Source organism: Moschus berezovskii, chromosome 3 (assembly GCF_049115385.1).
Source record: "Moschus berezovskii isolate FMDL1 chromosome 3, NW_MosBer_1.0, whole genome shotgun sequence".
NCBI lineage: Eukaryota > Metazoa > Chordata > Mammalia > Artiodactyla > Moschidae > Moschus > Moschus berezovskii.
The window spans coordinates 89,798,594-90,952,026 of record NC_142462.1 but is presented as its reverse complement, the minus strand read 5'-3'; the positions used below and the strand labels follow the sequence as shown (position 1 = coordinate 90,952,026).

The 1,153,433-nt window shown below is 39.2% G+C and overlaps 5 protein-coding genes and 3 pseudogenes across 8 annotated transcripts; 4 read left to right on the top strand and 4 right to left on the bottom strand.

Annotated features, from left to right (window-relative positions):
• The first annotated feature begins 19,034 nt into the window (after positions 1-19,034).
• Positions 19,035-79,531, top strand: RALA (RAS like proto-oncogene A). 2 transcript variants are annotated; one of them, XM_055421157.2, is made up of 6 exons: positions 19,035-19,297; positions 41,327-41,525; positions 67,710-67,862; positions 69,995-70,203; positions 74,121-74,295; positions 77,563-79,531. In XM_055421157.2, the coding sequence occupies exons 3-6, from the start codon at positions 67,749-67,751 to the stop codon at positions 77,683-77,685; spliced, it is 621 nt and encodes a 206-aa protein (XP_055277132.1). In that variant the 5' UTR covers positions 19,035-19,297; positions 41,327-41,525; positions 67,710-67,748; the 3' UTR covers positions 77,686-79,531. The 2 variants fall into 2 exon arrangements, with proteins under 2 accessions (XP_055277132.1, XP_055277131.1); XM_055421156.2 differs by lacking the exon at positions 41,327-41,525 and having other exon boundaries at positions 19,038-19,297.
• A 10,991-nt stretch (positions 79,532-90,522) lies between these two features.
• LOC129552581 (proteasome subunit alpha type-7 pseudogene) lies at positions 90,523-91,256 on the top strand (annotated as a pseudogene).
• Positions 91,257-181,478: 90,222 nt separating this feature from the next.
• Positions 181,479-183,512, bottom strand: LOC148778371 (small ribosomal subunit protein eS26-like; annotated as a pseudogene).
• Positions 183,513-189,014: 5,502 nt separating this feature from the next.
• LOC129551958 (uncharacterized) lies at positions 189,015-192,306 on the bottom strand. The gene is made up of 3 exons (XM_055420172.2): positions 192,251-192,306; positions 191,546-192,211; positions 189,015-189,389 (listed from the first exon to the last, which is right to left on the bottom strand). The coding sequence occupies exons 1-3, from the start codon at positions 192,304-192,306 to the stop codon at positions 189,356-189,358; spliced, it is 756 nt and encodes a 251-aa protein (XP_055276147.1). The 3' UTR covers positions 189,015-189,355.
• Positions 191,913-328,170, top strand: CDK13 (cyclin dependent kinase 13). 2 transcript variants are annotated; one of them, XM_055421149.2, is made up of 14 exons: positions 191,913-193,807; positions 230,877-231,536; positions 237,077-237,247; positions 238,628-238,767; positions 240,615-240,785; positions 282,527-282,716; positions 284,002-284,058; positions 297,434-297,535; positions 297,628-297,705; positions 306,571-306,687; positions 307,257-307,388; positions 315,847-316,052; positions 319,135-319,587; positions 320,179-328,170. In XM_055421149.2, the coding sequence occupies exons 1-14, from the start codon at positions 192,594-192,596 to the stop codon at positions 321,024-321,026; spliced, it is 4,539 nt and encodes a 1,512-aa protein (XP_055277124.1). In that variant the 5' UTR covers positions 191,913-192,593; the 3' UTR covers positions 321,027-328,170. The 2 variants fall into 2 exon arrangements, with proteins under 2 accessions (XP_055277124.1, XP_055277125.1); XM_055421150.2 differs by having other exon boundaries at positions 191,915-193,807; positions 319,315-319,587.
• A 16,432-nt stretch (positions 328,171-344,602) lies between these two features.
• Positions 344,603-346,651, bottom strand: MPLKIP (M-phase specific PLK1 interacting protein). The gene is made up of 2 exons (XM_055421158.2): positions 346,058-346,651; positions 344,603-345,113 (listed from the first exon to the last, which is right to left on the bottom strand). The coding sequence occupies exons 1-2, from the start codon at positions 346,394-346,396 to the stop codon at positions 344,913-344,915; spliced, it is 540 nt and encodes a 179-aa protein (XP_055277133.2). The 5' UTR covers positions 346,397-346,651; the 3' UTR covers positions 344,603-344,912.
• Positions 346,652-346,831: 180 nt separating this feature from the next.
• On the top strand, positions 346,832-1,138,080 carry SUGCT (succinyl-CoA:glutarate-CoA transferase). 2 transcript variants are annotated; one of them, XM_055421151.2, is made up of 14 exons: positions 346,832-346,975; positions 359,204-359,255; positions 359,906-359,979; positions 365,211-365,296; positions 365,847-365,897; positions 387,498-387,618; positions 440,056-440,147; positions 474,790-474,933; positions 521,922-522,017; positions 649,873-649,944; positions 660,442-660,539; positions 709,577-709,679; positions 1,029,027-1,029,090; positions 1,137,403-1,138,080. In XM_055421151.2, the coding sequence occupies exons 1-14, from the start codon at positions 346,876-346,878 to the stop codon at positions 1,137,564-1,137,566; spliced, it is 1,317 nt and encodes a 438-aa protein (XP_055277126.2). In that variant the 5' UTR covers positions 346,832-346,875; the 3' UTR covers positions 1,137,567-1,138,080. The 2 variants fall into 2 exon arrangements, with proteins under 2 accessions (XP_055277126.2, XP_055277128.2); XM_055421153.2 differs by lacking the exons at positions 359,204-359,255; positions 359,906-359,979.
• On the bottom strand, positions 545,254-561,151 carry LOC148778370 (uncharacterized; annotated as a pseudogene).
• Positions 1,138,081-1,153,433: the final 15,353 nt, after the last annotated feature.

The window sequence follows — 1,153,433 nt, the reverse complement described above, 5'->3', positions numbered from 1 at the left end:
AGAATTGATGCTTTTGAACTGTGGTGCTGGAGAAGACTCTTGAGAATCCCTTGGACTGCAAGGAGATCCAACCAGTCCATTCTAAAGGAGATCAATCCTGGGTGTTCATTGGAAGGACTGATGCTACAGATGAAACTCCAATACTTTGGCCACCTCATGCAACGAGTTGACTCACTGGAAAAGAGTCTGATGCTGGGAGGGATTGGGGGTGGGAGGAGACGGGGACGACAGAGAATGAGATGGCTGGATGGCATCACCGACTCGATGGACATGAGTTTGAGTGAACTCCGGGAGTTGGTGATAGACAGGGAGGCCTGGCGTGCTGTGATTCATGGGGTCCCAAAGAGTCGGACACGACTGAGCAACTGAACTGAACTGATGGAATGGTTGATGTGATACAAGCTACTCACCATTAATGGAAGTAGAACCTCATTTTTTCTTTACTCAAGAAAAATCTGCTCCATATCTAGACATCTGTATTGTATTTATTTCTACCAACTCTGTTACTCCCCAAAGCATTTAAATTTTTTTACCTTTTAGAGATAAACCTTTTTAAAAAGCAGACTGCCTCCCTTCTCCTCTTCTGGTGCTCCTGTCTCAATTCTCTGTTGAAAAGAAGCTGCCACACTACTTTTTCTCCAGACCTCCCTACCAGTAGGACTTTTATACTTGTCTTGACTTACCCTTCCAATTCTGTTTCTTTGGATTAGTGAGTAGAAACATTATAGACTGGGGATATTTTCCTGAGGTTGAGGAAGTACCTTGGAACATTTCCAAGCATTCCATTCAACTGTTCTCTTTTTATTGACAAGGATATTTATATAGAATTATTTCTGGAGGGTTGCACAGGAAATTTCTGAATAAAGGAGATTTAAGTTCACATCCAGTGGTATAACCAGGAAAGGAGGAACATGTCACCCTGGGACATGCTCCAGAGGATATGAAGGACACTGCCAAGGGGCAGAGTCAGGCCACATGCTGAACTCAATGCAAGAAACATTTATGTGCCCACCTCTGCTGCTCTCTGGGGGGAAAAGACATTGGAATACACTATAAATGTCTTTTCTTTAACAGCTTTATTAAGATACAATTTATATACCAAACTATAAAATTTTAAGAATGAATAATATCTGAATAAATAACTAGTTCCCAAATAACTGGTACAATATTACAGTAGCTACTACTATATTTTCTTGAAGAGATCTCTAGTCTTTCCCATTCTATTGTTTTCCTCTGTTTCTTTGCACTGATCCCTGAGGAAGGCTTTCTTATCTCTCCTTGCTATTCTTTGAAACCCTGCATTCAAATGGGTATATCTTTCCTTTCCTCCTTTGCTTCTCTTCTTTTCACAGCTATTTGTAAGGCCTCCTCAGAGGGCCATTTTGCTTTTTTGCATTTCTTTTTCTTGGGGATGGTCTTGATCCCTTGATGGTCTTGATACCCTGTCTCCTGTACAATGTCACGAACCTCCGCCCATAGGTCATCAGGCACTCTGTCTATCAGATCTAGTCCCTTATTTCTCACTTCCACTGTATAATCACAGGGGATTTGATTTAGGTCATACCTGAATGGTCTAGTGGTTTTCCCTACTTTCTTCAATTTAAGTCTGAATTTGATGATCTGAGCCACAGACCATCTGAGTTGGTGATGGACAGGGAGGCCTGGCACGCTGCATTCCATGGGATCGCAAAGAGTCGGACAATACTGAGCGACTTAACTGAACTGAACTACTGTATTACAGATGATACACATCCTTGTGTATCACAGAAAATATAATGTTATTAAAACTCAGAGTTTTGCTTCTTTTGTCTAAGGTGAGGTTGTAGAATCCATATCATTGGGAAAATTACTCACTGTATTGCTTCCTTCCTTCCTTTTTCAAATTCTAGTAGATAGAATAGGAAGAATAGAGAGACTAAAACTTTTTAAAATACCAATTTTTCTATAAGCCCCCCAAATAAGACCCAATGTAAATAGATGTCTCTTAATTTAGCAGTGCCTGTGCTGTTTTGGCATATTGAGTGCAGCACTTTCACAGCATCATCTTTCAAGATTTGAAATAGCTCAACTGGAATTCCATCACCTCCACTAGCTTTGTTCGTAGTGATGCTTTCTAAGGCCCACTTGACTTCACATGCCAAGATGTCTGGCTCTAGGTCAGTGATCACGTTATCGTGACTATCGTGAAAATCTTTTTTGTACAGTTCTTCTGTGTTTTCTTGCCACTTCTTCTTAATATCTTCTGTTTCTGTTAGGTCCATACCATTTCTGTCCTTTATCGAGCCCATCTTTGCATGAAATGTTCCCTTGGAATCTCTAATTTTCTTGAAGAGATCTCTTGTTTTTCCTATTCTGTTGTTTTCCTCTATATCTTTGCATTGATGACTGAGGAAGGCTTTCTTATCTCTCCTTGCTATTCTTTGGAACTCTGCATTCAGATGCTTATATCTTTCCTTTTCTCCTTTGCTTTTCGCTTCTCTTCTTTTCACAGCTATTTTTAAGGCCTCCTCAGACAGCCATTTTGCTTTTTTGCATTTCTTTTCCATGGGGATGGTCTTGGTCCCTGTCTCCTGTACAATGTCATGAACCTCTGTCCAGAGTTCATCAAGCACTCCATCTATCAGATCTAGTCCCTTAAATCTATTTCTCACTTCCACTGTATAATCATAAGGGATTTGATTTAGGTCATATCCAAATGGTCTAGTGGTTTTCCCTACTTTCTTCAATTTAAGTCTGAATTTGGCAATAAGGAGTTCATGATCTGAGCCATAGTCAGCTCCTGGTCTTGTTTTTGCTAACTGTATACAGCTTCTCCATCTTTGGCTGCAAAGAATATAATCTGATTTCGGTGTCGACCATCTGGTGATGTCCATATGTAGAGTCTTCTCTTGTGTTGTTGGAAGAGGGTGTTTGCTATGACCAGTGCGTTCTCTTGACAAAACTCTATTAGCCTTTGCCCTGCTTCATTCCGTGCTCCAAGGCCAAATTTGCCTGTTACTCCAGGTGTTTCTTGAATTCCTACTTTTGCATTCCAGTCCCCTATAATGAAAAGAACATCTTTTTGGGGTGTTCTAAAAGGTCTTGTAGGTCTTCATAGAACCGTTCAACTTCGGCTTCTTCAGCGTTACTGGTTGGGGCACAGGCCTGGATTACTGTAATATTGAATGGTTTGCCTTGGAAACGAACAGAAATCATTCTGTCGTTTTTAAGATTGCATCCAAGTACTGCATTTCGGACTCTTTTGTTGACCATGATGGCTACTCCATTTCTTCTAAGGGATTCCTGCCCACAGTAGTAGATATAATGGTCATCTGAGTTAAATTCACCCATTCCAGTCCATTTTAATTCACTGATTCCTAGAATATCTATGTTCACTCTTGCCATCTCCTGTTTGACCACTTCCAATTTGCCTTCATTCATGGACCTATGCAATATTGCTCTTTACAACACCGGACCTTGCTTCTATCACCGGTCACATCCACAACTGGGTATTGGTTTTGCTTTTGCTCCATCCCTTTATTCCTTCTAGAGTTACTTCTCCACTGATCTCCAGTAGCATATTGTGCACCTACCGACCTGGGGAATTCCTCATTTTGTATCCTATCATTTTGTCCTTTGATACTGTTCATGGAGTTCTCAAGGCGGAGAAGGCAATGGCAAGCCACTCCAGTACTCTTGCCTAGAAAATCGCATGGACAGAGGAGCCTGGTAGGCTGCAGTCCATGAGGTTGCTACTAGTCGGACACAACTGAGTGACTTCACTTTCACTTTTCACTTTCACTTTTCACTTTCACACATTGGAGAAGGAAATGGCAACCCACTCCAGTGTTCTTGCCTGGAGAATCCCAGGACGGCGAAGCCTGGTCGGCTGCCGTCTATGGGGTCGCACAGAGTCGGACACGACTGAAGCGACTTAGCAGCAGCAGCAGCAGCAAGGCAAGTATACTGAAGTGGTTTGCCATTCCCTTCTCCAGTGGACCACATTCGGCTGTGGTCCATGTGATCAGATCAACTAGTTTCCTGTGATTATGATTTCAGTGTGTCTGCCCTCTGATGCCCCCTCGCAATACCTACCGTCTTAATTGGGTTTCTCTTACCTTGGTCGTGGAAAATCTCTTCACGGCCGCTCCAGTAAAGTGCAGCCGCTGTTTCTTACCTTGGATGAGGGGTATCTCCTCAAGGCCGCCCCTCCTGACCTTGAACGTGGAGTGGCTCCTCTCGGCCCTCCTGCGCCCGCGCAGCCACCGCCTATTGGACGTGGGGTAGCTCCTCTCGGCCGCCGGCCCTGGCCTCAGGCGTGGGGTAGCTCCTCTCGGCCGCGCCTCTTTGCCTGGTTGGTTGCGCTGGGGCCGGCGTCTCTCACATCTGCGCCGCTGGGGCCGGCGTCTCTCAGCAGTGGCCACAGGACAGGAAAAGGTCAGTCTTCATTCCAATCCCAAAGAAAGGCAATGCCAAAGAATGCTCAAACTACCGCACAATTGCACTCATCTCACACGCTAGTAAAGTCATGCTCAAAATTCTCCAAGCCAGGCTTCAGCAGTATGTGAACCGTGAACTCCCAGATGTTCAAGCAGGTTTTAGAAAAGGCAGAGGCACCAGAGATCAAATTGCCAACATCCGCTGGATCATGGAGAAAGCAAGAGAGTTCCAGAAAAACATCTATTTCTGCTTCATTGATTATGCCAAAGCCTTTGACTTTGTGGATCACAATAAACTGTGGAAAATTCTGAAAGAGATGGGAATACCAGACCACCTGACCTGCCTCTTGAGAAACCTGTATGCAGGTCAGGAAGCAACAGTCAGAACTGGACATGGAACAACAGACTGGTTCCAAATAGGAAAAGGAGTACGTCAAGGCTGTATATTGTCACCTTGCTTATTTAACTTATATGCAGAGTACATCATGAGGAACGCTGGGCTGGAAGAAGTACAAGCTGGAATCAAGATTGCTGGGAGAAATATCAATAATCTCAGATATGCAGATGACACCACCCTTATGGCATAAAGTGAAGAGGAACTCAAATGCCTCTTGATGAAAGTGAAAGAGGAGAGTGAAAAGGTTGGCTTGAAGCTCAACATTCAGAAAACAAAGATCATGGCATCTGGTCCCATCACTTCATGGGAAATAGATGGAAAAACAGTGGAAACAGTGTCAGACTTTATTTTTTGGGGCTCCAAAATCACTGAGGATGCTGAATGCAGCCATGAAATTAAAAGACGCTTACTCCTTGGAAGGAAAGTTATGACCAACCTTGATAATATATTAAGAAACAGAGACATTACTTTGCCAACCAAGGTCCGTCTAGTCAAGGCAATGGTTTTTCCCGTGGTCATGTATGGATGTGAGAGTTGGACTGTGAAGAAAGCTGATCGCCGAAGAATCGATGCTTTTGAACTGTGGTGTTGGAGAAGACTCTTGAGAGTCCCTTGTACTGCAAGGAGATCCACAGTCCATTCTAAGGGAGATCGATCCTGGGTGTTCATTGGAAGGACTGATGCTAAAGCTGAAACTGCAATACTTTGGCCACCTCATGCAACGAGTTGACTCACTGGAAAAGACTCTGATGCTGGGAAAGGTTGGGGGAGGGAGGAGACGGGGACGACAGAGAATGAGATGACTGGATGGCATCGCCGACTCTGTGGACATGAGTTTGTGTCCACAGAGAACTCCGGGAGTTGGTGATGGACAGGGAGGCCTGGCGTGCTGTGATTCATGGGGTCGCGGAGAGTCAGACACGACTGAATGACCGAACTGAACTGTGCTGTTTTGATATGCAAAAGTAAACTGGAGTCCCTAAGTAGGTGGAAAACTAAACTGATTGGAAAACAAGCTCATCAAAAAGAATTTTGATGAAGTGCTTCCTCCTGAAGAGATTAGCCTGAAGAATGAAACCAGAGACCAGTGACTATGGAAGGCAACCAGTGAAAAATTCTGATAGAATTGCTGAGAATGTTTAAAACAAGAATGTCTAATAATCCACGTTAAGATGTTTTACTGGAGTAATGTAAACTCTATTTCCTTATCCTAAACCTTCAGTAAAGTTTGGAACACACATACACACAACTTTATGTGTCTTATGCAAGTGGATTTTTTTTTTACTATTGAAGAAAAGAAGTCATGTTTCATGGCTGCATAAGAAAACACTTTACCAAAGGAGATAAAAAGAGATGAGACAGCAAGCATTCAATAGAATCAAAACACTGGACTTGGAGAATGTCAGCCTGAGGAAATTCAAAGAGATACTGGGAGGACATTGGATTTCCCACCAACTGTGAGTCAATGGTTAACTCAGTTTTTGAAGTGTTCAGGGACAGAATTTGTAAATTAAGATGACTTCAGCCACAAGTAACAAAAAACCCTGGTTCAGTTTGACTTAAACAATAAGAGAATTCATTGTTTCATATGATTGAAAGTACAGAGGAAGGGTGGGCTTCCCTTATGGCTCAACTGGTAAGGAATCCGCCAGTAATGTGGGAGACCTCCCTGGAGAAGCAAAAGGCTACCCATTCCAGTATTCTGGCCTAGAGAATTCCGTGGACTCTATAGTCCATGGGGTCACAAAGAGTTGGACACAACTGAGCAACTTTCACTTTTACTTTCTTTTCACAGAGTAAGGGCAGAAAATTTTAGAAGAGGGCTTTCGTGGTCTCAAGGACTCCAGCTCCTTCAATATCTTCACTCTGACATTTTCAGCTGATAGTAAAATGGCTATAGCAGTTCCTGGCAATACATCCAGTTATAATATCCAGAGGCAAGAAAGAGGCCATTTCTTGGGATCTCCTGTTTATGAATGAGAAAATTTTTCTAAGAAGTAACTACAGCCAACTTTTCGTGTCTAATGCCTGCCATTAAACCAATCTCCTTGGAAGGGGGATTGCTCCCATTTGGAAACACCCTAATTGGCTTAGACCAATCAGGATTTATTCCTATGCTAGGAATGAGTCACCTTCACCTGAGTCACAAGAGATGGGTAGATACCTAAGGAAGATTAGGTATTCAGTGTGACCTCCACTGACTCTGAGTCTCAAGAAAAGTGATACATTGCAGGAAATGTGATGTATATATATTTCAGTCAAGAGAGTCACATATATATGTGTGTGTGTGTATGTGAGGCTCATTTATGTAAACTACTTGGACAACTTATATTAAGGCTAGTTTCATTATTAGTATTATAATCAAAAATAATGGTTTCAGTGATCCTCTCAACAAAAAATTCCTTTTATGGGAATAATGTAAGTGGGGACTCAAAGTTGTTTTATTTTTCAGTATAAAGGAGTTGGAACACATTTAGAATAATGTGTTCAGATTAAGGCATCACATTTTATGAAAACAGAAAATGGCAGTGTGTCAGAGAAATCACATACTACAAGTTAGACGAATAAGCTGGGAATATTTAACTTGGAAAAAAAATCACTTGGGAGAATATAACAGGGGTCTTAATTTATTTGAAAGCCTAGTATAGCCTATACTATGGAACAGAGTACAGATTTATTCTGAGTAGTTCCACAGAAGTATGACAAATTGAAATTACAGTGAGACACTCTTCAGGTCAATGTAACATGATCATCCAGCAGCAATGTTGAGATTCTTGCTTTGGTGGGAAACCAGGTGAAAGTAACTCTATAAGCATGATTTGCAGCCTACTGCAAGCTGTCACAGAGAAGGCAATGGCAAGCCACTCCAGTACTCTTGCCTAGAAAATCGCATGGACAGAGGAGCCTGGTGGGCTGTAGTCCATGGGGTCGCTACTAGTCGTACACAACTGAGCGACTTCACTTTCACTTTTCACTTTCACACATTGGAGGAGGAAATGGCAACCCACTCCAGTGTTCTTGCCTGGAGAATCCCAGGGACGGGGGAGCCTGGTGGGCTGCCGTCTATGGGGTCGCACAGAGTCGGACACAACTGAAGTGACTTAGCAGCAGGAAGCTGTCATCCTGCTTCCTGGCCTAAGATGGTTAATTTTATGTGGTATCTTGACTGGACCATGAAGTGCCATAATACTTGGTCAAACATTATTCTGAGTGTATCTGTGAGAGTGCTTTTGGATGAGATGAACCTTTCAATCAATAGATCGAGTAAAGCAGATTGCCCTCCCTAATGTGGATGGCTCTCATCCAATCAGGTGAAGATCTAAATAGAATAAAAAGGCTGTTGCTACTGCTGCTGCTAAGTTGCTTCAGTCGTGTCCGGCTCTGTGCGGCCCCATACACGGCAGCCCACCAGGCTCCCCCGTCCCTGGGATTCTCCAGGCAAGAACACTGGAGTGGGTTGCCATTTCCTTCTCCAATGCATGAAAGTGAAAAGTGAAAGTGAAGTTGCTCAGTCGTGTCCGACTCTTAGTGACCCCATGGACTGCAGCCTATCAGGCTCCTCTGTCCATGGGATTTTCCAGGCAAAAGTACTGATAAAAAGGCTGATGCTCCTGCAAATTAGACAGAACTCCTCCTGCCTGACTGCCTTTGAGCTGAGACATCAGCCCTTTTCCTGCCTTCAGAGTCAAACTGAGACACTGGCTCTTCTTGAGTCTCTGCTCTGCTGATTTTCAGACTGAACTTGCATCATTAGCTCTTTTGGTACTTTGGACTTTGAGTGGAACTGCACCAACGGCTCCCATGGGTCCCCAGAAAGCGACACCTGTCTTCAGTTCTCATAGGTGAGTGATTCGTTCTGTAGATTATCCTTTTTACTAGCTGGTTTGAGGATGACTAGAATTCTGGTTCTACTTCAGTTTCCATGGATGCATTTACCAGCACTGATCTCTTTTCATTAGAAAATGGAAGATGGTGGGCTTCAGGACCTTTGCCCTTCCTCCACAAATCATAGGCTTCCCTGATGGCTCAGTGGTAAAGAATCAGCCTGCAGTGAAGGAGACACAGGAGACACAGGTTCAATCCCCGGTTCAGGATGGTTCCCTGGAGGAGGAAATGGCAACCCACTCCCAGTATTTTTGCCTGGAGAGTGCCATGGGCAGCAAGCCTGGTGGGCTATAGTCCATAGGCAAAGAGTCAGAGGCAACTGAAGTGACTTATGACACAGCACACACACCATGGGTTAGAGTAAAACCATTTTTAAAGAAATTCTTTGGCTTAGACCACTTCCAAAGTCTCCTACAACTTTAAAATTCCATTATGATATCATTGGAGGGACTGATGCTAAAGCTGAAACTCCAATACTTTGGCCACCTCATGCGACGAGTTGATTCACTGGAAAAGACTCTGATGCTGGGAAAGGTTGGGGGTGGGAGGAGACGGGGACGACAGAGAATGAGATGGCTGGATGGCATCACTGACTCGATGAACATGAGTTTGGGTGAACTCCGGGAGTTCGTGATGGACAGGGAGGCCTGGCGTGCTGTGATTCATGGGGTCGCAAAGAGTCGGACATGACTGAGCAACTGAACTGAAGTGAACTGATGATATTATTTCTTCCATATTTATTTCTTTGGGACATCTAGATTTTTTTGTGCTCGGAAAAAAGAAAATATAAGCACAGTGAGTCAGAAACAGAAGAGAGGAGAGCTATAGATTGTAGTTTTTAAATGGCAGTTTCAAAAATACACAGAAACTAAAGATTTATACTTTTTCATTTAATAGGTTTTTAGCAACAAAAGAAGGCTAGTGTATTACATTCCACCTGTAGTTAGGTTTTTCACATTAGAAAATTCTAAAGGAACAGATACTTTTAATCTCACTCTGTCTGATAATGATAATTTTGTGGCCCAACGAGAATGATAGGAAAAAGTGAAACTGTTATTCTATGCTACATAAATCTACTCCACCCTCGTGGCTTTTTCTGAGCGTGGAGGTAGAATGCGGTAAATGGTAGGAAAAAGAACACCCCAGTTACTGTGTTTGTGAATACACAAAGACATGCCCAGGATTTTCTCTCTAGGTTTAGAAGCAAACTAGAAGAGCCCAGACATAATATTAAAATAGAACTAAAATATTAAGCTCCAAGAATACATTATCTAGGAGTTATAAGAAGACATATAAAATTATTTAGCAATTTACAATACAAAATTCATCAAATTGTGTAATTGTGGAATAAAATCCTTTTTGTAATTTTTATTAAACTTCAGAGAAACAGGCTTTCTCATTTGCGTGACTTGCATAAAGTTGCCTACGTCTTTATTTTTGAGTCTTTCAAGAGATAAGTGGTACACTTTGAATTCTTTCCTGAAATTTTAATAGTTTATGCCAGTACAAATTGACTTTCGTCTTGTTTTCTGTAACAATTACATGACATATCCAAGTTCTTTCCTCCAGTCTATGAAAATGTTATTTCCAGTGTCATGAACTATCCTGTCTTTAGCACTTCTTTGTTGCCATCTATTCCTCCAAAGTATGATGTTTACTTAAGGCCATAATTTGTCCCTTTTTTTAGGACTGCCTGGATCCTCTCCTTTGTTGTAGATGGAATAACACCCCTCTCTCTAAGTCAACTGGGAAAGTGTTAGTTGCTCAGTCATGTCTGACTCTTTGGGACCCCATGGAATGTAGCCTCCCAGGTTCTGTCCATGGATTTCTCCAGGAGAGAATACTGGAGTGGGTCACCATTTCCTTCTCCAGGGCATCTTCCCTTCCCAAGGATCAAACCTGGGTTTCCTTCATTACAGGCAGATTCTTTACCGCCTGAGTCACCAAAATAATACATAAAAAACAATAATACCCATCTCCCCAAAGATGTCTGTATTCTAACCCTTGGAAGCTCTGAATAGGTTAGGTTACATAGCAAAGGGACATTAAGGTCTCAGATGGAATTAATCAGCTGATTTTAAGGTAGGGAAGCTATCCATGATTATCCAGATGGGCTCAATGTAATCACCAGAGTCCTTAGAAGTGGAAGAAAGAATTGTGAGAAGCAGAGAGATGGCAGGCCCATGATGCTCCTGGCTATGAGGGTGAAGGAAGCCGTGAGCCAAGGAAAACAAGCAGACTCTAGAATGTACCTGGCCAGCTGGATTGTAGTCCAGTGAACGCTGGGTAGGATTTCTGATCTGCAGAACTGTAAGATTATAAGTGTGTGTTGTTTTAAGCCACTAAGTTTATGATAACTTGTCACAGCAGCATTAGAAAACTATTTCATCTGTTTTGTTTTGGGCCTTTCCTCTGCATGGATTCCATTTTCATTGAAATCCTTAATAACCTTCAGGCCAAACCCAAAGATCATAGTATCTATTCATCCTCCCTTGATTTCTTTCTGTCTGCAGAGAATTAATGAAACTATGGAATAATCCTGAAGTCAACAAAAATGCCTATTGTTTTAAGAGTATAAAGATATGCAGTTTTTCGCTTGACTAAGATGCCAGGATATAAGTGAAATGCCATTTGCTTATAGTTCTAAAATATTTCCATAGTCAATAATCTCTTAAATGCCTATAAAATATCCAACACAGTAGTCTAGGTAAGTTAAAAATTGGGATGATACAGGTAGCAAAGTACTTGAGCAAATGACTTGAGAGAAGAGGTAAAGATGGAGAGACAGGAAGTGAAGAATAGATGGAATGGGAAGTAGAGGAAGTTTAATGGGTGATTTTTTTAATGGAGAAAAAGAGAAAAAAAAAAAAGAGAATGTAGCAAAAATAAGAACACTCAGGAGATTTGTGTCTTGACCGTAATATGTACCCCACAAACCTTTACAGGAGGACTGACTTGTATAGTGTTATTCCTTCTCAGTGGAAAATCAGGAAAGAGATTTATGCCTCTTTCTCTGATTCCCAAAGACTCAAACCATCCAGATTCATGGGACCTAGTCAGACATCCCTTCTTTTGTAAGGTGCCTGGTACAATGTTTGAAATATAGTAAATATTCAATAAATGGTAATTTAATTCCCTTTCCTTGGCTGACTCTGGATTCAAATAGTCAGTTGCTTCCCAATGGATGGCATCTAATTCTTTCTTTTGGTTTCTTAGATCTGTAATTTCTGGTGTAATCCTTTCTACATACCAGTTTCCTCCTGATTTTATAAACACCTTTTTGTTCTAGTCTATCCCCACCTTTACCCTTTTCCGGGACAAATCAATTTGTTTATGATGCAATAATTCATTTTAATGAAATATATTAAAGACTAGATTTGTATTCTACAGGAAGATATGAAGGTATTCTGCGTATTTGTATACCCACACACCCACCCACACACCCATACACACAAGAATATATTAATAGAAGCCAGTGAAGCCCAAGAATTGTGGCTCAAATGATAAAGAATCTGCCTAAAATGCAGGAGACCCGGGTTCTATCCCTGGCTCAGGAAAACCCCCTAGACAAGGGAATGGCAACCCATTCCAGTATTCTTGCCTGGAGAATTCCAGGGACAGAGGAGCCTGGTGGGCTACAGTCCATGGGGTCATAGAGTTGGACACGACTGAGCGACTCACACTTTCACTTTCACTAGATATTGATGCTAGGTATGCAGTGATTCTTCTGAAAAATAATACAACTTATAAAACTGAACAAAACTAAAATGGGTATTAATTTTCACAATGACAGATTCTGACCAGAGGTATATTTTCACAGACTTTGTCAAAATGTAATCCAGAGCTCCTTAAAATATCAAAATAGATTCTTCATTTACTGATGAGAAAAATGCACAATTTTATTTATAGTTAAAAAGTATAAAAACTTATTCAAGGTTGAAAGATTATGAAAGAAACCTGACGAGAAGGACGGACATTAAATAGAACCAAGCATATCTATTCCCTAATTCAAGGGAAATATTTCATTTACAAGATCAATCCAAGCAGACAATGGCTTCTAAAAAATGAATACTTGATTTCACAATAGTAAAAATCAATTTTAGAGCTAATTCAGTGATAGAAGAACAGTATAAAATACATCATGCTGTGCTGTGCTTAGTCACTTAGTTATGTCAAGTCTTTAACCCCATGGACCGTATCGCGCCAGGCTCCTCTGGCCTTGGGGATTCTCCAGGCAAGACTAAAGTGGGTTGCCATGCCCTGCTCCAGGGGATCTTTCCAACCCAGGTCTCCCACATTGCAGGTAGAATCTTTACCATCTGAGCCACCAGGGAAGCCCAAAATACATCCTACAATGCACTTTAACTGTAATTACATCTTAAATAAAAGAATATAAAAATACTGCTGCTGCTGCTGCTAAGTCGCCCCAGTCGTGTCCGACTCTGTGCGACCCCACAGACGGCAGCCCACCAGGCTCCGCCGTCCCTGGGATTCTCCAGGCAAGAACACTGGAGTGGGTTGCCACAGCTGCAAATCCAAAACTTCATTTAATAAGTATAATTCCTAACATTTCTATTAATGTGTCAAAAAAGATGAAAAGAAGCAGCACAGAGATATTTTCAGCTATGCAAATTCAGGGCTTCCAAAACACACATACACAAAAGCTGAGGATGCCACTGTTATTTATACACATTTTTTTTCTACATAGAAAATGTTTATATCTAATTCAATTTTACCTTATTAACCCTGAGTAAAATGTTCAAATTAGACAACAGCATTCATTTAACATTTAACCTACTCATTTAACATTTCACCTACATGTACTAGACATGTGCCAGATACTGTTCTAAGTACTCTACAGATATTAACTCATTTAATCCAAAAACCATGCAACAGAATATGGTAGAAAAAATTTTTAAACTGAAATTGCTATTTTTTCCTTCACTTTTCCATCCCACCCCATCACATGTAGTCAGTGAAAGGACAGCAAAAGTCCAGTGAAAAGTGCTTAACTCAGATTCATAAAATTTGAGTCCATTTCTGGCTCTATTTAGGGTTCTGGGTGACATTGGGTAAGTTAGTAAACCAGAACTTCCCAAACCTAACTGATTAGAATTTGAAGGAGGGTGTTATAGCTATAAACAGAACTATTTATATTTGTTATATATTTAAATTTATATAAATATACATATAATGTTTTACCCAAGACTTACTTTATTTAGAATGGGACTCAAGAATCTGAATTTCCTTTAAAGCTATACATATCTTCCTCAACTTATGATGGGGTTAAATCTCAATAAATCCATCATAAATTGAAAATAACATAAGTCAAAAATCTAACCGATTGAACATCATAACTGAGCTTAGTCTACTTTAAATGTGCTCAGAACACTTACATTAGCCTACAGTTGGGAAAAATCAGCTAACATGAATACCTATTTTATAATAACTCTATTTTATAAATTTCATGTAATTTATTGACTACTGTAGTCAAGATGAAAAACTGAATGGTTGTCTGGGCACAGGATGGTTGGAGATAAAGCAGTTATTTACCCTTGTGTTCACACAGCTGACTGGAAGCAGCCTCATGAGAGAGAGTATTGTACCCATATGGCTAGCCCAGGGAAAGTTCAAACTTCGAAACTCCAAGTATGGTTTCAACTGAACATGTATTGCTTTCACACCAATCAGGGACTGTCTGTACAGGTGGTTCTGAAGGTTAGCAGTCACACTTAGGAACCATTGATCTAGTGGTCTTAGCCTTTAATCCCAACAGAACAAGTATGGAAATATGTGGTCCACAAAAGTGGAAATGAAGGGCAGGATTATAAAGTCTAAATGTCAGACCTCCGTTCTTTATGCATTCTCACTACAGTGGCCACAACATTAGGGCAGAAACATTAGAAATAGTATTATACAGGTGACTGTCATAGCACCTATGTAAACTGACCCCTTTAGGCCTAATGTCAGTAAAAGTGAAGCAGGAAACAGTCTCATAAACTTATGAGTCTCATAAACTTAAACTAAAAAACAAAACAAATTTTACCTAAATGTGCTGAAAATGGACACACACAGCTAAAAGTTTCTAAGGTGATCATATATTTTTCCTTATTCAACTAATCATCACAATATACTTTTTATTTTTATCCCTAAAATATTTTCATTACTTACGCCTGACACCATGAAGATGAATAAAACAAAATGTCTGTCTTCAAGGTGGTAAAGGCATCTCTATAAATGTAAGAATAGCAGTTTAAGTTTTTAAAATTTAAGTTTGGCTGGATTTCTGAGATTCTAACAGGCAATCAATCATAAGCCAGAAATGCACATAACTGCCATATCAAGCTGGTAGCATCTATGAAGTCCTAGAAAGAAGGCTAATTTGAGAGTCTCAGGATAAGAGATTGAGTTTGACTTGGCTACTTGACAATTCATAGCAAGTCTTTCAGGCCTTAGACAAATCTTCAAACCCTCTGAGCCTGTTTTTTTTAACAATGCATGTCTTACAAAGTTGCTATGAAAACAAAATCAAATACAAATGTTAATATACCATGGGTACTACAGACAATATTTACAACTACTAAACATGTATTTTGAGTTCTTTTTCCACCAATAGGGATAAACTGCTAGTAACCAACTACTTTCTCACCTTACTCCCGAGGCTTGTTATTACTATATCTATTGTACATTAATATATTTTTTATAAATGGATATATAAGCAGGTATACAAAAATAAATATGTAATTATATAGCCATGAATATATTTAAATGTGTTTCTATACACATATACCCTTCAAAAGAGAAATACTGAGAATCTCAAGTATTTCTCAAAAGAGAAATTGAGCAATCTAAGAGGCAAAATTTCATCTACTTTGGGGATAGATGCTGGACAAGACCTCAGAGGACTATGTATTATATATTTCTGATTAAACAATGATGAAAATGACAGATTTACAGTAATGCACTTACCTTCATACTTCAAACATGTAACTACATGTAAATTACTATTCTATGGGGATGTGAGTAATGCTTTAATAGAAAATTCCAGTTAAATGACTGAAGTAAACTGATCATTAATTCTAAACATGATTCTGACAAAAGTATACATACCTATCTTATACTTCTCCCAAAAGCATAATTAGCTACAAGCAAATGTAAGAATTATAGTTACTAAAACTTCTTACCTTTTTTCCTCATAAATAAGGTAGGTTTATAAACAATAAAAATTAAATTAACAAGTCAAGAAGAAATCCAAGTATATTTTAAAACAGAATTCTTCTTGTGCTTTGAGTTGTTCAGGCAGCAAATTTTGAAATGCTCATGCATTCTCCTGGATATTAGTGGTGATTATTAATAACATATACTTACCATTATGCCCTTTCATCCAAGTACCTCAAAGAGCTTTTAAAGCAATATATATGTTATTACTTGTAATATCTCTGAGAGGCAGACTGGTAGAAAGTTATTATTAACTCTATTTTATAGTCAAAGAAACTAGGGCACTGAGAGGTTAAATGACTTTGCTGGGGTCATATGGTGAAAAGAACTTTGGACCTCAAGATCCTTGTTCTCATTTTGAGTTCAGTATATTATCCATTACATGGTTGTTTACTATACCTAAATGTAATTCTATTCCAGGAAAATTGAGAATAATGTATTTGAATAATCTAAGAACTCAAGGTGAGAGTTTATTTTTTTGTGTATTTAAAAAATGCTGTTTTACAGGAATATAGAATAACTAATAAGTCTTTGGTTTGTTGCTGTAGCTATTATTTATAGGGCTTTTGCTCTTTGTGGCTTTCTGAAGCCTCTGCTCAAAAATGATCCATTCTATTTCTGACTGTTTTAAGCTAGGTTAGGATAGCTGTAAACAACCAAGAAGCAGCTGAGACAGGCTGACTAATTCACTTGAAGTTCTTTCATTGTGTTTCCACTGCTCACTCTTTGGAAAGTCATCCTCCTAATTCTCCATTCAACAGGTATCTGTGCAGTCTACCATCGTCAATCCTCCATCTATGGCCAGTTTAACTAATACCTTGTCAATTATTAAATTTTTAAAATTTAATTAAAGTAAGAAAGATAGGGATTTCCCTGGCAGTTTAGTGGTTAAGACTCTGCACTTCTAAAGCAGAGGACACAGGTTTGATCCCTGGTCAGGGAACTATGATTCCCCCATGGTATACCACCAAATAAATTTATCTGGGCCAAATAAATACTCATCTGCTTTTAATAAAAATCAAAAAAAGACTCTTAAAAATACTATGCTATACAGTTATAATTGTCATATTCAGCTTTTGCAAGCCTAACTTTAATAGGCTTCCCAGATGGCTCAGTGGTAAAGAATCTGCCTGCAATGCAGGAGACACAGAAGATGTGGGTTCGATCCTGGGTCAGAAAGATCCCCTGGAGAAGGAAATGTCAACCCACTCCAGTGTTCTTGCCTGGAGACTCCCATGGACAGAGGAGCCTGGTGGGCTACAGTCTGTGGGATCAGAGAGTCAGACATGACTGAAGCGACTTAGCACCTGGCACAAGCCTAACTTTTATTGTCCTTAGAAGACCATGAAGCATATATCACCACATGGGGATTTTTTTACACTTGATCTTAGCCAAAAGGCCGAGAAGCGATCATGGGGATTTTTTTAATGTAATATTTCACCATTTTTCCCAAGAAAAAGTAGGGAGAAAGAAGTGGTTTTAAATCTGTGCTCAATGAAGTGAGACTGCACAGTTGGCTTGAATGTGGTAATACAAGCCTGTGGTGTTTGTTACTTCATACCACATCCTACCCAGAGCTCTAGACATACAGCAACTGCCATTAGACAGCACCATCCACGCTTAAAATCCACCAGGTCCAAAATGGCACTTATTTTCTGCAACCTACCCCATCCCAATCCTTCCCTATTTGTAAAATACACCTTTATCCTCCCCCCAAAAGCAGGACAAGCCATAGTTGTCATTTCAATTCTTTTACCCAGAAAGCACCTGCCCTCCATGAATCAGTTATCATAACCAGTTCATTTGGCATTCTGTACTTTAGGAATTCATCTTTGGATGTTCACTGCCACTAACATTATGGTTCTTTTCTCTTGATTTCTGTAATGGCCCCTGGTCTACAAGCTCTGCTTGCCCTGCTCCTCCCCTCAGCTAATCCATCCACCAACTTAAACTGTATTATCAATCTGTCCAAGGTCATTCCTCTGTTCATTGCCTCAGCACAGCATAAGACGGTTCATGTTTGGCTCCTGTCTACTACTTCAGATTCATCTTTTTCAGCAGCCCAGGCTTGAACTTTTAAGTCCTGTAATTACTACTCAAGACTTTTCAATACTATTTGTTCCTTTGCTGCACGTCCTTTGTCAGAATCTGGATTTGCTACCCCACCCCTTTTTGGTGCCGTAAAATCCCCTCTTTAAAAGCTTAAAGCAGTTTCAGTCAATTCATCCATTCTTTTCTCTATATACCTTGATATACTACACTTCCAACCATAATTGTTTTCATTAGACTGGGCATCCTTTGAATGGACTGTGTCAAGCACAGAGCTGATCCTCAGTTGGAGGGTGGGGAGGCTGGAGAAGGGAATTAAGTATCAAGAGACAAGGCTGTAGCTGCTAACGGATGTTAGTCTAACGATCTTATTGCGAACCTGTGGATGGATTAAATAAAGCAAACGATTTAGTGGAACTACTTCCAATTTAGATTCCCAAATTACACGATGGGGCTGCGGGTTGATCTAAACGCCACAGCAGACATCAGAGCCGCAGTGTCGTAGGAGGCTCGGAGGTCCTCAGGAAAGGATCCCAGACTATCCGCCGATGCGAGTTCTCTAGGGATCAGCAGGAGAATAGGAGGCCAAGGGCGGCCACCAGATCCTCCAGCCAGGGCAGGCGACTGACTCATCTCCCGGGATTCGGCCCGCGACGAGCCACGTCGCCGGCTCCACTCGGGAAACCCCGGTCACAGAAGAGTTGCCTCCACCCTAGGACGCCCCGGGAGAAGGGGCTGCCCTCCAGAAGCAAGATGGCGGCCTCCGCTCTCCCCCTCCTTCCAAGAACCCCCTCCTGGTCCCGAGACGAGAGACAAGGACGTCGTGGCGCCGAGATCCGGGAAACTCAGCGAGGCCCGCGGCCACTCCCGGGCCCCCGGGAGGTGACTTCACCTCGCCGGCGCAGAAGGCCGGGGGTGGAGCCGCCCGAAAGGCCGTGAAGCCCGCCCTCAGCACTCAGAGAGTGGACACAGCAGAGCCCGCGCCCTCCGGCCATTGTTCTCCAGCCGCGACCCTCCACCCTCCTCTCCGCTCGCAGACAGGAAGTTGCTTCCCAGCCGGCTCCGCCCCACTCCCCAGCGCCCCGGAAGTGATCGGCGGCCGCTGCTGCAGAGCGGCCAGGAGGAGGGTGGATCTCCCGAGAGCCGAGCGCCCGGAGTCCTCCTCCACCTCTTCCTGCCGCCCAGGCTCCACCGCCGCCTGTCGGACTCCACCTTTTGCCGCTCCCGGCGCGGAGCCTCCTAGACTACAAGAGCGGAGCACTGTCCGGCTGGAGCCCGCTCAGCCGCGGCTTCCGGAGCCCACGGGGCGGCTGGCCGGCTTGCGGTGCAGGTGAGCGCTGCCCACCCCGGCCGGCCCGGGAGGGGTTGGGGCCGCCCGGGCGGCGGTGGGGGTGTGTCTGGGCGGCGGCGATCCGAGGCCCAGGCGCAGGGCCCGGACGCCGAGATTGCACCTCCCGCGTTCTGCCCGGGAACCAGCTGCGGGACGAGCCCGAGCTGGAATCCGGGGCGCCGTGTTCGCTGCTGTGCGGGCTAGTGCACCTCCCGAGAGCGGGCCGTTGCGGCGGGGTCCCCCGCGCCCGGCACCCCGTTGAGCTGGCCTCGTCGGAAGGTCACCCTGCATCTCTGGCCCGCCGCGCTGAGGTCCCCGCCTGGGCGGTGCCCGCGACCTGGGGGACCCGTCGCCGCAGTCCCCGCGCCTCACTCCGCCCCTCTCCCCTCCTTCCCTTTCTTCCACTCCTTGTCTGTTTGCGGGCAGTTTGCTTTTTAAACATCTCTGGTGGGGTTTTGTGCCAGTTAAAGGAACGGGTTTTACAGGTTGAAGTCATTAGATGGTCCGCACTGAACTAAATAGCCGGTCCTGGACTCTTCTACAGGTTTAGCCAATAGTCAGGAATCAAGCCTCTGAAACGAGGACGCGATAAGGGTGTTTTGAGCAAGGGGGTGTTTCCTCCGTGGTTCGTTCTAAACGTTTTCCAAAAGTGAAAGATGTGTGTGCTTCAGGCTGGGTATCTGTGTGTAAGTGGGCGGAGGTGACGGCGCAGAGAGGTGGCAGTGTTGTTTCAAGGTTTAGGGAGAATCAGGGAGTTGACTGGCCTTTTCTCGGGAACCTGAATGTCCAGACTTGTGAGAGCTCATCCAAGTGTCATTGACGTTGTTTGAGAACTCCAGGACCACGCCCTTCGTGTCAAGCTAAAAAGCACCTAATTTACGAATTGTGTCGGGAGCGGGGAGGCAGGGAGAGGATAGTTATAAAATATGTGTCATGAGTTAATTCTTGTCCTGGAAATAAATTCCGACTTTAATAATGCTCCACATATTGAATAACATTTCATTAGTAAACTCATTTCCACTGAAGGAAAGGTATTTCTCTTAGCTTATGTTTATTAGTGTATTTCAGTGTGTCTTATTTGCTTACGTTTTTGTCTCTATTAATGCAATATTATAAAATGACTTGTGATTCTTAAAACATACATTATTTTTAGTTTTTTAATTTCTTCAGGGTCAGAGTCATGTCTTTCTCATCCCTGTGCTTACATGGCATGTGCCCAGAATATAGAAGTTATTCACACAATTCTTCACCGAGTGAATGAATGTATAGGTGATCTCACAGTTGCCTTCCAGTAGTCATTTATTTTGTTGGGCTAAGGTGTTTTGTTTGTTTATTTGCGTTTTTGTTTCAGTTTGGGATAGTGTGGTACATCGCAAAATTGCTTATAATGTCTCATTTTTTTCCCATGGGTACATGAAGTCTGACATAACAAGTCCTCTTGTTATGACCTTGACTTACCAATAGCCACTTTCACACGATTTTTCAGCGATCCAGATGCTGTTCTCCAGTGTGTCTGCTGAGTGTGCAGTCATCTGTATCAATTATTTTTAAGTAATTCTTCATACAACACTTTCTTTGCGGGGCTTTCAGGGAAAAGGGGCTAATTATAGGAAAGGATTTTGTCTACCATTTGTGCAGGGAGATAATTTTTGCCTGTGGATGGTTGGGTTATTTTCACTGTAGTGAGGTTCAGATAAAAAAGCGCTGATACCTTCTTTTCTCTCCAAATGTCTGGTCCTGCACTGGTTTTCCAAGCTTAGCTTCTGCAGAACAGAAATAAATGTATCAGTATCACTTCTTGTATCTGTGTGTACCTGTGTAAAATGCACGTGTATATGGATTGCAAAGACAGTTAACTTTTAAAATATTGGATTAAGAGACTGTGAGTATTCGTGGGGAAAAGATTGTGATTTTGAAGAAGTAGGGAGACGGTTCATGGTTTTCATTGTTTTATGAAATTTTTCATTTTAGACACTAAGGAGACTGAAGCCTGCAGTTTCTTATCTCTGTGACGTAACCACTATACAGAGGTCAGATTTCCCTTATTTTAACAACTCTCTTGATAATATCAGTCCTCCTGCATTGATTGCCTGCCATGCACTGTGATAAGAACTTTACTTGTATTATTTTTAATCTCCACACTACAGGAGGCAACTTTTCCATAGTTTACTAAGGCTAAGTGAAGTTAATTGCTGGAAGCTGGGCCACTAGTGAGTAACGTCATCTGGATTTTGAAGTAATGATTGCTGAGAGCATTGGTTATTGCAATTAATCCTAAAAGACTGAGAAAAAAATTCAATTTTTGATGTAGCTGAGCTTTAAGAAAGCAAAGATACTGATCTCCTCAGTATTCTTGGCCATCAAATGGGGCCTGGGGTAGTCACTGACCCTGGCCAGGTGGCTTCAAACAGCAGCCCGTCTTCTGTTTATGACCTTTCATATGTTAGCTCCTTCTGCGTGTGCCATGATGAAAAAATGGTTGGGCATTGTTCATGTAAGTGTCCTGGAAGAGTAAACTATTAGGAACTCGACTTTGGTGTTTGATGATTACTTTTTACCTTTCAAGTAGCTGAATAGTCCCTATTTGAGAAGACTATTGGAGGCTTATTTGTAGTGACCTGTCCTGAAATCTTGTTTTTTAGCTCTTTCTTGGACCGAAGGAGATATGGGAACTTATCCTCCAGTCCCCATTAGTAACAGTTATTCTTTTTTTTTTCTTTAGCTCTAAAACATCTTTCTTACTACTTTATTGCACTCATAAGGATTTGGTTACAATATAGAAAAAACAAAATTAAAGCTCTGAGTTCTTAAAGATGTTTGAATAAATTATAGAAAATAATTTGCATCTTTGACTTATTACATCTGCAGGTGAAAACTTTATTTCTCAACATCAGAGGGTATTCTCTCTGACCCAAAAAGTAGGCTTCCATAAAATACATTAGTATTCTTAAATACACCACAGCTAGAGTCCTGTATCAGTTTCAGTAGACGGACATAATGCTTGACACACATAATCTCTTTGAAGTCTGGGATCCAGTTTCATTGCAGAGTTCACTTATTGAAACTAAATATCAGGGTTTGTCAATGTCATCTTGGAGAATAAAACACAGCAAGATTATGAAATGACTTCTATCCCCAAATACATTGTGAAGGTGGGGCAAAGATCCCCAGTTTCTAAATAGATCGTGATTGTAGTCTTCTAAACCACAGGATCTCTGCTTTCTTGTGCAGTTGAGAAGCTAACATAGTAATCCATTGACAATGAGGCTGCCCCACTACTGAGTGATTGCAGACGCTTTAGTTCTGCTGCCCTATCTAGACCTATTCTGGATTCTTGTAGCAGCCTTTCAGCCTCTGATTGGGGTCTCCCTGTCCAGTCTTTTCTCCACAGTTTGGGGGTTAGAGCATTCTTGATGCTCCCATGCTTAAAACCCTTTCATACCTCCTTCTTGCTAGTTAATAAAATCCAAATTCCTTTTATCCTTAATTTCATATATAAGTTTAACTTACACCTTTCCAAAAATTGTATCTTGATTTGATTTTTTTTTTCTCTCAACTCCATCCCTCAAAACAACAACACACAAAACGACAACATTCAAGACTGGGCTAGTTGCTCCCCTTGTGATCTGCCATAAAATCTACCTTATACTACTATGGACAGTGCCTTCATTAGCCTATTATGACCACAGTCTATAGTAACCTCATAACTACAGGTACCCATGCATTCTTAAAAGCCTACACAGGACTTTGTCAGAAGTTCCCAAACTTCCTCAGTTCTTAATGACATCCTTATTCCTGGTGGCTCAGATGGTAAAGAATCTACCTGCAATGCAGGAGACCAGAGCTTGATCCCGGGACTGGGAAGATCCCCCGGAGAAGGGAATGGCAACCCACTCCAGTATTCTTGCCTGGAGAATTCTGAGGACAGAGGAGCCTGGTTGGCTACAGTCCATTGGGTTGCAAAGATTTGGACAGGACTGAGAGATTAACACACTACACTACCAGTAATATCCAGTATCTTTCAATTACAGATGATATTATAATGCTAATCTTTGTTTCTTTGTATTGTTGAAAGTATATCTTCAGGGTAAATGCATATGTAAGATTTGTTAGATTTGCCAAATTTTTCTTCTGTAGAATTGTAGTATTTTGAATTCCCACCTGTGGTATATGAGTACTGCAGTTTCTGCTAATCTGAAAGATGAAAAATGGTGTTTCAATGTAGTTTTAATTTGTATTTCTCGTATTACAGATGAATTGAACATTTTTTCATATGTTTAAGGGCCATCTTTTGGTATGTTTAAAATTGTTCATGTTATTTGCTCACTTTCTAAATAAATTTTGGTCTTTTCTCCTCAGAGTTTAAAACTTATTTACATTTAAGAAGATTAGTCATTTAGCTTTCCCATATATTGCAGATACTTTGACCAGTTATCTTTTGGCATTGCTAGTGGTATGTGTGTGTGTTTTTCTTTTGACTTGCAAAAATTTGTTTCTGTGTAATAAAATATATTAAATTTATTGCATCTAGATTTTTAGTCATAGAGAGCCTTTTCACTACCCACAGGTTAGAGAGGAATTTAGCCATGTTTTCTTCAGTACTAATACAGTTTTATTTATAATGTAGAGAGCATTCAGTTCTGTGATCCATTTGGAGTATATTTCTGTTTTGATGTAAGGAATGGATCTGATTTTATCTTTTCCACATGACTTTCCAGTTGCTCTAATGCTACTTTTAAGAAAAAGCTTTGCCCCCTTTATCATGTACTAGATTTCCATATGTAATTGGGTGTGTTTCATTCTTTTCTATGTCTGACTATTCCTGTACCAGTAAGTACTACACTGTTTTAATCATAAAGGCTTTGTATATGATTCAATATCTGGTAGGGCTAGTTCCCCATTATTGCTCCTCCTTCAATGTTCTTTACTAGTCTTGCATGTCTTATTTTTTTAGTTGAACTCTAGCATCAGTTTATCTAAGTCCATTGAAAAACTCACTGTTTTTATTGAGATCGCATTAAACTTACTATTTAACTTAGAACTGATCTCTTGATGATGTTGGAACACCTTAATCTTAAATAAGCGAAATCTTTTCATTTTCTTAAATCCACTTTTTTGTCTCTGCAGAATGATTTATATTTACTTTATATAAGTTTTGAACATTTCATGTTTATTCCTACGTATTTTGTATTTTGTCTTTTGTTGTTACTATTATAAACAGAATTTTCTTATCCATTGTGTTTTATCATTGCTTCTCTTTGGCCCAGATATACAGTTACTTGTTGTTATTCAATAACTCAGTTGTGTCCGACTCTTTGCGATAATATAGTTTTATCACCTGTAAATAAAGGTTTTATCCTTTTCTTTTCCAGTGTTTATATGGCTATTTGTCATATCTAATTGCATTGATTACTATCTCCAGAACAATGTTAAATAGTGGTGTTAAGAGTGTCTTTGATAGTTATGCTGATTGTTTTATTGTATTATCTTCTCTGTGCATGTACAAAGATAAACATTACACTAGATATTAATTTAAATATGGAAATTCCTTGCCACGACTACAGTCCTTCACTATTTCTGTATACTTAATGTCGATAGATATAAGAGGCCAGAAGCTTGACTTACCTAGTGGGCAGCAGCAAAGTGTAGTGATAGTCAAGGTGAGGTACTGATCCTTAGTTTCCCAGTTCATGCAACCATTCCTAAGTTCTGTTCCTGCCTCTCCATATAATTCTTCCGAACCTCATTGTAATCTTCACTCAGCAAGTCATGGGTGCCACAGGTTAAAAGCAGCCATAGGTCTATGAAAATCTAAGAGTTTCCTTCTAGGCTTTCATGGTCTTTAAGTGTTTTCTGTGGGTAGCAGATGAATTAGGCTCACCTTGTATTGATGTGATTATGGCTTAAGTCCTTAGTCAATAAGGCAAGTCAGACTTGTAATTAGATGAGTTTATCCATGGGATGGCCCATGGTACACAAATATGGGGTAATTGTAGGCAAGTTTGTAGGGCTTGGGTCCATTTGGCCTCCAGAATTTATTTATAAATGATCTAGGCCTCTGGCTGGAGGTATATGTTGGTTTGGAATCAGATGCTGGCATCCTGGGTACGTTCCATTCACATGGCAGTTATGGACACACACCAATGCTCAGTCTCCCACGTTCTGGTGAATGTTTTAATTTAACTGCTATCTACTTCACCTAGAAAGTTCAAGTAGCATATTTTCTGCAGATTCTTATAATTTCAAGATTGTCTAGGTCCATTTTGTGAACTTGCAGTCCACATCTCATTTTCTGTTTCAGTCATTCTATTTCCTTTCCCGGGAGTTCAGGGTGGTGGGATATTTATTAATTTATTGTCCCTTGTGCCGAGGAACTCCTCCCTAGAAGTCCCTTCAGATCCCAGTCTGTGACCTGTAAGTCCGTCTTCGTTGTCCCAGAAATGCTGGTAGGTCTCTAGGTTGAGGAGCTCTCACCTGCCAGGTGAGTACTCTTGGTCTGTGGCCAGTTGGCTGTCTCCACTTTTTCCTGGGATCTGTGTTGCCTTTTCCTCTGTGGGTCTTGTTGCCTCCTTAGTCCACAGTTCAGCCTTGGGCAGGTGGTGGTTGGGGGCTCTGCTGCCTTGAAGATCCCCAGGTCTCATCCTCTGCTACATGCTGCTACCCTGATATCTGGGCTTGCAGTTGGCTGATCTTTTCTGTTCATTGTTTTTTGCCTTATTTCCCCTGCCCCCATTTTTTAAGTCTGAGGACATTTTATCTTCCTTCATCTTTCTGCCTAAAACACTTTCCTGTGACAGAAAATCCCTGTCCTTTGGGATCCTGAGTTTCTGGGACACCGGCCCTAGTCTCTTAGTGCTTGGACTATCGGTAACTTTACTACTACCCTGTCAGTCTCTAAGATCTCCCTATTTCATGTGTCTGCACTCCAACTGAAATAATTCTCTGTGTCTATTACTTCATTTATTCTTATTTGCTGAGCTTTCTTGATCCCTCAGAATAAAATAAAACTTGACCATTTGCTCAATCTTTTCTTGTCCTTTGCTTTGGCCCGGATCATTAAACCCACCCTTGTTTTTATGTTTTGTTCAAGTTTATATATATATATTTGGTTACAACTGTTTGAACTTTTTGCACATTCATTAGTCATTGATTTTTTTTTATCCTGTCAACTGTCTTTTTATGTCCTTTGCTTATTGGGGTGGGGATAGGGAGGCTGTTTGTTTTTTTTTTTTTAATGATGAATTTGTCAGTTTTATGTGGTATAATTCACATACCAATAAATTACTTTTAAAGTGTTTAATTCAGTGCTTTTTGTTTGAACTTCCCAGGTGAACAGTCCTTTTGATTCATAACAGGATTCCTGTCTTACATTACTGTGTCTGAATTTAAGCCATTAAAACTCTATAAATTGTTAAAAAGTACACTGTTAACAGATTGTGGTATAGTAAATAAAAAGACAAAATACCCAAATTAGAGTGGTGAAAGGGAATTATTCATATTGAACACTGACAGTGCTTTGAAGAATTGTTTGTACAGTGTTGACTACAAAGTTGAGGAGCTCCAGTTATAGACAGGAGTGATCAAATATGATGCTAGATATAATTCTGTGTTTCTGTTTAGGAAGGTACAAAGTGTAAGTGACTAAATCTTTTTAAATTGACACTTAGCACTTTTATGTATATGATTTAATTTGATCTTTGTATCAGCCAAAGAGATGACAGTATACCTCATCTCTGCCTCTTTCTGAAATGCAGAGAACTGTATCGGTGAGTCCTATTACATTTGCATTTTAAAATGAGAGTGCTCCATGAAAAAATGTTCAGTGTCACCAGTTACTGCTGCTGCTAAGTCACTTCAGTCGTGTCCGACTGTGTGACCCCATAGACGGCAGCCCACCAGGCTCCCCTGTCCCTGGGATTCTCCAGGCAAGAACACTGGAGTGGGTTGCCACCTCCTTCTCCAATGTGTGAAAGTGAAAAGTGACAGTGAAGTCGCTCAGTCATGTCTGGCTCGTAGCGACCCCATGGACTGCAGCCCACCAGGCTCCTCCGTCCATGGGATTTTCTGGGCAAGAGTACTGGAGTGACTTGCCATTGCCTTCTCCGGTCACCAGTTACTAGGGACATGCAAATCAAAACCACAGTGAGATATCACCTCACACCTGTTAGAATAACTTTTATCAAAAAGGCAAGAAACCACAAGTGTTGGCAAGGATGCGGAAAAAAGGGGATCCTTACACATTGTTGGTTGTTGTTTAGCCACTAAGTCGAGTCTGACTGTTTGTGACCCATGGACTGCAGCACTCCAGGCTTCCCTGTCCTTCACCATCTCCCAGAGTTTGCTAAACTTCATGTCCATCAAATCAGTGATGCCATCCAACCATCTCATCCTCTGTCATCCACTTCTCCTCCTGCTTTCAGTCTTTACCAGCATCAGGGTCTTTTCCCATGAGTTGACCCTTTGCATGAGGTGGCCAAAGTATTGGGGCTTCAGCATCAGTCCTTCCAATGAATATTCAACGTTGATTTCCTTTAGGATTGACTAGTTTGATCTCCTTGCTGTCCAAGGGACCCTCAAGAGTCTTTTCCAGCACAACAGCTCGAAAGCATCAGTTCTTTGGCTCTCATTCTTCTTTATGATCCAACTCTTACATCCATACTTGACTACTGGAAAAACTATAGCTTTGACTATATGGACCTTTGTTAGCAAAGGTTTGTTGGCAACAAATTTCTCTCTTTTTTAATACGCTGTCTAGGTTTGTCATAGCTTTTCTTCCAAGAAACAAGCGTCTTTTGGTGCAGCCACTATCGAAAATAGTATGGACACTCCTCAAAAAGTCTAGAATAGAGCTACCATATAATCTAGGTGTTCCACTTCTGGGTATTTATCCAAAGAATGTGAAAACACAAATTCAAAAACATGTATGCACTGCTAGGTTCATCACAGCCTTATTTATGATTGTCAAGATTTGGAAACAGCTTCAGTGCCCATCAGCAGATGAAGGGGTAAAGAAGATGTGGTGTACACAGACACACACACACGCACGCGCAGTCACACAAACATACAGCATGGGATACTACTCAGCCATGAAAAAGATGAAATCTTGCCATTGTGACAACATGTACTTTGAGGGTATTATGCTAAGTGAAATAAGTCAGAGAAAGATAAATACCTTTTGATTTTACTCAGGTGGAATATAAAAAGAAAAAAAAAGTGAAGAAACCAAACTAAAGCAAATACAGGGAACAGAGTGCTAGTTATCAGAAGGGAAGGGGCAGGGGTGAGGGCAAAATAGATAAAGGGGATACGCTGTATGGTGTTCTTGGTGAGCACATCGTAGGATATAGGAGAGGTAGGAACATATGTTGTGCAGATGAAATTTATATAATGTTGTAAACCAATATTACTCAATAAAAGCAATGTTTAAAGAGAGAATATAAAATGAGTAATCTTTTCCCCCAACTTTGTGCTTTGAAAGATTTCTTTTTTTAATTGAAGTGTAGTTGATTTACAATGTTATGTTAATTTCTGCTGTACAGCAAAATAATTCATATATATATATATATATACTCACACACACATTCTTTTTTTATATTCTTTTCCATTATGGTTTATCCCAGGACAATGACTGTAGCTCCCTGGGGTATACAGTAGGTCTTTGCTGCCTTGAAAAGTTTACAAAAAAGTTAATAAGAGTACAGTGTTGAAATCCAGTAGTTACTAATCACTTTATATTCCCCAGTTATTGTTTTGCTACATTTGCTTTACCTTTTTAAGTTTAGATGCTTTTATTTTTCTGGGTTGTTTGAAAGAAGGTTGGAGACATGAAATTTCACCTCTATGTACTAGAGTTTACATCTTCTGAGAATGAAGACATTTTCCTGCATTACCATACTACTGTTGTAATATTTAAGAAAATTGGCAATAATTTCATTACATCATTTAATATCTAGTCCAAGTTCAGATTTCATTAATTGTCTCCTATCGTTTTTAATAGCTGTTTTTTCCTCCTGATCCAGGACCCAGTCAGGGTTCATAATTTCTGCTTGCTTATTTTGACTTCTCTAGCCTCTTTTCCGGAGAAGGCAATGGCAAGCCACTCCAGTACTCTTGCCCAGAAAATCCCATGGACGGAGGAGCCTGGTAGGCTGCAGTCCGTGAGGTCGCTAAGAGTCGGACACAACTGAGCGACTTCACTTTCACTTTTCACTTTCACACATTGGAGAAGGAAATGGCAACCCACTCCAGTGTTCTTGCCTGGAGAATCCCAGGGACAGGGGAGCCTGGTGAGCTGCCGTCTATGGGGTCACACAGAGTCGGACACGACTGAAGTGACTTAGCAGCAGCAGCCTCTTTTCACTTTTTCTAAGTAACTTTTTGAGACATAATTTACATACGGTAAATTCACCCATTTTAGATTTACAGTGATTTTTAGTAACTTTACTGAGTTGTGTAAATCATTACCATAATTCAGTTTTAAAACATTTTCATCTCTTCAGTATAAAATCTCTTATACCCCTTTGTAGTTAATTCCCATTCTATGAATATACTACATTTTGCTTATTCTTTTACTGGTTGATGTACATTTGGATTGTTTCCCCTTTTTGGTTATTGTGAATAATCCTGCTATGAACATTCATGTAGAAGTCTTTAATGGACATATGTTTTCATTTCTCATTGGTAATATAGAGTGAAATCTTTAGGTTGTGTGGTAGGTTGATGTTTAATACATTATTTTGCATTCCCACCAGCAGTATTTGAGAATTCTTATTTCTCTGCATTTTCACAAACAATTGTTAATCATGTTTAAAAAATTGGTGTAAATAATATCTTGTTGAGAATTTAATTTGCGTTTCTCTAGTGAATGATAGTATATCTTTGCATGTGCTTATTATTAGCCTTCCACGTGTTTTTTTTTAGTGAAGTGTCTACTGAAATCTTTTGCCCAGTTTTTTAAAATTGGATTATTTTTCTTATTGTGTCTTAAGAGTTCTTTGTGAGTTCTGGATACAGGTCCTTAAATCTGTGATTTTCAAAGATTTTCTCTTAGAGTGTAGTTAACCACAAGCCTTGCTTAATTTTTCTAATTTGCCATAAGGCTTTTTGGAGAGTTGGAATAAAAGCTAAATCTTCTGTTTATAATTCTTCCATATAAGATAAAGCATAGACCCCTTTATCTTCATTCTGCCATTAAGCAGTGTGAAATTCTTCCTTTCTAAGCTGTAAGAAGCAAATAGAGACCCTGTAAACCGTTAGCATTCTTTCAGTTGTGAGTCAGAAATCCAGTTTAGGCTACCTTAAGCACAACAGAAGTGTGCTGGCTTTCTCTCCTTCCCCAGCTCTGCTTCTTTCTTTTTTTGTACTGGCAGACTGTGTGGTAGCCACATTCATCTCCAGATTCATCAAAGAGCCTGTCTCTCTCACTCATTTAAGGAGTAGAGTACTCTGGCCAGCCTGTGTTTCTTGTCCTGCTTTGTAGGCCTGCCCCAATATATAGTCCCATTGTAATTGCAGTAGGAGAGAATGGTTCCCACAAGGAGAGGGCATGCTGGCAGACAAACCATGTTTATGCCACTTTAAGGGCAATGGGTCATTTTTTGCTTACAAAAGTAATGAATCAGTTCAGTTTAGTCACTCAGTCGCGTCCGACTCTTTGCGATACCATGAATCACAGCACACCAAGCCTCCCTGTCCATCACCAACTCTCGGAGTTCACTCAAACTCACCTCCATCAAGTCGGTGATGCCATCCAGCCATCTCATTCTCTGTTGTCCCCTTCTCCTCCCACCCCCAATCCTTCCTAGCATCAGACTCTTTTCCAGTGAGTCAACTCGACGTATGAGGTAGCCAAAGTACTGGAGTTTCAGCTTTAACATCAGTCCTTCCAATGAACACCCAGGATTGATCTCCTTTAGAATGGACTGGTTGGATCTCCTTGCAGTCCAAGGGACTCTCAAGAGTCTTCTCCAGTACCACAGTTCAAAAGCATCAATTCTTCGGCGATCAGCTTTCTTCACCGTCCAACTCTCACATCCATACATGACCATGGGAAAAGCCATAGCCTTGACTAGATGGACCTTTGTTGGCAAAGTAATGTCTCTGCTTTTTAATATACTATCTAGGTTGGTCATAACTTTCCTTCCAAGGAGTAAGCATCTTTTAATTTCCTGGCTGCAGTCAGCATCTGCAGTGATTTTGAAGCCCAAAAAAATAAAGTCTGACACTGTTTTCACTGTTTCCCCATCTATTTCCCATGTAGTGATGGGACCAGATGCCATGATCTTCATTTTCTGAATATTGAGCTTCAAGCCAACCTTTTCACTCTCCTCTTTCACTTTCATCAAGAGGCTTTTGAGTTCCTCTTCACTTTCTGCCATAAGGGTGATGTCATCTGCATATCTGAGGTTATTGATATTTCTCCCAGCAATCTTGATTCCAGCTTGTGCTTCTTCCAGCCCAGCGTTCCTCATGATGTACTCTGCATATAAGTTAAATAAGCAGGGTGACAATATACAACCTTGACGTACTCCTTCTCCTATTTGGAACCAGTCTGTTGTTCGATGTCCAGTTCTGACTGTTGCTTCCTGACCTGCATACAGGTTTCTCAAGAGGCAGGTCAGGTGGTCTGGGATTCCCATCTCTTTCAGAATATTCCACAGTTTATTGTGATCCACACAGTCAAAGGCTTTGGCATAGTCAGTGAAGCAGAAATAGATGTTTTTCTGGAACTCTCTTGCTTTCTCCATGATCCAGCGGATGTTGGCAATTTGATCTCTGGTGCCTCTGCCTTTTCTAAACCTGCTTGAACATCTGGAAGTTCACGGTTCACATACTGCTGAATCCTGGCTTGGAGAATTTTGAGCATGACTTTACTAGCGTGTGAGATAGGATATTAATATCTGAAGTTTAAGGGGGAAATCACATTTGTTAGCTGATTAAAGTAGCCTTTACTCGTAGCCCTCTTTCTTACCTAACCAAACACAGGTGATATTTGGTTTAAGCTGAAACATTCCAGGTATCTCTCCCATGGAAGTGAGGGGAGGACCTACATTAACAATGATAACAACTTGGTAATTGTGGCTGAGTTTTCTGTACTTCTCTTGCATGTTTTTTTATGTAGTTTTCTTTAGCTCCCTGAGTGGGGGTTATAGCCAACTCTCTTGGAGTTCCTGCATTCCTACAGATTGCTGAAACGCATTTTTATAATTAGTTTCCTTCCTCTCTTCTTTCATTTACTTGGATTCTCAAGCTCTGTCTGTATCCATATGTTACATGATTCATCTTCAAAGCGGGTTTTTGTTTTTTTTTTATCTAAAGTAAGGCTTGTTCCCGGTTCCTTTTCATGACATTGAGTGTATGGTGATGGTGACGATGCTATTGATGCAGTTGTGATTTTCCTGCTCAAAAAAGAAAATACTTGTCGTCACTCGGAGCATTTCTAAACTCTTGAGTAGTCATACAACTGATATGTAAGTACTATCATGAAGTCAAACTAATAATTTTGGATACTGTGGCTCTTGTGTTGCATCTATACTTTTCCAGTATTCTTTAGGATTTATTTTTAGTGTGAAAATAAATGCAGAAACAAAAGCTTCTGATTTTGGACTGTGTATAAAATGTATCATCTCTTACAGAGGTAGAACAGGTCTTCAAAGGGCAGCTAATACATTCTTCCACTGTTTACAAAAATCTCCTCAAAAACTCCTCGGCCACTAGCCATTGCTTAAACACTTGTAGTGGTATTGTGGAAATATGTGTTATTTCTGGATGTCTTAATTTAAAAATCCATCCTTGTTTTGAACTGTAGTCTATTATCTTGTGGCTTTTCTCTTATTCCTGTTTTCTCTGGAGAAGCACTTAGCGCACAAATATGTTTTTGAGCCCTTGTTAAACAGTGCATCTGTTGACAGAATCAAGAATAGTCATTTTCACATGTACTTTTCTTCAAATAATTGAAGATGGCAGTCATGCAACTCCCTTGCCAGCTTCCCAAGTGTCTGCCTGTTTAGACACATCCTTCATGTATTTAGTTAGTTCCCTAACCGTCTTGGTCACACGCTTCTAAAAATAATACAGCAACATTCACTTATTTGGGGTCAAACTTTACAACTTGAAATATGAAATGTACTTAGGGAGAAGAAAATGACTAGAATTTGTAGCTTTCCTTCCATGGCCAGGCCCTGACCCAAGCATTTCAGATTCATTATTTCCATTTAATCATCCAGACACAACCCTATGAGGTAGAAGATGTTCCCCGTTGCGAATTAGAAAGTACAGTTTCAAAACAAACGGGGGGGGGGGTGGGTAAAAGATACCTTGAACATCCAAAGTAGAAAGGTAAGGCCCCAACAGTAAAGGCTGTTGTGTGTCCAGTGCTCAAGAGAATAGTAATGGATCTTTCAGAACCTTCTTACTCTTATTTTATATCTAATGCAATAAGCCTGGTAATTTGCTTCCAGACAGTTTTTTTCGGGATGGGGGGGTGCTCTGAAGGCACGTAGGCAGTTAGTGATCCGTGAGGGTCAACTGTGAAAGGAAGGGATGCTGCAGAAAGACTATAGCATGACAGTAGAAGTTAGAGTTCCATCTTCTGCTGCTGCTGCTGCTGAGTCACTTCAGTCGTGTCCGACTCTGTGTGACCCCTTAGACGGAAGCCCACCAGGCTCCCCTGTCCCTGGGATTCTCCAGGCAAGAACACTGGAGTGGGTTGCCATTTCCTTCTCCAATGTGTGAAAGTGAAAAGTGAAAGTGAAGTCGCTCAGTCGTGTCCGATCTTCTAGAGCTGTTGAATCTAGGAAAAACTGCCCTAAATTCATAGTCGCCTCGGAGAACAGGGTGATAGTTGATTATTATGATTCTGGGTTATCAAGAAAAAAATTTTTAACTGTTCAGTTAAGTTGAAGAATTTGTGAGACATGAAATTCTGAACTCAATTTTTGTCAAATACAACTCAGAAATTAAAATATCATCCTATCCAAATACCGCTTCTGATGGCTAAGTTGCTTATTTTGATTATTGTTGAGAAATTCTCATGATTATTATTATTATTTTTTGATGTGCGTATGCATATGTGTGCACATGCTTAGTCGTGTCCAACTCTTTGCAACCCTGTGGATTGTAGCCCACCAGGCTCCTCTCTCCGTGGGATTTTCCAGGCAAGAATACTGGAGTGTGTTGCCATTTTCCTGCTCCAGGGGATCTTGCCATCCCAGGGACAGAACCCATGTCTCTTGCATCTCCTGCATTGGCAGACAGGTTCTTTACCACTGCAGCAGATGTGTGTATATTGAGTGTTAAGTATACTTGGTAAACAGGAGATATCACTCTTTGGTGATTTGGGGAGTGAAACTTTACCTTTTATAGCTTTGATTGGATTCCCAGGGTTTTCCCATCTTGGATGTATTAAGGTTTATCACAACTTGACTGGTCCACGTCCCCTGCTGTAAGTTACTGAGTATTTAGAGAATGCTGTTATTAGACTAAGTGAAACATAATTTAGATTTTTAAATAAAAATATATGTGAATACTTTTAAGATTATCTAGTTAACAGTTGCTTGCTTTTTTCTTAAATTAGGAAGTAAAGTAAGAAGATTATATTACTCCAGAAATACTTTAGTTTCAGCCTTCATCTCATTTTCCTCCAAATCCCAGCTGTCTATTTGGTTGTTCTTGCAATGTAAGTAGTGAAATAGCTACTGTGTTTTATTCTTATGAGTTTAAACTGTATATAATTTTTTTACATCTTTAAAGCTTTGATACAAATATTAACAATTTGTTCTTCAATCAAAAAGGACTAGTTAAAATGTACAGTCCAGCATATTTATAGGGTCTTTTTTTGGTTGTTTAAAACTCAGGAGTAATCCTTATCAGAGCATTACTGCCATAGAGAACTGTAAGATAGTAAGCTTATCTGTGTTCTTAGTGAAATTTTAGTAACTTCTTAAGAACAATGTTGTCATGCAGTGTAGAATGTATGTCATCATCTGACAGATTTGTGCAAAAGGTAGGAAACTGTTTCTGCTTATGTTTTGCCTTTTGCTGTTTCTTTACTGATAAATCAAGAAGTATATGACCAGGTTTCCTTAACTCTTAAATCTTAAAAACATGAAGTGCTCTTTTGATTATAATTGTAGCATCATTTGGGTCAGAATTCGTTTTCAACTTAATGTCAGTATAAAGTATTATCAGTTACAATAAAGCTCTTGGGCCAAGGATAAACAGCACCAAATTTCCTTTTTGTAGGTTATTTTTGTTATATTAGTCAATAAACCTCTGTTTGAAATCTGTGTCACAGTGTCACAGTCAGGCAGATGGGTTCAAAAAGAAACATTCCCTTTTAAGGCAGTCATATGAAAGTACTTTTGAGATGAAAGTTGTTACTAATGTGTGTTTTCTTTAGTCCAAAACTGGGACATGATGGCACAAATGGTCTCATAAATGAAGTGAAAAAGAGAAGAAAGACAGTAATTGAGCGGTTTTTTTTTCTTTAGAAATTATAGTTTTTAAAAAAAAATATTTGAAGCTCATAAACATCCATTTATTCTCAGTACAGTGTAAAGTTTTGAATAGAAATATAGAACATTTGGGGGGAGACAGTAGGTATGGTGAATATTGAACATAAGTTTTGTTTAATAAAATATTTATTGAGTGAATAAGCACTGTTGTGTGCCAGGCACATAAGAGGGAAGGCACTTAACCCCCACTTAAGCAACAGGGAGCACTCCCCAGAAGTGACCACAGGAGAATGAATAGGAGTTTGATAAAGGAGATGAATCACGTTGAGTTGGACATCAAGTGTTCAGAACTAGTGAGTAAAATTCATGCCGTGCCTTTTAGAGGGAGCGTGGTGAATTCCTGAGGGGTAAGGTAGGGAAGCAGAAAGGGCCCAGGGGAGAGGATTGGGAGAGTTGTGGGCAGATCTTAAAGCTCCTCATTTCAGGCCTCTGGGGGGCCACTGGAAAAATTTAAGAAGCATCATGATCAAGTTTTCCTTTTGAGTGTTCTCTGCAGCAGTGTTTCTGAAATGATCTCTGATAAAGGTCTATTTTTTAAGTTTTCTGTATATAGCAGACTGATACTTTGGTAAAATATAGTAAAAAATACTAGAAAAATGAAAATTTAAGAAGACAGAAAACAAGCCCATTTTAAAAATTAAGTTGAACAAATATAAAATTATGTCAGGTTCCTCTTTGAGTTTCTAAATGTATACTCTAAAATTGGTTCTTTCCTGTACTTGAACTAGTTATGCTTTGAGTACCTCTCCTGCAGAGGAGTAATCTCTTTTTGATCATGTACCCCCATCAATACAGAATTCTGGAAACTCTCATGTGTATATTTACTTTCAAATCATGTACATGTGCTACTGTGCAATTATACGATGTGTGCCATAAACTGTAAATACAAATTGAAAAACAACAAGAGATTGTATTAGCTATTTTAAATGAAAATGTTTCATTCTTAGTAGTTAAAAAAAACTTTGCACTAAAATATTGTTTAGTGAGAGCAGTGTAATTAAATGCTTCATTACAGCTTTTGAAAGACTTGGTTCATTCATGAAAATAATCAGTGTATTAAATCATCATATTGTGTACTTTGTATATAATTCTACTGTCAATTATATTTCAATAAAGCTGAAAAAAATAAGTAAGAAATAAATTGTCTCGGCTCTCTTCCAGATGATGCCAGACCATAATATATATAAGAACACCTGCACACATGGGGTCTTCTTTCTAGTGGAGGTTATTAACACTTCATGATTCAAAGGCCTGGTTTTAGGGTTGAGTTTGTTTTGTATTTGTTGTAATGGCTGTCATAGTTGAAATAAGTGCTTTATAAAGTATGTAGATCAAAATGGGGGAACTGTGTTGTTGGGTGTGTTTCCTTAGTAATGGATCTCAGTTTTCAGTTTCATCCAGCAGTTAATGACAGATTTTATATGAAGTTTGTCTTGCTCATTTTCTTTTCCCCTGATGTAAGTCAGTTCTTACAGACTCATCAGAATGTCTTCACTTTGTGTGTGTGTGTGTGTGTGTGTGTGTGTGTTTAATCAGTGTATTCAAAATCCAGTGAAACTGTAGATTTACACAGGTTAGGAATTTTCAAATTGGTATTCAGGTGAGATGTGGAGTGGGCATATTACATTTATAAGGGTACAAACTTGTCAACTCTTCCTGTATACATTCACTAATACAACACTGTCTTTATAAGTTTCTAATAAGTCTTCTTAGTCAATATAATAAGAGTCAGCAAATATTTTCTTAAGGGGCCAAGTATTAAATGTTGTAGGTTTTGCAGGCCAAATGGTCTGTTACAGTACACACCTTAGCCACTGTAAATAGAAGGCAGCCATAGATAATACATCAATAATTTGGAATTACTATGTCCCAGTAAAAGTTTATATACAAAGAAGCATTTTGCTGTGAACCTGAACTGCTCTAAAAAAATGAAACCTATTAAAAAGAAGTGAAGGCAGAAAAAAAACAGCATCACTTTTTTGTTCTTCCTGCCAGAGATGCATAACCTGAATCTGATCATCATAACAATTCACTTAAGGGACATTCTATGAAATAATTGGTCAGTAATCTTTAAAATTCCCAACTTCATGAAAGTCAAAGAAAATATTAAGAATTCTTCTAAACTGAAGGTGACCAAAGAGATATGACTACTAAATGCAGTGCACGATTCTAATCCAGTGCAGAATCTTAGATAAGGTCTGAGGATTCTCTGGTAGAAGTGTCTTCATGCTGACTTCCCAGTGATGGTGGCTGCGTTATGATTTGTAGATGCTCATCCTCATTTGTTGGAAATAAATGCAGAGGTGTTCAAGTGATATAGAGTGAGCAACTTACTATCAAATAGCACAGGGAAAAAATCTTTTTGGGTTATACTTGCAACTTTTCTATAAATTTGAGATTATTTTAGCATCTTAAATGTATATATCATTAAAAGTAAAATAGATTTATTGGCAGGACAGTCTAGTTTGACAACCTCCTACATACTTTGACGCTGTTTTGGATATTCTTGATGTTACTGTTTCCATACAGATTTTAAAATCAGTTTATCAGTTTCCACCAAAAAGAAAAATCCTGCCAGGATTTTTATTGAGATCGAGTTGAGTCTGTAGATGAATTTGGGGGGGGATTGATACTTTTGCAATAATGTGAGTTCCAGTCCATAAACATGACTTAGAGCAGTATTTAGATGGTCTTTACATTTTCTTAGCAGTGTTTTATAGTTTTCTGTGTAAAGTTTTTTGTGGTTGCTATCCTCTAAAATGCCCACCAGAGATTTTTGCCTCTTGGTATTCATACATACCCTTACACATTGAGTAAGGGAGTAAGATTGACCAAATGACATTGTATGACTTCCAAGACTAGATCATAAAAGACATTTCAGCTTCAGCCTTGCTGTCTTGGATCACTTACATGAAGGAAGCCAGCTATTATGTTATGAGGACTTCAAGCAGCCCAGTGAAGAGGCCCAGATGGTGAAGCACTCTTGAGGTCTCCTGCAACAGCCATGTGAGAACCATCTTGGAAGCAGCGTGTCCAGCTCTGTTTAAGCCTGCAGTCTTAAGACCGCAGTCTGCCAGCATCCTGACTGCAACCTCGTGAGAGTCCCTGAACTACTAGCCCCACCTAGCAAAGCTGCTCAAACTCTAAGATAATAAGTGTTTGTTATTCTAAGCCACTAAGTTTTAGATTAATTTATTATGGAGCAATAGATAACTAGTAATGAAGACTCTTGAGAGTCCCTTGGACTGCAAGGAGATCCAACCAGTCCATTCTGGAGGAGATCAATCCTGGGTGTTCATTGGAAGGACTTATGCTAAAGCTGAAACTTCAATACTTTGGCCACCTCATGCGACGAGTTGACTCACTGGAAAAGAGTCTGATGCTGGGAGGGATTGGGGGTAGGAGGAGACGGGGACGACAGAGAATGAGATGGCTGGATGGCATCACCGACTCGATGGACATGAGTTTGAGTGAACTCCGGGAGTTGGTGATGGACAGGGAGACTTGGCGTGCTGTGGTTCATGGGGTTGCAAAGAGTCGGACACGACTGAGCGACTGAACTGAACTGAACTGAATGTACTTTTTAAAAATTTTTAAATTCTGTGTAATTATTTTTTTGTTTCCACCTTTTTTGTAGTAAATTACAGTGGTAACATAACATTTACCATCTTAACTATTTTTAAGTGTACAGTTTCATGGTATTAATACAGTCACATTGTTCTACAGCTGTCACCACCATTCATCCCGATAACTCTTTTCATTGTAAAACTGAAACTCTGTATTCATTAAACAATAACTCTCCAGTCTTCCCTTTCTGTAGCCCATGGTAGCCACCATTCTACCTTTTGTCTATGATTTTGACTATGCTAAGTACCATAGCTAAATGGTATCATACACTATTTGTCTTTTTGTGATTAGCTCATTTCACTTAGCCCAGTGTCCCGAGATTCATCCATGTTGTAGCAGACTGCAGAATTTCCTTGCTTTTCATGTTGAGTATTATTCTATTGTATGTTTATACCACATTTTGCTTATCTCTTCATCCACTGAACTTGAGTTCCTCCATACTTTAGCTATTATGACGAATGCTCTATGAATGTGTGCAGATATCTCTTTGAGACCCTACTTTCTTTTTCTTCTCTTTTTTTATGGAGGTTTCAATTCTTTAGGGTATATATACTCAGGAAGTAGAATTGCTGTATCATATGGTAATTCTGTTTTTCACTTTTTGAGGAACCACCATACGGTTTTCCACAGTAGCGGTACCATTTTGTGTTCCCAATAAGAGTGCAAAAGGGTTCCAGTCTTTCCACATCCTCACCAGCACTTGTTATTTTCTGTTTTGTGTTCGTTTTGTTTTGTTTGTAGTAGCCGCCATCCTAATAGCCATGAAGTTAGTTATTCTTGAGCCCAAGTGGGTGATGATGTCATTCATTGAAATGAGGAACATAGGAGAGAGAACAGGCTATTTTAATCATTTTCAGTTTGAGTTCTCTGTGAATATCCATGTCGTTATAAGCAGTAGCAGTTGGAAGCATCAGATGGACTCTGTTCAGTTCTCCATTAATTAATATTGAAGATGCATAATCCCTTGTACAGTCTTGTCTTGTTTTTTATTCATCTGTTTGATGCCTACCTTATAGAATCATTTTGACAAATATCATAAAATGTTAGAATATTGTAAGCATTCATCCACAGATTTTAGCATCTTTTCCTTTAAAAATAAGCAGGAACTTATTTAAGGTTCTGTTATTTAAACTATTAGTTTATATTCAGAAATATAACTGAGTATATTCCTATTAGCTTATAAGCAGGTTGTTTTTGGTACTAAATCTGCATAGCCTCTGCTCTTATGGGACTTACCCATGAATTTTGGAAATACGTTCATAATGACCTATCAGTTCAGTTCAGTCGCTCAGTCGTGTCCGACTCTTTGCGACCCCATGAATCACAGCATGCCAGGCCTCCCTGTCCATCACCAACTCCCTATAACTTGGTTATAAAAATGATTTTTGTAAATATACTAGAGGTAGAATCCAACTAATTGTGTGTCTCATCAGAATTCCATCAGTGTGTGCAACTATCTCAGATATATTGTGTCCTTGAACTTAATCTTATGGTATATAGTACATTGGAAATAGTGTAGATTTGGAGTTTCATAGGCCTATATTTGAATTCTTGCACAGCCATTTATTAGCTGTGTGACCTCGCACATCTTACATAACTTGAGGGACTCATTTACATGGTCTTCTACTGAAATTTGAAAAAAGGATGAAAATTTCTACCAACTTGCCATTGTTATTGTTGGAGACCGGAAGACAGTTTTTTCCATATCTAACCTAACACCTTGGACATTTTAAGCCCTTAAGTAAGTGTTAAGTATATTCTCATTGTTGTACAACCATACATCCCCACTGCTCTCTTCACCTTGTAAAAATGAAACTTGTTTCACTTCTGTGTCACCAGGTTATATCAGCTGGTATGATACTTCTACATAGCATGTCATTTTTTCCAGGAAGTCAGAATTGTACTTCCCTATCAACACACCTTTATAGAAGCTGTGGTCTGCTCCCTGTGGGTTTGGAAGCATCTGTCATCACACAAGCCTGAAGTTATATGTCAACTTTTGGAAGTTTGTAAATTTTAAAGGGGTCCAAGGCTCCTGGGTTAGTCATCATTTTACCGATATGAAAACCATGGTCATCAGAAATTAGGTAAGTGTCAGAAAAACTAGTCTTTAGAGGCTGCTGCTAAGTCACTTCAGTCGTGTCCGACTCTGTGCGACCCCATAGACGGCAGCCCACCAGGCTCCCCCATCCCTGGGATTCTCCAGGCAAGAACACTGGAGTGGGTTGCCATTTCCTTCTCCAATGCATGCAAGTGAAAAGTGAAAGTGAAGTCGCTTAGTCATGTCCGACTCTTTGCGACCCCATGGACTGCAGCCCACCAGGCTCCTCCGCCCATGGGAGTTTCCAGGCAAGAGTACTGGAGTCGGGTGCCATCGCCTTCTCCGAGTCTTTAGAGGCTAGTGTGTGGTAAAATCTCAGTGTGTTGACTCATATGCCATCTTTTTTGCTATAAGTTATCAGGGGCTCTGGTTATGTTTTACAAAAACTATGAGACTGTAAATTGAGGACAAAGTTAATATACACAGTTTATTTTGCTAATAAGTTTTCCATCAACTTTGTAAGTGTTCTGGGTTTTGGTTTGGGGGGTTTTTTTGTGGGGGGTCTCTTTTCACAGTTACCTCATTCAACAAATATCTCTTAAGGACTTAGTATGTGTCAGGTACTACTGAGGTAATGGAGATGCAACAATAAACAAAAACTCCCTGCACTCATGGATCTTACATTCTACAGACCAGAATCCTGAAGGATATGAGGAAGTGGGCCATATGTTTATCTTCTAGTAGAAGGAATGGCAAGAAAAGTTAGAACCATAGTAAGGATTTTATTCTGAGTATCATGGGAGGTCTTCTGAGGAGTGGATATATTCTCTGGATGGAGCCTCTAAATTTGCCAGCAGATCAGGTGTGGCCTATGAAAGAGGAGTCAAAAATGATTCCAGTAGTTTCGGTCTGAAAAACTCAAAGAATGAATTGCCATTTACTGATAAAGAGAAAACTAAGAGAGGCAGTTTGGGGTAGGTAAATTAGATAGGAGTAGAGTCTGGACAGTTTGGAGTTTGGGCAGTTGAGTTTAAACTACCTGTTAAGACAACCAGTTGAAGATGTTGAACTGGTAGTTGAATATGAGCCAGGTGTTCAGGGGGGAAATGAAATCTGAAGATATAAATTTGTGTGTCTTTCCATGTAAAAAAGTATTCTGAGTGAGAGCGTGAAAGGAAAGACTATAGCTAGCCAAAAGGGGTCCAAGATGAACCCTAAGATAACACCAGAATTTAAAATGATGGTGATGGAAGAGTAATAGCCGAAGAGATTTGAGGGGGGAAAAAATAACAATGTGATTAAGGTATCTTGGAAGTCAAAGAAAAAATGTATTTTAAGAAAGAGAATGATTATCTCGGTTGCTGCTGCTAAGCAACGTGTGTTGAAGACTGAGAATTTCTGGTTGGGTTTGGGCTTCCCTAGTGGCTCAGACAGTGAAGAATCTGCCTGCAATGTGGGATACCTGCGTTCAATCCCTGGGTTGGGAAGAACCCCTGGAGAATGGAATGGTATCCACTCCAGTATTCTTGCTTGGAGAATTCGTGGACAGGAGAAGCCTGGCGGGCTACAGTCCATGTGGTCACAGAGTCAAGACACTTTCACCTTTTCACTTACTGATTTGAAGATCGTTGATGATCTTAACAAAAGCTTGGATAAGAGCAGGCTTAGGGAGAGGAAAGAAGCAGAATTCGATACCGTGAGTTTAAGAAATGGAAGTAGGGTTGAGAATTTTTTTTTTAAGATAGGAGAATAACATGTTTGCATCCAGAACAGAGGGGCAAATTGGGAGGGTGGGGGATTTCTGGAACAGTATCTGTTGAATCAACAGAAGAAATAGGATATGCTGCATGAGCAGAAGCATTAGTCTTATAGGATCTTGATCAGTTTCATTTATAGCAAGGGTTGGCAAGCCACAATTCTGCAGCCAAATTCCATCTACTGCCTGCTTTTGAAATAAAGTTTTATTGGAACAAGACCACGCCCAGTTATTTAGATATTGTCCCTGGTTACTTTTCAACTACAGCAGCAGACTTGAGTGGTTGCTCCAGAGAAGCCTAAAATATTTACTATCTGGCTCTTTACAGGAGTCTGGTGACCCTAGATTTATAGTAACTAAAAGAGAAGATGGGATGAAATAGGAGTGGGGAAAAAAGGAAGTAGAAGTCAAATCTAAGGAACCGAACCTTTTGCAAAGGTATTCAAATATCTTTTCCGATTTGCGTCAGACTAAGAGAAAAATCAGAACCATGAATTTGAACAAAATGAGCTATAGCCTAGATGCTTTTTCCTGAGATGAGTTCTTAGGACTCTATAGTCTCCAAAGCTGTAAGCTAACTGTATATAGTCAGCTCTTCCTGCATTACTAATGACTGTGATCTTAGCAGTTTAAACAGCAAACTCAACTATCTCACAGTTTCTCTGGGGGAAGAATCGGAAATAGCTTTAGCTGTATAGTTCTGGCTCATTCTCTCAGGAGGCTGTAATCAAAGTGGCAGCCAGGACTGCGAGCACCTAGGCTTGTCTAAGTCCAGAGAGTCGGCTTCCTGTCCTGCTCACATGGTTGTTGGCAGGAGACCTCCATTCCTTGCCACTTGGGCTTCTCACATATGATTGCTCACAGCATGGTTTCCCATGTAGAGAATTACAAGAGAATCCAGGATGGAGGCTTCTAGTCTTTTATTACTAGTTCCCTTAGGAAGTGACGTGCCTTCATTTCTGCTGTATGACATTGATCACACAGATCAAGGCTGGTGTAGTATAGGAAGAGACTACATGAGGGTGTGAGTACCGGGAAGCGGGAGTTGTTGGGACTCCTCCTGGAGGCTGACTACCACAGCCCCACTTGACTGTCTGCAGAGTTCAGTGCATTGTGTACTTCCAGCTTTGCTGTGTGTGTCCACTCTCTTCACAGTTGCCCAAAGCAGCTTGTGACAGTTTGATTCTCTTAAAGCCCAATCACAGACACCGTTTTAATTTTTTTTTGGTTTTTTTAATAAGCTTTTTTTTTTTTCCTGATTGTAAAAGCAGTATTCATGGTAATTAAAAAAAAAAAAAACTGGCATAGAAATAAATGAAAAGCTCTGGAAATTAAACATTTTTCATGTTCCCCTGTTTAGATTATTCTTGAGTGCTTGTTCAGTCACTCAGTTGTGTCTGACTCTGTGAGATCCCTTGGACTGTAATCCTCCAGGCTTCTCTGTCCATGGAATTTTCCAGGCAAGAAAACTGGAGCGAATTGCCATTTCCTCCTCCAGGGGATGTTCCCAACTCAGGGATCGAACCCTCATCTTGATTGCATTGCAGGAGGATTCTTAGCTGCTGATCCACTGGGGAAGCCCTTAGATTACTCGTACCAGATTTTCGTTTTGCTATCTAATGTTTTTCCTGTCTGTACTAGTACATATATGTTTTAAAAGTTTATACATAGATCCTATTTGTAAGCTACTTTCACATATTTTGTGAACATTTTTAGTGTCACTTTTTAATAATTGTTTTGTAATTCTATTTTACAGCTATTCTTCATTTTTTGTTATGCATAATGTTACAGTAAATATCCTCGTTATCAAGTCTCTATGCCAGCCATATTTTTTTAAAGCAGTTGTTGCTGATAATCCACTAAAAATTCATCAAAAGCAGTAACTAGATATAAGCTTTATAGCATTTAGATTAATTTTTAACTGGAACCATGGTGGGTCTTCTGTGTTGAGGTTCCATGAACTTTATTGGGTTCTCAAAGGGGAATGGAATATTTACATGTCAAGTTAATTTGTGAAAATAATTCAGTTACTGTAAACACAGCTTACATAAGTAAAACTATTGGATTGGATATAGGAACAGAACACGGGTCTAATCCATATATAACCTTGTAATACATGTATAAGGTAAGAAGCACAAAAGTCTTGCAGAGATTTGCAGTTTGCTATAGTGATTTTAGTAAGTGACTGTCATCAAAAGGCTGAATTTCTTTGTAATCAAATGTTATATAACATCGACGTGGTTGTATTTATTAAGAAAATTGCGTGACAGATCAGCTCAGCTCAGCAGAATTATCTCTGACAGTTCCATTTTCTTTTTTTCAGGGTTTCTTTTTCAGCATTAGTCTCATAAAAGCTAACTTAGCCTCTGAGACCAGTGTTCAGTTTGTCCATACTGCATAATGCATTGTAATTCCAGGTAATACAACAAGGCGTTATCAGATACGGGAGCAGTCTGCCTTTCTCTGTGGCTGGTTTCTCCATCACCTCAGTCAGTTCTTAGCTAGTGCCAGCCTTCCAAGGGGAATGAATGTCTCAGAATTTTACCAGTACTGATTACCTGTTCTCCAAGGTCATTTTCAAGAGTTTAATTTCTTTTTCAACTGTATATGTATATACTAGTTATTTGCTAGATACTGTGCTAAATTTGAGATTACAAAATTGGAGGTGGGGAGCTCTTTGCTGTCGAGAAACTCCCAATAATTAATGTGGTGGGAAGCACTGGAAGAAGTTCTGTCCAGAATGCTCTGGACTACTGAGGAGTGAGGAGTTACCCACCTTGGCCTGGAGAGAAGGCCAGGACTGCTTCACTAAGAGGTTCTGTTTAGCTAGAACCTCTGAGGGATTCCCTGGTGGCTCAGATGGTAAAGAATCTTTACTTACACATTTATTTACATCACCCTATTAGGCAAAAAATGTTTTAACTGAAAACGTTTTTATCAGGTTTTATGGATCAAGAACTTCTTTCACCACTGATTTAATATGATATCAAATATGTATTAAGTTGGTCATCTTATAAATAGCTAAAATGTGTATTTATAGAGTAAGAAGGAATTTAATCAGCTCAGTCTCTATTTCCGTTTCTTTCTCTGGTTGAATTCTTTGATGGTAGCTTACATGCAGTTCATTTCATTTTTGAGTTCCTGCCAGTGAGCCAAAATCTGCCTTTCTCTTTACCCAGTAATTTTAGTTTTAAATTCTAAAAATTTTCTCCTGGTCTGTGACTTACCTTCCCTTTTTTGTTGTTGTTGGACAGGGAATTTTTTTTTAATTAGCTTCATCCATTTGATATATTTCAGAAGGTGCAGTACTGTCCTTCATTTATCAATGAAAGAAGTTAGAAATTTAGAAAAGATCATCCAGTGGTAAACAAATTTCCTTGAAAGTCACATATATAGCGCATCCTAGAAAAGATTTTACCAACTTTTTTTCAAGTTTTACTAACTTTTGTGAAATTCATCAAATACTGAACATACTCAGGAGTGGGGGAATGAGGCAGCTTTCACAAAGGACAGAGTTACATACAGTGTTTCCTGCACTCCTTCCTAGGAGCACCAGGTGCGGAGTGCATTTTCTAAACTAGATCCAGGAATTGGAATACAGTATCAATCTGCCTTCCTGTTAAAGATTGTTCAGTGTTTTGTTTTTTAATAAAAGGACTGATAACAAAAATTCTTCCTCCTCAAAAAAAGAAAAAGGAGAGAAAACACCACCATTCTCAAGAGCAGGATCAGCTTCAGGAATCCAGATTAGTCTGTTAGCGTCACTACAAGCATGCCTTGCTTCTAAACACAAGAAAAAGAATTTAAATAACAGAACAAAAGCTAGTAGTGATACAGATGACCCAGTCAGAGAAAAAACCCAAACCTCATACTTGGTGTAGTTCAGTTTAATACTAGTTCTTCTGTGGGTTTTACTTTTGGTATTATATGTAAGAAATTTGCCTAACTCAAGACCACATGCCTATTTAATCCTATGCTTTCTTCTTGAAATGTTATAGTTAGTTTTAGGTTTTATATATGGGAATGGGTACATTTTGACTGAATTTTTGTGTGTGGTGGAAGATAGGGATCTAAGTCCTTGTTTTGGTATATGGATATCTAATTTGTTCTGTGGTTATCATTGTTGATGCTTTTTTTTTTTTTAACCACACTTGCCTTTTTCACCTTTGTCAGCATGTGTCAAAAACTAAATTCACATGTAAATCAACAGCTGAGTGGATTAATAAATTGTGGTGTACCCGTACTAGTGGCATACTGTGCAAAAATGCATTATTGATACAGCGACAACAGGGATGCGTCTCAAAACTACGCTGAGCGAAAGAAGCCAGATAGAGTTCAGTTCAGTTCAGTCGCTCAGTTGTGTCCAACTCTCCACGACCCCATGAATCAGACAGAGTACATATTACATAATTCTAGAAGTTCTAGAAGATGCTAACTTATTTATAGTTACAGAAAGCAGATTGATGTATTGGTGGGGGAGTGGAAAGGAGGAAATTATAATAAGGCAAATTTTTGAATATGTGCAGTTTATTATTTTATACCTCAAAGCTGTTAAAAATAAACTTCTTAAAATGATACAGGCTAACACAGTAGTTGGATAAACTTTTGACAGCCACAATTTTTCTACCCATTCCTCAATCATTTCCAGTAATAAACTGGAGTTCCAGTTTTATTACTGCTGTTTAAAAAAAAGATGTGTGAGTCTGAATATAACATCCCGAAAATGTTGTGATGATTATAAACTCACTTCAACTATGCTTTTTATTTCTTTATTCAAGACAGTAGTAGTATGTCATGCCAGTCCCTGTAGGGTCTGTTAACATTCCTTGGTACCATGTTGTTCAACTACCTACAAATCCACTTTACTTGTTATCACTTAATTCAAACTTCCCCAAATTGTCCATACATATTTCATTAGTAGAAACTGAAAAATGCATCAGGATTGAGGTATATGAGGTTTAGTGGAGAAGAGTAGAAAAGGGACAGATATTATAGGTAAAAAAGTATTAAGAAATTTAAATTTTAACCCAGAAGCAGCATGGAGTTTGAGAATTTTAAGTAAGCCATGTCAAACTAATTTTACTTTTTATTGTGGTTGGAGAAGGAAATGGCAACCCACTCCAGTATTCTTGCCTGGAGAATCCCATGGATGGAGGACCCTGGTGGGCTACAGTCCATGAGTAGGTGGTGCTTATATAAAAGGCAGACAGTATTAATAATAAGAGTATTTGTGTCAGTCCCTTTGGTATCTTAGTATGTATATAACTTTTGGGGGTGACAGGATCCCCCTATTCTTATATCTTAAATTGTTCCCGTGCTTTGTACGTTATAGTTGTAGCCTGTCAACTGAAATAAAACTAGCAATTCAAAGTTCAGAACTATTTGAATTTTCTCGCTTCTGTCTACTTTAGTTTTATGAGAATGACAGCTATATTTAGGTCTAAGAATTTAGTCTGCTAGAACTGGAACAAATGCAGGTCTCATCTGTTCATACTGGCTGGTTCCCAATATGAAATCTTATAAAATAACATGTAAGAGCTTTAAGATTTTTTTCCTTTCAAACCTTCAGAGTTAAGGTTCAGTAATTTGATTAGTTATGGTTCTCTGTGAGGCCACTACTGACTCTTGACTACAGCAAGAACCCAAAAAGGAAAAAAGGTAATTTATGAGCAGCAGCTAATTTGGCAACCAGAATGCTTTGTGTTACAGAGTCTATTGTAAGTCTCTTTGTCGTCATTCAACACCTGTCACTGTATAACCAAGACCATGTTTTTGAACACCTGGCGTAACGTAAAACCACTATATCACTTTGAAGCCAGTCCCTCAAGTGAGTTAATTGCTCCATTAGTTTTAACTCAACCCTCCAGTATGGTGGTGGATTGGTGAACATGGAGACCTGTAAGTGGGTACCAGTTACTAAGTGGAACAAACGTGCTCAACCCACACCTTGAACCAAATTTGGGGATAGAGTAAAAAAATGAGAGTGGATAAGGGATATTTGCTTCAAATGTCATTTGAGAGAACACAGTGATTTCACATCTGATCTAGCTACACTGGCACAGATACACAGAATCTGCTGGATCATGCCATCCTGGGTGAGTGCCATTTTTAACTCTGTCACAAGTTTCTGCTGAGTTTCTTGCAAGTGACTTAACTCTTCTCAAGCCCTTGTTTCCTCATATGAAAAAAATGAGGGGATTTTTTTAAGAATTCATCTGTGGTTCAGTTATATTTTATTTACCTAACTTTACTCTTGCCTAGAAAATCCCTTGGACAGAGGAGCCTGGTGGGGTCGCTACTAGTCGGACAAGACTGAGCAACTTTACTTTCACTTTTCACTTTCACACGTTGGAGAAGGAAATGGCAACCCACTCCAGTGTTCTTGCCTGGAGAATCCCAGGGATGGCGGAGCCTAGTGGGCTGCCGTCCATGGGGTCGCACAGAGTCGGACACGACTGAAGTGACTTAGCAGCAGCAGCAACTTTAAAAAATATCTTGCAGTAAAACTTTTAGGTAAAAGTGAAAGTAACTTGTTAAATCATATCACATGTAAAATTGGAAAAAGTAGATTACCATACCAAAGGATATTGTATTGAATGAGATCTCCAGGAAAAATCTCACTTTCTCTGGAGCATGGTCATTCCAAATGTTATCTCTTGGATCATTGTCCTCTGTATTAGTTGAAGCCTTTTCTTGCCTAGAGAATCCCATGGACAGAGGAGCCTCACAGACTATAGTCCATAGTGTCGCAAAGAGTTGGACACGACTGAAGAGACTGAGCATGTATGCATAGCTTAAATGATGATGAGATAGTACAAGTTTACTTCTGACCACTGGTGTGAATTCAAGTGTGCATGTTTAATGCTTTAATTTTAAATGTATGATTGGGTATTAGTGATACAGTTTGAGAAGAATGGAGGTTTACTTGCACATGGGGCTGCTGACCAGCCTGATGAACCATGACTATACCCAGTAAACCCCTTATAAGGAGAGAATGCACTCTCACTCTCTCTGCCCGCTAACCCCCCCATGTCTCCTCCCCTTGACGCTTCCCTTAGAGTAATAGGACTTGCATTCTAGTCCATATTCCTGCTGTTGCAGACTTGGAACAATGAGAAAGGTGGTCCCTTCATTGACCACATAGACCATCGCTAAATGTAGGACTTGTTTTAAATTCATAGTCTCTGCTCTCTCCTCCTGCCACTGATACTGATCAGGGTTGTTCAGTTCAGTTCAGTTGCTCAGTCGTGTCTGACTCTTTGCAACCTCATGGACTGCAGCACGCCAGGCCTCCCTGTCCATCGCCAACTCCCAGAGATTACTCAAACTCATGTCCATTGAGTCGGTGATGCCATCCAGCTGTCTCATCCTCTGTCATCCCCTTCTCCTCCTGCCTTCAATCTTTCCCAGCATCAGGGTCTTTTCCAGTGAATCAGCTCTTCGCATCAGGTGGCCAAAGTAGTGGAGTTTCAGCTTCAGCATCAGTCCTTCCAATATTCAGAACTGATTTCCTTTAGGATGGACTAGTTGGTAGTAAACTTTAGATGGTAAACACTTAGGATCTGGATTTAAAAAAAAAATCCTGGCTCCATATCAGCAATGAGATTTGGGGTTTGTTAGTTTGAAACTCTGTGTGTGGTTAGTTTGAAACTCTGTGAATTTTCTCACAGAAATAATGATTATAAAGCCTTTTCAGAGTTCCATGAGGTAATCGGGTAATTGAAAAAGTGTCTCACTAAGTGAAATATTCATTCTCCTCCAGTGTTTATCGTACCATTTCCAGGTATTATGAGTCTTTTAATCTCCTTTTGTAATTTTTTTCTTCTTTTCTGTTCTTAGAATTTTCCTCCTAGTTTCTTATACCATATGACGTGTTGAATGCTTTATGTAAGATAGACCTGGAAGAAGATAAACATTGAGAAATATTAACCCTGGATGACAGGAGCACACAAGTGACCGTTCCCCTCTTCTCTTTTCTCTCCACATTATATATGATGACCACATGTTATTTTTATGATTGTGAAAACTTGAGGAGGGAGCTTAAGTCTATGCATCCATGCATGTGTACTCCGTGCAAGCATGGCAAGGTGATCAACACTGAGGGTAAGATGAGGAGTATTCAACAGCATTCAGGATAGATAGCTCTTGGAAGTGAACCTGTGGTAAACAAGTTTAATATTCAAGTTGTCATTAAATGAGCTCAGATAATATATTTTTTGTCAAAGGAGGTTTTTATTTGAAAAAGTGGTATTTCCTGTATATTTGTTAGGCCATGCTTAACAGTGAGCATCTTATAGTACATACCGAGATGTTAACCTGTCTGGAGAGGTGGGTGGTACCATGCATAGCAGGTCAGAATTTCAGAGGTTAGTAGTTTATATTTTTCTTTCTTTCTTTCTGTTTTTTTCAGCAGCTCCTTGTTATTCCTTTGAAAGAATTGGCTGATTGCCCACAATTCCACAAAAATAGAAACTCAGCGGGTGGTCTCTGAAAGAGCTATTGTTTTTCAGTAGCTAAGTCATGTCCAACTCTTTGCAACCCCTGAACTGCAGCACACCAGACTTCCCTGTCCTTTGCTACCACCTGGAGTTTATTCAAACTCCTGTCCATTGATGCCATCCAACCAGCTCATCATCTGTCACACCCTTTTTCTCCTGCCCTCAATCTTTCCAAGCATCAAGGTCTTTTCCAGTGAGTCGGTTCTTCGCATTTGGTGGCCAAAGCATTGGAGCTTCAGCATCGGTTCTTCTAGTGAACATTTTAGTGACTGGTTTGATCTCCTTGCTGTCCAGGGGACTCTCAGGAATCTTTTCCAGCACCACAGCTCGAAAGCATCTGTTCTTTGGCACTCAACCTTTTTACGGTCCAACTCTCAAATACATACATGACTAGTGGAAAAACCATAGTTTTGACTATATGGACCTTTGTTGGCAAAGTGATGTCTTTGCTTTTTTATATGCTGCCTAGGTTTATCATAGCTTTTCTTCTGAGGAGTAAGCATCTTTTAACTTCCTGGCTGCAGTTACCAGCCACAGTGATTTCGAAGCTTAAGGAAATACAGTTTGTCACTTTCCACTTTTTCCCCTTCAGTTTGCCGTGAAGTGATGGGACCAGATGCCATGATCCTAGGTTTTCTTTCTGCCATTAGAGTGGTATCATCTGCATATCTGAGGTTGTTGTTTCTCCTAGAAGTCTTGATTCCAGCTTGTGAGTCATTTAGCCTGGCGTTTCGCATGATGTACTCTGCATTTGTTAAATAAGCAGGGTGACAATGTAGTGGAGCTTTGATGTACTCCTTTCCCAATTTTGAACCAGTCTGTTGTTCCATGTCTGGTTTAACTATTATTTCTTGTCCTGCATACAGGTTTCTCAGGAGACAGGTGAGGTGGTATGGTATTCCCATCTCTTTAAGAATTTTCCACAGTTTGTTGTGATCTACACAGTCAAGAATCTGCCTGCAGTGCAGGAGAAGTGAAATGAAGTCACTCAGTCGTGTCCGACTCTTTGCAACCCCATGGACTGTAGCCTACCAGGCTCTTCCATCCATGGGATTTTCCAGGTAAGAATACTGGAGTGGGTTGCCATTTCCTTCTCCAGGAGATCTTCCTGACCCAGGGATTGAACCCAGGTCTCCCGCATTGTACGCAGACGCTTTACCATCTGAGCCACCAGGGAAGTTTGGGAGACCTGAAGTGCAGTGCAGGAGACCTGGGTTCAATTCCTGGGTCAGGAAGATTTCCCTGCAGAAGGAATCTTCCCACTCCAGTAGTCTTGCCTGTAGAATCCCTTGCACAGAGGAGCCTAGCAGGCTACAGCCCATGGGGTCGACTCAGACACAACTTGGTGACTAAACCACCACCACCAATCAGCAGCCTGTATCTCTGGTGTTTTCCTAGTGGCTCAGTCAGTAAAGAATCCACCTACCATGCGGGAGACCTGGGTTCAATCCCTGGTTTGGGAAGATCCCCTGGAGGAGGGAATGGCAACCCACTCCATTATTCTTGCCAGGAGAATCCCCATGGACAGAGTAACCTGGTGGGCTGTAGTCCATGGTGTCGCAAAGAGTTGGACATGACTGAGTGACTAAGTACTATACACAGTCAAAGGCTGTAGCATAGTCAATGAAGCAGTAGATATTTTTCTGGAATTCCCTTTTTCTATGATCCAACAGATGTTGACGATTTTATCTCTGATTCTTCTGCCTTTCCTAAACCCACCTAGTATATCTAGAAGTTCTTGGTTCACGTACTTCTGAAGCCTAGCTTGAAGTATCTTGTGCATCACCTTGCAAGTATGTGAAATGAGCGTAATTGTAGGGTAGTATGAACATTCTTATAATTCTTATAATTGCTGCTGCTGCTAAGTTGCGTCAGTCGTATCCGATTCTGTGTGACCCCATAGACAGCAGCCCACCAGGCTCCCCCGTCCCTGGGATTCTCCAGGCAAGAACACTGGAGTGGGTAATTCTTATAATTAGATGTCTTTAATACAACTTTTCATAGTTTTAAAATTTGGAATATTTGAGGATTCCAAATCAAGTAGACTCTGAGTTTTAACTCATTTACGGGGAAGGCCAACAGACTATTAAACTAATGTGTCCTACTCCTCTGTAGCCCCAACTCCCTGTGAAATGACAGAGGGGAAAAGTTTACAGGCAGAAATTTGTAAATCCATAACTGAGAGTGGGAACAGATGGAGTGACCATCAGCAAAGCAGACACTTTCCAGGTTCCAGAAGACAGAAGACAGATGGTGCTGGTGGATGAACCAGAGTGGAGAAAGCCCCAGTGAAGCATAGCCATGAGGGAAGCTGCCAGTGCAGTCTCTCCTGAAGAGACTTCCAGCTTGAGTCTGTAGCAGTGTAGAGCGGAAGAGATGCTAGGACGTGGTAGTAAGTAAAAGAGGATATATTAAGAGCTAATTGGATATGCTGCCCACTCACCCAACCCATGCAAAGATTGCACAACATTGGTTACCACGCTGATTTTGGAAATCTACTTTCAATAAACCTTGTTTTTAAACTCTCAGCCTGAGGAGGACTAGGAGTTCTGATGCACGAGCTAGTGCCCCAGATAATACCCTCCTTATTTTGATATTTGGAAAAAGATCCTACGTGTCAACCTGTTCCTTGCCCATGAACCCTGAAGTAAGGCGTTTCCACTAGAATGCCAGTGAACAGAGTCTGTTACCTCTGCTGATCGGTCATGGTAGCAGATCTACCCAGCAACAGAAGAAACCTGCTACAGTGAACTGGGAAACAAGAGGAAAGAAAGCCTAGCCAGGGGAGACATGAAAGAATAAGAAGTGTAATATGAGTTACTATTGCCTGATGAGTAAAGGATATGATTCACAAAATTCATAAGAACATGGAAAAAATGATCACCCTCATCATATAATCAAAGGTGTAATTAGAAACAGTGAGATCATTCGCCCATTATATAATTAGCAGATTTTTTAAAAGAATGTTCATTCCTAATAGGAATGTTGTGAATGAGTGTATAGCACTTTTGAAAAGCACTGGACAGTTTATCTAATAAACCTTGGAAACAATCCATTAACTCATTGCAGTTCCTTAAAATATGCCTCATGGAAAGTATTTTAAATGTAGAAAGACTTTCTGCATCTGTAAGATGATGGGATTAAATTAAATTCAAAAATAAAAATGGCAGCTATAAAGTTAACCAAAAGAACATAGAAAAAACAAGTGACTTAAGTGGAAAGGGATGCAGAGGGCAAACTTGTGTGTTTCTACTTAGTAACATCGTCCCCCCACATTTGTCACTGTAAGATCTTGAAGTCAGGGATTCTGACTTGCCCATCTGTATACCCACCCACCAGCCCCTCCCAGTGCCTCGCACAGTATCTGGTCCTTAATAAATATATGTTGAAAAAATAAATATATGTTGACTCAGAAAATGGGCATAAGAAGAAGGAACAAAGGAAATCCAAAAGCAAACCAAAAGATCGGGGAAGCCACTATACAAAGAGAGAGCTAATAATGAAATGAGCATCCCAAAGTGGGCACTGACAGATGTCTTCATGTAAACCAGAGGCCATACTTAGATTCTTCTAAAGTATTTCATTTGCTAACAACTGTTTACTGTTAAAAGTTTTTGTCAGTATTTCTTCTAGTATGTAGTTTGATATGGATCTCAGACGGTAAAGAATCTGCCTGCAATGTAGGAGACTTCGGTTTGATCCCTGGGTTGGGAAGATCCCCTGGAGAAGGGAATGGCTACCCTTTCCAGCATTCTTGTCTGAAGAATTCAGTGGACAGAACAGCATGGCAGACTACATCCATGGGGTTGCAAAGAGTCGGACATGACTGAGCAACTTATACTTTAATGTCATTCAGTTAATCAGATGCCCTGTATATTTTTAAGTTGGATCCTTAAGACATGGGTAATTCAGTTATTTTTGTCTGGTTCCACTTTTTTAATCAGCAGAGTTTTCATAGCCAATATCAGGTTTATAAATATATCAGAGAAATTCAAAAAAGAAGTAGTTACACACCTAATTTATAGCTCAGATGCAGTAGAATCTAAAGCAGGTATAAATTACATAAATTGTACTTTTTTATTCTATTAAATTTAGGCTATGACTATTACTTCATCTAATTTTGTAGTGGTTAAGTTCAGTAAATAATATGTATTGAATTTTAAAATAGGTAAAATACTCACCTGGTTCAGAACTCAAGATTATCGTTATGTATCTTGTCATAGTTAGCATAGGAATGCAGAAGCAAAACATATATTCTTTATAATTAATAATTATTAAATGTTTCTATATAATCTTATTTTTAAAACACATTTAGGAGTTCAAAGACAAATGTTAAAATAGCTGTAAATAATAGTGTGTGAGTCTTTCTCTTCCACCTTTCAGGTTTCACCCTGTTATTTATTTCTCAGCATTGCTGAAATCAAGTCATAGCGTGGTAGCGAAACCTCTGGGACTGGAGTAAGGAAACTGCTTATACTTAGACTATACTTAGATTCTTCTTTTAAAATATTTTGATCTATTAAAAGTATCGATTTCCATCATTTCTTAGCACCAGCTCTTCTTACACACCCCCACTCCCCTAAAAAGGCTGCTTGTTTCTCTTCTTTTCCTTACCCTGATCAACTCTAGCCTTAAAAGGGAAATTGGGAAGAACTTTGGATTGAATTCTCCCTTCACCCCTCACATTTAATCTGTCCCCAAATTTGATTGATGTTTTTTATCTCAACGTCTCACATCCATCACCATCTTCTCCCTACTCCACACTCAAGTCACCGTTGCCCTGTAGCCTTGCAGCTGTTCTTCCTGCCTTCTGAGTCATACTCTCGGACTTAAAAACTGGTGGTTCTCTCTGAGTGCATACGTGCTCAGGCGCTTCAGTCGTGTCTGACTCTTTGTGACCATGTGGACTGTAGCACACCAGGCTCCTCTGTCTGTGGGATTCTCCAGGCAAGAGTACTGGAGTGGGTTGCCATTTCCTTCTTCAGGGGATCTTCCCGATCCAGGGATCAAACCCTGGATTGCAGGCAGATTCTTTATCACTGAGGAAAAGACCTAAATTATTGGCATGTAAACTTCAGTTTTGAGTCAGTTTTACAGCTTCATCTCTCACCACCATCCCCAAAGTACACCTCATCTGCTGATGGTTTGTCTTTGAAGTGTCAGCTTAGTCATGACTTTATCCTGAGCTCTAGACATTTTTTGTTAGTCTTAACTGTGGTGAGGGCTTTGCCTTTGTGCTGCTGGTAATAACTTAATACTGACTGGGGCCTGAATATACCTGGCATATAAAGGTAGGGCCTTCTAAAAAGATGCCTGAATGTTCACATTACCCATACTTAAATGATGTGTATTTAGACGTCGTGCAGGTGCTATTCATCTTAACCTTAGTTTTACAAACAAACTGAGATCGAAGGAAATAAAGTAATTTTGAGCCTTACCATGAATTTGAGTCTATGCTTTGATGTCTGACAACATGTCTGGCAAGTCAGATAAATAAATTTTATTACGCAGACAAGGCAAATTGTTAAGTCATCTTAACCCTTAGAATGTAATTTTTTTTTTAGTTCAGTTTTTTTATAATTTTGTGTTCTCCTTATTCATTGCAGTTTGGATTGTTGGAAAATATTAAGTTATTACATTTCAGAAGTAAAACATTGCCTCAGGGACTTTCTGACTTTGTTGCTTCTTTTGAGCTGATCAAATACCTTAAAATAAAGAAGGATCTTCTAAGAGTTCAGGGTATCAGTTACTACTTATATTATGTTTCACTTGGATGTGCTTCCATTTTCTCTTTTTAATAATAACTAAGTAATAAGATTTTGTTTATAAATATTCAAAATATAGTAGTTTTTTTGCCATTTAAAAACTATCAAAGATTAGGACCCCCAAAACATGAAACACAGAAAATTGATAAATTGGACTTCATCAAAATTAAAAGCTTCCTCTCCAGAAAACATATTAAGAAAATGTAAAGATAAGCCACAGGCTGGGAGAAATACTTTCAAGATAAATGTTTCTGGTAAAAGATTTGATTCCAGAATATCCAAAGTACTCTTATGAATCACTTAAAAAAAAAAGACCAATTTTTTATAATGGGCAAAAGATTTTAACTCCAAGGACATAAAATAGCAAGTAACCACATTAAAAATGCCGAACATGATTAGTCATTCAGTTCAGTTCAGTCCAGTCGCTCAGTTGTATCCGACTCTTTGCGACCCCATGAATCACAGCACGCCAGGCCTCCCTGTCCATCACCAACTCCTGGAGTTCACTCAAACTCATGTCCATTGAGTCGGTGATGCCATCCAGCCATCTCATTCTCTGTTGTCCCCTCTCCTCCTGCCCTCAATCCCTCCCAGCATTAGGAAAATGCAAATTAAAAACCACAATGTAATTACTACTACACATCCAATAGGCCACTTAACATGAAAAGCCTGTGGCTGTGACAGTACCAGGATGGGGAGCAACTGGAAATCTCATACATTTACGTACCATACAGTTTAGCAATCCTACTCCAAGGTATTCCAAGAGAAATGAAAGCATATAGGTATACAAAGACCGGTACACCTCTGTTTATAGCTTCTTTATTCATAAAATTTTAAAAATGGAAACACCCTGAATAAATGTGAATAGATTAGTTATGCTACTTCCAGACAGTGGAATACTGTCCAACAGTTTAAAAAAAACAAAAAACAGGGCACATCCTACTGATACATGTGACAATATGAATATATCTCAAAAGCCTTAGCTGGGTGAAAGAAACAAGCACAAAAGGCTATGTACAATATGATCTGTTTATATATAACATTCTGGAAAATAGGAACTAAGATCAGTAGCTGCCACAGTGGCTGCCATGGGATGGAGTGATCATAGGAAACTGACTCAAAGAGGTAAGAGAAAACCTTCTGGGGTGATAGGACTGTTGTGTGTCTTAGATTGTGGTGGTGTCACATGACTGCATACATTTATCAAAGCTCATAAAAAGGGCAGTAATATTGTATGTAATCAGCTTGCCTTAAAAGAAAATGTTAAAGTCGGCTTTTAACATCAGAAATTATCTTCACAAATTTAAGGGTGAAGAAAGCGAGGAGACAGTTCAGATGAGTCCTAAGTCAGGTCCTTTGTCTCTTGACTCAGTGGTCAAAATTTTTTTCATTGTGAAGTAATTTTTATATATTAGAAATTAATCGTCTTTTTTATTAGAGTTTTGTCACTTTACCAATATACAATCTTCTTGTCCCAAGAACAGGATCTACTTTCATTTATTCACCCTTTCTGTTACCTAAGTATTGTTATTAAATTGTCTTCATGAATATCTTAGAGTTTGTTCATTTTATTCTTAGTTATGTGTTCTTTTGTGAGTCTTGTTATAAATTGAGCCTTCCATTATATATTCTAACTGCTTATTTGAAATTTATTTTTCACATAATGTATTGATTATATAACCATTTACCTTTGAAATCTCTCATTTGTAGTAATTTTTCAGTTGATTCTTTTGGCCTCACTCTGAAAGCATCATTGGTATAAGCAGTGGTCTTTGAGATTTATCAGATATCATTCCAGATCGTATAATCTATGACTTTTCTATTAATGTAAAGAATTAGATTGATTTTCTAAAATGTAAAGACATCCTGTGTATCTGGTTGAATCCCACCTGGTTACTTTTATTCTTTTAATGTGCTGAATTCTAACATTTTTTATTTAGAATTTTTGCATCATATTTACATTATAGATCACCAGTCTGCTTTCCCTTTAGTCTCTCTTTGTTAGGATCTTTATATCAATGTTTAACTAGCTCTCAAAAAAGAATTTGGAGGCTTTCTCTATGCTCAGAAATATTAGATTGTATTAATAAGACATGTTCTTTAAATGGTTGGAAAATTACGCCAGTGATGCTGTCTGTATCTGACCCTGGTAATAAACCTGAATAGACTCAAATCCCTTTCTAATTAGATTTGTGTATCTTGCTTTCTTGGTCAAGTATATTCTAACTCAATTGTTTATTTTCTACTAAATTTCTTTATTGAGCAGGTATTCTTAATGCAGATAGGGATTGTCATTTGTGAGTTGTCTGTATGAACCAATTTTCACTTGGATGAGTCACTAATTTGGCCTCTACCTACTCGTGCTTAGTAATGGTTTGTAATGATTTGCTCGGAACCGAACTTCCATGATCATAGCCTTTCATGGGCTATTCAAATTGGAGGGGAGAGAGATGTTTCATTTAATCAATTTTTAACAAGGAATCTCTCAGTAAGAACTTCTACCAGCTAATGGTTTTATTAAACTAAAGTCTAATGAAAAATGTCTCTAAAAAAGGTAGTCATGAACTCTGGAAATAAAAAAGATCGTTGGGTTTATTGTTTTTAGTGGACAAGGAGTATTGTTTGAGACCTTACTTGGTAGAGTAGTCCTTATTGGAGAACTATGTTGATCACTTCTTAGAAATTCTCATAAAATTTAAAATAGAGACCTTAGAGCTTTGTTTGGAGATCTGTGGTCTAAAGCGCTGTGACTGACTTCCTACTGGTGTGGCAAGGTGAATCATGATCCAACTACAAGATATCCATAGTCCCCATAACCTTTGACTATTAACTCCTGTGGCAAAGGGTACAGGTGTGATGTAGTTAAGGATTTGGGGATGATTTTCTGGATTATCCTTGTGGCCCTTAAATGTAATCACAAGTCTCCTCATCACGAGTCTGCCTGCAAGAGGGAGGCAGAGGAAGGTTTGACTGCAGTGAAGGAGAAGGCTGCATGACCACAGAAGCAGAGGTGGTGGTGATACAGCCAGGAGCCAAGGAAAGCCAGTCCCTAGAAGTGGAAGCAGTAGGGAACAGATTCCCCTCTGGAGGCTCCAGAAGGAACCTGCCCTACTGACACCTTGAATTTAGCCTCTGAAAATTCATTTTGGACTTCTGACAACAGGAGCTCTGAAGACGATATATTTTGTGTTGTTTTCAGTTTAGTTGCTCAGTTGTGTCCGACCCTTTGCAATCCCTTGGACTGCAGCATGCGAGGCTTCCCTGTCCATCACCAACTTCTGGGGCTTACTCACACTCATGTCAATTGAGTTGGTGATGCCATCCAGCTATCTCATCCTCTGTTGTCCCCTTCACCTCCTACCTTCAATCTTTCTGAGCATCAGGGTCTTCCAGTGAGTCAGTTCTTCACATCAGGTTGCCACAAAGGTATTGGAGTTTCAGCTTCAGCATCAGTCCTTCCAATGAATATTCAGGACCAGTTTCCTTTAGGATGGACTAGTTGGGTCTCCTTGCAGTCCAAGGAAACCTCAAGAGTCTTCTCCAACACCACAGTTCAAAAGCATCAATTCTTCAGCACTCAGCTTTCTTTATAGTCCAACTCTCACATCCATATGACTGCTGGAAAAACCATAGCCCTGACTAGACAGACCTTTGTTGACAAAGTAATGTCTCTGCTTTTTAATATGCTGTCTCAGTTGGTCATAACTTTTCTTCCAAAGAGCAAGTGTCTTAATTTCATGGCTGCAGTCATCATCTGCAGCGATTTTGGAGCCCAAAAAAAACCCCGTATAAATTTGTGGTATTTGTTACAGTGACAGGAAACTTAAATCGGTAAATGTGTGTGCGCTCAATTGCTCAGTCCTGTCTAACTCTTTCCAACCCCATGGACTGCAGCCCACCAGGCTCCTCTTTCCAGAGCTGGTAGCCATCTCCTGCTCCAGGGGATCTTCCCGACCCAGGGATCAAACCCACAGCTCTGGTGCCTCCTTCAGTGGCAGGCGGATTCTTCACCACCACGCTCTCTGGGACGTCCCTTAAGACAACACGGGCACCTGCTAACTAAACACAGGAGGGCAGGGACGTAGGCCTGTGGGATCCAGCTCCACATCCTCACAGCCTCAAACTGCACCTTATGTATTTTAATAAGGCAAGCACTGAGTGTGTTTGTTAATGGAGGGTGGGAAGGAGAGAGGGAGGGGAAAATCATGTAATTTATCATTTAAATCAACATTGTGAGCATGATGTAGGTATCTAGCTTCTGGGTGAAGCAGAGAAATGCAGTAAGGTTGAAAACTTGAAGGCCACCCATAACCATAGATTCTACAGTATTGTTCTGGGACATCACTTTTTAAAAATAGAACTGCCATCACTTCAGTTGTTCAGTAGTGTCTGACTCTTTGTGACCCCATGGACTGCAGCACGCCAGGCTTCCCTGTCCATCACCAACTCCCAGAGCTTGCTCAAACTCATGTCAGTCAAGCTGGTGATGCCATCTGACCAACTCGAACTGCCATATGATTGAGCAATTCCACTTCTGGGTATTTCTCCCAACGAAATGAAAACACTTACCCAGAAGATATATGCACCCCCTCGTTCATTGCAGCATTACTGACAGTAGCCAAGACATGGAAGCAACCTTAGTGTCCATCCCCATATTAATGGTTGAAGAAAGTGTGGCATATATGTACAATGTAATACATTACATTGTATAATTGTATAATAATATATTACATTGTATAATACTCAGCCGTTAAAAAAAAATGAAATCTTGCCATTTGTGACATGGATGGACCTTGAGGGCGTTATGCTAATGAAATAAGTCAGAGAAAGATAAATACTGTAGGATTTCACTTATATGTGGAGTCTAAAAAAAACAAAACCAAGCTTATAGGTACAGAGAACAGATTGGTGGTTGCCAGGAAGGGGGTGAGGGAGCAAACAGTGAAGGGGATTAAAAGGTACACACTTGTAAAAAAATAAGTCACAGGGATAAAATGTTGCCCCAGAAGTGACAGGGGGGAGGCAGTTGTGTAATTAAAAAAAATTTTTTTAAACAGTAAGAGGTAGAAAATAATTGAGGAACCAAATCAAACAATTTGAAGTTCAGGGATCCCTAACTGTTTACTTGCAGAGGAAAGTACAAATGCATACACATGCATGGAGAAGTTGTATTTCTCCGTGAGAAGTCTAACTTCTCAAAGAAGTTAAAATTCAGGTTCAGTTCTCTAATTCCTAGTTTAATGTGCCAGGAAAGTAGTTAATAATATTTTTACCAAGTGGATGCAGGAAATAAGCGGATTTATGTTATTAGTTTATTGTATGACTAATTTTAATTTTAAAAACAAGCTGTATGTTCACATTATACAAAAATCAAAATGGTGGTTAGCCAAATGCCATTATCCCAAGTCTGTTCACCAGTGATTTAGTTTCCATTTTCACAGGCAATCCTGTGTTACCATTTTTTATATTCTTTCAGTTAGATAAACAAGTGAACTTCTAAATCCCCTTTTGCTCATCTTTTTATGCAGTTCATAGCTTACAAGCTGTATTGTTCTGTGTCTTATTTTTTTCACTTTACCAGTATGTTTTGGCTCCCTCCATATCAGTGGGTAAAGAGCATCTGTTTCTCTGTGTGGGCTTCCCTGATGACTCAGTGGTAAACAGCTTGCCTGCCAGTGCAGGAGACACAGGTTCAATCCCTGGGTCAGAAAGTTCTGCTGGAGGAAGAAATGGCAACCCATTCCAGTATTCTTGCCTGGGAAATCCAATGGGCAGAGGAGCTAGCAAGCTGCAGTCCATGGGGTCACAGAAGAGTTGGACACGACTTAGCAACTAAACAACAACAACACAAACTTTTTCTGTGGTTATTAATTAGTTTGTGTTTCCAGTTTATACTTCCACTGCAGAGAAGGAATGTGCCTCTTTGTCTGCCAGGAAGGAACAAGGTTTTTCTGTAGAGGGGAAAGAAAAGATTATTTAGACTTTCTGTCCGCATACGTTCTCTGTTGCATATTCTTCTTAGTTTTCTTTTGTTTCAGTCCAGTTCAGTTGCTCAGTCGTGTCCATCTTTTTGCGACCCCATGAATCACAGCATGCCCTTTAAAAACGTAAAGCCATTCTTAGCCACAGACCATATAAAAAGTAGACCAAGGAGGTGATCGTTTACTGGTCCTTGCAAACATATTGATAGCAATCTGATGGGTAAAACAATTGAGTCCCCATCGATTAGATTATTATTATTAAGATTATTATTTGTATTTCTTTTATAAGCAAGGTTGAACCTACTAGAGCCATTTGTATCTTATTGTTGATTTTATTTGTAGTAACTTTTTAAATCGAGAAATTACCTCTTATCTTTGAAATGGATCACAAAATATTTGCCTCAGTTTATCCTTTTATTCTGCTTATAGAAGTTTTTGCCACATAGAAATTGTTCTAAGTAGTAAAACTTATCAAAGTTATTTTATGACTTGGGTTTTAGATAGTACTTTATGCCTTTCCCATTCTGAGATTATAAAACAGAAATTTTGTGGGTTTTTTTTTTTCCTGGTGCTTTTGTGATTTCATTGTGTCATTTAAACCTCTGATACACTTAACAGTTTTGGTTCTTTTCCCCCAGAGAGCTCGCCAGTTGCCCCATTACCATGTGAATTATCCTCTGTGCTTCCCTCCCCCACTCTCCACATGAAATGCCACCTTTATTACACACTAAACTATAGTCTGTACTTGGATCTATTTCTGTATATCCTGATCAGTGTTCCATTGATCTTATCTAGACAGGCTTACTTTTGGATTCCAGCTCCCTCACTGAATTGCTCTGTGAGTCATATTTCATTGAGGAAATGCAGATGCAGTTAAATAAATAGCCAGATCTACCTGCAGCCTGTACGTCTTGCTTTACCACCACACCTGTTACAAAGGAAGCAGTGTCCCCGCTCTTGTGTGCCCTGGGTCCCTACTCCTCTGGTCTGTAACTAATAGAGTCACTTTGCTCCTAGAGGCACTGTCTCTTCTTCATCATTAATTTCTGCCTCTTTTACATGACTGTCGTATAAACATCCCTTAAGAATATTTAAGAAGCAACCCACACTAAAATCTATGTTCATCTATGGCCCAGTTTCTCCATTTGTCTTCCCAAGGTCACTGGCAGCCTCAATCTGCCAAACTTAGTCATGGCCTGTGGGAGAGATTCCTGTGCGTTCAGCCCTTGCACCTCTTCCATTCATTCTCCACACACCATCCATGGTAATCTTTTTAAAAAACGAATCTCCAGTTCAGGGTCGGCACATGTTACAGGATGCTCGGGGCTGGTGTGCGGGGATGACCCAAAGGGAGGATAAAGGGAGGAGGGAGGTGGGAGGGGGGTTCAGGAGGGGGAACTCATGTACATCCGGGGCGGATTCATGTCAATGTATGGCAGAACCAACCAATATAATATTGTAAAATAATTAGCCTCCAATAAATAAATAAATAAATAAAAATGGATGAAATTATGTCACAGCCTTGCTTACACCCTCTCCAGAGGCTTCCCATTACAGTTATAATCAAACTCAAACACTTTTCCATGGCCTTCAAGGCTTTTTATGATTTAGTCTCTGCTCCCTCTCTGTCTTACCTCCTGTTTACGTTCCCTGATACTCAGAGACTCCATCTACTCTGGCCTTCATCCGGCCCCTAGAATGTGGCAAACCCTCTCCTGTCTTGGACCTCTGCACTTGTCTTTCCCTGTGTCTAGACTGCTCTGTGTGTGTTGTCTTAGACCAGGGATTGGGACATGAGTTGTGGAATGCCAGGTTTTCTAATTGGGGCTAAGGAGTGTCTCCTTGGTGGGATCTTTTCCTGGATAGCCTCTTAAAAGTAAGGGATCCGCACCTCATAGTTACTGAGGAATGTTTGCATTTTGGGAAAATGTCTTTGGGAATCTCTGCATTTTTTAAGTCAAGAGTCTGAATTGTAAATTTTTCTGAAAGGGAAAGTGTTTTAACTCAGTTGGTCTAACTGCTAACTAATTTTTTGCTTTAAAAGCATACATACTCAACTCTTAGAATATTAATTGATAAGGTAACACCCTCAGCTCTTGTGGTATAACTGTTTTAAAAATAAAATGGTAGTTACGTAGCCATGAAGTGATTACAGCCGCCAGCAAGTAAAGATCATAAGAGTGAGAAGTAAGTCATCTCCTGCCTTCATTAGGAATGGCAGCAACAGCATACTCCATAAGTTTTCTTAGATGAGGTGTCTTTTAAACTTCTACTTATCTGAAGTACACTATTAATTTTCACTGTTTCTGAGCAGTGGTAATCATTTAGAATCCAATGATTTTATCCTTGGTGTCCAGGAAAAAGAGGGACTCAATCCTTGCTTATTGAGTTAAATTGAACTATTAGCCTCCAAATGTGGATTCCTTATCATACGCTTCACAGTTCAGGTTGCCTCTACTAAAAAATGTTTATGACATAAGAATAATAGGATCAAAAATTGCATATATAGTGTGATCTCAGTTATGCTCACAAGTTGCAGCTTGTGAAAGGTATGCTGTGACTCTCAAATATGTCTCAACTTATTCCTGTTGTTATATGGATAGCAAGCTTTGGGGTTTTTTTTTTCCTTAAGATTTTCTGTATTGGGCAGATAGGAATATGGGCATGATTTCTGGGGCGGCATGAGCAGCACCCAGCTCTTGGGTGCCCTGCACAACCAGTGTGGCACACAAACCCAAAGCTGACTGTCCTCACCTGAACTTGTGATGGAATCTCTAGTAGCAGTAATTGCTTTATACCAGTACCATCCAAAACATTCCCCAGGTTAAGTCAGACTCTGACATTTATTTTCATTTGACACACATGTACTGATGTTGCCAAGTTAAGTAAACCAGCAGACATAGCGCCCATACTCAAGTTGCTTCCAGTATTTTAGGAAGAAGACCTATATTAGAAAGAACACACTTGAGCAGTTCCAGCTCGTGATAATGGTTATGAAGGAAAGATATCATGTACCATGTGAGCACAAAGCAGGGGAGAGCCTAGTTTAGGTTGAGAGTTTCAGGTAAGCTGAAACCTCAACACTGAGAGGAGTTAGCCAAGAATATGCCAAATGGAGGAAATGGCATGATAAAGGCCAGGAAGCAGAGAAGAGCACGTGAAGAATCCAGGGCGATCAGTGTGGGTCTGGTGCAGCCAAACTGGGAGTGATGAATGAGCATGAGATGGAGAAGTGGGCAGCGTGCCGGGTGTTCCTGTGAGCTGCAGCTTGTGAAGGGTGTGCTGTGACGAAACAAGTCAGAGATGCCGAGAACGTACCTCCAACCTCTAAAAACAAAAAGTCTCCTTGCATGGGCCTCCACAGACTCAGTGTTTGCTCTGACCTTACCACCTCTTTTTCTAAGGACTGGTACCATGACCAGAGGTAACTGGGTACCATTAGTGTGCATCACCACTCCAGCTTCTGGGGGAACGTGGTCTTTCTGCACTGAGCACATAAATGTAGTAAGCAAATACGTGTTCTAAGGAAAGTGAGGGCATGCTAGATTCATGTATTTAAGTTAGGTTACCCATCCCATCGAACTCCGGGAGTTGGTGATGGACAGGGAGGCCTGGCGTGCTGTGATTCATGGGATCGCGAAGAGTCAGACACGACTGAGCGACTGAACTGAACTGAACTGACCTGACCCATCCCATCGCAGTATATACAGATGTTCCAGTAACGTGATCCTCGGGAACTGGGGTGCACAGTGTTAGATTCTACTTCAACTTCCAGGTTGTCAGGATGAGGTTTCTTTTCTTTTTTTGTCAGTTGTTTCTTACTGAAATTAGAAGAAATGTCTCTTTAATTATTGCCAACAGAGATTAATGTGGAAACAAAGTGATCATTCAGCCTGCTTTGTAATTTGTGTGACCATATTCTCATACAGCTAATACTCCATTACTGTCAGCACGTGGTTGCCCTGGGAAGTTTTCACTTTCGGTCAGCAAACTCATTACTGAAAACTATTATCAGAGAAATGCCCTTGAGTCATATACTTGTCTTATTGCCATGGTGTTTTCTGATAAGTGGTTCTGCCCACAAATGAGCATACTTCATTTGCCATCTGTTTAAAATCATAGCAGAATGGGAACTAGTAACTTGACGCCTAAGGACTTCGTATCTCTTTCATACACTGGAATTCTGACAAAGAATGTATTGAGCGTTACTTGTTCTTTCATTCTTTTTAGATTCTTCTTAATCCTTCGGTGAAAACTCTGTGACACAAGATGGCTGCAAATAAGCCCAAGGGTCAGAATTCTTTGGCCTTACACAAAGTCATCATGGTTGGCAGTGGTGGTGTGGGCAAGTCTGCTCTGACTCTGCAGTTCATGTATGATGAGGTAAGTGCTGATTGTATCATGGATGTCAAAGTTTGGGCTTTCAGAGAGTATTTCTCTAGCTTAGTTTTGGTTGTGTTTTGGATGGATTCCTTGAGTCTTTGAAAGCTACCAATCATTTTTTTCCTGTCTTTAAATTCAGAGCCAACATTTGTATGCAGCTTGATTTACCAAGTTGATAATTCAAGGTCCTTAAAGACTTTATGCTTTTAAAAAGCAGAACAAAAGTGAAAACAGTACCTATCTCTGAGCAGTATGTGAATTTTTTTATATTTTTAGTGTCTTAATAGTGAGACCCACCTTGAATTAATAGAACTGGTAGATATAATACCTAATGGAGACTTGAGGTCAACATGTATAAGGTATCCTTTAATAACTCAATGAAAAAAACCAGTTATTTATTGTATATTTGACCTGGTACTATACTCAGCACTAAGCAGGTGAAGACTGTGTCCATGAAATAAAATTACTTAACAGGTTACAGATTTGTGTGCATGTATTTGTGTTAGACTTTATAGCCCCAAAGTTAAGGTCTCAGCCTATATGCAGCAATGTATTTTTCCCATAGAGCATTGCTGTTAAGGCTAAATGATTTGAGTTGCTAATCAAATTTAAGCATTTATCCTCAATTCTTCTTCCTCCCATAGAAGCAAGGATTTATGGTTACTCTTTCTTACCTTGTCCTCACAACAGTCTTGTATGGCAGGTAGTGGTAGATGAGAAAACAGAAGTTACCCAACCTGCCCACGTAGAGTGACCTCCGATGAGGTTAAACCTAGTCTGCTGAGAAAAATAGCCTGCAGATGTTTATTACCCAATGTCTGCTCTTCAGCATTTCTTTCATACACACAAAAATTAAGAAAAAAATCTATTAAGTGTAGTTGATTTACAATATTGTATTAATTTCTTCTCACACAGAACTCAAATCCTGCAGTTGTCCTGCTTAAATAAACAATTTGGAGGGGGAAAATTGAAATGGTATTTTAAGTGGAATTGCTAATTTATCTGTTCAGTTCTGTTCTTCATACTAGTCACCTGAATAGCTGCTTTTCTTTAAATTAATCCTTAAATCAGTCCCCTTCTTGACAGTAGGGCGGTCAAAAGTAAGAATGTTCATATGTCTGATGTTTGATGAATGGTTAAGCTTTCATTTAATATTCATAATATTATCAGATACAATAACTGAATATATCCATTAAATATTCATAAATGTTTATAAATATTTGATATTTATGAAATAATAGCATGTAATTATGGTAGAATGTTCTATATCTTTTACAGTTACAAATACATTGTGTTTGATTTTTCAGTAAATACTTGTTGAGTGTTTCCATGCTCCCGACACTCTTCTAGGCTTTGAGGAGACATTGATGAATAGACTGGTCAAGGTCCCTGCCCCCAGGGGTTAAATTCTAGTATGCGGATTTAAACATTGAACAAATAAATAAGAAAATATCAGATAAATATTTATAGGAACTAATTAAAAGCCGACAAAAGTATGTGTGTATGTCTATATACACACTCACCAACAATGATACACTGATCAAAAATATCACGGTGAGATTTAGAGAGTAAAAGTTAGAATTGTAAAGTTGTTTAATTGTGCTATTTTTAAAATGGGAAGACTGGGGAGAAATCTCAAAGTTCAAGATTTGACATTCTACAGAATGTTATAAGTGACTTTTTTGACTCAGTTCATTTTGGAGAAAGAAAAGATTTAACCATACTTTCAATCCTTACCTAAATATTGACTTACTTTGAAGTCATTTTCTGCAATTCTGACATGAAAATTTATATTTGGAGTCACAAAAAAAGGATTCTTAAACATTTGATAAAATACCTATGTGATAGTTTTTGCAGGAATAGCGTTTTAAGGAAGAAAAGAGTCACGGTTTTCAAGCTGTCAATGACCTAGAGCTGTTCAACCTCCACTTTTTATAAAAGAAAAGACCTCTGAATTGTCTATGATGGAAATTTAAACGAATGTAGCTTTTACCACTAGGGAAAACTTAATGAAGGTTACATGTGGCCTCTCAGTACTATTTTGGCACCTTTGTGCAAATCTGTATTTCAAAATAAGAAACTTTGAAAAATAAAGATGATTTAGAAATGGAAGTGCTTTTCCTCATTCCCAGTTTGTGGAGGACTACGAGCCGACCAAAGCCGACAGCTATCGGAAGAAGGTGGTGCTGGACGGGGAGGAAGTGCAGATTGACATCCTGGATACAGCTGGGCAAGAGGACTATGCTGCCATTAGAGATAACTACTTCCGCAGCGGCGAGGGCTTCCTCTGTGTCTTCTCCATTACAGAAATGGAATCTTTTGCAGCCACAGCCGACTTCAGGTATGTCAGGGAGTCGTGTCATGACACTGCAGGACAACTGCCTCCTCAGCCACGAGTGGACAACTAGAGGCTCTTAACCTGGTTGTCTTTCCCTCTGTGTTTAGTCCCTCTCTGACATCAGCATGACTCTGTCCTCTGTGCACTTGTACTCACATATTCATTGCACCCTGCCTAACCGCACAGCCAGCTCTGCCAGCGCCAGCTGCAGTGCAGCCTGAGTGTGTGGCAGCCTGCATACACACAGTCTCCTGATGTGTTACTGGAGTATTTCCCTTTGGAGTACAGTACTACTGCTGCCGTAAGAGCAGGTGCCTGGATCACATAACGGGTCTCTGACCCAGATTTTGACTCTTTCTGTGTTAGCCACGGGCGTCTCAGCACCTGTGTCGTGCCCAGCAGGCACGTCGCCGTCCTCCTCACAATGTAGACACGTTGATAACACACACTAAATTTCTAGTGGAAATAATACCACCATAGATTGACACACTGTCTTGTTATACAGTCTTTTTAATATCTTATTTACTGTTTGTTTAATTAAAATCCATCCTCCACTTGATTTGGGGCCGGGGATTGGGGAAGTGGTAAAGGGGAGAGGTGTTCTCTCTATACATAAGACAAATATAGCATAAATAAGTTCTTGAGTAGTGTCATAAATGAAGCATGCATAAAAACAAATATTCTTTATGTGTTTTTATTATTATTACCACGTACACGTGGTCTGCTTTGGTGTGGGGGGGCGGGCACAAAAGAAGCATATAATATGTCCTCTGTTTTCAACATTCACACAGCCAAGTTGAATAAGGCATGAAACCCAGTGTCAGTTAGTGATAAAGAAGATATGGACAGTGATTTTTACAGGGGATCCAAGAGAGGAGAGGAGTTGGAGGCCTTCAAGAAATAGATAACCTTGAAGAATAACAAGGATTTCCAAAGATGAGGAAAGACGTCATCCCTAGTGTTTGGGCAGGAAACTGAACCAGGGCCTACACAAAGCATTCCTCTTCATCTATACATGAAAGTCCCAAGAACTCAAAAGATTCTGAGAGAACCTTCTTTGCAAAAGAGCATGTCACTGAGAAACTTAGGAAATGTAAATTTATTTGTAAAAGTAAGTTTGTTGGTTTCTGTAAGGAAGAAGTTTTTGTGTGTGATAAAGTGCAAAGAGTGGCAGATGCTGGTAACTTGTAACCCTGGGAGACTTACTGAAAGTTACGTGTCAGTGCTTATTCGTTCTTTCAAAAAATATTTGAGTGCTTATTCTGTAGCAAATTCTGTTCTAAGTAGTGGGATACATTTTGTCACCATAGTCACCAAAGCCAAAGTGGTATCTCAAGGGAATGAGGTATTTTTATGCCAAGAGAAAAAGTCTTGGGCTGTTGCTATTACAGAAAATAAGTGAATCATTCATTACCCTTCTGTCCTACCTCCAATATGTTGCCCTTCCCATAAATAAAAAATGTTCCTGGTAACTGACCAGCCTTAGGAAAGCCATTTTTGAGGTGGTCTGAATGGTAATAGAATAGTAGGCACTCCACATGATCTGACCTGCAAAGTATAGCACAATGTCAGCTCCTCTTTTTTTTTATTGTAGTTGATTTAAAAAAATTTTTTATTGACGTATAGTTGATTTACAATGACATGTTAATTTCAGCTATACAGCAAAGTGATTCAGTTTTACATACCTAATTATTTTTTTTATTCTTTTCCATTATGGTTTATCATAGGATATTGTGTGTAGTTCTCTGTGCTATACAGTGGGACCTTGTTGTGTATTCATTTTATATGTAATAGTTTACATCTGCTAATCCCAAACTCCCCCAACCCATTCCTACTTGACAACCCTAAGCCTCTCTTCTATGTCTGTGAGTCTTTTTTCATAGATAGGTTCATTTATGTCATATTTTAGATTCCATACATAAGTGATGTCATATGGTATGTCTCTTTCTGACTTGCTTTGCGTGGTATGATCATTCCTAGTTGCATCCACGTTGCTGCAAATGGCATTATTTCATTCTTTCTTATGGCTGAGTAGTATTCCATTTTATAGGCACCATATCTTCTTTATGCATTCACTCATCTGTTGATGGATATTTAGGCCATTTCTGTGTCTTTGCTATTACGACTAGTGCTGCTAAGAACACTGGGGCACGTGTATTGTTTTGAATTAGAGTTGTGTCTGGATATATGTCTAGGAGTGGGGTTGCTGGCTGCTGCTGCTGCTGCTAAGTCACTTCAGTCGTGTCCGACTCTGTGTGATCCCGTAGACGGAAGCCCACCAGGCTGCCCCGTCCCTGGGATTCTCCAGGCAAGAACACTGGAGTGGGTTGCCATTTCCTTCTCCAATGTGTGAAAGCGAAAAGTGAAAGTGAAGTCGCTCAGTCATGTCCGACCCTTAGCGACCCCACGGACTGCAGCCTACCAGGCTCCTCCATCCATGGGATTTTCTAGGCAAGAGTACTGGAGTGGCGTGCCATTGCCTTCTCCGGGGGTTGCTGGATCATGTGATAATTCTTAGTTTTCTGAGGACCTTCCATACTGTTTTCCACAATGATTGCACAAATTTACATTCCCACCAACAGTGTAGGAGGACTCCTGTTTCTCCATGCCCTCTCCAGCATTTGCTGTTTGTAGATTTTTTAATAATGGCCATTCTGACTGGTGTGAGGCGGTACGTCAGTATAGCTTTGATTTGCATCTCTCTAATAATTGTCAGCTCCTAAATGTAGCCTTCCTGGGCCTCCTGTCACGAAGGCAGAACCCACTGTTTCCTCATCGGTATCTGTGGTGTGCTTTGCACAGCCCCAGCGGCACACTCGCCACACTCTGACACTGAGATTGATTTCTGTATGCTGTTTTTCCTGACTTGAGAGCAGAACCCATTTCTTACCCATTTCAGTATACCTGATACCCACATTTGGCACAGTTGCTAGCATGTAACTTACAGTGCTTATAAGTGTTCGATAGAAATGTTAGAAAACCCTGTTGTCTTTTGTGGTTCTCACTTTCCTCAAGATAAAAATGAAGCTGGACCAGTTTGTAAATGTGCTTTTCTAATCTAAAATTCTATAATTGTCTCTCAAACTCCAAAGGGAGCATCACTTTAAGCAAAAATGCCGGTAATGATCACAGTCATTACAAAGGTCAGTGATCACCCTAACAAATTTAATGATAATGGAAAAGTTTAAAATCTCGTGAGAATTACCAAATGTGACACAGAGACACAAAGTGAGCAAATGCTGTTGGGAAAGTGGCACCGATAGACTAGCTTGACAAAGGGCGACTACAGACCCTCAGTCTGTTAAAAAAAAAAAAGAGAGAGAAAGCAGTATCTGCAAAAAGCACAGTAAAGCTAATTGCAGTATAACAAAGTATATTTTTATCGGTAGTACTTCATAAATTGTGTTGACAACAGGGGAAACTGGTGTGGGGACATACAGGAACTCTGTCCTATCTTCACACCTTCTCTGTAAATCTGAAATCATTCTAATGTAAAGAGTTTGTTTTGAAAAAGCCTTTTAAGGGACTTCCCTCACAGTCCAGGGGTTAAGACTCTGCACTTCCACTGCAGGGGGTGCAGGTTCAATCCCTGGTTGGGGAACTAAGATCCCACATGACACGCAGCCTGGCCAAAACATAAAAAAGGTTTTAAAAACAAGGCCTTTAGAATGAAGTTGCATTTGATACTTTCACTTCATGCCTCTACTGCCGTATTTGTACTCTTCTTCAGTGTATTTTTCCTCCATCAGTGAAGTGAATGTGAAGCTCAAATGATTGAGGGTAGATAAAGGAAGACGTGCTGCTTGTTTGCTCCCGTGTAATAAATGAGCTTATTGTTAAGAAGCATAAATAAATGCCTGCCTGCGTTATTTGTTATTTTAACACATAGAGATATTTCTTGCTCATTTCCTCTTATCCAGGGAGCAGATTTTAAGAGTAAAAGAAGATGAGAATGTTCCATTTCTGCTCGTTGGAAACAAATCAGATTTGGAAGATAAAAGACAGGTTTCCGTAGAAGAGGCAAAAACCAGAGCCGATCAGTGGAATGTTAACTATGTGGAAACATCTGCCAAGACACGGGCCAATGTTGACAAGGTAAAAGGGGACCCTCCTCACCACAACATCATGTTAAATAGGTTGATTTGCTAAACTTGGCTCCATCTGTGTCTAGAGATTCTGTTGGGACTTTCAGAGAGAGATTTAATACACGTTGATGTTTATCAGCCCTGAATGCTCAAGTACACTGTGTTAGGACTTTCTTGACTTCACCTTGTCCTTAGGTTCCCAAGGGGTGTAAAAACATGAGACAACCACAGCAAGATGTACCTTTTTTTTTAAGCACTGGCCAGATTCCTGACTTGAATCCACCCCCCCTTTTTTTTTTCTTTTCTTTTCCTGATTAGCTGGAGAATCTTTTCTTTTCTTTTTTCTTTCCTTTTCTTTTCCTGATTGGCTGGAGAATCTCTGAACTGACATCTGCCCATCCCCACTTAAGTTCTCCCAAGGGAAGGTGGCTCCCAAGATGAAGGAGCCCCAAGGGAGAGGGTTTTGAAATCTCTGTCACCACAGCTGCACTCCCCACCCTCCACTTCTGTTCTCTACCCCCTCACCCCCCTCTCCACCCAGGGGAAAGAGAACTCCTCTGCCCTCTTCCCTCATCTTTGCACTTTGTGCAGATTGGCCCTTCCTGGAGACCAGGTGAAGAACACCTTGGAGCCTTCCCAGGTGCTGTTCATCTACCCGCCCCCTGCCCCTCCAACACCACTGTCAGCGTTCAGGAAGCCTGCTGGTGGGGCTGGAGCAGCTCTGGGTGGGAGCCCTTCCAGGGAGGCTTTTTCAGTCCCCGAGTATCTTGGCCCTACAAGTACCTCACAAAAACTAACATGCAGAAGGACTGCCTATGAAGCCTGATAAACACAGATTCCTGGGTCTTCTCCAGAGACTTGGATTCGTTTGCTCTGGGATGAGTCCTAAGAACTTGCAGATCTAGTTAGCTCCTGGGTGTGCAGGTGGGGTGGTGGACCGCACTTGAAGTAACGCTGCCCTAGGTGTCTGCAGGTTTTCGTGAACTGGTCTGCTGTGTCTGTAGATCCATAATCCTGGTCCAGAAATCATGATGTTAAAAGTTTAGAGGTTCTTTCTGCCTGTTTACTGTATGTTTGAAGACATTATCATTTTAAGCTCACTTTTTTTTTTCCAGTCACACAGTCAGATTCCTCTAAGTCCAGGATGTCTTTACAACATGCTACAAGAGTTCTACTCAGTAAACCAGTTTCCGCTAGTTCCAGCAAATGTTTTTTAAAATACTAATGAAATATAGTTTAAGATTCAGTGTGTATGAGGTTTTGAAAGGCACCACAGAACAGTATCATAGCATATATATACTTTGTTTCCTCCTGTTTAATATCTTGAGCAGATGGTAGGACACACGCTAAAACCTATTTGAACTAAGAGGAGTGGGGAGGAGAGGTGAACGGTAACTGTCCAGCTCTGAGGCTTGCAGCAGTCCTGTGGTGTCACCTGCTGGCATCGGAGGCCCGGGGAAAGTACAGTCATGTACGTTGTCAGAGTTATCACAGGACAGTGAGAAAAAGACCAGCAACCTAATGGGAAAACAGTCAAAAAATATAGACACCCTTGTCATAGAAGAGAAGTACAAATTGCTTTTAAAGTTTAAAAGCGGCTTAGTCTAACATAATAGGAAGCACGATTTAAAAATAGGACTTTTTTTTTTTACCTGTTACATTGGGGAATAAAGCAGCAAGACTGATGATGATAATGTTGACAGGAGAACAGGGAGGAGGGGAAAGGAACTCTCATATGTTCGTAGAAGGGCAGTTTGGTAATTATCTATCAAAATTATGACCCCACCAATTCAAGTTCTAAAATTTATATAAAGTCATACATCCATGCATAAGTATGTTCAGCAGTAGTCACTGAAGCATTATCTGTAGAAACAAAAGATTGGAAATATCAAAGTGTCCAATAACAGGCTGTTTTAAAGGCTGGTGCATCCATATAATGGAATATTGTACAACCATTAAAAAGAAATGAAGAGAACTTCCTTGGTGGTACAGTTGATAGGAATCTGCCTCCCAGTGCAGGGGACACAGGTCGACACTGGTCCATGAAGATCTCACAATGCCGCGGAGCAAGTAAGCCCGTATGCTACAGCTACTGAGCCTGTGTGCCACAGCTGCTGAAGCCCACACACCTGGAGCCTGTGCTCTGCAACAGGAGAAGCCACTGCAATGGGAAAGGCCTGTGCACCTCAACTAAGAGTAGTCCCCACTCACCACAACTAGAGAAAACTTCCAGCAGCACTGAAGACCCAGCAGGCCAAAAATAAGTATTTTTTTAAAATGAAGGTAGAGCTAAATGTGCTCATCTTCAGCATTAGGAAATGAAATACAGAACAGTAGCAGTAACTGTCGTTTGCTGCCATCTGTGTTTGAAACACATCATGCACACAAGCACACATGTATATGTGTATCAGGGGGATATGCAAGAATCTAGTACCTGTGGCTGCCACCAGGTCGATGCATTTTTCACAGGCACCTCAGTGGCTGCAGAAAAGTAACGTGCAGCAACTCTTCAGCCACAGCGTGAGCCCACCTCCTTCAGGCCGTACTCAGTGTGCACTCAGACACTTGCCTGGAGAATCCCATGGACAGAGGAGCCTGGTGGGCTACAGTCCATAGGGTTGTACAGAGTCGGACATAACTGAAGCAACTTAGCACACATGCATGCACAGACACTTGTTAGTGATATTGAACTTTTGAATTATTACACTAATAGCTTTTAAATTATTATGCTAATATCTTCCATTATTTGCCAGTTTCTAGACAGACAAAAATTGATAAGTCCTAAAATACTGTGCAAGAAGCAGTTATTTTCTAGTGCCTGGTATCAAAATAATAAAGGAAGCAGTCATTTTCCACAGCTGTTTTTAAAAATGGGGCTGAAGAAAGGTTAATAAATGAAAATTTTATTAAATTACTTTAAAATAGTAATTGATAAAATACATTATTAATTACCCAAATGTAATCCATTGGGTTATATCTTCGGAGCTATCACTTGCAGTGCTTTTTTATTTTTATCTTGAAAATTCAGATGGAAGATTAGGTTATATTATGTAAGCAGATTTTACCCGAAACTATAATTCAGAAAATCTTCCTGTTTTCCCATTTTTTTTAATATACTTGGAAGAAGCAGACTTTAGTTATATACTTTCCTGTGCCTGTCCTCCTCAAATAAGAGCTCTTTAATGTTCGTATAGTACTCCAAATGTTTACTGCTGTGATTCACAGATGTACCAGGCACATATTATCTACTTGCTTTATTCTGTTTTCTTCTTTGTAGGTATTTTTTGATTTAATGAGGGAAATTCGGGCCAGAAAGATGGAAGACAGCAAAGAAAAGAATGGAAAAAAGAAGAGGAAAAGTTTAGCCAAGAGAATCAGAGAAAGATGCTGCATTTTATAATCAGAGCCCAAACTCCTTTCTTATCTTGACCATACTAATAAATATAATTTATAAGCTTTGCCACTGAAGGCTCAATTGACTGAAATTCCTTTAACATTTTGGAAATTGTTATGTATCTCTAAAAGCATGAATTGGAACTGCACTGAAAGTCAAATTCACTTAAAAAGAAATTAATGTGGCTTCACCAAGAAGCAAAGTTCAACTTATTTCATAATTGCCTACATTTATCACAGTCCTGAATGTAGCGTGGGCGCTTGTGTTTTGCCGGCAGTCTTTCCTGAACTGTTCGAGAGGTGAGAATGGGGGTGGGCAATGGGAGGAAAGGCTACTTCCTCTGGTTTATTATAAAGCTTAAATTTTATAATCATTTTAAAATGTCTTGGTCTTCTACTGCCTTGAAAAAAAAATGACAATTGTGAACATGATAGGTAAACTGTACCACTTTTTTTTAAACCATTGTTATGCAAAATGTAGAAGAAAAAGTGACTGGCATGATTGTTGCATATAATTCAATTGAGAGTAATTCATCTGTGAACCTGCATTAATTACCTGGTGATTAACTTAGAAAAGTGGTGTAAACTTGTACATGGAAATTTTTTAATATGCCTTAATTTAGAAACGGAAAGATACCTGGTTACATCATTCTGGGTTGTATCCTCATGGTGCCGTGGGCCCACTGCCCACGTGTCTTGGTGAGAGAATATATGTCAGGATGGAGGACAACTTTTGTATAGAAGATGCTCAAGAAATAACTGCTAGAGTCTGTCCAAATGTAAAATGTGTGCCATACTCTGGTTCTTGAAAATGAAGTTCCAGAGCTCCTTGATTGCTTTTAATCAACTGTAAGTTAGTTTAAAAATGAAGGACCAGCATATACTTGTGTAAGATAATTTTAGACTATGAGGATTCAGTATGTCTCAGTGAACCCTTATTCTTTAAAATGCTGATCCCTAGAAATCCTTTTATGCAAGTGGTGAGTATGTGTTAAGATTTTGATCTCTTTGGAGCAGGGCATAGGAAAAGTGTCCACGGTGCTAATCGTTTTGCACTAGACCACTTCAGGAAAGTAGTTGTTCTTGCCATCTGTTAACTTCTTAATTTGTATTCCTGAGGTTGCAGTTTGGCTGTGCGGGAGTTACTAGGAGTGTTTGTAGTCTGTGTTCATAATGAAGAACACTGTAGTTACATTTTCCTAAAGTTAACATCGAACAGCCAAACCTGAGGATAGTGCAGAAAACATGTTTGCCACAAACAGTAGGCTGTGTCTCTGTTGTATGGCATGCCCACTGAAGGGACATAAATTCAATGGGAAATATACCACTATCAGATTTTTCTTTTCTTTGGAATGGGACTAGAGCAGTTGTTTCAATACAGTTTTGCTTTCTTTATGCTCAGTCTTAATTTCAGCAAGTCAAAGATGTGTTCAGGCATTCCAGGTAACAGATATGTATGTAAAGTTAACACAAATAGGCTATTTAGGAACTGAACTCTTTAGATACTACATCCAGCTTGTCATGTTAAATATGTGTCCTTAAAGGGTTTGAGATGTACATCTTTCATTTCATATTTTTCATAGGCTATGCCATGTGCAGAATTAAAGTTCCCCATATAAGCGCAGCCCCGCGGGCCCAGCAATCTCCATGTATACTTGTTGCAGTCTCATTTAACCAGGGGTCCTAACCACTAACGTTGTGACTTTGCTTTGAGACCTTTCCTCTTCTGGGTACTGAGGTGCTATGAAGCCAAATGACAAAGATGCATCACATGTCTTAGGCTGATGCCACTACCCGACTGGTTTATTTGCAATTTGAGCCATTTAAAGACCAATAAACTTTCTTTTTTTAAATGTTTGTGGTGTTACTTGATGTTTACAATAGAACATATAAAATTCAACCTGGGCATCCTTACCAGAGACTTGAAAACACCTCAGTCTTTTGAGCTATCAGTTTAGGACTTCTGTGTGAGAATAATCCTGTGCCAGATGTCCTTGGTCACAGGACCATCATTACTCAGGTTTAAACAAGGCTCAGAAATGGCAGAGCCCCCACATGCGCAGTTGCATGGAAAGCACTTTTCTGCTGTCACGAGTCCTCCATTGTACGTTACTTTTCAATATACTACTTGACTCCTGAGTGGGTATGTGGCAGCTTTATATTCATTTTGTAAATCAGACTGATCCCCAGAGACAATTCCATTTCCAAACTGTGGCAGGAGGAATCCCCCCGTCCCCCTGCCATCTCATCATACTTCAGGCATTCACTCACACTTGATGTCTGTCTGGAAAACTGGCCTACTAGCCGTCACACAGCCCCTGGGCTAGAAATGATCTGGCCCAACATTGAACACAACCCTTCAAAATCCAATTCACTTTAATTTCTTAATTCATAAGCAGTGAGCACACTTATAATTGGCATAATTTTAATCTCACTGTATGGACCCATTCTTAACACCTATCAGGGGCATGATGTTGAACATTATATACTAAACAGGTTAGATTAAGTTGTCTCAAAGTGAATCAGAATGTCATTTTCAAAATTTTTGTAACGGAATGTAAAATTTAAAACTATCAAAGCATTTACCAGAACTTAACAGTTTTCAAACTAATCCTTTTTAAAAAAAAAAAAAAATCCATCATTAAAAGTCCCCTTTAGCAAATTGTTTTGAAAGTGAAGAGTGGACAGACCAGTGGAGACCTTCATTCATGCCCTTAGTTTGTGATAGGTTTTTATGGACCACCTACTGTGGGCACTGCTGCAAATATAATAGGTGAAAGGACAGGCATGATGAGTTCAGGACAAGTGTAGAGAGTCACACAGAGGAAAGTATCTATGTGTTACAAGGAAAGCAAGTTTTAAAAAGATTAGAGATTAGGTCTCCTTATCCTGAGCCAAACACCCTATTTCTTACAATTGTAAACTCATATAATAATAGCAAACAGTGCATTCTATATGCAAGATACTGAATATTTTTTAATATTAACTCATTGAGGTACTTGCTAGCATTAACCCTTATCTTCCAGATGGAAAAACTAAGTTGAATAACTTGCCCAGAGCCAAAAAAATGGCAAAATTATTAGATTGTAAACAAAGTACTCTGGTCCCGAGTCCATTCTCTGAATCCCTTTACAGAGAAGGAGTAGAGGATACAGTTAATGATTCAGGGGCCTGTACTATGGGGGGAAACATCCAGGATTTTCCCCAGGCTGATTTCCTTCAGAGAGCTTGCAGAGGTTGCTGTGAACCAAGAGGCCTCTTGGGCATACAGCCTGGTTGCTAAGAGAAAAATCAAGTGTGGAGGGAAAACCTTGTGCAGAGCTCAGCTGTGGAGTCGGCCTTACAGTGCTTTTTCCATAGCATCAGTCAAGAGGCAGCATTCTTTGGCAGGCAAGAAGCCTGTATCCTACATTTCTTTAACTGCAAAAAATTTCCTAGTCATTTGCTCCAGCAGCCCTGCCTGCAGCTGTTGTGGACAGCTGCCTGGAGACGCATGAAGGCAGGTGGGGAGGGACGTTCAGCCATCTGTACTCTCAATCCTAACAGAAGCACCATTTCTGGGGAGAGTGAGGGGCCCAGAGAGCATTTAACATCTGTTTAAGAAAGGCCATGACGGTCCAGTGGTTAGGACTTGGAGCTTTCACTGCCAGGGCCAAGTTCAATCCTCAGTCAGGGAACTAAGATCCTCCAAGCCACGCAGTGCAGCCAAGAAAAAAAAGGCCGTGAGAACTGTGATAACTTACGCAGCTAATCTGATAGAAGAACAAGATCACTTTTATCAAAAACCCTAAGGAAAGAAAACAGCCGAAGTGTTCAGGTGCTTGCAAGCTCCTAGCAGCTAGAAAGTGCTCCTATGGGCAAAGTGAAACAAAAAGTAAGAGTCAAACCTTGTTGAATTAGAAGGGAAAGGAGCAGGTATGAGAGCTAACTTCTGGGCCTTTGCACAAGGAATTGTATGCTGTCGCCCTGAGCATTGCACCATTACATGAGAACTCTGTTTTTTATGACCAACCTAGACAGCATATTAAAAAGCAGAGGCATTACTTTGCCAACAAAGGTCCGTCTAGTCAAAGCTATAGTTTTTCCAGTAGTCGTGTATGGATGTGAGAGTTGGACTATAAAGAAAGCTGAGTGCCAAAGAATTAATGCTTTTGAACTGTGGTGTTGGGAAAGACTCCTGAGAGCCTTGGACAGCGAGGGGATCCAACCAGTCCATCCTAAAGGAAATTAGTCCTGAATATTCATTGGAAGGACTGATGCTAAAGCTGAAACTCCAATACTTTGGCCACCTGATGCAAAGAACTGACTCACTGGAAAAATTGAAGGCAGTAGAAAAAGGGGATGACAGAAGATGAGATGGTTGGATGGTGTCACCAACTCGGACATGAGTTTGAGTAAGCCCTGGGAGTTGGTGATGGACAGGAAGGCCGGCGTGCTGAAGTCCAAGGGGTCACAGAGTTGGACAAAACTGAGCGACTGAACTGAACTGATACCAACTCTGGTGTTTACAGACTGATCTTTGTAAAGGGTGCCAATTTGGTCAAAAGGTATTTGGATGATTTTCCTGGACATCTGGAAGTTGGCTTAGAAGGAGCTTGGAATTCTCTTTGAACTTAGTCTTCAGGTCTCCTTAGTCTCCAGTTCAGTTCAGTTTAGTCACTCAGTTGTGTCCGACTCTTTGCGACCCCATGAATCGCAGCATGCCAGGCCTCCCTGTCCATCACCAACTCCCGGAGTTTACCCAAACTCACATCCATCGAGTTGGTGATGCCATCCAGTCATCCCATCCTCTGCCGTCCCCTTCTCCTCCTGCCCCCAATCCCTCCCAGCATCAGGGTCTTTTCCAGTGAGTCAACTCGTCGCATGAGGTGGCCAAAGTATTGGAGTTTCAGCTTTAGCATCAGTCCTTCCAATGAACACCCAGGACTGATCTCCTTTACTATGGACTGGTTGGATCTCCTTGCAGTCCAAGGACTCTCAAGAGTCTTCTCCAACACCACAGTTTAAAAGCATCAATTCTTCGGCGATCAGCTTTCTTCACAGTCCAACTCTCACATCCATACATGACCACTGGAAAAACCATTGCCTTGACTAGACGGACCTTTGTTTGCAAAGTAATGTCTGTGCTTTTTAATATGCTATCTAGGTTGGTCATAACTTTCCTTCCAAAAAGTAAGTGTCTTTTAATTTCATAGCTGCAATGACCATCTGCAGGGATTTTGGAGCCCAAAAAAATAGTCTGACCCTGTTTCCACTGTTTCCCCATCTATTTCCCATGAAATGATGGGACCGGATGCCATGATCTTAGTTTTCTGAATGTTAAGCTTTAACCCAACATTTTCACTCTCCTCTTTCACTTTCATCAAGAGGCTATTTAGCTCCTCTTCACTTTCTGCCATAAGGGTGGTGTCATGTGCATATCTGAGGTTATTGATATTTCTCCCGGCAATCTTGATTCCAGCTTGTGCTTCTTCCAGCCCAGCGTTTTTCATGATGTACTCTGCATATAAGTTAAATAAGCAGGGTGACAATATACAGCCTTGACATACTCCTTTTTCTATTTGGAACCAGTCTGTTGTTCCATGTCCAGTTCTAACTGTTGCTTCCTGACCTGCATATAGGTTTCTCAAGAGGCAGATCAGGTGGTATGGTATTCCCATCACTTTCAGGATTTTCCACAGTTTATTGTGATCCACAAAGTCAAAGGATTTGGCATAGTCAATAGAAGAGAAATAGATGTTTTTCTGGAACTCTCTTGCTTTTTCGATGATCCAGCGGATGTTGGCAATTTGATCTCTGATTCCTCTGCCTTTTCTAAAACCAGCTTGAACATCTGGAATTTCACGGTTCACGTATTGCTGAAGCCTGGCTTGGAGAATTTTGAGCATTACTTTACTAGCGTGTAAACTGAATGCAATTGTGCTGAATGCAATGAGCATTCTTTGGCATTGCCTTTCTTTGATATTGGAATGAAAACTGACCTTTTCCAGTTGTGGCCACTGAGTTTTCTAAATTTGCTGGCATATTGAGTGTAGCACTTTCACAGCATCATCTTTTAGGATTTGAAATAGCTCCACTGGAATTCCATCACCTCCACTAACTTTGTTTGTCGTGATGCTTTCTGAGGCCCACTTGACTTCACGTTCCAGGATGTCTGGCTCTAGGTGAGTGATCACACCATCATGATTATCCTGGTCGTGAAGATCTTTTTTGTACAGTTCTTCTGTGTATTCTTGCCACCTCTTCTTAATACTTCTGCTTCTGTTAGGTCCATACCATTTCTGTCCTTTATCGAGCTCATCTTTGCATGAAATATTCCATTGATATCTCTAATTTTCTTGAAGAGATCTCTTGTCTTTCCTATTCTGTTGTTTTCCTCTATTTCTTTGCATTGATCACTGAGGAAGCCTTTCTTACCTATCCTTGCTATTCTTTGGAACTCTCCATTCAGATGCTTATATCTTTTCTTTTCTCCTTTGCTTTTCGCTTCTCTTTTCACAGCTATTTGTAAGTCCTCCTCAGACAGCCATTTTGCTTTTTTGCATTTCTTTTCCATGGGGATGGTCTTGATCCCTGTCTCCTGTACAATGTCACGAACCTCCGTCCATAGTTCATCAAACACTTTGTCTATCAGATCTAGTCCCTTAAATCTATTTCTCACTTCCACTGTATAATCATAAGGGATTTGATTTAGGTCATACCTGAATGGTCTAGTGGTTTCCCTGCTTTCTTCAATTTAAGTCTGAATTTGGCAATAAGGAGTTCATGATCTGAGCCACAGTCCGCTCCCAGTCTTGTTTTTGCTGACTGTATACAGCTTCTCCATCTTTGGCTGCAAAGAATCGGATTTCGGTGTTGACCATCTGGTGATGTCCATGTGTAGAGTCTTCTCTTGTGTTGTTGGAAGAGGGTGTTTGCTATAACCAGTGCATTCTCTTGGCAAAACTCTATTAGCCTTTGCCCTGCTTCATTCCATGCTCCAAGGCTAAATTTGCCAGTTACTCCAGGTGTTTCTTGACTTCCTACTTTTGCATTCCAGTCCCCTCTAATGAAAAGGACATCTTTTTTGGGTGTTAGTTCTAAAAGATCTTGTAGGTCTTCATAGAAGCATTCAGCTTCAGCTTCTTCAGTGTTACTGGTTGGGGCATAGGCTTGGATTACCGTGATATTGAATGGTTTGCCTTGGAAATGAACAGAGATCATTCTGTCATTTTTGAGATTGCATCCAAGTACTGCATTTCGGACTCTTGTTGACCGTGATGGCTACTCCATTTCTTCTAAGGGATTCTTGCCCACAGTAGTAGATATAATGGTCATCTGAGTTAAATTCACCCATTCCAGTCCATTTTAGTTTGCTGATTCCTAAAATGTCGACGTTCATTCGTTCCATCTCTTTGACCACTGCCAATTTGCCTTGATTCATGGACTTAACATTCCAGGTTCCTATGCAATATTGCTCTTTACAGCATTGGACCTTGCTTCCATCACCAGTCACATCCACAACTGGGTATTTTTCTTGCTTTTGCTCCATCCCTTCATTCTCTCTGGAGTTATTTCTCCACTGATCTCCAGTAGCATATTGGGTACTGACCAACCTGGGGAGTTCTTCTTTCAGTATCCTATCATTTTGCCTTTTCATACTGTTCATGGGGTTCTCAAGGCAAGAATACTGAAGTGGTTTGCCATTCCCTTCTCCAGTGGACCACATTCTGTCAGACCTCTCCACCATGACCCGTCCATCTTGAGTGGCCCCACACGGAATGGCTTAGTTTCATTGAGTTAGACAAGGCTGTGGTCCGCATGATCAGATTGGCTAGTGTCCTGTGATTATGGTTTCAGTGTGTCTTCCCTCTGATGCCCTCTCACAACACCTACCGTCTTACTTGGGTTTCTCTTACCTTGGACGTGGGTATCTCTTCATGGCTGCTCCAGCAACGCACCAGCCGCTGCTCCTTACCTTGGACGAGTGGCCCCTCCTGACCTTGAATGTGGAGTCGCTCCTCTAGACCGTCCTGGGCCCGCGTAGCCACCGCTCCTTGGACGTGGGGTTACTCCTCTCGGCCGCCGCCCCTGACCTAGGACGTGGGCTAGCTCCTCTCAGCCGCTCCTGCGCCGTCGCAGCCTGGCGCTCTCGGTCGCCGCCCATGACCTTGGGTGTGGGGTAGCTCCTCTTGGCGCCGAGCTTCTTCGTGGGCTGACGCAGCTGCCGCGCTTCTGCGCGGTCCATTAATGACAATTCCTAACAGAACTAAGATCCCACATGCCCTGTGGCCAAAAGATTTAAAAAAAGAGGAACTGAGAGCATGTGACTTAGAAAGCACCCATTAAGTGTGACTCTCACCAGGAACACGTCTAAATCCCACACAGGACTTCCCTAGTGGTCCAGTGGTTCAAGACTTCACATTTCCAATGCAAGTGGTGTGGTCTGGGGAACTAAGATCCCAAAAGTCCTATGGCATGGCCCAAAAAAAAGTCCCACTCCAGTTCAAGGCCCACCTCTTTGCAGTTGGTAGATAGTTTGGATATAAAATAGTGGGTGGCCCTTGTAGTCGAAAGATAAGTGATTGTTGTCCAAGATGTGGGGAAACGCATATCCAGGTGGGGGAGGGGGCAGTATGGCAGAGTCTTCAAATATGAAAACCACATACCTCAACATTCATAAAATTCCCTTTTTCTATATCTCTCTAAAGAAATAACTGCACATGTGCTCAGAGTCATGCCCAAGGTGGTTCACTGTAGCACTGCTTACTAGAAGAAAACTGCTGCTGCTGCTGCTAAGTCGCTTCAGTTGTGTCCAACTCTGTGCAACCCCATAGACGCCAGCCCACCAGGCTCCCCCGTGCCTGGGATTCTCCAGGCAAGAACACTGGAGTGGGGTGCCACTGTCTTCTCCAATGCATGAAAGTGAAAAGTGAAGTCGCTCAGTCGTGTCCGACTCTTACTGACCCCATGGACTGTAGCCCACCAGGCTCCTCCGTCCATGGGATTTTCCAGGCAAGAGCACTGGAGTGGGGTGCACTACCTGAATGTCTAGAAACTGAGGGATGGCTGAAGAAACATAGACAATCCATACTATACAACAGTTTGAAGGAACAGACAAGATATTTATCAGTATAGAGAAGTCTTTACAATATTCTTGGGTCAAAAATGCATCTTTGGGACTTCCCTGGCAGTCCAGTGGTTAAGACTCTGTGCTTCCAATGCAGGGGGCATGAGTTCAATCCCTAGTTGGGAAACTAAGATCCTACATGTCACACAAGGCTGCCAAAAGCTTTTTTAATTTTTAAATTTAAAAATACATCTTTGACCATGGTACAAACATTATAACTTTTTTGTAAAACCCATATACAAACAACACCATATACATTCTATGAGTTTGTTTATCTTGAGAAAGCTAATTTTTTTTAATCCAGAGGAATATACGTGAAATACATAATAATGGTTACTCATGAGAAAATGCTGAAAGGGGAAAGGATTTGAGGGTTTAAACTTTATCCTTTAAAAAAAATAATAATTTTAAGTCAACCTGGGGAATTTTCAGGTTGACTGCTTTTTTTAAAAAAATTATTTACTTTTGCTCTGCCAGGTCTTTGTTGCTACATGGACTTCTCTCTAATTGCAGTGAGCAGGGGCTACCCTCTAGTTGTGGTGCACAGGCTTCTCTTGTGGAGCACAGGCTCTAGAGCGTGTGGGCTTCAGTAACTGTGGTTCCCGGGCTCTAGGACACAGGTTCAGTAGCTGCGGTGCAGGGGCTTAGTTGCTCCTCAGCATGTGAGATCTCAGATCAGGGATCACACCTTTGTTTCCTGCATTGGCAGGTAGATTCTTTACCACTGAGCCACCAGGGAAGTCCTATCCTGTCATTTTTAAATGAAGGATGCATTTATGTATTACCCACATAATTGAAATTAATTTCCTTAAATATATGATTACATGTAGCCAAAGTCCTCATACCTAGAATATATAGAGCACGCTCAAAACTCAACATTAAAGAAAAAGCAATTAGAAAATGGACAAAGGAAACATTTCACTAAGTGGCAAGTAAACATGAAAAGATGTTCGTCATCATTAGCCATTAGGGAAATGCAAATTTAAGACACTGTCAAAAGAGTTAGATGACAAGTCACAGACTGAGAGAAAATATTTGCAAAAGACACATCTGTTAAAGGACTGTGGTACAAAATATGCAATGAATTCTTCAATCTTAACATTAAGAAAATAACCCAATTTTTTAAAATGGGCCAAAGACCCTAAGAGACACCTCACCAAAGAAGATATTCAGATAACAAACAAGGACATGAAAAGACATTCCACATCATGGGTCATCATGGAGATGCAAACTAAAGCAAGAAGGTGATAGTACTACACACCTATTAGAATGACAACACCAAGTGCTGGTGAGGATGTGGAGCAGTAAGTATTCTCATTTATTGCTGGTGGGAATGGAAAATGGTATAGACCCTTTGGAAGACAGTTTGGTGGTTTCTTCCAAAACTATAAATAAAGTTTTGGGACTTCCCTTGTGGTCCAGTGGTTAAGAATCCTCCTTGCAATGCAGGGGACATGGGTTCCATCCCTAGTGGAAGAACTAAGATCTCACGTGGTTCGAAGCAAGTAAGCCCACAGACTGCAACTAAGACCTCCTGCAGGTCTTAGTAACTGATAAAACAAACAAACAAACTGTGGTATTGGCCTAAGAGTAGACAAATAGATCAATGGAATAGAATTTACAGTTCCAAAACAAATCTTCACATTTAGAGTCTATCTGTTTTGGACCAAGGTGCCAAGACAATTCAATGGAAAAGAGTAGTTTTTCAACAAAATCGTGCTGGAACTGGATATCCACAAACAAAAGAAAGAAATTGTATTCTTTCTTCATACCATATACAAAATTAACTCAAAATGGATCCCTGACCTAAAATATGAGAACAAAACTACAAAACTCTTAGAATAAAAGAGAAGTAAATCTTTATAACCTTAGATTTGACAATGCTCACTAAGCTATAACACAGAACAAAAAAATTAATTGAACTTCATCAAAATTTAAAACTTTGGTGCTTCACAGAATACCATCACGGAAGTATAAAGACAACCCCCAAAATAAAATATTTGCAAATCTTATATCTAATAAGGAATCTGCATCTAGACTATGAAGAAGCCTACAACTCAACAATTAAAATACAACCCAATTTAAAAATGCACAAAAGTTCCAAGTAAACATTTTTTCCCCCAAGAAAATATGCAAATAGCCAATAAGCACATGAAAAGATGCTCAGAGGCAAAATCAAGATGGTGCAATAGGATGTAGAAGTCACTTCCTCCCACAAATACATCAAAATACATTTAATACCTACTCAACACCGGCCTAACTCAGACACCCAAAACTGCAAGAAAGATCTCCACATAACCAGGTAGGATGAAAGGAGCAGGGAGAAAGGAATCAGGACATAACCTATACCCCTGGGAGGGGGCTGTGAAAGACAAAAGGTCTCTGCAGCCTGGGAAGGCCCTTCACCAGTGGGGTGATTAGTAAGGACAGAAAAGGAGTTTCAGAGGCTCAGTGAAACAGGCAGTTTGCAGCACACAGAACAGAGCAAGACCTGCATAGGTGGTCTGTGCCACCTCCCCACACTCTTCAGACAGACTCACATCGGCTAGTGCATGTGGGCACTGGATGCTGGATGCTGAAACTCTGGCTTCAGGGGACAGACACGGGGAGAAGACTGGGATGGGCTGCATGGAGACAGCCTGAAGGGTCTGGAACCTTGCTCTTGGCTCACAGTGGGCTTGACACTGCCACTGAAATCTCATTGTTGGGACTTGCCTGGTGGTCCAGAGGTTAAGACTTCACCTTTCAATGCAGGGGGTACAGGTTTATTTGATCCCTGGTCAGAGAACTAAGATCCCATGTGCTCTGCAGTCAAAAAACTAAAACATAAAACAGAAGTAATATTGTACAAATTCAATAAAGACTTTTTAAATAGTCCACACCAAAAAAAAGAACTTAAATAAAAAGAAGGGCTTCCTTGTGGTAAAGAAGCCGCCTGCCAATGCAGGCTGATCCAGGAAGATCCCACATGCTGCAGAACAACTGAGCCCATGTGCCACAAGTATTGACCCTGTGCTCTAGTGCCTGCTGCGCTCTCTAGAGCCCATGCTCCACAACAAGAGAAACCACACAATGAGAAGCCCTTGCACCACAACTAGAGAGTAGCCCAGCTCTCTGCAACTAGAGAAAGCCCAGGTGCAGCAACAAAGACCCAGCAGAGCCAAAAAATAAATGTTTAAAAATCAAGAGAATTCCCTTGAAATAACAAAATGTACCCCAATGTTCACTGCAGTACTACTTACAATAGTCAAGACATGGAAACAACATAAATGTCCCTTGATAGATGAATAGATAAAGAATATGTAATGTGTGTGTGTGTATGTAGGTATGAATATATAAATGGAATACTACTCAGCCATAAAAAAGAATGAAATACTCTCATTTGCAGCAACATGTTAGGATCTAGAGATTATCATACTAAGTGAAGTCAGGAGAAAGACAAATACCATATGATATATATATATATAAAACTGGATCACTTTGCTGTACACCAAAAAATAATACATTGTAAACCAACTATACTGGATATATAATACATACACATATATACTATGCAGGCCTGGCAAAGTTATATGGAAACTAGAAGTCCGATACACTACTGATGGAAATAAAGTCTTGATAAAAGCCAAACAAAGGGGGGCAGGTGGGCGCGGGGTGCTGGCGCAGCAATGTTGTGACTCGCTGGCTGCGTGGCAGTCTGTGCTTTTCCCAGCCCAACCGTGACCTTCCACAGGCATGAGCTATAACCGCGCCATCACCGTCTTCTCTCCCAAAGGCCACATTTTCCAAGTGGAGTACTTGCAGGAGGCCATGAAGAGGGGCTGGACTACGGTCAGTGTTTGAGGAAAAGACATTGCTGTTCTTGTGGAGAAGTCAGTGGCCAAACTGTAGGATGAAAGGACCTACGGAAGGTCTGTGCTCTGGATGATAATGTCTGCATGGCCTTCGCTGGCCTCACTGCTAACGCAAGGACAGTCATCAACAGGGCCCAGGTGGAATGCCAGAGCCACCGGCTGACTGTGGAGGACCTGGTCACCATGGAGTACATCACCCACTATATAGTCAGTCTGAAGCAGCGCTACACACAGAGCAAGGGGCGCCAGGGGTTTTTGGCATCTCTGCCCACATTGTGGGTTTGACTTTGATGGCACCCCCCGACTCTATCAGACTGACCTCTCTGGCACATACCATGCCTGGAAGGCCAATGCTATAGGCCGGGTTGCCAAGTCAGTGTGTGAATTCCTAGAGAAGAATTACACTGAGGAAGCTGTTGAAACGATCTATTAAGCTGGCTATCAGGGTCCTTCTGGAAGTGGTTCAGTCACGTGGCAAAAGCATATAGCTTGCTGTTGTGAGGCGAAATCAACCCCTCCAGATTTTAAATCCTGAAGAAATTAAGAAATATGTTGCTGAGACTGGAAAAGAAAAAAGAAGAAAATGAAAAGAAGGAACAAAAGGAAGCATCATGATGAGATGAGATTTTGCTTGTAACAATTTTTAAATTCAAATCATGGCTGATTTCCAAAATGATACATAGGCATTTCCATTCCATTTATCTGTACTGTCCAAGTGTTTCACAATAAATTTGCCTATCTTTTTTAAAGTGAAACAAAAAGATGTTCAATGTTTTTACTCATTAGGGAAATTCAAATCAAAACCACAGTGAGATCCTACTTCACCTTCACTAGAAAAGAATGGCTGTAATCAAAAAGACAGTAAGTATTGGTGATGTGGAGATATCAGAATCCTCATACACTGCTGGTGAGAATGTAAAATAGTATAACTGCTTTGGAAAACAGTTTGGCTATTTTTGAGAAGGTTAAACATAGAGTGATCATATGATTCAATAATTTTACTCAGGTATATCTAAGAGTACCGGAAATATATGTCCATGCAAAAACTTGTACATAAATGTTCATAGCAGCATTATTCATCACAGCCAAAAAGTGGACACAACTCAAGGTCCATCAACTGATGGCTAGATAAACAAAGTGGTTTATCCATACAGGGAATATTACCAGCAATAAAAAGGAATGAAGTACATGCTACAGTGTTACTGAGCAAAAGGCTTGCTGCCCCATATGCATAGAAGCCAATACTATGGCACTGGCTTTTGAGGAAAGAACAAGTGTTATTGCAACATGAATCTGCAAGGAGACAGGAGGCCTAGCTCAAATCTGTTTCCCAAATCTGGGATTCAGTCAAACTTTTATGAGTTGGAGGAGAATGGATTAGTATGCAGAAATGCTGGTGGGACAGGTTTCAAATGGAGGGTTTGGGAACTTGGTATTTATGGGGAAATACGGAAGGAAGCTTTGGCAGTGGATCTTCTGGGCAATGGAACTTTCGTTTCTGAAAGGGTTCTGGCATTCAAGATCCAGTAATGTCTCCACAGTTTAGTTCTGGGATTTGGGGAGCATCACACTCTCTTTATAATTCCCCATGCCTAGGGCCTCACCCAACACAAGGGGGTTGGGGGCAATTTTAGTTCCGACTGTTATTTAAGGTCAAAATTTTCTCTTCAGTGCATGATTTATGGTTTTGCTCTGTTGTCTTTGAAAAACAGCTCAGTATCTTATTATTGACAGAGTAGAACTTGTTTCAGCTCTTCCTACAGTTGCAACAACATGGATGAACCTTGAAAACATTGTGCTAAGTAAAAGAAGTCAGTCACAAAAAACCACATATTATATGATTCTATTTATATGAAATGTCCAAAATAAGTGAATCTATAGAGGTAGAAAGTAGATTAGCGCATGCCTAGGACTGGGAGTTTGGGAAAAATAGGGAGTAACTGATAAGGTTTCTTTGGGGGGTGATGAAAAAGTTCTGTGTGGATCACAATAAACTGTGGAAAATTCTGAAAGAGATGGAAATACCAGACCACCTGACCTGCCACTTGAGAAACCTGTATGCAGGTCAGGAAGCAACAGTTAGAACTGGACATGGAACAACAGACTGGTTCCAAATAGGAAAAGGAGTACGTCAAGGTTGTATATTGTCACCCTGCTTATTTAACTTATATGCAGAGTACATCATGAGGAACGCTGGGCTGGAAGAAGCACAAGCTGGAATCAAGATTACTGGGAGAAATATCAATAACCTCAGATATGCAGATGATACCACCCTTATGGCAGAAAGTGAAGAGGAACTCAAAAGCCTCTTGATGAAAGTAAAAGAGGAGAGTGAAAAGGTTGGCTTGAAGCTCAACATTCAGAAAACAAAGATCATGGCATCTGGTCCCATCATTTCATGGGAAATAGATGGGAAAACAGTGGAAACAGTGTCAGACTTTATTTTTTGGGGCTCCAAAATCACTGCAGATGCTGATTGCAGCCATGAAATTAAAAGACACTTACTCCTTGGAAGGAAAGTTATGACCAACCTTGATAGTACATTTTTTTTGGGGGGGGGTTTCTTTTTTTTTTTTAGGTAATTAATTTATTTTTTATTGGAGGCAAATTATTTTACAATATTATATTGGTTGGTTTTGCCATACATTGATATGAATTTGCCCCGGGTTTACATACGTTCCCCCTCCTGAACCCCCCCTCCCACCTCCCTCCTCCCTTTATCCTCCCTCTGGGTCATCCCCGCATGCCAGCCCCGAGCATCCTATAACATGCATTGACCCTGAACTAGTGATTCGTTTCACATATGACAACATACGTGTTTCAATGCCATTCTCCCAAATCATCCCACCCTCACCCTCTCCCATAGAGTCCCAAAGACTGTTCTATACATCTGTGTCTCTTTTGCTGTCTCGTATACAGGGTTATCATTTGCATCTTTCTAAATTCCATATATATGTGTTAGTATACTGTATTGGTGTTTTTCTTTCTGGCTTACTTCACTCTGTATAATAGGCTCCAGTTTCATCCACCTCATTAGAACTGATTCAAATGTATTCTTTTTAATGGCTGAATAATACTCCATTGTGTATATGTACCAAAGCTTTCTTATCCATTCGTCTGCAGATGGACATCTAGGTTGCTTCCATGTGCTGGCTATTATAAACAGTGCTGCAATGAACATTGGAGTACATGTGTCTCTTTCAATTCTGGTTTCCTCGGTGTGTATGCCCAGGAGTGCGATTGCTGGATCATATGGCAGTTCTATTTCCAATTTTTTGAGGAATCTCCATACTGTTCTCCATAGTGGCTGTACTAGTTTGCATTCCCACCAACAGTGTAAGAGGGTTCCTTTCTCTCCACATCCTCTCCAGCATTTATTGCATGTAGACTTTTGGATAGCAGCCATTCTGACAGGTGTGAAATGGTATCTCATTGTGGTTTTGATTTGCATCTCTCTGATTATGAGGGATGTTGAGCATTTTTTCATGTGTTTGTTAGCCATCTTTATGTCTTCTTTGGAGAAATGTCTGTTTAGTTCTTTGGCCCATTTTTTGATTGGGTCATTTATTTTTCTGGAATTGAGCTGCAGGAGCTGCTTGTATAATTTGGAGATTAATCCTTTATCAGTTGCTTCATTTGCTATTATTTTCTCCCATTCTGAAGGCTGTCTTTTCACCTTACTTATAGTTTCCTTTGCTGTGCAGAAGCTTTTGATTTTAATTAGGTCCCATTTGTTTATTTTTGCTTTTATTTCCAATATTCTGGGAGGTGGGTCATGGAGGATCCTGCTGTGATTTATGTCGGAGAGTGTTTTGCCTACGTTCTCCTCTAGGAGTTTTATAGTTTCTGGTCTTACATTTAGCTCTCTAATCCATTTTGAGTTTATTTTGGTGTATGGTGTTAGGAAGTGTTCTAGTTTCATTCTTTTACAAGTGGCTGACCAGTTTTCCCAGCACCACTTGTTAAAGAGACTGTCTTTTCTCCATTTTATATTCTTGCCTCCTTTGTCAAAGATGAGGTGTCCATAGATGCGTGGATTTATCTCTGGGCTTTCTATTTTGTTCCATTGATCTATATTTCTGTCTTTATGCCAGTACCATACTGTCTTGATGACTGTGGCTTTGTAGTAGAGCCTGAAGTCCGGCAGGTTAATTCCCCCAGTTCCATTTTTCTTCCTCAAGATTGCTTTGGCTATTCGAGGTTTTTTGTATTTCCATACAAATTGTGAGATTATTTGTTCTAGTTCTGTGAAAAATATCTTTGGTAGCTTGATAGGAATTGCATTGAATGTATAAATTACTTTGGGTAGTATACTCATTTTTACAATATTTATTCTTCCAATCCATGAACATGGTATATTTCTCCATCTATTAGTGTCCTCTTTGATTGCTTTCAGTAGTGTTTTATAGTTTTCTATGTACAAGTCTTTTGTTTCTTTAGGTAGATATATTCCTAAGTATTTAATTCTTTTCATTGCAACAGTGAATGGAATAGTTTCCTTAATTTCTCTTTCTATTTTCTCATTATTAGTGTATAGGAATGCAAGGGATTTCTGTGTGTTGATTTTATATCCTGCAATGTTACTGTAATCATTGATTAGCTCTAGTAGTTTTCTGGTAGAGTCTCTAGGGTTTGCTGTGTAGAGGATCATGTCATCAGCGAACAGTGAAAGTTTTACTTCTTCTTTTCCAATTTGGATTCCTTTTATGTCTTTTTCTGCTCTGATTGCTGTAGCCAAAACTTCCAGAACTATGTTGAATAGTAGTGGTGAGAGTGGGCATTCTCTGGTGTTCTCAGGATTCGGGCTTAAGCCTCTTGCCTCTGGTTTTTGGTCTTATTCTTGGAGTAGTCTCTAGACGTCTCTATCTGTCATTTCCAAGGTGGTTCCCTCTGTTTTAGCTTCTGTCTGCTGGTCTCTTCAGTGTCTAATTTCCGCCCTGGTACTAGGGGGTGGGTGGACACTTTTTAAGGCTCAGTTGTTCAGTCCTGTTCTCCTTTCGAAGACAATGGGCTGCTTTTCTGGGTGCCTGACGTCCTCTGCCAGCATTCAGAAGTTGTTTTGTGGACTTTACTCGTGTTCAAATGTTCTTTTGATGAATTTGTGGAGGAGAGAGTGGTCTCGCCATCCTATTCCTCCGCCATCTTGTTCCTCCCCCTTAACCTTGATAGTATATTAAAAAGCAGAGACATTACTTTGCCAACAAAGGTTCGTCTAGTCAAGGCTATGGTTTTTCCAGTGGTCATGTATGGATGTGAGAGCTGGACTGTGAAGAAAGCTGATCGCAGAAGAATTGATGCTTTTGAACTGTGGTGCTGGAGAAGACTCTTAAGAGTCTCTTGGACTGCAAGGAGATCCAACCAGTCCATTGTAAAGGAGATCAATCCTGGGTGTTCATTGGAAGGACTGATGCTAAAGCTGAAACTCCAATACTTTGGCCACCTCATGCAAAGAGTTGACTCACTGGAAAAGACTCTGATGCTGGGAAGGATTGGGGGCGGGAGGAGAAGGGGACGACAGAGAATGAGATGGCTGGATGGCATCACCAACTCGATGGACATGAGTTTGAGTGAACTCCGGGAGTTGGTGATGGACAGGGAGGCCTGGCGTGCTGTGATTCATGGGGTCGCAAAGAGTCGGACATGACTGAGCAACTGAACTGAACTGAACTGAATTGACTGTGGTGATGGTTGTACAACTGTTAATATATGAAAAAAACTATTGAACCGAACACTTTAAATGGATGAAATGCATGGTATGGGAATTATATGTCAATAAGGCTGTTATCTTTCAAATAAAGATTGCATACTGTATGATTCCATTTATATAACATTCTCCATTAGAGATGGAGAACAGATTAGTGGTTTCCAGGAAGGGGAGGGGGAGGGGTGGGTGTAAATACAAAAAGGCAGCAGGAGCGAGTTCTTTTTCAGCAATGGAGCAGTTGTGTATCTTGATTGTGATGGTATTGACAGAAATTTCCAGAGGCGATCAAGCTGCATGGATATACATACACACAAATGAATACAGTGTTTCTTTTTTTTTTTCAAGTGGTTAAAACTGAATAAGGCCTGTAGTCTAGAACAGAAATGTACCAATTTCCTGGCTTTGCTACTGTACTACACCCATATAAGATGTCACTACCTGAGGGAAATAGGTGAGAAGTATAGGAAGCTTGTTGGATTAGTTTTACAGTTTTCTACAAGCCTATAACTATTTCAGGATAAAAACTTAAGACAGAATTACAGTTGTCCAAAATTGGAATATTTTCTCCCATGGAATGATTTCTCTGTTGCCAGAGTTTTTAAAAAGGCTTGGTATCATTAAAATTCTACAAATAATAAAAGCTAGAATAGCATAGGGAACTCTACACAATACTCTGTAATGGCCTAAATGGGAAAAGAATCTTAAAAAAAGTGGATATATGTATGTGTGGGCTTCCCAGATGGCACTAGTGGTAAAGAACCTGCCTGCCAATGCAGGCAACATAAGACACATGAGTTTGATCCCTGGGTCAGGAAGATCCCTTGAAGGAGGGCCCAGCTAACACATTCCAATGCTCTTGCCTGAAAATCCCATGGACAGAGGAGCATGGTGAGCTACAGTCCATGGGGTTGTGACTTAGCATGCATATACACATGTATATGTACATATGTATATGTACACTTGAAACTAACAGCATGGTAAATCAAGTATACTCCAATAAAAAATTAATAATAATATGGAGAGACTGTGAATATCAGGGAAACTTCCTACAGTGTTGATGAGAATGTAAACTGGTGCAGCCACTGTGGAAAACAGTATGGAGGTTCCTTAAGAAACTAAAAATAGAGTTGCCATATGATCCATCAATCCCACTCCTAGGCATGTATCCAGATAAAACTCTAAATTCAAAAAGATACATGCACCCCAGTGTTCATAGCAGCACTATTCACAGTAGCCAAGACATGGAGACTATCATACTATGTGAAGTCAGAGAAAAACAAATACCATATGATACCACTTTTATGTGGAATCTAAAATGTTATACAAATGAACTTATTTATCGGGCTTTCCAGGTGGCTCAGTGGGTTAAGAATCTGCCTGCAATGCAGGAGACCTGGGTTAGGAAGATCCCCTGGAGGAGGGCATGGCAACTCATTCCACTGTTCTTGCCTGGAGAATCCCATGGACAAAGGAGCCTGGCAGCCTGCAGTCCATGGCATCACAAGGAATCGGACATGACTGAAGCAACTGAGCATACATACACGCACAAACTTATTTATAAAACAAAAACAGACTCACAGACACAGAAAACAAACTTAAAGTTACAAAAGTGTTTCCCCTCTTTGGAGCGTACGGGAGGGATAAAATAGGATTACAGATACAGACTATCCTACATATAAAATAACCAACAAGGTCTCACTGTCGAGCACAGGAAACTGTATTCAATATCCTACGATAAACTATAATGAAAACAAATATATTCTTTGCTGAACATTAGCAACTAACACAGCATTATAAATCAACTATGCTTCAGTAAAAAATAAGATAGAAATAAATAAATATTTTAAAGGTTGGGTGAATCTGTATCTGGGATACTAAAAATTGTAGAGGGCTGGCAATTGAAAAGACTTATTTCTACGGCAAATTCCAGATTCAGCTGTCACACAAGCCAGCCCTGTCCCTACTTACAGTTTTAGGCCTGAGAATGAGGTCGGGAACTTGGAGGCTCTCAGAAATGCCTGGATGGGCCAGGCTACCCTCTGGTTCCAGGTGACCCAAATGTCTTTATCTCCCAAGGCTGACTTGACAAACTCAGTTCTTTCTGGGCAAACCCAGGTCCAGTGTAAACAATAAAGCTGAGGTTCTGTCTGGAAAATCTTTTCCTAAGATAAAAAGCGACTTCCTGCTCCAGGAGCCATTTGAAGATAGAGACTGAATCTCACTCCCTCTAGAATTTCCCATACCCAGGGCCTCATCCAACACAAGGGAATGGCTAGCAGAGGAGCATGTCTTACATATTACTCCCAGTCCCCGTGGGTCTCAACTCTGGCAGCACATCAGAGCTTTTAGGAATATGGCAGATCCAGTTTTATACTAAAAGTAGTTAAATCAGTTTGGAGTGTTCTTTTTCACTTTTGCTTTTCTATTTTATAGCATCCTCAATGTCATTCTTACATCAGGCTGGATGATGAGTTTCTGAGGGATATTTCTTAGGTTGGTTCTCAGGCGAGAGTGACAGCTGTCATTCCTAAGGAGGATTCAGTTAAATATGATGTCAACCAGACACCCAGCTTGGAGACTCATCTAAGCTTCCACAAACTTATTGTATCTATTTTAATGTAAGTGTTAGTTGCTCAATTATGTTCGACTCTTTGTGACCCCATGAAGCCTATCAGGTTTCTCTGCCCATGGAATTCTCCAGGCAAGAATACTTGAGTGGTTGCCATTTCCTTCTCCAGGGGATCTTCCCCACCCAGGGATTGAACCTGGGTTTCTTGCAGGTGGCTTCTTAACCATCTGAGCCACATAGTAAACATAAGCCAAAAGCACTGAAAGCTGTTCAGTGTAAAGAAAGCCTAATTCCCACCCAGCTCCCCAAAGGCCACCATTTGGTTTTTGTTTGTTTGTTGTTGTTTTTTGGCCATGCTGCATCGCAAATGGGATCTTCATTCCAACCGGGGATCGAACCCATGCCCCTGGCAGTGGAAGCATGGAGTCTTAACCACTGGACTGCCAGGAAAATCCTCAGGCCATCATTTGTATCTTATTTTGTAGCTTATTTTTCCCCCCAAACACTCTCTGCAATAACACACACACATATACTCATGTAGAGATGCATTTTAGAAGACACAGACCCTTGTGGGCTTTAATGTGCTTGTAAAAGCTTCTGGGGAGAAAGAAACATTTGGACATGCTGCACCCTATCTACTGCACACATGAATGCATCTTCTGCATAGTGCATATTAAAATTTCTGAGTGTTCACAGCAATATTTTTTTTGCTCTGTCTCCTAGAGTAATGAGAATGAAAACCAAAATAAACAAATTGGACTTAATCAAACAAAAGCTTTTGCAGAGCAAAGGAAACCATAAACAAAATGAAATGAAAAGATCTCTTACAGAATGGGAAAAAGTATTTGCAGATGATATGACCAAGAAGGGATTAATGGCCCAAAGGCACATGAAAAGATGCTCAGTATCACTAATTAGAGAAATACAAATCAAAACTATAATGAAGTACCACCTCACACCAGTCAGAATGGCCATCAATAAGTGGTACTGGACAGCTACATATAAAATATTAAAATTTCAACACTGCCTAATACCATACACAAAAATAAACTCAAAATGGATTAAAGAGCTAAATGTAAGATTGGACATTATAAAACTCTTAGAGGAAAACACAGGCAGAACACTCTTCAACATAAATCACAGCAAGCTCTTTTTTGATCCACCTCCTAGAGTAATGAAAATAAAAACAAAAACTAACAAATGAGACCTAATTAAACTTAAAAGCTTTTGCACAGTGAAGGAAACCATAAACAAAATGAAAAGACAACCCTCAGAATGGGAGAAAATATTTGCAAATGAAACAACCCACAAGAGATTAATCTCCAAAATATACAAACAGCTCATGAAGCTCAATATAAAAAAAAAAATCCAACCACCCAATAAAAAAAAATGGGCAGAAGATAGAGACATTTTTCCAAAGAAGACATACAGGTGGCCAAAAAGCACATGAAAAGATGCTCAACATTACTAATCATTAATGTAATAAAAACTGCAATGAGGTATCACCTCACACTGGTCAGAATGGCCATCATCAAAAAAATCTATAAACAGATGCTGGAAAGGCTGAGGAGAAAAGGAAACCCTTCTACACTGTTGGTGGGAATGTAAATTGGTGCAGCCACTATGAAAAACAGTATGAGGTTGCCTAAAAAACTAAAAATAGAGTGGACATATGATCCAGCAAACCTACTCCTAGGCATATATCCAGAAAAGATGAAAACTCTAATTTGAAAAGATACCTGCACCCCAATGTTCATAGCAGCACTATTTATTCAGTATAATCACCAAGACATGAAAGCAACCTAAATGTCCAACAGTGAATGGATAAAGATGTGGTATATACACACACAATGAAATACTGCTCAGCTACAAAAAAGAAATGGTACCATTTGCAGCAACAAGGGTGGACCTAGAGATTATTATACTAAGTAAGTCAAACAGAGAAAGGCAAATACTATGTGATATCACTAATATGTGGAATCTAAAAAAACGATGCAAATGAGCTTATTTACAGGACAGAAACAGACTCACAGACACAGAAAACAAACTTTTGGTTACCAAAGAGGAAAGAGGAGGGGGCTAATAAATTAAGAGATTAACACATACTATATATAAAATAAACAACAAGGACCTATTGTACAGTACAGGGAACTATACTCATTATCTTGTAATGACCTATAATGAGAAAATCTTAAACAGAATACTGGAGTGGGTTGCCATTTTCTACTCCACTTAAAAAGAATATATATGTATATTTAGGTGGATCATTTTACTATACAGTTGAAACTAATACATTGAAAATTAACTGTACTCAAAAAAAAAACAGTTCTGTTTCTCACAGTTTTTGAACTTAGAACTTTTCTTTTGGGGGAAATTATTTAAGATTTCTAGTGCTGGCATTTTCAGGCACACCATCTAGGTGAATACTCACATAGATGGGTCGGTCATAGCTGATAAATTAGTGAACATGTCTTCATTCCTGGACATCCCTGGTCCCTCGTGATCCTTTCCCTCTTCGGGTCCCAGCTACAACGTTCTGGGCTCATAGTCCCAGAGAATGGGGGTGGGGCCAAGTTGTACAGTGACAGAAAAGTACAAAAGACACAAAAGTGACACAAAAAATCTGATCTAGATTTCTGACTTTTAAGCTACATCAAAGCAGCAGCTGAGGCATAAAGTCTAGAATTGCAGTTCTAATGCCTCTGGTAATCCAAACTCCTTGAGGACTAGAACCTTGACTTATTCATTACTGTATCCCCAGTCCTTGGAACAAATCCTGGCTCAAAGATGACCCTTAATACACACTGAACAAAGGAAAGGAGGAGGACTTACTTCCTTTCAAGAACCCTCCTGAGATTAGGCTGAACCAGGTTCTACAGTCATTTGAGGAACAGTACCTTGGCCTTTTTAGGTCTAAAAGATACCACTCCCCCATCTCTACCCCACAGACACACACACGCAAATAGTAAGTTGATGCATGCCATGTAGGAATGTCCAGCCTGGCCTCTGTGGCTACATACCCACATTTTTCACTGTGTGCTGGCCATGTCTAGCAGGACAAAGTGGACACAGCTGGCATTCCTCTCCCTCCAACTTGGCTCTAACTAGCCCTCCCTTCCCCTCAGGTACACCTTAGTCTGTTGTTTCCCAGGATGGTACTTCCCTCCTCTGACATCCCCATTCATGAAAAGGGCCCCTCTCCCATCGCTACCTGAACCCCACTCAGCTTTTCCAGGCAGATCAAATGACAGCGATGGATTCCACCCTCCGGTATCCTATGGCCACCACTCCTAGTGTAAACGGGCAGCGTTGAGAACTGAATTCAGGAGGAACATCTGAGCGGAGGGGAGAAGTTAATTTGGGGACCACATGAGAGGAGGTGCCTGTGGAACATCTAGGAGGAGAGGAAGCTGCGTATCTCAGACTTACTCCCTGCCAGGTACCATTTTTCCAAACTCCTGTCTAGTGGCTCTGGCGTCTGCCTCTGCTCGCCTGCCTAGATACCATCGACGTCTCAGGATTCCCGCTATCTCATTGGTCGATATTTCCTCTGCCCGTGCGTGGGAAGAAGGGAGAGCCGTGGTCCCTTGAGATCTCGAAGGCTGTTTCCCTGGTGACTCTAAGCTGGCTGCACACGAGGCGCCCACGTGGGCCTCCCCCAACCCGCTCTAGGAGATGGGATCTCCTTGAGCAGAGACTGCTACATCTGTCGTGCCTGAAAACCGGAAACCGGATCCACCCTGCTCCCTAGTGCATCCGCAGCACCAGCGCAGAAAGGAGGCACTCAGCCTCCATGGGCACTAGAGTCTGCGGCCACTAGCTTGTTTTTCGCATCATGGCCTTGGATTAGTCTCTCCTCAAATCAGAGAGAAGGTATTATCGGAGATGATCCAGAAGCAGTTTCGGGTTCAGAATCAGAGGAATGAGCGGTTCATCCAGGAGCCTGGATTCCTGACCTGGCCTTGTATCCTACCTCAGTTTCCTCATCTGTAAAATATGAGTGTTGAGACTTGGAACATGGGAGAAGGGGTGGAGGGTCATTAGAGCCCCTTCCAGTCTGTCTTCTAAGCCTGGGATCTCTTTCAATGGCCAGTTGTCTTTGAGGGTTTCAGATGAAGGGACCTGCCTCAGGTCACTTGCTTAGGAAGTAACTGAATCAGAACCTAGGTCATTTCCAGTACTTCTAATGAGCAAGACCCTGAGTGATCTTTCAGTTTACAAATGAGGAAACTGAGGCTCTGAAAGGTCACTCAGACTCAGACTGAGGACTGTGAACCCCTCTTCCATGGCGTGTCCCTATAATTAGGAAAAATCGTGTAGAGTAAGTGCCAAGTACATGCACTTAATAAAAAAAAATCACTATAGTATTTAATTTTTAATAAAGAAAATATATTCTTATTAAGTATATTCAGTGTTGTGTCCCTAAGCTTATTCTGTTAATTCTTTTTTCCCTTTGTCTAGTCTGGCTTCTCCAGTTCTTCTCCCCCATCCCTCCCCCAGTTCTGTAATTCCCAGGGACTCAGCTTATTTCTCTCTCATCTGGGTCACTTCACAGCCCCTTCCTTGAGATCTCCAGCCTGCTGTAGAGCTGAATAAAACCCTATATCTTATTTTAATTTTTTTTAATCATTTGGCCACACCGCAAGGCATACGGGATCTTAGTTCCCTTCCAGAGATGGAAACTGCACCTCCTGCATTAGCAACATGGACTCTTAACCACTGGACAGCTAGGGAAGTCCCTAAACCCGATCTCTCTTCTTGTCTTCACTATGCTCAAGGCAAGGCCACACAACTTTACTATATTAAGGATTTTGTAGTATTTACTATAAGGGCTTCCCACTGGCTCAGTGCTAAAGAATCTGCCTGCAGTGCAGGAGACCTGGGTTCCATCCCTGGATTGGGAAGATCCCCTGGGAAAGGAAATGGCAGCTCCAGTATTCTTACTTGGGAAATCCCATGGACAGAGGAACATGGTGGGCTACAGTCATAAACGAGACGTGATTTAGTGACTAAACAACAAATATTTACTATAGGAATATAGTTGGGGACAAGAAAAAAAGGAATCTAGGGCAATTACAAAGCTCAGGAAAATGATACCAAGATGAAACATGACTCCTCTACCAGGCATCCAACTGGGTACTGGCCTAGGCTCATTTATCAGCTCAAATGCCATCTCTGCCGATCATTCCTGAATCTCTGTAGCCAGCTCAGATCTCTCCTGACCTGTGGCCTCAACTGTGTACTGTGTAATGTCTTCATTCTTTCACTCAAGAACATGTGTCTCTCTCCACTTCTCTGGGTAGGTCTTGGGAGGAATAAGCCAGTGAAAGTCCAGTCCCCACTTCTGATCTAGCAGCCTGGAGAGGGATGAACTAGGCAGGAACCAATCTACCTCTGCCAACAGGAATAAGGATGCTATGTAAAAGAACCAAGTCCCCTGAAATACACATTTTGTTGATTCTGATGATGCTTTGAGAACCACTGGACTCTGTTTCCCGCCTCAGTTGTTTATATTCAGTTGCTAAGTCATATCCAACTCTTAGCCACCCCATGGACTAAAGCACTACAGGCTCCCCTGTCCTTCACTCTCTCCCAGAGTTTGCTCAGACTCATGTCCATTGAGTCGGTGGTGCTAGCTAACCATCTCATCCTCTGCTGCCTCCTTCCCATTTTGCGTTCAATCTTTCCCAGCATCAGAGTCTTTTCCAATGTGTCAGCTCTTCATATCAGGTGGCTAAAGTATTGGAGCATCAGCATCAACTGAAAGTAGACCCCAGAGCAATGAAGCCTTGGTCCAAGAGGCGTCCATATGGAACAGAGAGATCTTTCCTTGTGCTGTGTTCACCTTCCTCACTCTTCTAGTTAATTTATGACTTCTGGAACCCAAAGCTCACAAAACCTCTCATGAAAGGGCCACAGTTTACATCATCACATCTCTCATGGATCTCTTTCTCCTCAGAATGTACCTTGAAGTTTTTGCATAAGCTCTTGCCTCTGCCTAGACCCTACCCTGCTCCTTGTTCCAGCTCTGCCACCTACATTTTCACCAGGCTATTTTCTGTTACCCATCCTTCTGATCTCAGCTTAGACATCACTTCCTCTGGGAAGGCTTCCTGAACCAACTGCTTATCTGTCTTCCCAAATATCAAGCATAATACCTGGCATAGAATAGATGTTCTATAAATTTAAAAAATGGTGTGTGTTGGGGGGGACTTCCCACCAAGTAGCTAAGACTCCTCGAGTAGCTAAGACTCCTTGCTCCCAGTACAGGGCGTCTGGGTTCAGTTCTGGTCAGGAAACTAGATCCCGCATTATTCAACTAAGAGTTAACATGCCACAACGAAGATCAAAGATCCTGAGAGCTGCAACTAACACCTGGTGCCACCAAATAAATATTTTTTTTTTTGTAAATGAGGAATTCCCTAGTAGTTCAGTGGTTAGGACTCAGTGCTTTCACTGCTATGAACCTGGATTTGATCCCTGGTTGGTGAACTAAAATCCTGCAAGCCATGCAGTGCAGGAAAGAAAATTAAAACAATTAAATGGTCAATCTGTGACTGTTTTTTCTGATAATGACTATCCGGTAGACAGTGTTGTCTTTTATTTTGTCCCTCCTAGTTTGAAGGAATAATGCATACCATATGTTTATTACACATGTTTATTACAAAATGTTTATCTTTATGTTCTCTGTAACAAGAAAATGGAAATCCAGCCCATTTCAAAGTTTTGTACTTTTTATAAACAAATTAGAAAAAAAAGGGAGGCTAGATCACAGCCCTGTGTTGGGTTTACCAACAGTTCAGTTTGAAGACTGTTTCCATAGAGATCTGGCCTCCCCTATTCCAGTGACAACCAACAGTCATTCTCAACTGTAGCTCACCTGGGAGTCTTAAAAAATGCTCATCCGCAGAAATTCTATACAGCTGGTCTAAGGCGTGGCCTGGGCAACAGATTCTTGAAAGTTCCTCAGGCAATTCCAATGTGCAGCTAAAGTTGAGAATCCCTGTCAGATTGAAGCAGATCATCATCAGTGTTCCCTCCTGGCAGATTTGTGAGAATAGCCCTGGTGGGAAAATGGAGTGGGTTTCTCTTTGGGTGACACATTACTGGTACTGGCAATCTGACTGGCAGTGAGCAGTGCCAGCAATCTCAGCAATAGCAGTTCTAGACAACTGAAGGTAACCTAGGATCACCAACCTCGATTGGTGGCAGAAAACCAGCTCTGATCTCATCACCAAGAGGTCTAGAAAGGGAGACTGATCTTTAGTCAGACTACAAAAGCCGCTGCAAGAGCTGAATAAGGACGAAGAGGAGTAAGTAGTCTTGTGCTGCCCAGATTTGTGCAAATGTCAATCTCAGTTTCTTCATCTTTAAAAATGTTGATAAAAATACTACCCATGACTTTCAATCTCTGGTCTGGGAAGATTCTGCAAGCCAAGGAACAACTAAGCCCACGTGCCACAGCCACTGAGCCTGAGCTCCAGAGCCTGCAAGTCACAACTACTGAGCCTGTGCATCACAACTACTAAAGCCTGCACACTCTAGGGCCTGCAAACTACTGAAGCCTGTGCTCCTAGAGCCTGTATTCCACAACAAAAGAAGCCACCGCAATGAGAAGCTCATACACCACAAAGAAAGACTAGCCCCTACTTACTATAACTTGAGAAAGCCCTTGTGTATCAATGAAGACCCAGTGAAACAAACAAAAATACTACCTCTCTTATAACCCTTTCAGGCTTCAGACAACACTCAAAGTTACAGTAGTCAAAACAGCATGGTATTGAAATAAGAACAGACATATGGCCCAATGGAACAGGATAGAGAGCCAAGAAATAAAATCCACACATCTATGTCAATTAGTCTTTGACAAAGGAAGCAAGAATATATTAATACAATGGAGAAAAGACAGTCTCTTCAGCAAGTGGTGCTGGGAAAGTTGGACAGTCACAAGCAAATCAGTGAAGTTAGAACACAGCCTCACACCATACACAAAAACAATCTCAAAATGGCTTAAAAACTTAAATGTAAGACCTGACACCATAAAACTCCTAGAAGAGAATATAGGCAAAACATTCTCTGACATAAATTGTACCAATGTCTACTTTAGTTAGCCTACCAAGGCAACAGAAATAAAAGCAAAAACAAACAAATGGGACCTAACTAAACTTATAAACTTTTGCATAGCAAAGGAAACCATAAACGAAGTGAAAAGACAGCCTATGGACAGGGAGAAAATATTTACAAATGACACAACCAACAAGAGCTTAATTTCTAAAATATGCAAACAGCTCACACAACTCAATAACAGAAAAACAAGCAACCCAATCAAAAAATGGGCAGAAGATATGAAAAGATATTTCTTCAAAGAAGAAGAATAGGCATGTGAAAAGATGTTCAACATTACTAATTATTCAGTCGTTCAGTCATGTCCAACTCTTCACGACCCCATGAATCACAGCACCGCAGGCCTCCCTGTCCACCACCAACTCCCAGAGTTCACTCAAACTCATGTCCATCGAGTCGGTGATGCCATCCAGCCATCTCATTCTCTGTCGTCCCCTTCTCCTCCTGCCCCCAATCCCTCCCAGCATCAGAGTCTTTTCCAGTGAGTCAACTCTTCGCATGAGGTGGCCAAAGTATTGGAGTTTCAGCTTTAGCATCAGTCCTTCCAATGAACACCCGGGACTGATCTCCTTTAGAAATGTAAATCAAAACTACAATGACCTCACAATGATCAGAATGCCATCATCAAAAAGTCTACAAATAATAAATATTGGAGAAAGTGTGGAGAAAAGATACCCCTCCTCCACTGTTGGTGGGAATGTAAATCGGTGCAGCCACCATGGAAAACAGTATGGCAGTTCCTCAAAAAACTAAAAATTGAATTGCCATATGTTCCAACAAGCCCATTTCTAGGCATACATACAACTCTAACCCTAACTGTAATTCAAAAAGATGCATGTACCCCAGTTTTCAGACCAGCACTATTTACAATAACCAAGACACGGAAATAGCCTATGTCCACCAACAGATGAAAGGATGAAGAAATGGTATAAATATATACAGTGGAATATTACTCAGCCATAAAATAGAATGAAATAATGCCCTTTGCAGCAATGCGGATGGACCCAAAGATTATGATATCAATACTAAGCAAAGTAAGTCAGAGACAAATATATGATATCACTTGTACATGGAATCTAAAATATGACACAAATGAACTTAGTCACAAAACAGAACTAGAATCACAGATATAGATAACAGATTTGTGGTTGCCAAAGGAGGAATTGGAGAGGGATGGATTGGGAGTTTAGGATTAGCAGAGGCAAATTATTATATATAGACAAAGTATAAACAAGTCCTACTGTATAGCACAGGGAATTATATTCAATATCCTGTACTAAATCATAATGGAAAATAAATACTACCTGCCTTGTTAGTTGGAGAAGGCAAAGGCACCCTACTCCAGTACTCTTGCCTGGAAAATCCCATGGATGGAGGAGCCTGGTAGGCTGCAGTCCGTGGGGTCACTAAGAGTCGGACACGACTGAGCGACTTCACTTTCACTTTTCACTTTTCACTTTCATGCATTGGAGAAGGAAATGGCAACCCACTCCAGTGTTCTTGCCTGGAGAATCCCAGGGATGGGGGAGTCTGGTGGGCTGATGTCTATGGGGTCGCACAGAGTCGGACATGACTGAACTGACTTAGCAGCAGCAGCAGTCTTGTTAGTAATTACATAGAATAAACAGTTTAATGTATATGAAATGTTACTAAGTGGTATGTAAGTCTTCACTGCTACTGTGGTTTAGAACATTGAGGAAATAGGACAGTGTTTCAGTGGATAAAATAAGATTTTTTATACATATTTCTCCCCTGACCAATCTCCTCACATGAAGAGGTTCACAGTTTACATTGTTTTTAGCTCCTATCATAATAAAAAAAAAATTGTAATGTTGTACTGTCTTAGTGTAAATGAACTTCAGCTTCATACATCATGTAATTTTCATGTCCTAACATGCTTCATGTTCTGGCAAGCTTATGATCACTGCATTTTCCTCTTTGGAACATCAGCAAGGCCTTGGGGTTTATACAGAGTCTTGCTGTGTTGGGGAGTGCAACTCAACATGCTAGATCCATGGAGTGGGTTTGGAAGGAACCCAGGTTTCTCTCTACCAACCAAATGTTGTGCTTATAGCTGCAGCCTGGCCTTCTTGTTTAGCTTATTGGAAAAAGACATTAAGGAGGCTGAAACTTTGGGGCCAGGTCAGTGGGGAATGGCAGGTCCTGTCTGTGTGAGGTCTCTAGGTTACTGTCCTATAGAAGATATAATGGTGAAGGCACCTACCTGCTGTTCTCCAGGGATGCTGACCTACACAAATCAGGTCTGTGGTATACCAGAGCTCCCCCTCCACCCCTTGTGGTGTTGACTCTTCGGGTATGAAATGTGGAACACAAGCATGGCCACTCCACTTGCTGATAGAATTAAACTAGAGGACTCTGCCCTCAAAGGGCAATCCCATTTCTCTCAGGAAGAAAAACAGCCTGAGAACTGTCAACAATTCTGATTAAAATCTACTGACACAAGGGGAAAACAAACTTGACCAGAGCAAGAGAGACTGTACACTATTTTCTAATCCTCTGGAAAAGTAGGCATCTTTTGAAATGATTTCTTGTACCTGAAATCCTAATTCTGAAATTAAGTTCCTGGAACCTAGCAAAAGCAGGGCAGTGACATTTACTGGTGTCTTTTTGTGTGTGTTGCTCAAGGATAAACACTTTACATATGTGAATCATTTAAAATCCTCTTAATTCTTAATCCTTAAAAAGGATCTCATTTTTTTATCTGTCTGTAAAAGGAAGCTCTTATACTGAGGTAACACCTCCAAAGTAGCATGGCTAACACAAGGTTGGGGCCAGAACATCATTCCAGATCTGTCCATAGACTCTTGAGTTCTCAAGGGAGGCAAGTCATCTGTTTACCCAGGACAATGAGGCTGTCTAAGGTTGAATAAAATGCATGTGTGCTACATTGCTTCAGTGATGTCTGACTCTTTGCAAGCCTATGGACTGTAGCCTGCTAGGCTCCTCGGTCCATGGGATTCTCCAGGCAAGAATACAAGAGTGGGTTACCATGCCCTCCTCGAATAAAATGACTAAATGTCTTTTTAAAGATAAGGATTTTATAGAAAAGTCAGAAAATACATAGGAGCAACTGGAAAAATAATCATTTGTCATGACCATCCAAGTTACCACAGAAAACATTTTGGGGTTGTATTAATATTTGAAAATATTAATGTTTCACAGTTTTTGTCATGTGAGCCTTTATAGAGAGGTCATTTCTCTAAGTCAATAAATACAGATTTATATCATCTACAGTTGGCTGGGTGGTATCTCAGTGTACATATGTCTCCTAAATTATTCATCTGATTTCCCTATCATTAGACATCTATACGATTTCTAATTTTTATTTATTACAAATGGTGTTCAATGACTATCTTTGTACGTATTTGGGTGCTTTTATTAGGCACCAGAGATCAAATTGCCAAAATCCGCTGGATCATGCAGAAAGCAAGAGAGTTCCAGAAAAACATCTATTTCTGCTTCACTGACTATGCCAAAGCCTTTGACTATGTGGATCACAATAAACTGTGAAAAATTCTGAAAGAGATGGGAATACCAGACCACCTGACCTGCCTCTTCAGGAACCTGTATGCAGGTCAGGAAGCAACAGTCAGAACTATACATGGAACGACAGACTGGTTCCAAATAGGAAAAGGAGTACGTCAAGGTTATATATTGTCACCCTGCTTATTTAACTTATATGCAGAGTACATCATGAGGAACGCTGGGCTGGAAGAAGCACAAGCTGGAATCAAGATTGCTGGGAGAAATATCAATAACCTCAGATATGCAAGGACACCACCCTTATGGCAGAAAGTGAAGAGGAACTCAAAAGCCTCTTGATGAAAGTGAAAGAGGAGAGTGAAAAGGTTGGCTTGAAGCTCAACATTCAGAAAATGAAGATCATGACATCCAGTCCCATCACTTCATGGGAAATAGATGGGAAAACAGTGGAAATAGTGTCAGACCTTATTTTTTTGGCTCCAAAATCAGTGCGGATGCTGATTGCAGCCATGAAATTAAAAGACGCTTACTCCTTGGAAGGAAAAGTTATGACCAACCTAGATAGTATATTATAAAGCAGAGACATTACTTTGCCAACAAAGGTCCGTCTAGTTAAGGCTATGGTTTTTCCCGTGGTCATGTATGGATGTGAGAGTTGGACCGTGAAGAAAGCTGATCGCAGAAGAATTGATGCTTTTGAACTGTGGTGCTGGAGAAGACTCTTGAGAGTCTCTTGGACTGCAAGGAGATCCAACCAGTCCATTCTAAAGGAGATCAATCCTGGTTGTTCATTGGAAGGACTGATGCTAAAACTGAAACTCCAATACTTTGGCCACCTCATGCGACGAGTTGACTCACTGGAAAAGACTCTGATGGTGGGAAGGATTGGGGGCGGGAGGAGAAGGGGACGACAGAGAATGAGATGGCTGGATGGCATCACCGACTCTGTGGACATGAGTTTGAGTGAACTCCGGGAGTTGGTGATGGACAGGGAGGCCTGGCGTGCTGTGATTCATGGGGTCGCAAAGAGTCGGACACGACTGAGCGACTGAACTGAACTGAACTGGGTGCTTTTATTATAGCTTTCTTAGGGGAAAAAAATTCTGGAAATTGCAAAGTCAAAGGGAATGCACATAACTTTCTTGGAAAACAAACTTTTGATTTTATTTTTGAAAGATTTAAAAAATTTTTATTTTATGTTGTTTGGCCATGAGGATGTTCTGGATGATCATTTGAGGATCTTCACTTAGTCCAGTATCCATAATGAACCCAATATTCTTCATGTACTGATGGATCAGACTGTGCTGGTTTGAGCAGAGGCAGCAAGAGCAAGAACCCTGGCTGAATTTTCTCAGATGGCTCCCGTAGATCTGCTGGTGACCCATTTTGCTTTCTCGAATGCAAGGAGGCAAATGGAAAGGCTCCAAAAACAAACTTTAAATTTTTCAATTTTTTGGCTGTACTGTGTGACATGGGGGATCTTAGTTCCCCAACTAGGAATCAAATCCTTGTACCCTGAATTGGAAGCGCAGAGTCTCAACCACTGGACTTTCAGGAAATTCCCCAAAAACAAACTTTTAGCTTCAAGTATGGTGCTAGTGTAAAGAACACATCTGAAAATGCAGGAGACATAAAAGACATGGGTTCAATCCCTGGGTGGGGAAGACCCCTTGGAGAAGGGCATGGTAACCCTCAGGTATTCTTACCTGGAGAATCCCAAGGACAGAGGAGCCTAGTGGGCTACAGTCCATAGTGTCGCAAAGAGCGGACATGACTAAAGCGAGTTAACTTGCACATGCACATGTCATGTATACAGAAAGCTCACAAATTATAGGTGGACAGCTTGACCGAGTATCACAAAGGGAGCACACCTGTGTAAATATCACCCAGAACAAGAAACAGAAAACTATGAACCCCCAACCCCTTTCATGCTTCCTCTCAACCTTTCTTCCTCTCACCTTTCCAGACATAACCACTGTTCTAAAGTTTAACATCACAGATTGATTTTGACTCTTAACATTATGTAAATATTTTCATTCAGTGTACATACGTATGTGTCTGATTTCTCTCACTCAGTATGATCTTTGTGAGCTTATGTTTCAAGTACAGCAGTAACTTATTTTCACTGATGGATTTTTTTCATTATAATAGCGAATTTTTGCAAATGAATTCTCATGTGCAGCCATCATACCAGAAGCAAACTTTGTGCTTTCTATCAGTCATTGCTTTCCAGAAAGGTGACCTCTCTCTCATTTTCCCAATTCTTGGTATATCCTCACATGTTATTTTCCTGGAGATGTACTTTAGTATCAAGTGCTAAAAATCTTAGGAAAATGAATGTTGGCATTTTGATTTGGAAAGTGCAGGACACACAGGTTTATTTAATATCTTAATTTTCAGAATTCTCCTGTATTTATTAAAATAAACACAACTTAGCAACTAACATGTTCACTTTCGTATCAAAGGAATAATGTCAGTGAGTCCAGGCTCCTGCATCTTCCCTCACATAGAAAAGTATGAAATTCCTTAATTTGGAATATCTGGTTTTAATTTATAATCATCTTTTGATGTTCAGACTACCTGTCCTTTGTTGCAAAACTGCTATACATCCTAGCTCCCCACTCACCTCCTTGGAGCAGTTCTCTCAGGGTTACTTGAGATGCTGCCTTCCAGGTTCAAAGTCCTAAAAATTCCTGCTGAATGAAGCAGAACTCTCAACTTTTAGGTTGTGAAAATATTTTTGAGTTGACAAACCCAACTAGGGTCTGTAATCTCAGTGGTTAGCAAGATGTGGAAGCCTGAGGTCTGGAGAGCAGGGATCCAGGGATATTGGACTGGTTCCCAAAAGGGAAAAGGAATGGATAGCAGGGGAGGGTCTAAACTGTTCGGCTTAACATAAGACAGATGCAGAAGGAATGATAATGATCTGGCTCACCTCCCTGCCCCCGGCATCCTTGTTTGAGTGCCAGCTCTGTTACCCTGAGTACTAGCACTCTAGATACATAAAGCACAGTATACCAATCGAAGGAAATCAGACATTCATCTCATCTAAGGAACATTTACTGACACCCTCCTTTGGGCCAGGAGTAGACAGATACTGGGAATCCAAAAAGGATTTCAGGAGAGAGGATGACATAATACAGTGAAGTCAATGCCCTGAATTAAGCCCAAGGGGTCCCAGGAGCCCAGAGGAAGAGCAAGCTGGCTCACTTTTCCTGGAAAGGGGTTGGGGTGGGTAGCTGGAAAGTGTCAGAAAGGAGTTGCTGGATTTGGGCTCTGCAGGCAAGACAAGGTATCACAGATCTCCTTGTAAGGGGCAGGGGATTCTCAGCTTTGAAGAGACAAACAACCAGGATCAGAGTGTGTGAGCAGACGTAGAGAACAAATGTATGGATACCAAGGAGGGAGAGGGTGGATGGATTTGGAGATTGGAAATGACATATATATGCTGCTGCTGCTGCTGCTAAGTCACTTCAGTCGTGTCCGACTCTGTGTGACCCCATAGACAGAAGCCCACCAGGCTCCCTCGTCCCTGGGATTCTCCAGGCTAGAACACTGGAGTGGGTTGCCATTTCCTTCTCCAATGTGTGAAATGAAAGTGAAATCGCTCAGTCATGTCTGACTCTTAGCAACCCCATAGACTGCAGCCCACCAGGCTCCTCTGCCCATGGGATTTTCCAGGCAAGAATACTGGAGTGGCTTGCCATTGTCTTCTCCGAAGTACAGATTCAGTTCAGTTCAGTTCAGTCGCTCAGTCGTGTCCGATATATATGCTACTATATATAAAATAGATAACTAATGAGAACCTACTGTATAGCACAGGGAACTCTGCTCCATACTCTGTGGTGACCTATATGGGAAGGAAACCTAAAAAAGAGGGAATATGTATAGGTATCAGTTCAGTTCAGTTCAGTTCAGTCACTCAGTCCGACTCTTTGTGACCCCATGAATCACAACACCCCAGGCCTCCCTGTCCATCACCAACTCACGGAGTTCACTCAAACTCACCTCCATCGAGTCGGTGATGCCATCCAGCCATCTCATTCTCTGTCATCCCCTTCTCCTCCTGCCCCCAATCCCTCCAAGCATCAAAGTCTTTTCCAGTGAGTCAGCTCTTCGCATGAGGTAGCCAAAGTATTGGAGTTTCAGCTTTAGAATCAGTCCTTCCAATGAGCACCCAGGACTGATCTCCTTTAAAATGGACTGGTTGGATCTCCTTGCAGTCCAAGGGACTCTCAAGAGTCTTTTCCAACACCACAGTTTAAAAGCATCAATTCCTTGGCAATCAGCTTTCTTTACAGTGCAACTCTCACATCCATACATGTATAGGTATATGTATACGTAAAGAAGGCTGAGCCCACGATTATTGATGCTTTCGAACTGTGGTGCTGGAGAAGACTCTTGGGAGTCCCTTGGATTGCAAGGAGATCAAACTAGTCAATCCTAAAGGAAATCAATCCTCAATATTCATTGGAAGGACTGATGCTGAAGCTGAAGCTCCAATCTTTGGCCATCTGACGTGAAGAACTGGCTCATTGGAAAAGATCCTGATGCAGGGAAAGACTGAAGGCAGGAGGAGAAGGGGACAAGAAGGGAGAAGGGGAGAAGAGGATAAGATGGTTGGATGGCATCACTGACTCAATGGACGTGAGTTTGAGCAAGCTCTGGGAGGTGGTGAAAGACAGAGAAGCCTGGTGTGCTGCATTCCATGGGGTCACAAAGAGTAGGACACGACTAAGCCACTGAATAACAATAATATATATGTATAGATGATTCACTTCGCTGTACAGCAGAAACCAATACAACATTGTAAAAAAAAACTATACTCCAATTGAAAAACAAGTCTGTGTGAGCAGTAGGACCCAGGCAGGCAGATGAGGACACAGATGGTGTAGTCCATGGAGGGTGGGGCTGGTCCTCTTTCCAGACCTTCTTCTTAGGGACAGCTTGTACTAGGCCCCAAGCTGGGGCTAGGTCTGAAGGTCTGGGCATCCAGATGGCCTGAGGGAGAAAAGGGTGGGGCTGCAAATCAGGCAGGCTCTGAAAAACTTGATCTGCTAGCAGATACACTTCCTGGGAAGAAGTATGGAAAAATATGGACTGGAGTGTGGTCTTTCCAAGAAGCAGAAAAGATAGGCAGGCTCCAAGGCACTGGTTCATGCCTGACTAGAGAGCAAGGTTGAGCAACAAGTAGGCTGGCCCCAGTCTACCCTTCCTACCCCCTCCACCCTCCACAATGTCTCCCACTGCTGGTTGTGTTCAGCAGTGAAGTGAGATCTACACACTGAGGATGCTGGTAAGTTTTAGGGTCTGGATGAGGTAACCAAATGGGGCTCTCAAGCTTCAGCATCACCTGAGGAGCCCTGTTAAAACACAGATTACTGTGCGCCCCACCCCCGGGGTCTATGGGTCTGTGGTAGAGCCCCCAAAACTCTACTGTGTATAAGTTCCCAGGTGATCCAGTTCTCAAAGTTTTTTTTTTTGGTTTGTTTTTAATTGAGATCTAGCTGCAGAATATTATAAAAATTTCAGGTGTACAACACAGTGATTCACAATTCCTTTTTTGCTCTCACCATGTGGCTCAAAGAGTCGGACACAACTGAGCCCAGCACATGCGGTGTGTGGGATGGAACCTGTGCCCCCTGCAGTGGAAACCAAAAGTCTTAACCAATGAACCATCAGTTCAGTGCAGTTCAGTCATTCAGTTGTGTCCAACTTTTTGAGACCCCATGGACTGCAGCACGCCAGGCACCCCTGTCCATCACCAACTCCCAGAGTTCAATAAAACTCAAGTCCATTGAGTCAGTGATGCCATCCAGCCATCTCATTCTCTGTTGTCCCCGTCTCCTCCTGCCCCCAATCCCTCCCAGCATCAGAGTCTTTTCCAGTGAGTCAACTCTTCGCATGAGGTGGCCAAAGTATTGGAGTTTCAGCTTCAACACCAGTCCTTCCAATGAACACCCAGGACTGATCTCCTTTACGATGGACTGGTTGGATCTCCTTGCAGTCCAAGGGACTCTCAAGAGTCTTCTCCAACACCACTGCTCTAAAGCATCAATTCTTCGGCACTCAGCTTTCTTTATGGTCCAACTCTCACATCCATACATGACCACTGGAAAAACCATAGCCTTGACTAGATGAACCTTTGTTGGCAAAGTAATGTGTCTGCTTTTCAATATGCTGTCTAGGTTGGTCGTAACTTTCCTTCCAAGGAGTAAGCGTCTTTTAATTTCATGGCTGCAGTCACCATCTGCAGTGATTTTGGAGTCCCCAAAAATAAAGTCTGCCACTGTTTCCACTGTTTCCCCATCTATTTGCTGTGAAGTGATGGAACTGGATGCCATGATCTTAGTTTTCTGAATGTTGAGCTTTAAGCCAACTTTTTCACTCTCCTCTTTCACTTTCATCAAGAGGCTCTTTAGTTCTTCTTCACTTTCTGCCATAAGGGTGATGTCATCTGAATATCCAAGGTTATTGATATTTGTCCTGGCAATCTTTATTCCAGCTTGTGATTCATCCAGCCCAGCATTTCTCATGATATACTCTGCATATAAGTTAAATAAGCAGGGTGACAATATACAGCCTTGACATACTCCTTTTCCTATTTGGAACCAGTCTGTTCCATCAGGGATTTCCAATGATTCACAATTTTTTTAAATGTATTTATTTTTAGGCTGGATCATCGTTGCTGCATGCAAGCTTTCTCTAATTGCAGCAAGCAGGGGCTATTCTTCGTTGTGGTGCCCAGATTTCCCATTGCAATGGCTTCTCTTACTGCAGGGCACAGGCTCTAGAAGCTTGGACTTGACTAGCTGGGGCACAGGAGATCAGTTTCTCCATGGTATGTGGAATTTTCCCAGACCAGGGATTGAACCTGTGTCCTCTGCATTGGCAGGCAGATTCTTGTCTAGCACACTACCAGGGAAGTCCTGATTCACAATTTTTAAAGGTTATATTCCATTTATAATTATCAGAAAATATTGGCTGTATTTCCTGTATTGTACAGTATATCCTTGGAGCTTATTGCTTATCTTGGTTCTCATGTTTTGAGAACTGAGGTGACCCAGATCTGACCTCTATTTGACAGGGGCCCTGTGGCTGAGGAAGGATGGGGAATTCAGAAGCTGGAACTGTGCTTGTGGGCTGACTTAAGTGACTCCTCATTTTCTACCACAATAAAAATATCATCTGGGGAAATTCCCTGGGAGTCTAGAGGTTAGGACTTTACTCTCACTGCCAAAGGTCCATCTGGGTTCAATCCCTGGTCAGGGAACAAAAATCCCACAAGCCACATGGTGTGAGGCCAAAAAAAAAAAAGAGAGAGAGAGACAAGGATCATTCTGAGTCCCAAATAATACCTGTGATGTGTAAAGTGAGAGGTGAGACTCAATGTCAGTTATCACACCCAAACTTAACATTGTAAAATGTGTTTATTTCTCCTAAAATTATCATGGCTGTGACCTAAGGACCTCACCTACATCAGGACTCCCTGGGATGCTTCTTTTAATGCAGACTTCAGTAGTTCTGAATCTTGGGTTATTGTTCAGTTGCTCAGTCATGTCCAACTCTTTGTGATCCCATGGATTGCAACACACTAGTCTTCCCTGTCCCTCACTATCTCTTGGGGTTTGCTCAAACTCATGTCCACTGAGTCAGCGATGCCATCCAAGCATCTCATCCTCTGTCACTCTCTTCTCCTCCTTGCCCTCAATCTTTCCCAGCATCAGTGTCTTTAATACATCATTTTTATACATTTTAATACATCTTGGGTGATTCTTGGGTACCCCAAGGAGTTTGAGAACCACCAACTTATGCTGAGGAGTGAGTGGAAGATTGAAAAAAAATGTCATTCTTCATTGATTTGGTTTGCTGTTGGACCACTAAGCTCTCGGTTTAGTCTCCTTACTGCCAGCAGTGCTGGAGGAACCTCAGTTCTCTGGAAGGTCATGACTTACCAGCCTCACTTTTCCAGAAGGCAGCTTCTGGGTTGGCAGACTGCTAGCCACATGCACGCCTGGCGCCACCTCCTGGCCACATAGTTTTGTCACTTTTTTTCTCCAGTGGTGTTAATCTGATCCTCCCACATCTGTGTTCAGAATCTTTTTAATGTCAGAAGGAAATGAGATTCTCTCGCATTTAAGAAGTTTGAGTGTCTCTTTAAATGTCTCAGCTACTTGTGATTTTGCCTTTCTGGTGTTTTGGAATGAACTCTCCAGAAAAATAGGTTCAGGCATTTCTTTGGTAAAAGTGAAATGCAGGTTGGGTGGATCTCTTCTTCCTTGAGTGGAGTCCTTTGTTTAGAAGCACTGCATCTGCCAGGGTGTGACTCAAAGAGCAGCAGAAAACTGCAGTCCTGAAGGATGTTTGTGGTGGGTACCCGTGTGCAGTTTCCTTCCATGGCTTCAGTTCAGCAGTGTGTGGTTTTCTGTGTGCATTTAGCATTTCCTACAGAAAAAATCACACATAAACAAATGCAAAATTCCCATTATGCTCAGATTGTCCCCTAATATATCAATTGTGCTGCACAAATTTGTGCTCTTACAGCAGATCTGACTGCAATGTATAATTAAGAATGTGCTGATGTGAAAATACCTTTGAAATAAATTGTAGAGTGAAACAACCAAGGCGCAAAAAAAAAAAAAAAATGTGCTGCATCTCAGTAAGCTAGTGGAGAAAGGGTCTGTAGATTCAGAAAACCTAATTAATAACTTGAGATTTCCTCTGGGTCTTGTTGATTTTCTGATCACTTTTATCACAGCATCACTAGTGATTTCTTCCCATGTGCACACTGAGCACACCAAGATTGTTAAAAGATAAGCTAATGCACATGACACCTTTGAAAAGTTTATTTCAGCAAACATAAGTTTGAATTGGGCAGTACCAAACCAAAAGCGGGCTTCCCAGGTGGCACAGTGGTAAAGAATCTGCCTGCCAATGGAGGAGGTGCAATAGATTCTGGTTTGATCCCTATGTCAGGAAAAGGAAATGGCAACCCACTCCAGTATTCTTGCCTGGGAAATCCCATGGACTGGTGGGCTACAGTCCATGGGGTCACAAAGAGTTGGACACGACTGAAGGACTAAACAACAACAGCAACAAAACCCAAAGCAATAGGAATTGGGGAAAGGCTTTTATAGGAGGATGCAGAAATAAAGCAATGATTTCATTGGCCGTAGCCTGAGCAGTTGCCTTTTGGGGGGAAATCTACTTGGGGGTTTGTCCTTAAATTTTGTTTTCTGGGAATTGAATGCATCAACTCTGGCCTAGGTTTCAGTTTGTTTATACAGGATATCAAGGCATTAGTGCCACCTCAGTCCATAGCTTTCCTTAGGGTCCACTCTCACTGCTGTACATTCTATGGGTTTGGACATGTGTGTAATGACATGTATCCAACATTATAGTATCATCTGGAGTGCTTTCACTGTCCTCCAAACCCTCTGTGCTCCACACAGTCATCTCTCCCTGCTTGCTAACCCCTGGCAACCACTGATCTTTAACCATCTCCATAAGAATGTCCTGTGCTTGGAATCATACAGTATCTAGACTTGTCAGGTTGGTTTCTTTCACTTAGTAATATGCATTTAAGTTTCCTCCATTTCTTTGCACAGCTTCATAGATCATTGCTTAACAGTGCTGAATTATATTTCATTCTGATGTGCCGTAGTTTATTTATCCATTCACCAGAACTTTTTCATCTCCCCAAAAGAAAATTTTGTACTCATTAAACACTTACTCTGCAAGTCCTGGTCTTCCCAGCCCGTGGCAACTGCTCATCTACTTTTTGTCTCTATGGATTTGCCTATTCTGGGTATTTCATACAAATGGAATCTCATTAATTCTTTGTACTTTCCTTATTATTCAGTCTTGATTTCATTTGTTCTTCATTTCCAGCCTCTCCTCTTCCCTAGGTCCCCCAGGCTTCCTTGCTACAAGCATGACACTGTGTTATCTTTCCTTGGAAAATTTATGCTGTAAACCCAAATGAATGTGGCAGCTTAAAGCAAAAAGAAACATTTCAAATCATATTTCTGGGACTGGCTGTGACCCACCCCCCAGCCTGAGTCAGCCTCAGAGTTACCCGGAAAGTGTCAAGAAAATGCAGATTCTAACTGCTCACCCAGAAAGTCTTGTCCAGGGTGTCTTTGGACACCCTTGGACGTATGTCTTTTTGTTCATGCACACTTGTGAGCACTCTGGGGCAGGGCTGGAAGTAGAGTAAGAGCAAGCCCTGGGGCATAGCACTTAGGGAAGCACTTGCCCTGTCCCCCTTGTCTCACCCAAGTCCAGGCCCTGCACCGTGCTATGCGCTTAGTTGCTCAGTTGTGTCCTACTCTTTGCAGCCCCATGGACTGTAGCCTGCCAGGCTCTTTTATCCATGGGGATGCTCCAGGCAAGAATACTGGAGTTGGTTGCCATACCCTCCTCCAGGGGATCTTCCCAACCCAGGGATAGAATCCAGGTCTTCTGCATTGCAGGAGGATTCTTTACTGTCTGAGCCACCAGAGAAGCCCAGGCCCTGCACTAGAGACTTGTGTGGAGGAAAAATGGGTCTTTCCAAGGAGTTGGAGCCAGTGGCCAGTGTCAGAAAAACACAGGTTATATCTATAAGGTCTCTTGACTTAAACAACATGGCAATTCAATGAGTTTTCACTGTTATCTTTAAAATCTCATATCTTAGGCCTTCCCTGGTAGCTCAGTGGTTAAGACTCCATGCTTTCACTGTTGGGGGTGTGGGTTTGATCCCTGTTTGGGGAACTATGATTCCACATGCTGCATTGTGCAGCCAATAAAAGAAAAAAAAACTCATATCTGTAAAGGTCACATGCACAAGGCCATGTTTCCACCTAAATTTCAGACCTATAGATGTCTAAGAACTATTCAGAATTAGTGACCCTCACTTTTCTCAAATGGATGCTTTCTAAGATGCTGTATTAATTTCCTAGTGCTGCTGTAATCAAGTACCGTAAGTGAGGTGGCTTAGAGTAACTATTCCCTCCCAGTTCTGGAGCCCAGAAGTCTGAAATCAAGGTGTTGGTAGGGCCAGGCTTCCTCTGAAACCTGTAGGGGAGAACTTCTCTTTGCTTCTTCTAGCTTCTGGGCTACTGGCGATCCTTCAAATTCCTCAGCTTGAAGCTTTGTGACCTGTCTCTGCCCCCACAGCCTCATAACCTTCCTCTCTCTGTATGTCTCTGTCTCCAAATGTCCCTCTCCTCATCAGAAGCCCTACCCCAATCTGGCAGGATCTCATCTTAACTTGATTACATTTGCGAAGTCCCTATTTCCAAACAAGGTTATGTTCACAGGTTACAGATGGACAGCCAGGAAGTCGTCCATACACGTTTTTAAAAAGCCAGTATCACTTAAAAGTTCCTCATAAAGCAGCATAAATTCATTAATGTTACCAAGTCTTGATCCTTGCCTACACATCTTCTTAATATCCTATGTATGAAATAAACATGTATAAAGCACTTTTGTGGCATACTGAAGTATATTGATTGTCCACGAAAAGCAGTTGAGCTATTGTTTGAATTGCAAACTGAGTTGCGTTTCCATGGAACACTGTTTTTACTTGACAAGAACACCTGCCAAACTAAAATTATTCACATTTGAGTATTTAGCAGGTATTTCCACAAAAATGAATAAAGTGAAGACAACTTACAGCTTATGTTGCCAATGATAAAATCTGATCCTTCAAATAACTATCAGAATTCTGGGAAACTTGTGCCTACCACCATGTGCTTGACAGTTTCCCAATAAATAAAGACTTTTCTGATAAGATCTATAGCCACATTAACAAAGGTGATTTTTTTTATATTACATAATGAAATGTGTCAATTTTTGTGAGATTTGAAGAACTCAGTAAATCAGTGTTTTCCACATCTTCAATCCATAATGTTAAGAAACCACACAAGGGTAAAAAGATCTATTTGAAGTACAAAATGGGTTTTAATGTAGCAGAGTATGAAAAGTTCATTGATACAGTTTTGGATTACACATGACAGTTTGGGAAACTACCACTTGTCTAGTATTGGGGTAGTATGAAACAACAGCTACAATTATATAAAAATCATCCAAAAACAAAATATCATTCCCTTTCAAACTACATAACAGTGAGGATGAATTTTCTTCAAATGTTTTAACCAGAGCAACAAATAGCAACAGACTAATAAAGAACTGTGATGTTGGAGAAGACTCTTGAGGGTCCCTTGGACTGCAAGGAGATCAAACCAGTCCATCCTAAAGGAAATCAGTCCTGAATATTCATTGAAAGGACTGATGCTGAAACTGAAACTTCAATACTTTGGCCACCTGATGTGAAGAACTGACTCATTTGAAAAGACCCCGATGCTGGGAAAGATTGAAGGCAGGAGGAGAAGGGGATGACAGAGGATAAGATGGTTGGATGGCATCACCAATTTGATGGACATGAGCTTGAGTAAGCCCTGGGAGTTGGTGATGGACAGGGAAGCCTGGCATGCTGCAGTCCTTGAGGTTGCAAAGAGTTGGAAACAATGGAATGACTGAACTGAACTGAACTGAATAAAGAATCAGATGAGAATCAAATATCTTCTATTAAGATCAACTATCTTCTATTAAGCTAGGCCTTAAATCATTTTTAATTAAAAAATCCATTCTTCTCACTAAATGCTTTCCTATTTTGAAGATGTTTATTTTCTATTTTTTAAAAAATATGTTACTGTTTTCAGTTCAGTTCAGTTCATTTCAGTCGCTCAGTTGTGCCCGACTCTCCGCGACCCCATGAATCACAGCACGCCAGGCCTCCCTGTCCATCACCAACTCCCGGAGTTCACTCAAACTCATGTCCACAGAGTCGGTGATGCCATCCAGCCATCTCATTCTCCGTCGTCCCCTTCTCCTCCCACCCCCAACCTTTCCCAGCATCAGAGTCTTTTCCAGTGAGTCAACTCGTCGCATGAGGTGGCCAAAGTATGGCAGTTTCAGCTTTAGCATCAGTCCCTCCAATGAACATCCAGGACTGATCTCCTTTAGAATGGACTGGTTGGATCTCCTTGCAGTATAAGGGACTCTCAAGAGTCTTCTCCAACACCACAGTTCAAAAGCATCGATTCTTCGGCAATCAGCTTTCTTCACAGTCCAACTCTCACATCCATACATGACCACGGGAAAAACCATTGCCTTGACTAGATGGACCTTGGTTGGCATACCTAACATGAAATGAGTTTATTATTGGTATTGTTCTGGCCCCTCCCATAGAAGTACCTGGACCCCACACTTAAAATTTGGCTCACAAAATTTAGATAAGAGCTAACTAACACCTATCCTACGCAAATTCTTCCAGGAAATTGCAGAGGAAGGTAAAATCCCAAACTCATTCTATGAGGCCACCATCACCCTAATACCAAAACCAGACAAAGATGCCACAAAAAAAGAAAACTACAGGCCAATATTACTGATGAACATAGATGCAAAAATCCTCAACAAAATTCTAGCAAACAGAATCCAACAACATATTAAAAAGATCATACATCATGACCAAGTGGGATTTATCCCAGGGATGCTAGGATTCTTCAATATTCACAAATCAATCAATGTGATATACCACATTAACAAACTGAAAGATAAAAACCATATGATTATCTCAATAGATGCAGAGGAAGCTTTTGACAAAATTCAACATCCATTTATGATAAAAACCCTCCAGAAAGCAGGCATAGAAAGAACACACCTCAACATAATAAAAGTCATATATGATAAACGCACAGCAAACATTATCCTCAATGGTGAAAAACTGATAGCATTTCCCCTAAAGTCAGGGACAAGACAAGGGTGCCCACTCTCACCACTACTAATTAGCATAGTTTTGGAAGTTGTAGCCATAGCAATCAGAGAAGAAAAAGAAATAAAAGGAATCCAGATTGGAAAAGAAGAAGTAAAACTCTCATTGTTTGCAGATGACATGATCCTCTACATAGAAAATGCTAAAGACTCCACTAGAAAATTGCAAGAGCTAATCAATGAATACAGTAAAGTTGAAGGATATAAAATCAACACACAGAAATCCCTTGCATCCCTATACACTAACAATGAGAAAACAAAGAGAAATTAAGGAAACAATTGCATTCACCATTGAGATGAAAAGAATAAAATACTTAGGAATAAATCTACCTAAAGAAACAAAAGACCTATAGATAAAGAAAACTAAAAATACTGATGAAAGAAATCAAAGATGACATGGATAGATGCAGAAATATACCATGTTCATGGATCAGAAGAATCAATATAGTGAAATGAGTATACTACCCAAAGCAATCTATAGATTCAATGCAATCCGTATCAAGCTACCAACAGTATTTTTCCAGAGAACCAGAAAAAATAATTTCACAATTTGCATGGAAATACAAAAAAAAACCCTCAAATAGCCAAAGTAACCTTGAGAAAGAAGAATGAAACTGGAGGAATCAACCTGCCTGACTTCAGACTATACTACAAAGCTATAATCATCAAGACTGTATGGTAATGGCACAAAGACAGAAATATAGATCAATGGAACAAAATAGAAAGCCCAGAGATAAATCCACACACCTATGGACACCTTATCTTTGACAAAGGAGGCAAGAATATACAATGGAGAAAAGACAATCTCTTTAACAAGTGGTGCTGGGAAAACTGGTCAACTACCTGTAAAAGAATGAAACTAGAACACTTTCTAGCACCATACACAAAAATAAACTCAAAATGGATTAAAGAGCTAAATGTAAGACCAGAAACTATAAACCTCCTAGAGGAAAACATAGGCAAAACACTCTCTGACATAAATCACAGCAGGATCCTCTATGACCCATCTCCCAGAGTAATGGAAATAAAAGCAAAAATAAACAAATGGGACCTAATAAAACTTAAAAGCTTTGGCACAATGAAGGAAACTATAAGCAAGGTGAAAAGACAGCCTTCAGAATCGGAGAAAATAATAGCAAATGAAGCAACTGACAAAGAATTAATCTCAAAAGTATACAAGCAGCTCAAGCAGCTCAATACCAGAAAAATAAAAAACCCAATCAAAAAATGGACCAAAGAACTGAACAGACATTTATCCAAAGAAGACATACAGATGGCTAACAAACACATGAAGAGATGTTCAACATCACTCATTATCAGAGAAATGAAAATCAAAAAAACAATGAGGCACCATCTCACGCCAGTCAGAGTGGCTGCTATCAAAAAGTCTACAAACAATAAATGCTAGAGAGGGTGCAGAGAAAAGGGAACCCTTTTACACTGTTGGTGGGAATGCAAACTAGTGCAGTCGCTATGGAGAACAGTGTGGAGATTCCTTAAAAAACTGGAAATAGAACTTCCATACATCCCAGTAATCCCACTGCTGGGCATACACATCAAGGAACCAGAAATGAAAGAGACACGTATGCCCCAATGTTCATCGCAGCACTGTTTACAATAGCCAGGACATGGAAGCAACCTAGATGTCCATCAACAGATGAATGGACAAGAAAGCTGTGGTATGTATACACAAAGGAATATTACTCACCTATTAAAAAGAACACATTTGAGGTAGTTCTAATGAGGTGGATGATACTGGAGCCTTTTATACAGAGTGAAGTAAGTCAGAAAGAAAAACACCAATACAGTATATTAACAGACATATATGGAATTTAGAAAGATGGTAACAATGACCCTATATGCAAGACAGCAAAAGAGACACAGATGTAAAGAACAGACTTTTGGACTCTGTGGTAGAAGGTGAGGGTGGGATGATTTGAGAGAATAGCACTGAAACATGTATATTACCGTATGTGAAATAGATGACCAGTGCAAGTTTGATGCATGAAGCAGGGCACTAAAAGCTGGTGCACTGGGACAACCCTGAGGGATGGGATTGGCAGGGAGGTGGGAGGGGGCTTCAAGATGGGGGACACACGGACACCCATGGCTGATTCAAGTCAATGTATGGCAAAAACCACTACACTCTTGTAAAGTAATTAGCCTACAATTAAAAAATTAATGTAAAAAAATTTGGCTCACAATTTGACACACCACACACACCAAGAGGGTATAAAGAATTCTATTACTCCACATAATGAGCCTTTCTGGGAAGGGTAGGGCAGGCTCTCAAAGAAGGTCCAAACATCGCTTACGAAAGCAGAGAGAGGTGACTGATTTGGAGTTTTTTGGTTGTTGAGGGGTGGAACTGGACCAGATGGTCTGTGGTCTGAATTTTTTGTTGGTGCAAAGTGAGGCAGCTCATTGATCTTTGTTATTGCCTTCAGCTGTAGGGCAAGAGGGCCAGGTGAGGGACAGAGATTGAAAGATGTTGACAGTCAAATAGCAACAACAGAGTTAGACTCCTTACTAAAATTCACTCCTAGGTGGGAGGGGGGTTCAAGATGGGTAACACATGTACACCCGGGGCAGATTCATGTCAATGTATGGCAAAACCAATACAATAATGTAAAGTAATTAGCCTCCAATTAAAATAAAAAATTTTTTTAAAATGAAGATAAATCAGTCAAAATTATGAAAAAATAAAAATAAAATTCACTCCTGATATTGGACCAATGACTGAAATGTGCCATGCTTCATTTAATTGACTTTGAACCTGTAACAAATAGTCCATCGTGGTGTTCTACAAAGCCTGCAGCCTGAGACTGGTTTGGGAGGTGAAAGTTCTGTAGAATACCTGTTTGAGTTCAGTGTTGTGTATTTTGCAAAATGAAATGTGTTCATTGATCACTATCAATAATATTTCAAACTGCAATAATGGAGGTAAGAAGTATCTTGGTGAACACTCACACTGTGGCTTTTGTAGGTGCAGAGGTTATGTGTGACCTTGGTTTATATATTTAGGTGTCAGTGAGGCTACAGATTCCTAGAGTTTTTACCTATAAGGACGCAACCTTGGATCAGGAGTTGTTGCTGCCATCGGCTGGAACAGATGACTGACCATTGGAAATGAATGACTCACATGTCTGTAAACATGTGCAACTGGGGCCAGGGCCAAGATGACTGCCTGAAGTATAGCTAATTATGCTGATCTTTGTGTCCATCCTTAGTTAGGGATGACTTGTGATGGGAAAAAAAGCAGCAACTCTCCAGCAAGCTCCATCTTGTGTACCGATTGCATTGCTGTCTAAACCATTCAAACTTCCGTTGCTATTCACTGTATGGATCCCAAGTAGCTACCGGGTTCTGGAGAGAGGGGACCTCATCCAGCATGGTAGCATCTAGCAAAAGCTATGAGACATCTGACCCCTGGCTAACCTGAAAGGGGATCTCAAAGCCATTCTCCAGGCCCTAAACATCAATTATCAAAACTTTCAACAAAGGTTGATTACAAGTGTGAAGGAGGCTTGGGAGGACTCAGCAAATGCAGCACAAAGCAGCACAGCTTGGGGTGTAAGTGCCCCAGCAGACAGAAACACAGCTCAAAGAAGCACACAGGCCAGCCAGCCTGTGGTGCTCAGAACGAATGCTCACTAGCAGGCAACAGAGCCTGGCCTGTTTGTAAGAATGAAGCAAGAGTCTCACAAAACAATAGTTTCCGTCTATCATGTGATAGCTCAGATTTTCTCCTCCATTCTTTTCTCTCTCCTCCTGTAACAAGTGCCAGTCATGCCCACAAATAGTTCATTCACCAGGTAACAAGCCAAAGCAAGATAAGAGAGACCCTAGGTAGTAGTCACCAGCTTGATACCTGATGGTTGGGTTCACCTTGCCTCCTTGGGGTGATCACATTTATTCATACAAAAAAGAAATAAACTAAGTATTATTTATTTATTTATGCTGCACTGTGCAGCATAAATGTGGGATCTTAGTTTCCTTACAAGGGATCAAACCCACACTCCTTTCACTGGAAGCTCAAAGTCTTAACCATTGGACTACCAGGGAACCTGCATTTTCCCTCTTGAAATACAAGAAGAGGTAGACAGGCCACCATTGAATTTCCTCTGGTTATTATTATTAGTCTAATTGTTGACTAAGAATGGAGAGAGGCATTTAAATGTGACTCTTTTTTTTTTTTTAAGGTATTTCTGGTCTCTGTTAAGCAGAAAGTTAGAAGTTAATTATAGAAAATAAAAAGGAGTTCATTCCTACATCAAGGAATGGTAGGATAGTTTTTGAAGTTCAGTGACTAGGAGAATAAGATGTGTGTACTTCAAAGTACACTAAGCATTTAGGTTCAGAAAACACTTTGCCACTTTGCCAAATACTCTTTGGATCTAAAACAAGAATTTACCTTGTCCTGTGTGACATATCTGGGAGAGTTAATGTTTCTGACCTTAAAGAAACTGCCCAGGATACGGGGCTGAGAGCAGGACAAGACTGTCTGAAGACCTGTTGTGACAGCAACTGACCATTTAGAAGCTTCACAATCAGAAGAAAAATGAGCTTGAGAAGAAATATGGAACAGCAACAAATTACCATGTTACACAGTGAGCCCTGCAGTTTCAATGAAAGATGAAAATTCTCTGTCATTTGAAAAGGCAGAAAAAAATAAACATTTTAATGATGAAAATTCTTAAGATTTTCTGTTTGTGAGAAACAGGGATGAAAATAGCATCTAAGTTATTTTAAAAAGGTCACAATCTTAGAAGAGCTGTGGTTTGCAACAGCAGCAAAAAAAAACAACCCCGGTTTAAGTTTAATTACTTGCGTAAGACTTAGTAAAGTGATTTTAAGCGCATACTTTTATTTTCTTAGGACATACTTTACAAAAGTAGAAAGAATATGTGTTGGGCTGCACCCTGTGGGCCTGCAGGGACTGCACTTGCCAGCTTTAAGACAGAAGAAAGAGGGAAATTGCCTGGTGGTCCAGTGGTTGGGACCCTGAGCTTCCAATGATGAGGTTTAAGTTCAATTGCTGGTCAGGGAACTAAAGATCCCACATGCCACACAGCATGGCCAAAATAATATTTAAAGAAAGAGAAAGAGCCTCAACTCAGTGACAAAGATGTTAGTGGTTTAATGGATGAGAGAGCTTGCATATATGAAGCAGGGTCCTGGACCTGCAGCAAGTCTTCACTGTGTACAGCTGACAGCGGGCAGGACACAGCAATAGGCCTTGCTCCTGGGGGAAGAGGAGATTGTCCATGGGCTCACTGGTTACCTGGGAAACCACCAATCCTTTGAAAAGAAAAATTACTAGCTAGAGCCTGGGGCAAGTATGCAGGAAGGTCAGTCAGGTGAATACGGTGTAGGTGAAGCAAGCAGCACTGGTCAGGCAGGGCATGTACCTTTCCTGGTGCTACCTAGAGCTGTTGTGAGAATCAATTAAATTGACAAAGAAAAGAAAAGAAAACAGAGGCGGTAGCTAGGTCAAAATATCTCTGTGCTTTGAATCGCAAAGAGTTGGACACAACTTTGTGACTGAACAGCATGAATAAAAAAAGAGAGATGAAAATATTTACTGCATAAGGGATTTCCCTGATGGTCCAGTAGTTAAGAATCTGCACTCCCAATGCAGAAGGCATGGGTTGGATCCCTGGTCGGAGACCTAAGATCCTGTATGCTCCATGGTGTGGCCTAAATAAATAAATAAAATAAAAATTTTAATATGTGAAAATGAAACATTAGGTCGGAGTCTACCTAGCTCTGGGGTTTCCTAGCAGCTCAGCTGTAAAGAATCTGCCTGCCAATGCCAGAGACACAGGAGATGTGGGTTCGATCCCTGGGTCGGGAAGATCCCCTCGAGAAGGAAATGGCAACCCACTCCAGTATTCTTGCTGGGAAATCCCATGGACAGAGGAGCCTGGCGGGCTACAGTCCATGGGCTTGCAAAGAGCCAGACATAACTTAGGGACTAAACAACAACTACCTATGCTTGAGTTTTGATATATTTGTTCTTCTTTTGCCAGGTTCAGTAAACATTTGTTGTTTTGGTACAGATGTTGGACATCCTTTAAGGGGAGAATGTATTGGATATTTGTTGTAGTTGCTGTTGTTTTTACACAGTTCTACTCTGTGGTGACGGTACCCTGAATTTTCTTTGGGGAACCACCCCTTCAACACACTTTGAGCCCACATGATTCAGGTGAATCCACCAGAGCTCCTGGAAAGAAGTATGTGACCCAGGCTAAGTGGATCAGCACACCTATGTCCCCTGACAACAGTAATTGATTCAGAGAAGAACACAGGAATCAAATGAGACCAATCAGGGCATAAAAGATTCAAAAGCAAGAAATTGAGCCCATTGGTGGGTTACCGGACCTATTTTTTCTCTTTGGGTGTGAGTAAGAATAGAGCTACTGCTATAATACATTCCTGGAAGAGAATGCAAAATGTTACAAGCTTACGGAGAATTCAGCAATATCTAAAGAGACTGACAATAGAAGCAATTCATAGCCCATGATTATTTTCCCCTATAAAAGGTGTTATTGGGACCTTTAGTGAAATCTGTAGCTTTTTTAGTGAAATATATAGCTAAATCAAGAAAACTTGAGTTTTTGTATCCAGTTTAATATCTTGTTTTTAATTGGTTTTTTATAACTATATTGTGGTTGGTATTCTTGTTTTTAGATAATTCACATTGATGTGTTTAGAGATAAAAGTTATTACATCTACGACTCATTGCCCGTGGTTGAAAAAAAACGACATTGTACCCATACAGACGCAGATGGTAAATGTATAAAATAGGGGACAGGAAAAAGAATGAAAAATCAAATGGGATAAGAAGTTAACTGGGGAACTTGATTAAGGGGTGTGGTACAGCAAGAAATATATTTAGTCCTTGTCATAGTTTCTGACTCTGAGTTCCTTTAGGATGGTTTTGTGTATGTGTGTGTGTGTGCATGCATGCTTAATTGTGTGCGACTCCTTATAATCTCACGGACTGTAGCCTACCAGTCTCCTCTCTCCATGGGCTTTCCCAGGCAAGAACACTGGAATGGGTTGCCATTTCCTCCTCCAGTGGTTCCTGACCCAGGGATGGAACCCATGATTCTTGCATGTCCTGCATTAACAGGTGGCTCCTTTACCACTGCACCACTTTTAACCCTTGGCATTTCCTGAGTGATAGAAATGTCTTGTCATTCATAAGGAGCCCCTTTTGTGCGCACCTGAGTACATTCTAATGAGTTGACACAGGTCAGGCCCCAAGATAACCCCTGGATGAAGCTGGTTACCAGAAAGACAAAGGGGTGAGAAGGCTGGAAATTTCAGCCACAGTTACCGACCTCTGGGAAGGTGAGGAGGCTGGCAATTAAGCTCTATAAAAACTCTTCAACAAGACTTGATCAGCTTCCTAGTTGGCGAAAGCTTCCACACACGAGGAGGTGGTACACCCCAGTTCCATGGGAACAGAAACTCTTCTCCTCAGGACCCTTCCAGACCTTGCCCTATGTACCTCTTCATCTGGCTGTTCATCTGGAAATAAATATTTCTGAGCTCTGTGAGCCATTCTTAGCAAGGTAACTGAACTTGAAAAAGGGGTTATGAGAATCTCCAGTTTATAGCCAGTTGGTCAGGAGCACCTGGAATTTCTATTGGCAACTGAAAAGGCAGATGCAATCTCATAGGACTGAGCCCTTCAGCTGTGGGATCTGACACTATCTTTGAGTAGTTAGTGTTAGAATGGAGTTAAATTGTAGGACACCCAGCTTGTGTAGCAGAATTGCTTAATGTCCGGGAAAAAACCATCCACGCTTGGTGTCAGAAGTGAAGTGGTGTGCGTGAGTAGGGGAGTGAAGGACACACAAATGAAGTGAGTTTTTCTTTACAGAGTGGACACAGAAATAAGTCTTGCTAGTCTCGTAACTTCTGTAAATCTGTAATTATGTCAAAATAAAGTTTACTTGAGCAAGTTAAGAAGAGGGAGGAGGAAATGGCAACAGAGGAGGAAAAAGAAGAAAATTACTGTTGGCAGCCACCTTAAAACCACACTGGGAAAGGCTGTCTCAGAATGGAATAGACCCAGAAGCAGCAGGGTGAGGTGGATCCAGGTGACTTTACTGAGCCCTATATTAAGATTTAAACTAGCTGATCTGCTCTGCCTCTGTACATTTCAGCTTGCATGAGTCAAATGATTCCTCTTCACAAGACTTCTTGTGAAATGTATAATTCACCAGGTTCCAGAAGTTACTGCTTCTTTTGCTTTTTTTTCATTCTTTTCCCCCTAGTTGTTCATTTTCATTCCTAAATGAACACTGAGATGACACACCAGAGTTCTAAGAAGCTGCATGCTTTGCTGAAAAAAAGAAGAAAGTAGAGGACATGGACAAAAGTTGCTTAGAGAAATACAACCATAAAGAATTACATGGATGGGAACTTCCCTGGCAGTCCATTGGTTAAAACTCCACTCTTCCAATGCAGGGGATGCAGGTTTGATCCCTGGTCAGGGAACTAGGGGCCTACATGCTGCGTGGTGCAGCCAAAAAAAAAAAAAAAAAAAATTACAGGGACAATTCAACAACAGCAACAAAACCAAACTGATTTAAAAATAAAGGACTTGAAAAGATATTTATCCAAAGAAGACATACAAGTGGCCAACAGGTATATGAAAATATGCTGGACATTGCTAATGCACATAAAACCTCAATATCACCTACATCTATTAGAATGGCTATTATTAAAAAAAAAACACAGAAGATAATAAGTGCTAGTGAGCATGTGGAGAAATTGGAATTCTTCTACACGGTTGGTGAAAACATAAAATGATGCAGCCACTGTGGAAAATAGTATGGCAATTTCTTGAAAAATTAAGCTTAAGCATAAAATTACCATACAGTCCAATATATACCCAAAATAATTAAAACCAGGATCTCAAAGAGATATTTATACTAATAGAAACATTATTTGCAATCGTAAAAAGGTGAAAGTGACCCAGATATCCACTGATGGATGAATGGATAAAGAAAATGTGGCATATACATGCAATGAAATAATATTCAGTCTTAAAAGGGAAGGAAATTCCGACACATGCTACAACATGGATGAATGTTGAGAACATTATGCTAAGTGAAATAAGCCAATCACAAAAGGACAAATACTTTGTGGTTCCATTTACATAAGATTTCTAGTGTAGTGAAATTCACAGAAAGTAGAATACAGAAAGTAAAGTGGTGGTTTCCAGGGACCAGTGGGGAGAGAAGAACGGGGAGTTATTGTTTAATAGATACAGGTTTCAGTTTTGCATGATAAAAGAGTTCTAAGCATGGATGGCTTAGACATCCATGTGACAGAAAATAAATAAGTAAATAATGGTGGTTTAAAAGAGAAAAAAAAAGAAAGGAAAGAAAATAAAGTGGAGGGAGTTCCCTGGTGGTCCAGCGGTGAAGACACTGAGCTTCTACTGCCATGGGTCCTGGGTTTAATCCCTGGTCTGGGAACTAAGATCCCACATACCACATGGTGTGGCCAAAGAATAAAATGAAAAGAAAATACAGCATAAAATCAATACACTATTATATATAAAATAAATAACCTTACTGTACAGCACAGGGAATGACACCCAATAATTTATAGTAACCTAAAAGGGAAAAGAATCTGAAAAAAATAGATATGTGTATATGTATAACTGAATCACTTTTCTGTACACCTGAAACCAACACATCATTGTAAGTCAACTATACTTCAATAAAAGCAAAAAACAAAAAAAACAAAAAGTATTACTAAATAGGCATTTAGTAATTTCTATTCTAGAAATTCTAAGAAAGATTACCTGCCCCTGACATATTCTTCAAAGCTTCTCACGATGCCTTAAATTTCAGTCTTTAAGGACTGTAAGTTTAAAGCTTTTCCCTCTGTCCTAACCACAAGGTAAGTTCCAGAACTATAGTATAGAAGCTTAGTCAATGTTTTCTACCAGTTCTTCAAAACAACACATCCAAATACATTATCTTATTTCCCTCAGACTTCACTCCTTTAGATCTTACCATTTCTGCCAATCCCTGACTATTCCCTCTGAAGTGTGTGTTGGCCGCTCAGTCATGTCTGACTCTGTTGTGACCCCATGGACTATATATAGCCCGCTAGACTCCTCTGTCCATGGAATTCTCCAGGCAAGAAAGAATACTGGAGTGCATTGCCATTTCCTTCTCCAGGGGATCTTCCCTATCCAGTAATCAAACCTGGGTCTCCTGCATTGCAGACAGATTCTTCACCATTTGAGCCACCAGGAAAGCCCATATCCCACAGTAGTTTTCCCTCCTCCATCTCTCTTGCCCTTATATCCACTTGGTGATCTGGTCCCGGCATTTTCCTTCCCAGTCACGTTCCTCTCTTCTGCCCATCCCCATTGTTGCTACCCTTCAGCTGTTTATTCCTTGATTGCTGTGACAGAAGCCCAGCCAGCTCTCCCCCTCAACCTCTCCCCTGTCCCATTGTAGAAAGACTGGACACAGGCTTCAGCACCAGGAAAGCAGGTGAGAAAGAAGGGAGAGAGGGAAGGAAGCAATATTGAAAAAATGTCAATAACTTGAAAATAAAATCAAAGGCTGCATCATGAGAAAAATATAAAAGAAACCTTCCTTAACAAATTCTATTACTCGAACACAATCCTTGTACATATATTTTGCACATTTCCCCCCAAATTTCCAAAAGATAGTCATGGATACTTTCTAGTAGTCTAGCCAGACCCTAGTCTATGAATTAGTGTAATTGAAGAAAGCCTCTAAGAATCAATCCTAATGTAATAACATAGTGTATTGAGGCTGAGATTTTTCTCAGTCAAAAAATTTTCTCCAAGAATTACCAGCCTTTAGGAGACAGGGTGTCTTATGAAGTTATGATATAAAGATTATTGTTTAATAATAATTTTACAGGTTCTGATCTAAATGTGTTTTCTGTATCACTGGACTTAGGTAAAACTTGAGGGAAATGGAATTTCAGCTCAATATAAGAAAAACATCAGTAGCAAGATTGTTGGGCATTCCATGGTGGCCTAGAGGTTAGGATTCTGGGCTTTCACTGCTGTGACCCAGGTTCAGTCCCTGGTTGGCGAACTGAGGTCCCACAAGCCAGTGTGGACAAATAAAATAAAATATAAAAAAGCCAAAGCAGCTACAACAACGATAGTGTTGACAACAGGATGGGAACTTTCAGAGGAAAGTAAGCTGGAGAGGATGAGTATTTGTCAGGAAATTGCCAGACTGACTTAAACATCCAGGTCTTAGTTATGACATGCAGGATCTTTCGGCTGTGGCATTTGGGATCTAGTTCCATGACCAGGGCTTGAACCCTTGCCCCCTGCACTGGGAGTACAGAGCCTTAGTCACTGGATCTCAAGGGAAGTCCCTATATAGCTATAGTCTTAATAGTGAATATATTTACCGTATTTGTAATCCCAGTATATAGTTGGAGAAACCAGTTTGAGAAATATTGTGTTCAGTCAGTTCAGTCACTCAGTTGTATACGACTCTGCAATCCCATGAATCGCAGCATGCCAGGCCTCCCTGTCCATCACCAACTCCCGGAGTTCACTCAAACTCATGTGCATCAAGTCGGTGATGCCATCCAGCCCTCTCATCCTCTGTTGTCCCCTTCTCCTCCTGCCCTCAATCCCTCCCAGCATCAGGGTCTTTTCCAGTGAGTCAACTCGTCACATGAGGTGGCCAGAGTACTGGAGTTTCAACCTCAGTATCAGTCCTTCCAATGAACACCCAGGACTGATCTCCTTTAGGATGGACCAGCTGGATCTCCTTGCAGTCCAAGGGACTCGTAAGAGTCTTCTCCAGCACCACAGTTCAAAAGCATCAATTCTTCGGCACTCAGCTTTCTTCACAGTCCAACTCTCACATCCATACATGACCACTGGAAAAACCATAGCCTTGACTAGACGGACCTTTGTTGGCAAAGTAATGTCTCTGCTTTTTAATATGCTATCTAGGTTGGTCATAACTTTCCTTCCAAGGAGTAAGCATCTTTTAATTTCATGGCTGCAATCACCATCCGCAGTGATTTTGGAGCCCCCAAAAATAAAGTATGACACTGTTTCCACTGTTTCCCCATCTATTTCTCATGAAGTGATGGGACCAGATGCCATGATCTTACTTTTCTGAATGTTGAGCTTTAAGTCAACTTTTTCACTCTCCTCTAATTCATGCCGTGTGGGGCCACCCACGATGGACGGGTCATGGTGGAGAGGTCTGACAGAATGTGGTCCACTGGAGAAGGGAATGGTAAACCACTTCAGTATTCTTGCCTTGAGATCCCCATGAACAGTATGAAAAGGCAAAATGATAGGGTACTGAAAGAGGAACTCCCCAGGTCAGTAGGTGCCCAATATGCTACAGGAGATCAGTGGAGAAATAACTCCTGAAAGAATGAAGGGATGGAGCCAAAGCAAAAACAATACCCAGTTGTGGATGTGACTGGTGATAGAAGCAAGGTCCGATGCTATAAAGAGCAATATTGCATAGGAACCTGGAATGTTAGGTCCATGAATCATGGCAAACTGGAAGTGGTCAAACAGGAGAAGGCAAGAGTGAACGTCGACATTCTAGGAATCAGTGAACTAAAATGGGCTGGAATGGGTGAATTTAACTCAGATGACCATTATATCTACTACTGTGAGCAGGAATCCCTTAGAAGAAATGGAGTAGCCATCTTGGTCAACAAAAGAGTCCAAAATGCAGTACTTGGATGCAATCTCAAAAATGACAGAATGATATCTGTTCGTTTCCAAGGCAACATTGTGTTAGAAGTTGTCTAAAACCCTGATATTTAACAACTAGCTGGAGTTTCTGATTTAGGCTCCATTAACTCCTAAAGCGGAGAAGGCAATGGCAAGCCACTCCAGTACTATTGCCTAGAAAATCCCATGGATGGAGGAGCCTGGTGGGCTGCGGTCCGTGGGGGTCGCTGGGGGTCGGGCACGACTGAGCGACTTCACTTTCACTTTTCACTTTCCACTTTCACACATTGGAGAAGGAAATGGCAACCCACTCCGGTGTTCTTGCCTGGAGAATCCCAGGGACGGGGGAGCCTGGTGGGCTTCCGTCTATGGGGGTCACACAGAGTCGGACACGACCGAAGTGACTTAGCAGCAGCAGCAGCAACTCCTAAAGGGGCTTCCCTGGTGGCTCAGAGGTTAAAGCGTCTGCCTCCCATGCGGGAGACCCGGGTTCGATCCCTGGGTCGGGAAGATCCCCTGGAGAAGGAAACGGTAACCCACTCCAGTATTCTTGCCTGGAGAATCCCATGGATGGAGAAGCCTGGTAGGCTACAGTCCACGGGGTTGCAAAGAGTTGGACACGACTGAGCGACAAAACGGAACTGACGCAACTCCTAAAGAAATTTCTTAGGAAAAAAAATTGAAGACCAGGTTTGGCATGAGTCAGGGAAGGTGATCTATCCATGCAAGGACAGAACCTGTGGCTTTTAAAAGCCCTTTCACCAGGACCTGTAGTAGGGCCTAGCATAGTAGGCAGTCAATAGATATTCATTAAGAAGGATTGAAGGAAGAAAGGAAGGGAGGGAGGGAGAAAGGGGAAGACAGACATTTTGTTTACCATAATTAGATCCTTTGCCTGCAGTTGTGGATTAGCAAGACACATTAAAAACCTATAAAAAGCCATTTTTTAAATAATCAAGAAAATTTGCATGTAATTTAGGTATTGCATGTTATTAATTTACTGACATTCTTATTAGTGTATTTCTATGTGTGTGTGGTGCTCACTCTCTCTTTGAGACCCCATGGACTGTAGGCCACCAGACTCCTCTGTCCATGGAATTTTCCAAGCAAGAATACAGGAGTGGGTTGCCATTTCCTATTCCAGGGGATATTCTTGACCCAGAGATCGAACCTGAGTCTCTTGCATCTCCTGCATTGGCAGGTGGATACTTGATCACTGCACCAACTGGAAAGACCCATGTTATGGTATACATTGTGCTATTCTTTCCATTTACTATGACTTTTGCTGGGTGCAATCATGGCATAGTGATTTATGAGTGATTTTAAAGGCCTTTCCAGTGAGAGATGCATACTGAAGAATTTATAGGTGAAATTTTAGGATGTCTCAACGAACAGATGAAACAAAATTGACAGTTGCTAATTGTTAAATATGAGTGGTTTGTACAGGGGTTTGTTACAGTATCTGTGTGCTCAATCGTGGACTGCAACCTGCCAGGCTCCTTCTGTCTGTGGGATTCTCCAGGTAAGAACACTGCAGTGGGTTGCCATGCCCTCCTCAAGCGGATCTTCCTGACGTAGCAATCGAACCCAAAGTCTCCTGAGTCTCTTGCATTGGCAGGCGGATTCTTTACCACCGAGCCACCTGGGAAACCCGTGTTATAGCATACATTGTACTATTCTTTCCATTTGCCTGTATGTAACAAAAGGTACCGGAGAAGGCAATGGCAAGCCACTCCAGTACTCTTGCCTAGGAAATCCCATGGATGGAGGAGCCTGGTGGGCTGCAGTCCGTGGGGTCGCTAAGGGTCGGACACGACTGAGCGACTTCACTTTCACTTTACACTTTCACACATTGGAGAAGGAAATGGCAACCCACTCCAGTGTTCTTGCCTGGAGAATCCCAGGGACGGGGGAGCCTGGTGGGCTGCCGTCTATGGGGTCACACAGAGTCGGACACAACTGAAGTGACTTAGCAGCAGCAGCAGCAACAAAAGGTAAACCGCCCTTTTCCTGAGAGAAGCAAGTCTTCCTACCGGAAGGTTGTGCATGTAATGAATTAAGTCTGCTCCTTTGTATCCAGCGTGAGACTCTCCCACCTGGGAGAGCTGGGTGCTACAAAATACTCAAGACTGTCTCTTTGTGGTTTCTGTGGCTCCTCCTCCTCCGCTGAGAGTTCTGAAAGCCCTAAGCCAGAGCGGGACACCCCATTAAGGAACAGGAAGGCACAGTCAGGATTTACCTAATCTTTCTCTGCCTCAGTTCACACAGATGTGAAAATGGAGATAATGAAAGTACCCCATAAGGAGCTGGGATGAACTGCCTGCCCTTCTTGCTGCCCTGGACAGTTGATTTTGTACTGTCTGAGCGTGGTGGTTTCTGCCCAAGGCCACAACAGGCGATGAGGGAAGAGGAAGCACTGGAAGCGGTGATTATGGGCACACTCCTCTGGAGTCTGCCCACACATCCCTGTTCCTCTCCTCCTTAGCCCCCCAGGATGAAGCCTCACCTCATCTTCCCTTCTCTTCCGTCCCCAAAACAGTGTCATTCTAGATTTCCCAGCAGTGACTCAGGAGCCAAAGGGCAGGATTTTTAGTGGGAAGTGCTGGGCCTGGCAGCTCACAGGCACCTGATTTTCTATCCTGATCCCATGATTCTTTGGCCATGTGATTTTGGGTAATGAAACTCCAATACTTTGGCCACCTCATGTGACTCGCTGGAAAAGACTCTGACGCTGGGAGGGATTGGGGGCGGGAGGAGACAGGGGCGACAGAGAATGAGATGGCTGGATGGCATCACCAACTCGATGGACATGAGTTTGAGTGAACTCCAGGAGCTGGTGATGAACAGGGAGGCCTGGCGTGCTGTGATTCATGGGGTTGCAAAGAGTCGGACATGACTGAGCGACTGAACTGAACTGACCTGACCTAACCTCTCTTGGCATCAAGCTACTGTGAAACAAAGATAGTATCGCCCTACAGGCAGATGGGATGACTGAAGAATTGTACGTAAGGGGCCTGGGAGACCACATGGTATACAGCAGATCTTCAATAAGTTAGTGATGAAGGCAGCAAGAGCCTCTCATTGCTGCCTCTCCCACATTCCCCACCATGCCCACTCAAACCTTACGGGGCCATTTGTGCCTTGGATTTTTGATGCTGATATTTGGTTTCCGGCGGGGCTTCACATGTGGCACTAGTGGTAAAGAACCTGTCTGCCAAAAGACGATACATAAGAGTTGCTGGTTGGATCCCTGGGTCAGGAAGATCCCAGGGCAGGTCAGGAGGGCAAGACAACCCACGCCAGTATTCTTGCCTGGAGAATCCCATGGACAGAGGAGTCACAGAGTCGGACATGATGGAAGTGACAGCACGCACACAAGGTGAGATCAGGGCAGAGAAGACCGGGAGGGTCTTGGTAGGCTTCTCAAAAGACTTCCTCCATAAGGGCTGCTGGTGGGGTTTTCAATGAGGCGGATGAGATGGAGAACGTGTGCAAGGGAGACAAGGGGGAATTTCTGGAGCAAATGTAGGGGAAAGGAAGAGAGAGGAACATGTGAAAAATCGCTTTGAGGAACATATTGGAAAACCAGCCTTACGTGTGAATATGAGTATCTCTTATAAATAGAGAATAAAGTAAGATAGTGCTTCAGTTCAGTTCAGTTCAGTTCAGTCGCTCAGTTGTGACCAACTCTTTGTGACCCCATGAATCACAGCACGCCAGGCCTCCCTGTCCATCACCAACTCCCGGAGTTCACTCAAACTCACCTCCATCAAGTCGGTGATGCCATCCAGCCATCTCATTCTCTGTCGTCCCCTTCTCCTCCCGCCCCCAATCCTTCCCAGCATCAGAGTCTTTTCCAGTGAGTCAACTCGTCACATGAGGTGGCCAAAGTATTGCAGTTTCAGCTTTAGCATCAGTCCTTCCAATGAACACGCAGGATTGATCTCCTTTAGAATGGACTGGTTGGATCTCCTTGCAGTCCAAGAGACTCTCAAGAGTCTTCTCCAGCACCACAGTTCAAAACCATCAATTCTTCGGCGATCAGCTTTCTTCACAGTCCAACTCTCACATCCACACATGACCACTGGAAAAATCATAGCCTTGACTAGATGGATCTTTGTTGGCAAAGTAATGTCTCTGCTTTTTAATATACTATCTAGGTTGGTCATAACTTTCCTTCCAAGGAGTAAGCGTCTTTTAATTTCATGGCTGCAATCAGCATCCACAGTGATTTTGGAGCCCCCCCCAAAAAAATCTGACACTGTTTCCACTGTTTCCCTATCTATTTCCCATGAAGTGATGGGACCAGATGCCATGATCTTTGTTTTCTGAATGTTGAGCTTCAAGCCAACCTTTTCACTCTCCTCTTTCACTTTCATCAAGAGGCTTTTGAGTTCCTCTTCACTTTCTGCCATAAGGGTGGTGTCATCTGCATCTCTGAGGTTATTGATATTTCTCCCGGCAATCTTGTGCCAAAGATTATTCTAGGTGCTGTACATATGATAACTCATGTAAACCTCCCAGCACCCTGTGAGTTATGCATAATATTATCTCCATTTTACATGTGAGTGAACTGAGGCGAAGAGTATTTAAGTAACTTGCTTAAGGTACCCCAGCTGGTGAGTGATGGGGCAAATATTGTTACTGTTCCCTATCTGCCCTCCAGATTCCATCCCAGATGTCTCTAGTGGACCATGCCAAACTGGAACTGTGCAGGGAAAGGAATTTGGAGAAGTATATTTCCCAGGTGCCTCAGTGGTAAAGAATCTGTCTGCCAATGCAAGAAATGCAGGTTCAATCCCTGGGTTGGGAAGATCCCCTAGAGGAGGAAATGGCAACCTGCTTCAGTATTCTTGATGGGAAATCCAATGGACAGAGGAGCCTGGAGTCCCAAAGAATCAAACATGACTGAACATGCATACAGCAGCAGCAGTTCCAGTTGAACTAAATTGCTGCAATGGGGAACAGCCTACTTTTGCTGGGGAAACCCCACCATTCTTTCTCTAGCTGTCAAGCGGAAGGGGAGAAAACAAAAATCTCCTGCCCAGGCAATCTCCTGTCTTTAATACTTACATTGTGTAAAATGAAAATATGAAAAATTTCCCTGCTGTCAGCCTCTGGTCTGGGCCCCTGGTTGGGTCTTTTGCTTCTCTTTGGAACCACCTATAGCCTCTGCCCAGAAGCTGGTTATTATCCTAATCAAAAGTAAGTTAAATCCCTGACAGTCACCAGTGGTTTGATGAGACTGGGAAATTAAGTTAGTTTTTTTAGGGTCTTAATTACACAATTATTAAGTTCCAAACATGTATGTCAATATATATTTTTTAAGTCTTAGTGGCTTTTGAATATGCCATAATTATATGAAATAGCATAAATGACAGTGTAATCTGATCTACCATACTGATCTCCAGGGTAGGAGTAAGCACAGAGCTGCTTTTATTGAAATACTCTGACAATTAGAGGCAGCATTGCCTAAGTGAGTGGTTGTCATAAATTGGGCTGTGGCAGAATTCCCTGCTGTATGTGCTTAGTTGCTCAGTTGTGTCTGACTCTTTATGGCCCCATGGGCCGTAGCCTGCCAGGCTCCTATGTCCATGGGATTCTTCAGACAAGAATACTGGAGTGGGTTGACATTTCCTTCTCTAGGGGATCTTCCTGACCCAGGGATTGAACCAGAGTCTCCTGCATTGCAGGCAGATTCTTTTACTTCAGGGCTGATTAAAACCCTGCTGGCTCCCATCCTTGGAATTTCTGATTCAAAAGTTCTGGGGTAGGGAGGGCCTGGAAACATGCAGTTCTATTGGGTTTCCAGGTAATGATGGTGCTGCTGGTCTAGGGGGCCACACTTTGAGAACCACTGGCCTTGTGGTTAGGATCACATCCTTACAGGTGAGACATCATGAGCTGGACTCCCAATTCATCATCAATTTGCCATTTGACCTTGAGCAAATTCTCAATATCCTGAAGCCTCAGTTTCTTTATATGTAAATAAGGATAATAATGACACAATCTTCGGGAGTTATACTGAGGATTATCTAAATTAATCCCCATAATGTATAGATACTTTATACATCTATAAAGTACTTTATCCATATAAAATATGGATACGGCACACAGTAAATACTCAGATGTTTGCTACTAATTCAGAATGTTTTGTGAAGCAATGATTACATAGCAAATGCATATTATAAAATATTCCAGATCTGCAGATCTTTTAGACTGTGTCTAGAAGAAGTGGAAGTTTTTAAAGTAATTCCTAAGTAATCGGTTGTGAACTTGTCATGTCTCTTCCTATTTGTCCCTTCATTTTTCTCTAATGATCAGGGAGTTTGGAAAAACCAAGGAACTGCATTTAGGAAAAAAGATAGAAATACAGCAAGGGCCAGGTCTTGCACAAAATTCAATTTCAATAGCATTACAGCAAAGTTTGAGTTTAATTTCCTAGTTGAACAGAAGGTGGCAGCACCACACAGGATTTGGCAGAAGAATTTCTCAGCGCCACCTCTCCCAAAGCCCCTGCCTGAGGCTGTCTTCTTGCACTTTGAACTCCATTTCCTGCATCTCAGGCCCTTTCTTATCTTTGTTTAGGTTTTAGACTATGAGTGGATCGAGCCTCATTCCCAGTGGGGACTCCAGGGTCAATTCACAGGTTAGAGAAACAGAGTTTCACCTTGGCCGCAAGACTAAACTGATTTGTAACTCGAAACAGGCCCCTGTGTGCCTCTGAGCCTCAGTTTCCCCTGTGTAAAACAAATTCAGTTCAGTAGCTCAGTTGTGTCCAACTCTTTGCAATCCCATCGATGGCAGCACGCCAGGCCTCCCTGTCCATCACCAACTCTGGGAGTTTACTCAGTCTCAATGGCAAGTCACTCCAGTACTCTTGCCTAGAAAATCCCATGGACGGAGGAGCCTGGTGGGCTGCAGTCCATGGGGTCGCTAAGAGTCTGACATGACTGAGCGACTTCACTTTCACTTTTCACTTTCACACATTGGAGAAGGAAATGGCAACCCACTCCAGTGTTCTTGCCTGGAGAATCCCAAGGACGGGGGAGCCTGGTGGGCTGCCGTCTATGGGGTCACACAGAGTCAGACACGACTGAAGTGACTTAGCAGCAGCAGCATGTCCATCAAGTTGGTGATGCCAATCAACCATCTCATCCTCTGTCTTCTCCTACCTTCAATCCTTCCCAGCGTCAGGGTCTTTTCCAATGAGTTGGGTTTTTGCATCAGGTGGCCAAAGTATTGGAGTTTCAGCTTCAGCATCAGTCCTTCCAATGAATATTTAGGACTGATTTCCTTTAGAATGGACCGGTTGGATCTCCTTGCTGTCCAAGGGACTCTCAAGATTCTTCTCCAGCACCACAGTTCAAAAGCATCAATTCTTTGGAGCTCAGATTTCTTTATAGTCCAATTCTCACATCCATACATGACTACTGGAAAAACAATAGCCTTGACTAGATGGACCTTTGTTGGCAAAGTAATGTCTCTGCTTTTTAATGCTGTCTAGGTTGGTTAAAACTTTCCTTCCAAGGACTAAGCATCTTTTAATTTCATGGCTGCAGTCACCATCTACAGTGATTTTGGAGCCCAAAAAAATAAAGTCTGTCACTGTTTCCACTGTTTCCTCATCTATTTGCCACAAAGTGATGGGACCAGATGCTATGATCTTAGTTTTCTAAATGTTGAGCTTTAAGCCAGCTTTTTCACTCTCCTCTTTCACTTTCATCAAGAGGTTCTTTAGTTCTTCTTTACTTTTTGCCATAAGGGTGGTGTCATCTGCATATCTGAGGTTATTGATATTTGTCCTGGCAATCTTGATTCCAGCTTGTGCTTCTTCCAGCCCAGCATTCCTCATGATGTACTCTGCATATAAGTTAAATAAGCAGGGTGACAATATACAGCCTTGATGAAGAGAGTGGAATAAGGGTTCTCCAAGGTCTCAGCCCTGAGAGCCAGGGTTCCAGGTTTAGAATCAGGGCTTGTAGGAAATGTCCACAGCAGGCGAATGGGTTCATGGTCCCCGGTGAATTCTGGCTGCAGGAATCCAGGACCTGCCACTGTGTGCCAGAGACCAGTACAGCAACCCCAACCCCTACCCTCACAGCACCCTATTTAGGACATAAATTCAGTTCAGTTCAGTTCAGTCTCAGTCGCGTCTGACTCTTTGCGACCCCATGGACTGCAGCACACCAGGTCTCCCTGTCCATCACCACTCCTGGAGTTTACTAAAACTCATGTCCATTGAATCAGTGATGGCATCCAACCATCTCATCCTCTGTCCTCCCCTTCTCTTCCTGCCTTGAATCTTTCCCAGCATCAGGGTCTTTTCCAATGAGTCGGCTCTTTGTATCAGGTGGCCAAAGTATTGGAGTTTCAGCTTCAGCATCAGTCTTTCCAATGAATATTCAGGACTGATTTCCTTTAGGATGGAATGGTTGAATCTCCTTGCTGTCCAAGGGACTCTCGAGTCTTCTCCAAAACCACAGTTCAAAAGCATCAATTCTTCGGTGCTCAGCTTTCTTTATAGTCCAACTCTCACATCCATACATGACTACTGGAAAAACCATAGTCTTGACTAGACGGACCTTTGTTGGCAAAGCAATGTCTCTGCTTTTTAATACTGAAATGTAAAACTTTGTGTATTAAGCAAACCAAGATGTATCAGGAGAGTCTGGAAAGTCGTATCAATTTTTAACACCAAATGGATAATGGCAATGAAATTGCATTGCCTCAGAAGACTTCTCCACCTGTCCACTCTCTTCTGCCTTTAGGGTTACTTCGGTGGAGCCTGTCGTTTTGGGGAAACGTTTTTGTTTAACTGACGCCATAAGGGTTTTGTTGAACTGAAACTTCTTTTGGTGAAGGATGCTCTGGCGCCCTCTGGTGACTAATCCCAAGTAATGCACCGTTCGCCTCACAACGCCTTGCTTTCTATCCCTGTCACCAAATAATCCAGTTTTTGCCTTTTGAGTCCTATGTTAGCCTGCTTCTGGATTTTTTTTTTTTTACTACTAACTCTATGAAACCCCCCAAGAAGCGGTTATGAGATTCAGTATTGGAAATATGGACTCCAGGCAAGCTTAGAGCGGAAGCACGAATAAACTAACTTGGTAGGACTGCCAACTCTTTGATGTTGGTTCATTTTACAGGAAAAGCAGATGCCTTCGGAGAGATGGTTGTCAGTCCCAGTGGGGAGAGGCAGTGTGGGTGAGTTTCATATTTTCTATGCTTGCGATCTGGATAGCTGGCTCCCTGGAATCTCTGTGCCCTTTCCTCTACCTCCCATTTCCAAGGCTCACTATGTATGACTTGGTGACCACTCTTAGGACTCTGACATCTATCCTAGTGCTCCTAGTGAGTGAGGGGCCAGATCCTGATCCTTCTGACTGGAAATGTTGCTAGAAATACCAATATTTCTCCAGGAACGAACTGCATCAGAATCTTCTAGGATGCTGCTTACATCCAGACTCCGGTGAACCCTGGACTTGCTGTAATAGGATCTCTGAAGGTAGAGGTGAGAATTATGCATTTTAGCCAGATCCCTAAGTGATAGTGAGGCATGCCAAGGTTTAGAAATCGCTTCATATACTTGTGACTTCATAGACATGATGATGATGATACCTGCTGTCTACATAAGAAAGGTCTGTGTTTCTGCTGCCACTTCCCCACTCCACCACTGTGACTGTGAGTGAGTGAGCACCAGCCAGCGTGCATAAGCATGAACCATCTGGCTTCCATCCCTGGAAACACATCATAGAATAAGTTTTTCAGCCCTTTCCTGGGCCCTCTTTTTTCATCCATCAGGCTAGTGTTTCTGAGCAAGACTCTTTGCTGAGAAGCGTTAAATTATACCCCTAACACTAAAGTTAAAATGTCAAGGATTAAAAAATCAAATTTCTATGTGGTACTTATATACACTGGAATACTACTCAACCCCAACCAGTCCATTCTAAAGGAGATCAATCCTGGGTATTCATTGGAAGGACTGATGCTAAAGCTGAAACTCCAGTACTTTGGCCACCTCATGCGACGAGTTGACTCACTGGAAAAGACTCTGATGCTGGGAGTGATTAGGAGCGGGAGGAGACGGGGACGACAGAAAATGAGATGGCTGGATGGCATCACCGACTTGACAGACATGAGTTTGAGTGAACTCCGGGAGTTGGTGATGGACAGGGAGGCCTGTCGTGCTGCAGTTCATGGAGTCGCAAAGAGTCAGACAAGACTGAGCGACTGCACTGAACTGAACTGAATGCCATTTGCAGCAACATGGGTGCAACTAGAGATAAGCATACTAAGTGAAGTCAGAAAGAGAAAGACAAATACCACATGGTATCACTTATATGTGGAATCTAAAATATGGCACAAATGAACTTATCTATGAAACAGAAAAAGACTCACAGACCTAGAGAACAGACTTGTGGTTACCAAGGGAGAAGTGGGGGTGTGGGGAGAGAGATAGATTGAGAGTTTGGGATTAGCAGATGAAAATTATTACATATAGAACAGATAAACTACAAGGCCCCTACTGTATAGCACAGGGAACTATATTCAATATCCTGTAATAAATCATAATAGAAAAGAGGATGAAAAAGAATATATATATATAAATAAACTGAACCACTGTACAGCACAGTAATTAGCATGACCTTGTAAATAACATTAGCATGACATTGTAAATCAACTTCAATAAAATAAATTTTTAAATAAATAAAGGCTACCTTCCAAAACAATTGTGTGGTGGGTTGCTTTGCTCAGCTGAAGCACCTTTTATTTCTGTCGGTCTGTCTGTCTGTGGAGGGCATGGCACGCAATTGTCCCTTTGACGTTAACAGGAATAAGTTGAAAGTGAGCATCTGCTGTTTCTGTTAGACAGAAATTATGAGGACAGGGGCGTTAAATCCACCCTAGGATTCAAGGACTCAGTGTTAGTAAGGACAGTGAAGTCCACCTTGTTGCCCAGGGCAGGAATCCCATACCCTCATACTCACTGAGGGGACATTGTCTTAGATGCTGACTTCTGAAGCTGTCTTCCCTTGGATCTGTCTTCAGGTATATTTTTCATCTGAGTTCCCAAGTGCTTCCCCACCCAGCAAGGCCCAGAAAAGAGATGAAGCACATTAAAGCCTGGGAGGTGGCTAACACTGGTCACTAGTGTTACTAGTGTGGACACTAAGCTCAGACTCTGTGCAGTGCTGTCCAGTGTAGTAATACAAGCCACATTTGGCCACTGAGCACTTGAAATGTGGCCGATGAAGAATGTGCTATAAGTGTGAAACACACACCAGCCTCTGGACACGTAGCAAGAATATAAAATATCCCATAGACAGATAGGTAGCATGTTGAAATGATAATATTCTGGATATACTGGGTTAAATAAAAGGTATTATTAAAATCAATTTTACTTGTTTATTTGTCATTTTCAAATTTGGCTACAAGGCAATTTAAAATTATATAACATGGTTTAGATACTACTGGTCTGGACCTATGGTATTTACCTTACGGTTTCCACTATTTCTAACCAGGCTTCCCTGGTGGCTCAGTCAGTAAAGAATCCCCCTTACATGCAGGAGACCACCTGCAATGCAGGAGATGTGGGTTTGATCCTGGGTTGGGAAGATCCCCTGGAGAAGGAAATGGCAACCCACTCCAGTACTCTTGCCTAATAAATCCCATGGATAGAAGAGCTGGCGGACTACAGTCCATGCGATCACAAGAGTTGAACACGACTTAGTGATTACATCACTACCACTGTTTTTAACCTTTTGGGGCTTAACCACTTCCCTAACATGATCTTTCTGGTTCCTCCTAGTTCTTTCCCTCCTGGTCAGTCCTATCCTGTTGCCCATGGAGCTGTGTGACACCTTACAGCTCATGCTAGATAGTCTTCCTGGGGTGGCTCAGTTTGCCCACTCCATTGCTACATGATTCTAGTGGTTAGAAGATTCTATTTCATACACAAACCAAAATAGCTTCCCTGGGACAGCTTTCTATGAGAAGAAATGAGTCATGGTTAATTATCGTAGAGTAATACATGTAAACCATTTATTTAATCAATTCCCTATTGCTAGGTATTTAGTCTATTTTCAGGTTTCTAAATTTTGTATTATGATAATCATCCTTATGTTTAAATCTTTGTACCCATGTTAAATCATTTCCTTTGGATCAGTTCTTACTAATATAATTTTTTAAGCTTTTGACACCATTCTGTATTACATGAACAACATTAGGTATTATAATTTTTTAAAATTTGATAATTCTTATAGAATGGTAATTTTGTTTAAAAATTTGCATTAAAATTTTACATTGCTTAAGAGAAGTTTAAAATGGTAATTACTAAATGGCAAGAACTAGAGCGGTGGATTGGGGACAGAGGGAGTTTCAAGAGGGAGGGGATATATGTTCACATACAGCTGATGCACTTCGTTGTACAGCAGAAAATAATACAACATTGCAAAAGCAATTATATTCCAGGGAATAAATAAATGGAAAAAAAGAACTTAATTGCTTCTCAAGTTCCCTTTCTGTTGATGTGCTGTGCTGGGTGCTAAGTTGCTTCAGTGGTGTCTGACTCTTTGCGACCCTATGGACTGTTGTAGGCCTCCACTCTCCTTTGTCCAGGGGATTCTCCAGGCAAGAATACTGGAGTGGGTTGCCATGCCCTCCTCCAGGGGCCTTCCTGACCCAGGGAATGAACCTGTGTCTCATTATGTCTCTTGTGTTAGCAGGAGGGTTCTTTATCACCAGCGCCACCTAGGAAGCTTCTTTCTGTTGATAGGTAAATGTAGTCACTCAGTCATGTCCGACTCTTTGCAACCCCATGGGCTGTAGCCCACCAAGCTCCTCTGTCTATGGGATTCTCCAGGCAAGAATACTGGAGTGGGTTGCCATTTCCTTCTCCAGGGGATCTACAGACCCAGGGATCAAACCTGGGTCTTCCGCATCACAGGCAGATGCTTTACCCTCTGAGCCACCCAGGGAAGCCCTCTTTCTGTTGATAGCAGAAGTTAAATAAAATTCAAATGCCAGTTCTGATGTGTATGTTTTCTTCTAGAGGTGATTTATGCATTTTCTATACAAAAGTACCATAAAATGAACCCTTTTATATGCCTTTCATTTTCACATTTATACTTCTTTTTTTTTAAGAAAAAAAGAAAATTCTAGGCTGGCTTAAAAAAAAGTCCTCCTTAACAAATGTCACTTATTACCTTAGTCTTGTAATAAACACAGGAATCCACTTTAAGCAGCAATGTATTTTCCTCCTTCTTTTCTTTTTACTTTTCTTTCCTTTCTTTCCACTTGACTTTTCTTCAGATGGAAGAGTAAGCAGCCAGTTCCTGAGTATTCTCGGACCCACGAGGGACAAGTTTGCCTACCCTTGTGTCTTGTGAGCTGGAAAAGGTGGGTACTAAGCCCCTGGGCCAGGTTGTAGAATCTCTCCTCTAAGACTTGCTGTTGGAGACAAGAAGTGAGAAATGACTGATTTATTATTATTATAAGAGGTCTCAACCTCTCCTCCTCAGGTTTATTTCTTTATTTTATCTCTCTATTCCAACAAAGGTCCATCTAGTCAAGGCTATGGTTTTTCCAGTGGTCATGTATGGTTGTGAGAATTGGGCTATAAAGAAAGCTGAGCACTGAAGAATTGATGCTTTTGAACTGTGGTGGTGGAGAAGACTCTTGAGAGTCCCTTGGACTGAAAGGAGATCCAACCAGTCCATCCTAAAGGAGATCAGTCCTGGGTATTCATTGGAAGGACTGATGTTGAAGCTAAAACTCCAATACTTTGGCCACCTGACGCAAAGAACTGACTCATTTGAAAAGACCCTGATGCTGGGAAAGATTGAAGGCGGGAGGAGAAGGGGAGGACAGAGGATGAGATGGTTGGATGGCATCACCGTCTCAATGGACATGAGTTTGGGTGGACTCCAGGAGCTGGTGATGGACAGGGAGGCCTGGCATGCTGCAGTCCATGGGGTGTCAAAGAGTCGGACACGACTGAGCGACTCAACTGAACTGAACTGATTTCAATTTAACAATGTTTTGTATATAATTGACCTTATATAAATATGTATTAATGAACTAATAAATGTATATATCAGTGAGTGACTGTTAACCCTGGAAATATCTGGTTAGGCTTGTTACAGCAATACCAAAGATTTTCATCTGTGTGACTCACCATGGTGAGTCACATAATGATCCATATGTCACTCACCATAAATGATCAGTGACAGGGTAGCCCATATACTATTGGGATATCGCAGAATTATATATTGTTAGACCTGGAAAGGGTCCTTGAACTTTCCCTGTCCCAAGGTTCCCAACTGGTGAATACCACCAGAATTTAGCTTACAGATGTATTTACTCACTGCTGACTTTTACTTATTTTTTATTTTTTACTTTATTTATTAATTTTTAAATTTTATTTATTTTAGGCTGAGCCACATGGCTTATGGGATCTTAGTTCCCTGACCAGGGATGGAACCCAGACCTTGGAAGTGAAAGCACAGAGCCCAAACCACTGGGTCACCAGGCAACTCCCTATCTTTAAAGTGGTTACCAACATATACATATCGGGAGATTCATATACAGTGTTTGGAGCTTTTTTAAACTGGAAATTCTGGCACCATTAGGTCCACAGCTACACACAACAGCCTGGGCTGAGTAGCTGCTGTCCTCTTTTATTCAACCAATAGCAGATTTTCATTCACTTGTCAAATGATTGCTATATATTTAAGGCAATTTGCTCATTTTTCTGTTTAATCTGACTTAGTGAAGTTTTCTTGGTATGAATCCAGACTTGCTTATTGATTCTTGGAAGCACATTCAAGTATAGTTTGGGTCTATCCCCTATCTTAAAATTCCTTTTTTTTTTTTTGGCCACCCCTTGTAGCATGTGGGATCTCAGTTCCCTTACCAGGAATGGAACCCACAATTGCTGCATTGGAAGCCCAGAGTCTCAACCACTGAACCACCAGAAAGTTTCTGCCCTCTTTTAGATGGGATGAGTTCTATCCATTGGTGACAGCGCACCTGACAGAATCAAAGGACTTTTCTGGCCCTTGGAGATTGTATTTGCGATGCCAAATCGAATCTGATGCCAATGTAGTAAAAGAAACTGAAGCCCACTGAATTTACCTCCCTAAATATTTTGCTTGATCTTCCCCACGCCATCTTCCATCTATTGCTAGAGTAAGCTCTGGAAAATATAAATTTGCCTAGGTCACACCCCTGCTTAAAATCCTCCAGTGGTTCTACCAGACCTAAAGATTCTGATCTTCTTTACGTGGTTTATGAGAACTTTCAGTGCCAAGCCTGCTTTACCAACCTTAACTCAGAACAACTCTGCCTCACCAGCCACACCAGGTAACTTCATGCTTCTCTACTCTGCCCTTTCCTCTTTGCCTCAGGGTCTCCATTCCTGCTGTTCCCTTTTCCTAGAAGGCTCTTCCCCATCTATTTGTCTGACACTTTCTTATGTGCTTAGGTCAGACACCTGTGATTCTCCCCTGTGAATCCTTCCACCCTCACTTCATTACCTCTGCCATGGGACACAGTTCACAGTCCACTTTACAGTCCCTGGAACAGTTTAGTATGACTTCTCCACTAGGCTGTATTTTCCTCGCAGATGGGAACCACAAATCATTCTCTTTTTTTTTTTAGGCCACAGCGTGTGGGATCTTAATTCTCCAATTAAGGATCAAACCCATGCCCCCTGCATTGGAAGCGTGGAGTCTTAACCACTGGACTGCCAGGGAAGTCCCACAAATCATTCATTTTTATCCTCATTATTTATTCCAGTGCTCAATAAATGTTGAATGAATGAATGACAGCCTTGTTCCATGTGACTTATTTAGTAAGATAGTCATGAGAAACTATGGTCTGCCTCTGATTCCCTGTAGGGTTATGACCAAGGATCCTTTGCAAACTGGAAAGAGCATAGGGACAAGCTTCACTCTTTCCATATTACCAGACTGTCTCAGGAACCTTAGTCTTCAGTATTTATTGATTTTATTCTTGCTTTTTCTTCTACATAAATTGTATAACTTATTGTGACTTCAGCTTCTCACTTTAAAAATTGACTCCCAAGTCCCTGGCAGTTCAGTGGTTAGGACTCCATGCTCTCACTGCCAGGGCCTGTGTTCGATTTCTGGTCTGGGAGCTAAGATACCACAGGCTGCTCGGCATGGTCAGGGGGAAAAAATGATTCCCAAATCTCTATTTGCCTCCAGATAATTAATATAAATCAATCCCTGAAATTCTATACTCCGTGCTAGCGGGTTCATAAACGGGTTTGTGACCAAATCCTGACTAGTGAGATGTGAGGACAGTGATGCTGGATGAGAACAGATGTGTCCTGCGTCTATCATCTGGACACTGTCATTTCAGGATGTGATGTTTAGACATACTGCAGATATCTTGCCACCAACCTGAAAATGAAGCCACTATTAAGGATGACAGAAAGATGCAAAAAAACCTAAAGTGAAGGTATCATTGAAGAGCTAAATCAGTCAACCCTGATTCTTGTTACAGTATGAAGGTTAATTGTTATTTGCTGCATTAGGTGATAAATTTCTTTTCTGTTAAACCAGTTTAAGTCTTGTTTCTAGACTTTAATTTGGAACCAAAACATGTTACCTGATATAGTTCTCCAGTTCCCACTACCATTCCTAAAATAACTACATACAATCCTCAACTTTTTAATTTCTTTGTTAGTCTATGAATAGCTTCATTAGATAGGCTTTGGATGATCTAAAATTGAGCATCATAAAGGTGGAAGTGCAGGACCAGGAGTTCTTTAAGTATTTGTTTTCTTTGGATCAGTTCTACACATTGTTGGTGTTCAGTTGCTAAGTCCTGTCTGACTTTTTGCAACCCCAAGGACTGCAGCATGCCGGGCTTCCCTGTCTTTCACTATCTCCCAGAGTTTGTTCAAACTCATGTCCATTGGGTCGGTGATGTTCTACACATGGCTATTAATTACTGATAATGCACAGCGTAGAGGGGCCATAAGTGAGCCTCATTCAATCATTCCCTTCTGTGGGCCACACTTCTACCCAGGCTCCAGCCAGTTTTTCCTTCCTAACGCCACCCAGATTTTGTTTATAATACCCATCCTCCTGATAGTCACAATACCCCCATTTCTAAGAGCAGGCCTGATTCCTCCTCAGCGAATTACGTTGCCCCTTGTTAATGGTCAGTTATGTCAAGAGAGCCCAAGACTGATTTCCAGCCAGGGAGACATGACGAGAAGGCCATTAGGAGGCTTACGGAAAAACTTCTCTCGTTCGTAAGAGAGATGTCATCCTTAGTCCTCTTCTTTCCCTTTCAGGATGTGGATACTAGAATTACTGCTGCTGTTTTATTATGAGCTTGAGGACAAAACCAACACCAAGGATTTCAAAGGAGAAAGCTGAAAAGACTGCTGGTCCATGATGGCACATTGAGCTGTTAAACTGACCAATGCTGAAGCACTCCCTGTCTTAGCTGAAACTTTTAATGATGCAAGTTAATGCATTTTCTTATGCTTATGCCAATTTTATTTAGACTTTCTGCCACGTGTGATAAGTCGTTTCCGTTGTGTCTGACTCTTTGCAATCCCATATACTGTAGTGTAGCCTGCCAAGCTCCTCTGTCCATGGGATTCTCCAGGTACGAATACTGGAGTGGGTTGCCATGCCCTCCTGCAAGGGATCTTCCTGACCCAGGGATCGAGTCTGTGTCTTCTGAAGCTCCTGCATTGCAGAGGGATTCTTTACCCCTGAGCCACTGGGGAAGCCCAGACTTTCTGACGTTTTCTCCTAAATCATCCATACGATACATCTACAAAATAGGGAAGGTGTCTTGCAGTTAGCCATTTATTACTTTCCTGATAGCCCTAAGTTATTTTTATATATCTTGCTTTCTGGTTGAAAATCAACTTTTCATTAAGCATCTGACATGTGGGTGACATGATTTGAAAAGGACATTCCAGGAATCAGGTACTGTTCAGTTCTCCTTTCCAAAAAAATCAAACGGTACATACTTGTCAGGATAGGACTGGATGTGACTCAGCAACAAACTGTCTAATGACTTAGCATGCATTACAGCCAAAGGTCTCCTCCATCTGACCACCTCCACTTTTACAATTTGGGGATCCCTGAGTCACCAGGTCCAGTTAGTCTTCTGATGAGACCAAGTAGAATCTGTGGAGGGGCCACACAGGGAGGGCGAGGCTCTGGGACTATTCAAGGGGGAGAGAGGAATCTCACCTTCTCAGAACTTCAACTGAGCACAGGCTTCCTACTGCCCCCCTCCCGCCCACTCAGGGGCTGGACATAAGAGTCAGGACATCTTGGACATTCCAGCCCTCACTGGCAGGTGACGGCAGCTTTATGGGAGACTACTCATGAGGACGACTTTCCAGGTGGCTCAGTGATAAATTATCCACCTGCCAATGCAAAAGACACAGGAGACGGTAGGTTCATTCCCTGGGTTGGGAAGATCCTCTGAAAGAGGAAATGGCAACCCACTCCAGTATTCTTGCCTAGAAAATCCCATGGACAGAGGAGTCTGGTGAGTTACAGTCCATGGGGTCACAAAGAGTTGGACACGATTGAGTGACTGAGCACACACATACAGACAAACTTTTGAGGCCAGCAGAAGAACCATTCAGCTGAGATTTATTCAACTCACAGAACGAAGGAAAATATTAGAATGGTAGCTGTTCTAATTAGGCTTATGACATGTAACTAAAATGGCCACCAGGCAGCAACTCCCCAGACAGGGAACCTGGGAATGATAGACATTTCAACCTCACCCTTCTCTCCCTCTTATTTCACCTGTTCTCCCAAAACTGAATCTAATCATAAGCAGAAGGTAAAGGACTGTCTAGTCAAGGCTATGGTTTTTCCCATGGTCATGTATGGATGTGAGAGTTGGACTGTGAAGAAAGCTGATCACCGAAGAATTGATGCTTTTGAACTGTGGTGCTGGAGAAGACTCTTGAGAGTCCGTTGGACTGCAAGGAGATCCAACCAGTCCATTCTAAAGGAGATCATTCCTGAGTGTTCATTGGAAGGACTGATGCTGAAGCTGAAACTGCAGTACTTTGGCCACCTCATGCGACGAGTTGACTCACTGGAAAAGACTCTGATGCTGGGAAAGGTTGGGGGCGGGAGGAGAAGGGGACGACTGAGAATGAGATGGCTGGATGTCATCACCGACTCTGTGGACATGAATTTGAGTGAACTCTGGGAGTTGGTGATAGACAGGGAGACCTGGCGTGCTGTGATTCATGGGGTCGCGGAGAGTCGGACACGACTGAGAGACTGAACTGAACTGAACTGAAAGGAAACTTTGATGTTGTCCATAAAGGTGTGCCTCTCAGGGCACAGATCAGGGAAGACACGAACAGAGATTGGATCTGGAGAGATGAACAGAAGCTATTAAGTTGGGTTCACCCCTGTCGTGTTTACAATTAACTTGATATTTGTGCAGGTAAAATTCTGTCTCACATCACAGGAGACACTCAAAGTTCTTCTATATTACCATAGGGAAATGTCTATTCAGTCATAGTCCCACTTGAAACCTAAAATATTAGCTACCACTAGCATATGTTGGGCTTCCTTTGTGGCTCAACTAGTAAGGAATCCACTTGTAATGTGGGAGACATGGGTTTGATCCCTGGGTTGGGAAGATCCCCTGGAGAAGGGAAAGGCTACCCGCTCCAGTATTCTGGCCTGGAGAATACCATGGACTGTATAGTTCATGGGGTTGCAAAGAATCAGACAGGACTGAACAACTTTCACTAGTGTGTTTCACATCAGCTGGCTGGGACAGGGCAAGGATATAGAAAAATAATTAATGAATATATAAAAACATCTCTCTGACCATCTCTGCTTCTGTGAGTGGTCAGGAGGTCTAAGAAGGCAGTAACCATAGCTGTGTTCTTCAGACTGGCTTCCCATTTTTCTTAAAATCTGATAGCACATCAGCCAGATGAGATTCTTCACCCAGTAGGATGACTAAAACCTTCCCTCTTATGGCATTTGAGTTCTTAGTGGTCTTGCTTTATTGTCCCACAACAGTTTCCCACTGACTAAGATACTTGGCCAATTGAGTACTCTGAGGCTCCCAGTGAATGCTCTGGATGCCAAACACAGTTCTCTGCCTTCCTTTTGTGGCAGCAACTCAATTTCCACCTGGTAATCAGGATCAATGACCCAGCCAGCACCATAGCCTCATTCTTTAAATTCCTCCCTTGGACACTAAGATCACTAAGAGAAGCTAAGATCACAGAGAGAGAAAGCAAAAATTCTTCAAGCCCATAGTATTATAGGGAGAGGGATCGCTCTCATTTCCAACCCTTGGATCCCATGCAATCTCGCTGGGAAAAAGAAGGCATCATTTATATAAATTTATATAAATTTTAAATATTTAAATTAATATATAAATTTTAAACATTTAAAATTTTAAAATTTTTAATTTAATATATACATTTAAAATTTATATAAATTTTAAATATTTATATAAATGGGTCACTGGTTAAATATAAATGTATAAATCGCTAGACCAACTTCACAGGGTGGTGTCTCCCAGATGGTGTTGGGACTAAACCTTCAGCAAGCCATTCCACTCTTCTAGCTAACCAACTACTCCTGTGCAATGGAGCACATGGTAATATCCGTGAAGTTCACAGATGCTGAGAGAAGTGCTCCAGTTCCTTTACTCTAAAATGCATCCTCTAGTCTTAGGCAACCGGAGAAGGCAATGGCAAGCCACTCCAGTACTCTTGCCTAGAAAATCCCATGGACGGAGGAGCCTGGTAGGCTGCAGTCTGTGGGATCGCTAAGGGTCGGACACGACTGAGCGACTTCACTTTCACTTTTCACTTTCACACATTGGAGAAGGAAATGGCAACCCACTCCAGTGTTCTTGCCTGGAGAATCCCAGGGACGGGGGAGCCTGGTGGGCTTCCGTCTAAGGGGTCACACAGAGTCGGACACGACTGAAGTGACTCAGCAGCAGCAGCAGCAGTCTTAGGCAACGCTGTGTGGGATACAATGGTGGTGAACAAGGTATTCTGGAATTTCTGCGGGGTTGGCAGAAGCACTGAGATCTGCCACTGATTTTTCAAAAATAATCTTTCCAAACTCCTGACCACCTGAATCACTGTCCATATGTCACTATAGTTTTATACCTCAGGCTACCTTTTTTTTTTTATTGAAGTATAGTTGATTTGCAATATCATTTTAGTTTTAGGTGTACATCACAGTGACTTAGTTACATATATGTATGTATACACATATACATACATAACTTCACGTGTTATATACTTTGGCCACCTCATGCGACGAGTTGACTCACTGGAAAAGACTCTGATGCTGGGAAAGGTTGGGGGTGGGAGGAGAAGGGGACGACGGAGAATGAGATGGCTGGATGGCATCACCGACTCTGTGGACATGAGTTTGAGTGTACTCCGGGAGTTGGTGATGGACAGGGAGGCCTGGCGTGCTGTGATTCATGGGGTCGCGGAGAGTCAAACACGACTGAGTGACTGAACTGAACTGAACTGAACTGAACTTCACGTGTTATATATATATGTTATATAACTTCACATGTTATATATGTGTGTATAATATATATACATATGCAGATGACACTACCCTTATGGCAGAAAGTGAAGAGGAACTCAAAAACCTCTTGATGAAAGTGAAAGAGGAGAGTGAAAAGGTTGGCTTGAAGCTCAACATTCAGAAAACAAAGATCATGGCATCTGGTCCCATCACTTCATGGGAAATAGATGGAAAAAAAGTGGAAACAGTGTCAGACTTTATTTTTTTGGGCTCCAAAATCACTGCAGATGCTGATTGCAGCCATGAAATTAAAAGACGCTTGCTCCTTGGAAGGAAAGTTATGACCAACCTTGATAGTATATTAAAAAGCAGAGACATTACTTTGCCAACCAAGGTCCGTCTAGTCAAGGCAATGGTTTTTCCCGTGGTCATGTATGGATGTGAGAGTTGGACTGTGAAGAAGGCTGATCGCCGAAGAATCGATGCTTTTGAACTGTGGTGTTGGAGAAGACTCTTGAGAGTCCCTTATACTGCAAGGAGATCCAACCAGTCCATTCTAAAGGAGATCAACCCTGGATGTTCATTGGAGGGACTGATGCTAAAGCTGAAACTGCAATACTTTGGCCACCTCATGCGACGAGTTGACTCACTGGAAAAGACTGTGATGCTGGGAAAGGTTGGGGGCGGGAGGAGAAGGGGACGACGGAGAATGAGATGGCTGGATGGCATCACTGACTCTGTGGACATGAATTTGAGTGTACTCCGGGGGTTGGTGATGGACAGGGAGGCCTGGCGTGCTGTGATTCATTGGGTCACGGAGAGTCAGACACGACTGAGCGACTGAACTGAACTGAACTGACTGAACTTCACATATATGTATGTTATATATATCTACACACACATATATATGTGTATGTTATATATATGTATAACTTCACATATTATATATGTGTGTATGTTATAACTTCACATGTTATATATGTGTGTATGTTATATATATAACTTCACATGTTATATATGTGTGTATGTTTTATATATATATATATTCCATTTCAGATTATTTTCTCTTATAGTTTGTTTAAAAATATTGAGTACAGTTTCCTGTGCTATACAATAGATCCTTGTTGATTATCTACTTTATATATAGTAGTCAATCTAGCTCTTCTTCCACATGAAGTGGACAACCAGGTATAGCATCCAGAATTCTGCCCATGGGGATTTGGCCTCTGTCTTTCTGGGCCATGCTTTGGTGGAGCACTAGTGTAGCAGCCCCCTACTTCCAGCTGGCGATGTCATTAATAAGCAGACCTGTCAATAAATCTAGCCTTTGTTTTTTTTCTTTTCTATTAACTGGTCATATGGAACTCTTCACAAGGCACTGGTGTGGATTGAGAAAGAAGTGACAAAGCAGTAGCTTGGGGGAGGGTGCCACACATTTATGTAGTTTTCTTGTGTCTTCCCAAGCTCCTTATAAGACTGTGTATACCATTTCTGTTTGATAAGAAATCTCTGCTGTAAAATGGCCACATTTACAATTTTTTTATGGAACACATACCACTGAGTTCATGATGGGCAGCTTGGGTCAGACATCTGTCAGGGTCTGGTTATCCAGGTTTGTTTGTTTTTTTTCCAACAGAGAATAGTTTAAGGCCTTTTAGGACCTGAGTCCTTCCAACAAGGGATGTAGCTAGACTTCTTAGAGAGGGAATTGGGGATGTAAATATCCAAATCTCCCTCTTCTTCTCTCTGCTGCTGCTGCTGCTAAGTCACTTCAGTCGTGTCCAACTCTGTGTGACCCCATAGATGGCAGCCCACCAGGCTCCCCCGTCCCTGGGATTCTCCAGGCAAGAACACTGGAGTGGGTTGCCATTTCCTTCTCCAATGTGTGAAAGTGAAAAGTGAAAGTGAAGTCGCTCAGTCGTGTCTGACTCGTAGCGACCCCATGGACTGCAGCCTACCAGGCTCCTCCGTCCATGGGATTCTCTAGGCAAGAGTACTGGAGTGGCTTGCCGTTGCCTTCTCCGCTTCTTCTCTCTAATCTCCTTGGTTTGTCATGGACTGGCGTCAAATGGATTCCAGAGAACAGGGGGTTCATTGGTGATTGTAGACCATATATATCATCTTCCTAGGGCACAAAGCAGGATGGAGGGTGGATCCAGAGAGGCAAAGAGAAGACATCCTGCACATGGGGTGAATATAGTAAAGGAAGACGCAAAGAAATTAAGAATGATGTGAATCAGACTTAGAGAATGAATTTATGGTTACCGGAGGGAAGGAAAGGAGGATGGGATATTCAGGGAGTTTGGGATTGACATGTGCACACTGCAATATTTAAAATGGATAACCAACAACTCCTACTGTACAGCACAGAGAACTCTGCTCAGTGTTATGTGGCAGTCTGGATGGGAGAGGACTTTGGGGGAGAATGGATACACATATATGAACAGCTGAGTCTCTTTGCTGTGCACCTGAAATGATCACAACATTGTTAATCGGCTGAACTCCAATGTAAAATATAAGTTTTAAAAAAATGAGGTGGGACTTCCCTGGCAGTCCTGTGGTTAGAATTCCATGCTTCTACTGCAGGGCACACAGGTTTGATCCCTGGTCAGGGAACTAAGATCCCACATGCAGCAACTAAGACCTGGGACAGCCAAATAAACTCTAAAATTAAAAAAAAAAAAGAATAAAGTGAAAGATCATAGCACTTAAGCTGGGGGGGGGGAGTGATGAGGACTCAAGAAGGGGATGACAGCAAGGAGAAAGATGTAGGACCTTATAACTACAGGTCAAATGGGGGTTACATAGTATTCAAGTGGGGATACAAGGGCAAGTTGAAAAGATAGACAGTGTCTTTCATAAAAGGGGACTGCTTAAAATAAAAACTCTGTGTGAAATATTGGTTATCATACGGTTTAGAAAAACAAGACCAGGAGCTGACTGTGGCTTATATCATGAACTCCTCCTTACAAAATTCAGACTTAAATTGAAGTAGGGAAAACCACTAGACCATTAAGTATGACCTAAATCAAATCCCTTACAATTATACAGTGGAAGTGACAAATAGATTCAAGAGATTAGATCTGATAGATAGAGTGCCTGAAGAACTATGGATGGAGGTTCCTGACATTGTGCAGGAGGCAGTGATCAAAACCATCCCCGAGAAGAAGAAATGCAAAATCACAAAATGGTTGTCTGAGGAGGCCTTACAAATAGCTGAGAAAAGAAGAGAAGCTAAAGGCAAAGGAGAAAAGGAAAGATATACCCATCTGAATGAAGAGTTCCAAAGACAAGCAAGGAGAGATAAGAAAGCCTTCCTCAGTGATCAGTGCAAAGAAATAGAGGAAAACAATAGAATGGGAAAGACCAGCTATCTCTTCAAGAAAATTAGAGACACCAAGGGAACATTTCATGCAAAGATGGGCTCAATAAAGGACAGAAATGATATGGACCTAACAGAGGCAGAAGATATTAAGAAGAGGTGGCAAGAATACACGGAAGAACTGTACAAAAAAGATCTTCATGACCCAGATAACCACGATGGTGTGATTACTCACCTAGAGTCAGATATCCTGGAGTGCGAAGTCAAGTGGGCCTTAGGAAAGCATCACTACGAACAAAGCTAGTGGAGGTGATGGAATTCCAGTTGAGCTACTTCAAAATCCTATGATGCTGTGAAAGTGCTGCACTCAATATGCCAGCAAATTTGGAAAATTCAGAAATGGCAACAGGACTGGAAAAGGTCGGTTTTCATTCCAATCCCAAAGAAAGGCAAAGACAAAGAATGTTCACACAATTGCACTCATCCCACATGCTAGCAAAGTAATGCTCAAAATTCTCCAACAGTCTATGAATCAAAAAATTCCAGAAGTAAAAGCTGGATTTAGAAAAGGCAGAGGAACCAGAGATCAAATGGCCAACATCCATTGGATCATCAAAAAAGCAAGAGAGTTCCAGAAAAACAGCTACTTCTGCTTTATTGACTACGCCAAAGCCTTTGACTGTGTGGATCACAACAAACTATGGAAAATTCTTAAAGAGACGGGAATACCAGACCACCTGACCTGCCTTCTGAGAAATCTGTATGCAGGTCAAGAAGCAACAGGTAAAACTGGACACGGAACAATGGACTAGTTCAAAATTGGGGAAGGAGTACATCAAGGCTATTTATTGTCACCCTGCTTATTTAACTTATATTAACTTACATGCAAAACGCCGGGCTAGAATCAAGATTGCCAGGAGAAATATCAATAAACTCAGATATGCAGATGACACACCCTTATGGCAGGAAGTGAAGATGAACTAAAGAGCCTCTTGATGAAAGTGCAAGGGGAGAGTGAAAAGGCTAGCTTAAAACTCAACATTCAGAAAACTAAGATCATGGCATCCAGTCCCATTAAATTGAACTGAATTGAAGCACTCTTCAGCGGAACTTCCTGTGATGATGGACATGTTCTAGATCTGTGCTGTCCAGTTCTATAGCGGCTCATCACATATGGCTACTGAGCTCTTAAAATATGGCTTCTGTGACTGAGACAATGAACTTTAAATCGTATTTCATCGTAATCAATTAATTTTAATTTTGATAGCCAAACGGGTCTAATGGCTACTGTGCAGTTGGATAGGACAGGTCTGGAGTATGACCATATCAGTTGCTTTATTGGGAGGGCAGCAAAGCATGATGGAAAAAGGAAAGAAGCAGAAACAAACACAGTGTGGTGAGTTTCTGAGCTGGTCACAGCTTCATGGGAAAACACACCAGTTACACAGGACATCCCTGGATGTGCCACATGGCTGTTTATGGGAACAGCCCATCAAGGGGAGGAAGGAAGATGCCCTGGTCTGCTGGCTTCTTCCCAACATCTCTAAGTGTGCACACAGTGTGATAATTACTCCACCCTTCTGGGCTGTGCTGGGAAAGCAGGGCTTCATCTCTTCTGGAAACTGGGGGAGGAGCCAGTCAGTGGGTCACTTTGGACCTGAGTGCTGAAGCTGCTGCTGCATGAGTGGACATGAGGGAGGTCAGGCCAATGCCAGGCCCTCAGTGGGGGAAGACTGAGTCACATGGGGCATTAGGAGATGAGATTAGCTCCACTGAGCAAGAGACCAAAGTCAGGAGGTATGGTCAGGAGAAGCCAAGTAAGTCTGAGGTAGTGTATGAGCTCAGTATGATATATTATATATAAGTGACTTCTGGCAGGTCAGCTAAGCACTTCCAGTCTTAGCTCCTTTTTCTGTACAGTGGGTAACAGGACCGACCTTGTATGCTGGCTCATATTATTCATACACATTACTCAGTATTATTACAAGAACTTAGTAACAATAGGTGAGGCATCCAGCATTCTTGCCATTTCACAGATGGGGAAACTGAGGCTAAGAGCGAGTAGATGAAAATATAAATGGTAGAGCCTGAGTTCCTGATTTAACATCTTACTATTTCCATCCTATACCACATCCCTTGAGATTTCATCTGAGGACTGAATTTTAAAATGCTAACAGAGAGGACTCCAGCATAAAAGTGAGTTAAAATTATACACGGGGGCAGATATTATAAAGGGTAAAGTGTTTGTTTAACAACATTGACTTTTAAAGTAAAAGGGACTGGGAAAGCAGTTGACAAGCAGAGTTTTAGAAGCACTCCAAAAAAGTGTTTGTTTTGAAGGAAGTTATTCCTGTTGAATTGTGATCTGTTGAAGCAGAAAATATAAGACCCATTCTTCCAAATAATTTTCAGGGGATGCCTTTCATGGGCTAGTCCAGCACAGCAGGAGAGCTGCTATCACTGAGACCACACATGCTCTGACTTGTCAAAACCTACCTTTGTGCTTCCCTCTGCCAAAGAACAGGCTCAGGTATCATGATCTCTAATCCCTTGGATGCAACTGCCTATCAGACTTTTAGAGCCCAAGCCAGGCAGCTCCTACTGACAGCAAACCTCTTTCAGATCTGAGTTCTGAGGGAAAGAACGCAAGATGGGGAGATTAACTCAGCAAAGACCCTCCAGGCAGTATGAGTAGAATTTAATCATGAAAATGAGATGTGAACTGTTAATTTTTTGTACTTCATGTAAATACAGAGTGAAATCAAAACTCTCTTAAAAATAAGGTTATTATTTTGCAAATCTTCAAACTCTCTGAGTAAGGCGATACGGGAGTCACAGTAAGGGACACAGGCAGAGCTCTTAGAGAAGTCTAACAGGGGGTTCTCTGGTGGTCCAGTGGTTAAGACTCTGGGCTTCTGGTGCAGGGGTGCTGGTTTGGTTCTTGGTCAGGGAACTAAGATCCCACGTGGGCTGGCACAGCCAAAAATAAATTAATTAATTAAATTTTAAAAAGAAGCAGCAGCCTGGTATTTCTCAGGAGCATATACCAGAGATGAACCATTTCATAACTGAAGACTTTTCCTGTGAATGATATGGACACCATAAGGGCTATGGAAACAGAAACTGGCACTTATTCACTGATGTTATTACCCCAAGAAATGAGTGCTGGAAGGGATGAGAAAGTCATCCAAATGTTAGACTGAGGCCAGTGTCTTGGACACCCAGGGCCTCCTCATCAAGAGAGAGGCAAACAGGCGTTCTGCATCTCCACACTTTTTCCCTTGTATTAAAGCAGAAGATGGTGGCAGTGCCAAAAGATCCAGTGAAAATCAACACGGGCTTTCTTCCTGGGGAGCTGACTGGTGGGCCACTACTGATATAAGCAGTTCCATGAGCTTTCAGCAAGGTCACCTTTAGTGATAAGGAAAAAGAGTCTCAAGTATATTATGCTCTGGAATGGTGGAATTTCAAATAAAGCTTCTGTCAAAAGAGAAAGAACTATGCTGTTGGACTTTGCTGGTGGCTCAGTGGCAAAGAATCTGCCTGCCATCCCAGGGGACATGGGTTTGATCTCTGGTCTGGGAAAATTCCACATACTGCAGAGCAACTAAGCTTGTTTGCCACAACTACTGAGCTCCCGTGCTACTGAAGCCTGTGTGCCTAGTCTGTTCTGCAACAAAAGAAGCCACAGCAATCAGAAGTCCAAGCACCACAAGGAACAGTAGCCCCCACTCACTGCAACTGGAGAAAGTCCGCACAGCAACGAAGATCTAGCACAGCCACAAAAAACTTAAATAATAAATTGTGCCCTCAGAGAAGAAACATGTCTGCTTTATGTCTTTGCATCTTTGCAGGGATGGTGCCTTCCCTGGGTATGGTAGGACTCAACAGTCTCTGTCATCAATGCTGATAGTAAAAAGCTTAAAAAAAAAAAAAAAGCTCCTGGGCTTTCTGGAGTAATTATTTACCTTTCAGTTTCAGTGACCACGGGATGAAAAGTCGTAAGCTTTGACTTCACATTATCCTGTGAGACATTAACCAGCTGTCCTTTCATGAACAGCTGTGAAAAAAAAAATGTTTCAAAACTATCATGAGTTCTTTAGATAAATTTTCATTTTACTCCTTCTCCGAAAGGAGGTATACCACTTAAGGCTCTGCTCCAAGAAGCTAGTTACATGATGTTGAGAAAATTATCTAATTTCTTTGATCTTCTATTTCTGCATTTGCTTAATGTGGATGATAGTAATGCCTGCCTCACTGGGGTGTTCTGAAAATAGTTAAATGAGTTATTATCTGTAAATACTGTCAGCAGGATACTCAGTGGACTGTAGGTATGAATGGGATTTTTGGATTAAAAAAACACGCAGAAATGACAGCTTAAGTTTTACTTAGCTGATATTTAAAATTTTCTCTTTTGAATCCGATGTGAATATCAGAAGAAAAAGAGAAAGCGGCAAATAGTCCTTATTTTGGAAAATATTTCAGATGAAAGTCAATGTCATATGACCTAAACATTTCTTTCAGATGCAGGCCAATTCTACCTTTCCTGAAATATGGGTAGTTTGAATTTTCTGTAGATTTTGAAAAATTTTGTTTAATCGAAGACCTTTAAACATCTAGAGTTTTCAGAGAAAATAGGAAATAGTATCAAGAAAAAAAAATTCTGCAGCATTTCTGGTTTCATCTGGATCGGAATTTATAGATTCTTATCAACTGCTTTATGATTTTTCATAAAATGGGACAAACTACTTAAGTTTCCTGAATCCTGTCATTCTAAATTAAAATTTTGTGCAACATAATCTCATGCAATAACTTTCTGCTAATAACTCCACAGATGAACAGAAATCAAGCTTTTAAAAAAATTATCAGCAAAGAGTACTTAGTGATACTTAGAATTGCCTACTATTTAATGCAATATGCTAAGCAAAGGGAATATAATTAAAACGTTCAGAAAACTAACATTCAAGTCATTCAAAACAAAGTTTGAACAGTTGGTTATAAGTGCATTAGTCTATGGGAAGACAATCCTCTTTCTTTGGTAGAAGTTTCGTTTATTTTTTTCTACTTGATGTTGTTTGATTTGGTGTTTCCCTGAGACACCCCTTGTCGGAGGTGGGGACAGGGCAATTGAATGTAAAGGGATTTGAGAGTAAGTTTAAGCAATCTTAAAAATGACAGAATGATTTCTGTTCGTTTCCAAGGCAAACCATTCAATAGCACAGTAATCCAGGCCTATGCCCCAGCCAGTAACACTGAACAAGCCGAAGTAGAACGGTTCTATGAAGACCTACAAGAACTTTTAGAACTAACACCCAGAAAAGATGTCCTTTTCATTATAGGGGACTGGAATGCAAAAGTAGGAAGTCAAGAAACACCTGGAGTAACAGGCAAATTTGGCCTTGGAGCACGAAATGAAGCAGGGCAAAGGCTAATAGAGTTTTGCCAAGAGAATGCACTGGTCATAGCAAACACCCTCTTCCAACAACACAAGAGAAGACTACACATGGACATCACCAGATGGTCAACACCGAAATCAGATTGATTATATTCTTTGCAGCCAAAGATGGAGAAGCTGTATACAGTTAGCAAAAACAAGACCAGGAGCTGACTGTGGCTCAGATCATGAACTCCTTATTGCCAAATTCAGACTTAAATTGAAGAAAGTAGGGAAAACCACTAGACCACTCAGATATGACCTAAATCTAATCCCTTATGATTATACAATGGAAGTGAGAAATAGATTTAAGGGACTAGATCTGATAGATAGAGTGCCTGATGAACTCTGGATGGAGGTTCGTGACATCGTACAGGAGACAGGGACCAAGACCATCCCCATGGAAAAGAAATGCAAAAAAGCAAAATGGCTGTCTGAGGAGGCCTTACAAATAGCTGTGAAAAGAAGAGAAGTGAAAAGCAAAGGAGAAAAGGAAAGGTATAAGCATCTGAATGCAGAGTTCCAAAGAATAGCAAGGAGAGATAAGAAAGACTTCCTCAGTGATCAATGCAGAGAAACAGAGGAAAACAACAGAATAGGAAAAACAAGAGATCTCTTCAAGAAAATTAGAGATTCCAAGGGAACATTTCATGCAAAGATGGGCTCGATAAAGGACAGAAATGGTATGGACCTAACAGAAGCAGAACATATTAAGAAGAGGTGGCAAGAAAACACAGAAGAACTGTACAAAAAAAGATCTTCATGAACCAGATAATCACGATGGTGTGATCACTGACCTAGAGCCAAACATCTTGGAATGTGAAGTCAAGTGGGCCTTAGAAAGCATCACTACGAACAAAGCTAGTGGAGGTGATGGAATTCCAGTTGAGCTATTTCAAATCTTGAAAGATGATGCTGTGAAAGTGCTGCACTCAATATGCCAGCAGATTTGGAAAACTCAGCAGTGGCCACAGGACTGGAAAAGGTCAGTCTTCATTCCAATCCCAAAGAAAGGGAATGCTAAAGAGTGCTCAAACTACCGCACAATTGCACTCATCTCACACGCCAGTAAAGTCATGCTCAAAATTCTCCAAGCCAGGCTTCAGCAATATGTGAACCGTGAACTCCCAGATGTTCAAGCAGGTTTTAGAAAAGGCAGAGGCACCGGAGATCAAATTGCCAACATCCACTGGATCATGGAGAAAGCAAGAGAGTTCCAGAAAAACATCTATTTCTGCTTGATTGACTATGCCAAAGCCTTTGACTGTGTGGATCACAATAAACTGTGGAAAATTCTGAAAGAGATGGGAATACCAGACCACCTGACCTGCCTCTTGAGAAACCTGTATGCAGGTCAGGAAGCAACAGTCAGAACTGGACATGGAACAAGAGACTGGTTCCAAATAGGAAAAGGAGTACATCAAGGCTGTATATTGTCACCTTGCTTATTTAACTTATATGCAGAGTACATCATGAGGAACACTGGGCTGGAAGAAGCACAAGCTGGAATCAAGATTGCTGGGAGAAATATCAATAACCTCAGATATGCGGATGACACCACCCTTATGGCAGAAAATGAAGAGGAACTCAAAAGCCTCTTGATGAAAGTGAAAGAGGATAGTGAAAAGGTTGGCTTGAAGCTCAGCATTCAGAAAACAAAGATCATGGCGTCTGGTCCCATCACTTCATGGGAAATAGATGGGAAAACAGTGGAAATAGTGTCAGACTTTATTTTTTTGGGCTCCAAAGTCACTGCAGATGCTGATTGCAGCCATGAACTTAAAAGACGCTTACTCCTTGGAAGGAAAGTTATGACCAACCTAGACAGCATATTAAAAAGCAGAGACATTACTTTGCCAACAAAGGTCCGTCTAGTCAAGGCTATGGTTTTTCCCATGGTCATGTATGGATGTGAGAGTTGGACTGTGAAGAATGCTGATCGCCAAAGAACAGATTCTTTTGAACTGTGGTGTTGGAGAAGACTCTTGAGAGTCCCTTGGACTGCAAGGAGATCCAACCAGTCCATTCTAAAGGAGATCAATCCTGGGTGTTCATTGGAAGGACTGATGCTGAAGCTGAAACTGCAATACTTTGGCCACCTCATGCGAAGAGTTGACTCACTGGAAAAGACTCTGATGCTGGGAAGGATTGGGGGCGGGAGGAGACGGGGATGACAGAGAATGAGATGGCTGGATGGCATCACCGACTCAATGGACATGAGTTTGAGTGAACTCCGGGAGTTGGTGATGGACAGGGAGGCCTGGTGTGCTGTGATTCATGGGGTCGAGGAGAGTCGGACACGACTGAGCGACTGAACTGAACTGAACTGAAGATCCCTCAGGCCTAGTGTGGAGAAGAGATTAAGGGAGATAGTCTAGCTATTGGCCAATATCAGTGTCCCAGAGGGAAGAAAGTGACAGACAATAAACCTGTCTTTCAAGTTTAATCCAATTTTAATGTCCTTATGTTGCTCTTAGAAGCAACCTAAACATCTAGAGAACTACCTAAATAAATGAATTCAATTTGTGCCCTTCATATAAGTATTGATACATGCTGCTAATGTGTCAGCAGGGTTTTATAAAAACAAGAATTTCAAGATAACCTGGGTGTAGTTTTAGAGATGATTTTCCCCTTGTGCAAGCTCTATGATTTGGTTTTTTGGTTTATCATTTAAAGTCATTAGTCATGTCAGATGTTATGCCTAATTGTATAATTAAGTATATACATTCTCACTTAGAAAGGCACAGGTACCTCCATGAAATATGAAACACCTTCAGGGGTTTTTATAGGTGATTTTAAAATGAAGTCACCAGAATACATTCTTAAGTTTTTAGTTTCTTGATACTGTAAAATGTGACACCATGAAACTCAATGGTTTCATTTCTGTGGTTTAAGGCAGATTCAGGATTAAGGATGATCATGATCTTCATAAATTCTAGGAAACATGAAAAGTGTGGAAACCCATACTTTCTGCCTCTTCTTTGAAAGGTACTAAGACCTATTTTTCTCCAGGGACAGGCAGTACCTTTTGCTACTCCTTCAAACTTTTCTCAGCTCTTGGCCTCTTCTAATTATTTTTGGCAGAAAAATGTAGTTCCTCACCTTTGAGAGCAACTTCCTGGCAAAACTAAGAGTAATGCCCACCTACCTACATTTCAGAACCAAAGAATATAAAAGAAGTTATAACACAAGGCAACACTCACCTGCCCCAGCCCTGTTCCATTTTCCAGAGACAACTACTTTGAACCGTTTTCTCATTAAGCCATTTCAGAGGTTTTCTTTTTACTTCCTGCTCTGACAGGAGAGTATTTAGCACATTTACACTTCACCTCAGTTCACTTACTGCACTTCTCCTTTTTCTTAATCGTAGTCTTACACTGTATTAATTTCTCTGTTGCAGAGCTTGCAAAATGGATGGCTGGAGGCTAGATCTGGCCATAGATGTATTTGGTTTGAATAGCAATGAGTTCAAACACAAACAAAAATAACCAATATGAAAAAAATTGTGAGATGTGACATTTAAAAATTCCAAATGTTTAGCCTACTGAAAAAGTCAGAGGGGGCACATTTTCATTTCCTAGGGCTGCCTTAGAAATCACCATGAACCAGCAAGCACAAAACTTAAATGGACACTCACTGTCCTAGAGGCTCGAAGTCTGGAAGCAGGGTGTTAGCAGGGCCATGCTCCCTCTGAAAGCTCTAAGGAAGAATCCATTCTTGCCTCTTCTGCGCATCCGGTGGTTCCCAGCAATTCCTGACATTCCTTGGTTGGTAGCGGTATCACTCATATTTCTTTCTGTATCTTCATGTGGCTTTCTTCCCTCCATGTGTCATGTCTCTTAGGCCAAATCTCCCCTTCTTGTAAGAACATCAGCCATTTGATTTAGGGCTTACCATAATCCAGTACAACTTTACGAATTACATTTGCAAAGATACTTTCCAAATAAGATCTCTCTCTGAGATTCTAGGTGGACATGAAGTTTAGGGAGACACTAACCCAGTGCATGGCAAATATGGCCCCTTTCCCATGAATTGACCAAATCTAATTGATTGGCTTTATTCTTCAGATGGGGCTAGCACTGACTAGCCAGCCAAAGTACTCTGCACATCTTCCAGGTAAACACAAGCACCAAAACCCTAACCCTCTTTCTCATTTAAGTTGCTTGCTTTGCTTCTTGCTTAGTTTGCTAATCATGCTATTGGTTATCTTTATAACTTTTAAATAATATACCAAAACTCCTATTTCATGCTTTTATAAACTTTTGTCAGGATATTAGTTTTTTCCATGTTTTCTTCTGTCTCTTCTGTTCCCTTTCTACCTCACATATTTTTGGCAGCAGCATCTTAATTATTGCTCTGGGTTGAATCGTGTCCCCCCACTCCACTAAAATTCTTATGCTGAAGTCCTAATCCCTAGTACCTCAGAATGTGGCCTTATTTGGAAATAGGATGATTGCAGATATAATTAATTAAGATGAGATCATACCAAAGTAGGGTGGGTCCCTAATCCAACATGAATGATGTTCTTAAAAGGGGGGAAATTTGGAGACAGATGTACAGACAAGGAGAATGCCTCATCAAGAGAAAGGCAGAGATCGGGGTGATGGACCAAAACCAGGGAATGCCACAGATTGCTGGTGAACCTCAGAGACATGGAAAAGATTCTCCCTCACAGTCCTTGGAATGAACCAACCCTGCTGGCACCTAGATCTTGGATTTCTAGCCTTCAGAACTGTGTGACAAAAACATTCCTGCTGAGGACTTCCTGGGAGTTCAGGGGTTAAGACTCTGTGCTCGGAATTCAGGGGGCGTGGGTTTAATCCCTGGTCGGGGAACTAAGATCCCACATGCTGCACAGTATGGCCAAAAAATAAATAAAGAAAATAAAGTAAAATTTCTGTTGTTTTAAGTCATCAGTTTGTGGTACTTCGTTACAGCAACCCTAACAAAGTAACTTCACTGTGGCTTAGGATGGTAAAGAATCTGCCTGCCATGCAGGAGACCTGGGTTCCAAAAGATCCCCTGGAGAAGGAAATGGTGACCCACTCCAGTTTTCTTGCCTGAAAAATCCCATGGCCAGAGGAGCCTGGTGGTCTACAGTCCATGGGTTTGCAAAAGAGTTGGACACAGCTGGACAACTAACAGTTTCACTTTATACGTGTATATTCAATGTTATAGCATTCATATTACATTCTAAAATTTGAAGTATATATTACGTTCTATTGCCCTCAGATGTCTGCCGATTCATTCACATTTATTTATTTTATTTTTTTTGGCCACATGGCATGTAGGATCTTAGTTGCCCAATCAGGGATTGAACCTGCGTCCCCTGCACTGAAAGTGTGGAGTCTTAACCACTGGACCATTAGGGACATCTCTATTCATATTTAAAATGAAGCAATAGACTTCTGCTTCCACTCATGATGGGGTTACTGGTATGGGGCTTGCCATCTGCTATAAATAACTAGAAAACTGGACAAAACATTTGACATAAATATCCAAAGCCATTTATTTTCAGCTTTTCTTTCAGAAAGGAAACCAATAAGGTATACCTTTTGATTGTGGCAGCATTCTCTGTGGGTGCAACTTCTTGACAATAATATCAGGAGGAGAAATCCATACATCACCGAGAGATCTCACTGTGTTAATGAGCCAGGAATCCAGAAATAAGGACTTGGAAGACTGAGGTGGCTGCAATCTGTGGGATGAAACACCAAAGAGAAGGGAGATATATAAAGAAGGAGATCGGAAATTCTGCCTAGGGATTTCCTTGATTATTTGGCAGAATAATCATCTAAACGTATGTAAAATGAAACTATACGAGGCTGGGTAAAGAACAAAAACTAGGAGCCATGAGCTAAACAAATCTTAGAGCTCACACAGAGCCAAGAGACAATTGATCTCCTACTAACTAGAGTGAAGAAAACATAAAAAAAAAAAAAAAACCTGGGGCATTCAATAGAGAACCAAAAGTGTTATGCCTTATTAGTTGGGTTTAAATAAGCATTACAATAAAAGTTACTTTAAATCTACCCTAACAAACCTTACAAGTAGGTCTTGATATGATCAAGTTGATCTCCAAGTAACTAAATTGCCTGACAAGCAAATATAATACTCATTAAATGAGACAAAAATGTCCAAATATTCAAGGGATTTCCCTGGTGGTCTTGCATCTAAGACTCTGCACTCCCAATGCAATGAGCCCTGGCTTGATACCTGGTCAGGGAACTAGATCCCCCATGCTGCAACTAAGATCCAGTACAGCCACATAAATAAATAAAATTTTTTTTAAATCAAAATATTCAAAACCATAACATTCAAAATACTCAACTTCTAGTCAAAATTACTAGACAAGGGAAGGTGAAAATACAACCTCACTAGCCAGGAGAAAAACTCAGTATGACAAAAAAGAGTGGGGGTTAAACTCATCAGGAAGATATAATTTCTCAATGTATATGCAATTAAAAACAGCATTTCAAAATACATGAAGCAAAAGTTGGTAGAATTAAAAAAGAAATGAAAAATCCACAATTGCAGTAGATTTTACTCAGCTCAGTAACTGATAGATTAAGTAGCAGATATGCAAGAATGTAGAACTATAAGAAAATTTAACTGAACTGTTGTCACTTATAGAACAATTTTTTGTTTTTTTTAAGAACACTTTTTTCTTATTAAAGAACACTACCCTCAACAACAGAAGAATACACATTTTTTAAGCTGACTAATCAGTAAAATAGGCCATATATTGAACCACAAGATAAGATTGGATAAATTTATGTATATGGAAATCACAGTGAGCATGTTACTTGACCACAATGGAATTAAATTAGAATCAAAAGATACATATTGTTTAGTCGCTAAATCATGTCTGACTTTTTGCGACTCCATGGACTGTAGACCTGCCAGGCTCCTCTGTCCATGGGATTTCCCAGGCAAGAATACTAGAGTGGGTTGCTGTTTCCTTCTCCAGGGGATCTTCCCAACCCATGGATCGAACCCAGGTCTCCTTCTTCTCAAGTGGATTCTTCACCCCTGTACCGCCTGGGAAGCCCACAAGATATATGATCAGAGCCTAATTACCTGCATAAGCTGTACATTTTTTTATAAAAAAAAATAACTGAAAAAATGAATAACTGAAACACTTTGTTGTATACCTGAAACTAACACAACATTGTATATCAACTATTCTTCAATTTTTTTTCCACTTAATTTCTTTTTATTATTATTATTATTTTTTACTTTACAATATTGTATTGGTTTTGCCATAAATTGACATGAATCTGCCCCGGTGTACATGTGTTCCCTATCTTGAACCCCTCTCTCTCTTCCCTCCCCATATCATCCCTCTGGGTCATCCCAGTGCACCAGCCCCGAGCATCCTGTATCATGCATTGAACCTGGACTGGCGATTATTCTTCAATTTTAAAAATTCTGCGAAGAAAAAAATAAGATCTAAAATCAATAATCTTGCTTTGTCTTTAAGAAGCTAGTAAACAAAGAGTAAGTTAAACCCAAAGTAAGCTGGAGGAAAGAACTAGTAAAGATAAAGGTAGAAGTCAGTGAAATAGAAAGTGGAGAAACGAAAATGAAAAGCTAAAAGTTAACTCTGTAAAAGATGAAGAAAAATGACAAGCTACTAGCTAAACAGATAAAAAATGAAAAGAGACAGCATAAATTTAATATAACAGGGTTGAAAGAGGAGAGATTACAGCACACATTGAAAGATGTAAAGTAAAATTTTGAAGAACTTTATGCCAATAAATTCCACAAGTCAGATGAAATGAACAAATTATTTGAAGGACACAAAATTATCATTAAGGCATAATAACTATTTCTAAATACTAGTAATGAACTGAAAGAAAATGGAATATTAAAAAAAAAACACTTCTGCACACCTTTCATGAAAATTAACTAAAAATGGGTCATGGACCTAGCTTTAAAATGCAAAGCTACAAAATTTCTAGTGACAACAAACGAGAAAATATAGATGACCTTAGGTTTGGTGATAAGTGTTTATATATAACAAAAGCATGATCCCTAAAAGAAAAACTTCATAAGTTGTCCTTTATAAAAATTGAATACATCTTTTCTGTGAAAGAGAATCAAAAGACCAGACTCAGACAAAAATAAATTTATAAAATATTGCTTTTGTAAATATTTAAGTGAAATATTAAATATTTAAAGGACTAAACAAGACTAAAAGACCAGACTCAGACAGGCAAAAAATATTTACAAAATTCATAATTGATAAAGAATTTGTATCACCAATACACCAAGAATCTTACAGCTCAACAATAAGAAAACAATCCAATTTTAAAAAATGGGCAACAGATATACAAAGAACACATCAAAGAAGATACACACATATCAAATAAGCATACAAAAAATGCTCCATAGCATTTGTTATTAGGGAACTTCAAATTAAAACTACAATGAGGGCTTCCTTAGTGGCTCAGTAATAATGAATCTGTAAATGCAGGAGACATGGGTTTGATCCCTGATCCGGGAAGATCCCACATGCCACAGAACAGCTAGGCCCACGCCACAACTATTGGGGCTGTACTCTAGAGCCCGGGAGCCATAACTCCTGAGCCCCTGTGCGGCTTAGCACCTCGAACTCGTGCTGTACAACAAGGTATCCCACTACAATGTGAAGCCTGAGCTCTGCAACTAGAGAGTAAGCCCCTGCTTGTCACTGCAAGAGAAAAGCCCGCACAACAATGAAGACCCAGCATAGCCAAAGATAAATAGATATATAAATAAAACAATGAGATACCACTACATATCTATTGTCGGATGTGTTCCTGGAGAGGATGTAGAGAATAGGAACTCTCATTTATTACTAACGGGAATGGAAAATGGTACACTGTGGCAGTTTCTTACAAAGTTAAAAATAGTCTAAACATACCTGGGTGTTCATTGGAAGGACTGATGCTAAAGCTGAAGCTGCAATACTTTGGCCACCTCATGCGACGAGTTGACTCACTGGAAAAGACTCTGATGCTGGGAAAGGTTGGGGGCGGGAGGAGAAGGGGACGACCGAGAGTGAGATGGCTGGATGGCATCACCGACTCTGTGGACATGAGTTTGAGTGAACTCCGGGAGTTGGTGATGGACAGGGAGGCCTGGTGTGCTGTGATTCATGGGGTCGCGGAGAGTCGGACACGACTGAGCGACTGAACTGAACTGAACTGAACTGAATCTTACCATATGATTCAGCAGTTGCAATCCCAAGTATTTACCCAACTGAACTGAAATTTTATGTCTACATAGAAACCTGCACACAAATGACTGTTTCATCAGCTTTGTTCATAATCACCCCAAACTGGGAACAATCAAGATATCCTTCAATAGGTGAAAGGACAACCAAACTGTGGTACATCTGTGCAGTGGAATATTTTGCAGTGATAAAAAGAAAAGAGCTATTGAACCACGAAAAGATGTAGATCAATTATTTTAAATACACATTGCTAAGTGAAAGATGCCTGTCTGAAAAGACTAAATACTGTATAATTTCAATTATAATCTGGGAAAGTAAAACTGTAGCAATTGCTAGAGGTTTAAGGGGAGCAAGAAATGGTTGAATAGGGTGAAGCACAGGGGATCTTTTTAGGACAGCAACACTATTTTGTATGATACGTTAGTGGTGGCTACATGAACCTTGTGTGTGTGTGTGTTAGTTGCTCAGTCATGTCCGACTCTTTGAGACCCCATGGACTGTAGCCTACCAGGCTCCTCTGTCCATGGAATTCTCCAGGCAACAGTACTGTAGTGGGTTGCCATTTCCTTCTCCAGGGGATCTTCCTGACCCAGGGATTGAACCCAGATCTCCCATACTGCAGGCAGACTCTTTACAGTTTGAGCCACCAGGGAAGACTTGTTTATGAACCTTATAGGAGTCTTATTCATAGTAGTCCCAAACTGCAAACAACTGGAATGTCCAACCACAGGTGACATGCGGTATATCCATACAATGGAGTACTGCTCAGCAAGAAAAGGAAATGAATTACTGATACAAGCTACAATTGATGAATCTCAAAAACATTATGCTAAGCAAGAGAAAACCACATACCCTATGTATGATTCAATTCATCAGAAATTCTACAACATGAAAATTAATTTGTAGCTAGTTGCCTGGGACTGGTGAAGGTAGAGACTGATTTCAAAGAGGTAGGAGGAAATGTGTTTTTGTGAAAAACTTGTTTTTGTTTTATTTTTATGGTGCTTAATATGCATTATACATTTGTCACTGTATATATGTAATATACATATATACACAATATACTATTTTTTACAATATACTATTACATAATATACTTATGTATTATATTATACATATATTACACACCACCACCCACCCAGGTGTAACCACCTAGCTGCCAACATTTATGTGTTTTGTGTTTCAGGAAGTGGGCAGGAGTGGTTTGTTCTCTATAGACCTTGAAATCATTACAGAATGATTCCTCCCTTCTGTAAACTCCCTATACCTAAGTCAAAACCTCTCCAAAGTCCTGTAAATTCAAAGTTGTTCATTTATCCTCAAGACTTTTACTTCTTGATGTGCATCCATTGATTGAATCCTCATTGAAAGTCAGTGTATCCATTGTCTATTACTACATGAAAAATACCACAAAATTTAGGGGCTTAAAATAACAATAAAAGGAGATGAAGATTATTGGGGATCATTTGGAGGCTGGCTAATGTATATAGTCAAGGCTATGGTTTTTCCATTCGTCATGTATGGATGTGAGAGTTGGACTGTGAAGAAGGCTGATTGCCAAAGAATTGACGCTTTTGAACTGTGGTGCTGGAGAAGACTCTTGAGAGTCCCTTGGACTGCAAGGAGATCCAACCAGTCCATTCTAAAGGAGATCAATCCTGGGTGATCATTGGAAGGACTGATGCTAAAGCTGAAACTCTAATACTTTGGCCACCTCATGCGACGAGTTGACTCACTGGAAAAGACTATGATGTTAGGAAGGATTGGGGGCAGGAGGAGAAGGGGACGACAGAGAATGAGATGGCTGGATGGCATCGCCGACTTGATGGACATGAGTTTGAGTGAACTCCGGGAGTTGGTGATGGACAGGGAGGCCTGGCGTGCTGTGATTCATGGGGTCGCAAGGAGTCGGACACGACTGAGCGACTGAACTGAACTGAACTGAATGTATAGTCAGTGAATAGTTTCTTGTGTATTTATGTCCATCTACTTAATTTTATTCCTTAGTGAGCATTTCACCTACAACTTGTGAAGAAAATACCAGTCTTTATTAATTTGGTAGATACTATGAAAAATGCAGCTAAGAAGTTTATAGTATTTCAAAATTATAATTGTACATGCATCAGTCTTGAAAAAATTAATATACTTTTAACAAACAAATAAAAAGCAGTTGTAGGAAACTTGAGCTGAAAGTTCTCATATATACCCCATGCCCAGTTCCTTCTATTAACATCTTATATTAGTGCAGTACATTTGTTACAATTAATGAGCCAATATTGATACATTTTTATTAGCTAAAATCCAACTAAAATTTATATTAGGGTTTACTCTTCATGTTGTACATTCTATGGATTATGTATAATGACCGGTATCCACCTTTACAATATCATATAAAACAAATTTCACTTCCTTAAAAATATCTTTTTGCTCCACCTATGAATCCCTCCCTTGCTCCGAACCCCTAATCTTTTTACTATTTCTGGTTTTGCCTTTTCCAGAATGTCATATGGTTGAAATAAGTATTGTGAGCCTTTTCAAATGGACTTATTTCACTTAGCAATACATACCTAAGTTTCCTCCATGTTTTTTTTGGTGTGTGTGTGTGACTTGGTTTTCAATTCTTTTTTATTGCAAGTAATATTCCATTGTCTGTACGTATCACAGTTAATCCACTTACTTATTGAAGAGCATCTTGGTTGCTTCCAAATTTTGAGAATTATGAATAAAGCTGTGTAAACATTGATGTGCAGGGTGTTGTGTGGATGCATATTTCTTTTTCACTCCTGCTTTTTTCAGGTTTTACATTGGACATTTTTTTTCTTAGATGGTTTATTTCTTCCATATCTGAGAAAAACCCTTCATCTTGTCTATATGACCCTGAATTCCTGTTGCATTATTGACTAACATTAATTACCAGAAGGTTTCCCCAAGACTCCTGCAGACATTTAGAAATTTATTGAGTGATTTTCAATTTGGATTTCTAGGTCAATTGCTATTTTCACGGAAAGGTAGAATTCTGTGCTGTAATTGAGGTGGGAGCCCCATATGACTTTTGCCTGGTGTAACTAAAAGTACTTTAAGTGTTTTTCAGTTGATGTTTTAAATGTTTATTTTGTAATTTCTTTTTCTATCCTTAACTGAGCACTTCATTAAGTAAAACTTCTTGCATAACCATATCTGAATTACTGAATATTCCACTTGACTACAGGATAAAGATTATGTTTATCTAAAAACATCACACTCAATTCATGTGTTTTTATTACTTTCTAAGCCACTCTAGAGGCCCTAAATACACACATGGCACCAAAACAAACTATTATGTGTGGAAACACATATTTTGCTTTAGTTCTAGACAGCTGTAGCAGACAGCTGTACTTTCTTAGCTTCACTGTACCCAGCCCTTCTTCCTGTGTGCGGGAATTCCCCACTGCCTAGTGAGAGGCATGCCCTCATTCCCTCTCTGGACGTGTGACAGGCCCTGACCTGATATTCCTCATCTTCAGCAGCCCGGGCATGGCACATGATCATTAGCCAATGATCGCTTTTCCAGCAATGTAAATCTTGATCAAATGACACAAAGATGAAGGGGCAATTCCCAGCAGTGCGGAAATTATCTCCAAGAGAATTTGAGGTGGAATCCTAAAGAGGCAGCAACAGGGTCGTAATAAAAAAGGTGACTGTGTCCGTCTCAGCCTACTGAGTCTACTCAGTCTATTCGTTGCTAACATTTTTCAGCTTCTTGGCTGCTGGAGTTACCCAGCTCTTTACCTGTTTTTCAAGACTGGTATTACAACTTCTTGTCAATTCATGAGCCCTTTTTACCCTTCCACTAAATTCCTTTAAGATTGTTATAAGAGCTGTTACTTTCAACAGAAGTATTTTAATTGATGAATCAGCAAAATCAATCCATTCTTTAGGGATTTCCCTGGCGGTCCAGGGGTTAAGACTTCATCTTCCAGTGACAGGAGGTGTGGGTGTGATCCCTGATCAGGGAGCTAAGATCCTACATGCCTCAAGGGCAACAAAACAAAACAAAACAAAACATAAAAGAGAAGCAATGTTGTAACAAATTCAATAAAGAGTTTAAAATAGTCCACATCAAAAGATCTTTTTAAAAAAATCTATTCATTAATTTCCCCACTATGCATTAAGAAACTTGCAGCTACCAAATATTGTGGGAGGCTTGATATGACGATGAATAGACATTGTTTCTATTGTGCTACAATGTACAGTCTGTTGAAGGATACAGGCCAGGAAAGAGACTGTAGTACATGCTTGATGAAGAAGGACACTATTCATTGGGAATATAAAAAAGGAAAATTTAATCCAACCTTAGTGATGGTAGTGGTGGGGCTTGTCAGAGAAAAGTTCAAATGGTATTTGAATATGTTAATTTATGTTTGAAAATGTAAAAATTAGACCTAGTTGAGAGGTAGGAAGTGGGGTAGGTGTTTCACATAGTGGGACCAGCCCGTGTGAAGGCCCAGCATTGAGAGATGAACAGGACTTTCAAAGAACTGAAAAGAAGCTCCTGATGACCAAAGTACAGAGTTTGAGCAGACATAGAAAGCTAAGTCTGGAACTATAAGTGGGACTCGAATCATTCAGAGTAATGTGAACCTTTGATGGTGTTAGCACTTTTTCCTAGACGCAGCTGGGATGCAGTTGTGAGCAACTGAAGAGTTTTAAGCAGAAGTCTCAGTATATTGCAGTCTGGTGCTGTTTTCTAAAACTTGTCTATTGATTATAGCTACCCTGTTTTGTTTTTTTCATAGTATATTTTCCATTTTATTGTCTTTTCATAGAACAGTATTTCTTCAGTCTTTAAGGACTTGCCTCTTTACAAGGGCTTTGGTGAAGGACATGGGGCGGCACCTGTAGGTCTAAATTGAGGTGGAGGTGTGCAGTCCTTTCTGCCTTCCCCAGAAGGATTCCTAACTACCTTGCTGTGAATGGCACAACTCACACAGTAATGTAGTTTCACATACAGCTCGGAAAGCACATAGGCATTGAAAACACTCGCTTCAGAAGTGTCCCTGACAGTTACGGCCTCTAAGATGTTCTGAATGACTAACCTCTTACTGGCCTATCCTCAGGCACGCATCGGGCACAGTTAGTGCAGTGAACAGGCTGCACGTAGCCTCGGCCCTTTCTGGCACAATAATTGTTCCTTCTTTTCTTGGAAGCAGGGAGGAAAGAGCGTCCATCCTGGTGTTTTAAAGTGGTATCTCATTGTGTTTTTTTATGTGAATTTCCTTAGGGTTTTTTTTTGTTGTTGTTGTTGTTTGTTTAGTTGCTGAGTTGTGTCTGACTCTTTGCGACCCCACGAACTGTAGACCACCAGTCTTCTCTGTCCATGGGATTTCCCAGGCAAGAATACTGGATTGAGTTGCCATTTCCTTTTCCAGGGGATCTTCCTGACCCAGGGATAGAACCCTCATCGCCTGCCTGGCAGGCAGATTCTTTACCACTGAGCCACCTGGAAAGCCCAAATTTCCTTAATGGCTAAATGTTATTGAGCATTATTTCAGCTTTCTTTTGTGGCCATTGGTATGTCTTCTTTTGAGAAATATCTATTCAGATCCTTTAACCATTTTAAAATTGGGCTATTTATCTTTCCATTATTGAGTTGCAGGAGTTCTTTGTATATCCTGCATACAAATCCCTTACTGTATAAATAGTTCGTAAAGATATATGTGCTATCTTTTTTATTTTCTTGATGGTGCCATTTGAAGAAACACAAGCTTTTTAATTTTGATAAGTCCAATTCATCTATTTTTCCTTTTGTCATTTGTGCTTTTGATGTCTCATCTGAGGTTTTGTGTAACCCAAGGTTGCAAATATTTATTCCTATGTTTACTTCTCAGAGTTTTTTATTTTTAGCTCTTATATTGGGCCTCTGATCCATTCTGAGCTAATTTTTGTATATTGCATGAGGTTGGGGTCAGCTTCATTCTTTTGCATGTGGCTATCAAGTTGTTCAAGCACCACTTTTTTTTTTCTTTGCTATTATTTATATTCTGATAATGGGGAAAAGGGAAATGGGGAGGGGGCTGAACAGTTGTTGTTTTCATCAATCAACAATAATCTCTTTCATTATAACCATTTGTTGAATGGACTATTCTTCCCCATCAAATTGCCTGGCATCCTTGTTGAAAATCATCTGATCATAAATATAAGGATGAATCAATTGATTCTAATAATTTTATTAGATTCTAATATTTTATTGCAGTACTATAAACACAAAATAAGATTCATGTTAAAAAGTTTTAGTAGAAGTTATTTCCTTTGATCTATATCCCAATAGTGTATTTTAACTTTGAACACTACATAAATGGCTTCCTTGTTTATGCTTTCTCTGTCAAGTCTTAGTTGATGTAATTAGAAATTTAAAGTATTGTTCTGTAGTCACACTTCCAAGTATTTCTGAATATCTATCTCCTAAGAGTACATAAGTATTCTTGTGAAATTTAACATTAACAACCCTCTGTGTTGTCAGTTCCTTTCAGAGTGAATGAGAACTTAATCCCCAAAGCCCTGGTAGAGACCCCAAAGTGTCCCCCTAACTCTTTCCTTTCCTTTGACTTCCATTCCTGGGAAGGCAACTCAATTTGAAGTTATGGAAAGCCCAGAGTGGTAATAGACATGAAGAAAAGGCTTTACCCTCACAGAAAGAGACTGAAGGGTAATAGTCAAGTGAGGGTCTCCAGTCTGGGGTGCCAAAAATCTGGCCCTGGGACCACAGAAAAGGATGCTGGTCTCTCTAAGTAAGGAGACACAGTAGCCTCAAAATCCTCTCATTGGGAATAAGCACTGCATGATCATTTGCCTTTCTGGTGAACCATGCTTAGTTGCAGAAGCACACTTGGCCCATGTGCTTCTCAAGCCTGAGCTGCTGGGTGATGTGGGTTTTAGACACTTATGTTGAGATGGATTCTGAGGCTATGCTTAGGATGAGCAGGAAAGAATGCTGTCATTAATGATACCCACCATTGAAGTGGAATGGGAGCATGGGGTTCACATTGTAATATTTATGTGTGTGTGCAAGCTCAGTTGTGTGCAACTCTGTGCAATCCCATGGACTGTAGCCCACCAGACACCTTTGTCCATGGAATTCTCCAGGCAAGAATACTGGAGTGGCTTGCCATTCCCTTCTCAAGGGGATCGTTGTGACCCAGGGATCAAACTGGGGTCTCCTGCACGGTAGCCAAATTCCTTACAACTGAGCTACCAGGGAAGCCCTTGTAATATTTAGGAATTTAGTTTATCTGTAATGAAAGTGGAAAAAAATAGTCGCATAATCATATTACCAGTTTTATGTCTTTATTGGTCCAGGGTTGATTTGGCAGATCCAAAAGTAGGAAGTCAAGAGATACCTGGAGAACAGGCAACTTTGGCCTTGCAGTACAAAATGAAACAGGTGAAAGGCTAATAGAGTTTTGCCAGAGAATGCACTGGTCATAGCAAACACTCTCTTTCAACAACACAGGAGAAGACTCTAAACATGGACATCACCAGATGGTCAATACCAAAATCAGATTGATTATATTCTTTGCAGCCAAAGATGGAGAAACTATACACAATCAGCAAAAACAAGACCAGGAGCTGATGGTGACTCTGATCATGAACTCCTTATTGCAAAATTCAGACTTAAATTGAAGAAAGTAGGGAAAACCACTAGACCATTCAGTGTGACCTAAATCAAATCCCTTATGATTATACAGTGGAAGTGACAAACAGATTCAAGGGATTAGATCTGATAGACAAAGTGCCTGAAGAACTATGGATGGAGGTTCGTGACACTGTACAGGAGGCAGGGATCAAGACCATCCCCAAGAAAAAGAAATGCAAAAAAGGCAAAATGGTTGTTTGAGGAGGCCTTACAAATAGCTGAGAAAAGAGGAGAAGCTAAAGGCAAAGGAAAAAAAGAAAGATATACCTATTTGAATGCAGAGTTCCAAAGAATAGCAAGGAGAGATAAGAAAGCCATCCTCAGTGACCAATGCCAAGAAATAAGGAAAACAATAGAATGGGAAAGACCAGAGATCTCTTCAAGAAAATTAGAGATACCAAGGAACATTTCATGCAAAGATGGGCTCAATAAAGGACAGAAATGGTATGGACCTAACAGAAGCAGAAGATACTAAGAAGAGGCAGCAAGAATACACAGAATGATACAAAAAAGATCTTCATGATCCCGATAACCACAATGGTGTGATCACTCACCTAGAGCCAGATATCCTGGAATGTGAACTCAAGTGGTCCTTAGGAAGCATCACTATGAACAAAGTTAGTGGAGGTGATGGAATTCCAGTGGAACTATTTCAAATCCTAAAAGATGAGGCTGTGAAAGTGCTGCACTCCATATGCCAGCAAATTTGGAAAACTCAGCAGTGGCCACAGGACTGGAAAAGGTCAGTTTTCATTCCAATCCCAAAGAAGGGCAAAGACAAAGAATGCTCAAACCACTGCATAATTACACTCATCTCACACGCTAGCAAAATAATGCTCAAAATTCTCTAAGCCAGGCTTCAACAGTATGTGAACCGTGAAATTCCTGATGTTCAAGCTGGATTTAGAAAAGGCAGAGGCATCAGAGATCAAATTGCCAACATCTGTTGGATCATTGAAAAAGCAAGAGAGTTCCAGAAAAACATCTACTTCTGCTTCATTGACTACAACAAAGCCTTTGACTGTGTGGATCACAACAGACTGAGGAAAATTTTTCAAAAGATGGGAATACCAGACCACTTGACCTGCTTCATGGGAAATCTGTATGCAGGTCAAGAAACAACAGGTAAAACTGGACATGGAACAACAGACTGGTTCCAAATCAGGAAAGGAGTACGTCAAGGCTATATACTGTCACCCTGCTTATTTAACTTATATGCAGAGTACATCATGTGAAATGCCGGGCTGGATGAAGCACAAGCTGGAATTAAGATTGCCAGGACAGATATCAATAACCTTAGATATGCAGGTGACACCACCCTTATGGCAGAAAGCAAAGAGGAATGAGAGCCTCTTGATGAAAGTGAAAGAGGAGAGTGAAAAAGCTGGTTTAAAGCTCAACATTCAGAAAACTAAGATCATGGCATTGGTCCCATCACTTCATGGCAAATAGATGGGAAAACAATGGAAACAGTGACGGACTTTGTTTTCTTGGGCTCCAAAATCACTGCAGATGGTGACTCCAGCCATGAAATTAAAAGACACTTGCTCCTTGGAAGAAAAGTTATGACAAACCTAGACAGCATATTAAAAAGCAGAGATATTACTTTGCCAACAAAGGTCCGTCTAGTCAAAGCTATGGTTTTTCCCATGGTCATGTATGGATGTGAGAGTTGGACTGTGAAGAAAGCTGATCGCTGAAGAAGTGAAGCTTTTGAATTGTGGTGTTGGAGAAGACTCTTGAGAGTCCCTTGGACTGCAATGAGATCAAACCAGTCAATCATAAGGAAATCAATTCTGAATATTCATTGGGAGCACTGATGCTGAAGTGGAAGCTGCAATATTGTGGCCACCCGATGCAAAGAACTAACTCATTGGAAAAGACCCTGATGCTGGGAAAAATTGAGGGTGGGAGGAGAAAGCGGACAACAGAGGATGAGATGGTTGGATGGCATCACCGATTCAATGGACATGACTTTGAGTAAGCTCTGGGAGTTGGTGATGTATAGGGAAGCCTGGCGTGCTGTAGTCCATAGGGTTGCAAAGAGTTGGACACAATTAAGCAACTGAACTGAACTGAACTGACAATGTCCTCAGAGAGTCAGGTCTTTCTCTCTTTTCTTAACCCAGCCATCCTTAACATGTGCTTGTTCCTTTGTAGTTGCAAGATGGTTGCTCAAGCTCCAGTACTGCATTTGAGATCCAGTTGTAAAGAAAAATAAAAGGCAAGGTCAGCTAAATCGGCCTTCAATTTTAAGGAAGTATTCTCAGCAATCTCATTCAACAACTTCCACTTAGATTTCATCGGCTAAGACTGCATAGTATGGTCACGTCCTTCATCTGCAAGAAATGTTGAGAGATGTAGTTTTAAGCCAGGCACACTTATACTGTCATCAAAATTAGTGTTCTTTCCTTATGATCAGGGAGAATCCCTATCAGGAAGGCCTCTTAGTTTCGCCCAACATCCTTGTTTTATAAATAGGCATCCTTCAGCTTTATTGAACCAGCAAGAACTGCTTCCCTACCATCCCCAACACACACGCGCACACACGGACACAAAAGCAGCATTGCTTTTCTGTGAAGTGTTGATAGCAAGTGTGGGCCTCTGAACTGCATAAAAGATGAGGGTGGGAAGAACACATCTATCACATTCATGTTTTACTACTGAAACTGAACTTAAAATTTTATCATAAGATTTTTTGTGTTATTTTCTTTTATTCTGTAACATATTATTATAGTCGGGATCAACATAAATCTCAGGAGCACTGATATCATTGTGAAACAGCTTGTTATTCTTTAGGATCCCAGATCCACATTAACTAGCAGTATACTTTCAGCAAGACAATCTCTCCATGCCTTGGTTTCCTAATTTGTAAACTGTTGATAGTACTTTTTATGGGAAAGGTGATCAGATAATTTATGTCTAAACTTGAAAAATTTATATTCTGGAGTGAGTGAAGTTGCTCAGTCGTGTCCGACTCTTTGAGATATCATGGACTGTAGCCTACCAGGCTCCTCCATCCATGGAATTTTCCAGACAAGAGTACGGGAGTGGATTGCCATTTCCTTCTCCAGGGGATCTTCCCGACCCAGGGATCAAACCCTGTTCTCCCACATTGCAGGCAGACGCTTTACCATCTAAGCCACCAGGGAAGCCCCATATTGGAAGGGGGATATTATTAGTAATGATGCTTGTACAAGTGGCACAAACAAGGACCACTCCAGGCAGGCTGAGGACTATGGTCATCTACTTTTAAATGCAGGTGCCAGCGTACATGCTCAGTTGCTTAGTTGTATCGGATTCTTTGAGACCCCATGGACTGTAGCCTGCCATGATTCTCTGTCCATGGAATTTTCCAGGCAAGAATACTGGAACAGATTGCCATTTCCTACTGCATGGGATCATCCCTGTCAAGGGATTGGACCCAAGTCTCTTGCATTGGCAGGTGGATTCTTTAACACTGTGCCACTTGGGAAGCCCCTTAGATGTAGTTGAAAGAAATGAGAAAATAAATATAAAGCACTTAGCACAAAGCCTGACACACAGTAAGTGTTCAGTAGATACTAGCCAATATTTGATTTTACTATTGAAAAGTTTTATTGTTTTGGCTTTGCTTTTCTCGAACAATACTAAGCTTGATATTCTTCTTTATGATAAAGGATACTGGGCTGAAATAGAGAGAGCTTGAATTGATGCTTTTGAACTGTGGTGTTGGAGAAGACTCTTGAGAGTCCCTTGGACTGCAAGGAGATCCAACCAGTCCATTCTAAAGGAGATCAATCCTGCGTGTTCATTGGAAGGACTGATGCTAAAGCTGAAACTCCAATACTTTGGCCACCTCATGCGACGAGTTGACTCACTGGAAAAGACTCTGATGCTGGGAAAGGTTGGGGGCGGGAGGAGAAGGGGACGACAGAGAATGAGATGGCTGGATGGCATCACCAACTCTGTGGGCATGAGTTTGAGTGAACTCTGGGAGTTGGAGATGGACAGGGAGGCCTGGGGTGCTGTGATTCATGGGGTCGCAGAGAGTCAGACACGACTGAGCGACTGAACTGAACTGAAGGTTTTCAAGACTGAGAAAAATCCAATTGAAAATTAAACATCAAACCTCTTTAAAGGAGGAGCAATGCTGAAAGACACTGCAGAAATTCTTAGTTATAAGGAAGATTCTGGAATTACAGTGCATGACCTGTAAACTGTTTGTACCATTAGAAGCATGAATGGAAGAACTGGAATTTTAATGGTTTTGTGTAACATTTCTCAAAGGTTTTGGTCTGAAGATCCCTTTACCCTTAAAAAAATTTTTGAGCACCACAAAAACGGTTTAGTTTATATGAGTTATATCTATTGATATTAGAAATGAAAAAGGAGGCAATTTAAAAATATTCATTTAGGGAATTCCCTGGCAGTACAGTGCTTAGGACTCCACACTTTCACTGTCAAGGGCCTGGACTGGATCCGTGGTCAAGGAACTAGGACCCCTCAAGCCACTCCATGTGGCCAAAAAAATTATTTTTTTCATTTACGATAACTTTATATATTAACATAACGAACATATTTAAATGAAAGAAACTATCTTTATAAAAGAAAAACTGTTAGAGGGTTCATGTTTTACCTTTCTACAGATTTCTTTTTTGACTGGTTTAATAGGGTTGAATTTGTTGCAATATGTTATGGTAAAAAAGTATGAATAAGATACACTGTTGGAAAAGTGAGGGAGTATTTTAATAGCTTTTCTAGATAATTATGGAAAACTCCACAGTAGTTTCTTAAAGGTTTATTATAAATTGAGATCTGAAATCATATCAATTAACTTTTTGCACTTTTTACATTAAAGCACATCAGTCTGTTCTGCACTCTGAATGAATCTTTAACTTGTGATTTTGTAACATTATCCATTATTCAGTTGGAAAATATTGTTTCACTGAGTTAGGCAGATATTTCAAATGTTCACACATTTCAGAAACCTAATACTTTAGAACATTCTAGAAAACATATGACACACATTCCATTAGCCATCAGAATGAAGGTATCATCACATGTCACGTTGCCTCTGGAAAACTCCATGGTGGATTTCTGAAAAAATGAGAATAATAAAGACAAATCATGTCTTATTATGAAAATAGTTTTGATTGCATGATTCATTGAAAAAGTTTTAGTTTCAGGCCACACTTTAAGAACAGTTGATATGGTATGATATGAGCTATTAGATAAACAAAGAAAATAAACAAAAAAAACTTAACCACCTTCTTTTCTCTTTTAAAATCCAGTAGACAATATGACAAAACACACAAACAGTAAAAGGCTAAAATATAGTCTCCGGTGGCAATTGAAAGTCTCTTTACAATGAAGGTAAGTAGACAAGCTTATAGAAACATATGACTTGTAATTTAAAGGTCTTTCTCATTTTTTGGGAGTTTGAACCCTGTTAATCATTAGCATTTCAAAGCATGAAAGTAGCTCTCTTTTGGGAGCTCAAAGTGCTTCACTTCTTGGTCTTCTCCCCATTTCCCTCCACCCCCACCCCCACCCCCGCCCAAGATGGAATCTTTGCAGAAACATACAGGGTGGCAGAATACTAAAAATATTTTAGTGCATGTTTTCTGTTTGCAACCTAGATTAGAAGCTACTCATTTTCTATGGAACAAGTTTTCTTTGCAAGTACAAAATAGATGATATTCTTACATGAAATTTGTTGCATGTGAGGAACTGCTAGATAAACCTATTTTGCTCTCCTTATTCTATTATTCCAGGCCCTTCAAAGTAGGAAGATAACGCAGGCTGATCCTAGTTTTTGGAAAAAGCTGCTTGCTAACTAGTTTAGGCTGCAGGAAATTCATTCAGCGATACTGCCAAGGAGAAACGTTTTTTAGGCGCCTTGCTCCTTACTATTCAGTTTCCCAATGCACTTACCACACCCTTCTGGCTGCATGGTAGGTCCTACTGTGTGGTCTGCTGGGAAATGAACCGATTTCAAGACTACCTACTGTTCAGCAAACACCTTTTGTACTTTCTTTTAGGTAAGTCTGATTTTATCTTAGATCAGTCCAGACTCAGATACAGTGTTCAGTTCAGTTCAGTTCAGTCGCTCAGTCGTGTCCGGATGTCAAATCAATTAAAATTACTTACACTAAAGCATGAATGAAAGACGGATATCAAGTGTTCAAGAACCAAGAACAAAATGATGAACTGAACAAATAAACTTGAAAAGGGGTGACTACATGTGGCCACAATGCAGTACTCAGCTTTTCTTTGCAACCATAATAAAATCCAGTAAGATATAGCACAGGGAACTCTACTCAATACCTGTGTGGAAACAGAATTTTTAAAAAGAATGGATATGTGTATACAGGATTCACTTTGCTATACACCAGAAACTATCACAACAGTGTGAATCAACTGTATACTCCAGTTAAAAAAAACCCAAAAAACAGTAAGTCATTTAAGTTTTAATCTCATTGTCTTAAGTGCCGAGGCCATAACTGAAAGACAAGGCTGGTAATGCAATGAGACCTGAGATCACTAAATAGTTATGTTTTGCAGACCCACAGATTTAGATAGTTAAGGTGAAAGAGGGTGAAGTGACAAGATGACAACTCTCATTTGAGCAGGGTGTTTTGACTTCAAGGCCATTGGTAATAATTCTGAGACCCTTCTGACATTTCATTATTCCTCGTATTTGTTTAACTTCAGCACTATGAAAATTCCACACTCTGATTTACAACTGTTTTTATGTTAAGACAGGGCCTGGAAGTTGGGTGTACATGACATAGCTTAAGCTAATGCCACCTCCACCCTCTTGTGCAGGGCGCCCTCTCTCCTTCTCAGCCGTTCCAACTCCCGGGCTTGGCTGAGAGTAGACGACGAGGTGACTACCCTGCCCAAAAAGCAATTAAGGGTGTATTCCTGAGTCTTCAGATTTTCGCTCTTGCCGTGACCTTTCAACAGGCAGGCGGTACGGCGCCTGCGGTGATCCGGAGCCAGCAGTGAGCGCTGGATGCAAGCAACAGGCACGACCGACATGCCATTACTGCGATTCTCCAGCGACAGCAGTGGGCGGCACATGAATCTTCTTTCTTCAACCCTTCTTCACACAGAGTCCCACCCTCACCGGAAGTGAAGCTGTCTCCACGTTACGTCACTTCCGGCCCGGAGCCAGCCGCTTGGCGGAAGCGAGCACGTCCGTGCGCGGTAACTTTGTTCCCGCCTCCTTTGCCCCTGACACCACTCACCTTCTGCTTTCTCGGAGCGCGACGTGCGTGCGCGCCCCCGGCCTTGCGTCAGGGCCGAGGGGAAAGGCCGAAAGAGCGAGGCTAGAAGGAGGGGTTGCGGAGGTTAGGGCCCAACCAGCAAGTCCCGTCGTCCTCCCTCCTCCTGACGAAGAGCGGAGAGGGAAGGGGAGGAGCGAGCCGGGCCGGCCGCGCACTCCAGGAGCCTCCTCGTGGAGGGGGGGAGCGGAGGAAAAGGGCAGCACCGCCACCTCTGCTCGCGGCGGCGGAGGAAGAAGAAAGTCAGGGCCCATACCCACCGCCAAAGACTCAGAAACGCCCCCCCGCCCCCATCTCCCCGGAAACAGCCCCCCGCCCAGCCCCGCACACTCGCTGCCCCAACCGTGAGCCGCAGCCGGGTCGCCCCCGCCTCGCCCCGCCCCGCCGCCCGTCCCTGCGGGCCGCAGAGTGCGCGAGGCCTTAGGCCGGGAGTTGTTGTCAGGCCCAGGCCACTTCCGAGGCGCCCGCCGTGTGTCGCCGCCACTACAGGAGGACGACGTCGACGCTGAGGAGGAGGAGGAGGCGGCGGAGGCGTGTTGTTGTCTCGCCCACTCCCCTCCCCTGAACTCGCACCCAACGTCAGGGCGCGATGAAGTGAAGCGGCGACGAAGGTGGTACTTCCGCGTTGCGCTGCCGGAGCCGAGAGCGCAGCCGAGGCCGCTCCCTCACCCCTGGGGGGCACTTGGAGGACTCCGGACTCCCCCGCAGGTCAGCACCCGGCGCATCTGGTGTTTTTGCGGCTGAAGCTGGGACGACAAGAGCGATCGGGAGCTCCTCCGCCCGGATTCCTGCTGCCCTCGGGCCCGGAGGCCGCTACGTACCCCACTGTGACCTGGAACCCAGGGACCCAAGTCCCGATCCGGATTATCGTGGCGCTTCTCCCGGACGGCCCTGGTGCTCGGTGTCCCTCCGCCGCCGCTGCCGCCGTTCCCGTTTCCGGCGGGGGAGATGGCCAGGATCTGACCCGGGAGGAGGCCGCACCCGCGCCGCGCTCTGCGGCGGGCTCTAGGCGATGCCGAGCAGCTCGGACACGGCGCTGGGGGGAGGCGGGGGCTTGAGCTGGGCGGAGAAGAAGTTGGAGGAACGCCGCAAACGGAGGCGATTCCTGTCCCCTCAGCAGCCGCCGCTGCTGTTGCCGCTCCTGCAGCCGCAGCTCCTGCAACCGCCGCCGCCCCCGCCGCCTCTGCTCTTCCTGGCTGCTCCCGGCACGGCCGCCGCCGCAGCCGCCGCCGCCGCGGCCTCCTCCTCTTGCTTCAGCCCGGGCCCCCCTCTGGAGGTCAAGCGGCTGGCGAGAGGCAAGAGGCGCGCAGGAGGGCGGCAGAAGCGGCGCCGCGGGCCCCGCGCCGGGCAGGAGGCGGAGAAGCGTCGGGTCTTCTCGCTGCCCCAGCCGCAGCAGGACGGCGGTGGCGGTGCTAGTAGCGGCGGGGGTGTGACCCCGCTGGTGGAGTACGAGGATGTAAGCTCCCAGTCCGAGCAGGGGCTGCTGCTGGGGGGGGCCAGCGCGGCAACGGCGGCGACGGCTGCCGGGGGAACGGGGGGCAGCGGCGGGAGTCCGGCCTCCTCCTCCGGCACCCAGCGTCGCGGGGAGGGGTCGGAGCGCAGGCCCCGCCGGGACCGCCGCAGCAGCAGCGGCCGCAGCAAGGATCGCCACCGCGAGCACCGGCGGCGGGACGGGCAGCGAGGCGGCGGCGAGGCCTCCAAGTCCCGCAGCCGCCACGGCCACGGCGGCGAGGAGCGGGCCGAGGCCGGCAAGAGTGGCAGCAGCAGCAGCAGCGGCGGCCGGCGGAAAAGCGCCTCGGCCACGTCCAGCAGCAGCAGCAGCCGCAAGGACCGAGACCCGAAGGCCCACCGGAGCCGGACTAAATCGTCCAAAGAACCGCCTTCAGCCTATAAGGAGCCGCCCAAGGCCTACCGGGAGGACAAGACCGAGCCTAAGGCCTACAGGCGGCGGCAGCGGTCTCTGAGCCCGCTGGGAGGCCGGGACGACAGCCCGGTGTCTCACCGGGCCTCGCAGAGCCTGCGGAGCCGCAAGTCTCCCAGTCCGGCGGGAGGTGGCAGCAGCCCCTACTCGCGGCGGCTGGCCCGCTCCCCGAGCCCCTACAGCCGCCGCCGCTCCCCCAGCTACAGCCGCCACAGCTCCTACGAGCGCGGCGGCGACGTGTCCCCCAGTCCCTACAGCAGCAGCAGCTGGCGCCGCTCCCGGAGCCCCTACAGCCCGGTGATCAGGTGAGTTCGGCGTCCCGAGCGTCCGTCATGGGCTGGGCCGGCCAGGGCCCGGAGGCTGGGCTGGAGGTGATGAGACTCCGCAAAATTCGGGTCTGCGGGCGGGGCGAAAAACCCCACCTCTTTCGGGGCTTCCGGTGGGGGGGGCGCTTTCGCGCGCCCGGGACCCCTGGTGGGGGGTTTGGAGGGGACAAAGCGATAGATCCAGCAGACTCTCCTCGCTCTGGAGAGGCAGGGTTCTGGGGAAGAGTTCAAAGTTTTAAACCTGTTGCATTAATGTATTAACAGGTTTCTCTAAACTGCTGTTAGCTTTTTCCAGCCCAATTGCTTTGGGTAAAGCAAGAGGTGGTTGGATTTGTCACAGTTTGAAAGCTCTCGGAAGAGGTTTCATTGCTGGAGACGTGGGACTGGGTTGCGGCTTAGGGAGTAAATAGTAAAGGAGAGTCGGCGCCAGGTGCTGGTGTCAGTTCGGTGTGGGTTGCATATGAGGAGTCCGGCGATGGGAGAAGCAGCTTTTCTGTCAAGTTCGTTGTTTCGGAATGTGGAACACTTTAAGTGAAAGCTCTTGGTTATAAATTCTGAAGATACTAATTTTGTATTCTTGTGTGGAATAGTTTTTTCACCTGACCTTCCAGTCCTGTTTTTAGAAAGAAAAAAATGGCGAGTTTGTTGTTTCATTGTTTGTGTGACACTAAGTTGCTGATAACGTCATTTAAATACAATCTAGTTGCTGTGATCCAGTATAGTGACCGAGTGAATGACTTAGTACTGAACGTTTCTTACACTACTACACTATTTAAATTATTTACATTAAAGTTAACTGAACCTTTAAGTATCAGGATTTTTGTTCAAATATCTTTGAAAAGTATAATTTGATCTAGTGAAATTGCAGTAATTCTTTTATGCAGCTGTTATGCCTTACCTGTTATATAATACTATTATCCAGAAAAAGTGTGTGCCTTGATATGAATTTATATCTGTTAAGCAAAATAAATTGAAAGTAACTTTTGAGGATATTTCATGTTCTTAAATTCCCTTAGATGTGTAGGAATTCTAGACTTTTATAGTTTAGGATATTGGAAAATGTTTGTCGGTTTTTTTTTTTTCTATTGGTCTTTTCAGTAATGCCAAGCAGCTGCCGAGCGTGGTTATGTTGAATATGAGATGTGTACCTGTAAAATTAGATCTTCTTGAAGCGTCAGCCTAGTGTTTGTAAAGATGTGATTCCAGTAGAGATTTGTGTTTGCCTTTAAACCAAAACAGCTGTATAAATATCTTCATTCTTGCAGGGTTGCAGCACACTTACAGTGTTAGTTGATGTGTTAAGCAGAGAATATCAAGATTGAACACTCAATTTCACCATATCTAGCTTCTATATCTTGTAAGAGTTTATCTTTTACTTTAAATGGAATATGTTAGGTTTGCCAAATGTTTGTATTTTTTGCTGGTAAATTTGTTTTTGACTGATTAGGTCTAAGTTTCAGTGCTTTAGATAGATATTAAGTGTATGATGCAGGTTTAAGAATGAATTTTGTGTTTATCAGACTTTTAGTTGCTAGGTACTTCAGTGAGGTCCTTTATTATCTAATAGTGCTGTGTATTTTGTATTTATTACAGAGCAGCATTATGTGTGGTTAGGGGTGTTATTTTATATTTAGCAAGTATTTATTGAGCATGTATTATATGCCAGTTTGAGGGACTGAAATACAGCAGTGAAGAAAGACAAGGTCCTTCCCCTTATGAGCCTGGCATTCTAGAGGGTCCTTCATACAGAATCTTTTCATGGTGTCTGTACTGATCACCCATGTTTATAAATGGTTGGATTTGGAAGAAGCTTTGGAATATATTGGCCAACATTCCTGACAGCTAGCCTTTTGACTGTGCATGTATACATCTAGAGGTGGGAAGATGTTGTATTACTTTGCGACAGCCTATTCTGTTAGATTGGGAACTTCTACTCCTGATTTGCCCAGTTTCTTAGCAAGTCCCTGGGAGATTTCCATTTCCTAAACTTTAACAGGGAAATACTTGTATTTTTGGATTATTTCAAGGATTAAATGAAAAATTTGTGTTTTGTGTGTGTTTAAAATTGGTAAATTTTGCTGTATTTAAATTACATCTCAATAAAACTGATATTTTTAAAGGGAAAAATTTGTGTTTGTAAAGTATAGAAATATTATAGACTATTACAGAAATATAACATTGTAGAATATTTATTGAATAGCTTGAATTGCTGGAATTTTTCATATTGAAATCAGAAATCTGCCTCCACATAACTTCTGCTCACTGCTTTGAGTTTAGCTTTTTGTAATGGTTCAGAGCAAACATGTATGCTGCTTCTTCAAAATGTAGACAGTTGTGTCTTCCGAGTTTTTTCTCTGGGTCAAAAACCTAATTTTTCATACAGTTTTTAGATTTCACATTGTATTATGCCTAGTTTGTCAAATGTCCTACTTGAAAATAGAACTCAGAATATATAGTTAAAATAGTTGATTGAAAAGCTTGATTTTTAAATATAGCAAATGTGTTATTACTGTTTTGGAACAAGTAATTGATCTCTCTTGTCCACGTTAATGCAGAAAGTTTTAAGTAATTATGGTAGATGGCCCATATGGTTTAATGAATAGACTGTTGGATTGTGAGCTCCATGAAGGAAATTAGCCTGTCTTGCCTACCATTGTATTCCTAGTGCTCAGGGTAATATCTGGCACCAGTAGACTTATTAATTGTTGAATGGAGACAGGAAGGGATGATGGAGTTTACTGAGCATATGAAATGCTGTGGGCCTAGATACTTAAAAGAGTATCTTTTTAAGTTATCTTTTTAACACATAGCAACTATGTGTTTTGCTATAGGAAATAGCAGAGTGATATTTTGTAGCACTCATGGAGCTTATATATTAATGAATTGTCAGTGAAGATATTGTAAGGAAATGCATGCACCTTTAAAATGGTATTGAAACCATGGAATGAAAGTTTTTCTCTGCATTCCTAGAATAAATCCTCTATTCCATTGACTTCTACTTCCATTGACAACTTGCTCTTGCCTCCATCTGACTCTTTAGCCCCTGATGCGCATGCTTTTCATAAAGTCCTTTCTTTTTCTCCTTTATAATCAGGTTACCGTATTTTCTCTGCTAGTTGACAGTTGGGGTGTGAGAAGTCACATCATTCTGCTGACTGGCCTTGCAGTAGCTGTGCAGGTGGCCTGCAGAGAGGGGCTGTGTAGGTGAGAGAGCGGTGCTGACGTTTAGGTTGTACTGAGTGTCAGGCTTTGACCGATACTTACCATGCATTCACCTCCAAAACCTGTGTTGTGGTTGGAACATTCTTGTTGATAGACTGGGAAATGGAACCTCTAAAAAGTTAAGTGATTTGTTCCAAGGTCAGCTTGGATTCAAATGCTGAGCTGATTCTGAAGTATAAACTCTTGATATAGATATTGTGCTGTAGGGGTTCAGGGGAGCTGACCACCTCACTTGGTGATCTGTTTTGCTAAAATTTACCGTTTGGTTACTTGTGTGTTAATTTCTGTTTTCTGACCATCTCTGCAGCGTTTTGAGGATTAAAAAAAAAAATTCAAAAAAACCCAGATTCTTCTAAAGGTTCTTTCAGGTCATTGTCTTTTAATTTGTAGGTTTTATGAATAGGAGGCTAAAAACATTTCTTGGAGGCTCTAGTAATACTTAGTTATTGATGGTTGTTTTGCAATGGCATGTCTTGGTCTGAAGTCACTCAAGTCAGACCAGTTGCAATCAGTATAATAAATTGCTATATGTAATTGATACCTTTTCTGAACCTGTGGAAGTTTTCTTCCACCAAGAAGCAGCAGAAGCCTCGATTATGGAATAATGAGACCCTGAGGATCTAAAGACAGGCATAAATTTCAATGAATTTACTAGCATTCACTTGCATATGTTGTAGGGTACCTCTGTTGTGGATTATTTAGTGTTCTGTCCTAAAAACTGTAGCTCAAAAGTAAATAAAATGAAGACATTCCAGAATTTTTAAAACACTATTACTCATAAAATACTGATTTGATATGTACTTACTAGAAATGTCATGAATATCCATAGATGAATTGAGTTCTTAAAATGCTTTTCAAAAGCGTTAAAAAGATAGGCTAAACACTCAGAAGGGATGGAAATTTAGGTGAACTGTCTTATGTCTTAAATCTCTAAACCTGTAATCACTCCTTTCATTCCCAGGATGGCCTTGTGTTTTGCTACTTCTCTGACCAGGCCTTACCTGACATTTGTATCTACTCATTCTGTATCACATTTTTGTTTTAAGACTGATATTAGTGCCTTAGTCCAGGGCCTCATTTGTGAGCAGACTTCCTGTTATTCTTTTCGTCCCTGTTCATCCATTCTTTTCTTCCCAGTTCATTCTTTATCCAGGAGAGTTTTCTGAAAATTTTGTGAAAATTGTGTCACTTCCATTAATTAAGTCCACATTTTCTAGTGCATTGTCAGTTAAGGCCTTTTATTATCTGGCCCTGATCTATCAGAGTTCTACTTTTAGAGGCACTTCTATTTCTCTACATTTTTACTTTTGCCGTTCCTTTAGCTTGAAATCCCTTTCTTTCTCTTCTCTGCCTCCACCTTTGCAGCTCAAAATCCAGCTCAAATTCCACCATCCTGAGACCTTTCTCCATTCATCCAGAAAAAGTTAATTCCTTTTTGTATATCCTTATAGCACTTTGCTGTAGCTTTAATGTAGAGCTTTAAAAAATTTAATTGTTTGTCTGACATTTCCCTACTAGATTGCAAGCTCTTAGAAGGCAAATTCTAAAGTGTATCTATTAGTGGTTGAATTAATTTAAATATTTTTTTCCACAGATTAATGCAAACCAACTTTTGCACAGATGCCAGTTGTATCTCTAAACTTACCTACTGTTTTGGTTCACATATATTCCAGGAACGTGAAAGTGAAGTCTCTTAGTTGTGTCCGACTCTTTGCGACCCCATGGACTGTAGCCTACCAGGCTCCTCCGTCCATGGGATTTTCCAGGCAAGAGTACTGGAGTGGGTTGCTATTTTCTTCTCCAATACTCCAGGATGGGGGAAGTAATTGTTTTGATTTTTAAGTGAAGAATTTAAGAACCTCCCTCTTTTAGCTTATACTTTGTTGGAATGAGTCAAGGATACTGGGAGTCACTTTTAATGTGAATAGAATGAATTCAGGGACTTCCCTGGCAGTTCAGTGTATAGGACTCTGCTTGGGGCCAGTGTTCAGATCCGTGGTTGGGGAACTAAGATTTCACATGCCAGGATGTGTGGGGACCCTCCCCTACCCCCCCCCACAAAAGAATAAGTTCAGACTTAGTGTTTGTATTTGTACTCTGTTGTGTGATCAAGATAATGATCTGTTTTTCTTGGTGAACATTTTCTGAATAGACTTTATGTCAAACTTTCATTTCCTAACTCTGAAAAATTAATAGCTATTTCTGAAAAACCAGTTGAAAATTAATGTTGCTTAATATTTAAGGTCATTTAAATTTTTTATTCTGTATGCTTTCTATGAATATCACTTAAGTTTTTGCTGTTGTTTTTGTTTTTGGTTGACTTTGTTTCATATGTAGATATTTGTAAACTTTAAACTGGATGTTGGAAGCAAAAGTATTTGCTAGAAAAATCAGTTCTTGTTTAGTTGCTTAGCCATGTCCATCTTTTGCTACCTCCCATGCACTGCAGCACACCACGCTTACCTGTCCTTCACCATGTACTGGAGCTTGCTCAAACTCATGTCCACTGAGTCTGTGATGCCATCCAACCATCTCATCCTCTGTTGTCCGCTTCTCCACCTGCCTTCAATCTTTCCTAACAACAGGGTCTTTTCCAATGCGTCGGCTCTTTACATCAGGTGGTCAAAGTATTGGAGCTTCAGCATCAGTCCTTCCAATGAATATTCAGGACTGATTTCCTTTAGGATTGATGGATTTGATCTCCTTGCAATAAAAAGACTCTCAAGAGTCTTCTCCAGCATCACAGTTCAAAGGCATCAATTCTTCGGCATTCAGCCTTTTTTATTGTCCATCTCTCACATCTGTACATGACTACTGGAAAAACCATAGCTTTGACTAGACGGACCTTTGTTGGCAAAGTAATGTCTCTGCTTTTTAATATGCTGTCTAGGTTTGTCACTGTTTTTCTTTCAAGGAGCAAGTGTCTTTTAATGTCATGGCTGCAGTCATCGTCCACAGTGATTTTGGAGCCCAAGAAAATGAAGTCTGTCACTGTTTCCATTGTTTCCCCATCTATTTGCCACGAAGTGATGGGACCAGATGCCATGATCTTCATTTTTTGAATATTGAGCTTTAAGCCAGCTTTATCTCTCCTCTTTCACCTTCATCAAGAAGCTCTTTAATTCCTCTTCTGGAAAAGATCAGTTTTCATTCCAATCCGAAAGAAGGCAGTGCCAAAGAATGTTCAAACTACTGCACAGTTGCACTCATGTCACATGCTAGCAAAGTATTGCTCAAAATCCTTCAAGGTAGGCTTCAACAGTATATGAACGGGGAACTTCCAAATGTAGAAGCTGGATTTAGAAAAGGCAGAGGAACCAGAAATCAAATTGCCAATATCTGTTGGATCATAGAAAAAGCTGGAAAAATCAGAGGTATTATTCACAGTGATTTTTGTTCCTTGAATTTATACATGTGCAAATTATGGTAGAATCTAGTATTCTTAATGGAGAAGGCACTGGCAACCCACTCCAGTACTCTTGCTTAGAAAATCCCATGGACAGAGGAGCCTGATGGGCTGCAGTCCATGGGGTCGCTAAGAGTCAGATACGACTGAGCGACTTCACTTTCACTTTCTACTTTCATACCTTGGAGAAGGAAATGGCAGCCCACTCCATTGTTCTTGCCTGGAGAATCCCAGGGACAGGGCAGCCTGGTGGGCTGCCGTCTATGGGGTCACACAGAGTCGGACACGACTGAAGTGACTTAGCAGCAGCAGTGTTCTTAATGTATTTGGAAAATAAATGTAGGTTAGAGGATCAAAGTCAAGGCTAAAAATTGGAATTTACATAAATGGAAATGAAAAAGGTAGTGAGAGGAACTGAAAAGTGAAAGTAGTTAGTGGGCTGAATGCCTCCCCTTTTCTGTTTCTGCATTTTCAGTTGCATAGGGATACTTTCACTGAGGTATTTTATTGACACTTCAAACTTTGTCCACCATTTAATTAATCATTTCACTTCTTTTGAAGTCATTTCTTTTTCTGATATTGCTCTTCATTATTTCTTATTATTCTCAAAGAATAATAGAGGCTTATGTAGACATTTTGGTAGTACAGAGAAGTATAAGAGATTAAAAGTCCCTTTGAATCTACCTACCTGAGATGAACCCCCTATGACATTTTGATGAACATTCTGCTAGACTTCTGTGGGTATATTTGCAAGGACATAAGATTTTACATAACATACTATAATTCTATTTTGTACCCTGTACTCCATAGTGTATTTTTTATATTGACTCCTAGTATTCTGTTACATGAATATAGCGTAACTTGTTTGGCCAAGTCCATTTTGCTAGATTCTTAGTTTTTTGGTTTTTTCCCTATGATCATGTATGCATCACAAAATTTTTGTGTGCATTTGTTCATAATCTCTCCTAGATTGGATTTCGTAGGGATAAAATTGCTGGGGTCAATTTATAGGCAATGGTAACCCACTCCAGTATTCTTGGCTGGAGAATCCCATGGATGGAGAAGCCTGGTAGGCTACAGTCCACGGGTTCGCAAAGAGTCGGAAACGACTGAGCTACTGAACAGAACAGAAGCTTGATACACTATCATATTGCCCTTTAGAAGACTTTTATCAATTTATATTTCTCGATGATGTAAGAGTGCCTGTTTCTTTGGTCTCACCGTCGCTTGGAATTATGATGCCTTTATTTTCATTCATACAGTGATTGTTCTAATTTCTTGATTTATTATTTTGTTTGTTGTTTTTCTAATTTATAAGAGCTCTTTGTTTTAGATACTGTTTTTTGTGGTACTAATACTTTTGTGAGTCTTTTAACCTTCTTTATATAGCTTTTAGTTTTAATAAGTTTTTGATTTGTGTGTGCATACATGTTTTAAGTGGCATTAGTTTCTCTCAAACATCCAGTGGGAAAACCTTAGTAAGACTTAACTCCTTGCCTTCCGGAGTTCTGATGAATTGCTTGTTCTAATTGGTTCTTAATGGTCTTTGTGTGGTGTGCTCAGTCATCTCAGCTGTACCTCTTTGACCCTATGGGCTGTCGCCTGCCAGTCTCCTCTGTCCATGGAATTCTCTAGGCAACTATACTGGAGTTGGTTGCTATGTCCTTCTCCAGGGGATCTTACCGACGTGGGGATTGAACCTGCATCTGCCTGTATCTCCTGTATTGCAGATGGGTTCTTACCCACTGAGCTACCTGGGAAGCCCCTGAGAAGTAATGATCTTTAGTGGGCTCTTAGTTAGTTTGGAACTCTTTAGCTCATGTCCCTATTGTTGGTCCTGCTTGCTTTGGGGCTTTACATTTTTGAGTCCCTCCTGTTTTCTGCATTCAAATTAATCTTAAAATACCACTTTGAATCTGTCATTTATAAAACATGTTTACAGAGTCAAATTCTTGAATTGGGTATTTAAGATTCTCCATTGTAGACAGATCCAAAATAACCTTATTTCTCACTGTATATGCTGATGACAGTACAAACTGGACTCCTTACTATTTTAAAAATATGGAGTTGTAAGCTCCTATACCTTGGTTTATGTCATACCTTTCATTGGCCAGTCCTGTTTGTCCATTCTTTCAACCATAGTGTGGGTGTCATCTATGAAGCCTTCATTAATCTCATCCCAAAGTGCTTTGTCTTAATGCTTTTTTCTCTGAGATCACTGTTATGTATACTTACTATATCCAGGCTTACATTAAATAGTATTCTCCTGCCTAACCCCAGGTATATTGGACATGTTTTATATATTCATTTTTAAAAATTCAGTTTTATTGAAGTATAACTTTACATATAGTATAGTTCACCAGTTTTAAGTGTATAGTTAAATGGGTTTTGGCAAATATATATATACACACACACCTGTGTGACAGTCATCACAGTCATAATAACTGGAACATTTCTGTTGCCTCTGAAAGTTCCCTATGCCTCTTTGCGGTCCATTCTCTGCTTCTACCTGTGGTCCTTGGCAACCAATAATTTACTTTCTGTCACATTAGTTTTACCTTTCTTGATGTCATACAAATGGAATTATATGGTATGTAATTTTTGATGTCTTCCTTTTACTTAGCATGCTTTTGAGATTCACTGATGTTATTGTATGTTCTAGTGGTTTGTTCCTTTTTATTGCTGAGTAGTATTCCACTTACGAATATACCACAGTTTGCTTATCCTGCTGCCCAGCTGATAAACAATTGAATTGTTTCCAGTTTGGGGCTGTTGTGAACAAAGCTGCTGTGAACATTTGAATATACTTTTTTTTTTGGTGAGCAAATTAGGGGTGGGCTTGTTGTGTTGTATGGTTAAGTGAATGTTTGACTTTATAAGAAAATGCCAGCCTGTTTTCCAAAATGGCTGTACCATTTTGCATTGTAGTTGGCCATGTTTGAGCATTCCAGTTACTTTGCATTCTTTTGTCTTTGATTTTTGCTGTTCTAGTTGATACATAGTGGTATATCATTGCGGTTTTATTTACAGTTTCCTAATGACTCGATGGACATGAGTTTGAGTGAACTCCGGGAGTTGGTGATAGACAGGGAGGCCTGGTGTGCTGTGATTCATGGGGTCGCAAAGAGTTGGATACGACTGACTGAACTGAACTGAACTGACTGACTGACTAGTAATGTTGAGCTTCTTTCTAGTTGTTCTTCGTGTCTTCTGTGAAGTATTTTAAAATGTTTTTGTCCATATTCTTTGTGAATTGAATTGCTTGTCTTATTGAGTTGTATGAGTTCTGTACATATCCTGGGTACAAACTCTTTATCAGATAACATGTCTTGTAAAGGTGAGTCAGTCTGTGGCTTTCCTTTTCTTAACAGTAATTTCAAAGAGCAGAAGTTTTTAATTTTCATGGAGTCCCACTTGGCAGTTTTTTTCTTTTATGATTTCTGTTCTTTGTCTTCCCATCCTGCCCTCAAACTGCCTAACTCATGTTCACAGGTTTTCTCCTCAAGTTTTGTTTTTTTTTTTTTAATTGAAATATAGTTGATTTACAGTGTTGTGTTAGTTTCTGGTGTATAGCAAAGTGATTCGGTTATATATAGATATATGTATATCTTTTTTCATCATAGATTATTATGAGATATTGAATATATGTATCCTTGTATATTTTTAACTTGTTACAGTTTACCTTCATGTATAATATAACATTACAGGAGCATATCTCCATTTTCTTCTTGTCTTTTGCACTGTTCTTGTCATGTTTCATTTCTACGTGTGTATAACTTAACGTGTGCTATACGTAGACATGAAATGTGAAATGAGAAAAGTTATTTACCTACTTTATATATACCTTTTCTTTTTTAAAAATTTTGCGTTTATTTTATTTTTGGCTGTGCTACGTCTTCATTGCTGTGTAGGTTTTTCTCTAGTTGAGATGAGCAGGGGCTTCTCTCTAGTTGTGGTGTGTGGGCTTCTCATTGCAGTGGCCTCTCTTATTGTGGCTCCCAGGCTCTAGAGTATAGGCTTAGTAGTTGTAGCACACGGAGAAGGCAATGGCAAGCTACTCCAGTACTCTTGCCTAGAAAATCCCATGGATGGAGGAGCCTGGTGGGCTGCAGTCCGTGGGGTTGCTAAGGGTCGGACACGACTCAGCGACTTCACTTTCACTTTTCACTTTTACACATTGGAGAAGGAAATGGCAACCCACTCCAGTGTTCCTGCCTGGAGAATCCCAGGGAAGGAGGAGCCTGGTGGGCTTCCGTCTATGGGGTCACACAGAGTCGGACACGACTGAAGTGACTTAGCAGAAGCAGTTGTAGTACATGCGCTTATTAGTTGCTCTGTGGCATGTGGGATCCTCCCAGATTAGAGATTGGACCTGTGTTCAGTGCATTCTCATGCCTTGGCAGGCAGATTCTTTACCACTGAGCCACCAGAGAAGCTCTTATGTATACCTTTTCAAACATTTCTCTTTACTTTGTATAGACCCAAATTTTAATATGATATTTTTCTGTAGCCAGAGGGATGGTTTTGAAAATTTCTTTTAATGTAGGTCTGTTGTTTTCTCTGTTTGAAAAAGTCTCCATTGCAAAAGATATTTTTACTAGGTATAGAATTCTGTATATACTTTGTTTCCCCAGGTACTTATTTCATTTCTAACTCAAGTAGTTTGATGAGAATTTTTGTAATTGTTTTTACTTCAGCCACTGGATTTTAAGTTCCATGAAGTTCTTTTATAATCTTAGTGTCTCTTAAGCATTTATCACCTGTGTGTATTTATAGGTGACAGATACTTGACAAATAATTTTAGATTGATTTGAATTACAAAATATCCAGCATTTCAGAACTGAATAAAATTTCATAGGGATTGCATGGAATCCAGAGATTAATTTGGGAGTACTCCTGTCTTTATCCATTGCTTGTATTGTTGGGGTTCAGTTGCTCAGTTATGTCTGACTTTGTGACCCCGTGGGCTGCAGCGTGCCAGACTTTCCTATCCTTCATCTTCTCACAGAGTTTGCTGAAACTCATCACTAAACTTTAGTTGATGATGCCATCGAACCATGTCATTCTCATTGAGACCTGATGCTGGGAAAGACTGAGGGCAGGAGGAGAAGGGGTTGACAAGAGGATGAAATTGCTTATATATAAAACTGTTAATACATTTTGCTATTAACAGGGTCTAATAGTGGCCTTGAAATAAATTCATGATGACTAGAGCTAATATGCTGATTGCAGCCATGAAATTAAAAGACGCTTACTCCTTGGAAGGAAAGTTATGACCAACCTAGATAGCATATTAAAAAGCAGAGACATTACTTTGCCAACCAAGGTCCGTCTAGTCAAGGCTATGGTTTTTCCCGTGGTCATGTATGGATGTGAGAGTTGGACTGTGAAGAAAGCTGATCGCCGAAGAATTGATGCTTTTGAACTGTGGTGGTTGAGAAGACTCTTGAGAGTCCCTTGGACTGCAAGGAGATCCAACCAGTCCATTCTAAAGGAGATCAATCCTGGGTGTTCATTGGAAGGACTGATGCTAATGCTGAAACTGCAATACTTTGGCCACCTCATGCGATGAGTTGACTCACTGGAAAAGAGTCTGATGGTGGGAGGGATTTGGGGTGGGAGGAGAAGGGGATGACAGAGAATGAGATGGCTGGATGGCATCACCGACTCGATGGACATGAGTTTGAGTGAACTCCGGGAGTTGGTGATGGACAGGGAGGCCTGGTGTGCTGTGATTCATGGGGTCGCAGAGAGTCGGACACGACTGAGCGACTGAACTGAACTGAGAGCTAATCAAAATTATGTGCCTTTGTGCAAGTCAAGTATCGAGCCCTTTCTATGCTGTTCTCCTTTTTTTTTTCTTTCCTCAAAAATACATTTGAAGACATGATTCAGTGAAACATGAAGACAGGGTTATGCTCAGTGGATTAGAACTTGTTTGCCTGAGCAGATCAGCAAAAGTCAGCCATGTGTTTTCTATTTTTTTTTTTTTTTAACTTTTAGTGTTGTGTTAGGAACATAAGGAAAGAAAATATACTTTTAAACATGAAGCATTTCAGTGTTACTTTTTTTTTCTAGTTTTTGTAGTTTTAAAGTAATTGTACAGTTTACTTTGGTTTTAAATGGTGCAGTCAGTGGTCTTTAGTATATTCACAAAATGGATAATTCCTGCATAATAAAAGAAAACTGGAACAACCTAAGTACTCTGATCAGGGGAGCAGTTAAATAATTTATGGCACAGATATGTGATTTGCAAATATTTTCTCCCTTTGTATCACTTTACTGATGTCTATTTGTATCACTTTGCTGATGTCTGTTAAACACAAAAAGTTTTAAATTTTGATGAAGTCTAGTTAATTTTTCCTTTTGTTGCTTGTGCTTTGGTGTCATATCTAAGAAGGCATTTCCTAACTGAAAGTCACAAAAATTTTCTCCTATATTTTCTTCAAAGGGTTTTTATACTTTCAGTTCTTATATGTTGGTCTTTGATCTAGTTTGAGTTACTTTTCTGGAATCTCAGTTACATTCCATTGATTTACATGTCCATCCTTGTGCCAGTAAAACACACTCTGGATTATCCTAACTTTGCAGTAATTTTTGAAATCAGAAAGTATGATTGTGTGTTTTTTTTTTTTTTGGGAGTGGAGGAGAGTGGTGGAGAGATCTTTTGCATTTCCACATGGATTTTAGGATCAGCTTATCAATTTGTACAGAAAAGAAAGCTAAGGATTTTCATAGGCATTGCATTGAATTTGAAGATTAGTTTGGGAATATTACCAGTATTCCTAATAATGTTAAGTCAACTAATACCTGAACATGGAATGTCTTTCATTTATTTAGATTTTCCTTAATATTTTCAATGGTGTTTTAAGTTTTTAGGTACAATCTTTGCACCTTTTTCTGCCAAATTTATTCCTAGATTTTTCTATTAAGGCTATTGTAATGGTAATTGATTTTGTAAGTTAACTTCCTTTTGTAAATTTAAAAACCTTTTATTGAAGTATAGTTGATTTGCAGTGCAATGTTAATTTTTGCTGTATATCAGACTGACTTGGATTTATATGTATATATGCTTTTTCATATTTTCATTATGATTTATCATAGAGTACTGAGTGTAGTTCCCTTTGCTATTAGGGACCTTATTTTTAAAGTAGATTTTGATTGTCCATTGCTGCCTAGTAAAACTAATGTAGACTTTTTGGCGGGGGGCTACTCTCCATGGATTGAGGGATCTTGGTTCCTCAACCAGGGATTGAATTTTGGGCCTTGGCAGTGAAAGTGCTGAATCCTAACCACCGGACTGCCAGGGGATTCCTTACAGTAGATTTTTCTGTATTGATCATGTATCGCACATCTTGCTGACTTGTTTGTTTGTTCTGATGATCTTTTAGTGGTTTCCTTAGGGTATTTTGTATACAAGATGTGTTATCCTATCTGCAAATAGAGAATGCTTTACTTCTTTTTTACCTCTACTCTAGTTCTTTTTCTTGCCTAATTGTAGTGGTTAGAATTTCAAGTGCAGTGTTTATTAGAAGTGGTGAAATTGGACTCCCTTACTTTGTTCTTGGTCATTTAGGGAAAGTATGCAGTCTTTCTCCACAAAATGATTTTAGCACTGAATTTTTCATAAATGACTTGTTTTATTTTTTGATTAAAGTTGTTTCTCTCAGAGTCTCACTTTTGGTGTCAAAAAAATTCCAAAGGCTTTGGTTGTCCCATATACCCAAGCCTGTATAATTATCAATATTGTCCTATGGGCTAGGAGAAGAGGAAAATCTCCTACTTTGTGTGTAGTGATTGGTCACATCAGTTTCTTCATATACAGTGTCCAAAAAACATTTGAAAAATATTTGCTATGGACAATATATGCATTGATAATAGTATTTCCTTTAGTGTTACTTGAAACTGTAAGTGGAAGTTGCTCAGTCATGTCCAACTCTTTGCGACCCTGTGGACTGTATAGTCTACGGAATTCTCCAGGCAAGATTCTCCAGGGGATCTTCCCAACCAGGGGTTGGACCCAGGTCTCCACCATTGCAGGCGGGTTCTTTGCCAGCTGAGACTTCAGTTCAGTTCAGTTCACTTGCTCAGTCGTGTCCGACTCTTTGTGACCCCATGAATCACAGCACGCCAGGCCTCCCTGTCCATCACCAACTCCTGGAGTTCACTCAAACTCATGTCCATCGAGTCGGTGATGCCATCCAGCCATCTCATTCTCTGTCGTCCCCTTCTCCTCCTGCCCCCAGCCTCAGGGTCTTTTCCAGTGAGTCAACTCTTTGCATGAGGTGGCCAAAGTATTGGAGTTTCAGCTTTAGCATCAGTCCTTCCAGTGAACACCCAGAACTGATCTCCTTCAGGATGGATTGGTTGGATCTCCTTGCAGTCCAAGGCACTCTCAAGACTCTTCTTCAACACCACAGTTCAAAAGCATCAATTCTTCAGTGCTCAGCTTTCTTCACAGTCCAACTCTCACATCCATACATGACCACAGGAAAAACCATAGCCTTGACTAGACGGACCTTTGTTGGCAAAGTCATGTCTCTGCTTTTTAATATGCTGCCTAGGTTGGTCATAACTTTCCTTCCAAGGAGTAAGCATCTTTTAATTTCATGGCTGCAGTCACCATCTGCAGTGATTTTGGAGCCCCCAAAAATAAAGTCAGCCACTGTTTCCAGTGTTTCCCCATCTATTTCCCATGAAGTGATGGGACCAGATGCCATGATCTTAGTTTTCTGAATGTTGAGCTTTAAGCCAACTTTTTCACTCTCCTCTTTCACTTTCATCAAGAGGCTCTTTAGTTCCTCTTCGCTTTTTGCCATAAGGGTGGTGTCATCTGCATCTCTGAGGTTATTGATATTTCTTCCAGCAATCTTGATTCCAGCTTGTGCTTCTTCCAGCCCAGCGTTCCTCATGATGTACTCTGCATATAAGTTAAATAAGCAGGGTGACAATATAGAGCCTTGACGTACTCCTTTTCCTATGTGGAACCAGTCTATTTTTCCATGTTCAGTTCTAACTGTTGCTTTAGTACACATAATTTTCTGAATTTCAGTCTGTAAAGTTAAGCAGTTGGTGTACTGGAGTAAATGGTACAGCTTCTTTTGTTTTTATTGAGGAAAGTGACAATGTAAAAAGCAATGTAAAATACCATACATTTTGGTTTGTAGTAATTTCTGGTAGTGTTCATTTTAAACTTCTCTGTTGGTGTTTATCTTTAAATTTTTCTGTAATTTTCAGTTTTCTACTTTGAAGTGGTGTGACTTTTTTTAACCTGCACTTTATTTTTGGATTTGCATATGTAATACTTGAAAATAGTAAGGAAGCATAGCAAGATGTGAAAGCTACCCTTTATGTCCTTTTCATTTCCATTTCCTTAAAAATATATAGCAATGTAAGTAGATTGGTGTACATCCTTTTTTTGCATATATGCTTGCATATAACGCTTATATAACGCATATAATGCATATAAATATATGTATTCATAAACATTAAAGGTGTTTTTATGCCATAAATGTTCTTTACTGTTTTTTAAACAGTATTATGTGAAGATGTTTCCAAAACTACATAGAATTCCATAATGAAATTTATCAGCTTTATTTAACCATCAACTGTTGGGCTCTACGCTATTTTTTTCATTATTTTTGATTTGCAAATAGTCCTTTAAAGTATATGCTACTTTTGACACATTTGGAAATGTTTTTGTAGCATATGTTCTTAAAAGTGGAGTTACAATTCCAAAGCATTTGATAGATACTACCAAATTGCCTTTTTAAAAAAGTCTTAGCAATTTCATATTTTCTCTGATAATTTATGTGAGTGACTGTTTCTTTGTAGTCTTGTGACTACTTGATATTTTCAAAATTTCTCTTTTTGCTATCCTGATGGATGTAAATTTATTACCAACCTTTTATTTTCCTTTTTTCTGGTTACCAGAGAGGAGAGAGCATTTAACTTTTTAAAGTGACCATTTGCATTTCTTCTGTGACTGAATTTATTTTCTAATTAAGAAAACCCTCTAGTTATTAAAAACAAGGCGCAAAAACAGTTTTTACATTAGAAAAAGTAGTTTTGTTCACTAAATCCCCATGGGGTAATTAATGCAAAATGTTTGGTTATTAATAAAGAATAAATTCATCTCAGTGTTTACCTGAATAAGCTAATTAACTAAATGTGATTCTGTCTCCTAAATCTTCTTAAAGTAGAATTTCATCAGTGGACCTATTCCCATAAGTTGACTAGCTGGATATCTGTTACCCAAAGCGTTATTTAGTGTTAATATTTGCAGATAGAGAAGTAGATGACTTGTTCTTAACTTTTATTCATCAATTCAGTAAATGTCTTTTGATCTCTTACTATATGCCAGACATAGATTTAGGCATTGGGGCTATAGTGGTAAACGAGACATTGGTTGAGGAGAGGGCTGTATATGTACTAATTTATCTTTCTGATTAGGGAAAGCCTCACTATGAAGTTGACAGTTAAATGGAGTTCCAGGCAATGGCAACCCACTCCAGTACTCTTGCCTGGAACATCCCGTGGACGGAGGAGCCTGGTAGGCTGCAGTCCATGGTGTCGTGAAGAGTCAGACATGGCTGAGTGACTTCATTTTCACTTTCATGCATTGGAAAAGGAAATGGCAACTCACTCCAGTGTTCTTGCCTGGAGAATCCCAGGGACGGGGGAGCCTGGTGGGCTGCCGTGTATGGGGTCGCACACAGTTGGACATGACTGAAATGACTTAGCAGCAGCAGCAGATGAGAAGAGTCAGTTATGTGATGATCTAAGTATCCCAGGAAGATAAAAAATAATATTTTAAGGTATCAAGTCAAGAAGAAGCATGGCCTTTCTTTCTTCATATTAAAAAAAAATTAAGTACAGTTTATTTACCATGTGTTAATTTCAGGTGTGCAGTAAAATGACTCATACATCTATATCACGTGTAACTATTCTTTTTCAGATTCTTTTCCATTATAGCTTATTATAAGGTATTGAAGATAGTTCCCTGTGATATGCACTAGGTCCTTACTGTGTCCGTTTTAAACATAGCAGTGTGTATCTGTTAATCCTGAACTCCCAGTTTATCCCCTCCCCTCCTTTTTTCCTTTGGTAATCATAAGTTTGTTTTTAGTGTCTGTGAGTCTGTTTTGTAAATAAGTAATTTGTATCATTTCTTTTTAGATTCCACATATAAGTGATATCATATGGTATTTGTCTTTCTCTTTCTGACTTGCTAGTATGATCATCTCTAGGTTCATCCATGTTGCTGCAGATGGCATTATTTCATTCTTTTTTATGGCTGAATAATCTGTTATAGATATTTTATCTTCTTTTACAGTTCATCTGTTGATGGACATTAAGTTGCAAAGCGTGACCTTTTGAAGACTTGGGAAAGAGGCTTGTGTGGCTGGACCCATAAAGACATATAAGAAATAAATGGAGGAGAAAGATGTCGTATGGTGTGGTAGCAATAAATAATGCCTGCCTTTGAACTGGAAGACTTGCTCTTGAGTATTGACTCTACCTTTTTATAGATTCTGGCCTCTAAATTTCTTAACCCTCTTCATCCTAGTTCCTCCATCTGCTTTCTCTATGCCTTGGTTGATATAAAGAGCAAGTCAAACAAAAAATGCCTGTAAAGGTATTTTGTAAACTATTTGGTTCAATGTGGTGTGCTTGTTTATTTAATAAAAGGCCACTATTTGTGTGTTTTGCTAAGGGCTATGGAGTGACGCTGAACTGAATTACATTTGGTGTTTGCTCCTTAAAAGAGGATATAGTCTAGTAGTAATATAGTAATATCTGAAATACAATGTTGAGAATGATGGAGATATTAAGGATGCAGATAAGGTGGTATAGGGACTCAAAGAAGGGAGAACTTTCTTTTTTTCTTGGAGTTGGCTTTATGAAGAACAAAGGGCTCTTGAACTAGCCCTTGAAAGATGGGTATGGTTTCAATAGAAGATGGAGGGGAAGAGAATAATCTCAGTCAACCTGTGGGAGTAAAGGCATGGATCATTAGGCAGATTCAGAAGGAAAGGTTAGGACCAGACAGATTATGCAACATTTTAATACTAGGTTAAGGAAGGTGAATTCCATTCAATAGGAATACTACCAGCAAATATTTATTGAGCATCTGCCTTTGCCAGGTCTGTGCTGGTTGCTGCTGCTGCTGCTGCTTAGTCGCTTCAGTTGTGTCTGACTCTGTGTGACCCCATAGACGGCAGCCCACCAGGCTCCCCCGTCCCTGGGATTCTCCAGGCAAGAACACTGGAGTGGGTTGCCATTTCCTTCTCCAGTGTGTGAAAGTGAAAAGTGAAAGTGAAGTCGCTCAGTCGTGTCCGACCCTTAGCGACCCCATGGACTGCAGCCTACCAGGCTTCTCCATCCATGGGGTTTTCTAGGCAAGAGTACTGGAGTGGCTTGCCATTGCCTTCTCCGTCTGTGCTGGTTAGGGCTATGAAAATTCAGTGATCTCAGTTTAGTTGGAGAAGACAGACTAATTATTATAATTTGAATGAAATGTGAATAAAGTTGCAGGATCATAGTTCAAGGAACATCTCCAGCTGCCTGGCATAATAAGGGAAGTCTTCATAGAGGTAGATATTAGTGGTTGGACATAAAGTATCCCTTTTCGTAGCAGATAAGATTGATAAAGAGAGGCATATGAAGAAGCATTCTAGACCTGGCACTTTATGTGTTTTGGGATGGCTGGATGAGGTTTTGTGTGCAGTACAAGGCTGTGAAGAGTTTTGTCAGAGAGAAACTGAAAGATTCAGGTGGCAGCGTGAACAGTAAATTAGGAAAGGTAGAGATTTGAGGTGAGGAACCTGTAAAGACTGTTACACTGGACCAAGTAAAAGATGATCTAGGACCTCTTCATGTGAAATAGTAGCTAAGGGAATAGAGAGCCTGGAAAACCGGAGACCTGCTTAAGATGTAGAATTGGCAGGACTTGAGAATCAGTTGGTTATGGGAGAAGGGAGGAAAGGATCAGGTGGAATATGTAATGACTTCCAGATTTCTGCTACTTCAGTGGATACCATTGCATGAGGATAGAGTATATTTAAGGGGAAATGGGGTGGATTTGAAGAGGTAGGCTAATAGTTTCAGCTGTATTGTGTCAGAGGTGAATACAGGATAATTGGGAGGGGCAGAGGATGACTTGGGGGGTGATCAACGTTTAGATGATGATTTAAGCCTTACATAGTGAATAGGGAAAATCGCTCAGTCTTGTCCAACTCCTTGCAACCCCATGGACTATATAGTCCCTGGAATTCTCTAGACCAGAATACTGGAGTGGGTAGCTGTTCCCTTCTCCTGGGGATCTTCCCAATCCAGGGCTCGAACCCAGGTCTCCCACATTGGATTCGTTACCACCTGAGCCATAAGGGAAGCCATATATAAGTATAAATTAAATAATCATGGGAGAATAGGTAAGTGAAGAGGAACGTTAAGGAGCATTGAGAAACAGCCATAGAAGTAAAAAAACAATCAGGAAAGAAAAAGGTGTTAAAACTGGTTAAAAGTTTTTTTTAAAGGGTTTAGTCAGTGTTGTCATCATAGATGTTGATATTTCTCTTTCTTTTTCCCTTTATTTTTCCTCCAGAAGTAGGTCATTGGTCACCTCAGTAGTTTCCATGAGGGTATATAAGTCAGAGTATAGTGACTTGAGTGTATGGGGGCAGATTAGAATTTGGCTATAATTGAAAGGAGAGGTAAAGATACAATATCAAGGTACTATTGTTTGCTTATTTTTTCTTGTCTGTTTTTAAAGATCAAAGAGTCATGAGTTTTTTATTTCCTGAGAGGAAATAGTGAATAGACAGCAAAGGGTTGAAGTCACAAGTAATGGAGTAGCCATTGAGGAGCCTAGCATAGTACATCTCAAACTGTAATGGGAATTCTGTTGAAATGCAGATTCTGAATCGGAAGGTCTGGGTTGGAGTCTGAGATACAGCATTTCTGATAAGCTCCCCGGATCAGGCTGCTGCTGCTTTTGTTTATGGGCCATACTCTTTGAAGTAATATTTAGAGAATATGGGATTGGTAGTATTATAGTGAGTTAGCCTTAATAGGGACGGGGGAGCCTGGTGGGCTGCTGTCTATGGGGTCACACAGAGTCGGACACGACTGCAGTGACTTAGCAGCAGCAGCAGCCTTAATAGAACGGAGAAGGCAATGGCATCCTACTCCAGGACTCTTGCCTGGAAAATCCCATGGACGGAGGAGCCTGGTGGGCTGCAGTCCATGGGATTGCTAATAGTCGGACACAACTGAGCGACTTCACTTTCACTTTTCACTTTCATGCATTGGAGAAGGAAATGGCAACCCACTCCAGTGTTCTTGCCTGGAGAATCCCAGGGACAGAGGAGCCTGGTGGGCTATCGTCAGTGGGGTCGCACAGAGTCAGACACGACTGAAGCGACTTTGCAGCAGCAGCCTTAATAGAAAGAGGAACACCTGCTCTGAGATCAGGTGGAATATAAGGTGGATGGGATACAAATTAGGTTTGCAGGTAGGAAACATGCTTCGTAACCTTAATTTGTTTTTTCTGTGCAATAGAAGTAAAGTGGCTTTAAAAAAAATACTTCGAGAATGGTGTTGTGAGCTTAAAAAAGGTGTGAAGGTTTGGAATAGTTACTAAAAAGAGAAGAGAAGTGAGTGAGTATGAGACATATAATAATCACAGAAAAGTGAGAATTATTAGTAGTTTGGTTATGGTATCTGTAGAAATAGTTGGGACAAGGAGAGACTAAATTTGAGGAAGTTAGTCCTTTTTAAGATGATAGGGTAACCTAGAGGAGAGGTAATGAGGTCTGAAATAGAACAGTGGCCTTGAGAGTAGAACAGGAAGATGTGAATAATGGCCCCCTCAAAGATGTCCTGGTGGCTCAGACGGTAAACAATCTGCCTGCAATGCAGGAGACCCAGGTTCCATCGCTGGGTTGGGAAGATCCCCTGGAGAAGGGGATGATGGCAACGCACTCCAGTATTGCTTGGGAATTCCATGGACAGAGGAGACTGGTGAGCTACAGTCCACAGGGACACACAAAGTCGGACATGAGTGAGCAGCTAACACAAACACACACAAAGATGTCCATGTGAATTTGTTGTATGTTACTTTATGTGACAAAAGGGATTTTGTAGATTAAAATAGGAATTTTGAGAGAGATTATTCTGGTAATAGGTTCTGGGTAAACACAAGGATTTAGGTCATATCTGAATGGTCTAGTGGTTTTCCCTACTTTCTTCAATTTAAGTCTGAATTTGGCATGAAGTGAGAAATAGATTTAAGGGACTAGATCTGATAGAGTGCCTGATGAACTCTGGACGGAGGTTCGTGACATTGTACAGGAGACAGGGACCAAGACCATCCCCATGGAAAAGAAATGCAAAAAAGCAAAATGGCTGTCTGAGGAGGCCTTACGAATAGCTGTGAAAAGAAGAGAAGAGAAAAGCAAAGGAGAAAAGGAAAGATGTAAGCATCTGAACGCAGAGTTCCAAAGAATAGCAAGGAGAGATAAGAAAGCCTTCCTCAGAGATCAATGCAAAGAAATAGAGGAAAACAACAGAATAGGAAAACAAGAGATCTCTTCAAGAAGATTAGAGATTCCAAGGGAACATTTCATGCAAAGATGGGCTCGATAAAGGACAGGAATGGTATGGACCTAACAGAAGCAGGAGATATTAAGAAGAAGTGGCAAGAATACACAGAAAAACTGTACAGAAAAGATCTTCACGACCCAGATAATCATGATGGTGTGATCACTGACCTAGAGCCAGACATCTTGGAATGTGAAGTCAAGTGGGCCTTAGAAAGCATCACTACGAACAAAGCTAGTGGAGGTGATGGAATTCCAGTTGAGCTATTTCAAATCTTGAAAGATGATGCTGTGAAAGTGCTGCACTCAATATGCCAGCAGATTTGGAAAACTCAGCAGTGGCCACAGGACTGGAAAAGATCAGTCTTCATTCCAATCCCAAAGAAGGGGAATGCCAGAGTTCTCAAACTACCACACATTTGCACTCATCTAACACACTAGTAAAGTCATGCTCAAAATTCTCCAAGCCAGGCTTCAGCAATATGTGAACCGTGAACTCCCAGATGTTCAGGCAGGTTTTAGAAAAGGCAGAGGCACCAGATCAAATTGCCAACATCCGCTGGATCATCGAAAAAGTAAGAGAGTTCCAGAAAAACATCTATTTCTGCTTCATTGACTATGCCACAGCCTTTGACTGTGTGGATCACGATAAACTGTGGAAAATTCTGAAAGAGATGGGAATACCAGACCACCTGACCTGCCTCTTGAGAAACCTGTATGCAGATCAGGAAGCAACAGTCAGAACTGGACATGGAACAAGAGACTGGTTCCAAATAGGAAAAGGAGTACGTCAAGGTTGTATATTGTCACCCTGCTTATTTAACTTATATGCAGAGTACATCATGAGGAACACTGGGCTGGAAGAAGCACAAGCTGGAATCAAGATTGCTGGGAGAAATATCAATAACCTCAGATATGCAGATGACACTACCCTTATGGCAGAAAGTGAAGAGGAACTCAAAAGCCTCTTGAGGAAAGTGAAAGAGGAGAGTGAAAAGGTTGGCTTGAAGCTCAACATTCAGAAGACAAGCATGGCATCTGGTCCCATCACTTCATGGGAAGTAGATGGGGAAACAGTGTCAGACTTTATTTTTTTGGGCTCCAAAATCACTGCAGATACTGATTGCAGCCATGAAATTAAAAGACGCTTACTCCTTGGAAGGAAAGTTGTGACCAACCTAGATAGTATATTAAAAGGCAGAGACATTACTTTGCCAACAAAGGTCCGTCTAGTCAAGGCTATGGTTTTTCCCGTGGTCATGTATGGATGTGAGAGTTGGACTGTGAAGAAAGCTGAGCGCCGAAGAATTGATGCTTTTGAACTGTGGTGGTTGAGAAGACTCTTGAGAGTCCCTTGGACTGCAGGGAGATCCAACCAGTCCATTCTAGAGGAGATCAATCCTGGGTGTTCATTGGAATGACTGATGCTAAAGCTGAAACTCCAATACTTTGGCCACCTCATGCGATGAGTTGACTCACTGGAAAAGAGTCTGATGATGGGAGGGATTGGGGGTGGGAGGAGACGGGGACGACAGAGATTGAGATGGCTGGATGGCATCACCGACTCGATGGACATGAGTTTGAGTGAACTCCGGGAGTTGGTGATGGACAGGGAGGCCTGGCGTGCTGTGATTCATGGGGTCGCAAAGAGTCAGACACGACTGAGCGACTGAACTGAACTGGAACACAAGGATCTTTGTAAAAGGAAGCAGGAAAGTCAGAGTCAGAAAAGATCGTGTGATGATAGAGAGAGGAAATGTGATGATGAAAGCAGAGGTCAGATGATGTGGGACCATGAACCAAGGAATGGACAGCTTTTAGAAGCTGGAAAAGGCAAGGGAACAGATATTCCCAAGAGACTGTAGAAGGAACAAAGCCCTGGTGACGTGTTGATTTTAGTCCAGTGAGACAGTTTGGACTTCCAGAGATTGTAAGATAAATCATTTGTGTTGTTTAAGCCACTAAATTTGTAGATTAATTTGCTACAGCAGCAATAGGCAACATGGAGGGAATTGTGGATGTGTGGGAATGTTGAGTTAGAATCATAAAATCGGGCAACTAATGGCATGTAACATGGGCAACAGAAAGCTGGAAGGTTTTTAAGCTGCGTAAATGGGTGGAGGAGTGTGGTGAAATTAAAAATAGAGAATGACAGAGCAGATTTTATAGAAAGGTGTTCATTTTGCATGTAAGTATGGGTTAGGTATGGATTAGTTTTGAAACACGGAGATAAATTTAAGCAGCTGCTATTTTATAGTACTATTTAATGGTACTATTAAAGTTAATAGAGCTGTTATAATAAAATGCATGGCAAATTTTATAGGAATATTTAGAGTTTTGACTGAGTGACCAAAGGGGTGAGTGAGAGAGACTGGTTTTTTAAAAAATAATGCCACATTATGTTTATATAGTGCTTGTCTTCATTTTGGGAAGTGTTCCCCTTGCGCCCCCCCCCCGTTTATTGAGGTATAATTGACAAATAAACATAAAATTATAATATATTCAAGATATCAACAGTGATGGTTTTGATATATGTACACATTGTGAGAGGCTTTCCGCACATTCATGACTTTGCATGTTTACTTTTTTTTTCTTTTTGATTTTTTGTTGTTTAGTCGCTGAGTCATGTCCGACTCTGTGATAAGTGATATCATGCAGTATTTGTCTTTCTCTGGCTTACTTCACGTAGCATAACACCCTCCAGATTCATCAGTGTTGTCACAAATGGCAGAATTTCTGTCTTTGTTTTTAAGGCTACATAATATTAAACACATGCCCCCATTTTCTTTATCTGTTCATTTGTTCATGAACACTTAGGTTGTTTCACGTAGTATCTTGGCTACTATGACTACTACTACAGTGGACATGGGAGTATAGGAGTATTTTGTTTTATTGTTCTTTGTAGGCTCTTTGTGTTTTTTTTGTATACAAACTGAACTGAAAGTCTGTGACACGCCCCTGTATTGAGTAAGTCTATTGGTGCTGTTTTCCCGGCAGCATTCTTTTTTAAAATATTTTTTACTTTTTAATTGGAGGATAATTGCTTTACAATGTTGTGTTGGTGTCTGCTGTATAACAGCATGAATCAGCCATAAGCATCCATATATCTCTTCCCTCTTGAACCTTCATCTCTGCCCCCATCCTACCCCTCTGGGTCATCACAGAGCACTGGGCTGAGCTCCCTGTGTTACACAGCAGCTTCCCACTAGCTATCTGTTTTACACGTGGTAGTGTATATATGTCAGTGCTTTAGTGCTTTTCTCTGAGTTCATCTCACCTTCTCCTTCTGCTATGTCCACAAGTCTGTTCTCTATGTCTGTGTCTCTATTCCTACCGTGCGAATAGGTTCATCAGTACCATTTTTATAGATTCTATATATATGTGTTAATATACAATATTTGTTTTTCTGTCTTAACTTCACTCTGTATAACAGGCTTTAGGTTCATCCACCTCAGTTCAACTGACTCACAATTTTTCCTTTTCATGGCACAGTAATATTCCATTTGTGTATGTACCACAACTTCTTTGTCCATTCATCCGTCAGTGGACATCTATTTTGCTTCCATGTCCTGGCTCTTATAAGTAGTGCTGCAGTAAACATTGGGGGTACATGTGTCTTTTGAATTGTCTTTTTTTCAGGGAACATGCCCAGTAGTGGGATTGCTAGGTCACATAGTAGTTTCATTCTTAGTTTTTTAAGGAATCTCCATGCTCTTCTCCATAGTGGCTGTATCATTTTACTTTTCCACCAGCAGTGCAGGAGGGTTCCCTTTTCTCCACATCCTCTCCAGCATATATTGTTTGTAGACTTTTTGATGATGGCCGTTCTGACCAATGTGAGGTGACTCCTCGTTGTAGTTTTGATTTACATTTCTCTAATAATTAGCACTGTTGAAGATTTTTTCATGTGTTTATTGGCCACCTGTATGTTGTCTTTGGAGAAATGTCTGTTGAGGTCTTCTCCCCATTTTTTCATTGGGTTGTTTATGTGATATTGAGTTGCACGAGTCATGTGCATAATTGGGAGATTAACCCTTTGTTAATTGTTTCATTTGCAGTTTTTTCTCCCATTCTGAGAGTTGTCTTTTCATCTTGTTCAGTTTCCTTTGCTGTGCAAAAAGCTCCTAAGTTTAGTTAGGCCTTATTTGTTTTTGTTTCTGTTTCCATTACTATAGAAGGTGGGTCAGAGGATCTTGCTGTGATTTATGTCAATGAGTGTTCTGCCTATGTTTTCCTGTATGAGTTTTATAGTTTCTGGCCTTACATTTAGGTCTTTAAAACATTTTGAATTTATTTTGTGTATGGTGTTAGGAAGTGTTCTAATTTCCTGTTTTTACACATAGCTATCCAGTTTTCCAAGCACCATTTACAGAAGAGTGTTTTTTTCTCCGTTGTATATTCTTGCCTCCTTTGTCAAGGATGAGGTGCCCATAGATGTGTTGGTTTATCTCTGGGCTTTCTTTCTTGTTACATTGATCTGTATTTCTGTTTTTGTGCCAGTACTATACTATCTTGATGACTGTAGCTTTGTAGTATAGTGTGAAGTCAGGACGATTGGTTCTTCCAGTTCTGTTTTTCTTTGTCAAAATTGCTTTGGCTGTTCAGGTATTTTGTGTTTCCATACAAATTGTAAAAATTTTTTGTTCTAGTTCTGTGGAAATGCCATTGGTTATTTTATAGGGATTGCATTGAATTTGTAGATTGCTTTGGGTAGTTTAGTCATTTTTACAATGTTGATTCTTCCAATTCAAGAACATGGTATATCCCTCCATTTGTTTTTGTCATCTTTGATTTCTTTTATCATCAGTGTCTTACAGTTTTTTGCATTCAGGTCTTTTGTCTCCTTACATAGGTTTATTCCTAGGTATTTTATCCTTTTTGTTTGCAGTAGTGAATGGGATTGTTTCCTTAATTTCTCTTTTTGCTTTTTTGTTGTTAGCATATAGGAATGCAAGGGATTTCTGTGTATTAGTTTTGTGTCCTATACCTTTACTAAATTCATTGATTAGCTCTTAATAATTTTCTGGTGGTATCTTTAGGGCTTTCTATGTATAGTAAGTTATCTGCAGACAGTGAGAGTTTTACTTCTTCTTTTCCAATCTGGATGCCTTTTATTTCTTTTTCTTCTCTAATTGCTTGGGTAGGACTTCCAAAACCGTTGAATAATAGTGGAGAGAGTGGCCACCCTTGTGTTGTTCCTCATCTTAGAGGGAATGCTTTCAGTTTTTCACCATTGAGAAGAATGTTTGCTTGGGTTTTGTTGTGTATGGCCTTTATAATGTTGAGGTACCAACAACAGTAATTTTTAAAATTGAGGTATGTATTTCTTTTAGAAATAATGCTATTGCACACTTAATAGACAACAGTATAATATAATAGCTTTTATATGCGCTGGGAAACCGAAACATTTGTGTGACTTGCTTTATTGCAAATTTGCTTCTTGTGTTGCTTTGGGTATGTCTGTACAGATACCTCTTTTGAGGTAGTGATTTCCTTTATATACAGAAGTGGATTGCTGGTAGTTGTATTTTTGACTTCTAGATGTGTTCCATATGATTTCTGTGGTGGTTGTATCAGTTTGCATTCCTACCATCAGGGTACTGAGGTTCCCTTTTCTCTACATTCTCACCAGCGTTCGGTGTTTTTCACCTTTCTGATTATAGACATTCAAGCAGATGTGTGATGCCTTCTCATTGTGGTTTTGAATTGTGTTTTCCTGATGATTAGTGATACTAAGTGCCTTTTCAGGTACCTGTTAGCCATTTGTATGTGTTGCAAAATCGCTTCAAGTCCTTTGCCCACATTTTTTTAAACAAATGCTTTTTAGAATTATTGGCTGCGCGGAGTGGCATGTGGGGTCTTAGTTCCCAGACCAGGGATCAAGTCTGCACTCCCTACTATGGAAGCATGGAGACTTAACCACTGGACTGCCAGGAAGTCCGTTTTGCCCACTTTTTAATTGGGTTAGTTGATTTTTTTTTGCTCTCTGAGTTGTATGAGTTCCTTATGTATTTTGTATATAAACCCCTTATCAAGAACATTTTTTCCCATGCTGTATAGGTTGACTTTTTGTTTTGTTGGTGGTTTCCTTTGCTATGTATAACTTTTGTTTTGCATAACAAACATAAGTTTGTTATACATAAGTTATGCTATGCATAATTTTGATGTAGTCCCACATGTTTGTTTTTGCTTTTGATAAACCATCGCCTCAAGACCAATATCAAGGAGTTTACCCCCTATTTTTCTTGTAGGAATTTTACGGTTTCAGATCTTACCTTCAAGTCTCTATCCATTTTGAGTTGATTTTTGTATGTGGTATAAAATAAAGGTCCAGTTTTATTTTTTTGCATATTGTCATCTAGTTTTCCCACACCATTTATGAAGAGATCATTCTTTCTTCATTGTGTATTCTTGACTCCTTTGTAGAAAATTAATTGGCCATATATATGCAAGGGTTTATTTCTGGACTTTCCATTCTGTGCTGTTAGTCTGAATCTCTGTTTTTATGTCAATATAATTACCAATACAGTAGTCAAATTATTTTGATTACTGTAACTTCGTAATATAGTTTGAAATCAGAAAGTTGATGCCTCCAGCTCTGTTCTTCTTTTTCAAGAATGTTCGTGCTATTCAGGGTCTTTTGTGGTTCCATTTGCATTTTAGTATTTTTTTCCCAAGTTTTGTGAAAAATGCCATTGGAATTTTAATGGGGGTTGCATTGAATTTGTCAGAGAAGGCAATGGCAACCCACTCCAGTACTCTTGCCTGGAAAATCCCGTGGACGGAAGAGCGTGGGGTTGCTAAGAGTCAGACACGACTGAGCGACTTCCCTTTCACTTTTCACTTTCATGCGTTGGAGAAGGAAATGGCGACCCACTCCAGTGTTCTTGCCTGGAGAATCCCAGGGACGGGGAATCCTGGTGGGCTGCCATCTATGGGATAGCACAGAATTGGACACAACTGAAGTGACTTAGCAGCAGCAGCATTGGATTTGTAGACTACTTTGAGGAGTGTGGATGATTTAATAATTCTTCCCAGTTCATGAGCACAGATGTTTCCATTTATTTCTTTTTCAATTTCTTTCATCTCCTTGGTTAAATTTATTCCTGATTGGTTCATTATTTTTGATGCTATTAGAAAAGGGATAGTTTTCTTACTTTGTCTTTCTAATAGTTCATTGTTAGTGTATAGAAGGACAACTGATTTTTTTTTTATACTGACTTTGTATCCTGCAACTTTGTTGTTGTTGTTCAATCACTAAGTCGTGTCCAACTCTTTGCGACCCCAGGGACTGCAGCACATTGGGGCTCCTGTCCGTCACTATTTCCTGGAGTTTGCCCAAGTTCATCTCCATTGAATTGGTGATGGTATGTTGATATTTATTCTTGCCATTTCCTGCTTGACTATGTCCAATTTATCTTGACTCATGGACCTAACCTTCAAGGTTCCTATGCAGTATCTTTACAGCATAGGATTTTACTTTCACCAGCAGACACAGTCACAACTGAGGATCATTTCTGCTTTCACCCAGCCGCTTCATTCTTTCTGGAGCAATTAGTAATTGTCCTCCACTCTTCCCCAGTAGCATATTGGACACCTTCCAACCTGGGAGGGTGGCATGGTTCATCTTTTGGTGTCATATCTTTTTGCCTTTTTATACTGTTCATGGAGTGCTCACAGCAAGAATACTGGTTTGCCATTCCCTTCTACAGTGGATCATGTTTTGTCAGATCTCTCACTGTGACCCGTCTACCCTGCATGGCATGGCTCATAGCTTCATTGAGTTACGCAAGCCTCTTCGCCACAACAAGGCAGTGATCCATGATGGGATCCTGCAACTTTCCTGAATTTAATATTCTGACAGGTTTTCGGTGGGGTCTTTAAAGGTTTTTCTGTCTAGAAGATCACGTTGTCTGCAAATAAGACAGTTTTACTTTTTCCTTTCTTATTTTGATGCCTTTTATTTCTTTTTCTTGCCCAGTTGCTTGGACTGGGACTTCCGATACTATATTGGTTGAAAGTGGTAAGAATGGGTATCTTTATTTTGTTCCTGATCTTAGAGGAAAAGTTTTCCAACTTTTCACTATTAAGTATAATGTTATCTGTGAGATTGTCATATATGGCCTTTCTTGTGTTGAGGTATGTTCCTCAGTGTCCTGTCTGTTTAGTTTTTATTTTATTTTTAATAGTTTTTATTGGAGTATAGTTGATTTACACTGCTGTGTTACTCACTGCTGTACAACAAAATCAGTTAGTTATACATATATGTATATCTACTCTTTTTAGATTCTTTTCCCATGTAGGTCATTGTAGAGTATTAAGTAGAGTTTTCTGTGCTATATAGTCCTTATTTGTTATTTATTTTATATATAATAGCATGTATGTGTGAATCCCAGCCTCCCGATTTATCTGTCCCTCCTCCCTTTCACCCAGTAACCATAATGTTTAGTTTTTATAATAAAGGGATGTTGAATTTTATTAAACACATTATTTTTATCCTTTATTTTATTAATGTGATGTATCACATTTATTAATTCACATATATGTTGAACCATTCTTGCATGAGAAGCATTTCGTACCTTTTTAGGGGGCTTAGCAACAAGTTTTTGAATCGACATAGCTACTAGCATGTAAAATAAGCTACTACCATGTAAAATTAGGTCAAAATAATATTGTGAATGGGTTCTTCCCTGGTAGCTCAGCTGGTAAAGAATCCACCTGCAATTCAGGAGATGCTGGTTCAATTCCTGGGTCAGGAAGATCCGCTGGAGAAGGGGTGGGTTACCCACTCCAGTATTCTTGGGCTTCCCTGCTGGCTCTGCCAACTGGTAAAGAATCCCCCTACAGTGTGGGAGACCTGGGTTCGATCCCTGGGTTGGGAAGATCCCCTGGAGAAGGGAACAGCTACCCACTCCAGTATTCTGGCTTGGAGAATTCCATGAATTATTCCATGGGGTCGCAAAGAATCGGACACAACGGAGCGACTTTCACTTTCAATATTGTGAGTAGTTATTACTCTCAGTTCAGTTCAGTCGCTCAGTCGTCTGACTCTTTGCAACCCCATGAATCACAGCACGCCAGGCCTCCCTGTCCATCACCAACTCCTGGAGTTCACTCAAACTCACGTCCATCGAGTCGGTGATGCTGTAGAGCCATCTCATTCTCTGTCGTCCCCTTCTCCTCCTGCCCCCAATACCTCCCAGCATTGGAGTCTTTTCCAGTGAGTCAATTCTTCGCATGAGGTGGCCAAAGTATTGGAGTTTCAGCCTCAGCATCAGTCCTTCCAGTGAACATTCAGGACTGATTTCCTTCAGGATGGACTGGTTGGACTCCTTGCAGTCCAAGGGACTCTCAAGAGCCTTCTCCAACACCACAGTTCAAAAGCATCAATTCTTTGGCGATCAGCTTTCTTCACCGTCCAACTCTCACATCCATACATGACCACTGGAAAAACCATAGCCTTGACTAGACGGACCTTTGTTGGCAAAGTAATGTCTCTGCTTTTTAATATACTATCTAGGTTGGTCATAACTTTCCTTCCAAGGAGTAAGCGTCTTTTAATTTCATGGCTGCAATCAGCATCCACAGTGATTTTGGAGCCCCCCAAAATAAAGTCTGACACTGTTTCCACTGTTTCCCCGTCTATTTCCCATGAAGTGATGGGACCAGATGTCATGATCTTTGTTTTCTGAATGTTGAGCTTCAAGCCAACCTTTTCACTCTCCTCTTTCACTTTCATCAAGAGGCTTTTTAGTTCCTTTTCACTTTCTGCCATAAAGGTGGTGTCATCTGCACATCTGAGGTTATTGATATTTCTCTCGACAATCTTGATTCCGCTTGTGCTTCTTCCAGCCCAGCGTTCCTCATGATGTACTCTGCATATAAGTTAAATAAGCAGGGTGACAGTATACAACCTTGACGCACTCCTTTTCCTATTTGGAACCAGTTTGTTGTTCCATGTCCAGTTCTAACTGTTGCTTCCTGACCTGCATACAGGTTTCTCAAGAGGCCTCTAATAAGCATCAAATGTATAGACCATTTCCACCATCCCAAACAGTTCTTTTGGATACTGCTGTTCTGTATTATTTTATGTAATGAGGGATTGAATATCATTACAGTAAAAGTTTTAAGAATCACTCTTTGCTAATTACATACAATTTCAGAAGACCTAGAGTTTTGGAAATACTGGGTGACATAGTGAAGTGAACAGTACACCATGCTGTTTAAGAAACACTAATCTAATTAACAGTGAGCACTAACCAGTTTTTTTTTTTTTTAAAACCTAGTTCTGCTTTGTGTTGTATGAATTTGGGAAACCTAAAGAGATTCTGTAAGCTCTTACAAAACATTAAGAGCAAACAAGAAACAGTTAATGTGTGTTCACTGTAAATTTTACAGTGCAAGAAATTAGAAAAACCATTTTTAAAAAGAAAAATCGTATTTGTAAAACATGGACTTGCTGTCTATCATCCATTTAAGTTCTTTTTGTAACATGATATAAATCATTATATTGTCTTACTTCTCTGATTCGATCCACTTTATATTGAGCCACGTCTCTCTTAGCCTGATAACTTTGTTTGACTGAAGTATTAGATCATCAGTAAAAAAAAGACTTTAACTTGAGTTTTATGTTTTTATTTAATTTTAGATTCTCCAAATGTGTTGTTTTAAACAGTAAGGATTTCCCTTGGTGGTTCAGCGATAAAGAATCTGCCTGCAGTGCAGGAGATGCAGGTTCCATCCCTGTGTCGGGAAAATCCCCTGGAGGAGGGCATGGCAACCCACTCCAGTATTCTTGTCTGGAGAATCCCATGGACGGAGGTGCCTGGTGGGCTACAGTCCATGGGATCGCAAAAGGTTAGACACAACTGAAGAGACTTAGCATGCATGCACATAAACAGTTATTACATACTTGAAATTTATTACCAAATATGCAACATCTTAGAGGGTACAAGTTTACTAGGATAGAAAATTTGAAAAGTTAAGAAAACTCTGAAGCGAAATAGAATTGAGTAAGAAGGGAGAGTGTGTCTAGAAGAATTTCATTTGGTACAGAGATCCAATACCATAAAAACGTCTTTTCTGAAAGACGATTTTTATAAATCCAACATTTTTTGTCTTTCCAATAATTTTGTTATACGAATTCCTGGCAGAAGAGAATAATCAGTCCGCTAGAGGAGTTACTTGTGTTGGGATTTTATCTTTGTTTTCTTGAGTAAGATTTACTGATTACAAATGTCTTACATATAATTTCTATCTGTATGGAACTGACAACAAGTATAGGAAGGTTAATTTAAGAAAAGTTCTGTGTTATTACCTCTGATGAGATGAGTTTCTTTGCTGTCTTCTGTTGTGTGCCTTTCTTCTGCTACTTAGTATCTGATCAGGGCATAGAAACATGGCATATGAGCAGCTCTCATTCCTGTAACTCTTGTTATCCAGTCATTCGTGTGCCTCCTTCATGAGGATTCAGTATGGCTGTGGTGCTGTTATCCCTCTGATAGGAACTCTAACTCGGTGTAAAGCCCCAAAGGTCTGATACTTATTTTATATTGTACTATGTTTTATTTACAGTGTTGTGTTTGTTTCAGGTGTATAGCAAAGTGATACAGTCATATATATATATATATATATATACACATATACATATATGAATTAACAAAAGCAGTTCCCGTCTTTTGATGGAGTGCTCGTGGTTTATAACATAAATGGCATTATTTTGAGAGAGGATAACTTAGGTATGGTATTGGGTTTTTTTTCTTTTTGCAGCTTGAGGCAGTTGTAAAATAACTTAATGTAGCTTTTTACAACTGTGTATTTGATAGTATTTTTTCATTTGGTGAAATTTTAACTGTTAATGTTTTTGGCATTGTGCTTTGTACCATTTATTAAATAATAAAAAAAAAAAGAAACATGGCATAGCAGACTTTGAGGTCCAAGATGTTAAAGGCAGAGGAAATTAAAAGTGTGGCTGCATGTTTCATAATCTGACACTTTTGGCTCCTATATCAAAGTTATACGAGATAGTTTATAACCAGCTTATTTGTATTTAACCAAACATTTCCCTCATTTCCATAAATAGTTATAAGCTCATTGATGATTTTAAGGATCGATGTATATGAGTATTCCAAGTGTTAAAGTGTTTTCTAAACCAATATTCCCTTTTACCTGAAATAATGTTACATAAATACTTTATGTAAAGTGTAGAGTTTGAAACACTAGCTCAACACTGAACACTAATTGGCCCTGTGTGCATTTTGAAATGTTTCTGAAAGAATGAGGGAGAAGTTGAATTTGTATTTGAGTTTATCCTAAATCTAACCATTATTTGTCTTCATACTAGAATTGTAAAATGTATTGCATAATATATTATGTAATACATGAATGCCAGTTATAAACAAAAATTTCCAGTTCTTCCTTTTCTCTTCCCATTTTAATTATGGGTTCTTAGGAGTTTCTTTGCTTTTTTTTTTTTTACTGAATCCCAGTATTTTGATTTCAGTAAGAACTGTCTCCATCAGTTCAGTCGCTCAGTCATGTCCGACTCTTTGTGACCCCATGAACCACAGCACGCCAGACCTCCCTGTCCATCATCAATTCCCAGAGTCCACCCAAACCTGTGTCCACTGAGTCGGTGATGCCATCCAACCATCTTATCCTCTGTCGTCCCCTTTTCCTCCTGCCCTGAATCTTTCCCAGCATCAGAGTTTTTTCAGATGAGTCAGTTCTTTGCATCAGGTGGCCATAGTATTGGAATTTCAGCTTCATCAGTCCTTCCAATGAACACCCAGGACTGATCTCCTTTAGAATGGACTGGTTGGATCTCCTTGCAGTCCAAGGGACTCTCAAGAGTCTTCTCCACCACCACAGTTCAAAAGCATCAATTCTTCGGCGATCAGCTTTATAGTTTAACTCTCACATCCATTCATGACCACTGGAAAATCCATAGCCTTGACTAGACGGATCTTTGTTGACAAAGTAGTCTCTGCTTTTTAATATGCTATCTAGGTTGGTCATAACTTTCCTTCCAAGGAGCAAGTGTCTTTTAATTTCATGGCTGCAATCACCATCTGCTGTGATTTTGGAGCCCCAAAATATAAAGTCAGCCATTGTTTCCACTGTTTCCCCATCTATTTGCCATGAAGTGAGGGGACCGGATGCCATGATCTTAGTTTTCTGAATGTTGAGCTTTAATAGTAGTGTGTTAATGTGTTGAATGTGACTTTACATACTTCAGAATCAAAAGGTCTGGTTTTAAGACCTGGCATGCAGTTATAGAAGATGACAGAATCCAACTCAGATGGTTCAGGAGGACTACAGGGATAGGGGTGGAGTAAGGAAACTGACAAAGGATGTGTCTTCACTGGTTACAGAGGGAAGCTTGAAAGGGGAAGGAAAGCGTAGTGTCATTAGAGCCTACTGAGAGCTGTGGAGAAGTGGGTACCTGACAGGAGCCATGGATGATAAAGGGACCCAGCATCTGTCACAGAATATGACCAGTTGGAAGGAGGGAATTGGAAAAAAATAATCCAGCTTTTCTCTGCCAGTGATGGACAGTACTGGAACTGAGGAGATGCTGTTCAGATCTGCTTCCTTTGGGCACAGAGTAGGGCAGAAGAATTTTGGAGGGATGGGGTAATGGCGGTATGATAATAACCAGGACAACTACTAATAAGAGTGGGACTGACTTAAGGTAATATTTTGGGTTCAATTTCTTATCTCTAAATTGCAGATACTTTACTAGGGTTGATGTGCTCATTAAGTGAGCCATATCAAAGTACTCCAATAGTGCCTTGGTCTTGTATTTTCTAGAAGTTTTGATAAGGTGTGCATTTGAAAAGCTTAGCTTTATTTCTCTTGGTGCTGTGCTGCATTTGTTTCATAAAAACTTTGATTGCCACCATACTTTTGAGTGTATGTTAGTATTTGTGTTTCCCAGTGATTTTGGGGGCTTCCCTGTTAGCTCAGTTGTAAAAAATCTACCTGCAATGCAGGAGACCCCCCGGTTCGATTCCTGGGTTGGAGAAGTGATAGGCTACTCACTCCAGTATTCTTGGGTTTCCCTGTGATTCAGTTAGTAAAGAATCTGAAAGACCTGGGTTCGATTGCTGGGTTGGGAAGAACCCCTGGAGAAGGGAAAGGCTACCCACCCCAGTATTCTGGCCTGGAGAATTCCATGGACTACAGTCCATGGTGTTGCAAAGATCTGGACATGACTGAGTGACATTCTCTTTAGTTCGGTGATTTTTGAGAAGTGAACAATCATTGTTCAGTAGTGCCCAGGATTTAAGACTTTTTTTACTTACTGCCAAGTGAAAGGTTTCACTCTTTTCATTCTTGGTGTAGACAGAGCACTGCTTGCTTCTGAACTTATGGATTAAGTGCTTTTGAGATGCAGAAATTATCTCCCTGGTAAAACATTGGTCAGACTTCACTGTCCCTCGTTTACCATTGATGTATCCTTAGTGACTTCTTCTATTTTCTTGAGACAGCAGTGATTGTATTTTCATATTTTTTCCTCCTAATTCTTACTGTATTTCTTCTCACCGAGATGTGCTTTCATCCAGTTTTACCTTTGAGCGTTAGTAGGTCAGACCAGAATCAAGCATTCACTCTGTTTTCAGGAAATGGATAGCCACTAGATGATATTTTACTTAAAAGCACTTTTTGTTTTTTTAAAAATTCTCTCACAAAAACTATATTGTGATTTTGAAATTAAATACTTTCTATTTAATTTACAGGCTCAAGTTAGCAGTTTTGTACATTGCAGATTGAACTTTTCTGAATTACTGACTAAATTTTAATTATTTTCCACCAGACGATCTGCCAAATCACGAAGCAGAAGCCCATATTCATCTAGGCATTCAAGATCTCGTAGCAGGCATAGATTGTCTAGATCCAGAAGTCGTCATTCTAGCATTTCTCCTAGCACACTAACTCTGAAGAGTAGCCTGGCAGCTGAATTGAACAAGAATAAAAAAGCACGAGCTGCAGAGGCAGCACGAGCTGCAGAGGCAGCTAAGGCCGCAGAAGCAGCTAAGGCTGCTGAGGCTGCTGCCAAAGCTGCCAAAGCTACCAACACTTCTACGCCTACCAAGGGGAACACAGAAACTGGTGCCAGTGCATCACAAACCAACCACGTGAAGGATGTGAAGAAACTTAAAATTGAGCATGCATCTTCTCCCTCAAGCGGTGGAACTTTGAAAAATGACAAGGCAAAAACAAAGCCACCTCTTCAGGTAACGAAAGTGGATAATAATCTGATTGTAGATAAAGCCACCAAGAAAGCAGTTGTAGTTGGAAAGGAGAGTAAATCTGCTGCTACAAAGGAGGAACCAGTATCTCTTAAAGAGAAAACGAAACCACTTACACCAAGCATAGGAGCCAAGGAGAAGGAGCAACATGTGGCTTTAGTGACCTCTACCTTACCACCCTTACCTTTGCCTCCCATGCTGCCTGAAGATAAAGATGCCGATAGGTAAGTGCAAAAAATTTTGTTGTGACTGGTTAAAGGAAATCTCAGTTTGAAATGACAGATTATTTGACCCCGCCCCCAAAAAACTTTATGAAAGACTGTTTAGTAAGTTAATTAATTTTCTTTATGGTATACAACTTAAAATGAAGCATATTGCTTGTAAGATGAGAAAATTATAGCTTATGCTAAGAATTTCAGGTAAAAATTGCCATTGTCATGGGATATAATGTATATTTCAGTTTAAGATTGGAAATTAGAAATGTCAGTATTTTCTTTGGCTGAGTATTCTTTGATGTTATCAGAGACAGGACATTTTATAATCGAATCTGTCCTGGGTGATAATTTCATATTATCTTGCTTATTTATAAGTGTTTTCACTGACCTTATAAATTTATCACTTTAGGTCCCTTTATGAATACATCATTTTTTAGTTTTTTATTGACTTAATTTTTTGCAACTAGAGATTAATTACATGTTACAGAAACTTCATAATGTGTTAATGCTTTCCTTTAAATTATTTATAAATTTCTGCTGTTGGGGGTATAGCTAGTACTTTATTTTGAAACATTTTAAAGAGGATGAAGGTAAGAATGACTAAATGTATATGCAGTTCTAAGAATGTTTCTCAAATTGTGCTCGGATGGAAACTTTATGCTGTGTGTGATTTGCCTGTTGACTTGACCTTTTTCATTTTTATTTTTATGAAGAAATTATAACTCCGTCTCCCCTTTTTGTTAAAAAACAACTATGGGCAGTTTTTCTAGCTGGCATCTTTAGGGAATTTGAAAACAAGTTGATGAAAGTGCCATGTGGGCAGGTCTTTCAAGCACTCACTTTGGCTAGCTTTATGAAAATTTTGTAGTTTAAACAAAAATAAATTATAATTTTATGCCCTCTGAAGCATCTTTTCTCTTTTGTATTTTCAGTACAATCAGAAATGTTGCTAAAGAAACCCCATCCAATTTAATCAGGTGTTATCTAGTTATACTATTCTAAATGTGATATTTACAGGTTTGACTGTTTTTGTTAGGAACACTGAAGGGACATAACAGTAGTGATTTATAGTTTCGATGAGTCCTGGAATAGTTTGTCCAGCACAGAGAGGACAAAACTGTGTCACTCAGAGTCCAGAACTGAGTCACTTCATTAGTAAGAGAATAAGCCTATTGCCGACAATCTAGTTCTGGACCAGTGAGACTAGTTATTCTCTACTTTACTCTTCATATGTGCTGTAGGGGTAAATTTTACTGGTTAGAATTCAGGATATGTGCTTAGGTGGTGGCTGCTTATTAAGAAGGGTATTCTTTGTGCATCTGTTTTTAATAAGATGGTGGCACATTCCATACTTGGTTATTAAAAATTTTTTTGACTCACCTTCTTTGCTGTCTTCTTTTTTATTGTGTCTCTGTTCTTTTTTGCTTTGAATGTTTTTGTATGTTTCAGGGATATAGAACTTTTTTAAGACTCTTAAGTACTACTACTGACATATTTGGCCACAGATTGATTTAACACCAGTTACAGCCACTCTTCTTTTTGATGTTCCAAATTTGATTGTCTGAAATTTGGCCAGTGGGAGCTCCTTTAAGCCTTTGTCATTTTGATATGACCCCTTTTATTTTGGAGTGCATTCTTGCTTCCCATCCAAACAGTCTTTTATATTCACTTTGAACTTTGCTTCTCTCCCATCTCTGGAATCTATTTCTCTCTAAAAATCATAAGATAGACTGTTAACTATACGTTTACATCTAATCATCTTTTTAAAAAAATGAGGATCATACCATTTATAATATTCTTCCTCTCTTCTTTTGAAATTTAGTGTATTGGAGATCTTTCCGTGTTGGTAGAGATAGATTCAGTATTCCTACACATGGAAGTGGATGCATCACTTTCTTATTAATTATTCTGCTGTTGATTAATGGATATTTAAATTTATAATTGTTTGCTATTAAGCACTCCTTATGCATTAATATTTTATGTACACATGAGCAATTTATGTAGGATAGTTATGTGGTCAAATATCCACATTTAAAAATTTGATAGAAACTGCCAAATTGTGTCTTAGTAGGATTGTGTGTCAGTTTATGTAGGCAAATGTATAAAATTGCTTCAGTATCACTAAATATTGCCAATTTTGAAATATTGAAAATCTTTAAAATATGTGATTAATTTTGCATTTTTCTGATTATTGAGATATAGCATCTTTCTGAACATTTGTTGGCTATTTATTTTTTCCAGTGAATTGCTTGTTCAGGTCTTATGCTGACTTTTCCTTAAGATTATTATTATTTTTTTATTTGATTTATAGGTACCCCTTATGTTAGGATCTTGATCTGTGCCTGTCAGAGTGTGTTGCTTGTCTTTGAGATTTGTTTTGGCTGTGTGAATGTTTTCCATTTTGAATGTATTTGGATCACTCATTTTTCCATTAAAACTTACAGGTTTAAAAAGTTTTTAAAGGTTGATTCACATCTCACAGAAATTTGGTTTTGTTTATGTAGGTTTTATTTATGTATGTATGTAGGAGAAAGACATGGTCTGATTATCCACTCTCGTCCACCACCTTTTGGACTAATAGATCAGTTGTTGCTAACATCATTTATTGAATACTCTATCTCACTGACTTCTAGTGTCATATATAAAAATTAGATGCAGGCAGATAATGTAAAAGTGAAGGGATGGAGTAAATGACTGTTTAGTGAACAACCCAACCCTTCAGACTCAACTTCAATGCTGCTGTGAGTGAATTTGGGTCCAGTGTTGGCATTTTTTTCGTTATTCTTAGATAAATTTTAAATCATTTGATTTCTCTTGCTTGATTTTTTGTTTGGCACTTGATTAAATGCAGTTATTAATTTGGAGACTGACAGCTGTACAGAATTGGAACTTCCCATATGAAAACATCGTTTCTTTTCTTTCATTCTTGTCTAGTTTTGTGTTTATCAATCATGTTTTAATTTTCTTCTCTTGATCTTATACATTTCTTATTAAGGCATTTTATTGTTTTTTGTTACTGTAGTATATGGGAACAAAAGTCATTACATATCCTATTTTGTTATTGCAAGTATTCAGTGTGAATATATTTTAAATTATATAGTATTATTCTTGGGAAGTAATATTTCATTTCTCTTAAGTCTCGGAGCCTTACTGAATTTAATGATATATATATATAGGCAGTCTTTTACATGCTAACTTGTAAGTAAAATAAGACTTCTGCTCCGTCCATCCCCTTGTTTAATTGTTTTTGTACAAGCAAATTTTTGACTAAAGTCTAATTATGAGTTAGAGACTGCTGCTGCTGCTGCTAAGTCGCTTCAGTCGTGTCCGACTCTTAGCAACCCCATAGACGGCAGCCCACCAGGCTCCCCTATCCCTGGGATTCTCCAGGCAGGAACACTGAAGTGGGTTGCCATTTTCTTCTCCAATGCATGAAAATGAAAAGTGAAAGTGAAGTCGCTCAGTCGGGTCCAACTCTTAGCGACCCCATGGACTGCAGCCTACCAGGCTCCTCTGTCCATGGATTTTTCAGGCAAGAGTACTGGAGTGGGGTGCCATTGACTTCTCCGGAGTTAGAGACTACAGTTCTCTAAATAAATTATTTTAAATAATCAGGTGGTACCTTTTCTAGAAAAAAGCTTTTATTGTCTTTCAGTCTTGAGTTGGCTACCCTTTAGTTCCATATTACTCTGGAAATTAGTGTGTTTAGTACTTATCCTGCTGCTTACTGATGTCTTCCAAAAGACTGAAAGCTTCTTTCTGAGAAGAACTGAATCTTAATGTTTTTGTGAATTTTTTCTGTTGTTAAATTATAGTGTTTTATGTAACACCTAACACATGGACATGTACAGTGAATATTTGTTAAATGGTGAGACATTAAAATTGAAAAGTAGGTTGCATGACACCATTACTATAGAAATAAAACTGCAATCCAATTTCCTTTTGAGCTTGTTTTCCATGTTAGAGGTTACCTTCTAGTAAGTAACCTAGGGTTGTGAAGAAAAGTCATAATTTTATTGATAGTTTTTATCAGATGGTATTAAAAGATCCATATATTTATTGTACAATAATATTAATGTTCAGCGTAAATAGGAGAAGTGATAATTAAGTAAAATAACTTATATTGTTAACATCAGTAGTAATTTCTGACTACAGCAGTGTAGTTTCACTAAATTTTTTAAATTCTGGGACTCATAACTGTTATGAAAGTATATGAAGTGAGGCTTCTCTACTGTCTCAGTGGTAAAGAATCCACCTGCCAGTACAGGAGAGAGTGTTCAGTTGCTGATAGGGAAAATCCCGCATGCTACAGAGCAACTAAGCCTGTGTGCCACAACTATGGAGCCTGTGCTCTAGAGCCTGGGAGCTGCAACTTCTGAGCCTGAGCACCTCAGAGTCTGTGTTCTGCAATAAGAGACACCACTGCAATAAGAAGCCTGTGGACCGCAGCAACAAAGACCCAGCGCAACCAAAAATAAATAAATAAAATTATATATAAAAAATGAAACTATGTGAAGTCCAAATTTTATTATCATTTTAAGAGTCTCTTTCAATGTGTTATATTTGTAATGTCTGGAAGGTTTAAAATAATTACCAGGTTAAGATATACTTAAAAAAGTCAGACCCTAAAATGTATTCATAAAAAGTATAAAACTGAGCTTAATTTTCTACTGTAATTCTGATAAACTAGAATCTTAAAAAAACTTAAAAAAAAAAAAAGAATCATTGTCCAATTCGAGAAAAATTTATTCGGAAAAGGAATGAAGCTAAATCAGTTCTTTGTGTGCATGCTCAGGCCTGTCTGACTCTTTGCCACCCAGGGACTGTAGCCCTCCAGGTTCCTTTGTGTATGGAATTTTCCGGGCAGGAATACTGGAGTGGGTTGCCATTTACTATTCCAGGGGATTTTCCTGACTCATGGATCGAACGTAGGTCTCTTGCATCTTCTGCATTGGCAGGTGGATTCATTTCTGCTGACCTACCTGGGAAGCCCTAAATTAGTTCCCTGTGGTTATTTGAATAGGGAAGATAAATAATAGCATGTGGTTTATTTCTTAAAACAAAATGTTTTTTTGTCTTGCTACCAGAATCTAACCAAATGCTTTGAAACTAATGAATTTTCCTGTAAAGCATGACTACTTGACTTTAAGTTTTAATTTATAGTTTTTTTATAGTAATCCTGTATCATTAAAAAAGAAACATTTTTTAAGAACAGTTTTAGTATTTACAGAAATTTACAGTGATATTACAGAGGGTTACCATATACCTTGCACTCGGTTTCATTATTCACATCTAACAGTATTAGTATGGTACATTTGTTACAATTAATGGACCAATATTCATACATTATTAGTAACTGAATTCCATATTTTTCTTAGTTTTCCATTGTTTTTTTTATCTAGTTCTGTATCATTTTTACTCCCAAATTTTGTATTTTGCAGTTGAATATAGCTGGAAAGTAAGCTAGTCTTTTGCCATTGCATATTTCATAAATGTATTTTTATTTCTCAGTGACATAAATTTTGTGTTTATTCGTGATTCCTTTTTAGCTTGCGAGGAAATATTTCAGTAAAAGCGGTTAAAAAAGAAGTAGAAAAGAAACTGCGATGTCTACTCGCTGATTTACCACTGCCCCCTGAGCTACCAGGAGGAGATGATCTCTCAAAGAGTCCAGAGGAAAAGAAAACAGCAACACAGTTACATAATAAAAGGAGGCCTAAGTATGTGCTTGCTTTCTGCCTGCTCTTAAATTGGCCAGAGATGATTCTGTATCATCAGAAAAAAAATCATAAAATACAAAATTAAGATTTTTAAAAAGTGTATTTATTTTTTCAGCTTAAGTATATGAATAAATTTTATTGGAGCTTTGGAAATTTTTTTCATAATTGCCTGAGTACTTACTCAAAGTGACTAATAAAACCACAATTTTTTCTCAGTTTGTAATGTATTGATTTCTTGGGATATTATATGTGTTGAAGAAAACTTCTATAATTAACATATTTAAATGACAGAAATACTGAAATTGGGCAAGGTGGAAGTCAGCATTCAGTGAGCCCAAACAAAATTAGAAATGGGCGAGCTGCTGTGTGTTCCTTTCCTTTTAGCTCCATTTGCTCCCATAACTAATGCATTCTTCATTTTGCAAGAGGTGGAGTGGAAGAAGGTTTGAAATCTGTATCCTAAATTAGCTTCAAGTAAGTGCCTAGAGATAACTCTTTCCCTTGAAACCTGCTCATCAGTTAAGGAGAAGAGAATGATGATTGCTTTTTTTTTTTAACTTAATCAAAGAAAAGTGTGAGTAAGCCTTTGAGTTAGATCTGATTTTAGAATTGCTGTTTCAGGTAGTGTCTAATATAAGAATATGAAGTGATTTTCTAGTGTAGAATAGAAACCTAGAAAACTTTTAAGATAATCTCTCCTTGAGTATTGTAGCTTAATTACTTAAATTCTGTTACCTGCCAGAATGTTAAAATACTACAGAGTTATATATCTTCTTGACGAGTGTCAAATATTTGTTGTCTATATAATGCACACTTTTTAAAAAGTGTGGATTCCTAAGGGATGATTATATTAATATTTCTATATTCTCTTGACTGAAAGTCTTTCTGGTGCTTCTATTTTTAAGATGGTTTTATTGAGCCATAAGTCTAAATTTGTTAATATGCTTTATAGTTCTATCTTTGGTAATTTTCATATTTTTAAACTTTTGACTTTTGAAAGCAAATATGTATAGATTTGTTGTCAGTGAATGAAAAAGAAAACACTGGTGGCTGGTTAGAGAGCTTTGACTTTTTGGACTGGTGTTGCTTTGGTCCACTCACTGAAAAATTACATTGTGTTTCTGAAAGTCCTTCATAAACACTTTACTTCTCTTTCCTATTTTGTTAGTCTACAGAAGGAAAGTCAGTATGCAGAAATAACTTGACTTTCATGATGATTTATAGTACCAACTCACAGTTACTTGTCTTAGATGATCACAGATATACAAGGGTGAGGGGAAATAAAAGATATAAGATTGGGGGGAGGGTGGATACTGAGTATTAAATAGTTTATTCAGTTTGCTTGATTGTATATAAAAACTTCAGAACTATATTTGATAGAATATGTGGGCCTCGCTATGGTGAAATCAAAGAGAAAGATATTGACTGGGGAAAACGCTGCGTGGATAAATTTGATATCATCGGAATTATTGGAGAAGGTACCTATGGACAAGTTTACAAGGCCAGGGATAAAGACACTGGTAAGAATGCCAAGTATTTTGGATCTTTGGGTCTATGTTCATGTTTCTCTTCTAATGTATAACTTGAGGAAGTTTCAGGAAAAAGTTAAACTTGAATTTATCATGCTCTTGTTTCATCTTGTTTTTGGTTTCATTTTATATATAGACTAACGTTAAGATATGAGTTCAGGTAACAAGGTATATACATATATATGTTTAAATTTTTTTTTTTTTTTTAGTATTTATGTTGTGTAATATGGGGGAATTTAGATTTTTTTTCAGTCAGTAAAATTTTATGTTGTTAGTAATCAGGTGGAAAGTAACTTGACCTTAATTAGTAAATTTTGTTCTATTAAGACTTATGTGACACCTATATTTTGGCCCCCCCATGTTTTTTTTCTGTAGAAATTATCCTTTATTTGGAGGCCAGATTTTGCAGTGTAGTCTTCCAGATTATAATGAGTCACCTGAGAGAAAGTTTTAAAAAGCCTTGGAGCAGAGGAAAAAGTAATTATGTTAGAGGTCATATATTTTACTAATAAATAGTGCTTAGAGCCAGTATTTAAGTTTTATTTATAGTTCCTTGTTGACAGAAACCAATACATAAAATAGCATAGGTGTTTGAGGCCACTTAGTATAAGGGAGACTGTCGTATGCATAGAAACTTTGAAGTGAATTATAGCATGCAGCAGTAAAATAATATTTATAAAGATGATTCTGCATTATCAAAAGAGATTGAATTATAAAGCAAGGAATCATACTGTATTTTAGAGTTCTGTTAAAAAGAATCAACTAGGTTTTAATGATTAAAAGTAAAAATGTCCTTCCTTTGGAAAATTTACAAGTACTGAATTCTTTTTTCCTACAAAGAAGTGGAATGAACAAACTTACTATAGTGAATTTTCTCTTAAAATAAGATTTCTGTGTGTGTGTTTTAGTACACACACCAGGCTTCTTTGGTAGCTCAGATGGTAAAGAATCCACTTGCAAGCGGGAGACTTGGGATTCAGTCCCTATTGGGAAGATCCCCTGGTGAAAGAAATGGCTGTCCACTCTGGTATTCTTGCTGGAGAATCCCATGGACACAGGAGCCTGGCGGGCTACAATCTATGCGGTTGCAAAGAGTTGGACATGACTGAATGACTAACACTTCAATACTTAGATTATCTGTTACAGAACTCAGTTGTATGTAAATTGTGAAATCATTTAGTGTTGAGGGAAGAGCACATAGTTTGGAGACAGCTAAACCAGATTTTGAATCCCAGTTTCACTACTAGATGACTGTGCATCTTTGGACAAGTTAATATATATGAGCATATCTTCTTATCTGTTTAATGTCCAGAGTTTTTGCATCTGTTTTAGAGAGATTTTATATATGCATAAGCAAATTAGGTGTATATTTAGTGTTCCCTCTTCATTTTTTAAAAAAAGCAGTGTAATGTATCAACCCTTGTTATCTTGCTTTTTTCATTTAATGCATCTTATCATAAAATAACAATACATTTGGACCTACTGTGTCCTTTTTAACAGTTATATAGTATTCCGTAGTTTGATAAATACCCTATAATTTATTTAACCAGAGACTTTTTGAACCATAATTTTATAATTTGGTATATTGGAAACCAAAATATATTTTGTGGTTTGTAATTTCAAGAGGTAGGAACTGAAATTATGAATTAAAAATTTGGGGGATTTCCTGGTGGTCCAGTGGTTAAGATTGCAAGCTTCCTCTTCAGGGGCATAGATTCCATCCTTGGTTGGGGAACTAAGATTCCCATGAACTGCCGGGTGCAGCCAAAAAGAAAAAAGTTTAAAATGTTATTTGGTTTTGTTAGTTGGTAACCTGATTTTATTTACTTTTCTAATAGGAGAAATGGTAGCCTTAAAAAAAGTGCGCCTGGATAATGAAAAGGAAGGGTTTCCTATTACAGCAATTCGAGAAATTAAAATTCTCCGGCAGCTTACCCACCAGAGTATTATCAATATGAAGGAAATAGTGACCGATAAAGAAGATGCTTTGGACTTTAAGAAGGATAAAGGTATGTGTGCATATTTATATAATCAGCTCTGTATATCATGATGTTGCTAATTTATATATTTTGGTATTGATCATTTAAGTATTTATTAGGTACAGTAAAGCCATTGCCTTAATCTCAAATTTACTAAATTTTTTCCTAAAAATTTATTGAATTATAGTTGATTTACAGTGTTGTAATAATTTGTGCTGTGTATCTAAGTGATCCAGTTTTACATTTATATACATTCTTTTCCATATTCTGATATGAATTTCATGTGATGATAAACAGAATATTGACTATAGTTCCTTGTGATATACAGTAGGACCTTGTTGTTTATCCACTGTATTTTTAATAGTTTGCATCTGATAATCCCAAATTCCCAATTTTTCTGTCCCCCATCTCCCCTCCTCCTTGGCAACCACAAGTCTGTTTTCTATGTCTGTGAGTCTGTTTTGTTTTGTAGGTAAGTTCACTGTGTCACATTTTAGATTCCACATGTAAATTATACCACATGATATTTGTCTTTGTATAACTTCACTTAGTATGATCATCTCTAGGTTCATCCATGTTGCTATAAATGACATTATTTCATTCTTTTCTGTCTGAGTGGTATGTCTGTATACCACATCTTCTTTTCCATTCATCTGTCAGTGGACATTTGTGTTGTTTCCATGTCTTGGCTGTTGTAAATAGTGCTGCTGTAAACATTGGGGTGCACGTATCTTTCTGAATTATAGTTTTGTCTGGATATATACCCAGGAATCAGATTCCTGGATCATAGGGTAACTCTATTTTACTTTTCTGAGGAACCTCCATACTATTTTCCATAGTGGCTGCACTAACTTGTGTTCCCACCAACAGTGCAGGAGGGTTCCCTTTTCTCTACACCCTCTCTAGCAAGTTATTTGTAGACTTTTTAATGCTGGTCATTTTGAACTGGTATGAGGTAGGTACCTCACGGTAGTTTTGATTTACTCTTCTCTAGTAATTAATGCGGAGAAGGCAATGGCAAGCCACTCCAGTACTCTTGCCTAGAAAATCCCATGGATGGAGGAGCCTGGTAGGCTGCAGTCCGTGGGGTCGCTAAGGGTCGGACGCGACTGAGCGACTTCACTTTCACTTTTCACTTTCCACTTTCACACACTGGAGAAGGAAATGGCAACCCACCCCAGTGTTCTTGCCTGGAGAATCCCAGGGAAGGGGGAGCCTGGTGGGCTTCTGTCTATGGGGTCACACAGAGTCGGACACGACTGAAGTGACTTAGCAGCAGCAGCAGCAGCAGCAGTAATTAATGATATTGAGCATCTTTTCGTGTGACTGTTGGCCACCTATATGTCTTCTTTGGAGAAATGTCTATGTAGGTCTTCTGCCATTTTTCAATTTGGTTGTCAAACTCTATTTTAAAAATAGCTGTGTTGAATTATTTTACATGTATTACCTTACTGGTTTTCAAGTCATTTAAGTAAACGTCAAAGCATACTTACCAGTATTACACGTAAAGCATTTACTAGTAATATTTGTTTTGGGGGGCTCAATATATACTTTTTAGTTAGTTCAGTCTCTCAGTCACGTCTGACTCTTTGCAACCCCATGAATCGCAGCACGCCAGGCTTCCCTGTCCATCACCAACTCCTGTAGTTCATCCAGACTCATGTGCATTGAGTCAGCGATGCCATCCAGCTATCTCATCCTCTGTTGTCCCATTCTCCTCCTGCCCCCTATCCTTCCCAGCATCAGGGTCTTCTCCAATGAGTCTACTCTTTGCATGAGGTGGCCAAAGTATTAGCGTTTCAGCCTCAGCATCAGTCCTTCCAATGAACACCCAGGAGTGGTCTCCTATAGGACCAACTGGTTGGATCTCCTTGCAGTCCAACGGACTCTCAAGAGTCTTCTCCAACACCACAGTTCAAAAGCATCAATTCTTTGGCCCTCAGCTTTCTTCATAGTCCAACACTCACATCCATGCATGACCACTATAAAAACTGTAGCCTTGACTAGATGGACCTTTGTTGGCAAAGTAATATCTCGGCTTTTTAATATGCTATCTAGCATATCTATATCTATGCTATATAATTTTTAGTCTTTTTTAGTGATTGAGAAGCAGTTTATAGTAGTAGTGTTAGAATATATTTACCTTACATTTTTGATGTTAAAATGCCTCAACTTACAAGTAAAGTTTATGGCAGGCATATATATTATTTCTAAAAGTGTGGAGGCAAAAATTTTAACCTGAAATTGCTTTTTGATAAACTATAGTAGTATATGGTTGACTTTTAGCAAAAAGAGCTGAAAATACATTAGCGTGCTTTTTGAGGTAGTTAAAAAGTAGTTATTACGGGATATATGATGGGTAAAAGAAATGCTCTACCTCTAATAGGTTTTATATCTTCAGAGTAAGATTTTGGAACCAAGATTGACGCCCTGATAATTGGTTTTCAAAGAGCAGAATTTGTTTTCAAACTAAATCTGATACAAAGTAGGTTAAAGTAGGTATGTTCTGATTGAGTATGATTTTTAGCCTCCTCCCATCCACAGCTTTACACATCCGCTATCTTATTCTTCTAGGGACCAAAGTATAAAAATGATTGATGTTATATATAGTAACCATTTCTTATGAAGGAACCTATGTTTGAAACTATTCTGTATTTCTTATGGAGATCATCAGAATCATCTTTTTAATTGACATCACTTTCATTAGTTTTCTTCGCCATAATAAAGCTAATTTCTTAGCTTGACTTTCAACCCAGTTTGCCTTTTTCATGTTAGTTTTCATTTCTTACAGTGTAGTAGAAAGGAGACCTGTTTGACTTCAGTTGGGATGTCTGAGATTAGAGACTTAGCTTTTTAATAAGGTCTTTGGCCCTTCTGAGCCTGTTATTTCTTCACCCTTTAAAGGGAAATATTTCTCTTACTGTGTAGTGAGAATTAAGATTTTATGAATGAGGGTGTTGACAAATTTTGGTTTTTATTAATCTTGTACTATAGCCAAGTTAATATAGTACTTTTCCTGTAATGTATCCTGGACCTTCTGTTTTTTCTGGTCTTTGGATCACATCCTTGTTTATTTTCCCAAACCCAGCCCAAATCAGCTTTTCTGATTGCTCACTGAACTCAAGTCACATTGCTTGTTTGGTCAGATAGGCCAGTGCACTTCTTTGCCCTGCAGCCTTTCTTTACACTGGCATATACCTCTCCAACACCAACACACACACGCATGCGTGCATACACACACATGGTTTGAAGGCTGTTTCTCATTCTATAGGTCTCTACCTGAGTGTTGTTTAGTGAGGCCTTACTTGGCCTTGTGATAGAAAGCAAAGAGAAGCTAAAGAGCTTCTTGATGAAAATGAAAGGGAAGTGTGAAAAAGCTGGCTTAAAACTCAACATTCAAAAAAAACGAAGATCCTGACATCCAGTCCCATCACTTCATGGCACATACTTGGGGAAACAATGGAAACAGCGACAGACTATTTTCTTGGGCTCCAAAATCACTGCAGATGGTGACTGCAGCCATGAAATTAAAAGATGCTGGTTCCTTGGAAGAAAAGCTATGACCAACCTAGACGGCATATTTAAAAGCAGAGACATTGCTTTGCAGACAAAGGTCCATCTAGTCAAAGCTATGGTTTTTCCAGTAGTCATGTATGGATGTTGAGAGTTGGACCATAAAGAAAGCTGAGTGCTGAAGAATTGATGATTTTAAACTGTGATGTTGAAGATTCTTGAGAGTCCCTTGGACTGCACGGAGATAAAACCAGTCCATCCTAAAGGAAATAAGTCCTGCTATTCTTTGGAAGGACTGATGTTGAAACTGAAGCTCCAGTGCTTTGGCCACTGATGCAAAGAGCTGACTCATTAGAAAAGACCCTGATGCTGGGAAAGATTGAAGGTGGGAGGAGAAGGGGCTGACAGAGGATGAGATGGTTGGATGGCATCCTGACTCAATGGACATGAGTTTGAGAAGGCTCTAGGAGTTGGTGATGGACAGGGAAGCCTGGCGTGCTACAATCCATTGGGTTGCAAAATGTCGGACACAGCTGAGCGACTGAACTAAGTGGCCGGTCTTCCCACTTTCCACCACAGTGTCCTTAAGAAAACAACATTAAGTGATTTCACTGTGGGTATATTTTTGTGCAGGATCACATAGAGGCTGAAGGAGCTTTTTCTGAATTAACTGAGGGAATGCAGGAGAGACTAATTCTGAATTTTTTCCCTAATTCTTTTTTCATCTTTAAGCAATTCCATTTCTTTTTAATTATCTTTGAGGGAATCTTTGAACTTTTTGTCTTTTATAGTCTTTTTATTTTTAATGTCAGGTATAAGAAAACATTTTCTGTACCTCTAGATCTTTAGTTTCTGTGGTGGGATGCAATTATTTGTTTTAATTTTAGTACTCTTGTGTGCATACTTCCCTGTTCATAAAGTCAACTAAGCTGTGAATTATTTTGCAGCAGAAGCTTTGCTTTGTTATTTTCTTCTTTCATTTGAGGATTATGAATTTACAGAATACTTTCTGAATGAATTTCAGTTCAGTTCAGTTCAGTTGCTCAGTCGTGTCCGACTCTCTGCGACCCCATGAATCACAGCACGCCAGGCCTCCCTGTCCATCACCAACTCCCGGAGTACACTCAAACTCATGTCCACAGAGTCGGTGATGCCATCCAGCCATCTCATTCTCTGTCGTCCCCTTCTCCTCCCGCCCCCAACCTTTCCCAGCATCAGAGTCTTTTCCAGTGAGTCAACTCGTCGCATGAGGTGGCCAAAGTATTGGAGTTTCAGCTCCCTCCAATGAACATCCAGGATTGATCTCCTTTAGAATGGACTGGTTGGATCTCCTTGCAGTATAAGGGACTCTCAAGAGTCTTCTCCAACACCACAGTTCAAAAGCATCAATTCTTCGACGATCAGCCTTCTTCACAGTCCAACTCTCACATCCATACATGACCACGGGAAAAACCATTGCCTTGACTAGACGGACCTTGGTTGGCAAAATAATGTCTCTGCTTTTTAATATACTATCAAGGTTGGTCATAACTTTCCTTCCAAGGAGCAACCGTCTTTTAATTTCATGGCTGCAGTCAGCATCCACAGTGATTTTGGAGCCCCAAAAAATAAAGTCTGACACTATTTCCACTGTTTTTCCATCTATTTCCCATGACGTGATGGGACCAGATGCCATGATCTTTGTTTTCTGAATGTTGAGCTTCAAGCCAACCTTTTCACTCTCCTCTTTCACTTTCATCAAGAGGCTTTTGAGTTCCTCTTCACTTTCTGCCATAAGGGTAGTGTCATCTGCATATCTGAGGTTATTGATATTTCTCCCAGCAATCTTGATTCCAGCTTTGTGCTTCTTCCTGCCCAGCGTTCCTCATGATGTACTCTGCATATAAGTTAAATAAGCAAGGTGACAATATACAACCTTGACGTACACCTTTTCCTATTTGGAACCAGTCTGTTGTTCCGTGTCCAGTTCTAACTGTTGCTTCCTGACCTGCATACAGGTTTCTCAAGAGGCAGGTCAGGTGGTCTGGGATTCCCATCTCTTTCAGAATGTTCCACAGTTTATTGTGATCCACACAGTCAAAGGCTTTGGCATAGTCAATGAAGCAGAAATAGATGTTTTTCTGAAACTCTCTTGCTTTCTCCATGATCCAGCAGATGTTGGAAATTTGATCTCCGGTGCCTCTGCCTTTTCTAAAACCTGCTTGAACATCTGGGAGTTCACGGTTTATATACTGCTGAAGCCTGGCTTGGAGAATTTTGAGCATGACTTTACTAGCGTGTGAGATGAGTGCAATTGTGCGGTAGTTTGAGCATTCTTTGGCATTGCCTTTCTTTGGGATTGGAATGAAGACTGACCTTTTCCAGTCCTGTGGCCACTGCTGAGTTTTCCAAATCTGCTGGCATATTGAGTGCAGCACTTTCACAGCATCATCTTTCAAGACTTGAAATGGCTCAACTGGAATTCCATCACCTCCACTAGCTTTGTTCGTAGTGATGCTTTCTAAGGCCCACTTGACTTCACATTCCAAGATATCTGGCTCTAGGTCAGTGATCACGTTATCGTGACTATCTTGGTCGTGAAGATCTTTTTTGTACAGTTCTTCTGTGTATTCCTGCCACCTCTTCTTAATATCTTCTGCTTCTGTTAGGTCCATACCATTTCTGTCCTTTATCGAGCCCATCTTTGCATGAAATGTTCCCTTGGAATCTCTAATTTTCTTGAAGAGGTCTCTTGTTTTTCCTATTCTGTTGTTTTCCTCTCTTTCTTTGCATTGATCACTGAGGAAGTCTTTCTTATCTCTCCTTGCTTTTCTTTGGAACTCTGCATTCAGATGCTTATATCTTTCCTTTTCTCCTTTGCTTTTCGCCTCTCTTCTTTTCACAGCTATTTGTAAGGCCTCCTCAGACAGCCATTTTGCTCTTTAGCATTTCTTTTCCATGGGGATGGTCTTGGTCCCTGTCTCCTGTACAATGTCACGAACCTCCGTCCAGAGTTCATCAGGCACTCTATCAATCAGATCTAGTCCCTTAAATCTATTTCTCACTTCCACTGTATAATCATAAGGGATTTGATTGAGGTCATATCTGAATGGTCTAGTGGTTTTCCCTACTTTCTTCAATTTCAGTCTGAATTTGGCAATAAGGAGTTCTTGATCTGAGCCACAGTCAGCTCCTGGTCTTGTTTTCGCTAACTGTATACAGCTTCTCCATCTTTGCTTGCAAAGAATATAATCAATCTGATTTCGGTGTTGACCATCTGGTGATGAATGAATTTAATAATGTTCAATTAAAATTTTTAATGCAGTTTATAATTCTCTGAGTAGAGGAGACTTTTTGTTTTACAGTTATATGAAGTATAAAGTAAAAACTTCAGTTATTGATCTCCATGTGCTGTGCTTGGTTGTTCCTTTGTGTCTGACTCTCTGTGATCCCGAGGACTGTAGCCCGCCAGACTGCTCTGTCCATGGAGATTCTCCAGCAAGAATACTGGATTGGGTTGCCATGCCTTCCTCCCAGGGATCTTCCCAACCCAGGGATCGACCCAGGTCTTTCACATTGTAGGCAGATTCTGTACCGTCTGAGCCACCAAAGGGAAGCCCAAGATTCGCTCTCCATATCAAAATGTAAATATTTAGTATTCAGGTTAAAAACAAAGACTGAAATAATGGTATCAATATATCAAAATAGTATTTTTGTATTTAAGATTAACATAATATCCTGGATAACCAAACCATTAGTAAAATTACTTTGTGTAAGTTGTTAGCTATATTACTTTTAATACTAGTATTTGTTTAATGAGAGAATTGAGTAATTTTTAAATTTGGAATTTTCCTAAAGATCAAGAAAACAGTTTAGTAATGCTTATGGCAAAATGTCACGTGGAGTATGAAGTCAAGGGGTCCTTAGGAAGCATTACTATGAACAAAGCTAGTGGAGGTGATGAAATTCTAGCTGAGCTATTTCACATCCTAAAAGATGATACTGTCAAAGTGCTGTACTCAATTTGCCAGCAAATTTGGAAAATTCAGCAATGGCCACAAGACTAGAAAGATCAGTTGTCATTCCAGTACCAAAGAAGGATAACGTCAAAGAACATTCAAACTACTAACTGTGCAATTGTACTCATTTCACGTGTCAGTAAGGTAATGCTCAAAATCCTTCAAGCTAGGCTTTAATAGTACGTGAATGGAGAACTTACATATTTACAAGCTGGATTTAGAAAAGGCAGAGGAACCAGAGATCAAATTGCCAATATCCTTTGGATCATAGGAAAAGCAAGAGAATTCCAGAAAATCATCTGTTTCTACTTCATTGACTACACTAAAACCTTTGACTGTGTGGATCATAATCTCTATGGACAGAGGAGCCTGGTGGGTTACAGTCCGTAGGGTCACAAAGAGTTGGACATGACTGAAATGACTGAGCACGCACATATGCTGATATTTCATTAGTTTTGTGATGAGAGAATTATTGATTGATTTGGTCATTTTTTCATTCCACACACTGTGCCAGTTCAAGACTTGGGCTGACCAATACAGGATCCATTAGGCAATATGGTTATTTGAATTTAAACTAATTAAAGTTAAATAAAATTAAAAGTTGAGTTCCTTGGTTGCATTAGCAACATTTCAAGTGCTCTATAGTTGTTCGTGACTGCTGCTGCTGCTGCTAAGTCACTTCAGTCGTGTCCGACTCTGTGCGACCCCATAGACGGAAGCCCACCAGGCTCTCCCGTCCCTGGGATTCTCCAGGCAAGAACACTGGAGTGGGTTGCCATTTCCTTCGTGACTACTGGCTGCAATTTGGATAGTGAAGCTATAGATTGAAAAAAAGTGAAAGTCACTCAGTCGTGTCTGACTCTTTGTGACCCCATGGACTCACAGTCCATGGAATTCTCCAGGCCAGAATATTGGAGTGGGTAGCCTTTCCCTTCTCCAGGGGATCTTCCCAACCCAGGGATAGAACCGAGGCCTCCCACATTGCAGGCGGATTATTTACCAGCTGAGCCACAAGGGAAGCCCCAGAATACTGGAGTGGATAGCCTATCCCTTCTCCAGCGGATCTTCCTGACTGTAGAATATTTCCATCAAATCAGCAAGTTCCAATGAACAGTGCTTGAGATATACAAAGGAGGAAAAGCATCTGGTCTGTGAATCAGCTGAGCTTCTGGTAACCAGACAGATGAGTGCTTGCTAGAACTAGATCAAGCTAATACATGAATGACAAGCTTATTTCTGCCCAGAAATTTTCCTCTGTTAATTTGTAATTGCTAAAATTTCAGTTGTAGGTGGTGAGTTTTCAAGAGAAGTGAAAGAATTTAAATACAGGCTATGGAATCTTATCTAATAAGCAGGAGAAACTTTGTTAAGGAGTCTGCACCTACCAATTCTATACTGTGTCTTCTTTTTTCCCAACTTAATAAAGTAATGAACTTGGTTGTTGTATTAAAAATTTTCCTGTAATGGTGCGGTCTCCAGCAGGTTATTGATGCAGGATTGAAAGTCATTTGTAAGTTTGAATTTTTTTATATACTGCTGTGTATGTATGTGCTCAGTAGTGTCTGACCCTTTGTGACCCTATAGACTTTAGTGCACCAGGCCATTCTGCCCATGGCATTTTCCAGGCAAGCATATTGGAGTGGGTTGCTATTTCCTACTCTAGGCAATCTTTGCAACCCAGAGATTGAACCTGCATCTCTTGGGTCTCCTACACTGGAGGACTGCCTGTAGTGTGGTATTAATTTTGTTATATAAAAGATAAAACTTGTCTCAGATGTTTAATTTATTTGTATCTGATATTTTATGTGAAATTTCCAATTAAGGTGTCTAGACCAGGGATGCATAGTTTTAAGATCTTATACTCTCTTTTTGTGTAGCACTACTACTCTTTAGAATTAGTAACTTTTTTTGAGTGAAGCAGAGTATATCATGAGAAATGCTGAGCTGGATAACTCAACTTGGAATCAAGATTGTTAGGAGAAATAACAATCTCAGATATACAGATGATGCTACTCTAATGACAGAAAGTGAAGAGGAACTAAAGAGCCTCTTGATGAAGGTGAAAGAGGAGAATGAACAAGCTGGCTTAGAACTCAGCATTCAAAAAACTAAGATCATGGCATCTAGCCCCATCACTTCATGGCGAATAGATGGGGAAAAAATGGAAACTGTGACAGATTTTATTTTTTGGGGCTCCAAAATCACTACGGATAGTGGCTGCAGCCATGAAATTAAAAGATTCTTGCTACTTAGAAGAAAAGCTATGACAAACGTAAATAGCATATTAAAAAGCAGAGTTAACAGTTTGCTGGCAAAAGTCTGTCTAGTCAAAGCTGTGGTTTTTCCAGTAGTTGTATAGGGATGTGAGTTGAACCATAAAGAAGGCTGGGTGCTAAAGAATTGATGCTTTTGAACTGTGGTGCTGCAGAAGACTTTTGTCCAAGTCCCTTGGACTGCAAGAAGATCAAACCAGTCAGTCCTAAAGAAAATCAACCTTGAATACTCATTGGAAGGCCTGATGCTGCAACTCCAATACTTTGGCCACCTCACTCAAAGGGTTGACTCATTAGAGAAGACCCTGATGCTGGGAAAGATTGAAGGCACGAGGAAAAGGGGATGACAGAGGATGAGATGGTTGGATGGCATCACCGACTTAATAATGGACATGAGTTTGAGCATGTGAAGGACAGGGAAGCATAGTGTGCTGCATGCAATCCATGGTGTTGCAAAGTTGGACACAACTTAGGGACTGAACAACAATAGCAACTTTTTAAAGTGAGGCAGAGGAGGAGAAAGAAAAATATTAGACTTTCTTTACTTGATTAAAAAAGCGATGTTTACTGGTTAAATTTGGGAGATAACACATAAGAATAAAATGATCTGGATATTATCACTATTGAAATTTTCTGTAGTTTTCCTAATATCTCTTTTCTTTATACATATGATTCTGTTCAGTTCAGTTCAGTCTCTTAGTTGTGTCTGACTCTCTGCGACCGCATGAATCACAGCACGCCAGGCCTCCCTGTCCATCACCACCTCCTGGAGTTCACTCAAACTCTTGTCCATCGAGTCGGTGATGCCATCCAGCCATCTCATTCTCTGTCGTCCCCTTCTCCTCCTGCCCCCAGTCCCTCCCATCATCAGAGTCTTTTCCAGTGAGTCAACTCTTCGCATGAGGTTATTCCCAAACTGAAGGTCTGCTTTTGTCATTAATAACTTGCTTTTTTATTGGCATAGTGTCACTTGGATAAACCATATTTCATTCCTCCATTATTGCACATTTTATTTCTTTCAGGCATTTCAACTACTGTTTCCTATATTGGAAGTGTTATATTGGAAAATTCTAGTAGTTATTGTAGCTTTTCATATACCTTTAACCAGACATAGAAATTTATCTGCTAGAAAAAGTCCTAACAAGTTCTGAATTATAGGTTTGATGAGAAATGAAGTAGTGAGTGATAAAAGATTCTGTATAATAAGCACGTATAATTCTAGCAGTCAGTGAGTCCATATGTCTTTTTGTATAAAACTTATTTGCATCTGATTATTCCCTTAACTCTATTATAGAAATGGGATTACTAGGTCAAAGGATTTGGACTTTTGAAATTTCTTGACACATTACCATGTTGTTTTCCAGACAATTTGTGTCCATTTACACTCTGAAAAGTAGGGCAGCAATAGAACAGAATAGGGAAAAAAGGGAACTGCCTCCACTTGTTAAAGGGCATCTGTGAAACATTAAGGATGTCTGCTCTTGCCACTTCTGTTCAGCATTACCAGAAGACTCTTGAGAGTCCCTTGGACTGCGAGGAGATCCAACCAGTCCATTCTAAAGGAGATCAATCCTGGGTGTTCATTGGAAGGACTGATACTAAAGCTGAAACTTCAATACTTTGGCCACCTCATGTGACGAGTTGACTCACTGGAAAAGAGTCTGATGCTGGGAGGGATTGGGGGCGGGAGGAGAAGGGGACGACAGAGAATGAGATGGCTGGATGGCATCACCGACTCGATGGACATGAGTTTGAGTGAACTCCGGGAGTTGGTGATGGACAGGAGGCCTGGCGTGCTGTGATTCATGGGGTCACAAAGAGTTGGACACGACTGAGCGACTGAACTGAACTGAACTTTAGGGCAATTAGGTAAAAAAATGAAATAAAAAGTAACCAGTTGGAAAGGAGGAAGTAAAACCAACTCTAATCAGTTTGTGTGTGTGTGTGTTTTCATGTATACACAGTACAGAATATTCTGTGTAATCCACTAAAAATCTGTTAGAACTAATAAATGAGGTCAGCAGTGTGGCAGAAGATCAATATACAGAAATCTGTTTTTCTTTACAGTAGTAGTGAACCATCTAAAGTGAAATTAAGAAAACTTTAATTTACATTAGCATGGAAAAGAATAAAATATCTAGGGGTAAATTGACCAAAAAAATTGTAAGCCTTTGTACCCTGAAAACTGCAAAATATCATTGAAAAAATATTAAGACCTAAATAAATGGCAAGACGTTGAATCAGATTCATAATACTCCCCAATTGATGTACGTATTCTATTCAGTCTCTCTCAGAATCCCAGCTCATTTCCTTACAGAAACTGACATGTTGATAAGATTTATATGAAAATTCAAAAGGTGAACTAGTAAAACAAAAATTAGAAAAACAAAATTGAGGGGCTCATACAAAGAGATCTCAAATATTACTACAAAACTAGAATGATCAGGACTGTGTGGTACTGGCTCTGAGATAAATACAGAGATCAGTGAAATACAATTGAGAGTCTAGAAACAGATCCTCATAGTTATGGGCAGTTGATTTATTTATTTTTATGAAGATACCAGGACAAGTCTATGGAAAAGAAAAAGTTTTTTTTAGCAATTAGTGCCGGGTCAAGTGGGTATCTAACCACAAGTAAAAGAATGAAATTGGAACCCTTTCTCACATTATACACAGTAATTAACTGAAAATGGATTAGGAACCTAAATATAAGAGCTGCTTGCTGCTGCTGCTAAATTGCTTCAGTCGTGTCCAGCTCTGTGCGACCCCATAGATGGCAGCCTACCAGGCTCCCCCATCCCTGGGATTCTCCAGGCAAGAACACTGGAGTGGGTTGCCATTTCCTTCTCCAATGCATGAAAGTGAACAGTGAAAGTGAAGTCGCTCAGTCGTGTCCGACTCTTAGCGACCCCATGGACTGCAGCCTACCAGGCTCCTCCGCCCGTGGGATTTTCTAGGCAAGAGTACTGCAGTGGGTTGCCATTGCCGTCTCTGAATATAAGAGCTAAAACCGTATAAAATAGTTAGAAGAAAATCTAGGAGTAAAGTTCATGGCCTTGGATTGGCATGAGCCGCCTTAGTTAGGACACTGCAAGGAGAAACCAAAGGAAAAAAATAATTTATTGGACTTGATGAAAATTTTAAACTTTTTTCCTTTGATGGATACCATTGGAAAAGTGAAAAGAGAACTTACAATGGAAGAAATTTATAAATCATGTATCTGATAAGAGACTTGTATCTAGACTATATAAAGAACTCTTAGAATTAAATGCAAAGGTTTTCGGTGGACATTTCTCTGAAGAAGATATGCAGATGGCCTATAAGCTTATGAAGAGATGTTCAGCATCATACTCATTAGGGAAATACTGATCAAAACTACAGTGAGATACCACCTTATTCACACTATCAGTTGACTATAATTAAAAGGATCAGTAATAACAAGTGTAGGGGGAGATGTGGAGAAATTGGAAGACTTGTACATTATTGGTGGAATGTAAAATGGTACAATGGACTACTCTGAGAAGCAACCTGGCATTTCCTCAAATTATTATATGTGACCCAGAACAGCTTCTACTCCTAAGGATATATCCAGTAGAAATAAAAACATAGGTCTAAATAAAAACTTGTATACCGATGTTCATAGCAGGATAATTCACAGTAGCTCCAAAGTGTAAAGAACCCAAATGTGAATCAGTTGATGAACAGATAAGCAAAGTCTGTTATATTTATACAGTTGAGTATTACTCTGCCTTTAAAAGGATTGAAGTACTTACACCAACAAATCGGGTAACTTAGATGAAATGCACTCATTTATAAAAGCACAGAACCTACCAAGAATCATGAGGAAATAGGAAATCTAAATAGACATGTAACTATTTGAGATGAATCTGTACTGAAAAAAAAAAAATCTCCAGACTTCCGGTTCAGTCACAACTAGGTGTTGAACAGCCATCAACAGGAGGCCACTGGAACCCACCAAAAAAAGATATCCCATGTCCAAAGGCAAAGAATAAGCTACAGTAAGACAGTAGGAGGGACACAATAACGATAAAATCAAACCCCATACCTGCTGGATGAGCAAGCCACAAACTGGAGAACAGTAATAACAAAGAACTTCTCTCATTGTTGTGAAGGTTCAGAGCCCCATGTCAAGCTTCCCAGCCTGAGGAGCCAGCAAAGGGACAGGGAACCCCCAGGGAATCTGAGCTTGAAGACCAGTGGGATTTGATTACAGATAGGTCTTCCACAGGACGGGGGAGACAGAAATTCCACTCTTGGAAGGCACAGACAAAATCTTGTGTACACCAAGACCCAGGGGAAAGGAGCAGTAACCCTTCAGGAGACTGAAGCAGACCTACCTGCTGGTGTTGGAGGATCTCCTATAGAGGTGTGGTTCAGCAGTGGCTTGCTGTGGGGATGGGGGCACTGGAAGCAGCAGTACTGGAAGGTCTGTGAAGTAATTCCTCTTGGAGTTTGCCATTAACCCTACCGTAGAGCCCAGGGCTGGGTCACCTCAGGCCAAACAACTACAGAGAGGGAGGGAAACCCCACCCATATGCAGATTGTTGGATTAAAGCTTTATTGATCAAGGCTCTGCCCACCAGAGCAAGACCCAGTTTTTCCCATCCAGTCCCTCCTATCAGGAAGCTTACACAAGCCTGTTAGCCTCATCTCTTGTTAAACAGAAGCAAGAACCACGTTCCCATAACTGCTAGTACGAAAACCACAGTACAGAAAGTTAACCAGGATGAAAAAGCAGAGAGTTATGTCCCAGATGAAGGGACAAGGTAAAACTCCAGAAAAACAACTAAATGAAGTGGAGATAGGCAGCATTCTAGAAAAAGAATTGAGAATAACAATAGTGGAGATGATCCAGAATGGAGAACATGCAAGAAATGTTTACCAAAGACCTGGAAGATCTAAAGAACAAGCAGAGATGAACGTTACACTGGAAGGAATCAATAGCCAAATAACTGAGGCAGAAGAACAGATAAGTAACCTGGAAGAAAAATGATGGAAATCACTGCGACAGTCAGAATTTAGAAAAAATGAAAAAAAATGAAGATAGCTTAAGAGACCTCTGGGACAACTTTCACATTTTTGGGGTGCCAGAAGGAGAAGAGAGAGAGGGGGAGGACCCAAGAAAATATTTTAAGAGATAATAGCTGAAAACTACCCAATCATGGGAAAGGAAAGAAACAGTGAAGTCTAGGAAGTCCTGAGAGTCCCAGGCAGGATAAATCCAAGGAGGAGCACACCGAGACACATAGTAATCAAACTGGCAAAAATTAAAGACAAAGGTAAAAATATTAAAAGCAGCAAGGGAAAAACAAAAAGCAGCATATAAGGGACCTTCCATACTGTTGTCAACTGATTTCTCACCGGAAACTCTACAAACCAGAGGGGAATGGCATGATGTATTTAAAGTGATGAAAGCAAAGAACATACAACAAGAATACTCTAACTAGCAAGGCTCTAGTTCAGATTTGATGGAGAAATCAAAAGCTTTCCAGACAAGCACGAGTTAGGAGAATGCAACACTACCAAACCAACTATATACAACAAATGCTAAAGGAACTCCTCTAGCCAGGAAACACAAGAGAAGGAGAAGACCTACAGAAAATGACCCCAAAACAATTAAGAAAATGGTAATAGGATGATAAATATTGATCATTATCTTAAATGTAAATGGATTCAATGTACCAATCAAAAGACATAGATTGGCTGTGTGGACGAAAACGTGCATGTTTGCATTTCCACTTAACCACATTACTTAACCACTTAAATTGTATGTAATTATTTTCTCTTGTTAGGTTAGTCATGTTTCCATTATGGCTTGCAATTATAATTATCTTTTGGTTTTTGCCTGGCTATTGATTGTGACAACTGATAAAATCTTTTCTTACTTTGATTATGTAACTATTCACTTAGTACCACTGTATTATGATTGGTCAGCAGAAAGTCACTGAATTCTTTATCACTAAAACTTAACATTTAATAGAAAAACCTGTAATCACTTTTTAAAATCCAGATGCATATCAGGATTATCTTGGAAAATTTTGAAAAATACAAATGCTCAAGTGTTACTTTTTTCTCCAAGGTTCCAGACGTGTTTCGCGCATCCATGTTTAAGAAGAATTGGACTGTATGACTTTACTTTTATATAGTTTGTTTCACTTTTTCTATTTCATATTCAGTGTTCCCATTTCATTTAGTTTTTGTTTTCCAGGTTCTCCAGCTCTCTTTTTTTTTTCATGTTCTTTCTCAACCCTTTATCAAGAAAGTAGAAAAGATTTTGCATAAATATATATGTATATAGAGTATGTATAATATATTTGTTTCAGAAAACTGAGGAATTTTTGCCTAACCAAAATATTTATGACATTTTGATACCACTTGTTTGAGTTAATATGAATAGTTTGCTAGATTTCTAATTTAAATTCACTCAAAATTTTGATATAATTCCATGTATTTAGGCATTTAGTATTACTGCTAAAAATCTGGGAAGTTTATTATGTTAGTTATCTTTAAATAAAAAATTTGAATGAGGCTTGAAACTTCTAACCCAATTCTGAGAATATAAAGAGATACTATGTTGCTGGGAAAAAAAAAAACCCAGGAAATTAATATGTGATACAGTATTATTAATTAAGTACAGATTTTGTTCATATTTCAGAAAACATAAAAAAATTTTCAACAAAAAATGCCCAGGTCCAGATGGTCTTGCTGATGATTTCTGTCAAAAATTTAATGAATAATTAACACCAGTCCTCTCCAGACTCTTCCAAAAAATTTAACAGGAGAAATCCTTCAAACTCATTCTCTAAGCCTAGCATTACTCTGTTACCAAATCTCAGCAAAGACTACAAGAAAGCTATAGACTAATACTTCTGATGAATATTCAACAAACTAAATTCAGCAATGTTTTGGAAGGAGTATACATTATGATCAAGTGAGATTTATTCTTGGATTGCAAAGATGATTCAGTGTATTAAAATCAATGTAATACATTATTACAATGAAGGGTAAAAAAGCATCACATGATAATCTCATTCGAGACTAAACATTTGTCTTAGTCTCTCAGTCTCTATTTCTCAAAAAAAGAAAAAGCATTTGGCCGTTTAATGCACTTTTATAATAAAAACAGTCAACAAGCTAGGAATAGAAGGAAATTGTGTCAGCATATTAAAGAGCATATATGAAAATTCCACAGCTAACATCATGCTTAATGATGAAAGACTGAAAGCTTTTCTAAAATCACGTAGAAGACAAGACTATAGTTTCCCCATGCTATCTGAAAACTGAGTGGTCTCCTGAAGCCTTCTGTAATCCAAATGGTGTAAAGGGAAGAAACAATTACTTTAGGACACATCTTGCTAATAAAATAAAAAAATAAATTGAGATAAAGCACAGTTATGGCAGCCTGATGTTAAGACTGTACGTATAGTTGCAAGGGAAGGAGCTTGGTAGTGCCACTCTCATTGCTCAGACTGCATTCTGCCTCTGTAATGGATCAGTGGAAAATCAATACTGAATGCTATTTCTGCTTTTTACCTTTTTTGGTAACAGCAAAAATCCTCTTTCAGTTAGCAAAAACAGATACTAATGTAGGTCTTCTATAAAAAGCAAAGTGGTGTAAAATGAACTTTCTAAAAATGGGATATACCTGTACCTGCTTTTGATGCTTCTGTTTAACATGGTGATAGAAGTCCCAGTCAGAGCAAGAAAAAGAATAGATGCCCAAATAGGAAAAGAAGAAATAAAATTATGTCTGTTCATAGATAGCAGGGTTTTATGTGTAGAAAACTCTAAATGTTTCACACACATAGTTAGAATGAATGAATGCAGCAAAGTAGCAGGGAACAAAATCAACATCCAACAATCAATTGCATTTCTATACTCTTAACAGTGAAAAATATAAATTAAAAAATGTAGAAAACAATTCTATTTACAGTAGCATCATAAGGAATAACAGGAATAAATTAGTCAAGGAAATGAAAATGTTTTACACTCAAAACTACAAGTCAGGAAGTTAAGGACACCAATAAATTACAGATATTTGTGTTTATGGATTAGAAGACTTAATAGTTTTAATACTTTGGCCACCTCATGCGACAGGTTGACTCACTGGAAAAGAGTCTGATGCTGGGAGGGATTGGGGGCGGGAGGAGACGGGGATGACCGAGAATGAGATGGCTGGATGGCATTACCAACTCTGGACATGAGTTTGAGTGAACTCCGAGAGTTGGTGATAGACAGGGAGGCCTGGCGTGCTTTGATTCATGGGGTCGCGGAGAGTCGGACACGACTGAGCGACTGAACTGAACTGAACTGAACTGAATCCTACCCAAGGTAGTCCAGAAATTCAGGGCAACTCTTATGAAAATTCCAACATTGATTTTTGCAGAAAAAGGTTTATTTGTTTTATTTAAAAATGTAATTAAAATATCAAACCTATGCATAAATTTAAAAATAGTATAATGAAATAACATTCCATGTACCCATGGCCTACCTTTACCATTTATCAACTCATGGCCAATCTTGTTTGTATATGATCTGTATCACAGTGATCTAAACTGCAATCTCAGGAATCTAGAAAAAGAACAAATTAAACTCCAAGTAAATAAAAACAAGAAAATCAGGAGTGGAAATCAGTGAAATAGAAAACAAATATGGTAATAGATTAAAAAGCAATAAAACCAACATGTGATCTTCGAAAGTGGGAATATCACTTCCAGCCCTACAGATGTTAAAATGATAGAGGAATTATGACAACTTTATATTCATAATTTCTACAACGTAGTGGAAATGAACACACTCCTCAAAGGGGAGAAAAAAGCAGAGCAATGATAAATCTGAGTAACCTTTGTGAAAGGGTTGTTGGAGTGTGTGTGTGTGTGTGTGAGAAAGCAGAGCAATGATAAATCTGAGTAACCTTTGTGAAAGGGTTGTTGGAGTGTGTGTGTGTGTGTCCTCTCCAGCATTTGTTATTCGTAAACTTTTTAATGATGGCCATCTTGACTGTTCATCTTTTTAGTGATTTATATGAAAAGTATCCTGCGATCTGGTTTTCTTGCTCACGGTGTATTTCTTAATGTTATTGCTCAGTGTTAAGTTGAATTCAGGAGAAAAATATTTATGAAACAAATACTGTGTTGTTTTCTGTTCCAGAATAACTAAATGAACCTTTCATGATTGAATTTTGCATGATCAGTAAAAGTTAAAGGAAGATGCTTTTAGTTATTACATCAATAAAACAGAAATAGTGCTTTTAAAGGAAAAAAGATCGAAATCTTAACTAGTAATGACTTTCTTCTTTGAGTACAGGAAATAGCCTCATGTGTTGAAATTTAGAGGTAACGTACATAGATCAGAATGTGTAGGTGCCCATTAGGAGGTGATGTATGGCGAGAGGATTGTCGGTAGTTTAAAAAGAAATCTGTAGGAAAGTAGGTAAGGGGTAGGTGGACGTGGAAGGGGTGTGGGGATTCTGTTGCCCTGCTGTTATTTCCTGAAGAGCTGAACAAGAAATAGGTTATTCTGAGGCAGATGTTATAAGGTAATAGTAATGGGAACTATGTGTAATGGTTGAGAGCATAGTTGGAATCTGTGCTTCTTGCACTATTACGTCCTCTCTGTTTTCCTCACCTGGAAAATGATATAATAATACCTAACTCATAGGTTTGTTGTATCAGGTGAGACAAACTGTGTGAAGTGCTAAACCTAGACATTTGCACATAGTAAGCACACAGTAAAGTTTGCTGTTATCATAGCTTGGTGGTTGATTGTGAGGGCAGAAATAGATCAATAATACAATAATTGTTTATAACCAAGCCCAGAGGGTAGATGTTTGGGAGAAATGAATACTTTAGTTTTAGTCTTTAGTGAAACTTGACTATGTGGAGATCAGATATCAGGAATGGTGCTGACCCAGAAGTTGAAGTATCCTGAAAGCTTAAAAATAGTCTTTAATTTTTAACAGCAAATGTTGTTAAGAAGAGTAAAAAACTTGTCACATCTGATCAGCTGTATTTGACTGGTTAACTCACCAGAAGTTAAAAAGTGAATTTTTTGTGCGAAGTCACTTCAGTCGTGTCTGACTTTTTGTGACCCCATGGATGTAGCTCACCAGGTTCCTCTGCCCATGAGATTCTCCAGGCAAGATTACTGGAGTGGGTTACCATTTCCTTTTCCAGGGAATCTTCCTGACCCAGGGATCGAACCCTTGTCTCTTAAGTCTCCTGCTTTGGCAGATGGGTTCTTTACCACGAGCACCACCTGGGAAGCAAGCCCCAGAGTTCTTTGGTTGGATAAAACCCAAGCAGCTAAAAGGAAGTCAGAAGGGTAAAACTCAATAGCAGGCAGTAGGACAGATGCCAGTTGCAGAAGCCATAGAATGCTATGGCTGTCAGTAAGCTGAAAGAATTCTGCAGTTAAATTCTGTGGTGGGGAAAGGGAGTGAACTAAAAGACAGCTGTTAGATTGCTGTGTGGTTTTTTTGGGCTCCAAAATCACTGCAGATGCTGATTGCAGCCATGAAATTAAAAGACGCTTGCTCCTTGGAAGGAAAGTTATGACCAACCTTGATAGTATATTAAAAAGCAGAGACATTACTTGGCCAACCAAGGTCCGTCTAGTCAAGGCAATGGTTTTTCCCGTGGTCATGTATGGATGTGAGAGTTGGACTGTGAAGAAGGCTGATCGCCGAAGAATTGATGCTTTTGAACTGTGGTGTTGGAGAAGACTCTTGAGAGTCCCTTATACTGCAAGGAGATCCAACCAGTCCATTCTAAAGGAGATCAATCCTGGATGTTCATTGGAGGGACTGATGCTAAAGCTGAAACTGCAATACTTTGGCCACCTCATGCGACGAGTTGACTCACTGGAAAAGACTCTAATGCTGGGAAAGGTTGGGGGCGGGAGGAGAAGGGGACGACGGAGAATGAGATGGCTGGATGGCTACCGACTCTGTGGACATGGGTTTGAGTGTACTCCGGGAGTTGGTGATGGACAGGGAGGCCCGGCGTGCTGTGATTCATGGGGTCGCGGAGAGTCGGACATGACTGAGCGACTGAACTGAACTGAGCTGAGAAAGCAAATAACCCATTTTGCTTCATGATGAAAAGGGGATGGGACACTCAGGCTGAGGGATTGTTTTACTCTTGCCATTTAGTAGGTGTGTGATAATGGGCAAATTATTTAGTGTCTCTTGACCCCCTATGTTAAAAGGAGATAATACTTTCTGAATAATTGTGAAGCTTAAATGAGATAATATGTGAAGTATTTTCACCTGTGTAGTAGTTTACCATTTTTTATGCTTACTGTGGTGTCAGCCTACATACTAGTATGTTACTCTTAAAGTGAATGTTTGAGACTTAATACAATAGTTGATAATCATGCAATTACTACATAAGACTTTCAGATTTCTATTTATTTTCATCTGTGTGCAGAATTTTGTTGAAGGTCATTTGTTAGAATGTGGAAGGTACTATGCCATGTGTCATATCTTTAGAGGTGTATCTCATGTTTAAAAGAAATATCTGTGGCATCAGTGTTCTTTTTAACATATAGGCAGTTTTCCTTTATAGCTCAGAAAAGGTTTACTAGAAGAAGACATAAACCAGGAACAAAACCCCAATAATTTCTAGCAAATACTAGCAAAGATATTTAGCTGCCAATGCAGGAGATGTGGGTTTGATCCCTGGGTTGGGAAGATCCCCTGGAATAGGAAATGGCAACTCTCTCCAATATTCTTGCCTGTAAAATCCCATGGACAGAGAGTCTTGGCAGACCACACTCCATGGAGTCGATGAGTCAGATATGACTGAACCACTGAGCACACACATACATAAAGGAAACGTAATTTAAGTACAACATATTTTTTACCTGTCAAAAACTGGTGAACTTCTCTCACCTGATTCTTCATAGAATTATATACAAAAATAACATATCTGGTGAATTAAAGCCCTGGAAATGTAGAAAAAGAACATTAATGAGTAGAATAGAGACATAGACACAGATGCTCTGACATTTGGCCAACAATAAAGGCTTTCCTGGTGGCTCAGATGTTGTATAGAATCCACCTGCAATGTGTGGGAAACCTGGGTTTGATCCCTTGGTTGGGAAGATACCCTGGAGGAGGGCATGGCAACCCACTACAGTGTTCTTGCCTGGAGAATCCCATGGACAGAGGAGCCTGGTGGGCTACAGTCTGTGGAGTTACAGAGTTGGACATGATTGGGTGGCTAGCACAGCACAGCACAGCAAAGAGACGCCAAGTGGCTCCCTCATTTTAGTTTCTTTGCAGGCATTTTTGTGTGTGTGAAACAGTATATACCGTATTTAATCAAGTTGACATAATCAATATTCTGTGAAATAGACATTTTTTCTGTATCATACAGCCATTTTTTGTTCTGTAGTTTTGTAATTTGGATGTATTTTATTAGACTTTCCTCTGTAAATAGGCATTGAGGCTATTGGTTTTTAGTTTCTTTTAGTAATGCTTTATCAAACACCATTAAATGTAAATCTATGTATATTTCTTGAGTCTTTCTATAGATACATTCTTAAAAGTGGAATTGTTAGGTTAGATACAGCTTTTTAATGTTACTAATTACAGCCAAATTAACATATAAGAAAGCTTACACCAGTTTACATATTCTTTATAATTTTGTGTGAATGCCTTGTTTAATGAGTCACAGTTCATTATTGAGTTTACATTTTTTTGTCCAGCTCACAAGAGAAACTAATACTTTTTTGTTACTCATGAGGTTAAATATTTTTTTCATGTTTTTTGCCATTTCTTCTGTGAAATGCTTGTTCCTTTGACATTCTCTTACCATCTGGGGAGATTTGTTAAAATATAGATGTTAGTGCTTCACGTGCTTCACATATCATAGTTAATTTTCCCCATTCTGTTGCTTGCTTTTAACTTTTTCTATATTCTTTGTTAATTTATATTTTATACATGGTCATTCTGTCAGTTTGGGGCTTTTTGAGGGAAAGTGATTTGCCTTATGCCTAGCCTTCTAGAAAATTATGAGAATGTTTTTCTGAAGTTTTTTTCAGCTTCTGTTTTAGTTTCAAATTTTTAGATATTTAAATCATTTTTATTTTATTCTGTTCTGCTATCTTTAATCAAGTTCCCTTATGTTCTGTGCTCTCCTTATTTATTGACCCTTTTGCATGTTCTGCTACCATACCACATTGTTTCAATTATTGCAACCTTTTAATTTCTGTAAATAAAGGTTTCTTCTCCTTTCCCCCTTACAAGAAAGTCTTATGTATTTTTATGCATTTAGGTGGAGATAAGGTGGGAAAACTTACCAGTATGGAGATTTGACTGGAATTACATTGAGCTTCATTTGGGGAAGGGCAGGTATTTTTAAAAGCTTATTGATAGGATCATAGATCGGGATGTTTATGTAATGCTTGAGAGTGAAAATTGGTATAACTTTCAGAGCGTAGTTAAGGGTAGAGTGTGTGATACATACTAAATGATGTGTAAATATTTGATGTTGATATTATAATAATTATTTCTTAAAAGATAATGTGTCCTGTAAATCAGCTGTTCTATTTTTAGAACCATATAAGGGGACTTGCCTGGTGGTACAGTGGATAGGAATCTGCCTACCAGTGCAGGGACCCCAGGTTCAGTCCCTGGTCTGCGAGGATTCCACATGCCTTGGAACAACTAGGCACCTGTGCCACAACTACTAAGCCAGCCCTCCAGCGCCTATGATTTTGGAGCCCAAGAAAATCTAGTCTGTGACTGATTTTTCTCTTTTCTCCATCTATTTGCCATGAAGTGATGGGACCGGATACCATGATCTTTATGTTTTGAATGTTGAGTTTTAAGCCAGTTTTTTCATTCTCCTCTTTGCTCCTCATCAGGAGGCTCTTTAGTTCCTCTTTGCTTTCTGCCATTATATTCTAACTCTTGCTTCTTGTCTTGCATACAGCTTTCTCAGGAGACAGGTAAGATGGTCTGGTATTCCCCTCTCTTTAAACATTTTCCATAGTTTGTTGTGATCCACACAGTCAAAGGCTTTTCCGTAGTTAGTGAGGCATAAGTAGATGTTTTTCTGTAGTTCCCTTGCTTTCTCTCGTGATCCAACTGATTTTGGCAATTTGATCTTTGGTTCCTCTGGCTTTTCTGAATCCAACTTGTACATTTAGAAGTTCTTGATTCAGGTACTTCTGAAGCCTAACTTGAAGGATTCTGAGCATCACCTTGCTGGCATGTGAAATGAGTACAGCTGTATAGTAGTTTGAGCATTCTTTGGCATTGGGGAGTGAAATGAAAACTGACCGTTTCCAATCCTGTGGCTATGCTGAGTTTTCCAAATTTGTTGACACATTGAGTGCAGCACTTTAACGCCTCGTCCTTTAGGCTTTGAAATACTTCAGCTGGAATTCGATCACCTCCACTAACTTTGTTTTGGTTCCTAAGGCCCTCTTGACTTCACACTTCAAGATGTCTGGCTCTAGGTGAGTAACCGCACCTTTATGGTTATCCAGGTCATTAAGACCTTTTTCTGTATAGTTCTTCTATGTATTCTTGCAACCTCTTTTTATCATCTTCTACTTCTGTTAGGTCCTTGCTGTTTCTGTGCTTCATTGTGGTCATCTTGGCATGAAACTTTCCCTTGGTATCTCTGATTTTCTTAAAGAGGTTTCTTTCCCATTCTATTGTTTTCCTCTATTTCTTTGCATTGTTCACTTAAGAAGGGCTTCTTGTCTCTCATTGCTTCTGTTGTTTTCTTATTATTGAGTTTTTAAGTTTCTTTGTATATGTTGTATGTGCTGTGCTTAGTCACTTGGTTGTGTCAGACTCTTTGCGACCCCATGGATTGTATAGCCCACCAGGCTCCTCTGTCCATGAGGATTCTCTCGGAAAGGGTTGCCATATCCTCCTCCAAGGGATTTTTCCCCAGTCCAGGGGTCGAACCCAGGTGTCCCACATTGTAGGCAGGTTCTTTACCATGTGAGCCACTAGGAAAGCACATGTGTTGTATACCAGCTCTTATCAGGCACATTTTTAAAAGATTTTGCCCAGTCTGGCTTGTCTTTTTATTCTCTTAATTATGTCTTTTACAGAGCTGAAGTTTTTAATTTTAATCAGGTCCAGCTTCCTTCACAAGAACCCCATTTCTTTTTCCCTGGTTGCAATTTTGGTGTCATTGTCAGGGGTTTTCTGTTTTGTTATCTTATAGGAGTTTTTTGGGAGAAGGAAATGGCAACCCACTCCAGTGTTGTTGCCTAGAGAATCCTGTGGACAGAGGTGCATGGTGGGCTGCTGTGCATAGGGTCACACAGAGTTGGACACGACTGAAGCGACTTAGCATGCATGCATGCATTGGAGAAGTAAAGGAAATGGCAACCCACTCCAGTATTCTTGCCTGGAGAATCCTAGGGATAGAGGAGCCTGGTGGGCTGCTATCTATGGGGTCGCAGTGACTTAGCAGCAGCAGGAGTTTTTTAGTTTTGCGTTTTGCCCTTAGGTCTATGATCCGTCTTGAGTTAATTTTTGTGAAGTGTTTAAGGTCTGTATCTAGATTCTTTTTTTCTTTTTTGTTCTTGGCATGTCTGTGTCCACTTGTTAAGTAAGTAGCCTTTGTTGAAGACTCCATTTTTCCACCAAAATGCCTTTGCTCTGTTGTTGAAGATCAGTTGTCTAGTTTTGGTATTAGAGTAATGCTGGCCTTTTGGAATGAGTTAGGAAGTAGTATTTCTTAGTTCTTGTATTTTCTGGAGGAGATTGTAGAGAACTGATATAATGTCTTCCTTAAATGTTTGGTGAAATTTGCCAGTCAAGCTGTTTGGGTCTATGCTTTCTGTTTTGAAAGGCTGTTAATTATTGATTCATTTTCTGTAATAGATTTGAGCCTATTAAGATAATCTGTTTCTCACTGTGTGAGTTTTGGTAGGTTGTGTCTTTCTAGTTGTTGGTTCATTTCATCTAGAATATAAAATTTGTGGTCATAGAGTTGTTCATATATTCCTTTGCTATGCATTTAATGTTTGAGGGAGCAATAGTGATGTGTCCCTTCTTTCATTTCTGATATTAGTAATTTGTACTTTTTCTCTTTTTTTTCCATAGTTAACCTGGTTAGAGCCTTACCAATTATATTGTTCTTTTTAGAGGATCGGTTTTCAGTTTCACTGATTTTTCTTTTTGTATTGATTTCCCATTTTCAATATCATTGATTTCTGTTCCAATTTTTATTATTTCTCTTCTGGTTACTTAGCTCTTTTTCTAGTTCCTTGGGTGGATGCAGAGGTAATTGATTTTAGAAAAGAACATCTAGAATCAGTCAAAAATATACATATATTCAGTGCTATAATTTTCCCCTAAGTGATAGCTTTGCTGTATCCCAAGTGTTTTGATAAAGTGTGTTTTATTTACTTCAAAATATTTAAAAATTAATTTTTAAATTTCTCCTTTAACCCACGTTATTTAGAAAAAAATATTTTAATGTATTTTGCAGTTTTCCAGATGTCTTTCTGTTACTGATTTCTAGTTTAATTCCATTGTGGTCTGATAGCATACTTTGTATGGTTTCTGTTCTTTATGTGTGCAACTGGGTCTGTCTTGGTGAAAGTTTCATGGGGAATTGAGTAGATGTATTTAATCTGCTGTTGTTGAAGTATTATACAGACATAAATTAGATCCAGGTGACTGATAGTAGTGTTCAAATATGTTCTCACTAATTTCTTTGTATTGAATTTGCCAGTTAATCTTAGAGGGGTCTTGAAGTGTCCAACTGCAGTGGAGAGTTTTGACACTGTTGCTAGGATTGTACACATTAGGTTGTTAGGTTTTGGAGAATTGATTCCTTTATGTAATGAGCATTCCTTATGTAATTCTCCACTTTATTCCTGTTGACTTCTTTTGCTCTTAACTCAGCTCTATCTGAAGTTTAATATAGTTTCTCCTGCATTCTTTTGCTTAGCATTACTCTGTCGGTCTTTATATTTAAAGTAGATTTTTTTGTAGACAACATACAATTGGGTTGGGCCTTTTAAAAAATTCAGTACAACATTCTGCTCTGAATAATTGGTATATTTTAGACCATTGGCATTTAAAGTACTTGTTGATATATCTGAATTATTATCGACTGTAATTTGTTTTGTTTTCTATTAGTTACCCTTGCTTGTTTTTCTTCTGTTCTTTTTCTGCTTTCTCTTGTCTTGGTCTTTTTATATGACTGTTTCTTCTCTTTTCTGAGCATATAAATCCTTAAAAATATTTTTTTTAAGTTGAGCTTGTGTTAAATGAGCTACATTTACAATTGGTCCAAATTCTCTTTAAAATAACATTGTACTACTTTAGGTTGTATGCATGAGTTCATGCTTCAGTTGTGTCCAACAGTGTTTGTGACCCTGTGGACCATAGTCCTCCTCTGTCCATGAGATGTTCCAGGCATGAATATTGGAATGGGTTGCCATGTCCTCCTCCAGAGAATCTTTAGTTACCTCATAACAGAGGATTCCCATTTCCTCCCTCCTGTCCCTTATAACATTATTGTTACTCATTTTACTTATCCACAAGCTGTAATCACTCAACTTATTTTTGCTATTATTGCTTTAAACAGACTCTTAACTGTTTGGTCAGTGAATAATAAGGAAAATATTTTATTCTACCTTCATTTAAGTTGGTCAGCTTTTTTCATTCAACACTTTATAAATAGTTCATTTCACTCTCTTCTTGCTTGTATAGCTTCTGAGGAGAAATCCAATATGCATTTTATCTTTTCTACTGTATAGGTAAGTTTTTTTTTTTTTTCTGGCTTCTATCAAGATTTTCTTTTTGTCTTTGATTCTCTGCAAGTTGCATGTGATAGACCTAGGTGTAGATGTTTTGTTTTTATGCTCCTTTATATTTAAGCTTCCTGGATTTGTGGTTGGATATTTATCATTTGGGGAAATTTCAGTCATTATTAGTTTTAGGTTTTTTCTGTCCTTCCCCCATCCCCTTATTCCTTCCTTCCTTCCTTATTCCCTTATTTGTTTCTGGTATTCCTATTTACATCTATGTTGTTATTGTTCCACGTTTTTTAGACTTTCTTTTTCACTTTCTTTTTTTCTTGGCATTTCAGCCAAGAAGTTCCTTTTGACATATCTTCAAGCTCACTGATTCTTTGCTTGTTTAAATCTGGTGTACTGATGAACCCAACAAAGGCATTCTTTGTTTCTCTTACAGTATTTTTTATTTTCATCATTTCCTTTTGGTTGTTTCTTAGAAATTTCCATTTTTCTGCTTACAGTACCCATCTGTTCTTGCATGTTGTTTATTTTTTCCATAAGAGCCCTTAGAATATTAATCACTGTTACTTAAAAATTCTTGCTGTGATAATTCCATTATGCTTGGTTTTCCATATTCAGACTGTTTTAGCATGCCTTGTAATTTTCTGTTGAAAGGCATATATAATGTATTCAGTAAAAGAAAATGAGATAAATCGACTTTCAGTGTAAGGCTTTATATTTATCTGGCTGGCATTTAGGTTGTGTTTGATGTTTGCTGTTTGCTGAAGCTGTATCAGAGGCTAAAATTCCCTTCCCTGTTGTCTTTTGGTTTCCCTGGAGACTTCTTATTAAATAAGGTCCGAGATGCATACTTATTTTGTAGTACCCTGTTATTATATATGATGGTAGGTTATAGGGGAAAGGAAAGTGTTCTGTAGTCCTATGATTTGGCCTCAGTTTTTTTAGAGTCTCTATCCTCAAGACATGTTTACCTGTTTTCTTGTTTCTGTTCCCTCTTAAGTGAGACAGGAATGCTAAAAGGCACTGGAGTTTAGTGTTTCTTTACCCTAAGTCAAAGACTAGAGTGTTCTGGAATTGGATATTACCTTTTTGCTAGGCTGATGAGGCTCTTCCTGAACCCCAGTTGGTTAGGCTCTGGTAAAATAGTTTTTCTTGAGTACAGACCTTGTTAAAGAACAGAACGCTTTAGGCATATTTCATCATGACTGTTTTCCCCCTCAGTTTCCTGGAAGAACAACTTGATTTTCAGTGTGATAGATAACCTGGTAGGGTTCCTGGTGATGAAATTCACAAAAGTGGTGGGGGGCTTCCCTAAGGCTTGTTTTATTCATGCTGAGTCGTCAGCAATTCGTCGATCATAATTTAGGCTTTCCTACGCTGGTAATGGTTGTTGTGGCATTTTCTGCTTCTGAGCTTTGCTGAATTGATGATTCTCTGTATCTCTCGCCTGTCTCTCTCACCAGTTTTAGGGGCAGTGGTTTGCTCTGTGACCCCAGTTCTCTGATAATCTAAGAACTGTTGATTTTTAGTTTGTTTTGTTATTTTAGTTTGTTTTGCTGTTTGCTTTGAGGATGGGTGTGGGAACTTCCAAACTTCTTACTGTTGGATCAGAAACCATAAGCCCCCTGTGATAATTACTTTTATTTATTCTATATTTTACTTTTGTTACTAAAGAATATAACATATCTCAAGGTGATAAAGCTTTCCAGCTGTGTGATGTGGCATGGTACGCATAAACTGGGCTGATTTATCCATTCTTCTTGATGGGCACTCAGCTCTCCCCATCTTTTCCCATTACTCACAGTATTGCTGGAAATATATTTATACATGTATCCTTGCATGCTGGTTATGTCATTTCCTTAGGTTACTTCCAAAAGTATGATATCCAGGTAAAATGATATTTTCTTTTGTTAGCCTACCTTGTTAAAAATTGTAGCAGTGTATGAATTGCCTTTCATTTGGACATCACTGGATATTGTCAGCCTGATAGGTAAAAATGGTTTCTCATTGTTTTTTTGATTAGTACTTTCCCAATTAGACTGAGGTCTGAAGTATCTTTGTCTACCATTTCAGCTTCCTGAGTGCATCTTTATTTGTGATGTTGCCATTTCTTTCATTTGGGTTATTTGCTTATTCCTTATAAATTTGTATTCTAGGCCCAGTTGTTAATATATTTAAAACTTATTATTTGTGTTCCTTATAGAAAAGTCAGAAAATGGCAGCATAAGAAGAAAGTAAAAATCACCCATCTGCTCACAGAGATAAACTGCTCTTAGAATTTTGATATTGGACATTTTTCTAAGCATATGTATGTATATAAATTTCTACCAAAGTGAAATTTTACTTGGCATGCTATATAAAAATATTATTACATGCGATTTTATGTTTAAATACAGAATAAGGAAAAATATCAAGCAAGAGAAAAAAGCTTTTTGAAATGTAGGTCATGACCTATTAAATTGATTTCATGACACACAGTTTGATAACATTGCCTAAAACTATGTAAATATGCAACCTTGATAAAAGAAAAATAAAAATATGAGAACAATAAACATATCCCTTAATTCAAGATAACTTGAATGTCTTCTATGTTTTTCATTAATTTAGTTTTCTTTCAGACATTCAAAAAATTCAGTATTACTGAAATGCTCAAACATAATTAAAAGTAGCCAAAGTAGTATGATGAATCCCACTGTCCCCATCCCTTACATTTAGCAGTTATCACATTTTGCTAATCTTGTTTTACTGAACAATCCATATTTAAATTTGCCTAGTTGTCTCAAAAAATATTTTTCATAATTGGCTTTCTTTGAATCTGGATGCAAGCAAGAGATCTGCACACTGTGTGGTTAATATTATCTTAAGTCTCTTGTGATCTATAGTATCTACTCCTGCCTTTTAAAATTTTTTCTCTACTTACTGCTTCCCTGGTGACTAAGATGGTAAAAGAATCTTCCCACAATGCAGGAGATTGGAGTTGGATCCCTGGGTTGGGAAGGTCATCTGGAGGAGGAAATGACAACCCACACCAGTATTTTTGCCTGGAGAATTCCACGAACAGAGGAACATGTGGGCTATAGTCCATGGGGTCACGAAGAGTTGGCCATGACGGAGCACCGAACAGTGATTGAAGAATAGACCATGTTTTGGGTTTGACAGATGCTTTCTTTGGTGGTGGTAAAGGACAGAAATGGTATGGACCTAACAGAAGCAGAAAATATTAAGAAGAGGTGGCAAGAATACACAAAAGAACTATATGAAAAAAAATCTACATGACCCAGATATCAACAATGGTGTGCTCACTCACCTAGAGCCAGTCATCCTGGAATTCGAAGTCAAGTGGGCCTTAGGAAGCATCACTACGAACAAAGCTAGTGGAGGTGATGGAATTCCTGCTGAGTCATTGAAGATCCTTAAAGATGATGCTGTGAAAGTGGTGCACTCAATATGCCAGAAAATTTGGAAAACTCAGCAGTGGCCACAGGACTGGAAGAGGTCCGTTTTCATTCCAATCCCAAAGAAGGGCAGTGCCAAAGAATGTTCAAACTACCACACAATTGCACTCATCTCAAAAGCCAGCAAAGGAATGCTGAAAATTCTCCAAGCCAGGCTTCAACAATAAGTGAACCGAGAACTTTCAGATGTTCAAGTTGGATTTAGAAAAGGCAGAGAGAGAAACCAGAGATCAAATTGCCAACATCCATTGTATCATAGAAAAAGCAAGAGAGTTGCAGAATAAAAATCTAGTTTACTGACTACACCAAAGCCTTTGTGGATCACAACAAACTGTGGAAAATTCTTAAAGAGATGGGAATCCCAGGCCACCTTACCTACCTCCTGAGAAATCTGTATGCAGGTCAAGAAGCACCAGTTAGAACCAGACATGCAACAAAAGACTGGTTGAAAATTGGGAAAGGAGTAGGTCAATGCTGTATATTGTTACATGTTTATTTAACTTATACGTAGAGTCCATCATGCAAAATGCCTGGCTGGATGAAGCAAAAAAGTAGAATCAAGATTGCCAGGAGAAATATCAATAACCTCAGATATGCAGATGACACCACCATTATGGCAGGAAGCGAAGAGGAACTAAAGAGCCTCTTGATGAAAGTAAAAGAGGCGAGTGAAAAAGCTGGCTTAAAACTCCACATTCAAAAAGCTAAGATCATGGCATCCGGTCCCATTACTCCTTGGCAAATAGATGGAGAAACAATGGAGACTTTAAAGAGAGACTTTATTTTCTTGGGCTGCAAAATCACTGCAGATGGGGACTGTAGCCATGAAATTAAAAGACGCTTGCTCCTTGGAAGGAAAGTTATGACCAACCTAGACAACATATTAAAAAGCAGAGACATTACTTTGCCAACAAAGGTCTGTCTAGTAAAGGCTGTGCTTTTTCCAGTAGTCATGTATGGATGTGAGTTGGACTATAAAGAAAGCTGAGCACAGAAAAATTGATGCTTTTGAACTGTGGTGTTGCATAAGACTCTTGAGAGTCCCTTGGACTGCAAGGAGATCTAACCAGTTAATCATAAGGAAATCAATTCTGAATATTCATTGGAAGGATTGATGCTGAAGCTCCAATACTTTGGTCACCTGATATGAAGACCTGACACATTGCAGAAGACCCTGATGCTGGGAAAGATGGAAGGCAGAAGGAGAAGGGGATGACAGAGGATGAGATGGTTGGATGGCATCACCAACTCGATGGACATGAGTTTGAGCAAGCTCTAGGAGTTGGTGATAGACAGGGAAGCCTGGCGTGCTGCAGTCCATAGCATTGCAAAGGGTCAGACACCAATGAGCGACTGAATTGACTGAGCTTGTTCTTCTAATCGTTGTATTTTCTATAAATGGAAGTTAGCTATAAATTATTATTTAGATATAAGTTCACATCTTTGGCAACTGTACTTCAAAAGTGATGCTGGAAACTTTTTTTTTTTTGCGATTTCTGTGGGCAGGAATTTGGGAACCTTAGCTAGGCAGTTTTAACTTGAATTCTTTCATAAAATTGCAGTGAAATGTTGACTAGGGCATCATCACTAGAAGGTGTAACCAAGGTTGGAGAATCTATTCCAGGTTGGCTCTCTCACGTGGTTGGCAAATTGTAATTCACTGTTGAGGGAAGGTCTCAGTTGTTAGGGTGGACCTTTCAAAAGTGTTAGTTGATTATTTGACAGCCTGGAGGCTGGCTTCTCACTCAGGGCAAGTGATCCAAGCAAGTGTTTAATAATTTCTTTTATATTGAATGTGTATGTCTTTTCAGAGAACAAAAGTTCATGTCATCTACATGTGGGGATAGTTTTAGTGCTCATGTGTCACTCTAATTCAGTACGGGCTTCCCTGGTGGCTGAGATGGTAAAGAATTTGCCTGCAATGCAGGGGACCTGGGTTCAATCCCTGGGTTGGGAAGATCCCCTGGAGGAGGACTTGGCAACCTACTCTAGTGTTCTTGCCTTCAGAATCCCCATGGACAGAGGAGCCTTGTGGGCCACAGTCCAGGGGGTCACAAAGAGTGGGACAAGTAGAAATAGAATGCAAGACATTATGTTTTAACTTAACACAGTCTGTTAGTCTAATTTTTTAATAATATTTTTATTGAACCCAGTATATCAATAAATTATTTCATTTGGAAACAATTTAACAAATTATCAAGATATTCATTTTTTTACTTGTTGTAGTGAGTTTTTTAAATCAATGTGTGTTTTACACTTCAGGAACATTTAGACCATCCACATTTCAAGTAAGCGGTAGCCACATGCTAGTAGTCACTTTATTGGGCTGTTCAACTGTGGATACTCTTTGTATAAATTAACTGTGTTACTTAATACCATCAAAGATAGTGAGATAGAGGTATCAACTGTGTAATCTTTGATAATCTACTTTAACTCAGTATCCACAGTGTATTTCCATATCAGCAACATACTTCTGCAGTATTTTTCAGAGTGCATGGTATGGTATAGATGTACCATAATCAATGTCTTTTTTTTTTTTTTTTGCTTAATGTTTTTAGGTATTATTATATTGCTTTTAGTGAACATGCTTATAGAAAAATCTTTTATGTCTTTATTTCCTTGTGCTAAATATCTATAAAAGCCCTTGCTATGTTAAAGGGCACAGGATTTTTAAAGCTTTGGGTGCCTTTGCCAAATTATATTTTGTAAACTGGCAACATATAACAGTGTATGTTTACATCATACCTTTGTTAACACTGTGTAGTTTTCCTTTGGAAATGTTTTCCTCTTAGTTAAAAGTAGTATATGATTTCTATATTTTTATTAATAGTGAGATTAAATATATAGGCATATGCATATTGACAGTTCATTAATTATTCATTTTCTGTTGTTGTCCTGGTCTTTTCTTGGGTCAGTTCAGTTCAGTTGCTCAGTTGTGTCTGACTCTTTGTGACCCCGTGGACTGTAGCACACAAGCCTCTCTGTCCATCACCACCTCCCGGAGTTTACTCAAACTCATGTCCATTGAGTTGGTGATGCTATCCAACCATCTCATCCTCTGTCATCCCTTTCTCCTCCCGCCTTCAATCTTTCCCAGCATCAGGGTCTTTTCCAATGAGTCAGCTCTTCTCATCGGGTGTCCAAAGTATTGGAATTTCAGCTTCAGCATCGGTCCTTCCAGTGAATATTCAGGACTGATTTCCTTTAAGATGGACTGGTTTGATCTCCTTGAGGTCCAAGGGACTCTCAAGAGTCTTATCCAACCAACACCACAGTTCAGAAGCATCAATTCTTCTGTGTTCAGCTTTCTTTATAGTCCAAATCTCACATCCATACATGACTACTGGAAAAGCCATAGGTTTGACTAGACGGACCTTTGTTGGCAAAGTAATGTCTCTGCTTTCTAATATGCTGTCTTGGTTGGTCATAACTTTTCTTCCAAGGAACAAGTGTCTTTTTAATTTCATGGCTTCAGTCCCCATCTGCAGTGATTTTGGAGCCCCCCAAAATAAAGCCTGTCACTGTTTACAATGTTTCCCCATCTATTTGTCATGAAGTGGTGGGACCAGTTTTCTGAATGTTGAGTTTTAAGTCAACTTTTTCATTCTCTTGTTTTACTTTCATCAAGAAACTCTTTAGTTTTTCTTCACTTTCTGCCTTAAGGGTGGTGTCATCTGCATATCTGAGGTTATTGATATTTCTCTTGGCAATCTTGATTCCAGCTTGTGCTTCTTCCACCCCAGCGTTTCTCACGATGTACTCTGCATATAAGTTAAATAAGCAGGGTGACAGTATACAGCCTTGACATACCCCTTTCCATTTGGAAAGGAACCAGTCCATTCGTTGTTCCATGTCCAGCTCTAACTGTTGCTTCCTGACCTGCATACAGATTTCTCAAGAGGCAGGTCAGGTGGACTGGTATTCCCATCTCTTGAAGAATTTTCCAGTTTGTTGTGATCCACATAGTGAAAGGCTTTGGCATAGTCAATAAAACAGAAGTAGATGTTTTTCTGGAACTTTCTTGCCTTTTCAGTGATCCAGTGGATGTTGGCAATTTGATCTCTGGTTTCTCTGCCTTTTCTAAATGGAGCTTGAATATCTGGAAGTTCATGGTTCATGTACTGTTAAAGCCTGGCTTGGAGAATTTGGAGCATTACTTTGCTGGCGTGTGAGCTGGATGCAGTTTGAACTTTCTTTGGAATTGCCTTTTTTGGGGATTGGAATGAAAACTGACCTTTCCAATCGTGTGGCTACTGCTGAGTTTTCCAAATTTGCTGGCATATTGAGTGCAACACTTTCACAGAATCATCTTTTAGGATTTGAAATAGCTCAACTGAAATTCCATCACGTCCATTAGCTTTGTTTGTAGTGATGCTTCCTAAGGCCCACTTGACTTTGCATTCCAGGGGTTCTGGCTCTAGATGAGTTATTTTACCGTCATGATTATCTGGGTCGTGAAGATCTTATTTGTATAGTTCTGTGTATTATTACCACCGCTTCTTAATATCTTCTGCTTCCGTTAGGTGCATACCATTTCTGTCCTTTATTGAGCACATCTTTGTATGAAATGTTCCCTTGGTATCTCTAATTTTCTTGTAGAGATCTTTTGTACAGAATCTTTCCCATTCTGTTGTTTTATTCTGTTTCTTTGCATTGATCACTGAGGAAGGCTTTCTTATTTCTCCTTACTATTTTTTGGAACTCTGCATTCAAATGGTACCTTTTAGTTACTAATTTGTAAGACTTTTATGTTATGAAAATTAATGTGTTATGATGTAAATACTTTTCTTCAGCTTGGCATTTATTTGCCTTTTACCTCTGTTCCATATTAATTTATTATGTATGTGTTTTGAAATTTTTATTTAGTGAAATTTGTGAGTTTCTAAAGAGGTTTGATTTTGGTGTCATTCTCAGTCTCCTTTTGGGGTTACACCTTTTGGCCCAGTTCTATTTTGCCTCTTTTTTTTTTTTCTTCCTTTACCAATTTAAAATGACTGTTTTCATAATTATTAGATATGTTTGGGTTTTTTTTTTCTTTTCTGGTGTGTATGTTATGCATTTTTCTGTTGTCTCAATAGTACAATAGGATATATTAATTTCTGATAGGGCAGGTGTTTATTTTCAGAAGTGTTCTGGCCGATTCTCTGGTTTTGTTTTCTTCAAGGTGAATTTAGAATTAGTTGATAGTTAAGTGTTCTTACAGCAAAATAAATTAGAAATAATTGGTCCTTTTATTGAAATTCTATTAAAGCACAGAATTTTACAGTTTTGTGAATCGTTAATAAATTTTTTAAATTGTCTTTAAGGGTTCAGTTCAGTCTCTCAGTAGTGTCCAACTCTTTGCGACCCCATGAACTGCAGCATGCCAGACCTCCCTGTCCATCACAAACTCCCGGAGTCTACCCAAACCCATGTCCATTGAGTTGGTGATGCCATCCTACCATCTCATCCTCTGTCGTCCCTTTCTCTTCCTGTCCTCTATCTTCCAGCATCAGGGTCTTTTCAAATGAGTTAGCTCTTCACATCAGGTGGCCAAAGTATTGGAGCTTCATCTTCAACATCAGTCCTTTCAATGAACACCCAAGACTGATCTCCTTTAGGATGGACTGGTTGGATCTCCTTGCAGTCCAAGGGACTCTCAAGAGTCTTCTCCAACACCACAGTTCAAAAGCATCAATTCTTCAGTGCCCAGCTTTCTTTATAGTCTGACTCTCATCCATACATGACCACCGGAAAAATCATAGCCTTGACTAGATGGACCTTTTTTGACAAAGTAATGTCTTTGCTTTTTAATACGCTATCTAGGTTGGTCATAACTTTCCTTCCAAGGAGTGAGCATCTTTTAATTTTATGGCTGCAATCACCATCTGCAGTGATTTTGGAGCCCAGAAAGATAAAGTCAGCCACTGTTTCCACTGTTTTCCCATCTGTTTGCCATTAAGTGATGGGAGTGGATGCCATGATCTTAGTTTTCTGAATGTTGAGCTTTAAGCCAGCTTGCTCCTCTTTCACTTTCATCAAGAGGCTCTTTACTTCTTCTTCACTTTTTGCCATAAGGGTGGTGTCATCTGCATATCTGAAGTTACTGATATTTCTCCCAGCAATCTTGATTCCAGCTTGTGCTTCTTCCAGCCCAGTGTTCCTCATGATGTACTCCGCATATAAGTGAAATAAGCAGGGTGACAGTATACAGCCTTGACGTACTTCTTTTCCTATTTGGAACCAGTCTGTTGTTGTATGTCCAGTTCTAATTGTTGCTTCCTGACCTGCATACAGATTTCTCAGGAGGCAGGTCACGTGATCTCGTATTCCCATCTCCATCAGAATTTTCCAGTTGATTGTGATCCACACAGTCAAAGACTTTGGCATAGTTAATAAAGCAGAAATAGACGTTTTTCTGGAACTCTCTTACTTTTTCGATGATCCAGCGGATGTTGGCAATTTGATCTCTGGTTCCTCTGCCTTTTCTAAAACCTGCTTGAACATCTGTAAGTTCATGGTTCTCGTACTGTTAAAGCCTGGCTTGGAGAATTTTGAGCATTACTTTACTAGCATGTGAGATAAGTGCAATTGTGTGGTAGTTTGAACATTCTTTGGCATTGCCCTTCTTTGGGATTGGAATGAAAACTGACCTTTTCCAGTTGTGGCCACTGCTGACTTTTCCAAATTTGCTAACATAGTGAGCGCAGCACTTTCACAGCATCATCTTTTAGGATTTGAAATAGTTCCACTGGACCATCACCTTCACTAGCTTTGTTCGTAGTGATGCTTCCAAAGGCCCACTTGATTTCACATTCCAGGATGTCTGGCTCTAGGTGAGTGATCACACAATCATGATTATTTGGGTTGTGAAGATTTTTTTTGTACAGTTTTTCTGTGTATTCTTGCCACCTCTTCTTAATATCTTCTGTTCCGTTGCGTTCAGTCGCTCAGTCATGTCCGACTCTTTGCGACCCTGTGGACTGTAGCCTACCAGGTTTCTCCGTCCATGGGATTCTCCAGGCAAGAATACTGGAGTGGGTTACCATCTCCTTCTCCAGGGGATCTTCCCGACCCAGGGATCGAACCCAGGTCTCCCGCATTGGAGGCAACCGCTTTAACCTCTGAGCCACCTGGGAAGCCCTCTCCTTCTGTTCAGTTCAGTTCAGTCGCTCAGTCGTGTCCGACTCTCCGCGACCCCATGAATAGCAGCACGCCAGGCCTCCCTGTCCATCACCAACTCCCGGAGTTCACTCATACTCATGTCCACAGAGTCGGTGATGCCATCCAGCCATCTCATTCTCTGTCATCCCCTTCTCCTCCTGCCCCCAACCTTTCCCAGCATCAGAGTCTTTTCCAGTGAGTCAACTCGTTGCATAAGGTGGCCAAAGTATTGCAGTTTCAGCTTCAGCATCAGTCATTCCAATGAACACCCAGGATTGATCTCCTTTAGAATATACTGGTTGGATCTCCTTGCAGTCCAAGGGACTCTCAAGAGCCTTCTCCAGCACCACAGTTCAAAAGCATCAATTCTTCGGCGATCAGCTTTCTTCACCGTCCAACTCTCACATCCATACATGACCACGGGAAAAACCATAGCCTTGACTAGACAGACCTTTGTTGGCAAAGTAATGTCTTTGCTTTTTAATACACTATCAAGGTTGGTCATAACTTTCCTTCCAAGGAGTAAGCGTCTTTTAATTTCATGGCTGCAATCAGCATCTGCAGTGATTTTGGAGCCCCCGAAAATAAAGTCTGACACTGTTTCCACTGTTTTTCCATCTATTTCCCATGAAGTGATGGGACCAGATGCCATGATCTTTGTTTTCTGAATGTTGAGCTTCAAGCCAACCTTTTCACTCTCCTCTTTCACTTTCATCAAGAGGCTTTTGAGTTCCTCTTCACTTTCTGCCATAAGGGTAGTGTCATCTGCATATCTGAGGTTATTGATATTTCTCCCAGCAATCTTGATTCCAGCTTGTGCTTCTTCCAGCCCAGTGTTCCTCATGATGTACTCTGCATATAAGTTAAATAAGCAAGGTGACAATATACAGCCTTGACATACTCCTTTTCCTATTTGGAACCAGTCTCTTGTTCCATGTCCAGTTCTGACTGTTGCTTCCTGACCTGCATACAGGTTTCTCAAGAGGCAGGTCAGGTGGTCTGGGATTCCCATCTCTTTCAGAATTTTCTACAGTTTATTGTGATCCACACAGTCAAAGGCTTTGGCATAGTCAATGAAGCAGAAATAGATGTTTTTCTGGAACTCTCTTGCTTTCTCCATGATCCAGCGGATGTTGGCAATTTGATCTCTGGTGCCTCTGCCTTTTCTAAAACCTGCTTGAACATCTGGGAGTTCACAGTTCACATATTGCTGAAGCCTGGCTTGGAGAATTTTGAGCATGACTTTACTGGCGTGTGAGATGAGTGCAATTGTGCGGTATTTGAGCATTCTTTGGCATTGCCTTTCTTTGGGATTGAAACGAAAACTGACCTTTTCCAGTCCTGTGGCCACTGCTGAGTTCTCCAAATTTGCTGGCATATTGAGTGCAGCACTTTCACAGCACCGTCTTTCAAGATTTGAAATAGCTCCACTGGAATTCCATCACCTCCACTAGCTCCTTCTGTTAGGTACATACAATTTCTGTCCTTTTTTGTGCCCATCTTTGCAGGAAATGTTCCCTTGGTATCTCTAATTTTCTTGAAGATATCTCAAGTCTTTCCCATTCTATTGTTTTCCTCTATTTCTTTGCATTGATCACTAAGGAAGGCTTTCTTATCTCTCTTTGCTATTCTTTGGAACTCTGCATTCAGATGCTTATATCTTTTCCTTTTCTCCTTTGCTTTTTGCTTCTGTTCTTTTCACAGCTATTTGAAAGGCCTCAGATAGCCTTTTTTTTTTGCATTTCTTTTCCATGGGGATGGTCTTGGTCCCTGCCTCCTGTACAATGTCATGAACCTCTGTCCGTATTTCATCAGGCACTCTGTCTGTCAGATCTAGTCCCTTAAATCTATTTCTCACTTCCACTGTATAGTCATAAGGGATTTGATTCATCATACCTGAATGGTCTAGTGGTTTTCCCCACTTTCTTCAGTTTTAGTCTGAATTTGGCAATAAGTTGTTCATGATCTGAGCCACAGCCAGCTCCTGGTCTTGTTTTTGCTGACTCTATAGAGCTTCTCCATCATTGGCTGCAAGGAATATAATCAGTCTGATTTCAATGTTGACCATGTGGTGATGTCCATGTGTCATTTTTAGTATTTGTTCTTCTATTGTGGAGTCATTTTAATTTTGCTTTCCAATTGTTTTTAATTTTACATTCTAATTGTTGCTGGCATGTAAGAAGTCTTTTTTTGTGTGAAAGTGAAAGTCGTTCAGTCCTGTCCAACTCTTTGCAATCCCATAGATTATACAGTCCATGGAATTCTCCAGGCCAGAATACTGGAAATGGTAGCCTTTCCCTTCTCCATTGGATCTTCCTTACCCGGGGATCGAACCCAGCCAGGTCTCCTGTATTGCAGGCAGATTCTTTAGCCAGCAGAGCCACAAGGGAAGCCCCTGGGCTAACATTATTTGTATACAGTTTTTCTAATGCATCTTTTTCTTTTTAAAAAATTCTTTTGGATCTGCGGAGATTGTCATCTCTTCTACGAGTAATCTTGTTTTTGTCACTTTCAATATTTTTAGTTTTATGTACTAAGTTCTAGAACAATTAGTAATAGTGAACATTCTTGTCTTGTGTGCAGCACCTTGCATTTTGCTGTTAACTGTGACAGTAATTCTTTGTTTCAGGGAAATACCATTATAAACTTTTAAGAAAATGTCCTAACGCAAGGTTACTATGAAATCTTTGCTCTAGTTGTTTTTTTATTTTTACTTTTTTGCCTTGCCGTTTGACTTGCAGGATCTCCAGAGCCCAGATTAAACCTGGGTCCTGCTGTGAAATTTCCTCGTTCTAACCACTGAACGGCCAGGGAATTCCCTTTGCTCTGTTTTTCATCAGGAACTGATTGTGAACTTTATTCCAATGTCTTTTTGGTATATTGATAGCTGTTTTACTTTGAAAGATAGATGTATGGAATTTTATTAGCTTTTTCAGTCTTGAATTGGTAAATTAAACTGCTTGAGTGAGATATGTATGGATAATAGCATTGGATTCAGTTTGTGCAAGTTTCGTTTAAGAATTTTGAATTTATCATTTGTATCGTGTGTATGTGCTATGTGCTGTTGTATGTTTTAGTAGTAGGATTAATTTGGTTTTATAAAATTAAGCTGTAATTTTTATGCTTTCACATATTCTGGAGGTGTATAAAAGAATTAAATTTAACATATATTGAAGACTTACTAGACGTCATATAAAGCCCAACTGGACCCGGCTTATTTTTTAATTAAAAGTAACCCTTGTAACATCTTTTAAATTTTCTTTAATGAACTATACTGATTTTTTTCAGCTTTGGCAAGAAACAGTTTGTTCAGTAAGTAAAACAGCTAAGAATTTATTTTATATTAATCATACCCGGAAACTATGCAGTGTGGAAATTAGCCCTGTTGATTTTTTATCATAGCAATTTTCTTTAGGGGAAGAAAGTTGGTTAGATATCTCCTTTGGATATTATTGATACTAGATTCAGAGAGAAGATAGTTAAACATTATTAAATGACAACAGTATCAGTTCTTTTAAGGGATTAGTTTTCTCCCCAGCACTTTATTTTTTAAAAATTTTGAACCTGTAGTAAAATTAGAAGAATAAAATCTTTAATGTGTTAATTATTATTGTTCTTAGGTGCATTTTATCTGGTGTTTGAATATATGGACCATGATCTGATGGGACTGTTGGAATCAGGCTTGGTTCATTTTAATGAAAATCACATAAAGTCATTTATGAGACAGCTCATGGAAGGTCTGGATTATTGTCATAAGAAGAACTTTTTGCATCGAGATATTAAATGTTCAAATATTCTTCTAAACAATAGGTATGATAAAAGTTTGACATACATGTTTAAAATGAATCTTATATATTGTCTACCTTGAGATTTAAAAATTAGTTTTTTATTGCTTAAAATATTTTTAACATAATCAGTATTACAGTTTGGACTACATCTGAAGTTGTGTTAAATATTCTTCAATTAATTAACTTCCAGTAATAGTTTGTAATGTATGTAAGATAACTTTGTTGACTTGTTGAAATTCCATCTCCTCAATCTAAGCAATTTAATAGAATTAAGTGGATCCAACCTCTAGATCTTTAGAGAGTCTTTAACTTTAGAGTCTCTTTAACCTTATAGGGATTTAGGAGTCATAAAGGCCTGAGTTTGAATCCACAGAGTAGTTTGAATCTATATGCTAGTATCCATAAACTATATACTAGTTTAAGTGAACTTGGGAAGACTGTTCAGCCCCTCCTGTTGTTGTTATTGCTGAATAACAACTGTCATACCTCAATGGAGGAGAGAAAGGGAAGGGAAGACTGCTGAGCATTATAATTATAAGCACCTCCCAGCTCCCAATACTTAGTTGACCTTCTTGTATGATAGTCTTCTAAATAATATGAATGATTCTTCTAACAATATGATTTAGTTTTAGGTTAAAAATGGATTTTAGAATCTTTCTTAATTTGAATTAAAAAAGTCATCAAAGTGAACTATTTTTGAAGTGTTTATATACATGTACCTACGTACCTACATATATATTCAAAGTTTATGTTAAATATTTTATTGGTAGCATAACCTGAACTCTGATAACTCTATTGTAATTGCTGCTGTTTGTTAAAGTGAGGCATGCCTGATCCTGATTTTAGTCAATAGGAAGTATTCTGTAGAGCAGCTAGTCACTCTTAATAACTGGAAAATTAAACATAAATTTAAAATGATATGATTTGGTTTTGTGCATTTTTGGCTGGAATTGAACAGGTAATCTGTATTATTACTGAAGTAATACAAGTTACTTCACTTTGTTAATTTTCATTGAAGTGTACTTTTCTAAATAGGAACTGGATAATACTGAGAAGCTTGTTATATTAGTACTTTTATGTATAATAATATATATAATAATAGTACTGTGTTATAGTAGCTGAAATTATCCAAAGAAAAGTACTGATTTTTTTGCCTTATATTGTTGTGAGCTTATCTATTTGCCTTTTCCTTTGGAGTCTTGGGTGCTGCAATGTAATCAGAGTTATAGTTAGTTCTAGAAATAGAAGAGAATGTGTACCATCAATTCAGAGTAAACATACTTTTTGTTCATTTTATCTTCCATCAGAGGACAGATAAAGCTTGCAGATTTTGGACTTGCTCGATTGTATAGCTCAGAAGAAAGGTAAGAATATTTTCAAATGTATATTGTAGACATTAGTGACCAGTTTTAGAAGCTATGTTAAGAATACCTTATTGATAGTTTATTTTTTTAACAAAAGGGAAATTTTCTTTTCATGGTTAAATATACGAAATAATGATTTTATATCATGTTGGATTGACTATTTTACTAATAAGAATTGTACATTAAATCAGTGTAAAAATAAAAGATATTTTTAATATCTCGAGGTAAATACAATTTTCTTTTAAAAGTTTCTTAAATGTGCTTAGGAATTTTTTAAAAAGAATTCATACTTAAATTTCTAATGCATATCTAGACATTAAGATGTTTGTAATTTTGTGTTTAATGAAAAACCTTAGTAAATGCTCTTTATATTACATGTTTAAGCTTATTTTTTGTTTTAGTTATTATTTTGAACTTCCTTAAACTTTTTTTAACAATAGTTATATCTGTAGTTGTGTCTGTTTCTTTTAAATTCCTTAGAACCTTTTACTTAAACAACCTACTTCTTTGTGTGGAGTCTCTGGGCTAAGGTTGGGATTTGTATCCTATTTAGCTCCAAGGGATGATGGTACTGAAATATGACTTGTCTTACTAGGATTATTTTCAAAAGAATAATATGGAATTTCAAAATAAAATTTTTTTCTGAAATATGGCAGCTTATGTAGATAAACTAAGAATTTAACTGGGTTTAATATCTCCAGTTTAGCTTGTTCCTTTCTTGTCAGACAGTGTTGTTTCTTTATATTGATATATGTTATATATATGTAAATTCTTTATGACAATTGTGTAATTTACTTAGTGTAATCATAATTGGATATAGTCAAGTGTCAGTTAATTTGGAATTCTTAACAATAGGTATTTATGTTCACTGAATATTTGCCAGTTTCTGGTTACTTGAAAAAAAATCTTTTTAAAAATACTTTTTTTAGAATTAAAAATTGGTTTATATTTTAATCTTGTAGGGCCTGTGACATAATTCTGAAAATTATTTTTAGAATTTAGAGGTTTTTAAATGGTATGTTTGGGATACAGTAGAGTTCTTTTTAACCTCAGACCATGGTATGGACAGTTTGTAATGGACAGTGTTCCAGTCCCCTATGTGTAGTTTAGCCCTAGCTTTTCTGCCTTAATTTGTTTTACCTAATTAATATTTAAAGGAAAGGTTGTATGCTTTTGCTTGTTTGCTTAAGTTGTTCTAGAGCCTAACGGCTTCATTTCCATTTTAGAAAACAGACCCAGAAGGGATTGAGTGTCTTAAAATATTCAAAAGTATTCGTTAATATCATCTAGAGTATGTAGCTTGAAGTTTCCAACTTCCAATTATTTATTCTTTCCATCATATACAATAATGCCTATTGATAGAATTTGAAGGAAAAAAATATATAGGTTCATAAGTGTACTTAATCTAAAACTTCACTTGTATAGCTCGTTCACTGAGATTTCATTGTAGTTTGGTTTTCCTTTCTTAATACAAGTATATGTCTCTCATACTTTGACTATAAATCTTATTCCTCTTGTTTTCATGTTAGGTTTCAGTGGAGATGGTGAACAGCTAAATTACCATTTTCCATCTGATGATTCTTTTTATGCAGCTATTTGTCCACATTGGAATAAGTATGTTCCAGATAACCTGTAGAGCCAAATTTTATGTCTGAATTCACTCTCCCATTGAATTTTTTTTTTTAATGGAATGTTGGGTTTCAGTGGAGTGTCAGGGATTTGGTGTGTTAACTGAGGCTTGGTCCTCATTGTCTTGCTGTATTGAAATTTTTTAAATCCCATAACTTCAGGTAATGTATGCTGAAATTTTCTGCTTATTCAAATTTGCAAGTTAAAAACTTGGTGTATCATTTTGTTTTACAAGCAGATATCCTATCCTTCAAGGTTATGTAGTTTTAAAAAATTTACTTTTTTCAGATTCAAATAATTCCGATTTCTTTAAAATCAGTAAAGAAGTGGGCTTATCTTAATGGGATGACTTTAAACATATTATTCTAGTAAATTTTAATAGTACTGAAATTCACTGCCTTTAGCAGATTCACTATATTATCCCCAATTTTCTAGATATTTCTTGAAATATACAGCAAATGATTTTCATCCATATTTCTTTGTTATTAGAACCAGAAAGAAACCATAATACCCTGATCTAAATATTAAGATAATTTTGAAAAACTTTGAGTATAATTAGCTATTACAGATAGAATGAAGTATTCAAGAAATTATTCCTAGGGTTTTTTGTTTTAAAATAGAGCAACTTTCAGCTTATCACTGTAATTTGATTTGGTATGTCTTTTTTTGAGTGAGAGAAACTGGACAGAACTACAGCTAGTGTGTAGGAATTGAACATGAAGTAGAGGGTGACCAATATGAATCTCTTCTGTCCTGTATGCTACAATAGAAAAAAGGTGAACCACTGGGTTAAAACTAGGCAGAAGATAATTCCTTTAAAGTTGAAGAATCATTTTCTCATTTTGAACATCAATATTAATGCTTTGCCTTATTTGGCCTTGGGTGAAAAAAAGAACTTGAGAATGGGAGTTTTTGCCCCATTTTTTCATATCCGTTCAGTTGTTTAATAGCTTGTTTAGGTCCAACTTTTCGCAAGACTTTCAGCCACAATGATCAACCCTCTTTCTGAGTGTTTATTTTACTAGGTCCTGGCCCCAGTGCTTTTCCAAGTAATGGGGTATCTTTTTCTCTTTATGTGATTGACTCATATGAAGAAAAAAATACAGTTTGTATATAAGTTGAAATTAATTTCACTTTTAGAGAAGAAACTATAGGTTAGAACATTTACTTCTTTAATGCTAAGAACTCAAAATCCTTAGGCATAAATCAGGAAACTGGCTCTAGGCCTGGCATTGCCATTTTACCAGTTGTGGAATATTGAACAAGTCAGTTAATCTCTCTGTATTTCATCTCAAATTTTAAGATAAAAGATTTCAAATATCTAAGATATTTACAGTTTATTGAAAAACATGTATTATTTCTTGGTTCTGAAAGTTAACATGAATAAAAGATTTTTAAACATTTGAAGACAATATCGCCATCTAGAGGCTTTTCATAAGATTGCCATTAAAGCCAAAACTAAATTTTCCCAAACCTATGTAGGGTATGAATGGGAGAGTCACCTGTTGCTGCTTATCCAGGTTCTAGTTGAAATTATATTCAGAATTAATTGCCTCCTTAGGGCTGGTCTTTTTGTGTTCTTGTCTTTTCACTAGAGCTAGAATTGTAGTTATTTAAAGACAGCTATCATTATTTTAAGCTTTTGTGTTTTATATGCCTTAAAACATAAAACACTTTCATGGTAATTACTTGATTAATTCTGATCCTTGAATATGTTGTGTTAATTATATTAAGATTAGTTGTTGGCCCTTCAAATATTATATTTTATTTTTGCCAAATAAAATATACTCATTTAGTCTTCCAGCAAGTTGTGTGATACTTCAATTTCTGAATATCCCTTAAAGCACCTTATCTATCTAATAATATTTTGATAGCATCAGATATTTAAAATTACCTGCGATTTCACATGAAAATTATTTATTTGTCTGATGACTTTACAATTTATTCTCTTATTAACCACATTAAAGTAGAAGCTTTGAAAAATAAGTGGTGGTGGTGTCACTTATCTAGTGGACTAAAGAAATAGTGTCTGCATTTTTTTCCCCCAAAAACTGTTAATGAGACTTATTTGTAGAAGATATTCAGTAGAAGTTGAAAATCAGAATATTCAATGTTGAGACCATTATTTCTGGATTTTTACAAAGTTAGTTTCTAGCCATCTTGAGAGTAACAGTTTGTTAGAGTTACTGTTTTTTGTTTTCTAATTTAATGTCTGAGGGATTTTATGTGTGTCTGTCTGCTAGATTATGGAATTTATTGCTTGGAATTTAATTGTGGGAATAAATTGGAATAAAAATTATTTTTTCATTTTTAAGAGTGTTTTAAAGTATTAATTTATTCTGTAATACTAAGAGCCTCACTGTATGTTTTTCAGTCATGTTTTTTTTCAGTAGGGGTGAATTTGTTTTTTTCTGTGTGTGTGTGAAAAGACTGGATAGATATGTCAATACCACAATTTTTTTACTCCATGAAGCAAAAAAAAAAAAAAAAAATCAGATGTATGGTGTCACTTCAGTTTGTGTTTTCTGTTTGTGATCTAAACAAAACCATCTTTAGGATGTTGACTGTGAGTAGCCAAACCACTAGACCAAATTCTAAATGTTTAGTTTTGAGGACTCTGGATTTTCATTGATTTGTCTAACTTTGGATGATCTATTTTCATTATTACATCAGTACTTTATCTTTCTTGGAATTTAAATGTCCTAGTTTCAAAACAGTTCCAGTGTCTTATACTTTTTTTTTTTATTATATTTGTTAACACAGTATACTAATCATACCATGAAATATTCTCTTGATAACACTATAAATGATTATTAAATTGGATAATTCAAGATTGGTCTTATTTTCTGCTAATTCCACCTACCTTTGAGTTTTCTTTTATATTAGAGTCCTGTCTGCATACTTTCTCTATGTTTGCTTTTTCCTCATTAGGCTCTAAGGTAAAACTGGGGCATGACACAATTTTGTGAAAGTTTTGTGTAAATTATCATGAGTTTTTCTTTGACTTTAATAAAATGATCGTTTTCGTTGTCTTTGGTCAGTATTAACTTTAAAAATATATTAAAAAGCTTACTTACAATGTTTATTAAAACATTTAAAATGTAATTAAAACACCCCTGTCTTTTTTAAAGTTCTTTTGCCATTTCTCTTCTCTCCCTGGCTTTATCTCCTAGCTCTAGAAATGAGCATTTGTTCAGCCTTCTCAGGGAAATGATAGTCGAGTGTAGTCAGTGCAAGAACCAAGTAATTTTATAGGTCTCGTGTGGATATTCTCCTGGAGACAGCAGTGTGTATTGAAGGTATAAACATTGGCATTTTATTTTATATTATCACTTTGGCTGCACTTTGGAAAGTAGATTGACCTTGTAAGCCTGCAAGCAAGGGCAATGAGTTATAAAGCTATTGAATAAACCTTTGTAGGATAATCATAGCTAAACTAGGCATTGGGCATAGCTGTTGTAAAGATGGAGATGAATTTCATCATAAGATATAGAATTGTTAGAATTGATGGTTGACATGTTGGTAGACATATTCCTTCCGTTACCCCTGTGGTAAGATTTCTGCTTAAGGAACTGAATAAATGACTTATTAATTAGGATAAACTAAATTTATGACAAAGAGAACCTCAAAATTCAGTGGCTTAAAGAATAAGAAGTTTGTAATTCTCACTCAGTAATCTAGAATAGTTGTTACTTTACCTTGATGCAAAATTGAGAGTATTTTACCATATTATTAGATTAAGTGTTGACTCTGCTTCACATAGTATAGTCATTACGGATCCATATTGGAAGATTTGCTGTCTTTCTTGACATGTCTTCCGAGTCGGTCACCATGTCTTTCAGCTTGAAGCTAGAAAGGAGAAAGGAATGGTGCTGTGAGCCAAGCTAGAAATGGTACCTTTCACTTTCCTTTGGCAAGAACTTGGGTACATGGCCATACTTAATTGCAGTGAGGATGGGAGATGTAGTGTAGGTGGGCAGCTTCCATCAAAGAAAGGAAGAACAGATTTTAGGAAACAGCTTTGTAGTTACTGCCATAAACTGTGATGCTGTTTGCTGAGACAGGAAATGGGAAGCTGTTTTGCAAGATAATAAATTTCCTTTTATGTTAAGACATAGGTATTTATAGGACTTCTAAATTTGCATGTGTAATAATGTACAAGTGATCCTAAGATGACAACAATTGGAAAAAAAATTACTTATATTTTTCTGTAGCAATCTTATGATACAGAAATTTATTTTTCTAAGAAAATATCAAAAGGAGGAAAGTGGGATAAAATTAGAAGGGAATGGGAAAAGGACATGAAGAAAAGATTGTGGTTATTGTTATATATTGATAGTTATGGCATAAATCAGTTGATTAAGAATATTAATAAGTACTATATGCCAAACACTGACCCAGGTAATACCTGTTGGCTGCGTATTAAGAGATATAAAAGATTGACCAAGTCCCTGGTCTCATTTACACGGTCATGAAAGAAGGTAGACCACGAACCTGTTGTGTAGAAGAAAGAATTTAAAGTACTAAATACTAAAAAGCAAATAAAATAGTTTCTGAAGGGTCATTGTGAACATAGTGGGGCGCTGCTAGGGTAATTTTAGCTGAAACAGTAGGATAGAACTCTGTGGAGTAAAAATGAGCTAAGACCTGAGTGATGAGAAGAGAATAACTTAATGAAGATCTGGGCAGATAACATTCCAAATAGAAGGAACTCAGCAACTGCAAGGCCTGGAAACAGACTTGCAGAGTTAAGGGGCCCAGATGTTTCCCAGTGTAATAGGTACTCCAGGTTACAGTCTTATCACCGGAGGTAAAGTTTAAATTTTATTTAATTACTGTGGGAAATCACTGGACAGTTTAAGCAGCTGACTGATATGACCTGGTTTTATGCTTAAAAACCATAAAAATGGGGGAAGAAGGCTAGAAATGGAGGCAGGGAAACTACTTAAGAGACTGTTGTAGGGATACCAGAGAAAAGATAATAGTGGCTCATACTCAGAGTGAGCAGTGACTCAGATTTCCTTGAAATTGTGGGAAATGGTTGGATTTAGGATCTGTTCGGTTGTCGAGTTGACAGAGTTTTTGATAGATTAGATATGGGATTTGAAGGAAAAGAGAATCAAAGATGACTCTTGGGTTTTTGACTTTAGAAGCTGGGTTGGCATTAGAAATAGGTCCCAGATTTCTTTTGTAATTTTGGTAGGTGTTTATGTAGTAGATTCTGAAGGATACATGACATTGGGTCATACAGTGAATTTACTTAGCTGAACTCTTTCCATCTTTTCCTCGTATAAGTTATGCTCTAAAAAAATTAAGTGTAGACTTTATGTATTGTTGGAAAAGTGAAGTATTTTAGAGCTTATTTCGTTATTTCCCTTTATGTGATTCTTTTTTCATTTCTTAAGAGGATCTTTAACAAAGTTATCAACTATGGTTTGTGAATTTTACTTTGGATAATCCAGAATCTCTAAATATATCAAGGGCCTAAAATCTTGCCCTGATCATCTGCCTTGCCTTTTACCTGTTTAGACCAGACAGGAGACCGAGCTGCCTGCCAGCCTGGGGATGCACTGTTAAGGCAGTGCTTGCTTCGTTAGAAGTACAGTGCTGCTTGTGGGGCAGTAGGGTAGGGAAGAACATAACCACATCACAAGGTCCCTAAGGTCCCCAGTCTCAAGGGCAGCGTTGGAATCTACTACTGATGATCTTTGATCTCTCTTCTGTTGATACTTAACTGAATGTAAAGAGAAATGCTGGGATGGTACTTTGTTTTATAAAATGTATACATCAGTTTGAATATTTACTTCATGAAGAAAGAACTTTCACAATATAGATTATACTAGTGTTTTAAAATTGAACGTTCTATGTCAGATTTTACAGTTAAATGTTTCCAGTATTTACATAGTTTAAATTTTTCTTCTGACAGAAACTAAGCATTTGGATATATTTGGAAAAGCTGCTAATTGGTATACATTAAATTCTTTTGCTGTATACCTGGAAGTATATTCCACTGGTCTCTGTTAATCATTTTTGAAAATGTACTAAATATTTTCACTTCTGAATTTGATGAGTTAATAAAACAGTGAACTACTCTAATTTTAACTGCTATAAAGATGACTGTTTCTGAATGTTGCCTAGAACTTGTTATATAGTATTGTTAAAAAGCAAAATTCAACTGAGTAAATTTGAAGATCTAGTTGGCTTATTAAGCAGTTCATGAATCAGGCAGCATCCCATCTAGCAAGTAGAAAGGAGCTCCAAAGATCTGTACAAAATGGAAGATTTTTAAAGGCAGAGGGGGCAGGGACAAAGAAGTTCTACTAGCAGAAAGCAGATTGGTTGTAGCAAGGTTGTTTTCCTTTAAGGGATGATGGGGGTGTCTATGTGACAGATTACCTCACTAGTGCTGACCAAGATGAAGTTTCTGGGATGGCTTGAATCTGCAGTTAGGTTGGATATTAAGTCTTGGTTTGCTGGTGTAGAGCTTACACAAGTAACAGATCCATTTTGGATCTGTTGTTTCTTTTTAAACTATGTAAAATAATCTTTCATTAACCTTAATTTGTATAATCTTTCTGCATATTTCACCCTTTTTTTAAAAAATATATTTAAAAACATTTCTAAACATAAAAAGATTAAAAGTTAACCATTTACTTGACCATTTTAATTAATTTAAACCTTTTTCTTGAGACTAGTTGTACCTTAGTAACAAGACTGCAGGTTTCATATGCTCACAGACCCTTGAAAAGTTTTAGAAAACTACTTATCATATTTTTCTAATACTTTGCCTCCCCTCTGCCACCAGCTAATTCTTGTATGTCACCTAAAGTTGGGGCCATATACATTAAAAGGTCTTCCCTATGTCCCGCACTGTTCTGGGCTTAGTTTGTGGGGTTCACAATAAAGAATGGTCTCTGAGGCTTTTGACTTTCTTGGAACATAGAGAAAACAAAGTAGTTCAATACAATGGTAAGTATGGTGTAAATTTAAGAATATGAAAATAAATCTCTTTAAAAAGAAATCTGTTGTAAAAAAGAGATTAGACCTGATGGAGTCAAATCTTTCACTCTGTTTTAAAGGAGGTATAGGTTTGAGTGAGAGTAAAATGTGAAGGAACTTCAAATTTAAAAGGAGGTAGGACATCAAGAGGTGAACATATTTTTAAGTTGTTAAATCCAGCTTAATTAGAATAGCTAGAGTTTGAGAGACTTCCTCATTATGCCAAGTGATGATAGTAAAAAGCAAAAATTACTAAGGAAAGTAATTTAGTAATGTTAGAAAAATCTAATGCTCATTGGCTGTTGAAAACAGACTATCTTCTTTGTTTTCACAAGGTCAAGTATTCTTTTTTCCTGGCTTTGGCACACTGTTACTATAGTCCTAACCGTGGTAATGCTGTGATGTCTAGATCAATGCCTTATAGTATAAATGTTTAAATTATTTAGAGAAATTTGGCTGTGTGGAAGCAGGCTGCTTGGAACTTCAGACCTACAGTTGGCAAGAGGGAATCGCTTTGTAAATTATATGCTCTTTTTTTTCCTTTCCCAAACTGGTCCAAGTTTAAGCCAACCTCAGGTGGGTTGGCTTGGAATACAGCCATTCTGGGGAATTTGCTGATACAGCTTTTGTGTCCTTGTGATCTGGAGGATGTCTGGAAAGAAGGAGAAGTTTCGAATTGCTCTAAAGACGTATGCGATATGTGTGTGAAGACACATGTATATGTCTTCATCGTTAGAAGATGATAAAGTGTCTCACTTACTGCCAGTGGGTCTTTACAGAATAAACCTGAATTGGAGAGAGAACACAGCCCCGCCTATCAACAGAAAATTGGATCAAATGTTTCCTGAGTATGGTCCCAGGCATCAGAACAAGACCCAGTTTCCCCTGCAGTTAGTCTCTGCCATCAGGAAGGTTCTATAACCCTCTTATCCTTATCCATCAGAGGGCACACAATGAAAATCAAAATCACAGAAAACTAACCAAACTGATCTTATGGACCACAGCCTTATCTAACTCAGTGAAACTATGTGCCATGCTTTGTAGGTCCACCCAAGATGGATGGGTCATAGCGAAGACGTCTGACAAAATGTGGTTCACTAGAGAAGGAAATTGTGAACCACTTCAGTATTCTTGCCTTGAGAACCCCATGAACAGTATGAAAAGGCAAAAAGATATGACACTGAAAGATGAAGAGCCCCAGGTCAGTAGGTGCCCAGTAAGCTCCTGGAGAAGAGTGGAGAAATGACTCCAGAAAGAATTGAGACGTAGAACCAAAGCAAAAACAACGCCCAGTTGTTGATATGACTGGTTATGGAAGTAAAGTCCAATGCTGTAAAGAACAGTATTGCATAGGAACCTGGCATGTTAGGTCCATGAATCAAGGTAAATTGGGAAGTGGTCAAATAAGAGATGGCAAGAGTAAACATCTACATTTTAGGAATCAGTGAACTAAAATGGACTGGAGTGGGCAAATTTAATTCAGATAACCATTATATATACTACTGTGGGCAAGAATCCCTTGGAATAAATGGAGTAGCCCTCATAGTCAACAAGAGTCCGAAATGCAGTACTTGGGTGCAGTCTCAAAAATGACAGAATGATCTCTGTTCATTTCCAAGGCAAGCCATTCAGTGTCACAGTAATCCAAGTGTATGCCGCAACCACTAATGCTGAAGAAGCTGAAATTGAACAGTTTATGAAGACCTACAAGACCTTCTAGAACTAACACCCTTTTCATCATAAGGACTGGAATGCAAAAGTAGGAAGTCAAGAGATACCTGGAGTAACAGGCAGGTTTAGCCTTGGAGTACAAAATGAAATAGGGCAAAGGCTAATAGAGTTTTGCCAAGAGAACCCACTGGTCATAGAAAAACACCCCTTACCAACAATACAAGAGGTGACTCTACACATGGACATCAGCAGATTGTTAGTACTAAAATCAGATTGATTATATTCTTTGCAGCTGAAGATGGAGAAGCTCTGTACAGTCAGCAAAAACAAGAATGAGCTGACTGTGGCTGAGATCATGAACTCCTTATTGCCAAATTCATACATAAATTGAAGAAAGTAGGGAAAACCACTAGACCATTCAGGTATAACCTAAATCAAATCCCTTACTGTTATACAGTGGAAGTGACAGATAGAATCAAGGGATTAGATTTGATAGAGTGCCTGAAGAACTAAGGATGAAGGTTTGTGACATTGTACAGGAGGCAGTGATCAAGAAAAAGAAATGCAAAAAGGCAAAATGGTTGTCTGAAGAGGCCTTACAAATGGCTGTGAAAAGAAGAGAAGCTAAAGGCAACGGAGAAAAGGAACGATATACCCATCTGAATGCAGACTTGCAAAGAATAGCAAGGAGAGATAAGAAAGCCTTCCTCAGTGATCAGTGCAAAGAAATAGAGGAAAACAATAGAATGGAAAAGACTAGACACCTCTTCAAGAAACTTAGAGACCACAGGGGAACATTTCTTGCAAAGATGAGCACAATAGAGGACAGAAATGGTAGGGACCTAACAGAAGCAGAAGAGATTGAGAAGAGGTGGCAGGAATACACAGAAATGACCCAGATAACCATGATGGTGTGGTCACTCACCTAGAACTGGATATCCTGGAGTGTGAAGTCAAGTGGGCCTTAGGAAGCATCACTACGAGCAAAGCTAGTGGAGGTGATGGAATTCCAGTTGATCTATTTCAAATCCTAAAAGATGATGCTATGAAAGTGCTGCACTCAATATGCCAGCAAATTTGGAAAACTCAGCAGTGGCCACAGGACTGGAAAAGGTCAGTTTTCATTCCAGTCCCAAAGAAGGGCAGTGCCAAAGAATATTCAAACTACTGCATAGTGACACTCATTGCACACACTAGCAAAGTAATGCTCAAAATTCTCCAAGCCAGGCTTCAACAGTACATGAACTGTGAACTTCCAGATATTCAAACTGGATTTGGAAAAGGCAGAGGAACCAGAGATCTAATTGCCAGTATCCATTGGATCATCGAAAAAGCAAGAGAGTTCCAGAAAAACATCTACTTCTGCTTTATTTGACTATGCCAAAGCCTTTGACTGTGTGGATCACAACAAACTATGGACAATTCTTAAAGAGTTGGGAATACCAGAACACCTTACCAACCTCCTGAGAAATCTGTATGCAGGTCAAGAAGCACCAGTTAGAACCGGACATGGAACAACACACTGGTTGCTAATTGGGAAAGAATTACATCAAGACTGTATATTGTCCCCTGTTTATTTAAATTATATGCAAAGTACATCATGTGAAATGCTGGGCTGAATGAAGCAACAAGGTGGAATCAGGATTGCTGGGAGAAATATCAATAACCTCAGATACGTAGATGTCACCACCCTTAAGGCAGAAAGCGAAAAAGAACTAAAGAGTCTCTTGATGGAAGTGAAAGAGGAGAGTGAAAAAGTTGGCTTAAAACTCCACATTCAAAAAACTAAGATCACGGCATCTGGTGCCATCACTTCATGGCAATTAGATGGGGAAACGATGCAGTGAGAGACTTTGTTTTCTTGGGCTCCAAAATCACTGCAGATGGTGACTGCAGCCATGAAATTTTAAAAGACGCTTGTTCCTTGGTAGAAAATCTATGAGAAACCTAGACAGCATATTATAAAACAGAGACATTGCTTTGCCAACAATGGTCCATCCAGTCAAAGCTATGGTTTTTCTAGTAGTCCTGTATGTATGTATGAGTTGGATCATAAACAAATCTGAGTGCCGAAGAATTGATGCTTTTGAATTGTGGTGTTGGAGAAGACTCTTGAGAGTCACTTGGACTGCCAGGAGATCCAACCAGTCCATCCTAAAGGAAATCGGTCCTGAATATTCCTTGGAAGGACTGATGCTGAAGCTGAAACTCCAGTACTTTGGTCACTTGATGTGAAGTACTGACTTATAGGAAAAGATCCTGATGCTGGTAAAGATTAAAGGCAGGAGGAGAAGGGGACGACAGAGGATGAGATGGTTGGATGGCATCACCGACTCAATGGACATGAGTTTGAGGAAACTGTAGGAGTTGGTGATGGACAGGGAAGCTTGGTATGCTGTAGTCTGTGTGGTCACAAAGATTCGGACATGACTGACCGACTGAACTGAACTCAACTACAGTTTACCTTTTGTACTTCTATTCACATACCAAAATGGGTTAAAATAAATAAAATATTGTCAATGGAAGGTATGCCCAGTTGAAACTTTTGTTTGAACTGTATCTTGCCACACATTTGTAATTTGCCATATTTGATGAAGATCAATCTGCCAACAGTTTTGTTTATCTTTCTTTGACCATATTACAGTTAAAACAAGATGACTTTTTAATATATTGAATTTTTCAGTTAATTACATTGCTTTCGGATCTGTTTTATCATCCTTTGTTAGATATCATAGCATGTATACAGGCAGATTAAAGTGGTTTTAGTTAGGATTGTAGGATGGTTTTGATTGGCCAAATAATATTTCTTAAGAGAATTTCGGGGGCTTCCCTGGTGGCTCAGTGGTAAAGAATCCACCAGGAGTTGCAGGCTTGATCCCTGGGAAGAGATTGAGAAGATTCCCTGGAGAAGGAAATGGCAACTCCAGTATTCTTGCCTGGAGGAGCCTGGCTGACTAGAGTCCATGGGGTTATAAGAGCTGGACACAACTTAATGAGGAAACAGCAGCACCAGCAAAGAGAATTTCTCTTGTTCTAACACATATTAACTCTAAAGAGTGCTTTCTCTGTTTTTTAGTCGGCCATATACAAACAAAGTCATCACTTTGTGGTACCGTCCTCCTGAACTTCTGCTGGGAGAAGAAAGGTATACACCAGCTATCGATGTGTGGAGCTGTGGGTAAGATAGGTTTCCTGAATAGTTTATTTAAAACTTTTGATAATTAAGTGAAATCATACCCTTTGGTAATCATGGTTGTTTTTTCCTGTTAGATGTATCCTTGGTGAACTCTTCACTAAAAAACCTATATTTCAAGCAAATCAGGAGCTTGCACAACTAGAATTAATAAGGTAAGTTTGTGATTGTAGTATCTGTAGGAAATTAAAAAATTTTTCAGGCTTGTGTTTCTAGGCGAACATCACATTTCTATTTAGAGATAAACGAGTGCTGAAAGGAGGAGAAACTATGTTACAGGCACTCTGATGATTGTTCTAGTAAAATTAAGGATCTTAAAGTCCATCAATATTTTGCGATTAAATTAACATGTTCGAGGCCCTAAAAATAAGACTGGGAAGGAGGAGTAAATATGAAGGAGGAGAGAATGAATGGTAGATTCTGTTTTTCAGAGTGTTGAGTATGGAAGGAATGTTTGGGGATATTAGAAAGAAATACTCTTTTATATACGTATATGCATACATGTTTATATGTATCTGTATATGTATGCACACACTGAAATACATCCATGTACTCACTAGCATATGTCTTCATTATTTGAAGCCTATTGTAGGACCTTGGTCATAGGGTAATCATCTTTCTCTTCATCTAATATTTTAAATAAATTTTTTTTAAAAAAAAACAGCTTTGGTTTTTTTATTTATAGTAATATTAATTCGCAACTTGTAAGATTTGCATGAGTGTTTGAAAATACGGCTGAGGATTTTTAGGAAAGATTGGTATAAGACACAAAAATACCCATATACTGTCAGCTTTCCCTCTAGCAGACTTATTGGACTAATTGGTGCTCTCCATTCCATCTGTAAATACTACTAGCTTGATAACATAGCACACTGAATATTTACAGTTAGTAGATTATCACTTTCTACTTAAGACTATGTATTTGTTCCAGCAGTTGAAGAGTACGATGACCAAGAGGGAGTTGTCTCCAATTTTGTATACAAATATTCTATTATTGTACATATGTTGTTCGATTATGGACAGATGTGCTTTGCAAAGACTTAATAACATTGCTATTATTTAGGTGTGTGCAGTGTACTATAAGAAAGAAAAGTCATACTGATTTAGAATAATTTAATAATCAGATTGCTTGGAATCCTTGATGATATGTTATGGCTATGGTTTATGCAAGAAAGCTAATGTAGAACCCCATTCAGTGAATCCTCTCTTGAAAGAGAAGGCCATGGCTCTGTGTCAGAACATTGGGAAATATACATTTATATGTCTTTAGTTAAAATAAAATGTTTAAATCATGTATCTGTGTACCTTTCTTTTTCTTTTGGTAATGATTTCTTCTAACCCATTTTTTTCTATTAAGCAAATATTGTTCCTAATTGGATTGGATACTAGGCTTCTATCAATGATGTTGCTGTTTAGTTTATACATGATGCAAATATTGTTTTAAGAATTCACCTGAATTACTTCAGTTGTGTCTTGTCTTTATAGTTAAGAAAACTGAATTTTATAGAGGTGAAGAATTTGTTCAAAGTCGTACAACTACACTAGCAAGTGGCAAAATTGAGATTTGAATATAAGTAATTTCATCTTAGAAACTATTCATTCTCTATACTATGTGGGAAATAAAACTTCCTGGAGCTTTTAGTTACTATGACACAAACACCAAAAATTAATGAAGAAAGCCTGAGTAATTTCTACAGGACATTAATATAAAAATTCTAAAAGAACTGATTAGCCTGTGCTATCTAATGTTTTATTAAAAATTAAAGAGTCAAGTAGGGTCATCCTAAAAATACAAGAATGTTTTAGCTTTAGGTATTCCTTTATTATAATTCATCATTTTAACAGACAAAAAACAGTATGTTTATCTTGATAGCTGTTGAATAGGCATTTGCTGAAATTATAAACTCCTAATTAAGTAAGTATAGAGGCATATTTCTTTATTGTGATAAAAATATGTATCACAAATTGAATTTAGAGGTAAAATACTAGAAGCAAAGAGAAGAATGAGAAAAAGTTAACTTGTGGTGTCATTATTTTAAGAGTGTTTTAGAGGCACTGATAAGTTCACTAGTAGTAGTAGAAAAGTGAACCCAATAGAGGTATATATACTAATACATATATTCTGAAAGAAATAGCTTAAAAGAAATAGCTTTTAAAGATTACTTATGAATATTAACCAGTTTCACCTACAATGTTAAGATTTTAGTAAGTAAGTGTTGGAGAGGCATATCTTATTTTTGGCTAGGAAGCCTTCCTTTTTTTTTTTTAAGATGGCAGTTCATCCTCTAGTAGTCATTATGGTCCTAATGAGAATTTCAGAGGATGTTTTTTTGAACACTGATTGATTTTATCTGGAGGGATGAACCTGAAAGTAACCAGGAAAATTTTTTTAAAAAGAGGGACAATTTGGCATATCATATGTTAAAACCAGATTTTAGTAACTAAAACTATTTTGTGCTGGCACAGGATACCATAGATGAATCAGTGGAATTATATGAGAAATTCAGAAGTAAAGAAAGTTCATATGGATACCTTAAAATATAATACAGAGGACATTTCAAATCAAGGAGTTAATTGAACAGTATTTATTGAGTGCTGATTATGTACCAGTCACTAGGTACTGAGGATACAGCAGAGGTTGGGGATTGTTATCTCCAGTGCCTAGTAACTGGCACACATCCTTTTCTGCTTTCTTGTTCGGGGAGACAGAAAAAAAAGAATAAAATGTGTCAGGTGGTGATAAGTGTAAGGGGGTAGAAAGCGATAGAAGGTAGTGTATATGGTACCAGAGAAAATTTCATGAGCTATCATTTGAGTAGAGATTTGAGTGAACAGGAAAGTCATGATCCTCAGGCATGAGTGTGTTTGCACTATCTTGTGAACATGTTAAGTCAGTTAATGGAAAATAGAAAGTTCATTCTGTTAGTGGCATACTTTACAGTTATTAAAAAGGAGGTAGTAGATCTGGAGATCCTGACATGGAAAAGCAACACTGTCACATGAGAAGGTCAGTTGTACAGAAACCGTGATTGGTTTGATCCCATATACAGGAGACAAATTAAACATATCAGAAGAGTCTGGACCTGTTAATGAACATGGACTTGTGAGGGGGGTAGAGAGGGGACTATTTTCTACTTGATATATTCCAAAATGTCTTTAGGTTTTGGTAAGATATCAAATATTTATATTATGAAAAAGAATGCTTCAAATTTGATTTTATAGCATTAATTATTTTTAAAACATGAAGAGAAGGGGGCATTTCTGGTAAAAGAGACATGTCTCCTTGATTTGAAGGAGGCAGCAGAATATATTGAAAGGGGTGGGCTTTGGGATCATGCAATCCTTGGCCCTAATGCCATCTCAGCTACTTCCTGCTCTTGTGACTTAGGGTAAGTTCCATAATACTGTAAGTTTCTTTCTTCACAAGTAAAACAGGACAAATATCATGCTTAGGATTGTAAAAATTAAATAAATGTAAGTTTGCTGATACACACTCGTCCCCTTATCTTATTTGCAGTAATGTTGGAATGTTTCCCCAGTCTGAAGCCTCAGGAATGATGAGTTCTAGGGTCTGCATTGAACAAATACATATAAATGTATTAAGGATAGTAATACTAATCAGAATCTGTCTTAAAAAGCTTTACACTGTAGTGGTCAAGTTATTTGTACTTCACCTGATTCCAGAAAATGCTGTAGGCAGATTCAAAAATTTTACGATAAGTGGCTTGAATTGAAAAGTAATGGCAAAGAGTGGAAAACATAGGTGGGGATACAAAAGGGATAAATGAGGGCAAAAATGTTTCCACATGAGAGTCACACTTTTAAGTGTTCTGGCAGCCAGTGAAAGACCTTTATATCACACAATGTATATTGCTTAGGGAATAAAAAACTAATCATGGAAGAAAGTAGATTTGGAATGAGAAGAATCTACCTTCTCTCCTGCCCTACACATACACAAAGCCTCAGGTCACACAGGTAAAATTTTTAAAACTTTAAAGGCATAGACTTTGGTTGTTCCAGAATATTGGAAATGAAGGAACATTCGCATATTTTAAAAAGTGAAGCATTTATACTTTTATAAGTCAGCAGCATAAAAATTTCTGTAGACTTGTACTTCTTAATCTTTTTGGTCTCAGAACTTCTTTACACTGTTAGACGTTGTGAAAAATCCCAGGAGCTTGTTTATGTTGTTGGTATGTATTGAAATTTAAAACTGAGAATTAAAAATATTTATTAATTCATTTTAAAACAGTATGTTAGAATAACATTTTAATTGTAAAAAGTTTATATTTTTCCAAACTAAAATAAATGGTGAAATGATTAAGATTGTTTTTACATTTTTATAAATTTTGCATGTCTGGCTTAATAAACATATGGATAAACATCTGTGATATGATGTTTTCAGTAGTCTTTTCAGATAATTGTGCATATTCTTCCTTGAAACTGCAGTGAGTGGCAGTTTTTTTTTTTTAAAAGGTTATTTGCAATATTCAGTCTGTAACAACAGATTTTATATTCTAATATATTGAAATCCCTTGGTGTATCTTACACTCTGAATAGGTCTTTTACCCGTCATGATTTTGTAACATCATGTGTGGGTCACTTAATCTATACTGGATCACTGAATTGAGCAGATCTTCTAAATGTAACATTTCATTTTATAGTTCTTGTTATGACACTAATCTCATCAGAAAAGCCTTTAGATATTTATTTTGAAGCTTTTAAGTTTACAGTGCAGACGTGTCTTTTAGTATTCTTGACTTTCTCCTGAAAGCTTGAATTTTATAATTGACAACACTGCAGTTGTCTTCCTTGAAGTAACAAGCTGACTTCATTCCTATATAAGAAAATGTCTGGCAGATACCCAAGTCAGTGACCATAGTTTGATAGTTCTTTTTGTAGGTAAAAATGGTGGCTCATGAAAAAAGCAGCAGCTTGCAACTCAATTATTGTACAAGTGCTTCTCAAGATAACTGTCACTTTTTTGTGCAGCAGAAGTGCTTTACGAGTATCTTCTCTTTCATTACTAAGAATATTAAAAGATACATATTCAAGTGTAAGGATTTAATAACAGTAATTTTTACTGCTTCAACAAGTGCATTCTTGAGTGAAAACCCTCCCCACCCCATCAAGTGGTACTGAAGAGTATGTATAATAGTCTGGCATCTCTGCCTCAAGTCATGCTAAAGTGCCAGTGTTTTATACCATTGGCTTAATACTGTCAGTGCAAAGTCAACACATTGAAAAGTGTAAATGATGTTTTAAAAGTATCTTTGATTTACCAGACCCCTGAAGGGTCTAGGGAACCCCATTTTTGCAAACTGCTGGTGTAGACCAATTAAAAAGTAGAATACAGCATTACGCTAAAACTTGTACTTTGATTAGACCCAAGAAATATTCCTCTTTTGAATGTATGTATGATTAAGTATTAGAAAATCTCTTAATATAATTCATGATATTAGTAACCCAAGTAAAAAAATGCAGATGATGGCTACAATAAAGTTTCTAAAAATCAAACTGATAGAATTAAAGAAGCATTCTTTTGAAATTTGAAAGTCACAACAATTAAACCTAAAGTAAAAAGGAATAAATTAATGCTTTCTTAGCAGGAGCTTTGTTTGAATTTGTATCTGTCTGTTACTATCTTTACCATGTGTTGTGTTTCTCAAACCAGAAGTTATCATTCTTCCCACTGGTAAACAATGAAAGTACTCCCATTAAAATCAGAAACCAAAAAATTACCAAGTATTGTGTAGCATTGTTAGCATTTTAACATTTTTTGGAAATTACCACATAATGTAGCATACCATAATGATAAAGAAGAATACATGTTTGAAAAAATAACATGTATTCTGATTATAGGTGATGATAATAGACCTGGAAGCCTCAAACAAACAACTATTTTAAAAAACTATTAGGAACCATAGGATCTCAGATAGCATTCTGAAAAAATTTTTGCCACATTTTGACCATTTCCTTTAACAAAACTCTTCTAATTATTGCTTAGGAAATATAATAGGGATTGGAACACATTCAAAAAATGACACTAAGCCCCATAAAAAGAAACACAAAATCTAATTGAAAAACTTTATATAAGTAAACTTTGGAGCTGTTGCGGGTTTGGTTATAGACTATCACAATAAAGTGAGTATTAAAGTGACTCACAAAATTATTTGGTTTCCCAATGCATATGAAGTTATATTTGCAGTATACTGTAGTCTGTTAGATATACAATAGTATTATGTGTATATGCCCTAATTTTAAAATACTATATTGCTAAAAGTGCCTACCATCGTTTGAGCCTTGAGCAAGTTGTAAACTTCTTGTGAAGGAGGATTTGAGATGCTGTGAGAATTACCAGAATGTGACGCAGAGACATGAAGTGAGTAAATGCTGTTGGAAGGATGGTGTCAGTAGACTTGGTGACTCAAGCTTACCACAAACTTGAAATCTGTTTAAATAAAAAAAATGTGAAGTGTAATAAAATGAGATATGCTTGTATAAAACCAAAGGAAATATAAAAATGGAAACATTAAGCTTTGTAAAGATCACAGTTCTTTAATCCAGAGCAGCTGTGTTGAATCCCAACAGGATTCTCTTTTGGAATGTGACAGTATTGATTCTACAATTCATCTGTAAGGAAATCCTGAAAAGGATAATTAGAGGAATGAATACATAGTGGGGTTTATCTTGTCTTAAGAAAAAATGTAAAGCTTTCATATGATATTGGCATCAGAATAGATAAATCAGATCAAAATAGATTCCCATAACAGATCTCAGATATTTAGGGATTTAGCAAATGATGCATTTCAGAATGTCTTCAGAAATGATTTAGGGATAGCTAATTGATTATCAGACACTGATTTTTGCTAAAATGCAGTTATCAATTGCTGTCATGTCTGCTTCCCTAATTCCTAAAAAATTTTCCCTATCTTAGAATGTGTATTCCATCCTGTATGCTGCTCCCAGTTAGATAACTTTCCCAGTCAACTGTCTTCCCAGAATACATAAAATAAGTCTTTAGCTATGAGATAATGAAGCTGATTTCTATTATAAGGCTATTAATGATCCAGATGCTGGATCATTTACTTTCACAGCTCTGAAATAAAATGAATCTCCATTTTACGAAAGAGCAACAGATTCTAAGCAGCACAGTTTCACCAGTATCACACAGATAGCGTTTAGGTCTAAAGTTTGTTTTCAAAGTCTGTCTTCATTGTAGTTAGGCAAGCTGCCTCATAAGACTGTTGTGTGACCCCTGTCTATGTTTCCAAATAAACCTCTGTAGCCCCAAATTCCACCTATACCACTTTCCTTGATCTGCCTCTGGAATGTTTATACTTTGCTATTTTCATGACTTTGCCTGTGCACTAATCTTTGCCAGTAATGTATTTCTCTTATTCCCTTTCCCACCTGTTTACTTTCTTATCCTTTGAGTTCTAGGCAAAATTCTGTATCTCTTCTCTAACTCAAGTATATTTTCTTATGTTTCTGTAGTTTAAAGTATCCTTCAATTTCTTTATTCCAGTGTATTTTATACTTCTATTATGGTGCACATCAATCTGCGAGGGATTGATTATTTATGTAGTATACGAAAGTGCAAGAGTGATTCTCTTACCATAATTTAGTAAGATAAAGTTATGTAAACAACTAAAATGTAAAGCAGGATGAAATAGTGTCAAATCAGGAGCATGTAGAAAGTGACTCTTCTGGACAGTGAGGATACAGAAAACATTGTAAATAGGTTACTTTTGATGTTCATCTTCAGGAATGGAAAGGATTCAGCTAGGTAGAATCTAGGACGAAGGAGCATGAACAAAGGCATGGAGGAGTGGTTGGCCTGTGGAGAGATGAACTGAAAGATGAGAATGAGGAAGACAATTTGGAACCCGATCATAGAGAACCATGCTCCTGAGTTTGGCCTTCTCTCCTTTTGAGGAGGTTAGAGAATGAGATTGAAAGGAAGAAGAGATAGGCATATTGAAGAGTAAGATCTTAAAAGCTTGGATTTACAAAAATCCTAAACTGTATTGAAACAAAATACAGTTTCAGTGACACAGCTTTAAAAATGTTCTCATCATCTGGTATAAATGTTTCTAATGTAGTAGTGATCTTAAGGTCTGCTGAAGAATGGCAACTTTAGTTGTCAGTTGCTTCTGTACCTTAGTACAAGTATTCATGTATGTGTAGAATATTTTTACTTTTAAGTCAGTGATGCATGTACCTTTTCTTTTTATATATGAAGGTGAGCTGGTAATTTTATATAAGATACACATTTATTCTTGAGATTCAGTATACTTGAGTTAAGCATATTTAACCAGTTTTTCATCTACATATTACCAAAGCATTTTAAAATGTTTACCAGCTAGAGTTATCTGTTACAGCATTTCTTTAGTTTATGAAGGATTTATTATAAGAATAGTGAGGAATTTCAAGATACAGAGAGTAAAGCAGTTAAAATTTCTAAATACCTTGAAATCAGAGGCACTACTGAAATTGAAGAACTATGTTTCAGGAATGTGACTTTTAGAGTTCTCTAGTTGATCAAATTCAGCAGCAGTCTATACAGTTTAGTTAGTGTCTTCAGTGTAGGAAATCTTTTCTGCTGTTATTGCAAACTTCATTATATTCATGAGAACTGGTAATGGTAGGTACCTGCAAAACCAGAGAATACATATACTAAACTCTAGTTCCTCAATTGGTATAAAAATTTAAAATTTTGGTTCAAAATATGCTCAACATTTTAAATATTACCTGTGTCTTTAAGATTTGATTTTGCAAATATGAAGGTTTTCTTTCTAGAAATTGGGATGTTTATAGAGTGTTAAAAAGCATTCACTGAAAAGAAATTCTTAAAACATTTTATTTGGGATGACTGAAATATTTAATGAAACTTTTATACATTGTATCAGAACTCCAGCTTTTGTATATTTAAAAAGGAGTTGTTTTGCATAGCAGTTGTATGTATTATTTTTTCAATGTAGTTTATATTGATGTACTTCTTTTTATGTGTTGTTTAGCCGTATATGTGGGAGTCCATGTCCTGCAGTGTGGCCTGATGTAATCAAACTACCGTATTTCAACACCATGAAACCAAAGAAGCAGTATCGTCGAAAGTTAAGAGAAGAATTTGTTTTGTAAGAAGGGGATGCTTAAACATCCATATTGCGTTGATTTTTTACAAAATTACTTCTTTAGAATTCTAAATGTCACTCTAGCCTCTGTTGACCTAAGGTAGACCTATCACAGTTCTACTATATCATTTAATTTTGAATGTCCCTTTGCTATATGCAAGTAAGCATTTCACCATCATTATGAAATCAGTTATTTGGGGTTGTGTGTTTGATTTAGTGTTTACCTGAGAGAAGTTTAACAATATCATTTAAAATTTTAATGAAACAGTTTTCAAGATACTTGAATTCAGTTTTTTATTTTGTTGTAGGAAACTCTTCTGTTCAGTTTTTAGTTAATGTTAAAACAGCAAATTGCCCATAGAGTAATAAATATACTATTGTTTGCCAGTTTTCAAATTATTTAGAATAATACAAAATTATGTAAAAAATAAGCATTTCTTCAAAGGAAGATTTGTAACTTATTGGAATAAACTGTTGCAAACATGTTACAAAATGCTAATGTTTAAGCTCCTACAGAAACATTAAACTTGAGTCAAAGAACTCGCATGACTTTTGTAATCCTCTCATGCCAGTATTCCTGCAGCCGCACTAGACTTATTTGATTACATGCTCGCCTTGGATCCTAGTAAGCGCTGCACTGCAGAGCAGGCTCTTCAGTGTGAGTTCCTACGGGATGTGGAACCCTCAAAAATGCCTCCACCAGAGTAAGTAACTTTTTACCGTATGCAAATTGTGGACAATTTTAATAATATCTGTATGTAACTATCAGGCTATTCTGTGGTTAGTTAAGTCAAAAGAAAAAGAATAAATAGAAGAGCAGTCAGTCAGTCAGTCAGTTCAGTCAGTTCAGTTCAGTTCAGTTGCTCAGTCGTGTCCGACTCTCCGCGACCCCATCAATCACAGCACGCCAGGCCTCGCTGTCCATCACCAACTCCCGGAGTTCACTCAAACTCATGTCGACAGAGTCGGTGATGCCATCCAGCTATCTCATTCTCTGTGGTCCCCTTCTCCTCCCACCCCCAATCCTTCCCAGCATCAGAGTCTTTTCCAGTGAGTCAACTCTTCGCATGAGGTGGCCAAAGTATTGGAGTTTCAGCTTTAGCATCAGTCCTTTGAATGAACACCCAGGATTGATCTCCTTTAGAATGGACTGGTTGGATCTCTTTGCAATCAGTCCAAGGGACTCTCAAGAGTCTTCTCCAGCACCACAGTTCAAAAGCATCAATTCTTCAGCGATCAGCTTTCTTCACAGTCCAACTCTCACATCCATTCATGACCATGGGAAAAACCATTGCCTTGACTAGACGGACCTTTGTTGGCAAAGTAATGTCTCTGCTTTTTAATATGCTATCTAGGTTGGTCATAACTTTCCTTCCAAAGAGTAAGCGTCTTTTAATTTCATGACTGCAATCAGCATCTGCAGTGATTTTGGAGCCCCCAAAAATAAAGTCTGACACTGTTTCCACTGTTTTTCCATCTATTTCCCATGAAGTGATGGGATCAGATGCCATGATCTTTGTTTTCTGAATGTTGAGCTTCAAGCCAACCTTTTCACTCTCCTCTTTCACTTTCATCAAGAGGCTTTTGAGTTCCTCTTCACTTTCTGCTGTAAGGGTAGTGTCATCTGCATATCTGAGGTTATTGATATTTCTCCCAGCAATCTTGATTCCAGCTTGTGCTTCTTCCAGCCCAGCATTCCTCATGATGTACTCTGCATATAAGTTAAATAAGCAAGGTGACAATATACAACCTTGACGTACTCCTTTTCCTATTTGGAACCAGTCTGTTGTTCCATGTCCAGTTCTGACTGTTGCTTCCTGACCTGCATACAGGTTTCTCAAGAGGCAGGTCAGGTGGTCTGGTATTCCCATCTCTTTCAGAATGTTCCACAGTTTATTGTGATCCACACAGTCAAAGGCTTTGGCATAGTCAATGAAGCAGAAATAGATGTTTTTCTGGAACTCTCTTGCTTTTTCCATGATCCAGCAGATGTTGGAAATTTGATCTCTGGTGCCTCTGCCTTTTCTAAAACCTGCTTGAGCATCTGAAAGTTCACGGTTCACATATTGCTGAAGCCTGGCTTGGAGAATTTTGAGCATGACTTTACTCGCGCATGAGATGAGTGCAATTGTGCGGTAGTTTGAGCATTCTTTGGCATTGCCTTTCTTTGGGATTGGAATGAAGACTGACCTTTTCCAGTCCTGTGGCCACTGCTGAGTTTTCCAAATTTGCTGGCATATTGAGTGCAGCACTTTCACAGCACCATCTTTCAAGATTTGAAATAGCTCCACTGGAATTCCATCACCTCCACTAGCTTTGTTCGTAGTGATGCTTTCTAAGGCCCACTTGACTTCACATTCCAAGATGTCTGGCTCTAGGTCAGTGATCACGTTATCGTGACTATCTTGGTCGTGAAGATCTTTTTTGTACAGTTCTTCTGTGTTTTCTTGCCACCTCTTCTTAATATGTTCTGCTTCTGTTAGGTCCATACCATTTCTGTCCTTTATCGAGCCCATCTTTGCATGAAATGTTCCCTTGGAATCTCTAATTTTCTTGAAGAGATCTCTTGTTTCTCCTATTCTGTTGTTTTCCTCTATTTCTTTGCATTGATCACTGAGGAAGGCTTTCTTATCTCTCCTTGCTATTCTTTGGAACTTTGCATTAAGATGCTTACATCTTTCCTTTTCTCCTTTGCTTTTCGCTTCTCTTCTTTTCACAGCTATTTGTAAGGCCTCCTCAGATAGCCATTTCACTTTTTTCCATTTCTTTTCCATGGGGATGGTCTTGGTCCCTGTCTCCTGTACAGTGTCACGAACCTCCATCCAGAGTTCATCAGGCACTCTATCTATCAGATCTAGTCCCTTAAATCTATTTCTCACTTCCACTGTATAATCATAAGGGATTTGATTTAGGTCATATCTGAATGGTCTAGTGGTTTTCCCTACTTTCTTCAATTTAAGTCTGAATTTGGCAATAAGGATTTCTGATCTGAGCCACAGTCAGCTCCTGGTCTTCTTTTTGCTAACTGTATACAGCTTCTCCATCTTTGGTTGCAAAGAATATAATCAGCCTGATTTCAGTGTTGACCATCTGGTGATGTCCATGTGTAGTAGTAGTACATATAATTTGCACATCAAATGTTCAGCTAAACATCAGACCAGCAAAAGCAGCTTTCCTGTAGCTAATTTTATTTATGTAGTTCAACTTTTTAAAAAAAGTCACCACTGCTGCTATTGTAGTACTGCTTCTATCAGTATTACTTGCTGTAGCTAAAATCTTGAGTGCTATGCTAAGCATTTCTCATTTAGTACATTAATCTTTATAATCTTAGGAAGTGAGTATTATTATCACCATTTTACAGAGATGCAAACAGGTTCAGAGAGGTTAAGAAACTTGCCCAAGAATACAAATCTAGTAAAGGGTGAAGCAAGCTATCAAATTTGAGTTAGTTCTATAACAAAAAGAGGTTCTGAAATACTCCTTAGCAGACTATACAATAGAAAATTCTTATCACTGAGTGAAAGAATATTAGTGTCAAAAGCCTGTATAGAATTAGTTTACTGTCTGTTGCTGGGGGTTGGGAGGCAGGAAATGCATAGAGTTTGGGAGTCGGAATGGCTGAGTTCTTGACTCTTTCACTCCTTTGTGGTTCCTGTAATTTCTCTAGGATTGATTTGGGGAAGGGGATAAAGCAGTCCATTTCATTCTCCTCGATAGAACTTGGAAAGTTTGTAGAGATTTTGTTAGTAATTTTGAAAATGATGATGAGTGTCATAAAAGCAAACCTGTTCCTATAATAACAAAGTGTGTATGTAATAACAGCATATTGTGAATGAACAAACATGACTTTGGAGTTCAAATCCTGACTCTTCCACTTAATTAATGAAACTGGTCTTACTACAGTTCTGTGAGATCCATCATACTCGGCTTTAGTTTTTTTATTGAACTGTATGTGAATAGCCTTTGTGAGATGTTTTGAAAGGCAGAAAGGATCTATCATCTGACATGCTGAGGAACCTGAATCACTCACTGTTGAATTGTTTCATGGATTTTGTTTTTTTCTGGCTTATAGTATATGTGAGCTGTCTTGAAATTTTGGCTTTAGTACCCCTTTTAACTTTTGATTTCGAAAATTTTCAACTCTGTACAGAAAAACAGAATAATACAATGAGCATTCATATATCCTTCATCTAGATTCAACACTTAACTGATATTTGGACATATTTATCACTCTGTATCTTTTTTCCTGAACTATTTGATTATTGTGAAAATAACATTTCACATTCACCATGTTATGTATAAGAACTAGGACTTTATTCTGTATAACTACAATATCATTATGAAACACAGGAAATTTAACATTTAAAGATTTAATTTATAGATATTTAAATTCAAATATCTCAAATTTCTCTAGTTGGCCCAATAATCGCCTTTATACTCCGGTTTTTGTTTGTTTTGTTTTAGTTTGCTTCTTTGGGTGAAGAATTTATTCCAAGCTCACACATTGCATTTAGTTGTCGTGTCTCTTCAGTCTCCAGGGAAGACTTTTATGACATTGACATTTTTGATGAGCTAGCTATTTTATAAAGCATTCTACAGTCTGGCTTTAATTACTTCCTCATGATCAGAACTAGTGTTACCAGTAATTGGAGCGTATTTCTGTTTTTTGGTTTTTTTGGAAAGGATACTACTTAGGGTGATGATATGTATTTCCTACTGTATCACATCAAGAGGAGTATAATGTAATTTTTCTCCCATTATTGGTAGTACTAAATTGATATCTTGGTTTAAGTGGTCTACATAAAAAAATTCTGGTAAAACTGGATTGAGCACATTTAAAACTGCCATCTAAACTTTTAAAATCAAGGGTTTAAATAGTTAGAGAAGATACAACTTTCAGTGTGTAATTGTAGACACTTTTAAATACAGCAGTTATCTTGTAAATGTATCTAGTGGAATCAGAATACCTTAGCATTTGATATTAATCAATATTCAGTTAGAAATGTATGAAGAGACTTTTCAACAATTGGACATCATTGGGTTTTTGTGTGTGTGTATGAACTTACATTGGGCTTCCCTGGTGGCTCAGAGGTTAAAGCGTCTGCCTCCAATGCGGGAGACCCGGGTTCGGTCCCTGGGTCGGGAAGATCCCCTGGAGAAGGAAATGGTAACCCACTCCAGTATTCTTGCCTGGAGAATCCCATGGACGGAGAAGCCTGGTAGGCTACAGTCCACGGGGTCGCAAAGAGTCGGACACGACTGAGCGACGGAACGGAATGGATGAACTTACATTGCTTCTGCAGGTTTTTAATGTATATATTTATGCTTGAAAATATTTTATTGATTACCCTGTTGTACTTCTTTAAAACAAGTATATGTATATGAGTGGGAATTGAATTTAAAAATTTCCTCTGACTATAAGGCATTTTCTTCTTAATCAGTAGTGCATATTTTAGTTAAAGGAAAGAAGCTCATAGTAGATTTTATTGGAGATGCAACCTTAATGAAATAGAGTTGAGATTTTTTTTCAAGTGATTTGCATACCTATTAATTAATGTTACATATTCTAGAATGAGATGTAGTTCCACATTAATGGTAATTGTAAAAATTTTTTAAGTCCCCTTTTAAAATAAGCATTTGAGACTGGATGGAGTTTTGTCATAGTTAAATCACTGAGTTTTTTGAACTTCTTACATATTATGTCCCAAGATCACAGTGCTTTGTCATCGAAAATTATTTTAATGACCTTTCAGATGTCATCTTAAGATTCTTTCTTAAGATAATTTTCTTGACAGTAAAGAATTAGAAACCACATGACTTGCAAAAGATTGCTTAACCAGTCATTAATCATTTATTTTCAAGTTTTGAGAGAATAAACCAAAGAACTTTACCAATATTTATTACATGACTTCTTATACTTTTTCTTTTATTTGCACTTAGGAAGTCAACATGTAATTTCAGTGCTACTTAACCAATTAATGCATTTGTTAAATTGTATTTCTTACTATATATTAAAAATATATGCTTTTGTCAGAATCTTGAAACTATAGGTGCATCCCATTTGATTTATGGGAAATATTTGCCACATAACCTAATAGAAAACTCTGTTCATACTGTCAAACACATAACCTAAATTGATTTAATGTTTATCAGAACACACTGGAATATATTTTTCCATTAAAAATAAACATTTTAGTACACATTTTGGTGAACATTCTGTTCAACCAGTAATAAATTATGGGATTTATCTTTGTTAGTGAAGTGAAGTTGCTCAGTCGTGTCCGACTCTTTGCGACCCCATGGACTGTAGCCCACCAGGCTCCTCCCTCCATGGGATTCTCCAAACAAGAGTACTGGAGTGGGTTGCCATTTCCTTCTCCAGGGGATCTTCCAGACCCAGGGATCAAACCCGGGTCTCCTGCATTCCAGGCAGACGCTTTAACCTCTGAGCCACCAGGGAAGCCCATTAGGTACATCACTAAAGCAGTTGGGTTGAAATTATGATGATATTGATCTAATATTTAAGTAAAAGGCTATATAAGTTGTATAACATATCTCTTTATTATTTTCTTATGTAATGGTAGTTAAAATTGTAAAATGTGAAGGTGAGAACTATAAAGAAAGACATTGGTATTCCTTTGGGAAATAGCATATGTATTAAACTCTTGTTAACAGTTTTTTAGGAATAATCAAATGAGTATGGTATTAAAAATAAATTTCATTAATTTTACTAGATATCCTGTCAAACTTTTTTAATGTATTTAATGAAATAGTGGACTTTGCTAAAAAGAGGATTAGGCTAGCAGCTAGTCTATAATTTTATATTTCCTTAAAAGCAAGTAAAAGGCTTTAAACAGTTCATAAGATAAATATGATCAACTGTAAGTGGAATAAATATTTTGTGATATAATTAAATACAAAATACTTTGAAACTACCTTTCTGAATGATGAAACATGAATATAATGCTTGCTGTGTGAAAGGCACTATCCAGGTGCATACATATGTTAACATACATTTACTTCTACTCCACAAGGTAGGTTGTTTTGTTAACTCTGTTTTTAAAGATAAGGAAAGTGAGGCACAGAGGTCAAGTTACTTGCCTAGGAGACACAGTAAGTAAGTGCCTGAGCCTGTGTTTGAACGTTTAGAAAAAAGCACATTAAAAATTTGGTTGTCCTGGAAACATTCCCAGTACACCTAATAGCATCACTAACCTATTACTATTTGTTGGGTAATGTTTATCTTTCCTAGTGTTGAGATCATCCACAACAAATCTCTTACCTTTAAATTGTGGAAGGGAACAAAATCCCTTTTTAGTGGGTTTCTTTGCTTTCTTCTCATGGGACTCTCCCACAAGAGCAATGCATTCTCTAAACATCAGCATGGAAAAAATAAAATCACTCTAGCCTCCTTACTACAGTACTGCAGTGTGTCTGAATTCAGAATAACCCCAACAGTGGCTAAGGTTACGTACCTTATAACACACGTATGTACAGACACACACACACACAGACACAAATACAGAAAGGAAAGTCTTTGGCAGGTTTATGATGCCTTAAAGCTTCCCAGTATCAATATTTCAAATTGTCCCTTTGTTTGTTACTCCAGGAGGTTTTTACACGCTGAGGCAATGCATCATAGTAAGATGACTGAGAGGTATGCCTTTGTTTTGTTTTTGGACCTCAGGTGCATAGACTTGGTTTAATCATAATTCTTGTGTCACTCATCGTTGGTCCATGCATGGCTCTCTTTTATTCTTTTAGTCACTTAATTAGTTATTTTAAATGATGTTAATAAGCAGCCATGAACTTACTGAATAAAAGCTTGAACCTTGACAATAACTTACTTTACTCATATCGTATCCTCTCTGCCCATGACCTATCCCCCACCTTGCCTTCCTCCATTGGAGGTAACCATCATCCCTGTTTTCTTTTGTATATACATTTTGTTGCCATCTAAATGTAATCATAAAAAGTTATATTTTACAATTTTAGTTGCTTTTAATTTTATGAAAATGTCATGCTGTTCGTAATCTTTTGGGAATGACTTTTCTTTAACTTAATATTATATTGCTAAGATTCGACAATATAGTTGCATATGCCTTTATTTTATAACATGAGATAAAACTGTGAAAGAGGACGTGTGAAAGAACTTTCTGAACATGCAGGCCCTTCTCAAAGATCAGTTTTAGGAAAGCGGACACATGAATATGGAACTTTTAGAACAATTTCAGGTATATTCCATCAGAAAATATTCTTGTATCCCTAGAGGTAAACATATCCAGGTTGAAGACTAGGTTGGGGCTGCTTAAGGGAATTTATAGATATTCTGGGCAAGTTTATTAACCTTTCCAAGCCTCAATTTTCTTATCTTTAAAATAGATATCATAGTAACTTCCTATTGGATTTTTTATTAGGGTAAGAAGAAAATATTTATAAATCAAATATTTATGTCTTTTTAAAGCAAAAGTTATTCTTCAGTGTTGTGAATTCTGTGAAATTACACAAAAAATGTTTCAGAATTGTGGATAACTTTGATAGTTGCTAGTTATTCAAAACTCTCAATGATTAGTATAAGTGATAAGCCTGGATTACAATCTGTTTTTGAAACTCCTCTTTAGCATCAGTTTAATTCTAGAGCATTTGATTATAGAAACAAATAAGAGGATATCAAAAAGTAAAAAGCTTGTACTAGAAAGTTTTTCACAAACGTTATGTCCTAGCCTCTGTTACTTTTTAATTCTGTGTTTATTTTCTGCAAGTGGCATATTTTTCACCTTTTTTTTCATGTCCTATTCAGTGTATAATGTACAGTGTGAGAATTGGCTTTAAAAGATTGCACCAAAGATAATAGTAACCTACTTTTTTATGAATATTTACTCTTCATTCATAGTTTTAATAAGTTATTCATTGATTATACAGAAGCCACAGAAAAACAGTTTGTCTGTATAGGTTAGACTTGGATGATTTGTGTTGGAGGAGTTTATAAGACCTGTGTGTGAAATCTTCAAGAAAACTTGCAGGGGAGTGGGGGTGGCAGCTTTGGTGCTGTTTATTAGCATTTCGCTATATATTTGCTGTATATTAGCAAACGCTAAGTATTAGCATTTTGTTGTTGTTTAGAGATGCCATTGACAAACAATTTAATACTTTTTCCCCCAGCCTTCCATTATGGCAAGATTGTCATGAGTTATGGAGTAAAAAGCGAAGACGACAGAAGCAGATGGGCATGACTGATGATGTTTCCACAATTAAAGCCCCCAGAAAGGACTTGTCTCTGGGCATGGATGACAGCAGAGCTAGCACACCTCAGAGTGTGCTGCCGTCTTCACAGCTGAAATCTCAGGGCAACTCGAATGTAGCACCTGGTCAGTAATACTTCATGGGTTGGTTTGCTTCACATTGTTTTGTGGTTGCCATTAACTATATTGCTGTAGTGTTAAAGCTCTTGTGGCTAAAAGTTGAGCACTGAATTTGACATTTCCTTATTATTTGATTGTGCTAGTACAGATGTTTCACTGCTATAGCAACATAATATTAAGCGCTCTCAAGGTAAGATTAATTTATAAACTGTATCAGATTACATATGACTAGTGATTGGTCAGACTTTTGCCCCTGGTGCAAGTGCCAGGAGATCTTTTACTGACGCTGCCTTTTGAGGCCCCACATTCAGTGTCTGTGGATGCTTCTAAGGATGAGGAAGAAAGATACAAGAAAACAGCCAGAAATCATACTAAGAGCTCTTTCACACTGTTTATAATGTCCTCAGGTCAGTTTTAAAGTATTTCTCACTCTATTACAGAATCTAAAAGACTGGAATCTGACATTGTGTCCAAAATGATTTGAAGTATGATAAAGAAGGGTATTTTGAGGAAACTTAAATTTTTTCCTCTGATTCATTGTTACAAGAGTAAGCTTTTTTATGAGAAATCAATCTCTTCAGTGTTGTTAGAAGTGTTTTTTCTCTCTTTTAGTTAACAATTAAAAAAAAAAAGAATCCACTCCCTCATTTTACCTCAAGAATCCAGGAAACTTTCACTTTAATTTTTTTTATGAGGACAGATATGATAAGAAATAAATACATTGTGTGTGGTGTTTTATTAAACATGAAAAATAGTCTTAAACTTACTAAGAGATGAGTAAATATTGACCGATGAGTTAGTTGATTAAAACAGATCTGTGGATCAGACTGAACTTTTGGTGGTTAAGTATAAATATAGAGTAGACTAGCTGAGAAAGCTTGAGGAAGATTAATACTTTCTCATGTAATCTACAAGCTTAGACTTGACCTTGATCAGACTACATAAAGTGTTAATGTTACTTTAAAAATGAAAATTAATTACTTGTTTTTCAGAAGTATTCTTCAGAGTTTCTTGAAATAGTGAATTCCCCTTGTACATGAAAATACTTGATATTCATAGCTTAGGAGAAAACACCTTTGTTGTACAAAGTGAGGGCTATCTATATCAAGTTCAATATCATTTCCCTTCATGTTTAAAATAGTAAAACTTGGAGAAAGGCAAAAGAGAAACAACAGAAGTTTTCTTGTTTCGTGTTTGTGTCACTTGTTTTATATACCATCTACTACTAAAAAAAGCTTTGAGATGATTAAAAGTAACTTGGATGGTGGTCACTTGTCCCAGGTAACAGTTGTCATATTCCTTAAGAAAAATACCAGGTCTTTATTTCTACTTTTCTTCATGGAACTGATGTCCTTATTCCACTGGCAAGCCTAGTGGAATAGAAGATAGTTATTGCACTCTGTTTTAGCTGATTAAAAATGAAATCTGGGCTCATTTTGTATTATTTCTTAGCTTTACATGTTTACAACTCTGTTAATGGTAGAGTTTCATTTTTTTCCCTTATATTTCTTTCTTCTCTGTTCAAACTGTCGCTATTATTCTAGTTTTTTGTGAAATAGGAATGAATCTTCTTAGCTCCATTTTTTTTTTTTTTACATCATCAGTAAGTGTCATGAACTAAAAATGTCCTTTCTGTAGATGAGACACCATAGTTAAAGTGTACTCTGAGCTTACATGGAGACTGCATCTGCTAATAGAGAAACGAAAGGGAAAATGAGGAAAGTTGGCTCTTATGGGGTAGCAAACAAGCACAATTCCTTAATAATACATGCAGATCATAAGACCTCGCAAGAATTTGTTTTCAATTAATCTAAAAAAATAGTAAGAAATAATAAATATCTAAAATATGTAAAGAGAATATATTAAAAATAGAATTAATCATCACTTTTTCATCTTAGAATTCTATTAGTCTGTTATCTGTGGTTATAGAAATTGCTTATCAGTATCTGTATTATCACTTAATGTACATAGTATTACATACAGGGCCTTCTTGTTATGTATGACTCAGGTAAGTTTGCATAAGAACCTACATAAACCTTCACAAGTCTAAATAGAAAATTAGAAAAAGAAAGACAACCTGTTTTATAGGTGATGAGTTAATGCTATGTTATATGTAAATGGGCTTCCCTGATGTCTCAGTGGATAAAGAACCTTCCTGCAATGCAGGAGACGCAGGAGATATGGGTTTGATCCCTAGGTAGGGAAGATCCCCTGGAGTCAGAAATGGCAACTCACTCCAGTATTCTTGCCTGAAAAATCCTACGGACAGAGGAACCCAGTGGGCAGCAGTCCAAAAGGTTGCAAAAAGTTGGACACGACCGAGTGACTAAGCACACACATATATATTTACATGATATGCATGCTTCTGTAAAAGTTCCTAATTTACCCAGAGGGCTTAACTTTAAATAAAAGCAATGTGAATAAAAGACATTATATCAGACAGTCTATAAAATCCAGTTTGGATTTACTGCAAAGATAAGGTTAGGTTCTTAAAAAAGAAGCATTATTTTAGGTGAGCAGTATAGAAAATGGTTAAAAGTTGAAACTCTGGAATCAGAATATCTGGGTTCAAATCTCATTTCTGCCACTTAGAGAGTTTGTGACCTTAAGCAAGTTATTTAGTCTCTCTGGATGCCAGTTTCTTCTTCAGTTTTTTTTTTGTTTGTTTTTTTAAAAGTGGGGCCAGTAATTAAGCATGCCTTATACGGTTGTTGGGAGGAATAAAGGATATGCTCAGAGAGTAACCTGAAATTGTAGCTGTCATCATCACCAGTGCCCATTCACAGGTGCGATTTCCTGGTCATGTCTACAGTATGGGCTTCTAATGCTGGTCTTGATTTTCCGTTTGAAGTATTTACCCTTAAAGATAATTTATTCAAAATGGGCTGCAGTTCTTTTTCTTTTAACTTATGTGCACTTAACATCTTAAATGTACATGAAATTGAACTAGAATAAGATTCCCTTTTCACAGTATTTCTTAAACACTGTCTCACACATGTACATTTTAATATGGTAATACAGAGGCATTTTGTGGGGAGGGGGAGCTGTGAATGATGGCAATTCTAACCAATACAAATTTTGTCTTTAGTAAAAACAGGCCCTGGACAGCAGTTAAACCACAGTGAATTGGCAATTCTGCTAAACCTACTACAGTCTAAAACAAGTGTTAATATGGCTGATTTTGTCCAAGTGTTGAACATTAAGGTAAACTCTGAGACTCAGCAGCAGCTAAATAAAATAAACCTTCCTGCTGGAATTTTGGCAACAGGTGAAAAACAGACAGATCCATCAACACCACAACAGGAGTCTTCGAAACCATTGGGAGGAATTCAGCCTTCTTCTCAGAACATGCAGCCTAAAGTGGAGCCTGATGCGGCCCAGGCGGCTGTGCAGAGCGCATTTGCGGTTCTGTTGACTCAGTTAATAAAGGCTCAGCAGTCAAAGCAGAAAGACGTGCTGCTGGAAGAGAGGGAAAATGGGTCGGGACATGAAGCACCATTACAGCTCCGGCCGCCTCCAGAACCTAGCACGCCGGCGTCGGGTGAGTGTGCAGACAGCAGACCACGGACCTGGCTTCTCTCACTCTTTTCTTGCTGTTGATGATTATCTCTAATGTGTATTGTTTAGCTTTGCTAGCTGATGTCCTGAAAATACTCAGGTTACTGGTTGGCTTCTTAGTCTGTATACTCCTAGGAATTGATTCTTTAATTGTCTGTGGGTAGTAGAATGCATATGAATGCTGTAGATGTTTCTCATGTAATCTGTGCTAAAAAAATAATCTTTTACTCCAGTTATAACTGGATGATTAACCGAAGCAGAAACTTTACATATATAGTAAGTAGCTTTTGTTCAAGCCATAGATAGGTACATTTGAGATGACTTTTACAAATCAAATACAATAAAATTTTTCTGTCACCATAAACTCAAATGGTAGCAGGCAATGTTAGTACTTACATATACCTTTTAATTTTTCATTTGACTTTTGAGTGGTTTTTGTTTCAGTTTTTGGTTGGTTTGTTGTTTTTTTTGCCAGAGATGGAACTTCTTATGTGGTTTAGGAAACATTGAGTAGTTTGAAAATTTTGTTTTCCATGGTAACTTTCAACTCTGTTTTTTGCTTTGTTTTACTTAGGGCAAGATGACCTGATCCAGCACCAAGATATGAGGCTATTGGAGCTCACACCAGAACCGGACCGGCCTCGTATTCTGCCTCCTGATCAGCGACCTCCTGAACCTCCAGAACCACCGCCAGTCACTGAAGAAGATCTAGATTACCGGACAGAAAACCAGCATGTACCCACCACTAGTTCGTTAACTGACCCTCATGCCGGAGTAAAAGCAGCCCTGTTACAGCTCCTTGCTCAGCATCAGCCCCAGGATGACCCCAAAAGAGAAAGTGGTATTGATTACCAAGCAGGAGATACTTATGTACCTTCTTCAGACTACAAGGACAATTTTGGATCCTCTTCTTTCTCTTCTGCTCCTTATGTTAGCAATGACGGTCTTGGAAGCGCCTCTGCTCCACCATTGGAACGACGTAGCTTCATGGGAAACTCAGATATTCAGTCCTTGGATAACTACAGTACTACTTCATCTCATTCTGGTGGTCCGCCTCAGCCTTCTGCCTTTTCCGAGTCATTTCCCAGTTCGGTAGCTGGATATGGAGACATTTACCTCAATACAGGTCCCATGTTGTTTAGTGGAGACAAGGACCATAGATTTGAATATAGCCATGGCCCCATTGCAGTGCTGGCAAACAGCAGTGACCCTTCCACAGGGCCAGAGAGTACTCATCCTTTGCCAGCAAAGATGCACAACTATAACTATGGTGGTAACTTGCAGGAAAACCCAGGTGGCCATGGCCTCATGCATGGACAGACGTGGACTTCTCCTGCCCAAGGACCTGGGTATTCACAAGGATACAGGGGACACATTAGCACATCAGCTGGCAGAGGTCGAGGCAGAGGGTTACCATACTGAGTATCTGTTTTTCCTCAGGCACATCATTTTTATCTGGAAAGACTTTTCTAGCTGCAATTTAAAGCAGCAATCCAAGAGACTTGAATAATATTAATTCAACAACAGCTTTATTTTTATGTGGAAAAGGGTCTTGCATACAATAGTTAAAAAAAAAAGACAAAAAAAACCACCTTTGCTTAAATTCATCCTGTTCTAAAACCTAGATCTATTGATTGTACATCTTCACAAATTCTAGTTAATGATTTTATTTTGTATTCTTGCAGTTTTAAGTGGATGCTAATCTTAGGGACATAAAAGTCTTTTATGGCCCTCTTGCAGATCTTCTGAACTATGCACATTTGTGCTTTTTTGTAAGTTTGGACCAACTTTTATGTAACAACCACCCAGCCCCTCCCCGCTCCAGTTTTACAACAATCAGAAAGGGCACTGATTTATTTGGTATTTTTCTTTTTACAAAGCTACCTTTAGTCAAAGGTCACTGTCAGTCTTTGCACCTGCTTTCAGTGTTATTGTGAAAGGTGTACTTTGTGCTCATTTCAGAAAATAAAACACAACCTTTCTCTTGATGCAACAGTTTTATATAAAAAAAAATGGTCAATGTTATTTTTGTTTTATTTTGCAGATTATCATAGCCTAGCAAAATGCATTCAAACAAAATAGTGGGTTTTATATGAAAAATATGGGTGGGGTGGGGAGGGTAAGTAAGTGCCTTAACAGGTAAGCTTAAGGTCTGAAAAAGTAGTTAACCTTTACACCCATTTGTCTTCTAAAGGGAATCAATGTATTGTATTGAAGAGGCAAAGAGCTCTCAAGTGTCCAGGGGCTGCCTGTTCAGTTCCTGTTAGGTCCATTCCCTCTACCTGTCACAGTTTCTCCTTTTCTTTGAACTGTGTTACCTTCCAACACCACCTTCTCTTGACAGGGGAGTGAGAGCAGAGAATAACAGTCCAGCTCCCATCAGCACGTTGTGTTACTTCTGAGAAAAAGTTCTAAAAAGTTTTGTCATTTAAATGGTGGAAAGTAATAGCTAAATGAGCATTTTAGAGTATCATTTTCTTTCAGGCTGCTACATTGTCCCTATTTCCTTTTGTTATGGGTAATTGGAGGGCAATAGCAAAGAAACAAGGATTAATAACAATTTGCATAATTCAGTTAAAGTTCATGGGGGGAGGGGTGGCAAACACCACTTTTTAAATTATATAATTGCCATTTAACATAAAGTTAACTCTGTTCGCTTTACTGGTTAACTAGAAACATTGCCTAGATTGAATTTATTGAAGTAAAAAGAAAAATTAGTGCAAAAAACCCTCTTATTCTCTCTCTCACTTTCTGTAAGGTTTACTACAACATCTGCCACACCTAGAGTAACTTAATATTTTAGTTCATTTTAGAATGATGGCCTAACCCTTATTTAAACTGTAATGGTGTCAAGTCTTTTTGTGCACACTCAAACACATGTACCATTATAGTAATCCTAGAAAGGAACCAAAGGTAAATAACCAGTGTTTCCATTAGCACTAAATGACGATTAACCATTTTGTTTTCATTGTTCTCCTGGTAACTTATTTTGTAATTGGAATCTTAAATTGGAACAACTGTTATTGAAGGAATATTGCTCCAGTTCTAAAGTCAGTCTTTTAATCTTGTGCCCTCTATCTGACTTGTGAACGTTCATTTCAAAGCAGTATATGGAAAGCATTATAGTTTGGTGACAATAGGATTATTTTAAAGTGGATAATTTACCATTTTACTGCTATAAAATGAGTTGATGTCAGTTGACCATTTTATCTTTTGATGGAATTTTTTTGTTGTTGAGAAAGAAATGAATGAAAGAAAATTATTATGCTTTTATTTGAATTTTGAATACTAACAACTTATACTAAAACTACATTGCAGGAAGTGAAGAAATATTTTGAAATTTAGCAAAATAGCTACAGTATTCAAGTATCTGGAATTTTAATATGGTGAGTCTTAGAGCTTTAGACTTTCCTATAAGTGACAGTATCTAAGTTATTCTTAATAGTCACACTTGATAATTCTGCTGACCATAGCAGCTAACCTAAAATTGAAGATATTTATGTGACATGAATAGCCTGTGTTTTAAAAATTAAATATTTTATATAAAATTGAATTGTGTTTGGATAGTTTTTCCTAACATTTCAGTTATATATTTATATTGGGAAAGTGGCTGGGAGGACAAGGAAATTGTTGCTTGAGGTAAAAAATTTGAACTACAGCTCCTGATACTACCCTAAGACAGCATTGATTGTGAGATCCACTAGTTAGGAAAAATGTTGCCAATTAAACACAACTCAAGGCTAAGATACTTCCCAAGTTCAGAGATGTTGTTATATGGAAGAAGGCTTCTTAAAATTGATGAAATATGGTAGTAAAAAATCTTAATGCCTTCTTCGGTATCATCTAATACTTTAATAAATTTGGGTTAATGAAAAGAGCAGGGCTATGAAATCAATAATTCTGTATGTTTTAACTGCAGTAATCAGTATTCTTGAGTGAAATTGAAGGAGCATAAAATATTTTTGGGAAGAAACAGGTAAGTCAGATTGCAAATGAGATGATAATATAAAAATTGACCTACTAAAAGAAGAAAATATTTATTATTTCCCATGTGAAATTCCCTTATGTATTTCTTGACACAGCAGCTTTTTCTGCATGTAACTCAGTATGTTTCCCAAGTCTTCAAACCATTGTTCTTTGGAGAGTCCCAGTCATCCATGAAATTTTAAAAGACTCATGATAAGGGTTTATTGATTAATAGTTTGTGGAATGTGAATTAGGATAGGGCTTTAGCTATGACTCAGAGCTTAACTCTATGTAAATATTCAGTGCCTACCAAGTGCCAGGTACTATTCTAGTACTTGGGGTACATCAATCAACATGAAAGGCTTTAAATAATACTTCCAGTGGACTGATAGTGAGCATGAATATTTTAAAAAGCGAAGTAGTATTTGCAGTTCTTCAGCTGAATCTAAATTACACATAAGTAAGAGAAATGTGTCTATGTAAAATTTTGAAGTCAAATTTGAATAGAGACAAAGTTCTGGAAAAATAGAACAATTGAAAATTCAGTAATGAAAGCAGAATTTAAATTGGATCTGACTAGTTTGCAGCTCAATTGGTAAGAAGTATCAAGATTTCTTAAGAAAAATAGAAGATAAATGGCCTAAATGGTATGAACTTAATCCAGTTTTAGATGATTTTTCTCCCTAGGCTCCCTTACCTGGCCCCTGCCTTTCTTTTTAGGTAAAGCTGAAATAAAGATTTGAATAAAGATTCAGTGATTCCCTGGGTTAATGATTTTGATATTTTAAAAGTCTGAATATGATGTCCCCAAAGTCTAAAATCTGGTCCATCTCTTTACAGCTAAGAAAAATGAGATTTAGATGGATTACCAGGGTTGTTCTTAGCTATATCTAAATTCTGTAGTAAATATTTCTTAATGAGAAAATTAACTGTTAAAATACTTTTGTTAAAATAATTAAAACACTGAACAACTAGTTTAACAGATGACTTTAAAAAGTCAGCTTAAAAAAAGGCCTCAGAAAAATAGGCAAATAAAATTTTAGAAAACTTAGGAGCTTATAGAGACAGTTTTTTTCATATATGGATAGTCTTTAGAAGGGAGGTTCCTCATTTGCTTTTTAAAGACAATAGTTACCTAACAATTAGATAGGAAGACTGAATCTTTAAACTTATTTTCTGTTTGTAGGAGGAAAATCGGTATCAGCAGGCCTACAAACATTGCTTTTAAATTCTTTCAAGTTTGTAATTCTTAAACTGTTTCTAGTGTAATTAAAAATAAGAGCTATCAAGAGAAAAGCTGTCAGGGGATCCAGTTGAAGGTGGGGAAAACAAAATTTTGATCATATTGGAAAGAACTTGCTCTTTGAATTATGTAGAAGAACATTTTGTGGGTTTTATTCCTTTCACCGTATCAAATGTCCCATTGAAAAAGAATTTTCTAATTGAAAATGCCACATTGAAAATGAGGCTCTGTAGTGAATCACTTTATATTTTTTTCACAATTAAGTTAATTTGTTGTCAAGGTGTGTTTTTTTTTTGCAAGAATTTTTAGTAAAGTCTCGTAACTCCTAAATCCAATGTGTTTAATATAAGCCATTTGTTTAACAAAAGAAAAAAAGACTGTATTTGATAGTCTGTAAATAAACTGCCCTAAAAATCCAGGCTATTTTTATCCTTGTTTTCTTCTTGCCTCATATACAGAATAGACTCAGAAATAAGCTTGTCTGATGTGAAGAATATACCATGTTATAACCATTGTGTCATGTTTTACAGACAATACTTTAAACCTGGAACCCTTATTTTTTTTCCTTCTTATATTTACATATTCAGAAATGTAGGAACACATACAGAGATAACCACTATTAATATTTTGCCTTTGATGGATATCTTTTAAAACAATGAGATCATACTTCCCATAGCTTTGTAATTAGTTTTCATTTAATATTTTGTGAAAATCCGTCTTTGTCAGTAATTCAAGTCTACTCTTTTTTTAGTGATTATAAATTACTCCTTTATAGAATAACCATAACAATTCCTCATTGCTAGACACAAAATATTTCTAACTTTTCTGTTACAAATAACAGTGTGAGGGAAAATCTACCTAAGTAGAAGCATACAAATATACATAATTTCCTTGGAGTTGCTGGTGTGAACTGTACACATCTAAACTTTTGCTATGTCCACGTTGCCCTCAGGAAAGGTTTGCAAGTTTTACATTCCTGTTACTTTCCTTTTTCACCTAGCTATGCTGGGTATTTAAAAATTTTGAATCATTGCCAGTTTGACAGGTGAGAAGTCATTTTCATTTGTATTTCTTTGATTACTAGTGAAATTCAAATTCATGCTAGCCAGGTGTCTTTTATTAACTATTCATATGTTTAGTTATTAGGCATTTCTCCCTGTAGCTTGGAAGAGCTTTTTATATAAAGGGTAGCAAAACTGTAACCTTCAAAATAGTGTGGTGTATTTTTTGATAAAGAAAAATTTACTAATTATATGTAGTCAAGTCTGTTCATCTTTTCCTTCTGGTTTCTTAGAAAAGTTTATCCTAGTCCAAGGTTATTTTACTTTTTACACAATTTTATTTTACTCTCTGGCTTTCTGCTTTTACACTTAATTCTAAACTGTTCTTGTTAAATTGTTAAATCTTATGAGGTAAAGGGTCCAACTTTATACTTTATTTGAATGGCTGTACTAATTATGCCAACAGCATTTGTTAAACGGTTTCATCCTATTCCTAGTTTTAAAATAGCATCTGTCTTATTTGGGTCTGTTTCTGAGCTTTCAGTTATGTTCCACCCCTGGTCTTTTCTGGTAGAAGTACCTTTCTATTATTTCTTCATAAACTGTGTGTAGCACCTATAGCAGGAAATAGTATTTGAGACAGAAGATTATTTAATTGTCCCTTTTCCCAAAGCTTGTGTGTTTCTGCCGCTTTTTTTCTTGTTACTTTCAGAATCACTTGACTTCCTTTCATCAGGCATCCTTTTAGGATTTTTACTAGAAACTTATCAGTTGTTTAAACTAGGGCTTTTGTTTGTTTGCTCTTCGTATGTTCCTCAAATTTCTGAAAGTTTACTATGGTTCTGACATGTTGGTTTTTTGAGTTTCCAAAATTTGTTATTGCTTCTAGAAATGGGCTCTTCATATTGTTATGAATAATGTATTTTAAGCTAGTCTGCTTCTATGTGCTGTGCTCAGTCATGTCTGACTCTTTGCAGCCCCATGTACTGTTAGCCTGGAAGGCTCCTCCATCCATGAAATTTTCCAGGCAGGGATACTGAAGGAAGTTGCCATTTCCTGCTCCAGGAGATGTTCCCAACCCAGGAATCAAACCTGCATCTCTTGAATTGGCAGGCAGATCTTTACCACTAGCACTACCTGGGAAGCCACCTGTTTATATAGGAAAGCTGTCATTAAAAAAACCCAAAAACGGGCCACATTACTTTATTCTAATTGATTGAATATGTTAACTGGCATTCTTATTTCTGATTTTATGAATGTATAATTTTTAGTGTTTTACTCATGTATAATTTAAACTACAGATTAGAAATAAAATATTATGTTAATATTTATGAAACCCATTTATCAGGATCAAATGTTCATTTTTTTTTAATGTTTCTTCATTGTAAAGTATTTTCTCCTTTGATCTGTTGATGACAGGTACCACTTAGTAGAATCTAATACTGAGCCATTCATTAGAAATACTGCTGTTTTCTGTTGACTAACCCTGTACATATTATGAGAGGCAGGTCTTGTTTTAACTAACACGTTTTGATAGTGTCATGTTTTATTTGATTTAGAATGGTTTATGTATCCTGCAAATGATTTTTTTTTAAGTTGATTCTATTTATATCCAGAAACACCTGACTTTTTTCTTGAAGGTAATTCTTTCACTATATCTCTATTTCCTCATGTATCCTTCATCTTTTCAGGGTTCTATTTCTTGGGTAAATGTTGCTAATTTTCTTTTTTCTGGAATTCATCATATAGTCCATCTTATATTTAAAATTAGCATATAGTTGCACTTAATCATCTCAGTGTTTTAAAAACATTGTCTATTATTCTATTTTCTTTGTTTTTTCTCTTCCCTTGTTAGACTAGTTAGGGTTTGCCCCATTCCACTTCTGTCCTCTCAGCACCAGGGAATAAAAATCTACTCATTTATTTTAGCATTGTGACTTTGATTCCTAATTCCCTTATTTATTACTACCTCTTCAGTTGAATAATTGACCATTTGTTTGTCTTCCTTCCAATTCTAAAAAAAAAAATTTAATTGTACAAATTCCCTGATTATTTCTTTACTTCCATCCCTTAGGTTAAGAATGTTTTCATTGTTTTCTTAATATTTGATGGCTGCAAATGTGATTGCTTTTTTGATCCAAAGATTATTCTGAATAGTGCATTTCAATTTCCAGGTCATTGGATATATTTTTTTTGTTAATAACATTTTCTAATATTACATATAGTCAGTATATGTAGTCTGCATTGGGGAGTTTATTAAGGATATCTTTTTAGCCTGTTAAGCAAGCAAATATTGTAAATATTTCTTTAGAAAGTATGTCATTTGGTACAATTTGTCACATAATATCATTAAACACTGGTGAGATTCTCAACATCTTATTTTTCAAAGAGTGAGAAATGTAAAATAAATTCTTACACTGCTATAATATATTTTCCTTATATGTCTAGTGCTTTTTGCTTTATATGTTCAGTGCTATATTCAGCACTGTATATTCAACACATACACGTTCATAACTACTTAAACTTTATTCCATTTATTCAAGCTTCTAAAACATTTTGAATGCTACTGCTGCTGCTGCTAAGTCACTTCAGTCGTGTCCAACTCTGTGTGACCCCATAGACGGAAGCCCACCTGGCTCCCCCGTCCCTGGGATTCTCCAGGCAAGAACACTGGAGTGGGTTGCCATTTCCTTCTCCATTGAATGCTACTAGGTCCCGTTAATTGGTCTGCTTGTCCTTTTTTTTTTTTTTAATGCTACCTTGCTGTCATTGTTTTTAATCTTTTTCCTTTGTTATAAATTTGTATTTTGAACCTTCTGTTGATTTGTAGTGTATACAGACTTTTCTTCTCAGCTTTAAGTATTTAAAAGACATAAACCTATTCCTTGAATGAAGAACTTCAGGAGTTACCTGAGTTGTTATAGACTGTCTCTTATCAAAAGGTTGCTCAAAAGATGAATTACCATGACTGCCTTAGACCAGGATTGAAGCAGTGGTGGAGAGTTACCTGTATTTAATTGTTTTTTAAAAAGGCTGACAAAAGTAAGAATTATTGTTCTTGGATGTTAAAAACTTGATCGTAAACAAAATGTATGGGCTGTAAAATAGTGTATTCACAGCTGAAGATCAAATTAGTGAGTTGGAATATCAACTGAGTGAGTTGAAAATGACCTTCTTTATAATTCACTACTAAAGTTTAAAAGGAAAATTGAGAAATGGAGACTAAATCTAGATACCCCACTGTTCATCTGGTAGCAGTTCCAAAAGTAGAGAATAGGGAAAATGGAGAAAATAGAAAAAATAGAAAATATTTTTTTAGAGAAATAGAAAATAGAAAAAAATGTTCCAGAGTTGAAAAAGACATGAAACTTCTATTAAAAGTCCACGGAATGCAAAGCACAGTATATGATGAGTCATACTTGAAATATATCAAAGTAATATCTCAGAATTTTAAATTTTATTAGCACTTCACATTTATTTATATGGAGAAAATAACATTGTAAAAGAAGCAGAGTCAGACTGGGCCCTCACCACCAACACTGGATGCTAAAGGGCAAACACCGCTGAGCTTGGAATCCCGTCCTCAGTGTAGTGATGTTCTCAGCCTTCTTGCTTGATTGAAATCCAGCTCTTCCCTGGGGGGACTGATTGCCCTGTAGCCTTCTCAAGTGATGGCTGTTTTTTCTCCCTTGGACTACTGGGCTTCGAGTTTAAGTGTCCTTTTTGATGCTCATTTTCACTTTCCGAATGTTCTTGTTGCTCTTTAAAACTATGGAGCTTTGATGCTCGCGTCATCAGACTGCTCCACTCTTGCCTCCCAGCTGCAGTTACTTACTGACCTCTGAGTTGTTCTTCCCCTTCCACCCTCCCCCCATACCCTACCCTTGATACCTCACCCATTCTTTGAAGATTTTAATTTGTTTCATTGTCACTCCTATTTCTTGATTTCGATATCCATGTGGATGATCCTTCAAATCTTAGCTTTCTCTGCCATTCCTCTGTTGATCTTATCTTCCCCTCAACTCAGCTACTCCTGTCCTAGTCATTCTTTCAACTTTATGGCTGCCAGTAACATTACCCCTACAGTAAGTCTCAATTCAGGCACTCTATTTATACTACTCTTTGAACCCCTCCCACAAGTTTGCAGCCCACTTTACTACTCTGACTCCAACTGCCTTTCTTATTAAAATCACTCACTCTCTAATACATATCTTCAGTTGCCTTGGCACCCTCTTGCTTTCCTGTATTCGCATAAAAAAGCCAAATCTGTTCAAATTCAATCGCCACAAACAATGTTTAAATCCATTATATGTCTGCACCTATGCAGCTGGACAATGCTAGAAAAAAAACGCAACCATGACCACTAGTTTCACTTTACTTCACGATACTAACCTCATGTGAGCCCTTAAGGCTACCCAACAATTACACTGCAATTAAATGTTTCATCAGTTCTAAAAACATTTTCATAATATCTGTGAAATGAGGATGTCTTATATATGCCACTAGGGTATGTCATACTTTAATTGGTAGGTTTTCCCTTTTTTAGTGTTACTGAAAATAATGGGGTATCTTAAAATCAAGGGTATCTGATAAAGTACAGCATAATTCTCTAGTTCTTTTCATTCTCTTGTTTCTCTACATGATCATGTAATACTTTTTCTCTGCTCTACTCAAATTTTCAGTATTTAATTCCTTTATTTGCTAGAGCTGCCAAGACAGCATTCTTGCTTTGTTCTCACGTAGTCTTTCCTCTGTGTGCCAAAGTTTGAGAAATCTGTCACTGCTTTAAATTCAAGATTTGTAATACAACCATATCCTTCTACAGGAATCTCATCCCTTATTCTATAGGCTCATGCCATGGTGTTAATTAATTTTAAAAAAATCAATCACTCATTCCCAATAAGCTGTTGAATTTCAAAATGGCCCTAATATGTAGAATGTTAACAAACAATGACAATTCCTTTATATCTACATATTATGGGAATATTTATGACAGTTACGCAACTGATTATAATCCCAATTTAAAAAATAACTCTTCCCTCCCCGCCTTCCCCCACAGATCCCTGTTCTAACAAGTATATAAAAAGCATTTACTGAAAATGTGTACATTTTCCTGTTAATCACTCAGAACAAAGTTTCGAATGAACTGATGATCCAGGGTTGGAATTCAGATTATAGGTGATTTTGTTTGACTCAGTGCTTAAACATTTAAAAAATCAGTTTAAAACTGAGAGGGTTTGTGTAAAAAAGTCCAGATTTTTGTCAGTTGCAAGTTGTTTAAAAAAATGGGACAATCCGGCAACACTGCATTTTTATACTGGATATTTAGTACACTCTTAAAAAGTGACTGATTTCTTAGTTGCTTTCACATGTCACAAGAGCTAGGAAAAAGATGGCAAGAGCAGTGTTTCCTCCTCTTGCCCCTTGTCTCTGGTATCTGAATCTTGAGGGATTAGGGATTATGACTTTCAAAGGATTAATAACAATTTTAAAGACTAAAGGGAAAGGTAATATGCAATATTTATTTTAGTGTTGCTTTTGCATTATTAAATTATAGATATGCGTTAAGAGTCACCTGGTAAAACCAAAAGCATGTTGATACTTTATGATGAAAGTTAACCCTAATTATAAAGTAAAAAGAAATGAAATTTTAGGGCTGGAGTATTTATCCCAGACAATGTGCTCACCTAAAAAAAAGAATAGAACTCTTGACAGTTCCTTGAAGTCTTCTATTATTCTAGCCTCATAAACTAGAGGCTTTGATGTTATTTAGTTACTTTCTTATTTATATTACTTTATTTCTTAAGTGTCGCAAAATTAGTGACCTAGCAGCATTTGGTTAGTATATGTGGCCCAGACATTCACTGATGTTGTACACTGGTGTAATGAAGTGTGTGAAAATTGCTGAGTCGTGCCCGACTCTTTGTGACCTCAAGGTCTACACAGTCCATGGAATTCTCCAGGCCAGAATACTGGAGTGGGTAGCCTATCCCTTCTTCAGGGGATCTTCGTGACCCAGGATTTGAACTGGGGTCCCCTGCATTGCAGGTGGATTCTTTACCGACTGAGCTATCAAAGTGAAAGTCGCTCAGTCGTGTCGAACTCTTTGTGACCCCATGGACCGTATAGTTCATGAAATTCTCCAGGCCAGAATACTGGAGTGGATAGCCTTTCCCTTCTCAAGGGGATCTTCCCAACTCAGGGATTGAACCCAGGTCTCCTTCATAGCAAGTAGATCCTTTACCAGCTGAGCCACAGAGGAAGCCCTAACAACCTAACAACCTCACCCTCATAGGACATCCCTCTGTTCTTTTCTTCCCATTTCTCATTCCAAAAACAGAGGGATTTCCAGATATCAGCTAAATTTTACTTTTAAAATCTCTATGGATTATATATTTAACCAATCAGGATTGCTGCTAAGTCACTTCAGTCGTGTCTGACTCTGTGTGACCCTATAGACAGCAGCCCACCAGGCTCCCCCGTCCCTGGGATTCTCCAGGCAAGAACACGAGTGGGTTGCCATTTCCTTCTCCAGGATTAAAGGCATAAAACAAAATTCACTTAAGTATTAAGTGGGAAGGGTCTAATACAAACATTTAAGTTTTTATAAAACCATCAGAGGACTTCCCTACTGGTTCAGAAGACTGTGCTTCCATTGCAGGGGGTGCAGGCTTAATCCCTGGGAAGTTCTGCATGCCCTGCGATGTGGCCAAAAAAACACCAAAACCCAGAAAAAAACAAAACATTGGACAACCTGAAGGAACAGGATCTAAGTTGGGCCTCTTAGAATGCTCTCTGAAAATAGTCTACTAGGAAGGATACTGCATTTAAGGCCAGGCTAGAACTCGTAAGACACCACCTCCAGCAACAGCATCTAGACAACAGGAAGACAAGGGAAGCTGCAACTAGGAACCAGGGAGATTAGAACAAGGAGCTTCAGACCCTTAGGAACCTGGCAAATGAAAACTGGAATCTCAGGAAAACTGCAGCCTTCCTAACCACTGGTAACAACCAGAAGCCAACTGAAGATGGCCTCTGATTCACTTTTGTTTCCTAAATCTTAAGCAAGTGCCTCTAACTTGCAACCCTTAATTTATATTCAGAACTCTGTGGGTGCAAGGGAGTCAGTGCATTGAAAAAACTTTTTTCTAACCTTTCCAAATAGAAGGTGATATGAAAAGTTGAGGACCAATTTATTTACTATTTTAAAATGACTTGTATTGAAGAATTTTTATAAATGTATACTTAAAAGTAAACAGGATTATAGTGACAGTTCAATTTGTGGCATTGGCATACATTGATACAAATATTTAACACATTATACATAAGGAACTGCTGCTGCTGCTGCGTCACTTCAGTCGTGTCCGACTCTGTGTGACCCCATAGACAGAAGCCCACCAGGGTCCCCCGTCCCTGGGATTCTCCAGGTAAGAACACTGGAGTGGGTTGCCATTTCCTTCTCCAATGTGTGAAAGTGAAAAATGAAAGTGAAGTCGCTCAGTCGTGTCCGACCCTTAGCGACCCCATGGACTGCAGCCCACCAGGCTCCTCCATCCATGGGGTTTTCTAGGCAATAGTACTGGAGTGGCTTGCCATTGCTTTCTCCGACATAAGGAACTAGAGAAAAACAAAGAATTACATTTCCCTTTACACAGAGACAAAAGAAATCTGCCTGTGATGCAGGAGACCAGGGTCTGATTCCTGGGTTGGGAAGTTCCTCTGGAGAAGGGAATGGCAATCCACTCCAGTATTCTTGCCTGGAGAATTCCATGGACAGAGAAGCCTGGCAGGCTACAGTCCGTGGGGTCACAAAGAGTCGAACATGACTGAGCGACTAACACACATTACACAGTGACAAACTGTGAGATTAATAATCTCAGTTTCGGAACTGTGCATTTCCATCCAGCTCTGCTATCAGGGCCATCTCTAACCCCAACTATTTCAGGAGTTTACTGAATGGTTGTTGGGAATCATTTCAGTCTGTCAATCTTCTAGTCTGTTTTCACACAGAAGCCGGAGTAAAACAGATCTTTAAAAATCAACAGATTTTATTTTTTTGAGTTTGTTTACAGAAAAAGGAACAGGAAATACAGAGAGCTCCCCCACACCCTCTCATCCCCCTCCCACTTCCAGTTTCCTGTTATTGACATCTTGCATTAGTGGTACATTTATTACAATTGATGAACCATTATTGACACATCATTAACTAAAATCAGAGTAGATTCTTTGTGTTGTCCATTCTATGGGTCTGGGCAAATGTATAACAACATATATCCACCATTACAGTAACAGGATAGTTTCAAGGGCCTAAAAATCCCACGCTGTACATGTTCATTCCTCCTTCCACTTAATCCACCTCTCCCAACTCCTGGCAATCTGATCTTTTTACTGTCTCCCTAGTTTGCCTTTTCCAGACTGTCACATGTTGGCATTCTATAGTATGTAGCCTTTTCAGATTGGCTTTCACTTAACTGTTACACTTTCAAGGGCCTTCCATGACTTTTTGTGACTTGATATGTTTATTTTATTGCAAATAACAATCCATTGTGTGGATGTACCAGTTTGTCCATTTACCTATTGAAGGACTTTTCTGAATAAAACTGTTGTAAATATTGGTGTGCTAGTTTTTGTGTGGACATAAGTTTTTTGACTCATTGAATTGCTGGACTGTTTGCTAAGGGTATATTTAGTTTTCTAAGAAATTGCCAACTATCTTCTAAATTGGCTCTACCATCTTGCATTCCCACTAGCAATGAAAGTTCATATTGCTCCACATCCAGCCAGCATTTGGTGTCTGTCAGTGTTTTGGATTTTTGCCGTTGGATTTAATAATTTTAACAATGGTATTTTGTTGTTTTGCAAATATTTTCTCCCCACTTGTGGCTTTTCATTCAACATCTTTTGGATAGCAGAAATTTTCAGTTTTAATGAAGTCCAACTTGTTTTTTCTTTTACGGATCATGCGTTTAGCTATGTATCTAAAAAAGTACTGAAGATCACCTAAATTTTCTATGTATCTTCTTTATAGGTTTGCGTTTTACATTTAGTTTATTATTCATTTTGAGTTTAGTTTATGAAAGGTCTAAGTAAGGTCTATATCCAGATTCACTTTTTTTAAATGTGGATTCCCAGTTGTTCTGTTCGAACACCATTTGTTGAAGACTATCCTTTCTTCATTGAATTGCCTTGATCCTTTGTCAAAGAACAATTGACTATATTTGTGGGGTCTGTTTCTGGTCCATTAACTAGCTGCTTATTCTTTCACCATTACCACATCGTCTTGGTTACTGAAGCTTTATACTAAGTCGAGGGCTGGCTATGTCAGTCATGCCACTATGTTCTTCTCAATGCTATATCAGCTATTTTAGGTCTACTGCCTTTACAATTAAACTTTAGAATAAATTTGTCAATATCCATAAAATAACTTTCTGTAGTTTTAATTGAAATTGTGTTAAATCTACAAAGCAAGTAGGGAAGAACTGATATGTTGACAATATTGAGTCTTCCTGTCCATGTACATGGAATATTTCCATTTATTTTTTTAAAAAATTGCTTTCACCAGTTTATTAGTTGTCCCTGTATAGATGTTGTGGATGTTTTAAGATTTATACCTAAGGTTTTTTTTTTTTTTTTGGTATTGGGTTTTAAGTTTCAAATTTAAATTGTTCATCACTGGCATATAAGAAAGCAATTGACTTTGTATATTAACTTTGTATACTGAAACTGCTATAATTGTAACTACTGAATCCTGCTTCCAGGTTTTTTGTTTTGTTTTTGGTGATTTTCTAGGTAGATACTCATGTCATCTGAAAATATTTCTTCCTTATCAATCTATAATCTTTATCCGTCCCCCGCTTTATGTGAAAGATGTCTTAAGATGTGAAAAGCAGTGCTAAGAGGGGACATCCTTGCCTTGTCCCTGATCTTGGTGGAAAAGCATTTAGTTTCTCACCATTTAGTATGATATTAGCTGTAGGTTTTTGTAGATGTTCTTTATCAAGTTAAAGAAGATCGGTTCCTAGTTTGCAGAGAGTTTTAATCATGAATGGGTGCTGGATTTTGTCAAATTCTTTTCCTACACGTATTGATAATATATATTTTTTTCTTTTTTAGTCTGTTGATATGATGGACTACCTTGATTGATTTTTGAATGTTGATCTAGCCTTGCACACCTGGAGTCCCACTTGTTCATGGTATATAATTCTTTTAATACACTGTTGGATTTAAGTATAAAAACGAGGTCATGGCCAGCAGATTATTGTACAAAGTTCATGAGCAAATCCAATCTACTATCACAATGCTAAGTAAATAAACATAAATTTTATGCACAAATTAAGTTTTCTTTTCTATACTCTAATGTTGATAGTTAACAATACCTGGAGAACAATATTAAATACAAATCTAAGAATGTTTTAGGAATAGTCTTTGCCCTTCTGAGTAAACACTTAAAGTATATTTAACCTAGATTTTTTGGTAACTGCTATGTATTCTCTGACTGTAAAAAAACAACTCTATAAACATATTTGCATTTCTCAAGTACTTCTGACAGTCTTACAAAGAGCTTTCTCATTACATTCTGACTTAGACAAGTTTCAGTTGCATTAATTGGGGGTTGTAATTTTCATAATCACAAAAAATTGACCTATTATCTTACGTTTCCCCCACTGATTTGTAGTGCTATCTCAACCAAGTATCAAGTTTTTATGTGTGTGTGAATTTGTTTCTGAGTTCTCTATTTTTGTTTCTTTAGTCTCTTTACGCTCAGAGTACACCAATCAGTCATTAGTTTTACAAGTTTCTTTATCTGGTAGAGCAAGCCTGCTTACATTTTTCTTCTTCAACATTTTTATGACTAACCTTGACACTTTCCTCTTCCATTTAAACACGAATCATTTTGCAGGGTCCACCAAAATTATTTTGAGATTCGACTGGAGGTGAATTTATAGATTAATTTAGGGAGAATGACATATGTACAACACTGTATCTTTCCATGCATGAGTATCTTCTTCTCCATTTAGTCATGCTTTTAAAGGAATTCTTCCAAAATATTTTGTAATCTTCTGTGGTCTCCTCAAACCCTCTTCCTATCTAGATTTACGGCAGCTTGCTCTATGGAGTGTGGGGCATATTATTGCATTTTCTGACTGATTTGTAGGAATGCTGTAATTATATATTGTTCTTGGGTCCAGAAAAATAGTTCCAAAAAATTTGCCTCCCTTGGAGTATGGCAACCCACTCCAGTATTCTTGCCTGAAGAATACCATGGACGGGGTCCCAAGAGTTGGACAAGACTTACTGACTAAACCATGGAATTGTACACAGACAGTAACATTATCTGCAAATAAATTCAGTTTCATCTCTTTTGTTCTTTCATACTTGATAAAAAATTTGGGGGAGGGCTGTGCTGGATCTTCATTGCTTTGCTCAGGCTTTCTCTAGTGGTGGTGAGTGGGCTTCTCATTTCGATGACTTCTCTTGCTGCAGGGCAGGGCTTTAGTAGTTGCAGCTCATGGACTCTATAAAGTGTGGTCTCAGTAGTTGTGGGTGTACTGGCTTAGCTGCCCCAAGGCATGTGGAAACTTCCCAGACCAAGGATTGAACCTGTGTTGCCTGCACTGGCAGGCAAATTCTTAACCACTGGACTACCAGGGAAGGCCTAAACAATGCATTTTCTTCATCCACTGAGTTACTAGTATAAATTTTTTTCCTTTAAGCAATTAATAAGGTGTATTAGAGAAATAAATTTTTAGATGTTGAGCCATCGCTGCAATCCTGAGATACACCCTATTAGTTGTTTTTTGTTTTGTGAGCAACTGTTGAATTGTCTTGTTAGGATTTTTAGCAACAATGTCTATAAGTGAAATGATCTATTTCCATTTATATTGTCCTTGGTCTGGTTTGAGATGTTAATACCATACGTGTGGTGGATACTTTTTTTAACTAAAGTATAGTTAAGTATAGGAGTTAAGTATTACATGAAGGCTCAGTAAGTCTGACATCATTTGTGGGGAGAATACTCATGATTATCAGCTCGGTATCTCTAATGGTTACTGGTTTATTCTGAGTTTCTATTCCTTTCTGAGTCAATATTAATGATGTATTTTTATAAAATATACATTTCACCTATGCTTTCAAATACTTTGATGTAAAGTTACTCATCTCGGTTTGGGTGACTTTTAAAGCCTTTATTGGTTCTAGTATGATTTCTTCAGTTAATCATCAGTATACCAGAAAAAACTAGTCATCATTTGTTATCTGGGTCCAATGATCCTTTTCATTTTTAAAAACATTTTAAAGTTATTTGGCAAAAATGTAGAGAATGAGTTAGTAACAACATTATTAGACATCTTAATAAGAATGTAAACATAGGAAACCCAAAATTTTATTCAGTATTTTTGTGGTTTTGAAAGTATTTAATATACAAGATGGGTAGCATCACATGAACATAAATGCGTGTTCATTAACTGTCATCAACCTAGTATATTCATTTTATGAACCTTGACTCCAGAGTTTAACTACATCTCTAATGTATTTCACACTATATTAACACACTTCTTGTTCTTTTCACATTTGCATCTTCATAATGCAATACATTTAAGAACTTTGATGTCATATTTTCGTAAAGAAAAGGATCGTCTTTTTTTTGCCTCATAATTGCAAAACTTTCACTTTCAGATTTATGAACAGCAATTAGAATGGTAACTCCAACTGATTTTTCACTTTTACATCATTTATTGCCTTTCAATAAATTCTGAATATACATCTGCCTTATTTGTCTACATACAATTCTGGGTGATAAACAAAAGATGTTTTTGTCACAAAGTACAGTGATGACAACGTCTTTCCTCCTGGATAACTGAGTAAATGAGAGTATCTTATTTCTTTTGTCCTTAGAAATATTGTTCATTCATTGATTCTTGAGCTTGAGAAAAATTTTCTAGGATATTGTCATATGAAAATTTATAGTCTTAAGTTTGCTTGTAAGAGCCCAGAGTGCTGATTCATTTAATAATCATGAAAAACCTATTTTCTTTTCCTTGCCATTATGGATGAAAAATGAAAACTGCTAAATTCCTGCTGCTGTGGCTAAGTCACTTCAGTCGTGTCTGACTCTTTGTGACCCCATGGACTGTCCATGGGATTTTCCAGGCAAGATTACTGGAGTGGGTTGCCATTTCCTTCTCCAGAGTATCTTCCCAACCCAGGGATCAAACCTGCATCTCTTGTGTCTCCTGCACTGGCAGGCAGGTTTGTTCCTACTAGCACTACCTGGGGAGCCCTTAATTTTCTTTTCCTTACCATTATGGATGAAAAATGAAAAATGCCAAGTTCCTAATTGTGCCCAAGTAAAAGCTTAATAAACATTTACAGAGATTGTGTCTCTAGACCTCTTTTACCCTCTTGAAAGGTGATGCAGGATTTAGTAAGGCAATGCGAAGAAATCAGAAGGATGGTGCAACTGGTAATTCATTTCACTATTCTTCTAGGGTGATTCCATCACTATTGTTTTCCTACTGTAGTCCTTTTTCAAATATAATTCCTGATGTTACAGCAAAGCTTAAATTTATATTTTTCCTTTTTTCCATCAATACTATTTTTTTTTTTTTTTTGGTGCACAATGCAGCTTGAAGGTTCTCAGTTCCCCAACCAGGAATTGAGCCCAGGCCATGGCAGTGAAAGCCTAGAATTCTAACCAACAGGCCACCAGGGAAATTCCTTTTCATCAATTTCTATTGACTTCAGTTAATCCAATGAAGAGGTTTTTTTTTGTTGTTGTTGACATTCTCCATAATTGTGTCTTCTGTCTTACTAATTTTTTGAGGGAGGATATTTTTGCTTTTAAATTTACTGAACACTTTTGGTCAGGAAATATGATCTATCAAATCCTTGAAATGTGCAAAGACTCTGATTTAGAACGTGTATAAAAAATTTGTTAAATACTTGAAAAAATATGTATATATCACATATAATTTCTATTTTATACACCAGTTCTTTTTCTCCCTGCAAATTCTATATCTGCTTGTTATATCCATGTCTTGTGCGTGCTCAGTCGCTTCAGTTGTGTCCAACTCTCTGAGACCCCAGGGACCATGTAGAGGTGTGCTAAAATTCCCCCTATGATTTGAAACTTTTCATAGCTTTTTATGTATCTTTTCTTAACCAACAAATAGATTCCATTATCTCTAATCTTATCTGAAAATATGCCTTTTAAAAGATTTTACTTTTTTAAGATTAGGTGTTACTATTGGAATATCTGGATTTACTCTTGTCATTTACTTCTTTTCCTCCTTTCCTGACATCTCTTGGATTTATGCTTTACCATATTCCTCCTTCTCCCTCCTCTGATGGTTTGAGAGCTTTAAATTTTTTAGTCATGTATTTTCTAAAGTAATTTTGAGAAGTGATGTACCCTTTTATACTTTAACATAAAAACATTTTTAAGTTTCAAACTGTAAAGAAAGTCATTTCAGTAATACTGACATTTTAAGCTAATTGTCTTAGTAATTTGCTATCTAAAAACACTTAACATAGTAGGAAATTTTATACTACCTTATTCCCAATTCATGTTTCTATTTCCCCATGTAACTTTTATCTCATTGTAATGAAAGTGTAATGTTTAGAAGTCCTTTACTGATATCCTGTCATACATCTGTTTCTCAAAAATGTGTGAAAAATAAATTGAAATTTAAAAAATATATTTCAAATGGCTATAAAACTTCAAGTTTGAAGACTGTTATCTGGATTATCATTACTATTCAAACAATAAATATTACTAATTGCTAGATGAGACAATTATATTACTATTAAACTATAGATAAAAATGCTGAAAGTGAAAAGGGACAGAATAAGTGAAAAGTGAAAAGGGAGAGAATTTTGTCATAGTGATGTCACTTTTTAAGTTATATGCCAGAAATAATAAATTGATCATCAAATTATTTTTAATGATCTTTAATTGATAATCTGATTAAGCTTTTTCCAATTTTGTTGAAAACAAAGAACTGAAGAACCACCCTTACTGAAGTCTTTTGCTGGTCAGGCCATTTTCTTTCTCAATTCCTTGGAAACTTAACTAAAAGTTAAGACATCAAGATGTCTTTACCAAGACATCACTTATTCACTGAGCATCATCTTGCTTATGGAGCTTAAAATTAAGACAATCCTGAGTCTAAATATCCCCATAAAACTGGAAATTGCACATATTTATTGAGGATAACTCTACATAGGTTAGAAGCATGATTTTACATTTGAAAAATATGCCTTTTACAGAATTAGAACAGAATATAAATATCTGAGAAGAATTTATCCTAATTTAAGTAAAGTTGAATTTCTAATGTTACATGAACTTTCCTAGACTGTTCTGTAAAACATTTACACCTATACCTATACATGAATAGACGTTCTGCTTTTTAAAAGTATTGTTTAAGGTGTTTTATCAAACTAAGATGCACATTTTAACATCTCTGAAATTTAGATGCAACCTATAATCAACAGCATATTATAGTTTAGTTGGCAGCATTTTTACTAAGTGGTACATAAGGGATTATATATAATCATGTAATAAGTTTCTTAGATGAATATTAGAATAAAAATTAAGGGCAAATCAGCAAAGATGTTGGGTCACTACTAAGTTCAGGGTTTATACAACACATACTTATGACTATAATGTTTTATTTATAGTAAAATCCACAATATGTTTCAGTTAATTTAAATGTAAACACAAAGTAGAAATGAAAAAAAAAAAGTCTCAAAGACAGTAAGTAGGTGATTTGGGCCAGGTAAGAAATATGGATTTACAGAATCTAATAATGAACTGGCAAAGGATAATAATGTTTTCCATAAGAATCTGAAAAATGCTCTAGAAAATATAAAAACCACAAACTTACCTCTGAAACAAGATGTTTTAACTTGAAGATCTAAGGTTAATATATCAGAAATAAACATGGAAATTTTAACTTCTCCTTGAAATCATGCAAATTATATTATTAAGACAGGTTTGAGACACATTCTTCAAGCTCTTTATCATTATTGAAAGTGGAGAAAAGACAGTTTGCTTGACAGCAGATTCACCAAAACCCATCATGCTTTTATACCAGTATTGAATAGATGAGATAGATAAGGCAAGCAATTTTATCATGTGTTTCCTAAAAATAAGGAGTCTTTCTCTTCATGTTATGTTCATGCTCTCTTTGTTTTACTTTCACATGATTCACACACAGGAAAAATCATTTTTTGAATAGTCAGTAGACAAAAAAGGAAAGGCAAGGTCATTAAACAAAAACTGTCATCGCTCTATCTTTGTATCCCCACATCGGCCAATATAACTGATTTCTAAGACCACACTTCACCCATAATGAAAATAAATGAACTTTTCATTATACTTCCTTAGGCAGTCAGAACACTCTGCTCAAGTTGAAAGGCCAGGGACATAACTTTACATCTTGATGAGGTACAGGAAAGGTTCTGGGAGTCTGAGGGACCTGAAATATTGTTGGTATCATTTTTGAAAAACAAAACCTGCCATAGGTTATCTTCTGTCAAGTGGGAGAAGGGTAATTATGAAAAGGCAGAAGGGAAACTATAGAGAACGAGCATCATCCACTGATGACAGAAATGTTCTTTAACCACATCATTTTAACAAAGAGTACATTTGGGATTTGAGGATCTGGATCTGAATCCCTTAAAGCTATCTTTGTCTTTAAGACCCAGCTATAGATTATAGTTCTGTTCTTCAATTATATGAATATTTAAGAAGCATGCTTAACTGTAAATTTCCCTAAAAAGGTTATTTAACATTTCTATGGAGGTAAAAATGTACATTCTGGAACAATTAAAAGTCATTTTTCATTTAAAATCATCAATTTCTTCACTCAGCTAAACAAAATAGGCTAGTAACAAACAAATTAATATCAATGTTTAAAGAAGACCTTTGATAACTATGTACACTAATAACCAGAGCAAAAAAGCAATGTACATTTACTGAGGACAAAAATGTTTCTTTTAAAATCAGAAAGGTCAGATATCTGGAAGCAGATGTTGGTAACTTGGCAAAAAAGAAATTCTACATTTATTTGTTTAAGATTACACTTATAAACTAGTAAAAATGTACATAAGCCATTAGAAAATTATAATTTGAATGTCTTACAAATATGCTAATGTATATTAGCATAAAACATCTGACTTTTAAAATTTTTGTCAATAATCCAGTGATCTCTAAGCAAAGCCTTAATAATTATTTCTAAATGCCATTTCTTAGAGATTTTCTTACCCACAAAGTTCAGTAAAAATATTCTACTTGCTCTAATTTTCATCACACATCATGACCTCAAATCATCTAGAAAGACGTTAAGTAGGACATTCCCTTTAGAATATTGGGGGGGGGGGCGGAAATTACTATCTTCTTTGTATACAGCAGATAAAGGCATAGCAATACAGTAGTTATAATCAGAATGTCAACATCCATTCACCAAATATTTATTAAGCACCTACTATTTTCCAGGCATCATTCTCAGAGCTGAGGATATAGGGGTGAGTGAGAAAGTAACAGCTGCCATTTAGAGTGCTTACTATGTGCCAGGCTCTGGCCTAACAGTTTTCACACACGTAAACCCATTTAATCCTCAAACACAACACCTCTATGACATGGGTACTGTTAACCTTTTCATTTTACACATAAGAAAATTGAGGCACAGAGAAGTTAAATGACTCACCTAACTAGTCTGCCTCTGAATTTCTCTATCCCACATCTTTCAGTATAGTAATAGTACTGGAATATAGTAACAGTAGTAGTCCTGAGTCTCATGAAGCTTTTATTAATCTAAATCCTTCCCTTATTTTCTGTTTTGCCTTTGTGAAAGAACTAACATACAAATAGAACTGGTTACGGCTCAAATAACTGGTATGACCATTTCACTTTTAGAAGTTTCTTTCTGGGAATGTTTAAACAAAATTTTAATGAGCTACACTTTCATCTTATATTGACCCCAAAATACCTAAAAAGCCTGAATGTTCTAAGATTTAGTTTTGATAAATAGCTGTGGAAAATGAAAATCCCTTTATATTTTTCTCATTACCATAGGCATAGGTACACAGCATTCTGTTCTTTGGAAAACTTTTCTTTAGTCCAGGTAGGCCTAGTGGGTCTAAGATCATGGGACTCTGCCTCATTCTAGGGATGGGTCCATGTTCAAATTTATTATGCTACGCCACCTTGATCATAGTTATTGGATCAAGACTACAAAAAAAGACCAAGCATGACCAATCTATCTTCACTGGGATTGACAAGAGTTGGGAAATATTCTCTTCACAATGGAAATGATTTGAGACTGCTGATAGCCATCTTCCTAGACTCAAGAGAAAATGATTCCACAACACTGTGAGATACAGAGTAGAGAAATTCAGACACAAAATTCTTTAATCTAGCTATGCAAGAAATAGGTCCATCCTTGCCATTTTCAGTTAAATGAGTATAAAGGCTAGAAATAGTTTTAAATTTAAGCTTAAGTGGGTTTCTCTTAACTTTCTACCAAGTTTCAATGCATTTTCACAAAAGCATTACATAAAATATGGACACAGAACAATGGTTATAATATGAACAGAAATCTTTTTTATTCTCTTCCTTTACTCCCTTTCCCTATGAACAAATATATAGACCTGTCTACAGCACAAAGTATGGTCTATCTATTTTCAAAAGCAGTATCCAAAATATATACTTATGAATTCTAACTATGTGATTACAAAGCATCATTTTAATAATTCTTTTTTAGCATATGACAAGAGCACAATATAGCTAGAAAGACAAACTGCTTTATTTTAAAACACTGGAAAAAAACATTAAAAGGCAAATGTCCATTATATAACCAAGAATGTTAAATATTTGGAAAATGTCAATCTTCTAAATTGTGGTAGGCACTTCCAGAGAGCTAAATATTGCAAATTATCCTACCATATGTCTTCTGTAATACTAAAAATACTTGATATGATGAAACACACAACTAATTACCCAATCAAAGTTACCATGTTAGGTTTCAATTTAATTACAAGTAAAGTTTTGTCCAGATGTTCCTGACACATGAAGCTTCCAGTTGAATTTCAGAAATGTTAACAAAAGTATCTTCCTTTTTTGCCTGTGAAAGTTTGAGTATTGCTGTATTGTTGGCTTATATCCACTACAGATACTGGTTCTAGGCCAGCCCAAGGGTCTTCAAGCATTGAAGGCTTGAAATAACTCTCCAACTCATTAGACATTCTCTTTTCTCTACCACGCCCTGATCCAAATGGTGTAGATGTCCTTGGAGAACCCTTTAGGAAAAAAATCATTAGTTAAAGACATTTAGCAGAGGTAAGAATGGAACTTTTTCTTTAGCAGCTAGTGGGGGTCACACCCCTAGTTAAAAGTTATGTCTTGAACCCAGTTATGTTCAAAGTCCATGCTTCTTTTAATCTAGTGTTTTAAAAAAGTATTTAAACCAATTTGATATATTTATTAATAATTTTATGCCCACTGTCAGTTCAAATCCTTTTGGATTTCTAATGTGATAACTTTGCCAAATGAAAAACTGATGATGAAATCAGAATTGTAGTTTTCTCTCAGTTATTTCCCTATTCTTTCTGGAGGCAAATTAAAACTCTTTTTACCCTACAGCTTCAAAATTTCTAAACCTTCCCATCTCATTAGCTCCACACTCAAAGAGGTGTTTTGGTTTAGCATAAAGTTGGAAAACTACTACGCACATTTAAGTTGTAAACCACAGAATCCTAGAATCGCTACAAAGACTTGGAGCAGAAGCCAGTGTATTCGGAAAACCAAGGTAAAAAAAAAAAAAAGTGGAAGAAGAAAAGAAAAAGGTGTCAACAGTAGGGAGATGGCACTAGCCTATAACTCTAGAGAGATGCGCTCTACGCTAGGGATTCGTTCGCTATTCTTCCCCCTCGGAGAGCGGGGACTCGGCATAGTCTACTGCAACCAACGGGCCCTGCCCCTGACAAAGGAGACGGGATTAAGGAAATCTGTGCACAAGCGGCACTGTACTGGAGAAAAAGCAGGAGGGCTCCAGAAACAAGTCGGGCTCTGCCACTTCGTAGAGCATTCCAAAGAAAGCTACACTTCTCTGAGCCTCAGTTTATTCATCGGCAACGCAGGGCTAACGACAGTATCCCACCTCATAGAGGAGTCAAAATAATCCGAAAAGGGAGTACCATGCCTGCCATACAGTAAGAGCTCGGCAAACGCTGGCTATTATTACCTGGGGGTGGGTCTGCTGCTGCCCTGGCGAGTAGCCGAATTGCTGCTGGGACCCCGCGGGGGACTTGGAGTAGTTGCCAGGGTAGCCGCCAGGGGACGGAGACCCGAACCGGCCCCCAGGGAAGCTGCCGCCGTGTCGCGGAGAGAGGCTGCTCCCGTAAGGCCTAGATCGGGGCCCGTACGGCGGCGTGTGGTGTGGACTCCCGTACCCGTCCCGCGGGGATGTCGGCCGCGGTCCGCCTCCGCTCTGGGTACCCCGGAAGCTGCCCCCGCTACCCCAACCTCCTACACCCGGGCCGGGGTAAGGAGGAGTCGGGGGTCGAAAATCCTGTCGCTGCATCTCGGTGGACGACGACGACAACTATCTCCCTGGCGCGTTCTCCTGCCGGAACTGTCGCGAGCAACCCTTCGCTTATACTTGGCGGTCCTTTACCAAAACACTCCTCCGTCCTCCAGCATTATGTAGCACATTGGTTCCGGCCTCACAGAGGTTCCGCTAGGGCGGTGGGATAAGTAGGTTATCGAATTGGGTACAGATTGAGTTAAATGAAGGAAGGAGGAGGAAAAAATGGATAAAGGAAAGGCCAAACACAGGGGAAGCCCCAGCAGTGGCCTTTGAAATCTCGCGGGCTTTGGGTGGGACTGACCGACTAGACACCTGTCCAGAGCTGGGTGGGTGGCTCGGAGCGCTGGGCCAGGCCGGGCCCGGCCCCTCCCACCTGGTGCCGGGAGAGGGCTGAGCTGTCCGCGGGCGCCCCTAGTGGCCGCGCGAGCGCGGAGTTCTCCACTCGGGGAGCCAGGATTTGTGAGCGGCGCGCAATGCTGGCATCGCTGGCGAGGGTCGCGGCTCTGCGGAGAACCGGCCTGTTCTCCCGCCGGGGCGGCGGGACGGGGCTGTGGACCGGCCGCCCGCAGTCAGGTACCCTCCGAAACTCGGCCCAGGCGGCGAAAGAGACCCCAGTCCCAGCCTTTCCGCTCAGGCGTCAGTCCGAGCCGGGCGCCGCGCTCTCCTGCAGTATCCGCTGACCCCGCCGCCCGCCCTCTGACCTTTCGCTTCTCCCCAGCGCCCTGGCTCCGCGGTCGCCGGGTGGTCACCCTGCCCGACGTCCGCGTCCCGGTCCGGCCCCCGCGCGGTCCTTCCGGGCGGACTCGCCTTTCTCCCTTCCTCATCCCTCCTCGTGTCCCATGTTTAAATAACTTGAAAAATGTACCCCCCCACCCCCACCCCCGCAACCAGCTGCATTTCAGAAAGGATTTCAGACTGCGTCTTTGAATAACTCGGGGGTGAGGCTGTGTTCGCAGATGCCGGACTTTATTCGCTTCCTTGTTCTTGTTAAATGCAGTCGGGTAAGGGAGGTGGTTAAGAAGCAGAGATCCTGATTTTCAAAAAGAACATTTGTCCAGAGCTCTTAAAATAATGGCCATTTCACAGACCTTTGGTTATAAAGAAAAATGTGCTCATTCAAGAAATGACCCCTAAGGTATAAACACACCTTTGAACCGAAGACCTGGCTCAGAATTTTATTTAGAAGATGAAATTTGGATTTATTGCAGTTTTCTGAAACTGACTTGATTCCCTTCGAATTTGGGGATGAAAGTCTACGGTCAGCTTGTAGGAAAAAGAATCTTAGAGAATTTTAGGATTCATTTGATTATAGCCTAATGGGTAGCGTGGACCTGTGCCTTTCAGCCTATGAACATTCTTGCAGCTTCCACTCCTCACCGCCCGTTTGACATATTCTGTGGCATGTGGCAAGCTGAAGAACGTGTTGTTTTCTCAGCTTCTATCCTTGAAGAATGGAGAAACACGCAGTTTTCCGCCATTGTTTGAGAGAATTTGGTTCTTCCGATTTCTCGTTTAGACACAAATTGTAGAATCAATCTAGGCAGGGTAATCGCATTGAGGCTTTGTGATGCAATTAAGGCCTGAGGATCCCAGATTACCCTCTTTAAACATACTTCTGTCCTGTCCAGAAATTCACCTTCCTGGACATTTTGGCTCTTAGTTTAATGCCTGATAATTGGGCTCTCAGATATTTATTGAATGAATGAGTGGGTCACATCATAACCCATGTGAGTGGGTTAGTGAGTCTCACTTGTAATTCCACCTTTAATGTCATCAACCAGTCTACCTCTTGGTGGGAGGGAGCAGAGAAATGAGGGTGGCAGGGACCAAAATTACCTTTGTTAATATTTAAATAATTAGCAAATGATTTGTTGAATTGAGTGAAGTACTGTAAGTTGTCTTTTTACTTGGCTTGTGCTTCTGGAATGTTCTTCCCTGTAGTGATATCTTGCTATCTTCCACACATATGAACTTGTATTAGAAACAAGAAATAAAGTATGAAATTTTTGACCAGTAGATTATGTATGACATTGTGCTCTTCATTATGTTTTCAGGTATTAATATATAGGAAGAGTGAGGGAGAGCACATTCTTAATAATTGTATGAAAATTGCAGATTCCACTTGGATCACTTCTGAGTATAGGCAATTTGCCTTTTTACAGATGAGAAATTGTCCAAGAGAAATTTAGTGACTGGAACGGGAATCTAACTTCTTGTTCACGGAGTTGAAGGATGGAATCCACAAACATGCAGATACTCATGGTAGGAAGTGAATAGGATTTATCAGAAAGGAGGAAAGTACAAAGCTCCCAGCATAGACACTGGGGGTGGGGGGTAGGAAAGAGTCCCCAAAAAGGTGGGGATTACAGCAGTCTTATATCTTTACCAGTATTCAGTTCAGTTCAGTCGCTCAGTTGTGTCCGACTCTTTGCGACCCCATGAATCACAGCACGCCAGGCCTCCCTGTCCATCACCAGCTCCTGGAGTTCACTCAAACTCATGTCCATCGAGTCGGTGATGCCATCCAGCCATCTCATTCTTTGTCGTCCCCTTCTCCTCCTGCCCCCAATTCCCTCTCAGCATCAGACTCTTTTCCAGTGAGTCAACTCTTCGCTGTATTGGAGTTTCAGCTTTAGCATCAGTCCTTCCAATGAACATCCAGGATTTATCTCCTTTAGAATGGACTGGTTGGATCTCCTTGCAGTCCAAGGGACTCTCAAGAGTCTTCTCCAGCACCACAGTTCAAAAGCATCAATTCTTCAGTGCTCAGCTTTCTTCATAGTCCAACTCACACATCCATACATGACCACTGGAAAAACCATAGCCTTGACTAGACGGACCTTTGTTGGCAAAGAAATGTCTCTGCTTTTTAATATGCTATCTAGGTTGGTCATAACTTTCCTTCCAAGGAGTAAGCGTCTTTTAATTTCATGGCTGTGATCAGCATCTGCAGTGATTTTGGAGCCCCCAAAATAAATTCTGACACTGTTTCCACTGTTTCCCCATCTATTTCCCATGAAATGATGGGACCAGATGCCATGATCTTACCAGTATTAGTCTGTACATTTTTGGTTGGCTCCTGTCCTTAAAGTACATCATTTTTGACCAATCAGTTTAAAGGTCAAAGTGTTTTACTTAACATCTTCATGGCTTCATAATTTGTACTCCATAGCATATTTGTTTTTAGATATTTAGAGATTAGTAGATATAACTTTAATTGTGAACATTTGTAAATGTAGCTAGAGTCTTCACAGGTGTTAACCTGGGGATTGCAGTCTGACTGCCTGAGCTGATGGGTCTGAGGTCCTAAGACGCATATTTCAATTTATTTATATGGTGGTGAGTTCGGAGTCAGAGAAGTGTATGAAGTTTTATGTTGCATTACTTGAAAATAGAAAAGTAGGATGATGTATGTGAGAGTATGGTGGCTGCCCCATGAATGAAGTGGGAATCCTGTGAGGAGAAAAGGGCACTTTAACATTTGTGTGAGTAACACGAGTATTGTTCTGACAAAAAGAGAATTGTAGAACTGTTAGGGAGGACCACCTTTAGAAAACAGGATCCCAAATAGGATAGTGCATTTATTGAAGACACTATTAATGGCTAGGTGATGTCTTCAAGTGACATTGTACTCAGAGGACATCAACAAGCAAAGCGTTAAGGAACTTTCTCAGTACCTATGAAGTATATGGGGAGCCCCAAAATAATTGGTTAACTTTCTGATGATGCATGTTTTACAAGTTTTACATTAATGCAAGTAAGAGTACCACAAATTTAAGTGTAAATTTAAGTGTAAGTGAAAATGGGAACTTGTCCATTTCAGTAAGACAGAGAATCTTTATTGGGGTTTCCAAAGTTTTTTTTAGTGTTTCTTTTTTTCAGTAGATTAAAAACAATTTTTTTTTTTGGTAGAGCCTGTTTGAGAGCGTATGGCTTCGTGTTTGAAGGAGGAATTGGGATTCCCAGAGCTGCTCACTCTGTCCCCTATTTTATCTGCCTCCTTGAAAAGACACTTTTGGGGCACCTCAGGAATTTCTAGGGCTCTCCAGAAAGGATTTGAAAGCCAATATGTTTGGTAGGCATCAGGTATTAATGAGTGCTGAAAACATAAATACTTTGGTCAGTTTTTACTACTTATTACCAAGGAGTGAATATTTTCATGTTTCTGCATGGTCAGGGCTTTCTCCGCCAAGAAAACTAGAACTTCGGTTAAAGGGCAAGCCTTGGAAGTTAAAAGATGACTGAAATGATTGTTAGAGAACTTCCAGGAAATTCATGTTTATAATTTCAAAGGGGTATAAAACTCAGAGCCTTGGGTACTTTCCCAAGATTGAGATTGTTAACCCAGTGAACTTTATCTTTCCCCTTGGAGACATTTATTTACATTCCAAAGAGTCAGAACCCAGGGACCATCCTCTTTTCTTCCTGAGGAGAATTTGCTTCCTTTAGGGTGATTAGCTGTCTCTGCTCTTTTGGGGGAAGGTGCAGTGCCGAGCAGCTGTTCCATACAAACTGATTGGTTTATAATTTGGGGGACCTTTCCTAGGGTTCAGTCCTTGTATGTGCAGGTGAAGTTCACCAGCTCTCATTATGACTTCTGTAACTTATTAGTTGGGGAGAAACTGGTGCATTTCTTGATGTAAGAAATAATAACTCTGATCTCTGCTTCAGAAACCATATTTTTGAATAAGTATGGGTATTAAAGACCATGTATTTTTAATGAAAACACTTCTTAGGACTGCTGCTGCTGCTGCTAAATCAGTTCAGTCGTGTCCGACTCTGTGCAACCCCATAGACAGCCCACCAGGCTCCTCTGTCCCTGGGATTCCCCAGGCAAGAATACTGGAGTGGGTTGCCATTTCCTTCTCCAATGCATGAAAGTGAAAAGCGAAAGTGAAGTCTCTCAGTCGTGTCCGACTCTTAGCGACCCCATGGGCTGTAGCCTACCAGGCTCCTCTATCCATGGGATTCTCCAGGCAAGAGTACCGGAGTGGGTTGCCATTGCCTTCTCCTTCTTAGGACAGGAGAGTGTATTTAATACTTTCTATGTTAGAAATGTTTGTTCCAATTTTAGTATATGTGCTCCTGAAGTTAGTCCTGGAAATTTTTGTTCAGGTATCTCTTGGGATCTGCAGAGGATTGATTCCAGGATTTCCACCCCCTTGGATACCAAAATCCAAGGATGCTCAAGTTCCTTACTATATAAAATGGTTTGGTATTTGCATATAACCATGTGTTCTGTGTGTACCTTATAATACCGAATACAATGTAAATAATATGTAAATAGTTGTAAATACAGTGTAACTGCTATGTAAATAGTTGTGGGAGATGTGGTATATTCAAGCTTTGCTCTTTGGAATTTTTTTCTCCCCAATATTTTCAATCCACCATTGGTTGAATCTGCAGTTGAGGAACCCATGGATGGGGGCGGGTCGGGGTGGAGCTACTGTGATATACTTAGAGCATAAGCTACCATAGTATTCCCTGACGCCTTTCAGATTATCTCTGTTTTCCTCTTGTCTTGTTAGCTGTTTAGTTGTTCCTTGTTGCTGCTGCTGCTGCTAAGTCACTTCAGTCGTGTCCGACTCTGTGTTCCTTGTTAAAGACTGTCAATAGTGGAAAAGTAAATGCATCTCTAGGATATGATTAGCTCATTCATTGATAGGGTGAGGTCTGCATTGAACACAGTAGATCACTTAACTATCACTTATGTAATGTTCTCATTGATTAAGGAGGTGTTGGAAGCGACTTGTTCCTGTCTCTGAGAGCCAAACTACTGTTAATGATCTTCTTTTCAATTCTAAGCATGTTTCCATTGTCCATAGTAGTCAAGCACAGGTGAAATGTTTTATACATATGTATTTCTTTTTGATTAATATTCTTCACCCATATGTAATACATGTTAATGTATTAAGTCACTTATAAAAATTTTTATTGAATATAATAAAATTGTTGACAGAATATTTTGACATGAAGAAAAATGTTAAAGAATGTAATTATTCTTTTCCAGATACAATTTTTTGTTTTAAAATGAATGAATAAAATTTTAATGTCACTAAAATTTGTATCTTTGTGTTTTATACTCATTAAAGGTTACTATTTTCACTGCACGAAGAATCCATACAGGTCAATAAGAAAAAGATAAATGTGCCTGTAGACATAAGGGCCAAGAAGAAGAATCCATTATTTACAAGAGAAGATATAAAAAAAGAGAAAGTATGAAAAACAATGTAATTTCTTGTCATTAAGTAAATGAAAATTAAAATGGTAGTAACATGCAAATTTTTAACTGTTGAATTTACAACAAACAAGTAAACAACATGCTCCCAAAACTAAGCTATCGTGGGTTATGGGAGATAGTGGAGAACATTGTTTTCCACGGGTGATGCTGGTATATATTAGTACTGCTTTTCTGGTGGACAGTTTGATAGCATGTATGAAAAGTTTGAATGAATTTACAATATGAACATGGCTAGGCCACCTTACGACCTGCCTCTGTCCTTGGAAACATGCTCCTCATTGTGCCTTCTTAACCCCCCCAAACTCTAGAAGGCTTAGAGAATAATTTTTATCTTTTCTACTTAAAAAGACATCCCTGGGAGGGTTCCATAGCACTTCACAGAAAGTATCCTAAGTTCTTCTAGACATCTCCTTCTCTTTAGAATGACCTATTGGAAGCTGTTGAAAACAAATCAAATCATAAAACATTTTTTTCTGACATATGTATCTTACCTACTCACTTCTCCCTGGCTGTCCCTTCCCTTTCCATCTATTCCTCCTGATTTATTTGCAGTTGGTCTGTAGAATAGGGTTCCGTTCCCTTTTTGTGTTCAAAATAGGCTCATCACATTCACCATCTAACACTACCCCCCATTCCCACCCTCCCACACCTCGCACACTCACAGTTTCTTCTTTTCTGTGATAATTGTAATGCCCCTCAAGTTACTATGATGGTGTTTTGCTGGTTGTCCCCTGGAATGGATGACTTTCTCTGATTTGCACAAAGGTCTTCTCTTTGGTCAGTCTTCTTCCGGAAGAAAGCCATGTCACCTACACGGTGAAGTTTCAGGGGTCTCATGGGTTTGTGGGCATTCATATTCTGTAGTTTGTAACTATCATTTGCTCCACGATTTCCTGGTTCAGCCACTTGTTATTCCTGAGTTATTCTCTTCAGGCCCATTAAAGAGGCCTCGACCCTGAAGCTTCTTTCTCTGGCTTCCTGACTTTTGGTTGTGAATCCTATAACTATAAACTGATTATGAAGTCTCAAAGTTGGTGCTGTTTTCTACCCTTCTATGTTCCAGTCTATACTAGTGGTCTTTCTCCTAAATGACTTTTGAAAAGCAACACATTGCATATATTAAGTTCGTATTAAAATTTTTTTTATCACAAATGAATTTTATAGTAAGAACTAAAGTGAGGGTAAGATCTGTAATGTGTGAGGAATATGCTTTCCTTTTACCCAGTCTGAGAAGCCTTGTCATGAAAGAAGGCTCATTTGTAGGTCATATTTGATCAGTTTTGGGGAAAAATATGTATGGAAGCTTAAGATCTAGAAATTTATTTCTTTAAAATGATTCATTGATTTCTTATGAAAGTCTTAATGTATCTCAGTTTGATGACTGCTGCTAGCAGTGAAGCAACCTACCCCTGAAATGGACTTCCAACTTGTTGGCTTGGATGCTCTACATTCGCTTAGAGGATACTACCATTTTTCTTCCGCCCATGGGTTTCTTCATTGGTCAGGAAAGGCTAGATGGGGCTGTGGTACAAATTAGCCCACAGCCAACTGCAGTAGGACTATAGAAGCCTGGAGGACCTAATGGGATGTTTTTAAGGATTAGGGCTGGAATTAGCTTATATTGCTTCTGTTTATGTGTTATTGGCCAGACCCCAGGCATTTGGCCCCAATCTAATTGCAAGAGAGGCTGGAAAGTGAGAAGAGCAGAGGGATAGGGATTAGCACCCATTGGTACTTTGGTTGTGTAATGCTTTACCTATCATTTGGTAGCCCTTTATTTCTAGTCTTTATGCATTTTTCTTCAAGTTTTCATTAAAATAGTAGCATCCAGCAGTTTTAAAACCTCTTTGATTGCAAATCGCACAGTAATAGCCAAGTCCTTGCAAGGGAAGGGCAGTTCTGAAGAAACGGAGTGTCAATGAAGCATGAATTAGAAACTATTATACGTTATTATCCATCTTGCTATTGTTTTCTGTGTGCTCAGTCACTTAGTTGTGTCTGACTCTTTGTGACCCCATGGACTGTAGCCTGCCAGGCTCCTCTGTCCATAGGGTTTTCCAAGCAAAAATACTGGAGTGGGTTGCCGTTTCCTCCTCCAGGGGGTTTTCCCAACCCAGGAATCGAACCCATGTCTCCTGCGGCTCCTGCATTGCAGGTGGAGTCTTTACCACTGAACCGAGTTGTCTCTAAATACCTTGTAACTTGAGTGTCACTTCCACACTATCTTTTTACAACTCAAAAATTTTAGTTTCCCTGGAATGTTTTCCAGTGGATTCTGATTTTCCAAGTATTCTAAACCCCTAAAATTTCCTGCCAAATTATACTATTAGGAACAGAGAATTCCTTGAAGACTCAACTTGTGCTAGAAAGAAAATATCCTGCTAACTTTTCTAAATAAAGCTTGGAAGAGATATCCATCTACTGGCTCACTCTTAAGTTCTGGTAATTAAGTTCTCTGTAAAAATATAAAATCAAGAAAGCCTTCTGATGTATGTCACATGTTGTATTTGATAGGAATATTTGATCAGTTTGTTTTAGGACTTGACTTTTTTGTTTAATGTCTCAGTAGTTGGCTAGTACAATGGGAGAGGGATGTCATGGTTGCTGCCACACAAATGAGCCACTTGTGTGGGCATCTGTCAATTATATCCACACTGGTGTTCAAATTTATTTGTGTCATGGAAACCTAGGGCCAAATACCAGAGGAGTCCTAGAAGCAATGCTGGCAAGCATAAATTTGATGGCAGCTTCATTATAATTATATTTCTTTGCATGGTTACTCAGCTGTATCAACATAATAGCTTTCCATCCTAGAGGCCAAATAAGATAGAGCGATATACAAGCTGCTCACCATATCTCAACAAATTACGTTATAATAGATGCTCTTTTCAACTGTTTCTCACCCTGTAATCAGTCTATTCTGGTCTTTCATAAGAAGGCAAAATATGGCTGTAGATATCTTTTTAAAGTATAGAGTATTGAGAATAATGTTATTTTCTGTTCCTTAAAATAATCATGAGTCATGTGACTGCTTTCAAATCTGGGTTATCTACTTTATTAGGTATTGGGACTGTATATTACATTGGTGATGATGATGATAATAACAATTGTTGTTATTTAGTTTGGGGCTTCCCTGGTGGCTCAGAGGTTAAAGCGTCTGCCTCCAATGCGGGAGACCCGGGTTCGATCCCTGGGTAGGGAAGATCCCCTGGAGAAGGAAATGGTAACCCACTCCAGTATTCTTGCCTGGAGAATCCCATGGACGGAGAAGCCTCGTAGGCTACAGTCCACGGGGTCGCATAGAGTCGGACACGACTGAGCGACGGAACGGAATGGAGTGAGCATTTACTATATGCCAGGAAGTGTACTTCGTGTGTGCCTGTATGCTAAGTCAGTTCAGTCATATCTGACTCTTTGCAGCCCCATGGACTATAGCCTGCCACACCCTTCTGTCCATGAGATTCTCCAGGCAAGAATACCAGAAGGTTGCCATGCCCTTCTCCAGGAGATCTTCCCGACCCAGATATCAAACCCAAGTCTCTTATGTCTCCTGCATTGGCAGGTGGGTTCTTCACCACTAACACCACTGGGAAGCCCACATATAACATTTCACTTAATCTTTGCAAACTCTATGATGTAGGTGTTTCAAATGAGGAAATTGAAACAGAGAAATGTTTACCTTGGTCAAGGTCACTAGGATAGTAAATAGTGAAGCAGAGAATTAAATTCATTCTCTAAGGTTTATGCTCTTAATGGTTTAAAACTCATTAATTGATTGTGACTTAAATATGCTTTAGGGGATTCCCTGGTGGCTTAGATGGTAAAGCATCTGCCTGCAATGCTGGAGACCCGGGTTCGATCCCTGGCTCAGGAAGATACCCTGGCGAAGGAAATGGCAACCCACTCCAGTACTCTTGCCTAGAAAATTCCACGGATGGAGGAGCCTGGTGGGCTACAGTCCATGGGGTTGCAGAGTCTGATACGACTGAGCGACTTCACTTTCACTTTAAATATGCTTTAGAAGTCCTTTTTGGTTATCTTTGCAGATCGTAAAAGTAAAATGCTATTGGCTGATGTTAAATGAATTCATATAAAAGTTTTTGCATCATTACATAAAATTTTACTAATTTATTACGGTTGTGAGTTGACATTGGTAGTGAAATATAGACTTCTCTTTATAGACTTATGATGAGATGAGATTTATGAATTGAAGAGATCTCTAAATCATTTGGAAAAAACAGGGGCCCCAAAGAGATGAGTACAGAAGACTCATATTTTTGGAGTCTTATGGACAATAATTGCTTGTCAGTTTATTCCTAATGATATAAAAATATCTTCTCATATTTAAGATCTTTTTCTGTGTTTTACTTTCTCTAAAATATCTTTTCTCTCCCAATTTGTTCTTTATGTTTTCACTTTTTCTTTTTTCCCCTGATTTAATAATTAAGCAAAATTATAGAAATAAGTAACTTAGCTAGTGAAAGTGTTCCATAAATTCTTACCCCAAGATTTAGCCAGGAGAACTTTATGAATGCTCCAGGTACCAACATTATTATTAATATTATTATGTATGTTTACAAACATAGACTCATATTATACATTCTATTCTACAACTTGAATTTTAAAAATTATTTATTTATTTGTCTGTGGCTCTAGTTGTGGCATAGTTGCTTCACAGCATGTGGGATCTTAGTTACCTGATCAGGAATTGAACCTGGTTCCCCTGCATTGCAAGGTGAATTCTTAATCACTGGACCACCAGGGAAGTCCATGATTTATTTTTTAACTTAGGAATATATCTTGGTCGACCTTATATGTCAGGGTATGTAGATCTGTTTCATTTTTTCTTAACATGGTATTTTGTTATATGGATGTGCCAGCGCTTATTTAATATTTCCCATGTTGGTAGATTTTTGCATTGTTTTGAATATTTTGCTTCAGTATTAAAAAAACAGTGAGACAATTCACAATAGGAGATATATGAATGGCCTATTGTTACATAAAAAGATGGAGAAGGAAATGGCAACCCACTCCAGTACTCTTGCCTGGAAAATCCCATGGATGGAGGAGCCTGGTAGGCTACAGTCCATGGGGTCTCAGAGTCGGACAGGACTGAGTGACTTCACTTCACTTTATTGTTACATGAAAAGATTTTGAATAGCATTAGTCATCAAAGTAATGCAAACCAAAGCCTTAGAGAAACGTCATATACCCATTAGAATAGCTAACATTAAAAAGATTAACAAGGGACTTCTCTGGTAGTCCAGTGGTTAAGACTCAGGTCCCAGTGCAAGGGACCCAGGTTTGATTCCTGGTCAGGGAACTAGATCCTGCATGCTGCAAGGAACATTGAAGAGCCCATGTGCTGCAACTGAGACCCAGTGCAGCCAAATAAATAAGTTTAAAAAAGATTAACAATACTTAGTGTTTTGAGGATGTGGAGCTTCTAGAACTCACACGTACTATTGTACAGTCACTTTGGAAATCTGTTTGGCAGTTTCTTAGAAAGTTAATCATAACTTTACCATATTACCCAGCCATTCCATTAGGTATTTACTCGAGAAATGAAAACATGTCCAACAAACACTTGTACATGAGTGTTCATAGCAGCTTGATCCCCTGGAACCTAAAATTGGAGCCTACTCAGTAGGTTAGAAAGAATAAAGAAAAATGTATATCCATAGAACAGGATATTACTTATAAAAATTCAACAACATGGATGAGTCTCAATATCATTATGCTGAATGGAAGAAGCCAGACAAAAAAGGGTATATGCTGTATTATTTTAGTTAGATAATATTTTAGAAAATTCAGATTAAACTGTAGTGACAGAAAGCAGATCAGTGGTTGCCTGAGGTTGGGAATGGAGGGAAAGGTAGTTTGCAAAGGGCAGGTGGAAACTTTCAGGTGATGGAAAGTTCTATTTGTGAGTTTGGAAAATGTGTAATGACACGTATCCATCATTATGGTATCATACAGAGTATTTTCAGTGTCCTAAAAATCCTCTGCGGTCAGCCTCTGCAACCCTCTCTCCTCCACCTTTTTATTTTTCATTAGACAAACTATTTTACATGTAGCTTTGGACTTTATTAAATGGGGAATAATCTGGTGTTAGAGGCTTTAAAATTTTTACAGATTGATAAATTGGATTGGTCAAGGGTTCTGTGTTATACACACTTCCCTTTAGTAATCTGAAGGAAAATTTATTTATTTATTTGGTAGTAATAGAGAGTACTTTCAGAATATGAAGAATTCTGTATTCAGTTCAGTTCAGTCGCTTAGTCGTGTCTGACTCTTTGTGACCCCATGAATCACAGCACGCCAGGCCTCCCTGTCCAACACCAACTCCTGGAGCCCACCCAAACTCATGTCCATTGAATCGGTGATGCCATCCAACCATCTCATCCTCTGTCGTCCCCTTCTCCTCCTGCCCTCAATCTTTCCCAGCATCAGGGTCTTTTCAAATGAGTCAGCTCTTTGCATCAGGTGGCCATATTATGCATTATTCCTTCCTAAAATTAGTAATCAATTATCTCCAAGTATTTTCTCTGTTTTGCCAGATACTGACAATGTGAAGCCATTGGAGGGTATAAAGATTCTGGATCTAACGAGGTGTGTATGGGTCTATCTATGTTTTGGTGATTGAGTTTTCCCCTTCTCTAAAAAAGCATTTGTTTCTTGGATTATAAGAGGGTGCTTGTAAGCGTATCATTGAAATTTTGGAAAGACAAATCAAGGAAATTTCCCATAATTTCATTATTCTAAGGACAATTCATATAATATTTATACATTTCTTTCTAATCTGTGTATCTATGTATACTTAAAAAAATGAAACTGTATTGAAATTATAACTTTTATTCACATTTTAAGCATTATGTTATATTTTGGCTATTTTTCCCATGTCATTCAAAATTCAACAAAAATATGTGATAATAATATTTTATTATATAGTTGTCACATAATCACTTAATCATTTCCCCAGTGTTTTTCTAGTATAAACTAGACTCCCTTGTACATAAATCTTGGCCTTAGAAAATCTTTCAATTTCTTCTTTAGGGTAGAATTATGGAAGTAGAATTACTGCATCAAAGGGAATACACTTCTTAGAGCTCTTGATACATATGGCCAACTCACTTTTATAACAGTTTTAATTCTTGCTAACACTATATGAGCTAGTCTGTGTTGATGGACCATTAAGAAACAAATAAATATAAAAATCTTAAAGATGGTAATGAATTTATTTATCATTGTTAACATTGTAGAGTACTGGCGGGACCTTTTGCTACTATGAATTTAGGAGATCTTGGAGCAGAAGTTATAAAAGTGGAAAGACCAGGTAAAACTACTGTTCTCTTTAAAACGTAGAAACAAGCTAATAAATATTTTTAATAGTTCTTTAAATAGCCGTGTACCTGTATGTGGTACGAGGAAAAAATTGAAATGATTATTTTTCTTCTCCATTCTTTATTTTCCTCTGAACCTATACTAAAGTTAGGTCTCTTTCTACTTTTTACATGCTGAGGGTTGAGGCCTAAGCCAGTTTCTGGAAGCCTCTGGTAGAAACACCAGGGCTTCCATGCTGGCTCAGATGGTTAAGAATCTGCTTGCAATGTGGGAGATCTGGGTTCGATCCCTGGGTCAGAAAGACCCCCATGAGGAGGGCATGGCAACCCGTTCCAGTATTCTTGCCTGGAGAATCCCCATGGACAGAGGAGCCTGGTGGGCTACAGTCCACGGGGTCACGAAGAGCTGGACACGACTGAGCGACTAAGCACACTGGTAGAAACTGACGTGCACTGTGATTACAGCGATGCTAATGACATTTCGTGCCGGGCACAGTTCTAAGCACTTTGCCTATATTAGTTTATTCAGTCTTTACAACAACCTGTCACCTGTTATTGTTCCTAGATTATAAGAACACAGAGACCCAGAGAGATCAAGGGATTTGTCCATGGTCACACAGCTAGTAAGGAATATTGGGACATTCATCTCTGAACCTGGTCCCCCTGAGCCCCACACAAGAATTGCTGCTGAGACTGAGGTTAGAGTGGGCCCGGCCACTTTCGCTCACTGTGGGATGAAGGGGAGCCAGGGACCAGGGGAAGGGAAGAAAGGGAGAAATAGGTTGTAGAAGAAGGAGGAAGGAAAGGAATCAAAGTCCTTCCAAAACAAACCCACATACCCCAAGCTAAGTCATTCTTTTCTATTTCTAATGAAAGAAACACTTTCCTATTTCATACTTTTAAATATTTTGAGGGAAAAACACTGAAGCTAAGATGAATTGTTTGCTTTTATGTTTTTCATCTGACAACTTTCCTTTCTTCTCTTCCCTTTGTCCACCAAATAAACCTATACTTGGTGCATAATTCTCACTCTTAATTGGTGCCTTCTCAACTCTTTGATGTTTAATTCATGTTGCTGTTGATGAAGCTACTTAGAAAAGTGTCATATTACGTTCCCTTTCTCTCTAATAAGCACTTAAACCAGGAGTCCACATTCTCTGCATCGTCTCATAAACAGCTTGTTTTGGAAGGTTTGAAAAATCAGCGTTATTGTTTATCCTTCCAGATCTGATGCCGGGACTTCCCTAGTGGTCTGATAGTCAGGATTCTGTGCTTCTACTGCAGGGGGCACTGGTTTCATCCCTGGTCCAGGAACTAAGATTCCACATCCCATATACCGTGTACCATGGCAAAAAAAAAAAAAATTCTGTTGCTTATGGATCTGGAACAGAATTCTCAAATCAATGAAAATGGTCCAGCCTTCTTGAATAGTGTGCATGTTTCTATCAGACCCATAAGAGACTCGATTGCAATTACATCAACATATGAATTCACTGTAAATGATTAAATGCTATAAAGTTGAATACCTGATCTGGAAGATTCAACTTTCTGCTAAATCTTCTTAGGAGGCCCAAGCAGTTAGTGGAAGATTCTCTGATCAGTATGAGGAATATTATATATTTTATGTTACATTTTTCTGACGCTGTCTTTGTCAGGCTCCAGGTGATAGAAGAGGCTGGTGAATCCTGCTTTCCAGAGATAGTGCTTCATTTATCCAGTTTGCTTTTGGTCATTGCTGAATACATGCTGAATAATTTTCACTTTCTAGCTGAACGTGTTTTTTTCTTTCTTTGTTTAACAGTTACCACAAAACTTCTAATTACCACATTGCTATCCAGTTTCAATGCCACATACTTTCTAATTTCAACCATGGGGTCTTCCATTTACAGGCAAAATAGTCAATCTAATTTCTCTTGGTCTCTAGGTTAAATATTTGTACAGTTGGCCCTTTGTGTCTGGTTGGTTGAGTCTGTGGATTTGTGAACTTTAATGATCTGTGGTTGGTAGAATTGGCGGTGCTGTACCTGTGGGTATAGAGGGCCTGTTGTAGGACTTGAGCATCCGCCAATTTTGGAGTCCTCGTTGGTGTTGGAACCCTCAAGGATAATGAAGGAATGACTGTATTTTTGTTAATTTTAGAAATCACTCTCCCCTATTTGCTTAGACCTGTTTCTCCTTTGTTATTTTTTCCCTTTCCACCCTGGGGGACCCTTTCCTTATTTAGAACTTTATTACGTCCCATAGCTATATACTTGGCATCAGACTTTTTTCCTACCAGGTGTTCATTGCTGTTTTCCTAACTAATTTCTCTTTCCTTTAACCCTTCTGTTTAGTACATTTTAATGTTCATATATTTTATTTTTCTGAGATAATTATTCAGCATATATGAGGAAAAGTTATTTGGCAGTATTTTCAAATTTTAGTGGAGAGTTAGTCTTTTTTAGTGTCCACTTATCCAGTTCTTAAATTTGGTTGGTGGCTTAGACAATAAAGTATCTGCCTGCAGTGCAGGAGATCCGGGTTCAATCCCTGGGTTGGGAAGATCCCCTGGATGAGGGAATGGCTACCCACTCCAGTGTTCTTGCATGGAGAATTCCATGGACAGAGGAACCAGGCAGGCTGTAGTCCATGGGGTCACAGAGTCGGACACGACTGAGCAACTAGCACTTTCACACTTCCACTTTCTCCAGTTCTTGAATTAAATATGGTTGCAGTTTTCTGACTCGGGACTTAGATTATTCTTACTTGAGTAATCAAAGAACATATCAAGCTTAAGTATATTTTTTTCTTCTTTTTTTCGAGTTTGTTGGTGAGTGTAAACTGTATGCCGACAGGGCCAGGCAGGTAACCTAAATGAATGAAGTGGGCTGTGCATCAAATGATGCTGCTGTTACTTAAGAGTTGTCCCCAGGAGGCAGGGATATGAGGACAGGGGTGCTGGTCTTTATTTACTGCTGTGTCTGCTCTGCAGAGAGTGGTGCTTGTGACCTAGTAGGCACCCAATAAATCTTTGCTGAATGAATGATTTGAAATATCATTTAAAAAAAGAAGTCTGAATTTTTATCTACTGCTTCTGGATTTTGATATCATGGCAGATAGTTAAAAACTTTAAATAATGTGTGGGTCAAATAAAACGTGTTTCTCAAATTGCTAGTTTTACAAGCTTGTGACCTTTAACCTTTCATGTTCCATCAGCACTCCCTTTCTGCTTCTCTTAAACCCTGGTTTATATATGAGGGATTATATACTAGCGATGGGCTTTTCTGGTGTCTCAGTGGTAAAGAGTCTACCTGTAATGCAGGAGATGTGGGTTTGATCCCTGGGTTGGGAAGATCCCTTGGAGAAGGAAATGGTAACCCACTTCAGTATTCTTGCCTGGGAAATCCCATGGACAGAGGAGAGGAGCCTGATGGGCTACAGTCCATGGGATTGCAAAAGAGTTGGATAAGACTTAGCAACTAAACAACAACAGCAACATACACTGGGGACAGGTCTGGTAGGGAAGCCATGTGTACGTGCGTGCTTGATTGCTTCAGTTGTGTTTGAGTGTGCAACCCCATGGACTATAGACCGCCAGACTCCTCTGTCCATGGGATTGTCCAGACAAAAATACTAGATTGGGTTGCTGTGCCCTCCTACAGGGTATCTTCCTGACCTAGGGATCAAACCTGCATCTCCTCCATTGCAGGCAGATTTTTTTCACTGATGAGCCACTGGGCAAGCCCCAGGAAAGCCACGTGGGCCTCCAATTTAGATTTCTGACATTATCTCTACCTGAGAGGTGAATGTGATCATTTAAAATAAGCTAATTTTAACCTTTTAATTTTCATGTTGCGTCCTTAAAAAAAATTTTTTTTTAATGTATTGAGACCTTCAGAAAAATAGAAGTGGCTAGACTGTCTCCTGACTCTGGGAGGTCCTGGCCGGTCTTGGAGATTCATATTCACACATATATTTTCCGTGAACACTCTAACTGGTCTATTACTGGGAGGTTGTTTTTGTGGCCTCTTGCACTTTGTTTTTTCCCCTCATGTTTTGAACATGTGTTCAGTTTGATACTTAGCATTTATTGCTTTTTGTTGTTTCCAGTTCATCCCCAGTTAGAACTAATGCTTCTTTTCTCCTCTTGTTCTCTCTCCTCTTGTGAGGTTTTTTTCCCCTTTTTGTTTTTCTTTTTAAATCAAGGAGTCTATTATTTAGCTTCTGTTTTGTTTTCTAAAAGGCTGTGTCTGTTTTTCTTTATCAGTTTCAGTGGGTAAAGTTTAATGGCCTAATAAATTAACTATATCATTTAAATGAGATTAGAATTTAAACTTTAGCCCATACTCACAAATTATCTCTTATTGGAGGGGCTAGTAATACTTAGGTAGTGATTAGTTTCTAATATCTATATTTAATTGAACTTATAAATTTTTTAATTTAAGTGATACCAATTTGTGCCTATTAATTGTTAATTCACCTTCTGTGTTCCATCTACATTGTTTGCTTTTTGTGCAAAGAAAACTTTTTTCTGTAACTCTATAGTGTTGTCTTTGAATCAAACCCAAGTACTTTTCAGGTCATTTGAAGTAGATGTCTCAAAGAAAATACCCTATTTTTGATGGTTTTAAACATTTTACTTTGAAGCAAGACCTTGATGACTAAAATTTTATTCTAAGCTAGTATTTTAAATTATTTACATTTGCTACTCAGTTGCTTATTTTGCTTTTTCTGATTTATTACTGCAGGATTTAAAAAGTAGATTTATTTATTTATCATTATTTTATACCTAGCCTCACATACCACTTTATAAAGACTTACTTATCATTTTTCTGATTCAAATTATATATAACAAAAATCCTTTACAGACTTAACACTTTGTTTGCACATTTAATGCCAAAAAAACTGAAAGAGCTGACTTGTTTGTTGAATTAGGAAAGTAATTGTTTTCCCTTCAAACTTGCTGTTTATGTATCTTAAGACTGGCATTTGGATATTCTGTTCTGGATTTGTACTTTCAGGGTTGGGTTTTAGTGAAAGAAGATAGGGGAGGATTTAGTGATTTCCATGAACAGGCAAAGAATTTGGGCAGTTCTAACAAGCTCCTGTGGCTCCTTTAGGTTGCTAATTCCACTGAACTAAGCTGATCTTCGTAGTCATCTGTGAACTTATGAATGAGTAAATTTGTTGGTTTGAAATGTCTAGTGATGTTCCAAGGTTAAATAGTGCATACTGTTATTTTCAGGAGCTGGTGATGATACACGAACTTGGGGTCCACCTTTTGTGGGGACAGAAAGTACTTATTTTCTCAGTGTTAACCGAAATAAAAAGGTAAGAATATTACCCCCTTTTTGCTTTCTTTCTATAATCCTCTTGTAGTAACAAAACTTTTGATAGCATTGTGGCTTGTTTATTTCTACCCTTTTTTTTGTAGATATAAGTAATATTTTCAAGAAGTGCCATTTTATTCTATTCATTTGCTGGTTATCAAATAGAAACAATAGGCCTTTTTATTTTCCTTTTCTACTAACTTAAAACATATTGTGAGAATTTATAATGGTTTTGAATGGAAATAATTTTATTAAGGAGAGAAATCACTTGATTCTTTTTTGTTTCTTATTCTTTTAGAGATTGCTTTTGTCTAATTTGGGATCATTATTTGAAATTATTTTACTGTAATCCTTGCTATCATTTTAACATATCCAAATTGCAAATAAAATCAGTAAAAATGATTTAAATGTTTCTTTCGGAGGAAAACGCATTTACTTTAAGAAGAGAATTGATAATATGTATGGCTATCAGTGAACTGTCAGTAATTTCTCTTTATCATAAAGAAAAATCTTTATGATATTATTTTCATATGCTTATTTTTAATTTTTAGAGTATAGCTGTTAATATCAAGGATCCAAAAGGGGTGAAAATCGTCAAAGAGGTACAGTATGCTCTGTAGAAGGCATCTTACCCCCTGGGTTGTAATTAAGGATTTGAGTATCAGAGTAAAAGTGTTTAAAACATGATTTTGTTGGCAGTCTGAAATTTTGCTATAGATGTCTTTGAAGAGTTTGTTGCTGTTCAGTCGCTCAATTGTGTTGGAATCTTTGCGAACCCATGGACAGCAGCATGCCATGCTTCCCTGTCCTTCATCTCCTGGAGCTTCAGTTCAGTTCAGTTCAGTTCAGTCGCTCAGTTGTGTCTGACTCTCTGCGACCCCATGAATCACAGCACGCCAGGCCTCCCTGTCCATCACCAACTCCTGGAGCCCACTCAAACCCATGTCCACAGAGTTGGCGATGCCATCCAGCCATCTCATTCTCGGTCATCCCCTTCTCCTCCCGCCCCCAACCTTTCCCAGCATCAGAGTCTTTTCCAGTGAGTCAACTCGTCGCATGAGGTGGCCAAAGTATTGCAGCTTCAGCTTTAGCATCAGTCCTTCCAATGGCACAAACTCATATGCATTGAGTCGGTGATGCCATCCAACCATCTCATCTTCTGTCGTCCCCTTCTCCTCTTGTCTTCTTAGACAACTTTCTAACTAGTTGGCTCTTCACATCAGGTAGCCAAAGTATTGAAGTTTTAGCTTCAGCATCAGTCCTTCCAATGAATATTCAGGACTGATTTCCTTTAGGATTGATTGGTTTGATCTCCTTGCAGTCCAAGAGTTTAACTGCTTTTCTAGTAAGTAGAACTTGCTTTATAATTTCTGGTATATTGTATATGACATTTCTCCAGGGTGTCAGAGTGTTTAGTTATGGTACTATTATCTATTGACTGAGTGCCTGCTTTGCATCAGATCTTAGGCCTGGGCACTTTGCTAATATTATCTTCTTAAATCTTCAGAATTTGCTTTGTAAATGACATATTATAGCCTCATTTTCACAAGAGGCAAAATGGGTCTCAAGGGGCTTGAATGATTGTCTCAAGATCACAGAGCTGATAAAGGGAAGAGCTGAAATTTGAACCCTGGGTCTACATCACTGTAGAGCCCAATCTTTTTCTAACATTTATTCAGATGGTTAATGCATCCAGACCTGATCTTGGCATCTTTCCTTGAGGGGACAGGGCAGCACAGTGGTTAGGGGCATACCTTAGTGTTCTCTTCTGGGATTTAAATCCTGCCTTCTTTAATTGCTAGCCATGTGACTTCAACAGGTTACTTAATTTCTTTATGTATCAGTTCCCTTATTTGTAAAATGAGGGCAATAATAATAACTACTTTTTTAAAGTTTTTATTTTATATTTATATGGCTGAGTAGCCTGTGGGATCTTAGTTCCCTAACCAGGGATCAAACCTGTGACCCATGCAGTGGAAGCACAGAGTCTTAATCACTGGTCTGCCAGAGTAGTATAATAATACCAACTTCTTAGGGTTCTTAGAATTGACTGAATATGTGCAAAATGTATAGAAGGGTGCCTGCCATAGTTAGCATTCATTAAACATTAACTTTTCATTCCAATCCCAAAGAAAGGCAATGCCAAAGAATGCTCAAACTACCGCACAATTGCACTCACTTCACATGCCAGCAAAGTAATGCTCAACAAGCCAGGCTTCAACAGTACTTGAACTGAGAACTTCCAGATATTCAAGCTGGATTTAGAAAAGGCAGAGGAACCAGAGATCAAATTACCAGCATCCACTGGATCATCGAAAAAGCAAGAGAGTTCCAGAAGAACAACTACTTCTGTTTTATTGACTATGCCAAAGCGTTTGATTGTGTGGATCACAAAAAACTGTGGAAAATTCTTAAAGAGATGGGAATATCAGATCACCTTACCTGCCTCCTGAAAATCTGTATGCAGGTCAGGAAGCAACAGTTAGAACTGGACATACAACAACAGACTGGTTTCAAATCAGGAAAGGAATATGTTGAGGCCGTATATTGTCACCCTGCTTATTTAACTTATATGCAGAGTACATCATGAGGAACGCTGGGCTGGAAGAAGCATAAGCTGGAATTAAGATTGCTGGGAGAAATATCAATAACCTCAGAGATACAGATGACACCACCCTTATGGCAGAAAGCAAAGAAGAACTAAAGAGCCTCCTGATGAAAGTGAAAGAGGAGGGTGAAAAAGATGACTTAAAACTCAACATTCAGAAAACTAAGATTATGGCATTTGGTCCTATCACTTCATGACAAATAGATGGGGAAACAATGGAAACAGTAACAGGCTTTATTTTTTTGGGGTCCAGAATCACTGCAGATGGTGATTGTAGCCATGAAATTAAAAGACGCTTGCTTCTTGGAAGAAAAGTTGTAACCAACCTAGACAGCATATTGAAAAGCAGACATTACTTTGCCAACAAAAGTCCATCTAGTCAAAGCTATGGTTTTTCCAGTGGTCATGTGAGAGTTGGACTATAAAGAAAGCTGAGCGCTAAAGAATTGATGCTTTTGAACTGTGGTGTTGGAGAAGACTCTTGAGAGTCCCTTGGACTGCAAGGAGATCCAACCAGTCCATCCTAAAGGAAATCAGTCCTGAATATTCATTGGAAGGACTGATGCTGAAGCTGAAACTCCAATACTTTGGCCTCCTGATGCAAAGAGCTGGCTCATTGGGAAAGACCCTGTTTCTGGGAAAGACTGAAGGTGGGAGGAGGAGGGGACCAAAGAGGATGAGATGGTTAGATGGCATCATGGACTCAGTGGACATGAGTTTGAGTAAACTTTGGGAGTTGGTGATGGATAGGGAGGTCTGGCAGAGAAGGCAATGGCAACCCATTCCAGTCCTCTTGCCTGGAAAATCCCATGGACGGAGGAGCCTGGTGGGCTGCTGTCTATGGGGTCGTACAGAGTCGGACACGACTGAGCGACTTCACTTCCACTTTTCACTTTCATGCATTGAAGAAAGAAATGGCAACCCACTCCAGTGTTCTTGCCTGGAGAATCCCAGGGACGGTGGAGCCTGGTGGGCTGCTGTCTATGGGGTCGTACAGAGTCGGACACGACTGAAGCGACTTAGCAGTAGCAGCAGCAGCAGGGAGGCCTGGCGTGCTGCAGTCCATGGGGTCTCAAAGAGTTGGACACGACTGAGCAACTAAACTGAACTGAAGCATTAGCTATTATTATTATTCCCGATGCATGTGAAGTTGGATTCATCATATGAAATAAAACTTGTTTGCCATCCTTGTTAAAGCTTGAAGTCTACTGTAATGGCTGTTAATCTACCTGATCAGAGAAACAAATCTCCGTTTATTTTCTACCAAAGTATCAACTTTAACTTAATTGTTCTGATGTTATTTTCCTCATTTACCTAATTGAAGGATAATGTATTCTAATTATTAAGATCAGAATCATTGACCCTCCATTTTGGTTCTGTTGGATCAATCCAATAAATTTAGAATTTTCTTGGATATATGTTGAACCCAAAGCTTGATAATTGTCCTGATCTTACTTCCTTGTTTCCTACATCTTTTATGAAGTATAGCTTAGGTTTGTTTACTTGTTTTATTTTCTTTTTCACTTGAAATCATATTTGATTTTTCTAAATTGTTCTATATTATTGTTACCCTGCCTTGTTATTCTATGACAGCTACCTTCACCTTGGGTCCAACTCCCATGTCTTCATTTTCAGGCCCTTCTTTTTCTCTTTTTGGTAGTTGTTATTACGATGATGATGTTGTGATGATGGTGATGAGTCACCCAGGATATGGTTCTTAATTCTTCTCTTTCTGGTTTATGTTTCTCAGTTCCACCTTCAGTGTTCACACTTCCTGCTTCTTCGTTTCCATTTCAGAATATTTTGATATTTTATTTCTGACAAAATGTGGTCCATTGGAGAAGGGAATGGCAAACCACTTCAGTATTCTTGCCTTGAGAACCCCATGAATAGTATGAAAGATAAAAAGTTCTGACACTGAAAGATGAACTCCCAGGTTGGTAGGTGCCCAATATGCTACTGGAGATGAGTGGAGAAATAATTCCAGAAGAATGAAGAGATGGAGTCAAAGCGAAAACAATACCCAGTAGTGGATGTGACCGGTGATGGAAGTAAAGTCCGATGCTATAAAGGACCATATTGCGTAGGAACCTGGAATGTTATGTTCATGATTCAAGGTAAATTGAGAAGTGGTCAAACAGGAGATGGCAAGAGTGAACATCGACATTTAGGAATCAGTGAACTAAAATGGACTGGAATGGGCGAATTTAACTCAGATGACCATTATATCTACTACTGTGGGCAAGAATCCCTTAGAAGAAATGGAGTAGCCATCATAATTAACAAAAGAGTCTGAAATACAGTACTTGGATGCAATCTCAAAAATGACAGAATGATCTCTGTTTGTTTCCAAGGCAAACCATTCAACATCACAGGAATCCAAGTCTGTGCCCTAATATTTAATGTTGAAGAAGCTGAAGTTGAATGGTTTATGAAGACCTACAAGATCTTCTAAAAATAACACCCAAAAAAGAAGTCCTTTTCATTACAGGGGACTGGAATGCAAAAGTAGGAAGTCAAGAGATACTTGGAGTACAAAATGAAGCAGGGCAACTGATAACAGAGTTTTGCCTTCAAGAGAACACACTGGTCATAGCAAAAACCCTCTTTCAACAACAAAAAGAAGACTCTACACATGGACATCACCAGATGGTCAATACCGAAATCAGATTGATGATATTCTTTGCAGCCAAAGATGGAGAAGCTCTATACAGTCAGCAAAAACAAGACCAGGAACTGACTTTGGCTCAGATTCAGTTCAGTTCAGTTCAGTCGCTCAGTCGTGTCTGACTCTCCGCGACCCCATGAATCACAGCACGCCAGGCCTCCCTGTCCATCACCAACTCCCGGAGTTCACTCAAACTCATGTCCACAGAGTTGGTGATGCCATTCAGCCATCTCATTCTCCGTCGTCCCCTTCTCCTCCCGCCCCCAACCCTTCCCAGCATCAGAGTCTTTTCCAGTGAGTCAACACTTCGCATGAGGTGGCCAAAGTATTGCAGTTTCAGTTTCAGCATCAGTCCTTCCAATGAACACCCAGGATTGATCTCCTTTAGAATGGACTGGTTGGATCCCCCTGCAGTCCAAGGGACTCTCAAGAGTCTTCTCCAACACCACAGTTCAAAAGCATCAATTCTTCAGCGATCAGCTTACTTCACAGTCCAACTCTCACATCCATACATGACCACGGGAAAAACCATAGCCTTGACTAGATGGACCTTTGTTGGCAAAGTATACTATCAAGGTTGGTCATAACTTTCCTTCCAAGGAGTAAACGTCTTTTAATTTCCTGGCTGCAATCAGCATCTGCAGTGATTTTGAAGCCCCCAAAAATAAAGTCTGACACTGTTTCCACTGTTTTTCCATCTATTTCCCATGAAGTGATGGGACCAGATGTCATGATCTTTGTTTTCTGAATGTTGAGCTTCAAGCCAAACTTTTCACTCTCCTCTTTCACTTTCATCAAGAGGCTTTTGAGTTCCTCTTCACTTTCTGCCATAAGGGTAGTGTCATCTGCATATCTGAGGTTATTGATATTTCTCCCAGCAATCTTGATTCCAGCTTGTGCTTCTTCCAGCCCAGCGTTACTCATGATGCACTCTGCATATAAGTTAAATAAACAAGGTGACAATATACAGCCTTGACGTACTCCTTTTCCTATTTGGAACCAGTCTGTTGTTCCATGTCCAGTTCTGACTGTTGCTTCCTGACCTGCATACAGGTTTATCAAGAGGCAGGTCAGGTGGTCTGGGATTCCCATCTCTTTCAGAATGTTCCACAGTTTATCGTGATCCACACAGTCAAAGGCTTTGGCATAGTCAATGAAGCAGAAATAGATTGTTTTCTGGAACTCTCTTGTTTTCTCCATGATCCAGCGGATGTTGGCAATTTGATCTCTGGTGCCTCTGCCTTTTCTAAAACCTGCTTGAACATCTGGGAGTTCACGGTTCACATATTGCTGAAGCCTGGCTTGGAGAATTTTGAGCATGACTTTACTCGCGTGTGAGATGAGTGCAATTGTGTGGTAGTTTGAGCATTCTTTGGCATTGCCTTTCTTTGGGATTGGAATGAAGACTGACCTTTTCCAGTCCTGTGGCCACTGCTGAGTTTTCCAAATTTGCTGGCATATTGAGTGCAGCACTTTCACAGCATCATCTTTCAAGATTTGAAATAGCTCAACTGGAATTATGAACTCCTTATTGCCAAATTCAGACTTAAATTGAAGAAAGTAGGGAAAACACTAGACCATTCAGGTCCGAGCTAATCAAATCCCTTACGATTATATAGTAGAAGTGGCAAATAGATTCAAGGGATTAGATCTGATAGACAAAGTTCTTGATGAACTATGGAAAGGGTTGTGACATTGTACAGAAGGCAGTGATCAGGACCTATCCCAAGAAAAAGAAATGCAAAAAGGCAAAACGGTTGTCTGAGGAGGCCTTACAAATAGCTGTGAAAAGAAGAGAAGCTAAAGGCAAAGGAGAAAAGAAAAGACATACCCATCTGAATAACAGAGTTCCAAAGAATACCCAGGAGAGATAAGAAAGCCTTCCTCAGCGATCAGTGCAAAGAAATAGAGGAAAACAATAGAATAGGAAAGACTAGAGTTCTCTTCAAGAAAATTAGAGATACCAAGGGAAGATTTCATGCAAATATGGGCACAATAAAGGACAGAAATGGTAGAGACCCAACAGAAACAGAAAATATTAAGACGAGGTGGCAGGAATACCCAGAAGAGCTATACAAAAAAGATCTTCATGACCCAGATAACCATGATGGTGTGATCACTCACCTAGAGCCATACATCCTGGAATGTGAATTCAAGTGGGCCTTAGGAAGCATCTCTATGAACAAAGGTAGTGGAGGCAATGGAATTCCAGTTGAGATATTTCAAATCTGAAAAGATGATGCTGTGAAAGTGCTGCACTCAATATGCCAGAAAATTTGGAAAACTCAACAATGGCCATAGGACTAGAACAGGTCAGTTTTCATTCCAAAGAAATGAAAAGTTTTCAATCTCAAAGAAAGGCAATGCCAAAGAATGTTCAAACTACTGCACAATTGCACTCATCTCACACGCTAGTAAAGTAATACTCAAAATTCTCCAAGCCAGGCTTCAACAGTACTTGAACTGTGAACTTCCAGATGTTCAAGCTGGATTTAGAAAAGTGAGAGAAACCAGAGCTCAAATTGCCAACATCCATTGGGTCATCGAAAAAGCAAGAGAGTTCCAGAAAAACATCTACTTCTGCTTTATTGATAATGCCAAAGCCTTTGACTGTGTGGATCACAAAAAACTGTGGAAAATTCTTGAAGAGATGGAAATATCAGATCACCTTACCTGCCTCCTGAGATTTGTATGCAGGTCAAGAAGCAACAGTTAGAACTGGACGTGGAACAACAGACTGGTTGCAAATTGGGAAGGGAGTCCGTTAAGGCTGTATATTGTCACTGTGCTTATTTAACTTATATGCAGAGTATATCATGCGAAATTGCAGGCTGGATGATGCACAAGCTGGAATCAAGTTTACCGGGAGAAATATCAATAACCTCAGATACACAGATGGCACCACCCTATGGCAGAGAGTGAAGAAGAACTAAAGAGACTCTTGATGAAAGTGAAAGAGGAGAGTGAAAATGTTGGCTTAAAGCCCAATATTCAGAAAACTAAGATCATGGCATCTGGTCCCATTACATCTTGGCAAATAGGTGGGGAAACAATGGAAATAGTGACAGACTTTATTTTTTTGGGCTCCAGAATCACTGCAGATGCTGATTGCAGCCATGAAATTAAAAGATACTTGCTCCTTGGAAGAAAAGCTATGACCAACCTAGACAGCATATTAAAAAGCAGAGACATTACTTTGCCAACAAAGGTCCATCTAGTCAAAGCTATGGTGTTTCGAGTAGTCATGTATGGATGTGAGAGTTGGAATATAAAGAAAGCGCGGAAGAATTGATGCTTTTGAACTGTGGTGTTGGAGAAGTTTCTTGAGAGAACCTTGGACTGCAGGGAGATCAAACCTGTCAATCCTAAAGGAAATCAGTCCTGAATATTCATTGGAAGGAGTGATGCTGAAGCTGAAACTCCAAAACTTTGGGCACCTGATGCAAAGAGCAGACTCATTGGGAAAGATCTTGATGCTGAGAAAGATTGAAGGCAGGAGGGGAAGAGGACAACAGAGGATGAGATGGTTGGATGGCATCACCAACTCAATGGGCATGATTTTGAGGAAGCTCCAGGAGTTTCTGATGGACATGGAAGCCTGGTGTGCTGCATTCTATTGGGTTGCAGAGTTGGACACGACAGAGCCACTGAAGTGACTTACTTACAGAATATTCTGATATTTTATCCTAAATAATGAAGATTTCAGATTTCATTTAACAAATACTTTACAAGTTCATTAAAGTTATTCATCTAAAGTGTTCAGTTCAGTTCATTTCAGTCACTCAGTCGTGTCTGACTCTTTGTGACCCCATGGACTGTAGCATGCCAGGCCTCCCTTTCCATCACCAACTCCCGGAGTTTATCCAAACTCATGTCCATTGTGTTGGTGATGCCATCCAGCCATCTCATCCTCCGGCGTCCCCATCTCCTCCCACCCCCAATCCCTCCCAGCATCAGGGTCTTTTACAATGAGTCAACTCTTCTCATGAGGTGGCCAAAGTGTTTGAGTTTCAGCTTTAGTATCACTCCTTCCAATGAACACCCAGGACTGATCTCCTTTAGATGGACTGGTTGGATCTCCTTGCAGTCCAAGGGACTCTCAAGAGTCTTCTCCAGCACCACAGTTCAAAATCATCAATTCTTCGGCGATCAGCTTTCTTCACAGTCCAACTCTCACATCCATACATGACCACTGGAAAAACTATAGCCTTGACTAGATGGACCTTTGTTGGCAAAATAATGTCTCTGCCTTTTAATATACTATCTAGGTTGGTCATAACTTTCCTTACAAGGAGTAAGAGTATTTTAATTTTATGGCTGCAATCACCATCTGCAGTGATTTTGGAGCCCCCCCAAAATAAAGTCAGCCACAATTTCCACTGTTTCCCCATCTATTTGCCCTGAAATGATGGGACCAGATTCCATGTTCTTAGTTTGCTGAATGTTGAGCTTCAAGCCAACCTTTTCACTCTCCTCTTTGACTTTCATCAAGAGGCTTTTGAGTTCCTCTTCACTTTCTGCTATAAGGATGGTGTCATCTTTCTGAGTTTATTGATATTTCTCCCAGCAATCTTGATTCCAGCTTGTGCTTCTTCCAGCCCAGCGTTCCTCGTGATGTACTCTGCATATAAGTTAAATAAGCAGGGTGACAAAATACAACCTTGATGTACTGCTTTTCCTATTTGGAACCAGTCTGTTGTTGCATGTCCAGTTCTGACTGTTGCTTCCTGACCTGCATACAGGTGTCTCAAGAGGCAGGTCAGGTGGTCTGGTATTCCCATCTCTTTAAGAATTTTCCACAGTTTATTGTGATCCACACAGTCAAATGCTTTGGCATAGTCAATAAAGCAGAAATAGATGTTTTTCTGGAACTCTCTTGCTTTTTCAATGATCCAGTGGATGTTGGCAGTTTGATCTCTGGTTCCTCTGCCTTTTCTAAAACCTGCTTGAACATCTGTAAGTTCACAGTTCACATATTGCTAAAGTGTTATATGTGCTTTTTCCATCTAAAGTGTTAGACGGAATTCATAGCTCTTGTTCTCAAGATGTCAGTGTACATTAGAGTATTTTAGGACTACATGTACGATTCTAACCAAAATAAATGAATTTGCTGAGGTGTCTTTCTCACCCTCTTTGGATACTGCTTATGTCTTCCAGCATACTGTGATAGGTTTAAGTTGTAACTTTATGGGCAGGGTTTCTCTTCAGATCTGATTGATAACAATGAAATACATTTCAAGTAATTAAACTTAAATAGATTTTCTTGGGTCTTAAATCTATTGCTTTCAGCTAGTTATACTGTTCATAAGTTATATGTCTGTGTTGTGAGTATGAATCATGGCCAGTAGAGCAGTGTCATGGGTCTTATTTTCTCCCAAAATCTTATCAGGAAAAATTCAAACATACAGAAAAATTGCAGCAGTAGTATAATGAATTCTTAAAAAATTTTTTTCAGTCATTGAATGACAGCTTTTATTTTTTTTCTCTCCTCTTTAATCCAAATTCCTGTAAAAAATTATTTATTTTTAATTGGAGGATAATTGAGGATGAGATGGTTGGATAGCATCACCAGCTCAATGGACATGAACTTGTACAAACTCTGGGAGATATTGAGGGACAGGGAGGCCTGGTGTGGTATAGTCCATGGGGTTGCAAAGAGTCAGATATGTCTTATGGACTGAACAAACACAACAAACGATTGCTTTATAATGTTGTGTTGGTTTCTGTCATACAGCAACATGAATCAGCTGTTAAGTATACATATGTCCCCTCCATCCCACCTCTCTAAGTTGTCATAGAGCACCTGTCATTGAGTTCCCTGTGTTATACAGCAGCTTCCCACACTAGCTCTCATATGTGAAACATATTGTAATATATATGTTTCAGCGCTATTCTTTCAAGTCATCCCATCCTCTCCTTCTCCTTGTGGACTCTGTGTCCACAAGTCTATTCTCCATCTCTGTCACTATTCCTGCCCTGCAAATAGGTTCATCAGTACCATTTTTCTAGATTCCATATATATGTTTTATGGAATTTTTATTCAGTATTTGTTTTTCTCTTTCTGACTTATTTCACTCTGTATAACAGAAGCAGAAGATATTAAGAAGAGGTGGCAAGAATAGACAGAAGAACTGTACAAAAAATATCTTCACGACCAAGATAATCACGATAACATGATCACTGACCTAGAGCCAGACATCGTGGAATGTGAAGTAAAGTGGGCCTTAGAAAGCTTCACTACGAACAAAGCTAGTGGAGGTGATGGAATTCCAGTTGAGTTATTTCAAATCTTGAAAGATGATGCTGTGAAAGTGCTGCACTGAATATGCCAGCAAATTTGGAAAGCTCAGCAGTGGCCACAGGACTGGAAAAGGTCAGTCTTCATTCCAATCCCAAAGAAAGGCAATGCCAAAGAATGCCCAAACTACTGTACAATTGCACTCATCTCACACGCGAGTAAAGTCATGCTCAAAATTCTCCAAGCCAGGCTTCAGCAATATGTGAACCGTGAACACCCAGATGTTCAAGCAGGTTTTAGAAAAGGCAGAGGCACCAGAGATCAAATTGCCAACATCCGCTGGATCATGGAGAAAGCAAGAGAGTTCCAGAAAAACATCTATTTCTGCTTCATTGACTATGCCAAAGCCTTTGACTGTGTGGATCACGATAAACTGTGGAACATTCTGAAAGAGATGGGAATTCCAGACCACCTGACCTGCCTCTTGAGGCAGGTCAGGAAGCAACAGTCAGAACTGGACATGGAACAAGAGACTGGTTCCAAATAGGAAAAGGAGTATGTCAAGGTTGTATATTGTCACCCTGCTTATTTAATTTATATGAAGAGTACATCATGAGGAACGCTGGTCTGGAAGAAGCACAAGCTGGAATCAGGATTGCTGGGAGAAATATCAATAACCTCAGATATGCCGATGACACCACCCTTATGGCATAAAGTGAAGAGGAACTCAAAAGCCTCTTGATGAAAGTGAAAGAGGAGAGTGAAAAGGTTGGCTTGAAGCTCAACATTCAGAAAACAAAGATCATGGCATCTGATCCCATCATTTGGGAAATATCACATGGGGAATAGATGGGGTAACAGTGGAAACAGTGTCAGACTTTATTTTTTTGGGCTCCAAAATCACTGCGGATGCTGATTGCAGCCATGAAATTAAAAGACGCTTACTCCTTGGAAGGAAAGTTATGACCAACCTAGATAGTATATTAAAAGGCAAAGACATTACTTTGCCAACAAAGGTCCGTCTAGTCAAGGCTATGGTTTTTCCCATGGTCATGTATGGATGTGAGAGTTGGACTGTGAAGAAACCTGATTGCCGAAGAATTGATACTTTTGAACTGTAGTGCTGGAGAAGACTCTTGAGAGTCCCTTGGACTGCAGGGGGATCCAACCAGTCTATTCTAAAGGAGATCAATCCTGGGTGTTCATTGGAAGGACTGATGCTAAGGCTGAAACTGCAATACTTTGGCCACCTCATGCGACGAGTTGACTCAATGGAAACGACTCTGGTGGTGGGAAGGATTGGGGGAGGGAGGAGAAGGGGCGACAGAGAATGAGATGGCTGGATGTCGTCACCCACTCTGTGGACATGAGTTTGAGTGAACTCCGGGAGTTGGTGATGGACAGGGAGGCCTGGCGTGCTGTTATTCATGGGGTCGCAGAGAGTCGGACACGAATGAGCGACTGAACTGAACTGAACTGAACAGGTTTTAGGTTCGTCTACCTCACCAGAATTGACTCAAATTCTTTCCTTTTTAATGGCTGAGTAATATACCATTCCCATCTCTTTCAGAATGTTCCACAGTTTATTGTGATCCACACAGTCAAAGGGTTTGGCATAGTCAATGAAGCAGAAATAGATGTTTTTCTGGAACTCTCTTGCTTTCTTCATGATCCAGCGGATGCTGGCAATTTGATCTCTGGTGCCTCTGCCTTTTCTAAAACCTGCTTGAACATCTGGAAGTTCACGGTTCACATATTGCTGAAGCCTGGCTTGGAGAATTTTGAGCATGACTTTACTAGCATGTGAGATGAGTGCAATTGTGCGGTAGTTTGAGCATTCTTTGGCATTGCCTTTCTTTGAGATTGGAATGAAGACTGACCTTTTCCAGTTCTGTGGCCACTGCTGAGTGTTCCAAATCTTCTGGCATATTGAGTGCAGCACTTTCACAGCATCATCTTTCAGGATTTGAAATAGCTCAATTGGAATTCCATCACCTCCACTAGCTTTGTTTGTAGTGATGCTCTCTAAGGCCCACTTGACTTCACATTCCAAGATGTCTGGTTCCAGGTGAGTGATCACGCCATCGTGATTGTCTTCATCATGAAGATCTTTTTGGTACACTTCTTCTGTGTATTCTTGCCACCTCTTCTTAATATCTTCTGCTTCTGTTAGGTCCATACCATTTCTGTCCTTTATCGAGCCCATCTTTGCATGAAATGTTCCCTTGATATCTCTAATTTTTTGAAAACATCTCTTGTTTTTCCTATTCTGTTGTTTTCCTCTATTTCTTTGCATTGATCGCTGAGGAAGGCTTTCTTTTCTCTCCTTGCTATTCTTTGGAACTCTGCATTCAGATGCTTATATCTTTCCTTTTCTCCTTTGCTTTTCGCTTCTCTTCTTTTCACAGCTATTTGTAAGGCCTCCTCAGACAGCCATTTTGCTTTTTTGCATTTCTTTTCCATGGGGATGGTCTTGGTCCCTGTCTCCTGTACAATGTCACGAACCTCCGTCCAGAGTTCGTCAGGCACTCTATCAATCAGATCTAGTCCCTTAAATCTATTTCTCACTTCCACTGTATAATCATAAGGGATTTGATTTAGGTCATATCTGAATCGTCTAGTAGTTTTCCCTACTTGCTTCAATTTCAGTCTGAATTTGGCAATAAAGAGTTCATGATCTGAGCCACAGTCAGCTCCTGGTCTTCTTTTTGCTAACTGTATAGAGCTTCTCCATCTTTGGCTTCAAAGAATATAATCAATTTGACTTTGGTGTTGACCATCTGGTGATGTCCATGCGTAGAATCTTCTCTTGTGTTGTTGGAAGAGGGTGTTTGCTATGACCAGTGTGTTCTCTTGGCAAAACTCAATTAGCCTTTTTCCTGCTTCATTCCGTGCTCCAAGGCCAAATTTGCCTGTTACTCCAGGTGTTTCTTGACTTCATAGTTTTGCATTCCAGTCCCCTATAATGAAAGGACATCTTTTTTGGGTGTTAGTTCTAAAAGGTCTTGTAGGTCTTCATAGAACCGTTCAACTTCAGCTTCTTCAGCATTACTGGTTGGGGCATAGACTTGGATTACTGCAGTATTGAATGGTTTGCCTTGGAAATGAACAGAAATCATTCTGTTGTTTTTAAGATTGCATCCAAGTACTGCATTTCGGACTCTTTTGTTGACCATGATGGCTACTCCATTTCTTCTAAGGGATTCCTGCCCACAGTAGTAGATATAATGGTCATCTGAGTTAAATTCACCCATTCCAGTCCATTTTAGTTCACTGATTCCTAGAATGTTGACGTTCACTCTTGTCATCTCCTGTTTGACCACTTCCAATTTGCCTTGATTCATAGACCTAACATTCCAGGTTCCTATGCAATATTGCTCTTTACAGCATCGGACCTTGCTTCTATCACCAGTCACATCTACAACTGGGTATTTGTTTCGCTTTGGCTCCATCCCTTCATTCTTTCTGGAGTTATTTCTCCACTGATCTCCAGTAGCATATGGGGCACCTACCAACCTGGGGAATTCCTCATTCAGTATCCTATCATTTTTCCTTTTGATACTGTTCATGGGGTTCTCAAGGCAAGTATACTAAAGTTGTTTGCCATTCCCTTCTCCAGTGGATCACATTCTGTCAGACCTCTCCACCATGACCTGCCCGTCTTGGGTGGCCCCACACGGCATGGCTTAGTTTCATTGAGTTAGACAGGGCTGTGGTCCATACAATCAGATCAACTAGTTTTTTGTGATTATAATTTCAGAGTGTCTGCTCTCTAATGCCCCCTTCCAATACCTACTATCTTATTTGGGTTTCTCTTACCTTGGTTGTGGAATATCTGTGGAACATTCTGAAAGAGATGGGAATACCAGACCACCTGACCTGCCTCTTGAGAAACCTGTATGCAGGTCAGGAAGCAACAGTTATGACTGGACGTGGAACAACAGACTGGTTCCAAATAGGAAAAGGAGTACGTCAAGGTTGTATATTGTCACCTTGCTTATTTAATTTATATGCAGAGTACATCATGAGGAACGCTGGGCTGGAAGAAGCACAAGCTGGAATCAAGATTGCTGGGAGAAATATCAATAACCTCAGATACGCCGATGACACCACCCTTATGGTAGAAAGTGAAGAGGAACTCAATGGCCTCTTGATGAAAGTGAAAGAGGAGAGTGAAAAGTTTGGCTTGAAGCTCAACATTTAGGAAACGAAGATCATGGCATCTGGTCTCATCACTTCATGGGAAATAGATGGGGAAACAGTGGAAACAGTGTCAGACTTTATTTTTTTGGGCTCCAAAATCATTGCAGATGCTGATTGCAGCCATGAAATTAAAAGACGCTTACTCCTTGGAAGGAAAGTTATGACCAATCTAGATAGCATATTAAAAAGCAGAGACATTACTTTGCCAACCAAGGTCCATCTAGTTAAGGCTATGGTTTTTCCTGTGGTCATGTATGGATGTGAGAGTTGGACTATGAAGAAAGCTGATCACCGAATAATTGATGCTTTTGAACTGTGGTGCTGGAGAAGACTCTTGGGAGTCCCTTGGACTGCAAGGAGATCCAGCCAGTCCATTCTAAAGGAGATCAATCCTGGGTGTTCATTGGAAGGACTGATGCTAAAGCTGAAACTCCAATACTTTGGCCACCTCATGTGACGAATTGACTCACTGGAAAAGACTCTGATGCTGGGACGGATTGGGGGTGGGAGGAGTTGTGGACGACAGAGAATGAGATGGCTGAGTGGCATCACTGACTCGATGGACATGAGTTTGAGTGAACTCCGGGAGTTGGTGATGGACAGGGAGGCCTGGCGTGCTGTGATTCATGGGGTCACAAAGAGTCGGATACGACTGAGCGACTGAACTGAACTGAATATACCATTGTATATATGTACCAAAGTTGTTTATTCATTCATCTGTTTTTGGACATCTAGGTTGCTTCCAAGTCTTGTTCATGTGAATAATGCTGCAGTGAACACTGGGGTACATGTGTCTTTTCAATTATGATTATCTCAGGGTATATGCCCAGTAGTGGGATAGCTGGGTCATATGGTAGTTTTATTCCTAGTTTTTTTAAAGGAATCTCCATACTATATCAGGTTACATTTTCACTAACAGTGCAAGAGGGTTCCCTTTTCTCCACGTCCTTTCCAGCATTTATTGTTTGTAGCTTTTTTTGGTGATGGCTTTTCTGACTGTTGTGAGGTGATACCTCATTGTAGTTTTGATTTGCATTTCAAAGTAAATAGAAGACATCATGAAACTTTGCCTTTAAATCCTTCAGAAGATATCTCCTGGGGGTAGAGCTCAGTGATAGAGCATTTTAATTTGTTTTTTTTACTGTGAGTGGAAAGAAGATTTTTTTTTCCCCAGAAGAAAAGAAAATGATGATGGCTTCTTCAACATGCAAAGTTGTGCTTTTTTTTTAAATTGTGGGCAAAATTCTAGAATAGATTATTAGTTGATTTGTGAACATTTCAGTGAGGAAGAGGTGATCACCAGTAAAACTAAGTTGTTTTTCCCTCTCACTTTATTTCATAGTAAATTCTTATATCAGGGAAATGTGATAAATGTTTGGTCTCCACCGAAGCAGTTGACTTGTATAAACCTTGTAGATAGTTTGGAGATCCATAAAACACAGGGTGATTTCTGATGGGTCTGATTTCAGCATAGCACTGTTTAGAATTTTAACCAATGCCTTAACTCCAAAGCTAGTGGTGGTGATGGAATTCCAGTTGAGCTATTTCAAGTCTTGAAAGATGATGCTGTGAAAGTGCTGCACTCAATATGCCAGCAGATTTGGAAAACTCAGCAGTGGCCACAGGACTGGAAGAGGTCAGTCTTCATTCCAATCCCAAAGAAAGGCAATGCCAAAGAATGCTCAAACTACCGCACAATTGCACTCATCTCACACGCTAGTAAAGTCATGCTCAAAATTCTCCAAGCCAGGCTTCAGCAGTATGTAAACCGTGAACTCCCAGATGTTCAAGCAGGTTTTAGAAAAGGCAGAGGCACCAGAGATCAAATTGCCAACATCCGCTGGATCATAGAGAAAGCAAGAGAGTTTCAGAAAAACATCTATTTCTGCTTCATTGACTATGCCAAAGCCTTTGACTGTGTGGATCACAATAAACTGTGGAACATTCTGAAAGAGATGGGAATCCCAGACCACCTGACCTGCCTCTTGAGAAACCTGTATGCAGGTCAGGAAGCAACAGTTAGAACCGGTCATGGAACAACAGACTGGTTCCAAATAGGAAAAGGAGTGCGTCAAGGTTGTATATTGTCACCTTGCTTATTTAACTTATATGCAGAGTGCATCATGAGGAACGCTGGGCTGGAAGAAGCACAAGCTGGAATCAAGATTGCTGGGAGAAATATCAATAACCTCAGATATGCAGATGACACTACCCTTATGGCAGAAAGTGAAGAGGAACTCAAAAGCCTCTTGATGAAAGTGAAAGAGGAGAGTGAAAAGGTTGGCTTGAAGCTCAACATTCAGAAAACAAAGATCATGGCATCTGGTCCCATCACTTCATGGGAAATAGATGGAAAAACAGTGGAAACAGTGTCAGACTTTGTTTTTTTGGGCTCCAAAATCACTGCAGATGCTGATTGCAGCCATGAAATTAAAAGACGCTTGCTCCTTGGAAGGAAAGTTATGACCAACCTTGATAGTATATTAAAAAGCAGAGACATTACTTTGCCGACCAAGGTCCGTCTAGTCAAGGCAATGGTTTTTCCCGTGGTCATGTATGGATGTGAGAGTTGGACTGTGAAGAAGGCTGATCGCCGAAGAATCGATGCTTTTGAACTGTGGTGTTGGAGAAGACTCTTGAGAGTCCCTTATACTGCAAGGAGATCCAACCAGTCCATTCTAAAGGAGATCAATCCTGGATGTTCATTGGAGGGACTGATGCTAAAGCTGAAACTGCAATACTTTGGCCACCTCATGCGACGAGTTGACTCACTGGAAAAGACTCTGATGCTGGGAAAGGTTGGGGGCGGGAGGAGAAGGGGACGACGGAGAATGAGATGGCTGGATGGCATCACCGACTCTGTGGACATGAGTTTGAGTGTACTCCGGGAGTTGGTGATGGACAGGGAGGCCTGGCGTGCTGTGATTCATGGGGTCGCGGAGAGTCGGACATGACTGAGCGACTGAACTGAACTGAACTGAACTAACTAATACTTTAGGGAACACACCTGTTCTTGAAATGAGTTCTCTCAAAACAGAGAGAGAAGGAGAATATGTAATATGACAGACTCACCAAGAATCAGTATCTAGAAAATAGCTAGTATACATTTATTTAAAAGAAATGCTTATAAAATGGAGAAAAGAATAACTTATGTGCTGTGTAATTTTCCAGGGATATTTTATCATTAAATATCATAATGCATACATGTTGAATTCTTGGGGTAATAATAAAAGCTACTGGGAGACTTCCCTGGTGGTCCAGTGGCTGAGATTCTGCACTCCCAGTGCAGGGGGCCTTACTTAGGGAACAAGTTCCCACATGCTGCAACTAAGAATTTGGATGACACAACTACAAAAGCCCACAGGTTGCAACAAAGATAGAAGTTCCCATGTGCCGCAACTAAGATCTGGCACAACCAAATAAATAAATAAAATATTTTTTAAAAAGGTACTGGGTATCTTTATCAGTGGAACTCTTTAGCTCCTAAACTCAACTTTTCTGTATTTTTTTTATAACTTTATAGAATCAGACTACGTGGTACTCTGAGCACAGCTCTTTTTAGCTTAATTTTTTTTTTTTTCTATTATTACACAACTAATGTCTGCTCATGGGCAAAAAGAGTACTATTTTAGTATATAATATAAAATCTCTTTATGTCCTTGTATGCTCATTTCTCCCGATAAACATAATAATATGTATATTGGTTTTTTAAAGGTGTTTTTTGTTTACTTTATATATTCTGAATACTTTTCTAATAGCATAGCTTATTTATTACATTTATTTTCTTGTCTTACTGAAAGTTGATCAAATCAAATTGAAAGTTGATGAATCATCTAAATTCACCAAATTCAGATGAATTTGTGATTCATCTGACTATTTTATGTGATTTGAAATATAATTTATGATCCTATAGAAATCTAAAGATACAAATACTCCACATAAATTTAAATCTAAAAATTCAAATACCCTACAAAAATAATTTTTATTGTGGTATAACATATATAACATAAACATGTTTAACCATTTGTGCCACACAATTCAGTAGCACTAGTTACATTCATAATATAGTGTAACCATCACTGCTTTGTATTTCCCATATGTTTCATTACCCCAAACAAACTATCCATTAAACAATAATTCTTCACTTCCCTCTCCCTCAGCTTCTGATAACCTCTAATTTACTTTCTGTCTTTATGAACTTGCCTGTTTTAGATATTTCATGTAAGTGAAATCATGCAATATGTGTACGTTTGTGTCTGGTTAATTTTACTTAGCATTATGTTTTCAGGAACTTTGTTCCTCTGTATGACTGAAAAATATTCTACTTTATGGATGGGAACACTTGTCTATTGATGAATACTTAGGTTGTTTCCACCTTTTGGCTATTGTGAATAATGCTGCTATGAACATTTGGATATACGTACCTGTTCAAGTCCCTGCTTTCAGTTATTTGTGGTATTTACCTAGGAATGGCATCTTTGGATCATATGGTAATTCAATGTTTAACTTTTTGAGGAACACACAGAGTTTTTAAAATTGAAAATAATTTATCAAATGCATTTGCATAAGGTACTGTACTATACTATTAATATGTACCATTCAAGTTATGCAGCCAGGAGATGACTGGTATAGAAGCCTAGGTGTATTTGATGTCATTTGTTTTCTTTAGTGCCCACAGGAGTGCTTTGTAAGTAGTAGATACACTCAGAAAAGTATGAGGAACAAATTGAAGTGTAACTGTAGTCTTGTGTTTTATTTATAGTAATACCCACTCTCCCTCCACATTTCCCAAGCAATACATAGTAGAATTGTTAGAATCATTAACAGTAAATAAACACATCTCAACTTGGGCTCTCCCTGGAGCATACTGCCCATGTGAGAAGCATCTCAAAAGTTAATTGGCATCTGAAATTTGGAAAGGATGTCTGTATGGCTTGAGATTTGGAGTGCATACCTGAAATCTATTCTTCTCTGTCCTGTATCTTAATGTACTGGAGATCTTGAGGATCTCTAGTACCTCTGTTTCAGGAGCTCTGGAGGATGACAGCTTATTTCCCTGAGATGCTTCCTAAGATCCCCTCTCCCTAAGTTTTGTTAAGTCAAATAGTTCCATGTATCCACTCCAAATTTGTTGACAACATAACAAACAGGCACTCAGTTTATTTACGTTTCCATCTAAAGTTTATGTAAATTCAATTATTTTCCATCTAGAGCAGAGGTTGTCAAACTGTGGACCAATTCCGATTTGTTTTTGCATAGCCCATGAACTAAGCATGAATTTTACATTGTTAAAGATCATTAGAGAAAAATAAATATGTGACAGGGAATGTATGTGGCCTGGAAAGGCTAAAGTATTTGTTGTTTGATATTTTATGGAAAAAAGTTTGTCTACCCCTGGCCCAGACTTATTCTATTTCATTAGTTTGTGTGTGTGAGATGTTAACATGTAATTTATGTTAACATGTTATATTATGTTAACATGGCAATTAAAAAATTGTTGAATAGTTATTAGGCACTTGGATATGGTAAAGAATTATGTCATGAATTTTTCTTTATGACCTCGTACAATTTTTGTGATATTTTCAGAAGATACGTAGTCACAAATGAGATTTTGAAAAGAAGTTTAAGATTAGGGTTTCAATGGTTTGTTCTCTATTTCATATAGTAGTAATCTGGAAATCAAAATTGAGGTCTTGTTTCTGACAGTTACTGATTTACTGAGTTATAGTTTAGCATTTTTTTTTTTTAGTCATTCATTAAATACATTTAAAACTCTTTGGAAAGGAAGCATCTGGAAAGTGTGAAAGCAATTGATAAGCGTTTACAAGTATTAGGTGCCAATATGTACATGTTGTAATGAGGAGTATTACATGATAAGGATAGGGTTGTAAAGATGTGTTTAGTTTTAAAGGAGTTAAGAAATATTTTTCATGTATTTTATGTCCTTATAGTCTTAATTTTTTTAATTTCTGAGAATATACTTGGACAGACCACATAGCCTAGATATTTCTTACATTTAATGTAAGCAGAATCCAGTTAACACTATGGTATTAACTGAACATTTTAATAGCCATTGTTTAATTGACAGTCATACCTCAAGTAGTTGATTAGAGCCTTCATGTCTAATTACACCTTGAAGAGCTGACTCACTGGAAAAGACTCTGATGCTGGGAGGGATTGGGGGCAGGAGGAGAAGGGGACGACAGAGAATGAGATGGCTGGCTGGATGGCATCACTGACTCGATGGACATGAGTTTGAGTGAACTCCGGGAGTTGGTGATGGACAGGGAGGCCTGGCGTGCTGTGATTCACAGGGTCGCAGAGTCGGTCATGACTGAACTGAACTGAATTCTACTTTTCCTGTGATTTTTATGAGCTTTTAGAAAGTGAGGATAATTGTGTTTACTGAAATCAGAATTCATGTGGGGGTTTGTTGAAAGTTAGGGAGTCCCTTAAGTCTGACTTGTCTTCGTCTCTTCCTTCAGCTTGCGGCTGTTTGTGATGTATTTGTGGAGAACTATGTCCCTGGCAAACTGTCTGCAATGGGGCTGGGCTATGAAGATATAGATGAGATTGCACCTCACATTGTCTACTGTTCCATCACAGGTATTTCAACCCCACGCCCTTGTCAGTGAGTAGGTTTTCCAGGTTCTGTGTCTCTTTCTGTGCATAAGAAACCTCTCACTAGCGCTGGTTTTCTCAGTGGTTCTGCTCTCCTTCCCTGCCAGGCCATTTTAGGTTGTTGAAAATTAATCATTAAAGAACATTAATGTAAATGAACATTTTTCATATATTATTGGCTGTTTGTATTTCTTCTGTGAATTTGTCTGCCTGTGAAAGTGCAAATGTTAGTTGCTCAGTTGTGTCCGACTCTTTGCAACCCCATGGACAACCCACCAGGCTCCTCTGTCCATGGGGTTTTCTAAGCAAGAATACTGGAGTGGGTTGCCATTCCCTTCTCCAGGGAATCTTCCAGACCCAGGGATTGAACCCTGGTCTCCTGCATTGCAGGCAGATTCTTTACTGGAAATTTTTCTATAGAAATTTGGCAAATACCAACAGAGTACTATTATTAGCTCATATGTAGAATTACAGGTGAAATATTCATTGGCTCTAAGATAACATAGGAATTCAACATATCACTTTAATATATTCAAAGGTACTAAGCCAAGTAAAGGAAAAGAGTGCTATAAAGTATTCTAGGTTGTTCAGCCCTTGGTGGTGAACTGTGTATCTTTAGACTAAAGGGAAAAAAATTGTATTAGTTATCTTTACATAGTTTATAAGCACTTAACTATTAATTTTGAACTGTGGTGTTGGAGAAGACTCTTGAGAGTCCCTTGGACTGCAAGGAGATCCAACCAGTCCATTCTAAAGGAGATCAATCCTGGGTGTTCACTGGAAGGACTGATGCTAAAGCTGAAATTCCAATACTTTGGCCACCTCATGTGACGAGTTGACTCACTGGAAAAGACTCTGATGCTGGGGGCGGGAGGAGAAGGGGACGACAGAGAATGAGATAGCTGGATGGCATCACTGACTCGGTGGAGGTGGGTTTGAGTGAACTCCGGGAGTTGGTGATGGACAGGGAGGCCTGGCGTGCTGTGATTCATGGGGTCGCAGACAGTCGGACATGACTGAGTGACTGAACTGAAGTGAACTATTAATTAGGGATACAGTATTAAAATTATTCTTAAAATAGGAAGTTACAGTAATAGCATTTATAAGAATAATTGATAGTATTTTTAGGGAGATATTAAATAAGTAAACAGATTCTCTTTTGTGTTTTGTTTTTTTTGTAGTTGAGTCTAGAGACAAATAGGACAAGGGAGATGAGGGGAGGAGAGTCTGTTTTGTACTGGGAGGTGAGACAAGGCTTCATTGATAATGGGAACATTTAAGCAGAGACTTGAATGAAATAAAGGAGTGACTCATATAGATGTTGGCAGTGAGGGTTTCAGGCAGAGGGATCAGCAAATGCAGAGGACCTGAGGTGAGACTGCACTGGGCATATTTGAGGGCCTGCATGGAGGGCTAAAACAGAGTAAATGAAGGGAAATGTAATAGGAAGAAAATCAGAGAGATGGTGGCTAGTAAAGACTTGTGGACTGCTCTTAAAGAATTAGGCTTTTACTTCAAATAAGTTTGTAAGATAATGGAGAGTTTTAAGCAGAGGAATGGTACAATCTGATGTATTTTTAAAGGGATCACTAGCTACTATGTAGAGAATAGACTGTTGAGTGTAGGGTGGAAGTGGAAGAACAGTTATGAAGCTACTGAAATAGTCCAGACTAAAGATGATGGGGACTTGACTTAGGAATTAGGGTGATAGCAAGCTAGTTGAAAAGTGGTAGAATTCTGAAGGTTTTTGAGAAAAGTATATAAGGTTCTCAGATGGATGGGGTGTATCAGAGAAAGATTGGAGTTAAGGATGACTCTAAGGTTTTGGCCTGAGCAATCAGAAAAATTGCTGTTTACAGAGTTGAGTGAGACTGTGGAAAGATGTTTTGGTGGGGAGAATGTCAAGAGTTTGGATTTGGAATGTCTAGAGTCTAGCTTGAGATTGCTATAGATATCTAAGAGGAGATGTCGAGTAATTGCTTGGATCTAATTGTCAGGAGATGTAAAATTTTTTATTAGAACAAATACATGGTATTTGAAACCTGTGTTTGATCATTTATACAGTGAGTATAGACAGAAAAAGGAGAGTGTGAGTGTTTAAGCCTGATGCATTCCAAGTAGTAGATGTATAGGAGATAATGATGAAACAGTGAAGGAGGTTGCGAAGGAATTTTCAATGAGGTAGGAGGAGAACCTCTGGAGGTGAAGGGAGGAAAGCATTTATTTTCATAGATGGTTTGGGCAGAAAAGCAGAAAGCATAAAGAATGTGTGAACCTGAACTACTTGCATCTTCTAAATTCACCATGCTCACCCTCACGGCAAAGCCTTTACACACGATGTACCCATGCTTGAGACCCTGATCCTCTGCCACACCTAATGACTCTCTATTTGCCCTTTAGATCTCACCTTGGATGTCACTGCTTCTGTGCAGACATTTTTTTTTTTGATCCCTGAAGGTTGGGTTGACTGTTGTCAATCATATTTTGTATTTGCCACTTTACTTGTCTGTCTCATTCACTATCCTGCAGGCTTTTGTTCTTTTCTTTTATTAAAAATTATTTATTTATTTGACTATTCAGTTCAGTTTACTTCAGTTCAGTCGCTCAGTCATGTCCGACTCTTAGTGACCCCATGAATCACAGCACGCCAGGCCTCCCTGTCCATCACCAACTCCCGGAGTTCACTCAAACTCATGTCCACAGAGTCGGTGATGCCATCCAGCCATCTCATTCTCTGTCGTCCCCCTCTCCTCCCGCCCCCAACCTTTCCCAGCATCAGAGTCTTTTCCAGTGAGTCAACTCGTCGCATGAGGTGGCCAAAGTATTGCAGTTTCAGCTTTAGCATCAGTCCTTCCAATGAACACCCAGGATGATCTCCTTTAGAATGGACTGGTTGGATCTCCTTGCAGTCCAAGAGACTCTCAAGAGTCTTCTCCAACACCACAGTTCAAAACCATCAATTCTTCAGCGATCAGCTTTCTTCACAGTCCAACTCTCACATCCATACATGACCACGGGAAAAACCATAGCCTTGACGTTCAGAAAACAAAGATCATGGCATCTGGTCCCATCACTTCATGGGAAATAGATGGAAAAACAGTGGAAACAGTGTCAGACTTTGTTTTTTTGGGCTCCAAAATCACTGCAGATGCTGATTGCATCCATGAAATTAAAAGACGCTTGCTCCTTGGAAGGAAAGTTATGACCAACCTTGATAGTATATTAAAAAGCAGAGACATTACTTTGCCAACCAAGGTCCGTCTAGTCAAGGCAATGGTTTTTCCCGTGGTCATGTATGGATGTGAGAGTTGGACTGTGAAGAAAGCTGATCACCGAAGAATCGATGCTTTTGAACTGTGGTGTTGGAGAAGACTCTTGAGAGTCCCTTATACTGCAAGGAGATCCAACCAGTCCATTCTAAAGGAGATCAATCCTGGGTGTTCATTGGAGGGACTGATGCTAAAGCTGAAACTCCAATACTTTGGTCACCTCATGCGACGAGTTGACTCACTGGAAAAGACTCTGATGCTGGGAAAGGTTGGGGGCGGGAGGAGAAGGGGACGACGGAGAATGAGATGGCTGGATGGCATCACCGACTCTGTGGACATGAGTTTGAGTGTACTCCGGGAGTTGGTGATGGACAGGGAGGCCTGGCGTGCTGTGATTCATGGGGTCGCGGAGAGTCGGACACGACTGAGCGACTGAACTGAACTGAACTGAACTGACTAGACGGACCTTTGTTGGTAAAGTAATGTCTCTGCTTTTTAATATACTATCAAGGTTGGTCATGACTTTCCTTCCAAGGAGTAAGTGTCTTTTAATTTCATGGCTGCAGTCAGCATCTGCAGTGATTTTGGAGCCCAAAAAAATAAAGTCTGACACTGTTTCCACTGTTACCCCATCTATTTCCCATGAAGTGATGGGACCAGATGCCATGATCTTTGTTTTCTGAATGTTGAGCTTCAAGCCAACCTTTTCACTCTCCTCTTTCACTTTCTTCAAGAGGCTTTTGAGTTCCTCTTCACTTTCTGCCATAAGGGTGGTGTCATCGGCATATCTGAGGTTATTGATATTTCTCCCAGCAATCTTGATTCCAGCTTGTGCTTCTTCCAGCCCAGCATTCCTCATGATGTACTCTGCATATAAGTTAAATAAGCAAGGTGACAATATACAGCCTTGACGTACTCCTTTTCCTATTTGGAACCAGTCTGTTGTTCCATGTCCAGTTCTGACTGTTGCTTCCTGACCTGCATACAGGTTTCTCAAGAGGCAGGTCAGGTGGTCTGTTATTCCCATCTCTTTCAGAATGTTCTACAGTTTATTGTGATCCACACAGTCAAAGGCTTTGGCATAGTCAATGAAGCAGAAATAGATGTTTTTCTGGAACTCTCTTGCTTTCTCCATGATCCAGTGGATGTTGGCAATTTGATCTGTGGTGCCTCTGCCTTTTCTAAAACCTGCTTGAACATCTGGGAGTTCACGGTTCACATATTGCTGAAGCCTGGCTTGGAGAATTTTGAGCATGACTTTACTAGCGTGTGAGATGAGTGCAATTGTGTGGTAGTTTGAGCATTCTTTGGCATTCCCTTTCTTTGGGATTGGAATGAAGACTGATCTTTTCCAGTCCTGTGGCCACTGCTGAGTTTTCCAAATTTGCTGGCATATTGATTGCAGCACTTTCACAGCATCATCTTTCAAGATTTGAAATAGCTCAACTGGAATTCCATCACTCCACTAGCTTTGTTCATAGTGATGCTTTCTAAGGCCCACTTGACTTCACATTCCTAGATATCTGGCTCTAGGTCAGTGATCACGTTATCGTGACTGTCTTGGTCGTGAAGATCTTTTTTGTACAGTTCTTCTGTGTATTCCTGCCACCTCTTCTTAATATCTTCTGCTTCTGTTAGGTCCATACTATTTTTGTCCTTTATCGAGCCCAGCTTTGCATGAAATGTTCCCTTGGAATCTCTAATTTTCTTGAAGAGATCTCTTGTTTTTCCTATTCTGTTGTTTTCCTCTATTTCTTTGCATTGATTGCTGAGGAAGGCTTTCTTATCTCTCTTTGCTATTCTTTGGAACTCTGCATTCAGATGCTTATATATACCAGGTCTTAATTGTGGCTTGCAGGATCTTCGATCTCTGTTGCGGCATGCAGGATCATAGCTGTGATGTGGGATCTAGTTCATGACCAGAGATCCAGCCTGGGCCCCCTACACTGGGAGCACAGAGTCTTAGCCATTGGATCATCAGGGAAGTCCCTGGAGGCTCTTGTTCTGTTCTCAGTTTCACACACAGTGCAGAGCACATGGTAGGGAGTTTCTTAAATCGATGAATGAATAATCAGAACTTGACTGAAGAGTTTTTAATAGTTGCAGTTTTTTTAGAGTACTACTTTTTCAGAGATAAGGGTAAGTGGTAAATATTATGTTTACATTTTCCAAAGATGTTTTCAGAGGATAGCCTGGGCTTAGGGCATTGTTGGCCTAGTCTGTTATTTCTTATATAATTTGTCCATAGCACTATATAATGATCATTAATTTAAAGTACCTAAAGAGTCTAACCCAGGAGGACGAAATGGCAACCCGCTCCAGTATTCTTGCCTGGAAAATCCCATGGACAGAGGAACCTGGTGGGCTACAGACCGTAGTGTTGCAAGGAGTCAGACAAGACTGAGCGACTGAGCACACACATACATACTCTGTGAAGGAAATATTCAGTTGTTAGGTCACTGTGCCTTAGATTTTTTTCCTAGGACAGAAAAGTGAAAGTGAAAGTAGCTCAGTCGTGGCCGACTCTTTGTGACACTGCGGACTATACAGTCCATGGAATTTTCCAGGCCAGGATACTGGAGTGGATACCCTTTCTCTTCTCCAGGGGATGTTCCCAACCCAGGGATTGAACCCAGGTCTCCTGCATTGTAGGCAGATGCTTTACCAGCTGAGCCACAAGAGAAACCCAAAAATACTGAAGTGGGTAGCCTATCCCTTCTCCAGCAGATCTTCCCAACCCAGGAATTGAACTGGGGTCTCCTGCATTGCAGGTGGATTTTTTACCAACTGAGCTATCAAAGGAAACTAGTATATTAAAATAAGTTTTTAAAGTTCCTTTAAAAAGGAACCAAGCAAACACTTTACTTCTTATATTTCAGTAAATTTATCTTAAAATTAATACCTATCTGAAAATCTTGTTTCACTGTAAAAGCTGCAAAAATGTTATTTTAAAAATATTTATTACTCATTATAAAATTATAATAACTGAAATACCCCTATTTCTCTTCAATCAGGTTAATTGAGATAGTATAATACTTTGACTAGGACATATTACTTCAGTATGAAGTGTGCTTTTCATGGTAAATTATCTTATGTGGTGGTATTTTTATATAAAACAAACATAATTGCAACATTTGGCTGACTGTTATTTTAGATAGGATGAAGAGCCCAGTGCCATTAACTTCTCTTCTGACTCAGCACTAGGGATAGGTTCTGTTCATAGCAGATCTTTGCCACTACATCTGACTCTTTTTCAGATGTACTATTATATAGATGTGTAATCACACTTTTGTTTTTTGTATATCAATACTTATATGAGTGACAGAGAGGGTGACATTTTTCCTTAGACTCTCACAATACAATGGACAGGTTGAGGTCTAAAATATTAAATAGGTGAACTATTATCCAAATTACCCTACTGCTGTAAAAATTCTGCATAACTACCAAATGCAAAATCTCACATGACAGTAAGTGTTTATTTCTCCTTCTTGTGGATATGGGTTGGCTGGACTTCAGTTCATCTAGACTTGGTAGGTTGGGTTCCAAGTTGCAGGTCTGCTCCGCACATGTCTTAGACTCCTTACACCAGTGACTACCAAGTGCAAGTTCTCCTCACGGGGAAAGTAAGAGCACAAGAGAACGAAGTCTCACAAGCACGTTTAAGGCCTCTCTCTGTTCATGTCACTCCTGCTAATATTCCTTGATCAAGGCAAGTCATCTGGCCAAACCTAACATCAACAGGGGGTTCAGTGTACTATTCCAGTGACAGGAACTACAAAGTCATGTTGAAAAGGGCCTGGAGTCTGGGAAGGGTGAAGGTTGAGAATAATAAAATATTTCATCACATCACCCAGCTAAATGCTAATCCCTTTGGGAAGCCTCACACCTCCCCAATGTTTCACAGCTGTATCTAACTATGGTTAGAATCAGAAGTTCTTCTGGGCTTGGTTTTGTGACTGGGGAATTTCTCAATTTTCTTCCAGTTCTCAGATCCTGTATTAACATTTTAGTGTGGCAAAGGGCCTTGGAGATAGATGATATAATCCAGTGCGTGCTCAGTCACTTCAGTCATGTCTGACTCTTTGCGATCCCATGGGCTGTAGCCCACCAAGTTCCTCTGTCCGTGGGATTTTCCAGGCAAGAATACTGGAGTGGGTTGCCATTTCCTCCTTCAGGGGTCTTCCCAACCCAGGGATTGAACCATGTCTCCTGTGGCTCCTGCATTGCAGATGGTTTCTTTATTGCTGAGCCACTGGGGCAGCCTGATACAGTCTAGTAGTTCTCGGCTAAGGGGAGAATGGGAGTATCATGCTTTTTGCTAACAGGGATGGGGTGTGAAGGGGTGGTGTGGAGAGGCAGGTGTGGTCTGAAAAAGCAGCTCTCCTGATTCTATAATCCTCTCCCACCTCCTGACAGTCATTAGAAAAGCATTCACATAGCTCATTCTCTTTTATATCCTGATAAGGAAACAGATCCAGAACACCTATGGGACCTAAGGTCACACAGTTATTTAATGGAAAAGGGGTTTAAAACTCAGGCTCCTTGACTTCTCATTAAGTGCTTCTATGCTTTTTCTGTTCAGACATACATCATTGTTAAGTGATGACATGGATGTTAAGTGATGACTTTGCGACTACAAAACACTGAGCAGTTCTACTTGAGATTATATATTTTTGTTATTCTCTTTCATGTGTTGTTGATCATATTTGCAGTGGTGGAAGTCATGAACAAATCTGCTCATCAGGGAGTCGAAATGTCAACAGATTCTTTTGGAAGCAACCTTCCTTTGTGAGTCATGAGTTTGTGTATATATAAAGCAAGGGCCATTTCTCTCTTTTTTTTAGAAGTTTGATATTCTTGGTAATAAGTGTTTGTTTTTTATTTTTTAATAAGACTGATTAGATCAGTCTAAAGTTGCACATGTTATTATTGTGATCCTAGACTTGCCTGATGTTTCCCAGCAGTATTGATGTCTTGTCAGTGCTTTCCAAGCAGAAATAATCTGTTCTCACTCACATGTTGGCCTTCTTACTGATGAGAGTAATCTTAGAATGGTCGGGAGATTTACTGTAATGCATTCTGACAGTTGTGTGGTTGAGAATCCCTCAGTCTGTGAAATCTGGTCTGCAGGACAAAAATGCTGGACTGATCACAGGGGAGGAAGGACCTGATTATTATTATTAGCACAGTCCTCTTAACATTTCAGAAGAAGCTGCATGTGAACATTAGGGGGCAGTGTTTAAAAAGCTATGAAATGAAAGTCACTCAGTCGTGTCCCACTCTTTGCGACTCCATGGATAGTCCATGGAATTCTCCAGGCCAGAATACTGGAGTGGGTAGCCTTTCCTTTCTCCAGGGGATCTTCCCAACCCAGGGATCGAACCCAGGTCTCCCGCATTGCGGGCAGATTCTTTACCAGCTGAGCTACAAGGGAAGCCCCTATAATTCACTAGAAATCCCTTTTTGAGAAAACTGTAGTGTTGCCTGTGTCCAACTGGGTAGAGAATCACTGAAAGGACATATCTGTATATTTTCAGAGGTATCTTTTTCCAAAGTGACTGTTCTCCACCTCTCTATACATTTATAAGTATAATGATATTTTCCTTAGCAATTTAATCTTGAGTTTACCTTCTTTCCTTTGTGTCTTCTGAGCATGTTATTAGTTACACAAGTTTAGCAATAAGAATGCTCTCTGCCACATTTTAAAGTATTTATTTTTTCTTCAGGTTAACTTCACTGCTCTTTTCTTTCTAAAAGGATAAACATTACATTATGTTATTGACTAGACTAATTTTGTAGTAGGAATATTGTGTATACCCTTTAAATAAAATTTTCAATTTTCTTTTAAGAAAAGTAGTTTGCAAGGTACCTTTTTGATTTTTGAAAACAAGTTGCAACAAATGATATACAGAATAATGTTATTCATATAGAGTTAAAGTCATATAAAATATATCTTTCTTGGTATTTTACTCATATGTGATTAGAAGTATAAAGATACACATGGTAATGAAAAATTGTTTAAGAGAATGATTACCCCGGGGGAAGGAGAGATGGGACACAGGGAAGGGATGCACATAGGACTTCAACTATATTTGTCAAATAAACCAACTGGCAGTGCATAAGTACTTGTTATGTTATTTTATACCCTTTTATGTTTGAAACAGCAACAGCCAATGATTCAGAAATGCCCAAATAATTCCTTCTCTCCCTTCCTTTCTCATTCCTTTGTCTCCCCACCGCCACCAATTCATACATATTTCTTGAATTTCCATAAATTTCTGTAAAGTGTCCAGGGCAAACAATGCAGGCACGGTTCATGCCTTTAAGGAGCTTACAGCCTAGTGTCAGAGACACTTCATAAGCAAGTGAAAAAGGTAGTATACGTACCAACCAATTATGCTGTTATGAAAGACTCAGCTGTGGTGGAAATTAAAAGAGCAGGGGGTGCATGAGTAAATGAGATGGTCATGGAAAGCTTTTTTGGGGAGGTAACATTTAATAGACTTAGAGTATCCAGCCATGCAAAAAGCCAGGGTGTGAACGATTCAGGCAGAGAGAACACCATGTGCAGAGATAGAAAAGATCTAGCTATCTTTAAAGGCCTGAGAGAAAGCCAGTGTGCCTAGAATACAAATAATGGGGAACAGCATGGTTGAGAAGGTACTGCATAGAGGTGTGCAAGTGCCATGCATACTGGAAGGGGTTTGCACAGTAGAGGGATATGATTCAAATTCCATCAAAAATTCCTCTTCAAAAGAGGTAGGAATCAAATACTGATGGACTCATGGAAGAACTTTATTATAAACATTGGTCTTGAAATAATGTTCATGTTTGAGAGAGTAGCGATTAAGATAAAATTTTCTTTAGATTACTAAAGGCTCCCATGGTGTTTCAGAATCAATAACAAGAGAACGATGAGCCGAAATGGATATGGCAAATCATCTAGCAGCTGCATCCAACATTCATATCATGGCAACGATAATACAAAACACTGCTGTTCTTGCATTCTTATGGAGTGAATTAGTCTGTGTGTCTATATATATTCCCGTCTTTTTCTACATATTCACCACATAGCCCTGTCTTTTAAAAAAGAATAATTAGAAGTCTGCCTGCACTTTAAACCCATAAAAGTTTTGAAGGGGTGAAAAACAAGAAGGAAAGGGAAGGAAGCAGGGAGGGAGGACAAAAATAGGGAAGGAGAAAAGATGGGAAGGAAGGAGGAAAGGAAGGAGGTAAGGAGAAAGGAATGAAGGAAGGAAAGAAGAGAGAATCAGAACTAAGTTTGATGGAGTAACAATGGGCAAGCTTTTTTAACCTCTAAAAATAATAGTCCAGTTTAGTTCATTAAGCATCTTTCTAGATTGAATAAACAATACAGAGATGACAGTAAAAGGAGTCCCCACAGTCAAAGTAATTGGAAACTATTGGTCTAAATTATGAGTGTCTCTGCTGTTCCCCTTCTAACAGGACATATTTTTCCCCCCAGAATTTTAGAGTGTTGTGATCATCTGTCCAACTTTATAGTCAGTGATCCCTGGCAAAAGTGTGGTTTAACATGTTTACCATTTCATACCAAACTCATTGTTTAAACAAACAATGACACCATCTCTGCAGGCAAAGAGAAACTTAGCACATAAATACAAGATTTCAAAACACAGCCTATAAAGTTAGGGACTGAGATTATATTTTGTCTGTAGACATGGACAGACTCCAGAAAGTGACTTTATGCCTTCACTGTATCCTCTAAGGGCGTAACCTTTTTATCTTTAAATACTTCTTTCTAGCCTTACACATATAACAGATGTGTCATACAAGTTGGACTCAGTGGCATGTAAGCAGAAACTTTATTCTTTCCCACCCTACCTCTGTAAACCTGCACTTCTAACTCATTTTCCTTGCTCATGGCTGAAATCCAGGAAAGTCCTACAGATTTTTTTCTGGTTATTTTACTTCAAGTATTAAAAGGTCCAGTCCAATCTAAAATCAAAACTTCAGACTTATGGCTTTTCCTTTCCCCCACGTTGGGCCTAACTTCCTGGAAACCTGAAGTGTGTGTGTGTGTGTGTGTGTGCGCGCGTGTGTGTGTGCGTGTGCGTGTGCTAATTGGAAGAGCATAGTCAGTTTCTTCATTCATCCATAGTTCTTCTTTTCCCTGTTTTTAGCTGCTGTTTGTGATTCTTTCATTGTCAAACCTCCTTAGGGAAGAGTGGTTTAATGGGCACGAAAGAGCTGGTGCTTGGTGGGGGTAGTTGGACCCTGCATCGAGGCCTACTGTGTGCCTGAAGCTCAGTTGGTGGCTGTTTGTTCTGTGGGGAGCTTTGTAGGCTTCTCTTCAGTCCTTGACTTCTTGTGGTCTTCTGTATATAGAGTCTACCTGTTCAGGTCACTTTGTCCTATAAGCAGCCCTCATGGGTAGAATTCCTTTTTTAATTTTTAAACTGAAGTATAATTGATTTATGATATTGTTAGTTTTAGGTGTACAGCAGAGTGATTTGATTAAATATACATGATTGGTATACATATTCAGATTCTTCTCCATTATAGGTTAGTACAAGATTTTGAGTATAGTTCCCTGTGTTGTATGGTAGGACCTTGTTGTTTATCCATTCTATATATGAGTTTGTGTCTGCTAATCCCAAACTCCCAGTTCTTTTCTCCCTTACTCTCTCTCTCCCTTAGCAACCACAAGTCTGTTCTCACGTGAGTCTCTCTGTTTTTTAGATAGGTGCGTTTCTGTCATATTTTAGATTCCACATGTAAGTGATATCATACGGTGTTCGTCTCTCTTTCTGGCTTACTTCTTTGAGTATGATAATCTCTAGGTCCACCTACTACTGCTGCTAAGTCACTTCAGTCGTGTCCGACTCTGTGCGACCGCATAGACAGCAGCTCACCAGGCTCCCCCGTCCCTGGGATTCTCCAGGCAAGAACACTGGAGAATTTCCTTCTCCATTGCCTTCTCCAATGCATGAAAGTGAAAAGTGAAAGTGAAGTCGCTCAGTTGTGTCCTACCCTTAGAGACCCCATGGGCTGCAGCCCACCAGGCTCCTCACATGGCAGTTCTATTTTCAGTTTTTTGAGGAATCTCCATACTGTTCTCCTGATTGACTGTACCAATTTACATTTCCATCAACAGCATAGAAGGGTTCCCTTTTCTCCATGCCCTTTCTAGCATTTGTTATTTGCAGAGTTTTTAATGATGGCCATTCTGACTGGTGAGGTGATACCTCATTGTAGTTTTGATTTGCATTTGTAAAATAATTAGTGATGTTGAGCATCTTTTCATGTACCTGTTGGTCATCTGTATGACTGACAACTCTTTCTAAGGAAATTCTTGCTAAAGGTCTTATTTACCTTTTCACCTTTTCCTCACATACTCTGAAGTGGATGATAAGCTAAGAATGGCAAAACTGGTTTCATAGTCTTTTAGCTTGACCTATGTTGGTGTTCTGGAACTTATGGCATTCTTTTTGGATTTGAAGCCTTAACTAAACTGAAGCAAGAGAGTTCTGTTTGAACATTCTTTAACTCAAAGTTTATTGAAGAAATATGTTTTTCAAGTAGTAAGAATAACAGTAAATAGAAAAACCCCCGAGATATCTGTCTTCAAAATTTTTAAGTATGAAAAGATAATATTCAGTAAGCTAAGAGTGTTTGGACTAATTTTATATAAATTTTAAATTATTTAGACCAAAATTAAAAAATCAATTATTTCCATATTCATAATGTCTAAATAAATATCTTTTCCCAATAGAAAATCCAAACTTAAAGCTGATACTGAATTGTTACTGGGTATAGGGAACATTATGATAATTTTCCTTGAAATTTTTTGTGAAACCTTGGGATTAATAAAATCTACTGAACTGGAACATAGATAAAATGATTTCCCATTTTGCTAAAGAGACACAATCATTATTCTTAAAAGATTTCTGCTGGGTGTAATTAGGGATGTGCAGTGAGCACCATCTCATGACAGTTTTATATATAAATATGTGTTTGAGCTTCTCCAGTTCTCAGACACTTCCATTTTCCTTGAACGGTTGATTGAGAAAAGAGAAACCCATGATTTGAAGAGGAACTTGAACTGTTTTCTCAATGGTTTAAAATTCCAAAAGCAAAGAGATAGCCTGGACCTAGAAATATGGTATAAATCTAGGATCAGTTAGTTTTACCTGTGCTCTATAATTTCTAATGCATGGATCTACTGGTTCCCAGTTTAAAGAACCACTTGGACCAGAGACCAACAGAAGGGAAGACGATGACACTGTTAGTATCAAAGCAGCAGTTATTTAAAAAAAAAAAAAACTTCATAGATCGAATGCTTCATAGATCATGCCAGATAAACATGCCAAGACTTAGCCACAATCTAGAAATCCTGTCATCAGAACTAAATTGTTTCCCCTTATGGTAATAGGTCTGGGATAGAAACCCACAAATTAAACGAGCAATGCTAGATAGGAAGAAATGTTATACTTAAAAGGATGAAAAAAATGAATGTTAGATAAAATTTAGATAACATTTATTTCATGAATGCTAATGATTTTTTTCATTCTTTGGATAGCCTTCCAAGCCAGCATTAGTGCAGTACTACAACTTTCAGCCCTTATTTGAACCAGATTAACTTCACAAAGGTCAAAGTATGTTGAGTAAGTAACAGTCATGCACCCTGAAAGATAAGGGATGTTGATATTAATAGAATATCAGATTGTGGAATCAGTGAATCTGTTTTACAAAGAACATAAAATTCACAAAAGTTTATGAAGTGAAAAATACCAAAGTTTAAAAAAATTGGTAAATATTTGGTTATAAGAAAGACCGTCTGACGGTCTGATTAAAAAATGGGTCAAGGGTGTGAACAGACATTTCTACAGAGAGAATGTACACATTGCCAATGAGCACACGAAAAGATACTCAGCATGGCTAATTATTAGGGATATACAAATCAAAACCACAAATGAGATACCACCTCACACCCAGGGGGGAGACTACTATCACTTCTAACACTGTTGGTAAGGATGTGGAGAAACTGGAACCCTTGAGTGCGGTTAGTGGTACTGTGAAAAGTGTAAGCCACATTGGATGCTCCTCAAAAGATTAAACATAGAATTACTGTGTAATCTAGTGATTCCATTTTTGGTTATGTATCCAAAAGAATATAAAGCAGGCACTTGAACAGATATTTGCATCATGTTCTTAGCGGCGTTATTCAAAAATAGTCAAAAGTGCAAATAACCTGTATCCCTCAGTGGATGAATGGGTAAATAAGATGTGGTATATGTTCACTGGGATATTACTTAGCCTTAAAAAGGAAGGAAATTTTGACAAATGCTGCAACATAGAAGAGCCTTGAAGACGTGATGCTAAGTGAAATAAGCCAGTCACAAGAGGAAAAATACTGTATGACTTCACTTACATGAGGTTTCTAGAGTAGTCAAATTCATAGAGAAAGAAAGTAGATGATGATTGTTAGGGGCTTGGGGGAAGGGAAAGTGGGGAGTTACTGTTTAATGGATGCAGAGCATCAGTTTAGGAAGATGAAAAAGTTTTAGAGATGAATAGTAGCAATAGTTACACAACAATGTGAATGCCACTGTACCATACACTTAAAAATGGTTAAATTGGTAAATTTTATGTTATGTGTACTTTATCATGATTAAACAACTTGAATTAAATAATGCATAAAAATAATGCAAAGAAATAGAGGGAAAAAATAGAATGGAAAAGACTAGAGATCTTTCAAGAAAATTGGAGACACCAAGGGAATATTTCATGCAAAGATGGGCACAATAAAGGACAGAAATGGTATGGACCTAATATAAGCAGAAGAGATTAAGAAGAGAAGGCTAGAATACATCTGTTGGATCATAGAGAAAGCAAGGGAATTCCAGAAACATGATTCTGCTTCATTGACTGTGTTAAAGCTTTTGACTGGGGGATCACAACTAACTGGAAGATTCTTCAAGAGATGGGAGTTCCAGACCATCTTACCTGCCTCCTGAAAAATGTGTATGCAGGTCAAGAAGCAACAGTTAGAACGGGACATGGAACAACAGACTGGTTCAAAACTGGGAAAAAGAGTACATCATGACTGTTTATTGTCACCCTGCTTACTTAAATATGCAGAGTACATGGTAAATGCTGGGCTGGATGAATCCCAAGCTGGAATCAAGATTGCCAGGAGAAATATCAACAGCCTCACATAAGCAGATGATGTTTCCCTAATGGCAGAAAGTGAAGAGGAACAAAAGAGCCTCTTGATGAGAATGAAAAAGGAGAGTTGAAAAAACTGACTTAAACTCAGCATTCAAAAAACGAAGATCGTAGCATCTGGTCCCATCACTTCATGGCAAATAGATGGGAAACCAGTGGAAGCAGTGGTACATTTTATTTTCTTGGGCTCAAAAATCACTGTGGATAGTGACTAGCCATGAAATTAAAAGACACTTACCCCTTGGAAGAAAAGCTATGACAAACCTAGTTCAGTTCAGTTCAGTTGCTCAGTCGTGACAGACTCTTTGTGATCCCATGAACCGCAGCATGCCAGGCTTCCCTGTCCATCACCAACTCCCAGAGTCCACCCAAACCCATGTCCATTGAGTTGGTGATGCCATCCAACCATCTTATCCTCTGTTGCCCCCTTCTCCTCCTGCCCTCAGTCTTTCCCAGCATCAGGGTCTTTTCCAGTGAGTCAGCTCTTTGCATCAGGTGGCCAAAGTATTGGAGTTTCAGCTTCAACATCAGTCCTTCCAATGAACACCCAGGGCTGATCTCCTTTAGGATGGACTGGTTGGATCGCCTTGCATTCCAAGGGACTCTCGAGAGTCTTCTCCAAAACCACAGTTCAGGAGCATCAATTCTTCAGCACTCAGCCTTCTTTATGGTCCAACTCTCACATCCATACATGACTACTGGAAAAAACATAGCTTTGACTATATGGACCTTTGTTGGCAAAGTAATGTCTCTACTTTTTAATATGCTATCTAGGTTGGTCATAACTTTCCTTCCAAGATGTCAGTGTCTTAAATTTCATGGCTGCAGTCACCATTTACAGTGATTTTGGAGCCCAGAAAAATAAAGTCAGCTACAGTTTCCACTGTTTCCCCATCTATTTGCCATGAAGTGATGGGACCGGATGCCATGATCTTAGTTTTCTGAATGTAGAGCTTTAAGCCAACTTTTTTACTCTCCTCTTTCACTTTCATCAAGAGGCTCTTTAGTTCCTCTTCACTTTCTGCCATAAGGGTGGTGTCATCTGCATATGTGAGGATATTGATATTTCTCGCAGCAATCTTGATTCCAGATTGTGCTTCCTCCAGCCCAGCGTTTCTCATGATGTACTCTGAATATAAGTTAAATAAGCAGGGTGACAATATACAGCCTTGACGTACTCCTTTTGCTATTTGGAGCCAGTCTTTTGTTCCATGTCCAGTTCCAGCTGTTGCTTCCTGACCTGCATACAGGTTTCTCAAGAGGCAGGCCAGGTGATCTGGTATTCCCATCACATATGGCCTCATCAGATAGTTGACACTAAAATCAGATGGATTATATTCTTTGCAGCCAAAGATGGAGAAGCTCTATACAGTCAGCAAAAACAAGACCAGGAGCTGACTGTGGCTCAGATCATGAACTCCTTATTGCCAAATTCAGATTGAAATTGAAGAAAGTGGAGAAAACCACTAGACCATTCAGGTATGATCTAAATCAAATCCCTTATGACTATACAGTGGAAGTGAGAAATAGATTTAAGGGACTAGATCTGATAGACAGAGTGCCTGATGAACTATGGATGGAGGTTCATGACATTGTACAGGAGACAGGTATCAAGACCATCCCCAAGAAAAAGAAATGCAAAAAAGCAAAATGGCTGTTTGAGGAGGCCTTGAAAATAGCTGTGAAAAGAAGGGACGTGAAAAGCAAAGGAGAAAAGGAAAGATATACCCATTTGAATGCAGATCTCCAAGGAATAGCAAGGAGAGATAAGAAAGCCTTCCTCTCTAATCAATGCAAAGAAATAGAGGAAAACAATAGAATGGGAAAGACTAGAGATCTCTTCAAGAAAATTAGAGATACCAAGGGAACATTTCACGCAAAGATGAAATAAAGGACAATAAAGGACAGAAATGGTAGGGCCCTAACAGAAGCAGAAGATATAAAGAAGAGGTGGCAAGAATACACAGAACTTTACAGATAAGATCTTCATGACCCAGATAATCACCATGGTGTGATCACTCACTGGAGCCAGACATCCTGGAATGTGAAGTCAACTGGGCCTTAGGAAACATCACTACAAACAAAGCTAGTGGAGGTGATGGAATTCCAGTTGAGCTATTTCAAATCTGAAAAGATGATGCTGTGAAAGTGCTGCACTCAATATACCAGCAAATTTGGAAAACTCAGCAGTGGCCACAGGACCGGAAAAGGTCAGTTTTCATTCCAATCCCAAAGAAAGGCAATGCCAAAGAATGCTCAAACTACTGCACAATTGCTCTCATCTCACACGCTAGTAAAGTGATGCTTAAAATTCTCCAAGCCAGGCCTCAGCAGTATGTGAACCTTGAGCTTCCAGATGTTCAAGCAGGTTTTAGAAAAGGCAGAGGCACCAGAGATCAAATTGCCAACATCTGCTGGATCATCAAAAAAGCAAGAGAGTTCCAGATAAACATCTATTTCTGCTTTATTGACTATGCCAAAGCCTTTGTATGGATCACAATAAACTGTGGAAAATTCTGACAAACCTAGACATCATATTAAAAAGCAGAGATGTCACTTTGCCAACAAAGGTCCGTATAGGCAAAGCTATGGTTTTTCTGGTAGTTATGTACAGATGTGAGAGTTGGAACATAAAGAAGGCTGAGCCCTGTAAAATTGATGATTTCCAATTGTGGTCCTGGAGAAGACTCATTAGAGTCTTTTGGACAGTGTGTAGATTAAACCAGTCAATCCTAAAGGAAATCAACCCTGAATATTCATTGGAAGGGCTGATGCTGAAACCGAAGCTCCAGGACTTTGGCCACATGATATGAAGAACCGACTCATTGGATAAGACTCTGATTCTGGGAAAGACTGAGGGTGGGAGGAGACAGGGGCCACTGAGAATGGTTAGATGGCATCACCAACTCAATAGAACATGAGTTTGAACAAACTCTGGGAGATCATGAAGGACAGGAAAGCCTGGCGTGCTTCAGTCCATGAGGTTACAATGAGTGGGACATGACTTAGCGACTGAAAAATGGAATATATGGGAAAAAACCAAACCCTGTTTTTCTTATGCATTTGAAGTTGGCCTGTATGATTCTGGTTTTGAAGAGGAACACATATGACTTGTTATTCAGGAGTGTGCTTCTAAACCCTATGCATCACTGATGCTTTTAGTGGAAATTCTCCCTAAACAAGGTATATGATATCTTTCCTTTAAAGGTCCCCCCTTCCTGTTTTTTCCTCTAGTTTTGATATTTATTTTATCTCTTCATAGGTGTTTTGATGGAATATTGAGAGAAAGCATACTGGCATGGCTGTCTGCTGTCATGTTAACACAGAAGTTAGAAGAACCACTTTTGATATATTCCCTGCTATTTCATCTGGCTCTAATGATATCTCCAGAGTGTTCCAGATATTTATTTACATCTGGTGTGAAGTTAGTGTTAATTAAAAACATATAACTGGCTTTGGAACTTTACTATATCAGGAGGAAACTTAGTGTTTGTTCATAACTTTGTGATAAGTCTGTTACCAAGTACTTTCAGGCTATCAGATCATCAGGCCAAGTGATAGTCCCTGAGTGATGATGGAGGAGCATACTTCTTAATCTAAGTTGCATGTGGAGATGACAAAATCTGAGTCTTTAATCACTTCTGAGTCAAATCACTTTAAGCCCATTTTAATTTAGGGCCGCAACAGTTACTATTTCTGCAATAGCATCTCATGTTATTTTGTTCAGTCGCTCAGTCATGTCCTACTCTTTGCAACCCCATGGACTGCAGCATGCCAGGCTTCCCTGTCCTTCACTGTCTCCTGGAACTTGCATAAACTCATGTCCATTGAGTCGGTGATGCCATCCAACCATCTCATCCTCTGTCATCCCCTTCTCCTCCTGCCTTCAATCTTTCCCCAAATCAGGGTCTTTTCTAATGAGTCAAATCTTTGCATCAGGTGGTCAAAGTATTGGAGCTTCAGCTTCAGCATCAGTCCTTCCAATGAATATTCAGGACTGATTTCCTTTAGTATTGACTGGTTGGATTTCCTTGCAGTCCCAGGGACTCTCAAGAGTCTTCTCCAACACCACAGTTCAAAAGCATCAATTCTTCAGCGCTCAGCCTTCTTTATGGTCCAGCCCTCACATCCATACACGACTACTGGAAAAACCATAGCTTTGACTAGACAGACCTTTGTTGACAAAGTAGTCTCTGCTTTTTAATATGCTGTCTGGGTTTGTCATAGCTTTTCTTCCAAGGAGTAAGCGTATTTTAATTTCATGGCTACAGTCACCATCTGCAGTGATTTTAGAGCCGAAGAAAATAAAGTCTGTTACTGTTTCCTTTGTTTCCCCATCTATTTACTGTGAAATGATGGGACCAGATGCCATGTTCTTTGTTTTTTGAATGTTGAGCTTTAAGTCAGCTTTTTCAATCTCATCAAGAGGCTCTTTAGTTCCTCTTCACTTTCTGCCATAAGGGTGGTGTCATCTGCATATCTGAGATTACTGATATTTCTCCCAGCAATCTTGATTCCAGCTTGTGCTTTATCCAGCCCGGCATTTCACGTTATGTACTCTGCATATAAGTTAAATAAACACGGGACAATATACAGCCTTGATGTACTCCTTTCCCAACTTTGAATCAGTCCGTTGTTCCATGTCTGGTTCTAATTGTTGCTTCTTGACCTGCATACAGATTTCTCAGGAGACAGGTAAGGTGGTCTGGTATTCCCATCTCTTTAAGAATTTTCCACAGTTTGCTGTGATCCACACAGTCAAAGGCTTTGGTGTAGTCAATAAAACAGAAGTAGATGTTTTTCTGGAATTCTTTTGCTTTTTCTATGATCTAACGGATGTTGGCCATTTGATCTCTGGATGCTAGCAATTTGACAACATCAAGAATCAGCTGTAAATATATATATATATATATATCCCCTTCCTCTTGAACCTCCTCCTCAAACCCCACTCCCCATTTCATCTCCCACCCTAGGCTGTCACAGAGTTCTGCATTGAGCCCCTTGTGCTAGATAGCAACTTCCAATTATCTACCCATTTACATATGGTAATATGTATGTTTCAATGCTACTCTCTGAATTCTTCCCACCCGCACCTTCCCCTGCTGTGTCCAAAGTCTATTTTGTATATATGCATCTCTTTTCCTGACCTCAAATAGGTTCATCAGTACCATTTTTCTAGATTTCATATATATGTGTAATTTATGATATTTATTTTTTTCTTTTTGACTTACTTTGAATTTGTTATAATATTGCTTCTGTTTTTATATTTTGTGTTTTGGTTGCAAGGCATGTGAAATCTTAGCTCCCTGACCAGGGATCAAACCCGCACCCCCCCTGCATCAGAAGGCAAAGTCTTAACCACTGGACCACTGGGGAAGTTCTTCCATAGTCATTTTTAAATTAATAATTTTTATCAGACATTTATCGTTTCAAAAGAAATAGTTCTATAAAATTTATAGTCTCAAGTCAGAGGATTTGTTCCCAAGAGCTTGGTAGATAAGTGGATTGATATGTGATTCATGCCTGAGATATTTAGAGAGCCAGTGGATGGCTGGAGCACCATGGTTTGGAAAGTCACTGCTGTCCTGTGGATCAGAGTGAGAAAGAGGAAAACAGTGTGTGGTTGTTTAAGATCTTGTCCAAGAGGCAGAAGGAAGCTGGTGGTGCTGACGACACCTGGGGCAGAGGAAGGACTCAGCAAGTGATCACCTGGAAAAAATATAGATTCAAATGTAAAGCGATCCCCACTGACGGGATAGGGGAAGTCTTTGAAGAACCCAGTAAAGTCCCCCATGTGACAAGAAGACTTTCAACCTCTGCCAAGCCCAGAGAGGGAACAAAATAGCTCACCATGATGGGACCAATTAAGTGAGACCTTTCTTGCTGACCAGACCTCTTCTTCTCCTCACGCCCCTCTAGTTCTGGCCAACCATGGAGGCATTAGAAACTGCTGAGCAAATGGAGGAGCTACAGAGATTTGGATTCTGTTCCTATTGGACATCGATGATTTTTTCCCAAGTGCTACTGATTTTCTTGAAAGTACTGTTGCCACATAGTAGATATTTATCAAATCAATATTAGTGGAATACTGTATTATACTTATTTCATTTTAATTACAAAAATTATTAAAAATGAAATGACTCTCCAGGTTCCTACTTTGGATTTGAGCACAGTGGTGAGTGTTCTTTTTATTCCTCAAGTTGAGTGTTAAGGCACTAGTCGGTGAGCAAATTTAGTTAGCTTTCCTAATCTCTTTATAACCTTAGTCTTGTGTCTTAAGAGATGCTGTCAGTGTGGCCGGGAACACGGGGAAGGATAATAGTGTAATCTAGTGTTCAAAGATTATCAGGCCTTTTCTTCAAGTATCTTACCTAGTGGCCCAACAAAGTTAAAGGTGGAACTGCTGAGATTCAGACAGGGCAAAGAAAGGAGGAAGGAGCATTGTCCCCTATAGACTAGTTGAAATACTGGCTCTTCCATTTGCAACTTAGATGACTTTGGATACGTTACTGAACCTCCCAGGTACAGCTGCCTCATCTGCAAATTATAGTGTTTATTGTAAGGATTAAATGAGATAATGTATTGATTGGCATTTACGAAATATTGAGGAAGTGTTGGCTATTCCTTCTTTGCTGCTGCTGCTTCGTCCTCCTCCTCTTCCTCTTCTTTTCTCAAATATGGGGGCAAGTTGAATGGTTTTCAGGTTCTGGTTAGAACTTATTACTATAGTCTGTTATTCTATGGTTGTGGATATACAGATAGTTTTGCTTCATCCTTCTTTCTGCCTCTGTGTGTCTCTCTGTGTTTCTATGTATCCATCTACCTACCTTCCTATCATCTTTCTATAATCTGTATCATCTGTCTAATCTACTTAACATTTTTTATGAACCATATAAAAATAAGACAGGCATGTGATGTCTCTTTACCCCCTCATTTTTTAAGTTTGTATTTTATAAAAACATGTAATTCTATTATGTAACCAGAGTATAATTAACCAAAATCAGGAAATTAACATTGAAGCAATATTATTATATAATTCACAGACCTTATTGATAATTTGTCAGTTGTTTCAATAATGCCCTTTATAGCAAAAGAAAACCCAAACTACTCTGCATTGTATCTGATCGTCATGTCACAAAAACCCAAACTACTCTGCGTTGTATCTGATTGTCATGTCACAAAAAAAGAATATGTTGTTGGTGGGTGGTGAGGGGGCTATACTTTGAGACTGTGTAAATATTCTCATTTGCCCAGCCTCTCATCCACTATTTTTATCACACATTGATGATTTTTGCCTGAGCTTACTATTGTTAGGATGTTGTTAAATAGTGATTTTCTAATTCCATAATTTCTTTATATTTATGAATTTCTTTACATTTATGACTTTTTACTATGAGGTTAGCTTTCCATTTCCTTTATTGATTTGTATCAATGTGGACTCTTAAATTCATATTTTATTCAATCAGTTACAGTCCTTTATTATCATGATTTATTTTTGATGTTCAAATTATCCATATTTGGCTAGTGGGAACAGTTTCAGAATATTCCCTGACTATTTTTTGATATGTTCTCATCACCCTTTGAGCACTTTGTTAATTTTTAGCACAAGATAATCAACATTTATTTACGTTCTCCCCCTGCCATCAAACCCTCCCCACCCTCTCTTGTCCCCCACCACTGCACCTGGACTACCCCTGCCCACAGGCCTGATTTTAAGTATTTTTCCAAGGAGCCCTGGTTCCATTGAGTGGAGAATGATATTTAAGAACCAAGATCTGAGCACTGGGTTGTGGTCATAATTGCAAACTTTTAAAACCCATTAGTTTATTCTGCAAGTGATTATTTTAACCAGAGTCGTTACTTGTTATACTATTTTTTCCTGACTTCATGTTATTCATTTCTCTGCTTTTGGCCTTGGTGTTAACTATGTGTATTTGCTCACTCAGGAAGCATTGCTTACTCATAAGTCTGCATTTTTGGGAAGACTTTAATTGTTCCCAACTTTGGGGAGTTCAAAGATAACTGGGTTTTGTTTGATATCTTTTTTAGTTGGATTCCTTTTATTTTATTTTTGTTTCATTGATGTCTATTAAATAAAGATGGAGACTGTACTTAACTGAGTACTTTTCTCTTGGCAGTGGAACAAGGCTAAAGGTGATTCTTGTTAATTTGTTACTCACTTGAGTTATCTGTTTATCTGGGTTTGATTTGAGTTGATGTTTAGTCTCTGTAAAGAGGTCAGTACTGGACATTTTTGTGTTCTTTGCCTAAAATGTCCCTTCTGAGGCTGACGTAGTGCTGCTATTTGGAGTGTGGGAATCTAGCTATAGGGAATTGGTTTTATGTGAGAGCCTGGCTGGGCTTTTATTTTCTTTTCTCCTCATGTTTTATATACTCATGTTGTATGTTTCAGCCATTTAAAATTTGATTTTTCTTCTGAAAATGAAAAATATATAAAAATGGTAATTCTCTTTATTCTTTAGTAATTTTATGGGGCATCTGTCAGAACATGAGCTGCCTTCATCTTGTACAAAATATTGAGTCTTGGGATAAAGATGTAACTCCTGGTAGTTTCTTTCGAATAGATTCCATGAAAATATGTTTGAATTCTTAATCTGAGTGCAGATTCTGCAATTTATTTTCATTATATTGGTGATTCTTAATAGTTTTTGCCCCTCCCTATTTGAATAAGTCTTCTGAGATTTAGGATAATCTGTGTGTTTGTGTGTGTGTGTGTATAACTTACCTGATTGTGGGTGTAGTTAAAGTCACTTTTAACAGGATGTATTTGCATGATTATCAAAGCTTTTGCAATTGTAGACTTTATTTGGATGATGAAAGTTTGAAGACTTTTTACTTCTTTTCCATTAAAAACATACTCTATATTGTAGGCAAGATAATATCTTGACACCCAGTTACCCTAACTCTTGTCTGTCCTATAAAAAACATTTGTTTTGATAGTTTGTGTGAAGAATATCATAGGCATGCATGAAATAGTATAAATACAAAAATATGTATCAGTTGAGTGAGTGTTTATTAAGTTCCTACTGTCTGTTTAGTGTTATATTAACTAGTTGGGGAAAATGAAATCTATGTATAAGAAGCAATCGTCAAAATATATTTATATATATTACTATCATCAAATTGACTATCATAAAAGTGGTAATTCTGTAGTAAAGACAGCTATCACTATCATCAAAAAAACTTTTTTGCTTAGTGTGCCTCTTTTCCTACATTATAGTAATGCTGCTTAATTTACAAATTTATTTGCCTTTTCTGACTAGGAACATATTAGTATTTCAGATGTTTTAGTTGCTGTACAATTAATCAACCAATTTTGCTGCCTCTCAGTGGTAGACATTAAGGGATCTAAATTTCATAGGTTATTTGAAATTGAGGTAACAAACCATATTAATCGAATTTTTGGTCTTTGAAAATGAAGCTGTTAATACTCATGGAAATATTTTGTAAACATGGTTACATAGTAATGAGTGTCAAGACTTCAGTACCTATAGAATCATACTAAGTACCTCTGTGACCTTGGGTAAGGTACTGCTGCTGCTGCTGCTGCTAAGTCACTTTAGTCGTGTCCCACTCTGTGTGACCCCATAGACGGAAGCCCACCAGGCTCCCCCATCCTTGGGATTCTCCAGGCAAGAACACTGGAGTGGGTTGCCATTTCCTTCTCCAATGTGTGAAAGTGAAAAGTGAAAGCGAAGTCGCTTAGTTGTGTCCGACCCTTAGCGACCCCACAGACTGCAGCCTACCAGGCTGCTCCATCCATGGGATTTTCTAGGCAAGAGTACTGAAGTGGCTTGCCATTGCCTTCTCTGGGGTAAGGAACTTAATCTCTCAAAACCTAATTTTTCTAGGTAGTAATTCAAATAGGATTTACCTCATGAGGTAATACAATTTACCTCATGTAATTCTTCAAAGACTTAAATCAGATGACACATACAAAGCACCAGCACAATTCCTGGAACATAGCAAGTATTCTGTACATGTTAACTATTATTATTTTCACCACCCTAGATTACCACTGTTGCTTTATGGAGTCCTTGGTTAAGTATTAGTTTTGATTGGTTGCCATATCTGCAGGGAAGTCTCTTGCTCTATTGAGATTTACAGGAATCTCAGTGGAATCCTGCTGAGGTTAGTTTTGTAATTTTGCATGTAGAAAGGTACATATCTTACAGTCAAAAATGCTGTATCATGACCTGAGAGAAAAAGAAAAAAAAAAAAAATCCACCAAAATGGTGTAACTGTGAGAATCTAAATTGTTATGCATGTGACAGAAGGACAGACCCTATTAAGTGAAAGGTATGATTATGGGAAATCTTTCAAATTAATAGGAAGGTTTTTTTAAAAATGCCAATAGAAAAGTTGAGTGAAATCCATAAGAATATAAAACTTTGGCCCATTTACTAAATGTCTCATTTAATTCTCATAGTGAAGGAAAAATGTATGACAAGGAAGATGTCCAAAAAGCAAAGCACACAAATTAGTAAACAAAAGCAAAAACAAAAACATTGAGCTGGCTCTGGAGTGTTTTCTGAATTAATCCTATGGAGTTGAATTTAGAAAGTGGCTAACTAGAGTCTTCAGACATCCAGTTAAGATGAAAGAAAACCAGATGGGGCAGGTGTGGAGGTGGTGCAGCTGCTTGGGTCATAGCTAGAACATGGAAACAAACTAGATGTCCATCGACAGATGAATGGATAAAGAAGTTGTGGTACATATACACAATGGAATATTCAGTTCAGTTCAGTTCAGTTCAGTCGCTCAGTTGTGTCCGACTCTCCGCGACCCCATGAATCACAGCTCAGCCATAAAAAGGAATGCAGTTGAATCAGATCTAATGAGAGGTGGATGAACCTAAGGCTATTATACAGAGTGAAGTAGGTCAGAAAGAAAAGATAAATATCATATCAGTTCAGTTCAGTCACTCAGTTGTGTCCGACTCTCTGTGACCCCATGGACTGCAGTATGCCAGGCCTAACTGTCCATCACCAACTCCCGGAGTTTACTTGAACTCACGTCCATTGAGTCGGTGATGCTATCCAACCATCTCATCCTCTGTCATCACCTTTTCCTCCTGCCTTCAGTCTTTCCCCAAATCAGGGTCTTGTCTAATGAGTCGAATCTTTGCATCAGGTAGCCAAAGTATTGGAGTTTCAGCTTCAACATCAGTCCTTCCAATGAACACTCAGGACTGATCTCTTTTAGGATGGACTGGTTGGATATCCATGCAGTCCAAGGGACTCTCAAGAGTCTTCTCCAACAAACAGTTCAAAAGCATCAATTCTTCAGTGCTTAACTTTCTTTGTAGTCCGACTCTTATATCCATACATGACTACTGGAAAAACCATAGGTTTGACTAGACAGACCTTTGTTGGCAAAGTAATGTCTCTGCTTTTTAATATGCTGTCTAGGTTGGTCATAACTTTTCTTCCAAGGAGCCAGCGTCTTTTAATTTCTTGGCTGCAGTCACCATCTGCAGTGATCTTGGAGCCCCCCGAAATAAAACCTGTCACTGTTTCCCCATCTATTTGCCGTGAAGTGATGGGACTGGATTCAATGATCTTAGTTTTCTGAATGCTGAATTTTAAGTCAACTTTTTACTCTCACTTTCATCAGGAAACTCTTCAGTTCTTTGCTTTTTGCCATAAGGGTGGTGTCATCTGCATATCTGAGGTTATTGATATTTCTCCTGGCAATTTTGATTCCAGCTTGTGCTTCTTCCAGCCCAGCGTTCCTCATGAAGTACTACTCTGCATATAAGTTAAACAAGCTGGGTGACAATATACAGCCTTGATGTACTCCTTTCCCGATTAGGAACCAGTCTGTTGTTCCATGTCCAGTTCTAACTGTTGCTTCCTGACCTGCATACAGATTTCTCAAGAGGCAGGTTAGGTGGTCTGATATTCCCATCTCTTTAAGAATTTTCCAGAGTTTGTTGTGGTCCACACAGTGAAAGTCTTTGGCATAGTCAATAAAGCAGAAGTAGATGTTTTTCTGGAACTCTTTTGCTTTTTTGATGATCCAGTGGATGTTGGCAATTTGATCTCTAGTTCCTCTGCCTGTCCTAAATCCAGCTTGGACATCTGGAAGTTCATGGTTCAGGTACTGTTGAAGCCTGACTTGGAGAATTTTGAGCATTATATTAGAGTGTGAGATGAGCGCAATTGTGCGGTAGTTTGAGCATTCTTTGGCATTCCCTTTCTTTTCAATTGGAACGAAAACTGACCTTTTCCAGTCCTGTGGCCACTGCTGAGTTTTCCAAATTTGCTGGCATATTGAGTTCAGCACTTTCACAGCATCATCTTTTAGGATTTGATAGCTCAACTGAAATTCCATCACCTCCACTTGCTTTGCTCATAGTGATGCTTCCTAAGGTCCATTTAACTTCACATTCCAGGAAGTCTGGCTCTAGGTGAGTGATCACACCATTGTGATTATCTGGGTTGTGAAGATCTTTTTTGTATAGTTCTTCTGTGTGTTCTTGCCACCTCTTCTTAATATCTTCTGCTTCTGTTAGGTCCATACCATTTCTGTCCTTTATTGTGCTCATCTTTGCATGAAATATTCCCTTGGTATCTCTGATTTTCCTGAAGAAGTCTCTATTTTTTCCAATTCTATTAATTTCCTCTGTTACTTTGCATCGATTGCTGAGGAAGGCTTTCTTATCTCTCCTTGCTGTTTTTGGAACTCTGCTTTCAAATGGGTATATCTTTCCTTTTCTCCTTTGTCTTTCGCTTCTCTTCTTTTCTCAGCTATTTGTAAGGCCTCCTCAGACAACCATTTTGCCTTTTTGCATTTCTTTTTCTTGGGGTGGTCTTGATCCCTGCCTCCTGTACAATGTCAGGAACCTCTATGCATAGTTCTTAAGATACTATGTCTATCAGATCTTATCCCTTGAATCTTTTTCTCACTTCCACTGTATAATGATAAGGGATTTGATTTAGGTCATACCTGAATGATCTAGTGGTTTTCCCTACTTTCTTCAAGTTAATGAAGTGAATTTGGCAATAAGGAGTTCATGATCTGAGCCACAGTCAGCTCCTGGTCTAGTTTTTGTTGACTGTATAGAACTTCTCCATCTTTGGCTGCAAAGAATATAATCAATTTGATTTCAGTATTGACCTTGTGGTGATGTCATGTGTAGAGTCTTCTTTTGTGTTGTTGGAAGAGGGTGTTTGCTATGACCAGTGCGTTCTCTTGGTAAAACTCTGTTAGCCTTTGCCCTGCTTCATTCTGTGCTCCAAGGCCAAAGTTGCCCTTTACTCCAGGTATTACTTGACTTCCTACTCTTGCATTCCTGTCCCCTATAATGAAAAGGACATCTTTTTTTGGGTGTTAGTTCTAGAAGGTCTTGTAGGTCTTCATAGAATCATTCAACTTCAGTTTCTTCATCATTACTGGTTGGGGCATAGACTTGGATTGCTGTGACACTGAATGGTTTGCCTTGGAAACGAATGGAGATCATTCTGTCATTTTTGAGATTGTATCCAAGTATTGCATTTTGGACTCTTGTTGACTATGATGGGTTCTCCATTTCTTCTAAGTGATTCTTGCCCACAGTAGTAGATATAATAGTCATCTGAGTTAAATTCACCCATTCCAGTTCATTTTAATTCGCTGATTCCTAAAATGTTGATGTTCACTCTTGCCATCTCCTGTTTGACCACTTCCTCTTTGCCTTGGTTCATGGAACTAACATTCCAGGTTCCTATGCAGTATTCTTCTTTACAGCATCAAATTTGACTTCCATCACCCATCACATCCATAACTGGGTGTTGTTTTGCTTTGGCTTCGTCTCTTCATTCTTTCTGGAGTTACTTCTCAACTAATCTCCAATAGCATATTAGGCACCTGCCAACCTGAGGAGTTCATCTTTCCGTGTCCTATCTTTTCACCTTTTCATACAGTTCTTGGGGTTCTCAAGGCAGGAATACGGAAGTGGTTTGCCATTCTCTTTCCAGATAGTAAATATCGCATACTAACACATACATACCGAACCTGGAAAAATGGTACTGAGGAATTTATTTTCAGAGCAGCAGTGGAGAAGCAGACATAGAGAATAAACTTATGGATATGGGGAGAGGGTGAGATGTATGGAAAGAGTATAATGGAAACTTACATTACCATATATAAAATGGATACACAACGGGAATTTGCTGTATGTCTCAGGAAACTCAAACAGTGGCTCTATCAACCTAGAGGGTTGGGATGGCGAAGGAGATGGGAGGGAGGTTCAAAAGGGAGAGGATATTTGTATACCTATGGCTGATTCATGTTGAGGTTTGACAGAAAGCAACAAAATTCTGTAAAGCATTTATCCTTCAATTAAAAAGTTAAAAATTAAAAAAAACCTGATGGGGAAACTGAAAACTTGAGTGTTAATTCTTGTGTGCTGTTGGTTGGCTTTATGACTTTAGATAAGTTAACTCTCAGAGTCTCAGTTTTCTTATCTATAAAGCAAGAGTTTTTGATGTTTCATTCAACTCTAATATCCTTGGTGTACTTTTATGAAATGAAATTTGCATGTAAATCTTAAACTTATTTCTTTTTGGCATTTTATTGTGGAAAATCTTAAAGTTATGTAAAAGTAGAGAGACTATTATAATGGCTCTTGAAGTACACATTACCCAAGTTAATAGTGATCAAGTCACAGCCAGTCTTATTCTGTCTACAATCCTACCTATTCTCCTTCCCCCGATCACTTAAAAGCAAATCTCAGACATTGAATTATTTTATTTCTAAATATTTCAAATATGCCTAAAATAAAAGGACTGCCTTTAAAGCATAAACACCCAATGTCATCATATGTAAATTAAACCAACCCTATAATTACTTAAGTCTGAATCTGGCAATAAGGAGTTCATGATCTGAGCCACAGTCAGCTCCTGGTCTTTTTTTTTGCTAACTGTATAGAGCTTCTCCATCTTTGGCTGCAAAGAATATAATCAATCTGATTTTGGTATTGACCATCAGCTGATGTCCATGTGTAGAGTCTTCTCTTGTGTTGTTGAAAGAGGGTGTTTGCCATGACCAGTGCGTTCTCTTGGCAAAACTCTATTAGCCTTTGCCCTGCTTCATTCCGTGCTCCAAGGCCAAATTTGCCTGTTACTCCAGGTGTTTCTTGACTTCCTACTTTTGCATTCCAGTCCCCTATAATGAAAAGGACATCATTTTTGGGTGTTATTTCTAAAAGATCTTGTAGGTCTTCATAGAACCGTTCAACTTCGGCTTCTTCAGCATTACTGGTTGGGGCATAGACTTGGATTACTGTAATTTTGAATGGTTTGCCTTGGAAACGAACAGAAATCATTCTGTCATTTTTAAGATTGTATCCAAGTACTGCATTTCGGACTCTTTTGTTGACCATGATGGCTACTCCATTTCTTCTAAGGGATTCCTGCCCACAGTAGTAGATATAATGGTCATCTGAGTTAAATTCACCCATTCCAGTCCATTTTAGTTCACTGATTCCTAGAATGTCTATGTTGACTCTTGTCATCACCTGTTTGACCACTTCCAATTTGCCTTGATCATGGACCCAACATTCCAGGTTCCTATGCAATATTGCTCTTTACAGCATTGGACCTTGCTTCCATCACCAGTCACATCCACAAATGGGTATTTGTTTCATTTTGGCTCCATCCCTTCATTCTTTCTGGAGTCATTTCTCCACTGATCTCCAGTAGCATACTGGGCACCTACCGACCTGGGGAATTCCTCATTCAGTATCCTATCATTTTGCCTTTTGATACTGTTCATGGGGTTCTCAAGGCAAGTATACTGAAGTGGTTTGCCATTCCCTTCTCTAGTGGACCACATTCTCCACCGTGACCTGCCTGTCATGGGTGGCCCCACATGGCATGGCTTAGTTTCATTGAGTTAGTCAGGGCTATGGTCCATATGATCAGATCAACTAGTTTTCTGTGATTATGATTTCAGTGTGTCTGCCCTCTAATGCCCCCTTCCAATACCTACCATCTTATTTGGGTTTCTCTTACCTTGGTCGTGGGATATCTCTTCACAGTTGCTCCAGCAAAGCGCAGCCGCTGCACCTTACCTTGGACAAGGGATATCTCCTCAAGGCCGCCCCTCCTGACCTTGAACGTGGAGTAGCTCCTCTCCGCCCTCCTGCGCCCACTCAGCCAGCACCTCTTGGAAGTGGGGTAGCTCCTCTCAGCCACCGCCCCTGACCTCGGGCGTAGGGTAGCTCTTCTCGGAAGAAAGTAGGGAAAACCACTAGACCATTCAGATATGACCTAAATCAAATCCCTTATGATTATACAGTGGAAGTGAGAAATAGATTTAAAGGACTAGATCTGATGGATAGAGTGACGGATGAACTAAGGACGGAGGTTCATGACATTGTACAGGAGACAGGGACCAAGACCATCCCCATGGAAAAGAAATGCAAAAAAGCAAAATGGCTGTCTGAGGAGGCCTTACAAATAGCTGTGAAAAGAAGAGAAGCGAAAAGCAAAGGAGAAAAGGAAAGATATAAGCATCTGAATGCAGAGTTCCAAAGAATAGCAAGGAGAGAGAAGAAAGCCTTCCTCAGTGATCAATGCAAAGAAATAGAGGAAAACAATAGAATAGGAAAAACAAGAGATCTCTTCAAGAAAATTAGAGATTCCAAGGGAACATTTCATGCAAAGATGGGCTCGATAAAGGACAGAAATGGTATGGACCTAACAGAAGCAGAAGATATTAAGAAGAGGTGGCAAGAATACACAGAAGAACTGTACAAAAAAGATCTTCACGACCAAGATAGTCACGATAACGTGATCACTGACCTAGAGCCAGATATCTTGGAATGTGAAGTCAAGTGGGCCTTAGAAAGCATCACTACGAACAAAGCTAGTGGAGGTGATGGAATTCCAGTGGAGCTATTTCAAATCCTGAAAGATGATGCTGTGAAAGTGCTGCACTCAAAAGGCCAGCAAATTTGGAAAACTCAGCAGTGGCCACAGGACTGGAAAAGGTCAGTCTTCATTCTAATCCCAAAGAAAGGCAATGCCAAAGAATGCTCAAACTACCGCACAATTGCACTCATCTCACACGTGAGTAAAGTCATGCTCAAAATTCTCCAAGCCAGGCTTCAGCAATATGTGAACTGTGAACCCCCAGATGTTCAAGCAGGTTTTAGAAAAGGCAGAGGCACCAGAGATCAAATTGCCAACATCCACTGGATCATGGAGAAAGCAAGAGAGTTCCAGAAAAACATCTATTTCTGCTTCATTGACTAGGCCAAAGCCTTTGACTGTGTGGATCACAATAAACTGTGGAAAACTCTGAAAGAGATGGGAATACCAGACCACCTGACCTGCCTCTTGAGAAACCTTATGCAGGTCAGGAAGCAACAGTTAGAACTGGACATGGAACAACAGATTGGTTCCAAATAGGAAAAGGAGTACGTCAAGGTTGTATATTGTCACCTTGCTTATTTAACTTATATGCAGAGTACATCATGAGGAACACTGGGCTGAAAGAAGCACAAGCTGGAATCAAGATTGCCGGGAGAAATATCAATAACCTCACATATCCAGATGACACCACCCTTATGGCAGAAAGTGAATGGGAACTCAAAAGCCTCTTAAGGAAAGTGAAAGAGGAGAGTGAAAAGGTTGGCTTGAAGCTCAACATTCAGAAGAAAGATCATGGCATCTGGTCCCATCACTTCATGGGAAATAGATGGGGAAACAGTGGAAACAGTGTCAGACTTTATTTTTTTGGGCTCCAAAATCACTGCAGATGCTGATTGCAGCCATGAAATCAAAAGACCTTTACTCCTTGGAAGGAAAATTACGACCAACCTAGATAGTATATTAAAAAGCAGAGACATTACTTTACCAACCAAGGTCTGTCTAGTCAAGGCTATGGTTTTTCCCATGGTCATGTATGGATGTGAGTTGGACTGTGAAGAAAGCTGATCGCTGAAGAATTGATGCTTTTGAACTGTGGTGCTGGAGAAGACTCTTGAGAGTCCCTTTGACTGCAAGGAGATCCAACCAGTCCATTCTAAAGGAGATCAATCCTGGGTGTTCATTGGAAGGACTGATGCTAAAGCTGAAACTCCAATACTTTGGCCACCTCATGCAAAGAGTTGACTCACTGGAAAAGACTCTGATGCTGGGAAGGATTGGGGGCGGGAGTAGAAGGGGACGACAGAGAATGAGATGGCTGGATGGCATCACCGACTCAGTGGACATGAGTTTGAGTGAACTCTGGGAGTTGGTGATGGACAGGTAGGCCTGGTGTGCTGTGATTCATGGGGTCGCAACGAGGCGGACACGACTGAGCGATTGAACTGAACTGATAATTATATAATGGGCTTCCCTGGTGGCTCAGACAGTAAAGAATCTGCCTACAAAGTGGGAGACCTGGGTTCAGTCCCTGGGTTCGGAAGATCACCTAGAGGAAGGAATGGCAACCCACTCCAGTATACTTGCCTGGATAATCCCATAGGCAGAGGGGCCTGGTGACTACAGCCCATGGGGTCACAAACAGTCAGACATGACTGAGTGACTAACGCTAACTAACTAACTATAATTACTTAATAACATCAAGATATTCAATTGGTGTTCAGGTTTTCCCAGTTCTGTCTGTTTTACTGTTTGTTAATTTGAATTGGGATACAAGTAAAGTCTAACCATTGCAGTTCATTGATTTGGGCTTCCCTGGTGGCTCAGAGGGTAATGCGTCTGCCTGCAGTGCGGGAGACCTGGGTTTGATCCCTTGGTCAGGAAGATCCCCTGGAGAAGGAAATGGCAACCCACTCCAGTACTCTTGCCAGGAAAATCCCTGGTAGACTACAGTCCATGGGATCGCAAAGAGTCGGACATGACTGAGCGACTTCATTTCACTTCACTCTTTTAATTTATTGTTCTTTCTCAGTCTTTTGTTTCTTACAGTTTATTTGTTTAAAAAACCCAGTTTATTTGTTCTGTTGGTAGGTTGAATTTTGCGGATTGCACTCCTATGTTGTTTAATTTTTCTTGTTATTATTTCTAAATTGACGTGTCTATAGGTTTGCTCAAATTTTGGTTTGATTTTTTTTTTTTTTTGGATTGCAATATGTCATAGAAGGTGGTGTGTGGTTCCACTTGGAGGCACGTATGGGTTGGCCCTGGCCCTTTTTTGTGGTATCAGCAGCCACTGATGATGATTGCCTAGGTCTGTTAATCCATTGCGTGCCTGTGTGTGTGTCCAACTCTTTGTGACTCCATGGACTGTAGCCCACCAGGCTTGTCTGTCCATGAAGTTTCCCAGGCAAGAATACTGGAGTAGGTTGCCATTTCCTACACCAGGAGATCTTCCCAACTCAAGGATGGAACCCGTGTCTCTTCAGTCTCCTGTAGACAGATTCTTTACCATTTTGCCACATGGAAAGCCCCTTGGGAATTACAAAATGATGATATCCTAATCCTGCTGTTCCTTCTTTGTATATTGATTGGAGTACTTCTGTAAAAATAATGTTCCCCTCATCAACTATTTGATTATACTGAGATAGAGATCACTAAGTAAAGAGAGGATGGTAGTAAATTCTATTTACCAATTATCATAATAATGAATTTATTCCTTAGTATCTTCCAAGGGTGACTGATGATTAAAAAAATATCATTATGAACTCACAGAATTTCACATATTTGATGTGTTTCAGTCCACTGCAGCTCTTATCTTTATTGATTCTCAAAATGATCTCATCTTTGGTCAGTGGGGGCCTTTTTAAGTTGACTTGTGCATACTTTTGACGTGACTAATAGTCTGATAGCTTCTTTGATTTCTGGTATAATAAGATATGAGCTTCCCTGGTGGCACAATGGTAAAGACTCTGACTGCCAGTGCAGAAGACACAGGTTCAATCCCTGGATTGGGAAGATCCCTTGAGGAGGGAATGGCAGGCTACTTCAATATTCTTGCCTGGGAAATCCCATGGATAGAGGAACCAGGCGGGCTACAGTCCACATGGTCTCAAAAGAGTCAGACACGACTTAGTGACTAAACAACAACACAATAAGATATTCTAGGTGAACTTTGTACTTTTCTTGCCCTGTCTTGGAATCAACTATTTCCCCGAGAATCTTAATTTCTTTTAGTGGAAAATGGCATTTAGAGACCACAGTCTAGATCCTAGGGATTCTCTTTGCTTCTGGGTTAGTCTTTGCTTCTAGGCCTTTTCAGTGTTTCAGTGCACAGATAAGAAAATATATATATTTTTTAAAATAAAATGCATCGCGTGTATAATCTTGTAATTCAGAAATAATTTACACACCAGAAAATGAGCAGATAAAGGAAGTCTAGACATTTGTACACATTTTGAAGGATTCCCTTATTTATTGTAGAATATTTTATTGCTTCTGTTATTTCAAGTAAGCAACCTGTTTTTGGAGTTTCTAAGGCTTCTGGAATTATACTGACTTTAAACATACTCCTATTTTGGTTAAGGAGAAGAGGGAAACAAAAAGTTAAGGCACGATTAAGAAGAAAAATGAGTATTCAGGGCAAATATTAAAAGATAGGAAGGAAATCTTTTCCCTCTAGTTCTCTTCCCTTGCAATTTTACTTATATCTGAAAGTTCATTTTGCTTTATAGTCAGTATTCATAGAAGCCACAAGATGGCGACATTGCTCCATAAAATGAACGTAAGTGAGTCAGGGCTCTGGGGAGTATAGAGCAGAGGAAAAGATGTTCCTCTTTGATTTTTCATAACTGCCTTAATTTTCCTTACCTCCTTTACTTGAATTTAAAATATAAGTAACATGCTTAAATTGTTCCTCTTTATTTTGGATTTGATCATGATCGTTTTTGGAATTGTAAAGCTAAAAATAAAATTTTTAAAAGAACTATCTGGATCCCATGCTTACCATTTTTTCAGCTTTGTTAAATTATTAATTAATAATTCAGTCTTCACATTGCCCACAGAGTAATCTTTGCAAAATATCATTTTGATAATATCAGTTTCCTGTGGTAAAAATTTTTATTTATTGTCCTAAGTATTTGTTGATGTTACTAGTTGTTAGTATTTAAGGAGGTAAGGCAAATATAAGGTAAAAGGTAGAAAAGTTTTGACTCATTACAACAAAAATATATTTTGTTATTGTCAAGTTTCTTTTCTAAAATGGCCACGTGCTAGTTTCCAAGTACATAAACTTTCAAGTTTAATCGGTTCTTAACGTAATTGCAATGCCTAGAATATTTATTCTCATCATTTCAACATACCTCAAGGCGGTTCTTGTTATTCTGAACATCTTGTGGAAAGGGAAAACTACTCAATTATTAGTGTACTAATCAATGCATCTTTATTAACTAAGTACATTTAGCTATCAATGTAAAATGTACTTTGCTTCTGATGTTTTATCTAATTGAACCCTCATAATTATATCTGTGGGGGCTTCCCAGGGGGCGCTAGTGGTAAAGAACCTGCCTGCCAATGCCGGAGATGTAAGAAATGTGGGTTCAATCCCTGGGTCGGGAAGATTCCCTGGAGGAGAGCATGGCAACCCACTCTAGTATTCCTCTCTGGAAAATCCCATGGACAGAGGCGCCTGGTGGGCTACAGTCCATGGGGTCACAGAGAGTCAGATATGACTGAAGCGACTTAGCATGTACACTTGTACAATATATCTATGAGATAAATGTGAATACTGTGGAAACTGAAACTCAGGGAGATTACATGAATTGTTGAGGATTCAGTACTTCGCAGAGCCTTGGTTTGAATCCAGACTTTTTTCAGTCCTGGAACTCATCCTCTTATTCACTATGCCATGCTGCTTCTGTGAAAGTAACTATTTATATTTTTCTTTAATAGAAATGTCTGAAAGTTGTAATTTAAAGTAATTAGGATATTTGTGCCTTCCCCTTGTTGTAAGCTGAACAAGAGAATTTGTATCACAAGGCAAGTATTATGGTGCCTTTTACTTAACAAACTGTTTCTCTGAGCATGTTTTCCTGCAGGCCTTATTTAGAAGACTTCATTTAGAGTTGTGCTGATGATGAGAGCCTTCTTTTTGTCCCATTTGAGGCACTGGGGTTCCTGGCTCCTGATACTCCCTACCCAGAGTGGACTGAAACCAATTCCTTCTCTTGACTTCCTGTTGGGATAACAGGCGGTTCACCAGCATGTAGTGTTCCTGCCTTACGTGGAGCTTCTCTCTGCTCCTGGAGGCCTGCTTTATGCTGGGGATACTGGTGGTTGAAAAACCACTGTGTCCAGGTCTGGTCCAGGATGCCCTTTACAGCTGTCAACCAGCTGCCCTGGAATATCAATTCTTTAAACATTTGGTAGAATTTACCATTGAAACCTCTGATCTTGGACATTTGTTTGTTGGGAAGTTTTGGATTACTGATTTCATCTCCTTACCAGTAATTGGTCTATTCAGATTTTCTGTTTCTTCATGAATCAGTCCTGAAGTTTTTAGAAATCTACCCTTTTCTCCTGGGTTGTCCAGTTTGGTATACACCTTTGGTATACTCTTTGTATTTCTGTGGTGTCAGCTGTAATATCTCCTCTCTCCTTTCTGATTTTATTTATTTGAATTCTTGCTCTTTTTTTGGTGAGTCTAAAAGTTTGTCAATTTTGTTTATCTTTTCAAGGAACCAGCTCTTAGTTTCACTGATCTTTTCTATTGTCTTTTTAGTCCCTCTTAGATTTATTTCTTCACTGTTTGTTGATATTTTCTTCCCTCTTCGAACTTTGAGCTTCATTTGGTCCTGTTTTTTTGGTTACTTGATGTCTGAAATTAGGTTGTTTATTTGAGATCATTCTTGTTTCTTTATGTAGGAATTTACCAGGTGAACTTTACCCTTAGAACTGTATTTGCTGCATCCCATAATTTTGGTAGGTTGTATTTCCATTTTTGTATGTCTCAAAGAATTTTTTGATTTATGTTTTAATTTATTCTTTGACACATTGTTTATGTAGTAATAGGTTTAATCTATATCTATTTGTGAATTTTCTATTTTTCTTCTTGTAATTGATTTCTATATTCCTGTCACTGTGGTCAGAAAATATGTTTTATATGACTTCAGTCTTTTTTTTTTTTTTTAAAAGAATTTTATTAAAAAAGCACAAATGCAAAGAAATGAACAGAGGAAAATTTATGCGTCGAACCTGGACTGGTCACTTATGATAATATACATGCTACAATTCCATTCTCTCCAATCATTCCACCTTCACCCTCTCCCACAGAGTCCCAAAGACTGTTCTAAATGCCTATGTCTCTTTTGCAGTCTCTTATACAGGGTTCAGGTTACCATATTTCTAAATTCCATATATATGCGTTAATATACGGTATTGATGTTCTTCTTTCTGGCTTACTTCACTCTGTATAATTGGCTCCAATTTCATCCACCTCATTAAAACTGATTCAAATGCATTCTTTTTGATGGCTGAGAAATACTCCATTGTGTATATGTACCAAAGCTTTCTTATCCATTCATCTGCAGATGGACATCTAGGTTGCTTCCATGTCCTGGCTATTAGAAACAGTGCTGCAATGAACATTGGAGTACATGCGTCTCTTTCAATTCTGGTTTCCTCGGTGTGTATGCCCAGGAGTGCGATCGCTGGATCATGTGGCAGTTCTATTTCCAGTTTTCTGAGGAATCTCCACACTGTTCTCCATAGTGGCTGTACTAGTTTGCATTCCCACCAACAGTGTAAGAGGGTTCCCTTCTCTCCACACCCTCTCCAGCACTTATTGCATGTAGACTTTTGGATAGCAGCCATTCTGACTGGTGTGAAATGGTATCTCATTGTGGTTTTGATTTGCATTTCTCTGATGATGAGGGATGTTGAGCATTTTTTCATGTGTTTATTAGCCATCTTTATGTCTTCTTTGGAGAAATGTCTGTTTAGTTCTTTGGCCCATTTTTTGATTGGGTCACTTAGTTTTCTGGAATTAAGCTGCAGGAGCTGCTTGTATAATTTGGAGATTAATCCTTTATCAGTTGCTTCATTTGCTATTATTGTCTCCCATTCTGAAGGTTGTCTTCTCACCTTGCTTAGAGTTTCCTTTGCTGTGCAGAAGCTTTTGATTTTAATTAGGTCCCATTTGTTTATTTTTGCTTTTATTTCCAATATTCTGGGAGGTGGATCTTGGAGGATCCTGCTGTGATTTATGTCGGAGAGTGTTTTGCCTACGTTCTCCTCTAGGAGTTTTATAGTTTCTGGTCTTACATTTAGATCTTTAATCCATTTTGAGTTTATTTTGGTGTATGGTGTTAGGAAGTGTTCTAGTTTCATTCTTTTACAAGTGGCTGACCAGTTTTCCCAGCACCACTTGTTAAAGAGACTGTCTTTTCTCCATTTTATATTCTTGCCTCCTTTGTCGAAGATAAGGTGTCCATAGGAGCGTGGGTTTATCTCTGGGCTTTCTATTTTGTTCCATTGATCTATATTTCTGTCTTTATGCCAGTACCATACTGTCTTGATGACTGTGGCTTTGTAATAGAGCCTGAAGTCCGGCAGGTTAATTCCCCCAGTTCCATTCTTCTTCCTCAAGATTGCTTTGGCTATTCGAGGTTTTTTGTATTTCCATACAAATTGTGAGATTATTTGTTCTAGTTCTGTGAAAAATATTGTTGGTAGCTTGATAGGGATTGCATTGAATGTATAAATTACTTTGGGTAGTATACTCATTTTTACAATATTTATTCTTCCAATCCACGAACACGGTATATTTCTCCATCTATTCATGTCCTCTTTGATTACTTTCACTAGTGTTTTATAGTTTTCTATGTACAAGTCTTTTGTTTCCTTAGGTAGATATATTCCTAAGTATTTAATTGTTTTCATTGCAACAGTGAATGGAATAGTTTCCTTAATTTCTCTTTCTATTTTCTCATTATTAGTGTATAGGAATGCAAGGGATTTCTGTGTGTTGATTTTATATCCTGCAACTTTGCTGTAATCATTGATTAGCTCTAGTAGTTTTCTGGTAGAGTCTTTAGGGTTTTCTGTGTAGAGGATCATGTCATCAGCGAACAGTGAAAGCTTTACTTCTTCTTTTCCAATTTGTATTCCTTTTATGTCTTTTTCTGCTCTGATTGCTGTGGCCAAAACTTCCAGAACTATGTTGAATAGTAGTGGTGAGAGTGGGCACCCTTGTCTTGTTCCTGACTTTAGGGGAAATGCTTTCAGTTTTTCACCATTGAGGATAATGTTTGCTGTGGGTTTGTCATATATAGCTTTTATTATGTTGAGGTATGTCCCTTCAATTCCCACTTTCTGGAGAGTTTTTATCAAAAATGGATGTTGAATTTTGTCGAAGGCTTTCTCTGCATCTATTGAGATAATCATATGATTTTTATTTTTCAGTTTGTTAATGTGGTGTATTACGTTGATTGATTTGCGTATATTGAAGAATCCTTGCATTCCTGGGATAAAGCCCACTTGGTCATGATGTATGATCTTCTTAATGTGTTGTTGGATTCTGATTGCTAGAATTTTGTTAAGGATTTTTGCATCTATGTTCATCAGTGATATTGGCCTATAGTTTTCTTTTTTTGTGGGGTCTTTACCAGGTTTTGGGATTAGTGTGATGGTGGCCTCATAGAATGAGTTTGGAAGTTTCCCTTCCTCAGCTATTTTCTGGAAGAGTTTGAGTAGAATAGGTGTTAGCTCTTCTCTAAATTTTTGGTAGAATTCAGCTGTGAAGCCGTCTGGACCTGGGCTTTTGTTTGCTGGGAGATTTTTGATTACAGTTTCAATTTCCGTGCTTGTGATGGGTTTGTTCAGATTTTCTATTTCTTCCTGGTTCAGTTTTGGAAAGTTGTACTTTTCTAGGAATTTGTCCATTTCTTCCAGGTTATTCATTTTATTGCCATATAATTGCTGATAGTATTCTCTAATAATCCTTTGTATTTCTGTGTTGTCAGTTGTGATCTCTCCATTTTCATTTCTAATTTTATTGATTTGGTTCTTCTCCCTTTGTTTCTTGATGAGTCTGGCTAGTGGTTTGTCAATTTTATTCACCTTCTCAAAGAACCAGCTTTTGGCTTTGTTGATTTTTGCTATGGTCTCTTTTGTTTCTTTTGCATTTATCTCTGCCCTAATTTTTATGATTTCTTTCCTTCTACTGACCCTGGGGTTCTTCATTTCTTCCTTTTCTAGTTGCTTTAGATGTAGAGTTAGGTTATTTAGTTGACTTTTTTCTTGTTTCTTAAGGTATGCCTGTATTGTTATGAACTTCCCCCTTAGCACTGCTTTTACAGTGTCCCAGAGGTTTTGGGTTGTTGTGTTTTCATTTTCATTCATTTCTATGCATATTTTGATGTCTCTTTTGATTTCTTCTATGATTAGTTTATTATTCAGCAGCGTGTTGTTCAGTCTCCATATGTTGGCACTTTTAACAGTTATTCTCCTGTAATTGAGATCTAATCTTACTGCATTGTGGTCAGAAAAGATGCTTGGAATGATTTCAATTTTTTTGAATTTACCAAGGCTAGATTTATGTCCCAGGATGTGATCTATCCTGGAAAAGGTTCCGTGTGCGCTTGAGAAAAAGGTGAAATTCATTGTTTTGGGTTGAAATGTCCTATAGATATCTATTAGGTCTAACTCTTCTATTATATCATTTAAAGATTGTGTTTCCTTGTTAATTTTCTGTTTAGTTGATCTATCCATAGATGTAAGTGGGGTGTTAAAATCTCCCACTATTATTGTGTTATTGTTAATTTCCCCTTTCATACTTGTTAGTAATTGTCTTACATATTGCGGTGCTCCTATGTTATGTGCATAAATATTTATAATTGTTATATCTTCTTCTTGGATTGATCCTTTGATCATTATGTAGTTTCCTTCTTTGTCTCGTTTCACAGCCTTTGTTTTAAAGTCTATTTTATCTGATATGAGTATTGCTACTCCTGCTTTCTTTTGGTCTCTATTTGCATGGAATATCTTTTTCCAGCCCTTCACTTTCAGTCTGTATGCGTCCCTCGTTTTGAGGTGGGTCTCTTGTAGACAACATATATGGGGGTTTTGTTTTTGTATCCATTCAGCCAGCCTTTGTCTTTTGGTTGGGGCATTCAACCCATTTACATTTAAGGTAATTATTGAAAAGTAGGATCCCGTAGCCATTTTCTTTATTGCTTTGGGTTCAAGTTTATACACTCTTTCTGTGATTCCTGTCTATAGAAGATCCTTTAGCATTTGTTGGAGAGCTGGTTTGGTGATGCTGAATTCCCTCAGCTTTTGCTTGTCTGTAAAGCTTTTGATTTCTCCTTCATATTTGAATGAGATCCTTGCTGGGTATAGTAATCTGGGCTGTAGGTTATTTTCTTTCATCACTTTAAGTATATCTTGCCACTCCCTTCTGGCCTGAAGAGTCTCTGTTGAAAGATCAGCTGTTATCCTTATGGGAATCCCCTTGAGTGTTATTTGCTGCTTTTCCCTTGCTGCTTTTAATATTTGTTCTTTGTGTTTGATCTTTGTTAATTTGATTAATATGTGTCTTGGAGTATTTCGCCTTGGGTTTATCCTGTTGGGGACTCTCTGGATTTCTTGGACTTGGGTGATTATTTCTTTCCCTATTTTAGGAAAGTTTTCAACTATTATCTCCTCAAGTATTCTCTCATGGTCTTTCTTTTTGTCTTCTTCTTCTGGGACTCCTATGATTCGAATGTTGGAGCGTTTAACATTGTCCCAGAGGTCTCTAATATTGTCCTCATTTCTTTTAATTCGTTTTTCTTTTTTCCTCTCTGTTTCATTTATTTCTACAATTCTATCTTCTAATTCACTTATCCTGTCTTCTGCCTCTGTTATTCTACTGTTTGTTCCCTCCAGAGTGTTTCTGATCTCATCTATTGCATTATTCATTGTATATTGACTCTTTTTTATTTCCTCTAAGTCCTTATTAAATCTTTCTTCCATCTTCTCAATCCTTTTCTCCAGGTTATTTATCTGTAACTCCATTTTACTTTCAAGATTTTGAATCATTTTCACCATCAAAATTCGAAATTCTTTATCAGGTAGATTCCCTATATCTTCTTCTTTTGTTTGTGTTGGTGGGCAATTATCTTGTTCCTTTACTTGCTGGGTATTTCTCTGCCTCTTCATCTTGCTTATATTGCTTTGCTTGGGGTGTCCTTTCCCTCTTCTTGCAGTTTGTGGAGTTCTCTTTATTATGTAGTTTCTTCGCTGTGTGTGGGGTTGGACAGGTGACTTGTCCGGGTTCCCTGGTTAGGGAAGCATGTGTCAGTGTTCTGGTGGGTGGAGCTGGATTTCTTCTCTTTCCTTTAGAAGACAATGGGCTGCTTTTCTGGGAGCCTGATGTCCTCTGCCAGTATTCAGAAGTTGTTTTGTGGACTTTACTCCACGTTCAAATGTTCTTCTGATGAATTTGTGGGGAAGAAAGTGGTCTCGCCGTCTTGTTCCTTCCTCCCCAGAACACTGGATTCTTATATTCCACTTGGTCGTGGAGTATCTCTTCCCAGCTGCTCCAGCAAGGCGCAGCCGCTGCAGCTTACCTTGGACGAGGGGTATCTCCTCAAGGCTGCCCCTCCTGCTTTGAATGTGGATCAGCTCCTCCCGGCCCTCCGGTGCCCAAGCAGCCACCGCCTCCTGGACGTGGTACAGCTCCTCTCGGCCACCGCCGTAACTCTAGGCGCGGGGCAGCTCCTCTCAGCCACGATTCTGCACGTGGTCGGTTGCAACGGGAGCCGGGCGTCTCTCGCGTCTGCGCCGCCGGGAGCCGGGCGTCTCTCGCGTCTGCGCCGCCGGGAGCCGGGCGTCTCTCCTGACTTCAGTCTTTTTAAAGTTTAAGCCTTGTTTTGTGGCCCACATATGATTTATTCTGAAAAAATTCCCTGTGTGCTTGAGAAGAATGTGTATTTTACTGCTGATGGATGAATATTATGTAAATGTCTGTTAAATCCATTAGGTTTAATATGTAGCTTAAGTTCAATATTTTCTGTTTAGATGATCAAGCTGTTGTTGAAAATGGGTTATTAAAGTATCCTTCTGTTACTGTGGGGCTTCCCAGGTGGCGCTAGTGGTAAAGAACCTGCCTGCCAATGCAGGAGACCTAAGAGACACCAGTTCGCTCCCTGGGTCAGGAAGATCCCCTGGAAGAGGGCACAGCAACCCATTCCAGTATTCTTGGCTGGAGAATCCCATGGACAGAGAAGCCTGGTGGGCTACAGTCCATGGGGTTGCAAAGAGTCGGACACGACTGAAGTGACTTAGCATGCATGCACGCACTGTCAATGTTGTTGTTGAGTCACGCAGTCGTTGTCGACTCTTTGCGATCCCATGGATTGCAGCACATCAGGCTTCCCTGTCGTTCACCATCTCTCAGAGTTTGCTCAAACTCATGTGCATTGAGTCTGTGATGCTATCCACCATCTCGTCCTCTGTCGTCCCCTTCTCTTCCTGCCTTCAGTCTTTCCCAGCATCAGGGTCTTTTCCAACGAGTCGCTCTTCACATCAGGTGGCCAAAGTATTGGGACTTCAGTTTCAGCATGAGTCCTTCCAGTGAATGTTTGGGACTGATTTCCTTTCGGATTGACTGGTTTGATCTCCTTGCAGTCCAAAGGACTCTCAAGAGTCTTCTCCAGCACCACAGTTTGAAGGCATCAGTTCTTTGGTACTCAGCCTTTTTTGTTGTCCAGCTCTCCCCTCCATACATGACTACTGGAAAAACTACAGCTTTGACTAGATGGACTTTTGTAGGCAGTGTAATGTCTCTGCTTTTTAATATTCTGTCTATGTTTGTCATTGCTTTTTTCCCAAGCAGCAAGTGTCTTTTAGTTTCATGGCTGGAGTCACTGACCAGTGATTTTGGAACCCAAGAAAATGAAGTCTGTCATTGTTTCCATTTTTTTCCTCATCTATTTGCCATGAAGTGATGGGACCAGATATCATGATATTCATATTTTGAATATTGAATTTTAAGCCAGGTTTTTACTCTCCTTTTTCACCCTCATCGAGAGGCTCTTTAGTTCCTCCTTGCTTCCTATCATAAGGGTGATGTCATCTGCATATCTGATGTCATAGATATTTCTCCACACAATCTTGATTCCAGCTTGTACTTCATCAGCCCGGCATTTTGCATGATGTACTCTGCATATAAGTTAAATAAGAAGGGTGACAGTGTACAGCCTTGATGTACACCTTTCCCAATTTGGAACTGGTCCATTGTTCCGTGTCTGGTTCTAATTGTTGCTTCTTGACCTGCATACAGATTTCTCAAGAGGCAGGTAAATTGGTCTGGTATTCCCATCTCTTGAAGAATTTTCCGCAGTTTGTTGTGATCCACACAGTCAAAAGCTTTAGCGTAGTCAATGGAGCAGTAGATGTTTTTTGAATTCTCTAGCTTTTTCTATCGGAGAAGGCAATGGCAAGCCACTCCAGTACTATTGCCTAGAAAATCCCATGGATGGAGGAGCCTGGTAGGCTGCAGTCCGTGGGGTCGCTAAGGGTCGGACACGACTGAGCGACTTCACTTTCACTTTTCACTTTCCACTTTCACACATTGGAGAAGGAAATGGCAACCCACTCCAGTGTTCTTGCCTGGAGAATCCCCGGGACAGGGGAACCTGGTGGGCTTCCGTCTATGGGGTCACACAGAGTCGGACACGACTGAAGTGACTTAGCAGCAGCAGCTTTTTCTATGATCCGACAGATGTTGACAATTTGATTTCTGGTTCCTCTGCCTTTTCTAAATCTAGCTTGTACATCTGGAATTTCTCAGTTCATATACTGTTGAAGGCTAGCTTGAAGGATTTTGAGCATCACCTTGCTAGCATGTGAAATGAATGCAATTGTGCAATAGTTTGAACATTCTTTGGCATTGCCTTTCTTTGGGATTGGAATGAAAACTAACCTTTCCAGTCCTGTGGGCACTGCTGAGTTTTCCAAATTTGCTGGCTTATTGAATGTGGTATTTCACAGCATCATCTTGTAGGATTTTCAATAGCTCAGCTGGAATTCCATCACCTCCACTAGCTCTGTTTGTAGTGATGCTTCCTAAGGCCCACTTGACTTCACACTCCAGGATGTCTGGTTCTAGGTGAGTTATCACGCCATCATGTTTATCTGGATCTTTAAGATCTTTTTTGTATAGTTCTGTGTATTCTTGCCACTCTTCTTAATATCTTCTGCTTCTGTTAGGTCCCTACCATTTCCATACCTTAGGTCCTTTATTGTGCCTATCTTTGCATGAAAATTTCCCTTGATATCTCTAATTTTCTTGAAGAGATCTCTGATCTTTCCCATTCTACTGTTTTCCTCTATTTCTTTGCATTGTTCACTTAAAAAAAGCTTTCTTTTCTCTCCTTGCTAGTCTCTGGAACTCTGCATTCAGATGGGTATATCTTTCCTTTTCTCCTTTGCTTTTTGCTTCTCTTCTTTCCTCAGCTATTTGTAAGGCCTCCTCAGACAACCATTTTATCTTTTCGTATTTCTTTGCTGTCTATTTCTCCCTTCAGGTCTATTAATCTTTGCTTTATGGCAACCCACTCCAGTACTCTTGCCTGGAAAATCCCATGGACAGAGGAGCCTGGTAAGCTATAGTCCATGGGGTTGCAAAGAGTCAGACATGACTGAGCGAATTCACTTTCACTTTATATGTCTAGGTGCTTGTATGTTGGGTGCATAAATATTTACATATATTAGGTCTTCTTGTTGGACTGACCCTCTGTCACTGTAAAATAACCTTGTTTTTCTCTTATCTTTGTCCTCAAGCCTACCTTAGTTGATAAGTATAGATACGTTTACTTTCTTCTGATTTTTATTTGTACAGAGTGCCTTTTCCCAAGCCTTCACTTTCAGTCTGTGTTCTTAAAGCTGTATTGTAAGCAGCATATAGTTGAGTCTTGTTTACTTTATCCATTCAACCACTCTTGTGTTTTTTGACTGGAAAATTTATCCCATGTTCATTTAAAGTAATTTTTGATAGTTACAGCTTCCATTGGGAAGCCCTGGTGGCTTAGAGGTAAAGAGCCTTCAATGCAGGAAATGCAGGTTTGATTTCTGGGTTGTAAAGATTCCCTGGAGAAGGAAATGGCAATCCACTCCAGTATTCTTGCCTGGGGAATGGGAGCCAGGCAGGCTATAGTCCATGGGGTTGCAAAAGAGTCAGACACAATTTAGTGACTGAACAACAACAATGGCCTTACTATTGCCATTTTGTTAATTGTTTTCTGGTTGTTTTATAATTTCTTTGTTCCTTTCTTTCACTCTTGTTTCCTTCCTTTGTGATTTGATGATTTTCTATAGTGATATGCTTAGATTACTCTTTTGTGTATCTGCTTCTCTTTTGTGTATCTACAATGGAATTTTGCATTGTGTTACCATGAGGCTTACATAAAACATCTGAAAGCTATAATAATTTATTTTAAGCTGATAGCAACTTGACTTCAAATGTATAAAAAGGTTTTACATTTTCACTCTTCTCCAGCATTTAATGTTTTGATGTCACAATTTACATCTTTTTAATATTATGTATCATTAACAAATTCTTGTAGTTATAGGTGGGCTTAATACTTTTAATTTTAATCTTTATACCAGTTATAAGTGATTTACTTACCATTATTATAATATTAGAGCATTCTGAATTTAACCATATATTTACTTTTATCAGTGAGTTTTATACTTTCATGTTTTAATGTTGCTAATTAGCATCCTTTTGTTTCAGCTTGAAATCCCTTTAACATACCTTGTAAGAACAGGCTGCTGCTGCTGCTAAGTCGCTTCAGTCATGTCCAACTCTGTGCCTCCCCATAGACGGCAGCCCACCAGGCTCCCCTGTCCCTGGCTAGTGGTGATAAATTCCTTCAGCTGTTATTTCTCTGAAAAGTCTTTATCTCTCTTTCATTTCTGAAAGACTTTTATTGAGTAGAGTATTCTTGTTTGGCAGTCTTTTTTTTCCCCTTTCAGTACTTTGAATATCTCATCCCACTGCCTTCTGACCTGCAAGGTAGAATCCACTGATAATCTTATGAGGGTTCTACATTTTTCTTTGAATAAAGCCCTCCTCTTCTTCTAGTGGACGACAGAGGATGAGATGGTTGGATAGCATCACCAACTTGATGGACAGGAGTTTGAGCAAGCTCTGGGAGTTGGTGATGGACAGGGAGGCCTGGTGTGTTACAGTCTGTGGGGTCAAAAAGAGTCAGACATGACTGCGCGACTGAACTGACTGAACTGATTCCCCTTCTAGGATTCTTATAATGTGTATATTGACCCATTTTCAGTGCCTTATAAGTCTCTTAAGCTATCTTCACTTCTTTGTCTTTTTTTTTTTTTTCTTTTTGCTTCATTGCTTGGTTGTATTCCACTGCTCTGTCTCCTAATTCACTGATATTATCATTTGATCTGGTCTGCTGTTGGACCTTTCTGTTGAATTTTTCAGTTTAGTTATTTTATTCTTTATACTCTCTGGTACTTTTTAATATTGTCAGTCTCTGCTGAAAAATCTTTGTTTGCTCATGCATTGCTTTCCTGACCTCTGTGAGCATCCTTCTGAGCATTATTTTGAACTCTTTGTGAGATAAATGGCTTTTGTCTGTTTCATTAAGATTGGTTTCTGGAGACTTGTTTTCTTGTTTGGAACATATTCACATGTTTCTTCATTTTCCTTGAATGCTTGTTGGTTTTCATACATTAGCTAAAACATCACCTCTTTCAGTCTTGGCAGATTAGTCTTGCATAGGAGATGAATCCTGTGTATTAACCCAGCCTGAATTCATGGTTGCCTCGCGAACCTTTGTGATTATGCAAGCCACTGTCTTTTTATTTCGTGCCTTTTAGTAATTTAGGGTATGAGAAGACCCGTCAATGTTTCAAAGGGAATGTCTGTTGTGAGGCCTGGATATAGACTGATTAGAAGCCAGACCCTCAGGCAACAGCTGGGAACGTATGCTGTCAAGCAGTTTCTGAGGAGAAACTGGGAGATTGGCATATTTGTCTTCTTGCTTTGCACTGAATCTGGGTAGATAGCTGTGTGTGTGAGGGGAGGGTATTCCTGAGCCCATTAAAAAGATGCTTATTTCTTTGCTATAGTCCAGTTTGACTTATTAACTGCAGGCACTGTTGGTAGTCGGAACCAGGTGATCTGGGGGCCCATCTCCCAGGAAACTCCTTCTAGAGAGATGATGGTGATTTTATTGTGGGAGTGAGCTGCACGGAGAAGGTGGGTAAATGCCCACTGATTCCTTTAGGTTCCAGTTAGATGTCAATTAGGTAGGGTCAGCGAGATTTCAACTAGTGTCAGGATCCTTAGGCAGCAGCTTGTAAAGTATGCAGTTAAAGCCTTTCTAGGGGCGGACTGGGAGATGGCCATTTTTGCTGCTCCTCCAGTCTTGAGACCTGGGGGGGATAACTGTGGTTAATGTTCATGAGCCTGTAATTAGCTTCTTTGTCTGCCATAGTCCTGTAGGACTCATGAATTCCGGCTGTCAGAGATAGGAGTTTTAGGGGACCATTCCTCAGGGAGGAGCCTTAAAAGCCGGGACACTTGATGTGCTGCCTGTACTATTTGTTCCTTAGGGAGACGCTAGGAGTTTGGAGTTTCCGCCTAATTGTATGGTGCTGTGCCTGGAGCGAGGTTAGTGGTGAGAGTGTCTCAGCCTTTTCTGGATATTTTCTGTGTTACCTGATGTGTAGGATTCCGTCTAGTAGATTTCTCTAGCTTCTCAATTCTCAACTTCCTCTCAGAGAGCAGCGCGCTGTGTGCAGCTGCGTACTCACTGTGTGCACGGGAGGAGGAAAACGGCCTCCTACGTCATCGTTTTGGTCCAAAACAAAACCGCGGAAAAAGCCTCTTCAGTTTCTGTAGTAATTAATTTGTTTCTTTCTTAAAAGATAACTTTTTTTATAACCAGTATTCATTCATGTATTCATTTGGTAACCATTACTGAATTCTATTCTAGATGTTGGCAGTACTGCAGTGAATTAGAAAAAAACATCTCATGAGCGTACCTTTGAGTAGGGAGGACACAGAAAATAACTGAACTTTATTATGTATCTTGTGGTGATAAGAGGTATAAAGTCAAATACAATCATGAAAGGGGGTTAAGAGTGAGCAGTGAGAGTGATCTCTCATAAAAGTTCTCCAGAGAAGAGCTCTCTGGTAAGGACACATTTCAGTTTAGAGTTGGAGGATGTGTGGTATGCAGATACACAGAATGAAATGGGGGGAGGGTGTTCCAGGTTGCTTGGAGGAGCAAGCAAAATATATGGAATTTGGAGACAGATTCATGTAGCTCCTCATATTATCCAATAGTAAGCCCAGGACCGAGGAGAGCAGGATAAAATATGTTTTCTGTTCTTCTAATTTTTGCTGATGGCAAAGGAAAGGTGATAGCTTTCCCTTCTGTTTGTAATTCTAAAAAGCACTGTCAGGCGATATATTAATTCTCTTTTTGTTCAAATTTTAGGGCATGGCAACCCACCTCCAGGGGATCTTCCTAATCCAGGGATCGAACCCAGGTCTCCCACATTACAAGCAGTGGCTCAGACAGTAAAGAATTTGCCTGCAGTGTGAGAGACCTGAGTTTGATCCCTGTGTCGGGAAGATCCCCTGGAGAAGGGAATGGCTACTACTCCGGTAGTCTTGCCTGGAGAAATCCATGGACAGAGGAGCCTGATGGGCTACAGTCTGTAGGACTGCAAAGAGTTGGACACTACTAAGTGACTAATGGGGCTTCCCTGGTGGCTCAGAGGTTAAAGCGTCTGCCTCCAATGCGGGAGACCTGGGTTCGATCCCTGGGTCAGGAAGATCCCCTGGAGAAGGAAACGGTAACCCACTCCAGTATTCTTGCCTGGAGAATCCCGTGGATGGAGAAGCCTGGTAGGCCACAGTCCACGGGGTCGCATAGAGTCGGACACGACTGAGCGACGGAACGGAACGGAACGGAAGTGACTAATACTTACTTAAAATTTTCATTTATATTTTCTTTGCATACTTGAGAAGACTTGTAAATAAAACCTAAGGAGATACCATTTTGTTTTATTTTGCATATTGTTTGCTATAGAACAAGAGTAGCAAATACCTATTGGTGAATGACTGAATCAGACTAAACCATAAAGGATTAAGGAGGGGTGGAAATTGGGGCAGATTGCAGAATTTATGCCCTGTGCAAAGGGAAGAATGTGGCTTATTGGTTATTTCCATGTGAGGATGTGAGCCTAGGTTTGAGCGTATTTTTCTGTTTTTTTTTCAGGTAAAGCCAGAAATTTGTATTTTATGTGCTATTTCCTGATCTTTAAACTTGGGAAACTAAGTAAAAACTTTTCAAAACACTCTTCAGGCCAGACAAAACATTCATACAAGGAGAATCTGGCCCACAAGTTATAAATTTGCAACCGTCTGTGGTGTAACACCGTAATTAAATTTTTACTGCCTCCCTCAAAGGAACTTCCCTGGTGGCTCAGACAGTAAAGCATCTGCCTAATGTGGGAGACCTGGGTTCAATCCCTGGGTCAGTAAGATCTCCTGGAGAAGGAAATGGCAATCCACTCCAGTATTCTTGCCTGGAAAATCCCATAGATGGAGGAGCCTGGTAGGCTACAGTCCATGGGGTCGCAAAGAACTGGACATGACTGAATGACTTCACTTTCACTTTCAAAGGATAGTGTAGGTTTAATACAACAACATGCTCAGGATTTCTGGACACAAATGCTTTTAACATGCTATTATACTATTGGACTTCCAGGTGGCGCTAGTGGTAAACAACTTGCCTGCCAATGCAGGAGACCTGAGATGCGTGTTTGATCCCTGAATTGGCAAGGTCCCCTGGAGGAGGGCATTGCTACCCACTCCAGTATTTTTGCCTAGAGAATCCCATGGACAGAGGACCCTGGCGGGCTACAGTCCATAGGATCGCACAGAGTCGGACACGACTGAAGTGACTTAGCACAGCACACATTATAGTATTGCTCTCCCTGGGTGGTGCTGAATATATCTATTCTTGTTGTCTTAGGGTATGGTCAGACAGGTCCACTGTCTCAGCGAGCTGGTTACGATGCTATTGCCTCTGCTGTTTCTGGTCTAATGCATATCACAGGACCTGAGGTAAGTATCTTTCTTTAGAATAGTCATAATTTTTCCCCTATTTATTCCAAAGGATTTATCATCTTTACTGACCCCATAGGCTTAAACATGAGTCAATTTTAGAAAGAAACCATGGAAAGTGAATGCCTTTAAAAATGGAAGTGTTGAATGTACTTGATGCTAAATGTCAATATGGCTCCATGGAAAATAACAGTCTTATTAGCAAGAAGCAATAGATCAAGGGGTGAACACATTTTCCATATGTATTGTATTACTCAAGGTTAGTAAAGGCACTTTTGTGTGACCTTGGAATATTCCTGTGTGAACTAGACTAGTCTGTGGATGTCCCAGGGGACAAAGGAGCCTGGTGTGCTACACTCCCTGGGGTCACAAAGAGTTGGACATGACTGAGCGACTGAAAAACAACTTTCATTTGACCTATATACATAGTGGAGGGTTTCTTTTTCCCTCTGGAATACTGTAAAGGGTTGTTTATTTTCAAATTTGTTACTTAACGCCTTGGGTGTAGTTGTGTCTGATTGTTATATGCATTGATTCTGATGTGAAAGAATTATTTGACTTTATAACACTCTTCTCCATGATGATGGGTTGGGAAGTTCCCCTAAAGTATATAGATGCCTAAAATGTGGATCAGTTCAGTTCAGTTCAGTTCAGTCGCTCAGTCGTGTCCGACTCTCTGCGACCCCATGAATCACAGCACGCCAGGCCTCCCTGTCCATCACCAACTCCCGGAGTTCACTCAAACTCATGTCCATCGAGTCGGTGATGCCATCCAGCCATCTCATTCTCTGTCATCCCCGTCTCCTCCCACCCCCAATCCCTCCCAGCATCAGAGTCGTTTCCAGTGAGTCAACTCGTTGCATGAGGTGGCCAAAGTATTGCAGTTTCAGCTTTAGCATCAGTCCTTCCAATGAACACCCAGGATTGATCTCCTTTAGAATGGACTGGTTGGATCTCCTTGCAGTCCAAGGGACTCTCAAGAGTCTTCTCCAGCACCACAGTTCAAAAGCATCAATTCTTCGGTGATCAGCTTTCTTCACAGTCCAACTCTCACATCCATACATGACCATGGGAAAAACCATAGCCTTGACTAGACGGACCTTGGTTGGCATAGTTTGATCAAAGAAAATGGACTCCTGGGGGAAACTAAACATGCCATTAAATAAAGTAAAAAAAAAAGTGTGAACACACTGAATAAAAATACTAAAGACATAGGTAGTACATGTTCCCTGGTTGCTTAGACGGTAAAGAATCTGCCTGCAGGAGACCTGGGTTCGATCCCTGGGTTGGAAAGATGCCCTGGAGAAGGGAACGGCTACCCACTCCAGTATTCTGGTCTGGAGAGTTCCATGGACAGAGGACCCCTGGAAGTCCATGGGGTCACAAAGAGTCGAACATGACTGAGAAATTTCACACAATACATTTTCTAAGTACTAATTCACCTATACATTATGATGGGGCTTCCCTGGTGGCTCAGAGGTTAAAGCGTCTGCCTGCAATGTGGGAGACCCGGGTTCAATCCCTGGATTGGGAAGATACCCTGGAGAAGGAAATGGCAACCCACTCCAGTACTCTTGCCTGGAGAATCCCATGGAGGGAGGAGCCTGGTAGGCTACAGTCCACGGGGTCGTAAGGAGTTGGATACGACTGAGCTACTACACTTCATACATTGTGATACATTTAAGCATCAAGAATTACATCAATTAATGACAAAGATGTATTGACCATCTGTATGTAGTGTTGTTTTAGATACCAGAAATAATTTAATGTTACTCTGGAAGTAATAGTTTGGTTGACTAGATTAGATATATACTCATGGAAGAGTTTAAAAATGATAGAAAATTACATAAAATTAAGCTGGGAGGATCCCCTGGAGAAGGGATGTCTACCCACTCCAGTATTGTTGCCTAGAGAATTCCGTGGACAGAGGAGCCTGGCAGGCTACAGTCCATGGGGTCGCAAACAGTTGGGCATGACTGTGTCACTAACACTTTCACTTTGAAGTGGAACATCATGTAGCATTGTGACTTGTCTTTGTCACTCTATCTGAGTCTACAATGTAAATCTCCTTCCCTCTGTCCTCAATTTGCCTGCTTCTCCTCAGAGAGAATCAATGCTATCACTTTTCTTTTGCATGCTTTCAGAGGTGTTCTATTCAAAAACAAACACAATAGTCTTCTCCCATCTTTTAAAAAACACGGTAGTATACTTTCTCAAATTTTCTCCCAGGTTTTGGAGATATAATTAACATACTGCAGTGTTTAACTTTAAGGTGTACAGCATAATGATTTTACTTAAATACATGATGAAATGGTGAACACAATAGACTTAGTGAACTATTGTCTCATACAGATATAGCATTAAAGCAATAGAAAAATTTTTTTTTTCCCCCTGTGGTATGAGTACTCTTAGGACTTACTGTCTTAACAACATTCATATATATGGTACAGGAGTGTTAATTATCTCTATCATGTTGTATGTTACATCCCCAGTACATAGGTATTTTATAACTGAAAGTTTCTACCTTTAAACTGCCTTCATCCAGCTCCCACTCGTCACACCTGCTGCCTCTGGTGTCTGCGATCTGATCTCTTTTTCTATGACTTTGTTTTTGAAGTATGATTGATTGATTACAATGCTATGTTAGTTTCTGGGGTGCACCATAATGATTTAGTATTTGTATACACTTCAAAATGATCCCTTGTTAAATCTAGTGGTTATCTGTTACAAAACAGCAGTATTATATAATTATTAACTGTATTCCCCCCACGATTGCTCAATCGTTTAAAGTTTTGTCATTTTAAAAATTGAAGTATAGTTAATTTACAATGTTGTGTTAATTTCATTTGTATAGTAAAGTGACAAAGGAAAGAAAGTGTTAGTCACTCAGTTGTGTCTGACTCTTTTTGACCCCATGGACTATAGCCCACCAGGGTTCTCTGCCATGAAATTCTCCAGGCAAGACTACTGGAATGGGTTGCTATTTCCTTCTCCAGGAGATCTTCCCAAACCAGGGATTGGACCTGGGTCTCCTGCCTTGCAGGCAAATTCTTTACTGTCTGAGCTATATATGTGTGTATATATATATCAGTTCAGTTCAGTTGCTCAGTCGTGTCCGACTCTTTGCGACCCCATGAATCACAGTATGCCAGGCCTCCCTGTCCATCACCAACTCCCGGAGTTCACTCCAACTCATGTCCATCGAGTCGGTGATGCCATCCAGCCATCTCATTCTCTGTTGTCCCCTTCTCCTCCCGCCCCCAATCCTTCCCAGCATCAGAGTCTTTTCCAGTGAGTCAACTCGTCGCATGAGGTGGCCAAAGTATTGCAGTTTCAGCTTTAGCATCAGTCCTTCCAATGAACACCCAGGATCGATCTCCTTTAGAATGGACTGGTTGGATCGCCTTGCAGTCCAAGGGACTCTCAAGAGTCTTCTCCAGCACCACAGTTCAAAAGCATCAATTCTTCGGCCATCAGCTTTCTTCACAGTCCAACTCTCACATCCATACATGACCAGGGGAAATATATATATTATTTTTTGGGTTCTTTTCCATTATAGGTTATACAAGATATTGAATATAGTTCCCTGTACTATAATGATAGTAACTTGTTTAACTATTATATGTATTAGTGTATGTTTATTCCAATCTTCTAATTTATCTTCCCCCAGTTATCTTCTTTCATAACCATAAGTTTGTTTTCTATGTCTTTGAGTCTATATCTGTTTTGTAAATAAGTTCATTTGTACCATTTTTTTTTTTTAGATTCCATATATAGGTGATATATGATATTTGTCTTCTTCTGTCTTACTTAATACAATAATCTCTGGGTCCATCCATATGGCTGCAAATGGCTTTTCATTCTTTTTATGGCCAAGTAGTAGCCCATCTTTAATGGTTTTTAAATCTCATAAAAGGTGAAGTATACCTTATATTATAACAAAATGAAAAATCTTAAAGGTATGGTTCAGTGATGTTTTACAAATATATGCACCAGGATAAATACTACCCAGTTCAAGATACAGCATATTTCCATCACTCCAGAGAGTCCCCTCATACCTCTTCCCAAACAACACCACCTCCTCCTAGAGGTGACCACTATTTTGACTTCTGCTGCTGTAAACTAGTTTACCTATTTTGCACTTGTGCAGATAGAATCCTGTAGTATATGCTTTTTAGTGTCTGGCTTATTTTGTCCAACAATTTTTTGAGGTTCATTAGATTGTTGTGTGTATCAGTGATGGTATAGTATTCTGTTGTGTGACTATACCACAGTGTATCCATTGTTCTGAAAATGAATATTTGAGCTGTTTCCAGTTTTTGTCAATTTTGAATACACACTCATTTCCCTTGGGTATATATACCTCGTAGTAGAACAGATGGGTTACAGGTTGCTGCTGCTGCGGCTTAGTCATGTCAGTCGTGTCCAACTCTGTGTGACCCCATAACTTTAGTAATACTGCCAATTTTCCAAAAATGTACCAGTTTTCCAAAATGGAAAAGAAACTCAATTCCAGTGACTGATATTAATACTTCTGATATTTATTATTGAAGCTTATTTGAATGTTCAGCTATTATTCCATAGAACTTATATCACAGTGTAATTCTACTTTGCTTTTCTCACATTTCGCCCCTAAATGGAAGGAAACTCAGAGAAAGAAACTTCTCTGTGAAATTTATATAAGAATGCAAAAATCCTCAAATTTCTCTAAAACTTTTTTTTCTAAAGCAGTGTTCTAGTAAGAGATTTCACACACATGTCTTCCTGCCCCCATACTAACAATACCAATTTTTCAAGAAATAGCCTATATTTCTTGTGAGAGGAGAAGCCTCCCCTATTTAGTTTAAGTTTTTTTTTTTTTCTTTCAGAGAAAGCATTCATTAGAAGTATTATATCTTATTCTGAATTATCTAATGTTTGCTAAAAATTTCTTTATTCTGTAAGGGGTCATGTAATCTCATATCATTTAAGATGTCAGTTTTATTCTCTATTTCTGTCTCTTTTTTTGTAATTCAAATGACCTAGAAAAATTTATCTTCTCTTTTTTCTAGAAAGTTCTTCAGAAATTTAACACATTTATTTTTAGTGATTGATGAGCTTTCATATGATAAAAATCAACTGTTACTTTAAAGTCTGAAAGAGAGTAGCAATAGAGACGTCCTTCAGTTTGAATTCATCTACAAATTGAAAAGAACAATAGAGGGAGGGTTAGGTAAGAAGCATGACTCCATGAAACAGTTAAAAAACACGAGGCTGAATTATTTGTTTACAATCTGTAGGTTTGTGCATTTTTTCTTTCTTGCAATCTCATTTTCCTCTGATGTTTTCTTTTGATCATGACAGTCTGGGAAGATTTTCTCATCTAGAAAATTTCTTGTTGGGATTACAGGGACTAAGGAATGAGGAGGCAGGTGTCTTCCCTTTTTCAGGGTAAGGAAGCTCAGCACTTATGTCTGATTGGGAATGAGGATTCTTAATGGTCAATAGTCCTTGTTATAGAGGCTGTTATTATTCCTGTCTTTTCAAACTGTCCAGTAAATGCAATCAAAATAGAAGTAAATTATTTTTGTTTAACATTTTATTTAATCAACTTGTTTCTTTCTGTTGATTCTCTTGATATTGTCAGTATCATGTTGAACTGGGTCCCTTCTTGTTTCACATGGCAGAGCAAGAAGATTATTATAGCTCATCTATATATAGCACTGGTATGCTTGGAACTATAATACTGAGTCGGTTTATAAACACCAAAGATACCATAGAAATGTCAACAAATTGGAAACATTCCAGAGAAATGTGAAAAAAAATCTTTATTTTTAAAAAACTAGAAAGAGAAAAGTAAATATAAACAGTTTATTTAAATGTTGTAGGAAAAAAGGACATTTATGTATACTTGAATGCCAGCATAGAAAGGGAGTATAGATTGGGATCATTGTTTTGAAATATTGTCCATAGATAATGTTTGCTTCTTTCAAATTTTCTCAGCTGGAGGATGCTTACTCTTAGCATCTTTCTTGATGGTCTGATGTAATTTTCATTCTGTTGCTAATTGTGTATCTGTCTGTCTGAGTTTAGAATGTAAGTGCCTTAATTCAGGGAGAGTATCTTTGGGATGCTTACTTTTGTATCCCTGGAGTATAACACAGATAATACAGGGTTGGTGCTTATTGATTTATTCTTTTGGTTTGGTTTGGTTGGTGCTTATTGATATTTTTTTGTATCCCTAGGGTATAACACAGATCACCACAGAGTTGGTGCTTATTGATTATTTGTTATATATGAATTTGGAATCTTTAAGGATTCAACTTCAGTTTGATAGTAAGAGGCTGATACGTGTAGCAACAACCATGGCATTCTGGATCCCTTTTGGAGTCCTTTAAGGGATATTGTCACCCTGCTTATTTAACTTACATGCAGAGTATATCATGAGGAATGCTGGGCTGGATGAAGCACAAGCTGGAATCAAGATTGCTGGGAGAAATATCAATAACCTCAGATATGCAGATGACACCACCCTTATGGCAGAAAGCGAAGAACTAAAGAGCCTCTTGATGAAAGTGAAAGAGGAGAGTGAAAAAGTTGGCTTAAAGCTCAACATTCAGAAAACTAAGATCATGGCATCTGGTCCCATCACTTCATGGGAAATAGATGGGGAAACAGTGGAAACTGTGGCTGACTTTATTTGTTTGGGCTCCAAAATCACTGCAGATGGTGATTGCAGCCATGAAATTAAAAGACGCTTACTCCTTGGAAGGAAAGTTATGACCAACCTAGGCAGCATATTAAAAAGCAGAGACATTACTTTGTCAACAAAGGTCCATCTAGTCAAGGCTATGGTTTTTCCAGTGGTCATGTATGAATGTGAAAGTTGGACTATAAAGAAAGCTGATCGCCGAAGAATTGATACTTTTGAACTGTGGTGTTGGAGAAGACTCTTGAGAGTCTCTTGGATTGCAAGGAGATCCAACCAGTCCATCCTAAAGGAGATCAGTCCTGGGTGTTCATTGGAAGGACTGATGTTGAAGCTGAAACTCCAGTACTTTGGCCACCTGATGCGAAGTGCTGACTCATTTGAAAAGACCCTGATATTGGGAAAGATTGAAGCTAGGAGGAGAAGGGGAAGACAGAGGATGAGATGGTTGGATGGCATCACCGACTCAATGGACATGAGTTTGGGTAAACTCCGGGAGTTGGGGATGGACAGGGAGGCCTGGCGTGCTGTGGTTCGTGGGGTTACAAAGAGTCGGATACGACTGAGCGACTGAACTGAAGGGACATACTTAAATGAAAAAGGAGTCTTTTCTGTCGAGTAGAACACTTCATACAAGCCTCATACTCAGAAAATATGAATAGAGAACTTTTGGGTTGTGACAGGAAAAATGTGGTGAAAATACTTGGAAAACCCCTCAGCTTGACATGATTAAAAAGCATTTAAGTTTCTTCCTAATGTTTTTGCTTTCTGAATCTTATGAAAGAAAAAACCCCCCCTTTTTTTTTTAAATCTCAGTAAGTGGTTACTTTTGAGAGCATTGTGTTCATTTTGAGTCATCATGCTTTGCAAAAGTGTTACAATCAGAGAAAATCCTAAAAAGAATGGCCAAAATTATCCCAGGAGTATAAAACAATTCTTGAGGGAGAATGTCTGTAGAACTGGATTTGTTTGCCATAGATAAGACAAAGAAATGATTTGAGTACTGTTTTCATCTATTGATATTTTGGAGGATGTGGAATAATTATTATTATTATTTACAGAACAAGGAATGAGAGAAAATGAGCTCATATCAGAGAAGACATTTTAGTTAGCTGAATGAAGAGCTTTATGACCATTAGGGTATTGAACACTGTCATGTGTAAGGAAACTGGTTACGCAATTTCTGTTAGCATGGTGGAATGGAAAGATCTTGTCCTGGCTTGAAATCCTAGTTCTGTTTAACATTTCTGAGCCTTGTTTTTTTCATTTGTAAAAATGAGAGTACTAACACACATCCTGGAAAGTGTACTCAGATTAAATGAGATAATGTGTAGGCAAACACCCAGGAAATAATACTAGCTCCTTTTCCCTGTCTGGTGCATGCCTGGCATGTATTAGATACTCAATAACTGCTCTGTTTCCTCCGGAGATCTTTAAGGAGAGAGGGATAAGCATCTTCCTGTATGATTTAGTAATTTTCCTGCCTAAAGGCAGGAAGTTGGACCAAATGATCCTTTGAGAATTTTTCAGCTTTTGGGGTCTTTATGTACTGTATATTTTGGAAACAAATACAGTAGAATTTTTTTCTTTCTTTTTCTAAAGTTCTTTTGTAGGAAACATTGGATAGTCAAGGATATAGTGTTTGATTCAAACATAGTAAAAAGAAAGATGCAAAGTGTCTTGAATGACTATTTGTATTATATAGAGAATTTTGACGGCAAGTTATTGGGAGCTGAAATTCTGAATCAGTATCTTTCCTGGGAGATTGGACTGCATGACAAATCACAGTGTATACCCTGCACTAAAGCATTTTTATCTAGTAAAATTAGGGTAAAGTGACTATGAGCTGACTGTGGCTCAGATCATGAACTCCTTATTGCCAAATTCAGACTTAAAGTAGGGAAAACCACTAGACCATTCAGGTATGACGTAAATCAAATCTCTTATGATTATACAGTGAAAGTGAGAAATAGATTCAAAGGATTAGATCTGATAGACCGAGTGCCTGAAGAACTATGGACAGAGGTTCGTGACATTGTACAGCAGGCAGGGATCAAGACCATCCCCAAGAAAAAGAAATGCAAAAAGGCAAAATGGTTGTCTGAGGAGGGCTTACAAATAGCTGAGAAAAGAAGAGACGTGAAAAGCAAAGGAGAAAAGGAAAGATATATCCATCTGAATACAGAGTTCCAAAGAATAGCAAGAAGAGATAAGAAAGTCTTCCTCAGCGATCAATGCAAAGAAATGGAGGAAAACAATAGAATGGGAAAGACTAGAGATCTCTTCAAGAAAATTAGAGATACCAAGGGGACATTTCATGCAAAGATGGGCTCAATAAAGGACAGAAATGGTATGGACCTAACAGAATCAGTAGATATTAAGAAGAGGTGGCAAGAATACACAGAAGAACTATACAAAAAAGATCTTCATGACAGAGATAATCATGATGATCTCATCACTCACTTAGAACCAGGCATCATGGAATGTGAAGTCAAGTGGGCCTTAAGAAGCATCATTACGAACAAAGCTAGTGGAGGTGAATGGAATTCCAGTGGAGCTATTTCGAATCCTAAAAGATGATGCTGTGAAAGTGCTGCACTCAATATGCCAGCAAATTTGGAAAACTCAGCAGTGGCCACAGGACTTCGAAAGGTCAGTCTTCATTCCAATCCCAAAGAAAGACAATGCCAAAGAATGTTCCAACTACTGCACAATTGCACTCATCTCACACGCTAGTAAAGTAATGCTCAAAATTCTCCAAGCCAGGCTTCAATAGTACGTGAACCATGAACTTCCAGATGTACAAGCTGGATTTAAAAAAGGCAGAGGCACCAGAGATCAAATTGCCAACATCTGTTGGATCATCAGAAAAGCAAGAGAGTTCCAGAAAAACATCTGCTTTATTGACTATGCCAAAGTTTTTTGTGACTTTGTGACTTTGGCCTCTGTGACTATGCCACAAGAGACTGTGAAAAATTCTTCAAGAGATGGGGATACCAGACCACCTGACATGCCTCTTGAGAAACCTGTATGCAGGTCAGGAAGCAAGAGTTAGAACTGGACATGGAACAACAGACTGGTTCCAAATCGGAAAAGGAGTGTGTCAAGGCTGTATAGTGTCACCCTGCTTATTTAACTTATATGCAGAGTACATCATGAGAAATGCTGGGCTTGATGAAGCACAGGCTGGAATCAAGGTTGCTGGGACAAATATCAATAAGCTCAGATATGCAGATGACACCACCCTTATGGCAGAAAGCGAAGAACTAAAGAGTCTCTTGATGAAAGTGAAAGAGGAGAGTGAAAAAGCTGGCTTAAAACTCAACATTCAAAAAACTAAGAGTGTGGTATCTGGTCCCATCAGTTCATGGCAGATAGATGGGGAAGAGATAGAAACAGTGAGAGACTTTATTTTTTGGGGCTCCAGAATCACTGCAGATGGTGACTGCAGCCAAGAAATTAAGACGTTTGCTCCTTGGAAGAAAAATTATGACCAACCTAGACAGCATATTAAAAAGCAGAGAGATTACTTTGGCAACAAATGTCCATCTAGTCAAAGCTGTGGTGTTTCCAGTAGTCATGTATGGATGTGAGAGTTGGACTATAAAGACAGCTGAGCACCGAAGAATTGATGCTTTTGAACTGTGGTGTTGGAGAAAACTCTTGAGAGTCCCTTGGACCCCTAGGAGATCCAACCAGTCCATCCTAAAGGAATCAGTCCTGAATATTCGTTGAAAGGACTGATGCTGAAGCTGAAACTCCAATACTTTGGCCACCTGATGTGAAGAACTGACCCATTTGAGAAGACTCTGATGCCGGGAGAGACTGAGAGAGGGAGGAGAATGGGACGACAGAGGATGAGATGGTTGGATGGCATCACCGACTCAATGGACATGAGTTTGAGTAATCTCTTGGAGTTGGTGATGGACAGGGAGGCCTGGCGTGCTAAGTCCATGGGGTCACAAAGATTTGGAAATGACTGAGCAACTGAACTGAACTGAATTGCCTATAAAGGAGGAACATAAAGAGATCCCTAAATGGCAACGTGCAGCTTTGAGGAAATAAAGGGAAATAAGTTTAGCTCAGTCCGTCTTTATTCTAAAGCACCTTCTTCTCATTCATGTTACCCGCTGGACTGGCAGTCTAGAACCATAACCCTGTTTAGCTGTAACTGAAGAATAATTTCCACATTGACTTTTGAGAAAAAAAAGTTTAATTTCTGTCTTTAACTGCATAGTCAAAGAGAAGACATCTGAACATTAAGCATGAAGAGTTCTGAAATTTTACAAGAATTAATACTTAAGTCTGTATAAAAACAATACCTTTAAGTAGAGTCAAATGTACTTTTAGTCATCTTTAGACATTCCTTTTACATATTGAAGATTTGAAAGTGAAAAGTGTTAGTCGCTCAGTCGTGTCCAACTCTTTGCAACCCCATGGACTGTAGCCCTCCAGACTACTCTGTCCATGGAATTTTCCAGACCATAATACTAAAGTGGGTAGCCTTTCCCTTCTCCAGAGTATCTTCCCGATTCAGGGATTGAATCCACGTCTCCTGCTTTGCAGGCAGATTCTTTACCATCTGAACCACCAGGGAAACCCATATATTGAGGATAAGCAAGTGCAAAAATAATAAATACTACAGCCTATGTCCTACAGTCATAGTCACTGGAAAAGAACTTTGAACTTGTAATAAAGCTTATATTTATGCTAGTAAATCGTAATTCCTGTTCTGACGGATAAGAAATGTTGAGAAACTTTTCATTACAGTTCTATAGGATGCAATTCTATGAGACTTAACAGAGCCTGATTGAATTACGGATTTTCAGATTTGGGTCTACTGATACTTATTTTTCTGTTTACTTGAAGTCTTTAGAATTGTTTAGAGAACTCTAATACAGGCAATGGCAAGCCACTCCAGTACTCTTGCCTAGAAAATCGCATGGACAGAGGAGCCTGGTGGGCTGCAGTCCATGGGGTCGCTACTAGTCCGACATGACTGAGCGACTTCACTTTCACTTTTCACTTTCACACATTGGAGAAGGAAATGGCAACCCACTCCTGTGTTCTTGCCTGGAGAATCCCAGGGACGGTGGAGCCTGGTCGCCTGCCGTCTATGAGGTCTCTCAGAGTCGGAAACGACTGAAGCGACTTAGCAGCAGCAGCAGCAATACATATATTCATTCCCATGTCTTAGACCTAATGAAACAGAAACCTGGGGTGGTGTTACTTGTATATTTGTATTCTTAAAAAGCTTTCTCAGTGGTTCTGATGATCCACTTGGTTTTGGAATCACTCATTTAAGTAATGAGAGATATTATTTCTGTTTCTTTCCTCCATCTGTTCAATTCTGGCCTCCATAGGCAGCTCACCAATGAAATTGCACTTGGGAAGTTACCAGTGACCTCTTTTGTTAAAAAAATTAATTGATTTATTTTAATTGGAGGCTAATTACTTTATAATATTGTTGTGGCTTTTGCCATACAGTGACATGAATCAGCCACAGGTGTTCATGTGTCCCCCATCCTGAACCCCCCTCCTACCTCCCTCCCCATCCCATCCCTCTGGGTTGTCCCAGTGCACCAGCTTTGAGTGTCCTGCTTCATGTATCGAACTTGCATTGGTCATCTATTTCACATATGGTAATATACATGTTTCAATGCTATTCTCCGAAATCATCCCACCCTTGCCTTCTCCCACCGAGTCCAAAAATCTGTTCTTTATATCTGTGTCTCTTTTGCTGTCTCACATATAGGGTCATCGTCCCCATATTTCTAAATTCCATATATGTGTGTTAATATACTGTATTGGTGTTTTTCTTTCTGACTTACTTCACTCTGTATAATAGGCTCAGTTTCATCCACCTCATTAGAACTGATTCAAATGCATTCTTTTTAATAGGTGACTAATATTCCATTGTGTATATGTACCACAACTTTCTAATCCATTCTTCTGCCGATAGACATCTAGGTTGCTTCCATGTCCTAGCTATTGTAAACAGTGCAGCATTGTTTGGGGAACATGGGTACACATGTCTCTTTCATGTCTGGTTTCCTCAGTGTGTATGCCCAGCAGTGGGATTGCTAGGTCATATGGCAGTTCTATTTCCAGTTTTTTAAGGACTCTCCACACTGTTCTCCATAGTGGCTGTCCTAGTATGCATTCCCACCAATAGTGAAAGAGGGTTCCCCTTCTCCAGTGACTTCTTAATTCAAAACTACACTGGATACTTTTCTTTTTTTTGTGTATGTGTATATCTATCTATCTATCTACATGTAGAGTCTTCCCATATGGCACTAGTGGGAAAGAACCTGCCTGCCAGTGCAGGAGACATAGAATGTTCGTTCAGTCCCTGGGTTGGGAAGATCCCCTGGAGGAAGGCATGGCAACCCCATCCAGTATTTTTGCCTGGTGAATCCCATGGACAGAGGAGCCTGGAAGGCTATAGTTCAAAGGGTCATAAAGAGTTGGACACAACTGAAGTGACACAGCATGCATCAGGAGACCTTCCTGACCCAGGGATTGAACCCAAGTCTTCCACATGGTAGGCAGGCGCTTTACCGTCTGAGCTACCAGGGAAGTGGATATATATATGAATTTACAGATAGTTTTTCTTGGTTATCTATTTTTTAAAAGAATATTTTAAATATTTATTTATTTATTTGGTTGCACTGGGTCTTAGTTGCAGCATGTGAACTCTTAGTTGCAGCATGTGGGATCTAGTTCCTTACCCAGGGATCAAACCTGGGCCCCCTGCATTGGGAGTGTGGAGTCTTAGCCACTTGACCACCAGGGAAGTCCCTGTCTATTATATTTAATTTATTATTTTAAAGTTTTTTTTTTTGATGTGGACCCTTTTAAAAGTCTCTATTGAATTTGCTGAAACATTGCCTGTGTTTTATGTTTTGTTTTTTTTTTGGCTATGAGGCTTGTGGGATCCCACTTCCCGACCAGGGATTGAACCTGCACCCCCTGAGTTCAGTTCAGTTCAGTCACTCAGTTGTGTCCAACTCTTTGTGACCCCATGGACTGCAGCACGCCAGGCCTCCCTGTCCATCACCAACTCTTGGAGTTCACTCAAACTCATGTCCATTGAGTCGGTGATGCCATCCAACCATCTTATCCTATCTCGTCCCCTTTTCCCGCCTTCAGTCATCAGGGTCTTTTCAAATGAGTCAGCTCTTCCCATCAGGTGGCCAAAGTATTGGAGTTTCAGCTTCAACATCAGTCCTTCCAATGAACACTCAGGACTGATCTCCTTTAGGATGGACTGGTTGGATCTCCTTGCAGTCCAAGGGACTTTCAAGAGTCTTCTCCAACACCACAGTTCAAAAGCATCAATTCTTCAGTGCTCAGCTTTCTTTATAGTCCAACTCTCACATCTATACATGACTAATGGAAAAACCGTAGCCTTGACTAGACAGACCTTTGTTGACAAAGTAATGTCTCTGCTTTTTAATATGCTGCCTAGGTTGGTCATAACTTTTCTTCCAAGGAGTAAGTGTCTTTTAATTTCATTACTGCAGTGACCATCTGCAGTGACTTTGGAGCCCAAAAGAATAAAGTCTGCCACTGTGTCCACTGTTTCCCCATCTATTTGCCATGAAGTGATGGGACCAGATGCCATGATCTTAGTTTTCTGAATGTTGAGCTTTAAGCCAACTTTTTCACTCTCCTCTTTCACTTTCATCAAGAGGCTCTTTAGTTCCTCTTCGCTTTCTGCCATAAGGACGGTGTCATCTGCATCTCTGAGGTTATTGATATTTCTCCCGGCAATCTTGATTCCAGCTTGTGGTTTATCCAGCCCAGTGTTTCTCATGATGTACTCTGCATGTAAGTTAAATAAGCAGGGTGACAATGCACCCCCTGAATTGAAAGGCAAAGTCGCAACCACTGGACCACAAGGAAAGTCCCAGTTATCTATTTTAAATATAGTAGTGTGTACATGTCAACCCCAAGCTCCCAATCTATTCTCCCTCCCTTCCCTGCCAGTAATCATAAATTCATTCTCTAAATCTGTGAGTCTTCTTTTAGATTCCACACATAAGCAATGTCATGTATTTGTCTTTCTGTGTCTGACTTACTTCACTTTTCTTATTTCACTTTAGTGGCAGTAGACAGTTGTTGACTACCTACCCCTCCTTAATGCTCTTTTTCCTCCTTGACTTCCATGATATCAATCTTTCTTGGTTTTCCTCCCACATGTCTGTTCTCTCCTCAGTTTTCTTCATGGCCTCCTCTTCCTCAGGCTGCTTTTGAAATGATTGCACCCAGAATTCTGTACTTTGGCCTCCTCTATTCTTTTCACTCTTTTATACTCTCTAATACTGTAGTCATCAGCCACATGGGACTGTTAAGCATTTGAAATGTGGTGAGTTTGAATTGAGATGTGCTATTAAGTGTAAAAAGTACATTTCAAAGACATTTCTTTAGTTTGGCTAATAAAATTTTGAAAATTACATATGTAATTTTTATTTGCTCACATTATGTTTCTATTATTGTTCGATATGTTCTTCCTAGATAATGTCTCAAACCTACCATGGTTTCAACTACCATATATAATGTTTGGGTCTCAAATTTGTATCTTCCACACAGTTCTTTTTCCCTTGGGCTTTAGGTTTGCATATTCATCTCTTGACTGAATATATTACTTAAACTGAATAAGCAAACAATTCTCAAGCTTCTCTTTCCCTTTATCTTATCTTAATTGAAGTACTAACCCAAACCCAGAAGCTTAAACTTCTGTCCAAACATGTACTAAGTCTGATTGGTTCTGTGTTTTAATTCTTGTGACTATTTGTTCTGTCATTTTATTCCTACTGCTGTTGACTTAGTTTGGTCCCTGATCTTTTTCATGAAGAATTGCAGTAATTTCCAGCTTGGTTCCCTGCTTCAGATCTCAAACTTTATGATTATTACTCCTGCCTAATCTACACAGTGATGCCAGTGATTATTTTAATTTGTATTCAGTACAACTGACCTTGGCATTTTTTTCTGGAAAGCTTTAAATTATTCCCTCTCCTAGTTAGGGAAACAAATAAATATACCTAACTTTGTTACATGTGTGATATCAGGCCTCCATAATTTGTCTTTTGTTGTTGTCCAGCTTCATTTCTTATCATGCCCTCACATTCATTCTTTGCTTTAGTCATCCAAACTACTTGCAAACTCTTCTCCAAAATTATAAATAAATTTTTAATATGTTTTAAGAGAGTCATAGACTTCTCTGAGAATTTGATGAAGGCTATTGAACCTTTTCTAGAAAATTAACATACAGAATTTTTGCATATAGTTTCAGAGGGATCTTGGAACACCTAAAACTGGAACAAGAACTATTAACCCAAATATGGAAACTCAAACTTCCGTTTATGTCCTTTTGTTTCCCAGGCATTCTTTCTACATTGTATGCCAGTTTTCTTCTTGATTGTTTGGAAGCCTTCATCTCTGTTCTGATAACAATTATTATTATTTTTTTTTAATTTTTTTTTTCCAATTTTATTTATTTATTTTTTTCAAGTTGAACAGACTAAATTTCTTTAAACAAACTTACTTATACTCCAGAGTCCTTTAAAAACTTAATAGCATTTATACATTGAAGGTATTTGATTTTCTTGTAACTAGCACTTCAAATGCAACAAGCATTTGACCCAACAAGTAAAACTTTCTACAGTTCATAACTTTTATAAATAAAATAAATTAAATGTACAGTGAATAAGTTCTCTGAAATATTTCAATATTTCTGCAGGTTTAGTAACATCGTAAAATACATTTCAACTAAAATTCACAAATCTAAAAACCTGTTAGGCATTTTTAGGCGTTTTAAGATGGAAATGAAGACCAATGTTACATCGTAATATGCCAATTACAAATAGTACTTCAAATAGCAAATACTACAGTTTGTCCCATACTTTAAAAACTATTCATGAACTCAACACTGAACTATTGATGGCTATGAGAATTGTTTCCTAGCCTTTTTGAAAATTTCAACCCATTTACGTTTAAGGTAATTATTGATAAGTACGATCCCGTAGCCATTTTCTTTATTGCTTTGGGTTCAAGTTTATACACTCTTTCTGTGTTTCCTGTCTAGAGAAGATCCTTTAGCATTTGTTGGAGAGCTGGTTTGGTAGTGCTGAATTCCCTCAGCTTTTGCTTGTCTGTAAAGCTTTTGATTTCTCCTTCATATTTGAATGAGATCCTTGCTGGGTATAGTAATCTGGGCTGTAGGGTATTTTCTTTCATCACTTTAAGTATGTCTTGCCACTCCCTTCTGGCCTGAAGAGTTTCTGTTGAAAGATCAGCTGTTATCCTTATGGGAATCCCCTTATGTGTTATTTGCTGCTTTTCCCTTGCTGCTTTTAATATTTGTTCTTTGTGTTTGATCTTTGTTAATTTGATTAATATGTGTCTTGGAGTATTTCGCCTTGGGTTTATCCTGTTGGGGACTCTCTGGGTTTCTTGGACTTGGGTGATTATTTCTTTCCCCATTTTAGGGAAGTTTTCAACTATTATCTCCTCAAGTATTCTCTCATGGTCTTTCTTTTTGTCTTCTTCTTCTGGGACTCCTATGATTCGAATGTTGGAGCGTTTAACATTGCCCCAGAGGTCTCTAATATTGACCTCATTTCTTTTAATTCGTTTTTCTTTTTTCCTCTCTGTTTCATTTATTTCTACAATTCTATCTTCTAGTTCGCTTTTCCTGTCTTCTGCCTCTGTTATTCTACTGTTTGTTCCCTCCAGAGTGTTTCTGATCTCATCTATTGCATTATTCATTGTATATTGACTCTTTTTTATTTCTTCTAAGTCCTTATTAAATCTTTCTTCCATCTTCTCAATCCTTTTCTCCAGGTTATTTATCTGTAACTCCATTTTGCTTTCAAGATTTTGAATCATTTTCACCATCAAAATTTGAAATTCTTTATCAGGTAAATTCCCTATATCTTCTTCTTTTGTTTGTGTTGGTGGGCAATTATCTTGTTCCTTTACTTGCTGGGTATTTCTCTGGCTCTTCATCTTGCTTATATTGCTTTGCTTGGGGTGTCCTTTCCCTCTTCTTGCAGTTTGTGGAGTTCTCTTTATTACGTAGTTTCTTCGCTGTGTGTGGGGTTGGACGGGTGACTTGTCAAGGTTCCCTGGTTAGGGAAGCATATGTCGGTGTTCTGGTGGGTGGAGCTGGATTTCTTCTCTCTCCTTTAGAAGACAATGGGCTGCTTTTCTGGGAGCCTGATGTCCTCTGCCAGTATTCAGAAGTTGTTTTGTGGACTTTACTCCGCGTTCAAATGTTCTTTTGATGAATTTGTGGGGGAGAAAGTGGTCTTGCCATCTTATCCCTCCACCATCTTGTTCCTTCCTCCCCAGAACACTGGATTCTTATATTCCACTTGGTCGTGGAGTATCTCTTCCCAGCTGCTCCAGCAAGGCGCAGCCGCTGTACTTTACCTTGGACGAGGGGTATCTCCTCAAGGCCGCGCCTCCTGCTTTGAATGTAGATCAGCTCCTCTCGGCCCTCCGGTGCCCAAGCAGCCACCGCCTCCTGAACGTGGTACAGCTCCTCTCGGCCACCTCCCTAACCCTGGGCACGGGGTAGCTCATCTCAGCCACGATTCTGCACGTGGTCGGTTGCGCAGGAGCCAGGCGTCTCCCGTGTCTGCGCCTGCGCCGCCGGAGCCAGGCGTCTCCCTGATAACAATTATTGTGTAACAAATCACCTTGAAACTTAAAGACTTAAAACAAGAGCAATCATTTTATTAACTTTCATAGCTTCCATGGGTCAGGAGTTTGGGAAGAGCTGCAGCAGCAGCTGGGTGGTTCTTGGGGTTTTGCAAGCAATGGCTCTGGGGCAGCTTGGGGCTGCCAGTCATCTCTCCATGTAATCTCAGGGCTTTTCCATGTGGTCTCTGTGCATGGGTTACTTTGGGTTTCCTAACAATAGGTGACCTCAGAGCAGTCAGACTGTTTATATGGGGCTCAAAGCTCTACTAACACAAGTGTTCTGGCAAAAAAGGCAAAGTCACTGATATACATGTTCTATGACACAGTTGTGAAAGTCATACTGTAACCCTTATGCAAAATTTTATTGGTTACAAGCGTGTCACAAGACCACCCAGATTCAAGGAGAAAGAATTAGACTCCTTCTGTTGCTGGAGTGGGCAGTTTCAAGATACTAAAAGGACATGTGGAATGGGAGATATTACAGCCATTTCTGGAAAATCACAGTCTCTCTGCATGCTACAAAGAGCAGGTAGGATTTAGGAACAATCCTTCCACTTAGTGGAGAAGTCAGTGGATGTTTGTAGCTTTAATTATTCTTTTCTTGACTTTGCCTATGGCAAAAATTGGTTATGGATTAAACTTTATGATCTCAGTGAAAACATATTGTTAGTGTCTGAAACTAATTATCAAAGATAGAACCAGAGTGAATGAAACAGAGCAGCTATCTCTTGATACATTACATAGCAATTGGGAGCAAATAAAGGATTCTTTCACTATTTACTCCCACCTTTTTTTTAAAGATTTTTTTTTATGTGAATAATTTTGAAAATCTTTATATAATTCGTTACAATAATGATTCTGTCTTATGTTTTGTTTTTTTGTCCACAAGGCATGTGGGATCTTAACTTTCAGATCAGGGATCAAACTTGCACTCCCTGCACTGGAAGGTGAAGTTTTAAACACCAGGGAAGCACCCTATTCCTACCTTTTAAAATGTGTATTTTAATGACTTGATAATCCACGTAGATTAAATGAATACACTGCCATAGGCAGCAGAATGTTAAATGTTCTCCTGCATGCTGATAGTTTGTTATCATGTTCAAAGACTGGTCTTAATAGGCCACTGGTTCTGTCTAATTTTTGTCATAACTCAATAAGGCTAAAATAATTTTTAAAACCAGCTTATCTGTTGGATTTATTTGGCTTATTCTGGCAACTTCATGCATGTGGTCACCACAACTACATAAAATGTTTGTAACCAGTTTATCTTGGAGGGTTCAGGAAGAATTGTATTGGATAACCTATAGCCCTCGTGTGGACAGATTTTTCATTCATAAGTAATTACATTCAAATTCCATAATGTAGTTCTTTGAGACATCACTTATTGATGAGAAATGAAAATTAAATGAAATAGGTAAACTTATAGGATAGAGAAAGTCCCCACGAGTTCCTCTGTTTTGTTGCTTCTAGGTATGACTTACCTAAATCATTCCAGATATAGATAACTCTTGACCGAGTTCTGGAGTTAAGGAATCTATAAGATTGAGTTCAGAGGGGGCCTGTTAAATATAGGATTGTTTATATGCTGATCTTAGTGAATGTGAAAGATGTCTCATCTCAGAAATTTGGGTCATTGATGTTTCGTTTAGATTTGTTTCTCTGATCCATTAGCACAGAAGCTATAGTGCAGAAACTATAACTAGGAAACTTTTTCTTGAAGAACAACATGAAGCAAAATAACTTTTCAAATTGTTTTGTAGGCCTTTCCTTAAAATATCCCAATTCCCCAACCATCCATTCCATTTTCTCCCAGTTTAACCCTGTTTAAACTCAAGAGGACAGCCAAGCCAGATGATATTTTGGGCATCTCACTGTGGGAGCCAACTCAGAATGATTTAGATGGTATTTAATCAGTAGACAAGAAAATAGTATGTTTGGTGTGTTAAGGTATCTTTGAAAATTTGTAGTTTTGTCTACTGTTTAATTTAGCGGCTCTCAGTGAATGGATTCTTTCAGTTATTTTCTGAAGAAGTTTTGGTTTACACTTTTCAGAGTGGTTAAAGTATGTTTCTCTGTAGAGGCATTCGCTTACTTGCCGTTCATTTACATTTTGTAGAACAAACTCTCCTACATCAGAACTGATTATTTCTTAATAACAATGTAGTAGAAATGACAAATCAACTCACACATTTAAAATTTTTGCTTTTGGACTTTCCTGGTGGTCTAATGGTTGAGACTCTGCATTTCCAATGCGAGGGGTGCAGATTTGATCCCTGGTTAGGGAACTAAGATCCCCCATGCTATGCAGAATGGACAAGAAATATAAACAAATAAAAAAATTTTGCTTTATAGGAATTGTTTGAAGAGGAGTGATGATGAACATTGGAATTAGGATAATATACGGAGGCAAGATGGTGTGAAAAGAACAGAAGCTTTGGGGTCAGAATTCCTGAGTTCTAGTTCTATGCTGTCTATGACTTTTGCTCTCTATGACTTTGACAAGTTAATTTATCCACTAAAATGGGGATACTGTTGGTACTTGTGAAACTAAAAGTCACTCAGTCACATCCAACTCTTTGTGACCCCATGGACTATACGGTCCATGGAATTCTCCAGGTCAGAATACTGGAGTGGGTAGCCCTTCCCTTCTCCAGGGGATCTTCCCAACCAAGGGATTGAACCCAGGTCTCCTGCATTGCAGGCAGATTCTTTACTAGCTGAGCCACAAAGGAAGCCCAAGAATACTGGAGTGGGTAGCCTATCCATTCTCCAGCAGATCTTCCAGATCCAAGAATCGAACTGGCGTCTCCTGCATCGCAGGCGGATTCTTTACCAACTGAGCTATCAGGGAAGTGCCGATAGCACTGATCAGTACTTACAGAATTATTACTGAGAGTTAAATGTAACGACGTGTTCAGGCACTTTGAAGAGCATGAAGTTGTACGTACATGACATTATGAACATCCAGGAGACCTGAAGGTAGTTTCTTACTGGTTTACTAAATACAAAATAGTTAAGAATCCAAAACTGGTCATGAAGGCTTAAGAAAGGCAGTTGAATCCAGTAATGTGCTAGAGGCAGTGGATTCAGGGTCAGTTGATTTGGAGTCTCCTCCCAACCTAGCTTCTAAATGCTTATTACATCTTATACTATTTATTTAACCTAGCTGTTCCTTAGTTTCTCTTCTATAAGAAGGATTGCTTCCTCCTAAGGGTTGTGCAAAAAGTTAGTTAGATGCTGATTTTAAAGTGTAGTATAGGATGTTGCATTCTGTAAGTCTGATATCTCTAAGTTGTTACCTTTAAAATTTAGAAGAGCAGAAAGCTTTATTATTAGAAAGAAATTCTTAGTGTTAGGTAAGTAAGCATCCACATGGAATCCAGAGAATGGCACAAGTCAGTTTGTTACATTTTCCCATAAGTTGCCTGATGTGCAAGTGAATCAGGAGAATGGACTCTTTCCTCCCTCATCTTCTTTACTTTCCTCCTCCTGGCATCCCACTTTATTATTTTTTGGCTTCTGACTTGTGCTTTGTCGGTGTTGAGAAGGAAGTGTGTGAGTGAGAGATAGATTAGAACTTTGAGCCTTTTAGGATGTGATTAATAAAAATGTTCCAGGCTCTAGGTGAAACATCTAAGAACTTTCTCTTGTTGCTGTAGTGCATTACAATGCTAACTCTCTTTTCTCTGTCTCGCCAGGGATCTCTTTGCCAATAAGTAGCAGAGGCTGATCTTTTAACATCTGTATGCTTTGCTGCTTTTCTGCCTCCACTGATAAGAGGAATTAACTATATAATCTTTTCAAATTCTAAAGACAGGTGATTTTGGTTGGAGGACTCAGTGGAGTCACTAAGTCACACAGGTGATAGTTTTTTTTGTGCCCATTTATAGGTGAAAAAGTGAAGGTGCCTACAGGTAAATCTACAGCTTTGAGTTTCATGTTTCAGCCATTAAACAGAATTTTCTTCATGTCGAGGAAGTGTTACTCCGTGAAAATTTGTGATTGTCATTATAAGCTTTTTTTTTTTTTATCATCGATGAATGGTTCAAGTAGATTACGTATTTGGAACAGGAGGTTCAGACACTGTGTAGTTCCAGACTCTGTACTCATGAAGTGTGAAGGCAGGGACTGTGGTGACCGTGTTCTTCCTATTCATTAAAACCCTCGTGTGATCTGAATATACCATTTTATGTTCTCTGTACTTCTCTATTTCTACTTAAAGATTATTTTCCTAACTAGGGCTGCAAGTCATACTTACAGTTGCTTTCATAATCAAAATATTATCATCATATTAAGAAACTTAATTTCCTGTTGATTTTTCCCCAAATTGATTTAATTTTAATCCCTCCTTTACCAATCAGTAATCAAAGTCTATGAATTCAAATCTCTAAGGATCTTTTGAATACATACATTCTATCTTTCCTCTGTCTTGATTGAGGTTCCCATATTGTCTATCTCCCCTGAGCCATTTCACATCTTTCTGGAGGGTCTTCTATCACCACCCCAAGTTTCTTTAAAAAGTCACATTTATACAGTCTTTTATATTCATAAGTGCTTTTTTATGCAACCTTTCTTCTTTAACCTTCATGCCAACTGATGAAGTATATTTTATTACCAACATTTTACAATTGAGAAAAACTAACAAAGGTTAAGAACTTTCCAAAACTTATGCAGTTAGTAAATGGTCGAATTCATTTTTCAGAAAATAGATCTTTGAAAAAACTCATGTGCCCCAGAGTAACAACAAAATTTTCTGTAGATTACATTTGTATAATGAATGACTCATTGTAAATTAAAAAATATGACATAGAGACATGGATGTATTTAAGAATAACTTTTTATTTTGGAAATGAAACTAACTTCTTTTAAGAAGTTTTAATGTTTTTGTTGTTTTATGAAGTAATTAGGTTGAGTAATATGACTAAGGAGAAAAATGCTTGGTGACCTTTCAAATTTATACCTGTTTATTGAGTATCTGCCAGCACTGATTTAGAGTTTCTTATGTACTTTTTTCCCCCGTTTATTTATTTATTTATTTTAATCTATTAATTTTAATTGGAGGCTAATTACTTTACATTATTGTATTGGTTTAACCAAAGTTTTAACAAGTAACTTAGAAAAACATCATTTTTCCTTTCCCCCTCTCTCCTTTCCTTCCTTTAAAAAATCTATTTCATTTGGCAAACTCTGAAAGTAGTGAGAATAGATAAGGGGGAATGAACAAAATGTTCAACTCTCTTCAATTGTGTCTGGGAAATAATCTTTTTTATATTCTTAATTTTTTAATTAAAGAGATTGTGATGTAAAGGAAACAAATGAACACCTTTACAGGTGAATACTTTTTTTTACTGACTTTTTCTCTAGATTGAATAATTTTCTAAAAATATCAGTAAAAACCACAAACATTTCTGCCATTTTGAAACTGTCAAATTTTATTTTTTAAAGAAATAATTCAGATTTTATGTTTCAAGTTTGAAATTTAAAGACAATTTTATACTTAGAGAAAAGTTGCAAGCATAGTACAGAAAGTTCCTGTACCCTTCATCTAGTTTCCTCTAATGTTAATGCTTTACAAAATCATAGTATTGGGTTGACCAAAAAAGTTTGTTCAGGTTTTCTGTACCATTTTATGGAAAAATCTGAACAAACATTTCGGCCAACCCGATACAATGATCAAAACTAAAAATTAACGATGGTGTGATACAATTAGGGTTTCCCTGGTGGCTCAGCGTAAAGAATCCACCTGCTAATATAGTAGTTGTTCAGTCGCTAAGTTATATCCAACTCTTTGCAACCCCATGAACTGCGGCACACTAGGCTTCCCATTCCTTCACTGTCTCCCTGAGTTTGCTTAAATTAATGTTCATTGAGTCACTGATGCCATCCAACCAACTCATTCTCTGTTGCTCCCCTTCTCCTCTGGCCCTGAATCTTTCCCAGCATCAAAGTCTTTTCCAGTGAGTTGGCTGTTTGCATCAGGTGACCAAAGTACTGAAGCTTCAGCTTCAGCATCAGTCCTTCTAATGAATATTCAGGGTTGATTTCATTAAGGATCCACTGGTTTGATCTCCTTGCTGTCCAAGGGACTCTCAAGAGTCTTCTCCAGCACCACAGTTCGAAACATCAATTCTTTGGTGCTCAGCTTTCTTTATGGTCCAGCTGTCACATCCATTCATGACTACTAGAGCTTTGACTGATGGAAAAACTAGAGCTTTGACTAAAAGAACCTTTATTGGCAAAGTGATATCTCTGGATTTTAATACACTGTGTAGGTTTGTCATTGCTTTTCTTCCAAGGAGCAAGCCTCTTAATTTTCTGTCTGCAGTCACCATCTGCAGTAATTTTGGATCCCAAGAAAATGAAATCTATCACTGTTTCTATAGTTTTCCCATCTATTTGCCATGAAGTGATAGGACTCGATGCCATGATCTTTGTTTTTTGAATGTTGATTTTTAAGCCAGCATTTTTACTCTCCTCTTTCACCCTCATCAAGAGACTCTTTAGTTCCTCTTCATTTTCTGCCATTAAAGTCATATCATCTGCATATCTGAGGTTGTTGATATTTCTCTCAGCAATCTTGATTCTAGCTTGTGAGTCTTCAAGCCTGGCATTTCACATGATATATTCTGCATATAGGGGATTCCCAGGTGGCACTAGTGGTAAAGAACCTGCCTGCCAATACTGGAGACATAGAGATGCAAGTTCAATCCCTGGGTAAGAAAAATCCCCTGGAAGAGGGCATGGCAACCCACTCCAGTATTCTTGCTGGGAAATCCCATGGACAGAGGAGCCTGGCAGAGTATAATCTGTGGGGTGGCAAAAGAGTTGGCCACAACTTAGCGACCAAATAACAACAATAACAATGATACTATTAACTAAACTGCACATTTCATTCAGATTTACCTAGTTTTTCCATTAATATTCAGGTTTTACTTGTAATGAGTTTTTAATACATGTGGTATGAGATGGTATAAGAAAATAACATTGAAACAGTGAGAATGGAGAAATACACAAATGAATATGTAAAATGAGTAACTGGGAGGACTCTTAATATTTTTATATTGTACTTTGTCCTCTAACTATAACTGTATGTCTTAACTCTTAAGTAGAATCTTCTTCTTATACCTTTGTTGATGATAGGCATACTCGTCGTTTTAGTTATTTAGGAAAATCATCACAAATTGTTCTTACAAAAAGGCTACATTAATATACTTAAAGCAGTTTCTAAGTGACCGTGAAAAAAATCATTCTACTGAAAAAATCTATTCTATTTGATTATTAGAATTAATATTTAGTAAAATAAAAATATTGCTTGATTTCCAAAAGTCTACATATCAGTTTAAACCCACTTCTTCCAACAAATTATGAGATTCTAGGACATATTGCTTAACAAGGTCAGTAATGACCCATTTTTTTATGTTGTATTTCTGCTTTTTGTGTTAAAAAACACACAAGTTGAATAGACTTGTTTCTATTTATAGATACAAGACAAAATATTTTGATGCCTATACAACCCTTGTAGTAACTAACAGTGGCTGTGCCTGAATTACCCATTTATCCTCAAATACATTTATTAAGGATTGTGAGCAATGAATTCCTATACCCATTGACATAAAAAGTTGTTCAGTCGCTAAATCATGTCTGACTCTTTGTGACCCCATGGACTGCAGCACTACAGGCTTCCTGTCCTTCATATCTCCCAGAGTTTGCCCAGATTCATAGTTCATTGCGTCAGTGATGCCATACAAACATCTCATTATCTGTTGCCCACTTCTCCTCCTGTCCTCAATCTTTCCCAGCATCAAAGTTTTTTCCAGTGAGTCAGCTCTTTTCATCAGGCGGCCAGAGTACCACCCCATTTTTCTTAGATTTGAGGAGAAGGGATGCATTGGCTTGCACTGTCACAGCACTTGGGTTTCATCGGGGCTCCAGATGAAGAGCTCCATTTCAAACGTATGCACAGCCCCTTCTCTGATTCTGCCTGATTGCACCTGGGAATACTTAGTCATTTGACAGCCACAGTGTGGTTCTCTGTGGGGTTTCCTGCCTGCTAAATGGTGATTTATTTTTACTTCCTTATTCCACTGGCATGCTGACAATTCTTAGATGACAGGAATGTGATTATGAAGGATTTCCAGTGTATGAGCATAGTCATCTCTGAATTATACTAGAATACGAACGGGTATGTCTTCTTTAATTATTGTTACCAAACAGCCTTGGATGAAATATAACTTCTAGAGTTCCATTAAATACATCTTTTGTTGTTGTTGTTCAGTCGCCCAGTCGTGTCTGACTCCTCGTGACCCCATGGACTGTAGCACACCAGGGCTCCCTGTCCCTCACCATCTCCCGAAGTTTGCCCAAGTTCATGTCCATTGCATTGGTGATGCCATCCAGCCATCTCATCTTCTGATGCCCTCTTTTTCTTCAATGCAAGAGACATGTTCTTCAGCAGGCCTTTAAAAAGATTTTAAAAATTAATTTTATTTTTATGTTTATTTTTATGGTTTAATTATCAGCAGCATGATGGTATTAATATTTAAACAATGAAACAGCTTTATGGAGACATAATTCATGTACCATACAATTCATCCATTTAAAGTATACAATCCAATATTTTCTAGTATATTCACAGAGTTGTACAATCAATTTTAGGACATTTTTATCATCCCCAGAAGAAACTCTAGGCCCATTAACAGTACTCCCTATTCCTTCTTGCTCACAACCCTGGGTTCTACTTTTTCTCTCTATGGATTTTCCTATTATGGATGTTTCATAAAAATGGTATATAATGTGTGATATTTTGTGACTGGTTTCTTTCTCTTAGCTTAATGTTTTCAAAATTCTTCCATGTTGTTGTATGTATTAGTTCTTCATTTCTTTTTATTGCCTAAAATATCCTATCATATAGCTATGCCACACTTTATTTATCCATTTTTCAGTTGATGGACATTTGGGTTACTTCCACTCTTAGGTTACTGTGAATAATGCTGCTATGAAAATTTGTGCACATGTTTCTTGGGAGAATATATGTGTGTGTGTTAGTAGCTCAGTTATGTCTGACTCTTTGCGACCCCATGGACTGTAGCCTGCCAAGCTTCTCTGTCCATGGGATTTTCCAGGCAAGAATACTGGAGTGGGTTGCCATTTCCTTCTCCAGGGGATCTTCCCAACCAAGGAATCGAACCCAGGTCTCCTGCATTGCTGGCAGATTTTTTACTCTCTGAGCCACTGGGGAAGCCCCATAGGATTTCATTCTCTGGGTTAAATACCTAGAAGTGAAATTGCTGGGTCATGTGTTAACTTGCCAGTCTTTATTTTCACAGTGACTATACTATTTTGGGTTTCCCAGGTGGTGCTAGTGGTAAAGAACTCACCTGCCAATGCAGGAGATATAAGAGATGCGGGTTTGATCCCTGGGCTAGGAAAATCCACTTGAGGAGGGCATGGCAAGCCACTCCAGTATTCTTGTGTGAAGAATCCCTGTGGACAGAGGAGTCTCGTGGGCTACAGTCTGTAGGATGGCAAAGAGTTGGACATGACTGAAGCAACTGAGCACACGTGCAGCATGCACACCATTTTACAATCCCACCTGCTAACATTTTTATTATTTCTCTTTTTCATGATACCCATTCTAGTGGGTGTGATACGATATCTCATTGTATTTGTTAGTTTGTTTAATGTTTATTTGGCTGCTTTGGGTTTTAGTTGCAGCATGCAGGATCTTTTTAGTTGTGGCATGCAAACTTTTAGTTGTAGCATGTGGGATTTAGTTCCCTGACTAGGGGTCAAACTTGCCTCCCTGCATTGGGAGGGCAGAGTCAGCCAGTGGACCACCAGGGAAGTCCCTCTCATTGTGTTCTGATTTGCATTTCCCTGGTGGCTAATGATATTGAGCATCTTTCAATGTGCTTATTAGTCATTGGTATATCTTCTTTGGAGAAATGTGCATTTAAGCCCTCTGCTAATTTTTTAATTGGGTTGTCTTTTTATTGTTGCATTGTGGTTTTCATTTGCATTTCCCTGATGGCATTGGAAGGACTGATGCTAAAGCTGAAACTCTAATCCTGTGGCCACCTCATGCGAAGAGTTGACTCATTGGAAAAGACTCTGATGCTGGGAGGGATTGGGGGCAGGAGGAGAAGGGGATGACAGAGGATGAGATGGCTGGATGGCATCACCGTCTCAATGCATATGAGTTTGGGTGAACTCCAGGAGTTGGTGATGGACGGGGAGGCCTGGTGTGCTGTGATTCATAGGGTCGCAAAGAGTCGGACACGACTGAGCGACTGAACTGAACTGAACTGAACTGATGGCAAATGATGCTGGACATCTTTTCATATGCTTAATGACCATTTGTAGATCTTCTTTGGAGAAATGTCTATTCAATTCTTTTCCCATTTGAAAAATGATTGTCTTTGTATTGGGACTTCCCTGGTGGCTCAGATGGTAAAGAATCTGCCTGCAATGCAGGAGACCTGGGTTTGATCCTTGGATCAAGAAGATTCCCTGGAGAAGGGAATGGCATCCCACTCCAGTATTCTTGCCTGGAGAATTCCACAGACAGAGGAGCCTGGCAGGCTACAATCCATGGGGTCACGAAGAGTTGGACACAACTGAGCTACTAACACTTCCACTTTGTCTTCTTACTGAGTTGTAAATATTCTTTATAAATTCTGTTTGTAAGTTTCTTACCAGATATGTGAGTTGCAAAAACTTTCCCTCATTTTCTAATCTGTTCATTTCTTTGATTGTTTACTTTGAAACACATGTGACTCTTATTGTCATCATGTACCGTTTATCTTTTTTCCTTTTGTTGCCATTGAGTGAGTGAAAGTCGCTCAGTTGTGTCTGACTCTTTGTGAACCCATGGGCTATATAGTCCATGGAATTCTCTAGGCTAGAATACTGGAGTGGGTAGCCTTTCCCTTCTCCAGGGGATCTTCCCAACCCAGGGATCAAACCCAGGTCTCTCGCATTGCAGGCAGATTCTTTACTAGCTGAACCAAATAGGTGTCATATCTAAGAAATCAGTGCCAAATTGAAGATCATGAGGATTTACTCCTATATTCTTTTTTTAAAAATAGTTTTAGCTTATATGTTTAAGTCTATTGTCCATTTAGAATTAATTTTATATATAGTGGGGCTTTCCTAATAGCTCAGTTGGTAAAGAATCCGCCTGCACTGCAGGAGACCTGGGTTCGATCCCTGGGTTGGGAAGATCCCCTAGAGAAGGGAAAGGGTACCCACTCTAGTATTCTGGCCTGGAGAATTCCATGGACTGTCTAGTTTACGGGGTCGCAAAGAGTTGGACACGGCTGAGAAACTTTCACTTTCACTTTATATGTAGTGTGAGGAGGGAGTCCAACTTCATTCTTTTAACCATTTTTTGAGGACTGTGTTTGAATTATACTTGGTATGCTTGTCAAAATTGAAGGTGAGAATTTCCATTGTCTGTGTTTCTGCCTGTGCCATCCATGCTGTCTTGTTTACAGTAGCTTTGTAGTAAGTTTTAAAATGGGAAGTGTGTGTCCTCCAAATTTGTTCTTCTTTTTCTAGATTGTTTTGGCTATTCTTTGTCCCTGAAATTTCCATATTAATTACTTTCTGCAGAAGAAGACACCTAGGATTTTGATAGGTGAAACTGCACTAAATCTGTAGATCAATTTGGGAGTATTGCAATATTAACAATTTAGAATCTTTTGAATCATGACAGTGAGGTGTCTTTCCATTTATTTAGATCTTCTTTAATTTCTTTCAACCATATTTTACAGCTTTCAGAATATGTTTGTATTTTTTTTGTAAAATGTATTCATATTTTATTTTTATTGATGCTGTTGTAAATGAAATTGCTTCTTAATTTCATTTTTGGTTTATTTATTCTTTACTGTGTAGAAAAAAGATTAATTTTCTCTATGGTGCCTTGTATCTTGCAAACTTGCTAAACTCACTTATTTTTTCTAAGAATTTTCTTAGTGGCTTACTTTGGATTTTCTGTGTAAATAAGTATGTCACCTGCAAATAAAGTTAGTTTTATTTCTTTCTTTCCAGTCTTTTTTTTTTTCTTTTTCTTCCCTAACTGCACTGGTTAAAACCTACAGTATAATGTTTAATTGAAGTGATGAAAGCAGATGTCCTTGTCTTGTTCCTAATGAGGACAAACATTCAGTCTTTCACCTTTAACTATGATTTTAACTTTTCTTCACATTTACCCTTTAGGGCTTGAAGAGTCTTCTTCTATTCCTAGTGTGTTGGTGTTGAATATTTTATCATGAAAGGTTTTGAGTTGCATCTTATGGTTATGTTGACTGTTGTAGTTCCGTTGCTAAGTTGTGTCCACCTCTTTGTGACCCCGTTGACTGCAAACATGCCAGGCTTCCCTGTCCTTCATCATATCCCTGAGTTTGCTCAGATTCATGTCCATTGAGTCAGTGATACATCTAACCATCTCATCCACTGCTGCCTCCTTCTCCTTTTGCCTTCAGTTTTTCCCAGCATCAGGATCTTTTCCTATGAGTCGGCTCTTCACATCAGGTGGCCAAAGTGTTGGGGCTGCAGCTTCAGCATCAGTCCTTCCAGTGAATATTCAGGATTGATTTCCTTTTTTTCTATTTATTCTTTAGTCAGTTTCAGTAGTTTATATCTTTTTAGGAGTTTGTCCGTTTCATCTAGGTTATCAAAATTGTCAGTGTATAATTTTTCATTTTATTTCCATATAATACTGTTTATTTCTGCAAGTTGTTAGTGACGTCCTTCTTTCATTCCTGATGTTAGTAATTTGAATAGTCTCCTTTCTTCTTGGATGATTCAGCTAAAAGTTCATCAGTTTTACTGATCTTTTCAAAAAGCCAACTGTTTGTTTTGTTGATTTTCTCTATTGGGATTCTATTCTGCATTTCATTAGTTTTGTTCTAATGTGTATTATTTCCTTCCTTTTGCTTGCTTTAGTTCAGTTTGCTCTTCTTTTTCTGATATCTTAAAGTAGAAAACTAGGTAACTGATTTGAGCTCTTTCTTCTTTTCTTATATTTGCATTTACAATTCTAAATTTCCTTCGAATACTGCTTTAGCTGCATCCATAAATACTGGTATGTTGTGCCTTTATTTTCATTCATTTTGAAGTATTTTCTAATTTCTTATATGATTTCCTCTGTTACTGGTGTTTTGGGAGTACATTGTTTACTGTCCACATAGTTTTGAGTTTCTCATATATGCCTGTTATTTACTCTAAATTCATTTCATTGTGATCTGAGAACATATTTTGTATGAACTCACTCAAAGAAAATTTATATTAGCTTGTCTTACGGTCTAGGATATGGTCTGTCCTAGAGAATGTTCCATGTGCACTTGAGAATGTGCATTTTATATCTATTAGATATACTTGGTTTATAGTGTTGTTTAAATTTTTTATTTCTCTTTCCAATCCTCTGTCTAGTTGCATTGTTCACTATTCATATTTCAGTTTTGACATCCCTACTAGTGTTCCTGAAAGGTTTATTTCTCTCTTCCGATCTGTCACTTTCGCTTTTTGTATTTTGGTGGTTCAATTTTTGGATGCATGTGTGCTTTTGTTATACTTCCTCATGCATTGATCCTTTTTTTGTTATAAAATCTCTCTGCTTTTCTCTGGTAGCTTTCTTTTTGTTTCTTTTAAGTCCATTTAGTCTGATATTCATATAGTCACTCCAACATTCTTATGTGTGCTGTTTGCGTGATATATTCATTCCCATGCTTTTATTTTTGGCCTGCTCATATCTTTGAATCTAAAAAGTGTCAGAAAGTTTCTTTACTTAAAAACAAAACTCTTTTTAAAAAAATTTGATTATAATTGCTTTACAATGTTGTTTTAGTTTCTGCTGTACAACAGTGTGAATCAGCTGTATGTATACATATATCCCCTCCTTCTCGAACCTCTCTCCCCTCCATCCCACCACCCTAGGTCTTCACAAAGAGCAAGCTTCTTTAAATTAGTATTTCATTAAATTTATTTGGCACAAATTGTCATTTTTTCAACAGTGGCAATTTTGTTTCTAATATATGGATGACAATGTTTATTTAATGGTTAAACATCTCACTATTATGCTGGATAATGTAATGATGTTTTTAGAATATTAGGTATAGTCTCTGCTTTTCAGGAAATTTAAAATATAATATAAAGGATTTATTTTATTTGTTCCTATTTGTCTGAGAAGTATGGCAGAGAAAATGTGATTATATTGATATTATAGAGAGAAAGCAGGTGATGTCTATAAACTTAAGTTTGAACTCACCTCTCACTTTTAATATATTAAAGTCTTAAATCCAAATGATGGTATTAATTTTAAATTTATGGATTCATGCCATTACAAGTTTTGCCAGTAATAATAGAAGATTCCAGAAATTTCTAATTTTTGTAGCACTATCTTCCTTGAAATTGTGTTGAAAAGCAGGGGATAAAAAATTGTTGTTTATTCACTAAGTTGTGTCTGACTCTTTTGCAACCCCATAGACTGTAGCCCATCAGGCTCCTCTGTCCATGGGATTTCCCAGGCAAGAATACTGGAGTGGGTTGCCATTTAGTCTCACTTACTTGCTTTTGACCTATTCAGCTCTCTTGTAAGATGATTAGCATAGATTGTGTATAGACTTCAGGAAAGGAAAATTTAGCTACTGAAAATGACTGAACAACAGCTGGAATTAATGAATAAGGAGGTGAATGCATGAATGTGTCAACCAGGTGAACTGTGAAATGTAGGTTTTATAGGCATTATGTGCAATGAAAGACTTTGCATAATTCAAAGTAGTGAAAAATAGAAACTGATTCAACAATGATTAATAATAATGTTGATGAAAAATTTGATAGCTAATTTTTATGGGTACTTCTTGTTTGCTTTGTTGTTGTTCAGTCACTCAATCATGTCCAACTCTTTGTGAACCCATGGACTGCAGCACGCTAGGCTTCCCTGTCCTTCACCATCTCCCAGCGTTTGCTCAAACTCCTGTCCATTGAGTCAGTGATGCCATCCAACCATCTCATCCTCTGTCGTCCCCTTCTCCTCCTGCCTTCAATCTTTCCCAGCATCAGGGTCCTTTCTAATGAGTCAGGTCTTTGCATCAGGTGGTCAAAGTACTGGAGCTTCAGCATCAGTCCTTCCAATGAATATTCAGGATTGATTTCCTTTAGGATTGACTGGTTTGATCTCCTTGCAGTCCAAGGGACTCTCAAGAGTCTTCTCCAACATCACAGCTCAAGAACATCAATTTTTTGGCATTCAGCCTTCTTTATGGACCAGCATTTACATCCATGGACTGAATAGTCCATGGGGTCTCAAAGGGTCGGATACAACTGAACCACTTTCACTTTTCTCACACTCATACATGACTACTGGAAAAACCATAGCTTTGACTAGATGGACCTTTGTTGGCAAAGTAGTGTCTGCTTTTTAATATGCTGTCTAGGGCTTCCCTGTTAGCTCAGCTGGTAAAGAAACCACCTGCAATTCAGGAGACCTGGGTTTGATTGTGTTGGGAAGATCCCCTGGAGAGGGGAATAGCTACCCACTCCAGTATTCTGGCCTGGAGAATTCCCTGGACTGTATAGTCCATGGGGTAGCAAAGAGTCGGACATGACTGAGCAACTTTCACTTTCATGATTATTATAGCTTTTCTTCCAAGGAGCAAGTGTCTTTTGCCTGGTACTATTCTGATATCTTTACATATGGGTCAAAGATTGGATTGTCAACTAAGACTGACATAAATTGAAGATGTTAATTAGTATTAAAACTTTACTTAAATATTTTGTCATTGTGAGTGCTTCTCTCAATGTCTAGAAGCTCCTTCTGCTTCTCCTGTGCCTTTTGATTGCTTGAATCCTTGAAATTATAAGTAATACATTTACAGTATATTTATCATATTTCTCAACCCACCCTCTACCAACCAAACTAAACAGAACCAAATGTAATAAAATATTTTTAAAAACATGTCTGAATCTTAACATATTTTACGGTGGGAAGTTTTTATTTTGTTTGGTTTTGTTTAGTTTGGTTGGTAGGGGGTTGGTTGAGAAATATGATAAATATACAGTAAATATAAATACATTCTTGCCACGAACAGATATCCACAATAGCAGTTTGTTGTATTTCTTTTGTGTGTATGTGCACATGATATACAGTTCTTTCTTTTATTTGACCTTAGAATATCTGTAAACTTATATGATGGTTTTAATTTTCAATTTGTGTTTTCCTTAACCCAACCCTCAAATCAGGATGGAGATCCAGTTCGTCCAGGAGTGGCCATGACTGATCTTGCCACTGGCCTTTATGCCTATGGAGCCATTATGACTGGATTGATACAAAGATATAAAACCGGAAAAGGACTGTTCATTGATTGTAACCTACTGTCATCCCAGGTACCAATCCAAATAACATTTCAGATAATGGAGTAAAAACATGTATCTGTGTTACACGTTTTCATATCAAATCCTGTGGTCTTGTGCAAAAACAAAAAACAAAACAAGAGGAACTGCTTCTCCCCCCGCCAAAAAAACCAACAACAGCAAAAGCTGTTCTGTTTTTGTGTCCTTATGTTGTAATATTAAAATAAGTGGACCACAAAAATTTTGTTATAATGTAGATATTGCTGTTGAACCAGAATTCTAAAGACTGTATTTATTAGGTCTGTTATTATTTTTGAGACAGAAATGCAGTTGTCATCTTTTTTATGCCATAGACCATTTGGGTAGTCTGGTGAAATCTATAGACCTTTCCTCAGAATTATGTTTTTGACTGCATAGAATGAGATATTTAGAATTACAAAGGAAGCCAGTTATATAGAAATACAGTTATTTCAATGTAAAAGCCAAATTGTGTTATAATAGTACATATGATTTTTCATTAATACATTAAAATAGAATATCTATTAGAGGATTCAATAACCATTGCAATTTTAAAGTAGTGACTGAAGTAACTATAATATGATAAGAAAATGTGCTTAATATTTACTGGTAATCAAGTCATACTTAGGCACTGCTCATACTCCTGTGGTTTGTTGCTCGTGTTCATAATGGAATAAAATGCTAAATTTACCAACAAAGGTTTATATAGTCAAAGCTGTGGTTTTTCCAATTCTCATGTATGGATGTGAAAGCTGGACTCCAAAGAAGGCTGAGCACTGAAGAACTGATGCTTTTGATTGTGGTGTTGGAGAAGACCCTTGAGAGTCCCTTGCACTGCAAGGAGGCCAAGCCAGTCAATCCTAAAGGAAATCAATCCTGAATATTCATTGGAAGAACTGATGCTGAAGCTGAAGCTCCAACATTTTGGCCACCTGATGCAAAGACCTGACCCATTAGAAAAGACCCTGATGCTGGGAAAGAGTGAAGGCAGGAGGAGAAGGGGATGACAGAGGATAAGTTAGTTGGGTGGCATCACTGACTCAATGGACATGAGTTTGAGCAAGCTCCAGGAGATGGTGAAGGACAGGAAAGCCTGGTGTGCTGCAGTCCACGGGGTCACAAAGAGTTGGACATGACTGAGTGATTGAACAACAACAACATACTCCTGTGGTTTGTTGTTTACATTCATAATGGAATAAAAAGCTAAATTTAGTTTAGAGGTTAATGAAAATAAAGGTATAATTTTTTTCCATTCAAGTTAATTACTTCCCCAAATTCTTTCTATAAGCTCCAGATTAAGAGCACTTGGTTTGTATTGATGTCAGTTACGTTATGCCAAGTGCTAAGCACTAAGCAGGTAGAATAAAAGGGTTATTTAATGCACTCTCAAATTGACATTTTGCCTACTTTTCACTGGATGAGACCTAGATGTTGTACCATATGTGGAGGTTGCTTCTGAATAATTTTTCAGGGAGAGGAAAAAAAATCAAATATCTAATCTGTGCAAGGAGACATTTTAGTGAGGGAAAAAATACTTCATAGAAACCTCAGTTGGGAATTTCAGATTTAAATGGCATACATGGGAAAATAGTAAACTTGGAACTCTCCTTTGGAGACTTTTTGTTTTCTTTTAGACAAAATTACGGTGGTATATATAGGCAAGAAACATTAATATGGTTGAAGATAAATACTATTAATGGGTTTTCATTACTAACTTTGAGTTACAGTCAGAGTTTTAATGGTTATATAAAAGGGTGAAAGAACTCTCTCCAAATAAATGATCTATCTCCTTAACAGAGAGGCAGAGGTTAGGTATGGAATGAAGTTGAAAGTCTTTTCTTCCCTCCCTTAATTTTATAACTGCAAGGAACCTGAAATAGGTTAAGTCACTGCATAAAAGTTGCACACCCAGTAAATATGGAATCCATGAAGGTTTCATGGGTTTGTGACCTATGAAGTCACAGAAGGCACTGGGCTTAATTTAAATGCTCTGCTTTCACTGCCTTGAAATTCTTAATAATATTTAAAATTGGAATATAATTGCTTCATAATGTTTTGTTAGTTTCTGCTATACAACAAAGTGAATCAGCTATATGTGTGTGTGTATATCCTCTCCCTCTTCAGGCTCCCCCCGCCAACCCCCAACTTAGGTCATCACAAAACACTGAGCTGAGCTCCCTGTGCTAGACAGCATCTTCCCACTAGCTATCTGTAATAGCTTTTGAATGAGAGGCCCTACAGTTTTCATTTTGCCTCAGTACTCACAAATTATGCAGCCAGTTCTGTATTTGAGGTTCTACTTAGGTCTCCTGATCTCTACCTGGACTGCTTTTCTTATAGTATGTCAATTCTTAACTTGGGGAAAAAAATTTCTTGTGGAGTATTATAGAGTTTAATCTCTTCTGACACCTAACACAGTGATTCACAATCTGGAGGTGTGCGCTTCCCTGGGGGTGGGAATGGAGGTGGGAGAAGTCACTGGTGGGGCTGTTTCAAAGTGAGAGTACAGTAAGTACAGACTCACATGTACTTAGAGTGTGTGTCTAAATTTGTTCTTTGCGTTGCTCCTTGAGGCTGTAAGTTCCATGTGTGCAGGAATAATGTTCATTTTTATTTATGTTTGTGGCCTCCTCAAAGCCCAAGTATTTGTCAAATAGCAGGTCTACCAATCTTTGGAGATAAGTCAGAGAACCACTGTTACAAATGGATATGCCTCATATCCCTTAGATTTGCTAGGGAAAATTAGAAAAAAGTAGTGAATGATTGACTTAGGATAAGTACTTGATAAACAACTAATGATGAAATGATTTGCCTTTGGCAAACACAGTAGCTATTGTGCTACAGGTAACCCAGTCAAATGTTGCTAAAATCACTAGTGTATTTAAGACTAAGTGACGCAGCAGCAGCAGCAGCAGCTATCTTTTTATAATTGACATAGAACATTATATTAGTTTCAGTGTAAACATAATGATCTGGTATTTGTATATATTGTGAAGAGGTCATCATAATAAGTCTAGTTAGCTTCCATCACTATATAAAGTTACAAATATATTTTTCTTGTGATAACTTTTAAGATATACTCTTTTAGCAACTTTCAAATGTGCAATATAGAGTTACAATGCTGTGACTTTATATCTCCTTAACTTTTAAATTTTATTATTGCGAGTTTATGCCTTTTGACCCCCTTAACCCATTTTGCACACCCCTTGTCCCTCACTTCAACCATCGATCTATATATATGAGCTTGGTATTTTTTTAAAATAAAAATTAACAAAAATTTAGATTCCACATATAAATGAGATTCATTGATGGACACTTATTTTGTTTTCATATCTTGGCCAATGTCATTAACTACCCTTTAACAATAAAAATCTATTATGCCTTATTTTAGGGCTTTGCACTTGCACACCTACTATTTTATTGAACCCTTATAATCATCATTTGAGGGAGATAGGTAGATGAGGAATTTCTACTTTCATTTCACTTATAAGAAAAGTGAGGCTAAGAGAGGTCGACCTGTTTGAGCAGCTGAGTCACAGCAAGACCTCTGGTTTCTGACATCCTGACTGGTTCTCTTTTCCCTGCTTAATGAAGGAAGAGCTTTGGTGTTGAGAGACAGGCAAGCTTCAGCTTTCCTTTGGTGAAGCTAAAGAAGAGAAGGCAAATTGAGTAAGAGGCAGGGGAAGCAGAAGAACACTCGGTAATAAGGAAACAAATAGTGAGACTGCCCCTACTTCCCCAAAGCCTGCCAAGAGCGGCAGTAAGACAGTGCAATCAAGTAGGCCCTTCTGGATCAATATCTAATCATGTTTAGATCCTGTGAGTGAAAACTGTCATGGAATTTAATGTTATGGATAAGTGCTTTTGTTGAAATATGAGAATTTTCAGAAAAATAGCATTTAGAGTCATGGGATGATGGGATTTTTTTCTTTCAGCTCTAGTTAACTGAACAGTCACTGTGTCCCAGCCTCTGTGCTCCAGAGGTTGGAGTGGAAGGCAATGCTGCTGTTCAGGGTTTACTAGAGAGGCAACCGAGTTGGATGGAAAAGTTGGAGGTATAGATAGTTCTCTGTGGTGCCCTGACAGGGTTACAGAATATGGTTGAACCTTATATGTCATGCTTCAGAATTTGGATTTTAACTTTTTAAGACTTCTGTTTCTCTATCTATAAATTCTGTCAGGTCTTTTCAACCAATGACCATGTTTCCTTGAATCCTTGCTGCTGTTGCCACTTCAGAATAAACTCTGAGCTGTGAGCAGCATCAGAGTTTCTGAAGGCGGTGACGTACAGGTAATAATTTATGCTGAAGCCTTCCTGAAGTGTAGTGCAGTGGGTGATAAGAGCCTGTTCATTCTCTGAACCCACTACAGGCTAAACTCTTTTTTTTTTTTTTTGATGCTGTGCCTCTACCCTAATTCTTTGGCTCTGGACTCTCTCTTTTCTTCTGATAAGGGCTTCTTCTTCTGACTTTCAGTTCAGTTCAGTTCAGTTCAGTCGCTCAGTCGTGTCCGACTCTCCGCGACCCCATGAATCACAGCACGCCAGGCCTCCCTGTCCATCACCAACTCCCGGAGTACACTCAAACTCATGTCCACAGAGTCGGTGATGCCATCCAGCCATCTCATTCTCCGTCGTCCCCTTCTCCTCCCGCCCCCAACCTTTCCCAGCATCAGAGTCTTTTCCAGTGAGTCAACTCGTCTCATGAGGTGGCCAAAGTATTGGAGTTTCAGCTTTAGCATCAGTCCCTCCAATGAACATCCAGGATTGATCTCCTTTAGAATGGACTGGTTGAATCTCCTTGCAGTATAAGGGACTCTCAAGAGTCTTCTCCAACACCACAGTTCAAAAGCATCGATTCTTCGGCGATCAGCTTTCTTCACAGTCCAACTCTCACATCCATACATGACCAGGGGAAAAACCATTGCCTTGACTAGACGGACCTTGGTCGGCAAAGTAATGTCTCTGCTTTTTAATATACTATCAAGGTTGGTCATAACTTTCCTTCCAAGGAGCAAGCGTCTTTTAATTTCATGGCTGCAATCGGCATCTCTTTTCTCTTTTTTTTCTTGTCTTTCTTCACTTTCCTGCTTTCATTCTGTGCTCTCAGCCTTTCTCCTTTTCCCTCCCTTTTTCTCCTTTCCCCTCCCTTTTTCTCCATCCTTCATTGTGTGGCACTAAAGTTGCTAGCAGTTGTCAGGACTTCCCTGGTGGTTCAGTGGTTAAGACCTTGCCTTAGAAGGTAGGGGGTGCAGGTTGGACCCTGGTTGGGGAGCTAAGATTCCACGTATCTCATGGCCAAAAAAGCAAAACATAAAACAGAAGCACCATTGTAATAAGTTCAATAAAGTCTTTAAAAATGGTCCGTATCTTTTAAAAATAAGTTGTTAGCAGTTCTGTTTCCAGATCTTACATCCTTCCACTGTACTACTCAGGAAAATTTCAGAATCTTTCATTAGTTCCCATGGAACAAAAAAGAAGTGCCCTTGCCTAGAAGTCCTAGAACACGAGACGGTGACTGTTAAGTGACTGAGTTAAGTGAATATTCCTGAACCAATTAATGAGACCTGAAAGATAAAGAATCCTAATTGACTTAAGCCATTTCTGGTACAATGGATGGGGTTAACTCTACCCAAACCATACTGCTGTGACTGGGGAGAGGTGATTTCCTTAAAGAACAGTGGGGTTATTTTTTGACCAGAGGAAGAGGAAAAGGATGATGGGCAGTTAAGTTCAGTCACTCAGTCGTGTCCGACCCCATGAATCGCAGCATTCCAGGCCTCTCTGTCCATCACCAACTCGTGGAGTTCACACAAATTCATGTGCATCAGGTCGGTGATGCCATCCAGCCATCTCATCCTCTGTTGTCCCCTTCTCCTCCTGCCCCCAATCCCTCCCGGCATCAGGGTCTTTTCCAATGAGTCAACTCCTTGCATGAGGTGGCCAGAGTATTGGAGTTTCAGCCTCAGCATCAGTCCTTCCAATGAACACCCAGGACTGATCTCCTTTAGAATGGACTGGTTGGATCTCCTTGCAGTCCAAGGGACTCTTCAACACCACAGTTCAAAAGCATCAATTCTTCGGCGATCAGACTTTTTCACAGTCCAACTCTCACATCCATACATGACCACGGGAAAGACCATATCCTTGACTAGACGGACCCTGGTTGGCAAAGTAATGTCTCTGCTTTTTAATATGCTGTCTAGGTTGGTCATAACTTTCCTTCCAAGGAGTAAGCGTCTTTTAATTTCATGTATGCAATCACCATCTGCAGTGATTTTGGAGCCCCGAAAGTAAAGTCTGACACTGTTTCCACTGCTTCCCCATCTATTTCCCATGAAGTGATGGGACCAGATGCCATGATCTTAGTTTTCTAACCCCATGAACAGTATGAAAAGGCAAAATGATAGGGTACTGAAAGAGGAACTCCCCAGCTCGGTAGGTGCCCAATATGCTACAGGAGATCAGTGGAGAAATAACTCCAGAAAGAATGAAGGGATGGAGCCAAAGCAAAAACAATACCCAGTTGTGGATGTGACTGGTGATAGAAGCAAGGTCCGATGCAGTAAAGAGCAATATTGCATAGGAACCTGGAATGTTAGGTCCATGAATCAAGGCAAATTGGAAGTGGTCAAACAGGAGATGGCAAGAGTAAACGTCGACATTCTAGGAATCAGTGAACTAAAATGGACTGGAATGGGTGAATTTAACTCAGATGACCATTATGTCTACTACTGTGGGCAGGAATCCCTTAGAAGAAATGGAGTAGCCATCATGGTCAACAAAAGAGTCCGAAATGCAGTACTTGGATGCAATCTCAAAAACGACAGAATGATCTTTGTTTGTTTCCAAGGCAAACCAGTATCACGGTAATCCAAGCCTATGCCCCAACCAGTAACTCTGAAGAAGCTGAAGTTGAACAGTTCTATGAAGACCTACAAGACATTTTAGAACGAACACCCAAAAAAGATGTCCTTTTCATTATAGGGGACTGGAATGCAAAAGTAGGATGATGGGCAGCTCATCAAAAACTATTCACCATGCTAACATACTGGGTTGTTTTGAGGTTCTAGTGCAACAAAGGATATGAAAAATTCTTTGTATATTAAAAAGTATTTTTCTGATGAGTAATATTAATTTTATTAGGCTATTGAAAAAGTATTTCCAGTGTTAAAAATATGCTGAGATTAAAAACATGGCTATTGACATTATTTTATCATAATTATTATATCTTTTCATAATAGAGAAATCTTGACTAACTTCATTTAGTCTTTCAATTTAAGATAACAATGATTTATTTTTGATCCCAAAACCAAACCACAAAATGATTAAAATCTGCTTTATAAATGGGAAGTGCTAGTTCTAGAAACTTTTCAAAGTAACATAATAGGAAAGCACATTTAAAAAAAATTATTCATTTTCTTTTTATATAAATGTTCACTGTCATTAAGCAGATAACATTTGAACTTAATTTCAGCTGCCTGAAAAATGACTGCCATTTCATGCAGTGGTAAAAAACATAGTTTTCTACTCATTTTGATTACATTGCATAGGATGACAAAATAACATTCAATATCAGTTGCTAAAAATGATATTTTCTACCGCTCTCTAAAAGTGATCTAATGTACAATGGACAAATTACACTTGATTTGAATGGTAGCTAATAATTAACTCACAGATGATTGCCTTAACCACAACAAAACCATTTCACTGTAGAGACATGACAGTTGCCGGGATGTGGTTTGTAGTGGGCACCAATTTTTTTGTAGTTTCAAGGCTGTAAACTTTTAACCCGTGTCATAAAATTCTTTGATTTTTTTTTTTTTTTTAGTTTTAATGTGATTTAAAGTTGTCAACTGAAGATTGTCTAATGCCAGCATCTAGACAGTATTCTTTAGATGATATTGGTAAATAACAAGGAAGTGGGTTTGGATGTGGTTCCAATTATTCTGTTGCTCTTATTCTTCTGTTGTGGCTTAGAGAAATATCTTTTGGAAGTTTTAATATCCTTCCTGTACTTAATTGCAACCAGGCTCCCCTAATTACTACTACAATGAGTTTGTTTTTTTTATCACCAAACTTCTGTAATTATTTTCACATATAGAATGTTTTGGCATTTTTGCTTCACTTTTTCATCCTTGTTTGTATATTGTTCATATTCTGTTATTCATTCACTAAGTCACGTCTGACTTTTTGCGACCCCATGGACCACAGCACTCCAGGCTTCCTTGTCCTTCACTATCTCCCAGAGTTTGCTCAAACTCATGTCCATTGAATCAGTGATGCCATCTAACCATCTCATTCTCTGTTGTCCCCTTCTCCTCTTGCCTTCAGTCTTTCCCAGCATCCGGATCTTTTCCAATGAGTTAGCTCCTCTATCAGGTGGCCACAGTATTGGAGCTTCAGTTCCAGCATCAGCCCTTCCAATGAATATTCAGGGTTGATTTCCTTTAGGATTGACTAGTTTAATCTCCTTGCTGTCAAAGGGACTCTTAAGACTCTTCTCCAGCACCATAATTTGAAAGTATCAGTTCTGCAGCACTCAGCTTTCTTCTTGGTCCAACTCTCACATCCGTATATGGTGACTGGAAAAACCGTAGCTTTTACTATATGGACCTTTGTTGGAAAAGCGATGTCTCTGCTTTTGAATACGCTGTCTAGGCTTATCATAGCTTTTCTTCCAAGGAGCAAGAATCTTTTAATCTCGTGGCTGCCGTCACCGTCCGCAGTGACTTTGGAGCCCAAGAAAATAAAATCTACTACTATTCCCACTTTTTCCTGATCTATTTGCCATGAAGAGATGGGACAAGATGCCATAATCTTAGTTTTTTGAATGTTGAGTTTTAAGCCAGCTGTTTCACTCTCCTCTTTTACCCTCATCAAGAGGCTCTTTAGTTCCTCTTCATTTCTGCTATTAGAGAGTTATCATCTGCCTATATGAGGTTGTTGATATTTTTCCTGGCAGTCTTGATTCCAGCTTGTGATTTATCCAGCCCAGCATTTCACTTGATGTACTCTGCATATGAGTTAAATAAGCAGGGTGACAATATACAGCCTTGATGTACTCCTTTCCCAATGTGGAACCAGTCCATTGTTCGATGTCTGATTCTAACTGTTGCTTGTCCTGCATACAAGTTTCTCAGGAGGCAGATAAGGTGGTATGGTATTCCCATCTCTGTAAGATTTCCATGGTTTGTTGTGAACCACACAGTCAAAGGCTTTAGCTTAGTCAATGAAGCAAAAGTAGATGATTTTTTGAAATTCCCTTGCTTTTTCTGTGATCCAACAGATGTTGGCAGTTTGATCACTAGTTCTTCTGCCTTTTCTTTTTTCTTTTTTTAATTTTTATTGGAGGCTAATTATTTTACAGTATTATATTGGTTGGTTTTGCCATAAATTGACATAAATCTGCCCCGGATGTACATGAGTTCCCCCTCCCAAACCCCCCTCCCACCTCCCTCCTCCCCTTATCCTCCCTCTGGGTCATCCCTGCATACCAGCCCCAATCTTCTGCCTTTTTAAAATCTAGCTTGTACATCTGGAAATTCTTGGTTCATGTTCTGCTGAAGCCTGACTTGGAGAATTTTGAGCATTACTTTGCTATCATGTGAAATGAACGCAATTATGTGGTAGTTTGAACATTCTTTGGCATTGCCTTTCTTTGGTATTGGAATAAAAGCTGGCCTTTTCCAGTCCTGTGGTCACTGCTGAGTTTTCCAAATGTGCTGGCATATTGAGTGCAGTACTCTAACAGCATCATTTTTTAAGATGTTCATATTTAAGATAGATAAAATTTTAACTCTCCTTATTGTAGCACATTTTTATGGGTAAACTTTTGAATTCAAACAAGCATAATAATCTGAAATTCATCTTTTTGTACCTCTAGATACACTTGTATTTCTACTTTTCCTATTTAATCTATATCTTTAAATTTTTTTATTGAGGTATATTTTACATATCATAAAATTCATCCTATATTAAGGGTGACCATTTAATAATTTTAGTAGATTTAGTGAGTTATGCAACTATCACCACAAATCACATTTGGAATAAATAAACTATAGTCACCTCTGGTCTGGGTGTTACCCATCCAGCTAGAATGGACATGTTCTGATGGAGGAGGATGTAGGGTTGTGCTGACTCAGAGGAATTCAAGGACTATTATGACTTCTGTGGGCCCGAGAAAATTTTGCCTTTATGTATCCTTTCTTCCATAAATATATTTGAATAATATATTTATAATTGGATTGGTGTAAAGATGAATGTAATTAGTTATTATGTCCATTTTTTCTTCTGATTTTAAAAGAATTAAAATTAAAGCATTTATGTGTACCCCTAAAGCATTGTTGGTCTTAGGTACTATCAGTTTAGTTCAGTTCAGTTGCTCAGTCGTGTCCAACTCTTTGTGACCCCATGGACTGCAGCACGCCAGGCCTCCCTGTCCATCTCAAACTCCTGGAATTTATTCAAACTCATGTCCGTTGAGTCAGTGATACCATCCAACCATCTCATCATCTGTCATCCCCTTTTCCTCCTGCCTTCAATCTTTCCCACCATCAGGGTCTTTTCCAGTGAGTCAGCTCTTTGCATCAGGTGGCCAAAGTATTGGAGTTTCAGCTTCAGCATCAGTCCTTCCAATGAATATTCAGGACTGATTTCCTTTAGGATGGACTGGTTGGCTCTCCTTGCAGTCCAAGGGACTCACAAGAGTCTTCTCCAACACCACAGTTCAAAAGCATCAATTCTTTGGTGCTCAACTTTCTTTATAGTCCAACTCTCACATTCATACATGACCACTGGAAAAACCATAGCTTTGACTAGATGGACCTTTGTTGGCAAAGTAATGTCTTTGCTTTTTAATATGCTGTCTAGGTTGGTCATAGCTTCTCTTCCAAGGAGCAAGCATCTTTTAATTTCTTGGCTGAAGTCACCATCTGCAGTGATTTTGGAGCCCCCCAAAATAAAGTCTCTTTCTGTTTCCATTATTTCCCCATCTATTTGCCATGAAGTGATGCGACCAGATGCCATGATCTTAGTTTTCTGAATGTTGACTTCTAAGCCAGCTTTTTCACTCTCCTCTTTCACTTTCATCAAGAGGCTCTTTAATTCTTCTTTGCTTTCTGCCATAAGGGTAGTGTCATCTATGTATCTGAGGTTATTGATATTTCTCCCGGCGATCTTGATTCCATCTTGTACTTCTTCCAGTCCAGCGTTTCTTATAATGTACTCTGCATATAAGTTAAACAAGCAGGGTGATAATATACAGCCTTGAAATACTCCTTTCCCAATTTGGAACCAGTCTGTTGTTCCATGTCCAGTTCTAACTGTTGCTTCTTGACCTGCATATAGATTTCTCAGGAGGCAGGTAAAGTGATCTGATATTCCTCTCTCTTTAAGAATTTTCCAGTTTGTTGTGATCTACACATTCAAAGGCTTTGGCATAGTCAGTAAAGCAGAAGTAGATGTTTTTCTGGAACTCTTGCTTTCTCCATGATCCAACAGATGTTGGCAATTTGTACCTAATTAATAAGTCAGCTCTGGAAGAATTTCCTTGAGAACAGCCTAAAATGTGCCAAATCTGTGAAGAAAGACTATCCTACATCCAGGAAGGAAGTGGAAGCTGAAAGTTTGGATTATGCTGAAGGGTGAATAGAGAGCAGAAAGATGGAGAAACAGTAGTCTGTGACCAAAGAAGTTGAGAGACTGGAGTCGGGAGAGAGAGAGAGAAAAAAAAAAAGTATATTATCACACAGTTCAAGTATTTGGGAACTACAAGTTTGCGTTTGAATCTCCCCAAGAAGCCTGATGCATTCCAGCCTTGAAGGCTTTTGACAGCCTGCCAATCCTTGTTTGTTCATGTGTGCGCAGTCACTTCAGTCACGTCTGACTCTTTGTGACCCTATGGACCATAGCCTGCAAGGCTCCTCTGTCCATGGGATTCTCCAGGCAAGAATACTGGAGTGGGTTGCCATGCCCTCCTCCATGGGATCTTCCCAACCCAGGGATGAAACTGCATCTCTTGTGTCTCCTTGATTCTTTTGGCCAATTTTTAATCCCCATCTAATTTTTGTTCTATAACTTGCTAAGGGCTCCCATTTCTCTCTCAGTTTAAATTTAGGGGATAAATGAATATGAACATTTAACTAATATTAGATTGCGTAAGTAAGAAGGTAAAGACACACCGAAAAATGAGAAAGCAGATGATTTCCAAAGGAAACTATGAAGAATTTTATATAATTACTTTATGTTATTATTTTATGCTATTGGTTCGATTAAATGCAAGTTGACTGCATTAAAGAACATCGTTCACTATTTTTTTTAAAAGAAGGTTCTGCAAGATGCAAGTGTATAATGGAGGATTCTCTGGTTTTGTACAGATGAAATCTTTACTTGTATTCATGGACATGTCATATTTTTATATGACGTGAGCCATAGTGAGGGAAACCAGGGCTTTTAATTTGTTCAGTTCAGTTCAGTTCAGTCGCTCAGTTGTGTCTGACTCTTGAGACCCCATGAATCACAGCACGCCAGGCCTCCCTGTCCATCACCAACTCCCGGAGTTCATTCAAACTCATGTCCACAGAGTCGGTGATGCCATCCAGCCATCTCATTCTCTGTCGTCCCCTTCTCCTCCTGCCCCCAACCTTTCCCAGCATCAGAGTCTTTTCCAGTGAGTCAACTCGTCGCATGAGGTGGCCAATGTGCTGATTGGTAATTGGGAGAATGTCTCAAAGGAGAAAAGAATAAAACAGGAAGATGGATTTCATTATGATGTAATTTAATTCTCTCATTAGATACTTTAAAACAATTTGGTGTTTTCAAAATGTTCTGAAAATTAGCAAAATAGTTAAGATAAAAATATAAAAGAAATAGGATAAAGAGTCATTGGTCTTGACAAATATTCCCTGAATTTAAATTTTGTCTTTGCAGGATCTTGTAGAATAGTGAGCCTAATTGATTGTTCCTAAAGGTAGGCTTCCCAATCTTAAAATCACTTCTATTCTGTTACTAGAGTTGGAATTATTTGTTTTTGTTGTGAAGTTAATCAATTCCACCTTCATCTTTGTGTTTTCTAGGGTCAGAAAATTTTATGTACGGGTAGAATAAAATATAGTATTACATCCTTCTGTATTGTCTCATTGATGGTGGCTCTTACCTGCTCTAAGTTACGGTCCAGCTGATTCCTGATGGAACATAGCTATTTGGTCCCAAGTCTTATGTCATCATTGCAGCTAATAGATAAAACATTTAATTTCTAGAAAAATCACTTTGGTTCTTCACAGAATGTATATATGAGGTATAAGGACGAATACTTTTTTCAATTTTTTTTGTAGCCTAGAGTTGTTATATACCAGCAATTACCAGCAGTTGATTAGCTAAAGTGCTTAGAAATTTTGATTTTCTGGTTATTTTTATTTTCTAGATAATTGAGAGCAAAAAGGAAACTGTTTTGATTTCAACCATTTTTATAGAAAAATCTTCTAAAATGCTTAGTTTAGTTTTCTATTATGGTAAATGCTGTATACTAAATACATTTTCACTTTAAAGGTTATAATTTTGATCTTTATTTTTAAACCTGTTGATACTCATTTTAGGTACTAAGAAATTAAGTTGAATCTGAACTAACAAATTTCATCCATCCATTATTCATCTTTCCATTTTTCCACACTTTTTTCTTATGCCAAATTATACAAGTGATAAATAAACCAGCCAGTTTCCTGCCCCCATGGAATTTACAATGTAGTTGGATATATAGACAATAAACAAATGATATGTCATAAATTTGCATAAGGAAATAAACAGTTTGATAAATATAACAGGGACAGTTCTGTTAGCCAGGGCAAGGTTATTCCAGATGGAGGGAACAATTCATACAAAAGCCTGAAACAGGACAAAACTTGGCATGTCCTGCTGCTGCTGCTGTGTCGCTTCAGTCGTGTCTGACTCTGTGCGACCCCATAGACGGCAGCCGACCAGGCTCCGCCGCCCCTGGGATTCTCCAGGCAAGAACACTGGAGTGGGTTGCCATTTCCTTCTCCTGGCATGTCCTATGAACTGACAAATGGCCCAATGAAAGATATCCCTTAGAAGTTGACATTAACACTAAGTCTGGCCAAATAGTCATCTAAATAAATGGAAGTTGACATTTAATCTAAATAATAATCCAATGTTCTGTGGTTAGTAGGCCCATTAGAAGTTAGAAGTCAGTAACAGACTGTTCTTTTTTGTGGGGAAGGAATTTATTGGCAGGGTACTAGATAAAGCCTGTAGAGCAAATGTTGCGTTCTGGTGCTGTTTTTGTAGAATGACAGTGAAATCAACACAGCATTGCAAACAGTGTTAAATTTTTTCTCCTATTTGGGCTTACTGGAGACTGGTATTGAGAAGGTCAAGACAGGTTCTGGAAAAGGAGTGCTGTGATTCTTAACATAATAATACAAGGTGCAACATAGCGAGAAGTGCTGTACACTTGCTGACCTTGGAGTAGACGGTGTATTGTATAGACTGTTTACATTTTCCAAAGTTGAACTAATAACATAATAAAACTTATATTTACTTTATGCTAAACGTTGTTCTAAGCACATTGTATATATTAACTAATTTATTTCCCCAATAGTTCTGTTATCCCTATTTTACTGAGGAGGTAGCAGAATCATAGAATAGCATTGTAACTTGCCCTGTGTCACATAGACAAATAAATAGGAGAGTTGGGACCTGAACTCAATCTGCACAGAGACTGTGCTATACTTCTACTCTCCTTAAGAGTATAAGGCCCACCCAGTATTCATTCATTCATTTATTTATTTACTTAAATGTTTATGGAGTTCTTAGTGCCAAACATGCTGTTATTCCTGGCAATGTTATGATGAATAAGTTGACTGGGGAGTATATTTTAGCTTTTAAGAGAGGTATACAAATATAAGAAGTCTTGACCTATCTTTGGGAGAGTAATTTTGGTAAGTAATATGGTTAGCACTGAGCAGTAGAACTTAATGATTGTACATTGATCTTGTATCTTGCAATGTTGCTGTGTGTTAGTCACTAAGTCATATCTGACTCTTTGTAACCCCATGAACTGTAGCTCGCCAGGCTCCTTAGTCCATGAAATTCTCTAGGCAAAAATACTGGAGTGGGTTGCCATTTCCTCCTCAAGGGAATCTTTCCAACTCAGGGATCAAACCCGTATCTCCTGCATTGTAGGTGGATTCTTTACCATCTCAGCCACGAGGGAAGCTTTGCTGGGCTTGTGTTTTTAATTCTAACAGTTATTTTAGTGGATAATAAGATTTTCTGTATACAAAGTCATGTCATCTATTAATACACGTAGTTTTACTTCTTCTGATATCAGTTCAGTTCAGTTGCTCAGTCGTGTCCGACTCTTTGCGACCCCATGAATCACAGCATGCCAGGCCTCCCTGTCCATCACCAACTCCTGGAGCTCACTCAAACACATGTCCATCGAGTTGGTGATGCCATCCAGCCATCTCATTCTCTGTTGTTCCCGTCTCCTCCCACCCCCAATCCCTCCCAGCATCAGACTCTTCTCCAGTGAGTCAACTCGTTGCATGAGGTGGCCAAAGTATTGGAGTTTCAGCTTTAGCATCAGTCCTTCCAATGAACACCCAGGACTGATCTCCTTTAGAATGGACTGGTTGGATCTCCTTGCAGTCCAAGGGACTCTCAAGAGTCTTCTCCAACACCACAGTTCAAAAGCATCAATTCTTCGGTGATCAGCTTTCTTCACAGTCCAACTCTCACATCCATACATGACCACGGGGAAAACCATTGCCTTGACTAGACGGACCTTGGTTGGCAAAGTAATGTCTCTGTTTTTTAATATGCTATCTAGGTTGGTCATAACTTTCCTTCCAAGGAGTAAGCGTCTTTTAATTTCCTGGCTGCAATCAGCATCTGCAGTGATTTTGGAGCCCCCAAAAATAAAGTCTGACACTGTTTCCACTGTTTCCCATCTATTTCCCATGAAGTGATGGGACCAGATGCCATGATCTTCGTTTTCTGAATGTTGAGCTTCAAGCCAAACTTTTCACTCTCCTCTTTCACTTTCATCAAGAGGCCTTTGAGTTCTCTTTCAGTATGTTCCACAGTTTATTGTGATCCACACAGTCAAAGGCTTTGGCATATTTTTTCCTTGCTTATTGCCCTAAGTAGAAGGAACACCAGTACAATGTTGAAAAGAAGTGCCAAGAATAGACATTCTTTTTTATTCATGATTTCAGGGCCCAAAATCCAGTTTTTCACCAGTATGTATGCTATTAGTTGTGGCTTTTTTCACTGATGCTCTTTATCAGATTGAGGAGATTTCTTTTATTTTTTGTTTGCTGAATATTTTTATCATGAAAGAGTGTTGGATTTTGGCAAATGCTATTTCTGTGACTGATGAGATCATTAACTGGTTTGTATCACTTATCTTGTTAATATGTTATTTGATTATTGATTGATTAACAACTGACATTGATTTTTGTGTATTAAATCAGTTTTGCAGTCCTGGGGGAAAATCTCAGTTGATCTTGTTGTGTAAATCTTGGTATAATTGCTATGTTTAGTTTGCTAGTATGTTGCTAAGGATTTTAAGGTCTATATTCAAAAAGGAGAATTGCCCTGTAGTTTTCTTCTTACTGTGATTTTTTTTTTTTTTACCAGTTTTAGTATCAGGGTGATATTTCATAGAATGAGTTGTTTTTTCCTCTTCTAGTTTTCGGAAGAATTTGTAAAGAATTGTTACTTTTTATTTAATTGTTTGTTAGAACCTATCAGTGAAGCTAAAAAAGCCTGAGCTGCTGCTTTTTCTGGATAAATTTTATGACTGTACAATGAGTTGACTCACTGGAAAAGACTCTGATGCTGGGAGGGATTGGGGGCGGAAGGAGAATGGGACGACAGAGAATGAGATGGCTGGATGGCATCACCGACTCGATGGACATGAGTTTGAGTGAACTCCGGGAGTTGGTGATGGACAGGGAGGCCTGGTGTGCTGTGATTCATGGGGTTGCAAAGAGTTGGAAACGACTGAGCAACTGAACTGAACTGAACTCAATCTGGGTGTTCTATGTCTATTCAGTTTTTCTATTTATTATTTAGTCAGTTTCAGTAATTTGATTCATTGTAAATTTTTTTCTATTTCATTTAGCTTATTTAATTTATTGGCAAATAATTATTAATAGTAGTCTTATATAATGCTTTTATCCTGTAAATTCAGGACAACTATTCCATCTTTTATTCATGATTTTAATAACTTGAGTCTTCTTTCTTTTATCTTGGTCAGTCTAGTTTAAGGTTTGTTAATTTTGTTGATCTTTTCAGTAAACCAACTTTGGATTTCTTTGATTTTCTCTACTGGTTTCCTATATTCTATATTTCATTAATTTTACTTTTATCTTTAGTAGTTTCTTCCTTTTACTGCTTTTGGGTTTAGTTTGCTTTTTGTGGTGTCTTAAGGCAGAATGTTAGGTTATTGATTTGAAGTCAATAGGTTTTTTCAGTTATAAATTTCCCTCTAAGAACTGTTTTAGCTTCATATCGTAAGTTATGGTGTGTTGTGTTTTGTTTTTAGTCATGTCAAGTTACTTGCTAATTTCCTTTGAGATTTCCTGTTTGATTTGTTAGTTTTTAAGAATGTTTGTAAATTTCCCAAATACCCTTCTGTTTCTGATTTCTTGCTTTATTCCATTATAGTTGGAGAACATTCATTATGGAGTTTTAAGCCTTTTAAATTTTCTGAGGCTGGTTTTTTGGTTTACCTTGGAAGATGTTCAATGGCTCAGTGGTAAAGAATCATCCTGCCAATGCAGGAGACACAAGAGACATGGATTCAGTTCCTGGGTCAGGAAGATCTCCTGGAGGAGGATATGGCAACCCATTCCGGTATTCTTGCCTGGGAAATCCTAGGGACAGAGGAAACTGGCAGGCTATAGTCCATAGGGTTGGAAAGTCGGACACAACTGAGCCTACATGCACGCACAGAACATGTTTCAGGTGTGCTTGAGAAGAATGTGTATTCTGCTATTGTTATGGAGTGTTGTATAGATGTTTGTTAGGTCTAATTGGTATATCTGGGAAGGTTTCGTGTAACACTTGAGGGGCTATTAAATTTTTTTTTCTGAAACAGCTGTATTATTTTTGTATTCTCACCAGCAATTTATGAAGTTTATAGTTTTTCCACGTTCCTGTCAACACTTGCCATTCTCCATAATTTTTACTTTAGCTTTTGAAATGGGTGTGAAGTGGTTTTGATTTGCATTTTTGCATTTCAAGTCTTCTATTTCTGTGTTGATTTTCTGCCTAGTTGTTGTATTAATATCTATTATTGAAAGTGGTATTTTTAAGTCTCTATTACTGTCCGATTGTCTTTTGCTTCCTTCAATTTTATCAGTTTTTGCTTCACGTTGTTATGTCTTATTGCTAAATTGACCATTTTATCGTTATAAAATGCAGTTTGTTTTGCCTCTAGTAACAATTTTTGTCTCAAAGTCTTTTTGTCCAATGTTCTTATGTACTCAGTCTGTTTTTGGTTACCCTTTTCATGATATATTATTTGCTAGGGCTGCCGTAACAAAGTTCCATAGACTGGTGTCTTAAGCAACCAAATATTTGTTTTCTCACAGTTCTGGAGGATTGAACTGTATGGTCAAGGTGTTGTCAGGGTTAATTTCTTCTGAGGGTCATGAGGAAAGTATCTATTGCAGGCCTCTCTCCTTAGCTTGTTGATGGCTATCATTCCCTGTGTTTTCACATCATTTTCCTTCTGCACATGTATGTCTGTGTCCAAATTTTCTTTTCTTATAAAGACATCAGTCATATTGGATTAGGATACATCCAAGTGACCTCATTTTAACTTAGTTACATCTTAAAAGACGTTGTATCCAAATACGGCCTCTTTCTGAGGTGCTAGGGTTAGGACTTCAGCCCAGAGAAGTTGACACATCAAGTTAACAGTCTCAAGTGCTACCTCCCTACATATGTAGTTTAAGTTTTTCTAATGGCCACATTATGTGTGTGTGTGTGTGTGTGTGTGTGTGTGCTCAGTCTCTGTCATGTCTAACTCTTTGTGATTCTTTGTAGTCTGTCAGGCTCCTCTGTCCATGGGATTTCCCAGGCAAGAATACTGGAGTGGGTTGCCATTTCTTACTCCAAGGATCTTCCTGACCCAGAAATCGAACCCAAATCTTCTGCATCTCCTGCAGTGGCAAGTGGATTCTTTACCACTGTGGCACCACTTTATACCACTGGCACCACTTAGAGAAAGCAAAAACAAATGTAATTAATTTTAATTGCATATTTCTTTTAATAGGCCAAAAATTTTTTATTTCAAAATGGAAAATTGATATAAAACTAACGAGAAGATAGTTTACATTTTTTCTGTACTGTCTTTCACGTTTGAAATGTGCTTTATACTTATGGCTCGTCTTAATTTGAAATATCCTCATCAAAGGCTTAATAGCCACATATAGTTAGTTAATGGCTATTGCAATGGCCAGAACAGTCTCAGAACGCAGAAGAATGGGAATATGCATAGGGAGTTCAGTATTTCCTTTATTCCTTTCCCACTTGCTTGAAAGTTAAAAGTGGTATTTAACCATAACCTTTGTCCACTTTCTACTCTTTCCCTATTATTACCTGTGGTAGACCAAACAATGGCCAAGAAAGATGTCCATGTCCTTATCCCCGGAACCTGTGATTATGTTACCTTACATGATTAAAGGAACATCATAGATATGATTAAGTTGACTTTTGAGGCACTTCCCTGGTGTTCGAGTGGTTAAGACTTTGCCTTCCAATGCAGGGGTGTGGGTTTGATCCCTGGTTTGGGAACTAAACTCCCACATGCCTTGAGGCCAAAAAACCAAAACATAAAGCAGAAGCAATATTGTAACAAATTCAATCAAGACTTTAAGAATGGTCCACATCAAAAAAAAAAATCTTTAAAAAAAAGACTTTTGAGATGGGGAGATTATCTTGGATTATCTCCCTGGGCCCAATGTAATTACAAGGTGTTTTTAATAAGAGGGAGGCAGGAAGATCAGAGTTAGCAGTTTAAGATCTGACAATGGCAGTAAGTGGCGGAATGTTGTGTGGGGTCATTTGTAACAGTAGCAGTAGGAAACCAGTTTACCGCTTTAGCAGGTAGATGTGGCTACAGAAAGTTTTGGTTTTATATATAAATTTTAGTTAATATTAAAAAATCTTGAGTTCTATATGAGTGAAGGGCCATATTAATTCTGATTCAAGTTTTACGTCAATAATTAATTCAGCAATTTTAGGTTTTTGGTGGATTTTCATAGGGGCAGAGGATTAAAACATTGCTGAGAGACAACTGCCAGAAATTTTGGGGTTGCTCTAGAATCCATATATTTATCTCTAAAATTACAAGAATACTCTTCTTCTTGGTGGTATAGTTTGTTTTCAGTTCAGTCAATTTTTCCTGAAGTTGAACCACACTTACAGGGTGGGTGATAAAACAGATACATTCTGAGGTTTTATGTAAAGGAAGCTGCAGAAACAAAGCATGGTTTGAAATCATGTAAACCATTGAATCTTTTCTGAAATGATGACTTCCTTTCCACTAAATTGCTCTATAATTCTTTTATATTTTTGATTCTATTGACCTCAAGCCAGGCTGCAATAGTAAAATGAATACGTTCTCCTTTGGCCTTTTGTTCACTCTGTAAGTGCAGTTTGAGTCTGAAATTTGTAATTCTTTGAGTAAATGCTGCTGCTAAGCTGCTGCTGCTGCTAAGTCACTTCAGTCGTGTCTGACTCTGTGCGACCCCATAGACGGAAGCCCACCAGGCTCCCCCGTCCCTGGGATTCTCCAGGCAAGAACACTGGAGTGGGTTGCCATTTCCTTCTCCAATGTGTGAAAGTGAAAAGTGAAAGTGAAGTCACTCAGTCGTGTCCGACTGTTAGCGACCCCACGGACTGCAGCCTACCAGGCTCCTCCATCCATGGGATTTTCTAGGCAAGAGTACTGGAGTGGCTTGCCATTGCCTTCTCCGCTTTGAGTAAATACATGCTTTTAAAATTCTGTAACTGTAGTTTCAAGTCCACTGTACTAAGATATGTTACTGTCTTGTAAGCCACTGAGGGAAAACAAAGTGCATCTTTCAGTCTTTTAACTACAAAAGGCCTTGACTTGAGAAAGTAGCTTGCTGAATCATTTTATTTCTCTGACATTGATACCTTGTTGAAAATCTCCTTCATGTCTTCTAAATATCCTTAAATTCTTGCAGATTGATTTGTAATAGTATGAAATAGTTGCACAATATTGGTCACTGCCTCCATCATATTATGTAATAAAACTGATTTGTAATATTTAGAGCATAAGTTTTCTGTCAGTGAAGCCTGGACTTAATAAGTATCCTTGTTTGACTTAAATTAATTATTGAAAAACTTCCTCCTCTTTTTTATCTATTGTCATATTGGTAATGAGGGTTTTTCTGTGTTTAGCTCGTACTTAACATCATTTTTTATGTCTGTGTATGAAGTCTTTTTTTGTTGCCACAATAACTAACTGGGTATTAAACATTTTTGCTGTTGTTCTTATTCTTGTTAAAAATTTCAACTTGAGTAGTGTTTGACACTCATAAAGACTGAATTTGAAAAGCCTGGCAGGCTACAGTCCATGGGGTCACAAGAGTCAGACACAACTCAGCGACTAAACCACCACCACCAGCAAGCTGCATGTTGAGGCTTTAGTTTTTAACACTGATGCTTCAACTTGGCTGTACGTTGGAATCATCTGGAAAGTTTCAAAAACTACTGCCTTTGTCCACCCTAAGAGATTCTGGTTTAATTAGTATGAGGCATGGCCTGGGCACTAGGATTTTAAAAGCTCTCCAGATGATGCTAGTGTGCAGAAGAGTCTGAGAATCGCTGTTCCATAAAATGGTTTCCAAACTTATGGTGTAGGAAAGTCACCAGGCAGCTTTTTTTTTTTTTGTAATTAATTTATTTTTTATTGGAGGCAAATTATTTTACAATATTATATTGGTTGGTTTTGCCATACATTGACATGAATTCGCCCCGGGTTTACATAAGTTCCCCCTCCTGAACCCCCCTCCCACCTCCCTCCTCCCTTTATCCTCCCTCTGGGTCATCCCCGCATGCCAGCCCCGACCATCCTATAACATGCATTGACCCTGAACTAGTGATTCATTTCACATATGACAACATACGTGTTTCAATGACATTCTCCCAAATCATCCCACCCTCACCCTCTCCCACAGAGTCCCAAAGACTGATCTATACATCTGTGTCTCTTTTTAAAACGTATTTTTTAGAGCAGTTTTAGGTTTACAGCAGCGTTAAGAGGAACGTACAGAGATTTGTCATATATCCCCTGCCGCACGCATGAAGAGCCTACACTCACCAGAGTGTATCAACATCATTCACCAGAATGTTACTTTTTTTAAACCAAGGGTTAACCTACACTGACACGTCATAATCCCCCATAGTTTACCTTAGGGTAAAGCCCTTAGTTTACCTTAGGGTTCACTCTTTGTGTTGTGCTGTCTATGGGTTTGCATAAAAATGTAATGACATATACCCATCATTATAGTCTAATGCAGAATATTTTCAATGCCCTAAAAATTCTCTGTGCTTATCAGTTAATTTCCTGTCTCCCCCACCCTGGCAATCAGTGATCTTTTTATTGTCTCCAAAAATTTGCCTTTTCCAGATTGTCACATAATTAGAATCATACACTATGTAGCCTTTGAAAATTGGCTTCTTTCACTTATTGATTTGCATTTAAATTTCCTTCATGTTTTTTCATGACTTCATAACGCATTGCTTTTTAGTGCTGTATAATATTCCATTGTCTGTATGTACCAAGTTTTTGCAACTATGAAGAAAAAGCTACTATAAATATCCATGTGTAGGTTTATGAATGGCCTAGTTTTCAACTCCTTTTGGGTAAATACCAATAGTGCAATTTCCAGATCATATGGTAAGATTATATTTAGTATTGTAAGAAACCACTGAACTGTCTTCCAAATGGCTGTACCATTTTGTATTCCAGCCAACAATGAATGAGAGTTCCCATTGTTCCACATGATCACAGCACTTGGAATTGTCTGTGTTCTGTTTTTTTGCAATTTTAATAGGTGTGTAAGTGTCCAGGGAGCTTTGGGAAAAAAAACAACAACAGATTTCTGGGTCTCACATTCAGTTGTTCAGATCCAGCAGGTCTGGGGCAGGATTTAAGAGCCTGACAGTTTGAAGCAGCATTTCAGGTGACTCTGATATAGTAGAACCCTTGGGTCACAATTTGAAAAGAAGGTGTGTTTTAGAGTAAACCTGTATCTCTGTCACATATCATCCTGATACTCTTAAAGTTAAATGGCATTAAAGTTCCCCCCCCCCAATTTTTTTTCAAGACTCAAGTCATATTTGAAGCAACTTTCTTGGCTCGTTCCTGTGGATTTAGTTATGGATGTCACTGTACTTGAAGTTTAAGCTCTGCAAACTCCCAAGGGGCCTTTAGCTTGTCAGGAAACTAACAGAGCAAAGAATGGTTTAGAAAGAACCTCACAGCCTTAAATGACTATATGGCCCATTGAACACAGTTTTAACAATGATGATATGGACTAACTGCAAATCAGCAGCTGATTTGTCAGTGGACTTGCAGTCCCTGCTGCTGCTGCTAAGTCACTTCATTCACCATCCTGAACCTTTGAAGGGAAACAGCTGCAAAACAGGGATGTTTCCAGACATGAACCTCAAGACTCCATTTCTCACATACTGGTGATCAGAATTAACATATTTGTTTTTTTAATCATGCTTACTCCCATAGATATGTTGTTAATCATGGCATTTTAAAAATGAAAGAATTTAAAAGTTGGCTTAGCTGCTAATTGGAAAATATACTTTACAAAACAATTAGATTTGTAAGTAGTTCTGTGAAGGTATTTATTAATTTAAGCAAAAGCTGTGTTTTCTTAGTGTGTGTAAAAATATCAATCACACAACGATTGAAATATATATAGAAAGTAGAGACAAACGTCTTATTGTTCATTGTTTTTTCCTGATGATTATAGTCAAATGGAGCACAGGACTTTTCTATACTTTTAACAAAAGAAATGAGTGTCTGGGGGAGAAAATGCCAAAGATACACAAATGTATAACTTTGAACTAAAACTTTTTTGTCATTCCACTCCTTAGTAATAACTATGATTCAGTTTTGGTGAATATTTCAGAAAAAAATAGAAAAACTCACTTGATGTTTCAGTGTAGGTTCATCAGTTGTAACAAATGTACCACTCTGGTAGGAGAAGTTTTTAGTTGGGGGGGCTGTGTATAATGTGGGGTAGGAGATACATGGGAAATCTCTGTACCCTCTGCTCAATATTCCTGTGAACCTAAGACTGCTCCCCAAAATAAAATCTAGTAAAAACAAAAAACAACCTCCCCCATACGAACAGTAGCAATGACAACAAACAGCTCACTGATGAGACTTTCTTATATATAATTATTTTGTCTTAGTGGTATAATCAACATAGTATGGCTTTGGATGAAAACTAAACTTGAGAAATAAGTTTTCATAATGTAAACATTGTGCTTGCTTGGCTTCCCTCATCTCACCCCCACTTTCCTTCTCCACCATGTGCCTCATTGCTGCATCTGTTTCTTTCTGGAGGTTCCATAGTGCAGGTACTGCTGGTGAGAGATCTGCCTGCAATTTCCTTTGCTATTTGGAGCAGGTGTTTTCAGACCTCCTCTCTGGCTACCCACTGAACAGAGAGTCCAGAAATAAATCCTTGTATTTATAATCAACAAAAGTAGCGAGGCAATTCATTCAGGGAAGAATTAGTCAACAAATGGTGTTGGGAAAGTGATGTCCACATGCAAAAGGGTGAACTGAGGTGCTTACCTCCCATGATACACAAAAATTCAGTAAAAATGTATCAAACCAACTTTAAGAAGAAAACACTGAACTCCTTTGAGACTGTGGATTAGGCCAAGATTTTGTAAATAATACCAGAAAAATGGTACATAAAATTTTTAAGTTGATAAACTGGACCTCATTAGAATTCAAAACTTTTGTGCTTCAAAGGACAGAATTAAATGAAAAGAGATAGACTAGACGATTGCATCACATATCTAATAAGGGACTTGTATCCAGATTTTAAAAGAACTCTTACCATTTAGTAAGACAACCCAGTTAGAAAATGGGCAGAAGATGTGGATAGACATTTCACCAAAGAAGCTAATAAGCACAAATAGCTAATAAGCACGTGAAAAGATCAACATCATTAGTCATTAGGGATAAAAACAATTGAGATATCACTTCACACTCATCAGAAAAAGTATAATTAAGACTTCCTAAGACAGTATATTAAAAAGCAGAGACATTACTTTGCCAACAAATGTCCGTCTAGTCAAGGCTATGGTTTTTCCAGTGGTCATGTATGGATGTGAGAGTTGGACTGTGAAGAAAGCTGATCGCTGAAGAATTGATGCTTTTGAACTGTGGTGCTGGAGAAGACTCTTGAGAGTCCCTTGGACTGCAAGGACATCCAACCAGTCCATTCTAAAGGAGATCAATCCTGGGTGTTCATTGGAAGGACTGATGCTAAAGCTGAAACTGCAATACTTTGGCCACCTCATGCGACGAGTTGACTCACTGAAGAAGAGTCTGATGCTGGGAGGGATTGGGGGTGGGAGGAGACGGGGACGACAGAGAATGAGATGGCTGGATGGCATCACTGACTCTGTGGACTTGAGTTTGAGTGAACTCTGGGAGTTGGTGATGGACAGGGAGGCCTGGCGTGCTGTGATTCATGGGGTCACAAAGAGTCGGAAATGACTGAGCGACTGAACTGAACTGAATTTATTCACAAATAACAAATATTGGTGAGAATATGGAGAAATTGGAGCCCTCATACATTGATATCAATTAATGTGCAAAGGTGCAGACACTTGGGAAGACTTGACAACTGTGTAAATTGACCATGCCCCAGCAATTCCATCCGTTCATCTCTTCCCAAGAGAAAATGCATGTTCACACCAAAACATGCATGCAAATGTTCATTAATTATAGCCCCAAACTGGAAACATTTTAAATGTCCGTTAACTGCTCATTGGATAGACACAAGTGTTATGGAGTGGTAAACCACCGCTGATAAAAAAGAAGTGAACTGAAACGTACAACATGGATGAACTTCAAAACATGCTAACGGAAGAAGCCAGACGTGAGACACTACACGTGTTTCATTTCTAGGAGATGCCTAAAAAAGGCAAATTTATGAAGACAGAAGTAGTTTAATGGTTGCCTGGCCAGTGGGAATGCGAATTAACTGTGAATGATCACAAAGGTACCTGTTAGAATGAAGAAAATATTCTAAAGCTGTTTTATGGTCATAATGGCTCCTTTTGGTAAATTTACCAAAAATCTTTACCATTGAAATGGGAAAATTCCATATGTAAAATATACCTCAATGAAGCTGTTTACAGAAATAAAACTTGTGCAGTGCAACCAAACCAGGCTTTACAGGAAAATTTATAACTAAATTCTTGTAATAGAGGAACAGCTAAAAATTAATTGAGCTGTGTTTACTATTCCATAAAAGAAGATTAAGAGCAAATATCAAAAGACTCAAAATATCAACAGAATGAAAGTCAGTACTTCAAAAGATAAATAAAATGAAGGAAAGCATTCAGGGAGCACACAAAAAAAACACATGAATTTGCAAAAAGAAGTGATTAAAATATTTAGATGGTAGTATGAATGATACTTGCCAATAACTTGGTTGGATGGCGTCACTGACTCATGGACATGAATTTGAGGAAACTTGGAGATAGTGATGGACAGAGAAGCCTGGCATGTGGAAAGGCTTCATGGGGTCGCAAAGAGTTGGACACAACTGAGTGACTGAACAACACTGGCTACTTCTGAACTCCATACTCCACTAACTGAAAGGTTATATTAGGAAACACTGAAGTCCCCTATATGGCGCCAATGTTACATCCTCACTGGGTGAATTAAATGGTATTCACAAAATATTTTGAATGATTGCTTGGGGAAAATGAAATGCTCTACTAAATTTTCAGCAAGCAAGGAATACCCTCAAGTTAATAGTTTAGGATTATCTTTTCTAAGTCATATACTTCATTAAGAAATAATGGAGAGGAAATTTAAATGTAAGGGTAATTTGGGAAAAGTTATAGTAAAAATAAAAGATTATTACTAATCTAAGTTTCCTTTTTTAATGTGAAAATTCTGTATTTGTTATAGAAAAGATTATGAAAACTTGCAGAAGAGGATATACACGTGGTTCACCTCTCCTATCACTGGATGGCACTATGGGCTCATGAGATGCACTAAAAGCAGGACGTCTTGGGTGGTTAAAATATTGTGCTCATGTCTTTCTGAAGAAGGCTTTTTATATTCATCCTAATGTTTGTAATTGTACTTGTTATCTGTTGCCAAGTCCACATTAAAATTTATATTGTGTTTATTAGGTAGGACATTCTAATCTGCATGCAACATATATTTTTTTCTCTGTAAGATAGAACCTCAATTTTTTTTTTTTAACTTAATTTTAACCTTATTGTTGAATTAATTTCTTTCCATTTGGTAACCTTCCTTTTCAGGCCTCTGGAATGGTGGTTAGGAACATAGGCTTGAGCCAGACTCCTGGGCTTAAAGTCCTCAATATGCCACTAAGTAGCTGAGGTCTTTGAGCAAGTCTTGAAACAGGGTCTCACCTTAGTTCCCTTCTTCATTAAATTGGAACAACAGCAATGTTTGTCTCCTGAATTGCTACGGAGATTAAAATGTGTATATATATATATATATATATATATAGTGTTGACAGAAGGCCTTACTACATAGTCAGCACTAATAAGTGTTAGCTTTTATTACTATTACTACCATTGTCTCCGTGAATGCTAAGTCACTTTAGTCATGTCCGACTCTTTATGACCCTATGGACTGTAGCCCTCCAGGTTTCTGTGTCCATGGGTTTCTTCAGGCAAGAATACTGGAGTGGATTGCCATGCCTTCCTCCAGGGGATCTTCCCAACCCAGGGATCAAACCCGAATCTCTTACATCTCCTACATTGGCAGGTGGGTTTTTTACCACAAGGGCCACCTGGGAAGTCCAGTCTCCTCAGCACACTCTTACTTTATTATCAATACTGCATCCCTTAACTCTTTATATACTGACAGAGAAGTGTATTGGTTGCCTCAAGACTGATATTTTTTTGCCCAAAGTCTTTACTTTTGATGACCTCTTGCAGTTATTTGGAATGTAAACATTAAAAAATAAAAGTCTTAGCTACTGCTTTTCTTGATGTTTTTAATTTAATTTTTATTTTATATTAGAATATAGTTGAATTAGAATGTTGTGTTAGTTTCAGGTGTACAGCAAAGTGATTCAGCTATACCTATACACATATTCATTCTTTTTCAGATTCTAAGTTGAAGGAGTGTGCATGTTAAAGTGCCTCAACCAAAATTAAGATAAAAGTACTGATGACATTGTGAGTGCATGTTCAGTCACTTCAGTTGTGTTTAACTCTTTGTGATTCTATGGACTGTGTAGCCTATCGGGCTCCTCTGTCCATGGGATTCTTCTAGCAAGAATACTGGAGTGGGTTGCCATGCCCTCCTCTAGGGAATCTTCCTGACCCAGGGATCGAAACTGCGTCTCCTGTGTCTCCTGCATTGTTGGTGGATTCTTTACCCACTGTGCCACCTAGGAAGCCCCACTGATGACATATTGTGTGTTCAGTCACTCAGTTGTGTCCAACTCTTTGCGACCTTGTGGATTGTGGACTGCCAGTCTCCTCTGTTCATGAGATTTTCCAGGCAAGAATACTGGAGTGGGTTGCTATTTCTTCCTTCAGGGAATCTTCCCAACCCAAGGATCAAACCTGCATCTCCCAGATCTCCTGCATTGCAGGTGGATTCCTTTACCATTGAGCCTAAATATGGGGGTAAAGCTCTAAGATGCTGGCTGGTGCTTTAGACTAGGAGAAGAACTGATATAGCTTGTTGTAAGTCCAGAAAATTTACTTCTTTGCTAGTCAACTGTATTACAAACCTGAAAATTTCAGTTCTCCTCAAAGAACTCAATTTTTTATGAGATAAATGAGGTAGAGGCTTTTAGCTTTAAATCAGTAAAAATTAATACACTGAAACAAAGCTCGACATAAATCAATGCAACTGGTGCTTTACTAAATGAAGGTAAAACTCTTGTTCTTTTTGCTGTTGTTTTCCTTTGTTTTTTGGTACTACCACAAACTTTTCTTGACTTTATTTGGATATTTCCTGAACTTTCCTGTGTTCACTCTTGAATGTCTCATGTGTATCAGAGTGTATGGAGGCAAAATTTTGTCAAGAGGATCAATAGTAACAGTATTTGGATTCTACCCCCAAAATTTATATGAAGAGCAATCTAAAAGGACATGGGACAGTTGCTTTCCTCGTTCTCTTTTAAAAACTTCATTCCTTTCTCTGATGTTACCTCAAAACATGCTTTATGTACTTTTAGTTTTTTGTTTCTTTCTTTTCTCCCTCCCTCCCTTCTTTCTATTTTTTCTATTTAATTTCCTTGTTTTCTTGCTGCTATAAAAATGATATTATAATTTCGAGGCTAGCATAGAAGACCAAACAGTTGTTCACTTTGAACATCTTGAAAAAAAGGCAAGATCATTAAGCAAGCTAAAGTAGGTCTGGGTCTGAGACTGAAAACAAATTTAGTGGTAGGTAGGAGAGGAAAGAGAATTTTAGAGGCAGTGTGTTGAGACAGAGACTCCTGACAAATGCTCACATTGCCCCTTTCTCCTGGTGGTGATTACTGTTAGGAGACCATCCAGAAATACAAAAGCTGCTGATGGGAACTGTTTCAGGAACTTCCATTGGTCTGCGTTCTTTCCCTAATTTTGTCCTTTTTTCTTGGGACCTTGGAAAGTGGTTTTGAGAAAATACTTTTCTTCGAGTGGGTAGGACTGTCATACTTATGCCCCAAGGGAAGGGAGTGATAAATGAAAGCATTATTGTCTTTGGAAGCACAGACCTACATATTAGGGCAGGCTAAGCAACAGTCATCTGTGTATGAACCCACGTAATGTGACATGAAAGGGAATTTTCGTGACCGCTATTATATCTGTTTTCATGTTCAGACATTCTTATTGATAGAGTCATTTAATCAGTGGTTTGTCTTGTGTAAGAATTTTTCTGCCCAGGTTTTCAAGATTTCCATCAAATATCCATATAAGGTCTTCAGACAAATCAAAAAGCCTTCATGATTTTTACCTCCAGAAATAAAAATTCTCAGCTTTTCATATTTTGTTTCTTAAGAATATGCAATTAAATAATATTCTTATCTTTTAAAAATATTCATTTTGCTAACTGCTCAATTTATGACTTGAAATCTGTTACAGTGTTCTTTTTTACTTAAATAACACAATGATTAGAAAAGGGAATAAAAGGAACCTAAAGATGGTATTTCAGTTTGTTCAACAGTGTTCAATTTATGCCTGCTCTTTGTTTTTAATTATCAAGTGAGCACAGTGGCTTGGCTTTTTTTCTTCGCTATCCTAAGAGGTTTTTTTTTTTTTTGAGAAGAGTATGACTATAAATCAAGAGTTGCAAAATCAAATGCTGAAATATGCCAGCCATATAATTAAAATAAGTGAACTAAGCCAAACAAAAGACAATAAGGAATAGTGGTAGATATGGACTGAAGAGCTCACATCCTATCTGAGGGCATAATCACTAGTCAGTACAGCCAGCTGCTGTCATGTGAGACTGTGGTCCCAAGTATAGAGTGTACTTGTAATGTTTAACTGGATTTCTCAGCTCTGTGATGACCTAGAGGGATGGGATTTTGGTGGGGGGGCATGTGGGTGGTGGGCAGCAGAGCCTTAAGAGGGAAGATATATGTATACTTATACCTGATTCACATTGTTGTACAGCAGAAACACAACACTGTAAAGCAATTATACTCCAACTAGAAAAATTAAAAAAAAGCTGTGATCTATAGAATTTACCAATTCTCATAGTGTAAATATTCCTACATAGCTCATTTGAAGCCTAATGTGATCATTACTGAACATGTTTGAAAGATGGCTCTCATGAGCCATGATAAGCCTTCTCTATCACACGGCCAGCCCAGAGTAGCCAAATTTGCATTTTTTTGAAGTAAGAAATCTGAATTGTTATATACGACTTTCAATTTTTGAAATATTGGGTTGGCCGAAAAGTTCCCAAATGAAGCAAAGTCAAGCAAAACTCATTAATGCAATGAATCATGCTCATTGAACTGCCAACCTACAACCTCTGGAGGTAAACTATTAATACTTGTCTTAGAAATCTTATTAGAAATTTTGCTACTCTAGAGTCAAACCACAGATTGCTTTTTTGGTATTCTAAGCCAATAGAGTTTTCATGTGGGTTTAAAATTTGTAGAAAGGTGAAAAATTTGCAGTTTAGAAATTCTTCTTTGATTAATAAAAACAATAAATATACTTGGAATTTCTAAAGCTGTCTGACCTGGTTTGCCATCTGTGGGAGTTGCTTTTCCTAGATAGATTATTTATATCAGTAAAAGATGAAAAACATTAATTAATTGAAATTACTAAATTGTGTCATAAAACCCCAAGTTTGCTGTTTAGCCTATATTTTCATGGATAATATGTTTCTTTAAATAATAATTTTCATTATTCCTACCTTTGAGTATTTTCAAAGCACTTTCACAATATTGTTCTGAAGTCACAAACAGGGCTATGAGGTTAGTGATGTCTCGCAAACTTGACTGAGAGCTTTTGCAGTAAAGGGCTAAGCTGAGACTGAGACTTAGGCCTGTTGACTCAAGATCCAAATTTCTTTCTACCAGACTGCTGAGGATGTCAAAAAGATCCAAAGAGTATGCCCTCTTTACAACTGTCTAGCCCTCCAATTGTGGTTAAGGAGTAGGTGGAGGATGTGGCTAGTAGAATGATCACTGTCTGATGAATATGAGAATTGACACAACAAAGCAGAGTGACTCCTTAAGGGCTCTATCATATTACAGTCTTCTAGCATATAAAAACATATTTGTGGATATGTTAGAATGCAGATCATATGCAAATGTGCTGAATTAGGGACATATGAGAATATGGATACATGATACAGTGTGTCATCAAAGGCTGCTTATGTCGGTATACCTTTGAGGTCTTTTAGAGGTAATGTTGAAAAGCCCAAACTCGTCTACAATTTGCAGCTTAGATCTTAAAAGTCATCCAGCCTGTGCCATGTGGCGCATTGTTGATAAGTTCTGACTGTGATATAAACTAGTGAGGTTCTGAAATCAGTTGACTTGATTTTACTCTCTGGTGAGATATATTCGAACAGTGGAGAAATTGGCCAAGTGTTTGTGTAAATATAGTGAAATATTCTCATTGTTTCTGTTCCTGTGAAGTGACTCCCAAATTAGTAACGATGACTGTTATATTTGCCAAAACATTTGTGTGTGTTGGTGGGAGGAGGGGGCGAGAAAGTGTGAAAAGAATGTGCTTGTCATGCTAACTCCACTTTGAGCTAAGTCCCCTAGGCCTGCTTCCAACCACATTGCCGCCCCTAAACTCTTCGCATCACTGGGAAGTGTGTTCACCTTGTGTCTTCTCACTAGACCCTGTTCCATGAAGGCAGAGAATCCATCTCTTTTCACCACTGTATTCCCAGCACCTTGCACACTGCCTAAACAAAGTAATCACTCAATAAATATTTGCTGGATGAAAAAATAAAATGTAAATACACAGAATTAGTATATAAAGCCTAGAATGTGTTTTCTTTATTTGGCTATTCTTAGAGTTGTTTTTTTCATCACTGAGTTGTTTTTTGTTAATGAACATGGCAGTCTTTGGCACTGCGTACCTGTATTCATTGCCTGAATTTTTTGCTTGAAGTGCAGTGACATAATACATATTTTACCTGCTGAATCATCTGATCACTGACATGATTTCTTGTCCTAATCCACACCTGGCTTTGCGCCTTTCCCCAGAACTCCCATGAGGTCACTTTTAGACGAGTCACCAGTAAAGAACTTAATTATGTACTGCATTCTAGAGAGTCCCCCCCTCCCCTGTTATTCTGGGAACCATTCCACAGGAGCTCAGGAAAGCAGTGTAATATGACATGGCCAGACAGAAATCATCATCACATTCACCTTTACTGGCTTGGGTTTTAGTCACTTAGAATGATCAGATGTAGGCAGAGTGTGTAAGTTTGTTAATTTTGTTCTCATGCTGGGGCTTGGTTTATAAGCTGTTGTTATATTCAGAGTTGTTTTATGTAGTTCTGTGACTTACAGTTTCTAGGAAAATGCCTCCCTTGATTATAAAATCTTTTTCCCATGAACGTTGGAAAATGCCTGAAATTCCACCAAGAGAGGTTCATTCTTTAGCGCCAAGGCTTTTGGTCCTTCATTAATTTTCTATAAAAGTCAATATACCCCAGAAAAGGTAGCATCATAAACAGTCTTCATTTGTCACCATTTTTGGTGATTTGGCTATGCATTCCAGCTATTTTTCATCTCTTTCCTTTTTTTCACTGCCAAACAATGTATTATTTGTATTTGAGGTTTCTGCTTCCTACCTAATTTTCTTAACCCTTTGCATTTCATTGTCCTGTCCACTTCCTCTACTGATACTGCCTTTAATGGCTCATTTCCTTTTTTCTTTTGACTTTTAAAATTAAGTTCTAGGGAATATTTAAAAATATGAGAAAATTCTTGTTAAGTGTAAAAAATCAGAATATAAAAGTAAGTATAGTCCCAAGGGTATGTAGTCCTTTCCATTTGCTGGATATGAGAAAAACTGTATTTAGAAGAAAATGCAAAATGTTTGTCTTTTAATATTGAGATGAGGAAGGTTTAAAAAAAATTGAGGTGTAGTTTATTTACAATATTAGTTTCAGGTGTATAGCATAGTGATTCAAAATTTTTATAGATTATATTCCATTTATAGTTATCATAAAATACTGCTGTACAATATATCCTGTAGCTTATTTTATACTTAGTAGTTTGTTCTTCTTTATCTCCACACTTATCTTGCCTGTCACCCTTTCCCGGTCCTCATTCAGTTCAGTTCGGTCGCTAAGTTGTGTCTGACTCTTTGCAACCCCATGAACCACAGCATCCAGGCCTCCCTGTCCATCACCAACTCCCGGAGTCCACCCAAACCCATGTCCATTGAGTCGGCGGTGCCATTCAACCATCTCATCCTCTGTCATCCCCTTCTCCTCCCACCTTCAGTCTTTCCCAGCATCACGGTCTTTTCAGATGAGTCAACTCTTTGCATCAGGTGGACAAAGTATTGGAGTTTCAGCTTCAACATCAGTCCTTCCAATGAACACCCAGGACTGATCTCCTTTAGGATGGACTGGTTGGATTTCCTTGCAGTCCAAGGGACTCTTAAGAATCTTCTCCAACACCACAGTTCAAAAGCATCAATGCTTTGGTGCTCAGCTTTCTTTATAGTCCAACTCTCACATCCATACATGACCACTGGAAAAACCATAGCCTTGACTAGATAGACCTTTGTTGGCAAAATAATGTCTCTGCTTTTTAATATGCTATCTAGGTTGGTCATAACTTTTCTTCCAAGGAGTAAGTGTCTTTTAATTTCATGGCTGCAGTCACCATCTGCAGTGATTTTGGAGCCCTCCAAAAATAAAGTCAGCCACTGTTTCCACTGGTAACCACTAATTTGTTCTCTATATATCTGTATGTTTCTTTTTTGTTATATGCACTAGTTTGTTTTTTCTTAGATTCCACATATAAGTAATAACATATAGTATTTTCCTTTCTCTGTCTGACTTATTTCACTAAATCTAATACTCTCCATGTTCCAAGGACAAAAGATCATCAGGACATAAAAGCAGAGGTTATCAGAACTAGATGAAAAAAGTGACAAAATAGAAAATTGGAGAAGGGGAGTGTGTGTGCTCAGTCATGTCTGACTCTTTGAGACCCCATGGATTGTAGCTTGCCAGGCTCCTCTGTCCATGGACGTTTTCTGGCAAGAATACTGGAGTTCTTCCTTCAGGGGATCTTTCCAACCCAGGAATTGAATCTGTTTCTCTTGCATGTCCTGCATTGGCAGGCAGATTCTTTACCACTGTGCCACCTGGGAGGCCCAAGTGGAGAAGGTACCCTGAACTAAGAAAACTAAATAAAGTATGTGGAGCTCTTCCCAAAATAAGCCACCACATTCTGTAGAGGAAACTTCTTGGGCTCCAGGGAGCAATGAAGGATATCTACAGGGTCAGTAGGAGTCAACCTTTCTTCAACATTTTAACTTCTGAACTGAACTGCCTAGTGTCCCTCTTAGAACTTATTGGCTCCACCAACCCTCCCCCCACCCCCCATTACAAATTCACCCTGTACCCATTCCTAGGTCGAGTCTGACTTAAGGGAGAAGTTATTTTGTGTCTCTACCCATTCATGGATCTTTTGCATAATCACATACTCATTTTTAGCTCAATAAGGTGTTGACCCCTGAAGCTTCCATTGCTGTTACTAAGCCACCTTTGTTGCTTTCCTCACCCTGAACATGAAGCCTCAGGCCTTGATATTGCTATCTAACTCAGCCTCTGTGTTTATCCACTTGATGAATGGTAAATAGGGTTGTAAAGTGTCAGACACGACTGAAACTACTGAGCAGGCATGCATGCAGGCATGCTTGCACACCAGAGGATGTGTGCTCTGTGTGACTTTAGTATGCAGAGGCAGGATTTAGAGGAAGCAGCAAACATCAGCCTGTCCTCCTCATCCTGCGAAGATGCCTTCTATTGTCTTGCTTCTCTGGGGAGGTTGCATCCAACTTTCCTCTTTTTTACTTAAAGATTTCTTCTTATTCATTAAGATTCTCCTTCCAAATTAGAGGAAAACTTCCTTTATTTACCAATTTAGCTATTAATGACTGTCTATAGTATGTCTCAGATGATGTTCCTGCTCCTAGGGAGAGAGCACTGAACAAATCGGACAAGTTCTTTCCTTCCACAACCTTCCATTCTGCTAATGGACAGAGAGACAGAGGGGAAATGACCTGACTTCTGAGTGAGTTAGGGAAGACTTCGCTGAGAGATGGGATTTTAAATCATAACCCCTTAACTTGTATTTTCTTTCTTGTCCTCTTACATCTTGCTTAAGACTTCACACTTCCAATTATTTTACACCCGGGGTGGATTCATGTCAATGTATGGCAAAACCAAGCTATTGTAAAATAATTAGCCTCCAATAAAAAAAAATAAGCAGAAAAACAAATAATAAAGTCCTGAAAAATAAACTGATTAAAAAAAAAGACTTCACACTTCCAATTATTTTTTTCTTTCATATTTGAATGAATTTCAGGGTTTTTCCCCCATCTTCAAAAATAAAACCTCTATCTTCCTGCTCACCTGCTTGAGCTACTATCGAGTCTCCTTTACCCTTTATGCAAGCTTCAAAAATATTCTTTCACCTTCCACATTCTTTTCATTCATTCCTTAGCCCTTTTTAATCTGACTTTTCCCCCAGTACTTTATTGATACTGCATCTTAATGAACATTTATGATTTCCTGGTAATCAAATTTAATACCTTGTTTCATTTTTTATTTCCATTAATTAATTAATTAAAAAATCCCAGTACTTTTCTATCTATCGGCTGTGACTTTGCACACAGTATTTCTTTCATATGGAAGGTCCTTTTCCTTGTGTTTACATAGCTAAATTGTTGAAGCGTCAGCTCAAACATCACCTTTTATCCCTACTTGATTTTTTAAAAATAAAGTCTCTTGTAGAACAAATTATTTCTCTTGTGAATTATAGATTTTAACCTTCTTGAGAGATGAAACTGTTTAATTGACTTTGGGGTCTTCCACTGCACCTGAAAGTGCTTTGCATGTAATAAGTGCTTGTTAGATATTTGCTACAAGCCTGAAGGAAGCAAAAATAATTTCATTCTTCGAACTTCTTTCAGAAACTAGTGTTGCAGAATAGTGTATTATTTTATTCTAAAGACAGACATATTTTAAAGAACTAAGTCATTTAAAATGTGGACTCATGTTTGAAGAAGATGTTTGAAACTGAAGACGTGCCATCAGAGGGATAAATACGTAAATCATGTCACTAAATGTTACTTTTCTACATTTTCACTTACTCTTCACATTTTTTTAGAGGTTCATAACCACTTTTTGAGTCAAATGATTGACTGGGTCAGTGGTTCATGGTAAGAAATATGTTTGATGTATTATCCTAAACATGCTTTTGAAATTCTGCCTCTCTTTGCTGTCTGGTCTTACCTTCTGGCACTCAATATCCAGTTTCCTCATATGTCTGATTTTCATTCAGATGGATTGGCAAAATTATTCTGAGTATAATGCAAATATGTTTTTCTTTTGAGTTCAGAATATAAAGTAAACATCAATATGATTTGACTATCGTTAGTGATAATTCAGAGGAATGTGAAATGTGTGTGTTCCTTTCATTAAGTTAAATAGTTGCCATGAAGAGAAGGATATGATAATATGTTTTTCTTTGCTAAGTAAATAAAAGTAGAGATTTAAAATTTATATAACAGCTCCACTGGTTTTTGGTGTTTATAGGTAAAATGTTTATAGGTTGAAGTTTATTTCTAATTACATTGGAATCGAAGCCAAGACATAGTTTCAGCAGGGCAGAAAACTCTGAATGAGTACTACTTCAAGTATTCTATAATAATTTAGACTTAGCTGTAGATGTTTACTTAATTGAAAAGTATGTTTGATCATTGTTTTGTTTTTTTGTTTTTTTTAGACAGGTAAGACAGTAAGATAAAGCTTTTTAGGATCAAGGCCTCAGAAATCTTAAGGAGCCTGATTCTGTATGTAATTTAGTATAGAATGCCAGAATCCAGAGCAGTTGAGTTCAGGTCCTGGCTTATATGTTTATTAAGTACACAACCTAGGGAAGATTATTAACCTACACCATGCTTCAGTTTTCTTATTTGTAAAATGGGTTCATCAGAACATCTCACACATAAGAGTTCCCTGGTGGCCTAATGTTTAGGATTCCAGGCTTTCACTGCCATGACCTGGGTTCAGTCCTTGGTTGGGGAACTGAGATCCTGCAAGCCACTTAGTGTGGCCAAAAATAAATAAAAAACAAAACAAAACATCTCACTTATATCGTTGCTGTGAGGATTAAATGAGGTATTTGATATAAAATGCTTAGAACAGTACATCACCGACTCTGTGGACATGAGTTTGAGTGAGCTCCGGGAGTTGGTGATGGACAGGGAGGCCTGGCGTGCTGTGATTCATGGGGTCGCGGAGAGTCGGACACGACTGAGCGACTGAACTGAACTGAACTGAAGTATTAGCTTTTATCATGAATAAATACTAGAAATGTAAAATGATAAATGTAGCATGAATAAGTAGAATTCTTTTTCTTCTTTCAACGTGAGATAGTCAAAATACTTTCTCTACTTCCAAACGTTTTTTCCCCCTTGGTCCTTAGTGGTCCTGAAGAAATTAGTCTTCTTTAAAGTATGAGGGACAAAGCAAAGCAGGTTAAATTGCGTAGGAAGTTTGTCATGCAAGAGAATGGCATTAGGATGAAAAAGAGGGATGTCAGGATCTCTTTCTGATGAGGGCTTTGTTTGAAGGAGTTTTCTTCCTGAATGATGTGTTCTCCGTGAATGTTAGCTTCTTAATTTCTCTTTTAACATATTTCTCCCAGATAATCTTTTACAGTTAGTTAATGAGTAAAGCTGAGCAGAACATGAAGAGAATTAATCGACTCAGTTAAGGATGTGGAACCTTAGCAAATGCGGAGGACAGCAGATTGATTGTGGGGCTTCTAGTCTACTCCAGCGATTTGGGGGGCTTGCAGGGAATATTGGAGAAGGCGATGGCACCCCACTCCAGTACTCTTGCCTGGAAAATCCCATGGATGGAGGAGCCTGGTAGGCTGCAGTCCATGAGGTCGTGAAGAGTCGGACACGACTGAGCGACTTCACTTTCACTTTTCACTTTCACACATTGGAGAAGGAAATGGCAACCCACTCCAGTATTCTTGCCTGGAGAATCCCAGGGATGGGGAACCTGGTGGGCTGCTCTCTATGGGGTCACATAGAGTCAGCCATGACTGAAGTGACTTAGCAGCAGCAGCAGCAGCAGGGAATATTAAATGTGAAACCAAGGATATATATGCAGGACAGAGACGTAACACTAAGCCTGCTAGAGTGGGAGGGGCTGGGAACAGAGAGGTTAAACAGAGAGGAGGTGGTGGTATAGGGATGGCTTAGAGACTAGGGAATTTGAGTGTGAGTTATAGTTTTGCTCTTCACCAACTGTGAGATCTAGACAACATACTTAAGCTCCCTAGGCTTAGTTTTCTGATCTGTAAAAATGGACATTGTAATACCTACCTCATGTGAGATCATTTGGTTTCACTGATGGCCTCTGTATACTCCATATAAGAACAAGATTATCTAATTCTATAAATCAATGGCTTTCCATAACCCTTAGAATACTACTGCAGATCCTTACCAGGCCTGTAAGGACCCTTATGATCTGACCCTGGCATACCTCCCTGACCTGACCTTCCACTATTACCTCTTTTACTTACCATGTTCCAGCTCCATTGATGTTAATAATAGGGGAGCCGGGAGTGTTGTATATCGAAACTCTTCTGCTATCTTGGTATTTTTTCTATAAATCTAAATGATGCTAAAACTGAAACTCCAATACTTTGGCCACCTCATGCGATGAGTTGACTCACTGGAAAAGACTGATGCTGGGAGGGATTGGGGGTGGGAGGAGACGGGGACGACAGAGAATGAGATGGATGGATGGCATCACCAACTCGATGGACATGAGTCTGAGTGAACTCCGGGAGCTGGTGATGGACAGGGAAGCCTGGCGTGCTGTGATTCATGGGGTCACAGAGAGTCGGACATGACTGAGCGACTGAACTGAACTGAAAACTGTTCTAAAATAGTTTAAAAACCTTGTGAACATTTCCTTACATGGTGCTGTATTCTTCTGTTTCATCATTTTAAGTGCCTACTTTGTGTTCTATCATATATGGATAGCATAGTTTATTAAACTTATCTTTGATTGGGTGGTGTTTCTAGTTGTAGCTAGTAGTTTGTACCTGCATCTTTGACCGTACCTGTGGTTAGAGGAAGGGTTCTTTTGATATGGAGGCTTGTCTTCTTTTGTCTTATTTTATTTATGATTTCTTCTCTAATTTTTTCTCTATACTTTATACTCTTGGGGGATGACTTTAATTTACTTGTGTTAATTTTTATTGAAGTGTTTGTTGTTTTAGTCAATCATGTCCAACTCTGTATGACCACATGGATTGTAGTCTGTCAGGTTCCTCTATCCATGGGATTCCACAGGCAAGAATACTGTCGTGAGTTGCCATTGCAATGTTGAGTTAGTTTCTACTGTACAGCGAAGTGAATCAGTTAAATGTTTACATATATGGGGGGTATGACTTTAAATACTATGTATGTGCTGGTGATTCCAGCCCAAGTGATTGTCTCATAGGAATCTCCAATTAAACATATTTAAAGGCAGACTCATTGTCTTTGCCTTCAACTTGTTCATCTCTCCAACTTCCTTATTTCTGTGAATGCCTTCAGAGCCTACCCAGATATTCAGTCAGAAATCTGGGAGTTACAGCTGGCTCCTACCTTACCATTCTATCTGCTATCCCCTTCCCATATACTTTTTCACGTGTTCTGTCCCTTCAGATCCTAAAACATGTCTTAAATTCACTGCTTTTCATTTCCATTGTCACCAACCTAGTCTGAGCTATCAACAACTCATGCTAGACCCCTGCATTAACTGGTCCCCTTTCTTTCCTTTTTTCACATCATTCTTTGGATTTAATTACAAATGCAGTGGGAAGCCTGATGAGTTTTAAGAAGGATGGCATGATATGATTTGTGATTTTAAAATGATTGTCTGAAAGATCTGGAAATAACAACTCCTTACCCTGATCTGCAAGGACTGGCATTGTCTGGCTTCTCTAAACCTCTTCAATTTCATTTCTTTTCTCTTTCTTTTCATGCTTTGGTTATAGTGGTCACCTTCAGTTTTTGTTTTCTTCCTGTATGCCAGTCTCTTTCCTACTTTAGGGCTTTCACATGTTATTTTATTTCTTTTTAAAGTTCTCCTCCATCTTCTCTCCCCACGGCAGTTCCTATGACTGTTTGTTTAGTTGTCTTCTTCATTATTGTTAAGTCCAAAGAGGGCAGGACAATGTCGTTTTCATTTCCTTATATACAACCAGTACCTAGCATAATGACTCACACAAAACAACACTCAGTGTGTGTTGAATAAATAAGCAGTAATTATTGTTTTCATTTATGCTTTAAAAATATTAGTGTGCAAGTTCTATTTTAGGTGCTGTGAGTACATACAAAAGGTTTATAATACATAATTCTTACCCTGAAATAGTTTCCAATTTAAAAGAAGTGATTGAATAATGTAACATGGAGAAGTACGCTATCATTGGAGAAAAGTTCTACCACTCACCTGTGTGACCTCAGATAAATTATTTACCTTCTCTGTTCCTTTATCTATAATATGCAGAGGTTTGGTTAGAGTTTCTTAAGGCTTTGGATCTCAGATATGTTGGTTGAATCTTTTCTTTCAGGCTCCATTTTGGTTCTTTAAGTCTGGCTGGAGTTGTGAAATTCCCCATGTGATTGTGGTGTACTATAGGTTTAGATACTCCTAGTAGGTTTGCTGCTGCTGCTGCTGCTAAGTCACTTCAGTCGTGTCCGACTCTGTGTGACCCCATAGACAGAAGCCCACCAGGCTCCCCCCTCCCTGGGATTCTCCAGGCAAGAACACTGGAGTGGGTTGCCATTTCCTTCTCCAGTGTGTGAAAGTGGAAAGTGAAAAGTGAAAGTGAAGTCGCTCAGTCGTGTCCGACCCCCAGCGACCCCACAGACTACAGCCTACCAGGCTCCTCCATCCATGAGATTTTCTAGGCAAGAGTACTGGAGTGGCTTGCCATTGCCTTCTCCGACTAGTAGGTTTAGATACTACTGATTTAGGTCTATCTAGCTTACGACTGAGCGACTTCACTTTCACTTTTCACTTTCCACTTTCACACATTGGAGAAGGAAATGGCAACCCACTCCAGTGTTCTTGCCTGGAGAATCCCAGGGACAGGGGAGCCTGGTGGGCTTCCGTCTATGGGGTCACACAGAGTCGGACACGACTGAAGTGACTTAGCAGCAGCAGCAGCAGCTTTATCATCTCATAGTTTTAATTGTAATATGTAGCAGACTATGAAAACACAGCAGGAGTCAGGCAAATTAAGGTGTTGTATTTGTTCAGAGGCTTTCTTTTTTGGCTTGGGTGCTGTGGGAACTTAGGGCTTTCCTGGTGGCACTAGTGGTAAAGAACTTGCCTGCCAGTGTAGGAGATGTAAGAGATCTCCTGCATTCCTGAGTCAGGAAGATCCCGTGGAAGAGAGCATGGCAACCCACTCCAGTATTCTTGCCCAGAGAATCCCACACACTGAGGAGCCTGGTGGGCTATAGTCCATAGGGTCAAAAAGAATCAGACGTGACTGAAGCGTCTTAGCATGCATTCAGCTTGTGGAAACTTAATGAAATGGTGTTGTTGAAATGGACTTTGAAGCGTGAATGCAGATTTCAGGAGATGCAGAAGTGATGCATGATTGGTGTATAGTCTAGCTTAGTCAGAGGCCAGAATATATGCAAGGAAGCAGTGTAACAGGGAAGAGTCAATTTTGCCTCCATGTTGGATCTGTCTCTTTGACTTTAACCATTGCTTTTCATTGCTTTTGTTATTATCATCCCACATAATTGCCTCAGGGGACCCTGCACCTCTGCCTGAATGTTAAACTAAAATGGCTTTGTTCAGCTCACAGGGAGGCAGTCTGACTCTTTGTTGTTGTTTAGTTGCTAAGTCATGTCCCACTCTTTTGCGACCCCATGGACAGTAGATTGCCAGGCTCTTTCTGTTCATGGAATTTTCCAGGCAAGAATACTGAAGTGTGTTGCCATTTCCTTCTCCCTGCCTACCTATGAATGGCTGCAGAAAAGAAGAAATGAACACATTCCCTCCAATTTTGCAAGATAAATAACCTTTTAACTTTATTTCCTTACCCTCTTCTATAAAAGAAGTGGGCATCCAGACCCCAATAAGGTGCTTATTTTGAGAAATTATTCTCCCATCTTCTCAATTTGCCAGCTTTCCAAATAGAGTTCGAATTCCTTGTGTCAACACGTCATCTGTAGACTTATTGGCCTGCCATGCAATTAACAGAGTGAGTTTGGTACCAGCAGAAGGGAAAAAATTATCCATTTTGATGCAGTGGGAGTATGCTTCTAATCTTGTTTTTCCTCTTTTACTTGTGATGCTTGGTTGTCCTTTTGGAGATGAAAGATTATATTGTTGCATTTTATCTTCATTTTGGTAGAAGTAAAATGAAGTTATGGACATCATGGGGCTGCTTTGGGAAATGGACCTATTCTTCCTCAAACCTTCTGGGGCTGTGCCCTTTGAGATCCACATTGACCACCCCATTAGTTTTCTGGTTAAATGCAAAGAATATCAGGACCCATTATTTTATCTAAAATAATAATTTTGCTGTCAGAATGATTATTATTAAGCCAAAGTTGGCTGTTTTGTTTAGATGAAACCATATAAAAGCAACATTCTGAGTAAATTATATGGCATCCACATGATGAAATAATGAGCCTAAGTTTAGGGGATGAAAATAATGATCTAATGCAATATTTAGAATGGGTATACAGTATGTAGTTATTAACCTAAAAGTCACATCCTGTATTCTTTTGATCTGTGGAAAATTTGTCATTAATTGCCAGGAAGCCTCTGATTTTTTCATACATAGTCACGTCATAGCTGTTGACTCTTTCTCCTTTCTCCTGCTTTAAAATACGTCTTTGTAAATAGTAGATTACTTTCAGATCTGGAATGCCCCTTTTAAACATTGGATTGCTAAGTTTAGCCCTGTTGCTCTCTTTTTTAAAATAGAATTCCACCCCGCCACCCAGACTTTACCTCTGAGTTGTCACTGACAAATCATACTTTGTTTTTTGATGGCAGCTTGTGTAAAATCTTATTTAACCTTCCTCCCTGGTGGGAACCTGCTAGTTTTGAAATGCTTCTTGTTTTCATGAGCTACTGTTGTATGGAGAAAATGGATATGATCTTCCACTTGGAAACAGTCTGTGAGATGAAGTCCGACCCTTCATTCAAACTCACTCTACTTGATGCTATTCTTATTAAACAGTTGTCAAAGACAGCTTATGTCTTCTGTCAAAGACAGAAACACAGAAGTCAAAATTGAAAAAAAAGAATGAGGTAGTAAGGCAAGAAATGAGGAAGCTAGGCTGACCTCTAAGCCTGGCATCCAGCCCATGGTTATCCCTGGTAACTGTCTCAGAACAATCTAAGAGCTTCACATTAACCTGTGACCAGTGGTACTGATGAACCTATTTTCTGATCAGGAATAGAGAGGCAGACGTAGAGAATGGGCTTGTGGGAAGGAGAGGGTGGGATGACTTGGGAAAGTAGCACTGACATTTGTACACTATCATGTGTGAAATAGCTAGCTAGTGGGAGCTGCTGTATAGCATGGGGAGTTCAGCTTGGTGCCCTGTAATGGCCTAAGTGAGTGGGATGGAGGTGGATGGGAGGGAGGCTCAAGAGGGAGGGGATATGTGTATACTTATAGCTGATTCACACTGTTGTATAGCAGAAACTAACACAACATTTTAAAGCAATTATCCTCCAATTAAAAACAACAACAACAACAGCAATAACAAACAAACAAAAACCTGTGACATCCAGTCAGCCCACAAGTTGATGCAGTTTGTTGTTGGCCTATTGATTATCACTTGACTTTGAAATTAGAAAAGTGAAACTAGCAAGCCCCATGTGACTTTTTGCTTGCAGGGAATCACCTTTATTAATGTGAATTCTTGACCTCCAGTAGCACCAGAACTCCTTAGAGAGTGACTTTCACTAGACCTTTTGAAAGGAACAGCACCTCCACTCCCCAACATAGCTATTATCAAAGAGGCACCTTTCTTACAGTAAAACTTCAAACTTGAGAAAATGTCCCCAATTTCAGGAAGAGTCTTCATGGGAAAATGACTTCTGTTGCATTCCTGGTACCTTTTCTTCTGCTACATTGTTAAGAAATAGAATACAGTCAGGGGTATAGACCTTGGGAACAAATTTAGAACATTTACTAATTTGCAAATTGTGTTCTGTGTTCACATTTCCTAGGGTAGCATTGTAAGGTCTCCTGTACTTCAGCCAGTCTATGGGGGGTGGGTATTAGCTGCTTATGTATTATTTATACATTATTTTGTTTGATACAGGAATTATGCCATTTTTTTAAATAAAAAAAGTTTTGAAACTAATTAGTTTAGGTCAAATGTCCGAGATTTTTAGAGAAAGTGTCTAAAGGTCAATGAGGTTAAATTATATATGTACAGTTGACAGAAATTAGGAACCATGAATCTGGACTTCCCATCCAGTACATTTTTTACTACAAAATGTTGATTTGATTTTCCATTTTGAAAGACACAGAAGTGATCTGTGAAATGGTGATTAGCACCAGGCAGCCCCGGGCAGCCCTGGAATGCTCCATGGTTCAAATGCCCAAGACCAGATGGAGGTCCAGAAGTGGATGACTCAAAGTTTATTAGTTTTGCCACCTGGGCAGTACAGCCAAACCAGCTGCCACAAGGCAGTTCCAATTTCAGCAGAGCAGTAAATGAACATAAAAGTGAGTGTAAATCCCAAGAAAAAAGTAAAGTAAAGGAGAATGACTGCTGCTGTTGCAAGGAGATTCATCCAGGCTGAGCCCCATTTATAACTCTTATAGGAGACACAGCTCCCAAGCCAGGTAGAGAGCAAGGACAGGTTGCAGAACCAAGCCTGAAAAAAACCATCCCTTGAGTTGCTCTACAGGCCAGTCTCAATTTGGGATTTTTTTTTTCTGGCTTGGTAGATTCCTGATCACATCTGATGATAATAGAATAAGAAAAGCCAGCCCATGCAATATCATGATGGTGCTATGAGGCCAGAAGTTTTTTTTTCCTGCAAACTATGGAAAATTGTTATTTGGTCACCTCCTTTCCAAAGTTCTGGGCCCTTGGAGGCATGGATAATCATTGGAACATAAGCCCTTTGTGGCAGATCACCAGGAATCAAGTCATTATCCTCATATGGAATTCAATAATTACAGGTTTTCAATTTCTGTATATGAAATACTGCAAGAGTCAGAGGTTGACCCTACAGTTTTAGATGACCCTTTAATCCATCTGTAGTTCTTGAAAGCTGAAACAAGTATAATAATGAGGATATGGACCTAGGCCCATGTTGAAAGAAGTCCAGTAATTTTTATTTGAGAATAATTAATTAATTAATTGAAAAAGTTAAATAATCTTGATCCTCTGTGCCAGGAAGAATGCTTTGGGCAAAAGGAACAGAAAACTTGACTGAACTGACTTAACAAAATAGAGGTTTATTATTTTTTCATGTTATGAGACGTTTAGAGGAATGTGGCACCTGATCAGTTCATTTGCTCAATGACGATGCAGGCTCTTTGTGTGTCATCTTGATGGAAAGTAAAAGGGGAAAGTAATATACTAGTTGCTGATGTATTTTGCAATGACTTTGATGCTAAAGGCTGAACCAGGGTTCCATCCACTGGGTCAACTTCTGCCTTCAGATGATCTTTTCAGGAGCGGGTGTTTCTGTGTTTATAGTTCTCAATTGACCATTACTCAGGACTTAGTCTCACGCAGTAATGTAATACTGCTCTGTTTTTCTTTGTGTGATGAAAGTGTGGTTGCCTGCATATTTTCTAACCAAGCAGAACAGTTTTCTCTTTTTTTTTCCTTTTACAATGACATGAAGTGAAATCAAATGAGAATGTTCCTATTATGACCTTTTATTTATGAGTAGAGATAAACAAGCTTCTTTTTTCTTTCTTTCTGTTAGGTGGCATGTTTGACCCAGGTAGCTGCTAATTTTCTTATTGGCCAAAAGGAAGCGAAAAGGTGGGGCACGGCTCATGGCAGTATTGTTCCTTACCAGGTAAGAAGACAACAAGGATCAGGCTACTAGAATCTGCAGTTTTGTATGACACGAGTTTGAGAAATGAATCCCTCTTAAAAAAACCAAACAACTTTCAGTGTATTCTGTCATATATCTTTGATGCTAACAAGGTTCTGTTGTTCACTTCAAATTCTGTGTTTTGCACATTTCTTCATCAGAAGATTAGTAACAGGACACTTAAATGGATCAAAAGAACTTACTAAAGTGAGTGACTTTTGGATTCATATGATGGTTTGCTTTTGTTTTTCACCAAAAAGAGGCACTGATTATAGCCATTTTATAAAGCCTGGTCTGTTTGTCATGTCAATTAAAAACCAAATGTTACCTACCCCAGCTGACAGTAATATTCTCACAGGCATGGAGAAAAACGAAAATTTGCGGGTGACAGATCTTCAGTTTTTGAACAAAGCAGATGGTTCAGGAACTGCTGTTCTTTATTAAGTGTCTAAACTTGTCCTCAAAAATTCTTGACTTTGGCTAGTGTGAATGAATATGTGAAGAAACCATGATCTTTCAAAAATAAAAACAAAAACGCATCTTCATCCTCTTCAACAGAGGACAATGTTGGAAACCAGGGTAATTCATTTCAAATGATGGACATTCAGGCTGCAGTTTTTGATACGTATGGAAAATATATCTCTGAGTTGCAGGGTTTTCCAGTAAAATTCCAAATCACAGCATACAAGGAGGTGTTCACCATATTCAAGTTTAAGATGTATAGTCTATTTTTTGCTTATTTTAAAAGTTCAGTCAGTCAGTTCAGTCGCTCAGTTGTGTCCGACTCTCCGCGACCCCATGAATCACAGCACGCCAGGCCTCCCTGTCCATCACTAATTCCCGGAGTTCACTCAAACTCATGTCCACAGAGTCGGTGATGTCATCCAGCCATCTCATTCTCTGTCGTCCCCTTCTCTTCCGGCCTCCAACCTTTCCCAGCATCAGAGTCTTTTCCAGTGAGTCAACTCATCGCATGAATGTCTTTAAAAAATGCTATATGTACCTCAGCATCCCTCCTGGGTGTTTATACTGAGAGCTCTGGTTCTTTGGTGTGCTTCTCAATTATTTCACTTTGAGGTGAAAAAAAAATAGAATCCTTGGCTTTTATTATTATAGGTAAGAGATATGGAAGACTGTGTGTGTGTGTGTGTATTTCTATTCTTGGAAGACAGAACATGTACTTTTCCTTCTTGAATTGTCCCAGTCACATAAAATGGGATACTGTGCTTATTTGATCAGTTGATTGCAGCTTTATAATCTATAAGAAATAAGAGAAGATTGACTAGTCTTTCCTCAGAAGCCCAGAATTAATTTGTTTCTTTTTGGTGGAGAACGAGTTCAGCACTGTGATTAAGGAATAAATGCAAATTTAGCTTGAATGAAACTAACCTACCAAGATGGATCCTTGATATGCTTGTAGAAACTGGTCTGTTTTCAATTTTTAAAACAGATTTGGGAAATATTTTTATGGGTGAATTACAGGATAATTGTAATTCAGTTTTCTATAATAATTACAGCTTTGCATCTTGTCTGAGTTTTGAGGTGAAAGTCTATAGTGGAAGATTCTGATGGTCTCAGGAATAGTTTAGGCATCCACTTAATTCCCCTCACTTTTGATTGAACCCTATCTGAGGGATCAGGGACCTCAAATGCACGAAATAGAAATTTTTGAAAAGTAATGCGCTTTGATTTGTGTATTATTTTGCATACATGTAGTTCTTAACGCCTTAGGTTGATCATCCACTTGAGCTCTCTCCTCCCTGTTTTTTGTCTGCCACATTGTTGAAAATAGGGTTTCCAGGTGGCTCAGTTGGTAAAGAATCTCCCTGCAATGTGGGAGACTTGGGTTTGATCCCTGGGTTGGGAAGATCCCCTGGAGAAGGCAAAGGCTACCCACACCAGTATTCTGGCCTGGAGAATTCCATGGACTGTGTAGTCCACGGGGTCACGAAGAGTAGGACACAACTGAGCGACTTGCACTTTTTGTTGAATATGAGTAGATTAAACAAGGCTTCCCAGGTGACTCAGTGGTAAAGAATCCACCTGAGAATGCAGGAGATGCAGGTTCAGTCCCGGGGTGGGGAAGATCTTCTGGAGAAGGAGATGGCAACCTTCTCCAATATTGTTACCTGGAAAATTCCATGGACAGAGGAGCCTGGCGGGCTACAGTCCATGCAGTCACAAAGAGTCACACAACTTAGCGACTAAACAACAACAACACAGTTATCAATGGGGCCACTCCTCTTTTGATATATGACTACCATGATTATTGTTGTTGTTGTTCAGTTGCTAAGTTGTGTCGGACTCCTTGTGACCCGATGGACTGCAGCACGCCAGACTTCCTTGTCCTATACCATCTCCCGGAGCTTGCTCAGACTCATGTCCATTGAATCACTATGCCATCTAACCATCTTATCCTCTGTCATCCCCTTCCTCTCCTGCCTTCAGTCTTTCCCAGCATCAGGGTCATTTCTAATGAATCGGCTCTACACATCAGGTGGCTAAAGTTTTGGAGCTTCAGCTTCAGCATCAGTCCTTCCAATGAACATTCAGGATTGATTTCCTTTAGGACTGACTGGTTTGATCTCCTTTCAGTCCAAGGGACTACCATGATAATCCCTTAATTTAATAGCACATATATATCCCAAACTGTCTTCCAGAGCTCTTCAATATCCTGGGAGCCTCAGTTTGCATGTTCTCCTCTGTTTTCTGGGCTCATGATCCATACTGATCTCCAATAACTATAATTATCCTCTCCAGTATTATAGAAGATCCATTCGCAAGTATGCTAAAAGCATAGGAGATTATACTGAATATTTTGAAAAAAATGGAGTTCTTTTATAGATGAAAGTTATACAATCTCCATTAGGACTCTCACCTCTAATAGAAGTATACTGATCCATCTCTGTATTTCCGAGAAGACTCCCTCTCCCCCAGTCCATATTATCTGCTTGAGGGAGCTCACCTAATTACATGTGTTCTTTCAGCTACACTGTTGCCTCCATGATCAGTATAAACTGCCCAAGAAGCCAACCTGGAGAATGAGACCACAACCACAATATCCTTCCCTTACAAGACTGCCAGAATGAATTCTGTTGTTCCTTACACATTTGCCTCCATCATTACCAGGACTCTGAGCCTTCCAGGCCATCTGTTATCACCTGGACAATGACTCACAAATGGCCCTGTTCACCGCTTCCTTTGACCCAGTCATTTCTTCTGCCATCAGTCTTGGTGGTCTAGGATCCACGTAGCAAACCAAAGCAACAGCCTGGCCTCTCATAGTGTCCTGTTGCTCTTAATGATCTTTGCCTGTTGATTCGTGTGGATCCCAGCCACTTATTTCTCTTAAAGGTGAACGTGAATCATTTGGAAGTCCTGTTAAGATGGTGATTCTGTTTCCAGGCAATGTTGATGTTGCCCATCACAATGATAAGATTGTAGATCTAGACTTGCCTATTATTGATGACTACACCATCTCATTTATATTCCACTGGCAAATCCCAATGCTAATTGGATGTAGTCCATCTATTTGGAGAAGGAAATGGCAACCCACTCCAGTGTTCTTGCCTGGAGAATCCCAGGGACGGGGGAGCCTGGTGGGCTGCCGTCTATGGGGTCACACAGAGTCGGACACGACTGAAGTGACTTAGCAGCAGCAGCAGCAGCAGCAGTCCATCTATTCTGTGCTGTGCTGAAGTGGTGAATATGACTGGACAAAACATAACTACCATGTTGTGTTCTCACTCTCAATTCATGGCTATCTCTCTGTCTTACGTAGCAGTCTAGCTACATTCACCTACCTATTTATCGTCTCCCTCGGCAGTGACTATTCCACATCTCTCTCTTGAAATTTTCCTCTTCTCTCCTCATCCTTAGCCAAAGATTTTGTCTTATATGACACTAAAAACTGATGCGACTGGAAGAGAGCTGCTTCCTTTTTGTTCTCAAAACGTCGTTTCCTCCTATCACAGCGGATGAACCCCCTTTTCACATTCTAGTTCCCTAAAGGCGTTGCTTGTGCACTTGAAAGCTTCCATCACCTGTGTTATCCATCAGTAGATAAACATATGATTATATCCTTTACCTTAAAAAAAAAAACCTGGCCTCAGACATCACCTTCCCCTAATCTCTAATCCCCGAGCTCCAGGGCATGTCTTACTCCATTTACTGTCATATTTCTTCATTCTCTTAATTATATTATACAGCTCTTCAAAAGTTTTGGGTGGTGTCCACTGGAAGGAAGCACTACACCTTGTGTTCTATAGTGCGATTTGTGCCTCACAGGTAAAGAGATCTTACAGCACCCTGAAACCTCAGGAGTCTGGGTGCTGTGGACTCGCTAGGGGAAGCCGACTTTCGGGATTGTTCATTCATAAGAATAGTCTTACACTTTATCCTGAACTTTTCAAATGTAGGGCCTTCAAAGAGAATTTTTCCTTTAAATGGCCTGTTAATTCACATGGTGATTTCTTTTAAATATAACCCCCCAAAAAAACTTCCAATTCATGAGAGTGAAGAAAACAGTTATTCAGATACTTAAATAAAATCATGTCTCCCATTCTTCAGTATGAGCTCATTCAACCAAGGAGTAGAGCAAGAAACAGTGCTGTGTTATTTCTGGTAGGGACATTATACTGTATATTTAATTTGGCATAAGCAGAAACTTAGACAGGCAGTAAATCCCAAGTTTGAAGAGATGCAGCACTTTACTATCATTCCTTAGAAAAATGTCAAAATGATGTTAAATCATAGCAGATTAGGTAACCTTGGGAATCTTTTTTTTTTTTAACCCATGTTTAAGAGTTTTTAAAAAGCCAAAATGTGAATGACACACATCTGTTTCTTCTTGTATGATTTTTTTTTTGTACCGTAGTTGCACTAAAACATTCATTCACTGAAGTTTGAAAGTACAATTGAAGCAAGCATGTGATTGTAATGTGTATCTTATTTAATTGATAGATTGATAATGACAGTAATAATAATCATGCTGGCTTTCACTGAACACATACCATGTAACTGTGATATATATATATGTGTGTATTTTTTTCTTTCTCATTTTACATGGATGAAACAGACATTTAGAGAGATAAAGCTATAGCTGGGAAAGTCAAAGGGCCTGGGTTGGAACTATGATTTTAAGTTTTCAAAACTTGTTTCCTTTCTCGCTGTATCCAAACTGTAGTTCTTTTGATGCTCCTCACAGTGTGGCTACCTGTCTTAGGTTCTTCTGCAGATAGCATTCTTCTGAGCTATTTCCATTGTCTCTTTGACAAGGTGCATGTGAGCATGGCTCAGTTGTGTCTGACTCTTTGCGACCCCATGGACTATAGCCCACCAGGTTCCTCTGTCCATGGAATTCTCCAGGCAAGAATACTGGAGTGGGTTGCCATTTCCTTCTCTAGGGGATCTTCCCGACTGACCCAGGGGTTGAACCCACATCTCAGGTTCAGCCTCAGTCACAGGGGGATTCTTTACCATTTCAGCCATCTATGAAGCCCCTCTTTGACAAACACCCTGTTTATTATGAGTTTAGAGGGTCTCAAACCTAATTAGTGACCTGGCTATAGAAGGATATTTGAATCCTGAGCCATGTGCCAGTTGTAGGCTCCCATCTACTGTGTTTTCATTCATACTTTCAAATGACTCCTGATAAAGAAACCAGTTTCTTGAGCCCCCTATGGAATAGGTGCTGTTTTATTAATAGTTCAAGAAGCCTTCCAAATAAGGAAGAAACAGGCCCTTGATTTCAAAGAACTCAGAGGCAATATAGCAAGTGCAGCTGAGAGGATTTGAGCTTTGGAGTCAGATAGACATGGGCTCCTAACTTGGCTTTGCCACTTAATGGCTGTGAAATCTTGGACAAGTCTTTTATATCCCTGGTGTTAGCTGCTCCTATGCAAAAAAGGTGATAGTGATAGTTGTTTCCATTTTCATTGATGTATTTAAATGAGATATACTGCATGCTCAGAGTTTTGTGTAGTACTTGACTCTAATAAGTATTTGATGCAAGGTGGCCAGTTACTATTTCTGTTGGTGAAATGATAATTATACCTTTGTAAAACAGTTTCTAGGAAACTATGAAATAGTTCCCTATGAATATGACCCATGACAGCTTAGGGGCAGAGTAAATAAACATACATAGCTTATTTTCTTTCTTAATAGAATTTCCACTTTAATTTCTTTTTCTTTTGAAAATAAAAAGGAGGACGATGTTCTGTGGTACTTTTCTGTTAAAAAAAAACTATCCTCAGATCTTTTTTAGGAATTGTGGTATCGAGCCATTGCCCAAATGTTTCACACATTGGAGAAGGAAATGGCAACCCACTCCAGTGTTCTTGCCTGGAGAATCCCAGGGATGGGGAAGCCTGGTGGGCTGCGTCTATGGGGTCACACAGAGTCGGACATGACTGAAGTGACTGAGCAGCAGCAGCAGCATTATTGAAAGAAAGGCAGTTTGAAGAGAATCGTATATAGCAGCACCACTCAAATGTCGAAGGGAATAGGGCTCCTAGTTTACTGAAGTGTTTAGTTAAGATTTAGTATAAATTCATACTTAATGATGGAGAAGGCAATGGCAAGCCACTCTAGTACTCTTGCCTAGAAAATCCCATGGACAGAGGAGCCTGGTAGGCTGCAAGTCCATGGGGTTGCTAAGAGTAGGACACGACTGAGTGGCTTCACTTTCACTCTTCATGCCTTGGAGAAGGAAATGGCAACCCACTCCAGTGTCCTTGCCTGGAGAATCCCAGGGACGGGGGAGCCTGGTGGGCTGCTGTCTGTGGGGTCGCACAGAGTCGGACACAACTGAAGCGACTTAGCAACAGCAGTCGCTGTTGTAAGTATGTAAGCAGTAGCATACTTAATGAAATGAAACATGACAAAAATGACTTTCAAAAGTAATATCTGAGGAAGCCACAGGGAGCCTATTTCTATAAAAGATACATACCTACCTCTTTGAGAACCAAAAATTGTGGAGATTTCTCCTTCTGTTTTAAAAAGTGAGAGAATGACAAAATATTCTGAACATTTGTTCTTGTAACCTTAAGATTACAGTGAACTTTGAGAATCTCTACCCAGTAAAAAAATGCCAGAAGATTTTTTATTGGGAACAAAGGTGCAAGTGATAGCAAATAGGTTATGTTTCAGAGGTTTCTGCAAACTTTTGGAACTTAGCACTGACAAGTTAGAATATTCAAAAGTGTTTTTGTTTTTTTTTATTTAAGGCACGAATTGTCTGAATTTCCCCTATCCCTTTTTTTTTTTTTATGTGTTTGAGGAATTCTTTTTTTTTTTTTGGTAATTAATTTATTTTTTATTGGAGGCAAATTATTTTACAATATTATATTGGTTGGTTTTGCCATACATTGACATGAATTCGCCCCGGGTTTACATACGTTCCCCCTCCTGAACCCCCCTCCCACCTCCCTCCTCCCTTTATCCTCTCTCTGGGTCATCCCCGCATGCCAGCCCCGAGCATCCTATAACCTGCATTGACCCTGAACTAGTGATTCGTTTCACATATGACAACATACGTGTTTCAATGCCATTCTCCCAAATCATCCCACCCTTACCCTCTCCCATAGAGTCCCAAAGACTGTTCTATACATCTGTGTCTCTTTTGCTGTCTCGTATACAGGGTTACCATTTGCATCTTTCTAAATTCCATATATATGCGTTAGTATATTGTATTGGTGTTTTTCTTTCTGGCTTACTTCACTCTGTATAATAGGCTCCAGTTTCATCCACCTCATTCAGTTCAGTTCTAATGAGGTGGATGAAACTGGAGCCCCTATCCCTTTTGTTCTAAAGGTTTTCTCCAGGTAGCTTTTGATTATTTGCTTTAAAGTTTATTTTTGTCCTAATCCTTATGAATCTGGGATTCTTCTTAAAACAAAATCATTTATTTGAAGATCTTGGTTAGTTTGAAACCACTTGGCTAGGATTCTGCCACAGTCTTAAGAACATAAGTAACTGGGCAGTCCAACAGGCAGATAAAATTAGGGCAGACATTTCAGCTACCGGCAAGATGGCTTCCACCCTTTCAACTTCTCCTTAGAAAATCTTCAGCTTTCTCTGATTTAAAATAAAATCCCTAAATTTAAAACATTAATAAATTAGGCAATATGATGTTTAAGGAGAGCATGTTGCACAAATAATAAACATATATATGACTGTTCAAAAACTATTGTCATTTTAAAAAATCAGTATTGCCTTTAACTGATAAATATGGTCTCTTTAATACATTTCACTAAGAGGTAAAATAGAAAGTTGGACCATAAAGAAGGCTGAGCACTGAAGAGTTAATGCTTTTGAATTGTGGTGCTGGAGAAGACTCTTGAGAGTCCCTTGGATTGCAAGAAGATCAAACCAGTCAATCCTAAAGGAAATCAACCCTGAATATTCATTGGAAGGACTGATGCTGAAGCTGAAGCTCTGATACTTTGGCCACCTGATGTGAAGAGCTAACTCATTGGAAAAGACCCTGATGTTGGGAAAGATTGAAGACAAAAGAAGCGGGCAGCAGAGGATGAGATGGTTAGATAGCATTGCTGACTCAATGGACATGAATTTGAGCAAACCACAGGAGACAGTGGAGGACAGAGGAACCTGGCATGCTGCAGTCCGTGGGGTCACAAAGGGTCAGACACAACTTAATGACTGACCACCAACAATGAACGTTAAAAAGAGGCACAAGGACAGGCATTGTTTCACAGGGAATAAATCTGAAATTCACTTAGGATCTTACTAGTTTTTCTTGCACTCTCAATATTCTCAAGATATGTGCAGAATTGATGGGACTGTATGTTGTCTTATGCTTATCAAATTTGGCTAAAATCATTCTAAATAATCAAATGCCATTTTGAATATTCAGCTAAGTAATAATATTATTGACTAAATAATATTGTATTATAATAATCAGTGTCATCACCATCAGTAACATTTATTAAATGGTTGCTGTGTCTGTTATTAAGTATCAATACTTTATGTAGATTAATTCTATCCTCACAGCAGCACTGTGGATTAGATATAGCTACCATCCTCACTGTCAGATGAGGAAACTGAGGCATGAGAGGTTAGGTAACTTGCCCAAGGTCACACGTAAGTGTGTAGCTGGGATTCAAACCAAGGTAGGTGGTTTAGTCGATAAGTCGTGTCCAACGTTTGTGACCCTGTGGACTGTATGTAGCCTGCCAGGCCCCTCTGTCCATGGGATTCTCCAGGCAAGCACAATAGAATGGGTTGCCATTTCCTTCTCTAGCTGATATATAGGCAGATGATGTGATGCTACTTACTTCAGCTGACATGTGTAGTTTCACTTTCTATCGTCATCCCACTTTTGAGGAAGAATTATGTGACATTTTCTTCTACATAATTTCCTGTTTAGGACTGCCAAGAGCAATTGAAGAGGTATCAATAATTTTGTTGTTTACTCCTTACCGGGATCCTTAATTATGCCTTAATAGCAAATTTCATTTGGGAAATCAGGTTGTACATCTTTTGAAGAAATCCTCTGATTGCCTATGCTAAAATTGTAGTAGACTTAAAATCAAGTTATAGTGGAATAGCCATCTCCTGCTCCATCTATGTCATGGGAACAGCACTGTCCTTGAGCAGTAGAGGAGCTTGAGATGGCCCTAGCTATTGTGAGGCTTATAGTTTCTGGTTTTCAAGTGGTATTTCTGTGAGTTTTGGAGGCTTTGGCAGGAATTGGGGTGGGAAGAAGTGAACACTGGGAAGTGAGAAGGGGCATGGGGTAGGGCAGAAGCCAGGTAGGCAGATCTCCAAGTGCTCCAACTCCATTTCAATCAGAGCAGCTCCACTTTTTATTTGAAAAACAGGGTCCGTCACTTAACAATGATTATTTGTCTTAGAACAATCGACCTGTACTGAAGGTCCCACAGGACCTAAAAGTGGGTCTTTTACACATCTGTGTGTGTTTCCTCCTTGTTGGTGGTTCCTAGAATCAGTAAAGGGTCTAATCCAGCTGAGATGGAGGTCTTGGCAGGAGTTTGTGTGAGACCTCGCAGAGCCCCTCTGTGGAGGAGCACACACGTTACCTCCCAGCTGAGTCTAGCCCGGTGTCTCTGTTCGGAGGTCAAGGCTCTTTGCTTTCAAGTTGTGGTGCTGGAGAAGACTCTTGAGATTCCCTTGGACAGTAAGGAGAGCAAACCAGTCAGTCCTAAAGGAAATCGACCCTGAATATTCATTGGAAGGACTGATGCTGAAGCTCCAATAATTTTATGGCCACCTGATGTGAACAGCTGACTCATTGGAAAAGAGCCTGGTGCTGGGAAAGATTGAGGGCAAGAGAAGGGGGCAGCAGAGGATGAGATGGTTAGATAGTCACTGACTCAATGGACATGAGTTTGAGCAAACTCCAAGAGATAATGAAGGACAGGGAAGCCTGGTGGGCTGCAGTCCATGGGGTCACAAGGAGTCGGATATGACCTAGTGACTAAAGAGCAAGGCTCTTTGGCTCAGGTAAATCATGTGAGACTGGATTCCAGAAACAGCTGGACCTGGGGATGTCCAGGGCAAATGCTGTTGAAATCCTGAGTAGGTGTGCTTAGCACTGATACAATATCCTGATGGCTCCCTGCTCAGGTGCAGTTTACCTAGGGGGAAAGAGTTGAGTTCTGATGTGGTACAAATTACTCTTATAATATAATTCAGTATTGGGCCCAAAAGCATACAATGAAAGAAAAGCTATATGATGTTAAGTTCTGAAGTGAGCGTATGTTGGAGACTCAAGCATGTCATGTCCACATATATAAATGTGGCTGTGAAATATGCTTTTTCCCCTCCTAGTTCTGTTTCTGGCATTTAGGGGAAGGGGTTCTGCTGCAGGAACTCTGCTCAGACAGAGGAGTTGCTTTGTGTGCAAGGTGAGTGGGTCTCAGTTCAGTTCAGTCGCTCAGTCGTATCCGACTCTTTGTGACCCCATGAATTGCAGCATGCCAGGCCTCCCTGTCCATCACCAACTCCCGGGGTTTACCCAATCTCATGTCCGTCGAGTTGGTGATGCCATCCAGCCATCTCATCCTCTGTCGTCCCCTTTTCCTCCTGCCTTCAATCTTTCCCAGCATCAGGGTCTTTTCCAATGAGTCAGCTCTTCGCATCAGGTGGCCAAAGTATTGGAGTTTTAGCTTCAGAATCAGTCCTTCCAATGAACACCCAGGACTGATCTCCTTTAGGAGGACTGGTTGGATTTCCTTGCAGTCCAAGGGACTCTCAAGAGTCTTCTCCAACATCACAGTCCAAAAGCATCAATTCTTAGGTGCTCAGCTTTCTTCACAGTCCAACTCATACATGACCACTGGAAAAACCATATCCTTGACTAGATGGACCTTTGTTGGCAAAGTAATGTCTCTGCTTTTTAATATGCTGTCTAGATTGGTCATAACTTTCCTTCCAAGGAGTAAGCGTCTTTTAATTTCATGGCTGCAATCACCATCTGCAGTGATTTTGGAGCTCCCAGAATAAAGTCTGACACTGTTTCCACTGTTTCCCTATCTATTTCCCATGAAGTGATGGGACCAGATGCCATGATCTTAGGTTTTTCAAAAATCATGTTAATAATTCATTTGACCTAATTTTATTTTATTATTATTTAAAATTTTTTATATTGGGGTATAGTTGATTTATATTGTGTTAGTTTTAGGTATACAGTAAAGTGAATCAGTTATACATACACATGTATGCACTCTTTTTTAGATTCTTTTCCCATATAGGTCATTACAGAGTGCTGAGTAAAGTCCCCTGTGCTATACAGCAGGTCCTTATTAGTTATCTATTTTATACATGCTCGTGCTCAGTCACTTCAATTGTGTCTGACTCTTGGTGACCCTGTGCACTGCAGCATGCCAGGTTCCTCTGTCCATGGGATTCTCCAGGCAAGAGTACTGGAGTGGGTTGCCATGCCCTCCTCCAGGAGTTCTTCCCAACCCAGGGATTGAACCTGCATTTCCTTTGTCTCCTGCACCATAAGTGGATTCTTTATCCATTGATTCACCTGGGAAATCCACTTTATACATATTAGTGTGTATATGTCAATCCTAGTCTTCATTCTCCTACTTTTAACTTGGAAATTATTCTCAGGTGTGTCTTGCCTCTTCTCTTTCCTGAGTGTGAAAGCAGATGTGAAATGCCAGGTCTTTGTCACTTCATGGAGCAGTGACATTGGAATTACCTGGAAGCTTGTTAGAAATGTTAGATTCTTGGTTATTCTACTGAACTACAATCTGAGCTTTAACAAGATCTCCAGGTGATGTATTTTCATATTAGATTTTAAGAAGTCAGCTCTCAAGTGTATGAGAAATCCTTTTGGTCATTGCTCTGTGAGTCCACTAGATGTCATTCTTGTAACCTGGTAATGGGAAGGGCACCCCCCCACCCCCCTCCCCAGCCCCCGCCAAAGTGGGAACTTGGAAGAATCCGTGAATATGAACATGTTATTAGGTGATTTCCTCCCCATCCATAGAGCTACTGATACACGTGTTGATTATGTAAGGTAAAACTACTCTTCTTGCTGGTTCACAGTCCTGGAGAGAGATTCCTAGGAATGATTTTCATTTTGTGGAATTAGCACTTGCGCCTTCCATTTTTCCCTCCTTTAAGCCTCCTGTTGCTTGGGTGAGTGCTGTCATTATATAACCTCAGCATAGCCAATGCTGCCAGTTGCTCTGGCTGACTGGTTCACTTAGAGAACCGCATCTTGGCCTGCTCAACACGGCGACACAGACTAAATGGACAGGTTTGATCTTTGTAGAAATGATTGAGAGCAGAAAGAAAGCAAGGCTGTATTCTGAAATTATCATCCACATCTGTGTGATTGTTGGAGGAAGGGCAGACCTTTCTGAATTCTTGGGGGTATCTTAGAGGTGGTTTTACAAAGAAATCTGCTTAGAAAGAAGTGTCCCAAGTGTAATCTTGGAGGGTGTTAGTTAGTTTCAGTCATGAAGATGAATATAAAGGACATTTACAGGTATAGTAAGATCCAGAGGGAGATGCTCTACTTTCAGAGACATATGAGGCCCCTGGGACAAGTTCTGTTAACAGCTGGTTAGGTCTGAATATTAGGAATGAGGGGTGAAAAGGCTACGGACTACGCTTTAGAGGACCCAAGTTCTTGCTGGATGCCCAGTTTGAGAAAAGTTAGTTCTTGAAATAAATCAACCTTTTCAAAATTCTTCTCCTTTTGAATCTGATGTGTGTGTGTGTGTGTGTTTTATCTGTTTCAGTTAACAAGGGTAGCAGACAAGTAGTAGAGTAGCAGGTGTGTGTGTGTTTGTGTGGACTTGGGTGTGTTTTGTGTTTTTGTGTGTACTTCCTCTTCTTGGTGTGTGGGAGGGGCATTTATAATCTATAATATCACTAAATGTGTAAAAAAAAATGTTTGATTTCAGCCTAGCAAACATTGATGTGAAAACAGCATGGTTTTAGCTTAAATATAACTTCCTTTTGTTCAAAATAATTAAGGTGGCCAAGTATTTACTTTGACTCTTTAGAGTCCTTTTGCAGTGTTTTATTATTATGTGATTCCTGATGACCCGGTGCAAAGTTAACTTTTAAGAATGTTACCGAGAATCAGTTTCATTTTTAAAAATGGTGTCTAAATTTAGGCTTATTTTCCATCCCTAGTCAGGGTCTAAATTTCTACTTCTGTAGTTGATAGGATTTTACACCACCATCCCCATCACTGTTAAATTTCCTTTTTAACTGTTGCTGCTAAAGTTGCAGATGCTACCAGAGATAGCAGCGTGTTTTTGATGTATTATTTAAAAGCGTGGGCCTTGGATTCAGACAGACTTTGGGCAAATTGCTTCATTTCACCAAGCCTCAGTTTCTTCATTTGTAATCTTAGCAGCCTCATGGGTGGTGGTGATGATTTAAGAAGACAGAACAGATAAAGTATGTAGCCTAGAATCAGACACGTGCTGTGTGTTCAGCAGAACATACACCATAGGTGTATATTATCCCAGTTATTATTCCTACTCCTCTAGCTCTTGTCCTCATCTTTCAGTTATTAAAACACAGTCCACCAACTGTGGCAGGAGCCCTTGCTCCTGTACTTTTTCTCCACCAGATGACAGCTACAGCTCCAAGTCAAGGAGCTGTTATTTCCCTCTACTTGGCAAGTGTGTGTGTGTGTGTGTAGATGGGTGGCCAGGAGGCAGATCAGTTCAATGCCCAGTGGTAGGGAGGCTATTGATTCTAGCATTGCAACAAGGAGAGAAGTTCTCTTTACAACCCACACTGAAATCCTCAGGGAAAATTCCCCTCAGTGTCATACAATGGTGGTCAAGTTCAGCAGAATGGAGACTAGTTAGCATGGTTAATATGTTTGGTACAGCCATATCACAGGCTGGCCCAGGGTCCTATTCCCCTATTTCTCAAGAGAAACAAACTTGGAGATGCAAAACTGAAATCTCAAATGAATTTTTGCATTGTAAGTTCTGGATCGTCTGCTGTTTACAATCTTTACTGTTTTGGAATGACCTTTTTGATTCGGAGAGGACCTCTAGGCTTTGAATAGCTGTAACTTCTATCTCAGGGGTCCCTGGAACATCACCTAGTTAGCAGCAGCATCAGAAAGCTACTGTGAAGAAGTTCGAAGAGGTCTTTTATCCTGAAAGCACCCTTGTAGGAATCTTTGCAGTTCCAATATAAGTTACCTTATGGTTTGACGTGACAATATTCTATTGATGAAGAACAATGGAGATTTTGGTGTAATAGCAACTGTATTAGTGTGCTGCCTCAAATAGAAGAGGATATAATGTATTAAACAATTAATTAAGCTATTTTTTTGCTAGACTTTTAGAGTCTGCATTGGAATTATTTTTTTTACACAGTTTATATATATCTACATATCTATATGTATATATCTGATAATTGTTTGAAAGGCCCTCCAAAAAAACCTTAAAAAGGGTATGGATTGTTCTTTTTTCCTTACCATGTAATTCTTGTTTCCATTGCAAGGAGTCAAATCAGTAAGGTCAGTCCCAGTTCAAAGAAGCTGGTGGAGGGGAGGGTGGTTAGGGAACAAAACTTATAATGGTGTTACTGTGTAGATTGCCAAATAATCTGAGGTTTGTTCAGCAAATATAATGGTGCATTGAGGTGTTGTGTTAATGTGGGGGGCCAGAAAATGAGCTCTGTGTGTAGTGAATCTGTTAAGCGGCAGTTTACGGTTTAACCGAAAAATTGGGAGAAAGTTGATAAGTGCCGAGGAAGCATGAGACCCGATCTGACACAGACTGGGAGTGTGACAGTGGTGGTGAGTGGAAGGAGGAGGAAAGTGAGAAGGGGATTCTGTGGAGTACTGGGTGAAGGTGCAGATGGCAAAATTCTCCATCTGTATACACAGAAAATTAACAGTCTTTATAAAAAAGCCAAGCTCCAAGTATTTAAATGCATGTAAACTCTAGGGCTTCGCAGGTGGCGCTAGTGGTAAAGAACCCACCTGCCCCTGGATTGGGAAGATGCCCTGGAGGAGGGCACGGCAACCCCCTTCAGTAGTTTGCCTGTAGAATCCCATGAACAGAGGAGCCTGGAAGGTTACAGTCCATAGGGTCGCGAAGAGTTGGACATGATTGAAGCAACTTAGCATGCATGCAAGGATCCCAATTCCATTTTCTTTCTTTCTTTTTTTTTCGTAGGCTTAATAGAAAGATAAAATGTAGACGCTAGTGAAAACTGGTACCACAACATTAGGAAGCTTCCCTGGTAGCTCAGACAGTAAAAAATCTGCCTGCAACGTGGGAGACCTGGATTCGATCCCTGGGTTGGGAAGATCCCCTGGGGGAGGGCATGGCAACTCACTCCGGTATTCTGGCCTGGAGAATTCCATGGAGAAAGGAGCCTGGCGGGCTACAGTCCATAGCGTTGCAAAGAGTCGGACATGACTGAGTGACTGCACACACACATAGAAATCTTAAGAATGGATGAGCTGTTGAGATTATAACATTTTACATATAAAAATGATGAAAACAGAATGAGTATAATAAAAACAGTAAATGAAAATGTATAAACGGATTCTGGACAAATAAATTCTCTGTGGATGAGAAATTCATGCTCACTAATAAGGTTAAATTTAGGGACACTACTGACTATTGGTTCTGAAGTATTTTTTTCTTTCTTTCTTTTGGCTCATAATTACTTTGAGAGGCTGATGAAAGCTTGGAATCCTTTCTTAGAAAAATCCATGTACCCATATACATGCATGATTTTGCCTATAATTTTGGGAGCTTCTCAGACCTCTTGAGATTCATCCCTGTATTCCCATTGAAGACCAGCTGAATAGGGTTAGGCTATTGAAATTCTATTGATAACACCAGAAAACTAGACCAAATACTAATTAGGAGGGAAATCACACCCTGAGGCTGGAAGATCTGACACAAATGTCTGCTTCATAGGGTTTGAAGTTTTTAGAATTAAGGATAGAATGGAATTATACTGAATTTGGGTCTAGGATTAGACAGGGATTGGTGCAGGAAGTTATCTGTGACTATTGTAATAATGCTCACAACTCAATTACACTCAATCTTCTAAAGGGGAGTGAAAGAAAGAAAATTCCATCACATTGTTACTCAGTTTTAGAAAATGGAACTCTGATCAGATCAACGTGTGCATTAAGTTAAAATTGAAAGTAATATTTTAAAAAGTTTGTAACTTGTAGGAAGCCTGGGAATGTTTTAAACACGTTGAAGGGCAGGAAAATATGTCACATAACAGAGATTAGGAACTCCTATAAAAACTTTTGCATCCATCTCATAAAGTAAAAGAAGCAAATATAAGGGGAAAAAGTAGGATTATTCAAGTGAGAACAGGGAAAGCCTCAAAGCGTGACAGGTCAGGTGTAAATAAGAAGTCAGTCAGACTATAAAGGAATTCAAGAAACAGCACAAAAGGACTGCAATCCAGAAATAAAAGCTTTTTTATACATGAAAGGCAGAATGTCACTTGGAAACTCAACGGGACTGCTTGATGATCAGGGTGCAAAAGACGTGCTCACAAGGAAGAAAGGAGATCTAGAGGCTCAATGAACTCTTTGCTTTGCTCTTTGTTGAAACATAGAAATTTCCTCTGTCATCATGTCTTTTGAAGCAAAGAGGTGAGAGATGCAGTATTAGATCAAATAGTGGTTGGGGAACATGATGTTCTACTTGATTGACATGCTGGGTATAAGCAAATTGCTGAAACATTCTGTCATCCATTAGCAGAGTCTAAAGAAACTCAAGGGAATAAATTGACCAAAATGCAAAACAACTCACTGCACTTACTCTTTAGTTTGAGTGAATTCCATTCTGGCTTCCATTCTAATGAGGGTACCATACAATCTATCAGTGAGTCTCAATTCATATGGGTGGACTTCAAAAGTTGTAGGTTGGTTGATTACTTAGAATAGTGAATGGAGGAAAATAGCCTGTTTTCTTCTAGGACAAGGTGGATTGTCTGAAGAGGTAAATAAGCACCAGGAAAAAAGACAAAACAAAGAAAATGTAATTTGTTTAGACTTTTAAGGAATCAGTGACAAAGTTTCACAAGAAAGCTATTCTGAACTGTGTTACCATGGTATTCAGTTCAGTTCAGTTGCTCAGTCGTGTCCAACTCTTTGCGACCCCATGAATCACAGCACGCCAGGCCTCCCTGTCCATCACCAACTCCCGGAGTTCACTCAAACTCATGTCCATCGAGTCAGTGATGCCATCCAGCCATCTCATCCTCTGTCGTCCCCTTCTCCTCCCACCCCCAATCCCTCCTAGCATCAGACTCTTTTCCAGTGAGTCAACTTGTCGCATGAGGTGGCCAAAGTATTGGAGTTTCAGCTTTAGCATCAGTCCTTCCAATGAACACCCAGGATTGATCTCCTCTAGAATGGACTGGTTGGATCTCCTTGCATTCCAAGGGACTCTCAAGAGTCTTCTCCAGCACCAACCATGGTATTAGGAGGAACATTTTATCAGACATAGGTATTAATAAAGGAAACAAAAAGTAGTGTGTATAAGCCTGCTGCTGATGGAGGTGTATAAACAGTGAGGCCCTTTCAGAAATTTCTGCTGGACCTTTTTATTCAACACAAATAACCTAAAAGAGTAAGAACACTATGAAATTTCCTAAGGTGCAGGACTAAGCTTTTCTGACTAGTGAAATTATGAATCAACAGGATTAAGCTTTTGAAAGATAGTTTAAGTGGACAGGAAAGTAGCAGGAAGGCTCAGTACTGCAAGAAGTGCTACCCATTTAGGGAAAAGAAATCAGACTAAATGTGTAAAATTGTGGGCTCTGAATTATTTAGAAACCTGCTTTCATTTAGGGACCAGGAAAGGACTTTAGAGGCATTATAGTTGCATCCTTCTGAATAGACCATCGAATTTCAAAAGGTTCAGAAACCAAAGGCCCATGTGAAGCAAAACCATTGTGCCTGTGCATTCTTTCAGGTTTTTTTTTTTTTTTTTTGTATCTCGAAGAGAGGTATGAGAAAGACCTGGTTTTAAATCCTGACTTAGCCTTCAAAGGATTGTTATGAGGACCAAATTAAATATATGTGAAATTGCCTAGTACAGTGGTCCTTGGAAATCTTTGCAAGTAGTATCAGAGGGGACATGATGAAATTAGCTTCTCCTGACTGAAACAAATTATTTAGGCTCTTACCAGGTGTAGGAAGATGCTGATCTAATTTCTTTCTAACTCAGCAACAAGTAGCTTACTTCTTACAAGGGAGACAATTTCATTTTTGCACAGCTCTAATTGTCACTAAGACTTTATTCTTAGCTGAAAGCTACCTTTCTTGTGACTTATAGGCAACAGAGTAACAGAGAAGAAAGGGGACTTGAGAGATCATGCAGACAAAACCTTTTATTTTATGGAGGAATATAAGGTGAAATCATTTCTCAGGAAAGCAAATGGGGTGAATTGCTGATTTGTGAACTCTGAACTTTCTGTTAACAGGGTACTCAGTCATAAAGTTCTGTACACACGAAAGTACACACCTCTGTTTAGTTCATAGTTACTAAATGTTTAACTTAAGGGTAGGCTCTTTGCAGAGTGTGGGGAGTACTTGGCATTCCATTTTTGAGAGTCTTGAAAAAAATTCCCGAGAGACTTGTGACTCATATCGACACTTTCCAATCCCAGCATACTGGAAGTCAATAGAATGTCCCAAGAAGGTCATTAGAAGGTCCCTAGTCAGTCTTCCTAAACCTTGAAAGAATCTAGTCTTAAATATCTTGTTTTTGTTTTACTTTTCTCACATTTATATTTTATTGACATGTAGGGACTTCCTGGGTGGCTCAGATGATAAAGAATCTACCCACAATGCAGGAGACCCGGGTTCTATCCCTGGGTTGGAAAGATCCCCTGGAGAAGGGAATGACAACCCATTCCAGTATTCTTGCCGGGAGAATCCCCATGGACAGAGGAGCCTGGCAGGCTACAGTCCATGGGGTCACAAAGAGTCAGACATGACTGAGTGACTACCACTTTCACTTTTAATTGACATATAACACTGTATTTGTTTTCAGTGTAAAACGTAATTTTGATATATGTGTATATTTTGAAATGATCACCACATTAAGTTCAGTTAGTATTGATCGCCTCATATAGTTCCACATTTTTTTCTTGTGATGACAACTTTTAAGATCTACTCTCTTAGCAAATTTCAAATATTGAAATATGTGTGACATATAGGAAACTTTCTTTGTGAAGTAAGTACTGTTGATAAACATCTTTGCTTTCTTGATTATTTATAAATAAATAATATTTATTTTCTTATGTATGTATTTGGTAAATCTCAAGGCTAAGTTAAGAAGTAAGATCCATGGTTATACTCCAATGTATTTATCTACATCCATCTGTCACTCTCAGATTTATGTCAAAATTTGATCCTAATTCATCTGTTCGTTCCCTAAGATGATTATTGTTATAGCTGTTAGAAACGAATATTGTCTCATTAACTTACAACTACCGTGATTACTTGCATGATGTACATTACTATTAATTCATGTTATTTTATTCATCTATACTAATTACCAGTGTGCCGTATCACAGAATGTGCCAGCCACACTCAGAGTAAATTAGACAGACTTGGGACTTGAATCCAGAACTTTACAAAGCCAGGGAGTCAGAAACCAACCCTTTTGAAGCTATGCCAGGTTTTCAGACATGGACTCTGTCTGAAAGAAAGGAAAAGGGAACATAGACACCTATGTAGTTGACATTTCACAAACTCTATCAAAAGAGTGGAATCTGTTGGGCTGATCCTCCAACTTGAAATATTTTTTTCCTTCCCACCACCTCTGGCCCCTTCCTTCCCTAAACATTTCTATTAGTAGAAAGTCTTATCTCCTTTTCCTTCCCACCTTCCATGCAAATCCCAGGGCCAGGTGACCAAGTGGTGGATGCCCAGCGTGTTTGTATTAGCCCCCTGGCAGCTATGGTAGCTCCTCGGGTGAGGTACACTCTGGTTCAATGATGGCATTTTATTTTCTTTCTTCCTAAAACTTGGGAAATTATAAATTTAAATTGCCAGCCTGGGATGTGTTTCCATGCCCATGAATTCATAAAACTTTGCCTCATTGATATTTCTGTTTGCGTTACTTATTAGTATGTTTATTTTACGTGGATATTTAGAAGGCCCTTACTATGCAGACCTATCTTGAGCTCCCCTTGTTTAGCATTCTTTCACTTTCACCAGTTTTTAATATGTATCCCACCCTCAGGCTGATTTATCCCATTTTCTGTATTGCAGCTGTTAGGGCAAATCACATACCATGGGCCAAATCCCTTTGGTGCCTGATTTTTTTGTGGCATGTGAGGTGAGAATAGTTTGAAAAGGGGTAAGAGAAGTCAAATGAAGAACAGTATTTTGTAATGCATGAAGATTATATGAAGCTTACATTTTAGTGTTCATAAGTGAAATTTTATTGAATCTTAGTCATGCTTAATTTGGTTATGTATTATTTGCATCTGCTGTTGACAACAGAAGAGCCTGGGCAGAGACTATGGCCTACAAAGCTGAAAATATTTACAATGAGCCCTTTACAGAAAAAGTTGGCTGACCCTTGTTGTAAAGTGTCTGCAAAGACCTAGTCAGCATCACTTCACGTTCCCCATGGATCTTTTCCTTTCTTAGAGTTCCAGCTTGGATTCCACTTCCTTCATGAACCAATTAAGCATTTGATTGATTGCATAGTTCTCTTATATCAATAGTTTTATGTATATTGTTTTGTCTTTTTTCTCCTGTCTCTTTTGAAGACAGGAACTGTATACTGTGTTTAGCAACATAGTACTAAGCCAAGGATTAGGCATGAGGTACTTGGCTCCAGTGAGGTATTTGCTGACTTTAATTGAAATTCTTTAAGTTGGGTCTTCGAAATTTCGTTTAAGGAGCCACAGTGGGGAAGACAAGATTTTGGTATGCAAATAATTATGTGATCACTGTTTTAATTGTGGTTTGTATAGAGAACTGTGGAAGCCTAGAAGAGCAAGTAACCAGAGGAGTCAGAAAATGTTCCCCATAGGAAGTGAAATTGATGTAAATCTCGTGTACAAGGCATGGATGAAAGAGTGCAGTCAAGTGACCTTTCATTCTGTTTCATTTGCCAGGAGAGGGATGAAAACCATCCTAACGCTGGTGTTATCAATTTCATGAGTACTTTTATCCTTACATTACATTATATCCTTGTATATATCTTTTGTGATTGTGTGCTAAGTTGCTTAGTCATGTCTGTCTCTGTGTGACCCTTTTGACTGTAGCCTGTCAGGCTCCTCTGTCCATGAGATTCTCTAGACAAGAATACTGGAGTGGTTGCCATGCCCTCCTCCAGGCGATCTTTCCAACCCAGGGATTGAACCCCCATCTCTTAAGTCTTCTGCACTGTCAGGCGTGTTCTTTACCACTAGTGCCACCTGGAAAACCCCATATGTCTTTTAAAAATATTTATTTATTTGGCTGCACCAGATCTTAGTCGCAGCTCTTGGGGTCTGTCTTTGTTGCGGCATGCAGGATTTTTTTTTCACTTGTGGCCCGCGGGATTTTTAGTCACATCATGTAGGATCTAGTTCCCTGACCAGGGATGGATCCCCACACCCTGTATTGGGAGCACGGAGTCTCAGCCACTGGACCACCAGGAAAGTCCCCTGCACATGATCCATTCTGTTAGCGGTTGGGAACAGGGTAGAGCTGGTATAAAACTTTAGTCTCAGAGGGCTCATCTTAATTTTGTCTAGTCAGTTGTTGCCCAAATATACCAAAAAGCTGACAACCTGAATAATAGTTTTTTTAAAAGGCTAACTCCTTCTGGAATCACCTTTCTAGTTTGGTGGGTATTTTTTGCAGAGCAATGAAGTTTCCTAAAATGGAGTCTTTCTCTGGGATGTTTGGCTCAGTAGGGCAGGCCCATACCTTTTCTCTTCTTCTGTAGAAAGGGCAATATGAATTAAACTGAAATGAGAAAGTGAGAAAGGGATTAGAAATCAGAAGTGAGAAAAAGATTAGACTTCTGCTTCAGAACTATAGAGTTATCTGGAATGTTTTGCAAATGGTTGCTACATCATCAACAGCAAAAAAGATAATTATGAAGTGTATACATCACAACGTGCTTTTGTAGACACTTTGCATTGTGTTCTGCTCAGTTCAGTTCAGTTCAGTTCAGTTGCTCAGTCGTGTCCAACTCTTTTGCGACCCCATGGACTGCAGCATGCCAGGCTTCCCTGTCCATCACCAACTGCTGGAGCTTGCTCAACTCATGTTCATCAAGTTGGTGATGCCATCAAAACATCTTATCCTCTGTTGTCCCCTACTCCTCCTGCCTTCAATCTTTCCTAGCATCAGGGTCTTTTCCAATGAGTCAGTTCTTTGCATCAGGTGGCCAAAGTATTGGAGCTTCAGCGTCAACATCAGTCCTTCTGATGAATATTCAGGACTGATTTCCTTTAGGATTGACTGGTTTAATCTCTGAAAGGCAAACCACTTCAGCATTCTTGCCTTGAGAACCCCATGAACAGTATGAAAAGACATCGTGCTCACATTCCTTGAAACGTTGTTCCCAAAGGTGCTCAGCCTCTAGCCCAGCTGGACTTCTGGGGAGAGGCAGAGGCAGTTTGGTAAAGATACAGGAGTGGGGTTGGGAGAGGTGAAAGCAGCATTCCAGTTACAGATCAGTCCTCACTTTAAGATCAGCTTCGGGCAGACTGGTGTCAGGTGGAGTCAGAGTCAGAGGGAGGAGCAGCAGCAGGGCGGGACTAGGGTGCTCTGCATCTCATTCAGGTCAAGCAGAGTCTGGTCCAGCATCCTTCGGTGCATCTCACTGTCTTCCAAAGCATCAGTTGTCTTTCGCAGCTTGACTGTCAATCTCTCAGCAAACTCAGTGTGGATATCTGCCTCCTTAGATTATCACTAAGAATCTTTATCTCTTTCTCATATTTGTCTTCTTTTTGAAAGTACTTTTCAGCAGCACTCAGACATTTCAGGTTCTGGTCCATCAGCCTGATTTGCCCATCCATCTCTCGACAACGGGACTCTGCCAGTTCAGCTCACTCCTCTGCATTCTGAGTTTCCTTGTCATCACCAACCTATGAGCCACCTGTCTCTTTAAACTTGTGATCAACCTCTTCTGCAATGTGCTTATCTTCTTCGAGTTGGATTTTCCAGAGTTCCATTTTTTCTTCATCTTTTAAGATTTGGTTTTCAGTATCCCTCACACCTCTCTTGTTCTCATCAGCAACTTTCTGGGCTTCATCTAGCTTTTGCAGGGCAGTGGCCAGGCACTCTAGAGCACGGTCCAGCTCCTCTTCATTCAGCTGGACTCTGTGGTTCAGGAGGGCACCTCAGCCCATTACATTTGTAATTTTGTTTTCCCATGTTTTGAATTTAAAACTCATCTATAATTTATTTTCATATGTAGTATGAAGTAAATTTTAACAATTTTTCCCTTCTGCATGCATGCATGGTATGTCACTTCAGTGTGTCCCACTCTTTGCGACCCTGTGGACTATCCATCAGGCTCCTCTGTCCATTGGATTCTCCAGGCAAGAATACTGGAGTGGGTTGTCATGCCCTCCTCCAGGGGATCCCGACCCAGGGTTCGAACCTGAGTCTCCTATGTCTCCTGCATCGGCAGGTGGGTTCTTTACCATGAACGCCACCTGGTTTTCCCTCTTAGTGCTGCTGCTGCTGCTAAGTCGCCTCAGTCGTGTCCGACTCTGCATGACCCCATAGATGGCAGCCCACCAGGCTCCCCCGTCCCTGGGATTCTCCAGGCAAGAACACTGGAGTGGGTTGCCATTTCCTTCTCCAATGCATGAAAGTGAAAAGTGAAAGCGAAGTTGCTTAGTCGGGTCTGACTCTTCAAGATCCCATGGACTGCCGCCCACCAGGCTCCTCCATCCATGGGATTTTCCAGGCAAGAGTACCGGAGAGGGTTGCCATTTCCTTCTCCTTCCCTCTTAGTAATAACAGATTATCCTAGAATATTGAATTAAAGTTTATTTTTGGTCAATTGTTTAAAGTGTTAATATTATCGTGTATTAAATTTATAGGTGTTGGACATTTTCTGACCCCTCTCTTCTCTTTACTTATGTGTGCTCAGTGGCTTATGTATGTATGTATGTTAGTCACTCAGTTGAGTCCGACTCTTTGTGACCCCATGGACTGTAGCCTGCCAGGCTGCTCTGTCCATGGAATTATCCAGACAAGAATACTGGAGTGGGTTGCCATTTCCTCCTCCAAGTGATCTCCTGACCCAGGGATTGAACCTGTGTCTCCTGTGAATCCTGAATTGGCAGGTAGATTCCTTACCACTGAGCTACTCAGGAAGCCCTCTCTTTACGCGTTTCTCCTTTAAAGTTGTGTCACTCTCTGTAATGTGCTCTGATATTCTGCGGTGAACATTTACTCCTTGTTTCTCCTTTTTATTATTGACTTAGATATTTTTGTTGGTAATTTCTTTCAAAACAGGTAGAATTTTTTTTTCAAGTGAAAAAATCCCTTTGAGGTTTTATTAGGAGTTGCATCAAATATATAAATTGTTTGGCAAGAATTTTCCCGTTCGCCTACTGATTAATGCATTAGTATAATAGAGTTCTTAATACTGAGTTAATCAAATATTTCTGGAAACTGCTGTCTTCAATCACAGTTTTGTGGGTTTTTTTTTTTAATGCTGCTTATCTAATTTGGTAGTGTTGTACTTAAAATTTTTACATCTATTTTTCTAAGAGTCATTAGTTTATCTTTATTGTTTTCTCAGTTGTAGTAGGAGGGCGGTGCTAGATTTGGGGATCAGATTTGGCACTTTTCCATTCTTATTAGTCTTTGAATTTCTTTTTTATCTTTTAAAAATTATTGGGATTTAATTTACATATAATATTGTGTAAGTTCAAGGTGTACAACGTGCTGATTTGATGAGTTTATATATTGCAATGTGACCGCCATCTTAGTGTTAGCTAACACTTACTCTATCACAGCACATAATTATCATTCTTTTTTTGTAGTGAGTATATTAAGACTAGTCTCTTAGCAGTGTTGAAGTTGCACTTCTTTATGTAATAGAAGAAATATATTTTCTTTGAATGTTTGATAAAAAAACTTTTCTAAAAACTATCTGGTTCTAGTGCCCCTTCTTAGGGGTAAGTTTTAGTTTGTAATATTTATTAATTTAGCTCTTTGGTTTAATTAATGATCATTACTTTCAGTTCAGTTCAGTTCAGTCGCTCAGTCATGTCTGACTCTTTGCGGCCCCATGAATCACAGCACGCCAGGCCTCCCTGTCCATCACCAACTCCCGGAGTTCACTAAAACTCATGTCCATCGAGTTGGTGATGCCGTCCAGCCATCTCACTCTCTGTCGTCCCCTTCTCCTCCCGCCCCCAATCTTTTTCAGCATCAGAGTCTTTTCCAGTGAGTTTTAAATACATAATATTTTCTATTGTTTAATTAATCACCTCTGTCATCAGGCCTCTCTAATTTTGTGTTTGATTATTGATCTTCTTTATTACTTCAGTTTAAGTCAGGATGAATTAAATTGAGCTATTTAAAATCCTAAAGGATGATGCTGTTGAAATGCTGCACTCAGTGTGTCAGCAAATTTTGAAAACTGAACAGTAGCCACAGGACTGGAAAAGAACAGTTTTCATTCCAGTTCCAAAGAAAGGCAATGCCAAAGAATATTCAGACTACCATAAAATTGAGCTCATTTCACATCCTAGCAAGGTCATGCTCGAAATCCTTCAAGCTAGACTTCAGCAGTACGTGAACCAAGAACTTCCAGATGTACAAGCTGGATTTAGAAAAGGCAAAGGAACCAGAGACCAAACTGTCAACATCTGTTATATTGTAGAAGAAGCAAGGAAATTCCAAATAGATATCTACTTCTGCTTCATTGACTGGGCTAAAGCCTTTGACTTTGTGGATCACAACAACCTGGATAGTTCTTAAAGAGATGGGAATACCTGACCACATTACTGACTCTTGAGAAACCTGTATGCAGATCAAGGAAGCAACAATTAAAACTGGACATGGAACAATGGACTGTTGTTTATTTCCTCCTTTCAAAATGGGGAGAGGAGTACGTCAAGGTTGTATTTAGTCACTCTGCTTATTTAACTTAATTGCACAGTACATCATGAGAAGTGCTGGGCTGGGTGAATCCCAAGCTAGAATCAAGATTGTTGGCAGAAATATCAACAATGTCAGATATGCAGATATACCACTCATGGCAGAAAGCAAAGAGGAACTAAAGAACCTCTTGATGAGAGTGAAAGAGGAGAGTGAAAAAGATGTCTTAAAACTCAACATTCAAACAACGAAGATCATGGCATCTGGTCCCATCACTTCATGGCAAATAGATGGGGAAAAAGTGGAAACAGTGACAGATTTTCTTTCCTTGGACTCCAAAATCACTTTGGATTGTGACTGCTGCCATGAAATTAAAAGACACTTGCTCCTTGGATGAAAAGCTATTGACAAGCCTAGAAAGCATATTAAAAAGCAGAGATATTACTTTGCCAACAAAAGTCCGTCTAGTCAAAGCTATGATTTTTCCAGTAATCATGTATGGATGTGAGAGTTGAACCATAAAGAAGGTTGAGCACCGAAGAATTGATGCTTTTGAATTGTGGTACTGGAGGACTCTTGAGGGTCCCTTGGACAGCAAGGGTCTCAAACCAGTCAGTTTAAGCTCCAATACTTTGGGCATCTGATGGGAGAGCAGGCACATTGGAAAAGACCCAGATGCTGGAAAAGATTGAAGGCAGAAGGAGGAAACCTAGGATGAGATGATTGGATGGCATCCCTGACTCGATGAACATGAGTTTGAGAAAACCCTGGGAGATACTGAAGGACAGGGAAACCTGGTGTACTATAGTCCATGGGGTTACAAAGAGTCAGGGTTATAGCTTAGTGACTGAACAACAACATTAACTCAGATTCTTCTTCTTTTTTTTTTTGACTCTTGTCTTTATCAAAACGGTGACTTCTTCTTTAAAAATTTTTATTTTTATTTTTCTGTAAAATTTTTTATTCTGATTAAAGTCATATAATATAAAACATACTATTTGACCATATTTAACCATACAGTTCAGTGGCACTGAAAATGGTATCTTTTTCTTGAAATTTGCAGCAGGATATTTTTAGGCTGATCTTCATTTAGTAATCTTTTCGGTTTTTTTAAATTTACAAATATCTTTTCTTAATCAGGAAGGTGAACTTCCATTGTCTTTTTATCCTTTTAAGAAATATCAGACTGTGTTTATTTTGTGTCTGTATCTGTCCTCCATATTTATCATGTCTCCTTTACTCTTGCTCTTTTTCTGCTTTCTGTTTGATCATGTCTGCGCACAAATTCTGGGTCTTCTTCCTCAAGCCCTGCTTTCAAATACTGCTTATTTTCAGTTGCAGAATGAAAGCTGTGTCCCTTGCTCTCCACCTATTGTGTCATTATCTCATTCCTCTAAAGAAAAATCTATTATATTTTGTCAATGTTGCTAAGTTATGAATTATCAGTGGACCTCTGGTGATTTTATATATTTTGGTTCACTTAGAATATACTTGGCGGAAAATCTTTAACATTTCTCTTCCAGAATCTTTGATTTCAGGCTTCCAAGTTGGTGCTAGTGGTAAGCAACCTACCTGCTGATGCAAGTAGACATAAGAGATGCTGTTTCAATCCCCGGGTTGGTAAGATCCTCTGGAGGAGGTCACGGCAGCCCACTCCAGTATTCTTGCCTGGAGAATTCCATGGACAGAGAAGCCTGGCAAGCTACAGTCCCTAGGGCTGTACAGAGCTGGAGACAACTGAAGCGACTTAGCACGCACACATGCATGTATTGTTTCCAGTACTGTCCTCATTCTTCTTTTGAAGATAATTTCTAATACCTAAAAATTAATGGCTAAATGCATGAGTGAAAGTGAAAGTCTCTCAGTCATGTCCAACTCTTTGTGACCCCATGGAATATACAGTCCATGGAATTCTTCAGGCCAGAATACTGGAGTGGGTAGCCTTTCCCTTCTCCAGGGCATCTTCCCAACCCAGGGATTGAACCCAGGTCTTCCGCATAAATAAATCCATAAACATGGGGATCTAGAAAGAGTAACAGATAATACTTATCATGTTAACTTCTTACAAGTTACTCATTGTTTAGAAAAATCCTCACCTGTCTGATAGGTGAATCATACTCATTACTGTTTTATTTTTATTGGTGATTTTGAATGTTTTTTCCCTTATTTACTGAATGTGTAATGAATTATATATTATTATATACTTGTGTTCTTTGTTTTTTGTGGTATATCTTCTTATGAGCTTTTTGCAGATTGATGCTATTATGCCTGTCTTACAGCTGTTGTATCTACTCTTTTCTAGGCTTTTAAAGTTTTATGTTTTTAATGTACAAAACATTATATTTAGGTATTAAATTTTATAATTTCTTTTGTGATGTCTTCTATTATTTTTATGCTTAAAATATTTTATATCTTGAAATATAATAACAATTTATCTCATTTGGTCAAAGTTTTATGATTTCACAAGAAAATATCTATTTATGTTTATTTACCTCCTTTTAAGAAGTAAGCACAAGAAGTAAACAAATTGTGTTCCTAGTTCCTTGAATGGATTATTAGATTTATTTTGGGATTCAGCTTAATTGTACTAATAATAGTGTGATTGTACTCTTTTTCACTATTCTTTCAGGATTCTCCAAACCTTTATGATCATTATCTTATTAATTCACATAACACCCTTGTGAATTATGTAATAACTGTGATCAGAGTTCCACATGGTGTTTTTAGAACATCTCTAGAATAAATACAGTTTAATTTTGTTAACAAAACATTTGTAAGCAGTCTTTATGATTAGTTGACAGCACATGTAGAGTTTGGGATAAAAACATAGTTCTATTTAAAGGCAGCTTTGCCAACTCATCTTTTATTTTCTGTCTTCATTTTTAACCTATGGAGCATTTGCTGCACTTTCACCTCTTCAAACATGGGTTACGATTGAAGAGATGGAGATTTGAATTTTTAGATTAGTGATTCTCAATCTTAGCTTCACACTGGAATCACCCAAGAAGCCTTTTAAGAAACAATACTCAAACTTCATGGCCAGAAAGTACTTTTTCATTGTTCTGTGATGGGACTGAGCATTAAGAGTGTTTAAAAAGTTTCTCAGGTGATTCTAGTGTGCAGCCAGAGAAGAAAATTACTATTTCATTTCAGTTCAGTTCAGTTCAGTTGTTCAGTCGTGTCTGACTCTTTGAGACCCCATGAATCACAGCACGCCAGGCCTCCCTGTCTATCACCAACTCCCGGAGTTCACTCAAACTCATGTCCATCAAGTCTGTGATGCCACAGTGGTCCCCGATGTTTTTGGCACCAGCGACTGGTTTCTTGGAAGACAGTTTTTCCATGGAGCAGGGTTGTGGTGGTGGTTGGTTTCAGGATGATTCAAGCACATTACATTAAAAAAAATATTTAACTTTTAATATTTTTAAATTTTATATTGCTAATGTAGCTAATTAACAATGTTGTGATAGTTTCAGGTGGACAGCAAAGTGACTCCACTGTAATATATACATGTATCCATTCTCTCCCAAACTCCCCTCCCATCCAGGTTGCCATATAACATTCAGGAGAGTTACCTGTACTGTACAAGTAGGACCTTGTTGGTTATCCATTTTAGATATAGCAGTGTGTACATGTTGATCCCAAACTCCCTAACTGTCCCTTTCCCCATTCTTCCCCCCACCCTGCACATTTATAAAGTTGGTTCTCCAAGTGTGTGAGTTTGTTTCTGTTTTGTAAATAAGTTTATTTGTATCATTTTTTAATTGATAGATTCCACATATAAGGGATGTCATAAGATATTTCTCCTTCTGTGACTTATTTCACTCAGTATGACAGTCTCTAGGTCCATCCATGTTGCTGCAAAAAGCATTATTTCGTTCTTTGTAATGACTGAGTAATATTCCATTGTATATATGTATCACATCTTCTTTATCCATTCATTTAGGTGGCTTCCATATCCTGACCATTGTAAATAGTGCTGCAATAAACATTGGGGTGCATGAGTCTTTTGAATTATGGTTTTCTCAGGGTGTATGCCCAGAAAACTGGTACAGATGAACCAATTTGCAGGGCAGGAATAGTGATGGAGATGTAAAGAATAAATGTGTGAACATGGTGGGAGGGAGGGAAAGGGGGTAGGTTGAACTGGAAGATTGGGATTGACATGTATATACTTATATATTTCTACATGTGTGTAAAATAGATAGCTAGTGGGAAGCTGCTGTATGGCAGAGGGCACTCAGCTTGGTGCTCTGTAGATGGGTGGGATGGAGGGGGTGGGAGGGAGGGGAGGGGATATATGTATACATGACTGATTCACTTCGTTATACTACAGAAACCAACACAATATTGTAAGGCAGTACTCCTGCCCACCAAAGTCGGCTGGCGAGGGAACTGGGACAGTCCACTGGGTCAGTGTTCAGAGCACTAAGCAGGGCAGAGCAGGCTGGAAAAGGATGGAGGTTGAAGGATAAAGTAAAATAACCAGGAGATTAAAAAAGAAGTGGTAATCCCAGGGAGAAGGACCATTATGTACTATTACACAGAAATGTGACAGAAGCTTGGCAATTCTGGGGCATAACAGGGAGCACAGAAGGTAGGAATGTGAAAGGAGAATGTGAAAGATGAGGCTGGATAAATATTAATAATAGTTAAGACTTTTGGTGATGGGTGCTTGGTTAAATACATAATTTATTCCATTCAATCATCATGTAGTTATGAAGTTGACCATATCAGGTAGCAGATATGACTCTTGTCCACAAATATGTATGTAATTATTTTTATGTTAACCCAGATTTGACTGTGAACCTTTACTGCACCTTGGTAAATTGTATTTCAGTCAGTATTTTGGTGCCTGCCCTCTCCATGGAGTTGTATATAAATCCAGGAGATTAGCATGGTGCCACGTAAATGGGGAGGACCCTAATTTCCAGGCCTCTATATTCTGCTTACCTTCTCTTTGTTTCTTGGAATCCCTGGATTTTCAGCCATGAGTGGGATCCTGGAGTCTTTGTGGAGGCTGTCAGCCCTGTTGAACTCTCTTAATGGGGTCTTTCTTTATCCTTCCTAGAGTCATAATCTGTGTCAGAATGGAAGCTTTTGGTGAGAATCATAGGAGGTATATTGTTTCTTGTTCCCCTTTTAGACGAGGTTATACTTACAGTTTTAAATTTTTATTGGAGTATAGTCGCTTTTCAATGTTATGTTAGTTTCTGTTGTACAGCAAAGTGTATCAGGTATATATATATATATACACACACACACACATCCCCTCTCTTTTTGGATTTACTTCCCATTTAGGTCACCATAGAGCACTGAGTATGGACTTAACTGAAGCAGAAGATATTAAGAAGAGGTGGCAAGAATACACAGAAGAACTGTACAAAAAAGATCTTCAAGACCAAGATAATCACGATGGCGTGATCATTCACCTGGAGCCAGACATCTTGGAATGTGAAGTCAAGTGGGCCTTAGAAAGCATCACTACGAACAAAGCTAGTGGAGGTGATGGAATTCCAACTGAGCTATTTCAAATCCTAAAAGATGATGCTGTGAAAGTGCTGCACTAATATGCCAAGGACTGGAAAAGGTCAGTCTTCATTCCAATCCCAAAGAAAGGCAATGCCAAAGAATGCTCAAACTACCGCACGATTGCACTCATCTCACACGCGAGTAAAGTCATGCTCAAAATTCTCCAAGCCAGGCTTCAGCAATATGTGAACCGTGAACTTCCAGATGTTCAAGCAGGTTTTAGAAAAGGCAGAGGCACCAGAGATCAAATTGCCAACATCCACTGGATCATGGAGAAAGCAAGAGAGTTCCAGAAAAACATCTATTTCTGCTTCATTGACTATGCCAAAGCCTTTGACTGTGTGGATCACAATAAACTGTGGAACATTCTGAAAGAGATGGGAATCCCAGACCACCTGACCTGCCTCTTGAGAAACCTGTATGCAGGTCAGGAAGCAACAGTTAGAACTGTACATGGAACAACAGACTGGTTCCAAATAGGAAAAGGAGTATGTCAAGGTTGTATATTGTCACCCTGCTTATTTAACTTATATGCAGAGTACATCATGAGAAATGCTGGGCTGGAGGAAGCACAAGCTGGAATCAAGATTGCCGGGAGAAATATCAATAACCTCAGATATGCAGATGACACCACCCTTATGGCAGAAAGTGAAGAGGAACTGAAAAGCCTCTTGATGAAAGTGAAAGAGGAGAGTGAAAAGGTTGGCTTGAAGCTCAACATTCAGAAAACGAAGATCATGGCATCTGGTCCCATCACTTCATGGGAAATAGATGGGGAAACAGTGTCAGACTTTATTATTTTGGGCTCCAAAATCACGGCAGATGCTGATTGCAGCCATGAAATTAAAAGATGCTTACTCCTTGGAAGGAAAGTTATGACCAACCTTGATAGTATATTAAAAAGCAGAGACATTACTTTGCCAACCAGGGTCCGTCTAGTCAAGGCTATGGTTTTTCCCGTGGTCATGTATGGATGTGAGATTTGGACTGTGAAGAAAGCTGATCATGAAGAATTGATGCTTTTGAACTGTGGTGTTGGAGAAGACTCTTGAGAGTCCCTTGGACTGCAAGGAGATCCAACCAGTCCATTCTAAAGGAGATCGATCCTGGGTATTCATTGGAAGGACTGATGCTAAAGCTGAAACTCCAATACTTTGGCCACCTCATGTGAAGAGCTGACTCACTGGAAAAGGGTCTGATGCTAGGAAGGATTGGGGGTGGGAGGAGACGGGGACGACAGAGAATGAGATGGCTGGATGGCATCACCAACTCGATGGACATGAGTTTGAGTGAACTCCGGGAGTTGGTGATGGACGGGGAGGCCTGGCGTGCTGTGATTCATGTGGTCGCAAAGAGTCGGACATGACTGAGCGACTGAACTGAACTGAACTGAGAGCACTGAGTAGAATTCCCTGTGCTATACAATCTGTTCTCATTAGTTGTCTGTTTTACACATTCAGTTCAGTTCAGTTTAGTCGCTGAGTTGTGTCCGACTCTTTGCAACCCCATTAATCCACACATAGCAGTGTATATATGTCAATCCCAATCTTCCAATTCATTCCACTCCCCTTTTCTCCTTTGGTGTCCGTATGTTTGTTCTCTGTGTCTTTTTCTATTTTTGGTTTGAAAATAGGTTAATCTGTATCATTTTTATAGATTTTCCATATATACATATTGATATGTGATATTTGTTTTTCTCTTTCTGACTTAGTTCACTCTATATGACAGTCTCTGGGTCCATCTACATCTCTGCAAATGGCACAATGTCTTTCATTTTTATGGCTAAGTAATATTCCATTGTATATATATGCCACATCTTCCTTATTCATTCCTCTGTTGATGGACATTTAGATTACTTGCATGTCCTGGCTATTATAATCTGTGACAATTTTTTAATTCACATTTTTGTAACCTATTTTACTTTTGGAAAACATAAACCATTCCTAGTTCTTGGAGATTGTGAGATGCCCCATTTTACCACCAACTCTTTTGAGCAAGGGTTGTTTCCCTTTTTTTGATAAGGGGAAAATTTAGGCTTTGGAGGTCAGAAGGCGAAGTTGAAGATATTACATAAGTACTTATATGATAAGAGAAAAAGCACATTTCCACAAAATTTTGATTGATTAAATTAAAATAATAATAATTGCGAACAATTTTTTGGTAATATAGATTTGCTAATGAGAATAATGGAAGTATTTTGGGGGAGGATAAAATTTCACTTAATTGGGGTACAAAGTTATTGTTTCCCGTCATCAGAATTGACTGCAAATATTTATCTCTTAATGCTGATCTGTAATAAGAATTTATATATTTCATCTTTGAAAATGTCTTTTTATCCAATAGTTCAGTTCAGTTGCTCAGTCATGTCCAACTCTTTGCAACCCCATGGACTGCAGCACACCAGGCTTCCCTGTCCATCGCCAACTCCCAGGGCTTGCTCAGATTCATGTTCATTGAGTCAGTGATGCCATCCAACCATCTCATCCTCTGTTGTCCCCTTCTCCTGCCTTCAATCTTTCCTGGTATGATACTGCCAAATAGTAGTATCAGTCCACAAGTACCTGATTTTAATTGAGCATATTCATAGCATGCTGCTGCTGCTGCTAAGTCGCTTCAGTCGTGCCCGACTCTGTGCGATCCCATAGTCAGCAGCCCACCAGGCTCCCCTGTCCCTGGGATTCTCCAGGCAAGAACACTGGAGTGGGTTGCCATTTCCTTCTCCAATATTCATAGCATAGAAGGCATTTATAGAATTTATTAGATTTTTCTCCTTATTATATTTCAGATTAATCACTTATAATAGAAAGTTAGGCGGAAGCTCCTTAATTGCACCCAGTTAAAAGGATTTTGAAATTTTGAAATTTCCTTTTCACTTGCATTGAAGTCTGAAAAACATTGCTGCAGTTTGAGCTCACAAAATATATATTCTGTCAATCTGTGTGGGAATGAAATCCTACTTTTTATTTTAATCTTTGTGAGCATGGGAAGTATGTAAACCAGCCTGACATCATTTGTGATTCAGACATTAGTTGTCATTGAAATGACTTTATCGTTATAAAATTTTGGCATGTATGTGCTGTTTTGGCTTGGAATTTTAGGTAGAATTCGTTGAAAAACATTCTCAAATTCATAATAAAAGCTGATTTCCAAAGCTATTCAGTGTTCAGTATTAGTGATTGGGGGTGGTTTTTTTTCTTTTCTTTCTTTTTTTAAGAAAAGACTTGTTTCTGACCCTGAGTTTAAAAAAAAAAAATCACAGTAAAACTTTACACTGTTAATCCATAAAACTTGTGTGGTGGAATGAGTCAGGTATTCAGCTTATAGTTTCTGAGAAAACTTCATGGGACTAACAATGGTTAAGCCACTAGAGCAAACGAAGATCACTATTAACACTACTAGTTTAACATCCACATGATAAAATTCAAATATTTTCCTCAGTGTTCCTCTTGATAAATAATAAAATAAATAATCATACATTTTTATAAGCTCTTTATTTTTGTTCAGCCAAGTCTCTTTTTGCTCCACATATAATTTTTAACCACCCTAAGTTGTTACAAATGTTAGCAGATTCCACTTAAGTTGTATTGGATTATTCCTTTTTTCTACTCATGTGAATATTCTTGTTTGTAGTGGTTTCACGCAGCCTCTACAGGCTAATTCTTCAGTCACTTCAAAATCGACATTTGACTCTTGGTATGCAGAACAACTGAGTAGTATCCATGACATCTGTCAACTCATTAAAACCAAGGAAAACCACTCAAAATAATTGCCTCATTTTTGAATTGACTATATTGATACTGCTCCCACTGTCTTTACTGTTCTTACCAAGACTAATACATAGTCCTACACAAGTTTATTTTCTCTGGACACATTGCTTCAGCTGCTGCAGTCAAACACAACTAAATTAAGTGAGCATTGGTAAATGACTTTCCTTGCTTGGCTAACAAATGAACCACTTACAAACTCACTTTGGTTGCAGGCTCATTTTCATTTTCTTTTTTACATCTGTGAAGAAATTCTTCTGTGATGAGATAGTCTGTTTTCATTTTGTAGTATTTTCTGACCATTGAATATTCTGTGAGTTGGGAATATTGTGATGAGTGCTTAATCTGGGATTAAATATAGTCTTTTAGCCCAGATACAGTGTCCTTGACTGATATACAAAGTGCTTTGTCATCTAATTCAGTAACAACATGGTCCATCTTCCAGTGCGGACTGAAAATTCGGCACACTTCTCTTCTTATTTTAGGATGATGGGTATCCACTGGTAATAAAAACGATTATGGTAAGGTAATTCACATGACATTTGAAATGCCGTTAAGTTATGACTGAGCCACTGTGATTCATAGTACCCCAAGCAGGTGTGCAAAGCAGTGAGAGTGTGGCCTCTATCACACCAATAAACTATTTTTACTTTTTATTTTTAATATTTTTATTGAAGTATAGTTGATTTACAATGTTGTGTTAGTTTCTGGGGTACAGCAAAGTGATTCAGATATATGTATATATCTGAATATCAGCAATATCAATATAGTCTTTATATATGTATATATATATAAATTCTTTTCCATTGTGACTTATTACAAGTTATTGAATATATTTCCCTCTGCTATACAGTAGGACCGTATTGTTTATTTTTAGACATAGTAGTTTGCATCTGCTAATCCCAAACTCCTAATTTATCTTTCTTCACACCCTTTCCTCTTTGGTAACCATAAGTTTTTTTCCTATGATTGTGAGTCTATTTCTGTTTTGTAAATAAGTAGATTTGTATCATATTTTAGATTCCACATATAAGTGATATCACATGGTATTTGTCTTTGACTGACTTCACTTAGTATGACAATTTCTAGGTCCATCCATTTGCTGCAAATAGCATTGTTTCATTCTTTTTCATGGGTGAATAGTATTCCATTATATATTTTATTTATATGTATACATGCCACATCTTCTTTATCCATTCATCTGTTGATGGACACTTAGACAACAACTAAACTTTTGTAGTGCAAATGCAGACATAGATGTAATCAGATGAGCTTGGCTGTGTTCTAATAAAACTTCATTTATATACACTGAAATTTGAATTTCATATAATTTTCATCTATTATGAAATATTATTTTTCTTTTGATGTTAAAAACCATTTAAATATGTAAATATATTGCTTCTTTGTGGTCATATGAAAATGGGCAGCAGTTGGATTTGGCTTTCAGAATATTGTGTATGATCTATGGTAATTAGTATGATTCTCAGTTGCTCAGTCTTGTCCGACTCTTTGCAACCCCATGGACTGTAGCCTGCCAGGCTCCTCTGTCCATGGAATTCTCCAGGCAAGAATACAAGAGTGAGTTGCCATTCCCGTCTGCAGGAAATCTTTCTGACCAAGGGATCTAACCTGCATCTCCTGTGTCTCCTGTATTGGGTGGCAGATTCTTTACCACTGGACCTCCTGGGAAGCCCCTGGTAATTAGTATTGCATTAACCAAAAAGTTCCACAACAGCTTATGGAAAAACCCAAATGAACTTTTTGGCCAACCCAGTAGTATCTCAGAGACACTGGAAAATACAGACATTTATGTCCTGCCTTAAGAATGGGCAAATAAAGTTCAGAAACCCTGGTTGTATTGTTTACCATCAAATCCCCAGCACATAGATGCTCAGTAAGTTTTTTTTTTTTTTTTGAGTAAGTACATGATAGACAATTTCTGGCCTATAATAAGCCTATAAATGTCTATTAGATGAGTGAAATTAATCAATGATTACTGTACATCTTATCTAAAGATAGTGAGATTAAAATGAATTGTTTAATCTTAGAGACGTCAACATAGAGAGAGGCCAGCCCCGAGGAGCATGAAGTGTTTAGCTGGAGATCATTTTGGTTAGGTTACTAATTTATGTAATAATAACTGAAGAGCATATTATTTTGGTTAATTCAGGCGTGAGGGAGGAATTACATTCTCTAAAAAAGTTATGCAGAAAAACATGAAAAAGTTTTTGACAAGGCAAGATTTTTAAGCCAAGAAGCTAGTAGCTATTGCATTTTTCAGGAGGGTGAACTCAGTGCATTTTAGTTATTTTAATATGCTAGACTATTTAACTGAAGTTCCCCCTCCCCAATTAATATATACTTCCAAGTATATATTAATCTGGTTTGTATCTGCGTGCGTGCGTGCTAAGTTGCTTCATTTGTGTCTGACTCTTTGTGACCCTATGGACTGTAGCCTGTCAGGCTCCTCTGTCGATGGGATTTTCCAGGCAAAAATTCTGGAGAGGGTTGCCATTTCTTCCTCCAGGGAATCTTCCTGACCCAGGGATTGAACACCCATTTCCTGTGTCTTTTACATTGCAGGCTGATTCTTTACCAGTGAGCCACCTGACAAGCCCCCTGGTTTGTCTGTAGGGACAGTGGGACATATTGTTAAGCAGAGGTACATTTTATACTACATTTTCAAACTCATTTAGGTTGCACTCAGATAAAGAACTTGGTAAGATTTTAAGCATCCTCTTTGGCATGGGCTATGTTCCATGAATAGGTACCATTTTATCGACTTGAAGGCATTTCTCAGTCCAGCAGCCTTCACCTTGTATTCTGTCACTTATTAGGGCAAGATTGGATGTGACATGGCAATATTAAGTATAAGTTTTGTGTTCAGTTTATTTTTCTGCTGTAAAGGTGGGATACTGGGTTTTTCACATCCTCAATGTACTATTGTTGTCTGTGTGCTTACCCTTTCCTAGCCTTGGTTTCTTCCTCTGAGAAGTTGTAATGTGATCTGTTTGAGAGTTTGATTGTGGAGATTAAATGAGACAATATGTGTGAACTGCTGAGCACAGTGCTTGGAGGATGGTAATAGTGGCTATTATTTGTATTAAATGACAAATTTCATACTTTAATATTTTAATTTAAGATGACTAGGTGACTGTTGATGCTGCATAATCCAAGTTCATTGTGGACAGAGTGAACAGTAACTACTTACAAATGTTGGCTGAAATGAACCCCAGCCCTTTCATATCCACAGGATAGCCCATGGGTCTGCTGTACATGTGTGTGCAAGATTTCTTTTTAACAACTATTTTTCTTGTATCCTAACTTTGCTTAAAGAGGGTTAAAGCAAGTTTCGTTAATGAGATTTGCAAGGACTACAAGGGCTATTATTCATTTATCATTCATTGTTTATTTCAACAAATACTGAACCCTTATATGTGGCAAGCATGGTCAATCATGAAGAATTGTCTCTGCTCCTGAGGCACTCGGTTGTAGCAGGGAATAGTCAAGTTAGCGATTGATGCAGTAAGTAGAGTAAGTGCGTGGTGATATGGCCATGAATGGAAGGGACACCTGGTTTGGGAGACTAGAGAATGTTTTTCCAAAGAAAGAAATTTCTGCTAAAGTGAGATGAAGGAATGATGAGGGGATTGGACCAGCCGCAGCGGGAGCAGTGAAAGCATCTGGAGAGGCTTGTAAGGGCCTTGTAAACCAAATGCAAACACTATCCTCAGGGCAGGAAGGAGCCTCTGAAAGATTTTAAGTACACACAAAACATTTGTGTTTAGAAATATAGTTTTGGTAGCGCAGACCAAGTAAGGATTTGTGGGCAAGTAGACCAGTTAAGAGGCTGCCATGGTACTCCAGGCAAGAGAACATGGTGGCCATGGGGATGAAGAGAAAGTAAACAGATTCATGATCTCTTTAAGGGTTAAAATTGATGTTACTTGGCCAATCATGAGGATGAGGATGTGAAAGATGGAAAATTAAATAATAATTCCCCATTTTTTTAATTTAGCCACTGGGTGGGTGTTCGGGCCATTTAGTGAGAGGAAGAGCAGATTTTGTCGGTACATGGGGAAATGATGAATTCTTTAGCAGGCATATGGATTTTTTTTTTTTTTTAGTGCTTGTGAGACCTTTAAATTGAGTCCCCCCAGCCCCATCCCCAACACCCAGTGTGTGTAGTTTAGAAAAGATGTGCTTACACATGTTCCGTTTCCCAGGAGGCAGTCTTATCAGTTTTTTGGGATATGAACAAAGCACAGGTTCTTCACTCCTCAAAAAAGAGAAAGAAAATTAGAAAAATCTAGGAAGAAATGATTTAAACTTTAACATATTTTAAAATTTTGTGTCAATTAAATAAAAGTTTATCTTTGGTTTAGTGGTTGTTTCATCTCTTAGCTCCCGAAGGTGGTGGGAACTAGAGATACAGATTTGTGAGTTATTGGAATAAGGATGATAATTAAAATGACTGAGTGAATGAGATTATTGAGGGGGTGGTGGGATGAAGAGCATAATTTTATTTCCCAACTGCACATTGGAATTTGGAGATATTAAAAATAATCCTAATGCTTAAGAACTTCCACCAGAAATTCTGACTGAATTGCTGTAGGCTGACACTGGCTTAGAGTGAGAAGAGATCCCAGTAAAGAATATGGAAGATATGGAAGACCACAACATTTAAGGATCAGGCCAGAGAGGAAAGTTAAGACAGCTGGGCTGCCATGAAAACTGCTCTCCAGGCGTGTCGCATCTACCTGCATCATGTATGCTTGTTTCAGATAACAGAAGTTCAGGAACCAGCCAACCAACCAGTCATCGTAGATCTCCAAATTCTCCATCACTACCAACTAAAGTGCTCCTCCTGGGATGTATAAGGATGAAAATGACTGCTATGGTTAAAGATTCTGGTACTAAATTTGCATGCCAGAGAAGGTAGCTTGGGAAAGGTATTCATATATGTATCTGCTCTCTCTCTCTCTCCATCCATAAATATATTTATCTTTATTATAGTATAGTAGCTGTAGTAGAGTGTATAGTATATATAGCTATTAGTATTAACAACGATCATATTAAACATAGGAGGAATGCTGAAAGTAGAAACTTAAGCCTGGAAGCAACAATGTAGTTTAAAAAAATTTATATAAAATTCATATGCCATAAAATCCATCCTTTTAAAATGTATCATTCAGTGGTTTTTAGTGTATTCACAAGGTTATATAATTATCAGTACTAGCTAATTCCAGAAAAAATTGTAATTTTGACTTGTGTGGTAGGATGAGAATTTGCTTTTAGTCATTCTACTTGTAAAATATAATTTAGTCTAATAGTATATGAAAACAGTTCCAGTTTTTAAAAATACGAAGCAAAATGTAAAAAAACCCTAGTCTATTAAAAAAACCTCTGGCACTGAGATATTTACTAATAGTTAATAAACCCACTAACTAACATAAACAAACTCACCACTCTTATTTAAAAAATGTTATTTTGTTCTCTAGTGCTAAGACCTTATTCAAAGTGCAGGGGGCTTGATCCCTGTTCCGGAAACTGAGATCTCAAACGTGGCAACTAAGACCTGGTTGCAGCCAAATAAATAAATTAATTAAATATTTAAAGAATTACATTTAAAAATGTTATTTTACTTCCATACAGTGAGAACCAGCATCATTTGCCATTAATAGTAGGTAAAAATCAAAATATAATGGAAATTAATAATGTAAATTTAAGTAAGGCAAAGATATTTCTCCTTAATACCTCTCAAATCTCCCCTCCTATGTTCACTTACCTCCAACACTGCTGCTGCCCTCTGGGCCATTACCTCTCAGAATACTACACGTTCTCATCTCCCTTCTTTTCCTGCATCCCAAGCATCAAAGACCTGACCTTAAACTTGGCTTTCCTGTCTTACATGACCTATCTTTGCTTCCTTGCCCATCTTCATCTCCCATTATTCTCTTCCTCCTTATTGCACTTCAGATAAATTTCTTTTGGCCTCTAAGCCTTTGTTCCTGCCTTTTTCTCACCTCCCTGGAACACACTCTGCTGCCTCTCTTCATCTAGTAAACTCCTACTTGTCTTTCAGACTTTATTTTTAACGTCCCCTCCTCAGGAAGTCTTCCCTGACCTCAATTCCATGCTTCCTGCTCTTCCCTACTGAGTCAAATCTTCCATTATACAACTTCAGTCAATATTTATGTGTTTATTTTTGAGATTATTAATGTTCACGATCTGTGTCAATACATTATAAATTAACAAGAACAAGAGCTGGACCTGTTTTGTTTATTCTTGTATCCCCCATGTATAGTACAGAGTCTGGTATACAGTGGGTTCTTAGTACATATTTTCTTGAAAAAAATAAATGAATAAGTAAGCAAATAGACCTACTGTTCTTGATTGGTTGTATTCTGAGTTCCATATTATTTCTTGTCCTATCTGATTGGAATGTTTATCTTATACTAGGACTAATATGATGATTATCTGCAGTTGCCTCAAGTTCAGACCTTCTCTTCACTGGCCACGTATCAATAGCTGAAGCTAGTATCAATTACCACTACTCAAAACTAGGCAACCACAAAATTGAAGTTTATTTTTCCAATTTGGCTGATTTTCAAAATCATCTGGAGACCTTTTCAAAATGAAAATTCCTGGGTTTTAGGCTTACTGAATTAGAACTTTTGGTTGGGGCCTGAGTGTCTGTATTCTTCATGAGTTCTCCAGGTAGTTCATATTCAGTAATATTAACACTGCACTGCAGAGTGGTATTTGGGAACCAATTCTTTGGAAAACTTGGCAACTGTTTACCCTCTTTGTTTTGGAGATGGGACAGAGGATGAGGAAAGAGTGGGTAACAGAGCATGGCTGAGTGCAGACCTTGGGTGGGGTGCTGTTGCTGTACCCCATTAAACCCCCCTCTGCACCCCTGTTACCAGGCAGTGGTTACTATAGGACCATTACTGGCCCTCCTCGGCCATTCCTTGGCACTTCAGTGAGCCCCTCCCCCAAGCAATCAACTGTCAATGAACAGACGTTAATGGTCCTGCTTAGCCATTGGTCAGAGCTGCAGTGGGCCCCGCCCACAAGCAGCCAACTATCAGTGAGCAACCGTTAGTCCGAGATTCAACCGATGGTTGGTGGAGTGGTGGTTGTCAGGCAGAGAATAAGGTAAAAGTTGGATCCCGGCCTTCTACCTGGGGTCCTCCAGCTCATCTGGCCTTGGACCAGTGGGTAAACTGAGGGAAGGGCCCAGGGAACAGGCTGGGGGCTGTGTCCTGAAGAGCTCCAGAGCCCTCACCAAGGCTGTCCACTGACTGGGCCCAGGCCTTGAGGCAATGGTGAACCTCTACCCTATCCCTACCTCTGTGACCTAATGGAAGGGACAACCTGGCTGAGTCACAGTCTGAAGGACTTGGCCCCAGCTGTTTGGGCAGCCTAAGGAGCCTGAGGTCTAGATGGGTCCTGGGCAACTGGCTCCCTCAGTGATGACAGCGGAGCCGCCAACTGAGATCTGCCTCCTCTTAGCCAGAACCTGGATCTCAGAGGGTGAAAGTGAGCTTGGGGACCTTGCCCTTTCCTGTCAGAACAGAGAGTAGCATTTGTTTGGTGGAGATTTATATAAACATCATTACCTGACCGTGACCTGACATCAAGTACGAAGTGTGCAACAACTCGCCATGCCCCTCCCTCACCTTTTCTAGAAAAGGGCTTTGCCTAAAGCTTTCAAGGAGTTCGAGGTTTTTAAGGCATGAGTCACCTGTCTCCTTGCATGACCCTCAATAAATCTTTCTCTGCTCCAAACTCTGACACTTTGGTACTGTTTGGCCTCACTCTGTGTCGGGCACACAAACTTGCATTTCGGTAACAGACAGACTATTATATTTCTTTGGCTTTTGTGGAAAGAAAACAGCTTCTCAGTTGAGTTCTTCCTGAAGAAACTAACTCCCATTTATGCCTGTAACAGTCTATCACTTCTTCCCTATTTTACACTGTCAGTCTATTCTAGCCCTGACTTCACATGTCCGTACTGCAACAGTTTGGCCTGAATTGTCTTACCATTTTATATACATTTGCATCTGTCCACTCATGGAATGCTACCCTCAGCACAGAGAGAAGGAAGTTGAGATGAGGTAGGGCTGTTCCAAGAAATGATTCTGCAGCAGTTCTGGTCTCTAAGAAGGGGGATGGACAGACATCAGCCTCCATCATATTATTTAAGAGAGATAGAAAAGTTAAATCCAATCTGAGTTTAATATCTGTCCAATTATAGTGGGCAGGAAGTAGCAGTAGATGGAGGAGGAGTATTGGATGGAGGTCAGCAGGGATTCAATAGACCCTTGTTATTATTGTTCAATTACTCAGTTGTGTCTGACTCTGTGACCTCATGGGCTGCCGCATGCCAGGCTTCTCTGTCCATCACTATCTCCTGAAGTTTGCTCAAACTCATGTCCATTGAGTTGATGCCATCTAACCATCTCATCCTCTGTCGCCTCCTTCTTCTCCAGCCTTCAGTCTATCCCAGCATCAGGGCCTTTTCTAATGAGTCAGCTCTTTGAAATAGACCCCTAGGCTCCTATGAATTGTGTGAGTATTTATGTTGGAAACTGGTGAAGTTTGTTGAAAGGATGAAAGAAACTGGAGATATCTAATAGTATTTCAGCTTGATGGCTGGTTTAAGGTGGTTCATGGCCAAGCTATATGTCCCAGTGGGACACTGGACCATGATATTTTGGACAGGTGACAGAAATTCAGTTCAGGGACACATGGTTCCTGCAACACGTGACATTGTTTGTGCAAACACAGGATACTGCAGCTAAACTGGGAGCACGGAAGGTAACACACTCTGGGCACATTGGATCCTGAATTTAGGGCAGTCTGCAAATATCCAACTCTGCCCATTAGTGGAATGGAGCTTCTGATCTTTTGATCAGCTTCTGGGGTTGATTCTCACAGGCATGCCGAAGCTGAATAGTAGAAAGCTGTCCCATCACACTTGCCTCCTTTCTCCTCTTAATTAGAAAAGGGTATCTAGAAGAGGTAGGTAGAAAGGGAAGAAGAAAGTAAGAATAGTTTTTGCAAAACTCAGGGAAGGATCACTTTTAAAGACCCAGTTTCCTTTTGGTACTTTCTCTGAATTTTTTAACTTTGTTTACTGAGTTGCCCCAACCAGAAACATTGTGGTCGGTCTTGAATTCTCTTCCTCCACTTCCCCTCTCCTTACTAGGTAATGATTGTACCACTGAAATTCTGTGAAATCTCTTTCTTCTCTCCTGCCCTTAGCTGTTCTCTGCCTCCTCTGGTTCCTCAAAGTTTTCCTTCTATACCAAAAATATGAGTGTCACCATGCAGCTCAGAAGGTTTCAGCATTGCCTTCTGGCAAATAAGATAAATATTTATGGAATATTTCTTAGTGTTTCTATATGCAGCCAACTCTCATTATTCATGGACTCTGTACTGTGAATTTGCCTACTTGCTAAAATGTGTTTGTAATTCCTCAGTCAACACTCTCTTGCTTTCATGGTCACTTGTGCACAGAGCATAAGAAGACTTTCCACCTGTCAGGCATGTTCCCAGATGAGGTCAAACCCAGCTCTGCCTTCTTGTGTTAGCTCTCATACTGTAACCTAGTATTTGTCCAGTGGTCTATTTATTATTGTGGTTTTCACGTTTGTGTTCTCTCTTGTGACTTTGCTGTTTAAAAACAAGGACCCCAAGTATAGTGCTGAAGTGCTGTGTGGTGTTACCGTGTTCGAAAGTACAAGAAGCTTGTGACTTACAGAGAAACTACATGTGTTAGATAAGCTTCATTCATGCATGACTGATAACGCTGTTGACTGCGAGTTCAGTACCAATGAATTGGTAATGCATTTTGAATAAGGTGTCTTTAAACCGAAACACACATAAAACAAGGCTATATATCAATGTAGTGATAAAAATATTGTGACCAGAAGCTCTTAGGAACCTAGCCCTGTATTTCACCCAGGAGAACAGTTATCTTGTAATTTAGTGCTTGCTGCAACTTTATAGAATATAACTACTGCAAATAAGAATTGACTGTATAGTGATGAAATTCTTTTACACATGCTATCATCCCTGTTTTACAAATATGGTAAACCAAAATTTAAGGAGGTTAAGTGATTTTCCCAAGGTCCAGTTAGTGATATACCTGGAACTAGAACTCAGCTCAATTTGGTGCCAGAGTTCATGCCCCTGACCAACAGGTTATGAGGTCTAAAAGCCTCAGCATGGCAGATGAATTCTTCTACTACCTGTCTCTGCCTCCTTTCTAGGCTTTCCTTTTCCCTGACCCCTTCTCTGTAGCAGAGGAGCCATATAGGAAAAATTTAATGTCTTGAAAATACTATCTTCCCTCTGGCCTCTCTGCTTTTGGCAATGCTATTTTCTTTGCATATCTTACTTTCTTCTTATTTTATGTAAATTCATACTTACTTAATTCTTTTTGCATTTCAGTGCTAACTTTAAAAAGCATGTCCACATTGAAACACATAAAGCAAGTTGCAAAATTGTGTACAGAGTGATGCCCCTGGAATCGTAGTGCTGATAATTGTGAGAAATCCCTGAGAGCAGAATGAGTCTTAAGGGGGGATTTGTGGGAGGTGCTTCTGAGAGGTGCTTCTCTCTGTACACATATTCCCCAAACTTTACTCAACCTGGAGGATCAGAAGTGTTTCCCCCCCATGAGAGATAATTGCTGGGTCTCTGTATATGAAAGTGATTGCTTTATGTGTAGCAGAGGCTGCAAGAAAAGCTACACCAAGGGATCATCACCTGCAGAGGTTCTTTTCACTGTGCTTAGGGTGGGAGTGAAGGGAACACTGAGAAAGAAAGAAAAAGAAATGAAGGAAGAAAGAAAAAGAAGAAGGAGGAGGAGGAGAGAGAAGAAAGGGGAGAAGGAGAAGAAGGAGGTGGGAGAGGGGTCGAAAAAAATGGAAACAGTGTGATAGAGGTGGAGAGAGAGAGCCAGAGAAGTACACAGTGTAGATGCACCTAGATGTTAACTGTGGTTATCTCAGTTTTAAGATTGAGGATAATTTTCATTTCTCTTCTTTTAGCGAAAGTGAAGTCTCTCAGTCAAGTCCGACTCTTTGCGACCCCATGGACTGTAGTCTACCAGGCTCCTCTGTCCATGGGATTCTCCAGGCAAGAGTACTGGTGTGGGTTGCCATTTCCTTCTCCAGGGAATCTTCCCAACACAGGAATCAAACCTGGGTCTCCCACATTGCAGGCAGATGCTTCAACCCCTGAGCCATTTTCTAAATATTTCAACAATTTAAGTATATTAGTTTTTAATATGAAAAATATTTTTATACAGTACCTCAGCTATAATTTGCATTCATGTAAAAAATGTGAGCTCTACATGCTTTAAACTAACAATAACAAGCTTAGTGTTAATTTACTGCACATAGTGTTTTAGACACTTCATCTTAATGAACTTTCAGTCACATTGTGCAAGATGTATTATTGTTACTTTACAGGGTGAGAAACTGATGTTCAGAGAAGTTCCATGTCTTGCTCAGGGACTAATGGAACAAATGGCCCGAAACTAGACAATCCCAACTCAAAGAACCATGAACTTTTATTTTATGCTAATTATTTTCATTATTATGAACATTTAGAAAAAAATTACCAGAAGAGAAGATTCCATTTGACCAGTTCTCAGCTGTGACTTTTTCAATTTGCATTCTCTCTGTGTGTTCGTGACTCTGTCTCTTTTTATTACTTGGACAAAGTTTATTGCTGCAAATCATAACTGCTCAGGAAATGCTGATTGGTTACTTTCATTGACTACAGAAGTTAAATACATAGGGAGACAGGAACTCTCTCTCTTTTATTAATGCTTTGCACTCACTGCTTTGTTTGATTTGTTATTTTGATTTCTCCAACAACTGGCGAACACATAGATAGTGGTGATGCCAGTTGAGGGAAGAGTTGGAAAGGTTACTGAACAAAAGAAAATCAGTAATGGATTTTAAGGAATGCAGCTGTGAAGTCAGATGAAGGCGGAGCATGATTTCGTGTACACTTTAACTTCCGAAGAGTTATTTAAAATATAGAGAAGACAAATTTGTTACATTTTGTTTTCTCTACTCCAGCTAAATAAATGGCTTTGGGAACTTGCCAAAACATTACACATTGTTTAAAAATATTATAGAGAAATCTCAGCTATGCACCAGAGATTCATTAAATTTAATATTTTTAGAAGATGTTTTCAGTCATTAAAGGCTGTTGGTATTGTTTCCTTAGCATTTTACTTGTCATTGCTTAGAGAGAGCATTCAATATTGTGCTGATATTTGAAAAGATTATTTTAAAAAGTCCATTTTATTTCCTGAGGTATAAGAAGAAGAAAATCTTCTGATCTTCTCCTCCCTAATTTAAAAATCATGTTCACAGGAAATTCTTCATAACTCTTTAAAGTAAACAGGAAAACAATTATTTGCTTGAGGATGTGTATATATGTATGTTAAAATTAGCATAGTTAAGAAGTACAATGTGCTTTTTTTAAAATAATCAAGATTATGCAACATAGCCTTCAAATAAGACCCGAGGCTGTGTGTATGTTTTTGACGTGGTCTTACTGACTTGGTTTTTATTTACAGTTTTATTTTGGAGTTTTATTTTTCTGATGCTCTTCCTGTTTTCTTACAAGTCCCATAATGAAATAAGTTAAAGTGCTGACAAATTCACATGGAGACAGTCTTTGTAACATCATCTGTCAGGTGTCTCTCCCTTATTAGTCATCTGAAATTTTGAAGACAATCGAGGCCATTACAAAACATCCTGCACATTTTAGACACTACATCTTTAATTAATTAATGTTCAGAAAGCCCTTTGCAACTGATGAGTAAAACTGGCTGTTGAAACATATTGAATGATGAACTCTTTTGTATTTTTATTTTATTTCCACACTAAGTGCATTAATCTGATTTTAAATATTCTGCCATGGCTTGTCTTAGCACTTTTTTCTTGTGAGCTCTTTTTTAAAAACATTTTGGGAGTGTAGTTGCTTTACAACGTTGTGTTAGTTTCTGCTGTACAGTAATATGAATAAGCTATACATGTACATGTATTTTTGTACATTATTTACCATTTGTATAGGGATATCTTTCATAGTTTTGCTTCTTCTGTTTTCCTGGTACATATATATTTCTCAGCTGGAAAACACCCTTTTAGTATTATTTTAATTCTTAATAGAATTTTTTAATTTGGTGGGAAATCTGTAAAATTATTTGGATAAATAAACCATACATCTATATAAACCTTTAAAGAAATACCTAAAGATCACAGAGAATGCCGTCTAAGCGAAGGGACTATTCTATGAAAAACTCTTATTTACAAGAAAAGTTAATATTTGGCTAAAACACAGGAACATATGTGACTATGAGAAACAGATATGTACTTGATCAAATAACCTTAACAGTTTCAATGCAAGTAATCTAGATACACTGTGCTCTAAGAATTCATAATGTCAAATCCACACTGATTTTTCATAAAAGAAGTCATAGCATAAATATGTACACACAGGATTATTAGTTTGCAAGAGCAAAATCTAGGAATCAAGGTTTATACTGCATGTAAACAATGTATCATGTGGCTCAGTCATATTTGACTCTGCAACTCCATGAATCACAGCACGCCAGGCCTCCCTGTCCATCACCAACTCCCGGAGTTCACCCAAACTCATGTCCATCGAGTCAGTGATGCCATCCAGCCATCTCATTCTCTGTCGTCCCCCTCTCCTCCTGCCCCCAATCCCTCCCATCATCAGAGTCTTTTCCAGTGAGTCAACTCATCGCATGAGGTGGCCAAAGTATTGGAGTTTCAGCTTTAGCATCAGTCCTTCCAATGAACACTCCTTTAGAATGGACTGGGTGGATCTCCTTGCAGTCCAAGGGACTCTCAAGAGTCTTCTCCAGCACAGTTCAAAAGCATAAGTTCTTTGGCGATCAGCTTTCTTCACAGTCCAACTCTCACATCCATACATGACCACTGGAAAAACCATAGCCTTGACTAGACGGACCTTGGTTGACAAAGTAATGTCTCTGCTTTTTAATATACTAAATCACTACCAGTCAAATCCAAAGGAGTAAAACTGTGATACTATAAATTCCTAGATGATGTGATTTAAAGTTAGAAAGATTTTTTCTTCTTTTACTTTCTGTGGAGATTACTTTTAAGTTAATAATACCCTCATAATTTGAGGATATTCATTTTGATATATGAGAATTTTCAGTGGGAGAGTATATTCCTAAAGAAGGGATATAATACAAGAAAGTCCTTCAATTCAAAATTGGAAGATACTGAGGACTTCCTTTTGTCTATATGTATGTATTTCTGATTGTCCTTGGTTTTGGAAGTTGAGTACCAGTTTATTTTTGTAAATAAGAGCAGAGATAAGCAGGTGATTTGTCTTTGACTCATTCTGTTTGTGGCACATTACTTTTGGAAAGTATTTTCAGGGGTTTTGACAAGATAACTCGGTTTTTAATAGAAATGACTCAATGACAGGAGTAATAGAAATCTGTGAGGATGTTTCACACATTCTGTAGATAAAAAGTATTTGCAAGTTCAATTAATTATCATAAGGCATTCATACAAGTAGGTGCAAGATACATAAATCGTTTTATGTCTGTAGTTTATTGGCATACATAACTAGGACCTCTTCTTTATCTTGTCAAATACAAAGATTTTCTGGCTAATATATATATATATATTGCTGTGAAGTAAGGCTTGGAATTCTTAGTGAAGCAACCAAGTTACATGGTACCATACTTAGGGATATATAAACTCATAAGGCAAAATGTTAATAAAGTGTGTTAGGCATTTTGCTGGGCAAGTGCTCACATAGAGGACTGAGATAAGAGGAATATTAATTTAGCTCATGAGCAAGAGCCATTTTCTGGAATGAGGATTTGGAAAATCAGCACTTACAGTCCGAATTAATATTTGTATGATTCTTTTTACTTGTATTTTCTGAGTCAACATTCAAAATGACCTTGTGAAGTAGTTGTTATCTTCATTTTATAGATGACGCTAAGGTTCAGATATATTCATTTCCTTAAACTGTAGATAAACAAATGGATTTATCCCAAAGCTTCTGGTTCCATATTCTTATCTTTCCATCAAGTGGAGACAGAGGCAAAGAATTAATCCACATTGAGAAGATCATCACAATTTTAATGGGAGAAATAGTACTTGAAAACCTTAAAGGAAAGGCAAAGTCTCGATGTGCAGAACCAGGGATGTCTCAAACCGAATGAGTGGTCCATGGACTGAATTCAGCCTGCGGAGGAGTATGGCATGATAAGTACGGTATTTTTTAAAAAGTTTAAATTTGAACAGTTTGGTTGAATAAGCATTTTCTAAACATATGATTTTGTTAAGTAGGTATTTTCTAGTGTGCCGTTTTAATTCCTTAAAAAAGTTATATTCTTTTGAGTTATTTTCTAGGTGGTTATCCTGGGGACTGCAATTAATGTTTTAACTTATAAAAATCTAGTTCATATTACTCTGTTTAATGCACAGTAGTGACCTGAATGGGAAGGAAATTCAAAAGGGAGGGGATATATGTATCAATATACATATGACATTCATTTTGCTATAGAGTAGAAGCTAACACAATATTGTAAAGCAACTACAATAAATTAATTAAAAAATCTACTTCATGTTAATACTAACTTAATTTCAATATTGGGGCTTCCCAGGTGACACAGGAGAAGGCAATGGCAAGCCACTCCAGTACTCTTGCCAAGAAAGTCCCATGGGTGGAGGAGCCTGGTAGGCTGCAGTCCATGGGGTCACTACGAGTCAGACATGACAGAGCGACTTCACTTTCACTTTTCACTTTCACACATTGGAGAAGGAAATGGCAACCCACTCCAGTGTTCTTGCCTGGAGAATCCCAGGGACGGGGGAGTCTGGTGGGCTGCCGTCTATGGGGGCACACAGAGTCTGACGTGACTGAAGTGACTTAGCAGCAGCAGCCAGGTGACACAGAGGTAAAGAATCCACCTGGCAATGCAGGAGACATGGGAGACGTGGGTTCAGTCCCTGGGGGGGGAAGATTCCTTGGAGAAGGAAATGGCAACCCACTGCAGTATTCTTGCCTGGAAAATTTCATGGACAGAGGAGCCTGGTGGGCTACAGTCCATGGGGTTGCAAAGAGTCAAACATGACTGAGTGACTGAGCACACAATTTCAATATTATACAAAACTTTGTTTCTACAACTTCATTTTCTCCTTCTTTCTTTATTGACTCCTTTTTGTGTTTATTTTATTATGTTTGGAGGGGTAGAGGTTTTATGCCCTTAATTCTTTCTTTTTAGTGTCTTCTCCTAAATGACATAGAATTATTTACTTTAAAATAAATAGTAAATGTCCATGAAATGAGAATTTTGGCTTTGGAGAAATCAGTATGTAGCATTTCTTTTCTGGCTTGCGATTAGTAAGGCCAGTTGCTTACTGTGATCACACTTAGTTTGTGCTACTGAAACAATGCTATCTGCACAAAAGATGTATTAATATCTGTTCGCAATAGGTAGAGTATGGTAGAATGCATTGAGAAGAATGAGAGATAGAATCCATTTTCTTTTACCTCTTTCAGTTCATTGAATCCCTTGATTCTAAAAGAGTCGATTTGATTTTTATAATAGTTTTATGCTATAGGTCTCTGTGCACCTGAATGTGGCTGGCTAGAATAGTAGTAGTAATAGTAGTGGTAATAGTAGTAATAAGAAACTTTTCATAAAGCACAAGTTGGAATCAAGATTGCCAGGAGAAATATCGATAACCTCAGATATGCAGATGACACCAACCTTATGGCTGAAAGTGAAGAAGAACTCAAAAGCCTCTTGATGAAAGTGAAAGAGGAGAGTGAAAAAGTTGGCTTAAAGCTCAACATTCAGAAAACAAAGATCATGGCATCTGGTCCTATCACTTCATGGGAAATAGATGGGGAAACAGTGGAAATAGTGTCAGACTTTATTTTTTTGGGCTCCAAAATCACTGCGGATGCTGATTGCAGCCATGAAATTAAAAGATGCTTACTCCTTGGAAGGAAAGTTATGACCAACCTAGACAGCATATTAAAAAGAAGAGACATTACTTTGTCAACAAAGGTCCGTCTAGTCAAGGATATGGTTTTTCCAGTGGTCATGTATGGATGTGAGATTTGGACTGTGAAGAAGGCTGATCGCCGAAGAATTGATGCTTTTGAACTGTGGTGCTGGAGAAGACTCTTGAGAGTCCCTTGGAATGCAAGGAGATCCAACCAGTCCATTCTAAAGGAGAGAAGTCCTGAGTGTTCATTGGAAGGACTGATGCTAAAGCTAAAACTCCAGTACATTGGCCACCTCATGCGACCAGTTGACTCACTGGAAAAGAGTCTGATGCTGGGAGGGATTGGGGGCAGGAGGAGAAGGGGACGACAGAGAATGAGATGGCTGAATGGCATCACCGACTCGATGGACATGAGTTTGAGTGAACTCTGGCAGTTGGTGATGGACAGGGAAGCCTGGCGTGCTATGATTCATGGGGTTGCAAAGAGTCAGACACGACTGAGCGACTGAACTGAACTGAATTGCATTTTTAGCTCACTTATGCAGGGATAAGAGAATTGTATTATTTAGACTTTTTCCCCCAGGTCTTATAATACTTTGATCTTTTGTTCACATTGGTAAAATATTAAAATATAAAACCTTTAAAGCTTTGTTTTTCAAAGCTCCAATTATTTAAAAAATGGTCTGTAAAACTTTGCCATTTTTGCATTTGTTAAAAAAGAAAGAAAACCTACATTTGTTGACTGGTTGTTCAGAAAAAATACAAAATTCAGTAATTTCCAAATCACTGTGGATATGATTGTTTCTATGTCTCAGGAGACATTCTAGACCCATCCTAGCTAGTATGGATATAGTAAAATTTAATACTTTGATAAGAAATATTGAAATATTGAATATTGAAATATTTCAATAAGAAATATTGAAAAATTCAAGTCATATCATCCACCACCATATCTCCCACTGTACTAAAAATTCTAATCATTAAAAATCAGAAGCCAGTGGACACACAACAATCCCATCAAACCAAATAACTACATCTAGAAAAATGTCAGGTTTAGTTAAGTAACCAAATAATTAGTAGTCTTTTTTCATGTCAATCATTTGTGCTCTATAGGTATTTTATATTTGTTTCATTGCGCAGTTATTTTAGAAGGAGTTTATGAACTTATAACACATTATGCCAAGTGTTGCTGATTACACAGAACTGGTGTAATTACACTTCCTACCATCAAGGTGGGTGGGATGTCTATATGTAACTCTAAAAATTTCTTGAGTGTGATAATTCTTATTTAATAGTGTATTCTTTTGTGATACAGCTGTTTTTATTTTTCAAAAAACGCCTAAGATATTTGAAAAAGTAAGCACTGGTCTTTAGTGTTTTTTTTGTTTTTCTCTTGTGTCTCTATGTATCCTGTTTTAGGATGAGGTGGCTTTTTGGATAGAAGGAATATGTTTTTTTCAGAATCCTGCATGATCTGTGGCTTTCAGAATTATGTTGTCAGAAGTCGAATTTTATTGCATGTAGGTTTACCCTTCACATGTTTATACATGTGATTAAAAAAGTGAAAAGCTATTTTAAGGTGGAAGTGAGCTTAGCTTATACTGTGTCATCCCGTGAGAGAACATCACTTTCAAGGATTTGGCACTCTAGTTTATTGGATAGGAAGAGGTCATGGGTCACTACTTTCAGTCAGTTTCTCCTTTTTATGGAAAGCAATACTCCCCAAGTGTACAGAAAGGAGCACATGAAAGAAGATAGAAAGCTTTGGCTTTGCATCTGAGATCATACCTTTAACTCATAATTATAGTGCCAACTATAATGGTTTATGTGGACTTAGACAGTTATAAAATGTTTTAGCTTATTAAATCAAACATATTTGTATAAATTTAAGAGTATTCATAGGATAAAGAAAAAGAAACCAGTAAGTTTGAAAGATTTATGTCAAGTGAAGCATTTCAGATTTTATTTCCTACTGCTTGGATTAGTTCTATCATTAAGATAAGTTTTAGACTTTTTTTATTATTCACATTGAATATTTGTAATAATAAAAGATGATGTCACTGATATTTAATTCTTAAACCTTTTAAATTTGTTGATTAAAAATTAAATATTAAATTATGTCTATTTACAAAGAAACATTCTTGTTTCTCCTGCTCATACTAAGGTGTTTACTTTCTACATCATAGAAAGAACCTCTAAATAGATATTTTTACCTAACTAATGGTCCAAGAAAACACATATGATGAGTTGTTTAATAGATAAATTTCTTTAGAATGGAGAAAAAAAGTACAGATAAAAATAAGAAAGAGCTGAAATAAAAGAGATTTCATATTTAGAAATAAGTCTGTCAGAGGGATTTCCCTAATGGTTCAGTGGTTAAGACTGAACTCCCAATGCAGGGGATGTGGGTTCAATCCCTGGTCAGGAAACTAAGAATTTAACATGCTGCTTGGCATGGCCAAAAAAAGGTCTATCAGAGACCATATTCTGTAAACATATAAACTGATTGAAATGACACCTAGGTTCTTTGAGAACTGTTTTACCTCTTTGAAGTTGTGATCACACAGCTTTGTCCATCATCTTTAGAAAATATTTAAGTGCTGAAACATATGTGCTTACATAACTACAAAGAGAACTACTGAAAAAAATTGTTTGCTTTGTAAAACCATATATTCTAAGATTACACTTATTCATTCATTTTATTGAATATACATGGGATAAGTTGGGATAGACTTTAATTAAATAATCAAAGAAACAAAAATAAGTATGGTAAATCCTGCAAAGTGGAGGTTTATGGTGCTGTAAGAGCATTATGTGGAGGGATTTGATGTAGCCTGGTCAGGAAAATTTCTCTGTGAAAGTGATGATGAGTTGAGCTCTGAAGAAAGACTGAAAGTTACTAGACATAGGTAAGGGGAATTGTGTTTCCTCTTTCTGGAATTACCACATATTTTATACTATGTCATGTTTTTACATTTTTGTAATGACCTGAGAGATCAGCTGTAGTTCATCTTTTTTTCAGATGAGGAAACTTGAACCCATGGAGTAACTTGCCTGAATTTCATAGCTAGCTTATGAGAAAAACTGAATTAGGATTTATGATGTATGGATGAGTAATGCAGTTTTCATTAAGCCAGATTCAAGAATAAGAATAATCAAAAAATTCTTTTCACTTTTTTATTCATTCATTTATTCACGTAACTTATAAAGCAGACACTATGTAGAAGGCCCTGTGCTATCTGATGTAGAAGATAAAGAAGTAAATGATGTGTGGGTTTTGCCTTTAGAGAGCTTACCGTCTAGTTGGGAATATAAAACAATAACTGAATTTACAGAGTCAAGTTGTGTCTGTCAAAAAACTATAGATCAAATGAGGGAATTGAGATGAGGAAAGGGTTATATCCATTTCCAGTGAATTTGTGAAGCCTTCCTGGTAGACAAGATAATTGATCTGAACTCAAGTGTGAAAATGAAGGGTATCTGGTGCAAAATGTTCTGTGTGAGCAAAGGCAAGAAAGTTGTCAGGGCATCAGCAGGTTGTTCTCTTTAGATGACACCAAAATGGGTGGAGAGAGGGATAGTGGGAAATTTGGAATATGAGTTGCAGCTTGATTTTGGATAAATACTATGGATACAGGAAAGCCATTATAAAAAGGAGCATAAACTCATAGTGGCCATAGGTCAATGCTAAGTGCGTTGGTTAGAAGATAGAGAAAGGTTGAATATGTAGGTGCTTTATGGTGCACTAGTGACAAAAAGATAAATATGTGCAACCTAGAGATGGGAGTAAGTGTGATGTTCAAAACATGGAGAAAGTCAAGTGTGAGAGTTTCATGTCTTGGTTGGGGGGATAACCATTGAGGAAGAATTTGCAAAGGCTTTGTAGGGCAGTGGGACTTTACCTACTATTGCTCTCTGCTCTTGCTTGATTTCCTTTGACCATAGGTTCTCTACAAGTAATCATGATCCAGCAATTGACAATGAAGTATTACTTAGACAGGTGCCACCTGTTTGCCGTTCTTCCCTTAGCTCATAAGGCTGCCATGGCCCCTTCAATCATTCCTTCAACCAAATTTTATTGAGAGCCTACTATGTGCCAGGCCAGAGAAGGCAAAGGCACCCCACTCCAGTGGGTTCCTGGAAAGTCCCATGGGTGGAGGAGCCTGGTAGGCTGCAGTCCATGGGGTCGCTAGGAGTTGGACTCGACTGAGTGACTTCACTTTCACTTTTCACTTTCCTGCATTGGAGAAGGAAATGGCAACCCACTCAAGTGTTCTTGCCTGGAGAATCCCAGGGACGGGGGAGTCTGGTGGGCTGCCATCTATGGGGTCGCACAGAGTCGGACACAACTGAAGTGACTTAGCAGTAGCAGTGTGTGCTAGGCATTGTGTTTAGGTGTTGAGACTAGTGGCGAATGAAAATAGACCTTTTTTCTGTCCTCAGGAGTCCTATAGTCTGGCAGGAAAGACTATGTTAAAAAAGTAATACCTTAAAAAAGGTAAGATTAATGTTAATATTAATGATGGGGAAGAGTATGAGTAGCATGGAAGATAAAGCCAGGATTCTTTTCCATGATCATAGCATTTCAGATGAATTGGAAATAGTCCTATCAGTTCATACTTTGTCACTGCCAGAGTCCTTGATGGCTACCAGGAATGATCCATATTAATTCTGAAATGCATACCATCTCTTCACTGTGTGTAAGGGGATAGGGAGAAACAGAGGACTCATGGCTGGAAGCATGGGCTTTGAGTCCAACAGCAGTCCTTGGTGGAATTCAGTCAGTACTTATTTGCTGGGTACTTTTGTCTAAGCTTCTTGATGCCACTGCTCTTAGTTTCTTCAATTGTACAGTGAAAAAATTACATCTACCTCTTTGGGTTGTAGCAAGATTTAAGTAAGAAGAGTATTTAAAGCATAGAGCCTTGCACATACTTTCAATGAGTGATAGCTCATTGAAAATGAGCGTAGTGCTTGTAAGAGACTAGGATTTAACAGGTGTCGTATTCTTCATGTAGAACTTTAACCCCATCTCCACCAATTACTGCCTGAGGCAAGTGATCTGAATTTGTGCTGCTTCTCCCAGAAGGGATCATGTTGCCGCTTCTTTCTTTTTAACAAACAGGTGTCAAGATTAATTACATCCTGTAAAGGTTTTCTTCACTTTCAGAGTAGGTGCTACATAAGTGATGTTTTATTACTTTCCCCCAACTAATTTTTCTACAAAAATTGAAAATGCTTCACATCTCTTTCTATTTTTTAAAAGATGCATGTGGCTGTTTACTTCACTTTTAAGGTGATGTGTGGACATTTCTCCTGAAGTAATATTTTGTGTTACTTTATATAGCATTGCCAAAGTCCTTTCTTGCAAATCTTCTCCTGACATGTAACAATTGTGAGGTGGGATGGATGTGTATACAGATGCTTAACCATATTTTCTTGATTATAAATAAAATAGTTTAAAAATAAAAATTTAAAAATATAATTACTGCTGCCATTTTCATAAAAAAGTCAGAATAAAGAAATATGGGTGTTCTCTTAGGGACAGAAGGATGGCTTGGATTTTTCTTCATTGCACTAGGACACAGATGCACCTTCTGGAGAGTCACCTTCAGAGCCATTGCAGTACAAGATGCAATGCATCTTCAGGAGTACACATTCCTAAAGAAGACAGGATGAGCTAGATCCTATTATGCTTTCAGAAAGCCCCTGACACTGTATTCTTAAAAATGAAACATACATAGGGCATATCCATCTACTGAATAAGCCCCGATGTGTAAAAAGGCCATGTTACTTCTTTTTGTTTGTTTGTTTCAATCAACCTAGGTCCAACTCTGAGCTTCCATCCCACCTCTTGAAGGAAGTTCAGCCTCAGTCTTAAGGGGAGTCCCTCTCTTAGTCACAAAGTTGTAGGGGTGAGATCATGGGGGTGTTACACAGAACAGTATTTGAGGGCAAACCTTTGGTTTATGCTGGTTTATGTTTTAAGTTAATTAATTTATTTTTTGTCTGCACTTGTGGAATGTGGGATCTTAGTTCCCTGACCAGGAATTGAACCTGCACACATTGAGTATAGAGTCTTAATCACTGAACTGCCAGGGAAGTCCCTTTAAAAAAAAATAGCCACTCCTTGGTATTGTGTTCTGTTGTTTAGTTGTTGGTCTTTTAGTCCAATTAATTTCCTCTTTGTTGCCCATCATTTACTGTTTTTTGTTGACAGAGTGTAGGGCATCTGAGTAGAACAGTTTTTGTGGTTAAGGACTGTCCTCTACATGGCAGTGTTTTTAGCATCCGTGATTCTCACTCATTATGACACCGAAGGAAGCTTCTCCTGCCTTTCCAAAGCCCCTTTAGTTACACCATAATGGATCTACTTTTATATTCCCATCCAGCCCCTTGAAATCTGACAGTGTTGAGCTGATCATGTTAGCTAGTATGTTGGGGCCTAGATTGGCTCAGGTGCTCTGAACAGTGCCTTGCTTGTAGGAACACTTGGCTGTTGTTTTCTGTGGAGACAAAACCTCCTGCAGTCTGCAAGGGGGAAGCTGTGGGTCTCTTTTCTGGAGGTTCCACAGACCTCAATGCTCCCTTAAGCTGAGCGCAATTTTTTTCTTCCTCTGGCAGCTCTGCACACCTGTCCGCACCTTCAACCTCCAATCTCACACCAAACTCAGTGACTTCTCTTATGCTTCCTCCATAGCATAAGACTTTTGGAAAACTCTGGCCAGGAAGAGAGGTTCACTTCTGCCCACTTCTGGTTTAGCCTTGCAGCCTTCCCTGTGGCAAGGGAGTGAAGGAGCTCTGGCCATCTTCTTAGAAGGTAGGGGTGGAATGCAAGGAGAAACAGAAAATACAAACCACTCAGTGTTGTTTCCCTCTTGGGTTAGCAGCAAAATCAAAAAGCTAATTAACATCTCAAGCTTCCCTGCCTCCTGAGAAACCTGCATGCAGTTCAAGAAGCAACAGTTAGAACCAGACATGAAACAATGGACTGGTTCCAAATTGAGAAAGGAGTACGTCAAGGCTGTATATTGTCACTCTCCTTATTTAACTGATATGCAGAGTAAATCATGCAAAATGCCAGGCTAGATGAAACACAGCTGGGATCAAGATTGCCAGGAGAAATATTAATAACCTCAGATAGGCAGATGACACCACCCTTACGGCAGAAGGCATAGAGGAACTAAAGAGCTTCTTGATGGAAGTGAAAGAGCAGAGTGAAAAAGTTGGCTTAAAACTCAACATTCGAAAACTAAGATCATGACATCTGGTCTCATTCAGTTCAGTTCAGTTCAGTTCAGTCGCTCAGTCGTGTCCGACTCTTTGGTCTCATTACTTCATGGCTAATAGATGGGGAAACAATGAAAACAGTGACAGACTTAATTTTCTTGGGCTCCAAAATTCCTGCAGATGGTGACTGCAGCCATGAAATTAAAAGACGCTTGCTCCTTGAAAGAAAACCTATGGCCAACCTAGACAGCATGTTAAAAAGCAGAGACATTACTTTGCCAACAAATGACCGTCTAGTCAAAGCTATCGTTTTTCCGGTAGTCACATATGGATGTGAAAGCTGGACCATAAAGAAGGCTGAGTGCCAAAGAATTGATGCTTTTGAACTGTGATTTGAAAGCCCCTTGGACAACAAAGAGATCCAACCAGTCAATCCTAAAGGAAATCAACCCCAAATATTCATTGGAAGGGTTGATGCCAAAGCTGAACCTCAAATACTTTGGCCACCTGATGCGAAGAGCTGACTCATTAGAAAAGACCCTGATGCTGGGAAAGATTGAAGGCAGAAGGAGAAGGGAAGCACAGAGGACAGATGGTTGGATGGCATTACCGTCTCAATGGGCACGAGTTTGAGCAGACTCCGGGAGATCGTGAAGGCCAGGGAATCCTGGCATGCTGCAGTCCATGGGGTTGCAAAGAGTCGGATACAACTGAGTGACTGAACAACAACACATTGACAAAATATCTTACTGTGACCCTAAACAGATTTTTCATCACATTTCCTTCAAAATAAATGTTCCCACCTTGCTTCTGAGGTTCCGATTTCTTTTCCCACAGGAAATCAGAGCTCTTTAATTTGGGCAAATAGGATACATGGCTAATGGTAACATTGAGACAAAGGCAGGAAATAATTTGACAGGGTCGAGGGTTGTACTGCTTTTTTTTCTATCAAAGTTCCTCAACTAAGCAACAGAACACAAAAACCTATTTGAGCTACTACTTTTCTCAATTCTCCTGTGGGTAGTACTTTCCAGTTTGATAGAAACGTGAAAATCATTCAGTCATGTCCGACTCTTTGTGACCCCATGGAACTCTCCACGCCAGAATACTGGAGTGGGTAGCCTTTCCCTTCTCCAGGGGATCTTCCCAACCCAGGGATCAGAACCCAGGTCTCCCGTATTGCAGGCAGATTCTTTACTGTCTGAGCCACAGGGGAAGCTCAGTTTGATAGACGGGAAGTTAATTCATTCCATGCAGTGGATGTCGTAGGGCATTAGGTTTTATTTTCCTTACTGAACCCCCTGGAGTGGTTTGTGTTAATCCCTCTTTATTTGATCCTGTTGTCTTGTGAAATCATCAGACCTATGATTTACAGATGGCTTCTTCTCTTCTCCAGGAGCATGATAATAGGACTATATCACATGGGGCTGTTAAAGGATTAGATGAATTAATGTATGCACAGTGCCTAGAACGCTGCTTGCAAAAGTGCTTTGTAAGGGGATCATGATAATGTGTCCAGGCACTATCAATACATCTTAGTGCATTCTCACTTATGCTCTCCTAAACCTTTCTGTGATAGATATTATCATCCCCATTTCACAGAAGAGAAATATGAGACTTAAAGAGTGTTGTTGTTGTTTTTTAATTGCCTAAGAAAACACAGCATGTCAGTGGATGAATTGGAATTGGTAGCAGGTACAGAAAGAAGAGGGCTTCCCAGGTGGTGCTAGTGGTAAAGAACCTGCCTGTCAATGCAGATGAAAGAGATGCAGGTTCAATTCCTGAGTCAAGACAATCCTCTCGAGGAGGGCATGGCAGTCCACTCCAGTCTTCTTGCCTGGAGAATCCCATGGACAGAAGAACTGGGTGGGCTACAGTCCAGGCGGTCACAAAGAATCAGACAGACTGAAGCGACTTCACACACGCACATACAGAAAGAGATTCCTCTTCCCAAATGTAGGGCAGAGAGGGGTTTGGGCTCATTGTAAAGTCTCAGTCAGTATTGTGCTGAGTTTTGTGTCCTCCATGCCTACACATTGCTTTTGATTGAAAGTAGAAAAATGAAGTAGAAATCTAATCAAAATTACAAAAAGACTGAAATAAAAATGAATCTGGTTGCTTGTTGAATACAGAGTCCACACCTGGAATACATTTGTTGGGTTTGCCTTACACAAACTCCTGTAAAATATATGGTAATTACAGGCATTATTTAATGAAGCAGGCAGGTGGGCACTTTGGTAATAGATTGCATTTTATTTTCCTTAGGGTAATGAACAGGCTTATGATATAATGAAAAAAATTTGGTTTTGCAATTGAACTCTGTTTTAATACAAATCACTGGAAAAACCAAATTCAGAACATTTTAACATTTTTAAAATTAACAGATGTTTTTCTAGAACTTCACGTTTTATATTTTCACATTATCATGCTCCGAAGTAAATTAAAAGCAGGATCTCCTATTTCGTGTGTGGATAACTCATAATAATTTAGTAAGAGGAATCATTTTTTTTTCCCAGAAAAAAGGCATCCATAGTTCCTAATATTTGTGTTTTTACCAAGTAAGAACTTTACAATGTTTAGAATTCATTTATTGTGAGAAATACTACTCCCCTATCTTTTCACTGGCAAGTCATTGCCATACTTTTCTTCTTGTTATTTTAATATATGTCAAGATTATTTCCTTTTATAAGGAAGAGATATTTGTAAGGAATAAGAAGACTAACAAAATATCAAAATATTTTGCAAAGATTCTTTTGCAAAAGTAAGATTTTGGTAGAATTACTGAACACATACATCATAGTTTCATATTCTGACTTTAAAATCAACAAAGAATATTGATAATAACAAATAAAATTCTAGTTTATTGGGTTCTTACTTTGTGCCAATTTATATCCTAAGCATTTTATCTCACTAATTCTTAATGACAAAGCAGTAAGGTGAATATTTTACATATGAGAAAATGAGGTATTAAAGAAGTTATATGATTTTCTCAGGTACGAATGTTGATAAATGATGGAGAAGTGGTTTGAATCCAGATCACCGTCACTACCCAGTTCTCGTAGCTACTGCATTAAGATATAATAATATAGAAATGTACAGGCTGTTGTGGCCACTTAGTCAAACCTGGAAGACTTGAGTATTTAAGTGTATGAATCAGCTAGAAGTGTAGGAGTGTAGGAGAGGAGAAGAAATGAATTTCAGGTAGTTCAGTTCAGTGGCTCAGTCATGTTGAATCTTCGTGACCTCATGAACCACAGCACGCCAGGCTTCCCTGTCCATCACCAACTCCCAGAGTTCACCCAAACTCATGTCCATTGAGTCGGTGATGCCATCCAACAGTCTCATCCTCTGTCGTCCCCTTCTCCTCCTGCCCTCAATCTTTCCCAACATCAGGGTCTTTTCAAATGAGTCAGCTCTTCGTATCAGGTGACCAAAGTATTGGAGTTTCAGCTTCAACATCAGTCCTTCCAATGAACACCCAGAACTGATCTCCTTTAAGATGGACTGGTTGGATCTCCTTGCAGTCCAAGGGACTCTCAAGAGTCTTCTCCAACAACACAATTCAAAAGCATCAATTCTTTGGCACTAAGCTTTCTTTATAGTCCAACTCTCATATCCTTACATGCCTACTAGAAAAAATATAGTCTTGATTAGATGGACCTTTGTTGACAAAGTAATGTCTCTAGGTTGGTCATAACTTTCCTTCCAAGGAGTAAGTATCTTTTAATTTCATAGCTGCAGTCAGCATCCGCAGTGATTTTGGAGCCCAAGAAAATAAAGTCAGCCACTGTTTCCACTGTTTCCTCATCTAGTTGCCATGAAATGATGGGACCGGATGCCATGATCTTAGTTTTCTGAATGTTGAGCTTTAAGCCACCTTTTTCACTTTCATCAAGAGGCTCTTTAGTTCTTCACTTTCTGCCATAAAGGTGGTGTCATCTGCGTATCTGAGGTTATTGATATTTCTCCTGGCAATCTTGATTCCAGCTTGTGCTTCTTCCAGCCCAGCATTTCTCATGATGTACTCTGCATAGAAGTTAAATAAGCAGAGTGACAATATACAGCCTTGAGTACTCCTTTTCCTATTTGGAACCAGTTTGTTGTTCCATGTCTAGTTCTAGCTGTTGTTTCCTAATCTGCATACATGTGTCTCAAGAGGCAGATCAGGTGGTCGGTATTCCTACCTCTTGAAGAATTTTCCAACGTTTATTGTGATCCACACAGTCAAAGACTTGGCATAGTCAATAAAGCAGAAATAGATGTTTTTTCTGGAACTCTCTTGCTTTTTCAGTGATCCAGCGGATGTTCGTAATTTGATCTCTGGTTCTTCTGCCTTTTCTAAAACCAGCTTGAACATCTAGAACGTCACGATTCACATGTTGCTGAAACCTGGCTTGGAGAATTTTGAGCATTACTTTACTAGCATGTGAGATGAGCCCAATTGTGTGGTAGTTCGAGCATTCTTTGGCATTGCCTTTCTTTGGGACTGGAGTGAAAAGTGCCCTTTTCCAGTCTTGTGGCCACTGCTGAGTTTTCCAAATTTGCTGGCATATTGAGTGCAGCTGGCTTCATCTTTTAGGATTTGAAATAGCTCAACTGGAATGCCATCACCTCCACTAGCTTTTTAGTAGTAATGCTTCCTAAGGCCCACTTGACTTCACATTCCAGGATGTCTGGCTCTAGGTGAGTGATCACACCATCATGATTATCTGGGTCATGAAGATCTTTTTTGTATAGTTCTTCTGTATTTTCTTGCCACCTCTTCTTAATCTCTTCTGCTTCTGTTAAGTCCATACCATTTCTGTCCTTTATTGAGCCCATCTTTGCATGAAATATTCCCTTGGTATCTCTAATTTTCTTGAAGAGATCTCTAGTCTTGTTTTCCTCTATTTCTTTGCATTGATCGCTGACGAAGGTTTCAATCTCTCCTTGCTATTCTTTGGAACTCTGCATTCAGATGCTTATATCTTTCCATTCTTTGCTTTTTGCTTCTCTTCTTTTCACAGCTATTTGTAAGGCCTCCTTAGACAGCCATTTTGTCTTTTTGCATTTCTTTTTCTTGTGGATGGTTTTGATCCCTGTCTGTTGTACAATGTCATGAACCGCCGTCCATAGTTCATCAGGCACTCTATCAGATCTAGTCCCTTAAATCTATTTCTCACTTCCACTGTATAATCATAAGGGATTTGATTTAGGTCATATATGAATGGTCTAGTGGTTTTCCCCGTCTGAATTTGGCAGTAAGGAAAGGAGTTCATGATCTGAGCCACAGTCAGCTCCTGGTCTTGTTTTTGCTGACTGTATAGAGCTTCTCCATCTTTGGCTGCAAAGAATATCATCAGTCTGATATCAGTGTTGGCCATCTGGTGATGTCCATGTGTAGAGTCTTCTCTTGTGTTGTTGGAAGAGGGTGTTTGGTATGACCAGTGCGTTCTCTTGGCAAAGCTCTATTGGCCTTTGCCCTGCTTCATTCTGTAATCCAAGGCCAAATTTGTCTGTTACTCTAGGTGTTTCTTGATTTCCTACTTTTGCATTACAGTTCCCTGTAATGAAAACAACATCTTTTTTGGGTGTTAGTTCTAAAAGGTCTTGTAGGTCTTCATAGAACCGTTCAACTTCAGCTTCTTCAGCGTTACTGGTTGGGGCAGAGACTTGGATTACTGTGATATTGAATGGTTTGCCTTGGAAATGAACAGAGATCATTCTGTCGTTTTTGAGATTGCATCCAAGTACTGCATTTCGGACTCTTTTGTTGACCATGATGGCTACTCCATTTCTTCTAAGGGATTCCTGCCCACAGTAGTAGACATAATGGTCATCTGAGTTAAATTCACCCATTCCAGCCCATTTTAGTTTGCTGATTCCTAGAATGTCGACGTTTACTCTTGCCATCTCCTGTTTGACCACTTCCAATTTGCCTTGATTCATGGACCTAACATTCCAGGTTCCTATGCAATATTGTTCTTTACAGCATTGGACCTTGCTTCTATTACCAGTCACATCCACAACTGGGTATTGTTTTTGGTTTGGCTCCATCCCTTCATTCTTTCTGGAGTTATTTCTCCACTGATCTCCAGTAGCATATTGGACACCTACCGACCTGGCGAGTTCATCTTCCAGTGTCCTATCTTTTTGCCTTTCATATTGTTCATGGGGTTCTCGGAGAAGTCAATGGCAACCCACTCCAGTACTCTTGCCTGGAAAATCCCATGGACGGAGGAGCCTGGTGGGCTGCTATGTAGGGGGTCGCACAGAGTTGGACACGACTGGCAGAACTTAGCAGCAGCAGCAGCACGGGTTCTTAAGGCAGGAATACTGAAGTGGTTTGCCATTCCCTTCTCCAGTGGGCCACATGTTAGACCTCTCCACCATGACCCATCTGTTTTGGGTGGCCCCACATGGCATGGCTAGTTTCATTGAGTTAGACAAGGCTGTGGTACATTTGATAGGATTGGCTAGTTGTCTGTGGTTGTGGTTTCAGTCTGTCTGCCCTCTGATGCCCTCTCTAAGCACCTACCATCTTACTTGGGTTTCTCTTACCTTGAACGTGGGGTATCTCTTCACGGCTGCTCCAGTGAAGTGCAATTGCTGCTCCTTACCCTGGATGTGGGATATCTCTTCCCAGCCTCTGCTCCTGACGTTGGATGTGGGGTAGCTCCTCTTGGCTACTCCTGCACCGTGCAGCCGCTGCTCCTGCACGGCACAGAGGGTTCTGCAAATAGGGGATTCTATTGCTGTTATTTGCAGTGTACTAAGAGTACTAAGTGTGATGGCCATGATGCCATAGTGGTAAGATCCAAATTTTACAGACTATGTTGAAGAGCTTAAGCATGGTTTTATGTGATAGAGACACTATAGGTCTCAGCCATATAACTGACATGGTTATATTTGTGCTGAACATAAATCCCTTTTGAATGAATAAGTAGATTGTTTTGGAGACAAAACTGGTGGTAGGGGAGCCAGTTTCAGTCTTCCATGTGAAAGACGAAGACTTTAGGTTCATGATAGTAGGGGACCCATCTAAGTGTAGTTAAGAAATAAATTTGCAGGATCTAATGATGCTTAGCTCTGGGTGATTAGGAGATGGAGGGGTAAGCAGGAAGTATCAGATTTTTAGCCTATATAACTCGGTAGATTGTAGAGTCAGAAACTAAGAGAAATACAGAAAGAGGGGCAGGCAGAGAATAAAATGAGTTTAGTTTGGGGACACGTTGGGTTGGTACAGTCAGTGGTGATTCTGTGCTGTGCTTAGTCGCTCAGTTATATCCAACTCTTTGTGACCCCATGGACTGTAGTCTGCCAGGTTCCTCTGTCCATGGGGATTCTCCAGCAAGAATACTGGAGTGGGTTGCCATGCCCTCCTCTAGGGGATCTTCCCAACCCAGGATTTGAACCCAGGTCTCTCACATTGCAGGCAGATTCTTTACCAGCTGAGCCACAAGGGAAGCCCAAGAATGCTGGAGTGGGTACTATAACCTTTCTTCAGGGGATCTTCCTGACCCAGGAATTGAACTGGAGTCTTCTGCATTGCAGGTGAATTCTTTACCAGCCGAGCTACCAGGGAAGCCCCAAGTGGTGATTATCAGTAGAAACTGATGATATGAATCTGTCATTCTTTCTGCAGGGATTTGAGGTGGTGTCAGGCTTAGGAATCATAAGCCTTTTGTGGTAGGTGCAACTTTCAGAGTGACTGAAATCATGGTGCAAATGAGGATAGTGGGCTATATATGGACCATTGGGCTCCCTGGGTTGGGTGAAGAAAGGGGAGCCTACCAAGGAGATAGAACAAAAGTAATCAGAGATAGAGTGAACCTACAGTATGTAGTATCAGAGACACAGAGCATTTCGGGAAAATGATAAACGAGTTGTGGTGCTGTTGTTGTTCAGTCGCTCAGATGTGTCCATCTTTTTGTGACTCCATGAGATAAGGGTCAAAAAATGTCCTCTAAATTAAGCCATGTGGTTAACTTGATTTTTGCAAGAAGAGATCTAAGAGAATGCTGTTGACAGAAACCATGATCCATTGGGTTTGAAAGTAAATGTTAGGCTGGGAATTGAGATGGCAGGTAAGGAATTCTCTTTCAAGTATTTTGGTTGATAAAGGGAAAAGATTGAGTAGTAGCTAAAGGTGAGTATTTGTGTGTTTATTTGTGTGTTGAGGGGGTGGCCTGTCAATGGACATGGGTTTGGGTAGACTCTGGCAGTTGGTGGTGGACAGGGAGGCCTGGCATGCCTGTCTGTGGTTCACGGGGTCACAAAGAATCGGACATGACTGAGTGGCTGAACTGACTGAATTGAGGGGGTGGCAGTAGAATTATAATTTCCTAGGATGTGGGAAAAGAGGCCACTGAGAGGGGAGGTTGAAGATATAGGAGAAGTTATGGCCACTGTGCAGGTCCCAGAGAGGCCTTAGGCCCTAAAGAGACATGGACGCACATGAACTTATAGAGTCATTCCTTTACAGAAAGAAAGGAATCATGATGAGTATACTTGTAATAGATCACTTGTATTAGACAGTGTAGGTCACATGTATTAAACAGTCAAGTGATAACACTGCTGCTGGTTTCAGCCATGCAGAGGAGGAAGGAAGCAAATAAATGTGATGAGCGATGAAGAGAGTAGTCAAGGTTCTTACTAGCTTTGAAGTGCTGAAGTTAAGAGTAATTAAAAATCCCTGAAGAGTCCATCAACAGAGGAATAAAGAAGATGTGGTCCATATACACAATGGAAATTACTCAGCCATAAAAAGGAATGAAGTTGTGCCATTTGCAGAGATATGGATGGACTATCATACAGAATGCAGTCAGTCAGAAAAAGAAGAACAAATATCATATATTAATGCATACATGTGGAATATAAAAATATGATATAGATGATCTTATTTGCAAAACAGAAATAGGGACACAGACAGAGACAAGAAACCAATGGACTCCAGGGAGTCTAGGGAATGGGTGGGATGAATTGGTAGATTGGGATTGGCATATATACACTATTGACACTATGTATAAAATAGATAACTAATGAGAACCTACTGTATAATTCAGGGAGCTCTTCTCAATGCACTATGGTTACCTAAATGGGAAGGAAATCCAAAAAAGAGAGGATATGTATCCATGTATGGGTGACTCACTTTGCTGTACAATAGAAACTAACAACATTGTAAGGCAACTATGCTCGAATAAAAATTAATTTAAAAAATACCCAAAGAATTGTGGCTAGGGACTGTAACTTAGTTCATAGGGATTGGGCAGGAAGAAGCTGGGACTAGTTGAGGATTTAGAGTTTAAACTTCGACTTTGGTGACTTTGTCTATAGGTGCTAAGAGTAAGGCAGGTAGACAGGGGATATTTCCTTTAGACTGATGGTTTTCAAACATGACTGCTTATAGAAGACAGTTGGAGAGCTTTTACAAAATGATGCCAAGGTTACCCTGTGAGCTTTTAAATTGCTGATTTCATGTGGTAGAAGGTCATAAATATTTTTTAAAGCTCTTGGGTGATTTGACTGTATAGCCAGAGTTAAGAACCACTGTTCTAGACCAATGGTCAGATGTTTTCATAAAGGGTGACATAGGAAATATTTTAGGCTTTGTGGGCTATATTGTCTCTATTAGAACGACTCATCTCTGTCATAAGTCAAAAGCAGGAGCCTAGATAATACATAATTAGAGCATGGGTATGTACCAATAAAACTTTATTTGTGGACACTGAAGTGTGAACTCCACATCTTTTTCACATGTCATGAAAGATTATTTTTCTTTTCATTTTTTCCCCAACAATTGAAAAAATGTGAAGACCATTAGCTCTTGGGTCATATAGGTGGAGGTTGCAGTTTGCAGATCTCCACATTAGACCTTTGCTGCTCAGAGTGTAGGTCCTGAACCAACCAATTCCTCAAAGGGAGTTAGAGATGCAGAATTCTGAGCCTGGAGTGAGTTGTGCTGAGGCAGAGTCTGCGTTTTAATAAGATTCTAAAGTAAATGACTTGCAGCTTCAAGTCTGAAAATCGTTAATCTGCTCTAGCCTGCGCTGCCTCATTCCCATTCAGCTCAGGAAACAGGGCAGCCTCCTCATCCCTCTAGTTGTTTCAGTGACCTTTTAATGGAGGTTAGAGAGCATTTAAGGAGAACTCTGTGGCAAGAAGCTGTCATCCAGGTGTTCTGAACTGTTTAACAGTTCAGATAGAATGGTTTTAGGCCTTATAGACACAAGTGGAAAGTTGACATTCTGTTATTAAAAGGAAGGGTTTAATTTATATTCTAGCGCATATACAGAGAATCTGTCTTCAAACAGAACAGCAAAATTGTGGTTCTTAGAGGCAAGACCAAACTTTTCTAAAAAAAACCTTGAATTTATTAAAAGCTTCTAATGAGGACTTTTTTGAGACATTAGAGAATTACAACCAAGACTGTGTAGGAGGTCATCTTAGCTTAGCTTTGTGGGAGAAAAGTCATGGGAACCATGAAAGAATATTAAACATCTAAAAACTAGCTCATATATTCACAATGAACCCATTACTAAAAGAAGTGACCCCTACCATTTTTGCATTGCACAGATTAGAAAAGTGAGTTACTTAGCAAATACTTGCTTCTAAAACTCAGGTAAGTTGGAAAGAATATTAAAGTGGAACTCAACGCACCATATTGCAACTTGGATGTGAGGAAGTCAATTTTTTTAAACCTTGCTTTTTTAATCAAAATGAGGATCACATTTTTGAGACCAGTTTTCCTCCCAGAATTATCCTGAAGATTAAATATATGGTAGTGTGCTAGCAGCAGCAGCAGCAGTGTGCTGTGAAAAGTACTAATTGTTATTGTGATGTAGATTAACCCAGGCTATTGTGTGTTCATAAAGAGCTAGACTTAGACGTGTGTTTATGGGTTGACAAAACAACTGTTAGGACTGTTTACAAGAATTCTCAAGCTGAACCAAAGTATTTATTCTGTAAGAAAGAATTTCCCTTTAGCTTCAGTTATTACACTTAAACAGATTTACTTCCCATTTGACTCTGGTAAGAATAAGATTAATAATGGAACTGTAGCAACTCTGAAACATTAATTCCCTCAGGATGTGGAGAAAAACCACATGCATATAAATGTGTTTAACATTGATTTCCCACGTTATTTACTTTGGCTAATTTCCTTTTAAACTCATGTATATGTGTAGATTTAGGCACCTGTTGAGGAGAACATTAAACACTGACTTATTTTATTCATCTTTTTTTTATTACCTCATTTCACCGCTTTTGTAAAATACAAGCTATATCACTTTGTCCTTTAAGCAGTGTTTGGACAAAGACGAAAAAGATCATAGTCTTTTAAACTTTAATGCTATCCTTATATGACCATAAGGGAACGATCCCCTCTGACTTCCTACATTCCCTTTCAACAAGTTTGACCTTGAAGAAATTTTAAAATATGAACTGTAACCTGGTATTAAAAGATACTATGCAGCTGATAGAACTTACCACCAAAGGTATTAATGTCATGCCACTTTTAGGAGTTGAAAGCTCTGATGATAGATTCCTGAAAGGGTTAAAAATACATGCAGAGTAGACTTTTCCAGCCATATCTCTCGGTACACTTCTGTGATGTATACATTATGTTTTAGCCAAAACCAGACTGTTTCTCAAAGGAGCATGCATTTTTCTGTGGTTGGAACTTTGCTTATAATGTTCTCTATATTTAGAAAGTCCCATAGCCACCTTTTGCTGACAAAATCCCATCCATCCTTCAAAGCTCAGCTCACAAGCCCCCTCATTCACATATCCTTCCTGATCCTGCCAACTGAATATGATATTTATCTCCGCTGAGCCCTCAAAGCACTTTGTATGTACCTCTCTTATGGCACTTAGCTCATTCTGCCTTATGTTTTAGTTATTTGTGACCTTGACTTCTTTCCTTTGCAAGGCAGCTGGCGAGCAGGGACTATGTCTTCTTTATTCTTGAAACTCTTGAAAGTTAAAGCTCCTATTTCCTCTAGAAGATTTCTTGCAAAGACTAAAGGTAGACAGGTTAAAAAAGGGACAGCTTAGACCAAGTAGTTTCTTTTATTTTTGGAGAATATTGATTAAAGGGGAATATATCCTATTTAATAAGGAAAGTGTATGTGCGTTAGCAGTAGAAATATAATATGTTAAGTAGGTGAATGAAGAGGTGTGTAGAGACTGTAGAGAAGTCGACAAGATAAAAGGAGGAGGAGACAGAAGAATGTTGGATTTTTGTGGTCACAAGGATGAAGTCTCTTGAAAGCCCACTTGGATTGTTAACTGATGCTGTTGGCATCCCATTCTTCCATCTACTCCTGAGTTCTGTGTCATCACTGACAGCTTCCCACATCAAGCATCTGTGTGTCTGAATTTTTGCCTTAGGCGTTACTTCCATGAAATAGACATTTGCTCAACTTACACAAGGCAACTTAAGATGTTTGCTTAACTTACAAGAAATAGCAGGGAGTTTAGGAGCCTGTGGGCAGCCCTCAACAGTGAGGGATGACAGTCGGTGGTTAAATATTCCACCTTCTTGGTTCCTCCGTAAGGTAATTCTGAGGTATACTGTACGTGATTTGTCAGAAAGTCCCTGGTAGGATTGAGTCTCAGTTGGCCACAGCAGTAACCTGTTCAGTGACACATTATTTATTTGCTTTTCTCCCTCCCCTCCCCGGTCTTACTTTTATTTCTCCCTAATTTGTGCTTTCTCAGGTCATGTAACAAATAGGGTCTTCCTTTGGACTAGTCCATCCTAAGACAGTCTGATCAAGTAGAGTTAAGGTTTTAGCAAAGAATGCTGCTGCTGCTGCTGCTAAGTCGCTTTAGTTGTGTCCGACTCTGTGCCACCCCATAAACGGCAGCTGACCAGGCTCTGCCGTCCCTGGGATTCTCTAGGCAAGAACACTGGAGTGGGTTGCCATTTCCTTCTCCAATGTGTGAAAGTGAAAAGTGAAAGTGAAGTCGCTCAGTCGTGTCCGACTAGTAGCGACCCCGTGGACTGCAGCCCACCAGGCTCCTCTGTCCATGCGATTTTCTAGGCAAGAGTACTGGAGTGGCTTGCCATTGCCTTCTCTGTTAGCAAAGAATAAATTACCACAATTATGAAGTTCAGTCTTCACATTTGTAGTTTTAAAATGAGAGCCATTGTTCAGTCACTAAGTCTTGCAACCCCATAAACTATGGCACACTCCTCTGTCCTCCCCTGTCTCTTGGAGTTTGCTCACATTCATGTCCATTGAGTTGGTGATATTATCTAACCATTTCATCCTCTGCTGCCCCCTTCTCTTTTTGCCTTCAATCATAGATAAAACAAGCATAGTGTAATCATAGTGGGAAAAATGTAGTTTAGTTACTATCATTTTTTTAGAAGGATTTTTGGAGGGGTCCAGGAAGAATTTCTGCAATGAACAAGGAATGGACTTATAAAGAGATAATCTTGAGTTGTAGATAAAAGTAATTATATTGAGCTTGCATGCTTGAAATGTAATATGTACTGTTCTGAATGCTTCTCATATTTCTTGATGAATTTGACGATAATCAGTATAAATAAAACATATGTCTTATATGTCTACATTGCATAAGTTGCCATGTTCAATTTCATTCCACTGCTATTGCAATATGGAAAGTGAATCTAGAAGCAGTATAACTGATGAATCTACATTGTCACTCTTTTACATTGGTGAAGAAGTGTATAGAGGACTGATTTTGATTTAAATTTTTTTTGTTACCAATTACATTTTTTTATCACACAAGTGTCAGGATATTTATATATACTATTTTCTTAGATTTACAGTCAACTTTCAGGAAAGAAAAAACATAGCAGCAAGAGAATTCAAAAGTCCACCCCCTGAAGGGATTTAAGGTATGAAAGAAGATATGAGAAAAATTAGGGCTCTTAGGTGATAACTCACATTGGCTTAAGCCAAAAAGAGAATTTATTATTTCACATAACAGAATAGCCCAGTGATAGAACTGCTCTCAGACCAGCTTGATTCATTGCTTCAACATCCTTAGGATCCTTTTTAGGCCCTGCACTTAATGGGGTAGTTCTATTCTTATACTGTATCATGGGCTCCAGAAGTTTGAGGGTCTCTTCACCTCAGTAAAAGCATAGCTGAAAGAGAGGTACACGCAAAATCAGTTGGACTTCATTGACCTGGTGTGGGTCACATGTCCATTTCCAAACATAAGTAAGCACATTAACTTATTTTACTTTCTGCATTCCAGTCTGTATGTGATTAGTTTCTTTTTCTTGACTTGCTGCACTGACAAGGTCCTCTAGGACAATGCTGAATAGAAATGGTAAGAGCAGATATGCCAGCATTTTCCTGATGACTGAGAAAAACAGTTTAATGTCTCACCATAAAGTATGGTGTTGGCTGTAAGTTTTTCATAGATTTCATCTATCAGATTGAGGAAGTCCCCTTCTATTCCTGAGAAATTTTTCAAAAATCATGATTTGGTGTTGAATTTTCGTAAATGATGTTTTGTGCTTCAGTGACGATATTATGTGGATTTTGTTCTTTATTCTATTTGTATGGTGAATTATATTAGTGAACTTCTCTTTCATTCCTGGCATAAACACCATAAGGTCATGATGTATTGGATATGTTTTATGTTTCTGAATTTAATGTGTGTGATTAATTTTGATGTCCATGTTCTTGAGTGATATCGGTTGTTTACATATTTCATGTAATATCTTTATCTGGTTTTGGTATCAGGGTAAAGTTGGCCTCATAAAATTAGTTGGGAAATAGTCCCTCTTCTTCTATTTTTTGGAAGAGAGTTTGTGTAGGAAGATGAACTTATTTTAATTCATGATCTTGCTTTAATTATCAAGGAATAGAATCAGTTTTACCCAAGTGCATGAATTGACAGAGGGAGAAGATTGGTTCCCCTGAAAAAATTGAGGTACTGTTGCTGCAAGAAAGAAGAATGGAAGCTAGAACAAGATTTCTCATCACTAAGAGTAGATAAGATTCCCTGAGTTGGTGGGAGAAATGGAGATGGGTGGAATGAGGAGATAGAGCTCTAAATGAGGGGTCAAAAACAGGAGCAGAGTTTATATCTAGAGGCTGTCCAGCACCCATTCTCATGGAAATCTGTTGGGAGCCAATTTGAGTCTCTATCTGAACAGAATTTATTAATGTGTTGGCTGTGATAAGGACTTTGCATAAATTGCTCTTCTAATTGGCATTTGGTGAGGACTTAACCTCCTGCCAGCATGATGACTTTCAGCTGGTATCATGTGATGCATTTCTTATTGTTGTTTTTTTAATAGAATTTTGGCCACACTGCATGGCATGAGGGATTGTAGTTCTCTAACTAGAGATGGAATCCATGCTCCTTGTATTGGAAGTTCAGAGTCTTAACCAATGGACCACCAGGGAAGTCCCCATATGATACATTTCTGTGCCTCCATATTTTGCTTACTTCCTACTCTACTTGCCTAAGTGCAACTCACTTTTCAGTGTCCTTTGCTCTCATACCACATATCAACCCAATCCTCAGAGATGAAAGGTATGAACCTGTACCCCAGGGCAGTGGTGGGGTGAAGAGGTAGTTGGATGGGTTTGAAAAGAGCCAAATGGAACTCTCCAATTCATATATTCATCAAAAAAGCAGCCTAGGGAGTTCCCTGGCAGTCCTAGTGACTCAGGTAAAGAATCCACCTGCAACGCAGGAGATGTGGGTCCGATCCCTGGGTCAGGAAGATCCCCTGGAGAAGGGAATAGCAACCCACTCCAGTATTTTTGCCTGGAGAATTCCATGGACAGTGGAGTCTGACAGGCTACAATCCATGGGATTGCAAAGATCAGACACAACGAGTAACTAACACACATACACACCAGTAGTTAGGACTTGGCACTTTCTCCTCCAGAGCCTGGGTTCGATCCCTCATTGGGGAACTAGATCCCACAGGCTGTGTGGCGTGGCAAAAAAAAAAAAAAAGAGAACAGCCTAATTCATCCCTTTGAAGTTGATAAAGTATTTTTGTTCTACATCCTTCATCTTAATGTTAATCTTTAACCATGATTTACTCTTGTCAATCTTGAATTATTTTTCTTAAATTCTAAGATTAAGGGAAGATAACTGGCTGATTTTTTTCCCCTTCTGGTCTAGCCAGTATCCTTAGAAAGATTTTTTAAAAATTACAATGTCTGATCATAAAAAAGGAGATTTTTTTGTTTCCTCATTACCAGCTGGTCAAAAAACCTACTTGGACTTTTATCACTCTTAATCTAAGAAATCATTGTACATCAGTATAGGATGCAGTAGTATCTTGCTCAATTTACTTCAACATTTTTAGAGTCTGCTATGCACTACGTAGCAAGAGGGCTAGACCATGAGATGATCTAGATGAGGGCTCTCCCTTCTGGGTGCTCTGCTGCTGCTGCTGCTGCTAAGTCGCTTCAGTCATGTCTGACTCTGTGCAACCCCATAGACGGCAGCCCACCAGGCTCCCCCGTCCCTGGAATTCTCCAGGCAAGAACACTGGAGTGGGTTGCCATTTCCTTCTCCAACACAGGAAAGTGAAGCCGTTCAGTCGTGTCTGACTCTTAGCGACCCCGTGGACTACAGCCCACCAAGCTCCTCCATCCAGGGGATTTTTCAGGCAAGAGTACTGGATTGCTTTACAACTCTATAAAATGGAAGTGGTGGGCAGTGAGGACCAGACAAGGAAACATGGAAGTGTAATGGAATGTGAGAAGCTGTTAACTTAAGCAGAACATGGTTAGGGCCCGAGCAAAGAATGAATGGTCAATTAAACTTGTGAGAGTTCTGGAAAGGTAGGTTAAGGATTCTTTATTCTCTAGGGTTTGTTCTCCCAATCTTGCAGCCTGGGAGTTGGCCATTCAGTTAATCTAAGGAGTGATTAAGCCCTTGGGAAAGTGGACTGATGGTGACTCAATTCTGATTTTAGCTAGAAACTAGTTTAATATCCTAAAATAGCAAATCCTTCTTCCTAGAAGGGAAGTTTCCTTAAGACAAGAAATAACAAGAGCTATAAATCAAGACCATAAAGTAACTTGGTGAATATATAGTTTTTGAATAGAGTAGTATCCCTAGGGACAAGCCTACCCCAACTGTTAGAGTACTCTAATTTAGTGAGGGTGCCTCGCTCCTTAACCATGAACCTGTTCTTTCTACAGCTTTTTCAAAAATGTTCCAAGTTGCTCCCTTTAACATTTTTGGTTGTAACTGCCTTTTTTTTTTAAATCAAATATTCCAAATTGCTTCATAAAAATACATTTAGTAAGCACTCATAACAATAATAGCTAATATTAATCGAGCATTTACTATGTGCTAAGTACTATTTTAAATGTTTCATGTGGATTATCCTCTTTGCTCCTTACACTCATGGTATGAAATAAATATTATTACCCCACCCTTTTTTTTCTTCAGATAAAGAAACTGAAGCATGTGGAAGTTGATGTCTTACCCAAGGTCGCATGGTTAGGAAGGCTGGGTCTAGAGCCTGTGCTATGAAGCTTTTTGTGATTCTGCCTCAGTCTTTCTTTTGAGCTGGTTGAACCATTAGAGATGATTTGGTATAATTTGTTTTTTGTTTTTAAGATAAATGAAGAGAGAGCTCAGTTCAGGACTGACCTTGTAAATCAAGCAACTAACTCTAATTGTGCTTTCTGACTCACTATGGCGTGGAAACCAACTGCTTCAATTAAGACCAGCAACTTTTGTTATGAGAAGCAGAATTTTCTTTCTTCTTTTTTTTCTTTATTGGAATATAATTGCTTTACCATGTTGTGTTAGTCTCTGCAGAACAATGAAGTGAATCAGCCGTATGTATACATATAACCCCTCCCTCTTAGACTCCTCCTCCCATCCTACCCATCTAGGTCATCACAGAGCACGGAGCTGATCTCCCTGTGATCTTCAGCAGGTTTCCACTATTTTACACATGGCAGTGTATATATGTCAATCCCAATCTCCCAATTTATCCCACTCCCCTCTCCCTCCACCTGTGTCTGCACATCTGTTCTCTATGTCTGCATCTCTGTTCCTGCCCTGAAAATAGGTCCATCTGTACCGTTTTTCTAGATTCCACATATACAAGTTAACATATATTTGTTTTTCTCTTTCTGACTGACTTTTTTCTTTTTATAAACTTCCCTGAAGTAAAACTGATGATAAGGTAGAAAAATAAAGGCCAGTGAGGATATACTAATAGAAAGACAGTGAAATTTTTCTTTGTTTTCTAGATATTAACATCACTTTCTGTTTTCTCCTAAAAATCCTCTTTTGCAAGTATATGTGGCTTTTCTTTATTTGGCATAAATTCATTGCATTGGGAATCCATATACACATTTCGTGAAGAGCTACTTTAAATGGTTCTGGATGTAAAATGTCTATTTGTCTCTGTCTTCTAAGCTTTTTGGTTTTTTTGCTTATTAGTTTTTATTGAAGTATAGTTGATTTACAATAGTTGTGTTAGTTTCTGCTGTACAGGAAAGTGAGTCAATTATACATATACATATATCTGCTGTTTTTAAAATTCTGTTCCCGTATAGGTCATTACAGAATATTGAGTAGAGTCCCCTATGCTGTACACTAGGTTCTTATTAGTTATCCATTTTATATATAGCAGTGTGTATATGTCAATCCTAATCTCCGAATTTATCCTTTCCCCCCTGTTTCCCCCCTGGTACATCTCTGTTGTCTAAGCTTTTAAAAAGTTTTCTTTTATTGCTTCATCCTGATTGGTTGGGATCCACCCTCCTTAGGGTGAGAGGGAGTTCAGTCTCCAAACAGCCTAAGCTTCATCCTCTCCAGACTGAATACTGCCAACTTGCCAATTTATGTGTAGTTTTAGTGAAGCGTTCCATGGATTTAGGTGGGAACACCGAGGCTTTTCACTGGAAAATTCACTTTGATTTCACTTCAACTCCTAGATGTTAGAGGTATGACTGTATGTATAGAGATGTTATCTGGTCTCTATATCTGTTTGCTTTTTACATTTTAAACTGTAACCTAATTCCTCATATCCTATGTTCATTCTTACATGTATTTTTCCCCTTTCCTTTTTTTTTTCCTTTGGGAAGTAGATGACTGTAAACTATGTGTTAAACATAACAGTTGTCTTTTTACTGTTATTTTCCGTGTTTTATTAGGTTTTACACAAAAAATGCAAGAGCATTTGCTGCTGACCTGGCATCAAAACAAGGAAGTAAATAAACCAAATAACATAAAAATCATTCTGTGAATACATAGAGTCCCACACAAGTCTCATTCACTAATGAATAAGACAAGACTTGTCATACTGAATGAAACTGAATAGTGTTTTGTCCACCACGTATTTGAATATGGTACAATTTATTTATCTCATTGTATTAAAAACAGTAATAACACTTTCAAGAACATTGACTTTTGCCAGAGGTACTGCAAACCTAAAGGGACAGAGTAACAACATTTGCAAAGAAGGAACATTAACTATATTTCAAACTGTTAGTATGTTGGGCAAAAAGGGAAAAGTTACACAGTCATAAAAATGGAGGAGCCATTCTAAAATTCAGAATCAATGTGTAAACAAACCAAATAGATCATTATGTCCTGAACGCAGCTCAGAGTGGCTAAAATGTTTAATCTCTATTTGAGTCTTGCTCTTGCCTCTGGTTTTGATGTGCTTAGATGATTCATAAGTTATTTCTACTCAGTTTCTTCATAGGGTAATGGAACTCATTTGATGCAGTTTGACGGGAAGCATGTTTTCATGTTTTCTTTGTCTATATGGCAAACAGGTTGAGTTTGCAGTGTGAGCATGCCCTTTTAATCTGTTTAAAGATTAATTTTGGAAGCAGTATCTGCTCCTGGAGATTATTTTTGACTAGCTTTCGGAATCATGCATACTGGTCTTGGCTACTTATTTCTCTTTCGTGAGTTGTCCTTTTCAGGTTTTAGCAACACATGAAAAGGAGATAAGGCAGGGGTCAGTAGAGGAACTGCACTGGCTTCATTCATGCACAATGCCAACTGTATGAGTCCAGGTCACTTTGGAGCTGAGACTGACAAAGGATCACTGCTCTGTGCAGTGGGTGAGCCCCTGCCTGAGTCCCGGGAAGCTCTACCTCTGACTCAATGACCTTTGTCAAGTTGCTGAACTTCACCAGAATTGAGTTTTCTCATCCAAGAAAAGAAGAATTAGAGTCAATGAAGTTATTTACAGAGCTATTATTTTGTGATTCTAAGTAAAAAAGGGAAAGTCACATTGGTCTGCCTCTTTAGGAGCCAGGCAAGTCTCTTGGCACCTTGTACAGGAGTGGATACCTAGGTAGTGACCTTTGTTATTGTTTGTCCTCCTTGGTCTGAAGAAGACATTCCTTTGGCAGAGGCCTCTAGTTGCATTTGCAGCTTTGTCTTTGCATGTAAAGGAGATTCTAATGTGCTGGTGTCTTGATAATATAGCTTCTTGGGGAGGAAATACTTTCTGCATAAACAGAGGCTCTTCAGCTTATCCCATGCTCTGCCAGATCTGTCCTGCTGACAAATGAATGTTCCTGAGCAGTGTGGAGACTAAGTGGAACCTGTTCCTAATTCTGGTATCTTTATAGATTGGGCTTGAGTCGAAAACACCACAGCAAAACTCTCTGATATGCTGAGCTGGGCTATGTAGTTTAATTTCTAAGCCTCTTTATCTCCTAAAACCTAAACTAAACCTCATCCCCTTCCTATAAGCTGTGTAGGAAGTCAAAGAGATTAGAGATCTCCCCAGGAGATCAGCACCCCTTACTCCCCATCCCCAGCAACAGAAGAGCTGAAATAGAAGGGTCTCCTCCTGGGCTGTTTAGACAAAACTATAGTCCCATCACTTCATGGGAAATAGATGGGGAAACAGTGGAAACAGTGTCAGACTTTATTTTGGGGGGCTCCAAAATCACTGCAGATGCTGATTGCAGCCATGAAATTAAAAGACGCTTACTCCTTGGAAGGAAAGTTATGACCAACCTAGATAGCATATTAAAAAGCAGAGACATTACTTTGCCAACCAAGGTCCGTCTAGTCAAGGCTATGGTTTTTTCCAGTGGTCATGTATGGATGTGAGAGTTGGACTGTGAAGAAAGCTGATCACCAAAGAATTGATGCTTTTGAACTGTGGTGTTGGAAAAGACTCTTGAGAGTCCCTTGGACTGCAAGGAGATCCAGCCAGTCCATTCTAAAGGAGATCAGTCCTGGGTGTTCATTGGAAGGACTGATGCTAAAGCTGAAACTGCAATACTTTGGCCACCTCATGCGACCAGTTGACTCACTGGAAAAGACTCTGATGCTGGGAAGGATTGGGGGCGGGAGGAGATGAGGACGACCGAGAATGAGATGGCTGGATGGCATCACCGACTCTGTGGACATGAGTTTGAGTGTACTCCGGGAGTTGGTGATGGACAGGGAGGCCTGGCGTGCTGTGATTCATGGGGTCGCGGAGAGTCGGACACGACTGGGTGACTGAACTGAACTGATGGCATCAGTCTGTGATACCTAGTCACAGAGTGGTAAGGAGTAAGAGAGCCCCAATTGTGAAGATGCAGTGACCGCATCCCTAGGTACACACAGCACTTTCAGTGTCTTACACTGGTTTTAAAATGATATAAGGATGATAGGAGATGTGTTATATGAATTTGGACCTCAGTTTCTCCATTTCTATAAAGAAGATAATGTCTTTTCCTTTTTCATTGCCATTGAGATAATATGTTTCCTGCTTTAAAATTAGGATTTGGATACGTAATATTTTAAGTATTACAGAGCACTTTTTACTTCTCCTCTTATAATACTGATGTGTCTTGTTCTAGAAAATATTTTATAAAATTAGCATTTTAACAATCAGAAACTATCTTTTATAATTTATGAAATCCTGTTATGCTCTCCTAGCAAATTTTAATTTTGATGGCATTAGTAAAGTAAAGCACAAGCTGGAATCAAGATTGCTGGGAGAAATATCAATAACCTCAGATATGCAGATGACACTACCCTTATGGCAGAAAGTGAAGAGGAACTCAAAAGCCTCTTGATGAAAGTGAAAGAGGAGAGTGAAAAGGTTGGCTTGAAGCTCAACATTCAGAAAACAAAGATCATGGCATCTGGTCCCATCACTTCATGGGAAATAGATGGAAAAACAGTGGAAACAGTGTCAGACTTTGTTTTTTTGGGCTCCAAAATCACTGCAGATGCTGATTGCAGCCATGAAATTAAAAGACGCTTGCTCCTTGGAAGGAAAGTTATGACCAACCTTGATAGTATATTAAAAAGCAGAGACATTACTTTGCCGACCAAGGTCCGTCTAGTCAAGGCAATGGTTTTTCCCGTGGTCATGTATGGATGTGAGAGTTGGACTGTGAAGAAAGCTGATCGCCGAAGAATCGATGCTTTTGAACTGTGGTGTTGGAGAAGACTCTTGAGAGTCCCTTATACTGCAAGGAGATCCAACCAGTCCATTCTAAAGGAGATCAATCCTGGATGTTCATTGGAGGGACTGATGCTAAAGCTGAAACTGCAATACTTTGGCCACCTCATGCGACGAGTTGACTCACTGGAAAAGACTCTGATGCTGGGAAAGGTTGGGGGCGGGAGGAGAAGGGGACGACGGAGAATGAGATGGCTGGATGGCATCACCGACTCTGTGGACATGAGTTTGAGTGTACTCCGGGAGTTGGTGATGGACAGGGAGGCCTGGCGTGCTGTGATTCATGGGGTCGCGGAGAGTCGGACACGACTGAGCGACTGAACTGAACTGAACTGAACAGTAAAGTAAAGTGATTTATTTAGGTTCACTAAAGCACTAATCTGATTAGGGTATGTTCAATTCTGAGTTAATTTATACAAATATCTTTTATTCAGAATATTGTAACTTGGTCATAAAAATGTAACTCAGGGATAAATATGCCAAAAATATGTCCTAGTCTTTTGAGAACTTTTTTAAACTGTAAATAATATAGCAAAATATACTGATTTTTAGGTACTCATTCATATTCAATGACAGAGAATTCTGAATTTTTACAATGATCATTTGGCTGGAGAGTAGAAACAAAGGATCCCTCTCTTTCATTTGCTATTTTTGCTGAGCTTTAAATTATACATATGGACAGAAAACTTGGAAATGCAGTGATAGTCTAGGTTCTTGGTTTAAAACAAATGTTGAAATAAAGTCTACCTCACAAAAATAAAAACTTACATTTTTTTGAAAAAGAAAAGAACAAAAGGAGTTTTAAAACCTTCTTTTAAAAGATGAAAACAAAGAAGACAGAAAATATGAATGAAAATGAGGATTCAAATTCAAAAGCTTATAGAAAAGTACTTATAATTTACCTTATTGTCATAAAATAACATTTTGTTGTCAACCTCTCTTTGTTGATTCAAGTCAGATTTTTTCCTGACTTACTTGGCTCTGAATAAAAATACAATAAATGTAGCTATTTCAAGAGCTGGATGAAGTGGCTTTTAAAGTTTAAAAAGTATTTCAGTTATTTTGTTTTATTAAAACAATAAAAGTAAAAAACTATTTGTCAGTGTAATATCTGCAATTAAAGTAAACAATTCTTTTAATCATATGTCTTTTAAGTTGATGAAGATATAAAATTTTATGTGTCCTGAAACCATGGCAAAAATTAAAAAATAAAATAAATGTCATTATTTATTTTCTGATATGTATTTTAAAAGTGGTTCAATTTAAGTCATAAAAGGATAGAAAAAACTTCAGAACTTAAGAAGATCATGCCAAAAACAAAGAATTTAAAAGTTATATTGATCTCAGTCTCTAAGTATTGAAGAATGAAAAACATTGAAAATATTTTGATCTAACCTCATTCAATTTTGGCTGTCCTTAGAAAAAGAATTTGGTAGGTCTGAACTTTTAGAAGCCTTTTAAAGGAATATAGATAAATAGGAATACTCTTTTTTTTTTTCACTCCTCCTCCTCCCCCATCCCCAGTTTATTTCTCAGTGCACACAGAAGAATTGGCAACAGAGACTAGAACATTTTCATTTATATTTCTTCCAAACTAGACTGCATTGCCTTGAAAGAGGGCACTTTCTCTGAAATAGGAGCCATCTGATTGATTCCCTAGTGAGACTGGGATAGTGTTCTATTACCATTAACTTACTAACCTACCCCTGAGTTCAGATGTTTTCTTTAGTCCTGTTTTACCTATTTTCCTTGGAAGGATACTCATGGTTTGTTGATTTCGATGCCAGGAAGGTTTTTAGTCATTCGCGCCAAATGTGCTTTTCTGTCATATTTTGGTGGTCATTATGTAAAAAAAATTTAGGAGGTAAATCAAAGGTTATGTCTTTCTTTTTTAAAACAATATTTTTAATAGTCCTGTGATTTGAAAGTAACTTTCCCGTTACGATTTCAAGTTCAGTTCAGTCACTCAGTCATGTACGACTATTTGTAATCCTGTGGACTACAGCATGCCAGGCTTCCATGTCCATCACCAACTCCCGGAGCCTGATCAAACTCATGTCCATTGAGTCAGTGATGTCATCCAACCGTCTCATCCTCTGTTGTCCCCTTCTCCTCCTGCCTTCAATCTTTCCCAGCATCAGGATTTTTTCTAATGAGTCAGTTCTTCTCATCAGGTGGCCAAAGCACTGAAACTTCAGCATCAGTCCTTCTAATGAATATTCAGGACTGAATTCCTTTAGGATTGTGTGGTTTCATCTCTTTGCAGTCCAAAGGACTCTCAGGAGTCTTCTCCAATACCACAGTTCAAAAGCATCAATTCTTTGGTGCTTAGCCTTCCTTATGGTCCAATTCTCACATTCATACATGACTACGGGAAAAACCATAGCCTTGACCATACAGACTTTGTTGGCAAAGTAATGTCTCTGCTTTTAAATATGTTGTCTAGGTTGGTCATAGCTTTTCTTCCAAGGAACAAGCATCTTTTAATTTCATGGCTGCACCATCTGCAGTGATTTTGGAGCCCAAGAAAATAAAGTCTGTCACTGTTTCCATTGTTTCTCCATCTATTTGCCATGAAGTGATGGGACCAGATGCCATGATCTTACTTTTCTAAGTGTTGAGCTTTAAGCCAACTTTTTCACTCTCCTCTTTCACTTTCATCAAGAGGCTCTTTAGTTCCTCTTTGCTTTCTGCCATAAGGGTGGTATCATCTGCATATCTGAGGTTATTGATATTTCTCCCGGCAACCTTGATTCCAGCTTAAGCTTCATCCAGCCTGGCATTTTACACGATGTACTCTGCATATAAGCATGGTGATAATATACAGCCTAGACATACTCCTTTCCCAATTTGGAACCAGTCCATTTTTCCATGTCTGATTCTAACTGTTGCTTCTTGACCTTCATACAGGTTTCTCAGGAGGAAGGTAAGGTGGTCTCGTATTCCTTTCTTTTTAAGAATTTTCCACTGTCTGTTGTGATCCATACAGTCAAAGACTTTGGAGTAGTCAATGAGGCATAAGTAGCTGTTTTTCTGGAATTCTATTGCTTTTTCTATGGTCCAACAGATGTTGACAACTTGATCTCTGGTTCCTCTGTCTTTTCTAAGTCCAGCTTGAACATCTGGAAGTTCATGGTTCACATAGTGTTGAAGCCTAATTTGAAGAATTTTGAGCATTAGTTTGCTAGTGTGTGAGATGAGTGCAATTGTGTGGTAGTTTGAACATTCTTTGGCATTGCCTTTCTTTGGGACTGGAATGAAAATTGACCTTTTCCAGTCCTATGGCCACTGCTGAGTTTTCCCAATTTGCTGGCATATTGAGTGCAGGCGTGCTGTGATTCATGGGGTCGCGGAGAGTCGGACACGACTGAACTGAACTGAACTGAACTGAGTGCAGCACTTTCACAGCATCATAGGATTTTGAAATAGCTCAACTGGAATTCCATCACCTCCACTAGCTTTGTTCATAGTGATGCTTCCTAAGGCCCACTTGACTTCGCACTCCAGGATGTCTGGCTCTAGGTGAGTGATCACACCGTTGTGGTCATCTGGGTCATGAAGACCTTTTTTGTATAGTTCTTCTGTGTATTCTTGCTGCTAAGCTGCTAAGTCACTTCAGTCGTGTCCGACTCTGTGTGACCCCATAGACGGAAGCCCACCAGGCTCCCCCATCCCTGGGATTCTCCAGGCAAGAACACTGGAGTGGGTTGCCATTTCCTTCTCCAATGTGTGAAAGTGAAAAGTGAAAGTGAAGTCGCTCAGTCGTGTCCGACCCTTAGCGACCCCACAGACTACAGCCAACCAGGCTCCTCCATCCATGGGATTTTCTAGGCAATAGTACTGGAGTGGCTTGCCATTGCCTTCTCCGATCTTCTCTGTGTATTCTTACCTCTTCTTATTATCTTCTGCTTCTGTTAGGTAGGTCCATACCATTTGTGTCCTTTATTGTGTCCATCTTTGGATGAAATGTTCCCTTGGTATCTCTAATTTTCTTGAAAAGATCTCTAGTCTCTCCTACTCCTTTTTGCCCCTCTATTTCTTTGCATTGATCACTGAGGAAGGCTTTCTTATCTTTCCTTGCTCTTCTTTCTTTTTGTCCTTTGCCTTTAGTGTCTCTTCTTTTCTCAGCTATTTGTAAGGCTTCCTCAGACAACCATTTTGCCTTTTTCAATTTCTTTTAAATACAGTTATTTTAAAATAATTTTAATACTCACTTCTTTTAAGTGACATATGCTCCTGTTTATCAATGTATAATGCATGTACTTCCAAATTCTGTATATCATAGGTGTTGGAGCTATTATTGACAGTATTTTCTCCAGTGATTTTTATAGAGATGATCATCTAAATTAGTAGTCATTTAGAAAATTAGTCACTTTTATTTGAATATTTTTGCTCTAGAAACCGTACTAGAAACAGGCTTATATAAACAGAGAAGGTTGAATTTCTTTGATTAGTACTGTCCCTCTTAGGATGCCTTCCTTTGCTACCTGTGAAAGGTAACTTTGAATAACATCTTTCTGACTGATTTTCCCACTGCATACTTTTACAAGTTCTCTTCTTGCAAGGCAGAACCCAAGTCTCTAATATGATTTTTTTCACCCCTTTTTCTTTTACCCCTATAGTTTACCAGGCTTATAGTTTGTTACAAAAGCAATTTTTTTCAGTTTCCTTTTGCTGTGGAAGGAATTTCTAGTTTATAGAATTGAAATGACATCTTTTTTTTCTAATTACAACTTTAATTGAACCCATATCATTAAAATAACATTTTTGAGCTTTTTCTAATTATAACAATAAACCGTTCTCAGTGTTGGGCATTTGGAGATCAGGAAAATACCACAAGCCTAAGGAAAGAAAAAAAAAACTGAAAGAAAATAAAATAAAAATTATTTGCAATTTTACTACATACGTACCTAGTCAAGGCTATGGTTTTTCCCATGGTCATGTATGAATGTGAGAGTTGGACTGTGAAGAAAGCTGATCGCCGAAGAATTGATGCTTTTGAACTGTGGTGCTGGAGAAGACTCTTGAGAGTCCCTTGGACTGCAAGGAGATCCAGCCAGTCCATTCTAAAGGAGATCAGTCCTGGGTGTTCATTGGAAGGACTGATGCTAAAGCTGAAACTCCAATACTTTGGCCACCTCATGCGACGAGTTGACTCACTGGAAAAGACTCTGATGCTGGGAAAGGTTGGGGGCGGGAGGAGAAGGGGACGACCGAGAATGAGATGGCTGGATGGCATCACCGACTCTGTGGACATGAGTTTGAGTGTACTCCGGGAGTTGGTGATGGACAGGGAGGCCTGGCGTGCTGTGATTCATGGGGTCGCGGAGAGTCGGACACGACTGAGCGACTGAACTGAACTGAACTGAACCCTATTTTGGGGTAGGTCCTTTAAATAATTATACCGTTAAATTATAACTACTTATTAATAACCCCTCAATGATATGAACTTGTTTTATAAACATATACACACAGGTCCAGATGGCTCTGGATTTTATATTCTGTTCTGTTGTCTCTTGTCCCCTCAGCTACATTCTGTTACCATTATTTTAGCTATAAAACAAGTTTGCTGCTCAGTTGCTTCAGTTGTGTCCAACTCTTGTGACACTGTAAACTGTAGCCTGCTAGGCTCCTCAGTCCATAGGATTCTCCAGACAAGAATACTGGTGTGGGTTGCCATGGCCTCCTTTGGGGCACCTACCTGACACAGGGTTCGAACCCCTGTCTCCTCTGCTAAACCACCTGGGAAGCCTATATAACAAGTTTTGACTTCGATTTTTATAAGCTCTTTAACATTCTTCTCTTTCAATATTTTCTTGTCTATTATCTGTGTATATGTAAGAGAAATTTTTGATTCAAAAATATCAGGTTAAATATGTATAGATTAGTTTACCTGTTCACCTGAAACTATCACAATGTTGTTAATCGGCTATATCCCAATACAAAATAAAAAGTTAAAAAAAATTGTCTCCAAAAAAAAATCTCAAGTTAGAAATATCCCTTCAGATTTTGATTGAAATTGCTTTAAATATAAAAATTAATTGGTTAGCATTTACCTATTAACCATAATTGAGTCTTCTTATCCTGATAAATGACACCAGTCAACTCTTATATCCCTGAGCTGAATTTTGTAGATTTCTTCATAGATATCATACACGTTATTTATCATCTATTCCTAGATGTTTTACATGTTTTGGAAGCTGTGGTATATAGGATCATTTCCCATTATGTTTCCCAATGGTAACTCCTTATGTTATATATGGCTCATAATTGGCCATGTCACTGAAATGCTTCATTATTTCTAGTTAGTTCTAATTCATTTCTTGGGCTATATTATGATATTCTCCAATTTTTTCTTTTTCTTTTTAAAAATTATTCTTTTTAATTCAATTTAATAATTTTGTCCTGAATTCTTTAATATTTTTGTTTCCCTGACATTATTTTATTTGTCTGGTACATCTTTGTCCAAAAATGAAGACAACAGATAAACATGATAGATCTTCAGGTGCTAAGAGAATGTATCACCCCTGTCTGAGAGGCAGCCTAATCAAACTTACATGTTCAGACACCATATCTGGGCTGGGCTTGATCATGATGGTGGCACTTAATACCTGTATAACCTTAGGCAAGTTGATTAACTGATTTACACCTCAGTTTTGTAATCTATAAAATGGGGATATTTTGAGGATTTAGATGAATAACAATATAAAATGCCTTTGATAGTGCCTAGAGCATACTAAGGGCTTCCCTGATAACTCAGTTGGTAAAGAATCCACCTGCAATGCAGGACACTTGGGTTCTATTCCTGGGTCAGGAAGATCTGCTGGAGAAGGGATAGGCTACCCACTTCAGTATTCTTGGGCTTCCCTTGTGGCTCAGCTGGTAAAGAATCTGCCTGCAATGCCAGAGACCTGGGTTCGATCCCTGGGTTGGGATGATCCCCTGGAGAAGGGAAAGGCTATCCACTCCAATATTCCAGCCTAGAGAATTCCATGGACTGTATAGTCCATGGGGTCGCAGAGCTGGGCATGACTGAGCTACTTTCACTTTCACTTCAGAGCGTAATAAGCACTAAACAAGTATTTGCTGTTATTGCTATTATTCTTATTTCAAAATTTTGGGAATAATTTTCAGTTAGTTCAGTTCAGTCGCTCAGTAGTGTCTGACTCTTTGCAACCCCATGAACCGCGACACGCCAGGTCTCCCTGTCTATCACCAACTCCCGGAGTTTACCCAAACCCATGTCCATTGAGTCGGTGATGCCATCCAACCATCTCATCCTCTGTCGTTCCCTTCTCCTCCTGCCTTCAATCTTTCCCAGCATCAGGGTCTTTTCAAATGAGCCAGTTTTTCGCATTATTATCTAAATTTTAATTTAGATATGTCTTTTAAAATGTATTTTTTCCCTTTGAACACTTATTTGCATATTTTTGATACATTTTGTACTAACATGTGATTTGAATTTATGAAAATCTTTTCTTTTGTTCCTTTTCTTTTTTGTATTTTGAAACCTTGTCTTTTTCTAATATGATATGAATGATTTCTTGTGCAAAAGTGGAAGACAGAGGGCATCAGAAGGGTTTCCTGTCTGATCATTCCTTTATAGTGTTCTCAGCCCACAAAATCTTGTCCATTAGACCAGAGACTTTGCTAGGTGTCCAGAGTCCTCATGACTATCACATCAGAAACCACCCCCTCTCTCACTGACATTTTTTCCTCCTAAGTTTGATGGGTAATAGAGTGCTTAATTCTTATTTGTTATCTGTTTTATCTTGTTAAGAAGACAAAGTTTAAGTAGGAGCTAAGTGCTGTGATTCATGGGGTCGCAAAGAGTTGGACACAACTGAGAGACTAAACTGAACTGAAAATCATTTAGCAGCCTAATGTGCTGATCAAGGCAAAATTCTTGTTACTGATCAGAGTATTAGTTTGTAAAATTAGCTGATGCTTGTTCTCCTTTCATCATTCTTCCAAGATAAGATTAAAAAATAAAATAACTCTTCTTTTAAGGGAAGCTTTTCATACAGTATTAGATAATTTCATATCATTTGTTTAGATTTCTTCTTTAATAAAATATATTATCTGTATATTATATCTTCCATTTTGTATCATTTTGACCATTTTAATACTTTTATCCCTTTCTTCTTTGGTCTTGGCTAGGTTTATAAGTTTGTCTTTTGCATGACTTTCTAGATTTTCTGCAGTTTAGGGTCTGACTGTTATAAATTTTAGTGCAATTTTAAATTCTATTGTCATTCTTTATTTCCTCCCTACATTATTTTAGTGAGTCCATCAATTATCTTTTTTTTTAGTGTAATTTTTTAATCTTAGTTCATCTTTACCCATTTTGTTCAGAAAGTGCAAAGTGTTTTATTTAATTTCCTTGAGAACATAGATTAATATTTTCTAATATTTACTTATGTTTCTTGCCATAGTAACATTAAAATATTCTCTTTACCTCTTACATGCTGTATTTATTTCCCTAGGTAGGATATAATATCTTTATGGGTATCATTTCATCATTATTATTATATATTCTTTTTTATACTTATACATTCTTAAATGAAAAAGAGTTATTCTGATCTTGTATTTGGCAGTAAATAGCTTTTTGGGTTTTTTGATATTCTTTTAAGATGTTAGGATCCTTTTCTAAAAGCTGTGGTTGAATGGTGGGTAGGGTAAATTTATATCAGTGACCCAGCAATTTGGAAGAAGTTGGAGGAATGGGACACCTAAAGCCAGGAAATTTCCTCCGTTTGATTTATTCTCTGTTCATGGGGAAACTGCTATGCTGTGGACCAACTTACTGTGACTAGTTTCTTTACCTCCTGGCTTCCCCTCAAAAGTACTGTTTGGCTCTGTCAGACCTCCTTCCTGTAGCTCCTGCCTGCTGTTTCAGGCAAAACCCCTACTTGAATGGGAGAGTCAGATTCCTAACTCATTACATCTACCAAAATAAACTCCAGATGGGTTAAAGATTTACATGTAAAAAATTATAGAACTTTATTATTACTTGAAAAAATATGGTAAAATATTTATGTACACTTTGGGTAGCAGTGTACATTTTAAGTCCAATACAAGGGCAAATTAAATTACTGATACTATTTAAAAATGTATAACATCTGTATGTGAGGAAGCTCGCTCCATATACACTATTTATGGCAAATAAAAATATTTATAACATGATTTGATTGTCAAAACATGAATCCTTATGTATGAAGAATTTTTGCAAATTAATAAGAAAAATGTGAAAATTCTAATAGAAAACTGCACAACATTAAAGGACAGTTTTGGGCTTCCCTTGTGGCTCAGCTGGTAAAGAATGTGCCTGCAATGCTGGAAACCTGGGTTCAATCCCTGAGTTGGGAAAATCCCCTGGAGAAGGGAAAGGATACCTATTCCAGTATTCTTGTCTAGAGAATTCCATGGACTGTTTAGCCCATGGGATCACAAAGAGTCGGACACGACTGAGTGACTTTGACTTTCACTTCAAAGTTCAGTTCAGTTCAGTCGCTCAGTCTTGTCTGACTCTTTGAAACCCCATGGACTGGTGCACCACAGGCCACCCTGTCCATCACCAACTCCCAGAGTTTACTCAAACTCATGTCAAACTATCTTCAAAAGACAGTTCATAAGGAAGAAAGTACAAATAGCTAAGAACATGAAAGAGACATTCAATGTCATTAATAATCAAATAGATGTAAATGACAGCAACAAATTATAATTTTCTTTATTATATTGATAAATGTAAATAAAATATATTTATACTGATTTGGTACATTATGGAAATTTCTCTTTCAAATACATTCTTTTTAATCATTGCATAATAATTCATGGTTTAGATGTAACCTGATTTATCCCGCTGTTCATGGATAGTATATTGTTTCATATTTTTGCCACTATAATAAATGCTGCCGTAAACATTCTTTTATATGTGAATAAACTGTAGCTATTATATCTACAGGATGTGAAAATGAAACGTGAAAGTGAGAGTCACTGAGTCGTGTAGGACTCTTTGCGACCCCTTGGACTATACAGTCCATGAAATTCTCCAGGCCAGAAAACTGGAGTGGGTAGCCTTTCCCTTCTCTGGGGAATCTTCCCTAACCCAGAGACTGAACCCAGGTCTCTGGCATTGCAGGCACATTCTTTACCAGCTGAACCACAAGGGAAGCTCAAGAATATTGGAATGGGTAGCTTATCCCTTCTCCAGCGGATCTTCCTGACCCAGAAATTAAACTGGGGTCTCCTGCATTGCAGGTGGATTCTTTACCAACTGAGCTATGAGGGAAGCTTCAGAATTGCCATAACTGACAGTGTTGTGACTATTCCAGGTGAACAGCCATGGGATTGAGTGTATGTATACATGTATCCATTCTCCCCCAAACTCGCCTCCAACTTGCTGCCACATCACATTGAGCAGTTTCTTGTGCTATACAGTAGGTCCTTGTTGGTTATCCATTAAAATTTTTTTTTTAACCTCAAATAATTGCTTTACAACTGTGTGGTTTCTGCCATATATCAACATAAATCAGCTATAGGTATACATATGTCCCCTCCCTCTTGAACGTCCCAGCCACCCCATCCCCATCCCATGGCTGATTCCCATCCCACCCCTCTAGGTTGTCATAGAGCACTGCATTTGAGCTTCCTATGTCATACAGCAAATTCCCACTGTATCCATTTTAAATTTATCAGTGTGTATATGTCCATTCCAAATTCCCTAACTATCCCTTTCCCCCATTCTTCCCCCTAGCAACCATAAGTTTGTTCTCTAAGTCTTTGAGTCTCTTTCTGTTTTGTAAATAAGTTCATTTGTATCAATTTTTTTTTAGATTTCACATTTAAGGGATGTCATACAATATTTCCAAAGAATGCTCAAACTACCGCACAATTGCACTCATCTCACACGCTAGTAAAGTCATGCTCAAAATTCTCCAAGCCAGGCTTCAGCAGTATGTAAACCGTGAACTCCCAGATGTTCAAGCAGGTTTTAGAAAAGGCAGAGGCACCAGAGATCAAATTGCCAACATCCGCTGGATCATGGAGAAAGCAAGAGAGTTTCAGAAAAACATCTATTTCTGCTTCATTGACTATGCCAAAGCCTTTGACCGTGTGGATCACAATAAACTGTGGAACATTCTGAAAGAGATGGGAATCCCAGACCACCTGACCTGCCTCTTGAGAAACCTGTATGCAGGTCAGGAAGCAACAGTTAGAACCGGTCATGGAACAACAGACTGGTTCCAAATAGGAAAAGGTGTACGTCAAGGTTGTATATTGTCACCTTGCTTATTTAACTTATATGCAGAGTACATCATGAGGAACGCTGGGCTGGAAGAAGCACAAGCTGGAATCAAGATTGCTGGGAGAAATATCAATAACCTCAGATATGCAGATGACACTACCCTTATGGCAGAAAGTGAAGAGGAACTCAAAAGCCTCTTGATGAAAGTGAAAGAGGAGAGTGAAAAGGTTGGCTTGAAGCTCAACATTCAGAAAACAAAGATCATGGCATCTGGTCCCATCACTTCATGGGAAATAGATGGAAAAACAGTGGAAACAGTGTCAGACTTTGTTTTTTTGGGCTCCAAAATCACTGCAGATGCTGATTGCAGCCATGAAATTAAAAGACGCTTGCTCCTTGGAAGGAAAGTTATGACCAACCTTGATAGTATATTAAAAAGCAGAGACATTACTTTGCCGACCAAGGTCCGTCTAGTCAAGGCAATGGTTTTTCCCGTGGTCATGTATGGATGTGAGAGTTGGACTGTGAAGAAAGCTGATCGCCGAAGAATCGATGCTTTTGAACTGTGGTGTTGGAGAAGACTCTTGAGAGTCCCTTATACTGCAAGGAGATCCAACCAGTCCATTAAAGGAGATCAATCCTGGATGTTCATTGGAGGGACTGATGCTAAAGCTGAAACTGCAATACTTTGGCCACCTCATGAGACGAGCTGACTCACTGGAAAAGACTCTGATGCTGGGAAAGGTTGGGGGCGGGAGGAGAAGGGGACGACGGAGAATGAGAAGGCTGGATGGCATCATCGACTCTGTGGACATGAGTTTGAGTGTACTCTGGGAGTTGGTGATGGACAGGGAGGCCTGGCGTGCTGTGATTCATGGGGTCGCGGAGAGTCGGACACGACTGAGCGACTGAACTGAACTGAACTGACTGATACAATATTTCTCCTTCTCTGTCTGACTTACTCCACTCAGTATGACAATCTCTGGGTCCATCAATATTGCTGCAAATGGCATTATTTCATTCTTTTTAAAGGCTGAGTAATATTATAAGAAATGCTGTTTTAATAGCCCTCTCACACTTACTGAGTTTGACTCTCTTTTTATATGTTTCTTGGATATTTTCTTTTACTATGCCTATACTTTTTTATTAACCCCTATATTTTCTTTGTCAATATATAAAAACCTCTTAAGTGAATAATATTTTTCCAATCCATTTTTCATCTTTATGTTTTTATATTTGTACAGTCAAGTGTGTCTGATTTTTCTTCTAGACTTTTTGAGTTTTCTACCTTTGATTAAAAAGGCCCTGATTAAAAGGTCTCCCTAACATTTATCTTCCTAAATTTTATTCAATTTTTATTTCTACAATTCTACCTTTAGTCCATATGAAATATGTTTTTCTATATGATGGGAACTAATGTCCAACTTAATTTGCTTACAAATAGTTTTGACAGCATTTTGAATAGTTTTTTTTTTAACTAAATAAAATTCTGTGTTATCAGCTTCTTATATAAATTGGAAACTACTACTGACTCTCTTTCATTACACTAAATTATTTGTGTATGTTTTGTTTAATTAAGATGATGTTTTAGTAAGTTTGTATACATGGTTAGGTAAGTCCTGAGCATATAACTGTTTTCATATTTTTTCTCTTCTTATACATATATTTCCATATGAATATCAAAACATTCAACCTAATTTAAAATTATTATAATTCAAACAGATTGTTTTCAAAGTGTATACTCTTATAGTATTTGGATTTTATAGATTTTATTATAGTATAGTAAATCTTTCTAAGGATATCATTTGCCTTATTTGTTAAAATCTTTTGTATTTAAGAGTAAAATTTATAACTGTATACTTTTTTCCTTTTGTGAATAGCAGTTTTTTTTGTTTTAATATCTGAATGGTGCTTGTTAGATATAAAATGTTGGTTCTGTATATAGCATATCTAGTCACCTTATCAAATTAACCTGAGTTGTAGTAGCTTTATTTTTAGGGTCTTTTGAATTTTCTGGGTATAAAATATATGACTAAATATCATTTTGTATTATCTATTATTTATGATATTTATTTTTTAATCTTCATTTTGTCATTTCAATAATTTTATTTTTTAAATTTTTATTGTTGTTTGGAATATTATTGCTTAACAAAGCTGTGTTAGAAGAATTTTATGTAAATAGAGACATATAGTATGTAGCTTCCAGAAATGCCTTTTTCATTATACATAATATCTTCGTGATTGATTCAAGTTACTGTATCTATCTATACTTTATTCCTTTTTATTTCTTAGTAGTATTCCATGGTGTGAGTATACCACAATTCTTTTTAAACCATTCACCCATTGAAGGACATTTGTGTTGCTTCTAGTTTTTGGCTATTATCAGTAAAGCTGATTAGAAACATTTGTACATATTTCTTTGTGAACTTGAGTGTTGTTTCTTAGGGATAAATATTCAGAAGTTCAGTTGTTAGGTTGTTTTGTAATGGTATGCCTGGTTTTGTAAGAAATGGCCAAGCAGTTTTCCAGAGTGACTGTATCATTTTACATTCCTACAAACAATGGCATGAGTGACCTAGAATCCCTGCCTTCCTCCCAGCATTTGCTGTTAGCACCAATTTTAAAATGTTATCTTTTCTGATAGATATTTAGAGATATCTCATTGTGATTTTAATTATCACTTCTGTAGTCGCTAATGATGTTGGTCATCTTTTCACATTTGTTTGCCATATGTAGAACTCCTGTAATGTCCTTTGCTCATTTTCTTGTTGGACTGTGTGAATTAACTTTTTCTTTCCTTTTTTACTGTTGACTTTTGAGAGTTCTTTATATATGCTGGATACTAAATGGCAAGCCACTCCAGTACTCTTGCTAAGGGTTGGACACGACTGAGCGACTTCACTTTCACTTTTCACTTTCACACATTGGAGAAGGAAATGGCAACCCACTCCAGTGTTCTTGCCTGGAGAATCCCAGGGACAGGGGAGCCTGGTGGGCTTCCGTCTATGGGGTCACACAGAGTCGGACACGCCTGAAGTGACTTAGCAGCAGCAGAGCCTTTGCCAGATATGTAGTTTGCAAATGTTTTCTTATGCTTTGTAGTTTGCCTTTTTATTCTTTAAGCAGGTTCTTTCTTAAAGCAAAAGCTTTTAATTTTGAGGTACAATTTATCAATATTTTATAGATTCTAATTTTGGTGTCAAGCCTAAGAACTCTTTGCCAAGTCCTAGATCTGAAAGGTTTATGTTCTGCTATTTTTTATAAGTTTTACTTTTATATTTTAGTCCATGATCCATTTTGAGTTAATTTTTATATAAAGTGTGAGTTTCTTTCTTTTTTTTTTTGACTTATGGATATCTAATTGTACTTTTGTTAAAATGAGCTACTATTATTCCACTGTTGAATTGCTCTTGTATATTTTCCCCAAAGTCATTTGAATGTTACCAGCTACTCAATATTGTTTTAGACCCATTCTTATTTTGGAGTGCATGTATTATTGCCTTGCCATATCCCTGACTCACTTCCATAGCATGTTTTTACTACTAGCCTCTTAAGTAGTTCATTGTCTTCTTTTCCCAATACCATGTGTTTGGGAGACTAATGAGATTGGAACAGTTGAAAGTTTTGGCCAGGTTTGGCCGTTGGATGGCCTCTGGATGATCTGTCCTGGTCAGACAGTGTCACTGTCTAACTCCCACCAACTATGGTTAAGAGGGGGACCCTGTCCTAGAGGACTAGGACACTTAAGGGACAGGGGTTATAAGCAAGCAGATTGTAGTAAGTGAGCTGTGATCTGGTTAGGCAGTGACAGCATTACTTAAATATTATCTGTCAATAACCAAGAGGTTCTTTAAGTGAAAAGCATCATCTTTTTTCATTTTCTCATTTGTGAAACAGAGGAAGTGACATTTTTACATTTGCTCTCTGAGTGTTGGATAACTTAACCCTGAGATGGTGAAAAGAAACTACAATGCCTTATTATGCATTGGAACCCATAAAGTGTAATACTTTTCTAACCAGAATTTTAATATTCACCAGGGTCTTGAAATAATGCTTTATTCTTTGTCTTGCTCCCTGCCTACAGCAGAGTGCTAGAAACATATTTGGAAGTTATTATGACAAGAGATGTAATTTTAAAGAAGAATATCAGTGTAAAGTATATTAACTGAGTTTTTTGGTGTAATAAGATGCAGCAGAATCATAAAGGAATGTGCTCATTTATGGAGCAGTGAGTTCCTGTTACATGGAACAGAAGGCAAAGTTCATGTTTACTATTGCAAATGGATATCGTAAATGGATAGTTCTTCATGGATTTTGTTGACTGAATTTCTTTGGCTGATAACAAAGGTACTAAAAACTAATGCAAAGAGAGATCTGATAGCAGGAATTTAATTTTTTTTTTTTTTGTTTACTTAATTATCCACTTTTGTATATTGCTAGCCAACTCTACGGAGAAGGCAATGGCAAGCCACTCCAGTACTCTTGCCTAGAAAATCCCATGGATGGAGCAGCCTGGTAGGCTGCAGTCCGTGGGGTCGCTAAGGGTCGGACACGACTAAGCGACTTCACTTTCACTTTTCACTTTCACACGCTGGAGAAGGAAATGGCAACCCACTCCAGTGTTCTTGCTTGGAGAATCCCAGGGACAGGGGAGCCTGGTGGGCTTCCGTCTATGGGGTCACACAAAGTCGGACACGACTGAAGTGACTTGGCAGCAGCATCAGCAGCCAACTCTAAGACTATAGACAGAATCCCCAATATACTCATGAATCCCTTGATTTATTACAGAAAGGGAAAATATAATTTTGGCTTGAATTCGAAGGGAAGTGAGGAGATTTATAATTTTTAGTCAGTAAAGATCTACTTTCCCCTCATTTTTTTCTGGCCTCAAAGATATGCTAAGTTCAGTTTGTATTTTGGGTAGCTCTCACTTCACATTTTTCCTTTTCTGATATCTGTAGGAGGAAAGGAGGAATTAATTCAAGATCTTGGATGTCTCCTTGTCAATTTACAGTCTGGAGTAACTGTTGAGATCTGCTGCCAAGAGGCATATTGGGAAGGAGAGGGGTTGAGGGACTGAGATCTTAGATCTGTCTACTCATTGACTTTGGTGGTCATCTTGGACAAGTACCCTGGTCTGTTTCATTGTTTAATCTGCAGTGTGCAAAAAGAGTTAATGAAAGAGCTGTATTATTTAATACTTCTTCCATGCCAGTGGCTTCATTCATCAGTTTCCAGTTATTGTTCTTGCAGCATGGGCTTCCCTGGTGGCTCAGAAGGTAAAGAATCAGCCTGCAATGCAGGAGACTGCAGTTTGATTCCTGGGTACGGACTTTCCCCTGGAGAAGGGATAGGCTACTTGTTCCAGTATTCTTGGGCTTTCCTGGTGGCTCAGAAGGTAAAGAATCTTCCTGTAATGAGGGAGACCCCAATTTGATTCTTGGGTTGGGAAGGTCCCCTAAAGGAGGGCATGGCAACCCACTCCAGCATTTTTGCCTGGAGAATCCCCATGGACAGAGGAGCCTGGAGGGCTACAGTCCATAGGGTCGCAACGAATTGGACATAATTCAGTGACTCAGCACAGCACAGGTACCATGATAAAGTTGTAGAAGGCTGCAATGGGCATATATGGTCTGCAGGGAGATCAAAGAACTTTAGGGAAATCAGATGCTGAGATGAATTTTGAAACACGAGAGAGTTAATAAATGAAGAGGGTAGGGTAAAGGTATTCTGTTGACAAGTAATAGTGTTCTGTGAAGTTATGTGGGTCGGTAACTAGATGGGGTGAATTGCTGCTCCTAACTGTGATGAAGGTTTCTTGAGACTGATGATGGAAAATGAAGGAATAAAAGTCAACAGATTATGTCAACTGCTTTTTCCAAATTACCTCTTACATACATTGCTATGTATAAAATAGATAAATAGTGAAAACCTAATGTAGGGCACAGGGAAAGAAAAGAAGGTGCACTCTGTAGGACATCCATTACGTTAACCTTAAAAATACAATCCAATATATACTTTAGGTGCAGAAAAATACTGTTTGATCCCACTTATGCAAGATAACTAGAGTAGACAAATTCATAGATTTAGAAAGTGCATTGGTGGATGCCAGGGGTAAGGCGGTGGTGGGGGAGGGAGGAATGGGAGTTAGTGTTTAATGGGGACAGTTTTAGTTTAGGAAGGTGAAAAATTCAGGAGATAGATGATGGTGAGTGTTGTACAGCAATGTGAATGTACTTAATGCACAGTTAAATATGGTTAAAATAGTATGTTTTGTATTATGTGACTTTTACCACAAAAAAAACATTTAAAAAAAAAGGCAATTAAGACAGACAGATACCCACAGTAACTGATTTTGAAACTAAGGTCAGTGTTTCACTTTCCCAGTTGAGAACAGATAGGTCAATTGAAATGCATTCTAGGAGAGGGATGAATTAGGAGCTTGGGATTAGTACACACACACACACACAAACACATAACCATATATAAAATAAATAACCAAGAAGGACCTACTGTATAGCACTGGGAGCTCTGCTCAATATTCTGTAATAACATATATGGGAAAATAATCTGAAAAATAATGAATTCGTGTACCTATATAACTGAATCACTATGCTGTATACCTGAAACACACAACATTGGAAATCAACTATACTCCAGTTAAATTGAAAGAAAAAAAAAAAGGATCATGTCTGTATGTTTCATCTGAAGTCTCTAAGTACAGTGGGGGAAATTCTTTTACTGGCTGTTTGTGCTGCTGTGATTTGCATTACCACTTCCATGGACACAACCCTACTTTGTTATCTTATTTTCACTTTCCTGGACCATTATACAAGCCACACCCTTTCCTCTTCCCGGTCCCCCCACTCCAGTATATACTCTCTTGAACCTCGAAGAAGAGGTTTGATCAGGTCTCTCTCCTGCTCATGAATTTACACAAACTCTGTAAAATTTATTGATTAAAATCCAGCTTCCTTAACCTGGAAGGTGTTAAAGGATCAAAGCCATTTTTTTTTTTTTCTGACTGTAGCTTCAGTATTTCCTTTATTTAACCTGTGTTCTTATCAATCCATTTATTCTTATCTGATCCATTTATTCGGTTCCCACTCTTCTCTCTCATGGATCCTTTTTTTTAACCTTTCTACATCTTTGCATCTGCAAAGTCTGTCTTATCCAGCCAGCCATATGCTTAGCAACTCATGTGAGACCTCTGGCAAACTTCAAAGATCTTGAGGAGCTATCCTTTGCAGGTCTGGGGATTTTTTCCAGTGTTTACCTTCTTATTTCCACTTTCATCTAATTATCTGAGTCTCCATTTTATTGTCAGATTCCTGGAGATCTGTTGTCTGCCTTTTCCTTTTTTTCTCTCCAATACCTCACTTCTAATGTCACCAGTATTTGTATTGCATGCCCTAAGGCAAGTGACAGTTTATCTCTGGTCTTGACCAGATCAGGTACCTGGACACTTTAAGAGAATTCAGGCTCACCATTCCTCTGCTTCCAGTCTGGAGGATGATTGACCCTAATGCCTTGTGCCTGCTGATCTGCTTTGTCATCTGTCCTTCAACAAATATTTACTGATTACCTACTGTCTGCTGGGCACTGGAGACTTAGTGATGGGCCAAACAGTAGATATGCCTCTGCTTTCTAAGGAGGTCAGGAAATGCTTCCTTGTGAATTCTCCAAGGCATGCCACCATCCCTAAGACTGTGTACTAGCTCTGAATTGCGACTAATTCACACAATATGGCAGGTCTTCCTGAATAGTTGTTAGAGAAGGGCTTTTTCTTCTAGCCTTGGGCCTTTAGTCTTGCTCCAGGCCTTTTCCTTACATATTAAAATATTGACCATTCTAATATCTACCACTTGTGTTATTTGTTCCTTTATCAAGACCAAGTCTAGCTGACCTGAGGAACTAGGAACTCTTTGTATGTTTTCTTTTGATTCCTAGATGTCAATGAATACAATTAAAATGTATCCAAAAGCATCTAACTTAGTCTTAAATTTACAATATACACACAATATGGTAGGGGCAAGTAGGAGTGGTAGAAATACGTTGCGTGGTTTATGTGGTCGTGTTTTGCTAGTATTAAGAATGGTAATTAAAATTGTAAGAAATAAATTATTTATTTGCTGGTATTTTTTTAGTAGTTAGTATGTGGCAGGTACCATGCTAAATGTTACCTTATGTATTACCTCATGTAATAATTTAAACCTTTGGAAAAACTGTCAACACACCTTTCATTGGTCACGTATAATACTTCCTTGGGCTTTTCACAATCTGGTCTATGGTTTCTTATTCAGACTTACTTTCCACTTTCTTTGAAGTGGAAAGTATTCCTGTGACAAACATATTCCTGGCCATTTTGTATATTGTATTAGCATATTTTTTTCCTTTCTCTAGAATTCATTCTTTTCAAAATCCTACACTTGTGGTTGTTATCTCTTCAAGATACTCCAGTCAGTCTATACTGAATATGATTTTTGGCCCTGTTCTTAAATAAAGTAGATGTTCAGCAAATATTAGTTAAACATCAAATGCTTTGGGTAGGTTTGCTAACATCTCATTTATGCTAGGAAGACATTCTGTAACAGCCAAATAATCAATGAGATTTAAGATGGTTCATTGCTCTTCATCCTGCCATCTTAAAGAACTAACTAGAGTGAAACAAACATCCTCTCTAAATCATAATCATTAAGAATCACTAGTACTTATTTTGAGAACTTTCCATGATTTAAGAAGATTTTAAATTGTGTTTGAATAAAGCAGGTTCCAAGAAGTCTAGTATATAGCTGTTTGCACCACTAGGTACTCAATTTTTTGAATGAATGGTCCTATGAGATAGACACTATTATTATCATTTTAAAAATGGGATGCCTGATACACCAAGAAGTTAAGATACCTTACTTGGATGGCACAAAAGAACAAGCAACAGAGCCAACACCTTAACTGATATGTCTTTGAGGCCTGGCAATGTTTCCAACTCTGTCAATAGTTAATCCAGATAAAATTGTAAATGGAGTATCATTTCATATTTAATTTCACTATTACTCTTTTGCATGTTACCCATCTAGGAATACCTAGACTCCCAAATACTGTGATTAGTGACTGTAGAAAAATATTAATGTCACTGCTGATGCATGTCATATCTAGTAAAAACGTACATGATGCTTTTGAACTGTGGTGCTGGAGAAGACTCTTGAGAGTCCCTTGGACTGCAAGGAGATCCAACCAGTCCGTTCTAAAGGAGATCATTCCTGGGTGTTCATTGGAAGCACTGATGCTAAAGCTGAAACTGCAATACTTTGGCCACCTCATGCGACGAGTTGACTCACTGGAAAAGACTCTGATGCTGGGAGGGATTGGGGGCAGGCAGAGACGGGGACGACAGAGAATGAGATGGCTGGATGGCATCACTAACTCGATGGACATGAGTTTGAGTGAACTCTGGGAGTTGGTGATGGACAGGGCGGCCTGGCGTGCTGTGATTCATGGGGTCGCAAAGAGTAGGACCTGACTGAGCGACTGAACTGAACTGAACTGAAAGTGCCTAAAATCACTGGTTATTTTGTAAAAAAAATGGGACTACATTTATTTAGAAACAAACTTTCAAAATATGTTTATAAATCTAATTGCTAAAAGCGTTGCTTGAACTTTACCTTCTCCTTAGAATAATTGAAAAAAAAAAATAAAAAACTTCTGAATGGTCAGCAGTTGCTGTTTTTTTTCGCTTTTTAAAGTGTTACTAAGAACACATATGCCAGATTGCATTTAACTGCATTTTAATGGTTCAGTCATTAACCTACTGAAAAAAAGTAGCTTAAATGGAAACACTGACATAAACCTTACTACACTGGCTCCAATGTGTTGCTATCATAAAGTATCCATCTTCTATATGGGTATGTTTTCATAGGATACTATTGAAAAGGTAATGGAAAATTAATGTTGCAATGGAGAATTTGATTCTTTGTATATATATATTTAAACACTCTAGCACAGTGCATGTTTACAACATCAAGCAGTTTATTTGGAATTAAGGTTTATCATAAATTTTATGATATTTAAAACATATTTTACAACTGGCCATATATTATTTCTGCTCCCTATTTTGAAGTTTATCTCATTTCTTTGACAAAATATTTGTTATGTGTCTCTCCTTGGACTGGTGCCATACTATTTATAATAAGTCTTCAATAAGAAAAATAAGTCTTAGGTGATCAATAACATTATTCCTTACAGATAATTTTTCTGATTAAATTTGAAAATGTACTCTGCCATGGTGGGATAGTGTGTCAAATGGTAGAAATAACTGAGCATGAAATAATTTAAAAGATAACCATCATCGAAAGGTAGCCTTCTTACTGCTGATGGAAATGTAAATTGATGCTGAAGCTGAAGCTCCAATACTTTGGCCACCTGATGCGAAGAGCTGACTCACTGGAAAAGACCCTGATGCTGGGAAAGATTGAGGGCAGGAGGAGAAGGGGACAACAGAGGACACGATGGTTGGATGGCATCACCAACTCAATGGACGTGACTTTGAGCAAACTCTGGGAGATGGTGAAGGATGAGAAAACCTGGCGTGCTGCAGTCCATGGGGTCACAAAGAGTGGGACAAGACTGAGCGACTGAACAAATAACAGCAGACACTATGGAGAATAGTATGGAGGTTTCTTAAAAAGCTAGAGTTACCATGTGATCCAGCAACCCCACTCCTCAGTATATGGCTCTAATTTGAAAAGATATATGCACCCCAATGTTCATAGCACCACTGTTTATAATAGCCAAGACATGAAAGTAACCTAAATGTCCATCAATAGATGAATGAATAAAGATGTTGTGTGTGTATACAATGGAATATTACTCAGCCATAAAAAGAATGAAAGGTCCGTCTAGTCAAGGCTATGGTTTTTCCCGTGGTCATGTATGGATGTGAGAGTTGGACTGTGAAGAAAGCTGAGCGCCGAAGAATTGATGCTTTTGAACTGTGGTGCTGGAGAAGACTCTTGAGAGTCCCTTGGACTGCAAGGAGATCCAACCATTCCATTCTGGAGGAGATCAATCCTGGGTGTTCATTGGAGGGACTGATGCTAAAGCTGAAACTCCAATACTTTGGCCACCTCATGCGACGAGTTGACTCACTGGAAAAGACTCTGATGCTGGGAGGGATTGGGGGTGGGAGGAGACGGGGACGACAGAGAATGAGGTGGTTGAATGGCATCACTGACTCGATGGACATGAGTTTGAGTGAACTCCGGGAGTTGGTGATGGACAGGGAGGCCTTTCGTGTTGTGGTTCATGGGGTCGCTAAGAGTCGGACACGACTGAGTGACTGAACTGAACTGAATGTTATTTGAAGCAAGACAGATGGACCTAGAGGTTATTATTACTTACTAAGTGAAGTAAGTCAGAAAGAGAAAAATATCATGATATCACTTATATGTATATATCACTTATATATATATATATATATATATATGTTCTTTTTTATGTTATTTTCCTTTAAGGTTATTATAAGATATTGAATAAGGTTCCCTGTGTTATACAGTAAGTCCTTGTTGTTCATGTATTTTATATATAGTAGTGTGAAATGTTAATCCCAAATCCAAATTTAACCCTCTCACCCTTTCCCCTTTGGTAACCATAAATTTGTTCTTTATGTCTATTTCTGTTTTGCAAAAAAGTTCATTTGTATCATTATTTTAGTGAAAAAGCCAGTTTAAAACTGAACATTCAAAAAATGAAGATCATGGCATCTGGTCCCATCATTTCATGGCAAAAAGATTGAGAAACAATGGAAACAGTGACAGACTTTATTTTCTTGGGCTCCAAAATCACTGTGGATTGTCTTACAGCCATGAAATTAAAAGATGCTTGCTCCTTGGAAGAAAAGCTATGACAAACCTAGAACAGCATATTAAAAAACAGAGACAGTACTTTGCCAACAAAAGTCTGTATAGTCAAATCTATGGTTTTTCCAGTAGTCATGTACAGATGTGAGAGTTGGACCATAAAGAATGCTGAGTGCTGAAGAACTGATGCTTTTGAACTGTGGTGTTGGAGAAGACTCTTGAGAGTCCCTTGAACTGCAAGGAGATCCAACCAGTCAAACCTAAAGGAAATCAACCCTGAATATTCATTGGAAGGACTGATGCTGAAGCTGAAGCTCTAGTATTTTGGCCACCTGATACAAAGAACCGAGTCATTGGAAAAGACCCTGATCCTGGGAAATATTGAAGGCAGGAGGAGAAGGGGACAACAGAGGACAAGATGGTTGGATGGCTTCACCGACTCAGTGGACATGTGTTTGAGCAAACTCTGGAACATGGAGAAGGACAAGGAAGCCTGTGATGCTGCAGTCCATAGGGTCACAAAGAGTCGGACACGACTGAGTGATTTGAACAACAAAAGAACATATATGTGTGTGTGTATCCCTTGTGCCTTAGCTGGTAAAGAATCTACCTGCAACGTGGGAGACCTGAGTTTGATTCCTGGGTTGAGAAGATCCCCTGGAGAAGGGAAAGGCTACCCACTCCAGTATTCTGGCCTAGAGAATTCCATGGACTATACAGTCCATGGGGTCGCAAAGAGTCAGACATGACTGAGTGACTTTCACTTTCATATATATATGAATCACTTTATTGTATACATGGAACATTGTGTATCAACTATACTTCAATAAAAAGTCAAACACACATTAAAAATAGATATCATCCTCCTCCTCCTCCTTGTCCTTATGACATGGTCAGAGAACTTGCCTATGTAGTTTTCATAGAGAAGGGAATCAAGGTGTAGGGAATTGAATCAGTACAGATGGAGACAGGAGAGTGGGAACATCTGCAAGCCTGTAAGGTAATTTCTTTCTATACCTACTTGGTAGAGGTGTAGATGTGTGGAACAGTAGTAAATATGGAAGAATTTTGTGATTTGAGACTATAATAACTGCCTTATCAATCTAATCATCTTACCTATCAAGTTGTGAATCTTGAGAAGAAACGAGTACTTTCCCTCTAGACCTAGAGCTTCTACCACATTGTAGGCAGTTTTCAAGAAGGGTTGAGAACGTTGATGTTTTGAAGCTGTGTACCTGTTGACAGAGTACCTGTCTATGCTTCCTCTTTCATACGGGTAAAATGGAGATAATATAATAGTAGTGTCTAGCTAAAAAGGTTGCTGGGAGGCTTACAAGAGTCATTACATAATAAGAATTCAATAAATTTTACTATTATTATTATTTAAATAGCAAAAGATTTAAGTTACTTTGAGAAGAGTGGCAAAGAAGAACCAAATAGTCTTGGGTTCTTGTCTTGGTTTCTTATTTGTGTTCAGCAAAGCTATTGTACTCTCTGAGACCTGATTTTTCTTATAAGTAAAGTGGGAATAGTCATACATATTTTGCAGGCTTGTTGAAAGAATATTATGAATGTAAATTACCAAGCAAAGAGTCAGACCCAATACTGAGTGCTTGATGAATGAGGCCATTGTAATTATTTACCAAAAAAAAAAAAAAAAACACACAACAACCAACACAGTTATAATCAGATTGAGTGCCTAAGGACACTGTGTCTTAACAAAGTAGCATTACTTTACTCAGGAACATAAAGAACAAAGGTTAGTGTTCTCCAGAATTCATGTACTTGACATTACCTCTCAGCCAAAAGAAATATATTGCAGAGAAAGTGGTTGTAAATGCTATGTTCTATTTATACATGATGAGGGTGTTGTGAACTCTGTAGCCACATTTTAAATATCTTGTGTGTGAGGGCTTTCTTGTTTCTTACCTTATAAAATGTTCTTGTTTTAAATGTCTCACAGTGCATGTAAACATATATAAGCTTGCCCCAAACACTCATAATAAAATAAGCAAAATCTTTTAGACTAGACCATTTTCTTTCTTTTTCACTGTTTTATTGTAATCATCCTATCAGGATTTCATGTTTGATCTTAAAATCACAGAATTTAATTAGCTGGAAGGGATCAGTCTATCACCCTAAATTTGTTTGTCAGGGATCTATGACCTGACAAGTTGAAGTGATTACCTAAGGCCATATAGTAAGTTAGTAGCAGAATCCTGGTCTCTTGTCTCAAAGACAACATTCGGGGATGAGAAATGACACTGGATCAGGACAGAATTGAACCTTTTATTATTTAGGAGTGGTGGTATTGGGGCCCTACAAAGTGTAGTCTGCATATGTGTGTGACATTCAGCATATGGCTGAAAGAAAAGATTGGATAAGGCTGGTGCTGGGGACACTTATCTGGTGACAGAGGCTGACCCATACATTCAAAGGCATCTTATGATCTCAGTTATGGTCAGGTAATATTATCTAAGGGCTTCCCATGTGGTACTAGTGGTAAAGAAACCACCTGCCAATGCAGGAAACATAAGATACATGGGTTTGATCCCGGGGTTGGGAAGATCCCCTGGAGGAGGGCATGGCAACCCACTCCAGCATTCTTGACTGGAAAATTCCATGGTCAGAGAAGCCTGGCAGTCGCAAAGACTTGGACACTACTCAAGTGACTTAGCACACATGTAGCATGCAATATTATCTAAGGATGTCAGGTTGAACCAGAAAGGCAAACATCAGGTAAATATCTCAGCAGTGGGCTGTGAAAAGAAGAGAAATGAAAAGCAAAGGAGAAAAGGAAACATATACCCATTTGAATGCAGAGTTCCAAAGAATAGCAAGGAGAGTTAAGAAAGCCTTCCTCAGCGATCAGTGCAAAGAAATAGAGGAAAACAATAGAATAGGAAAGACTAGGGATTTCTTCAAGAAAATTAAAGATACCAAGGGAACATTTCATGCCAAGATGGGCTCAATAAAGGAAAGAAATGGTATGAACCTAACAGAAGCAGAAGATATTAAGAAGAGGTGGCAAGAATACACAGAAGAACTGTACAAAAAAGATCTTCGTGACGAAGATAATCATGATGGTGTGATCACTCACACTCACCTAGAGCCAGACATCTTGGAATGTGAAGTCAAGTGGGCCTTAGGAAGCATCACTACGAACAAAGTTAGTGAAGGTGATGGAATTCCAGTTGAGCTATTTCAAATCCTAAAAGATGATGCTGTGAAAGTGCTGCACTCAATATGTCAGTAAATTTGGAAAATTCAGCAGTGGGCTACAGGATTGGAAAAGGTCAGTTTTCATTCCAATCCCAAAGAAAGACAATACCAAAGAATGCTCAAACTACCACACAGTTGCACTCATCTCACACACTAGTAAAGTAACGCTCAAAATTCTCCAAGCCAGGCTTCAGCAATACGTGAACTATGAACTTCCAGATGTTCAAGCAGGTTTTAGAAAAGGCAGAGGCACCAGAGATCAAATTGCCAACATCCGCTGGATCATGGAGAAAGCAAGAGAGTTCCAGAAAAACATCTATTTCTGCTTCATTGACAATGCCAAAGCCTTTGACTTTGTTGGTCACAATAGACTGTGGAACATTCTGAAAGAGATGGGAATACCAGACCACCTGACCTGCCTCTTGAGAAACCTCTATGCAGGTCAGGAAGCAACAGTTAGAACTGGACATGGAACAACAGACTGGTTCCAAATAGGAAAAGGTGTACGTCAAGGATGTATATTGTCACCCTGCTTATTTAACTTATATGCAGAGTACATCATGAGGAACGCTGGGCTGGAAGAAGCACAAGCTGGAATCAAGATTGCCGGGAGAAATATCAATAACCTCAGATATGCAGATGACACCACCCTTATGGAAGAAAGTGAAGAAGAACTCAAAAGCCTCTTGATGAAAGTGAAAGAGGAGAGTGAAAAGGTTGGCTTGAAGCTCAACATTCAGAAAACGAAGATCATGACATCTGGTCCCATCACTTCATGGGAAATAGATGGGGTAACAGTGTCAGACTTTATTTTTTTGGGCTCCAAAATCACTGCAGATGCTGATTGCAGCCATGAAATTAAAAGACGCTTACTCCTTGGAAGGAAAGTTATGACCAACCTAGATAGCAAATTAAAAAACAGAGACATTACTTTGCCACCCAAGGTCCGTCTAGTCAAGGCTATGATTTTACCCGTGGTCATGTATGGATGTGAGAGTTGGACTGTGAAGAAAGCTGATCGCTGAAGAATTGATACTTTTGAACTATGGTGCTGGAGAAGACTCTTGAGAGTCCCTTGGACTGCAAGGAGTTCCAACCAGTCCATTCTGGAGGAGATCAATCCTGGGTGTTCACTGGAAGGACTGATGCTAAAGCTGAAACTGCAATACTTTGACCACCTTACGCGACGAGTTGGCTCACTGGAAAAGTGTCTGATGCTAGGAGGGATTGGGGGTGGGTGGCGACGGGGATGACAGAGAATGAGATGGTTCAATGGCATCACCGACCTGATGGACATGAGATTGAGTGAACTCCGGGAGTTGGTGATGGACAGGGAGGCCTGGCATGCTGTTATTCATGGAGTTGCAAATAGTCGGACACGACTGAGCAACCGAACTGAACTGAACTGTCTTTTATATTTTTTTATCTAGAAACATCATTAGTTGAATATCTTGTGATTCTGATTCTGGTCTTTATTTTTTCTTTCAACTCCTGCTCATGGTAACATTTTCTTTTATATTGTGTATGTCGGATTGTAGACTCAAAGATAATTGGGCTATCTCAGTAAATCCCTTTCAATTTAGCTTGAGGGAGTCCTTCTAAGTTGGGTTTGTATTTACTTCTTGCATAGCATCCTAAGGGACCTAATGGAAAGCAGTGGCCATTTTTTGGCTTTTGCTATGACCAACCTAGATAGCATATTAAAAAGCAGAGACATTACTTTGCCAACAAAGGTCCGTGTAGTCAAGGCTATGGTTTTTCCCGTGGTCATGTATGGATGTGAGAGTTGGACTGTGAGTAAGGCTGATCGCCAAAGAATTGATGCTTTTGAACTGTGATGCTGGAGAAGACTCTTGAGAGTCCCTTGGACTGCAAGGAGATCCAACCAGTCTATTCTAAAGGAGATCAATCCTGGGTGTTCTTTGGAAGGACTGATGCTAAAGCTTAAACTCCAATACTTTGGCCACCTTATGTGACTATTTGACTCACTGGAAAAGACTCTGATGCTGGGAGGGACTGGGGGCAGGAGGAGAAGGGGATGACAGAGAATGAGATAGCTGGATGGCATCACCGATGCTATGGACATGAGTTTGAGTGAACTCCAGGAGTTGAAGATGGACAGGGAGGCCTGGTGTGCTGTGATTCATGGGGTTGCAAAGAGTCGGACGCGACTGAGTGACTGAACTGAACTGAACTGAACCTCTTTAGGGGAAAATTGGGAGAAGGAGATGGCAACCCACTCCAGTACTCTTGCCTGGAGAATCCCATGGATGGAGGGGCCCAGTAGGCTATGGTCCATATGGTCACTAAGAGTCAGACACGACTGAGCGACTTCACTTTTTCACTTTTCACTTCCATGCATTGGAGAAGGAAATGGCAACCCACTCCAGTGTTCTTGCCAGGAGAATCGCAGGGACAGAGGAGCCTGGTGGGTTGCCGTCTGTGGGTTCGCACAGAGTCGGACACGACTGAGGCGACTTAGCAGCAGCAGTAGCAGGGAAAAACCATGATTCACATTATTCAGAAAAGTCTTTTTTATCCTATCTTTTCTCATGAAATAGATCTTTCTTATTTATACTTTTACTGATAGAGTAGCCTTTTATGTTTTCCAACTTCATGATGGTGTTACCAACTTTGAAAAATTTAGGATGAGTTTGGAAATGGGTCAGTGTTCCAGAGAGCATTCCTGTAGAAGTCATGGTTGAATATCTGGGAGTGAGTGAGGTCATAGAGTTGAAGGTGAGGGTGACTGCGGAGAAAGGCACAGGAATCCCACAGAGTAAGAAGAACTGGGATTGGAAGGAAATAAGACTGTATAGTTTCTCACCAGGGTAAAACAGGAGAGTGTGGTTGGGGCCGAGGCAAGGAGATAAAAAAAAAGTGAGGACTTTGAGGGGACTTCCCTAGGGTCCAGTGGTTAAGACTCTGTGCTTCCACTGCAGGGGACACTGGTTCCATTCCTGGTTGGGGAACATTTTGTGGAACTAGGATCCTGCATGCTGAACAGTAGGGCAAAAATGTAAAAATTTTTTTAAAAGTGAAGACTTTGAGAAAAAATGTTGTGATTAAGATGTCATTTGAGAGTAGTTTTGATGAAGTGCTGAATGGGAGTCATCCAGGCATAAAAGGGAGAAGTGAACGAATGGTAGGGAATGGAAGCAGAGAGCAAACTGGTTTCTCATATACAGTTAGGTAACTAAAAACTGATTATTAATTTGTGTGGAGAGAAGTTCCTGAAGAACTGAAATTGTTTGGTCTTTGCAAATGTCATTCTTTGCTCAGAATACCTGATAAATAAGATTTCATGATCATTTTTAAAAAACCACCCTATCTAAAGATTCAGTTCAGTTCAGTCACTCAGTTGTGTCTGAGTCTTTGCGACCCCATGGACTGCAGCACACCAGGCTTCCCTGTCCATCACCAACTCCTGGAGTACACTCAAATTTATGTCCTTTGAGTTGGTGATGCCATCCAACCATCTCATCCTCTGTCATCCCCTTCTCCTCCTGCCTTCAATCTTTCCCAGCATCAAGGTCTTTTCCAATGAGTCAGTTCTTCGCATCAGGTGGCCAAAGTATTGGAGTTTCAGCTTCAGCATCAGTCCTTCCATGAATATTCAGGACTGATTTCCTTTAGGATTGACTGGTTTGATTAGCTATCATATTGAAAAAAATGGAACTTTGTTAGATGGAAAATATAGATTAAGGTAAAATAAATCAGCATTCTCTTGATGTTTAGCCAAAGCCTTCATTTAGAGCCTTGTATAAAATTGCAAACATAGTTTATTTTTGAGGGGATAATATTAAATCAGGTTTTAAATAAAGCAGTTAATAAAGCAGTGCTAGTGATACTAACACTGAAGAAAATGAAAGATCACACTCTATAGATTCTTCTGGGTGTCAGCAGGGTCCTTGCTCCTATACAGGTCAATCATTTTGCCCTGCCTTCTTCAAACTTTTCTGTGGAACAGTCTTCTGGGAGGAATTAATTAGTGTTCTTACCAAAAAATATTTCATCATCAAACTAATTTGGGAAACTCTTTTTTTTTTTTAAATCCCAGGTCCCTTTTGGAGTTTCATAAATTTTCTAGTACTTTAAGGATTTTGAAAAGTAGGATAAAAAAGCTGTTGAACTTGCATTTCCCAAACTTATTTGAGTGAAGAGAAGTTTTGTGTGTGTGGGGCAGAGAGAGAAAAAGAGGGAAGATTGTTATTAACATACTATGGAATAGGGTTTTGTGAAAATAATTTGGGAAATGCTGGCTTAAAATCTTCAGTTTTAAGAAATTTTTTTTTTCAAATAAGTATAAGGTCCTCCTCGGAGAAGGCAATGGCAAGCCACTCCAGTACTCTTGCCTAGAAAATCCCATGGATGGAGGAACCTGGTAGGCTGCAGTCCGTGGGGTCGCTAAAGGTCGGACACGACTGAGCGACTTCACTTTCACTTTTCACTTTCACACATTGGAGAAGGAAATGGCAACCCACTCCAGTGTTCTTGCCTGAAAAATCCCAGGGACGGGGGAGCCTGGTGGGCTTCCGTCTAAGGGGTCACACAGAGTCGGACACGACTGGAGTGACTTAGCAGCAGCATAAGGTCCTCCTAATATGTCAGGCCCTGTGCAAATCAAATAAATCATAAATCTGTAAGATATAGATCCAGCTGCCTTTTTTTTTAAGTCTTTATTGAATTTTTTACAATATTGCTTCTGTTTTATGTTTTGGTTTTTTGGCCTCAGGGCATGTGGAATCTTAGGTCCCTGACCAGGGATCGAACCCGAACCCCCTGCATTGGAAGGTGAACTCCCAACCACTGGACCTCCAGGGAAATCCCTTGACCAGGCCTTCTTGCTCATTGCTTCCCTCAAACTCCACTATGTAAGAAAACTGTAGTCATATACTGACCCTGAACCTGCATCATATAGCACAGGTTGAGAGATCTAGGATTAAATCTTTTTGGTTCTATAGAGCAGAAGTGCAGTCAAACTAACTGATAAAACAGGGATGGGTGTTTTGATGATGGTTATTCTAACTGGTGTGAGGTGATATATCTCATTGTAGTTTTGATTTGCATTTCTCTAATAATGAGCGATGTTGAGCATCTTTTCATGTGTTTATTAGCCACCTGTGTGTCTTTTTTGGAAAAATGCCTGTTTAGGTCTTCTGCCCATTTATTGATTGGATTGTTTGTTTTTCTGGTATTGAGTTGTATGAGCTGTTTTTATATTTTGGAAATTAATCTTTTGTCAGTTGTTTCATTTGCTATTATCTTATCCCATTTTGAGGGTTGTTTTTTCACCTTGCTTATAGTTTCCTTGGCTATGCAAAAGATTTTAAGTTTAATTAGCTTGCACTTGTTTATTTCTGTTTTTATTTCCAATACTCTAGGAGGTGGGTCATAAAGGATCTTGCTGTGATTTATGTTATACAGTGTTCTGCCTATGTTTTCCTCTAAGAGTTTTATTTATTTTCTGGTCTTACATATGACCCAACAATTCCACTACTGGGCGTATACCCTGAGAGAACTGTAATTGAAAAACACACACATACTCCATTGTTCATTGCAGCACTATTTACAATAGCTAGGACATGAAAGCAACCTGGATGTTCATGGAGAGATGAATGGATAAAGAAGCTGTGGTACATATATAAAAGGAATATCACTCAGCCATAAAAAAGGAATGCATTTGAATCAGTTCTAATGATGTGGATGTCCCTAGAGCCTATTATACAGATTGAAGTAAGTCATAAAGAGAAAAATAAATATTATTTATTAATGTATATATATATATATGAGATCTAGAAAGATGATACTGAAAAACCTATTTGCAGGGCAGCAATGCAGATGCAGACACAGAGAACAGACTTGTGGACATGGGGCTGGGGTGAAGGAGAGGGTGGGATGAATGGAGAGAGTAGCATGGAAACATATACACTATCATACATAAAATTGATAGCCAGTGGGAATTTGCTGTATGACTCAGGGAGCTCAAACCAGGGCTCTGTGACAACCTGGAGGGGTGGGATGTGGTGGGAGATTCAAGAGGGAGGGGACATATGTATACCCATGGCTGATTCATGTTGATGTATGGCAGCAACCAACACAATATTGTAAAACAATTATCCTTCAATTAAAAATAAAGGAAAAAAAAAGAAAATAAAGGATGGGGTTGGATAAGGGGAGGCTATTTTAAAGCTACAGAAATTTTGCAGAAACACAAGTGTAGTCTCATTTCATGAGAATCAAGATGCCATTAGGCATATGGCAGTTGCTTTGTCCCTGTCTGTTTCTTTTGTATCATTTCAGTTGCTCAGTTAGGTCCGACTCTTTGCCACCCCATGAACTGCAGCACGCCAGGCTTCCCTGTACATCACCAACTCCTGGAGTTTACTCAAACTCATGTCCATCGAGTCGATGATGCCATCCAACCATCTCATCCTCTGTTGTCCCCTTCTCCTTCTGCCTTCAATCTTTTTCAGCATCAGGGTCTTTTCCAGTGAGTCAGTTCTTCACGTCAGGTGGCCAAAGTATTGGAGTTTCAGCTTCAGCATCAGTCCTTCCAGTGAATATTCAGGACTGATTCCTTTAGGATGTACTGGTTGGATCTCCTTGTAGTCCAAGGGACTCTCAAGAGTCTTCTCCAACACCACAGTTCAAAAGCATCATTTCCTTAGCTCTCAGCCTTCTCACATCCATACATGACTACTGGAAAAACCATAGCTTTGACTTGACAGAGCTTTGTTGGAAAAGTAATGAATAGTCTAGTCTTTTGTCCAAGTTTAGTCTTTCTGAGGCTTTCTTACTTAACTTAAGCCTAATATGGTCATTCCAGCTGCACTTCCACATGGCTTTTGAATTTTCAAACTGATATAATTGATTCCGGCTTGGTCAATCTATTGGCTGGCTTGTGAGTGATATCTGCATAATTCTAGTCAACTAGGGATGAGGAACGGTCAGTCACACCATGTACTGAGCCGCTTCTTCAGGACGGTTTGGGTGGAGTGGAAATAAAACATATTTAATGTCACGGGGATGAAGAATTTTAGTGTTTGAGAACATAGGCAGTAATAAATTATTTCCAGCATATTCAATTATGCCTAAAAATTCTTAACTAGCTCCCACCTTTATTTGCAGAGCATGAATCACAGAGGAACTAAAATATTCAAACAGAGAAATAAACTCTAAAATAAAACAGAATCTCCTGTTACCCTTGACCTTTTAGCTAATATGACCTGTTGGCAGAGGTAGAAATATCAAGTATCTTTCCTCAAGTGGTTATGGAGTTGAGAAAAGAATTATTGCTTGCTTCACCTGTTGACCTACTGGAAGGGCTACTGAGATTTTTTTCAGGTTGTTTTGGAAGAATGCTCCTAATGGCTTTTGTGTTAGATTACTTTGGAAGGGACAACTTCCTCATTGGTTTAAATTTTGATGCAAAAGAGCCTTGCATAATGCTCCCATGATCTCAGTTGAGGTGTATGTGTCCATGTGAGTGAATCCAACTCTTTTGGGTCACCAATGATTGAAACAAAAATGTGCAGAATAATATTCAGAGTGCATATTTTTTTTCTTCTGAGTATGTCATGCAATAGAAATAGTTGAAGTATTGAGACTTCAATTCTCTTGCAATTCAACATGACTCTCTGCTGAATAAGGCTAAGGCTCATTTTCCCTGCTTCTTATATCCACATGCAGACAGTGTCTACTGACCTTTCCATCTATCGTTGGAAAGATGGAGAGATTCAGGCTTCACTTCATTTCCAGATTCATGAGGACTTGAGACAAGAAGTAATTAATCCATGCTCAGTTCTGAATTTTGCCTTCTGATTTTTAGTTTCCCGGGGAGAGAATTCATTGATCATTTATTCTTCAAGGATTCCAGCCTCTGATATAGTTATTTCTTACTGTATGGTAGCAATTCATCATTCTGGTCTCTACCTTAATCTCACAGGCATGATAGATGGTCTGAGTTAGGCTCCCAGGTCCTGATCACCCAAGAGAAGGAAGGAGTCCTTTAAGGAATGGGTTCAGACCCTGGAAGGTAACCATCTCACCAGGGTCCTACCAGCTCCTTGCAGCCTCCCATCTTTTCCATCACTTGCCTTAGAGATGTCTGTAAATACATAAGATGGAGCCTTCCCTAAAGCTTTTTTCTGACCCTGCAGTTGACTTGTTTTAGATACTTGCTTATCCCATGAGGACTGCATGTCACTTGCTACTGTGAGTCAGTCAGACCTTACCATAAGTGCTTACTCTTCATTGAATAAATTGAGTAGCCATTAGTTCTTCTCATAATCTTTGAGCCAAGCCCAAAGATGTTTTGAGAATCTGTATTCTTTAGATTATAGAACCCATTTTATATTTGGATGGAAAATTAATTTTACTTCCAGTTAATATTCAACTATTAGGTAGTAGCTATCTGGGGTATTTGCTGAAAAGAACACTAAGGCTGATCCTATATGCTTAAAGACAGAGTTGTCAGAGTTACATAGCAACGTCTGCCATAGGTACCAGATTAGGGTGATTATGATAACTTGATGGTTGGAGAAAGCAGAAGTGTGAATGAATCCTGAATGGTCCTGCCCTATGGAGAGATGCTGGGAGATTTCTCTGCATCATCCTGCAGGACAACTTCCTTCCCTCCAAGTACCACAGTGGGTTAAGAAATCCTTGGCTTTGTGCATTAGGGAGATAAAGGAAGACATCTTTCAGACAAATAAATGGACCTGACAGTGGAAGGACTGTCTTGTGAATAGGCTAAATTTTGACCATAGTAAAATGAGTAAGTAATTAATTAGTAGGACTAAAGCTTTCATTGTTCCAACTACAGGATATATATGGAATTCTTATTGAAATTATAGTCTCCATCTTCCCTTAAACTTATCTTCACCCATAAATTTAGGCAGTGAAGAAGGAAGAAGGAAGAAAGGAAGTGAAGGAAGTTTGTTTTGGGGATCAATTCTTTGCCATTTTCAGTGAGTTCTCATCTTTGTTTTCTTTTCCACTTTATTTATTTATTTATTTGGAGGCTAATTACTTTACAATATTGTATTGGTTTTGTCATACATTGACATGAATCCACCACGGGTGTACATGTGTTCCCCAACCTGAACCCCCCTTCCACCTCCCTCCCCATCCCATCCCTCTGAGTCTGGACTGGCGATCCATTTCACATATGATAATATACATGTTTCAATGCCATTCCCCCCAAATCATCCCACCCCTGCCCTCTCCCACAGAGTCATAAAGACTGTTCTATACATCTGTGTTTCTTTTGCTGTCTCACATACAGGGTTGTCGTTACTATCTTTCTAAATTCCATATATATGTGTTAGTATACTATATTGGTGTTTTTCTTTCTGGCTTACCTCACTCTGTATAATAGGCTCCAGTTTCATCCACCTCGTTAAAACTGATTCAAATGTATTCTTTTTAATTGCTGAGTAATACTCCATTATGTATGTGTACCACAGCTTTCTCATCCATTCGTTTGCAGATGGACATCTAGGCTGCTTCCATGTCCTGGCTATTATAAACAGTGCTGCGATGAACATTGGGGTAAATGTGTCTCTTTCAATTCTGGTTTCCTCAGTGTGTATGCCCATCAGTGGGATTGCTAGGTCATATGGCAGTTCTATTTCCAGTTTTTTAAGGAATCTCCACACTGTTCTCCATAGTGGCTGTACTAGTTTACATTTCCACCAACAGTGTAAGAGGGTTCCCTTTTCTCCACACCCTCTCCAGCATTTATTGCTTGTAAACTTTTGGATAGCAGCCATTCTGACTGGCGTGAAATGGTTCCTCATTGTGGTTTTGATTTGTACTTCTCTAATAATGAGTGCCGAAGAATTGATGCTTTTGAACTGTGGTGTTGGAGAAGACTCTTGAGAGTCCCTTATACTGCAAGGAGATCCAACCAGTCCATCCTAAAGGAGATCAATCCTGGGTGTTCACTGGAAGGACTGATGCAAAAGCTGAAACTGTAATACTTTGGCCACCTTATGCGACGAGTTGACTCACTGGAAAAGACTCTGATGCTGGGAAAGGTTGAGGGTGGGAGGAGAAGGGGATGACAGAGAATGAGATGGCTGGATGGCATCACTGACTCTGTGGACATGAGTTTGAGTGAACTCCGGGAGTTGGTGATGGACAGGGCGGCCTGGCGTGCTGTGATTCATGGGGTCGCAGAGAGTCAGACACGACTGAGTGACTGAACTGAACTGAACTGAATAATGAGTGATGTTCAGCATCTTTTCATGTGTTTGTTAGCCATCTGTATGTCTTCTTTGGAGAAATGTCTGTTTAGTTCTTTGGCCCATTTTTTGATGGGGTCATTTATTTTTCTGGAATTGAGCTGCAAGAGTTGCTTGTATATTTTTGAGATTAATCCTTTGTCAGTTGCTTCATTTGCTATTATTTTCTCCCATTCTGAAGGCTGTTTTTTCACCTTGCTTGTAGTTTCCTTTGTTGTGAGAAAGATTTTAATTTTAATTAGGTCCCATTTGTTTATTTTTGCTTTTATTTCCAATGTTCTGGGAGGTGGGTTATAGAGGATCCTGCTGTGATTTATATCGGAGAGTGTTTTGCCTATGTTCTCCTCTAGGAGTTTTATAGTTTCTGGTCTTACGTTTAATCCATTTTGAGTTTACTTTTGTGTATGGTGTTAGAAAGTGTTCTAGTTTCATTTTTTCACAAGTCATTGACTGGCTTTCCCAGCACCACTTGTTAAAAAGATTGTCTTTTCTCCATTGTATATTCTTGCCTCCTTTGTCGAAGATAAGGTGTCCATAGGTGCGTGGATTTATCTCTGGGCTTTCTATTTTGCTCCATTGATCTATATTTCTGTCTTTATGCCAGTACCATACTGTCTTGATGACCGTGACTTTGTAGTAGAGCCTGAAGTCCGGCAGGTTGATTCCCCCAGTTCCATTCTTCTTTCTCAAGATTGCTTTGGCTATTCAAGGGTTTTTGTATTTCCATACAAATTGTGAAATTATTTGTTCTCGTTCTGTGAAAAATACCGTTGCTAGCTTGATAGGGATTGCATTGACTCTATAGATAGATTTGGGTAGGAAACTCTCACTGTTTGCAGATGACATGATCCTATACATAGAAAACCATAAAGACTCCATCAGAAAATTACTAGAGCTAATTAATGAATATAGTAAAGTTGCAGGATATAAAATCAACACACCAAAATCCCTTGCATTCCTATACACTAACAATGAGAAAACAGAAAGAGAAATTAAGGAAACAATTCCACTCACCATTGCAACGAAAAGAATAAAATATTTAGGAATATATCTACCCAAAGAAACAAAAGACCTATATATAGAAAACTATAAAACACTGATGAAAGAAATCAAAGAGGACACAAATAGATGGAGAAATATACTGTGTTCATGGATCGGAAGAATCAATGTAGTGAAAAAGAGTTTTTATCTGGGGTCACTGACACTTTCTCATCTTTCCTACCTCATGCTTCCCAGTTTCGCCAGCAAGCCTTCTGTATAGCTTCTAGTATTTTTTGAATTGCTTACTTTGCTCTGATCCAACATAATACATTGGCCTTTTTTAGAAACTTTGTTTTTTTTTTAATCAGAGTGTAGTTAATTAACAATGTTGTTATAGTTTCAGGTGGGCAGCAAAGTGATTCAATTATGCATATACACGTATCTATTCTTTTTCAAATTCTTTTCCCATTTAAGTTGTTACATAACATTGAGCTGAGTTCCCTGTGCAATACAGTAGGTCTTTGTTGGTTATCCATTTTAAATATTGCACTGGGTACATGTCAATCACAAACTCTCTTAACTCCCCACTCCCCCTAACTCCTCGCTTCCAGTAACATGTTTGTGCTAAGTCCCTGAGTCTGTTTCTGTTTTGTTACTAAGTTCATTTGTATAATTTCTTTTTAGATTCCACATATAAGCGATATCATACAGTATTTTTTATGTCACTCATTATGACAATCAGTGCATCAGCCTTGATTTGACAAAACGTGTTAAGCTTCTGTTATGCCAGATGTTGTCCTAGGTGCGTGGGGTAACTGCTGCAGGTTCTAAGTTCTTATCTGCCAGCCAGACTCCTGTGCTCACTTAGAGATCACTGTCATTACTTCATGTGTCTTTGTTCAAAGGCTTGGGCTTCTGCTTTTGCCTATATTCTCTGAGGATTTTATCTAGTTAACTACCAGGGTGCTATCCCTCCACCCTGTGACTTGCTTTCACAACTTGTCATGTGGGAATTTGGAGGCAATTCTCTGAGCCTCATTCCCATAAATGCAGCTTCTGCCTATAAATCTCAGGAACTGACTACCTACTGAAGGACTTTCAAGAATTCAGTTCAGTTCAGTTGCTAGTAGTGTCCGACTCTTTGCAACCCCGTGGACTGCAACACACTAGCTTCCTGTCCGTCATCAACTCCTGGAGCTTCCTCAAACTCATGTCCATCGAGTTGCGATGCCATCCAACCATTTCATCCTCTGTTTCAAACATTTGTCCAAATTTCTTACTTCACTTACTACCTATACCCCCATACTTCATCTGGTTGAATGTTTCCCTCAGCCATGCTTATACAAACTTTCTATATTCTAGGCTGAAATTCCACTGTTAACTAGATCTGTACCCTAGTGTCTCTTCAGGTCTAGTGGGCAGGTCTAATATCAGTCTTTCCAGTAATGCCAACCTTCTGTGTGCCCTGTTTTGTCATTGATAAATCTTGAGATATGATGGAGTTAAAGTATGTTTGGAAAACCTTATTGATAATCTACTCTGTTATCTACTTTACAATAATATTCTTATTGAGGTTTAGTTAATATTCTACTCTAGCTTTATTTTTTTGCTTGAAGGTGAAATGTCATAATGACAGCCTGAATAAAGTTCTATTCTATGATAAATGTCTATGATAAGACTTTTAACTTGTCTTAGATAAGTGTAGGCTCATTGTTAGATATGGTATTTTCATGGATGGTACATAACTAGTACAAAACTTTATTTGTTGTAACATGTCTGGGGTAAAACAAAGAGTACTTGAAAAAGACTCAACATAGTCAAGGAATTTTTTTACCTTGAAGTATTCCTGAAAAATCATTATGGATTCTTGTCCAGAATTTTTTGCCACTTTCTATTAAATAGGAGGTGCTTTTGGCAGCTTAGTTCAATCTAGCTTGAGATTCTTTATAACACAGGCAATTCAGAATCATCAGTTTCTCATGCATAGCTTCCAGGAAAAATAACACCATGTGCCATTGTACATTATGTCCAGGATACATGATGGGTTCCTTCTTGAAGAACAGCAAGCTTTCCCTATAAAGGACTTCTAAGAAAAATGATATCTACTGATAATTTGTGAAGATAAAAAACACGACAATTTCCATTTCTTTTCTTGCCCCTGACTCCATATCTAGTATCAGAAACTGAGTGATTGAAAAATCCTAAATTTATTTTATTTAAAATAGGATTTAATTGATTTGAAGGGACTCGATGGACATGAGTTTGAGTGAACTCTGGGAGTTGGTGATGGACAGGGAGGCCTGGCGTTCTGTGCTTCATGGGGTCGCATAGAGTCGGACACGACTAAGCGACTGAACTGAACTGAAGGAACATTCAGGCTTCCTATGGAATTGGAAAATCCTGACCTGGATCTGGGGTTGCAGGAAATCAGTGTGTAGTATTGCTTTCAAAGTGGTTCTAGAATTCAAGACAATGTAGAAATGAGTGTGTTCAAATGGCTTATACCCCATGAAAAAAAATGTGTAGACAAATAGTTAATAGGTGAAATTAGGGGCTTCTGGCCTGTTTTATCACTTGTTGCAGAGTTCCATCCCATTGGACATTGTTCTTGGGCTGTAAGCATTTGAGGCCTCCTTGCCATCTGGCTCAGCCAGCTCCAGTGCCGTAAGGTGAGCTGAACTGCTAGTGGTAGGAAATAGTGCTCTATATTTGTCACAGTGTACTAGCACAGACCCAAAGTCAGTAACTGCTTGACATTCCAGAAAACATTCTCATGGCAATGAGTTCAACTCCATGGAATGTCTTTTTCCAGTGGACGATGAAGTCATTTTGCAATGGTTACCTTTTCGGGAAGAAAATCTTGTCAAAAATTAAGTAGCTCCAGGAGGGTTTGAAGTTTGTGTTCTTGTTTTTGAAGTAGACACACCATTAACTATATGTACCTTTTTTAGATCGGAGAAAATACTGACACATCAATACAGTAGTTTGAGGCTTCAATTTTTACAAGAGAAACATCCCAGCCATGAATGTTTGCAGCGCAGTCTGCTGCTCTTATTTAGTTCACCCTGTGATGGAAAATCTGCTAGAGGTGTGTGTACATAGTATGTGGTCATTTATCTTGCCTGGTATAGAGAGTGAGGCAACCAAGGGGATGAAGAGAGTTTGCAGAGTAGATAAAGAGTCCAGAAATAAAGATCAAAAGGCTTAGAACGTACAGGGGGTTCTTTTTATGTGCCAACCAGTATTATTAGTAGCTATTTGATAATAATGATATTTATTGAGTCCTTACCTTTTTATCAGAAATTATTCTATGCACCTCACACTGTGACTCTAATCTCACACTGAAACTGCTTTGCTTCAGTAATCACTGACTGAAGCATTTTATATTTTGACCATCCACAGTCTCCTGTCTTCCACCTTGCATTCAGTTGCTCACCACATTATGGCCAGTCTTTGACTTAATCAGGATTTCTTATCCACTGACACCTCTTCTATGCCCTATTCATAACTTCCTCACATCTTCATCACTTTTAGGTATTTGTTACAGCAGTATCCCACTTCTCAGTACCATTTTCTTAGTCCATTTGGGATACTATAACAGAATACCATAGCCTGGGTGGCTGAAACAGCAGGCATTTCTTTATTACAATTCTCAAGGCTAGGAAATCCAAGATCAAGATGCTGGCATATTAGATGTCTTGTGAGGGCCTACTTCCTGTTTCAGAAATGGCTGTGTTCTTATTCCTAATACCATCACATTGGGGAGTTAGGATTTCAACAACTGAATTTGAGGAGGATACTGGAGTGGGTTGCCATTTCCTTCTTCAGAAAACATTCATTTTACAGCAAAATATATTCCTCTAAAAGTTCTTATTTAAAATATACTTATTAATACTGTAGCAATAACATGGGACAGATAATTATTTAAAGAACTAATAATCTTCTTGCTCTTGTTATTCAGTCACTAAGTCATGTCCTACTTCTTTGCAACCCCACGAACTGCAGCATGCCAGGCTTCCCTGTCCTTTACTATCCCCCAGAGTTTGCTCAAACTCATGTCCATTGAGTTGGTGATGCCATCCAACCATCTCATCCTCTGTTGCCCTCTTCTTCTCCTACCTTCAATCTTCCCAGCATCAGGATCTTTCCCAATGAGTCAACTCTTTGTATCAGGTGACCAAAGTGTTGGAGTCTTAGCTTCAGCATCAGTCCTTCCAATGAGTATTCAGGACTGATTTCCTTTAGGACTGACTGGTTTGATCTCCTTGCTGTCCAAAGGACTCTCAAGAGTCTTCACCAGTACCACAATTTGAAAGCAACAATTCGTCAGTGCTCAGCCTTCTTTATGGTACAACTCTCACATCTGTATAGTCAAAGTTATGCTTTTGACTATATGGACCTTTGTAGGCAAAGTGATGTCTCTGCTTTTTATTAAGCTGTCTACTTTTGTCATAATTTTTCTTCCAAGGAGCAAGCATTTTTTAAATTTCATGACTGCAGTCACCATATGCAGTGGTTTTGGAGCCCAAGAAAATAAAATTTTTCATTGTTTCCACTTTACCCCGTCTATTTGCCATGAAGTGATGGACTGGATGCCATGATTTTAGGATTTTGAATGTTGAGTTATAAGCCAGCTTTTTAACTCTCTTCTTTCATCCTCATCAAAAGGCTCTTTGATTCCTCTTCTCTTTTCGTCTTTAGAGTGGTATCATCTATATATCTGAGATTGTTGATGTTTCTCCTGGCAGTCTTGATTCCAGCTTGTGATTCATCCAGCCTGGGATTTCACATGATGTTCGAAGTTAAATAAGCAGGTTGGCAATATACAGCCTTGATGTACTCATTTCCTAATCTTCATGCTAATAAATCTACTTGGTGAGCCTTAGTCTAATTATATCCTGGTGGCTGAGCTGCTCGGGCTTCCCAGGTGGCATTAGTGCTAAAGAACCCACCTGTCAATGAGGGAGACACGAGATGTGGGTTTGTTTCCTGGGTTGGGAAGCTCCCCTGGAGGAGGGCACAGCAACCTACTCCAGTATTCTTGTCTGGAGAATCCCATGGACAGAGGAGCCTGGCAGGCTACAGTCCATGGTGTTGCAAAGAGTTGGACAAGACTGAAGAAACTTAGCAGGCAAGCACGCATGCACAGCTGGGCTGTTACTTGTTATTTACTTTCCAGTGATTATTAACTAGTTATCACTGCTTAAAATTTAAAATATATGTATTGGTAAAAATATATTTCATGTTATGGTTCAGAATTAAAGAAGAAACAGCCACTTCTTTATTAATTGAAAGAAAATGAACCCTCTCCAATATGTACACTTGAACATGTCACTGATCCAAAATTTTGAAAACCATACTTCCTATTATACTTGTTAACACACATTGTTACTTCATATTACTTATCTACCTCCCAACTCACGTTTCCCTCATAAAAACAGCAAGCAAAAAACCTGTATAACTTCATAATTATGAATGGTTTGTTGAGACATCTCTGCTCAAAATCCTTGTCCTCCACTCATAGCTCTGTTGCAGACTTCCTTTCTGTAGTTTAAGAAACACTAATGCATTAGGTATGGCACTAATTTTGCTTTTGCCTGGTGGATAAGGGAATATAAACATTTAAAATAGTTCATGTAACATCTTGGTGGCATTGATTTACAAATCAAGCAAAAATGTAAACAGAAAAAAAACTCGATTATAGTGTTCCGAGATCCCTTTTAGTCACAACCCTATTATATGGAAGCAATCATTTGAGTGATTTATTAACATTTTATAACCATTTATTAATTGCCTCATATTCTTCAGATACCATGAAGTAGGAAGAATAAAAGAAAAAAAAATACAGTCTACCAACTCCAATCTACTTATACTGTGCAACAGAACTTTCTGTGATGATAGAAATGTTCTCTTTCTGGACTGTCTCCCATGGTAGCCACTAGCCACATGTGGCTATTGAATGTTTGATGTGTAGCTAGAATGTTGATAGAAGTAAACTATTAATTTTTCTTAAAAACAGCTTTATTGACATATAATACACATACACTAAAATTCACCCACTGAAACTGTACAATTCAGTGGTTTTTAGTACATTCATAGAGTTTTACTGCCTTTAACATAATCAATTTTAGAATATTTTCATTGTCCCAATAAGAAAACTGGTACTTGTGTAGTCACTTTCCACATTTCCCAAACTTCTTCAGCCCCAGACAGCCACTAATCTTTCTAGTCTCCATGGATTTGCTGATTTTGGTCATTTCCTATAAGTGGAATCACAATTTGTATTCTTTTGTGAATGGCTGATTTAATTTTAGTTTATTTAAATTTAATACTTACATGTGGCTAGTGGCCACCGTAAGAAACAAGTAATACAGATACTTAAGTAATGCTGAGGTTTGGAAGGTAATCCTGTAAAGGGGGCATTTGAAAAACATCAGAGAGATTAGCGATGAATGCAGACAGAGCCTAGAGATGAGACAGTTTCCTGAAGGAGGGGATGGTACCACCTAATACAGTAGTATAAGAAAGAATTGTTTCAATGATAGGATAGGAATCCTGATGACAAAGGGCATTGGGATGTGGTGGTTGGTGAAGAAGTGGCATTTTTATATTATTTAGAGATGGAGGAAGGGAACAATTTCAAGAAACCTTGAGAGGTATGTCAGAACTGGTACAAATTTTAGTTTGTTTCTAATATTTTTAGTATTAGCACGAGCTTCTGTGTAGGCAGAAGAAAAATATCCAATGGAAATGAAGACATAAAAGATGATTGAACAGGGTTCTGAAGCATGTGAGTAAGTACAGGTAGTACTAAGGTCATTAGCCTAGGAATAAGCCCTGACAGGAAAGACAGATGTTACCTTTTTCAGAGGTGGGCCTAAGTGAAGAAAAAGTAGGAGAAGATGCAGAGCAATTTTTACGTAGAATGAGAGGAAACTAAAGAAACTCATTTACTCAAAGAAAATGGGAATAAGGCTTTCTGAGGGTACAGTTTGGTTTCCCTGACCATCACTGTGATCCAGTGTGTAGAAGTGAGTTCTGCTAAGTACTTAAGAGGGGCTTGAACTATGAGAAGGATCAATTATTTATATGTATCTGGCTTCCCAAATAAACATGTCTTTTAAAAGGAAGACACTTTCTCAGGTACATACAGCCACATGGGGTCCAGTGATCTAGATGTGTCATTTTTCACTTCCGAGGAAGTTTGTATCTGAGATTTTCAAAGACAAACTGTAGCTCCATTACTCATCTTTCTTCCACCCCACTCTTCTTTCTTTTCTCCTCCTTTCCTTCCTTTTCCCCATCTATTCTTCTTAGACTTTGTAGAAAACAATGTGTGCTATATCATTCTCTTTGCCCTACACGAAAAACTGGCAATAAAGCACAAAACTGGGAATATCCAACATTAATCCAAACAATAATGAATATAGAATTTAGTATTATGAATTATAATAAACCTCCGGTATTTTCTTTACTAGTCTAAGTTACTCATTTTTCCTCCCTCCTCCAATGTTATAACAACTGGTGGATGAGACAGGAATTGCTTTGAGAACCTCAAATAACAGCTATACAAATATAATAGAAAAATATACTAATTAGTTGATATTGATTTAATTAATATTATTACTTTAGAATAAGGTTTATATATAAATTTTGAGTAATTAAAGCTATTTTTGTGGTATTCTCAATATATAAAATTATATATTTATGTATGTATTTATTTATTTCAGGCTTTTAAAACCAAGGATGGATATCTTGTAGTTGGAGCAGGAAATAACCAACAGTTTGCAGCTGTGTGCAAGGTAATCTGTAATATTTGGACTATTTGGAATGGGTAGATAATATATACAACAATTCATTTTGCACAAAGCCAGGAAAATTAAATTTTGCCTAGAGGAGTGTTGCTAAATGTGTACTAAACTCAAGACTCCCTGTGTTAGCACCTTAAAGTATGCCCTTTTTATGTTTACAAAGTTATGAACAGAGTCCAACTTAACACTCTGGGTTTTTTTTTTTTTTTTGTAAAATTGAGGTATATGACTATTTTTAAGTGAAGAATCATAGTAGCTTCAGTTCAGTTCAGTTCAGTTCAGTCGCTCAGTCATGTCTGACTCTGTGCGACCCCATGAATCACAGCACGCCAGGCCTCCCTGTCCATCACCAACTCCCGGAGTTCACTCAAACTCATGTCCAGAGTCGGTGATGCCATCCAGCCATCTCATTCTCGGTCGTCCCCTTCTCCTCCCGCCCCCAAACCTGACCTGTCTACCAGTCCAAACAAAAAGGGAAAAAAAGTCATTTAAAAGGGTTTTTAACACCAGGATTTCATTTTTTCTGAGAAGAAGAAAGGAACAGAAGAACTAGGAAACAACCAGAAAACAATTAACAAAATGGCAATAAGTACACACCTATCAATAATTACTTTAAATGTAAAAAGTTTACCATTGAAAGACATGGACTAAATAAGTTCATTAAATACACAGGCCTGCAAGAGTCTCACTTCAGGTATGACACACACAGACTGAAAGTGGAGGGATGTAAAACAAATATTTAATGTGAATAGAAGCCAGAACAAAGCTGTGGTAGCAGTACTTACATCCAACAAAAGAGACTTTAAAACAAAAACTGTGAAAAGAGACAGAGAAGGGCATTGCATACTGATAAAGGGATCAATCCAACAAGAGTATGTAATATTTGTATACTTATGCACCCAACATGAAAAAAGTGAAAGTGAAAATTGCTCAGTTGTGTTCAACTCTTTTGCGACCCCATGGACAATACAGTCCATGGAATTCTCCAGGCCACATGGGAACACCTAAATATATAAAGCAAATATTTACAGACCTAAAGGAAGAACCAGACAGAATACAGTAGTAGTAGTAGGGGACTTTACTACTCTGCTTACCTCAGTGGACAGATCATCCAGACAGATAATCAAGGAAACACTGGTCTTAAATTAGACCAGATTGACTAAACAGATTTATAGAGAACAGTCTATCCAAAAGCAATAGAATACACATTCTTTGTGCCCATGGAACATACTCCAGAATAAATCTTATGTTAGGTTACAAAACAAGTCTTAATGCATTTAAAAATATTGAAATCATATTAGGTATCTTTTCTGACTACAATACTATGAAACTAGAAACCAGTTACAAGCAGACAACTGGAAAATCACAGATATGTGGAGATTAAACAACATGCTACTATAACAATAGCTGGTATCAATGAAGAAATAAAAAGAGGAAAAAAAATACCTTGAGGGCTTCCTTGGAGGCTCAGTGGTAAAGAATCTGCCTTCCAATGTAGGAGACACAGTTTAATCCCTGATCCAGGAAGATTCCACATGCTGTGGAGCAACTATGCCTATGTGTCATAACTATTGAGCCTGTGCTTTAGAGCCCAGGGGCCACAACTACTGAGCTCAGGGCCACAACTACTGAGCTCATGGGCAGCAGCTACTGAAGCCTGCATGCCCCAGAGCCCATGCTCTGCAACGAGAAGCCACTGCAATGAGAAGCCTGCAATCTGCAACTGGAGAGTAGACCCCACTCACCACAACTAGAGAAAAGCTCATGCAGCAACAAAGACCCAGCACAGCCAAAAATAAATACATGCTAAGACACTTCAGTCGTGTCCAACTCTTTGTGACCCTATGGACTGTAGCCTGCCAGGCTCCTCTGTTCATGGGATTCTCGAAGAATACTGGAGCAGGTTGCCATTTCCTCCTGCAGGGGTTCTTCCTGACCCAGGGATTGAATGTGTGTCTTTTGTGTCTCCTGCATTGGCAGTCAGGTTCTTTACCACTAGCGCCACCTGGGAAGCCCAAAATAAATACCCCAAATTATAAAAAATACCTTGAGACAAATGAAAATGGAAATACAACATACCAAAACTTACAGAGTGCAACGAAAGCAGTTCTAAGAGGGAAGTTCATAGTGATAAATGGCTGCCTCAAGAAATAAGAAAAAACCTGAAGAAACAACCTATATTTACAACTCAAGGAACTAGAAAAAGAATAAGCAAAGCCCCAAATTTGTAGAAGGAAGGGAAGAACAAAAGCAGAGTAGAAATAGAGTAAGAAGACAATAGAAAAGATCAGTGAAACCAAGCAAAGGCAACAAAAGCAAAAATAAACAAGTGGAACTATATCAACATAAAGAGATTCAGTACAGCAAGGGAAATCATTAATGAAATGAAAATGCAACCTACTGAATGGGAGAAAATATTTGTAAATCATATATCTGATAAGAGGTTAATATTCCAAAATAGGTGAGAATTTATATAACTCAATAGGAAAAAAATATCACACAATCCAATTAAAAAATGGGCAGAAGTTCTTAATAGACCGTTTTCTAAAGAAGACATATAGATGGCTAATAGGTACATGTGAAGATGCTCAGTGGGAGAGAGACAATAAATAAAATTCCAAAATGATCCATGGTTAAGTGCCGTGCGGAGAATTAAAATAGACTACTGTGTTAAAATAGTGACTGGATTGTCAGGGGAAAGTCTCTTTTGAAGAAATAACCTTAAGATGAGATCTGAGTGATACTCATAATGCAATAGTGATAAGATTTTTCAATATAAATATTAACATAAAATGTTTGCAATACTAATATAAACATAGTACTCAAAATTCACAAAAAAGCCTGGAAGTATTCCATAGTGCTAATACAGACTATATGGTTTAGTGGGAAAGGATCCACCTGCCAGTGCAGGAGACAGGGTTTGATCCCTGGGTTGGAAAGATCCTCTGGAGTAGGAAATGGCAACCACACTAGTATTCTTGCCTGGAAAATTCTGTGTACAGAGCAGCCTGGCAGGCTACAGTCCATGGGGCCACAGACAGTTGGACACAACCAAGCACACTTGCATGTATGCCAGGATAAAAGTGGGTTTTTCTTTTTTCTTTCTACTTCCATGAAGTGGTAAAATACAAAAATACGTTTAGCCATTGTCCCCAATTCCTTACATAGAATTCCTAAAAAATTCCTGAGTTTTGAAAGTGTCCCTTGTTTTTCATAATAAGCCCCTTTCAATCACATCTGAGTTTATTCTGCTGAGGTAACTTAAGATGGGTCCCCTAGAAAGCCTCAGGATGGGTTGGTCACCAGAAAGACCAACTGATCAGAGGGTTGGAACTTTCAGCCCCACCTACCAACCTCCAATAAGAGGGGAGAGGACTGGAGACTGAGCTGTATGTAAACCCTTGAACTGTAAGATTCAGAGAGCTTCTGGTGAAAACATCAAGGTGGTGGGACGGTGGTGGAGCATGGAAGCTCTGCACTCTCCTACCTCTGTGCATCTTTTCCATTTCGCCTTTGTAATAAACCAGTAGCAGTAAGTTAAAAAAAAAAAAAGATGCTCAGTGTCTTGACTCATCAGGGAAATGCCAGTTAAAACCACCAGATCTTACCTCACACTTGTCCAGAATGGCTATTATCAAAAAACAAAAACAAATGTTGGTAAGGATATGGAGAAAAGGGAACCCTTGTGCACTGTGGATGGGATTGTAAATTGGTGTCGCCCCTATGAAAAATATTTAAAAATAGAACTACAATATGATCCAGCAATTTTACTTATAGGTATATATCTGAAGAAAATGACAACACTAACTTGAAAAGATACATGCCCTCCTGTGTTCATTGCAGCATTATTTATGATAGCTAGGATATGGAAGGAAAAAGGACTTTTTAATACCAGGATTTTTTTCTCTTCTTTCTTTTTAATCTCCACAAGATCTAATTAGCCCCAAATATAATTGATCTACTATCAATGTATTTACCACTAGAAAATTTGTTCTTCAAAGTAGCCTTTGTTTAATAAGTACCTTTCTACAAAAATTCATGTTTTAACTTTTTAGCAATCGTCATGTTAAAAATGTTGCTCCTACATAAGATCTAAATAAAGGTCTTATTTATCAGTAAAGTTGAAAATATTCTCAACTTTTAGCATTGCTTAGATAATGTTTTTATTTGATGTTTTTACTATTTATCTAACCTCTGGTTTTTTGTTTTTATTTAAGGCTTTAGTTTTCAGTTCATTTTTTGGAGTTCTAATCCCAGGCAATAATCTAGTTAAAAAAAAAAACATATATAAATGTATGTAAATTTTGATTTTTCTTACATGTAGGGAAAGGCCTTACCTGTTGAGGATTCTTTTTCTGGTTGGGAAAGTTTTTTTTTTTAATAACAATACTACCGTGAGCTTTTAGTTTTATTAAGGATGGCTGTGAATTCCTTCGAGGAGTCTTATTTATTGCAGTTAACTTACTATGTACAAAAATTATTTATTACTGTGCCTCTTTCATATGAGAGGTTAACGAGCACAGTTAAAAACCACAGCAAAGGGGTGGGAAGTATCACAGAGAAGGTGATAAATGGAGATAGTTCCTATTGCAGGAAGGGTTGGAGGTGGGAAAGAGGAGAGCTTTTATAATGGTGACTCTGAGTAAGTGTAGAGAAAATTGATTCAAACATTTGATCTGGGATCAAAGAACCTTTGTTATGAACGGTCAATGTTAAAAATATAAAACATACGGAAGCTGTTGCCTGTGAAGTCATTTGCGTACTCTGGCTGCAGAGATGTAAAAGCCAGTTCATCACTATAAACGAGGACAGATTTTTTTCCTGGGCCATATGTTTTGGAGTTTTCTCTCTCCAGAATCAGGATGGGGAGGGGGTAGAAATTACTGGTTGACATATTCTTCACTGTTGAAAATAACTGCACTGAATTCTTTTTATTTTTGATTCATTACTGCTGATCAGTTTGAAACTTTTGAACTTCCTCATAAATATCCATAAGAACTTCTTTTTTTGGAAGAAGATTTTTATTTCAAAGCAGAATATTTACCATAAGTTTTAGTACTAAAATATGACTTATTGTTATGGTGTGTTATGACACATTTTTTAAAAAAGAGAATAGCAGAGAGGGCCTTAGAGAATGGCATACTTGACCTTGTTTTTACCATATGTGAGTAGGAATGATAATCCCTGTTATGAGCCATTAAGGCAGCGTCTATAAAACTCTTTGAGATCCTCAGAAGAAAAGTTTTATGTGTACGGCATTTTTATGTTATCTACATCATTTACTAGGGATCTTGAGCAAACATTGCAATCTGATTGACTTTTTCACCTTCATAATTATATCCTTACATGTAAACTTGTCCTAAAAACATTTTCTGTTAAGGGAAAAAAAAATCACCTTTCTTTATTTGATTCAAGATTCTCCCCCATCCCGTTTATACCGAGTGAGTTTTTCTATGTTTTCTTTTTTTTTAAATTCAACTCTTTTTATTACTGAGGGTGTTATAATTCAGACTGGCCTTATAGAATATGAGGATCCAATGTGATGACAATTTTGATCCCTATCAAAATTATTCTTTTGCCAAGTAAGGTTCATCACGAAAGATAGGGCATCTCTACCTCCTGGGGAGAAATGTGGCAGTATTGTTTGCAATGAACGAGTAGAATTTACTTATGCAGGATCTCTTCTGAAAAGAGAATTTGATATACTGGTTGGTTAATACTTCTTGGGGAGGGTCCTATTAGAATGCTGTTATTGTCAGGGATTAGAGGGGAGTAAGAGCCTTGGGTTCAGGGGATTGGGGTTCAGAAAATTTCCTGTATATAAAAAGAACCTTGACTTATAACAAATCCTATTTTATGTCCCTTAACGTGATACAGAAGAGCAGGGAATGTGAGCATGTGTAAGCTATTTTAAGCTGATTGATGCCAACACTAATGGGTATTCCTATTTGAAATACACTGACATCCTTTTAAAAGTCACATAGACTGAAGGTTTCTTTTATTGGAGGCAATAATCATTGGTTCTCAACTTTTGCATGCATAGGAAATCTCCTTGAGCCCCTTCCCCAAAGATTTTGACAAAGTATGTGAGGTGGGGCGCAGGAAACTTGAATTTTAATAAGCATTATAGTTGATTTTTTAGCAGGTGGTCTGAGGATATTATAATTCTAGGGCATTCTGTGAGTCTTGAAACCAGTCAGCTGATCTCTGGCAAGGTCATTTTTGCTAGGCATCTGTGTCCTCATGATTAAATGAAGATTATGACATGTAACTGTACTAATATATAACTTTTGGGGTTCTAGAAAGGTAAGCAAGACAGTACAGTCCCTTGCTCAAAGTATGAACTTAATAAATGACCTTTCTGCTGCTGCTGCTGTTAAGTCGCTTCAGTCGTGTCTGACTCTTTGCAACCCCATAGACGGCAGCCCAGCAGGTTTCCCCGTCCCTGGGATTCTCCAGGCAAGAACACTGGAATGGGTTGCCATTTCCTTCTCCAATGCGTGAAAGTGAAAAGTGAAAGTGAAGTCACTCAGTCGTGTTGGACTCTTCACGATCCCATGGACTGTAACCTACCAGGCACCTCTGTCCATGGGATTTTCCAGGCAAGAGTACTGGTGCGACAGGTATGAAAGTGAACTCTAATGTCAGGGACACATTTTTTCCCTCTTCCTCATTTCCTCACACCCCAGCCTCCAAGCAGTCCTGTAGTGGCAGCAGCAGGTGAGCAGGAGCCAGAACTCTGAGGAAGGGGATCTTTCCTATTTATTGCTGGGCTGTGATTCCAAAAGAGAGGGGTGAATCCTTGATGCATTTTTCCTCTGTCCTCCCACTGATTGGCCTCTGCCCTGGAACTATGCTGAGGAGTGGGGTAACTAGAGGGAAGCCCTGGGGAACTGGAAAGAGGTTGCCAAGGTGGAAAAGCTTTAGAAAGTGATCTATGAAGTTGTTTGTGAACTCCTGTGCTCACTGCTGCATTGCATATGCATTTACCTGATCTTAATCAGGACACCAGAGATGTTGAGAACTGTGTTGACAAATAGGTAGCGTCTCAGGTGGCAGCATGAGCATTTAGTGGGTCAAAGGTGGGACTGATTCCAAAGCACTGCAAAGGCTTTGAAAACTGAACTAACACTAGAACCAAAGCAAATAGAAGGTAAGTTGGGACTTGTGGTCTAGATCTAACCAGGAGAACTTGCTAAAAACAACAAACCAAATGTTTTCTTTTGGATTTAAACAAGACCCAGAGGCTTGTAACATAATATTCAAAATATCCAGGATACAACTCCAGATTATTCAGATTATGAAGAACCAGATCCTGCATGAGAAAAGACAATGGTGGTTCCAAGATGACACAGATGTGGGAATGCATTCATGAAAATTTAAAAACAGCATTTATAAAAATACTCCAATAAGCATTGCAGACACTATTGAAATAAATATTTAGAAAAGTAGAAATGCCTGGCACAGAAATAGAAGATAATAAGAAGAACCAAGTGGACATTTTAGAACTGAAAAATAAAACCACCAAATAAAAGAACAAACACCTCACTAAATGAGCGCAGTAGCACAATGGAGGTAACAGAGAAGACAGTCAAGGGACTTAAAGAAGGATTAATATTGGATTGACCAAAAAGTTCATTCAGGTTTTTCCATACCATTTAATGGAAAGCTGAACAAACTTTCTGGTCAACCCAATAGAAATTATTCAGTCTGAGAAATAGGAAAAAAGGTCCTTCCCAAAAATGAAAGAAAGTACACATATCTAGGACCTGTGGGACAATAACAAAAAAGTCTAACATTTATGTCATTGTAGTCCCAGGAGGAGAGAAGAAAAAAAAATACTGAAAAAATAGTTGAAAAAATAATGGATGGAAACATCCCAAATTTAGTGAATACCAGAAACATATAGATTTAATAATTTCAGCAAGTCCCAAATAAGATAAATCCACATAAATCCATGCCCAAGCACATAAAAATATTACTGCTGAAAACTAAAGAAGAAACATTTGTAAGCACCTAGAGAAACTGACCTATTACCTTTGGGGAAACTGACCTATTACCTTTCGATTGATTGCAGATTTCTTGTCAGAAACTCTTGTCAGATTTCTTGTCTTGACAAGATTTCTTGTCAGAACCTAGAGAGAAGTTGCACAGCATGTTTAAAGAGCTGAAAGGAAAGAGCTGTCAATGCAGAATTCTTATCTAGTGGGAATATTTTGAGAAATGAAAGTTAAGTAGATAACTTCTCCTACCTTCCCCCTTTTTTCCCATCCTTCTTTTCAAAAAAAATTTTTTAATTGGATTTAAAAAATATATATATTTATTTATTTTTGCTCATACATGTGGCATGTGGAATGTTAGTTCCCCAAACAGAGATTGAACCCACAGCCCCTGCCTTGGAAGCACAGAACTTTAACCACTAGACCACCAGGAAAGCCTCTTCCTTCTTTTTTGAACAAACACATATTTTATTATTTCTTTGGGGAGAAACAGTACCTACTTGGAGTAGTTCACATTTATTTAATGCTTACTGAGTCAAGTACTTTCACTTTCATTGTTTCATTTTGTCCCAGGCAGCATTCTATTTCAAGCTCCTAAAGCACAGTTATGACTACAGCACTTGCAGCAGTCTCTCTAGAAAGTTCTGAATGCTAGCAAAGTGGGACAGAAGGATCATTACTTTACTCACTATGTAACATCAACTATCAAAGAGAAAGGAAGTCTAATAAGTCAAATTTTAAGAAGGATACATGAATGCATCCCAGTTACCACTGAGGGAAAACACTGAATAGTTTTTTATGACACTGATGGACAGGGAGGCCTGGCATGCTGTGATTCATGGGGTCGCGGAGAGTCGGACACGACTGAGCGACTGAACTGAACTGAACAGTATATTCTGCGGAGAAGGCAATGGCATCCCACTCTAGTACTGTTGCCTGGAGAATCCCATGGATGGAGGAGTCTGGTAGGCTGCAGTCCATGGGGTCGCTAAGAGTTTGACACGACTGAGCAACTTCACTTTCACGCATTGGAGAAGGAAATGGCAACCCACTCCAGTATTCTTGCCTGGAGAATCCCAGGGACGGGGGAGCCTGGTGGGCTGCCGTCTATGGGGTCACATAGAGTCGGCCACGACTGAAGCGACTTAGCAGCAGCAGCACAGTATATTCTGAGTGAGACCACATTTATAAATTTAACATGAGGGCTAGTGAAGACACTTGCTTTTTCTTGAAATGACTTACTCACTCTTAGCAGAAGAGGGTGGGTCTCAATTCCTGGATAAGTCTTGAGGCCAATTCTGAGTTCAGGTGTGGTGACAGGGATATTTTTAGAAAGGATACTGTATGTAGCGTCACTTTTTAAAATCCAGAAGAGTAATGCTGTCTTTATTATTCCCCAAGGAAATGAATAAGTGGAACATGTGAAAGAGAAATTGTACTGTTGAGATGTTCTCTTTCCTTCAGGGAATCTTCTTCACTTCTCTCTCTTTTGTAAGATGATTAATGGCTTGATTTTATTTAAACTGTGGGAAACAAATGAAACCATTAAGTGTTTATATTTAAACCAAATACATTAATAGAGGTAGTGAAACTTTCTGTAGGCCACATGGCCTGCCCCAGCCCATAAATGCTCCTTCTGACTTTCCAACACAACTGCCAAACACTGCCTCCACACATTCTTTTTAAAACTTCTTTTCCATTCCAAATCCACTTGGTACTTTCATTATGGTCTTGTTAAAATTGCAAGATGTCCACTGGGACTTACAAGATAGATTTTCTCTTTATTGAGGAGGAGCAAAAGAGGAAGTATATGAAAGCATTTCTATTTGTTATTCCTTCAGGGAGTCATATTAAAGAAAAATAGTGACAATTCTATAGGAAGAATATCTTTTAATTTGACATTGTTTTAATGGTGAGCATTTGAGGTCAGTGTGTTTGCCTCCCCTTGATTTTAGCACCTTGTACAACTTCCTGGATAGGACTACTGGGACAGATAATATTATTTTATTTACATGTGGAACAAATAAGGGAATGTACCTACAAGATATATGTTGATTATGGGCTTGATGTAAGTGCAGACATGCACTTATGATAGTAGTTCTTGGAATTAGGTCTGTTGTACCCAGTTTTGTACCCATAGCCCAGTTTCCTCTAGACAAGACTTACTGTGAGAATCTAATAACTCCTTTCTTATCGTCTCATAAACAGGTACAAGATATTATGGAGATCTGAGAACTTTTCCTGTGTTCCTATATGTAGATACCTGGTTAAATGTAGTTAAAAACTTCTTAAAGATGATAAACCCAGTCACCAGTATGACCTATCTTAGTTGCATGATCCTTCCCTATATATATATCCGTGTTAAGAGGTATAAAGCCTAGCAAGGAATGGTCTTGGGGATGGAGTGGTAGGCCCTGAACTCTAGTACCCAGAGGCAGCTACACAAAAATTTTATGGGTTACACTTTAAAATTATTTTTCCCTTTTAGATCTTGAATTTGCCTGAACTGATCAATGATTCCAAGTATAGAACTAACCACCTTCGGGTACAGAATAGAAAAGAACTTATTAAAATATTATCAACACGGTAAGCTTGGTTCTACTCTGTACATTTTTAATATGTTATTAGCATTTATCTGGTATTTTTTGGTGTTCTCTTCAGCTTACTTAGATTAATTTAAATTAGTTACTTAGATTTAATTTACTTAGATTAACTTTAGCTTACTTAGATTAATTCAGCTTAATTAGATTAATTTAGATTACTTAGATTAATATGTTTTAAAGCTATGTTTTACTTTATCTGAAAGCACTTTACATGTCTTATAAAGTAGTGTATCATAACAATGATATAAATAAAAAAGTCACAATAACGTGAGTTAAGTTGCTTCTCTATGGTATGTATTTGGCTTTAGTTGATCATAAATAGGAACAATAATAATTCAACATCATTTTTTACATTTGCTATATGAAATGCTCTACGTATATAAGCTCATTTAAACCTTATCATAATCCTGTGAGAGAAGTTCTATCATTCTTACTTTACAGATAAGGAAACTGAGACAAGGGAGGTTTAGTCAAGAGTTTGTTGGCTTTTCTGAGCCTCACCTGTCTACTTTGTCATGATGATGTTTTAAAAATGGCAGATTGAGTTATGGATCATAAAGGATTAATGCTAATCAGTTAAAGTATTTGATTTCTAAATTATTTCATTCATGTCAGGTTATGCTTTTGTTAAAACCTATACCAGTGTTTCAAGTTTGCTCCAGAAAAAGTTAATAATTCATACTTTTTCTTATCAGTTTCACTTTTGTTTACATCTAACTTCTCAATCTAAAGGAATAAAATGTGGATTTTGTGGATCTAAATACCCATATGTACTGTTCTTCAGTATGGAATGTTTGCTGTCATCACACCAGTAAACTAAGAACTTTTGTTCAAATACCATGTCTTGTCTTTTGAAAAAGGCCCTTGTGTTTCCATGTAGCATAGATATATCAAACCTCTTAGGCTCACAGATATATAGAACAAACTAATGGTTACCAGTGAGGATGTGGGAGGGGCTGTATAGGAGTCGAGTCGGGGACTGGGAGGTATAGCCTATTGAGTTCAAGATAAGCTACATGGATGTATTGAACAATATGGGGAATATAGCCAGTACTTCGTAATAATCAACCAGGACCTACTTTAAAAAAAGAAAGACAAACAAGGGGACTTGCCTGGCATTCCAGTGATTAAGACTTCACCTTCCAATGCAGGGAGTGCAGGTTTGATTCCTGCTCAGGGAGCTAAGATCCCAAATGCTTTGTGGTCAAAAAACTAAAACATAAAATAGAAGCAATACTGTAACAAATTCAATAAATACTTTAAAAATAGTCCACATCAAAAAATATTAAAACAAACACACACACAAACAAAGCTTCTTAGAAAAAAACTTCTAATGTTACATTTATTTCTGTTCCCTTTTTGGGGATTTCTACACGAGTCAGCACTACCTACTTGGTCTTTCCTGAATTTTAAGCACTTCTCTACACTGCCTGTATCTCCTTCTTCAATCAATGGGGCCTCTGTGTGTGGGAATGATATGCACAGAAGAGGGGAATGAGAATTGGGCTCCCCTTCTTTGGTCATTAGTTAAATAAAACTCAGATTCTACTGCAAAGCCAGAGAGCCCTCAGTCATTAACCTTTCACCCAATGAGAACTGGCCATTTAGCTCTGCTTTTTGCCTCTTTGCCTCTCATGTAGTTTTTAATTCATTAATATGACTTTTCCCTTTCACACAACGGTTACCAAGTTTCAATAATAGACACTTGTGAGAATCTTATCAAAAGCTCTTTGATAGTCTAAATAAATCATATCCATGCTGTGAGAAGAGTGGACCCAAGAAAAATACAAAACCTAGGCAGATGCAAGTGTCCTCTTGTTTCTGAATTGTCAGCAATTTTATAACTTCAAGAACCACAAAATTATTGGTTTCCTATGTCCTAAAACTTGTATTCTTTGCTAAATTCTGTTATAGAATTCTGCTCTGTACAGACTTTTAACATCATCTGTAACAGTTTAATTTCTAATTTCTCTCTTTGGGGTGAATTAAATACCCTGACACCTCCTTCTTTCTGCACTTATATACCCAGAAGTGGGAGTTTCAGTATTTTAGATCCCATAGGTTCTTGTGTCTTTATTCAGACTTTAGGAATTGAACTTGTAAAGAAGAGGCTAAAGGGTAGTCTTAAGGAAACTTGATCGAGGAGGTCCCATCAACATACAGCCTGCAGTTAAAACACAGACAAGGCCCTTGGCTGCCTGGGGGCCAGAGTCCCTGCTCTCTTTAATTGCTGTATAGATGTATTTTGGTGGTGCTTTGTGGGATGCAGTTCTTCAGTCTTTTCTCAAGTCTCGTATTCTCCATGGTGGATCTAATAGTAATGACCAGGGAAGATAAGCATATTGTTTTAGTCCTTTTGATAACTTTTTCATTTGTTTTTCTGGACAAATATCCATGGGTTCATTAGTACCATTAATTACTGGGCTTTCATAAGTATATGTTAGTTGCTCAGTCATGTCTAACTCTTTGCAACCCCATGGACTGTAGCCTGCCAGGCTCCTCTGTCCATGAAATTCTCCGGGTGAGAATATTGGGGTGGATTGCCATTTTTCCCTCCACGGGATCTTCCTGACTCAGGGCTTGAATCTACTGCGTTGCAGTCAGAGTCTTTACCTGCTAAGCCACCAGGGAAGCCCTGGCTTTCAGAAGTCTCTGTGAACATTAAAAATATCTCATTGTTGTGATTTTATGTTTTTCTAATATTCAAAATATTAGTGGCTCTATATTAATTAGAGGATTAAATCCGGCTGTTTTAATCTGACATTATGGCCCTCTGTAAAAGTTCCAATAGATTTTATGATAAAAGATTTCCTTAAACTTGAGAAACAAAGGGAAGTATTTGACCATAAAATGAGTTACCTTATCAACAACTTCTATTTTCTGTCTAAACTGATGATAGATCTTTTTTTCCTGTCCAATTTTATTGAGATATAATTAATATGTAATTTTGTATTAGTTTAAGGCATACTAATAATGGTTTGATATGTGTATATATTCTGAAATGATAACCATAATAAGTTTTAGTCAACATCTATCATATCAGAGTTACAAATCCTTTTTTTCCCTTGTGATGAGAACTTTTAAGATCTGCTCTCTTAGCAACCATCAAATACAATACAGTATTATTACCTATAGTCACCATTGTTGTTTAGTAGCTAAGTCACGTCTGACTCTTTGTGGCCCCATGGACTGTAGCCCATCAGGCTTCTCTGTCCATGGGATATCCCTGGCAAGAATACTGGAGTGGGTTGCCACTTCCTCCCCTAGGGAATCTTCCTGATACATCTTCTGCATTGCAGGCAGATTCTTTACTGCTGAGCCACCAGGGAAGCCAAAGTCACCATGCTGTATATTATATCCTCAGGAGTTATTTATCTTGTAACTGGAAGTTTGTACCTTTTGACTATCTTCACCTATTTTCCCGACCCTGAAGAGATGTTTTGAAGGGAATACTCTAGCTGGTAGAGTTCAAAGTTTTCGAGCAACTTAGAGTCAGCAAAACATTCTTCATCACATGAAGAGACTTGAGGGACTCAAGAGTTTCAGCGGAACATGCTTCTCCATTGTCCATTCTCTTACTCATCTATTTAGCCCATTTATTGACTACCTACTATGTGCCAGTGACTGTTTTGAGCCCTAGGAAAATGGCATTAAAAAAACAACATAGTACTCCAATGTTCATTGCAGCACTGTTTATAATAGCCAGGACATGGAAGCAACCTAGATGTCCATCTGCAGACGAATGAATAAGAAAGCTTTGGTACATATACACAATGGAGTATTATTCAGCCATTAAAAAGAATACATTTGAATCAGTTCTAATGAGGTGGATGAAACTGGAGCCTATTATACAGAGTGAAATAAGCCAGAAAGAAAAACACCAATACAGTATACTAACACATATATATGGAATTTAGAAAGATGCAAATGATAACCCTGTATACGAGACAGCAAAAGAGACACAGATGTATAGAACAGTCTTTGGGACTCTATGGGAGAGGGTGAGGGTGGGATGATTTGGGAGAATGGCATTGAAACACGTATGTTGTCATATGTGAAACGAATCACTAGTTCAGGGTCAATGCATGTTATAGGATGCTCCGGGCTGGCATGCGGGAATGACCCAGAGGGAGGATAAAGGGAGGAGGGAGGTGGGAGGGGAGTTCAGGAGGGGGAACTTATGTAAACCCGGGGCAAATTCATATCAATGTATGGCAAAACCAACCAATATAATATTGTAAAATAATTTGCCTCCAATAAAAAATAAATTAATTACAAAAAAAAAAAAAGAAAAAACAACATAAAAATTCCTGTATTCCTGGATTTTCATTAGAATAAACCTTGCAGACTTTCTATAAGACTTGTAGGGCCTCTTCCATAAAAACGTTTGTTTTGATATGCCTCAGAAGTTAGTTGTTCATATTTTTCATATAAGCTTTTTGTAAATTTTGCTTCATAAAAGTATTGCAGCTACAGGCTGTTAATTATTAATTATTAATTGTCCTTTTTTTTGAGCGTGTTATAGTGCACGTGCCTCAAGTTTTGTGTGTGTGGTTTTCCTATCATTTCTATAGAAGAGCATGCCTTTTTGGTAATATTAGCTACATTGCCATGTGAATATGCCATGCTTTTTCTTGTCTGCTATTAAATATTATGTCATAAAACTTTCCCTTGATGCAAAAATCTTCAAAATATATAAAAATGTAGAGGGATTTGTTAGAGTGAATTTGCACTTTAGGCAACTTAAAAAAAACTCTACTGTGATGGACTCACAGTGTTTATTAAAAAGAGAAAAAAACAAAAAACTTCTTACCCCTTTCATCTAACTTGATATCCAAAAGTGGAAAGAGAAGCATTTATGGATTTTTGCAAAACCTGCTCTCCTAAATACACATGAAGTTTCCCTCTTGGGTTTCAAAATCTTCCGGGCAAAGCATTTTTACCAAGTTTCGATTAATTTCCTGAGTAATTTCCCAAAGTAACTTTCCTGCCTATGGCAACCGTTCATTTAAATGTTTTAGAATCTGGTAATTCTCTTTGAGTTCTCTGAAATTCATAAATTCTTTAGAAAGTGCCTACCAGAAATGTCAGTCACTTACCTCACTTTTCTGTTATTCTTGCTAAATTCAGTTTGATGCTACTCTCTGAGCGTGGTCCGGCCCATTCAGGAAGGCAGCTGCATGTTTTTGTCATCAGCTGGGTTTTCCACAGCCAGCACACACACAATCCCCCTCAAGTGCTCTCAGGTGTTACTATTCCTCAACTGTCGCCACGAGCACTTTTTTTTTCTTTAATTTAAAGGTGGAAGGCTTTCCCCTTGAGCTTGCCATTTTATCCAGGGTGTTGCAGAAAGTCTGTTTACCCAGCTGCTAACACCAAAAACGAGATGAGGCTAAAGCATGTTAAAAGTCAGTCCCCAGCTAAAACACAGAAGAAGAGATATAACGGAGACTCATCCAGGGCCTGTTACAACAAACTCCTTCTTTGCAAAGCTAAGGAGCAACAAACTCCTCATCCTGTGCCACCCACATGCAGGACCAGCATTTTTGCAATAGCTCAGACCTTGCAGGAGAGACTGAAAATCACTATGTGTATTGATGCTAAGAAGAGAAGGATTAAGATGATGTATTAGTAGCTGGGGAGAAACAGTAGGAAGACATGAAATGAAGATGAAGGAAAGGAGAAATGACGGGGAAAATAGAAATACAATTCCTTTTATTCCTCCCCCTTCCTCTCTTCATTTCTAGTGGCCACTGACTATATACCTTTGTCCTGTAGATGCAGAGATGATAGAAGTGGTGGGCTCTTGGTCTAAGTAGGAAAACAAACAAATAAAGCAATGGACTAAGTAGGGCATGTGAAGTGCCACTGTGCACATACACCCAGAGTGCTAGGAGCTCAGAGAAGGGGCAGTTCCCTCAATTTGGGCAAGTCAGGGAAAGCTTCCTGTAGGCAGTGTCACCTGAAATAAGTCTTAAAAGACAAATAGAAATAGGCAAGTAAAGAAAAAAGATAGTTCAATAGAGGAAATATCAAACTGAATGTAATTTTATACAGAGAAAAAAAAATAATCATAGAAGAAGAAAAGAAAGTAGCTTGGAGAAAAACTGATAACAACTTTTAAATTGCTTTTCGAAAAATGCCACACATATTAAGGAAGTGTATATCAGTACAGTCCTGGTGAAAGCACTCCTAAATGTTGGTTGTCCTAGGTTTTCATAAATAAAATGACAGTGTCAGATAAATTACCTTTTATTTTTAAAGTACTGTGGTAATTCCTTCAGTAAAATCATTATTTGTGGTTTAGAATGATCTGAGTTTTAATTCAAGTAACTGAATATCTTGCTTTCTACATGATCCAGCGGATGTTGGCAATTTGATCTCTGGTGCCTCTGCCTTTTCTAAAACCTGCTTGAACATCTGGGAGTTCACGGTTCACATATTGCTGAAGCCTGGCTTGGAGAATTTTGAGCATGACTTTACTCTCATGTGAGATGAGTGCAACTGTGCGGTAGTTTGAGCATTCTTTGGCATTCCCTTTCTTTGGGATTGGAATGAAGACTGACCTTTTCCAGTCCTGTGGCCACTGCTGAGTTTTCCAAATTTGTTGGCATATTGAGTGCAGCACTTTCACAGCATCATCTTTCAAGATTTGAAATAGCTCAACTGGAATTCCATCACCACCACTAGCTTTGTTAGTAGTGATGCTTCCTAAGGCCCACTTGACTTCACATTCCAAGATGTCTGGCTCTAGGTCAGTGATCACGTTATCGTGACTATCTTGGTCGTGAAGATCTTTTTTGTACAGTTCTTCTGTGTATTCTTGCCACCTCTTCTTAATATCTTCTGCTTCTGTTAGGTCCATACCATTTCTGTCCTTTATCGAGCCCATCTTTGCATGAAATGTTCCCTTGGAATCTCTAATTTTCTTGAAGAGATCTCTTGTTTTTCCTTTTCTGTTGTTTTCCTCTATTTCTTTGCATTGATCACTGAGGAAGTCTTTCTTATCTCTCCTTGCTATTCTTTGGAACTCTGCATTCAGATGCTTATATCTTTCCTTTTCTCCTTTGCTTTTCGCTTTTCTTCTTTTCACAGCTATTTGTAAGGCCTCCTCAGACAGCCATTTTGCTTTTTTGCATTTCTTTTCCATGGGGATGGTCTTGGTCCCTGTCTCCTGTACAATGTCACGAACCTCCGTCCAGAGTTCATCAGGCACTCTATCTATCAGATCTAGTCCCTTAAATCTATTCTTCACTTCCACTGTATAATCATAAGGGATTTTATTTAGGTCATATCTGAATGGTCTAGTGGTTTTCACTACTTTCTTCATTTAAGTCTGACTTTGGCAATAAGGAGTTCATTATCTGAACCACAGTCAGCTCCTGGTCTTGTTTTTGCTAACTGTATAGAGCTTCTCCATCTTTGGCTGCAAAGAATATAATCAATCTGATTTCGGTGTTGACCATCTGGTGATGTCCATGTGTAGAGTCTTCTCTTGTGTTGTTGGAAGAGGGTGTTTGCTAAGGACTGATGCTAAAGCTGAAACTCCAATACTTTGGCCACCTCATGCAACGAGTTGACTCACTGGAAAAGACTCTGATGCTGGGAAAGGTTGGGGGCGGGAGGAGAAAGGGACGACCGAGAATGAGATGGCTGGATGGCATCACCGACTGTGGACATGAGTTTGAGTGAACTCCGGGAGTTGGTGATGGACAGGGAGGCCTGGAGTGCTGTGATTCATGGGGTCGTGGAGAGTCGGTCACGACTGAGCGACTGAACTGAACTGAATATCTACTTATTTTAGACTTTTCTATATTAATATATTGTGAAATTAAATGCCTTCATTCAGAGCCTTCTAAACAGAGGTACTAAACAAATATTTGTTGAACTGAATCCGGATCTTATCAAAGAGCTTCATCTCTTTAAATTTGATGTCAGGTCATTTTTAATAGACTTGTTCAGAATATTGGAGAGTTGGACCTGGAACATTTTGGGGGCTGTTGATGGAAGGCTTGTGACTTCAAAGATGCCTAAATATAATGTTAATTTTTAAAACCTGACATCTTGGCTCCATTAGGCAAATTTGGTCATTTCACTGCCCTGATGAGATCTTTCATGGAGTCCCTACAGCTTTGAGGCTAGTTTAAACTATTTATCTTAACGTATGTAATTGCATCTCCCACTTTTGCCTTAGAACCATCCTATAATTTAGCCCTGTCTTTTAATCTGCTGTGTCTTCGCATATGCTCATTGCTTTTCACTAAAATGATGAAGTTTCTTTGTCCTTTAAAATGAGCACAAATTTTGGGAGCTTTCCTGTCATTTGTCTGTTTTAAGTGGCTCCTCCTATTTTGCTATGTGAAGGCATCTATTACACTCAACTGTCATTCATCTTCCTCCTTGACAAGACAGTAAATTTCTTTAAGGCAGAGACTAGCTTTTGATTTTCAAAGATTTTTTTTTCAGAGCAGCTTTAGGGTATAGCAAAACTAAGAGGGAGGCACAAAGAGTTCCCATATACCCTCTGCTCTCCTGTTTCCTGCCTCCTTCAGCCTCTCCACTATCAACATTCCTCACCAGAATGGTACATTTGTTATAACTGATTCATCTACATTGACACATCATAAGAGACTATGTCGTTTTAAAAATTTTTATTTCTAGTGCACATTTAGGTTCTTGACACTAGGTGTTCTTTGAGTTAGTGAACACATGAATTAATAAGGAACAGGCAAAGCCATCCAAATTTGGCAAACTGGCTGAAGGAAAAGGACCCAATGTCAGATAAAGTAAAAAGAGGAGAGCAGTGGTAGCTAGAAATGACAGCTTTTTCTAAATGCATCTAGGAGGCCTGTGTTATGATCACAGAATGTCAAAAGACCTGAAAACCAGAGTCTTCCACTAACTCTGTGGACTTTTGAGCGAATCCTCTGATTGCTCTGAGCCTCAGGTTCTCTTGTATACAGTGTGTCTAACAATACCTACATCATGGTGAGAATTAAAAAACAGAACAGGCATGAAAGCTGCCAGCATGGCCCTTGGCATATGACAGTGTTCAGTATATTGTTGGAGAATCTCAATCCTCAAGAATCATAAAATCCTAATTTTTTGCCATCAGAGTTCTCCTATATCTTTGTTTTTTTATTCATAGATGCCATGTTTTGAGAGATTTTTCTCTTCCAAGCTGTAATTATTATATGAATTACCATTTGCAATTTTTATTTAATAAAGTTTCTTTTAACTGCCAATCAGATTCTGATTAGGATGATATGACTAGTGTTATTTTACTGATTTGATTTAATTTTAGCAGAAATAAAGCATGACATTCTACTTGGCCTGTATGACCCTGTTGCAGCTAAATAAATTATTTCTGTTCAACTTAAAAAAATTAAAAATAGCTCACAAGATTCAGGAATACATTTAATTTTGTACAATGATCTTAATAACGGTTTGTTTTTTCTTTTTTTCAAACTGAAAGTGGGCCTTAATAGCTATTCCCTTTCAAGAAATACTGTTTTTCAGTGTAGGCAATAAATTTGGAACTTGTGAATATTCCACTTAAATTACTCCATGCATTTGAGGTTGTACCTTCATAAATAATTAAACACTTTAGTGTGTTTCTGAGTTGCTATGCTGTGTTAACAGCCTCTTATGAAGAGCTTTATGGTTAAGTTTTTCAAAGTTTTAATGGGATCTCTGGCCTTCCTGAAAGCCGTTGGCTTTACCTTCTGTTAAATAACATCTATTGTGCTTGTGCTTAGTTGCTCAGTCATGTCTGACTCTTTGCTGCCCCATGGATTGTAGTCCTCCAGGCTCCTCTATCCATGGGAATCCTCCAGGCAAGAATACTGGAGTGAGTTGCCATGCCCTTCTCCAGGGGATCTTCCCAACCCAGGGATCGAACCCAGGTCTCCCACATTGCAGGCAGATTCTTTACTGTTTGAGCTACCAGGGAAGCTTGAGTATCCTTAATTTTAATTTCTAGTAAAAAAATAAAACCACCACATATTTTTATCTCTTTCCTCTTCCCCGACCCCTGTCTTAAATCCCCATTTCAGTCCTCCCTCCTACCTGTCTTCCATGGACCCATCTTCCTGTCCTTATCCTCTCTTTCACAATTTGGACTCTTTTACTATTAAATAATAGGTAGATATCATGTATCACCTTCCTAGGTGGGTTTTACCTTTTTGCCAGAAGGCTTCATTGAACAGTGGTTTGCTTAAAGAATAGGAAGGGTTTTATCAGTGGCTGCCTACATGATATAATTTAGAAGAGCTGGAAGGAACCTCTAGTCCATGGAATATAACTGTTCTTTACACATAGTTTGCTGCTTTCAGAAATTCTACAATTATAGATTTGAGGGACTTAAAATTTGGTTCACTCTGAAGCTTCAAACAGCACAGGAGGAGTTAAAGCATGAAGTTTTATTCCTTAGAGTTAATAAAATTCCCCAGGCCTTTTCTTCAGACTAGATTTTAATATAGGAAAAGTGGAGAATTCACCAAAGCCCTGGCTGCCTAAGGTGGGTGAAAAGCAGAATGAAAGCTGGGAGCAGTCCGGGACCCTCAGAGATTAAGTTTCCTCACTGACACTTTTGCCAGGGCTGGGAGGGTCTGGAAGTCTCTTTTAACCCTGATTAATCCCTCCCCTTTCTAAACCTGGCACTCATTGACTCTCCCATGTCTACATGTTTTTAATATAACATAGGGAAACTTATTGTTTTCTCCCACGGAAACTTTTATGTTGGTCTAATATTCTCTTTCCCATGTGATCCCACTTTAAAATCTCTTCTGCCAGCCTTTCCCCCGCTCCCTGACTTCTAATAGTATCTTATGAGGCTGAATTTTATGTGATTTATATATATCCTCAACCTACATATTTAGTTTAGTGTAACCTACCCCCCCCCAACCTTGCATAAAGCTTCAAATTGTATCATCGAAGGTTTATCTGGCATGCACTGCAGAGGGCTGATTTGGATAAATGGATCTGACGTTTGCTGAGGGTCACATTTGTCTTCTTATGCATTCCATGGCAGCTCTGCCATTATCAGCTAATAGATGGTCCCTTGTAAAATGCCTTATTTTATGTGGTACATTTTCTGAATGTTGGTTATTTGGAAATAGATTTAAGTGGCTATGTGTTGTTACTATAAAATCAGCCTTGAGGGAGAAAGAATGAAAGAAACCCAGTCCTGGAATGCATCCTTTTGTATTACAGAATGCAAAACGACCCACTGCAACTCCAAACAAGCTCCTCGTGACCAGGGCTCTTTCCACCCTGTTAAGAGAATTCTTTGTGACTGAGAATCAAATGATGTCTTTAAGTGAGTCAGGGTGGAATGGAATGTCATCCCACTCCTACTTTCCTCCTCCTTTTTTCCAGGAGGGCTATAAACCATTCCACACTGCCTTTTAGTAGAAAGAATTAGGTGGTAAGGGTGGGATATTTATATGTATGTGCAGGGGGGTGTGGATGATGGTGGAGGGAGGGTGTCCAGTAAACTCTGTTTCCCTGGATAAAACATTTAATACCCTCATCTCTCCATTGGAACTTAATGTATATTTTTAGATTTATAGAATGTTAGAGTCCTAAACACTTGGAGAGCTGGATAGAACTCGGGATATCATAGAACTTAACCCCTTCCTAAGTGTAAGAACTTGGAATTTAACGGCATCATGACCAGAGACCCCTTGAAATCTGGTGGGAGATAACACAAAGCTTGAAATGCTTTCCTTTTAGAAGGATGTAGGCACAGCTCTCCAGACTTTGTTGGCTGACCTTCTTTTGCTCTTGACTTTTGAATTGGATAGAGAATCTGGAGTTTGACTCGGTCTCCTGACACTCAGACTCCCAGACTCATTCCTGCCCTGCCCAATTTCCTGCCTGCCTTTGGCTCAGACTGAGTTCTGTTCTGCAATAACTTTGCCCCCCACTTGGGTCCTATGCTTATCTCTTCTTAGCTTCAGCATTGCAGCACAGGCCTTCCTTGGTCCTTTGATCTTATACCAACTGATGTTTCTAGGAAGAGCTGACTCCACCTCTCTCCCAGTGCTGACAGCTGACATGCCTGCTGAGCTCTGATTTCCACCAGCTGTCCAGCATCCTGGAACATTCCCTAGTGACCAGCTGCTCCTGGCCGTCTTCACCTGGACAATTCATGGTTGTTTTGGCAAGCTGCTCTCTGCTTCCAAAGCCAGATTAGACCTACCTTAGTTCTAGTTTAATATATTTTTTCCTAATATCACACAGCTCACTGGTGAGGCTCAAATTGGAATCTCCTGATTATCAGTGCCTTTTCCATAGTACTCACAGGGCAATCGTTTCTCTTTTTTATAACTAGGAATTTTGTGTTTAGAATAATCTTGGCTAGGAAAAGAAACTCAGTGAACATTCTGCACCCCCCCCACCAGGCACACACACACACTTTTAATCTTTCAGTTTATATAAATTTGCGTTTTTCTTAATGATTTTTCTTCCCTCTATTGTGAATTGTTTTTCTTTTCTCATTTGCTAACTTTGGAAAAAGAAAAATCCAGACATTGGAATGTCTGAGTTTATTTAAGTCTCAGTACTCTGTTCAATTTAATGAAGGGAAACAAAAAAGAAAAATCAGAATGCTGGCCTGGATCTTTGTGGCTCTGGGATTGGCCCTTTTTGGTGGTCACTGATAATATGCTGTATTTGGAAAATAAGAGTAATTGGTGGTTCCAAGCTATTTTTAAACACATTAAAATATAGAAATATGTTTAGAACTATTAAAAACAGAAATTGTGAGAAACATAATCATTTTGTAATAATTTAAAATACATGTTCTAAAATAGAAAAATAAAAAGACGAAGATTTATTTAATATATTTCATGAGGTGGAAGTAGTAGACATAGGTCACATTACACAACCTGCTGACAGAGAGCACATATTCATTTTTAGTGTCTATCTATGCAGCATTTATAAAACTGATTACAGACTAGGTTATGAAGAAGACATTATTAATAGTAAACTTCAAGAAAGTTAGTTCAAAAACTAACCACAATGAAATATTCTAAAAGTTAATACCAAATTTCAATAGATAAAACACAGCATGTATGCAAAAAAATTTAACATGGGATGAAAATTTTAAAATCATACTTAACTATTATGGTAGAGCAAACCATCCTAAAATTTGCTGTTTTAAAATGTATCTGAAAACTTTTTCTATGGAGTTAGATAGAAAATATTTTAGGCTCTGTGGACTTTGTAGTCTGTATCATAGTTCCTTTACTATTGCAGTGAGATGGCAACCACAGAGAATAATGAATGAACGTGACTGTATTCCAAAAAAACTTTATCTATGGACATGAAAAATTGAATTTCATACATTTTTCATGCATTATGAGATATTCTTTTGATTTCTTTCAATAATTTTAAATGTATCCATTTTTTATTGAAAACAAAGAATATACTCTCAACAATTTTCCTTCATATCATATAGCAGCATTAGCTATAGTCAACATGTTACATATTACATCCCTAGTATTTATTTCTTTTATAGCTGGAAGTTTATACCTTTGGAACACCTTCTTCCAGTTTCCCTTCCTTTTATTCTTTGCTTCTGTTTACCACAAGTCTGGTCTCTTTTTATGAGTTTTTTTTTTTTTAAGTACTACATCTAAGTGAGATCATACAGTATTTGTCTTTCTTTGTCCGACTTATTTCATTTCGCATAAGATTGTCTCACTTTTTATGTCTGAATAATATTCCATTGTCTGTATTTTCCACAATTTCTTTATCCATTTATCTATCTGCGGACAGTTTGTTTCCATGCATTGGCTACAGCAGATAATGCTGCTGTGTGCATTGGGATGTAAATATCTTCTCAGGTTAGTGTGTTCATTTCCTTTGGATGAATCCCCAGACATGGAATTGCTGGATTATGTGATAGTTCTATTTTTAACTTTTTGAGGATCCTCCATAGCCTTTTCCATAGTGCTTACCAATTTAGAAGCCCACCAACAGTCCAAAAGAGTTTCCTTTTCTTCACAGCTATGACAGCATTTGTCATTTCTTTCTTTTTGATGATGCCATTCTAACAAGCATAAGTTGATGTCTTATTGTGGCTTTAATTTGCATTTTCTTGGTGACTCGTGATGTTAAGTATCTTTTCAGGTGCCTTTTGGCCATCTGTATGAATTCTTCGGAGACATAGCTATTCAGGCCCTTTGCCTATTTTTTTAAATTGGGTTATTTGGATTTTGCTTTTTAATTAATTATTTATATAATTTGAATATTAACCCATTTTCATGTATATAGTTTGCAAATTTTTTTTCCCATTCCATAGGTTGTTTTTTCACTGTGTTGATGGTTTCTTTCACTGTGCAGAAGCACTTCAATACAGTCCCACTTGTTATTTCAATATTGTTTCTTGTAGTCTAGGTGTCATATCCAAAAAATCATTGCCAGCACCAATGTCAAGGAGCTTTATTTCTCTGTGTTTTCATCTTGAAGTTTCATGGTTTCAGATCTTACATTTAAGTCTAATTTAAACTAATATTTGTGAGTGGTGTAAGATACAGGCACACTTTCATTCCTTTACATGTGAATATCCAGTTACATTTATTTAAAACTCTGTCTCTTTTTCATTGAGTATTCTTGGCTTGCCTTTGAAATATTAATTGACCATATACACTCGGGTATATTTCTGGACTCTCCATTCTATTCCACTGGTCTATTTGTCTGTTTTTAATGCCAGTACCATATTGTTTTGATGACTACAGCTTTATAGCATTGCTTGAAAACAAGAAGTGTGATACCTCCTGTTTTGAATTTCTTTGGCTACTCAGGGTCTTTTGTGGTTTCATATAAATTTCAGAAGTGTTCTTCTACTTCCATAACAAAATGTAATTGGGGTGTTGATAGAATTTGAGTTGAATTTATAGATGGCTTTTGATGGTATTGACATTTTAACAATATTAATTCTTCTAATCCATGAACATGAAATACTTTTTTGTTTATTTGTGTTTTTATTATATTCTTTCATCAGTACCCTGTAATTTTCATAGTGGAGATCTTTCTCCTCTTCATGCCAATTTATTCCTAAGTATTTTATTGTTTTTGATTCTATTATAAGTGAGATTAATTTCCTTATTTCTATTCTCCTTCATTTATTTCTGTTCTAATCTGTATTGTTTTCTTTCTTCTTCTAACTTTGGGCTCAGTTTGTCCTTCTTTTCCCTAGTTTTTAGCTCAAGGGTTGTACAAAAAGAGGTGGACTAAATGTGCTCCGTTGATCATAGTTTTCAAGCCCTTGTTTTGAAATATCAGTGATTTATTATTATTATTATTGCAATTCTGAGGGTTGGCTGGGTGGTTCTGCTAGACTTGGAGGAGCCCATTTATTGGTTGTTTTCAGTTAGATGGTTATCTGGGCTAGAAAGCCCAGGATGGCCTCACTCATTTGACTGATTGGGGTTGGCTGCTGGCTGCAAGGAGTGACTTGGATCTCTTCCTCATCTTTTTTACCTGTCAAGCTAGAGAGGCTTTCTTTCCTACATGGTGATCTTTAAACACTAGTTAAAAAGGCAAAAGCAGAAGCAACAAGGCCTCTTGAGGTGTTGGCTCTAGAACTTGTACCGTGTCTCTTCCATCACATTTAATTATTCAAAATGAGTCATGAGGCCACTTCACATTCAAGCTGAAGACAAATAATTTATTACTGTGTATTATGAATCTCTTTGGAGAAATGTAGCAAGCAGTGATTTCCAAACTTAAGTGGCCAGAAAAAGTTTCTTTCACCTTCTTACTCCACTAATCCCAATTGCTATTAACACATCAAGTGATCCTAGTGTACCTTGGAATATAGCTTGGGATTTCAAATAATCTAATCTAATCTAATTTAGAATGGAATCAGATATAATTTTATATTGAAAGAATACACACTACATTATGCTACCCTGGTTTTTCCCATGGTCATGTATGGATGTGAGAGTTGGACTGTGAAGAAAGCTGATCACTGAAGAATTGATGCTTTTGAACTGTGGTGTTGGAGAAGACTCTTGAGAGTCCCTTGTACCACAAGGAGATCCAACCAGTCCATTCTAAGGGAGATCGATCCTGGGTGTTCATTGGAAGGACTGATGCTAAAGCTGAAACTGCAATACTTTGGCCACCTCATGCGACGAGTTGACTCACTGGAAAAGACTCTGATGCTGGGAAAGGTTGGGGGTGGGAGGAGAAGGGGACGACCGAGAATGAGATGGCTGGATGGCATCACCGACTCTGTGGACATGAGTTTGAGTGAACTCCGGGAGTTGGTGATGGACAGGGAGGCCTGGCATGCTGTGATTCATGGGGTCGCGGAGAGTCAGACACGACTGAGCGACTGAACTGAACTCTGATTATGAGTGGTGTTGAACATCTTTTCATATCTTTGATAGCCATCTGTATGTCTTCTTTGGAGAAATGTCTGTTAGGTTCTTTGGCCCATTTTTTGATTGGGTCATTTTTCTGGTATTGAGCTGCATGAGCTGCTTTTATATTTTTGAGATTACTTCTTTGTCAGTTGCTTCATTTCCTATTATTTTCTCCCATTCTGAAGGCTGTCTTTTCACCTTGCTTATAGTTTTCTTTGTTGTGCAAAAGCTTTTAAGTTTAATTAAGTCCCATTTGTTTATTTTTGCTTTTATTTCCATTATTCTGGGAGATGGGTCATAGAGGATCTTGCTGTGGTTTATGTCAGAGGGTGTTTTGCCTGTGTTTTTCTCTAGGTGTTTTATAGTTTCTGGTCTTACGTTTAGATCTTTAATCCATTTTGAATTTATCTTTGTGTATGGTATTGACTCTTGAGAGTCCCTTGGACTCCAAGGAGATCCAACCAGTCCATTCTAGAGGAGATCAATTCTGGGTGTTCATTGGAAGGACTGATGCTAAAGCTGAAACTCCAATACTTTGGCCACCTCATGCGACAAGTTGACTCACTGGAAAAGAGTCTGATGCTAGGAGGGATTGGGGGTGGGAGAAGACGGGGTTGACAGAGAATGAGATGGCTGGATGGCATCACCGACTCGATGGACATGCGTTTGAGTGAACTCCGGGAGCTGGTGATGGACAGGGAGGCCTGGCGTGCTGTGATTCATGGGGTCGTAAAGAGCGACTGAACTGAACTGAACTGATGGTATTAGAAAGTGTTCTAGTTTCATTCTTTTACAAGTGGTTGACCAGTTTTCCCAGCACCACTTGTTAAAGAGATTGTCTTTTCTCCATTGTATATTTTTGCCTCCTTTGTCAAAGATAAGGTTTCCATAGGTGTGTGGATTTTTCTCTGGGCTTTCTATTTTGTTCCATTGATCTATATTTCTGTTATATTAAAGAACTAATATTTTTAAGGAAAATTTACAACTAGCAGAGTTAACCATGTGATGAAAAACAAAGTCAATGTATAGAAAATAGTACTTTCCTATTTAATCCAAAGATGTAATGAAGGAGAGATTCCTTACATGGTTAATAGCAGCAACATCAAATACAAAACACCTGGAAAAAATAGTAATGGGATATATGAGATTTACTTGAAAAAAACTATAAAAATTTCTTGCCTAGGAAGAGTAAATATTGTAAATTTGTCAATTTTCCCTGTTACTAATAGTTGAACAAAATTCCAAATACCATTTCAAGAGGGTTCAGTTCAGTTCAGTTCAGTTCAGTCGCTCAGTTGTGTCCGACTCTCCGCGACCCCATGAATCACAGCACGCCAGGCCTCCCTGTCCATCACCAACTCCCGGAGTACACTCAAACCCACGTCCACAGAGTCGGTGATGCCATCCAGCCATCTCATTCTCGGTCGTCCCCTTCTCCTCCCGCCCCCAACCTTTCCCAGCATCAGAGTCTTTTCCAGTGAGTCAACTCGTCGCATGAGGTGGCCAAAGTATTGCAGTTTCAGCTTTAGCATCAGTCCCTCCAATGAACATCCAGGATTGATCACCTCTAGAATAGACTGGTTGGATCTCCTTGCAGCGTAAGGGACTCTCAAGAGTCTTCTCCAACACCACAGTTCAAAAGCATCGATTCTTCGGCGATCAGCTTTCTTCACAGTCCAACTCTCACATCCATACATGACCACGGGAAAAACCATTGCCTTGACTAGACGGACCTTGGTTGGCAAAGTAATGTCTCTGCTTTTTAATATACTATCAAGGTTGGTCATAACTTTCCTTCCAAGGAGCAAGCGTCTTTTAATTTCATGGCTGCAATCAGCATCTGCAGTGATTTTGGAGCCCAAAAAAATAAAGTCTGACACTGTTTCCACTGTTTTTCCATCTATTTCCCATGAAGTGATGGGACCAGATGCCATGATCTTTGTTTTCTGAATGTTGAGCTTCAAGCCAACCTTTTCACTCTCCTCTTTCACTTTCATCAAGAGGCTTTTGAGTTCCTCTTCACTTTCTGCCATAAGGGTGGTGTCATCTGCATATCTGAGGTTATTGATATTTCTCCCAGCAATCTTGATTCCAGCTTGTGCTTCTTCCAGCCCAGCGTTCCTCATGATGTACTCTGCATATAAGTTAAATAAGCAAGGTGACAATATACAACCTTGACGTACACCTTTTCCTATTTGGAACCAGTCTGTTGTTCCATGTCCAGTTCTAACTGTTGCTTCCTGACCTGCATCCAGGTTTCTCAAGAGGCAGGTCAGGTGGTCTGGGATTCCCATCTCTTTCAGAATTTTCCACAGTTGATTGTGATCCACACAGTCAAAGGCTTTGGCATAGTCAATGAAGCAGAAATAGATGTTTTTCTGAAACTCTCTTGCTTTCTCCATGATCCAGCAGATGTTGGCAATTTGATCTCTGGTGCCTCTGCCTTTTCTAAAACCTGCTTGAACATCTGGGAGTTCATGGTTTACATACTGCTGAAGCCTGGCTTGGAGAATTTTGAGCATGACCTTACTAGTGTGTGAGATGAGTGCAATTGTGCGGTAGTTTGAGCATTCTTTGGCATTGCCTTTCTTTCGAATTGGAATGAAGACTGACCTCTTCCAGTCCTGTGGCCAGCGCTGAGTTTTCCAAATCTGCTGGCATATTGAGTGCAGCACTTTCAAAGCATCATCTTTCAAGACTTGAAATAGCTCAACTGGAATTCCATCACCTCTACTAGCTTTGTTAGTAGTGATGCTTTCTAAGGCCCACTTGACTTCACATTCCAAGATGTCTGGCTCTAGGTCAGTGATCACGTTATCGTGACTATCTTGGTCGTGAAGATCTTTTTTGTACAGTTCTTCTGTGTATTCCTGCCACCTCTTCTTAATATCTTCTGCTTCTGTTAGGTCCATACCATTTCTGTCCTTTATCGAGCCCATCTTTGCATGAAATGTTCCCTTGGAATCTCTAATTTCCTTGAAGAGGTCTCTTGTTTTTCCTATTCTGTTGTTTTTCTCTATTTCTTTGCATTGATCACTGAGGAAGTCTTTCTTATCTCTCCTTGCTATTCTTTGGAACTCTGCATTCAGATGCTTATATCTTTCCTTTTCTTCTTTGCTTTTTGCCTCTCTTCTTTTCACAGCTATTTGTAAGGCCTCCTCAGACAGCCGTTTCGCTCTTTTGCATTTCTTTTCCATGGGGATGGTCTTGGTCCCTGTCTCCTGTACAATGTCACGAACCTCTGTCCAGAGTTCATCAGGCATTCTATCAATCAGATCTAGTCCCTTAAATCTATTTCTCAAGAGGGTTAGTTTTGGAATTTAATACAGTCTAAAGTTTATGTTGAGAATAAGTTTACTAGATAGATTATTAAAAAGTTACTGGAGAGGACAATCACTAATATATATTAGAACAACTCTAAGTGTTAAAACACTATAAATAAATTGAAAAAAAAAACAAAGTAGGGAAAATGTTTCCAATAATAACTGCAGATAATGGTAATTATTTTACAAGGAATATAGACAAATCAGTAAAAAACCTACAATAGTTTAACTTGAAGAAATAATTAATAAAACCTGAAATCCTCATGTGAAATTAATATATAAAAAGTATTTGTCCCTACTAGTAATGAAATGTATACAAATAAGGATTTCTCTGATGGTCCAGTGGTTAAGACTTCACCTTCTAATTCAGGGATTACAGGTTCAATCCCTAGTCAGGTAGCTAAGATCCCACATGCCTTGTGGTCAAAACACTAAAACATAAAACAGAAGCAATATTGTAACAAATTTCCCTAGTTGGTAGACATACCAGTGATTTTATTATAAACTTTAAGTCATTAAGGACCAAGAACAGCACAGACCTGTAGAGGTCAAATTAAATGTAAGCAGTTTATGTTATTTAATGAAATTCTTCCTGTCAATTAGTTTCTGCTCTTAATTTCATTTTGTGTGATATCAAAATTAAAGGTATTTCTGATACTTTTTCAACTTTTATGTTATTGTGGATAAATTAATAAATTTTTATAATGTCTTATACATTTTACTTTTTTCAGTTGTAGGTTTATCCTTTATACATTCTTTGAAAAAGTTGTATGTTTTCCTTGCTTTTACGTATGGAGATGGAAAGTATAAACTTGGTAAGAAGAAAAAGGACCATGTATTTTGTTTGTTTGCTACAAAACTTTTCATTTTTTAGTGGGAAAGAGAATGTTTTGATAAAGCACAGTCTACCAATGACTTCTGACATAAGTAGCAGAATCTACTAACAATTTACGCATGCCTTTTGAAGTTCTTTACTGTATTGTTCAATAGAACTTACATACTTATTTTAATTGTAACCATATAAAACATCTTAAAGCAACATGTACATATAAGAGCTGTGCATTCGAGAAATGTCAATAATATGATAATTGGTGTGGGGAGAGAGCAAATTAGCCAAGATGGTGTGTTTAGGTTCTCTTGTCCCACATTTGGTAAATAATGACTGTGTAACAGCTGAGATCATTTATAGCACTGCACATGCATATCATGAGGTTTATGTAACAGCTGAGATCACTTATAGCACTGTGCATGTGCTACTCAAGGTACTTCCTTGGTCATGGGTTGTATGCAGTATGCCTGTGTGAGCTCCATCCATAAACTGGCAGGAATTACTGCTGCCTCAAGGCAGTGTCCATTTGGTCAGCCATGAGAGGAGAGAATATAGCGTGAATATTGCTATGGCTGCTGCTTCAGCCTGGAGAGAATACTGTTATGGCTGCTGTGTCAGCCAGGAGAGAGGCTGTGTGTGGTTATGTTGTGCTATGTTATGTCTACTGCTACAGCTGCTGTGTCAGCCTGAAGAGAATAAATGTGTCTGCATTTCCTATGGCTCCTCGCACCTTCTTCTGGCCTCTTAGCTTGCACCTTGCCTACCCTGGGTTCAGTGAACAGTGTGGACAGTGTGAACAGCAATGCAACTGGTGCTGTGAACAGGATAAAGAGCAGTACAATTGGTTACCTCATTTTTCTAATGTAATAGTAGCAGCTGAATGTGACATTCGATTATCAAAATACTATGTTCCAGTGTAATAAGAGTGCTAAAAAGATTGCATTTAGGATACCTCCTTAAGTAGCCTTTGTTTTTCTCATTTTTAAAGTGTTCCTGAGTCTAAATTGTTCATTGTCTAAGATAACAGCACCCTAGCATTACTGACTTATCAATGGCACTTTTTACCACCTCCTGAAAACATTCTTCATATTAGAAGACTATGAGTATGATATCCAAATTTGTAACAAAGGCCTTAAAAATAGGTGTGAAAAGAAAAGAAGCTGAAAGCAAAGGAGAAAAGGAAATATATTCCCATTTGAATGCAGCGTTCCAAAATAGCAAGGAGAGATAAGAAAGCATTCCTCCAGTGATCAGTGCAAAGAAATAGAGGAATACAATAGAATGGGAAAGGCTAGAGATCTCTTCAAGAAAATTAGAGATACCAAGGGAACATTTCATGCAAAGATGGGCTCAATAAAGGACAGAAATGGACCTAACAGAAGCAGAAGACGTTAAGAAAAGGTGGAAAGAATACACAGAAGAACTATACAAAAAAGATCTTTACAACCGAGATAGTCACTATGGTGTGATCACTCACACGCACCTAGAGCCAGACATCTTGGAATGTGAAGTCAAGTGAGCCTTAGGAAGCATCACTACGAACAAGGGTAGTGGAAATGATGGAATTCCAGTTGAGCTATTTCAAATCCTGAAAGATGATGCTGTGAAAGTGCTGAACTCAATATGTCAGTAAATTTGGAAAACTCAGCAGTGGCCACAGGACTGGAAAAGGTCAGTCTTCATTCCAATCCCAAAGAAAGGCAATGCCAAAGAATGCTCAAACTACCGCACAATTGCACTCATCTTTCACACTAGTAAAGACAGTTCAGTTCAGTTGCTCAGTCGTGTCTGACTCTTTGCGACCCCATGAATTGCAGCACGCCAGGCCTCCCTGTCCATCACCAACTCCTGGAGTTCACTCAAACCCATGTCCATCGAGTTGGGGATGCCATCAAGCCATCTCATTCTCTGTCGGCCCCTTCTCCTACTGCCCCCAATCCCTCCCAGCATCAGAGTCTTCCAGTGAGTCAACTCTTCGCATGAGGTGGCCAAAGTATTGGAGTTTCAGCTTTAGCATCAGTCCTTCCAATGAACACCCAGGATTGATCTCCTTTCGAATGGACTGGTTGGATCTCCTTGCAGTCCAAGGGAATTTCCAGAGTCTTCTCCAACACCACAGTTCAAAAGCATCAAATCTTCGGTGATCAGCTTTCTTCACAGTCCAACTCTCACATCCATACATGACCACGGGGAAAACCATACCCTTGACTAGACGGACCTTGGTTGGCAAAGTAATGTCTCTGCTTTTTAATATGCTGTCTAGGTTGGTCATAACTTTCCTTCCAAAGAGTAAGCATCTTTTAATTTCATGACTGCAATCATCATCTGCAGTGATTTTGGAGCTCCTCCAAGATAAAGTCTGACACTGTTTCCCCTGTTTCCCCATCTATTTCCAATGAAGTGATAGGACCAGATGACATGATCTTAGTGTTCTGAATGCTGAGCTTTAAACCAGCTTTTTCACTCTCCTCTTTGACTTTCATCAAGAGGCTTTTTTTTAGTTCCTCTTCACTTTCTGCCATAAGGGTGGTGTCATCTGCATATCTGAGGTTATTGATATTTCTCCCAGCAATCTTGATTCCAGCCTATGCTTCTTCCAGCCCAGAGTTTCTCATGATGTACTCTGCATATAAGTTAAATAAGCAGGGTGACAATATAGAGCCTTGACGTACTCCTTTTCCTATTTGGAACCAGTCTGTTGTTCCATGTCCAGTTCTAACTGTTGCTTCCTGACCTGCATATAGATTTCTCAAGGGGCAGGTCAGGTATTCTGGTATTCCCATCTCTTTCAGAATTTTCCACAGTTTACTGTGATCCACACAGTCAAAGACTTTGGCATAATCAATAAAGCAGAAATAGATGTTTTTCTGGAACTCTTGGTTTTTGGATGATCCAGCAGATGTTGGCAATTTGATCTCTGGTTCCTCTGCCTTTTCTAAAACCAGTTTGAACATCTGGAAGTTCACGGTTCATGTATTGCTGAAGCCTGACTTGGAGAATATGAGCATGACTTTACTAGTGTGTGAGATGAGTGCAATTGTGTGGTAGTTTGAGCATTCTTTGGCATTGCCTTTCTTTTGGATTGGAATGAAAACTGACCTTTTCCAGTCCTGTGGCCACTGCTGAGTTTTCCAAATTTGCTGGCATATTAAGTGCAGCACTTTCACAGCATTATCTTTCAGGATTTGAAATAGTTTAACTGAAATCCATCACCTCCACTAGCTTTGTTCATCGTGATGCTTCCTAAGGCCCACTTGACTTCACATTCCAGGATGTCTGGCTCTAGGTAAGTGATCACACCATCATGATTATCTTGGTTGTGAAGATCTTTTTTGTACAGTTCTTCTGTGTATTGTAAAATAATGCTCATGATTCTAAGGCAGGCCTCAGCAATACATGAACTGTGAACTTCCAGATGTTCAAGCTGGTTTTAGAAAAGGCAGAGGAACCAGAGATCAAATTGCCAATAGCTACTGGATCATTGAAAAAGTGAGAATTCCAGAAAAACATCTATTTCTGCTTTATTCACCATGCCAAAGCCTTTGACTGTGTGGATCATAATAAACTGTGGAAAATTCTGAAAGAGATGGGAATACCAGACCACCTGACCTGCCTCTTGAGAAACCTGTATACAGGTAAGGAAGCAACAGTTAGAACTGGACATGGAACAACAGACTGGTTCCAAATAGGAAAAGGAGTACGTCAAGGCTCTATATTGTCACTCTTCTTATTTAACTTATATGCAGAGTACATCATGAGAAACTCTGGGCTGGAGGAAGCACAAGCTGGAATCAAGATTGCCGAGAGAAATATCAATGACCTCAGATAGGCAGATGACAGCACCCTTATGGCAGAAAGTGAAGAACTAAAGAACCTCTTGATGAAAGTGAAAGAGGAGAGTGAAAAAGTTGGCTTAAAGTTCAACATTCTGAACACTAAGATCATAGCATCTGGTCTTATTCTTCATGGCAAATATATGGGGAAACTGTGGTAACAGTGGCTGACTTTATTTTTCTGGGCTCCAAAATCACTGCAGATGGTGACTGCAGCCATGAAATTAAAAGACGCTTACTCCTTGGAAGGAAAGTTATGACCAAACTAGACAGCATATTAAAAAGCAGAGACATTACTTGTTCAACAAAGGTCTGTATAGTCAAGGGTATAGTTTTTCCAGTAGTCATGTATCAATGTGAGAGTTGGACTATAGAGAAACCTGAGTGCCAAAGAATTGATGCTTTTGAACAGTGGTGTTGGAGAAGACTCTTGAGAGTCTGTTGGACTGCAAGGAGATTCAACCAGTCCATCTTAAAGGAGTTCAATCCAGGGTGTTCATTGGATGCACTGGTGTTGAAGCTGAAACTCCAGTACTTTAGCCACCTGATGGGAAGAGCTGACTCGTTTGAAAAGACCCTGATGCTGGGAAAGATTGAGGGAAGGTGAAGAAGGGGACAACAGAGGATGAGATGGCTGGATGGCATCACCGACTCAATGGATATGAGTTTGGGTGAACTCTGGCAGTTGGTGATGGACAGGGAGGCCTGGCAATCTGTGGTTGATGGAGTTGCAAAGAGTCGGACACGACTGAGTGACTGAACTGAGCTGAACTGGTAACATGATTTAAGCAAGGACTGGGAAATGGTTTTCCAGTTTGCCAGCCTAGTTTGATTTACATTTCTAGCTATCGATAACCTCCTGTGAGTATATCAAAAAAGAAAATAAATAAAGAATTTCCCTTTCAGAAATATTCTAGAGAATGAGCCTGATTCATAATTTGAATTGGGGAGTCTATGGGTAAGTGATGGGGTGAATAAGACCTAAATTTTACTTCAGTTATAATGGTTAAATTAAAAATTCCTGTTTCTTTCATATTCCTCTTCCAATATTTTGTTATTTTCCCTTTCTTTTCTTTCTCAGCTACATTTATATTTGGTTTGTGGCCTAGAGGAAAGTCATGCCAGCACCTTTTCTTTTTCTCCAAGTCATGCTACAGTATAGCTCATAACATAGAACAAGGAATATATAATTAGGGCTGGAGATATCTATGGTATGCTTTAAAATATAAACCATTTAAATTTGTAAAGCAATTAAAGTAAATAATTACTTAAAGTTAGAGGATTCACTAAACACTTATTCAACCTAAGTGGCATCTTAGTTTCAGATTCAGTTCAGTTCAGTGGCTCATTCATGTCTGACTCTCTGTGACCCCATGGACTATAGCATGCCATTCGTCCCTGTCCATCACCAACTCCTGATGCTTGCTCAAACTCACGTCCATTGAGTTGGTGATGCCATCCAACCATCTGTCATCTCTGTCATCCCCTTCTCCTCTTGCCTTCTATCTTTCCCAGGATCAGCATCTTTCCAATGAGTCAGTTCTTCTCGTCAGGTAGCCAAAATATTGGAGATTCAACTTCAGCATCAGTCCTTTCAGTGAATATTCAGGACTGATTTTCTTTAGGATGGGCTGGTTTGATCTTCTTGAAGTCCAAGAGACTCCCAAGAGTCTTAAGTACCACAGTTCAAAAGCATCAGTTCTTTGGCACTCAGCTTTCTTTATAGTCCAACTCTCACATTCATACACTACTACTGGAAAAACCATAGCTTTGACTAGATGGACCTTTATTGCCTAAGTAATGTCTCTACTTTTCAATATGCTGTCTAGGTTGGTCATAGCTTTTCTTCCAAGGAGCAAGAATCTTTTAATTTCATGGCTGCCCCCACCATCTGCAGTGATTTTGGGATCTGAAAAATAAAGTCTGTCACTGTTTCCTTTGCTTCCCCATCTATTTGCCATGAAGTGATGAGACTGGATGCCATGATCTTAGTTTTCTGAAGGTTGAGTTTTAAGTCAAATTTTTCACTCTCCTCTTTCACTTTCATCAAGAGGCTCTTTAGTTCTTCTTCATTTTGTACCATAATGTGGTGGCATCTGCATCTCTGAGGTTATTGACATTTCTCCCAGCAATCTTCATTCCAGCTCGTGCTTCATCCAGCTGGCATTTCACATGGTATACTCTGCATAGAAGTTAAATAAGCAGAGTGACAGTATATAGTCTTGATGTACTCCTTTCCCTATATGGAACCAGTCTGTTGTTCCATGTCTAGTTCTAACTGTTACTTCTTGACCTACATACAGGTTTTTCAAGAGGCAAGTCAGGTGGTCTGGTATTCCCATCTCTTGAAGAATTTTCCACAGTTTGTTGTGATCTACACAGCCAAAGGCTTTGGCGTAGTCAATAAAGCAGAAATAGCTGTTTTTCTGAAACTCTCTTTCTTTTTCAATGATCCAGTGGATGTCTACAATTTGATATCTGGTTTGTCTATCTTTTCTAAATCCAGCTTGGACATCTGGAAGTTCATGATTTATGTACTGTTGAAGCCGGGCTTGGAGAATATTGAGCATTACTTTACTAGAGTGTGAGATGAGTGCAATTGTGCAGTAGTTTGTACATTCTTTGACGTGCCTTTTTTTGGGATTGGAATAAAAACTGACCTTTTCCGGTCCTGTGGCCACCGCTGAGTTTTCCAAATTTGCTGCCATATTGAGTGCAGCACTTTCATGGCATGATATTTTAGGATTTGTAGTAGCTCAAGTGGAATTCCATCATGTACACTAGCTTTGTTCTTGGTGGTATTTCCTAAGGCCTGCTTGATTTTGCATTCCAGGATGTCTGACTCTCAGTGAGTGTCACACTGTCATGCCTATCTGGATCATGAAGATCTTTTTTGTATAGTTCTTCTGTGTATTCTTTTTTTTTTATTTTTAATTTTTATTGGAGGCTAATGATTTTACAATATTATATTGGTTGGTTTTGCCATACATTGACATGAATCCGCCCCGGGTGTACATGAGTTCCCCCTCCCGAACCCCCCTCCCACCTCCCTCTTCCCCTTATCCTCTCTCTGGGTTATCCCTACATACCAGCCCCAAGCATCCTGTAACATGCATTGACCCTGAACTGGCGATTCGTTTCACATATGATAATATACATGTTTCAATGCCATTCTCCCAAACCATCCCACCCTCACCCTCTCCCACAGAGTCCCAAAGACTGTTCTATACATCTGTGTCTCTTTTGCTGTCTCATATACAGTGTTATCATTTGCATCTTTCTAAATTCCATATATATGCGTTAGTATATTGTATTGGTGTTTTTCTTTCTGGCTTACTTCACTCTGTATAATAGGCGCTAGTTTCATCCACCTCATTAGAACTGGTTCAAATGCATTCTTTTTAATGGTTGAAAAATACTCCATTGTGTATATGTACCAGAGCTTTCTTATCCATTCGTCTGCTGATGGACATCTAGGTTGCTTCCATGTCCTGTCTGTTATAAATAGTGCTGCAATGAACATTGTCTTCTGTGTATTCTTGCCACCTCTTCTTAATATCTTCTGCTTCTGTTAGGTCCTACCGTTTCTGTCCTTTATTGTGCCCATCTTTGCATGAGATGTTCCCTTGATATCACTAATTTTCTTGAAGAGATCTCTAGTCTTTCCCATTCTATTGTTTTCCTCTATTTCTTTGCACTGATCTCTGAGGAAGGCTTTCTTATCTCTCCTTGCTATTCTTTGGAACTATGCATTTAAATGAGTATATATTCCCTTTTCTCTTTTGCCTTTCACTTCTCTTCTTTTCATAGCTATTTGTAAGACCTCCTCAGACAACCATTTTGCCTTTTTGCATTTCTTTTTCTTGGGGATGGTCTTGATCAGTGCCTCCTGTACAATGCCAGGAAGCTCATCCATAGTTCTTCAGGCACTCTGCCTATCAGATATAATCCCTTTAATCTATTTGTCACTTCTACTGTATAATCGTAAGGGATTTAAGTCATACCTGAATGGTCTAGTGATTTTCCCTACTTTCTTCAATTTAAGTCTGAATTTGCCAATAAGGAGTTCATGATCTGAGCCATAGTCAACTCCCGGTCTTGTTTTTGCTGACTGTATAGAGATTCTCCATCTTTGGCTGCAAAGAATATAATCAATCTGATTTTGGTGTTGACCATCTGGTGATGTCCATGTGTAGAGTCTTCTCTTGTGTTGTTGGAAGAGGGTGTTTGCTATGACCAGTACATTCTCTTGGCAAAACTTTGTTAGCCTTTGCCCTGCTTCATTTTGTACTACAAGGTCAAATTTGCCTGTCACTCCAGGTGTTTCTTGATGTCCTACTTTTGCATTCCAGTCCCCTATAATGAAATGGACATCTTTTTTCGGCATTAGTTCTAGAAAATCTTGTAGGTCTTCAAAGAACTGTTCAACTTCAGCTTCTTTTGCATTATTGGCTGTGGCATAAACTTGGATTACTGTGATATTGAATGGTTTTCCTTGGAAATGAACAGAGAACATCCTGTTTTTTTTTTTTGAGGTTGCACCCAAGTACTGCATTTTGGATTCTTGTTGACTATAAGTGCTACTCCATTTCTTCTAGAGGATTCTTGCCCACAGCCGTACATATAATGGTCATCTGAGTTAAATTCACCCATTCCAGTCCATTTTATCTCGCTGATACCTAAAATGTCAATGTTCATTCTTTCCCCAAAATCAGACCCTAATCCAGGGACTTGGATACAAGTAGTTTATTAGGGAAATGATCTCAAGAAACACAATCACCAAGGAGGAAAGTGAGGCAGAGGACAGTGTAGCTCAGCAAATTCACATGGTGGTGGCGGTGTTCACTTGCTCATTTATGTCCAACTCTGATCTCATGAACTGTAACTTGCCAGGCTTCCCTGTGCTTCACCATCCCCAGAATTTGCTCAAACTTAGGTCCATTGCATTGGAGATGCCATCCAACCATCTCATCTTCTGTTGTCCCCTTCTCCTCCTGCCTTCAGTCTTTTCCAGCATCAGGGTCTTTTCTAATGAGTTGGCACTTTGCATCAGGTGGCCAAAGCATTGGAGTGTCAGCTTCAGCATCAGTCCTTCTGGTGAATATTCAGGGTGGATTTCTTTTAGGATTGACTCGTTTGATCTCCTTGCTGTCTAAGGGACTCTAAAGAACCTTTTCCAGCACCACAGTTTGAAGACATCAGTTCTTCGGCACTCAGCCCTTTTTATTGTCCAGCTTCCACATCCATCGGTGACTAGTGAAAAAACCATAACATTGACTATATGGACCTCTGTTGGCAAAGTAATGTCTCTGCTTTTTAATACGCTGTCTAGGTTTGTCATAGGTTTTCTTCCAAGGAGCGAATATCTCTTAATTTCATGGCTGCAGTCACCTTCCATGGTGATTTTGGAGCCCAAGAAAATAAAGGCTGTCACTGTTTCCATTGTTTCCCCATCTATTTGTCATGAAGTGATGGGACCAGATACCATGATCTTCATTTTTTGATTGTTGAATTTTAAGCCAGCTTTTCCACTCTCCTCTTACACCTTCATCAAGAAACTCTTAATTCCTCTTTGCTTTCTTCCATGGTGTTGAAAAAGCCCACATGTGAAGACGAGGTAAAAGCATTTAATGTAGGCAGCTGTCAGCAGGATGAGAGTGTCCTTAGCTGTTTTAGAACTCATGTTGGTTTAAGGGCATGTTGAGTGGGTGTCTTCAGCCTCTGCAAGTGTTGTTGTCAGAGGGTAAGAAAGACTGAATAGAATCATGGTTAAGATAAGTTGAAGCACCAATTAGACTGCTCATCTTTCAATACCTATTAGTTGTGAGATATTAGGCAAATGTGTGGCTTTCATGTTTCTTTTTCTTTTTTTTCCCCTTTGTAAATTGGGGTGGTAATAATCCTTACATCTGTAATTGTTGAGAGACTTAAATGAGGAAATGTAGGTAGGGCCCACAGCAGTTGCTTGGCATATGGCAAACACTTGTTAATATTCAGTTCAGTTCAGTCGCTCAGTCATGTCCAACTCTTTGTGACCCCATGGACTGCAGCATGCCAAGCTTCCCTATCACCGAATCCCGCGAGCCTACTCAAACTCATGTCCATTGCATCGGTGATGCCATCCAACCATCTCTTCCTCTGTCGTCCCCTTCTCCTCCCACCTTCAGTCTTTCCCAATATCAGGATCTTTTCCAGCATGTCCCTTCTTTGCATTAGAAGCCCAAAGTATTGGAGTTTCAGCTTTAGCATCAGTCCTTTCAATGAACATTCAGGACTGATTTCCTTCAGGATTAATTGGTTGGATCTCCTTGCAGTCCAAGGGACTCTCAAGAGTCTTCTCCAACACCACAGTTCAAAAGCATCAGTTCTTTGTTGCTTTGCTTTCTTTACAAGTCCAACTCTCATATCCATACATGACTACTAGAAAAACCATAGCTTTGACTAGACGGACTTTTGTTGGCAAAGTAATGTCTCTGCTTTTTAATATGCTGTCTAGGTTGGTCATCACTTTTCTTCCAAGGAGCAAGTGTCTTTTAATTTCATGGCTGGTATCACCTGCTGCAGTGATTTTGAAGCCCAGAAAGATAATGTTTCTTACTGTTTCCATTGTTTCCCCATCTATTTGCCATGAAGTGATAGTACTGGATGCCATGATTTTAGTTTTCTGAATGTTGAGTTTTACATCAACTTTTTCACTCACCTCTTTCAATTTCATCAAGAGGATCTTTAGTTCTTCATTTTCTGCCATAAGGGTGGCGTCATCTGCATATCTGAGGTTACTGATAATTCTCCTGGCAATCTTGATTCCAGCTTTTGCTTCATATTAGGAATCTGGCCAGGTAGCAGTTAGTGAGATGGTAGTTAACTTGTTTTGAGTAATAGAGTTCTATTGATGAAGTATGAGTGTTCACTCTTATTTGGCAGTGTGTCTTATTGACCTATATTAAGTAACCACAGAAAGACCTTTAAAAAAAATCTTGGTTGCTACTAAACCTTGTTTCTCTTTGTACATTTATTATTTTAAGACTTATATAAATTTTTAAGAATTTTGTTTAAAATAAAATTGGCTCCATTTAACCCAACTTGATTACTGTCATTACAAGTTTCTACAAATCTGATAATGATAGTATACAATTAACCACAAATCTGATCAATGACATCCTCTGGGCTCTCATTTAAATTCAACAAGAAGGATACAATAGACCAATTAGACCTAATCGATATCTATAGGACATTTCACCCCAAAACAATGAATTTCACCTTTTTATCAAGCGCACACGGAACCTCTTCCAGGATAGATCACATCCTGGGCCATAAATCTAGCCTTGGTAAATTCAAAAAAATTGAAATCATTCCAAGCATCTTTTCTGACCACAATGCAGTAAGATTAGATCTCAATTACGGGAGAAAAACTATTAAAAATGCCAACATATGGAGGCTGAACAACACGCTGCTGACTAATGAACAAATCATAGAAGAAATCAAAAGAGAAATCAAAATATGCATAGAAATGAATGAAAAGTGAAAACACAACAACCCAAAACCTCTGGGACACTGTAAAAGCAGTGCTAAGGGGGAAGTTCATAACAATACAGGCACATCTCAAGAAATAAGAAAAAAGTGAACTAAATTACCTAACTCTACATCTAAAGAAACTAGAAGATGAAGAAATGAAGAACCCCAGGGTTAGTAGAGGGAAAGAAATCGTAAAAATTAGGGCAGAGATAAATGCAAAAGAAACAAAAGAGACCATAGCAAAAATCAACAAAGTCAAAAGCTGGTTCTTTGGGAAGGTAAATAAAATTGACAAACCGCTAGCCAGACTCATCAAGAAACAAAGGGAGAAGAACCAAATCAATAAAATTAGAAATGAAAATGGAGAAATCACAACTGACAACACAGAAATACAAAGGATTATTAGAGAATACTATCAGCAATTATATGGCAATAAAATGAATAACCTGGAAGAAATGGACAAATTCCTAGAAAAGTACAACTTTCCAAAACTGAACTGGGAAGAAATAGAAAATCTGAATAGACCCATCACAAGCACGGAACTAGAGGCTGTAATCAGAAATCTTCCAGCAAACAAAAGCCCAGGTCCAGAAGGCTTCACAGCAGAATTCTACCAAAAATTTAGAGAAGAGCTAACACCTATTCTACTCAAACTCTTCCAGAAAATTGCTGAGGAAGGGAAACTTCCAAACTCATTCTATGAGGCCACCATCACACTAATCCCAAAACCTGGTAAAGATCCCACAAAAAAGAAAACTACAGGGCCAATATCACTGATGAACATAGATGCAAAAATCCTTAACAAAATTCTAGCAATCAGAATCCAACAACACATTAAGAAGATCATACATCATGACCAAGTGGGCTTTATCCCAGGAATGCAAGGATTCTTCAATATCCGCAAATCAATCAATGTATTACACCACATTAACAAACTGAAAAATAAAAATCATATGGTTATCTCAATAGATGCAGAGAAAGCCTTCGACAAAATTCAACATCCATTTATGATAAAAACCCTCCAGAAAGTGGGAATAGAAGGGACATATCTCAACATAATAAAAGCTATATATGACAAACCCACAGCAAATATTATCCTCAACAGTGAAAAACTGAAAACATTTCCCCTAAAGTCAGGAACAAGACAAGGGTGCCCACTCTCACCACTACTATTCAACATAGTACTGGAAGTTTTGGCTACAGCAGTCAGAGCAGAAAAAGACATAAAAGGAATACAAATTGGAAAAGAAGAAGTAAAACTTTCACTGTTCGCTGATGACATGATCCTCTACACAGAAAGCCCTAAAGACTCTACCAGAAAACTACTAGAGCTAATCAATGAATACAGTAAATTTGCAGGATATAAAATCAACACACAGAAATCCCTTGCATTCCTATACACTAATAATGAGAAAATAGAAAGAGAAATTAAGAAAGCTATTCCATTCACTAATAGTGAATTCTTTGCAACGAAAAGAATTAAATACTTAGGAATATATCTACCCAATGAAACAAAAGACTTGTACATAGAAAACTATAAAACACTAGTGAAAGTAATCAAAGAGGACACTAATAGATGGAGAAATATACCATGTTCGTGGATTGGAAGAATAAATATTGTAAAAATGAGTATACTACCCAAAGTAACTTATACATTCAATGCAATCCCTATCAAGCTACCAACGATATTTTTCACAGAACTAGAACAAATAATCTCACAATTTGTATGGAAATACAAAAAACCTCGAATAGCCAAAGCAATCTTGAGGAAGAAGAATGGAACTGGGGGAATCAACCTACCGGACTTCAGGCTCTACTACAAAGCCACAGTCATCAAGACAGTATGGTACTGGCATAAAGACAGAAATATAGATCAATGGAACAAAGTAGAAAGCCCAGAAATAAATCCACGCACCTATGGACATCTTATCTTCGACAAAGGAGGCAAGAATATAAAATGGAGAAAAGACAGTCTCTTTAACAAGTGGTGCTGGGAAAACTGGTCAGCCACTTGTAAAAGAATGAAACTAGAACACTTTCTAACACCATACACCAAAATAAACTCAAAATGGATTAGAGAGCTAAATGTAAGACCAGAAACTATAGAACTCCTAGAGGAGAACGTAGGCAAAACACTCTCTGACATAAATCACAGCAGGATCCTCCAAGACCCACCTCCCAGAATATTGGAAATAAAAGCAAAAATAAATGGGACCTAATTAAAATTAAAAGCTTCTGCACAGCAAAGGAAACTATAAGCAAGGTGAAAAGACAGCCTTCAGAATGGGAGAAAATTATAGCAAATGAAGCAACTGATAAAGGATTAATCTCCAAAATATACAAGCAGCTCCTGCAGCTCAATTCCAGAAAAATAAACGACCCAATCAAAAAATGGGCCAAAGAATTAAACAGACATTTCTCCAAAGAAGACATAAAGATGGCTAACAAACACATGAAAAAATGCTCAACATCCCTCATAATCAGAGAAATGCAAATCAAAACCACAATGAGATATCACTTCACACCAGTCAGAATAGCTGCTATCCAAAAGTCTACATGCAATAAATGCTGGAGAGGGTGTGGAGAGAAGGGAACCCTCTTATACTGTTGGTGGGAATGCAAACTAGTACAGCCACTATGGAGAACAGTGTGGAGATCCCTCAAAAAACTGGAAATAGAACTGCCATATGATCCAGGAATCGCACTCCTGGGCATACACACCGAGGAAACCAGAATTGAAAGAAACACATGTACTCCAATGTTCATTGCAGCACTGTTTATAATAGCCAGGACATGGAAGCAACCTAGATGTCTATCTTCAGACGAATGAATAAGAAAGCTTTGGTACATATACACAATGGAGTATTTTTCAACCATTAAAAAGAATGCATTTGAACCAGTTATAATGAGGTGGATGAAATTAGAGCCTATTATACAGAGTGAAGTAAGCCAGAAAGAAAAACACCAATACAATATACTAACGCACATATATGGAATTTAGAAAGATGCAAATGATAACCCTGTATACGAGACAGCAAAAGAGACACAGATGTATAGAACAGTCTTTGGGACTCTGTGGGAGAGGGTGAGGGTGGGATGGTTTGGGAGAATGGCATTGAAGCATTATATTATCATATGTGAAACGAATCACCAGTTCAGGGTCGATGCATGTTACAGGATGCTCGGGGCTGGTATGCGGGGATGACCCAGAGGGAGGATAAGGGGAGGAGGGAGGTGGGAGGGGGGTTCGGGAGGGGGAACTCATGTACACCCGGGGCGGATTCATGTCAATGTATGGCAAAACCAACCAATATAATATTGTAAAATAATTAGCCTCCAATAAAAAAAATAAAAAAAATAAATTCAACAAGAGGAAATACCTTTACTCCCCAAGATTGAAACTGAACTTTTTTTGTCATATCTTTACTGGCTTCCAGTTCACACAATAATTTCATTATGTGATCTACTATTTTCTCCATCTTATCCAGAAAGATATTTTGAATGACATTGTTAGAAACTTTTTTGAAATCCAGGAATACTTTGCCCATTTTATTTCCCTCACAACACTGTTTAGAACCCAGTCAACAAAGAAAATGAGGTTGGCTTGGGATGATTTTCCTCTAGGAGAACTATACTTGCTGTCTAATACTCATGACTTCCTCCTGTAAGTATTCAAGAAATGTATTTTAAAGTCCTTCATTCAACAAATATATATGGAACTCCGATTCTTCCAAGCAACATTTTGAGTCCCAGGGTTACTTTTCCTAGATTCAGCATCAAATGAACCAAACCCGGTTTCCTCATATTCACGAATGGGCAATAATCACGCATTCTTGCAAAGTTATTACTATGATTTAGTGAGTTAAGTTATGGAAGCACCTAGCACATGCCAAAGTGAAGAAGGTACTCAACATATCAGTTTCTTTTCCCAGGTTCCAAAAGAGTCATTTAACTCTCTGTTTTAAATGGGTTGAAAATAACTCAGTTATCCATTGATTTATCAATCCATCCATCCATTCATCCAGATAGGTGTACATTCAGTCACCTTTTGTTACTCAGTTCCTTATTTATTAAGGTGATAGAGTGTTGGAGGAAGATGGGAAGAGCTTGGATTTTGGAGTTCTTCGTATTTATGTTCTAATCCTGGCTCTAAGTCTTACTAATGGTATGATTTTGGCAAGTCACTAAAACCTCTTTGTGCTTCAGGCTCCTCATCTATCAGATGGGAACAATGACAGTATTTATGGTGTAGGATTGTTGTATTAAATATGTAATCTATGTTAAGTGCTTAAAACAGTGTCTGGCACATAGTATATGTCATATAAATGTCAACTATCAAATGTCAGACTCTGTCCTGGTAAAAAGCTACAACAGCGAGTAAGGCAGACTCACTTCCTGTCCTTTAGTACTTAAAGTTAGTGGAGATCACCATATGCTCTATGAAGCCATGAAAAGGCTTTAATCAAATCTGCTTCTTTCTTTTTGTTGTTGTTATTGTTGGTAAGGGTTTGAAAATCTTGAAAAAGAATACGATGAACATTTAGTTCTATTTATATCTTGCCAAATTGTTTCAGCAGTTTTGTTAATGTATATACACAATTAGATATAATTATATGCACATATAATTGTGAGTTCTGTTTTTGCATTTGCTTAAGTATTTTGGTATATATTGTATAAAGTGTTTAGTGTGTATTGGCTATATATTTACTTTAAATTGCTCATGTGCTAATCTGTTATATAAATATTCTGCAGTATATGAAGGTATTTTGCAATTTTCTAGACATTTAAGATATATAAAATGTTTTGCTGCTTTTGAAGTCTTTGATTTGGTTATTACTGTACAAATGGAGTCATTCAAACTAAATGAACAGATTTATAGTTTTTATTATTTCTTAACCATTTGTTTTCAAGAAAATTTGAATTTATAATACCACAGTAGTTTATAACCATTAATTTTTGCTGCTTCTTAAAGCAGCTAATAATACCTAAGATATTTTAGCTTGTATTTCTTAAATTTTAAGGGGATTGAGCGTGTTTCCCTCTGTTTACTTATTTTCATCTTTCCCCTTTGAATGAAATATTTGTTTTGTTAATGTATGAACTATGGATTGCTTAAGTTCTTTACATATACCATACTGAGGGATAGGTAAAGGATGTAGGTGTATATAGCTTATATAAGAAGACTTTCTGGAAAAGCATAACTGTTCTTTTAAAACACTGAACGACTGTTATTGGGAAGAACATTGCATGAGGCTCCCCAGGATTTGACAATGATCAATAGGTGGTAATTTCCAGGGGCAAATTCTAGGATGTATCTGAACATTTGCTTTAAAATTTATAGTACTGGTTCTCACCTGGAAAGAATCTTAGAATCAGGGAAAGTAGATTAGTGTGAGTGGAACTAGGGAGAATGAAAAATAACAGAAAGATTGGAACACTGGAATTCTTATTAAGAGATTTCCAAATATGAGGTGAGTTGCTTCTGAAAATACTGTCTTCCCTGGCTAACCATTTTCTCTACTGTATACCTGCCAAATCAGGTTATGACCACTTTTCTAGGTTTTAAGAGTTGGAGGAAATTGCCAGTAAAACTCATCCCACCTCTGAGATCCTTTGAAATAGTATTTTATAACCTATAACTTTTTCTTTATGTCATTGTCATGTTAGTGTATTATGTACAGTAAAAATAGTGTTCCTTTTCCTAAGGCTATTCATGGAAGAAATCAGATGAGAAAATGGGAAGATTTTTGAAGCAATAGATTTTCATACTTCATTTGAAAATTTCCTTTGTTTAGTAAGTTTAAATTAAATTCAGTGTAGAGGTATTAAAAACAGGGTTTTGAAATAGGAAAATGAGCAGGATATGGATAAGAGAGGGGCTTCCCTGGTGGCTCAGACTGTAAGGAAACCATCTGCAATGCAGGAGACATAGAGTTGATCCCTTGGTCAAGAAGACCCCCTGAAGAAAGGAATGGCAACCCACTCCAGTATTCTTGCCTGGAGAATTCCATGGACAGAGGAGCCTGGTCGGCTACAGAGTCGGACGTGACTGAGTGACTCACACTAACTATGGGAAAGAGAGATAAAGACAGAGAAGATAGAGGTAAAAGTGACAGAGGAGAATAGAGCCAGGAAATTTGGGAAAGCAAACTACCACATATTTTTTTCACAAACACACACACACACACACAAACCTAGGAGAGATTTCTATGACTTTAGAAAGGCTATTTGAGCTAAGTTGCCTTCTAAAAGTTCAGGAAAACTTATTTTACCTTAAAAAAAGTTGAGAAAAGTACTGAGATCAAATCCTATGCAAAGTTATTATAAGATTAAAAAATGGAATAAGAAGAAAAATATTTCTATAGGCAGTGAAAACATGCCATAGAGATATGCCTATACAACAGATAAAAATGAAAAAAAAAAACCACATTAAAATTGGCTATTTAGGGTCTCTTGAGATCGCATATGAATTTTATGATGGGTTTTCTATTTCTGCAAAAACCATCGCTGGAATTTTAGTTGGAATTGCATTGAATCTGTAGGTTGCTTTGAGTAAATTGACATTTTAACAATATTAAGTATTCCAATCCATGAACATGGGATGTTTCCATTTATTTGTGTCTAATTTCTTTCAGCAATGTTTTATAATTTTTATTCAGTCTTGAAAAGGAAGGAAATATGCTACAATGTGAATGAATCTTGAAGACATTATAAGGCAAATACTGTATGATTCCACTTATAAGAGGTACTTAGAGCAGTCAAACGATAGAGACCAAAAGTATAGTAATGATTGCCAGGAGATTAGGAGAGAGGGAAGAATGGGGATTTATAATTTAATAGGTATAGAGTTTCAGTTTTACAAGATGAAAAGAATTTTGGGGACAGACGGCTGTAATGGCCCCACAAAAATGTGAATGTATTTAATGTCACTGAACTGTACACTTAAAATGATTAAGATGGTAAATTTTATGTTATGTGTAGTTTAAAAAAGTGAAAAGGGAAAAAAAATCGTGATCCCTTAAAATTTTAAAAAATATATTCATATAAAATGCTAAATGATATGCATAAATCAACATTATTTCTATATAATAAGGTTATAGTTGATTTTGTTTCTTCTTTTGTGTCTATTGATATTTAAATACTTTTTACAACAATTATATATGGCTTTATTAGTAGCTTTTTACAAAGAGATCTTGATTTAAGAGGCTTATTTTTTGATATCAGCAACCCTGGTGTGAGCAACTGGACACTGGCAACGTGGGCAACTTTCCCATATCATGTTTGCAGTGATGCTGCTGAGGCTGTAGGGACAGTCACAGCAATGCTGGTCGGTCCAAACCTTTATAGTATACGACTTACTCTTTACTTAAAATTTGTGCAAAGCAGAACATATTTTGGAACTGTGATCATTAGTATGGATAGGAATTATTAATGTGGTAATAATTAATCTGACTTGTAAGACATAGTGGCTGAGCAGCTTAGTAAGTGACCTGATGTATTTAAGAGCAAGCTCTATGAAAAGTCCATCATGACCCTGCACAAGAAGGCAGTAATAGGAGTCCCTGGATGGATGCTTTCACCATCTTTTGTGTGGCTTGTGGATTGACATGCAGACAAAGAGAGTTAGTGAATGCTAGCAGGACAAAAAAAAGATCTTAAACCATAATTTATCAGTAATACGTAGAGATAAATTCCTAAGAGGAAATAAGGTCTAAGGAAATTACAGGAAATATTAAATCTGTGATTCTGTTTACGGTAGAAACACAACCAACAAATTCCAGCTGTTTCTCTGTGGGTTATAGAAGTGTCACAGGCCTGTTTATAGTTACTGCATTGCAGACTCCAGCCTGGTTCTTATGGAATCCCACTGGTTTGGTTTGGGTTTACTCAGATTTGTCCAAAGAGGTATTTCCTATAGGCAATACGTTTATGGAATGTAGCCCTGTACCAAATTTTTGTTCCTATAATATCTATTCTGGTTTCCTCCTCTTCCTGCCAACAGTTTGCCTCCCCAGAAATGTTAGTATAGTTTTATTTATTTAATAATTATGTAGCACTTGTACCATTACAGTGTTCTAAATACCTTCAAGGTATTAATTCTTCTAATTCCTCATGACAAATTTATGAGCTAAATAGTACTTCTTAAACCAACATAGAAAGCAAAGACCTTGAAGGACAAGAATTATAATTTGTCCACGTTGAAGTTAATAGTTTCTGTATGAAAAAATAAATACTGAGAAGCCAAAAGACAAGCTACTGTTAAGGAGAACAAATTTGCAATGTGTGTAACTAGTAAAAGATTTGTATGTAGACTATGCAAATATTCGTATAAGTCAATAAGGAAAGAAAAAACAGTTCGACTGAAAAAGGACAAAGGATATGAAGAGGAAAGAACCAAAAGAAAAAAAGTCTATGAAAAGATGCTTAGTTTCTCCAGTTGGGAAAAAATACAACTTACAATAACCATGAGATTCCATTCTATCTCTATCTGATTGGCAAAAGTTGTATCTGACAGTAACAAAAATTGGTGAGAATATGGTAGAAGCAGAAATTGACATCAACCACATTGAAGAGCAATTTGGCAAAATCTAAGGCAGCTGACAATGTGCCTACTTTATGACTCAGCAGTTCTATCTCTGTATATATATTGTAGGGAATCCATCCCATATGAACAGAGAAATGTGTAAGGTTCTATGGAAGCATTGTATACAATAGTAATAAATTGGATACAATGGGTCTTTAATATGAGAAAAGATAAATTGTGGAATATTCATACAGGCATGTGCCCAGTGGATAAAAGGAATGAGCCAAGTCTATATGCACACATGTGTATAGATCTTGAAATTAAAATGTTCAATCAAGTTGCAGTATACAGGTTAAAAATATACAACATGATACTTTATAATGCCTGTGGTGGATTTGTTCAAACAGACACACACATATGTAATATGAGTGCAGTAACATAAGCAGAGAGATGCACAAGGTCTAGGATGGTGGTTACTTCTGATGTGAATAAAAGGGAATAAAGTCAAGGAGAGGTACAAAAGGGGCTTTGTGTGTGTTTGTAAGATTTTGTTTCTTAAAAATATGAAGGAAATATGCTAAGATGTTATGAAAAATGTGAGTGGGGGAGGGCACATAAATATTTATCTTATTTTATTTTCTATACTTTTCTACTCCTGTACTTTTGGGCATATTTGAAATATTTCACAACAGTAAAATACAAAAACTAAATTTAATAATTTAAAAGCTAACTCTAGTGGATAATACTCCTAAATTTCCTTTTAAAAATCTTTGGTGGTGTTGGGGGTATTCCTTGGTGGTCCAGTGGTTAGGACTCTGTGTTTCCACTGCAGGGAGCCTGGGTTTTATTCCTGGTTGGGAACTAAGATCCTGAATGCCACACAGTGTGGCACATCCCCGCCCCCCAAAAATGGACTTTGAGGAAAATAGTACTTGGAGGTGAATACTTCAGAAACAACCATAATTTAAAAACATCTTTGGGAAGCGTTGCTATGATATTGAGATAAACTCATTCAAAAACTTATGTTATATGGATGCTTGGTGCATGTACACTAAGTCTTTTCAGTCATGTCTGACTCTCTGTGACCCTATGGAATGTAGTCCTCCAGGCTCCTCTGCACATGGCACTAGGCACATGCACCAGATAAGAATACTGGAGTGGGTTGCCATGCCCTCCTCCAGGGAATCTTCCTGACCTAAGGATCCAAACCCTTGTCTCATGTCTGTTGCATTGGCAGGTGGGTTCTTTACCGCTAGCGCCACTGGGGAAGCTCTTTGTAAAGTTTTGTATTCAGTTTTCACCAGCTTACAAAATAATGCATGTTGTAATTCTCCAATGTTTTTGTTGTCTCTGCAAGATATTTATTTAGCTTTCTAGGTTTTTCCCCAAACTATTTTGAATTTAAAAGTACAGTTTTCTGGGTCTAGTCATCTGTGTATCAAGAAGGTGGTGTGCTGAGAGAGCTTTCCACTATTCTGGAGAGCCACCTTCATGGTCTAATAGGGAAATCCACCAATTTTTTTTTTGTGTGTGTGTGTTTGTGTAAGGGGATGGAGCTAACATGTGAAAATTTAAAAAGATTAATGGATTTTGGGTTTCAGATGAATAAACATCTAAGTTTATTTTTAGAAGTCTGTAGTTGGTAAGTCCATGATTCTACCATAGAGATAGTATAGCAACAAGACAGGTATACATTTTTACTTATGCATAAATATACAAAACTTTGTAGTAAGTTGACTCATATTTCCAATTAAATGAAGAAATCACTGTGTGACTTAAAGAATGCTTTTGTAACATAAAGCCATATTCTAATATGTTCTTATCTTACATTTGAATCTTGTGGTTCTCTGGATAACATAGAAAGTCCCTAAATTGAAACATCACAAGCTAATGTGACTGAGGTGAAACCTGGGGTAGTTGTCTGTTAACCCTAGATAAATGGTGAATTGTGACCTGCCCTTACTGGTTAGCCTTGCTTTGATTGTTTTTTGTAAAAGTTTCCACGTCCTCCAATAGTCGCATAACCAGTGCAATGGGATGTTTGCCCAAGTTGTTTTTTAGGAACTTGAAGTCAGCTGTGTCCACTTCCAGCTTGAGATCACTGAGACAGGCTAAGACCTCCGATCCTCTGTCTGGGCATGTGCAAATGTCTACTCTGTGACCTTTTGATGTCAGAGGGCCAGAATCTCCACCCTCATAGCAGGCTAGTGCTGCTATTTTCTGAACACGTCTCCTACAAAGAAGCCTGTGGCTTGGTTGCATCTGCTCAGAACAACAACTGCCTCCCTTTTTTCGTATCTGCAATTACCTTTCCCCATGCTGCTCTCCATGCCTCAGTTTTTATCCCTTAAATATTCCCAGCCCCTTGGCCTTCAGGGAGACAGATCTGAGACTTTTCCTCTGTCTTCTAACTTGGCTGCTTTGGGAAGAAGCCCTTTCTCTGCTGCAAACCTCAGTCTCAGTGTTTGGCTTGCTATGCACGAGGCAAATAAACAAACTCCTATTATTCCCAAAGAGTCATATGTTCATTCATCCAACAAATGTTGAGTGCTGACTATTTTAAGTGACGGGGCTGTAACAGTCAAGTAGTCTGGTTTTCTAGTATGCAAGGAGGTAATGATCTTGGGGAAGAAAGCAGTTGGATGGATTTGAGACATCTAAAATGTGTGATTTATGGAAAGGAGGAAATTGGAGGCAGTAGGTTTTATTGTTTAATTAATTAATTGGCTGTACTGTCTCTTCCTTGAGGTACATGAGCTTTTCATTGTGGCACTTGGAGTCTTCTCTCTAGTCGCCATGTACAGGCTTCTCATTGCGGTGCTTAGGTTTCTCTGGTTGTGGTGCACGACTCTTTAGTTGTGGTGCATAGGCTCAGTAGCCCTGCGGCATGGAGGATCTTAGTTCCCCTACCAAGGATTGAACCTGTGTCCCCTGCACTGGAAGGCACAGTCTTTACCGCTGGACCACCAGGGAAGTCCCTGGAGGCAGTAAGTTTTTAATCAATTATTGCCATAGACCATGTGTTATAAATCAAAGGCCTGGGTAGTGATAATAATAGTGGGAATAGAGGAATAAAGCTTAACTTTTGAAAAGTTGATTCTTCAGTACAACTATATATAAATTATAGGAAATGATGAGAAGAAAAAGTTCCAGATTTAGCCAAGGATTTGAGTTCAGGCAAAGTGGAATATTAGGTTTATGGAGAAAATGGAGGTTGAATCATCCATGGGCAAGTCGTGTTTATAGGGGTAGTACTGCAGCTGAGTGGAAAGATCCTGTGGTAACCAGAAAAGGAGAACTGGAGCAAGGTCAGGACTAGAAATATGAGTTTGGGTAGTATCTACATAGCAATAACAAGATTCCTTAAGTGCATAAAAGAAAATGAAGACTATTGGGACTAGAAGGAAAAAGTTAAAGAATTAATAAAAGAAACAGAAATGGCCAAAGAGGTATTAAAAATCCAAGGAGGTATTGTATCATAGGACTTAAATACAGGATAGATCCACAGCATCAAATACTGCACAGAAAGCAAGGAGGATGAGGACTGTGGAAAGAATATTGGGTCTGTCAAGTGGTCACTGTAGACCCTTGGAGACTGGGTAACAAAAGGTGTTGATGACCAAGTCAGATTTCAGAGGCTCAAGCAGTAATGATAGATTGGAAACAGATAAACAGCATAGTAACAAAAAGGTGTAAGAATGTCTGGAAAACTTATTTTTTCAATTGAAAACTTGCTTCTGGTTGACAATAATATGGAGGATATTGATGAGGAGGCAGATTTTAGAAGCATCAGGGGTAGACAGCATGGTGCCTCCTGTCAAGTTTGTTTTTCTCTAAACTCATCAGTCTCCTTCTGTTCTCAGTATCAATGTTGATTTTGTCAGTCCCCTAATGAAAGACCTCTCTGGGTTCCTCATTGCCAGTGGAAATGCAATATCCTTAGCAGAACTCATGAGGTGCCTCATACTTTGGTTCTAACCTCCCTTTTCCATTTCACCTTTTGCTACTCAAGACACAGGAGATTTCAGATTCTTTCCAGACTGGGTCTTTGTACACCTTGATCTTTCTGCCTGGAAGATTCTTCTTCCCATCTTTCACGTGGAAAATTCTAACTCACCCTTCAACACCTGGCTCAAGTGTCACCTCATTTTTGAACCCTTTGTGACTCCCCAGGCCCCGTGCATGTCTCCCTCTTTGGTGCTTCACCTGGAAGTTATTCATTCATATTTTTGTCTCAGCATCCTGCACTGTAATTCATAAATTTTCATAACTGTGTTCTCCATTAGACAATATGGTCTCTGAATACAATGACTTTCTTTTTTATTATTGTAATCCTCATGACTGGCACACAAAAAACTTGTTAAAAGCATAGGAATGAATGAGTATTCATGTAAAGAGATTTGCCTTGAGGTATATTGGATGAAAGTGAAGAAGCATCTTAGTGCTAAGTGAAATAAGCCAGACACAGGAATACAGATACTGTATGATCTCTCTTATGTGTGGAATCTAAAAAAAGTTGAACCCATAGAACCAGAGTGTAGAATACTGGTTGCCAGGGGATATGGTGTGAGGGAAATGAGGCGGTACTGGTCAAAGGGAATAAACTGTCAGCTAAAAGATGAAAAATTCTGAGGTCTAATATACAATGTGGTAATTATAAGTAATAATACTATATCAAATACTGAAAACAAATAAGTGTTCTAACCACATACACAGAAATGATAACTGTGAGATAATGGATCCATTGATTGACTTGATATACATTTCATAACGTATATGTATTTTAAAATCATCACATTGTTCTCCTTAAAAAATCCTATTATGCAAGCTAAATATATGTGATTTTATTAGTTATATCTCAAAAACATTGGGAGGGGGAAGCTATATGAATTTGAGCAGGTTAATTTTTCTGAATCTGTTTCCTTTTGATCAAAGGAGAATAATACTTACCTTATAATGTGCTCATGAGGATAAAATCTATTAATATATAGATCAAACAATTAATAACCAGCATTTATTAATAGTTCTCTTAATGAGTAATAAATAATTAATGAAATAGTTGCCATTTATTATAACAATTATTAATAATAATTTATTGATTATTTCCAAATCTTACCTTCATGACATGAATCTCTTACTAGTTGCTCTGTGGTCTTGAATTTGGCTGCAACTTTAGTCCAGTCTCTAAAGAGAAGAATTTGGGTTTGTTTTATAAGTTAAATTTTGATGTTCCGTTCCGTTCCGTCGCTCAGTCGTGTCCGACTCTTTGCGACCCCGTGGACTGTAGCCTACCAGGCTTCTCCGTCCATGGGATTCTCCAGGCAAGAATACTGGAGTGGGTTACCGTTTCCTTCTCCAGGGGATCTTCCCGACCCAGGGATCGAACCCGGGTCTCCCGCATTGGAGGCAGATGCTTTAACCTCTGAGCCACCCTAAACTCAAGTCTTCCTAAATGGTGTAATCCGATTAACAGTAACCATTTGGCATCAAGTGAATTCAACAGAAATGTAGAATTAAATATATGGGTTGGTTTTATTAAATTCACAATTAAGTGTCTGAATTGTTTTATGAGTCTCCAGATAACTTCCTAGAGGAGGCCCCTAGCTTCGGGGCCAGATCCAAGGACACCCTTCTTGTCTTAGCTCAGGATTGTGTTGCCCTGAGTGATTTAAATCAGCTCTTTCCAGTTTCTTTTAGCAAAATTTTTGTGGTTCATAAAAACATGTGCTTACAGGGTTTTTTTTTTTTTTTTTTTTGCATAGATAGAGGAAAGGATTCTACATCAGATTTAGATCAAGAGATAGATTTTCAGAAGAAAATAATGGGTATGTCCTCTGGGAGTAGTGGAATGCAGTGATGTTTGGTCTCTGACTGATTGAGTTTAAGGCATTTGTGAACACGTCCACGCCCACACCCACGCAAATATACAAACAGTGGTCACACTTCAGCTCCAGACGCTGCATTTCTCTCCAGTCTCACATCCAGAGTGCATCCGATGTTTTCCATAACATGAAATAAATCCCTTTCTTTTGCTCAGTGGTGAAAAGCTTATATAAATACTAAAACTTCAAATATTCCCCTGAGTTTTTGTTGGCAAGTCTGCAGCTATGGGTTTGTTTAGATATTGACATGCATTTTCTGTGCATATCTTTCAGGCCACTTGGGTGAGTTCAGTGGTGATAAATTCATTTGTCTTGAAGATGTACCATACTAACCATTATAACACTCTGTTTATTAACACTTAAATAACTGATACCCTGATTGGAAAGGTTCCAGGTTCAAAGTACCACTTCTATTCTTTCAACATATATCATTTTGGTGATGTCTATCTATCTATATATCTTAGGAAATCTTGGCCAGGAGATGATTTTAACAGTCATTGAGCAGAAAACACGGATGTGAAGAATCCACTAATTCAAGACACTTAATCTTGTGTTGTGGTGTTCCTATGATAGAATATCTTTCAGTACATAAAAGTGAGAAATTTTATTGTATATTAAATAGGGATAGTTAAAATTATTATTTATGTGTGTAGTGAAAAGTCTTTATTATAATGGAGAAGAAAAGGAAGGCAGTATTTTTAGAGGCAGTAATCAATGCCTGGGCTTTTCAGGTGGATCAGTGGTAAGAATCTGCCTGCAAGTGCAGGAGACGCAGGTTTGATACTTAGGTCAGAAGATCCCCTGAAGAAGAAAATGGCAGCCCATTCCGGTATTCTTGCCTGGGAAAACTCATGGACAGAGGAGCCTGGTGGGCTGCAGTCCATGGGGTCACAAAAAGTCCAACAAAGAGTCAGATTTAGTGACTAAAACAACAACAACAACAATCAATGCCTGGTGTATAGTAGGCACTCCTTCAGTTCAGTTCAGTTCAGTCGCTCAGTCGTGTCTGACTCTTTGCGACCCCACAAATCACAGCATGCCAGGCCTCCCTGTCCATCACCAACTCCCGGAGTTCACTCAAACTCATGTCCATCGAGTCGGTGATGCCATCCAGCATCTCATTCTCTGTCATCCCCATCTGCTCCCACCCCCAATCCTTCCCAGCATCAGAGTCTTTTCCAGTGAGTCCACTCTTCGCATGAGGTGGCCAAAGGATTGGAGTTTCAGCTTTAGCATCAGTCCTTCCAATGAATACCCAGGATCGATCTCCTTTAGAGTGGACTGGTTGGATCTCCTTGCAAAACAAGTGAATGTATAAATAAGATTAACTACATTCCTAGTGAAATGTAATCCTACCTTCATTAAAAAATTTTATTAGATCCTTTATAAAAATTTATGATTGAACACAATTGTTCATATGTTGTATTTCAGAGACTACATTAATTCAATCTTTTTCTTTTTATCTGTTCAGTTCAGTTCAGTCGCTCAGTTGTGTCCGACTCTTTTAGATGGCAATGAAAGAAGTATGGTTAAAATATTGATACTGTATTTATCCTTTTTTTAAATAGTGGAAGAAATCCATTTCTTTGACAAATTCCCATAGAATCTACTGATCTGAGATTAACTCTAGCTATGTCTAAAAGAGCTGAATAGAAGCCCATGAATATTAAATATTTCTACAGTTCCAGTAGTTCTTCCATATTGATGATGCATTAATACTTTAATACTTCAATACGTGCTGCTAATAATTCACTATAGCTAACTCTTAAAAAAATCCCTTTTAACCTATATTATTACTTAACTAAAAAAAGTTTGCTATTTTAAAAGCTAACAGTTCTAAAATTCTTCATATATTATGAACTATGAGTGTTGAGTTGTCTTTGAGGATCCAAGATTTTTTTCCTGTATTCACTGTCTTAACAGAAAACCAAAAGACAGTATATTTCATTAATGAGGTAGGTCCCCTTCCCTTAAGACCCAATAGAGGAAAAAGGACATCAAGTAAGCTTTTGTGTCTAAGTCCAATTCTAAGTTATAGTGGAACCAAAACAGAGGTAAAGGGCTTGGATGAATTTAGATACTAGTCTTTGCATGTCTCCATTTATTCTGATCAGTAAGCCACAGTGGAAGTAACTAAATAGTTAAGGTTCTTTTCTTTGGGCCAGTGGTTGTGCCTATTAATTCTGATGTGCCTTAAATATAATGGAGATAAAACATATAGCTTTCTTTTAAAATAGATTCGCTAGTTTATTTTTTGTTTTGAGGAATAATTTAGCATATCTGTGTCTATCTTCACCTTATATACTATTCCTGAGATCTAAAAAACCACTTTATAAATGACATTATGCTCAAAACTGCAGTAATATTATATTATCATTATTAAATTCATCAAGTGCTCAATACCCCATTTGAAGCTTGGTTAATACAAAGCTCATTTTATACCTAATCTTTCTTCTCTGAGGGAGTCTCTGTTAAAAAGTTCATAGGGGAAGAAATAGGAGGGATTTCAACCCTATGGTGGGTTTTTAAACAAGGGGACCTGAGTGACTATTCTTATGCTTACAGGGCAACTCAAGTTGTTTCACATTGGCAACATTCTGTCAAAACTAGGCACAAGGAAAGTTAAAGAAACATATTTTTGTCATTAGCATTTGCTTTCAAAGAGGGCTATAAGAGAAAAAGGTTGTTTTCTTTAAGTATAAAGGTGCATCTGTTTTTTTGTCTGTTCCTAGGTTTAAAGAAGAAATGACCAGCAAGTGGTTACAGCTCTTTGAAGGAAGTGGAGTCCCGTATGGCCCGATTAACAATATGAAGAATGTGTTTGCCGAACCCCAGGTTTGTTTTTTGAAATTTTTAGTATGTTTTGGTTAAAAACACAAGAATTTACCTCTTTTTTTCTATCCAGACTGATTCATATTAATGTACATTAGCCATTGGTCTTGAAAAGTCATATCACATGATTTTTTACTCTAGGTTAAATTATGCGTCTGAAATAAAAAACAATCAGAATTTGGAACTGGCTGTCTACAATTATACCTTTTTATCAGTTAGATCTAACATATTTCTCCAGCAGTCAGTACATCATTTTCAAGGTCAGGGCATTTGTTTTTTCCTGAAAAATGGAATAAAAACAATTGAGAGTTGGGATCAGGCACTGAGATCATTCTCTGCAGGAAGAAGTAGGAGTAAGAAATGTGTAATTTTCACAGTTACAGTTCCCCTCTCACCATATGGCTATTGTAAAATGGACAGAGAAGTCATCATTAATTTTGCTGAACAGAGACATCTATATACTTTGAATAATGTACAATATTCATGAAGAATAAATAAAATTGAATAGAGATTCATGCTGTACATTGTTTACAGACTCCTTGAGTTTCAGAAATTGGGATCATCTGAAAAAATATTTCTTCTATAACACTGTTCAAATGATTATTTTGAGATAAGGTCAGAATAATAAGTTTTGATGTTATTTAATCAGCCTCACTGCAAGCAATTTACCATTCACTGTGATTATTCATGTATCTTGTCAGCTTCCAACATTTCAAAATTATAGTCTTTCTCTTCATTTTTTTCATTTTTATAATGGTAGATTTTTTTTTGAAATAAGTTGCTGAAAATGGAATACACTTTTTAAGGGAGAAAACTGACCTAACTAACTTTGGTACCTTTATCTTACACAAGTATCTGCTTAAAGGAAAATTGAAATATATTCAAATCAATGATTTCAGTATTTACTGGAGGAAAAAAAACAAAGGTGATTAATGCAGAAATTCTGCTCTGTGCTATTTTTTTGGCCAAGATGGTGATTATGGAAAGGCTCTGTTCCTAGTGAAAGAATGGTCAATAAGAATTGGAGGAAAGGGAGTCCTCTTGATACGGACTGAGTCTTTGTGAAGGGGTCCCCAGTGCACTACATCGGTGGTGAATGCTGGTGATTCCTTGTGATGAAGTAACAGTGTGTATACCCTGAATGTAACAGACTAGAGGGCCAGTTATCTTCATAAGTTTGAATGAAGCCAAGCTTTGGCTTTAAGTTGTTGTAGGGGATGGGCGGGTTTTACCATTATTTCCCTGCTTACAAGTAGAACTGAGGTGTTTAGGACTTCCTGTTTAACTCAGTTTGAGGGCACATTTCTCTGGAGATAATTCCTGAGAGTTCTTCCATCAGCATTTCTGTTTGCTCCACCTGTGTTTCATTAGGAATAAAGGCACCAAAGCAGGAATGTTATTTTAAAAATTATTGGATATATTCAAGGGTTACTTATTTTTTAGGCTTTGATAAACAAGGATCTAAGGTCCCACACTTAAAATTGCTCACTTTGTGGGATGGCTCAAATTTGAATATTGGGTAAATAGGATTTTCGTTTTCAATTTTCCCTTGTAGATCAGTTTAATTACTTTCATTTTTGGATAGGAACTCCTTTGGACCTACAGGAAGTTTCTAGTATTGGTCTGTGGCTTATTTTTAGTACTGAAACAAAATTTCAAATACAGAATATAATATATCCTAAGCCAGGATACCAATTTTTTCTGCTCTCTGACAAGTCTCTGAAAAATACCTTCTTATCCACCAAAACCAAATTCTAATTGTTACAGTTATAGCATGAAAAGTTCTTAATCATACAGTTATGGTTATTGACAGTCATACTCTAGTTGCAAGAATAGAGTTGGTTTCTTTTATACATGATTTCATTCTTCTTTGGAATTTAAATACCAATATCTATGTATAAAAGTATCTGGATTTTTAGAAAGACTAGAGAACAGTGTAGGATTAATGTATTTTAAATATGAGCAAAATTACTATGACAATTGTATGTAGGACTGCTTGGCACAAGGAATAAGGGTATCATCTTTTCCCATGCCTGGAAGTGTTCGGCTATTTTAGAAGGATTCTCTATCGTTAGGTATTTTGATAGGACTGTAGAAGATGAAAAAAACAGGGAGTTAAAATTTTTTGTATATCCAGTTTTTTAAGGCATATCCACACTGTTCTCCATAGTGGCTATACTAGTTTGCATCCCCACCAACAGTGTAAGAGGGTTCTCTTTTCTCTGTACCCTCTCCAGCATTTATTGTTTGTAGACTTTTAGATAGCAACCATTTTGACTGGTGTGAGATGGTACCTCATTGTGGTTTTGATTTGCATTTCTCTGATAATGAGTGACTGATGGTGGGAATGCAAACTAGTACATCCACTATGGAGAACAGTGTGGAGATTCCGTAAAAAACTGGAAATAGAACTGCCAAATGACCCAATAATTCCACTGCTGGGCATACACACCAAGGAAACCAGAATTGAAAGAGACACATGTACCCCAATGTTCACTGCAGCACTGTTTACAATAGCCAGGACATGGAAGCATCCTAGAGGTCCATCAGCAGACAAATGGATAAGAAAACTGTGGTACATATACACGATGGAATATTACTCAGCTATTAAAAAGAATGATTTGAATCAGTTCTAATGAGGTGGATTAAACTGGAGCCTATTATACAGAGTGAAGTAAGTCAGAAAGAAAAATACCAATACAGTATGTTAATGCATATATATGGAATTTAGAAAGATGGTAACGATGACCCAATATGGGAGACAGCAAAAGAGACACAGATAAAAAGAACAGACTTTTGTACTCTGTGAGAGAAGGCGAGTATGGGACGATTTGAGAGAATAGCATCGAAACATGTATATTATCAGATGTGAAATAGATCGCCAGTCCAGGTTCGATGCATGAGACAGGGTGCTCAGGGCTGGTGCACTGGAATGATCTTGAGGGATGGGATGGGGAGGGAGGTGGGAGGGGGGTTCAGGATGGGGAACACATGTAAACCCATGGCTGATTCATGTCAATGTATGGCAAAAACCACTATAATATTGTAAAGAAATTAGCCTCCAATTAAAATAATTAATTTAAAAAATTTTGATAAAATAAATTATTAAAGAAAACATGCCTTAAGATAATATCTCAAAGGGAACTACTCTGAAAGTTCATTTAACAAACCTTTTATTGTATTCAACATTTACTATGTACCAGATGCTAAGGATTTAGCATGAATTTAGTAATTCTTTTACTTTCTGAAAAATAAATTATAAGTTGACTTAAGTAGCAAGTACCCAGTAAAGTTTCACTGATGCGTGAATCAGGGGATGCATGAGTTGGTTAACTCTGTAAAGTATAGGTTTCCAAATAATCAAGTGGCTACTATCTCCGCTGTGTGGGACTGACTGACTCTTATATGTGGAGCTGGCTGAGAAGCCTTTGGGAAACTCCAGGGACTAAGCATAATACAACAGCTAAGACCATGGAATCAGAAGTGTTGGGAAGTTTTATAAGATTTCTAGGCTTCAGTTTCCTCAATGCTAAAGTAATGAAATAGAACCTTTTCTCTATACTGTAAAGGTAAATGGGATAATATTTATCAAAGTCACATAGTAGGGATTGTTAAATGGTAAATGTTCAGTAAAAAGTAATAGCTCTGGTTATGGTGCCCTTCACAGTTAATTTTTACTGAAAGATGTCTTTTACTTATCATCATGTAGTAGATAAAGGCAAATCCAGTGTATCTGTGAGGATGGGGATCATCAGCTTGACATCAAGCTCCAACTAATATCCTTTTAAGTAAATTCATCCACAAACTTTGTGCCAAGAAGTGCTCAGCCCGTCATTTTTCGGATTACTGAAAATCTTTTTGTTTTCCATTTTCTATAAAAGTGTGATTTCCGTTCAAGGTGTCCTCCCTTGTTTTTCCCCTGATGAGCTGTGGAGTTTCTTGGCCCTCGGTATATGGAACTGGCCACTTCTGTTCGGATGTGGGACTGCACCACTGGCGCCCAGGGCCCAGCTCTCCATGTGTGCCTGGCCAGCACAGCTGCTAGTTCAACTGAAAATTGATTTGGGTGAAGTACAAGGCCTGGAACATGGCGCAGGAAGTGAAACTTTGATGAAGTGAAAAGGGGTATGTCTAACAACAACAACAAAAAAATTAGAAGCATCAAAGAGTAGAAGAGAATTTTCTGTGAACCTACTTATCAAGTGGACCATTTATATTTCATCTCTGGTTTGAACATTGTAGACAAGTTTACTTGATGGTTAAAATTATTCCTAACCAAAATAATGTCTTCATAGTCTCATGCTCTGAGAAAACTTGTGTTTTGACTCAATTGAAACTACAAATGATTTTTTTCTTGGATAGATGCAAGGTTGTCTACCTTTTATCCTCTGATTATATGCTGCAGCCCTTTGCACAGTTAAAATGATCCTGCAGGCATCCACTGTTAAGTCAATCAAGAATACTACAGGGGGTTTTGGTCTGCATTTACTGATAGCTCTGAAAAGTTTTGATCCAAAACCCTTTTAGTGGGAGTTTTATTGTTTTTTTCTCCCTCAGTGATGCATTATCTGTGGAAAACTCTGCATTATAGAAGTATAATATAGATTATCTGCACATAGATTTTAATAGTCATGTTTCCAAGTGCTTTCTTAAAATATCTTCTTTTAATCAGGCCAAGATTGTGCAGTACATTAAAAGAATTCTTAAAAAGCTTAAAAATCTTACTAGATGACCTCAGTATGGTCCTATTTAACATACCCTTGGGAACATGTGCATGAAATACATTGTGGTTTGAGGTTTTCCAACCCAAATAAACTTAAAAGAAAATGTAGCTTTTAATAGAAACTATTCAGATTCCTGCAAAAATAGGTATGGATCTCACCACTGAGAGGGTTTAAAAGCATTGTTATCTACTATGAGAATCAAAAGAGAATGTGTTATCCTGCTTTTTCTATTTTGTTCAAGACCATATATTTGGTGGTTCTAGTGTATGACCATTTTTGAATGAACTGCTCAATTAAAAAATATATGTATATGAATAATTGAACCTCTGATGAATATTTTTATTTCTCCTTGATGCCATGACCTGTGGGTGGAAAGAAAGGGCAAAGGGTGTCATAAAACTGGTGTTATTTAACAGAATCTTCATATTTGTACCACACAAGTTGAAGACATCAGGTGTAAGACATCACCCTAAAGCATCACTTCTGAGAACTATTGGGAGGGAAATATCAGAACTGAAATATCACAGCTGGCCCTGATTTTAACTGGTGCCAAACACCTGCAGGCCCTAAAAGGATACCAAAACAAAACCCCACCCTGTGGCAGCAAGCCAGCCCTTAACAACCCTTCCTTAACTTTGCATCACCATCAAAATTAATTTAACATTTTCTACAGAAACCTTATTCTTCCTGTCCCAGAAGGCCATTACAACTCCTTTAGCCAATCTTTCATATGGGATAAATATGTCGTAGAAACAAACAGAGTGAAGTCTTGAAATACTTGATCACTTAAAAATTATCTGTTGTTTTCATGTCATTATTTGTGGAAGTCTGTGAAGTTGGAGGCTTTATTAATCTCTAGGTTAGCTCATAGTCTCTAAGTGATTTTGTTTTAGCACTTTTTGGCAAAATATCTGAGCATCTAGGGGAAAAAGCCTTCAATATTCGTATAGTAAGTGTCAGAAGCTCCCCAAAATACAGAGCTATTTTTCAAGCCCTTTCTACCTTATCATACCCAGGCATGCATGTGCACACATGAACACACATGCACCGTTGATGTATTTCAAAGATTGGTTTTTGAATGACATTCATTAATATTGATTGAGATTCAGTTGCATAGCCCTGAGAGGGTTATACAAATCAAGCAAAATTATATCCTTGTTTCTAATACTGCTGGGAAATATGTTCATACAGTGCTCCCTGTAACTGGAAAACAGTTGATGAAGATCTAAGGTAAAACAGTTTGATGGATATAATTCTTAGTAGACAAGAGATGAAAAGTAGAATTTATGTCTGTCTTTGAGTGTATATGACTCATTTCAGATGATGAACAAATTCAGACGTATTATGTGTATTATGTGTGTGAATATTCAGTCCTGAATATTCATTGGAAGGACTGATACTAAAGCTGAAACTCCAATACTTTGGCTACCTGATGCGAAGAACTGACTCATTTGAAAAGACCCTGGTGCTGGGAAAGATTGAAGGCAGGAGAAAAAGGGGATGACAGAGGATGAGATGGTTAGATGACATCACTGACTCAATGGACATGAGTTTGAGTGAACTCCGAGAGTTGGTGATGGACAGGGACGACTGGCGTGCTGCAGTTCATGGGGTCACAAAGAGTTGGACACAACTGAGTGACTGAACTGAACTGAATCACTCTAATGAAGAAAGTGAAGAGGAACTAAAGAGCCTCTTGATGAGCATGAAGAGGAGAGGGAAAGAGCTGGCTTAAAACTAAATGTTAAAAATACCAGTCATGACTGTGTGCTTAGTCAATCAGTCATGTCTGACTCTTTGCAACCCATGACTGTAGCCCTCCAGGCTCCTCTGTCATGGGGATTCTCCAGGCAAGAATATTGGAGTGGGTTGCCGTGCCCTCCTCCAGGAGATATTCGCAGCCCAGGGATCGAACCTAGGTCTTTTGAATTGCAGGCGGATTTTTTACCATCTGAGCCAGGGAAGCCCCAAATCATGGCATCTGGCCCCATTATTTCACGGCAAATAGAAGGGGAAAAGGTGGAAATAGTGACAGATTTCCTCTTCTTGGGCTCTAAAATCACTGTGGATGGTGACTGCAGCCATGAAATCAGAAGACATTTGCTTCTTGGCAGGAAGGCTATGACAAACCTAGACAGTGTCTTGAAAAGCAGAGACGTTACTCTGCCAACAAAGGTCCATATAGTTGTCTATGGTCTTCCCAATGGTCACATATGGTTGTGAACACTGGACTGTATAAAGAAGTGGAGTGCTGAAGAATTGATGCCTTTGGACTGTGGTGCTGGAGAAGACTCCTGAGAGTCCCATGGATAGCAAGGAGATCAAACTAGTCAATTTTAAGGGAAAATCACCTGTGAATACTTCTTGGAAGGACTGATGCTGAACCTGAAACTCCAGTATTTTGGTCATCTAATGTGAACAGCTGACTCACTGGAACCATCCCTCGTGCTGAGAAAAATTGAGGACAGAAGGAGAAGAAGGGTGTAAGAGGATGAGATGGCTGGATGGCATCACTGATGCAATGAACATGAACTTGGGCTAACTTCGTGAGATGGTGAGGGACAGAGAAGCATGGCATGCAGCAGTCCATGGGGTCCAAAGAGTCATACACAACTGGGTGACTGAACAACAACAATAATCTATATTTATAGAATTTTTAATATTAATATTAATTTTATTCTATTTTGTTTTCTTCTTATGGATTTGAGTTATAGATTTGAGTTGGGTTTGATGTCCTTTCCTTATTCCAACAGAGAGTTTTTTTTGCCCTTATTCACCTCCTTTGTACTATTTTGTCAAAAATATTATATTTCTGTATGCTATAGGTCAGCAATATACTTATTTACATGTTGTTTATTGCAACATCATTTTAAATATGTCAAGAGATGAAAGAAGGAGAAATAGGGTTATACTGCTTTTTATAAATGGCTAAGTGATTATCTTACTGGTATTTTCTGTGTGTGTCTGTGTGTGAGTTCATAGTGCTGTATGGTATCATTTAGTTTCAGCCTAAGGAATTTTCTTTGGTATTCATTATAGTGTATTATGTACCAACATATTCTCTTAGCTTTTGTTTATCTGGGTTTATCTTTAGTTTGCCTTCATTTGTGAAAGGTAGTTTTGCTGGATACACATTCCTGTTTGACAGTCTTTACTTTCAGCACTTTGAATGTGTTGTTTCACTGCCTTCTGATTCCCATGGTGTCTGATGAGATGCAATGTGTTAATCTTCTTGGGTTCCCTTTATGTGATGTCATTTTTCTTTTGCTCTTTTCAGAATTTTCTCTTTGTCTTTGAACTTTATGAGTATGCTGTGTCTGGGTGTGTATCGATCTCTTTACATTTATCCCAGTTAGAGTTCATTGAGCTTCTTGGATGTGTAGATTACTGCTTTCCATAAAATTTGTAAAGTTTTAAGCCATTATTTCTTTGATATTCTTCATCTTTTTCTTCTGGTACTCCAGTTATGTGTATGTTGGTCATTAAATAGTGTTTCACATTTGTCTGAGACTTTGTTCAGTTTTCTCGATTTGTTTTTCTTTCTGAAATTCAGATTGAATAATTCTTATTAGTCTGTCTCTAAGTTTGTTGATTCTTTCTTCTGAAAATTCAAATATATAATTGAGTCCTTTGAGTGAACTTTCCCTTTCAGTTACTGCACTTTTCAACTCAAGAATTTCCATTTGGTTCCTTTTAATAATTTGAATATTTCTTTTTATTGATATTGTCTCTTTGATGAGACATCATCCTCACATCTTCCTATAAATTATTTAAGCATGCTTTCCTTTTGTACTTCAAACATACTTATAATAGCTGCTTTGAACTTTTTTTCTGCTAAGTCCACTGTCTGGGCCTCTTCAAAGGCAGTTTCTATTGCCAGCTCTTTCTTCCTGTGTATTGGATGCACTTTACTGTTTATTTGCATGTTTTGTAATTTAGATCCCCCTACCCCAGTTGTTGCTTTGTTTGTTGCTTACTAGGTCAAACAACATTGTGTGAAATGCTGGACTGGATGAAGCACAAGCTGGAATCAAGATTGCCGGGAGAAATATCAATAACCTCAGATATGCAGATGACACCACCCTTATGGCAGAAAGTGAAGAACTAAGGAGTCTCTTGATAAAAGTGAAAGAGGAGAGTGAGAAAACTGGCTTAAAACTCAGTATTCAAAAAACAAAGATCATGGCATCCACTCCCATCACTTCGTGGCAAATAGATGGGGAAACAATGGAAATAGTCACAAGACTTTATAAAGTTCTTGGACTCCAAAATCACTGCAGATGGTGACTGCAGCCATGAAATTACAAGACACTTTCTTCTTGGAAGAAAAGCTATGACCAACCTAGACAGCATATTAAAAAGCAGAGAGATTGCTTTGCCATCAAGGGTCCATCTAGTCAAAGCTCTGGTGTCTCCAGTAGTCATGTATGATGTGAGAGTTGGACCATAAGGAAAGCTGAGCACCAAAGAATTAATGCTTTTGAACTGTGGTGTTGGAGAAGACTTTTGAGAGTCCCTGGACTGCAAGGAGATCCAACCAGTCTATCCTAAAGAAATTAATCCTGAGTGTTCATTGGAAGGACTGATGCTGAAGCTGAAACTCCAATACTTTGGCTACCTGATGCGAAGAACTGACTCATTTGAAAAGATCCTCCTGATGCTGGGAAAGATTGAAGGCAGGAGGAGAAGGGGATGACAGAGGATGAGATCGTTGGCTGGCATCACCAACTCAGTGGAATGAGTTTGAGCAAGCCCTGGGAGATGGTGAAGGACAGGGAAACCTGGCGTGCTTCAGTCTATAGGGTCACAAAAAGTCAGACATGACTGAGTGACTGAACTGAGGTCAAACAACAAGATTTGACAGCATTAATATGAAGTCTTTTTTCCACAGCTTAATGTTCCAGCTCAGATTGGTTCTACTTGTTTTTGTCTTTTACCTAGTGATCACTCTTGGGTAGACATAATCCAGTTAGTGGTCAAAGATTGTTCTCATTCAGTTAGGTTTTTATCCTTTACACTTGTATGTGTGTATGGCTTAGAAGCTGTTATGAGTTCAGAGAGTTTACATTATTTTCCCTACTTTTAGCCAGGGACTAGTCACTTGGGGACTCTCTCTGGGACTGGCTTTGCTTTCTCAGAAGCAATTGCTCAGGCTTGAGGGACGAGTGTGATTTTAGTTTTAAACATAGCTTCCTAGACATTGTCCCTGGGTCAGAGTAGCTTAATACCCAGTCAGTGTTTGGTCAGAAGTTGTTTGAACCCTCATGCCAGTGAGACTTCTGCCGTCTTAATGGATCAGACTGCACTGTGGTGAAGGGTTGGGTTTGTTTAATTTGTTTGGGTGTCTCACAGAACTCAAGAAATTTGTTTACACACTACATTACTGTTGTATTACAAAGGATATTAAAGGATATAAATCAACAATGAGATGAAAGATACATACAGTAAGGTCCTAAATGAAGGATCTTCTGTCCTTTTGGAGTTTGAGGACTGGCGTGGTGGCACATGGAAGCATTCTGGTTCCCCAACCTGGAAGCTATCTGAACCCCTTTCCTTTGGGGTTTTATGGTGATTTCATTACAAGGCATGATTGATAAAATAGTTGGCTGTTGGTGATTGAGTCAACTTCCAGCCCTTCTCCCCTCCTCAGAAATCAGGAAGTGCAGCAAAAGTTCCAGCCTTCTATTTAATGTTTGGCTTCCCTGGCAGTTAGATCTCATCTTTAGGTGTTTCCTAAAAGTCACCTCATTAACGTAAACTCAGATGTGGTGAAAATGGGCTTATTATGAATAACAAGATACCTATTTCACCTTCATGACTCTTTCAGGAACTGAGGATGAGAGACCAAATATGGCAAAAGATTCTCCCATTGCTTTTATTGCTCAGGAAATTCCAAAGGTTTGGGGAACCGTGAGAGAGAAATATATGAGAAATATATATGACCAAATATGTATTTCAGATGACCAAATATATATTAATATGTCTTATTAGTCAAAATATCACACTTGGTGGTTTCAAGCTGATGGGACTCAGGCTACAAGTTCTGCTTAGCTTTCTGTGGGTTGTGGTTCTAATGTCACTTCAGTTTTCCAGACTTTTGCGTAGGTATCCAAATCTGTGCTGTGTGTGCATCACCTAATAGGTCTGCGTGGTGTTGTATCTGTTGGTTCAATTCTCAAAATGTGGTTTGTTGAATTCGACACATGTATATGTATGCCCAAGAATTCATAAACAACCTTATGCAGACATATTCCCAAGTTTCTCTCTTATGATCTCCTTGGTAACTTCCAGTAGGGAATCTCTTTCTGGTCTTGTGGCCAGAATGCTGTAACTGTAGTTACCGTGTTCTCCTGTGCATTTCCGTAACTGCACTTGTCTTTGGGACCAGGTAGCAGCAGGACAGAGAGAGAAAAAGAGCAGTGGATTTGACTCCACTTTTTTTGAAACTGCAGTTCCATCAAACTTAAAGGAATGTTCACCTTTCTTCAAATTTTGACTTTTGCTGGATCCCATCATTGCCTCTTCTAGTCAAAGTTGCTGCTACCACTGTCACCTCAGCCTTGGCTGAAAGCTGGGGCAGGGGAATGGATAAAAGAAAGCAGAAACCAGATTTCCACAGTCTCTGAGTTGTGCATTCCCCTTTCCATTATTCCTTGAACTAAAACAATAGGCTTCTCCTGGAGCTTTCTTTGTTTGCACCTGTGTTCGTTTGAGCTGCTATAACAAAAAACCATTGATGAGGTTACAAATAAACAATAGAAATTTATTTGTCCCATTTCTGTGAGCTGGGGAGTCCTAGATCAAGGCACCAGCATAGTCAGTATCTGATTGTGCTTAGTCACTCAGTTGTGTCCGACTCTTTGTAACCCCATGGACTATAGCCCTCCAGGCTGCTCTGTCCATGGGGATTCTCCAGGCAAGAATACTGGAGTGGGTTGAAATGCCCTCCTGCAGGGAGTCTTCCCAACCCAGGGACTGGACCCAGGTCTTCCACGTTGCAGGAGGATTCTTTACCATCTGAGACACCAGGGAAGCTCAAACGGTATCTCATTAGAACCCACTTTTAGTTTCATAGATAGTCATTTTTTTCACTTGATCTTCTCATGGTGGAAGGGGTGACACGGAAGCTCCCTGAAGTCTCTTTTATCATTTATTATTATTTTTAGTAAGAATCGATGATCTTTCACTATAGGTGACAATATACACAAACACCATGAAGAAATAAAGAATTACCAGCACCCCAGCAGCCTCCCTAAGGTCTCTTGATATCGATGTTAATCCCATTCCTGAGGGCTCCATTCTCTTGACTTAATCTTCTCCCCAGGACTCCCTCTCCAAATACTGTCCCACTGGGGGACTAGAGTTCAAAGTATGAATTTGGTAGGGAGTGCACAAACATTTATCTATAGCAGCATCTAAGTGCTCATTTTGTTTCCTGGGGATGTAACACTAAAGAAACTGAGAAATTTACCACTTGTATGATGGTATTTGAATTTTGTTCTTCCCCTATCCATCTGCTGCTGTTGACTTTTGAGTCAAAAGCTCCTCCAATCATTCCAGGTTTTATAGCTACATTCAAGAGGAGGCAGTGTGGAGTATACTTACTGCTTCATAGTACCTGGAACCTGAATGTTTCAATTTAAAAGCAAGTATTTCTTAATATTTTAAATCATTTTTCACATAGTTGTTAATTTGTAGTACTCAAAAAGTTCATATACTTTGCAACTACTTTTTCATGCAAATTAGAATTTTCAGGAAATGTCTAATCAAACCAAAATATAGAAATGAATGAAGAGATTAATAAATAAATGGAGCTACAGTATGCTGCTGCTGTTGCTGCTAAGTCACTTCAGTCGTGTCTGACTCTGTGCGACCCCATAGACGGCACTCCAACTTCTATACTGATTGTCAGGCAAGTAAATGTTGTAGTTTCAAACATTTGTATGAATGTATTTAGACTAATACAATATTGGGGATTTGTTTACTTTTTTTTTAATTAAAGAAAGGGTTTCCTGTTGAAAGAAATAAAGTCTTATGACCTATGGGAATGAGTGGTTAGGTTGTCCTTAAATGACTTTCCTTAAATGTCAGTTTTCTATGTTGGTCATTTGACAATTACCTAGCACTTATCTAGCATTCTCTGGCAAATGCAGTGTTTTAGAATATGAAGGAAAACAAAATTCTCAGAAAGAGGAGAAAGATATCGGAGCCCGCAATGGTCAAGGGAACTGAGCAAAAATAAATAAATAAAAAGAGTCTATTTTCTTGTTTCTGAGCAGTACTAAATCATTCATCTAATTTTTCTTGGCAAATACAATATAAGCCTGGAACATCTTGGGTAGTGCCAGGAAGTGAAGAAGTGCCCACAAAATGATGGGAACATGGCAAAAGTACAAAGGCGGCAACTTCAAAGAGTTCCCAATAGCCACATTAGGACAATTTGAGTAACAAATGTAATTGTAGTAATGGATTATAATCCATAGAATAAAGTAAGTATCCATGACTCCATACTAATATAAATAAATAGTTGAATCAATCAGTGAATGTAGAGGAATGGAAAGAGCTCTTTAGATTGTAGAATTTCAACAAATAGGCATAAAGTAATGAAGGAAATTGAAAATTATTTTTAGGTAAACATACTAAAATTATGACATAAAAGAGGATATCTGTATAATCACAATGTATCTCTTTACCCTCTCTGTTACAAAGGCAAAACTTTTAACTTCACAGCAGGGAACTCTTACTGACTTCAGCTTAACCAAGTGATTCAAGTTAGTATCACCAGTAATAAGATCTGACAGCATCATGAATCTTCTGTTATGATGCATAATCACTTTCTTGCCCCAAATGTATAACTTGAATCTAATCATGGGAAAATATCTGACCAACTCAAATTGAGAAATTTTATAAATTACCTGACCAGTGTTTTTAAAAAATGTCAAGATTATTCAAGACAAAGACTGAGATTGGAGATTATGACAGTTATTTGCAATGTGGGATCCTAGATAGTATCCTGTTCTGGAGAAAAGCACATTAGCATGACACTTGTCAAATTTCCAAGTCTCTAGTTAAGTTAGTGACATTGTATCAATTTTAAGTTTTTGGTTTTGATAATCTTACTCTGGGTAGATAAGATGTTAATAGCAAAAGCTGGGTGATGAATATTTGAAAACCGTGCTTTGCAACTGTTTTGTCATTCAAAATAAAAAGAAACCCAGAAATTTTATCTCAAATACCTCACATTACATAAATACAAAGGCAAAGCGCCTTGCATTAAGATGATTAAAGCATGAAGTAGCAACAGTGCTCTGTGTGTGCATGCTCAGTTGCTTCAGCTGTGCCCTATAGAACCTGCATAATAAAATTTCAAATTTTATTGATTCTCAGGTTTCCCATTTGAAAACAAGGCTTATCAAAATATCAGAGGACTCTTACTTGCCATTTCATTTGTTTTTTTCACATTTTAAGTAGATTATGTCTTTCTTTGCTGTTCCAGGGACATGAGACCCTGAGTAGTATGAAGCCTGAACTATTATTGATATTTCTGCATCTTAGCTGAGATTTTATTTCTGATGCCTGAGGACCACTGAGACAGCCACATACTCAATCAAATTTTCAGATCTTTTCCACACAACTGTAGTTGATCCCTTGTCAAGAATTTAAATGAAAGCTAATTTAAATTCATTTTTCTTTAGAAAACAGATTTTTGCTAATTTATAAAATGTAATTAAAATGTTACCAGAATGCAGTTACTCTTGGAAATACTTCTCCACAGATTCTCATTTTTGCAAAATAGATATGTCTCATTTAACTTTTATGAAAAATGGTTAAATTTTCAAAATTTGTTTCAGAAGCTATCCAATTTCTTAGTAGTACGCTGTGTCAATAGTTGTTGTAAGCCCTTTTATGTCATCAGACACTGGTTCTCAAACAGGTTGTATATTAGAGTCACCCAGAGAACTCTTCCAAAATCTAGATCCTGGAGCTCTAGAAACATGATATCTGATAATACAGGTCAGCATGGAGTTAAGGATATCTGAATATTTAGAAAATTCATCAAGGATTCTACTATAGAATCACAAAATGGTTTGGAGAGGGGATAATTTTGTAGTTATGAACAGTCTTTCTAACTGGGACAAACCTGACTTTTATCTGGGCTCTGCCACTTACTCACTGGATGACTCTGAGCATTTCTTGACCTTCATATGCCTCAGTTTCCTCTTCTGTAAAATAGAGTTTTTAATGATTTTGACCTCATTAATTTAAAAAAAAAATCAATGAGATAAGATAGTGCCTATAAAGTATTTAAAATGAGGGCACTTTTTTATTGATTAGTTTCTTAAGATGATCAGGTGTTTTCTGGAAAATGCCATAGTGGAAGGAAAGGAACGTCAGGCAAAAGTAGCAACCAAGCCAAGAAAGTGATGCTTTTAAACTGTGGTGTTGGAGAAAACTCTTGACAGTTCCTTGGACTGCAAGGAGGTCAAACCAATCAATCCTAAAGGAAATCAACCTTGAATATTCGTTGGAAAGATTGATGCTGAAGCTGAAACTCTAACACTTGGGCTACCTGATGCAAAGTGCCAACTCACTGAAACAGACCGTGATACTGGGAAAGATTGAAGGTAGGAGGAGAAGGGGACAGCAGAGGACAAGATGGTTAGATGGCATCACTGACTCAATGGACATGAGTCTGAGCAAACTCTGAGAGTTGGTGAAGGACAGGAAAGCCTCGCGTGCTGCAGTCCATGGGGTCGCAAAGAGTTGAACATGACTGACTGACCAAATAATAACAACAACAACAAGCAAAGAAATGGGAGACATGAAAATGCCTGGGGAGATGTGAGAAGGTCAGGGGGTGTGTTATGGCTGGATTAGAGAGTGTGGATGAGATAAGATAGGAGGTGAAGATGGAGAACCAAAGAGTCATTTCATGGAATGTGGTATGCCATGCTGATAAGTTTGATCTGTATCCAAATTGTTTGTCAGAACATGTGGTCTGATGCCAGCTACTGGAAGTGCAGCAGATGTACTCATACCAGCAGCAATGTATTCCGGTGATCTTGGGTAGCTATGAAGCCTAGGAGAATGCAGGATGCAAGTATGCCTGTGTACACCTGTATATGACATATGTAGTGTCTATTAGTCCCATTGTAAAGATTCAGTGTGGGAAATACAAGTCCTAAGGTCCAAGCTGTATTTGACCCATCCTACCAAAAAACATGCATTGTCAGAGTTATTGGGAACTTAATCATTATAGCTATTTGTTCTTTGTTTTATATTTTGTCAGCCAGAAATCTGAGAGTGAACCTCTCATAAACTCAAATATCTGGCATGTGATGCCCTGCTATGGTTTTTACAGTATGTGAGAGTTGGACTATAAAGAAAGCCGAGTGCCAAAGAATGGATGCTTTGAACTGTGGTTGGAGAAGATTCTTGAGAGTACCTTGGACTACAAGGAGATCAAACCAGTCAGTCCTAAAGGAAATCAGTCCTGAATAGTCATTGGAAAGACTGATGCTGAAGCTGAAACTCCAATACTTTGGCCACCTGATGCGAAGAACTGACTCACTGGAAAAGACCCTGATGCTGGGACAGATTGAAGGCAGGAGAAGGGGATGACAGAGGATGAGATGGTTGGCTGGCATCACCGCTTTGATAGACATGAGTTTTAGCAACCTCTGGAAGTTGGTGATGGACAGGGAAGCCTGGCATGCTGCAGTCCATGGAGTTGCAAAGAATCAGGCATGACTGAGTGGCTGAACTGGACTGATGGCACATGAATGAGCACTGTGAAGAACTACAGGAAATCAGCTACTTTAATGTATAGATATGTGTCGGCACGTTGGGGAATAGTGTTTATTGAACTGCAGCTGAACTCACATGTGCCATTGTAAACCCTACTCCTAGCCATCTTGGATTGTGAAATCAGTTTTAAAGAGCTTTCTTCAGGATAAAATTCAACTCCTAATCCCGTGGAGGTCCGTATTACTTATCCTTAAATTCTAACTAATGTAGGGAAAGCCAGGATCTTGTGGGGACACCCATATGAGTGGGCAGACACAAGCTAAGCATGATGCTGTTCTGAACTCTGGGGTCCTCTGACACAACACACACAATGACATCATGTCATTGAAAAAGTTGCTTTTATCCCCCAAAGGTTTATGAGTACAACTAGTGTTTAAATAGTGGTGATGGCATAGCATAGAGACTCAAAGAAGTATCTTTATACAAACTGTAGTAGAAGGACAATTAGATAAATATATTTTTTCAGAGTCTGAGAAACTTGGACCTTGGACAAGAATATGACTTAAGTAAGATGTTGCTGTGTCATTGTCACTTCTTCAGTTGTAGCAGTGTGACTCTGGTGGCAAATGTTGATAATGGGGAAGAGAGTGCTTGTGTGAGGGCTGGTATATGGGAACTCTATTTTCCTCTCAATTTTACTATAAACCTAAAACTACTCTAAGAAATGAAATCTTTAAATATGAAAAAAAGATTCCCTAAATGATATTGATGCAACCTTTAGATTAGACTTTTCAGTATTGAAATGGAGCTCAGTTTGTTGTCTGAGACCTAAAGATTCAGAATTCATTCATAAGCAGATATTTCATGAGTACCCACTGTATACAAAGCAGTATGCTAAACGCTGAAGAGAATGAATAGCAGCATTTGGTTGATTCCAAACAAATACAAAACTAATAAACATGAGTATCCTGTTATTTGTTTGCCGTGAAAAACATATTTGCTTCAAAGTCTATAATATGTTATATCTGTTTGTTAGGGTATAATTTTTAGGTATTAAGAAACTCATAGGGAGCTATGTTGATCATTAGGATATTGTTGATTAAGATGAGATTTGATGATCATTGGAGTGGCTTTCTTCTCAATTTTTGCCAGAATTCCGTAGATAGAACGCCCAGTACAATGTTGGATAGAGGTAGCACGAGCGGACATTCTTGTCTGCTGATTTGGTCTGAGGGACAAATAATTCAGTCTTTCACCATTAGTATGACATTTGCTGTGGTCTCATAGCTGCTTTTTTATCAGGATGAGGCAGTTACTTTGAATTTGTTGTTGAATACTTTTATCATAAAGAGGTATAGGTTTTCTGTGTCTGTTCAATTGATCATTTTTTATTGATATATTGTATCACATAAATTGATTTTTCAGATTTCAAGTCAAACTTGTACTTAGTCATGGTATATAATCCTTTTTATGTGTTGCTGTGTGTTTGGTTTGCTGGTATTTTGTTGAGAATTCTTAAGAGATACTTGTGTGTAGCTTTCCTGTTATGTCTTGCCTGGTGTTGGTTTCACAGTAATATTGGCCTCATGTAATGAGCTAAAAATTCATGAGTTGCCTTCACATATGTATAGGTATAATTGTCTTTTTAAATTAGTTAAGAGAACAAATAAGTATATATTTGTTATGTCTTTTATATTTCCACATTTGTCTTTACTGGTGCTCTTTGTTTTTTTTTCATATGGGCTTAAAGAACTTTTAACATGTATTATAAAGCAGGTGTGTTAGCAAGACATTCTCTCAGTTTTTGTTTATCTGGGAATATCTTCAATTCATCTGCACTTCTTAAAGATAATTTTTCTGTATGCAAAATTCTTGAGTCATGGTTTTTTTCTTTTAAAAGTTTTTAAAACTTTCAATATAGCATCCACTGCCGTCTAGCATATGGTTGTTTCTGGTGATAAGTTAGCTGCCAGTCTTATTGGTGTTTCCTTTGTGTTTCAGTTCGTTTTCTCCTAGTTTTAAGAGTGTCTGTTTATTTTTGGCTTTCAATATTTTGATTCGGATGTGTCTGGGGTGGATCTCTTTACATTTATTCTACATAGAACTCTTTGAGCTTCCTGGGTGTATAGATTAATGCTTTTGTCAAATTTGGGGAATTTTAGCCATTATTTAAATATTTTTGTGCTTGTTATTTTCTCTTCTTTCTGCTGATACTCTCATTATGCGTACGTTGGTGAACTTAATCCGTTCCGTTCAGTCGCTCAGTCGTGTCCGACTCTTTGCGACCCCGTGGACTGTAGCCTACCGGGCTTCTCCGTCCATGGGATTCTCCAGTCAAGAATGCTGGAGTGGGTTACCGTTTCCTTCTCCAGGGGATCTTCCCGACCCAGGGATCGAACCCGGGTCTCCCGCATTGGAGGCAGACGCTTTAACCTCTGAGCCACCAGGGAAGCTAGTATCACACTTTTTGCTTTTTAAAAAAAATATTTTTAAAATTTGTTTCTCAGATTGCATAATTTCTAACAATCTGTCTTCAAGATTGCTGATTCTTTCTTCTCCCAGTTCAAATTTACTTTTTTAATCCCTCTAGTGAATATTTTCTTTTAATTATTTTATTTTTCATCTCCAGAATTTTATTTAGTCCTTTTAAAATAATTTTTCTCTTTATTGATATTCTCTATTTCCAAGACATTTTCATCATTTTTTCCTGTAATTCATTAAGGATGGTTTCCTTTAGTTTTCTCAATATTCTTATTAAGGCTATTTTGAAGTCTTTATTAAGTCTGACACTTGGATACTCTGACAAGCAGTTTCTGTTACCTAGTCATTTTCTTGTGTATGAATCACATTTTCATGTTTCTTTGTATGTCTCATCATTTTTGTTCAAAACTAGACATTTTCATTATAATGCTTCTTATTATTTTGTTTAATGACTGTTATGGACTGATTTATTGAGATCTTTCTCCTCCCCACCCCCAGAAGGTATAGCCTCAGGCATGTGTAGAGTCACCCTGAGATTACAGTGGTTTTAGCAGAGCTCTCTTTGTCTCTGCTTGTGTGTGTGTGTTAGTCACTCAGTTGTGTCCAACTCTTTGCGACCCCATGGACTGTAATTCGTCTGGCTCCTCTCTCCGTGGAATTCTGAAGGCAAGAATACTGGAGTGGGTTGCCATTCCCTTCTCCAGGGGATCTTCACAACCCAGGTATCAAACCTGGGTCTCTTTCACCGCAGGCTGATTCTTTACCATCTGAGCCACTCAGGAAGTCCTTGTCTTTCCTTTATCTCTTCTAAATTGTGTGCCTCTGTTGATATCACATCCCTATCTCACTGTTCAGTTCAGTTCAGTCTCTCAGTTGTGTCTGACTCTTTATGACCCCATGAATCAGGACGCCAGGCCTCCCTGTCCATCACCAACTCCCGGAGTTCACTCAAACTCACCTCCATCGAGTTGGTGATGCCATCCAGCCATCTCATTCTCTGTCGTCCCCGTCCCTTCCCACCCCCAATTCCTCCCAGCATCAGAGTCTTTTCCAGTGAGTCAACTCTTCGCATGAGGTGGCCAAAGTATTGGAGTTTCAGCTTTAGCATCAGTCCTTCCAATGAACACCCAGGACAGATCTCCTCCAGGATGGACTGGTTGGATCTCCTTGCAGTCCAAGGGAATTTCAAGAGTCTTCTCCAACACCACAGTTCAAAAGCATCAATTCTCCGGCGCTCAGCTTTCTTCATAGTCCAACTCTCACATCCATACATGACCACTGGAAAAACCATTATCTTGACTAGACGGACCTTTGTTGGCAAAGTAATGTCTCTGCTTTTTTTTAATATGCTAACTTTCCTTCCAAGGAATAAACGTCTTTTAATTTCATGGCTGCAATCAGCATCTGCAGTGATTTTGGAGCCCAAAAAAATAAAGTCTGACACTGTTTCCCCATCTGTTTCCCATGAAGTGATGGGACCAGATGCCTTGATCTTAGTGTTCTGAATGTTGAGCTTTAAGCCAACCTTTTCACTCTCCTCTTTCACTTTCCTCAAGAGGCTTTTTAGTTCCTCTTCACTTTCTGCCATAATGGTGGTGTCATCTGCATCTCTGAGGTTATTGTTATTTCTCCCGGCAATCTTGATTCCAGCTTGTGCTTCTTCCAGGCCAGCGTTCCTCATGATGTACTCTGCATTTAAGTTAAATAATGTCTACACATGGACATCACCAGATGGTCAACACCGAAATCAGGTTGATTATATTCTTTGCAGCCAAAGATGGAGAAGCTCTATACAGTCAGCAAAAACAAGACAGGGAGCTGACTGTGGCTCAGATCGTGAACACCTTATTGCAAAATTCAGACTTAAGTTGAAGAAAGTAGGGAAAGCCACTAGACCATTCAGATATGACCTAAATCAAATCCCTTATGATTATACAGTGGAGGTGAGAAATAGATTTAAGGGACTAGATCTGATAGATAGAGTGCCTGATGAACTCTGGATGGAGGTTCGTGACATTGTACAGGAGACAGAGATCAAGACCTTCCCCATGGGAAAGAAATGCAAAAAAGCAAAACGGCTGTCTGAGGAGGCCTTAAAGATAGCTGTGAAAAGAAGAGAAGTGAAAAGCAAAGGAGAAAAGGAAAGATATAAACATCTGAATGCAGAGTTCCAAAGAATAGCAAGGAGAGATAAGAAAGCCTTCCTCAGCGATCAGTGCAAAGAAATAGAGGAAAACAACAGAACAGGAAAGACTAGAGATCTCTTCAGGAAAATTAGAGATACCAAGGGAACATTTCATGCAAAGATGGGCTCGATAAAGGACAGAAATGTTATGGACCTAACAGAAGCAGAAGATATTAAAAAGAGGTGGCAAGAATGCACAGAAGAACTGCACAAAAAAGAGCTTAACGACCCAGATGAGCCAGACATCCTGGAATGTGAAGTCAAGTGGGCCTTAGAAAGCATCACTATGAACAAAGCGAGTGGAGGTGATGGAATTCCAGTTGAGCTATTTCAAATCCTGAAAGATGATGCTGTGAAAGTGCTGCACTTAACATGCCAGCAAATTTGGAAAACTCAGCAGTGGCCACGGGACTGGAAAATGTCAGTTTTCATTCCAATCCCAAAGAAAGGCAATGCCAAAGAAGGCTCAAACTAATGCACAATTGCACTCATCTCACATGCTAGTAAAGATGAAATTAAAAGACGCTTACTCCTTGGAAGGAAAGTTATGACCAACCTAGATAGCATATTAAAAAGCAGAGACATTACTTTGCCAACAAATGTCCGTGTAGTCAAGGCTATGGTTTTTCCATTGGTCATGTATGGATGTGAGAGTTGGACTGTGAAGAAAGCTGAGCGCCGAAGAATTGTTGTTTTAGAACTGTGGTGTTGGAGAAGACTCTTGAGAGTCCCTTGGACTGTAAGGAGATCCAACCAGTCCATTCTAAAGGAGATCAATCCTGGGTGTTCACTGGAAGGACTGATGCTAAAGCTGAAACTCCAATACTTTGGCCACCTCATGCGAAGAGTTGACTCACTGCAAAAGACTCTGATGTTGGGAGGGATTGGGGGCAGGAGGAGAAGGGGACGACAGAGGACGAGATGGCTGGATGGCATCACCAAGTCAATGGAAGTGAATTTGAATGAACTCCGGGAGTTGGTGATGGACAGGGAGGCCTGGCTTGCTGTGATTCATGGGGTCGCAAAGAGTCGGATGCGACTGAGCGACTGAACTGAACTGAACTGATCTAAATTTCCTGTAGTGCAGAGTGCCTCACTCCACTCTGAACTCTCTCAGGGGTTGCTGAAGGTCAACAGCTATAGCAGCATGGGGTTCAATCTATGTAGAGGCAGATGGCAAATGCCTTTGTTGTTCAGTCTTTGGCAATGCTCTTGGTAAGTGCCAATTTGTAGTTGACAGTGGTAACTTCTGTTCTTCTTTGTTTGCCTTTCCTCGTATGGAGACTCTGTCGTATGATCAAGCTATGGAAAGAGTAACTAGGTTCTCAAAATCCTTGCCTTGTGATACTTGGAATAGAGTCTCTATGGATCTTTGCTGAGTGAAAGAATACAGCCCTGGATCTCTATAAAGTTCGTGCCTGAAGTAGAGACTCTATAATACTGAATGGGGGGATGGAGTTCAGTTCAGTTCAGTCACTCAGTCGTGTCCGACTCTCTGCGACCCCATGAATCACAGCACGCCAGGGAGTAGGGGGTGAGAAATGCTGTTGGCATGCATTTTCTATTTTTTTGAAACTGGCTATGGCCTGTGGGATGTCAATTCTGTGATCAGGGATTGAGCTGTGCCCCCTGTATTGGGAGCATGGAATCTTAACCATGGACCACCAACATAGTCTCAGCATGCATTTTCTGAAGAGACACCTTATCCTTTGGTTGGGAGCTGGGTGTGTGGGTAAGGAACCCCATGGTCTTGGATGCACCCATGAAGAGTAGAACTTCTTCTGATCTCAGGTGCCACTAAGAGATGGGAGTTGCTGGAGTTGTGGTTCAAGTGCCAAAGAATTTTTCTGTTTTTAGCAGATTTTGTAGAATACATATTTCTTCCTTTGCTGTATGCTATAAGATAATTTGTTGAAACTTAAAATGGTTGTTTTTAGTAATGATTTTCACCAGTGATGGCTGTTTCACTGAGGAGTGGATCTGTGGAGCTCTTCATATCATCATTCTGGAATTCACCAAACACCTGGTAAAGTTTGTGTGTTGCTATGTGAAGGAAGGCAGGCACAAAAGGCTACATATTATATAATTCTGTTTACATAACATACCAGGAAAGGCAAAAGTACAGATTTGGGAAACAGATTAGTGGCAAAGAGGAGGGGTAGAGATTGATTACAAAGAAGCAGCACAAGGGAACTGGGAGGGGCTATTGAATTATTCTGCATGATACTGTGGTGGTCAATATCGGACTTTATACTTCAAAATCCATGCAACTCTATATTTAAAAAGTATGTGTGTCACTAAAAAATCAACCAGCATGTCAACAAAACCCAAGGTGCAATCTATAGTATGACAAATGAAGGACATAACTACACTGAAAGAGACAGGGAGGAAAGGAGCTGACCTAAGCAACTTTGGGAAACAGTGTTTTGACTTGCTACTGTAAGGATAGAGACAAAAATTACAACATGCAAACAAACGTACTCTATGTAGCTGGTCGATTTGTTTTTCAAATGGGCATGGGTTAGCAATTCTGCAACTACTTTACATGTATATTAGGGTTGAAAAAATATGTGAATGTAGTGTAGATAATGAAAGCCAGTTTTTTTTTTTCTTCTATGTTGTAAAAGAATTTATCACTAATCATAGAAAGAATAATAGAATGAACCGTGTGGTGCTGGATTGAAATACCACTATTAACCCTTGTGTTCTCAATATAAACAGAGACACTGAAGTACATATATATGTATGTATGTGTGTATATATATATATATATGCATGACTTGGTTAATATGCATACACATGATGTCCAAGAAGCAGTGACTCCCTAGTAGTCATGAACATATTTTGCCTCCAGGTCTTGCTTTTTAAATATCATTCTCCTATTAAAAAGTATCAGAGCTTCTTGTAGTAGTAGTTGATTCCAAGGTTGAGCAGAAAAATCCAAGATAAACTTGGACATCTGGTGATGCCAGAAAATAGGAAATACTAAAAAATAAAAGAAAAAAAAAGTATCGGGACATTGAAAAGATGTAGGAACTAACCTGAAAGAATTCCCAGTGGCCAAAGTTCAGTTCAGTTCAGTTCAGTTCAGTCGCTCAGTCGTGTCCGACTCTCCGCGACCCCATGAATCACAGCACGCCAGGCCTCCCTGTCCATCACCAACTCCCGGAGTACACTCAAACTCATGTCCACAGAGTCGGTGATGCCATCCAGCCATCTCATTCTCCGTCGTGCCCTTCTCCTCCCGCCCCCAACCTTTCCCAGCATCAGAGACTTTTCCAGTGAGTCAACTCATCGCATGAGGTGGCCAAAGTATTGCAGTTTCAGCTTTAGCATCAGTCCCTCCAATGAACATCCAGGATTGATCTCCTTTAGAATGGACTGGTTGGATCTCCTTGCAGTATAAGGGACTCTCAAGAGTATTCTCCAAGTTAGAACAAATTAAAAAACAAATGATTCAAATCACACTAAAAAAAAAAGCAAAAAACACCTCAGAATTATCTGAATTACAACTCAAATAATAAAATAAATATCTGTTTTTTTTTCATATTGTCATAATAGGTGATAAAATAAATAAATGGAAGTTAAAGGACAAGTCTTCATTCAGATGTATTTTTGTTAATAAATGTAGAAGGAATTAAGGAAATAGAAAGAACCATTAGAACATCACCATTAGAACATCACCATAAGATTGCTGTAGGAAAAATCCACCAGTGAGTGTTTAAGTTAGTGGGTAAATGTTATGGAAAAACATAATATTTGTAATACATCACCATTCTCCCCCCCAAAAATGTTAATGTGTGTGTGTTCATTTTTAGCTTCCCCATGGCTCAGATGGTAAAGCATCTGCCTGCAATGTGGGAGCTCTGGGTTCATTTGCTTCAGTCATGTCCTATTGTTCGTGACCCCATGGACTGTGGCCCACCAGGCTCCTCTATCCATGGGATTCTCCAGGCAAGAAATACTGGAATGGATTGCCATTTCCTTCTCCAGGGGATCTTCCCAACCCAGGGATTGAACCTGTGTCTCCTGTGGCTCCTGCATTGGCAGGTGGATTCTTTACCACTTGGGCCACCTGGGAAACAGCTACAATAGAAAGAGTGACAACTTTTAAGCAGAGAAAACTCAAAGACATACTTTATAGTCTGAGCAACATCAGGTCTCTAATAAGTATAGTAATTAATAGTAAGTCAGTAATTTGGAATTGTTTTCTAGTATAGGAAAGGACATTGGTGGAAAAGCTAATGAAATCTGAGTAAAGTCTATAGTTCATTTCATTTTGTTGTTTAGTCACTAAGCTGTGTCCAACTCTTTTGCAACCCCATGGATTGTAGCCTATCAGACTCCTCTGTCCATGGGATGTCCCAGGCTAGAATATTGAAATGGGTTGTCATTTCCTTCTCCAGGGGATCTTAATATTATTTTCTTAGGTTTGATAGTTGTACCATGGGTGTGTAAAGTGTTAGTATTAGAAGAGCTACATAAAGTGTACATAGGAACTCTATAATTATTTTTTCAACTTTTCTGTTTGAAGTTATTTCAGAGTAGATAATTTAAATAAATAAAAATAAAATGAATAAAATAAATATTTAAAATAAAATAGATAATTTAAGCAAACAAATAAAATAAGTAGAATAAACAAAGGCAAAAATAAAATGACACTGTGAAGGAGATGTCATAAGATGCTGTATGTACAGCAGATACAAAAAATTATTTAAGCTGAAAGTAAGAAAATGTTGCAAAAATTCTGACAGCATATGTCTGAATTCTCTGAAATAAATTGTTAGAAAAGCAGAATTTATAATAAAAAGTGTTGTAATGGGATGATAATCATAAATGATAAGAAAGTTTATTGGTAAGTTTCATTAGCTTATAATAACAAACAAAGATTATTTTTGCTTAATAATACAAATGAATTTTCCTTCAGTAGGGGAGACTTCCATTACCAAGACAGAGTCAGTGTGAATTTGATGAAACTCTAGTACAGAACTATGATGATTTGCAAAGCTGTCCAACAAAGTTCCACTTTGTTGAAAAACTCATTCAACTTCTCATTCATTCCAGGTACTAAATAAATGACAGAGTTACTGATAGTATGTGAATATGATGCTTTGGAATTAGACTAATTTTTTGAAAAGCCTTTTGTTTTTAAAGTTTGGAAATAAACAATAGACATAAAGAATAATTAAAAGGAGATAATGTGGAAGTTTTTATTGCAGTAGAAGAAACAGAAAAGTCCTAATAAGGACTGTCACTCAATTCCTATTTAGAGATACTAATAGCAAGTTTCCTAGAAGTGTGGAATAAAGACAGAATTCTAAAAAGACCCATAATATTCTTACAACACTAAAATGCCTTTAATTGTCAGTATATAGTGTTGAATATAATTAGAAGGACTAGAAATGAGACAGGTTGAAGAAATTCTGGCGTCGATTAAAGTTAAACTTTTTAGGAGCTTTCATGGTTTTGAAAGAAATTTGGGTGAGAAAATCTGGGTTTCCGTCCCACAATCTTGAGTAACTTTACCCCTGTAAACCTCAGCTTTGTGATATCTCTGTGAAATGGAGGTGATGTTGATCTCCCAAGGTTATCATGAGATCAAGTGAAATAATGGTTAGGAAAGGAATTTGATAAAATATAGACTATTGTATTTTTAAGAAAAAGTTACAAAATTTAAGCAACTAGCACTCTTTCACGTCATTTGGTCAGTAGGAAGGAGAACAGAACAAATTCTTGGTCTGGACAAACCAGATTTGAGATGAGGGATTTGCCACCCTGTCTGTGCTGTCACTTTTGCGGTACTTCTTGTGTGTGAACAAAAGCAGCCCAGGTAAAACAAATTGAATCAAGGGTCTTGTTTTGCCCTTAGAAGTTGGCAGTTCACTCCTGTGCTACTGCAGAGTCACCAAAGGAGGTGTTACTACTACAATTCAGATGGCGGGAGAAAGGATGGAAAAGTATAAAATTGAACGCCACGGGGGAAAGGACGTGTGTGGGATGAATTAGGAGATTGGGATTGACATATATACACTATGGATACTATGTAAAAAACAGATAATTTACGAGAATCTACTGTGTAGCACAGGGACCTCTACTCAGTGCTCTGTGGTGACCTAAATGGGAAAGAAACCCACAACACAGGAGCTATATGTATACATATGGCTGATTCACTATGCTCTACAACAGAAACTAACACAACATTATAAAGCTTTTAATTTTAATTAGGTCCCATTTGTTTATTTTTGCTTTTATTTCCAATATTCTGGGAAGTGGGTCATGGAGGATCCTGCTTTGATTTATGTCGGAGAATGTTTTGCCTAGGTTCGCCTCTAGGAGTTTTATAGTTTCTGGTCTTACATTTAGATCTTCAATCCATTTTGAGTTTATTTTTATGTATGGTGTTAGGGAGTGTTCTAGTTTCATGCTTTTACAAGTGGTTGACCAGTTTTCCCAGCACCACTTGTTAAAGATATTGTCTTTTCTCCACTGAATATTCTTGCCTCCCTTGTCAAAGATAAGGTGTCCATAGGTGCATGGATTTATCTCTGGGCTTTCTATTTTGTTCCATTGATCTATATTTCTGTCTTTATGCCAGTACCATACTGTCTTGATGATTGTGGCTTTGTAGTAGAGCCTGAAGTCCGGCAGGTTAATTCCCCCAGTTCCATTCTTCTTCCTCAAGACTGCTTTGGCTATTCGAGGTTTTTTGTATTTCCATACAAATTGTGAAATTATTTGTTCTAGCTCTGTGAAAAACACCTAATTAAAATTAAAAGCTTCTGCACAGCAAAGGAAACTATAAGCAAGGTGAAAAGACAGCCTTCAGAATGGGAGAAAATAATAGAAAATGAAGCACTGATAAAGGATTAATCTCAAAAATATACAAGCAACTCCTGCAGCTCAATTCCAGAAAAATAAACGACCCAATAAAAAAAATGGGCCAAAGAACTAAACAGACATTTCTCCAAAGAAGACATACAGATGGCTAACAAACACATGAAAAGATGCTCAACATCCCTCATAATCAGAGAAATGCAAATCAAAACCACAATGAGGTACCATTCCGCGCCAGTCAGAATGGCTGCTATCCAAAAGTCTACAAGCAATAAATGCTGGACAGGATGTGGAGAAAAGGGAACCATCTTACACTGTTGGTGGGAATGCAAACTAATACAACCACTATGGAGAACAGTGTGGAGATTCCTTAAAAAACTGGAAATAGAACTGCCATCAGTTCAGTTCAGTTCAGTTCAGTTGCTCAGTTGTGTCCGACTCTTTGGGACCCCATGAATCACAGCACGCCAGGCCTCCCTGTCCATCACCAACTCCCGGAGTTCACTCAAACTCATGTCCATCGAGTCGGTGATGCCATCCAGCCATCTCATTCTCTGTCGTCCACGTCTCCTCCCACCCCCAATCCCTCCTAGCATCAGACTCTTTTCCAGTGAGTCAACTCATCGCATGAGGTGGCCAAAGTATTGCAGTTTCAGCTTTAGCATCAGTCCTTCCAATGAACACCCAGGATTGATCTTCTTTAGAATGGACTGGTTGGATCACCGTGCAGTCCAAGGGATACTCAAGAGTCTTCTCCAACACCACAGTTCAAAAGCATCAATTCTTTGGCAATCAGCTTTCTTCACAGTCCAACTCTCACATCCGTACATGACCACAGGAAAAACCATAGCCTTGACTAGAGGGACCTTGGTTGGCAAAGTAATGTCTCTGCTTTTTAATATTTATCTAGGTTGGTCATAACGTTCCTTCCAAGGAGTAAGCGTCTTCTAATTTCATGGCTGCAATCAGCATCCGCAGTGTTTTTGGAGCCCAAAAAAATAAAGTCTGACACTGTTTCCACTGTTTTCCCATCTATTTCCCATGAAGTGATGGGACCAGATGCCATGATCTTCATTTTCTGAATGTTGAGCTTCAAGCCAACCTTTTCACTCTCCTCTTTCACTTTCCGCAAGAGGCTTTTTAGATCCTCTTCACTTTCTGCCATAAGGGTGGTGTCATCTGCATATCTGAGGTTATTGATATTTCTCCCAGCAATCTTGATTCCAGCTTGTGCTTCTTCCAGCCCAGCGTTCCTCATGAGGTAATCTGCATAGAAGTTAAGTAAGCAGGGTGACAATATACAACCTTGACGTACTCCTTTTCCTATTTGGAACTAGTCTGTTGTTCCATGTCCAGTTCTAACTGTTGCTTCCTGACCTGCATCCAGGTTTCTCAAGAGGCAGGTCAGGTGGTCTGGTATTCCCATCTCTTTCAGAATTTTCCACAGTTGATTGTGATCCACACAGTCAAAGGCTTTGGCATAGTCAATGAAGCAGAAATAGATGTTTTTCTGGAACTCTCTTGCTTTCTCCATGATCCAGCGGATGTTGGCAATTTGATCTCTGGTGCCTCTGCCTTTTCTAAACCCTGCTTGAACATCTGGAAGTTCACGGTTCACATATTGCTGAAGCCTGGCTTGGAGAATTTTGAGCATTAGTTTACTAGCATGTGAGATGAGTGCAATTGTGTGGTAGTTTGAGCATTCTTTGGCATTGCCTTTTTTGGGATTGGAATGAGGACTGACCTTTTCCAGTCCTGTGGCCACTGCTGAGTTTTCCAAATTTGCTGGCATATTGAGTGCAGCACTTTCACAGCATCATCTTTCAGGATTTGAAATAGCTCAATTGGAATTCCATCACCTCTACTAGCTTTGTTCGTAGTGATGCTTTCTAAGGCCCACTTGACTTCACATTCCAAGATGTCTGGCTCCAGGTGAGTTATCATGCCATCGTGATTTTCTTGGTTGTGAAGATCTTTTTGTACAGTTCTTCTGTGTATTCTTGCCACCTCTTCTTAATATCTTCTGCTTCTGTTAGGCCCATACCATTTCTGTCCTTTATCGAGCCCATCTTTGCATGAAGTGTTCCCTTGATATCTTTAATTTTCTTGAAGAGATCTCTTGTTTTTCCTATTCTTTTGTTTTCCTCTATTTCTTTGCATTGATCGCTGAGGATGGCTTTCTTATCGCGCCTTGCTATTCTTTGGAACTCTGCATTCAGATGCTTATATCTTTCCTTTTCTCCTCTTCTTTTCGCTTCTCTTCTTTTCACAGCTATTTGTAAGGCCTCCTCAGACAGCCATTTTGCTTTTTTGCATTTCTTTTCCATGGGGATGGTCTTGATCCCTGTCTCCTGTATAATGTCATGAACCTCCGACCATAATTCATCAAGTACTCTATCTTTCAGATCTAGTCCCTTAAATCTATTTCTTACTTCCACTGTATAATCATAAGGGATTTGATTGAGGTCATATCTGAATGGTCTAGTGGTTTTCCCTACTTTCTTCAATTTAAGTCTGAATTTTGCAATAAGGTGTTCATGATCTGAGCCACAGTCAGCTCCTGGTCTTGTTTTTGCTAACTGTATAGAGCCTCTCCATCTTTGGCTGCAAAGAATATAATCAATCGATTTCAGTGTTGGCCATCTGATGATGTCCACGTGTAGAGTCTTCTCTTGTGTTGTTGGAAGAGGGTGTTTGCTATGACCAGTGCGTTCTCTTGGCAAAACTCTGTTAGCCTTTGCCCTGCTTCATTCTGTGCTCCAAGGCCAAATTTGCCTGTTACTCCAGGTGTTTCTTGACTTCCTACTTTTGCATTCCAGTCCCCTATAAATAAAAGGACATCTTTTTTGGGTGTTAGTTCTAGAAGGTCTTGTAGGTTTTCATAGAACCGTTCAACTTCAGCTTCTTTAGCATTACTGGTCGGGGCATAGACTTGGATTACTGTAATATTGAATGGTTTGCCTTGGAAACGAACAGAAATCATTCTGTCATTTTTAAGATTGCATCCAAGTACTGCATTTTGGACTCTTGTTGACCATGATGGCTACTCCATTTCTTCTAAGGGATTCCTGCCCGCAGTATTTGATATAATGGTCATCTGAGTTAAATTCACCCATTCCAGTCTGTTTTAGTTCACTGATTCCTAGAATGTCTACGTTGACTCTTGTCATCTCCTGTTTGACCACTTCCAATTTGCCTTGATTCATGGATCCAACATTCCAGGTTCCTATGCAATATTGCTCCTTATAGCATCGGACCTTGCTTCTATCACCAGTCACATCCACACTGGGTATTTATTTTCTTTGGCTCCATCCCTTCATCCTTTCTGGAGTTATTTCTCCACCGATCTCCAGGAGCCTACTGGGCACCTACCGACCTGGGGAATTCCTCATTCAGTATCCTATCATTCTGCCTTTTAATACTGTTCATGGTATTTTCAAGGCAAGTATACTGAAGTGGTTTGCCATTCCCTTCTCCAGTGGACCACTGTTAGACCTCTCCACCATGACCCGTCTGTCTTGGTTGGCCCCACATGGCTAGGCTTAGTTTTATTGAGTTAGACAGGGCTGTGGTCCATGTGATCAGATCAACTAGTTTTCTGCTATTATGACTTCAGTGTGTCTGCCCTCTGATGCCCCCTCACAATACCTACCGTCTTATTTGGGTTTCTCTTACTTTGCTCGTGAAGTATCTCTTCACAGCTGCTCCAGCAAAGCGCAGCTGCTGTACCTTACCTTGGATGTCGGGTAGCTCCTCTCCGCCATGCTTCTGCGCGTGGTTGGTTGCGCTGGAGCTGGCGTCTCTTGCGGCTGCGCCACCAGAGCCAGTCCTGGCGTCTCTTCAGTTCAGTTCAGTTCAGTCGCTTAGTTGTGTCCGACTCTTTGCGACCCCATGAACCACAGCACTCCAGGCCTCCCTGTCCATCACCAACTCCCGGAGTTCACTCAAACTCATGTCCATCGATTCGGTGATGCCATCCAGCCATCTCATTCTCTGCCGTCCCCTTCTCCTCCTACCCCCAATCCCTCCTAGCATCAGACTCTTTTCCAGTGAGTCAACTCGTCACATGAGGTGGCCAAAGTATTGGAGTTTCAGCTTTAGCATCAGTCCTTCCAATGAACACCCAGGATTAATCTCTTTTAGAATGGACTGGTTGGATTTCCTTGCAGTCCAAGGGACTCTCAAGAGTCTTCTCCAGCACCACACTATTTAACCAGAACCAAAAGAAAATTAGTATTGTGTGAATTCTGAAGCACTTTTAACATGTTGTAGGAATAATGCAGACTTTCTTGAGTTTTACAGATTCGTAAGTAAATGGTCTGTATCTCGTGCCTTTGTTGGTTTTCTGTGAGCTGTACTTTCTGGGAAGTGAGCAGCTCTCATTCCTGTAACTCTTGTAATTCAGTCATTTGTGTGCCTCCTTCATGAGGATTCAGTGCAGCTGTGGTGCTGTTGTCCTTCTGATAGGAACTCTAACTCAGTGTAAAGCCCCAAAGATCTGTTACTTATTTTTATTTTATATTGTGCTATGTTTTATTTATAATGTTGTGTTTGTTTCAGGTGTATAGCAAAGTGATACAGTTATATATATATATATATATATATATATATATATATATATGAATTAACAAAAGCAGTTCCCATCTTTTGATGGGGTGCTCATGGTTTATAACATAAATGGCATTATTTTGAGAGAGGGATAACTTACGTATGGCATTGTTTTTTTTTTTCTTTTTGCAGCCTGAGTAAGTTGTAAAATAACTTAATGTAGCTTTTTACAACTGTGTATTCTCTAGTATTTTTTCTTTTGGTGAAATTTTAAGTGTTAATGTTTTTGGCATTGTGCTTTGTACCATTTATTAAATAAAAATTTTAGAAAAAAAAATTATAAAGCAATTATACTACAATAAAAATTAATTAAAATTTTAAAAAAAGTATAAAAGGGACACATTCGCTTATAGTTATCCTTTCGATTGGCAGGTATAATTGCCACTATTTGGTTTTACAGCAAGATTTCAACCCAGAGCTAGTAAACACTTTTGTTGCAAGAGTAGCTGAAGGATTTTAAATATCTGAAATCATCATGCCCTGAAGAATACTAGTGAAAATTAATACTAGATTATGAAAAATAAAAGTAAAACTGGGAGTGGTCAAGACAGAAGCAGTGCTCTCTCTCTTTTCACTTGTCTACAATTAAATGGGGAGGGGGAATCCATGTGAATTTATTGTTACAGAGTCTTTAAGTTCGAAAGTATTGCATTATTAACTGGGCAATTAAACAATTTAATTTCGAGGACTTCCTTCCCTTGTTTTTACCCTCCTTTCCTCCCCTTCACCATCCCTCCCTTTCTCCCTTCTCTTTCCTTACTAATCAAGCACATGGCTTTTTGAATTGGAGCCATTTTGGTTGTCTCTGTCACTAGTTACGTCATCTTGAACAAGTCACTCTTCTCTAAACCTTGGTTTCCTCCTTTGTAAAATGGTGACTATAATATTGGCAATTGATGGGTTGTTGTGATGATTAAATGAGATAATGTAAATATTGCTGAGTCCAATATTTGGTATATACTTTGGCCACCTGTTGCAAAGAACTGACTCATTTGAAAAGACCCTGATGCTGGGAAAGATTGAGGGCAGGAGAAGAAGGGGATGACAGAGGATGAGATGGTTGGAAGGAATCACCGACTCAATGGACATGGGTTTGGGTGGACTCCGTGAGTTGGTGATGGACAGGGAGGCCTGGCGTGCTGCGGTTCATGGGTTGGCAAAGAGTCAGACACGACTTGAACTGAAGGCCCAATAAATGTAAGCTCTTATTAAAAAGTTACTACTATTGTCATTGCTTCCCGCGTGGCTCAGATGGTAAAGAATCCTCTTGCAATGCAGGAGACCTAGTTCAATCCCTGGGTTGGGAAGATCCCCGGAGAAGGGAAAGGCTACCCACTCCAGTATTCTGACCTAGAGAATTCCATGGACGGTATAGTACATGGGGTCACAAAGAATTGGACATGACTGAGTGACTTTCACTTTCACTATTGTCATTACTCGTCCTCCCTAGTGCTCAGTGGTGTCCAACTCTTTGTGACCCCATGGACTGTAGCTCCCCAGGCTTCTTTGTCCATAGAATTTCCCAGGCAAAAGTACTGGAACAGGTTGCCATTTTCTGCTTCAGGGGATCTTCCCGACCCAGGGATCAAACTTGCATCTCTTGTGTCTCCTGAATTGGCAGACACATTCTTTACCACTTGTGCCACCTGGGAATTTGTTGAGTGCCTCCTGTGTACTACTCACTGTTGCTGAGTGAGTTCACATATCTTTTAATAATCCATGCAGTTCTGTAAGTAGGTATCACTATAAATTACTATAATACCTAATAATCTACATTATCAGAATATTTTCTTCTTTCTCTCCAACTGTAAGCTCTGCTAGTTTGGTGGTCTTGTTTCCTAAGGAAAGAATACCTCTACCAGGTGATGCATAATAATTCATTGACTGGAAGATGAGACTGCCACCTGACTATAAGGGGATTCTCTGAATGCCACTGAAACAACAGGCTTCACTGAACCGAGGCTGTTACTGCTGGCTGGTAATTGACCCTGATTACCAAGGGAAAATATGGTTAATACTACACAACAGGCTTCCCTGGTGGCTCAATGGTAGAGAATCCACCTGCCAACGCAGGAAACCTAAGAGACACTGGTTTGATCCTTGACTCCGGAAGATCCCTAGAAGAAAGAAATGTCAACCCCCTCCATTATTCTTGCCTGGGAAATCTGATGGACAGAAGAGCCTGAGGGCTACAGTCCATAGTGTCACAAAAGAGTCAGACATGACTTAGCAACTAAATAATAACAACTACGTAATGAGGGCAGGGAAAACCATGTTTGAAACTCGGGGCATTCTTTTGGTAGCCTCTTAGTAGTCCCAGGTCCAATAGATAGTGACAGAAAGAAGTTAGATCCATCAGTGGCAGGCTTGTGACCAGTTACATAAAGACTGTAGCAGCTATATATTTTTTATTCTTGTTTTTCATGTTTGTATGAATATACATCTATATTTGTATGTGTTAACTTTCGTATATCTCCTCTTTCTTAATTGACAGCTTTTGAGAGATTATTTTCTGTTTACTGCTAAGTAACAGAAAATTCAATGGGAATGACTAAATTTGGGAAATAATGTAGCGCAGGGATGCATACCATGACTTTCGAGATTTTTGTCTGTACTGTTTGGTGAGAAGATGTCTTTATTTGCACTAAGAGTAATTGCAGCTTGTTAAGTGGAAACACTGAGTTGTGTTGATGTTGTTTAGGGAAAGGTACACATGGATGGGAGTTGCCAAACCGGTAGACAAGTTACTAAGTGGTTTCTCAGCTGCATATCCTCCCTTCTGTATTATACTTGGTGAGGCTGGAGTTGGGATGCTAAACCATATTTCTGCTTTATACCTGACTTGTTTCAATCTGAGAGGAAACATGAGAGGGAGTCAGCAAGGTAGGAGGTGGAGGGAAAGTCTTTCTCTTTCGTGTTTTTCTCTGCTTTCTTCCCATGGACTCAAGTTCATTTCTGGCTCCCATGATCATCACCCTAACAGCACTTCCTTCACTGTGACAACGGCAGTTCTTCTTGTGTGGCAGCAGCGGAATCAAGCTTGAGGTTTTCCCAACATTTGAAGAATTAACTTCAAAATGTCTTGTCTCTGGTAAACCAGCTGTATTTCACCAGCACTTCTCAGAAATCTGAGTTTTAACTTCAGGGCCCCTTCCTCTCGGGTTCTAAGTTTGATAATTCTGTCTCTAACTATTGCTTCCCCTGATCCTAGGAGTGGTAACTGCTTCCTGTAGTTGCTACCTTTGAAACACCTTTTAGTTCCCTTTTTATCTCTTCAGTTACCCAGCTAACAACTTCATTGGAGAATTCTTTTAATTAGATTGTCCCTGAAAAGAGAAATGGTATGATTTCTGTCCCCCAATTCCACCCTGAGTGATACTAAAAGTTTTCTAAAAAAAATTTAACTTGGAAAAAACTTTGTATAGTAAATATTAAATGTACCATGAAGCAAAACATCTTATAAATATTTGACATTTTCCATCAAGGAATATCTAAACTGAGCTGTCCTATTCTCTCTTAGTTTTGGTTGATTACTTAGGCATTGTGGGTTTTCCTGGTGGCTCAGCCAGTAAAGAATCTGCCTGCAATGCAGGAGACCAGGGTTTGATCTCTGGGTCAGGAAGATCCCTTGGAGAAGGGAATGGTTGCCCATGCCAATATTCTTGTCTGTAGAATTCCATGGAAAGAGGAGCCTGGCAGACGACAGCCCATGGGGTCACTTAGAGTCAGACAAGACTGAGAAACTAACACTTTCACTTTTACTATAGGCATTGTAGGAATAACCTCCAAATTACAAGCTAAAGTTCTTACTTGCATATTTACAAGTCATTTTCTGTCTCTGCTGCCTAGGGGTTCACACTACTATTGTAAAGCTCTAAAAACTCGTGGGCAATGCCAGCAATTATCTTCCTTCATAGTAAATTCCCATGTTGTTTATTTATTTATTAAATCCCAGTAAGAAATTTCAACTGACACAAACATTTCAGTTAATTTCTAAAAAATTCAGGATTCAAAATCTTTTACATAAACTATTTTATGCATAAATACTCAATGATGTGTCATAATTAATGTCTGCCAAACTGTTAAGTGAAGCTGACAATGAAATATTGAAAGTAAATGTCACGTTTGTCCTTCTTTTAATAATAAATCATTTATAACATTATCTATAGAATTCAGAACTGAGATATTGAGAACAAAGTTGCAATTTTTATTTCTTTCGGTCAATAATATCAAACCTCCAAAATCAATTTTATTTAACACACAGACATCTGGAACATCTACAGATTTCTAACGTGAAACTATCAGCAGATATAGTGAAATTTCACATAATTTAAAGGAAGCAAAAAGTCTTACACCTTGACATTTAATATCTATCTTAAGAATTATAATTTGTGTCTATTTCCTCCACTGGAATAACTGTCATTTCAAAGACAAAAAGATATCTTAGTTTTTTTTTTTTTTAGCCTAATACAGTGTCTGATTGTATTCGTTTTCTATTATTGCTAAAACAAATTTTCACATAATGGCTTAAAACAATACAAACATATTTTCTTATAATCCTGGAGGCGTGAAGTCTGAAATAGGTCTTACTGGGCTAAAATCAGTTGGAGGCTCTAGAGGAGAATTCATTTCCTTCCTTTTTCCAGTTTCTATAACTGCCCATACTGCTCATGTTTTCCTTATATCTTTAAAGCCAGAAATGGCCAGTTGGGTTTCCTCATACTACATCACTTTGATTCTTGCCTCCCTTTCTCTTTTATAAGGACCCTTGTGATCATACCCAGATTATCCAGGTTAATCTCCTTGACCTCATCTCACTTGGAAAGTCCTTTGCTGTGTGAAGTAACACATTCACAGGTTCTGGGGATTAGGATGTGGACCTCTTTGAGGAGTTATTATTCTGCCTGCTGTTTTGGCCTATAGTACAGAACAAATATTATTGACTCAGTGGACACAGTACGTTGTACTTTGGACCTAGGAGTAGGGACAAAAATTTTCCATGTAAATATTTATTATGCAGTGGCTAAGGGTATTGTGCAGTGGTAGGCAAAGCTGTGGTCAGCAATTCTTATTTTTAGAGAATGACTTTTAATTGTATAATCATTGATTAATTATTACTTATATATTATGATAATGTTTTATTAATTATTTAAATATCTATTATTTTCAAAGATTGCACATTGGTATATGGGAATGCAGATTTATTTAGATGATATTTGTCTGACTTGAAATATTTGACTGATAACACATAGTAAGACAATGAACATGTTCATATTTATCTTGGCTTACTTGGGTATTTCTTGAATAAATTCTTTGAAGCATTATTTCTGGCAGAGTCGATAAGCTTGATTTAAATTTTAGTAGAACCACCAAAATGTTTCTCAAAAGGCTGTGCTTATTTATACCCCAATCAAAACTGAATTTTAGTACTTGTTTTCCCTTACCATCACCAGTACTAGATATTATCAGCCTTTGCAGCTTTCACTAATCTGCCTGGCAAAAAGAGGTGGTATTTGCATTTTATAAACACTGGCACTAACACTTTCATTTTCTAGAGTAAAAATAAGGAGACTTATTTAATGTGTATTTGTTTTAACTGCTAAAATCTTTGCCTATTTTTTGATTGGACTTTAATTTTTAATGCTTGTATATTATGGATTTGGGGGCTTCCCTGATAGCTCAGCTGGTAAAGAGTCCACCTGCAATGAGGAGACCCTGGTTCGACTCCTGGTTCAGGAAGATCCCCTGGAGAAAGGGATAGGCTACCCATTCCAGGATTCTTGGGCTTCTCTGGTGGTCGGCTGGTAAAGAATCTGCCTACAGTGCGGGAGACCTGGGTTTGATCCCTGGGTTGGGAAGATCCCCTGGAGAAGTGAACAGCTACCCACTCCAGTTTTCTGGCCTGGAGAATTCCATGGACCGTGTAGTCCATAGGGTCACAAAGAGTCAGACATGATGGAAAGACTTTCATTTCACTTCACTTCATTATGAATTTTAACCCCTTTACTGTTTATAAACAGTAAAATTTTCCACTAGTGTTGCTTGCCTTAAAACTTTATTTATACTTTTTTCTGTTGATTGGCAAACAGAACATTTTGGTTTTTAATGTAGTCATATAAGTCAGTTTTTTCTTGTCTTTGTTTAAGAAGACCTTTCGTCTCAAAGTTATTAAAATACTCATATTTGTTTTTTCTTTGACATTTTTATAGCTTCATCTCTAGCTCTTTATTACATTAAGAATTTTTGTTTACATTGTGAGATCAAAGTATAACTTAGTTTTTTTGTTTTGTTTTTCATTCAAGTGAAAAAGCAAATATCCCAGTGCCATTTATAGTTGTAGTTTTCCTTTTCCTGCTGGTTTGAAATATTACCATTATTATAACAAATTTCACATCAGTTCAGTTCAGTTCAGTCGCTCAGTCGTGTCCGACTCTTTGTGACCCCATGAATCACAGCACGCCAGGCCTCCCTGTCCATCACCAACTCCCGGAGTTCACTCAAACTCATGTCCATCGAGTCGCTGATGCCATCCAGCCATCCCATTCTCTGTCGTCCCCGTCTCCTCCCACCCCCAATCCCTCCCAGCGTCAGAGTTTTTTCCAGTGAGTCAACTCGTCGCATGAAGTGGCCAAAGTATTGGAGTTTCAGCTTTAGCATCAGTCCTTCCAATGAACACCCAGGATAGATCTCCTTTAGAATGGATTGGTTGGATCTCCTTGGAGTCTTCTCCAGCACCACTGGCTGTTAATTACCATATTTGAATAGTATTTAGGTCAAATTTTCTTTTTAAAAAATGCTCTTGCTCATCTCAATCTATTTTATGTAGACTTTAGAATGATATGAGAAACTTTCTTTAACTTATAGGTTAATTTGGGGACAAATTTACACTTTTCCAATATTAAATCTTCCCATCCAGCAGCAAAGTGCAGCATGGTGTTTCTCTTGGATTTAAGCCTTATCCGTGGGGTCACTAAGGGTCGGACACGACTGAGCGACTTCACTTTCACTTTTCACTTTCACACATTGGAGAAGGAAATGGCAACCCACTCCAGTGTTCTTGCCGGGAGAATCCCAGGGACGGGGGAGCCTAGTGGGCTTCCGTCTATGGGGTCACACAGAGTCGGACACGACTGAAGTGACTTAGCAGCAGTAGCAGCATATGTCCTTAGTAAGACTGACAGTTTCTCTACATGTATGTTTTGTTTATTTACTTTATCATTACTTTTAGTTATGAGTATTTGAATTCTGAATGGAGTCTTTATGGGTTTCATTTGTGCTAGCATATAAGATAGCTGCTGATTTTATATATTGTCTCCATCTAGATTACTAAACTCATTTATTTTAATAATTTTCTAAATATTTCATTGGACATTAGATTGTTGGTGAAGAATGCTAATATTGTTTCTTACACTACATGCTGATTCTTTATATCTTGTTCTTATATTTAATGTATTTGCTAATGCCTACTTTTTGTCCTTTTTACTACACACTCTGGAAGAATTCTTATGATATTCCAGATCACTAATTGAATCTTTATCCCTATCCATATCTATCTTACTATTTACTCATCAATCAATTTGTTTTATTTCAGTCACAATGCTTTTAATTTCCCAAAATTCTCATTATTTTTCTCCTTTTCTTCCTATTCCTGCTTCTGAACGTTTTTTTTTTTTTTAAGAATGCAATGTTTTCTTTAGGGTTATTGCTTGTAATTATAGTGCTTTTAAAAGTTATTCATATTTCAGAAATTCTTATTTTTTAGAGATTAGTTCTGTTTGAAACATTTTTATCACTCTGTTGGTTTTCTGTAAATGTTTGGGATTCTTGTTAGTTTTTTAGTAGTTCTATTTGAAGGACTCAGTATAATGTTTTTGGTAGTTGAAGAGTTATTTCCCAAGGACAAAAGGAATTCCTATTCCTTCAGCAGTGAATTTGGTCAGATCTTAGGATGGAGGAGCCTGGTAGGCTGCAGTCCGTGGGGTCGCTAAGGGTCGGACACAACTGAGCAACTTCACTTTCACTTTTCACTGTCCACTTTCACACATTGGAGAAAGAAATGGCAACCCACTCCAGTGTTCTTGCCTGGAGAATCCCAGGGACAGGGGAGCCTGGTGGGCTTCCGTCTATGGGGTCACACAGAGTCGGACACGACTGAAGTGACTTAGCAGTAGCAGCAGTAGGATCAGTTTTATGGAGAGAGAAAGGCGAGTGCTTCTAGGAGCCTCAGGAGCTGGAGCTCTCTTCCTTTGTAAAGGTGTTTATCCTTGGCGTCTGGAATAGCACTTGCTTAATATTTAATCCAAATGCTATCATATAGATTAACCAAAGACCTATGTTGAAGTTTTATTTTTTATATTAAAGTTTTAGATACATGTATTTTCTCCTAGTATTTCTAAATATCATATAGCAGAATAATCAAATTGGAAGCATTGATCTAAATTAAATCCTGCCTAGTAAATAGACTATATTCTTTGCTTAAATGCCTGTTTTCACTTTGGCATTTTCCATCTTTTATCTTTTGTCCAAAGCTGGGGCTGAAGAAGTTGCTGGAATACTAATGACGTATTTTAGAGACAGGGACCATACAACTGTGATTTGAGTTTAGGATTCACATAAGGAAACAGTTGGAGATAAAGCTGGAGTCAGGCTGTGAAGATGTTTATATTTATGTTTAAGGAGTTTAGACTTTATCCTGTCAGCACTGGAGTGTTTCTGATGGGTTCTGAGCAAGGAATCATCATGATAAAAGCAGCTTTATTTGACAGTGGTCTCCATAATAAATATAAGGGAGAAAGAGATTATGAGAACATTGTGGTAATCGAGGATGAGATGATAAGGGCCTGAGATAAAGTTGGGGAAGCTGGAATGGAAAGACGGTGACATATAGAAGAGTCTGAACAAAATAATGTTAGATTTTAGTGGATGTTAGGTTTAGTTTAACAAAATAATGTTAGGTTTAGTTTCTTGGATGAGACAGTGAAGAAAGAGGAGTGCTCAAGGCAACATGCAAAGTTTCAAGCCTGGGTTGCTAGAAGAGGTAATATAGAACTAAATAAGGAAATAAAAAAGAGGCAGCTGTTTACTTCCTGACTTTAGCTGTCATTTGAACACTTAGACACAATTGTGTTTTATATCTTGAGCTCCTTTATATTTCCTGTCCACTGAAGCTGAGAATATCCATTGATTAGATAAGGCTGAGAGGATGAGAGCAGGGATGTAAAAGATGGTGTTTGAACTTTGTGCTGGTCAGACCTGAGGACAATCTGGTTGCAATATCTTTCATCTTACTTGTGACCAAACTTTTCAGTGCATCTGGCTAGCTGGACTCAGTCCAGTTCCCATTCTGGACCGTAATGAAGGATATCAGACTGGAATCATTTCAAGAAGTTGATTCATGAAAAAATTAGACCTCGACCTGTTCATCTATCAAGAGAAATTGCAAAATTTTATGAAGATTGTTACCAATAAAAGTTGCTTTAAAGGTACATAAAATTTTTCTTTTCAGGCCTTCTAGTGTTTATACTTCTGTTGCTGTTGGTGAATGTACATTCAAGAAATTCATTCTTCTCATAATAGCCCTGTCTTTTCTCAGTAACTTAGTTTCACTGAGCCTGTCTATCTAATGAGTTGCATGGGCATATTAGTTATAGGGTTGCATAAAGATTAAATGAGTAAATACAAGTAATGTGTCATGAAGAGTGCTTTGCTCATAGTAAGCTCCCAATAATTGTTCATTTTTTTTCACTCTTAGGAGTCACAGACCAAAGAAGGGCATCTCTCCTTTTTACTGATCAGGTTGTGATGTTTAAGGCAGTGGTCTCAAACTTCAGTGTACTTTAAAATAATCTCTACAGTTTATTAAAACAGATTACTGAACCTCCTCCCCAGAGTGTTTGATTTAGTTCGTCTAAGGTGGGGCCTGAGAACTCTGACATGTTCCCAGATGATGTTGATGGTGCTGGTTGGGGACTGAATTTTTGAGAACCAGTGGTTTTGGGGGCTGGAAGGGGGGAATGAGATGTGGATTTGTAATGGAGTCATTTTCTTTGCAGTTAGGAATTCCATACTCTTCTGGCTGTACATCCTGAACTCCAGTCTGCTGTGCTTTTTGTTTTCTGAGCAGCAGAAACCAGTCAGCAGGTGACAAATTTCATTACTCCACTTTCTTTGAATTTTCCCAGGGATTACTTAGTATACAACTGTTAGTGCTGGCACTTTTCTGTTATTTTAAGGATTTGTTGGCTTTTCCGAAGTGGTTTTTCTCTTGATGCCAGAAGATGTGAATAAGAATATGCTGAGGATGTTCAGTCTGTCTTGGTATGTGATATACTGTAGAATTTATCTTTTTCATTTAATATTAATTTTAATCTGTGCTTTTTTTCCTCATCCTTTTAAATTCTCATTTAATTAGTCAGAGTTACAAATGGCATCACTTATAAACATACTTGTAAGCCCAGCAATGTGGCTTTCAGCATTTCTGTAATGAAAGTTTAAACTACTTGGAACTCTAGCTTACATTCTTTTAAGTCTTTATGATCTAAATATTCTTTTCCATGATGCCAAAAAGGTTCTGTGTGATCATCTAAAGTTTGAAATTCTTTTCAAATCAAAGGCACTGCCAAATGCAGAAGCAACTGTGTGTGAAGAAAATGTGTGGAAACACCAGTCATTACAGGTTGGTTTATAAAAAGAGTTGCAGATTGATAGGTCTTTGAAAAATGTTTGGTGACACAAAACTCTTTCAATCAGTTCCAAATCTGGCAACTCTCTTGTTTCGTTAGATTTTCTTTCCTTCACTTTTCTCCTCTCTCTAACAGAGATAGACACATCCCTTTTCCTGCGTCCCATTTTAGATGACTGATGGAAAAGTAAACACCAAATATGAGCATGTGGGGATGGTTTATTTCTTTTTACATTGACTAGAAGGCAGTGTTGAAAGGGAGACACTGCTGTCATTTCACAATGTAGGAAATTTAGAAAAGGTGTTAGAGCTGTTTTAAATAATTTCTTTTTTTGGATTATGCCATTCATGAGGGTATGTAGTCTTTCCTTTATAGCAGGAATTTGTTTAAAGTATATCTGAGATCTCTTGGTGACAAATAAACAATGTGTTCAAAAGAAAGCCCTGTAATTTTTTCATTAGATGATTCATGCTTAAAAATGTCAAATGATCAGGAATGAAAGACCCAATGATTGGGTCATTTGAAACATATGGTTCTGGGGTTATTTTGCATGGCAACTCTAAATATGGAATCTCAGTCCCTTCTTTTACCCTTACAAAGAGAGCAGAGTCTGTTGTGCCTAGTTCTTTCAGTTTTACATCTTAAATTCAATACCCTCTTGACCTGTGAAGCAGCACAGAATAGTGGTTAGATGTAAAGACTAGAGGTGAGCAAAGTTGAGAAAACTACGAAGCCTTTTATGCATCAAATTCTTAATTTGTAAAACAAGATAATGAGTATACTTACCTTGAAAGAGATGAAATAATACACATAAGGCCCTTAGAACAGTTTCTGGCATATATTAGGCACAATCAGTCTTAGCTTTTATTACTGACCTTGAGTGGACTTCTTTAGTTTGATCAACTGTTTCCCCCAAAGAGAGAAGATTATGACAACTTTCAGTGTAAATTGCCACTTAGAATATCATCTGGGAATGGTTCAGACTTAAAGTGGCTTAAATATTATAAAATCAGGCCCATGTTTATGGAAACTAAATATGTGATATTTTGGTCATGGGTTATATTTCTACATATGAGAAAATGCATTTCATTACAGTAATTTCCCCATATTTTAACAACAGGAAATTCTTTTAGGCCAGTAGATTTTGGATTCTTTTGCTTAGTGAGAAAGGACCTGTGATTTTTACTTTTGTACTCTTTTCTCTGATGAATGAAAACTTCATACCAAAAAGGATAATTTTTAAATTATATTGAAACTTAAGAATAGCTCAAGTTAAATATAACTTCACATAAAGTAATTCCTCTGGACTTGAGATACACATTGAAGATATTTTGGAGATATTAAAATAATGTATCTAGATTACCTATAATACCAAATTTCTGTTTGGTCTTTGAATCTTCTGACTCATTAAGTCAATAATATCCATTATTTTGGGGGGAAGAGATTGACCCGGCTGAAAGCAAGAGAGTCATCATTTGCCTTTGGACTTCCAAATAGATTTGATCATGTCAATAGTAAGATGATAGTCTTGAAGTAAGTACTTTTTGTTTGAAAAGGCATTCTTTTTTGAGAAAGAAAAACAAAAAAGGGTATATGTTATGATTTTCTTATAAATCAAAATCTGGAGTGGATATCATGGAACAGAGCACGGGTCAGAACAGAACAGAGCTCAGAACATACGGGAAGTTCCCACAACGTGGTTGGGGGTGAGGGGAAGCAAATCTGCCAGACTTGGATAGAGTCGTTGAAAGGGAATAAGGTCAAGAAAGCTGACAGAATATCTTCCCTTCTGCATCCTACCCGCTTCAGGTGAGATCTTGAAAGTGGGAGGGAAAAGCAAAATATTAATAGATTTGTCTGAATTGAAGAACATTGAAAGTCGATGCTCCCAGTCGCTTGGGAAAACCCTGGAGATTGCAAAATGTGCAACATGATGTTGGAATGGTAGAGGATCAATGGCTGATAGGAAGGGCTGAAGGTATGTGGGGTGGTGTCCTGTATGTTGCTTAGTGCAGCAGAGAGAAAACTGAATGCTTCTTTGTCCCTGTTCCTGCTCCACTATCCCACTTCTAGGAGGCTCAGTGGACCAAAAAGCAGAATGCAGAATGTGGAGACCTCACCACCAGGCACAATGGCAAATGCCATGGTTATCAACAGTGGGTGCCTAACTGACACCATAATAGTGGGCCAGAGAAATCAGTGTCAATAGCAGAGGATTCCCCGTGAACTAGGCAGAATGCAGGACATCTCAACAGAAGCCAGAAAGAACTGGTTGCTCTTCTTCACACAGACAATACCATCTTGGGAAGAAGGAAAAGGAAAAAGAAAGTTTTTCTTTTGTCAAGTTATAAAACAAAACACAAAAAACTGTTGTTTTGCCATCAGTAAAAATGAGGCTTATAAAGAAAATATAATCAGTGATAGAAAGTAAACTGAGTTGAAGAATGTAAATTTCATCCCTACTACAGAAAGTATTAATTAAAATAATCATTCTGTGTTCTAAAGTACATGAAAAGTTGGGTTTTCCAACTAGAAATGGGGCAGAATATACACAGTTTGTTCAGCTTCAGTGTGGACCACATGCCCCTAGAGTTCTAATGTCTGGAGATTTTTAACCTAATTGCTCACCTGACTTCAATTTCTCTCCTTTAAATCCTATCCTTCATATTTCTGCCCACATAATCATCTGCCTGTATAGTCTGACTCTTTTGTCAACTGTTTCCTTAATTCAAGAACCTCAATGATATATTTGTTTATGCCTCGAAGTACTGTGATTCACTCTAAAGGTTTATTTGTTTCTTGCTTTCTTGCTATATTTCATTCCTTTTGAACAGTTCTAATTATAGCATAGCAAGTTGGGAGTAGTTCTGTAACTTTTAGCTGCAGAAAATTACTATTTGGAATCAGTTTTCTTCCTATGCCTTTATTGGTGTTCGAAGTATAGTATGTATTTTTTGGCATGAAGATACAATTGTTTTAATAAAGAATCAAGCTGACCAATGCAGGAAGTATATATAACCCTTCAAACACTACTGCTAAGCAATCGAATTCAGTGACCACACTGAAACTTGAGAAAAGCATGCTTACAATTTAACTTTGTGGTATATTGAACTCCTGTATATAAATTTGCCTGTTTCATAGGATTTGTAAGCTGAAAGTCCTTGATGCCAACTTAATACAAACAAGAAAAAATATTCTTAACAGAGTGTGCTAACCATATGCAGGATTCATTTGATGATGTTTTTCATTTTCTTTATAAAATATATCTTAGAACCACTAGTGATGTTTGTTCAGAAGTTTAAATCACAAAAATGAAGTGATATCATGGTGAACCATAGGATCCATCATCTCTAAGGGTTTAAATATCAAATTCAACTAACACAAACTGAATTCCTACTATCTCACAAATAGCTTAAGCTCAATGCTTTTGTGTTATGTCATGCATTCATTTAATCAACATCCAGTTTTTTTTCCACCATGGGTTACATGTGCTAGGTACACATGATGAGATGAAAGGCATAGTTTAGCAATACAAGCAGGGTATAGTGTAGTCAGTGAATTGGAGCAATAAACAGGTAACTGTTAGGATAGAGATTTGTATAGGTTGTTCTTGGAGACTAGAGAAGGAGCTGATTTAACTTGGAGGTAGTCAGGGAAGAATTTCTTGAGTGTTAGTTTGTATTATCCAAATAGACATTGCCTATCCAAGAAGGCATTCAAAACAAAGGGGAAGGGTGAATGTGACACCATTACAGAAGTTCAAAGACTTTGATGTGACCAGAACATAAGACTCATGTTGAGAAAGTGGTGAGATACAAGTATTGAAAAGTGGGGTGGCAGCCAGATTGTAAACTATCTGATTTTAACCTCGAAAGAACTCTGTTGGGTGGGTGGTGTCATGCTTGTTTTATAGATGAGGAAACAGACTTGGGGAGCTTAAACATCTTGCTTATGGCCACACAGTAAGCAGCAGAGTTGTATCTCCTGACTGCAAATCCAGTGTTTTTCTCACTACTGCCGTAGAGGAGTTATTGGACTTGTTTCTTAATGGCCACTTTTGTTTTAATAATACAATTTGTCATAAAATATGATCAGTCAGAAAATGTGAGCAAGTAGTGAATTGAGGCTTTCCTGGTAGTTCAGCTAGTAAAGAATCCACCTGCAACACAGGAGACCTCTTTCGATTCCTGGGTCAGGAAGATCCCTTGGAGAAGGGATAGGCTACCCACTCCAGTATTCTTGGGCTTCCCTGGTGGTTCAGACCATATGGTAAAGAATCCGCCTGCAATGTGGGAGACCTGGGTCAGGAAGATACCCTGGAGGACGACATGGCAATCCACTCCAGTATTCTTGCCTGGAGAATCCCCATGGACAGAGGAGCCTGGTGGGTTAAGGTCATGCCAGGAGTCATGAAGAGTTGGACACGACTGAACGATTAAGTACACACAAGTATTGAATTAGAATTGCATTGTGGTTGTGAACAGTGTCATTTAGGTAACTACTCAAAAATGCTTTAATAATAGTGATATTCCTGCTCTTATAACTGGTGGGAAGTCCCCATCTGCCTCTACATCTATGTGCTTGTAGTTTGTATTGAACATGAGATATTTAATTTATTTATTTGAACATTAGATATTTTAAAAATGTGTTTCTACCACATGCATGGAACAGTATTTAGTTTAGTCTTTCTTAATGCCCACTTGTCCAGAAGCCTGGGAGGAGAGACCAAATAGCTGAGGGAACAGGCCTAAGGAGTGGGTCAGACTGGAAGGGTGGCCTCGTGTGGATTTTTTATGAGATTGGTCAAAATCATTGCTTAATTTGTTCAGGAATAAGGATCCAACACTACTGGATGATTTAATGTCTTAGAGTAACTTTACAACAGCAGAAGCATAAAAATTTATTTTAGAACTCTTTTAAAACAAAATTTAGCCATGTCTTATGTTCCTTTGGGAACCACAGATGGAGAAAATGTCTTTTTTAAGGGAAAACTGGTTAACTTAGGGCTTGCTCTCCTTAGGAGAGGTCCATGTTAGCCTTTAGCCAGGTGTATGGGTGTATGTAATTTATCTGGAATGGAGGAAGGGAGCCTGTAGGATTCCTCATATTCTTTTCTGTTTTTTAAAAATTTGTTGGCTGTCCCATGTGACTTATCGAATCTTGGTTCCCTGACCAGGGATGGAACTGGACCATTGGCTGTGAAAGTATGGACCCCTACCCAATGGACCACCAGGGAATTCCCTCCTTATATTCTTAAAGAGATCCAATAAAGCATGAAAAAAATAAATATTTTAAGTGTGGCACCACCAACTGAATGTGAGAGTGTGTCTGTATATTTATGTGTTTGTGGGTGGCCTCAGATTACTTTTAATCTGTAGTGTTGAATTCTCCAAAGTTCATCTTAAGTAAGCATGCAAGAGATTTTAAGACATTTCATAATAACATTTGACAATTTTTTTTTAATGTTCAGGTAACATACTGATTCCATCAGGTCATCCAAACAATAGTATCAGCATTAAGTTCCAGAACAGTAAAGCTTTCAGAACTACAATGTTTAACATGTGAATTTTAAACACAGTATTTTAATTATGATGAAATTAAATCAATACTACATCATTAGTCTATATGCTCATGTAAATGAGAAAACTGTGGTCTTTAAGTGCAGCTTGGTTGGTTAAGGTTAACAATTTCTGGTTTTGAAAATTCGTGATAGGCTACTAAGCCTCCTGATAAACCCTTCCTTCCACTCCAAAAATGTTTTGGGGTAATTCAAAATAGAATATGAGTTTCTAAATAACTGTAGGTGCTGAAGTAATATAGTTTAATAGTTATAAAATGCAAGGTGCATCTTTATGAAGTTTGTATTAAATGAGGAGCCATAGTGTAAAAAGTGATTCAACCATAAAAAAATTGATTAATAGTACATTGAACAATAAAATTCAAATCTGGGAATCATGTTTGCATAATCTAAAAATTTTCTACATCCTCAGTTGTTCTCTTAAGTATTTATTCTTTTTAAAATGTGTCTCTGAAGCTTCTTTCACTTTGTACAAATTATTGGCCTCAAAATGTAAATTTAATAGTATTGCATCTAATCTAAGTAATAAGTTTTTTAGAACAGTAATTAAATATCAGTATTCTTCTTTGAAAACTTATCTATGAAAGCTACAGAAAAATATATAAATAAAAATCCAGAATTTTATCCTCTCTGAGATAGTTTTATTGATTTTTATCCATTCAGAAAATATTCTTTGATATACTCTTTAAAAAATCTGTTTTGAAATTTAGCTGAAGAATCACTTCTACTGTTGAGGGTAAGAAAATTCTATGATTCTATGTTCAATCTCTTTAGAAAGAGTTTTTATGACTTTGTTGTTGTTGTTCAGTCACTAAGTCATGTCTGACTGTTTGTGACCCTATGGACTGCAGCACACCAGGCTTCTTTGTCCTTCACCATCTCCCAGAGTTTGCTCAAACTCATGTCTGTTGAATTTGTGATACTTTCTAACCATCTAACCCTCTGCTACCCCTTTCTCCTTTTGCCTTCAATCTTTCCCAGCATCAGGGTCTTTTCTAATGAGTCGGCTCTTTACATCAGGTGGCCAGAGTATTGGAGCTTTAGCTTCAGCATCAGTCCTTCCAATGAATATTCAGGGTTGATTTCCTTTAGGATTGACTGGTTTGATCTCCTTGCAGTCCAAAGGACTCTCCAGCGTGTTCTCCAGCACCACAATTTGAAAGCATCAATTCTTTGGTGCTCAGTCTTCTTTATGATCCAACTCTCATATCAGTACATGACTGCTGTAAAAACCATGTGCTGTGCTTAGTCTCTCAATCATGTCCAACTCTTTGTGACAGTATGGACTGTAGCCCACCAGGCTCCCCTGTCCTTGGGATATTCTAGGAAAAACCATAGCTTTGACTATACAGACGTTTGTCAATAGTGCTTTTAAATATGCTCTATAGATTTGTCATAGCTTTCCTTCCAAGGGATTTCCTCATAGCTCAGTTGGTGAAGAATCCGCCTGCAGTCAGGAGACCCTGATTTGATTCCTGGGTCAGGAAGATTCGCTGGAGAAGGGATAGGCTACCCACTTCAGTATTCTTGGGCTTCCCTTGTGGCTCAGCTGGTAAAGAATCTGCCTGCAACACGGGAGACCTGGGTTTGATCCCTGGGCTGGGAAGATCCCCTGGAGAAGGCAAAGGCTACACACTCCAGTCTTCTGGCCTGGAGAATTCCATGAACTATACAGTCCATGGGGTCACAAAGAGTTGGACATGACTGAGCGACTTTCACTCACGCTTTCCTTCCAAGGAGCAAGCAACTTTGAATTTCACAGCTGAAGTCACTATCCACAGTGATTTTGGAGCTCAAGAAAATAAAATCTGTCACTGTTTCCACTTTTTGGAAAGTGGCTTCTATTTGCCGTGAAGTGATGGGACTAGATGCCATGATCTTAGTTTTTTTTGAATGTTGAATTTCCCACCAGCTTTTTCACTCTCCTTTTTCACCCTCTTTAGTTCCTCTTCAGTTTCTGCCACTAGAGTAGTGATATAATCTGCATATCTGAGGTTGTTGATATTTCTCCTGGCAATCTTGATTCCAGCTTGTATTCATCCAGCCCAGCATTCCGCATGATGTACTCTGCATAGAAGTTAAATAAGTAGAGTGACAATATACAGCCTTGTCATACTCCTTTCCCAATTTTGAACCAGTCAGTTGTTGCATGTCTGGTTCCAACTGTTGCTTCTTGACCCCCATGCAGGTTTCTCAGGAGACAGGTAAAGTTGTCTGGCACTCCCATCTCTTTAAGAATTTTCCATTGTTTGCTGTGATCTACACAGTCAAAGGCTTTAGCATAGTCAATGAAGCAGAAGTAGATGTTTTTCTGGAATTCCCTTGCTTTCTCCATGATGCAATGAATGTTGGCAATTTGACCTCTGGTTCCTCTGCCTCTTCAAAACCCAGCTTGTACATCTGGAAATTCTTGATTCTTGTAGTGCTAAAGCCTAGCTTGAAGGGTTTTGATTATAACCTTTCTGGCATGTGAAATGAGCTCAATTGTATGGTAGTTTGAACATTCATTGGCATTGCCTTTCTTGTATCTTCAGTTCAGTTCAGTTCAGTTGCTCAGTCGTGTCCGACTCTCTGCGACCCCATGAATCACAGCACGCCAGGCCTCCCTGTCCATCACCAACTCCCGGAGTACACTCAAACTCATGTCCACAGAGTCGGTGATGCCATCCAGCCATCTCATTCTCCGTCGTCCCCTTCTCCTCCCGCCCCCAACCTTTCCCAGCATCAGAGTCTTTTCCAGTGAGTCAACTTGTCGCATGAGGTGACCAAAGTATTGCAGTTTCAGCTTTAGCATCAGTCCCTCCAATGAACATCCAGGATTGATCTCCTTTAGAATGGACTGGTTGGATCTCCTTGCAGTATAAGGGACACTCAAGAGTCTTCTCCAACACCACAGTTCAAAAGCATCGATTCTTCGGCGATCAGCCTTCCTCACAGTCCAACTCTCACATCCATACATGACCATGGGAAAAACCATTGCCTTGACTAGACGGACCTTGGTTGGCAAAGTAATGTCTCTGCTTTTTAATATACTATCAAGGTTGGTCATAACTTTCCTTTCAAGGAGCAAGCGTCTTTTAATTTCATGGCTGCAATCAGCATCTGCAGTGATTTTGGAGCCCAAAAAAGCAAAGTCTGACACTGTTTCCACTGTTTTTCCATCTATTTCCCATGAAGTGATGGGACCAGATGCCATGATCTTTGTTTTCTGAATGTTGAGCTTCAAGCCAACCTTTTCACTCTCCTCTTTCACTTTCATCAAGAGGCTTTTCAGTTCCTCTTCACTTTCTGCCATAAGGGTAGTGTCATCTGCATATCTGAGGTTATTGATATTTCTCCCAGCATTCTTGATTCCAGCTTGTGCTTCTTCCAGCCCAGCGTTCCTCATGATGTACTCTGCATATAAGTTAAATAAGCAAGGTGACAATATACAACCTTGACGTACACCTTTTCCTATTTGGAACCAGTTTGTTATTCCATGTCCAGTTCTAACTGTTGCTTCCTGACCTGCATCCAGGTTTCTCAAGAGGCAGGTCAGGTGGTCTGGTATTCCCATCTCTTTCAGAATGTTCCACAGTCGATTGTGATCCACACAGTCAAAGGCTTTGGCATAGTCAATGAAGCAGAAATAGATGTTTTTCTGAAACTCTCTTGCTTTCTCCATGATCCAGTGGATGTTGGCAATTTGATCTCTGGTGCCTCTGCCTTTTCTAAAACCTGCTTGAACATCTGGGAGTTCACGGTTTACATACTGCTGAAGCCTGGCTTGGAGAATTTTGAGCATGACTTTACTAGCGTGTGAGATGAGTGCAATTGTGTGGTAGTTTGAGCATTCTTTGGCATTGCCTTTCTTTGGGATTGGAATGAAGACTGACCTCTTCCAGTCCTGTGGCCACTGCTGAGTTTTCCAAATTTGCTGGCATATTGATTGCAGCACTTTCACAGCATCATCATTCAAGACTTGAAATAGCTCAATTGGAATTCTATCACCTCCACTAGCTTTGTTAGTAGTGATGCTTTCTAAGGCCCACTTGACTTCACATTCCAAGATGTCTGGCTCTAGGTCAGTGATCACGTTATTGTGACTATCTTGGTCGTGAAGATCTTTTTTGTACAGTTCTTCTGTGTATTCCTGCCACCTCTTCTTAATATCTTCTGCTTCTGTTAGGTCCATACCATTTCTGTCCTTTATCGAGCCCATCTTTGCATGAAATGTTCCCTTGGAATCTCTAATTTTCTTGAAGAGATCTCTTGTTTTTCCTATTCTGTTGTTTTCCTCTATTTCTTTGCATTGATCACTGAGGAAGTCTTTCTTATCTCTCCTTGCTATTCTTTGGAACTCTGCATTCAGATGCTTATATCTTTCCTTTTCTCCTTTGCTTTTCGCCTCTCTTCTTTTCACAGCTATTTGTAAGGCCTCCTCAGACAGCCATTTCGCTCTTTTGCATTTCTTTTCCATGGGGATGGTCTTGGTCCCTGTCTCCTGTACAATGTCACGAACCTCCGTCCAGAGTTCATCAGGCACTCTATCTATCAGATCTAGTCCCTTAAATCTATTTCTCACTTCCACTGTATAATCATAAGGGATTTGATTGAGGTCATATCTGAATGGTCTAGTGGTTTTCCCTACTTTCTTCAATTTAAGTCTGAATTTGGCAATAAGGAGTTCATGATCTGAGCCACAGTCAGCTCCTGGTCTTGTTTTCGCTAACTGTATACAGCTTCTCCATCTTTGGTTGCAAAGAATATAATCAATCTGATTTCGGTGTTGACCATCTGGTGATGTCCATGTGTAGAGTCTTCTCTTGTGTTGTTGGAAGAGGGTGTTTGCTATGACCAGTGCGTTCTCTTGACAAAACTCTATTAGCCTTTGCCCTGCTTCATTCCGTGCTCCAAGGCCAAATTTGCCAGTTACTCCAGGTGTTTCTTGACTTCCTACTTTTGCATTCCAGTCCCCTATAATGAAAAGGACATCTTTTTTGGGTGTTAGTTCTAAAAGGTCTTGTAGGTCTTCATAGAACCAATTAACTTCGGCTTCTTCAGCATTACTGGTAGGGGCATAGGCCTGGTTTACTGTAATATTGAATGGTTTGCCTTGGATCGAACAGAAATCATCCTGTCATTTTTAAGACTGCATCCAAGTACTGCATTTCAGACTCTTTTGTTGACCATGATGGCTACTCCATTTCTTCTAAGGGATTCCTGCCCACAGTAGTAAATATAATGGTCATCTGAGTTAAATTCACCCATTCCAGTCCATTTTAATTCACTGATTCCTAGAATGTCTATGTTCACTCTTGCCATCTCCTGTTTGACCACTTCCAATTTGCCTTGATTCATGGACCTAACATTCCAGGTTCCTATGCAATATTGCTCTTTACAGCACCGGACCTTGCTTCTATCACTGGTCACATCCACAACTGGGTATTGGTTTTGCTTTGGCTCCATCCCTTTATTCCTTCTATAGTTATTTCTCCACTGATCTCCAGTAGCATACTGGGCACCTACCGACCTGGGGAATTCCTCATTCAGTATCCTATCATTTTGCCCTTTGTCACTGTTCATGGGGTTCTCAAGGCAAGTATACTGAAGTGGTTTACCATTCCCTTCTCCAGTGGACCACATTTGGCTGTGGTCCATGTGATCAGATCGGCTAGTTTCCTGTGATTATGATTTCAGTGTGTCTGCCCTCTGATGCCCCCTCGCAATACCTACCGTCTTATTTGGGTTTCTCTTACCTTGGTCTTGTATCTTAGCATATGATAAAGAAATTTTAAACCAAATGTAAATTCAGATTTGTAAAACTATTGTCAAATCCTGTGATTTACCAGCTATCTATATATTTCATTGAAAAATCATTTTCTATAACATACAGTATTTCAATAACCCTTTGAAGCATTTCAATTACACCTAATAATGCACCGTAGTGCAAGTCTAACATGTTTTCTAAAATTATGTATCTTCTTGTGCATTATTAATCTCTAATTTTTGAGATTTTGAAGTTAGCTAATCTTTTTTTGCAGATTCATACAAATAATTGATAGTTTTGGGGGCAGTTAGCTGTTATTTAATCACCATTTCCTCTGAATATTTTATCACTTTTAAATCCAAAAACATGTATGACAGTTAATAAACTTAAATTGGTAGCAAAATGTCTATATGTGTTAATGGCATTATATTAAGCTTGGTTTAAATATTAGAAAAGTAATTTTGAATCAATGCAATTAAAAACAAAAACCTGTATAAGACAATCTCATTCTTCTTGAATGCTCTTTAAAATGGCTGCTGATGTCATGTACACATATCTTACACAAGCAGATTCTGTTTTCATATTAGACCTCCTGGGCTTTCCTTGTGGCTCAGGGGGTAAAGAATCTGCCTGCAATGTGGGAGACCTGGGTTCAATCCCCATGTTGGGAAGATCCCCTGGAGAAGGGAACGGCTACCCACTCCAGTATTCTGGCCTGGAGAATTCCATGGACTGTATAGTCCATGGGGTCACAAAGAGTTGGACACAACTAAGCAACTGTCACTTCACCTGTTGTCACAACTGATGTTGAATAAACTGAAGGACATTAACTTCATTAACAGTGTTCAGTAAGAATCTGTTATACCAATGATTCCATATTGACATTGGAAATGTTTGTAAGAATCAAACTACTAATTCTTAAGTTAAAATGATTTTCTTTATCTTTAATTCTAGTAATTTCTGAAACCTTTAGTCACAGTTGAAGAATTATTTATGCCATCTTAATGATAAACACATTTTCAAAATATAAGATGTTTTCAAACCATAAGTTTTGCCTGCTCTCTGTTTTTCTTAGGGTATTTTTATTATCTATTGGTGACAGTTGATCACAAAAGAATTCACTCCAAAACTAAAATTGTTTTAAATATACTTGCCTGGGTATTATGTTTTCTGAGGGATGCTTCTCTGTAGAATGAATTTTTGGTGGCATGACACATTTGTATACAGTTAAGTGCCAGTTGTGGATGTGATTGGTGATAGAAGCAAGGTCCGGTGCTGTAAAGAGTGATATTACATAGGAACGTGGAATGTTAGCTCCATGAATCAAGGCAAATTGGAAGTGGTCAAACAGGAGATGGCAAGAGTGAACGTAGACATTCTAGGAATCAGTGAACTAAAATGGACTGGAATGGGTGAATTTAACTCAGATGACCATTATATCTACTACTGTGGGCAGAAATCCCTTTGAAGAAATGGAGTAGCCATCAAGGTCGACAAAAGAGTCCGAAATGGAGTACTTGGATGCAATCTAAAAAACGACAGAATGATTTCTGTTCGTTTCCAAGGCAAACCATTCAATATTACAGTAATGCAAGCCTACGCCCCAACCAGTAACACTGAAGAAGCCAAAGTCAAATGGTTCTATGAAGACCTACAAGACCTTTTAGAACTAACACCCAAAAAAGATGTCCTTTTCATTATAGGGGACTGGAATGCAAAAGTAGGACATCAAGAAACACCTGGAGTGACAGGCAAATTTGGCCTTGGAGCACGGAATGAAGCAGGGCAAAGGCTAAGAGAGTTTTGTCAAGAGAACGCACTGGTCATAGCAAACACCCTCTTCCAACAACACAAGAGAAGACTCTACACATGGACATCACCAGATGGCCAACACTGAAGTCGATTGATTATATTCTTTGCAGCCAAAGATGGAGAAGCTGTATACAGTTAGCAAAAACAAGACCAGGAGCTGACTGTGGCTCAGATCATGAACTCCTTATTGCCAAATTGAAGACTTAAATTGAAGAAAGTAGGGAAAACCACTAGACCATTCAGATATGACCTCAATCAAATCCCTTATGATTATACAGTGGAAGTGAGAAATAGATTTAAGGGACTAGATCTGATCGACAGAGTGCCTAATGAACTATGGACGGAGGTTTGTGACATTGTACAGGAGACAGGGACCAAGACCATCCCCATGGAAAAGAAATGCAAAAAAGCAAAATGGCTGTCTTGGGAGGCCTTAAAAATAGCTGTGTAAAGAAGCGAAAAGCAAAGGAGAAAAGGAAAGATATAAGCATCTGAATGCAGAGTTCCAAAGAATAGCAAGGAGAGATAAGCCTTCCTCAGCGATCAATGCAAAGAAATAGAGGAAAACAACAAAATAGGAAAAACAAGAGATCTCTTCAAGAAAATTAGAGATACCAAGGTAATATTTCATGCAAAGATGGGCTCGATAAAGGACAGAAATGGTATGGACCTAACAGAAGCAGAAGATATTAAGACGAGGTGGCAAGATTACACAGAAGAACTGTACAAAAAAGATCTTCACGACCAAGATAATCACGATGGTGTGATAACTCACCTAAGCCAGACATCTTGGAATGTGAAGTCAAGTGGGCCTTAGAAAGCATCACTACGAACAAAGCTAGTGGAGGTGATGGAATTCCAGTGGAGCTATTTCAAATCCTGAAAGATGATGCTGTGAAAGTGCTGCACTCAATATGCCAGCAAATTTGGAAAATTCAGCAGTGGCCACAGGACTGGAAAAAATCAATTTTCATCCCAATCCCAAAGAAAGGCAATTCAAAAAGTGCTCAAACTACCACACAATTGCACTCATCTCCCATGCTAGTAAAGTCATGCTCAAAATTCTCCAAGCCAGGCTTCAGCAATACGTGAACCGTGAACTTCCAGATGTTCAAGCTGGTTTTAGAAAAGGCAGAGGAACCTGAGGTCAAATTGCCAGCATCCACTGGATCATGGAAAAAGCAAGAGAGTTCCAGAAAAACATCTATTTCTGCTTCATTGACTATGCCAAAGCCTTTGACTGTGTGGATCACAAAAAACTGTGGAAAATTCTGAAAGAGATGGGAATCTCAGACCACCTGACCTGCCTCTTGAGAAACCTGGATGCAGGTCAGGAAGCAACAGTTAGAACTGGACATGGAACAACAGACTGGTTCCAAATAGGAAAAGGAGTACATCAAGGTTTGTATTATCACCCTGCTTATTTAACGTATATGCAGAGTACATCATGAGGAATGTGGGGCTGGAAGAAGCACAGACTGGAATCTAGATTGCCGGGAGAAATATCAATAACCTCAGATATGCAGATGACACCACCCTTATGGCAGAAAGTGAAGAGGAACTGAAAAGCCTCTTGATGAAAGTGAAAGAGGAGAGTGAAAAGGTTGGCTTGAAGCTCAACATTCAGAAAACTAAGATCATGGCATCTGATCCCATCACTTCATGGGAAATAGATGGGGAAACAGGGGAAACAGTGTCAGACTTTATTTTGGGGGCTCCAAAATCACTGCGGATGCTGATTGCAGCCATGAAATTAAAAGACACTTACTCCTTGGAAGGAAAGTTTTGACCAACCTAGACAGCATATTAAAAAGCAGAGACATTACTTTGCCAACCGAGTTCCGTCTAGTCAAGGCTATGGTTTTTCCCGTGGTCATGTATTGATGTGAGAGTTGGACTGTGAAGAAAACTGAGTGCCGAAGAATTGATGCTTTTGAACTGTTTTGTTGGAGAAGACTCTTGAGAATCCCTTGGACTGCAAGGAGATCCAACCAGTCCATTCTAAAGGAGATCAATCCTGGATGTTCATTGGAAGGACTGATGCTAAAGCTGAAACTCCAATACTTTGGCTACCTCATGTGAAGAGTTGACTCACTGGAAAAGACTCTGATGCTGGGAGGGATTGGGGGCAGGAGGAGAAGGGGCCGACAGAGAATGAGATGGCTGGATGGCCTCACCGACTTGATGTACATGGGTTTGACTGAACTCTGATAGTTGGTGATGGACAGAGAGGCCTGGCATGCTGTGATTCATGGGGTTGCAATGAGTCAGACATGACTGAGGGACTGAACTGAACTGAACTGAGGTGTAATATTGCAATTATCATTTATCTGAATATTAAGATCCTTTAAATTATATTTTAACATTTTTATAATTTAGAGGTAAATTCTTGCATATAATATCATTTATTTTTATGAATTTCTCACTGTATGCAGAATCTAGACTTAAAGCAGCACTGTTCTCTATGAGTACCTTGATGACAGATCTCCATGAACAAAATGCTCAGTTCTTTCACTCTATTGCCATTAGCACTATGGCTTGACTTCCCCATTTTTGTGAAACAATATTGTACAGACTTTTATTTTAATGTTATTGCCAAGTAACTAAAGTTCATCAGAATCCCAAATCATCGGCTGAAGACTGAATTCTTGAAGGAGATAAGTTTGCAAAGTTTTCCAAGTGCTATGAATGTTTTGTGTGAATGCCTTTAGAATGGGAGAGGCAGAGTCCTAGTGGAATGGGGTTAAGAACTCATAGAAGTGAGGAAACCAGTTGGCTTGATCTTTCCAGAAATTTGATTGTGAATGAAAAGTCAATGGGATAATTAAAGGGGGATGTTGGACTAATGATGGGGAGACTTGCACATTTCAGAGAAGGTACTAACTACGAGGAAGAAGAGGTTTCCTAGTCTAGAAAAAGGAGTATAACAAATTGAGTAAGAGCTTGAACATGACAGAAATGGGAAAAACCTATAAGAATGGGTACCTCATGCTCCGAGACTGTCAGGAAGAAGCGGGAGTGGAGCATGGTGGATTAAAGGTGAAGGGACCGAAAGTAGAGGGAATTCCTGCTTTGTTCATTTTCTCAATTAATAGGCAAAATTATTTGTGAATGTCAGCTTAGAAGCAAGGCCATTATGATGGAGGTGAGGATGGGAAGTTTTGGAATGGCTACTCTTAGAATTGGATGTGAGCTCACCAACTAAGGCCAGGCAGGTAGTTAACTGTGTGATACTGAGATCCATTACTTTAATAATCATTTCCTGAAGGCATGCTACATGTTAAGTGTTTGGTTAGGCTGTGGGGATACAGATGTGAAAGACCTGGTCCTGGTCCCCTGGGCCAGGAAGATCCCCTGGAGAAGGAAATGGCAACCCACATCAGTATTCTTTCTTGGAATATCCCATGGACGGGGGAGACTGGTGGGCTGTAGTCTATGGGGTCACAGAGTCGGACATGACTTAGTCACTGAGCACACAGATTACTAGTTATCATGTGGATGCTGCTCTGGGAGCCGAGAGTAGAGACTTTTTTTCTCAGCCTGGTGAGAAGAGAGAAGTTGATAATTTTTCTTAAAGGAGAGTTTCTTAGACCCTTTTATGTACCTGGTTAGCTTTACTATCATCAACACAATGGCCATGAGTTTGAGCAAACTCTGGGAGATAGTGAAGGAGAGGAAAGCCTGGCATGCTGCAGTTCTTAGGGTCACAAAGAGTCGGACATGACTTAGCACCTGAAGAAGCTTTACTTTATGAATTTAAGATAATACAGTTTTCAAGTAAATTAAAGTTAGAAGATTCTAAATGATATTATTCACTAAATGATATATGACAGAACAGTATAAAATAGATCACAAAATCTTTAAAAAAAAAGCATTCATACTGTTTCAGTTGTTAATGACAAAATCCAATTTAAAGTAAAGACAAAAAAACGAAACTATAGATTCATACCATTGCTAATATGTTGGAGTCACTCCTGGTTTTGAGAATGGCTGCAGTAAGGGGTTCAAATAATATCATCAGGGTCTTTGTTTTACTATATTTTTGAGAAAGGAGCCTCCTTTAAAAATTTTTAATATTCTCAGCCTCACCCTGTGAGATCTTAGTTCTCCCACCAGGGATTGAACTGACACCCCTTGCAACTGAAGGTGAAGTCTTAACCACTGGACCACCGGGGAAGTCTGAGGAAGGAACCTCTTTACTCCAGCAGTTTATTATCACACTACCTATAAGCCTGTATTCCCTTTGAGAATAAAAATTTTCTTTTCCCAAAGTAGTGTGGCAGACTCCTGAGTCCCTGGTGCAGGAAAGCTACATTCCGTATCAAATCTAGCCACTGAATATGATGAGGAATATTTGCCTTATCATTATAAAACAAAACATCCTATTCTTTATATTTTCATTAAAATTTGGGATAAGACTATAAAGTCTATAATGCTTATCAGCTGAGTACTTTTAAGGATTTATTTATTTTTTTTTGGAAATTAATGTATAATACTTTACTGTCTTAATTACTTTATATCACGTGTTGGACAACTTGGCTAATATACTAACTGAGTTATAAAATTCTTTCAGTTCTATCTAAAAATAGCAGACCAAAATTAAATGAGAAAGTTACATCAGATTTCATTTGAGCATACATAAGGCCATGATACTTAACATGAACCACCACTTCTTGAGAGAAAGAAGATATCCACTGTCCAGTTCAGGAGAGAAAGCTCCTGACCAGTTACCCAGTAGATTCTCCACTCTTCAATGGAGGCTTTAATTAAGGTTTTAATTAATAGGTTAATTATGAAAGCTTTACCTTATTAAACCAAGTAACCAATTATTTCATTATAATTCTGAATACACGCCATGTGCAACTCTGGTGTTTAGAATGAGTAAACAATAGAAAACAAATGTACATTAGATCTTAGATGTGGATGTAGCCTAAATTTATGTGTTTGAGAAGTAATTTTTGTGGTTATACAGCTCTGAACAGATAAAGCATTGTAAATCCTTCATTATGGGTTCTCCTTAACATTCAAATGTACTGGCCTCTTAACAGATTTTGAATTTAGTACAATCCATAGGACCATTAAACACTTTTTATAATAATATTTAATATAAATAGAAAACTATTAGGTAGTGCAAATTTAATATTCTTAAAGAGACTTTTTTAAAAGTCAAAACACAGTAGCATAAGGGTAATTTTAGACTAACTCCATTATGAGCAAGGAAATTTCTATTTGGGGAAATTTAGAAAATAATTTATAAATATATTTTATGGGACTGATCACTATGAGTCATTTAAAGTGGCCTATTGCATATATTTGAATTTCTTTTTTGTTGTTGTTAGACTAATGACTGAGAATACCTACAGAACATATTGTTTCCTTTACTTTATTTAACTTTACAACCTTAATGGCTTTCATCTGTAGGCAGTCAATTTAATTTTATTATTGATGTTGCTCTTATATTAAGTCAAGTAAGAAAATACCTCCATGGTGAAGCACATCATGTCATATTTTGGTAGTTCAAATTTATTACTATGATTAATGGTGGTGATAACTATTATTATTTTTGCATCATTAAGCATTGACATTTTTGACATAGGAAACCATCACCACAGTCAAGGTAATGAACATATTCATCCATTTAGTATTAATTTTTAATGCTTGGATTTTGAAACTATGTTTGAAAACAGTTTGAAGGATGAAAGTATTAGGGTTATTACTGAGCACCAGATAAATGGTCTGGTATGAAATATATAAAACAATATAAAAAGTTTAAATTTGTGCATAACCTACTATAGAAAATGAAGGCTTATGACTTGATTTTCACCATCAAAATATTCTCTTTCCACCCTCTTAAAATAACCAGATAAGGTTACAGTTATGGTCACCAAGTTTTTTTGTTTGCTTGTTTTTATTTTCCCCCTTTTTTCTTTTTTTAACAGCGGGGCATTCTGCCCTTTAAGTTTCTAGTCAGAGTTTGATGCTCTGTAAAACAGAATAAGAACCATTGTTATATAAGCGCCACATGTAGGCAACGTATGTTTGGCCTTATTTCAGAATTTTAAAGATTAGAATACAAAAGCTAATAAGCTGGGTAATGTTTTTGATAAATACTTCTCAATACAAACCAAAGCAAAGATTAAGTCTGGGTGCTGATGACACAAAGGAATGATAAGAAGTAAGCATTCATATTTCACCAGGGACATTTTCTTGAGCAAAGGCTAAATACATAAGAGCCCTGTCTCTGTATAGTGGGTATGCAGATGAAGAAAGAATGATTGAGATGCTTTAGTGCTTTCCAAGGACAGGAGCAAGACACACAGATAAAAGGTGGCTCTCCTTTAGAAGGCTCTAAAGTGAAGTTCAGACTAACTTCTCCCTAGGCGTTGAGATTATTCTGTTTATTTATTTTCAACTTCCTCGCTCAAGAAGATAAAATAGCAATTAGGACAATCTGGGCAAAGAAGAATATGTGTTAGAATAGTAAAATACGTCTGAGAAAAGATTAGAACACAAAATATAAAATGCTGTGTAGTCTAGCACATTCTGAAGGGACCTCCGGTTTCATTCCGAGATTTCTAGCAGGCAGCAAAAAGAAGGAAACTAAATTGCTTATATAAGTATTAGGATTTTCATAAGATTAAAATAAACAATTGTTCTAGAGAAGCAAAATTCTTCTAAAGAATATGTCTCTACTAAAGAGACACATTTCTCTTGTTAATGCTTATAGAGTTAGGGAAATGGTGGTTTCTTTCATTTTGTCTCAAATGTTGTATAGAATCTTCTGATTTCCAAAATACTAAATGAAAGTTGGGCATATAAGTGAAATAAAATTTTTTACCAACATTACTTAATCCCTAGAAAAATGCTTCTGACATTTTGAATCATGGAATAGGTTATTGTTTTGAGCACCAACTAAATGCCAGTAATAACTAAGGTGCTGTCAGACTTTGGAAACCAGTGATATTGAACATATTTTATGCATGCTATTTTGCAGGTTCCAAAGTACTCTCCCATTTATTATCATGTCATATTTTTACAGTGTGTCTGAGGATTACATAGTATTATCCCTATTGACAGCAGTCTGCATACTGGTTTGAGGCCAAGATACTTGCTTAAGCTCACACAGCATTAAAGTGGTATAGCTGGAACTCAAAATAAAACCAAATTTTTCTTTCTTAGAATAAAGTATTTCCCCCACGACAGCAAATAAAATTCAATTTTGCAAGGAAAACCTCTCAATCATATATCATTTCTTTCTAAGACTTAATTCACATGTTAGTAGCATACTTCCATCTATTGTTTCACCTTGATAATGTGGAATAGGTTGGGGAAAGGACAGGCATAATAAAATCGCTACCATTTATCAAGTACTGTACCATTGTTTCATTTGGTTATTAGTGATACAATAGTCCTATAAAGCCAGTCTCATTGTTCAGATTTTGCAGGTGCAAAAACTGATGGCGGAAGAAATAAAAAGTAACAGAGCTGGTATGTGACATAGTCAGAATTCTAACCACGTCAGTTTGACTCCAAAGACCTTGTTCTTGATCATCACACTGTGTGACTTGGCAACTTTCATGATATTAATCAAGCAAGTGCTCATGATGTTCTCACACATAATTAAGTGTGAGACCACTGTTGCTCTGCCTTTATCAGGCAAGTTACAGAAAGTATAGCTATCTGCATAGGCTACTAGGGAAATACCCACCTACCCTCTAGGGAAAATTAATGTTGGCAAGAAGTAGAATTTTCTTTATCAGTTTTTGTATCTGTATATAAGAGCAGGGCTTTGGGATTTCCCAAGATGAGCTGCCAGCATAATGCCCATTAGGTCCTTAAAGTGAGTAGTGAAGAAATTCACTTGAGCATCTGATCAAGGGGGACTGTTTGTAGATGTCACAGTAAAATCTCTACTTTAGAATCAGCACATTAGCAACTTCTTCCTAACCTTCAATGTGGAGTTTGAGGTACTGAATGGGTGCTGTCATTTTTAGTTCAGCTTGCCAAGGGAAATCGTGGTTTTAGAATTCAGAGGATGAAACTTATCTGACTTATTTTAGATTTCAAAGCACTCATTTTTCTCTGTCACTGTCCACACATACTCTCATGCTTTTAGTTTATTTTTGTGTATATATTAATATTCTATGTCTTTCTGCAGGTACTATAGTAGGCTTTGTAGTGAGTGCAAAAACAAGAAAAATAAATATGCCTCTACCTTAAAGTAATTTGTAATCCTGCAGAGGGTGAAGAGAAAAGAGAAGCGTTTCGGATGAAAAATTTCCAGACTCTATAAGCCAAGGCCCAAGAGAAACAGAACCATGAAGAGTCAATGCATTAGTAAGGAGAGAGATGCAAGTGAAAACAATGATGAGATATCAGTTTACACTGAATAAAGTAGCAAGACTTGGCTGGATAGAGCCATGTGTTGACACAGATGTGGAATATAGAGGCCAACATGCACCTCTGTTGAGATTCCTGCCAGTGAAGACCTTTTGGAGAATGATTTGCCATTACTTGGTCAATAGGCTTACTTATTCCTGTGATCCTGCGATTCTGCTTTTTGGCATATATCCCAAGAAAAATTCCCAAACAGGTCCATGAGGGGGAATATATGAAGATATTAATTTCTGGTGGCCAGGAATTCAGTGTTAAAACTGTAGATAAGGGACTTCTATGGTGGTCCCATGGTTAAGAATCCACCTTCCAATGCAGGGGATGTGGATTTAATTCCTTGTCAGGGAACTAAGATCCCTGTGTGCCTCAAGGAAGAGCCTGTGGGCCATGATGACAGATCCAACATGTCGCCACTGAGACCTGTTGCAGCCAAGAAAACCAAACCAAAACTTCAGGTAAAATGTAAGCAATGCACAGAAGGATCACAAAAGAGCATGGAGAAATAAAAGAAGCAGACTGACATCTATCACATTGTTCACTTATGTAAATTAATGTGTGTGCATAAAACTAATACATATTTTCCAAGAATAATTATGAATAAAAGGATTCAAATGTATATTAGAAAGTTTTCCTATGGGAGAAGGAGTCTAGGAATGAGGATTGGGAATAAAAGGGAAAATAAATATAACACAAGGACTATCCACGAACCAACGATGATAATCTGTGAGAGTAAACAAGTAGAATGTTCAACTCTCTACAGTAGGAAAAATAAAAACCATGGGGATTCAAGGAAGTAAAAGTTCACAACTTGAAGAGTTCAGGAAATATTTCATGAGGAAGTGGCATTTGATCTGTGTCTCAAAGGTTGGGTAAATTTGGACAGAGAACACAAAAGGATGGGATGCTGGTATAGGTAGTACATACAGAGAGATGTGAAGAGGGCCTTCCAAAGAAAAGGATCAGGATCTGCAAATGCTGGGTAATACAGCGGCAGCGGTAAGGGTTCAGTGAGGAGAGAGATCCACTTCAGTTGGAATATATGGCATAGATGCAATAATAGCTAACATTTAGTACTAAGTGTCAGGCTGTTGGCTGAGTCATTTATGTACCTTTCCTATTAATCCTCACAATAATTCTATCACACCTATAATCTACTCATAACCATCATTATCATCATCCTCTTTACAGACAGGAAACTGTGGCCTAAAGAGGTAAGTAACTTTCTAGCCACACATCCTCTAAGTTCTGGTCATGATGAAAAGCCAGGTATATTTGACTCCAAAGTCTGTGCTCTTAACCTCCATGCTAGATTCCCTTTCAAGGCCATGCTCTGTATTTTTCTGTCAGTGTATATGCAGAGGGGTTGGGTAGTGAAGTGGTTAAAGTAGTCAAAACTCGGCCCTGTGTTATGTATGGCTTTAATTATCCCTTACTACTGATTAGTTTGATAGCAAAAGGATATTCGAGAAGGAAGCTGCCCATATTATAAAGCCCTGCCTATATTATAAAGGCCTTTCTGCTCATGTGTCTCTCATTGAAATGATGGAGGGGTGCTGCCAACATCAAACTAAATAAGGACAAAACATTTATAAGCACCCTTTTAACCCTGTTAGAGCTATACATTCTGAAATCCCTTCAAGTAACAAATGGGTAAGAACAAAAGGGGCAAAACTGGCCTTTCAACTACAAAGACTGAGGTTTAAGCTACAGAGAACCCCATTTATCATGCTGCCTTGATACTGTTAAACTCCAAACTTCAATGTGGTTTAAGATTGGAGGAATGGCCACATCTATAAGATAGGGTTCTGTGCCTTAGCTTATTGAACTGGAATGTAGCACATCTCATTCTGGTCAATATGGGGATAGAATTTGGTTCCTTGGAAATGAATAGCCAGGCCCATGACTATGCCTATTCCCACATTTTGGAAAGTAATATTTGCAACATGAGAAACCATTAAGTATAGAATCTCACCAAAGGAAAACAAAAGTTGAAAAGTTTAGAAAGGGCTTTTAGTGATAGGCCATATAACCTGAAATTTCAAAAATGTCTGTTTTTTATTTATGCCTTCCTCTTTCTCACATCTCTACCCATTTCTCAAATTCTTCAGTGGCTATTTACACATAACGACATCTGGGATTGGGCTTCCAGCACCTGCTATAAGAAGCAGAGATTTTTCCTTGCTAGCACATGCCTTTAAATGGCAAAATTTAAATGAATATTTCTTATTTAGTTCAAAAAAAGTATGGTTTAAAACCTGGTTCTAAACAAATTTGCAGCTTAAGAAACTGTAACAGCAACATAATTTTAACAGAAGAAATACCCAAACATGAAGATCTTGATAAAGGAATAAAACAAATGAAGGACTCAACACACAGACTGAAAACAGACTCTTCATAGTTTAGACCTGGAAGACTCTACAGTACATCTGTTTAACATCTTGCAGTTTGAAGAACTCTGCCTTGAAAAACCTTCTGTACCAATGACACACAGAATAAAAGGTTATGTTATGACTTTCAGATGGAAACCTGCAAAAGTTTATCTGCTGGACTAAACCATTAACTCTTACTATTTCTGATTCTGTTAGAAAGATTTCTCATGTGTGAATTATAATTAATGTTTTAAGTTTACATCAGAAAAGCTGAAAGAATTTTTAGTTGGAGAGAGAGAACATGCTATGGAATGAATAGACTGTTTGAGTTGTGATGTCTAAATGGAACGAAAATCCCCCCAGTTGGGATTTTATAGAGTGAATTGTAATAATAAGCATATATGCCTATATATTGGGTTAGGACCAAAAGCACTCAATTTGAAATGTGAGGATGTTACAAAGCCTCCGTCACTGGCAACATTCATTGAAAGTTTTGTCGAGACAACAGGATTCTATATGCTTCCAAGTATGGGTGCAGAAAAATGCCCTTACACTGATGTGGCAAAAATCATACTGGGTAAGGAAGTAGTGTCATTTGGAATAAAGTAGTAAAAAAAATAAATAAATCCCTTTTGTGATTGGTTTGCTACCAGAATTACATTGTGTTTGCTTGCAATTTACTTGGCTCTCAGGGGTAAAAATAAAGAGAGCAGTTTTTACATACGCTGGGTTCTCCACTGTTTAGCTGTCACTTGGATGTGCATTTCCTTGATCTGCAGGAGGGAGATAGTTGCTTTTTCTCTAATCACAGAGGAGGCTCACTACCAGCCTCTTGCCTCTGTGTCCTCAGCATCCGGCAGACATCTCCGAAATGCTATTTGAAGCTTATTGTGCAGCAAGTGTGTGTGTGTGTGTGTGTGTGTGTGAGCAAAGAAGAAATATCATTTTCTTCAGAGACATACACACCCTTGAACCCAGATGAAGCAAGAATCTGTTATGCCAGGGGCTTGCTGCAAGGGATTTTTCCATGTGCATTTTATTACGCTGAGGCTGACCGTGGTGACAAGTTATGCATTAAATAGCTATCTGTCTGTTGTGAAATTTCACATTCTCTTCTCTTTGTAGGGAAAGTGATGTAATACTCTATTGCTTGTATAAACAATATCATTTCATTAGAGGGTGTCATTTCCCCTCACATACCATGAAAGCAGCATGCATCGCTTAGATGCATCATGGACTTGGTTGCAGAATGATTACCTGTGCTCTTGGGGAAAGTGAGGTGCATATACTGACACTGTTAGTAGCCAGAAGTTTTCACTGGGGAAATAAGTTTAGTATACTGTTATTAATTTGGTTTAGAAAATTGCTGCAGAGTGCTCAGACAAATAAGATGTAGCAGAACACATGGTCTTTGTTATTCAATAACTATCCCTCTGCAAAGGAAACATGGTCTATTTCCCATTTGAGAAGGAGCTTACAACAAACTAGTAAATATGGAGAGAGGGCTACATGTGTACTATAATTTTATGGAATTGTTCTCCTCATGCACTTATAAAGCCCTGCCCCACCTCGCAGACTCACACAGCAGGTCCACATCGATGTATTCCCAGCTGGAATTAGCATAATCATTACCACATTATAAACAAGCCGGTGGAAAAATAGCCTGAGAGATTTAGATGGCTTGTTTTATAAATGAAGGCAGGTGGGGATGGAGAACCAGATAGTTTTGGAAGAAATCCTCCTTTTTTTCCCTCTTTAGAAATAATAGGTTAGAGCTCATAAACCTCAATTAATAGCATGGAATGAGGAGGCAGAGTTGAAAGGAGTCATGACATATTCAGTATTCCTGGAGAAAAGTCAGGGAAGGGCTCACCACAGAGCCCCTCCATTGGAAGAAGTCCTCATTCGATGATGGAAATGTTGAGCCTTTCTTTTTTCTTTTCTATTGGATCACAAGTGGAAAACCTTTCTTCTGGTTTAATATAGTTCCTGTTGGTCAGGGTCTCTGGCTCTTTCCTCGTTTCTCTATTGTACTTTTTCCTGGAGTTGACTAGATGAGAAATCCGGACTTAATAGCTAATTCCACATTTACTGCCAAGACCAGAAATAAAATATGATGTAAAATATGGCCTTACCTGAAAGCTTTGGGACATTAAATGCTGTTAGATCCAGGTTGAGTTGAAAAAAAAGAACCCAAGGCAAAGGAAGGAAAAGGATTTTATGAAAGTAAGAGATGGTACATGTATCCAGGTTCTAAGAGATCAGACAACAGGATGAAAAGAGATTTAGTGTGCTGTCCTTTTTTTCTTCTATTTTTTTCTGTTGATTTTTCCAGGCAGACAGAGAATAACTAAGTAATATGCTAGTCACTGAAGAATCATGGGTGTGTGCATTTAAACTTCTGACTCAGGAAATGCCCAGAGAACTGTATTATTCTCAGGAAGATGGTGTTGGCGAATGTGGGTGAGGCAGTGCTCTCTCTCTGTGTTTATTACATCTTTTTTGGCCTTGTGATTTGTTTGTAAGATGGTTGAATTTGATCAAATGGGCTTAACCATGAAGATCTATAAAAGAGATCCACATTCATATATAACATGGATCACATGAATTTGAACATCTGATGGAGTTAATCTTTAGATATAGTATTCAAGTGCTTCTCAGCTTTGACATGAAATTTCTATTTGGAATAAAGGTAAGGTTTTTTCTTCCTAGACTCACTTAGACTCAGATCTGGAAGACCATTAAGTCTAGTAGACCTGTGGGAAGGGAATGCACATATATCAAACTGGTATCGCTGTCTGGTCTGCTGGAAGTTCACTGAACTCTTGCACAATAACTTCAAATTTCATCAAGTCCTGAAGTGACTTAATGTTTCATTATAAATAAATTATCGGATATGGAATGTTTTATTCTTATAAATTGGCTTTTTCCATGATTAAGAAAGAGGATTGGATTAAAACAGGCCTATTTCAAAGTAATGGGCCTATTTTCCCATTATATGTTTGCAAAGTTAATAAAGTAATTGATATTGCAAAGACTTTGCCAAAAGGCAGGGCATTTCTAGGCCTTTCAATTAAACCATGATGTCCAAAAGAGCTTGCTTAATGTATTATTTATTGAGCACCAATGGAATATTCAGTATAGTATAAGAACAAAGTGAAGCCAATGTATTCATGGTTTGAATAAAAGCATCTAAATATTGTTTCCTATCATAATAGAATCTTAGATTTATAGAACAGAAAAGGACCCTGGAGGATTTCTGGTCTAAACAAATCATTTTATACATGAAGAGTCAAAGGCTTAGAGAGGGGAAGTGATTGACTTACTCTTGGGCCCAGCTAGAATTAGAACTCAGTCCTATTGATTCTCTGAGCACCAGAAGCTTCCCTTTTCCATTGGTTTCATCCCCAGCCATCTTTCATCCTCTCATCATTTTTGCCCACTTTCTACAGCATCTTTTCAGCTGAATTCTTAGCCTCTGGACTTCCCCAACTCTAGTCCATCTTGCACACAACTATAAGATTAATTTCTTTATAGATATTTTAGGATTAAGGATTCCTTCTCTGCATTATTCAGGATTCTCCAGAAAAACACAAACGGTAGGAGATAGATAAATAGATATAAATAAACACATTAATAAAATAAGAAATTGATTCACATGATTATGGAGGCTGAGACGTTCCAAGAGCTGCAGTTGGCCAGCTGGAGATCAAAGAAAGCCAATCATATAGTTCCAACCTGAATCTGAAGGACTGAGAATCAGGAGAGACAATGGTATAAGTCTAGTCTGAGGGCAAGAGAAGACCAGTGTCTCAGCTCAGACTGTCAGACAGAAGAATTTCCCACCTCCTTATCCTTTTTGTTTTATTCAGGTCTCAGCTGATTGGATGAGGCTCACCCACATTTTGGAGAGCAATCTGTTTTATTCACTCTTTGGATTCAAATGTTAGTATCATCCAAAAACCTCCTCACAGACATGCTCACATTAATGTTTGAACAAATATTTGGGCACCATGTGGTCCGGTCATATCAATACATAAGGTAAACTAAAATACCTTCCTTAAGAAGTTAAAAAGTTATATCTTCTTTTTTTTTTCTTTTTAGTAGAGCACTTTATTCATTTCAAAACTCTTTCATGGGCTTAATCTTACTAGATCTTCTCTTGGACACGGAAAGAGGAAGGAATGCTGACTTTGAATGCCAGATTGCTCCGAGGTACTGGGAAACCCCATTACTGTTTGTTTTTCTTATTATAAAAGAAATACATGTTTACCATAAAAATACAGATAATAAAGATAAATAAAAGGAGGAAATAAATATTTTCCTTAGCTCAGGGATCAGAGGAAACCTCTTTTATAGCTTTTTAGGCTTTGATGTATATAATTAGTTTTACAAAATATTATACATAATGTTCATTCTGATATATTACCATTTTCTATTCACATACATATACCTATGAAAGGATCATTTAAAATATGATAGATATAAAATTTGGGAGGCACTCTTTGGTTTGGCCTGGTATAACATTATGTGAGGAAATTGTTACTTTTAATTAATGACATGAATTCTGCCCTTTGTAAATATGATATTCCCTGTCTCTCTATTGTTTGGGCTTTTACTTGATACTGGCCTGTTCTAGACTTTCTGTAGACTTGATTAATGAATTGTGGAAAGAAAATATTGCATTCTAAAACTAGAACTCTTTTTTGCAACAACTAAGGATGCAGCCTAATAAGACTTGGAATGATTGCTAAATTTAAATTGAGTATGAAAGTAGAGCAAGCATTAAAGAAATGCAAGCATCTGGCTGAAACTAATTTAGGAGAAAAATGTAAAGGTTATCATCAGTGTATTTCTGCCTAAAGAGTTTATAATCCAGTTGGAAATTTAGACACACACAACTTTCTAGGAAGTCAATTTCCTATGGTGATGTAATTAGACATTAACATAATGTGTTTCAAAGATATCAGTTTAGTTCAGTCACTCAGTCATGTTTGACTCTTTGCAATCTCATGGACTATAGCACGCCAGGCTTCCCTATCCATCACCAACTCCTGGAACTTGCTCAAACTTATGTCCATCGAGTTGGTGATGCCATCCAACCATCTCATCCTCTGTTATCCCCTTCTCCTCCTGCCCTCAATATTTCCCAGCATCAGGGTCTTTTCAAATGAGTCAGCTCTTCACATCAGGTGGCCAAAGTATTGAAGTTTAGCTTCAACATCAGTCCTACCAATGAACACCCAGGACTGATCTCCTTTAGGATGGACTGGTTGGATCTCCTTGCAGTCCAAAGGACTCTCAAGAGCCTTCTCCAACACCACAGTTCAAAAGCATCAATTCTTCGATGATTAGCTTTCTTTATAGACCAACTCTCAGATCCATACATGACCACTGGAAAAACCATAGCCTTGACTAGATAGACATTTACTGACAAAGTAATGTCTCTGCTTTTAATATGCTATCTAGGTTGGTCATAACTTTCCTTCCAAGGAGTAAATGTCTTTTAATTTCATGGCTGCAATCACCATCTACAGTGATTTTGGAGCCCCCCAAAATAAAGTCAGCCACTGTTTCCACTGTTTCCCGTCTATTTGCCAAGAAGTGATGGGACCAGATGCCATGATCTTAGTTTTCTGAATGTCGAGCTTTAAGCCAACTTTTTCACTCTCCTCTTTCACTTTCATCAAGAGGCTCTTTAGTTCTTCTTCACTTTCTGCCATAAGGGTGGTGTCATCTGCATGATATTTCTCCTGGCAGTCTTGATTCCAGCTTGTGCTTCATCCAGCCCAGCGTTTCTCATGATGTATTCTGCAGCATTATAACTGTGGGGATAGGATGAAGGGGCAGTATGAATATCTGAAAATACCTATTTATTCCTGGAATGTTGAAAAGTCTACTTTGGTGTAAAAAGAAAAGGATGAGGGAGGAAGAAAGTGGTAGAATATAAAACTGGAAAAGTAGCTTGCAGTCTGATTCTGAGAAATCTTCTGTGCCATCCTGAATAGCTCAGAATTCATTCTGTTGGGTATTGACAGGGAGTTAGAGAGGGTTTTAAGTAGAGGATGGCACAATTGGTTTAATCTCTTAGGATAATTACTCTGACTTTATCACAGAAGATAGATTGCAAGAACTAAACACTTGAGGTGAGAGAACAATTGAGAGTCTTTACAAACAATCGTTTAGGATGGCTACCCATAATCATAGGTTGAAAAGACAACCTACAGAATGGGAAAAATCTTTGCCAACCACATATTTGGTAAGGGGAAAATCCCTTGGACAGAGGAGCCTGATGGTCTACAGTCTATAGAGTCACAAAGAGTCAGTCACGACTAAAGTGATTTAGCACACAATATCCAAAATAAAGAACTCATGCAACTCAGTAGCAAAAAAAAAATCTAATTAAATAGGACCTGAATAGACGTTTATTTCAGAGAATACATACGCATGGCCAACAGGCACATGAAAAGATGCTTAACATCACTACTCTTTAGGGAAATGCAGCTTAAAACCACAATGAGATATGACTTCACACTGTTAGAATGGTCATCCTCAAAAACACAAGAGATAACAAATGCTGGTGTGAATGTGGAGAAAAAGGAACTCTTGTCCACTGTTGGTAGGACTGTAAATTGGTACAGCCACTATGAAAAACAGTATGGAGTTTCCTTAGAAAATTAAAAATAGAACTACCATATGATGCAGCAGTTCCACTTATGGGAATATATACATAGGAAGCAAAAATACAAACTTAAATGGATATATGCACCCCTATGTTCATAGAAGCATTATTTACAATAGCCAAGACATGGAGTCAACTTAAGTGTCCACTGATGGTTAAATGGATAAAGAAGTTCAGATTATCTATCTCTCAGAGAAGGCAATGGCAACCCACTCCAGTACTCTTGCCTGGAAAGTCCCATGGAAGCAGGAGCCTGGTGGGCTACAGTCCATGGGGTCGCTAAGAGTCGGACATGACTGAGTGACTTCACTGTCACTTTTCACTCTCATGCATTGGAGAAGGAAATGGCAACCCACTCCAGTGTTCTTGCCTGGAGAATCCCAGGGATGGGGGAGCCTGATGGGCTGCCATCTATGGGGTCGAACAGAGTCGGACACGACTGAAGCGACTTAGCAGCAGCAGCAGCAGCAGCTATCTATTCAGTTGAATGTTACTCAACCATAGAAATAAGGAACTCCTACCATTTGTGGCATGGATGGATCTTGAGGGCATTATGATAAATGAAGTAAGTCAAACAGAGATAAATACTATATGATCTCATTTATATGTAGAACCTAGAAAAAAACAATGACGCTCGCTTAAAAAGAGACCAGATTTGCAGTTACCAGAGGCAGAGTAAGCAGGGAGGGAGCATTGGTTAAAGGTACAAACTTACAGTTATAAGATAAATAAGTACTAGAGATGTAATGTACAACTTGATGACTATAGTTAGCATTTCTTAATGATATATAAGAAAGTTGCGAAGAGTATATCCTAAAAGTTCTTGTCACAAGGAGAATTTTTTCTTCTTACTGTACCTATATGAGATGGTGGATGTTTACTAAATCTATTGTGGCAGTCATTTCACAGTAGATGTAAATCAAACCATATTGTATACCTTAATCATGCAGTAGAGGAGAAGGCAATGGCAAGCCACTCCAGTACTCTTGCCTAGAAAATCCCATGGATGGAGGAGCCTGGTGGGCTGCAGTCCGTGGGCTCGCTAACGGTCAGACACGACTGAGCGACTTCACTTTCACTTTTCACTTTCACACATTGGAGAAGGAAATGGCAACCCACTCCAGTGTTCTTGCCTGGAGAATCCCAGGGATGGGGGACCCTGGTGGGCTCCTGTCTATGGGGTCACACAGAGTCGGACACGACTGAAGTGACGCAGCAGCAGCAATCATGCAGTAATATATGTCTATTATTTCTCAGTAAAGCTGGAAAAATTTTTTATTTATAACAGTGGCTCTATTGTCTGATGAAGAGACACTTTAATTAAATTTAAACTGTCCTGGATTGTGTCTGTGACTTTGGGTCATCCAGTACTTTTATGGAATATAAGTGTCTTATATCTTCTCTTCTGATGTTGGTTGCATCTCTTTCTATAAGATGGGAGGATTTGTACTGTAGGTATAGCTGTGCTGTGCTTAGTCACGTCTAACTCATGCAACCCTGTAGCCTGCCAAGCTTCTCTGTCCATGGGGATTCTCCACGCAAGAATGATGGAGGCGGTTGCCATACCCTCTGCCAGGGGATCTAGTTTTAGCTAGTGATACTAAGTTTTCCTGATATGTAACAGCCTGGATTTCATCTTCGTTTCAATCTCTAGTCTTTTATGAGGTTGCATTTGCTTTGGGAAACAAACTGCTCCATTCCACCCTTGCTCTTGAATAGGAAGGCAGGAGCAGAGGCAGATCCAGTCAAAAACTGTTTCTTCCTGCCTGAATGGAGGATGGCTATTGTTGTCCTCACAGTGAGGCATTTGTTATAACAATATCCTGAGACTTACAACCAATAAAGATTCATCTGAGAACCATGTTACCTTTCCCTCTGGAGAAAACATTAAATTTGCTAAAGGGACTATTTGAACATTACAAAAAAAAAAAAAATTACTTCTCTTTGGTCCCCAGTTTCATTTCACTCAGCAAGTTCTTTCTGTTGAAGAACTGCTACCACTAGAGTTGAGGTTCTTTTTTCGTTCCCGGTTACCCTCATGGGCTCTTCCGCTATCCTGTCAGATGTCCGGACGTTTTGCCAGGTTCTCAAATGTTCCACCTTTTTTCCTCAGGACCTATTTACTACGTGGCTGGAGTTCTCCTGATCTGCCTAGAATGTCTCCCTGAAGCATTTCCCTGCCTCTTGCTTTCTCTTTTACTCATTTGGCCTGTTTCCTTTTATTGCCTCTCGTGCACTTTTTCCCTTCCGTGGCAACCTGCTGCATTCTTTCAGGCTGCAGTGTCCCTTGTCTTTGCAGTGACTGGTTGCCTGAAGGCCCTCACTCTGCTGTCTTGGGCCCTTTGCCTTCAAGTGGGCATGCTCTCTGGTTGATATGCACTCCTGGGACCCCTCCTGATTATCTGCTTGGGCCACTTTTGTTTTTATAAACTTTCTTGCTCTCCCATTCCCCACAGTTTCTGCTGAATTTCCTATTTATTTTTTCGCTAAATATCCCTTCTCTTGGGAGGGAAAGAATTGACTTCCAGGCTGAATGCTACCAGGAATCCTATCACCTCTATAAACATATGTAACCGATACTCACATATAACTTTAAAACATATTTAAGCTCTCTCTCACAAGGTTTGTAAATAGAAAAAATGGTTTAGTTAAATCACAAGGAAGGATACAATCTAAAACAGACAGAGAAATAAATGTATGTTGTGCTAGGTCATAATAAATACTGACAATTCAGACTGACGTATATTCATTCATTCACTGAACATTCATGAATGGGATACTGTATGTGCTAGGTTCTGTGGACTTGAGGCAGTAAAAGATATACTTTCTATCCACAGAAAATGACAGTCTAGGGATTTCCCTGGCAAAATAGTGGTGAAAATTCCATGCTTCCACTGCAGCAGGTATGGGTTTGATCCCTAGTCCCGGAGCTAAGATCCCATATTCCATGTGGCATGGCCAAATATATAAGATCCCATATGCCATGTGGCATAAGATCCCATATGCCATGTGGCATGGCTAAAAATATATATATATATATATATATATAAAAAGAGGTAATGGTCTACTTGGAAATACAAATATAAATATGGGTGATTACAATAGAACAGGATGAGTGCCATAATATAGGCACATTCAGATCATCTTGAGAACACACATAAGAGAGAAAATTATTATGAGCCAGCCCAGGAAGATGCTGCACTGTGGTGGTGCTCCGTTAGCCGGCCTGAGAATGACAGAAAGACTGCTATTTCGTAGGTCAGCGTCACCTCCTGGTCTGCCAGCTTTGAAAGGCCACTTTCAGCTCAGATGAATACTTTATTGGAATCATTAAACTTGAGCTTCAGGCTCTTGGAGAGCTTTATCAAACTTTTAGAGTGCAGATTATCTAGAGGACAAAGGCATCTTTGAGGTGCTTGAGAATTGTTCTGGAGAGGTCATAGATTGGCTTTTCCCCATGTCTCAGCGACACTTTCCCTTCACAGCATGAGAGCAAAACAGTAACATCTGTTTCTGTGTGACTATCCTGTGAGTCCATTCAAGGGGACAGGCAGTGGTTTAGTGCAGCATGTGACTTGTAAGGAATTTCATATGGAGAGAATTCTACTGTGTGGTTCTGAAATGAGGGAAGAGAGGAAGTTACTTTTATTACTGTGGCATATGAGGCCTCTCTGTCCTGAATTCCTCTTTCTTTTTCTAATTTGTAACCATTTCCTGACTGACATTCATGTTGTATGCTTTCTCATAAGTTCCCTGATGCTTACATCGGTTCACAGCCAGGGCTGTGCTAGGCTAGTCTGGAGCCTGGTCCCCACACCTGGGCTTATACTGGATTGATCACATGGCAGGGCCTGGTGCTGGCCTGCCAGGGCAGATGGAACAGTTCAACCCTGTGTTCATCTGGCACGATTACCAGGCATTGAAGGGTTTGTCTGGCTTGCTCCACTCATTTTCTTTGTCAGCATAACTGAGATCAAAGTCCAAGCAGGATTCATAAATGATAACCTAGAACTTTGCCCAAACACAGAGGCTACTACCTGGACAATGTCTTCCATTATGCTTTCCACAAAGGCAGGGAAGGAAAAGGGCAAATTATGCTTAAGTACAGCCTTTATTATGCTGAACCATTCCCATCCCCCCCACCACATTGTCATATTAATCAATTAGTTCAGGGATTTGAGATTTCCTGACCTAATCACAGAACTTGGTAAAAACTGATTTCTGTTTATATGAAGCTGTGGCTGTGATTACAGACTTGGTACCTGCCTGAGCTCATGTCTGTCATTCCGTACATATTCAGGGTTTGAGATGGTTCTGGCTTTTCCAGGAGTAAGGATGAATGATCTCTGTGTTGGCAAGCAGAGATAATTTACTTCCGGAATGCATTTTGTTCAAAACAATATTGACAAACAATGTTCAGAATGGCAACATAGTTTATGGAAGTAATTGGATGGGTAATACCTTTGGACTTGCATTCCAGACATTAAAGAATACGTTGTGGTGTTCTGAGTTTACTTTTGTCATATTATACTCTCTTCAGAAATGAGTATTAGTGCCTTAAAGAAAGAAAGGGAAATATGAATTTGTTTGTATGGCCTCGAGTTAGGGAATAACTAGGAATTCACTAAGAGCAACGATTCTCTAAGAAAATAACATTCGGATAACACAAAAGATTTTTATTTAGTTACAAAAATTTATATGATTGTTCTCTAGATTGGTGTTTTCTTTTAGAGAAAAAGACCAGGAAAGTCAAAGTCGAATGATACAACCCTTGGTGAATGCCATTATGTATGCTTAATGTTTTCTTTATCAAGATAATTGTTTTATGATAATAAATGATAATCCCTCAATGGATTTTCAGAAATCTAGGCTTGTCCATGTGATTTCTCATTGTTTTCTGAAAATAGGTATCTATATATTTACCTATTTATATGTAGACATATACATATAGCAATTTATATTTACACAGACTGATATATCATTCATGGTGGTAGAGTGCTAAAGTGTAGATTCCTCCCCCACCACCATTATCTTTATTCAGTTGCCACGTTATCTGTGTGTGTGCACACCCATCTTCAGGGCTCTCAGCTATGCTGTGTTTCAAATGTTCTACTTTCTCTCTCAGAAAATGTTGATATGTTTTAGAAATACTGAATATGCCTCCATCAGAGTAACTCCCACCCCAGGAAGATGCTTGGAGTAGATAACTCTGGTTAGACCTTCCTGGTGACTCTTGTTGAACTTGACACTTGACTTCTTTGGGTCTCATCTTCCTTACCTGTAAAATGGTGATAATAATTACTATCATAAAGGGTTTTTTAGAAAGATTAAATTAAATGAGATCATGTATAAAGAGACATTGTTTAATGTTTTGAACTCTGGCTCTGGAGTCAAGCAGATGTGGGTTTGAGTCTTGACCCTTCTATGTAAGAGCTGTGTGTGTATGTGTGTGTGTGTGTTTGGTCGCTTAGTTGTGTCTGACCCTTTGTAACCCCATGAACTGTAGCCTGCCAGGTTCCTCTGTCCATGAGATTTTCCAGGCAAAAATAGTAGAGTGGGTTGCCATTTCCTCCTTCAGGGGATCTTCCTGACCCAGGGATCAAAACTTGGTCTTCTGCATCTTCTTTTATTGGCAGGAGGATTCTTTACCACTGAGCCACCTGGGAAGCCCAAAAGCTGTGTAACCTTGGGCAATGCATTCAATTTTCTGTGTTTCAGGAATAAATTAGGTAAGGCATGTAAAGAGCATAGAGCCTGGCACATAGTAAGTACTCCGTAAATACTGTAATTATTAAAGGCTAAAACTGTGTAGTTGTTAACATTTTTATGATGAACCAACAAGAAGACCATGTCTAAGTCTGCTGCTATGCTGTGCTTAGTCCTGTCTGGCTCTTTGTGACCCCATGGATTGTAGCCTGCAAGGCTCTTCTGTCCATGGAGATTCTCCAGGCAAGAATACCAGAGTGGGTTGCCATGCTCTCCTCTAGATCTTTCCAACACAGGGATCAAACCCAGGTCTTCTGCATTTCAGGCAGATTCTTTACCATCTGAGCTACCAGGGAAATCCAAGAATTTTGGAATGGGTAGACTACTTCTGTAGGGAATCTTCCTGACTCAGGGATCGAACCAGGGTCGAGAACCAGGGTCTGCCACATTGCAAGCAGATTCCTAACCAGCTGAGCTACAAAGGAAGCCCATTGCTAATTCTGAGGGTGAATAATTTCTCTAAACTTATTCTAACAACAGATCTGAAAAGTCTTGTGGCATATCAAGTAGCATCTTTATTGATTTATAACATGCCAACTTTGTGAGGGAATGAGGGTATTTGTAGGTTTGAGCTGGAAGAGTGATTTACATGTATTTGTCTTAAAGACACCTGGAATCATTTAGCTTGTCAATGTTTCAGAACTCTTCTATGATAAATATGAGAGTTAATCAGCATTTGTAGGGTTACAACTTCTCTATTACTGTGTTTTGCTGTGTGGATGATTTTAATGACCATTGTTTTAATGTAAAATTGAATTTTCTATTACAGCTAAAAAAAAATCAGACTTTTGTAGAAGAGATGTATCACATTCATTGATAACTGTAGTCTGCAGAAAACCGTGTCTTTTCCTTTGCCAAATGTTTGTCAGTTTCTCACATACTTTCCCACCTTCCCATAGTTCTGCTTCTGAGCCTCCGAAGGGATTTTCCTTCTTCCAGGATTTCTTTAATTCATTTTGCCTAACTTCCAGATCAGTTCAGTTCAGTCGCTCAGTCGTGTCCGACTCTCCGTAACCCCATGAATCACAGCACGCCAGGCCTCCCTGTCCATCACCAACTCCTGGAGTTCACTCAAACTCATATCCACAGAGTCGGTGATGCCATCCAGCCATCTCATTCTCGGTCATCCCCTTCTCCTCCCGCCCCCAACCTTTCCCAGCATCAGAGTCTTTTCCAGTGAGTCAACGCGTCGCATGAGGTGGCCAAAGTATTGCAGCTTCAGCTTTAGCATCAGTCCTTCCAATGAACAACCAGGATCAATCTCCCTTAGAATGGACTGGTTGGATCTCCTTGCGGTACAAGGGACTCTCAAGAGTCTTCTCCAACACCACAGTTCAAAAGCATCAATTCTTCGGCGATCAGCTTTCTTCACAGTCCAACTGTCACATCCATACATGACTACAGGAAAAACCATTGCCTTGACTAGACGGACCTTGGTTGGCAAAGTAATGTCTCTGCTTTTCAATATATTTTCAAGGTTGGTCATAACTTTCCTTCCAAGGAGTAAGCGTTTTTTAATTTCATGGCTGCAATCTGCATCTGCAGTGATTTTGGAGCCCCAAAAAATAAAGTCTGACACTGTTTCCACTGTTTCCCATGAAGTGATGGGACCAGATGCCATGATCTTTGCTTTCTGAATGTTGAGCTTCAAGCCAACCTTTTCACTCTCCTCTTTCACTTTCATCAAGAGGCTTTTCAGTTCCTCTTCACTTTCTGCCATAAGGGTAGTGTCATCTGCATATCTGAGATTATTGATATTTCTCCCAGCAATCTTGATTCCAGCTTGTGCTTCTTCCAGCCCAGTGTTCCTCATGATGTACTCTGCATATAAGTTAAATAAGCAAGGTGACAATATACAGCCTTGACGTACTCCTTTTCCTATTTGGAACCAGTCTGTCGTTCCATGTACAGTTCTGACTGTTGCTTCCTGGCCTGCATACAGGTTTCTCAAGACGCAGGTCAGGTGGTCTGGTGTTCCCATCTCTTTCAAAATGTTCCACAGTTTATTGTGATCCACACAGTCAAAGGCTTTGGCATAGTCAATGAAGCAGAAATAGATGTTTTTCTGGAACTCTCTTGCTTTCTCCATGATCCAGCAGATGTTGGCAATTTGATCTCTGGTGCCTCTGCCTTTTCTAAAACCTGCTTGAACATCTGAGAGTTCACGGTTCACATATTGCTGAAGCCTGGCTTGGAGAATTTTGAGCATGACTTTACTAGCGTGTGAGATGAGTGCAACTGTGTGGTAGTTTGAGCATTCTTTGGCATTCCCTTTCTTTGGGATTGGAATGAAGGCTGACCTTTTCCAGTCCTGTGGCCACTGCTGAGTTTTCCAAATTTGCTGGCATATGAGTGCAGCACTTTCACAGCATCATCTTCCAGGATTTGAAATAGCTCCACTGGAATTCCATCACCTCCACTAGCTTTGTTCGTAGTGATGCTTTCTAAGGCCCACTTGACTTCACATTCCAAGATGTCTGGCTCTAGGTCAGTGATCACGTTATTGTGACTATCTTGGTCGTGAAGATCTTTTTTGTACAGTTCTTCTGTGTATTCCTGCCACCTCTTCTTAATATCTTCTGCTTCTGTTAGGTCCATACCATTTCTGTCCTTTATCGAGCCCATCTTTGCATGAAATGTTCCCTTGGAATCTCTAATTTTCTTGAAGAGGTCTCTTGTTTTTCCTATTCTGTTGTTTTTCTCTATTTCTTTGCATTGATCACTGAGGAAGGCTTTCTTATCTCTCCTTGCTATTCTTTGGAACTCTGCATTCAGATGCTTATATCTTTCCTTTTCTCCTTTGCTTTTCGCTTTTCTTCTTTTCACAGCTATTTGTAAGGCCTCCTCAGACAGCCATTTTGCTTTTTTGCATTTCTTTTCCATGGGGATGGTCTTGGTCCCTGTCTCCTTTACAATGTCACGAACCTCCGTCCAGAGTTCATCAGGCACTCTATCAGGTCTAGTCCCTTAAATCTATTCCTCACTTCCACTGTATAATCATAAGGGATTTGATTGAGGTCATATCTGAATGGTCTAGTGGTTTCCCCTACTTTCTTCAATTTAAGTCTGAATTTGGCAATAAGAAGTTCATGATCTGAGCCACAGTCAGCTCCTGGTCTTGTTTTTGCTAACTGTATACAGCTTCTCCATCTTTGGCTGCAAAGAATATAATCAATCGATTTCAGTGTTGCCATCTGGTGATGTCCATGTGTAGAGTCTTCTCTTGTGTTGTTGGAAGAGGGTGTTTGCTATGACCAGTGCGTTCTCTTGACAAAACTCTCTTAGCCTTTGCCCTGCTTCATTCCGTGCTCCAAGGCCAAATTTGCCTGTCACTCCAGGTGTTTCTTGATGTCCTACTTTTGCATTCCAGTCCCCTATAATGAAAAGGACATCTTTTTTGGGTGTTAGTTCTAAAAGGTCTTATAGGTCTTCATAGAACCGTTTGACTTTGGCTTCTTCAATGTTACTGGTTGGGGCGTAGGCTTGCATTACTGTAATATTGAATGGTTTGCCTTGGAAACGAACAGAGATCATTCTGTCATTTTTTAGATTGCATCCAAGTACTCCATTTCGGACTCTTTTGTCGACCATGATGGCTACTCCATTTCTTCAAAGGGATTTCTGCCCACAGTAGTAGATATAATGGTCATCTGAGTTAAATTCACCCATTCCAGTCCATTTTAGTTCACTGATTCCTAGAATGTCTACGTTCACTCTTGCCATCTCCTGTTTGACCCCAATTTGCCTTGATTCATGGACCTAACATTCCAGGTTCCTATGCAATATTGCTCTTTACAGCACCGGATCTTGCTTCTATCATCGGTCACATCCACAACTGGGTACTGGTTTTGCTTTTGCTCCATCCCTTCATTCCTTCTGGAGTTATTTCTCCACTGATCTCCAGTAGCATCCTGGGCACCTACCGACCTGGGGAATTCCTCATTCAGTATCCTATCATTTTGCCCTTTGATACTGTTCATGGGGTTCTCAAGGCAAGTATACTGAAGTGGTTTGCCATTCCCTTCTCCAGTGGACATTAGGCTGTGGTCCATGTGATCAGATCAACTAGTTTCCTGTGATTATGATTTCAGTGTGTCTGTCCTCTGATGCCCCCTCGCAATTCCTACTGTCTTATTTGAGTTTCTCTTACCTAAGTCGTGGAAAATCTCTTCACAGCCGCTCCAGCAAAGTGCAGCCGCTGTACCTTACCTTGGACGAGGGGTATCTCCTCAAGGCCGCCCCTCCTGACTTTGAACGTGGAGTAGCTCCTCTCGGCCCTCCTGCACCCGCACAGCCACTGCCTGTTGGACGTGGGGCAGCTCCTCTTGGCTGCGCCTCTTTGCCTGGTTGGTTGTGCTGGGGCTCTCTCGCGTCTGCACCGCCGGGGCCAGTGTCTCTCGCATCTGCACCTTCCAGATACACTTACCTAAAAGCTTAGTGTTTGTTCATTTCAGTCTCAGGACTAATGGTTCCTCATCTTGACCACCACAAATCATATTTCCATGACTTCTTTCTGTATGTCCTATTCCACTAGACTGTGCTCTTCTTTCATAAAGCATATTTTTATGTATTACATAATTATGGTTACTTGAATCACTTCCTCATGTCTATAGGAATGACCTGGTCTCCTAAATGATATTTGATAGATGACTTCAAACTTTGGTGGTGCTGCCTATACTCCTCCTCCTTTGGCATAAGCCATTAGCTTATCATTTTCTGAAGTAGAATGGGTATTCATGAATCCCTGGAGCTGGCCTAGTCTTAATATCCCACGTACCTCATGGCCAAAAAACAAAGCATAAAACAGAAACAATATTGTAACAAATTCAATAAAATTTTCTAAAAAATGGTCCACATGAAAAGATCATTAAGTAAAAAGACTGATGAACCCCATCCCTGTCTGATAAAATATTTCTGGGGTAGGACTGGAGATTTTGCATTTCTAACATTGTTTTGAGAATGCATTATATTTGAAAGTACATTATATCTGAGTACTATCTGATTGTTAAAGTACTCTGTACCTTCATATCTCTGTGTGGCTTCACATGTAGTGTGATTGATCTTGTAGGATTTTCCCAAATCTTGTAATTCTTGTAATTCTCTTCCCAGATTCCCAGGTCAATGCAACCTCTTCAATGATCTTTTATGATTGCCTTAGTCAGGGCATGCCCATGGAACAGTTGTTTTATGGTCTGTTCTCTCCAATTTCTTAGCAATTTATTTGCCCTCTTATAGTACTTACCACTGCCAATTCTATATAAAGGGTGTATGTCTTGGCTTTGCTACCAACATATAAACTCTTTGAAGGCCAAGGTTTTGTTGGTACCATACCCAGGTTCCCTTGGAATTCACTTTACTACTTCTGTGTGTCCATCCTTCTGTACACTTTGCTCCTACCAACATAAACTTGTAACTTTCTTCAGAGGACCAAACTTGAACTACTAGGGCCATTTCACTCAGACATGTAGAGAGCTGGAATTGTCTGAAGTTTACTCCTCAGCAGAGTGACCTGCAGCTAAGTGACTGATGGAACAATATGAAAGCCCAGCTCCTCTGCCTTGGATGCTCCACAGCACTCACAAGATTGGGCTGAGGCAGGGGCCTCATTTGAAATCAAACCTGTGTTTGACTTCTTCCCCTTCCCTGTCCTGCTTTTCTTATTCCCTTAGTGGACTTCTCCTGAGAGCACTTTCTTAATAAATCACTTGGAAGGTGTTGTGTAAGTGCTTGTTGAACGAATGAGTGCTAGAAAAGATGTAGATTGTCATAGTTAGAAGCACGAAACCTGGAGCCAGACTGCCAGGTTTAAATCAGAGTTCTACCACTTACTGACTTTGAGTGCTTGGGCAAGTTATTTGACCTCTTTGAATTTCAGTTTCTTTATCCATAAAGTGGAATTAAAATGGTACTTCATCAGGTTGTTATGAGGATTAAATAAATGAATGTTTGTAAAGCACTTAGAGTGTTTCCTGGCTTAGAGTAAATGTTAATTAAGTGTTTGTAAAAGATAAAGAATGCTTTGAAAGAAAGTAAAGAAAACATAAATAAGTGGAAAGACATACTGTGTTCATTGACAGGAAGACAATATTGTTAATTTGATAATACTACCCAAAGTGATCTACAGATTCAATGTAATCCCTATCAAAATCCTATTGGCAATTTTTTTTTTTCAGAAATAGAAAACCCATCCTAAAGTGACTTTGAATAGCCAAAATAATCTTAAAAAGAACAAATTTGGAGAATTCACACTTCCCAATCTCAAAATTCACTACCAAATTATAGTGATCAGAACAGTGTAGTACTGGCATAAGGACAGACGTAGACCAATGGAATAGAATAGAGAGCCAAGAAATAAGCCCTCACGTATGTGATCAGGTGACAAATGTGCCAAGACCATTCAACAGAGAAAAGACAATCTTTTCAACAGAAGTTCTGGATATTCACATGCAAAAGCATTAAATTGGGCGCTTACCTAATACCTTATAAAATTAACTCAAAATGGATCAGAAAATTAATGTGTTACCACAGAATATAAAACTCTTAGAAGAAAACATAAGGGGAAACCTTCATGACTTTGAATTTGACAGCAATTTTTGGTTATGATACCAAAGGCATAGGCAACAGAAGAAAAAATAGATAAAATGGATTTCATTGAAATGAAAAACTTATACATCAAAAAGTACTATCAAGTGACAGAGAATCTGTAGAATTAGAGAATATATTTGAAAATCATATATCTGGTGAAGGATTAATATCCCCAATACATAAAGAACTCCTACAATTCAACCACAGAGAAACAACTCAATTAAAAAAATGGATGAAGGACTTGAAACCACATTTCTCTGAAGAAGATAATACAAATGATCAAAAAACAGATGAAAAGATGCTCCACATTATTAGGCATTCAGTTCACTTCAGTTCGGTTCAGTCGCTCAGTCGGGTCCGACTCTTAGTGACCCCATGAATCACAGCACGCCAGGCCTCCCTGTCCATCACCAACTCCTGGAGTTCACTCATACTCACGTCCATTGAGTTGGTGATGCCATCCAACCATCTCATTCTCTGTCATCCCCTTCTCCTGCTCCCAATCCCTCCCAGCATCAGAGTCTTCTCCAGTGAGTCAACTTGTCACATGAGGTGGCCAAAGTATTGGAGTTTCAGCTTTAGCATCAGTCCTTCCAATGAACACCCAGGATTGATCTCCTTTAGAATGGACTGGGTGGATCTCCTTGCAGTCCAAGGGACTCCCAAGAGTCTTCTCCAACACCACAGTTCAAAAGCATCAATTCTTCGGCGATCAACTTTCTTCACAGTCCAACTCTCACATCCATACACGACCACGGGAAAAACCATAACCTTGACTAGACGGACCTTGGTTGGCAAAGTAATGTCTCTGCTTTTTAGTATACTATCTAGGTTGGTCATAACTTTCCTTCCAAGGAGTAAGCGTCTTTTAATTTCATGGCTGCAGTCAGCATCTGCAGTGATTTTGGAGCCCCAAAAAATAAAGTCTGACACTGTTTCCACTGTTTCCCCATCTATTTCCCATGAAGTGATGGGACCAGATGCCATGATCTTTGCTTTCTGAATGTTGAGCTTCAAGCCAACCTTTTCACTCTCCTTTCACTGAAGTGGCTAAAATGGTAAATTTTATGTTATATCTATTTTACCAGAGTGAAAAAAAATGCATTAACTCTTGCCTTCCATTTTGCTGTTCCTGTTCTGTCTCTGGGACTTTGATATCTGTCACACTAATATTTCTTTACTTTCTCATGAAAGAAGTCCGTGTAAGTTGTCTATGAGCCTTTAAACAAAGTTTCTGAAGAGCTGTAAAATTTTAAACATTCAATTAAAAGCAGAGAAACAAAAGATCACTGTGGATAAACATGAATAAATAAGGGAATAATTAGATTATTGGAAAATTCTTTAGGTTTAGTCAGAATTTGCAATAACCCCATGAGTGCAGTGAGTCCGGTTTAATTATTGATGCCATAAAGCAGTCCGCGCCTAGAGTTTTCTTCAGCTTTACTGTTTATGATTTTATAAAAGCTATTCATATGGGTCCACTTGGTTTGGGCTCATAGGCAAATTGGTCTCCAGCCAGATACTCCATCTTCTTATGTATCACACCTCTCCATAGAGCTGAAGTGTTCCCCTGAAGAGAAACTTTTAAAAACCCCACAAACTCTAATTTAGATTTGGCAGTCACTAGGCTGTGGTGTTTGAGTGTTTTAGACTTAGCAATAAGTAGTGTTTTAAAACTCAGTGTCTGTGTCTTAGTTGCTATGCTTTCTGTATCTTTTGACTGTGTCTAGTCAAAAGCCCTAGATGCAAGAATAATTAAACCACACAATAATAAATTAAATCACTCATTGGTTAAGATGGTCCTTCTCACCCCATAGCCTGGAGGAGGGCATGGCAACCCACTCCAGTATTCTTGCCTGGAGAATCTCCATAGACAGAGGAGCCTGGCGGACTTCAGTCCTTGGGGTAGAGTTGGACATGACTGAGCAACTAAGCACAGTGAAGTAAAATGAAAGAAGGGAGGAGAGGAGAAGGTGCATTTGTGTGTGAATTAGTGTTCCTCAGGGAAACCAGTTTATATTTGACAAATCTCCATAACATTTATTCTGACGTATTTTTGCCTTTGCCTCTCATACTTTTACATCTTTACCTTGAGACTCTTTAATCTTCGTTTGATCAGTGCAGTGTTGAGGGATCTGTGGGACAGAGGACTGATTCATTCAAATATATGATATTTTGCATCTAATTTCTTTAAAACTAATATAATGGGGGTAAAAGATCAAATTCCATATAGCAGCTTTCCAAACTTCAGCCAGTCTCACATTTATTTCACACAAAACTTCTTTAATTCCTTTCTGGAACAAGACAAGGTATGAAAGAGACAGAACAATAATCTGTCAAATTGTTTAATACAAAACAGTTTGGGCCTTGGACATGTCATATTATATCTGCTACTTAGATTCACAAAAACTTTTCTACTGTTGTTGGTCTAGGGTTCTTAGGTGAAAGGGCAGTTTGGTATAAATTACACTGTTAAAAACATGTTGATGTTACTGGTACATCTGTTCTTGTAGAGTGTGAATATAATATATCTGCCCATCCCTTGTATACGGAGTTAACAGTGACATGACATGAGTGGTAGGTATAGCTAGACTGACCTTGTGAACACTTTTACCCACTGGTTAAAATCTGAGCATTTGGAAAGGGTACACACACACCACCCACGATGTGTATATTTATGTATACATTTCCCCCACTTTTTGGGTGGAGGACCTTACAAACAATGACATGGCCAATGGACAGAGAGGCAAGAAAAAGAATGGCCATATGGCAAAGGGCAGCATCTAAGTATAAGTTGTAAACTGGTTTCTTAGGTTTTCTTGGTCTGTTCATAGGAGGCAGAGAATCATTCTCACAAAGAGTTAACAGTATCAGAGCATCCTCCCTTCTGGCAGGCATAGAACTCCTGGAAAGTCTCTTAGGAGTGATATATCTTAAGTTAAGTGGAAATCCTATACCCCAAGGATCTTAGATTCCTGATTAGAGATTATACTGAGAGAGACAAATTAGTTATTTCCACCCAGCTCTCCAAAGCTCACTGGTTGGCTTTGTATTGACAATTTGAAGTAAACCTTATATTTATTTACCTTCATTGAAGAGCTTGCACAGTGGAAGTTTGTTGATGTACAGTGAAATCCCTAGTGGGAAATTACTAGAACTCACAAGATGAGGAATATTTGTTTTCAAATGGAGTTTTAAATTGACCTTGATAGTTTTCAGTGTTTCTTAATTAGTGTTTGCAAATCTGCTGATTTTACGAAAAATCTGTTTCTTGCTGTATTAGAGTATAGCATCACAACAAAATTAGCATTCCATATGTTGTTTTGTTAAACATACTTGGTGACTTTCTTTAAAATCCCTTGGGAAATGTTTTGAAATTTGTTGAAACAAACATGCAACACTTGAAATTAAATGGTGATTATCACCACATTGTCCTTTCTTTAAAGCATTGCCAGTATTTGGACTCAGTGAGGAATGCTATCATTGAACACATTTTCTGCAGAAATTACTCTCAAATGGGTAAGACCTAGATACAAACCTTTTTGCCTAAGTAAGTGTAGTTTGCTATAGAATTCTAGTAATGCCCTGACACCATGATGAAGCACATTTATTTTCCCAAAGGCTGGAGTGGCAAAAACCATCTATAAAAGCCTTTATGAGGGTATAAAAGATGCTTACTCCTTGGAAGGAAAGTTATGACCAACCTCGATAGCATATTAAAAAGCAGAGACATTATTTTGCCAACAAAGGTCCGTTTAGTCAAGGCTATGGTTTTTCCAGTGGTCATGTATGGATGTGAGAGTTGGACTATAAAGAAAGCTGAGTGCCAAAGAATTGATGCTTCTGAACTGTGGTGTTGGAGAAGACTCTTGAGAGTCCCTCGGACTGCAAGGAGATCCAACCAGTCCATTCTGAAGGAGATCAGTCCTGGGTTTTCATTGGAAGGACTGATGCTAAAGCTGAAACTGCAATACTTTGGCCACCTCATGCGACGAGTTGACTCACTGGAAAAGACTCTGATGCTGGGAAGGATTGGGGGCGGGAGGAGAAGGGGACGACAGAGAATGAGATGGCTGGATGGCCTCACCGACTTGATGGACGTGAGTTTGAGTGAACTCCGGGAGTTGGTGATGGACAGGGAGGCCTGGCGTGCTGTGATTCATGGGGTCACAAAGAGTCGGACATGACTGAGCAACTGAACTAAACTGAACTGATGAGGGTATTCTCTAAATGCAAAGAGAAAGTTCTGTTCCCTTTTCCTAAAACCTCCTTCAGAACATCTGAGTAGAAACAGAAGAATATATTTCATCTGGTATTAGAGAACTGAATTGCCTCTCATTGGTAGTACTAATCATTAACAATCACTCATTTATTGAAAGTGAGATATGGAAAGAGTTGTGTGTCTGTCTTCACTTTAGGCTTACCATTTAGTCAACTTAGATTTAGTAGTGAACTTACAATTTAGTTGTGACCATCTACTGTATGCCAGTAATTGTGCAAGGATCTAAAGTTACTGACAGGAATAAGACACAATGGCATGAAAGGTTCTGCTCTGTGAACATCATAGCTTAGCTGAGGAGATAACCGTTACCACACTGGAGTTGCGGGAAGAGTTCAAAGAGGAGTAGGTGCTTAAACTTAAAATGTGAGTGTAAGGTTATTGGTTTGGAAAAGCAGGAAAGAGCATTCCAGGATGAGCGACTGACCCGTATAAGGCACTGAGGTTTAAAGGCTGCAGGATGCCAGTGTGATAGTAATTCATTCTGTGTGGCTAGGTAGGGTATTTAGGATGGGCCCTGAGGAAAGTGTATTTGGTAAAGTAGGTGGATGTTTTCTGCCCTGCTGAGGACCTTGAACTTCATCTTGTAGGATTCAGAAAGCTAAAAACATTTCAAGAAGGGACAGAAATTAAGCAATGTTGTATGAGCAGAACGTGAGGACACTGAAGACACCAGTATTCGTTAAGCTATTTTTAATCTTAATTTTTATTATTTTTTAATTTCTTATTTGTTGGTCACATGGCCAATGGGATATGGGATGGCATATGGGATCTTAGTTCCTTGACCAGGGATCAAACCTGTGCCCCCTGCATTGGAAGTACAGAGTCTTAACCATTGGACTGCCAGGGAAGTCCCAAGGAGCTATTTTAACAGTCTTGAAAAGGATCCTGAAATCTGTGTCTCTTGCATCTCCTGCATTAGCAGGAAGATTCTTTACCAACTATGCCACCTGGGAAGCAAAATCATAACAGTGGGAATTAACAGGCTGTCCTTTTTAGGTCTGAGAGAGATTTAGGAAGAAGAACCAGTTTAACTGTAAAGAATGAAGGCCGAGAGAGTCCCGATGAATCCCAAAGATTGTGGTGTGCTAATTGAGTGGGTCGTAGCATCATTTGTTGTTAGGGAACATAGTAGAGATTTGAGAGAAAGAAAATGAGGTCTGGCTTGGACATGATGAATTTAAGGTTAGAGTGGAATGTATTGGAAGTGTGTGTTTTTTCCTTGGTTCTGATAGATAACCCAAGCATTTCCTCCCCTTCTCTTGATGGGTTAAGGCTTTTATTGGGTTGGCCAAAATGTTCTTTCGGGTTTTCTGATGTTACAGAAAAACCCAAAAGAAATTTTTAGTCAACCCAACACTTTCTATGAGAGAAGGGTCCAGGGAAGTGGGTGGGATTTAACGCTTGCCTCCACTTGCATTATCCACATGTCTCTGAAGGAGCTCTTGTCTTTATCTGTGGCTTCCATCCTGTGCTCACATAAGGATTTGTTAAAATTTTAGCTGTTTACTTCCTAGCTGCTGTCACTCACCTCTTCCTCCACTGCTTTGCCAAAGGAAAAATAGTTTCTTTGACCCATTTCTCCTCAGAAGGGCTTTTCAATTCTTTGGAAATTGGTTCTAGTTGCCTTGATACTTCAGCTCTAAGATGTGGTCAAGAAAAATCATTGTAAACTTTTTTAGCTTTTTCTCCTTATGAGGGTAAGGACTTCTTGTGCTTTTTTATATTCTAAGTGGAATCATGAAATCAATTTTGACAATTAAAAAACTGACAATTATTTTAGAACATGATCTGAAAAACAGAGTTGTGGACAGCTGCTGGCAGGTAATTAGAGCAAGTAAAAAGTAGTCTTTCTATGATGCTAAAGAGATAAACTTGGTGGTATCAGTACTCAAAAATTCACAGTAGAAATCTGGCTACACTTGATAGGCTCTTCTCAATTATTCCTCAGATCAGAACTATTTCCATTAAGCTGTAGTTACCTACTGTCTCTCGTACCTATAATACCTTGAAGACACCTTGCAACTGAGGGTAAATAAAGCAAAATGCAAAACAAAACAAAACTGTGATGTGTTCCTAAACCATTAATAATTTAATGTGGACTCATTGGTTTGGAAACTCATATTGTGACAATTCAAAACCTATTGAGCCAAGAGAAATGTAGAAGAAGAGGTCGTTTGACACATACACATTTTTCTCTGCAAATTAGATTGGAGGGGGATATGGCCAGCAAATTTTTTCTGTTAAGAGTCAGCCAGATTATCACTATTTTAGCCTTTGCAGGCAGTATGGTCTCTATTTCAGTTATTCTGTTGCAAATTAACTTTGCTGTAATAGAACATAGCATCTATAGACAGTACAAATGAATGGATATGATGGGTTTCAATAAAAGTTTCTTTACAAAAGCAGGCAGTAGCTGGATTTGATGTAAGGATTGCAGTTTTTTGGCCCCTGAGCTAGAGAATTGATACAGATAATAAGGTGTACCACATTTCTACTCTGGCAATGGCAGTCAATCTACATCACAGATTTTTACAAAGAAACTCATTGAATCCAAGACTAATCTATGTAATGAATCAAAATATTAGCCTATGAGACATAGGTCCTATTCTTTGCTATGAATGATACTTAAAAGCAATAACAAATGTCCACCCATGGTCACTCCTTTATGAAACAAGCCAGGGAATCAATTATTACATAAGTAGGGTGAGTGGTTTAGTATAAGTGTATATATAAATATGCCACTTTTCAAATCTGTATGGTAAGAAAAGGGATCATACTTGAAATTGTTTTATATGAGAATTCATTTCAATTTATTTCATTTACTCATCTTAAGTTATCAATCAAAATCTCAGTATCTTTTCCTGTTAGAGCTATGTCCTTTCCCTTAGACTACCAGTTGGCATCTTGAGAATGAAGATAATTGCATGATGTGAAAAAGGCTTAATATTATTAAGCCCTGGGCTTCTATAGGTGGATTCCTATAGGAGGGACTGGGGCTAACTTTCTGTACCCAAGGATGGATTGACTTAGATATCCCTAAAGGTTAATTTTCCTTTCTGCTAGTGAACCAGACACTCCAAGAGACATATTTATTAATTCAGACCAGACTTTTCATGTACTGACAAGGAAGATAATTTTGCAACCTCCAAAAGGCCCGATGTTATTCTGGTCTAGATAAAAAGCACTTGCTGACTATGTTCTCTTAGAAGTCAAACCATGCCTAATTTCCTGTTCCCTAGGAAGAATGGTGACCCAGAATGGATGACCAAGCCCTTCAACTAGAAAAAAACTGGATTCTGCAGAAGTAGGATGAACACTGGAAATACGTTGTAGATATAAGCAGGGAATATTTTCAGGGCTGCTTTGGGAGCAGTTGAAGAACAATCATAATTCATTGTTATCATCTTCCCACATCCCCTTTCAGCAGTATTCTCCCAAATCTTTATTTTAGTCATCCACTCTTAAAATTCTAATACATAGTTCTGGTCCCTCAGATCTTTTTTTATCCAGACACTTTCAATACCTAGTCTCTTCTCATAGTCACATTGGGCAGAATCTGTTAGTGAATTTGTTCACAAAACACATTGATGACTCAAAGTGACTAAATTGTGATGTTGCTTAGGTGTATGCTGCAATGTAAAAAAGGAATGTGGTTTTGATTAAAGGAATAAAGTTTTTATTGGGGCATAGGCTATCACCATCATATCTTATATTGGTTCATTTTTTCTTTCATTCAACAGATCTTTATTGAACATCTGTTATATTCGAGGCACTCTTTGAGTACTGTACTGGTTCTGCTTTAGGTGGAAGCTGAGGTGACCTGCCCTAGTCTTTGCATAAGAGGATCATCACACCCCTGCTCTGCTCAGATCCTCCCCCACTGCAATCAGCAGAGTTTCCAAGGTTGAACATGAACTCCCCCAAGTTACTTCTCTCATCTTATTTCATACCTCTATCCAGCATCATCCCTCTGCTTTAGCCCCATTGACCTGCTTGATGTTCTTCAAGCCAATTAAGCAAGCTCATGTTTAGGGATCTTGTATTTGCTGTTCTTTCTGTTTGGAATATTCTTTCTGGAGATATCCATGGGGCTTATTCCCTATTTCATTCAGGACTCTGCTCAAATGTCACCTCAACAGAAAGGCTTTATTTGATATGGTGTACTCCTTAATTCTCTGTTCCCTTTTCTTGCTTCATTTTTTTCATAGCACTCATCATCACCTGGCATTATATATATTTATATAGAGTGTGGCTTTTCTCTTTGCTTATATAAATGTAAACTCCGTAAAGTCAGGCATTTTATTTTGTTCCCTGTATTATTAGCACCTAAAAGAGCCTGGGCATAATATATATTCAATCAATTTGTAGATTGTTCGATGACTCTGCTTCCCTTGGAGCATTTACAATCCAGTCTTCTTAATCTTTGGTTTGTATCTTTTGTCCAAATAAACAAGGACTAGCATTACTATACCAGAAGTTATCTGTTCAGGGAATTTAATCATAAGAAGTCTCTGTTACTTACCGAAGACACAACTAATATTAGATCCGTGAAGTTCCTTTCCTGGAGCCCTGTTTTTAGGATATTTGGCCATTGTGACTTTGGTTCAGCTCTGTTGTTATTTTTACATGGTGCTAATGTGTTCCTGACATATTTCAGAGACCAGGCTTGTCATTTACTTTGAGAGGTCCCATGAATTTCTCTCTTACACTTTTGAAATGAAATTTCAGAATCGAATCAAATTTATTGTTTCAATCAAACTGGATTTGATTTACAGATGTCTGATCCCTTAAAAACAGATCTAAAAAAAGAAAGCTTCCATCAACTTCAGTTCTTGTTTTCTTGTCTCCTCCCAACAAGAACTAAGGACTTTCTATAAGACATTTTCTATAAGACTATTGTGTTAAAAACATCGGTGCATGTTAAACTTAGTACATTATACTTGCCTGTGTTTCAAGGTTTGTTTCATCAGGGAAGTAGTATAATCCACAAGTAAGTTGTGTATGCCTTTCAGAATGTGATTATTGCTCATAAAAATGGTTTTAATTGAAAATTTTATGTCATGGATAGCCTATAGCAATCTTAGATGAACATACCTATATTTATGTGTCTATAATTTATTTTTTAAGATTCCCTATACAACACTATTTGGAAATTACTAAAGGGGTTTTCCTTCTATTTTTGTTATTCTTCTGGGTAACTTAAAAAAATATTGCTGTTATGTTCAATTGTTGGCACTGTTGCAGGCAACTAAAAGCTTAAGAAAATTATTCCCCATCTGTCCCCCCCCAAAGCCACATCTTAAAAGGTCACAAAAGGAAACACACAATTCAAATAATCTCCATGCTGAATCTGAGATTAACTTGGACACAGATGTTTTAACTTACAGTTTGATCTGGCGTAATATATACATTTAACAAAATCCTGTTTTGTATTGCTTCTATAAACACTGAAGTCTGATAAAAGTGTATTGATTTTTCTGCCATTTAAGAGCTTTTGAACCAGTGCTTAAAGCAAGTTGTCTCCAAGGTCTAAATTAACTCTTTCAGCTTTTGACGATGGTTTCCGTGTAGGGGTATGTGTGTATACATGCAAGCATGTGTTTGTTTATGCTTGAAATGGATTAGAATGGCAAACCATTTTGTGGTCTGCAATATTTTACTTGCTGGGGATAGTCATTAGACTTTGTTCTTGATTTCTTTCTTAGAAGATTAAATGATTCAACACTGTTCATTACTGCTCATTTCCTAACCACACTGTAATCGTTACAGGCCTAGATATTATCTGAACAGTTACTGAAAATATTAATGCAACATGAATAGGGTTTTCCTCTCTCACTCTGAGCATTTAAATATGGACATCATACTTCCTTCTCTTAGTTCTTAGGCCTTTTGTCTGACTGATCTTAATATGAGGACCTTGAAGGAAGCAACTCAGGGAACATGAATCCAGTTTGTCTGTCTTGCTTTCAAAGTTATTCTTGAACTCTCTTCCTTCTTGGCCAACATTCTAATACAGTAAAGCCCCCCTACATATGAGTGAATTCCATTCCGAGGGCAAGTTCGTAAGTCCAGTTTATTCCTAAGTCCAGCAAAGTTAGCCTAGGTACCCAACTTTTACAGAAAACTCCAGACGCATGAAGTGACTTACATGATTGGACATACAACGCACGCTCACATCTTTGACAGTTCTCAACTTGAAGGTTCCTATGTAGCAGATTTACTGTATATCACAAGGTAGCTTCTCACCCTTGAGCAGTAGCACGAAAGCCACCAGAACTGCAAGTAGGCTTCTCCAAATTATGTGCGTCTTCAAATCAGAATTGTGATAACTCCTGGGGAAAAAGATACCCCGAATTGAAAATACAAAAAGAAATAAAAAATTCAGCAGCAACACAACCTTTTGAAGGTACAGAGACTTTTGCTAAGAGGAATATCTTAGGATAGTTTCAAAAGATAGGTTTTGAACACTTTCTCATATGAGGGCCTATTGGACTTTGTCATTTACCAAAGGTCTTCACACAAATAATTTCATTTGAACCTGGATATAACCTTCTGAAGTAGATGTTTTAGAGATTCCCACATGGTAAATGATGATGATGCATTCTCTGAGAGAGCTTACATGGTGAGGGCAAGACCTTAAAAGCTGCATTTATTCTTTTTCACTAGGCAGAAAGCTCACATCTCTCTAGATATAATAGACAAACAAGCATTTAATTTAGTGGAAAGTTAATGAAATGACTGTTTTGTGATGTTGGACCACATTTCTTCATTTTTGAATTAATTATCTGGGTACACAATAAGCATGCAGGTAATAAGACTACTTATCTGTCAGTAAATATATTTATTTATCTCATCAGTCTTATACACACATACACACATGCACAAACACCTCTAGACTAGGGACAAAAGCAAATGCAAAACCCCAAATTAGGAATCTATAAAGTTTCTTAGAAAGTATTCTCTCTGCCTTAAAAATCTCTTGGGACTTCCTGGTGGTCCAGTGGCTAAGACTCTGTACTCCTAATGCAGGGGTCTCAGGTTCCATGCCTGGTCAGGGAATTAGATCCTAAATTCCACAACTAAAGATCCCCCATATAGCAACTGAAGACCTGACATAGCCAAATAAATAAATAAATATTATAAAGAAAAGGATTGCAAAAGTGTTTTATATATGTATATGGATATTTTCTTTCATTTGCATTTTGTAAAATGAAAGTGTCTTCCTTTGGCAGAAAACCCTTAAATTCCTCAGTGAGGGAATTCTATCAGCAACAGTAGAAGGGAAGATAGTAGTGTAATTCTGAAGGATGTGGGTTTAAATCCTGGCTCTGTGACTTACTAGCTGTGTGATCTTGAGTAAGTTAACTTTTCTCTATGATCCTTAGTTCTTATCTGCAAAATATAAATAATAGCATCTATCCTGAAAGAGATGGGAATACCAGACCCCCTGACCTGCCTCTTGAGAAACCTGTATGCAGGTCAGGAAGCAACAGTTAGAACTGGACATGGAACAACAGACTGGTTCCAAATAGGAAAAGGAGTACGTCAAGGTTGTGTATTGTCACCCTGCTTATTTAACTTCTATGTAGAGTACATCATGAGGAACGCTGGGCTGGAAGAAGCACAAGCTGGAATCAAGATTGCCGGGAGAAATATCAATAACCTCAGATATGCAGATGACACTACCCTTATGGCAGAAAGTAAAGACGAACTAAAGATCCTCTTGATGAAAGTGAAAGAGGAGAGTGAAAAGGTTGGCTTGAAGCTCAACATTCAGAAAGCAAAGATCATGGCATCTGGTCCCATCACTTCATGGGAAATAGATGGGGAAACAGTGGAAACAGTGTCAGACTTTATTTTTGGGGGCTCCAAAATCACTGCAGATGCTGATTGCAGCCATGAAATTAAAAGACGCTTACTCCTTGGAAGGAAAGTTATGACCAACCTACATAGCATATTAAAAAGCAGAGACATTACTTTGCCAACCAAGGTCTGTCTAGTCAAGGCTTTGATTTTTCCCGTGGTCATGTATGGATGTGAGAGTTGGACTGTGAAGAAAGCTGAGTGCCGAAGAATTGATGCTTTTGAACTGTGGTGCTGGAGAAGATTCTTGAGAGTCCCTTGGACTGCAAGGAGATCCAGCCAGTCCATTCTAAAGGAGATCAGTCCTGGGTGTTCATTGGAAGGACTGATGCTAAAGCTGAAACTCCAATACTTTGGCCACCTCATGAGACGAGTTGACTCACTGGAAAAGACTCTGATGCTAGGAAGGATTGGGGGTGGGAGGAGAAGGGGACGACAGAGAATGAGATGGCTGGATGGCATCACCGACTCGATGGACATGAGTTTGAATGAACTCCAGGAGTTGGTGATGGACAGGGAGGCCTGGCGTGCTGTGATTCATGGGGTTGCAAAGAGTCGGACTGGACTGAGCGACTGAACTGAACTGAACTGATCTTGAAAGATAGATAGCAACAATCTTAAAAGATTGTTGGGAATATACGTATTGGACAAGATGACTTTTGGAAAATCAAGTGTTTAATGTATGGAAGGAATAGGACTTTGGATCCTGAAAATCATCGTGGAACATTTATACTACCAGGGACATGTAACTCCATTACCTGAAATGCGAAGAAAGGGAGATGAGATGTAGAGGGTAGGAAGTTTACACTGAAAGGAGCTGCTAAGTCACTTCAGTCGTGTCCGACTCTGTGTGACCCCGTAGATGGAAGCCCACCAGGCTCCCCCATCCCTGGGATTCTCCAGGCAAGAACACTGGAGTGGGTTGCCATTTCCTTCTCCAATGTGTGAAAGTGGAAAGTGAAAAGTGAAAGTGAAGTTGCTCAGTTGTGTCCGACCCTTAGCGACCCCACGGACTGCAGCCTACGAGGCTCCTCCATCCATGGGATTTTCTAGGCAAGAGTACTGGAGTGGCTTGCCATTGCCTTCTCTGGAAAGGAGCTGCAGAATCCTAAAATGAAAGTGAAAGTGAAGTAGCTCAGTCGTGTCTGACTCTATGCGACCCCATGGACTGAGTACTGGAGTGGGTTGCCATTTTCTTCTTCAGAGGATCTTCCTGACTCAGGAATCGAACCCAGGTCTCCTGCATTGTAGGTAGACGCTTTACCATCTGAGCCACCAGGAAGTCAACAGAATCCTAAGGGGATACCTATCCCTCATTTTCCTCCAGTGGTTGAAGAACCTTTGGCAAAGTCACCATTCACCTGATCAGTAATGTGTGAAAAATCAGCCTTTGGCTCAATATCTGTTCTCATGTGTCTTTGACTTACACGTGTTTATTTTACCCACTAAACTTGCTTTTATTATCTCTGGCTCCTTAGAGCCAGCACATCTCTGCAGGAATGAGCTGTATCTGATTCGGATTCTCACATATCTGACAGAACTGTCAGCTTCATTTCCATCACAAAATCTTGGTTGCCTGTAAGGGTGTCAGAACTCGATGTTTCCCATTCTGGGTTGAATTGGCACAGCTGGGGCAGGGAAGAATCTTCCTTACATTTTTGAACTGAGCAACTTGGACTGACAGGTCACTGAGAAGATACAAATGTGGGTTTGAATCTCTTGTAAGACCTCAATTATCTGAATGTGAAAGGATCATAGAAAAGTAAACCTTGAATTAATTCATTGATAGTTCAGAGTTATCTTATTAAAAGCAATCAGACCATCTGATCCTTTTGACCTGTGATCTATTCTAAACAGAAAATGGCATTTAAAAGTTTTTAATCTTAGTAAACCTTTAATCATAACCTAAATGATAAGGTTAATATTGTTTTTCATTGAATTATTTGGAAAAATTAATAGGCAGAAATGTATGTAGTTATTCTCCAACTGAAATGTGAAGTATGATATCCAGAGTTGATGACATGTAGCTTGCCCCCATAAAAATGAAAGCTTCATCACTACACTGTTACCAAACCTGGCTTGTATAGTAAGGAAAGTGTAGGTCTTAAGAGAAATGGCTGCACTGCAATACAGTAAGTCTTCTACATACAAACCTCCAAGGTGCAAACTTTCAAAGATAGGAATGTACATGCGATAAACATCATATTTGAGTGAAATTGCAGTTTGCTCTCCATCTCCAGTTGTTGATGATCCTTCAGCTCTATCATTTCCCACCTCGTCTTCCTCCTCCAGTCAGTAACTCTTTCCTGTTCACTCCATTCCGGCCCCTGTATGCCAGCTGTTGTAGTATACTGCTGTACTTTTCAAGGTACTGTATTGTAAGATTAATTAAAAAAAATTTTTTTGTTTGTGTGTTCTTTATGTATTATTTGTGTGTAAAGTATTATAAACCTGTTATAGTACGGTACTATATAGCTGATTGTGTTATTTGGATACCTAGGCTAACTTTGATACTTACAAATAAATTGGACTTGAACCCACTCTCAGAGCAGAGCTCATTTGTATGTAGCGGGCTTACTATAGTGGCTTAGTGGTGATTATATTACATTTCATAAAATAAGAATTTTCCTAGTTACCTGGAATTGCTACTGCTTTTATTTGTAAGACTGATTCATTGTAAACATTTTTGGTGGACATACTGTATTTATTTCACTGTTTTTTAAATGGAATATACGAGAGAGAGTTTTTTCTGAAAAACACAGGGTTAACAAGATTGATACTTATTTTTTCATCTATTTATTCAACAAATAATTTCTGTGACAGTTATTGTATAAACTCAGGCTTTAAGAAAAAAGATGTAACCATGTGAATAATGGGGCAAAAAGATTTCTAAGCAGAGAGAACAGTATGAGTGAAACCCTTGGGTGGGAAAGACCTTGGCAAGTTTGCAAAATGATTGGAACTTAGTGAAGGAAGGGGAGAATGAAGCAAAGAGACTGGAGTGGTGAAGTAAGAAACTTGAGGGGCTCTTGATGTGCGTGTAGCTATTGTCCTTAATTTGATGTCCCGAGCCTGCTGTACGTTTTGTGATGTGTGTGATGTCTTTATTTTGTGATGCTCTGACGTCGTTTCCTCGTCTTTCTTCGTTGTTGCTCCTTCTTTGACTTTGCAGCAGTTATTGCTCTGATTCTGGTAACTTGATCTTCTTTTCTTGCTAATGTGCTTTCTGTTGGTTGAAGAATCAGATAACCAGACTAATTAGAATTATGTTGAATTTAAGGGTTAAAAGAAAACAAACAAACTATGAATTTGGAGTATAAACTGTCTCCTCTGGGCAAACTCTGTACATTTTTATACATGGACCCGTTTCCTTCTGGACCTCAGTTTCCTTCTGTATAAAAGCTGGAGGAGCCTGGTAGGCTGCAGTCCATGGGATCGCTACGAGTCGGACACGACTGAGCGACTTCACCTTCACTTTTCACTTTCACACATTGGAGAAGGAAATGGCAACCCACTCCAGTGTTCTTGCCTGGAGAATCCCAGGGATGGGGTAGCCTGGTGGGCTGCCGTCTATGGGGCCGCACAGAGTCGGACACGACTGAAGTGACTTAGCAGCAGCAGCAATGACCAAAACATCACATCAGTACCCTTTTAGTCAGTAATTTGATTTACAATGGTTTTATAAAAGATCTTTAAAAATTAATTGCATTTGTGTGCTTTCCATAGTTAAGCCTGCCACGTCTTAACTATTTTGAAGTGTTAACTATGTCTTTAAATAATAGTACTCTCAATGCATGAATATTGACTAAAAAAAACTAAACAAAGTGTTGAGGATCCTTGTCTAAAAGAGGATCAGTATTTAATTATAAATCATATATTACATTTTTCTTCTGCTGAGTATAAAATACATTGTATGAAAATGTGAATTCAGGTGAAAATTACAGTTTTGAGCTCCATGCTTAATGATTTCTGCATTTTCTAAATACATGTACTTATTTTCCTATTCCAAAAATCTGTACTCTAAACTTACTGCACACAGGAGTGTCCAGTTGTACATGGACACACAGCCATTAACTGTTTGAGAGGAGAAGCTGTTTCTTCTATTCTGATATCAACTGCTGCATGTGCCACAGTACATTGAGCAAATCAGATGATCAGAAAGATTTTTATTGAATGAATTTGTGAGTAAAATCCACTGGAGTGAATCTGGATTTGAGCCTCTGCTAACCGCCCCAGAAGTCATCATCTAGCTGCTTTTCTGTCTTCAGAAAAGCTTTTGTCAGGTCCGTTTCTTAAAAATAAAGTGTGAATTTGTGGTACTCTAGAGTGCTCTGGGATTATGTAGGAATGTGTAAGATGGTCTTCAACTGTCTTAGGAGGAAAGAGTTAGTAAGCAACACTTAGGTAGAAGTAAAATAGTCAGACAGTGGTCAACCTCAGCAAGGTATTTGCAAAACAGCCATCAAGTGACTTTCTTTCTTGTTTGGGGATCAGAAGTTGTCCACTTACCTCCAAACCTCCCTCCTGGCTAATTTCAGGGGAGAGATGAGTGGAAGGCCAGGTGTGCTGGACACGTGCTGACAGCTGTCCTAAATGTGGCATCTTATTTCCTGCAGGCCCAGGTCTGCTTAGCTTTACACAGTACTTAGCTTTGGTTAGGATGTGGTCAGTGTTTGTTACAAGGTGTATGAGAAATTGGCTTTCCAGGAGGAAAGCTTCTGAAAATTTACACTGTGTGTGTAAATTTTAGTTTAGAAAATTGCCTCTAAAAATTCAGGTGTGTGTCAGGGGTCCAGAAAATTTATAGATTGGACAGCAGCAAAAACATTTCTTTTGTCAACCCGAGGGAAAAATCCATAAGGTTTATAGTCTATATTTGAAAATAAGTAAATTCATTCCTAGAAATATTTGGAGTTCTCTGGCTCTCAGATGGTTCGGGGTCCATTCATCCATCAGTGGTCAGATGATTCTGAAGAGTTTTGTGGGGGTCAATGAAGGAAAGATGAGGATATGGAGGATCACAGATACATTTGTGTTACTACAATCCTTGAAGATCATGAGGAAGTAGCGGAAATTATTTATTGAATTAATTTGTGCTTAATGGGGATTGTCTTTAAAGAGTAGCAGTGGAAGAAAGTTATCTGGGAAAAAACCTTAACACTTCTGGAAGAAATTTATGATTTTATTCTCATTATATTACTGTAGTGTTTAAACTATTAACTCTTTCTTAAGAATATTGATGATGTGTGAGGTCCCTAATGGCTTTAGATTTCAGTGATGCTGTGATTAATGATGAACCAAGGGTGTGTCTGAGAAAGACCTGGCATGTCCCCTTATTTCTAAATCAAAGGTGTCATTAGCAGCTTCCATTGTGGCATCAAACTTCTGTGAAATAAGAGGAGACAGAATTTAAACCATGTGGATAAGTGATTCATCTTGATGCATTGTTTGGAGAGTTGGCTGAGAAACCCCTGGACTAAGGGAGGAGATTAGACTCACAAAAATGCATCTCAATGTGTGAGCACAAATGTTCACTTTCTTTATTTTAACTTGAGCTGTGACCTCTCAAAACTGCTTGCTCAGCCTTTCTTAATACCAGAGCAACTTAAAAACAAATCATATCTTTTACCAAAATTGCATAAAAGCAGGTCCTCTGGGCCCAGAGCTTTGACAGGATTCATTCTGAAATGATCCTGTGTCATGCAACCTACACAGCAAATTTGTTACTTTTATTACAGAAAAATCACACAAGATTTTCCAGAGTCCAGCTGTGGATCTTTAGATTGTCTTCATGTTACTCGGAACAGAACAACTGTCTGAATCAAAGCCAAAGATGTCCTTGAATCATTTGGTATCAGGGCACTAATGAGCTCTGCAGACATTTCAAATTCCTTTCCTTCCCTCTCTCCCACCCCTTCCACCTTAACCAGGTGTGACTTAATCCAGTCTATTTTCCCCCTAAGTAATAAGCTGTAACATACACACATAAAATTTATGTATATATAATTTTTCTGTACTGTAAAGTGAGTTTTCAAAATAGTGTTTTTTCTTTTTAAATAAGAGCTAAATGTTTTACTGATCTGTTTTTGTTAATAGGTATGTAAAAACAAAGCTTCAATTTTCATTGTATCCTAGGGTTTATAGAGATGACAGATAACTTTCATGATCTGTTAAGCCAACCCTTGGTTTTCAGAGATGAGAGCCCTGAGGCTCAGAATTTGAAGAGATTTACTCCAGATCACACAGGTAATAGCTGGTAGGGCTTGACTAGAACCAGGCCATTGAATTCCTGGTGCTTTTTTCCCTGGAGAGTGTGATCTGAGAGGTTTATAATTCTTATTTTTCCTACTTTTCTCCACTTAAAATTGCATGTTATAAATGGGCATGTGTTATCCACCTATGAGACTTCCTTCTTGTTTTTCATGGTGAATTTATGAAATTATATAATTCTGAAATCATGTTATGTGAACATATGATTTCTATGTGGTATGCTCCCTGCTGCCCGCCCCCGCCCTCACCCCCCACTCCTCTTACCACATCTGTCTGATGAACTCACACTGAAAACCAAGACTCAAGTCCTCTGTGAGTCTCTGTGCCAAGTAAACCCTTCTCTAAACAGGTGAACCTCTCCTCACCCCCAGCCGCTTGTTCTCTGTATACACCCTAGCAACTCTTTGTGCTCTTGTGGCTATGAGCACTCATTACATTGTGTTATATTTATCCCTAGTTCTGTAATATAGAAAATTAAATTCTTTATAGGATGAACTTCTGAATAATTTAAAACCCCTTTAACTTTTATTCCTAATTATGTTTCTGAACAAGTATGTCACCTTGAAAGAGGTCCTATTAGTTCAATCTCCCCACAGATTATGGATGAATCAGTTTTTGCTTTCAATAAACTGACACTGATTGAACACCTAGTATTACAAATAACTCCTAGAATTGCTCATGTAAACACCTTGCCAGTGAATCCTCACAACAGTCTTGGGGAATTAGGTTGTCCTACTGTAGTCATGTATGGATGTGAGAGTTGGACTGTGAAGAAAGCTGATCGCCGAAGAATCGATGCTTTTGAACTGCGGTGTTGGAGAAGACTCTTGAGAGTCCCTTATACTGCAAGGAGATCCAACCAGTCCATTCTAAAGGAGATCAATCCTGGATGTTCATTGGAGGGACTGATGCTAAAGCTGAAACTGCAATACTTTGGCCACCTCATGCGACGAGTTGACTCACTGGAAAAGACTCTGATGCTGGGAAAGGTTGGGGGCGGGAGGAGAAGGGGACGGCGGAGAATGAGATGGCTGGATGGCATCACCGACTCTGTGGACATGAGTTTGAGTGAACTCTGGGAGTTGGTGATGGACAGGGAGGCCTGGCGTGCTGTGATTCATGGGGTCGTGGAGAGTCAGACATGACTGAGCGACTGAACTGAACTGAACTCTGTGGATAGATACAGAAACTGAAACACAGAGTCCATATCTTGCCTGAGGTTTATTAAGTGGCTGAATCTGAAATTGAAACCCAATCATTGGAATCAATATTCAAGATCCCCCAACCCCCATTATATTCATCCTTATCTCATTAAGCTTTTTTTTTCAGTATGTCTTATACTTCGACAAGATAGGGGAGTGGTTGGTAGTTGTGGTGGTGGGGAGGAGTTGGGAGAAATTTCAGAAGTTTGAGAGTAATTCTTTGGATTGTGTGCCTCATATCTTTTGTTCAAATTCACGCCACCAATGTGAAAAATGTTTAAATTGTTATACTTTTGAAAGAAAGGGACTAAGTCTCCCTCAGTTTTTGTTATTGTTGCCTTTTATTTCTGTTTATAACTTGTCTGAGTTAACTTCTTACCATCAGTATTTTAAAAATGGGGATGAGTTCCATATTCTAACCCCTGGAAGATAGCTCTTAATTATCTAAGAGTCACAGAGAGAAGAGGATGGACGACATTTGAGTTACTAGCTGGTTCAAAACAAGTTGTCTAGTTGATTCTTTCCACTAAATTCTTTGTCAGAATTGCTAATCAATATCAAACATATACTTCAACTCCATTTATCCCCTTCTTTTAATCTCAGATATCCTATCAGTTCTTTAAGTGGGCCTATATATAGAATGGTAAAGCAGAAGAGAAAAAAATCTCTTATCTGTTTTCAAACCAATAAAATTCTATAAAGCAATTATCATTCAATTAAAAAAAAGATTTAGCAATCAGGAAGCTATGCCTTTTTAAATAAAGTTAAAAAAATCTCTTAGGTTTCTTCAGATTGCATCACCTGTACCTGAATAGTTATGTCATGTGTAATACTTGTCCTGGGTTGTGAAAATTAGACAGTATAGTACTGAACAGTAAGAGATGGGCCCTTTTATTTGCATAAAGATAAAAAATAAAGATCATGAAGTTCATTTAGCTTTTTGAGCAATTCAGCTCTAATGGCAGAGCAGGAATGTGTTTTTAAAAAAGTGAAATTAATGAAAAGTGTTCATCTGTTGGTAGAGCAGCAGTTTGAATATTATCAGCTTTGCAGCTTTTGGTTATTAACTCTATTTTGTCTTCTGTCTTACAGCTGTCAAATAAGAGTGGCAGGTTTTGAAAAGGCAAGAGAGAAAGAAGTTAGAAAAGGGGGTATGCCCTCACCAGAGGAAAATGCTTCTCAGATATGGTTTAAAAGCTTTTGAGATAGCTACTTCCAATCCATTGAGAGCAGAAAACATGTGGATCAGGAAATCAGAAGGCTCTTAGAGGCCTGAGTATTATTGCAGACCTAGAATGTGAATGTTAGAATAAGGTTATCAGTTCAGTTTGTTGCTCAGTCTTGTCTGACTCTTTGCAACCCCATGGACTGCAGCATGCCAGGCCTCCCTGTCCATCACCAACTCCTGGAGTCTGCTCAAACTCATATCCATTGAGTCAGTGATACCATCCAACCGGCTCATCCTCTGTCATCCTCTTCTCCTCCTGCCTTTAATCTTTCCCAGCATCAGGTTCTTTTCCAATGAGTCAGTTCTTCACATCAGGTGCCCGAAGTATTGGAGCTCAGCTTCAGCATCAGTCCTTCCAATGAATATTCAGGACTGATATCCTTTAGGATTGACTGGTTTGATCTCCTTGCAGTCCAGGGGACTCTCAAAAGTCTTTTCCAACGCCACAGTTCAAAAGCATCAATTCTTCAGCACTCAGCTTTCTTTATAGTCCAACTCTCACATCCATACATGACTACTGGAAAAACCATAGCTTTGACTAGATGAACCTTTGTTGGCAAAGTAATGTCTCTGCTTTTTCATATGCTGTCTAGGTTGGTCATTGCTTTTCTTCCAAGGAGCAAGCTTTTTTTAATTTCATGGTGGCAGTCACCATCTGCAGTGATTTTGCAGTCCCCCAAAATAAAGTCTCTGTTTCCATTGTTTTCCCATCTATTTGCCATGATATGATGGGGCTGGATGCCATGATCTTAGTTTTTTGAATGCTGAGTTTTAAGCCAACTTTTTCACTCTTCACTTTCACTTTCATCAAGAGGCTCTTTAGTTCTTCTTCACTTTCTGCCATAAGGGTGGTGTCATCTGCATATCTGAGGTTATTGATATTTCTCCCAGCAATCTTGATTCTAGCTTGTACTTTGTAGGAGGAAGCTATTCAAAATAGCTACTGGGGAGTGTTGTCCAGGTAGTCAGCTAGACCAGGAGGAGGAAAATATCAGTGTTTTTCTTCTTGTAAATGCAAAGGCTTGGCTGAGTTTAGTTAGAGCCATTGTTTTCAAATATGTTTCTCATCCTTTCACTCTTTTGGAAATGAATTATCAATACAGAAAACTGATTTAAGAGTTGGTTTGGTTGAGGTAGGGGAGAGAGCTAGACCCCGCCCTCCTAAGCTTCATCTTTCCTCTTATAGCAGATTCTGAAACATCAGATTTCTTCTAGATCCAGTTTGGAGACCACACACTCACATTTGGAAATATGGTTGGTGAGCTCCCTGATCATGTCATTGCCCTGGGGCCAAGGAGAGTGAAACTCAGTCTAGTGATTCTCAAAGTGTGACCCCCGTAGCGTCAAGATCACTGGGAAACTTAATGGACAGGCAAATTCAATGTCAAAATGTCTTGGGTGGGGCCTAGCAGTCTATATTATGTTTATAACTATAGTTGTCAAGACCATCAAATTTTGAGAATCTTTACTAGGGCATTGGTTCAGATGTTTATATTTCTCAGACCAGTTGTATTGTTGGGTCCCTAGAGAAGCAGACACCAAAATAAGATTGAATTTGCAAGGTTTCTAGCAGAGGACACACCTGTGAGAGAATAAAGCTGGGAGGGCTTTCCAGACTCATTCACATCTACTCTGAATGAAGGAGAGAGGAAATAAGATTGAATGGAAACATCTCAGAATGTTAGTTCTAATATCTGGGACAATTTCATTGCTTGTTTTTCTCTTAAAAATGTTATCTTTTCCTGAGGGGGGAAAAATTTATGGGAGGAGGAGGTGTATATTGAGTAAATTTGGATTGTTTTCTGGTCATTGTCAACCGATCTGTTGAGACTCTATTTTGATATACTCCTCTGAAGAGTTCAGTTCAGTTCATTTCAGTTCAGTTGCTCAGCTGTGTCCGACTCTTTGTGACTCCATGAACTGCAGCATGCCAGGCCTCCCTGTCCATCACCAACTCCCAGAGATTACTCAAGCTCATATCCATTGAGTCAGTGATGCCATCCAGCCATCTCATCCTCTGTCATCCCCTTCTGCTCCTGCCTTCAATCTTTCCTGGCATCAGGGTCTTTTCAAATGAGTCAGTTCTTTGCATCAGGTGGCCAAAGTATTGGAGTTTCAGCTTCAACATCAGTCCTTCCAGTGAACACCAAGGACTGATCTACTTTAGGATGGACTGGTTGGATCTCCTTGCAATCCAAGAGACTCTCAAGAGTCTTCTCAACACCACAGTTCAAAAACATCAGTTCTTTAGTGCTGAGCTTTCTTTATAATCTGACTCTCACATCCATACATGACTACTGTAAAAACCATAGCCTTGACTAGACAGACCTTTGTTGGCAAAGTAATGTCTCTGCTTTTTATTTTATTTATTTATTTTTGATTAATTTAATTTTATTTTTTTTTGAATGCATCTTTTCTATTTTTTTTTTTAATTTTTATTGGAGGCTAATTATTTTACAATATTATATTGGTTGGTTTTGCCATACGTTGACATGAATCCACCCTGGGTGTATATGAGTTCCCCCTCCCGAACCCCCCTCCCACATCCCTCCTTCCCTTATCCTCCCTCTGGGTCATCCCCGCATACCAGCCCCGAGCATCCTGTAACATGCATCGACCCTGAACTGGCGATTCGTTTCACATATGATAATATACATGTTTCAATGCCATTCTCCCAAACCATCCCACTGCTTTTTAATGCGCTGTCTAAGTTGGTCATAACTTTCCTTCCAAGGAGTAAGCGTCTTTTTATTTCATGGCTGCAGTGTTTTTGGAGCCCCCCAAAAGTAAAGTCTGACACTATTTCCACTGTTTCTCCATTTATTTGCCATGAAGTGAAGGGACCAGATGCCATGATCTTTGTTTTCTGAATGTCGAGCTTAAGGCCAACCTTTTCACTCTCCTCTTTCACTTTCATCAAGAGGATCTTTAGTTCTTCTTCACTTTCTGCCATAAGGGTGGTGTCATCTGCATATCTGAGGTTATTGATATTTTTTGCGGCAATCTTAATTCCAGGTTGTGCTTCATCCAGCCCAGTGTTTCGCATGATGTACTCTGCATAAAAGTTAAATAAGCAGGGTGACAATATACAACCTTGATGTACTCCTTTTCCTATTTAGAACCAGTCTGTTGTTCCATGTCCAGTTCTAACTGTTGCTTCCTGACCTGCATACAGGTTTCTCAAGAGGCAGGTCAGGTGGTCTGGTATTCCCATCTCTTTCAGAATTTTCCACAGTTTATTGTGATCCACACAGTCAAAGGCTTTGGCATAGTCAGTAAAGCAGAAATATATGTTTTTCTGGAACTCTCTTGCTTTTTTGATGATCCAATGGATGTTGACAATTTGATCTCAGGTTCCTCTGCCTTTTCTAAAACCAGCTTGAACATCTGGAAGTTCACGGTTCTTATATTTTTGAAGCCTGGCTTGGAGAATTTTGAGCATTACTTTACTAGCATGTGAAATAAGTGCAGTTATGCAGTAGTTTGAACATTCTTTGGCATCGCCTTTCTTTGGGATTGGAATGAAAACTGACATTTTCCAGTCCTGTGGCCACTGCTGAGTTTTCCAAATTTGCTGGCATATTGAGTGCAGCACTTTCACAGCATCATCTTTCAGAATTTAAAATAGCTCAATTGGAATTTCATCACCTGCACTATTTTTGTTTGTAGTGATGCTATCTAAGGCCCACTTTACTTCACATTCCAGGATGTCTGGCTCTAGGTGAGTGATCACACCATTGTGATTATCTGGGTCATGAAGATCTTTTTTGTACAGTTCTTCTGTGTATTCTTGCCACCTCTTCTTAATATCTTCTGCTTCTGTTAGTTTCATACCATTTCTGTCCTTTATTGAGCCCAACTTTGCATGAAATGTTCCCTTGGTATCTAATTTTCTTGAAGAGATCTCTAGTCTTTCCCATTCTATTGTTTCTTCTGAAGAGTGCTGGTTTTCAAAAATAGGCATTGAATTTTGCTGTATTCAAAGGGCAAACTTTGTCTGCTTTGCACCTCAAATCTTGGCTTAGTTCTTATTAGCCTCAGCTATTAGGGTTATATGCACAGTTCAGGGGTCATCATAGATGAGGCCAGGTTTATGGGCTCCTTCTTCCTGGTTCTCTCCTTACTCAAGTCTCCCTTCTCTTTACAGTAGCTGTAGTTTCCTTGTGTTTTGTCCTCTGGCTCCTCAGGCCAGTAAGACTGAGACTAGAAGTTTCCTATGGAAGTTTAGTCCTCCTCTCTTGGATCTGACCATTTTTTATTTGTTTCTGATTTTTTGCTTTAAATATTTAATTGTGTTTTGGTTTCATATATCCAGGTTCATGAATGGTATTCATATATTTTTAAAACTTAATTATGCTTTTGTTTGTTTGTCAGATTAGACTTTAGTCAAGGGTTGACATCCATAAAAATAAAGAGGGCTTCTGCCAAGGTGTGGGCTTCCCTTGTGACTCAGCTGGTAAAGAATCCACCTGCAATGTGGGAGACCTGGGTTCAATCCCGGGGTTGGGAAGATCCCCTGGAGAAGGGAAAGGCTACCCACTCCAGTATTCTGGCCTGGAGAATTCCTTGCACTGTATAGTCCACGGGGTCGCAAAGAGTCGGACACAACTGAGTGACTTTCAGTTCACTTTAACCTTTTAGTGCTTTGTCCTCAAATTTCAACCTATTTTTATATTGATATTGGCACATCTACCTTCTTTTTATTTGAATTTGCCAATCTTTTTATTTATTTATTTGCATTAAATTTTTATTACTTTTTTTAAACTAAAAAAAATCCAATCTTTCAGTCTTTTTTTAAATGGGAGAATCATGACCATTCACATTTATTTTACTACTGATATATTTAGTAGTATTTTTCTAGTTGCATGAATGCATGGTACGTTGCTTAAGTTGTGTCTGATTGTGACCTCATGGAATGTAGCCCACCAGCCTCCTCTGTCCATGGGAGTCTCCAGCCAAGAATACTGGAGTGATTACCATGTCTTCCTCCAGGGGATCTTCCTGACCTAGGGGTTGAACCCACATCTCCTGTGTCTCCTGTATTGCAGCAAATTGTTTACCTCTCAGCCACAGGGGAAGCCCTTTTCCCAATATTACTTTATTTTTAATATTTATTTAGTTTCCCTTTTTGAAAAAAATTTATTAATTTTTTGATGTGGTAATTTATTTACTTTATTCTCCTTGTAAACCACTTGTCTTACTACAGAAATCAACCATCTTGGTTTACCAGGCATAATTCATCTTAAGCACCAAAATCTCAATTTCCTGGAAATCCCTCTGTCCTGAGAAAACCAGGATGATTGGTCACCCTAAGTCAGACACACTTAGTTGTACACTGGACTCTCATGAGAAGTTTTCAAGACACTGATGCTTGGCCCTCCCTGCTCTAGATTCTTTATTTGATGGGTTTAGGGTGTGGTAATGGCATCTGGTTAAAGCGTCTGCCTCCAATGCGGGAGACCCGGGTTCGATCCCTGGGTCGGGAAGATTCCCTGGAGAAGGAAATGGTAACCCACTCCAGTATTCTTGCCTGGAGAATCCCATGGACGGAGAAGCCGAGTCCACGGGTCGCAAAGAGTCGGACACGACTGAGCGACGGAACGGAACGGAATGGCATCTGGATGTTTAAAAGCTCTTTAGGTGATTCTTATCAGGGGTTTATTAATCATTGCTCTGACCACAAGCCTAACTTCTATGGGAAAGCTTTTGTACTAGCTATTTCTTTGCTGGAACGTACTTCCCTCTTCAGTGCTTCTCATTTGTGGCTAACCATTCAGAGTTGGCTTACTGTGTGTTAGTTGCTCAGTTGTGTCCGACTTTGTGACTCCAAGGACTGTAGTCAACCAGAGTCCTCTGTCTATAGGATTTCCCAGGCAAGAATACCTGAATGGTTTGCCCTTTCTTCCTCCAGGGAGTCTTCCTGACCCAGAGATTGAACATGGGTCTCCCACATTGTAAGCAGATTCTTCACCATCTGAGCAACCAGGGAAGCATTGATTTGGCTGGGAACATTTAAGCAATCCCAATGCCCAGGCTCCACCACCTAAGCCCAGTGAAATTAGTCTCTGATTCCTTAACTGCTCAAATGATTTTCATGGGTGGAAAAGTTGAGAAGTACTGTGATGTTTTGCATGGGTCTTATTTAGAAGCAAAGATCCATCCTATCCATTCAAACTAAATTAGCTACTCTAACACTTTCTAATAGCGCATATTACTTTCTGATAGTTTATTCTTGATTTAATTTTCTATTTGTTCTGTGCTTTCTACCACCAGAGTATAAGCTTAATGAAAGAAAAGTTTTGTCTTGTTTATCACTTAACCCGAGATCTCAGAATTGATTCTATAACTTGTAAGCACTTGATCAATATTAATTTATACTTTTCATGTGCCAAGCACTGTTAGGATCCAGAGATTGTATAATAATGAATAACTGTAGAACAGCAACAGATACCCCTCCCTCCACCAAATATAGTGTTCTCTGTCTTCATGAAGCTCACAATCTAGTGAATTACTTTTTTTTTTTCTAGCATTTTATTCTATTCTGTTAAGACCTCAAAAAAGTAAAGCAGTTAAAGAGGAAATATTTTATCACATAAAGATGCCAGTGGCATCTCTTCATTGTAGTTATCTGGCATGTCTTCTTTTCATTGTAGTTATCAGCGACACATTTACATGGGTAAATAGACTCAGTGATTTATAGAAACTGAAATGACATTTCAACCCTGCCTTATAACAGTCTGAGCTGTGGTTTCAGGGCTCTGTGATTTCTTCAGTCTTCCCTTGCTGCATAGTGCTACCAAGGAACCCTGAGACAGTGCAGCTTCCTCCCCCACACAGCAGGTCCTCAGTGGGATCCTCCTGGTGGTCCAAGACCAGAGCCGAATTTTCCTGCTGTGGTTGGGCTGCAGGAAGTACTCTGTAGTCCCTCAATTCAGCCAGACAGACACATGAAAGAGCCCAAGAACACACACAGAGTAGACACATAAACAAGTGTACACTCATCCATTTTTATGGAAACAGACATAAATGGTGTGGGGGTGCCTTAGCACATGGAGTGTCTAGATTCTAGAGGGTTTAGTCAAGAGATAGTGGCTAAATCTTGACAGCAGAAATAACAATGAAGGAAAAGTTCAACTAGGAGATCCAGACTAGGGCATTGCAGGTCAAATGATGATCCATGTGCAAAGTCTAATAGGCTTTAGTTAACACAAGGCCAAGGAAAGTAGTCACTTTTTTCTATCTTGATTCTGCCTGTACTGGAGCAAGATGGCTTGGGGATTAGGTGGAGTCAGTGTTTCTTCATACTACCTTTCCTCCTGAGAGAATTCACCTACCTGGGTCAAGATAAGAGGGTAACTTTTATATATAACTTAAATAGAACAGTAACTTATTCTGTCATTGTGATTGTTTCCATAATCTAAACTTTGACTAGCTTATGTGGATTTATTTCTTTAATCATTAAGCTATTAGAAAATCTTCATCTAGAACTTTGGTTTTGTAATATAGACTTATAGAGAGAAATTTGTTAGTTGATTGAAACCTGAGTGTGAATGAGATATATTTTTCAATATTTAGTGTATATAGTCTGTTGGTTTGTCTGTATAAATGAGATGACAGACTCTTGGTTTGCCAAAGGTGTGCTGTTCTACTTAAAAATATAGTCCTTTAGGTACTTCCCTGGGGTCCAGTGGTTAAGACTCTGCACTTCCACCGCAGGGGCATGGATTAAATCCCTGATCAGGGAGCTAAGATCCCACATGCTACATGGTGCAGCCAAAAAAAAAAACATTTAAAATATTAATGCTTTAGTGAAAAAACTTTAGTGAAAATACTATAACACTTGTAGCTTCTCCAGATATAACATCTACCTCATTATATTGTCTTTTAAATTGTTGTGTAAATACCCAAGTCACTGTTAAAGGCCAAGCTGGAATCCTGAAACATCCTAGGTGGTATATCCGCACCTGCCTTGCACTTAGTTTAGAACTTAAGAAATCAGCTCACTGTGACTCCACAAAGCAAAAAAGCAAAGGCATTCAAATGTGATAGATCAGGCAGAAGGCACATTTCTTAATGAATTTATAATTGTAGATTTGTGTGAAAATGTGCTTGCACTAGCACAGAATAGTGCAATTAGTTTGGCTCTTTTTTCTTTAACCAGCTTCATTAAAAAAAACAAAAACAAAAAACACCTGTTGTTAATTTTGCTGTTTATTTAATCATGAATTTAATATATGTTTATTATGTGCCAGGTACTATGATGGGCACTGAGTATATAATGGTTAAACTTTTTTTTAAAGTTTACAATTAGGGGAGGAGACAGGGCATTAAAAACTTGATAGTTACAGGTATGGCCTTACCTGATTGATAAGGATGGTAGGAGAGATTGATGTGGGGATATAATTTAAATGGGGGATGGGGCAGCTAAGTGACATTTTAGCCTATAGAGAGTTAGCCATCTGCAGGATACTTTACATTTCAGAGTCCAGAAAATCTGCAAACCTCTTAAACTTCATGTTTTACTTTTGAATCTAGGAGAAAATGGACAGCAACTTGTCTTAGTTTTATTGGATTCTCGGAGAAAGATACAGAGATTAACTTTTCTGGGACTTCCCTGGTGGTCCAGTGGTCAAGATACCATGCTTCCAAGGCATGCTTCCAAGGTGGGCGCCATCCCTGGTTGGGGAACTAGGATCCCACATTTTCTCCTAAAATATGGTGATTGTGGAGGAAGCCTAAATAAAGGGGAATTTTTGTTTCAAAATTGTGATTTTATCCCACACTTGTAATACCCTGCCTCCCAAATGATGTATGTATATGTGTGTGTATAATCTTTTTCCTGATGAATATCAGGTAAAGACTGTATGTGCACAGGAAATAAGAAACAAGAACTCCCACAGGCTAGAATATTTGAATAATTTCTGCAAGATGTAATAAAAATAGGACCTGATTTAGAGAGGTTCTGTTCAGTCTGCCATTTACAGCAGGGGAAGGAAATATCCACCTGGAAAGTAAGCAGAGAGAATCTTGAAGTGCCCTAGATCACCTCCGTGTTTGTAAAGACCAGCCCATGAAACTAAAGACAAGAAATCATAAGGCGCAGAAGTGAATGTTCCTCCTCCTGCATGTCTAATCTGGGAAAATTTCAGGAAACATAATCTTTCTTCTTTATATTTTGGTACTGAAAGTATTGAACAAGAACATTCATGCATTCTGTCATGGAATTTACTATAAGTTCCAATCCTGGACAAACATACACTGTTCTTTATAAGCATAAAAGGGAAAAGTCACTCTTCACTGACTTTATTGAGATTGCTTCCAGAAATAATAAGCAAACATAAAAACATCCCTATCTTCCTTACATGGAAAATAAATCATCACAAACTATAAACCTTCACCTGTATTCTTGTCTGAAAATGGAATCATCCTTGTCAAAACAGCCACAACTGGCAGGATCATGAAGTATACACTTCACTGATAGAATCTAAAAGTTAGTTCTTGATTGAGGACATATTAACAAAGTGTGTAATAGTTTTAGTCTCTCTCAACACATTGTATTTGAATTCCATTATTACAGTTCACAACTGGAACTAAAATTGAGTTACTATCTGCCACTAAACAATATAATTAAGTCACAGGGTCTTAAGAGTGTTTTTCATTAATAAAAGTGCTGCAAACATAATTCATCGTTTGAGTATTTGATAGTCCTCTTTTGGGGGATACCAGTTTTTCATCTGTCCTAAAGATCCTCCTGAGAAATCTATATGCAGGTCAAGAAGCAACAGTTAGAACTGCACGTGGAACAGCAGACTGGTTCCAAATTGGGAAAGGAGTACGTCAAGGCTGTATATTGTTTCCCGACTTATTTTACTTATATGCAGAGTACATCATGCGAAATGCTAGGCTGGATGAAGCACAAGCTGCAATCAAGATTGCCGGGAGAAATATCAATAACCTCAGATATGCAGATGACATCACCCTTATGGCAGAAAGTGAAGAACTAAAGAGCCTCTTGATGAAAGTAAAAGAGGAGAGTGAAAAAGTTGGTTTAAAATTCAACATTCAAAAAACGAAGATCATGACATCTGGTTTCATCACTTCATGGCAAATAGATGGGGAAACAATGGAAACAGTGACAGATTTTATTTGGGGGGGGCTACCAAATCACTGCAGATGGTGACTGCAGCTATGAAATTAAAAGACGCTTACTCCTTGAAGAAAAGCTATGACCAACCTAGACAGCATATTAAAAAGCATAGACATTACTTTGCCAACAAAAGTCTGTCTAGTCAAAGCTATGGTTTTTTTAGTAGTCAAGTATGGATGTGAGAGTTGGACTATAAAGAAAGCTGAGTGCTGAAGAATTTATGCTTTTAAACTGTGATGTTGGAAAAGATTTTTGAGAGTCCCTTGGACTGCAAGGAGATCTAACCAGTCCATCCTAAAGGAAATCAGTCCTGAATATTTATTGGATTGACAGATGCTGAAGCTGAAACTCCAATACTTTCGCCACCTTATGAGAAGAACTGACTCATTTGAAAAGACCCTGATGCTGGGAAAGGTTGAAGGTGGGAAGAGAAGGGGATGACAGTGGATGAGATGGTTGGACGGCATTACTGACTCGATGGACACGAGTTTGATTAAGCTCCGGGAGTTGGTGATTGACAGGGAGGGCTGGTGTGCTGCAGTCCATGGAGTTGCAAAGAATCAGACATGACTGAGAGGCTGAATTGAACTGAAAGATCCACTCTGGCCCAAATGTTGCGATAGAATTCATTTGTACTGCTACAGCAAAGCCTTTTATTGAAGGCCTGTTCTTCTCCTGCCAGTTATTGCTTCAAACACAAAATAAGGTGGCTGGGTAAGACCAAATGCTCTGGAATGAGGTTACTCCAGCTTTCTCTAACCCTTTTGCCTGAGTTTCCACATCTCTATATTGGGAGACTGATAGTAAATAGCTCTTGCGTTGGGCACACTGTTACTCCTATGTCTGTCACATAGTACATGCACAGTATATATTAGCTCTCTATCCAAAAAGGTTAGGAGAACAGTGATTTAATGTTGCCAATATGTGGCATTTTCTGTAATAGCAATTATTCTGACATTATTAATCTTTCCTAGATATTGTCATTTTTTTCCCCACAAAGAACCTTCGGTTAGCTGTATCTTATTTTTTATTGAAGTGTAGTTGATTTACAATGTGTTAAATTCTGCTGTACAACAAAGTGACTCAGTTATACACATATATAGGTACTTTTTCATATTCTTCTCCATTATGGTTTATTCTAGGATATTGAATCTATTTCTCTGTGCTATACAGTAGTACCTTGCTGTTTATCCAGTCTATATGTAATGTGTGTGTGTGTGCTTAGTCATCAAATCCTGTCTGACTCTGTGACCCAGGGACTGTTGCCTGCCAGGCTCCTCTGTCCATGGGATTCCCTGGCAAGAATACTAGAGTGGATTGCCATGTCCTCCTCCAGAGGATCTTCCTGATCCAGGAATCAAACCTGAGTCTCCTGCATTGCAGGCAGATTCTTTACAGTCTGAGCTACTAGGGAAGCCCTCTATATGTAATAGTTTGCATCTGGTAAACTCCCAATCCTTCCTTTGCCTATGCCCTTCCCCTTTGGCAGCCACAAGTCTGTTCTCCATGTCTGTGAATCTGTTTTAGTTTTGTAGATAGATTCATTTGTATCATATTTTAGGTTCCACACACAAGTGATATCATAGAGAAGCAAATGGCAAACCCCTCCAATATTTTTGCCTGGGAAATCCTATGGACAGAGGAGCCTTGTGGGCTATGGTCCATGGGATTGCAAGAGTTGGATACAACTAATTTAGTGACTAAACTACCACCACCATAAGTGATATTACACAGTATTTGTCTTTCTCCTTCTGACTTATTTCACTGAGTATGATCATCTCTAGTTGCGTCCATATTGGTGCAAATGGCATTATTTCATTCTTTTTTATGGTTGAATCATATTCCATTGTGTATATATATGTACCACATGTTCATTATCCATTCACTGTCAATGGACATTTAGGTTGTTTCCATGTCTTGACTATTGTGAATTGTGTTGCTATGAGCATAGGGGTACATGTATCTTTTTGAATTATGGTTTTGTCCAGATATGTGCTCAGGAGTGGAATTGCTGAATGATATGGTAATTCTATTTTTAGTTTTCTGAGGAACCTCCATACTGTTTTCCATAGTACCTGCACCAACTTACATCTCTATTTCATATATAGATATGACTTGCTGAAAAACTAAACCAGTACAAAAAACAAAACACTGACTTATTATGAAAATACAATTTTTTTGAATACAAAAATTGGCAGCCTGATAATTTAATTTATAACATATTATCCTTAAATAACAGTTAACTGGTTATCTGAAACTTTTGAAAACAGAGTCATTAAATGAGAAGGTATGTCAGTGAAGAAAGATATACTTTGAAATACTCAAAGCCAAGTCAAGAAAAAAAAGGTGAAAAACTAGCCTGGAAATTTGTCTTAATATAAAAGTTTGAACTTTTATAGTTAAAGTAAAATAATATGTAAAATAGATAGCCAGTGGGAATTTGCTGTATTATCAGGAAGCTCAAACTGGTGCTCTGTGACAGCCTAATATTGTAAAGCAATTATCCTTCAATTAAAAATAAATTAAAAAAATAAACTAAAAGAATTTTTTTTTCTTGACAACAGAAGGAGATAGATTTTTCTTGGGCTGTAAAACTATTCTGTCCTACATGAATTGATCATTCTTTAATTCTTCTAATAATACATTTTAGTATTATATATTTATCTTAAAGTAATTGTTTAAAAACCAAACTTCCTTGCCATTGATAATTCAAAATATATCATCCCTGGAATTGTCTAATCACCTTTAGTGATACTGGATCAATGATTTTACTTAAACTTTCAGACAATTAAGCTTAAAATCAGTTCTTAAATATACAAAATCAAAAAGAATGTTTCTAAATTAAACCAATGGCTCTTTTTGTATCTGCAGCATGCTTTAATTTCTACCACATATGTGTAAATTGGCAAAGTACCTAAAAGGCTATAATAATCCTGATGGCTTGGAACCAATGTTTTACCATCATTGAACAAGCCCATCTAGTCTGAATCTTTGGATTAAGACAAAAACTCCATCCTGCCATGCACCTGGTCAGTTGTGCAATCAATCCTGACCAATGAACAGCTGCTAACAATAAGGGTATTGTGCTTATGTAACACAGTTCAGGACCTGATGGTTAGTCTCTTGATAAATGGTGAAACACTAGGGAATATTCTCTTGCCAGGATGCCTGCTTCATGGAAAATGCTATGTCTATGTTGACCTGCACCCTTAAATCTTCTCTCTATATGACTTGGTGGACTTGGGTTCTGGAAGATCACATTAGCCTTCCCATTTGGCTTTGAGGGAGTTAAGGATATTTCAGCCAAGAAATGGCCATACAGTGTTGCAGCAAATGTAATTTTAGGAACTGTTTTCTGTAGACTTGTTTCACCACGTTAACAAAAATCTGTATTATGTTTCTTCCCATCGATGTGGGTGTGTCCTTGTGTGTGTATTCAAGAGAGGCTTCCGTTTGTTGAGTGATCTTCATGCAAACATCTTGGAGTGCTTTACAAAAGAATTTTAAAAATTAAACCAAACAGGATATGAAACTGTGCTGCCAAACAAGTAAGTCTTTAGGCATGATTTAAATTTAGTTAATGACATAAAGAGCTAAATCTGTGAAAGGAAGCAAGTTCCTTGGATCAGAGAAAAAAGAAGCAGAAAACAGATACTCATATTTTGTAAGTCTTCATTTGAGTAGCTCCAAAAATATTCTTTTAGAAGTGTAGTTGGAAAACCCCAGGCTAAGTGAGTTCCAAGGAACAGTATTTTAGGGAAAAAGACCAGATAATGGCTCCCGTGTGCATAGCCATCTACAGATTACAAAGTGTTTTCCCAGCTTTGATGACAATCTTACTTGTCACAAAACCCCACCAAAACTAAGGAATATGTTATTCCATTTTACAGATGAATAAGCTGATGACAGGAGAAATTAAGAGATTATACTAAGGTCACTCAGCTAAGAAGTGATTGATATAGGATCTGAATATGGATTTTGATCTAAATCTGGTGTTCTACTTACAGTACCATGAGTCGAGTCTGTGGCATGTCCTTTATGCTGGATACATTTCTCATGCCACTATAGATCTCTGTCTCTGATATAACAGCCGTGACTCTGGCTTCCTGGGATAACAGTATTCTTCTCTCTCTTAGGAAGGACTGCTGATATTCCTAAGTGAGAAATTTGAAAACCGGGATCTTCTAATGCCAAGTACATAGCAAATAATAATATTGTGGCTTAATCCTCTCAAAACATTTAAGGTGACTTTAATGCTTTGCCTTTCAAATTACCCTCTAAGCAGTTGCCAGAATCTTCCCTGAATCAATGTGATTGGATTTAGATATCAGTCTCAATGTTGCAGGTAGCTTCTCTTAGCTGTAGATTGTAGTAGGAAATTGGGTAATTCTTAATGAGCTTCCTGTCCTCTGCTGACTTGGACCAAGTGTGGTTATTCTAGAACTTCTTAAGATTCCATGAGCATTGTGGTTTCAGTGAGTCATGGCCTTGTGCCTGAGGAGTGGGTGATACAGTATGTGGATTGATTCTCAAGACGTACAGTGTTCAGGGCCATTCAGAACTGACTGTGCTACAGCTGCCTAGTTTTGTTGTTGTTGTTTTATTGCCTTTTCCTTTAAAAACACATTTGATTTCTCATCCAAGTTTTAGACATTTAAAAGTTTACATTTTCTCTGGTACTCCTTTAACTTTAGACAAAGCCAGGAAGAACTCTGCTTTGTGACTCTGTCAGTCGTTTGGCAAAACACATGTGGTAGAACCCAACAGCAAGCAATTGAAACCTTGTCTCTGTAATCAGTTCCTTGAGCAGGTCACTCAAGCCAAATATAAGCTCAACTACGGCAATGGAAAAATGGAGGGACACTATTAGGGCAGTCAGGGCCTTGCAGCAAGCCAATTAACCTAAGCATGTTACTTTTTACCTTACATTTCAGTACACTTTTTGCATATTTTTACCTTTATGCTTAATTTTAAAACATTAACATAAAGACTTCAGCTATCTTGCCTTCAGCCAATAAGCACAAACTATCCAAAAGATTTATATGACTTCCATATGTCATTTAAGCATTTGAGACAGGAAGACAATCCATCACACATGGAACCATCAGAGATAAAAGACAGTTGGAACTGCGTTTCCAAATTGGCTGCATTTCCCAGTCTGGCCTCTTATATGGCACCTGCTCTCTCATCCTTCCTTCTTTCTGGTGATAAGTTTTCTCTGGCTGCATTGTGCTAACCTTTGTGCACAGCCTTCCTTCTTGAGCCTGAGTTTGTCTCAGTATCACTTTTATTGCCTATTCTCTATTCATTTCTTTCGACTTGACTTGACTTTATCTCCTTAGCCCCTGGCTGTGGCTTTGCTTTTTTACCTACCTTTGCCAATCTGCCCTTAGTTTGATCTGCTCTGAGCCTCTATTTTTTGAATCCTTATTACATGACTGTCCATCATGTGTTACCCTCAGTAACTTGACTAACTGAACATATTCTTGCTCCTTATCATTTGGTTCTTCCACATCTCAATGTGTTAGTTGTATTTCTCTATATTTGGTATCTGGCACTGTGCTTCATGCTCTGGAAAGAATATGAAATAAGACAGGATTCTGCTCACTCTTCTATCTTCCTGGACTATTTTTTCATATATATCTTGAACTTTCAATGATCCACATCTCTACCAGCCAGTCAGACCTTGGTAATCATTTCTTCTTTTAAATTCCTTTAGCATTTGTTGTCCAGGTGGCTCAGGATCACCTGAAAGATGACTCACTGTTGCCTAATGTTAGTATTATGGTAAGCTCTTGGAAGGCAGGTCTTCAGATCCTCAGTCCTTGGCAGTGTGTCTTGCATTGGATAGATGCTCAATGACTGCTAACTAGTTTTCTGTGGAATATGTGCACAGAAAAACTAAGAATACATCATATAAGCTAGTTCTAAATGGAACCATATAGTTTTAAGCGTTGAGTCGGAGGAGCCTGGTAGGCTGCAGTCCATGGGTTCGCTAAGAGTAGGACACGACTGAGCGACTTCACTTTCACTTTTCCTTTCATGCATTGGAGAAGGAAATGGCAACCCACTCCAATGTTCTTGCCTGGAGAATTCCAGGGACGGGGGAGCCTGGTGGGCTGCCGTCTATGGGGCCGCACAAAGTTGGACACGACTGAAGCAACTTAGCAGCAGCAGCAGCAGTGTTGTCTAATAGAAACTTATGTGAGGATTGAAATATTCCTTATCTTCATTGTCCAGTATAGCAGCCATTTACTGCATTTTTCTGTTAAGCACTTGAAATATGGCTACTGTGACTAAGGAATTGGGTTTAAATGTAAAAAATGGAGAAATATCATGTGACATCCCTTATATGTGGAATTTAAAAAGAAATGATACAAATGAACTTACAAAACAGAAAGAGACTCACAGACTTAGAGAATGAACATATGGTTGTTGGGAGGAAGGATGAGGGAAAGAGATAGGGAGTTTGGGAAGGACATGTACACACTGCTATTTTTAAAATGGATCACCAACAAGGACCTCTACTGTATAGCACATGGAACTGCTTAATGTTATGTGGCAGTCTGGACAGGAGGGGAGTTTGGGGGAGGATGCATACATGTATGTGTGTGGCTGAATTCCTTCTCTGTTCACCTGAGATTATCTCAGCATTGTTAATTGGCTATACCCCAATATAAAATAAAAAGTTTTTAAAAAATTATTTAACTGTAATTAAGATTTTAAAAATGCTGTAGTGTGTGGAGTGGCTACCAGACTGAATAATGCATGCTACAGGAATGTGGAGAAAGGAATGGTAAGTGTGAACTGTGAATTGGGAAAGTTCTCATGAAGGAAGATGCACTTGGCTCATAAAGATGGGAAACAGAGAGAAGGGGAGGTATTTTTCAAGTGAAGTGATACAGCAGGGGCTCTGAGGTGATTAAAGATGTTATGTTTGGGATCAGTTTGAAGACCTGAAGTAAAACAGAGTTTGAGAACCAAAGATCATAGTAGCAATAATAGCTGCCACTTATTATACTACAGTGAAAGTGAAAGTCGCTCAGTTGTGTCTGACTCTTTGTGACCCCGTAGACTATTCAGTCCATGGAATTCTCCAGGCTAGAATACTTGAGTGGGTAGCCTATCTCTTTCCTGGGGGATCTTCCTAACCCAGGGATTGAACTCAAGTCTTCTGAATTGCAGGCGGATTCTTTACCAACTGAGCTATCAGGGAAACCCAACAAGTCACCTGTTAATTTAATCTTCACAATACTAAGACTCAGAAAATATAATTTGCCCAAAGGTACAAATTAATATATGGCATACCTGAGATTTGTACTAAAGTCTGTCTAGCTTAAAAACTTAAGCTCTTAACCTTACTATACTGTCTCATTCTCTGACATGTTAAGAAAAACTTAAAAATAGAAAATTGCCCAAATGTCCCTTCATCTGCGAAATGGGTAAACAATGGAATACATGCAGTCAATGGAATACTGCTAAGCAATATAACAAGTAACAGAACTAGAAATAAATGTAACAGTATGGATGAATCTCAAATGCATAATACTAAGCGAAAGAAACCAGATGTAAAGGCTGCATACTGTATGGTTCTATTTATATGCCATTTTAAAGAGGTAAAATTTATAGGGACAGAAGGCAGATCAGTGACTGTCATGAACTGGCGGTGAAGGGCAGGGAATGACTACAGCTAAACAAGAGAATTTGGGGGCAGGTGATGAAAATATTCTATACTTTGATTGCAGTGTTGATTACATGATTCTGCATTTGTCAAAACTCACAGAATTGTGACCTATACAGGATAAATTTTCCTATATGTAAATAGCACTTCAGTAAAGTTGACTGAAAAAGAAAGGCTTACAAGTAGTTCCAAGTTTATTTTCACAAAGGCAGGTAGGAATATGATTGGTTCTTCTCAGGCTATTTTGAAAACATAAATAATTCTAAATTTTTTGTGTCTAAACATATCTTCATATTTATGATATGTATATATACACATACAACCACATATAAAAGAGAAATGATGTAGGAATTGAAGACTCTTAAATGTGTGTGTGTGTTTATATTTGTCTAAAGCAGTTACATTTGTATTTGACATGTTAACATAGTACATGTTTATTCAACTTGGTGTTTATTTGCCATCAGCATGGGAAAGAGGGTGGAGGTGAAAGAGGAAGATATATTTTAATTAGACCTCAATGGTAAGATGTCATATAATTTATCCCATTTTCCTTTTAAGTAAAAAATAACTACCATATGAAGTCATGGGCCCTTTTGAAAACTTACTTTAAAATTTCCCAATGCATAATGCAATTCTTGTTTGTACAATAAAACCATTTGTATGAGACAATAGTACAATGAATATCTTTTTGCATATACTAATGTTCTTTATTATTTCCAAGAAAACTGTCACAGAATTAATCATCTAAAAGGCTTACGTGACTTTGTCTTCACTGGTTTTGTTGTGTGTTCATAAAATCATAGATACGTCCAATTTTTAGGCAGAGTGGACGTCAAAATATTTTACATGCTGCCCTGTTGTCTATGAGCAGATAAGGGGTTATCTCTGTTTTACAACTGAAGAGTCAACATACAGAGTAGTTTTATAACTTTCCCATGGTCACATTTCTAATGCTTAAAGAGTGATTAATCTTAATAAAGAACTATAAACAAGATTAATGAATGATTATGATTTAAGCATTTTTCCTGGTGTTCTGCCTTTAGCATTTCTCCAGGTTCAAGCTTTATTAGCATCATATATAATCATACATAAATAATCCTGCTGCTGCTAAGTCACTTTAGTCGTGTCCGACTCTGGGAGACCCCATAGATGGCAGCCCACCAGGCTCCCCCGCCCCTGGGATTCTCCAGGCAATAACACTGGAATGGGTTGCCATTTCCTTCTCCAATGCAGGAAAGTGAAAAGTGAAAGTGAAGTCGCTCAGTACTGTCGACTCTTAGCGACCCCATGGACTGCAGCCCACCAGGCTCCTCTGTCCATGGGATTTTCCAGGCAAGAGTACTGGAGTGGGGTGCCATTGCCTTTTCCGTAAATCCTAGTTAATCTTAAAATAGTCTTATTAGGGAAAACATAAATTACAGGATGTATTTTTTTTTAATAGACTGCATTTACTTTTTCGGATAAATACTTTTTAAATTTAATTTCTTTTTTTAAACATATGATAAATAGTTAAATTTTTTTTTTTACTTTATATTAGAGTATAATTGATTAGCTGTGCTGTGTTAGTTTCAGGTGTATAGCAAAGTGATTCCGTTTACATATACATATATCTATTCTTTTTCAAATTCTTTTCTTTTCCCATTTAGGCTATTACAGAATATTGAGCCAAGTTCCCTGTGTTATACAGTAGGCCCTTGTTGGTTATTTATTTTAAATATAGCACTGTGTATATGCCAGTCACAAACTCCCGATTTGTCCTTCCCTCCACCTTTCTCCTTTGTGACCATCAGTTTGTTTCTCAAGAATAGACTGTGTTTACTAATGTGGAATCTGAAGTGATGAATATGAATATGTTCAGTGCTGGCCTTAAGCACTGAACAAATGTTACTATATTCTACTTGATTTCATCTTTCTGTCATTTATTTGCCATTTTTTCCTAGAATCCTGAGTAGTACAATGCATACATTTGCAGAGAAAATTGATGTCTGACATTTTTGCTAGTTAGGAAATAATTCTGTTGCACTACAAATAAATATATAATTTAATATCAACATCTCCATATAACAAAGTTTCAGAGAGTGATCTAATTAAAATGATAGAAATGAAATGGCTTTTGAACTGATACCAAATCAGTACTTGGTGTCATTGTGACTTGTCCCTCTGTTCAGTAGTCTTGTAGCATTATTTAAATGTGTGTGTTTGTGTGTGTATATCCTCAAGACTGTTTCTCGGCAACATTTTTATTTATCCCCTTTAGTTTTCTGTTTGTCTAGCTCAGACTTTTCAAGTCACCAAATGGTTGCCTCGGGAGAACATGCTGGCTAGATGTCTTCTCCCAGTGATAATGACTACTCCATGCTTTAGTTTTCAAAGAAGTTCATTGTACTGCTTTTCTCCAAATGTACTCACAAATCCTTAGCTAAATCACCCCAGATCATCAGAGCTTACACTGTCACTTTTACGAGACATATGAAAGATTTGGAGATAACAAAGGGAGAACACAGCACAGGAAAATAACTCTCAGTAGTAACACAAATCCATATACAGCACAGACTCTTTTCAGACCAGCTGCCGACCTCTCTCAGCATCCCCCACACAGCACAGGTAGCTTGCTCTTCACCACCAAAACCACTCAGGCCTCCAGGCTGGGAATCTGGGCCAAACCTTGGCCCCAGATTTACTTATCCTACTATGAAACTTTTCCAGGCTTATTCATACTGAGAACAACTGTCCCCTTCTGGGAAACCCCTTCTCTCTTCACAGGATTATGGTCAGGTCCTCTGTGGCACCAACAAGAAAATTTTAAGTAGGCCATCATTGGTGCATTTCCTAAATCCAATGTTTACACATGACCAGTATAAAATAGAATGAAGTACAGCTGTGTTGGTTAAAGTAGGGTTAGGAACCCAAAGTCTCATTGGCTTGGGCTTCCCCAAGTTCACCTCAACCACTCCCCAGGTTACTCTGCTAGGTTTAGAATGAAGATCACATCTTTTTTTAAAAAAAATTTTTATTGGAATATAGTTGCTTTACAATGTTGTGTTAGTTTTTACTGTACAGCAAGGTATACAGATATCTGCCTCCCTTTTTTTGGACTTACTTTTCACTTAGGTCACCACAGAGCATTGAGTAGAGTTCCCTATGCTAGGTTCCATTAGTTATTTATTTTATACATGGTATCATCAATAGTGTATATATGTGAGTTTCAATCTCTCAATTCATCCCACCTAAGATCACATTTTTAAAGTATCTTTTCTCCTAGGAGTAGTTTATTGACAGCCTCCTTTTTCTGTCTCATCATGGCATCATTTTTGCTTTAGAGAAACCATTGGCACTGGCACTGATAGTGAAATAAAGGAAGGAATTTTTTAATCAGATATAAGGAAAAAAAACTGTTCTCATATACTTACTATTCTAAGAAAGAAACCCATAATTTTAAGACTAACAATGAGCTAGACAGGTGCTTTTAAACATATATTATCTACCTTAACTCTCTGATGAAACTGTAAGTTTCCATATTATAGTTGATGCAAATAGGTGCCTAAAAAGGTGAAGTTATTTGGCTTAGGTCATGATGTTTTGAGGTAATGAACTGTGTGATGCTAAAAGCTGCATTCTTTCCATTCCCCTTTTCCATCTGTGGAAGCTTCAGGAAATGTATTGTGCTTCTTTAATTTCTGCTAGAATGTATTATTGTGCTGTGCATGCTAAATCACTTCAGTTGTGTCTGACTCCTTGTGACCCTGTGGACCGTAGCCCACTAGGTTCCTTTGTCCATGGGTTCTACAGTCCATAGGGTCACAAAAAATATAGTATTATGATCTATTAATGCCTTGAGAAGAAAAGTAAGTGGAGTAGAGCCTGTGAGCCTTGAAAAGCACTTTGTAGAAAGAGGGGAGTAGTTAATGAGCAAGTTGAGATTGGTAAGATCGACAATGTTTAAGAGGCAGAAGACATACGCAGACTGTATTGTCCTGTGCTGTGCTATGCTAAGTCGCTTCAGCCATGTCCAATTCTTTGTGACCCTATGGACTATAGCCAACCAGGCTCCTCTGTCCATGGGATTCTCCAGGCAAGAATACTGGAGTGGGTTGCCATGCCCTCCTGCAGGGGATCTTCCTGACAAGGATAGATCCTGAGTCTTTTAAGTTTCCTGCATTGGCAGGCAGGTTCTTTACTACTCGCACCACCTGGGAAGCCCTCCATATGCACACTACTATGTGTAAAATAGATAACTAATAAGGACCTACTGTATAGCACAGAGAACTCGTCCCAGTACTCTGTAATGACCTACATGGGGAAAGAATCTTAAAAAGAGTGGATATATGTATATGCCTAACTGATTCACTTTGCTGTACACCTGAAACTAACACAACATTGTAAAGCAACTACAGTCCAATAGAAATTAAGGGAAAAAAAAAAAGAGGCAGAGGACAAGTCCTCACAGAACTTCTCGGACAGGGGCATGGAAAAAGAGAAACTTTGGAAACCTTCAGCAACTCCATTTTGTGTATCTCAGTGAGCTACTAGATACACCCTCTACTTTTTCTTTTTTTGCCATAAAAAGAATACAATACATTTTCAACTTAATGTTGAAAACGTTGAACTAGCTACAGCTGTATCACCGCTCTCTTCTTCTGAATCACTCAGCCACCACAACTTACTAAGCATGAAATGTGGAAGCCAGAATATAGAGACAGTCTTTACTAACAAAAGTGAGTGAGTGAAGTCGCTCAGTCGTGTCCGATTCTTTGCAATCCCATGGACTGTAGCCTATCAGGCTCCTCCATCCATGGGATTTTCCAGGCAAGAATACTAACAAAGTTTGAAACATTTTAATATTTATACCTACTTATACCTGCAACTGTTTATACTTGTGAGCTGGGTAGGATCTGACTTTGTTTCAATGGTTGATAACCTATGATCTTAAATTTAGTAGCTTAAACAATTTATATTCAGCAAAAGTAGTTACTGGTACCTTTCCCCTGCCTAAAGTTGATGGGAAAATATCCTAAATAGGACAAATAATTGGAAGAAAAAACAGCTTAAAATAATACTAAATCCTGGACATGTTTAAGGGCCAATACTCACATTCGCATGTAGTGTGAAATCCTCCTTTTATTCACAACATGGCTGATATGTTTATAAGATGGAGTTCTTTTTCAGACCAGAGAATCCCACAGATGTCTCATCTGGGAGGACTTACGAACTATGTGACTTACTTGTTATTGTTAATAAAACAAACTGTTCAATCTAGAAATCATTTCTTATCCTTTTCATGGGTTTTTGCACATTTCCTTTGTAGCTTTAAAGGGATCCTTTGTATTTTTAATAGTTTACTCACCCTTTCCAATAAAAATAGCTAAAAAATAAAACTACAGTAGGCATTGAGAGCCTACCACATGCTTGGAAGCCACATTGATATCTTACTGATGTTAAAAGGGCCACAGAGGCACAGACAAAGTTCTCCAACTGCTTTCATGAATGCATAGAGAGCATTTTGGTCATGTTGCATGTTGTAGCTGCTAATGTAAGTTTTCATAGTTGTTTAGGAAATTGGATTATTTAAATATGTACAAAGTATTCTAAGTCGAATACTTAGGAAGTCAAAGGAGAATGTTTTAAGTCCTATGGGCTAGTTAAGAAAACATAAGGCTTCACTTCTGTGAATGGACTCTACGCTGACAGCTTCGATTTTACCTGTTTTTTAATACTTGAACATATATTTATTTCATTGCCTGATTGAGGTCCAGTATTCAAGAATGGGTGAGATCTCTCAGTCTTTTATATTTAGGTATTAAAGTATTCATTTAGTTCTCCTTTTCCTTGCCTTCTCTATCAGTTACCTTCTCCATTGCCTCCCTAATTTAGGGGCTCATATACCAGTGGGAGAAGGCAATGACAACCCACTCCAGTACTCTTGCTGGGAAATCCCATGGATGGAGGATCCTGGTAGGGTGCAGCCCATGGGGTCACTAAGAGTCGGACACGACTGAGCGACTTCACTTTCACTTTTGACTTTCATGCACTGGAGAAGGAAATGGCAGTCCACTCCAGTGTTCTTGCCTGGAGAATCCCAGGGATGGGGGAGCCTGGTAGGCTGCCATCTATGGGGTCACATAGAGTCGAACACGACTGAAGCGACTTAGCAGCAGCAGCATACCAGTGCACTGAACAGATTAGTGAAAGTCTTAGTAATTTTCACATGATATTTATCCATACCTATATTACCACATTCCATTATTTAGAATCAATTTTTATCACTAGTGATAAATAGGTTATAAAATTCATGAGGTCAAGGATCATGCAGCTTTTCCTTTTAATCTCTATATTACCACTGTGGCCAAGTGCCTATATCCAGTGGATGTTAAATCAATATTTGATAATTGGATGAATTATTGCCACCCATTTCTGGATAGAAAAACTGAAGCACATGACCTTTGAGACTGTTTTAAGTTAAATAGCAGGTAGGTGGAAGGTGAGGAAATATCTCATATCTTTTTGTGATTCTGCTGCTGCTGTTGCTGCTGCTAAGTTGCTTCAGTCGTGTCCGACTCTGTGCGACCCCATAGGCAGCAGCCCACCAGGCTCCCCATCCCTGGGATTCTCCAGGCAAGATCACTGGAGTGGGTTGCCATTTCTTTCTCCAATGCGTGAAAGTGAAAAAGTGAAAGTGAAGTCGCTCAGTCGTTTCCGACTCTTATCGATCCCATGGTCTGCAACCTACCAGGCTCCTCTGCCCATGGGATTTTCCAGGCAAGAGTATTGGAGTGGGGTGCCATTGCCTTCTCTGTTTGTGATTCTAATCAACCTTTATTTTTCATCAGACTTGTTTCAGTAAAAAACTGTTTTTCATCAGATCTGTTTCAGTAAGATATAATTCAATTTATTATAACAAATGTGATCTACTTTATAAGCTTGGGGTGCAAATAAGGTCATGTGGTAGTCAGCACTGCTGTTTACCAAATATTCTCAGCTTCCTGCCTCCTGGTAACATGATAGAATTGTACTTCCTGGCTTTCTTATAGTGGGAATGGGACCATGTGACTTGATCTGGGCAAAATGTGAACAGAAGGTATGTCATTCTTAGGACAAAGCATTTAATATCCAGTCAGAGACCCTACAGAGTACTCATTCTCTTTGGCACAGTGGACTGGTAAATGCTTGAGATGATGCTTCTCTGTCAACTTGAGTCCCTGAGTGATTAAACAGAACAGAGTCCACTATGGACCCAAAGTTATCATTTGGCTTGGGAAAGAAATGAATCTTGGTTGTTTTAAGCCATTTATATTTGGGTTTGTTTCTGTTCCCTGATGCTGGGAAAGATAGAAGGCAGGAGGAGAAGGAGAAAACAGAGGAAAAAATGTTTGGATGGCATCACCAACTCGATGAACTTAGTTTGAGTAAACTCCGAGAGTTGGTGACGAACAGGGAAGCCTGGCATGCTGAAGTCCATGGGGTTGCAAAGAGTCAGACATGACTGAGTGACTGAACTGACTGTAGCATAATCTAGCTTATCCTAATTGATGAAAATACTTTCCTTATTTTTCCAATTAATCTTTGGGATAAGGGTAATCATCTCTTTTCTCCATCAATTAGTCCTCCCAAATTCTGTGCTTTATTTTATCCAAAAAGCTCAGAAAAAAAGAGTGAAGTCTTACCAGCCCACGACTGCCTTTTCTGTGTCTCTGCCATGGTTTCTCACAGACAGGTGGCTTTTTGTCCACTAGAGTGAAACTACCCTTGCTGGTCCAGATCTCTGCATAGGTCTAAATAGTGCTACATGTCAAGATATCGGCTATTTAAATTCACACTTACATCCTCAGCTGTTGCTCAAAGTGTAGCAGTGTGACAGGGTAGTTGAACCACAGAACTCACAGTTGACCTGGAACAACATGAGTGTTAGGGGTGTCAATATCCCATGAGGTCCAAAATCTACCTGTAACTTTTGACCCTGCCCCCCCCCCCAATTTAACTACTAATGGCCTTTTGTTGAATGGAAGCCTTACTAATAATAAAATAACTGATTAACCTATATTTTTATATCTATTATATACTGTATTTTAAAATAAAGTAAGATAGAGAAGATAAAATAGTATTAAGAAAATCATGAGGAAGAGCAAATACATTTACACTATTAACTGTATTGATACTGTAGGTTTATGTCATCTAAGATGAGTTTTTTGAGTTTGGAGCAGAGACATGTTTATTATTGCAGGACCATGAAAGGAGAAAAGGTGACTCATGCCCTGAAAAGCCTCATGCTCATCGAAGGGTTTCTGGAACGCATTTTTAAAGGGCAGGTGAGGGAAGATGATTTGCAGGATATGAGATGGGCCTGTGTGCAATTCTCTGGCTGATGGTGAGGGAGCAGAGTGGTGTCACAGGTTAACAGGTAGCAGGGTTGTGTCCCTGCAGTTAACATTATCAGTCCTTGGGCTCCAGGAGGCCTGGGGCTGTGACCTCTTGGTCATCAGGTAGTTCTTCCATTTGCTTCAGGGTTTGCACATCTGCAAAATGATAGGAAAATTTACGTTAAATACTATTATCTAGGTACTTCAGAGAGGAGCTAAAGCAAATATGAGGGATGGCCTGTTCTGGAAAGACCTCACAAGGTCCTGCTTGGTTACAATTCCTCTCCTTTTTTGGTACTCCTCCATCCTGAGGAGAACAAGTTTTGAATAAGAAAAGGAATAAAGGTTAAAACAGAGAAGGTAATCACTGTCTTGGTGGAGGTCTCCACAGGATCCTGCTTGGTTACAATTACTCTGGCAGACACTGCTTGGAGAATGGCTTCTGAGTCTAACAAGCTACTCCACTTTTACTTCCAGGTACATTTCTCTCCTCAATGGCCAAAGCAGACGTCACCATTAGTGACTCTGATGCTTTTCAATGTGTATTTTAAGCTTGAGACACATTTAAGTTTGGACTAGCTGTATTTCAGGTCCTTCACAGCTAGTAATACCTTATGCACAATGTGGCTTTAGGCTTTTGGTTCTTCACTTACTGAATGATAGGATTTGTAAGGAATATTTTAGCCCTCGGTTTTTTTTTTTTATTGAAGTATTATTTTCCATCAATTCCTTTTTTTCATATAATTGTAATCATTTTATTAATTTTTTTTACTTTACAATATTTGGTTGGTTTTGCCATACATTGACATGAATCCGCCCTGGGTGTACATGTGTTCCCCTTCTTGAACCCCCCTCCCACCTCCCTCCTCCCCATATCCTCCCTCCGGGTCATCCCCGTGCACCAGCCCCGAGCATCCTGTATCATGCAATGACCCTGAACTGGCGATTCGTTTCACATATGATAATATACATGCTTCAATGCCATTCTCCCAAATCATCTCACCCTCACCCTCTCCCACAGAGTCCCAAAGACTGTTCTATACACCTGTGTCTCTTTTGCTGTCTCGTATACAGGGTTCAGGTTACCATCTTTCTAAATTCCATATATATGCGTTAGTATACTGTATTGATGTTTTTCTTTCTGGCTTACTTCACTCTGTATAATAGGCTCCAATTTCATCCACCTCATTAGAACTGACTCAAATGTATTCTTTTTGATGGCTGAATAATACTCCATTGTGTATATGTACCAAAGCTTTCTTATCCATTCGTCTGCAGATGGACATCTAGGTTGCTTCCATGTCCTCACTATTATAAACAATGCTGCAATGAACATTGGAGTACATGTGTTTCTTTCAATTCTGGTTTCCTCGGTGTGTATGCCCAGGAGTGTGATTGCTGGATCATATGGCAGTTTTATTTCCAGTTTTTTGAGGAACCTCCACACTGTTCTCCATAGTGGCTGTACTAGTTTGCATTCCCACCAACAGTATAAGAGGGTTCCCTTCTCTCCACCAGCATTTATTGCATGTAGACTTTTGGATAGCAGCCATTCTGACTGGTGTGAAATGGTATCTCATTGTGGTTTTGATTTGCATTTCTCTGATTATGAGGGATGTTGAGCATTTTTTCATGTGTTTGTTAGCCATCTTTATGTCTTCTTTGGAGAAATGTCTGTTTAGTTCTTTGGCCCATTTTTTGATTGGGTCGTTTATTTTTCTGGAATTGAGCTGCAGGAGCTGCTTGTATATTTTGGAGATTAATTTGTCAGTTGTTTCATTTGCTATTTCTTTTCTCCCATTCTGAAGGCTGTCTTTTCACCTTGCTTATAGTTTCCTTTGCTGTGCAGACGCTTTTAATTTTAATTAGGTCCCATTTGTTTATTTTTGTTTTTATTTCCAATATTCTGGGAGATGGGTCTTGGAGGATCCTGCTGTGGTTTATGTCGGAGAGTGTTTTGCCTATGTTCTCCTCTAGGAGTTTTATAGTTTCTGGTCTTACATTTAGCTCTCTAATCCATTTTGAGTTTATTTTGGTGTATGGTGTTAGGAAGTGTTCTAGTTTCATTCTTTTACAAGTGACTGACCAGTTTTCCCAGCACCACTTGTTAAAGAGACTGTCTTTTCTCCATTTTATATTCTTGCCTCCTTTGTCAAAGATAAGGTGTCCATAGGTGCGTGGATTTATCTCTGGGCTTTCTGTTTTGTTCCATTGATCTATATTTCTGTCTTTATGCCAGTACCATACTGTCTTGATGACTGTGGCTTTGTAGTAGAGCCTGAAGTCCGGCAGGTTGATTCCCCCAGTTCCATTCTTCTTCCTCAAGATTGCTTTGGCTATTCGAGGTTTTTTGCATTCCCATACAAATTGTGAGATTATTTGTTCTAGTTCTGTGAAAAATATCATTGGTAGCTTGATAGGGATTGCATTGAATGTATAAATTACTTTGGGTAGTATACTCATTTTTACAATATTTATTCTTCCAATCCATGAACAGGGTATATTTCTCCATCTATCAGTGTCCTCTTTGATTACTTTCACCAGTGTTTTATAGTATTCTATGTACAAGTCTTTTGTTTCTTTAGGCAGATATATTCCAAAGTATTTAATTCTTTTCATTGCAACAGTGAATGGAATAGTTTCCTTAATTTCTTTCTATTTTCTCATTATTAGTGTATAGGAATGCAAGGGATTTCTGTGTGTTGATTTTATATCCTGCAACTTTACTGTATTCATTGATTAGCTCTAGCAGTTTTCTGGTAGTCTTTAGGGTTTTCTGTGTAGAGGATCATGTCATCAGCTAACAGTGAAAGTTTTACTTCTTTTCCAATTTGTATTCCTTTTATGTCTTTTTCTGCTCTGATTGCTGTGGCCAAAACTTCCAGAACTATGTTGAATAGTAGTGGTGAGAGTGTAGCCCTCAGTTTTAAAATTCTAATTCTGCTTAAAGCTCACCAATGATGATATACAAAGTTCTTCCTCATCTCATAAATATGCACAAACGAAATCATTATTAAATATCATCCAACAAGTAAAATGGCAGATTAAAGGGAAATTTTAACTTACATTTATTAAATGATGTAATTATGCTTATATTATGACAAGGTTAATAAAAATTTTAAAAAGTTAGAAACAAAATGCTCAATAGAATTGTATATAGGAAAAATGATGAATATCACGAATAAATCTCTAATCAGTGTTTTGGGGCTGTCCTTATAGAATGGAAGTGTTAGGAAAATAGTGAACCCAGAGTGGCCAGAGCAGGTGGGAATCTGAAGAGACATCTATTTGGAAAGGAGCTTATTGGGATGTGCAGAAAGTAAGAAATACATATGGATATTATTTGGAAAAGAAGATGGTAAAAAAAAAAGTGATGTAAGATTGTAACTTTGTCCAGTAGATGACAACCACCACGCCAAACCCAGCATCATTGTATATAGAGTACCAGTTTCCAAACCTTTCACATGTGATCCATGACTTCTATTGGGTTGGCCAAAAAATTTGTTTGAGTTTTTCCACTCCATAAGATAGTTGGAGAAAAGCCTAAATGAACTTTTGGCCAACCCAATAGAACTGAAAGTATTTCCTTTAAACTGAGTTGGAGGGAGGGAGCATATTGGACGTTCAAAATACTAGCAAAGGAGTGGTGATTTCTAAAGAGATCATCATCTCTATTATCTTTAAGATTGTATCCTTTCTCAACCACAATTCTAAACATCTTGGTGACTGTAGAGATGGACTTGTAAGAGACACCTAACTGGCTCACTTCCCTCCTCACTTCCTTCTGGGCAAAATGCTATCTCTGTTTCCTGCTCCTCATTTCAGATGCCACAGGAAGCTGCCCTGGTTTGTGGTCAGATGCAGGAAAAGGAGGTTGAAACCAGCACTTTCAGGGAAGCCTCAGAAGCTGGTGCTTAAGATTTGCCTGCCACTGCTAGTTATCCTTGTTACAGGATGCCACAGCGTCAGGGGAATTTTCTGAGAAGTTTGTGGGTAGCTTGTGCATTCTCATTAATTAGGAAATTAGATTGTTGACTATAAATTGGAGATTTAGGAATGTCTTTATTTAAAGTTGAGGAAATGAAGCGTAGGAGGTTAGATGATAGCTATGCTGTTTACACCAAATTGCAGTGGTTTACTTGCTTTTGCTTTGGGGGTCATATTAACTTCAGCACCAAAGCCAGTCCCCTCAGAAGGCTCAGTTCCCTGCCAGATGGGTTTGTTTTACAAGATTTCCTGTATAAGCATGATTCTAAGTAATACATGTAATCTTATTGATTGCAAGTCTTCTTTCTCTTCCCCCAAACTCTCCATCTGATTTTTTTCAAGATTGTCTTGTCCCTTCTAGAAACAAACTTAAAACCCAATTGTTTTTCATTTCTAAAGTCAAGTTTCCCTAGGCTTACCAGCTTGTGTATGATACATAATAGATTATAATATCTCTGTTCACTAATATAATTCAAGATTTCTAGAGTCCCACTGTTAAACAGTCCTTTTTTTTTTTCTTTCTTTTCTTTTAAATTGAAGTATCAGTTCAGTTCAGTTATAGTTGATTTATAATGTTGTTTTAGTTTCTGATGTACAGCAAAGTGATTCTCTTATATATATATATGTATGTATATATTCTTTTTTGTATTCTTTTCCATTATGGTTTATTACAGGATATTAAATATAGTCCCCTGTGCTATTAGGACTTTGTTATTTATCTGTTTTATATACAGTAGTTTGTATCTGCTAACATCCTAATTTATTCTCCCCTCACATTTCCCTTCACTTTCACTTTTCACTTTCATGCATTGGAGAAGGAAATGGCAACCCACTCCAGTGTTCTTGCCTGGAGTATCCCAGGGACGGCAGGTTGGCTGCCGTCTATGGGGTCGCACAGAATCGGACAAGACTGAAGTGACTTAGCAGCAGCAGCAGCACTTTTCCTTTTGGTAACCATAATTTTGTTTTCTATGTCTCTGAGTCTGTTTCTGTTTTGTAAATAAGTTCACTTTTCTTTTCTTTGTCAAGAGACATCCACATTCAGAATTTCTAAAGAATCAAGGTAGAGATGTTTTTCCTCCTGAGTTTTGTGGATTAGGTTCAATTAGATTAGTGTCCATGTGTTTAAAGGTATGCCCATGGAGTGAGGATGGAGCTCAGAATTCTCCAATTAAAGACACTTTAAAAAGTTGAACAAAGTGCTGCCTTGACCTGAAAAAAAACCCATCTTTACTTTGATATTATATTCAATACTCTGGTCCAGTATTTCTTGGTTGAAACAGCATGTATCCCTGTCATTTTAGTATAGCAACATACATGAAATTCTATGAACCTGAAGCCAGTTTTAGTATAGAAGAGGAGAAAGGGGCTGTGTTTTTTAGGTGACGTATTTACTTGAAATTCAGAACTGCTCATGACAGTAGAGAAACAAATCCAAGCCCATATGAAGGATCCTGACCTTGGATGATATGAAAAGAAGCAAATAGCTTTCAGGGTAATAGCTGCAGAAACTGGAAATATGTAGTGTGTTACCTCTGGACGTACACTCTAAAATTTCCTTGTTATTCAAGTTTCTCTTCTGTATTGTGCTGACTGAAGCTCCTAACTCATTTGATCAGGAACCACAGGGAGAAACTGTGGACCTGTGGACACCAGTCTGCCTCTGTGGACTGTAGCCACTGAGTACATATGTCTTCGCCACAAATCTATGTGGTGTTAATGCAGTGGATTTCTGAGTGACAAAATTATACTGCTTCGAAGCATTTTTCTGTAGGGTTTGAGTCTGTTATGGAAATAATGATGTTAACCACACAAAACCTTGGCTTCACGTTGTGGTTCATTAACACAAAATTCCATGATGTGGAGGATCACAGTAACCTCACTCTTTTCGCTTCCAGTATTGAATGGCAGTCCCTCTGCTGAAGAAAGCCCAAGCCTGTAAAATATCCTGCAAAATAAGATCTAAACATTCAAATGGCCAAATTCAAAGTGTATTTAAAAATCTAGAATTGCCTTTTGCCCAAAAGTTTTCATTTAAAACATTTAGCATATTAAATTAGAAATACTTCCTTCAGCCTTTTATAAACAAACTATTTCAGTTTTGCACTGGAACTAAGAATGTTAATTTATTTCATAGACCTCTTCATACAACAATACTGAGGGTTTTAAGCATGGGTTTACCTTTAGATAATCGCAGCTCAACTTCATTGAATGAAGTACTGTTACTTTCTCCCCCAATCTTGTCTGTTACAATACAGGATTTAATTATAGGTCTACCCTTAAGCAATGGGTATATATTTACTCACAAAGTGTGAAAGTATTAGTCTCTCAGTTGTGTCCACCTCTCAGCTGTGACCCATGGACTATATAGCCTGCCAGATTCCTCTGTCCATGGAATTTCCCAGGCAAGAATACTGGAGTGGGTTGCCATTTTCTCCTTTAGGTGATCTTCCCACCCCAGGGATAGAACCCACATCACTTAGGTCTCCTGCATTGGCAGGCAGATTCTTTACCACTCCATCACCCAAATACATAATTAAAAAAGTACTTTTATTAGTATTTTTATCTGCCCAAGATAGCCCATTAGAAAAAAAGTGTTTTTACTTGATTTGAAGTAGTCTATGAGTTTCTAGAAGAAGGAGATTGCATTTTATTCATCTCAGAATTCCTAGCAGAATCTTGTGTGATGGTTTCAACAAGAAGCTCATCCAAAATATTTGTGAGATTAAATTAAGTTCCTGTATAACAAATGATACTTCTGTATTGAAAAATAGGATTGCAAGTCAGTTCCCTTGAGATTTTATTCTGAGTTCAGATGGTTCTAGGACTTGCAGTCTATATAAATGATGGCCCTTAAGCCTGTGCAAGGCAGGGGAACTTGGGTCTAGGGCAAGATAACTAGGCTGGAAATGGAAGAAACATCCCAGTCTTGTTTAGTATGTCCTGTTTTTCAAAATTCAACTCATGGTCTTGCTATGCCTTATGCTAATTAATAAGCATGACATCTGATTTAACATTTCATATTTGATATGTATAAGCTTGCTCCATTGTCTGCTGTTTCTAGAGTGATCATCCCAACATGCAAACCTAATCATGTCACTTCCTGTTTAAAATTCTTCCATGGCTTCTTAAGATATCAAGATGAAATCACACTGCTTAGCATGATTTACAGTGAGTTACACCAGGCTTTCATACTGAAAAGTAGGATCGCAAGTTGGTTCACTTGAGGTTTTATTCTGAGTTTAGATGGTTCTAGGACTTGCAGTCTGTATAAATGGTGGTCCTTCACCACTCCCAAGCTCTCTACTCTCTTCTCCAGGGAGCTGGAAGCACCCACAGCTTTCTATCAGTGAGTCCCCATTCTGCTTTCTAGAGCCTCGCACAGGAGAGAACAGGGCCTCCTCAATGCAGGGACAAGATTCCACGAAGATGTCTCCTCTCTGCCCGAGGTGTATTTTGAAGGGATAAGACAATACCCTGTGTGCCCTTTCTGGGTGTTAACAAGTAGCTTTTTCTATCTGCCTCCTCTCAACAGGTTTTGGGGTTAATAGCAGACAAACGAGCTCCCCATAAGGACTGTGATGTTACTCTGTTCTCCAGAAAACAAAGCACAGTGGGGATGGTTGTGGGTTCCTTGAGAGTGACTTGAATCTGGTTTATTATTAATTTTCAGTTTGTCTTCCCAGATCATTGGCCCTTACTCTGAAGTTGGACACTAGAAGCATCTGTCTTTAGAATGTGAGAGTATGGCATTTCCGCCCCTATCCTCTTCTACTAGTTACCCCTCATAAAATGTAAATATATATTCAAGGGAAGGAGTTTACCCCCATTCATCCTTTTAATAGCTTGATGACTTTAGTGTAACCCTTCTGAAGCCTAAAATATCTATGCTAAATCAATAAGGGCAGAAAATCATTTACCTTCCAGTTGAGGGAGGGGCATTTTGAATCCCCTATCCACTTTCAAAGGAAAGGAATCAGATTGTAAGATAGAACCAGTTTGGGATGCTTTCTGTAAGCCATGATGCTCAGTAGGAGTGAGTTAAAATTTCCTTTTCCAAGAAATTATCACACCCCTCAGTGAACAGCCTCCCCTTTGCCCTCTTCCCATTTGCTGCAAAACTGGTGTGCTTGAGATCTGGAAGTTCACTAACACCTCATTGTGAGTGGGAAAAATAGAACAGAGTGCCGGGGAGCAGGCGAGGACAGGAGGTCAGTGCGTTGACCCGGATTTGGAGGCTATGGTTCCTTGAACAACTTCACCCCCGCTCCGCGGCTGCCTTGACCCGCCTTACTCGGTGTTGGGGGCTATGCGCCCTCTGCTGGGCAGAGCAACACCTGCAGCCACCACATTAACGCATTTCAACCTTCTGAAATGCGTTTTCAGGGGCAGATTTTCTTCTCAGGAGTGATGCTGTGCTGGTGCAAGCTGATGGTCATGAATACAGAGAGTTAGGCTGTTGAGCATAATTTCAAGTCTGATCTGAGAAAACAAACAAGAACTCATTTTACGTTACACCCGAGTCAACTCCATACCCACCTGTTTCCTCTCTCTGCCACAGAAGATTTTTGACGTATTTGAACACTTTCCCTATGTGTAGCCTAGTTTATATATATATATATATATAAATATTCCAATTTCAGGGCTTAAAACTTCTTTTGAATTTCATGTGCTTACTTATTTATTTTTTTGTGATTCAGCAAACACTGTATATACCAGGCACCGTGCAGGGTTGTGCAGGGTTGTGCGGGGCACTAGGTGATGGAGGATGAAAGAAACGTTTGGATAATTGATAAGCTCAGTCCAGAGGGAGACCTTATATAAAAGGGCATTAATGGGACTTCCCTGGCAGTCCAGCGGACAGGACTGCACCCCCACTGTAGGTGGCACAGGGCAAAACCCTGCATGCCATGCAGCACAGTCAAACATCGAGGAAAAAAAGCATTAATATTAATAAGAAAAGGGACAAGTTGTTTGGAAACCACTGAGGTTGGGCTAACAACGCTACAAAGCTACAGAAGTTAAGATATACTTCATAGGATAGAAAGGTAAATACTGAGAGATGTTTGTGTTTGCCTGTCGGGCAAAGTGGTCAACAGTAGATAGTAGGTGGTAGAGTGAAGGAGTGGTCCTGTGTGTGACCCAAGAAAGCAGAGCCTGTTGAGAGGCTGAAGCCCATTAAGTGGAGAGTGGAGCAAACATAGAGTGGTGGTTTAGAGCCAGTTTATGAAGGGCCTTAGCCAACATGCTAAGCAGATTGGATTTTATTCAGCTGGAGATGGGAAGTCATGGGAGCACTGTAACCAGGAGAATATAACGACTGCTCTCCATTTAAAAATTTTATTTATTTTTGGCTGCATTGGGTCTTAGTTGCATCATACAGGATCTTTCATTGGGGAGTGTGGGCTTAGTTTCCCCAAAGCATGTGGGATCTTAGTTTCCCTGTCAGAGATTGAACCTGTGTCCCCTGCATTGGCAGGAGAATTCTTAATCACTGAACCAGGGAAGTCCTTACCCTTCAGTTTAGAAATATCTCCAGACGGTAGAAAATGGATAAGGGGTAAAGAAATGTTAAAATACCAACAGGAGGCTATTTAACAAACTGTTGCAGTAGAAAAGAAAAAGGAATGAGGGTGGAGATCCAGGGGAAGGGATTAATTGGAAAACTGATGGTGGAAACCCATTGGGTATAGAGAATGAAAAAGATGGATGAAAGGAGGAAGGCTTGACTAGTAGATTCAACAATGATACCACGGTGAGCAGAGAATGACTCAAAGAAAATGACTCAAAGCCATGAGTTTCACTTTGAATTTGAGATGACTGTATGTAAGGATACCCACTGTATATGGGTATGGAAAGACGAGTCTTGAGCTGAAAGAGAGGGAATGACTCATGGGGAAGATTTGGCACTCACCAGCTTGAGTCTGAGGAACCAATGAGAATGCTGCGAAGAGTCTTTGTAGAGACGGGGATAGAAGCAAACTTGGAACATTTCATGTTCTATTTTACTTAGTAGAGTAAGGTGACTATTTTAATACCTCCTTTTTAAATATCAAATGTTGTCAAGGATGTGGGTTTTAGCTCTAATGAGAAACCTATTCAGAAGTAAGTTTTTATTTTATTTTTTTTAAAAATGTACTTCTACCTGATTGAGTCTCGAGTCTTCTTTGTGGAGTTCATTAGCTTTAGCATCTTGGATTTATGTCAATGTATGTTTTCAAAAAATCAGAAATGACTTAAAAATAAACTCTGTATGAACTTGGTCTATACAGGTTAAGCCTCGATTAAGCTATAAATGTGATAAAGTGTCAAAGATTCGGTTCACATGGTGCATTTCCATTTAAAAGAAGATTGGGTTCATTTTGGGTGGCCTTTGGGATGGGAAAATGGAAAAAAAAATCTAGTTTCTTCTGACCCTGAGGAAATCAACATTTATTTTCTTAAAATCAATGGATTTATTTTTTATTTAATAGAATATTTATTTATTTATATTTATTTGCCTGCACCAGGTCTTAGTTGTGTCATGTGGGGTCTAGTTCCCCGGCCAGGGATTGAACCCAGGCCCCCTATATTAGGAATGTGGAGTCTTAGCTACTGGACCACCAGGGAAGTCCCTTCAAAATCTATATTCATAGGCATAACTAGTTCTAAAAAAATGCCTAGAATTCTAATCTCTTAATGAGGAGGGAGGAATTTAAGATTATGTTGTAAAATCTTATGTTTTGTAGATGAGGAAACTGCCCAGTAAATTTAAGAAGCACTGCAGGCTGTATCTTTGGAGGAGGCGATGGCACCCCACTCCAGTGTTCTTGCCTGGAGAATCCCAGGGACGGGGGAGCCTGGTGGGCTGCCGCCTATGGGGTCGCACAGAGTCGGACACGACTGAAGCGACTTAGCAGCAGCAGCAGCAGGCTGTATCTTATGCCTCTTTAGGGGATTCATAACTCACATTGTCATGTTAAAGGGTCAGAGGAGTTCTGCAGAAAAGAAAGTAATGATTTTGTTTAACTTAGATTTCCCAGTCTTATATGATGACTAACCCAGTATTTCTGAGTTTGAATAATTGTGTTTTAAAAGTTTGCTTTGTAATTAAGTGGAGTAGTGTAAAACTTCAAACTATTAGCCATAAAACTAAGTTTAGTTAGTGAACATTATTGATTCCTTTATATTTATGGGCATTGTGTTAGGTACCTAAGAACATAAGGATTACTCTGCTGCTGCTGCTGCTGCTAAGTCGCGTCAGTCGTGTCTGACTCTGTGCAATCCCATAGACGGCAGCCCACCAGGCTCCCCTGTCCCTGGGATTCTCCAGGCAAGAACACTGGAGTGGGTTGCCATTTCCTTCTCCAATTCATGGAAGTGAAAAGTGAAAGTGAAGTCTCTCAGTCATGTCCGACTCTTGGCGACCCCATGAACTGCAGCCTACCAGGCTCCTCCGTCCATGGATTTTCGAGGCAAGAGTACTGGAGTGGGTCGCCAGTGCCTTCTCCTAATCATAGTAGTAGTAGTAGTAGTAGCTAAAACTTGCTGACTGCTCACTCGCTGCTAAGAAATTTGCTAAGTATTTTACATATGCCATCTCTTTTAATCCTCCCAACCCTGCCAAGGAAGTGAGTAGTATTTGAGTACTGCATATTTAAGAAAAGAGAAAATTAAGGCTCAGAGGGGTGAAGTTATTTTCTTAAGGTCGTAGACCTTGTGAATTACAGAACAGGGATTCAAATGTATCATGAAATATTATGGAAAAAGTAATGAATTTGAGTCAGTTCTACTGAGGTGGGCCAACCTAGAGCCTGTTATGGAGAGTGAAGTAAGTCAGAAAGAGAAGAACAAATGTCATATATTAAAAATGGTACTGATGAACCTGTTTTCAGGGTCAGAATAGAGAGACAGAGAACAGACTTGTGGACACAGTGGGAGAAGGAGAAGGTGGGGGGAATTGAAAGCGTAGCATTGAAACATATGCATTATCATATGTAAAATAAATGGCTAGTGAGAAGTTGTTGTGTAATGCAGGGAGCTCAGCCCAGTACTCTGTGACAACGTAGAGGGGTGGGATGTGATGGGGTGGGGGATGGGAAGGAGGTTCAAGAGGGAGGGGACTTATGTATACTCATGGCTGATTATGCTGCTGTATGGCAGAAACCAACACAACATTGAAGGCAATTATCCTCGAATTAAAAATAAATTAAAGGTGTTATGGAAACATACCTGGACGAAATTTTTGGCCAACCCAATAGTTTCTGTCTAATCTCATCATTCACATCCTTAACACAACAGCACTGTCCTTAGAGACTATGCAGCCTAAATAATATCCACAAACGTTCTCAAGATGGGCTTCAGGTATCTTGACTTCAGAATCTCAAACTGTCATGTCTAATGTTAATCCTTGATATTACCTTGACAAGTGTTCCATATTTAGCAGACAGCATGACCCCTTTCTCTCTAAATCTGAAGCTCTTGGTCTCAAGCTGTTCTTTGTTGGGATATAGTATCTCGTTTCTTCCATATTACATAATGCAACATATATGAAGTAGATGAGGATATAGCTAATTTACAACTTTCCTGTATGGTTCCTGAATATTCCTTTAAAATTTTTTTTTAAGTGGGGAAATTGGGAACTGTATTTTAAATCTTCTTTATACACTCTAGGCAATACTTAAATATTTAACTCTTAGCAATTTGTGTTTTTAATGGAATACGGTTTTCCTTTTGGGTTATTTTCATAGAGTAACTTGGGTTGTCCAAACATACTCTGAAATACGTTGGGGATTATGGTTTCAACACATGTAAGCCTAAGGCCAAAGTATGAGTAACACATGATATTTTGTTACATTTCAAGAACAAACCACTGTTTTGTGGTATAATGCAAAACATAGCTAAGTAGTTTAGATCACTATCAGGCATTATAGGGTTAGGTTTTCAATTTATGTGATTACTGAAAGCTCATTAGAAGTATATTTTCTGGCTCTAGGGAATGCAGCCTAGAAAACTGTGGTTTCCCTTGTGAAAATGATGTATTTTTAGTTCATTTATTATGTTTTTAGTTTATCTCAATTATATCCCTTTGTACTTTTAAGACAATAGTTGAATTTACAAATAAAATAAACTTACAAAATCTATTTACCAATGAGCCAAAAAGGTTAAAAAAAAAAAGGAAGAAAACACATTATTTTTATTAACTTAAGCTTGGTCTTTGGAATATCACAGATTTTTCTATCAGTGAAAACACTATTACAAATTTTTCTCTTTAGGTAGTATCAACTGTAATGTGGTAGAAAACTATAAATTCAAATTCTGGCTCTAGTATACACTAGAAAAGCATTTTGACTCTTTGATTTTTGGTTTCCTCACATAGAAAATTGGCCTACCGTCATGTCCTCTGCTATATGAGAGCTCTTCTGAGAATGCTAGGAATAAGATGAGCTTCACAATTACACATACATGGGGTCTTTTTCTCTTTCTGACTCCATGATCTTGATTAAGTTATCTAATCTCTGAGCATTGGTTTCCTTATTTGTTAAAAAATGATATGATAGTGTCTACATGATTGACTCATAGGCACATCCCCTTTAATTGCACTAGACTCTGTTGTGCTTCAGGAAATTGTGTTCTTCACAAATTTAAGATTTATGGCAACTTGTGCATGCTAAGTTACTTCAGTCATGTCCAACTCTTTGCGACCCTATGGACTGTAGTCTGCCAGGCTCCTCTGCCCATGGGATTCTCCAGTCAAGAATACTGAAGTGGGTTGTCAGGCCCTCCTCCAGGGGATCTTCCTGACCCAAGGATTAAAACTGCATCTCTTATGTCTCCTGCATTGCAGGCGAGTTTGAAGCAACTGTATATTGAACAATTCTATCGGCACCTATTTTCCAACAGCATTTGTTCTCTTAGTGTTGCTGTGTCACATTTTGATGATTCTCACAATATTTCAAACCTTTACAGTATTATTATATTTGTGTGGTGGTCCTTGATCAGTGATCTTTGTTGTTACTGTTATAACTGTTCCTGCGTGCCAGGAACAGCACCCATATAGGGTGGTGAACTTAACTGAGAAATGTGTGTTTTGGCTACTTCACCAAATTGACCAGTACTCTGTCACTCTCCCTCTTCTCTTGCCTCTCTGTTCCCCAGGACACAAAAATGTTGAAATTAGGTCAATTAATTAATTAACTCTACAGTGACCACTAAGTGTTCAGATGTTCAAAAGAAGAGTTTCATGTCTCTCATTTTAAATCAACAGCTAGAAATGATTAAGCTTAGTTAGGAAGGCACATTGAAAGCTTAGATAGGCTGAAAGTTGTGACCCCATGGACTGTAACCTGTTAGGCTCCTCTATCCATGGGGGTTCTCAAGACAAGAACACTGGAGTGGGTTGCCCTGCTCTCCTCCAGGGGATCTTCCCAACCCAGGGATGGAACCCAGGTCTCCACCATTGCAGGCAGATTCTTTACTGTCTGAGCCACCAGGGAAACTCAAGAATACTGAAGTGGGTAGCTATCCCTTCTCCAGCGGATCTTCCTGACCCAGGAATCAAACCAGGGTCTCCTGCATTTTAGACGGATTCTTTACCCTCTGAGCTACAAGGAAAGCCCAACTAAGCACAGATAGTTGATCAAAACAGCCACAACATTCCCTTAACCCAAAGTCTAATCTGGAGCAAGGTCCAACTCCCCTCAACTCTATGAAAGCTGAGAGAGGTGAGGAAGCTGCAGCAGAAAAGTTTGAAGCATCAGAGGTTGGTTCATTAGGTTTAAGGAAAGCAACTGTGTCCATAACTTAAAAATGCAAGGTGAAGCAGCAAGTGCAGATGTAGAAACTATAGCAAGTTATAGCTCAGACGGTAAAGCATCTGCCTACAATGCGGGAGACCTGGGTTTGATCCCTGGGTTGGAAAGATCCCCCGGAGAAGGAAACAGCAACCCACTCCAGTATTCTTGCCTGGAAAATCCCATGGACTGAGGAGCCTGGTAAGATACAGTCCATGGGGTTGCAAAGAGTTGGACACGACTAAGCAACTTCACTTTCACTTTCATCCAGAAGATCTACCTGAGATGATCAATGAAACTGGCCACACTAAACAATGGATTTTCAATGTAGAAAAAAATGTTTTGTTATTGGAAGAAGATGCCACCTAGGACTTTCATGGCTAGATCGGAGAAGTCAATGACTGGCTTCAAAGCTTCAAAGGACAGGCTGACTCTATTAGGGGCCAATGCAGCTAGTGACTTTAGTTTGAAGCCAATGCTCATTTACCATCTGAAAATCCTAAGGTTCTTAAGAATTATGCTAAGTCTATGCTCTGCTCTATAAATGAAACAGCAAACCCTGGATGACAGCTCATTTGTTTATGACACATTTATTGAATATTTTAAGCCCTCTGTTGAGACCTTTGGCTCAGAAAAAGAAGATTCATTTCAAAATATTACTGCTTACTGACAACACATCTGGTCACTCAAGAGCTTTGATGGAGATGGACAATGAGATTATTGTTGTTTTCATGCTTACTTTAACACATGATAACAAACCTATGAACCATAGAGTAATTTCAACTTTAAAGTCTTATTTTTATTATTTCAATTCAGTTCAGTTCAGTCACTCAGTCGTGTCCGACTCTTTGCGACCCCGTGAATCGCACTGAGCATGCCAGGCCTCCCTGTCCATCACCAACTCCCGGAGTTCACTCAAACTCATGTCCATCGAGTCGGTGATGCCATCCAGCCATCTCATTCTCTGTCGTCCCCGTCTCCTCCCGCCCCCAATCCTTCCCAGCATCAGAGTCTTTTCCAGTGAGTCAACTCTTCGCATGAGGTGGCCAAAGTACTGGAGTTTCAGCTTTAGCATCAGTCCTTCCAATGAACACCCAGGATTGATCTCCTTTCAAATGGACTGGTTGGATCTCCTTGCAGTCCAAGGGACTCTCAAGAGTCTTTTCCAGCACCACAGTTCAAAAGCATCAATTCTTCGGCAATCAGCTTTCTTCACAGTCCAACTCTCACATCCATACGTAACCATGGAAAAAAACATAGCCTTGACTAGACGGACCTTGGTTGGCAAAGTAATGTCTCTGCTCTTTAATATGCTATCTAGGTTGGTCATAACTTTCCTTCCAAGGAGTAAGCGTCTTTTAATTTCATGGCTGCAATCAGCATCTGCAGTGATTTTGGAGCCCCCAAAAATAAAGCCTGACACTGTTTCCACTGTTTCCCCATCTATTTCCCATGAAGTGATGGGACTAGATGCCATGATCTTTGTTTTCTGAATGTTGAGCTTCAAGCCAACCTTTTCACTCTCCTCTTTCACTTTCCGCAAGCGGCTTTTTAGTTCCTCTTCACTTTCTGCCATAAGGGTGGTGTCATCTGCATATCTAAGGTTATTGATATTGGGATACATTTCATTAGGCTGTAGCTTCCATAGAGAGTGATTTCTCTGATGGATCCAGGCAAAGTCAATTGAAAACCTGCTTAAAAGGTATTCACCATTCTGCCTGCCATTAAGAACATTCATGATTCATGGAAAAAGTAAAAATATTAACATTAACAAGTTTGGAAGAAGTTGAGTCCAACCTTCATGGATGACTTTGAGGAGTTCAGGACTTTACTGGAGGATGTAACTGCAAATGTGGTGGAAATAGCAAGAGAACTAGAATTAGAAGTGAAGCCTGAAGATGGATATGAAATTCTGTGATCTCATGATAAAATTTCAGTGGATGAGGAGTTGCTTCTTATGGATGAGCAAAGAAAGCAGTTTCTTGAGATAGAATCTATGCCAGATGAGCATGTTGTGAAGATGGTTTAGATGATATTTGTGTGCATGCACTCAGTCATGTATGACTCTTTACAGCCCCATGGACTGTAGCCCTCAAGGTTTCCCTGTCCAGTATTTTTCCAGGCAAAAATACTGGAGCAGGTTACCATTTCCCACTCTAGGGTATCTTTCTGACACAGGGATTGAACCTGCATCTTTTGTCTCTCCTGCCTTGGCAGGCAGGTTCTTTACCACTAGTGCCACGTGGGAAGCTGAAATGACAATTAGGGATTTAGAATATTATATCAATTTAGTTGATAAGGCAGAGGCAAGGTTTTAGAGGATTGGTTCCAATTTTGAAAGTAGTTCTCTGTGAGTAAACTAGTATCAAACAGCATTGCATGTACAGAGAAATCTTTCATGAAATGAGTCAACTGATGGGGCCAACTTCACTGTTCTGTTAAGAAGTTGCCACAGGCACCCCAACCACTTCTTTCAACAACCACCTCTTTAATCTGCCATCAACATTGAAGCAAGACCCTCCACCAGCAAAAGATTATGACTCATTAAAGGCTCAGATGATGGTTAGCATTTTTTAGCAATAAAGTATTTTAAAATTAAGCTATGCACTTTTTAAAAGACATAATGCTATTGCTTACTGAATAGACTACATGCATGTGCGTGCATGCTCAGTTGCTATGTTGCGTCCTACTCTTTGTGACCCTAAGGACTGTTGCCTGCCAGGCTCCTCTATCCATGGGATTTCTCAGGTAAGAATTCTGGAGTGGGCTGCCATTTCCTCCTGCAAGGATCAAACTCCCATCTCCTGCTTGGCAGGGGGATTCTTTACCACTGAGCCACCAGGAAAACAAACAGACTACAGTATAGTGCAAACATAATTTTTTGTGCATTGAGAAACAAAAAGATTTGTAAATCACTTTATTGCAATATTCACTTTATTGTAGTGGTCTGGAATTGAACCCATAATGTCTCCAAGGTATGCCTGTATTGTGGGGGTTAAATTGGATAACGTATATAAGTATCATAGACCAGAATGGGATGCAGGGTAGATTTGCACTTCATGTTAAATTCTTTTCCTTCTTCCTTACAAAATATGTGTTATAATGATTTTCTTCTTTTATATACTTTGTTTTATATAAATATGAATACTTCTAAAATTGCACTTAAAACTCTTAATAAATAACATGAAAGCAACAGATGTGGCTTATATAATAATATACCTGATACCTGAAGTGAGTGAAGTCACTCAGTCATGTCTGACTCTTTGTGACCCCATGGACTGTAGCCCACCAGGCTCCTCCATCCGTGGGATTCTCCAGGCAAGAGTACTGGAATGAGTTGCCATTTCCTTCTCCAGGGGAGCTTCCTGACCCAGGGATCGAACCCAGGTCTCCCGTATTGTAGGCAAACGCTTTACCATCTGAGCTACCAGGGAAGTCCTGAAGAACTGGACCTAATTTGATTCAGCACATTTACTGAATTTTTGCTAGGCAAATACATTGGACTAACTAATGAGAACTGATGTCTTTCTGAAATCTTGATAAGTCTGCATTACAGAATAGGGAGTTTTTGGTTTTGTTTGTTTTTTGTTTCATTTTTTGCAAAGTAAGAGTTCATCATTGGCAATATAGTAGCCGTTACTTGGTAATAATCTATGTCCTCAGTTTAAAATAAAAACATTGACCTATTTTAAGAACTGAAATATTGTCTGCAGAGACCATCCTTCTGTGTAATCTAGAGGTGTTTCTATATGAGGGCAGCAGGATGATGCTCTGAAAAAGGTGTGTGTGAAGGAAACAATGTAGCATCCATCTGTGAGTCTTAAGTAGATGCACATTTGCTGAAATAGTCTGACTTGTGATTTTGTAGTAATCATTTGAATTGGGCTGTTTATCTACAGTGCCCTTAACTTAATTCTGAGACTTTTACTCTCCTTACATTGACCATTGGCTTAGAACTGAATCTATCATCCAGTTTTAGTCACCTTGTGATATTTTAGGTCTCTCATTTTTCTTGGCCCTGATTTTTAAGTGTGTCTTTTATTAGTGATCTCATAAAGTTTATTGCCGAAGAATTGATGCTTTTGAACTGTGGTGCTGGAGAAGACTCTTGAGAGTCCCTTGTACCACAAGGAGATCCAACCAGTCCATTCTAAAGGAGATCAATCCTGGGTGTTCATTGGAAGGACTGATGCTGAAGCTGAAACTGCAATACTTTGGCCACCTCATGCGATGAGTTGACTCACTGGAAAAGACTCTGATGCTGGGAAAGGTTGGGGGCGGGAGGAGAAGGGGACGACAGAGAATGAAATGGCTGGATGGCATCACCGACTCTGTGTACATGAGTTTGAGTGAACTCCGGGAGTTGGTGATGGACAGGGAGGCCTGGCGTGCTGTGATTCATGGGGTCGCGGAGAGTCGGACACGACTGAACGACTGAACTGAACTGAACTGAACTGAAAGTTTATTGAGTAAGGGGGAGTATTCATATAATAAATAAATAATTCTAGTTAAACTTTTTGTTAGAAGAGACCAAGTTCCCAAATGAGCCAGACATTTGACTGTTAATGGGTAAGAAAAACCTGGGTCAATTTACATTTAATCTGCTTTCTCTTGGAAAATGCAATTTTTAAGGCAATCCCCAACTGAGTGTTTGTAAATGGGGTATTCTTAGAAGAGACCAGCGGATCCCCACAATTGCTGAACTGCCCTTGGAATCAGAGTGCTAGTTTGAACAGCAGTCCTGACTTTTAACAGTTTATTATGTGTGGCTCCACCTTGCGCCAAGGGGATTTATTTGTGCTTATGGCTTCAAATTCCATCATGAGCCTGTGTGTTGCTCCATGTCAGTTTACAATTAATTATGGTAATTCTCAAAGCAACTGAGTACCTGTCAGAGTTTCCGTCTGGATCGACACGCCTGCCCAATGCAGAACTGGAAAGGGTGTGGAAAGAAGTAGATTTGAGGGAAGGACATGCCTTTTTGACTTTTCCCCTAAGCAAGATTGGTTCTCCACAAGGCTTTGATGTCCCCCTGTTAACAGTGCACACAGACACCTTCATGTATACTTGCTGTACATTTTCTCTCTCTCATACTTTTATATTTATTCAAGATATATCAGATTTAGTAATGAAACTCCAGAATGATCATATGCTTTGAGGTATAATTCCTTTTCCAACATTGAAAATGAAAAAGCTATTAGACTGTGAATCTGTAGTTATTCTCTCATTCCAGTTACCATAATTTATCAGTAGATTCAGTTGTCTTTAGTATGCCACTTATAGCCTTTTGCTGTCTCATGGTAGTTAGTAATGACTTATTAAGGATAATACCCTAGGAGGTTTTCCATTTTAGATCACTGATGGTGAGATGTGATTGAAAGAGGGCTGAAACATATTTGATATCTTTTTCAAACTGCAGGAAATAGAGTTATTGGATCTTCATGCAGAGTGTTGGTTTTATTTTAAATCAAATGCTGTCCCTATGTCATATGTGCTCCATTGGGGCAATAATTCTGTGAGGAAAACAGTCACAAGATATTCTGAGTTATGTAGTAGTACTACTACTGTTACTACTCGGTAACTGTATTTTTAGTATCTGCCAAATTTTTAAATAAATATGTTATATATATTATCTTATTTGAACTTCATAATCCTAGAAAGCAAGTATTATTATTATCCTCATTTTGCAACTCTTTAAGGGAGGGTATTTTTATTATCTTCACTTTATCGGTGAATAAACAGACACAGGTTAAGCCACTTGTCCAAGGTCACAGCCACTGAGCAGCAAAGCTGATCTTCCGACCTGGGCAGGTTGTATGCAGAGGTGTTCTTTAACCACTATCATAGAGCCACCTTATTAGTCATTTTTTATTGTTATTATTTTATAAATTTATACTGTACTAAAGCATTGTTGGAAGCTAGATTACCCCCTGATTTGGTGCAGCCTCCCAATGAGACTGTTATGATGATGGTTATGATTATAAAAATGTGTTATGAAGTTTCAGTGTATGTGGTGATATATCTGATGGCTAACATTTATTGATTATGGCATGTCAGTCATCATTCAGAGTTCTTTACATGTGTTAAGCCACTCCTCCAGTGGCCTGACAACTGGACCCTCCCCTAGTCTCAAACCATATAAAGAACTGGCTTCCCCACCCCATGGAGCAAACAAGGGAATCTGTTACTTGTTTCACTCCCTTGTGCTGTACCACAAGCTCCAGTAAAGCCTTATCTGGAAAAAAGAAAAGGAACCCCCCAAAAAAAAACCCCACATGTTTTACGTGTATTAAAACATTTAGTTCTACTATTACTTAAGTATCATTAAGGATAATAACTTCATGGCAAGTAAATGGGGAAAAAGTGGAAACAGTGACAGATTTTATTTTCTTGGGCTCCAAAATCACTGTGGCCATAAAACTAAAAGACACTTACTCTTTGGAAGAAAAGCTGTCACAGACTTGGTATATTAAAAGGGAGAGATATCACTTTGGCCACTGAGGTCCATTTAGTCAAAGCTATGATTTTTCCAGTCATATACGGATGTGAGAGTTGGACCATAAAGAAGATTGAGTGCTAAAGAATTGATGATTTGAACTGTGGTGCTGGAGAAGACTCTTGAGAGTCCCTTGGACTGCAAGGAGATCCAACGTTGTTGTTGTTCAGTCACTTAGTTGTGTCCAACTCCACCACCCCTTGGACTACAGCACACCAGGTTTTCCTGTCCTTCACCATCTCCCAGAGCTTGCTCAAACTCTTGTCCATTGAATTGGTGATGCCATCCAAACATCTCGTCCTCTGTCACCCACTTCTTCTGCCTTCAATCTTTCCCAGCATTGGGGTCTTTTGTAATCTGTCAGGTCTTTGCATTAAGTGGCCAAAGTATTGGACTTCAGCTTCAGCATCAGTCAGTCCTTCCAATGAATATTCGGGATGGATTTCCTTTAGGACTGAAGCTGAAGCTCCAACACTTTGGCCACTGAGATGAAGTGCTGACTCACTGGAAAAGACCCTGATGCTGGGAAAAATTGAGGGCAGGAGGAGAAGGTTGGAGAAGACTCTTGAGAGTCCCTTGGACTGCAAGGAGATCTAACCAGTCCATCCTAAAGCAGATCAGTCTCTGGTGTTCATTGGAAGGACTGATGTTGAAGCTGAAACTCCAATACTTTGGCCATCTGACTCGAAGAGATGACTCATTTGAAAAGACCGTGATTCTGGCAAAGATTGAGGGCAGGAGGAGAAGGGGACGCCAGAGGGTGAGATGGTTAGATGACATCACCAACTCAATGGACATGGGTTTGGGTAGACTCCGGCAGTTGGTAACGGACAGGGAGGCCTGGCGTGCTGCAGTTCATGGGGTCACAAAGAGTCGGACATGACTGAGCGACTGGACTGAACAGATATATGCAAAGTACATGGAATGCATAGTGTTCTGTAAATACTAGTTATTATCCATATGTTACAGGTGAGGAGACTGAGACTTTACTGAGGTTAAATCCTTGCTTACAGGCACATAGCTGTTTAGAGGCAGAACAGGACTTTGAACTGAGACAGTCGTGTTCCAGAGCACATATTCATGTACCACACAAGCAAGAAAAATCAGGACGTTATTAATTATTTGTTTGCTTTTACTTGCTCCATTTCCCAATAATTGAGGTTTTTTGTTTTCTCATGAGAAGAAGTTTAGTATCAGGATTTAGAGGAAACGATTTGGAGTTAGCCTGCCTAGATTGGCTCACCATCTTTGTCCCTTGATAGCTGTGCAGTCTTGGGAAATTTACCTAAATTCTCTCTACTTTGAGTTTCTCTTCATACAATGGAGATGGTTATATATTATATATTGGGCTATTATGAAGATTAAAGGAGAAAAACCTATATAAAGCTATTTGTATAGTGCTGGACATATGGTAGCATTCAAATAATATTAACTGACATTATTATGAATATTAGAAATAAAATTATGTTTATAATTCACAAGTATACTTTGAAATTTAGAGTCACAGATTAAATCCTGGGGGCTAAATTCAGTGAATACTTCTAGAAGCTATACAAGACTCTCTCTGAAAGTCTGTGAGTATGATTGTCTTACGCTGAAAGTCAGAGTGTGGGCTATTATCACAGGGGTTTAGGGGGAACACTAGCTGGAGTAGAGACTAGGGGCATCAGTTGAAAATGCCAGAATTTGCTGCGTTTATTTGGGGCCCTTATAAATAGTGTTTTCTGGAGAAGGCAATGGCACCCCACTCCAGTACTCTTGTCTGGAAAATCCCATGGACGGAGGAGTGTGGTAGGCTATAGTCCATGGGGTCGCAAAGGGGCAGTTTATTCCCATCAAGAGTTCACTTAGCTTCATCGTGACTATTTTCTAGACATGGGGTAGATGGAGAAGAGAGAGAGTGACAAAGAGCACACCCAATGACAAAGAATTAACACAGTGACAAGGAGCACACCTAGAGACTTCCATAGTGAGTGAGATGGTCATAGTGAGTAAAGTAAGTTAGACAGAGAAAGACAAATGTTTGAAATCACTTATATGTGAAATCTAAAAACAAAGAAAAATGGTACAAATGGACTTATTTACAAAAAAAAGAAATGGATTCACAGACATAGAAAGCAAACTTATAGTTAAAAGAGGATAAGGAGGGAGGAGTAAATTGGGAGATTGGGATTAACATATACACACTGCTATATATAAAATAACTAATAAGGACCTACTGTATAACACAGGGAACTCAGCAGTTTGTAATAAACTATATAGAAAAAGAATCTCAAAAAGAGTGGATATGTATAAAACTGATTCACTTTGTTGTACAGCAGGAACTAATACAACATTGTAAATAGTTATACTCCTATAAAAATTAATTAAAAAAAGAGCCTACACACAGTGACATCTTGGCATTATGTCTTTCTCATTTCTGGCTTTTTTAAAAAATTCACTTTTTTTGGAGTATAGTTGCTTTATAATGCTGTGTTAGTTTTTAGTGTACAGCGAAGGGAATTAGCTATATGTATACATATATCCCTTCTTTTTAAAAATTTATTTATTTTTTATTGAAGGATAATTGCTTTATAGAATTTTTCTGTTTTATGTCAAACCTCAACATGAATCAGCCATAGGTATACATAAATCCCCTCCCTTTTGAAACTTCCTCCCATCTCCCTCCCCATCCCACCCCTCTAGGTTGATACAGAGCCCCTGTTTGAGTTTCCTGAGCCATACAGCAAATTCCCATTAGCTATCTATTTTACATGTGGTAATGTAAGTTTCCATGTTACTCTTTCCATACATCTCACCCTCTCCTCTCCTCTCCCCATGTCCATAGTCTATTCTCTATGTCTGTTTCTGCTTTGTTGCTCTATAAATAAATTCTAAAGTACCATTTTTCTAGATTCCATATATATGCGTTAGAATATGGTATTTATCTTTCTCTTTCTGACTCACGTCACTCTGTATAACAGGTTCTAGGTTCATCCACCTCATTAGAACTGACTCATATGTGTTCCTTTTTATGGCTAAGTAATATTCCATTGTGCATGTGTACTACAACTTCTTTATCCATTCATCTGTCGATGGACGTCTAGGTTGCTTCCATGTTCTAGCTAATGTAAATAGTGATGCAATCAACAATGGGATACACGGGTCTCTTTCAATTTTGGTTTCCTTAGAGTATATGCCTAGGAGTGGGGATGCTGGGTCATATGGTGGTTTTATTCCTAGCTTTTTAAGGAATCTCCATACCATCTTCCATAGTGGCTGTATCAATTTACATTTCCACCAACAATGCAAGAGCATTCCCTTTTTTCCACCATTTATTTTTTGTAGACTTTTTCATGAGGGGCATTCTGACTGGTGTGAGGTGATATCTCACTGTAGTTTGATTTGCATTTCTCTAATAATGAGCGATGTTGAGCATCTTTTCATGTGTTTGTTAGCCATCTGTATGTCTTCTTTGGAGAAATGTCTGTTTAAGTCTTTTTCCCACTTTTTGATTGGGTTGTTTGTTTTTCTGGCATTGAGTTGTATAAGCTGCTTGTATATCTTAGAAATTAATCCTTTGTCAGTTGTTTCATTTGCTATCATTTTCTTCCATTCTGGGGATTGTCTTTTCACCTTGCTTATAGTTTCCTTTGCTGTGCAAAAGCTTTTAAGTTTAATCAGGTCCCACTTGTTTACTTTTGTTTTTGTTTCCATTACTCTAGGAGGTGGGTCATAGAGGATCTTGCTTTGATTTATGTCATCGAGTGTTTTGCCTGTGTTTTCCTCTAAGAGTTTTATAGTTTCTGGTCTTACATTTAGGCCTTTAATCCATTTTGAGTTTATCTTTGTGTATGGTGTTAGGAAGTGTTCTAATTTCATTCTTTTACATATAGCAGTCCAGTTTTCCCAGCACCATTTATTGAAGAGGCTGTCTTTGCCCCATTGTATATTCTTGCCTCCTTTGTCAAAAATAAGGTACCAATAGGTGCGTGGGTTTATTTATGGGCTTTCTATTTTGTGTCATTGGTCTATATTTCTGTTTTTGTGCCAGTACCATGCTGTCTTGATGACTATAGCTTTGTAGTATAATCTGAAGTCAGGAAGGTTGATTCCTCCAGCTCCATTCTTCTTTCTCAAGACTGCTTTGGCTATTCAGGGTCTTTTGTGTTTCTATATGAATTGTGAAATGTTTTGTCCTAGTTCTGTGAAAAATGCCATTGGTAATTTGATAGGGATCACATTAAATCTGTAGATTGCATTTGGTGGTATAGTCATTTTCACAATATTGATTCTTCCTACCCAGGAACATAGAATATATCTCCATCTGTTTATGTCATTTTTTATTTCTTTCATTAGTGTCTTATACTTTTCTCTTTACAGTTCTTTGTGTCCTTCAGTTCAGTTCAGTCACTCAGTTGTGTCTGACTCTTTGCCACCCCATGAATCACAGCACACCAGGCCTCCCTGTCCATCACCAACTCCCGGAGTTCACTCAAACTCATGTCCATCGAGTCGGTGATGCCATCCAGCCATCTCATTCTCTGTCATCCCCTTCTCCTCAGGTAGATTTATTCCTGGATATTTAATTCTTTTTGTTGGAATGGTGAATGGGATTGATTTCTTAATTTCTCTTTCTGATTTTTCATTGTTAGTATATAGAAATGCAAGTGATTTCTGTATTGATTTTGTATCCTGAAACTTTCCTTAATTAGGAAACTGATTAGCTCTAGTAATTTTCTGATACTATCTTTAGGGTTTTTCTATGTAGAGTATATTGTCATCTGCAAACAGTAAGAGTCTTACTTCTTCTTTTCTGATCTGGATTCCTTTTATTTCTTTTTCTTCTCTGATTGCTGTAACTAGGACTTCCAGAACTCTGTTGAATAATAGTGGTGAAAGTGGACACTCTTGTCTTGTTCCTGATCTTAGGGGGAATGCTTTCAATTTTTCACCATTGACAATGATGTTTGCTGTAGGCTTATCATATATGGCATTTACTTGTTGAGGTAGGTTTCTTCTATGCCCATTTTTTGAAGAGTTTTAATCATAAATGGGTGCTGAATTTTGTCAAAGGCTTTTTCTGCATTTATTGAGATTATCATATGACTTTTATCTTTCAATTTGTTAATAAGGTGTATCACATTGATTGATTTGCATATATTGAAAAATCCTGCATTCCTGGAATAAGCCCAGCTTGATCATGATGTATGAGCTTTTTGATGTGTTGCTGAGTTCTGCTAGCTAAAATTTTGTTGAGGATTTTTGCATATATGTTCGTCAGTGATATTGGCCTGTAGTTTTCTTTTCTGTGTTGTCTTTGTCTCGTTTTGGTATCAGGGTGATGGTGGCCTCATAGAATGTCTTTGGAAGTGTTCTTTCCTCTGCAATTTTTCGAAAGAGTTTTAGAAAAATAGGCATTATCTCTTCTCTAATTGTTTGATAGAATTCTCCTGTGAAGCCATCTGGTCCTGGGCTTTTGTTTTTTGGGAGATTTTTGATCACAGCTTCAATTACAGTGCTTGTAATTGAGTTGTTCATAATTTCTGTTTCTTCCTGGTTCAGTCTTGGAAGATTGAACTCTTCTAAGAATCTGTCATTTCTTCCAGGTTATCCATTTTATTGCCATATAGTTCATAATAGTCTCTTGTAATCCTTTGTATTTCTGCATTGTCTGTTGTAAACTCTCCTTTTTCATTTCTAATTTTGTTGATTTGATTCTTCTCTCTTTTTTTCTTGATGAGTCTGGCTAAACATTTGTCAATTTTGTTTATTTTCTCAAACAATCAGCTTTTAGTTTTATTAATCTTTCCTATTGTTTCTTTTATTTCTTCTTCATTTATTTCTGCTTGGATCTTTATGATTTCTTTCCTTCTACTATTTTTTTGTTGTTGTTGTTGTTCTTCTTCTTTTTCCAATTGCTATAGGTGTAAAGTTAGGTTGTCTATTCGACATTTTTCTTGTTTCTTGAGGTAGGATTGTATTGCTATAAACTTCCCTCTTAGAACTGCTTTTGCTGCATCCCATAGGTTTTGAGTTGTTGTGTTTTCATTGTCATTTGTTTCTAGAATTTTTTGATTTCCCTTTTAATTAATTTCTTTAATAACCTGTTGGTTATTTAGAAATGTGTTGTTTAATCTCCATGTATTTGTGATTTTTACACTTTTTTTCTTGTAATTGATATCTAGTCTCATAGCATTGTGGTCAGAGAAGATGCTTGACACAATTTCAATTTTCTTAAATTTACTGAGGTTTAATTTGTGACCCAAGATGTGGTCCATTCTAGAGAATGTTCCATGTGCACTAGAATGTGTATTCTTCTGCATTTGGATGGAATGTCCTAATGATATCAATGAGATACATCTCATCTAATGTATTATTTAAGACTTGTATGTCCTTATTAATTTTCTGTTTTGATGCTCTGTCCATTGGTGTAAGTAAGGTGTTAAAGTCTCCTACTTTAATTGTGTCACTGTCAATTTCTCCTTTTATGTCTGTTAGTGTTTATCTTATATATTGAGGTGCTCCTATGTTGGGTGCATAGATATTTACAATTGTTATGTTTTCCTCTTGGGTTGATCCCTTGATCATTATGTAGTGTCCTTCCTTATCTCTTGTAATCTTCTTTAGTTTAAGGTCTGTTTTGTCTGATATGAGGATTGCTACTCCAGCTTTCTTTTGCTTCCCATTTGCATGGGCTATATTTTTCGATCCTTTCACTTTAAGTCTATATGTTTTTTGAGGTCTGAAGTGGGTTTCTTCTAGACAGCCTATGTATAGGTCTTGTTTTTGTATCCATTCAGCCAGTCTGTGTCTTTTGGTTGGAGCATTTAATCCATTTATATTTAAAGTAATTATTGATATATATGTTCCTATTGCCATTTTCTTTATTGTTTGGGGTTGATTTTTGTAGATATTTTTTTCTTCTGTTGTATTTCTTGACTATATAAGTCCCTTTAACATTTGTTGTAAAGCTGCTTTGGTGGTACTGAATTCTCTTAACTTTTGCTTGTCTGAAAAGCTTTTTATTTCTCTATCAATTTGAATGAGATCCTTTCTGGGTACAGTAATCTTGATTGTAGATTTTTCCCTTTCAGTACTTTAAATATATCCTGCCATTCCCTTTTGGCATGCAGAGTTTCTGCTGAAAGAACAACTGCTAAGTGTATGGGGTCTCCCTTGTATGTTACTTGTTGCTTCTCCCTTGCTGCTTTTAATATTCTTTCTTTGTGTTTAGTCTTTCTTAGTTTGATTAGTATGTGTCTTGGCGTGTTTCTTCTTGGGTTTATTCTGTATGGGACTCATTGTGCCTCTTGGACTTCAGTGCCTATTTCGTTTTCCATGTTGGGGATACTTTCAACTATAATCTCTTCAAATTTTTTTTCATACCCTTTCTTTTCCTCTTCTTCTTCTGGGACCCCTATAATTCTAATGTTGGTGCATTTGATATGGTCCCAGAGGTCTCTGAGACTGTCCTCAGTTCTTTTCATTCTTTTTACTTTATACTGCTTTTCAGAAGTTATTTCCACCATTTTATCTTCCAGCTCACTGATTCATTCTTCTGCTTCAGATATTCTGCTATTGATTACTTCTAGAGTATTTTTAATTTCAGTAATTGTATTGTTTGTCTCTGTGTATTTATTCTTTAATTCTTCTAGATATTTGTGAATTGATTCTTACATTTTCTCCATTTTGTTTTCAAGGTTTTTGATCATCTTTACTATCATTGTTCTGAATTATTTTTCAGGTAGTTTGCCTATTTCCTCTTCATTTATTTATATTTCTGTGTTTCTAGCTTGTTCCTTCATTTGTGCAGTATTTCTCTGCCTTTTCATTATTTTTTTTAAGTTATTGTGTTTGAGGTCTCCTTTTCCAGGTTTCAAGGAAAGTTGATTCTTTCCTTGAAGAAGATTGAGTTCTTTCTTCCTTTTGGTTTCTTCCCTCCTAAGATTGGTCCAGTGGTTTGTGTGAGCTTCCTATAGGGTGAGATTTGTGCTGAGTATTTGTTTGTTTGTTTTTCCTCTGATGGGGAAGGATGAGTGAGGTGGTAATCCTGTCTGCTGATGAATTGGTTTGTATTTTTGTTTTGTTTCTTGTTTAGGTGAGAAGTCCTGCACAGGGTGCTACTGGTGGTTGGGTGATGCTGGGTCTTGTATTCAAGTGGTTTCCTTTGTGTGTGTTCTCACTGTCTGATACTACTTAGGGTTAGTTCTCTGGTAGTCTAGGGTGTTGGAGTCAGTACTCCTACTCCAAAGGCTCAGGGCTTGATCTCTGGTCAGGAACAAAGTTTCCACAAGTAGTTTGTTATGGCATTAAGTGAGATTAGAACAAATATCCAGAAATGAGAAACCAAAGATGAACCCCAGACAAATGACAGTCACAAAATCAGGCAAATAATAATTAAAATAATGGAATATACATATATATATATATACACCAATGAACAAAGTGAAAACAGTTCAACAAAAATAAAGTACAGTAGATTGACCCAGTGAACAAAGGAAATAAATAATTGTATTTACCAGTTAAGAACAAAACTAACTTAAGCACAAACTGGAAAATAAAACTAAAGCAAGGTGCCAAGTGGGGAATAAAGCAATGAAAACAAAACTAACAAATATGTTGAGAGGAAAAGAAAGAATAGATATGCATAGTTAAATAGAGGTAGATGAAGAAAATTTATATACATTAAAGATTAACTGCATGGGGAAAAGAACAGTAGGAAAGGCAAACAAAGGAATAAATATTGAAAAAATAATAGGTTTAAAAAATTAAAAATATAGAGAAAAGAAAAAAAGTGGAAGAAGAAAGAAAAAATAAAAAAGGAAAACTTCACAGAACTGCAAAAGCCCAACGTAGAGTCAGAGGTTTATAACAACAATAGAAAGTGGAACTGAATATACACATATATGTATATACCCATAATCAAAATCAAAACAGTCCAACAAAAATAAAGTACAATAGACCGACCAGGCAAACAAAGGAAACCAAAAATTATATCTACCAGAAGAAAACTAATTAAAGAACAAACTGGAAAACAAAACTAAACCAAGGTGCCAACTGGGGAATAAAGCAATGAAAATAAAACTAACAAATATGTTGAGAGGAAAGGAGAAAAAGGAAAGAAAGAAAGAATAGATATGCAAAGTTAAACAGAGGTAGATAAAGAAGATTTGTATACATTAAAGGTTAACTACAAGGGGAAATGAATGGTAGGAAAGCCAAACAAAGGAATAAATGTAGAAAAAAGAACAATAGGTTTAAAAAATTAAAAATAAAGAAAAAGAGAAAAGAAAAAAAAGAGAGAAACTCCACAGGACTGCAAAAGCCCAACGTAGAGGCAGAGGTTTATGACAACAATAAAAAAATGTGAATGAGAGAAAAAAAGAAAGCTCAAAGCTTAATTGGATTTCTTAGTGCCAATAAAATTAACTACAACTGAGGGGGAAAAGAAAAAAAAAAGAAAAAAGTTCAAAAGAATCTATAGAACCAGTCAAAAAATAAGAATAATATATGTTTTTCTTGAGTCACTACAGTCAGACTCCTTTCTCTTGCTGGGAGTCACAGTCTACAGTCCACCTTACCTCCCTAGGATGCCCTCCAACACTGTGCTGACCTCTGGACCTGCTGTGGGGGCAGCTCAGATTCTAATCTGGTTCTACCTCTGTGTGTTCTTGCCTCCAATGTCCACAGCTATCAGAGCTAGTGTGTTTTCTTTTGTGGGAGCTTTCAATGGTCTTTTATATATTCCATAATCACAGACCTGTGTAGTTGATTATGTGGATTTAATCTGCAGCTTGTACAGCTGGTGGGAAGGTTTTGGGTCTTCTTCCTTAGCCACATTGCCCCTGGGTTTCACTTGCGGTTTTATTTCCACCTCTACATGTGGTTTGTCCACTGGGGTTTAGCTCCTGAAGCTGCCCTAGAGGGTTAGGATTTGCCCCTGTGAGGGCCAGGTGTGGAGGTGGTGCAGCTGCTTGCTTGGGTTGCAGGGGTTCTAGCAACACCAGGTACTCAGAGGGGTTGGCGGCTAAAACAGCAGGAAATATAGTGCTCTAGAAGGGTATGGGAACCAGTATTGGCCAATATGCTTCAGTATTCTTGCCTGGAGAACCCCGTCTCTGACAGAGAAGCCTGGCAGGCCACAGTCTACAGGGTCGGAAAGAGTTGGACACCACCGAAGCAACCCTACATGCCTAAATGCAAGACTTTTTTTTGCCTGCGGCAGCTCTGCCTGAATGAGAGTTGAGTGTGAAGGTGGCGTGGCTGCTTGGCTTGCAGAGACCCTGGTGGCGCCAAGTGTGCAGGGACACGGATTGCCTCGGCTGCAGGAGTTATGGCCCTATCAGAGTCTTTTTTCCAGCCTCTTGTAGCTGGCGATAAGAAGGCCTCTGTCCAGTCTTTCTCCGTAGCTCTACCAGTTCAGTCACTTAGAGGGTTCCCTTGTCTGGGGTCCTTCTCTGTTGCTCCATGCGTCAGACCCATAAAAGAACCCCCCTGGTTGGGGTCCTACTCTATAGATCGGTGGTCAGGCACTTAAAGGTGCACCCTGGGTAGGGTCCTGCTCTGTAGTTCAGTGCCTTGGTCGTTTGATGGGCCAGTCTCTCTATTGTTCAACTGCCAATGCTGGCGTGTTGGGAGAGAGAGGCTATGGTGATGGCCCCACCCCATACACGTGACTCAGCGGTATCACCTTGCTTCCATGGCTGCCTGGCTTTCCTCCATTGGCATTTCCCACCATGATCTCCTCCCTCACATCCCCTCAGTACATCTTTCTGCAGTCAACAGTAGCCCTTGCCTTAGGATTGACGCACAATCCCTAAGCTCCAGCTCCCAGCCGCTGTGCCTTCTAGGAGACCAGGGTTCCTGTCTGGGGTATGTATGGCTGTGGCAAGGACTGTTTGATTCTCATTCCATTTAGGTTGCCACAGATCAGCTATTTCACTCTCAGCCTTAAATGTTTCTCTGACTCAGACAATTGCCCCGCTGTGGCGATCAGACCCCTGCTTCAGTTCCCCCACCCAGTGAGGGCAGGTCCGGTCCCACTAACACTCCTGTTTTCCCCACTAGTTCCTTCATCCTACCGAGTTTTGCGTGCTTCTAGATATTCTTTTCTACTGGTCGGGTACTCCTGTCCACTCTCACCTGGTGTTTTGCATGCACTTCTGTGTCTGAAGGTGTATTCCTGATGTATCTGTGGCGAGAGATGGACCCCTACATCCACCTACTCCTCCTCCATCTTGTTCTCCTCCATTCCTTCTTTTTTGATTCTTTTGTTCTTGGAAGATAAGCCAAGTGATGTAGGCTTCTTGCAACAGCTGACATGCACAGTTGCTGTTCTCTCCCAATATTATCATGTACCCAGTATTTCTAAATAGCACAATAGTGAATGCTATGGATTATAGTCTTGATTTAATTAATTTTAACTTATTTCTCTTGGGTTTTGAATATCTTATCTATGCTTATTCATATGCCTAGGATTTTTACAGTCGATGCTCTCTGAAAGCCTATAGTTTCCTTCAGGGAATAACCCTGGGAAGGAAGGAAAGAGATAAACAAAAACCATAAGTAAACACAAGGCAGTGTTTGTTTCAAAACCCATTCCATTATCCAGTTGACTTTAAGGGACATTGCTATATTTTTCTTGCTTTCCCTTCATTTTGTTGAGTTCAACATTCAAGAAGACAAGTTTCCACGTGATTACAGCCCACTTCCTCGGTCTGGTTTGTGTGATGGCAGATTAGAGGATATTAATATTTGCTCTGCTAAAAACCTTTACTGTTTTATATTAGTTTGGGAAACACTGATATATGCAACATAACCATACTGCTCTTTTGCTGGACTTTGGAGAGCCATTAATAACCCAATGAACATGTCAGTCTCCAAGAGGAGATGATCATAAGCTGTGTTTATTGGACTGGCATCCTTCTTTCTTGCAACATCTTAAGTTACTGTTTGAAGGCATGCTTTGAGACACAATTTATACAGTAGTCATTTTTATAGAGGAAAAATAAGAAAAGGTGCCACAACTTCATGGTAATTGTGCTCTTATTTTTCAAAGATTAAATAAATATCATCTTACATCTTACTAAAAAGAAAATCGTAAATTCAAAACTTATTAGACTGTTTTTCCTCTGTATTGAACTTAAGAAAAAGAGGAAAATGACAAAAAGAGAAAAAAATAGAGTTATCTTAAAAAACATGCCTAATTCTATACTGAATTCTGCATCTATCACAAATCTAACAGTTTATATCCCTATCTTCAGTCAGGTTGTTGAAGGTGCTATAAACTTCTCAATCCTCAAATATGTTATCTTTCTCCCTTCCCCACCCATGCTTCCTCCTCTTCCTTCTCTTCCTTCTCCTTCTTTTTACACATGCAAGGCAGAACAATATAGATTAATAAATTACTGATAATTTTTTTCTAATAAAGATTAAGACAAAATATTTCTGGACATCTTTATCTACCCAGAGAATCATTTTCTTAGAATCTTTCAATCCTAGCATAGTAAGGAGAATGATTTATTGTGGTGTTTGAATTTATGTCCTTTAATTCTCAGGTGAGAATAAATTTATCTTTGTTCTCAAGATATGAGTATGCTAGAAAAGTACTGGATAGGAAATCAGAAGGTCTCAGTGACCTTGTTAAGTTCAGACCTAGATGGGCACCCTGCCTGAGACAGAGCAGGTACCCAACACATATCTGTGAAATGAACTTCATCTGCTTGTGCTTTGACTTCTCATTTGTTCAAAGAAGATGTTGGACAGAATATGTGACCTCTTAGGTTTCTTAGAGCATGGAAATGGGGTTCTATGGTGTTCTGTAGTTCCTTTTTTAAAAAAAAATTATTTAAGTTGATATATTTTCACTTTTATTCGGTTCAAGAAATTTTCTATTTTGTTTTGTTTGCACGGCATGTGGGATCTTAGTTCCCCAACCAGGGATCAAATCCATGTCCCTTATAGGGGATGCTCGGAGTCTTAACCACTAGACTGCCAGGGAAGTTTCAGTTTTCTGTAGTTCTTTGTTTTAGATAACAAGTAAAGATCATTTGGGAGAAAATATAACTTTTAGATGGCTGTGTATAATAAGAAGGACTAGTACAAATTTTATTTTAAAAATCAAGCCTTCCTCCTCACTTATGCTTTGTTCTATTGATTGTATGTGACATGCTTTTACATTTAAAGAGTAAGGCACTTCTCTGCACAGAAAGTGAAGCAAATAATTGTTGCTGGAGATATATAAGAATTTGCTCTCTTGAAAGTCACCCAGACCATTTAAACTGTTTAATATCATTAGAGTTTAATTGATGCCCTTAATTAACTCTTGGAAACCGGAGCAATTTCTTGTCCTGTTAAGGTATTTGTATACTTTTGATTTCAGGATTACTATCTAAAATGTCAAAAATATATGATTTCAGAATGCAGTTGATGTTTATTACATGCCTACATTTATATAGTTACATATGCTATCTCCTTTATTCATTAAAGAAACCTAAAAATTAGAAATGATAAATTAGTTTTGAGAAAATCAAAACTAAAATTCAAGTGACATGGGCAAGATCTAAAAGCTGATAAATAATGGAATAGGAATACAAACTTAGTCATCCTCAGAAAAGAAGAAAAATGTTTCAGGAATAAAATAATCCATTTCAAACATGCGGTAGACTATGTCACTGTGCAATTAATAGGAAGAGCTCAGGCCATGAAGGCAGTGGTGAGCTGAGGGCTCTTCTGCTCCTTGATCATAGGTTTTCAGTAGAAGTGGGGTGTGGCCCCCTCTTCCCACCCTTTCCACCTTTCACCTTGAGGTGACATTCCATTCTGAATGGTGTGGGCTTGGGAACAACACATTTTTATTTGATTAATGATGGTTATCATGGCAAAATTTTTCCATTTGTATATAAGTGAACCCAGATAGTAAAGTATGAAAAGCCTATCTTTGGGTGCACTAAAGGTCAGAAATAGTTATGACTTTTTTCATACCATGCTACAAGGCAAATGATTATTATGTCTTTTTTTTTAAACTCAGACTTTATTTTTCAACTTTTTAAAAACTTCTTGCTTAATATTTGAAAAAAAAATTCCAAAGGCATTACCTCTGCTTCTTACTATTTTTAAGGAATCATTCCTAAAGACTGGATTTCTGTCTTTAAAAGATGGATGAACACCATTTTAAGGTCTAGAACACCTTTGTCATGTAGGTAGTAATGAAAACTCTTAGATGATCAAGGTTAGATGAAAGCATTGAGAGGTCATCTAGTCCTGGGCTTTGAATAAGATCTCATCCAAGGTTTCTATCAAGCTTGAAGCTTTATACTTTTGTACTATCTGAAGTTTGCCCCTGAAAATGTATGCTTTTGACATATTTTTTAAAGAAGTTTTGATTCTCTTGGCCAAAGAGCTCAGATGTCCAGTAAAATTCAAATATAAATTTAACTGCTTAGATTTCTTTTAAAAAAAAAGAAATTATTAACTGAGTAGCTCTTCAAGGAAAAAAAGAAATGACTACTTAAAAAAATTAATTGTAGATCCTTCCTAATGATACCATGTATAGTATTATATTAAAGAGTTAAGCTTTAAAATCTCAGAAGACTTCAGTCAAAACATCTCAAAAATTTCATAACCTTTAGATCTTTGCCTATAAATTGATTCTAAATATTGAAAATCAATTATGACATACATGTTTTTCAGGGGAGAATTATGATTGTATGTGTGTTCTTGTTGGTTTCACTGACAGCCCCCTGTGCCATTCAAAAATGCCAAATAAATGATTATTTCTTACATTATACCATTTGTTCAAAATCATGTCTTACTTCAGGTTTTTCATATTTACTCCATCAGACTATTTCAGATCATATTTTTCTTCCCAATTTTAGTTGCCTTTTATATACTTGAGAGAAAAAAAATTTCTACATTTTATAATGCTGCTCCTTAATTTAAATGTGTATTTCTTGTAACCTGTTTAATTCTTTTTTTCTAGAAGACATTGTGTTTGGAGATTTCCACTGATATCCTGTTTTAATTTTGACCAGTTGTTTGCTAGGGCTGTTACAAAGCTAACATCTCAAGAATTATTTTCAAAGAACACTTGAACTGGCTTCGACATATACCATATACCATTTTCTCTTTCTCTCTTTCTTTTGTGGTCTTTTCATCCCTATTTTGTTGGAGTACTACTTGACATCACTTTGTAGTTGTCTAACTTCTCAAATTTAAATAATCTTTCCCACTAGACTTGCTCTATTCACAGTCTTTCTTCCTTATCTTTGTTAAGTGATAACTCTGTGTTCCCAGTTTCTCAGGTCAGAAATCTTAAAACCATACTTGACTCTTTCTCTCACATTCCACTCTACCCAACAGAAAATGCTTTAATTGCCAAAAATTTATCAGGATGTAACCAGGCCTCCACTGTAACCATGTGTATCACTCAAGTGGTAGATATACTTCTGTCTTAGAATTGTACAAGACCAAATGACTTTGTCATCATTAACAAACTGGAACACTCAAGAGGTGACAGCATGTTTTGATACGTTCTGATTTGTATATGAAACTGTTTTCCATTGCATATCCTTGGTGGTATTTGGTAGTTATTTTCAAATAATTTCGGTTCAGTTCAGTTCAGTTCAGTCGCTGAGTCGTGTCCGACTCTCAGGGACTGTCAAATAGATGGAAATAGTAAGAAGTAATGTTGGAGTTCACATGATCTATCATTTACACAGCAACTTACAGTTGATAAAGTAGTTTTCATAACTATCTCATTCGATTGTCATCATCTTTCTAGGTAGCTATTTATGTCACTGTTTTGCAGGTGAAGAAACCAAGGCTCAGCATCTAAATGGTTTGACTCAACCTTGCTGATGGTGATGACACCACAATTTGAATCTGATTTTTCTGTTTCTGAATCTTACAGTCTTTTCATTGCTTTTCTTCTGTCCTCTATGGGGCATAATTAAGACTAGCATTCTGAACTTATAGATTCTCACTAAACAGAGATGGACACTCTCATAATTTGTGCTTAATGTTAGAATGTGTTCCAGACATGACAGGTTTTTTATCAGGGCTGCTGTTGGGGTAGACACAAGTCTCCCACTTCCCCCAAGTCCCAGCCCTCTCTCACCCTGGCCAGGGATACTGTGGAAATTCCACATTGATGAGGTCACTCTTTGGGATGCCTTCCACCTATCCTTTCAGAGATGAAAGTGTGTCATTTATAAAGGCCCATGGGCATGTTTGCTTCTATAAGAACCCATACATCAAAGATACTGCTGGGTCTTTCTTCTTGCATTCTCATTTAAATAGAAGTAATTAAATTATTGAAACTACTAAATTTTTATTAAATTATTGAAATGGCTAAATTATTAGTCATAACTCCTGTCTTGTCTATTAATTCTTTAATATTTAATATATGTATTGTTTTCTTTCATCCTATAGTAGGCCAATATATTTAAAAGGAAAGAACTTTCCTGACAGTTAACAAAATAAATTCTGTTTTTCACATTTCCAACTGATATATATTAATTTTCCTTATTTTTTCTTTATTCAGAGTACTTAAACATTTTATATTAAAATCTCAAAAGAAATAATTTCTGACAACTTTATGATTTATTGTTTCTGTGTTTGCCAATCTTTATACATTCATAAGTGGTCTTTCCATCAGATTTATGATTTTTGTTTTGAAATTTTTAACATAGAACATATTTTCATAATATGGTTTTTAGAATCTAATGCAGAAGGAAATTTTTAGTTTTATAATTAAAGTAATTCTTACCTTTTATCTCATAGATTTTGTCAGCCAAGCAAAGCCTTTTAAAAATTCCCTTCTCTCAAATTCATTTGTGATGTATCACCATGGTAGTGATTAGTTTTAAAGTACAGTGCATCCCCTGCATACGAACCTTCGGGCTTTTCAAAGATGTGAACATTCATTCCATTAACATCAGGTGTGAGTGAAATTGCAGCTTGCCCTCCATCTCCTACTGCTGATGATCCTTCAGCTCTACCATCTTCCACCTCCTATTTTTCCTCCAGTCAGCAACTCTTCTTGTCTGTATACTTCATGCCAGCCCCTGTATGCCAGCTGTTGTACTGTACTACTGTATTTTTCAAGATACTGTACTATAAGATTAAAAAATTGCTCAATTTTTTTGTATTTATGTGCTATTTTATGTGTTTGTTTTTTATCTATTATTTGTGTGAAAAGTATTTTAAATCTGTTACAATACAGTAACGGAGAAGGCAATGGCAAGCCACTCCAGTACTCTTGCCTAGAAAATCCCATGGACGGAGGAGCCTGGTAGGCTGCAGTCCATGGGGTCGCTATGAGTCAGACATGACTGAGCGACTTCACTTTCCCTTTTCACTTTCACACATTGGAGAAGGAAATGGCAACCCACTCCAGTGTTCTTGCCTGGAGAATCCCAGGGACGGGGGAGCCTGATGGGCTGCCGTCTATGGGGTCACATAGAGTCGGACACGACTGAAGTGACTTAGCAGCTTAGCAGCAGCACAATACAGTACTATGTAGTCGATTGTGTTGGTTGGATACCTAGGTCAAGTTTGTTGAACTTACAAACAAATTGGACTTACAAACATGCTCTTGGAATGGAACTCGTTCATATGTAGGGAACTTACTGTAAATGTTGAAGATTGCCTTTTCATCTATCTCTCTTTTTACTTGAGTAAAGTCACTTCATGATGACTCAGATTCATTTTTCGAAATGTAGATATGCTTTCTCCTTTCTTTTAATTAGTATTAATAGTTGTGAGTTAGACAGAGATTGGGCTTCCCCAATGACTCAGCAGGTAAAGAATCTGTGTGCAGTGAAGGAAATATAGGATACTCAGGTTCTATTCCTGGGTGGGGAAGATCCTCTGGAGAAGGCAACCCACTCCAGTATTCTTGCCTGGAGAATCCATGGACAGAGGAGCCTGGTGGGCTTCAGTCGATGGGGTTGCAAAGAGTCGGACACAACTGAGTGACTAACATTTTCACTTTCAGACAGAGACTGTAGACACTGACTTGATTTATTTTAACTTTTGCCCTAGAAGATGAATCTTAGGGTATTTTCAAAAGTAACCAGTAAAAGACATGTGAATGATTTTAGCACAATATGGTATGCAGATGAAAGAAAAAATAAAACCAAACAAAAAACCCCTGGGTGTTACAGTTGAGGACTGGGTAGTATGACTTTTCTCTATTGGATTATAACATTTGATTTAGAAAAAAGTACAAAGAATGCTGATTTTCCCATTAGGAGACTTATCATACTTTATATGATGTTCGTTTGCTATATTGCTTCCCTTGTGGCTCAGATGGTAAAGAATCCACCTGTAGTGTGGAACCCAGGGAGACCTGGGTTTGATTCCTGGGTTGGGAAGATTCCCCTGGAGAAGGGAAAGGTTATCCACTCCAGTATTCTGGCCTGGAGAATTTCATGGACTCTATAGTCCATGGTTGCAAAGAGTCGAACATGACTGAGCGATTTTCACTTCACTTCACTTCTTTGCTCTACTACTTCCAGTTCAGCTTACAAAGCTGTCCAGAGTTTTCACTTTTGATTCTGACTTTCTGCAGTAACAACAGGATAATTTGGTGGCTTTCTTCTGTATTTTACCTTTTCAATGAATGAAATCTTCTATACATTGTTTAATACTGCCAGGATAGAGACATGGCCAGTGTCCAGTTTCCAAAATCATGTATGATCACAGGAGTGATGCAGTGGATGACTACAGCACTTTTTGAACAAGGCTGGTCTGGATTTGAGCCATAGTGTGATGAGGTGAAGTTGTAGCTGACAAGATGGAACGCACACGCATCTTTTCCCAACTCTGGGCTCAGTGACATCACCTTGGCAGCTTGAAATACCTTAGTGGGAATATTTATACCATGGGAATCAGCAAAATTTTCAAACCAGATTCTTCCCTTGACCCAAAGAACTGATTGGTTAACATTTACCAACACAACACTGATTTGAGCACACTTAATTTGTGTGACTTTGCTCAGCATACTTAACCTATCTGGGTCTCATTTTCTGTTTCTGTAAAATGTGGGAAGCTACTACCTACTTGACGAACTTTTTGAAAAATAATTACATGAGATAGCTTAGATTACAATATTTAGCATAGTATTGGGTTGGCCAAAAAGTTCACTTGGGTATTTTGGTAACATCTTATGGAAAAACTGGAATGAATATTTTGGCCAACCCAATAAACGGCTATAATAATGTAATGATAAAATAATCACTTCAAACTCAGATTGTTTATGTTAATTTACAGAACTCCTTTACTCACTGTTAGCTAAGTAGCAAGAGGAACAAGGTTATAAAACACTGGCAGAAACTTCCATTTTAAGTGAGCATAATCGTAGTGAGCTCTTTCTATTATTAGTCTTTAAACTTTTTTGGTTTAAGTCAGCATCTATTTTCAGTATATACCATATGGCAAACCGCCATAGTGAGTATAGTGAGGAGTATGTTTTGTATTTTGCAACCCATTTCCTTTTGCTGCTTCTGAAACAGGGAGAAAAACAATTCTATAACTATGCCCAGTGGTAAAGAAAACACCTGCCAATGTGGGAGATGTGGGTTTGATCCCTGGGTTGGGAATAACCCCCTGAAGAAGGAAATGGCAGCCTCTTCCAGTATTCTTGTCTGGGAGATCCCATGGACAGAGGAACCTGGGCTACAGTCCATGGGGTTGCAAAAGAGTCAGACATGACTTAGTGACTAAACAATAGCGAAGTATGCACTGACAATTTATCTTGTATTTTTATTTATTCTATCTTCTAAGATATTTTTATTATATTTATTTATATAAGATATTATATATTATATAATCATAACATTTATTATTATGGCAGGTTGAGAAATAAATGGGAAGCAAGAAATTGAAGATACACTAAGAAGTCAGCAATTAGAGTCCACTGAATACAATAGGAAGATCACTGTAAACTAGGGAGTTTTTCCATGTTTGTGATTTTCACTTTTCCTGACTTCCTCCTTGTAACAATCAGTGATTAAAATGAACTGGTGCGAGGCACAGAGTTAACTGTTATTTACTCTTTTGCTTCTATCTTGAGAGGACAGGATGTGAAGGGATGATTGGGTGGAAGTACCTACCTAAGGAGAAGGAACTGGTTAAATCTCTGAGGCTTTTGCTTATGCAGCAAAGGAGATCAACACAGGAGGCTGGGCTTGACCTGTGAGTCAGCCCTGAGGCTGATCAGATGGGGCTAGAGTGAGGTTTCCTGACACATGGAGCAGTTGGAGAAATCTGGTGATAAAAGTAAGAGGGTGCTTCACTAGCTTGAGGAGAAGGTAACAGGCAAGGGAAAATCAGAGATGCAGGATGTGAAATCAAATGACGGAACTTTCTGTCTTAATGTAGACCATCTGGTCATCTTATCTTTAAAGCAGTGATTTCTCAGACATTTTTCATCTTATATCATGATGACCATATGTCTCAGATTTCCTAGGATGGGCCGGATTTCAAATATTTTTGCCATTGTTAGACCGTAGGTCCCAAATTAGGATTGGAAAATATGATTACTATTCTTACACCCTCCTCTTCCAACTTTTGTTACCTTTATCTCATTCAGTTTCCAAGTCATTAGCAGCATCATTAAGCAGCTGTCCAAAGCGTGGTTCTCAGGTCTGACTGTCTATCAGAATCACCTGGAACATTTGTTGGAGTACTGGTTCCTGGGCACCTGCTCCACCCCTGTAAGCCCACCCCCCCCCCCCAAAAAAAAAAACCCAGATTTAGAAGGCTCTGGAAGATATTCAGATATCTGTATTTTTCACAGGTGACCCATGTGATCACGAGGCAGCTGGCTTACAGACAGGTTTTTGGAAACCAGTGGGCCAATCAATGTCGTGCACATCTTCCTCTGAGCATTGCAAAGCCTCTTACAACAGGGTTTCTCATATGGGGGCTCTTTGACTTTTGGAATCTTTGAACTCCTGAAATTTTTTTCTTAAACTTTTTATCTTTATTGGGCTCCAGCCAATTAATAATGCTGTGATAGTTTCAGGTGAACTGCAAAGGGACTCAGCCACACATACACATGTATCCATTCTCCCTCAACTCCCCTCCCATCCAGGCTGCCACGTCAGTTCTGTTCCGCTCAGTTCAGTCGCTCAGTTGTGTCCAACTCTTTGTGACCTCATGGCCTGCTGCCGCATAACATTGCACAGAGTTCCCTGTGCTATACAGTAGGTTCTTGTTGGCTGGTTATTAATGTTAAACTTAAGAGTATGGATCCAAAAATGATTCCCTGGGAGAGGACCATAGCTTTAATCAAATTCTCAGTGGAGGTAATGGCTGAGAAAGGATGCAAACCTGAGACTTTGCATCTAGAGGCCAAGGATACAAGGAAATCATCCAGATGGTGAAAGGTACTTTTTTCCAGTGGTTTTAGACTTTACTATTCTCATATTTTATTTCAATTTGTTTGTTTTCATCCTCTAAAATCAGAACTAATTATTGATTTAAAAGTCTCTTCTGGGTTTAAGGAAAACACACACACACACTCCTACAGACACACCAATGACTTATTCTAAAGAAGTGATTCTTCTCTCAGATAAGTATTTTCAATTTTGTTAACCAGCAATGTGTGTGTGTTTGAAGTGTGATGGTTTGCTGACGTGGGATGATCTGATCATCTTCTTTCAGTCAGTCAGTCAGTTCAGTCGCTCAGTCATGTCCGACTCTTTGTGACCCCATGGACTGTAGCACGCCAGGCCTCCCTGTCCATCACCAACTCCCGGAGTTTACTCAAATTCATGTCCATTGAGTCGGTGATGCCATCCAACCATCTCATCCTCTGTCATCCACTTTTCCTCCTGCTTCCCTGTTTTCTCAGCCATACCCCTCCCACCCCCACCCCCTTGCCCTCTAGCTTCCCCCGTGTATCCACCAAAGGAGGTTATGGATCTGTGATCCAGTGAAATCCTGCCTGTTTTAAACTTTGGGGTTAATATTCTCCAGCTGTGTTGCCTCAGCTATAGGGAGACTTTTTTCCTTGACAAGCATCTGTGGTTGAGAGAGCCAAGCAATAGATTGGAAACTTGAGGGCTGTGAGTTCTAACTCTGGGTCTGCCCTGACACAGTGTGTGACCTTGGGCAATTCATTTGATCTCTGTCCAAACTCTCTGATGCTTAATAACAGGATTTTCTAGAAATCTCCCTGCCAATAAAGACATATGGAACCACTCCTTGGTTCCACAAGGGAAGGCTACACTTCATTATCCTTCAGGCTTTTAACTCTCTTTCTCCACTTGCCCACCTCCCCATGCCAGGGACTGCACAAGTCTTTTTTCCAAGTCTTGGTACTACTTTATTACTTTTCTTTCCCAAAACACAGCAGTTCTATTCGATCTTAGCCCTCCTCAGGATTTTGTCCCCAAACACATACTCAATAGAATCAAATTGCCCAGGCAGTATGAATTGTTCAGACTTGGATTCTGCCCTGGACTTCACATGGCTACTGTAAACAGAAGAGAGTTAAATTTCTCTCTCATTTTCTGCATTCTACAAAGTACAATTTATTGTTTTATGAGCCAGCACAAATCATTTTTATACTCTCTCTACTTTTTAACATCTCCTTTTATAGAAAATGATTAAGTTAATAAATTTTATTAAAAGCAATACAATTCCAAGAATTTTTTTTTTTTGTAGAAAATATGCACTATTTCAGCTTTTGGACTTTGTTAGATTATTTACTCAAATAATATGTGTCTTTCAAGTTTTGGGAATGCACACACACACACACACACATCCCAGTATGTAATAAAAAATTTGGTGGGGTGGCATAGAAAAAAATTATGTTTGGTAAGGAACTTTTAAATTCCTGGTAATTGCCATTTCCTCATTTTAGAATGAGGCTGGAGCAATAGAGCCATAAATATTTTTTCTTACTCATATTTTTTCTGCCTTCAGTCTCAAGATACCATGTCCCACTGAACACTGGTGTTTTTTTTTTTATTTTAGTTTTTTTCTGCTAATGGTGATTAAAAGTCCTTTAACATGCTCAGAAGAGTCAGCCTATGTTTCATAGTAAACCGATCCAATGGACTAGAGTTGACCAGTTTATGGAGTAACTCAGGTTGTGTGTTGTAAGTCAGATACCCTCTGGCTTGGAGTGGTGTTGGTGGTAATTCTTCTGGGATGGAGAACCTTCCTTCCCCTTGGAACCTCCCTCACTCCCCTTGGTCTGAGCCTGCCCCAGAACTCTCCACTCCTGTCATGTCTCCCAAGTAGCTTCCTTTTGCTGTGGAGCATCCTCCCCTCTCTCCACCAAGATCTCTTTTTGGTAATTGCCAACCTGGAAATTGCTTAATAAACTGTCTGCTTATTATTCCTATGCAAAGGAATACTATTACAGTAACAGTAATGGGTTAAGCACTTTTTAGAATACTTTATGTATAATTTTGCATTTAATTATCATCCTGGGAGGTCTTTTAAATACCCAGTCTTGAGATGAAGAACAAGAGTGGTAAGGTAATTTGTGTAGACCCATATAGGGAGTCAAGGCAATGAGTTGAGACCTATGTGCTTACCTAATGTGCTTCTTCTTTTAAAAATAGCAAGATGTACCTTTATATTATATGTGGTTTTAAAACCATGATGGTTAGACCCCAACCACAAGAAGAACTGCTATATGTGTGAGAATGAAGTAGAGAGAGAAGGAAGCAAATGGAGATGGCTCTGTCTCTCCACACTTTCTTCTCTCTCTTTCTCACACACACACACAGACACAGACACACACACCACATGCATGTACACACACCACCAAGCTGAACAGATCATCTTTTCCTTGTTTTCACACTGGACTTCCAAATAATATTACATCTGAAGGAAAAGTGTCTCTGTAAAATACAAACAAGCTGTGAAAATCACTGCTCTCTAGAATCCCACTTATCATTGTGCTTTCTTATCTCTTCCTCCTCCTGATCTGGAAATGCTAATGTGACTCAGATGTTAGCTGAGGTCACCCTTGTCTCTGAGGTCACCCTGTCCTTTGAGATTTAACTAAAATGGTCTCAATCCCCCGTCTCATATCTCCTGGAAAGTTCCAATGCCATCCCCCAGATTTCTGCCCAACCTCGACCTGATCCTCATGGGTGGTTTTTCCTGGTAAACTCTTGACCTCCCTCATCTTATCTCCCCCAGCTGTCTTGTTCTCTATTCTCCATGCTGACCCTGAGGGGGAACTCAATCCGTTTTTCTTAACTAGCATCCCCAAGTCATTCCTATTCACTCCCGTGTGGCACCATTCCATAATGAAGAACTGTAGGAGGCAGGAGAGTGTTTATATCCCAGTAAAATGCTTAAGAAGAATAGGAGGCATCCTTGTTCTTAAACATTATTAAGCCACTTTGCCACCAGGAAGTTCCTCTTGACTGCATTCCTCTACCACCTCAGGTCTCTCTCTCTCAGCTCCTTCTCCTCTCCCATCTCCCCTCCTCCCTTCCTTCTCATCATCCCTCCATTCAGAATCCCTCAACTGTTCATCTAAGGCTGTGTTTGCTGCCTGCTTCTTAACTATGTCTCCCAGGATCTCACCTTTTCTACCCAAATAACTTAATAGGGTATTCTTCTAAACAGAGACAGTTTTCTCTCCAGGAGGAACTCTGCTACAAGCTCTTGCAATGAATTCCCTCCAGTTAGTGGAGTAGGTTAGGTTAGACACACATGAACACAGTATGGCTCTACTGGAGGGACGGAACCAGGCTGAATATCAGGTCCAAACCAGAGGCTAACTTTTATCCATGTTGAAGAAGTGTCAGGGGCCTATGTAAAGCATAGGTAAACAATTGTCCTTTTTTATGAACATTTATTATTAAGCGTGATGAAACACCATTTACTGAATATTTCACTTTTTTTTTAATTGAACTTATTTCCAAAACAGAAAAAGAGTCACAGGTATAAAAAACAAACTTACCCTTACCAAAGGGGAAAGGAGTGAGGGATAAATTGGCAGCTTGGGACTGACTTATACGTGCTAGGTCACTTGGGGTGTGTCCAACACTTTCTCACCCTATGGATGGCAGCTCACCAGGCTCCTGTGACTGTGAGATTCTCCAGACAAGAATACTGGAGTGGGTTGCCATGCCCTCCTCCAGGGGATCTTCTGACCCAAGGATTGAACCTGCATCTTCTGCATCATAGACAAAACTATATATAAAACAGATAACTGATAAGGACCTACTGTATGCACGTGTGTGTGCTCAGTCGCTTCAGTCGTGTCCCATTCTGCGATCCTATGGACCGAGAATGAGAGTCTGCCAGTCTCCTCTGTCCATGGGATTCTCCAGGCAAGAATACTGGAGTAGGTTGCCATGTCCTCCTCCAGAGGATCTTCCTGACCCAGGAATCAAACCCATATCTTCTGTGGCTCCTGCATTGCAGGCAGATTCTTTACTACTGACTCATCAGGGAAGCCCCAAGGACCTACTATATAGCACAGGGAATTCTACTCTGTATTCTTTAATGGCCTATATGGGAAATGAATCTAAAAGATAGTGGATATTATGTGTACATATAACTGATTCACTCTGCTGTACAGCAGAAGCTAATGTGACACTGTAAACCAACTATACTCCAATAAAAAATAATTATAAAAGAAAGTTCACATTCTGTAATGTACATTTTAATATCTTTTTTTTAAGTAATAAAAGAAGTAAAGCGACTTGTCCAAAGGGCACAAAATTAAAAGCATGGGGGCCTACTTGGGCCCAGCTCTGACACTTGCAGACTCCTCTACACCCCTGTGTCACTCAACCACCTAGTGGTCAAAAGAATACTTCTCTTCCTAAATGTTCTGGTCCACTTTATGGCATCCTTACTCCATTGGGGCAGTTCCTTTGGCTCGGTGTCATTTTCTTGCTTCCCAAGACACTCATAAAATTTGAAGTATGCAACTATTTTCAGCTCCCTTCTGGGAATATGTTCTTTTTCCCCAATATTCAGTAAAGAACAGGTACTGATGAACCTATTTGAAGGGAAGAAATGGAGACATTGGAGGCAATGGAGGCAGCAGTGGAGACATTTAAGATAGCAATGGAGCTGGCTTAAAACTCAACTTTCAAAAAACTATAAGATCATGGCATCCAGTTAGGTCCAGTCCCATCACTTCATGGCAAATAGATGGGGAAACAATGGAAACAGTAACAGGCTTTATTTTCTTGGGCTCCAAAATCTCTGCAGATGGTGACTGTAGCCATGAAATTAAAAGACACTTGCTCCTTGGAAGAAAAGCTACAACCAACCTAGACAACATATTATAAAGCAGAGACATTACTTTGCCGACAAAGGTCCGTCTAGTCAAAGCTATGGTTTTTCCCATGGTCGTGTATGGATATGAGAGTTGGCCCATAAAGAAAGCTGAGCACCGAAGAATTGATGCTTTTGAACTGTGGTGTTGGAGAAGACTCTTGAGAGTTCCTTGGACTGCAAGGAGATCAAACCAGTCAATCCTCAAGGAAATAGTTCTGACTATTCATTGGAAGGACTGATGCTGAACCTGAAGCTCCAATACTTTGGCCACCTGATGCGAAGAACTGACTCATTGGAAAAGACTCTGATGCTGGGAAAGATTGAAGGCAGGAGGAGAAGGGGGCCACAGAGGATGAGATGAGATAATTGGATAGCATCACTAACTTGATGGACATGTGTTTGAGCAAGTTCCAGAAGTTAGTGATGTACAAGAAAGTCTGGCACGCTTCAGTCCATGGAGTCACAGAGAATCGGACATGACTGAGTGACTAAACTGAACTGAATGGAGACACAGATGTAGAGAACAGGCTTGTGGACGCAGTGGGGGAAGGAGAGGGTGAGATTAATTGAGAGGGTAACATGGAAACATATACACTACCATATCTAAAGTAGACAGCCAGTGGGAATTTGCTGTATGACTCAGGGAGCTCAAACTGATTCTCTGTGACAACCTAGAGGGGCGGGATGGGATGACACGGGGCGGGAGGTTGGGAGGGAGGTTAAAGAGGGAGGAGACATGTGTATCTATGGCTGGTTCATGTTGATGTATGGCAGAAACCAGTACAATATTATAAAGCAATTATCCTCCAATCAAAAATAAGTAAATTTAAAAAAAAGAACAGAGCTAATTTACAAGTCATGTTGACTGTATATTTGGATATCTGTATTCTTTTTTTCTTGTATTTTTGAAGTTAATTTTTGTTGGAGTATAGTTGCTTAACAATGTTGTGTTAGTTTCTACTGTACAGCAAAGTTAATCAGCTATATATATATTCCCTCTTTCTTGGATTTTCTTCCCATCTAGGTCATCACAGAAAACCAAGTAATTTCCTAATACACTAGGAAACCTAATATAGTAGCTTCTCGTTAATTATTTATTTTATACATAGCAGTGTTATATATGTCAATCCCAGTCTCCCAATTCATCCCACCCTCCTTTGCCCCCCGATGTCCATATGTTTATTCTCTGTGTCTGTGTCTCCAATTCTGCTTTGCAAATAAGCTCATCTAAGCGTCTGTCTATCAATGCAGGAGACCTGGGTTCGATCCCTGGGTCGGGAAGATTCCCTGGAGAAGGAAATGGCAACCCACTCCAGTACTCTTGCCTAGAAAATCCCATGGACAGAGGTGCCTGGTACAGGCGCCTCTGTCCATGGGGTCGCAAAGAGTCGGACACGACTGAGCGATTTCACTTCACTTTCACTATGCCATCTTCCAAGGTCCCACATATATACATTAATATACAATATTTATTTTTCTCTTTTGGACTTACTTCACTCTGTATGACAGTCTCTGGGTACATAATTCAAAAACATACATGCACCCCAATATTCATTGCAGCACTATTTACAGTAGTCAGGACATAGAAGCAACCTAAATATCCATCAACAGAGGAATGGATAAAGAAGGTTGGTATATATATTCAGTGGAATATTACTTAGCCATAAAAAGGAATGAAATTGAGTCACTTCTAGATACGTGGATGGACCTGGATATATGTATTTCTAAATGAAGTGTGCTAAATAAACATTTTTTTCTTTTTTTCCTTTAAACAATAATCAGCAAGTTTGTGGGGAAAGGATCCAGAGAGACATGGCCCCAATCCTGATTTGTGTCCCCTGGCAAGTTGTTGGTCTTCCCTTAGCTTCTGTTCTGTGTGATATGTACAATTCCCTAGCATCGTGCACAACATTCAGAAAAAGCTCAAAACATATCAGTTTCTTTCCCCTTGTATTGCTAGCTTAAATTACCCCATCAGTCTGTTTTCTTAGTATTTGTTCAAAATAGCAGGTGGTTTCAACACTGGAAGTGGGAAGAAGGTAGTATGATGAGTATATTCTACTTTTCCAGTTTTCCTTAGCTTTTGACATATGTTTTTCTTATAAGAAGAAAAGATATGATCCTATGGTTTTTATTCTTGTTTGGTAATGTAGTCTACCACATTGATTGATATATGTATATTGAAGAATCTTTGCATCCCTGAAATAAGTCCCATTTGATCATGGTATATTTTGATGTGTTTTTGGATTTGGTTTGCTAGTGTTTTGTTGAGGATTTTTGTGTCTGTGTTCATCAGTGATACTGGCTTGTAATTTTCTTTTTTCTGTGATATTTTTGTGAGGTTTTATCAGGGTGATAGCAGCCTTGCATAATGAACTTGAGAATGTTCCTTCCTCTGCAATTTTTTTGGAATAGTTTAGGAAGGATAGGTGTTAGCTCTTCTCTAAGTATTTGATAGAATTTGCCTGTGAAACCATCTAATCCTGGACTTCTGTTTCTGGAAGTTCTTAAATCACAGCTTCAGTTTCAGTACTTGTGATTGATCTGTTCATATTTTCTGTTTCTTTCTGGTTCAGTCTTAGAACTTTGTAACATTCTAAAAATTTGTCCACTTCTTCTGGCTTGTCCAGTTTTTGATGTATTATTGCTTGGACCTACTGGATAGCACAGGGAATTCTACTCAACACTCTGTAATGGCCTACAGGGGAAAATAATCTCAAAAAGAGTGGATTCAGGTATATGTATAAGTGAGTCACTTTATTACACACCTGAAACTAACACAACATTGTAAATCAACTATACTCCAATAAATTAAAAAAAAAATCTACTTAGGAAGGTCCATTTCGAGTTGGAAAAAAATTAGGGAGTACTTTAATGAAATAAAGATTTATTTATATATTTAAAAAAGTAAATAGAGACAGAGGTCTTTCTAAATGCCAAGAGGAAGAGGCCCATTATCCAGCTCCTGCTTTTAATGAAGATTGAAAAGCATATAGACAAGAAAGTGGAGGTGACTTCAAGCCCCAGGTGGTGAAGTCCTCTGTGGGGTTTGGTGACAGGTCAGCTCTTGAAATGTTTGAAGGATTGAGCACAGTTCTAACATTCACAAAAGGAAAACATGTAGCTTGTATTCATTTGAATATAGCAGTTTGCTGATTTTTAGATTTTGGATTTTTATGTTATCAGTGTTGACTATATTGAGTAATTATATATCCACATTTACTGTACTTTGTTGTTTAAATGGGCTAATTCAAAGCCAGTTCTCAGCACAGTGAGGCTAGATAGTTGGCACTAGTTCAATGACTTGGAAAATGTCTTTCCTCAATAACCATAAATGTAAAACATCACCATGGTGCTTATCTAGAACACTGATCAGGCAGAGGGGGTTGAATCATCAGAGGATGCTGTTTAATTTCTCCTTAAGTCAGTGGTTCCTATCAGGTGAGACATCCACAGCCCTCAGGCTGTCCAGCACACACTAGGGTTCCTGTCACCTTGAATGGGGAGATGTCACCTGACAGCAAGTCCTGCTCCTTCTAACATCAGTAACTCTAAGCCAAAAGGAAATATGTGTTGGAGATAAAGTGATTTTTCTCCTTCCAGGTTCTAAATTATTTCTGAAAGTGAATATTGCAAAACCTTTGACACTGACTCTGACACGTGCAGTGTGGTATTGATTCTTAAACCTCACTCCTCATCACTGTTGCCAGGTTCCTAGGTGTCACCTCACATAGGTTCTGATTGAGTTAATTTGGGGTAGAATCCAAAAAGCTTGGCTTTTCCAAAGTGGCTTCTTGAATATTTCCATTACAAGTAGTGCCTATCTTTCAAATAGCTACATTACAGGCAACCAATACATGTAACTGAGCTTCCTTGGTGGCTCAGACAGTAAAGAATATGTTTGCAATGTGGGAGACCTGTATTCAATTCTTGGGTTAGGAAGATCCCCTGGAGGAAGAAATGGCAACCCACTCCAGTATTCTTGCCAGGAAAATCCTGCGGACAGAGGACCCTGGTGGGCTACAGTCCATGGGGTTGCAAAGAGTCAGACATGACTGAGAAACTAACACACAGTACCTACAACTACCTCTTTTTCTATCTCTGGAATATCTCTGTTCTTCCACTTTTTCCTCCATTCCTTCACTCCAACCCCATATGTGGTTTTTTTGTGCAAACCTTGATTTCTATTGGTTCTTAAGTGAAGAGAGTTTACCAATGGAATCAGCACAGGTAACTCTAATGCAGGGATCTGAGCAAGTCTCCTTGCATGAACAGTGCCTGAACCCCGGTCCAAAACTGTACTTGCATTGCTCATCTCTCTTGTTCAAGGAGGGTTCCACTGAAGACAGAAATGTCTAGTTTAAGTAGATGAAGAACTTTTAAAAAAATTGGGCTGTAGTTGCTTTATAATGTGTCAGTTTCTGCTGTACAATGAAGTGAATCAGCTATATGTATATATATATCCCCTCGCACTTCCTCCCCCTGCCCATCCCACTCACCTAGGTCACCACAGACCACTGAGCTAAACTCCCTGCAGTATACAGCAGGTTCCCACTAGCTATCTGTTTTACACATGGCACTGCATGTATGTCAATTCCCTTCTCCCAATTTGCTAACCTCCCATGTCTACCTGTCCATTCTTTACATCTGCCTCTCTATTCCAGCCCTGCAATAGGTTCATCTGTACCATTTCTCTAGATTCTGCATCTGTAGATACAGATTTTATTTAGGGGTTTAGGTGCTTCAAAACTGTTGGAAGAGCTTCACTAGAAGGCTGACCTAGACACAAGCTTCCAGAGTCCATCTGCTGTACTCAATGAAAGAAGCCACCATCCCCTCTGTAGGAAACCAATAAAAAGGAAGCCATTGCTCCCAGAAGGCTGTTTCTGCTGCTGCCCTCAGCCCTCAGGAAAGCAACAGTGCACATTGAGCCCGGAAGAATCAAATTCAGGAGCCACATAGAAAGTGGGATGCTCTGCATTCTGCTTCTCTCCCCATGTAACTCAGTATTCAAAATAAAATTTTTCTGTTAAGTTCATCTTATTGGTGGAAACTAAGTCTTTTTTTTGGGGGGGGTGTTAGTTCTAAAAGGTCTTGTAGGTCTTCATAGAACTGATTAACTTCGGCTTCTTCAGCATTACTGGTTGAGGCATAGGCCTGGATTACTGTAATATTGAATGGTTTGCCTTGGAAACGAACAGAAATCATTCTGTCATTTTTAAGATTGCAATCCAAGTACTGCATTTCGGACTCTTTTGTTGACCATGATGGCTACTCCATTTCTTCTAAGGGATTCCTGCCCACAGTAGTAGATATAATGGTCATCCGAGTTAAATTCACCCATTCCAGTCCATTTTAGTTCACTGATTCCTAGAATGTCTATGTTCACTCTTGCCATCTCCTGTTTGACCACTTCCAATTTGCCTTGATTCATGGACCTAACATTCCAGGTTCCTATGCAATATTGCTCTTTACAGCACCGGATCTTGCTTCTATCACTGGTCACATCCACAACTGGGTATTGGTTTTGCTTTTGCTCCATCCCTTTATTCCTTCTAGAGTTATTTCTCCACTGATCTCCAGTAGCATACTGGGCACCTACTGACCTGGGGAATTCCTCATTCAGTATCCTATCATTTTGCCCTTTGATACTGTTCATGGGGTTCTCAAGACAAGTATACTGAAGTGGTTTGCCATTCCCTTCTCCAGTGGACCACATTCGGCTGTGGTCCATGTGATCAGATCGACTAGTTTCCTGTGATTATGATTTCAGTGTGTCTGCCCTCTGATGCCCCCTCGCAATACCTACCGTCTTATTTGGGTTTCTCTTACCTTGGTCGTGGAAAATCTCTTCACAGCCGCTCCAGCAAAGTGCAGCTGCTGTACCTTACCTTGGACGAGGGGTATCTCCTCAAGGCCGCCCCCACGACCTTGAACACGGAGTAGCTCCTCTCGGCCCTCCTGCGCCCGTGCAGCCACCGCCTGTTGGACGTGGGGTAGCTCCTCTCGGCTGCCGGCCCTGGCCTCAGGCGTGGGGTAGCTCCTCACAGCCGAGCCTCTTTGCGTGGTTCGTTGCCTCTCTCGCGTCTGCGCCGCCGGGGCCGGCGTGCGCGTCTCTCGCTGCAGATGCTGATTGCAGCCATGAAATTAAAAGAGCTTACTCCTTGGAAGGAAAGTTATGACCAACCTTGATAGTATATTAAAAAGCAGAGACATTACTTTGCCAACCAAGGTCCGTCTAGTCAAGACTATGGTTTTTCCCGTGGTCATGTATGGATGTGAGAGTTGGACTGTGAAGAAAGCTGATCGCCGAAGAATTAATGCTTTTGAACTGTGGTGTTGGAGAAGACTCTTGAGAGTCCCTTATGCTGCAAGGAGATCCAACCAGTCCATTCTAAAGGAGATCAATCCTGGGTGTTCATTGGAAGGACTGATGCTAAGGCTGAAACTCCAATACTTTGGCCACCTCATGCGACGAGTTGACTCACTGGAAAAGACTCTGATGCTGGGAAAGGTTGGGGGCAGGAGGGGAAGGGGATGACCGAGAATGAGATGGCTGGATGCCATCACCGACTCTGTGGACATGAGTTTGAGTGAACTCCGGGAGTTGGTGATGGACAGGGAGGCCTGGCGTGCTGTGATTCATGGGGTCGCAGAGAGTCGGACACGATTGAGCGACTGAACTGAACTGAAGAACTAAGTCTTGCCTGGAACCCTAATTACAAGAGTGTCTTGGATTACCCCTCCCCCTCATAAGTTTCAACTCTCCAGTCTCTAGCTAAATAGAAGGGAGCTAGAATAGATCTTGGACCAGTATATTCTCAGCAGCCACTCATTTCCCTGAAGCTTCACTTCACTGTATTAAAATTTCCGAAGTATCATCATTTATAAAGTTAATTTGGGTCTTAGAATTCTGAATATTTTTATTATAATCAGTGTTTCTGTGAGGGGGGAAAACATTTCTAGGATCAAAGAACATTCTTATCAATATATTTTTAGATTGAAGCTCTTTATAATGTGGAGACTGCCTTTTTGGAGGCACATATGTATATGCATATGTATAGGTGTTTATGTTATATGTGTTCTGTGAGTGCGAATGATCTTGAATAGTACATATTCTATAATTAGTATGGAGGTCCATAATGATCCACTGGAGGCCCAGCCAGATTCTGAAGTTCCGTAAAAATTAGTGTGTGCATGCTCAGTCGCTTCAGTAGTGTCTGACTCTTTGCAACCCTGTGGCCTATAACCCACCAGGCTCCTCTGTCCTTGGGATTCTCAGGCAAGAATACTAGAGTAGGGTGCCATGCCCTCCTCCAGGGGATCTTCCAAATCACACCTGCATCTTCTGCATTGCAGGTGGTTTCTTTGCCCACTGAGCCACCTGGGAAGCCCATAGTAATTAGAGTAGATAACATTTGTTGAGCCTTTACTTTGCACCAGGAGTCATATTATGTGTATGTGTTCTTATACTGAATTCTTACAATTCTATGAGTTAGGTGTCATTATTATCAGCCCATTTCACCAAAAAGAAAGCTGAGACTAAGAGAGATTAAGTGACTTGCCCAAGATCTGTAGCTGGTCAGTGGCACAGCTGGGACTTGAATCTAAGACTCCAATCATCGAACAAGATTAATACTAGTATAACTTCAGTGTAGGTATTTTGTTTTAATCTAATACCAGATGGTGTAATTTGTTCTTTCTCTGTCTCTTTCTATCTCTTTGCTGGTGCATGTGTGTGTGTGTTCAGTTTTGAATATGTTGAGCTTGATGTCCCATAAAGCCTTCTTTTATCTTCTCATCTTTGTTTAGAAGGAAACTTAGGATAAAAAAGTTTATTCAGCTACAGCTCTGAAAGAAACACTAACCCACATTTGTCCAAATGGTGAGCAGGAAAGGAGAATGTCTAGGTTCACAGCTCATCAAAAACTAGAACACTCTTGTGATACTTCACCATCTGGTGGTCAGAAACTCAAGTGAGCCATCTGGGCACTAACTAAGCAAAGACTCTGTTATCGAGGTACCCTCTAACTTAGCTGAGAATTCTGTTATAACTTGGCCATTAGCCAGTTCTAAGGACTGGGGGCTAGCTGTCATGTAAAATTGGAATTCTCAGGTCAGGCTCTAACCCATGCAGATCTTGCATATATAAGAATTGTGTGCATTCCTATATACCACTGTCAGAAGTTCTTGTTCTTTACTCCACTGAAAACCATTGTCACTGAGGCCACTTATGATCCCCTGGTTGTCATGTACAATTGCATTTTACACTCTTGACCGCTTGTCCTTTCTAAATTCTACCCTTCCATCATTTCTAGAAATGTGCTCTCTCTTCTACTTTTCCTTCTTTTTCAGGCACCTCCTTAAAAGTTCCTCTTTGTCAGTCCCTAAAATTTAGATATTTATCAGGGTCCTTTGTTTGGCCTTTTGGGTTCAATGGGAGCTCTTGGCAAGTCTTAGTAACTTCTGACTCCTAACTTCATCCCCAAGGAAGAGGGATGATTAAGTGGGATCAAGGGCAGTGACATTTATTAGAACCAGGTGCAGGGGATTCTCTCACTCTCTATCTATCTCCTGATTATTACCCTGAGTCAATCCCTCTCTTCCTCCCATGAAACTGGGAACAATATGGGTTTGGAGCTATTACTGCTGGGGAAATACCTTAGTCCTGTGAATACCTTGGTGTCTGGATTAAGCAATCTCTATTCTAGGCCATTGCAAAACCCCTTGCTTTGTCCTCTTGTTGGCTTCAGTCTGCCTTTCCTTTGACACAGTTTTCCTTGATACCAGAATGGACAGATGACCTGTGGTTCCGTTCCGTTCCGTTCCGTTCCGTCGCTCAATCGTGTCCGACTCTATGTGACCCCATGGACTGTAGCCTACCAGGCTTCTCCGTCCATGGGATTCTCCAGGCAAGAATACTGGAGTGGGTTGCCGTTTCCTTCTCCAGGGGATCTTGTATGGGGCAAATGGCCTGAGCAGCCTACTAGCTTACTGTATGTGTTATAGATCCTTTGCATCTGCCTTTGATTTTAGAGCATGGATGGTCCAGTCTTGCTCACCCAAGGGCTTTCTACACTGGTGAAGGCACAGTGGTAGAGGGTTACAGTGAGAAAGAATACATGTTAGCCTGGTTCTTGATCCTTAAACTTGTCTTTCCTTGAGGAATTCATAATAGGAGTTTGAAGGTAAAGAGTAGAGCTTGGAAATAAGGTGGTAAGTCAAAGTTTAGGATTCCTGCTTCTGATTATGTTGTAATAGATTTCCATCATAGTCATGGTGTATCCTACCCACTTCTTATTCTATATATCCTTCTTTTGCTTCTAAGCAACACTCAGCAGCCACATACACGCCAACATTTCCAGTCTTCTTGTCTTCAGTCCAATAGTTCCTACCATATGCCAGATATGTATAGTCATGTGTCATCGGGAAATTCTTCTTTGGATGCTCCACAAGACCTCAAACATGTCCCAAACTAAACTCATCATCTTTCCCTCTCTCATCCCCTGAATCTGCCCTTCTTTCTCTAGCTCAATAGTAACAAGTATTTAGGTCAGAAATAAAGAGGTCACCCTTGTCTTGGCTCTCTCTTAGTCCCCATGTTCAACCTGTCATTAAGTTAAACAGAGAGGAGACTTCCCTGGTTAGTGGTTAAGGTTCTGTACTTCTACTGTAAGAGGCACAGGTTCGATTCCTGGCCAGGGAACTAGGATCCCACATATTGTGCATCCAAAAAAAAAAAAAAGAGAGAGAGAACTATTATGACCTTTGTTGTTGTTGTTGTTGTTATTCTTTGGCCACACTGCATGGCTTACATGATCTTAGTTACCTGACCAGGAACCAGGGATTGAACCCAGAACCACGTCAGTGAAAGCACTGAGTCCTAACTACTGGACTGCCAGGGAAATCCCCAGAGGGAACTTTTAAAACAGTTTCCTTGGATCCACCCTCCCTTCCTCACTGTCACTGCTTCATTCAGGCTTTCCTCATTTCTCACATGTTTTTATAACAACAGCATCCTAAGAGGTCTCTCCACTCCTAACAACCCCTGATGATCTCCAGTTCTACATGGAATGGAGTTCAGTTTTTCAGAACAAAACTGAAAACCCCCATCTTGCTCCTTTTACCACCTGTGCTATGTTCTCATGGAAAAACATCTGGTCTCAGAGCACATGTTCTCTATCTGTGCCCCAGGGGTTGCCACCCTGTGCTCCTTCTGCCCCAGGGGTCCTCACCCTGAAGATACTGCTCCAGAGCCATTCCCTCCTTTCCTCCTGACCTCTCTGCCTGGGGCTTGTTCCTTCCATGTCATTTCTCAGCACCCTTGGCTTTTCCCTACCATAGTACTTGCCCCCATTTGCTCCTCTGTTTTCTCATCTTCAACTAAATGATGATCTCAGTAAGATCAGGAATTAGGTCTTCTTATCTCTGTGTGAGTCCAGCCAAGTACAGCCTAATGTTTACTGAGCATAGTTTATGCGATTTAAATCAGTGAACGATGTATTTATCCAGAAAGAAAGAACCTGTGGGCCACACTTCAGGACACGTGAGATTGAAATAATTCACCCAGTCATTTGTAATCAGAGCATCCCTCCTATAGAGGGTAAGTGATAAACCAAGGCAGAGAGAAGATTCTCTGTTCTTGCCTTCCTGAGGGTTCTTAGGGTGCTCAGAGGAAGACCTTTGAGGATAACCTTGAAGGTAGACTCAACTTGTCCAGAGGTATAGGGACTCTGAAACTACAATTATGAATATGGTTTTGGGGACCTCCAGGAATTATGTGTTGCTGGACTAGGAGATGGGAGTGTGGCAGGAGAAGGGGGTAAGTTTTGAAGGACCTTGAGAAGGTTGTCATTGACCTTGACCTTGACTGTGTTGTCCACAGTCACATAGTCTGTAGTAAACTGAGTGGGGAATCAACTTTACTTGGAAATAAACTAGAAATTGCTTAGCATTGGTGATCAGAGTTAAAGACTGCCTCATCTATCAGATTATGTACATATCATGAGATATCAATCTTGTGAATCTGGATTATGTATTTTATGCAAATATAAATTGACATTACATTCAAAATATCGAGAGGAAAATATTTATGAACCTTTAAAAGATGTCAGTCCATAAGTAGAGCTCCATTTTGTGAACTACAGAGTTAGAATGCGAAGCTGCAGAGTTTGAGCAAAACCATCTCTAAATGTTTGAGGCCCATTTCAGTGAGGGTAATAAAATCCCAGCACTTCAGAGGAGACAGATGTCAGGGGTAGCCTTCCTGTACCCCCCACCCCCGACTTCTGGCTTCCAGTTCTCACTTAGGCACAGATCGGCCCTTACCTCCCCCTCAGTTAGTCAGTTCAGTCCTACTTCCGAGTACTCCTTCTACCCCTTCTCTGTGCTGTAAGGAAAGCTGCTCTGCCTGTACCCCTTCACTTCACCCGTTCCTCCCATTTGCTCCTCCAGTGGCCTTAGCCCAAAGCTGGAGTTCTTTGTTGCCAGCTATGCGTCAGGTCATGCTGAAGAAGGAACCCCTTGTCTTGCTCCACGCTGGCTCTCAGGAATGGGGAGGAGAACTTTTCCCTCGTGTCTCCGTCTCGTCAAGTCACACGACGGAAGACCTATTCTCTGTTCACAGTGGCTTACTCAGTATCTGAGAACCAAGACGCTGTTTCTTAGGAAGGAAGGCGTAACCACAAAACAAGGATAAGTAGAAACTAGAAACAGCAGATCTCTTACTGTAACATCGTTTGGGGTGAAAGGATCGTGCATGTGCACAGTTGTAATGTTGGGGCTTAGGTGATGTCTTTCTCTTGTTCTCATTTCCTGTCTTAAATGGAGGAGGGGGCTCTTGTGACACGAACACAGGGAATGTAAGAAAATCAAAGTGAAAAACAAATTTTACTTTTGACTGCCTACTCTATGCTAAAACTTTTCTGAAACCTCATGACAGAAAGATAATGAGGTATATGCTCTGTCCCCAAAGAACCCTCAGTTTAGTCGAAAAGGTAAATATGTAAAAAATATTTAAAAGCTTACATAATATAGTACACACAAGATTCTGAGCTAACAGAATGGGAGTTGATTAACTGGGGGCTGTGTGTGTGGATATGTGGGTGTGTGTGGGTGTATGTGTGTAATATCTCTCTTTTATAGATTAGAAGACTGAGGTTCAGAGTGATTGTGTAATTTGACCTAGGTTATCTAGTAAGTGGTTAACTTGACATTCATACCCAAATCTGTCTGACTGAAGAGTCCAGAGTTGTTTTATTTCATTCCACTGCCTCTGATCTTCATAACCCCATAGTCCAGCATGAAAACAGGAAACAGTATTTGGTATCATGAGCACTGTATGGGAACATAGGTATTTCATGTAGCTTTTCTCTGGTTGATACTCTGTTTCTCTCAGCACTATTTCTATGTAACAAGAAACCATACAGCCTTCAACAGGCACTCCTGATTTATATTTAATAACACCTTTTCTTCCTAACTTTGTTTATGCATGTATGGATTTTGAACATAATTTGCATTCTGGAAGAAAGTTCAGATTACCATGGGACATTTTGTCCTTGTCACCAGATATTGTGATTTAATTTTACAGATTGAACATTCAAGAGGTTGTTTTTACTCATCAAAGAACCAGACCAGCAGTTGGCCTACATGTTGGCAAAAGAGCCCTTTTTGTGATAGGATCCATGGCCTGAATTGGATCTGGGTAACTGTGTGAAGGATGAAGTGATTCGTTTTTTGTTTTTTTTTTTTTTTGTAATCAGGAAGGTAATACCATGGATTTCTTGGATGAGATGCTTCCTATAGCTCTTCGTCATTTCTAAGACCTAAATCCTGTCCCATCTCAAAATCCTGGATAGAGTATGACCAGTGAATTGAGATCCCCTTGCTCATCGACAGGGCTCTCTCTCTTTTTTTCTAAGAAAATAGAGATCTGCCTTATTGCTACATGGATTTGAACTTTTTTTTTCTTGAGTTTTTCCCAGTTTATATACTGAAATGATTGCCACATTTAGTTAACATCCATCACCTCACATAAATACAATTTTTTCTTTGTGATAAGAACAATTAAGATCTTGTGCTATGCTTAGTCACTCAGTCATGTCAGACTCTTTGTGACACCATAGACTGTAGCCAACCAGGCTCCTCTGTCCATGGGGATTCGCCAGGTAAGAATACTGGAGTGGGTTGCCATGCCCTCCTCCATGGGATCTTCCCAACCCAGCTATCGAAACCAGGTCTCCCGCATTGCAGGCGGATTCTTTACCATCTGAGCCACCAGGGAAGCCCAAGATCTTAGCAACATTCAAATATATACTCTTTTCGATGGACATGTGTACCTTTGGCCACCTTCACCCTATTCCCCCATCCACCGCCTTCCACTTATGACAACCGCAACTGTGATCTCTTCTGTTTTTTACATTCCATATGTAAGCGGGATCACACAGTGTTTGTCTTGCTCTGTCTGATTTATCTCACTTAGTGTAATGTTCCGGAGAAGGCAATGGCAAGCCACTCCAGTACTCTTGCCTAGAAAATCCCATGGATGGAGGAGCCTGGTAGGCTGCAGTCCATGGGCTTGCTAAGGGTCGGACACGACTGAGCGACTTCACTTTCACTTTTCACTTTCACACATTGGAGAAGGAAATGGCAACCCACTCCAGTGTTCTTGCCTGGAGAATCCCAGGGATGGGGGAGCCTGGTGGGCTGCCGTCTATGGGGTCGCACAGAGTCGGACATGACTGGAGTGACTTAGCAGCAGCAGAGTAATGTTCTCAAGGTCCATCGATGTTGTCACAAATGGTCGAACTTCTTACTGTTTGTGACTGGATAGTATTCACAGTTTCTTCATTCATTGCTTCACTGGTGGACTCAGGTTGTTTCCATGTCTTGGTTATTGTAAATGATACTGCAGTGAATGTGGAGGTGCAGATATCTTTGGGATAGTGATTTTGTTACTTTTGGATATACACCCAAAGTGGAATTGCTAGATGATATGGTAGTTACAGTTTTCATTTTCTGAGGAAATTCCATCCTGTTTTCTATAGTGGCTGTACCAATTTACATTCCCACTAGCGGTGCACAAGGGTTCTCTTTTCTCCACATTTTTGCCAGCATTTGTTTTTCTCTTGTTTTAGTTTTTGTTTGCTTTTTCCGATAGTGGCCATTCTGACTGGTGTGGGGTGATATCTCATTGTGGTTGATTTGCATCTCCCTAGTGATAAGCGATGCTGAGTTTGTTTTCATGTACTTCTTGGCCATTTGAATGTCTTCTTTAGAAAAATGTCTGTTAGTGAAGCATTGATACACTCCTTTGCTTGCCTTTTGCTAGAGAAGAATTATGTCCTTTTTTCTTGAGGTGCAGGGAGATGGCATAAAGCTTCCAGTGAGTAGGTGCCAAACTTTCTCTGCTGAATCTTCTACCTCGAGTGTTAAGTGTTCTGTGATTACCACTGGTGTTGCTGTTCAATCATTTGTCCTTTGCAGTTCACTTTTCACTTCCTAGTCTTCCTCCTCCAGCATGAAAGAAACTAGGCAGATATGAAAAGGAAATGTGGAGCCATGCCACCAATTCCTTTCTTCTGACTTTCTTACCCTTCTCTGCCAAAGCAAGAAGAGAAATACTAAGTTATATAGGTTCTTGCACACAGGTTCTGTAAAATCATATTAATTCATTCAAAAAACATTTAGTATTAACTTTATGTTGTATACAAATTTTTGAAAAAACAATTTGTGTTTCTTTGCCTCTTCATAAAAGAGGTTTAGAATCTTTCACTTAATAATATTTAACAGCAACGACTATTTTATGAGTTCTCTTGGAATTTAAGGGCAATAGTATTTCTAAATTTCACTAAAATAACTGTTAGTAACCTGTACATTTTGTAAGTCTGGATACAGACTGCATTGTCATGTGAGTTTTCTTCAGTCAAGGGAATTTTTTAAAGTATCTCTAGGAGAATATCTTCAAAAACCATGAAAGAGAGATGGAAAGAGAATCAGAGAGAGAGAGATTTATACAGGTTTCTTCACATAATATAAAGCAATTATATTAAAAATATTATAAAATTAGCTAGAGGAAGAATTATGAGTGTCTTACACATTCTTTGAATTACCTGGAAAAGGTACTCAGTAACTTTGTCTCTGAGTTCCTGTAAAGACATATTTTAATAAAATCTAAATCTGCATTCTTTTGAAAAGTATCTGTTTTATTTTTTCTTTCAAATCTATTTAATATTAATATTAAAGTTTAAAAGAGAATCTCTCCTTTTTAAAAATAATAAACTATCTATACACGATACATCCGATTTGCAAAATCTGACCTCTTTGCAGAAAGGCAGGCCTAGACTAAAATAGACAGACTCAACTCAATGTTTTTGAACATTTTAAAGTTTGCTCTCAATGAGTTGACATGCATACAAGTGTTTATATGGAGTGTGTTGTCAGTGTATATGTTGAGGTCATCTTCTCCTCCAGCCAGGAAAATGATACCTTTTTAAAATTAATTTGTATTGGGGTATAGTTGCTTTTCAGCGTTGCATTAGTTTCTATTGTACAACAAAGTGAATGAGTTATACATATACTTACATACCCTCATTTTTGGATTTCCTTCCCATTTTTATCACCACAGTGCTTTGAGTAGAGTTCCCTGTGCTATAAAGTAGGTTCCCACTAGTTATCTATTTTATGTGTGTGTGTGTGTGTGCTTAGTTACTCAATCATGTCTGACTGTTTGCAACCCCATGGACTGTAGCCCACCAGGCCCCTTTGTTCATGGGATTCTCCAGGCAAGAATATTGGAGAGGGTAACCATTCCCTTCTCCAGGGAATCTTCCCGACCCACAGATCAAACCTGTGTCTCCAGCACTGCAGGATATTCTTTACCGTCTGAGCCTCCAGGGAAGCCCATCTATTTTATACTTAATGTTGGTAATGTATATATGTCAATCCCAATATCCCAATTCATCCCACTTCCCCTTTCCTCCTTGGTATCCATGCATTTGTTCTCTATGTCTGTGTCTCTGTTTCTGCTTTGTAAATATCGTCTATACCAATTTCTTCAGATTCTACATATGTGTGTTAATATGCAATATTTGTTTTTCTCTTTCTGACTTGAGTCTGTATAACAGTCTCTAGGTCCATCCAGGTCTCTACAAATGACCCAGTTCTGTTCTTTTTTAATGGCTGAGTAGCATTCAATTGTATATTTGTACCACATCTTCTTTATCCATTCTGCTGTCATTGGACTTTTAGGTTGCTTCTATGTCCTGGCTATTGTATATAGTTCTGCTGTGAACAGTTGGGTGCTTGTATCTTTTTGAATTATGGTTTTCTCAAGGCCATTTTAAATTCGTTCTATTATTTGGAAGTTAGTCACTAAGACAGACTCATATTCAAGAGAAGAGAAATTAGACTCACCTTTTGATGAGTAGGAGTATGGAATAATTACAGATGTTAAAACCCTATTAGTCCTTCCGTTCCGTTCCGTTCCGTTCCGTCGCTCAGTCGTGTCCGACTCTATGCGACCCCGTGGACTGTAGCCTACCAGGCTTCTCCGTCCATGGGATTCTCCAGGCAAGAATACTGGAGTGGGTTACCGTTTCCTTCTCCAGGGAATCTTCCCGACCCAGGGATCGAACCCGGGTCTCCCGCGTTGGAGGCAGACGCTTTAACCTCTGAGCCACCAGGGAAGCCCCTATTAGTCCTTAAATGAAGTAAATAGAGTAGGCAAATTCATAGAGACATAAAGTAGAGATTACTAGAGGTTGGGGTTGGGGAGAAAGAGGAGTTTTTGTTTAATGGCTACAGAGTTTCTTTGGGAGGTGCTGAAAAAGTTCTGGAATTGATAATAGTGATGGTTACACAGAACTGTGACTGTACTTAATGCTACTGAATTGTACACTTAAAATGGTTAAAAGGGTCAATCTTGCATTACATATGTTTTACCACCACAATAATATAGTCTGCACTCATTCTAATTAATCAGTGCCTGACTTTTGGTCCTAATGTATTCTAAATATCCAAATTTTATGGCTACATGCATGCCTCCAAAGTATTCATGAAGGATATGTACTTCTAACTCCTCCTTGTCCTGGCAGGGATTTCACAAAGGCAGATATTGATAATGAACGGAGTGCTGACTTGTTAGCACTGGCCTATAAGATCCAGCAAAGTTTGAAATAAGCTATTTCCAATTTTATTTGGTGAGCAACCCAACAGGGGAGCTACTTATTACATGTAAGGATGCCTGATGAAGCACACATTTTCCATTTATGTCTGATGAATGAAATTCTGTTTCACTCCAGAGAAAAATCACTAAAAGGGAAGTTATAATGGATATTTTTAACTTCTAAACCCAGTTTCCTCTTTCTATTCATCAAGAGCAGGAAAAGCCAAATAGCCTCCATGATTCACACAGTTGCACTGGGACTCAGTGAGAACTGTGTTAAGACTGACCACCTAGTGAGCGGCAGGCCCAGAACCTTTATAGTCTTGTCACATCTGGCACCTTCAGTGAAACATTTGAATTTAGTGTCTGGTATCAAAAAGTGTGGCTGAGCCATAGGAACCAGCATCTCTGAAAGGTAATAGAAAAATAAGTGTTTAATAGTGAATGGGGGATACTCAGTCCTGGGATAGTTTTATATGGCTCCAGACACTGGGCCATTCCCAGAAATAGAAATTCTGGTATATTTGTTGTTAATTCTTTAATGTCAGACCTTAGTTAGTAAACTACTGTAGCCCATGGCTCACTAACCTTAGAAAAGTGGTTGTCCACTTTTCAGTGTGATGGTCCTTTATTAGGAATGCCAGAGCTTGGTTTCTTCCTGTTTTGCCACTATTGGAGGACCCCAACAAAAGTTCTAATCCATTTACCTCTGTGATTTCTTAGTTTTACAACAGTGGTAACATCTCCCTGCTAAATGATTCTTATGCTAACAGCATGAAAGATACTTCCTACTTGGGGTTTAGTATCATGGTGTTTCTCCTTCTGCCTTTTTGGGAATGTTTGAAAGTTTTTGATAGCATTATGGTTACTTGTGGTGATGCTGCTTGAATTTTTCAGAAAATGATGTGGAGTAAATACTTGCACGTATGCATTACATATTATCAAACCTACTCATACTTTCAGATAATGTGCCACAGCAAAAGCTCAAGTGGGTCCCTATTTCAGTAATTTACCTCTATCAAATAGTAAATTTCCTTAAAAGTAAGAGTCAGTTGCCTTTAGAAGGCAAGATAAGTAGCCCTTGTCTTCAAACATCTTGCAGTAATTTTTGGTAGCAGGTTTGTAAACACGATGCCTTAGATGTAAGGTGGTTTATAAGCATAGATAACTGTTAACTACTAGTTAGGTGAAGAATATAATGAACCTATTTTCGGTATTGATCATCTGGTGATGTCCATATGTAGAGTCATCTCTTGTGTTGCTGAAAGAGGATGTTTGCTACGACCAATGTGTTCTCTTCACAAAACTCTGTTAGCCTTTGCCCTGCTTCATTTTGTACTCCAAGGCCAAACTTACCTGTCACTCCAAGTATCTCTTGATTTCTTTGTTTGCATTCCAATCCCCTATGATGAAAAGGATGCTTTTTTTTTTTGGTGTAATTTCTAGAAGGTCTTCTAGAATTGGTCCTATAGAACTGGTCAACTTCAGCTTCTTCAGCATCAGTGGTTGGGGCATAGACTTTACTGTGATGTTGAATGGTTTGCCTTGAAAACGGACTGAGAACATCCTGTCGTTTTTGAGACTGCACCCAAGTACTGCATATTGGACTGTTTTGTTGAGTATGAGGGCTACTCCATTTCTTACAAGGGATTCTTGCCCACAGTAGTAGATAATATAGTCATCTGAATTAAATTCACCCATTCCCAGCCATTTTCGTTCACTGATTGCTAAGATGCCGATGTTCATTCTTGCCATCTCCTGCTTGACTAGATTCAATTTACCTTGATTCATGGACCTGACATTCCAGATTCATATGCAATGTTTTTCTTTACAGCATTGGACTTTACTTTCACTACCAGACATATCCACAACTGAACATTGTTTCCACTTTGGTCCAGTTGCTTCATTCTTTCTGGAGATACTAGTAATTGCCTTCTGCTCTTCCAAGGAAAAGTTCTATAGAGCAAAAACAGGACCTGGAGCTGACTGTGGCCTAGCCCATCAGTTCCTTATTGTAAAAATCAGACTTAAATTGAAGATAGTAGGGAAAGCCACTAAGCCATTTATATATAACCTAAATCAAATCCCTTATGATTATACATTGGAGGTGACAAACAGATTCAAGGGATTAGATCTGGTAGACAGTGCCTGAAGTACTGTGGGCAAAGGTTCATAACATTGCATAGGAGGCAATGACTAAAACCATCCCAAAGAAAAAGAAATGCAAGAAGGCAAAGTGGTTGTCTGAGGAGGCTTTGCAAATAGCTGAGGAAAGAAGAGAAGCTAAAAGCAAGAGGGAAAGGGAAAGATATACCCAATTGAATGCAGAGTTCCAGAGAATAGCAAGGAGAGATAAGAAGGACTTTTTCAATGAACAGGGCAAATAAGAGGAGGAAAACAATAAAATTGGAAAGAGTAAAGATCTCTTCCAGAAAACTGAGATATCAAGGGAACATTTCATGCAAGGATTGGCAAAATAAGGGACAGAAATGGTAAGGATCTAACAGAGGCAGACGACATTAAGAAGGTGGCAAGAATGCACAGAAGAACTGTATATAAAAGATCTTAATGACCCAGATAACCACAATGGTGTGGTCATTCACCTAGAGCCAGACATTCCGAAGTGTGAATTCAAGTGGGCCTTAGGAAGCATTACTACAAACAAAGCTAGTGGAGGTGATGGAATTCCAGCTGAACTATTTCAAATCCTAAAAGATGATGCTGTTAAAGTGCTGCACCCAATATGTCAACAAATTTGGAAAAATCAGCAGTGGCCACAGAACTAGAAGAAGTCAGTTTTCATTTCAATCCCAATGAAGGGCAGTGCCAGAGAATGTTCAAACTCCCAGACAGTTGTGCTCATTTCACATGCTAGTAAAGTAATGCTCAAAATCCTTCAAGCTAGACCTCAGCAGTTTGTGAACTGAGAACTTCTGGATGTACAAGCTGAGTTTAGAAAAGGCAGAGGAACCAGAGATCAAATTGCCATCCTTCTCTGGATCATAGAGAAATCAAGGGAATTTCAGAAAAACATCTACTTCTGCTTTATTGACTACATGTAAGCCTTTGACTCTGTGGATTACAGCAAACTATGAATTGTTCATAAAGAGATGGTAATACCAGACCATCTTACCTGTCTCCTGAGAAACTTGTATGGGAGTCAGAAGGCAACAGTTCAAACTGTACATGGAACAATTAACTGGTTGAAAATAGGAAAAGAACAGCCCTGTGTATTGTCACCCTGTTTGTACATCATGTGAAATGCCATGCTGGATGAATCACAAGCTAGAATCAAGATTTCTGGGAAAAATATAAACAACCTCAGGCGATACCACGCTAATGGCAGAAAGCAAAGCGATAATAAAGAACCTTTCAATGAGGGTGAAAGAAGAAAGTGAAAAAGTTGACTTAAAAATTAACATTAAAAAAAATTCAAAAAAACTAAGATCATGGCATCCAGTCCCATCACTTCATGGCAAATGAAAGGGGAAAAAGTAGAAGCAGTGATAGATTTTATTTTATTTTCTTAAGCTCCAAAATCACTATGGATGATGACTGGAGCCACAAAGTTAAAAGACGCTTGCTCCTTGGAAGGAAAGCTATGACAAACCTAGACAGCATTAAAAAAGCAGAGACGTCACTTTGCCAATAAAGGTCCATCTAGTCAAAGCTATCGGAGAAGGCAATGGCAGGCCACTCCAGTACTCTTGCCTAGAAAATCGCATGGACGGAGGAGCCTGGTAGGCTGCAGTCCGTGGGTTCGCTAAGAGTTGGACATGACTGAGCGACTTCACTTTCCCTTTTCACTTTCACACATTGGAGAAGGAAATGGCAACCCACTCCAGTGTTCTTGCCTGGAGAATCCCAGGGACGGGGGAGCCTGGTGGGCTTCCATCTATGGGGTCACACAGAGTCGGACATGACTGGAGTGACTTAGCAGCAGCAGCAGCAGTCAAAGCTATGGTTTCCCAGTAGTCAGGGAAGAATTTGAGAGTTGGACTGTAAAGAAGGTTGAGCACTGAAGAACTGATGCTTTTGAATTGTGCTGCTGGAGAAGACTCTTGCAAGTCTCTTGGACACCAAGGAGACCAATCCTAAAGGAAATCAACCCTGAATATTCACTGGAAGGACTGATGCTGAAGCTCCAGTGCTTTGGCCATGTGATGGAAAGAGCTGACTCATTGGAAAAGACCCCAATGCTGGGAAAGACTGATGGCAAAAGAAGAAGAGGGTGACAGAAGTTGAGATGGTTAGATAGCATCACCAACTCAATGAACATAAATTTGAGTGAACGCTGGGAGATAATGAAGGACAGGAAAGGTTGGCATGCTCAGTCCATGGCATTGCAAAGAGTTGTACAGAACTTTGTGACTGAACAACAATAAGTTAAATGAAATTGTAGAGTGATTTATTTTAAAAATTAAAGCAGATTCAAGGTTTTCCCTTGAACAATATGACTCACACTTGGATTCTGAAATACCTCTTGATGGAAGAGAGTAAGAGAAGCTATGACTGAATCACTCTTATTTGATCATCTGTCATGTGTGTATCAAAAAATTCTGGTTGATTTGGCACTTTGTGTTAATTTTGGCACTTTGCTGGTGCCTGCTTTTGAAAAACCTCAAGACCAAAATAATCGATTGAGCACATACATGTCCCAATGTGATGAAAGCTTCATTTGACTGCTTCCAGAAAAGCAGTTCTTTTCTGCTTTGAGTGAAAAAAGGACCTAATGTCAGAGAATTATGTGAATTTGACCTTTCTGCCTTGATACTGTGCAAAGGTCTTCTAGAGATCAGTAAGGGAGAAGGGGAAATCACATTAGGAAGAGGATGGAGTAGGGATGCAGTGCCTGGGGTACATTGGAGAACGGTGATGGAGATAAACATGTCAAAGTTGGGTGAAGGAAAAGGGAGTAATGATTTGCTTTCGAGATAAAGATAGGACATGTGCACCACAACTAGAGAATAGCTCTCAATTGCCTCTACTAGAGAATAAGCCCAAAATAAATTTTAAAAATATTTTAAAAAATAAATATCAAGATATAAATATTGAATTGAGTGAACAGTGGGCTGACTTAAAGTTTTGGGGATGAATGTGATTACTCAGAAACTATTTTTTCTGCATCTTTTGATGCCATCTTCAGAATTTGTACCATTTGTCTGAGTCTAGCTTGCATTCCCTAGCATACTCAGTTGCTCAGTAATAGCCCCAATTTCACTTGATAGTACTTGTCAACCTAAAAAATATTTGCAGTCTTAAAGTTGAGAGTTATCTCTTATTTGGCAGAAATTTTTAGTACTTCAAACACAGGACACAATGTCTCAAGTAATCCTGAGAAAACTGAGGAGGTGAGGAGAGGGAAATTTTGCAACAAATGAATGGCAGGTAGTCTGAACATCAAAATATTGTTAATTAAAGAAAACCATATATCCGAAGTTAAGGAATTTAGTTCTTTTCTATGTGTGGGAAGATGCAGGAGTCTGAGCTCACTGGAATCATTCCTTTGATATGAACCTCCACTATCTGGGGCCAGAATTCTGTGTTTTCAAATTCTGAATTTCCTTAGGGCTCACCATAGCAGGTGACTGCAGTCTGATGGCTGCTAGATAGCAGGTATTCTTTCCTTCATGAGTGCCCTCAGGGCTCACCAGCTTACCATTAGTGGTGCCTGCAATTGCTGATGGCTGTAACTTTCTTTGTTTACTGATATGGCAAGAAATATTCCATTTCTCGTATTCTCTTTATAAGTGTCTTCCTGACTAGATTGTACACTGTGAGGGCAGGACCACATCTACTCTCCTAACTACACCATCTCCAGCGCAATACCTGGCAAAATGTCAGTGCTAACTGTTGACAAAAGAAGTTGCCCGATATAGATGCTGTAAGAATTAAAGACAACGTTTATAAAGGACTTTATTCCATTTCTGGCTCTTAGTAGGTATTTTTATTATTTGTAATAATAATATTAAAATCTTCTTTCTCTGATTCTTGCTTGATTGGTTATAAGGGACCACTGCAGTGAAAAAGCTATAACGATTGAACGCTATGTTTAAATAAGTATGTGAGAATGTATAAACTCTCCTTAAGATGCTTGCTAAAAAGACTTCAGTTCAGGAGAATTTAAAGCAATGCTTGGACCTTCTTAATGAACCCTTCCTTCCAACTTCCGGTGGATGTCTTTTTCCATTAAACCTAGTAAGTCAGAAAATCAAACAGTGAGACCAAAAAAGCTAAAGCTAACCATGGGAAGTGAAATAAATATTTACACATGGCTTCCATAAGCATGATATATGTTTATACCTTTAGTATGTTTTGATTTGTGTATCCTACCACCTCAAGATGTAAGCTTCTAGCAGCTGGGATCCTTATCCCGGACGTATTTTGTATGTTCTTTATTGTATTTAATGACTATCAGAGTTCACCAATAAATATACCAGACTTAGTGGAGATGCATGCATGGTTAATTCAGCAAGCATTCTTATCTACAGTTTTGTGTTTTTGCTTGGCTGCTGTATCAGTAGACCCGAAGACTCAGCTACAGCTGTCCTGAGAGGCTAGGTATAAAAATGCAGGTGTTCAGCATTAGCAAATAGTCCTTATTATATGGATCGACTTTTGGCAGCTAGTAACGATGTTTCCTGAGATTGAAAAATGATTTTCTACCTTAAACAGTGGTTTCACATTACTGGAATGCGGAATTAAAAAAAAAAAAACCCACACAAAATTCCTCTCATCAAGTAGTACTGAGACTGTTTTTGTTAGTTGTATACATTTCATGATTTGTATATTTTATAGTAGAATGTAAGCCTTTATTTTTAACTGTTGTGGTTAGGGTTAGGTCCTTTGCCAAATGAAGCAGACTGTGAAGAAGTAGGAAGAATAATGCGTCCTGGAGTTCTGTTCCTGGTAAAGGGGACCAGGGCCTGGCCGGAAGCCAAGGAAAGACCTGGGGCTGGAGATGTTTTCAAGGTTTTAAACATATTTGGGCATTTTTGTGTTTTACTGTTGTTTTGCATCATCATGTATTAGCCGATCGCCTTTCATCCCCATTTATAAGGAGTTCAAATGCTTTTTGTGATATAATTCTTAACCCTTCCTATACCTTAATCTGAAGGTCATGCCTGGGCAGAATTTAAGATCTTGTTTAAAATGATTTATGGGAAGTTAAGATATTCTCTGTTTGTAGTTCCTGTTTCCTATATATCTACCTATTGATTAGATCAGAGTATGAGCTATATAGCTTGGAATCTGTTAGCCTCTAGGTTGAAAAATACAATACTACTAAAAAAATTTTAGTACAAAGCAGAGATGTTTTCCTTTTGGAATATTGTAGAAAAAATTACAGAAATCATTGGCAGAGGGTTAGTGAAGCTCACATCTAATATATGAGCCCTTCACTGCTTGCTTTGGTGTTTGCTGAGACAATAGAGAAACCAGGTTAGCTAAAAAATAAATGACAAGATGGTACTATTGCTTGGGGTGGCACTTGGGGACAATCACTGAATTGATCTTAAGGAGGGCTGATTCTGTTGAATAATTTTCCTTACTTTGGCAACACATCACTGACTTTTTGGAATCTTTGCAAGGCAGGTAAGCCTTGATATCGAGGAAAACCAAACAAACCAATGTCAATTATCCTAACTAAGCTCCACATTAGCAGACTTAATATGGCCCATGGCAGGAGAATTCAGAAAAGTTTCTTGTGTAAAGGTTTCCGCTTTATCATCTTACCTTCTCCCTCCTTCAGGTCTTTGCAGCAGAGTGCATTTCAGGTTTTTGTTAGACATATGAAAGGCTCAGTTTCAAAGGCTTGGGTTTTCACATCCATGTCAATATCACAAATTGAAATGTGACCTGGATACCTGGCTGCATACTTTCTTTAAACCTGAGCCAATAATACTGCAAAATGTGAGGGGAGGCCCTCTTTCATCTCACACTTTAAAGTGAAAGGTTTGTTGATGTAACCCAATTTCCAGTCTGCAGAGGTCACCCTGTAATGTAGTGCAACAATGATAAGCCCATCAATTCTGTTTGATGTTCGAATTTTCCTTCCCCTGGATTTCACTCCCACTTTGTTTTGTAAAGTAAGTTTAGTAATAGTGATATTATGGCTTGCCAACATGTGATGATATGATTTCCCTTGACGCTCACCAAGTGGCTTTTTAAACTGTGCAGGTACTTTGCAGGGATTATATCCTGGATATAATTAAGAGGGGATAATAGAAATAGACATGTTTTTACATACTTTAGATAATGTTCTTGGGAAGGGTAAGTGATCAAATGCAGAGATACCAACTCTGGCTTTCCTGTGACCTCTGACAGTAGTGAAAGTTGTTCTGTATTGTAAGCATTTAGTGGTCAGTATGAAATCAGTTGGTGGTCTCTGTATGATGTAGCTGTGTGGGTATGAACTAAGAGTTGGGGGAAGGAGGAGAATGAACAGGAACCATTGTTAGGGAGCAGGAGGGCATGAGATAATGCCTCTGACACAGAGTTGTCCTTGATGAAACACATGCAACTTAACATCAAAGGCCACACTGTTGTTTCTGGTCCTGGCCCTAAGTTAAGAAGTATTAATAGAATCAGGGATGAACATGGACCAGAGTCCATTACCTGGAATACTGGAAAGTCCAAGTTGGTTGGGGATCAGGCCAGTGAAATAGAGTTTGAAATGTATAAAAGAGCCAATGTTTAGCCATTTATGATTTATAAAAACATATGATTCAGTGTTTTCATTTCACTTTATTTTATGATTCAACCTAATTCTATCTTCGTTAGCCACACAGTTTTTATCCTTCTGGATTAGAAATACCCCCACACCACCCCTTTCTCATGGAAGTCCAGGGTTATAGTGGGGACCAGCAGCTCCCTATTGTGACAAACATCTGTTTTCTTTGTTGAATGCTCCCTTCTAGAAAGGAGAGACAGACAGAAAGACACATTCAAACTATAGTGCTGAAGGTCACCTTGGAAGCTCCATTTATGCTTTTTTCCTCCCTTGAATCATCCTGTTGATAATTATTTACCCATTGGTAAGGACCTCTGTCAGCAGCAATGGCAGCATTCATTGTGAACCCTCTGCTAAGTACAGCTTCTGCTAAGACCAGTGGGCATTACTAGATGGGGTGCCTGGTAGTAGAACAAGAAGTGAGACCAGTACTCAGAAAGATAACTTTCAAGCGAGTCCAAAGTCTCTGTGTTGTTTTCAAGCCCTTATTGTGATGAAGGATGCCATGGTGGATTCTAGTAGCTCCATCTCCACCATTGACTTAACTGCACAATTTTGGGCAGTCACATAACTTCTCTAGTTAGTATTTCCCACAGAGTAGACCATTTCAGAGGTTTAGAAACTATAGTATGAAGTCCTAGGATTCCTCTGAGTTATTTTTTAGTGGCTGCTGAGGAGGGATGGAATGTCCTCATGGGTTCAGCCTGCGCTTTCCACACCTCTTACTTTCAGTCAAAGTAGCTCTATGTTTTGTGTTTTATATTTGAGAAAAGTGTTCAGCAACTGAAATTAAAAAAAAAAAAAAATTGAAGACCCCTGGACCAAATGACCTTTAGGCCTACTGCTAACTCATTGAGGAATTAGAATTTTTCCTCTAAATATCACAATGTACAATCTGACAGTAAATGCCGTATAGTACAAGGAGAATAATTTTCTTCCTTTTCCAAGCATATCTACTGAGAGCCATAAAACAGAAACATCTGTCCTTCTGGAAATACTGGGAGAGGAGGGAACTTTCAGCCTTCCTTCCAGGCCCCTCCCAGAGGAAACGGGGGCTTATTTGGCTGCCTAATTGGTGGCAGGGGGAGAGTCACTGACTTCGTATGGCTCAGGCCCCCTGGGTTTTCTTGCTGTCAGCCCAGTCTGCCATTAGCTGGGTTTGTTCTTTCCCACTTGGGGCAACTGAAAAGGGCAGGCTGTGGCTCTGCCTTGGGGTGAAACCTGCAGTTTGGGATGGGTGTGGGGAAGTCGGGTGCCTGGTTGTGATCTTAGGTACCAGCCACAGTTTCCAGCTTTACTGGTAATGAGGTTGATGGACTGATCTTGATGTGCCCCTGTATCCGTTTCTCTGAAACTGCTGGAGTGACAGAGAGGGAGGAGTTTTATTGGAGAAACTCTAACAAACTTAGTCCTTATGCATGTATGTATGTGCTCAGTTGTGTCTGACACTTTGGGACCGCATGGGCTGTAGCCCTCCAGGTTCCTCCATCCATGGAATTTTCCAGGCAAGAATACTGGAGTGGGTTATCATTTCCTTCTCCAGGGGATCTTCCTAACCCAGGGATTGAACCCGTGACTCCTGCATCTCCTGCACTGTCAGGTAGATTCTTTACCGCTGCGCCACCTGGGAAGCCCAACTCAATCTTTATTTCTTGGCTACTGATTCTAGATTTCCCCAGTATAGAGAACATCTTCGCCCTGCCCCAATCTCTTGACCTGTATAGCAGTGGCTTCCATGACTAGATTAAGAACCTGCTCTACTATATGCCTCTTCCCTTCTTACCGCCTCTCTTATTCTGGGCTCTGCCTGCAGTTGGTGCACAATGATTACACGCTGGTTTTATGAGCCGATCTCATTGCTGACTGCACTCTTCTGTCCTGGTACCTGACTTTCCTCACGTTGCCTCACGGTTCAGTTCAGTTCAGTTGCTCAGTCGTGTCTGTGTCTTTGCGACCCATGAATCACAGCACGCCAGGCCTCCCTGTCCATCACCAACTCCCGGAGTTCACTCAAACTCATGTCCATCGAATCGGTGATGCCATCCAGCCATCTCATTCTCTGTCGTCCCCTTCTCCTCCCACCCTCAATCCTTCCCAGCATCAGAGTCTTTTCCAGTGAGTCAACTCATCACATGAGGTGGCCGAAGTATTGGAGTTTCAGCTTTAGCATCAGTCCTTCCAATGAACACCCAGGATTGATCTCCTCCAGAATGGACTGGTTGGATCTCCTTGCAGTCCAAGGGACTCTCAAGAGTCTTCTCCAGCACCACAGTTCAAAAGCATCAATTCTTCGGTAGCCTTGACTAGATGGACCTTTGTTGGCAAAGTAATGTCTCTGCTTTTTAGTATACTATCTAGGTTGGTCATAACTTTCCTTCCAAGGAGTAAGCGTCTTCTTATTTCATGGCTGCAGTCAGCATCTGCAGTGATTTTGGAGGCCAAGAAAATAAAGTCTGACACAGTTTCCACTGTTTCCCCATCTATTTCCCATGAAGTGATGGGACCAGATGCCATGATCTTTGTTTTCTGAATTCAGTTTAATTCCCAGCCTGGTGACCTGCTGTAGGTGGATCATGGTCTCCACCAGAAAGCAGGGAGTTTAGTCCTGGTTGACAAGAGCAATTGCATGAACCACAGTGTTCTATGCTCAGACATGCCTGACACTTTCATCTCAGGATCCCTTTCTCTGTTCCATCATGAGCAGATGTGCCTGCCAGTTGCAAGCTGTCAGGGAACTGTGCCGTCTGGTGTGAAATTTGCAGCTCCAGGATAAAGCCCCTGCCGTTCCTTTGTCTCGTTTCATTTCTAGTATTTGAACTTGTCTGTTCCTTTCCCATTCAGGACCCTCACCCAGTATCCACTCATCTTTCCCCCAATACACTTCACCTGGCCTGTTCCTTTTATCACTGAGTTTTTAAAAATTCATTGTCACTTCTTCCAAGAGGCCTTCCATCTTCCCCAATCTAACTGGGTCACCTTTTTCTGTTTTTCTCCTTCTTTGCACCCTATTATTCCTTCCTGCTGTTAAATCACAAAGCATGACTCTGTATTTGTTTAGCGCTTTCATTCACTAAGCTCCAGGTGGGCAGGTGCTATTGTGTTCAGTATCTGGTACAGGTCCTTGTTGTCGATGAATATTTGTTACATGACTGAGTTATTTAACCCAGTGTGGGCGAGGAAAAAGGTGATGCTGACTCAGAAACTGAATATCTCTGGAAGGAAATCTAGTGCAGGAGGCAATCGCTGGACTGACCTGCTCTTGGGGTGGGGAGAGTGGAGTGCTCTGCACACACTGCTCAAGAATCAGAGGGCCAGGTGGGGCTGAGTGCACTTGAAGGCCACGGACCTTCAGTACCTGCCATGTGACAGGACAAGGCAGGAACAGATGGAACTGGTAATATCAGGGCTTTCAAGTACCTTCTGTGGCCTATTTCACTGGGGGCTGGACAAGAAGCTGAAAGTCTTAACTTTAAATCATAAGATCGAGGTGCTTGAAGAATATTAAATAATACTGGGAAATGTATCTGACTTAATCTGTGTGTTTGGCAGGGGAGGGGCAGGAGGAACCATCCAGTCACTTTAGGACCTCTGTGCCTTGGGTATCAATGAAGTCATTCTACTGCATTTTAGGGAAATACACTCAGTGAGAATCCACATACAGAACTGTAAGGCAGTACAATGTGACTACCACCACTTTTATTGCTACTAATACTATCAGATATTCCTTACAGAATTGTCGACCAAATTGTTGATAGAAAGCAACTGACTTGTCAATTACACTAGCAAAACCTTTGCTAAAATGATGTTCTGATGTCCTAAATAATGTCATATTATATTTTCAGCTTACAGATTAGAACTCTGAAACACAGAGAGTTTATTTGACCAAATTCATACTGCCCCAAAGTACCATTTTCTCCTGTAAATCTTATTTGGTGTGTGATCTTAACATTACATGTAAATATACATGCACCTCACACCCCATACAATCCTGGGAGTTAATTAAATTACTTCATAAAATACACAAGATAATCCACAAGTATTTGAAGAGGGGTATGAAAAATACACTTTACTTTTCCTGTTAAAAAGAAAAGCATTATGAAAGTCTGAAAAAAAAATTACTCTTAACTATAAGAAAATATTGAAAGTATAGCAAATTATGAAGATAAAATTTCCCTGCCATCCTACCAACCAGTGTTAATCACTGTTAATATTTTTGTGTATTTCCTCTAAGATCTTTATATGTGTATATATGTGTATAGATGATTTGAAATTATTATATCTTTTTACTTAACTCCCTATTTGTATTTTAGTATCCTTTGTATTACTAACATATTCTCACATATTATTCTTCCATAATCTGATTTTTAGTAGGTTTCTAAATTTTATATTGGAGTATGCTGCTGCTGCTGCTAAGTCGCTTCAGTCGTGTCTGACTCTGTGCAATCCCATGCTCCGCCGTCCCTGGGATTCTCCAGGCATGAACGCTGGAGTGGGTTGCTATTTCCTTCTCCAATGCATGAAAGTGAAAAGGGAAAGTGAATTCGCTCACTCATGTCCGACTCTTCGCGACCCCATGGACTGAAGCCTACCAGGCTCCTCCGTCCATGGCATTTTCCAGACAAGAGTACTGGAGTGGGGTGCCATTGCCTTCTCCAATATTGGAGTATGTTTAATGTTTTATTTTATACTGGAGTATGGTGGCTTGGTGGTAAAGAATCCATCTACCAGTGCAGGAGATGCGGGTTGAATCCCTGGGTTGGGATGATCCCCTGGAGAAGGGAATGGCAACCCACCCCAGAATTCTTGCTTAGGAAATCCCATACACAGAGGAACCTGGTGGGCTACAGTCCATAGGGTCACAGAAAGTCAGACACAACTTAGCAACTGAACAACATGGTTGATTCAGTCAACAACCAACATGTTGTGTTGGTTTCGGATGTACAAAAAAGTGATTCAGTAATACATATAACATGTATCTAGTCTTTTAAAATTCTTTTCCAATTTTGGTTTTTACATAAAATTGAGCAGAATTCCCCATGCTATACAGTAGGTCCTTGCTGGATATCCATTTTAATTATAGCAGTGTGTATATGTGTATCTCAAACTCCCTAACTATCCCTCCCCCTCCCCCGTACCCCCTTGTATCTGTAAGTTCATTCTCTAAGTCTCTGAGTATGTTTCTGTTTTGCAAATAAACGACCCACAGAATGGGAGGAAATATTTGCATGTTTAGTAGGTTTTGTACATTTCATTATGTGAATATATTCTCATTTGACTGTCCCCTTATTGTCACATGTTTTGTTTCTAATTGATTTTAGATGTGCCTTTTGTAAATAGTATATAGCTGCTTGAGGTTGCACTGTGTCCCCTAAAAGGTATCTTGAAGTCCTATCTCCCAGTACCAGTGAATGTGACCTCCTTTGGAAATAAGATCTTTAGAGACAGACTAGAGTTAAGATAGGGCTTCCCAGATGGCTCAGTGATTAAGAATCTGCCTACCAATACAGAAGACACAGGAGATGTGGGTTCTATCACTAGGTTGGGAAGATATCCTGGAGGGGGAAACGGCAACCCACTCAAGTTTTCTTGCCTAAAAAATCTCATAGACAAAGGAGCCTGGGGCTGGCAATACATGGGATTGCAAAGAAATATTCATTGGAAAGACCTCTGCTGAAGTTGAAACTTCAATACTTTGGCCACCTGATGCAAAGAGCCAACTCACTGGAAAAGACCCTGATGTTGGGAAAGATTGAAGGCAAGAGGAGAAGGGGGAGACAAAGGATGAAATGGTTAGATAGCATCACCGACTCAGTGGACATAAATCTGAGCAAACTCTGGGAGACAGTTCAGGACAGGGAAGCCTGGAGTGCTGCAGTCCCTTGGGTTGCAGAGTCACACACAACTTAACAACTGAACAACAACAAATGCTTGAGATTAGGAGTTGAGCAAATTTACTTTTTCTCTCTTTTCCATTGTTAACCCTTAAAATATTGATAATATCTCACATTTACTGGGTAAGTACCATACTATAGTGCTAGTGTTTACATGTAATAGCATCTCTACTCTTTACAGGTGATGAGACTGAAGATTTGAGAGAGTATGGCAAGGTTACTAGGTATCCTTCCTGGAGCCATCACTCAAACAAGAGTCTTCTATTCCTGGAGCCATGTTCTCTATCACAGTACTATCAGATCTTCCAAATAAATTCTGGGGTTTTAGACCTAATTAGGTTTACACCTAGATCAGACTTAGATTGTGAAGTTCTACATTAATTATATCTTCTATTTTAAGATCTTATTGTACATTTTATTTTAGTAGCAAAGATAGGTTGATTGATGTATTCACTGATTGATTAGCTGATTTCTAAGTCTGTGTAGCCAATGGTCAGAGACCTGATGGGCTTGTATTAAGAGTTTGCTTGGATCAGAGGTGACCCCTGTCTCAAGAGTAAGACTAATTTTCAGTTACATAAAACTAAGGAATTTCAGGGAACCAAGTGATCAGTCACACATTTGCTTTCTATCTCCTTGTTCTTTACTCAGTACTAATGTTATATATTGGTGAGAGTTGGACTGTGAAGAAAGCTGATCGCCAAAGAATTGATGCTTCTGAACTGTGGTGTTGGAGAAGACTCTTGAGAGTCCCTTGGACTGCAAGGAGATCCAACCAGTCCATTCTAAGGGAGATCGATCCTGGGTGTTCATTGGAAGGACTGATGCTAAAGCTGAAACTGCAATACTTTGGCCACCTCATGTGATGACTTGACTCACTGGAAAAGACTCTGATGCTGGGAAAGGTTGGGGGCGGGAGGAGAAGGGGACGACTGAGGATGAGATGGCTGGATGGCATCACTGACTCTGTGGGCATGAGTTTGAGTGAACTGCGGGAGTTGGTGATGGACAGGGAGGCCTGGCGTGCTGTGATTCATGGGGTCGCAGAGAGTCGGACACTACTGAGCGACTGAACTGAACTGAACTGAACTGCTGCATAGCAAATTATCCCAACACTTTATGACTTAAAACTAAAAACATTTCTTATTTCAGTTATTGTGTCAGGAATCTGAGCATGCTTTGATTGGTGTCTCTAGCTCAAGGACCTCCACAAGTCTATAGACAATGTGCTGGTCAGGGCTGCACTCTAAACTGAATACTGGAGGGCAAGATTTGTGGTTAGGTTTGATTTACTCATAAATTGTTGGATTGAGAGTCTCAGTTTCTTATGGACTCTTGGCTGGTGACCTCTCTCAGTTCCTTGCCTGTCATTCTTTCAAGTGGGAAGGTCACAATGTGAAAGCAGGAGTCCTTGGGGAAGGAGAAAACATGAGTGCCCAAGACAGAAGACAAGTCTTTTTGTAATCTAATCTTGGAGGTATTGTTACCTCTGCTGCTACTTTTCTCCTATTTCACCCTTTTTTTTAGGACTATCTTTCAGTCTCAACTTGGCTTTTTAATTTTAATAATCCGTAGCTTTCCCTTTCTTCTTTCTGCTTGCTTTTTTTTTTATTGTTGTCGTTCTAAGAAAATTTAATGACCACTGCCACATAATTTATTTGAGTTTTTATGTCATTGCTTCTGCCTTACTACCTTAAATGGAAATTTAATTTTAATTTTAATAATGTGGTTTTAGTGTCATTGTAATTTTTTTTCATTTTTATTGTTACCCTTTTAAGTTTGTCCTTTTATCTTTTCATTTCAGCCAGTTGTTTCCATAAGGTCATTTCTGCCCATTCATGGTTGTCTTCTTATCTTTCATTGAGGAAAACAAACATCTTCTTGAAATTTCTTCTAAGTCCTGAAATAATGTTACAAAGCATTTTATCCTTCTTTATGTCCTGGATACTATTTTTTTTTCTGCAAACTATTTTCTCCATATTGGTTTTCCTCTTACTTATTTTCAAACAAGGGTCCTGACTCCGTATTTTTTCAGTCAACAAGACAATTAGAATTTCCTTTATGTACTGTGAGACTGAATTGCTTTCTTAGTTGTGCACATAAAGGGCAAGTTTATGTATTTGTCTACCATTTCATAACAGGCTTAAAAGTTATAATGTACCCTCTACTCTATGGAACAATTGGCTTGTTCCCTGCCTTCTTCCTGGCAATCTTGATTCCAGCTTGTGCTTCATCCAGCCCAGATTTTCTCATGATGTACTCTGCATATAAGTTAAATAAGCAGGGTGACAATACAGCCTTGATGTACTCTTTTCCCAATTTGCAACCAGTCTATTGTTCCATGTCCAGTTCTAACTGTTGCTTCTTGATCTGCATACAGATTTCTCAGAAGGCAAGTAAGGTGGTCTGGTATTCCCATCTCTTGAAGAATTTTCCACAGTTTGTTGTGATCCACACAGTCAAGGCTTTGGGAGAAATATCAATAACCTCAGATATGCAGATGATACCACCCTTATGGCAGAAAGTGAAGAAGAACTAAAGAGCCTCTTGATGAAAATGAAAGAGGAGAGTGAAAAAAGGTTGGCTTAAAACTCAACATTCAGAAAGCTAAGATCATGACATCTGGTCCCATCACTTTATGGCAAACAGATGGGGAAACAGTGGAAACAGTGAGAGATATTTTTGGGGGGAAGGGGGCTCCAAAATCACTGCAGATGGTGATGGCAGCCATGAAATTAAAACACACTCCTCGGAAGAAAAGCTATGACCAACCTAGACAGCATATTAGAAAGCAGAGACATTACTTTGCCAACAAAGGTCCATGTAGTCAAAGCTATTGTTTTTCCAGTAGTCATGTGTAGATGTGAGAGTTGGACTATAAAGAAAGCTGAGTGCCGAAGAATTGATACTTTGGAACTGTGGTGTTAGATAAGACTTTTGAGAATCCCTTGGACTGCAAGGAGATCAAATCAGTCCCTCCTAAAGGAAATCAGACCTGAATATTCATTGGAAGGACTGATGTTGAAGCTGGAACTCCAATACTTTGGCCACCTGATGCAAAGAACTGACTCATTTGTAAAGACCCTGATGCTGGGAAAGATTGAAGGCAGGAGGAGAAGGGGATGACGGATGATGAGATGGTTGGATGACATCACCGACTCGATGGACTTGAGTTTGAGCAGTCTCTGGGAGTTGGTGATAGACAGGGAAGCTTGGCTTGCTGCAGTCCAAGGGGTCACAAAGTCAGACATGACTGAGCAAGTAAACTGAACTGAACTTCCTTCTTCCTCTGGTTTTAAGAATTGATTAAATACAGGAAATCCTGTAGCATTTGTGATCCCGGAGTTGTGCGTATACCCATGTTCTGAAATTTACTGTTCTACCTCTAGACCTTCTTCTACTATGTTTACTACCACGGCTTTCTGATTTTCAGTCTCTGGCTATGATAAAATTTGGGGGAGATATTAGGGATATATATGTATCTCACTCTAGCACGACTATCATTTAATTATTGCCAATTTTCTTAGATTTAGATTGTCTCTTAATATTGATTTTAGTTGTATTTTTACTTTTTATGTGTTCCTGTGGAAAGAAGTTAGGGAGATTGCACTAGTGGCTGTTACCAAACATTGTTTTGAAAGAAAAGTATGTATTGATATAATACTACTAGCCTCTTCAATCTGTTTGCTACCGTGCTGCCTAAAGCTCTTTACAAAAGGCATAGATCATGTCATCTCCTTCTTAAAGTTCCTCGGTGTGCTTTCTATCCAAACTCCTTAATATGGAACATTTGATCTGCTTCAGAATCTCATGTCTGCCCAAGTCTCCAGCCTCGCTCCTCACACTACTCCAACCCTATATGTCTTGATAGGTTGTATTCCCTTGCTTATTATATCCTTTCATTCAAGTTTGTCTTAAAAATGCTTGTTCAAGACTCAGCTCCCGCTGCCTAAAGAGGAGACTTGATAGTTTCATCTTTGTGCATGAGTTGATTTCAGCACCTCTGTCTCCTTATCATACTTTGACTTGACCATGGCTGGGCAGAGGAGGTTTCTAGGCACCTCTGTAACCCCAGAAATTGGTACAGTGCCCAGTACATATTAAAAGCTTTAAAAAATAATTGCTGATTCAAAAAAATCTTGGATATGTAAGTAAATTTCCTCTTGCTCTCCCTGGTGACACAGATCCACCTCCAGTGTGGGAGACCTGGGTTTGATCCCTGGGTTGGGAAGATCCCCTGGAGAAAGGAATGGCTACCGGCTCCAGTATTCTGGCCTGGAGAATTACATGGACTGTACAGTCTATGGGGTTGCAAAGAGTCGGACACAACTGAGTGACTTTCACTTTCCTAGTAAAATGAAAGGAGTGATACATATGGGGGCTAGTTCTTCTCTAGCTCCTCTTAAGGATTTATAATCCAATTCTTGAGGTTTTGTTATTGTTGTTGTTTAAATGGATGGATGGTATTTATTTATTTGTTTGACCACACCACATAGCACCCAGGATCTTAGTTCCCTGAGCAGGGATCAAACCCATGCCCCCTGCATTGGAAGCACAGAGTTTTAACCACTGGTCTTCCAGGGAAGTCCCTTATTTTTGGCTAAGAAACCTCTTATGCTGTAAAAACAACTCATAAACTGCATTGTGACTTTATTGTCCACTACCTCCTCTCTTCAACAGTTGGCTACATCAGCCTTCCTTTTGGGATCAGTGGCTTAAGATGGTAAGTAACTCTTGAATGGACATTCCTTGAGCATATGTAAGAGGCTGGATTCAATCACATATCTCCTTCTCCATTTCTTCAGTCCATATTCTACTCCCTTCCAGGATTGTTTATGGTTTCAACAACCAGAATAACCTGGGACTCACCTGATCAGTTGCATGGATTCCTAACGTTTGCCCAGATAGGCTGTAAATCTGTGAGCAAACTCTTCACCTCTTTGGATGTCTCACTTTTAACCTCTGAAAAAGAAGTTGACCTGGTTCATTTGGTTGTTTCACATGAAATCCGACTATTAAGTGGCAGAAAAGTAATGTTATTTTTCCCTTCCAGAATGCTATAATTAGTTTCTGTGGAAATGATTTTGTTGTCACCAACAGTATTATGGACTCCTGTGTGACACAGTAGCAAGTACACATCAGCTGTTAAGAAACAAAGATCTTGCTTTCCTACTGGAGACATATGGTTAAAACCACAACAACAACAATTACAAAAAGTACCAAAAGGATATTTTGCACCCACAGGAAAAAAAAATTCAAGGAAATTACTTTTAAGTCATATATCCCTGACTTTTCCTTGAAGTAGCAACATCTCATAAACACCAAAGAGCCCTGATTTAATTTTTTAAAATTTGATGTTAAGCTACCAGTCACTTCAGCCACAGGGAAATGGATAGAGTTCATTAAGGAGTGAGAAGTAGTCTTTTGCTGTTGTCACTTATGAGGCTGAAAAGTATATGAAGATCTCAGGCAAAGAAAAAAAATTCATTTCTAATTGCAGTGCAGCCCACAAGCTTGCACGTCCTATAACGAGAAACCTCCTTGTTAGCTGCCAAAATCTGCCATCCAATCTGTCTGGTAGTTGATTTCGTTATTACATTTTGATGTGCCCTTGACAAGCTTTCGCACACAAAAACTCAACACCTCCTCCGGAGCTCCTTCAGTACCAGAAAGATCATGGAGGGATGACAAAGGCTTGGGCTTGGCTCTTTATTATTCACATAGCTGGAATGTTTATAAACAGAACAGAGTGTAACGAGAGCAAATGCTCAACCACATCAAGCGGCTCCCTTCTCTCGCATGTCATTTAAGTATCGACATCTCATCCTGCACTCTGCGCATCACACACACAAAGACCTTATCTAAGTGCCTGAAAACCGTCCTTAGGAGTTTAAAAATGTGGACAAACAACTCTCTTTTCTTTTGATAATTCAGATGCATTCTTACACCCCTTTGGGTCTGTAGCATTTGGTGTTTTTGAAATCATCTTGACATGATGCCCTGATCTTGGTCCCAGCAATAGCGCTGGGCCACTCTCTCTCCCCAGCTCATCCTCATGGTTCCTACACCCGGACTGCATTCAGGAAAAACAGAAGGGATTCTACTTACTATTAGTTTCATGAAATGTATTTATTATCAACCTCAGTAAAACTTAAGAGAAAGGCAAGAAAAAAGGCCCATGCCACATTGCCTTCGCCAATCTGATTTTATCCTCACTCCTTCTCTTTTCCATTCACTGGTGTTAATGTGATATAAGTGTTCTGGCTGAGCTTCAGTGGAAAGGTCACAACCCACTCCTCAGGAGTTAAACATTCCATTTCAGCATCACTCTTAGATACACTTCTTCATTGCAAAGCAGAATTCTGTCCTACACACTGAGGAAAGTATTCCTTTGCAGACTTGTCCATTGCTAACCCCAAATGTTAGAAAGAAAGAGATGAATTACAAAGGCAGTTCCAAGATGTACTTTAACCCTAGGATCCTGTGATTGTCTTGATTTCGGTGAATCAAAATGGTTATGGTGAACCAAAATGATTATGATATGCCAGTTTTGACAGTTTTTGGCAGGGTTGTGGGGAGGCAGTGGAGAAAGTGTAATGGTATAATTTACTACAGTCATAAAAACACATGTCAGGAGATACATTTCATGAAATGCCTTTAACTACAGTGATCAACTTTTCTGAGATATCCATAGGAAAATATTTTCCAATCCATGCGTACGTTTCATTTCTTGTATTCTCTTGTGCTATGCTACTGACAGTTTAAGTTGTAGGGTACGTGGAGCCTCCTGTCTCATTGTGTTTGCCAAAACTGTATTGCTTTTAGAAAAATAAGTTAATAAAGGATAGAGGGAAGAGAGAAAGGGAGAGCCAAAAAAGGTATATTTGTGGAATAACTTTTATAGCTACGTAGTATCATAATCATTAGGTGTTTTACATATGCTATATGATTTAATATAATAACCAGAACACAGATCTCTTTAAGATAGGAATTATTCCCATTTCCCAGATAAGGAAAAGATAAAGAAAGATTAAGTAACATTCCCAAAGTCACACAGCTAGTAAATTAAAATCTAGGTCAGTTTGATGCCAAAACCATGCTTCTTCTCGCAGCAGCTTTTCTTTTCTAAAAGAGACACGATGTTGATATTTGAGCACCTAAATTTGACCCTAACACACAAAAACTCCCAGACAAAATGTGCACCTCAAAGGGACATTTGAAAAGTTACCATAGTCAATCAACAACTGGTAGCAGCCTCATGGATACACTACTAATGATTCTAGTTGAAATGAGAAACAAATATCTTCACTAGCTCCAGGGGATCTGTTTGCATGTGAGACGAGCTGGGATTCCTAGGTTATTATTCTTTCTTGTTTTAAAAATATAATTGAACTCACTGTCCTTAGAAAACTCTTCCTTCTGTTCCACATATAACCTATTCCAGATGTGAGACCACTTTCCTCCGATAATTGGTGTTTTACTTTGACTGGTTTGACCTTTCTTAAAACCCTCTCCTCTCTCAAACTGTTTAGATGCTCATTTCCAGACTAAAATAAAATTTGGACCCTAAAGTGAGGAATGTCTACAAACTGAAAATTCCATTTCAATTCACACACTGCCCTCGAAACATTAGAAACTGAAGGGCAGGAAGGACTGATGATCTCCCAAAGACCAAAGATCCAGTCCCACTCTGGTGTGTTCCCATGGCTTAGCCCCTCTTCCAGGCCAGACCCTCGGCTGGGGCTTTCTTGGCTTGGAGTCATTTTGCTGCAGTTAACATTTAGTTCACACATCATTAGGTGAAGCCCCGGTTACAAAGATACACTGCTCTTGTCATTGCAGAAGTATGCTGAATGCACCTGCAGTTTGAAGTTTTTGCTGAGGGAATAGACTCAAATGAATGAAAAGATTGAAACCACTTACTTTTTTGTGACTCCACCTGTTGTGGTATATTTTTGTTGGACGGGATAACCAGAGGTGTGTTTATGGCTTTAGGGAAAGGATACATTAGGGGTTACATGGTTTTAAGGCTATTTTTTTTTCTTTAAAGCTATAAATCATATTTCCATGAAGATAGTTATATACATATAACTATTATAGACTCTGTGTGTGTGTGTGTGTGATACTTTTTTCCCCTTTGGTGAGTCAGGAAGGGATCATTTCTTTTGTTGTTGTCAGTGCAGGAATAATTTGGTCATGGCAGTAATATGTCAGTACCGTATCTGTGCTATAGTTGACAATAACAACAAGGTCAGAATCAAAACTAGCTTACCATTTATATGGGGTTCCCAGGTGGCACAGTGGTAAAGAAAAGAATCTGCCTGCCTAGGCAGGAGACATAAGAGATGCAGGTTCAATCCCTGGGTTGGAAAGATCCCCTGGAGAGGGCATGGCAACCCACTCCAGTATTCTTGCCTGAAGAAGTCAATGAACAGAGGAGCCTGCTGAGTTAGTCCATGCGGTCACAAAGAGTCAGACATGACTGAACACACATATACACACACACACATACACGCACCATTTATATAAAATTCTGGTTATCAGATTTTGCTTTAAGTGTCTTTCAGGAGAGCATATTCTATATCAAGTGTTCAGTGATACATTTTGATTAGTAATTAGTAATCTCATTTAATAATCTCATGAAGTAAAAATTTTAATCCCTATTTGACAGAGGAAGGACCTAAGATTAAATAAGATATGTGACTTATGAAGCTCCTGTGGCTCTTAAGTGATAGAGTTGAGATCCTTGGTCTATTGACACCAAATCTAATGACCTACTACACAAACTTTATTAAAAACTTCACAGCCCCAAATGGCAATCAAACACATTGTCCCTCTGTCAGTATGTATCAAGTTTTCAGTTGACCTGTTCATTTCTACATATTCCTTCTATATGGTACTTCTGTTATTAACCCCTGCAGAGTTACAAGTCAGAATGATTATATGATGGGATCAACTCTATACTGAAGAGTTTCAACTCATTGAGATGGAAATAGAAAATTGTTTTGATTTTTACCAACTGTTATATTGGACCACTCTCCTGGTTTTCCATCTCTTAACATCCTGTTGGAATGACTCCAAACATTTCCAGTTTTTTAAAATGTTGATCTAACCCCATACTCAGTTTAAAGCCTTCTCTTTCTCCCACCAAAGCCTAGACTTCCCCTTTAGAGTGGAGAGGGATGTGATTTACCTGGCTCGGACTTAACCTTCTTCCAATCCTCTCCTAGACTTAGATCCTTATCTGTTGGGGTCAAAAGGAGGAAGAGCAGAGACAGATTTCTTTTCTTTATTTTCAGCTTTAATGAGGTATAAGTGACAAAAAATTTTAATATATTTAAAGTGTACAATGTGATGATTTGCTGTATGCATGCATTGTGGAAGGATTCCCACCACTGAATTAATTCACACATCTGTCACCTCCCATATTTATCATTTTTCTCACTTGGCTTTGAGTGAGGTGGATACCTCTCTCTCCCTCTCCCTAGATACCCTGCGCTGCTCATGAGGCCAACACTCACCTCTCACCTCTTGTTAGTCCTCTCCTACCGTGAGCTCGGAAGGGGATGTAGGGTCATCATTGGTGCACAGTAGGGACTCTACATCTTAGTAAGATTTTGAAGAGGTCTCTGTGATCAGTTATGAGACCCGTGATAGATATATAGTGGTTAAAGTACCACTGTGTGTTAGTTGCTCAGTCGTGTCCAACTCTTTGTGACCCCATGGACTGTAGCCCACCAGGCTCCTTTTTCCATGGGAATTTTCAGGCAAGGATACTGGCATGGGTTGCCATTCCGTCTCCAGGGGATCTTCCTGACCCAGGGATTGAACCTGATCTCCTGCATTGCAGGCGGATGCTTTACCGTCTGAGCTACTAGGGAAGCCCAAAAGTACCATTAGCTGCTATAATAAATAAACCCTGCAATAATGTTTATATAGTTTTCACATAAAGTCTCCTGATTGGAAGAGTTGCTGTGTATAGTCCTTCAGGCTGAGAAAGGCCCTGCCACATTTAACATGAGTCTGCAGGGTCACCCTCACCTTTCTATCCATTCAGTGGAAGGGATGAGACTGAAGGCATGGGAAAGAAGGATTCTGGGGTCAGGCCTGAAGTGACTTACATCATTCCTGATACATTTCATTCGCCAGAACTTAGTCATACCTAATTTAGGCTTTCATGAATTCCACAGGCTGGGTGTGAGGGGAGGTGGATGGGAAGCATAGTCTCAGGTTGGGAGGCTGTTTCTCATTTTGCAGTAAGAAAGGAGAATATGAACCTTGGCTAGACAGCTAATCATTGTTGTCACAGGACAGCATTCACAAATTGGACGTGGCACAGGTGTGAAGTGGGACACACATGAGTAGACACAGCCAAATGTTTTCGGAATGAGCTTCTCCCTGCAGATTTTGGATGAATTTCCTGGGCTTTAGTTTCTAGCAACCACAGGGCCTCCTCAGCTTGCCTATCACTGAGTGCACACACCCAGGCCTGAGCCCATCAGCCCTCAAGTCCCCAGTCTCCTTGAGAACTCCCAATTTCCCCCTGCACCTGCTGCTCTGTAACCGTCTCCATCATGTCCCACTTGCCATACCCTGCTCTCTCACTCTCCAGACTCCTCATCGTGATCTCTCATCCTTAACTTCCCTACAGCATCCACCTTTTCTTGGAAAATTTCCTTCACTTTCTTAATCTAAATATAATCCAACGTGGCTGTCCCCTGGGCACACTGAGCTCTCCAATGGTAACTCTGATTTCTGCCTCCTCCACATATATCAGGGCTAGAAGTCCAGGTAGGTATCACTTTTCTCTCTTTTCTACTTCTAACTTTTCTTTCCTTGTTCTGTCTTTGACATGCCTGTCATCAGACTTCGATACCCTCATTGTTTCCTGTTGTCATTTGTTGACCTCCTGGCCACTCTTATCTATTGAAGAAGTCAGAATTTGGGTCACTGTCTCAGTCATGACCACTTTTCCTTTTACTTCTAGCAATTTCTACATCCAAGCAGATAATTCAAACAACACCCTAGGTTCTATGTTCTTTGACCTCTTTGATTTCCACGATCTCTACAACTGCCTGTTGGCAACAGTGATATCCTAGAGGTTGTGCCATTTCAGAAAACTTTATTTCCTGAAACAACCCAGAATGACCAGCATCTCCTGTGTTTCTAACTCACTCACTCAATTCTACCTTTATAAAACTCTTCCATTAAGCAGACACACCTCTGCTGTGTCTCTTTCCAGCTGTTCATCATGTTACCATGTTCCTTGTACCTTCACTTCTCTGCCTGCTGTCTGGGATTCCTTTGCCCAACAGCATGACATTTCTTGTGACCTTATCTTCTTACTCCTCTCTCATTTTTTTGGTAGTAAACTGGTAAAATCCCAAATGTCTACCTATGTCCCACCTGTATCTGTGAAACTGAACATTGCTAGAAAAAATACATACATTACTGACTGGACTAACTTCAAATTTATGACCAAAAATCTCAAATGAGCTGTAGTCTTCGTTTCCATATATAGATAACAGGAAGATCCTAGTACTTTAAGTGAAAAAATTAAAATTTTATCATCATGTCCAAAAGCTGGCAAATCTTAGCATACCAGTGTGTCTCCAGTACTATATATAGCAAAGAATCGGGGCCCTGTTTCATAAAGACATGCAACTGGTCAATGTTATTGCTTTTGTTTGTTTAATTTTTAATTAAGGATAATTCTTTTTAAAATAGCATCTTTTTACTTATTTATGTGATATATAAACACTTTTAAAATTTCTGAAAAAAAGTAATATAAAAGTATTATTTTTAAAGTCATCAAGAAAAAATTATTTCTCACCTTTTGGTGTAATGAATTTATAAGTGTTTGGTTACTTAAAGGTCCTCCTTGCAACTAGTCTATCCTAGGGAAAATCTTCTGTGAGTTTGGTGGTTTCTTGTACATGTGTTCTGAAATTAATCCATACCGCACCCATGACCAGTAATCCATTTTTAGCATTCTGACCACCAGCTGGTTGTGCCTCAGGTAGGTGCAAGGCCATTCATCTTGGAACAGGAGAGCTTCAATTCTGCTCAGTCTTAAGCAGAAGAAACATACCAGAAAGATCCTTGCTATTCAAAGTGTAATCCGTGGGCCAGCAGGATGGATATCACGTGGAGGTTTGTTAGAAATGCAAATTATCAGTCCCTACCCATTTTGGATTACCATTGTGTCTCACCAAAATTCACGCATGAAGTCCTAACCCCCAGAACTTTGGACTGTGACCTTATTTGGAATAGGGTCTTTACAGAAGTAATCAAGTCCAAATGAGGTAGTTAAGGTAGATCCTAACTTAACTGTTGTTCTAATAAGGGGAGAGATTTGGATCCAGAGAGACATGCATAGAGGGATGATGCCAACTACAAGCCCCAAGTAGAGCAGTCTGGAACAGATCTTTCCCTCAGAGACCTTAGAAGGAACCATCCTTGCCAACACTTTGATTTTTAGCTTCCAGATGCCAGAATTTGAGTAAATTTTTTAAAGCCACTCAACTTGCCATCCATTGTTATAGTAGCCCTACCAAACTTGTACTCACTGTAGAGCCATGAATCAGAATCTGCATTTTAACAAAATCATCAAGTGATCTTTTATGCATTTAAACTTTGGAAAGATGGAGTTAGAATGCTTTTAAGAGTAAGTAAGGGAAAACCTAACTCAGTCAACAATAAAGAGGATTGATTGCAGTTGTTCTTAGCCTTGAAGGAGTGTTAGAGTCAACTGGGGAGCTTTTAAAAAATACAAACGCCAGGGGCTTAGCTCAGAACACTTAAATAGGATGGGTCCCAGGTATCAGTAAACTTCCCAGAGGAATCTGATGGAAAGCCAAGGATGAGAACTACTGATTTATTGACTCAAGTAACTGAAAATCCTGCATGGTGTGGACCCTGGGTGCGGTGAATCAGAGCTTGGACTTTGAGTCTATGTTCTCCATATGTTTGTTTTGTCCTTTGATGACTTTCTTCAAGGTCACAGAGCTGCTGCTGGCAGCAATTGTGACTGCACGCTTCCTTAGTTACCTTCAGAGAAGAGGGAGGGTGCTTTGCTTTAGTGACTGGGCCAACATATAACATTGCTAATGAACTGTAGCTAAGGCCTGAGGGTCACACTATGCACTGAAGAGTTTAAGCCTGGCTTATGTGCCCATCCTCAAATCATTAATGCTGATGATGACAAAGGGCAACTGAAAATGGCTTAGGCTAAAGGAGGCTAATCTCTGAAGCTAAAGGTGAGTCTATTCCCCTCCAAACTGCTGGGCTTTTACAGAATGGGAGAGGATTATGTGAAATTCATGGACTCAATTCAATCCATTTTAATGTTCCATGTGGCACTAAATACAGTAAATAGAAAAGAAGAAAGGAGGAATGAAAGAAGGAAGGGCAGAAGGAAGGAAGGGAGAAAGAGAGGGAGGGAGGGAGGAAGGGGCTCTGCTAAAACAGAGTCAATAAAGCCAGTTAACACAGAAGGTTTAAATAAGATCCAGAATTTCATAATACTCAAATTGTGCAGGTTTCAATTGATCATCATACCATGAACCAGAGCTATATCAAATCAGCAGATGCCAAAATTGAGATGACAGAGATGCTGAAATTATCTGACAAATATTTTAAAAGCAGCTATAATTAAAATGCTTGAACTCGCTAACAAATGAAAACAATAGAAAGTCTAAGCAAAGAAATGGAAACTCTGAGCAAAGATACAGAAGATATAAAAAATAATCCAATGGACATTTTGGAACTAAAAATAATTTAAAAAAAAAAAACCTCAATAGTTGGATTCAACAACCGAGTGGAGGGGAGAGAGAAAAAAATCAATAAATATTAAGGTAGAATGATAGAAATCACCTCATATGGACAACAAAGAAAGTAGACCGGGAAAAAAAGGAACAGAGCCTCAGGGACCTATGGGATTTAACACTCCTGTTACTGGCATCCTGGAAGGACAGAGTAAAAAGGGTGGGGCTGAAAAAGTACTGGAAGAAATAATAACTAAAAACTTCCCAAATTTGACAAGAGAAATAAATGTAGGGATTTAAGAAGTTGAGCAGATCTAAAAAACCCAAAAAAACCCAAAGAATTCCATGCCAAAACACATCATAATTCTAAAAACTTTTGGAAAACTAAAGACATAAAAAAATCTTTAAAGCAACCATTAAAAATGACACCTTACCTACAGAGAAAAAACCAATTCAAATGTCAGAATATTTGTTGTCAGTTATCATAGAAGTCAAGAAAGAATTGACGTAATAATTTTCAGTTGCTGAAATAAAAGAATTGTCTTCCCAGAACTGCCTATAAATCCTTCTGGAATGAAGGAAAAGAAAGAAAGACAGATGAAAAAAATCTAAGAGAATTTGTCACTGACAGACCTACCTTCAAATAATGGCCAAAGGAAATTCTCTAAATAAAAATGAAAGTTGCGGTTGGGGAGGGATCTTGGAACATAAGGAAGGAAGAAAGAACATGGTAAGTAAAAATATGGGTAAATATACTAGACATCTCTTGAATTTTCTAAATTATGTTTGAATGTTAAAGTAAAAATTCAGACTGTCTGATGTAGTTCTAAATTCATATAGAGGAACTATTTAAAGCAATGATAAACAAGAATGGATAAAGAGATGCAAAGGGTAGTTAGGTTTTAAACTGGCAAAATGACAATACCTATTGACAGTTAAAAATACATATAAATAATGTCTAGTGGAACCACTGAAAAGCCTGTATAAGGAGATGCAGTTCAGAAACACTACAACTAAGCTATACAAAGAGATTCAATAAAAAGCACTGTATCTAAACTAAAATAGAATTTTAAAAAATATATACAAGTAAAACTGGAGAAGGCAATGGCAACCCACTCCAGTACTCTTGCCTGGAAAATCCCATGGATGGAGGAGCCTGGTGGGCTGCAGTCCATGGGGTTGCTAAGAGTCGGACTCGACTGAGCAACTTCGTTTTCACTTTTCATTTTCATGCATTGGAGAAGGAAATGGCAACCCACTCCAGTGTTCTTGCCTGGAGAATCCCAGGGATGGCGGAGCCTGGTGGGCTGCCGTCTATGGGGTCGCACAGAATCGGACACGACTGAAGCGACTTAGCAGCAACATACAAGTAAAATACAAAGGCAGGAAAAAACAGAAAAACAGGAAACACAAATAAAATGGTGGACTCAAGTCGTAAAAAAAAAAAGCCTACATTATAGGTAAATGGTTGATAATTGTTGGTTGCTCAGTTGTGTCCGACTCTTTGCAGCCCCATGGACTGTATCTGCCAGGCTCTTCTGTCCATGGAATTCTCCAGGCAAAAATACTGGAGTTGGTTTCTATCTCCTCCTCCAGGGGATCTTCCTGACCCAGGGATTGAACCTGGGTCTCCTGCATTGCAGTCAAATTCTTTACTAACCGAGTCACCAGAGCAGCCCAGGTAAATGGTTAAAATAAAATAATTAAAAAACAAAGATTAGCAGAGTGGATTAAAAATATGACTATAAGAAACTCACTTAAAATATAATAAAAGTGGTAGATTGAAATTTAAAAGATGGAAAAAGGTATTTTGAAAACATTAATCAAAAAATGATAAGAATGACTATATTAACATATAAATAAAGTCAACTTCAGAGCAAAACAAATTATCAGGGCAAATAGGGTATTATATGATGAGAAAAGGGTATATACATTAAGAAGAGATAGAAAAATTTAAGTGGGTAATTTAAAATTACCCTACAGTAGGAGATCCCAACACTCCTTTCTTAGTAACCAATAAAACAGCTGGATAGAAAATCTGCAAGGAAATAGAAAAACTCAATAGCACCATCACCAGTAGGATGTAACTGACCTCCAACAATAGCAGAATACGTATTTTTTCCAAGTGCTCACAGAACATATACCAAAATAAAACTATTCCCTGGACCACAAGGAAAACCTTAACAAATTTAAAAGAACTGAAATCATAGAGTGAACCCTTTGACCACAATGGAGTTAAACTAGAAACCAATAGCAGGAAAAAAATAAACTCTCCCAAATCTGTAAGGCTAAACAACACACTTGTAAATAAATAAATAATCCATGGATAAATGAGGAAATCTCAAGAAAGATAAAAAACAAAAAACTGAATACAATGAAAATTAAAATACAATATATCAAGGTTTGCAGGATGAAGCTAAAGCTTCACCTAGAGGGAAATTTTTAGCACCAAATGCAAACATCATAAAGCATGAAAGTCTTTCAACAATAAGCTAAGCTCCCAACTCAAGCAACTAGGAAAAAGCAAAATAAAACAGACGCAAAAGGAAGAAATTAATAAAAATAAGAACAGAAAGCAATGAATTAAAAATAGAAAAGTCAATGGAGAAAAATCATTGAAACAAAGAGCTGGCTCTTTATTTTTTAAAAGGACTGCATTTTTATTATTTATGTATTTGTTTATTTGGCTGTCCTGGGTCTAATGCTGTGTGGGCTTTTCTCTAGTTGCAGTGGTTGGGGGCTATTCTCTAGTTGTGGTGTGCAGTCTTCTCATTGCTGTGGCTTCTCTTATTGTGGAGCACAGGCTTTAGGGTGCACAGGCTTCAGAAGTTGTGGTGCGTGGGCTCAGCCGTTGTAGTTACCAGGCTCTAGAGTACAGGCTTGATTTCACCACAGCATACAGGATCTTCCTGGTCCAAGGATGGAATCCATGTCTCCTGCATTGTCAGGCAGATTCTCTACCAGTGAGCCACCAGGGAAGCCCAAGAATTGATTCTTTAAGAGATTAATAAAATTGGCAAACCTCTACAAGACAAAGATGAAAGAAGTCATAAATGAGAAATAAAAATTGGCAGGCATAACAAAAAGTGAAATATGTTTCATGAGCTCTTGCAGTTCAGTTCAGTTCGGACGCTCAGTCGTGTCCGACTCTTTGCGACCCCATGAATCACAGCACGCCAGGCCTCCCTGTCCATCACCAACTCCCGGAGTTCACTCAAACTCATGTCCATCGAGTCAGTGATGCCATCTAGCCATCTCATTCTCTGTCGTCCCTGTCTCCTCCCACCCCCAATCCCTCATTCTCTGTCGTCCCTGTCTCCTCCCACCCCCAATCCCTCCTAGCATCAGACTCTTTTCCAGAGAGTCAACTTGTCGCATAAGGTGGCCAAAGTATTGGAGTTACAGCTTTAGCATCAGGACAGGACTGAGCAACTGAACTGAACTGAACTGAAAGAGCTCATGAAACATATTCCACTTTTTGTTCTATAATAAAATAACAAATATTAGAAAAATAATAGTTACCATTTACCAATCCTATACTAAATTTTAAAGCACATTATATGTGTTATTTTATTCAATCTTCACAGCTCTTTAAGTTTTAACAGTCCTTTTGCCAAATGAGAAGACTGAGGATGCTGACAAAATAAGCCCAGCATCGTGTGGCTGCAGACTTTGCTCACATCATTGTGCTCTAATGCCCTCTAATGTTTCCATTACAGTTAAATCTATAGTATGAATATTTCTCACTGTTGTCTCCTTCTCTGATGTGACTGGACTCCACCTCCTCACTGGTCTCTCTGGCTCTCCTCCAATCTGACTGCAGCCACAGATGTCTTTCTCAAGTCTATACTTGTTCATATTTACACATTGTCATTTCAAGAAATTAAGTCAAAATTCCTTGACAGGACACGCCTGCATTCCTGAATTCACTCACCTTTTCCTTGCACCCTGGCCTCTACTCTCAGCATTGCTCCCTGTTTTGACACCTCTTTTTTTTTTTTTTTTTTAAATCTCCTTTTACTGTGCATTCAATGTCCTATCCATATTGGATTTCTCCCACTTACCTATGCTTTGTCAGGCCCAGACTTTTGCAGCCGGTATCCCGCTCTGCCTGGAGCACTTTTTCTGACTCTTCTGGTCTGAACTCTCACTGACTTTTCATCTTAGACATCACTTCTGAAACACTTTGTGCTTCTATAGATTTCAGTCCTCATTGGTTTGTGTCTCTCTTGGCTTGAATGTGTTATATAAATCATGTTCACCACTGTGCTCCTAGTTGTTCAGTAAAAGTTAAAGTCATTCATTCTTAAAAAAAAGCTTTTTTACATTACTATGTATAAAATAGATAACTAATGAGAACCTACTGTGTAGCACATGAAACTACTCAGTGGTCTATGGTGACCTAAATGGGAAGGAAATTGAAAAACGAGGGGACATATTTATACATGTAGCTAATTCACTTTGCTATACAGTAGACACTAGCAAAACATTGTGAATCAACGATGTGCTGCACTAAGTTGCTTCAGTCATGCCTGACTCTTTGAGACACTATGGACTGTCGCCCACCAGACGGCTCTATCCATGAGATTCTCCAGGCAAGAATGCTGGAATGGGTTGCCATGTCCTCCTCCAGGGGATCTTCCCAAATCAAGGCGTTGAAACCATGTCTCTTGCATCTTGTGCCTTATTAGGCAGATTCTTTACCACTGTGCCACCTGGGAAGTCCACACTGTGTGCTACCCACATGTATAATTATAGACAACATTCTGCTAGCGTCACAGACATAGCAAAGAACCCAGGTGCCTGGCCTAACTAAGCTTGCATATTTAACTACTCATTCTCCATGTAAAATACACCAAATTTTCAACACATGAGAATGCATGTGTATGTAGTCAATGTGTATTTTATACATATGTTATGAAACATTGTAATGATGCAAGAGAATATTCTATATATAAATATATAATTAAATATAATTATTGAACAGAACGGATTCCCTTTCAACTTTATATTTATGCCAGCCTAATTCATGTCCTCTATCACCTTCCTCAACCCTCTGAGTAAACCAGATTCAATCAAAATTTATTTTCTTAATATTTAGCACCCCATCCCCATTCTCTATACTCTGTGGGTGAGAGACCATCTCTTCACTGTCTAATAAGTCATTGATATGATTTTCTATCTGTCTTACTATCACCAATATGGATTCTAATACTGTTTGGTATTTTGAAGACCATCCCTGTATCAACTGCCTTCCCCTCAAAAAAATTAACCTGGATCTCCCTTAATCTGTTTTTAAACTAGCCATTAAAAAAAAAAATCCTTGTTTATTTTAAAATTTGATTTTTAATTTCCCATTGGAAAAAGCTATTCTCTTTCAGAAGTTAAAGCATGTCCACAGAGGCCACAATTTTGGGTCTCCATCCAGCTTCTTCTGTGGTTGATGGACATTTCTGTGGCTGTCCAGTGTGGTTCATTGTTATCTTTGATTTTCATAACTGTCTTTTCTTATATCCTCATGAGTATTTGACTCATGAGTATTTGAGTTAGGAAGGTCACGTCATGAAATGTGGATATGACACCATTTTGAACTCAAAGGCCCTGTCTGTCCTTCAAAGCACTTCTCCTGCCTTAGTTCACGCTGTGCTGTGTGTTGCTTAGTCACTCAGTTGAATCCAGCTCTTTGTGAGTCCAAGGACTAGAGCGTGTCAGGCACCTCTGTCCCTAGGGATTCTCCAGGCAAGAATACTAGAGTGGGTTGCTATGTCCCCTTCCAGGGGAATCTTCCCAACCTAGGGATCAAACTCAGGTCTCCTGCATTGCGGGCAGATTCTTTACCATCTGAGCCATGAGAGAAGTCCAGGAATACTGCAGTGGGTAGCCTATCCCTTCTTTAGGGGAACTTCCAGACCCAGGAATTGAACCGGGGTCTCCTGCTTTTGCAGGCAGATTCTTTACCAGCTGAGCTATTCAGGAAGCCCTAAGTGGCACTAAGCAACAGGGAACTTGTTGGACAAGGTAAATGAAGTTTCCACAGATTATCTCTTGTGGTCAGAGTTTCCATTTCACCCAGTCACTCCTAACAGAAAATATACTCCTAGGAAGAAATAGCATTTAGTACTTTAGTAACAAATTGGTTCTTTCAAAAAGAGAAAGAACAGACTCACATTTTAGCCTTTTACATTTCTTCCCTTGAAAATATAGTTTAATTTTAAACTACACTTCCTTTCCAAACTGATCTTGGTAGAACTTTTGAATGTTTAAAATCTGTGACTGATTTTCATTGTTGTTACTGTTGTGGTTGTTTATTGTTTTAAGTGACTTTGGCAGGAAATGAGTTTGGGAAGCAGAAGAGATACCTAGAAAGATATCTATAGTATCATCTAAGGTAGCAAAAACTCCTTGCAAAATTGAAAGAGGAATTATCTCCAATAGGATTAATAAAATCACAATGCATACAGTTGTTGGCATTGAAACATAAAATTTGCTCCAAATCACAGGTAATTTTGTTTCAAAGACTGGCTATTGTTACTAATATTGCAATGAATCTGTGTTTTCAAATATCTAATTGGAATAACTGTTTTCCGTTATTTTGAATATATACCCAGAAGTGGGATTGCTGGATAATATTCTATTTTTAATATTTTAAGGCACTGCCATACTCTTTTCCATAACTGTTGCACCATTTTACTTTCCCATCAACAGTGCATGAGGGATCTAATTTCTTCAGATTCTTACTAAAACTAGCTATTTAATTTTTTTTTTTAATAATAGCCATTCTACTGGATATGAGGTGATACCTGATTGTGGGTTTGATTTGCATTTCCCAACTTATTAGTGATGTTGAGCATTTTCATATGAGTGTTGATATCTCTGTGTCTTTTTTGGAAAAATGTTTTTTCAAGTCTCTTGTGTATTATTTGGTTATTGAGTATTTCAAATTTTGATTTTTGAATTGTAGGAGCTAAATTTTTCCATGTAATTTGCATATCATCTTAGATGAAATATTTGTTCATGTCTTTTGCCCATATTCTAATAAGATTTCTTTTACTATGGTACTGAGGGTTTTTTTTTTTTTTTTAATGTTTGCTTGTTAGTAGGAATACTAGTCCTTTGTCAGTTATGTGGATTTCAAACATTTTCTCCCATCCTATAGCCTATTTTTTTACCCTTTTTAACATGGATACTTTGCCAAGTTCTTAATGTTGATGCTTTCTAAAAGTCTTATAGTTTTATATTTTACATTTAAATCTATGAAACATTTTGAGTTAAATTTCTGTATAAGGTAGATAGGTATATTTTGTTTGCTTTGTGTATTTGCCTATGGATGTCTTAATTTCTCCAGAACCATTTGCTGAGAAGGCCCGTCTTCCTTCTATGAAGTGATTTTGTACCTTCATCAAAAATTAATTGGGCATATTTGTGGGGGTCTATTTCTGGATTCTTTCTTCTGTTCCACTGATGTATGTTGTCCCTCTTCCAATTTCACACAGACTTGATTACTGTAAGCCATGTAAGTCTTGAAATTGAGTAGAGTAATTCTCCTCACTGTATTATTCTTTTTCAAAATTGCTTTAGCTAGTTTGTACCTTTCAACTTAAAATTTAGGAGAAGTTTGTCTCTATCTTCCAGGGATTTTGACAAGAATTGCATTAAGCCTCTTCAGTCCCTCAATATCTGTGAGGGATTGGTTTTAGGACCCCTTGCAGACATCAAAATCCAAGGATGCTTGAATCCCTTTTATAAAATGGCACAGTATCCATGAATGTGGAACCCACAGATACAAACAGTCGACTTTATATCAATATTGAGATAAGTGACATCTTTTCTATGTTGAGTCTTCCAATCTGTGGACATAGTGTATCTCTCCGTCTAGTTAAATCTTTGATTTCCTTCATCAGCGATTTGTAGTTTTAGCATACAATTCCTATACATTCTTTGTTAGATTTACACTTAAGTATTGCATTTTTATCTTTGAGAAGTTGTAAATGGTACCATATTTTAAATTTTGGTATCAAAATGTTCATTGTCAGTATATAGACATACAGTTGATTTTGGTGTCGTTAACTGCCCTTATTTGGGTGACTGAAGGCAGAGAACACTTTGGCATAGACACTAGAAGATAACCAGCTAATATATTAACAATAGCATTGAAAAATTTATGATAAAAACCCCAGATGTCAAGAAAGAGTCCTGAGTCCAAGCTCAAACCCATCATGAATTAAAATTTAATTTTTCCTTCCTTTTTCCAAATCTCATTTGCTACCCTGTGATTGATTCCTTCTTACTCATGACAGTATTCTCCCATGTTGGGGATTTCATAGCAGTCTAGACAATGCCTTAACTTAAAGCCACTTGCTATACCTTAGCATTTGGTGCCATTATAGAAAGATATATTATTTCATTTTTAAGCCAGTATTGCTAATATGTGCCCCTCCATCCTAAATTAAAGGGTTAGTAAAATGAAAATGTAATGTCACATTTTGGACCTTTCGGCTTTTTAAGGAGTAAGTCCACATATCTCATGTCTTAATCTTCATGGAAAGTTTATTTTTACAGAGAAATGCAATCGTTTTCTTAGGACAAAATAGAGAGGAAGGATTTACTGTCAAAATAACCTAAATAAATAGAGCTAATTTTTTGAGGTTTGATAATAGATGGGTTTGGTTCTTTAAAAAATTAGAGTCAGCTGTTTAACACCTGCAAAAGATTCTGGATGTATTATGTTCAAAAATTGTTAACTTTTTAAAAGGGAGAAAGATCAGCAAACAGAAAAAAAAGAATTCTTAGTACAGTAAATGTTAGCATCTGAGGCTCTCTCTTTGGCTCATTCATGAGTGTTACTTAAAGGTCTGTCTGAGGCTCATTAGGCAATTTAAAAGCACAAGCCTATCCACATGTAGACCAAATGTTTAAGAAAGGATTGCACGTTCACAGAAAAAGTAAAAGAAAAAAAAAAGGCATAACAGTATTGCTTTGAAAGTTCCAGGTTACATCCTCTTGTCAAAGGTAATTATATTCCTCACCTCCAACAAAGGATGTTGTTTCATGAGATTTTATAGGGAAAAAATTCCATACTTCACATAGGTAAACTCCTGATCTGGAGGGTGTTTTGATATCTGATATGCTCTCTTTGGTTATGGTGGCCATAGATCCCAGATCCCAATCCAGGATGCATGGCAGGGAAGCCAAGATCATTTTACTTGGGAATGACAGTCTTGTACTCAAGTCGTATTCCAGTAAGTGAGGCTCTAGAGATAGTCATGACTAATAGGATGAAGTACTACATCCAGTTTACTACTATGATCGGTTCAAAATGAGGTAACATTCATATTTACATTAGGAAAGTTCTTGCATCTTTTTAAAGTAAAACTTTGTGTGTGCATCTTTCCACTAACAAAGACAACTGAAGATTTCTTCTGAGACACGAACCTCAAAACACCCTCATCCCTCTCTATAGTACTCCCTATGTACTGGGGACCTTGAGGAAGTTACATAGAAAACTGAGGGAAAAAAAAACCCTTTACTCTCCCTGGAAGGAGGAAGGGAAGTTAAGCATTTTTGTTTGTTTTTTATCTAGCTTGAAATATTTTTATTCCTTGTTAATTTTGTGAAATGCAGACCTAAATTATATTAATATTATTTCATTCTAGTATTTTGATGTTTCTAAAAGGAAAGGATTTGGAAATTAAACGTCAATAGGTAGTGTGAAAATCAAGAGGATCAATTCCATTTGTATTATTGCTATTATTTCAATAGATCTTAAGAGTTTGTAACATGTCAAGTGGAAACAGGATTCTTTTTCATTTTGTAGTTTGTCAGTTTACTTTCCTTGCTTTATATCAACAGTTTACTATTTAAAAATATACTCTAGATGACTTTTCTGCTTGATAAAAATCCTGGACTTTTTCAGTTATTGGCAATTTTAATAAAAGCTATTTCCCAGTTATTCTGTGTAAATTCCAAAAGGTTTTGATGTTCTGGTTAGGAAAGTGAAAGTGAAAGTCGCTCAGTTGTGTCCGACTCTTTGCGACCCCATGGACTGTATAGTCCATGGAATTCTCCAGGCAACAATACTGGAGTGGGTAGCCTTTCCCTTCTCCAGGGGATCTTCCCAACACAGGGATCGAACCCAGGTCTTCCTCATTGCAGGCGATTCTTTACCAGCTAAGTCACAAGGTAAGCCCAAGAATACTGGAGTGGGCAGCCTATCCCTTCTCTAGCGGATCTTCCTAACCCAGGAATTGAACCGGGGTCTCCTGTATTCCAGGCAGATTCTTTACCGTCTGAGCTATGAGGGAATGAAAAGATGCTCAATATCACTAACCATCAGGGAACTGCAAATCAAAATCGTGATGAAATATCACCCCCCAACCCCTTAGAATGGCTATCATCAAGAATACAAGAGATAACTAGTGTTGGCAAGGATGTGGAGAAGAAGAAACCCTTGTACACTGTTGTTGGAATGTAAATAGGTGAAGCTACTATGGAAAACAGTACTGAAGCTCCTCAAAAAATTAAAAATAGCACTGCTATATGATCCAACAATTTTACTTCTGGGCATATATCTAAAGAAAATGAAAGAGGATATAAAAAAGATATACGCATTCCTATGTTTATTTTCAATGCTCTAATTATTTATTTTAGTTGATGTATAGTTGATTTACAATATTATATTAGTTTCAGGTGTATAGCACAGTGATTCAGAATTTTTATAAATTATATTCCACTTAACATTATTATAAAGCAATGGCTTTATTTCCCCATGTTATGCAACATAGCCCTGTTTCTTATCTATTTTATACATAGTAATTTGTATCTCTTCATCCCATGCCCCTGTCTGCCCCTCTGCACATCCCTCTTTTACAAGTTTGTTCTCTATATCTGTGAGTCTGTTTCTGTTTTGTTAAATATATATATTCATTTGTTTCGTTTTCTAAGTTCCACAAAAATGGATAACAGAGTACTTTTCTCTCTCTGACTTAATTCACTAACTTTATAGTCTCCATGTCCATCCACATTGTTGCCAATGGCAGAATTTCATATATTTTATAACTGAGTAATATTCCACTTTATATGTACCACATCTTCTTAATCCAGTTACCTGTTGATGGACACTTAAGTTGCTTCTGTATTTTGGCTATTATAAATAATGCTGCAGTGATATATGGAAACAGTGGAAACAGTGGCAGACTTTACTTTTGGGAGGCTCCAATCAGTCCATCCTAAAGGAAATCAGTCCTAAATATTCATTGAAAGGACTGATGCTGAAGCTGAAAGTCCAATACTTTAGCCACCTGATGCAAAGAGCTGACTCATTGGAAAAGACCCTGATGCTGGGAAAGATTGAAGGTGGGAGGAGAGGTGGACAACAGAGGATGAGATGCTTGGATGGCATCACCGACTCAACGGACATGAATTTGAGTAAACCCTCAAGTTGGTGATGGACAGGGAGGCCTGGCTTGCTTCAGTCCACGGGGACGCAAAGAATCGGACACGACTGAATGACTGAACTGAACTGATATATGCGTTCCAGCTTGAATGAGTTCATGAATATCTACGTAGCATAATGAATGATAAAGGATACATATATCTTTTTGAGTTAATGTTTTTATCTCCTTCAGCTATACACTCAGAAGTGGAATTGCTAGATCATATGATCGTTCTCTTTAGTTTTCTGAGGAAACTCTAAACTGTTTTCCATAGTGGCTACACCAATTTACATTCCCAGCTGTAGTGTACTAGAGTCCCCTTTTCTCCACATCCTCTCCAACATTTGTTATTTGCCGACATTTGGATAATAGCCATTCTGACAAGTATGAGGTATATCTCATTGTGGTTTTGATTTGCATTTCTTTGATGATTAGCAATGTTGAGTATCTTTTCTTGTGCCTGTTGGCCACTTGTGTATCTTCTTTGGAAAAATGTCTATTCATGTCTTCTGCTCATTTTTAAATCAAGTTCTTTTTTCTTTGATAGGAAGTTATAAGAGCTGTTTATATATTTTGGATGTTAACCCCTTATCAATCGTATCATTTGCAAGTATTTTCTCCTGTTCAGTAGGTTGTCTTGTTAGTGATACATCTTAATGTGAATACTTTATCATTCATTATGCTAGTTGAATATTCATGAACTAATTCAATTTAGAAGCTTTCTTATATTATTTCTTTGATAATTTCATCATCACGGTTCTTTTCTAGATAGATTGTTTTAGCTTCCCCTCCTGCTTTCCATCTTTGCCTTTAAGCTTTACAATTCATTTTTATAACTCATCAATTGAACCTATTGATCCCATATTTTCTTCTTCACTGAATGAGAGAGCACATGTTTTTGGGGGTTTTGTTTTGTTATCTTTTGTTTTTTAATGGATGCAGTGAGTAAATTGAGTAAATGCGTTACAGTTGATTTACACTTTTTCTTCCGCTCCCTTGTTTCTTGTTTCCATTGTTTCCCTGTTTCCTTTTTTGCTTGATTTTGTCTCTACTTTCATTTTTGTGACAGTATGTTGTAGAGGTTTAGAAGCATGGGCCTTGAATCTGAATTGAAAATTTGTGAAACTGGCCTTACAACCTTGTAACCTGTGACACTGGGCAAGTTACTTTAGTCTTTTTTTTTTAACCAAAATTTTAACTGGATCTGCTTGTCTCTGTGGTCAGAGATCTAAACTGAAATGCTCTAAGGCCTACTGACCATTTTACTTCTGAGTTCTGATTTGTCCCAATAAATAAAAAAACAGATGTTGTTCCCAATAACTGGAATAGTTGTTATGGTGCTTTTATTTGTCTTGAATTTATTTTTGTCTCCAAGATATCATTAATAATAAAAAAATTTAAATAGCTCCCAACTCCCCCAGAAATTGTATTAAATAATAGATACTTACCAAACTATTAAATTATACAATATTTAAGAAGATATAGTAAGATACAAAATTGCTAGCACATTTTGACTACAATTATAGTGAAATCAATATACAGAAAAAAAAAGTTTGTAAGGAAATATACTCAAATGTTAACACTCTTTGTGTTTGGGAAAGAGATTATGAGTGATTTCCCCTTTTTAAAAAAATCTATGTATTTTCCAAATATCCTATAAAGAAATTTTATTAGTTTTGAGTTAAAAACAATTTATACATAAATAATTAACATATATAATATATATTATATTGTATAATAATCTATAAGATTGAAATAAAATAGCATATTTGGGGATGAGAGTAAGTATTTTAATTCTCTATTAATAGTTTAAAGAAACTTTGGAGGGAGTAAACATTCTGAAGTTTCATTATGAAATTCTGAAATGGAATAGATTTATTTAAAGGCTAACTTGTAGGACTGTTAGGCCTGAGTGCATAGTTTGCCAAATGAATAAAGAAAAGGAAGAAACTTACATAATTCCATAAGGCAAAGATCCAATTTGGTATTTCTTTGAAAACTTATCATAAGCAAGACTTGTTCAGAAAGCCACAGATCAATCAACATTTGTTCCAATTTCTACTGCTCTGCATTTTTCCATCTATGTTTACTCATTTTAAGCCTATTAAGTAATTAAAAAGAAGCCTTTGTTGGAGCAGACATCTCAGTTGTTCTAGAGAAGACTGAACTATCCAATTAATGGCGAGTGATGAGTCCCCAAGTTCTGGGGAAAATTAAAATAACGGGAAGGCAGTATTTTATTTTTTAACATTTGAATTTTTTTTTTAAATCATAGATTTCCAAGCAAAGAGAGCAGCATAGTTTGTTTAGAATGTAACTCTCAGAGGATAAAGAATATTATTATGAGTGATTGCCTAATGAGATACTTTAACAAACTTAAGTGGAATAGCTGTCTTCTCAGATTTCAGATGGAGCCTTTCTGCTATTGACCTGCTGACTTTCATAAAGACAAACATTTCCCTTGATCCATAGCTCCTTCCTTCTCACCATGTGAAGGGCATCATATAGCAAAGGCAGGGATCTTTCTTTGAATCCTGGTATGAATAAGGTGAGATTTTGGCAGACAGTTCATTTCTTACAAATAAGAGTCTGTTTGTGCAACTCAGATTCTTGTGGCAAACTTCACTGGGCATTTCTCATTTAATCGAGTAGTTGGGAAGTTGGATGGATAGATTGGAAGGTGAAGAAGTAGGTGGGGAATTGGATGGGGGAGAATGGTAAAGAATGAATGATGAGGATTAGCTGTGCATATTATTTTACTCTGGGTATTCTCTTCCTTGATTCCCATGATTTACCCCATGGATTTTCCACATTTAGGCAATAAGTAGCCCCTGTAAATTACCACTTAATAGGATCAGTTCCTCATGTCAGAAACCTCAAGTGTTCCAACAGAAAGGGAAATTAATATTTGGCTTTTTATTTTCTAAGGATTGGTGCATATGGCCACCATACTCCAAAGAGTTTCAAATTCGTGTTTAGGTAAATGAATTTGCTCTCTTATGCATTTGGAATAGCAACAAAAACTTCATATTTGAACTTTTATTGTTAAGTAAAAAAAAAAAAATGCAAAAAGCATGTGGAGCTTGGGACTTAGGCCAACATGGTAAACATAACGGTTACAACTTGGTTGTCTATAACTATTGCCTTAAAGCTCTTTTTAAAACTTGTATTTACAGTATCATTATGTGTATGAACAAGAACATTTTTGTGACATGAGTTGACTTCTGTTCAAAAAAGGGTTCAGAACAAGGAAATGTTTTAGACTTTCTACTCAGTCACCTTTATATATCCTCTATAAATCAAATATTATCTTTCTTAAGTGTGACTTATCCCCATGGTCATTAGGTTTTATATATTAATTGTTGTAAAGGTGCATTTTCATAGGTCTTGCATAAGTCACATTAATGAAGTAGTAAGAGAGATTCATTCATATAAACATTTAAGCTGGAATCTTTAGGAGGACCTAAAAATTGTGATCTAAAGTCACTGACAAGGTCTGTTTCTCCTTCAGTGGTGGAGTCTATAAAGACCAAATATACTTGGGTCTTTTGAATTTGGCTCTTCGACTTTTCTTCTTGAGGGCAGAATATGACGATCTGGGAAAAACAGATTCAGGCTGTCTACTGTTGGAGAACTAAGGATGTCAAAGAATACAGATGGAGTTCATAGGAACAGGGGAAATAAAAGCTTAATGAAGTCCTAGAGTGATCTGGACTCTCCTTGAACATGCAAGAAGTCATTTTTGTGTTTAAGGTCAATCAGTATTGTCTCATGCTAAGATATATTGTGTGTGAGACTGTGGTAGATTCCAGAAAAGTAATTAATTTATGTGAAAGACTTTTTTTTTTTGGTCTCTAGGATTGACATAGGACCAGAGGTTTCCTCCTCACAGCCAGATCATAATCAGAAGCTATGCTGTTTTCTGATTGTGAAATATCATAGCCACAGGGGTCTGTAAAGAGTCAAGGTCAGCAAGATCCATAATTCTCCCCAGAAGGCAGGTCCAGATTTCTGGTGAATGTAGAGTCAGAAAAACCATGTTGGCTGCATTAAACATTCAGTGGAGTGCCAAACCAAGATATCCTGCTATGTCTACTCCATAATGATGATGACTTTGATTTTGTCAGTGGGGCCAGAAATCATTAAAGTCCATTGGCTTAAGAATACTACATTCATCTTCATACTAGGGCCATCCTAAGATACCAGGCTTGTGGTATGGTATCCATGTCAAATGGATCTTACCATCTTTTGACTCTGCTTAGAGGGACTCTTCTATAATATGCTATTATAATTCCCCTTTTTCCAAACTTTCAACAACCACATTCCTCTTTTCTATGAAGAAATGGTATAGGGCAGGGAATGGGAGTAGAAATATGAAAAGAAAAAATGTGTGTAAAAGTCAAGAGAGACACAAAAATTTGTTAAGTGTGCACCATGCAGCAAAAATGCTTATATCTCTTTCTTTTTTAATTCTCATAACAATACTCATAAGCATAACAAAAATGCTTATATCCCTTTCTTTTTTAATTCTTCATAGATGAAGAAACAGAGGTTCATAGTTGTCTTGCCATTACATAGCCAGGAGATGGGAGAACCTACATCTTTCTGGTGTCAAAAATTATATTGTTTCCACTATACCACTCTACCTCAATCTACCTTAGTCACACTTTAATTGTCTTTTTCAATAAACCCTCTTGAGTGTCTGTTATATCTCAAGACTACACGAGGTGCTACACAATGAAAGGTTATGAAATGGTGTGTTAAATGGCTACAGAATTATGAGAAATTGAAGAATACAAAGAAGGTAACAATTTTCTTTGCAGTTGACACAGATAGTCATGTGGTCTAAGAAAACTACAGTAAAGGCACAACATTTGTCTTCCTCTTAGAGCAGGGGTAGGAGCTTGCCAGGTTAAGAAAGCAAATAGGTGGAGGATGCAGTAGTAAAAAGATGGTATTTCAGGTCTAGGAAGTAAGGATGGCAAAAGCAAAAAATTTGAAAACTTGAAACTCCTGATTTATGAACTTCCATGATTCAGTCTCTGAAAATGAACAAAGTCTCTTTTAAATGTGTACTAAGAATGGAAGCCTTCACTGAGGGGAAACTGGATGAGAGATAAGGAGCTGAACAGTTTGTTAATGATGTGAATGTGCCACCACAATGGACATTTTCCTTAACCCAAGAAAAACTCACAGTGCTGTACTGGGGGTGGTGTCAGGGCAGAGATTGGAGGTGGGGAAAAGAGAGTGGTATAGGAGGGAGGGTTCCAGAAGTAGGGCAGGTACAAATAGAACTCACTCACCAACACAAACCTTCATTTAAAAATTCTGCTAGAGGGGGTCTTTTCTGGTGGTCCCATGGTTAAGAAATTAAAAAAAAAAAAACATTCTGCCAGAGCCTGGTAGGTTTGGTAGCCTTCACCCAGAAGTCAGCCAAAATTGACTCAGTCGGCAGAATTCTACCAACAACAGACTTAATTGTGGTGAGGGATGTTTGTTGGGGAAGGGGAGGAGAATGGTGTTCAGATATTCATGCTATATGCTAAGTGTTAAGAAATGACCTGGTTAAACTGAGGGAAAAGGAGTTTTGAGATGGTTCATCTTTATAAGCACACCTTTTCACTCTTATTATTAGGGCTTTGTAGAGAGGAAAGGAGGTGTAGATATTCCTGGAGGATTATGGAGAGCTACTTCCTGAACTAAGAACGATCCTAATCTCTACCCTCAGTTCAGTTCAGTTCAGTCGCTTAGTCGTGTCTGACTCTTTGTGACCCCATGGACTGCAGCATGCCAGGCTTCCCTGTCCATCACCAACTCCTGGAGCCTACTCAAACTCATGTCCATCGAGTCGGTGATGCCATTCAACCATCTCATCCCCTGTCGTCCCCTTCTCCTCCCACCTTAAATCTTTCCCAGCAGGAGGGTCTTTTCCAATGAATCAGTTCTTTGCATCAGGTGCCCAGAGTATTGGAGTTTCAGCTTCAGCATCAGTCCTTCCAATGTATGTTCAGGACAGATTTCCTTTAGGATGGACAGGTTGGATCTCCTTACAGTCCAAGGGATTCTCAAGAGTCTTCTCCAACACCACAGTTCAAAAGCATCAATTCTTCAGCGTTCAGCTTCCTTTATAGTCCAACTCTCACATCCATACATGACTACTGGAAAAAGCATAGCTTTGACTAGCAGACCTTTATTGGTAAAGTAGTGTCTCTGCTTTTTAATATGCTGTCTAGGTTGGTCATAGCTTTTCTTCCAAGAAGCAAGTGTCTTTAATTTCATAGCTGCAGTCACCATCTGCAGTGATTTTGGAGCCCCCCCAAAATAAAGTATCTCACTGTTTCCATTGTTTACCCATCTATTTGCCATGAAGTGACGGAACCAGATGCCATGATCTTAGTTTTCTGGATGTTGAGTTTTAAGTCAACTTTTTCACTCTCTTCTTTCACTTTCATCAAGAGGCTCTTTAGTTCTTCGATTTCTGCCATAAGGGTGGTATCATCTGTATATCTAAAGTTATTGATATTTCTCCTGGCAAATTTGATTCCAGCTTGTGCTTCATCCAGCCTGGCATTTCGCATGATGTGCTCTGCATAAAATTTAAATAAGCAAGGTGACAATATACAGCCTTGATGTACTCCTTTCCCGATTTACAGCCTTGACATACTCTTTTCCCAATCTCTACCCTAGCAACTACTATTTCCTTTAGTAGGGAAGACCAACCCTTTACTTCACATTTGCTTTCCCAAATACATTGTAGAGTGAGTGTTTATGAGTTTGAGCTTTGGGAGAAAGTTTTCAAGAACTGACTCTACCGCTTATGAGCTGTCTGATCTTGAGCAGCGTTATTTACTTATTAAATCCTCACCTTCCTCATCTGTGAGATGAGGGTGATGGATAGTACTCATGAGGTCTGTGTGAAGATGAAATTATATAATGAGGACTAGAATTGATGTAACTCTTGAAATATATCAGGTGTTGCTCTTTCAAAATGCTTTACACGATTTCTGCCATTTAATTTTTTAAAATCATGACCTTATCAGGGAACTATCATTATGAACACCATTTGAGAGGTGAAATAAGTTTCCCAAAGTTGCACAAGTATCAGATCTTGGATTTGAACATAGACTTTTGGACTTTAGTGGTCATACTCATTGGTTACCAGGGAGGGTAGAGCATTTGGGGACATTTGCTAGAAGATATAATCTTGGAATAAAGTTTAGCTAGCTAGAGACTTCCTGGTGGACTAGTGGTTGAGAGTTGGCCTTCCAAAGCAGGTGTTGTGGGTTCCATCCCTGGTCAGGGAGCCAAGAGCCCATATGCCTCATGGCGAAAAATAAATAAATAAATAAATAAAGGTAGCAATATTGTAACAAACTCAGTAAAGACTTTCAAAATGATCCACACAAAAACAAAACAAAACGAAAAAAGATTAGCCACTTAGAGAAGACTGTTTTTTTTTTTAATTCAAATCTGATGTTCAGCATATTCCTCAATATTCGACTTTTGAAGCCTTCATCTTTAACTTTACAGCCACTTGAACTGATTTTCAGTTCTTCACAAATCTCGTTTACATGAAGACAGTTAAAATATTTGCTCTTTTCATGACCTGGCAAGTTAAAGAGTGGTACTTCTTTCAGTTACTCTTTTAAAATGATTTCATTCCAGCCTTTGGAAATAGAAATCAGCATATCAAACCCTCACAAAAGCATCATCCCGCCATATTCTTACCGTACTTTTGGAAAACATTCCCAAAACTCCAACAAATTAGAGGTGTAAATATCCATTGTATAATCAAGACAGATCTGGATTTTTCTTGGGGTGCATATTCATATAAGTTCAATTCCATTCTGGTTGTATTAGCCATTGCCCTCAAAAGGGATCCCCAGATGTTGTAAGCATCTAGAATTTAACAGGCTGCCTTTTTTTTTTTCATTTTGAAAGTTTCCGTCAGAGGCCTCGAGTGTGAATGAGGAAGACTGCCTTTCATCCAAAACCTACCAACTTGTTTTCATGCTATAAAGAGCTGACATGGGGAAAGTTCAGTGAGGGTGTCAGGGCTGCTCTGACATATCTATCATGGTTTGCAAAGTGTGCGATCAGGCTCTTGGCAAAACCCTGAGGAGGGGAACTTCTCCAGCTCTGGCTCTAGCCTGCCATCCCTCTTTTGAGCTTGGCACTAAATGAATCGGTCTTTGGCTTACTTGTGTCTCAGAGTCAGGCTGGAATAAGCTTCATTCTCAACGTAGGGCTTTTCAGTTTTGTCTCTAGTATTTCCTTTGCAATAGAAATTTTATTAACATTCATAAATAAAGTTTTCTACATACTGTCATCTATCTCTTTTTCACCTAACTTATCCCAGATTTTCTGGGAATTGTCTGAAAATGACTCACATTGTGAGTGAACAGTTTCCACATTGTTCTTGCTGGTTTCTAACTAGAATCTTGTCCTTGGTTAAGTCAGTGAGAAAGATGTGAATTTCTTCTCTTTGGTCTTGTTAAACAAACAGACCAAAGAATACATAAAACAGTTATTGGCATCAGTGGCAAGATTTCTTCTCTTTAGAAGATATCACTGTGTGGGAAATGGTGCTGCACTTTCCACGATAAAATTAACACCTTATCTCAAGAAATAGCAGGAAGAATCTGGACCACATGCCTAGAGAAATTTGGGGGGGTTAGATAGTCCAACATTAGTGAGTCACCTGGTCATGCTGATGACCTTTGTGTTTTATGATTTAAGTCTTGGTTTCAGGAAAGATCATGATCAACATTGACCTTAAGATGGGCACTTACAAGGTATTACTGAAGAGGGTTGAAGTTGCCATTTGTCCTCAAATAATCCCCACAGAATTGTCCCCAGAGGTGGTTAGATAGCATCACTGACTCAGTGGACATGAATTTTAGCAATCTCTGGGAGACAGTGAAGGACAGGGAAGCCTAGTATGCTGCAGTCCATGGGGTCACAGAGTTGGATATGACTTAGTGACTGAACAACACCACCAAGCACTGCATTAAGGAACTGATGAAACTAAGGCCTGGAGAGGTTAAGTAGATCTCCCAAGGTCACCGAGCTAGCAAGTGGCAGATTTAGGACTACAAATCTTTTCTGAGTACAAAATATTTATCTACTACTCTATTCTACTGCTATTCCATCAAACAATATTCTTTTTTTTTCTGTCTAATATCATATGTCTAATGCACTTCTACTTAATACACTGTGTGTGCACACCTGCCATGTACCACATTCAACAAATATCTGTTAATATTTCAAAACACTCTTTTTTTAAAAAAAAATTTTTTTATTGGAGTGTAATTGCTTTACAATGTTGTGTTAGTTTCTGCTGTATAACAGCATGGATCAGCTGTATATATACGTATATCCCTCCTTCTTAGGCCTCCCTCCCACACATCCCCCATCCCGCCCTCTGGGTCATCACAGAGCACCGAGCTTCCTGTGTTATTCGGCAGATTCTCGCTAGTTGTCTATTTTACACATGGTAGTGTATGTATCCATGATGCTCTCTCAGTTTGTCCCACCCTCCCCTTCCCTCACCGTGTCCACATGTCCATTTTCTATGTCTGTGTCTCTATTTCTGCCCTGCAAATAGGTTCATCTATACCATTTTCCTAGATTCCACATATATGTGTTAATATATAATATTAGCTTTTTTCTTTCTGGCTTACTTCACTCTGTATAATAGGCTCTAGGTTCATCCATATCATTGCAGTATTTCAAAGTACTCATAAATTCATTCTGCATTAATCGTCACATACCATCAGATGAATCACAGAAACAGAAACTTACACTTATGTCATCACAGTCTCTGAGCCAGTAGGTACCTTTAAGTGAAAGTCTGAAGTCAGAGGTATGGGTCTGAGTTCAAACTAGGGGGCCCCATTGCAGGCAACCCCTCATCTCCTAGGAAGACTCAAGTTATCCCTGCTCAGACTATACTTATATTTGGGGTAAGTGGACCATCCCAGTCTCCAAAGGATAAATTAATGTGGAAAGGCTTCTTACCCATGTGCTATTGTGAAGTAGAAATGACATGCAAAGCCAATTATAGCTCTTATTTTTCTTCCCATCCTGTAGTCTTTATCAGAACCTCCAAACTCTGTGTTTTAACCTCTTCTCTGAAGCAGTTGAGCCTCTAGGAAGGTGTGAGAATGCTAATCAATCTAATGTCATATTTCATTTGCTCCTGACAACATTAACTCTTCATTTTCTTCATACTTTGTAAATATGTGAATATTTATTACTATGGGGAAAACACTACTGTCTACAATGACTGCAGCTGAAAAAATGATAATAAACATGAGAGATTAACAGGGCTCATGAGAGGAAACAGATCAGGGATGGTGAACCAGGGTCTGTGGAATGTAAAACAACTGTCATCCCAAGAACAGCTAAAATGTTAGACATGCTAAAGGACATTGCGTTGGCAGAAAGTAATGAAAGGGAGTTTCAGATTATAGTGTGTAATTAACATTTGCATAAATATTCATACCAGGGTACTTTGTGGATAGTAGCAGATATTCAAAATATATACACTCAGACACACACATGCACAGCTAAGAGGCTCAGAAAAATGTATATTTATGAACTCATCATTTAAGATCTGCTTCAAAACTCATTTCTGGAGCTAAATCTTTCTTTATTTCCCCTACAAAGAGCACTTGCATTTCATTTCGAACTCTATAACTTCTCTGTTTATGAATCTATTATTCCTCTAGAACCTTGGCTTACCTGGCTGTTGCTTCCATAGTGCCTAGCAGGTAGGCAGTAAATAATCAACTCTTGTTGTTCAGTCACTAAGTCATGTCCAACTCTTTGTGACCCCATGGACTGCAGCATGCCAGGCTTCCCTGTCCTTCACTATCTCCCAGAGCTTGCTCAAACTCATGTCCATTGATCTGATGATGCCATTCAACCATCTCATCCTCTCGCTCCCTTTTCCTCCTGCCCTCAATGTTTCCCAGCACTGGGGTCTTTTCCAGTGAGTTGGCCCTTCACATCAGGTGGCCAAAGTATTGGAGCTTCAGTTTCAGCAGCAGTCCTTCCAGTGAATACTCAGGGTTGATTTTCTTTCGAATTGACTGGTTTGATCTCCTTGCTAGCCAAGGGATGCCCAAGAGTCTTCTCCAGCACCACAGTTTGAAAGCATCAATTCTTTGGTGCTCAGCCTTCTTAATGGTCCAACTCTCACATCTGTACACGACTACTGGAAAAACTATAGCTTTGACTAGATGGACCTTTGTCAGCATATGATCAATAATGATGGTCAAATGAATAAAGATTGGTCAAGGTAAGAATTATGTGATTCAGTTTCATTTAACTAACAGATCCTGTGTTAGTCACTGAGGAACAGGAATATCTCAAATAACTTTCAGCCATTTCTTATCAGTGGTCCCAGGTGGTGGCTGTGGCTGCACCTTGTTGCTGTCAATTCATTTGATGAGTCAGCCAATGAGTTTTTCTCTTGGTTCTTACAACATGTCTGACACTTTCAGGATATCTGAGGACACAAGGTAGAGAAGTTTGAAGGAAGTACTAGTCTGTGTCATGAATGCTATGCTTGGCGCATGTCCAGAATTTCTGGAAAACAGAGAAGAATAGATTCCAGCTCAGCCTGGAAGACTCAGTAAAGACTTCCAGGTTGTGTGAACTGAGTCCTGAAGGAGTGGGAGATACTGGGATGGATGTTGGAGGCAAGGTGGAGCCTAAGCACATTCTGAGATGGGGAGAGAGCTGTGAGGAGAAGCCTGCCAACAGTCAGCATGGCTGTGGCCAGGGTTCCTGTGCTTAGCAGCCTTTGGGGAGGGAAAGGCGGTCCTATCACGTGAGAGCTGCAGTTTCAGAAGTCCAGAACTGAAACTGTTAGAGGGGCCAGGGAGAAGGAAGCAAGAAGAGGTGAACAGATCAGATCTCTTTAAAGTGGAGAACAGATCAAAGAGTGGAAGAGATCAACTCAAAGTGTAAACTGAAAAGGCTGAGGCTAGAGGCTGGGCTTGCCTTGATCCAAGTCTTGGGAATCTTCTGAGATGGAATACAGACGCCTTGGCATGCCCATCTCTAACTGTCCCAAGTTCAGGACTAGGGAGGAGCTGAGGATGCTGCCTCCTTCAGGGCTAGACCTGCTCACATGGACCGCATCAAAGAGGAAGAAGCAATTACACCCTGTGATTTGCGTGGAACATTCACAGATGCTTTAAGTTAAGCATTTCAGGGTATCAACTCATAGCCCTTTGTCGCTTGGACTTCTACTTTGATTTCAAAGTCAGCTTTGTCTAATTGGTGGCTAAGATCAGCCTTAGCATTCAGTTAGGGTTGAAACATTACATTTTACTATCCAAATAATTGGTGAGTTAAAAATGCTTCCAACAGTTTATGACTCATACTTTTCAACTAATAGATGAAAAAACCCAAGGTGGGTGACTGTTGATGCCTGAGTTAAGGACAGGCTAAAGTGCCACTGTATTCTCAATGTGATTTTTGGCCTGATACTCTCAAGTCATCCCAGTTTTTCAGCCTATGCCTGAAGTTAAGAGAGCCACATCCATTTAGATTCAAGTTCATTATCTACATGATGTACAGCATTTTAAGTTCTCAATTGTACAGTATTTTTATGTGTTGGAAAGATCTGAGAGTAAGTTTTGATAGACATGAGTCAAGGTTGAAAGCAAGAGGTTACTGGATAGAGAATACAAAAAATTTACTTCTTTTGAAGTTTTATCAGATTGGTTAACTTTGGTTCAGTTTGTCAAATATTTATGGAGCACATTGCTACATACAAAATGTGGTACCATAGCCTCTGACCATCAAAGATGGGCCTCACCGGCCCCTTGTCCAACCTTTAACAACATACACAGATAACTGAGATGACAGTGCGTGGTGTAGTGAGACCAGCTTCTGCAGGGGGAGGGTGTTGAGTGAGTAGGTTTGTGTGTGCTGGTGAGAGAAATAGTGACTTGGGGAGACAGGGAGCTCAGGTCACACAGGAAGGACATCAAACAAGAAGGCTGTGTGTGAAAATAGCTCTCCCTATCTAGAAAAAGGACCTTAGGTAAGTTATCCAGACTCCAGAGGTGGCTTGCTCATCTCTCAGATAGGGATGACAAAAACTTCCCTTCTCACTCAGAGGTTTGTTATGAAATCCAAATATGTCACTTAATCTTATAGAACTAAAAATATCAATATATTGAGTGCTTACATGCTCTTCTTGATGTAAATAACTGACTCATTTGAAAAGACCCTGATGCTGGGAAAGATTGAAGGTGGGAGGAGAAGGGGAGGAAAGAGGATGAGATGGTTGGATGGCATCACCAACTCAATGGACATGAGTTTGAGTAAACATCAGGAGTTGCTGATGGACAGGGAGGCCTGGTGTGCTGCAGTCCATGGGGTCACAAAGAGTCGGACATGATTGAGCGACTGGATCGAACTTAATTGAACTGAACTACATGCTCTTCATTGTTTAGCAGAATCAGAATTGGAACCCAGGCTATTTGATTTATCCCATGAGCCACTAAATTCTGAGAGCCTTCCTGAGTTTTTTTCTTTCTTTTTTGCTGGTATTTGCTTTATTAGAAAAATCTCTGTGATTACTGGAGGCAGCTGCATGTGTCTCTTGATTCACAGGGAAGGGTGGGATAAGGACGAGGAAGAAGGTGACACTGTGGGTGGATGATTATAAATTCTCTGACAAACACAATTCCTGGGATTCTGAAGGTGCTTGGAACCTCTTGAAAGATTGCCTTTCACACTGCATTTTGACTTACACAGTGTACGTATATTAGCTAAGTGGGCCTGCACTCACATATCCAGTCCCATCCAAGGGCTGGAGGTTCTTAAAGCATTCAAGAGAATTTGACTTTTTCTTAACCAATGGGTTTTTTCCAGCCTTCCTTGAATGGAATCTTGTCGGAGTTAAGTGATCTTAAAATGGGAAACTAAGCATTGAATCTAATCAGGGTATTCATCACAGGAAACCTTCCCAACAGACTAGTGTTTGAGTCAGTTACAGCGTTGAAGGAAATAAGTGGATCACCCTGAGTATTCTGGACAGTTTTCCAGTTGTTCTGCTTCAAATCAATTATTCATATTTTTGTTGTGACTGAAAATGGACAGTTCTCAGAGGAAATGCTCCAGGACTTCCCCTGGTCCTGGAAATCAAATGAAAATGTATTCATTGCCTATATTTATGGTTTTATGTCTAAGTTATAGCCCCTGTTTGAATCAATTATTTTCCTCAGTTCTTCCCTTTTTTGGCCATGTGACATGTGGGATCTTAGTTCCCTGACAGGGATTGGACTCATACCCCCTGCATTGAAAGTGAAGAATCTTAACCACTGGACTGGCAGGGAAGTCACCTTTTCCTCAATTCAGATAGCAAGGGGGACTTGCTGAGCAGGTAGGACATTTCGTTAGAATCTCTAGGAGGCGCGTGATGGAAAAAGAAGTCATTGATTCTTATGGAGCTGCTTAAATGGATCTGTAGTGGGAGCCCAAGACCAGATATCACTCTAATCACTTATTAAGGAAAAGAAGCATCCCAGATACCAAACCAAACCTCACATTCCTTCTAAAGAGCTTCTGGTAGCAGACCCAGTCTCAAAATTATAAGTAAGGGTTGGGATTTTGGGGAAACCTCTTCCTCCTCTTTGGTTTGATTGGTAGCAGTCCTGCTAAAAGCATGGTTGTTTTTATCATTCTTTTCTTTTCTAGTTTCTTCAGGAAAGCCCCAGGCTTCTGAGGCCTTCCCTTAGAGATTTTTTTTTTATGTATATAAGGACAGGAAACATTCGTTTGGCTTTTTCACTTTTGTGACACAGTTGCCCACTTCCCCGCCCACGCACCCTCATTTGATACCTCCTGAAAAGTCCTACCAACATTAAACAACTGCCTTTTAATGTGGCATTGGCTGAATTTGTCCTAGGAAGTAAGTGTGGCAGAGCACCCCTATCTCAATGACTCCAGCCACTTCTAAAAGCTGAGCTCACCCACTGCTCACTCCAGGGTTCAGAGGTGTGGGCAACTAAGCACAGTGCCGGGCAGCCTGAGGGCTCAAGCTGCTTCATTCAGCCAGGCAGGCAGGCTGCTCCTAAGACTAACACTGCACTTTTCAGAGAGGAGCTGCTACCTGCTGTTTTTGATGATTATCTAGAAAAATTACAGAATTTATTTAGGGAAATAGAGAAATACATAGCAATCAAGGGTAGAAGGTGAATTTCCAGATTTCTTTTCTAACACATTTAATGTCATAAACTGCATTTAGTGGCTGTTTATTTTCAACTGTTGTGAGGCTTTAGAGCAATTCTAAACGTGTAACATGCTCTGCCACCTCGATTTGTTAAATCTCCACTGAGAAGCTTTGTGGGGTAAGGAAGCTTACTTACTCTGAAGGAAGTAAGTGGGGGCTTGAGAAAACTGACTTGTAAAAGAGTTTATGTGTAGCCTGAAGCCAAACAGTGAGTTAGTGGGAGACGTGTTCTAGAAAGTCAGCCTCAGGCTCAGAGCCCCTTGTATACCTCTGGGCCATGGTTCTGACCATTAACTGACACAAGCTTGCCAAGGTAAAGCAGTAGATGTGCAGAAGAAAAGCCGAAATTATCATGAGATCCACTTGGGTTACATTATCACAGGATGCCACTCTCTCTGTCATCAGCCCTTTCTATAAACACAGCCAAGGATTAGTCTCCCCAGATATCCCTCAGTTCAGTTCAGCTCAGCCGCTCAGTCGTGTCTGATGCTCTGTGACCCCATGGACTGCAGCATGCCAGGCCTTCCTGTCCATTACCAACTCCCGGAGTTTACTCAAACTCATGTCCATTGAATTGGTGATGCCATCCAACCATCTCCTCCTCTGTCATCCCCTTCTCCTCCCGCCTTCAATCTTTCCCAGCATTAGGGTCTTTTCAAATGGGTCAGTTCTTTGCATCAGGTGGCCAAAGTATTACCACCTCCAAAAGCCTGAGGACTCTGCAGGACTCAGGGCAATGTGAAGGCAGCCAGGTCCTCCTCATTTCCTAGGTGGCGATAAAAGAGATACTTGTCAGTGATCACACAGGTCTCTTTTTCATCTTACTCTTTGTACTGGATGGGCAGGCAGACTGTTAGAATAAGTTAGGAGAAATTTAAAATCAAATTTCTAACCTTTCATTCTGCTGAGATATTTTTTTCTAATGTGAAAGAAACTTGGCACTGTTTCAGAGACGGAAAATAATCCAGTGGAAAATACATTTTCCTGCAACCTTTTCTGTAAAAACATCAGAGTCAAGAAAACCAAGTGAAATCATTATTCATTACCTCTAAGAGCCTCAAATTACCTTCTCAGCTTCTTGGTCGCTGGGCATTCATCTACCTTTTCCTCCCCTATGTGAGCAGCAGTGTTGTCTGGAGCATGTGGTATTGGTACAGTAGATTTATGTGTATTTTAAAGGCACTGAGTCCACCTCACTTTAACCTTCTACTTTAAGGGTCAACCTACTGTAAAGCTACTTTCAGTTTCATAGTAATTTATCAAGTTGGGTCTGCTCTAAGCTTTCAGGATTGAGTGAACTGTGGGGTAAGGTGTACTTATTAATGCCAGTGAGGGATTTCCAGCTGGATGAAAGATCCCTGAAGTGCATTTTTCTGGGCTGCTTTCTCATCCTGTGGAGCACTCACCTATAAACCAGAGCCAAACATGGAATCCTTTTACAGTCAAAAACCATGCTACTGTTAAATCAGCCCACATGCTGTGCAAGAAGATTTTGACTAAAGATTGGTTCTGTTCTGTGCACATAACCATTCTACCATTCCTGTCCCCATTTTTTAAATCCCAAGTGTCAACAACAACAACAACAACAAATATGCACAATCTACAAGTGGAGAGTAGGTTTGATTTGGTGGCAATATTTATTTGGTGGCAATGTTAGGTGACCCTGAGAGAGGTGACTCCAAGGAGGTAGGGGAGGAACCAGGCTGTATACAAGTCTGTAGCAAGGGGCAGGTAATCTGAATATTAAAAGATTATTGTTAATTAAGAGAAAACTAAATCTATTTCACATGAAGAGATTTAGCAGTCTTCTATGTATGGGAAGAGGCAAGTGTCTGGGCTTGCTGAAACCATTTCTTTCATTTGCATCTAGCTATCTGGGGCCAATCCTGCTTTCTTTTATTGTTCACACTGTTGTTGCTCAGTTGAGTCCGACTCTTTGCAACCCCATGGACTGCAGCACACCAGGCTTCCCTGTCCTTCACCATCTCCCAGGGTTTGCTCAAACTGTGTCCACTGGATCAGATATGTTGACATACCAGTTCCTTGTTTACTGTAAGAGATGGCTGATTTGGCAGACGGCCACCTCTCACATCCCCCCAGCTCCTCAGCGCTGGGGAAGAAGTAGCTGATGGTTTCCAAATAGCTGGCTCTGTTTCACCTGGGCTTAGAAATTTACATTTGGAATAGGCTTGTTTACTGGTAGAATGTAGAGCAGGAAGTATTTCTGCCTCTGATATCCACTTCAAGCTTTATAAAGAGAGAAATATATATACTCTGTGTATGTGTGTATGTGTGTGGTGGGGGGAGGGAGGGAGCAGGAGAGAGAAAGAGACAGGATAGGTGTATGTATACTTGTGTTGGCCTGTCTTCTCTATGATTGGTGGTGGTTTCTTGGGTCCGATTGAAATGGTTTTTCAAATAATTTTGCCCTGGAGAGCTCAGCGCAGGTGAAGTTCTCCATTGGTCCATAGCATTCCCTCAGAAGGTGTTTTCTGAGCCCTCTTCTTCTCCCTTTCTCTGTACAGATACTCAAATTTCTTTGGCGATTGGAAGGAATGGCAGTACCATTTTATAGGTTTCCTGAAAATTGATAGATTCATTTTATGTTATAGAAAAAGAGAGCCAGTAAAGTTTATCCACTTGCTCAAGGTCACATTTATGAGTGATTTTATGAAACTTCTGTTCTTGACTCCAAGAGCTGGCAGTAAAGCAAATACTCTTCCTCTTTCTTGGTATCAGACTAACTGATACTCAGACTTCTAAAATCATAATCCCAGGTGGTCTTTCATATAGTCAAGAGTTTCTCAAACAGAAACATCGATAATCTTTTTCAAGCATTGTTCCAGATTTGGGGGCCAATGATCTGAAGTTATGGGTGATGGTACTAATGGTTTTGAGGGGGTATCAGATAATGTCAACACGTGGTCCCTATTCTCTGAACCTCTAGTCTATCTGGGGAGACAGAACGCTAAAACATCTTCAGTTCAGTCGCTCAGTCATGTCCGACTCTTTGCGACCCCATGAATCACAGCACGCCAGGCCTCCCTGTCCATCACCAACTCCCGCAGTTCACTCAAACTCACGTCCATTGAGCCGGTGATGCCATTCAACCATCTCATTCTCTGTCGTCCCCTTCTCCTCCTGCCCCCAATCCCTCCCAGCATCAGAGTCTTTTCCAGTGAGTCAACTCATCGCATGAGGTGGCCAAAGTATTGGAGTTTCAGCTTTAGCATCAGTCCTTCCAATGAACACCCAGGATTGATCTCCTTTAGAATGGACTGGTTGGATCTCCTTGCAGTCCAAGGGACTCTCAAGAGTCTTCTCCAACTAATCTTAAGAGCATAGAAAACAACGTGTGTTCCCACATAGAGCATGACCCAAGTATAGGAGCAGCTGACTTGTCCAGACAAGACTTGTATAGCATGTACTACTTTCTGGAGCACTGACAAGAATCAAAAAAAGTGAAACCTATCATAAGTCAACAGGTTGTCTAAAAGCCCATACTAGAAAAACGTGGGCCCTGTAGATCCTTATGAATCATCTTTGTTTAGATAGTGTTTACAAAGTGGACTAGAGGGTTTTCTACCAACTCTGGAAACTTTCAGGCTTTTGATGCAGAAGAACTGGTTTATGTTTGTTTGCTCACTTGCTTGTTTTTGGCCATGCTGCATGGCTTAGTTTTCCCACCAGGGATTGAACCCTGGCCCTTGGCAGTTAAAGTGCAGAATCCTAACCACCAGACCACGGTGGAATTCCCAAGAACAACTGGTTTTGAGATTAAGTGTAACTACTTGCTGGCTGTGTGATCTTGGGCAAGTCAGTGACTTCGCTGAGTACCATCTTTTCTCTAAATGGTGATAGCAGTATCTATTGACAAGGACACTGTGAGGGTTAACAGAGGTAATGTTTGGGAATATGCAGTTGATAACACTGATTATTGATACAAGGGGCCTCTTACAATTATCCTGTTATGATACTTAATTACAGTGGACTAGAAGCACAGCACTGGAAGAGAAGTGGATGTATAACCACACAGAAGACACACTGAAGTGAAACAGATTCCAGCTCTCAGGCAACCACAGGGGACAGGTCACTTAACAGATCATCAGCTCTCATGATAAATATCCAGGTCTGACTCAGCATGAAGATATCGTTATATCAAGACAATACTTCCAGGCTTATTCAGAATGAGCTTACCCAGCCAGATCCTAAATAGCAGAGAGCCCGAAAGAAGGATTTATCTAAAAGAAGGATTTGTCTTTTTTTTCTCTTTTATTTTGAATTGTAACCATTATAACAACAACTAAATCAGCTAGTACTTCATGTGTTACTGTGTTCCAGATACTATCCTGAGGACTTTATATTGTATTAACTCATTTAACCCTCAGCAACATCTCATGGAGGATGACACTAGGATTATATCTATTTCACAAATGGTGAAGTTAAAGCTCAGTGAAGGTAACTTTCCTAAAGTTACTTTATCAAGTGATAAAGTAATGATTTTAACCAAAGCAGTCTGGCTCCAAAGCCCACACTTTTAGCCACTGTATTATTGATATTAAGTTGATACTTTTAAACCCTCATTTGTCAGTTAGAGAAAATATCTGAATATTTGCCTTTCAAATTTGAGTTTTTGGACATTCAGAAATTTCCAATTTTTACATGGTTAAATTTATGAGTTCAAAATTAATTCATCCTTGCCCACATGAAGTTTAGCTACTTAAGTTTACCTTATTCTGTATCTTTTATGTTTACTTTTAATTTTTATTTTGAGATAGAGTTTCACAGGAAGTTTCAAAAATAGTATAGAGCAGTCCTGTGTACCATTTATCCAGCTTTTCCTAATGGTTACATTTTACATAATTATAGCTCACTATCAGAATCAGGAAGTGGAACAGTGTGTGTGCATAATTCAATGCTATTTATCACATATGTAGATTCATGTAGCAATCTCTGCAATCAAGATATAGAACTATTCCATTATCACAAAGCTTTTTACGCTTTCGTTTTTACTCAAAATGCTTTGCTTCATCTGGAACGTATTTTGGTGTTATTGAGAAGTAGGGAATCTATTTTCTAATTTCTAATTTTCTCAGAACAATTTATTTTAGCCAAATCATCATTTGACACTAATTAGAAATTTCGCCCTTACATTCTAGTACTGCCCGATGACAAACCACCAGATCTTTCAGAGGTTAGGGCGGTTGTTCTTCCAATTTGCTGCCTTACCTCCTAAAATTTGGGTCATGGCAGAAGTGGGATTTGATTTTTATGCCATTGGAAATAACAGAGCTTACATCAGGGTCTTGGACCACCTAACTGTACTGTTGTGAAATTAGTGCCTTCTATTTCCTTGAATTTAGTAAGTCTCTTTGGGGCAGCCTGAAGGGCTGGGACTACCTGCTGCACTTATTGGTACCTCCATTTCAGGGCAGCACATCTCAGAAACTCAGAAGGAAGTGGTCATGAGTTCAGAGTCACAAAACTCAAAGTTTCATCACTTTTTAAATTTCCTTAATTTTTCTTCAGCCTCAGCTTTCTCATCTGTAAAATGAGAAAAATAGTATCTGCTTCAGGGTTATAATTTTTATGAAGATTAATTGAGGCAATATATTTTATTTACATGTAATTCATTTTATTCTTTTTTATTAAATATAAATGACATAAACATTGTATTAGTTTTAGGTATACATCATGCTGCTGCTAAGTTGCTTCAGTCGTGTCCGACTCTGTGCGACCCCATAGACGCCAGCCCACCAGGCTCCCCCGTCCCTGGGATTCTCCAGGCAAGAACACTGGAGTGGGTTGCCATTTCCTTCTCCAAAGGTATACATCATAATGATTTGATAATTGTATATATTGTGAGATGATCACCATCATAAGTCTTGTTAACATCTGCCCTGGTGGCTCAGATGCTAAAGAATCTGCGTGCAATGTGGGAGACTCAGTTTCAATCTCGGTCAGGAAGATCCCCTAGAGAAGGTAATGGCAACCCATTCCAGTATTCTTGCCTGGAGAATCCCATGGACAGAGGAGCCTGGCAGGCTGCAGTCCATGGGAGTGCAAAAAGTTGGACATGCTGAGCGACTAACACTCACTATGATGAAAACTTTTAAGATTTACTCTCTTAGCAACTGCCAAATATGCAATTCAGTTAGCTATATACTACCATGCTATATATTATATCCCCATGATTTATTTATTTTATAAGTTTTGACTCCCTTCACCCATTCTTCCCATCCCACCACCACCTCTAGCAACCACCAGTCTGTTCTCTGTACCTATGAGCTTGTTTTTGTTTGGTTTTTAAGATTTCACATGTAAGAGAGGTCTTATGGTATTTGTCTTGTCTGACTTCTTGCTCTTAGCATAGTATCCTCAAAGTCCACCCATTTTGTCACAAATGGCAGGATATCCTTTTTTATGGCCACATAATATTCCATTGGTGCTTCCCTAGTGGCTCAGATGGTAAAGAATCTGACTGCAATGCAGGAGACCCAGGTTCAATCCTTGGGTCGGGAAGATTCCCTGGAGGAGGAAATGGCAACCCACTCCAGTATTCTTGCCTGGAGAATTCCATGGACAGAGGAGCCTGGCAGGCTACCGTCCATGGGGTTGCAGAGAGTCAGACACAACTGAGTGATGAACATAGTATTCCATGTATTCCATTGTACATATATACCACAATTTCTTTATCCATTTATCCATCAATGGACCCTTAGGTTGTTTCCATGTCTTGGCTATTGTAAATAATGCTACAATAAACTTGGGGGTGCACATATCTTTTCAAGTTAGTTTTCATTTTCTTTGGATAAATGCCCAGAAGTGAAATTTCTGGATTCATATGGTAGTTCTATTTTTAAAATTATAAGGAGCTTTCATACTGTTTTCCATAGTGGCTGCAGCAATTTACATTCTCACCAACAGTGTACAAGGGTTCCCTTTTTACATTCTCACCAACAGTGTACAAGGGTTCCCTTTTCTACACATCCTTGCCAACACTTGTTATTTCTTATCTTTTTGATAATAGCTATTTTAAGAGGTATGAAGTGATATCTTACTGTGGTTTTGATTTGCATTTCCCTGGTGATTAGTGATGTTGAGCATCTTTTCAAGTACCTGTGGGCCATCTGTATACCTTCTTTGAAAATTTATCTATTCAGATCTTGTGATTATCTTTTAATTAAATTCTGTTTTGCTATTGAATTGTATGGGCTCTTTATATACTTTTGGGTATTAACCTCTTATCAGATACACGATTTGCAAATATTTTCTCCCATTGTATAGATTGCCTTTTCACTTTGTTGATGGCTCCCTTTATGTGCAGAAGCTTTTTAGTTTGATGTAGTCCTATCTGTTTATTTTTTCTTTCATTGCCTTTAAATATATAGCCTAGGAGGGTCTCAACATAGTCTAGTGTTTTTGTGATCATTATCATTTCTAATAATATAACATTTCCTTTATTTATGACATATTTATATATATATATATCAGTATTTTCTGTGATCATGATGGTATTTCCTATTCCCTCTTAAAAGGTCAGTGTAATAGAATCTTAGAATTGAGGGAAATATGGTCATTGTAAGATTGAATTTGAAGTTAATGATCCATGTCTTAGTTCATTTAGGCTACCATAACAAAAATATGAATGGGGTATCTTATAAATAACATAAATTATTTCTCATAGTTCTGGAAGCTAGGAAGTCCAAGATCAAGGTACCAAGAGATTCAGTGTGTGGTGAGGGTCCACTTCTTGGTTCATAGATTACCATGGTCCCACCATGTCCTCAGAGAGCAAAAGGGGAGAGGGGACTCTCTAGGTCCTCTTTTATAAGAGCACTAATCCCATTCCTAAGGACTCTGCCCTCATGAGCTAATCATCTTCCAAAGGCCCCACCGTTAAACACCATTCCCTTGGGAATTAGGTTTTGCCATATGAATCTGGAAGAACACAAGAATTCAGTCTATGGCAATTAAAAGTAGAAACATGTTCTTTCCTCCCTGGATGATGTTCGGCAGTAGCTTCTTCTATTAGTAGCAGTATCCATTCAGCAGCTTTTCAGGTGGCACAGTGGTAAAGAATCCACCTGCTAATGCAGGAGATGCAAGAGATGTGGGTTCCATCCCTGGGTCAGGAAGATCCCCTGGAGTAGAAAAAGGCAACCCACTGCAGTATTCTTGCCTGGAAGATTCCATCGACAGAGGAGTCTTGTGGGCTACAGACCATGGGGTCACAAAGAGTCAGACGTGACCAAGCAATAGAGACTACTCTGGCTTACGAAAAAATTAGCCTTGGGCAATGGCAAGCCACTCCAGTACTCTTGCCTAGAAAATCCCATGGACGGAGGAGCCAGGTAGGCTGCAGTCCATGGGGTCGCTACAAGTCAGACATGACTGAGCGACTTTCACTTTTCACTTCGTTGGAAAAGGAAATGGCAACCCACCTCAGTGTTCTGGCCTGGAGAATCCCAGGGACAGGGGAGCCTGGTGGGCTGCCATCTATGGCCTGGAGAATCCCAGGGACGGGGGAGCCTGGTGGGCTGCCATCTATGGGGTCGCACAGAGTCGGACACGACTGAAGTGACTTAGCTGCAGCAGCAGCAAAGCTGCCTACCTCCAGTGGGCAGTTGTCTCTTGGGACCTTTCTAAACTTAATTTGGAGGAAAGCACAATATTGTCAAGGGTATACAAGATAGCTTTGTATGAAAGCTTTGTGTTCAGAAAGCTAGGCTGTGTAACCCTCCTGCCCCCTCGTCTCCCTTTTGTGTTTACAGCCCTGCCTGGGTCAGATGAGAAGTCCTATTCCTTAAAGAAGTCCTTACAAAGATTGTGGGTTTTCACACAACTCTGACAACTAGAAAACTACTCACCATCATCGTCCTTGGAACACACCAGCATTTGTCCCAGGAGTAGCCCTAGGTATTCTATAATTGCCCAAGGTAGAGCTTCTTTAAGCCTCTAATACTAATTCAGAGTACATGAATCTATCTCACACTAAAGAAAAAATCTGCCTTAAATGATAAGTATACACTGAAGTAAGTCAGAAAGAGAAAGATATCATATATTTATATAGAATCTAGAAAAAAGGTACAGGTGAACCTATTTCCAGGGCAGAAATAAAGAAAGAGACCTAGAGAATGGGCATATGGACACAGCAAGGGAAGGGGAGGGTGGGAAGAATTGAGAGAGCAGCACTGACATTTATACAATACCATGTGGAAAATAGATAGCTAGTGGGAACCTGCTATATAGCACAGGGAGCTCAGTTTGGTGCTCTGTGATGACCTAGAGGGCTGGAATGAGGGTGGGAGTGGGAGGGAGGCTCATGAGGGAGGGTATATATGTATACAAGTAGCTGACTCACTGTGTTGTACAGCAGAAACTAGCACAGTATTGTAAAGCAATTATACTCCAATTTTTAAAAGTGGGTTTAATAAAAAGATATACCATTGAAAAAAATAAATGAAGATCTGAAACCCCAGCATAAGCTATGAAACTACTGCACTAGATCCTCTTTATAAAAAAAAGAGAGAGAGAGGCAATTTGGGGAAAGAAGAAAATTTCTTTCCTTTCTTCTCCGCTTCATCCTCATTTTCTTTTGGGAGGTGTTTTGTTTATGTGCATAGGAGTGTTTTGCTTCTGAGTTGTGACTACAAAATCCAGGAATGATGCTGTGATGTTCATTTCCTAAAGAGGCACTCCTACAGGAAATTGGGCTTCAAGAAAGGAAAAGTGTGTGTTTTCCTGAAGGAAGTGCTTGTAGAAAGCTAAATCTGGGAAACAAATCATGGAGAAGGTATAAATAAACTTCTGGCGCTTTGCATTTGAATGGTGAGATAGTACCTTTGGTCCCAAGGAAAGCAATTTCTTTTTGGACAGGATCCTTAAGGCATGTGAGAGATTCAGGTTTAATTTTAAAACCAGCACCTTTATTCTTCTCATTTTCCCTAAACCACCTGACCACAGGCACATACTCTGCAACCACCAACACCAGAATACTTACAAATGGGAAAATTGAATTCCACTTAGAAAAGAAGTATTAGAAATCTCCACGGATGTAAGCCTTAAATATTGTTTCTAAGTAAGCTCTGGTGGGTTTTTGTTCCTTTCGAAAGAATTGACTTCCTATGTTAAAACTTGCTGGGTTATAAATTGTAAGTGAAATCTTTTTTCCATGCCCTTAAAAACTTACTGACAGCAGAATTTTAGCAAAGAGTAGATTTTATTAGAAGCAAAAACTGAAGGAGAAATTTTTAATTTTTAGCACAGATGATATCAAATGTCTTTTTCATGAAATTGCTTAATAATATTTATATACTTTGAATAAAATGAGATGGAAATAAATTATTCCTTACATTGTGGGTTTAGAGAATAGGACTTGGTCTTGGTAAATCTTCCCGGATCTTCACAATATCCACACAACAGCAAGAAGCAGGGAGTTGTTTCATGAACTATAACAGCTGACCTCAGCATGGGGTGGGATGGAGGTGGGGGGCGGATGGTTTTCCAGCCATCTCTCCTCATTCTGTCAGTCACTAATAGGTCCCTGGAAAAGGTCATGGGGGTGAACCCTCAGCTTTATTACTGAAAGGAGTCAAAGAATGGGTGCACTGGCTGGTCGAGCAGCTCTGTATGGTGGACACCAACAGCTTCTGCTACAGATGGTTCCTCCATAATGGCAAATTGCTATAGGTTACAGTAGTAGTTTTCAATGTCAGCATGCATCGAAATCACTTGAAAGACTACTTAACATACATATTGCTGGACTTCATTCCCAGAATTTCTTACAGATCTGAGGTGTGGCTCAAAGCTTTATTTTTAGAAGTTCCCAGGTTTTGCTGATATGAGTCAGGGATGAGGGAACAGCTTTGAGAATGTATCATATTGAAGATTTCCTTGAAAATGAAAGAAACACAAATCTTACTTCAAAAAACACTGGAAGTCATAGGATCATTACTGAAATTTTCTGGAAGAAGGGGCAGGGGTACAGGGATATATGCCCACTATACCACGTTCAGCAAACTTTCTACAAAAGAATTTTTAGATATTTGTTCCTGTCTTCAAAAGTTTTACTTCTCACTAAAACTCCCAACTTTCCCTGGGTTATAAAACACTCTCTAAGTGTTAGCTGTATGGTGGGCCACCTATTTCTCATTCCAGAAAGTGTGGTAGAATGCCAAATGGAAATATGTTGCTACATAGATAATCTTAAATTTGCTTTTGTTTATTTATATAGAAATAAGTTATTAGGAAATTTTTCTTCTACAGATTTTAAGAACAAATTACTTGTGATCCATTTCACAGTTTATAGAAAGAGTGAGATACAGTCCCAGACTCTATTTTATATTAATAGACGAGTAAGAGGCACTGAAGGGGATAAGGCTTTAATGTTTTATTCCAGAGTCCTTATCTTTGGAGGTTTTTCTTCTACTCCATTCCTCCTCCATCTTCCTTTCTGTAGATCTCCATGAGAAGGATGGTTTTAGGGATGTGCCTCTGTGTGTGTGTGAGAGAAAGAGACAGAGTCATGGAGAGAGAGATTAGGAGAGATTTCTAAAATCATGCTTGAAGACAAAGAGATGAGAAAAACTTTTTAGTCATATTTAGAGCTAGTCCAGGGGGGAAAAAGATGCTAAAGCCAGATCCTTTTATTTGAGTGGAGAAGCTAGACAATCATCATCAATTTATTGAAAACTCAGCCCTAGTCCTTATCAGAGGTGTTATCATCATTTGATTCTCTTTTTCCCTGGGATCTTAATTTAAGAACATTTCCTTTAAGAATTTTTATTGGCAAAGATGCCATCTAAAATAAATTTAAGCTTTGCCTATAGCTTCTCTGTGTTTGGAGGGTGGAATGCAGCCGTCAAGGTTTTAGATGAGTTCCTGCTAGTGAAAGGGAGTCCAGAAAGAAACAGGAAGTAGCTTGTGGTTGCATGGGTTGGTTGATGTTCACTCAAGTTAGGATCACCATTTAACAAGTTCGGTGACACTTCTAAATCAGAGTACAGCAGTATCAGGCATGGAGGAGGGCCAGTCAGGGACCATTGGTCAGGGAAGGTGGAAGGGTGAAGGAAGCTCACACTGGAGCCCTCTGTGGTGAACAAGGGTGGGTGGGTGAACCTCCTGTTCTAGGGGTAACTCAAACTCAGGGTGTGTGTGTTTACAGTACAATCTCAAAATCAGGATTTTTGTTGTGAAATCTTATAATTGAACCACCCGTTTGCAAGTCTGTATTGCACATCCCTGTGCCCATTCCTCTTTGTCTGTTTAACCCCCTCACCAAGCTCTGCGTCCCGATCATTTGAAACCCGAACACTGCTGCTCATGTCTTTCACTGAATCAGAATTTCAACGTTCACCCTCCAAATGTGCCTCATTCACAAGATGGAGTGTCCGACCTGAGGAGGCAGATCCCCAGTGGAGCGGTTGGCATTTGCAGGCTTCACATTTCTCGAGTTAAACTTAAGAGCAGACATCACATCTTTTTCTTTAAATCCTTGGGTTTTCCTGCCAATGGATCTTGGGAAGATCCCATCACCTTTTTCCAGTGATATGACAACAAAAGTCTCTCATATCACTTTCAGTCATAAGATTCATCTAAAATGTAATTCCTATGTCAATTACAGTGGAATCATAAAATCTCTGAACTTATTTTAAAATGACAGCTCCTATATTTCCCAAGCCCGGGCCCACTATGATTCAGAAGTCTGCTGGTGGGACTTCCCTGGTGGTCCAGCCGAGTATGCCACACTACCAATGCAGGGATTCACGGAACGCTGTTTTGATCCCTGGTGGGAGAACTAAGATCCCACATTCTGTGTGGCCCAAAAGAAAAAAAAAATTGAAAAAAAATTCAGACGTCTGCTGCAGTGGAGGACAGAAGAGGGGTACATGGCTGGCTTCAGTTGCAATTTGCTACCTGTCTTTTATCCCTTGACCCTTATTTCTGCCAGGAGAGGAACCCAAGGAGAGAGTAGGACAGAAAAAGCCTCACTTGACTGGTGTTGGGTGATCTGGTGTAGACCTTCTGGACTTGGAGACAGCTCAAAGCTACACTCTTTTTTTTAATGATTTTTTCCTTCATTTATTTAAAAAATAACTTAATCTCCCATGTGCTTATTGCCACTTTGCACACATCATCTCCTTTACCTCTCATAACAGCACTATGAGAAGAGAGGAGATTATAAGGCTTGATTGAGTACACAGCTAGTAAGAGGCAGGAAAGCCCACGTGTCATCCACTCTAACCCATTATACTCAAAGCGACCCTCCCCTGATGTGCTTTATGAATTTACCCTGAGAGTCTCCCAGCCAGCAGATCAGACTTCAGGTCCCTTAGCTCAGACAGTGCGTCACCTGCACCTGGCCTAATGTTAGTATTTCCTTAGTCCCAGCCTCTGAACCCAGGAGGTATGATAAACCTTTCCTCTTTTCCTAATTGTCTTATTTAAGCTTCTTGTATTAAGCTTGAGGGAAGGATGATTTTTACATGATCAGACAGTGTTACTATAATAAATGCAATCATTTGCCATTTCATAGGTGGATATTGAGTTAAGAGTTGCAAAGCCAGTTTTTGCTACCTCCCTGCAAGCTCTGCAAAGGTGGTCTAGAACCACAGCAACCTGTTATTTTGTGTTTAACCTTTGTTTGGCCTAAACCAGGACAGAGGTGGAAGACATTTGTTTTCATATCCTGTAGCACGTGTGACTCCTGCTCTGGAGCTAAGTATCCAGAGGTGGTCAGTTTGAGTCTTTTCTTGGGAAATATCAATTGAGTACAGAACTGTTTGATTTATTCTTTCAAACACTTGTTCTTTCAAATTCCAGCAGCTCCCTTTCTCCAACCCCTGCCTCTCTCTCAGCCCTCTCATGTCAAGTTTTGTATTTTCCTTCATAGTCCCTTTCCTTTTTTGGGAGGGAGGCATTTTGACCACATAAGGGGGTGTAATTTGGCATCTGCCTCCCTTTTGCCAGCAGAAAACTATCCAGTTATTAAACTAAAAACTATTTTAAACTTTATTTCACTTCCCATAGTGATGCTATTTAGCTAACATTAATTATTGAAAACAAAACAAAAAAGAAATACAACTACTCACTCTCCTCCTACTCCAAAGAGTCAAATGATTTCCTGAGATTTGTCATAGAGCGAGTTAAGTGTCTCTAAAAACCGAGCACCATAGTTCTGCTGTAGTTTCTGTTTAATCTCCCAGTTTTGCCCAAAGCCATGAAGTCGACCTCAGAGCTGAGCCTCTCTCCAGGCCTGACTCCCCAAATGAAAACCATGTGCCTGTGTGGGTTCCCTTTGTTTCTCTTTTTAAAGTTCTTCTACATTATTTAATGAAACTATTTAAAAATGCATAGGTCTTAAATAATAGGGTTCACATTGACTGTTATCAATTAAGTGATATTAACACAACACTTGTTCTCAGAAGCAAATTTAAGTCCAGACCCGTTTAAAGCTGATGGTAGCACCCTGGAGGAAGCTAGGAACTCTTTGAATTTTTACAAGTCAGACTACACAGGATAATCTATAAAAATAATATATATGTGAAATACTTAATACTTGCACAGCTCCCATCCATCCTTTCCTCCTTTCATGAAGGCAATTTATCAATCGAAACTCCCACCCTGGATAGGGTTACTTCTGACTCTGGTTTAATGGGAGAAAAGATCAAATTCACACAGGAGTTATAGCATATTCCAGAAATCGGGTCACAAATCAAAGTCTCTACACCTACTGAGCTGTGAAGATGGCTCCTCCTTCCACCTGTCAGGAGCTGAGATTGTCTCAAAAAAGAATTGCAGGGGTATGACTTGGATTATGAAAGTCACACTTTTAATACTACTGAATCAGTATTTTTTAAGAAACTTTTGTTTTTCAAACAGACTAACCTAGTACAAGTAGGTCATTCTTGAGCATTTATTCATTTCAATTGTACAGCAGAGAATGAGTAGTTTATGGCCACTGCAGCAAATACAACAGAGGTGATGATATGAGGGGTGAGATGGGGAAAATTTGCATCTATGACCTAATTTGCACAGTTGCAAAGAACCCTTGACCTACTTTTGCTGCCTTCTTCAAGCCCCTTCTCATATTTTCTGACATCCCCACTCCTGCCTTTTGGGAACCCAATGTCTACTCCACCCGTGAACTCTCCTTATTTCTCACAAAACAAAGACACATAAAAGCTCAATTCATGTGACTTCCTTGGCAGCCCAGTGGTGAAGACTCTATGCTTTTAATGTGGTGAGTTCAGGTTCTAATCCTGGTTGGGGAGTTAAGATCCCACGTGTCGCGTGATGTGGCAATAAATAAATAAATAAACTCTCACTGTAGTCCTATAAAGACTTCCCTGGTGGCTCAGACAGTAAAGTGTCTGCCTACAATGCAGGAGACCTGGGTTCAATCCCTGGGTTGGGAAGAACTCCTGGAGAAGGAAATGGCGACCTACTCCAGTATTCTTGCCTGGAAAATCCCATGGATGGAGGAGCCTGGTAGGCTACAGTCCATGGGATTGCAAAGAGTCAGACACGACTGAGTGACCTCTGGTTCCTGGTTGGTAGTCCTATAAAGTAGGTCAATTTTTGTTTTGAAAGCTCAATTCTCATTTCTTGAAGGTGTTCTCACTAGGAAAGCAGGTGAGATAAAGTAATTTACAGCTGGATGTGACTGACTCTGTCCTGAGCTCTAGATACCCAACTGAGAGCTGGGCATAGATACTAGGATATATCTACTTACAGCAGCTCAAACTCAACATGTGTAAAACCGAGTTTGTCTTTGCTCCTCCTGCTGTGCTTTCTATCTCAGTGGATAGGTACAAGCACGTTCTCAAACGTACAAGCTACTAAATGGATAATCTGCCCAGACTTCTCCCTGTCCATTCCTCTTGGCATTCAATCAGTTGTCAGGTCCTCACTTTACCTCTTAACTGTATCTTCTTTATGATTCTTTCTCAGTTTCCCCAGACAACCCTAACTCTAACCCTCACTGTCATTTCAATGCCCAAGCCCACAGGTCTGCTTGCAGTTCCCCCAACCAAACAGCCCGTTGATACATATCTACATATTAAGCTATTCCCAGCTCTCGTATCCCCACCTCCGTATCTTCAGATTTCTCTGAATCTTCTGATACTTCTTCATGTGGTTTTTTCATCCTTCTCCCTTCCTCCTGGACCACTGTTTACTCCTTTGTTCTCCTATCATTCTCCCATCATACATTCAGTTCAGTTCAGTTCAGTCGCTCAGTCGTGTCCGACTCTCCGCGACCCCATGAATCACAGCACGCCAGGCCTCCCTGTCCATCACCAACTCCCGCAGTTCACTCAAACTCATGTCCATTGAGGCGGTGATGCCATCCAGCCATCTCATTCTCGGTCGTCCCCTTCTCCTCCTGTCCCCAACCTTTCCCAGCATCAGAGTCTTTTCCAGTGAGTCAACTCGTCGCATGAGGTGGCCAAAGTACTGCAGTTTCAGCTTTAGCATCAGTCCTTCCAATGAATACCCAGGATTGATCTCCTTTAGAATGGACTGGTTGGATCTCCTTGCGGTACAAGGGACTCTCAAGAGTCTTCTCCAACACCACAGTTCAAAAGCATCAATTTTTCGGCGATCAGCTTTCTTCACAGTCCAACTCTCACATCCATACATGACCACGGGAAAAACCATATTCTTGACTAGACGGACCTGGATTTTATAGCACTTTGCTGGCTGGTTCTCTGAGGGCAGAAACATTTTCAGATCCATCTACCTAGTGTGTCATTAGTGTGAGGCATAGAATAGCTGCGCATCAAAGGCAGCTGCTCATTGAGTGCCCTGCTTGGATACAGGCATTATAAAAGATGAACTTGTGAATGCACCTGCTGAGTGGGGTGAGGGGTGTGTTCTGACTTCAGCATGTTGCCCTGGTGGGCACTCAATACTTTGATATGGAGTTTTGTTGAGGACTGAAAGTAGAGACTTTCCAGCCTGGAAGAGTAAGCCCCTCTCCCTGATTCCAATGGGCCAGAAGAATGGACACCAACAAGGAGGAACACTAGTTCTCAGTTTGCTGGGTCCTATTATATATTATGTAATATAATATTACATAATATTAATGACTGAAGCAGTGGTAAGTCAGGGAGGCAACATGGTAGATTGGTTTTTCACCACTCAAACCAGAATCCCTCCAGAAGCCCTAACCTGTGTCTTTAAAACCTTAACCTAGAGCAACTTCTCCAAATTATTTCTATAAATTTCATTAATGAACCAATGACAATCTATTAAGTGGTTCTTGTGTTTGAAACACTGAAATAATAGGAATTATTAACAGTCAGAATAAGATCAGTGATATATGAGCAAAAATGATTTAGTTAATAAATATTAGCAAAATTGGCTAATTCATTTATGAAAAAGTAATTTGCAAGTTTATTAAAGATTTAAATGCAAAATATAATAATAGGAGGAAACACAGGTGACTACTACATAAATTAGGGAAAGCATGAGCATGGCAGCTAAAGAAGACACTATTAGATTATTTAAAAACTGTGTATCTATTAATCATAGTCACACATATAAAGGCAAATACTAAATTTTGTGGCACTTAAGACACTGATAATATGATGCAACACTATAAGTATCACTAGAAAGCAAAAATTAAAAACAAAAATAACAAGTATGGTATGCAATCAACTGTAAAATGTGACTTATTTTTAAGGATGTAAAAATGTGCCTCTTCGAATCAACAAAGTATGATAGAAAGCTAGCTGAAAACAACATGACAGAAAAATGTCATCTGCTCACCTCTAGTGGGAAGATAACTTAGTGCAATCTTTCTGGCTGCAATATTGTATTTATGTACCAAAGATTTTTAAAACATTCATCCTTTTGACCCACAGATTTTACTTCTTGGAATTTATGCTGAGGAAATAATAAAGAATGTGTAGAAAGGTTAAGCTACATATTTGTTCGTTGCCATAATATTTATAAAACCAAAACCTTGGAATGATTTAAGTGTTCAGAAATCAGTGATTAGTTAAACAAACTATAGTGTATCTACACCAGGGCACTGTTTTAGTCATTAAAAATGATGCTGAAGATGAAGATTAATCAGCATAGAAAGATCTTCACTCTTTTGATTTCATTTCTCCAAGAAAAAAAGTGTGTATATATATATACATATATATATACATACAGAGAAAAAAGCCTAAAACTAGAGTGATATTTGAGGGGGTTACTGAGTTTGGTGCCATAATGAGAATTCTATTTTTCTCTTTTTTATTTGTATATTTTAATTAAAAATATATAATCTGTACAATAATGAAAAGTTATTTTGTATTTAAAATGAGAGTCATGTCTTTAATAGATTTTTTAAATTATTTGAAATATTAGGGAAGAATACAAATGAAAATTATCGAAATAAAAATATAAACTATGCCCTTGACTGTGGTCATTTGTATAAAATCATATTTTATGCAAAGTAGTGAGCATTCTAGCATAAAAACTAGTTTGTCTCTGTTTTATTGCTACTTTGATTAATAGCAAGTCAAGTTCCTATTTCTGTCTTATGGATGTATTAAGACTCTAACCCCTGCAACCAAATCCAAGAAAATCTTGTGAAAAATTTGAGAAAACAAAAATTCTTGGGAAGTAACCAGGCACTTAAAAATTAACAAGTATTCAGTGTAACCTGACCTCAAGTGTCACATTTTAACATCTGTTTTTCATGTTACGATACTTATTTGTGATCTGGTATTATTAAGTAATGAGGAAAATATCTAACTGTTACCATAGGTAACAGAGCAGTAACTTGAGGCCGATGGGTCGGCATGCTTTTGTCTATATAATGTAATTCAAATAAAGTCATAACATTATGGCTATAGCCTTCATCTGTCAAGCATTTATACACTTTTTTCCTCTGATAAATGAACTGCTAGGCTTTCTGGCTGGTTAATAATATTATAGCTTTTGGTCTTCCATTTAAAATTGCTATCAGCCATTTGGAGATTTAGGTATATACATAAACATTTTTAAGTGATTCTGCAGTGGCTTTTTTTTTGGTGAAAGAACTTGGAATATTTTAAATAATACTTATTGAAATGGATTCCACATACTTGTATTTGAGCCAGTGTCCACACCATTGCCACAGACTCTGGGAACAAGTTCTTATAATATTAGAGACTACAAAAATATTTATTTATAGCCTTCTTCTCAAAGACTATATAATATAAAATTTTAAGAAACAGATTTCAAAGAGACCACTTTGAAAAGGTGATTGAATATGATTCCTTCAGCTTTTAAGGTTGATTTGGAGAATTTCTAGGCAGTATTCCTAAAATGCAAATTTCATTATGCTACTGCATGTTTAAATTAAAGCTTTCAATATCTTTCATCATCCTTAGGATAAAGTCCAATTCCCCTAATGTAACTTACAAAGCCATTCATGATCTGGCACTTGCCAGTCTTCTAAGCTCACCTTCCCTCACCAACCCATCCCATTCTACCTTCTACCACACAGAGTTTCCATTAGGGCACTGGCTATACTCTGCTCTCTGGCATGTGGGTCTTTGCTCATGCTATTTTTCCTGAAGTTGTCTGGTCATTCTTTCCCTTCTCTGTTCTCCAGTCATCTATATCCCAGTCTATTTCCCAGTCTATTCCATGCTCTTTGCTTTATTCATCATCATGATCATTGACTGTGAAAGTTGCTCAGTCTTGTCCGACTCTTTGTGACCCCATGGACTAAACAGTCCATGGAATTCTCTAGGTCAGAATACTAGAGTGGGTAGCCTTTCCCATCTGCAGGGGATCTTCCCAACCCAGGGATCGAACCCAGGTCTCCCTCATTGCAGGTGGATTCTTTACCAGCTGAGCCATAAGGGAAGCCCAAGAATACTAGAGTGTGTAGCCTATCCCTTCTCCAGTGGATCTTCCCGACCCAGGAATTGAACCAGGGCCTCCTGCATTGCAGACGAACAGCAGAGTGAAAAACCAGGTCAGGCAGAGTTACCAAAGCCTACAACAGAAAACTTGCAAGCAGAATGAGGTTGAAAATTGGGTGAACACAGAGGGAGGACTGGGATGAATTAGAAAACCCGATGAGCAGGATAAGGCAAGAGATAGTCAACTGCTGAAATAGGAAGGCAGGGAGTTTAGTGCAAGGACATGCAAGCTCAGGTGAAGTGTCTGAGGCAGCCTTCAGTTACCATACAAAGCATGCAGTGCTGGTGTGTTGGTCGTAAATCCAGATTCCAGTCTCTCTCCTGCTGTATGTGACCTTAGGCAAGTCACTTAATTGCATGTGGTTTCAGTCATATGATTTAGTTAAGTCACAAATTCTTGGGGACTGAGTATTCTCTCCTAACTGAGCAACTTGGATTGGATTGTAATTGCCCAAGTTTGGCACAAAAAAATCCAGAGGGTCAAGGGGATATGGCAGGGGTTCACAAAGATATTGGGTAAAAATATCACAACTGCTCCAAGTATTGCTTTTATATAGTGGGGCAATGTTAAATATTATTTTTTTAATCCATAGAGAAATGGATATACTGCAGAGTCAAATGCAAAACTTGAATACAGTTTTAGGGTACAGTGTGAGTCTACAGAGAAATTTTATCCATGGTCAGGCCTCTGTAGGCTTTTCGTCCAAATCTTTGAGAGGTCCCTGTTTATTCCTGTCTAGTATTTGGGGCCTTTCAGTGGACACATGTGAAAAGCAGAGACTATAATATTTATTACTCAGGCTCCTTTCAGCTAAACAAGAGGTTTTTTTAAGATAAAAATTAGGGTAATGTGTTAAATATGAACTTTGTTAATAGTAGTATTTACTTTCTTTGAAACAAGTAAAACACAGCCTTAATGTAACCAAATACAGTTACCTATGTTACATTTTTGCTTGCTGACTGCATATGTCTTATATTAAAGCTCATCTTTTACCTATCACTTTTGAAATAGAACAAATACATGGTGTTTGACAACACAAAAGAAGCTCAATGACATGTTACATAAAAGATTTTAAAACAGACCTGTATCTTCTCTATGTCTTCTGAGGTTCTACCTGGATTTATAACAATAGAATCCCCCTCCCCTAGTCTTTATGAATTCAATCTACCAAAAGCACAGATAAGGTTCATTTTTCCAAATACTCCAACAATGAGTCTGGTGACAGTAACCGGGGCTTTTAATGTACCCGCTTGAGTGACTGTTTCTGCAAGAGTCCTAAATAGACAGGTTCTGGAGCCAGTCTGCAGCAGCTTTCTTCACTCAAAGGATATGTTGATGGGTTAAAGCAGGACCTAAACAGTCACGACCCATCAGTTGCTGTGTAAATGAGAACCTCTTGATTAAAAAAAAAAAAAATTGAGGGGTAAATCTCAGTGTTTGGGGCTAACAAACCAGATTAGCACAGAGCTGTGCTTTCATTTATCCCATGCCTCACTTAAGTGGCACTCATTTTCTTCCATCTCTTGAGAGGTATTATGGACTTTCTTTACTGAGTGTTACGTAGAAGCCATTTGAATAGTTTGCTGTCTGCACCAGGGATGGCAGATAAAGGATGCTATCAGTGCATCTCACTGTGAGACATAATGGTGAAATGCTGCAATGCAGGGAATTTTATTTGGGACTGCAATTTAATAAATGATAGACTATCTCTAGGTCAGATCTAGTCCAGATCAGTCACTACCATCTGTCACCAAGCTACAGCCAACTGGCAGCTGGTTGGTGGCCATTATGAGATCCATTAGTAATTTCAGTTCATTCCTTAATTAATGGACATACTTACGCACAGAACATTCCATAATTGACCATTTTCTTCAGCGGCTTCATTCCATTCCTATAACCTGGACATTCTTTGCCTTGGAGGAGTGTCTTCTGGTTTTCAGTTGCTCCAGTGGGGATCAAGTTTTTTCTATCACTGTTTCTGCATATATGTACAATCTGTGAAGGGGTGGAAGGTTTGGAAAATATTGCTTTGTGTAGCTTGAAGTAGAAAATATGATTCCCAATGAGACTTCTGGAGTTGGAAGCATGTCAAGACTGCCCTTTCGTGAGAGATTTTAGGACTGCATATATAATTTTGTTCCAGGATGAAAGCAGGCCTTGTAGAATCCTATGACCAAGAAAACATCCATTTAAATTTGAAGAAAGCTGGCCTGTGTTTAGGGCCATTTTCCCAGTCAGTTTTTATTTTATCTGAACGATTCCATCCATCACAGATTGACAGAGTAGAGGACTTCCTCTTTTTGGGCTGCCAACAAGCACATTTTGCTACCAGTAAATTCTCCTAAATATTAACCACGATGAATAATACCAATTGGGGGAAAAATTAAACAAAGAAGGCTGACAGCTGTGAAAACAAAACAAGCATGAAGCTTTTCAACGTAAAGAAATTCTAGCTCACTCTCATACTATAATGTAGGAGAGTCTCTTGGCAGAATCATATTTTTGCTCTATTTTTGTATAATAAATACACATATAATCAAGTGAAAATAGACCTTGGTGCAGTGCTCAGCCATTCCCATGCTGTGATGACACAGCTCATGTAAATGCTCCTTGGGAATTTTGGCTCATTCAATGAGAAAGCAGTCAGCTTTAGACCAAATATAGTCAATTCCAACAAACAGTCAAACCAGTTGCATGAAAATAAAATTTTCACTTCTCTACTGGTTGTTTTGGAATCACATTGACAGAGACAGAAGATGGACTGATCATTCTAAAACCACATGTTTCTCCATTCCAGATATAGTGGCCCTGAAGGATCCTGATGAATCTTCATTTTCTTAAGATGCTTGTGGTTCTCTAAACAGGACCTTCTGGAGGCAGGATCAGAGAGGGTGCTCTCTTGAATCTGATCAATTGGAATATGGATGCTGAGGAGGTCCTGGGGTGGGGTGGTGGCAAAGGACCAAAGAGTTTTCTGTTCCCCACAACCCTGTACACACAGCTTTCACCCCTTGTTTATCTGATGAGTCTGGAACGCAGGCTATGTGCAACTGTCCTGCCAAGGCAAGAGCTTCTACTTACAAGGAATTAACTACACGAGGAAAGTAAATTACATTTAGATGGACCTAACTCTTTATTTTGTACATAAACCCTGATGATGGCTTCATTTTAGCAAGTGACATTAGAGGAAAGATACCTGGGCTCACGATATCACACTTAGTATCTAACCATCTAGAACTGCTTCTTCCTGAATTGACAGTCAATGAATGATGAACGAGACTTAGTGATTTATCCATTCATTCCTTCATCCAATGAATGAGACAAATAGAAGTTAAGGAAAAATCGAATCCAAGCCTTCTTGAGGTTTTCAGTCCACTAGAATTCATGGGCTGGGCATGAAGACAGTGTACCAGAGTACAAGTGGGAATCAAATGTGTAAGATTTCTGGCAGATGAGTGCAGACACAGACAGCTAGTGTCTGTTCCTGAGGGACTTCTGTTAACTTTACTTAAACCAGTGGTGATTAGGTTAGCCTTGTTAAAACCAGCTGTGATTAGGTTGGCACTCAACATACAAAGCAAAACAAAACAACCCCAAATCCTCTAAGCATTTTAAAACCCTCCTCAAACTAACCTAAAACAAATCACAAATCCCCGAAAGGTACTACCTTACATCTATCACTTGGGAAACTCAGTCCAAACAGACCAAACATAATTTAATCCTCTTTCCTAGAAAGTCAACATTTTGAAATGTCTTGGCTCAGAAAAGAAACTACAAAAATCATAAGAATATACATTTTAATGGTTTTGTACACTTTATAAAACTGGTACCCTCTGATCTACCATGCCAATGAAGACAGAAAAGTTCAGTTCAGTTCAGTTCAGTTGCTCAGTTGTGTCCGACTCTTTGCGACCCCATGAATCACAGCACACCAGGCCTCCCTGTCCATCACCAACTCCCGCAGTTCACTCAAACTCATGTCCATCGAGTCAGTGATGCCATCCAGCCATCTCATTCTCTGTCGTCCCCTTCTCCTCCTGCCCCCAATCCCTCCCAGCATCAGAGTCTTTTCCAGTGAGTCAACTCGTCGCATAAGGTGGCCAAAGTATTGCAGTTTCAGCTTTAGTATCAGTCCTTCCAATGAACACCCAGGATTGATCTCCTTTATAATGGACTGGTTGGATCTCCTTGCAGTCCAAGGGACTCTCAAGAGTCTTCTCCAGCACCACAGTTCAAAAGCATCAATTCTTCGGCAATCAGCTTTCTTCACAGTCCAACTCTCACATCCATACATGACCACTGGAAAAACCATAGCCTTGACTAGACGGACCTTTGTTGCAAAGTAATGTCTTTGCTTTTTAATATGCTATCTAGGTTGGTCATAACTTTCCTTCCAAAGAGTAAGCGTCTTTTAATTTCATGGCTACAATCAGCATCTGCAGTGATTTTGGAGCCCAAAAAAATGAAGTCTGACACTGTTTCCTCTGTTTCCCCGTATATTTCCCATGAAGTGATGGGACCAGATGCCATGATCTTCGTTTTGTGAATGTTGAGCTTCAAGCCAACCTTTTCACTCTCCTCTTTCACTTTCATCAAGAGGCCTTTGAGTTCCTCTTCATTTTCTGCCATAAGGGTGGTGTCATCTGCATATCTGAGGTTATTGATATTTCTCCCGGAAATCTTGATTCCAGCTTGTACTTCTTCCAGCCCAGCGTTCCTCATGATGTACTCTGCTAAAGCTCACATGTGGAAGTCTATATTTGTTTGACTGTGTTCCTTTGGACCAATAATATAGTAACTGATTTTCCTTTTATGGAAGATAATTTTGATTTTTACCAAAATTCAAGTCTGCTGAGTTCCTGGTATTTGAGTATAGCCTGACATTAGAGAGGTTATAAGGAGTAAGTGAAGAAGTACCACTAAATTACCTTATAATGTAAATATTGCCCAAGGGTAGTTTTTGAAGAGGGGATAGCCAAATATTATCTTTTACAAGTTGTTTTCTTAAGGGTTTGAACATCCTAGAAAGATATGGGATATAAATAAACAAATCAGTAGGTTTAGAAACACATTACTAGGAAATATGAGTTGGTAAAGCCACAGCAGGGGCACATACAAAAGAGATGGCTAATACATTGTTAAACATCATGCATGTGTAAGAGAGATTTTCTTTTGGTTTGAACATGGAAGGAATTGATACATTTCTATAAAGTTTTTAAGGACTATTGAAACTAATAGCTAACTAACATAATAAAATGCTCCTGAAGTACTGTGAGAAAATTGGGAGTCACACCACTTCATAAGCCTATTAGGTATGTTTCCATGAATCTGGATGTTGAGTCCTCAGGTAGCACTTGGGTACAACAAGATCTCCAAATTTAGCAGGAGATAGATGGGCTGGAATCTTGCAGTCTCTCCTTTCCCCAGCTGGCATGGGGGCTGCTGCTGCTTTTTCTTTTGCTTCTAGCAATATTTGCAGAAGCATACAAAAAACACAGATATCTCAACTGATCATTGAGCAGATGATCATTTGCCCTCTGGAATGTCTTGTTTTCTTGAAGTCACTGTTCTCTGAAAGAGGATGAGGTTGCCTTTGATTTGACACAGACAGTTTCTGATACTAATTCCTGGTCACAGACTCCTGATTTTGATTTTCATGTGTGTGTGTGTGTGTGTTGTTGTTTGGTTGTTTGTGTTTATTTTTGGCTTCACTGGGTCTTTGTTGTTGCACAGAGGGTTTTTCTAGTAGCAGTGCATGGGATTTTCATTGAAGTGGTTTCTCTTGTGTGGCATGTGCTCTAGAATGCAGGCTTAGTAGTTGAGTGTACCTCAGTAGTTGAGGTACATGGGCTTAGTTGCCCCATGCATGTGGCATCCTAGTTCCTGGACCCGGGATCAAACTTGTGCCCACTCCAGGTGGATTCTTAACCAATGAACTATTAGGGGAGTCTCTGATTTTTATTTTCAGTTAAATCACAAAACCACAGGAAATCTCTACCTAGCTTAGTTTTTTAGAAATAACTTTTTGTTGGAAAAAAACCCAAACAAACCTGACAACCTGACTTTCCAGGAAACAAGAGTTGCTAACCTTGTACACTACACCCTGTTACTTAAGGCACAGATTGAGGATATTGAGCCCTTAACCACTACACATTGCAATTGTCTATTTGCTCTTTGCATTTTCAAGACAGGAAACCTTCACCTGCTTCATTCTCGGTACTATCACTTTATAGACACTTGGCAGCTGTTGGTGAATCAACAAATGCATCCATATTTATGTATTTCCTGTCTATTTCCTTAAAGGATTCAGGGCAGTTTGTAATAAAACACATGGGATACAGAACCAAATTAAGATAAGAAAAAGACCAGACACCATGTGAAGAAAATGAAAATATATTTATTCCAAGGGCAAGGGCCTGGGATGAGATCTCTTGAGTACTGGACTAAACTCTCAATTGAGGCAAAAAATGAACACATGATTTCCTGTTACTTTCTTAACCTGAGGAAACAAAACATACAAAGAGGATTTGTTCATATAGGAGTGCTAGCAAGTGGGAGGGCCTAACACAGTTGACTGCTGCCACATCTGACCCTATTTGTGCCTATCCGGTGTACTTGTCCCCTGGAGAACGCACTCCAGTATTCTTGCCTAGAGAATCCCATGGACAGAGGAACCTGGTGGGCTACAGTCTGCAGGGTTGCAAAGAGTGAGACAAAACTGAAGCAACTTAGCATACACATGTGGTATACTTGGTCCTCCCTTTATCCTATTAAGAAGAAGAACTGATACTATGTATAAAATAGATAGCTAATGAAAACCTACTGCCTGGCTCAGGGAACTCCACTCAGCCTCTGCAGTGACCTAAATAGGAAAGAAATCCAAAAAAGAGGGTGTATATGTGTACATATAGCTGATTCACTTTACTGTACAGTGGACATTAATAGAACACTGTAAGGCAAATACACCCTATTAAAGATTAATTAAGAAAACAAAGTGTAAAAAATAAGATCTGGAGTTGGCTGAATGCAAGGGCCTGGACTCTGAAATCCAAGTACAGCAAATGGTTTATTAATCTCTCCTCTGAAGTCAGTACAGTGCAATTTGAATATGCATTATATGTGTAATATTTATGTTTATTGTGCATTTGACATGTTATAGAATATATATATATATAAATTTATACATATCAAACATATGTATGTTTCTCTCATATGCATGAAAGCCAAACTTCTATTGGAATCAACTCTGTATCCTTTATTTATGAAAAACACAAATTGGAAACAGATAAAATATGAATAAACTAATTTTATTTAAGGTTTGAGGAAACCAAAGGAAAATCCTTTTAAACATCTATTTTGCCATCATAAACGGGACCTTTGACTGCATTTGCCAGTAGCCCACTTTTATAGCCCCGTGAAGGACACAAAGTGGTTGAGAGAAATGCTTGACCAGAGCAGTGCCTTCTCAGATGGGAGCTATTCTGGGCTCCTTCCAGGTCCAGTTTCCCACTGGTCACTGCAGCTTGGTCTTGTTTCCCCTCCCAGGATGTGTGCATCTGGTGGTCTTCTCATGCAGTTGTATAGAGTCTTGCTATTCAAGGTGTATTCTGGCAGCATCAGCATCACCTGGGAGCTTGTTAAGGAGTCAGTCTTAGAAATAAGAATTTTCTAATTAGAATCCTAATATCTAAATGTTACAATGAATTTTCTGTCCTGGTAGAGAGGGACCACTTAGAATTCTTACTCATTATTAATTGTTTAATTATAAACAATTGAGTTTTGAGTTCCTGACAGCTCACTTTTTTCCATCCTTTTTTAAAAAATGATCTTATTTTTAAGTTTTATTTTAATTTTTAATTGAAATATACTTGACATATAATTTTTATTTAAGGTGTGCAATATGTGGATTTGTATATTGGACATGTGCATTTATATATTACACTCTGATTTCCATTGTAGCTAACATCTCTATAAATCACATAATTACCATTTCATTATTTGTGATGAGAATAATTAAGAGTAAATATCTTAGATGTTTTGCGGTAAAAGTATTCTCTTCTAGATAAAACCCTACATATTAAGTACATGACCCCCATGACACACCAAGAGTCATGGAACATGCTGGACAGTAGAGACCTGTCCTTTCACACAGCCTTTCTAAACCTTTCCATTTGTTTCTTTCTCTCTTTTAACTCTTGGAATTTATCAGAACTTTGTCTCCTTGCACTTCGCTCATATGATTCCTCCTAGAGAGAACCTCTTAAATTCTGTAATTAATCATTTATACCTACCTACAATCCTGTTTCTCAGCAAACTTAATCCAGGTCTCCAGTTCTCAGAATTGTGCTCGTGATGGAAGTTCCAGACTCCTTCCATGGAGAAATTGGATTTTCTCCCATTTCTACTGCCTCAAACCCTTTGACAGCCTTGATTTGTGAGGATAAGTTTTTTTAGACAAGGAACTTGCCAAAGGGAATAAGGGGACTTTAGGACTTTATAGTGAGGCAACTCTTGGTGAAAAATAATAGGTTACACTATAGTAATAGCTATAGGGTCCCTGGTGACTTAGTGGTAAAGAATCTGCCTGCCAACGTAGGAGATTCTGGTTCGATCCCTGGGTCGGGAAGATCCCCTGGTGAAGGGAATGGCAACCCACTCCAGTATTCGTGCCTGGAGAATTCCATGGACAGAGGACCCTGGCAGACTACAGTCAGTCCATGGGGTCACAAAGAGTCGGACACGACTTAGTGACTGAGCATGCATGCACCTATGCATAATAGATATAGGTATAATGAATAACTTTATGGTCAGGAAGGCAATAGGTAGAAGATAATGTTGAACTGTTGGCAGCTTTGGCTGCTTTGGCTCTGACACTCTGGTCTCAATTCATATCCTAGCTCCTCCATTTAAAATGACTGGGTGGCCTTCACATATTACATAGACTCTGTACCTCAGATTATTTGTTTGTAAAATGGGGCTAATCAACAGTGAAAGGAAATAATCCATGCAAAATATATGGTACATAGTAAGCAGTCATTAAATACTGGCAATTGTTACCAAATATGTGCTAAGCTTCATGCCTCAGTTGCTAAACTTTTTCTTAGATGTCTTGAAGGTCAACATCTTATATTCCAGCATAAGGAACATTCCAGCATGTTCATGGAGTGAGATTACCTTGAGAACAGGATAAAAGAGAAGCTGAGGCTCCATGACACTTTCCTTATGGTCGAGTGGTTAAGATTCCACTCTTTGAATGTAGGGTTGCAGGTTCAATACCTGATCAGGGAACTGAGATCCCACATGCTGCATGGTAGGGCCAAAAAAAAAAAAAAATTAAAATTAAAAAAATAAAAAGAAGCTTAGGCTCTGTGTTCTGGAGGATCTTGTCATTGGGTTGGTTCCCCACCTCCATGACAGTGCTCACTGTAATGGAATACACAGGTGCTGCTTGGAATAGGCATTTCCATGCAAGAAACAAGTTTGATCATCAGGGGAGGGGTTTGTGCTTACAGCCAAAAGACTGTGCACTAAGAAAACAAAGAATGATACATAAACAAGGTGCAACACTTGCATGGCAGGTGAAAGATGAATGAGGTACTTAAGCAAGGCTCTTGAGACAGAGCTCTGTGTGTGATTGAAAAGCTCCACTGACTGTGTATATTGTGTTTGGAGAAACAGGTGAGGACCCTGTGGGCTGTCAAATACTGAATAATATATTAGTAGGATGGTATCATGTTATTGTTAGTGACTCCTTGGCTCACTGTTAGCTAAGGCAGTAACTTTCGCTCCATATAAGAACTTCATGACCTTTGAGATTTTCTGTTTTGCCTTTTCAAGTATACTTTTCCATGCTATCTACAAAGATGTGTCATGATTTCTTTAGTAGGAAATTTATTATTGTTGTCCCCTGGAAGTTATTCTTTAGCTTATCCAAGAGATATGAAATCATTTGTGAATCCAAAAGCTAGTTCCCAGAATGCAAAGTCTCAGTGGATATAAAGCTCCAACATTTTGGAAACTACTTTGCAGACAACCTTCTTCATCTTCAGGAACAGAATCCGGCCCACTGGACCATTCTCTTTCATAAGCATTTTTCATTTAGTTGAGTCCCCATGGCCTTTAGAGGTCTTTTTCATCCTACACTTACACTTGACAAATGTAGACTGTTCCATTGGAAACATTCAGTTATACCCTTCATGTCTGATAGCTGTACTGGGGTTCAGCAGGAAAACCTATATTCTTCCATGTAAGGCTGTGTGTGTGTGTGTGTGTGTGTATTAATAACTCAGTTGTGTCCGACTCTTTGCAACCCCATGGACTGTAGCCTGCCAGTCTCCTCTGTCTATGGGATTCTCCAGGCAAGAATACTGGAGTGGGTTGCCATATCCTTCTCCAGAAGATCTTCCCAACCCAGGGATTAAACCCGAGTCTCCTGCATTGCAGGCAGATTCATTTTCATCTGAGCCAGAAGGGAAGCACTAATGTCACTATAAATTTAATATAATATTTTACTCTAGCTCTGCATGAGTCATAAGGGTGAAATACTTAATTACAATAGTCGAAGAATTTTGCATACCCTATACTCACTCCAGTACTCTTGCCTGGAAAATGCCATGGGCGGAGGAGCCTGGTAGGCTGCAGTCCATGAGGTCATGAAGAGTTGGACACAACTGAGCGACTTCACTTCCACTTTTCACTTTCATGCATTGGAGAAGGCAGTGGCAACCCACTCCAGTACTCTTGCCTGGAGAATCCCAGGGACAGGGCAGCCTGGTGGGCTGCAGTCTATTGGGTCGCACAGAGTCGGACACAACTGAAGCGACTTAGCAGCAGCAGCAGCAGCAGGAATGTTGTGGTTCTAGACACTTATGTACAAAATCAGTCAGGTGTAATTCCTTTCATTATTTATTTTCTTTTAATATTTGGGGTTCTGTTATTCATAGAAATTTGTATCCTGCAGTTTTAACTTTCCTGTTTCATTAAATAATTTTGTTAACATAATTTTAATAGCTCCTCATATATTTGTATTATTATTTATTATTCTATATTTATAGATTTAGGTTATTACCAATTTGATAATACTACAAATGCGTTGAGGTGAACATTTTTTTGTGTGGATAAGGCTTTTTCCTTTTTTTAAAAAAAACTGTTTCTTGGGATTTCCTGGTGGCTTGGTGGTAAAGACTCTGTCTACCAATGCAGGAGACATGGGTTTTAATCCTGGTCCAGGAAAACCCCACATGCCGTGGAGCAACTAAGCTTGTGTACCATGACTGTTGAGCCTCTGCTCTAGAGCTTGGGAGCTGCTGCTAATGAAGCCTGCATGCCATTGAGCCCGTGCTCCACAAAAAGAGAAACCAATGCAATGAGAGCCTGAGTACAGCTAGAGTAGCCCCTACTTGCCACAACTAGAGAGAAACCCATGCAGCAGTGAAGACCCAGCACAGCCAAAAAATAAATAAATAAATAAAGTTAAACTGTTTCTTTAGAACAAAAGCACAGAATTAGGATTATTTGGTCAAATGGTACATTTTTGTCTTTGTAAATTATATATATAAATAATGACTAAATCCTTCTCAAAAGGTATGCATTTAGATCTTTACGTTCAAGGTAAAAATTGTGTGTCTTCTTTCACCCTTGAAAGGTACCTCCTTGTTTAAGACTGTAGTGAAGTGAAAATTGCTGAGTCGTGTCTGACTCTTTGCAACTCCATGGACTATCGAATCCATGGAATTCTCCAGGCCAGAATACTGCAGGGGGTAGCCTTTCCCTTCTCTAGGGATCTTCCCAACCCAGGGATCAAACTCAGGTCTCCCGCATTGCGGTCAGATTCTTTACCAGCTGAGCCACAAGGGAAGCCCAAGAATACTGGAGTGGGTAGCCTATCTCTTCTCCAGTGGATCTTCCCGACCCAGGAATTGAACTGGGGTCTCCTGCATTGCAGGCAGATTCTTTACCAACTGAGCTATCAGAAAGCTGTTTAAGAATATACATATTTGCAAAGGTTGCAAATAAAATATGGTGTTTCATTGTTGCTTTGGGCACATAGTGTTTTACTGCTTGACTATGTTTAACTGCCATGGCTTTTCTCAACTAAGTATATTTGTTTAGGGCTAAATGGTGCTTAAAGAAAAGGAGTTTCCTAAAGTTCTCACCTATGGGAAAAAAAGGGGGCTTTACAACTTCTTTGAATATATATATATATATATATAAAACCTTGTGTAAGTAAAATCTGACACCTCAGAATATAGCTGCCTCACTAGAATGCTGTTCTATAGATGCAATTCATGGGTTTGTTACACAAGAGAGACATCTTCATTAAGAAAGTTTTACTTTGTAGTTAGCTGAGCAGCTCCCTCACTGCTATCTATGGAACCCTCGACACAAGGGTTTGTAAAAAAAAAAAGAAGCCTTTACACAACAAAATGATAACAATAATAATAATTACAGCCAAATATATTTAATGCTTACTGTGTGCCAAAAGCTTTCTGACTTTATGAAAGTGAAAGTGTTAGTCCCTTTCAGTTCAGTTCAGTTCAGTTCAGTCGCTCAGTCGTGTCCAACTCTTTGCGACCCCATTAACTATAGCCCGCCAGGCTCCTCTGTCCGTAGAATTCTCCAGGCACAAATACTGGAGTGGTTAACCATCCCTTCTCCAGGGGATCTTCCTGACCCAGGGATCAAACCTATGTCTCCCACATTGCAGACAGATTCTTCATCATCTGAATCACCAGGGATAAATATCTTATATAATCACAATCATCTCAAATCATGCCTCCATCCATTAAGGAAAAACTTGAGAAGGTCAACGTTTAGGAGTCACCAGCAAATAACTGACTCCTACAAATCAAACAAAATAGTGAGGACAACATACATCTTTGTTTATATGGTGCACATCACCCACAAAGTGTCAGCCTGTACCTGTGCGAAGTCACTTCAGTTGTGTTCGACTCTGCAATCCTATGGACTATAGCCCACTGGACTCCTCTGCCCATTGGATTCTCCAGGCAAGATTACTGGAGTGGGTTGCCATTTCCTTCTCCAGGAGATCTTCCCCATCCAGGGATCAAACCTGTATCTCTTAACTCTCCTACATTGGCAGGCAGGTTCTTTACCACTAGTACCATCTAGGAAGCCAATTGGAGCAAACAAATCACTAAAGTGGGGGAAAGAAAAAATTGATGTGGAAAAAGTATTTGGTTTTAACTTTCTACCAGGTTATTGTGAAAATGGCAAAGCTTGGTGCTCTGTGATGACCTAGAGAGGTGGAATTGGGAGCAGGTGGGAGGGAAGCTCAAGAGGGAAGGGGTATATACATATACATAGCTGATTTGCATTGTTGTGCAGCAGAAACTAACACAACATTGTAAAGCAATTATACTCCTGTGGTAATCAACTAAGTTAAGCTTAGTTAACTTAGTTGCTGCTCCATTGAGATACGACAGTGCTATGAATATCCAAGCTGAAAAATGTGCCTGTAAGGCATTTTGATAACATGTGATTGAAATTATGAGTCACTGGATGCAGAAAGTCAGCTTTCTGACTTTCTGTATCTGAAAGGGGCTTAGGCCTAACTCTCAAATGAGTCCATGTCTCTTCTGTTTTAGTTTCTGTGTGTGACCATCCCTATTGCTCTACCCCATGCTCTAGCTAATTCAAGCCAAAATGTTACATGTATATATATATGTATATATATATATATGACTCAGCCCTTTATGATCAATAAAATCTTAGTGTGTCCAAACGATCAGTTAACTTCAAAGTTATCAGTGACCCTGCTCACACTGATCCATATCATCTCCCCAACCCCTCATCATCCAGGCTCCTTCCTCCTTATTGTTTGCCCTAGAGCAGCACACATCTGCCTTCAAGCAAGATATTTCCCCACCAATACAAGTTCCTGTGGAAACCAAACCAAAATGTAAAGTGAAAGCACAAAATTTAATGAATTTGAGAATGGCCACCTTAGTGCTTCTTTTTTTGGAAATATCCCAGTTATCGTAATGGTCATTTTCTGAACCTGAGTGGATTGTGTGAGTGATGAACCATGTGGAAGGAGGATGTGATATGCAGTGTCCCTGATCTCTCTGGGGCAAGGACTGTCACTGGCTTGCCGCTTGGGTGGCTCTGGTTCTCTGGAATGGCTGCCATAAAGTGAACATATGCTCTTGCTTTCTCATTCAGGCAGAGGACTGAATAATTACATTTATCAACGGGTGTTCTGCTTTGCGGCTGTTTAGATATCGTGTGTGCCCACATCATTTCCTCTGTGGTTTCCGGATGCTGAAAATCTTTTCTGGTTAAACTTCTATCATACTGTGTCAAGAGCGATAACCAGTCTTAAACATATTTGGCATGCATGACTTTATTAAAGAAGACATGGTTAGGGAAGCAGATGCTGGTGCTTTGTTATAACCTGCTGGCCTTCATATTCCTGTGGATGTATGAAGGGAAAGCTTTACAACTCCAAATAAGGAGATGTCTTACTGTTGTTTGATCCCAAGTTAAGTTTACAACACACTGCCATCAAGGAGGGAGAAACGAAGCCCTCAATAAAATATTGCTTGCATCTTACCATACCCAAGCTTCTAGGCAGCACTCAAGCCAACAGAAGAAATAACAAATTTCTGAATCATTTGGACTATTTGGTGTCCCCAGTATTCTTTTCCCTTGTGTCTGTGTTGAACCCAAGTCAGGAACACTAGAATAAAGAGACAGCATACTGTGATAGAGTGTAGGCTCTGCCATCCAAGAGAAGGATCTGCCACTTTTTCCCTCTATTTGTGATCTTAGTCAAGTTATTTTAGCTCCCCAACTCTGCTTCTTCATCCATGAGATATTTATGAGATAATAACACCTATGTCACTCGACTTTTGTGTGGATAAAATGAGGCAAGGCATGCAAATTGCCTCATGTGTGGTGGACAGTGCTCACCTCATACTCATTTCCATCCTTTCTCTACATTCATGCTGGTTAGGCTGTCTAATTTTGACATAACACTTAGAAAACTCTGCCCTCTCACAGAGCGCACGTGATTTTTTATGGTCATGCTCTTTTTTCATCCAACTGACCTTTTTCATTCTCACTAGTTTTGTTCAATTGTTTCCTGAAAGAAGAGACTGGTTGGCAGTGATTCACATTGAAGTGATGATTTCTTGAACAACAAAAGGACATGAGTAAGAAAAGTGTTTACTTCCATGACACTGAATAGGATCAAGAATTATTTCATTAAATAAAGTAGATCATGTTATACATCTTCAATTGGACACCTGGGCTTTGCCTTAGAATCTCCAGAGCATCAGGGGAGCAGACAACTAAATCCAGTAAGAAAGATGAGACAATCACAACCTCCTGACCTGTTCTTAGACTAATCAAAACTCAGTTTCCCCAGGGGACAGTTGGATAATTCCTAAAAATGAGGGAATGATTTGGTTCTTTCTAAGTGAAGACAGCAAACACAATCATCCTACCGACCACTTCTTGGAATGGTTCCTTCCACATGGCTTTGCAAGCTGCTGTGCTGGAGGGAAAAGAATACTGTCTCAGCTTTCACCAAAGTTTGTAGCAACTAGTTCTGGAATAATTTCAGTAAAGGTTCCAATGCCAAGGATGATTGAGTTAAAGATATTAAGTCTGGACTTCTAATATTCTGACTTTAAAATTCATAAATCACCTTTATATTTCACTGGATTCTATTATATTTTCTCCTTATTGTTGCTGTTGTTCAGTTACTAAGTTGTGTCTATCTCTTTGCAACCCCATAGACTGCAGCATATCAGGTTGCCCCATCCATCACTATCTCCTGCAGCTTGCTCAGATTCATGTCCATTGAGTCAGGGATGCCATCCAAACATCTCATCTTCTGTCACCCCATCTCCTCTTTCCCTCAGAGTCTTTTCCAATGAGTTGTCTCTTCCTATCAGGTGGCCAAAGTATTAGAGCTTAAGCTTTGGCATCATTCCTTCCAATGAATATTCAGGGTTGGTTTCCTTTAGGATTGACTGGTTTGATCTCCTTGCAGTCCAAGGGACTCTAAAGAGTCTTCTCCAGTACCACAATTCAAAAGCATCAATTCTTCATTGCTCAGCCTTCTTTATGGCCCAACTCTCACATCCATACATGACTACTGGAAAAATCATAGTTTTGACTACATGGACCTTTGTTGGCAAAGCAATGTCTCTGTTTCTTAATATGCTGTCTAGGTTTGTCATAACCTTTTTTCCCAAGGAGCAAGCATCTTTTAATTTCATGGCTGCAGTCATTGTCTGCAGTAATTTTTGAAGCCCAAGAAAATAAAATCTTCTCTTGATTATTAGTTGCTAATTTTCTTATTCCCTGGGATAATTAATACTGGGAAAGTTTGGAGTACCAAATTAAGCCTGAAAAGTATGGCTTAGAAGAGGATATGATAACATTGTAAGGACCTTTGTTTCTGTCAATATGAGGGACTATGTTAGCAGAGAAAGACTACTGGTACAGAAGTTGCTAGAAAGCATGGATGCACAAAACTGTACACTGGCTAACACCTAGGGGCTTAGAACTTTAACTCCTTGGGCCATAAGAAATGGGGATGGGACAGAAATCCTGAATCACACACTAGGTGGAAGTTTCAACTTCAGAATAAAACTTGAACATCTAAAGGCTAGCATTTTCCATGGGTGAACTAGGTAAAAAGCAAACCAAACAAAAAGTAAATTTAAGACCTGTACTGAAGCCTGAAACAGTAGGGATTCTGACCTTGACTTTGGCTTCTGAAGGAAAGAGAGAAAAAAATTCTCTCATGAGATATCTTAGCCACATACCTACCGTCATGGAGATAAGGCAGAAATTAATTCCATTATAGGACTTCTAAATCTACAAGAATGCCAAAGACTGTTCAAACTACCGCACAATTGCACTCATCACACGCTAGCAATGTAATGCTCAAAATTCTCCAAGCCAGGCTTCAATAGTACATAAACCGAGAACTTCCAGATGTTCAAGCTGGATTTAGAAAAGGCAGAGGAACCAAGATCAAATTGCCAACATCCGTTGGATCATCGAAAAAGCAAGAGAGTTCCAGAAAAACATCTACTTCTGCTTTATTGACTATGCCTAAGCCTTTTACTGTGTGGATCAAAACAAACTGTAGAAAATTCTCAAAGACATGAGAGTACCAGACCACCTTACCTGCCTCCTGAGAAATCTGTATGCAGGTCAAGAAGTAACAGTAGAACCAGATATAGAACAACAGACTAGTTCCAAATTGGAAAAGGAGTATGTCAAGGCTGTATATTGTCACCCTGCTTATTTAACTTGTATTCAGAGTACATCATGTGAAATACTGGGTTGGATGAAGCACAAGCTGGAATCAAGATGCTGGGAGAAATATCAGTAACCTCAGATACCCAGATGACACCACCCTTATGGCAGAAAGCAAAGAGGAACTGAAGAGCCTCTTGATGAAAGTGAAAGAGGAGAGTGAAAAAGATGGCTTAAAACTCAGCATTAAAAAAATGAAGATCATGGTGTCTGGTCCCATCACTTCATGGGAAATAGATGGGGAAACAATGGAAACAGTGAGAGATTTTATTTTCTTGGGCTGCAAAATCACTGTAGATGGTGACTGCAGCCATGAAATTAAAAGACGCTTGCTCCTTGGAAGAAAGGCTATGACCAACCTAGACAGCATATTAAAAAGCAGAGAAAATACTTTGCCAACAAAGGTCCATTTAGTCAAAGTTGTGGTTTTTCCATTAGTCATGTATGGATGTGAAAGTTGGACTATAAAGAAAGCTGAGCACTGAAGAATTGATGCTTTTGAACTGTGGTTTTGGAGAAGACTCTTGAGAGTTCCTTGGACTGCAAGGATATCAAACCAGTCAATCCTAAAAGAAATCAGTCCTGAATATTCATTGGAAGGACTGATGCTGAAGCTGAAGCTTCAATACTTAGGCCACCCTAACGCGAAGAACTGACTCATTTGAAAAGACTCTGATGCCAGGAAAGATTGAAGACAGTAGGAGAAGGAGATGACAGAGGATGAGATGGTAGATGGCATCACCACCTCGATGGACATGAGTTTGAGCAAGCTCCGGGAGTGGGTGATGGACAGGGAAGCCTGGTGTGCTGCAGTCCATGGGGTAGCAAAGACAACTGAGCAAATGAACTGAACTGAACTGAAATCTACAAGCATGAAGGTTAATGTAATGTAGTCCCATTTCACTGGATGAAGCAAATGCAAATCATCTCTGGATAAAGCACAACTGTACATCAGACAAATTTAACAGTAGATTAGACATAAAACAAGAGAGAATTCATGATCTGGTACACTACATATGAATGAGATAATTAGAACTCCAGTCCAGAGAGGCAAAGAGAGCAAGTGTAAGAGATGCAGAGAGGTTTAAAATGATCACATCTGATATCTAGCTAATATATATCTACTTGGTCTTCCAGGGGAAGACAGAGAATATATTGCTAGAGGCAGTATTTGATTATGGTTGAGGATTTTCCAGGACTTTTGAAGACCTAATTCCTCAGATTCATGAAGTTAATACAAAATTGGTTACATAAAAATGAGATTAAATAAAAAATCAATTGAGACCTAGAGTGATGATAGAAAAGCAAAAATATAGAGAAGACTTTTTAATCAGCCAGAGATAGGAATAAAAAACCAAATTACAGACTTCCGCTCAGCTTATTATGGTTTGACTTAATATTTTTCAGTTTGTGGTGATGTGAAAGTGATAGGTATTCAACAGAAAACATACTTTGAAATTTTCCTGGACTGGCAGTATGCAGTAGATTCTGTCATGATGCTAGGGCAGCTTCAGCAAACGCAGCTCCCAGTCAGTCACATGGTCATGAGGGTAAGCAACAGATACATTTATAACCTCTCTTTACATAGACAATCACTCTGTATTTAACTTTCAGAGTTCAATAATTTACACGACATATTCAACACTGTATTATAAAGTAGGCATCACAGATGATTTTGCCCAAGTGTAGGCTGACGTAAGTGTTCTGAGCAGGTTTAAAGCTGGTTAGGTTCAGCCATGATGATTGGCAGGTTAGGTGTATTAAATGCATTTTCAACTTATGATGACCTTATCAGGACATAACCATGTCATAAGTGGAAGAAAATCTGTACATATAAAGGAATGGCAATTAGACCAATTGACGACTTCCTAAAACAATAGTGAAAACCACATGGCTGTGAAATAATATCATTAACGTGCCAACAGAAAATAACTGTCAGCTTAGAAATATGTAACCAGTACCATACAGCTATCTTTCAGAATGAGGGCAAAAAACATAACTTATACAAAGATAAAAACCAAGGGAATTTACTATGAATAGATAACTATGAAAATTCTAACAAATATCTCACATGCAGAGGGAATGCAACCATGGAAGGAAGTCCTATGACTTAAAAAAAAAAAATCTGGTGGACATGAAGGAAGCTAAAAATATTGACTTTGAAAATAATATTAATAATGTCTAATTTTTTAATGAAAGAAGTGATAGAACCAAAATATTGAATGACAATAGCATATAGTTATTCCCAATCTGTATACTGAGACACCCATGGCATCCTAGGGAATGCATTGGGGCACCAGAAGATGTTAACATTTTCTAAGGGATACAGCAGCATCTATTGGACACAGCATGGAATGCTAGCTCAGAGCAGTTCATGGTTTCAACTTTGAACTGTACTGTTCCTTTTGATTACATTATATATATTTTTTGGAAACTCAGTTTTGAATAAATGTTTTTGTGAAAAAAAAGAAGATAAAATCAATATGAGACAAGAAATGAAAGTGAAAATATTCAATTTTATTCTGAGATCTGAGAAGTTGTGCCATGCCTAACAAGTGTACAGTATGCTAAAAGAAAGTAATTGAGTTATTAGAGAAGGAAGTAAAATCATTTTTCCTTTCCAATTATGTCTATTACTATTGTCACATGGCTACTAAGTTTTTTGGATACAAATGTGTGTTAAGTTGTTTTGACATAATCACTTAAGCAAAATATTCTTTATTTTTTTCCCTAAAAGCACTGTGAAAAAAGTAGTGAGACACATAATAGGAACTGAGAAAGTTTGAGAACATCTGGCATATAAATTGGCATGAGGATAACTGGATAGATGTTGATCAAATTTCTATTCTGTTCAATTAAATATGAATGTTAAAATTTCTAAAGGAAAAGAATAGTGGAAGTATAGATGTATATCTGCCAAACAAGTAAATGTGGGGAAAAATTGAACGTGGAGAATCAATCTCAATCTCAAAAAAGGCAAAATGGGATTTTTGTTTGCAATATAAGAAAGTCAAACCAAAATTTTAAGAATTAGAAAGGAAAAATGCACCTATAATTACTCAGAAATGGTATTACTTGAGTTACTAATAAAAGTATTTTTCAGTTATAAAATAAAAATTTTAAAGTTAATTTCATTTTTACATGCTAGAAATAGACAAAGTTTTAATGAAAAAGAAGATTCATTCTACCATGTCAAGTAAAATGAACTGTTTTTGTTAGGGATAAATCTAATGAGAATATGCAAATCCTGTATAAAAAATGCTTACACTTTATAAACAGTTTTATAAAAATACTAAAAATGACTTAATAAAATGGAAATTACTAAAGTAATTGTTTAATGGGATGTAAGGTAATAATGGAAAAAGCAAGAGAGTTCCAGAAAAACATATATTTCTGCTTCATTGACTATGCCAAAGCCTTTGACTGTGTGGATCACAATAAACTGTGGAACATTCTGAAAGAGATGGGAATCCCAGACCACCTGACCTGCCTCTTGAGAAACCTGTATGCAGGTCAGGAAGCAACAGTTAGACTGGACATGAAACAACAGACTGGTTCCAAATAGGAAAAGGAGTACGTCAAGGCTGTATATTGTCACCCTGCTCATTTAACTTATATGCAGAGTACATCATGAGGGATGCTGGGCTGGAAGAAGCACAAGCTGGAATCAAGATTGCCGGGAGAAATATCAATAACCTCAGATATGCAAATGACTGGAAAAGACTCTGATGCTGGGAAAGGTTGGGGGCGGGAGGAGAAGGGGACGACGGAGAATGAGATGGCTGGATGGCATCACCGACTCTGTGGACATGAGTTTGAGTGAACTCCGGGAGTTGGTGATGGACAGGGAGGCCTGGCGTGCTGTGGTTCATGGGGTCACGGAGAGTCGGACACGACTGAGCGAATGAACTGAACTGAACCGATGCAAATGACACCACCCTTATAACAGAAAGTGAAGAGGAACTCAAAAGCCTCTTGATGAAAGTGAAAGAGGAGAGTGAAAAAGTTGGCTTAAAGCTCAACATTCAGAAAACAAAGATCATGGTATCTGGTTCCAACACTTTATGGGAAATAGATGGAGAAACAGTGGAAACAGTGTCAGACTTTATTTTTTGGGGGGCTCCAAAATCACTGCAGATGCTGATTGCAGCCATGAAATTAAAAGACGCTTACTCTTTGGAAGGAAACTTATGACCAACCTAGATAGCATATTAAAAAGCAGAGACATTACTTTGCCAACCAAGGTCTGTCTAGTCAAGGCTATGGTTTTTCCAGTGGTCATGTATGGATGTGAGAGTTGGACTGTGAAGAAAGCTGATCGCCGAAGAATTGATGCTTTTGAACTGTGGTGTTGGAGAAGACTCTTGAGAGTCCCTTGGACTGCAAGGAGGTCCAACCAGTCCATTCTAAAGGGGATCAATCCTGGGTGTTCATTGGAAGGACTGATGCTAAAGCTGAAACTGCAATACTTTGGCCACCTCATGCGACGAGTTGACTCACTGGAAAAGACTCTGATGCTGGGAGGCATTGGGGGCAGGAGGAGACGGGGACAACAGAGAATAAGATGGCTGGATGGCATCACTGACTTGATGGACATGAGTTTGAGTGAACTCCAGGGGTTGGTGATGGACAGGGAGGCCTGGCGTGCTGTGATTCATGGGGTCGCAAAGAGTCCGACACGACTGAGCGACTGAACTGAATTGAACTGAAGGTAATAATATTGTAAGAATATTATATCTTCCTGATGGATTTTCCTGAAATTCAACAGGCTAAGTTTCAAATTTATAAAGAAGACTAAAAGTCTAGGAAACCCTGAAGACAAATCACGAGGCAAGGTGGGGCAAGGACCTTAACAAATGAGATGATAATGCCTATGACAAAGCTACAGTGATGCAGTCAGTGTGGTACAGGCAGTGGGGTAAACAGACCCTTAGGAATGAACAAAGAGCCCAACATGAGTAGAAATGATCTACAACAGAGTTAGTATTTCAGAGTCATGAAGAAAAGAAGGACTGTTCAAACATTGTTCTAAGGGAAAAATGATATCGAATTCCCTTTCACATTATACAAGAAATTAAATTCCGGTTTTTCCAAAGAAGTCAAACTAAGGAAATCCAAATTTAAAACATCTGAAAACAAACTTTTTATTTTGTGATAATTGTAGGTTCTCATGCAGTTGTAAAAAGTACTACAGAGAGATCTCATGAACATTTTACCCTAGTTCCAGAAGGGTAACATCTTGCAAAGCTATCTTAGAATGTCCCAACCAGGATATTGACATTGACACAGTCAAGATACAGAACAGTTCCATCACAAGAATCCCTCTTGTTTTCATTTTAAAGCCACACTCACCTTCCTCTCCTCCACTCCCATCTTTCCTCCTCCACTAATCTGTTCTCTATTTCTAGAATTTTATCATTTCAAGAATGCTGTGTAACATATTGGGCTTCCAAGGTGGCTCAGTGGTAAAGAATAAACCTACCAAGCAGGAGACACAAGAGACTTGTGTTCGATCCCTGGGTCTTAGAGATCCCACCGGAGGAGGAAATGGCAACCCACTGCAGTCTGGCTTGAGAAATTCCATGGACAAAGGAACTTGGTGGGCTTTGAGTGACTGAGCACATGTAACATATTCTATAGGTTACATATATAAATGTAACCTTTGTGGGCTGGCCTTTTTCACTGAGCCTAATTCCCTCAAGATTCATACAGGTTGTTGTATGAATCGTTGGTTCCTTTTTATAGCCCAGGAGTATTTTCTAATATGGATGCAACACGGTTGGCTTAATAATATACTATTTGAAGGATATCTGTGTTTCTTCCACTTTTTGGCTACAAATAAAGCTCTATGAACATCGAGGTGCAGGCTTTTGTATGAACATAACTTTTACTTTATCAAGAATAAATGCTCAGGCGTGCAACTACTGGGTCATATGCAGCTGCATGTTTACTTCTTTAAAAACTCCCAAGCTGTTTTCTACAATCACTGTACCACTTTACATTCTCATCAGAAATGTATGAGTGATGCAATTTCTCTTTACCAATATTTCTGTGCATGTGTTCTCAGCCACTCAGTCTTGTCCAACTCTTTGAGATCCCATGGACTGTGGCCCGCCAAGTTTCTCTGTCCATGGGATTTTCCAGACAAAAATACTGCAGTGAGTTAGTTGCTATTTCTTCCTATGGGGGATCTTCCCCATCCAGGGACTGAACCCACGTCTCATGCATCCCCTTCATTGGCAGGTGGATTTTTTACCTCTGTGCCACCTGGGAAGCCCTTGCCAATATTTGATGTCACTTTAAGAGTTGTAGCCATTCTGGTACCCGGGAAGCCCTTGCCAATATTTGATGTCACTTTAAGAGTTGTAGCCAATCTGGTGGTACTATTTCCTTGTGCTTTTAATTTGCATCTCCCTAATGACTCACTGGAAAAGACTCTGATGCTGGGAAAGGTTGGGGGCGGGAGGAGAAGGGGACCACAGAGAATGAGATGGCTGGATGGCATCACCGACTCTGGACATGAGTTTGAGTGAACTCCGGAAGTTGGTGATGGACAGGGAGGCCTGGCGTGCTGTGATTCATGGGGTCGCGGAGAGTCGGACACGACTGAGCGACTGGACTGAACTGAACTGAAGTGAATGGCCAGAAAATCGCATGGACAGAGGAGCCTGGTGGGCTGCCGTCTATGGGGTCTCTACTAGTCGGACACGACTGAGCGACTTCACTTTCACTTTTCACTTTCACACATTGGAGAAGGAAATGGCAACCCACTCCAGTGTTCTTGCCTGGAGAATCCCAGGGACGGCGGAGCCTGGTCGGCTGCCGTCTATGGGGTCGCACAGAGTCGGACATGACTGAAGCGACTCAGCAGAAGCAGCAATGGCTAATGATATTGAACAACTTTTCATGTGTTTATTTGCCATCAGTGTATCTTTTTCAATGAAATGTCTGTGCATGTCTTTTGCCTATCTTCTAATTAGATTTGTTTTTACTGTTAAGTTGCAAGAGTTCTTTTTACATATACCAGATACTAGTTTCTTTGTCAGATATATTGCTTGCAAATATTTCTCCTAGTCTTAGCTTTTTCATCCCCTTAATATGATCCATTTTAGAGCAATGCCAAATATTTATTTCTAAGATTTTATAGTTTTAACTTATATATGGAAGTCCATGATCCATTTTGAGTTAATTTTTGTTTGAGTTATGAGATGAGATTTAGGTTGTGGTTCTTTTTTTTTCCTTTTCCCCAATTGCTCCAATATAATTTGTTGAAGAGTCTAGCCCTCTTCCACTGCATTTACACCTTTGCCAGATATTATTTGGGAACATCTGTATGGATATATGTCTTGAGCTCTCTATTTTGTCAATTTATGTGTTTATCCCTCTGCCAATACCATACTCTCTTAGCGGCAATGTAGTATAGAGCAATTACATGATATAACTTTATGTCATGTAGACTGATTCCCTTTCACTTCTTATTTAAGTCATTCTGGGACTTTTGTCTTTCCAAATAAATTTTAGAATAAGCTTTTTATAGATTCAAACAACTTTGCTGGGATTTTAGTAAGAGTTACATTGAACCTCCTCAAAGATAAATTTGAGAATTGACATCTTTACAATGTTGATTCTTCCTATCCAAGAACATAATATGCTTCCTCATTCATATGAGTTTCCCCTTTTCGTTCTTTCATTAGCAAGTGAGTGAAAAAATAAAACCATAATATTTTCAATTTATGTTCCAGTAAAGGACTTAAAGCCAGAAAATATAAATAACTCTATGAATCAATGAGAAAAAAAAATTAAGCCAATAGAAAAACATGCAAATCATTTGAACAAGCATTTCACTGAAGAAATATAAATACCTACTGAGCAAGGGAAGTATACTCAACCTTATTGGTAATAGGATGCATCACTAGGAACACAGCTAGTGGAGGTGATGGAATTCCAGTTGAGCTATTTCAAATCCAAAAAGATGATGCTGTGAAAGTGCTGCACTCAATATGCCACCAAATTTGGAAAACTCAGCAGTGGCCACAGGATTGAAAAAGGTCAGTTTTCATCCCAACCCCAAAGAAAGGCAATGCCAAAGAATGTTCAAACTACCACACAATTGCACTCATCTCACATGCTAGGAAAGTAATGCTCAAAATTCTCTAAGCCATACTTCAACAATACATGAACCGTGAACTTCCAGATGTTCAAGCTGGTTCAAGAGGAACCAGAGATCAAATTGCCAACATCCACTGGATCATTGAAAAAGCCAGAGTTCCAGAAAAACATCTAGTTCTGTTTTATTGACTACACCAAAGCCTTTGACTATGTGGATCACCACAAACTGGAAAATTCTGAGAGATGGGAATACCAGACCACCTGACCTGCCTCCTGAGAAATCTGTATGCAGGTCAAGAAGCAAGTCCAGAAGCAAGTACGTATATCCAGTTAGAACTGGACATGGAACAACAGACTAGTTCCAAATCGGGAAAGGAGTATGTCAAGGCTGCATATTGTCACCCTGCTTATTTAACTTGTATTCAGAGTACATCATGCGAAATGCCGGGTTGGATGAAGCACAAGCTGGAATCAAGATGCTGGGAGAAATATCAGTAACCTCAGATACCCAGATGACACCACCCTTATGGCAGAAAACAAAAAGGAACTGAAGAGCCTCTTGATGAAAGTGAAAGAGGAGAGTGAAAAAGATGGCTTAAAATTCAGCATTAAAAAAATGAAGATCATGGTGTCTGGTCCCATCACTTCATGGGAAATAGATGGGGAAACAATGGAAACAGTGAGAGATTTTATTTTCTTGGGCTGCAAAATCACTGCAGATGGTGATTGCAATCTTGAAATTAAAATATGCTTGCTCCTTGGAAGGAAAGCTATGGTCAATCTTGGCAGTAATTTTAAAAGCAGAGACATTACTTTACCAACAACAATCCATGTAGTCTAAGCTATGATTTTTTTCAGTAATCTTGTATGGATGTGTGAGCTGGACTATAAAGAAAGTTGAGCACTGAAGAATTGATACTTTTGAACTGTGGTGCTGGAAAGGACTCTTGAGAGTCCCTTGGACTGCAAGGAGATCCAACTAGTCCATCCTAAAGGAAATCAGTCCTGAATATTCACTGGAAGGACTGATGCTGAAGCTGAAGCTCCAATACTTTGGCCACCTGATACGAAGAACTGACTCAATTTGAAAAGACCCTAATGCTGGGAAAGATTGACGGTGGAAGGAAAAGGGGCAACAGAGGATGAGATGGTTGGAAGGCATCACTGACTCAATGGACATGAGTTTGAGTAGGTTTCCGGAGTTGGTGATGGACAGGGAGGCCTGGCGTGCTGCAGTCCACGGGGTCACAAAGAGTTGGACAGGACTGAGAGACTAAACTGAACTCAACTGCTTGGTAATGCAATCAAAGAAATAAAATCTAAAGCCTCAATAAGATAACATCACACAAGGATTAGATTGGCAAAACCTAAAAACTCTTAGGACATCAAGTTTTGCTAAGGATATAAACAACTGAAAATAATATTCACTGCTGGTGAGAATGGTTGATAAATCATTTAGAAAAATAAGCTGAAATGTATGTTGCATGAAGAGATGGGTTAACAGCAGCATTACTTATCATGGTGAAATAACTGGAAACAACAGAAGAGTAGAATGAATGAATAAATTATGATTTTTATGTAATGGCATACTTTACATGAATGATCACAATTGGGCCATGGCCACAAGCTTCAAAATTAGATGAACCTCACTAACAATGCTGAGAGAAAAAGCAAGTCAGAAAAGGATGCAGACTCATGACTTCACTGATATAAATAGGTGAAAGCAAGGACTAAACTGTTAAGAGATATGTGAATATGGAGTACAGATTTTGAAAAAAAGGAAATGATAAAATTCAGGGAAATGATTATTTTGGGATGGAGAAGGGAGGGATTGGGGAAAACTTAGGACTTTAAACATTTTGTTAATATTTTGTTTCTTTAAGCTGGGTGCATAGGGTGGTCATATGATTAGAACTCAAACTATGATATATATTATAATACCTCTTTGGATGATTAATATTAATATTTTTCATTAGAGAAAAGAGGGGAAAGTCTGTGTCACATGCATTGTTAGCACCATAAAAAAGTTAGGTTACAGTAATTGTTTCAAAAGAAATAAGAAAACCAACAATGTCAGCATTTAAATCTGATTTCCATTGTGCAAGTAAAGTTAGGCAATTACATGTCAAGTTTTTATGAATTTATATGTTATCTTTGCTCTTTTTTGTGGTCATGGTTTTCAGGAACAGTTGAATTAACTTTTGACTTGTTAATTTTAAGTTATGCCTTCAGTTTTGTAACTTTTCAAATATTTTTTATTGAGCCAAAGACTACACTGATAAAATGTACAGTACAATAAATGAGATTACTCCAGTGCTTTTTTTTTTTAACTTCCTATGTGAATATTACATGTTTTGGAAATGGTTTTCTAAGTTTTCTCAAGAATGTTATGATTATTTTCAAATATGGCTAGATTGTTACATGTAAATGTGATGCCCATTGTTTTGCTGAATTCCTAGATTTACCCTTTTTGGGTTTTTTCCATGGTTAATGGCTATGATTCTTGCAGAGCTTCTCAGCATGGCCTCTGGAACGTGCAGTATCTAGGAAAGATTCAAGATCACCTGGAAAACTTCAGGAAACTGAGGGAATTACAACAGAACAATGGAACTTGATAATTATGTTCTTAGAAATGAGTATATTTTGGAAACCCAGTAAAATAGTCTGGGTCAAGAGAACTTTCAGTTCAGTTCATTTCAGTCGCTCAGTAGTGTCCGACACTTTGCAACCCCATGAATCACAGCACGCCAGGCCTCCCTGTCTATCACCAACCCCCGGAGTTCACTCAAACTCATGTCCATCGAGTCGGTGATGCCGTCCAGCCATCTCATCCTCTGTCGACCCCTTTTCCTCCTGCCCCCAGTCCCTCCCAGCATCAGAGTCTTTTCCAGTGAGTCAATTCTTCGCATGAGGTGGCCAAAGTATTGGAGTTTCAGCTTTAGCATCAGTCCTTCCAATGAACACCCAGGACTGATCTCCTTTAGGGATTTATTAAAAGCTTCAAACAAGAGTACTCCTTCCATCTCCCCTACCCATACAAAAATGAAACCAAAAGGAGCCACTTACTACTTAAATAAGCAAATATTAATAACTAATACATTTAACTCAATAAAGCCTAAAATACTGTCGAACATCTACCAAATAGTGCCAGATAATGTTCAAAGTACTGAAAATGTAGCAGAAAAATAAACAGATATTGTGTAATAATAAGAGACCAGTACAACCCATTCTAGTATTCTTGCCTGGAAAATTCCATGGACAGAGGAGCCTGGCGGGCTACCATCGATGGAGTCGCAGAGTCGGACAGAACTGAGCACATACACACATGCTTCTTGAGGGCAAGGACTTTACTTTTTTTCTGTGACCCAGTTTTCCCTTAGCACTTAACAAATCACAGCACATTAGTAGTCATTTAACACTTATTATTACTCATTACCATTAATACATTTAACATTTGTTTGTTGTATGAACAAATGTGCCTCAGAGCTACATAGCTGGTCCTTGATGGAACTAGAGTTTGAACCTAGCTATCGATAATGAAAAACAGATGCCATTTATTCTGAGCTTGGGCTTCCCTTGTGGTAGCTGATAAAGAATATGCCTGCAATGTGAGAGACCTGGGGTCAATCCCTGGGTTGGGAAAATCCCCTGGAGAAGGGAAAGGCTAGCAGTATTCTGGCCTGGAGAATTCCATGGACTGTATAGTTCATGGAGTCACAAAGAGTTGGACACGTCTAAGCTATTTTCACTTCACTTCACTTCACTTCATTCTGAGCTTACTCTGTCCAAGGCAGCATGCTCACTGCTTTACATTTTTTATCTTACATATCCTCACAAACTCCTGAGAAACAGATATCATTGTCCTGTTTTGACTGCTGAGGGTTCTGAGTTTCAGAGTACTTAAGTGCCTTACCCAAGATCACCCTCTAGATCAGTTCAGTTCAGTTGCTCAGTCGTGTCTGTTGTGACCCCATAGACTTTAACATGCCAGGCTTCCCTGTCCATCACCAACTCCCGAAGCCTACTCAAACTAAAGTCCAATGAGGTAGTGATGCCATCTAACCATCTCATCCTCTGTTGTCCCTTCTCCTCCCACCTTCAATCTTTCTCAGCATCAGGGTCTTTTCCAACGAGATGGTTCTTTGCATCAGGTGACCAAAGTATTGAAGTTTCAGCTTCAGCATCAGTCCTTCTGATGAATATTCAGAACGGATTTCCTTTAGGATTGACAGGTTGTATCTCCTTGCAGTCCAAGGGACTCTCAAGAGTCTTCTCCAATACCACAGTTCAAAAGCATCAATTCTTAAGCGCACAGCTTTCTTTCTAGTCTAACTGTCACATCCATATATGACTACTGGAAAAACCATAGCTTTGACTAGACAGAGCTTTGTTGGTAAAGTAATATCTCTGCTTTTTAATATGCTGTCTAGGTTGGTCATAGTTTTTCTTCCAAGGAGCAAGCGTCTTTTAATTTCATGGCTGCAGTTACCATCTGCAGTGATTTTGGAGCCCAAGAAAATAAAGTCTCTTCCTGTTTCCTTTGTTTCCCCATATATTTACCATGAAGTGATGGGACTGGATACCATGATCTTAGCTTTTTGAATGTTGAGTTTTAAGCCAACTTTTTCACTTTCCTCTTTTACTTTCATCAAGAAGCTCTTTAGTTCCTCTTCACTTTCTGCCATAAGGATGGTGTCATCTATCTGAGTTTATTGATATTTTTCCCAGCAATCTTGATTCCAGCTTGTGCTTCTTCCAGCCCAGCATTCCTCATGATGTACTCTGCATATAAGTTAAATAAGCAAGGTGACAATATACAACCTTGACGTACAACTTTTCCTATTTGGAACCAATCTGTTGTTCCATGTCCAGTTCTAACTGTTGCTTCCTGACCTGCATACAGGTTTCTCAAGAGGCAGGTCAGGTGGTCTGGGATTCCCATCTCTTTCTGAATGTTCCACAGTTTATTGTGATCGACACAGTCAAAGGCTTTGGCATAGTCAATGAAGCAGAAATAGATGTTTTTCTGAAACTCTCTTACTTTCTCCATGATCCAGCGGATGTTGGCAATTTGATCTCTGGTGCCTCTGCCTTTTCTAAAACCTGCTTGAATATCTGGGAGTTCACGGTTTACATACTGCTGAAGCCTGGCTTGGAGAATTTTGAGCATGACTTTACTAGCGTGTGAGATGAGTGCAATTGTGCGGTAGTTTGAGCATTCTTTGGCATTGCCTTTCTTGCCTTCAGTAGTAGATATGATGGTCATCTGAGTTAAATTCACCCATTCCAGTCCATTTTAGTTCACTGATTCCTAAAATGTCGATATTCACTCTTGCCATCTCCTGTTTAATCACTTCCAATTTGCCTTGATTCATGGACCTAACATTCCAGGTTCCTATGCAGTATTGCTCTTTAGAGCATCAGACTTTACTTCTATCACCCATCACATCCATAACTGGGTGTTTTTTTTTGCTTTGGTTCCATCTCTTCATTTTTTATGGAGTTATTTCTTCACTCTTCTCCAGTACCATATTGGGCACCTACCAACCTGGGGAGGGAGTTCATCTTTCAGTGTCATACCTTTTTGCCATTCACACTGTTCATGGGGTTCTCAGGCAAGAATACTGAAGTGGTTTGCCATTTGCTTCTCCAGTGGACCACATTTTGTCAGAACTCTCCGCCATGACCTGTCTGTCTTGGGGGGGCCCTACAAAGTATGGCTCATAGTTTCATTGAGCTAGACAATGCAGTGATCCGAGTGGTCAGTTTGGTTAGTGATCCCCCTCAATATCTCAGCCAGGCCCAGACCGGAATGCTTCCTCTTTCCACAACCTTTGTTGTGGGAGCCAGAATATCCTTGGCTACCTAGAAGGGAGCAGTTCAGTGTATACATTAATTGCACTGCATGCTGTCAGGCAATCCATTTGGCTGATTTTCCCCCCCAAAAATTGACTAATTTACAAAATTGACTGTATCAGCTAGTTATTTTAGGTGAATCAAATGATGCTTTTCTACTTTTTCTTTTAGTAGGTCTCCAACTGGTTAACTGAACTGAACTGAAGTCTCCAACTGGTTGAGAATTTAGGGTCAGACATACCTAAATTATAATCAAAGGTCAGTTCAGTTCAGTTCAGTCGCTTAGTCATGTCTGACTCTTTGCAACCCCATGAACCACAGCATGCCAGGCCTCCCTGTCCATCACCAACTCCCGGAGTTCATTCAAACTCATGTCCATCGAGTCGGTGATGCCATCCAGCCATCTCATTCTCTGTCATACCTGTCTTCTCCCGCCCCCAATCCCTCCCAGCATCAAAGTCTTTTCCAGTGAGTCAACTCTTCGCATGAGGTGGCCAAAGTATTGCAGTTTCAGCTTCAGCATCAGTCCTTCCAATGAACACCCAGGATTGATCTCCTTTAGAATGGACTGGCTGGATCTCCTTGCAGTCCAAGGGACTCTCAAGAGTCTTCTTCAGCACCACAGTTCAAAAGCATCAATTCTTCGGCGATCAGCTTTCTTCACAGTCCAACTCTCATATCCATACATGACCACTGGAAAAACCATAGCCTTGACTAGACGGACATGGTTGGCAAAGTAATGTCTCTGCTTTTTAATATGCTGTCTAGGTTGGTCATAACTTTCCTTCCAAGGAGTAAGCGTCTTCTAATTTCCTGGCTGAATCAGCATCCGCAGTGATTTTGGAGCCCCCAAAAATAAAGTCTGACACTGTTTCCACTGTTTCCCCATCTATTTCCCATGAAGTGATGGGACCAGATGCCACGATCTTTGTTTTCTGAATGTTGAACTTCAAGCCAACCTTTTCATTCTCCTCTTTCACTTTCATCAAGAGGCTTTTGAGTTCCTCTTCACTTTCTGCCATAAGGGTAGTGTCATCTGCATATCCGAGGTTACTGACATTTCTCCTAGCAATCTTGATTCCAGCTTGTGCTTCTTCCAGCCCAGCGTTCCTCATGATGTACTCTGCATGTAAGTTAAATAAGCAGGGTGACAATATACAACCTTGACGTACACCTTTTCCTATTTGGAACCAGTGTGTTGTTCCATGTCCAGTTCTAACTGTTGCTTCCTGACCTGCATACAGGTTTCTCAACAGGCAGGTCAGGTGTTTGGTATTCCCATTTTTTTCAGAATTTTCCCCAGTTTATTGTGATCCACACAGGAAAAGGCTTTGGCATAGTCAATGAAGCAGAAATAGATGTTTTTCTGGAACTCTCTTGCTTTCTCCATGATCCAGTGGATGTTGGCAATTTGATCTCCAGTGCCTCTGCCTTTTCTAAAACCTGCTTGAACATCTGGAAGTTCACGGTTCACATATTGCTGAAGCCTGGCTTGGAGAATTTTGAGCATGACTTTACTAGCGTGTGAGATGAGTGCAATTGTGGGGTAGTTTGAGCATTCTTTGGCATTGCCTTTCTTTGGGATTGGGATGAAGACTGACCTTTTCCAGTGCTGTGGCCACTGCTGAGTTTTCCAAATTTGCTGGCATATTGAGTGCAGCACTTTCACAGCATTATTTTTCGGATTTGAAATAGGTCAATTGGAATTCCATCACCTCCACTAGCTTTGTTTGTAGTGATGCTTTGTAAGGCCCACTTGACTTCACATTCCATGATGTCTGGCTCTAGGTGAGTGATCACAGCATCGTGATTATCTTGGTCGTGAAGATTTTTTTGTACAGTTCTTCTGTGTATTCTTGTCACCTCTTCTTAATATCTTCTGCTTCTGTTAGGTCCATACCATTTCTGTCTTTTATCGAGCCCATCTTTGCATGAAATGTTCGCTTGATATCTCTAATTTTATTGAAAAGATCTCTTATTTTTCCTATTCTGTTGTTTTCCTCTATTTCTTTGCATTGATCACTGAGGAAGGCTTTCTTATCTCTCCTTGGTAGTCTTTGGAACTCTGCATTCAGATGATTATATCTTTCCTTTTCTCCTTTGCTTTTCACTTCTCTTCTTTTCACAGCTATTTGTAAGGCCTCCTCAGACAGCCATTTTGCTTTTTTGCATTTATTTTCCATGGGAATGGTCTTGGTTCCTGTCTCCTGTACAATGTCACGAACCTCCATCCAGAGTTCATCAGGCACTCTATCTATCAGATCTAGTCCCTTAAATCTATTTCTCACTTCTACTGTATAATCATAAGGGATTTGATTTAGGTCATATCTGAATGGTCTAGTGGTTTTCCCTACTTTCTTCAATTTAAGTCTGAATTTGGCAATAAGGAGTTCATGATCTGAGCCACAGTCATCTCCTGGTCTTGTTTTTGCAAACTCTATAGAGCTTCTCCATCTTTGGCTGCAAAAATATAATCAATCAGATTTTGGTGTTGACCATCTGGTGATGTCCATGTGTAGAGTCTTCTCTTGTGTTGTTGGAAGAGGGTGTTTGCTATGACCAGTGCGTTCTCTTGGCAAAACTTTATTAACCTTTGCCATGCTTCATTCCATGCTCCAAGGCCAAATTTGCCTGTTACTCCAGGTGTTTCTTGACTTCCTACTTTTGCATTCCAGTCCCCTATAATGAAAAGGACATCCTTTTGGGGTGTTAGTCCTAAAAAGTCTTGTAGGTCTTCATACAACCGTTCAACTTCGGCTTCTTCAGCATTACTGGTTGGGGCATAGGCTTGGATTACTGTAATACTGAATGGTTTGCCTTGGAAACGAACAGAAATCATTCTGTCCTTTTTAAGACTGCATCCAAGTACTGCATTTTGGACTCTTTTGTTGACCATGATGGCTACTCCATTTCTTCTAAGGGATTCCTGCCCACAGTAGTAGATGTAATGGTCATCTGAGTTAAATTCCCCCATTCCAGTCCATTTTAGTTCACTGATTCCTAGAATGTTGACATTCACTCTTGTCATCTCCTTTTTGACCACTTCCAATTTGAAAGTGAAAGAGGAGAGTGAAAGTTTGACTTGAAGCTCAACATTCAGAAAACGAAGATCATGGCATCTGGTCTCATCACTTCATGGGAAATAGATGGGGAAACAGTGGAAACAGTGTCAGACTTTACTTTTTTGGGCTCCAAAATCACTGCAGATGCTGATTGCAGCCATGAAATTAAAAGACGCTTACTCCTTGGAAGGAAAGTTATGACCAGCCTAGATAGCATATTAGAAAGCAGAGACATTAGTTTGCCAACCAAGGTCCATCTAGTCAAGGCTATGGTTTTTCCCGTGGTCATATATGGATGTGAGAGTTGGACTGTGAAGAAAGCTGATCGCTGAAGAATTGATGCTTTTGAACTGTGGTGCTGGAGAAGACCCTTGAGAGTCCCTTGGACTGCAAGGAAATCCAACCAGTCCATTCTAAAGGAGATCAATCTTGGGTGTTCATTGGAAGGATTGATGCTAAAGCTGAAACTTCAATACTTTGGCTACCTCACGCGACAAGCTGACTCACTGGAAAAGAGTCTGATGCTAGGAGGGATTGGGGGTAGGAGGAGACGGGGACGACAGAGAATGAAATGGCTGGATGGCATCACCGACTCGATGGACATGAGTTTGAGTGAACTCCGGGAGTTGGTGATGGACAGGGAGGCCTGGCATGCTGTGGTTCATGAGGTCGCAAAGAGTCGGACACGACTAAGCGACTGAACTGAACTGAATTTGCCTTGATTCATGGACCTAACATTCCAGGTTCCTATGCAATATTGCTCTTTACAGCATTGGACCTTGCTTCTTCACCAGTCACATCCACAACTGGGTATTTGTTTTCCTTTGGCTCCATCCCTTTATTCTTTCTGGAATAATTTCTCCACTGATCTCCAGTAGCATACTGGGCACCTACCAACCTGGGGAATTTCTCATTCAGTATCCTATCATTTTGCCTTTTGATACTGTTCATGGGGTTCTCAAGGCAAGTATACTGAAGTGGTTTGCCATTCCCTTCTCCAGTGGACCACATTCTGTCAGACCTCTCCACCATGACCCATCCGTCTTGGGTGACCCCACACGGCATGTCTTAGTTCCATTGAGTTAGACAAGGCTTTGGTCCGTGTGATCAGATCAACTAGTTTTCTGTGATTATGATTTCAGTGTGTCTGCCCTCTGATGCCCCCTCGCAATACCTACCGTCTTATTTGGGTTTCTCTTACCTTGGTCGTGGAATATCTCTTCACAGCTGCTCCAGCAAAGCACAGCCGCTGTACCTTACCTTGGACGCGGGGTAGCTCCTCTGGGCCAGGCTTCTTCGTGTGGTTGGTTGCGCCAGTCGGCGTCTCTCGCGTCTTCGCCGCCAGAGCCGGCGTCTCTTATTTATAAAATCTTTGGAGCCTTTTATTTAACCGCTCTAGGCTTTGAAATGCAAAAGAGCGAAATGGCTGTCTGAGGAGGCCTTACAAATAGCTGTGAAAAGAAGAGAAGCGAAAAGCAAAGGAGAAAAGGAAAGATATAAGCATCTGAATGCAGAGTTCCAAAGAATAGCAAGGAGAGATAAGAAAGACTTCCTCAGTGATCAATGCAAAGAAATAGAGGAAAACAACAGAATAGGAAAAACAAGAGACCTCTTCAAGAAAATTAGATATTCCAAGGGAACATTTCATGCAAAGATGGGCTTGATAAAGGACAGAAATGGTATGGACCTAACAGAAGCAGAAGATATTAAGAAGAGGTGGCAAGAATACACAGAAGAACTGTACAAAAAAGATCTTCACTACCAAGATAGTCATGATAACGTGATCACTGACCTAGAGCCAGACATCTTGGAATGTGAAGTCAAGTGGGCCTTAGAAAGCATCACTACTAACAAAGCTAGTGGAGGTGATGGAATGCCAGTTGAGCTATTTCAAGTCTTGAAAGATGATGCTGTGAAAGTGCTGCACTCAATATGCCAGCAGATTTGGAAAACTCAGCAGTGGCCACAGGACTGGAAGAGGTCAGTCTTCATTCCAATCCCAAAGAAAGGCAATGCCAAAGAATGCTCAAACTACCGCACAATTGCACTCATCTCACACGCTAGCAAAGTCATGCTCAAAATTCTCCAAGCCAGGCTTCAGCAATATGTAAACCGTGAACTCCCAGATGTTCAAGCAGGTTTTAGAAAAGGCAGAGGCACCAGAGATCAAATTGCCAACATCCGCTGGATCATGGAAAAAGCAAGAGAGTTCCAGAAAAACATCTATTTCTGCTTCATTGACTATGCCAAAGCCTTTGACTGTGTGGATCACAATAAACTGTGGAACATTCTGAAAGAGATGGGAATCCCAGACCACCTGACCTGCCTCTTGAGAAACCTGTATGCAGGTCAGGAAGCAACAGTTAGAACTGGACATGGAACAACAGACTGGTTCCAAATAGGAAAAGGTGTACGTCAAGGTTGTATATTGTCACCTTGCTTATTTAACTTATATGCAGAGTACATCATGAGGAATGCTGGGCTGGAAGAAGCACAAGCTGGAATCAAGATTGCTGGGAGAAATATCAATAACCTCAGATATGCAGATGACACTACCCTTATGGCAGAAAGTGAAGAGGAACTCAAAAGCCTCTTGATGAAAGTGAAAGAGGAGAGTGAAAAGGTTGGTTTGAAGCTCAACATTCAGAAAACAAAGATCATGGCATCTGGTCCCATCACTTCATGGGAAATAGATGGAAAAACAGTGGAAACAGTGTCAGACTTTGTTTTTTTGGGCTCCAAAATCACTGCAGATGCTGATTGCAGCCATGAAATTAAAAGACGCTTACTCCTTGGAAGGAAAGTTATGACCAACCTTGATAGTATATTAAAAAGCAGAGACATTACTTTGCCAACCAAGGTCCGTCTAGTCAAGGCAATGGTTTTTCCCGTGGTCATGTATGGATGTGAGAGTTGGACTGTGAAGAAGGCTGATCGCCGAAGAATCGATGCTTTTGAACTGTGGTGTTGGAGAAGACTCTTGAGAGTCCCTTATACTGCAAGGAGATCCAACCAGTCCATTCTAAAGGAGATCAATCCTGGATGTTCATTGGAGGGACTGATGCTAAAGCTGAAACTCCAATACTTTGGCCACCTCATGCGACGAGTTGACTCACTGGAAAAGACTCTGATGCTGGGAAGGTTTGGGGGCGGGAGGAGAAGGGGACGACGGAGAATGAGATGGCTGGATGGCATCACCGACTCTGTGGACATGAGTTTGAGTGTACTCCGGGAGTTGGTGATGGACAGGGAGGCCTGGCGTGCTGTGATTCATGGGGTCGCGGAGAGTCGGACACGACTGAGCGACTGAACTGAACTGAGGCTTTCATCATGTTATCAGTAGAAATGCAGGCAATAGTAATTCTTATCTAGTTAATTAATCCTCTCACTAGGAGGATTAAATGGAGATAACTCTTTAGTTCCTGACGCAATGTCTGACCCTTGAATTTTGTTGAGTAAAAGCTGCTGTTATTATATGTATCGTTGTAATTAACCTTATGCTTTATTTCAATATCATCTTTGTTTTGTGACTGTTACTGACCTCCTTGACCTACATCTTTTCCTTTCCTTCCAAGGTATACACAGTTACTTACTTTTGCTCATCGGATATTACTCCTTCATTATAGAATGGAAAGTGTGTTATAAAAAATTGGCTCTGGTCTCTTTTGGCCTACCTTCTAAATATAGGCACTTTGAATGCCAGCTAATTAATCCTTTTACTCTCAGCTCTTTCATGAATGGATAGATTGTTTCTCTTTTGTGCATCTTTGTTAATGTCATTGATAGTATTGCATTGATTTTTGATAAGGTCTTTTAGACATATCCTTTGTGTCCATCCTTTGATGCTTTTGAACTGTGGTGTTGGAGAAGACTCTTGAGAGTCCCTTGGACTGCAAGGAGATCCAACTAGTCCATCCTAAAGGAAATCAGCCCTGAATGTTCATTGGAAGGACTGATGCTGAAGCTGAAACTCCAATCCTTTGGCTACCTGTTGTGAAGAACTGACTCATTTGAAAAGATCCTGATGCTGGGAAAGATTGAAGGCGGGAGGAGAAGGGGATGACAGAGGATGAGATGGTTGGACGGCATCACTGACTCAGTGGACATAAGTTTGAGTAAACTCCGGGAGTTGTTGATGGACAGGGAGGCCTGCCATACTACAGTCAATGGGGTCGCAAAGAGTCGGACATGACTGATCAACTGAACTGAACTTTGTGTTCATCACTTAATGCCAATACTCTTTCTCTCTCTTTTTATTTGTATATGGGTTGCTAATTCTACTCTTGACTCAGATCCCTTGCTTTTCCTAGAGATTTTCACTGCTTATATGTGTGTGTGTCGGGGTCACTCATTCATGTCCGACTATTCTTGGACTCTTGGACTGTAGCCTTCTAGGCTTCTCTTTTCATGGCGTTCTCCAGGCAAGAATACTGGAGTGAGTTGCCATTCCCTTCTCTACACTGCTTATATAGTGGGTATTGATTTTTCTGTTTTTTTTTTTCCCCAACATATTTTTTTCCTTGCTAGTACTATATTACAGATTTTTTTTTCTGCCATTCCTTCCATAGGACTTTATAAAAAGACTTTCTCACTTAAACTTTTATTTCCCACATGGCTTTAAGGTATACATTTTACTCTTTCCCCCCATCATTAATACATTACCATTTGACTCTATCATTAGGCTGTCAATCTGTAAAACTCTTGAGGAAGAATGAGAGACCTTAATTTAAATAGGCCTGATACTTTGCTAGAGAGATTGGTGTACTGTCTACAATTCTATTCTTATCAAGAAGAGGCTTTTGAAATTTCAAGAAGAGATTCAATTTTGAAGAGCTACCAAACCATGAAGGATTGAAGGAAGATAAAATAAGTTAAAGGAAGGACAAAGTACACATCAGAATTCTCGGGAAGGTCCTTCACCTTAGTTTAAAATAACTCATTATGCAACAAAGAATATCCTGAGTGGCCAGACTAAGGTTCCAGGCATGAAATTTCCTTCAAGGAAAATGGCAGTTGAAGTTCCCTAAGGCTGAGGACCCTGTTACATTGTTAGTGGTCAGAAAAGAAAGCACTTTACATTTGAATTTCTTGGTTAAGATAATAGAGATCAGGGTGTTGCACTTGGATGAGACGGAAAAGGAGATATTTAGTAGGGCTTACAAAAGAAATGTTATGCAAATGGTAGCGAGGGGCAGTTCCTGCATTTCTGGTGAAGTTAGACTGGGACCTAGGTCTAAAGTGCAACAGGAGAGAGTTCTGTTAAAATCCAGAGAGGCTGCCTGGGTCCTGAGGTTCTCGAGTATGTTATTGAACAGAGCAGGACTCGCCTCACAAACAAGGCTGGAGAGTTTCCTAACATTCCAAGTCATCAGGCAGCGTTTCCAGGGATAGCACTGCCACAGTCTCAGTTGTTCTGAGATTATCTGACCTGATTCACAGAGAAAGCCTATGGAATTTGCTGGACCTCTGATTTTGCATTTTATGGGTAGGTGGCCACCACGCAGGGGAATAAGTCAATTCTTTCTGAAGATGGGGACTCGGAGTAGCCCATTCACCTCATAATTGTACAAACACTCCAGCAAATTAGAAATGGAATTACCTTGCTTTGCAAACATAAGAAGAATTTGTATTTCTGCTTTAAATCTAACAATTTTCAATGCAAAGGAATTGATCCAGTTCAATAAGAAATTTTCATATTGGGAATGTCACATATAGGCATTCAGTGGGAGAAGAACTAAAGGGAGTACACTCCTTAAGCTGCTTTCATGCAAAACTTCAGTCAGCTGCTAGCTTCTGCTTTGCAAATCTTTGACATCTGTCCCTTGACCTTTACCAGCTACCCTTTCACGTTTGACACTTCACGTTTGCTACATGATTAAAATTCAGCGTTAATTAATTTTAACACTATCAGTTAAGTTATATTTAGCTAAGAACACTCACTTTTGTCTTTTGTGAGTAGCACTGCAGTATTATTACAAAGAGGTAGTCAGGAGGGCAACACAGATACGAGAAGAGAAGAATGATTCAGTGTGCAGATAATTGTTTCAAGTGAAATTTAGCGTGGTATTTTTGTTCCTGTCCTCAGTAGAACTGAGATTTAGCACCTCGAGCTGGCATTTAGCCCCCACCCCCACAAAGGAGGAGGCTGTGCTGGGCGGGTGCTGAGAATGAGCCTCACCAGAATGAAATTATAGCACAGTTCTAACACTGGCAAGAATTTTCTCTGGCCAGCTCTCGGCTGCAAAGCTGGTGATTCCAAAAGAAAGGCAAGGCATTCCTAGAAAGGATCTCCTTCTGGCATTGGCTTCACCCTTAATGAAGAGGTTTGACACGGTCATTTAAAAAGCATCATTCCCAAAGTGGCAACCATTCCCAAAGAAAACACTGGAAGCCAGAATATTTAGCCACAGAAGGGTTATAGTTCTCACCTTAAAAAGTCACCCAGGAGGTTGTCTTCTTGATGGCTTATTCCATAATACAACCAATCAGCTCACTGAAAATGGATAAAACTAAGGAAATTTGTCCTCTCTCCCTGAGTTTTCCAAGTGAGAAAACTTTTTTTTTTTGGCTTTGTTGGGTCTTTGTTGCATTGCAGGACTTTCTCTAGTCCCAGGGCGTGGGGGCTTCTCTCCAGTCGCAGCGTGCAGCTTCTCTAGTTGTAGTGTGTAGCGCAAGGGGTTATTGCAGTGTGTGGGCTTCTCTAGTTGTGGCACTCAGGCTTGGTTGCCTTTCAGTGTGGGATCTTAGTTCCCCAACCAGGGATTGAGCCTGAGTCCCCTGCATTGGAAGGTGGATTCTTAACCACTGGACCACCAAGGAAGTCCCAGAAAACATTTTTATTAATTTATTTATTTCATGCTTTTTTGCTCTGTGGAAAGATTATAATAAAGATAGGGATATGCAAATCTTGCTTTAACCTGAAGCTCAAAATGCTGTAGAACTATTACAACTATTACTCTTTAGAATAGTAGTATGAAATTGTGGTCCATAAGTTCACTGGGCCACTGCAATACTTCTGCCCTTTTTGTTGTTGTTGTTCAGTTGCCTACTCGTGTCTGACTCTTTGCGATCCCATGGACTGCAGCATGCTAGGCTTCCCTGTCCTTCACCATCTCCTGGAGCTTGCTCAAACTCATGTCCATTGAGTTGGTGATGCCATCCAACCATCTTGTCCTCTGTTGTCCCTTTCTCCTTCCTGACCTCAATCTTTCCCAGTATCAGAGTCTTTTCTAATGAGTTGGCTCTTTGCATCAGGTGGCCAAAGTATTGGAGCTTCAGCTTCAGCATCACTCCTTATAATGAATAGTCATGATTGATTTCTTTTAGGATTGACTAGTTTGATCTCCTTGCAGTCCAAGGGACTCTCCAGAGTCTTCTCCAGCACCACAGTTCAAAGCATCTGCCCTTTAGATCCATGTACAGAATAGCACAAGAGAAACTCTGCTCCTGGTAGACAGTGCAGGTGAAGAGAGCACTCCGTATGTAATTCACCCATATGCGTCTCAATAAGATGCAGTAATAGCAATCATAAACTGAATTTGGGGGTTCTTTGTTGCAGTATACACAGGTTGCCTCCAGCTGGTAAAGACCTAACTTACAAAAACAACTTCATAGCATTTTCGTTTGTGTGACACAATATGTTTCCTCCAGTAATTCAACTTTTGTGTTCTAGAATCTAGTTCCATGCCCTCATCACATCTTCTACACACAACTGGAAGGTACTTGATCTCTGGCAGCTTTTGTTTTCTTGCCCACCCAGGGGGAAAAATGACAGCCTCTTTGTGCCAAGGATTTAAGTAGCAGCTCTGTTTTAGTAGCCAAGTTTGATTGTTTTTGTTGAGTCACTAACTTGTGTCTGACTCTTTGCAACTCCATGGACTGCAGCACGCCAGGCTCCTCTGTACTCCAGTGTCTCCCAGAGTTCACTCAAATTCATGTCCATTGAGTTGGTGATGCTATCTAACTACCTTATCCTCTGTTTTCCCCTTCTCCTCCTGACTTCAATCTTTCCTAGCATCAGGGCCTTTTCAAGTGAGTTGGCTCTTCACGTCAGATGGCCATAGTACTGGAGATTCAGCTTCAGCATCAGTCCTTCCAATGAATATTTAGAGTTCATTTCCTTTAGGATTGACTGGTTTGATCTCCATGCTATCCAAAGGACTCTCAAAAGTCTTCTTTAGCCCCACAATTTGAAAGCATCAATTCTTCAGCACTCAGTCTTCTTTATGGTCCAACTCTCACATCTATATATGTACTGGAAAAATGATAGCTTTGGCTGTATCGTCCTTTGTCATCAAAGTGATGTCTCTGAATTTTAATACACTGTATAGGTTTGTCATAGCTTTCCTGCCAAGGAGCAAGTGTCAGTTAAATTCATGCCTGCAGTCATCATCTGCAGTGATTTTGGAACCCAAGAAAATAAAATTTGTCACTGCTTCCACTTTCCCCGCTTCTGTTTGCCATGAAATGATGTGAGTGGATGCCGTTAGGTTTTTCTAATTTTAAGTTTAAAGCCAGTTTTTTCACTCTTCTCTTTCACACTGATTGAGGTTCTCTTTAGTTCCTCTTCACTTTCTGCCATTAGAGTAGTATCATCTGCATATCTGAGGTTGTTGATATTTCTCCTGGCAATCTTGATTCCAGTTTGTGATTCATCCAGCCCAGTGTTTCGCATGCTGTACTCTGCCTGTAAGTTAAGCAAGCAGGGTGGCAGTATACAGACTTGTCTTTCTCCTTTCCCGATTTTGAAACAGTCCGTTGTTCCATGTAAGGTTCTAACTGTTGCTTCTTGACCTGCATACAGGTTTCTCAGGAGACAGGTGAGGTATTCTGGCATTCTATATCTTTAAGAATTTTCCACATTTGTTGTGATCCACAGAGTCAAAGGCTTTCGTGTAGTCAATAAGCAGAATTAGATGTTTTTCTGGAATGTCCTTGCTTTCTCCATGATCCAGTGAATGTTGGCAATTTGATTTCTGGTTCCTCTGACTTTCTAAACTCAACTTGCACATCTGGAAGTTTTTGGGTCAAGTACTGCTGAAGCCAAGCTTGAAGGATTTTGAGCATAATCTTGCTAGCATGTGAAATAAATGTAATTACCTGGTAGTCTGAACATTCTTTGGCATTGCCCTTCTTTGAGATTGGAAAACTGACCTTTTCCAGTCCTGTAGCCACTGATGTTTTCCAAAATTTGCTGACATATTGAATGCAGTGCTTTTATAGCATCATCTTTTAGGATTTGAAATAGCTCAGCTGGAATTCTGTCACCTTCACTAGCTTTGTTTGTAGTAATGCTTCCTAAGACCCACTTGACTTTACCCTCCAGAATGGCTCTAGGTGAGTTGACCACACCATCATTGTTATCTGGGTCATTGAGACCTTTTGGTATATTTCTTTTGTGTTTTCTTTCCACCTCTTCTTTATCTCTTCTTCTTCTGCTGGGTCCTTTCCATTCCTGCCCTTTATTATGCCTATCTTTGCATGAAATGTTCCTTTGATAGCTCCACTTTTCTTGAAGAGATCTCTAGTCTTTCCCATTCTGTTTTTCCCACATTGTTCATTAAAGAAGGCTTTATCTCTCTTTGCTATTCCCTGGCACTCTACTTTCAGTTGAGTGTATCTTTCCCTTTCTCCTTTGCCTTTCACTTTTCTTCGTCCTTCAGCTATTTGTGAAGCCTCCTCAGAAAACCACTTTGTCTTCTTGCATTCCTTTTTCTTTGGGATAGTTTTGGTCACTGCCTCTTGTACAATGTTATGAACTTCTGTCCATAGTTCTTCAGACACTCTGTCTAGCAGATCTAATCCCTTGAATCTATTTGTCTCCTTCACTGTATAATCATAATAGTTTTGATCTAGGTCATACCTGAATGGCTTAGTGGTTTTCCCTGTTTCCTTAAATTTAAACCTGAATTTTGCAATAAGGAGCTGATGATCTGAGTCATGGTCAGCTCCAGCTCTTGTTTTGCTAACGGTATAGAGCTTTTCCATCTTTGGCTGTAAAGAACATAGTCAATCTGATTTTGGTTTTGACTATCTGGTGATATCCATGTGTAGAGTCATTTCTTGGATTGTTGGGAAAGGGTGTTTGCTATGACCAGTGTGTTCCCTAAAACTGTTAGCCTTTGCCCTGCTTCATTTTGTACTCCAAAGCCAAACTTGCATATTATTCAGGGTATCTCTTGACTTCCTTCTTTTGCATTCCAATCCCCTATGATGAAAAAGATATCTTTTTTTTTTTTTTAATTTTGGTGTTAGTTCTAGAAGGTGTTGTAGGTCTTCATAGAACCAGTCAACTTCAGCTTTTTTGGCATCAGTGGTTGGTGCATAAACTTGGGTTACTGTGATGCTGAATGGTTTGCTTTGGAAACAAACTGAGATCATTCTGTCGTTTCTGTTACTGTACCTGAGTACTGCATTTAAGACTCTTTTGTTGACTATGAGGGCTACTCCAGTTCTTCTAAGTAATTCTTGACCACAGTAGTAGATATAACTGTCACCTGAATTAAAGTAGCCCATTCCTGTCCATTTTAGTTCACTGATTCGTAAGTTGTTGATATTGAATCTTGCCATCCCCTACTTGTCTATGTCCAATTTACCTTGATTTGTGGACCTAACATTCCAGGCTCCTATACAATACTGTTCTTTACAGCACTGCAGAGACACTTCAACAACTGAGTATTATTTCCACGTTGGTCCAGCTGCTTCATTCTTTCTGGAACTATAAGTAATTGCCTTTTACTGTTCCCCAGTAGCATACTAGACACCTTCCAACCCATGGGACTCATCTTCTGGTGTCATATCTTTCTGCCTTTTCATACTGTTCATAGGGTTCTCCTGGCAAGAATACTTGCAGTTTCCTCCTCCAGTGGACCAGGTTTTGTCAGAACTCTTCACTATGATCTGACCTGTCTGTCTTGGATGACCCTGCAGGGCATGGCTCATAGCTTCATTGAATATTGCAAGTCCCTTCCCCACAATAAGGCTGTGATCCATGAAGGGGAGTAGCCAAGTGATTCAGCATCAAGCCACCTTTCTGCTGGTTGGGCTCTGATAGAATACCCCTGTCCTAGTAACTGCCTTGACTCTTAACCCTAAGGTCAAGTCTACCTTGTTTTCTGGATGTGTGCTGTGCTAAGTCGCTTCAGTCGTGTCTGACTCTTTGTAACCCTGTGAACTGTAGTCCACCAGGCTCTGTCCTTGGGATTCTCTAGTAAAGAATACTAGAGTTGATTGCCATGCCCTCCCCCAGGGGATCTTCCCTACCCAGGGGTTGACCCTGCTTTTCTTATGTCTCCTGCATTGACAGATGGGTGCTTTACTACTAGTACCGTCTGGGAAGACCCACTTTCTTGATGAGACACCAAATACCTGTCTTGGTCCAGTGCATGAGACTGAATCAGTCCTCCAGGATGGGGTTTCTGGCTTTTTTCCTCAGTTGTCCTAGTTATAAAACCTGGTCTTATGAGTAAGGTCTTGTGACCACTGAGAACATCTTCGGTTTCAGTCTCCTGCTCAGGCCTCTGACTAGGGTCTACTCTAACCTGGGCTCCCTATCAGCTGGCTCTTTTCATGGCTTGTCACAGTGGCTTTGATTTGTCCCCTTTCGTAGTCCCTGGGCCTCTTGGATATTCTGATTCACCTTTCAAACTGGACTGACTGCCCACACCTTCCACTGAAGAAATTGCTAGGAGCACATATGTACTACAGTAGGCTCCTCTGTTCCAGGTCCTGGTTCCTCTCATATTCTGTTCTTCTGCAATTGACCTTGGTCCAATCCTGCTTGAGGTCATGGAGGAAGAGGCTGAGCTTTAATATTTAGAGGATCAAAAATAGATGAAAGGGGGGAATCACACCCTGCATTTAAGAGCAAATAACATTTTTAAGACTAAGAAGACTATAAATATGAAGTTGGTTAGCCCTTGAGTCTTCTAATTCTTTTTGACTTCACTTGGTTTAATATAAAATGAAAACATTTTAACCTCAAATATTTTCAAATTAATATTTCAAAAATCTCTATGTTTTGTAATCATTTTTTTCAAAGGATTGAATAGGTATCTTTCCACATCCCTTGAGACTGAAAATAAATTTACTTTGTAAGTTATTTTTATCTCTTTTTTTTACATTTTAGGTGTTACACAATGACCTCATTATGGAGATGAAGCATCCAACTGTGGGGAAGATATCAGTCCCAGGTTTGAAAATCTTTATTTTTCTTTTTTTTTTTATTTTACAATATTATATTGGTTGGTTTTGCCATACATTGATATGAATTCGCCCCGGGTTTACATAAGTTCCCCCTCCTGAACCCCCCTCCCACCTCCTTCCTCCCTTTATCCTCCCTCTGGGTCATCCCCGCATGCCAGCCCCGAGCATCCTATAACATGCATTGACCCTGAACTAGTGATTCGTTTCACATATGACAACATACGTGTTTCAATGCCATTCTCCCAAATCATCCCACCCTCACCCTCTCCCATAGAGTCCCAAAGACTGTTCTATAAATCTGTGTCTCTTTTGCTGTCTCGTATACAGGGTTATCATTTGCATCTTTCTAAATTCCATATATATGTGTTAGTATACTATATTGGTGTTTTTCTTTCTGGCTTACTTCACTCTGTATAATAGGCTCCAGTTTCATCCACCTCATTAGAACTGATTCAAATGTATTCTTTTTAATGGCTGAATAATACTCCATTGTGTATATGTACCAAAGCTTTCTTATCCATTCGTCTGCAGATGGACATCTAGGTTGCTTCCATGTCCTGGCTATTATAAACAGTGCTGCAATGAACATTGGAGTACACGTGTCTCTTTCAATTCTGGTTTCCTCGGTGTGTATGCCCAGGAGTGCGATTGCTGGATCATATGGCAGTTCTATTTCCAATTTTTTGAGGAATCTCCACACTGTTCTCCATAGTGGCTGTACTAGTTTGCATTCCCACCAACAGTGTAAGAGGGTTCCTTTCTCTCCACATCCTCTCCAGCATTTATTGCATGTAGACTTTTGGATAGCAGCCATTCTGACTGGTGTGAAATGGTATCTCATTGTGGTTTTGATTTGCATTTCTCTGATTATGAGGGATGTTGAGCATTTTTTCATGTGTTTGTTAGCCATCTTTATGTCTTCTTTGGAGAAATGTCTGTTTAGTTCTTTGGCCCATTTTTTGATTGGGTCATTTATTTTTCTGGAATTGAGCTGCAGGAGCTGCTTGTATATTTTGGAGATTAATCCTTTATCAGTTGCTTCATTTGCTATTATTTTCTCCCATTCTGAAGGCTGTCTTTTCACCTTACTTATAGTTTCCTTTGCTGTGCAGAAGCTTTTGATTTTAATTAGGTCCCATTTGTTTATTTTTGCTTTTATTTCCAATATTCTGGGAGGTGGGTCATGGAGGATCCTGCTGTGATTTATGTCAGAGAGTGTTTTGCCTACGTTCTCCTCTAGGAGTTTTATAGTTTCTGGTCTTACATTTAGCTCTCTAATCCATTTTGAGTTTATTTTTGTGTATGGTGTTAGGAAGTGTTCTAGTTTCATTCTTTTAATAGTGGCTGACCAGTTTTCCCAGCACCACTTGTTAAAGAGACTGTCTTTTCTCCATTTTATATTCTTGCCTCCTTTGTCAAAGATGAGGTGTCCATAGGTGCGTGGATTTATCTCTGGGCTTTCTATTTTGTTCCATTGATCTATATTTCTGTCTTTATGCCAGTACCATACTGTCTTGATGACTGTGGCTTTGTAGTAGAGCCTGAAGTCCGGCAGGTTAATTCCCCCAGTTCCATTTTCCTTCCTCAAGATTGCTTTGGCTATTCGAGGTTTTTTGTATTTCCATACAAATTTTGAGATTATTTGTTCTAGTTCTGTGAAAAATATCGTTGGTAGCTTGATAGGGATTGCATTGAATGTATAAATTACTTTGGGTAGTATACTCATTTTTACAATATTTATTCTTCCAATCCATGAACATGGTATATTTCTCCATAAATCTTTATTTTTCTTAACTCCTTTCTTCATAAATTTATTCCATGTGCTGATATCTCCATGTAACTGATGAGCCTCCAAATAGCTTGTAAAGACATTATCCAAATTTTTTATTTTGGATAAAAGGGGAATCCTAGAATCATACCCAGAAGCATGTTTGCTAAGGCTATAGACTTGTGTCTTCACTATGATTGTCTGGGTGACAAAAAGTGCTTGTATTACATAACTCCATATTGTGGAATCATGGACTCACATAAATGCTGTGTGTCACTGCCAACAGATAGATGGCAATAGATGTGGAAAATATTATGAAATTGTATGTGGTTCATATGAGAATGAGAAAGCAAGCCAGGCACCATAGAGGTGGTGTCCAAGCAAGGCTATTGACTTCTCAGGCCAGGGCTTTTTTTTTTTTTTCTTCCCATACTATGGTTTAGGGTATGGATCTTAGCTTTGTTGAGATCAAAAAACCAAATGCTTTCAGTAAGTCCAGAATATATTGAATTTGTAGAAGTTTACTTATACCCAACAGACTCACTGAAGACATTTTGGCCTTAAGGTAAATGGACAAGTTTTTTCAGGTCCAGGGAGAGTTCTCTTTCCAGTAGCCGGAAGTCTCAGGCCTAACTCAGAGTATCCAAATTGTAGTGACAGCTTGCAATCAACCCATCGGCCCTCATAGACCATACTTCTCTAGTAATCATGAAATTACTATTCCTTAGATCTGCTGTATCTGTTCTGGCCACTGCTGGAAAGCTCCTCCACGTACTTGTCCATCGAGTCCCTTTCTTTCCAAACTATACGCAAATCATTCCCTTATTTTTTCTTTAATTCTAACAGAGAAAAATAAAATTAGTTAGAATATAACTTTGGTTATTGTTTTCCTGAAAGTATATCCTGTTTGCCTTGCTTGAAATTTGAGTATTTCTCAAATCCCTCAGTCACCTCAGTCAAATAGCATAAGTATTTACTTCTATAGGTATCAGATCTCATTTCTTGAATAACTGCTGTTATTAAGTTGTTTGGGGTATAATCTAATTATAAGATTTGGGAGCAGCTGGATAAAAATGTCCCAGAACAGATTAGACATGGCCATTGGCCAAACGAAAAGAATGAGAGGAGGGAAGTATGATGAATAAAGCATACTGGAGGAAATTCTGATATTCAAGAGTACACAGAACATTATATTGAATTAAGGGAGGTGAGTAAGAGAGAGAGTAGGTATAGGTATATCAGAGATTGGGATCACATATTAACAGGGACATGCTTTAGGGTATGGGACTTCCCTGGTGGCTCAGTGGTAAAGAATACGACTGCCATGCAGGGGATGTGGGTTAGATTTCTGGGTCAGGAAGATTCTCTGGAGAAGGAAATGGCAACCCACTATAGTATTCTTGCCTGGGAAATCCCATGGACAGAGGAGCTTGGCAGGCTACTGTCTGTGGGGTCGCAAGAGTCAGACATGACTTAGCAACTAAACCACCAACACAGCTATGGGCTATAGAAAAGTAGTGAAAAAAAAACAGCATGTTGATAAAAACTAAGAAAATTATTTATTTATTTATATTATTGAGTATATATTATGTGTTGATAAAATTCACAGATGTACAGCAATCTCTTTTAAATCTCCTTTTGGAAAATTTTATTTTTGTTTCTTTAATTTTGATAGGACCTAGGTGTCTTTTTGCTATGTCTATCTTATTGAATAACCTTATATTCTCTCTGTAGAATTATCAACAAAAGAAGTCTCAGATTTGAGGTGGAGTGCATGTGTTTAGATTATTTTTGGAATTAGTATCTGAGTGTCTTTTGAGGGCAGCACATCTGGACTCCCCATGAAGGGAAGAGGCAATTCCACTCACAGACATCAGATAAAAAGTTACTATTCAGTGTCTCAGTAGGAGGCTACTCAGATAGGAAAAGAGATATTAAATGCAAAGAGAATTTATCAGTAAATAATTAAATGTTTTTTCTGTGGATTGTCATTTTCATTGATTTTATTTATCAATGATAGTTCTGCATTTCTTTGTAAGGGATATCCTCATTGGAGACCTCATGAATACCATAGAAATAGCTCAGATTTTCCCGTAATGCCTCAGTGAGTTGAATTTACCAAAACAGGCAAGGTGAGTAGAGTTAAAAATGATTTTATGCTTCACTGTTTTCTAGTTAGCCAGTGGAGACACATTTTTGAATTCATTAAATGTAGCTCTACAGTTTCACATATATATCTGCATCTTTATATTTACAGTGACAATCAATTAAAACTATTTATTTATATGTCCTTTGTTATTAGTGAACCTCTTGTGAACAGTACTGAATTTTCTATACGTTGCACTTGTTTGCCTGAAGGATTGTTTGTCTTAGTCATTACTAGAAACTTGTTTCTTGGAGAATAATATTTATGGCACCTTTTAAAGAGAGGTATAAATCCCAGCATTCCCTCAGATTCTCACATTAGAGGTTCTCTATAGGAGATGCTAATTGATTAAAACCTTAAAACTGCTAGTCCACCAATGTTGAATACACTTTTAACAGAGATGGGAAATTATTTACCTCTTCAAAATTTCTTTTTGCTGCTTAAATAATTATTGTCAGCACTGAATACATTGCTCCAATATTTATAAGCATTATCCATATTAAAAAGAACCAAGTAGTATAGTCCAAACTGTCTCCTTTATTAATTTATATCTATTGTAACATGCTATCTTTTCATATAATTTCCCACTACCTCCAATCTCTAGTAAACAATTACGAAACTTAATTTGTGTATATGCATGTCAGAGTTAAAGCTTGCTAACTAGCTAATGCTCATGAATTACCTGTAAAAGTGAGTTGTAGTTTTGCTAATACCGGTGTTCTTTTTCCATACATTGTTTGTTAAACTACTATCTCATTTGACCTTTATAGTCTATTTTACAGTTAAAGGTAGAGAAAAAAAACTGATTACTAATTGGAGTAGAGTTGAGAAAATGCATCCTGTCTCTTTTTGCCCAACTTGAGTCATCCGGTGTTCTGTGATTCCCCATTGAGTGGAGTAGTCGTTAGTTTTAGCTCACCATTAGTTTAGTGACAGACATGTCATCACATTGGGCACAAGTTACTAATTTGCTCACAATTAACTGAGGTAACCTGGTTCAGTAATAAAACCTTTAACACACCCACATTCACACACATAACTCATCACTAAGCCTACCATGTTCCACACACTCTGTGATATTCTGGTAGTAAGGTTGTACCCAGGACAGGCCCAGTCACTCATGGAACTTACAGTTTGCCAGGAATTATTTTTTTTGAATAATAAATTCAGAAAAATGAGATGGGCATTTCCATGGAGAACCAGAGACAACAGCAGAATAATCTGAAAGCTCAGATGAGAAAGACCTCGCCTAGAGTGCAGGTCAGGAAAGCTGTCCCTGAGAATGAAATGTAGACAGACATATGACTGATGACCAGTTGAAGCTGGGCCAAACTGCTGTGGGCTGAGGGAGGGGTGTGGAGATGCCTAGCGAGGTGCTGGAGGAACTGAGAAAGGGCTGGAATAGAGCTGACTCTGGAGAGGTAGCCAGAGGCCAGGACAATAAGACCTCAAGAGGAGCTAATGATCACATTAGAGACAAATCAAAATGTAAAGGAGGTCTAGGGTGAGGTCTCCGATCTCAACCACCTGAGCCGTGAGTGGAGGCGGTGGGGGCGGGGTGGGGGGGTGGATAAGACCTAGAGGAAGAGCTTGGGAAGAATCTCAAACCTATTTTCGGCAGATGCTCTCATTGACGGCTTTTAGGAGTGATTTCTAAAATGGTTCTAGATTCATGGAAAATTTTCTTTTTCTTTTTTAAAAATTGGAATCTTAGTTCCCTGACCAAAGATTCAACCTGTGCCCCATGCAGTGGAAGCAAGGAGTCTCAACCACTAGACCACCAAAATTTTTTGTAAAACTTCTAATGTCCTGAATTTTAAGCTTTGAAGTTGAAAAAACTTTCATTTGTTAATTAGTGAAATGAAAAAAAGGACATTAAATTTCATACCACATTTCCTCAGTAAAAGGCCACCATATAAACATCATCTTATTTGTGACTTTAGTGGGAAGATCTTACTTACACTAGTTGTCACATACGGAAGGAGTGCCACTTTCCACTGAGCACATTTTCCATTTTCATCTTCTTGTGATTACCACTGGCTACTGACCTTTTAGCCAAAAAGGAACACATTGTCCTTCTATGTACTGTGTAGGTGCCAAAACGGCCGTGGTGCTGAGTTCCAAATTTCAAAGGATGTCACTGAAATACAATTTGATGCATAACTCTAAAGTTTCTCACCATAACTTGCTCCCGATACCTCCTGGTGAATGTGCGTGGTCGTTATTTGATTCTAGTAGCACTTCTGGGAAGTATTTGAGTGGTGAGTGTGTCAGGGTTGTGAGAAGGCAGCAGTGTTCTATCCTACAAAATGATTTTAAATTGAATTACCTTTGCCTGCTGGTCCCCTGATCTGTTTTCAGAAAGCAGCTTCAAATTCTTTTAAATAAAATTTTCTTAAGTTTTTTTCCCTCATAGTATTTTAATATTCATATTTGGAACCTGAAACAGTTTTTAGCTAGTGGGTATTGGGTGCAAGGAGAACAGTCATTGCTATTAATGTTGTTTAGTCACTAAGTCGTGTCCGACTCTCTGTGACCCCATAGACTACAGCACCCCAGGCTTCCCTGTCCTTCACCATCTCTGGGAGTTATGAATTAATGTAGCTCAAACCAAATTATCAGAATATTGACATTTCTATTTTATGGCTACTTTTTTAGAATTTGAATGTACTTCTTTATTGGATGATCTAACATACTGTATTTCTGTATGTTTTGCAAAACTTTTTTTTTAATAAGTGATGATCTGAAACATCTTACTTTTGTAAGCTCCTGAAGGGCAAAGACACTGTCGTTTTAACTCTAACCAACACCCTTTATACCACAGTAGTACTTAACAGATGTTTTCTGGATGATGATTAGGATAAACAACTATTAGATGAAAAATAACTAAAATGACTTTTGACAATTTAAAGCAGTATTTTTTTTATGAACCGATTGGCTACCTATGCAAGCTATCTAAAAGAGATTTACTTTATGTCTTTAGTTTGTTTCCAGTTTGAAGTACATATATTAATTGGAGTGACCACCTTGCAGTTACAAATCTTCCTCTTCTGTGCTATACAAGGCTTCAGCTTGCTTTTTAAAAAGTTACTTTTAGCTTTCTTTCTTACCTTTACATAGAAAATTAGATGATGTTTCAGAAATCACAAATCCTCAAAGTTTAGTTAAATTACTATAATGGATAACAGTCGTGGGGAAAAGTCACAAATCTTACTAGGGAAAAAGAGAAATTAAAGAGGAACAAAAGTTTCAGCTTATATTCCTCCATAAAGTTTAAATATGTTGGTTCTTATAAGGAATTCTAAGTAAAACCAATCTGAGAGTGAGGTAAGTTATGTCTTCCAGGTAGGAAAATCTTTTAGATGACAACAGGAAGAGTGTGTAAAGTTTTCATGTTGTGTATAGTGTATAATCTATCTTCTAGAAAGAACATACTCCTTTGGGGACCACGGCTAGGCTGCAAAAAAAAAAAGAGGACAAAGATGAGAAGTTTCTACAGTGTGTTAACAGAATGAGAAAGCTGGCAGGGAAGTGGGTTTTCAAATAGACTAGCCATGGTACTTCCCAAAGCCCTCAATTAGTTTAAACTTGATTAAACTCTTAACCCATGGCAATGCCCTGAGAGCTAAATAAATCAGCGTATTCTCAGATGATTTGACATTGAGTGCCTGCAGCCTTCTCTGGAAGTCCCGTTACAGTGAGACAGGGCCGTAGACATTATTACCATTCAGTGAGAAATGAATAGCTAGAGTGACTTTCCTTCCTACGAGAGCAGGGAGGAAACAGGAGGAGTGAATAGCATCCCCAGGAATGTCTTTCCATCAGGAACTGGAGAAGCCCTAAGAGCCAAGTTACTGTCGCTGATATAACTTAGGGATCTCCATCAACGATGCTTATCTGTGCTGTGAGGAAGAAATATTTCGTGAGAGCTGGACTTTCATGCTCAGGGAATTTACGTTCCTGTTATTTGGAACTGGGAAAGTGGCCAACATCTCAGTTGTTACTCGTCAACCATCCTCATCAACCCTGACACTAAGATAAGTGAATCTATCTAAAGGACCAGAAATTCATGTTACAAATCAGTCCTAAGTTATCAGTGAAGTTCTGGGGTGCATAGTTGTTTTCACTATTAGAAATTCATATTTCCAAATATGGCTAAAGAATTTTCCTGGATACCTACTTAATTGGACTTCTACATTGTTTGGGGTGTTTTCTCAAGTATCATTGTATGGAATGATCCTTGAGGTTAAAGGTGTATTTGACATCATCTGAGTCGACCACTGAATGTCGAAACAAATCTAGAAATCAAAGCAAAATAAAATAAAGACATCAAAAACCACAGGGAAAGTGGAAGTTTCACTGATAGTACAGCAAGTTTTGTTATTTTTGTCTTGAAATTTGGATCAGACATTTTCAGGGATCAATTCTTGAGTCTTTGCTGTAATTGCTACTTCCAACTTTCATTGGGTACCCAGAGAAGTCTTTTTCTGGATCAAATTTAAATACTGAATTTATGATAGATCTTTCAATAATAAATTAATTAAATGTAATTAGGCATGGGGTCTCAAAGAGTCAGACAGGACTGAGCGACTGAACTGAACTGAATTGAGGCATGTAAATTGGGCTTCCCTGGTGACTGATGTGGTAAAGAATCCACCTGCAATGCAGGAGACCTGGCTTCCATCCATGGATGGGGAAGATACCCAGGAGAAGGGAATGGCTACCCACCCCAGTATACTTGCATGGGAAGTCCCATGGACAGAGGAGCCTCATGGGCTACAGTCCATGGAGTCGCTAAAAGTCAAGCACGACGGAGAGACTAAACACAGGACGTGCATGTGACACATGTACATTGGTTGGAGGAGTAAAATCAGACACTAAGTAATAATTCAATGCACAAGGCTTGAAATTATCTTTCAGTTTGGACTTCCATGTTGTGGAATTAACTTGGATTATTAAGAAGTGACATTAATTTTGCCTCCAAGTGGGCTTCAGGCTAGAGGAGTTGCTTGACCTCATTGCCGGGTTTATTCCCGACTGAAGAAGGTGACTTTAGTCCTCTCTGAAAGAGGAAAGGCTTGGTGTTCCTTTAGCATTGACAGGTACGAACTCTATGGTCCATGAAAAGATGGCAGTTGGGCTGAATTCCATGGGAAGATTGTTCTCCTTAAATCCATTTCCTTAAGATGTCAAGATTAATTCTGTTAAGAAGACTTAAACATTAAAAAAATATCAGTAGAGTAAACCACCTTTTGATATAAAAGGATTATAGTTGAATTTTGACTAGGCACACACTGTACTGTAAATACTAATAAGAAGTGTTGGTGGAGGCAAAGAAATGGTAGTGAAAGGGTTAAATAAGAACTTTCAGGGACTTGCCTGGAGGTCCTGGTGGTTAAGACTTTTGCCTTCCAGTGCAGGGGATGCAAATTCAATTCCTGGTCCAGAGCTAAGATCCCACATGCCTTGTGCAGAAAAAAACAAAACATAGAAGCAATATTGTAACAAATTCAATAAACACTTTAAAAATGGTCCACATCAAAATAAAAAACAAAACACCTTAGATAAACCCTTCAGATAGTTAAACCTAACCAATGAGTCATTTGCGATATCCCACTTACACCATCACCTTCCAACTTCATGGATTTATTTGGCATTGAACTGGGTCTGTGAGATTCATTGCTTGTCTTTTCAGCAGGAGTGAATGCTGTCTTCTGTGTTAACTGTGTACTGACTTTTATGGAACCCTGTCTCCCAACAGTCATATCTTTATCTGGCATGGCATGAGCCATCACTGTGTCCCTGGGCTCGTCCTTTGACTGAGATTAGGGCACTGCCTCGGAGAAGGCAATGGCAAGCCACTCCAGTACTCTTGCCTAGAAAATCCCATGGATGGAGGAGCCTGGTAGGCTGCAGTCCATGGGGCTGCTAAGGGTCGGACACGACTGAGCGACTTCACTTTCACTTTTCACTTTCCACTTTCACACACTGGAGAAGGGAATGGCAACCCACTCCAGTGTTCTTGCCTGGAGAATCCCAGGGACAGGGGAGCCTGGTGGGCTTCCGTCTATGGGGTCACACAGAGTTGGACACGACTGAAGTGACTTAGCAGCAGCAGCAGCAGCAGCAGGGCACTGCCTAGAGGAGGAGGCATGAGGGACCTTGAAATGCTTTACAACTTGTCCTTCATCAGAACATCATGTAAGTCACTGTGGCTATGTAACGCTTGGAGTGGATGACCTGTTAGACCTCCTCAGAACCCCGTGTCTGTTGAAACTGTTCCTATGAACTCTGTATTCTAGCTTATTGCTAGAAATCATGTTTTTCAAACAATGAAGCAAAAAAAAAACCTAGTTTTAATTAACTTAAAAATTAAGAAAAAGTACAAGACATCTGGGGAGATTTCAGAAGAGTATATGGTGAAATAAAAGCACCAAGATTCTTTAGCCACAGAAAGAGAAATACAACCCTACATAGATTAAAAAAAAAAATCCTCAACAGTTTACGTCCCATAAACTTGTAATGAACTGCTTTCTCTTTGTTGCTGGGCCTTCAAGTTAATATGTTACCTTAAGTAACTGACTTTACCTTCTAGTGCCTTTTCTTGCTTTCATGGGATTGATCTTTGCATTCTTTTAGCTTAAAAGAAAAATATAATTTACATTGTTGCATATAAATGCCTTTTGTGAATAGATTTTAATAACATCATTGCATGTGGAACATTCAAATTTGAAACAGATTTGTCTATATGTACTGTATATATGAGTTGTTTATGCATATGATTTATTTAAACTCTAGAAAAATTCTGTAAGCCATACATTATTATGTCCATTTTATGGGATGAGAAAATTGAGATTTACTAAGTGTTACAGCACCAATTGGAATCCAGGTCTGAACATCTCTGAAATCTGTCCTCTTTTTTTCCCATTTCCTATTGTCTCCTAAAGTTGAGCCAAAAGAGAAAGTTGAACCAGTTATTGAATTTTTTTATCTTACAACTTTAGTCTCTAAAGACTGATTAATATATTTTAAAAGTTTCATTTAAAGATGAGCTTGGAAATGTAAGAATGTTTAAATTTCAGTAATTTAAACTTAGATTGAGCTTCCCTCCTTTAGGGATTAAGTTTGTTTTTTAGTCTATTACTATGTTTCTATGAAAAAAGGTACACCAGAAAATATATTGTTAGGCCATTTCAGTATTCTCAAGAGCATATAAGTGTAAATGCACCAAAACATGTGGATTACATTTCCCTCAAGTTGTACTGTTTTCACACATTAACAGAAAAGCAGTTTCAAAGGGGCGGGGTAGAAATGTTTGGGAAATATATGCACATTTCAGTCATCAAAAGACCCACGGTGCTGAGCTACCACCTTGACTTACCCAGATTTCTCATCTTTGCAGTGATCTGTCCTTGATACAAGGGCAGATTTCTTCTTGCTCACTGGGGGCTGGTTTTGTTTCCAAGTTCAAGCCAATTTCCTTAGAGCAACTTTAATTAACCTGCAAACAGTGTTGTGTTGATATAAGAACGTTACCGTGATTTTTCTCCAAGTGAGTGGTTGATACTATGGCCAGAGCAAGAAATTAAAAATTAGGGACTTCCCTGGTGGTTCTGCCTGCAATGCAGGAGACTGGGGTTCGATCCCTGGTCAGGAAGATCTACTGGAGAAGGAAATGACAACCTACTCCAGTATGGACAGAGGAGCCTGGCAGGCTACAGTCCATGGGGTCTCAAGAGTCGGACACAACTTGGTGACTACCCCACCACCACCACCACCACAACCACCTGATGGTCCAGTGGATAAGACTCCATACTTCCACTCTATGGGGCACAGGTTCAATCTCTGGTTGGGGAACCAAGATCCCCCATGCCATACAGTGAGGCAAAAAAAAAAAAAATTAGTGACAAATTCTGTATGATTCCGCTTATATGAGGGACTTAGAGTAGTTAAGTTCATAGAGACAGAAAGGAGAAAGGTGGTTGCCCAGGTCTGGGTGGTGAGGAATGGAGAGTTAGGGCTTAATGAACAAAAAGTCTCAGCTGGGGAAGATGAGAAAGTTCTGGGGATGGATGATGGTGATGGTTACAACAGTGTGAATGTACTTAATGCCACAGAATTGCACACATATGAAAAAAGGTGGAAATGATACACTTTATGTTACATATGTTATTGCAATAAAATACATGATTGCTAGAAAAAAATTAGTTAACTTCTAGGCTGTTTTCCCATTTCATGTGTTGTACATGTGTGGTATAGAGTGGAGTGTGTTTGGGCATCATCAGGGGATTCTGAGTACAAACCCAGCTCTACAAGAAATGGTTGGAGACACTAGACAGCCTTCCTAATTTATCTTAATGACATCTGTCTTCTCTGTAATATGAAGATCAAGCACTTCCTTCACTTACGATAATTAAATAATAACACATGCCAAGGGCTCAGTGAGTAGGAGTAAGTGGAAGCACATCATAGATAATTAATAAACTCAGAGCAATATCTACAGTAGCCATGACTCTTGGGGGAAAATAAAACTAGCCACATGATTAGTTATTTTTCAAACAGGGAACATTGGAAGAATCATGCATATTTCTCTAAAGAAACAGAGTAAAATAAATAATTTTTTAATTTGTTTTTTGATTTGTTCAACTTTTGTTGAACAAACATTTCTCTACCGTCTACTCTGTGACAAGTGCTGACTGACAAGGAGCTTGTCTAATGGGGCATTTGACAGTGACCAGACAGGTGAGTCACATTGGCCATATGGAAATCTTGGGACTCTCACTGCCAGATGTGTGTTGGGCCAAACCAGCCCCTTTATCTTCCAGTTTTGGAGCTCTTGGATAAATATGTTGTCTGTAGAGTCAGTAGACACCACAGCCGTGTGAGTGCGTCCTCCAAAAACAGCACTGTGCTAGACAGATCACTCAGGTGAAAACAGTGATTCAGAGATCACAAATAAGAACATAACAGCTTGTTTAGAGAAAATGAGAGGAAAACCACAATATGGTGCAGCATTTCCAAAATATACTCTGCAGAAACTACTTTCTGAGAGTCCTCATAGATGCCCCACCAAGAAATGACTCTGTTGTCCCAACAAGTTTGGGAAGCTGCCTTAAACAAAGGTCTGTGGATTTTCTTTCCTTAGACGTTTCTCAGATCCATTAACATTCTAAGATAGCTTTGAGTCTTTAAGAGGGAGATGTCCAGTTTCCTTAACTTATTTGACAATGGAGCCCTTTTCTTACCAGAACTCTTATTAAGATCCCATGGAAAAGCATGTTGTGGGTTACCACACTGAGAACATGTGTACCTTGGAGCCACGTGGAACAGATTTTAACGGTCATTCACTAGAAAAATTAGCTAGTTGACACTAACAAAGGGTGAGACAGCCAAAATAGAAAGCTGCACAGAACTGTACAAAAAAGATCTTCATGGCCAAGATAATCACGATGGTGTGATCACTCACCTAGAGCCAGACATCTTGGAATGTGAAGTCAAGTGGGCCTTACAAAGCATCACTACGAACAAAGCTAGTGGAGGTGGTGGAATTCCAGTTGAGCTATTTCAAATCCTAAAAGATGATGCTGTGAAAATGCTGCACTCAGTATGCCAGCAAATTTGGAAAACTCAGCAGTGGCCACAGGACTGGAAAAAGTCAGTTTTCATTCCAATCCCAAAGAAAGGGAATGCCAAAGAATGTTCAAACTACCACACAATTGCACTCATCTCACACTCGAGTAAAGTCATGCTCAAAATTCTCCAAGCCAGGCTTCAGCAATATGTGAACCGTGAACTTCCAGATGTTCAAGCTGGTTTTAGAAAAGGCAGAGGCACCAGAGATCAAATTGCCAACATCCGTTGGATGTTCCGGAAAAACATCTATTTCTGCTTCATTGACTATGCCAAAGCCTTTGACTGTGTGGATCACAATAAACTGTGGAAAATTCTGAAAGAGATGGGAATACCAGACCACCTGACCTGCCTCTTGAGAAACCTGTATGCAGGTCAGGAAGCAACAGTTAGAACTGGACATGGAACAACAGACTGGTTCCAAATAGGAAAAGGAATACGTCAAGGCTGTATATTGTCACCTTGCTTATTTAACTTATATGAAGAGTACATCATGAGAAACACTGGGCTGGAAGAAGCACAAGCTGGAATCAAGATTGCTGGGAGAAATATCAATAACCTCAGATATGCAGATGACACCACCCTTATGGCAGAAAGTGAAGAGGATCTCAAAGGCCTATTGATGAAAGTGAAAGAGGAGAGTGAAAATGTTGGCTTGAAGCTCAACATTCAGAAAACTAAGATCATGGCATCTGGTCCCATCACTTCATGGGAAATCGATGGGGAAACAGTGGAAACAGTGTCAGACTTTATTTTTTTGGGCTCCAAAATCACTGTGGATGCTGATTGCAGCCATGAAATTAGAAGACGCTTACTCCTTGGAAGGAAAGTTATGACCAACCTAGATAGCATATTAAAAAGCAGAGACATTACTTTGCCAACAAAGGTCCATCTAGTCAAGGCTGTGGTATTTCCCGTGGTCATGTGTGGATGTGAGAGTTGGACTGTGAAGAAAGCTGATCGCCGAAGAATTGATGCTTTTGAACTGTGGTGTTGGAGAAGACTCTTGAGAGTCCCTTGGACTGCAAGGAGATCCAACCAGTCCATTCTAAAGGAGATCAATCCTGGGTGTTCATTGGAAGGACTGATGCTAAAGCTGAAACTCCAATACTTTGGCCACCTCATGTGAAGAGTGGACTCATTGAAAAAGATTCTGATGCTGGGAGAGATTGGGGGCGGGAGGAGAAGGGGACGACCGAGAATGAGATGGCTGGATGGCATCACCGACTCGATGGACATGAGTTTGAGTAAACTCGGGGAGTTGGTGATGGACAGGGAGGCCTGGCGTGCTGTGATTCATGGGGTTGCAAAGAGTCGGACACGACTGAGCCACTGAACTGAACTGTGGCATTTCATAGCTGCTGAATGTTCAGAGACTGACCATGGCAGGATTGGAGAGCTGGGCTGCAGGAAGAATTCAAAGAATCTGAGCTGGGAGATCAGTTGGTTATGTTAGACATAGTCTGAGAGATTCCTAGTCTGTCCTTGAATGGTCTCCCTTCCGTTTTGACAGGTTTCCCAGGTGGCTCAGTGGTAGAGAATCTGCCTTCCAAGCTGGAGATGTGGGTTCAGTTCCTGGGTTGGGGAGATCCCCTGGAGAAGGAAGTGGCAACCCACTCCAGTATTCTTGCCTGGAGACTCCCATGGACAGAGGAGCTTTGTGGGCTACTGTCCATGGGGTTGCAAAGAGTCGGACATGACTAAGCAACTAAGCAACAAAGCCCATCTTCTGAGGATAAGAATTTTTCTTGTTTCTTAGCTCAAGGGACCAAGGAAGATGTGAGGAATATCAGAAGGGGTTTCTTTTCCCTATGATGTCTGAACACCTATGAACACTGGGCAGGAGAGAATCAACCAGGAGTTTGGGTGTCTGGGTGGCCCAGTGGCTGTATTTGGGGAGGGAGTGCTTCACTTCAAGTTGGCTCAGCTCCCACTTGTGAGCACCTCCTTCCAAGGCATTAATAATGGAAAGGGATTGAGGGTAACACTGAAGTGCAGATCAAAAACAGCTCCCTCGGTGATGCTCTTGCACTAGAAGCAGAAACTATCTTGGGATCTAAGGAAATCGCTTAAGAAGAAAATACTTTCTCTTCATTGAGCCTCAGGAAAGCTACATTAGTAGAATCCTGCACAATGGTTCATACTCTCACTTAGAAAATGGAGTTGATTAAGTGGAAGGAAAAATTTTAAATGTGACAAAGATGATGAGGTGATTACGGGGTAGGGATTAAGTACAAGATGTGGAGAATTTAAGATGTATGACTGAGTAGCGATGACAGCGGGGTATATGATAGCTGCCTATAAATACCCAATTAATTGCCTAATGTGGCAAATGAGAAGAAACAGGCTTTAAGCACCAAAAGGAAAGTTGGATTTGAAGTCTGTTAGGGAAACAGTATTTACCACTAAGGGTGATTTGACTGCCATCAAAGGGAAGTCAGTGGAGTTTTTTGGATAAAGATTCAGGATGAAACTTTTCTTTCCTATATCCAAACTTTTTTTTTTCCTTTAAAAAGGATGCATACATTTTCATGTTTCTTAGAAGCAGAAATCAAAGAATAGAGCACAATATTTAATTTGCTCCAGGATGTTGTGAACTGGTCACAACATTTAGGATTGCTTCGACTCTACACGTGTTTTCCCTTAAACTGAATTATAGCAATATCCTTGCTGGTTAGAATCACAGAAAATCCGTGCATTATGTTACACTGTGTGTGGAGATATACTTTGTGACGTAAAATGTAATAAGGATTGTTGTTCCATTGCTAAGTCGTGTCCAACTCTCTTCAACCCCATGGAGTGCAGCACACTAGGCATCCCTGTCCTTCACTATCCCCTGGAGTTTGCTCAAACTCATGTCCATTGAGTCAGTGATGCCAACCAACCATTTCCTCCTAAGTCATCCTCTTCTGCCCTCAGTCTTTCCCAGCACCAGGGTCTTTTCCAATGAGTAATAAGGATAGTTACCATCAAGAGCAGGTGATGAAACTTGCTAACACTTTTGACTCTGCATTAGGTGCTTTTCATATAACAGATTCTCATCTTTCTATTGCCACTCAGAGGGATGTTGGTATCCCCATTTTACAGATGAGCAAACTGAGCCTCAGAGAAATTAAATAACGTGACCAAAGTCACACAATCAGTAAGTGGCAGTGAGTTTGCATTCAATTGTGAGTGACTCAAAAATCTATGCCCTCTTATTGCGATGCTATGCTGCCTCCTGAAGGCATTTTTGATCATCACTTTTATAAACTTGAGACCAATGGCTTAGTATATAGGAAGCACCCCTGAGAATGAGACAGTTTGCTTGTGTTTGAGAGCAGGTAGTATAAGAGCATTATCCATGCTTAACCCAGGCAGGGCCGTGGCTCGGCTTCAGCAAACAGCTTGGCCGGGGCTACGCAGGGAATGGAGTAGACAGGGCTGGAAGGTAGTTGGTCCTAGCTCCCGGCACATGCAGAGCTGGTGTATGGAGGAGCTCCGTCAGATCTCAGAAATAGCATCCAGGTTTGATTATAACTTCTCTGTGTTGTCTTTGAAGCTACTTTGTTATTTCTTCCCTTGCCTCACAGAGTTCAGATCTATTTTCACATAAACAGAAATGATTCCTCCTTTCTGAGCACTTCATTGTTGGTGGCATTGTGGAATGTCCCAGGAAAGGGGAAACGGGGCCAATTAGAAAGGAGAAATTTCTCTTCGGCTTGCATGTTTATATGAAAATGCCAAAGCCACCAGCTGTTACAATAGCAGGCCTCATGTAAGCCCTCTTCCAACTGTCCTGCAGCATACATACAGCAGGGGGAGATAAATCCAGTAGATTTATCTGCTCCCCCCACCAAAGAGTCATCCTGCACTCAGGAGTTTTACAGGAAATATGCACCTTGGTATCCTGTTTGTTTCACTTAAGAAGTTCCCAAATTACAAGCATGGAAATGACAATTCAGATGTTAATTTGAATTAAACACCTTACCTCAGCTTACTGCAAGAGTACTTTCCTTCAATAGAGAGAATGTAGGCTGAAAAAAATTAATTTCACATTCCTATTTATAGGACATTTGAGACAAACAGCCATCGGTGTTACTGTTACCTCGTTTTCCTTTTTTAGCCATCGGGACTGACTGCTTATGTCTTTTACATTCATGGAACACATTTCAAACCTAAGGAATTCAGTTCCATAGCAGGACCTTAACAGAGATGATATACATCATCTTGTTTGGCTATCTTTATAATGCTTTCTTCTTTTCTTAAAAAAATATAAATGGTGTATTAGGACTGATGGAAAAACCAGCTCTGACAGGAAGGTTTTTAAAAAGTAAGTTACCTAAACAATTCTTCTGGAATCATTCAAGAGATAGGGTGGAGTAGGCTTTAAAAGCAAAACAATATAATCCTTAAGATTGTATTTTTAAATGAAATTTAATTGGAGTCGTTTTACTGAATTGAATCTGTTAAGGCATGTGCCCTGTCAGTGCTTCCCGTGGAGGCAACCCCAGGCCTATTTCCTTCCTCTGTGGCCTGGAGTCCAAGGTGAGCTGCCAGTTTCATGGACAGGAGCATGGCTACTGCCCGGACTCTTGCCCACCTCTCCAGAGCAGACCGCAGGCTGTGGCAGCATGCTCTCTCAGAGGAGAGAACTTCTCCTTGATGGTGCTGCAGGCTCATCTTTCTCTGTTGTTCCAATTTTATTTGTTTTTTAAATTTCTATTGGAGTGTAGTTGATTTACAGTGCTGTTAGTTTCAGGTATACAGTGTGCTGTGTGCCAAGTTGTGTCAGTCATGTCTGACTCTTTGTGACCCTCTGGACTGTAGCCCGCCAGGCTCCTCTGTCCTTGGGATTTTCCAGGCAAGAACACTGGAGTGGGTTGCCATTCCCTTCTCCAGGGGATCTTTCCAACCCAGAGATCAAACTGCATCTTTTGTGTCTCCTGCTTTGACAGGCAGGCTCTTTACCACTAGTGCCACCTGTACAGTAAAGTGAATCAATTATATATATACATATATGCAGTCTTTTTAAGATTCTTTTCCCATGTAGATCACTACAGAACATTGAGAAGAGTTCCCTGTGCTATACAGTAGGTCCTTATTAGTTATCTATATATTTTATATACAGTAGTGTGTTTATATGTCATTCTCTCAATTATCTCACAGTTATTCTCAACAATTTATCCCTTCCCCCCTTCCCCCTTGGTAAATATGTTTGTTTTCTACATGTGTGACTCCATTTCAGTTTTGTAAATATATTATTTGAATTTTAAAAGTTCTTTGTTCTCATGGTAGCTCAAATTATAATCAAAATGGTACCAAAGTGTTTCTCAGTCTTCTTTTGCTTGCAGATAGCAGTAGGACCTCTGAGTCTTCAGAAAGTATGACAGCTTACTCCATATTTGGCATTGGAGATCCAACGAGTTTTAATAATGAATGCCTCTTCGTTTGCACTGAATGACAAACAGTATTCTTCCTGGTCTAGTTTCCTACATCTTGAATTGTGAAATTATCTAGTAAGACCAAAAAAAAAAAAAAAAAAAATGGTGTATTTAAAACACATTAGTCTTAAAGCTATAGGAACTCCAAACCAAAGGTAGTTATTCTAGTTGAAATAACAAGATATTTTCTATGACACTGGATTCTTTCACTAAAAAACAAAACAAAACACTGAACCAAACTTTGCTTGAAGATAATTCTTGGGCTCTTTGCATTCAGTCATTCCCCAAACTCTCTGCCTGGGATCCAGATGCTTTTGAGGGCAGGATGTTTTTGTAAAAAAAAGAAACCCCAAAACTGTGTGTTTACCTTGAAATAAAAAGTAACCAACTTCCAACTTACTTTTAGGTCTTTACATCATCTATTTAAATATTTGAGACCAAAGAAAAATGAATTTTAGAATCAGAAGCTTCTGAACTGATAGAAAAAGCAAATTTGACTTCTCTTTATCATTAGCTTCCATTGTCTTTATTTAAAGGGATATGGGAATAATAACAAAGAAAACTAAAGGAAGGCAAATAAAGAGGGAAAAACTGGAATTTGTGGTGAAAAAATAGAATAAATGCATATATTTGAACAGTTTCTGAAATGATTTAAATCTTCCGCTTCTTTCAACCAATGCACCTTCTCTTATACACAGGGAAATGCTCTGACAACTCAGCTTCTTCCGGTTCTTTTCTTGAATATCAAGCATCACCCTCTAAGTTTTCAGCCGTGTATTTTCTTTGGACCACTCTTCTTTGCACTTATTAAATACTTCACATATATGAAAGGAAATGTCAACATTTAAACTTTCCTGTGAGGTGGGAAAAAGAAAAAAGTTTATTTCAATGCTCTTCTACTTAAACATGTGGAACTCTGTTATAACATCATTTTTTATTTTTGCAGTGGAATATATGGTTGACATCTAAAATGTGGTTGAAACCATGACCTGCTCCCCTCCCCCCAAAAAAAGTAGAAAAAGAAATTTATACTGTCCACAGACAAATCCTGGTGCCAATCCTGGTGTTACAACAAAATTCACTTTTGTATTTTTATATTATAGGTATTATGCCTGTTGTTTCCCCCACCCAACTCTACATTCCTGCAAACTCTAATGTCAATTTATTTTTGTTTTCTAATAAGAATGTCAATCTCAGTATGTTAGTGAGAATTAAGCCTTTGAAATATACTTTTTTCTTCTACAACACTCTGTTAAGACTGCTGGATTATTTGAAAATATGTCAGCTTTTTTATATCTTAAAACTTTTTTTAATTTTTAAAATTTTATATTGGGGTATATTTGATTTACAATGTTGTGTTAGTTTCAGGTGTACAGCAGAGTGAGTTATTTATACATATAAATATGTATAACTTTTCCCATATAGGTTATTGCAGAATATTGAATAAAGTTTCACATACTATACAATAGGTCCTTGCTGATTATATTACATATATAGCAGTGTATATGTTAATCCCAACCTCCTAATTTTTCCTTCTTTCTACCTTTTCTGTTTGGTAGCCATAGCTAGTTTCAAAGTCTGTGAGTCTGTTTCTGTTTTGTAAATAAATTCCTTTGTATCATTTTCTTAGATTCCATATATAAGTAATATCATATGATATTTTTCTTTCTCTGCCTGGAAAATCTGTCAGTTTTAGACTTTAGCAGATACATATATTTTGAGCAGATGTACAAAAATACATGTACATATTTTTATTAACATAAGTAATCCAATCCTACACTTATGGCTTATATATCCAATTTGAAGTGTGTGAGCAATTTATGTGACCCATTTAAAAATGTTGTATCAAATATTTTAAGTATTACACAAATGTCAGTTATTATTGTTATATATGTGAGGTCTACTTTGTGCCGGGGGAAATTCAGTGATATTGGCTGGAGGCAAGAGACTGAAAAAAGTAGTATAGGCTAAGAACTGGATTCCATACTTAAGGGAAACCTTATTTTAATTATGATGATTCTATAATAGCTCTAGCAATATCTCTACCTCTAAGTGAGAAATGTTTGAATATGTATTATCTGCCTTATTTACTTATTAAACGCTTTTGAAAATGTTTAAGTGACTTAAGACTTTTAAGTCTGTATTTCACAAAGAGAAAAATTCACCTAAACTGTAAGACTAAAAACAGTTTAGTAGAAATTAACCTAACTTTTTTCTTTTTAATAACATGGATGGTCTCTTCATAGAATTCGCTAATAAAAAGTATAGTATTAATTCCTGTACTTGGAAAAAAAACCTCCTTTTATACTTCCATACACACAAGCTATGTCTATGGAATGTAAATTGTGTGATAAGAAAAAGAAAGCTATGTTATTCCTAAATCTTAGCACCCCCCAAACTATCTTAATGGTGTATTTTGAAAAATGCCATTAGTCCAGAAGATCTTTCATTGATCCCTGGATCTTACATCAAACCACAGAGCAGACTAGCAGGATTGGTTTCTGTAGCAGGATGGAGCATCCCAATGATATAAGAACTTGGACTTGACCCATCATACATGGGTGTGGATCAGAGGAATGGCAGGTAACAGCCTATGCGTAGGCTATGGAGAGGATGCCAACCCATCAAGAGGGGCATGATGACTGGTAAATACAGTATGACTCAGCAGTTAACAATCTGCCTGCCAATTCAGGAGACGTGGGGTCAGTCCCTGGGTTGGGAAGATCCCGTGGAGGAGGAAATGGCAGTCCACTTCAGTATTCTTGCCTGAGAAATCCTATGGACAGAGGAACCTGGTGGACTACGGTCTATGTTTGTGTTAGTTGCTCAGTCATATGCTTCTCTTTGCGACACCATGGACTGCAACCCACCAGGCTTCTCTGTCCATGGAATTCTCTAAGCAAGAGTACTGGAGTGGGTAGCCATTCCCTTCTCCAGGTGATCTCAACCCAGGAATCAAACCCAGGTCTCCTGCATTGAGGGCAGATTCTTTACCGTCTGAGCCACCAGGGAATTCTTTACCATCTGAGCCCCCAGGGAAGCCATCTCTTGAGAGCCCCAAATCCTGTGGGAGAGGAACCTGGTGGGCTATAGTCTATGGGGTTGCAAAAGAGTAGGATATGACTTAGTGACTAAACAAAAACATTTACCTAGAGATGCAAGGGGTCCTAACAGAAAATGCAAATAGAAATGGTAGGTTCAAGGAACATCACAGAACCCTAATAAAGAATATGCAGTGGATCCCATGTACACCCTTCTGCTTGGCAAGGCCTCAGTCACAGGGTTGGTATTCAGAAACAGAACTCAGATCCTGGCATAAGAAAGAAGAAGGCAAGAACAAGATGGAATCATTGATTTTTCCCATATTCTGTGAGGACAAGTTTGTCAGAATGGTTTTAAGGACAGAACAAAGCTCCCAGGGAGAAGACAGAAACTACTCTTCAAAACTTGAGCAAAAGGTGAGACTTGGCTTCAGGAAAAAGTCAGCTTTACTCTGGTGAGGCTCATTTCAGACTTCTGACCTCCAGAAATGTAATAAAATAAATTTGGGCTGTTTTAAGTCACTAACTTTGAGATCATTTGTTACAATGGCAACAGGAAACTAAACCTTTCTCTAGACTTTGTCTGGAATTTTGTTTGAACCCTAAACAAGCTAGGCAAGGCCCCAAATGAATAATTAAATGAAAGAAATATAGCTGTCCACTCCCTTCCCCCAATACCAGTTGTAGATCCTTGGATTGAGCCTTATATAAAGTTGCTCCTTTATAACATAATTTTTCCTTTTTAATTTACATATGTTTTGGAATGACTTTTATCTATGCATGTCTGCATGCTAATAAGTCCCTTCAGTCATGTCTGACTCTCTGTGACCCTTATGGACTGTAGCCCACCAGACTCCTCTGTCCATGGGGTTCTACAGGCAAGAATACTGGAGTGAGTAGCCATTCCCTCCTCTAGGGATCTTCCACACCCTGGGATCAAACCTGCGTCTCCAGCATTGCCGGTGGATTCTTTACTGCTGAACCACCAAGGAAGCCCTTCTGCTTGTGTAATTAAATCCAAACTTATTATTATGCTGATCAAGCCTGCTACTTGCCCATCTACTTCCTTCCTGAACCCCTGTCATCCTGAACTTAACAAGTTTCCTTAAAGCACCACTCTTCTTTGCCTCTATTATTTTGCATGTGTTATTTCCTCTGGAGTAAACAGCTTTTATTTTCTGTCTTTCCTGGATAACTTCTACTCAGCTGCATCAGGATTATGTTTAGCTGTATCAGAGACCCCAAAAAACAAAGTTCTTAAATAGAAGTTTAATTCTCTTTCCTGTGACAATTCAGAAGTCGACAGTTTGGTACTGGTGTGGTGTATCATCTCTGGGATGTCCACAGGAAATCAGGTTTCTTCCAGCTCATTGATCTGCCTCCCCTGCAGTATGTCTTTGTCTTTGTCTTCACAGTACAAGATAGTGTTTAGCGTTCCAGCCATCACGTCTGTGTTCCAGACAGAAAAATGGAGGGAAGCACAAACCGGAAAAGGAACACATCTCAGTTTATCTTCTAGGGGAAGGTTCCTGAAATGTATCAAATTATACCTCTGCTCACATATATTAACAAGTACTGAGTCACTTGGAAAGAGATTGGGTAATGTAGTTTTCATCTTGCAGTCAGGGGTGGCATTGGCTTTACTAAACATCAGATGTTATTAATTCTGTGGAAGAATTAATGGACAATGAGCCATATCCATCACACTATCACTTGAAATTCAAATTACAGTGTTTCTGTTCTGGGAAGGCATTCCTAACCCCGACTGTGATACCTGTCCCTGCTCTGTGCTCCCAGACATCCTGTGAATACTTTACCTAACTCTGTAAATGCCTTTATTACCCTAGCTCTCTCTCACTCGGGAATGTGAACCATTTGAAGCAGGAACTCTGTTTTTATCACTGTATTGCCTAGTAAAGTAGCTATAAAAATTTATTTATATTGAATGAATAGATAAGTTAACTCAAGTTTTCAGATGGCTGCATCCCAGAAATTTTGAGATTTGAGGAGATATTTTAACATCAGCTGTACTGTATTTTGTGCTGTTAAAATAGTATTGTTTCTAGGCAACTCCTAGGCAATTAATACAGTGTACATCCAAATATATAGCCTGTGTAGTTGTGTGTGTATGTGAATGTTTTATGGTTCTAAAAGTTAGAATTCTGTGTATGACAAGACATACAGGAATCCTCCTTTATCTGTGGTTTCATTTTCCACAGTTTTAGTTACCAGCAGTCAACTGAAGTACGAAAATGCTAAGTAAGAAAGTCTAGAAATAAACAATTCATAAGTTTTAAATTGTGTGCTATTCTGAGTGGCATGATGAAATCTCGTTCCATCCTGCTCCATCCTGCCTGGGATGTGACTTACCCCTTTGTCCAGCGTATCTTGCCACGTACTTGGAAGCCGTTTTTGTTATCAGATCCGCTGTTCTTGCATAATAGTGCTTGTGTTCAGGTGATTCTTATTTTAACTTAATAATGGCCCCAAAACACAAAAGTAGTGCTGCTGACAATCTGGATATGCCGAAGATAAGCTCTAAAGTGCTTCTGTTAAGTGAAAAGTTGAAAGTTTTGGCATTAATAAGAAAAGTTTGTTGAGGTTGCTGAGATCTACAGCAAGAATGAATGTTTTATCAATGAAATTGTGAAGGTAGGAAAATAAATTTATGCTAGTTTTACTGTCATCTCTCAGGCTGCCGTGGATGATAAGTGCTTAGTTAAGGTGGAAAAGTTACTAAATTGGTACAATAAAATATTTTGAGAGAGAAAACATTCATATAACTTTTATTACAGTATATCATAATACTTATTCTATTTTATTATTGTTGTTAATCTGTTATTGTGCCCAGTTTATAAATTAAACTTTATCATAGGTATGTATGCATAGAAAAAACATAGTATATACAGGATTTGGTACTATCCAAGGTTTCAGGCATCCACTGGGTTCTTAGACCTCATCCCCCACAGATCAAGGAATGCTGCTGTACTTAGATTTCCTTCACATTCTCACTCCACTTTTCCCTCTAAAGATAGTTTAGAAAAAATTGTGACCAAGGGATGTTTATGTCAGTTTAATCCATTAAAATGCAGCAGATTGCATGTGGACCCTAATCTGTATTAATGCAACTGAAGTATGTAAGTAATTATAACACTATACAGTTATGAAGTAAACTAATCTATCGAGGAATTAAAAAATACATAATTTTGTTTCTAGCCATTTTTGTTCTGATATGCCTCTTTTATGAAATGTGTTTAAACAGTGCCATGATACTACAAATATTAGAAAAATAAGTACTATGGTGTGGAGAAATCCAGACTCCTATAGCATTCTTTTAGTTTAAGAAACTAGTCTGACCCTAGTAAGATTAATTTAAGATTGGATGGGACAATAAAAGTGTCATTATTGTTTTCAATGTGTAGGTCTTTTTTTCTTAAGGACACTCTGGTGGTCATTAACAGATATTTATCATCTACTAAAGGAATAAAATACACAAGGCTTGAAAATTAATGTAACAATAATAATAATAAAAAGACTTGATTTTTTTATTAAAAACAGAATTTGCTTTTTATTAAAAATGGTAATGTGTCACTGGAGCTGTCACCTGAGGTTAACTAATGACATGAATTACTGACGATAAGAATCAGGGAGACCATATCTGGAGGATATTCTATGGGATTCTTTCCTGAATTACCTGGTGGCATCCTCTACCTCAAGAATTGTTAGAGAGCAATTAATTAGCAGGGTAGTTTTCAACTTGCTTCTTAAAAGTAGGGTGACTGTGTTCTAGTTCACCCAGGACTGTCTCAGCCTATGCCTGTTGTCCCAGTATAATTATTAGTAGTGTTCGACTACTTCCCTGGAGTCGGCCATATCGTGCTCCTTCATCCTCAGCAGGATGCATTCACTACTCCCTTCTTCCCCACTTTGCACACCAAATGCATGTAAGTCTACGAAAGAGGGCAACTTAGTCTTCTTGAAAGCTTGGTTTCTGGCTGTGGTTCCAATTTTCCTGTTACCACCTGCTGAATATCAGCCCATTCTCAAACCTTGCAGATTGTTTCAAGTTCCTGTGGTTTGTACATAAATGCCTTTATTCTTGGAAGAAAATGTACTATTTTTTTTTTTAATTCCCATGTTTGAGTTCACAAAAATCATTTCTTTAAATTACTGTTAGATCATCCAGCACTGGATAGATATGCTTTCTCAAATTCAGTCATTCAATCTACTGTAATTAATTTAGCTTTTGGCCTTTAAAAATCTTTTTTTTTTCCCTGAGGGAATGAGTTATTCTACAGAAGTGAATATCTTGTGTATATTTTTGAGTCAATCTATCGATGATAGGTGAATCACCAGAGCTTATTTTTGATAATCCTTTTGAAGTGTTGGTCTTATTTGATGAAATTTTATAAATTGACTTAAATACTTTTTGGCTTTCTTAATTAATATGGTTGGAATGAAACAAAACCTTTTCTGTTTTTATAATCATTAAGAATGCTAATTCTCTTTTTTAAGTCAGTGATGTCTTCATGGACTTATGAGACATGGAAGACTGGGTGTCCCTTTTGTGTAATCTTTGAATTAGTGTCTTTTTTTTTTATAGCATTTGTTCTTACATTATTGCTTCAAATGCTCCCTCTTTTGCCCTTGTGTATGCATGCATGCATGCTAAGTTGCTTCAGTCATGTCCAATTCTGTGCAATGCTATGGTCTGTAGCCCGCCAGGCTCCTCTGTCCATAGAATTCTCCAGGTAAGAACACTGGAATGGGTTGCCATTTCCTCCTCCAGGGAATTTCCCCAACCCAGGGATAGAACCCTCATCTTTTACATCTCCTACATTGGCAGGCGGGTTCTTTACCACTAGAGCCACCTGGGAAGCCCCCTTTGCCCTTATGAATTATTTATTTTTATCTGCTGTGGGTTCAAAAACAACATCAGTATAATGATCAGAATTGTTAATAAAATTAAGATAAACTTGCTCTAAATGGTTAGCAACTCTGATGGGGAAAGTCTATGGGTTTTTATGACATCACTTTTGGCTGCACAGATAATTTTTTGCTTGCTTTTTCCTTGTGTTCCAAGTAGTTGGGTTTGTAGAATAGTTGACCTCTAGATAAGTAAAGTGTTTTTGTAATTCCATTTGAAAATGAGTGTAGAAAATTGAGGTGTGCACCCCTATGGAGAAAGTTGAGGTCAAGTAATTCACTCCTGAAGCTGTGTGGTCATAAAGATTCACATACTGGGCTCAGAACTAGTATTAACCAATCAAACTACTCCCCAAGGGGTGCTCACTTCCTAGGTCAACTCTTAAAACACTCCACATAGCCATTGAGGCTTTCACATACTTGCTTGGTGAATGGACAGAGAAACAGGAAATCAGAGTGAATATGGATGCTATAAATCTGTTTTGTACAGAAATGTGTTGAACAACTTTTAGTGAGGGCAAATACACTGCATCAGATTTTAGGATTTCACAATACTGCCTAATTCATCGGGGAAACTGAATTTTTCTTTTGTTACACTTCTCTTTTTTTCCCCCCTAATTTAAGACTCACCAAAATTGTTAACGCTTGCAATTATTTCAGAGTTTTGGAAATCAGTTTTCCTTCTGTTTTATCAAAGGTTACAAAACAATCCTTCTACAAGTCACAGGGAAGATAAGCAATTCTACAAAGTAATTTTAATAACTTATCTAGTGAAAGACCAAGCATTCTTATTGCCAAAAGAATGCCTTCAAAATAGTAGCAAAATAAAAACTGAAAGATTTGCTCTAATTTATTTAAAAGAGAGCTCAATAAGTTACAGTAACATATTATTATTATATATTTTATATATTAAAGTATTATATGAAGTTAAGTAAAATGATTCACAAATATTATATAGATTATTATACTATATACACATATATAATATATACACATATATATATAGTATAATAATATATGTACACATATGTTTGTTGATCTTTAGGAATAGATGTTAAACATTAATCCTAAAAGGTTCCCAGTTATCAGTGTTTCAGGGAATTGTCATTTTCTCATCTTAGAGATCGAGAGACAGCCGATCATGTGGATGTTTGCTACATTTTGGATTTTAGATGCTCACAGAGAACCTGTAGGTCAAAGGCATTCTGTCTGCCCAAATGCAATTACATTTCCTGACAGAATTACTTCTGGTGCTGATGGAATTTAAATACAGATTGTAAAACCTTGAATAGACTTCTGGGTTTACATTTTATGTTGGTTTTCCCCACAAATTTCATACTTTCAAGCTACCCCAAATACTGCAACTGTGAAATATAAAGTACTTTGAAAAAAAATAAAACCATAGATTTATCCTGATCTTCAAGATCTAAAGTATCTTGAATTTTCATGGTCATTAAGTGTTCTCCCACTAGTAATATTCAGGAAAGAAGGGAGGAAAAAGTTAAATGAAATGGCTCACTTCTTTTTAATTGCAAATCAACAGTAAAACCCTTTGAATGGACCAAATGCTTGTTTTTGGAAAATGCATATTTCACAGTAATATATGATACTTATTTTTGGTAACTGCTTACCATATCACACAGTTTCAACTGTGGTATTACTGGGGTTTGTTTCTGCACAGAAGAGATAGCAAAAACAAACAAATTAAAAAGAAAAAAAACAGATTTATTTGAGAGCCATTAGAGTTACCTCCGGAGAAGGCAATGGCAAGCCACTCCAGTACTATTGCCTAGAAAATCCAATGGATGGAGGAGCCTGGTAGGCTGCAGTCCGTGGGGTCGCTAAGGGTCGGACACGACTGAGCGACTTCACTTTCACTTTTCACTTTCACACATTGGGGAAGGAAATGGCAACCCACTCCAGTGTTCTTGCCTGGAGAATCCCAGGGACAGGGGAGCCTGGTGGGCTTCCGTCTATGGGGTCACACAGAGTCGGACACGACTGAAGTGACTTAGCAGCAGCAGAAGCAGCAGAGTTACCTCAATACCTCTGGAGGTTTTGAAAACAGCCCTACTTTACCATCTGTAACCATTAATGTAACTTGTACTGAAAGGAGGTGGTCTTAAGGGCCAGCACATTCTAATGATCTCTGCTCTTAATGAGTGTCCTTGGTCAAGTTACTTACGCTGACCCACAATAGATGTATTTTATTTCTGGACTCAAACACTGACTATACCTGAGATCTTTGGCAGGACATGATGTCCCCAGTTTGTCTTTCAGAAAAGCAAACATTCAGAGCATTCTCAGTTAACAATACTAAGAGGTATACATGCTAAGTCATTTCAGTCATGTCCGACTCTTTGCAACCCTATGGACTGTAGCCTACCAGGCTTCTCTGTCCATGGGATTCTCTAGACAAGAATACTGGAGTGGGTTGGCATGCCCTGCTCCAGGAGATCTTCCTGACCCAGGGATTGAACCTGTGTCTCTTACACCTCCTGCATTGCCAGGCAGGTTCTTTACCACTAGTGCCACCTGGGAAGCCCACTAGGAGATAAATCTATATGCTAATAATTACTATGCATTGAGTTTTCTCTGTCAGACCCTGGATCAGGTGCCTAACATACACTATTTAAAAATATTCTTCTATCTCGCAAGGTGGATACTATTTTCTTTGCTTTAGGGATTTGGAAACCAGGAGTCAGATTAAGGATGTCTTTAAGGTCACAAAGCAGGTGAGATGCAGGTCCTGTGTTCCAACTGATGTGAGTCTGATTCTACAGTCACTGCACTGTATCGCCTTTTTGCTTTCCTTCTCCAGTGGAGAGAATCTGGTCTGATTTTAGACAGATGCACTTTATTCTTTTAGAGGGCAAGCCCAAAATATTAAACTGTCTGGCTTAAGTGTAAAGTGAGTGGATTATCTCTGTACTTCATCCCTTCTCATGAAAGGATAAATAAGTCAATATAGGTACAGTCTTCCCAATTCCTTTAAAGAAGCAGCAACATAGAATCAAGTCATCATATAATGTCAGAGGTGGATGCAGGATACATATTTTTAAAAATTTTATGTATTTATTAATTCTTTGGCCATGGGAGATGTGGGATTGTAGCTCCCCGACAAGGGATAGAAACCGCGCCTCCTGTATTGGAAGCACAGAGTCTTAACCACTGGACCACCAGGGAAGTCCTTGATACATGCTTTGTACACAGATGAGGCTTTCAGAAATGGGTCAGCTTTTTGAACTGTTATTGTGCTTTTTTTCCTGTTTGTAAAGTTTCTGTTTAAAAGACTATTTGGTTGAAATATATTGTCCTTCAGTGTCAGCTAATCTCCTGACCTATCACCTGCGCTCTGCCCATCGTGAACCTTTGCCAGTCTCCTGCCGAGCCACACTGCAGTTTGCAAGGAGGTGCCCAGCAGTACCTCCTGTGCTATGAGAGTCATCCAGGTGTCTGTGAGCTAGAACAAGTCAGCTCCAAATCGAGTCATATTCTGTGCTTAGAATCTGCTACTGATTCACAATGGGGCCTTTGAATCGTTTTTTCTTTTACACTATGCCTCAGTTTCTCAATTATCAAACTAAGGAAAACAGATGGGGGGAGCACATATATTTTGAAGGGAGAGCTTCACCTTAGTGTTAAAGAATTTTTGTGTCTTTTTAGGACTTAAGCCCAAGTTTATTATATCATTACTTTTATTTTTCTCATTTTTATGATTATTTCTCTTTAACTGGCATGTGAACTTTCCAAATCATGAGAAAAACCTTATTACCTAGGTTTGAGTTTTAATATTCTTCTGGAAGTTTCAGTTGTTAACTAGTTACTGTTACTTTTTTAGAACTTAGAGGCAACATTTTATATCAGTGTTGTTTTCTGTGTATTATTTTAATTTTGAATGTCAGCACTTCTCTATGAAAGGGATATTTGAAGCAGAAAAGTTTTGCACTTAGTTCAAAAATGCAATGTGCTAAATCAAACACTTGCCGATACATTAGAGGTGTAAACTAAAGCTGACCAGTCCCTAGTAGGCTGGCTCTTTTTCATCCCATGCTTGTGCCAGACATTGCTGATCGACCCTGGGTTCTTTCTTACCAAGCATATGGGTCATTTGACTTTAAAGAACCCTTCTTGACACAGAGTTCAAACCATCATTTGTAATGGGCATGCAGGATAAAATCAATCTGTCATTCATGAAACAATGCCCTGTGTAATAAACACCAAAACAAACAGATTTTTTTATCCTCAGGGAGCACTCTGCAACCCTAATGAAAAGATACTTTGTAGTAGAGTGGGGACCTATGGAGAAGATTCTAAAATTCTTACAGATTCTGTAATGAGGATCTCATCTATGGAAACTATTTTGTACAGAAATGAAGTTTTGTGTTAAAAATCAATCTCACTAGCAGAGGCAAGGATGAGAGAATTTGCTTTTCCACTGTAGGTGGCTTTTTGTAACACTTCATCTGGAGAGGTTGCCTGGATTCATGCTCACCAAACACTGGCAGAGCTCATATCCTTGTGCCTGGACCCAGCTATTAGTCTCTTAGGATAGCTCCTACTAATTTTTTTCTCCGTAGCTTGAACACAAAGGCACATATGGAGGTAGCCTCAGATGGGACAGTTATCTTTTTCCATGAACCTCAGGATTACTCCTCAGGAAGTAAGGTAATATTTTTGTTAAGGGTTAGAGTAAAGAGACATCAGATTCAAACTGAATAGCTATATCCCTATTGGTGTTCTGTGTTCCCTTGGTGGGGTTTCTTTTTGTATCGGTTGGCTTTGTTTTTGTCATCTTTTTTTTTTTCTGTTTAATTTTGTTTTTGTCATCTTTTAATCTAAATATGAGTGACATATTTTAGTGATGTGTGCTGTGCTGTGCTTAGTTGCTCAGTTGTGTCCAACTCTGTGAACCAATGGACTATAGCCAGTAGGCTAAAATCCTTGGGGATTCTCCAGGCAAGAATACTAGAGTGGATTTCCATGCCCTCCTCCAAGGGATATTCCCAACCCAGGGATCGAACCCAGGTCTTCCACACTGCGGGCGGATTCTTTACCAGCTGACCTAACAGGGAAGCCCGGTTTTAGTGATGCTTGATGTTACCTTGAGAGGAAGAATCAAGTGGCTTGCAGTATGCTAAGTGACCAGAAGCCGCACTAGGGGGTGCCCTCCTCCAGGAGTCTTGACGTTGCCAGGGGTCTGGAGAGAGTTGTGTGTGTGCATGGTGCTGGATACACTAGTTGGACTATCCCAGAAGGTCTTTAATCATTTCCTTGGGGGCCTTTGTTCTTCTCAAGGCTCTTTGGGTTACAAGAAACAGACGTGCACTTAAGTTGCCTCACGGGAAGCAGGATTTATTGAAAGTTCGTGCATGGGAGAAGCTGAATGACCAGCTTCAGCAAGGACAGAAGCTCAGCGTCACAGATCTGGCAGTCACTCAGTCTCTCTGAACTGTCCTGCACTGCGTCTCACTCTCCTCTCCCTTCCCACCTGGCCTCCTCTGTGGATCCGTAGTCACTCGCTGCTCATAAATCCAGCAGGTGTTTGACCTACTCTGGGTACCGCAGCTCTGCCTACCACTCCTTGTTAGCTGCAAGCCCCAGCTAACTAGCTCAGTGGCTTAACTTCCCACTTCTTAAGTCCACAGAGAGGATTTGGGCACTGCTTATCTTTCTAAGTCGACCCATTAATCATAATGTCACACAGACCGAGACCCAGGGGTTAGGTGCCCTTGAGTCAGAGCTTTCTTGGTTTAATCAGCTATGGCCAGAGGTTGTAGAATCAGATTGTATACATCGTGGCTGCCTTGGCAGTCTATTCCGTAGGCCTGTTCTCCCAGCGCCCCTACAGGTATGAGGATACAATGATCAAGCCTGGAATTAGAATCGTAAGAATAAGCTGGATTTGCCTGGGGAAGAGTGTAGCAGTGCAGGATCCACTTCCAAAGTTGGCTCCAGAGAGTTTCAAGTTGTGTTTGGAAATATCTGCATCCATCTTCACTTTTTTTTTCCTCTGAGGTAGAATCATTTCAGAAGCACTCATTTTTCCTCTAAGTGTCAACACTGGCTTATATCATAACTTAATGATCTAGGATTGCTCTCTGTAATCCAAAGGGAAGCAAAGACCACAAAGAAAGGACTCCACAGAATCAAAGTGGATCGTAGTCATGGAGGCTGTGCATGGAGGCAAGGAATATTAATTAAGATTGTACACCTGCTTGGTTCCAAGCTTATGCTTTTCTTACCCTGACCTTTCAAATTAATGACATATGATGTTAGTAGCAGCTAGGGATCAGACCTAAGAGCTGTGAAGTAATTTTTTGTGTAGAAATGTACTTCTGTGGTAGGTAATGTGAGGCTGAGAATCTTGGATAAGGAGGAGATTTTCCACTCCATTGTTATTTTCTAGATGGCTTTTACCAAGTACAAGTCAAGCCATGATTAGAGACCATTTATCCAGCCCCTTTGGCCTCCTTCCAGCCTCCTAAGAAATGTTAACATGTACATTGACCAACACTCCCACCCGCATCTTGAGAAGAGGTAAGTATCACTGTGAACAGCACCCTTGGAGAAACAGATCAGGCAGGATGGCTCAGGGGTCTGAGTTCCTGTCGGGTGTTCCTGCTTGTCTGTCTCTGTTTCTGTCCTTGCCTTTGAAAAAAATCACCCCCAACCTCTATCCGTGTCTCAATTTTCTCATCTGCGAAATGGGAATCCATTCCTCTCGATGACCTCTAAGGACCTTTGTGAAGTTTGCTTATTCATGATGCTAAGAATGCTTGGAACTTGTAAATACTTCCTGAGAAGAGCTGGTATCTTTCCTCTTGCTGCAAGATGGGAGGAAGCATGCAGCATCTTTTCTGTTCATCTGTAATTTAGTCAGCTTGTGTACAGACTGCATTGAATCAAACGCTGAACTCCAATCCTAATGTTTAAACATATTAAATACAAAATATGAGTAGTATAAATTGTGTGAAACACTTTGGTCTCCTACTTGGAGGCCTAACAAGATTTTGATGCAGGGTCACTGCAAACATTATACAGATGCTGCTGAGAGTAAGTGGAAGTCTTTTAGTTGGTGGCTGGAAAATAGTCTAACAGCAAAAGTACTGGAAGCCCATCACTGGGGGATTTATAAGTGGGCCAGGGAAAATTGAGGGGAACCAGTCTGCACTGCTCATGGGTGGGCAAGGCCTGGAGGTATTTGTTTATTTTATTTGCACATTAACTTTTATAATGCTATTTCTCTAAAGAGCACACAAAAGTTTTACAGATAACAGACTCCAAACTTTAAACTCTTCATCTCCCAGCAGCTTTGTAGGGGTTTGCTGCCACAATTAATCAAAAAGAACATTCACCTATTTCTCTGTTTAGAAAAATAAAACTTTAAGACAAGGCGGTTTTCCATCAGTGTTTAGGGATAGAGGAAATCACTGCATGTCTCTTTTTCCTGAGCTCTCAGTTCAGGATTTTCATTAATAAAAATACAATAGGTTTCACATGATGGAGGAGTAAAGGGAAGCATCCATCTGTGGGGGAATTATGGACAAAATGACGAGGATGAGTGTCATCTTCCATGTGGAATTGTAACTCTCGTGGTTCTTGTTATCCACAGGTTCTTTAAATTATGCATTTTCCTTTCTTCCTTTTTTCCAGAAGAAGTGGTCCTTTTTGGCCCTTCTTTGCTCTGATGTTTGAGTAGTGACTTGTAATCTCTACATCACCACGATTGTATTTCTCCAAAGTTACACGGGATATGAACAGGGCACCTAGTGAACGTTTATGGCCTAAAAGAAATTTGGTGGCAGAGTGAGTACATGTACTTGTATGGCTGAGTCTGTCTGCTGTCTACCTGAAACTATCACAACATTGTCAATCGACTATACTCCAATGTAAAATAAAATGTTTAAAAAAATAAAAAGAAGGAAATGTGAAACTCTTTGACCTTTTCCTTTTTACATCATGCTATTTTCTGTTTCATCCTGGCCTGTATTTTTAATTTTACTATAAAAACCTAAAGTCTTTCGTATTTTTCTCTGGGGCAAAGCTCAAGAAGAAAAGAAACTCTGAAGTGTGGTAGAAACTGTTGACCAGGAAAGTTTGAAAATGATCATGTTTTGTTTCAGTTTTCTGAAACCATAAGCTGACACAGAGAAACCTCGGCAATTACACATATCAGCGAACTCCTCTGTCTGAGAAGAAGGGAGAGATTTATGGAATCCACAGGGGCTGGGGCCACATAACCCAGTTTGAGCTTAGAAGGCTCTGGCTCCTTAATGCCAAGTCAATTTTGGAAATGATTCTCTTTTGCTGACAGTACCCTCATTACTGATTGTGTAGAGTAATTTATCAGGCATTTCTTAAAATAAACCCTTCATTTATACTAATAGGACTTGGCAGGAAGGAAAAATTGGCAGGACTTGGAGTTCCTAGGGTGGGTTTTTTCTTTTCTTTTTAAAATTTTTTCTGTCTTTAAAAAATTTAAAAACACCAACATGGAAGAGTTTTAAACATTTTGAGGAAACAGTTTTAGGGGCCAGCTTGAAGTTCATTAAAGCATAAAGAATTACATTATAAATCTTCAAAATGGAAGAAGGGATATATTTCCAAGGATGAAGTTCACCAAAAGAAGAAAATAAGTACAATGTCACTGATTTTATCTTTCTGCATTCTTGGGGCATTGGGTTCCTCATGTTGAAGACTTTGTTACTTATTTTTGGTGTCACATGGGGTTTTGAAGGAGCTCATGTCAGTTTTTCTTCTCTGTGTATAGTTATAGTCTCCTCCTTAAAGTTCCTATCAGCTAGCTGTTTCTATTTAGTTATGCACATAATATAGCAGTGTTGTTTATATATACCAAGATAGTTATTCTCAAGGCTTTCTGATTATCTGCATATTCTTAGCCTTGGGCTTCCAACAATACATTTCCATTTTACATTCCCTTGGAATTAAATGGACGTCACCAGAATTGATAACCTTGCCTCCAGAATAAAATGATAGCCATGTTATCATAATAATACTTATGTAACAACTGAATTTTCAGGCTAAGAAAAAATGCTTCTGCCCTTCTTCAGCGCTAGGGATGATTAAGGACTAAGAAATAAGCTCTGGCAAATGTTCTAGTACAAGGTATACACACACACACACACACACACACTCCTATACCTAGACATGTATACCTACTACATGTACATAGATGTATTACATGTACATATAACATACATACTCATACACACATTGGTACACATGTATCTGTGTGTGGATATATACAGATATATATTATAATGAAGTGTGAAGTTACAGCATGGGTTGAGGCGGTTACTTAAGTTCAGACCAAAACAAAAAAATAAATGTTTTCTGAGAATGAATGGAATTCTTTAAAATTTCAGAGGTAATGTGGGTCAAGTGGAACTTACAATAATGGGTTAACAATTGTTTTCCTACCATTGAATGAGCAACTCTACCAGCTTCTCAGGCAAGACAGCTTCCTTAGCTGACTTCAACATTGGATAGGAGTTTATCACTTTATTATTTTATCTTCTTTCCTATGAAGACGTTAGAGCTTATTTGTCGAAAACTCAATTTTTAGATTGTTATGTAATGTTCAAGCTTTTGCATAATTGATATAATGAGGTTTATGCATGCCTTCTCCCCAAAAATGTCTGGAAGAAAGTCCATCAAAATATTAAGAATAATAATGTTGTGATGTTAAGGATAACAATTCTTTATGGGTAGCAAGATTACGGATAATTTTTAACTTCTCTATTTAGTATTTTTTCTAAATATTATCAATATTATAATATTTTTCATATTTATGAAAAATATTTCCATGAAAACAAGATAAAAATGCATATACCTTATCTTTTAGAAGTACTGCTGCTGCTGCTGCTGCTGCTAATCTCTTCAGTCGTGCCCTACTGTGTGCGACCCCAGAGATGGGAGCCCACCAGGCTCCCCCATCCCTGGGATTCTCCAGGCAAGAACACTGGAGTGGGTTGCTATTTCCTTCTCCAATGCATGAAAATGAAAAGTGAAAGTGAAGTTGCTCAGTCGTGTCCGACTCTTAGCGACCCCATGGACTGCAGCCTACCGGGCTCCTCCGTCCATGGGATTTTCCAGGCAAGCATACTGGAGTGGGGTGCCATTGCCTTCTCCAATCTTTTAGAAGTACAGTATAGATAAATAGAACGTTGTTTTTCCTAGAAAGTTTAAAGTATTATTTTTTCTCAATAAACATTATCAGGGTTTTACATAGTTCTAGTGTATCCTTGATATCCTTTTTTTATTCTTTTATATCCATGTTTTTTAAATGTGCTTCACTAATTCATCAATAACTTCTACTTCTTTACTTTTGTCATACTTTTATTGCCAATGTAAATATTTTTACTTTGTTTCCTTTCTTTTCACTTTCAGACTGTCCAGTATGATAAGAATATGCAAAATTTCCAGGTATCATCACCAGTTTATTTGGTTATTGTCTGTGGTCTATGAAGAAGACGGGTAGTAAATACATGAGATTTTTAGGTTTCCTTCTTTTCCTAACCAGAGGTTTCAAACAAAATCTTTATCAGAACTGCTTCTAGAGCCTCCAAATTTTGATCATTGCCTTTAATTTCAAGCTAAGGGACTAGAAAAGGTCTAGAAAAGTTCAAGGGAAGCATGTATGTGGATTGGCACACAAATTCATTGTGCCTGAAAACGAGAAGGAGAATCCAGAAAGAAATTTCATCGTTGTTAAGGTTTAAACCAGTGCTGTGGGTCTCATGCTTTGCCCCTTTCCTGATTAAGTCCATCTCATGAAATTGCCATGTTCTTGTTGAGCAAAAGCAACAGGAGACTGGAAGAATACAGTTATTTCATGATGAAGATTCTTTTTATCCTAGTAGCCTAGGATATCCCAAAACTCAGAAATGTTTACTATACTCCTTTAATTAATCTTTCTGACACCCAGTTGCCTTTTCCTTCCTTATCATGCCTTTGTGGAAAAGGGAAACAGTGAATAGGAATGCATGAGGGGACAGCTTCCCACGTGAGTGCTGTGTGGTTACAGGGTTGTGGTAGGATATCGGGGTTTGGTTGATTCTGCCCTAAGGATATTTCATCTTGATTATGGTATCACTGATTAGTTAGACTTCCAGTCTGAAACTGAAATGGAAATTGGGACTTTTATTAAAACTCTGCATAGTGACAACATTCTGAAGCTTGTCTTGTGGAGGCCAGCTGGTGCTAGGAAAGGGACATATTTTACTCCTTGTGGTCTCACAGTCACCACTTTTTGGGGAATCCCACATAGAAGGAGACAGAACTTTCAGGCCCTATAGGCCAACTGGCTTTAACAGGGTCAGAAAACTTTTCCTAATTAGCTTTCCTGCGTATATCAACTGTCCTTCAGTTTAAAAAAAGAAAGAGAAATCTGAAAATAAATATAAACAAACAAATGAAAAATAAAATATTTTCCAAGGAATTTGGTAAGGATAAAAGTTTTGGATGTTTAATATTCTTATTTCTCCTTTGTTTTTCTTTAATATTGAGGAAGGAAACTTTTCAGACAGGTTCAGTCAATTTCATCTGAAACTAATGAGCAAAACTAATTGGTCCATATTAACCTTAAGGCAGGAAAGGGGCAGTAGGGGTTGCCCAGGAGGGGAAGTAAGACTCCAACTCTGTGTGGTAGAGTCTCAGTCCAGTGCTAATCTCTGAAGGCCTCTAGCAGAAATGGCCCTACTCAATTATTGAGAAAACGTACTGATATTGAGGTAGATATGACTGAATGTTGGTATATTTAGACTGGGATGATAGATTTTCTTTTACCTCTGAACTCAGTTTTCTCAATTATCTTACCTGGATCACTATGATTTACTCATCCATGAGGTTTTGGGTCCTGAGAAAATTAAGTCATGCCTTTTAAAATCATAATCAACTAATTTGCACCAAAAAGCCAGTTTGAGTCTAAGCTTGTAAAGGGCAGTGTTATCTGAATTATTTTTGATGCCTCAGTGCTAAGCCATGGAAGTGTGATTCAATCTGTGCTCACTAAATGAATAGGTATTAAATTATTGAGTGGGAGAAGCCTTTGACAATGCCTAGATATATCTATCCATGTCTTTAGAAGCTTCTTCTTAGTCTAAAAACCTAGCATGACAAGGGACTTCCCTGGTGGTCCTCTGGTTACGATTCTGCACTTCCACTGGAGGGAGGGCAAGTTCAGTCCCTGGTCGGGGAACTAAGATCCCTCAATGCCGCTTTGGCCCAAAACGATTAAATAAATAAATAAAGCCTAGTATGCAAGTTGATATTCGCAGGATGGTTTGAGCCTGATTTTCAAACAAATAGAACCAGGTAGTTTAGAGCTGTCATGGGAGATGAGTGATCTCAGAAGCTTGTGAAAGATTATTTCTGACCCACTCATTGGCATATCTTTGTAGTTATCTGAGACTTAAGCTCCTCTACTGATCCCCCTGAGACAGAGCTAAGAGCATTCTTGTCATTCTCATTTTCAGTGTTTCAAGTGGACCATTCAGAGCTGCTTAGGTCATCCTCTTGTCACAGCTATTTTCTAACACTTTTATATCATTAAAATCCTACAATACTGAAGATTAAATTCAGAGGACCAGATTCACTTGCTTTGGGGAGGAACTCTCATAGACTAACCCCTTATTAATACCCTGGAAATTCCTGATCGCTTGGGCCAGAGGGTGCCCCTTCTTTGACCTCTGTCTAGTTCACCTCTTCTGTAAAAAGGACTGAGGAAAAAAACTTTAAAACTATTATGAATATAATGCTAACATGACTTAAAATTTCCTTGCTAATTATTGGCATGGCATTATTAGACTTATATGCAGGTCTTACTCAGACTATGGTCAGATAGAAAGGGCACTGGACTAGGAGTTAGAATCTGGCTTTCCTACTTATGTGTTTGATTCCCTTGAGCCAGTCACTAATTATGCTGAGCCTCCATTTCCTCAAATAAACTTCCAATTCATCCCACCCACCCTTTCCCCTGTGATGTCCATACATTTGTTCTCTACATCTGTGTCTCTATTTCTGTTTTGCAAATAAGATCATTTATACCATTTTTCCAGATTCCATATATATGAGTTAACATACGATATTTGTTTTTCTCTTTCTGTCTTACTTCACTCTATATAAGTCTCTAGTGTAAAGCAAAAACAAAAAATTAGTTAAAAAATAAAAATAAAATGAGACTTTACTTACTGTCAGAAATCAATAATATTAACATATGTCTATCTATAGGACCTATAAAGGCAAGGTAATATTGCATATTACATCTTGGTAGCAAAGTATTCTTGCAGAGACCAGTTAGAAGAGAACATTCACATTCTAATCATGGCCAACAGCTAGATGGTTTTAGTCTGGTGACCTTGCCATCACCATGCTGATAACTGATAAATTTTTCATTTTCTACATACATTTTATCAACTGAAAACTGCCTCTCAAAGTGAGCCAGAATGTGTACAGAATTGATATGAACTGTTTTGTCTATAAGGAAATGTAAACTGCTGCTTTGTCCATGGACAAGAGGGCTGTCCTCGGATTAACTTGGTCTGACTACCTATTTTCCACTAATTCTTCAAAGATAGGAAGCATGACTAAGTTAGCTCAATGATATGAATTCTGACAAGGTAGTAGTCCACCTATAACTAGTAACCCAATCCTTACAGTAGCTTCAGATTTGTCAGTCACAAAGAAGTTTAGTTCTAGTTAGACAGGATAAATTTGATATTGAGATTTCTTTGCGCCCATTTAGTAACCAGGAACTTGAGGTAGATGCAAGAAAAGCCTCCAAGGCTTTTTACACAATAGCTGGGCACTAGTAGTACACATATAAGCACTTTGCGTCTTACTTGAAGTGCACGGCACCATCTCCAAAGTAACATATGAAGAAAAATAAAAAGTTGCACTAGATTCAACAAAGCAAATCAGATATATGTTTACATATGTCCCCTCTTTTTTGGATTCCCTTTCCATTTAGGTCACCCCAGAGTACTGAGCAAAGTTCCCTAGTGCTATACAGTTGGTTCTAATTAGTTATCTGTTTTATATTTAGTATTGATAGTGTGATATGTCAATCACAGACTCCCAATTCATCCCACACCCTTCTTTTCTCCTTGGTATCCATACATTTGTTCTCTACATCTCTGTTTCTGCTTTGCAAATTAGACCATCACCATTGTAAAGGAAGTATACTCCAATAAAAATTAATTTTTAAAAAGTTAAGGCATTAAAAAATTGCATGTAATAGCCTCTAAATTGGTCAATTTCAGTGAGAATAATAGGAGGGAGCAGAGATTTTGCCACTGCATTGCAGTTCAGCAAAATCATTACTTTGGCTTCTGCTTGCATTTTAGTTAAAAGAAAAACAATTTTGCATAATGAATGCCTTGATTTTCCCTATAGAAAGTTAATAAGTGGAATATTGATTAAGGCTGGTAGGAAACACAATACAAAATTCTCATACGTTCTTGTGAAACTTGAGCACATTATCTCAGAAGCATAATGACAATAATGCACCGAGAGCACAGTTCAAGAAGTAAGTAATTACAGTGAATTACAGAAAAATAAAGATGGCAGCTATTCATGAATTTTCAATGATTATTGTCTGAAAGACGTGTTATACAGTATTCTTATTTTCATGTGTAGCATAACATTTTTGATTAACAAGAAAAAAAATATTGTCTCAGCTGTGAGGTTGGCCTTATCAGAGTTATTTGGCTTAACCTGGCAATTATGTTAGCTATTAAAATATATTTATAGACTAGAAATAAAAAGAGTTCATTTTCAGAAACAATTCTGAATATTTTGGCAATTATATTGTTGCATATTATTCAAATAAATGAAAAAGCCATGCCAAACAATTCTGTGTAGAAATAACCAAGAGGAAAATAGAACTAATCCCTATAATAAGAGAAAAAAAACAATCTGAGATATGCATGGCTTATGCATATGAGCCATACACGGGAATGGTATTTAAGATTCTTAACAACAGCTAATCCTGGGCCCTCACCAAAAATGGTGGGATGCTGGTCCTTGACATTGGAGCAGTACTGTTGAAGGTACATCCTGACCTGGTGTTAGATCTTTATATTTTAGATCATTAGAAATTTCAATGGGATCCCAAGGATGGCATAGAGTATAGAGAGTGGCAATTATTAAGTAATTAATATATTGAGATTTTAGTAACCATTTTAGTATGGATGTACCAGTGCATACAAGCTGAATGTCAGCCATAAGAAATTCCTACTAACCCAATAGTAAACATCTTATTCATTTCTCAGTAAACTTTCCAAATAGAATCTGTCCTGATCACGGTCTTCACCATCAGTAATAATCTGTGAGCCCAGGACAGTGTGAACAAAGAAAGAAAATATCAGGTACATTGCTATATATACCCTTTGGAGATACCTGAGTTCCATTTCTGGTAATGAGAAGACTAGCTTGTAGCTTCCCAGCCCTCCATTGAATAATAAAAACAATGAAAAATCTTTTGCTAATTAAAAAAAAAAAATCTATCTGAAGTACTGAGGAACTACCAAGAAAACTAGGACTTCAAGGGTCAACATCCCAAAGGGAAGGAGAACATATTAAATGGAGAGCTATATGTACTCTTTCACTTTGCTCACCTAAGAAAAATAGTATTTTTAATGCATAGAATAGGGCATTGATGCTTTTAAACTGTGGTGCTGGAGACTTTTGAGAGTCCCTTGCACTGCAAGGAGATCCAACCAGTCAATCCTAAAGGAAATCAACCTTGAATATTCATTAGAAGGACTGATGCTGAAGCTGACACTCCAGTACTTTGGCCACCTGATGTGAAGAGCCGACTCACTGGAAAAGACCCTGATGCTGGGAAGGAGTGAAGGTGAAAGGAGAAGGGAGCAACAGAGGATAAGATGATTAGATGACGTCACTGACTCAATGGACATGAGTTTGAGCAAACTCTGGGAGATAGTGAAGGAAAGGGAAGCCTGGCTTGCTGTAACCCATGGGGTCAGGAAGAGTCAGACACAGTTTAGCAACTGAACAACATAGAGATCCACCAGCAAGTGATGGCTTAGAGCTTTCACCAGTTTTACTGGGTTTGAGTTTAGAGATACTTAAGGTGATCTGGATTAAGAGGCCAAAATCTCAGAGAAAAGTGAATATTAGAGATAACATAAGAAGACTCAAGGGTGGAAAGTAGCTAGGGATCTAGGGACCCAAGGATGGACACAGCAGTGAGTTTCCTGGGATTTCAGTTTGCCTCATATATCCCCAACTGGGTTTTGAAGAAGCTGGCAACCCAAAACTTCTGAGACTAAAAAAAAAAAAAAGCCCCAAGAAATACCTATTTTCTTGTGCCAAAGAACTGAAAAGTTGCAGATTAGAATGACATAAGATATTTTAGACTTTCCAATAATAATCTCCATACTTCACTCAAACACTGCACACACACACCCCTTGTAGTCCCACCCTCACCCGTCAGCAAAGACAGAGTAGGGGCTCTAGAGTTCTGCCTTACCCAACTGAAATGAGACCCTTTCCAAAACACACACCCATAATAGGGTGATGTCAGAAAAGCCCAGGCTGGGAGTTGAGTTAGGTTTTGTGTTTAGTCATTATGTCTTAAAGTGAGTGAAGTGAAAGTCGCTCAGTCATGTCCAACTCTTTGCAACCCCATAGAATAGTACATGGAGTTCTCCAGACCAGAATACTGGGATGGGTAGCGTTTCCCTTCTCCAGGGGATCTTCCCAACCCAGGGATCAAACCCGGGTGTCCCGCATTGTAGACGGATTCTTTACCAGTTGAGCCACCATGGAAGCCCAGTGGGCTTAAAAAGCTGCCCAAAATAGAGAATTCTAAAGAGAAAAAAATCTATTTTATATTATAATTCTATTGATTAAAATATATTAATAGAAACTGACTTAATATATATTATATATTAATATAATAATATAATATTAATATAATTAATATAATATATATTAATATATTAATAGAAACTGACTTTTATCATGTACCTTTTCTTTCAAAGCACTGCACTAGGTTTTATACTGATCAGCTCATCTAATCACCATAAAACTCAATGTGGTAAATGTGTTTTCCAAATTTAAGGAATGAGTAAGGAGCAAGGCAGGTCTTCCCTGGCGGCTCAGTGGTAAAGAATCTGCCTGCTAATGCAGGAGATGCAGGTTCAATTCCTGGGTCAAGAAGATCCTCTGAAGAAGGAAATGGCAACCCTCGCAGTATTCTTGCCTGGGAATTTCCGTGGAGAGAGGAGCCTGGCAGGCTACAGTCCACGGGGTCACAAAGAGCTGGACATGACTTGGTAACGAAACAACAACAACAAAGAACAAGGCTCAGAAAGGTTAGGAAAGTGTTCAAGTTCCTTTGATTACTAAATACCAGAGATAAAATTCAAGATCAGAAATGGTTGATCCCACAGACTGCCTTCAAATAAGATTTATCTGTATGTATTAATGTACTACAAATGGTTTCTCCATCATTGAATTTTCTTTACTGTTGGGTGATTTTTAGGTATATGCTAGTATAAAAAACTAAGTGCTTAATATAAAGCCAACATATAAACAGGAGAGTTTTCTCTGAAGTTCTGATTCAGATTTAAAGAACAATTCCAGTGGATAATAAAATAAATAAATAGTTTATTTTTCAAAGAAAACTGTTAATAAATTCAATGCAATAATGAAAGAATTGAAGAATATTATGTCGTTGCATCTTTACTTATGTCCTTAACTCTGATCACTTTACCTTGGAAAAATATAAATTTGAGATGTTATTGGTGACTTTTTTAGTAACACTCTTTAACTTATAGGGTGCTGAATAACTATTTGAATGTGATCTATTTTAGAGTATTCTATTCTGTCCTTAGACAATGACTGATGGTCATTATGTCCATCTGTAAGCAATGAGTTAAACTGCTTATTTGATGCTGTCCTTTTATTTGCTAGTCAAAGGATATTACGAATGATTGAAAGGATTTATAAAATGAGGTGGCTGAGATTTGTTCTTCTTTGTTTCCAGCTGAAAGCCTAATATACTTAATGTTTCCAGGATATGGAGGAGCTAACAGATGTCAAAAGAGCAGAGAAAGCTATTTTGCAAAGATCATTCAAAAAGCAAACAAAAATCTTTTCTCTTACAAAATTCATAAGCTTTATTTATAAGACATTAATTATATTTGACAGAAAATGCATTTGCTGTTTACATAAAATGTATCCTTTTCCTTTTCAATTAAGAAAATAAAAGTTGTTATGATAAAGGTAAGACCGCTGGATTAAAATCAGTGTAACATAAGTTTGTCTTCATCAAATAACCATTACTGTAAACTATTTGTGTAACTCTTTACTGTCTATAAGTAAAGTATTTTGCTTAAAGATGGAAACAAAATAATTAAAAATCAAAGAATGTTTTTACTCACTAGTTGACTTAACCATATTCTAACTGATCTGAGCTTCCAAGAACTAACATTTCGTGCTAGATGTTTTATGCCATAAATATGGAGACTGTGGATTTACTTTAGTGATTAGTGGTCTGTAAGGCTTGCTAACTGGGTCAACTTGGTATGCTCGAAAGAATAACCATAATGTTGCACATTAGAATTTTAAGAACAAGATGGTGGTTTGAAGGAATAAATATCTTAATACTGTTTCCATAGGTTCCATATAAACAAACAGTAGAATGTTGGCAATTTTTGCAGCCAAGGCCAATGTTTAATAAAGGCAGGAAAGCATAAAAAATGGAAATATTATTCCTCGATTTACATTTTATCTTACCTCTATCCAAATTCTTACTGTTAAAACAATCTAAAAATACATTTAAGATCTCACCTAGCTGCCACCCTGCTCTTATAAACATGCTACTTTAATGAATTGGTTTGTTTCTGACAGCTACTCCCTTTGGAATTAATAAAAAATACTATGAATACAGTACCTAATTGGCCTTATATGTTTCTATATTACTTACCTCTTTTGTTGTTCTAATCTCTCATTTTTATGGGAAAATTCCTCCCACACACTTGGAGATTGAAAAAAACCAATCTGATCCTGCCCCTCTGGCTACACTTGATTGGCTAAGAGTTCACCTAAGATGGATAAATGTGAGGTATTGCCACAGAAATTTTGCAAATGTAATGGAAGAAAGAGTTCCTATCAGGTGGCCAAAATGGCATTGATTTAATTTTTTAACTCATATTAAATCTATATATCTATCTTAAGACACATCACGACTAGAAATATGAACATGTGCTCGTGCCTTAGAATAGAAAGGAGTAATGTATGAATGTGAGAGTTGGACTGTGAAGAAAGCTGTGCGCCAACGAATTGATGCCTTTGAACTGTGGTGTTGGAGAAGACTCTTGAGCGTCCCTTGGACTGCAAGGAGATCCAACCGGTCCATTCTAACGGAGATCAGTCCTGGGTGTTCATTGGAAGGACTGATGCTGAGGCTGAAACTCCAATACTTTGGCCACCTCATGCGAAGAGTTGACTCACTGGAAAAGACTCTGATTCTGGGAGGTATTGGGGGCAGGAGGAGAAGGGGACAACAGAGGATCGCCTGGATCCTCTGGCATCACCGACTCAATGGACGTGAGTTTGGGTAAACTCCGGAAGTTGGTGATGGACAGGGAGGCCTGGCGTGCTGTGATTCACGGGGTCGCAAAGAGTCGGACACAACTGAGTGACTGAACTGAACTGAATGCATATTAAAGAAGCTTTAATCTGAAACAGGACAAGAGTGGTTAGCTAAAGAATATTACAGAGGCAGTGTCATCTGTGCCTGTTCCAATCCTGTCCACATCTGTCAACCTCATCATCAGGAGGCTCTGAGGCCAATGACCTTGTCCTCAACACTGGTCATTGTCACTTGACTTGTATATTATGAGTTTGTATTGAAAACCATCCCTTCGGTGAGAAGAATGCTTCAAGAAAAATCTTCAACTGACCCAACTCCTTTTGTTCCAATTCCACATTCACTGGCAACCTGTCAATTCACCCAAAGAAAATATGCTGATAGAATGTACTGGATTTAAGGTAGCCATTTGGTCCATGTGACTGTGGTTACTGATGCAAATTGATAAATCCTCTTCTTGTTATGTTTCCACGTAATTGGCTATGGGCTTCCTCACTGGCTGGGTGGTAAAGAACTCTGCCTGCAATGAGAGGAGCCTGGTAGGCTACAGTCCATAGGGTTGCAAAGAGTAGGACACCATGAAGCAACTGAACACGCACCTACATAGTTTTCAATTATGAAAACATGAATAGCTGTGCTTCATGTGACAGCTATGTAAGTTAAGGAGTGGCAGCCTGGTGTCTATTTCAGCCCTATAGGCAGTTTTATTTTGAGTGTATCTGCTTTCTTGGGACAGAGAGATAAGAACCAGGTGGATGGAACCTGGGTCTTTTTCTGGGTCTTTGAAGCACAAGGCTGGGTCTAGCTGAAGTCCCTTAGACCAACGATTTTCAAACCTGTCTGTATAAAGATCACGTAGAGAGTTTGTTGAAAGTATGCTTCCTGTACTTGGGATTCTGATTCAGCAGCTCAGATACAGTACAGCTAGCCACATTTTAAAAAACACTTCCTGAATGGTTCTGCTGTATAGCCATGTTTAGGAATGACCACCTTAAACTCTGTCTTTGTATGATATTCAAATGTGCTTCTTTTTACTGATTTTTAAAAAACAATATATTAGATTTACTGAGTTACACAACTGTAGGTCAATAAGCATTGGTAAATGTTCTTGGGGCAGCAGCTGGCTTCCGAATTTACTTTTTATGATTTTCCCTGTTTGTTGGGTCCTCCTCCCTTCTACAGTCTCTCCTTACCCCCCCGTCAAAGGATTTCTTTAACTTTCTTGTAAACTCAACCATGGGTTTCCCTGGTGGCTCAAGCAGTAAAGAATCTGCCTGCAATGCAATGAGACCCAGGTTTGATCTCTGATTAAGGAAGATACCCTGGAGAAGGGAATGGCTACCCACTCCAGTAGTCTTACCTGGGAAATCCCAAGGACAGAGGACCTTGGTGGGCTACAGTCCATGGGGTTACAAGGAGTTGGATGTGAATGAATACACACACACAAACTCAGCCACACATGTAAACTATTTTAAAAAGACAGCCAAAAATATCTTTTATCGAGATGGTTTTACATGATAGTTAATCCATCTGATTTCCATAAACAGAAGTTCATGTTCTTCTTAAAATTTAATTAAAACCTTTTTTTTTCATTCTCCAATTTTATGCTGCAGACATTCAAGAAATACAAAAGTTTACAGCAATCTTAATATATAGGCATACATTGGAGATACTGCAGGTTCAGTTCCAGACCCCTCCAATAAAGCAAATCTCACAGTAAATCAAGTCATATGGGTTTTTGTGTTTATTAGTGCATGTTAAAATTATGTTTACACTGTACAGTAGCCTATTAAAGGTGCAATAGCATTATATTTTAAAAAACAATATAAATAGTTTAATTAAAAATACTTTATTGCTAAAAATTGCTACCCATTATCTGACAATGCAGGGTTGCCATAAACTTCCATTTCTGAAAAATGCATTATCTTCAAAGTGCAGTAGAGCAGAGAGTAATAAAAAGAGGTATGCCTGTATATCTTTTCCAATACCCTTATTATTATTATTTTCTTTTTACTGGTGAGTAAATATATACCTTATTATTTAGTCACTAAGTTGTGCCTGACTCTTTTGTGACTCAATGAACTGTAGCCTGCCAGCCTTCTCTGTCCATGGGATTTCCCAAGCGAGAATACTGAAGTGGGTTGCCATTTCCTTCTCCAGGGAATCTTCCTGACCCAGAGATTGAACCCACATCTCCTACATTGGCAGGCATATTCTTTACCACTGAACCAGCAGGGAAGCCGGAATATATACCTACAATAATACTTTCCAAATTGAGTTCTATAGAACACTAATTTGTAGTTATATGGTCAAATAAGCTTGGGAAACACTGAGTTAAGCAAATTCACAGATTTCCTTGGTGAAGAAATTGTGTGGCATGTAATATGCTTGTGCATCTTTGAGAATAGGGTAATTCATAGGATGGATGTACTTCCTGAGCCACTTGAGGAGAGCCGGCCTGAAGTGAAAATGACCTTCATAGGACCCAAGAAGTAGTTGATAGCAGAATCAAGATCAGAACCCAGTTCTTCTAACGCTCCCTTCCTCTCTCTTATTACAGTGGAACGTTCTGTAAGTAGCTACTTGTGAAACAGTTTCCAGTAGTGCCCCATCCTCAAACTGAAATGCTTTTAGAGCCTGTCTTCTTTCACTAAGTGAAAGAAACATTGGCTTGTCTCCCAAAACCAGCTAAACAGTAATGCTCCAGAAGTTCTTTAAGGAAAATAAAATCTGAAGTAGAAAAGCTGGGTTCAAGATCTTGATCTGAAGTAGAAAATCATTATTTCCGTAGTATTTTCATTCAAATCAGTGAGGAGACATTGTCATCTTGTCTGATTTTTAAGAGAGTTTCTGCTTTCTGAAAAATCATAGATTTTAGTTGGCAGGGAACAAACTCCCAAGAACAAGTTGTGACAGAAAACTTTTTTAAAAACTGCTTTTGGATTCCAACCAGTAGAATGTGCACAGTTTCTTTCTTGACTGTTAGTGTAGCCTTCCTTCTATTACCCAGAAAATGGACTGTGGGAACTAGGGAAGGTGAAGTGCAATATTATTTACATTTTTGTGCCAAAACATTATGAAATGAAATGGTCAAGCATTCTGAGTGAGTGCAGCCTATGAAAATTAATAGGAACACTTTGAATATGTGATCTTTTACTTGAAGCAGTAGAAATGAAAAGAGTCTTGTCGAGGTAATTTTTTGTCCTCTTTTAAATATTTCTTCTTCTTTTTTTTTTTAACACTCTCAGTTGTTTATAATAACCTCTTCGGATCTTAGACCTCAAAGTTCTTTCCTTTCAGAATTTCCTTTTCTCTGTTTGTCTGTGTACCAAAAATACTTTTCAGGGAAAAAAAAAAAAAAGATGATGACTTGAGTCCAGTAAATACTAAATGATGTCTAATGGCATTTAAATAGGACAATGAGGGTGAGTATTGAGTTTGGAATCCATTAGTTGGTGTCCCAGTTAGTCACAAACCCATGAAAACAAGGGGATATATAAAAGATATTCCAATGAAATGACAGCATTCTAGATATTTTAAGGAGAGAACTTCTAATTGAAAGGTAAGGATGACATCAGTATTTCTGAGAAGGCATTTTGTAAAGTGGAAACTTGGTAGATTTCTGCATTCAGTTCAGTTCAGTTGCTCAGTAGTGTCTGACTCTTTGCGACCCCATGAATCACAGCACGCCAGGCCTCCCTGTCCATCACCAACTTCCAGAGTTTACCCAAACTCATGTCCATCGAGTCGGTGATGCCATCCAGCCATCTGATCCTCTGTTGTCCCCTTCTCCTCCTGCCCCCAATCCCTCCCAGCATCAGGGTCTTTTCCAATGAGTCAACTCTTCGCATGAGGTGGCCAAAGTATTGGAGTTTCAGCTTTAGCATCAGTCCTTCCAATGAACACCCAGGACTGATCTCCTTTAGGATGGACTGGTTGGATCTTCTTGCAGTCCAAGGGACTCTCAAGAATCTTCTCCAACACCACAGTTCAAAAGTATAAATTCTTTGGCGCTCAGTTTTCTTCACAGTCCCAACTCTCACATCCATACATGGCCACTGGAAAAACCATAGCCTTGACTAGACGGACCTTTGTTGGCAAAGAAATGTCTCTGCTTAAAAAGCAGAGATTTCTGCATTAACAGGAAGCATATTCTGGAGAATTCATAATAATGAGAAAACAGAAGAAGAAGACAAAAAGAAATATTGAACTTTTATTCTCTGTTAGGTTCCAAGTTAAGCACTGGGCATGTATCATTCATTATATTGTATTTGTACCTCAAAAGCTGAGAGACTGCTTCTGTCCTATTTCATAAATGATGCTGAGAGAGCTAACAAGCTAGAGTAACATGTCCAAAATTTTATACCATAAATGCAGATTGAAGATTTGAATGCAATCTTTTTTCCGACATCACAGCCCTGGTCTTCATCACAAAGCTGTATTGACTCCTACATCAGGTGTGACTACACATTATATATTTTTTTATATCTTTGCCATCTGGAGAAAAGGTTTGACTTCATACAGTGAAACAAAACCAGTGATCTAATGAAAGTCTGGAGCCAAGTAGAAACCCTCTGGAGTTTGAGCATGAAGTAGGTCCTAAGATAAAGGATGGCAGCAATGAATGACCCTGTGACCAGTCCCTGGGGATGAGCTCAGGCCTTCCTTTAAGCTGAACCTCCAAAGAGCAAGTCAGGGTATATCCAGGGTGGACTGGGATAGGAGCAAAATCATAAGTGGATCAGGACATTTCTGAAAAAGCATTTTCTACTGGTCATAACTAAATTTCCTCAGTTTGTAGGGCAAACTGAGGGGTCTCCCTTAAGTCCTGTGGTAACTTTTCCTTTGTTTGATAGGATAGAAAACAAACTAGGTGATACACAATTTAATTCTGTGCATTTTAGGTTAGTTTTATGAAATGACATAACATGAACTGATTTTGTAAACTCTAAAACCGACTTTTGCGTATCAGTATTTAAAGTACACAGCAGTGAGTTATCATAACAGCCCAAGTTGAAATGTATACCTGTCTTATTTTCTTACACACAAAAAAACCCTGCATCCTGGGCAAGTTCTAATAAGTCAGTTTTTCATTTGGAAAATATGACCAGTCTCTTCATAATACAAAACTCAGTTATTTCAGTTTCCTAACTCAGGATCTCTCAGATTACACTAGTTATCTATCCTCTGAAGTCTTTTCCTCTTTTTTATATTTATTCTCCGAATGACTGGCTGCATCAATCATTAAGCTGCTTCTTCACCCTCACACCCTACATCCATCTGGTCAACAGGATCCTCAGTTCCAAGTCCTATTATACACTTCTCAAATTCATCCCTTCAACTGTATCCCTAAATATCCCATCCTATCTACCTGGTAGGCTAATAGACTTTCTCATGTCCACTGTTTGGGTTAGGTGCTGATTCCCAGCCCAGTTAATTGTTTTCAAGCTTCCAGCATTGCATGATAAAAAGCATGGATCCCAGAAGAAATTGCCAGGGGTTGCTTTGCTTTGAAGAGGTGATGCAAGTAAATGGGAAGTACTTTTAAGATCCTCTGCCTCTCAGTATTAGTCTGGTCCCGTGTATACCCTTTACCTACTGATCAGAATTCAAATCCTATAGCCTGGAATGCAAAGATTTCGTAAGCGAGACCCCGCCCATCTTCCCTGCCTGTCTTGCTCCACTCTCAAACTCTTGCTGCACGCATTAGCCCCTCAGACATATCTGCTATTATTGTACAGATGTCTGATTTCATGTTATTTCATCTGCTCAGAGACCCTACTTCCAAATATAAGCATCAACAACTTTGGTGGAATCCCCAGGCACACACAGATTCTCCATGCTACCTTATACCCATTCTACTTCCTCGCGCTTATCAAATTGTGTTGTAATAATAACATGCTATTATGTCTTCCTCTCTATCCAGTGACTTTCTTGAGTCACTGGACAAGAATCCCATGTTCTATTTATCTTTTAACCCAAGTTCTTTGCATAAAGCTTGGGTCAACAAATGCATATGTTGAATGAATGATTTCCTAATATTAATGAATTACAATGAATGACTGGACCCTTTGATACAAATTCTGTTGTTTTTATGTGGTGTCCTCCTTTAGCGAAATATTTTGAGATCTCTACAAATGAATGGGCTTCCCTGGTGGCTCAGACTGTAAAACATCTGTCTATCAATGCAAATGAATAAATAAAAGAAAACAACCTATTTAGGATTGCTAAGGTAGAATATTAAGACACTGAGAAGATTTAGGAAAAAAAAATAAGTTAGCCGTAATAAAAGGTAAAGGCAGACTTCACTGCTTGCTGACAAAGCTTTAATCAAAATAAGTGAATCTTAATCCATGTTAGCAAATATTACCTCCTAGTACTAAAGGGTAGCATTTTGGTGTCTTGGATTTTAGACAAAAATGCATTATTTCCTCTAATGCTATAAGGTTATAATCCCATCATTTATTTTCTCTTTATCCTACATGCCTTGTGAATGCTACTTAATCTCTCTGGGCATCCTAATTCTTACCATAAAGTGAGAGAAATGAAACCTATCTCACAGAATTATCATAATTATCATATGTAGATCCGAGGAGATAAAATGTCTGAATTCCTCAAGTCCTGGATGCCACAGTTAGCACTTACTGGTAAATGATGCTACTTTTGTTTTTGTTTTTTCTTTTATTTAAAAAAAAAAAATTGTTAAATGGAATCTACCCCCAGGGTATTAGGTTCATATATTGGTAATAGCTTACCATTCCTTATTACAAAGTACCTAGCAAATCTTGCAAATCTCTAGCATCCTTGCAAATCTCTGCAGATCTTTGCTGTAGGAAGATGATGGTTAACTCTGTGGATGTCAGTGTGTCCACTCTAGTGGAGTGGCTTTGCTCACTAGAGGCCAAGACTGTGGACTGAAGAAGCCCATAGCCACCTTGGACAAAGGGAATCCTATGAGCATAGAGTGGATCCTGCTTCTGCTGCTGCTAAGTCACTTCAGTCGTGTCCGACTCTGTGCGACCCCATAGACATCAGCCCACCAGGCTCTCCCGCCCCTGGGATTCTCCAGGAAAGAATACTGGAGTGGGGTCCCATTGACTTCTCCGATAGTGGATCCTGCTGCTGCTGCTGCTGCTCAGTCGCGTCAGTCGTGTCTGACTCTGTGCAACCCCATAGACGGCAGCCCACCACGCTCCCCCATCCCTGGGATTCTTCAGGCAAGAACACCGGAGTGGGTTGCCATTTCCTTCTCCAATGCATGAAAGTGAAAAGTGAAAGTGAAGTCACTCAGTCGTGTCCGACTCTTAGCGACCCCATGGACTACAGCCCACCAGGCTCCTCCGTCCATGGGATTCTCCAGGCAAGAGTACTGGAGTGGGGTGCCATTGCCTTCTCCATAGTGGATCCTAGACCCAAACAAATCTTCAATCACATCTCCAAAATCCTAAAAGATTGCCAGAACTGCCTCTCCCAAGCAGGGAGTAAGGAGCCAATTCCGACCATCTCTTTGTGCACCGTAAGGCCCTCTGGATCTCCTAGAACTGGTCCTCTGACTTATCCTCACACTCAAACCAAAATGTTTGCATCTTAACCGGCATCAAGGCTATTGCCACATTTTGATAGATATGCTTAGGAATAGCATGCTACTTTTGAAAACTTCTAAAGAAAGGGTATGAAAAATATCCTGTGTGCTTTGTTTGAAATATTGACAGAAGCATGTTTTCTTAAAGAAAATTATCCAAACAACCAGAAGAAAAGATAGGGGAAAGGAATAGACAAGGGTGGGTTGGTTGATGGTTGACATGTGAAACCCTTTACCATTCATAAAATATTTAGGTTATTTGAGCGAAAGAGGAAATTGCAAAGGATTAGGTTTATAGCACTTGACCACATCTCAGAAGTGCTACTCTGTAAAACTTGTCAAAGACCAAAAAAAAAAAAAAGAAAGCAATCCCATTAGGAAACCTGGGCTTTGTATCCTGTCATTTATTACATTTGTCAGTTGAAGCAGTAAGGATTATGGCAGTAGATTTATTAATTTTTCAGAAAACCTGGCATGGAGAAGCTTTACTCTTGGCACTAGCCTGGGAAATGTGGTAAAGGTAGTTTGTGAAACAAGCAGAATACTGAGTACCCGCCGCGCAAAAGTCATTACCACCGCAAACCTGTCAGAGCCAAAGCCAGGTAACAAATTTAGAAAGGGCTCTCTTGCTGAAAATCAGCAAGATTTTATTCAGAATCTTTTTATCTCAAGAAACATTCTTTCTTAGCACATGTGTGAAGGTGGCTGTAGTCACTGTGGCCCCAGAAAATGACATTGTGCTCCAGGAAAATATTGGTTTTCATTTCTAACATTCAAGAATCACTGTCATGAGTGTTCAAACATTCATTCTTGCCTATCCGGCCAAAAAGCAGGACTTACTCCTTTCCTTTACATAATGGTGGGGGCTGAGTCCTCTGACAACCTCTTGCTAATGTCCCCTGTCCTGATCAGTAGGGATGGCTTTGTCTGAGGGTGTCTGTGGTCTGAGGGCATTACACTCATGGCTTTGTAAGATCTTTGCTGTTCCTGCTGGATTCCACAGAGACCAAGGTTTCTCCTTTTTTCTGCCTCTGCTTACCATAGGTCTAATCTCTATTTCTTTATTTTCTACCCAAGAACATGCACAAGGTATACAGAGGGTGCCATACTGAGTACAGAGGTTGAGACTACAGTGTCCTAAATTTACAGAATCTGCAATTATAGAATATTCTTTACTGTATTTCATACATTATTTTAAGCCCTTTACAAATATTAATTAAGTGAATCATATAGTTTCTACACTAGCCCATGAGGTAGATGCCATTATTACTACAACTTAAGAGATGAGGAAACCGAGACAGAGGTAGTTAGACAGCTTGGCTAAGGTAACACAGCCTGTAAGTAGAAGCTGGCTTCAGGTTCAGTGAGTGGCAGCTGGCTTTGTGTTCTGGACTCCCCTGCTACCTTATCTAGAGCAGTCCCAAGGTGCTGGTCATATGCATTTCAGATGAACCAAACCTACTGTCCACATGGAGGATGTTTACGCTGTGAGTATAAACAGGTGAAAAGGGGAAGACAACACATCTAAGGAAGTGCACAAATATCAAAAATTTCTAAACACTCTCCGTGATGGAGTCAAAAAGATTGAAACATTTGGTCCTCATACTTGGGCATGCATACACATCAGTCCTTGTACTTGGACGTGCATAGACAAATTTATTAATTTAGCCCCCACTTGCAGAAGTTTCTTATTGAGCATGTCTTAGATCCTGGGGTCATCTACATTAATGTAAGCACTCTCAAACAATTCAGAGCATCTTGAGGGTGTTTGAGATATATTTCATTTGAGACCTGTGCCTTGTACTCACAGGCTTGGTTTAATTCAAGGAGGATGGAAAGAAATTAAATTTCATCCTAAACATCTCCCATGTCTTGTTGGAATGTCCTAGATAAGAAACTCTATAGAACACAAATTCATCTTCCTAGGCAAGTTTTTCTTGGACAGTGAAGAAGGGGTTTGGGGAAGTTGGCAATAGTAAGATAGTCTAAGATCTTAACCATGAGAATGAAGACATTTTTCAGCAGAGATTGCCCCTTCTTCTGGGAGGTACAGCAGAGGGCAGTGTGCTCCTCTCAGGAAGTAAGTTTAGAAATGAAAGCTTATGGACATTTCAAATTGGGCTGAACTTTAAAATCTTTTTTATTGTATATGCTCTGGATGTAGGAATGTGCTAAGTCACTTCAGTCGTGTCTGACTCTTTGTGACCCTGTGGACTGTAAGCCCACCAGGCTCCTCTGTCCGTGGAATTCTCCAGACAAGAATACTGGTCTGGGTTGCCATTTCTTCTTCAGGACATAGGAATAGGGGGAAAAAAATAACTCCAAGGATGTTATGTAACATATAGTTTATCAGATTTCTTTAAGCCCCTGTAATCCAGGATAGATGTAATGAAAAATGTCCTCAAAGTTGAACTCGATAAGGATTTGACTTCACACATGAGCCAATATAGCTCATTTGAACAAGAGAAGAATCAACTTATAGTCTTGTATCCCTTCTAGCAAATGTAGGCATAGTCTCAGAGAAACCCAATCATTAAAGTGAAAAGAAAATGGAAACTATTTCCTATGACATGAATTTAAAGAATAAGCTTACTCCTGCCACCCTGCCTGACCCCTTGAATAGAAACAGTGAATTGAAGTGGAGTAAAATTAAGCTAAATAAGAGGAAACAGTGAAATTTTGTAGACTGTGGAATAGTCTCTCTGGGAACATTTTGGAAGCCCCATCACTTAGTCATTTCAAACTAGAGCAGACAAATGACTTGAAGATATGCTGTGAGAAATAGTGTTGTAGGGAGTGGACGAATGAATTTGTTTCTCTGTCCCCTGTGGAAATTTCCTCAGTGGTGTCGGCATTCTCTTGCTCTGTCTCTCTCTCCCATACACACACACACACGCTGTCACCCACTTTCAGATTGTCTCCTTTCTACTTTTTCAATCTGATCATCACCAAATAGCATTTTAAAACCCCCAAAGTCTCTATCTATTTCTGACTCTATGTTTACTGTCTATTCGAATCTCCCTTTTCTTCGTCAAGGATCAGGTTTTCTGTTCAGATTATAAAATCCTTCCAAGTTTCCTATTGTCATCTTTAAAGTGGTGTAAATACTTTCCCCCAATATGTCCTAGTGATTCCAAGGAGCAAGCAGTAGGACTTCCTTTCTGAGACCCACTGGGGAATCAAGAGGATGACCCAAGTCCTGTCAAGTGTGGATATACATAAGCTGTAATGTCATCAGACTCATTTAAAATACCCGCCAAAAAATCCCTGAGCCTCCCTGGCATCCCTTGAGTAGCACATGCTTTCATGGCTAAGTGGTCTAGGAAGAACAATAGCTTCTTGCAAATTTGGAATTCAAAGTAGGGTATTCAGTGTAATCATTTCCCCTATTTCTTATTCAGAGTTTAGCACATTTAGTGCCAAAAATTATATAAATGACTGGATTTTATTTACTTTTTTGTTCCATTTTGTGTTTGCTACAATAAGAAATTTGAATGAACGTAAAAGATTACTGATGGCTTTCCATTTAAACACATAAACTTGCACTCCTTGATTCTGGAAAGGTAGAAATTGGTTCATGTTTCTTTAAAAAAATATATTTAGTCCAGGTTGTTGGTCACAATGAAATAGAATTAAAAATGTCAGTTTTATATTTTCAATGGTACTTTTTTTTTTGGAAGGCAAAACTTTTCTGTTATACTTCATGCATTTCCTTTCTCTTCTTCTTGTTGCTTGTGGTCAAGGTTAAGCAAGATTCTGTACTCGGTCTTCTGACATATAATAGGAAAATAAAATAATTATAATTATAATCATGGTAGTAGTAACAAAAAGCAAGTATGTATAAGGTAGTTATAGACATGCCAAATATTGCTGTAAGTCCTTCATTGGTATTGTTCCATTTTATCCTCATAATGGTTCTATAACGGAAAATATTCTCATTTTACCCATGGGAAGATTGATCGTAGAGAGTTTCAACTGCTTAAAATTATACAACTAGTATAGCAGGAATCAAGCCAATTTTTTCTGACTCCAAAGCCTGTATCTTTAACTACCTGCCATATGCCTCAGAAAGACACATTTTCATTTAAATCTTAATGAAATCATTATATTTCCTGTGGTCCCCTCTTCCTTAATGTTGTATCTTCCTATTCCATCCTCAATCAGGAAACAACAATATCTTCCCAAATAATATTTTTGAACTTTTAAAAATAGTAGACACTTATTATGACTTTTTGCCAGATGTTAAAATTGTCATACACATAAATATAATCGTGCAAATAGGGATGGATTTTAGGTGGCCTAAGAAATCAAGCATCAGTCCTTCCAATGAACACCCAGGATCGATCTCCCTTAGAATGCCCTGGTTGGATCTCCTTGCGGTACAAGGGACTCTCAAGAGTCTTCTCCAGCACCACAGTTCAAAAGCATCAATTCTTCGGCGATCAGCTTTCTTCACAGTCCAACTCTCACATCCATACATGACCATGGGAAAAACCATAGCCTTGACTAGACGGACCTTGGTTGGCAAAGTAATGTCTCTGCTTTTTAATATATTATCAAGGTTGGTCATAACTTTCCTTCCAAGGAGTAAGCGTCTTTTAATTTCATGGCTGCAATCAGCATCCGCAGTGAGTTTGGAGCCCAAAAAAATAAAGTCTGACACTGTTTCCACTGTTTTTCCATCTATTTCCCATGAAGTGATGGGACCAGATGCCATGATCTTTGTTTTCTGAATGTTGAGCTTCAAGCCAACCTTTTCACTCTCCTCTTTCACTTTCATCAAGAGGCTTTTGAGTTCCTCTTCACTTTCTGCCATAAGGGTAGTGTCATCAGCATATCTGAGATTATTGATATTTCTCCCAGCAATCTTGATTCCAGCTTGTGCGGGAGTTGGTGATGGACAGGGAGGCCTGGCGTGCTGTGATTCATGGGGTCGTGGAGAGTCGGACACGACTGAGCGACTGAACTGAACTGAACTGAACTGAAGAAATCAAGCAGTGGTTCTAAAGAAAATCATGTGGTATATTGAAAGCCATTTTTAGTATATTCATGCTATTGCATTTGATATTTAAAAATATCATTAAAACATAGTTGATTTACAGTGTTGTGTAAGTTTCAGGTGTATAGCAAAGCATTTGATATTTGTTAAATAGTAGTTTTATTCGAGAGTATAAAGCATACTATTACAATCCATAGAGAGAAGGGTAGTACACTGATTACATTTGTTTTTTGAAAAATGAAGAAAAGAGTGATTTCTATGACTTTTTATAGCTAGTCATTTAGAAAGATCAACTTCACTGTGAAATATATTCACTTTCCATGTGAAAAGTCCATGTAGTAGAGTGATTAGGTGGTATATGAGATTTTGAGACAATAGTATTTTATTCATTGTTTCAGATTTGCTGATCATAATCATTTAGGAATTGATGATTGTCTGGGAAAGAAAGGCACCTTAGACCTCATCTTGCTTCGAAAAGATTACACATTTTGGTAGCAGTACACACCTTGTGCAGAAATATAACACTGGACTTCAAATTAGAAAAGAGGTGCTGAGCAAAAATTTAAGCAAATGTTGAATTGAACAATCAAGTATTGATGTATTTGTTTTTTTCTCCATGCCAAATAGAATGCAGACTCCATGACAGCAGACACTTGATGATTTTTAATTACTTGCTATCTTTCTCTGGAGAAGGAAATGGCAACCCACTCCAGTACTCTTGAAAAGAGAATCCTGTGGACAGGATTCCATGGGGTCTCACAGAGTCAGACACGACTGAAGCGACTTAGCATGTATGCATGCATTGGAGAAGGAATTGGCAACCCACTCCAGTATTCTTGCCTGGAGAATCCCAGGGACAGAGGAGCTTGGTGGGCTGCCGTCTGTAGGGTCGCACAGAGTCAGACACGACTGAAGAGACTTAGCAGCAGCAGCAGCAGCAGCTATCTTTCTAGCATCTAGAAAAGCACATGGCACATAAAATATCCTTAATAAGTATTTCTTAGATAATGTGAACTTTAAGAGAAGGAATTCAGGTGATTCTGCACCTTTCCTTGCATCTATTTCTTATTTATGAGGGGTAAGAGCGGGATTGTCTACCTTATTCATCTTAAGAATATCACTGTCTGGGCTGTTGCCCTTCTGACAAAAAAAGAAGAAAAAAAAAAAACACTTTTGTGAAATCAACATTGTGGGTGATTCGAGGACTGAATATCTTAAGTGAAAACATCTGTTAGAAACCATGATAAGGTATTCAGGAACAGAGTCCTTGTCATTTATATGTTCTGAATGATGCCCAGCTTCCCATGGGTAAACACCAAGTCCTAAATTGCCATAATAAAAGATCAGTGCCTTTGTCATGCAAGTGCAGTGTTTCTCCCAGCTTGAGTGCAGAAAACAAATGTTGGCACCAAGGAACTGATTCTGCACCCATGTGGAATAATTTAATTCCATTAATAATGCTAGAAATGTTGAGAAAACTGTTTTAGGGGAAAAAAGGCAAAATCTGGGCGCATACAGAATGAACTTTTTAATCTGAACTCCAGGATCCATTTGTTTTCCAGTGTTTGCGGTACTTATTCTGGATCTGTTTTCACTTTTATTTATGGTCAGCTTCAATATGTCTACACGAAAGCACACATCAGAAGTAAAACGACCCTGTCTTTTTATAGTATGACTTCAGACAGTTGGACAGTTTTAGGGTTCACTGGCTCCTGGATCAGTTTTCTCATGCCTTCATGAAGCATGCTAGTTAATAGACTGCAAAGAAAAATGACATTTTCTTTAAAGGTACATGCATCCAACCCATTGAGCTAAGTTCTGGGCTCAAACCCTGTCCGTCCGTGGATCCTCATGCATAGCTTCCCAGCTGAACTCTGCCCCTCAGAAATTCTCATGTACTTTTCCCTGGTCACAGTGGAACTCATCCTGGTGTGTCAACGGGTAGAATACAGCTGGCTACATGCAATATACTGTTTGGGTAGGGGCACAAAGCCAAAAAGGCATTGATTACTATTTATATGGGCCTTTACCAATTTCTGGACGTCAAATGACATGAACTCACTGCTTCTAAATAACTCATTCATCAAAACAGACATGTACATTTTTCTTTCTTGGGTTTAGTTGGGGGAAAAAAAACATTTTCTGGTTTCCTCTCTGGAAGCCAAAGTATGTTTGGGATTCTCCACTGCGACCCAAGCTGACCGCACCTTAAAACAATGTGACTTGTTTTTATGCAGACAGGGCTATATGCAAGTTCCCATGGCCATGAGGGTATGACAAAGACACGGAGACTGGCTTGAGCCTTCTCGAAGATTTTCTTACAAACTTCAAGTTCTTGGAAACCATTTGGTGTGCAATCACTTTGGAATCCTCTAAATGTGAATCCAGTCTAGGAAACTGTTAATGCCTCCACTGTTAGGCATCAATAGTGTTTCTGTGCAGTTGACTCAGTGGCAGTTGTCATTTGTTTCATGGCCTTGTGCAAAGAGCACATATTCCTTTGGGGTTGTTTTTAATATAAAAACGTGAGTGCTGTGCTTTTGAACATATTAAATGGTTCCATGTGTATTATCAAGCTGTTGATAATGAGGGTGTTGGTCTGACTTGGTCTGAAATCATCGTGTGTGTGCGTGTGTCTGTGTGAAATGTCATCTAAGGAGACTCAGCAACAAATACCAGAAGTGTAGAGCAGTGAGAGAAGGCTCCTTGAGACAGTGCACGCATCATGGAAAGCACTTGGGGAAACTTCTGAGAAACAATGGGTATCCATACTTCCAAATCCTCAAAAATACCAAGTATCCTAGCAAAACCCATTAGGTTTAATGAGATCTTTTATCTATAAAATAAAGCTAAAAGCTTAAACTTCAAGTTTACAAGTACATAGGGCTAGAGATTTTGGACTCAATTTCAGCTTTTAAGAAGAAGGATGTCTAAACCCTACAGTATTGACAGGGTTTTGTTCTCAAAGGATTCCAGGTGGTCCTGAAGAATCAGTTTCAGGGTTTCATCAGACTTGTGGTCAAGACTTACTGATGTTCACCCCAAAGTCTACCCTGTTTTAAATCGATTTTACTCTGTCCATGCTTCTGTGAATATTGAAAGTAATTTCCTCTGAGAAACTCTTTGAGCATTGAGATTCTATTCATGACAGGTTTAGCCTTCTCTTCTCAACCATTATCATTGTGTGACCTCCCTCTTCAGCCTCATTTTTCTGTCTTTTCTGGCCTTTGTCAGTATTTTCTTTCAATTTTACCGAATTACTGAAACTGTGGCGATTCTGATTGATCTTGCTTTCTTATATCCATCCCAGGGGTCTTGTATACTCCTGGTTTTGTTAATCTGTCTTCTTTTGTTTGTTTTGCTAGGACTAAATTCATTATGAATGTTGGTCTTGAGCTCATGTTCTAACTCAGACAGATTTGAATTCAGATTGGCTCTACCACTTAACCAAGTTGCTTAAGCTAGGACTTCACAACATTTTTAATGTCATGGAATACATTTTAAAATGATAATATTTGTACAAATGCTGGGATAAAAACGGAGTAAACGAATGGGCCTGCTTGAGGCAGAGGCCTGAGAATCTGGCCCAGCTGCCTTAAGGGATAAGATGATGAATAGCTCAGAAAAATTCTAACCTAGTCTCTGTGAAGAACCATGTGAACTTTCCATATGTCAGTTTCCTGATCTATCAAATGGAAATAAGAGGGACATCTACTACCAACCTCTTAAAGTTATAAAGATTAAATGAAATCGTGCCTATAAAGCACTTAGCACAATGCCCATTGCCCAAAGGATGCTAATTAGTAATGGGAGTAGTAGGTGTCATGGGAGCTTAATTTCAGTAACTCAGTTTAGAATCTCACAAATTAGACAGAATCATTGACAAGCCACAGGCCATTCTATTTGCATTTTCAAAGAACAAAAGTATATTATTTGATGCTTAATGTTATAAATAGTAAATCTTAATGTGAGGCCTCACATGGTAGATTTTCAATAAATCAAGCCCACTGTACAGGAAGACTCTGGAAAGAATGATGTCAAGGCAGGTAGAGTCTGGAGGAAATTATTCATTTTCTCAGCAGACATGAGCAGACTACCCAAGGACTAGGTCATGAAACTAAAACTTAGCGAGCTGAGATTTAGGACAGGATGATAGCCATTGAGAAGGGGTCTATGAAAGGAAGCTGGTCAGCCAGACAGAAGCTCAGTACCATGAAGAGGCTAACTTGGGGGGCAGCTTGAGTTTTAATCGAAGGGCCATATACCTAAACGGAACATGTCCCTGGGTCACCCTGTCCTTACCCTGTTTACCAGCAAGGGGAAGCACTGGAGTATGCTTACAGTGGATTCCAAACCAAGGAGCACCACTTAATTCCTGGGAGCATTTGAAGGACTCTTTTCTTAAAGAGGGTGAGGTGGTTGGATGGCATCATTGACTCAATGGCCATGAGTCTAAGCAAACTCTGGGTGACAGTGAAGGGCAGGGAATCCTGGCAAGCTGCAGTCCATACAGTCACAGAGTCAGCACGACTGAGTGACTGAACAGCAACAACCATTTCTTAAAGACTGGCCTCCAGCCTCATCTGCAGATGGAGGGCATCAGATAGCCAGTGACAGAACCCTGGGCCTCTTGACAAGTGGGACGGGCCATCTGAAAAGCTAGGAAGCCTTCGATTTGCACAGATTGCATTCAGCCATGTCTGAATACAGATTCATCCATGTGCTTGGGCACTGTCTCCTCCCTCACTGCCCAAACCATCTACTTCCAGCCATGCTCCCTGGGGACATTGCCTCCATTCCCCAAGTCTTACTCTTCTGCAGCTTCACAAAGCCTCAATTCAATTCAGTTCAGTTCAGTCGCTCAGTCGTGTCCGACTCTTGGCGACCCCGTGAATCACAGCACGCCAGGCCTCCCTGTCCATCTAGTTGGTTTAAATTCTTTGCCCTTCCATTGTCCAAGCCTAATAAGGAAGTCAGTCAGCTGTGTTTGGGGATAAGGAGTTGGTGGTGAGGAATAACATTCTTTCAAGGGCCTTTTGATCTTTAAGAGGCTGTAAGTGGCCCAATTTCCTGCTTTTATGTAAAAATTTCTCTTGTATGTGTCATTCAAACAGACTGTTTTCCTTCATGGAGTATAATTGTTGTCTCTTGGAGATTTTATAGGAAACAGAATGCAGGCCATCCCAAAGTTAGGCAGAAGAGGAAAGCATATGACTGTATTTTGCTCACCTCCCAGACTTTTCTTTCTTATTCACTGATATCTATCTTCAGGAATTGCATATCTCAATGGCCAGGCAAGTTGCTCCTAGGTAGTTCATGCCTAATCCTGACTCTGTCCCTGACCAACTATGTGACCTTGGGCAAGCTGCTTCACACCTTTGGACCTCAGTTTTGTTATTTGGGAACTTAGCAAGTTGGACTTGATAAGGTAAATTTGATCATAGATGGTGAAACATGATTTGAAGATGATGAATCCACCTTATTTTAAATCTCATACTTTGCTAAGTGACTCTATTACATCAAAGCCTCAGTATTCTTAACTTTAAAAAAGGATCTTATACGGATTTTTAAAAATAATCCTTGTAAAGTTCTTAACAGTGCCTGAACTTTGCAAGGGCTAAATCAGTTTCAGCTCATATTGTTTTTCCCACCTATAGTTTTCCATATATAATTTTATATAAACCTATTATTCTTTACCATATATACTAATAACCTATTGCATTAGTGTGGGCAAATCAAAATGGACAATAGTGACACTATATTTTATTCTGCACATACATATTTTATACATGTACACATACAGTATACATGCATTCTGTCTCCCTTCTATTCATTATTTCTTTCTGTTTCTTTCTTTTTTTTTTCTTATCTCTTTTGCTCTCTCTCTCACACATACACATAGACATACACACAGATGCACACACACACACACACACACACACACACACTCTAAAAAGGTAGCTGAATTTCCCACCATCAACAGAATCTAGGATTAACTTTGACTGTGGCTCAGATCATGAACTCCTTATTGCCAAATTCAGACTGAAATTGAAGAAAGTAGGGAAAACCACTAGGCCATTCAGATATGACCTAAATCAAATCCCTTATGATTATACAGTGGAAGTGAGAAATAGATTTAAGGGACTAGATCTGATAGATAGAGTGCCTGATGAACTATGGATGGAGGTTCATGACATTGTACAGGAGATAGGGACTAAGACCATCCCCATGGAAAAGAAATGCAGAAGAGCGAAATGGCTGTCTGAGGAGGCCTTACAAATAGCTGTGAAAAGAAGAGAAGCGAAAAGCAAAGGAGAAAAGGAAAGATATAAGCATCTGGATGCAGAGTTCCAAAGAATAGCAAGGAGAGATAAGAAAGCCTTCCTTAGCGATCAATGCAAAGAAATAGAGGAAAACAACAGAATAGGAAAAACAAGAGATCTCTTCAAGAAAATCAGAGATACCAAGGGAATATTTCATGCAAAGATGGGCTCGATAAAGGACAGAAATGGTATGGACCTAACAGAAGAAGAAGATATTAAGAAGAGGTGGCAAGAATACACAGAAGAACTGTCCAGAAAAATCTTCATGACCAATAATCACCAAGGTGTGATCACTGACCTAGAGCCAGACATCTTGGAATGTGAAGTCAAGTGGGCCTTAGAAAGCATCACTGCAAACAAAGCTAGTGGAGGTGATGGAATTCCAATTGAGCTATTTCCAACCCTGAAAGATGATGCTGTGAAAGTGCTGCACTCAATATGCCAGCAAATTTGGAAAACTCAGCAGTGGCCACAGGACTGGAAAAGGTCAGTCTTCATCCCAATCCCAAAGAAAGGCAGTGCCAAAGAATGCTCAAACTACCGCACAATTGCACTCATCTCACACGCTAGTAAAGTCATGCTCAAAATTCTCCAAGCCAAGCTTTAGCAATACATGAACCGTGAACTTCCAGATATTTTAGCTGATTTTAGAAAAGGCAGAGGCAACAGAGATCAAACTGCCAACATCCACTGGATCATGGAGAAAGCAAGAGTGTTCCAGAAAACCATCTATTTCTGCTTCATTGACTATGCCAAAGCCTTTGACTGTGTGGATCACAATAAACTGGGGAAAATTCTGAAAGAGATGGGAATGCCAGACCACCTGACTTGCCTCTTGAGAAACCTGTATGCAGGTCAGGAAGCAACAGTTAGAACTGGACATGGAACAACAGACTGGCTCCAAATAGGAAAAGGAGTACATCAAGGTTGTATATTGTCACCCTGTTTATTTAACTTATATGCAGAGTACATCATGAGGAACGCTGGGCTGGAAGAAGCACAGGCTGGAATCAAGATTGCCGGGAGAAATATCAATAACCTCAGATATGCAGATGACACCACCCTTATAGCAGAAAGTGAAGAGGAACTCAAAAGCCTCCTGATGAAAGTGAAAGAAGAGAGTGAAAAGATTGGCTTGAAGCTCAACATTCAGAAAACTAAGATTATGGCATCTGGTCCCATCACTTCATGGGAAATAGATGGGGAAACAGTGGAAACAGCGTCAGACTTTTTTTTTTTGGGTTCCAGAATCACTGCAGATGCTGACTGCAGCCATGAAATTAAAAGACGCTTACTCCTTGGAAGGAAATTTATGACCAACCTAGATAGCATATTCAAAAGCAGAGACATTACTTTGCCAACCAAGGTCCGTCTAGTCAAGGCTATGGTTTTTCCAGTGGTCATGAACGGATGTGAGAGTTGGACTGTGAAGAAAGCTGAGCACCAAAGAATTGATGCTTTTGAACTGTGGTGTTGGAGAAGACTCTTGAGAGTCCCTTGGACTGCCAGGAGATCCAACCAGTCCATTCTAAGGGAGATCAGTCCTGGGTGTTCATTGGAAGGACTGATGCTAAAGCTGAGACTGCAGTACTTTGGCCACCTCATGCGACGAGTTGACTCACTGGAAAAAACTCTGATGCTGGGAAAGGTTGGGGGCGGGAGGGGAAGGGGACGACCGAGAATGAGATGGCTAGATGGCATCACCGACTCTGTGGACATGAGTTTGTGTGAACTCCGGGAGTTGGTGATGGACAGGGAGGCCTGATGTGCTGTGATTCATGGGGTCGCGGAGAGTCAGACACGACTGAGCGACTGAACTGAACTGAACTGAAGCCATGAGTGTGTATGTATACACTCTTTTTTCAAGTTTTACTCAATCTTTTTTAATTGAACTATAGTTTGCATTGTTGTTCTAGTTTCAAGTGTATAGCAAAGTGATTTAGATATATATACACACATATGTGTGTGAATATATATATTCTTTTTTAAGTTCTTTTGCGTTATAGATTATTACCTGTGCAATAGAGTAGGTCCTTGTTGTTTATTTTATATATAGTAGTGTGTGTATGATAATCACAAATACATAATTTATCTCCTCTCCTTCAACTAACTCTTTGGTAACCATAAATTTTTTTTCTACATGAGTTTATTTCTGTTTTGTAAATAAGTTCATTTGTGTCATATTTTCGATGCCACATATAAGTGATATCATATGGTATTTGTCTTTCTCTATCTGACTTACTTCATTTAGTATGATAATCTCTAGGTCCATCCATACAAATGGCATTATGTCATTCCTTTTTAAGGCTGAATGATGTGTGTGCTTCTTTAGAGAGATAGTCTATAGATTTGAGAAAAGTAGATCTCAGCATGCATGAGGAATAACCATTTTTAAGGGTTGAAATGAAAGAAATAAAGATAGTGAAGAAAGAAAAAAACAGAACTATATAATTTGAATACCAATAAGAATTGTATCATATAAGCTAAGAGAAAGAGAACTTTTAGAATGAGGTAGTGATCAACAGAGTCAAATACCACAGATATAAGATAATGTCTGCTGGGTGTCTCTGTTTACTTATTTGGGCTTTTTGCTACCAAAGACTATGTTAGTTCACGTTTCATGAAGTAATAATGGCTTTGTTGTAAGTACACACTCAGAAAATAAAGTAGATAAGAACCCTAGTTATGTAATCAGGTTTGTGGAGAATAGGGACTATAGCAAAGTCAGACCTCATAGAGTATGAATACAGTTCAGAAACTAGAAGTTCATTCAAGATACAATAAAATTCATGCATTCAGGATATCTTGTGGCCTCCTGAAGGAACTATGGGAACAGAGAGGCTGTCCCATGACCCGTCTGTATAGGAGATGCTCTGTGATCTCTCCTTAGTCTGCCAAGTCCTTGGTTCTCTGTAGAAATCTGTATGCTTTTGCTTCACTGCTATATTGCCATTTCTAGACCATGGACAGAATCCAATTGGGCTAGTTAAAGCCCATGTTTCTAATTAGAAAGGGACCTCCTAGTCTATAAATTGATAGTCTTTGGGTCATTTGTATACCCCCACCCTCTGAGGTCATCTGTAGCCAGTAGGCAAGGTAATATGTATGTGCCTACACCTTCATAAAGAGCCACCAAGAATTGCTTTCTTCCACAAAAGGTAGTGGATCTGAAAGATACTTCCTGTTTTAAGTCCTCTTCTTTGGTATCATGGACATTGGTAATGTGGAAATATTGGTCTACCATGAGCCCAATGGAATGATCTGTCATTCCATTTCAACAGAATGGTGGAGACAGAAGCCAGATTTTGGAGTTTAGTAGATTGAGGAGTTAATATGGACCAGTCTTTGTGGAAAGGAAGGTAGGAAGATGAAGATACAGCATCAGAGCTAACAGACCATTTGCTTCCAAGACAAGATTGTCTTTTAAGATAAAAATACTTGTAATAGGAAAAATAGAGAGAAGTAAAGGGTGCACACGTAGAGGAGGAAATGATTGATAGACTGGATCCCTAAAGAGCTGGAAGGGAATCTGACAAAGCACCATTGTTCACTTGATCTATATTTACAGGCCCCAGTGGGCAGCCAGATATTACTGGGTGTGGAGAAATTCTGAGAGCGATATGGAGAAGGACTGAAATAAAAGTGAGAGTCTGAAAGAAATGGAGAAATACCATGCCAGTGGGCAGCCAGAAAGACTAAAGGGAACAGGAAAAGAAGAAAAATATGAAACTGAAGGATCTGTAGGCAGGAATTTGACCAAATATCCCCAAGAGACACCTTATGAATCCCTGTGGATGTTCTGATGACTCTCAAGGTTGTGCTTATTTCTCTGGCTGCAAGAAGAAAAACAAAAGCAGGCCTTGGTTGTGATATCTCTCATAACTCACTACTATAGCAGGCAAGTCCCCAAGTAGTCCAGAGCTTCTTATTTTGCATCAATAAATATTTACTGTTGTTGTATCACCTTAGTGATGATTTTTACCATACATCCTGTCTGAATTTCTTGGAACCATCTCTTTTTAAAAATTTTGATACCAGAAATAGTCCCTGTGGATAAGTCAATTAGGTCTTAAAAATAGAACCTTTGTTAAAAAGCCATTACAATTTCTCTTCTGGTGTTGGGCTCTGTCATTGATAAATTGCCCCCAGGCTCCTCTCTTAATGTCTTAGGTTAAGACTGTCTCTAGTACATACACATACCAGAAGCACTAAGATTTTTTTCATTTAAAAATAGATTCAAAGGCAAACATATTTCAAGTGGACTTCCTACTACGGGGATTTCAAAAGCATAACACTGGAGAATGAAGGTGGAAACTGGACTTTTGCATTTGTACTCAGCAAACGCAGTTTCTACTGCCGTAGTTTTTCATTTCCTCCACCTAGCTTTATTGCTATAAATGTGAGTTGAAAGTGGTAGATTTTGTGAGCATTTGAGACCTCCATTTTCTGCTTGGAGAAGAATATGAGCTTCTTAGAAGTTTCCTCCTTTACTTTCTTTTCCTCCTCTTCCTCCTTCTTCTCTTTGTCTTTCTGCTTATCTTCTTCCTCCTCCTTCTCTTTCTTTTGAAAGAAGAGGAAAAGAAAGAAATTATTTGAAGGTGAATTAAAAAGTGATATTGAGGGACTTCCCTGATAGTCCGGTGGTTACGACTCCATGCGTCCACCGCAGGGGGGTATAGGTTTAATCCCTGGTCAGGGAAATAACATCCTGCATGCCACGCAGCCAAAAAAAGTGGTATTTATATTTAAATTTTCATTTCCTTTAAGTTTCAGATCTGGGATTCAAATAACTCTGGAGTATGAGAAGAGCCAGACAGCTGTCCTACTCCCATGAAGTTGTCTCCATTCCTCCTGATAGACTTAAAACTGATTTGTTTCTTGGTTTATAATCTGATCACTAAATAATAACCATCATTTACTGAGCATATAGTAGGTGGCTCAGAGAGTAAAGAATCTGATTCCAATGCAAGAAACCTGACTTCCTTCCCTGGGTCAGGAAGATCTGCTGGAGAAGGAAATGGCTACCCACCCCAGAATTCTTGCCTGGAGAATTCCATGGACAGAGGAGCCTGGTGGGCTATATAGTCCATGCGGTTGCAAAGAGTTGGACATGACTGAGCGACTAACACTTTCACTGAGGATAAAAGGGGATTAAACATTGGTCCCTTTCCTAAAAGACTTCACTATCCAGTAGTGACCATTGGGTAATTGTGAAATTAATCAACAGTTCTGGGAAAGTGGAAACTAGAAAAAGCAAATGACAGTGAGCCATGGATAGAACATTTCTCCCTTATTCAGGGTCATAACAAGTAGTTAACTGCATCTTTAACTTTGCTGTGACTGAAGAAAGCAAAATATATTCCTTGCTTTAAAACAATATTCCCTAAGGAAAGAACTTTGCCTATAGCTGTGAAGCTGACTGATGTTCTTAAAGCCCAAGGAGTCTTTGCTGACAAACCTGATTGCCAATTCAAAACTGAAAAGAGTATGTGTGTGTGTGTGTGTGTGTTTAGAGGTAAGGACTAAGGAAAATGAAAGAGAAAAAACTTCAGGTAGGAAGAAACACTTGTGTGGATGAAGTAATTTTACTATTTTTTTTTTTAATCTTAAAATGATGACTATGGGAGAGGATGGAATAAGCAACACAGAGAACATACATGATGGAATATGGTATGCATCAGTTGGGTAATGATGCTAGCCACTATAACAAACAACTCCTCATCTTGAATTATTTCTTGTTTGCCCCTGTTATAGTCCAGTGTAATCATGAGGGAAAAGGACATCATCACATGCAGTGTTTCAGGAATCCAGGCTCTTCCTACCTTGTAATACCTCCGTCTTCAATAAGTAGTCTCCAGGCTGCTGTAAGATGAGCAGAGAGGAGGAAGGGTGGTAGCCAAGTCTGGATATGGGCATGCAAAACCCTCAGCTGTGTCCCACTGGATAGAATGCATACTCAGGGCCCAAAGCTAAATTCAGAAGAAACCGAGGAATGTAGTCTTCGTTTGTGTCCAGGAGGAAAATAAATTATTTTGGTGAACATACGGCATTGGCTCTAACTTGTGAACATATCTGTGTGTGTGTGCACATGCTCACGCGTGTGTGTGCATGTTTAGTCATGTCTGACTCTTTGCGACCCCATGGATTGTAGCCCACCAGGCTCCTCTGTCCATGGAGTTCTCCAGGCAAGAGTACTGGGTTGGGTTGCCATTTCCTTCTTAATCAAGCTAAAATGGACAGTGGTAAGAGTCATGGACTGACTGCTTTGTTTTTAGCATTATTTAGAAGAGTTTGAATCTATATACTTATTATTTATATCTCTCTACACCTTGAGTGAAAAAAATATTTTTAAAGTTTCAGATTTGAGGAAATCTAATTTGAAGTGAGTAACATAAGCTGAAGATTCCTTCTTTTTTTTCTTGCCTCCCCCATCTTTCTTTCTCTTCCTTCCTTTCCTGCCTCCCTCTTTGTTTCTTTCATGTTGCATATATTCATCATGCCAATTACATCCCATGAATAAAGGAAAATGGTGTGTGAAATGTAATGTGTGTTCACTTCGAAGGAGATATCTCCTCCCAGCTCTGACTGTCAGAGTTGACTCGGCTCATTGAGTAAGCTAGGATGGTACCCCAGAAGTCCTTCAGTCCTATCAGATAGTCCTTCCTAGCTATCTGATGGTCAGAACAGACACTCTTCTAGTCTGAAGGAGCTGTCTCCTTGGATTAGGACTACAGGGGTACTTACGTTGCCAGTTAGAACTTACAGTAAACTCCCATGGCAGAGAAACCAGCCTTTCAATTTTAGCATTGCTGTAGAGACAAACCATTGAGTGTGGTAGAAAAAACAAGGAAAAATAAACTACTCACAAGTTCCAATATTTTGTATATGTATTTCCTTCTTTTCCATAAAAGTTCATTTATTAAGTGCTCTGAACCACATAATTAAGAAGGAAACTTGTGCTCAAATGTAAAACCATAGTAAGTAATCCAAATGCCATGTATTCGTAAATCCTCAGATTGCTCAACTAACTGTCTCTAAGTTTTAAATGTTAGTTGCTAAAGCATACCACCAAAGATTACTTTTAGCAACAATAGCAGCTGGCTTTGAAATTAATTTGAAAATGAATATAATTTATAACAGGTCCATGGACACAAGGTGAAGTCATTCCTGGCATCCTTCAACTGATACACTTTCTTAAAGTTTAGGGCAAAGCACTTAGTAGTCAGGAAAATTACACATAAGATTGTATTTTATGATTTTTTTTTTCCTGGGAGTGTATGAACAAGCATTACAAACACGTTCTACACCTGTAAGACCTAGTATTATGGGTAGGTAACTAGGGAATATACACTACACTAGGAAGAAATCTGCACAATGAATCAGGCAGAGAACAGCTGGTGGAGAAATCAGACGGAGAATCAGAGTAATCTATCGAAGGTATTTGAGTTTGCTATAAACATTTTGTAAGCCTTGGGTGAAGAAGTTAGACCTCTGGGCCTCACAACCAAACCCTGGGCCTGCTGTGGGCCAGAGAAACAGTTTTCAGAAATCACACAGCTCAAGAGAAAGAATTATCCTTTGAACAGTATGTGGGGAATGCAGTTGGTTTGGACTTGGGTTGTTTTTGAATCATTCACAAGGTGTTCATCTTCAGAAGAATCATCCCCAGGTTTCTAGAGAGTTTGCCTCTTGGGTACCCTGACTTTGCACTGCGGGCAACAAGTGTATCACCAGACAAGGAAAGGGTATTTCTTTTAAGTATTAAATGCATGCTGAGCAGGAAGGAGTCTTTGCCTATCCCTTAAGGCACATCTCAGTGGTGAGGAACTGAGAATGTGGCCAAGAAAAGAAATATGTTTTAGGTTTGGGAAAGTGGGATGGAAGTTTGCTTTCCTTCACACCCCAACCCAAATCCACTAGACTGTCCTATCTTAGTTTTCTTATTTTTCTTTTGGATACATCTTTGTGTCATAAATAATTATAAAACACAACAAGCGGCTTAAAGGAACTCCCGCTTCATACAAACAAAGGAAGAAGCTCCATGAGCTTGGGCCACAGTAAACAGGAGCACTGGGGAGGGAAAGAAAAGTATAGGAAAGAAAAACACAAAGACACAGATTCTGGAGCAAAGTCAGAGTGCAAGGTCAGATGAAACCCACAAGAGCAAGTGGAAGAGGACCAAAGGTGATAAGGTGCATAGGAGGAAGGGGCTTCTCAGATCTGAGACATTCTGCTGTGGGAAGATCCCACTAGAGACAGGCACCTGTTGTTTTAAGCTTGGAGCCTCAAGAAAGCAAACCAATACTGTAAAGCAATTATCCTTCAATTAAAAATAAATAAAAAAAATTAAAACAGTAAGATTGGAACCTCAGGAAACAGAAGTCTTAAGTGGATTGGGGAAGTGGGAGGGAATGAAGAGGCTGAGACAATCAGAAGCAAGGGGCCCATGGAGCTGCCCACATTTAGAGGCCAAAGTTCTGATTCTCTGCTCACCAGCTTCAACCTGATTCTGATTGGTGGCCCCCAGGTTCTTGTCTAGTCAACTGTAATGTGAAAAACTCTCACTTCAGTGGAGCTTGGACAGAGGGAGTTTGGGCCTGATACTGACCCGAGGGTCATTCCTCCACCAGGGTGTTTCCAAGCCTGAAACGTCAGGCCTGACCCTTCCTCCTCACTGTGCCCAGTAGACTTGAACTGCAAGGTCCTTGACCACCCTCACGGGAATCTTTACCATCGATCTCTCCTTGGGTTCTAAGCTGAGATCACCAAAGAGAAAAAGCCACTAGAGCTCCAACTTCATAAGAGCAACAGCAACAGAACTCCCTGACACCATGAATACCATGCAATCACAGAGGGGCCTACTGTCTCTTGGTGTAGCTTTGATCCCCCCAACATGGAGGTTGCCATTTCAACACACGCTGACAGCAAGGTCTTGGAAACCTGTCCTGTCCTCCAGCTTAAACTCCATGATGACAGGGGTCAAATGGCCACTTGGAAATCCATGCCTGTATCCTTATGCGGAATGTGCCCTCTGTCTCATCCACCCATCTCTTTGGAGCTGAAATCCAAACATTGCCTGTTTCTGTTAGGACTCTGAAATCAAAAGTAAAACAGATAATTGGAATATGAGAGAACAGGAAATTAGCAGTAACCAGAAAGGATAGCATCTATGTTCAGGTTTACTTTGCTGGTAAAAGTGAGTGTGTTCATCAATTCCTGATTAAAATGAATCTGCCCGAGAGCTAGAAACTGCTTGGGGTGAAGACTCCTTCATCCACTGTGTGTCTCGTTGTTGGGGCTCAAGCAGTGGAGTGGGGTGAGGATTATGGACCACGTGGTCTTTAAGGTTCTTTGCTGGCTTGGGTGCCTGTGAAGCCAGCATTTAATATGTTTTCAACATTGAGTGAGATCCCCTTCCCCTGAAATAGCTGCACAGTTGAGGAGAGATGAAAAGGATGAAGGGATGGACAGAGGTGCCCGGAGCTGGTGCATACCTCAGGATTTGCAAAGCTCCCTCATGTTGCGCTCTGCAGTTTGTTTCTTCCTCTTCTTGCTCTTATTTCCTGTGTCTGATTCAGTAGATTTTATGTGTATTTAATGTGTGCGATTTAGTAGACTACTACTCAGATTTAGTAGTTTTGGACTACTAAATACCAAAATACAATGTATTTTGGTAGTCTGGACTTTTTTAGTAGTCTTGACTTTCCTGTGGTCCAGTGGTTAAGATTCTGTGCCTCCGTTGCAACAGGCATGGGTTTGACTCCTAGTCTGGGAACTAAGATCTCTCATGCTTCAGCGCACAAACAAAAAAGACATTTCAAGAACACAGTACTGAGTGAAAAAAAGCCAGGGACCAAAGAATACAGTATAAAATTCAACCACTTATGTTCATTTCAAAAACTACACCAAACTGTACTGTACCTTGTCATGAAGATATATTTAGGTAATAAAAGCTAGAAAACACATGAGAAGGATACACATCAGTATCATTATAAGGGTAATAGCCAGGTCACCCTCCACCAGCATCACTGTACCTAAGCTTCATTGATGAGAACTTTTCATCTGCCAAACTCATTGGCTCACTGAATCCTCTGGAAAGGAAAGGAGGGGGTTGGGCTAGAGGGGACCCTGACACTTGCTGTATTTGAGATGAATATAGCAATGGGCTTCCCAGATGGCACAGTGGTAAAGAATCCACCTGCCAATGCAGGAGACTCGAGAGATCAGAGTTCAATCTCTAGGTTGGGAAGATCCCCTGAGGAGGAAATGGCAGCTCACTCCAGTATTCTTGCCTGGAGAATCCCATGGACAGAGGACCCTGGGGGGCTACAGTCCATGGGGTTGCAGAGTTGGACACAACTGCGCAGACACACACACACAAATAGCAAAGTGGCACAACGTTGACAAATTACAAATTGGGGTGTAGTGTTAGTCATTGTATTTTTGGTATTCAGTGTGTTTGAAATGCTTCATAATTTTTTTTTTGGTTGAAAGAAGAAAACAAAAACAATAACCAAAATAAACATGCAGACCTTTAGTTATAAAGGGTCCCTTCTGCTGATTTCCACTGATGAAGTGTGTTCTCCCCAGACCTTTAATGGTGTCCCTGGGTGGCTCAGTTCTCTTCCCTTTTCTCTATTTCCAATCCCCAGACACCCTTGTCTGATCCCTTCCTGGCAGACCACCAACCAGCTGAGGCCTCCACAGCCTCTATTCCAGACTCGGGCTATTCCTCACCCTCCAGGGCCTGCCTTAGCTCCCCACAGACATCTGCAAAGACTACGTCAAGCCCAACCTGCTTAAAATAGGACACCAATCCCCCAAACTATGTCTCCCCATCACAGTAAATAGCATCACCTTTAGAGTGAAAACAACTATTTAATTCTGTCTTCTTTCTGTCACTCTCAAAACCAACTCATTAGCAAGTCTTACTGGCTCTAATTTTAGAATCCACATTCAACCCAGAGCACATCTGGGCCTCCTGCTTCCACCCTGCTCCAGCACTGCCATCTCTGACCTTCACCACTGACGGCCATCACCTTCTAGTTCTAGGACACACCATCTTGTCTTCAGATGGCTTCTTTGAAACCTTCCCAGGGATCCCCTGTGATCAGAATTAAGTAGAGTCCTTTCTGTGTCTGCAGAGTGCACATCCCTGGGCCACCAGGGCCTCCAACGCCCATCTTTTCCCTCTCCCTTCCCCACAGTCACCATGAACTTCTGAGGCCTTCTAGCTGTTTCTCTCTCTCTCTTTTTTTGGATTTTTTTTTAACTTTTTATTTTGTATTGGGGTATACAGGGAGGCCTGGCGTGCTGTGATTCATGGGGTCACAAAGAGTCAGACACGACTGAGCGACTGAACTGACTGACTGACTGACTGATAGCCAACAATGTTGTGATAGTTTCAAGTGAACAGCGGAGGGACCCAGCCATACATATACATGTATCCATTCTCCCCTAAACCCTTCTCCAATCTAGGCTGCCATGTAACATTGAGCAAAGTTCCATGTGCTATACAGTAAGTCCTTGTTGGTTATCCATTTCGAATATAGTAGAGTGTACATGACCATCCCAAACTCCTTAACTATCCTGTCCTCCCAGCAACCATAAGTTCATGTTCTGTGTTTGAGTCTCTGTTTTGTAAGTAAGTTCTTTTGTATCATTTCTTTATCAATTCCACATAAAAGGGATGTCATATGGTATTTCTCATTCTCTGTCTGTTTACTTCATTCAGTATGACATTCTTTAGGTCCATCTATGTTGCTGCAAATGGCATTATTTCATTATTTTTAATGGTTGAATAGTATTCCAGTATATATATGTGTACCACATTTTGTTTGTCCATTCCTTGGACTTTCCAGGTGACACTATTGGTAAAGAATCCACCTGCCAAGGCAGGAGATGCAAGAGACACAGATTCAATCCCTGCATAGAGAAGATCTCCTGGAGGAGGGAATGGTAATCTTCTCGCTGTTTCTCAAACAGGCCCATGCATGTCCAAGGGGCTGGGCCTATAGCTTGCTCATCCCTCTGCCTGGATACCTCTTTTCCTAGAGTTTTAAAAAATCTAATTTTTTCCCTTTCTTTCTTTCTTGACTGCATCACATGGCATGTGGGATCTTAGTTCCCCAACCAGGGATTGAGCCCTTGTCCCTAGAATTGGAAGCATGGAGTCTTAACCACTGGGCCCTCCCGGAAGTCCCTTTACCTAGATATTTTTATGGCTCTCTCTCCTTCTTTTTATCTCTCTCTCTCTCTTCATTCAGGTCTCTGATCAAATCTCATCTATTCAAAGAAACTTACCAAACCACCCATCCAACATAACAGGTTGTGGTTTTCTTTCCACTTGCCTGGAGTCATTTTTCTAGAACACTGTCTGCCCCATAGTTCGACACACAGTTCTTGAAATATTGAACTAATACTAATGCTTGAGTAGTGGCAGGTGGTGGCAGGTGTCCACACATTCGTTAACTCACTTACTAGCCACCATAGCTCTAGCTAAGCAAGTCCTATCCAAGCAGAACAGAGGTCTGACACTCAGAGGATGTCCACGGGTTCTCATGGTGCCAATTCCACAATCAGAATTCAAACCCTTTCCTGTTCACTCTAATCTTTCCCCATATCACACTGCCTCTCTCAAAAGAGGAAAGTGAGAAGAAGCAACACGTCTGCTGTCTGCTGCCAGGGCTTGCACTGGTCACATTTACAAAGTTATTTTGATCTTCAAGAGTATTCTGAGAAACAAACATTATCTCCATTTTAGAGATGAGAAAACTGAACCTCCTGAGAGGTTGAATATTTAGCTTCAAGTGGCCATTCTCCTCAGTGACAGAACATACCCAGGACCTGCCTCATCCACAGCCTGTGCTTTCTTAATGACATCCATCCTGCTTGCCGAAAAGTTCCATTTGAATTACATAAAAGGCCCTCCCTGCATCCTGTCAACATCCTAGACTGGCCAGTCTATGGTTGCTGTCTTGTGAAAGCGTCCAGCTCTCTCTTCTCCCCTTTCCTCACCCCCTCCCCCTGCCACTGAGATCTCTCCCCAGAACTTTCACCTTCTACTCATTGCTTACGCCTGCTGTGGCCTCGAAGGGGCAATAGTTTCTGTGGGCCACCCAGGAGTTGGACATGAGAACACAGGTTAGGTCGAGGGGAGCAAGTAGAACAGCCAGTGCTGGAAGACAGACAGTGCCCGACTAGCAAATGGGTTTATTTGCTAGAACTTCTTTGGAGGGGTGTCATGTGAAACTTGAAACACATTTCCCCATGGAAACAATGTTATCAATGATGGATAGGGTCTTGGGGTCATCCATGAACTCTGTGTAATGTAAATGTCCAATCAAGATACCACCAGATCCTCCCAGAATTATTGAAGCTCGTTAGCCTGTTAGCATCCATCACATCAGTTCTGTGGGGAAATAGGCTTTTGATTTCCAAATGGGGACACCAAGCATGCTTCTCTGCACATCATTCAGCTCGTGCTCCTGTCTCTGGGTGAGATTCTCCTTACCGCTGCTCCCTACCCCAGCTGGAATTCAACAATGGCTGCTTGTCAGTTGGCTTCGGGGGGTGGTCTGGGCATTTGAAGTGGCCAAGGGGGAGTAAAGGGCTCCAAGAGCAAAGGAAGCTTCCCAGAGCAGGCTCCTCTGGTGGGTTGGTAAGCTGTGCTTAGCACCTGTGTAGAGTAGTGGCTCCAGTTTCAGGGCCAGGGCATGTTGAGTGCTCTTCTGTGAGGTGGTACAGTGACCTGAGACAGAATAAAATAGTGCGTAGGGAGTGCCCCCGACATGGGCAGCACATACTGATGTGGGGCTGTTCCCTGTGCATGCCCTGACATCTCTGGAGAATTCTGATGAGATGGGTGGTGATGCAGAGTCATAAAAAGTACTCACAACAGTAATCCAAAAGTCCTGGTCATTGCTCTGCTTCCTTAATTGAGGACTTTAGGCAACACATAGCCTCTCAGACCCTTATTTTCCTTTGATGTTAAGTGGGAAAAGTAATAATCCCTTTAACTCCACAGGGTCATTGTGAGCATCTTTTGTTTTGATATGTATGTGAAAACACTTTCTATCCCATTCAATACTATCTTAGTGTCACATCAGGTATGACACAACAGGCCACATGGTCTCCAATACAGTAAGTCCTCTACTTACAAACAAGTTCCATTCCAAGAGCACGTTCTTAAGGCCAACTTGTTTGTAAGTCCAACAGTTAGCCTAGGTACCCAACTAACACAACAGGTTATACAGTGTGCTTAGCTGCTCAGTCGTGTCTGACTCTTTGAGGCCCCATGAACTGTAGCCTGGCAGGCTCCTCTGTCTGTGGAATTTTCTAGGCAGGAATACTGGCATGGATAGCCATTTCCTCCTCCAGGGGGTCTTTCTGATCCAGTGATCAATCCCATGTCTCTTACATCTACTGCATTGGCAGGTAGGTTATTTACCACTAGCACCACGTGGGAAGCCCCTGCTATATAGTACTGTACTATAATAGGTTTAAATAATACATAAAAAGCAAACACAAAAAAATAAAGAAAACATTTTTAATATTACAGTACAGTACCTTGAAGTGCAAAGTTGTACGAGTTACATCACCACTGCTTTTACACTTGTTTCTGGGCATTGTGGGCTTGAGATAAAGATTCTGTTCTGCAGTACTGAAATGTATGCTATGCGTCCTATGCGGTAAAGTACACAAAGGCACAACCACTTGCAGAGGACGCATGCGTGTGAACTAACATGTGATTTGACATGTGAGCACACGTTTGCATCTTTGAAGGTTTGCAACTTGAAGGTTTATATGTAGGGGACTTACTGTACTCTGATATTCTTTGGTGTTCTGTCATGAAACATCTAAGGGAGGGACATTTACAAACTTGCATCCATTCACTATTAAGCACTCCTAGTAATAGAGAATTATTTGATGAGGAAGATTTTGGCCTTGACACATGTTTTGTTTCAGACCATCTCCATTTCCAGCCACTCCTACCTCCGGTCCTCCATATCTGTTCACGGTTGCTTCAGACCATGCAACCTTGTGATCTGTTGGCTGTATGTTCTCCTTTTATCAGAATCTACTTTTCCAGCAGCGCATTTTTCCTCTTTTTTCCTGCTAGAGGAGAATCTAACACATAGTCCTTTTTGTTTTTAAGCCTCCAAATAATTATCAAATAGATCATATTTTAGTTACAGATTCTTGGAGGAAGAACAAATCTTCATCCAAACTCCAAATGTAGGAATGTTAAGTTGAAATAGTTTGTATTTCAAAACTCTGGACATAGCAAGACACACAACTCAAGGAAGTTTCCTATTTGGAAAGCATTTTTTTCCCTACCTGTGGAATTATTTCTCTCCTAGTTTGTGACACAAAGTTCTGTGTGGAAAGTGAACATTGATCTGATTGACTTCTTTTAAAAATGACTATTCTATGTAGGAGAAGTCAACCTAGTTAGAGCTTTGCCCTTTCAACATGTGTTCATAAACTTATTACTTAGCCACATTCTGTTTTAAAGTCCCACACTGCATTATAATCTTTTGAAATTGAAGTTGTGGACACAAACCATTTTCACAGTGGAGAGATGTTAAAAATAACGGTGTCCTGCAATGTTTCTCTAGAACCTTGCCTTTCAGGAGCTTGGCACAGGCTCCATCATTACTGTACAGTCACCTACTTTGAGATCAGCTGCTACAAGTTTTCCTCTATTTCCTTCTAGACTGAATGAGTCAGTAAGAGGGTTGATTCTAAAACATCCCAGCTGGACACTGGTGAAGGTAGTGTCTGAGTTCTCTGCCAAAGCCAGTTCAGATAGTTTTCTCTAAGAGGTGAGCTTGTGGAGAACTGTGGCAAATATTGAACTCCTTAGAATTCAGTTAAGCACACTTCACCTTTATTAATGTTTGAAAATCAGTAGAAATTGATAGAAATTGTTCTAGAAATTTTTGGAACATAAAATGCCCACTGTGAAGTGGGAAGACTCTGAGTGCATCCTTTGTTCCCCAGGGTTGATGAGTTGTCTTTTGGGCTGTAAAAGCCTCCCTATTCATCTTAAATTAAGCTTCACTTGTGCCTCAGCTGGTAAAGAATCTGCCTGCAACATGGGAGACTTGGGTTCGATTCCTGGGTTGGGAAGATTGCCTGAGAAGGGAAAGGCTACCCACTCCAGTATTCTGGCCTAGAGAATTCCATGGACCCCATAGTCCATGGAGTCACAAAGAGTCAGACACATGAGCGACTTTCACTTTCATTCATCTTAAATTAAAAAAAAAAACCAAAAACAAAATTCAACATCTGCTTTTAGCTTTCTGGGAAAGGTAAGGGATGTTGTATGAAATCCAATAAAAAGTCTAGATTACCAGGAATGTCTTTGTGGATTAAACAGAGAAACATGGGCTGGGCACTACTACATTCCAGTTGAGTTGAGGATAGTTGGATCCAAACTGTGATGATTTGGGGGCTGGGGGGAAGGGGATGGTGACAGTTTTCCAAGGATGTATCTATCATTGTTACCTGTTGTCAACATTTTTATCAGTCATGCCTGGAAAGATGTAGGAGGCTATACATTTGCATCTATTACAAAACCAATGACATTAATTGAATTAGCCACCTTAAGTATTAAAAGCATGCAGGTGGTCCACTTCATGGGGATGTTATTAGAATTAGAATACCAAAACATTTCAGTTAGCTAAAGCAATGGCCATATTAACCCTATTACAGGGTTTTCTTTGACTGAAAACTCATGGCAAATAAACTGATTGATGATGTGTGTGTGTGAAAGTCACTCAGTCTTGCCTGACTCTTGCGACCCCATGGACTATACAGTCCATGGAATTCTCTGGGATCTTCCCAACTCAGGGATTGAACCCAGGTCTCCTGCATTTACCAGCTGAGCCATCAGGGAAGCCCAAACTGATTGATGGGGTTACTAAAAGGTACCATATGATTTTCATCTGTAAAAATAAAGGTATAGTATCTAGAATAAGGAAAAAGACAAGTCTTTTATATTCTGAGCATCTAAAACATGTATATAATTTTGGTATAAAGTATCTGATTAGTGGTGATGGTTTAGTTGCTAGGTCGTGTCTGACTCTAGCGATCCCCATGGACTGTAGCCCCCCAGGCTTCTTTGTCCATGGATTTTCCCAGGCAAGAATACTGGAGAGGGTTTCCATTTCCTTCTCCAGGTGATCTTCCCAACCCAGAGCTGGGACCCCGGTCTTCTGCATTGCAGGCAGATTCTTTACCAACTGAGCCACGAGGAGATGCAGCCAAATTGGAATTTAGGTTGGAATCCAGCAGTGAAAAGCCAGGATGATGAAAGATTTAAAGCCTTAGAATAATTTTAAAGGACAGGAATGTTTCTTTTAATTTAAAGAAAGAAGAATAAAATAATAATTATGTACTATAGAAAAACATGTTGGAATATAAACTGAACAGCCACAAAGATTTAAGCATATGACAGGTGTTTTGACATGGTATTGTATTAGGGTCCTTTCTAATCTTCCTCTTCTAGGAAGTCATGTATATGCTTTTGGGTGTGTGATTTTATAAAATGGTGTCTTTTAAACATTTTTCAAAAATTGGACCTTTGTAGTATTTTCTTTAATAATCTAAATTGCGACTGCTTGATAATTTATTCAGTTCAGTTCAGTTCAGTCGCTCAGTCGTGTCTGACTCTTTGTGACCCCATGAATTGCAGCACACCAGGCCTCCCTGTCCATTACCAACTCCCGGAGTTCACCCAAACTCATGTGCATTGAGTCAGTCATGCCATCCAGCTGTCTCATCCTCTGTCGTCCCCTTCTCCTCCTGCCCCCGATTTCTCCCAGTATCAGGGTCTTTTCCAATGAGTCAGCTCTTCACATGAGGTGGCCAATGTACTGTCCAGTATGTTAGCTACCAGCTACATGTAACTACTGAGCCCTAGAAATTTGCCATTCCAATAGAGGAACTGGAGTTTAATTTAATTTTCTTTTAAATTTAATTTAAATACCCGTATGGAGCTACTGGTTATGATACTGGGCAGTATTAGTTAAAATATTGTCCTTTTCTTCCATTTCTCCTTGCTAACAGCTTTAGGATTTGGTCCTTTGTCTTTTCTTGATTCACTGAGAAATTTTAAAGCAAATGTGTAATATAATTAATATCTAATTTTCAGATTACTAAATGTGGAATATTATTTTGTAGATTACTTCTGGATATTTCCTAAGTTCCTCAAGTTTCTTTTTATCTTCTGCTTCAAAACACATTCCTCCATTTCTCGCATGTTAAAATATTTATTGTAGAAATTAAGTTCTTTTAGTACTTTCCTTCTGACAGCACCCACATTCTCCTACCAGAGCTCTAGAAACAGTGTTTCCAAAAACGGACCTGCATTAATTGCCCCCAACCGGGAGTGAACAGATTTGTATGACATGGTAGGCAGTCCCCCAAGGCTTGCCAATGACTTGGCGGAAGAACATATTTGATAGTTGTATTGTATATTCTCATTTGGTTTCAAAATTTTCAAAAAGATAAACATCTTTTTGGGTTCAAAGCAAAGTTTATTATTGGTTTGATGTAAATCTTCATTAATCTATTATTAAGCCTTCTAGTCCAGAAAAATTACTTCTCTATGTCCCAATTTCATGATTCATCCAGTTAAGTTAGAGAAATGCTTAATATCTTTTATTGGGAAAAAAAATCATTTGTATCTTCCATTTTCTTGAGATAAGACGTTATATAGGAAATGATTTGTAGTGAAAAAAATGAAAATCACTAATCAAATGTAAGTTATTGCTTTTTTTGTTTCCTTTTTATTTTTATTTTATTTATTTACTTATTTTGGTCATGTCAAATCTTAGTTGTGGCACATGGGGTCTTTTACTGCAGTGCACAGACTCTTTAGTTGTGACACTCGGGCTTGGTTGCTCTGTGGCATGTAGGATTTTCATTTCCTAACCAGGAATCAAGTCCGTGCATTGCATTGCAAGGAGGACTCCCTGGACCACCAGGGAAGTCTCTTTATAGCTTTTTAAAAAGTTTTTATTTTGAGATAATATTCTATTTATATGAAATTGCAAGAAATAATTTCTTCACCCAGTTTCCCTCAATAGTAACACCTTACATAACTATAGTGCAAAATCATAGACAGGAAACTAACACTGATAGAATCCACTGATCTTCTTCAGATTTTACTAGTTTATATGACTCATTAGTATGTGCCTGTATTCAATTCTATGCAGATTTATCACACATGTAGATTTGTGCTAACACAACCATGCCTCAAAGAACAGCTTCATCACCAGGATCCCTCATGCTACTCCTTACAGGTATTACTATGCTCCACCCTCTTCACTTCTATAATCCTTGTCAACCACTAATAGTTCTCCATCTAAATAAGTTTGTCTTTTCAAGAATGTTCTATAAATGGAGGTATACAGTATGTAACTTTTGGATTTTGGCATTTTTTTTACTCAGCATAAATTCCTTGAGATCCATCCAAGTTCATTTTATTGCTGAATAGTAGTCCATGATATGAATGTAACAAAGTTTAACTCTTCACCTGTTGAAGGATATTTGGGTTGTTTCCAGCTTTTGCTATTACAAATAAAGCTGTGTTGAACATTTGTGAACAGATTTCTGGGTGAACATCAATTGTAATTTTTCTGGGATAAACGTCCAGGAGTACGATAGTACAATAGCAAGATCATATGGTAAAGTGTATACAGTTTTGAAAGAAACTGTCATACTTTTTTTCAGAGTGACTGTAACACTTTACATTTCAGCCAACAGTGTATGAATGATTCAATTTTTTGTTGTTGCATCATCACCAGGATTTGGTGCTATCACTATTCTTTCTTTTAGTCATTTAGATGCAGTTTTAATTTACATCTCTATGATAGCTGGTTATATTGAACATCTTTGCATGTGCTTATTAGCCACCTGTGTATTTTCTTCTGTGAAATGACTGTTTCAGTTTTGCTCATTTTCTGATTGAATTGTTTGATATTTCTTGTTTTTGACTTTGTCAGTATTTGATTCACAACTATTTTCTTCAAGTCCGTCATTTGTCTCTTCATCCTCTTAACGTAGTCTTTCACAGAAAAAAAAAAAAGATGAGGTCCAATTTATTAGTTTTTCATTTTGTGAATTTTGCTTTTGGTGTCAAGTTGAAGAACTATTCACCTAGTCTTAGCTTCAAATGATTTTTTTTACAGGTGTTTATTGTGGGTTTTGTAATTTTACATTTATTTCTGTGATCTGTCTTAATTTTTTTAGAGAGTGTGGGACTTAGGTTGAGGTTCAGTTCAGTTCAGTTCAGTTCAGTTCAGTCACTCAGTCGTGTCTGACTCTCCGCGACCCCATGAATCACAGCACGCCAGGCCTCCCTGTCCATCACCAACTCCCGGAGTTCACTCAAACTCCTGTCCATAGAGTCGGTGACGCCATCCAGCCATCTCATTCTCTGTCGTCCCCGTCTCCTCCCACCCTCAGTCCTTCACAGCATCAGAGTCTTTTCCAGTGAGTCAACTCGTCGCATGAGGTGGCCAAAGTATTGCAGTTTCAGCTTTAGCATCAGTCCCTCCAATGAACACCCAGGACTGATCTCCTTTAGAATGGACTGGTTGGATCTCCTTGCAGTCCAAGGGACTCTCAAGAGTCTTCTCCAGCACCACAGTTCAAAAGCATCAATTCTTCGGTGATCAGCTTTCTTCACAGTCCAACTCTCACATCCATACATGACCATTGGAAAAACCATAGCCTTGACTAGACGGAACTTGGTTGGCAAAGTAATGTCTCTGCTTTTTAATATACTATCTAGTTGGTCATAACTTTCCTTCCAAGGAGTAAGCGTCTTTTAATTTCATGGCTGCAATCAGCATCTGCAGTGATTTTGGAGCCCAAAAAAATAAAGTCTGACACTGTTTCCCTATCTATTTCCCATGAAGTGATGGGACCAGATGCCATGATCTTTGTTTTCTGAATGTTGAGCTTCAAGCCAGCCTTTTCACTCTCCTCTTTCACTTTCATCAAGAGGCTTTTTATTTTCTCTTCACTTTCTGCCATAAGGGTGGTGTCATCTGCATATCTGAGGCTACCTAAAATGGCCAGTTACTCTAGAGTCATTTGTTGAAAAGGCTTTCTTTTTCCTATTTAATTGATTTTTCACCCTTTTCAAACATCAATTGGTCATATCTATATGGATCTATTTTTGGATTCTCTGTTTCCATTGACTTTGTTTCTGTCTGTCCACTAACACCACACTGTCTTCATTATTACAGCTATTTGTAGTACTGAAGAATAGATAGGTTCCTCTCACTTCATTCTTTTTCATTATTTTTAGCAATTCTAGATATTTTACTTTTCCTTATAAAAGTTGACTGTGTTTATAAAAAAGATGTCTTTCTTGGATTTTGATAGCATTTGAATGAGACATTATCAGTTTAAGGAGAGCTGACACATCTTCACTGTTGGTTTAAAAAATGCACAACATAAGAGTTGCAAGTTAAGTTTTATTTGGGGCAAAATGAGGACTGCAGCCTGGGAGACAGCACCTCAGATAGTTCTGAGAAACTGCTCCAAAGAGGCAGAGGGGAAGATCAGTAAGTACGTGGTTTTGGTAAAGGAGTATTTGCATGCTACGTATTGTTCCAAATTTTACTTTCAACTTCTGTTATTAAACTTGAAATGAGTTTCTAATAGTCAATTACTTTTAATCCTTTCTGCCAATCTCTGTCTTTTAATTGATGAGTTCAGATCATCTATATTTCAGTAATTGGGAAGTGATATAGCTTAAGAATTTTTCCTCTGTTTTTGCTATTTGTCTTCTCTTGCCTTTCTCTGAGTTATTGAAACATTTTCAGAATTCCACTTTCATTGATTTAGAGTGTATATTTTTGTTTAGAATTTTTAAACTGGTTGCTTTGGTTATTATGTTATATATATGTGTGTGTGTGTGTATACACACATGCATAACTTATGACAGTCTACTGGTATTGACATTTTTCCAGTTCAAATGAAATATAGAGACCTTAACTCCACTTAGGTTCTTTTACTGATCCATGCATATAATTTTCCTAAATATTTTCCCTCCATACCTTGAGTACCACATCAGGTGCTCAGGTATTATAATTTTGCTTCAATCATCAAATACGATTTTTAGAACTCATGACAAGAATGATAGTCTATTACAAGATCTTCCTCGACTTATGACAGGGTTACTTCTCAATAAACTCATCATAAATTGAAAATATCATAACTCGAAAATATGTTTAATACACTTAACCTACCTTAAACACTCAGAACACTTAAATTAGCCTACAGTTGGGCAGAGTCATTATCATAATACTTACTTTATAATAAAGGTTGAATATTTCATGTCATTCATTGAATGCTGTATTTAAAGTGAAAAACAGAATGGTTGTACGGATACAGAATGATTGTACGTGTCTTGATTGTTCACCTTCATGATCGTGTGATTGACTGGGAGCTGTGACTTGCTGCCACTACCCAGCATCACAAATGAGTATTGTATCATGTATTTCTAGCCATGAAAAAGATCAAAAATCATAGTACCTTTTAACTGAATATGTTTCACTTTAACACCACTGTAAAGTTGAAAAATCATAAGTTACTCCATAATAAGCTGGTGACAGTCTGTGTATTTATCCCTATTTTTACCCATTCTGATGGTCTTCCTTTTTGAAGCTTGAAATCCTCTTTCGTTATTATTTCCTTTCTGTTAAGGGAATTTCCTTTAACCATTTTTAAAGAATAGGCTTGTTATTAACATTTTTTTTTTTTAGCTTTCCTTCATTTGAGAGTGTCTTGATTTCCCCTTCATTTCTAAAGGCTATTTGTGTTTTTTTCGCCAGATATAGAATCCACAGTTGACAGTTCTTTTCTTTCAGTAATTTTTAAAAGCTCCACTTTCTCCTGTCCTCCATGGTTTCTGATGATACATCCCCTATCTTCTAGTTGTTTTCCCCTTGTAGGTAATCTGCTTTTTTTTTTTTTCTGATTGCTTTCAAGATTTTTTCTTTGCCTTTTGTTTTCAGAAGTTTAATTATGATTTGTCTTGGCATGAGTTTCTATGAGTTTGTCCTATTTGGAGTTTGTTCAAATTCTTACAGCTATAAATTTGTATCTTTCACCAAATTTGGAAAGTTTTGTCTGTTATTTGTTCAAATACTTTTTCAAAAAGTTCCAACTTTCCCTCTCTTCTTCTGAGACTTCCATGATAGAAATGTTAACTCTTATTATTATCCTTATTGTCTCTTCATTTTTTTTTTTTTTTTGTCAAATACATTCTCTCTCTGTTGTTAGATTGATAAATTCTATTGATCTGGTTTCCAGTTCACTGACTCTGTTCTCTCAGCTCCACTCTGCTGTTGAGCCCATCAGTAAGTTTTTATTTTGATTATTGTATCTTCCAGTTCTACAATCTGCATTGGGTTCTCTTCAAAGATTTCTACTTTTGCTGAGTTTTGTATTTTTCATTTGTTTCAAGAGAATCCATGACTATTTATGAAGCACTTTTATGATTTCTACTTTAGGATCCTTGTCTGATAATTTCAACAGCTAGTTTATCTTGTCATTAGCAACTGGTGGTTACCTTCTTTCATTCAAGTTATGATTTTACTGGTTGTCATTATCATGCAAGACTTTTGGTTGTATCCAGGACATTTTGAAAATTCCAAGATAGTATGTATGGTCAGTTTCCCACTGGGCTCTCCGACCCCACTCAGCTCACTTTCAGATTTCCATGACACTATCCTGACAAAGAAATTAGATTGTCATCTGTCCCACTGGGTGAGGAATAATAGATCTGCTCACCCTTGGTCTTGGCGACATTACACAGCTGGAAAATCAGAGAGCCACTACCTGCTTCTGTGGAATTGAGGTGAAGGTGGTAGGATAGAAGATCAGTTCTCAGTCTGGCCCCAGACATTGTGGTTCCACAAGGTAGGGTGATAGAAGTGTCTCTGTCATTGCTGTTGGCCAGAATACTGCTGATATTGACAACAATATTTAGGTTTCATTGAAGTGAAGTAAAGTGAAGTAAAAGTCACTCAGTCGTGTCCGACTCTTTGCGACCCCATGGACTGTAGCCTACCAGGCTCCTCTGTCCGTGGGATTTTCCAGGCAAGAATACTAGAGTGGGTTGCTGTTTCCTTCTCCAGGAGATCTTCCCAACCCAGGGATCGAACCCGGGTCTCCCACATTGGAGGCAGACGCTTTACCATCTGAGCCACCCTTTTCCTAGTCTTTTGGCTAGGAGGAATAGACTTTTTCTTGGCTTTTCTTTTGTCTGTGTTTGTTAGTGGTTTGGGACTGATGGCATCTGTAGTGTCCTGTCCAGAATGTATAGGAGGCTACAAGGAAAACCAGAAGAATCTCCTTGGTGGTGTTCTTCAAGTCTCAAGGTCTTGGCAGTCATCTGGATGTTTCCACTGATCAGAATTTTTCTGTACTTTTTGTTGCCTTATGTCCAGAAATTTTAGTTGCCAGTGGAAAGACTTGGGAGGAAAATGATCAGAAATGGAAAACTAAGGTATTGTTTTTTATGTAAGGAGTTTCTAAGATTTCACTGTCCATTTCCTTAAGGGTAAAATAAACAATCTCCCTTCAGAAAGATTTTTGTACTAGATTTCAGACTAGATCCTAAACATGAGTTTGAATCCCTGTTGGCCATCATGAAGCAGAAGCTCAATTCTCATTGCCCCTGCACCTCAGACCCTGAAATGTTAATTACAAGACAAATTGAAGAACTAACAATTTGCAAGGGCTAATTAGTGCCAGGTCTTGGGTTAAGTGCTTGGCTAGCATTTTCTCATTTAATTTTCCAAACTAACTTATGAACTAGATACTATTATCATTCTCAGTGTTACAGATGAGGACTCTGATGCTAAAAGAGGTTAAGTTTAAGAAATTTGCCCAAATCCAGGCAAGGAGCCAGGAAGTAGTAAGACTTTTCCAATTTAGTGATTCAAGTTTAATGCTTATTCAAATTTAGATAGCAAGCCCTACTTCCAAAGATTCTGATGTAGTAGGTATAAAGCCAAGCCCAGCAATACGCACTGTGACTTGTCAAGCTGGAAAATTGACGTAGGAAGACCTTTATTCACACTTTGACAAACATCTATGGCACGGAGACATCCGTCTTGTCTTTGACAAGATGGCTCTGACCAACAAAGGGTGGAGTAAACAAGCACACCTCTTCTTTCTAAAGAAAACGGATTTGGAGATGTTTCTTTCTCCTGGATTTTGCCCAAAAGGATGCCCAGAACTTTCTCAAACATGCTCTGTGGGGTTTACTGCACATTCACTGTCATACTACTGGGCTGGGCAATTAGACTCACTTTATTCATTTATTTAAAAAAATATTTATTTATTTATTTGGCTGCATCAGATCTCAGTTGTGATGTGTGGGATCTAGTTCCCTGACCAGGAATCAAACCTAGCCTCTTGCATTGGGAATATGGATTCTTAGCCATTGGACCACCAGGGAAGTCTTAGGGTGGCCACTTCAGTGTTTCCTGAATGTTTTGTTTCATAGAAAACAGAATTATGGTTATCTTTAAAATATGTATTATGTATTTGCATGTTTTCAACTCTGTAACATTCTTTACACAGAGTGTCAACCACCCAATCCTTTTCTAGTGAAGGAGTCTCTTTCCTTACATAAACAGTTTTATACCTCTTCATGTAATTTTAAAGTATAAAAACGTTCAGAGAAATTTTAACCCTGGAAGGACTCTTATTATTCCGTAAACTTTTTCTTTCATGGGAGTCAAGCATCATGTACAGGAACCTTTTCATTGGAGTATTTCTTACTTTTTTAAAGGATATGGAAGATAAATTATCTCTATATCACCACTCAGCAAGGACTTTCTTACTCATGATAATCTACAAATCATTATCTGGGACCAGGTCTGGATTTATGGACCTTGTGAACTTAGAGACTTAAGAACAGTAATGTTTTAAATTTGTTTCTCATTAATTTGGGATCTATGGCCACTGAGATATTTTAGATGATCATTTTGAGGTTTATCTTTGTGCTATCTTTAAAAAAAAAATCCATGAATGAATTGTTGGCTTAATTATGATTACACAAGAAATGTTTTCAACTGCTCCTAAAAATAAGCACACTGACACACAGAAGAAGTACTTTTTGTGGGCAAAGAATCGATTTACTAATTATAATCCACTGTGTGTATTATTAAGGCACTTTTACTATAGATTTACAAGACATCTCTGGCCTAGTGTAATTTATTTGTGAACTGATATGTTTCATATTTTTCATTTACTTAAGGTGGATTGTTACTCAGGCAAAATTAATGAAGTTCCAATGTGGTAAGAACGTCTTCTCATTCAGCATTTACTGAGAATATCCTAACATATTTCACAGACATTAGCCAACTCCACCCTTAGCAGAAGAAGAGAACCAAGTTTGTGTTCTTGGAAATTGCAAAGAGTTCCATGAGGGGAAAGAATATTACTTGTGCATTTAATTAATATATAAAATAGTATGGGACTTGCCTGGTGGTCCAGTAGTTAAGAATCCACCTTGCAATGCAGGGGACATAGGTTTTATCCCTGGTCCAGGAAATAAAATCCCTCATGCCATGAAGCAACTAGGGAGGCTACATGCCATGACTAGGGAGTCAGTGCACTGCAATGAAAGATCCTATATGCTGTAACTAAGACATGACACAGCCAAATAAAAAAATTAAAAAGGTAAAATAATTGTCTTCACATTTACAATGACACTATAAAAAGCCAAAACATTTCAGATATTCAGTAGTTATTCCTTTTTTCTATGTGTATTAAATACTTTTAAGTAATTCAGAAGATTCTAGGAAAGCATAACCACAGATTTCATTTGTGAGAGTCAGCATGACATTTTGTAAGTAGAAATCTAAAGAGCTAATAAGGAGAATGTGGGAAAAGGGAAACAATCAATAGGAAAGTCTTTGTACACCACAATGGAGCTGTGCTATTATTATGTGAAATTCGCAACACCCACTAGCAAAGAGAAACATGGAAAACAAAATTAAATTAATGTGCAATTGTAAAAATTATAGTCTCATATAAATAAAAACCAAGACTTGTTTTCCAAATAGAAAAGTAGTCATTAAAAATCCAAAAGATGTCCTTCCAAAAAGGAATAAGAAACAATTTTCTAAAGCCTGATCATGTTTTCTGAGCTGTTTTACATTGTTCATAGAGTCCCACATATTATTGTCGTAATGAAAAATTAACTTCTAAATTAATTAAATTAAGGTAAAATTTGGCATCACTGTACCGACATCCAGGTAGTAAAACCTTCCTTTGTGTGAATAACAAAATTACTTTTTATTGTGTTATTTATTTCTGAAAATAATAGAAATTATTTTCATCCTATATTCATGTAACAAATATGTTTTGAGCATCACAATTTACTGGCTTCTAGACAGCTCAAGGGGCTTCCCTGGTGGCTCAGTGGTAAAGAAACTGCCTGCTGATGAAGGAGATGTAGGTTCAATCCCCGGATTGGGAAGATCCCCTGGAGAAGGAAATGGTAACCCACTCCAGGATTCTTGCCTAGGAAATCCCACGGACAGAGGAGCCTGGTGGGCTACAGTCCAAGGGCTTCATGGACCCCGACACAACAGAAGCAACTAAACAACAAGAAAGTGCAACAAAACGATATGATTCCTGCCCTCATTGAGCTTAAAAATACTGAAAAAATACCAGTTTTCATGTGCTCTATGAGTCTCTGTACTCAAAAATGACACACAGCTCCTGGAACTTTTCATCTTCAGAACACTGCAGGCATTTGTCCTCGTGAGTAGCATAAGTGCAAATTGGTTTCATAGTCAATAATGCTGCTTCAACTTGCTTTTGGCTCCATTTGGCAAGATTTATTTTTCTAGAGTCTTGAGGTCTGAGTGTATGAACACTTTGAGTTTCGTTCTTTTAGAAACTTGAGAAAGCCCTGTTACACTACATCACTGATTTATACACACATTCATATTCAACAAATATTTGTGGAAGAAAACAGACGCAGCGCCCTGCCTTTGTGAAGCTTACATTCTAGCAGAGGGAGTGAAAGAATGGTAGATGTATTTGATAAGTACAGTGGAAGAAAGAGAAAGTTGAACAGAGTAAGAGGAATTGGAAGTGGCAAGGTCAGAATGGCAGGTTGAAATGTTAAAGGTGCTTAGGGTAGACTTCATTGAGAAAGACTTGAAGGATTTGAGGAAATGATCTATGTAAATATCAGAAAGAAGAATGTTTCAGGCAGAAAGAAGAGCTGGAGTGAAGTCCCCTAAGGATGAGCCTGCCTGGTTAAGAAGACCAGTGTAGTGGGACAGAGTAAGTAAGGGGAGGAGAGCAGGAGGAGAGGTCACAGGGGTAACCTCATGGTGGGAAGGTTAGTGGATTATATGGAATCTAAGAGCCCATAGTCAATACTCAAACAGGGAAAGCTTTGCAGAGTCTAGAGTTTTTCTTTTTTTTTATGTTTGTACACCAAAGTTCCCTTGAAATGGTACATAAGTAGACAGGTCCCAAAGTCTGATGTGTATCCAAAAGTGCTTACAAGGAAACAGGTGATGCAGAAATGAAAAAGGTCAATTGGATTCATTATTCATTTTGAGATTAAAAAGCAGTATGAAAATATTTTTTTTGCTATTAGGGAGCTGGAGATGGCTATCCTTCAACAAAATTCTGAGCCATCAAAAATTACAAAAGTATTGCTTTGAAGAATTTTGAGCAGAGGAGTGGCTAGATCTAAATCATGTTTTAAAAGGGTGACTCCAGCTTTCTTGTTTGAGAATATATTGCAGGGAAGCTATGCAGGCAGGGAGAGCTGGTAGGAGACTTCACAGAAATCCAAGCAAGACATGATGGTGGCCAAGGCTAAGCTGGTTTAAAAAGTGATTGGATTCTGTATGTATTTTGAGGGTAGGACCAAAAGGATTTGTTGGCATGTCAGTGGACGAGAAGAGTCAAGATGACTCCATTTAGACATCTATAGCAAAATATATTAATTTGCATGTCTCTTTCATTCTGTATTTCATGTTTCTAGTATTCTTGTTTTCTAATCTAAGAGTATATTAGGTCATTTTTTGTCTAATACTTCCTCCTGTATTGTATTTTTTTATACTTGCAACTTGGGTTGCTGTGTTAGTCACTCAGTCGTGTCCGACTCTTTGCAACCCCATGGACTATATAGCCCACTAGGCTCCTCAGTCTATGGAATTCTGCAGGCCAGAATACTGGAATGGGTTGCCATTCCCTTCTCCAGGGGATCTTTCTGACCCAGGGATCGAACCCAGGTCTCCTGCGTTGCAGGCAGATTCTTTACCATCTAAGCCATATTAGGTTGTTGTTGTTGTTTTGGTCTAATACTTCTAGTAGCTATTTATTGAACACTTAGTGTGGTAGGTGCAGTGTGGAGTTGAAGGTGAGCAAAACATTGATTCTGGTCTCAAAAAGGATCCCAAGAAGCAACACTATTAGACATGGAGATAAACTATAAAGGAGAAGTAGATCAAATGTTATAGAGAGTCAGAGAAGAGAGATGTTCCTTTGCACTGTGAAAAAAAAAAGAAGGAAAGCTCAACATCAAGTTACCCTGAACAGAATTTTCAGAATAATGTGGGTTTGAGGGTCACCAAACCGATATGCATTCTAGGTGTGCACAAGGACTCACACAGCATCCAGTCCAGGGCAGAATGAGTGCAGGGTGCCTGGAGGGAACAGCTAGGGGAAAAGATTGGACTGGTGGTCCTTCTATTTCAGAGTGCTTTGGACCAAGGAGGTGGCTGCTACTGCTACTGCTGCTAAGTCACCTCAGTCATGTCCGACTCTGTGCAACCCCATAGATGGCAGCCCACCAGGCTCCCCCATCCCTGGGATTCTCCAGGCAAGAACACTGGAGTGGGTTGCCATTTCCTTCTCCAATGTGTGAAAGTGAAAAGTGAAAGTGAAGTCGCTCAGTCGTGTCCGACTCTTGGCAACCCCACGGACTGCAGTCTACCAGGCTCCTCCATCCATGGGATTTTCCAGGCAAGAGTACTGGAGTGGGGTGCCATTGCTTCTCCAAGGAGGTGGCAGAAAATATCAAAAGCGTGGGGAGTTGTGAGGGATAGTTCAGAGACAGGACCGCTGGTGTAGCAATGTCTCAAAGGTAAGACTGAGGATTGGGATGTTGTTATTGGGAGGCTGTTGTTTAGTCTCTAAGTTGTGTCCCGCTCTTTGTGACCTCATGGGCTATAGCCTGCCAGGCTCCTCTGTCCAGGGGACTTCTCAGGCAAGAATACATTCCCTTCTCCAGGGCATTTTTCCGACCCAGGGTATGAACCCGTGTCTCCTGCATTGGCAGGCGGGATCTTTACCACTGAGCCACCTGAGAGGCTGGTGATACCAAACTGGAAATAGGGACATAGAGGGAAAGGACCTTCGCCTAAAATCTTCCCATCTGGACTACAGAGGGAAAGTGAATGAGAAAAGCTAAGATCAAGTCTTGCAATAAATCCTGAGCAACCTGTTTTCTCAGCAGCAGATTTGAGGACGTAATTTTCTTGATCCGTTATTTGCTTGGACTGTGATTGTGATTTGTGTGCTCTCAGAGACTTGGATAAGACAAGAATATTGTTGATATGACTGATTCTTTTAAGATAAAAGGTTAAAAAGCGCAAGCAATTTTTATTAAATTACAAGACTTTCCAAGGTTTACAGAAGAACTTTTCAAAGCTCATTTGAGGGAAGAGCCACAAATAACCACCTGCTTGAGCTCTGTTCAGTTCCTCCTCTCAAAATTGAACCGAAATGCAATCTGGCTGCTCTGCCTGGAAACTTCTTCCGGTATTTTCCTTAATGGAGCGCAGAAGCAGAGGAGGTGAGGAGAAGGTCACCACTTTGAAGGTCTATGAAGCTTAAAATGTTCTGGCTACAGACTTCAGCTGAACCAATTTTGTTTTCCATGGTGAAGTCGAACCAAACAAAATCCTGGGAATGTGCCCAAAGAGCTTGTATTGAATATTAGAATTTTAGAAGGCGAGAGAAGCTGGAGGATTGATTATTTTGGCAAAGAGCACATTGTCAGCAAGGTGTTTCTTCACCCTTCCTAGCATTTTCAGAAGTGTTGAAAATAATTAGAAGCAAACACAAATGTTGGAAAAAATCATTCCGGGGGGAATTTCTTCAAGCCTGATGTTTTCCTGAGACCTTAGCTGAAAGTTTGGGTAGCTCACTTTGAGGGGAGATGGCGTGTTTGCTAATGAATATGAATAGCATTTCCTTATGGGCCATATATTTTTTCCAGCAGGAAATGGATAATCTACTATGACATTTCAGTGGGTTGGAACAAGATAGATAAATCAAATACAAGTTACCCTGTTTCTTTTTCAAATGAAAGATAAATGCCTTAATGGATTAGCAATCATGAAATATATAAGTATTTATAATACAGTACTGCTTTATAACACCATCTGCCAAAGAATGGTATTTATTCAGCCACTGATATGAGAACAGATTTTCTCCCACATTATGCAGAGAGGAAATATATCCTAGTGTTAACGAGCATGCACTTTGTATTTAGCCAGCCTAAATTCTAACAGAATTCTTTAGTTGACTGGCTGTGTCATTTTGATAACGTTACTTAACCCCACTTTCCTTTGTTGATAAAATGGTATAATAAGCATCCTACTTTTTAAAGTCATTCAGGCTATCAAACAAGGTAATATATGAAAAGCATTCCACCAAATGCCTAACACATGTAAGTACTCAATAAATAATAGCTGTTCTCATCATTTCACTGGTCAAAATTGACTCCACACAAAAGGAGAGTTTAGAAGTATTTGGAACATCTGAACTGAATACTTTTGAAAGGAGTGCTGAGGGACTAGATGAATGAATCTCTGCTCTGGTCCAGGCAAATAAGTCTCTGTATTAAAATTGAAACATAGAATCAGTCTCCATAGGCTATGTCATATATAATTGTCATAGAGTGTAGTGACAATTCCTGAATAACACCAGTTTCAAGTAATGCAAGTAGATTCCCTGCCAATATCCCATGTTCATCATGGTTTCCAAGGGCTGGTGGGCAGTCATTGTCTCACACATTGCCGAGCTGTTATACCAGAGAGACCCGGACGGTCTTATGTCAGCCACTGAGTGTTCTGACCTGGAGGTGGGGCATACGTATCCCTCCTACTCACAGTTTGTTGGCCAACACATGACCTCACCTAGCATCAAAGAGTTCAGGACATCTCACACTACATGGTCCTAGAACACGGAAGCTGGACATCTGAGCAATGATGACAACCGCAGAACCACAGAGAGGTGAGAGCATAATCTTCCCTCACAGGCAGTGGGACTTTAGGTATCTTTATAGAGTCCCAGAGTAAATTCTGTTGCAGCAGTAGTGACCCATGGTGCCTCTGAACTCTGGGTAAGACGGGTGACCCGTCCTAGTTGGTGGCACACACCACATATTGCCTGGAGTTTCTGGGACGCCTGACCACATAAGCAGTGTCATCGATTGAGTCCTTCTGTTCAAGATATCCAGAGCCATTTTTATTCTCTATGGCCTTTTTCCACCATTCCATGCTAGTTGAAATGGCTTTATCTGTTTTTATCTCACATCTAATGGGTTTAATGTGTTCTAACTGTATGGTTCCATTTGGCGCCTTGGATGCTATGGCTGAGAGGCGCCATATAAAAAATATTGTTATTGTTATGATGATGAGTTCAAGCAGTGGAGGGGAAATTGTGAAATAACTTGGTACTGGAGCTATCATTATTTTCAGAAAAATGAAATTTGGCTTCTTATTGTGCTAGTAAGCCTTGAAGATTAAATGATATCTACAGCATGTATCTTAACAATGGGCCAAAGAAGTCAAAATAAAAACTTTTGATATAGCATTTCATATATTATAAAACAGATGTTTGCTTTTAAGTATTCTTGATTTTTTAAAAAAGTTGACACCCATATCAGACATTAAAAAAGCACAACAGATGAAAAGACCCACACATTTAGTTTTAATTGTATTCATTCTTGCTTCCATCATGATTGGACTGGCCCGCTACGTTAGTGAATTTAACCCTTAGTGTTGATCCTTGGCCAGTTTGCTGTAAAGTTGAGAAATATGTTGTTTCATTGCTTTAGAAATACATCATGTGAGGTGCATCGAGTTCTGGAAAAAAAAAAAGGAATGTTGAGGTCCCTTCCCTCATGATGATGTGATATTATGTTCCCATTACTTGAATATTCATTATGGTTTCCCACATGTTTTTGGCTACCTCTGTTTCCTGCAACTGTTTACATTATTAAGTTGGTCTGGATTATAAAAATGTAGCTCGAATGCTGTGTGTAGTTAAAGTAGCTTGTGATGTTTGCATGGAATGGGTAGATTCCGTTTTTAGCCTCAGAGTCGTGGAAGATTTCTAAGAGGAGATGAGATGAAATAGTCAGGGTCTTATTACTGAAGGGCCTCAAACCACAGATGGAAAACACGACACAGGGCTAGTTGGAGGAATTTTCTGGCACACCAGGAACTGGGCCTTCCCTATGCCTTCAACCAGATAACTTTACACAGAGAACACAGTGAAGGCTTCATTCCTTTCTGGCCGGGTAGGGAAGAAAGATTTGGAGAGCACTGCCTGGCTCAGAAACATGAGGAATCAGAATATATTCATGGGGCTATGTTTCCAGGACCTCCTACAAGGAAATAGGCGGTCTATGACAAATTCATGCGAAAAGATGAGGTAGTAATGAGTACATATTGCATAAGAGATCTGATAGCACTGTGATCTAGAAAGACAGAGGGCATAGACTGTCAGAAGATGAAATCTGAAACTGTCCTTGGCATGTTCTACTCCAAGACCTGTGAGTTTATTTTTCAACTTAGATAATTCTCTTTTTTGCTTTTTTCTTTTTACTGGGAAACAGCATGGCCCGTTGGCAAAGGTTCAGGATTTGGAGCAAGTCTCTCTGGCTTTAAATCCTGGCTCCTTTTAGCTCTGCGACCCATTTAGCTCAGTGACTTCCCTGCTGTGTCACTCAGTTTTCCCCATTTGTAAAATGGAGACCATGACCTTCTGACCATATCCTAAGGGCTGAATGAATCAAATGTGCAAAGCACATATGACAGTGTTTGGCACATAGGAAGTGTTGGTTGAGTAAGTAAATAAGTCTCATGTTTCCAAAGTTCCTTTTAACATATCTAGTAAAAAGTTAGTTTCTGGTGTACATTATGATGCTGTCGGATATTGTGAGTATGTACTTATCTGGTGACTTGGTAATCATTCAGACTCCCTTAGCCTCCCTTTTGCTATCTGTAGGAAAAGGAAAACATATTTATCTCCCTACCTATTTATTTAAAAAGTGCTTGTTATGTCCCAAGTGCTTAAAAAAAGTTTCCTTCCGTATAGCACAGGGAACTCTGCTCGGTGTTCTATAATAACAATGGGAAATGGGAAATGAATTTGAAAAAGAATAGCTACGTGTACATGTATGACTAATTCACTTTGTTGTACACCTGAAACTAACAATATTGTTAATCAACTATACTCCAATATAAACTAAAAATTACAAAAAGAATTATTATTTGAAAACAAAGCTCTCCTTAATTAAAATGAAGAATAGAATCTATTTTTTTTAACGAGTTCCTCCCTTTTCCTTTAACTAATCTTATCCTTGATTGTTAAAGAGTTTTAAAAGTTAAGACTTTTGTCTCCAGCTTGCTGTCATGAATCTAAAATGAAGTTCATTTGTTCACGTTCTGGGAAGTTTGGGACTGAAATGAACTGGTGACAAGGCCCCTACCTGAGGAATCTGGGTTGCTGAGGTCAGCACTGCAGCAAAGAAGGAAAGGTAACAGCAGCAGGTGGTGTGTACTGAGGGCTTACTGTGTGCCTGGTTCTGTTCTAAGAAGTTTTAAAATCTGCGCAACTTTAGATGGTAGGGACCATTATCATCCCCATTTCACAGAGAAACACTGAGGCACAGGTGATGAAGTAAATTACCCAAGGAGACCAGCTCAGTTCATGACAGAACAAGGATGTCAGCCTAGACCCTCTGGCTCCCTAGCCTCACTCTTAACCTCCTTACTGTGTCACTCCTCGACAACAATGATGATGAAGTCAGCACATCTACAAGTGTGTCTGCTGTGTGCCCTTTACACGTTTCATAACCTCTCTGAGCTCCTTGCTCCCCTTCTGTGATATAAGGATAAAAGGCAGTAATAAATGCAAAAAAAAAAAAAAAAAAAAACCCACCAAAAAATGCTACCTAAGGTTATTGTGAGGATGCCACGGAGATAACAAATATAGCCCCAAGCCTGGCACACAGTAAGTTCTCACTAAGTAGAGGTTGTGGGTGTCAGATGTCATCCTGAGTGACTAGAGCCTGGGGCAGATTCCTCCTCTTCTAACTCTGCATTTTGTCAGCCTCTGGCTGGTTTATCACTTCAGCCTACCAGGAAGGAGCAGAAGTTGAGGTCAAAGGCATTGTCACTTTCCTAGAATCAGATTTACTGTCCATGAGGGGACCAAGGGCAGTTCACACACAGTCCTCATGGAGAGGTGGGTCTAACCCACAAGCTGTGCCATTCAGTCCCCTTCCTGGTAAGGGCTTTGACCTCCAATTATTAGAGTAAGTAGACTCCTCACAAGGACAGCACTCGGGGTTCCAGGTTTGGTACCACTGATGTTCTGGAGACTGCTGTAGTGTGCATTTTTCCTGTGCATTTTTCAGTTTGATTGCCTTTATAAATGCAAAGGAAAAATATCCACACCTTCATTAATCCCTACATGGCTATGACTCAGTCTTAGAGAGCTCTGCGTTTCTTTCTCTGCCTCTTTGTGAGGGGCACAGAGTCCACATTTCTTTTAAAAGTAAAACTGCCCTAATTCCTACTCTCAGGTCATTGAAGATGTGTCTGTTTAAGGCCAAGAATTCCTCATTGCAAGAAATGCATTTATCTCCAAACTTATGAGCTATACAGGTTAATTTTTCATTCATTTAATTTGTTTCCTTTGGACATAAAACATTTTGATGCAATAGATTTTTGATATAGAACTTAGAATTAAAAAGCCTGCCTAAACAACTGATTGAAGCCCTCAGCATCGGAGAGGTTGGAATGAATACAACTGCCTTGGAAATATATTGCTTTGAAATGAAGACACTTAGATGGAAATGACCTCTAAATTTACATATCCTGGCCCAAATTCTTCCCTGAATTCCAGACTTGCATAGCTAAAGGCTTCTCTCCTTGGATACCTCATTGGCATCTCAAACAGCATATTCAATGGGCTTCCCTGGTGGCTCAGTGAGTAAAGAAGCCTCCTGTAATGCAGGAGATGCAGGCCAAGCAGGTTCTATCCCTGGTCAGGAAGATCCCCTGGAGTAGGAAATGGACTTGTATAGCTAAAGGCTTCTCTCCTTGGGTATCTCATTGGCATCTCAAACGGCATTTTTAAAAATGAATTTGACTTCTGGGACTTCCCTGACTGCCTTCCAATGCAGCTGATGCAGGGTAAGATCCCACATGCCTCAGGGGGCAGCCAAAAAAAAAGTGAAGAAAGGAAAAAAGAATTTGACTTCTGTTTCTAACCAGGTTTGTCCATGAATCCATTCAGCCTTTCTCATCAGGTAAATGGCCCACCAGTTATTCAATTCAGAAACAGGAGTTTTCCTTTGATCTTTCTCCCTCCCCAGCTACCTTGGGTCTTGCACTCCATCAGCAATCCCTCTCATTCTATCAGGAGAAAAGCTCTCAAATACATCCACTTTTCTCAAATTCTGTAGGCACCATACTAGTGTAGGCCACCACCATCTCCTCCAATATCCCCAGAACAGCCTCCAAGCTCACGTTAGTGCACTCTCTGCCCAGCTACGGGAGTACTGAAGCGTTGTCACTGCTCTGCTTAAAGCCCCAGCTTTTGATCTTTCAGCTTTTGTCTAACTTCTATTCTAAGATCTGTCTCTCTCTTAACTATTAATTTTTAAGAAAAGAGGCTTGGAAATCCAATGGTTGTCAAGTGGTTAAGACTTGGCGCTTTCACTGCCAAGGGTTTCAGTTTGGTCCCTGGTTGAGGAACTAACATCCCACAAGCTGCCTATAGTGTGGTCAAAAATTTAAAAAAATAAATACATAAAAAAATTTAAAAGAGTCTTTAAAAAGACTCTTGGGGATGTGAAATGGACCAATTGGCATCCACTTCCTGTCAGTGTCCTTGTAGAATATCCTGTGCTTCAGCTTTCTTGACCTCTTTCCCCATCGACATGAGCCCATTGGTGTCATTCTTAAATTTGTTGAAATATCTCATGCACTAGTGATGCTCCCTCCCATCCTTTTCACTCATATGAAGGTTGATGTTTGTTTGCTTAACTGCTATACCTTTTCTTCAGTGGTTTATCAAGGGAGAATGAAGGCAATATATACATATATATATATATTCAAAGTCCCAAAATACACCACTTGAAATTATAGTCATTTGCCATCATTTAGATGTACTGTAATTTATTTGACCAGCGCAAAAGGAAATGGCAACCTACTGCAGTACTCTTGCCTGGAGAATCCCATGGACAGAGGAGCCTGGCAGGCTGAAGTTCATAGGGTCACTCAGAGTCAGACACTACTGAAACGACTTAGCATGCACACATGCCCAAGTTTGGAGCATATTTTCCTAATTTTATCAATATCACCACTATTTGACCTCTTTATCTGGAAGGAAGGGGTTTGGGATAGACCTATGAGGACAGTACATGAGAGAATGATTGCTAAACACCTGCTTCTAATAAGGTACACTTGGGAAGCTAAGAATAGATGGAAAAGTTTCTTTCTTTCTTTTTAAATACAGAATTCCACACAAAAGGGGGCATTGAATATTAGATTTAGAAATTTGTATAGATCCTTGCCTATCACATTTGTCGACATTCTTGATTACATCTATAGTGGAAAAAGTTTTTTTTATTAAAGCAGGATTTCTCCATTCAAGTATGTGAACACTTAAAACTCTTGATATCAAGTTGAAAATTTTCCTTCCAGAAGGATTGTGCCATTTTCCACTCCCTCTGGTCACAGACTTCTTAAACACATACTGTGATATCTATAAGATTCACTAGTTTTGTAAACAAAGTTGTATCTCATCATCTCCATAGTCTCTGATTATTACCGATGTTGAGTATTACCCACATTATATTCCCCAAATGCTCAAACCAATCCTGCATAGGTATTGCCAACCTCATTTTAGAAATCTACGGACTGAGACTCGGGGACTTTTAAGAATTCTCAGGATCACACAGCTTTCAAGTGTTTGAAAGCATATGCGAATGTAGACATTGCTTTGCCAAAAAGTAATTTAAGAACATGTGACTTATCTGCTCATCTTTTTTTTAAACGGAAAATCAGATTATTCATTCTTTCTGGACCTTAGATATAAATAATTATGTCAAACATGTTCTACTTCTTGAAACAAATACATTTGAAGAATATATTTGGTGCAAAGCCTAGACTGAGCAATGTCCCAGGTATATAGGATCATTGCACAGGGTTGCAAGAACAGATTTCAATTGACTCAGGGAAATTTCACTTTCTTTGGGATCTGGATATATCACTTTATTTGTCCTGTTTCACATAGAGAAGTATATTTTAAGGGGCTATAAATTTTTGTTTTTTCATAAACTACATGGCCAAGCAAAACAGTAGCACCCCTGTCCCCCTTATCCATGGGTTCACTTTCCAAGGTTTCAGTTACATGTGGTCAACCATGGTCTGAAAATATTAGAAAATTCTAGAAATAAATAATTCATACATTTTCAATTGTGTGCTGTTCTGAGAAGAGTGATGAAATCTCCTGTCATCCCCTTCTATCTCTTGAATTATTTCTTTGTCGAGCATATTCATTCGTTAGCCACTTAGTAGCCATCTAGTTTGTCAGATTGATTGTCTGTCAGTGTCAAAGTGACTCTTCTTTTACTTTGTAATGGCACCAAAGCACAAAAGTAGTGATCCTGGCCATTTAGGTATGCCAGAGAGAAGTTGTAAAGAGCTTCTTTTGAGTGAAAAGGTGAAAGTTCTCCTCTTATTAAGGAAAGAAGAATTAACTGTGTGCTGAGGTTGTTGAAACCTATGGTAAGAGCAAATCTTCTATCCGTGAAACTGTGAAGAAGGAAAAAGAAATTCTTACCAGTTTTGCTGTCGTACTTCAGTCCACAAAAGTTAAGGCCACAGTGCATCGTAGATGCTTAGTTAAGTTGGAAAAGACATCAAATATGCATAGTAAGATATTTTGAGAGAGACCACTTTCATGTCACTTTATTACAGTATATTGTTGTCATGTCATGTTCTATGTTAGTAGAGGTTATAGTGGTTCACTTACTGTGCATCATTTATGAGTTAAACTTTGTCATACGGATATATGGATAAGAAAAGACACTCTACATAGGGTTCAGCATCATCTGTGGTTTTAAGGATCCAAGTGGGGTCTTGGAAAGTATTCCCCACAGATAAGGGGGCACTACTGTGTTTAAGGAATTTTTAAGAAATTGCAGTTTGAAAACTGCCAGTACAGTTCAGGTAGCTATTCCATTCTTTGATATTATTACACGGACAAATCTCAGCTTCAGAATCTTTCTAAAATCAATCATATGCAAAATACCTGGTTTCTGAAGGGGCATATGGAAAAGTATATACAATTTCGTCAACTGCGATATGGCTTACTTAGTAACATATATTTGTTTAAAGAAGTCTAAGCTTTCCAAATATATCATATCCTCCAGGTGTCTTTATCCTAGCAAGTCTAAAAATTACCAAGTAATACCATCCCACCAACCTAAATTCTTTAAGATATTTTTGTGCAAGGTGTTACATGCCCTTCATCCTAAACTGGTAGCATAGTGTTCAGTGTGGATCTGGAAGCTCCCAGGAAAGGATAGGAGTGACACAAGTAACAGAGGGTGACACAAGTTGACCTGCCCTTTCCTATGGCTGAACCTGAGAAATTCCCTCATAGCATCCTTGCTGGGAGTTAAAAATCTAAGTTCGATGTGCCAATAGCACAATACTCCAAAGTAGATGAGTCTCAAAAACATAAATGAAGGATGCTAGATAGTAAAGGCCGCATATTGTATGGTTTCATTGATATGGAATATCCAGAATAATCCATAGAGACAGAAAGAAGTTAGAGGTTGCCAGGGGATGTGGAAAGGAGAGAACTGAGAGAAACTGCTTAAAGGATGAGGGTTTTAGTGGGAGTGATGGAAAGATTTTGGAACTAGATAGACGTGGTGGTTGCACAGCATTGCAAATGTACTAAATGTCATGGAACAGTTCACTTGAAAATAGTGGATCTTATGTGAATTTCACCTCAATTAATCCTTTTTTTTAAAAAAACAAAAGTCCAAGTTCCTGAACCTAACATACCTGAACTTGGAAACTGATACTTCCTAGCTGTGTGATGTTTGGTAAGTTATTCTCATATCCTAACCTGGATCCTAACTTTAACCCTTTTACCTTAAATCTCCATCAGTATCCATAATGGCCAGCACAGCCTAGGTTCTTAGGAAACGGTAGTTACCACTGCTAATGCTCCTGGCACTGGGAGCAGTAGTGATAAATGGTAACCCTGTTTTATCCCAGATTCTTCAAGAGTCAAATGACTATTTCTCAGTTGATTGTTTTACTTCAGGTCATCTAGTTAGGAAAAAAGCCACGTGACTTTGACTTCAGCCTGTACTTTTTGGCAGAGTCCTTCTTTTGAAAGACAAATTTTAGATGACAACTATGGTTAATGTCAAAATGGCACACATCCCTAAAACGCTGGATTATCAGGCGTTCTCGGAAGCATAGGGGACACCACCTCCCAATGTGTATGGTTCTTTCTTGAAAAGGGACCAACCCATGAAAGAAAACGGTCATGCACTGGAACATTTGAAAGGAAGTGTGAGAAGGAAAAAATAAAAAAGAATTTCCCTGAGCTTCAGAGAAGGAAACCTTTGGACATCAGTTGGAAATTGCCATTTATCTAGTGTGGATGGTATGTATGACCCAAATGTGCCACTTGATGGTTTTAGGACGTCTGTGTCCTCTCCCCATCAACAATGGCTTCCTCGCCATTATCTTTTCTGAATGGAATTCTCCTAGATCCTAAGGCACATTTCTGCTTTATTGACTGACATTCTGTTACCCACATGTACTTGGGTTTTATCTGTTTTTCTTATGGGTGCCCCAAATCCAGAGGAGACTGGAAAAATCTTTATGAGATGGAAACGTATTGTTCTGTAGTCTTCCTGTGACTCTCTAATTTGTTTTCCCGAAGGCTCATCAAGTGAGATGTAAAGGAGAGCCAACATAAATATCATTTATTGAATGAGGCAGCAAAGGTAAAATCTGTTGAAATAGTATGTTCCTCAGTGTTCATCAAGCCTGTGCGTGGAAGAATGAGAAGATGAGGCTGCTAAGGTTCTGGAAAGTACATGGCCATCAATGTGAGATGGTTCAGGTGGATGAGGATTTGCATCCTGTTGCTGTTAGTTATTAGCTGGGTGTGCGTGTTGCATGTGTGCGAACTGTGATCAGTCCTGTCCACTTCTTCGTGATGTCATGGACTGTAGTCCACCAGGCTCCTCTGTCCATGGAATTTTCCAGGCAAGAATATTGGAGTGGATTGCCATTTCCTTCTCCCGGGGATCTTCTTGACCCAGGGATCAAACCCCATCTCTTGCATTTCCTTCACTGGCAAGCTGGTTCTTTACCAGCTGAGCCACTGGTGAAGTCCATGACCTTGAACAAAACCTTAGCATTTGGGACTTTAGTGTCATTATGTGAAGCGTTAGGATGAAGGACTTCCCTGGTAGTCCAGTGGTTACGTCTCCAAGCTCCCACTGCAGAGGGCATGGGTTTAATCCCTGATCAGAGAACTAAGATCCCACATGCTGCATGGTGGAGCCAAAAAGTTGGGGGAAAAAAAGAATGAGGATGATAAAATCCATTCCCAGCAGTTGTTGAAATCCTTGCTTTAATTATCCTGTTTGTGATGGCTCAGTGCTCAGCAAAGAGCTGGCAGTACATATCCATTTCCCATTGCACTGCATGTGTCAAAGAAGGTGATGGGGTGGCTTTTGTCATCATAGTGGCTGGCAGGTTTTGTGTATTATATGGCTTCGGGGATGCTTACTTCGTGCTTTGTAAACCTTTTCATCCAGATTGTATGGTAAACATCATACCCGGTTTAGTTGTGGAACACGAGGCTCAGAGAAGTTATATAATTTGTCCAAGATAGCTCTTCTTGAAAATGAAAGAGCTGATACCCAAGCAGAAGTCTCTCTGACAATGAAGCTTATAGCCGTAACCTCTTCTACCACCTAAATGCTTCACCCAGAGTCTGGCTGAGGTTTAGTTGATCTGAAGTCTGTTGAACTAAATCTTGGAACTTTACACTGGATGCTGAGTGGTAAACACTTGTGTTACCTTCACCTAGGGTCAGATTTCCAGAGAGACACTATGTACCTGTGCCACTGTTCTCTGGGACCCCCAAAGTCAGTTCAGCTGAGTGACTTACCCCTGTGAGTCTTTGCGACGGGCCTGGCACACACCAGGCACACCCATGTAGCCCTTAGCATGGTGGATGACCACTGCACAGTTGTCTAAAGCAAAGTCAAGGAAAGCCACATGTGCAAATACATTTCTTTCCAAAACGATGGTCCATCTGCAAGGGTGTAACGGGCAGTGATATTCTTGGCATTCATTGCAAACACCCCAGGCTGCTTGGGTAATGAATTTCCGAGGGTTAGTCATTAACAGGCTTCCTGCTTTCCTCCCGCTCTGACAGGCCCAGCTGTGAGATACAGTAAGTTCAAGATGTCAGAGGCCAGGCCGCCTCCCCTTCTCGGGCAGCACACGACGCACATCCTGAAGGAGGTCCTCCGATACGATGACAGGGCCATCAGGGAGCTGCTCAGCACTGGAGTGGTGACCCAACATGAGGTTGAGTGACAAAGGAAAAATGCTTTTCTGTAAAACCACATCTGAATACATTTTGCTAGCGAAGACAAAACAGCCTTTCTGGACCCTTCTCCTCAAATCTGGTGCCTGCCACTGAAGAGTTAGAGGAATTCCAGATTTCCTGCCTGGCGTCTCCAGAATGACTCTGGTATCAATGAATCTAGTGCTTTCTAAATGTACCCCACCTTTCATTCCTCACTGTTTTCCCCCAGATAATAGATTAATTACAGATTTTTTTTTTTTTTTTGGTGAAGATTTTTTTTTCTGGAAAAATGCATTCCTCATTCTAATTACATTAATAGCCTAAACGTTTGCCCCTCCAGCCCACGCAGGTCTGAAAAAGAGCAGATCTCTTGATGTTCTTTACTTGCACATAAAGTCCTCATTTAAACCTTTGTTAGGAAGTCAAAGCAATAAGCAGAATGACAGTCTCGGTGATTGATTTTAAACAGAATAACTTAATTTGAGCTCATGAACCCTTTGTTAATCTGTAATTTAAACCATGGAATTTGTTAATGTCCCTTATAAAACTGAACTTCATTCTCCCCCGTGGGGGTAAATATTTGCTTTATGTTGTGTTTCTTTGACTATTTCCTGAGCCATGCAGAAAATCAACCCCCACCAATGAATTCTGGGATGTGTAGGTATCTGCATGACAGGGTGAAGACTGGTTCTTTAATCAGTACCTTAGTTTGAGCTAAGTGCAAATGCAACACATTTTTAAATGAATGTCAGATGAGTATCTAGGTATTTAATAATGTCTGTGTGTGTGTGCTCAGTCATATCCTACTCTTCGCAACCCCATGGACTGTAGCCCACCAGGCCCTTCTGTCCATGGGATTTTCCAGGCAAGAAAACTGGAGTGGATTGCCATTTCCTTCTCCAGGGGATCTTCCTGACATGGGGATTGAACTAACATCTCTTATGTATCCTGCATTGGTAAGCAGATTTTTTACCAACTGTACCACCTGGGAAGACCCAAATAATGTCAAAATAATGACAAATAGGAAAATGAAAGGAAAATATTTCTTTATGTTCTGAGTACCCACTGAGAAGAAGAAGATAGCATGTCTTAGTATTAAGCATTTGCATTTAAGTATTTGTCAGTGAATTAGAAGTATAGAAACATCTCTGTCCAGAAGGTGGTAACTGATTTGCATCTATGTTCCAAGATGAATTGTCACTCAGATTGCCAGTCACTCAAGCCCAAGTACAGACCAAGGAATTAGATGACTCCTGATCTATATCCTGATATAGATGACAATTCACTCTGTTAGGCACATATGTCTTAAAGCCATGTCATTACCTGCCAAGTGGTCATTGAAAGTTAAATTACAGATGTTCATTTTTCAAATTGTGATTTCAAATTAGAGGTAGTTTTCTTATTGTGTTCTTTTTCATTGGAAGGATTCGAGCCATTTATCCATGCTGTAAGCCTCAGCATGTTTCTAGAATTAAGGATTCCAAATAACTAGGACATTTGTCTGCTCACAAACCCTTATGGGATTTTATAGAATAATGCCTACTAATCCTAGAAACAGTTATTGTCTTCTCTGCTTTCCTCTTTGTGGACATCTTGTTCTGAAGAACTCCTGCTGTTATCCTACTAGTTAGAATTCCATCATGCAAGGGTAATTTGATACCTTCTGCAGTACTTTTCCCCCAATGGCTAATTCGTAGATAGATATTTGGAGACATTCACTTCAGGCCAGACATCTAAATGAAATTCCTCCATGTATATACAATTAGTAATGAAAATGGTAAAAGGCTGGATGACAGAGATTTGGCAAAACCACGTATCCTGAAAGATGTTTCTCCACCATTATTCCCCCAGTGATCCAAGTTGATGTCTTGAAATGCAAATTGCTTGGTTCCTAAGCAGTAATCCTAAAGATCTGGGTTGTCATATGTAGCAGGGCATTGATCATTCAGAGAGGGTCACAAAATGCCTCAGAAACCTTGAAATCAAACAAAACTGTAGTCTTGGTCCACAGCAGAGTCACCATTGGAGACTATCTCCAGTGTAAATGTGTATGTAGCTGTTCAGATTTCTTCCTACACAACTCAAAATGATCCGGAAGAACTTTGAACCTGTTCATCCCTCAACAGATATCATTTACTCTACTGATTTAGTGAGAGAAATAATTTAGAATATATCTCAAATTTAGGTAGAGAATTAGTCCTGGAAGAAACATTGTGTTGGCTGAAATTTGTAACATATCCCAGATCAAGTTACGCCTATAGACTATGTGTTGTTTTAACTATCAGGATGTATGATACATTTCCAAAGCTGTACATATTGTTACATTACCATATGCTCCCAGTTCACTTTGTGTCAAGGCCTGCTTTATGACAGGTTGATGTCTGAAGTTGTTCTTCAAATTTCTTAGCAACTTTCAGGTTTAATCATTATGGAATTGAGAGAGTATCCATGAGCAACTAAGTTTCCTTTCCTTGATTTTTTTGCTTAAACTTTCTGCTGCCATCGTTTTCTGGTTAATAGAGCTTATTTTCCAGCTTGCAGTCTCATATGCTGAATGTTTCCCCAGAAGAAGAGAAATGAGCATTTTTTTGTGGGACTCCTCTGGTTACTTGGTGTTCTTTCCATGTTCAATCCATCTACTAGGAGTTAGAAGCACAATCATGATTTAACACAACAACAACAAAAAACTACAGCAAAGGAGGTTTCACACAGGCTATTTCATACTAGTTCCTAGCTCATTAGGCTATAACCTAGATAACCCCACAGAGGGGGGCTTTTGCATGACTTCAATACCCCTGTTTTCTGCCTTTTTCAGGGAAATTCATACCCACTAGTATTTATTTCACCTGAATTTGATGTCTCACCACCAACTCTTTGATCCCATGCTGTTGGTGTGTTGTCTACTTTTATGGATGTGAGTATTGCTTGTTACTCTCCCAACTGGCTCAAGGCTGCCTTCACGCCCAGGAAACGTTCTCCTGGTCCTGGACCAACAGGCACTGGGAAGGAACATCACCAGAACTGAACAGATTGGTCAGATTGTCCGCCTTTGCTCTGATGGCTCGTATGGCAAAGGAGACGGATGGGGAAAAAGGCACATTCCTCAACCTACATTCCCAGACCTTGGGCTATTCATTTTCAAACACATCCTCCAAGATTAAGAGATTCTTCTTGCATTTGCTTCTATTCGTGGGAGAATATCTACTGCCATGAGTCCCTAAGTTCTTGAGTTTCTTCAGACACAATATGCTGGGAAAAGTGGTTATTCATTTTGAGAATAGTATCAATGAGCCTTAGAAGGTGAGACGGTCAAGCTCATTTCTTCTCCCTCTCAATTTTGGTGTACGATCACTATTTTGATAAAGAGGATGAAAAAGTTTGGGGAAAAAAGGTACATAATTCTATTTCAAACATCTGTTGGAGAAAACAACAACAACAACACATTTATTTATTTATTTATTTTTATAGCAATGACTTTTTATTGTATATTTGGGAGTGATACTGAGCTGGAAAGAATGAAGCTGGTTCTGAACTACTTCTGAGAACCTAGCTTTTGCTAGTCTTACTATTTTTTTATCGGAATATAACTGCTTTACAAAGTTGTGTTAGTTTCTGCTATACAACAACATGAAGCAGCCATATGTATACATATATCCCCTCCCTCCTGAGTGTCCCTCCCACCCCTACTCCCATTCCATCCCTCTAGGTCATCACAGAACACTGAGCTGAGCTCTCTGTGTTAACAGCAGCTTCCTGCCAGCTATCTATTTTACACATGGTAGTGTATATATGTCAGTGCTACTGTCTCAATTCACTGCCCACTATGTGTCCATAAGTATCTATTTTAAATATAGCAGTGTGCACATGTCAATCCCAAACTCCCAATCTATCCCTCCCAGCCACTCTTCACTCCTGGTAACCATAAATTTGTTCTCTAAGACTGTGTGTCTGTTTCTGTTTAGTAAATAAGTTCATTTGTATCTTTTTTTCCTTTTTTTTTTTTAAATAAGAGGCTGTGGTGGGCAGGATAATGGCTCATCAAAGAAGCCCATGCCCAATCCCCAGAACCTGTGGATATGTTACATTCCATGGCAAAAGAGAATTATGATTGTTGATCAGCTGACCTTAGAATAAGGAGTTTATCCTGGATTGCCCTGGTGGGCCCAATATAATCACCAGGCCTTTAAGTGTGAAAGAGTCAGTGTCAGAATGATGGGATGTGAGAAAGACTTTCCCGATTATTGCGGGATTTGAAAATGAAAATGAATGAGGGATGTAGGCATTTTCTAGAAGATGAAGAATGCAGGAAAATTGGACTCTCCCTTAGAGCCCCTGGAAAGAATGTAGTCTTGCTTGACTTTAGCCCAGTGAGACCTATTTTGGACTTATTTTGGACTTCCGATCTCCAGAACTGTAAGGTAATAAATCTGTGTTGTTTTAAGCCACGGCATTTGTGATATATTGTTATAACACCAATAGAACATGAATACAGAGGCTATTTTTCCTAGTTTAAAAGTCTAAAGCAACAGGAAAATCACTGGCTTACAAAGTGACTAATTGACAACTCTCTGTAGTTCCATTTTTTTCTTCTTTCTCTTTTATATCCCTACTTCCTTTTTGACTTTTCATCTTCTCCCCCATCCTTTCTCTTTGGCCATATTTATTTTCTCCCTCTCCTTTTATCTCTTTTCCTTTCTTCCTCCTCTTTCTTTTTGTCCATGTTACGTTACGTAAGTGTGGACTCCAAAAGCTGCCACTGACCTCAAGAAAAATAGGACTTGCTCAGTGATCTGGAAGCTAACTAGTAGTAATTCTGGCCATGACTTCAACTTCACATGCAATTTTGGCTTAATCTCTGGGTGGGGTGAGCCCTAAATAACTGGCTGCCTCTTCTTCTCCCTCAAAACTCAAGGAAAGAAATGAAGGGGTGTTCCAGGTGTCATCCCAGGCTGCAGCAGAGCCTTCAGGCCTACCTGTCACATGCCCTCACTGCTAAGAAAAGCATAAATAAAGTGGAATACAGAGCAGAGACTAGACTCTGTGACAGTGGGGTCTTGCCGTTGTGATGGATTTTCCATCAGAGTAAGGGGAAGGAGGGCTTGATGGTCAATAGTTTTGTTCCAGCACTTGGCCTAGCCCTTTGTTTCTTGCTTTTTCTTGGAGAAGTCAAGGCTACCAGCCTTCATAGGAGATTGGTATTTTGCTCTTCGTCACTGCAGTCAAATGGCCTCCAGAAGAGTGGTACCTTGGGACATATGGTACAGTCCAGTGGTCCAGTGGCTAAGATTTTGTGCTCCCAATGTAGGGGGCCCAGATTCAATCCTTGGCCAGAGAACTAGATCCCACAGACTGTGACTGAAGATCTTGCATGCACCAAAGGCCATGGGAAGCCAAATAAATATGTAAAAGAGAAAAAAGAAGAGTGGTGCCTTTTCCTCTGCCTTGGTTTTGCCATCTGTCAAACAGAGCCCAAAGAGCCTCACAACTCCCTTTGCTTTCTCCTTTCAAGAAGATGAAAAACATTCAGACACATCGGGTCTTTTCTCTCCCCATCCCTTTCTCTGCAAATGAACCCCATGTCAGTCTGTTCACACTGGTTTCTTTGTCTCCTGACCACAGAGATTGGAGGAGTACTTCCTGCTGCTCGTCTACATCTGCATCCTTTCCTCTGGCCCAGAACTTGCGCAGAAATGCACACCCATGAAGCAAGATACTCAGCTTCAGAACACACAGGCGAGAGGCTGAGGAGAAAAACTAATGTTAAATGACCACAGGGAAATATCTTTCTTTCTACCCCTTTACCTCTTGGAAAACGCTAAAGAAAAATTTGGAATTCCAAAACATCTCTTGGTAGGAGACATGGCAACACACATTCGTCCCAATAGATTTGGATTTATGCTTTTAGATTTTACAAAGAACTTCCTAGCTGTTCTTGACTGAAGCTTTGAAATATACTACAAATGAACATCAATGTGTTCTTTCTTTGCAGAGGGTCAAGAAAATCATAGCATCCATTTTAGGAGGATTGTTAAAAGTTTACTATTTCAGGGGATAGAAAATGAACTATTTCCAGTATTGTTATAGATAGCCAAACACTCTTGCAATGGCATTGACACAGATGAGGCAGAGCAGAAATACAATGACCTGCAGGTCACCTCTGGAAGAAGCGTCCAGTGAACAGGACCCTGAATCTTCTCAGCCTGATTTGCTGAACTGTGAAGATGGAAAAATATGATAGAGTTAGAAATATCCAGTTACTAGAATTTCCTTCCCTGGGCCCATGTTTCCCATCTTTTCTTTTTTTTTTTAATTTTCACTGGAGTATAGTTGCTATACAACGTTGCGTTAGTTTCTGCTGTACAGCTGAGTGAATCAGCTTTATGTATACATATATAACTGATTTGTTTAATTTCCTTCCCATTTAGATCACCAAAGAGCACTGAGTAGAGTTCCCTGTGCTATACAGTTGGTTCTCATTAGTTATCTATTTTAGACATAGTATCAGTAGTGTACGGAGAAGGCAATGGCAACCCACTCCAGTGCTCTTGCCTGGAAAATCCCATGGATGGAGGAGCCTGGTGGGCTGCAGTCCATGGGGTCGCTAAGAGTCGGACACGACTGAGCGACTTCACTTTCACTTTTCACTTTCATGCACTGGAGAAGGAAATGGCAACCCACTCCTGTGTTCCTGCCTGGAAAATCCCAGGGACAGGGGAGCCTGTTGGGCTAACGTCTATGGGGTCGCGCAGAGTCGGACACGACTGAAGCGACTTAGCAGCAGCAGCATCAGTAGTGTATATATGTCAATCCTGGTCTCCCAATTCATCCCACCGCTGCTTCCCCACCCTGATGTCCATACCTTTGTTCTCTAGGTCTGTGCCTCTGTTTCCCATCTTCTGAATCCCAAACATGTGTTTGGTTCTCCAATTTTGCTTTGAGTGAAAACCTAAGTGAAAGGGTATGAGCCCAGCATGTGAGCAGAGGTGGTGCTCAGGCCTTGATAAGTGATTCACTTAGCTGAAGTCACCGACAAAACCCTGCAGAGATGACAGTGATCAAAACTCTTCCTTTTGTGTAGCTATACTCATATGACCCAGGTGACATGAGGTGAAATGAGTAGCTTGGTGAGCCTCTGTGTGGGTACATTTCTGGGGGAAGGTTTTTTTAACTTGGGAGAATGAACAGTCAGAGCTAGAATAGGCCTGGCTGGGGGAGGAAGAAGATTCTGCTGGTAGTCAGAGTTAGTACCTTTCATTTCCTGAGCACAGTGGAAGTAGATTTTCTCTACTCATCCCATGAAATAAGAGCTCTTATTATATTTCCTCTCCTTTTCTCTCAGGATGCATAATAGATATAGTTCAACAATGGTGGAAGATCTTCTCATGAGTTTTATGACTGGGGTTAAATTTGATGCTTTATAATAATAATAACACCAGCAACAGTATCTGTTACAGTCTTGTGTATAAAGCACTGTCCTGGGATTTCCTTGGTAGTCCAGTGGTTTAGACTCCATGCTTCCACTGTAGGGAGCACAGGCTCGATCCATGGTTAGGAAACTAAGTAAGATCCCACATACCTCACAGCATGATCAAAAGGTAAAAATAAATAAATAAAGCACTGTCCTAGTCGATATACCTGTACTAACACAATGTGCCTAGGAAAGCCTTAAGGCTACTGCCTGAAGAGAGTAGCAGTGGGTACACACACACGTCATGTAACAACAGGCACACTCACACTGTGTGTCACTGAGCGTGTCACGGTGGACACACTCAGGTCTCCTGCTCCGCCAGTGTAAGTGACGCCCCCGCCTTCATTGTCACAGACACTACCTTCAGATCATGTCCCTAGAACTCATGCACCCTAGGACACTTTGGGATGTTCAGAGGGATAAAGAGCAAGACATGTCAGGAGCAGAAAGACCGTAATCCATCCATTTCAACCTTTGCAAATACTCTGGAAACAATAGGATTTATAAGAGAATCAGCTTCACTCAAACACTGTCAGCAAAACCCTCAGGAAAGTCTCTTCAGGCTGCCACCTCAGGGAGATAACACAGTTTTTCAACTGTTAAATGTCCTAAGAACGTATGCTTCTACCAAAGAGGACCTTAAAGTGTTCACCCCACTCCAGAAGATTTTTCTGTGTATGAATTTATAGATAGAGCCTACCATTTGTGATGCTTTTTAAAGGTTGAGTGGAGCTATAAGATTGCTGATGAAATAGGTTAAAAGTAGCTCTCCCAAAGACCACTGCTGGGAACAATGAGAGAGGCTGGACACTTGGACCTAACCACTTAGGGAGGCGCCGTTTCATGTCCTAGAAAACAACCAGCACACTGCTGAAATCGTGACATGGAGAGAGAAAGACATCCAGTGGAAACAAACGCTGGCTTATCAGAGACACTGAACAACGTCAGGAAGTGAGGGACACCCACTTCCAGTGAGACTTCAGCTACTCCGTGGGGAGAGAAGAAGTATAACAGATACCTGGGATGATATATATGACTCTAGCAGGGGTTGCAATTTTTATTAGTAGGAAGATATTCGTGTAAAAATCTACTCTCTAAGTAAATTCAATGAAACATGAAAGCCCCTCAAATAGAAAATACAATAGTAAACCATACGGATAACTTTTTTCAATCTGTGGGAGCAATTTCAAAGTATTGGAGTGGAAGGGAGAAGGAAATGCTTGATGTTTGTCTGTTAACCCATGGACAATGCATTTTTCTGATCTCCACAGTGTGGAAGTGATCTCTACCTCTCATTTGCTATCTCAGTCCTGTGTATTTATCTGGCCATGACACTTATCACACCCTGAGTTGTAATTACTGGTCACCAATTGCTGTCTCCCATTAAACTGTAATACTGTGGGCATCTGAGTCACCTTGCATCTCCCGTGATTACGATGATACCTACTCTGCAGGAGACGCAGTAAGTGTCAGTCCGGTAGACATTCTCTCACTCACCAGATTACATGCTCGATGAGAGAACTGATTATGTTCATTTTAAACTCATAGAGCCTGTGATCAACGGTTTTCAAAGAGGGCCACCTCCCCCGTTGTACACATGCCTCTCGTTCCATCAGGAGACGCACTTTGTTTTCCTTCCCCTGGAACCCGGACTGATCTGGTATCTTGCTTTTTTTTTTTTTTAAGCTTTTTATTTTAAATAATTTTATATTTACAAACATTATTAAAATAATGCTTTAGAATTCCCATATACTGGTTTCCTGAATGTTGACATTTTGCATAATCTGTGTACAATTACCTAAGCCAGAAAATTAACATCGATACAATATTATCAGTTAATATACAAAAAAATTCTACCAGTTGTCTCACATTGGTAGGCAGAACTCTGTAGTCCCCAAGGTTTCCAGCCCTTCATGTACCACCTACTTTCTCCTAGTTATTCAATCAAACATTAATCTAAGTGCTGCCCTGGAAGGATTTTGCAGCTGTAATTAAGGTTCAAAATCAGGTGACTTTAAGACAGGAAGAACTTCCCTGATGGCTCAGGTGGTAAAGAATCTGACTGCAATACAGGAGACCTAGGTTCAATCCCTGGGTCAGGAAAATCCCCTGGAGAAGGAAATGGCAACCCACTCCAATATTCTTGCCTGGAGAATCCCATGGACAGAGGAGCCTGGAGACCTATAGTCCACAGGGTCGCAAAGAGACTGACAAGACTGAGCAACTTCAATTTCACTTTCCACTTTCAATCTTAAAATAGGAACATTAACACTTAAGATGGGAAGATTAGTATCTGGGTGGGGCTGGCCTGATCACATCCTTTAAGGCTGAGTCTAGAGGTCAAAGACATTAAGCCAAAGATTTTAAGCACAAAGACTGTTTGATAGGAGAGCTATTTGAAAGTGACTCACTTGGACCAACAGAAAGGGGTAGACGTGATACAGTGCCAATTCGATGCCAAGCCTTGAAGAAGTTTAGCATCTTCTTTTGCTTTTGGAAATTAACCATTGTGGAAGACATCTGACCAGTATCCACTGAGGAATCCTGTGATATTTCATGCCTACTATCTTCAGATCAATGCAAAGAAATAGAGGAAAAAAACAGAATAGGAAAGACTAGAGATCTCTTCAAGAAAATTAGAGATACCAAGGGAATATTTCATGCAAAGATGGGCTTGATAAAGGACAGAAATGGTATGAATCTAACAGAAGCAGAAGATATTAAGAAGAGGTGGCAAGAATACACAGAAGAACTGTACAAAAAAGATCTTCACGACCAAGATAATCACGATGGAGTGATTACTCACCTAGAGCCAGACATCTTGGAATGTGAAGTCAAGTGGGCCTTAGAAAGCATCACTACGGACAAAGCTAGTGGAGGTGATGGAATTCCAGTTGAGCTATTTCAAATCCTGAAAGATGATGCTGTGAAAGTGCTGCACTCAATATGTCAGCTAATGTGGAAAACTCAGCAGTGGCCACAGGACTGGAAAAGGTCAGTTTTCATCCCAATCCCAAAGAAAGGCAATGCCAAAAATGCTCAAACTACCGCACAGTTGCACTCATCTCACATGCTAGTAAAGTCATACTCAAAATTCTCCAAGCCAGGCTACAGCAATACGTGAATCGTGAACTTTCAGATGTTTAAGCAGGTTTTAGAAAAGGCAGAGGCACCAGAGATCGAGTTGCCAACATCCGCTGGATCATGGAAAAAGCAAGAGAGTTCCAGAAAAACATCTATTTCTGCTTTCTTGACTATGCCAAGTCTTTGACTGTGTTCAGTTCAGTTCAGTTGCTCAGTCGTGTCCGACTCTCCGCAACCCCATGAATTACAGCACGCCAGGCCTCCCTGTCCATCACCAACTCCCGGAGTACACTCAAACTCATGTCCACAGAGTCGGTGATACCATCCAGCCATCTCATTCTCCGTCGTCCCCTTCTCCTCCTGCCCCCAACCTTTCTCAGCATCAGAGTCTTTTCCAGTGAGTCAACTCGTCGCATGAGGTGGCCAAAGTATTGCAGTTTCAGCTTTAGCATCAGTCCCTCCAATGAACATCCAGGATTGATCTCCTTTAGAATGGACTGGTTGGATCTCCTTGCAGTATAAGGGACTCTCAAGAGTCTTCTCCAACATCACAATAAACTGTGGAAAACTCTGAAAGAGGTGCGAATACCAGACCACCTGACCTGCCTCTTGAGAAACCTATATGTTCAGGAAGCAACAGTTAAAACTGAACATGGAACAACAGACTGGTTCCAAATAGGCAAAGGAGTAGGTCAAGGCTGTATATTGTCACCCTCCTTATTTAACTTATATGCAGAGTACATCATGAGGAACACTGTGTTGGAAGAAGCACAAGTTGGAATCAAGATTGCTGGGAGAAATATCAATAACCTCAGGTATGCAGATGACACCACCCTTATGGCAGAAAGTGAGGAGGAACTAAAAAGCCTCTTGATGAAAGTGAAAGAGGAGAGTGAAAAGGTTGACTTGAAGCTCAACGTTCAGAAAACAAAGATCATGGCATCTGGTCCCATCACTTCATGGGAAATAGATGGGGAAACAGTGGAAACAGTGTCAGACTGTATTTTTGGGGGCTCCAAAATCACTGCAGATGGTGATTGCAGCCATGAAATTAAAAGATGCTTACTCCTTGGAAGGAAAGTTATGACAACCTAGACAGCATATTAAAAGCAGAGACATTACTTTGCCAACAAAGGTCCGTCTAGTCAAGGCTATGGTCTTTCCAGTGGTCAGGTATGGACGTGAGAGTTGGACTGTGAAGAAAGCTGAGCGCCAAAGAATTGATGCTTTTGAACTGTGGTGTTGGAGAAGACTCTTGAGAGTCCCTTGAACTGCAAGGAGATCCAACCAGTCCATTCTAAAGGAGATCAGTCCTGGGTGTTCATTGGAAGGACTGAGGCTAAAGCTGAAACTCCAATACCTTGGCCACCTCATGCGAAGAGTTGACTCACTGGAAAGACTCTGATGCTGGGAGGGATTGGGGGCGGGAGGAGAAGGGGACGACAGAGAATGAGATGGCTGGATGGCATCACCGACTCGATGGAGGTGAGTTTGAGTGAACTCCGGGAGTTGGTGATAGACAGGGAGGCCTGGCGTGCTGTGATTCATGGGGTCGCAAAGAGTTGGACACGACTGAGCAACTGAACTGAAGTGATCTTCAGAGAGAGAGAGAGGAACCACTTGGAGAAGCACAAAAACACTAGACATGTGAATGAATCTTCCTGAATCTCTAACCTATCTCTGCAACCTTGTGAGTATGACTAAGTGACACCAGCTCCTGCCCAGAGGAGCAGAATGACCCAGCTGAGACTTACCCCTGTTTCTTACCCACATAAACTAAGATTGTTTTATTCCACTGTTGGGAAGTGGTTCATTATCAGCAAAGGTCTAACTTAGAAAAGAAGCTCAATATTAAATATAGTTTGATAAGGAGTTCACAGCATCTTGGCTGACTGAAATAGTGAATGATATGTGCTATGGCTAATTAATTATTTTTTCCTATTGAAAATTGCCAGTCAAAAACCTGCTTTTGTTGAAAATTCTTCTATAATGACCTGGCCTCCGATTGTCATCTAAGAAATGAAACAGTTTCCATTGGACAATGTAGTGCCCAGGGACATCACTGACCAGATGCGAATTCCTTCCCACCCTAATGAGATTGAGGACACTAGGGATCAGAAACTGTCATCTTCTCAATTTGGAAAGAAACTAAATTCAGGAAAGGTTTGAGTTATTGAGGGGTTTCCAGGGTAGGCAGCCTCTAAACTGGCACCCCAATGAGCCTCACCCCTGCCTCACACCTTTTTCGTCTTCCTTCCCAAAGTTGGTCTGTGGACACAACAGCATAGAGCAGAGTGGCTGGTACATCACTTCCCACATTAGGTTATAAAAAAAAAAAAACTAAAGAGTCTGTTTTCTCTGTCTCTGTCTCTCTCTGCCACTCACTCTGGGGAATGCCAATTGCCATGGAATAAGACATAGGAGCCCACATGACAAAGAACTAAAGTTCTGGCCAACAACCAATGAGGATGTGAATCCAAGAATCACAGAAATGACTTTGGAAGCAGATTCTCCAGCCTCAGGACTGCCTGGCAATGACTGTAGCCCTAGCCAACAGCTTACTGACCTCTCAGAAGTGTGCAGCTTACCCAGACTCCTGACCCTCAGAAACTGTGTGAAATAATACATATTTGATATTTTAGCTTTATGTTTAATGGATTAAGTTAGCTTTATTTTGAAGCAATTTATGACACAGCAATAGATCACAAATATATTTCCCCATTAGATTATGGCAAAAAGTCATTTTCCATAGGTGACTTTCAATTTCAACCTCAACGTTATGATTTTCGTCAGTCATGCCCACTATTAAGTGTGATACAGCCCTGTGTGGAGACATTAGGAAGAGAAAGGAACAGAGTTGCTTAATGTGTGTTGGCCTCTGTGCAGGGGTCTAGGGTGGAAATGATGGCAGTGATGTCAGAGTTGGTGGGTGGGAGCCTATGGAACAAAAATGCTGATAAGAAACTTCTGAAAGATCTCCTCAGAGTAATCTCTGCATTCACAGGATGTTCTAGACCCAGGGGTTCTCAGGAAGGATGGGAGCAGTCTTTCCCCCAAGGGACATTTGGCAACATCCAGAGACATATTCAGTTCAGTTCAATTCAGTCACTCAGTCGTGTCCGACTCTTTGCAACCCCATGAGTCACAGCACACCATGCCTCCCTGTCCATCACCAACTCCCGGAGTTCACCCAAACTCATGTCCATGGAGTCGGTGATGCCATCCAGCCATCTCATTCTCTGTCATCCCCTTTTCCTCCTGCCCCCAATCCCTCCCAGCATCAGAGTCATTTCCAGTGAGTCAACACTTCGCATGAGCTTTTGAACTGTGGTGTTGGAGAAGACTCTTGAGAGTCCCTTGGACTGCAAGGAGATCCAACCAGTCCATTCTAAGGAGAGACGTATAAGCAAAGGTTAATACAGTTTTGCCAAGAGAATGCACTGGTCATAATAAACATCATCTTCCAACAACACAAGAGAAGATTCTACACGTGGACATCACCAAATGGTCAATACCAAAATCAGATTGATTATATTTTTTGCAGCCAAAGATGGAGAAGCTCTATACAATCAGCAAAAACAAGTCAGGGTACTGATTATTGCTCAGATCATGAACCCCTTATTGCCAAATTCAGACTTAAACTGAGGAAAGTGGGGAAAACCACTAGACCATTCAGGTATGACCTAAATCAAATCCCTTCTGATTATGCAGTAGAAGTGAGAAATAGATTCAGTGGATTAGATCTGATACACAGACTGCCTGAACAACTATGAACAAAAGTTCCTGACATTGAACGGAAGGCAGGGAGCAAGACCATCTGCAAGAAAAAAAAATGCAAAAAGGCAAAATGGTTGTCTGAGGAGGCCTTACAAATAGCTGTGAAAAGGGAAATGAAAGGCAAAGGAGAAAAGGAAAGATATATCCACTTGAATGCAGAGTTCCAAAGAATAGCAAGGAGAGATAAGAAAGCCTTCCTCAGTGATCAATGCAAAAAAATAGAGGAAAACAATAGAATGGGAAAGACTAGAGATTGCTTCAAGAAAATTAGAGATACTAAGGGAAGATTTCATGTGAAGATGAGAACAATAAAGGACAGAAATGGTATGGACCTAACAGAAGCAGAAGTTAAAAAATGAGGTGGCAAGAATGCACAGAAGAACTAAACAAAAAAGATCTTCATGACCCAGATAATCACGATGATATGATCACTCACCTAGAGCCACACATCCTGGAATGCAAAGTCAAGTGGGCATTAGGAAGCATCACTATGAACAAAGCTAGTGGAGGTGATGGAATTCCAGTGGAGCTATTTCAGATCCTAAAAGATGATGTTATGAAAGTGCTGCACTCAGTATGCCAACAAATTTGGAAAACTTAGCAGTGGCCACAGGACTGGAAAATGTCAGTTTTCATTCCAGTCCCAAAGACAGGCAATACCAAAGAATGTTCAGACTACTGCACAATTGCATTCATCTCACAAGCTAGCAAAGTAATGCTCAAAATTTTTCAAGCCAGGCTTCAGCAGTGAACCCTGAACTTGCAGATGTTCAAGCTGGATTTAGAAAAGGCAGAGGAACCAGAGATCAAATTGCCAACATCCGTTAGATCATGGAAAAAGCAAGAGAGTTTACATCTACTTCTGTTTTATTGACTATGCCAAAGCCTTTGACTGTGTGCATCACAACAAATTGTGGAAAATTCTGAAAAAGACGGGAATACCAGACCACCTGACCTGCCTCTTGAGAAATCTGTATGCAGATCAGGAAGCAACAGTTAGAACTGGGCATGGAACAACAGACTGGTTTCAAATAGGGAAAGGTGTATGTCAAGGCTGTATATTGTCACCTACTTATTTAACTTATATGCAGAGTACATCATGAGAAATGCCGGGTTGGATGAAGCACAAGCTGGAATCAAGATTGCCGGAAGAAATATCAATAACCTCAGATATGCAGATGGCACCACCCTTATGGCAGAAAGTGAAGAACTAAAGAGCCTCTTGATGAAAGTGAAAGAGGAGAGTGGAAAAGTTGGCTTAAAATTCAACATTCAGAAAACTAAGATCATGTCATCTGGTCCCATCACTTCATGGGAAATAGATGGGGAAAAGTGGAAACAGTGGCTGATGTTATATTTCTGGGCTCCAAAATCACTGCAGATGGTGATTGCAGCCATGACATTAAAAGACGCTTACTCCTTGGAAGGAAAGTTATGACCAACCTAGATAGCATATTAAAAAACAGAGACATTACTTTGTCAACAAAGGTTCATTTAGTCAAGGCTATGGTTTTTCCAGTGGTCATGTATGGATGTGAGAGTTGGA

Bases quoted from the DNA above. Each gene is read 5' to 3' on its own strand.
- CDK13 (XM_055421149.2), top strand. From the start codon at position 192,594: ATGCCGAGCAGCTCGGACACGGCGCTGGGGGGAGGCGGGGGCTTGAGC. The intron at 297,706-306,570 runs GTAAGTTTGTGA...TGTGTTGTTTAG, and splicing joins GCACAACTAGAATTAATAAG to CCGTATATGTGGGAGTCCAT. The intron at 316,053-319,134 runs GTCAGTAATACT...TTTTGTCTTTAG, and splicing joins CAACTCGAATGTAGCACCTG to TAAAAACAGGCCCTGGACAG.
- LOC129551958 (XM_055420172.2), bottom strand. From the start codon at position 192,306: ATGCGCCGGGTGCTGACCTGCGGGGGAGTCCGGAGTCCTCCAAGTGCC. The intron at 192,212-192,250 runs GTGAGGGAGCGG...CGGCTCCGGCAG, and splicing joins CCTCCAAGTGCCCCCCAGGG to CGCAACGCGGAAGTACCACC. The intron at 189,390-191,545 runs GTGAGTGGTGTC...TCATTTTTTCAG, and splicing joins GCGCTCCGAGAAAGCAGAAG to AAATCCACCATGGAGTTTTC.
- MPLKIP (XM_055421158.2), bottom strand. From the start codon at position 346,396: ATGCAGCGACAGGATTTTCGACCCCCGACTCCTCCTTACCCCGGCCCG. The intron at 345,114-346,057 runs GTAATAATAGCC...TTTTTCCTAAAG, and splicing joins AGCAGCAGACCCACCCCCAG to GGTTCTCCAAGGACATCTAC.
- RALA (XM_055421157.2), top strand. From the start codon at position 67,749: ATGGCTGCAAATAAGCCCAAGGGTCAGAATTCTTTGGCCTTACACAAA. The intron at 67,863-69,994 runs GTAAGTGCTGAT...CCTCATTCCCAG, and splicing joins TGCAGTTCATGTATGATGAG to TTTGTGGAGGACTACGAGCC. The intron at 70,204-74,120 runs GTATGTCAGGGA...CCTCTTATCCAG, and splicing joins GCAGCCACAGCCGACTTCAG to GGAGCAGATTTTAAGAGTAA.
- SUGCT (XM_055421151.2), top strand. From the start codon at position 346,876: ATGCTGGCATCGCTGGCGAGGGTCGCGGCTCTGCGGAGAACCGGCCTG. The intron at 474,934-521,921 runs GTACCAATCCAA...TCTTTCTGTTAG, and splicing joins GTAACCTACTGTCATCCCAG to GTGGCATGTTTGACCCAGGT. The intron at 522,018-649,872 runs GTAAGAAGACAA...TATTTATTTCAG, and splicing joins GCAGTATTGTTCCTTACCAG to GCTTTTAAAACCAAGGATGG.